General features: G+C 39.8%; 3 protein-coding genes, 5 long non-coding RNA genes, 2 other non-coding genes and 2 pseudogenes across 45 annotated transcripts; 6 read left to right on the plus strand and 6 right to left on the minus strand.

Annotated features, from left to right (window-relative positions):
* Nucleotides 1-17,095: 17,095 nt before the first annotated feature.
* On the minus strand, nt 17,096-18,077 carry LOC705183 (succinate dehydrogenase [ubiquinone] iron-sulfur subunit, mitochondrial pseudogene; annotated as a pseudogene). Its single transcript, XR_012868.5, has one exon. The product of XR_012868.5 is annotated as a succinate dehydrogenase [ubiquinone] iron-sulfur subunit, mitochondrial pseudogene (transcript).
* A 38,146-nt stretch (nt 18,078-56,223) lies between these two features.
* Nucleotides 56,224-734,535, plus strand: EXOC6B (exocyst complex component 6B). 24 transcript variants are annotated; one of them, XM_077959247.1, is made up of 27 exons: nt 56,224-56,459; nt 152,341-152,506; nt 160,448-160,495; nt 162,343-162,433; nt 162,533-162,578; nt 175,970-176,178; nt 254,809-254,833; nt 263,820-263,846; nt 300,299-300,333; nt 310,937-310,972; nt 312,871-312,890; nt 324,499-324,504; nt 327,446-327,514; nt 371,798-371,881; nt 372,235-372,281; nt 373,654-373,774; nt 385,705-385,776; nt 387,176-387,273; nt 389,156-389,261; nt 390,187-390,296; nt 392,978-393,089; nt 405,095-405,229; nt 419,282-419,461; nt 516,561-516,702; nt 558,798-558,871; nt 726,700-726,812; nt 731,101-734,535. In XM_077959247.1, the coding sequence occupies exons 1-27, from the start codon at nt 56,347-56,349 to the stop codon at nt 731,225-731,227; spliced, it is 2,412 nt and encodes an 803-aa protein (XP_077815373.1). In that variant the 5' UTR covers nt 56,224-56,346; the 3' UTR covers nt 731,228-734,535. The 24 variants fall into 24 exon arrangements, 22 of the variants coding, with proteins under 22 accessions (XP_077815373.1, XP_077815366.1, XP_028688217.1 ...); XM_077959240.1 differs by lacking the exons at nt 254,809-254,833; nt 263,820-263,846; nt 300,299-300,333; nt 310,937-310,972; nt 324,499-324,504 and adding an exon at nt 727,984-728,036 and having other exon boundaries at nt 175,970-176,174; nt 312,714-312,890; XM_028832384.2 differs by lacking the exons at nt 254,809-254,833; nt 263,820-263,846; nt 300,299-300,333; nt 310,937-310,972; nt 324,499-324,504 and adding an exon at nt 727,984-727,995 and having other exon boundaries at nt 175,970-176,174; nt 312,714-312,890.
* On the minus strand, nt 56,769-128,069 carry LOC144333741 (uncharacterized). The gene is made up of 2 exons (XR_013402707.1): nt 126,004-128,069; nt 56,769-57,962 (listed from the first exon to the last, which is right to left on the minus strand). It is a non-coding gene; the product is annotated as an uncharacterized LOC144333741 (long non-coding RNA).
* Nucleotides 73,853-109,650, plus strand: LOC144333739 (uncharacterized). The gene is made up of 3 exons (XR_013402705.1): nt 73,853-74,272; nt 106,977-109,328; nt 109,474-109,650. It is a non-coding gene; the product is annotated as an uncharacterized LOC144333739 (long non-coding RNA).
* Nucleotides 132,524-132,588, minus strand: LOC114672030 (small nucleolar RNA SNORD78). The gene has a single exon (XR_003722229.1). It is a non-coding gene; the product is annotated as a small nucleolar RNA SNORD78 (small nucleolar RNA).
* Nucleotides 172,266-172,463, minus strand: LOC114672060 (U2 spliceosomal RNA). Its single transcript, XR_003722253.1, has one exon. It is a non-coding gene; the product is annotated as a U2 spliceosomal RNA (small nuclear RNA).
* On the plus strand, nt 190,047-193,989 carry LOC144333738 (uncharacterized). Its single transcript, XR_013402704.1, has 2 exons — nt 190,047-192,173; nt 193,727-193,989. It is a non-coding gene; the product is annotated as an uncharacterized LOC144333738 (long non-coding RNA).
* On the plus strand, nt 335,290-346,092 carry LOC144333743 (uncharacterized). The gene is made up of 3 exons (XR_013402709.1): nt 335,290-335,321; nt 340,626-344,594; nt 345,903-346,092. It is a non-coding gene; the product is annotated as an uncharacterized LOC144333743 (long non-coding RNA).
* LOC144333732 (uncharacterized) lies at nt 574,888-582,094 on the plus strand. Its single transcript, XR_013402698.1, has 2 exons — nt 574,888-574,992; nt 579,676-582,094. It is a non-coding gene; the product is annotated as an uncharacterized LOC144333732 (long non-coding RNA).
* LOC144333728 (small ribosomal subunit protein uS8 pseudogene) lies at nt 616,208-616,690 on the minus strand (annotated as a pseudogene).
* Nucleotides 734,536-755,853: 21,318 nt separating the features above from the next.
* On the plus strand, nt 755,854-781,127 carry CYP26B1 (cytochrome P450 family 26 subfamily B member 1). Of its 12 annotated transcripts, none has more exons than XM_077959310.1 (8): nt 755,854-756,011; nt 761,191-761,269; nt 761,593-762,765; nt 766,189-766,413; nt 774,948-775,223; nt 775,450-775,605; nt 777,046-777,330; nt 777,726-781,127. In XM_077959310.1, the coding sequence occupies exons 3-8, from the start codon at nt 762,562-762,564 to the stop codon at nt 778,116-778,118; spliced, it is 1,539 nt and encodes a 512-aa protein (XP_077815436.1). In that variant the 5' UTR covers nt 755,854-756,011; nt 761,191-761,269; nt 761,593-762,561; the 3' UTR covers nt 778,119-781,127. The 12 variants fall into 12 exon arrangements, with proteins under 12 accessions (XP_077815436.1, XP_077815437.1, XP_077815438.1 ...); XM_077959311.1 differs by lacking the exon at nt 755,854-756,011 and adding an exon at nt 760,313-760,732; XM_077959312.1 differs by lacking the exon at nt 755,854-756,011 and adding an exon at nt 760,330-760,732 and having other exon boundaries at nt 761,191-761,237.
* LOC114671940 (uncharacterized) lies at nt 764,636-772,345 on the minus strand. Its single transcript, XM_077960222.1, has 5 exons — nt 772,324-772,345; nt 772,036-772,197; nt 771,758-771,981; nt 765,759-767,480; nt 764,636-765,137 (listed from the first exon to the last, which is right to left on the minus strand). The coding sequence occupies exons 1-4, from the start codon at nt 772,343-772,345 to the stop codon at nt 766,614-766,616; spliced, it is 1,275 nt and encodes a 424-aa protein (XP_077816348.1). The 3' UTR covers nt 764,636-765,137; nt 765,759-766,613.
* Nucleotides 781,128-1,034,126: the final 252,999 nt, after the last annotated feature.

Here is a 1,034,126-nt window from a genome sequence, read left to right on the forward strand (position 1 = left end):
TTTGAAAGTCTTCAGCAGACAGTTTTTAAAGCCTCAAGATAGGATGAGATTACTTAGGGAGTCAGTACAGATGGAGAAGAGAAGTTGTGGAGATAAGGAGGAATCCAGAAAAACAGACAGATACAGGGTTACCAAATGAAATAAAGGACACCCAGTTATATTTTAAATAAATAATTTTTAGTACATAATTATCTCATGCAATATTTGGCATAAACTTATACACAAAGTTATTTGTTATTTTTCTGAAATTCAGGCTTAACTGCATTTTTGTTTGTTAAATCTAACATTCCTAGCCTGGGAACCACTGGCCATGGAGGCAGGAGGAGAATCAGGAAAATGTGATGTCTTGGAAGTATAATATAGTTTTAAAAGTACTTCAAGAAGAAATGTGTTATTGAAATGTCACAAACTCCTGATAAGTCAAGTACATAGAGAATTGATTTAATAACATGGAAGTCATTCATGACCTTCATGAGAGATGTTTCTGTGAAATGGTGGGTACAAAAGTTTGATTGAAGTAGGTTCAAGAGAGAATAGAGGTAAGGAATAGAAAAATGCCAAGGGCAGGATGTATAGTTTACATGAAACCTACTCACTATTCACTTTTCTGTTACTGTTGAATCTTGGTCGCAGATCTACAGCTGAAGCACAGAATACTGTTCGTAGCCCCCACGAGCGTTCCATGTTTCCCTGTTTACAACAGGTTTTCTCCCGTATGCACCTGCTTGTTTGCAGGGCACATTCTCCTCTTGTCACTGCCTGGTTCTAATCTATGGAGCCTCTGTCCCTGCTTACAGTACTCTCTGCAGTGACCCCACTCCCCAGATGAGAACATGCCAGTGTCAGCCTCCCTCAAAATTATATGTTACCATCAGTATAATGTGTTTAACAATGCCAATAAGACAAATGAGGTGTGTCAATAAGAATTATAGCTGACATCTGAATATTCATTGCAAATACAAGTAAGCATGCTACATGTAACTTGAAGTGAAAACAGCATTTATTATATACTTTTTGTATGTTGATATTTTGTAACACTTTAAAGTATTATTGCTAGAGTAAAATTATGAGGTAATTAATGATGACTGTGAAAGCTGTTAATTTTAAATATCAAAAAGTTGATTAATTTTAAATATCAAAAAGGACTTTAAGTAGGCCAGGCATGGTGACTCATGCCTGGAATCCTAGTACTTTGGGAGGCTGAGGTAGGAGATTGCTGGGTTTGAGACCAGCCTGGGCAACATAGGGAGACCTTGTCTCTATGAAATAAATTTTTAAAAAAAATTAGCTGGGTGTGGTGGCACATGCCTGTGGTCCCAGCTACTTGGGAGGCTGAGGAGGAAGGATTACTTGAGCCCAGGAGGGCTTGAGCTGTGATTGCACCACTGTATTCCAGCCTGGGTGACCCAGCGAGTCTCTCTCTCAAAAAAAAGAGATTTTAAGTAAATAGGGGGAATAGATTAAGCTAATACAAACCTTAAGAAAGTATGTGAGACAGGAGAGGGCATGGTGTCTCACACCTGTAATCCCAGCACTTTGGGAGGCCAAGGCGGGCGGATTACAAGGTTAGTAGATCGAGACCATCCTGGCTAACATGGTGAAACCCCATCTCTACTGAAAATACAAAAAAATTAGCTGGGCGTGCTGATGGGCACCTGTAGTCCCAGCTACTCGAGAGGCTGAGGCAGGAGAATGGCGTGAACCCCGGAGGCAGAGCTTGCAGTGAGCCAAGATAGCACCACTGCACTCCAGCCTGGACAACAGACAGAGACTGTGTCTCAAAAAAAAAAAAAAAAAAAAGTATGTGAGATAGATAATTTAGGAATAAATTTTTATTTCTTTTGATTCAGTAAGTATTTATTTAAATTGTAAATAATAATACAGGCAAAACAAATCAAATTACAACTGAAAATTGCTACAAACAATAAGAAAACTTTGTAAGGCCACTAATAAAAAATAAATATTCTGAAATCAATAGTTTCACAGCCAGCTAGAAGACACAATAGAAGACTATATAAAATAGGGCAAAAAAGAGCAAATAGTAGGTATAAATTAACAAAAATGTGCAGATGTATACAAGGAAAACTAAAACTTTGCCAAAAGACAAAAAAGTAGACCAGAATAGAAAAGTATAAAGTGTTCTTGAACAGGAAGACTTGGCATTACATTACAAAGATGTTAGATCTCCCTAAATTAATTAAATATTTTTAATATAATCTCGATAAAAATACCAAGTTTTTTAATCAAATGAAACAACAAGAATAGATATAAACTAAATGTAATGCTGGGCACTAGCTTAATGCTGTACTGGAGGCGAGAGAAATGCTAAAAAGGGTATTACTGGGTCAAATGGCAAAATAAAAACATGAATGGCAGAAGAGATACAAGTATTGTATCAATGTAAATTTATGAAGTTGATCATTGTACTGTGGTTATGTAAAATAATCTCCCTATTTTTAGGAAATGCACACTTGGGGAACTTAGAGGCAAAGGCCATGATGTACGAAATTTATCCTTAAATGGGTCAGCAAAAGAGTTTTGTATGAAAGAGAAGGAGAAGAAGAGAAGATGAAACTATAAAACAAATATTAACAAATGTGACCCTGGGTAAAGGATATGTGACTATTTTTGAACTACTTTTATGTTTGCAACTATTTGTGAATTTGAATTTATTTCCAAATAAAGAGTAAAAAAGAAAAGAATAGGTAGAAAGAGTCTGAAAAGAAGAACAATTGAAAGAGACTAGTCTGACCATAAATATACCATTGATATGGTATGGTTTTGGCACATGAATAGACACACAAAGAAACAGAAAGAAAAGTAAAGAAAAAGATGACTAGTGTAGGGAAATTCAGTTTATGATAAAGGATGCATCTCGATGTTAATAAATTGTGTTGTGACAACTGGATATCTATCTGGAAAAGATAAAATTGGATCCATAGCCCACACTATTCATCGGGATAAACTCCAAATGTAGCAAAGATTTATATAGAAAAAAATAAAACCTCAAAAGTAGTAGAAGAAAATATGGACAAATTTCTTTGTAACATTGGAGTGAGGAAGGCCTTTCTATGAATCAAAGTCTAGAAACCAAATTTAAAAAGATAGATATATTTTACTACACAAAAATATTCTGATGACAAAAAGTAGTCACAAGGCAGAGAAAAATAGGAAAATTTTGCAATTCATAAGACTGACAAAGGGTGTTTTCTTTTTGTTTTTTGTTTTTGTTTTTGTTTCTTGAGACTGAGTTTTGCTCTATCTCCCAGGTTGGAGTGCAGTGGTGCGATCCCGGCTCGCTGCAACCTCTGCCTCCCAGGTTCAAGCGATTCTCTTGCCTCAGCCTCCTGAGTAGCTGGGATTACAGATGCACACCACTATGCCCAACTAATTTTTGTATTTTTAGTAGAGACAGGGTCTCGAACTCCTGACCTCAAGCGATCCATCCGCCTTGGCCTCCCAAAGTGCTGCCGTGCCCGGCCACCCCGGCCACAGAGTACTGGAGGCTGTACTCTCGCCTCCAGTACAGCATTAAGCTAGTGCCCAGCATTACATTTAGTTTATATCTATTCTTGTTGTTTCATTTGATTAAAAAACTTGGTATTTTTATCAAGATTATATTAAAAATATTTAATTAATTTAGGGAGATCTAACATCTTTGTAATGTAATGCCAAGTCTTCCTGTTCAAGAACACTTTATACTTTTCTATTCTGGTCTACTTTTTTGTCTTTTGGCAAAAATAAAAAAATTTATTTTTTATTAAAAAAATAAAAAAATTTATTTTTTTTAAAAATATATATAAGGATTTCATTGAAATCAAGACAAAAAGACAACCCAATATAAAAACAGGCAAAGGATATAAACAGATAGTTATCAGAAAAAGAAATATTAATGACTTTAAACTCATAGAAGATGCTCAATTTCACTCAAAATATGAGAACTGCAAATTATAACACAATGGACATGCCGTTTATCATCTATGAGCTTGGTTAAAAAATTCCAAATGTTTGATGACACATAATTTTGGCAAGAAACTCTTATGCATTGCTGATTGGAGCCCAAAAGATAACAATCCTATGTGTAAGGCAATTTGGAAATATCTCTCAAAATTACACGTTTCTATCTTCTGACCAGTAATCCCACTTCTGGAAATTTACCTCAAATATACTTCACATGCATGAAATAACTTGTGTTCAACTTGTGTTCAAGGTCATGCATGGCAGCATTGCTTGTAACAACGAAAGACTGGAAAAGATCCAAATGGACCTAGTTAAATACGCTAAGGTACATCCTACATCATGGAATAATATGCAGCTATAAACATCAATGAAAATTGCTCTTTATACTGATGTGAAAAGATCTCTAGAATATACTGAATGAAGAAGGCAAAGTAAAAAATGGAAAGAAGAATATCTTATGCAAAATGCAATCTTGTGCAATAAAGGGGGAATAAAAATACATATTTAGATTTTCTAACATTCACATATTAAATACTGGAAAGATCCTCAATAAATTATAAAACTAGTTAACTATAGAGGAGGGAGAGGGAAGTTGGAGTGAAAGTGAATATACTCAGAGTGTACCTTTTGCATTACTTTGACTTTTTAAGTCATATAAATGTATTCCCTATTCAAAAAATAAACAAATAGACAGCTTCTTAAAAACGTAAATGTTCTTAAAAAAGAATAAGGAATGATAATAGAATTATAATCTTTGTAGACTTGCTTGGTATTTTAGCATTCATAACATTCAAAGAAATCTTCAAAAACTATTTAATTTTTATTTCGTATTATTTAGCTTTGAGTCTTTCAAGAAAAAGTCCTGTTTGAGAATTGTTTACATCTTGTTAAGGATGACTTCCAAGAAGAATATCAACTGTGCTACCCCAGAGTTTATGAGGAGGAAAACTCTAAAATGACATAGAAAAACCACCATGTTGAAACAGCTTTGATTAAGATAGAATATAAACAATGAATTTAAAAAGTTTAGAGGAAATGAGGTATCTCAAACCCATTCTGTTTTTACTAATCATATTTCAAAACAAGACTTCATAAAAATATTTCAAGAAGATAGTTCCTTTTACTCTTGAGTCTATGCAAAAATTTAAACAGAAAGCTTGACAAAAATATTGCTGTAGACTGCCAACTATTTTTAGTAGTAGATGAAGGATTTTTGACATTTGATGAAGATATAAAGTTCCTTCTATAAAACGTGTTACTAAAAGCAGTTTCTAGAATTAAAGTCTGCTGTGTATAAAAAGGTTAATGATATTATTAAATGTGCTACTTTTGTACCCTGTATATCAGACACTTGGACATGAAGAAACAACCAGAAGTCTTTTTAAAATATAAGATAGCACCATGGGTTGCTGGCAGTAAACAGAAAGAGAGTAGACCTTTTCCATATTATTCTTCAGCCAAAGCAAACTATGTGATATACAAGATACTGTGGAATTGCCTTTGCCTTGTCATGTACTTATTCGAGATGTTCAAAAAAGATAATGCAACACTTATGACATATCAAGAAGTCCTCTTAAATACCAAAATAAAGCCTTGACCTTTTACTTTGCAGATCACTGTAACAACACAATAACCCTTGTGATTTGCAGAGAAAAGAGTTTACTGGCTGGAACCTGCTGTAGACATAACCAACTCAGTTGTCTTGTGAGGGCAATATATCTTTCACTGAAATCAGTTGTAAAGATCCTCCTATCAGCTTACTCTAGTGGCAAGTTTGAAACTGATGAGTGTGCAGTAAAACCTGAGATGCAGATGTTGTGATGGTTAATATTGAGCGTCAACTTGATTGGATCGAAGGACGCAAAGTATTGTTCCTGGGTGTGTCTGTGAGGGTGTTGCCAAAGGAGATTAACATTTGAGTCAGTGGACTGGGAGAGGGCGACCCACCCTCAGTCTGGGTGGGCACCATCTAATCAGCTGCCAGTGCAGCTGGAATAAAGCAGGGAGAAATTGGAAAGAGCAGACTTGCTGAGACTTCCAGTCTTCATCTTTCTCCTGTGCTGGATGTTTCCTGCCCTCAAACATCAGACTGCAAGTTCTTCAGCTTTTGGCCTCTTGGACTTACACCAGTGATTTGCTAGGGGCTCTCAGGCCTTCAGACTGAATGCTGCACTGTGGGCTTTCCTACTTCTGAGGTTTTGGGACTCAGACTGGATTCCTCGCTCCTCAGCTTGCAGATGGCCTATTGTTGGGACTTCACCTTGTGGTCCTGTGAGTCAGTACTCCTAATAAACTCCCCTTCATATATACATATGTCCTATTACTTCTGTCCCTTTAGAGAATCCTGACTCATACAGATGTAAATTCAGAATTTAAATTATATTGTTCCATCATATCCTATTTCAAGATTGAGGATTTAAAGGCAAATATTTTCTCAAGTGATTGTTTGAAGCAGCAAGTACATGGGAAAATATTGTAAATAAAATTATACTTGAGGACAATTATCTTAAATCTGATTTTGAAAATATTCAGAGGCTGAGCCAGGAGGATCATTTGAGGACAAGAGTTTGAGACCAGCCTTGGCAACAAAGCAAGACCCTATCTCTACAAAAATTAAAAAATTTAGCCTGGTGTGGTGGCACACATGTAGTCCCAACTACTCAGGTGGCTGAAGCAGGAGGGTCTCTTGAGCTGAGGAGTTTGAGGTTACAGTGAGCTATGACTGGGCCACTGCTGCACTCCAGCTTGGGTGACAGAGTAAGACTCTGTCTCAAAAAAAGAAAATATTCAGAAAGCATTTTCTTTCAGCAGTGCACGAAGCTTCAGTTTGTAAAATTGCCATAATGAAAATGTACTGTCACCATCAATCTTTAATCAAGAATGAAAGAAGATGTTTTTACCTTGATCAGCTACTATTAAAGAGAAAGAAAGCTCAATAACATGATAGCAACATCACCATCAGCAGGGTCCGAATGGCAGAGAAAGCCAAAAAAATATTTTGCTCTGGTACCCGCCTCCGACAAAAATGAGCATCTATTTAGAATTACAAATATTCAGTATAGTGACCACAGGAGCAAACTGACAGTACTGATGAATTACTATAATAGTAAATTGTTAAAATCTGACGATTAACACTGTGATAATACAATTCAAAAAACTATATATTTGTATTCAAGTGTTCATGGCAGCATTATTCACAATAGCCCAAAATTGGAAACAGTGTGAGAGTCTATCAGATGGTAAATGGATAAATGAAACATGCTGTACCCATATAACACTCGACAATAAAAAGGAACAAAGTCCTGATACATGCCACAACGTAGGTGAACCTCATGAAAGAAGCCAGACAATGCATAACCATGTATTGTATAATTCTACTTATATGAAATTTCTAGAAAGGGCAAAACTATAGAATCAGTAAGCAAATCAGTGGTTTTCTCAGACTAGGGGTGGAAGAGCAATGAGCTGCAAAGAAGCATAAGATAACTTTTTAGAGTGCTAGAAGTGTTCTAAAACTAGATTACAACTGTAAGAATTATACAGTACAGCTCTAAATTTAGGTTTTTGATCCATTCTGGATTTTTTGTTTTGCCTAAACAACAGACATTTATTTTCTCACAGTTCTGGAGACTAGAAGTCCAAGATCAAGGTGCTGTCAGGGTTGGTGTCTGGTAAGGGCTCTCCTGCTGGCAGGAGATGGCTACCTTCTCATTGTGTTCTCACATGGCCTTTTCTCTGCATGCATGCACAGACAGAGAACACTCTCTGCTGTCTCTTCCTCATTGCAAACAAGAGGGTCATTCAAACAGTAAGTGTCCCTCTCTCTCTCACTGGGGGGCCACCTCTTCCTTCTAGGCTGTTACAACCACAATCTCACCAACCTATCTGACAAGGGGGTCAGGCTGATCTCGAACTCCTGGGCTCAAGCAATCCTCCTGTCTCAGCCTCCCAAAGTGCTGGGATACAAACGTGAGTCACTGTGCTCTGCCAGATAGCTATTTAAAAAAGAAAAGAAAAGAACAAGTGTTTTGAGGATGTGGAGCAATTGGATCTCTTGTGTACTGTTAGTGGGAAAGTAAAATGATAGACATTTTACATCTTCCTTTCAATGTAGGTGATTTTTATTTTATTTTCTTGTCTAAATTACTTTGAATGGGACTTCCAGTACTATGTTGAATAGAAGTGGTGAAAGTGGGCATCCTTACCTTGTTTCTGATCTTAGAGGAAAGGCTTTCAGTCTTTCACCATTGATTATGATATTTGCTGTGGGTTTTTCATTTATGGCTTTTATTACATCGAGGTAATATTCCTTCTATTTCTAGTTTGTTATATATTTTTATCAAAAAAGGGTGTTGAATTTTGTCAATTTTTTTTCTGTATCAATTGAGAAGATTAAGTAGTTTTTCCTCCCCCCGAATCCTGTTAATGTGGTGTATTATAATGATTGATTTTCAAGTGTTGAACCATCCTTTCATTCCAGGAATACATCTCACCGGGCCATGTTGAGTAATTCTTTTAATGTGCTGTTGAGTTCAGTTTGCTGGTATTTTGTTGAGGGTTTTTGCATCAGTGTTCATAAGGGATATTAGTTTGTAGTTTTCTTCTCTTGTAGTGTCTTTTTTGGTTTTGGTATCAGGTTAATGCTGACCTCATAGAATGAGTCAGGGAGTTTTTTCTCTTCAGTTTTTTAGAAAAGTTTGAGAAGGATCCGTATTAGTTCTTTAAATGTTTGGTGAAATTCACCAGTGATGCCATCAGATCCAGGGCTTTTCTTTTGTTCTTTTTTTTCTTTTTCTTTCTTTTTTCTTTTCTTTTTTTTTTTTTTGAGACAGTGTCGCTCTGTTGCCCAGGCTGGAGTGCAGTGGCAAGATCTCAGCTCACTGCAATCTCCATCTCCTGAGTTCAAGGGATTCTTGAGCCACAGCCACTTAAGTAGTTGGAATTACAGGTGCATGCCACCACATCTGTGTATTTTTAGTAGAGGCAGGGTTTTGTCACATTGGCCAGGCTGGTCTTGAACTCCTGGCCTTGAGTGACCTGCCTGCCTCAGCCTCCCAAAGTGCTGGGATTACAGGCATCAGCCACTGTGCCCGGTCTAGATGTAGGGCTTTTCTGACGACCCCAAATCTGGAGATTTTTGACTAATGATTCAATTTCCTTATTCTTTATAGGTCTACTCAGATTCTCTGTTTCTTCATAATTTAACCTTAATAGATTTTGTGTTTCTAGAAATTTGTTCATTTCATGTGGGTTTTTAAATTTGTTGACATACAATTGTTCATAACACTCTCATATAATCTTTTTATGTCTGTAGAATCAGTAATAATGTCCCCACTTTCACTTCTGATTTTAGTAATTCACGTCGTCGTCTTTTTTTTTTTTTTTTCTTTTTTTGAGACAGGGTCTCGCTCTGTCTCTCAGGCTGGAGTGCAGTGGCCTGATCATTTGAGCCTCCCAGGCTCAAGCGATCCTCCCACACCATCACACCCAGTTAATTAAAAAAATATTTTTATAGAGATGGGGTCTCACTATGTTGCCCAGGCTGGTCTCAAACTCCTGGGCTCAAGTCATCCGCCAGCCTCAGCCTCTCAAAGTGCTTGGATTACAGGTGAGTGCTACTGCAACTGGCCTCATTTTTAACAAGTCTATCTAGATAAATGTTTGTTATATTCAAAGAACCAGTTTCTGGTTTTATTAATTTTCTTTATTGTTTTTCTGTTCTCTATTCTGTTGGTCTCTGTGCTCATCTTTTAAATTTCCTTTCTTATGCTAGCTTTGGGTTTAGTTTGTTCTTCTTTTTCTAGTTCTATAAGTTATAAAATTAGGTTTGACATCTTTCTTTTTTAATGTAAACATGTATAGCTATAAATTTCCACTACAGCACTGCCTTAAGGCACAAAACCATAAATTTTGGTATGTTATGTTTTCATTGTCATTTGAATTTCTACTTTGATTTATTGGTTGTTTATTTTCATAAGTTTGTGAATTTTCTAGTTTTATGTCTGCTTTTTTTGCTTTTCTCTTCTTTTTCATTTTGTTTTGATTGATAAACATGATTATTTAGTTTCATGTATAAATTATGAGTGCTATAAATTAGTACCATTTCTACTTGCTATCCACAATGACCAGAATAATCTCTTAACTTCATAATTCCTATTTTTTCTATCTTTTTACTTTACAACTAATTTCAGCCCTTTTTGATTTTTAAAAATACATTTTCATCAAAAAACATATTTAACTGAAAAAGAAGTTAAATGAAATACTCTTATACATTGAATTATCAAGAATACCAGAATACCAACGAAAAATGATACTTCATGGTTTATGTAATACATTTTCATAAAGTCAAATCATTATTTCATTTGATTCTTACAATGTTTCTGAAATAAATTATCGCTATTTTATAGTTGAGGCAACTTAGACAGTGGCAGAGCTGGAATGAGAATTAAGAACTGATTGATTTACTTACATTGCCCTACATACTATATAATCAGAACAATATTCTACATAGAATTGTAAAAAGATTAAAATATCCAATAAGAATGACAGTGTAAGGCCAGGCATAGTGACTCGTGCCTGTAATCCCAGGGCTTTAGGGTGCTGAGGTGGGAGGATTACCTGATCTTAGGAGTTTGAGACTGGCCTGGGTAACTTAGTAAGACCCATCTCTACAAAAAATAGAGATTAGCTGGTCATGGAGGCACGTGCCTTAATCTCAGCTACTTGGGAGGCTGAGGCAGGAGAATTGCTTGAGCCCAGAAATTTGAGGCTGTAGTGAGCTATGATTGCACTGTAACCACCCAATGGATTCACCCTGCCTGCTGCCTAGACAAAGTCGATTTACTAAGACAGATCAATTGCAATAGAAATAGACTAATTCAAGCAGAGCCAGCTGTGTGGGAGACCGGAGTTTTATTATTACTCAAATCAGTCTCCCCATTGAGAGTGGGGTTTTGAAGTCTCCAACATTTATTTTAGAAATGTCTATTTCTTTCTTCAATTCTGTCAGTTTTTGCTTCACAGGTTTTGATTGTTATTAGGTGCATAAGTGTTTATAATTATTATACCTTCTTGCTACATTGAACCTCCTATTAATGTATAATGTCCTTCTTTGTCTCATTTAATCTTTTTTGACTTAAAGTCTATTTTGTCCATTGTTAGAATAGCAACCCCTGCTCTCTTTTGGTTACTATTTGCATGGAGAATCTTTTTCCATTCTTTCATGTTCAATCTTTTGTGTCTTTGAATCTAAAGTGAACTTCCTGTAGACAGCATATAGTTCAATCATGTTTTTCTATCCATTCTGCTAATCTCTTTTGATTAGAGAGTTTAACTCATTTACATTTAAAATAATGATGGATGAGGAGATACTTCTGTCATTTTGCTGGGTGTTTTCTAAATGCCTTGTAGATTTTTGTCCCTTATTTCCTACATTTAATTGATATTTTGTAGTGAAAAATTTCAATTCCTTTTTCATTTCCTTTTGTATACATTCTACAGCTGTTTTCTCTGTGGTTAGCATGGAGATTTAATGTACTATTCTAAAGGTATAATATTCTAACTTGAAATTGTACCAGTTTAATGTCCGTAATGTACAAAAATTCTGTTCCTTTATAGCTCTATCTTCACAGTTTCAGCTGTCAGTGTCACAAAATTATATCCATATGCATTTTGTGCTTGAAAACCTAAATTAATAATTTTTTAAATGCATCTGTCTCTTAAATTATGTAAAAATCAAAATGAACAGTTACAAACCAAAGTTATGGAAATGCTGGCTTATATTTTATGTTTTTTAAAAATTATTTTATTTTATTTTTATAGAGACAAGGTCTTACTCTGTTGCCCAGGCTGGAGTGCAGTGGCACAATCGTAGCTCACTGTAACCTCAAACTTCTGGGCTGAGTGATCCTCCCACCTCAGCCTCCTGAGTAGTTGGGACTATCTGTGCATGCCGTCATGCCTGGATAATTTTTAAATTTTTTTATAGAGACTATGTTGCCCAAGCTGGTCTCCAACTCCTGGCCTCAAGTGATCTTCCTACCTTGGCCTCCCAAAGTGTCAAGATTACAGGTGTCAGCCACCACACCTAGCAATACTGGCTTTTAGACTAATATTTTTTAAAAAATGTATTCATCCCTTTTTGTCATGTAGCATTTCTTTTTTTTTTTTTTTGTTTTTGTTTTTGTTTTTGTTTTTGTTTTTTTTGAGACGGAGTCTCGCTCTGTCACCCAGGCTGGAGTGCAGTGGCCGGATCTCAGCTCACTGCAAGCTCCGCCTCCCGGGTTCACGCCATTCTCCTGCCTCAGCCTCCCGAGTAGCTGGGACTACAGGCGCCTGCCACCTCGCCCGGCTAAGTTTTTGTATTTTTAGTAGAGACGGGGTTTCACTGTGTTACCCAGGATGGTCTCGATCTCCTGACCTCGTGATCCGCCCGTCTCGGCCTCCCAAAGTGCTGGGATTACAGGCTTGAGCCACCGCGCCCGGCCTGTCATGTAGCATTTCTTAAGTCATGTAGAAACAAAAAATGATGCCACAAACTGTTGTTAAAATACACTAGCTTTTATAATGTCTCATGTATTTACCTTTATTGAGATCTTTATTCCCTCATATGGTTTTGAGTTACTGTCTAGTATCCTTTCATTTCACCTTGCATGACTACCTTGAGCATTTCTTGCAAGGCAGCTCTAGTGGTAATGAACTCCCTCAGCTTTTGTTTATTTGGGATTGTGTTAATTTCTTTCTCTCTTTTGGAAGACAAATATAGTCATCCCTTGGTATCTGTGAAAGATTGGTTCCAGGATACCCTGTAGATACCAAAATGCATGAATTTTCAAGTTTCTTATGTAAATGGCATGTTTGCATTTAACCTGTGTACAACTTGCACATACTTTATTCACATACTTGATTGCTTCTAATACCTAATACAATATAAATGCAATGTAAATAATTGTTATACTATATTCAGAATTGTTATTAAATTTGTATTATTTTTATAGTTTAAAAAAAATATTTTTAGCCTGGGCATGGTTGCTCACATCTGTAATTCCAACACTTTGGGAGGCCAAAATGGGAGGATCACTTGTTGCTAGGAGTTCAAAACCAGCCAGGGCAATATAGTGAGACCTCATCTTCACAAAAAACTTAAAAATTAGCTGGGTGTGGTGGTGCATGTCTGTAGTCCTAGCTACTTGGGAGACTGAGGCAAGAGGATTTCTTGAGCCCGGCAGTTCAAGACTGTAGTGAGGTATGATCATGCCACTGTACTCCAGTCTAGGCAATAGAGCAAGGACCCATTTCTAAATATAAACAGATATTTTTTGATACACAGTTGGTTAAATCTCTGGATGTGGAATCTAGAAGCTAGGTTTTTGTTAGTTGGTTCACTACATCATAATTTATTTATAGCATCAAAAAGTTATGTGTTCAATATTAATTAAATGGTTAAACAAAATATAGCACATTGAAGATAGTCTATGATGCAACCGTTAGAATTATGTTTTAATTCTAATCTCAGAAGGCTGAGCTTATGCAGTTTTTTTTTTTTAAACGGTTTACTACTTTTTTTGGTCTAGCTTTCAAAAAGAAAAAAAGTAAAATGAAGGGAGGAAATAAAGGGCATTAGCCCTTTAAATCTCCTGGAAGTCACTTCAGCTAGAGAGGGAGGGAGTTGCAACAATGGAGGGAGGTACTACAACAATAGCTGCTGCCTCATTGTCTTTTTTTTTTTTTTTTTTTTTTTTTCTGAGATGGAATCTCCCTTTCTCCCCCAGGCTGAAGTACAGTGGCATGATCACTGCTCACTGCAGCCTTGACCTCCCAGCCTCAAGTGATCCTCCCAGCTCAGCCTCCCGAGTAGCTGGAGCTACAGGTGCATACCACTATGCCCAGCTAGTTTAAAAAATTTTTTGTAGTGACTGGATTTCACTATGTTGACTGGGTTGGTCTCCAACTCCTGGGCTCAAATATTCCTCCCATCTCAGCCTTCCCAAGTGCCTTTGTCTTCACCTCTGTGATTAGAAGCAGCAGTAGGCCATCAGAGCACAGATCCCTGATAGCTGAAGGACAAGGTCCTTTTTGCCCACCCTTGGCTCCCACAGGCTGTTTGTATCTACTACAGGAACCCATGCACAGCTGTCTGTCATGGGGTAGGAGTGGGAATTAATCACTGCTACTGTGCTAAGAGCTAAAATTGACTGAAATTAACTACCTATTAGGGTCCAGACCTTTTCCTAGAAGTTGCAATCTTTCAGTAGACTCCAGAGTTCTAAAATAGTTACATCAGACAGATGCTGCCATTGTAATTGTTGTCTAGGTGGAGAGACAGATTCTTGGTGCTTCCCTGAATCCTGAGTTAATTTTTGCATATGGTGTGAGGTAAAGGTCCAACTTCATTTCTTTTGCGTGTGGATATCCTGTTTTCCCAAAACACCATTGAAGAGACTGTGCTTTTGCCATTGAATAGTCTTGACAGCCTTGTCAAAAACCAAATAGATATGAAGATTTATTTTGACTTTATTGCATTGATTTATATCTCTGTCCTTATGCCAATACCACAATGTTTTGATGACTGTGGTTTTGTAGTAAGACTTTGAAATTGGGAAGTGTGAGTCCTTCAACTTTGTTCTTTTACAAAATTGTTTTGACTCTTTGGGGTCTCTTGAAATTCCATATGAATTTTGGGAAAGGGTTTTCTGGTTCTGAGAAAACAAAACAGTAAAAGAAAAAGATGCCATTGGAATTTTGGTAGGGATTGCATTAAATCTGTATATCACTTTGGGCAGTACTGTTATCTTAACAATATTGAGTTTTCCAATGTATGAAGTGGGATCTTTTTCCATTTATTTATGTCTTCTTTAATTTTCTTCAGCAATGTTTTGTTTTTTTTTTAGTAAATAAGTTTTGTCCCTTTTTAGTTAAATTTATTTCTAAGTATCTTCTTTTTGATTTTTAAAATGGAATTGTTTTCTAAATTTCCTTTTTGAATTGTTCATTGCTAGTGTATAGAAATACAACTAATTTTTGTGTGCTGATTTTGTATCCTGCAACTTTGCTGAATTCACTTGTTAGCTCTATTGTATATGTGTATGTGTGTGTGAACACACGCGTGTATTTTTTAGGTTCTTCAGTGTATAAGATCATGTCATCTGTTTATAAAGATAATTTTACTTCTTCTTTTCCAATATGTCTTTTATTTCATTTTCTTGCCTACTTGTTCTAGCTAGGACTTCCAGTCCTATGTTTAATAGAAGTGGCAAAAGTGGGCATCCTTGTCTTGTTCTTGTTCTCAGTGTAAAGATTTTCAGTCTTTCACCATTGAGTGTGATGTTTTCTGTGGGTTTTTTGTGGATGGCCTTTATCATGTTGAAGAAGTTCCCCTCTATTCCTATTTTATTGAGTGTATTTATCATGAGAGAGTGTTGAATTTTGTCAAATGCTTTTTCTGCATCAATTGAGATTATTATGTGGGATTTTCTCTTTTATTATTTATTTATTTATTTATTTTTGGAGACAGAGTCTCACTCTCTCACTCTGTCACCCAGGCTGGAGTGCAGTGGCGCGATCTTGGCTCACTGCAACCTCTGCCTCCTGGGTTCAAGTGATTCTCCTGCCTCAGCATCCTGAATAGTTGGGACTACAGACATGCGCCACCATGCCCGGTTAATTTTTGTATTTTTTGGTAGAGACGGGGTTTCACTGTGTTGGTCAGGCTGATCTTTCATTCTTTTAATGTGGTGTATTTCACTGATTAATTTTCATATATTAAACCAACTTTCCATTCCTGGGATAAATCCTACTTGGTCATGGGTATAATTCTTTTAATGTGCTGCTGGATTCGGTTTGCTAGTATTTTGTTGATGATATTTGCATATATGTTCACAAATGATATTGTTCTGTAGTTCTTTTTTCTCATAGTGTGTTTGTGTGGCTTTGGGATATTGTCCAAAAAAATCAATCAAAAAATCAATTGGTGTTCTAAAACCATCTTTTCAAATAACTCAAGTAAAAGAATAAAAGTCTATTCAGAAAATAGTAACAGGCTGGGCATGGTGACTCACGGCTGTAATCCCAGCACTTTGGGAGTCTGAGGCCGGCAGATCACTTGAGGTCAGGAGTTTGACACCAGCCTGGGCAACACGGTAAAACCCCATCTCTAAACCCCATATTTAAAAATACAAAAATTAGCCAGGCATGGTGGCACGTGCCTGTAGTCCCAGCGATTTGGGAGGCTGAGGCAGGAGAATTGCTTGAACCCAGGAGGCAGAGGTTGCAGCGAGCCAAGATTGCGCCACTGCACTCCAGCATGGGCGACAGAGCAAGACTCCAACTAAAAACAAAAACAAAAACAAAAACAAGTAACAGTGAGAAAACAATTTTGTATAACAACAAAATTGTTCTCAGAGGAAAATTTATATTACTAAATATTTGTATTAGAAAGCAAAAAATACCAAAAACAAATGAATGAAGTATTCACCTTGTAGAAGTTCAGATTCTTTGTTTGCAAAAGCAGAAATCAACTCAGACAAAATAAAACATAAATTTTTGGTTCAGTTCATAGAACTGAAAGAGAAAGTTGAAAAGTTAGGCCCCAAAAGGGCAGGAACCAGGATGACTCTGGAGAACCAGGTAACACAAAGCAATGAAACAGCTACATGATGAATCAGCTACCAGATGAATCAGCTACAGCTGTTTTCAGTCTTAAGATTCAGTTGCTATGGAGAGAGCATCCAACTATCCTAAGTTAGGTTTCACATCTATTTTTAATCTAAAAATATTCAGTGCATCTTAATTGATTGTCTTGCCAATCATTATCCAATAAAGAATGTTACTTCCCCAAGAAAAATTAAGGTAATATTATGAAGAAGAAGTAATGTATGTGAGGTGGCAAAAACAACAAATTGTTCCTTAGAAGCTAGATTTTTATTACTTTGTTCACTACATCATCATTTATTTATAGCACCAAAAAGTTATGTTTTCAATATTAATTGAATGGTTAAATAAAATATAGCACATTTAAGATAGTTTATGATGCAACCATTAGTTATGTTTTAAATCAATATTTAAAGATGGAAAAATCATTATGGAAAAATAGATCAAATCTGTATATCATCTATGAATTAAATTTCATTTAAAAGGATTTTTATTTCTTAAAATTTTTATTATACATGCTGTATTCATGGAAAACCAAGATCTTTAAAGGAACTCAAATTAGATATAAATTATGTTCAGCTCTGAGCTGGTTTTAAGTCATGTTTAGCATGGAAACAGTTAAACTGAAGCTTTCTTCTCCTTATAGGTTGCCATCATTTTCTTGACTTCTGCAATAGCTTTCCCTGGATTCAGACCCTTAGGACAGGTCCTTGTGCAGTTCATGATGGTGTGGCAGCGGTGTAGAGAGAACGGGTCCTGCGGCTTGGCCAGGTGCTCCTCAGTCAAATCGTCTCTGGAGTCAATCATCCAGCGGTAGGCCTGCATAAGAACTGCAGGCCCCAGGTAATTGTCTCCGTTCCACCAGTAGCTGGGGCAGCTGGTGCTACAGCAAGCACAGAGAATGCACTCGTAGAGCCCGTCCAGTTTCTCATGCTCTTCTATGGACTGCAGACACTGCTGCTTGCCTTCCTGAGATTAATCCTTCTTCTTCAAATAAGGCTCAATGGATTTGTACTGTGCATAGAAGTTGCTCAAATCGGGAACAAGATCCTTTATCACATACATATGCGGAAGAGGGTAGATTTTTGAGACCTTATTGAGGTTGGTGTCAATCCTTCGGGTGCAAGCCAGAGTGTTGCCTCCATTGATGTTTATTGCACAAGAGCCACAGATGCCTTCTCTGCATGATCTTCGGAAGGTCAAAGTAGAGTCAATTTCATTCTTAATCTTGATTAAAGCATCCAGTACCATGGGGCCACATTTATTAAGGTCAACTTCGTAAGTCTGCATATGAGGTTTGTCTCCAGCCTTGTCTGGGTCCCATCGATAGATGGCAAATGTCTTGATACGGGCAGCTGCGGCTGCGGCTGTCCGGGCTCCTCCGGAGGCCTGCAGGCAGGCTCCGCCAAGGGTTGTGGCCCGTAACCAGCGCCTCAAGGAGAGTGAGACCACCGCCGCCATCTTGGCTCCTCATTTAAAAGTTTTATTGGTGCACAAAACCAACACCAACACCTGAAGAAAATGCATCAAAATGTGGGCCAGGCGCGGTGGCTCACGCCTGTAATCCCAGCACTTTGGGAGGCCGAGGCGGGCGGATCACGAGGCCAGGAAATCGAGACCATCCTGACTAACCCAGTGAAACCCCGTCTCTACTAAAAATACAAAAAAATAGCCAGGCGTGGTGGCGGGTGCCTGTAGTCCCAGCTACTCGGGAGGCTGAGGCAGGAGAATGGCGGGAACCTGGGAGGCGGAACTTGCAGTGAGCTGAGATCCGGCCACTGCACTCCAGCCTGGGCCACAGAGCAAACCAACACTCCACTTCAAAAAAAAAAAAAAAGAAAAGAAAAAGAAAATGCATCAAAATGTGAATAGTAGAATCGTAGCTTTTTTTTTTTTCTGTTTCTCCATATATGCGTGCATAAAGAACGTATATATATATATTTTTTTATATATATCCCCCCCAACACGTTGTAATGGGTTGAATTATGACCCCTAAAAATATCTCTCCATGTCCTAATACCCACGCTCCTGAATAGTGTCTTTGTAGATATAATTGAGTTAATGATCTTGAGATGAGCTCATCTTAGATTATCTGGATGGGTCCTAAATTTAACGATCCTTGTGTAGGAGACAGAAGAGAAGACACAGACACAGAGAAAGCCATGGCCATGTGAAGACGGATACCGAGATTGGAGTTATGTAGCTACAAGCCAAGGAACTCCTGGAGTCACCAAAAGCTGGAAGAAGCAAGAAAAATTCTCTCTAGGGCCCTTGAAGGGAGGGTAGCCCTGCTGACATCTTGAGTTCAGCCTTTTTTCTCCAGAACTGGCAGAGAATAAATCTGTGTTATTACCCAGTTTGTGGTAATTTGTCCCAGCATCCCTACAAAACATATATATATATATATACACACACACACACACACACAAATAAACAGCAGCCTTTCTACGTGTTACACAAGATGTGTTTTCCCCAATTTTCCATATTTTTCCACAATAAAGAAAATAATACATTGTTTTAAAAGTTGGATATAAAGTTTAGCAAATTTAATATCAGACAAAATAAAACTTAAGGAAAAAATTCAGTGGCCTATATTCTCCTAGGGCCCCTCCCTGTGAGAAGCCAGCCTCTGTGACTCGGGGAACCCCTCCAGTTGCGTCTCCTGTTCGCCGCTTTGCGACTTCGTTCGGGTTCCTGTTTCTCTTCTTCCCAGCTCTTGGCTTCGCTTCGCTTGGCTGGGGTTGGCTGGAACTTCGGTTTCTCTCCTTCGGCTGCGCCAGCCTGGGTTCCTGCCCTGCCTGACCCTGGCACTCTGCGTCCTGACTTCTCCCTTGTCTGGGCAGGGGGAATTGCACATTTACAGAGAGGGCGATCACCTCCTTTTCAGGTGCCCACAGCACGCATAGAGGGATAGTGGGTAAACCCGACGGTAACACGCCTGCACCACCTGTGAATTCCGAAAACAAACGCAAGGTAGGGCTTGTTTCCCACGCCAGGTGATTTCCTTTCGTTGGTAGGGTGGGGTGGTGGGAAGGCCAGGCGCTGAAAACTCAGGCCGCCTTATTTTCGGAAACCCAGAAGTAGAAAGTGGACCTTTGTGTCCTCGGTGTTCTCGTTGCCCGGTCTCCCCAGATGCCCCCAAGAAAGCAGGTGCCGTTTAACCGGGCGGATCCTGGAGCGCGCGTAGCTCGGCTGGGAGGTCCCGCCTGGCGGAGACCCCTCCCAATAGCACCCTCCGCATCCCAAGCCGGCTTACGCCCGAGCCGCCAAGACACCACTAGGTGGCGCCAAAGCGCAGCCGGGACCTGGTGGGTTGGGGCGAGCAGCCTCAGGACTAGCAAAGTCTAAAAGACCGTGAGTCTGATGCAGCGTGGGTCTCTGGGAAGCGGCTGTGCCCTTTGTCCACTGTACCCTCTCCCGGGGGTTGAAACTGCCCTGAATGGGGTATGAAAATCCCCTCAGCTAGAGATGTGAGATCGTCACGTGCACATTTCCGGAACATACGGAATCAATAAGCCTTGCAGAAGTCAGCCCACGGTAGCCACGCGAACAATGAAGGTTGTCAAAGGACTGGAGGAGATCGGTCAGCCTTACGTTTCCTCAGATCCTAGAGTTGCTCGCAAGAATATGCAAAGATTTCCCTTTGCCCAAGAGGGGCACTCAGGTGGGTGGGAGAGTGGAAGTGGCCTTTAGGTCCGGTGGAGAAATGCATGTGCCAAGAACTAGGAAACGTGGGAAACAGGTCACCAAGCTAATGTCTGCAAAGTTTGTGGAAGGCAACAAAGGTTGGGAGGGGAAGATGACGTACATCTCAATGGATACTAAAGTGGAAAGGTGATGACCCCAGAACATTCAGATGACCCTCCCTTAATGCTACAAAAGTACCCCCATGACTTAGATCCAACCTCCTGGGAAAAGGTGGAAAACGGGAAACACTAATTTGGAAAATCCTGGAAAAAAATTACTGAGTTTACATGGAGATGACTAACATTAGGTGTATGTGTGTGGTTGGTGGTTTGTTGTAGTTTTTATTTTTTTTTATTATTTTTAAAAATTTCTGTGGGTACATGCATTAGGAGTAATAGATATTCAAAGTAGAGGAAAAATGTATAATAGAAAATTATATTACATTTTCTAACCGAACTTGAACCTGTGGCCTGTGAAAAGCGTATCAACTACAGATAGTCATAAAAATGGACTGCATATAAGAAACTGTAATAAATTTCCAAAAGCAGAAGTGATATAGACCACATCCTCTAGCCACATTGTAACCAGTGAATATCTCAAAACAATATGAAAACCCAGCCACCTGAAAATCAAAAAAGAGGGAAAATTATCCAATAGCACGAGAGTCATAGAGAAAGCCAGATGAATACATCTGGTTCTTTAAAGAAAAAATGAATAAGAAACTGCAACATTTTAAGTGTGAGATACATGACAAAGCTGTGTTTTCAGATATAATTTCACAGCTTTAAGAGTTTTTGTTAGCTGAGAATTAAACTATTAATTATTAGTTAATATAATTATAATAATTCTATTATATTATTGTAAATATAAATTTATAATATAAATATATAAATATAATAAAATGAAATATTTATAAATATTATAAACATAATAATTATATATTTATATAATGTAGTATATATTAATAAATTAATATTAGACTTTGAATTTTAGAAAAATTAAAAAGCCCTTAAAAAGAGAGTAAAGGCATAACTATGAAAATAATTTAAAAAAGAACAGAGTTAGCTATTTTTAAAAACTAAAAGACAAATTTCACTAGAAGAAAATGCAAAATACCAACCCCTTATTTACCTTATCCTGCAGGAAGCACTTAGCCATCTGTCTCAGTAGAGGGTCTTACTCCCTTCGCTTTGCCCACTGTATCCTTTTAAAAAGGAGTCAGAATGCACCGTTCCTCATAGGTTAGAGCTCACGCCCACTAGATTTAAAGGTGACCTTGAAATCCTGCAGGTTCCATACCTGCATATCCTAGATAAGATAGGGAACAGTCCTCCTTTAGGATAAAATTTGCATAAGGATGAAATGAGTTACTATAACCAACTGGAACATGCTTCTCCTTTTGTGTCAGTGTATGTGTGTATATATGGATGTGTGCTCACAAGTGAGTGTGTGTTGTATTCTTTTAATCCTGGAATTACACTAAATTGTTGCATCCAGATCGTTTCTAGGCATCCAATCCCAACACAGAAGCACATTTTTTTGTGTGTTCCATGACATGCATTATAAACCAAGAATTTTGATTAGTTCAAATTTTGCACCCAATGTAAAAAAAAAAGGAAAAGTCTCCCAGAAAGGAACTAGCTTGATTTCCTTGTTCATCTATGTTATGGTTAGGGTTTATGTCCCCACCCAAATATCATTTTGAATTGTAATCCCCATAATCCCTATGTGTCAAGGGAGAGACCAGGTGGAGGTAATTGAATCATGGAAGTGGATTGCCCCATGGTGTTCTCATGATAGTGAGTTCTTAGGAGATCTAATGGTTTTATAAGAGGCTCTTCCCCCTTCGCTCGGCACTTCTCCTTCCTGCCATCTTGTGAAGGTCCTTGTTTCCTCTTCACCTTACACCATGATGGTAAGTTTCCTGAGTTCTCCCCAGCCATGCTGAACTGTGAGTCAATTAAACCTCTTTTCTTTATAAATTACTCAGTCTCAGGCAGTTCTTTATAGCAGTATGAAAACAGACTAATACAACCTATATCAATCATTTGTAATTAACCAAGAATCATATGCCAGGAACTCAGTGCCAAACAATCACTGTCTCATTTAACCTCTCATCGTGAGAGAGGTACTATTATTATTGCCACTTAATAGACAGTGCTCGCAAAGGGGTAACAGTGACTTGACCAGCATCAAACAGCTAGTCCAATGCTGAGTCAGGAGTATAAGTGAAGTTTGGAGTATAAATGAAGTTAGAATAGCTCCAAAGATACTGGTCTTATCATTATGCTATAATCGCTCATGCTTTAAAAATGTTTTGTCTATTCTTGTTTAATGCATATACAAAATACGATGTATGCTTGCCTTGGTCTTTTCTCTTTTTCTTTTCTTTTTTTTTTTTTGGCCCTACGATAGACCTGAATGAAGCAGGAGCCCTAGCAAAACCCAAGAGCGTGGGGCACCATGTTGTAATCTGACCACCACAAGGTGGCAGCAGAATCTAAAGGTTTTCCACTGATACACAGTCCAGAGGAGCCTTGCCTTTCATGTATCTGCACAGGTAGGGGAGGTCTCCCTGTTCTCAAAATCCTTTGGTCTGTAGTCTGGCTTCAGAGTCACCTTTGCATCATTCCACCACACTGCCTCCCAACAAAATGAACAACACAGCACTGGCTTTCATTAAGACACCACTGTTGTTAATACACAGTGAATTTTCTGTACTTGAGTCCCATTTCAGATATAAATTATTTAAGCAGCTACTCTATATACTGAATGTTTAGAAATTTAGTTATTTTGTTTTACAAAGGTTTATTTTGATTTATGAATAATATAATAGTATAAAGGTTTCCTGAGTTACCGCTTCATCTTTTTTTGTTTTGTTTTTGTTTTGGAGATGAGTCTCATTCTGTCACCCAGGCAGGAGTGCAGTGGTGTGATCTCAGCTCACAGCAACCTCTGAATCCTGGGGTTCAAGCGATTCTCATGCCTCAGCCTCCCGAATAGCTGGGACTACAGGCGTGCACCAGCATGCCTGGCTAATTTTTGTATTTTTAATAGAGACAGGGTTTCGCCATGTTGACCAGGCTGGTCTTGAACTTCTAACCTCAAGTGATCTGCCTGCCTCACCTCCCAAAGTCTAGGATTACAAGCATGAGCCACTGCCCCTGGTCATCATTTTTAATTTGAAAAAAATATTTGCAAATCAAATATCTGATGAAGAACTTGATTCTACCAGCCTAGGCAATGTCAGACCCTGTCTCTGCAATAAGTTAAAACATTATCTGGGCATGGTGGCATGTGGTTGTAGTCCCAGCCACTCTGAAGGCTGAGGTGGGAGGATCATTTGAGTTTAGAAGTCTGAAGCTGCAGTGAGCCATGATTGCACCACTGCCCACTGCATTCCAGCCTGGGCAACAGAGCAAGACTCTGTCTCAAAAAAAATTTAAAAATGGGCAAAAGATCTGAATGGACATTCCCCCAAGCAAATTTAATAATGAGCACATCATGATGCCCAACATCATCAGGGAAATGCAAATCCAAACCATAGTGAAACACCACTTCACCCCACTGGGATAAAATGAAAGTCAGATAATAATAAGGGTTGGTGAAGATATGGAAAAACTGGAATCCTCATGCACTGCTGGTGGGAATATAAAGTGGGACTGCTTCTTTGGAAAACAGTCTGTCAGTTCCTCAGTTCTTCAAGTGTTAAATGTAGAGTTACTACTTGACCTGGCAATTGTGCTTCTGCGTATGTACCTAAGAAAAATGAAAACATATGTCAACACAAAAAATTGTACATAAATTTTTGTAGCAATGTTATTCATAATAATCAAAAGGCAGAAACAACTCAAATGCCCATCATGAACAAATGAATAAGTACTTTGTGGTATATTTATATAATGGAACATTATTCAGCCACAGAAAGGAATGGAGTACTGATACAACTTGGTGAAACTTAGAAACATTGTTAAGTGGCAGAAGCCAAAATGTTGCATATCATATCATCTTATTTACATGAAATGTCCAGACTAGAGAAATATATAGAGACAGAAAGTGGATTAGTGGTTGCTTAAGGGTGGATAGGGAAAAGGTATGAGATTTCTTTTCGAGGTGATGAAAATGTTTTAAAATTAATTGTAGTGATGGTTGCACAACTTTGTGAATATACTAGAAAACATACACTTTAAATGTGTGATTTGTGTGACATGTGAATTTTGTCCCAATGAAGCTGTTACAGAAATAAAAACAAATTCTCATCTTATACCGTGGGTAAGATATGTTCTCCTTAACAAAGCTATCTCCCTGAGTATGTTATTAATGGTGGGAGTTTGAGGGGTTTCTTGTTTGCTTGTTTGTTTTAGTTTCCTTCTACTTCTTATATTGTATCTGTTTCCATTGAGTTCCTTTTTTTCCTGTTCATCGTGGTATCTGTTTTTCATGTTGGAAGCTTTCTTCAAATGTCTGGTGATGCTTAGCTATCCAGAGGAGCATTAGAGAGTTGATTGGAAGTTGTGTGTGTGTGTGTGTGTGTGTGTGTGTGTGTGAGAGAGAGAGAGAGAGTGAGAGAGATGGGCACTCACTGACCAGTGGGCCAGTGAGAGTGAAAGTGTTGTGTCCTCCAGGGGTAAGTGAATGGGGGGCAGGGGAGGGGCCCAGATGTTCCACCAGGTAACTGAAATGTCAGCACCTGAGTCATCTTTCTTAGGCTGGCCAGATTCTCCTGAGGTTCTCCAATCTGCAGCATGAGTATGTGAGCCCGGCCCAGAATTCTGGATCTGAGCAGAGGCTCACATGGTAAATGCTTATCCAGAAGCATGAGCATTAGACTTGGGAACACAGGGGACTGGGGGCTTATCTTGTCATGGGCCCAGAGTGCGATCAGTCACTCCTTTCTGGAATTTGGGATAAGAATGTCTGTCTTATCTACCTCATAGAGTTGTTGATAGGGTAGAACCAGATAAAGCACATGAATATGCTCTGGAAGTGATAAAACACTACTGGGGCACATTACTGAACCCTGGAAACAGAGGAATAAGGGAAGACTATTGTTCTCAAGGTTTCAAAATAGAGGAGATGGCTGGGTAGGCTGACATTATACCTCAGTGTATTTCATGCTGTGATAAAGGCTGGCACAGAGTCTAGGGAGGACATGTGGGAGGAGGATCTCATTCCATGTTGTTGTGGGGAGAGATCAGGAAAGCCTTCCCGGAAGTCATCTTCAAGGATGAGTAGTGGGTAATTTAGTGTAGAAGTTAGAGTGATCTGCAAAGCCCAGAAGCATGAAGTGAATGGTGTGTTTGAGAAACTACATGTGGCTTCCTATGGCCAGGTGTAGGTTATGAATGGAGCCCTGTGAGGCTGGTGCTGTGGTTTGACTGCAGTGTGTCCTCACCAAAGCTCATGTTGAAGTGTGATCCCCAATGTGGCAATGTTGGGAGGTGGGGCCTAGTGGAAGGTGTTTGTGTCATGAAGGCAGATCCGTCATTAATAGTTTAATATCCTCTTTTAGGGGTGAGTGAGTTTTCTTACTTGCTGTCTCGGGAATGGATTCATTCCCGGAGATCAGGTTGTTAAAGAGTCTGGCTTCCTCAGTTTCTCTTTCTTGCTTCCTCTCTCACTATGTGATCTCTTTGCACTCACCCACTCCTCTTCTGCTTCCTACCATGCATTGAAGCAGCATGAGACCCTCACCAGCCGCCCAGTCTCGAACCTTCCAGACATCAAAATCATGAGCCAAATAGACCTCCTTTCTTTATAAATTCCCCAGTCTCAGGTATTCTGTTATAGCAACATGAAACGAACTAAGATACTGGGGATGCCGGCAGGGTCAGTAACAGATCTGCTACATCCCCCTAAGGGTCTGTATTGTAATTTTATCATGAAGGCAGCTTTATGACTTAATCAGATTGCATTGTAGACATCACATACTTCTTCAGTTAGAGTGGAAAATGACTTGGAGGGGACAATGCTAGAGTCAAGGAAGCCAGTGAGGGGCTATTGCAATAAGTCAGAAACTGGAAAGATGAATATAGAGGAAGGATGAATTTGAGAGATATTTACAAGGCGAAATCCACAGCACTTGGTGAACAACAGTATGGGGAATGAGGGGAAAAAGGCACCAAGGCTGGCTCCCCAGTTTCTGGCCTGAGCAAAGGCTAAATAATGATATCGGTCTCTGAGAATGGAGCATAGGAGAAGTGGATTTCATCCATTAATTCTGTAAAGATTTATTGAGCACCTACTACATGCGGGTCACTGTGCAGAACACTGGAGATACAACAGTGAGCAAAATAATATCATGTTTGCCTCCAAGGAATTTACAATGTAGTGAGGTAAACAGATAATATATAATGATCAGAAAACTATATGATTATGAATGGGGAGTGTGTAGAGGGGTTTTAAGAAAATATATCTCATGGTCTAATTTAGATTTTTTGATTGGGGCAGGTTTCCTTGAGGAAGTGATGTTTGCAATAAGGTCCAGAGGATGAAGAGGAATGGGGCAGTGGAGGGAGGAGTGCCCCAGGGTAAGGGGCCAGTGTGATCAACAGCTGAGGTAGCTTGAAATTGGATAGTGAGGGGGAAGTGGTGCAAGGTAAAGTAGGGGTTTGGGGGACAAAAAATGTGGGTTTTTATCATGATATCAATGGAGGGCTGTTCAAGGGTTTGAAGCAGATTAATGATATAATCTGATTTGTATTTAAAGTTATCTGTAAAATGATTTGGAGTGGGGTTAACATGTCAGGTGGATAAAGCTGTGGTCTAAGTGAGAGATGATGATGGCACGAGGGTGGTAACTGAGGAAAGGGAGAGGGAACCTACTTAGAACCTGGGGTTGAGGGATGAAAGATGCATTTACAATACAAGGAGGAGGCAATTTTCCTGTGACCACACTCAGCCTTCCACACACAATTGCACCTTCACTTACACTTTCTCTCCCCTTTCCCTGTGAACTCGGTGCTTTGCTAGTTGCACAAATGCATGGATGCCAACAGACGCCCACATCTCCGTTGTTCTTTCTCTGTCCGTCCTTGGAGGGAAATTTTTCTCTGTCCATCATCTCAGAGGGAGCAATCAGGATGGCTTTGGGTAAGAATATAAACATACGGGAGTGAGATGAGCAGAGTGAGATCCCGAGGTGTGGTCACTCTAGCTCAACAAATGTGTGACTTCAGCTAGTTGTGTCCTCCCCCAGAACCCTGGAGAAAAGCTAGCCAGCTGCGCCTCTGTAGACCAAGCTCCCTGGGTCCTGGACCCTGGAGAAGTTGCACCAGAGTGCCCTGGTGACAGAGGTCATGTGACTGACGTAACCCCCACACCCCCAGTGCCCCAAGGACTCAGTGCACCACAGGTGGCAGGAGACTTGGGAGCTGGACCCCTGGGCTTTCCTGCAGGGCTGCTTAGTTGCCTTGGCAACAGACACAGCTGAGTGGGGGTGTTTTCTGACTTCAGCCCTCCATGATGGGCTAGTCCAACCCAACCTGAGACGAGGGGTGGAGGGGCTAGTGTAGGAAATGCCAGAGGCCACTGAGGAAGGAGCCAGGTGCAGAGAGATGGAGAGAAGCTAGCCACTGGCCTCCGAACAGCAGAATCAAAATCAAGCAACTGCTCAAAAAACAACAGGATGGGGGCATGTCAAGAAGATACAAGAACCAACCTAAAGGAGCTCCCAGCTGCCAAAGCTGAAACAATTTGTACAATAAAATAAATACTATGGTACTGAATTATTGTCCCAAATATAATAAATACATGTGTGTTCATAATTATAAAAATATATGTTTAAATAGGAGTGGTGGTGAGAAATATCTTCCTTTCCCAAGAATTTTATTTAACATATGTAGGTATTTCCTCTTCTAGGACATGGAGCTGAGTTCCCCTTCCACCCGTGATGGTGGATTTGACTTAGTGACTAGATTCTAAAGAAGACAGTTTGGAAAGGGAAAAGTAGTAACATTAGGGTTGAAGAGCCTGGCAAACACTGCCTTAACCATGGCATGTCACGTAAGCATCGTGTGCATTTATGTACCTGTACCTACGATGCAATGAGAAGGCACCTTACCTCTGTGGTTTTACTTCCAAAACCCATAACCCCAGTCCAGTTATGAGAAAAACATCACCAAATCCAAATTGAAGAACAGCCTACAAAACACCTGACCCGTACTGCCCCAAACCATCAAGCTCATGAAAAACAAGGAAAGTCTGAAAAACTACCACAAATTGAGAAAACCAAGAGACATAATGACTAAATGCAGTGTGGGATCCTGAACTGGATCTTGGAGCAGAAGAGGACATTAATGGAAAAGCCCAGTGAACTCCAAATGAAATCTGGAGTGTAGTTAAATGAAATGTCCCAATACTGGTTTCTTAGTTTTGATACTGTACCATGTACTGCAACTGGGTCAAGGTATAAGTCAAGGTATAAGGAGTTCTCTGCATTGTTTTCACATTTTTTCTCTAAATCTAAAATTACTCCAAAATAAAAGGTGTATTAAAAATATGTATGTAGGCCGGGCACGGTGGCTTACGCCTGTAATCCCAGCACTTTGGGAGGCCAAGGTGGGTGGGTCACGAGGTCAGGAGTTCAGGACCAGCCTGGTCAAGATGGTGAAACCCCGTCTCACAAAAAATACAAAAAAATCAGCTGGGCGTGGTGGCGGGTGCCTCTAATCCCAGCCATTCAGGAGGCTGAGGCAGAGAATTGCTTGAACCCTGGAGGCGGAGGTTGCAGTAAGCCGAGATCGCGCCACTGCACTCCAGCCTGGGCAACAGAGCAACACTCATCTCAAAAAAAAAAAAAAAAAAAAAATTATGTAAAATGGGTTCAGTCGCTGACGCCTATAATCTCAGCACTTTGGGAGGCCGAGGTGGGTGGGTCCCTTGAGGTCAAGAGTTTGAGATCAGCCTGACCATCATGGTGAAACCTTGTCTCTATTAAAAACACAAAAATTAGCCAGGTGTGGTGGCGCATGCGTGTAATCCCAGCTACTCAGGAGGCTGAGGCAGGAGAATTGCTTGAACAGGGAGATGGAGGTTGCAGTGAACTGAGATCGCGCCATTGCACTCCAGCCTGGGCAATGCAGCAAGACTCCATCTCAAAAAAAAAAAAAAGTATATAGAGGATTATTGATTCAGTACATAAAAAGTTTCCTCATTTTTTTTTTTTTACTGCTGCACAGTACTCCACTGTGTGGACTTACTATGGTTTATTTAACCAAGTCTCCTCCTGTTGGGTATTTAGGTTGTTTATTCTTGTTATTAAAAACAGCAGTATGTGGGCTGGGCACAGTGGTTCATGTCTATAGTCCCAGCACTGTAGGAGGCTGAGGAATTGCTTAAGCCCAGAAGTTCGAGACCAGCCTGGGCAACACAGTGAGACCTTGTCTCTACTGAAAGTAAAATTTAAAAAATCATGCTTTGACCCTTGTCTGAAAATAAATAAATAAATAAAGAACAATGGTACCTGAATGATGTCATTTCCATGTGTGAGAATATTTGGAGAATAAATTCCTAAAAGTGTAATTGTTGGATAATAAAATATTGCTCTTGTCATTTTGGCACTTGTCATTTTGCTCAATACTGCCAGTTTGCCTTCCCTAGATGTATAACCAATTTGTACTTCCACCAGCAATGTAGGAAATACCTCTTCCACCACACTCTTCCAACATACATTATAACCAAACTTTAAAAAAATTATTTCTGCCAACCTAATAGGTAAAAAATGGTCTTTCGGTATAAGGAGTTTTTTTGTTTATTTTGTGTCCAGACAGGGTCTCACTCTGTCACCCAGGCTAGAGTCCAAGTGGCATGATCATAGGTCACTGTAGCCTTGACCTCCTAGTCTCAAGTGATCCTCCAGTCTCATCCTCCTGAGTAGCTGGAACTATAAGCATGTGCCACCATGACTGTCTAATTTTTTATTTTTATTTTTGTAGAGACAAGGTCTTGCTATGTTTCCCAGTCTGGTCATGTACTTCTGCCTCAAGTGATCTTCCTGTCTCAGCCTCCCAAAGTGCTGTGATTACAGGTGTGAGCCACCATGCCCGGCCCTGGTATAAGTTTTAATTTTAATTTTTCTCGTTATATATAGGGCTGAACATCTTTTCATTTGTTTCCGGGGCTTTCTTTTCTTTTTCTGTGAACTATCTTTAGAGGATATTTTTGTAAATAAGCAAAAACAAAAACAAAGACAAAAGGCCGAGCACAGTGGCTCACATCTGTAATCCCAGTACTTTGGGAGGCCAACGTGGGAGGACTGCTTGAGTCCAGGAGTTCGAGTCTGCCCTGGGCCACAGAGTTGAGACCCCCATCTCTACAAAAAATTTAAAAAATTAGCTGGGCATGGTGGTGCACACCTATACTCCTAGCTACTCGGGAGGCTGAGGTGGGAGGATTGATTGAGTATGAGAAGTTAAGGCTGCAGTGAGCTATGATTGCACCACTGCACTCCAGCCAGGGGGACAGAGTGAGATCCTGTTTCAGAAAACAAAACAAACCAAAATCCCTCCAAAGTTTCTAGATGTTAAAAATTTCCAGAACGTCAAAAAATTGAAAAGAAGAGGATGGTAAAGAACTTAGCAGTCTGCAGGTTCTAGGCAGCGACTCTAGGCTGCTGAGGTGAGGTACTCACTTCTGGGGCTCATGGCCTTGTTGGGGGGCTGCTATCATCCTCTTGGCCAAGGTTCTGTCCCTGGCTTTCCACATAGTGGTCTGCTCAACAGTGCATGGGCCCTAAAACCGGAAATGGGTGCTGAGTGGGGCTCTTCCTTTTGCGTGGTAATGGCAGCTAAGGCTGAAAACTGGAGACAAAACACACACACACACACACACACACACACACACACACACACACACGCCAAAACTCCAAAAACAAACAAACAAAAATACTAAGTACCTCATATTCCTAAAGAAAGTTGTCAAGAATTTAAGTCACATCTCTCTTTCAGGGATTATGAAGAGGGTGTGAAAAAGGCTCCACCAATGACACCAATCAGCACCCCCCTATGAGAAGGAGGGAGGAAGGAGGAGCCGCGAGTCTTTTGGGAGAGCAGATTCCTGTGAGGGGCAAGACTCTTGGCCCCTCTTGCCACAAGCCAGGTGAAGAAGAGACTCCAGGAGGACAATTCACAGAGACTGGGGAGAGAATGGCACTCCATTTCATGAGGGATGTCAGCTTAGACAGTGGAATTTCTGATCTTGCCCTGGTTTATCTAAACATAAAAGAAGAGAGATAGCAGAGGGGAGGAAGGCGGAGCAGCAAAGCAGCCTGCCTTAGTGTCGAGCTGCCTGAGCTTCCTGAGGGCTAAGCAACGTGGAGGCGAGCTGGGCTGAGCTTCCCGACAGGCAGTAACCCCTTGCCCTGTCTCCGGCCTGAATGAAAGGGGCCCTGGGTCTGATGTGTTAGAGGATCAGGTGCTGACCCTCTGCCAGCCTGGTCGTCTCCAGTGTCTGAGACGTCCACGGGGCCAAGGGGATGGATGTGCCCACCCAAAACCCGTGCCTCGCCCTGTAGACCGTGGTCCAAGGCCCGGAACTCCAGAATTCCCTGCCCAACTGGCTCTGAGCTCCCTTCTGGCAGCCATATGGGTCTCTTCCTTCTCATCCTGTCGGCAGGCCATGCTGCTGCGGATATATTCAGCCTCTACATTTAAGGAATGGCTGAGGAGCCGCTGTTTGTGCAGCTGTGGATGGAGCTTGGATGTTCAAGGCATCCACGAATGTGTGAATCTAGTGGTCAGAGCCCAGGCAAAGAGTGCTCCTCATCGCACCTCCACGTTCTCACACAGAAAGCCGAGCAGTCAGATGAGTCTCAATTCATAGCTGGCCTTCTAGGTCATCATAAAGGTATATTTGTTAAGGTATGAGAATGAACATATCTTATTTAGACTGACTTATAACTTTGAAATCAGCAGACATGTGGTATGTGGGTCTCCATGTCTGCCCTCGCTGCAGACCTGGCCATGTCAGTGTGGGCTGGCAGGCAGGACCCCATTCCAGAGGACCGTTCACTGTCGTGGGACTCTAGCACCAGGAATATGAGAGACGTCCTCCTGCGGGTGGGAGCTGAAGGAGGTAGAAGGTGTTGAGCTGTGTCTCCCACCTCAGGGAGGAGCAGAGTGGGACAGGCCCACAGAATCCTGGAAAGAACTCTGGGCATCCCAACTCTATCCAGAATGGAGGTGAGCATGGTACATGTTTACCTATGTAACAAACCTGCACATGTATCACGGAACTTAAAACTAAATTTAAAAAAAAGAATAAAATCTAATAATAAAAAAATAAAAGAAATAATGAAATAGGATGAAAGAGAACATAATTTATCAGAGTGTATCTCATCAAAAAAAAAAAAAAAAAGATGGGGGCGAGCAACTGCAGATGGGCTGTACTTTAGTCAGGAAGGAAAGCATTTTCCAGAAGCTCCCAGAAGCTTTCCTTTTGGTCTTATTGGCCAGAACTGCATTACACGGTCACTCTAGGGAAGCTGGTTTCTTTTTCTTTTTTTTTTTTTTTCTTGAGACAAGAGTCTCGCTCTGGCGCCCAGGCTGGAGTGCAGTGGCCGGATCTCTGCTCACTGCAAGCTCCGCCTCCCGGGTTCACGCCTTTCTCCTGCCTCAGCCTCCCGAGTAGCTGGGACTACAGGCGCCCGCCACTTCGCCCGGCTATTTTTTTTGTATTTTTGTAGTAGAGACGGGGTTTCACCGTGTTAGCCAGGATGGTCTCGATCTCCTGACCTCGTAATCCGCCCGTCTCGGCCTCCCAAAGTGCTGGGATTACAGGCTTGAGTCACTGCACCCGGCCGGAAGCTGGTTTCTAACACTGTATCTCACAAAGGGGAACAGAATTGTCACTCTTGTCTCATGGTTCTCAAACCTGGCTGTACATCATCATCCCCTGGGCAGCTTTAAAAAAATACCAATGACCCCAGGCCAACTAAGTCAGAATTTCTGAGGATGTAACTAGGATTGCCATTTAAAAAAATCTCCACAAGCGATTTTTAAAATAATTTATTATTATTTTATTTATGTATTTATTTACTTTTCAATACAGGGTTTTGTTATGTGGCCCAGGCTGGAGTGCAGTGGCACAATCTTCTGCCTCCCCGGCTCCCTGCAACTTCTGCCTCCCGGGCTCAAGTGATCCTCCCACCTGAACCTCCTGAGTAGCTGGGACCATTAGGTGTGCACCACCACGCCTGGCTAATGTTTTGTAGAGACAGGGTTTTGCCGTGTTTCCCAGGCTGATCTCAAAATCCTAAGCTCAAGCAATCCTCCTGCATCAGCCTCCTAATGTGCTGGGATTACAGGCATGAGCCACCATGCCCAAACTAAAAAACAATATTGTAGTACAATATGCATAGCAGAATTGACCATTTTAACCTCCTTGGGTGATTCTGAAGCACCTGAGGACTGAGAATCACTAGACAATTATTACTTACAGCCTAGGGCCCAACACTCTGCCTGGAACTACATTCAAGTTCTTTCAGCAAGCAAGAAGAGACAAGGCTATGTCTGTGTTACCTGCCACAGTACACGAAGCCTAGACAGTACTGTACCCCTAATCCTCAGAAAAGGGCTGAAAAATGAAGTGCCCCCAAGTCCCCTTTCCTCTTGTTGGAGTACAATTTTGAAAGACAGTGGTGGGGTTGGAGATAGTCCAGGCTGAAGGAACAGCACAGTAAAGATCAGGAGAAGACATTTTGGGTTTGAAAAGCCTCTAAATATCAGGGAACCCGGGACTCAGTCCTTGGATTTCTTCTTCTGTCTGTGCTCACTCCCTCAGGAATCCTATCCAGTTTTATGGATTTAATAACATGTACATTTTTATGACTCCCAAATTTGCATCTCCAACCCTAATCTCACATGAACTCTAGACTCATACATTTAACTGCCTACTTGACACTACAACTTGAATGTAAAGTAGACCTAACATGTTCAAAATCAAATTCCCAATTTCACCACCCACCTCCTCAACTTCATCTCTCCCAAGTCTTCTGGATCTTAGAAACAGAAACTCCATTCCTCCATTTGCTCAGGCCAAAAACCTTAGAATCATCCTTGACTCCTCTCTTTCTCTCACACCATATGTCTAATCCATCAGCAAAATTTGCCAGCTCTGCTTTCGAAATACATCTGAAATCCAAACGCTTCTCGCCACCCCTGTAGTGAGACTGCCACTGTGTCCAAGCCATCATCGTCTCTTGCCCAAACAGTCACAGTAGCCTCCTTCTAATTTATGTGCCCGCTTCCCTCCTTCTGGTCTAACAATCTGTTCTCCACAGAAAGGCCAGAGTAACCTTTTAACACATAAGTCAGATCCTGTCATTCCTCTTCTTAGAAGACTCTGAGTCTTCCATCCAGCCCCAGTTACTTCTGTGTCCATGGCTTTACCGCTCTCTTCACTCATTCCACTGATGACCGTGCCTCGATGGTCTCCCAAGACCACCTCGCACTGTCTTCCCCATTGCTCCCCAGCCTCCTTACCTTGCTTTATTTTCTTTATAACACTGATCACACCTGCCATCTGTAATTATTTGTTTATGTGTTATTATCTCCTCCTCTTCTCATATTCCTAGTACCTAATATAGTGCCTGGCACATAGATGGTGTTCAATACATTTTTATAAAGTGAATGGTTAGAGTCGAATGAGGAATATCATGATGGAGGAGATTAGGAAGGTTAGGAAGGGACTGGATTTTAGTGCCATGCTAAAGGTCTGAGTTTCATTTTGCCGGCAATAATCATTAAGCATTTATAATAGGGTATGGTATGCAGAATAGTGGCTCCAAAAGATGTCCACATCCTAATCCGTAGAATCTGTGAATAATCCTTACATGGCAAAAGGGATTTTACAGACGTGATTAAGGATCTTGAAATGGGAAATTAGCCAGGATGATCCAGGTGAGCCCCAGTGTAATCACAGGGGTCCTTATGAGTGAGGAGGGATGCAGGAAAATCAGAGTCAGAGAAGATGTAATGAGGACGCGGCGATTACAGTGGTTGAATATCTAGCTTTGAGGATTAAAGGAGACTATAAGCAAAGGAATGCAGTCAGTCCATAGAAGCTGCAAAGATCAAGGAAATGGATTCTCCCCAGGGCCTCCAGAAAGAATGCAGCCTTACTGGCACTTTAAATCCAGTGAAACTCATTTTAAACTTCTGACCTACAGAACTATAAGGTAATACATTTGTTGTTTTAAGTAATTAAGTTTGTGGAGATTTATTACCACAGCAATAGGAAACTAATACGTGGTAGATGTGATGCAATTTTTATCGTTTAGGAATATGACTCCATCACATCTCTAAAAACTAAACCTCAAGATACTTGCATCTGTAGTCTCTGCCCTGTTAAAATGGATGAATACCTCTGCCCCTGTCAAAAGCTAGTGTTAACTGCCTATTCCCCAAATACCATTAGAAAAATCTGTTAATCAAGTTAAAAGTAGCTTCTCAGCCTCACTGCAATAAGGGACTACGCCCCCTTGCTGGAATCTTAGTAGTATCTCAAAATGGGGACATTAGGACGGGGTATTTATAGAGTTTTAGGGCCTGGGTTGGATGGTTTTAAGGTGGGTTTTCAAAGTGGAAAACTGGTTAGGACTGGACAACAAAGTATAAGACAGCTGAGGATTGGTGGGCACAGTTAGGCGAAAGTTTTGAAGTGAGTCTTCATGAACAAGTTATTTTTGCTGGTTCATAGTATTACCTTCCAGGAGCAGATATTTTCTGCAGCAATCAGTTATTTTCACTTGGTCTCAGTGTTTTCTAACTTAAGGACATGTTATGTTTTTGTGTTATGCCCTGTCCCAGCATTGTTAAATTTAGTAATGTGGAATTGTGCTGGTATCAACTCTCCCCAAACATTCTGCTAATGATCTGGGTTCCAGTCCTTCTCTTTACTCAAGGACTTTAGTCCTCCAACTTTATCTGTCTCTTGAGTGACATTGATTCTCCCTCTCTACTCAATCATTCTCATCTTGAACAAAATAAAAAAATAAAAATCTCCCCAGCAGCCCCTTTGACATGTGCCCTATTCCTGTTTCTCTTTATAGAAAAACTTCCTGAAAGAGCTGTCCATGGTGATTGTGGTCACTTCTTCACCCTCCATTCCAGCTGGCTGTCCCTCTGCTGCCCTTTCTACTCCTGCTGCACCAGCCTTATTTAGGTCCCTGGAACACTCCAGATGTGTTTCTGCCTTAGGGCTTTGCACCCTCTGTCCCCCTTGCCTGCCCTGCTCCCCCTCACCCACTGTCTTTTCATGGCTGGCTGCTTCTTGTCATTCAGAACTTGAAGTTAAATTTCGCTTCCTCAGAAACACCCTCTCTAACTATCAGTCTAGAAATGACCTGAGCAGGCTCATTATGCCACTCCATTAAAAAATGTTTACTTATTCTCATTGTGGTAAAATATATATAATACTTCATTTACCATTTGAACCATTTTTAAGTGTGCAATTCAGTAACATTAAGTGCATATGCATTGTCATGCAATCATCACCATCTTTCATCTCCAGAACTTTTTTATCTTCTCAAACTGAAACCCTGAATCCATTAAACAACACGCTTCATTCCTCCCTCCCCTCAGCCCTTGGCAACCTCCATTCTACTGTCTGTCTCCATGAATTTCAGTATTTTAGGCACTTCATCATAGTAGCATCATGCAATATTTGTCCTTTTGTGTCTGGCTTATTTCATTTAGCACATCTTCAGGTTTCATTCATGTTGTATCATGTGTCAGAATTTTATTCTTTTTTTTTTTTTTTTGAGACAGAGTTTCACTCTTGTTGCCCAGGCTGGAGTGCAATGGCACAATCTCTGCTCACCGCAACCTCCACTCCTGGGTTCAAGTGATTCTCCTGCTTCAGCCTTCCTGAGTAGCTGGGATTACAGGCATGCGCCACCATGCCTGGCCAATTTTGTATTTTTAGTAGAGATGGGGTTTCTCCATGTTGGTCAAGCTGGTCTCAAACGCCTGACCTCAGGTGATCTGCCCACCTCAGCCTCCCAAAGTGCTGGGATTACAGGCGTGAGCCACCACACCTGGCCTCATTCCTTTTTAAGAATGAATAATATTCCATTGTATTGTATGTACATACCACATTTTATTTATCTATTCATCTGTTGATGGGCATTTGGGTGCTTTCTACCTAATGACTATCGTAATACTGTTGCTACAAACGTTGGTGTACAAGTATCTCTTTGAGTCCCTCCTCTCAGTTCTTTTGGCTGTAGGCCTAGAAGTGGAATTGCTATATCGTATGGTAGTTTTAGCTTTAATTTTTGAAGAACTACCACAGTGGTTTCCATAGTGGCTGTAACATTTTACACTCCTATCAGCAATGTACAAGTATTCCAATTTCTCTACATCCACACCAACATTTGTTATTTTCTGTTTGTTCATAATAACCATCTTAATGGATATGGGTAGTATGTCACTCCATTTAAATTCTTTAAATAGCCTCTGCAACTATCTGAGATTTTACACACACACACACACACACACACACACACACACACACACACCCCTTTTTCTCCCCTGACCATATGGTAAGATCCATAAGCACAGGGATCTTGCTTCTCTTGTTTACCACTGTATCTTCAGCATCTAAGAATGCCTGACAAGTAATATCAACAACAACAATTACAATAGCAACAGCAAATAAAATAGCCAACATTTATCCAGCACTACTTATATGCCAGACACTGTTTTTTTTTTTTTTTTTTTTTTTTTTTTTTTTTTTTTTGGAGAGCGGGTCTTATTCTGTTGCTAGAGTGCAGTGGCATCATCATGACTCACTGCAGTCTCGAACTGTTGGGCTCAAATGATCCTCCCACCTCACCATCCTGAGTACCCAGGTCCACAGGTGTGCACCATCATGCCCAGCTAATTAAAAAAAATTTTTTTGTAGAGATGAGGTCTCCCTGTTTCTGGTGTTGAACTTCTAGGCTCAGGTGATCCTCCTTCCGTGGCCTCCCAAAGTGCTGGGACTACAGGCATGAGCCACCATGCCTGGCCTCAGGCATGTCTTATAATGATATAGCATTCATATTGGAGAGATATTATTATTATTATCTGGATTTTACAGATTGAAAAATAGAAGCATTAGGGATGTCAGCAACTTGCCCAAGGTCGCACAGTTGGTGTCACCATCATTGCTCCAAAAATACTTTTGAATAGAAGAGCAAAAGAATAAATACTGGTGAAGGAGGGCTTTAGGAAAATAAATTGGTAGATTTTTATAAAAGTCTTGGCACAAGATGTTACACCTTGACCTGTGGTAATAGCAATGCTGTAAGCAAGGAATGCAGAGATCCAAGCCACTGCGGAAGTAGAATCATTGACAAGATTTCATGGTGTAAATGTGTATTCAGGGTGTCTCTCTAGTGTGCAAGAAAATTAGATTGCTGGCCAGGTGTGTTAGCTTGTGCCTGTAATCCTAGAACTTTGGGAAGCCAAGGTGGGAGGATTGCTTGAGCCCAGGAATTTGAGACCAGTCTGGGCAATATAGTGAGACTCCATCTCAAAAAAAAAAAAAAAAAAAAAAATTAGCCGGGCATAGTAGTGTATGCCTGTAGTTCCAGTTTCTCAGTAGGGAAGTGGGAAGGGGCTGAGGCAGGAGGATCGCTTGAGCCTGGGAGGTCAAGGCTGCAGTGAGCCATGATTGTGCCACTGCTCTACAGCCTGGACGACAGAGCAAGTCCCTGTCTAAAAAAAAAAAATTAGATTGCCTAGGATGGGCACACAGGTTGTGAGACAGACTAGAGGTGAGAAATAAACTAACCCCAAACACTTCTGATCACACCATACATTTGGTACTTGATTATTTTCAACTTAGGACCTTATTGTATCTGCCTTTGTAGAGTTTCCTATTGGTGTAGAACAGGATAATGTATCAAGTTTTTATTTTGTCTTCCATTCTCCTGATTTTCTTCTCGCATTACAAGGAGACAGCTGGGCTTTGGATACCACTGGCAGAGCCATTAGCGTGGCAAAGCAGAAAGGAAAGCAGTCAGAAGGAAATCTAAATTCTGTGCTGGGTTGATGCTCCCTGGGGAAGAGGAGCAGGCTATTATCTAAAGGGATAAGGTTGAGGTGGAGAGGGCAGAGAGGAAAGGAGAGCCCTTCAAGATTTGGAGGTGGTTTCCAAGCAGGCAGGAAACCTAGGCTGCCCCCTCGGGGCACCTGGGAGAGGTGGTGAGATGGTAGAAAGGAGTGCCCTCTGAGTGGACTCCACACCCCAGGGTTCCTAACCCCACAATACTTCCTAAGGGAGGAGTGGTCTGGGAGTCGCAGAGCTACCTTACAAGGCCACCAAGGCTGGGGCAATGAGCATCTCAGTTGGAGATTCCCCTAAATGTTCTGCTCTAGGAAAGCCCCTTAGGTCTTTTCCCAGCAGTGGACTGGGACTGAATTTCCCAGTAATCCAGCAAAATGGGAGTTTGGAGGTAGGTTTAAATTGATTGAAGGGAATTGAAGTAATGCACCACTTCTTGCATCCCCAATTTATAAAGCACATTGTCTACCTGCTTTGTGTATGCTATACCAGCTTCCCCATATAGATCAGAGATGCTCTCTGAAGGTACAGTTCACCTTTTTCATTTGTTTGGCCATCAAATATTTATTAAGCACCTACTATGTGCCAGGCACTGATTTAGGTTTTAAGAATACATTAAAGAAATCAGACATGGTCCCTGCCCCACCTTGGATTTACAGTCTAGTGAGGGAGAAAGAAAGCAAACATACAAACAAATATTATTTAATTACAAACTGGGATGAGTGGGATGAAGGAAAAGAATGCAGTCTTCATCGTAGCCTTAGATGATCTAACTCAGGAGCTGGCCCCTAAGCCAGTGCTGTACCAGTGAGAGGAACCAGGGGAGCTAAGATAGCCCATGGCTCTGCTCCTCTATTGGAGCAGCATCTTGACATGAGGCCTGGGCCCAGGGCTACATTCTAGAATGGTCAGGCTTTCCCCATCCTTTCAGTTTTGACTTTCAGTACTGCAGCTTCAATTGCCATGCTCAAGTGGTCCACATTCTGTTTGTTACTGTCTCTAAGGAGATAATTAACCTAAGACCTATGAACTCTGACTTATCATGCAGCTCTCAACACAAATGCAAATTGCAAAAGCCTGAAGTGGTCCAGGTCTTGGTGTGTTTGAGGGCCTGAAAGGTGGCTGATGTGGTCGGAGGTAAGTGACACAGGAAGAGTGGAACAGGATGCACCTGGGAGTGGCCAGGGGGAAGGTGCCCAGGGCCATGGTATAGTTTGGATTTTATTCTAGGTGCAATGGGGCCATGTAAAGATTTAAGGTAGAGAAATGTCTGTCACATTTTGGTTTTAAAGCATATCCTATAGTGCCAAGTATTAGGGTAAACAGCTCTCTGTTTGGTTGCTTGATGATTACTTGCCGAATTTGAATTAAACTAGGGGTTGGTGGCTTAGAGGGAGAGAATCCCTCTCTGGAGATGCTTTCCTTAAGGCTAACGGAGACAGGCAAGTGAAAAACCTCAAAGTTCAGAGTTGAAGCCCTTCAAGTTTCCAGCTACTTTAAAGTAAAGGAGCCCTGTCGCAGCCAGATGTTGGAAAAGCTGACGAGTTGCCCTAATTTCTTCTTGTTCAGCTTTTCCCTTTTCCAGTCTGACAAAATCATGGAGGAGCATTTTTTTTTTCTTTTTTTGTAATCCCCTGTGCTTCCTAATTTAGACTAATGTGTCAGAGATCCCAGGCTATTTGAGTAGAGCAAAGCACTGAGTGAAGCTTACAGTTACAGGGGACAGATAAGTCAGGGTGAAGGATGGGGAGGAAAGTTGTCCACCCATGGAAAGAGAACTCTGAGCAAAGGAATGGACCCCCAAAATCAAGATCACAGAAGTTGTCTCAGGCAGGGACATGTGGGCGAGGTCTGAGTTCCTTACTAAGCCCCATGGAAACATGGGTGATGTCAGTATGATTGTGGATTCAGGGGCCTGGCAGAGCAGGAGGGTGACATCACTGCCCAGGGGACCCAGTGAGCTCAGACCCCAGGGAGGCCTCTTCACAGCCCCCAGTGACACCTGGAACAGCAAACATGGCCAAGAGGGCCCTGGGGGCTGAGCTGCTTTTGTTGTGGCTCAATTATCATTCTTTGTCTTTATCCTTCTGCCAGTGTAGAATCATCCCTGGATGCCATGGAGAGAGACAGAAGGAAGGAGTGTTGATGCAATTGATGCACTGTACCTAGGAAATGTTAGGCCTTATAGGGAGACATATTTCTTCCCCTAAGAGAACCATCTGCTGGAACAGATCCCTGTCTCCAAGAAGCTCATGGTATATGTGGAGAGGCAGACTTGCAAACTATTAAAAGCAAAAATAAAAAATAAAAAGTGTATGAGCTTTGAGGTTATGCAGGGCTGCTAACTTCAGTCTGTCACTTGATTATTAACCATCTGACCTTGGGCAAGTTATTTAACCACACTGGGCTTCAGTTTTTTTAATCAATAAAATGAAGACAACAATTCTTGGCTTACAGCAGGATGATTGTGAGGATTAAATGAAAGAAGTCATATTATAGTCCTAGCATCCAGCAGGTGCTTCATAAATGGTAGCTGTGATTATTGCAATGACTCAAAGTCACACAGTGTGACAGGAACAATATAGAGTGATTGCCTGCCTGGGGTGGAAGGGAAGGCTTCTCTTTACAGAAGAAAGCCACACAAGCTGGATCTCAAAGAATGAATTCATCAATTAAGCAACAGAGAGGAAGGGTAAGAGTATTTCAAACATGAAGAGCAGAATAGGCTGGGCGCGGTGGCTCATGCCTGTAATTCCAGCACTTTGGGAGGCCAAGGCAGGTGGATCACTTGAGGTCAGTCGAGACCAGCCCGGCCAACATGGTAAAACCCCATCTCTACTAAAAATACAAAAATTAGCTGGGCGTGGTGGTGCATGCCTGTAGTCCCAGCTACTCAGGAGGCTGAGGCAGGAGAATCACTTGAACAGGAGGCAGAGGTTGCAGTGAGTGGAGATCATGCCACTGCACTCCAGTCTGGGCAACAGAGTTAGAGTCTATCTCAAAAAACAAAACAAAACAAACAAACAAACAAAAAACAAGTAGTTTAACTTACTTCAGTTCAAGCTATGCTAACTAAGTACTTCCTCTGCCATGCCCTTTGTTAAAGTGCTGGGGCCACCAACGTGAATATAATGTTAAGATTGACACTTAGTTTAAGTACTTTGCATCTATTACTTCAATTTAATCCTATGAAGTAGGTGTTAGTATCATCCCCTTATGATGGATTAGGAAACTGAAGTATAGAGATATTAATAATTTACTGAATCACACAACTAAAAACTGGTAGAGTCAGGATTTTAAACTACAAAGTCCGACCCCAGAGTCTGTGCTCCTCACTACTCTGCAATGAGAGAAAGAGCTGTCCTGAGGGTAAGAAAGTGGTAAAATCATGTGATAACTTCTGGGACAGAGGTATACACAGGCGATCATGAGGCCAAAGGGGAGAATGAGATCATATAGGGAAGAATCCCCAGGGGAGAGGCTAACTCTGCAGTTAAGTCTTACAGAATCAGTGTGTTGTTCCAGGTGGAATGAACATCATTAGCAAAACAATGTTAAGAATGAAGGCAAGTAGACTGATTATAATAGATCTGAGTGAGATGCAAGGACCTGGACTAGGAAGGGATGGATGAGATAAAAAGGAGTGAACAGAAAAGCAAAATTAGCAGGACTTGGTTGTCTTTTGGATGTAGGACATGAGGAAAAAAGAGGAATCTAGGATGGCTACCAAGTTTCTGGTGAGAGCACCTGGGTGTCATTAACTGGATGAATTTGAGATGTGAGAGAGCATAAAATCAATTTTGAAACACCTAAGAGATAATTAAGAGTAGAATCCCTTCAAAAACTAGTTGGAGACTTCATTATTCCATTTTCAATAATAGGTAGGACAACTAAGAGCAAGAGAATAGTAGGCTTGAATAACAGCAGAATACATATTCTTCTCAAGTGCACATAGAACACTCTTTATGATAGACCACAGAAATACATTTTAAAAGATTGAAATAATGGCCAGGTGTGGTGGCTCACGCCTGTAATCCCAGCACTCTGGGAGGCCAAGGCGGGCGAATCACCTGAGGTCAGGAATTTGAGACCAGCCTGGCCAACATGGTGAAACCCCCTCTCTACCAAAAACACAAAAATTAGCTGGGTGTGGTGGTGCATGCCTATAATCCCAACTACTCGGGAGGCTGAAGCAGAATTGCTTGAACCCGGGAAGCAGAGGTTGCAGTGAACCAGGATCATGCCACTGCATTCTAGCCTGGGCATCAGAGTGAGACTCCTTCTCAAAATAAAATAAAATAAATAAAATAAAATATTGAAATAACACAAAAGATATGTTCTGCACCACAGTGGAATTAAGTTAGAAATCAGCAGCAGAAGGAAATTTGGGAATTCACAAATATATAGAAATTAAACAACACATTTATAATAACCAGTGGGTTAAAAACAAAATCACAAGGGAAATTAGAAAATTTATCAAGATGAATGGAAATCAAAACACAACATACCAAAACTTATGGGATACAGCTAAAACAGTACCAAGAAGGAAATTTATAGCTATAAATGCGCATATTAAAAAGGAAGAAAGTTCCCAAATTTTCTTCCTTGAGAAATCAGAAAAATAAGAGCAAACTAAATCTAAAGCAAGCAGAAGAGAGGAAATAATAAAGATTAGAGAACAAATAAATGAAACAATAGAAAAACAACAGGGTAAGTCAATAAACCAAAAGCCGGTTCTTTGAAAAGATAAACAGAATGGAAAAACCTTTAGCTAGACTGACCAATACAAACAGAGGGAAGATCCCCCTTCTCCAAAAACTTGTAACTTTAATAAATATGTGCAAGAGTTGGCACTAAAATCCGTAAAATATTTTTGTTTTGCAGCTAAACAAATTGATAAAGATGAAATAAATGGAAAGATATGCCATGCTCATTGATCAGAAAAGTTAATATTCTTAAGATGGCAATACTCCACAAATTGAACTGCAGATTCACAAAGTCCTTATCAAAACTTACTAGGTGGCTGTTTTTGTTGTTATTGTTGTAGAAATTGACAAGCTTATTCTAAAATTCTTTTGGAAATTTAGGGACCTAGAATAGCCAAACAATCTTGAAAAAGAAAAACAAAGTTGGAGGACTCGCCCTTCCTAATTTGAAACTTACTACAAAGTTACAGTAATCAAGAAAAGTGTTGTATTGACATAAAAGTAGAAATATGGATGCCTGAAATATAATTGAGAATCCAGAAATAAAACCTTACATTTGTGATCAATTGATTTTCAACAAGAGTGACAAGATAATTCAATAGGGAAAGAATAGTCTCTTTCAGTGAATGGTATGTGGACAACTGGACATCCACATACAAAACAATGAAGTTGGAGCCCTACCTCATAGCATTTATAAAAATTAGCTTGAAATGGATACAGACCTGAGTTAACACTATAAAACTCTTAGATAAAAACATCAGATAAACATTCATTGGCTTGGGTTAGGCAATGGCTTCTTAGATATGATACCAAATGCATAAACCACAGAAGAAGAAATAGATAAATTGAACTTTGCTGACATTTTATCCTTCAAAGAACACTATAATGAAAGTGAAAAGACAATCTACAGAATGGAAGAAGATATTTGTAAATCACATATTTGATAAGGAATTTATATCCAAAATATATGAAGAACTCTTACAACTCAACAATGATAGTAACATAAAATAAACCAATTGAAATATGGGGAAAGAATCTGAATAAACGTGTCTCCAAAGAAGACATACAAATGAAAAAGATGCTCAACACCATTAGCTATTAGGGAAATGCAGTCAAAACAATAAGATGTCACTTCATACCCACTAGAATAGCTAAAATTGAAAGAACATACAAAACCAGGCCGGGAGCGGTCACTCATGCTTTAATCCCAGCACTTTGGGAGACCAGAGCAGGAGGATCACTTAAGCCCAGGAGTTTGACAGCAGCCTGAGCAACATGGCGAAATCCCATCTCTATAAAAAAGACAAAAATTAGCCAGGCGTGGTGGCTTGCAACTATAGTCCTACCTACTTGGGAGGCCAAGGCTGGAGGGTCCTTGAGCCAAGGACTTCAAGATTACAGTATATTATGATCATGCCACTACATTCCAGCCTAGGTGACAGAGCAAAACCCTACCTCAAAAAAAAAAAAAAAAAAAAAAAAAAATTAAACGTAGAGTTACCATATGACCCAACGATTCTATTCTCTGTGTATCTACACAAGAGAATTGAAAACATCCAGCCTGGGCAACATGGCAAAACCCCATCTCTGCAAAAATTTTAAAAATTAGCTGGGCATGGTGGCATATACCTGTAGTCCCAGCCATTCAGGAGGGAGGCAGAGGTGGGTGAACCACCTGAGGTGGGAGGCTGAGGCTGCAGGGAGCTGTGATCATGCCACTGTCCTCCAGCCTGGGAGACAGAGTGAGATCCTGTCTATAAAAAAAGAGAATTGAAAACATATGCCCATATAAAAACTTGTACATGAATATTCATAGTGGCATTACTGATAATAGTTAAAACATAGAAACAACTCGAATGTCTATGAACTAATGAATGGATAAAGAAAATGTAGTGTAGCTATACAATGGAATATTATTTGCCCACAAAAAGCAATGAAGTAGTGATACATGTTACAATATAGATGAATCCTATGAACATTAGGGTAACTGGAAAAAGTCAGACACACAAGGTCGCATTTTATATTATTCTATTTATATGAAATGTCCAGAATAGGCAAATCTGTAGTGCTAGAACAGTTTAGTAACTGGCTAAGGCTGGGGAGGTTGGGTTGAAATGAGGACTTACTGTTAATGGGTATGGGATTTCTCTTTGGGGTGAAGAAAATGTTCTAAAATTGATTGTGTTGCTTTGAATATACCGAAAACACTGCATCATAGAATCTGTGAGAACAGGAAAATAGCTGTTGTTTTATACTGCTACTGCTAAGTTTGGCATGACTTGTAACGTAGCAATAGTACTGGAATAAGTGAGTTCTCATACAGTGATGTCTTTTTTTTAAATGAAGAGGAGTGAGGCAAACTACTCTGTGTGCATGTGTGTGTAGTGGAGTTCTAGGGCTTGAGCAAATTAGTGGGGTGTTTCCAGCCAAACAGGTAAATATGAGTGTGAATTTACTAGGGGCAGGTACAAGGCATTGGGGAAGGGAGGCACGCAGACCTTTGCAGAGATTGGTACCTCGGGATAGGTAATGGCAGCACCAGTTTGCACATTTGTGCTCTCTTCTCCAGTTGCCTTTGACACTTCAGGCCTATAGGAGTAGAGAAGGATGATTGATTCACAGTTGGCATTTGGAAGGCAGTGCAGTGTGAGGACCAGGGCCAGGCATTGAGGATGATGATGGAAGAACAGAACCATCAACTTTGTCTCAGAAAGGCTGTAAGGGATGTAGTGTTATCAAAGGGAGGCCAAAGCTCATTTAAGGCAGGAGGTAGCAGGATTATTCTGGGAAAAGGTTAAAAGAGGCTGGCTTAAAGTACAAGTCAGTAGTGAGGAGGAATTAAGAACAGTGAGGGAGAGAGATAGTCTGAGGGGTTTACATTTGGAATAGTAGTCAGGGGGTCCTTAGGATTGGAAGCAAAGATGAAATTGTTCTGAGTCTGTCTTCTGAACCAAGCTCTGAATGAAACTTGAAGGGCAAACTTCCAGAGACTGATTTTTGTCCCAGTCATGTTGGCACAAGGCAACTAGTCCAACTAGTCCTGAGCTAGTCCACTAGCTCAGGTGCAGCTACTCACCCCAGGTTTCTTGTCTTTGTGTGGACTGGGATGGAACGATCCAAATTTGCGGCTACTGAATAAATAAATAATATTCAAATAGGTGGTGGTTTGTCTGTCAGAGAGAAGATGGGAAGGAGTCACAGCTGATTTTGTCATGAATTTAGAAATTCACTTAAAATGTTGAGTTTTTACCCAGGCATGGTGGCATGTACCTGTAGTCTCAGCTACTGGAAAGGTGGAAGCAGGAGGATCTCTTGAGCCCAGGAGGTCGAGGCTGCAGTGAAGCATAATTGCCCCACTGCACTGCAGCCTGGGTGACAGAGCCAGACCCTATCTCAAAAAATAAATAAAATGAAATAAAATAAAATAAAATATTGAGTTTGAAGTGGTGGCAGGATTTTAAGCAGCAATGCTTAGAAGGCAGCCAGCGTCTGGGTCTGAAGTTTAAAGGAAAACTTTCGAAGTGAAATGTAAAATTTGTTTTTACCCTCTGGGATTAAATGAGATCACTCAGGGAAAGAGTGAGAAGTGGCTAGAAAAGAAGGCTGAGAAGAGAACCGAGCTTGTATATGGACTAAAAAACATGGTGGAGAAGACTAAGAAACTCAAGTACAACGGGAGCAGAATCAGAAGAGCTAAGTGCTCCAGAAGCTAAGGTAAGATAAACTTTTTTGAAGGAAGTGTGTATCAGATAGCTATTGTCACAATAAAGCTATGTAACCAACCAACCCAAAAGGCAGTCGCATACAACATGAAGTAATTGTTTCTCACTTAAGAGGCGGTGGTCAGCTGGGGTGGCTCTAATTTAGGCTGCAGTTTGTAGGCTGGCTGAGTATCTCTGCTCAAAATGCCTTTCACTCTTCCTGGACGAGGGGGCTATACTAGGCATGGACTTCTCACAGTGTTTGAGACCAGAAAGGCAAGAGAGCAAGACCATCCGTGTAAGTGCATTTCAGGCCTCTCATTAACCCTTATCTGTCCCATTGACCAGAGCAAGTCACATGGCTGAACCCAAAGTCAAGAGTCAGGGGGTGATACTCCACCTGTAGTGGGAAGAACTGCAAAATCACCTGACAAGTGAAGAACTGGGAATAATAATGCAATGAACTACAGACAGGTAGTCAACCAGGCCTGCACTCTTAACATTTTGTGAAGACTTGAGTTAAGGTTATGAAAGGGGACCCACTCCCCTTTTCTTCCTATTTCTCACTTCCATATAACATCTGCGGTCAATAATGTCAAATAATGAGTAGAGATCAGGTAGGATGAAGGCTGGAAAAATGCTTTTGGATTTGGCAGTCAGAAAGTTTAGGATCACCTTGGAAAGTTGTTTGTCTGGAGTGGTTTGAGTTAAGACATTAAGAGCAAGGGAGAGGTAAAGAGGAGGAGTGTAAACTACATTGCCAAGGAGTGAACGGAATGGAGGAATTGGAATAGCTCAGGGAAGCAAGGCTGACGAGATTATCTTTAGTTGTAAAGACTCAAACATGTGTTTACTGGTCAAGATAAAGCAAAGAGGGGAGACTGAAGCTCTAGGAGGGAAAAGAGATTATTATAGGACTGTTACAAAGAGATGGGAAGTTGACTTTGGAGAATGACAGGTTCTCCATTCCTTTTACACAGGACATGGGTGGAATTGGATGAAAAGACGGTGAAGGGGAGGGAAAATGAGGACTTAATGATGGATGGTAGGCCTGTTGATAAAGTGAGAGACAAAGGTATCTCCTAAGAATGAGAAGGATGGGGAGTAGAACTAGGGTTTTAAGTAGAGAGGAAAACCTTATAAATAGATTCTGTGAGCCAGGTGTGGTGGCTGGCGCCTGTAATCCCAGCTACTGGAGATGCTGAGGCTAGAGGATTGCTTGAGGTCAGGAATTCGAGACCAACCTGAGCAACATAGTGAGACCACTCCCCCTCCCCCCCCACCGTGATCTCTACTTAAAATAAATTTTTGTTTAAAGGAAAAAAATAACTTGATGCTGTGAGCAGGATTAGAAGTCAAAGGATGGGTGAGGAACCCTGAGGGCCCAAATGATGTTGAGTAACATAAACGTGTCTGTGCTAGTTGCCATGGTTACAGTCTTATTTCCTGATTACAATAGAAGGGTGTCCTGTGTGTGACAGGCTGGGAAAGGTGTGGCAGGTGGTAAAGGAATTTACAAAGACAGTCATAGGTAAAGAAAGGCAGATTTATTCGAGAAAGTATGAAGATACATTGCAAGGGTGCAATGGGCAGCATAGCAGAGAAGGAGTTGTCTGCAAAGAGGCAGGGGTTGAAGGGAAGTTTTCTAGAGTCATGCTGGAGGGGGGTATGTGCAGAATGAGGTATCGGGAACAGGATGTTGTGCCAGCAGATTGTCTGTGATTAGTCATCTCTCAGAACAATTGTTCTACCTCATCTGGGACCCCTTCCTCATTGTTGCTTACTTATCTTATCAGGACTCCACAAAAGAGGAGAGATTGACAATGTGGGTATGGTGGAAGATCGGTATGTTAAAGGAAGCTAGAAAATTAGGGAAGGTTTAGTCAAGTTGGTGGTTCGTGGGGATACACGAGGGGTAGCAGCTAACTTATTCCAACAAGCTCTGTGCTAGGCCCCTTGCATTAATTATTTATAATTCTTACAATTGCCGTAGGTGTAGGTTATAAGATCCATTCTTTTTGATACAATGTCTTCCTTTGTCACCCAGGCTGGAGTGCAGTGGTGTGATCGTAACTCACGGCAACTTCAAACTCCTGGGCTCAAGTGATCCTCCTGCCTCAGCCTCCAGAGGATCTGGGACTACAGGCATGCACCAACACTCCTGGCTAATCTTTAAAAATTTTCGTAGACATTGGTTCTTTCCATGTTGTCCAGGCACATTGGGTCTTTTTATGTTGTCCAGGCTGGTCTCAAACTCCTGGCCTCAAGCAATCCTCCCACCTCAGCCTCCCAAAGCTCTGGGATCACAGGTGTGAGACACCTCACCCGGCCTTATAAACTCCATTTTATGTTTGAGAAAATTGTAGCTTGAGGAAGCCATATAACTTACCCAAACTCACCTGCTGATTAATGGAAAAGCCAGGAAGCAAACTCAGGTTTCTCTGAATTGAAATTTTGGATGGAAGAAATTCCATCCAAATTTTTCTTAGATAAAAGGGAAAAGATGCTAATAGATAATATAGAAATCAGGGATGATCAGGATTAAAGTGCAGGTCTCATAGAAATTAGGCAGAGGAAGAGGTGACTGGAAAAGAGGCAGAGAGAGGAATTTAATAGTCTTGGGGGAAGAGCAGTGTTTGTGGAATACAGGCAGGTCCTTGAATAACCAAATAACGTCATTTTGTCATAATACTGGAAAATTGAAAGATAGCTCAGAGCTGTCTGAGTTTGTGAGTTAGGCAAAATTTATCAGGCTGAGAGAGACCTGGGTATGGGGCTTTAGTCCTACCCCCACACCCATGCTTGAGGCAATTGTTAAAACACATTTTGTTCCTGACTAGCTGCCTCATCCATTATCTTCATATTCCTGGAGTTTGTGATACAAAGAACAATTTAAAGCCAATCAATAGCTTATATTATTTTAATGTAAATTCTTGGTAAACTTAGAAACTGCCTCTTGTTTTTTCCTTTGAAAACTCACTTGTAGCTGGGGGAGGTAGCTCACACCTGTAATCCCAGCACTTTGGGAGGCTGAGGCGGGAGGATTACCTGAGGTCAGGAGTTCAAGACCAACCTGGCTAACATGGTGAAATCCATGTCTCTACTAAAAATACAAAAATTAGCCTGGCGTGGTGGTGGTAGCCTGTAATCCCAGCTACTTGAGAGGCCAAGGCAGGAGAATCAGTTGAACCTAGGAGGAGTAGGTTGTAGTGAGCCAAGATCACACCACTGCACTCCAGCCTGGGTAACAGAGAGAGACTCCATCTCAAAAACAAAACAAAACAAAACAAAAAACCCCCACCCATTTGTAACTGGCCAGGTGTGGTGGCTCACGCCTGTAATCCCAACACTTTGGGAGACTGAGGAGGACAGATCATCTGAGGTCAGGAGTTCGAGACCAGCCTGGCCAACATGGCGAAACCCCATCTCTACTAAAAATATAAAAATTAGCTGTGCATGGTGGCAGGTGTCTGTAATCCCAGCTACTTGGGAGGCTGAGGCAGGAGAATCACTTGAACCTGGGAGATGCAGGTTGCAGGGAGCCAAGATCATGCCACTGCACTGTATCCTGGGCGACAGAGTGAGACTCCTTCTCACCCTCCTCCCCCGCAAAAAAAAAACAAAAAAACAAAAACCCAAAGAAACCATTTGTAACTGCCACTAATTTTGGAGTGTGTATTATTCAGGGCAATTTGAATCTATGCTCCCAGGTGGCCCTCTTCAACCCTTGTGCTTGAATAAACTCTTTTTAAACTAGATTCTGAACTTTTGGATTTTTTAGGTTGACATTTGATGAGAAAAAAATAGATTCCCAGCCAGGGCCACTGTCTGTGCGAAATTTGCACATTCTCCCTATGTCTGCCTGCATTTTCTCCTGGTACTTTGGTTTTCCTCCCGGTACTTCAGTTTTCCTCCCACATCCCAAAGATGTTCACGTTACGTTCTTGGCATCTCTAAATTGTTTCTGAGTGAGTGTCGGTATGTGTGTGAGTACACCCTGCCATGCAATGGCATTCTGTCCAGGGTTGGTGCCTATCTTGGGTCCTGAGCTGTTAGGCTCTGGCCCCCTGCAACCCTGAATTGGAATAAGCAAGTTGGAAAATGAATGAATACAACTTATTGTACAAGAAGACGTCCTAAAGTATCTGATAATCATTTGCACAACAATAAATGATGCTGTACTAAAGCACTCAGTAATTTTTTTGAGCCTTGGGTAGGAGGTACTCCCTATAATTTTTGCCTTGTAAACATTTATTCCGTGATTTAACCCACCACCACTACAATTGCTGTCACTCACTGGTTCACAAAAAATGGGTAAATCATTATCTTATTTGTTTCTATTAATCTTTTTAAAATGTATGTCTAGCTCTTATTTCAATATTTAATAATAGAAGTGTTTTGGTGTTTATTTAGAAGTTTGGTAATGTTTTTGAGATCAAAAATAGGCCGTAGAAACTTAACTCTTGTCTATATCAGTGAACTGTGGTAAATTGATTTCATTATACACAGTTTTGCTTAAAATTTCAGTTTCCAAGAACCTATTGGTGATTTTAAGTTAGGACTTACTATATTAAGGTAGGAGGTGAAGCCATGAATGGATTGTCTATGTAGCACCAGGAACCTGGCTGGGATACTTGGGATCGATCAGTGAAGTCAGAGTGGTCAGCAGGCACAGTCCCGGTGTTGAAATTCCTTGGGGTCGTGATAAGGAATGGAGTGGAGAGAAAAATTGTGGAAGAAGGAAATTTCCCTGACCCTTTTGTGGGTGGAAACTGAAGTGCACAGGCACTGGCAGGGGTGAACTCCACTCACTTGCTGCTCCACCCATTGTGGGAGGGGGAGTGCAGGTGAATGTGTGCAGGAGCTGGGACGAGCACCTTTGGGCGCCAGCAAGACCCAACTCCGTATTGGTCCTGTGGCAGTGTCTAGGGGAGGGTGCTCGTGACCCCTGAAGCCCCAGAGGAAGTGTTACAGTGCTCTTTTAGCTTTGCCATCCATGGACAGCTTAAGTGTTAGCAGCTCAGTGGAGGGTCAGTGTGATAGACTTTTGCATCTGCACCTGGCATCCAGGAGGAATGAGGTCACACAGAGTTGAAGATGGTAAATGTGAGAGATTTTATTGCTGAGGAAGGTGGCTCTCACTGGGAAGGGGAGCTGTAAATGGGACAGAGTGGGAACGTAATTTTCCCTCAGAGCTACTCCATAAAGCTGTCCCTTTGAAGTCAAGCCCCGTATCTCCAATGTTCAACCATAGTCTCTGATGTTCAGCTGCTTCTCCTCTCTGCCAGTTGAGCCTGGGGTTTTTATGGGCACAGGATGGGGAGTGGGGTGGGCCGTGGGTGGTTTTGGAAAAGGCAATATTCAAGCAGGAAAACAGGGATATATGTTCTCACTTTGGGCTGTGGTTCCGGCTTGAGGGTGGGGCTCTTGCTGGGGACCTGCCCTCTTCTGCCCAGAATTTCCCTGCCTCCTGTCCCTAAAACTGTGAGCCAAGAGGTAACATTTCTGAGGAATATGGATGTTAGTAGATAATTGTGGCACAACCAGATGCCCTAGACTTCAAAGGAGAGTTGGGGAATCAGGGTATTGAAACAACAGCCTAGATGTGGCAGTGGAGAGCAGTGAGAATGCTGATGCTGCCTACCTACTCATGCAGAAGAGAAAACCAGTTCATTCTAGGTAAGCGGAGTGATGTGATTTTGTGAAGAGGTCTCCAAGGTGATTTGGAAGCGGTCTCAGAAATGATACAATCCATTATATCAATGTAGAAGCAGAGGTAGAGTGGCAGAATGATCACACAATAAACTTGTGGCTGTGAAGGGCCTGGGTGGGGCAGCATGGGCTACTGGTTAGGAAATAGGCCTTTGAATCAGATGGACCTGGTTCGAATACCAGCTTCATTACTGGATGTGAGATGTGGGGTGTTGCCTAATATTTCAGCTTTCTTATCTGTAAAAGGGGACACTTGATGTTTACTGCAAAGGATTGTTGTAAGGATTTAACAAGGTTGATATATGTGAAGTACTTATTTTGTATATTGTGCTTGGCGCACAGAAAGTGCTCAATGCATTTTTTTCTTTGCTTGTTTTTGAGATGGAGTCTCACTCTGTCACCTAGGTGGGAGTGCAGTGGCATGATCTTGGCTCACTGTAACCTACGTCTCCCAGGTTCAAATGATTCTCCTGCCTCGGCCTCCTGAGTAGCTGGGATTACAGGCACCTGCCACCATGCTGGGCTAATTTTTACATTTTTAGTAGAGACAGTGTTTTACCATGTTGGCCAGACTGGTCTCAAACTCTTGACCTCAGGTGATCCACCTACCTCGGCCTCCCAAAGTGCTGGGATTACAGGCATGAGCTACTGCGCCCAGCCTGCTCAATACATTTTAACCAGTAATGCTGGAACTGAATCAACGGGACTCACATTCTTTCTATTTGGAGGACATAAACATTAGACAGGTCATCTTGTCTTCTTCACTGGAGGTTTCCAATACTGCTTACTCCAGACCTGTTCCCTGTTGCTAAGATGTGTGGCCTCCGGCCTCTGTGGAGGCTCACAAAAACTGCTGACAGTAGCAGAAGCTAGTTTAACCACTACTGAATATATCTCGTCTATGCAGCAGCCTGGATCCTGTTATCGGTGAAAAACTTGCTGAGTGAGATGCTAAAATGGGTGTCTGAAGGGACCCTCGGTCATGTATTTCAAGAGATCTTTAGAAATATCAAAGGCTCCACACTCTCCCTACCCCTCCTATGTCTGTTTGGAATTGTTTAAACATGAGTAATGAAACAAAACGAGGACAGGCAGAGATTATCTAGAGACAGACAGATTTATCAACTTGCTCTCTTCCTGGCAATTTAGCACTTGTAACCCATTCCCCTTACTAGTGGTTTATTTATTTTTAAAATGTGTTCTTAGGTAATGACTGCCATTTTTACTAAAAAAGTAATGCATGCACAAGGAAAATAATTCCAAGAGTGCAAATGATAGATAATTAAAAATTACCTTCTTCCCACTTCAGACTCCTTCTTTCCAATTTTTTTTCCTGGATGCCATTACTGTTAACAGTTTTTGGGCACCGTTTCAGAAATATTCTACCTATGTAATATTATATATATATGTGTGTGTGTATATATATATCAAAGCATATATATGAGTATTTATTCTTTTAAAAAACAAATGAGGACAGAGTCTATATACTGTTTCATGCCTTGCTTTTTTCTGCTTAACAACTACAACTTGGAGACAGTTTCATGTATGACCATAGAGTCTTTTGTCTTTCTTTTTAATGACTGCATACTAGTCTGTAGTATGGTTGTAGCACAAGTTATTTAGCCTAAACTTCCAGTTTTTTTGTCTCATGACTTTTTTTGTCAGTGGAAACCCTCTTCTACTAGTCACTCTGGTACTAAACCTTGGAGTAATATCTAACCTTTTTGGTATCTAGTAAATCCTGTCAATTCTCCCTTTTTGATGTTTTTCCTATTTGCTCATTCTTTTTCATTCTCATTGCTGCTTCCCTGGTTTAGGCCTTATCATCTCCTATGGCGTTTCCTTATCTCCAAATTCTCTATCTCTGCACATCTTGCACACTTGCCCTTCACCAAATTTCCTAACGCCCACATTTTGATGTGTCACTCCTCTTAAAAACCTCTGTGTCTTCCCATTCGTTGTGTTATGTAACAACTCAAGCAATGATCAATAAATCTGATTTTTAAATTGTAACTGAGGAGTTCATGAAATGCAGATGCCTGGATCAGAATCTCCAGATGTATGACCGTTAGTCTGTATTAAAAAAAAAAAAAAAGTTTCCAGGTGCTTCTGTTGCAGTTGGTTGTTGGATCAGTGGAACCATTAGAACAAAGTCCACATTTCTCAGCCCAGTATTTAAGGCTCCTCGCAATTTCTCTCCAACATGCCTTTCCAGACCCATCCCTTACTACTACTTCTTTACACATCAGTGCAAATGAAATTCTTTTCGGCCGTCTGGATTCTCCTCACAACTTCCGGTTATGCCTTTTAACCTCCGAAACTCAGTCTCTTTATGAAACTTTGGCAACCAGAAGAGATCTCTGAACTCCATTCTCTGTACTGGCTCACAGTTCACGGTTTTGAATTCTCCAGCTCCCCGTGTCTCCCCCACTAGATTGTAAGGCTTCTGTCAGACATTAAGTTACTTTATTATTCGCACCTACAGAGTCTTTGCACTTTGTGACAAAGGTGGTAAACAAGAATTTGTAGGCTTAGTGCCACTGCCTGACTTGATCATCACTGTTTACGCAGTGTTGTTAACTGTTTTTAGCTTACAGTGGGCTTTCAACAAGTATTTGCGGATCCAATGTATGAATGCAATGTATGAATGCACGGAATCCAACCTAGCATTTCCCAGAGAACTACAAATCCCAGCGGACATTACGCAGAACGCCGACGGACGCGGTGACGCAAGGGGGCGTGCCGAGCCTGAGGGAGGGGTCGGCCTGCGGGTAGCCAGAGGCTGGGGCGGCTGTGGAGCCTGGGGTGGAAGAGGGAGTGTGGGGCAGCGAAAAGGTGAGCCGAGCTGACGGAGGGGACGCGCTGCGCGGCTCCCCCAGTCTATGGAGCGGGGTAAGATGGCGGAGGCGGAGAGCCTGGAGACAGCGGCAGAGCACGAGCGGATCCTGCGAGAGATCGAGAGCACTGACACGGCCTGCATCGGGCCCACGCTCAGGTACCCCGGGTGCCGGGGCCACCGAAGGGCGGGAACGGGCGGGACGGGGCAGGCTCCTCTGGGTCCGGGCTCCGGCCGGCTGTCTCCATGGCCGGCGCTGGCCTCTCCCTTGGGAGAGACCCTGCGTTCCGGGCGAGGCGGTCTCCCTTCGCAGCCCCGACGCGGGGTCCCTTCGCGGCGCCCCATAGCCCAGTGACTCAGGAGGCTCCCGCTGTCTCCCTCGGGGCTGGAGCAGCCTTCGTTCTCCCTCCGAGGCTAGTCTGGCGCTGGGGAACGAGCGGGCGCCCGACAGATGGTGGTGGCTCCCGTCAGATCTTCTCCCTGGGGACATCACCCTTCTCCCTCCGACTCCAACTCCGTCCTGCCCTAGACAGGAGTCCTGCTCTTCAGATAACACAGAATTTCACTCCATGATCTGGTGCTCGAAATCAAAGTCTTGCCTCAGAATCACAGCCACTTCTCAGAAACGAGTCCTTGGAAATCCTAGGCCTGGATGGAAGTTCCCCCAACCCGCGCCCCTCTCCTGGGAGCCGCTGCTCCTTTATCCCTGCTTCCTTATTACGAGGACGACCCTCGCCCACGGTGCAGCCTCCTCATCGCTGGGGAAAATTGACCCTGCTGCCGCCTCCAAGTTACCATTTCTTTTTTTTTTTGCACGCACATCTCCATTTTATTTGGAGATGTCAAAAGAAATCCCGACTTACCTCAACTTATTTAACAAATTTAGGTAGCACTTGTTACATAAAGTGCAAGACGTTGTAAACAGTGATTTTACAAATGCAACTTATTTAAGCCACAAAACAACCGTATTAGGTAGGTTCTATTACTCTCCTTTTACAGATGGGGCGCAGAGAGGTTAAGTGACTTGGCCAAGGTCACAGAGAAAATAAAGTAGGGGACTCAGATTGCTATTCGGGTAGCCTGGATCCAGACACTTAACCACTGTTCTGCCTCAGCTGGAGATTACCGGCTACCCGTACTTCCTGTTGATAATTACTCACTAAGCCTAGTTTTGAACTACTTTCCCCCTTCCCCTCATGTTACTGGTGTCCTAGAACGAACTCAGCCTTATCCCTTACTGTTATGCATTCTGATCTTCAGGCAGCCAATACATAGATAACTATCTTACCCTCCTTGCACAGTCTTGGGTCACTGCCCCTCCCATCAGAAAAGTTATTACTCATTGCTTGCGTTCTCCTGGCGTGAGTTGACTCAGGAAAGACTAATTGAAGGAGGGCAGGTTGGAAACTACTCCTCCTCTCCACCTGCACAGCTTCCTTCTCCAGGACACATTGTTAGCACATTTCTGCCAGTACCACCCCTGGTCATAACTATGGTAGTTTGCCTTTTGTCTCTTTATTTATTAAAAGTAATAGCAAAAACCGCAATTACTTTTGTACCAACCTAATATTCATTTATTGAGACAGGGTCTCCTTTTGTCTCCTAGGCTGCAGCGCAGTGAGGTGATTGTAGCTCACTGCAGCCTTGACTTCCAGAGTTCAGCTCCTCCCACCTAAGCCTCCTGAGTAGCTGGTCCTACAGCTGTGCACCACCACCACACCTGGCTACGTTTTAAACTTTTTGTGGAGATGGGATTTTGCCATGTTGCCTCGGCTGGTCTCAAACTCTTGGGGTCAAATGATCCTCCCACCCCAGCCTCCCAAAGTGTTGGGATTACAGGCATGAGCCACCGTGCCTGGCCCCTTTGTCCTTTAAAGTGACTTTTAGCTCCCTTTTTTGGACCAGTTCTTCCACACAGTTGCCTGTCTCTCCACCAACCCCCATTGCCTTATGATCAGGACCATTGTGCTTCTCTCAATTCTCATTTTCTTTAGCTCTTAAGGGTCAATGATCCTATACTTTCCTACATTTTCCTGTATACTTAAAATCATCTCTAGATTACTTAAAATACCTAATATAATGGTAAATACCATGTAAATATATGTTATACTGTATTGTTTAGGTAATAATGACAAGACAAATGTCTGTAGCATGTTTAGTACAGATGCAACCATCCTTTTTTTTTTTGAGACAGGGTCTCACTCTGTTGCTCAGGCTGGAGTGCAGTGGCACAATCACTGCAGTCACTGCTCACTGCAGCCTTGACCGCCTGGTGATTCTCCCCTCAGCCTCCTGAGTAGCTGGGACTACAGGCGTGTGCCACCATACCTGGCTAATTTTTAATATTTTATACAGAGGTGGGGTTTCACCGTGTTGCCCAGATTGGTCTTAAATTCCTGGGTTCAAGCAATCCACCTGCTTTAGCCTCCCAAAGTGTTGGGATTACAGGTGTGAGCCACTGCACCCGGCCACTGTCCCTTTATTTTTTCTCTTAAAACTTTGATTGAAGAGGTTGGTTGAACCTGCAGATACCGAGGGTCAACTGTATATACATTACGATTTAAATATAAGTTACCCAGTCTCCCTAAAACTTGTTTCATTGATATTATTGAGTTTTTTCCACTGAAAAGTGGGGTTTTGTGTAGGTAGATGGATTAAGAGATCTTTTGCCCTAAGGGGACACTGTAAAAAAAAAAGTTTGAGACTCAATACCAGTTTTACTTGCTTTTCTTGACTTCCTATATGATTATTACGGGCTTATCATTTTTGGTCTTAACTTTTTTTTTTTTTTTTTTTTTTTTTAGCAGATTACACTAAATCTTACTATCAGACCCAGGGTTTATTCACTTGAATATCCTATAATACAAGGAGGACCCATGGGCTTTGTCTTTAGTCTAGCTGTCCCTACCCATATTCATAGGGGATGATCTCACCTTTTTTCCTTATCCCGTTCAGAGGCAGCAGCATGCACAGACTTGATGTTTCAGATCCCATGCCTTACTTGGGATGTGCCTCTATTGTCATTATCTCCTGTTTTTCATCACTATCATTAAACAGGTTTGATTAAGGCAGTAGCTTTCTTGCCTTAACTACTCTCAATTGTAAATCTCGAACTTTTCCTCTTCATAGTATGTCTTTCCTCTTTCTTCATCTTTTGAGGTAAAGGCACCAGATTCTTAACTGTTCCTGAGATAGGCTTTTCTAGCTGAAGAGAAACTAACGAACAGAGAAAGTAAATTGAGAGCAGATATTAGATTAGTATATCCATTCCTAAAATACCTGCTCTTCAAAAAAATCCACTTGGCTATATTGCCTAACCAGACTCTTTCCTTTCCCAGCTATTATTTGTGTATCATTACTTGCTTGCTTTCTTTGCTGTGATACTGGATTGTTTTTCCAGTCTTATCTCTTTTTGTTTGAGGAGTCACAGTGACTTGACTTTTTCATTATATTACTATTATTATTTTAGTTTTGAGCTGTACATGTAATATTGGTAGATTCCCATGTATCATAAGGATATACCACCTCTTCTTTTTCGTTGTAATTCTGAAAGGCCCAAGCATACCCGCATATAAAGAGGTTGTTGCTTAGCAAACTCTTTTGGGAAACTAGCTATCTCTCTCTTTGTCTTTACCTTAAAAATTATTTTGTTATCTGTGAGTCCTAATTTTGGAAAGAGGCCTATAAGATGTTAAAGCCTGTCTGTCCTGTTTTTAAAATAATGTTGATTCCTGTTTTGTGTTATAAATACTAAAATTTTGATGACAAATCATTTATGAACAATAGCTCCCTGTTTTCATTTTTCAAATCCCATCCCTATATCTCACTTTTCCTTTATATCACTTACTCAGTAGAAGTCATTTCTTCATTTTGTACTCTGGGTAATAGCAATTAACATTCAGTCTAATTGTTGTTTAAGATTTTTTGTTTTCAAATTTAAAATTTAATAGTGAAATACACTGCCATTAAGAAAACAACTATATTGAGATATAATTCATGTATCATACAATTTACCCATTTAAAGCATATAATTAAATGGTTTTGGGTATGTATATTTGCAGAGTTGTGCAGCAATCACCACAACCTAATTTTAGAAAATTTTTGTTACCTCAAAAAGAAACCCTGTACCCATTAGCGGTCTCCTCATTCTGTTCCCTCTCTCTCCCTAGGCAATCACTACTTTTCTTTATGGGTTTGGCTGTTCTGGACATCTGGACATTTTGTATAAATGGAATCAAACAATATGTGTTTCTTGGTAACTTAATGTCTTCAGGGTTCCTCTATGTGGTAGCATGTATCAGTACTTAATTTTTTTTATCAATGAATCATATTCCATTGTGTGGATGTACTACATTTTATTTTTCATCAGTTGATGGACATTTGGGTTGTTTGCATTTTGGGGCTGTGGAACAGTGCTGCCATGGCTATTTGTATACTAGTTTTTGTATAGATATATGTTTTCATTTTTGTTGAGTATGTACCTAGGAGTGGAATTTCTAGGCTGTAAGGTAACTCTATGTTTAACATTATGAGAAACTGCTAGACTGTTTTTCCAAAGTGTGTGCACCATTTTACATTCCTATAGCAATGTATCAGGGTTCCAGTTTTTTCACATCCTTGTCAACACTTGTTATCTTTTTTGCTTTGCCATACTGGTGGGCGTGAAGTTGCATTTCATTGTAGTTTTGATTTGCATTCCCGTAATAGCTGTTTTTTTCATGTGCTTATTGGTCATTGTTTATCGTTTTTGGATTCTTTGCCCATTTTTAAATTGGGTTATTTGCTTTTTTTTTTTTTTTTTTTAGGTTGAGTTGTAGGAGTTATTTATTCATTCTGAATATGTCCTGTTATCAGATATATGATTTGTGATATTATATCCTATTCTGTGATTTGTCTTTTCCATTTTTTGATATCTTTCATGTTCTTAGCTTTTGCTGCACAAAAGTTTTTAATTTGAATTAAGTCCAATTATCATTTTTTTTTCTTATTTTGTTTCAGCTTTTGATGTTGTATTTAGGAAACTTTTGTGTAACGCGTGATCATGAAGATTTGCTCCTATATTTTTTCTTTTTTGAGACGGAGTTTCGCTCTTGTTGCCCAGGCTGGAGTGGAATGGCGCGATCTGGGCTCACCGCAACCTGCGCCTCCCAGGTTCAAGCAATTCTCCTGCCTCAACCTCCCGAGTAGCTGGGATTACAGACATGCACCACCACACCCAGCTAATTTTGCATTTTTAGTAGAGACGGGGTTTCTTCATGTTGAGGCTGGTCTCGAACTCCTGACCTCGGGTGGTCTGCCACCTCGGCGTCCCAAAGTACTGGGATTACAGGCGTGAGCCACTGCGCCCAGCTGATTTGCTCCTATATTTTTTCTAAGTGTTATATAATTTTATCTTTTACATTTAGATCTGTGATTCATTTTGAGTTAATTTTTGTTTACGATGTAAGGGAGAGTGTCCAGTTTCATTCTTTGGCATGTGGATATCCAGTTGTTCCAACACCATTTGTTGACTGCTATCATTTTTAAAAAAAAAACCCAGATTGCTGGTTGATTTATTTTGATCTCCTTATCATGATTTATGTTCCTTATTTCTGGCAGAAATGTAACATTGAAAACCCTGTTATTGAGTTTATGTGATTTTGCTAGCTAGCCTAACTTCCTTCATTTAGTATTCTCACCCAGGGAAGTTTGCTCTAGTTTTCAGCTAAAGTTTTTCTCTTTTTAGCTCAATTTCTGTATCATAATGATTGATTGCTATATTTGTTCTTGGTAAAGAACTTTACTTTATGGACTGATTCTTGTCTTATGGAATTATTTTGTGTCATACTACCTGGTCTTATGTAACATAAAGTATGTTAATGATACAGTCTTACCTTTTTCACTGTTAAAACAGTATGTCAATATATGGAATTTAGAAACTAGATTAAAAATTACTTACAATCCTGTAACACAACTGCTGTTGTTTTGGTGCTTTTCCTTCTAGAACTTTGCCTTATATATTTTATTGTTACAAAGCTGTACTTATGGGTGTAGAAATAATTTTCTGTCTTGCTTTTTTAAGTTGTTTGTTTATAAAGCTAGCTCTTACAAGAAACAAATTGAGGGGGATATTTTCAAAAGGCTGTTTTATTTAAGGTCATTTGATAATTAAATATGGGGATCTGACATCCCCACTTACTACTTCTGTGCCTTTGGCCACATGACTCTTATTTTTCCATCCAGCACCCCCTCCCATTAATTCATTTGTACAGAGATCAGTTAATCATAATCCTTGGTTCATGACATTTGCTCATTATAGGTCCATGGCTCTCTTTAATAAATTAAATAAATTTATTTTTATAAACAACTTACCACCTAACTGGGCAAATTTTTCTCATCTAAAAAATGATGAGAAAAATGAAGATAAACCATCCTTCATGGTACGATACAAGGTACCAAGCTAGGACTACTGCCTAGCAGGTATCATGAAGGATGTTTTCTCTCTCTCTCTCTCTCTCTTTTTTCTTTTCATACTCTTCCTCCAATGTAGATGGGGTGCTGTGGTACCTGCTAGGCATTGGTCACTCAAGTGTGAGTCATTTTCCACCTTTACCCTTGGGTTTGCTATGTGGACTTAAGTATTTCTATATTTTGAGTTTTGTTAGTTTAGTGGTTAGCCTATTTTTTTTTGTTTCCTTTTCCTGCTCCCACGTATCTAAGGGATATAATACTTATCAATAATCAATCCTGGGAGGGGTTATTTTGGGATGGAGCAGAGAATGGAGGAGGAGATAGGAAATAAATATATAAAAGCCCTTCAGGTGATTGTGATATACTCCATCCTTGACAATCACTGAGGGGAAGAACATTCCCATTGCTCATGCTTATTTTTTAATAGTAGCGCCCTTTTAAAAATAACATTTTTATATTTAGTTATAAATAAATATAAAATTTTATATTTTAGTTAGTAATAGAATGACTTAAGAAGAAACAGACAACAACAAATAACTCTATTACCTTTTCACCACTTTTATATTTTTAATTTCCTTTTAACTTTTTTCATATATATTTTATTATATTAAGTATTAGATGATTATTATGTGTCTTGCTGTTTCAGTTAACATGTTATATACAGATTTATACATTATAATGATGTCACTTTAATGGCTTTATTAATGAATTGATTCATTAATATATTCATTCAATATTGAGCAATGTCTATGTGCCAGATACTCTTCCAGACTCTGGGGTTCAGCAGGCAGCAATATAGACAAGTCCCTATCCTTATAGAGCTTATAGAGTCTGGAGTGGGTACTTACAGAACAAATGAATAAATATATAATGTAATGCTATTCAGCAATTAATGTTACATAATGACTGGGTTATTGCTTTCAATTGGGGGTTAGGAAAGGTAGCTTTGGCAAAGGTTTGAATAGAGTGAAGCAACGAGCCATATGGCTCTCTGTGAGGGAAATACCTTCCATACAAAGGGGACAGTAAATGCCAAGGTCCTCAGGAAAAGGATAATGGTGGGAAGTGGTGGTAGGAAAGTAGTCAGGGTCCAGATCATGTAGACTAAGGAAGAGACTTTGATTTTATTCTAAGTGTTATGGGAAGGTACAGGAGAGTTTTTATTCTGAGCATTATGGGAAAGTACAGGAGAGTTTTGAGCAGGAAAGTGACATGTGGTCACTTAGATTAAACAAGGAATGTGGCCAGATACAGTGGCTCATGCCTGCAATCTCTGTACTTTGGGAGGCCAAGGAGGGCAGATCACTTGAGGCCAGGAGTTCAAGATTAGCCTGGCCAACATGGTGAAACCCTGTCTCTACTAAAAATACAAAAATGGCCGGGTGCGGTGGTTCACTTCTGTAATTCCAGCACTTTGGGAGGCCGAAGCGGGCGGATCACGAGATCAGGAGATGGAGACTATCCTGGCTAACATGGTGAAACCCCGTCTCTACTAAAAATACAAAAAAAAAAAAAAAAAAAAAAATTAACCAGGCCTGGTGGCGGGCGCCTGTAGTCCCAGCTACTCTGGAGGCTGAGGCAGAAGCATGATGTGAACCCAGGAGGCGGAGCTTGCAGTGAGCCGAGATCGCGCCACTACACTCCAGCCTGGGCTACAGTGTGAGACTCCATCTCAAAAGAAAAACAAAACAAAAATTAGCCTGGTGAGGTGGCGGGCGCCTGTAATCCCAGCTACTCAGGCTGAGGTAGGAGAATCGCTGGAACCCAGGAGGTAGAGGTTGCAATGAGTGGAGATTGCACCACTGCACTCCAGCCTGGGCGACAGAGTGAGACTCTGTCTCAAAAACAATGACAACAACAACAAACAAACAAGGAATGTTCTGGCTGCTGTGTGGAGATAGAGTAAGAGAGGAAACAGGGTAACCAGTTAAGGGATGTTTGCAGTAAGTAATAAGAGGCAAAAGATGGTTATGGCATGCAATGTGGTATTAGGGAGGAGGTGATGAGAAGTAGCTGGATTTAGAATATGTTTTGAAGGTAGTGCCAAAACGATGGATTAGTTATGGGAGTTAAAGAGAGGATCAAGGATGATTCCAAGGCTCTTGGCCTAAGCAATCAGATGATGGTGATGCCAATTCTTGGGATAGGGAACAATAAGGGGAGGAACTTTACTTTTCTTCGAATAACTTATCACAGCCTGACATATTTATTTTTTGATTGTCCACCCTATTAGAATGTCTGTTCCAGGAGGGAAAGGATTTTGTTTCTTTTGTTTGCTGCTGTATCCTGGGAACCCAATGGGTGCCTGGCATATAGTTGGTGCTCAGTAAATATTTGTTGAATGAATAGAATAATTAAAAAATTGTATCACCAACTGTTAATTATCTGGGAATTAATTAACTGATTTGCAGATTAACTGTCTTAAAAATATGACTTCCTTTTGAGAGAAAATAAAACTAATGAAAATTTCAAAAGCTTCTATATATCAGAAATGTTTTTTTATAACTACGTATAACTTTATAGTTCTTCTTTCTCTTCATCAGTCAAAAGTGTAATCTAAAATAATTTTTAAAAAGCCTGTCATTCCTCAGTGTTCTTTGTAGTGTTGTCAAAAGTTTGCAAGTTTAAGAATAGTAACTCTATTGATGAAAGCATTATAATCTGAGTGCCTGTTATATAAATAAAGGTTAACATTTAGCAAAAAGTTGAAATTGTACATTTGGGTAAAAAAGGGTGGATAATGTTAAATAAGTTTCAATACAGTATGGAATAGGAAAATAAATTTTTTTGTGGTTTGATAAAGAGAAATTTGTTTTTAAAAAATGTCCTCATTGAGTTATCAAGCAAACTGGAAAAATGAAAAAACTGTGAAGAATCTGTGGTTAATAAGACAATGTTGATTTGGTTCAATTAGCTAGCAGTGGGCTCTGTTTGATTTTGTTTGAGTTAAATAGACAAAAATTTTCATTGAAGCTCTTCCAGTGGAGGTTATGCTGATTTGTTATCTGATTGATTAGATTCACACCACAGAAAAATTAGTAGCCATTGAGAGAAATTAAATGGGAGTGTAGCATTTGCTAAGTATTCCTGTATTAAATTTCAAGAGTTTATTAGTTATCATCATATCAAATATGTAATTCTGAGGAACCTGAGCTCCTGGAAATGTTATCTACTATAATTTTGAAAATAAAAAATGATATAGGTAAATTATCTTGTGTGGGTTTGAAATATTTTATTTAAAAAGTGGAAAGAAAAGGCTATGAATCATAGATCTAATAAATATTTTCTGTCTCATTCCTTCTATTTCCCTATTTTATTAGTTTGTTGTTTATTCGTCCATTGCTTTCTTATGCAAATAGGAACATATATTATCTTATTTTCTCCTTCCTTTTACAAAATAAATAGTGTTATTGTATAGACTTCTGCAGCTTAGTTTTTAGTCATACATATATTTTGGAAATTTGTCCATATCAGTATATAGAGGTTTTCCTTATTTTTTAAAAATAGCTACATAGTATTCCATTATGTAAATACACCATGGTTTATTAAACTAGTCCTCTGTTTCTGGATATTTGGATTATTTCCAGCCTTTTGCCAGAAAAAATAATGCAGCAAGGGATAGGCTTGAATATTGGTCATTTTTTATTGCACATTTCTTTTTTTGTTTGTTTTGTTTTTGAGACGGAGTCTTGCTCTGTCTCTCAGAGTGGAGTGCAGTGGCGCGATCTCTGCTCACTGCAACCTCCGCTTCCCGGGATCAAGCGATTCTCCTGCCTCACCCTGGTGAGTAGCTGGGATTACAGGTGTCCACCACAATGCCCGGCTGATTTTTGTATTTTTAGTAGAGATGGGGTTTCACCATGTTGGCCAGGCTGGTTTTGAGCTCCTGACCTCAAATGATCCAACCGCCTCGGCCTCCCAAAATGCTGGGATTACAGGCCTAAGCCACTGCACCTGGCCTATTGTACATTTCATACTGTGTCTATAGGATAGATTCCCAGAAGTAAGATTGCTAAGTAAAATGATGAATGTATCTGGAATTTGGTAGGTATTACCCACTTGAAAAGCTATACCGTTTTGTTCTCCCTCTAGCAGTCTTTGAGATTGCTCATTTCTTTATAGCTCTTTCAATAAAGTTCTCCATAGCTTTTTCAACAACCCAAAGACTTTTGGGCTTTTGTCAATATGATAAGTGATAAATAGTGTTTCAGTGTAGTTTTTATTTTTATTTTTCTTATTGTGAGTGAGGCTGAAAATCTCACAATAATATGTTTAGGGGCTTTTGTGTATGTCTTTTGCTTATTTTTCTATAAGGGGGATTTTTTTTTTCTTTTTTCCCTTTTTTTTTGAGACAGGATCTCTCCCTCTGTCGCCCTGGCTAGAGTAAGTGGGGCAATCTCAGCTCACTGAAGCCTCCGCCTCATGGGCTCAAGCAATCCTCTCACCTTAGCCTCCTGAGTAGCTGGTAGTATGGGTGCGCGACACCATGCCCGGCTAATTTTTCGTTTGAGACGGAGTTTCGCCGTGTTGTCCAGGCTGCTCTTGAACTCCTGGGCTCAAGCCATCTGCCTGCCTCGCCTCCCAAAGTGCTGGGATTACAGGCGGGAGCCACCACACCCGGCCAGGATACTTTTCTTTTTGATATTTGGGCGCCCAGGGTAAAGAACCTTTGATGGTTATATGTTGCTTAAATGCATGATGAATATGTACAGTGGAATTAGTTGTGATTGGTAAATAAATCATTGTTTTTTAAGAAATGAAAGCTTCAAATCTGCCTCTTTATTATTTTAGTCATAAAGAGGCATCAATAAACAAAGGCATTTTAAACGATTTTTAAAATATTATATTTGGATGCTGTGATAATTAGAAATTAGAAGGTTTTATTGGTGAATACAGTTATATCATTAGATAATGCTGCTTCAGGCCAGGTGTGGTGGCTCACACCTGTAATCCCAGCACTTTGGGAGGCCGAGGTGGGCAGATCACTTGAGGTCAGGAGTTCAAGATCAGCCTGGTCAACATGGTGAAACCCTGGCTCTACTAAAAATACAAAAATTAGTTGGGCGTGGTGGCACAAGCCTGTAGTTCCAGCTGCTCAGGAGGTTGAGGTACGAGAATTGCTTGAACCCAGGAGGCGGAAGTTGCAGTGAACCGAGATCGTGCCACTGCACTCTAGACTGAGCGAGACTGTCTCAAAAAAAAAAAAAAAAAAGGTATTGCTGCTCCACGTACAAATAAGATTCTTAGCAAATCAGGGGATATCAACATTTTAATAAATTCTTTACCTTCAACTTTTATGGCATGTATTTGTATGTTTATATTATGTTCAGCATCAACACAATTAACATATGAATTAGTTATAAAAATGTGTTGATAAAGACAATTATTTAGTATGGTTTTGGAAGTAGTTTAGAATTTTGGGTGATATATCTCACATAGCTTTAGCTGGAATATGATAATATGACTATTAATTAGGTCATTGAGGAAAATAAAAATATTTTGATTCTTTTCATCATTGAAGTTGATAGTTTGTAGTATTTGCTAATGATTTAATAATTATTTTAATCATATACTGAAATCAAGCCTCTATCTGTAAGCAGCTAGAAGAACTGAAAATAGTGAGTCACTTGTCTATGAAATGTTAGTGAGTCACTTGTCTGTGAAATGTGTCACAGTTGAGATTCTGGGCATTTTAAGTTTGCTTGGGGGAAATAGAAAAACTAGTAAGGGGGAGGGGTTGGTAAAAACTTGAGTTACACAGCTAAACTTAAATACTTGAGATCTGAGGTGACTAAGAGGTTATTTCTTAGTGATGCCTGCCATGGGTTAGGAAAAGAAGAGTAAAGTCGTTTCTGTGATGTAGTAGTGTCTGCTGGAATAGTTAGAAAGCAAGGAACATGGTATGCACAAAGACAAAGTGATGTTGCATGGATTTTATTCCAGTATTTGAATTAAGGAGAGTTCATCTAAAAAATAGACAACAATAATGGAGTATTTTAATGTTCTGGCTATTTTTAAAAAGCAGTTTGTGGTGTCATGTATTGTAAATTATATTTTATATTTCTAGGAGTCTGTAGAATGATAAATGTTTTCCTTTAAATTGCATGTAACTTAACATTAATATTTTATGCCACATTTGACTATTTTTTGGGGGGGATTAATTTTGTCTTAACTTTGTTTCTGAGTTGTTCTCAATCTCCTTCCCCTCTTATTCTGGTTAATTGGCAATTGATTGTTCGTTATCTTTCTTTGTCTCTGATTATTTCCTTCTCTTGTTCTAGAAAGGAATTAGTTTCCAAAAAGCTATGTAATTTAAAAAATACACATATTAGATACATCAAAGGTGGTGAAGAAATTGGGGCAAAGGGAAAATAAGGGTAGGAAGGAGAATATGAAGTAAAGAGTAAGAACAGTTAGATGATTCAAAGTTAAAAAGTGGATATTAGGAGAGGTACAATTATTTTTGGTTCTGAGTTTAAGATCAGAGAACTGTTTTTCCCAGGTGTCCTGACAGAGAAGTCCCTGTATAATGTGACTTTGATATCCATATAGTAAATGTAGCAATATGTGACAGGCTCTTTCTTAGATTGCCCTTTTGTGAAAGCATAAGGCATAACCAAAGTACAATTTAGTGAAAGCATTCTGCAGGGAGCCAAAATAAAGTGGTCCAGGAATACAGTTCTTTGCTGGTCTTGACTTAATCAAAGCATAGATTTTATAATACCTATAGAGTAGAAGGTAGAAATGCATTATCATTCTCCCTCTTGTGTTCAGTCTAGTCTCCATGATTTCTAATCTGAAAAAATGTAGGTACCGCATGTATGTTAATTCTTTATAAGTACAACTTTTAGTGGTCGAGCTTTTTGATAAGTATTGACTCTCGTTGAGTTCAAGTTGATATTTTTCTACCTTTTTTTCTGAATATGTCATTTGCCTGTGTTCTTGGTTAAGTACAGAGTGATATGCTTTAAAAGTAAACCAGCTGTAGGTAGGTTCAATATCTTTTTATGAAAATTGAAGAACCTGAATAAACTACCTTATGCCTCTAAAAGAAGTGGATAGGATCAAGAGTCTTCTATAAAGTAATTTGGGGTGCATTCTAGCACGGAAACTAATGCCATTAATGCCACAATAATTTTGTTTGGTACCAAAATTTTGTTTGGTAACATCTTGCAAGCCTATAATATGTCTTAAATTTGATGTTTAAAAAGATCAACTCACCTTGGACATTTGAAACATTACCAACAAATAAAATAACCAGAGATGTTTTGCCTTACACTGTATAATCTACAAAATATACTAGCTGGAAAAGGTATGCCTTATTAAGTAGATTATTTACTTACTAATTTCAGTAAGTAACTGGCATACCTGGAACCTATCCTGTTCTAGAATTATAATTTTTTTTTTAAAAAAATTGAGATATGTTAACTCCAAGAGGACAATGATTTGATGAAAGAAATTTAAACATGTAATATAAATTGCATACCTGCATACCTGTTAGAGCTTTAAAATATACGTTACCCAGTGAAACATTTAAGGGAGCAAGAACTATCACAATGCAACTAATTAGATTACCTTAATTTGATTTATGATAATACATATGGACTGGGACTCTGTTAAAACACCTACCTATCGTTCAGTCTTGAAGATCATCATATTGACATGTACTTTGAACTTGCATGAATTTATCTTCAGTTACTACTGTGGTTTGATAATTGATTGGTTATTACATAAAAGCAGAAACAAAAGCAATGACAACAATAATGAACTTCTTTTATAACAGTTCTATCATTTCAGTATTTAGATGCTTCCAGTGTTTAGAACTCTAAATAAATGTTCTATTGTATGTTAGATAAATGATGAAGGCCATTTGCCAAAAGTGTTGATTTGAATTAAAATATAGGCTCTCTTTCATTATTTAGTTTTTGATTAAAAAGCTGTGGAGGAACACAGACTTTCAATTTGACCTTGTTTTCACAGTCACAGAACATGACAAATTCTGTGACTCACGCATATCTTTTGGTACTATGATATTGTATAGTGGCATACTGACATCTTGTTGCACATTCCTGCCAAGTCTCTTTCTTCTTATTGTTCTCAACATCTCAGTTTTCAAAACTTGCTTCTTTATGTTTTTTCCCTTTGCAAATTGTGCCTTTGTTTCTTTCCTCCTCTTTGTGCTTGACTTTGTATCTCCCTACCACTTCCTGTAACTTAGAATTTTAAAACACACATTGTCCATGAAATATCTAAACGAGCAAGAATCATCACAATGCAAACCAATTTCTACTTCCTGGGGAAGCTCTGGTGCTAATAAACAATGAAATTCTAAAGATATTGATATGAAATGTGATCTTATCAAGCAATATGAGTGAAGAAAAACAGCAGACATTGGGCTGGACTAAATTTATGCTATGAAAATTTTTGGTATGGAGTTTGATTTAAGGAAAGACATATTTATGGAACACATTTTTTTTTTTTTTTTTTTTTTTTTTTTTTTTTTTGAGATGGAGTCTGGCTCTGTCGCCCAGGCTGGAGTGCAGTGGCCGGATCTCAGCTCACTGCAAGCTCCGCCTCCCGGGTTCCCGCCATTCTCCTGCCTCAGCCTCCCGAGTAGCTGGGACTACAGGCGCCCACCACCTCGCCCGGCTAGTTTTTTTGTATTTTTTAGTAGAGACGGGGTTTCACCGTGTTAGCCAGGATGGTCTCGATCTCCTGACCTCGTGATCCGCCCGTCTCGGCCTCCCAAAGTGCTGGGATTACAGGCTTGAGCCACCGCGCCTGGCCGGAACACATTTTTTAAAAAGGAAAAAAATAATGGAGCTAGCCAAGTATTTTGTTTTTGGTCAGGTAAAGGTGTTCCTTGACATTTGTAAGGAAGAGGTATACAATGATCTTTTGGCATTGGAGTAGCAAGAATAAGAGGAAAGTGAAATGAAGAGAGCTCTTGAAGCCCCAGGAAAAATAGATTATTAGAGGCATTTTAAATGGTAAATGTGGATTTGATGGTATACTTTGTTATTTGATTTTTTAAAATTTGGCTGGGTGTGGTAGCTCAAACCTGTAATCCCAGCACTTTGGGAGGCTGAGCAGGAGGATCACTTGAGCCCAGGAGTTTGAGACCAGCCCAGGCAATATAATGAGACTCTGATCTCTACAGAAAACAAAAATTAGCTGGGCATTGTGGCATGCACTCTAGTCCCAACTAACTAGGGAGGCTGAGGTGGGAGGATCACCTGAGCCCAGGAGGTTGAGGCTGCAGTGAGCCAATGTCATGCCACTGCACTCTAGCCTGGGTGACAGAGTGGCACCCTGTCTCTGAAATAAAGAAGTAAGTACAATTAAACTTTTGAGATAATTATAGAATTCACATGCAGTTGTAAGAAATAATACAGAGATCCCCTTTATTCTCTATACTAGTCTATTGTTGGATATGTGGTTTGCAAATATTTTTTTTCCCACTCTGTAGCTTGTGTTTTTACCCTCTTAAAAGGGTCTTTTGCAGATCAAAAGTTTTTTAATTTTGATGAAGTCCAGCTTATCAATTTTTCCTTGTATGGAGCAGACCACAGTCTTTATTAGTGTAGCAATATATAATATCCTGATACTGGTAGACAGATTCTTCTTTATCTTTAATCTTCTTTATCAGAATATTTTAATCTTATTTTATTAAAATAGTTTTGGCTAACGTTTCTTTGCTTTTCTGTATAAATTTTTATTTATTTATTTTTTAGAGATGGGGGTCTCCCCCAGTCACCCAGGCTGGAGTGCAGTGGTGCAATCTTAGCTCACTGAAGCCTCTAACCCTTGGGCCAAGCTATTCTCCCACCTCAGCCTCCCTAGTAGCTGGGATTACACACACAAACCACAGTGTCTGGCCACCTTTCATGTTTTAGAATAATTTTTTCTATATCAGTAAAAAAGTTTGCTGAGATTTTGATAGAAATTGCATTAAATCTATATGTCGATTTGAGGAGAATTGACATCTTTACTAATAAGTTCCAATCCACAAACATTGTATATATTTCCATTTATTGAGAGCTCTTTTGATTTCTTTCATCAGCATTGTATTTAGCATGCAAGGTTGGCACATATTTTGTTAGATTGATCTGTAAGTAATTCATTTTCTTTTTTTAAGTGATTTTAAATGTTATTGTATTTTTAATTTCGGTGTCTGTGTCTTCATTTGCTATTAATAGAAATGCAATTCATCTTTGTATGTTTACCTTGTATCTTTGTGATCTTGTTGGACTTATTTGTTAGTCTAGGAGTTTTTGTGTAGATTCTTTGGAATTTCCTATGTAAACAATAGTGTTATCTGCAAATGGAGAGAGTTTTAGTTATTCTTTTCCAATTTTTATGCCTTTTATTTCCTTATTTCACTGGCTAGAACATCTAGGACTATGTTGACTAAGACTGGTAAAAGTGGGTATCTTTCCCTTTTTCCTGATCTTAGAGGGAAAGCATTCAGTCTTTTCTCATTAAGTATCATGTTAGCTTTAGGTTTTTTTGTGGATGCTCTTTATCAATTTGAGGAAATTTTCCTCTATTCCTATTTTCTGAGAGTTTTTATTGTGAAAGAGTGAATTTTGTTAAATGCTTATAATGCATCATTTTATATGATCATGTGATTTAAAATATTTAGTCTGGTGGAATCTGTTTTGAACATTGAATGAGCCTTGCCTTTTTGGAATAAACCTTACTTGGTCATTGTATACACTTCTTTTTATTTATCTCTGAGTTCTATTTGCTGATATTTTGTTAAGGATTTTTGATCTATACTTATGAGAGATATTGGTCTATAATTTTATTTATTTTTTATTGTCTTATGTCTGGTTTTGATAGAGTAATAGTAGCTTCTTAAAATGAATTGAGAAGTAGCCCCTCACTCCTCATCTATTTTCTGGAAGAGATTTTAGAATTCATGTTAATTCTGCTTCAAATATTTTGTAGAATTCTTCAATGAAGCCTTCTAGGCTTGGAGATTTTAAATTGCAAATTCAATTTCTTTCATACTTATAGGACTGTATAAATTCACTATGTCATATTGGTGAGTTGTAGTTTGTATTTTTTGAGGAATTGGTTTATTTCATCTAAGTTGTTAAATTTATTGTGCCTTTTTTTTTTTTTTTTTTAAGTGGAGTCTTGAGTCTCGTTCTGTCACCCAGCTGGAGTGCAGTGGCACAATCTCAGCTCACTGCAATCTCCGCCTTCCAGGCCCAAGGGATTCTCATGCCTTAGCCTCCTGAGTAACTGGGATTACAGGTGTGTACCACACCTGGCTAAATTTTTGTATTTTTAGTAGAGATGGGCTGGTCTCGAACTCCTGGCATCAAGTGATCCTCCCACTTAGGCCTCCCAAAGTGCTGGGATTACAGGCCTGAGCCACCCCATCTGGTCTATTGTGTTGCTTTTCTTGATATGAGGTTGCTCAGACTGGAGTGCAGTGATCTTGGTTCTCTGGAACCTTCACTTCCTAGGTGATCCTCTCGCCTCATCCTCCCTAGTAGCTGGAACTACAGGTGAGTGCCACTATGCCACCACTTTTTGTCTGTACAAAAAGTACAAATTTTTGTACACCTGGCCTGTTGTTTTCTTTTATTATTGTTTGCCGATGTATGGTGATATTCCCGTTTTCATTCTTTATATTGGTATTGTGTCATCTTTTTTGATTTGCTAAATATTTGTCAATTTTATGGTTTCAAAAAAACCACACTTTGTTTATTTGATTTTCTCCATTGTTTTTCTGTTTTAAATTTTATTGATGTCTGTCCTTATTTTATTATTTCTTTCCTGCTGCTTACTTTGGGTTATTTTACTTTTTTCTTCCTAGGTTCTTGCGGTATAGGAGCATAGATTATTGATTTGAGATTTGTCCTCTTTTCTAATGTATACATTTAAGGTATTAACATATTTCCTTCTAGCATTGCTTTACCTGTATTCTATCAGTTTTGATATGATGTATTTTCATTTTCATACACTTCACTGTATTTTTATTTATTTGTTTATTTACTTATTTTAGAGACAAGGTCTCACTTTCTCACTCAGGCTGGGCTCAAAGAATCATCGTGTCTTAGCCACTTGAGTAGCTGGGAATATAGGCGTGCACCACCACAGCCAGCTAATTTCAAATATTTTTGTAGAGATGGGAGCCTCACCATCTTGCCCAGGCTTCATAAAATTTCCCTTTAGGCTCCTATTTGATCCATGAATTATTTAAAAGAGTGTTGTTTAGTTTCCAAGTGTTTGGACATTTGCTATCTTTCTGTTATTGATTACTAGTTTGATTTCATTATGTTTGGAGAACATACTGTGTATGATTTCAGTTCTTTTAAATTGTTAAAATTTGTGTTATGGCCCAGGATATGCTTTTTCTTGGTATATGCTCTGTGGTTGCTTGAAAATAGTTTGTGTTCTGCTGCTGTTGGGTGTTGCATTTTATAAATATTGAGTAAATCTCATTGGTTAGTGGTGTTATCTGTTGATTTATGAGTTTCTGTCTAGACAGAAACAATTGATTAGTTCTATCAATTGTTGAGAGAGGTGTGGTCAAGTCCCTATGTGTAATTGTGGAATTATCTGTTTCTTATTTCAGATTTATCAGTTTTGGTTCACATACTTAGTAGCTCTGTTGTTTGGTACATAAACATTTAGTATTGCTATGTCTTCTTGGTGTCATCTTTTTTGATTTGCTAAATATTTTTCAATTTTATCTTTTCAAAAAACCCAAACTTTATTTGATTTTCTCTGTTGTTTTTCTGTTTTAAATTTTATTGATATCTGTCTGTATTTTATTATTTCCTTCCTGCTGTTTACTTTGGGTTATTTTACATTCTTGGTGGGTTGATCATTTCATTGTATGGTGACCTTCTCTGTTTTTGATAATTTTCTTTGTTCTGAAGTCTACTTTATTTGATGATAATATAGGCATTCCTGCTTTGCTTTGATCAATGTTTGGATGATATGTCATTTTCCATCCTTTTATTTTGAACTTGCCTGTATCATTCTGTTTGAAATGAATTTCCTGTCAACAGCATATACTTGTATTGTTTTATAAAATACACTTTGTCAATCTCTATCTTTTAATTGGTGTATTTAAACCATTTACATTTAATGTAATTATTTATATCCCAAGGCTTAAGCTTGAAGTTTTATTTTCTTGTTTATTCTTTCCTTTTTTGTTTCTGTTTTCTTTTTCATGCCTTCCTCTGTGTTATACTTGAACATTTATTTTGAACTCCATTTTGATTTGTGTGTTGTGCTGCTGCTGCTGCTGCTGTTGTTGTTTTTGAGACAGGATCTCACTCTATCACCTAGGCTGTAGTGCAGTGGTATATTCATGGCTCACTGCATCCTCGACCTCCCAGGCTCAAGTGATCATCTTACTTCAGCCTCCTGAGTAGCTGTGACTATACCACACCCAGCTAATATTTTAATTTTTATCTTTTGTAGAGGCAGGGTTTTGCCATGTTGCCCAGGCTGGTCATGAACTCCTGGGCTCGAGGAATTCTCCCTCTGCCTCCCAAAGTGTTGGAATTACAGGCAGGAACCACTATAGCCAGCTGTGTTTTTTGAGATAGGATCTTGCTCTGTTGCCCAGCTGGACTGTAGTGGAGTGATCATGGCTCACTGCTGCCCCGATCTCCTGGGTTCCAGTGATCTTCCCACATTAACTTCCCAAGTAGCTGGGACCACAGGTATGTACCACTATGCCTAGCATTTTTAAAAAAATTAATTGATTAATTAATTAATTAATTTGTTGTAGACACTGGGCCTCATTATGTTACCCAAGCTGGTCTTGAACTTCTGGGCTCAAGCCATCCTCTTGCCTTGGCCTCACAAAGTGTTAGGATTACAGATATAAGCCATCACCCTTGGCCTCTGTTGTGTTTTTGAGTGTACTTTTTAGTATAGTTTGTGTGTGTGTGTGTGATTTCTCTGGATGCTACATTATTTATATGTAACATCATAGCATACTAGTGTCATTTTAGCAGTTTGAATGAAACTTTGCTTTCCTTTATGTCTCTTTATATCATCCACTGTTTACAATTGTGTTAAATATTTCCTACACAAACATTCGTATCATATCAGACTGTGTTATAATTTTTCCTTCTAGTGTCAAACCTAGTTTGGAAAACTCAGGAGAAGTAAAGCCTATTGTTTTTACCTATAGTTTTTCTTACTGTGTTCTTTCTTTGTTTTTGATGTTCCAGGATTCCTGTTGTTGTTGTTAAATCATTTCTAATTAGAGAGCTTACTGTAGCCATAGTAGGTGTTATACTTGTGGGCTATAGGAGATGTTTTGATACAGGCATGCAATGTGTAATAATCACATGATGGAAAAAGGGGTATCCATCCCCTCAAGTTTTTATCCTTTGTGTTACAGACAATCCATTTATAATCTTTTAGTTAATTTTTAAAATGTACAGTTAAATTATTATTGACTATAGTCATCCTGTTGTGCTACTAAATACTAGGTTTTATTTATTCTTTTGATTTTTTTTTTTGTAGTCTTTAACTATCCCCACTTCCCCTCTGAACCATCCTATTACCCTTCCCATCCTCTGGTAACCATCTTTCTACTCTCTATCTCAATTAGTTCAATTGTTTTGACTTTTAGATCCCACAAATAAATGAACTCCAGTTGTAACCATGTTATTGCAAATAACAGGATCTCTTTCTTTTTAATGGCTGAATAGTACTCCATTGTATATAAGTACCACATTTTCATTATCCATTCATCTGTTGATGGACACTTAGGTTGCTTTTAAATCTTAGCTATTGTGAATGGTACCACAATAAACATGGGAGTTTGGTTCCATAAACTAATATGGAACCAAAAAGGAGCCTGAATAGCAAAAGCAATCCTAAGCAGAAACAACAAAGCTGGAGGCATCACATCATCTGACTTCAAACTATACTACAGGGATTCAGTAGCCAAAATAGCATGGTACTGGTACCAAACCAGACACACAGACAAATGGAACAGACTAGGGAGCCAGGAAATAAAGTCACACACCTACAATCATATGATCTTTGACAAATTCAACAAAAACAAGCAGTGGGGAAAGGACTCCTCATTTAATAAACGGTGCTGCGGTAACTGGCTAACCATATGTGGAAGACTGAAGCTGGATTCCTTCCTTATACCATATACACAAATCAAGTCAAGATGGATTAAAGACTTACCTGTAAAATCTAAAGCTATGGAAACTCTGGAAGAGAACCTAGAAAATACCATTCTGGACATAGGTATGGCCAAAGATTTCATGATGAAGACACCAAAGCAATTGCAATGAAAACAAAAATTGACAGGTGAGACCTAATTAAAGAGTTTCTGTGCGTCAAAAGAAACTGTCAAATGAGAAAATGAGAAAACAGACAACTATAGAATGGGAGAAAATATTTGGAAAATTTGCATCTCACAAAGGTCTAATATCCAGAACCTATAAGGACTTAAAGTAACAAGCAAAAAACAAAACCCCATTAAAAAGTGGGGAAAGGCCATGAACACTTTTCAAAAGAAGACACGCAGCCATCAAGCATATGAAAAAAAAAAAGCTCAACATCACTAATCATTGGAGAAATGTGAATCAAAACCGCAGTGACATACCATCTCACACTACTCATATTGGCTGTTATTAAAAAGTCAGAAAATGATAAATGCTGGTGAGGTTGCAGAGAAAAGGGAATGTTTATATACTGCTGGTGGGAGTGTAAATTAGGTCAGCCACTGTGGAAAGCAGTTTGGAGATTTCTCAAAGAAATTAAAACAGAGCTAACATTTGATCCAGCAATCCCATTACTGGGTATATACCTAAAGGAAAATAAATCGTTCTTCCAAAACGACACATGCACTTGTATATTTTTCGCATCACCATTCACAATAGCAAAGGCATGGAATCAACCCAGTCTTTGCCCATCAGTGGTTGATTGGATAAAGAAAATGTGGTACGTGTACACCATGGACCACTGTACAGCCATAAAAATGAATGAATTCATGATCTTTGCAGCAGCATGGGTGCAGCTGGAGGCCTATTCCTAAGCAAATTAACACAGGAATAGGAAACCAAATACTGCATATTCTCACTTATAAGTGGAAGCTAAATATTGAGTACACATGTACATAAAGGTGGGAACAGTAGACACTGTGGACTACTCAGTGGGGAGAGAGGCAGTGGAGTGTGGGTTGAAAAACTACCTATTGGGTACTATGTCACCACCTAGTGATGGGATCTGTACCTCAGACCTTAGCATCATGCTATATACCCATTAACAAACCTGCACATGTACCCCCGAATATAAAATAAAAGTTGAAATTATAAAAAAAGAAAAAATAGAAAATATATTTATATATAGAGCAGAATACTGTTGAACCTTATGAAAGAAGGAAATCCTGTCATTTGTGACAACGTGGATGAACCTGGAAGGAATTATGCTAAGTGAAAGAAGCCAGGCACAGAAAGAGAAATACTACATGATCTCACTTATGTGGAATTGAAAAAAATTTAACTCATAGAAGCAGAGGGTAGAATGGTGGTTGCCAGAGGCTGGAGGAGGACAGAATGGGGAAATAGCAGTCAAAGTATATTAAGTTTCAGTTAGACAGATGAATATCTTTAAGAGACCTACTGTACATCACGGTGACTATAACTAATAATAAAGTACTGTATGTTTGAAAATTGCTAAGAGAGTAGCTCTTAAATGTTCTCACCACAAAAAAAGTATGTGAGGTGACAGATATGCTAATTACGTTGATTTAATCATTTCACAATGCATACATATATCAAAACATCATGTTGTACAGCATAAATTTATATAATTTTCATGTGTCGGGTATGCCTTGACAAATACTAAAAATAAATAGTAAATTTATATGTTTTGCCATTAAAAGAAAAAGAAAGTAGCCTCTTTTAGTATACAAAGTTCTGGCTGTTTATAAAGCTGGGAAAACTAAGCCTACAAAGGTACACCAGAGGTAAACTGTCATCACCTCAGTTATCAAATTCATGCTTTGGACAACATGATCCAGAATTTGTCCCTGTTACCAGACTTACTAAAATAAGTCAGAAGTTTATTATAAGTTAATTCTAAAAACGAAAAAAAAAATCCCAGGTGTCATCATTGTGTTTTTATTTCTCACATCATTTCACAAACTTTGTCAGGAGTTTTGTTTTTGCTGCTTGGCAGTCTGACAAACTAGGCACCAGGAGGACAATTCCCATATTGCTTAGATCAGCTTTAGGTTACAGCAGTTTGTTGATAGAAGGAGAGAAATTTCTCAAGATGTTTGAGGCAGAGTTCTAGAAGATTTTCATTTTATTGCAACAAGTTACTAGAAATACTTTGAAATTCTCTTGATTCTCCTTGCTTTCCTCAGTTGACTAATCTCTAAGGCCAATCATGTATGGAGATGGTATCTGGGATATCTTTTTTTTTTTTTTTTTTTGAGATGGAGTCTTGCTCTGTCGCCCAGGCTGGAGTGCAGTGGCTGGATCTCGGCTCACTGCAAGCTCCGCCTCCCGGGTTCCCGCCATTCTCCTGCCTCAGCCTCCCGAGTAGCTGGGACTACAGGCGCCCGCCCCCTCGCCCGGCTAGTTTTTTGTACTTTTTAGTAGAGACGGGGTTTCACCGTGTTAGCCAGGATGGTCTCGATCTCCTGACCTCGTGATCCGCCCGTCTCGGCCTCCCAAAGTGCTGGGATTACAGGCTTGAGCCACCGCGCCCGGCCCGGGATATCTTTTTTAAGAGTTTAAAGGCTGGCCGGGCGTGATGGCTCATGCCTGTAATCCCAGCACTTTGGGAGGCCAAGGCGGGTGGATCACCTGAGGTCAGGAGTTTGAGACCAGCCTGGCCAGCATGGTGAAACCCCATCTCTACTAAAAATACAAAAAAATTAGCTGGGTGCAGTGGTGGGCGCCTGTAATCCCAGCTACTTGGGAGGCTGAGGCAGGAAAGTTGCTTGAATCCAGGAGGCGGAGGTTGCCGTGAGCCGAGATCATGCCATTGTATCCCAGCCTGGGTGACAAGAGCGAAACTCCATCTCAAAAAATTAAAAAAAAAAAGTTTAAATGAAGAATAAATGATAATTTTATCTGGTCCAGAAATTCAGATTGTTGTATACTTGAGTAGAAATATGAGCTTTTTTGCAAAATTATTTCTGGTGCTATCGTTTTGCACCATTAGGTTCCGTTCATCAGATAAAATTTTTAAATGACATTTTATCCAAATCAGTATGTTGTCACTATAATAATGATTTACTAATATTATATATAGCAGATCCCTCATTTTCCTATGCGCTCTAGGAAGAGTTGCATTAGACCTTGTCTATTGTAGCATTCTTGTTCTCTGAGGCATAATAGACAAAATAGGCAGTCAGACCAATTAAATAAACAAGTAAATAAAAATTAAATTCACTCAAAAGCATATGAAGAGAATGAGTCTGCAGGAAAATTCTTGAACTAGTTTTGCTTTTTCTACATCCTAGAATCACTAGTCAAAGCAGTATCATCCCTGTTTGATCAAAAGCCAAGGGTCAGAGAACAACCTATTCTTTGTCTGCCTGAACCCAGAATCCCAGAGCTGTATTGCTTTATCACTAATAACTTGTAAAGATGAAGTTTTAGGTGATATACATAGCTGGGAGGCTCCTGTCAGCCTAACCTCTATGAACTATATACTCTGATGTCTTAAGATTTCTAATTTACTATGGAAATTTGGGTGTGGCCTAACTTAGGTTAATTCTTAAGTGTGGTTTCTTTGTACAGTTGTGCTGGTTGTATAGTACTCAGCTGCACCGTATCTAAGGTTGTGCCATTTATAGCTTAGACAATGTAGATTTGTATATTTATTAGGACAATTATACAGCAGATGGCAGTCAAGTATCTTGAATAATGGAAAGGTACCAGGGGGCAAGTATAGACCCTACTTTTAAGTATTAAAAGTTTCTTTCAAAACTAAATGAGAACTCTTTAAAGTTGCATTAATAGATGCAATAATTTTAAGTGAATGGTCTATGTATTCATTCCTTTTTCCCTGTGTTTATTATTTCTCCCACATTTTCCTTATTTTAATACAGACAGCATTTTTTTTTTTCTTCCCTTGGAGAAAGGGGCTCTTAATTTGCTCTCAGCGTGTTTTGGACTTTCATTTTTAATGTGTTTAGTTTGTTCACAATTTAGTAAATGAAGCCTTAATATGGATGTTCTTGCCATGTTGAGATGACAATGCTTGGATTCAGTTAATAGCTTCATTGTATGTTGAATAAACCTCACATCTTTGCCAGAGATTTGGTTATTACTCAGTTGTGATTCTGTCATTGTGTGGTCAGTTGGGATTCCAAGTTCATTTGTTTTTTTTTTTTTGCTCAGAATTTCCAGAGAGTTGCCCTGGGTAGCACTAGGCTTTTCATATTATTCACTGTTTTGAGATGTTGTTTCTGTAGGTGGTTTTGGAAATTTTATTTGTTCTTTTTGCATCAGTATTAGTCATGGTGCAGGTCAGTGCACTTGGGGTTACTGTCTTATTTCCGATATTTTGAATATGTTTGAGGTCTTTATCCCCCAAAGTTTATCAGCAAGCAGGATCTACTGGTGGAGACATTACCTATATTTGTTTGAATTTGATTTATGTGGCACTAACCATTCCAAGAGGAGTTTAAATCGGTCTTTCAGGTCACCAGGTTTTGAATTCATCTTAAGAAGTGGTTTTCAAACCGGAGTGTATCAGAACCACTGAGAGGGCTTATTAATACAGATTGCTGGGCTCCACCCTCTGAGTTTCTAATTCAGTAGGTTTGGGGTGGGGCCTGAGAATTTGCCTTTCTATCTAGTTTCAAATGATGCTCATGTTACTGGTTCAGGTACCACACTTTGAGAACCGCTGCTGTAAGATAACATTGTTCTTTTCTGTATCTATACTTCATAGCATCTAGCATGAAAGGAAGTAGGTTTAGGTCTTTGAGAAAACTATCGTAACCTTAGAATTTTTTTCCCAAGATTAAAAGGGCCTTTTTTCTTTCTGCTTTTGAAATAATACAACTATATAGTAACACAACTCAAACTGTACAGAAAAGCTTAATGATAAAAGAAAAAAATTACTTAAAGCCACATTATCAATATGGTAAATGTTTTCGTAAACATTTCAAATGTTTTCCTGTGCATTTATATACATTTATAATTTTATTTAAAATAGTTCCATTTGTACTTGATATTTTATAGCCTACAACAGTCAACAATATACAATAGACACAGATATATATTAAGTCTAGTATTATATAGATTGCACAATATTTTAGCCAATGATAGTGGTAAGCATGTAGATTGCAGTTTTTTTAGCAGATACAAGTTCTTTTTTTTTTTTTTTTTTTTTTTGAGATGGAGTCTCACCCTGTTGCCCAGGCTAGAGTGCAGTGGCACGGTCTTGGCTCACTGTAACCTCCACCTCCTTGGTTCAATCGTTTCTCCTGCCTCAGCCTCCTGAGTAGCTGGGATTATAGGCAAGTGCCACCACACCTGACTATTTTTTTTGTATTTTTAGTAGAAATGGGGTTTCACCATGTTGGTCAGGCTGGTCTTGAACCCCAAATCTTGTGATCCACCTGCCTCGGCCTCCCAAAGTGCTGGGATTACAGGCATGAGCCACTGTGCCCAGCTATAAGTTCTTATACTACATCTTTGTATATGTGTCTAATAGTCTTATGAATTCCAAGAAATGATATTGCTGGGTCAAAGGAGATGTACATTTAAAATTTTAATGCATATTGCCAAACTACCTTCCAGAAAGGCAGTATGAGTTGAGACTTCTGCTAACAGTGCCTGCACTTTGCCTATAAAATGAAATGGTTTTAAGGAAATGGTAATAACTTCCTTTACCTGAATCTTCTTATGGTAGAAAGGTTTTCTTTAAGACAGACAATGACTCTTCTTGGAGCAAATTTTAATTCTGATAGGTATGGAATGGAGAGAGGGTCCTTAGTTCTACAGTACCCCTTCAAGTTTCCATCATGGTTTTGATGGGGTTATTTAATCTCGGTGAGCTTCAAAACACTGTTCCAGTCATTTCTTTATTTTCGTGTTACAGAAAGCACCTTCTTAGATGACAGCCGCATTATTTATCCTTCATAAGTTTTATTGAAAATTTCTGAAAAGGGCCTTTACTGCAGGATAGAGACAGTCAACATAGTGCTTTAGGAGTCATCTGGAGACCAATGAAACAACTAAAAATATGCTAAAACTTCAGAGTGAAAAGAAAATCTTTAAAATAAGGCCGGGTGCGGTAGCTAACGCCTGTAATCCCAGCACTTTGGGAAGCCGAGGTGGGTGGATCACGAGGTCAGGAGATCAAGACCAGCCTGGCTAACATGGTGAAACCCCGTCTCTACTAAAAATACAAAAAATTAGTCGGGTGTGGTGGCGGGCGCCTGTAGTCCCAGCTACTCGGGAGACTGAGGCAGGAGAATGGCGTGAACCTGGGAGGTGGAGCTTGCAGTGAGCCGAGATCACGCCACTGCACTCCAGCCTGGGCGACAGAGCAAGACTCCATCTCAAAAAAAAAAAAGAAAAAAGAAAATCTTTAAAATAAAGTCAAACCATTTTCTTCAGTGATGTATTTTTTCATTTTGTTAATTGTCTCTACATTTTTGACCTATTGATAAACAGAGAGCACACTTACCTTCTTTTACATGTCTTTATAAATTATTTGCAAGTACTAAAATATTTATGTATGTTATCAAACATACACAGAAATATAGAAATTTAAAAAGACAAGATACAGTTATTGATAGAGCAGGGATGCTGATGTTTTCTTTCTATACTTCAATAGAAATTGCTGTTCTATGCAGGGCTTATTTTCAAAGCACCATTTTCTACAGATAACAAGGGGCTTCCTAATTTGGAGCGTATATCTGAACTGAACTTTTGTATCTGTCACAGTTCTACCAAGCCCAAATACCTATTCTGATATTCCTAAGCATTGTAATGTACTTTAATGTTTCCTTAATGTTTTTAATGTTTCTTTAGCAAGCTTTGAAAAACTGGTTATTTGTAATCACCACAGTAGAGAATGAGAGGGAAAGAGGGTATCATAATATTTGTTCCTTTAGGTAGATGGAGAAAGTCCATTATTTTACACCGTTGATAGAGTGTATATCATCTTGACTTTAGATCCAGTTCTATTCAGATATTATAAAAGGTATCATGAAAATAATCTTGGCTTATTTCTTTTTATTACCTAAATTTTATTATGGTATAGTAGTTAAGAGTCCAAGTCCAGACTCTGGAGTTAGATTACTTGAATTCCCTTTCTGGCTCTATTACTTATTTACTGTGTGACCTTGGGTGAGTCACTTTATCTTTGTGTGCCTCTCTTTTCTCATCTGTAAAATGGAGCTAGTAAGGGGAGCTGTCTTACAAGGCTGTTGTGAGAAATGATGTCTATCTTGTAGTCAGTGCTTTTATTAAATGTTTGCTATTATTAATAGTTATTATTACTAAATTGACTTCAAAATTGTATAAAAAGAAACATTTGTAAGTTAAAAAATTTACCTATAAATGAAACAACAGGTATTTTGATTTTTTTTATGACAGGCAGAATGGCATAACTTTCTAGAGTCCTCCTGTCTAGTTTTGAACTCTGGCTTTATACACTTTGGTCAAATCAGTTTATCTTTGCTTTGATTACTCGTCATTTAAGTGGGTGATGAGAATAGTGCTTATCTCAAAAAATTGTTATAAAAATTAAATGAATAGTTAACATATGTAGAGCTTAGAAGAATGCCTGGGAATAATAAGTGATCAATAAAAACTATATATTTTATTCTTTACAGATACTTGAAAAAACACATTTATGCATTTTGCTTTTTAAAATCAATTATTTGTAATTCTTTTTATGTTCACATTTGGTATATTGGCAATTTTTAATGCCTGTGTACTATTTTTTTTTGAGATAGGGTCTTGCTCTGTTGCCCAGGCTAGAGTACAGGGCATGATCTCAGCTCCCTGCAGCCTCTGCCTCCAGGGCTCAAACCATCTTCCCACTTAAGCCCTTGGAGTAACTGGGACTACAGGTGCATGCCACCATGTCCAGCTACTTTTTGTATTTTTTGTAGAGATGGGGTTTTGCCATGTTTCCCAGGCTGGTCTTGAACCCCTGAGCTCAAGCAATTCGCCTGCCTTGGCCTCCCAAAGTGCTGGGATTACAGGCATGAGCCAGCATGTTGAGTCACTATTTTAAAATAGTGAGAAACTTTGAATTCTGAACAATAATGATCTTACCTCTATGTTAGAAATCAGGTGTTTTGTTTTGGTTTTCCTATTTCTTCAAAAAGGAAAGGTTTTTTTTTTATAAACGCTTAAAAAAATACAGTTTCTTTTGCATAGGTTTTTGTATTAAAGTACATTTTAAAACTTTAGAACACATTTTATTTCACTTTTTTGAGACAGGATCTTGCTCTTTGGCATGCAGTCGTGCCATCATAGCTCACTGCAGCTTCGGCCTCCTGGGCTCAATTGGTCCTCCCACTTCATCCTCCTGAGTAGCTGGGACTACAGGAACATGCCACCACGCCAGGCTAATTTTTGTATTTTTAATAGAGATGGGGTTTTGCTCTGTTGCCTAGGTTGGTCTCAATCTTCTAGGCTCAAGTGATCTGCCCACCTTGGCCTCCTAAAATGCTAGGATTATAGGCCTGAGCCCCTGCCTAGAACATATTTTATTTCATTTTGTTATTTTACATATATATATATATATATATATATATATATATATATTTTTTTTTTTTTTTTTTTTTTTTTTTTTTTGAGACAGAGTCTCACTCTGTCACCCAGGCTGGACTGCAGTGGTGAGATAGGCTCACTGCAGCCTTCACCTCCTGGGCACAGGCGAGTCTCCTGCCTCAGCCTCCCAGGTAGCTTGGACTACAGGAGCGCAACACCATGCCCAGGTAGTTTTTGTATTTTTTTGTAGAGACAAGGTTTCCCATGTGTGCCCAGGCTGGTCTTGAACTCCTGGGCTCAAGCAATTTGCCTACCTTGGCCTCCTAAGGTGCTAGGATTACAGACATGAGCCACCGCACCCAACCTTAGAACACATTTTATATGTAGGTCAAATGACTACATATAATTATACCTGGAAATAAATTCATCATTGTTATTATTTCATATGACCGTCAAGCTTTTTATTGTTGTTGTTGTTACCCAGTTGCACAGGCTTTTATTTTACTGGGCTATTAGTGAACTTTATAACTGTATGTGTAGGATATATATCGTCTCCATGTTTTTATGAGTAATTATGGTGTTGCTTTGGCCTGTGTTCCCTATCTTTTGTGGCTCAGTTTTTAAAACTTAAAATAAAAATATATATAATATGGAATACTTTAGTTACTATTTGCTGAAATAATGGAATTTTTTTTTTTTTTTTTTTGAGATGAGTCTCAAGCTGTTGCCCAGGCTGGAGTGCAGTGGCGCGATCTCGGCTCACTGCAAGCTCTGCCTCCCGGGTTCCCGCCATTCTCCTGCCTCAGCCTCCTGAGTAGCTGGGACTACAGGCGCCCGCCACCGCGCCCGGCTAATTTTTTGTATTTTTAGTAGAGACAGGGTTTCACTGTGGTCTCGATCTCCTGACCTTGTGATCCGCCCGCCTCGGCCTCCCAAAGTGCTGGGATTACAGGCTTGAGCCATCGCGCCCGGCCGAAATAATGGAATTTTTATGGTTTATGGCAATAAACCAAATATTTGAAAATGGCAAAGTTTGTGGGTCACTGTATATATACTTCTTTTCTCCTGGAATCTTAGAACCCACTTAGGTGTCTCACATATATGAGACTTAGCATTTTTGAGTCTTAGTACTTAGTACTTAGCACTTTTGAGTCTCCACATAGTTATTTTGATTAGTATTAAAAATATCTAGCATATTGCTATTTTAGGCCAGTATGTTACAGATCAGAGTTTAACTTTTAAAAAAGATATTCAAATTTTGTATACTTTTTTTTTTTTTTTTCAATTAGAGTTTGGTTAAGGTGGCAATGAGTTTGTGATAAATATAGCTTAAGAATTGTTAAAATTCCCAGCACTTTGGAAGGCCGAGATGGGTGGATCACGAGGTCAGGAGATCGGGACCATCCTGGCTAACACGGTGAAACCCTGTCTCTACTAAAAAATACAAAAAACTAGCCGGGCGAGGTGGTGGGTGCCTGTAGTCCCAGCTACTCGGGAGCCTTGAGGCAGGAGAATGGCTAAACCCGGGAGGCGGAGCTTGCAGTGAGCTGAGATCCGGCCACTGCACTCCAGCCTGGGCGACAGAGCGAGACTCCGTCTCAAAAAAAAAAAAAAAAAAAGAACTGTTAAAATTACATGTAATTATTCTTCTCTGCTCTCTAGAGTTACACAGAATGAATTCTCATTTTTTATGTTTGTCTTTTGCAAGAGGTAAATCTTCAGGATGGAAAATGGTGAAATTTACTTTTTGTCTTTGTAGATGTTCTTATTTATTTGGTTTATAAACATTTCTTAAATATACACTTTGTCAATTACTGTGTTAGTCCCAAGGGATGTAAAGACAAAATTAAGAGAGCAGAGTTTATTGGGATTATCTTTGGCAGTGTACTCAAATTCTTAACTTGAAAAATCATGTTTAAGTAACTTTTCTGAATGTCAGATATGTTTTTCTTCTCAAGGAAAACAAAAGTTCACCAAATATTAGAAATATAGGAAGTGAAATTTGTTGCATAATCCCTGTTTTGAGTGGTTAGTTTTTTTCCATTGAGAGTGGGAGTAGGGATGAAACAAAATTCTTTATATGCTGATAATTATTATTATTAATTAATTCATTTATTTTGAAATGAAGTCTCGCTTTGTTGTCCAGGCTGGAGTACGGTGGCACAATCTCAGCTTACTGCAACCTCCGCCTCCCAGGTTCAAGTGATTCTCTTGCCTCAGACTCCTGAGTAGCTGGGATTACAGGCGCTTGCCACCATGCCCAGCTAATTTTTGTATTTTTAGTAGAGATAGAGTTTCACCATGTTGGCCAGGCTGGTCTCGAACTCCTGACATCAGGTGATCTGCCCACCTTGGTCTCCCAAATTGTTGGTATTACAGGCATGAGCCACTGCGCCTGGCCTGATAATTAGTGAAGCTGGATGACAGGTACATAGTAGGATATTCATTTAATCTAGAACTTGAATCAAATAAATATTATTTTGGCAAATATTTTGATACAGTTTAGCATTTTTAGAAAATAAATAGGTTTAACTTGTGGTAAATTTATTCTTTGTGATTTAACATTTGATTCAGTTTACAGTTAAGTAAAATTACTGTTTAGTCCTAGATTAACTGAATCCCAAGATGGTAAAAGAGATCAGTAAAAACCAATATAGAAATAACATATTACTTTGATAGTGGGTATTAACGTGACAAAAAATATTACTTTCAATCATGTTTTTCTCTTCCTTTTTAATAAACAGAATATATCAAAATTTATTCTGATATTTTCTAGATAATAAACTTTTCATTATATACATTTTCAAAGTATCCACAAGAGTAGAGGGACTAGTATTATGAATATCCCTCCATTTTCTTATAATATTATATATTTAGCTAATAGAGGAGGGGTGAATGGGGTCTGGCTTAATTTTTCTAGACTGCACAAATGTTTGGAGAGGGAATGCAGGCTATCTACTTGATGGTTTTATTTACAGATTATAAAAGTTAAGAGGAGTTTTAAGAGCACCATCCCGAGAGTGGGTGATAAAGGCAAGGATACAGTGTAGTATCCTTGAAGCTCATTTCAAATTCTGCATTCGAGGTAAACTGAGGCCCAGAGAGGTGAAGTGAATTGCTTGAGATCATGAAGTTTAGTTAGTTGGGAAATTTGGATTTAAGCTAGATTCTCTAATCCAAATCTGGTGCCATTTCTCCTTAACTTTGCCTGTTAGCAAAATATACTGTTTTGGCTATTCTTCTCTGGCTTTGAGTTTATGATAATATTTCCTAGTGTTGCAATGCTAGAATGATTTCTTGAGGGAGCCCTTACATTCTTAATTTAATTCAATTTTAGAGTCTCACTCTGTCTCCCAGGCTGGAGTGCAGTGGCGCGATCTCGGCTCATTGCAACCTCTGCCTCCTGGATTCAAGCGATTTTTATCCCTCAGCCTCCTGAATAGCTGGGATTACAGGTGCCTGCCACCATGGCTGGCTAATTTTTATATTTTTAGTAAAGATGGGGTTTTGGCATGTTGGCCGGGTTGGTCTCAAGCACCCAACCTCAAGTGATCTCTCCACCTTGGCCTCCCAAAATGCTGAGATTACAGGCATTAGCCATTGCACCCAGCTACATTTGTATTTTTTACTTAGTCTTTTCCCTCCAATCCATTGCCTACTTTGTTCCTTTTCTTATAAAATGTCCAAATTCTAATTATTTTATCTTTTATATTCTACTATATAAAGACCTTCTGTTATCTTTTTATTATTTCTTTTCCCACTTTAAACTAAAAAATAGGAAGTTCTTTAGCTAGCTAGAGTACCTTCCTTTTCTGAGAGGACCAGAGAAAAGGGACTTATTTTGTCAGGATTAGGCAAAGATATAGCAAAAACGGAGGAATATTTTATAAAAACAGCTCTTTCCTTATCCCTTCAGAAGACCATCCTTGCTGAGGAAGAGGATCAAATTAATCCTGCCTGGTTAGTATGGGAAGAGATGAATCAAAGAAATTATGGTGTGGTCAGTGGTGCCCACTGACTATGAACATCATGATGCTCATAGATCCCAGTATTGGGATCTATTCCAGGGAAAGCTATTCCTATGACTCCCATTCCTTTTATCTAAAGTTCCCTTCCTCAATTTGAAGTCCTCTCAGAAGCTTAATTTACTGTGTGCCTCCCCGCCTGAGAAGTACTTTAAATTGAGATGTATTTGTATAGCATTAACTCTGCCTTTTTGGGAAGTTTACTTTGTAATATAATCTTATTCCCTCTTGATTAAGTATCCCCTCCTCTTTTATGGGTGCGCTCCTGAGGATGGAGTGATAGTGCCTCTGGTTGCAGATTGAGCTAGCTGTCTCCTCTGGCAATGGAAATGAGTGGGGATGTCTAGGAGCATTCTTCCTCCAAATCTTCACTATGTTGAGTAGCATAGGGTCGCGCAAGGTAGAGAGCCTATGTGTACTGGTGTATGCCAAGATTTATGGGATAGGAAGTTTTTTTTTTTTAAATTATGATTCTAAACAAGTGCTGTGGGGCGGAAGGGGAAGATAGAGATGTGAAAGTGGAGGTGAAGAGATTCATTTGTTAAAACATGAATTATTTAGTGCCTAATAGGTGTTCAGAATAGAAAGATGAATAAAATAGGGTTCCTGTTCTTGAAGAGCACATAGTCTAATGGGGGAAAAGGGTTATGTAAACCAAGCTTGTCCAACCTGTAGCCCATGGGTTGCATGCGGCCCAGGATAGCTTTGAATGTGGTCCAACACAAATTTATAAACTTTCTTAAAACATTATGAAGCTTTTTTTTTTTTTTTTTTAAAGATGGAGTCTCACTCTGTCACCCAGGCTGGAGTGCTGTGGCATGATCTCAGCTCACTGCAACCTCCACCCCCTGGGTTCAAATGATTTTCCTGCCTCAGTCTCTCGAGTAGCTGGGATTACAGGCACTCGCCACCACACTGGGCTAATTTTGTATTTTTAGTAGAGATGAGGTTTCACCATTGTTGGCCAGGCTGGTCTTAAACTCCTGGCCTCAGGTGATCCGCCTGCCTCGGCCTCCCAAAGTGGGATTACAGGCATAAGCCACTGCACCCAACTTCTCTGAGTCTCCTTTGTCTTCCTCTCCCACTTTTAAAAATACTTGAAGGCTGGACTTGGTGACCTGCAACAGAGGTTGCAGTTAGCTGAGATTGTGCCACTGCAATTCAGCCTGGGTGACAGAGCGAGACTTGGTCTCAAAAACAAACAAACAAAAAACACTTGTGATTATGATGGGTCCACCTGATTAATCCAGGATAATTACCATATCTCACAGCTGATAAGCAACATTAATTTCACCTGTAACCTTGACTTTCCTTTGCCATGTAACCTAATATTCACAGGTTCCAGTGATTAGGACGTGGGCATCTTTGGGGGACCATTATTCTTTCTACCACAGAAAAGGGACAGTTTTTTGTCATTCACTTGTTTAAAAACTTGTTTGATTTATTGCTTACAAAGGTATTTTTAATATTTTGGGGGAAACGGGAATCCAAATGTGATGAAATGTCTGGTTCCTTTCATCAAAATTATGTTTATATGGAACTAATTTTCAAAGGGGCCGATTAGAGGTCCATCCTGGCTTTTAAGGCCTTTTCAGTCTAGCACTGGCCTAACCTCTGGCTCTCTTCTTCTCTAATTCCATCTTCCAACCCTAGTAATCTCTGTTTCTAGCCCAGTGATTCTCATACCTGTCTGTACCTCGGAAATATCTGAAATGACAAAAAATTATGTGCCCAGATCCCTGCTTTTCCAGTTAGGCTTGAGAACCACTGATGTAGCCACACTGGACTAATTGTTATTTCTAGACGACTGCATGTGGTTTTGTACTTCCATGCTTTTGCCTTTGCTTTACCTTTGTACTTGCTTTGGATTTCATCTCTTTCCTTTCCTACTTCTATTTCCTATTTTATATATTTCTGTTTTAGCAATTTGCTCATTATGTGTACTTGTTCACATTTGTTTCTGGAGCAGGTTTATAAATTCCTTGTTTCTATCACCTGTTATATACAGTAGGTGAGTCATAGTAGGTGCTCAGTGTTTATTTGGTCATTTATCAAGTAACAGTCACTGAATTAATCTGCTTCTGGTTTGATCACAATCTATCAGCACCTTCTCCAAGAATTGAACAGAGGACATAGGTATTTATAAAGTGGTAGGAACTGATTAAAGTGTTTTTGATTATTAGTAAATTTTATATGAATATATATTTTTTTCTATTTGTTTCTCTATATCTTGCCAAAATATCTGGGTAATATTCACCAAATCTCAGGATTACATTTGGGATTGTTTGACTGAAAATAAAGGTTATGTGACATTTACTTTGGTGAGCTCTGGTCACCCTAAAGTTAGGCAGTTACCATTTTAGAGCAGCTGATACTGTGTTAAGAGATCCATGTGACTGCCAGTTGGAGACTCATGTGACACATACTTAAGATGCCATAGTTAGAGAAACAGTGGTTTCGAAAAAGAGCTCCACATCAAACCAATTGGCAGATTATCTGTGTTTGATCAAAACTGAGCTGCTTCTGCAAGGGCAACTATTTAGCATGTGACAGGATGTTTGTATATGACAGTTAATGTGAGTGTACTGAACAACATGGCAGTGATTAGCAAGAGGGTAATTAGTTGTTTATAAATTAGTATTTATCTCTCATGAGCCCCAGTGGACACCTCTTTCCTGGATCGAGATTTAGAGCAGCTCCTGCTGGCATACCATGGCTTTGGTGGATGCTCAGTTATTTTCTCGACATACTCTTCTCTTCCCTTTTACTAATATGTCTCTACATACTATTTACCAGCTTTTTGCCCATGTCATACTTCCTACTCTGGATACAAATTATTTTGGCATCCTCTTTTCTTATATACCCTCTTTTATTTCAAGTCTGTACCTCCTCAGAGGCAAAAGGAGCGCATCAGTTGAGTTATCCCCCTTTAATTGTTTTTCCTGAAACTCTACCCAGTGACTTCCTCTTAAACATGTGTACCTCGCTAACCTGTTTGCAAGAAGTGTTCTTTTCACCATTTTCTACAGCTATGCTTACTTTTCAAGGCCTAGTTCAAATGTCATCTCTTTTTTCCCTGACTCCTCCAACTAGTTCAGTAGTTTATTTTATTTACTTCTAAAGACCATACCTGTTCATATCTCCATTATATAATTTATTACATTACTCTTAGTTGGTAGTTCTTCTTTCCTCTCAAGACTAAGCATTTTATCTTTCTATGAGTTTTATATTTGGAACCAATGCATGATAGTACGATTTGGGATGGGGTAAGGGATAAGCCTTTATTTTATAAAGCTACTCTGCATTAAATGCAGCCTGTTCTTATTTAGGAAAGAGTGTGTATGAAAGTTGTGGGTCTGGAATTAGATTCTTGAAACACAATATTCACACTTGACATTTGGAAAGTCTTTGTATATTCTTTATGTACCCTTTGTTTATCCTTTGTGTAGATCTGTGTTTGTTTGAAGACCACTGCCCTAAGAAATTTTTGTGCATTTCCCAAAATTCAGGTTACATGTAAAGGAAATGTTCACAGCACAAATGTACACAGTAGCTAAAACATGGAAACAGTTCAGATGTCCTATATAAAATGAGATAAACTATATAAAATACTTAGCTCAGTGACTAGCTCATAGTAAACAATAAGTGTACTATTTTCCTTATTATATTGTGTGTCTCATCATGCCTCAAAGCAGATGCTATAGGCTTTTGCTAGGAAGGATAAAATTTAAAAGTGGATGAAATCGAAGTAAGAAGAAAAGCTAGAAATGGTAAGGACAAGGAAACATTTGGATGCTGCTGATACTTTGTGTCATATGCCATGCTAATTGGGCATATTATTTTATTTAATCTTCAAAATAACCCCAAGACTAGATTCAGTTACGAAAAGCAGAGTTAACTTATATCTTTTTGGCTTAGATGTCATTATCACCATTTCACAGCAGATTAGTTCTACACCTAGACAAAGGGTTCACGGTTCTATATCTAACAAGTGGCCAAGCTGGGATTTGAACAAAGATTTTTTTCACTGTGCTGTTATTAATGATTAAATTTGACTTGGAAGTTGTTGGAAAATAGTTCTTAGTCTGCATTCAGAATGCTCTCAGAAGTAATTATCTGAGATATATCTTGAGAAAGTTCTACTGAAGAACACTGGATTCTATCCACTTCCAGGGAGGTGCTCCATCATTCCATAGCTAGGCAACAGAACCTGGTTAAACTAATCCAGCTTATTCCGGGCATCTAGGATAAATTCTTTAACAGACCCCAGACTGAAATGCTGAAGCTTGGATTTTGAGAAATTATTTGGAATCTGTATTTCAGTGAATTCAAGATTACAGGCAAAAACTTATAGGGCTGGCTGCTGAATTATATTTCACATTGATTCATTACATGTTCACTGCCTTTGATGTTTTTTGTGGTGAGGCCAGATGTGATAGTTTGCAATCAGATTTACTATTTACTTGAAGGTTTAAAAAGATGACTTCATTAAAGATTGCTTATCCGCTAGGTGTTGTAGATACATATCCTTTGGGTATTGACTCCTTCCCAGCTCTCACATCGTTTGTTCTCACATCATTATTATTTGTTAATAAGCATTTATGTAGCCCTTGATTTTAAATTTATTTATATAATTTTTAGTTGGCATGTAATAATTGTACTTATTTATATATTTAGGTTTTTGAGACAGGGTCTCACACTGTTGCTCAGGCTGGAGTGCAGTGGCACTGTCTTGGTTTGCCACAGCCTCAACCTCCTTCACTTAAGCCATCCTCCCAGTTCAACCTCTCAAATAGCGAGGACTACAGGAGTATGCCACTATGCCTGGCTAGTTTTGCTTATTTTTTTGTAACAACAAGGCCTCACTATGTTGCCCAGGCTGGTCTTGAACTCCACAGCTCAAGCAGTCCTCCTGCCTCAGCCTCGCAAAGTGCTGGGATTGCAGGCCCGAGCCAGAGCCACGACACCTGGCCAGGCGTACATATTTATAGGATACGGAGTGATATTTTGATGCATGTATATACTGTGTAATGATCAAATCAGGATAATTAGCATACCCATCATCTCAAACGTTTATCATTTCTTTGTGTTGTGAACATTCAAAATAGGATAACTACCAGCAGATGACAGTTATTGAAATTTCAATAATTTATTGAAAATATACACTAAATTATTGTTAACTATATTTACTCTGTAATGCCATAGAATACTGGAACTTATTCTTCCTATCTAGCTGTAATTTTGTATCCATATACCATGGCTCCCCATCCGCCCCTTCCCCGTTCTGTTCCCAGCCTCTAATAACCATAGTTGTACTCTCTACTTCTATGAGTTCAACTTTTTTAGCTCCCACATGCGAATGAGAACATGTGGTTTCAAATTTATTTTCAATAGGCCTATTTTCAGTTCAGAAGGTATGGTTAATATTGTTTTCTATTTTAGCATAAAGATATAGTTAAGTGGCTTGTTAAAAACCACCTAGAAAATTGTAGTGATATCAAGATTTATATTCCCTCTACTTGTTAATTCTAATACTAATGCCCTAGTCTAATTTTCTAGACTCTTATTTTGTTTTCTACCTAGCAGTTTTGGATTAAAATGTACTACTTTTGTCTTACCTCCTATATTACTTAAGAAAGGAGAAATGGATAATTTGTTTATATTTAACTTTAAAATTTTGGTTGCTCAGAGTAAGTTGAAAGCATAGCTTTTGTGGAACTGCTTCAGATTCTAGAAACTGGTTGTAAATGTCACCATCTTTACCTTATTTTAATTTTGTTCCCTGTGAAAGAGCATATTATAGATTTATTCTCCCTACAGTTGAAGTGTTGATGGAATACTAAATGCAGAATTCCTTTCTCGTTTCGATTTAGATGAAAAACCCTCACTTTTACCACTTGGGTTGTAGAAACTCACAACTTAGTGCTTCTGCATTACTATTTTAATTTTCATAGGTTTATGTGATTGTATTCAGTATTTTCCCTCTTATATTTAAAAATTTAAAGAATTATCTCACCAAAGGTTTCTACTGTTACCTTGGGTGGAAGTGTGTTTTGTGTTAGAGGCTGGGAATACCCCTATCAGAGGAATCCATTTCGACTTACTGTTAGCATGGGGATTTATGGCTGGCAGATGGGAATTCTTTTTCCTAGTCAGCCCTGTGCCATTTCTCTGAGTGTGGTAGCCTTATGGGGGCAACCTGTGAGCATCCAGGTAAATTGGTATAGGACTTGGTAAAATTTATGCATACAGGCAAAAAAATCAGAGCAGTTTTGTTTTCTATGACTTAGATGGTATAGACAGTAAATTATTTATTTTTCTGAACTCTGGGAGTGTTAGTCTATGAGTGTGTCAAGTTCCCCCCTGCCCTTTGCTGCCCAAACTTTTTATTAAGAAAAATCTCTTACTTGCAAAAAAATCAAAAGAACAATCCCCTAGATTCAATAATTAATTATTGACATTTTCCTATATTTACTTATCTATATACATTTTTCCTCTATATGTCAGATTGGTTTTTTATTGTATAGTTGCAAGAAAATTAAGTTTGGTGTCATCAGTTAGTAGTTATCCTAATTTTCACATTCTGCCTGAAAGGTAGAATATTTTACCTTCTGAGTCATAAAAAGAACCAGTTTTGTTTCTGATCTGAACATTAATCATGATACAAACATATTCATGTAATCACACCCACCATTTAGGAAGTTGGGAGACACGGGTAAAATGAAGTGGGAGACACGGGTAAAATGAAGTGGGAGACTGATATTAATTCACATTTGACTCAGAGTTGTTGTCAAGAATGCCAGTGTCTCCAAGCTGTGCCCCAACAAACCACTACACATACCCAGCTTAGTCTCTTTCCTAAAGTTTTTCATCATACATTCCCTCAGGGTGGGGATAAAGTAGGTAGAGGAAGAGTCAAAAGAAATCAGCATTTATTGCTTGGAGCTAGATGTACCATGTATGTTAGCTCTTTGGATCATAATGATTGGCAGTCTGGGTAGGACTTGTCAATACTGTTTCTTAGAAGATAGTTGACAAAAGTCTTAGTTCCTTTGGGATTTTGGGAGGCTTGATAGTGCTAAGTACAGAACTTGTAATTATGTTTTGTGCTTTTGCTCATTCTAATAAAAAAAAAAAGTGGAAAATTACAAGGGAAACCAGCTCAAATACAGCTGAATTTCACCACATCAGTGTTTTCAGAAGAGATGGTGCCAAACATGGCACCACACCCAGAGTGAGCTAGACACAGCCCCTGAAAGAACCTAAATCAGGAATTCAGTGAGGAAGTTGTGACTCAGTCCAGGATCCTAGAGAAAAAGCTGACATGAGGATCTTAGGAGAAAACTAGAGCAAAGAATGAGGTCATAATTTGCTCAGGTTCTGCCAGTGGTAGCACCAGGAATATGGGAGATTCTTTCTGTTTTTATCATTTCTAATTTTTTGAGACAGGCTTGCCCCCTTTTTTTCAGACTCTGTTGCCCAGGGTGGAGTGCAGTGGTGTGATTACCGCACACTTGCAGCTTCGACCTCCTGGGCTCACACAATCCTTCCACCTTAGCCTCTGGAGTAGCTGGGACTACAGGTGCATACCACCACACTTGGCTAATATTTTAAATTTTTTGTAGAGATGGAGTCTCACTGTGTTGCTCAGGCTGGTCTCAAACACTTGGACTCCAGTGATCCTTCTGGCTTGGCCTCCCAAAGTGCTGGGATTACAGGTGCACGCGACTGCACCAGACCCAGCCGGCAGATTCTTGATATTCCTGAAGGATATATGTTGTTAAGAACCCCAAATTCTGATACCTCATGGTTTGCAGGTAAAAAACAACGGCAAAAAAAGAACCCCACATTCCAGAATGTTGCTAATTGAAATTCTGATGCTGTGTCATTTGCTAGGCTCATGCAGAGGCTAAATGACTAGCCTTCACATTCAACTTCACACTTATATTTGTACTGAGTATTTTAAATAATAACAACAGTTAATGCTTATTTAGTACTTACTTTGTGCTATGCCCTATTTTAAGCAATTTTACATATTAAGTCATTTAATACAACAACCCTATGAGGCAGATGAGGAAACAAGATCAGAGAAGTTGAATAATACAGAAATAACAGGTAGACGAAGGAACTGGTATTTGAACCTAGAGAGTCTTTGTTCTTAACTATTATGCTATCTGAAAATCACTGAACTATGTCAGGTAAGAACACAATGAGGTAGGCATTATCTCATCCCTTTTGTAAATTATTTCTTTAAGGTCATGCTTGAATAGTAAAAGTGTGGATACCAAGTATTAAAAAAAGTATTTTATTCATGTCTCTCTTACCGAGTTCTGATAGCTGAATGGGTCTTCCTTTTAGTCTATTTAATTTGTAGTGTCATGTCTTAGAAGTTAGACCAGTTCTGGCCTGGGCAACATGGTGAAACCCCATCTCTGCAAGAAAAAAAAATATACACAAAACATTAGCTGGGCATGGTGGCATGTGCCTGTAGTCCTAGCTATTTGGGAGGCTGAGGTAAGAGGATCACCTGCAGTGAGTTCTGATTGTACCACTGCACTCCAGCCTGGGCAGCAGAGACCCTGTCTCAAACAAACAAACAAACAAACAAACAAACAAACAAAAAAAGAAATTAGACCAGTAATCTCTTTCTGTGTCTTAATTAAAACCTTCTTGAAATTTATGTCATATTTAAAAGTAAGTTATAATCTTAAACTTTCCTTAAAGCTATCTTTTATGGAAAATCAGAAGAAAAAAAAGAAAAAGATAAAGAAAACCCTGAGGCTGGGCACTGTGGCTCACACCTGTAATCCCAGCACTTTGGGAGGCTGAGGAGGGCAGATCATTTGAGGTCAGGAGTTCGAGACCAGCCTAGCCAACATGGTGAAACCCTGTCTCTACTAAAAAAATACAAAAGTGGCGCACGCCTGTAATCTCAGCTACTTGGAAAGCTGAGGTGGAGGAATTGCTTGAACCCGGGAGGTGGAGGTTGCAGTGAGCCGAGATTGCACCACCGCACTCCAGCCTGGGCGACAGGGTGAGACTCTGTCTCAAAATAAATAAATAAATAAATAGAGTGTGTAGGGGGCGGAGCAAGATGGCCGAATAGGAACAGCTCCAGTCTCCAACTCCCAGCGCGAGCGACACAGAAGACCAGTGATTTCTGCATTTTCAACTGAGGTACTGGGTTCATCTCACTGGGGAGTGCCGGACGATCCGTGCTGGTCAGCTGCTGCAGCCCGACCAGCGAGAGCTGAAGCAGGGTGAGGCATTGCCTCACCTGGGAAGCGCAAGGGGGAAGGGAATCCCTTTTCCTAGCCAGGGGAACTGAGACACACAACACCTGGAAAATCGGGTAACTCCCACCCCAATACTGCGCTTTAAGCAAACAGGCACACCAGGAGATCATATCCCACACCTGGCCGGGAGGGTCCCACACCCACGGAGCCTCCCTCATTGCTAGCACAGCAGTCTGTGATCTACCGGCAAGGCAGCAGCGAGGCTGGGGGAGGGGCGCCCGCCATTGCTGAGGCTTAAGTAGGTAAACAAAGCTGCTGGGAAGCTCGAACTGGGTGGAGCTCACAGCAGCTCAAGGAAACCTGCCTGTCTCTGTAGACTCCACCTCTGGGGACAGGGCACAGTAAACTAAACAAACGCAGCAGACACCTCTGCAGACGCAAACGACTCTGTCTGACAGCTTTGAAGAGAGCAGTTGATCTCCCAACACGGAGGTTGAGATCTGAGAAGGGACAGACTCCCTGCTCAAGTGGGTCCCTGACCCCTGAGTAGCCTAACTGGGAGACATCCCCCACTAGGGGCAGTCTGACACCCCACACCTCACAGGGTGGAGTACACCCCTGAGAGGAAGCTTCCAAAGCAAGAATCAGACAGGTACACTCGCTGTTCAGAAATATTCTATCTTCTGCAGCCTCTGCTGCTGATACCCAGGCAAACAGGGTCTGGAGTGGACCTCAAGCAATCTCCAACAGACCTACAGCTGAGGGTCCTGACTGTTAGAAGGAAAACTATCAAACAGGAAGGACACCTACACCAAAACCCCATCAGTACATCACCATCATCAAAGACCAGAGGCAGATAAAACCACAAAGATGGGGAAAAAGCAGGGCAGAAAAGCTGGAAATTCAAAAAATAAGAGCGCATCTCCCCCGGCAAAGGAGCGCAGCTCATCGCCAGCAACGGATCAAAGCTGGACGGAGAATGACTTTGACGAGATGAGAGAAGAAGGCTTCAGTCCATCAAATTTCTCAGAGCTAAAGGAGGAATTACGTACCCAGCGCAAAGAAACTAAAAATCTTGAAAAAAAAGTGGAAGAATTGATGGCTAGAGTAATTAATGCAGAGAAGGTCCTAAACGAAATGAAAGAGATGAAAACCATGACACGAGAAATACGTGACAAATGCACAAGCTTCAGTAACCGACTCGATCAACTGGAAGAAAGAGTATCTGCGATTGAGGATCAAATGAATGAAATGAAGCGAGAAGAGAAACCAAAAGAAAAAAGAAGAAAAAGAAATGAACAAAGCCTGCAAGAAGTATGGGATTATGTAAAAAGACCAAATCTACGTCTGATTGGGGTGCCTGAAAGTGAGGGGGAAAATGGAACCAAGTTGGAAAACACTCTTCAGGATATCATCCAGGAGAACTTCCCCAACCTAGTAGGGCAGGCCAACATTCAAATCCAGGAAATACAGAGAACGCCACAAAGATACTCCTCGAGAAGAGCAACTCCAAGACACATAATTGCCAGATTCACCAAAGTTGAAATGAAGGAAAAAATCTTAAGGGCAGCCAGAGAGAAAGGTCGGGTTACCCACAAAGGGAAGCCCATCAGACTAACAGCAGATCTCTCGGCAGAAACTCTCCAAGCCAGAAGAGAGTGGGGGCCAATATTCAACATTCTTAAAGAAAAGAATTTTCAACCCAGAATTTCATATCCAGGCAAACTAAGTTTCATAAGTGAAGGAGAAATAAAATCCTTTACAGATAAGCAAATGCTTAGAGATTTTGTCACCACTAGGCCTGCCTTACAAGAGACCCTGAAGGAAGCACTAAACATGGAAAGGAACAACCGGTACCAGCCATTGCAAAAACATGCCAAAATGTAAAGACCATCGAGGCTAGGAAGAAACTGCATCAACTAACGAGCAAAATAACCAGTTAATATCATAATGGCAGGATCAAGTTCACACATAACAATCTTAACCTTAAATGTAAATGGACTAAATGCTCCAATTAAAAGACACAGACTGGCAAACTGGATAAAGAGTCAAGACCCATCAGTCTGCTGTATTCAGGAGACCCATCTCACACGCAGAGACATACATAGGCTCAAAATAAAGGGATGGAGGAAGATTTACCAAGCAAATGGAGAACAAAAAAAAGCGGGGGTTGCAATACTAGTCTCTGATAAAACAGACTTTAAACCATCAAAGATCAAAAGAGACAAAGAAGGCCATTACATAATGGTAAAAGGATCAATTCAACAGGAAGAGCTAACTATCCTAAATATATATGCACCCAATACAGGAGCACCCAGATTCATAAAGCAAGTCCTTAGAGGCTTACAAAGAGACTTAGACTCCCATACAATAATAATGGGAGACTTCAACACTCCACTGTCAACATTAGACAGATCAACGAGACAGAAAGTTAACAAGGATATCCAGGAATTGAACTCATCTCTGCCGCAAGCAGACCTAATAGACATCTATAGAACTCTCCACCCCAAATCAACAGAATATACATTCTTCTCAGCACCACATCGTACTTACTCCAAAATCGACCACGTAATTGGAAGTAAAGCACTCCTCAGCAAATGTACAAGAACAGAAATTATAACAAACTGTCTCTCAGACCACAGTGCAATCAAACTAGAACTCAGGACTAAGAAACTCAATCAAAACCGCTCAACTACATGGAAACTGAACAACCTGCTCCTGAATGACTACTTGGTACATAACGAAATGAAGGCAGAAATAAAGATGTTCTTTGAAACCAATGAGAACAAAGATACAACATACCAGAATCTCTGCGACACATTTAAAGCAGTGTGTAGAGGGAAATTTATAGCACTAAATGCCCACAAGAGAAAGCAGGAAAGATCTAAAATTGACACTCTAACATCGCAATTAAAAGAACTAGAGAAGCAAGAGCAAACACATTCGAAAGCTAGCAGAAGGCTAGAAATAACTAAGATCAGAGCAGAACTGAAGGAGATAGAGACACAAAAAACTCTCCAAAAAATCAATGAATCCAGGAGTTGGTTTTTTGAAAAGATCAACAAAATTGACAGACCACTAGCAAGACTAATAAAGAAGAAAAGAGAGAAGAATCAAATCGACGCAATTAAAAATGATAAAGGGGATATCACCACTGACCCCACAGAAATACAAACTACCATCAGAGAATACTATAAACACCTCTACGCAAATAAACTGGAAAATCTAGAAGAAATGGATAATTTCCTGGACACTTACACTCTTCCAAGACTAAACCAGGAAGAAGTTGAATCCCTGAATAGACCAATAGCAGGCTCTGAAATTGAGGCAATAATTAATAGCCTACCAACCAAAAAAAGTCCAGGACCAGATGGATTCACAGCTGAATTCTACCAGAGGTACAAGGAGGAGTTGGTACCATTCCTTCTGAAACTATTCCAATCAATAGAAAAAGAGGGAATCCTCCCTAACTCATTTTATGAGGCCAATATCATCCTGATACCAAAGCCTGGCAGAGACACAACTAAAAAAGAGAATTTTAGACCAATATCCCTGATGAACATCGATGCAAAAATCCTCAATAAAATACTGGCAAACCGGATTCAGCAACACATCAAAAAGCTTATCCACCATGATCAAGTGGGCTTCATCCCTGGGATGCAAGGCTGGTTCAACATTCGCAAATCAATAAACATAATCCAGCATATAAACAGAACCAAAGACAAGAACCACATGATTATCTCAATAGATGCAGAAAAGGCTTTTGACAAAATTCAACAGCCCTTCATGCTAAAAACGCTCAATAAATTCGGTATTGATGGAACGTACCTCAAAATAATAAGAGCTATTTATGACAAACCCACAGCCAATATCATACTGAATGGGCAAAAACTGGAAAAATTCCCTTTGAAAACTGGCACAAGACAGGGATGCCCTCTCTCACCACTCCTATTCAACATAGTGTTGGAAGTTCTGGCTAGGGCAATTAGGCAAGAGAAAGAAATCAAGGGTATTCAGTTAGGAAAAGAAGAAGTCAAATTGTCCCTGTTTGCAGATGACATGATTGTATATTTAGAAAACCCCATTGTCTCAGCCCAAAATCTCCTTAAGCTGATAAGCAACTTCAGCAAAGTCTCAGGATACAAAATTAATGTGCAAAAATCACAAGCATTCTTATACACCAGTAACAGACAAACAGAGAGCCAAATCAGGAATGAACTTCCATTCACAATTGCTTCAAAGAGAATAAAATACCTAGGAATCCAACTTACAAGGGATGTAAAGGACCTCTTCAAGGAGAACTACAAACCACTGCTCAGTGAAATAAAAGAGGACACAAACAAATGGAAGAACATACCATGCTCATGGATAGGAAGAATCAATATCGTGAAAATGGCCATACTGCCCAAGGTAATTTATAGATTCAATGCCATCCCCATCAAGCTACCAATGAGTTTCTTCACAGAATTGGAAAAAAACTGCTTTAAAGTTCATATGGAACCAAAAAAGAGCCCGCATCTCCAAGACAATCCTAAGTCAAAAGAACAAAGCTGGAGGCATCACGCTACCTGACTTCAAACTATACTACAAGGCTACAGTAACCAAAACAGCATGGTACTGGTACCAAAACAGAGATATAGACCAATGGAACAGAACAGAGTCCTCAGAAATAATACCACACATCTACAGCCATCTGATCTTTGACAAACCTGACAAAAACAAGAAATGGGGAAAGGATTCCCTATTTAATAAATGGTGCTGGGAAAATTGGCTAGCCATAAGTAGAAAGCTGAAACTGGATCCTTTCCTTACTCCTTATACGAAAATTAATTCAAGATGGATTAGAGACTTAAATGTTAGACCTAATACCATAAAAATCCTAGAGGAAAACCTAGGTAGTACCATTCAGGACATAGGCATGGGCAAAGACTTCATGTCTAAAACACCAAAAGCAACGGCAGCAAAAGCCAAAATTGACAAATGGGATCTCATTAAACTAAAGAGCTTCTGCACAGCAAAAGAAACTACCATCAGGGTGAACAGGCAACCTACAGAATGGGAGAAAATTTTTGCAATCTACTCATCTGACAAAGGGCTAATATCCAGAACCTACAAAGAACTCAAACAAATTTACAAGAAAAAAACAAACAACCCCATCAAAAAGTGGGCAAAGGATATAAACAGACATTTCTCAAAAGAAGACATTCATACAGCCAACAGACACATGAAAAAATGCTCATCATCACTGGCCATCAGAGAAATGCAAATCAAAACCACAATGAGATACCATCTCACACCAGTTAGAATGGCGATCATTAAAAAGTCAGGAAACAACAGGTGCTGGAGAGGATGTGGAGAAATAGGAACACTTTTACACTGTTGGTGGGATTGTAAACTAGTTCAACCATTATGGAAAACAGTATGGCGATTCCTCAAGGATCTAGAACTAGATGTACCATATGACCCAGCCATCCCATTACTGGGTATATACCCAAAGGATTATAAATTATGCTGCTATAAAGACACATGCACTCGTATGTTTATTGCAGCACTATTCACAATAGCAAAGACTTGGAATCAACCCAAATGTCCATCAGTGACAGATTGGATTAAGAAAATGTGGCACATATACACCATGGAATACTATGCAGCCATCAAAAAGGATGAGTTTGTGTCCTTTGTGGGGACATGGATGCAGCTGGAAACCATCATTCTTAGCAATGTATCACAAGAACAGAAAACCAAACACCGCATGTTCTCACTCATAGGTGGGAACTGAACAGTGAGATCACTTGGACTCAGGAAGGGGAACATCACACACAGGGGCCTGTCATGGGGAGGGGGGAGGGGGGAAGGATTGCATTGGGAGTTATACCTGATGTAAATGACAAGTTGATGGGTGCAGCACACCAACATGGCACAAGTATACATATGTAACAAACCTGCACGTTATGCACATGTACCCTACAACTTAAAGTATAATAATAATAAATAAATTTTTTTTAAAAAAATAAATAAATAAAATAAAACCCTGGGGATTTAGATGACTTTTTAAAGGTTTTCTGAGATGAATTCATACTTGGTGCCAGTTGAGGGAATCACTTTCCAATAATATGTAATATATTTAAAGTTGTTAGGTGGTTGTTTTGGCTTATAGTTCATTGTGAGATTTCTTTGTGATCAGATTGCTTCTCTTGTATCTATATTTGTTTTTTCTTAGTTCCTATAGTTCATAAGCCATACAATTTGGCATTTAAATTAAGGCAATTCAGTGTTGATGTCATCAACAATTCCCCATTGTGATTGCCCTAATTAAGTTCTCACTGTTTTTCACTTGGACAACACACTCCTTACTAGTGTCTCTTTCATTTTTTATAATTTTTTCAACAAATGCATTACTTAAGATGGTCTACTATGTGTGAAATGCTGTGCTCAGCACTGAGTGCATCAGTAAATAAGACAGACATGGCGATTGCCCTAGTAGAGTATATAGACTACTTGTCAGCCCATTTTCCATACTATTGCCATAAACTTACAAAAAAATCCAGATCAGATCTTTGCTGGTTCTTTTTTGCCTACCATGTAGGCTCTTTATAGTCAGGTTTTAGCATACCCTAACAGTTCAAATAACTTCTTCAATGAGGGCAGTTTTGGTATTTCTGTAGAAGCAGAAACAATTATTTTCTTGATCCTAGTTCTCATAGCATTTAATAAAAATCATCAACATAGTACCAGTGACATTGCATTATGTAGTTGTTTATATTAGTCACCTCTGATAGTTTTTGAAGTTTTTAAAAGGAGGGATAGTATTTTGTTCATTATTGTTTTATCCTCAGTGTGGATACAGTATCTGGAATGTAAATCCTCAATAAGTGTTTGAATTATGGTACAGTTTTTGTACTTGCTATCATTTCATGTGTGCATGTCTTGTTTCTCCAACTTCTAGGTCACAGACTGTCATATAATTTCTTTGTATTTCTTCTGGCATCCATGTTGGTATAGAGGACATAATCTAACCCTAAATAAATATTTATTCATTGTTACGATTCTTTCAATATTTTCTGTATATTAACTTTCATTGTTTAGAAAAGCATATCTTGCTCCCTTGTTTTGTAGAATGTCTTACTTCAATTTTTTATTTTATTTTATTTTTAGTGAAGAGAAGGTCTTGCTGTCTTGCCCAGGTTGATCTCAAACTCCTGGACTTAAGCCATTCTCCTGTCTTGGCCTCCCAAAGAGCTAGGATTACAGGTGTGAGCCACCATGCCCAGCCCTACATTCAGTTTTATAAGGGAAGCAGAGCATAAAAATTTAGAAAATTTGCAGCCTGGCTATGTAATAGAAAAGAAAAACCCATTTTCTGGGGAGAAATTTAAGCCAGCTGCAGAAATTTGGATAAGTATCAAGGGGCCTAATGTTAATCCCCAAGACTTTGGGGAAAATGTCTCCAGGCAGCCCCTCCCATCATAGGCCCGGAGGCCCAGGAGAAAAATGTGGTTTTGTGGGCTGAACCCAGAGTCCCTGTGCTGTGTGCAGCCTAGGGATTTGGTGCCCTGGTTCCCAGCTGCTCCAGCTGTGGCTGAAAGGGGCCAATGTGCAGCTTGGGCTGTGGCTTCAGAGGGTGCAAGCCCCAAGCCTTGGCAGCTTCTATGTGGTGTTGAGCATGTGGGTTCACAGACGTTAAGAATTGAGGTTTAGGAACCTCCGCCTAGATTTCAGAAGATGTATGGAAGCGCCTGGATGTCCAGGCAAAAGTTTGCTGGAGGGATGGGTCCCTCATCAAGAACCTCTGCTAGGGCAGTGCAGAAGGGAAATATGGGGTTGGAGCCCCCACACAGAGTCCCTACTGGAGCACTGCTTAGTGGAGCTGCAAGAAGAAGGCCACTGTCCTCCAGACCCCAGAATGATAGATCCACTGACAGCTTGCACTGTGTGCCTGAAAAAGCTGCAGACACTCAATGCTAGCCCATGAAAGCAGCTGAGAGGGAGGCTGTACCCTGCAAAGCCACAGGGGCGGAGCTGTCCAAGACTATGGGAACCTACCTTTCACATCAGCGTGACTTGGATGTGAGACCTGGAGTCAAAGGAGATAATTTTGGAGCTTTAAAATTTGACTGCCCCCTGGATTTTGGACTTGCATGGGCCCTGTAACCCCTTTGCTTTGGCCAATTTCTCCCATTTGGAATGGCTGCATTTACCCAATATCTGTATCCCCATTGTATCTAGGAAGTAACTAACTTGCTTTTGATTTTACAGGCTCATAGGTGGGGGGGACTTGCCTTGTCTCAGATGAGACTTTGGACTATAGACTTTTGGGTTAATGCTGAAATGAGTAAAGACTTTGGGGGACTGTTGGGAAGGCATAATTGGTTTTGAAATGTGAGGACATGAGATTTAAAGGGAGCAGGGGTGGAATGACATGGTTTGCCTGTGTCCCCACCCAAATCTCAACTTCAGTTGTATCTCCCGGAATTCCCATGTGTTGTGGGAGGGACCCGGGAGGCACCCAGGGGGAGGTAATTGAATCATGGTGTATGGTCTTTCCTGTGCTATTCTCATGATAGTGAATAAGTCTCACGAGATCTGATGGGTTTATCAGGGTTTTCTGCTTTTGCTTCTTCCTCATTTTCTGTTGCCGCCACCATATAAGAAGTGCCCTTCACCTGCCACCATGATTCTGAGGCCTCCCCAGCCATGTGGAACTGTAAGTCCAATTAAACCTTTTTCTTCCAAGTCTTGGGTATGTCTTTATCAGCTGTGTGAAAATGGACTAATACACTACCCAAAACAATCTACAGATTCAATGCAATCCTTATCAAAGTATCAATGTCATTTTTCATATAAATAGAAAAAACAATTCTGAAATTCATGTGGAACCAAAAATGAACCCAAATAGCCAAATCAATTCTGAACAAAAAGAACAAAGCTAGAGGCATCACACTGCCTGATTTTAAAATATATTACTAGGCAATAATAACCAAAACAGCGTGGTATTCATATAAAAATAGACACATAGACCAATGGAGAAGAATTCAGAACCCAGAAATAAATTCACATACTTACAGCTAACTGATTTTTGACAAAGGCACCCAAAGCAGACATCGGGAAAAGGATATCCTCTTTAATCAATAGTGCTGGGAACACTGGATATCCAGATGCAGAAGAATGAAACTGGACTCCCTCACTGTTTATAAAAATCAACTCAAGAAGGATTTAACATAAACATTAAACATAAGACCTGAAACTATAAAGCAACTGGAAGAAAACATAGAGGCAACACTCCAGGACATTGGTCTAAGCAAAGATTTTATGGCTAAGATCTCAAAGTACAGGTAACAAAACAAAAAATAGACAAATGGGAATATACTAAACTAAGAAGCTTCTGCACAGCAAAGGAAATGGTCAACTGTGAAGAGACAACCTGTTGAGTGGGAGAAAATATTTGCAACTCTTCATCCAATAAGGGATAATATCCAGACTATATAGGGAATCCAAACAACAGGAAAAAAATCTCCACAATTATTCTCATTAAAAGTGGGCAAAGGACATGGATAGACATTTCTTGAAAGGAGACATAGAAATGACCAACAGGGGCTGGGTGCAGTGGCTTACTCCTATAATCTCAGCACTTTGGGAGGCCGAGGTGGGCAGATCACGAGGTCAGGAATTCGAGACCAGCCTGACCAACATGGTGAAACCCCGTCTCTACTAAAAATACAAAAATTAACTGGGCATGGTGGTGTCCCAGTGGTGTCCCATTGTCCCAGCTACTCAGGAGGCTGAGGCAGGAGAATCACTTGAACCCAGAAGGCAAAGGTTGCAGTGAGCCGAGATCGCGCCACTGCACTCCAGCCTGGGTGACAGAGCGAGACTCCATCTCAAAAAAAAAAAAAAAAAAAAAAAAGAAAAGAGAAAGAAAAAGAAATGACCAACAGGTGTGTTAAAAATGCTCAACACCACTAATCATCAGGGAAATGCAATCAAAACCATGGATATATTTTACCCTAGTTAGAATGGCTATTATTAAAAAGACAACAACAACAACAACAACAAAAAACATATATTAGAAAGGGTATGGAGTAAAGGGAACTTTTATACACTTTCTTGTGAATGTAAATTAGTATAGCCACTATGGAAAACAGTATGGAGGTTTCTCAAAAATAGAACTCTCATGTGATCCAGCAGTCCCACTACAGTGTATTTATTGGAAGGAAAAGAAGCCAGTATATCAGAGCGATACTTGCACTTCCATGCAAACATAGCAAAGCTACAGAATCAACCTAAGTGCCTATCAATGGATGAATGGATGAAGAAAACGAGGTATACACAATGGAATACTGTTCAATTGCAGAAGAAAATGAAATCATGTCATTTGCAGCAATGTGGATGGAATTGGATGTCATTTTGTTGAGTGAATTAAGCCCAGGCCCAGAAAGACAAATATCACATGTTGTCACTCATATGTGGAACTAAAAACATTAATCTGGAGGTAGAGAATAGAATGATAGATACCAGAGGAGTGGGAGGGTGGGGGTGTGGGAGGGAATAAAAATAAACTGGTTAATGGGTGCCGATATATAGTTAGATGGAATAAGTTTTAATGTTCTATAGCAGAGTAGCGTGATTATAGTTAACAATGATGTATTGTCTGTTTAAAAATAGCTAGAACAGACGACTTGAAATTTTCCCAACATACGGGAATGATTAATACTTGAGGTGATCGACACCTTAAGTATCCTGACTTACTCATTACACAGTCTATACATGTAACAAAATATCACACATTTCCCACAAATATGTAGAAATATTTGTATCAATAAAATAATTTTAAAAAATAAAAAAGAAAAGGTAACTCTAAGCCAAAAAGAAATTATGAGATGCAGAATCCTTGGAGATGGTGATATTTGAACTCAGTCTTGAGGAATGGCTAGGATTTGGATTTGTAGATAAAGGAGATTTAGGCATTCTATGATAGTAGGGAAGAAACAAGAAAAGGTCAAGAAAATATACTTTGTGATGTTGTTAGGATTATATACTCAATTTTTTTTTTTGAGACTAAATCTCGCTCTGTTGCCCAGGTTGGAGTGCAGTGGTTTGATCTTGGCTTACTGCAACCTCTGCTTCCCGGGTTCAAGTGATTCTCCTGCCTCAGCGTCCCGAGTAGCTGGGATTACAGGTGCGCACCACCATGCACAGCTAATTTTTTGTATTTTTAGTAGAGATGGGGTATCACCATGTTGGCCAGGCTTGTCTCGAACTCCTGACCTCAAATGATCCTCCCGCCTCGGCCTCCCAAAGTTCTGGGATTACAGGTGCAAACCACTGCGCCCAGCCTATATACTCAATATTTCTTTTTCCCTTCCAGGTACATATAATTGCATGTCCTTTCTCCTTGGAAGTTACTTGTGGCCGTATGATTTATTTTGACCAATCATATATGAGTTGAAGTCATATGAGTCACTTCCAAGTGGAAGTTTTAAGAGTCTCTAATTTTCTTACTGTGCTTTTCCTCTGTCACAGTGACCTGCAGTGCTCTGGCAAACTGGCATGCAGGCCACATGCGATCTGTTGCCAATTTTTGTCAATGCAATTTTATTGAAACATAGCCATACTCATTTGTTTATGTATTGTCTTTGGCAGCTTTTGCACTACAACAGCAAAATTGAATTGTTGTGATAGATGCCATATGTCCCATAAAGCTGAAAATAGTTACTTTGTGGCTATTTACAGAAAAAGTTTACTGACTGTAGATAATTGGCTGCTTCTCAGAGTGAGGACATTGTAGAGGAGAGCCTCATACTGACCCACGATGGACTCACATCATCAGCAAGAAAGAAATCTTTGTTGTTTTAAGCCACTGAAATTTTGAGGTTGGTTGTTATAGTAGCATAATCTAGTCTATCCTGGCAATTAGACTGTTTACAGGATTAAAAAAATCAGTTTGCTCAGAGAGGAGAAAACCTTGTGGAGAGGAACAGTATGAAGAAAAAATGGATAGAAAGGTTAGGGTAAGATTGGGAAAGTACTAGACTGTTAAGCTCAGAAATTTAGATTTTATTTAGAATCTTCAATATGGATTCAGGACTTGGTATCTTTTTCAAGGGACAGAAGAATAGCATGGCCAGAACTTTATGACAAAAAGATTAATCTACCAATGGTTATATTAATAGGAACATTGGGAGTAGTAATTTAGTTAGGAATTTCATCACTTATAAACACAAAATAAAAATAAAACCCCCTGAAAACCCAATTTAAAAGGAGTTTTTTTTTTTCTTAGTGTAACAAGTTACAAAAACAACCTAACAAGGACTTCCTTATCCTTTTTAATGCTTAATAGCAACCTCAGATTTTCTGTAATTTGAGCTGTTACACAGGGGAGGAAATATCATTGTAAAGGGAATTGTTATAGCTGCTATTGAATTCTTTGTTTACTTTGACTTCCTCTTTTTTAGATAAAGCAAGCACATCATATACTGTCATCTACTCAGTGAAATTTGGTGTCAGATAGCCTAAGGTAGTATTATAAAATGAAAAACAGTCACTTTAGAATTAGGTTCTACTCCATGTCCTGTTGGTTAATCTGCTGTGTGTAGTGTGTATTGAAGGAAACCTTTGTCAGCTTGCCAAGTTACATGAATGCAACTAAGAGTATATAACAACTCTTCAAGATTTAGATAAAATATTTTAGGGCACAGAATACTTCAGGTTTTTTAATGCAGTTTTGTTCTACCTGTACTGTTCTGAAGATAAATAGAAGGAAAAAATAGAACAATAGTAACAAAAAATGCTGAAAAAATCTCTGTATAATCAGGTTATTTTATAGTGTTAGAGCTTGTTCTTTTAGTCCTGTTTTGCTCTGCTGGAAGGAATGATTTCTTGTTTTGATTTTATCGTCATAAGGGCATTTGGAAATTTAGAAAATTCATTGTATTGTAGGTATGTTTTTATTGTTTAGTAAGCTATTATTATTTCTTTTATTTTGGAGTTTATATGTTAATAATAGAAAGTGTTATGAAGATCATTTTAAAAAAGATATAAGCAGCATACAAATATTTCTTTGCCTTTTTTCCAGATTATGAAACTAATACCTGTAGTGGTTGGGACTCTTTGGTTGCAAGTGACAGAAACTCAGTGTGAATTAACTTAAACAAAAAAGTTTAAGTTACACCAAGCATCTGAAAACATAGGGTCAAGTTGGTGTTAGGTCAGACTGTAAGAAAGGATTTTTGTATTGACCAGAAAGTCTCTTCTCTTTTTCAGACTTGCCTTTTTCTCCATTGTCTTCATCTTGTCCTAAAATTGAATTTTCTCATGAAGCAAGGGGCATACACCAGCAACTTTAGGCATCTATTATAATATCTCTAGACTAAAGAGGAAAAGGACTTTTTTTTTTTCTTTTTTTTGGTCAGCTTCAGTTATTATAATCTTAGGAAAATGATCTGATTTTCCACCCCTAAGACAATAGTCTAATTCTTACGTGTTCTGGGACCTGGGATGTTATGCTTGGCCCAAACTTAGTCCCCTGTTTAATTTTATGGCTGTGGGGTGTGGAGTGTGTGGTCTTTTGCCAGATAGCATTGATGTGGGGCCTGGGGTCTGACCAAAATAGTTGCCACTATAATGCTTATTGATGTAAATATGGAAATATTTAGAAAAACCTAAAACAGAGCAAAACTATTCATAAACTTATTATTTTAGCATATTTGCTTGATAATTTTTTTACATTTTGAACGTTTTCTATGTCATTGAAACACACATGCACACACATGTGCATATATAAAAAATTTGTGTATGTATAACATAAATGTATTTATGATGTTGCATAATGTTATGTCTATTTTGTATGGGGGCAGCAAGTTATAATATGTACATTTATATAATATATATAATATAGTGGCAGATAGAGAAATGGATGAATGTGGGATTCTGAGTTTTTATACTTTCTCTGTAATCATGGCTCTACTCACTAGCTTTGTAACTTGGACAAATAATCTATCTTGCCTGTGATTCTGTTTCTTTGTGCAATGAAGGTAATACTGTCACCCTGTATCATGGGTATAGTTTTGGGGTTTAGCAAGATAATAAGTGAAAAGTGTTTAGAACAGTCCTTTATAAGTAGTATACATGAAATAAACATTCGCTGTTGTTTTTATAAATACTATAATATTTATGTTATACTATATATACTATATGGACATATTCACTGTATATGTTAATATTGTATTAACATACAGACAGGTACATGCACATGTTATGTTGTATCCTGCTTTTTTTTTTTTTAAACTTATATGTTTGTTTGCTCTATTATGTTTTTTAGAAAATTAACAACCCTAAAGAAAATACATTTTAGAACTCCTTGGTGATCTTAACTTTCCTCTGAGGCATGACATTTTGGGAAAAGCTTTACTCGTATATGATAGCCTTTACTCCAAAGGAGTGAAGTCTTTAGAAAGAATGGGAGATGACTAATAGCAAATCTTAGTCATGATTTGTAGTTGTTGGCTTGAATGTGTTTGTCAGATTAGTACATCCCTTTCCTGAACTGAAAGGATAACTGCTTGGCACAAACAGGCTAAAGGTCAACCAGGGCCTCCTCACCAGTGTATGAAATGGTAATTTTTTGGTAACTCGTCTACAGCACATTTGTTCCTACCTATGCAGGCACTAAAGAGTTGATTCTGTTTCTATTGTAAACAGTACATTATTCTAGAAGGAGCAGTATGCAGAACAGGGTTTGAGTACTAGTTTTCTGAACCTTTAAAATAGAAGTAATAATGTCCATTTTTTTCTTGCAGCTATTTTTGGCTTGAAGCTTGTTTTGTTTAGTTTTAGCTCTCCTTTGGTTTGTCCAGTTAATATTATTTTGGTTATTGTTTGCTTAGAATATCTTTTTCCATCCTTTCACTTTCAACCTATTTCTATCTTGGGATCTAAAATGAGTCTTTTATATATGACGTGTAGTTGGATCATGTTGTTACTATTTTTAAAAAGTCCATCATGTCAAAGAAAACAAACAAACGGCAGCAAAAAAGCTCGTCATGTCAATCTTTGCCTTTTAATTGGAGAGTTTAGTCCATTTTCATTCATTGTAATTACTGATAGGGAACGGCTTACTTTTGCCATTTTGCTATTTATTTTGTGTATCTTCTGTATTTTTCATTCCTTGTTTTTTCCATTACTGCCTTATTTTGTGTTAGATAGGCATTTTCTAGTGTACCAGTTTGATTCATTCATTTATAAACTATAAATTTTAACTTATTTTCTTCGTGATTTTTCTGGGGGTTACAATTAACATCTTAATTTATGAATATCTGGTTTGATACTAATTTAGTTTCAATAGTATACAAAATCTTTGTTACTATATAACTCCATTTGTCCTTTTTGTTGTCATAAATTACGTATTTATACAATGTATGCTCATCAACAGGGACACGTTTTTTTATGCAGTCTTTTAAATCATATAGGAAAAAGGAGGAGGTACGAATTAGAAATTCAATAATATTGACTTTTGTATTTACCTATGTAGTTATCCTTTAACAGTGTTCTTTATTTGTATGGATTTGAGTTACCATTTAGTGTTTTTTCTTTCCAGCCTGAGAGACTTGCTTTAGTGCTTCCTATAGGGCAGGTTTACTAATGACAGAGTCTCAGTTTTTGTTTATCTGGGGATATCTTAATTTCTTTTTCATTTTGGAGGATAGTTTTGCCAGATAATGAATTTTTGCTTAATGGTTTTTTCCTTTCAACATTTTACAAATTTAAATAAAAAATATTTAAAATAACATTTTAAATATGTTATCTCACTGTCTTCTGGTCTCCATGGTTTCTGATGAGAAATTTGCTGTTCATCTTATTGAGGATCCTTAATACACAATGAGTTGCTTCTCTCATTGGTTTCAAGAGTCTCAAGAGTCTGCTTTTCTTTTTTTAAGACAGTCTCACTCTATTGCCCAGGCTGGAGTGCAGTGGCGCAAGGATCTTGGCTCACTGCAACCTCTGCCTCCCAGGTTCAAGTGATTCTCCTGCCTTAGCTTCCCAAGTAGCTGGGATTATAGGCATGCACCACCATGCCCAGCTAATTTTTGTAATTTTAGTAGAGATGGGGTTTCACCATGTTGGCCAGACTGATCTTGAACTCCTGACCTTAGGTGATCCTCCCGCCTCAGCCTCCCAAAGTGCTGGCATTACAGTCATGAGCCACTGCACCCGGCCTGTCTTGTATTTTGACAGTTTGATTATAATGTGCCTTGCTGTGGATGTTTGTGAGTTTATTCTACTTGGAGTTTGTTGAACTTCCTGGAAGTATGTATTCATATTCTTCATCAGATTTAGGAAGTTTTTGGTCATTACTTCTACAAATATTCTTCCAACTTCTTTCTCTTTCTCTCCTTTCCTTTTGGAACTACTATTATATAATGTATGTTATATATGTATTATGTCCCAGATATTCATCTTGTATTAACTTTTATAAATGCATCTCCCCATTTTGGTGTTTATTTTTTCACCTAATTCATATTGCAAATTCTTATACAGAAACTTAACTCTTTTTTTTTCTTTTTTGAGACCTGGCTCTCTCACCCAGGCTGGAGTACAGTGGCATGGCATGATCCCGGCTCACTCAACCTCCGACTCAGGGGCTCAAGTGATCCTCCCATCTCAGCCTCCTGAGTAGCTGGGACTACAGGTGTGCACCACCATGCCTGGCTAATTTTTGTATTGTTTGTAGAGATGAGGTTTCTCCATGTTGCCCAGGCTACTCTCGAATTCCTGAGCTAAAAAAATCTGCCCACATTGGCCTCCCAAAGTGCTGGGATTATAGGTGTGAGCCACCCCTCCTGGCCAGAAGGTTAACATTTTATTGTAGTAAAATCAACCAGTCTTTTTCTTTGTGGCTTCTGAATATGATATCTTGCTTAGAAGGGTCTTCATTACCTTAAAAGTATAAAAATATTATTCTGAATTCTCTTTATATATGTTGTATTGATTTCTTAATTGAAATTTTTGCTGAGATAATTGCAGTTTCACATACAGTTATAAGAAATTATATATGTAAGTATATATATGTGTGTGTATATGTGTATTTATCTCTATATGTTTTTATTGCCTGCTCTACACTGATATAATTTATAAGAAATTATAGAGAGACTCCAAGTACCCTTACTTAATTCCCCTCAGCAACATTTTGCAAAACAATGCTATAATATCAAACCAAGATATTGACATTGATATAATTCACCTACATTATTCAGATTTCTACAGTTTTACTATAGGCATTTGTGTGTATGCATTTAGTTCTGTACAATTTTATCTCATGTTGGTATATGTATTCACCACCACAGTCAATATATTGAACTGTTTCATCACTATAATGATTGCTGTGGTACTTTTTTATTTTATTTTATTTTATTTTATTTATTTATTTATTTTTTTGAGATGGAGTCTCGCTCTGTCACCCGGGCTGGAGTGCAGTGGCCGGATCTCAGCTCACTGCAAGCTCTGTCTCCTGGGTTCACGCCATTCTCCTGCCTCAGCCTCCCGAGTAGCTGGGACTACAGGCGCCCGCCACCTCGCTGGGCTAGTTTTTTGTATTTTTTAGTAGAGATGGGGTTTCACCAGGTTAGCCAGGATGGTCTCGATCTCCTGACCTAGTTGTGGTACCTTTTTATAATCATATCCACTTCCCTGCTTCCCCATCACTAATTCTGCCAACCACTGTCTCCATTGTTAAAGTTCTGTCATTACAAAATTGCTGTATAAATGAGGTCATATGTTGTAACCTTTTGGTATTGTTTTTTCTTTTTCTCAGCGTAAAAAGATTCATTTGTTGTGAGCATAAATTGTTTATTACTTTTTTTGTTGAATAGTACTCCATGATATTGTTGTACCACAGTTTATTAACCATTTACCTGTTGAACACCTGGGCTGTTTCTTGTTTTGGGCTGTGGCATAATAATAAATTGCATTTGGTCTTTGACCCTGACTTCTGGCACATAATTCCTAAACTACCTGGAATTTTGTAAGTGAGAAGGCGATAGGTTTATGTTTTGTTATTCATAAGAAGCTCCTTTCAACCATACCTGAGTTATGCTAATGAGATAATTCTTGATGAGGCGCTAGATAGCTTTAAGAGAGGGGCTAGTTACCAGAAAGACCAAGCCTTGATTAGAGGGTTGGAACATTCAACTTCATCCCCCAACCTCCAAGATGGGGAGAGAGCCCTAATCACCAATGGCCAGTAATTTGATCAATTATACCCATGTAATTAAACTTCCTTAATAACTCCTAAACAATAAGGAGTTTCAGAGAGCTTCCAGGTTGGTGAACACATTGAGTTGCTGGGAAGGTGGCATGTCTGAAGGGGACATGGAAGCTCCTTGCATCCCACTCTTTCTCATAACTCTCCCTATGCACCTCTTCCATTTGGATGATCCTGAGTTATATCTTCAATAATAAATCAGTAAGTAAGCAAAGTGCTTAACTGAGTTCTATATTATTCTAGTAACTTATTGAACCTGGTAGGGAGGGGAGGCATCATGGCAACAATTGAATTTGTAGTTGCCTGGGCAAAAACGTGGGACATCTGGGCACCTAGTTTGTGACTGGTGCATGAAGTGGGTCAGTTTTATGGGACTGAGCCCTTAACCTTTGGTCTGATGCTAACTCCAGGAGATAGTGTGAGAATTAATTAGAATTGTGAGACATCAGTAGGTGTCAGAGAATTGATGTTGTAAAAGATACTACATATTTTTTGTCAGGAGGAAAAAGAACCATTCATTGGCTATTATGAATAAAACTGCTGTGAACATTCCTGTACCGATTTAGATGTATATATATTTCAACATAAGTTAACATTTCTCTAGGGTAGATGCTCAGGAGTGCAGTTGGCTGGACTGTATGGTAAGTGTATGTTTAGTTTTTTTAGTAACTTCAAAAATATTTTTGCAGGTGACTGTACTGTTTTCTATTTCCATCAGTAAAGTATTAGTGATATAGTTTCTCTGCATTCTCGTCAGCATTTGGCATTGTCACTAGTTTTTATTTCATCCATTCTGATGTATAGTGATTATTTATTATGATTAGATTTTCAGTTCATCTTTATTATTGTGTTCTACAGAATAACCAGTTTATTATTTGGACTATGTATGCAGAATTTACTGTTGCAACCTGTTCATATTTTCCCTGAGGTAGCTTGTTGCCCTTCTAAAGATTGTCAGTACTTACAAACATTTCTTGTTAGACTGGGTGATAATATTAATCAATGTGTTTTTTGATACTATTTAATGAAATATGTCAACATTTGGAAAACTATACAACCCAGTGAATCAGTATTTTTTAAATGACCAATGCCTGATGTTACAAAATCATGTAAAATATTCATTTGAAGTATAACATAGACTAGTGGGTTTTAATGTAACAAGGTACAAAACATTTACTGATATGGTTTCAGATTTCACCTTGTAACTTTAAGAAAGTATCATTTGTCACATTCTAAAATTATACCAAAGAATATTTATATATAATTATCTGAAAAGTCTTTGAAAATACTTTTTAGTTTTCCAGTTACATGTATTGTGAGGCTGAGTTTTCTTTATATACTTTAACCAAAACTATGCAACTATTCATTGCCATAGGTTGAATGCGGAGACAGCTACAGAATCCAGATGTCTTCTGTTAAGACAGACATTAAAGATACTTTCACAAATGTAAAACAAACTCTTTTAACTGTTTTTTATTTGTATAAAATATACTGCTTAACTTGTAGTGGGTTCATTGTTAATTTTAAATGAATTAATTATTTTCAAGGTTCTCAGTTTTAGTTTTTTCCCCCCAACTTTCTTGAAGTATAATTTTAAAAAGTATATATTTAAGGTATAGAATGTGATGTTTTGATACATATACACGTTGTGAAATGAATACTAAAATTGTGCTAATTAACATATTCATCACCTCACATAGTTGCCTCTTTTTTTTTTTTTTTTTTTTTTTTTTGGTGAGAAAACTTAAGATCTGCCAGGTATGGTAGCTCATACCTATAATCCCAACACCTTGGGAGGCTGAGGCAAGTGGATTGCTTGAGCCCAGGAGTTTCTGACCAACCTGGGCAATGTGGTGAAACCCCATTTTTACAACAAATATGAAAAAAATTAACTGGGCATGGTGGCTCATGCCTGTTGTCCCAGCTACTTGAGAGGCTGATGTGGGAGGATCACCTGAGCCTGGGAGGTTGAGGCTGCAGTGAGTCGTGATTGCACCACTGCACTCCAGCCTGGGCAACAAAGTAAGATTCTGTCTCAAAAAAAAAAAAAAAAAAAAAAGAAAGAAAGAAAGAAAAGAAAATCTATGATCTACTATCTTAGCAAATTTAAATTATACAATATAATAATATTATTACCTATAGTTCCATGTTGTACATGTTCTTTTATAGTTCTCTGTGGTTCTTTTGTAGCTCTCTACATTTCTTTTGGACAATTATTTTGAAATCTTTGTCAGACAGTTTGTAGATCTTCATTTCTTTATGGTTGGCTACTGGTGCTTTATTTTGTTCATTGGGTGGGGGGATTATGGTTTTCCTGTTTATTTGTGATCCTTCTGGCTTTGGTTTGGTAGTTGTGCATTTGAAGATGTAGGTACCTCTTCCAGTCTTTACAGGCTGGCTTTGGCAGGGAAAGCCCATCACCAGTCAGCCTACTCAGAGTCTCTGACCAGGCTGATTGGTTGAGTGCACAGGTTGACTTTCTTCTGGAGTCCCTGGGTAGGCTGGCCTGGTCCCTGGGTCAGCAGGTAGGCATTCCAGGCACCTGAGTTTACAAGATCAGTCCTGTTGCCTGGGTGTGGGTGTGGGCCTGGATTCTGGGGTCATGGGGATCAGCCTGGTAAAAGGATCTATGGGTTGGGCCTGGCAATGGGGTCTGCAGGGGCAGGCCTGAAGCTTGGATCCACAATGACTAACTGGCAATAGGGCAGTCTTGGCGTCTCTTTCCATGGAGATGAGCCTGGTGCCTGGTACCATGTGGCTGGGCCTAGAACCTGTTTCTGTGGGGACTTGCCTGGCACCAGGTTCTATTGGGCAGGCCTGAAGCCTGGGGTTTTGGGGGGCCAGCCTGGCACTGGAGCTTGCCTTAAGCCTGGTCCTGCAGGGGCAGGCCTGGAGCCTTAGGTCACTGGCTGTCTGTCCTTGTGTTGGACTTGGCCTGGAGCTTGGGTACATGGCAGCTGACCTGGCACCAAAATTCACTGGGGCAGGCCTGGGGCTGGGGTCCCCAGTGAAGTAGGGTACTCATATCATTCTCGTTTTCCTCCAGCAAGGGTCTCTCTTGTGAGCTTGGGGGAAGGGAATCATGGATAATGTGAAGCTGTCTTTCATACCCTCTTTAATGTATATTTTCTTATTTCTTCATTCTACCCAGATGCTATAATCTCTCACCTGGATTCCTTAGTTCTTTTTAATATATTTTTGTACTTGGATGTTTGTTCAAACTGATGTTTCTGTGAAAGGATGCGTGTTGGAAACTCCTATTCTGCCATCTTGCTAACATCACTCCTCAGTTTTAATATCTAAAATAGCACATACTCAGATATATATATATATATTTCATATAAGCGAAAGCTCTTTAGGGTACTCAGTAATTTTTATTTTTCCTCTTTTCTTTCTTTTTTAGAGATATGGTCTCACTATGTTGCCCAGACTGGGCTTGAACTCCTGGCCTTAAGCAATCCTTCCACCTTGGCCTCACAAAATGTTGAGATTACAGATGTTAGCCACCACATCCAGCCTCTCAGTAATTTTTAATAATGTAAGGTGGTTTTTTGTCCATAAATTTGGTGAAACTGCTTGTTTAGATAAAAAGAAACTGAAGAGACATGACAACAAAATGTAATTCATGATCTTAGACTGGATACTTTCCAGTAGGAAATGAAAATGCTCTAAAGAGTATTATTGGGATGATCTTCAAAATTGGAATTTGGACTGTGGATTAGATTATAATTGTATCAATGTAAATTTCTTGAATTTGATAATGGTACTATCATTATGTAAGAGAGGAGGTACACACTATAGTTTTACAGGCATGATATATGAAGCCTACTTACAAATGGTTTAGAAAAATAAACATACATATACATATATATGTAGGAAGAAAATGATAAAACAAATATGGCAAAAATTAGTGAACCCTGCATAAAGGCTATACAAGAGTTCTCTGTGCAATGTGAAGTTATTTCAAAATAAAAATTACAATCATAAAGTAATATAATGAATATCTTAGAAGCAATGTTTACAAATTAATTGACGAATGTTTGATTGTGCTTGTGATGACTGAAATGTTTTCAGCAGTTGAAGACACTTCTGGTTATGTAATAACTTTGTAGTTGTCACCACTTTTCAGGGGATACTCTTTATGCTCTGCTGCCCCCTAGTGACTTTATGCTCATCAGCAGTTGTTTCTTCCAAGCGTCGTAAGTTGGAAATTTAGAGCACTATAATCATTAAAAAAAACAGTGTCAGGTGAAATAATTTTTCTGGGGGCGAGGGGGAAGACAGTACCATGAAGCCATATCTAATGGCCTACTTTTTTTCTTTGAATTTTTAAAAAATTGTATTTTTGTTCTTGTGGTTCCTTTGTATTGCATCCTCAGTTCTCTCTCTCTCTCTAAATGTAATATTTACTGGTTTCTCACCCAAGGGCAACAATGAAACTTAACTTGTGTACTCTTGTCTTATTCCTTCCTCTTAGCATTAAATATCAGGGAATAGTATTATCTTAGTGCTTTACTTTGTAGTCAAGCATACTTAATTTGGCCCCTAATCTCTCATGTGTAATCCCCAAATCCTAAAGGCTCTAAAAACTATTTGGTGTCAAAACCTGCCTTAATTCATTTGGCAAGAAAACCTGATGTGAGCTGACTTAATATATTAATAATCTTTATATTTATCACTTTTTTGAATATTCCTATATTTTCCTGCTGAAATATGAATGTGTTTGATTATGGAATGCTTCTTAAGATCTTACTGGGATGTTACATAATATGTGACAAATGAGCTCTATTTTTTTTAAATATACGGAATTTGGTATTGTGAAACATTTTGCTACAAGGATTTTCGATTAGGGATTGTAGACCTGTAGTTGATTTGCCTAGCTTTGACTCACAGTTACTGGTATGAGACAGTTGACTAGCTTATTCTACTTTCCATCTTCTCTCTTTTTTTTCTTAGGTGTATAATTTTTATGTACTATTTTTATGTATGATACTTGATCACTTTTAATCTGACTTTGTTTTTGTCTTAGAGTTGCAGTTAAATACATTCAGTCTTCATTGACATGCTTTTTTTATTGAAGTTTTCCCTGTCATCTAGTTGGGTTTGAGTTCTTCCTCTAGTAGTTGCCTTAAGAAGGACTTATGTGAGCAACAATTTTTGAGTCATTGTATATTTGAATTTTAGCTCTATAGACTTTATATTCAAAGGCTAGCTTGGTTGAAATTAAAATTCTTGGCTCATGTTTTGTTTCCTTGAGCATCTTGTCTTCTGGTATTCAGTGTTGCTGTGGAGAAGTCTGATACTTGCTGGTTTTTCTTTTTCCCTAAGGGCTTATTCTTTATGATTATTATTTTTGGCTGTCTATTGACTCTTCTTCTTCCTATTTTATTTTATTTCTGAGATGGAGTCTTGCTCTGTCGCCTAGGTTGGAGTGCAGTGGCACAATCTTGGCTCACTGCAACCTCCACCTCCAGGGTTCAAGCGATTCTCCTGTCTCAACCTCTTGAGTAGCTGGGATTACAGGCACGTGTCACCACACTCCCCTAATTTTTGCATTTTTAGTAGAGACAGGGTTTTGTCATATTGGCCAGGCTGGTCTCGAACTCCTGACCTCAGGTGATCTGCCCGCTTTGGCATCCCAAAGTGCTGAGATTACAGGTGTGAGCCACTGGGCCCGGCCTTTCCTTTTTTAATCATTAGACATTACTCAAAGAATTTCAGCATGTATCCTTGACTCATTAAAGCGTAATATAAATTAATATTTTTGTCACTTCCTTGACACTGCTAGGAATATGTAATACTTTTTCATTTATCCTTTCCCATGTCTTACACTGTTGTCATGAATTTTAATTTTACATGTAATTTTGTTCCCACAGAACATTTTCCTTATTATTTCGTAGAGTCACCATTCATATATGTTTACTCTTTTGTTTGATTCTTCATTTCCTCCTCCATCTCTGTGCTTCATTTTAAGGTCACTTTTCCTTTTATATGCAGAACTCCTTTTAGCATTTCTTTTAGTGAAGGACTCATTTATTTTGTTTGTATGAGTAATGTCTGTATTTCACCTTATTTTAAAATTGTGGTAAAATATACATAACATATACTGTACCATTTTAACCATTTTTAAGGGTACAGTTCAGTGGCATTAGGTATAGTCACATTTTTCTGTAACCAATACTGCCACCTATCTCCAGAACTTGCCTAATCCCAAGTAGCTGGGACTATAGGCACATGCCACTGTGGCTGGCTAATTTTTTTTTGTAGAGACAGGGTTTAGCTTTGGCGCCCAGGCCCAGTCTTGAACTCCTGGTTTCAAGTAATATTCTTGCCTCAGCCGCCCAAGGTGCTGGGATTACAGGTGTGAACTACCATGACTGGCCAAGTATAGTTTTCTTTACATTCATCATGCTTTGGGTTTATAGGGCTTGAAACTATGGACTAATATCTTTCATAGGTTTTTAGAAATACTTGGCTATGATGTCTTTAAGTATTGCATCTGCACAATTATACAATGATAAAATTTCTTTCAGGGGAGTTACAGATTTAAAAATATTTTCACAATATCAGTTAGACGTTATTTACTTTAAAAAAAAAAAAAAAAAAGCTTAGGCTGGGCACAGTGTCTCACGCTTGTAATCCCAGCACTTTGGGAGGCTGAGGCAGGCAGATCACTTGAGGTCTGGAGTTTGAGACTAGCCTGACCAACATGGAGAAACCCTGTCTCTACTGAAAATACAAAATCAGCCGAGCATGGTAGCACATGCCTGTAATCCCAGCTATTCCAGACGCTGAGGCAGGAGAATCGCTTGAACCCGGGAGGCGGAGATTGCAGTGAGCTGAGATTGCACCATTGCACTCCAGCCTGGGCAAGAAGAGCGAAACTCTGTCTCAAAACAAAAAAAAAAAATAAAAAATAAAAAAGCTTGCTTTCTCCTAGGGGAATAGAATTGAGTTTATTAGAGGCTGCATGATATGAAAATATCATTGTTTCAGTGGTGAATATTATTTATACTTGTATGTTCTTTAATTTATTCAGTTTCTCTTTCTTTCTTTCTCTCCTTCCTTCCTTCCTTCCTTCCTTCCTTCCTTCCTGCCTTCCTGCCTTCCTGCCTTCCTGCCTTCCTGCCTTCCTGCCTTCCTGCCTTCCCGCCTTCCTGCCTTCCCTTTCTCACTCTGTCCCCCACGCCAGAGTCTGGAGTGCAGAGGCATGATCTCAGCTCACTGTAACCTCTGCCTCCCGCGTTCAAGTGATTCTCCTGCTTCAGCCTCCTGAGTAGCTGGGATTACAGGCCTGCGACACTATGCCCAGCTAACTCTTATATTTTTAGTAGAGATGGGGTTTCGCCATAGTTGTCCAGGCTGGTCTTGAACTCCTGACCTCAGGCGATCTGCCTGCCTTGGCCTCCCAAAGTTCTGGAATTACGAGCGTGAGCGACTGCACTTGGCTTTTTTTTTTTTTTAAAAAAAAACAAGGCCTCTCTATCTCCCAGGCTGGAGTGCAGTGGTCTCATCTCTGCTCACTGCAACCTCAGCCTCCCGAGTAGCTGGGACCACGGGTGCATGCCACCACGCCTGGCTAATTTTTCTGTAGAGATGGGGTTTTGCCATGTTTCCCAGGTTGGTCTCAAACTCCTAGTCTCAAGCAATCCGCCAGCCTCGGCCTCCCAAAGTGTTGGGATTGCAAGCGTGAGCCACTGTGCCTGGCTCAGTTCCAATTTTTAATGTGGCTAATGTCAACAAACATAACACATATACAAAAGTTCTTGGGAAACCCAAGGGATATATATATATATTTGAGACGGAGTTTTGCTCTTGTTGGAGTGAAATGGCGTGATCTTGGTTCGCTGCAACCTCCGCCTCCCGGTTTCAAGCGATTCTCCTGCCTTAGCCTCCCCAGTTGCTAGGATTACAGGCGCCCACCACTACACCCCGCTAATTTTTTGTATTTTTAGTAGAGACGGGGTTTCACTATGTTGCCCAGGCTTGTCTCGAACTCCTGACCTCAGGTGATCCATCCACCTCGGCCTCCCAAAGGGCTGGCATTACAGGCGTGAGCCCCTGCACTCGGCCAGGAAACTCAATATTTTTTAGAACATAAAAATAGTGCCAGGCAAAAAGTTTTGAGAACTGCTGGCTGAAGACTTTTGATGGTGTCCATGTTTCATTTTTCTTACATTCTTCTGTATTTTACATCCTTTCCTTTCCTTGTTCTCTTTGTGCTTCAGTGTGGATATTTTTTCTTTTTTTTTTTTTTCCGAGACAGGGTCTCACTCTGTCACCCAAGCTGGAGGGCAGTGGTGATCTCGGCTCATTGCAACCTCCGCCTCCCGGTGTCAAGCGATTTTTGTGCCTCAGCCTCCCGAGTAGCTGGGATTACAGACGCGCACCACTGTGCCTGGCTATTTTTTACATTTTTGATAGAGATGGGTTTTCACCATGTTGGCCAGGTCTCCAACTCCTAACCTCAAATGATTCACCTGCCTCGTCCTTCCAAAGTGCTGGGATTACAGGGGTGAGCCACCGTGCCCAACCTCAATGTGGATTTTTTCAATTGACTTATTTGCTGGTAAACCATTTATAGAGTTCTGAATTTTTAAAACCCAGTTCTGAGTTTTCTCCAGTTTTATAATAAAAAAACAAATTGTAAGGCTGTAGTGAAATTCTCCATCTTTTCATCTGTTTTGTTCTTTTCTTCTTTTCTTGTCATATTAATCATAGCCATTTTAAAAGTTCTTATTTGATAAGTTCAACATTTAGATAATCTGTGAATCTCTTCTCTCGGCACGCCTGGTAATTTTGGACTGAATAGACATTAAAAAAATTGTGGAGGTTTTGGATGGTGTTTTCTTCCTTAAGTGAAGGTCCCTCCCCTCTGCCCTCAGTTTCTGGTAAGGCAGATGGTATGGCAATATTTAATCCAGTCAACGACTGAGCTGGCTAAATCTGGGGTTCACCTTTAGTCAGGGTGTGACTGTCTCTGGCTCATTACTGCCTTATGCTGTAGTCCTCCAGACATTCCAAAGAGCCTGGAGTGATGACTAGGAGCTCTTCCCTTGGTAGATCCTTAATTCTTTTCTTTCCTTTATACCTCAAGACTAGCTAACATTCTGTTGGCTTCTCTGAGTCTTTTTGCTTGTCTTAACCTCTCTCCTTGTGTAGCGTAAGAATTCAGCAAATGTGTTGAGAAAATAAGTGTTATGTTCTCTTCCCATTTTTCCTCTTCAGGATTCTAACCTTGTATGCCTCTAATTTAAGGTACCAGGGTTCTCTAAAACTGTCAAAAGCTGATTTTCCTGCCTTTTGGTCTTGGCTTTCTGCTTGTTCCCTTTACTGGGAACTTCAGCCTCTTGAATGCAGATTTGGTATTTACCTTGAGGGAGAAAAAGTGACTGAAGAATATTAGCTGACCCATTCTTACTATTCCCCTCTTCTCCAGTGTTTTGTTCCCTTAATTTCTGGTTGCTGGAGCAGTTCTGTTTTTTGTTTTTGTTTTCATTTTTTTGAGATAGAATCTTGCTCTGTCACCCGGGCTGGAGTGCAATGGCGCAATCTCGGCTCACTGCAACTTCCACCTCTGGGTTCAAGCGATTCTCTCACCTCAGCCTCCCCAGTAGCTGCGATTACAGGCACCTGCCGTCATGCCTGGCTACATTTTGTATTTTAGTAGAGAGGGGGGTTTCACCATGTTAGCCAGGCTGGTCTTGAACTCCTGACCTCAGCTGATCCGCCCACCTCAGCCTCCCAAAGTGCTGGGATGATAGGCGTTAGCCACCGCGCCTGACTGCCTGAGCGGTTCTGTTAGTCAGTCAGGAAAGAATATCATAAACAGGTATGCAGAAGACCTGGAGAAGCATTCGTTTATTTATTTTTATTTTAAATTTTTTTGAGAGAGAGGGTGTTGCTCTGTTGCCCTGGCTGGAGTGTACTGGAGCTCACTATAGTCTTGAACTCTTGGTCTAAAGCTATCCTCCTGCCTCAGCCTTTCAAGTAGCTGGGACTACAGGCATGTGCCACCATGCCCAGCTAATTTTTAAAAAATTTTTCTTCCTAAATGGAAGGTACCTTATTAAGTAAAAAAAAAAAATTTGTATATATATATATTTGTAGTGATGAGGTCTCACCGTGTTGCTCAGGCTGGTAATGAACTCTTGGGCTCAAGTAATCCTCCCACCTTGGCTTCCCAAAGCGCTTGGATTATAGGTGTGAGCCACCATACCTGGCTGGGAGTATCACTTTAGATTGGAGCAGAAGAAACGAGAATTTCAAGAAAGAGATTTACAGACAAAGGGATTCCAGCCAGGAAGGAATGGCAATATTAGTAGACAATCTGGCTTAAAAGTGAAGAATATTTGTATAGTTAAAATAATGCAAATGTTATTTGTTTGCAAACATAAAGTATGGGCCATCTATGAAAAACAATTAGGATTATAGAACAGAATATATGTGTTTATCAACTTTATCAGTGTAAAATTCATTTCCACATTTGGGGAAAGTAAGGAAAAGATATAAAGAGAAAGTAAGGGGGCCAGGCACTGTGGCTCATGCATGTCATCCCAACACTTTGGGAGGCTGAGGAGGATTGGTTGAGCCCAGGAGTTTGAGACCAACCTGCGTAACATAGTGAGATCCCATCTCTACAAAAAATGAAAAAATTAGCTGGGTGTTGTGGCACATGCCTATAGTCTCAGCTACTCTGCAGGCTGAGGTGGGAGGATTGCTTGAGCCTGGGAGGTCAGGGCTACAGTGAGCTGTGATCACACCACTGCACTCCAGCCTGGGCAACAGAGTGAGACTCTGTCTCAAAAAAAAAAAAAAAAAAAAAAAAAAAAGACAATAAGGGGGAGGTAATGCTTCATTTTGCATAGTTGGGAATCAAGATAATCTGTTGTTAGTAATACAAGAAACAAAAGCATAACTATATTATTTATATTACAAAAGCAATCTTTAGAAAAACAAAAAGGGATATATAAGTATTGAGAGGAGAGGAAAAGGAATGATATGGTATGATGAGGTAATTTTTGATCAATTATAATAGGAAATAGACAATATCTCAATGGATAAAGGGAAGATGGCAGTATTATCTTTTTAAGACAAGGGCTCGCTCTGTTGCCCATGCTGGAGTGCAGTAGTACAATCACAGCTTACTGGAGCCTTGACCTCCTGGGCTCAAGTGATCCTCCCACCTGAGCCTCCCGAGTAGCTGGGACTACAGGCATGCCACCACACCTGGCTAATTTTTGTATTTTTTGTAGAGAAAAGGTTTCACCACGTTGCCCAGTTTGGTCTTAAAGTCCTGGGCTCAAGCAATCTGCCTGCCTTGGCTTCTCAAGCTGCTGGGTTTACAGGTGTGAGCCACTGTGCCCAGTCAATATTATATTATTTGAAGATATGGGCTTACTTCTCAAAAATTAAAAATGGAAACATTTATAAAAGTTCAAATTGGGCCAGGTGTGGTGGTTTATGCCTGTAATCCCAGCACTTTGGGAGGCTGAGGCAGGGCAGATTGTTTGAGGTAGGAGTTCGAGACCAACCTGGCCAACATGGTGAAAACCCATCTCTACCAAAAAATACAAAAATTACCCGGGCATGGTGGCATGCACCTGTAGTCCCAGCTACTTGGGAGGCTGAGACAGGAGGATCCCTTGAGTCTGGGAGGTGTGCAGTGAGCCAAGATCGTACCACTGCATGCCAGCCTGGGTGCCAGAGTGAGACCCTGTCAAAAAGAAAAAAAAGAAAGAACACGTTCCAATTGACTTTCTCTGGAAAACAGGAATGGAAATTCAAGAAGCTCAAACAACTCCTTGAGCAGGATAAACATAAACAACAAAACAACACCAAGGTACTATACAAAGGAATGACAACAACAGCTCTAAATACAGGAAGGGGGAAATGGAAGTATACTCAATTAATTATAAAGAAAACAGGAAAAGAGGAAATAATTTATGTTAACACAATTACCTATATGACTAGGTTTAACTCTGTTATCTTGCTGTTTGTTTTTTGTTTGTCTCATCTTTTTTTTTCCCTTTATTTCTCATTTCATATTCTCCTTAACTGAATTAGAACAACTAAATATTTTTAAAGATTCCATTGTTAGGTATACCTTCTTAGTGTTTTTTGTTTTGTTTTGTTTGTTTTTAGTGGTTACTTTAGGGTTTACAGTATGCATCTTTAAGTTATCGCAATGTGTTTTCAAATGCTATTATATGTCTTTATGTATAACATACAATCCTTAAAACAGTATATTTTCATTTCACCCATTGATCTTTGAATTATCGTTAATTACATTTTACTTATACACGTGTTTTGAATTCCATAGTTCATTATCATTATTTTTGCTTTGAACAAAATAATGTTTTTAGTTATTTTTTAAAAGAAATTTTAAAATAATAAAAATATTTTGTATGTTCCTGTATATTTACCAGTTTATTTGCTCCTTATGCTTTTGTGAAGATCCAGATTTTGAACAGATTTTATATTATATTTGCCTGAGGAACTTACTTTAACAATTTTTATAGTACAGGTCTGCTGACAACAAATTTTCTAAGATTTTGCTTTGTTGATGGATATGTTTGCTGGGTATAAAATTCTTGATTTACAATTTTTTTTCCTTTAGCACTTTTCAGATATTTTTCCATTATCTTCTTCGTTATATAATTTGGATGAGAAGTCTGCAGTCATTCTTTCTTTGTGTTTTGTGTGTTATTTTCTTCCCTCTGCTTTTGCTGTTAAGGTTTATTTTTCCTTTATTAGTGTTTGTTAGCAACTCCAAGAAGCCTTTTCTGACTAATCCATTTCTGTACTGAACATTCCTTTATTTTTCATTGCTGTATCACCTAACAGATTTAAATGTTGTATTACTTTATACACAGGTTTTTTCTTCTTTTCTTTTTTTTTTTTTGAGACGGAGTCTCACTCTGTTACCAGGCTGGAGTGCAGTGGCACCATCTCGCCTCACTGCAACCTCTGCCTCCCAAGTTCAAGCAATTCTGCTGCCTCAGCCTCCCAAGTGGCTGGGACTACAGGCACATGCCACCACGCCCAGCTAATTTTTGTATTTTTTGTAGAGATGGGGTTTTACCATGTTGGCTAGGATGGTTTTGATCTCTTGACCTTGTGATCTGCCCACCTCAGCCTCCCAAAGTGCTGGGATTACAGGCATGAGCCACCACGCCTGGCTTTTTTTCTTTTTTTTAAATTTGAGATGAGCAGTATATTGCTCAGGGTGATCTTGAACTCCTGGGCTCAAGAGAACCTCTGACCTCAGCCTCCTGAGTAGCTGGGATTACAGGCATGTGCTACCATCCTTAGCCATTGAACAGTTTTATAATTACCTTTCATTGTGGTTTCTTATTTCCTTACTAATTATAGTATGGGCACCTTCAAAGGAAGATACTCTTTTCTTTTTGTTTTTAGTAAGTTCTCAGTAAATAGATACTAAATGAGCCTATGGCAGGAAAATGCCCAAACCATATAACATAGCCAATATTGTTAAATTTCTGAGAAAACAGTGTCCATTTAATTTTCTGAGGCCATTTATTTTATTATTTAATAGTCAAATCTCTCTTGCCCTTTAAAAGTCTACTTTAGTTTGGTTCATTTTGAACATTAGAAAAAAAAGATGCTGCTACTTTCCCTCTTTAAATAAATAATCAAGTTACACTATAGATTGGAGAGCTAGAATGTAGTGGTGATATTTCATAACTTTGGGAGAGTGCCCTAAATATAACACTTCGGAGAAGTAATTTATTGGTAAGCAACTTTGTTTCTTCAACGATGATTGGGGTCATAGTAGGTCATCACTTTGTTGAGTTTAGAGTTCACCTATGGAGAATATCAGATTCTCTAAAGAAGTTACATAGCCCAAACAAGATTGATCTATTGATAATGGAAGAGTAATGAAAATGTACAGGAGGCCTCAGGTAGATATCTAATACATTTTAATCATACATCTTTTTTTTTTTTTTGAGACAGAGTCTTGCTCTTCACCCAGGTTGCAGTGCAGTGGCACAATCTTGGCTTACTGCAACCTCCTCCTCCTGGGTTCAAGTGATTCTCCTGCCTCAGCCTCTTGAGTAGCTGGGATAATAGGTGCACACCACCATGCCCAGCTAATTTTTGTATTTTTAGTAGAGACGGGGTTTCGCTGTGTTGGCCAGGCTGGTCCTGAACTCCTGACCTCAGGGGATTCACTCGTCTCAGCCTCTGAAAGGGTTGGGATTACAGGCGTAAGCCCCTCTGCCTGGCATCATATGTCATTTTTGAGAGAAGTGAAATTTGCTTTCCACCATTACCCATTGTAATTTCTTAATTCCTTGTATTGAACTAATGCAGTTTTAGTGGTCTCTGTTTTCAGAAAGGTGTCTCTTAACATGTTAAGCTTTATCTTAAAATATTTGTATTGTTGGTTTAGTTTTTCCTCAACTTTTATGATTTGAGTTTTGTTATCACTTGTGTTAAATTTTATTTTGATTGCTCTAGGACCATTTTTTCAAATAAATTCATGTAGATCAAGGTTGTTTCAGGTCTTTTTTTTTTCTTCTTCAATGTTAACTTTGTCTACATGCTCATTTCAGGTCAGACATTTGATGAACATTATTACGTGTTTCAGGTTTTAGTCTTACCATTCATAGTATTAAAAATAAAGTCAACTTAGTATTATTTATGTAGATTAACATATAGTTGATTTCTTGATCTAAGTAGAAAGTAAAATTATTGAATAGAGTGGACACCAAGATGACTTCATGTAGAGACAGTTGAAAAAGTGAGGTCTTACTCTAAGTCTATGACTGTCACTAAACTAACACTGTCTTGAAACCTAGAAGGTTATGTATCAAAGCTTACTCTGTGATATGCCAGGGCAGTTTGATGGGAGTATGATCCAGATCATTGGTTCTGGATGCTAACATTTGGAAATGATTTCTTTGGTGGAGCATCTATGACCTTGGAACTATGAATTACCTTAAAATTTCTTTTCAAGAGAAGAAGCATTTGAGAGGAAGCGTAAAGAAAATATTTTGTTTATAATTTGCTATAACAATGATTTAATACAGTTTAATATTAAACATCTCTGGAGACCTAAAATTTATCTCAGTTGGTTTTCACTGGTGTTTCTCTCTGACACATGGTGTGAATCAACTGTCCTTGCAACTTGAAAGAGCAGAGAGTTCACTGACGTAACTCCCTTGTTCTGGGAATTGTTTCCATTGTGCCTTCAAAAGGTAGGGACATGAAAAGCTTTGGCTTGTGGCAAATTCTCTCCAAGTTGGACACAGTTGGGGGGCTGAATATTGGCTTAAGGAAGTGAGGTTGGTGGCTTTTTCTATTTCCTGGACTTTTTCTAAAGAATCAATATTAACTTTTTCAAGTCTCTACTTGACGTTATGTGATTAACAGTCTTCCCTGTTAAAATTGGAAACCAGCAAATCTCCGTTTAAATGTTGGTGCATGCCAGGGTTCTTTGGTTCTTCTTTCTTAGATTCTAGAGTTTTTTAGGTTTCTGCCCTTTCCCACACTGGATTTTTTCTTTTGTGAAAATCTTTCTGTACCTACTTAACAAAGAGAAACATTGAAATGAAAAGTTGAAATGGCAAAGTCATTGTCCCAAAAGGTCTCACAAGACTGGAAAAATGGACCATAGTTAATAGTAGTAAATTGTAGATTCAGAGTATCAACTACCTGCATATAGCAATATAGAAAAGCACATGGAAAAATTTTATGACTCTGAGTTCAATATACAGCATGATATGACTGTCAAAACTGCATAAGCATTAGTATTAGGCTGTTAATAGGAGCTAAGTAACAAGGTTAAAGGAGATGGGCCTTATTTTTCTACTTTGACCATGTTTGATTTAAAAATTGTTAATATTTATAGAATGTTTTCTGTATGCCAGGCACTGTTCAGAATTCTAACATTATCTCATTTAATCTTCACACAGCAACTGTACGAAATGGTTTCTACCATTATCTGCATTTTGCTGATGTGGAAACTGAAGTATACAGAGGTTTAATAAACTTGCCCAAGATCACACAACTATTAAGTGGCAGAACTAAGGCTCAAATCCTGAAAGTCTGTCTGTGAAGCCTGTGTTCTTGCTCACTGTGCTATACTGCCTTTGTTGTTACACTTAAAGAAAAGTGACTGCTGGAACATGTCCAGGGGGTAAAACTAGAATTGAAAGGCTGTTTATATGTAGAATAGTTGAATAATTTGAGATTGTTTAGTCTGGAGAGGGAAAAAAAGGGATCACGGACTTGTTCTCTCTGGTCTTTTTAGGGCAAAAATAATTTAAATGGTGAAAATTATAGAAAGGTAAGTTTTAGTTTTGTATAAGAACTTTGCAACAGCTGTTGAAATGGGATTCTTTGCCTTGCAGTGAACTTCTTTTTACTAGAGATGTTCCAGCAGAACCTGGACTAGTATTTATGGACATAGCTGGAAAATCTGTTATGTCTGTGAAATTGGACTGGATCATCTCTGAGGTTCCTTTTTTCCCTGTACACTTCAGTGTTAAAGAGAGTTTATTAAAATGGGCTAGTCTATACTGTCCTCAAACAAATGCTTCTAGAAAAAACACACAAAATTGTTTCCTAATGGAAACATGGCACCTATGATGTGAGAAGAGGGGGACCAGATTTATTTTCGTCTAAAATGTTTTTTTTGTAAATAGCTTTATGATGTTTGTAGGGAGTTTTTTTTTTTGTTTGTTTGTTTTGTTTTGTTTTTGTTTTTGTTTGCATATCTTGTTAGTGGACTAGGAAGCAAAAGAAAGTGGCTTACTTTTTCAGTTGACAAATCAAGTTATTTACTAATAGATCAGATGTTCCATCATAATAACCTTTGAAGCTACTCTCTTCTTTCCCCTTCCCATTTGAGGGATAATAAAATAACATTAACTGATGGGTTTTGTAGTTGCAGTAGAAGGGATCTAGGAATCTGCTGCATCAATTCTTAAATTAAGAATTTCAGGATATCAAATGTATGTACTTTTTTTTTTTTTTTTTTTTTTTGAGACAGAGTCTCACTCACTCTGTCACCCAAGCTGGAGTGCAGTGGTGCAAACATGGCTCACTGCAGCCTCGACCTGCAAGGTTCAAGTGATCCTCCCTCCTCAGCCTCCTGAACAGCTGTACCACAGGCACACACCATGATGCTCAGCTAATTCTTACAAGTTTTGTAGAGATTGGGATCTTGCCATGTTGCCTGGGCTGGTCACAAACTCATTGGCACAAGCAATCTTCCTGCCTCGGCCTCCCAAAGTGCTGGGATTACAAGCCTGAGCTGCTGTGCCTGGCCCATATATATGTTTTAAAACCATTTTGATATCATGATTAATTACAAGAGGAAGTTAGAATATGGAAAAGATACTAAATTTTAAAAATTCTGACCAGTGATCATTGCTTCTTGGATTTGTGAGGGATCGATCCTGAGAAGGAGTTTTCATTTCATTTGTCAACCTAAAAAAGGAACTCAGAGAGATAGGCTGTTTAGAACAAAAGAGTTTATTTGGTAATAGCAAAGGTTTGCAACCTAGGGTGTACATGCTATGAAAATCATAGGCCCACATGAGGAAAACTAGGACAAACTGGGAATTTTTAAAGACAAAGAGAAATTTAGGCAAACTGCTTTGAAACAAAGCTCATTGATCTCAGGGACACATTGTAGGAGTTGGCACTAATTCATTTGGGGAGATAGCTGTTGCTGGGCAACTGTCCAGGTTTGAATGTCTTATCTGAAATACTGTAGGCCAGAGGAAATTCCTGTGATAATCTGTTTGCTCTGTTTACAAGTACTAACAAGATGTCCAGGTATTTCAGGAATGCAAGGGAGAGAGTTTCTTTATGGCCTTCCCTGACTTCAATTTGGTTAAATTTTGACATAAGTGACTCCATTTTGTTATAGTTAACCACTACATTATTGTTTTAAGCATTTTTTTCATTTTAGATAATTATTGAAAAATAGACTTCTAGTTACACTGAATTTTTGTTGTTGTTTGGTTTTCATTTTAAATAATATTTTATCGAGCATCTACTATGAACCAGGTACTGTTCTAGAGTCTTTTTTTTTTTTTTTTTTTTTTGAGACAGAGTCTGGCTCTGCCGCCCAGGCTGGAGTGCAGTGGCCGGATCTCAGCTCACTGCAAGCTCCGCCTCCCGGGTTCACGCCATTCTCCTGCCTCAGCCTCCCGAGTAGTTGGGACTACAGGCGCCCGCCACCGCGCCCGGCTAGTTTTTTGTATTTTTTAGCAGAGACGGGGTTTCACCGTGTTAGCCAGGATGGTCTCGATCTCCTGACCTCGTGATCCGCCCGTCTCGGCCTCCCAAAGTGCTGGGATTACAGGCTTGAGCCACCGCGCCCGGCCTGTTCTAGAGTCTTAAATGCATTTTATTTTTTCAGTTGGAAAAGCAATACATGTTTATTTAAGTAATAGATAAAGTAATACAGAAATAGAAAAAATTCAGAATTGCATCATCTAAACGTTGTATTAGTTTGCTGGTTTTCTTTCTGTCCTTGATTATTTTCTATAGAATTGAATTAAAATATTTGGACATATTTAACTTTATATTGAATGTGTATGTAGTTTTACATTTGTGTTTTTCACCTCACCTTCCTTCTTGCTCTCCTCTTCCTCTTCCATTTACTCATCTTCCTTTTCCTCTCCCTCATCCTGTTTCCTTCATTTTATTATCCTTTATATAACTATGGCAACCTGGGAAAGGTAAATGCTTTTATGTACTAGCAATGTGAGAAAGGTTGCTTCATGTGCAAAATGATGATAATAACTTCTGCTAGGATTATTTTTGGGGAATAAGTGAGTTAATGAATATAAAATATTTAACAGGATTTGGCACATATTTAAAAAATGCTTACTTTTACTGCTATTTTATAATTTTGGGCTGAATTTAACCTTTAATGGTCTGTGTGATATTGCGGTAATAAAAATAGCCTAGATTAAATTACTGGGTGGTCAAATAATTGATCTCTGTTTTTGTGTGCTTTTCATGAGTTATTATTGTAAGTAACTTTTTTTTGCTAATGTTCTTGAGCCATCACTCCGAATTCAGAAATATATATCACAACTTTTTTCAGAACCATGATTAGGTATAAATCGACTTAGCTGTCCCACATGTTGTGTGGCTGGATTTCCCTACAGGCATCTATGATAATCATTTAATAGAATGCTTAATCCAGGCCAAAATAAAGTAATGAAAAATTGTGAAATACCAGGACATTTAGCATTGTCCTTTGTTCAGCTCCCTATGACTCTACATTACAGTGTCTAGGTTTGGCATGGGACTGATGTTTATCATTATGATACAGAGTTCTTGGCTACTTTTATATTCTACCAAATATAAATCTTTGACAGACTCCACCTGACACCCCCCCGCCCACAGTTAAAAACGTCCCCCCCTTAGAAAAAGATTTTGCCAACAAAATGTTTCTCTCCTTTGAGAGTTAACTTTGTAATTTGGAGCATGTAACCATGATGTTTCAGAGCCGTCTAACTGTTTCCATTGTTGCAGCCTGATTGTCCATGGTTTAATCATCAGTAGTTAAGAAGTAAAGCAAAAAATGGCTCCAGGCTGCTCAGTACCATAAAAAATTTCCACCTGGAAGCAATTTTTTCTAAAAGCCCGTAGGGACTGCTGTCACCCTCCCCCTTCTGTTGGCAACAAGGGCCAGAAACATCAGTTCTCTTCAGAACCAGGTCTTGTTGCAGTTTAATCATATTCCTTCTCCTAGCTTCCAGAGAAGGTTAGAGGAGAGCTAGGGAAATAACAAATTATTGCCAGACACTACTCTCCTCCTATAATAGATTTCCTTTAGCCATCTAAATTTCTCCTTTTCTTCCTCTGTTTCTTTCTTTTTCTATTTAACATTTTAGCTGAAGTGCAAATTATTTGCACTGCTAGAACTTGAATTGACTTTTTGGTAAAAATATTTATTATTGAACTCTAGTGCTTCTCTTTGGGGAAAGTTGAAATGTTGAAACATTTTTGGGCACTGCTTTGGCTCTTCGTCACTTTATAATGCTTTCTCTGTGGGATACAGCCATTGTTCCAGGTGTAAACTCTCAAGGAACTCATGGTCTTATAGGGCAGATAGACATGTAAATAAATCATTACTGTATAGAGTGTTCACCGTAGTACCCTTTCAAAAATATGAACAAATAAACATTCCAAAGTAAAAGGACATTAACTGTGCTTTCCACCAGTGAATATCTTTAGTAGTGGTGCCCATTGATTTCTAGGCCCATTATCCTAATGTAACTTCTGGATAATACTAGGCATTTGTTCAAGAACTTTGAGGCAAAACAAGATGACAGTACTCCTGGTGAAATTTACCTCAAACCACATATGGCTTCATAGGTTCAAGACCAGTTCAAATTTATACAGTGTCAAAGTGAGAGCCAGTTGGTGAATGATTATACCGTGACTGTTCAGGAGTAACTCTTATCCTATATCCTTATCACACACTCCTTATCAAGGATAGGGCTAGGTGCTTCAATAGATTTTGTTTCATCCTTAAAAATATAGATTTTTAAATATATTCCTTATAAAACTAGACTATGGGCAGGCACAGTGGCTCATGCTCGTAATCTCAGCAGTTTGGGGGGCTGAGGTGGGAGGATTGCTTGAGCCCAGAAGTTTGAGACCAGCTGGGCAGCATAGTGAGACCCCATCTCTGCTAAAAAATTTTTTAAAAATTAGCTTCGTGTGGTGGTGCATGCCTGTAGTCCTAGCTACTTAGGAGGTGGAGGCTAGAAGATCCCTTAAGCCCAGAAATTTAAGGCTGTAAGTGAGTCATGATTGTGCCACTGTGCTCCAGCCTGGGCAACAGAGTGAGATACTGTCTCTAAAAAAAAAAACCAAAAAAAACCCCAAAAAACTATTAAAAAATGAAATAAGTAGAACTAGACTAATACATGCTGCAACAGACTGTTATTGTAGATTAAATTTGGCTGGGTGTGGTGGCTCACACCCTGTTATGCCAGCACTTTGGGAGGCAGAGGTGGTAGGATTGCTCGAGGCTAGGAGTTTGACAGCACCCTGGGCAATGTAGCAAGATCTCATCTCTACCAAAACGAAAAAAAAAAAAAAGAAGTTGGTCTCATTTGGGAAAAGATGCCTAATATCAGCAAGTAGGAGAAAAATAGTATTGAATTCGAATCTTTAAAGAATGGACTCATGGTCTTGTTTAGTGTAAATTCCTCCATAGTATGCAAGCTTAAGCTCTTCATGGTTGCTTTGGCTTTATGAATAGTTTCTTATGTTCTACCTTGGTGGCTCACACCTGTAATCCCAGTACTTTGGGAGGCCAAGGTGGGAAGATTGCTTGAGCCCAGGAGTTTGAGACCATCCCAGGCAACATAGTGACACCTTGTCTCTACAAAAAAATGAGCTAGGCATGTTGGTGCCTGCCTGTAGTCCCAGCTACTCAGGAGGCTGAGGCAGGAGGATCGATTGAGCCTGGGATACAGAGTGAGACCCTGTCTCAAAACAAAAACAAAAACAAATCCTAAAAACTAAAAAGGTGAGGAGCTTCTGTATCAGGTTATAGTAGTTGTGTTAAGGAGAGACGTTTTAGGAAAGAGTTGACTTTTGAGCTGAACCTTGAGAGATGAGTAGGAATTTGCCAGAGAAGTGATGGTAAGGAGATTGCAGGCAGAGGGAATACATGCTACGCTCAAGGAACTTCAAGTAGAGTTGTAGAGTGAATGTGGGGAGTATTCAGAGATAATGCTGGACATGGAGGGGGTCTTACATACTATGCTAAGGACTTTGGACTTGATCCTGAAACAAGATCCTAAAGTTGTGTGTATGTGTGTGAATTTCTGTCTTTCAATTTCCGAGTACAAGGTCTCATTTAAAAAATTACTGTCAAAGAAGTATTGAAGATGAATTGTTACAAATATAAGAGGAAAGTGATAAAAACAAATGTTCAGAAGAGAGATGATAAGGACATGAGTCAAGGCAGTAGCTGGGTGAATAGGGAGGGGAAAGAGCATAGAAGAGCCATTATGGAATTAGAAACGATAGGTCTTGGTGACTAGTTATGAGGAGGTATGAGGTGAAGTAAGGTGTCAAGGTTAACATACATATTTCTAGTTTAGGTAACTCAGTAGCTGGTGTTATCTTCAATTGAGATGGTGAATACTAGGAGCGAAATGTGGGTTTGGGTAGAAAGTTAAATAATTTTTTTTTTTTTTTAAATTCAAGAGACATGCCCCTTGCCGTATTATCTGGGTTGGGTTTGAACTCCTTGGTTCAAGAGATCCTCCCATTTCAGCCTCCTGAGTGGCTGGGACTATAGGTACATGCTACCACGCCCAGCTGAGTAGTTTTTGACATGCACGGTTTGTGATGTCTTTGAGGATGAATGGTGGTTAGGTATTCAGGTTTATAGGACTTGACAGAGATATATCCTGGTGTTATTGGTTTGGTAACCAGACTTGTTTAATACTAACAACTGAGGTATTGATGATATCTCTGAGGGTGTATATATATATGAAGAGTGAGAAGAAATGATCAAGGAGGTATTCAGGGGTAGAGGGAAGAAGAAGAATTATTGAAGGAGACTGAGAATGGGAGAACCAAGGAGGAGTGTAATAGAAGCCCCGGGAATAGAGATTTTAAAAAGAGGGGATAGTTTGTGGTGGCACATACAAAAGTGAAGTCAAGTAAATGATGAACTTTAAAGTGAATGTTTGATTTGACAATTAATAGTCTTCTATTGACTTTAGCAAGAATAGGTTCATTGTGAGTGGTATAGGTAAGAAACAGATTACACTGGTTTGAAAAGCAAGTGTAATTTGAGGAAATGGAGGCAGTAAGTGTAGTGTGCTCTTTTAAGATCTTAACTGAGAAAAGGCAGGGGAGAGAGGTGGGGGGGGGAGAGAGAGAGAGGGAGAGAGAGAGAGAGAGAGAGAGAGAGAGAGAGAGAGAGAGAAAGGGAAGGGAAAGGATGCCAGAAGGAAATTTATCAGAAGAGAGATTTTCATTTAGTGCATTTTTTTTTTCTTTAAAATGATGGGCTGTGTTGTTTTGTTAAGATGGGGGCATGTTTTGAAAGAAATCAGCTTCCCCCACCAAAGAAAGTATTGATGGAATAACCTTCCTGGAGTGGAAGAGATACAGGATTTTGAGAACACAGGATTAGTCTTGCATTGAGATGCGCTGTCTATTTCATAGAGATAAGAAGGAACAAATATCAGGGTAGACAGAGATATAGACAGACTTGTGTATTGGAATGCAAGAAGTTAAGAATATTTTGTGCCTAGTAAGCCTGAAGTTTTTAAATGTAATACATGGCAATACCATTTGTTGTGAAAGGCAGTTGTAGGATTGAGATTGGCATCTTAAAGAGAATGGTGACAGTTTGGAAATGATGCTGTAGTAATGGAAGAATGAGCTGATAAAAGACATACCAAAAGTTTGCACGGGTCTAGGGGTCCATATATTTATATAATTAGCTCCATCATAGCAACGTTCTGCACGCTACTAAAGTTTAGCTATGAAGAGAAGGGATAAATAGGCAGCCAGTTCTAAAAGTTTGCTAGATATAACTGAGCAGAGATGGGGCTACTTTTGGTAAGGCTTATGGGTCTGTCTTTTTATTTTGAGGGTCACAACTTCATTACATCTTTTATCAATTCTGGGAACTTCTCAACTATTTAAAAAAAATTTACATGTCTCTTATTTCTTACTGGAGCTCCCATTAAACCCATTGTATTCTCCATTCTCTTCTTTAGTGTTTTCCATCTTTCGTCTTTATGCATTTTGTACTTTTTATATATACACCTCCCAGTTAAGTATTTTCCTTTCCATTTCTTGTTTCAAATAACAGTTGTTATAGTTTTTATTCTAAAAGTTCTATATTTCATTTCCGGTTTATCTATTTGTAAACCAAAAATAAATTTTTTTTTTTTTTTTTTTTTTTTTGAGACGGAGTCTCACGCTGTTGCCCAGGCTGGAGTGCAGTGGCGCGATCTCGGCTCACTGCAAGCTCCGCCTCCCGGGTTCCCGCCATTCTCCTGCCTCAGCCTCCTGAGTAGCTGGGACTACAGGCGCCCACCACCGCGCCCGGCTAATTTTTTGTATTTTTAGTAGAGACGGGGTTTCACTGTGGTCTCGATCTCCTGACCTTGTGATCCGCCCGCCTCGGCCTCCCAAAGTGCTGGGATTACAGGCTTGAGCCACCGCGCCCGGCCCAAAAATAAAATTTTAAGGCACCCCCACCATCTCAATGGACCCTTCCTGTCAGTCAAGGGCATTCCAGAGTTAACCTGAAAATCCAAGTCTGATGAGAAATATTTACAGTCTATTCTACCCGCAGCCTGCTACTTGGAGGCTTCATCTGCATGATAAAATCTCGGTCTCTACAACCCTTTATTGTAACCCAGACATTCCTTTCTACTGATAATAACTCTTTCAGCTAGTTGCCAATCAGAAAAATTTTAAATCTACTTATGACCTGGAAGCCCTTCCCTGCTTCAAATTTTCCTGCCCTTCCAGATCATACCAATCTAAATCTTATATGTATTGATTGATGTATTATATCTTTCTAAAATGTATAATAGCAAGCTGTACCTCAGCCACCTTGGACACATGTCATTAGGACCTCCGAGGCTATGTCACAGGCCTGTTCTTAACCTTGGCAAAATAAACTTTGTAAGTTGACTGAGACCTGTCTCAGATATTTTGGGTTCATATATTCATTTTTGATAGTTTTTTTTTCTTTTCTTGGTAATTCACTTTTATATTTCTTTAAACATCTTACACATTTATTTTTAATGTATACATATTAATGTTTAAGCCATTGCAAGCCTGATTTTGCTATTTGTGTTTCTTCTGATTCTTGTTTTTATACTTTGTTTCCTTGTATGTTTTATGACTGTTGATACTTAAGTTCCAGTTCTAAGGAGTATTATTTGTGAGAATTCCTAGAAGTATGGGTAAAGGTATATTTCTCTGGAGAAGATTTGCCTTTGCTTCAGTCAGTTATTTGAGGGTATTAACAACCATGCTGGGACTACTTTAAAAATAAGTTGTCAGTTGAGATTTCTCAGACCACAGAGGACTGATAGTATTAGTGTAGACCTCCCTTCTGTGAGAAGGCTGGCATGTGATTTTAATTATCATGGGAGTTTTCTCCTTCCCTCACCCAGAGCCAACACCAGATAGGCAAGTTTACTTGCAGTCTCCAAGTAAATGGGGAAGTTTATGGGGAAGTGTTTTTCTATTTTATCTTTTACTAAGGATGTATCTTGGGGGTATCTTGGCTTCGTTCATTTGAAGGCCTCTGATTTGACTCCCCATCTTGTGTGGGCAATAGGCCATGTCTCTTTTTCTCTGTATGGCTATAAAATAGAAGCATTAGGTCAGAGGTGATTAGAGAGATTAGGTTAGAGGTGGTTAGAGGTGATTAGGAGTTTGATAGTAGAAATGTTTTTCACGTATCCAATCTTCCATACTGGTCATGGAGCTTCATCCTATTTTGCCTGCTTTGTTCTATATTATGTTTTAGGATGGAAACTATTCTGATGCCTTTCATCCATCCTCTTTCATGTACTTAATTGCTTAGAGAGTTAAAGAGTTTTAAATTGTGGTCACTTTTGGCCATGGGGTATCAGCAGACAACTGCTTATGGGTGAAATTGGACCAGGAGTTGAATGTGGTATTGTTAGGTCTGGTTCTTTCTCAGAAAATTAGAAAAAGTGTGTGTGTGTGTGTGTGTATGTATGTATGTGTGTGTTTGAGGTATGTATATGTATATATGTGTCTCCCACATATATAGCATATATACTATATATAATACATGCATTTATATACATAATATATACAACATATACATCTACACATGAGGTTACTTACATTTATTAGGGTTTGATTCAGAGATTCTAGGAAACTTGCATGGTCTATTTTTGTTAAGTCCACATTAAATCTACATGCCTTAAGTGGATTATGACTATTCACTGCAGTGTTTCTACCATACTAGTGTTAACCATTAGTGGTTTGTCTTTCTTTGTAAATAGCTTAATGATACCTATCATTGGAACCATAATGATAATTTTAAGTGGGGAGACCGAAGTGTTCCAACAATTATTCATTTTTCTTGTTTCTCTCAGTAGAATCATGTTTCAATAATTAATACACAGTCTCTTAATATTTACACATCTCTTCAGAGTAATTCTTTAATTAAATATGTAGGGTGGTGCAAAAGTAGTTGCGGTTTTGCCATTTTTTTAATGGCAAAAATTAAAAGTAATGGCAAAACCGCAATTACTTTCTCCTTTAATGGCAAAAATGAAAAGTAATGGCAAAACCGCTATTACTTTTGCACCACCCTACTAATTAATATCTTTTGTAAAGAATCTGGAAGTGTTTTATCAATATGCCCTAGATTCAGACTAATTATGTTGATGATAGATACTAAGTGAACCGGTCGTTTCATTTAGCTCCAACATTGCATGTTTAAGTGTTAAACTTAACACACTGAATTACATGCAGTGAAACCAGAGCTAACCTACCAAGGGTATTATAACTCCTAAACAATTGTATTAGTACTCTGCTTTCAGCAGTTTTCCAGGTTAGATTCATGACTATCACCAGGCTGTAGAGTTACTTTTTTATACCTTATCTTATAATTAGCAGCCACATTCATGATCTAACTTTTATCTGCCAGATTTCATGACCACCACTGAAAGATGCAATGAAATAAAATCTTTTTGCACTGAATACAATAGATACAAAGGACAAAGTGAAGCCACTAACAATCCTGTTTTGCCTTTATATCTTCAGTTACTGATAGTGATTACTTGTTCTAATAGTGTGACATTATCATAGTAGCAGTTATGGCAGTCTCTATGTTCTTAATTTGGAGTTTCCTTGTTTTCATTAGTTTATTTCCTAATAGTCTGTTGTTGATTTGACTGATGTTTTGTGACAGTTTCCCCTTCTCTACTTTCCTGTGGTATTTAACCAAAACCAGGTTTTAGTAGGCCCTTTGGCTAGGTGTCAATTGAAACTGCTCCACCCTGTTTTTATTCCTCTGAAGATAGCCATCACTGGGGTTCCCTTCCTGCCTTGAGAGAGATCTGCATCACAGCATTCTTTTGGTTATATGGGCTATCTTCATGTGAAGCCAGTTGGATACCTTGGTATCTTCAGAGCTGGAAAAAGGATTTGAATACATTTGATCTCCTGTGGCAGTACAAAAATATTTGGGTATAATGTTCAGTTAGAATTCATTAACTAGCATATGCTTCTCCTGCCATTGATGATGATCTGATTGATCTGCTTCATCTTTATGCACTCAGAACATCCAGATTACAATAGTAAGGTTGGAATTAAACTGATAGACAAACTGAAGTAAGGAGAAGGGACTTTAAACTCCTTTTGACCTCCTGCAGTTTCTCTTTCAACATCATGCACAAATCTGTTTTTCCACTTTATTTTTAACATTTGGAATAAACAAAAATACTAATGATGCTTTTATGGAGCTTAATGAGAAGAAAATGTTTGAGGAATAAAACCATGACAGAAGTTTAAAAACATATATATGAAAAAGAAAAGACCAGAATAAACTCTGGAATTTTTCCTTGAATTAATCAAAAACAAAAACCGAAATGTTCAGTTCATTGTGTCTTGAAGTTCTCCGTGGTTCTGAAAACATCTCAACAGCTTTGTATCATGAGATGCACTTTTGCATCCACCTCTGAAACAACTAGAAATCCTCATCAGTTAGTCTCCTACCTTTCCTTCTCTTTCTCCATCTTCATCATATATGGAGGACCTCCTCTGTGCCAGGCTGTGTGCCAGGAGGTGGAGATAAAATGGGTAAGACATAGTCTCTCCCCACAGGGAGATTGGCAAGTGAATGGACAATCAGATATAGTTTAATAAATTCTGTAAAGATGATAATCACCGAGGAGGAGCACATAATAGAGTCTATGTGATTAGGGAAGGTTTCCCAGAAAAGGTACAAGCTGAAAATTGAGGGGCAAATGGGAGTTACTCCTAAGTAAACTAGAAGCAAAAGGAGAAGAATGGCGTAGGTCCAGGGAACAAGATTGCTTTGCCGTGTGTAGACTCTGACTTGCTCTTGGTTGTTTCTTTGGTTTGCTTGTTACCTTTGAAGACTGAATAATGTTGCGTCATTTAGGATACTTTCCTTTGCAAGTAGCAGAATATCGAGGGAAAGTGGCTTAAACAATGGGAAATTTATTAAGTCATATAACATGATGTTTGGAGATAGGGCTGTTTCAGGATTGCATCACTATTGAAGAGCCAAGTGCTTTCCATTTTCCCCTTTGCCATTCTATTTTTTGGGCAATATCTTCTTCCTTTTCAGAGTGGTTACTGCATCCTCAAACATTATGCTCTCACAGGACAATGTCTAAGGCTGGAAAAGCAGTTTCTTTTCCTGAATGCTTCAGGAAAGAAAACCTTTTCTTGGACCCTCACTGACAGATTTTCCTTCTCATTGGTGAGATGAGTGTGTCACACCACCATATATTAACTGATCACTGACAAAGAGAATGCAATTACCATGATTGGTTTACAGACTAATTAATATTTATCTTTTGTGGCAGGACAGAAATATCAGAATGAATTGGGACTCCTCCAATAGGAGGAAGAAGAGAATAGTTGCATAGGCACAACTAATAGGCAACTTACTCATCTTGAAGTAGAAGTTTGTCTCTCTCTCTCTCTCTTTTTAAACCACTTAGCTTTGTGTTGGGCTTCATGTGGCATTAGCTTTTTCTGTTTTCTTTGGGGGTCAGGCCTAATTGTATCGTAACAAGCAATGTAATTTTGATTAAGGCATTTAACTTGCCTTGACCTCAGTTTCCTTGAGTGTACAATGAGAGTTTTGTATTCCATCTCTAAGACCTCTTTCAACTAACATTTTAGGGGCCCATGCCACCTGCTTGCTTTCCTCGTTCTAAGAGATAGACTAATGCAGTAGAGAGGACACTTTGTAGCTATGTGAAGTTGGCAAGTTGCTTCATCTTCCTGGGTTACAGATTTCTCATTTATAAAATGGGAATAATGTCCAATTTATAAGATGCATTGGATTTAAATGAAATAATGCTCATAACATTATTTTTCCTCCTTCTTTGACAAGCAAATTTGAGTTAATATAGGCTCTAAGCAAGTGATATAATCCTGTAGTGGTTCAGTACAGGGGAATGGTAAATATTTGTTCAATAGAATTACTCAAGTGCCATTTTATAAATTAAGATCTCTTAATATGCACATGAAATTTAGGTGGGATATGGATATAGTATTATTATGAAATCTAGAACTATGCACCAGATAGTTATACTAGGATAAATAATTTACTTTTTGCAAAAACCAGTGGTTTATTTGGGGGTTTTTGGAAACCAGACTCCACATGGCAGCATTTATTTAGTTGAGTCAAATTTAGGCTATAAAAAGTTTAGTTAATTTCCATGTGTTTCTTCTTGTTTGCCTTTTACCAAGTACTAGGCTATTATTGAGATAATCACAAATAATTAAACTAGTGGTGCAGTTTATTCCATAGATTGTCTTGTTTAACTGCAATATAACCTGGACATGTCAAAAACCTATGCCTTTGTTCTCAAGATCCTGCTTTCTAATAGTAATGGAAATTTAAACATTAGAGGTGTGTACCTTACATATCATTTAGTAATCAGCTATAAGTCTCTGATCAATGGGTATTATGGAATACAGTTTTTAGATTTTTAAGCAGTCCTGTTTACTTGTAAGGCCGCATTGTTTCAAGGAATGTTAGAAAAGGGCCATCACTAGATGGCAGTCTTTCTCTACCTTAAGGTATTTGTTAAAAGAGAAAAGCCACATTTTGTTCAACTGCAATGTTGACTACTGATATTAGATTGGCTTCATTAGTAAATTTCTGACCTTTTCAGTGTTTAAGTCTTGTTTATTTTTGTTTTTAGCCTTTTATATCTGAAGGATATGTTGGTTAGCAAGGTGTTATAGTTAAATATACTTGAAATGCTGTTTCATGGCGAACTGGTAGGTAGTGATCAGTTCATAATTGCCTTTTCCTTTGGTAGACAATTTGAAATAAAATCTTTCAATCTGTGGTTTTTAACGTATTTGATAACCAGATGGAAACTATGGGAAACTTTTTTTTTCTTAAAAATGCATATATGTACATCTACCTATATATACAAAATCCACATAGGATCTGGGAATCATGGATTTCCTGAAACATACCTGTGGAACATAAAGTCTCTTAAATATAGTCTTTATCCCCTGTTTTAAATATGGGTGTTTTACATTTTATTCTTTCTTTTTTTAAAATTCTCAAAATACTCTGGGGATCCACTGCAAACCTTTCATGTTATTCTGCATAATAATTAAATAGAATATTACAATCATAATGGTCCTAAGATAGGAGTAACAGATGGAGAGTAGTGATGAGCAGGTAGAAACTTTATTAACTTGTGTTTTATTTTGTTTTTTAAAGAAATGGGATCTCACTATGTTGACCAGGCTGGTTTCAAGCTCCTGGCCTCAAGCAATCCCTCTATCTTGGCCTCCCAAAGTGCTGGGGTTAGAGGCATGGGCTACCACTACCGGTCCATTAACTTGTTTTGAACTACTGCCTATTTAGACTTCTACAAATGTATGAGCTTAGCGTTATTGACTAAACTTGAAAATGGAGGTGAATTGTGGATACTTAAAGCTAAGCTAGTACTTTTAAGAGAATTGTAATTGATTGCTTCTTATTTTCTAAATGAGAAACTTGAAGGTCACAGAGATTAACTGGATTGGCCAAAGACTTATATAGAGCAAGCTAATTACAGTGCTAAGATGAAGGCCACATAGGCAGCTAAAATCCACTTTCCTTTCTTAGGTTTTTGATTTTCTTTTTTTTAATGGGAAGATCAGAGAGCCTAGGGAGGCATTATTAATATAAGTTCTGAATTTCTTAACTTTGGAATTTGCTTTTCTGTGAGGCTGTCTTTTATGATGTTAACATAGATCTCTGGAGGGAAGAAATGAACAGAAGTTTTACCCAGTAGAATGAACTATACTTGCCATCTAACTTAGAAGTATACTGAGTCAAGTCAGGGTGTACTGAATTTGAAACCAAGAGATTGTCTAATATTGAATAATATATCAGCTTATGCAGTTTATTCTTCGCATTCTCCAAGTTCTCCAAGTGTCAAGGTAAATGGGTATCTTTACATGGAAACCTTTCTTTTCCTTTCCTTTCAAAAGGGGAAAAGTTAAGCTTATTTGAGATTACTTGAAATGTCAGTGGTAGATTCTGTTATGTATTCCAAACAGTTTTTTTCAGGCAAGTGGTTATTCTACAGTTTTCCTACTTGTCAAAGCAGGGATTGTTTATAATTTATTTGACAATCTCCCTTTATTTCAAAGGAAGGAGAATGAATCCAGATTGCTCTGCCTTTTCTGAAGTAAGTGTTCAGAATCTTGACTGGAAGCCAAACATGTACAGTCATATGTTGCTTAGCAAAGAGGATGTGTTCTGAAAAATGTATCATTAGGTGATTGTGTTGTGTGAACATCATAGAGTGTACTTACACAAGCCTAGATGGTATATAGCCTCCTACACACCTAGTTTATATGGTATAGCCTATTGCTACTAGGCTGCATACCTGTACAGTACGTTGCTGTACTTAATACTGTAGGCAGTTACAACATACTGGTACGTATTTATATATCTAAATATAGAAAAGGTAATGTGTTGCACTGCAACGTTACAAAGGCTATGACTTCACTAGATAATACAATGGGACCACCATTGTATATGTGGTCCATCATTAACTAAAACATTATTATGCCGTACATGACTATTTGGTTCATCTATGGTTATTGCTGAGTTTTGGGTGGTAGAACTGACCTCCTGAGGGGGGTGTGGTTTCTGATCCACCGGATCAGGATAGGGATCCAGTACTCAGAAAGGATTATAGAAGCAGAAAATGTTGGCAATGAGCAAATGAGTATTTCTTGAACAAATGTCAGAAATCAAAGAGTCCTTAAAGATAGTGTTAGTCATTCTTTAGTCAATGAATGTTTACTTATTGTCTACTACCTGTCTGGCACTGTTATAGAGGTACAATATGGCAGACAAAATTCTTGCCCTTGAGCTTATAATCTAGTTGAGGTGGGTTGTGGGGAGGCAGAGATAGACAACATATCATGGACGATGAGGAGGAAGAGATTGTTCAAAGGTATAGGGGATGAGCATTACTAGTATAAGAACTGGAAAAACAAAATTCTTGAGGCAGGAAGAGGCTTTAAAAAAAGCCAGGGTAGCTGGAACATAGAGGATGGAAAGGAATTTGGGTGGGAACTAGAGAGAGGAGAGAAATGAGGTTAGAGAGGTAATTTGAGGTTACATTATATAGGGCCTTACAGGCAGCGATAAAGATTCAAGATTTTAATTCTTTTATAAAGGTAAGCTGTTGGAGAGGTTTAAGCAGGGGATAACATCTAAATTATTGATTGAAAATGATCATTTTCGTTACTGTGTGGAGTGTCTGTTTTGGGGCAGGGGGTGGAGTACATGCAAAGTGCAGAATGGAGACTGTTAGGAGGCTATTGCATTGGTCCATTGTGGTGGTAATATAGATTTAGATTGTGTTGTAGTGGAAATGGTGGAATATGGTAAATTTTAAGACATGTTTTGGAGGTTGAGTTGTCAGGACTTATTAATGTATTGGATAGAGTATATGACGGAAAGAGATAGATTAGGAATCATTCCTAGATTTTTGGCTTGGGCAACTGTATAGTGCCTTTAGCTGTGATGGGGTGGGTAGGTTGTTGGGAAATTTGAGGAGGAACTGGTATGGGAGTGGAGATATGTTAGTAATAAAGATTTTTTTTTTCTATATTAAATAATGAGATGGCTTTTAAAAACCCAATTGGAGTTAAATAGTAGCTGGATATTTGAATCTAGTGCTCAGGGAAATGCTCTGAATTATAGGTATAGATTAGGAAATCAGCACTACAGAGATGATATTTTAAAACCATGGAATTAGATGGCTTCACTTAATGAGAGAGCATAGGTGGAGAAGGGAAGAGGTTTTAGGAATACTTTGGAATGTAATAGAGGAGGAGGAGCTGAGAATGGAAATTGAGAAGGCACATCAGTGAGAGGTTAAGAAACATGTTAGTGTGGTATCATTGAAGTCTACGGGAGACAGTGTTTAAAGAAGGAGAGAATATAAAACCATATCAAATGCTGCTATTAGGTGGAGTACAATGAATACTTTAGTCAAGTAAAGAAGTGAGGAAGTGGAAGGGAGTTTTGCTGGGAAGGGGAGAGGGATGTGTAGTTAAGGGCAGGATTTAAAAAGACATGTATAGGCTGTGCGTAGTGGCTCATGCCTGTAAATTCAGCACTTTAGGAGGCAAAGGTGTGAGGGCTGTCCAAGGCCAGGAGTTCAGGATCAACCTGGCCAACATATTGAGACTTCATCTTTTGTTAAAAAAAAAAAAATTATATATAAAAAAGTCATGTTTATATAGCCATGATAATCATCTAGTAAAGAGGGAGAAATATATGTTACCGAGGAGTGATAAAAGGGAAAACTTGCAGGAATAAAATTCTTGAGACAACAGGAGGGACTGAATTGCAGATAAGAGCTTGGAACACTTATTTTATCGTTACTGGAAGGTGGAGAGTAGGAGCTACAGATGTAAAGTAGACTGATTTTAGTGAGGGAAGAGGAGGTAGTTCTTTGTGTCTGTTTTTTTTCTGTAAAGTATATAGTCAGATCAGCAGCTGAGAGTGAAGGTAAGAACATTCGAGGAGAGGGCAAGGTAAGGTTCCCACACATAAATACTTTAGAATACAAAGTGGTTTTTCTGTGATGTGAGATGGGGGAATAGTTGTAGTAGGATTATCTAGCAATATTGACTGCCTAATTTAGATTTGCAGTTACATGGCTACCCTGAGTCTAGCCAGAACAGCTGTGTGTTTTTCTCTAGCTGTGTTCAACTTCTTGAATATAGTCATGGAGCAATTGGATAGTTGAATTTAACTAAAATGAGCTTTTCTAGACTACTTAAATTGAGAAAGAAAGGTACAAGGGAGTTGTAATTCAGTCCTCTAATTTTATGATGAGAATTTTGTGACGAATACTGTCAGGCACTCAAATATTCTGGAATGAATAAGAAAGCAAAAGTTTGGATTTTCCTTAAAAATACTGATTTAACAATGAGGCAATGTTGATATACAATTAGATTATTTTGTGGCTTAAGTGCCCTAAATATCTAAAAACCAAATTTGCTTCTGGATTTGTAATTCTGTTTTTCCTTCTTAGAAGTAACCGTGATATAACCTTCGTGCCATTTTTTTTAAAGGTCTGTTTATGATGGTGAAGAACATGGACGTTTCATGGAGAAGCTTGAAACTCGTATCCGTAATCACGACCGAGAAATTGAGAAAATGTGCAACTTTCATTACCAGGGCTTTGTGGACTCTATAACTGAACTGCTGAAAGTGAGAGGAGAAGCTCAGAAACTCAAAGTAAGAAGGCTCTAAGACACTGTTTCTCCGTCCTGTGTTGGGGTTTTCATTAGGATTAAAGGATTATAACGCAGAACACATATTTGTAGTGAAGATTTTTGTATAATTAGAAAGGAATTTATACTGAAACGTACATTCTTGAGAGTATGGCTTTTTAGCTAAAAATGATACCCCCCCCCTTTTTTTTTGAGACGGAGTCTTGCTCTGTCGTCCAGGCTGGAGTGCAGTGGTGCGAACTCGGCTCACTGCAAGCTCCACCTCCCGGGTTCACGCTATTCTCCTGCCTCAGCTTCCCGAGTAGCTGGGACTACCGGTGCCTGCCACCACGCCCGGCTAATTTTTTTGTATGTTTCGTAGAGATGGGGTTTCACCATGTTAGCCAGGATGGTCTCGATCTCCTGACCTCGTGATCCACCCGCCTCAGCCTCCCAAGGTGCTGGGATTACAGGCGTGAGCCACCATGCCCGGCCAAGAATACCCTTTTAAGGTTATATTTTCATTGGGATAACTACATGTGGACCAGAACCAGTGATCAGTAGCTGGTTCTTTTAAACAGCAACTCAGTTTGAGTCTTCATGTTTCTCTATCCTTGCTGTATAAAAGCTGTCATTGTAGAATGACAGAATTTCAAGGCATTGCTATAAAATTCTTTATAGCATGCCACCTAGGCCAAAGAAAAAAACCAGTGGTTGTTGTGGAGGGTCTTCTACCAAAGAATGAAGGTTATTTCTTGATGTGACAGTTTAAGGTCCAGGAAGGAGGCTAGGCACATTTGTCTGGTCCCTGGCATAGCAAAGTCACTTATTTTAGATAACTCACTTTGCTTATTGATCTTAAATCTAACTACTTCAGTAAGCTCTTCTGTTATTTATAATACTTTATATGTAGTTTGAGTTTTCTTTGTAAATACTCCTCATATGATCTGTAAGTAATAACAGTTTTATTTTCTTCTTTCAAGTTCTTATGCTTTTAATTATTTTTTTCTTATTGAAATTTGAATTAGAATCCTAAAAGGATTTTCCTGGGCATGGGGTTAACTTGACAGTGAGTATAAAACTCATTTTAAAAATTATTGGTAAGGAAAGCAAAGACACAGTTTTACTGAGGGGCAAAGTGGGCTGTCAGACATTATATTGTATTCTAAAGCTATAATAATTTTAAAACTCGATTGTAGAACATGACCTAAATCATGTGAAACTATCAAATTTCTTATTTTATTTAGCATGAATTTTTGTGTTTTGCTGCAGAAATATTAGTGTGTTTGATTATGTGGTGCCATCCTACTCCCCATTGGGTAGGGGTATTATATAGTATCAATATTTACCTTAATATCTTTAAAAAATTTCAAAAATTCTTAAGTTTAAACACATTAGGTCCTAAGGTTTTAAAAAAGAATTTATGGACCTGTACAACAGTATCCAGCCATCTTAAGAAATATTATATTGCCATCACAATTAAATCTCTCATTAGTACCCCTCTCAGTTGTTTTCTCTACTCGAGAGGTAACAGTTTTTTGATTTATTGTTAATGTTCTTTAATGCTTAACTATTTTCATTTAAAGTAAGTTAGGTCTTTTCCTTATTCAACATACTAAAATTAAAGGACCTAAAGAGTTAAATGTAAAATGTTATTAAAGGAACTAAAGAGTTAAATGTAAAAAATAAAACCATAAAAGAACTAGTAGAAAATGTAGGTGAATATTTATATTATTTTGAGACATTTCTAAACAAAATTTCTAAACCAGAAAGAAAAAATTGATATATGTAATAACATTAAAAGGAAAGAACCTATTGCACCTACAAATTAAAACTTAAAAGGCAGATAATAAAAAATACTTACAAACACATTATGGCAAATTGTTGATATCCTTATATATGAAGATTCTTGATAAATTAATAGGAAAAATGTGAACATTCTAATAGAAAACTGAGAAATACACAATAACATACAGTTTACATAAGAAGAAATACAAAGGAGCTCTACAATTTAGAAACAAATTAAAGGAATGCAGATTTAAACAATAAGGTGCCAATACTTAAAACCCCACATAGTTTTAGGATTTATTCTAAGGCTGTAAGTGCATGTACAAGGATGTTCATATGATGTTTTCTTTTAATAGGTAAAACTTAAAAGTGTTCCTAACATCATTTAATAGAAGATTACTAAAAGAAATTATGGTACATCTATTTGAAATAATAATAAACTACAGTATAGAGGATATTTCACATTGGAAAGTATTAGAGATATTTGCTTAATGTATAAAGATGATTAAAATGTATGAACAGTATGACTATTTTTATAAACTAAATACACATACTTTACATGTAAATAAATAAGCATTAAAGAAGATGAGAAGACTATATACCAAAATGTTATCAATAATCCCTTGATAATAAATAATTTTAATGTTTTCATTCTTGTGCCTTATGCCTCAGCCTCCCAGATAGCTAGGAATACAGGTGTGTACCGCCATGCCTGGCCAGTTTTTATAGTTTTAGTAGAGATGGGGTTTCGCCATGTTGGCCAGACTGGTCTCGAACTCCTTTCCTCAAGTGATCTGCCCGTCTCAGCCTCCCAAAGTGTTGGTATTACAGGCATGAACCACCATGCCTGACCATATTAAAGAATCTTAATAGTGCGTCTTTCTATTTATTGGTCCATACATTTGTAATCCTTAAATTTTGTGGGCCGATTAGCCTCAGCTGAACAAAAGTACCTGAAATGCTTCTCTTTGTATTTTAAGTTTCCTGCAGGTTCAACTGACAATTTTGAATGTTCATTAGAAAATTCAGTGTTAAAGTGTACACATTAAAACAAAATTTTCATTACATATGGGAAAATAAGTTGAAATCCATGTTAAAAATGGGGAAGACTAAAACTAAGGAGATGATGAAGAAGGGGCAGACTGTGGAGATGCTTATGAGATATAGTATCTCATATATCTGGAATAGAGTCCATGACTCTCAGGTTTCTGGTTTGGGTGACCCAGTAGTTGGTGGTTCGAGTCACTCATATGGGGAATAAAATGGGGCCAGAATCTCATGAATAGTTTGAATCTTGTCTCTAAAAAATGTATACACGCATGAGAACATAGTGTAAATTGAGAACAATTTCTAATGTTTTAAACATTTCTGTATGTTTAGAACTGTTGTAAACATTCTAAAATGTTTCATCATTTTAAAATGAGAAACTTGAACTTGCTACCGTAAAATAACTTTTTTTTGTTGAGGCAGAGTCTTACTCTGTTGCCTAGGCTAGAGTGCAGCGGCTGATCTTGGTTCACTGCAATCTCTGCCTCCCAGGTTCAAGCAATTATCCTGCCTCAGCCTCCCAAATAGCTGGAATTACAGGCGTACCACCACCCCTGACTAATTTTTGTATTTTTGGTAGAGACGGGGTTTCACCATGTTGACCAGGCTGGTCTGGAACTCCTCATTCTGGGAGTTCTCCCCACCTCAGCCTTTCAATGTGCTGGGATTACAGGTGTGAGCCACTGTACCCAGCCTGAAATAACTTTTTAAATATTTAGTTTTCTGCTTAAAATGACTATATGCCATGCAAATGTAATCAAGACTTTAAAAATGATAACCTTCTTAAATTTCTCATAGACACTATCCAAGAGAACCTTTTCTTATAAGTAGGTGATACAAAACATGGAATTATTTCTACATCTATTAAAAAAGTGAACCATCTGAAATGATATTAAAGAACCTGTTTTAATAAAAATTTTGAGACAGAGTCTTACTCTGTCACCTAGGCTAGAGTGCAGTGGCACAATCTTGGCTCACTGCAACGTCTGCCTCCTGGGTTCAAGCAATTCTTGTGCCTCATGCCTCAGCCTCCCAAGTAGCTAGGACTACAGGCATGTACCAGTATGCCTGACCAATTTTTGTATTTTTAGTAGAGATGAGGTTTCACCATGTTGGCCAGGCTGGTCTTGAACTCGTGTCCTCAAGTGATCTGACCGTCTCAGCCTCCCAAAGTGTTGGTATTACAGGCATGAACCACCATGACTGACCATATTAAAGAATCTTAATAGTGCATCTTTCTATTTATTGGTCCATACATTATAATCCTTAAATTTTGTGGGCTGATGAGCCTCAGCTGGACAAAAGTTCTGAAATGCGTGTAAACAAAGATATGGGGTTTCCTGCCAGGACCTGTGTATGCTATTTATCCTCACCCAGCCATTGCATCTTCCTATACTCATCTTGGGCTGTTCTTTTTTATGCTCCTTTGATGCCTCTATCCCACACTTCTCCCATAGCTCCTTGGTGCCCTGTCCATGATAGTCAGCACAATGTTTTGTCTCTGGTTATTGAAGTAGTCATGTGGTGGGATACCTCCTTGGCACGGTAGTACTGATTATAGCTCATAATGCTCCCGAATTGCTGATATCACTTGCTGGTTGGTACTCATCTTCTTTTCCTCTTGCTTCCCTTGCCTTCCATCAAATTTCTTCAAGTTGCAAATTCCTTCAACTTGCTGAGGATGCCCCAGCGGGAATACCTGAACTGGAGGCTACTGATTTAGGGTTTTAGTCTGTTTCAGGCTCCACCCAGTTACTTTGAGGGCAGAGGGGATTAATGTCTAGCAGGACACGTAGGAGACTCTGGTCTAGGGGGATCCATTTGACCTAGGTTCAGAATCTATTAAATAAAAAGTTTCCTGAACTCTAGAAAATAGTGTAGACAATGTAAAAAGTATTAACAACTGTTAATGCTATTTTAACATACCGATGAAAATAAATTGTACTCTAAGATGCCCATTATTTGTTGTGATTCTCAGTGTATACATATACACACTTATCTTCTTTGAAATAAATGAAGTAGCATGCTAGATAGCTGGTATATTTTCTTTTTCTTTTTAAAAAATTTTTTGGAGACAGAGTGTCACTCTGTCACCCAGTCTGGAGTGCAGTGGCATGATCTCGGCCCACTGCAACCTTTGCTTCCCGAGTTCAAGTGATTCTCCTGCCTCAGCCTCCCAAGAAGCTGGGACTACAGGTGCATGCCACCACGCCCAGCTAATTTTTGTATTTTTGTAGAGATGGGGTTTCACCATGTTGGCCAGGCTGGTCTCGAACTCCTGGCCTCAAATGATCCGCTGCCTCAGCCTCCCAGAGTGCTGGGATTACAGGCGTGAGGCACTGCGCCTGGCTTCTTTTTATTGTTATGCATTGAAATAGTTATTGAATGGTATTGACACAGTTATTATCTTTATTTATTTTTTTGAGACGGAGTTTCGCTCTTTTACCCAGGCTGGAGTGAAGTGGCATGATCTTGGCTCACTACAACCTGTGCCCCTCACCCGGTTCAAGCGATTCTCCCACCTCAGCCTCCCGAGTAGCTGGGAATACAGGCATGCACCACCACGCCCAGCTAATTTTTGATTTTTAGTAGAGACTGGGTTTCACCATGTTGGCCAGGCTGGTCTCAAACTCCTGAGCTCAGGTTGATCCACCTGACTCGGCCTCCCAAAGTGATAGTATTACAGGTGTGAACCATCACACCCTGCCCACAGTTATTATGTTTCTTACTGGAAGCATTCGTTAGGTTCCTAGGAATATGTTTCAGAACGATGGTTTGCATGAAATTAATTTAGTGTTCCTTGATCAGTATTTTTGGCAAAAACTGAAATTAAATATAATCGAATTGAATAGAAAACAAGAGAGTGTATTACATGTACTGAGGATAAACATTGTTTCTTGAAAATTGTGTGTGTGTTCCCTATACTTGTGTACTGAGTTGCAATGGAAAATGTATTTTTTACAGTGAGTTTAAGGTGAAAAAAAGTGAGAAATGGTCCCTTCATAAGGCAAATAAGGCTACTCTAGTAGACAGTGTTGCTGAATTTACGAGTATTATGGAGGGTTGAATTTTGGGAGATCTCCAGTTTAGGATAAAAAATATCTAATTTGCTATTGAATAACTACTATAATGGGGATAGCATTATCACCCAAGGAAGCCGTTATGATTTTTATTCACATTGCTTGAACGCTTTTTCTTATATTGAGCTGAATACTGTTTTCTAGTAACAAGCATTGGTTTGAGTAATAAGCTCCATTTTTAGGGAACCACTTTACTTCTGATAGCTCTTCAGATATTTGAAGGGCAGCTATTGTTTAAATATGGTTTATAGTACGTAGGATCCAGGTACGGTGTATAGTGTCTCCAAGTGAATATTTTTCTCCTCTTTTGGCTAAAAATTGCTTCATCTGTTTTTCATGTGGTATAGCTTTGACTCCCTCTCCAAATCTGTTCACCTCTAACCATGCTTCAGCTTGTAAAGCCCTTCTTAAAATGTGGCATCCAATTGTAAATTTCATAGTGTGGTATTACTACCTTACCATCACGCTTATTCTAGACCAGGGGTTAGCAAACTCTGTCTCTTAGGCCAAATCCAGCTTGCCCCCTGTTTGTGTAAATAAAATTTTGTCGGAACACAGCCATGACCTTTCATTTACATGTATTTTCTTTATGGCTGCATTCCTGCTACAGAGGTAGAGTTGAATAGTTACAACAGAGATTGTATGGCTTGCAAAGCCTAAAATATTTGCTATCTAGCCCTTTATGGAAACAGATTGCTGACCCCCGTTTAGACAATGCTTCTGTTAACATTGTCTTGGATGTGCATTTTGGATGGCTTTATCACTCTTAATTTGTATTGAGCTCAGTGCAATAAAACCACAAAGTGTTTCACAGGTGGTGCCATTAAGTAAATAATAAAGAGGGAATTTGCTGGTGTTTTTGCCTCCCTTTCTGGTACTTTAAAGAGGCTTCCTGGAGGAGTTCACAGTTCATTTTGTCTTTGGATGGAGGTGCAGATGGTAATCCGCTTTGAATGATAGTCCAGGTATAGTGTATAGTTCAGAGCAGTGATTTCAAAAGTGTGGTCTTTTAAAAAACTAGCTCCTTGAGAAGATCTTCAGTTAAAGGGTATTATGTCAGATAAATTTGGAAAGCATCCTATACGATATCCCTTTCTTGGGCATTTACAGTGCATGTCATATCATGTGTGTTTGTGTGTATGTGTGTGTGTCTGTGTGTCTGTGTTTGTGTGCTCATGTGTGCATTGCTGTGTGCATGTGCAGAGTACCTGCTCACTAACACTTCTTGATGTCCTAAGGGACATAATAGGAAATGCTAGGTTAGGGGATGCATTAAAAGTATAAGGTGTAGCAATTACTGGTGGAAGGCTAGAAAGCCTTTATTAAACAACATAATAGAAGTTAGTGTTGCTTATGTTTTGATATCACAGATGATGAGGAAATTACTATTCTATATAATTAATTTTTTCCATCATTGAAATGTCAAAAGTGGGTATCAAAAAAAGTAGATGCCATTTCCTTTAATAATGAACTCTGGATCATTTAAGGGCGTATTCACAAATTTTTGACTATCTGATGGAGAGACTATGTTGGAAAAATGGAAGTATGGAAGTGTTAGGAGCTGTTCAGAATTAATGATCCAAAAATAATTTAGGTAAAGCATTTTCTAAAAATAAAATAATAAGCAAACAGGGAAACTATGACTTGAGTTAAAAAGTTCAGTGTATACCCAGCTTTTCTAGGAATACATTGGTGAAATGAAGAATATCTATGATAAAATTTGTTCTTTCTATTTTATCTTTCTCTCCCCTTTTTCCTCTTGTCTCCCCAAAGTTAAAGTGTGATCTTCAGTTATTATAGTATCTTAGTTTAGAACTGTTCTAAACTCACCATATTTTTTAGTAAATTTTTCTTTTCAAAAGGTCATGCAAACATCCAGTAGAAAAGTTGACATAATTTAAACCCAAGAGAATGCCACTGGACCAATATGTAGTGGAATACTGAAAATATCTAACTACCTATTCCCATTCTTTTCATATTAAATTTAGATCTTTTTCAACTATTGTCTAAATGTTTGTTTTTTATGAGTATAAATTGTCTTCTCTCCACAGAATCAAGTGACGGATACTAATAGAAAACTACAACATGAGGGAAAGGAAGTAAGACCAGTTTACCTTTTGAAGAAATCTTTTCTGTTTCATGCCACTCTCTTTTAATGACTATGTTATTCATTTAGTGGTTAAGACTGTAAGTAGTATGTTGGAAGTACTTGGACGTTATTGTTGCTCTTCCTAATGTTTATCTAAATTAAATGAACGTAGTCACTGGGAAGTCTAAGGAGAGAGGATACAGCCTTCTTAGTTGTGCTTTTAGATCATTGACTTGTCATAATACAGTAATGCTCTTCCTCTGCCTGGAATGTTATTTCCTCAATATTCACCTTCTTCAAATCTTTGCTCAAATGTTGCCTTCTTACCTTATTTGAAATTGTGGTCTCACTCTTACCCGTGCATTCTTTTGATCCTTTCCCACTTTTTCTTCATTGTGCCTGTCATGCTCTGATATTATATTTAATATATTTTTACTTATATATATATTTTTTTTGCCTGTCAACCTCCATTGGAAATTAAACCCCATGGGATTAGAAATTTTCGTTTGCTTTATTCATTGCTGTATCCCCTCCATCTACCTAAATAGTGACTGGCACAATGTGGATGCTCAACAAATATTTATTTAACAAATTAATCAACCAGGCACAGAGGCTGAGATTATATGCTGTAATCCCAGTGCTTTGGGAGGCTGAGGTGGGAGGATCACTTGAGGCCAGGAGTTTGAGATCAGCTTCGGCAACATAGTGAGACCCCATCTCTACCCCCAACTCCCCCCAAAAAAAAAACCAAAAAAAAAAAAAAAAAGAAAAACAACCATAACCAGGCATGGTGGTGCATGCCTGTAGTCCCAGCTATTTGGAAGACTGAGGTGGGAGGATCTCTTAAGCCCAGGAGTTTAAGGTTGCATTGAGCCATGATTGCGCCACTGCACTCTCAGCCTGGGTGATGGAGGGAGACCCCATCTCTATCCCCCGACCATTAAAAAAAATCGTTGATTCTATTAATTGACATATTTACCATTTAAACCATCACAGTTTATAATATTATTTTATATCTATTTGCTCATTTGATCCTCATGGCCGACAAAATCAGGACAGGTATTATCACTGTTTGATTGATGAGGAAACTAAAACAAATGATTTGCTGTATTTTACATAGTTATTGGCAAGGCTGGGACTAAAACCTGGGTTTTCTGACTTGTAGTACATGACTGTTCTCTGTTATCATGCTTCTTTCTTATCACCTAATACTTTTAAAATGTTTAATTTTAATAACCTTTAAGATTAGCTTTTGATTGTTTTATCAGTGACTTACTCAGGACCATTCTCTGGTTCTTTTCTGCATGGTATCTAAGCAGATAACATTTTTAGGTATGGGTGTAGGATGAATGCTGCAAGTAGATGTGTAGATTATTACTTTTTAAAGAAGTTTGTCTCACATTCTAAATTCTGTGGAGTACAATTTCTTCTAGTTATATTATGGTGTGACTTCTGATAGAAGCCTTTAAAACTGGAGCTAGAGGAATAAAAGTGAGTTACTTTTCACCAAACTGTAATTTTTAGAAAAGCCACATCTTTTAAGTGTGTGGTTTATTTGTTGAAATAGAGATTTAGTTGAAGATAGTTTTTTTTTTTTTTCTCCTGGATAACCCTTGTATTTTAGGACTTCATTTTACCTAGCCCTTCCTAGTATTGTATGTATCTTGGGGAGAAAGCGGGAAACTGTGCAGGAATGTTTTACTGGTTAAGAAAGGCAGTTCTTTAGTTCACTTGGCAGGTCTTACTAAGAAACTGTCTGGGATTTTCTGATGAATTGAACACAGTGTGGAAAAATGTGACTGAAAGCTTTTTATTTACAGCCATTGGCATAATTCAGTCTTTTTCCCTCTTGCCAAGCTGGTAATAGCAATGGAAGAGCTGAAGCAGTGTCGACTACAACAGAGAAATATTTCTGCCACTGTTGATAAATTAATGCTGTGTCTTCCAGGTGAGGAACTGGAAATGGAGAAGGATTTTTGGTGTAATTTTTTTGCTTTAATTAGGCTTTCTCTAAATCATGTTTGTGTTTTCTTTTCTTTCTTTTAAGTCCTAGAGATGTACAGCAAACTGAGGGACCAGATGAAAACTAAAAGGTAAGATTTTTTTTTTAATGGAACAGTTTTTACTACCTAAAATTTCTGTTATTTAGAATACTTTTAGGTCCATATTTAGCATAACTTTTCAAAAAATAATTAAGTTTCTAACATCTTCTTAACCTTTTGTATATTTATTGATTCGTTATAGATTTATTTGTATATATACGTGGTATGCTAATGTGTTCTGTCATGTATTAGGTTTAACAAATAATACTTACAGTTAGATTTTTAAAAGACCCAGTCTTTTTTTTTTTGAGACGGAGTCTCGCTCTGTCGCCCAGGCTGGAGTGCAGTTGCACGATCTCCACTAACTGCAAGCTCTGCCCCCCGGGTTCACGCCGTTCTCCTGCCTCAACCTCCCGTGTAGCTGGGACTACAGGCGCCCGCCACCACGTCCGGCTAAGTTTTTCTGTTTTTAGCAGAGACAGGGTTTCACAGTGTTAGCCAGAATGGTCTCGATCTCCTGACCTCGTGATCCGCCCTTCTCGGCCTCCCAAAGTGCTGGGATTACAGGCGTGAGCCACCGCGCCAGGCCAAGACCCAGTCTTCTAAGGAAAAGCATATACCTATTTTAGTGATAGTTGGTTTGAGATATGTTTTGATTTATTTAATAGTGTTGTAGAAAAAAATAGTACTGGTTTTGGTGCAAGAGTACATTAGCGGGGGTTCTTCAGAAAAACAGAACCAATAGCGTGTGTGTCTGTGTGTATATGTATGTGTGTGTGTGTGTGTGTGTGTGTGTGTGTGTGTGTGCGCGCGTATCTCTGTCTGTTTACCTACTGGAGAGGGATGTATTTATTTTAAGGAATTGGCTCACATGATTGTGGAGTATAGCACATATAGCAAAAGCTGCGGTGTAGTCTGGCAAGCTAGGGTCCAGTGAAGAGTTAAGATAATAGCTTGAGTTCCAAGGGGCTCTTCTGTAGAATTCCCTCTTCCTTGGGCACAGTCAGCCTTTTTCCTATTAAGGTTTTCACCTGTGGTGGAATGAGGCCTACTCACATTATGGAGGGTAATCATCTTTACTCATAGTCTACTGACTTAAATGTTAATCTCATCTAAAAAATACCATCATGGAAACATCTAGAATAATGTTTGACCAAATATCTGGGTCCAGTGGTCAGCCAAGTTGCCGCATAAAATTAACTGTTGTAAAGGGGAAGGGTGAGGTTAAATTCAGAGGATTTCCTCTTCTGTATGTTGTTTTCTTCTAAAGGAAAATCTACAGTGACTCTATAGTTCTGCTCCCCAAACTAGAATAAGCATCTCCCATCTCTCTACCCTGAGATGCCCTGTAGTATGATGGGGATATATGAAGCTGTAGGATAAACAGAGCATGTCTTCTTGGAATGTTAATTTTACCTAGGTTTTGAGGGAAAAAGTATACATTTAAAATATATTTAATATTGAGATAAGAATAGAAATATTATGGATAAAAATTCAAAATTCTCAAGATTTTTGAAGCTGAATCATTAGACATTAAAATAGGAGGACATGCTCTCATAAGAGAACATGGATAGAACACTATGAGAAGTTCTGCCTGTGATATGAAAGTAGTATTAGTTCCCTAATATCCTTTTAGTAAAGGTCTAAAATTATAGAGAATTTAAAATCACCTGTGAGCCAGGTGCAGTGGCTCACACCTATAATCCCAGCACTTTAGGAGGCTGAGGCGGGTGGATCACTCGAGGCCAGAAGTTTGAGACCTGCCTGGTCAACACGGAGAAACCCCATCTCTACTGAAAAACAAAAAAAGGAGCTGATTACAGGAGGTGGTGCACACCTGTAATCCCAGGAGGCCAAGGCATGAGAATTGTCTCACATAATAGCTTGCATTCAGGAGGCAGAGGTTGCAATGAGCTGAGATTGCACCACTGAGCTCCAGCCCGGGTGACAGAGCGAGGCTATCTCAAAAAAAAAAAAAAAAAATTCACCTGTGTACCAACTTCTCGGAATTAACAGATATTAACAATTTTCCAGTTTTGATTCATATATGTGTAAAGAAAAAAATATGTAGTATATATATAAAACATATATATGGACAGAAACAGGTATATATATATATACTTTAAAAAATTACAGATAAAATTTATGTTCCCTTCTTCGGTCCTATTCCTTTCCTTTCAGTCCTGTTCCTTTCCCCTGAGGAAACCAGTATCATAAATTTATTGAATGTTCTTCTAGTCTGTGCTTTTAATATTTATAAATCATATATTGTTTTGTTTTGTGTTTTAAAAAGTTTATGTAGATGATTCTCAGTCCTCATTTTGAGATCTGTGTATTCACTCAGCAAAGATGAATCAAATACCTACTATGTGCTAGGCATTGCTCTTGGTGCTGGGGATACAGCTATGAATAAAATGGATAAAAATATCCACCCTTTGGGTCATACATACTAGTAGGCAGCTTATTTTCTTTATGTATATAGACACAGTTTGCTCATTTTAATCACTCCATGGTAGTCTATTATATGAATAATTCACATTTCCCCTGCCAGTTCCAGTGATTATCATAAGTGCTGTTCGCCAATATTTCTAGCTGCTTCCTTTGGTGCAAGGTAGTATTATATTTCCTGGGTTCCCTGTGTATATTTACTGGGTTCCCAGTTCCATGTGACTTTTTCTGGCTGATAAGATGTGAGCAGAAGTGATATGTATCACTTTTGGGCTTAGCATTTAATTTCCCTCCAGAGTTCTCTTATTTTCTCTTGTTCTTGAAAAATGGCAACTCCAAGATGCTGGTTGAGTCCCTGAGTAACTTCAGAGAGCGTAGCCTACCTGCCAACCCATTGTGAATGTATAACATGAGTAAGTTTTAAATCTTTGTTTTAAGTCACTGAGATTTTGGGGGTGGTTATTACTACAAGATAACTATCCTTACTGATACTGTTTGGGACATTTGGTATGTTTCCAGTAGTTATGACAGACCGTGGTACAATAAATGTCCTTGTTCTTGTCTCCTTGGACTCACATTCAAAATTTCTTGAGAGTGTTGTTCTTTAGATGCTTCTATGCATGGAAGTGGTATCATGAGGGATTAGTTAAATATAGATTCTGATAGAATAGGTCTGGCTGGGGTCATTCCTGAGATTCTGCATTTTTTGCCACGCTCCCAGGTGATGTCAATTCTGTTGGTCTAGGGTCTATACCTAGAAAGAGATCAGCTGGATCAGAGAAAGGGTTTACATGTCTTTGACCATTGGTATTTTGTGGGAGGTCCTGTTACTCTACCTCTTGGTAACATCTATATTGTCAAACTTTTGGTTTTTGCCAGTCTGATGATTGTGAAATGATAGATCACTATTGTGATTTTTATTTTATTTTTATTAGATTATTAGTGAATTTAGGTTTTAGGCATTTGGGTTTTCTCTCATCTACTTGCTGCCCACTTTTAGGTTGTTTATTATTTTCTTTTTCATATATAGGAATTATATACTTTGGATGCCTTTTCCTGTTATATATTGTCTTCCAGTGCATGGCTTACCTATTAACATTATATAATTAGTAGTTTTTGTTGCATAGAAATTTTAAGTTTTGGTATAATCAAATTTATTTTGTGGGTTTCAAAAAATTTTGTTTTTAGACATTCTTAACTTCAGTATAAATAACAGTGTCTTTTTCTTTCTTTCTTTTTTTTTTTTTTTGAGACGGAGTCTCGCTGTGTCTCCCAGGCTGGAGTGCAGTGGCGCGATCTCGGCTCACTGCAAGCTCCGCCCCCTGGGTTCATGCCATTCTCCCGACTCAGCCTCCCAAGTAGCTGGGACTACAGGCGCCCGCTACCACGCCCGGCTAATTTTTTTGTATTTTTAGTAGAGACGGGGTTTCACCGTGTTAGCCAGGATGGTCTCGATCTCCTGACCTCGTGATCCACCCGCCTTGGCCTCCCAAAGTGCTGGGATTACAGGCTTGAGCCACCGCGCCCGGCCAACAGTGTCTTTTTCTTGAACCAGTTGAAAGTAAGTTGCTAACATGACACACTGTCATCCCCAATTACTCTAGTATGGTTTCCTACAGATAAAGACATTCTTGTGTGCAACCACAGTGCAGTAGAGAATGGACATTAGCTTTGATAGATTTCTAGCATTAATTGGCATACCCAGTTCAAGTTTTGCCAATTGTCTCAATCATGTTCTTTCTAGCAAAAGAATCCAGTTCAAATCACAAGTTGCTTTTAGTTGTCATGTCTCTTTAGTCTTTTTCAGTCTGGAACTGTCCTCAGCCTTTCCTTGCCTTTCATGACTTTATTACTTTATTACTGTTGAAGATTACAGGTCAGTTATTCTGTAGAATGATCTTGCTTTCTTTGAAAATTTCTCATCTGACCATCTCTGTTTTTAAATAAAACTGTTTGGATCTTTTACATTTCATGCAATTATCAACATAGGCGTTTAAATCTACTGTCTTCTTTTATATTTTCCATTTATCCTACCTGTTCTTTGTTCCTTCTCTGTATTATTGTATTTTTAAAAAATCAATTTCTATATTTCAGGTTGTTGTTTTATATTTGGTAATGCCCTATTATTTATACCTCTTAGTTTTACAATTTTTCCTTGGTATCCTCAGTGTATTGGTTACAGGTGCCTTGGGATAGGGGACTAGGTGTAGATGCTTAAGTCCCTTATATAAAATGGCATGGTATTATCATATAACCTACACACATCCTCCTAAAACTTTCAGTCATCTCTAGATTACTTAGAATACCTAACAAAATGTACATGCTATGTAAGTAGTTGTTACACTGTTTTGTTTTATTTGTGTTTTTTAAAAAATATTTTTGATCAAAATAGTTGATTGAATTCACAGATCTGGAACCTGCAAATATGAAGGGCCAGCTGTATTTTATTTTTTTCGTGGTTCCTTCTATCTTTACAATGTGTAACTTACAATGAGTCTTTAAATATTACACCAAATCACACACAATGCAAGATTCTTATAATGATATTCTTCCATTTTACCCTTCTTTATGTCATTGTTGCCATGTTATATTCTTCCATTTTACCCTTCCTTATGTCATTGTTGTCATGTTATTATTATGTTATTATGTCGTAAGACCTGTGACAACACAGTGCCACACATGCTCATTTTTGCTGTAACTTTTAAAGAAATTTAAAAATTAAAGAGAAAAACTCTCATATATTTACCCACATTATTTTAAATGTAGATCCAAGTTTGTATCTGGTATTATTTTTCCCCTTTGGTTAAATGACATCCTTTAATATTTCTTGTTGGATCAGTCTGCTGGCTATGAATTCTCTCAGAAATACAGTATTTCTGAAAAAAATGTTTATTTCACCTTCAGTTTTTAAATTGAATTACAATTCCTATATTATAACATTCATCATTTTTAAGTGTACAGTTGAGTAGATTTTAATACATTCATGTGGTTGTAACGTCATCATCACTAGCTGATTCCAGGACATTTTCATTACCCCAAAAAGGAATCTTGTACCCATTCCTCTTTCCTCTCTGCCCTGGCAACCACTAATCTGCTTTCTGTCTCCATAGATTTGCCTATTCTGAACATCTCATGTAAATGGAATCATACAATATGCAGCCTTTTGTGTCTGACTTTTTCCACATAGCATAATGGAAGGTTTTCAAGGTTCATTCATGTTATAGAATGCATCACTGTTTCATTCCTTTTTATGGCTGAATACTCTCTCATTGTATAGATATACTGCTTTCAGTTACCTTTTCATCATTTAATGGACATTTGGGTTATTATCACTTTTCAACTATTAAGAATAATGCTGCTACAAATGTTCATTTACAAGCTTTTGTGTGAGCATATGCTTTCAGGTTTCTTGCGAAAATACTTAGGAGTAGAATGTCTGGGTCACGTGGTAAACGTTTGGTGCACTTTGTCTCTGTGTATGTTTTATCATTTTGAGGAACTTAGATTCTTTTCCAAAGCACCTGCACCTTTTTATCTTCCCAACAGCAGCATAGATGTTTCCAATTATTGCATAGCCTAGTCAATACTTATTATTGTCTACCCAGGCCAGGCATGGTGGCTTATGCCTGTAATCCCAGCACTTTGGGAGGCCGAGGTGGGCGGATTGCTTGAGCCCAGGAGTTTGAGACCAGCCTGGCTAACATGGCGAAACCCCATCCCTACTAAAGACACAAAAATGAGGCGGGTGTGGTGGTGTGAGTCTGTAATCCCAGCTCCTCGGAGGGGCTGAGGCATAAGGATTGCTTGAACTGGGGAGGCTGAGATTGCAGTGAGCTGAGATCGCGCACTGCATTCCAGCCTGGGGTGACGGAGTAAGACTCTGTTTCAAAAACAAAACAAAACAAAAAATCCTTATTATTTGACTTTAATGTAGCCATCCTGGTGGGTGTGAAATGGTGTCTGATTGTTTACCTTCATTTTAAAAAAAACCTTGATGGATATAGAATTTGAGGTTTATGGTTTCATTAGTTCATAGGACATGATTTCATTGTCTTCTGGCTTCTGCAGTTTCCAAGGAGAGATGTATAAGTAGCCTTACCTTTGTCTCCCTGTAAGTAATGTGTCTTTTCTCTAGCTGTTTTAAAGCTTTCGTCTTTATCATTTGTTTTCAGGCAATTTGATTTTGTGCACTTTGGTATAAATATAGGCACACATATGTGTATTTATCCTGCTTGTGGTTTGTTTAGCTTCTTGGATCTGTGGGTTTACAATATTCATAAAATCTGGAAAATGTTGACATTATTTTTCCAAACTCTTTTTTTTTCCTTTTCCCATCACCATTTTGGGACTTCAGTTATATTAATATTTATGTTGGACAGCTTGATTAACCCCGCAGGTGACTTGAAGATCTTTTCTCCCTGCCCCCTCAGTCCTCTCTGTGTTTTATTTGAGATAGATTTTATGGCTGTGTTCAAGCACATTGATCTCTCTCATTTGCATTGTGTAATGTTTTAGTCCCTTTCAGTGACATTTTCATTTCAGATAATATATTTTTCATGTACAGAAGTTACATTTAGCTTTTTATGTCTTATTTCTTTTATTACTTGTTTCTTTATGTACATGTACCTTGTCCTAATTGCTGTTTTTATGTACTCCTTTGCTACTTCTGCCACTTCTGGCATTTTTTTTAGATCTGTCTGCAGACTGATTTTGTTTTTCCTGCTTGTAGGTCAGTTCTTTGCTTCTTTTCATGTCTAGAAATTTTTGATTGAATAATGAATATTATGTTGATGAGTCTCTGGATTTTTGGGTGCTTTTTTTTTTTTTTTTCCTTTAGAGAGTGTTGGGCTTTGTTTTAGCAAATGGTCAGGTGATTGCAGATCAGTTTGTTACCTTCGGACCCAATTTTTAAACTCTGCTTAAAGGCCTACCTTTATTCCAGGGGAGTTCAGCTTTACTAAGTAAGACTTGATCCCTCTATAATCTACTCTGAATAGCTCAGGAGTCCCCAATGACTCTTCACTTTGACTGTTCAGAGTTTGAATGTTTATCTGCCTTGTCTGAGATCCTTGAAGTGTTCATCTTACCTTCCCCTGGCTGGTCTCCCACTCTCTCCCTTCCTTCCTTCTTTTTACCTATGCATGTGGAATTTCACTTTCCCTATGCCTGTCCTAGTACTTAGCAGACTCAAGGGAACCCCTGTGTAAATTTCTGCAGTTCTTTTTCTGCATTGCTTTTTTTGGGGAACTCTGCCACACAACTTCAAGCTGAATCAACTTTCCTGAGCTACTATCACTGATTCTTTAAGTCAGCAAGGCTGCTGAGCTCTGTTTTGATTTTTTTCCGGCTGTGCCCATGACCTAGAAATCAACTTTAGGTAGATAATCCTGGTGATTATTAAACTCACCTTGTTTGTTTCCCTTTTTACAGAGATAGCAGTTCTATGTTGCCTGATGTCTAATGTCTGCAAATGACTGTTTCATGTATTTTTGCCAATATTCTACTTGTTTATAAAGTGAGAGATCATGTCTGTTCCTTGTTAGGCTTTTGTAGCTGGAAGTCTGGTTTTTTTTTTTTTTTTTTTTTTTTAAGCTATAAATACTGACTTTTCTACTGCATTTTATGCTCCCTGGGGAAAGACATCTGAACATCTTTCTATCTCTAGTGCACAGAAGAGATTAAATGTTTGTTAATGATGCTCTTTGATTAGGAGTGACACTAATATTTTTCTGTGATGAAAGCTTTTATTTCACATTTTATCATACTCTGAATTTTAAAAAATTTCTTATAGATAGTTGTAATTTGCTTTCAAGCATCACTTCCTAGAATTTTAGAAACCATCGCTGTGAAAGAATTCCATGCTATGGCAAGAAAGTACCAAAATTTATTTTGCTTGGAACCAATATATTTCTTCTTGCTTTAGCATTCAACCATGTCTGTTTTCTGATCATGGTTATTCAATTTGTAGGATTATTTAGAACCTCTTTCCCTGCCTTCTTCCCTTTTATTCTCTGCTTTTATTTTCTTTACTTTAGTTCTGATTGTATCTCTGTTAAGGAGCCTGCATGAGAAGAGGGGAGAGAGTGACCACACATGCAAGTGAAACTTAGGAATTTGCCTTTTGATTCAGTTTTAATAATGTCTGGAGATTGTCAAAAGTACATCAAAATCTAATTTTGGATTTCTGTGTTCACTGGACACAATTTTTTTCTTTTGGTGCCTGCTATACAGGTGTTGGTTGGCTATCTTTAACCTGTCATGGATATTGAAATAGACTAGACATTTGAATATTACTGATTCGTTATAGTTAAAATGTGACTATGCTGGGAAGGGACAATGGGGAAATTGGGTGACATCCTTTGTTTCCAGGAATCACTGGGTTTTGTACTAATTAGCCTTGAAAAATGTGGAGCTATTTGACAGACCAGATGTTTTCAGCATGAGCCATGTGTCTCATCAGTGAATGTGCCTTGCATCTGCAGGCAACATTGTTGAATTCTCCTCATTCTATAAACAATGTTCCAAAATATAACTAAACCCCAAAATGTGTTTATCTTTTTGGCTTAATTTCTGGCTTTGTATCCATTCTAAAGTTTCTCTCTAGAGGAATTGCATTTTATTGCACATAGCTCTTCATACCTAATTGTAGTATAAACACCATTCTGTTTACACTAAACCATGTGAATTGTATTGTTTTTGAGCCTGTAAAATTTTAATAAGAGCAATGATTTCAGATTTAACTATATTTGTACTTTTATTTACATTTAGTGAGAATAAAACTTTCTTCCCTCCATTTACTTGAACAAAGACTTTGATTTTTTGGAACACATGAGGGAAAACATTAAAAACAAAAAAACAAAAAAACCCAAGTAAAACCAGTCTCTAGTCTTTAGCATTTGTGGTACTAAATTCATTGGAGCAAGAAGAGTTTAAGTATTTGCTGTGAAAATCATTCTTAAAGTCCAAAATAGAGCTGTAAGTCTTTGCTTTATAAGGATGGAACTGAATTTTTCCTATACCAAATATATCATGGGAAACATGGAAATTAGGACATTAAAAGTATGAAGGAGAAAATTATCACTCGTAGGATTGCCATCCAAAGGAAAAATATCATGGCTAACATTTTTGTATTTTTTTTTCTCATTTTGCTCTCTACTTTTGTGTGTGTGTGTATGTTTCCAGTGATATATATCTCATATATGTATAAATGTTCGTAATTTATATGTGTAAATATTTGTAATTTTGAAGAATATTATGATTATACTTGTAAGATCTATTTTTTTTCTTTTCAATTGGAGCACCATTCCTGGAGGTACTGCAATGCCAGGTTGATGCATGGAGGGGACTAAATAAGTTCCCATTTTATCTCCCTGCTGCAAAAATCCATTTAATAAATATTGTCCTCTGATAAGAGAATGTATCAGATATTAAACTGATAAGATATATCAGATATTAAATTTGATCTTAGCCAAAAGGCCAAGAGGCAATGAAATCTATTTTTTGAATTTATTTTCATTCAACAATATTGTAAACATTTTGCTCCTTTATTAGCCTTTTACTACTTCTTATTAGAAATCTAGGTTAGTTTTTTTATTTGCTAACATAAATAATTCTATAATTCAAGAGGCTTATATGTATTGCTGTGCATCTTTTTTTTTGTTTGTTTGTTTGGAAATGCAATTGCTTAAAATAATTGTTTTGCTAAAATTCTTCATTGAAAACTTGTGTTGTTCATAAAAACTTGTTTGTCAGCCGGCTGTGAATTCCATTTATTGAAACCCCTGATGAAACACATTATCTTTTAAGAAATCTTTGGCAGTTTGATTTGCATTTTTTCACATATCAGTTAAACATTTTTTTTCATGTGTTGACCCTTTTTGGTTCTTTTGTGAATTTTCTTTGTTCATTTTTTTAACAAAAACAACTCAAGTTTATTAATCTTTTTTTTTTTTTTGAGATGGAGTCTTACTCTATCACCCAGGCTGGAGTGCAATGACGTGATCTCAGCTCACTGCACCCTCCATCTCCTAGGTTCAAGCGATTCTCCTGCCTCAGCCTCTTGAGTAGCTGGATTTACAGGCTCCCACCAACATGCCCGACTAATTTTTGTATTTTTAGTAGAGAAGAGGTTTCATCTTGTTGCCTAGGCTTGTCTTGAACTGACCACAAGTGATCTGCCTGCCTCAGCCTCCCAAAGTGCTGGAATTACAGGCGTGAGCCAACACGCCCGGCCTGTTAATCTTTTAGGTACACATTACAAATAAAGTTTACCAGTTTTTCCCTTTATTCTTATTTTTTTTTTGCACAACTTATTTCGTTTTTACCTATTCAGCTTTATTAATCTTATTTGTCCTCTTATGCATATAGAAGCTTTCCTATTAGACAAATATCATCCCTTTTATTATTATGGAATGTCCTTCTGTGTTACTAGCAATATTTGTTGGCTTAAAGTCTTTTGTATCTTGTATTAATACAGCCATTTCAGCTCTTTTGTGGTTCCTTTTTTTTTTAAAATTTTTTTTTTTTTTTGACGGGTCTCACTCTGTTACCCAGGTTAGAATGCAGTAGCCTGATCTCAGCTCACTGCAACCTCTGCCCATTCAGGCTTAAGTGATCCTCCCACCTCAGCTTCCCAAGTACTTGGGACTACAGGTGCATGCCACCACATCTGGCTAATTTTTTGTAATTTTTTTGGTAGATATGAGGTTTTGGCTTGTTGCCCAGGCAGGTCTCAAACTCTTGAGCTCAAGTGATCCACCCACCTTGACCTCCCAAAGTGTTGGCATTGCAGGTGTGAGCCACTGTGCCCAGCCTTATGGTTACTTTTTTTTATGGCATATCTTCTTTCCCTTTTACTTTCAACCTATTTGTATCTTTGAATCTAAGTGTGTTTCTTGTAGACAATATGTAGTTGGATCATGCTTTTTAAGTCCTGACGATGTTGGCCTTCCAATTGGATTGCTTAGTTCATTCTCATTTAATGTAATTATTGATATGGTTGGATTTTGTTCTTTGTTTTCTATATTTTTAATGTCTTTTTTTGTTTGTTTTTGTTGCTCCTTTACTGCTTTCTTTTGTGTTAAATATTTTTAGTGTACTATTTGAATTCTTTTGTTGATTTTCAAATGATATACATTTTTGATCTTTTTTAGAGGTTGCTCTATGGATTATAATATGCATCTTATCACAGTCTACTGGAGGTCATTGCTGATATAAATTTGGTATAATATATAGTAGTAGTTTTGCTTCAATTAGCTCCATTTCTTTCCTACTCTTTGGTGCTGTTATTATTAGATATATTACACTTATACATTTTGTAAACCCATTGATACAGTGTTATAATCATTGCTTTAAAAAATTTTATCTTTTAAAGACGTTAAGAAAAGAGAAAAAATATTTTTATTCGTCTTTCATATTTAGCATGTATTTACTATTTCCCATGTTCTTCGTTTCTTTCTGTGAATTCAAGTTACCATCTGCTGTCATTTCCTTTCAGGCTTCCTTTAGTATTTCTTGTAAGGCAGGTCTGCTAGCAAGGAATTTTCTGTCTTTCTTTGTCTGGAAAGGTATCATATTTCACTTTGATTTTTAAATAGTCATCAGCTAATGATTGGTTAGAGGTTATGCTCAAAAAACTTGAGTAAGGTTTCCAGTCTTTGGTAATGAGTGTGTATGTGGGTTAGGGACTACATTAAAAGCAGTTTTAAAGTCAGCTTAAACTTTTACCTACCTTCTTAGTTTTCCCATGTGCCTGTCTACAGCCTCCTAGTCAGCCAGGGATGTGTGGATTGCTTAGACCCTTTTAGATGTCGCCTGCAGGTATATGCATAGCCTCTCAGCCAGCTAGCAACTTGCAAAGAGTTTATCAAGCCCTTCTGTGGGTCTTTTATTTCTATGGTTTACCTGTTAAATTTCTGGTTAGTCCTTTGGTCTGTTGTTTGCCCCAACCCAAATTTTAACTTTTGACCAGTAGAGCTGGAGACTTTTCTTATTTATTTATTTATTTACTTATTTTTACTGCGTTCGCTACTTTCACTAACAGCATCTCTCAATATGAGTTTTTTGCCCTCTGCTCCAAATTATGTCAGCCCCTCATCTCAGGAAAGCTGCTGTTTCATGACTAGCCATGGCCAATGAACAGGGGTGGAGGAATTAGAAGGGGAGAGTGATGGAAGTAGCTCCAGGCAAGAAAGCTACAGAGTCCCACTGTTGAGCAGTTATTATGAATAAACACTTCTTGACTTGTTGTTCTCTTTTGTTTAGTTTCCAGAACCCTAAAATAGTTGTTTTGGATAGTTTACATTTGTTTTCTTTGGATAGAAGATTTGCCAAGCTTTTCTGTGTGCCATAGTTGGAAGTCTAGCCTTGGATACTTCATTTTATAGGATGAATTTTTTTTGGCATTGAGATGATGATTCTTCATTTCCTTTTATTTCTCTTTTTTTAAGACTGAGTCTCACTTCGTCGTCTAGGCTGGAGTGCAGTAGCGTGATCTCGGCTCACTGAAACCTCCGCCTCCGGGGTTCAAGTGATTCTCGTGCCTCAGCTTCCTGAGTAGCTGAGATTACAGGCTTGCACCACCATGCCCAGCTAATTTTTGTATTTTTAGTAGAGATGGGGTTTCACCGTGTTGACCTGGCTAATCTCAAACTCCCGGCCTCAAGTGATCCACCTGTCTTGGCCTCCCAAAGTGCTGGGATTACAGGCCTGATCCACCATGCCTGGCCCCTTTTATTTCTCTTATGTCATTAATTTTATTGGTAGCTATTTTAAGTCTTATGCATTCTTTGGATAAAATCTTTTTTGATTATAATTTCCCAGTCTTTTAAAGTATGTATTAATTTTTAATAATTTGAGATTCTTTTCACCGATGTTCTCATTAAAACTTGATGCTGGATTTGTCTTAATGCACAGTGAAAACCAATTCAGGCTAGACATTTTGCCTAACCCTAAAGAAAACTGAGTGAGCTAAAGGTGATCAATTCCTTTTGTAGGCATTATCCTGCACTGAAAACTCTGGAACATCTAGAGCATACCTACCTGCCTCAAGTAAGCCACTATCGATTCTGCAAGGTGATGGTGGACAACATCCCCAAGCTTCGAGAAGAAATAAAAGATGTTTCTATGTCCGATCTCAAAGACTTTCTGGAGAGCATCCGCAAACATTCAGACAAAATTGGAGAGACTGCCATGAAGCAAGTAGGTCTTGGGTTTATGATAGGTTGGCCAGTGGCTTATCAGTATTGAGTTAAACACAGGTTTCTCTTTGCCAAGTATCTAGTTGTTTCTTATCATTTTAGGGAAGTCCTTCATATTTATGGGAACACGTGATTAAAAATGTTTTCTTTTTTTTTAACAGAGCAATGGACAATTATATTGTTTTGCTCTGTAGATGTTCAGTAAATATTGGTCCGTTGTAATGGTTTACATTGAGATTATGAAGAAATTTTTCTATTGTTTGTATACTTCCCTTGACTTTGCATGTAATTTGAAGCTCAAGATATTTTAAAGTTCTCCTTCTAGTTAATGACCTAAATTGTACCACATGTGTCTTTGGTTGATTATTTACTATGTAAGCAAGATAGCATGTTATATATGCATATTTCTGATATTAATAGGTGTCAGTGAAAAAAGGCCTATTGGGAAATGCTTTGAATTATGATCAAAGAAAAGGATTTATTAACAGCTTGTATATTAATAAATATGTTACCAGTATTTACATTTGTTAAAACATTTTCATCCCTAAGTCACCAAAGTCACAAGGAACATCTAAATTTCTTTTTTTAAATTATGAATGAAAGGTCAGTAATGTTTTACAATGGTATTTGCTCACTTGAAATTTGTCACATTGATTTTATGAAAAATTTTTAGTATACCTGATGATATAGCCTGCAGCAACAAATACAAGAATCAGTTGTTTATGGAAAGTACTTTTTGGTTCTGTAAACAATAGTGTTCTTGAATAGATCATTTGCAGTTTTTATCATTCTGTGAGGAATGAAGGAATAGATTATATTTCAAATCATATTTTAGGTCTTGACTAGCCTTGATAATCTATTCAGATGTCTATTTGATCCATAATATCTATTTGATCCTCCAAAAGAGATTCTCCAGTTACCGTTTCCTCAGGGAATACAGATATTTTCCCTTTCTTCCTTTAAATTTTGTCAGTGTTATACTTCACAAAGTGCAGAGTTTAAAAGTAGATGATAAACCTGACAGAGATAATTGTGTGATTTCATTGTTTATAGTGGTGAAGAAACAAAATTAATCAGTGGCAATATACCTTTGCATTGCTGGGTACATATTTTGAATACAGGAATGAAGCTATCTTCTGAGATAAGTCTTTATTGTGGTTTGCTCAGTTTCTCCTAAGCTTTTAAAATATAGGAGAGTATAGTACAAAGCCTCTATGGAAGCTGCCTTTTTAAAAATTGCTTTTTCTGAGCCTCTGCTTGAGAAATTAATTTGCTTCCCTTTTGATGAAAGAGGAAGCCATGAAGAATATTACTTTATTTAATGTGAGGCTAACTGGGCTCATTCCTCAATTATCTGAAGAAATTAAGACCAAGAAGAGGGAAGTAACTTGCTTAAGTTCAAACAACTTGTAAAGGTGAGATCCTGCATTAGAATTCAGGTTGGGTTGAAATGAATTTGTCTACTATGATACTCAATCTGTGTAAACTATTAGCTGTTTGCTCTATTTTTGTCATATAAAGAAATGATGAAGAAATCTTTTGTAAATCCAGGACTTTTAATTAACTGAGAAATCTTTATTTCTCCTATAACATTTTTCATCTCAGGATCCTTGAGTAAAGATATGTTAACCCATTAAAAAATCTTTTGTAGTACCTAGAACGTAAGGAAGATAGGAGAGAGAAAATACCATGTACTTTGTACATACTAGGTGTTCAATAAATGTTTGAATTCCCAGATAAGAGGGAGAGGAAGTGGTTTATTTCTCATTGCCTCAAGCCCAAAACAGTGTTTCTGGTTTGTGATGGTTTTCTTTGCAATGGTGATTTAAGGACTTAGAATCCTCCCATTGTATGGCTCTTCCATCTTTAAGATGGCTTTGAAGATTGCTTTAGAAGGAGAAAGACCAAAGAGTGTTGCATGTGGGAGGGTCTTTAAGGGCCAGGCATGGATGCCACACGTCACTTCTACCCATATTCTGTTGGTCTGAACTTAATTATATAGCCATACCTACCTGCAAGAGAGGCTGGAAAATGTAATCTCACTCATTCTCTAACAGGAGGAGGATATAGGTTTGATGAATAATAGTATCTGGCACAGTCTACCTTCTGGTGATCAAATATCTTTTCATTCTTTCTCTCATACATAGAACACACTCCTTCCCTAGGGGGCAACAGTCCAATGGCCCATGTAGTCATTACATCCATCTCAAAATCTAGTATCTTCCAGGGATGCTCAACCCTCTCCATAAGATTCAGCCATGGCTCTTCATGAGCTGGTAACTACTCAACTAAGATTGCAAGTTGTGTGTACTGGTGTCTCCTTCCACCCCCAATATACAATGAAGAAGCTAGAATAAAATAATTATAACAAAACCTTTTATTTAGAAAAGGGAAGAATGGGAGACGAACAATATTCTCTGCTTCATAACAAATCATATAAATCTACTTAGGCAGGCCCTGGGAAGTTCCTCTGCTCTGGTAGTAGGGGAATTTCCTTGCTTAGACCTTGATTCCCTGGAAGGAACTCCTTTGCTCATTGTTCTCTTGAGCTCCTAGCTGCACACTGGCTTTTACTTGTTTATATGTGTGTGTGTATGTATATACTTTATATGTGTGTATATATATACTTTATATGTGTATATATATACTTTATATATTTTTTATTTTTTATATATTATATATATATTTTAAATATATACTTCTGAAGTAGATGCTGGGAAATATACATTCCTTAGAAGGCATACTTCTCTTTCTCTCTCTATATCTATATATCTGTATCTGCAATTGTGTCTACATTTACATTTATATATGTCTTTTACTGCCTGCTTTTTGCTTTTTGCCTGAGGGTTGGTTTAATGTTCTGAACAAACATTTATTAATATTTAGTCCAAATTTGTGTTTTTTTGACATTATCATTCCCTCAAAATGTAGGCATCTCATCTTTTTCTTTCCAATAGGTTCTGTGAGGACACCATACCCACTGTTCTTCCCTAAATATAATTTTCAAGAATGATTTTGTTTTTCTTCTCCTCTCTTTGGGGAAGTAGTGGAGGTTGGGGAGCATAGCCCTTGCTTCATGCTTCTTTCTCAGTTTGATGGCCTTATATTGAGGTGACGTGAAACAGTGGGTGGTAAGATCATGCTTGAATCTGACATCTCTGCCTCAGAGTTGAGTCACTTTGTTGAACTAAAAGCCTTCCTGGGACTTTATTGCATAAGCCTTTACTATTTGTTTTTTCTCATACTGTTTAGGATCTGTATATATTCCCCTTTTAACCCTGTGAGGCCTAAGTTTCTGGGACTACTTCTGTTCCCTATAATTTCAGTCTGCAAATGAGCTAATACTTTTCTGAGCTTATCGTTTTTATGCAATACCTTGCCAAAAGCAGAAAGTAAATACCAGTGTACACTATAACTCTCACTCTTTATTTACTTATAATGCAGTAGGCCCAATAGGGAAGTGATATGCCTATTCACTTATTATAGGTTCCAATTTTACTAGTTGTTTTGCCACAGTATTATAGGGCTTTTCAGCCTTTTAACTTGTTAAATATATGTTCTTACTGCCCACTGCCTGACTACTAAACCCATGTCTTTTATTTTAGATTTTTTTTGGGGGGTAACACCATATTTCCAACACCTGTTTCTGTATTCCTTAAATAATGTTCCCTGCTGTAACAAACTCTAAAATCTCATAATAGAAATTTTATGTTTTGCTTATGTAAAGACCAAAATGCATGTCCCTGGTGGGTGACTTTCAAGAGATCTAGGAGTCTTCCACATTGTGGCTTTCAAGGGTACCACAGAAGGGGAAAGAGAGTAAGTAATGCCTGGAGGTTTTTTAGGGATGAAGCTTGTAAGTGGCACGTCTCACTTCTGCCAATATTACATTGGCCAGAGGCCAATCACTGCAAAGGAGGGTCGGAAATATACTCTAGCTGTGTGATCAGGAGAAAGAAGAAATAGGCTTGATGAATAGCTAAGCTAGTCTCTGCCATAACCTGCTATCATATAGCCTAGAAAGATAAGTATCTTCCACGTCTCTTGCTTTTTCTTCACAATCTTTTCATCATTTTCCCTATGTGTTTGCCTTCTAATTTATTAATTCAGTTTTTAGCTTTGTCATTGCTGCTATTTAGGACTTTATTATTATTTTTTAGTCCTACAGTCACAGTTTTGGCTTTAAAGAATTTGTTCTTGTTCTTATATTCTTTCTGTACCATGGTAACTTCTTTTTTCAAACATTTCTAAGTATGCTTCTTTAGAATTGTACTGAGAAAACAGACTTGAAAGTCTTACTTAATATTGATAGTTGGTCTGGGCTCTTCTACAAATTATGTAGGTGACTGCTTTTTCTTGGTGAGCATCCCTCTTTTTATTCTTCTACCCAATGTGTCCTGAGGTGCTGCAGTGAGTGATCCATGGGTGAACTTTGTCCTTGATACTGTGGAGCCAGGTTGGTACATTGGCTTCTTTTTGGGATATACCAGCCAAAACATCACTAACTGGTTCTACCCTAATTAAACTTGAATGAGTAAATTAAGCTCTAATAATTTATCTGAGATTATAATCTCAAACTGTTTGTTGTTCAATTTTATTAAAAGATAAAACACAAAAAATACTATTTGAGGATCCTCTGAAGCATATGTGGCTTGTGCATTCTTCTGTATGCAAGGTTTTATATAGAACTTTATCATTAGGAAGCTCTTTTTCTTTAATTGCATGTGGTCTAAAATCGAAAGGTCTTTAGATAGAACTTTATCACTAGGAAGCTCTTTTTCTTTAATTGCATGTGGTAAACAGAATTCTAAAATGTCCTCCAGGATTCTTGCCCCCTTGCATGTACATCCAATAAAATCACCTCTTCTTGAGAGGGTGGGCTTGATCTAATCAGAGGAGATCCTTTAAAAGAGGGCCAGGAGGTCAGAGATAGAAGATGTTAGAAAGATTCAGTGCTCCAGCAGATACTCTATTGTTGGTCTTGAAGAAACAAAGTGCCATTTTGGGAGAAGGCCACATGGCAGGAAACTGTAGGCAGCCTTGAGTTGCTAAAAATGATCCCCGCCTGACAGCCAACAAGAAAATGGGGACTTCGGTCCTACAATCACAAGGAACTGAATTCTGCCAACAACCTTAATAAGCTTAAAAGAGGACCCTGGGTTCCAAGTGAGAGAGACCCCCAGCAATGATTGACACCATGATTTCAGCCTGGTGAGACTCTGAACAAAGGACGCAGACCCAATAGTAATACTGGCATTCTAAACCCCTGATCCATGAGTTAACTCTGAGATAATAATTGCGTGTGGCTTTAAGTTGCTAAATTTATAGCAGTTTGTTACTCAGGAAAAGAAAACCTATACTCTATTATAATTTTGGCCTCAAATAGAATTACTTAAAAAAACTTGTACATTGATGTGTTGCCTTTGGATCTAGGAAACAATTGTATAGTTTCATTTAAAATGGGGTCTAGCTAGATGTCTCTCAGTCTTCTGTCTTTCTTCCAATATACCTGGGAAGCTGCAGAAAAATAAGAGAATATACAAGGTCAATCATTTAGCGAATCTGAGGAGGAGTTTCAAAATTGTCCATTTTACTGTTAGTATTGTACAGTAGTCCACACTTATTTATGGTTTTACTTTTAATGGTTTCAGTTATCCAGAGTCAACTGTAGTTCAAAAATATTAAATGGAAAATTCCAGAAATAAACAATTAATAAACTTCAAGTTGTTCACCATTTGGAGTAGTGTGATGAAATCCCCTGTTCAGTTCCACCTGGGACAGAATCATCCCTTGGTCCAGCGTAACCATGCTGTATATGCTCCCTGTCCTATCCACCTGTTAGTCACTTAGTAACCTCTTGGTTATCAGATTTACTGTGGCAGTATTGACTGCTTGTGTTCAAGCAGCCCTTATTTTACTTAGTAATGGCTCCAAAGTGCAAGAGTAGTGATACTGGCATATGGTTATAATTGTTCTATTTTATCATTTATTGTTATTTATTGTGGTTAATCTCTTCCTGTGCTTAGTTTATAAATTAAACTTTATCATAGGTATATACAGTTATATAGGCCATGGTACTATCCATGGTTTCAGGGATATATGGGGGAACTTGGAACAAACCTTCTGTGGATAAGAGATAGGGGGGCTACTGTAGTGAATTTTAAGTTAAGTTTATTTTCAACAAATCTTTTAGGTTCTCATATTGCATTTGTTGTTGTCATTTTGTTTTTAACATGGTAGTAGATTGAAAGCATTTAGTGGACATACATGTGGGTTCTGTCATGGGAAATAGAGCCATCTTTAGAGCAGTAGAAAACCCCTCCATTTTATCCTATTCCATTTTCTGTGTTGATCTTCTTCCTGTGTGCTTCCAAAATACTGTGTATATCTTATTTTGGAACTGTGACTTTAGTTTGAAGTGATTAAAAAAAAAAATCCTCAAAAAGTTCTTTGTTAATTGTCAACTGTTTTCTAGTTTTCCTTTTGAAATTTTTTTCTGGATTTCACTTATTATGGAATTGATTTGTACAGGAGAGAAGATCTGTATTTCTTATTTTGATTAGTTTGCTTTAGGCTTTGTGGGACTAAATAACATTTATAATGTAATCATTCTGTGTGAGCCCTTTAACAAGGGGAAGGATTTATTTACTTTTACAATTCTAACTTGCCTTTGCCAGACTATATGGGTTATGCAACTGATTTAAGGAAGTGAACTAATTGCCTATAAAAGATATTGAAGGCTCCTAGGCATTATTCCTTGAGTAAATGGGTAAGATTAGTTGTCACCATGGTCCTTTCAAACCTTTACTTTCTTTGGTTAAGTCTTCACTACAGCAAAATTTACTCTTTAATGTATGGCGTAGAACATCTTTTGACTTAGATCTGGCACAGTACTATTGACTGAGTTCATGTAGTCCATGTATTCACCACTATGTAAAAGAAGTATTGTTGAAGCCTCTTGTATGCTAGATATTATGCAAAACATGCACAGAGTGTGGTCTTTGTTGTCAAAGAAGTTGGTCTGGTGTTCCTGGATTTACTTTCTTTTCTCTTTTCTTCTTGATTTTGATAGTTGTATGTTTGTACCAATTTTTGCTTCTTACTCTTTTGCCTAAATGAATGGTCTGGGGGTAATGTGGGATCTCATTTTTAAACATTTTTTTCTGCTTGCCTTAAAAAATTATTTGTATTACATACGCTTCTGAAATATTTTGAACCTGACTTCAATGAAAAAGCACACATATATTATATGACCATTAAATTTAAAAGATCAGTGTCTCTTTACTGATATTGAGTTGGGGTGAGAGAAGAGAAATAATTTATTCCTTAAATCTACTTTATTTATTTTTTGTTCATTTAATTTGTTTTTTGGCTCCCCACAGAAAGCAATATTTTTTAAATCTAGTTTAAAGACAGTATGGCAGTTTGGTTTCTGTTCTTTAGGGTAAAAAGGAACTTGGCCAGGTGCAGTGGCTCACACCTGGTGAAACCCCATCTCTGGGCACGGTGGGTGGCGGTACCAATTGTTCACAACTCCATTTTCTTATTGAACAATTGCAACTACATTTCTCTGTGAGTATTTTTAAATAAACTTATTTTGGACAGTATGAGCTTTGGGAAGGTAATTTATATACATGACTTTAAAAGATTTTCCTTATTATTTTCAGATTTCAATGTTAAGAAATAGTTTTTTTTTTAAAGCTATATTTTCAGTGATGGCTTTAATGTCAGTGAGAAACCAAACCCTATATCTGTTCTCATAAGCAATCTAAACCATAGAAATTAGTGAGACTTAAATGCATCTTTTAATTTTATTCTTAGAAATTTGATTTTGGTCTTGAAGTGGCAGGTGCAAAATACAAAAACAAAGATTAGAAAAAAGAAATTAAAGAAAAGAAATTTAATTTTGGGCTCTTGGCCTTTCTAGAGTCTCTTCAAATAATTTCATGTGTCTGGTGATTGTGTTTCTCAGTTACGTGGTTAAGCTATACATTGAGCTCAGTATTTTGTCATCTTCCTCTGTTCTGATACTTCTTGGTATGAACAATTGAGTTTACTGGTGGCTGTAGTTTCTTTTCCGCAACCCTAGACCCCTGCCACGTGTGCAGAATGTAGTGAAGCCAAGTTTGAGGTTGGATCTGGAGCCCTCCAACAATCCCTGTGATGTGCAGTCTAGCCTGGATTTCTTCCTGGCCCTGGAGAAACCCAGTTGAGAATTCCTAGGATTGCTGTGCTCACAGGAAGTGCTTTAGTCTTGTCCTCTGCCAGATGTTTTCTTTACTGGGCATGAAAACGCCATCAAAATAATGCTAAGAGAATTGAAATATAGAGAAATAAAAATAAGCAAAGAAGAAGAAATATTCAAAATGTTCAGGATGGCTAAAGCAGTAGGCCTAAGGATGATCTAGAAGAGAGAGAAATCTAGCTTACTTGTGTTTTCTCACATCCTTCTACATCTTGAGAAGAAGTTTTAGCAAGTAACCCTGAAGTAGTTTTTTTTTTTTTTAATGTTAATTATAAGCTGTACTTGGTGGCTGATGTCTGTAATCCCAGCACTTTGGAGGCTGAGATGGAAAGATCACTTGAGGCCAGGAGTTTGAGATTAGTCTGGGTAACATAGTGAGATTTTGTCTCTCCAAAAAAAAAAAAAAAAAAAAAAAAAATTAGCTGGGTGTGGTGGCACAAGCCGGTAGTCCCAGCTACTCAGGAGGCTGAGGAAGGAGGATGGCTTGAGCCCAGGAGTTTGAGGCTGCAGTGAGCTGTGATTGCACCGGTGTAGTCCAGCCTGGGTGACAGAGCAAGAATCCGTCTGTTAAATTTTTTAAATTTAAATTACATATAGTAAAGTTCACTTTTCTTTGGTGTATATGAATTTTAAAACATGTATAGACTCATATAACCACTACTGCAAACAGGATGCAGAGAATAATTCTATCACCTTCTAAAATTTCTTTATACTACTCTTTGTAGTTAAACCTTCCTTTCATTTATAATCCCTGGCAACCACTAATCTGTGTTCTCCACCTCCATTGTTTTGGCTTTTCTAGAATATTGTATAAATGGAATATTATGGGTAAATGCAACTGTTTAGTATCTTGATTAGGGTGGTGATTGCACAACTCTATGCATTTGTCAAAACTCATAGAAATGTATACACAAATGTAAATTTTACTGCATGTAAATTAAGGTTTCCATCAGCTTTCAGTTCTGTTACTAAAGGATCATGCTGGAATATATGAAGATTTATGAGTGTTTTAATAATATTTTGAACTATGCAGGATTGGGATTCCACTGTCCTAACATGTCATTGCTGTTTTTCCTTGTCCTTTCCCTGTCTATTGTTTATATGTTTGCCTTTCCTTGTGTGAGTTTCTATCATGTATAGTATTGGGAACTTGTTTTTTTCCATAAAAGATTTGAACTCTTTTTACAATAGAGACTCTTATTTTGTTTCAGGAGGTTAATATTTCCCTAGTCTGGTTTTTTTTTTCTAAAAATTTTTTTTTAAATTTAATATTTTGTAGAGTCAAGTATATTGATCCATTGTGAATTCTTTCAGCACATTTCCAAAATAAAAACAAATGCATGTTGTTTGTTTTTATCCTTTCAATAACTATTTTATTTCTTCCTTTTATCTGCTATATATTTCTTTTCCTTTGTAGCATTAATGTCTCTTTCTCACCTAATCTTGATTAGCTCACTCACTCATTCATGAAATATGTATTGAGTATTTATAATATGTAAAATACTATGGTAGGCATTATGTTATTCAATTCAGAAACACAGGAACTTTGTTTTCTAATGAAAAATAGAATGGGTGCAGTGGCTCATGCCTGTAATCCCAGCACTTTGGGAGGCTGAGGCAGGTGGATCACGAGGTTAGGAGTTTGAGACCAGTCTGGACAAGATGGTGAAACCCCTTCTCTACTACAGATACAAAAATTAGCTGGGTGTGGTGCTGGGCACCTATAATCCCAGCTACTTGGGAGGCTGAGGCAGGAGAATCACCTGAACCTGGGAGGCAGAGTTGCAGTGAGCTGAGATCGCACCACTGCACTCTAGCCTGCGTGACAGAGCAAGACTCTGTCTCAAAAAAAAAAAAAAAAAAAAAGAAAAATATACATAAATAATAGGAATACAAGGTAGAAAATGCTAAGTGCCATGGAAGAAATAGAGATAAAATGTTAGAATTTAGAAGGATGAGAAATCTCATATAGCTGTGTGAGATATTCCAGGTTTAATAATAAGGTGCATTTGACTTAAATCTGGATATATAATGTTCCAGTTACTATTTCTGCATAACAAATTGTCATAAAACTTAGTAGCTAAAAACACCAACGATTTTATTAGGCTTATAAAATCTGTGGGTCAGGAATTTGGTAAGGGCACACACTTGACTCTGTCCCCAAGATGTCTGGGGTATCAGCTGGGATGACTTTAATGCTGAGAGGGGCTTAGGCTTGAGAGCTGGAATAATTTAGGGGCCCCTTCCTTCACAACTCTGGCACCTTTGTTGGGATGGCTTAAAGACTAGAAGTGCTGACTTAAGTGCTTACACGTGACTTTTCCTCACAGCATGGAAATATCCCCGGTATGGTTGAACTTCTTATGGGCTCCAAGCACAATGTGGAAACTTGATCACTTTCTTTGACCTAGCCTTGGAAGTTGTGTTATAGTGGTCAAAGCAGTTGCAAGACAGCTATAGTCAAGGGAAGGGATCATAGACACCTATCTCTTGATAGGATGAATGTCAAAGAATTTTGTGGCTGTTTTTAAAAATCCATTCCACGAGGCCATGGTCTGAATGTCTTCCTAGGCTAAAGGAGTAATGTAGTGATAACAAACTACAGAAAAGTAAAAATCTCTGAGAGATAATCCAAGGCAGAATTTCAGCTGATAATAGTTACCCAAAAGAAATAAGGCAGGTTAGCCTGGACAGGATTAGGTTAGCCTGGACAACCCTGTCTCTAAAAAAAAAAAAAAACAAAAAAAATATTACCTGGGCGTAGTGGCACATGTCTGTAGTCCCAGCTCCTTGGAAGGCTGAGGCAGGAGGATCACTTTGAACCCAGGAGATGGAGGCTGCAGTAAGCTATGGTCGCACCCAACTGCACTTCCACTGGGGTGACAAAATGAGACCCTGTCTTCAAAAAAGAAGGTAAGTTAACTTTTCAACTAGATAATTACATTCCTTATGTCCTCTTGTCCCGGCCTCCTGACCATGACACACACACACCTTTCAGCTGTTTTTTTTTTTGGCGGGGTGAATGACTCTGGGAAAGTATTTTGTTGGAAAGTGATTAGTCTCCTCCAGAAATCTGTTCACAAATGTCTTCTTGTGAATATCATGTGTGTTTATCTGTCTTGTTTAGTGGTTTACAAAGAATTATCCAGAAGGGATGCATTCATATAGTATTAATAAAAGCGAAGAAGGACGACCAAATTTTTAAAAATATCTTGTTAAAACAATAAATATGTAGCATATTTTCTAGGTAACTGATACATTTTATTCTTCTATCCCAATGAAGTTTGGTTTATTCTTTTCTCTGGTCATTGATAATGAAGTGGATCAGAAATATAGGCTGGGAAGCACATTCAACAGGTAATGAGGACTACCAGAAAATTTAATTCATTATTGTTACGCTATTCAATGATTGGGAATGAGGCATTTTTCTTATTCCCTCTTGTTTAGGATCTCAACAGAGAAATGAATCCATAATCCAAAACGCAGAAAAGTTAAAATTTTGTAAATGAAAAGAATTTTGTAGGTCTTGTGGCCACCTAAGTTGTTCTTTTTATAGGGGTGTGTGTGTGTGTGTGTGTGTGTGTGTGTGTGTGTGTGTGTGCATGCAGAGGAGGAAAAATTATCTTCAGATTAGGACAGTTGTTTGAGGAGATAGGAAAGGTTTTGTCAGGTTGAGGTGCTTACTTGCCCATGTGTGTGTATGTATGCACGTGTGTGTATGAAGTTAGCCAACCATTGAGCTCTCCGTGTGTAGTTACCCATTAGAACAGAACAGTGACAATGGATCTTTATTTGAACTTTAAAGTATTTGTAAATTTTTGAAAACAGAAAATATCATTTTAGGAGTACTGATGGCTTGTCATGGCAGATAATTGCCTTCTGTACCAGTGAGAGTTTAATTGGAAGGGAAGTAGAACATTTGAGAGCCCTTGTTTTTAAAAACAGTTTGCAGTGCTGATGGTTAAGATGTGTTCTGGCTATGGCACACCACCATAAAGAATGTGGACTTTAAATTACATAGGACTCACTTGCAGAATACTAGGTGACAAAGTAGCTCTGGGGCAGGTATTTGGAGGAGGGAAACCTGTAGGCAAGATAGACTCCAGGAATTAGAATTCCTTATGATAATCATTTACTTACAGTTTCTTGAGGACATGAATCTGAATTGATTTCATCTTTTTGTTCCCACAGAACCTAGGTGTACTGCCTTGCTTTTCTTTTTTGACATATGCATTTAGGGACAGAGACTCTCCATGGATATTTTAAGAGTTTTAATATTTTCCCGCCTTTCTTAGGTGATTAATTTGCTGATGAAACCTGTGACTATTATATTCAAATTTGATATCTCTAGATGCAATTTATCTTTGAAATTCCAGATGAATTTTTTTCTCTTAGGTACAGTGTTTTTTTTTTTTTTTTTTGGAAGATGGAGTCTTGCTTTGTCACCAGGCTGGAGCGCAGTGGCGTGATCTCAGCTCGCTGCAAACTCCGACTCCCTGGTTCAAGTGATTCTTCTGCCTCAGCCTCCAGAGTAGCTGGGATTACAGGAGCCTGCCACCACGACCTGCTAATTTTTTTTTTCTTTGTATTTTTTTTTTAGTAGAAACGGGGTTTCACCGTGTTAACCAGGATGGTGTCGATCTCCTGACCTCATGATCCGCCCGCCTTGACCTCCCAAAGTGCTGGGATTACAGGCGTGAGCCACCGCGCCCGGCCTGTAATCACTGAATTTTAAACGTACAATTTCGACCCCATTACTGATTGAACAAATGAAATATTTTATATATGTGTTGAGCAACTCACTGTAACTTCTAAACAGAGAAGAAAATGAGGCAAATAACAAAAGTGGAATTCACATCACAGCTCTTAGCTTAGTAAGTAGGAGATTGTCTCTAAATGTATAGATTTTTCTGTTCTTCAATTTCCTTAAGAAATTTGATCAGGATGAAAAAAACTAGGAAGAGCCTTTACTCTCTCAAAGTCTTCTAGTCTGGTGGTTGACACAGATAACTTTGTGTGTGCGTGTGTGTGTCTGTGTGTGTGTGTGTTTCTGTGGTCTTTGTATCTAATAGGATACAGCCATCCCTCCAAATCCACCACTTCAGCCAATGGCAGATGAGAATATTCGTACAAAAGCAAAAGAATTAAAAAAAAAATTAAAATAATACCAATAAAAACAATAGAGTATAACAACTTTTTGCATAGTTTTTACATTGTGTTAGATACTATAGGTAATCTACAGATGATTTGAAATATAAAGGAGTATGTACATAGGTTATATGCAAATGTTACACCATTTTATGTAAGGGACTTGAGCATCCACAGATACTGGTATTTGCAGAGAAGTCCTGGAACTAATCTCTTGTGGATACTGAGGGATGACTGTATATAGAAAGCTATATTTTTAGCATAGATTTTGTGTGTAGTGCCATTAAAAGCTGGCTTGAACCATGGTGGTCTTAGCCTACTTTTGAGGGCTATCCTGTCCTTGGATTTGGTAATTTTACCCTGGTGCCAGAGGATTTGAGGGTAATGAATATCTGATTTTCAGTACTATAACGTTGTTTTTTTACTTAAACTAAAGTCTGTTATTAATTTGTACCTTTCCTTTACCTCTAAATAAACCATATAAGAAAGCAAACAAATGCCAAAAAATAGTCCAGCCTACTTCCCAGCAGAGTGTCTTCAGCTTTTCGTAGTCTACTAAACATATGGCCCTCCCAGCTTCCCTAATGAAGAAGTCTGTGGCCTAATGGGGCAAGTATTGTTTGACTTTCTTTCTTTCTTTCTTTTCTTTTGTTTTTCTTAAGATGGAGTCTCACTCTGTTGCCCAGGCTGGAGTACAATGGCGCAATCTCGGCTCACTGCAACCTTTGCCTCCCAGGTTCAAGCGATTCTCTGCCTCAGCCTCCTGAGTAGCTGGGATTATAGGTACCCATCACCATGCCCAGCTAATTTTTTGTATTTTTAGTAGAGACAGGGTTTCACCATCTTGGCCAGGCTGTTCTTGAACTCCTGACCTCGTGATCCACCCGCCTCGGCCTCCCAAAGTGCTGGGATTACAGGTGTGAGCCACCACGCCCAGCCATGTTTGACTTTCTTGATACGTCTTCAAGCAGAGTTTCTTCTATTAACTTTGGAGAAGGGAGCTATCTGTAGCAATAGTTCATAAGCATTTTAGGGATGTAAACTTTTTGAGAATGTAGTGAAACTCGTGAACCTTCTTTTTTAGAAAAATTACCACGTGCACATAAAATGTTAGGGGATTTAGACACTCTCTGAAATAGATATATGTTCTTTGTGAGAGCCCTCCAGATTATTAAGGTCCATATCAATGTCAGAATCAGTAGTATATTCTGGGATGCTCCTTTTCTAGTTTCTTCATGATTTGTGAAGAGTATGTAGTAGAAGAGATTGAATAAAATTGTAAGCATCTCAATTTAATTTTATACCATGAGCGAAAATGGATGCTAACATCAGTAACATATAAACAAATAGGTTCAAGATGTTGGTAAACTTTTCTGAGTAGCCAAGTTTAGATACTAGATTGATGTCAGCGAATAAAGTGATCTATATTTCATTTTGCTGTTGGCAGTGGTAAAATTGGATAACGTTGTATTTTCAGACGTTGGTTTAGCTATAACTTCTCATGCTTTTGTCACTTATTTTTTCTCACTCCTTATTTCTGTTGTACAGTTAGTACACAAGAAATAGAGAAGGGCAAGATAACGATGAAAAATGTTCTGATTTTGACTTGAAATAGAGATAATGTAGTATGAGTAAGCATAAAGTTGGTATTCATCTAACTATTATTATTCAGTGTGACATGAAAAGGCATTTTACTTTGATGAAGAGTTTACCTCCTTCTTCACAGAGATAATGCCTCCTTTTTCTTTATTGATAACCTTATCTCTTAACCAATGTCATAGAGAAACTGAGGGCCATTAGGCAGAAATTCTCTTGGCTTTCAGCACTCTTGTTCCTTAACTGTCTGTCTCCACCATTCTTTATTGCTTTAATTCCATTCTCAGAGGAAGCAGTGATTCCTTCTGGTTAAGGCTATTTCTTCCACCTGTGCTCAGTGTCATTTCCTTGTACTGTCAGTTAATTCCTTTCTCCTCCCTTTATTTTTCAACCTTCCCCTCTCCAGTGACTCCACTTTGCACTTGACATGCCCAAGGTTCTCCTTTCATCGGCTGTATCACTGTCCTCCCCCTCCCCATCACCAAACCACCACATGCTTTTCTTCTATTTCCTGTCTCTTTGAATGATATTGCCATTGATCTAATATAGAAATCTGCCATAATAATAAATTCAGGCTTTATAGATAAGTCCCTGAGGGTTTTAAGTTAGGGCTGGAAAGGGGCATGATTAGATTTAATGCTCTTTTTCATCGTTTCTACCAGTTGGTTGAGATCACTATCTTAGTTGTAGTGATATTAGTGTAGTAAGTAAAATATTATGGGATGGTGGAGTATACACAATATTATAAACTGCAGATGCATTCTATTAGTAAAAGAATATTAGAACTATGGAGACTCTTACTTTCTGGCATAGTTAGGAATTTCTAATTTTTGGAAATAGAGGTGAAACAGGCAGGGTCTGGCTCTGTTGCCCAGGCTAGAGTGCAGTGGTACAATCTTGGCTCACTGCAATCTCTGCCTCCCAGGCTCAAGCCATCCTCCCACCTCAGCCTCCTGAGTAGCTGGAACCACAGGCATGCACCACCATGCCCAGCTCATTTTTGTAATTTTTGTAGAGATAGGTCTTTTTTGTTGCCCAGGCTGGTCTTGAACTCCTGAGCTCAAGCGATCTGCCTGCCTTGGCTTCCAAAAGTCCTGGGATTACAGGCATGAGCCACCACACCAAGCATGAAGAGATTCTTTTTTTCAGCTTTACTGCATGACCTAGTGCATGGCAGCTTACTAGGAATATTCGAAATCTTTAAAGAAAATTTCTTTAAAGATTTTGAATTTTCTTCAAAGGAAGTGGAATATTTGTGCCCAATATCTGTATTTATAAATGATATATGTGTACTATTCTCATTAGCTCAGTCAGTGGCTACAAACCTTTTGATTATGGGCGGCCATCAATAAAATATTTTTGTGTATGTATATCCCATATACATATATATATATATATAAATCATACACACATGTACTACTCTCATTAGCTAGTATGTTAAGGCAGGGTATACATTTAGAGAGAGGTCCATTGTTAATAATACATTTGAATTCCTTGTACAGATAGCCTTCTTGATAATTTCAAATTTTGTATGTTCTTTCCTATCATATCTGATCATTATATTTACCACATGATATATTTGACCAGCGGCTCTTAGCAGGTGTATCAGTTATTCATTGCTGTGTAACAAACTACCCCAAACTTAATGACTTAAAACAATACTGATTTATAATTTTTTTTTGATACCATAGAAGTATCAGGCTGGGCACAGCTATGGAATTTGTCTTGTGGCCTCACCAGGAATCACTCATGTTCCTGGCTGGCAGTTGGTGTTAGTTGTTGGATAGGTTATCTCAGTTCTCCACATGGTATCTTATTCCCCAGTAGACTAAACTGCTTCATCATTGCATGGTGGCCCTACGGTTCAGAGAGGGAGAGAAATCAAACTGCTGTGCCCCTTCAAACCCAGTCTCCAGAATTTGACAATGTCCACTACATTGTATTAGCCAAAACAAGTCCCACGGACAATTTAGAGTCAAGAGCATGGAGAAATGGCTCTTACCTCTTGATGAAAGAAGCAGCAGTGTCACATTGCAAAGGCACATGGGCACAGAGAGAGATGATCTATTGGGGACCATTATTATAATGGTCTTAGCACAGCAAGTTGAAGATAGGTATTAACCTTGCTATTTTCTTGTCATTTACATGTGCTACTATTATTAGTATTATTTACAAACTACAGGAATATTTTAGGAATATTTCAAGGCCATTTGTGCATTTTATACATGTTTAAAACTGGATAATCTAGTTTTATTTATCTGAGCACCTATAATCTACAATATAGCACAATAAACTGAAAGAAAATAACTAAATGAGAATATTACTGTCAACTGTTCTGCACTGTCTTTCCCCAGTACACTATAGCTTGAATTCTGTATGTGATACATGACTGACATATGGAGAGTAAGGAAGGGTATCATTGTTGTTATTTTAAAATCAAATGTTAGTAACTTAGTGTCTTTCTTTGTTTTTTAAGATGAAAATTATGTATGTATATGTGTGTATATATGTATATACCAGTAGATTGTTTTTGGATAACCTTAAAACTTCAGAGCTGGCTCAAGCCTGTAATCCCAGCACTTTGGGAGGCCGAGGTGGGCAGATCACGAGGTCAGGAGATCGAGACTGTCCTGGCTAACAAGGTGAAACCCCGTCTCTACTAAAAATACAAAAAAATTAGCTGGTGTGGTGGCGGGCGCCTGTAGTGCCAGCTACTCGGGAGGCTGAGGCAGGAGAATGGCATGAACCTGGGAGGTGGAGCTTGCAGTGAGCCAAGATTGCACCACTGCACTCCAGCCTGGGGGACAGAGCAAGACTCTGTCTAAAACAAAACAAAACAAAACAAATTTGGACCCATTGGTCTAACTGATGTGGAACAGTTAAGTGCCACAAGTGGTATTGTTATGTCCATTAGTGTCAGCCCTGACAGATGTGATTCAGCATGGCACTCTTCCCACTGCATTGTACTAAGCCTTAGAGCCCTTTTCAATGCAAAGATCTAGGCTAGCCTTCAGAAATGGTTAGCAAATGACACCTAAGATAATTTTTTTAAATTCTTGTTATAAGAGATTAGTTTTACTTGTGGAAGAGGTACGATATTCATATATTTTAGATAGGCATTTTAGGAAAGATCTTAGCTCTGTCTATGTGAGTGTCTGTGTGTGCGTGTTTGGCAGTTTGTATCCTGGAGCTAGGGAGATCCTGACTTTCATCTCTGTTTTAGCTGTTTATTTATTTTTGGATACTTATGGAGACACTTCATCTATGCTTTAATAATTTTTCTTTTTTTAAAAAAAGTATCAATGGCAACTTTGGTTTCTCTGTTCAAAAAAAAAAAAAAACCTTTAAGAATACTTTCACATATTTTTAACTTGTATTTATGATGAAGAAAACAAGTGTTTATTCCTAACATATGAGGTTTGTTTTAATCCTCTTGTCTACGCAGCCCAGTTCACAGTGGCAGTTTCCTGATGTATGTGAATTTGCTGATCTGAGTTCTTTAGCTTTTCATACGTGGTTGTCCTGTTGTGCTGCAGGAGCTTTTTGCTTTTACTAAGAAGTTTACTACTAGAAAACCGTTGCTAAAATTCTAGTGTACTAGCAGTATTAGCTGCTGCTTTTATAGCTGTGTCTTGGTGACTGAAGAGAATGCTTCTTCCATGTAGCCAGAGAGATTAACAGATGTCCGAGCTGAACCCCAAAGCATCTAGCCCTTTTTCCTGCTTTGACCCCGTAACCTCTCCCCTGGTTGGCAGTGTGCCTGTGTTGACAGTTGTCTTGGTTCAGCCAAAGGTGAAAGATAATTGCTTGTGGAGTAGCGGCGGGGATGGTATGTGTTTTTGTAGCAAGCATCCCCACCCCCGTCTCCAGGCAAAGCCTTGGATCTGGTGCATATTTCAAAGCATGTGTTAAACTTTATGTGATACTGATTAAAATGGAGGGCTCCAGGGTGAATTGGCAGAGTCCCACAACTGCATCTGCCAAATGACATACAGAGAAAATGTCTTGCTACAAATGGAAGGGCTGAAACCTGTCTATCTTAGCAATATGCAAGCCTGCAAAAGGAAAGGTGACTCTGGCCATGTGTATATACACAGCCTGTGGAACATGCAAGATTCTTTAGTAACTCCTTTGTTCCTACGGCATTTTAATGCAAAAGAAAGTCTTTTTATTTTCCTTCTCCTTCAAACAACAGTAACAACAAAACCCATATGGAAATAATAGTTAGCATTACATGTCAGTGCTGCATTCCCATTGAACATTTGTTTAAAAATCTAACTTGTACCAAAAATATGGAGGTGGAAGAATTATCTACCTTCTCAAATTAGATCTGTGAGTCACCGAGATAAGATCTGTGAAGTTCATTATTTTATTTTATTTTTTATTTTTTTGAGGCAGAGTCTTGCTTTGTCACCCAGGCTGTAGTATAGTGACACCATCTTGGCTCACTGCAACCTCCGCCTCCCGGGTTCAAGTGATTCTCCTGCCTCAGTTTCCTGAGTAGCTGGGATTACAGGCACCCACCACCATGTCTGGCTAATTTTAGTATTTTTGGTAGAGACGGGATTTCACCATGTTGGCCAGGCTGGTCTCAAACTCCTGACTTCAAGTGATCTGCCCGCCAGTGCCTCTTCCAAAGTGCTAGGATTGCAAGTGTAAGCTACCATGCCCCACCAGTTCATTCTTGAAGGAAGAAAACTCTTCTCAAAGCAGAAAATTTGTATCCAGAGCTTTTAGATTCAAGGTCTCCTTAGGACATTCTTTTAGAAAGAAATATGCATTTATATCATAGGCATAGATCAACACTTCCTCAAAGGCAATGTAGACATTAGTATCTCATGTCACATTTTCTCACCCTGCTTTTATGACAGAGTTAGGATAGAGAAACAGTCAGTTCTTTAAAGGAATTTGGATTTTTTTTTTTTTTTAGGAAAGCAGAAAGGGTAAGAAATTTAGAGGAGTAAGGATGAGTGGCACGAGAAAAAAGAAAAAAAAAGAAAAAAGGAAGAAAAGTTTGTGGAAAGAGGAAGGTAAGTAGATGAATAGGGAAGTAAACCAGGTTTATAATTCATGGGTGAATCTGAGAGAACAGGTATCAGATTAGGGATTATGAAACGTAGCATGGATACTAAATATCGGTACAAAGCAGCCACGATAATGTTGATTTATGGATTTAAGTAACCCGACCAAACCTTGATGTATCTTATGTTGACTTACTGCTCCAGGTAATAAAGTATTGTTTGATCCCGTGCATTGGCCTTTTATTTTTCAGAATGGTTCAAAGGATGGCTTTGGGGATTCACTGTAAGATTTTTTGTCATCTAGATTATACTTGAGGTGGAGAGGCATAATTTAAACAACTTCATAGGCAAAGAAAAGAGCTACACACAGCAGATCCTGGATTAGGAAAATAATTGCGTTTTATTATTCACAACTGCTTTTATGAACTCCCTTTTAAAAATTGCAAGCCTTCTTGTGAGCCAAGATCACACCGCTGCACTCTAGCCTGGGCGACAGAGCAAGACTCCGTCTCAAGAAAAAAAAAAAAAAAAAAAAAAAAATTGCAAGCCTTATACATATGGAGATATTCTAGTTTTCCAGGTGAGACCATCTGAGTCTGTTTTGCTTTTAAGTGTGTTCTGAGATGTGTTATATTTCTTTGTTAACTCAGATTGCTTCTTCTTTTCCTTCTTTTGAAGTGGGGGCAGGGAATAATATATAGGGAACTGAAAGAGAAAATGCTGGAGCTGTTTGCCTACCATTTTTTAGCTTTTCTTGAATTTCATACGATTTCTTCATTTTCCCCTGGCATTAAAGCTCAGTGTTTCATTCACAAATATACTTATTTCTAAACCATATTTTTGACTTAATCTTCTTTAAGGATAGTTTAGGGGAGTTGATAATCTGTTTTTCTTTCTCCTAGAGTTTTAGTTTTGTCAAATAGGACTTGCCCCGAGGATATTAATATTGACTTCATGTAAAAGAAGTTTGAAACCTAAGATTCCACTTAGTTTCCTCTCTTGGGCTTTTGTAGAATATTTTCCACAGGGAGAAATATGCAGCTGGATTGTAGTCAGCCACTAAATCCTAGTGAGTGCCTCTTTCTTCTAAGGATCATCTAAGAGTTTCAAATGGGTCAGTTACTAAAAGGAAGCTTTATCTTATGTGAAGCAATCTTAATTGATGAAGAATATGGTGAAAAAGGAAGAGGAAAATTCTGTACACTTCTTAGCGTAGTGAAAGTTGTAAAAGAGAAGCAGGAATAATAGAGAAGGAATTAGGAACTTACCAGTAATCATATAGTCAAGCATATAATAATTAACACTTTTACCTCATTAACTTATTCTGTGTGTGAAAGATTACCTTTGTTCATTTATTCTTTCAGTCAACACATAGCTATTGTGTATATGTTAAAAACAAATTACTATACAGTATGTCAGATGGTGATATTTGCTATGGAGAGGATAAAGAGGGGAACAGGGGCTGGGCACAGTGGCGCACACCTGTAATCCCAGCACTTTGGGGGCTGAGGCAGACAGATCACCTAAGGTCAGGATTTCGAGACCAGACTGGCCAACTTGGTGAAACCCCATCTCTTCTAAAAATAGAAAAAAAATTATCCAGGTGGGGTGGCGGACACCTGTAATCCCAGCTACTCGGGAGGCAGAGGCAGAAGAATCATTTGAATCAAGGAGGCCGAGGTTTCAGTGAGCCGACGTCACGCCACTGCACTCCAGCCTGGGCGACAAGGGTGAAACTCCATCTCAAAAAAAAAAAAAAAAAAAAAAAAAAGATATGCAACACTGTGTTGATCCCAGAGAAGCCCTGCTAGTTTATATTTTCTTTTTATAAGCATTCCTGTTAAATTTTTTTTAACCTATGTAGTTCTGTTTTCTGAGATATTAATGAGAAATAGAATAAAAGTTATTTATAAAATATTATTGATTAACCTATTCAACTTCATATTCATAATGGCATTTTCTATAAGCTAAATTATGTTATGTGTTAAGATTTTTTCTTTTAAATTTTGGTCCCTCAGTTAATAGTTCTATTTCTCGGTAGATGTATTAATTTCCTAGGGCTGCTGTAACAAAGTACTACAAACTAGGTGGCTTTAAAAAACAACAGAAATTTATTATCTCACAGGTCTGGAGTCTAGAAATCTAAAATCCAGAGGTAAGCTGGATTGGTTCCTTCTTCAGTGCTCACAGAGAATCTGTTTCATGCTTTTCTCCTAGCTTATGGTTGCTGCCAGCAATCCTCTGTGTTCCTTGACTTATGACAGCATAACTCCAATCTCTCCCTCTTTAATCACATAGCATTTTCCTTGTGTGTCTGTATCTCTTCTTCTTTTGTTGTATTTATTTTATTGTATTTTAAATAATAGAGATGGAGTCTTGCTATGTTGCCCAGGCTGGTCTTGAAGACCAGGGCTCAAATCATCCTCCTGCCTCAGCCTCCAAAAGTATTGGGATTACAGGTGTGAGCCACCATGCCCAGCCTCTTCTTTTAAATATGCCAATCGTATTGGATTAAGGCCCACCCTGAAGACCTCATTTAACTTTATTACATCTGCAAAGACCCTAATTCCAAATAAGATCACATTCACAGGTATTAGGAATGAGGACTTGAACAAATATTTTTGGGGGACACAATTTAAGCCACAAAAGAGTTTAAGTTGACTGAGTACCTGACATGTCCAGCAGCTCTTTCTCTGTATTGTTGTGCCTTGTGGACAGGTGGAAATGAGCCCCAAGTAACCCAGAAATCTTTAGTGTAAGAAAGCCTATACTTCATGAAAAACTGAGAAGATATAACAGGCTCTCTATTTAGAAACTGAGACTAGTACTGTTTATACAAAGTTGTTGAATTGCTTAGAATTGCTTAGAAAGACTGTTGCATTTGGTAAGTCAGTAGTGGTTAATATGAGACATTTTTTTTTGTGTGTGTGGCTGTTAATTACAAAGAATTATATTAGATGTTGTCAAGGGATTCAAAATAAAGACTCAATCCCTTGAGAACCTTTTCCGGAATAGTGAATTGACGTGATCAACTGATATTTTAAATATTGAGGGAAATTGAGAATAAAGGAATGATCAGGCTAGTTTACCTTAGAAAGTAAGATATTCTGCTTAATTTAGAATATAAGAGATTCTTCTTTATTTTTTCTCATGGAAATAAAATGATTGGAATATGTATAGGGACAGGGGGATATGGGAAAAGAAGTCAAAGTCATTTTTATGATCTATAGGAAAAGGTATTTTTTAATTACACTGCTATCCTTAGTTATCATGTACCCAAGATGGTAGTCAAATGATGCAAATATTATTGATGATATGAAACATCTGTTTAGAGGTTTTATGTTATTACTGACATTTTTGGAAGTAGGTCATTGTCTTTTCCTCACAGCCTCATAGGCAGAAAAATAAGCGCTCTGAACAAAAGCAACTTCTTTGGGCAAGCCAGCTACAGAAACTTGGCAATAAACTGGTTTGAACTAACAGTTTAATTTCTGGGTTTTGATAAACCATCTCTGTCCTCCTGTTGTGAAGAATTCAAACTTGTATAACAAATTGTTTTGGCTTAGTCATAGCTGGAATGAGAAGCTTAGCAATACTCCACTGGATATTTTATGTATGCTTTCAATAGTCTCTTTAATTGTCCCAGAAAAGTTAGGGACACTTGAGTATGTACCTAGCTATGTCCCCTGTGCTGCATTATGGACCCATAGGAAAGTTGGCAAACTCTGCCCACAATTGTGCATGCTTAAACTGGTATATGGTGATCAGATTGCAAGGAGAGATAGCAGAATCCCTAGGAGAACAAGCGTGTGAGTAAGGATCCTGGCATAGCAGTCCAGAGTTTGCCACAGGGCCTGAATATCAGAAAGGAGCATTGATTCAACCATTCAGACCTGGTCTTCCCTAACCTCACTTCATAGCTAAGCAATTATATCCCTTAGGATATGAAACTGAAAGATTATATCATTAGGAATCCCAGTCCTTCTACTGTGGTGTACCTATGTTTAAACAAAGTGGATATTACAAAGGAAGGTATTTTTGTAAAGAAGAGAGAAAGACTGAGAGAGAGAGACTCCTGTAGAAATAGGAAGTGTGCTGTGAGTGAGAACATGAGTGGAGACTGACGTTTAACAACTTTGATAAGTGATGTTTTTGAGCCAGTGGGTTTAGAGATATAATATTGTTAGAGTAACCTAAAAGGATGCTCTGTTTAATGGGCCTAGGAGACATTCAGGCTGCATTTACCTTTTGGAAAGTTAATATTACAGGCAGGTATGATTTTTAGTTTTGGCTACCCAATCATGAAATAAAGTAACATGTACCTTTCTGCTTAGTTGCTCTGGGCTAAAATTCTTATAGCAGAGAATTGACAAAATTATTGTGAACATGGAAGTTAATAAACAGCATGTTTTGAATGTTTAAAATGGTAACCATGAGTTTAGTTTTTATTTTTACCTCAATTTTCTTTTGGACCTAATGCATCACTTTATTGCTTTGGGCTCATTTTCTCATTGGTAAAACAGAAATGACTAATATTTAACTATAATACAGAGTGATCAGGTTAGTATCATTAACTAAAATGTTGTACAGCTGTGCATAGATAATTTGGTAAAAGTGCTTGATAATTTTGGACCCCTGTCATTTACTACTAGGTATTAGCTTTCTTAAAGACAAGGAAGAATTCAAGAGTGAACCTATACAAGTGATTTTTACATTGAATAAGATAGTGACACAAATTAGCTCAGTTATCATGGTGGACGTAGCAGATGCTGCTAGTGCCTTGTTCATATCCCTTGGGTTCTTACCTTCAGTGCATGCTGACTCAACCTTCAGTTTGCTAGCACCTGCACCTGTTTGCCAAAGGGCTTTCTCTGGAAGCCAGAAATGGGGAATTAATACCACCTCTTCTCTCCTCCTGCCCCCGGCCCCTGCCCCTGTAGCTGAGGACCAGTAGTCCTCAGCTCATAACTCGTGGAAGCTGGTATATAAATACTTCAGCTTCCTTGTCCACCAGGAAGGAGGATGGTGTGAAATACCTCTGAGGTAGGTATTCTATGCCATTTCTGAGTTCCCCATGGAAATAAGTTTTAGTTGACCTAACTTGCTTGATAACATATCCTTTATTGACTTATTTTCCTGTCTCACTTCCTTATGTCTCTTTATCCTTTCTGGGGTCCTCTCCTGAGTAAATTCCTTGGACTCAAATGCTTGTTTCAGATTCTTCTTCTGGGGAAACTTAAAATAAGACAGTAGTCAAGAGCATTGAAAAGTCTGGACCCTATTTCTGTACATGCTTAGCAATAAATGTGGATGTATAGTGGATCCAAGACATAGCATACTTACGTTGCCACTTAACGTCAGCTCCCATGGAAGTTATTCTCCCATTCCCTCCCCTTAACCCTAGGGTGATCGGGATCGACAGTTACCTTGGTGGGGCTCGGCGGGGGGTTCCTTTGTCAGTATCTTTTGGTGATTTTTTGGGGGGGGGCTGGTAAAATTACCCCAACAATGAGCTTCTAGAATTTTTCTTGCATGCCAGCATTTTCAGACGTCTAAGTGTGTGTGTGGCAGGGGAGGGGAGATTGGGGATATCAGCATGCACTATGTAAGCTCTCATACTTAATCCCCTGTTTTCAGAATGGTGTACTTCTCCTCAATTGTGATAGCTGTGCCAGTCAGGAGATGCTTTATTTTACTGTATACAGTATATAAAGAATAAATCTCCAGCTTTTTGCTGTGGTGAGAGAGGGACAGTTGTTTGGCAAGATGAAGTTAGAAAGGTGATCTCAGGGTCTAACCTCTTCTTAAGCAGACTTTCAGCTAAACCCCTTTAAGCTTCATTTTCTGCCTTTCCTTCCAGAGATACCCAGTATTACCAATGCGATATAATCAAGCTGCGTTTTGGATTTCTCCACTACTTATGTTGTTTCCTTACCGCACGGGACTAACTTCCAAAATTTTTGTTGCTGTTGGTTTTTCTTCTGTACCTATTGATTTTTTGGGGTTTTGCCTTAAAAAAAAGCTGTTTAATTTTGTTTTAGTTAAGTTTTGAGGAGGGAGGTGAGCTTAGTGCATATGTTTGATCGGCCATCTTTAACTTGAAGTCAGAGAAGTTAGTGTTCACCGAAGAAAACATAAAAATAAAATAAGGCTGTGCAGCCAACAGTATTGAACAGAATGTTTGGTTGCATATAGTGCCCCAGTCATTAACAATTTATATATTTCTGAGCATCTGAAGAAAAATATTTCAAGTAATTATTTCTTACCAGCCTATCCATAAAATACTATAAAGTAAGAAAAACATAGGAGTGAAAGTTGGGAAGTTGGGGAAGAAACAAAGGTTTTTTGTTTGTTTGTTTTTTTGAGACATAGTCTGGTTCTGTCACCCAGGCTGGAGTCTAGTGGTGTGATCTCAGCTCACTGCAAGCTCCGCCTCCCGGGTTCAAGCGATTCTCCTGCCTCAGCCTCCCAAGTAGCTGGGACTACAGGCGCCCACCACCACACCCGGCTAATTTTTTGTATTTTTAGTAGAGATGGGGTTTCACGTGTTAGCCAGGATGGTCTCCATCTCCTGACCTCATGATCTGCCCGCCTTAGCCTCCCAAAGTGCTGGGATTACAGACGTGAGCCACCGCCTGGCCGAAAGGAAGGTTTTGTTATTTTAGTGTGTATGAGATATGTACTCCCTATTTGTGTAGGACATACTGAATATTGTCATTTGGAATGTTAGTGCTATTTATATGTATCATACTGGGCTTCCTCTTTTGTAGTCGGAAGGAATAAGACTCATAGCAATAACACTTATTGTGGTTTGCATGAGAAGTTCAAGTCTTTGAACATAAAAATTTAGAAAGTTTGATTACTGATGGGGTAAGTAAAGAATTCAGTATCTTGCTTATGGTTATACAGAAGCCTCAAAACAGAACACTAATTCTTTATCTCAGAGACCTGGACTTTTCACATACTACCTGTTGCAAAAAATCTGTACCTTATTCATAAGTTGTTTTGCTTTTAGGAATATCAGATAATAATTGTACATTCTAAGATATCTATTGAAAATAGTACTTTTTCGCTAAGAGAGTATCTCTTTCTCTACCCCATGGTACTGTTTGTTTTATTCTATGTTAAACCTTATTAACTCAGTAAATTTTGTATGTGGCATGTTTGTTAAGTTACAGAATTCTGTGGGTGGTTTTCCTATCGTGCTTCTTTCATTCCTTAGACTTAAAAGACTAAGCCTACCTAAGGAAATCCACTTTACCGAACTTCAGACTTTATATACAATGGAACTTAAAAGAAGAAAAACTCTTGGCTGAGCCTGAATGCTGAGAACCAGCTAAGTGGATTCCTCTGTCTGGAGAAAATTGGGGAAAAAAAGGGAATTATTAAGCTCAGCAAATGTAGTTGTTGATGGAAATGCTGACAGACTGGCCCTGCTTGGTGCCACTGTCGTGAGAAGTCAGTCAATGGTTGATGTATTGTAAGAGCTGCTACTTATATACAAGTTCTGTCTTGTAGGCTTTGTCACATATAAATAAACCCCTTCAAAAAAATGTTAAGTGATTTCCATAAAAAACATTTATTCTGTTCTCCTTCTTAAGCCAAATTCTTGTTGTTTATGGCTTCCTGTACCCAATAGTTCCTGATTGTCTCAAAAAGCAAAACATGTCCTGCATGGATTAAGCTGCTGAAATGCCTTTTAGGCATTGTTTATGAGTCTGCACTCTTTATTTTCAGAAAGAAAGCGAATACTTTAATGTCTTCCATATTCCATAAATCTGTCCCATGTTACAATTCAAAATTGTGTGTGTTTTTGTTAGAAGGTACTTCTGGTTGTACTTAGAGTAGAAAAGCTGCCTAAGAATGTTAGTGAGTATTTGGGTGGTAGTGGCAGACTCTCCTAAAGGGGATCTAGTACTGGTTGAAAGTACTATTGGTTTTTTGGGATCAAAACAACAGTTACCATAGATGCTGTTACAGTCAGTAGTAGTATAGTCACTCTGATTGCTTTGCATCAGTGACTGTCCTTTTCGGCTCATCTTTTGGGACCAATCTTCCCTCTGGGCAAACTTGCTAATTTACCACTTTTGACCCCCACTGCTAAGTAGTACACAGAATGTGCCTGCCTACTGGTCTAAGTAGAGGGAAACTGACTTTGCTTGCTGCAAAATGAGACTATCTCTGGAGACTGAGCAAAAAGTAATTTGACTTGGAGATCAAAGTTTAGTATTTTTTTCTTGACATTTCATTTTGAAACATTTCAAACATACAGAAAAGTTGGGAGAATTGTATAGTCAACCACCATATTTACTTACCACCTAGATTCTATTAATATGATTAATCTCTTATAACTTGCTTTATTATATATCCATTGATTATCCATCAACCCATCACATCTTTTTAATGCATTTTAAAGTAAGTTCGAGACCTAGGTACACTGCACCTCTAAACACTTAAGGATGCATTATATTAGTTAGAGGTCAATATTTGATTTTTTTTCTTTTGAGGTAAATTTTAAATACCTCAAATCTACACAAATCTGAAGCGAGTTTTTGACAAATGCTTAACCTAAACCCCTATCTTAATAGATAGAGAACATTACCATCATCCCAGAAACTTCACTCATTTCCCTCTCCACTCAGTCCTCTCCCCTCGCCTCCCCATGGGCAACCATTGTTCTGATTTTTTCCACTATAGATTAGTTTTGCCTGTTGTAGAACTTCATATAAATGGAGTTATACAGGATGTACTCTTTTATATAAAGCTTCTTTTACTCAGCATGATAATTTTGATATGCCTCTATGTCGTTACATGTTTCCGTAGTTCATTTCATTAATGAGTTGTATTCTCTTATATGAATTTAATAATTTATTCATTCTCCTACTGATGGATACCTGGGATGTTTCAGTTTGGGGCTACTATGAATAAAGCTATTATGAACATCCTTATACAAGGTGTTTTTGTGGATATCTGTTTCATTTCTCTTGGGTAAATATACCTAGCAGTGGAATTCTGGATCAGAATTTTATGAGATACCGCCAAGCCTTTTTGTAAAGTAGTTCTTACCATTTTTTGTTTCCTCAATTGCTGTACTTCCTTGCCAGCATTATTTATTGTCAGTCTTTTAAATTTTAGTTATTCTGGTGGGTATGTGGTGTTATCTCATGGTGGTCAACATTTATTTTTGGTTTAGACTGAGATATGAGGAATAAGAGATGAAAGAGGTATAAGAATACATTGCGGTCTGGTGCGGTGGCTCATGCCTTTAATCCCAGCACTTCGAGAGGCCGAGGTGGGCAGATCACTTGAGGTCAGGAGTTCAAAACCAGCCTGGCCAACATGGTGAAACCCTGTCTGTACTGAAAATACAAAAATTAGCTGGGCGTGATGACGGGTGCCTGTAATCCCAGCTACTTGGGAGGCCGAGGCAGGGGAATCGCTTGAACCTGGGAGGCGGAGGTTGCAGTGAGCCAAGATTGCGCCACTGCACTCCAGCCTGGGTGACAGAGCGATACTCTGTCTCAAATAAATAAGTAAGTAAATTGCAGTGCCCTAGATGATGAATTATCTGCCTTGTTTTGGGACATGGATGAAGCAATGGGTGAAGAAAGCACAAAGAGAAAGGGTGGAATGATAAAGTAAATGACAGAGGAGCAACAATCTGAGAGAGAGCTAGACTGAAGTCACTTCAGAGAACTGGGGAAAAGAATAGTAATTGGCTTAGAAAGTTCAATTTACTTGACTTCCCCCACATTTGAAAACATCTTTATTGTTTTGATATCTCTGGAAGAAGCTACTATTCATTACTTAAGTTTTTAAAATATTATATAAAAGTATATATGAACAGGAATGTAAGCATCACTCAAAATCCCACTGCCCACAGATTGCCAGTTAATGTTTTGTTGAAAAAGGTTTAGATTTTTCTTATGTATAAATGAGAATCATTTATTTATCTATACATTCATGTCTATATATATATATATTTGCAAAAATGGGCTTGAACTATGCATACAAATTATAGCCATTCCATTCACCTCTTAGACATATTTAATGTCCATAAGTGTAAATCTACCAAATCATTAAAAAAATTATTATATAAATACCATAATTTAACTATTCCTGTGTTACTGGACATTGGATTCTTTCTCTTTTTTAAAAAAGGCCACTTTTTGAGCATCTGCTATGTGTAAAGCTCTGAGTGGGCAGGGTTGAGGAAGGTGGAGAATCCACAATGAAAAAGACATAGCTCTGCCTTCTAGGAACTCATAATCCAGAGAAACTGATTCAGATGGTAAAAGCTTTCAAAGTAAGTATTTTTCTTAGTAGAGAGGGCAGGAAGTACATGGTAGTTTGTGCAGAAACTCTTTAAGTGAGGCTTAGTATGACATTATTGCTGTTCCTTCATCTGTATACCTGGGTAGCAAGATTGTCAAATGTTGATAGAGTTTGATATTCTAAGAAGTATAGCAAATTAGTTGGAGTTAAGAATAGACAACTTTTCCTGTGGCTTTTAAATGTTGTTCCACAGAGCCCTGGAATTACATGAGAACTTTTATAGTGGTTCATTGAAAGAAATAATAATTATAGAGGGTATATCTCATCCAGTGTTTACCCAAAATCCCACAATAGAATTTGGAGTTCTAGTATATAAAATAATACCATGGAATAGCTTCTTAACCTTTTTACTTTGTATATGGAATCAAGAGGGATTTTCTCCTCCTGATTTTCTTTTCGGCTTTGTTTATAAATAGTCAGAGGCAAATCAGTTTAAATATCAATACTTAGTAACTTTGTCACCAGGCAGCTTATATCTTTTTAAATTATTGATTGAATGAATAGTTCTGTTTTTCTTCCGTACTCTCTTTTTGTCCCTTTATGGTCACTCTGATGGTTTATGTGAGCCCATCATTGCTCCATTCAAAATTCATTTGAAACATGTTCTCTTTCAAGAAGCTTCTTAGTGAGTTTTCTTACAGAAGGGATGGGAATTAAAAAAGGTAAAAAGAAGAAAAGGAGATAGAGAATATAAAAAAGGAAACTGATAAAATATGTCTTAGAGTTTGTTGACTTTTTATGTTACTGTCTGTATTTTATCTGGTTTAAATTGCGATCCTCAACTCCTGGGATTTTGTTTCTTGAATGGAAAAAATAATAAGTCAGTATATCCATTTGTGAAAAAGAAATGTTAGGAAGAATGAGGAAATGGTTGGAGCCATTGTGTTTCCAGCTGGGAAAGATACTATTTTCAAACGTTATTTTCATTGTGTTTAATACAGCTCAGGGGCCTTTTTCTGGCACCTTTTTTATTTGGCCATGTGTTTTGCCCACCTTATGGTGGGAAAGGGAACTCTGGTCAAGACTTTGGTTCTAGGAATTAACCAGCCATTGTAACTGGCATGATTTAAAGCCTTCTCAGAGAGATTGTATTAGTTCTTTCTTTCTTTCTTTTTTTTTTTTTTAAAGAGATTCTGGTTAGAAATAACTTCATGAACTAAAATTAGGCCTTCTTTCTATTTCTTGGCTAGTGGAGAGAAAGGATTTAGTAGAAGAGTTGTCATTTTACATGGTGTATGCCTCTGGCAGCAAAAGCATTTTTAGTTATTTATATTGTTTTTAATAAATCAAGAGTACATTATTGTTGTGGCTATTGTGTATTAGGAAATTCATGAATATGTGTTCAGGGGAATCCCTTTTCTTACCAACTCTACTGCCATTTACTTTTTCTGACCTCTTGAGTCATAGAGCTAGTTTTTTTTAATCATTAAAATGTACACAGCTAATATTTTATATACTTGCTTTAGTATAGAGTTGGTTCAAGTGTATAGTCCTCTGTATTTGACAAATGCTTTCATTTGTTACCCAATAGATTATCCTATGTGTACACACATACTGGACTTTTAGGACTAAGGGTATGGCTAAGAGCTGGTACACACTATTGGTTTTTTGTCAAGAGATTAATTCACTTAACAGTAATTGAAAGCCCTTATTATGTCAGGTTTTGTGTTGGGATTCAGAGCCTTAAAAGACATCTAAGACTCTCGCCATCTAAGACTTAGAACCTAATAAACATAACAGACTAGTGATTATAGTATGATACCGTATTGGAGGCATGCATATGGAGTTTTGGTGTGCTCACAGCGGCACCTGCATCAGACTGAGATAAATTTTGAGGGTGAATATGAGTTGGCTAGATAAATAAGGGTGAAATTCTATTCCAGGCAGAGAGAATATTCTATTTTAGGGCTTGGGCAAGTAATTCTCTGAGGTCTGAGTGAAGGGTATATTTATGGACGTGTGTTGAAAGATGAGAACAAAGGGGTATGCTGCAGCTAGATCATGATAGACTTTATATACTAAATTAAAGAAATTGGAATTTTATCCTTAAAGCTAACATTGAAGATTTTAAGAAGGCCATAAACTTATCAGAGTTGTATGTAAACGGGTGCGTGTATGAAGACTGAAGATTCCTTGACAGCATTCAGAGGATAGGTTAAAGGAGGAACAGCCTGGAGGCTGGGAGTCCACACTGAAGAGCCATAATCCTCTAACTAAAGAACCATAACTTTTCCCATTAAGTTTGCTTGCTTCTCTCTTTTTCCCCCTAGAATGGACCTGATCTAAGACAGAGAATGGTGTGGTGAAATGGGGATGGATAAGGGTTATATAAAAAGGAATAATGGTAACAATAATGATGAAGATCAGAGTGCTTTTTTTTTTTTGAGATGGAGTCTTGCTCTGTCGCCCAGGCTGGAGTGCAGTGGCACGATCTCGGCTCACTGCAAGCTCTGCAAGCTCCGCCTCCCGGGTTCACGCCAGTTTCCTGCCTCAGCCTCCCGAGTAGCTGGCACTACAGGCGCCCATCACCACGCCCTGCTAATTCTTTGTATTTTTAGTAGAGACGGGGTTTCACCGTGTTAGCCAGGATGGTCTAGATTTCCTGACCTCGTGATCCGCCCACCTCGGCCTCCCAAAGTGCTGGGATTACAGGCGTGAGCCACCGTGCCCGGCCTTTTTTTTTCTTTTTCTTTTTGAAATGGAGTCTTGCCCTGTCGCCCAGGCCGTAAGTGCAGTCGCAAGATCTCAGCTCACTGCAACTTCTGCCTCCTGGGTTCATCCCTGCTCAGCCTCCCAAGTAGCTGGGATTACAGGTATGCACCACCACACCCAGCTTATTTTTGTATTTTTAATAGAGATGGGGTTTCACTATGTTGGCCAGACTGGTCTCAAACTCCTAACCTCAGGTGATCCACCGCATTGGCCTCCAAAAGTACTGGGATTACAGGCGTGAGTCACTGGGCCAGGCCAGATCAGAGTGCTTCTTATCTGTTAGGCACTGTTGTAAATGCTTTAGATGAAGTCTCTGATTATTATTTTATTCTTTACAACAACTTGAGCTGATACTTTTATTGTGTCAATTTTACAAATGAGAAAATAGGTAAAGAGAGGTTAAAAAATGTACTTGCACGTCGTTACGTAGCTAGTAAGTGGCAGAGCCAGGATTTAGGCAGCCATACTTCAGAGCCTATGATTTTTTAGAACCCTTTTCTTGAAATAATAGCAGACTTACAGAAAACTTGCAGAAATAGCACAAACAAGTCCATATACACTTTATCTGGATTCCCCAAATGTTAGCATTTTTTCATATTTGCTTTCTCCTTTTATTATCCATATATATTTTTCTAAACAATTTTAGAGTTCATTATAGAGATAATGACATCTTCAGGAAAATAGCATTCTCTTATATAATCACATTATTAAAATCAGGAAATTTATATTTATGTTGTATTCTTATTTAATCTATAAATCTTATCCAAATTTTATAAAAGAAAAAAATTTGCTTAGATCTAGGAGTCAATCCAGGATCATTTTTCAGAGTCTGTGCTCTTAACCCTCTAATCTGTGTAGCCTTCCCTTGGCTAGTCACCATTGCCAGTACTACCAGAATCATTGTTTCCAGCCAAGCATTGTTTATATTCCATTTCTCTTCTGAAAACTTTTGTTGCCATTTCCATCAACTTCTAAGATTTAACAATTTTATAGTTCCTCTTTTCTCTTTTCTTCAGAGAATATTTTCTCCAATTATGAATGCACACTTTACTTTTTCTGTTACCTCCTCCCAATTCATTTTACAACTTTATACCGTCAGTGAAATCTCATGAGATTACCAGTTTTTAAATCAGAAATGTTATTCTTTCTGCCAAACTTCCTTCCTTTTCTTAATGAAAATGCACTTCCAAAAAACATAATCTTGACAGATTACATCTAAGAAACCCACATTTCTTTGGTTTACCTTTAAATATATTTGTTTTAAACAGGGGTTCCTAATCTGGGGTGCATTCAAAGGGTTCAGGAGGTCTATTAACCCCCTGAAATTATATGCAAGATAGACTAGGCACGATGGCTCACGCCTGTAAATCTCAGCACTTTGGGAGCCTGAGGCGAGTGGATCACTTGAGGTCAGGAGTTCAAGACCAGCTTGGTCAACATGGTGAAACCCTGTCTCTACTAAAAAATACAAAAATTAGCTGGGCATGGTGGCATGTGCCTGTAATCCCAGCTACTTGGGAAGCCGAGGCAGGAGAATCACTTGAACCCAGGAGGCAGAGGTTGCAGTGAGCCAAGATCACGCCATTATACTCCAGCCTGGGTGACAGAATCAGACTCTGTTTAAAAAAAAAAAAGAAATTATATGAAAGATCAGTATATCTGCATGTATTTCTGGGGAGAGGATCCATAACTTTCGTTAGGATTTCAAAGTAGTTGATAATGTGGAATAATTTTAAGAGTTATCCTGTTAGTGTGCTTACTTTAGAAGAGAGAGTGTATCTTGAGGTAATTTTTCTTTGTGTCTGATGAAATCCTAGGAGATTACAAAACAATAGGTCCTCACAAATTTTAATTAAGTGTATGTATTGAGAATTCATATTGCTCACTAATTTGATGTGTGCATGCACACATGTTAGTGTATCTATGTTCTAATTTAAACAGACTGTTGTGGTGTGTGTTTTAACTATTAGTCTGCTCCAGTTCCTTTTTTGTGATTGTTGTTGGAGACAGTCTTGCTCTATCGCCCAGGCTGGAGTGTAGTGGCACGATCTTGGCTCACAGCCACCTGTGCCTCCTGGGCTCAAGCGATTCTTATGCTCAGCTTCCTGAGTAGCTGGGACTACAGTTGTGTGCAAACATACCTGGCTAATTTTTGTATTTTTAGTAAAGATGGGGTTTCGCCATGTTGGCCATGAGGCCTCCAATTCCTGGCCTCAAGTGATTCGCCCACCTTGACTTCCTAAAGTGTTGGGATTGTAGGCGTAAGCCACAGCGCCCAGCCTGCTCCAGTTCCTTAATAAGCAGACATATCTCCTTTCTGGTGGACCTCCAGCCACACTGTTTCACTACTGGGCAGTGAAATCAGATTGTACACTAGCGGCAGCAGTATTTATAGGCCTTGAAACAGAAATTGGTAACTGTGTTACAAATGTTTAGCAAGCCACATTTCATGACCTGCTTTGCAAGAAAAAATTGAAAGTGTGAACAGCTGTTGGTACGTTGCATTTGCATTTCTGAAATTTCAAGTAAAGCTAAAACATTAACAGCTGCGATAGATAGATTCCTGCAGTTGACCTAGTGCCTCAGGATGTGCAATACATTGATGTTGTCAGGCTGTCAGGGTCCTGGTGAGAACTGTAGAGAGAGGGAGAATCTGAGAGGGAAAACATGTTTGTTATTCTTTTAAGTATTTTTTTTTAAATTAAATCTAGAGAGTCCTACTGGAATCTAGCAATCCTCTATTGTCACTAAAAGAGTTTTTGATTTAGGAATTCCAGTGGTTGATTGTCCTTAGACCATGCATGTCTTAAAAATAAAGTAGTTAACTTCCTCATGGATTGCTCATCTTTTTATTTTGCATTTTCTGAGTTGTATGTCATTAAGAGACTTCAGTTCTGCTTCTAAATGTGTTTGGATTTTCTACATGTCTTCATGTTAGGCACTGTTGAGTACTCTTTTATGAAATCCAAAGACTTGAAGGCAGAATTAAACTTTGTTGATGAAATTACTTTAAGCAAACCCACCTTTGATGATATTTGTGAATAAATTACATTGTTTTTCTCTTCTAGGAGTTATGAAGTAAACTGTCAAAGAATGTAGCACTGTTTGACTTCTAGGCCCACTGAAGCTCAACTCAGAGTGTTTTGGAGAGGATCCAGATGAAACAGGGTTAAAAGTGTGAAGAGTACACTTGAAGGTGTTGGGTGTCTGAAGCTGTAGAGGAAAGTGTTGGGGAGGGGGAGGAAAGGATCAGTCTTGACTGTTTTGAGCAGATATTTCTTCTAAGTTTGCTGATACTTATTATCCCTTTTTCCTTTTTTTTTTTTTTTAAAATATAAAAATAAAGACAGGGTTTCACATTGTTGCCCAGGCTGGTCTTGAACTCCTGGGCTCAAGGGATCCTCCTGCCTTGGCATCCTGAAGTGCTGGGATTACAGATGTGAGCCATTGCACCCTGCTGATACTTACTCTTTATTGTCCTACACTCATTCCCCCCATTTGTGTACAACTACAGGAAGGAAGTTCTAGGGTTTATGTTATGCTAGCTGAGAATCAGATTAGAGATTTGGGCTGTATGGCTGAATCTTAGGCTAAGATTCTATGCAAAAAGACTAAAGACATTCTGCTACTAAGATTTAGTGGAATTTATTTATGATGAGAATGATAGTCGTTTGTGTTTTTCTTCTTTCTGGCCCATTTGGGTCCAAAGCATCACTCTCATGTATCTCTCATGAGGTGGATTAGTCCAGAAATTTTTTGTTCTGGGGGTTTTTGGTAGAATTCCTTTCTTGTTTGAAAGTCAGAACAGTTATGTAGTCAGTGGTAGTATATTTTACAAGTTGCCTAGGAAGTATAAAGATCTTGTGATATGAGTCACTTCACAGGAATATAGTTGACATCTGATTAGGCAGGGACGATTTTTCTTGCCCTCTTTGGTTAGAGTTATTGCCTCTGTATAAGAAATGGTGTTCGGTGGTTCCCCCTCCACTTTCAACCACTAGACTCGTTAATCTTATTGAAGATTTCAAATTTTATATGTAGTCTGTGCAGGTAGCCAGATGCCATATGCTGTTAATTTCTGATTCTGTGAAGGCCAGATCATACAGCTGGAAATGATTGAAAATAAAAGCATGTTCTTTTGTTTAACAAGACAAAGCCTATTGTGTACTCTGCTTCTGATGCTTAAAAGATGTATTTTTTTTTCTTACTGCGTAGTATGTAGGGCTAAAAGTTTTGAACTCTTCACTTCAGAAATTACTTTTCCAGACAAAAGAGCAAAACAATGTTTGTTTAAATTGTTCTCTGGAACATGACTGATAGTGTTTACAACATTTCTATGACATTTTGATCCTGTGGGGAGTACTTGGAGAGGTATTTAAAGTGCTTTTCACTAAATCAGATGCTTTGTAGTGTTTGAACCTTTTTAAAAAATCATTTGAAAGGTTGAAGTTCTGAGTTGAGAGACAGAAAATGGCCAGGGCATTCTCTAAAGACTAAGAGTGGCTTATCATAAGTAAAACTGATTTTTTTCCCCTCTCAGAAGTTGAAAACCTACTTCTTCTTCTTCTTTTTTTTTTTTTTTTAAAACTAGAATGAAATGTACACATATTAGTTCAGAGCCTGGTCTGTTCATGCCATATCCCTTCATAAGGGCTGTTTTCTGGAGTCTATCTTCTATTCAATGAAAACTTCTTTGGAAAAAGTCAGTGAAGGGGTGTCTGTGTGTTTGTCTTAAAAAAAAATTCTGCTACAGAGGGAGCTATAGCTTGATTCGAGTGCCAGAGATGCATTAGTAGAACATAGAGGAAAGCACCTCTATGTATGTATAGTATACTGTAAGTATACTAATGTAAGTATACTGAGCCAAAGATAGAGGATAAATAGAAAACTTTGTGGTTTGTACATTGTCCCCCCACACCGCCCTTTTTAGAAAAGATTTTTGAGACATGGTTTCACTTTGTCACCCAGGCTAAAGTGCAGTGGTGTGATCTTGGCTCACTGCAGCCTTAACCTCCCAGGCTCAAGTAGTTCTCTCCATCTCACTCTCTTGAGTAGCTGACTACAGGCACATGCCAATATGCCTGGCCAATTTTTGTATTTTTTGTAGAGACAAGATTTCGCCATGTTTCCCAGGCTGGTCTCAAACTCCTGGGCTCAAGTGTTTCACCTGCCTCGGCCTCCCAAAGTGCTGGGATTACAGGCATGTGCCATGGTGCCCGGCCTGTGCTTTCTAATCGTGATGTTTGACCTGCCAGTTTAAGGCATTTAGCTGCTTGAAACTGCCTCAGGGGATTTTATGAGCTGTAAAGATTCCACAAGAAAAATATTCAAATAATTAATCAAGTTTGCACAGTCAGTTATTTACAGAGAATCTCAACTTTTAGGTAGATTGTTCAGAAGATTCTGTTTAATGCTATCAGACTAATAGAATGTTTAAATGCTGTCTTTATACTAGGAGAGATCTCATTCAGCTTTTTATTTTTTAATCAACTGTGGCAGTTTTGTGTTACAGAGTTCCAAACATGAAAGTCAGTACAAAGTTCAAAGAACCAGTTAGTGATATTCCTTGATCATATAGCATTTATCAGTAGGCCTCCTCTGGATGGTACTATTTTGGGTGTATACCTGTACAAATCATAGTGGAGCAAGATATTTTAGTAGTGCTTGTTTTGAGTGGTATATAAAGAAACACATCAACCCAATTTTGTAGAGGGTTTATGTATCAGAGTTTGGTATTAGCCTAAAAATATGAAAAGGCATATATTTAGGAAGCATTTAAACATCATTGTTACACACATGTATATCATGCATTGCACAACTTAGTTACATTGACACTGTCTATTCTTTAGGCCTTTGTAATTTAAACCGATAAATAATCATTATTTATCTGTTTATGTATTTATCATTATTTATGTTTTTCAGTCAGTTGCACAATCTTTTTTTTTTTTTGAGTTGGAGTCTCGCACTGTCACCCAGGCTGGAGCGCAGTGGCGCGATCTCGGCTCACTGCAAGCACTGCCTCCTGAGTAGCTGGGACCACAGGAGCCCGCCATCACGCCTGGCTAATTTTTTGAATTTTTAGTAGAGACAGGGTTTCACCATGTTAGCCAGGATGGTTTCGATCTCTTGACCTTGTGATCTGCCCACCTCGGCCTCCCAAAGTGCTCGGATTACAGGTGTGAGCCACCATGCTCAGCCTGCACAACCTTTTAAAAGGTATACGATTTATTACCACTCGATAGACATAAACGATTGTAGTAAATGAAAATATGTAGAAGTGCATTTTGCCTTCATGTTTGTAGACAAATGTGAAAGTGAGGAACACTGAATGTTAATACAGCACTGGTTCCAAGACCGTTAATTAACAAAATACTTTCTATAAGAAGATGGGGAGTCTGATCATCTGTAGAAGGTAGGACCTTCTTAATCATAGAGCAACACTTGAGAGAAATCTCAGAAGGATGGTGTCCTTGAAATGAGATTGGGAGTATGCTTGATTGGTGGGAACTGAAAGGACCAAACTGGGGAGATACAAAGTGAGATAGCTGAAACTTTCTGGTGAAACTCACTGATAAAAAGAGATTATAGAGTCTCATAAAATCAAAGTGGTGAGAGAAACCTTTAAAGTCGTAGAATCCATCCTTTCTGCAAAAGCAAATATCCTTCTTCAGTGTTACTTCTAAATGAAGTGAAGTTTTAAATATATAAAAAACAAACAAACCCCAAACTCTTTTGGTTGGTAGATGAATATTTCAGTATCTGCCATTTGTCAGACACTGTACTATTAATGTGATAGATACAAGTTTGTGAAGAGAATAATTTTTCTGCTAGGGTCTTACTGTCTAATTGAGGGCTGATGGTGGTAAAAGACTAATCTTAGGAATTTAAAAACTAAGCATGCTTATAATTGTGATAGGAATTATTTTCTTTCCAGTGATAGAAACCTAACTTAAATTACCTTAGTCAAAAAAAAAATAATAATAATAATAAAGAAAGAAAGAAAGAAAAAAAAGGAATTTACTGGCACATATAATTGAAAGTTCCAGGAATGGATCTCCCTTTAAACACACATGGGTCTAGTGTGCTAAACAGTCTGCTTTTCTTTGTTAAGACTTTATTGTTAAGGAAACTTTAACAATGAAGGGTGACAATGATGGCCTTCGGCAGCTCTGGGCTTACATAATGTTAAATATTAACCATATACTTTGCCAGATAACTTTACCAAAGGCCCAGAATATGACTCAGCTTGAATCATGTGCTCAATCTTAAACAAGACCAGAGGAATGGGACACTCTGGCTAGCCAGAGTTGTAGGCATCCCTGTGTTGGGAAAGGCTGGGCAGGTTATTGACAATCATAGCCTTTCATTCAGTAAACACCAATGCCCTACACTCTAGACAGACCAGTTGAATCTGAACTACTGAGGCTGTAACCTGGGCATTAGTATATTTTAAAAGTATCCTTGGTAAATACTGATGTAGGCCTTGAGAGTCAATGTAAAGACTTGTCTTTGAGTGAGAAGGAAACCATTGGAGGATTTACAAAATAGTATTATTTATTGTTTTATTGCTATTTTAATTGTTTTTTTTCTGAATATTTCCTTTTCTTTTTTATTGATACATATTATATGCACATATTTTCAGGGTATATGTAATAATTTGATACATTCATATAATCAAATCAGAGTAATTGGGATATCCACCACCTTAAATATATATCTTTTCTTTATGCTGGGAACATTCCAGTTATTCTCTTCTAGCTATTTTGAAATGTACAATTGGTTGTTTAATGTAGTCACTCTATTGCCCTATTGAACATCAGGTCTTATTTCCTCTAAGTGTATGTTTGTATCAATTAGTACTCTCTTCACCACCTTCCCTCAACCTATCCCAGCCTCTGGTAACCATCAGTGTACTCTCCATCTTCATGAGATCCACTTTTCAGGCTCTCACATATGAGTGAGAACATCTGATATTTGTCTTTTTGTGCTTGGCTTATTTCACTTAATGTAATGACTTTTGGTTCTATCCATGTAGCTGCATCTGACAGACTTTCATCTCTTATGGATGAGTGATATTCCATTGTGTATATATACCACATTTTCTTTTCTTTTTTTTTTTTTGAGACGGAGTCTCGCACTGTCGCCCAGGCTGGAGTGCAGTGGGGTGATCTCGGCTCACTGTAAAATCCGTTTCCCGGGTTCACTTCAGTCTGCTGACTCAGCCTCCCGAGCAGCTGCCTGCCACCACGCCTGGCTAATTTTTTGTCTTTTTAGTAGAGACGGGGTTTCACCGTGTTAGCCAGGATGGTCTGGATTTCCTGACCTTGTGATCCGCCCTCCTGGGCCTCCCAAGGTGCTGGGATTACAGGTGTGAGCCGCTGCGCCTGGCCATATACCATGTTTTATCTGTTTACCCATTGATGGACATGTAGGTTGATTCCATATTTTGTCTGTTGTGAGTAGTGCTGCAATAAACATGGAAGTGTAGATATCTCTTTGATATATTGATTTCATCTTTTTGTATACCCAGTAGTCGAATTGCTGGCTCGTATGGTAGTTCTGTTCTTAGTTTTTTAAGGAACTTCCATACAGTTCTCTGTAGTGACTGTACTAATTTACATTCTCACCAACAATGTATGAGGGTACCCCGTCCTCCATATCCTTGCCAGCACCCTGCTGTTCCCTGTCTTTTTGATAAAAGTCATTCTGATTGGGGTGAGATATCATTGTGGTTTTGATTTGCATTTCTTTGATGATTAGTGATGTTGAGCCTCTCTCCTCTCCTCTCCTCTCCTCTCTTCTCGTCTCCTCTCCTCTCCTCTCGTCTCCTCTCCTCTCCTCTCCTCTCCTCTCCTCTCCTCTCCTCTCGTCTCCTCTCTTCTCCTTTTCCTCTTTCTTTCTTTCTTTTTTTTTGATGGAGTTTTGCTCTGGTTGCCTAAGCTAGATGCAATGGCGCGATATTGGCTCACTGCAACCTCCACCTCCTGGGTTCAAGCGATTCTTCTCCCTCAGGCTCCCAAGTAGCTGGAATTACAGGCACCCACCACCACGCCCAATGAATTATTTATTTTTTTTTAGTAGAGACGGGGTTTCACCGTGTTGGTGACTGGTCTCGAACTGTCCTGACCTTAGGTGATCCCCCCCTCCTCAGCTTCCCAGAGTGCTGGGATTACAGGCTTGAGCCAGGGTGCCCAGCCAGAGCCTTTTTCATATACCCATTGTCCATTCGTATGTCTTCTTTTGAAAAATGTCTATTCAGATCTTCTGCCCATTTTTAAATGAGATTTTATTTTGCTATTGAGTTTGAGCTCCTTGTATATTCTGGTTATTAGTCCCTTGTCAGATGGATAGTTTGCAAATATTTTCTTCCATTCTTTGGGTTGTCTCTTCACCTTGTTGATTGTTTCTTTTATTGTGCCAAAGCTTTTTAGCTTAATGTAATCCTGTTTGTCTATTTTTGCTTTTGTTGCCTATGTTTTTGAGGTCCTACACAAAAAAATCTTTGTCCATCCAATGTTCTGGAGCATTTCCGCAATGTTTTCTTCTGGTAGTTTCATAGTTCCAAGTCTTAGAATTTGATTTTGTACATGTTAAGTTTGAGGATAGCTCTAAGACATCCAAGCAGAAATGTTGAGTAGGGTGACTGGATTGGATTTATGAGTCTGAGGTTCATGGGAGAGGCCTAAGCTACTAGTATAATTCTGGAATTCATCATAGAACTGGATGGAATCACGTAGAAAATAAGTGTCAGTAGAGAAGAGAGAACTCCAAGGACTGAGCACAGAAACTCTTTAACATTGAGAGGATGAGGAAAAGAGTAGCCAGCAAAAGAGATTAAGAATAGCATTCAGTAAAGAAGCAGAAGAGCCAGAAGGTAGAGGTGTTCCAGATTCTTTAATAATGAAGAAAGTTTTCACTGTGAGAGGTAGAGCAATTTCCAGAAAAGAAAAATTGTTGGGCAATTAATACCATCATATCACAGAGTCTTGAATGCCATTTTGAGGATTTGGGCTTTTTACTGTCAGCCGTATTAAATATTTATGAATAGCAGAGGGGCATGATCAAGCTTGTCTTTTAGGAAGGCTTACTGGGAAGGGTAAGCAGTGTCTAGGCCTGATTAAATAAAAAGAGACCTAATTGAGAAAGTATTGCAGAATTCCAGGGGAGAAATGATATAGTCTAACTAACTTATTGGTTCAATTCTGTCAAACGTAATGCTGCCTTTTTATAAGGAATATTTTATGATGCCTCTTTTATAGTCTTGAAATAATTAAACTTATAGCTATTAATAATATATCTACACAATTCAAAAAATAATATGATGCCCTAAATGTAGTATAAACAGGAAATAAAATGAAAACAATTTATAACAAAATATTATATATTTCATCTATAAATACTTGAAGACATAATGAAATATTGATAGCATAGTGAAATAGTTGGATAGTTGTTTACAGATACCTTGTGTGCTAAAGTACAAACTCATTCCAGCGTGCTGTATTTCCAATTTAAATGCCATAAGCAGCATTACAGTTGGTGCTTAATATTCTGAGTTACGGAGCAACTTTTGTAGAGTTCTGAAAAAACCACAAAATACAATTTCCCCTAATTTATATGGCTATTACATTTCTATAAGTTCAGTGCATATTAAAGCTGTGCAAAACGTATTTCATGAATACTACCATTAAGTTATGGGTTCAGGTAACTAATTCAAGACATTTTCTTTTGACTTACATGAATGTCCACTGGGACATCAGATAGTTGAGAGTGATGTGGGATATTTCTTCTTTTTATAGGACTATCCCACATATTTCAGGTTGTCTAGCATCCCTGGCTCTACCTGCTGCCAATGGTGCCTGGCTACCCTACTAATTATTGTGATAAAACATCTTCCACACGTTTCTCAACACATGCCTTCCTGCAACGCACAGACTGTGTAGAAATCCCTAGTTTAAGGTGTAATAGCATGTTTCATCTCTGTTTCTCCTCTTTAAAAATAACCTGTGGTGGATTATGGCATCATGTTTTAGCATTTTATGAATAATTAGGAAAGGATACTGTTTGGTTTGGTGTTTCTAGAATTGTATACATGTGCATTTAAGTAGTTGGTGATATTGGTGGTGACGATATGTTTATTTTAGTGTTAATTTCTCACATTTGTTTTTGGAGCTCTGAAGCGTGTTAAAAAAAAAAAAAACTATGAAAATGGTACTGCCACCCCCCATTTCATAAATCAGAATCACTTCTTGACTTTATTTTTCCCTTCTTTTTTTTTTTTTTTTTAAGCGAATCATCTTTCTTAGATTTCTGTGGCTAATTCGATATTGGGTAAGGAAAGCTTGGCAGTGAACCTCCCATTTATAAGCATTGTGAAAATTTCTTCTGTACTTACAGTGATTAGAACTTCTTGCTGCTCTCTTGTTCTTGAGATACTGGTGAACAATGTTTACAGGATTTAGGACTATTATTTTTCCATATTTGAGTATGAGTTTCTTTTTTGTTTCTTTAAACTAATAGAATTTATTTTAATAAATAATAATACGTTTTTTGATATAAAGTCTTGCTGTGTCACCCAGGCTAGAATGTAGTAGTGTGATCACAGCTCACTGTAGACTCAAACATCTGGGCTCAAGTGATTCACCTGCTTCAGACTCCCAAGTGGCTAGGACCACAGGTGCGTGCCACCACACCCAGCAATATTTTTGTTCAACTTTTATTTTAGAATTAGGAGGTACGTGTGGAGGTTTATTACAAAAGTATATTGTGTGATTCTGAGATTTGAGGTATAACTGAATCTATCACCCTGGTAGTGAGCATAATACCCAACAGGTAGTTTTTCAGCCCTTGCCCCTATCATTCTCTTTCCCCTCTAGTAGTCCCCAGTGTCTGCTGTTCCCATCTTTATGTCTGTGTGTATCCAGTGTTTAGCTCCCACTTGTAAGTGAGAATATGTGGTATTTGGTTTTCTGTTTTTGCATTAGTTTACTTAGGATAATGACTTTTAGCTGTGTCCATGATGCTGCAAAGGATATAATTTTGTTCTTTGTTATGACTGCAAAGCATTCCATGGTGTATGTGTACTATATTTTCTTTATCTAGTCTACGTGGATGGGCACCTGGGTTGACTCCATTTTTTTGCTGTTGTGACTAGCTCTGCAATGAAGATATGGGTTGCATTTTTTTTTTGTAGAACAATTTATTTTCCTTTGGATATATACTCAGTAATGGCATTGCTTGGTCAAATGGTAGTTCAACTCTTGCTTCTTTGAGAAATAGCCCAACTGTTCTCCACAGTGACCAGATTAATTTACATTTTCACCTATAGTGTGTAAATGTCCCCTTTTTTCTGCAGACTCACCAACATCTGTTATTTTTTGACTTCTTAACAAAAGCCATTCTGACTAATGTGCGGTGGTATCTCGTTGTGTTTTTGATTAGACTGCTTATATTCAAGGTTAGTATTGATATGTGAGATGTGTGATTTGCATTTCTGTAATGATTAGTGGTGGTGACCATTTTTTCATATGTTTGTTGGCCACTCATATGCCTTCTTTTGAGAAGTGTCTGTTCATGTCCTTTGCCCACTGTTACTGAGGATTGGTTTTTTGCTTGTTGATTTAAGTTCATTATAGATTCTGGATATTAGACCTTTGTTGGATGTATAGTTGGTGAATATTTTCTTCCATTCTGTAGGTTCCTGTTTATTGATAATTTCTTTTGCTGTGCAGAAGCTCTTTAGTATAATTAGGTCACACTTGTCAATTTTTATCTTTGTTACAATTGCTTTTGAGGACTTAGCCATAAATTCTTTGCCAAGGCCAATATCAAGAAAGGTATTTCCTAGAATTTCTTCTAGAATTTTGTAGTTTTAGGTCTTACATTTAATTCTTTAATCCATCTTGAGTGAATTTTTGTATATGGTGAAAGGTAGGGGTCTAGTTTCATTCTTCTGCATATGGGTAACCAGTTATCCCAGTACCATTTATTGAACAAGGAGTCTTTTCCCTATTGCTCTTTTTTTTGAGTTTGTCAAAGATCAGATGGTTGTAGGTGTGCAGCTTTATTTCTGGATTTTCTATTCTGTTCTATTGGTCTGTGTGTCTGTTTTTGTACCACTAGATGCTGTTTTGATTACTGTAGCCTTATAATATAGTTTGAAGTCAGGTAATATGATTCCTCCAGCTTTGTCTTTTTGCTTATGATTGCTTTGGCTATTCAGGCTCTTTTTTGGTTCCATATGAATTTTAGAGTAGGTTTTTATAATTATTTGAAAAATGATGTTAGTAGTTTGATAGGAGTAGTGTTGAATCTGTAAATTGCTTTGAGCAGTATGGCCATGTTAACAAGATTGGTTCTTCCAATCTATTAAATATGAGCATGGAATGTTTTTCCATTTGTTTGTGTCATCTCTGGTTTCTTTCAGCAGTGTTTTGTAGTTCTCTCTATAGAAGTCTTTCTCCTCGCTCGGGCGTGGTGGCTCATGCCTGTAATCCCATCACTTTGGGAGGCCAAGGCGGGCAGACCTCGAGGTCAGGAGAAAGATACCATCCTGGCTAATATGATGAAACCCCATCTCTACTAAAAATACAAAACATTAGCTGGCCATGGTGGCATGCACCTGTGGTCCCAGCTACTCGGGAGGCTGAGGCCGGAGAATCACTTGAACCCAAAGGTGGAGGTTGCAGCGAGCTGAGATGGCACCACTGCACTCCAGCCTGGGTGACAGAGCGAGACTCCATCTGAAAAAAAAATTTTTTTTTCTCCTCTTTTGTTAGATGTATACTTAGGCATTTCTGTGTGTGTATGTGTGTGTGTATGTGTGTGTGTGTGTGTATCTATTGTAAATGGGATTGCATTCTTGATTTACTTCTCTGCTATAATGTAATTGGTATATAGAAATACTACTGATTTTTGTCCATTGATTTTGTCTTCTGAAACGTTGCTGAAGTCCTTTATCACTTTCAGAAGCCTTTTTTTGGAGTCTTTAGGGTTTTCTAAGTACATAATCATGTAGTCAATGAAGACCGATAGTTTGACTTCTTTTTTCCTTTTTAGATGTCTTTTATTTCTTTTTCTTCCTTGATTTTTCTGGTTAAGACTTCCACTACTGTATTGAATGGGAATGGTGAGAGTGAGCATTCTTGTCTTGTTATAGTTCTGTGATCTGAGAGTGTGTGTGGGGTGATTTAATTTTTTTTAAATTAATTGAGTCTTGCTATATGACCAAGCATGTGGTTGATCTTAGAATATATTCCATGTGTGTATGAGAAGAAAGTATATGTGTGGTTATTGGGTAGAGTGCTCTGTAGATGTCTACTAGGTCCAGTTGGTTGAGCGGCAAGTTTAAGTCCAGAGTTTCTTTGTTAGTTTTCTATCTCGATGATCTGTATAACACTGTCAGTAGGGTGTTCAAGGCTTCCACTAGAACTTGTTTTATGCATCTGGCTGCTTCATTGTGGAGTGTGTATACATTTAGTATAGTTAAGTCTTGTTGAATTGAACTCTTTATCATTATGTAGTACCCATCTTTGTCCTTCTTGCTTGTTGTTGGTTTATATCTGGTTTATCTGATATAAAAATAGCAATCCCTGCTCTTTTTTATTTTCCATTTGCATAATAGACCTTTCTCCATTACTTTAATTTGAGTCTATGAGTGTTGTTACATGTGAAATGGGTCTCTTGAAGAGAGCAGATAATTGGGTCATCTTTTTATTCACCTTGCCACTCTCTGCCTTTTAAGTGGGGCATTTAGACTGTTTATATTTAAGGTTAGTATTGAGATGTGAGATTTTGTTACTGTTACTGTGTTATTAGCTAGTTGCTTTATAGATTTGATTGCGTATTTTTTTTATAGAGTCTGTGGGCTATGTACTTAGGTGTGTTTTTGTGGCAGTCAGTATAATTCTTTCATTTCTGTATTTAGTGCTTTGTTAAACACCTCTTTTAAGGCTGGTCTAGTGGTAATGAATTCCTTTAGTGTTTACTTGTCTGAAAAGGATTTTACTTCTCCGCTTATGAAGCTTAGTTTGGTGGAATGTTAAATTCTTAGTTGGAATTTCTTTTTTTTAAGGACACTGAAAATAGGCTTCCAATCTCTTTTGGCTTATAAGGTTTCTGCTGAGAGGTCTGCTGCTTGCCTAATGCTGTTTCCTTTATGAGTGACTTGACCCTTCTCTCTAGCTGCCTTTATATTATTTTCTTTTATATTGACCTTGGTGAATCTGATGACTGTGACTTGGGCCTGGTCATCTTGTATAGTAACACTCAGGGGTTCTCTATATTTCTTGAATTTGCATGTCAACCTCTTGAGTGAGTTGGGGAATTTTTCATGGAGTATATCTTCAAGTATTTTTTCCAAGTTCTTCTCTCTCAGGAATGCCAATGAGTCACAGATTTGGACTCTTTACATAATCCCATATTTCTTGGAGTTTTTGTGCATTAAAATTTTTTTTTCTTTATTTTTGTTTGAGTTGATGCAAAGAACCAGTCTTCAAACTCTTAAGATTCTTTACTTACCCTAGTCTGTTCTGCTGTTAATACTTCCAACTGTATTTTGAAATTCTTGTTGTTAATGTTCAATTTCAGAAGTTCAGTTCTTTCTTAAAATGGCAGTTTCTTCTTTCAAATCTTGGGTTATTTTACTGAATATCTTGGATTCCTTGGATTGGGTTTCAACCTTTTTCTGGATCTCAATGAGCTACCTTGCCATCCAGATTCTTTTGAGTACAGTAAATTGGCTTCACATCTGGGTGCATTCAGAGGGCCACCAGTCTGTATGACATCTTTTTTTGTGGCTAAATTCATGCCCTGGGTTTCAGAGGCAATATTTACTGGCAAAATATTTTTGGTGCTGTAATTTTGGCTGTAATCCTGTCGATAGCACTTTTGTATAATGGCTGGCAGATAGGCTCTTACTCAGCCACACAGCTCTTTTGTGTTTCCACGTGTTAGCAGCAGTGCTCTGTGGTGTGTGTGGGAGAGAGATGACTCTCTCACCAGGTCCACTCCTGGGCCTTAGAAGAGCCCCTTCCATCACAGCACTGCACCTGTGTTTCATTTGTTGGGTGTTCTGGGCCATGGTGCTCCCTTTATCAGAGGCTGTGGCTGGCAAACAGGGTACACCCTTCCCAGACTGGCCCTGCAGAGGGAGGCATGCCCCACTCCTGTGCCAGCCCACGAAGCCACATCCCACCTGTCTTCAGTGTTCTCAGAGTGGGGACTCCTCCCCTGCTCAAGAATTGGCCACAGATCTTAGCTTCACACTCCCAAGCTGCATGCTGAAACTCTGGAGTGTTGGGACTGGGCCCACAGCTCCATCCTTCGGTCCCTCTGGGATGGTCACTGGCTGTACCAGTGGATCCAAAGTGCTCTCAGGCCATTGGGAAGGCACTCAGGCAGGGCTGCCAGCATAGCACCCAGGCTGCACAATAGAGGCTATGCTGTGCACACACTCCTGTGGGAGCAGCCAAACCGGGACCTTTCAAAGGACTGCTGGGCAGAGGGACTGCAGAACAGATGTACTCCAGTCCCAGGGGAAAGACAGTCCTGGTGTCTCTTGGCTTAGTGATCAGCTGGGGCTAGAGCTACTCACAAGAAGATGGATAGCCTTGAAGGGTGAACGCCTATGGCCACATTTTGCTGCAGCTGCTCTGTGTGCAAAACTCCCTGAGCTCTGCTCAGGTTGGAGTTATGCCTCTGACTATTCTCCAGGGAGATCCACCTGTTAATTTAACTGTCTGTGGTGGGGAGTGGTGGTGTCATGGGATCTCTTGTAGCTGGGTTCCCAGAGTTTCGTGGCAAGAGTGGGCCATCCCACCCTCAATGTCACTCCCCCTTTCCCTAGGAGCCATTCAAGGCTGGGAACTAGTGCTGGCACCCAGCAACTCCATGCAGGGATCCTAGCTTCCCCACTCTTCAGCCTCAGTGTCTTCATTGCCTCTCTACTGAGTCTCAGTGTTTTCTCTCTGATGATCTGTTTGAAGTATGCTGGTTTACTCAATATTTTGGTGTCTCTCAGCAGCACTTCTTGCTGTGTCTAGTCAGCCATTTTGTTCCTTACTCCTGGCTAATTTAAAAAAATTATTTTGTTGAAATGGGGTCTTGCTATGTTGCCCAGGCTGGTCTCAAACTGCCGTGTTCAAGCCATCCTCCTGCCTCGTCTCCCAGAGTATTGGGATTGCAGCCGTGAACTACCATTCCTGGTTGACTTTATTTTTTAGAAAAATGGTTTTAGGTTTACAGAAAAGTTGAAGGGAAAGTACAGAGTTATCAAATACCCCTTCACCTTCACCCTGAGGCAGTTTCCCCTGTTGTTAACATCATGCATTAGTGTAATACTTTTTTTTAAATAATGGATGAGCCAATATTGACGCATTATTATTAATTAAAGCTATAGCTTACATTAGGGTTTACCTTTTGCATTGTATATTCCATAGTTTTTAAGAATATAAAATGACATATACCACTGCAATATTACGGAATAGTTTCACTGCCCTAAAAGTCCTATGTATTCCACCTCTTCATCCCTTCCCCTCCCTTTCCCAATCCCTGACAACCACTAATCTTTTTACTATCTCCATAATTTTGCCTGATCCAAAATGTAATGCATTTGGAATCAAACAGCTTTAAATTTCTTTGTAAGCACAGCTTTTACTGCATCCTACAAGTTGTGGTTTCATTTTCATTTAGTTGAAAATATTTTCAAATTTCTCCTGAGACTTCTCTTTGACACATATATTATTTAGAAGTGTTTTGTAATTTTCAAGCTTCTTCAAGAAAACCCTTCATAGCTAGGGCTTTCTAGCTCTCTCTCTCTCTCTCTCTCTCTCTCTCTCTCTCTCTCTCTCTCTCTCTATATATATATATATATATATATTTTATCCATTTCTATTCCTTTATAGTCACATGTTTTTCCTGTGCTATAGTCACATATTTTTCCCAATCACTACATCCTGAAAATAACTTATCTGTTTTCTGTCACTATAGTTCTGTCTCCTTGAGAATGGGACATATATTATACATACGTACACTTTTGAGACTGGCTTCTTTCATTCAGCAGAATACCTCTGATATCAATCCAAATTATTGTGTGTGTCAATAGTTTATTCCTTTTTATTGTTGAGTATTACTCCATTGTAAGGATGTACTACAAGTTGTTTATAGAATTGGCTGTTGATTGGCATTTGGTTTGTTTCCAGTTAATAGAGCTGCTGTAAACAATTGCGTATAAGTTTTTACGTGAACATATGTTTCTATTTATCTATGGTAAATACTGTGGAATGAGATTGCTGGGTCTTAGGGTAGGTGCAGTTTTACTTTTTAAGAAATGGCTAGGCTGGGTGGGGTGACTCATGCCTGTAATCCCAGCACTTCGGGAGGCCAAGGTGGGCAGATCACAAGGTCAGGAGATCAAGACCATCCTTGCCAACATGGTGAAACCCTATCTCTACTAAAAATACAAAAATTAGCGTGCCTGTGATCCTAACTTCTTGGGAGGCTGAAGCAGGAGAATCGCTTGAACTAGGGAGTTGGAGGTTGTGGTGAGCCGAGATCATGCCACTGCACTCCAGCCTGGTGATAGAGTGAGACTCCGTCTCAAAAAAAAAAAGAAAAGAAATGGCTAAACTGTTTTTCAGAATGGCAGGGCCATTTTGCATTTCCACCAGCAATATCTGAGCATTCCAGTTGCTCTGTATCCTCACTCAGCACTTGGTATTGTTAGCTTTTTCCCCTAGGTTTTATATGTGTAGTGATAGGTTATTGTGGTTTTAATTTGCATTTCTATAATGGCTAATGATCTTGAGCATCTTTTCATCATATTTATTTTACATTCATTTGTACTCTTTGGTGAAGTGTCTATTCAAACATTTTTCCCCAATTTAAATTGGATTGTTTGTTTCTTACTTTTGAATTGTGGGAGTTGTTTATGTATTCTGGATACAAGTCCTTTGCCAGATATGTGATTTGCAGGTATCATCTTCCACTCAGTAGTTTGCTTTTTAACAGTGTCTTTTGTAGAACAAAACATTTAATATTGATGAAGTTAAATTTATCAGTTTTTAGAAAGTGAATCATGATTTTGGTGTCATGTCTAAGAACTGTTTGTCTTATGCTAGGCCATGAAGATTTTCTTCCAAATGCAGATTTTGCAATTAGATCTATGAGCAATTTTCAGTTAATTTTTGTGTGAGGTATACGATTTAGTTCAAGGTTTCTTCTCTTTATCTTTCTCTCTTTCCCCAACTTCCTCTCTTTCCCCAACTTCCTCTCTTTCTTTCCTCCCTTCCCCCTTCCCTTCTCCCTTCCCCTTTCCCTTTCCCTCCCTCCCTCTCTTCCTTCTTTCCTTTCTTCTTTCTTTCTCCCTTTCCTCCTTTCCCCAGTTTCTATCTTTTCCAGTTGTTCCAACACCATTTAATTAATAGACTATTACTTCTCATTGAATTGTTTTGCAGTTTTGTCAAAAATCACTGGCTATATTAGTGTGAATCTATTTTTGGAATATCAGTTCTATTCTACTGATGTCTATTAGTATCACTGGTATCTATCCCTTTCCCAGTAGTACAGTGTCTTGAATACTGTAGCTTGAAAATAAATCTTAAAATTTAATAGTGTAATTCCTCTCACTTTATTCTTCTTTTTAATAATTGTTTTTAACATTCTAGTTTCTTTGCTTCTCTATATAAATTCTAGAATCAGCTTGTTTATATCTATACAAATTCCTGCTGGGATTTTAATTACAATTGCATCGAATCTGTGGCTCAATTTGTGTAGTATTGACATCTTTATTATGTTGGCTCTTCCAATTACTGAACATGGTATATCTCTCCATTCATTTAGGTCTTTTTTTATTTCTTCAATTAGCATTTCGTAGTTTTTATTATCTAAATCATGTATATATTTTGCTAGAGTCATATCAATTATTTCATATTTTTTGAACTGTTATATATGATATTAAAATTTTTTGGTTTTAAATTATTTCCATTTTATAGAAGTATTATTGATATTTATGATATTGATATTGACCCTATATTGTATAAGCTTGTCAAACTCACTTATTTGTTGTAGGTTTTTTTTTTTTTTTGAGATTTCTTGGTATATTCAGCCTGGATAATTACGTTATCTGTGAGTAGGGACAATTTAATTTTTTTTTTCTTCGTAATCTTTATGTTCCATTGATTTTCAGTTTCCTGGTGCTTTTCTTTTTTGTCCTCTGGCTAGAAAGGTGAGTCTTTTGTTACTTCACTTTGGTGTGGACTTCCCCAGTTGCCCTTTCATCCCAAGGTAGGCTCTGGGAGGACAGAGAGAAAGGAAAAATAATTGGGATTTAGATGCACCCTCTTGGCCCTGTAGCTCCACTGAGTGGGGAGAAAGGTTTTCCTCCCTTAGAGTTTGAACTCCTGTGGGCTCTCGTTAGTGGCCAGTGCTACTTTTGCCTAGAGATTGCTACTGGGCTATGGTGAGAGAGAGAAAAGAAAGAAAAAAAGGGGCATTTCTTTATTTTCTCTGTGCATTAGGTGTTCCTTTTCTGCTCCTTGAGCCAGAACTAGATGACTGGTCTTGGAGTTTCATTGCCTACTTCCAAGTCACTGGTATATTGAGTCCAGGCTAGGAGATGAAGGAAGGAAAAAAAAAAAAAAGGTAAACTTAGTGCCAAGTGTGTAATACTTCAACTTCTAGTCTTCTTCTTCAATCTACCTGCTAGGATTTACTTTTTCAGAGTCTTTAAATAGCTGCTCCAAGACTTCTGTCAACATTTTATAACTATTCAGAGAAGTTTCAGTATACTTACCTTATTTTACCTGGAATTAGACTCCATTAATGACATTTTACAGGAAATGAGCTAAATCACACCCTTTTGTGTGTAGACCAAATAATTACAGAGTAAATGCTCTCTTGATGTTGCCATAGTTATAACTGAAAATATTCTCTTATAGGATAATTAATAATCAAATGCATTGGTGGAGACAAAGTTTTGTAGGAGACGTTGAATGAGGATAATTTTTGTATTCTGCTTCTGAGCAAAATTCTGATGACACAACTGGTAATTTTTCTTTATCTGTGCTGTTAGAAAGTGTTTTATTTCTATACTGTTCTTATTAATTAAGGAGAATGGAAAAGACTAATTTTCCTAAGACTGAGAAAAGATAATGCTTTCTTAATACTCTTCTACAGATATCACTAGAAATATGTACAATAAGTATTTTTTGTTTACTCTATTCAAGATTGTTAAATTACCAATGGCTTTTTTTTTTTTCAGCTTTTTGATGAGGTAAATCATGGTTTTAAAACATTAGGATAGTACTCCCTATTTAGTAGACTGTGTTTTAACAGCCAGTCCTTTACACTTACCGTTAAAAAAAAAAAAAAAAAAAAAAAAAGAGGATTGATGTAAGGAGAGAGTGAGGTGGATTAGTACAACAGACTGTCATACCAGTTTATGCTGTGATTCCTTATTTTAGATTTTGTCCGTGCTTGTCTCCATGGGTAGACCTTTTGCTGTTTTCGGATTGCTTGACCCTTTTGTAAGCTAAAGATTTTTAAGAGTCTAACATTACAAATACCTTAGGTTTATTGGCATATGCACAACAAATGTGAATCAAACATAAAAATGCTTCTTTTAAGAATTGTATTTATTGATGTGGTAGTGAAATACTACACTGTTTACAATACAGACCTAAGTGGGATTTTGGGTATGCTGAGAAGTTGACAGTTTGTGGCTCCTGAATAAAATATTGTCTTTGTAGGATAAAATAGGGAAAGATGTGTTCTTGAAATGATTATTTATACATTTTTTGAAATCTTGTTCTGGTTCCAGCTTAGGAGCCATTTTCCAACACTGTGGTCACTGCAATAGTGAAATTTTGGATGCAAAATACCCCAGTCAAAACAAACAAATAAAACAAACCCTCATAGAAGCCTGTCTGCAGTTATATAGCAAGATACAGATCCCTTATATAGACTTGGGGAAATAAAATATAGCTGTTAACACAGTTCTTGAATTTTCTTAAGATAAAATAATTAGGATTTGGAATAAAAAAGTGTAGGAATTCAGTGTAAAGTGAATCATGAGTAGATGGAAAGGTTTTTGCCTAATATAGAGCAAGAGATTAGCGGTCTTTTTTTTTTTTTTTTTTTTTTTTTGAGGTCAATTGATTCAACCAAGAGATCCTATGAAATTTACTTGCAAGAGATCCAATGACAGTTATTTGCTAGAGATCCCATGAGAATTATTTGTTTCTTGTGTGACTTTATCTTCTTCAGATGGGAATATAATATCTCATTTTAGGCTGTTTTGTAATTTAAAATGTAGTCAAAAGACTGCACTGTTTTCATATTGTGGATATTCCAGTTTATTAATTCATTGTATGTTTCTACCTACTTCTGAAAATAATTTGAGATACCTTCTGGTAAAAGACAGACCTATAAATACTGGGGTTAAATGAACAGTAATATAGTAATGAAAATGATGGTGGATAGAAGGTATGACTAATGGGAAGAGGAAATAAATACCAGGAAACTGATTTAAGAAATGTACTATATTTCAGTGCTTTACTCTGAATTTTCTGTGAGAAAAGATGAAAAAAGACATCATGGGTTGTGTAATTTTTATCATTATCTGATAAAAACAAGTGCGTCTTTTTCATCTGGCCATTTTAAGAGAATGCAGAGGATTTTTGTTTTTAACTAAAAGTAACTCCTGATTATGGAGTAGGGGTCCATTATAATTATGGTATAAAATAATAAAACTGTATTTGTGAAAAATGAAAATACTAACTCTCAATAGAAATATATAAGCTTACTAGAAAGTTTTTTTTTTTTTTTTTAAACTCTCTTCTCTTTCTCAGTTTCTTGTCAATTAGAATTACAACATTCAAATGTCCAGTTGTGTAGGGAAGGCAAGTGGAAGCTCTATGTTGACTCCAGTACTATAGTGTCAGAGTGATTAGTTATATATAGTTTATATTTGGAGATGATCACTGATAGAGGAATTAGTTGATTTGCTCTTCCTTGGGTCCATTATAATATTTGAAAAACTTAGAGTTCAGCCATGACACTAAGAACAATTACAAATTATTTTAACAGAAAGAAAAATGTTTGGTGCACTTAACATTAAGAAAAGTATTTTTGGTTCTTGTAAATTATTGAGCTTTTTTGTTTGTTATGTTGTTAAGTTGATTTTATCCCTTTTTTTTTTTTTTACTAGTTTTTAGTTTTTTCCCCTAGTTTTTATATAGTATGTAATTATCTTTGATTTCTGTCCTTTCCTGTTTCTTCTGTTTGCTCCAATTAATTCAGAGTAGATTGATCCTTTTAAGGTCAAGGGCGTACCTAAATTGGTTCTTTGAAGATGTTTCTCTGTTACCTTCAGTGTGGTTTTATGAAGAAAGAACTTAAAAAGCTGGACTGGATATTAACCTGTTCTCTGGACTTTATTTTCCAATATGTGGTGCTTTATTTTAATTACACATATATTTCTTCAAATTATGAGAATAATTCTTGCTTAATACAGAACATCTGGGCAATAAAAATAAAGGAAAATTGTATATAATTAATACTTAGAAGTGACCACTGATATAGTTTCAGTGTGTGTTTTTGTGATTCTTTATATGATTAACCTTTAAAGTCAAGTAGTATTGTGAGCATTAAAAAAAGTAAATGCATTTAAGACATAATACTAGCTAATATATATCGAGTGCTTTATTTTTCTCTTATGTAAATTTCTTATGGTAGATTCTCTAAGTCTAGTATAATGACTATTCCACCAAATCATCAGAGACCCAGACTTTTTCAGTACTACCAGTAGTTTGTCAGTACTACCTCCAGTTCCAAGATGGCTATTTGAGTTTCAGTTGTCCTACCCATATTCCAGCCAGCAGAATTGTTAAAAAGCTCAAAAAAAAAAAAAAAAAAAAGAAAGAAAGAAAGAAAAGAGGAGAGACCTAATATTAAATGACAAGCTGGGCGCGGTGGCTCACTTCAGTAATCCCAGCACTTTGGGAGGCCGAGTTGGGTGGATCACCTGAAGTCAGGAGTTGGAGACAAGCCTGGCTAGTATGGTGAAACCTCTTCTTTCCTTAAAAACAAACAAACAAACAAACAAACAAAAAAAACAAAGATATTAGCTGGGTGTGTGGTGGTGCACACCTGTAATCCCAGCTATTAGGGAGCCTAAGGCAGGAGAATCGCTTGAACCTGGGAGGCAGAGGTTGCAGTGATCCGAGATAGCGCCACTGCAGTGCAGCCTGGGAAACACAACCAGACTCCATCTCAAAAAAAGAAAAAAAAAAAGACAGTTGTGGTAATATGGTTAAGTAGTCAATAAAATAGATATTGATGATCTAGTCTTAAAAAAATAAGTTAAGTTGGCCAGGCCGGTGGCTCACGCCTGTAATCCCAGCACTTTGGGAGGCTGAGGTGGGTGGATCACCTGAGGTCGGGAGTTCGAGACCAGCCTCACCAACATGGAGAAACCCCGTCTCTACTACAAATACAAAATTAGCGGGGCGTGGTGGTGCATGCCTGTAATCCCAGCTACTCAGAAGGCTGAGGCAGGAGAATCACTTGAACCCAGTGGGTGGAGGTTGCAGTGAGCCGAGATCATGCCATTGGACTCCAGTCTGGGCAACAAGAGTGAAATTCCATCTCAAAAAAAAAAAAAAAAAAAAAAAAAGAAAGTTAAGTTATGAATACTTGTGTGTACATGTTTGTGTATATACATACACTTACACACCATTAAAAATGACTTAAAGTACATATACCAACTGATAGTAGTAATCTCTGAGTGGCAGTTTTATGGATTTTTAAATTATTTTAAAATCAACTGTAATGAACATTCTTCTATAACTATAATGAACATTTTGACTTTCACCATTACTCAATAAGGGAGGCTTTTTATCCAGTCTGTTGGTTAGCTGTGTTTTTCAAATAAACTTTTTCTAAAATAAAAAGGAAACATTTATATCTTACTGTTTCAATTTGTAATTTTTTGACTATTTTATTTATTTTTTTGTGAATTACCTTTTTAAATTCCTTGCATAGATGTGAAGTTTTAATTTTATGTAATCATATCTTTTAAACTTTTTCTTTGTTTTCTGTTTAAAGTCTTTCTTCATTTTACAATTAGTATTCTCCTTTATTTTCTTATAATATGGTTTTTAGTATGAGATGGAAATCTGATAATATATGTTTTCACAAAAGATTATCCAGTTTTCTCATTTATTGAACAATTAAACTTTTTCCTACTAATTTGAAATGCTACTTTTATAAACTTTGGCTGTTTGTGGGCTTTTTATTCTATTAGTTTTTCTCTCCTGTTTATTGCACACTGTTTTAACCATCATTGCTTTACAGTATATTTTAACATCTGATATTTTAGTTTCCCTGTCATTATTCTTCAGTTCAAAATGTTTTTGGGCATTTTTAGGCATTTTAATCTATTTATTTTTTTATTTCCAACATTTCTTTAAAAAGTGTCACATTTCAAAGAAACAGTAGTAAAACCTTCAAAGGAATTATATTTCTAATTTAATTACTGGATTAATTGACATATTTACAATAGAGGCATCCTATCTAGGAACATGGTCTGTAACTTCATTTATTCTGATCTTCTTTAGGTCTATTTAGTTTTATAGATTAAAATATGCTAAAAGAAATTTAGAAGTTTAAATGGGAAGGCTTTGCAAAATATCTCAGGGATGGTTAACTAGCTCAATATGCTAAATTTGAAAAGCATTTTCTGCTAAAAGTGTAATTTGTAATTTTGATCATCATGTTTTCAATAATTATTTTGAATTCTTTAAATTAAATATTTTAGTGCTTATTGCCAGGCCTTGGATACTGGAGTTTCTCTATTTTTAGGTTCTTATTTTGATTTGTTTTGTCTTTGACTGGAGTGCATCTTTGAATACAGGTACTTTTTCAAAAAATTTACATGAAATGGAATTTATATGAATGGAATTGTTTTAGAAGCACCGTAAATCTAAAGACTTCTTTTTCTTTTTTTTTTCTCTTCTTTTACAAGTAACAACTTTCTTAAATATAGAAATCTTGTGCCACATGTATTTTTCTCTTCAGAATGTATCTTCCTCCATTGTCTTCTTGCATTTATGGTAGAAGTCTGATGTCTACCTGATTTTTCTTTTTAGTTTGCCCTTTAAAAAAATCTATAAATTTAAAGAATTAAAAAAATTCTTGATAGTTTTGAATAAGTTACCATGCAGTTATTAATAGTATGTATGCTTATAATTTTTAAATTGACCTCCATGTTCCCAATCTATTGAGGTAGGTAATCATAGTGAGTTTTGCATAAACTACTTCTAGCATTTTAATAGAGTGATTACTAAAATCTGTTTACTTGTTTGAATAATTGATTCAATAATTCTGGACACTGAATATGTGTCTCATGTAAGTTGGAACACCATATTTGTTCTCCTAAGGAAAGGTATTAGCAGAAGTATGGTTAATTTGTGAAAGACTTGTACAGGTAGGATTTAGACTTAAATCTTAAACTTAAAGTTCTATATGGGCTACAAATTTTCAAAAGATAAATACGTGTAAATAATGAGAATGAGTTAATTATTTATTACTATTTATGTGTGGTATTGCATGTTTTCAATCAGTATTCCTGTCTCTTTATTGGAAAATATTTAACATACTTCATGTAGAATAAAGCCCAAGAAAACATGCTCAGTTTTTCTCTTTAATTAACCTATAAAATCATAAAGCCTACTAGCTTCCTGAGAGATTTTTGTGGATGGCACATTTGTGGCAGTCTTGATGTATGGGTGATAATAGCTGTTGGGCATTGTGTTTTTGGACTGAAAATTTAAAATAGCTCTGGCATAAAGTTTTATCATCAGGAAAAGAAAGAAAAGATTCCTCATTCTCTTCTCTGTGCTCAGCATCTAAGCATTTCACATACAATCCATAAAGGAAAAAAAGACAGTTGTTTAATTTACATCTCTGGAGGAGCCAAAAATAACAGGACAAAACCAGACTTAAACTCTACACATCAGTTTTGAAACCTAGGTCTCCCTCTCTTCTGCATCATGAAGTGATTGTTGTTTATTTCCTTCAGGTTTCTCTTGTCTAACCCTGCTAATTATAAATTTGAGAGAAATTAGGAAACTAACTTTGGGATTTGATATATACACCTTTTGGGAATAAGACATGTTGGAAGACAGTTGTTAAAGACTTCAACATGGCACAAGTATACATATGTAACAAACCTGCACGTTATGCACATGTACCCTACAACTTAAAGTATAATAATAATAAATAAATTAAAAAAAAAAAAGACTTCTATGTAGATTGAAAGCTGGAGAAAAATCTGATCTCTAAAAGCATTCCTTAAAATTCATGACATTGTACCATTGTACTTGTACCAGGCCTACAACCATTTTGTTGTTATTAATACTTAATATCCTTTTAGATTCATTTGTAGTAGTGCTGTACTCATAGCTATGGAAGCTTGGTGTATCCCATTGAAGCATATATATGGGAAAAATATATTTGATAAAGCCTTTACTTAGAAGTTAGTTTCAAATGTTAGGTATCAAATGAAGAACTTTGGTCAGTCAATTAATATTTTACCTCTTTTAGAAGTATAATTTGGGGGCAAAATTAGGTGATTTTTAGGTCTCTTTCAACTCGTCAGTATTTCCTGCTTTAACATACTACTTTCTGGAAAATGGCAACAGGATTATAAAAGAGTAACATTTTCTTTTTTAAATTTTTAAAAAATATATAACTGAGGTCTCACTGTGTTGACCATGCCGGCCTTGAACTCCTGGGCTCAAGAGATCTTCCCACTTCAGCCTATCAAAATGCTGGGACTGCAGGTGCGAGCCACCATGCCTGGTCCTAATTTTTCCTTTTTTCTTTGTGATTATATATTATACATAAAATATATGCCTATTATATATTATCTTATATAATTATAATATTAGATATATATTACTATATATTTTATATATAATTTCATATAGTATATTAATTATATATAATTCCATAGAAAAAAGTAAAAATCTCTCATATAATGTATAAAATCATTTATATACACATATATTTATGTAAGATTTTACATATATATATATATTATTGATGGTGAATAGTTTTCTGACTAGTCTGTAAGTAGCCTCACTAATTTCCTCTCAAGATTTCAGAAATGTTATTCTTCATCTGTTGAGAAATAACTAATGTCAGAATCTGAGATGTTAATAATCAATATACAGAGAGCTATTTTTGGTGTAATATGAGCCTAGCAATGTTGACTTGAATGATCGATATGTATCCTATATAATCAGCAGAATGTAAGGTTTAGCTTTCTGTGCAGCTGCAGGAGACATATTTAATTAATACTGAAGCAATTATCTTGACAAGTAAATCAAACTCAATTAGATCTCAATTAGAACACTAACATTTGCTCAAATAACGCATGGTTACCAGATGGTTACGCATTTTTTTGGTCTCCTTTCTCTTTCAAAGGTTGACGCTCCTGCTACTGTGTTTATTAGGTATAATTACTCAGGTTTTTTTTTTTTTCTTATTTGTGGGGAGGGGGGTGAAATTTGAAATTTAATACATTATATATCATAATTCTTTTACCTGGCTCTGTGTGGCTTTATTTTATAGAAATTTAGGGAAGTAAAAATATTGACTCATTTGTAAAATTAATAAATTTGAAACTAGAGATCACAGATTATTTAGAAAGAGAATTTTAGAAGGCATTTAATTCTTACTCCTAACAGAGGCAGGCCAAATTATTATACTGGATCTGTGCCTCATTGTCATATATATATCTTCTCTTTCAGTAGAATGGATGTCTAAATCTTTTTAGGCACAGTAAAAAATGTAGGCGTTCCAGCTGAGGTGGGTGGATCACAAGGTCAGGAGATTGAGACCACCCTGGCTAACACGGTGAAACCCCATCTCTACTAAAAATACACAAAACTAGCCGGGTGTGGTGGCAGGCGCCTGTAGTCCCAGCTGCTTGGGAGACTGAGGCAGGAGAATGGCATGAACCTGGGAGGAAGAGCTTGCAGTGAGCTGAGATCGCGCTTCTGTACTACAGCCTGGGCGACAGAGGGAGACTCTGTCTTAAAAAAAAAAAAGAGGCCGGGCGCGGTGGCTCAAGCCTGTAATCCCAGCACTTTGGGAGGCCGAGGCGGGTGGATCACGAGGTCAGGAGATCGAGACTATCCTGGCTAACACGGTGAAACCCCATCTCTACTAAAAATACAAAAAAAAAAAAAAAAAATTAGCCGGGCGTGGTAGCGGGCGCCTATAGTCCCAGCTACTTGGGAGGCTGAGTCGGGAGAATGGCGTGAACCCAGGGGGCGGAGCTTGCAGTGAGCCGAGATCGCGCCACTGCACTCCAGCCTGGGAGACACAGCGAGACTCCGTCTCAAAAAAAACAAAAAAAAAAAAAACAAAAAAAAAAAAAAAAAGAAAAAGTAGGCATTCCAGTCACAAAGTGTTACTTAGCGCTCACTAAATAAGAAACTATTGTATTAGGTTGGTGCGAAGGTAATTGCGGTTTTGCTGTTTTAATGGCGAAAATTGCAATTACTATTGCAACAACTAAACAGCATCTTTTACTAACTGATTAGTTATTCTTACAGCAATTGTGTCTTCAGAGGTTTTCCTTTCAGGTGTCTTTTCAGAGATCAACTCAATTAGTATCGATTCAGTTCTGCCTACCTCACTTGTCTGTAATTTCCTGCATTTCATTTGGTTGTTCCCTCACAAATGAAGGTGGAGGGTAGTTTAGTGGAGGCAGTATTAAACCATGGATTAGAACTACAGGCTTTGTGTTCACACTGCCTGAATTTTGAGTCCTGCCTCTACCATTTCCTAACAGTAAGATTTTTAGCATAGAATTTAACTTTTGTAATCCAGTGTAATTAATCTAACTCAAAGGGTAGTTGAAAGATTAAAACAGACAAAGCACAGATATTTCATATAATTGCGGGTCCATAGTGATGCTCAGATTAGGCTGTTTTTATTGCTGTTATTGACTGGTTGATTCACTTGTGTAATACTAGTCTTTTGGTAAACTAGGGTTCAAGATATTTGTTTTTCTTTTTAAGAGATGGGATATCACCCTGGCTGGAGTGCAGTGGTGTGATCATAGTTCACTGTAGCCTTGAAATCCTGGGCTTTTTTTTTTTTTTTTTTTTTTTTTTTTTTTTTAAGAAACTGCCAAAGCGTTTTCCAGAGTGGATGTATTGTTTTACATTTCTATCAACTGTGTCGAAGGATCTGATTTCTCTGCATTCCCTGAAGCATTTGATTTTGCCATTTTTTTTTATAATAGCCATTCTGATAGGAATTGTAGTGATGTTGAACATCTTTTCATGTGTGTATTTGCTATTCCTATATCCTCTTCAGTAAATATATTTCTATGTCTTTTACCTATTTTCTTTTCTTTTCTTCTCTTTTTTTTCTTTCTTTTTTTTTTTGAGATGGAGTCTACCTCTGTTGCCCAGGCTAGCATACAGTGGCGCGATCTCAGCTCACTGCAACCTCCACATCCCGGGTTCAAGTGATTCTCCTGCCTCAGCCTCCTGAGTAGCTGGGAGTACAGACGTGTACCACCATGCCCGGCTAAATTTTTGTATTTTTAGTAGAGATGGGGTTTCACCATGTTAGCCAGGATGGTCTTGATCTCCTGACCTCGTGATCCGCCTGTCTCTGCCTCCCAAACTGCTGGGATTACAGGCGTGAGCCACCGTGCCCAGCCTCTTTTACGTATTTTCTAAAACAGCAGTCCCCAACTTTCTGGCACCAGGGACTGGTTTCATGAAGACAATTTTTCCACAAACTGATGTGGGGGATGGTTTTGGGATGAAACTATTCCAACTTAGATCATCAGGCATTGGATTCTCATAGGCACACACAGCCTAGATCCCTCAGATGCGCAATTCATAATAGGATTCACATTCCTATGAGATTCTAATGCTGCATTGATCTGACAGGAGGTGGAACTCAGGTGGTAATGCTCACTGGTCAGCTGCTCGTGTCCTGCCCTGCGCCCAGTTCCTAACAGGCTATGGACTGGTACTGGTCTGTGGCCCGTGGGTTGGGGACCCCTGTTCTAAAAGGTTTATAGGTTTATGTTTTACATTTATGTCTATGATTAATTTTAATTTATTTTGGCAAATGGTGTGAAGTTTAGGTTGAGGTTCATTTTTTTTGCTTATGTTTATGAAATTGCTCCAGCAGCACCATTTGTTGAAAAGGCTATTCTTCCTCCATTGAAAGGGTTTTGTACCTTTGGGAAAAATCAGTTGGCTGTACTGTGGGGCTGTTTCTGGGATCTATTCTGTTCCATTGAATTATGTGCATGTCCCTTCACACAGTCTTGATTACTATAGCTGTGTAAGTCTTGCAATAAGGTAGACTGCTTTCTCGCACTTTCTTCTTTCTTCAAAACTGTTTTTAGCTACTTTAGTTTCTTTACATTTTCATGTAAATTGTATTTATTTATTTAGTTTTAAAAAATTTATTTTTTTTCATTTTTTAGATTTTTTTCTTTTACTGCTGCACAGATTTAAAAAAATTAATTTTTGTGGGCATATAGTAGGTGCATATATTTATGTGATACGTGAGATATTTTGATCCAGGCATACAATGTGTAATAACCACATCAGGATAAATGGGACATTGTTACCTCAAGCATTCACTTTTTGTGTTACAAGCAATCTAATCATACTCTTTTAGTTATTTTTAAATGTACAGTTTGATTGTTATTTACTATACTCACTGTATTGTGCTGTCATAAATACTAGATCTTATTCTATCTAGCTGGTTTTTGTACCCATTAACCATCCCCACTCCCTGCCACCCACTACCATTCCCAGCCTGTGGTAAACATCATTCTATTATCTCCATGAGTTCAATTTTATTTTTTCCTTTAAATAGAGACAGGGTCTCTCCCTGTCACCAAGGTAGGAAAGCAGTGGTGTGATTGCAGCTCACAACAGCCTCAAACTCCTGGGCTTAAGTGATCCTCCCACCTCAACCTCCTGAGTAGCTGGGACTAAAGTGTGCACTACCATGCTTGGCTAATTTTAAATTTTTGTAGAGACAGGGGTCTCACCATCATGTCAAGGCTGGTCTTGAACTGGAATCAAGTGATCCTCCTGCCTCGGCCTCCCAAAGTGCTGGAATTACAGTCATGTGCCAGCATACCTGGCCTCAGTTATTTTAATTTTTAGCTCCCACAAATAAATAAGAACATGCAACGTTTGTCTTACTGTGCCTGGTTTATTTCATTTAACATAATGACTTCCAGTTCCATCCATGTTGTTGTAAATGACATTTGCATCTCATTCTTTGTTGTGGCTGAATAGTGTTCCATTGTGTATATGTATCTCATTTTCTTTATCTATTCGTCTGTTGATGGATACTTAGGTTGCTTCCAAATGTTGGCTATTGTGGATAGTTCTGCAGTAAACATGGGAGTGCAGATAGCTCTTTGATGTACTGATTTCCTTTCTTTTGGGTATATACCTAACAATGGGATTGCTGGAACATACGGTAGCTCTATTTTTAGTTTTTCGAGGAACTTTAAAACTGTTCTCCATAGTGATTGTACTATTTTACATTCCTACCAACAGTGTACTAGATAGTGTTCCCTTTTTGCCATATCCTTGCCAGCATTTGTTATTGCCAGTCTTTTGGGTAAAATCCATTTAACCGGGGTGAAATGATACCTCTTTGTAGTTCTGATTTGCATTTCTCTGATGATCAGTGATGCTGAGCACCTTTTCATATACTTGTTTGCCATTTGTATGTCTTCTTTTGAGAAATGTGTATTCAGATCTTTTGCCCATTTTTTAATTGGATTGTTAGATTTTTTTTCTCATAAAGTTGTTTGAGCTCCTTGTATTCTGATTATTAATCCCTTGTCAGATGAGTAGTTTGCAAATATTCTCTCCCATTCTGTGGGTAGTCTCTTCACTTTCTGGATCGTTTCCTTTGCCATGCAGAAACTTTTTAGCTTGATGTGATTCCATTTGTCCATTTTGCGTTTGTTGAGTGTGCTTGTGGGGTATTGCTCAAGAAATTTTTGCCCAGGCCGGGCGTGGTGGCTCACGCCTGTAATCCCAGCACTTTAGGAGGCCAAGATGGGCGGATTACGAGGTCAGGAGATCGAGACCATCCTGGCTAACGTGGTGAAACCCCGCCTCGACTAAAAATACAAACATTAGCCGAGCGTGGTGGCGGGTGCCTGTAGTCCCAGCTACACGGGAGGCTGAGGCAGGAGAATGGTGTGAACCCGGGAGGTGGAGCTTGCAGTGAGTGGAGATCACGCCACTGCACTCCAGCCTGGGCGACAGAGAGAGACTCCGTCTCAAAAAAAAAAAAAAAAAAAAAAATTTTTTTTTGCCCAGACCAATGTACTGGAATGTTTCCCTGAGGCTTTCTTTCAGTAGTTTCATAGTTTGAGGTCTTAGATTTCTGTCTCTAATTCATTTTGATTTGACTTTTATATATGGCGAGAGATAGGGGTCTAGTTTTATTCTTTTGCATATGGATATCCAGTTTTCCCAGCACCATTTATTGAAGAGATTTTCCTTTCTCCAGTGTATGTTCTTTTTGTTTTTTTTGAGACAGAGTTTCTCACCCAGGCTGGAGTGCAATGGCGTGATCTTGGCTTACTGCAGTCTCTGCCTTCCAGGTTCAAGCGATTCTCCTGCCTCAGCTGCCCAAGTAGCTGGGATTATAGGCACCCACCACCATGTCTGGCTGGTTTTTCTACTTTTAGTAGATACGTGGTTTTACCATGTTGGCCAGTCTGGTCTTGAACTCCTGACCTCAGGTGATCTGCCCACCCTGGCCTCCCAAAGTGCTGGGATTACAGGGGTGAGCCACTGCACCCGGCCCCAGTATATGTTCTTGACACCTTTGTCGAAAATGAGTTCACTGTAAAGGTGTGGATTTGTTTCTGAGTTCTCTATTCTGTTCCATTGGTCTACATATCTGTTTTAACACCAATACCATGCTGTTTTGGTTACTATAGCTCTGTAGTATAATTTAAAGTCAGATAATGTGATTCTTCCAGTTTTCTTCTTTTTGCTCAAGATAGCTTTGGCTCTTGTGGGTCTTTTGTGGTTCCATATAAATCTTAGTATTGTTTTTTCAACTTCTCTGAAGAATGTCACTGATATTTTGATAGAGCTCGTATTAAATCTATAGACTGCTTTGAGTAGTATGGACATTTTAACAATATTGATTCTTCTAATCCATGAATATGGAATATCTTTCCATTTTTTATGTCCTCTTCAATTTCATTCATCAGTGTTTTATAGTGTTCATTTTAGAGATCTTTTACTTCTTTGGTTAATTCCTAGGTATTTTATTTTATTTGTAGCTATTATAAATGAGATTACTTTCTTGATTTCTTTTTCAGATTGTTCAGTTTTGACATATGGAATTGCTACTCATTTTCTGTGTTAATATTGTATCCAGCAACTTTACTGAATTTGTTTATTAGTTCTAATAGGTTGTGTGTGCGTGTGTGTGTGTGTGTGTGTGTGTGTGTGTGGAGTCTTTAGGTTATTCCAAATATAAGATCATATCATCAGCAAACAAGGATAATTTGACTTCTTTCTTTCCAATTTGGATGCCCTTTCTTTCTCTTGTCTGATTGCTCTATCTAGTACTTCAAGTACTATGTTGAATAACAGTGGTGAGAGTGCACATTCCTGTCCTGTTCCAGATCTTAGAGGCAAGGCTTCCAGTTTTTCCCCATTCAGTTTGATACTAGCTATGGTCTGTAGTATTTGACTTTTATTGTGTTAAGATATGTTCCTTCTGTACCTAGCTTTTTGTTATCATGAAGGGATGTTGAATTTTATCAAATGCTTTTTCAGCATTAATTGAAATGATCATATGGTTTTTGTGCTTCATTCTGTAGATATGATGTATCACCTTGATTGATTTGCATATGTTGAACCATCACTGCATCCCCGGGAAAAATACCACTTGGTTATTTTTAATGTGTTGTTGAATTTAGTTTGCTAGTATTTTGTTAATAATTTTTATATCGATGCTCATCTGGGACATTGGGCTATAGTTTTCTTTCTTTGATATCTCTTGTTTTGGTATAAGGGTAGTACTGGCCTTATAGAAAGACTTTGGAAGAATTCCCTCCTCCTCTGTTCCTCAGATTAGTTTGAGTAGGATTGGTGTTACATTTTCTTTAAGTGTATGGTAAATTTCAACAGTGAAGCCATTGTATCCTAGGCTTTTCTTTGCCAGGATGCTTTTTTTTAAAAAATTAACTTTTAAGTTCAGTGGTACATGTGCACATTTGTTGTATATGTAAACTTGTGTTATAAGAGTTTGTTGTACAGATTATTTTGTCACCCAGATATTAAGCCTAGTACCCGTTAGTTATTTTTTATGATCCTCTTCCTCCTCTCACCTTCCGCTCTCTGACAGGTCCTAGTATGTGTTTTTCCCCTCTGTGTGTCCATATGTTCTCATCCTTTAGCTCCTACTTGTAAGTGAGAACATATATTTGGTTTTCTTTTCCTGCATTAGTTTGCTAAGGATAATGGCCTCCAGCTTTATTCATGTTCTTGGGGAGGACATGATCTTGTTCTTTTTCTTGGCTGCATTGTATTCCACGGTGTGCATGTACCACATTTTCTTTATCAGGTCTACCACCGATGGGCATTTAGGTTGATTCCATGTCTTTGCTATTGTGAATAATGCTGCAATTAACATATGTGTGCATGTGTCTTTATGATACAACAATTTGTATTCCTTTGGGTACATACCCAGTAATGGGATTGCATGGTAGCTCAGTAATGGGATTGCACGCCAATTGAGTGGTAGTTCTGTATTTAGGTCTTTGAGGAATTGCCACACTCTCTTCCACAATGGTTAAACTTTTACACTCCCACCAACAGTGTGTAAGTGTTTCTTTTTCTCTGCAACCTTACTAGCATCTGTTATTTTTTAACTTTTTAATTATAGCCATTCTGACTGGTGTGAGATGGTATCTTATGGTTTTGATTTGCATTTCTCTAATGAATGGTGATGTTAAGCTTTATTCATATGATTCTTGACTACATGTATGCCTTCTTTTGAAAAGTGTCTGTTCATATCCTTTGTCCACTTTTTAATGGGGTTATTTTCTTGTAAATTTGTTTTAAGTTCCTTATAGATGCTGCATACGAAATGCATAGTTTGTAAAACTTTTTGCCCATTCTGTAGGTTGTCTGTTCACTTTGTTGATAGTTTCCTTTGCTGTGCAGAAACTCTTTTAGTTTAATGAGATCTCATTTGTCATTTTTTGCTTTTGTTGCAGTTGCTTTTGGCATGTTCATCATGAAATCTTTGCCTACGTCCAGAATGGTCTTTCAGGTTTTTTTTTTTTTAAAGACAGAGTTTTGCTCTGTTGCCCAAGCTGTAGTGCAATGGTACAATCTTGGCTCACTGCAATCTCTGCCTCCTGGGTTCAAGCAATTCTCCTGCCTCAGCCTCCCGAGTAGCTGGAATTACAGGTGCCTGTCACCACATCTGGTTAATTTTTTGTATTTTCAGTAGAGACGGGGTTTCACCATATTGGCCAGGCTGGTCTCAAACTCCTGATCTCAGGTAATTCACCCACCTTGGCCTCCTAAGGTGGTGGATTACAGGTGTGAGCCAACACACTGGCCGTCTTTCAGGGTTTGTATAGTTTTGGATTTTACATTTAAGTCTTTAATCCATCTTGAGTTGATTTTTGTATATTGTGTAAAGAAGGGGTATCCTAACTGGCTAGCCAGTTATCCCAGCAACTTTCATTGAGTAGGGAATCCTTTCTTCATTGTTTGTTTTTGTCAGGTTTGTCGAAAGTCAGATAGTTGTAGGTATGTGGCCTTTTTTCTGGGTTCTCTGTTCTATTCCATTGGTCTATGTGTGTGTTTTTATACTAGTGCCATGCTGTTTTGATTACCTTAGCCCTGTAGTGTAGTTTGAAGTCAGGTAATGTGATGCCTCTGGCTTTGTTCTTTTTGCTTAGAATTGACTTGACTATTGGGGCTCTTTTTTGGTTCCATATGAATGTTAAAATAGGTGTTTTTTTTTTTTTAAGTTCTGTGAAGAGTGTCAATGGTGGTTTAATAAGAATAGCATTGAATGTATAAATTGCTTTGGGCAGTATTGACATTTTAATGGTATTGATTCTTCTATTTATGAGCCTGGAATGCTTTTGTATTTGTTTGTGTCATCACTGATTTAATTGAGAAATGTTTTGTAGTTCTCTTTGTAGAGACCTTTCACCTCCCTGGTGAGCTGTATTCCTAGGTATTTTATTTTTGTGTGTGGCAGTTGTGAATGGGATTGTGTTCCTGATTTGGCTCTGGAGTTGATGGTTGTTCCTGTGTAGGAATGTTAGTGATTTTTGCACATTGATTTTGTATCCTGAGGATTTGCCAAAGTTGTTTATCAGCTTAAGAATCTTTTGGGCTGTGACTATGGGGTTTTCTAGTTACAAGATCATGTCATCTGCAAACAGGACAAGTTTGACTTCCTGTTTTCCTATTTGGATGCTCTTTATTTCTTTCTCTTACCTGATTGCCCTGGCCAGTACTTCCAATACTATATTTAATATAAGTAGTGAGAGAGGGCATTCTTATCTTGTGCCAGTTTTCATGGGAGTGCTTCCAGGTTTTGCCCATTTCATATGATGTTGACTGTGGGTTTGGTTTTTATGATTTTGAGCTGTGTTCCTTCAATACCTAGTTTATTGAGAGTTTTTAACATGAAGCATAGTTGAATTTTATTAAAAACCTTTTTTGCATCTATTGAGATAATCATGTGGTTTGTTTTGTTTTGTTTTTTGAGACAGAGTCTCACTCTGTTGCCCAGGCTGGAGCACAGTGGCACAGTCTTGGCTCACTATAACCTCTTCCTCCTGGGTTCAAGTGATTTTCATGCCTCAGCCTCCTGAGGAGCTGGGATTACAGGTGTGTGCCATTACGCCTGGCTAATTTTTGTATTTTTAGTAGGGGTGGGGTTTTGCCATGTTGATCAGGCTGGTCTTGAACTCCTGACCTCAAGTGATCTGCTCTCCTTGGCCTCCCAAAGTGTTGGGATTACAGGGGTGAGCCACCACACCCAGCCATCATGTGATTTTTGTCTTTAGTTCTGTTTATGTGATGAATCACATTTATTGATTTGCATATGTTGAACCAACCTTGCATCCCAAGGATAAAGCCTACGTGATCATGGTGAATAAGCTTTTTGATGTGCTACTGTATTCAATTTGCCAAGTATTTTGTTGAGGATTTTTGTATCAATGTTCATTAAGGATATTGGCCTGAAGTTTTCTTTTATTGTTGTGTGTCTGCCAGATTTTGGTATCAGGATGATGCTGACCTCATAGAATGACCTCATACTGAGGTCTCCTCAATTTTTTGGAATAGTTTCAGCAGGAATGGTACCAGCTTTTCTTTGTATATCTAGTAGATTTCAGCTGTGAATCCATCTGGTCTTGGGCTTTTTTTGGTTGGTAGACTATTTATTACTGATCCAATTCCAGAGCTCAGTGTTGGTCTGTTTAGGGATTCAATTTCTTCCTTATTCTGTCTTGGGAGACTGTATATGTCCAGGAATTTATCCATTTCTTCTAGATTTTCTAGTTATTTGCATAGAGGTGTTCATAATATTCTCTTATGATTATTTGTGTTTCTGTGGGGTCAATGGTAGTATTCCCCTTGTCATTTGTGATTGTGTTTATTTGAATCTTCTTTCTTTTCTTCTTTATTGGTCTAGCTAGTGGTCTATCTATTTTATTCAGTTTTTAAAAGAACCAGCTCCTGGATTCATTGATCTTTTCAATAGTTTTTTTGTGTCTCAATCTCCTTCAGTTCATCTATCATTTTGGTTGTTTCTTGTCTTCTGCTAGATTTGGGCTTAGTTTGCTCTTGGTTCTCTAGTTCTTTTAGTTGTGATATTAAGTTGTTACATTGAGGTTTTTAAAAACTTTTTGATGTGGTCATTTAGTACTGTAAACTTCCTTGTTAACACTACCTTAGCTGTGTCCCAGAGATTCTGGTATGTTGTATTTTTGTTCTCATTAGTTTTAAAGAGCTTCTTGATGTCTGCCTTAATTTCATTATTCACCCAAATGTTATTCAGAAGCAGGTTATTCAATTTTCTTGTAATTGTATGATTTTGAGCAGATTTCTTAGTCTTGATTTCTAATTTGATTGTGCTGTGGTCTGAGGGATTGTTACGATTTCAGTTCTTTTGCATTTGCTGAGGAGTGTTTTGCTTTCTGTCATGTGACTGATTTTAGAGTATATTCCTTGTGGTGATGAGAAGAATGTATATTCTGTTGTTTGTGGTGATGAGAAGAATGTATATTGAGTGTTTTACTTTCTGTCATGTGACTGATTTTAGAGTATGTTCCTTGTGGTGATGAGAAGAATGTATATTCTGTTGTTTTTGGGTGGAGATTTCTGTAGATACCTGTCAGGTCCATTTGATCCAATGCTGAGTGTAGGTCCTGAATATCTTTGCTAATTTTCTTTTCTTTCTTTCTTTTTTTAAAATTATACTTTAAGTTCTAGGGTACATGTGCACAACGTGCAGGTTTGTTACATAGGTATATATGTGCCATATTGGTTTGCTGTACCCATTAACTCATCATTTACATTAGGTATTTCTCCTAATGCTATCCCTCTCCCTGCCCCTCACCCCATGACAGGCCCCCATGTGTGATGTTCCCTGCCATGTGTCCAGGTGTTCTCATTGTTCAGTTCCCACCTATGAGTGAGAACATGTGGTGTTTGGTTTTCCGTCCTTGTGATAGTTTGCTCAGAAGATGGTTTCCAGCCTCATCCATGTCCCTGCAGAGGACATGAACTCATGCTTTTTTATGACTGCGTAATATTCCATGGTGTATATATGCCACATTTTCTTAATCCAGTCTATCATTGATGGACATTTGGGTTGGTTCCAAGATACTGCTATTGTGAATAGTGCCGCATGAAACGTGTGTGCATGTGTCTTTATAGTAGCATGATTTATAATGCTTTGGGTATATACCCAGTAATGGGATTGCTCAGTCAAATGGTATTTTTAGTTCTAGATCCTTGAGGAATCGCCACATTGTCTTCCACAGTGGTTGAACTAGTTTACACTCCCACCAACAGTGTAAAAGCGTTACTATTTCTTCACATTCTCTCTAGGATTCCTTTTGTTTCCTGACTTTTTAATGATCACAATTCTAACTGGTGTGAGATGGTATTTCATTGTGGTTTTGATTTGCATTTCTCTGATGACCAGTGATGATGAGCATTTCTTCATGTGTCTGCTGGCTGCATAAATGTCTTCTTTTGAGAAGTGTCTGTTCATATCCTTTGCCCACTTTTTGATGGGGTTGTTTGTTTTTTCTTGTACATTTGTTTAAGTTCTTTGTAGATTCTGGATATTAGCCTTTTGTCAGATGAGTAGATTGTAAAAATTTTCTCCCATTCTGTAAGTTGCCTGTTCACTCTGATGGTAGTCTCTTTTGCCATGCAGAAGCTCTTAAATTTGATTAGATCCCATTTGTCAATTTTGGCTTTTATTGCCATTGCTTTTGGTGTTTTAGATATGAAGTCCTTGCCCATGCCTATGTCCTAAATGGTATTTCCTAGGTTGTCTTGTAGGGTTTTTATGGTTTTAGGTCTAACATATAAGTCTTTAATCCATCTTGAATTAATTTTTCTAAAAGGTGTAAGGAAGGGATCCAATTTCAGCTTTCTACATATGGCTAGCCAGTTTTCCCAGCACCATTTATTAAATAGGGAATCCTTTCCCCATTTCTTGTTTTTGTCAGGTTTGTCAAAATTCAGATGGTTGTAGATGTGTGGTATTTCTTCTGAGGGCTCTGTTCTGTTCCATTGGTCTATATCTCTGTTTTGGTACCAGTACCATGATGTTATTCGTTCTAGTAGTTTTTTTTTTTGTAGATTGCTTGGAATAATCTACATAGGTTATCATATCATTTGTAAATAAAGACAGTTTTATTTTTTATTTTCTGATATGTGTGCTTTTTCTTTTCTTTTTTCTGTTTTTTGGCCTTACTGCTGTGGCTAGAACTGTACGTACTATACTGAATAGCAGTGGTTAGAATGCATATCTTCTTGCTTCCTGTGTTAGGGGGAAAATATTCAGCCTTTAACCATTTACTGTGATGTCAACTATGAAGTTTTTGTAGATTTTATCAAGTTGAGGAAATTCATCTCTATTTCTAGTATTCTGAGAGTTTGTATCATGAATGGATGTTGGATTTTGTCAAGAGTTTTTACTGCATCAATTGATTTGATCATATGGTTCTTTTTCTTCCTCTTTCTCTTTCTCTAGCACTGTGGCTGCTGCTGCCGCCACCTCTTCTTCTTCCTTCTTCCTCTCCTTCTCCTCCTCCTCCTCCTTCTTCCTCCTCCTTCTCCTTCTCCTCCATCTTTTTCTTCCTCCTCCTCCTTTTTCTTCCTTCTTCTTCCTCCCTCCTGTTCTCCTCCTCCCCCTCCTTCTTCTATCTTCTTCCTCTCTCCTTCCTTCCCTCCCTCCCTCTATCCCTCCCTCCCTCCTTTCCTTCTTCCCTCCTTTTTTCCTTCCCTTTTTTTCTTCCTCTTCCTCTTTCTTGTCTTCTTTATTTTTAAAAGATATTTAATACATGGTTTCACTGTCACCTAGCTGGAGTGCAATGGCATGATGATAGCTCATTACAGCCTCAAACTCCTGAGGTCAAGCCATCCTCCTGCCTCAGCCTCCTGAGTAGCTGGAACTACAGATGCATGACACTGCACCTGACTAATTTTTTAAAGAAATTTTTTGTTTCTTATAGCCTAAGCCTATGTTGCTTAGGCTCTTCTTGAACTTCTGGCCTCAAGTAATCCTACTCTCTTGGCCTCATTTTTCTTCTTTAGATTTCCTTTCTTCTGTTATATCTTTAGTCTGTTAATATGATGTATCACAATAATTTATTTTTCAAATATTCAAGCAACCTTACATTCCTTGAATAAACCATACTTGGTCATGGTATATAATTCCTTTTGTAAATTGCTGAATTCTGTTTACTTGTATTTTGCTAAGATATTTTTATCTAAATGTATGAAGAATATTGGTCTGTAGTTTTCTATTTTAGTACTGTCTTTGTCTAGTTTTGACATCAGTGCTTCATAAAATGAGTCGGGGAGGTATTCCTTCCTCTTCTGCTTTCTGGAAAACATTGTGTAGAATTGGTGTTAATTCTTCTTAAAATGTTTGGTGGAATTCTCTATTGAAACCATATGCACCTGGAGATTTTTTAAGGGGAGATTTTTCAGTAAATTCAATTTCCTTCCCAGTTACAGGACTATTTAAATTTTCTATTTAATATTGGGGGAAGGTGTGGTACTTTGTAGTTTTTGAGGAATTGGTCTATTTCATGTACTTTGTCAAATTTATATTTGTAGAGTCTTTTCTTTTCTTTTCTTTTCTTTTTTTTTTTGAGATGGAGTCTCCCTCTGTCACCCAGGCTGGAGTGCAGTGGCCGGATCTCAGCTCACTGCAAGCTCCGCCTCCCGGGTTCACGCCATTCTCCTGCCTCAGCCTCCCGAGTAGCTGGGACTACAGGCGCCCGACACCTCGCCCGGCTAGTTTTTTGTATTTTTTAGTAGAGACGGGGTTTCACCGTGTTAACCAGGATGGTCTCGATCTCCCGACCTCGTGATCCGCCCGTCTCGGCCTCCCAAAGTGCTGGGATTACAGGCTTGAGCCACCGCGCCCGGCCTTAGAGTCTTTTCTACCATAGCATTCCCTTATTATTCTTTTCATGTCTGCACAGCCCATGGTGATAGCCATTGTTTCATTTCTGATTTGTATTTTTTCTCTTTTTTTCATTGTCAGTCTTGTTTGAAGTTTGCCAATTTTACTAATATTTTCAAAGAACCACCTTTTTGTTTCATTGATTTTCTCTAACATTTTCTTGTTCTCAATTTAATTGATTTGTGTTTTTATCCTTATGATTTTCTTCCTTCTATGTATTTTAGAGTTACTTTGCTTTTCTCTTTCTAGTTTTTTGAGGTAGAAGCTTAGATTATTGATTTGAGACTTTTCCTTTTTTCTAATATATACGTGTAGTGCTAGAAATTTCCTTCTTGCATTGGCTATATCCTACTAATTTTGGTTTGGTTTATTTTCACTTTCATTCAGTTCAATGTATTTTTAATTTTTTTGAGATGTTTTCTTGACCCATATATTATTTAGAAGTTTTTTTGTTTTTGTTTTTGTTTTTTTTTTTGTTTCCAAGCATGTAGGAGATTCATTATTTTCAGAGATCACACCCTATGATTTCTGTTTGTTTAAATTTGTTGAGATGTGTTTTGTGGCCCATAATATGGTCTATCTTTTTGTATGTTCTGTTGATATTTGTAAAGAATGAGTATTTTTCTGTTGTTATAAGGACAGCACAAATTTGAAACTTCAGCCGTTTGATTAAGGAGATGTGAACCTTTTTTGAAGCTTATTCTATGAATGTCATTTAGATCTTGTTGCTTGATGGTACTGGTGAATTCTTCTATATCTTTGTTGATTTCCTAATTGTTCTAGAGTTGTTCAGTTGTTGAGGTGAGGGTTTTGAAGTCTCCATTTATAAGTGTGGATTTGTCTATTTCTGCTTACCATTCTGTCATATGTCTGTTGACACCATGTAAGGTTTCTTTGTTACTTTCTGTTGGTGTGTAAAATGCAAGCTCCCCACTCTGCCTTTTCTGACACCATCCCTAAGGTGGGGATGGGTTGGAGCACCAAATTATAGCCTGGAGGCATTGCAAGTCTTGGTTTACTACTTGGTTTTTGGTGGGGTAGTGCTGGGGCTGCAGTATTTTAGTTGTACTTAGCAGGAAGAGGAGGAAAAGTGCATCTATTCTGTCTTTCTAGAAATGAGAGTCTGTTTTTTTTTTTTTAATTAGCATTTTTTTACAGCTCTTACAAAATGTAAAAAACATTTTTAGCACTAGGATTGTACAAATACAGGCTATAGATTGGCTTTAAGTCATGGGCTATAGTTTCTCAACGTGAAAGCTGCCTATATCTTACTAGTCTCTCCTTGAGTCTTTCTGCTTGCTCAGTATGCTGCAGCCACTGCCTTTTTCTTTTCTTCGTTCTTTTTTTAAGCTGCCAACGTTTTGTGTGTCTTTGGACCTTCACACATGCTCTTTTCTTACATCTGGATCATTTTTATCTTCATTGTCCTCCTCTCCTATTTATTTTAAAGATTTCAGCTTAAATATGTTTCCAAAGGAAGCTTTCTCGATCCTCGGCAATCTAAGTCAGAGGCCCGCTCTACTTCATAACACTGTTAACTTTTCCTTCATAGTACTTATTGCAATATTTTATGCAAAATTTATTAGTGTGATTACTTGTTTAAAGTATTTTTATTCTCACAAAACTTTAAGTTCTTTAATGGTACAGATCCTGTTTTATTTACCAGCTTATACTGTCTTAGTCACTTCAGCAGTTTGATTAAGGGGAAGTGAACCTTATTTGAGTCAGCCCCATGGTACTGTTCCAGGTGTTTTACCTGTATTTATCTATGTGACTACGTTTGCTAATTTATTTTTATTCTCACAAAACTTTAAGTTCTTTAATGGTACAGATCCTGTTTTATTTACCAGCTTATACTGTCTTAGTCACTTCAGCAGTTTGATTAAGGGGAAGTGAACCTTATTTGAGTCAGCCCCATGGTACTGTTCCAGGTGTTTTACCTGTATTTACCTATGTGACTACGTTTGCTAATTTAATATTTATATAAACCTGTAAGGCAAATATTATTCTTCTCTTTTACAGTTGAATATGCTGAAGCTCTAGGAGCTGAAGTAATTTATTGAAGGTTGGAAAGTTAGAATGGACCAGAGTCTATTTTTTTTTTTTTTTTTTGTGAGACGGAGTCTCGCTCTGTCACCCAGGCTGGAGTGCAGTGGCCGAATCTCAGCTCACTGCAAGCTCCACCTCCCGGGTTTACGCCATTCTCCTGCCTCAGCCTCCCGTGTAGCTGGGACTACAGGCGCCCGCTGCCTCCCCCGGCTAGTTTTTTGTATTTCTTAGTAGAGACGGGGTTTCACCGTGTTAGCCAGGATGGTCTCGATCTCCTGACCTCGCGATCCACCCGTCTCAGCCTCCCAAAGTGCTGGGATTACAGGCTTGAGCCACCGCGCCCGGCCTCTATTTTGTTTTAATTACACCAGGGGTTCTCTCTGAGGCATCAAAATCTTGATGGATATAGAGCATGGGGGAAGTGATATTAAAACAGCAGTAGCAGCAGCAGCAACAACAACAACAACAACGACAGCAACAACAACGACAACATACATTATGTGATCCTGCCTAATTTCTTCCGCAGTTCCTGGGATGGGGTAGGAGGTTGGAGGTCTCCAGGAATGTGCTCCTCTGTTTGGAATCCCTGTGCCTCCACCTGATGGCAGATGGAACATTTTATGTTAAGTTGCTTAATATTTGATCAGAAAGGCAAAATTTGTATTTTTCAAAGAGTCAGAATGAAATACATGCTATAATATAAAGTAGAAAAAAACAAAAATGTTAATGAGTCTACCAAAAAGTGTACAGTGTACAGTTCATTCTAGTTTAAGGAAGTTTGTTCACAAGGTATAGATTAAGAAAACTGGTGTCTGGTGGGTGCAGTGGCTCACGCCTGTAAATCCAACAATTTGGGAGGCTGATGTGGGAGGATCGCTTGAGCCCATGAGGTTGAGACCAGCTTGGGCAACACAGGGAGACTTAAACTCTAGCAAATATTAACAAATTAGCTGGGAATGGTGACACAAACCTGTAGTCCCAGCTACTGGGGAGGCTGAGGTGGGGGGATTGCTTGAGCCCAGGAGGTCGAGGCTGCAGTGAGCCGTGATTGTGCCACTGTACTCCAGCCTGGGAGACTCTGTCTCAAAAAATAAAAAAATAAAAAAAAAATTGAGAGAAGCTAGTGTTTGAGACTTACTTACAAGTGTTTTTCATGTTGTTATCTATCCCATGCAAACATTACTTTCATTGAATTTTTTTATTATCTAGAGAATCATTGTGGTATGTGTCAGTAAATTATTTTTACTAAATGCTGGATGTTATATTATTTCCAGGTTTTAAAAAATATTAAAATACCAAATATATAACCATAATAATTTCCATATTTAAGATCATTTCTTTAGGATAGATTCTGAGAGATGGAGTTGTTGGATTAAAGAATATAGACACATCTAAGGTTCTTCCTACACATTAAAAAAGAGTTTTCCAAACTGATATTTTACATTTACATTTTTACTGATTCTTTCAGAGAGTTTCTTTCATTGTACTCTTGCCAACAGGTATTATTCTTTTCTTCAATCTTTTAAAATTTCATAGGTTTTTAAAATTTTGCATTTCTAATCATAAGTCTAAACATTTTAACACAGGTTTATCCACTAGATCTATTCCTCCTTTGTGAATTGTGTATTCATTTCCCATGTTCACACTTCTATTCTGTTGGGAAGTTGTGCTTAGCTTTTTGTTCTCTTTTTAAATCATCAGTTATATCCACTTTCATGTAGCATCACCTATTCATCTTTTTGATGTTTTTTAATTTTCTATTTGTATATTTATATTTGATACTTTAAAAAATGATTTTTGTGTGTTTTCCTTCTTTATATAACTCTTTAATCCATCTGGAATTTACTTTAATTTGCTTTTCATGTTGGCATCACCATGCATTTGACAATCCTTGTATTCTATTATGAATAGGTAACTGCTACAAAATACATGTGTTTGTGCATTTTCTTTTACAGGTTTGGTGTCAGTTAAGCATTATGATTGGATGGGGTGGGCTGGGCGTGGTGGCTGATGCCTGTAATCTCAGCATTTTGGGAGGCCAAGGCGGGTGGATTGCTTGAGTTTAGGAGTTCGAGAAAGCCTGGACAACATGACGAAACCCCATCTCTACCAAAAATACATAAATTAGCTAGGCATGGTGGCACGTGCCTATAGTCCCAGCTACTTGGAAGGCTGAGGTGGGTGGAGCACTGGAGCCCAGGAAGTCAAGAATTCAGTGAGCAGTGATTGTGCCACTGTACTCCAGCCTGGGTGACAGAGCAAGACTTTGTCTCAAAAAAAAAAAAAAAAATATATATATATATATATACACACACACACCCCCACTACTGTATCACTGCATCCTACATATATATATGTAGGATATGTAGGATAGAGTGATAGAGTAGAGGCATAGAGGTCCTATATATTAACAATGATATGGTATTATGGATAATTTATCTTTGACTCATTTAAATGTTACATTATTTTATAAACAGTGATGTATATATATACATATACATATATACACACACACATATATACACATATGCATATATATATGCACACTTGCATACATCTACAAACACACACATTCCTATACTTTAGAACTATCAGTGAGCATTAACTATGCTCTAATTGCTTGTTCACACATTGTCATTTATTCTCTTTTATAACTATTTTCTTTTTTGTAGGATGTTTTGATTAGTGGTGATAATGCAAAGTCATGATGAATGCACCGTTATGTAGTTTGCTATGTTGGGACATCACTTTGGGATTATTTAGTTTAGTTTGGTGATTTGATATAGTGCCAATGTTTCTCCTTTAGGGTTGACTACCATGTCACTACACGATTACTCATATTGCTACTTCCTCCTGAGATTCGCACTTGGGCATTAGAAATTGTTTTTCCATGGCACAAATACAGTTAATATGCTTTAGGATAGCTATTAATATTTCTACTATTTAATTGTTTAGTTAACTAGCTCAAGAGTTCTTTTATGTTTTATTTTGATCTAGCAGTCCTCCTGTATTTCCTAACTTTTGGCAGAATTATTGTTTTTAAAAATGTAGAAATTTTTTTTTTCCTTTTTGGAATGAAAATATTTATTGTATTATGTAGAAGAGTATATAGAAGTTTGATGATCTCAGAATGAGATTCCAGAGGTCATAGTGGAAGAGATGGGAGAAGAAGTCATGATCATGGGTAGAAATGGTTTTATTAGGACAGGTTTTGCATATTCAGTTAAATCCGGGAATTTAACAGATATGTGAATAAGTGTAGAGAGGATAATACAGGTCTAAGGGGGGTTAGTTACTGTTCATCTCTAGATGTTTATTTCCATGGGCAGTATAGGCCTAATCTTACCAAACCATAATTGTTTTTACAAGAGATATTGACAACTTGGATGTTTGTGTGAATTCTCCTAATTTCTAATTATTGGCAGACCACACATTTGTAATCTCATACTTAGGAGATCCAGAGAGCATGTGGGATGACTGGCTGGAGAGTGATGGATGATTAGAAGATTAGGCTTTAGTCACTGAGGTAAATGGATATGAGATGAGATGATGGAATTAGTCCCCAAAGCCTATGAAATGGTGGGTAACCAAACCTTTTGCTCCAGTCCTGAATGTTTACCTCTGGATTGGTTGGCTCCTTGAGGCTTGACCTATATAATGCTACTCATGGCAAGCTGCCTAAGGCTTGCAATTTGTTGAGTATGAAGGACAAGAAGAAATTATAATAATGTGAGTATTATAATAGAGAAGGTATAATGTATTTCTGAATCTCAGAAGGGGAATATCTAACCCAGGTTTGGGTGATCAAAGGTTTCCTATAAAAAGTGGTGTATTAGCTGAGAGAAAGGAATTTGATGAAGGTCAGAGCTCTGGGGTTGGCATGTTGTGGGTAGAAGACAGAATTTACAAAGTCTGAAGGCAAGAGTGGATGGTGCATTTACAAACTGGAAGATAATTCACTTTTTGTAACTGTTCTTCAACATTGTTTTACACATCATTGCCATCCTAGTCATGTATTTATACAAGGTGAAGAAATAGGAATTGAATAAAAAGACCGATCAACAGACAACTGGTTGACTATAAGGCACAATGATAGATGAGTCTGTGAGAACAGAAGATTGCTGCTATTATGTAGTAGGGTCCTTTGTGCTGAATACTGGCTTTTCCATCATAATCAAAATGTTAAAGAGTATGCTCTATATTTCCATTCATAGCAAATGAATATGATAAATAACAGAATCAAGATTCTGAGGGATCTTTACAGAATTTTGAATCTGGCTTCATCTAATAGAATTAAATTTTATCTTGAGTTATTGTGAAATTTCTATTCTTATATCTTAAATAACTAATTGTAAGTAGAGATTGGGAACAGTTTATGAGCAATACATGTGGGGAGGTGGAGGAGGCACTGCAATGTGGTTATTCAAAAAAGCCAAGGCTGTATGAATAGTACTGCTCTAGTTTCTGGACGAGTGAGGTGATAGTTCTGTTTTTTTCTGTTTAGAATACATCTGGAATGTTATGTTTAGCTTTGTGTGTCACAGTTCAAGGGAATATAAGTGAAGCAGAATATCTTTGGGGACAGAAAATAGAATAGCTAACAAGATACTATTGCATATGAAGGACTAAAGATGTTTTTAACCTAGAACACAGAAAACTTTTGTGGCCATCAAAATGGCTTCATATTTTAAAAGGGTTAAACATGGAAAATTGATTAGACTTGTATTGTTTTGACACCAACAGAGTAGTATTATATTACATGGATAGAGGAAGCTTTGCTATTGGAGAAAGATTAGGGCACAGGCAGAAAGTAAAGGAATTAGATTTTTGAGTGCCTTAAGTATATATATGTACTTTATATACATTTCAGCTTTAGTCATTTCTGGCTTTTATGACAACATACTGTATGTAGTCTCAATGGCTTATAAACAACAGAAATGTATTGTTCACAGTTTTGGAGGCTGAAAGTCCAAGATCAGAGTTCCAGCATTGTTGGGTTCTTGTGAGGGCCCTCATCTGGGTTGCAGACTACCATCTTCTCATATCCTCATGTGGCTGAGAGACAGAGAGAGAGGTCTCTGGGATTTCTTTTATAAAGGCATTAATCCTATTCATGAAAGCTCCACCCTCCTGAACCTCATCACTTCCACAGACTCCACCTCCTAATACCATCATATTATGGGTTAGGATTTCAACATATGAATTTTAGGGGTCACAAACAGCCTTTAACCATTATGTTATATAATCCTATAAGACTCAATACATTGAAGATTAATTTAAAAATAATTTTCTAGGGCCAGGCATGGGAGCTCACACCTGTAATCCCAGTGATTTGGGAGGTTGAGACAGGAGGATCACTTGAGCCCAGGAGTTTGAGACCAGTATGAGCAACACAGTGAGACTCTGTCTCTACAAAAAATTAAAAGAAAAAATTAGGCAGGAGTGGTGGTGCATGCCTGTTGTCCTAGCTACTTGGGAGGCTGAGGTGGGAGGATTGTTGAGCCCAGGAGTTTGAGGCAGTAGTGAGCTATGATTGTGCTTCTGTACTCCAGCCTGGGAGACAGAGCAAGATCCTGTCTCAAAAAATAATAACAATGATAATTTTCTACCAAACCATTTTCTACAAAAGCATCTCTATAAAAACTTCTTATAAAATATTGTTTTATAAAATACTGTTTAAAATTTGGAATTTCCATGTTTGCTTAAAACTGCATTTAAAAAGTGATTTCTCCACTTCAAATGGCTTCTACATCCTACCCCTATATAAGTAAGAACAACAAATTCACAAGTAATGTATGTATCACAAGTAAATACAACAAGTATTCACAAAAATTCATACATCACAAAAATAACACAACAAAAATGAAAGCTGTGTGCAGCGGTACATGCTTATAGTTCCAGCTACCTGGCAGGGTGAGGTGAGAGGATTGTTTGGGCCGAGGAGTTTGAGTCCTGCCTGGGCAACATAACTAAAAATGAGAAATAGAGGAATTTCTTGCGAGTTAATTTTCTAACCTTGACCTAATGCACCAGAGACTCACAGATCATCTTCTCTCCAAAAAGAGAGATTGCATGGAAAGAAAAATAGCCTTCTGCTAGGGCTCCATAAAGTAAATACATCCAAGGTGGCCAAATTATGCATGGACACTGATTAACACTTTTCATTGCCAACTCATATAAGAACTTTTATTATTAACTTTACTGATTTTTTCTTTGAATATAAAAATTTAATACTTTTTACTTGAAACTAACTGTATCCAAAAAACTTTCCTATCACAGGAATGATTTATATGAATGGAACACTGGTTGCATAAGAATCTGTGCAGCGTAGTTTGTTAAATTACGTTCTGCTATATGATCAGCAAGTCATTATACAGTCAGGCAATGGTCTCTGATGTGGCACCAGTAAAGGGAACACTGCTGAAATGCAGAGTGTTTTTAATATGTACAATTGCAAGGTCTTAGACTCAATTAGAGAAGGAATTTGGTTTGACTTTCAGTAATCTGAGAAGCAGAGATGAAGAGAGGACAATTTTGCATGCAGAATAGCAGTCAGAACAGCTAAAGAAAAATAAAACACTGATTTTTCATTTTGCTTACTAAAAGTCTGTGTAGGAATTCTGCACCCCCATCCTCTATCTTCGTAACAGCTCAGAAATCAGCTTCTCCTTCCCTAACTACAAAACATATGTTATTTATCTGATACATTGCCTTCTTCCATAAATCTTCAACCCACCCACCCTTTGCAATAGAATACTCATTTAGGCTCATTAAAAAGAAATTAAAGTTGCTTCTGAATACTATTATCTATCTAATAAGGCATAGACCAGAATCCTCTTAATTATAATCATTGTGCAGCAGGGATCAATCTTTAGCCTACAGCGTAAGACCGAATATATATTAGGTGGCTAACAAACATATTAAAAAACAATATAAAAACAAAACAAGGGGTTTTCTCCCATTTAAGTAGATTCTGGCCTAGTGGGGAGGGAAAACGCTCTTCCTTCTCATACTTGGCAGTGCTTAATGGTATGTATAAATTATGCCAGTTAGATACCAAAAAGTATTAAAAGGTCACGATTTTGTCTTTGTCATTATTATCTACTTGAGAAGACAAAACTATTATACATAGAAACTAACATGATGGCATATAAATAGCAAATAAATACAAACATCCTAGGCAGTTCCTAGTGAAGGTGATCAGAAAAGGGAGAGGCAACTGTTGATGGAATGGTCAAGGAAAGCTAAATAAGAGAATTCGTAGCATCTCACAGTTTGAAAGGACTCCAAAATCATCTTGTCTGATAACCCATTTAAGTCCAGAGAAGATACCTCTAAAAATTAGAACCTAACATCTTTGGATGAGGCTAAATCATAAAATATTTCTTAATTTAGATTTGGGATCTATTATGCCAACTATTTATTATTTTCGGATGAACTCTAAATACCATTAGGAGTCACTGAAATCTTGTTAGATAGTGTTTTTTCTCTTCTTGATAAATACAGCTAGATGAATGCTGAAAGAGCCTTTCAATTCTATTGTTGAATGTGAGTTTATCTACAAGAATGAATTGAGGATTATCTTTATTTCATTTTTTTCATATTCTTTTATGTGAAAAAACAGGTTTTGAAAAATTTTTATTATTTTTCTGAGTTTGGTGAGGTTTCTGGGAGATGGGGAAAAACATAGCTTTTAGGTTGCTTGACTTATATATATAAAGTCCTGATATGGGAAAGGAAGGGCTGCTGTTAAATTCTGAATGAGGGTAAATTCAAAAGGAAGGAATAGATTACTAGAAACTTTGAAGGATAGCCAGAACATATAAGTTTAGTCTCTTTGAAACCATGTAAAAGTAATAGTTTTGTAAAAAACCACAGTAAGTTCAATTGAAAACCATTGTTTAGTGTAAATGATGACCACATGTGAATTGGAGGTGAGGATATTCCTGAACATAGGTTTGTAATAATCCACTGTGGTGGTCTTGTAGCACTAGAAGGAAAATAGGAATATCCTCTGATATTTATACGATTCAGTAAAAGACCAACAGTCTCAAGAGAATACATTACATTTGGGATCTTGGACAAGAGTATAGGAATTTGGAGGTAATTGATATGGCCTGGAGCCTTTCGTGGCATATGCTAGCAAATTTGGGAGGAAAAAAGTTCTCTTTCCAGATGTGTTACTTGTGAGTTTCTCATTATCTGCTGGAATGAGGACAATAGGGGAAACTAGAAACTGACGATTCCTTGTCCTCTTTATGGGCAGGAAAGGGGGCCAGTCCCTCTCCAGAGTTGGGCAATGAATTTTGTGTGAGAGAGAATGGTAAGCAGTCAAAGTAGCAGAGCTGTTTTGAGGGTTCTGGACATGTATTTAACTATAATTAGAGGCAAATATGAAAAGACTGTTTCAGTTTCATTTAGAATTTGATAAATGAAAAAATGTTAAACAGTACTGAAAGTCTTTTTCAGGGGTATATATATATATTTTTAGTTATATATATACACATATACATATATATTCATTTTATATATATATATTTTAAACTCTCTAGGCTAGGTGTGGTGGCTCATGCCTGTAATCTCAGCAGTTTGGGAGGCTCAGGTGGGAGGATTACCTGAGGCTAGGAACTTGAGACCAGCCCGAACAATATAGCGAGATTCTGCCTCTGCAAACAAAACAAAGCAAAACAAAACAAAACAACCCAACCCCCCCCCAAAAAAACTTCTATATGTTCTTGAGCATAAATAAAGGTATGAAAAGACAGGTTGCTAGGCTGTTATTATTGATTAGGAGGTAGAAGAGTATAAAATGTTGTGTGGACTCTATAGGCAGACAGTCCATTTCAAGTCTGAACTTTGTTACTTAAAATTTATGTGACCTTGTAACACCTAACCTACTGATGTCTGTTTCTTCTTTTATAGGTTTGATATAAAAATTAAATAAGATAACATGTGTAATGTACTTAAAATGGTACCTGGCTAGTGGTAGGTACTATATAAATGCTTTTTATTGTTGTTGTTATTGTTTTTAAGAAATAGGGGTCTTGCTCTGTCATCTCTGCTGGAGTGCGGTGGTGCAGTCATAGCCCACTGCAGCTTTGAACTTGTGGGCTCAAGTGATCTTTCTGCCTCAGTCTCCTGAGTAGCTAGTACTATAGATGTGTGCCACTATGCCTGGCTAAATTTTAAAAAATTCTTTTGTCGTGGAGATCTTGCTATATTGTTGCCCAGGGCAATCTTGAATTCCTGGTCTCAAATGATCCTCCTGTCTTGGCCTCCCAAATTGACAGGATTACAGGAGTGAGACACTGCACCTGGTCAAAATCAGAGCATCTTATTTTTATAAATAAGATCATTGTATTTTATTTAAAAAGCACTTATGCCAGGTGCAGTGGCTCACGCCTGTAATCCCAACACTTTGGGAGGCCCAGGAAGGAGGATACCTTGATGCCAGGGGTTTGAGACCAGCCTGGGCAATATAGCAAAGCCCCTGTCTCTACAAAAAATAAAAAAGAAAATTAGGCAGGGATGGTGGCACATGCTAGTTGCTTGGGAAACTGAGATGGGCGGATCATTTGAGCCCAGGAGTGTGTGCCACTGCATTCCACCCTGGGGGACAGGGCAAGACCCTGTCCCAAAAAAGAAAGAAAGAAAAAAAAGATGATCTGATTTTGATATGAAGGCAGAAAATATAGAGTTGCTCTTCATATCTTCATCCTTTATTTTAGTTTCATTTCAGAAGACTAAAAACAGTAAATAGATTAAAATTGTCTTTCAGCGTTTAGTTTTTCGTTATCTGCTATAGAACTATAACCGGAGATAGCCCATTCATTATGTGTACTGCTACAAACTGTAGGTACAGTATCAAAGTTGACTTCTAGGTGCCTGTATGGAATTGGCTAGCAGGATTGTGCATTTATCATAGAAGGAGTTTATGGGAAGGCTACAACAAGAATAGGAATAGCAGTACTTACTTTCAAAGTTGTGTTGCTTTTGGGCAATATGGGGATGTGGAGGCTGTAAGAGTAAAACATTTTGAATCTTTTGAATAGGAGATATTTAATCTGAGGTTAGGGAACAGTTGAATAACTCAGTGGTTGAGTCTAATTAAGGTGCTGGTCAGCTGGGTCATTGACAGGGCACTGTCATGGAAGCAGATATACTTGGATAAATCTGTGGAGTTGAGGGTAGTGACTAATAATAAAGGGAGTGTTAAAATAATAGATTACTTTGGCAGTTTTCTCTAAGGAAGTTAGAATTGGTTAGTTGAAGGGCATTGTTTCTGTATTCCGGTTTTCAATTTGGGGCCTAACCTTAATAGGGGTAATAGAGAAGATGCTAAGCTCTATTTCTGTTGTCCTTTTCTGTACTTGCTCATAGAGCATTTACCCTGGTGTCTAAATAAATGTTGAGCAAATACATAAAGAATATCTGTTTGAACAAGTGTCATTACTGATTTTGCCAGTGTGTCTCTAGCCCTCTAGAAGAGTTCTAGGTTAGAGGTATGTATATGTAAATCTATAGTGTGCATATATGATAGATGAAGATACGACCTTGGAAGAGAACACCCCACTGTAGACTGAGAAGAGAAGAATGCTCAGGATAATATTTTTTTAAATGGATTTTTTTCATTTCTATATAGACTTTTAAGAAAAGTATTATATCCATACATCAAAACTATACATAAGTGACAGCTTAAATGTATTTTTACAAAGTGAACATGCCCATCTGACCAGCACCCAGATCAAGATACCGAATATTATTAGTGTCCCAGTAGCTCCTCTCTTGCCCCCTTCCAGTTCAGTCCCCATAACCTTTATCCTGATTGGATCCTAGGGTATGCATATGTTTGGCTGTAGTAGATACTACCAATCAGTTTTTCAAAGTAGTTGTACTAATCTACAATTCTACCAACAGAATATGAGAATTCCAGATGTTTCATATTCTAACTACACTTGGTATTTTCTTATTAATTTTAACCTTTCTTATGACATTATGTTTTTTATTTGTATATTTCCCTAATAACTAATGATGTTTTCATATATTTATTGGCCATTTGGATATCCTCTTTTTTTATTTTTATTTTGAAACAGGGTCTGGGCTCTGTCGCCCAGGCTGGAGTGCGGTGGCAATATGACAGCTCACTGCAACCTCTGCCTCCTGGGCTTAAGTGATCCTCCCACCTCAGCCTCCAAACTAGCCGGGACCACAGGCGTATGCCACCACACCTGGCTAATTTTGTATTTTTTGTAGAGATGGGGTTTCGCCATGTCAAACTCCTGAGCCCAAGTCATCCACCCTCCTTGACCATCCAAAGTGCTGGGATTATAGGCGTGAGCTACCGTGCCCAGCCTGGATATCCTCTTTTACAGAGTGTTCACTTTATTTTACTTCATATAGAAACATTTTAGTTGTTTGTCTTTTTCTTAATAATTTATGAGTTCTTCCTATATTCTAAATTTTGAGTAGCTTTTAAAACATGTATTTGTGGATCTTACTGTGTGCAGATTCTAATTCAGTTGGTCTGGGGTGGGGCTGAGGAGAGTATTTTTTTTTTTTGTACTTCATCAATTTTTTAAAATGTTATTTATAAAATATGAACTTAGAAAAACTTCATGTGTATAATATGAAAATAATCTTTTCCCATTCCAATCCTATAATATTACAGGTAATCATTGTAATGATTTAACATATATTGTTATAGACTTTTTTTTCTATACCAGTATAATTTTTTCTTTCTTTTTTTAAAAATGAAAGTTATTTCTTTCCCCACTTATTGTGGCATGGACATCTTTTTAAGTTAATGTATAAACATCTTCATTAAAAATTTATTTTTAATTGCCGAGTAATACCTCATTTTTTTGAAGTATGCTGAAGAAGTTGTCTTTCTAGTATTTACTGGTCCACATTAAAATACCTGACAATGCTTTTCCAGGATGCCAAGCTCTTCCTTTGATGAGATGGGGTTAAATTTCATTAATATCGTCATACATGATTTTATTGATTATTCTATATTTAACTGATTCATCTGTATTAATGTACATGTGAGAAAAAGAATTCTAAATTGGTTTCATTTTGAAGTGTAAACATTTGGTTGTTCAGCTACCTCATCTGTCCTCCCTTTTATAAGAGGAAAAAAATGTATATATATAATATATTTCCTTTCAAATTTCAACTTTTATTTTAGATACAGGGGATACGTGTAAATTTGTTACATGGGCATATTTTACCCAGGTAGTGAGCATAGTACCCAATAGGTAGGTTTTCAACCCACCCCCGCCTCCCTAATTTCCCCCATAGTAGTCCACAGTGGATATTGTTCCCATGTTTACGTCCATATATGCTCAGTGTTTGGCTACCACTTATAAGTTAGAACACGCAGTATTTGGTTTTCTGTTCCTACATCGATTTGCTTAGGATTATGGCCTCCAGCTCCATCCATGTTGCTGTAAAGGTAGTTTTCATTCTTTTTTATGGTTTCATAGTATTCCATGATATATATATGTACCACATTTTCTTTATCCAGTCCACCAGTGATAGGCACTTAGATTGATTCCATATATTTACTATTGTGAATAGTGCTGTGATGAACATACGGGTGCATATGTCTTTTGGCATAGTGATCAAAATATTTTTCTTTGGGCATATACCCAGTAATGGAATTGATGTGTCCAGTGGTAACTATAAGTTATTTGAGAACCCCAAACTGCTTTTCACAGTGGCTCAACTAATTTACATATCCACCAACAGTGTGTAAGCATTCCCTTTTCTCCATAGCTTTGCCATATCTGTTGCTTTTTGACTTTTAAATAATAGCCATTCTGACTGGTATAAGATAGTGTCTCATTGTGGTTTTGATTTGCATTTCTTGGATGATCAGTGATGATGAGCATTTTTTTCACATTTTTGTTGGTTGCTTATATTTCTTCTTTTGAGAAGTGTCTGTTCATATCCTCTGCTCATTTTTAATAGGGTTGTTTGTCTTTTGCTTGTTGATTTGAGTTCCTTGTAGATCCTGGATTTTAGACCTTTGTCAAATACATAGTTTATGAATATTTTCTTCCATTCTGTAGGTTTTCTGTTTATTTTGTTGATGGTTTCTTTTGCTGTATAGAAGCTCTTTAGTTTAACTTGCTTCCATTTTTCAATTTATGTTTTTTGTTGTAATTGTTTTTGTGGACTTAGCCAAAAATTCTTCGCCAAGGCAGATATTGAGAAAGGTATTAACTAGGTTTTCTTCTAGCATTTTAATAGTTTGAGGTCTTACATTTAAATTTCTTTTATTTTTATTTTAAGTTCAGGGGTACAGGTACAGGATGTGCAGGTTTGTTACATAGGTAAATGTGTGTCATGGTGGTTTGCTGCACAGATCATCCCATCACCAATGTATTAAGCCAAGCATCTATTAGCCATTCTTCCTAATGCTCTTCCCTGCCCCCCAGCACCCCCCACCACCCGCAACATCCCCACTGCATCATGTGGCTTGAAGTCGGGTTCCAGCTGGGCTGGGGGATCTGATGTGGCTCCTGGGTCACCGGGAAATTACTTAGACATAGCAACACACTCAGCCTGGGCTGCAGAGGCTGCCCATATCCCTCTGGGAGGCACTGACCTCTGACCCAGAAGATAGTAAGGCTGGCTTCCTTGAAGGACTGGGAGGAATAGATGCACCTCAGTCTGGCTTGGGTTGGTGAGCAGGAGGACTTGCAGAATGGATGCACCCCAGTCCTGCGGGGAAGCCGACCTTTCTCTCTTCTTCATCAGAGGTCAGTTGGGGCAGTGCCTCCCAGAGGGATATGGGAAGACCTGGGGGATGGGTATCTATGGCCATTCTCCACCAGAACTGCCCAGCACACAGAAGCTCCCACTGAAAGCCTATCTCTGCCTGCTCCCTGGGGAGATCCCCCTGCTAGCTCACACATCAATCAGGGATGCAGTCTCCTGTTGCTAGGATCCCAGAGGTCTGTTGTGAGAGTGAGCTGTCCGTGAGTCCCCTAACTTATCATTTTCATAGGAGCCATTAGAGGGATGAAACTAACCCTAGTATTCAGGTACCCCATGCAAGGTTTCCAGATTTCCCCCTCTTCAATCTCTGCTTTGGTGCTGACTCTCCAACTACTCTTGATGTTTTCTCTTCAAAGATCTGCCCAAATTATGGTGGTTTGTTCCATACTTTGGTCTCTCTTCTTGGGAATAGTGTTTGCTAGCTGCCTTTTGTCTGCCATCCTGTTCTCCCTCCTCCTCATTCTTTTTAAAATACCCTAATTTCCTACTGTATCGTAAGTTACTCATATGTTATCCTGTCTATGAATGTCTCCATTTTTTTTCTCTTTTTCCATTTTTTTAATGGGTGGACAATCCATGGGAAATGTTGCCATGAACAATCTTTATTTTAAAAATCAGGTATAATGCTTTTGCCAGTAAAATAATTTAAGAAAATCCAACTCAAATTCTTTTATTCAAAAAAGGAAACGATTGGGTCATTGTTTCATACAGGAAGGTGTGATCTATGTTGGTTCGATCCAGCGGGTCCAATTTAATCTCTCTCTCTCTCTGGCTGTGTATTTCTCTGTTTTTGTTCTTAGGCTGGCTTTCCATGTGGTAGGAGAATAACTGTAACATTTTCAGTTTCATAGCTGCAACCTCAAGAAGAGCTTTTCTGTTATTCAACAGCTCTTCCATTGGCTTTCCTTTAAGAGCAACAAAGCTGCTCTTCCAATTGTTCGTTAGCAACACTATTTTATTTGGTTGGCCTAGATTAAGTCACATGCTAATTCCTGAATCAGTTCCTGTTATCAAGGGAATTTCAGTTGCTAATTGGCTGAGACTTGGGTGTCAGAACCAATGAGTATGGTAGGGAGCTGGGCTTACCTTTGTACTTAGCAGGGTGCTGAGAGTAGGGTTAGTTTCCAGAATTACCTTGATTGAATGGAAGAGGATGAGAATTACCTTGATTGAATGGAAGAGGATTGAGAATTTGAGAATTTGAGAATTTCAGGTTAAGAAGGGAATGAGAGTAGAGGAATGGATGTAAGTTAAGCAAGCAGCAACATGTACCACATCCATCTTTTTTTCCATTCATGTTAATATTTCCTTAATAGACATGGTATTGCTGGCTCATAAGGAATGCTTTAATAGATACTAACAAATTGCTGTGAAAGACAAATACAGTAGACAGATGATTTCATTCAGGCTACTATAATAGGGAGAATGTTCATTGATGAGGAATATCTTAAAAAGGAAAATCTTGGGGTGCTATATGAAAAAAGGAGTTATTGAAGAAGGGTATAGGCAGGTCTTATTTTAGAATATGTGAAGATGTCATTGTCCTTTGTGGTTAGCTCTTTCTCAGAACACAATAGTATGAAGGGATTTCTTTTCTTTTCTTTTCTTTTTCGAGATGGAATTTCACTCTTGTCACCCAGGCTGGAGTGCAATGGTGTGGTTTTGGCTCACTGCAACCTCCGCCTCCTGGGTTCAAGCGATTCTCCTGTCTCAGCCTCCCAAGTCGCTGAGATTACAGGCACCCACCACCATGCTTGGCTAATATTTGTATTTTTAGTAGAGACAGGGTTTCACCATGTTGGCCAGGCTGGTCTTGAACTCCTGACCTCAGGTGATCCACCTGCCTCTATCTTCCAAAGTGCTGGGATTACAGGTGTGAACCACTGCACCTGGCCGAAGGAATTTCTTAATCTTTCCTCTTTTCTAGGAGCAGTAAGTTTAGGTAAATTTCAAGATTAATTCACGAGAGACAGAAATAGTGTCTCTCATGAATTCTCTCATGAAATAAATTTCAACATCAATTCATGAGAGACAGAAATAGTCTCTTATGAATTCTTTTTTGTATTATTCCTGTAAAACTTGTTGAACCATCTGTTGAGAGTCTGTAGTAAAGATCAGAACTCTACAGGGTCTTGGCCAGGCACAGTGGCTCAAGGCTGTAATCCTAGCACTTTGGGAGGCCAAGACAGGCTGATCACTTGAGGTTGGGAGTTTGAGACCAGTGTGGCCACCCTGTTGAAACCCCATCTCTACAAAAAATACAAAAATTAGCAGGGCATGGTGTGGTGGGTGCCTGTAATCTGGAGGTGGAGGCAGGATAATTGCTTGAACCTGGGTGGTGGAGGTTTCAGTGAGCTGAGATCGCACCACTGCACTCCAGCCTGGGTGACAGAGCGAGACTCCTATCTCAATTAAAAAAAAAAAATGAGGTTTGGGGACCTCTGCCTAGATTTCAGAGAATGTATGCAAATGCCTGGATGCCCAGGCAGAAGTTTGCTGCAGGGGTGGGTCCCTCATGGAGAACCTCTGCTAGGACAATGTGGAAAGGAAATGTGGGGTCAGAGCCCCTACACAGAGTCCCTACTGGAGCACCACCTAGTGGAGCTGTGAAAAGAGGGCCACCATCCTCTAGACCCCAGAACTGTGGATCCACCCACAGCTTGCACCACGCTCCTGGAAAAGCCACAGGCACTCAACATCAGCCTGTGAAAGCAGCTAAAAGGGGGGCTATACCCTGCAAAGCCACAGGGGTGGAGCCGCTCAAGGCTGTGGGAGCCCACTTCTGGCATTAGCATGACCTGGATGTGAGACATGGAGTCAAAGGAGATCATTTTGGAACTTTAAGATTTGATTGGCCCACTGGATTTTGGATTTGCATGGAGTCTGTAGCCTCCTTGTTTTGGCCAATTTCTCTCATTTGGAATGGCTGTATTTACCCAGTTCCTGTACCCCCATTGTATCTAGGAAGTAACTAACTTGCTTTTGATTTTACAGGCTCATAGGCAGGAGGGACTTGCCTTGTCTCAGATGAGATTTTGGACAGTGGAATTTTGAGTTGATGCTGAAATGAGTAAAGACTTTGAGAGACTGTTGGGAAGGCATGATTGGTTTTGAAATGTGAAGACATGAAATTTGGGAGGGGCCTGGGTAGTGATATGGTTTGGCTCTGTGTCCCCACCCAGATCTTCATCTTGTAGCTTCCATAATTCCCATGTGTTGTGGGAGGGACCCAGTGGGAAATAATTGAATCATGGAGGTGGGTCTTTCCCATGCTGTTCTCTTGATAGTGAGTAAGTCTCACAGGATCTGATGGTTTTTAAAAACTAGAGCTTCCCTGCACAAGCTCTCTCTTTGCCTGCTGCCGTCCATGTAAGACGTGACTTGTTCCTTCTTGCCTTCTGCAATGAATGTGAAGCCTCCCCAGCCATGTGAAACTGTAAGTCCATTAAACCTCTTTTGTAAATTGCCCATCTTGGGTATGTCTTTATCAGCATGTGAAAGCAGATGTGAATTTATTTCTGGGCTCTCTGTTCTGGTCCAGTAGTCTGTGTATTTGTTTTTATGCACATACCCTGCTCGTTTGGTTACTATAGCTTAGTAGTGTATTTTGAAGTTAGGTAGTGTCATGTCTCCAGCTTTTCTTCTTTTTGCTCAGGTTTGCTTTGACTATTAGGGTCTTTTTTTGCTCTTATATGAATTTCAGAATTTTTTTTCCTATTTTTGTGAAGAATGTCATTGGTATTTTGATACAGACTGCATTAGATCTATAGGTCACTTTGGGTAGTATGTCCATTTTAACAATATTAACCCACGAACATGGGATATGTTTTATTCGTATCTTCTTCAACTTGTTTCATGGGTGTCTTCTAGTTTTCAACATATAGATTTTGACTCTTTTCTAATACTACTTAAACATTTTGTATAGCTGTATAAAGGTATTTTTATATGCTATTTTATAAGCTTTTTTCTATTTTTAAAATTTGCATTTATTTTGGTTTACATTTTAAAATTTTAAAAACCTAACACACAAACATGTATATTAGTATGGGCCTATACAGGGTCAGGATCATCAATATTGCTGTTTTCTACATTCACATTTTGTTTCACTGGAAGGTCTTTGAGGAAATAACATGTATGGTGTCTTCTGTAATAACCATGCCCTCTTCTGGAATACCTCCTGAAGGACTTGCCTGAGGCTGTTTTACAGTTAACTAATTTTTATAAATAAGTAGGACTATACTCTAAAATAATGATAAAAAGTATAGTACATACATTAACCAGTAACATGGTTCTTTATTATAATTATTAAACATTGCATACTACACATAATTGTTTGTGCTTTACTTTTATGTGCCTGACTGCACAGTGGGTTTTTTTTTTTTTTTTAAATATCAGCATTACCACAAACACATGATTAATGTGTTACAGTCAATTCTGTTTACTGTATGTCACTCTCTTTTTTCTGACCATAAATGTTATTCGACCATGTGACAGCCCCCGAGTAGCTCTGAACCTATTCTGGTTCTGAGGGATAGGCCGATATGCAATTTGTTCTTTGCTCAGTCGAACTCTGTTAATTTTAATTCATCTGAAATTTTCCTTCTAACAAACTGAAGATGGACTTTTGAAGATGGCGTAGTCCTAGAAATGAGAAATAGTAAAGCAAGATTCATGACCTGAAAGTTGCATAGTATGATTTGATATATCAAATGATTTATATAATAGTTGATATGTATATTATATCAGTGTGCTTACTCTCACTTTTTGTTTTATTTATATTGAAGCTTTGTTATTAGATGTCTGAATCTTAATATTAGATGGTCTTTATCTCTAGTACAACCTTATGAAGTCTTAGATATGAGCACAGCTTTTCCAGCATCTTGTTTTTGTTTTTCTTTCCTTACCTCCTCCCTCCCCCATTTAAAATATTTTGTTATGCTCTGCACCAAGGGAAGCTTCCTTGCATTCCTCTCTAGTTGGAGATTTAGTTATGGTATATTCTTACTTCTATGGTGTAGTCTGTTGGAGCTCTGTGTGGGAGGGAATTTCTTATAAGACTCCTGAGGATCATCTTGGATGGAGTTGAGTTTTCCTTTCTGCCTTCCTCTTTTCAAGCTCCAAAGTGAACTCCTCTTTCTGGATTGTAATTGGCAAATGCCCTCAGTTCAGGATTGTCTTTAGTGTTTTAGTATTCTCCCTACTTCTTTGGGTATGAGCTTTCTCTTAGAATTTGTCTTTGTGGTTCTGCAGTAGTTTATTAGCATTTCAGTGCTTTTGACTTTATGTTTTGAATATTTTAGCTAACATTTTTACTTGTTTTAAGCAGAAGTGCTAGTTTGAGTAACCTAGCTCTCCATTACTAGAAATAGAATTAATTGCTCTTATGATTTGTTGTTGTTATTACTTGGAAGTTCCAAAGTTTATTTGGAAGTTTATTTGTTGATGCTATGGTCCTTCCGAGAAAATTTGTATTAGCATCAGTCAGGTGATTGGGAGGTGGGGACCACTGATTACTTGAGTCTAATTTAAATTAAATTCTTAACTTAGTGTTTCTTGAGCTCTAAATCCATATACAGGCTGTTCAGTGTCCATAAATCCTTAAGGAAATTCCCCTCTTTATCTCCTGGTTCCCTGCCCTGCCTCTGTTTCATGAAGAGTCATTGTCAAAGCAGTCACGTGTCTGTACACTATAATTTTGTGGGATATATATTCTCTAGTTCATTTTCTATTAAATGTCTAGTCCTTTTGTTGTTAGTGCCTTTGTAACAGCATTTCCAGGTGATCCTTTGCCTTATATAAGCCAGAGGCTCTATTTCCTATTCCCTTTGTATATTCATTAAAAATGAAGCTCTAGGCCAAGGGGTTGACAAACCGTTTTTCCATAAAGGGCCAGATAGAGAATGTTTTAGACTTTACAGATCATATAGTCTCTGTTACCACTATCCAACTGTGCTTTTGTGGTTTGTGGAAAGCAGCTGTAGATAATACTAACACGAATGAACATGGCTGTGTTGCAAAAAAAAAAAATATTTTTATATACTGAAATTTGAATTTCATAGAATTTTCATTTGTCAAGACAACTTTTTTATTTTCGATCATTTAAAGATTTAAAAACTATTCTTAGGTTACTGACTACAGGCCAGATTTGGCTTGTGGGCCATAGTTTCCTGACCTCAGCTATAGGCCACTAAGACATTTTTTCTCCACGATCCTCTAATTTTGGACCTTTTAGATGTTTTTTTTTGCTTCCATGCATGCTTAGATATGAAATTCAAGTGTTTTTCTGTTTATCCAGTATTTCGGGTATTTTGCAGTGAGAAGATTTCAATATATATGTTGCTAGTTTCATAATCTGTTTTATCATTTGATATTAAGTCCTATTTGGTGAAATATAAAGAAAAAAATGGTAAACCATTCCTTATTTTAGATTTATGACCTTGTTTAATTTATACTTTGTTTTTGTATAACTATAAGAGTCTATGCATATTATTTTTGTTCTGTATTTTTGTTTAAAGTTTTTGGGCTTTTTATTGCATTTTCACAGTCTCTATATTATTTTAATGAATATATAATATTTCTCATCAACTCAGTTAGCTTTCTTATTTGGGCATTGGAGTTTTCCCCCCAGTTTTTTATTGTTGTTTTTTATTATAACTGAGTACAGCCTTAAAAAAAGTGAAAACAGTTTTTGTTTCCATTCTTGTTTTATTTTGTTAAGATAGTTTACAAACATTTAAAGGATGATTACGACCCTGTTTGAAGACAAGATCTTGTTTTATTACTTTTTTCAGTCCAAATGAACTCCGCCTAGCAAATGCCTGCTTAATAAAATGTTGTGTTATATGAACACTGATCATTAAGTCAAAAAATACATTGAAATATTTAACTCTGATTTTATCATCATTAAAATCTCTTCAGTTGTTTATCCTTAGACTTTGTACACCCTTATAATGATGCAATGGTTCCTGTCTCACACATCCCAGGAAAAATTGAAGCTGACATTTGTTGCAGCTTAAAAAAATACCAAATGCTACTGAGCGAGCTGCATGACTTTCTTAAAAATGTATTTAGTTCTTTAAAGACACCCAATAAGAAACTTTTTGAGTATAGACATCAGTTCTGTAATGTTTGGAATGTATACATGTGCTTAGAAGAGAAAACTTGAAACAGTGGGGCTTAAACAAATATGGAGTTTATTTTTCTCTTGTAAGGAAGTATGGGGAGGCAGGCAGTCAGCTAGGGCTGATGAAGCAGCAGTATGATGCTAATTGGGTCCCAGGCCTCTTCTGTCTTTCTGCTCAGACACCCAAATCCAGTTGTAGCTTTTAACCCGATGCTTTATCCTCCCATAATTTTAAGATGGTGGTTCTACCTCTAGCAAGAAGAAAAGGAGAAAACAAGAAGCAGAAGCTGAGTTAAGTCTTTCCCCTTTTGAAGAGCATTCTTAGAAACCTCACCTGATGACTTTTGTATACATTTCAAAATGTGAGCTTTTTACTTAAGCGCACTGCCACTTCTAGCAAGATTGGAATTAGGGAGAAGGAGGGAATTGATAATGGATAGGCAAAGACCAGCATCTGCCTCATTTAGGATACTACCTTTATAGAAACTTCAAAGGAGAATCATAGAATTGAAGTTTTTGCTGCTAAGGCACAGTAGTGTTTATCATACTTGGTGCACCAAGAGATGATTTTTATTTTTATTTTTTTTATTTTTAGTTTTTATTTTTTTTCTTTTTCTTTTTGAGACGCAGTCTCGCTCAGTCGCCCAGGCTGGAGTGCAGTGGCGTGATCTCAGCTCACTGCAACCTCTGTCTCCTGGGCTCAAACCATTCTCGTGTCTCAGCCTTCTGAGTAGCTGGGACTACAGTGCTTCTCCATGCCTGGCTAATTTTTAAATTTTTAGTAGAGACAGTTTTTGCCATGTTGCCCAGGCTGGTCTCGAACTCCTGGCCTCAAGTGATCCACCCACCTCAGCCTTCCAAAGTGCTGGGATTACAGGTGTGAGCCACCATGCCTGGCCCCAAGATGATAATTTTAAATGTGAAATATTTATTGTTTAATTTATATTCCTCTTTCTATGCATTTTTGTCAGTATAGTTGTATATGTACATTTTATAAGATTTAGATCATACTATGCATATGGTTTTTACATTTAAAATGTTATATAAAATAAACTTTTGTCATATAATTATAATTTCTTTATTTCTGACAGCTTCAGAACTATGTCCCATGATGTAGTTGTACTTTAGTTTGTTTACCAACTCTCCTACTGTTAAATGTTTAGTTAGACTATTTATTTATTTATTTATTTATGCAACTATAATTTGGGGGAAGAAATTTTAGATTCACAGAAAAGTTTCAGAGATAATATGAAGTGTCCTTGTATCCTCCTCAACCAGTTCCCATATTGTTAACATCTTACATTTGCATTTGTCAAAACAAAGAAACTAGTACTGGCACATCACTACTAACTAAAGTCTAGATTTATTTGTATTTCACCAGTTTTTCTACTAATGTCTTCTTTTTGTTTCAGGATCCATTCCAGGGTAGCACATTATTTAATTATCATGTCTTGTCAGTCTGTTTAGGTCTGTGATGGTTTCTAAATCTTTCCTGGTTTTTCATGACCTTGACAAGTCTTTTTTTTTTTTTTTTTTTTTGAGACAGAGTCTTGCTCTGGAGTCATTGCACTGGAGCGCAATGGCATGATCTTGGCTCACTGCCGCCTCCTAGGTTCAAGCAATTCTCGTGCCTCAGCCTCCCGAGTAGCTGGGATTACAGGCATGTGCCACCATGCCTGGCTAATTTTTTGTATTTTTAGTAGAGATGTGGTTTTGCTGTGTTGGCCAGGCTGGTCTTCAACTCCTGTCCTCAAGTGATTTGCCTGCCTTGGCTTTCCAAAGTGCTGGGATTACAGGTGTGAGCCACCACGCCTGGCCACCTTGACAAGTCTTGGGAGGTACTGGCGCATGTCTCCCACTCTGTCTTTGTCTGGTGCTTTTCTTATTATTAGAGTGGGATATAGATTTTTGAAAAGGATACCACAGAAATGAAGTGCCCTTTTAATCATATCACATCAGGGAATTCGTGATATCTACATGATATCACTCACTGGTGATGTGAACTTTCATCACAATGAAGGTGGTGTTTGTCAGGTTTCTTCACTGCGGAGTCGTCCCTATTTTCACCTTTATTCTTTGAAAGTGGGCTGCTAAATGCAGCCCATGCTTAAGGTGGTGGCATGGGGCATGGTGGTGGAGGGTATTAAATTTCACCTCTTGGCTGTGGTATCTATGTAAACTATTTGGCATTCCTCTGTAAGGAAGATTTGTCTCTTTGCTCCCCACCTCACCCCACCTGTTATTAATTTATTGATTTGCTCCTTTGTTTATATCAGTATGGACCCACAAATATCTAATACTTTGAGTTTTAATACAATACTATGTTACTTGTTTTGTTGCTCAGATTGGGAGTTATTTCAGGCTACCTTCTATGTCCCTTAATGTATCCCCATATTTTTATATTTTCAGCAATTACTTAATCCCTGTGGCAGTCCAAGAATCATCCATTTTCTTTTCCATGTAGTACTAAACACTGCATTAATGGAGAATGGTATTTAGAAACCAAGATCCGGTTGCTAAGAATACTTGCTTCTACTGAGGTGTCATTGCTTCTGTTAGGTTGGTGCAAAAGTAATTGTGGTGTTGCCATTTTAATAGTTCTCTTCAATGGATAGTGCAAAGTAATTTATATTATGCCAACCTATGTATATATACTACGTATATACTTTTAGTTTTTTATATCTTTTAAATGGTTTGACTGTTTTATGATTATGAAATGTACCACTTATGTTTTTGATAATATGCTTTGTTCTGAGATTGATTTTCTTAATATTAAGACAGCCATACCCACTTGAAGCACTTACTTTAATATTTAATATAGTACCCATAGTATTATAGACCTCTTCCAGCAACAGTTTCTCTGTGTTCATTCACCTAAGGATGTGTTTATTCCATCTTTATTTTTAAAGGTTATCTTCACCAGATGCAAGATTCTGTTAATTTTTTTCTTCAGCACTGTAAACATGTCATTTTATTGTTTACTGATTTCATTGTTTCTGATGTTAGTTGTATTCAAATTTTTTCCCTAAATGTGTCTGTTTTTTCTTGCTGTTCTTAATGTTTTCCCTTTATTATTTGCACAGAGTTGACTAAGTATGAGGAGGTTTTTTCTATGTGTGTGTGTGTGTGCATGTTTGTTAGTTTTTATATTTCTTGTTCTTTATTGATCTTCTTGGACCTCTAGTTTGAAATCTTTTATAAGGTTTGGAAAACTTTTGGCCAGTATCTCCTCAAATATCTCCTCAAATATATTTTTCTACTTTATCTTCTGTTCTTTTCCTTCTGGGAATCCAATTATACTTTTATCATACTCCTAGATATTAATGAATGGGCTCCTGATCTTTTTTTCTGCACGTCAATAATTCAGACTTACTAATGCTTTCTTCTGGTTTGTTTAGTCTGCTTTTAAGAACATCCAATAAGTTCCTTATTTCAGATACTATGTTTTTCAGTACTAGAGTTTCTGTTTTGTTCATTTTTGAGTTTTTATTTCTCTGCTGAAATGGTCTACCTTTTTTCTCTTGTTTGATCCAGTCTTTTCTCTACATTCTTTACACATTTACAGTAGTTATTTAAGTTTTTGTCAGCTAATTTGAATATCTAGGTTACTTATGGGTCTGTTTCTATTGCTGTTTGTTCTCCTGATTATGAGTCACATTTTTCTGCTTTTTCCCATGTCTCATAATTTTTGATTGTTTGCTCTTCCAATAAGGTATTGTGATCTAAACACTAGATCTCCCTGTATTTCCTGGTACCATCTCAATCTTCCTACATAGTGCTTACTCAGTTATAAACTTGTGGGTGGAGTTGGGAAGTGAGGTGGTAATTGGAAGGTGAGAGTAAGTGGCTTTGTGTTTGGGACTCATCTAGATTTCAGTCCCCTATACCAGCTTAAATGTCAGTATTAAAAATTTGTTGTCTCTTGATTACAATAATGTTCCCTTATCCACGGTAGATTTATTTTTTTGTTCTGCTTGTGACCCAGATTTGATATCTGTCCTTAGTGATAATAATGGTTGCCAGTCTCTGCTAACATAGACTCATCTCTTTGTGATACTTTGTTCTTTATTTTTCCCCATCCACATCTCTTCTGCTTTTTTAAAGAATTATTTTTTTTTCACTTTTTGGTATTATTTTTATGGAGGAAATAGTTTTGTAGCCATCTACAGCATAACTAGTGTTGAAACTCCTTTTTTTAACATTTAGTTTTAAAAAATTTCTCTCAGCTTTGACATGAATTGCTGAAACACTGACATGAATGGAAAGTAGCCCTAAATTTTATAGCTGCTGACTGTGTGTGAACAATAAAAGAAATTGTAAAGAATCTTTGGTTTAATAATGATTGTATGCATATTTGACTATTTGGGGGAGGAGATGTGAAGTTGAGTTTAGCAAGAAGAATTAGGCTACTGATGATAATTAAAACTGAGAAATAAATGGTCTTTAGCTTATAAACTACTCTTAATGGTTTGTGAGATAAAGAGTCCTTTCACCACTTAGAAAAAGGCCATTCTAGAATTTAACTATTTTTAGTATCTGGAAATCTTGCTGAACTTTTATTGTTTGTTCCTTGTTTTCTGCTTTTGAAACTTGCCTCTGTTTACTGTCTTCCTTTGTGGTAGTAGAGTACCATATGAACTTCTTACAGCTTTTCCAAATTCCTTAACGCTTTGGGCTTTTGTGTACCAAATATTAATGCTCCATTCTCATATGCGTAAATTTCAAGAGTTCAGGGAAGGAATTGTTAGAATCTCGTATGTTGTGTTCTGTTTTTATTTATTAGCAGTGTCTACTCAGGTCTAAATAGCATCATTTAGTTCATTTAAACTTGTTATTTTGATTATCGCCTTCTTTCATATTTGCTGAATTTGTATAAAACAATTCTACCTTCAAATAATATCCCATTTGTTTTTTGTCCTTTCTGATAATTTCTTTAATGTCATTTGTTTACTGTGAATTGGAATTCTTTTTCTTTCCATTGAGCATCAGTTTCATACTTAACTCGTTTCATTCTGTCACTTTATGAAAATTTTAGTATTAGGCCTCTGACCACCCACTTGAAAACCTTACTGAAGTCATATCTGTTTACTGACCCAATATGTTTTACAGAATATTAGAAACTTTCTTTGTTTATAAAGTTTTCTTAACTTAGAAGAATTATAATGTTATTAACTGTTCAATTGCCATGTAAACCCCATTAAAAAGGAAGGCTGATTTGTTTTTCTGTGTATAGATCAGCAAATGACTAACTCTACTCTGGACTATGCCCTGGACTCTAAGGTATAAAATATTCACCTAAAGACTTGGATTAAGCATTATACAGCTTTTATAAAAAATTTATTTTTGATAGAGAGATTTTCCAAAACTTAGATGATTAAAAAAAATTCAGAAGGTGTTTTAGTCCATTTTCTACTGCTTTAGCAGAATACCACAGACTGCATAGTTTATAAAGAAAAGAAGTTTATTTAGCTCACAGTTCTAGAGTCTGAGACATCTAAGAGCATGGCGCTGGCGTCTGGGTCGTTCCATGGGCAGAGGGGTGGAAGGCAGAAGACAGTGCACGAGATAGAGAGAAGAAATCAGGCTGAGCTTATCCTTTATGTCAGGAACTTATTCTCTTGTAAATTATGAGAGAAAGACTTTGCTAATAATCTGGAGAAATAACTTGAGAATTTGAGTTGGAGTTAGTTCAAATCTAACCTTATTTGGGGAACTTAAAAAAAATTGTCATTTGTTTTCCCTTTCTTTTCTTCTGCATTCTCCACCCATCCCATTCCGTAATCTTAATTAATACTGTTTTGAGAATGGCAATATGTTTAAAATATCATGAGTTTAACAAGGAGAAAATGATTCTCCTGAAATAAATTTGCTTTGTCATGTTGTATTGCGTTAGTCATGAGGGTGATTTTTGGAAAGTTTGGTAGATCAAATCTTGAAAACATTAATTAGGTTCAAAGAAAGCTGACCGGGCATGGTAGCTCATGCCTGTAATCCCAGCTGAAGCACAAAAATCTCTTGAACCTGGGAGGTGGAGGTTGCAGTGAACCGAGACTGGGCCACTGCACTCCAGTCTGGGAGAGAGAACAAGACACTGTGTCAAAACAAACAAACAAACAAACAAAAAACAACAACAACAACAAGAAAAAACAAGAAAGAAAGGAAAAAAGAAAGAAAGAAAGAAAGTGAATATATTGCATTTATATTTCTGGAAAGTAATTATCTTCTAAACTTTATTTATTTGTAGAGAAAGGGTCTTCCTGTTTTGCTTAGGCTGGTCTCCAACTCCTGTCCTCAAGTGATTCTCCTGCCTTAGACTAAACTTTGTATTAGAACCATCACTAATATCTGGATTTTTTTCAAGTAGAGATGGGTGGAAGTTTGTACTAATATACATGAAGAGTATACTTTTTAATGTTTACTGTTTACTTCATAGGTCTGTTTAACATTATATGTGTGTGTGTACTTATTAACTTATGGCATATGTGTGTGTGTGTATATATATATATGCAGTGGTGGTATATAAAAATCCTTTTAACAGTATGTTGAATATAACTAAGCTGGGTAAATGACCATTTGGGCCCTTGAAAGACTTCATTTAAATAATTGAAAGAATATGGAAAATTTTGTTTGAAACTTATGTAGATTAGAAATGAGACTAATTCCTATTGGCCTATGTAGAAAATAAATTGTGTTAGTGCATAATAACTAAGTCTGAGAAATCTTTATTTAGTTCTGTCTCTCTGATACATTTCCACTGATGGCCTGTAGAGGGCATTACATGTATAGTAAATATAGCTTTGTTTTTTTGGTTTTTATCTAAAGTCATTTAGTCATTTTATCTAAAGTCATATAAAGTAAAATAGGTACTGAGTTATTATTCACATATTCTGTGATATGTCACACATATCAAGAGTGTTATCTTTATGATACTGGATTGAGGTAAAGATGGTTATGAAACTATAAAATTAATTCAGTTACAATGAAGGTTTGTTTCAGTTACATTTTCTTTAAGTGTCTTTTCATATTTTCTGAGGATTACATGGAGAAAATAGGCTTACAGGGATTTCAAGAAGAAATAAATAAACCTTCCTGAGAGTTTTTTGCCTGGAATGGATTAGTTAATGATGCAGTCCTTAGTATATGCATGTGCTAGTGTTATTTTTTCCTGGAATGCCACCAGGGTAATTCTTCCTACTGAACAAACAGAAAAAGAATAAAGGTTTCTTCTTATTACAGTCATTTTGTGAACTTAAAATGCAAATATAATAATTTGTTTCCTTTTATATTTGAGACAAATTAATATGATATAGTAAGAACTAGTATAAACTTATAAAATGCTTTCCCTTTGCCTCTGCGCTGAGAGGCCAATTATATAATCAAGATGAGACTGGGAAGAGACTATTATCTAGGACTTGGGGTTGTGAAGCCCTCCCCATGGTAAACTGATTAAGTGGCATACCTTCTCATCCTGGGACTTTAGTATTCCGCTCTGTAAGTTGGATATATGTTTTTTTTTTTTTTTTGGGAGACGTAGTCTTGCTCTGTCGCCCAGGCTGGAGTGCAGTGGTGCCATCTCGGCTCACTGCAACCTCCACCTCCCAGGTTCAAGCAATTCTCCTGCCTCAGCCCTCCCTAGTAGCTGGGATTACAGGTGCCTGCCACCACACCCAGCTAATTTTTGTGTTTTTAGTAGAGATGGGTTTTCACCATCTTGGCCAGGCTGGTCTTGAACTCTTGACCTCATGATCCACCCTCCCAAAGTGCTGGGATTACAGGCGTGAGCCACTGTGCCTGGCCAAGTTGGAGATTCTTAATTGTAATCTTCATAGGTTGTGTTTTGCTTTCAGATTTTTTGGGATTCCTAAGTGCATAGGAGATGCTTTTATTTTTACATACATATACCGTTGAATTATTACATAATAGGCTATTACTACTATTAAACAACTACTTTAAATGTTGTTTAATTGTCAGTAATGGGGAAGAAATAATTTGTGTAAAAGTTGGTCTTCACAGAAGACTTTATTAACTAGGAAGTGTTTTTCTTTCTCCGAAGAATGTTGTAATAATTTCTCTAACTCTATCATAGTATGGATCGGACTCAGAAATAAATGATTTTAATATAAGCTTGTTATATATTATTGTATTATATATACAACAACAATATATTATTGTTGTTTATATATATAAAATTATATAATTATAATTTTAATTATAATTATAATATAATGTGATCAGTAATAGAAGTACAGTTATCCACATGAGTTACGCACATGGGGTACACCCAGTCTCATTGGTTTGTCTTCAAATCTTGTTTCTGTCACTCTCTGGGATTTATAACTTGTAATCACTTAAAGCACCTCTGTAAACTTCAGTTTTCTCTTCTTTAAAGTGGAAATAATGAAAGTATCTATGTTGTAAAGTTGTTTGAATTTAAATAAAACAATCCAGATTTTCTGCTTACTATAGTGCCTGGTGCATAAAGAACATTCACAAATGTTATTATTGAATTATTTTTTGTTTTCTTTTTGATTCTTAGGAATTTTCTCATTTTAAGGGTAAAGCGAAAATTTCAAAGTTATCTTTGACGAATCTGAAACCAGAGTTTACTCACAGGGTTTTTTTATTTAACTAGGTTTAAGATTGTGCATAATGCCAGCTCTTAGGGGGAAGTCTCTTGGCATCTATGAGATTTATTTCAGTAACACCGACTTTGGGTTTTGTATTATACTTCTTCCTAAGGTTGTTAGAGTCACTAAAGCATTAGGGGAATCTAGAAGATCAGTGTGACAGAAACTTCCGTCAGTGTCAAATGACCGGGGACTAGTAAATCTAAGATGATTTTTTTTCTGGCACACTAAATAATCATTTAGAAATGATCTTTATGGAACATATAAGTGAAAAAACATTCTAGCATATCAAGATTCCAGTTCTGATATTAAGGGGGAATAAAAAGAGCCATAAGGGAAAAATGTAGTGGGTGGGGGACGTCCTTGAAAAGTTGTTAACTTGGGTAAGGGAAATACCAGTATCTCTGTGGTCTTTCAGGAACAAAAAACATCTTTTGCAGAGGGCCTAGTGTTTGAGCCAAGATATAAAGTGACCTTCGTGGCTGGCTGACTCAACCTCCAGTTTTCCTAGGGAGAAGTAGTCAGCATTGCTTCAGTCTTGACAGTGGGCAGCAGAGCACTTACCAGTGGGAAGCAAGGAAATGATGGTTGAAGCAAGGAATGACTGTTATTTCTTACCAGCAGATAGGTACACACCACTTGCTGGAATGATTCAGCAATTTAAAGTTAAGAGCTTTGAGACTTTGTGAGTTACAGACGGGGAGTATAGGACCCAGGAGGGTCAGCTCCATTGGAATACTTCTGGGATTGCTCTGTTCTCTCCTGCTTTGAATCACAAGTTGATGTACAGTTGTAGGCTTTTTCTTCTTTTTCTCCTCACTCCTAACCTTATCCCCAAGGATCCTTGACTATTGATAATAGAGTATTCTAGACAGCAGCAGGTAAAAATTCTCAGGTGCTAGGGGGCCAGGGGAGGGGAAGGGAGGGTAAAGAAGGTGTTTCGTCTATCCCTTCGGTGTTTACGGTACTTCCATCTTTTAAAAGTGACATTATTCTATTCTACCCTGTCTCCCTGGAAAAAAACAGGCCTCTTGTCTGGATCTTTTCGTTTTAATGATTTCCATGAAAAGGCTTTTACCCAGGCTCTGACATGACTGTCAGAACACACATGTAAATGTGAAACTGCTTAAAAGGCCACTGATATTCCCTGGTGGAAAAGAAAGTGCTTTAAAAAAAAAAAAAAAAAAAAAAAAAAACCATCTGTCCATACACAAGTTAACCCTGACTATTTTCTTTCCCTCCCACCCACTTCTCTTCTACTTAGTGTTGCTTCTCCTCCTCCTCCTCCTACTTTTTTGGGAGGAGAGGGGGGCTGATGACTCAGGTTAAAGCCAGACCCTTGTTCCAAAAAATTTGTGTGTCACCATCTCTTAGAAGCTGTCATTTTTAGACATTGATGGCTGTGATTAATTTCATTCAGATCCAAGTATACTGAGTGAGGAGGAGGAATGCTTAATTTTGATCTAAGGCTGATGTTCGATCTCAACAGACTGCTTGTTTTGAATTTGGGGCTCATCTTTCTTTATGTGTCTTGGATATGTTAGCAGAAGTCAATAACCTGTGTGACAGAATGATGCTATTAATATATACAACAGAAATTGTATATATGTAGTATTTATAATCAAAAGCATATTTTGACATGAACTCATACATTGTTAGTAGGAATTAAAATTTATATCAGATTGCTGTTCTATATAAGCCATCTATTATAGCAGATGGATTCTAAAGTAACAATCAGATATTTGAAGTATTTTAATTAATTGATAGGCATGTGAATATGGAGCTGTCAACTTGGTTGGTCTGTTCTTTTGCTGAGAGAATATTATGTCTTAACCATTAATCACTATATTCATCATTCTGTCTGTTTCTTACATGGAGTATGTTGGTTTTAATGAAGAAGGAAGAAACTTAAGCATAAAATCCACAACAAGGAAAACATTATGGCTACTGAGAATTATATTCATTCATGGAAACAGTAATATAATTATCCTGATTTATCTACTACAGTCATGCTACTTGAACTGACCAATACATTCATGGTTCTTATAAATTCTTATGATCATCTCTTAAGTCTTGCTTTCTTTCTCTGGGGTGACTATTTCAAACTTCTCATGTTGCTGAATCCTCCAAATTTACCTGAACCTACATTTCAGCAGATGATCTTTTACTGAGAAAAGGGAAATAATTAGGTAGAGGTTTATAAGAGACCTAGACCACTTAGAAGAACATTCTCACTCACTCATTCTTCCTCCTATCCCCCACCAACCCCCTGGCCACCAATGATCTTTCAATTGCCTCTGTAGTTTTGCTTATTTTAGAATGTCATATAATTGGAATCGTATAGTATCTGGCCTTCAAACTGGCTTCTTTCACTTAGCAGTATGCATTTTTAATGTTCCTCTCTGCCTTTTCATGGTGTGTTTCATTTTATTTCCAAATGATATTCCATCGTATGAATATACCAAGGTTTGTTTATCCATTCACTTACCAAAAGACGTCTTTGTTGCTTCTAAGGTTTGGCTATTATGAATACGGCTGCTATAAACATTTGTTTGCAGTTTTTTTTGTGGACATAAATTTTCAACTAATTTATGTAAATAACTAGGAACATGATTGGTGGATCATATGGTAAGGTGGATCCATTGGTTGATCATTTAGTTTTGTTCTTTGAAACTGCCAAAGTGTCTGTACTATTTTGCATTCCCACCAGCAATGAACGAGAGTTCCTGTTGCTCCACACCCTCATCAGCATTTGTTATTTTGCTTTTAAAAATTTTAGCCATACAGGCTGGGCGCAGCGGCTCACTCATGTAATCCCAGCACTTTGGGAGGCCGAGGCAGGTGGATCACGAGATCAGGAGATCAAGACCATCCTGGCTAACCCATGGTGAAACGCCGTCTCTACTAAAAATACAAAAAAATTAGCTGGGCGTGGTTGCAGGCGCCTATAGTCCCAGCTACTTGGGAGGCTGAGGCAGGAGAATGGCATGAACCCGGGAGGTGGAGCTTGCAGTGAGCCAAGATCGCGCCACTGCCCTCCAGCCTGGGTGACAGAGTGAGACTCCGTTTCAGGGGGGGAAAAATATATATATATATATATGTGTATATATATGTATAGCGCCATAGCCATACAAGTCTATAATGGTGTCTACTTGTTATTTTAATTGGAAATCTTCTCATAACAGATGATATTAAACATCTTTATATGTGCTTATTTCCCATCTGTATATCTTTGATGAGGTGTTTGTTGAATCCTTTGCCTTTTTTTTTTTAAATAGATTTGTTCATTTTCTTACTGCATTCTAACCCAGTTTGTGCATTGTGTTTCATTTTCTTAGCATTGTTTTTACAGAGAAGATGTTTTAAGTTGTAATGAATTCCAGTTTATCACTTTTTCCTTTCATAGGTCATGCTTTTGGTGTTGTATCTAAAAAATTGTCACTGAACCCAAGGTTACCTAGGTTATCTCTTGCTATTGTCCAGAAGTTTTATATTTTTGTGTTTTACATTTAGGTCTATGATCTATCGAAGTCACATTTTTTGAACCATGTTAGGGTCTGTGTCTACATTCATTTTATTGCATGTGGCTTTCCAGCTGTTCCATCATCTATTTGTTGAAATGACTCTCCTTTCCACTGGATTTTCTTCATTTTCATGTCAAAGATCAGTTGACTCTATTTGTGTGGGTCTATTTCTAGACTCAGTATTCTGTTCTTTTGATTTATTTGTCTGTTCTTTTGCCAATATCACAGTCTTAGTTATTTTATTTTATTTTTTTGAGATAAGGTCTTACCCCATTGCCTAGGCTGGAGTGCAGTGGCACAGTCTTGGCTCAGTGCAGCCTATGCCTCCCAGGCTCAAGGGAAACTCCCACCTCATTCTCCCCAGTAACTGGAACTAACAGGTGTATGCCACCATACTGGGCTAATTTTTGTATTTTTTGTAGAGACAGGGTCTCACTATATTGCCCAAGTTGGTCTCGAACTCCTGCGCTCAAGCAATCTGCTGGCCTTGGCCTCCCAAAGTGCTGGGATTACACATGTGAGCCACTGCTCCCAGCCAGTTTTACATTTTATAGTAAGTCTTAAAGTTGGACACTGTCCTCTGATCTTCTTCCTCTTCGTCAGTGTTATGTTGACTATTCTGTGTCTTTTGCCTTTCCATACAAACTTTAGAATCAGTTTGTCAATAGTCACAAAATAACTTACTAGAATTTTCTATTGGAATTGTGTTGAATCTTTAGATCATTTGGGAGAAATGGATATCCTAATATTGAGATTTCTTATCAATGAACATGGAATATCTCTTCATTTATTTCTGTTTTCTTTGGTCTTTTTAATAAGAGTTTTGTAGTTTTCCTCCTATAGGCTTTGTACACATTTTTTAGATTTATACCTAATTGTTTCTTTGGGGTGCTAATGTAAATGGCATTGGGTTTTGACTTTCAAGTTTCAGTTGTTCATTGCTAGTATTTAGTAAAGCAACTGACTTTTGTATATTCACCTCTATCCTGCAGCCCTGCTATAATCACTTAGTTTTAGGAGGGCTTTTTTTTTTCTCCCAGTGATTCATTGGAATTTTCTAAAATAGTCATGTGGTTGGCAAACAAATACAGTTATATTCCCAATTTATGTATATTTTGTTTCCTTTTCTTGCTTTATTGCATTAGCTAGGACATCCAATATGATGTTAGATAGTAGTGGTGAGAAGTGACATCCTTGTATTGTTCCTGATCTTAGGAGGAAAGCATCTAGTTTCTCACTGTCAAATATGATGTGATATAGGTTTTTTATGGATGTTCTTCATCAGGTTTCAGAAGTTTCCTTCTATTAGCAGTTTGCTGAGAGTTATTATGATGAATGGTGTTGGTTTTTGTCAAATGCTTGTTTTTCGTTTTTTGATATGATCATTTTTTGTCTTTTTTAACCTATGGATGTGTTGGATTATATTAATTGATTTCTTAATGTCAAACCAGCCTTACATACCTATAACAAGCCTTACTTGTTGTGATGTTTAATTCTTTTTATACATTATTGGATTTGCATTACTGTATTTTGTTGAGGATGTTTACATCAGTGTTCATTAGAGATATTGATCTGTACTTTTCCTTTCTAGTAAGTTTTTTAATCTGGCTTTGATATTACGAAATGCTGATTTAATAGAATGATTTAGGAAGCGTCTTTGTGCTTCTATTTTTTTGGAAGAGATTGTAGAGAATTCAATAATTTCTTTCATAAATGGTAGAGTTCACCAGCTAACTTATTTGGATTTGCTGCTTTCTGTCTTGAAAGGTTATTAATTATTAATTCAATTTGTTTAATAGATATGGGATACAGATATATTTAAATTATTTACTTTTCAATAAACTAATTTTGGTAGATTATGTCTTTCAAGGAATTGCTCTGTTTCATCAAAGTTATCAAATTTATGAGTATAGATTTGTTCATAATATTCTTTTGTTATCCTTTTAATGTTCATGGGATTAGTAACGATGGTCTCCCTTATGTTTGTGCTATTTGTAATTTATGGCTTCTGTTTATCTCCCTTTTTGCAGTTAACCTGGCTAGAGATTTGTCAACTTTACCAGTCTTTTCAAAGAACCAGCTTTTCATTTCATTGTCTCTATTGTTCTCTTATTTTCAATTTCATCGATTCCTACTCCAATGTTAATTATTCTTTTCTTTTGCTTGCTTAGGTTTATATTGCAGCCCTTTCTCTAGTTTCCTTAGGTGGAATTTAGATCTTTCTTCTTTACTGGTTTATGCATTAAATGCTATAAATTCCCCTGTAAGCACTGTTTCTGCTGTATACCACAAATTTTGATTAGTTGTATTTTAGGTTTTATTTCGTTTACATTTTTAAAAAGCTTCTCTTGAGACTTCTTTGGCTCGTGTATTATTTAGAAGTATGTTGTTTAATCTCAAAATATTTTGGGATTTTCTATTATTGATTTCTTGTTCCATTCCATTGTGATCTGAGTGGGTATGTCTTTTGATTTCTATTCTTTCAAAATTTTTGAGTGTGTTTTATGGCCATCAGTGTGGTATGCCTTGGTGGATTTTCCATGTAAGCTTGAGAAAAGTGTCTATTCTGCTATTATTGAATGAAGTATTCTACAAATGTCAAGTAGATCCAGTTGTTCAGTTTAGCTATTACTGATTTTCTGCCTGCTGGATCGTTCAATTATTGATAAATGTGTATTGCATTCTCCAATTATAATAATAATAATTTTTTTGTTTTCTCTTGAAGTTCTATCAGTTATTGCCTTATGCATATTGGTGCTCTGTTGTTAGGTGCATACCCACTAAGGACTGTTGTATCTTCTTGGAGAATTGACTCCTTTATCATTATGTAGTGCCTCTCTATATCCCTGATAATTTTATTTGTTCTGAAATGTGCTTTGTCTGAAAATGATATAGTAACTCCAGCTTTCTTTTTGTTACTGTTGATGTGGTATATGTTTCTCTATCTCTTTATTTTTAATCTATCTGTAGTTTTATACTTAAAGTGGGTTTCTTATAGGCAACATATAGCTAAGTCTTTCTTTTCATCCACTCTTTCCATCTCATTTTAGTTAGTATATTTGGACAAATCACATTTAAGGTGATTATTGATTTAATTGGATTAATAGCTACTATATTTATTACTTTTATATTGTTATTATACATGTTCTTTGTTCCTTTAAAACATCTTTTTTTCCTGCCTTTTGTGGTTTTAATTGAGTATTTTATATAATTCCATTTTCCCTCTCAGCATATAATTATACTTTCTTTAAAAATTTTTACCAGTTGTTCTTGGGTTTGCAATATCAATTTATAATTAATCTAAGTCTACTTTCAAATAACAGTGTAATGCTTCATAGTAGGGCAGATACATTGTAACAGAGTATTCCCAGTTCCTCCCTCTAGTTCCTTATAACATTGCTGTCATTAATTTCCATTATCCATAAACTGTAATAACCTAATCCATTATTGGTATTATTTTTAAGAATTAAAAATTTTAAATTGAGGTAAGATTTACATAACATAAAATTATCCATCTTTAAGTGAACAATTTAGTGGCATTTAGTATATTCAGTTTTGTACAACTGTCTCTATTTACTCCTAAAACATTTCCATTATCCCAAAAAGAAACCTTAAGGATATTGGGTATAGGGTTTCTTTTTGGGATAATGGAAATGCTTTAGGAGTAAATAGAGATAGCTGTACAATAATTATTCCCCATTCCACCCTCTCTGATAGACATGATGCATCAGATATTAAGAGCTGAGATAAATAGGATTTTAACATGAGTATTTATCTAGGTAGGAGTTAGTCTGTATTTAATGTTTACTGTAATTTTTGGTGTCAGAGCCTTCAATTTCCTCTTGTGTCCTTGTTTTTCTCTCCCTTGTCTTTAGCTTTCCCTAGTAGCTCCTTTTTAAACAAAGTACTTGTTTTGTAGCTCTTTCAGTTATAATTCACTGTTATTAATGTGGTGGTAAGGCTTTTGGGGTTGGAGGCAGGAAGCTTTCTGTAGTATTATGATTAAATCTCTCTCTCGTTAAAAAATATTGAACCAACTTTCCTGGACTGTGACCGTCAGAGTTTCTTGACCCTTCTTCTTCTCCTTCTCCTTCTCCTTCTCCTTCTCTCCTCCTCCTCCTCCTCCTCCTTCTCCTCTTCCTTTATGTTTTTCTTCCTTTATATAGGAAAGGAAGACTAGAGGGAAACCTTCAGAGTTTCTTGACCCTTCTTCTTCTCCTTCTCCTCCTCCTCCTTCTCCTTCTCCTTCTCCTCCTCCTCCTCCTCCTCTTCCTCCTCTTCCTCCTCCTCCTCCTCCTCTTCCTCCTCCTCCTTCTTCTTCTTCTCCTTCTTCTTCTCTTCCTTTATGTTTTTCTTCCTTTATATAACAAAGGAAGACTAGAGGGAGCATATTTCAAAATGGTTACTTTTCTCCTTTCTTTGCTGGAAGCAGGAGGGGATTCTCCATGAGAACCTTGGAAAGCTCCTAAAAGTAAAACTCATGAGCCCCTCTAAGACTGGGCCTCTTAAAGAGTTTTAACTTTTAACACTGTTCCAGTAATTATGTATCATTTAAGTTTTCCTGCCTGTTACTAGGTAGGCACCAGGGGTTTCCACTCATGATAGTTGTGCTTTCTCTGTATTCACCTGTCTCTCTAACTTTCTGGGTAGCAGCTTGTCTTGAGACCTCAGTTCTCTGATGGATCTGAGAAGAGTTGGTTTGTTTTCTAGTTTTTCATCTTTTTTCTTGTTGTGAATGTGGGAGTCACAGCTTCTAAGCTTTTCACACTTTGGAGCTAAACCAGAAGTCTGTTCCACCTTGGCTTTTTATACTATTTTTAGAACTCATTCTTCCTGGGCTCTCTCACCAGACCTCTTGTCTTTTGACATCTATTATTATTGAGGAGAAGCCGGAGGCCTTCTTTTTCTTTTTTTTTCCCACTTGTGGTGTGGTATGCTTCTTTTGACTTGGTGATAAGATCTTTAGACTTCAAGTTCAGGAAACTTTCTAAGCTATATTTTGGTATTGGTTATTTCTTTTGGAACATGGTAGTCTTATTTGTGCAAATTGAGAACTTGAAACATTTTTTTAGCCTTCAGTATTTTTATATTCTACTTTTTCTTTTCTCTTAATCTGAAAATAATTACAGTATGTTGGCATTCCATTGTCAGTCTTCCGTATTTATCATTTCTCTAATTTCTTTTGTATTTTTGTCTGTTTCCTTATTGTGTATCCATGTCTTTAAAAAAAAATTTGTGTCACTTCTCTCCTTTATGACCCTAATTTGGTATTGCTTCTGGCTTCTAAGGGGTTTTCAGTTCTGTATTGCTTTTAAGTTTTTTCTATTTCTTCCATTAACTGTCATCACTCTTTAAAAGAATATTCATCTGACATATTACTTTATAAAAGCATGTTGTGTCTCTTCTTTGATAACTTTTCTGTAGTATTCATTTTTCTTAACTTCTTGATATTATAGAAACTTTTTTTTTCTTTTACTACACAAGATTATTTTTTCAAAAATTTTTTCTTTTAATATTTTTATTTTTAAAATTATATTATTAGCTTATCTTTATATGTCTTTTCTTTTTGGTCATTTTTTTCTCCATGCTTATTAATTGTCTTTGTTATATATATATGTGTGTGTGTGTGTGTGTGTATATATATATATATTTATATATATATTTGAGACAGAATCTTGCTCTGTTGCTCAGGCTGGAGTGCAGTGGCACCATCTTGGCTCACTGCAATCTCTGCCTCCTGAGTTCAAGTGATTCTCCTGCCTCAGCCTCCCAAGTGGCTGGGATTGCAAGCATGCGCCACTGTGCCTGGCTAATATTTTTGTATTTTTAGTAGAGATGAGGTTTCACCATGTTGGTCAGGTTGGTCTGGAACTCCTGACCTCAAGTGATCTACCCACCTTTACCTCCCAAAGTGCTAGGATTATAGGCGTGAGCCACTGCATCTGGCCTCTCCATGCTTATTAATTGTCTTTGAATGGGAATGTTAATTTCTAGATCTGTATTTTCTAAAGACTATATTGTGCATAGATTTTCTTTGGTATCTTTCTTTCTTTAATTATATACTATTTGAATCATCCTCTTGAAAATGAGCTAGAAAGCTGGAAAACTTTGGTTTTAAATTTTTGTGTAGAAATCCATTTATTTTAACCATTTGTTACTGTTTTCTAAATGCCAGGTTTTGTTGCAAATATTTAGGTATGTTAGTCAACCAAACAAATGGAAACCTTTTTTCTCATAGAAAATACATTATAGTGGTCATTTAGCTCTTGTTATGATCAGGGTCATGAATAAGTTGGCAGTAATAGGAAGACAGCAGAAACAAGTTGGGTTGTTTGTATCAAAACACTTTCTCCAAGCATATATAATTGTCTTTTTTTGGAGGTACACCTTACTCAAAGTATGGAGGTGGCTGGGCAGCATTCATCATCTCCTGGGTGTTCAGGCATTTCCATACTTAAATTTAGATAGGTCATTGTAAAGCACTGTGCTCATTTGCCTTTTTGTTTTCTAGATTGACTCTAGTCTTTAGTATTAGGGTAGTATTGGCCTGGTAAAATGAGTTTGGATATGTCCGGTTCTCCTCCATTTTCTGAAGTTGTTGTGTGGCGTTGATGTGTATTTCTTCCTTAAATGTTTAATACAGAGTGGTTGTGGTGGCTCACGCCTGTAATCTCAACATTTTGGGAAGCCAGGGTGGGAAGATTGCTTGAGTCCAAGAGTTCGAGAGCAGCCTGGGCAACATAGTAACACCCTGTCTCTACAAAAAATTTTAAAAAATTAGCCAGGCATGGTATCATGCCCCTGTGGTCCCAACTATTTGGGAGGCTGAGTTTGGGCAGTTGAGACCAGGAGGTCAAGGCTGCAATGATCTGTGTTCATGCCACTGCACTCCAGCCTGGACAATGCAGTAAGAGCCTGTCTTAACAACAGCAACAACAACAATAACAACAACCAGAATGTTTGATAGAATTTACTAGGGAACCAATAGTCCCTGTGTTTTACTTGTTGGAAGGTTTTTATCTACATGTTCCATTTCTTTTTTTTTTTTTTTTTGAGACAGAGTCTTGCTCTGTCGCCCGGGCTGGAGTGCAGTGGCGCGATCTCGGCTCACTGCAAGCTCCGCCTCCCGGGCTTACGCCATTCTCCTGCCTCAGCCTCCCGAGTAGCTGGGACCACAGGCGCCCGCCACCTTGCCCGGCTAGTTTTTTGTATTTTTTTTTTTTTTAGTAGAGACGGGGTTTCACCGTGTTCGCCAGGATGGTCTCAATCTCCTGACCTCGTGATCCGCCCGTCTCGGCCTCCCAAAGTGCTGGGATTACAGGCTTGAGCCACCGCGCCCGGCCCCATTTCTTTAATATATACAAGGTTATTCAGGTTATCATTTTCTTTTTGAGTTAGCTTTAGTAGTTTACATCTATAAGGAATTTGTTTCAACTAAGTTGTTGAATATATAGGCATAAAGTTGTTTGTAATATTCTGTTCTTATCCATTGAATGTTGGGTTTGTAGTGATGTTTTGCCTTTGATTCCTTAAAGTCTGTATCTAATAATTAGAAATTTGAGGGCTCTGTTATATCTCCTTCCTCTGCTTTTTTTTTTTTAAGACCCCTATTCGTTTTTGTTCATCTTGTCTTACTCCTTTTGTGCTTGGTTACTTTTGATTGCATCCCTGGCATTTGAAGGGAAAAATTGTTTTTCTATTCTGGTAACAGTTCTGACAGCAAATGGTTTTCTACAAAAAGCAATTCTCTAATTCGCTCTGAACATCAACTGAATGTCCTCCAATTTAACTCAATTGTGTTACTATCTAACAAGTTATAGCAGACCCCAAAGGTTAAGGACTCAGTCCTACAATACTGCCCCCACTGCTGATAACAATCCCAAGGAGTAAGTCCCCTGTTTACCCATACTTCCGTTTAGCTTGGCTACAAATTGGGGGTTCTGATGACTCCCTCTTCAGGTTTTATTATTTGATATAATGGTTTACAGAACTCAAAGAAATACTTTACTTACTAATAAAAACAGTTTATTAGAAAGGGTACAACTTAAGAATAGCCAAATGGAAGATATGCATAGGACAGGGTATGGAGGAAGGGCATGGAGATTCCATGGCCTCTTCAAGCATGCTACCCTTTCAGTATCTTGACGTGTTCACCATCTTGGAAGCTCTCTAACCCTGTTGTTTAGGGTTTTTATGGAGGTTCCATTGTGTATACATGATTGATTAAATCACTGGACACTGGTGATTGAACTAATTTCCACCCCTTCTTTTCTTCTTTGATGTCAAGGGGTGGGGCTGAGAATTTGAACCCTTTAATCCTGTGGTTGATTCCTCTAGTAACCAGCCCCCATCTGCCAAGAGTCATGTTATTAGCACAAACTCAGGTATGGTTGAAAGGAGCTTATGAATAAAAGGGATACTCCTCTTACACTCAGAAATTCCAAGGGTGTTCAGGTGCTCTGTGCCAGAAACCAGGGACAAAACCCAAATATTATAATTAAAGATGCTCGCATCAGTTTTGTCACTTAGGAAGTTACAAAGGTTTTCAAAACTCTGTGCTGGGCAGTGGGGATGAAGACCAAATATATATTTCTTATTATATCACAGCCTCACAGCACTGTCGTGTCAAAATTGTTTGTAGAAACTATTGAAAGTCTGGGATGATGGTGTCTTTTTTTGGAGATGATTCACATTTGCTTTGATCAGACACCAGTGGACAGTATTATTCCAGGATCCTGGGGGACACTAGTACTTTGTAATTACCTTAATCCAATTTCATGCTTAGTGTGGGTTCCTGCAAGGGACAGTCAGTCTAATCAGTCAGTCTAATCCTGGTGTACCCTTGTCATAGAGTTCAAGTGTTCAGGGTTCCATCCCAAAGTAAGGGTTATATCGAGGCCATTCCTAACTGTTGGAACTTGACTTCTGTATTTGTTTTCTAATCCTTTGGCATTGTTAAAAGTGCCACTTAGTCACTCTGTCACCCCTCCTGTATTGGAAATGCCCTCAAAGGAAGAATGGCTACAAATATTGGACTCTTTTCCCCATGGCACTTCCCTTTCCTGGATACTGGCCCAAAAGGTTTTCGCCATCTTTTTAGCTCTCTGATGCCTTTAAGCAGTTGGCTTTTATACTTTGTTATTCTTTTTCTTATCTAAATTATCTAGTTCACCATTGCCAGAAGTGAATATTCTTTACAATTATTTATATTCACATTTGTTTCATAAAATTTTGATATTGTATATATAAATATATATATTTTAAACAACATAATATTAAGAACATTTCTACATGTAACTATTCTTTCAATACATGGTTTTTAAAAAATTAATTGAGTAATATTTCTTCATATTTGTGTTGTATAAATTTCTTATTCTTTTTCCGATCTGATTCCCTGTTAGCAGACATTTCTATTTCCTCCTTTAATTTTCCCTTTTTATTTGCTACATCATGATATTTCTAAATTCAAAATTATTTACAGACCCTCTGATTTACACATTAATGACTGTACACTTGATTATTTTTACTGCACTAAATACCTGCTGTGAAAACAAAGCTAAATTTCATTAGGAGAATGTATAGGAACCTTTAATATCTTGAGAAACACCTGGCTTTTAAGTTAAAACTGGAAACAGAAGTTTGTGTGAGTGTATAGTTTTATACCTAGCAATAAGAGAACACATGTCCATCTGATTTTAGGAAGATTTTAGAAGTTTCAAATGGGTCTCTGGCCTTGAGCCATTTTTGCTGTCATTTTTTATTAACTTTATTCTCTTTTTCTTCTTATAGAAAGGCTGCTTTTGGTAATATTGTTTCTTAGGAATATGATGCAATTGAAAAGGTTATTATAAATGGTTTCTTAATATTGTGTGTCTTAGTCCCTTAAAAGGACTCATAAAATAGCAGACAAAATGAGCAGTAACTACTCTGAACCTGAGGTAACAGTAGCTGTCTTTCAGTTCTGTAATAATCAGCTCCAGTGACAATCACAAAACAACAATTTAGTTTGCATTTCTTTTAAACAAACATCAGTAGCTTCATTGGTGGATAAAGATAAGATGTTTAAAAATCACGTATGTAGACAGGTGGTCCAAATTAGACGTTTTAATAACTTCATTTTGATTAACTCTGATAGCCTACTCCTCAATTTTTGTGACACATTTGTACTAGTCTTTTAATTTATTTTCATAAACTAGATCTTAATTTATAATGTTTGGTCTTTCATAGATTGGGTACATTGCAATTTTTGCTATTCTTTTTTCTATGGCACTCTTTTACAGAACAGGCAATAGAGATGTTCTCTCTATTCTCTCACACACTTCCTAGCTCTCTACTATGGTTCATCAAAACTCAATTTTTGTAAGAAATTGTAATCAGCTTTTTAATTCATTGTTATAAGCTAGATTATGGTTCTTTTGTTTGGTCTTTCATAGGTTGACTAAATGGCAATTATGCTATCCATTTTCCTGTGACGCTTCTTAAAGGAACAGGCAGTAGAGATATGATCTATCTCCCTGTAATGATACTAATCATACCTGCCTAGTGTGGTCTATAAAAATATACCTTCTGTGTTAGCAGAAGTTGTTGATAAAGAAACATTAGATTATGGAAGGAAGAAAGAAACTCATTTTAAAAATATCTGTTCTGTGCTAGTTACAGTGCTAGGCAGTTGTACATAAAGTGAAGTGAATGATTTTAATTTGAACTTTTGAATCTTTAATAAAAACCCTCATTGTGGACAAAGCTAGGCTTTAGATCTTTAATTTTTTGCCATTTTTTGTTGTTATATGTTGAATTTCTGGGGAATGTGAATCAAGCATAGCATAGTAACTTATATTATTTTCTTGTTAATATTTCTATTATGTATTGATTGGGTCTCTTGATAGCTTTTCTTAAAATACTCTTGGAGTGTGGACACTAATTTTCATTTTTATAACTTTTCTACTTGTGTTTATAAAGTACAATGTTATTCATATTGGTTTTCTAGATTTGCTTTGTTATCAGTAGCTTATACTACTGGTGTAATATGAATGGATCATAATCAAAGTTTTCTTTATATGGAGTTTTTGTCTATGATAAGTTGTCTTATATGCACTTGAATCACCCATCCTTCATCTCATTAGCAACCTACGTAGCCAATGACTTCTATCCACAACATTACTGAAATCCTAAGATTATGCCCCATCGCCGAGGTAATTTACAGGTTAGGAGATGTTATGTCCTGGCTTTTCTAGTAAACCACACTAAAGGTACATGTTTCCTCTGCGAAAAATTGGCTTCCTTCGTCATTATCCCCTCTTTGGAGGGCAGCTTGGAGTACTACCCTTCACTTCGATGTGGTCTTTGAATTTCTTCTTTTCACTGGACTTCTTACAGAAGCCTTTATTTGAAACAGAATGTTTAAATCCAAATGTGGCTTTCTAACATATCTTTTTTTTCCCCATTCAATGCCATGTCAACTAAGTTATATCAGATCTGTTATATCATTTTTTTTGGTGCAAACACATGAGGAGAAAAAAGAGAGTAAGTAGACATGGGGAGATAATTCTAGTAACCCAGTGTCCTGGCTCTCAACAACCTTTTAGATTCCCCTTAGTTTTGCTAGGGGAAAACTAATTTTCAGGTACACACTACATCACAGCGGATCACTTGAAGCCAAATAAATTACCAGATAGACCTGCATATCCTGTTCATTGCCAAAATTTGAAACATTACTCTTTTAACAAAAAGTACTTTTTTTTTTTTTCTGGAATGTATGCTTAATTTAAGTATTTTGAATACTCAGTACATACGACTGAATGTTTTGCATTTTGGTAACATTCCAGAAATTCAGAGCACTTTGTAATACTTTGTTGAAGATGGTAGAAGGAAATAAAATAAATTAATTTTTTGCTTTGAACTAGTTATTTCAACTCAAATATGCATATCAATTATTAAAGAGTTACTAAGTGTGTCAACTGTCTTATCAGAAAGCATTGTGGTTTTAAAAAATTTATCTCTTTTTTCATTTTTGAAGTAAGATAAATGTTATATTCTACTTTTTTGCACTGAATTTATATTGTTTCAAGTGTCAAAATAATAAATATATAGAATTTAGGACTAAATCTATTTTAAGGGCTCAAATTTTTTATTTTTTAAGTGAGTGAAATGACACAAGATTATACAAATAGTCGCATTTAGAGCAGGTTAGATCATGACTCTTTTCTGGTGTTTTTTTCTTCTTGGCCTCACTGCCTTGTTTTTTCATAGTAATTCTTTTAATTCTTTACTTTCCTATGAAGAAATCTATCAAGTAAGTACAATTAATCCATGTTGGTGTGAGTATGTATATGTCTATGTAAAGGAAAAAGGTAATATTTAAAAAGAGCTGGGAATTACTCAAATTCACTAGATAATTCTGTAAAAATTTCATTATTGCTTCACACAAATTATAATGTTCTGTATGTGTCCATCTTATTACACTGAGTTCTAATAGTACAAATACCTCCTCATCCACCAATGAAATAAATATTTAACTATAATCTGGAGTCAAACCTTTCAATTTTCAAAGGGCTAAGGATATCAATTATAACTTTAAAAAATTAAAATTATTAATCAGTGTTTTCCAGTGTGGTCAAGCTGTAATTGTGCAGTTCAGTAGTGTTAAGTATATTCACAATGTTGTACAGCAAATCTCTAGAACTTTTTAATATTGCAAAACTGAAACTGTATACCCATTGAACATTAACGCCCCATATTCCCTTGCTCCCAGCCCCTAGCAACCACCATTCTACTTTCTATTTCTGTTAGTTTGACTACTTGAGATACCCCATATGAGTGGTTTCATACAGTTTTTAAAAAATTTTTATGACTCGCTTACTTAGCGTAATGTCCTTAAGATTCATACATGCTGTAAAATGTGACGGAATTTTCTTAAGACCACATAATAGTTCATTGTATGTATATGCCACATTTTCTTTATCCATACATCCTTTGATGAATGTTTGGGTTGCTTTCACCTCTTGGCTATTGTTAATAATGCTGCAGCGGACATGTGCTTGCAGGTATTTCTTTGATTTAGTGCTTTAAAGTCTTTGGATATTTACCCAGAAATGGGACTTCTGGATAATGTTTTAATTTCATTTTAAATATTTTCGAGGAACCTCCATACTGTTTTCTGTAGTGGAAAACTATACATTTCTACCAACAATGCACAAGGTTTCCAATTTATCCACATCCTTGCTAACACTTGTCATTTTATTTGTTTTTAATAGTGACTGTCCTAATGGGTATGAGGATATCTCCTTGTGGTTTTAACTTGCATTCTCTAATGATTGGTGATGTTGACATCTGTTTATATTTTTGTTGGACATTTGTATGTATTCTTTCAAGAAATGTCTATTCAACTCTTTTGCCCATTAAAAAGATCAGGTTAGTTGTTTTTTGTTGTTGTTGTTGCATTTAAGGAATTCTTCATATAATATGGGTATTAATCCCTTATCAGATACATGATTAGTGAATATTTTCTTCCACTTTCTAGGCTGCCTTTTTACTCTGTTGATGATTCTCTTTGACACCCAATGATTATAATTTTATTTATTTGCTTACTTTTTTTATCAACAAAACCAACACAATTCTTTTATATATGTACTTTTTGTTAAAGATAAGGTGGCCCTAACATACTATTATCATCGTTACTTTAAAAAATAATTTCTGATTTTATTTTAGTTTCAGGTGGCCACGTGTTACATGGGTATATTGTGTGATGCTAAGGTTTGGGATGTGAATGATCCTGTCACTCAGATAGTGAGCATAGTATCCAACAGTTAGTTTTTCAACCCTTTTCTTTCCTTTCTCTCCCCGCTTTATTAGTCAGTCCCCAGTGCCATCTTTACGTCCATGATTATGCAATGCTTAGTTCTGACTTATAAGTTAGAACATGCAGTATTTGATTTTCCGTTCCTGCATTAGTTTGCTTAGGATAGTGGTCTCTAGCTGCATCCATGCTGCTGCAAAGGACATTATTTCATTACTTTTTATGGCTACATAGTATTCCACGATGTATATGTACCACATTTTTTTATCCAGTCCACCGTTGATGGGCACCTAGGTTGATTCCACATCTTTGCTACTGTAAATAGTGCTGCAATGAACACGTGAGTTCATATGTATTTTTGATAGAATGATTTGTTTTCTTTTGGATATATACCCAATAATGGGATTGCTGGGTCAAATGGTAGTTCTGTTTTAAGTTATTTGAGAAATCTCCAAACTGCTTTCCACAGTGGCTGAACTAATTTACATTCCCACTGACAATGTATAAGCATTCCCTTTTCTCTGCAGCCTCACCAGCATCTGTTGTTTTTTGACTTTTTAATAGTAGCCATTCTGACTGGTGTGAGATGGCACCTCATTGTGGTTTTGATTTGCATTTCTGATGATTAGTGATGGTGAGCATTTTTTCATATTTTTGTTTGTTGATGTATGTCTTCTTTATTTTTTTATTTTTTTGAGACGGAGTCTGGCTCTGTCGCCAAGCTGGAGTGCAGTGGCGCGATCTCAGCTCACTGCAACCTCTGCCTCCCAGGTTCAAGTGATTCTCCTGCCTGAGCCTCCCAAGTAACTGGGATTACAGGCATGCGCCACCACGCCCAGTTAATTTTTGTACTTTTTGTAGAGACGGGGTTTCACCATGTTGGCCAGGATGGTCTTGATCTCTTGACCTCATGATCTGCCCGCCTCAGCCTCCCAAAGTGCTGGGATTACAGGCGTGAGCCACTGCACCCGGCTAAGTTTGCTGTATGTCTTCTTTTGAGAAGTGCCTGTTCATGTCTTTTGCTGACTTTTAATGGGGTTATTTGTTTTTGCTTGTTGAATTGTTCAAGTTACTTATAGATTCTGGATATCAGATGCATAGTTTGCAAATATTTTCTCCCATTCTCTTTGTAGGTTGTCTGTTTTCTCTGTTGATAGTTTCTTTTGCTGTGTAGAAGCTCTTTAGTTTAATTAGGCCCTATTTATCAATTTTTGTTATTGTTGCAATTGCTTTTGTAGACTTAGACATGAAGTATTTCCCAAGGCTAATGTCTAGAATGACATTTCCTAGGTTTTCTTCTAGCATTTTAATAGTTTGAGGTTTTCCATTGAAATCTTTAATCCATCATAGTTAATTTTTGTATATGTGAAAGATAGGGGTCCAGTTTCATTCTTTGGTATGTTATCCCAGTTATCCCAGCACCATTTATTGAATTAGGAACTCCGTTTCCCATTGCTTATTTTTGTTGGCTTTGTTGAAGATCAGATGGTTGTAGGTGTGTGGCTTTATTTCTGGGTTCTCTATTGTGTTGTTTGGTCTATATGTGAGTTGAATTGGTACCAACGGTTGTTTTTTGTACATCTTGTAGAATTTGGGTATGAATACATCTAGTCCAGGGCTTTTCTTAGGTTGGTAGGTTTTTTTTCATTACTGATACAATTTTGGAACTCGATATTGGTCTAGCAGGGTTTCACTATCTTCCTGATTTAATCTTTAGAGGTTGTGTTACCTAGGAATTTATTCATTTCCTCTAGATTTTCCACTTTGTGTGCATAGTGGTATTCATACTAGGCCCTGAGGATCTTTTATATTTCTATGGTATCTCTTGTAATATCACCTTTGTCATTTCTTTTTTTTTTTTTTGCACTCAGTTGCCCAGGCTGGAGTGCAATGGCGTGATCTCGGATCACTGCAACCTCTGCCTCCTGGATTCAAGTGATTCTCCTGCCACAGCCTCCCTAGTAGCTAGAACTACAGGTGTGTGCCACCACGCCTGTCAAATTTTGTATTTTTAGTAGAGATGGGGTTTCACCATGTTGGCCAGGCTGGTCTCAAACTCCTGACCTCAGGTGATCTGCCTGCCTTGGCCTTCCCCAAAGTGCTGGGATTACAGGCATGAGCCACTGCACCTGGCCAGCTTTGTCATTTCTGATGGTGCTATTTTGGATTTTCTCTCTTTTTTATTTGTTAATCTAGCTCATAATCTATCAATCTAGTTTTTTCTTTAGAACAACACACTTTTAATTTCATTGATATTTTGTATGCATTTTTTTGCATCTCAATATTGTTCAATTGTTCTCTGATGGTTTTTTCTTCTGGTAGTTTTGGAGTTAGTTTGTTCTTGTTTTTCTCATTTCTCTAGATATGATATTAGATCATTAATTTGAGTTCTTTCTAACTTTTTTAGGTAGATGTTTAGGGCTATAAACTTTCCTCTTAACACTGCTTTTGTTGCATCCCAGAGATTTTGGTATGTTGTGTCTCTGTTTTCATTTATTTCAAAGAATATTTTGATTTCTGTCTCAGTTTGTTGTTTACTCAAATGTTATTCAGGAACAAGTTGTTTAATTTCTATGTAATTGTGTGGTTTTGGGAGATCTTCTTGGTATTGATTTCTGTTTTTATTCCACTGTGCTCTGAGAGTGTATGATTTCAGGTTTTTTTTTTTTTTTTTTGGTTTACTGAGACTTTCCTTATGGCCAATGATGTGATTGATCTTGGAGTATGTTCCTTCTATAAAGAGAAGAATGTATATTTGTGGTTGATGGGTGAAGTGTTCTGTAGATGTCTGTTAGGTCCAATTAGTCCACTGTTGAATTTAGGTCCAGAATGTCTGTTAGTTTTCTGCCTTTGTGATCTGTCTATTACCAGCGGGGTATTGAAGTCCTCCACTATTTTTATGTGGTTGTCTGAGTCTTTTCTTAGGTCAAGAAGAACTTGTTTTATGAATCTGTGTTCTCCAATGTTAGGTGCATATATATTTAGGATAGTTAAGTCTTCTTGTTGAATTGAACTTTTCATTATTATATAATGCCCTCCTTTGTCCTTTTTTATAGTTGTTGGCTTAAAGTATGATTTATCAGATGTAAGAATGGTAACCTGTGCTTTTTTTTGTTTTGTTTTCTATTTGTGCCTATTAGTAGGCCCAAATCCCTTGAGCCTATGGGTGTCATTACATGTGAGATGGGCCTCTTAAAGACAGGATGGAAGGGACTTGTTTTCTTTCTTTCTTTCTTTTTTTTTTTTCACACTTGCATATCAGTGCCTTTTAAGTAGGGAATTTAGACTTTATATTCATGGTTAATATTGAAATTGTTAGCTGGTTGCTTTGTAGTTTCTATTGTTATTGCTTTATAGGGTCTTGTGGGCTATGTACTTAAGTGTGCTTTTGTAGTAGCAGGTATTGTTCTTTTGTTTCCATGTTTAGAACTCCCTTAAGGGGCCTGGTGAGGGTGGCTCATGCCTGTAATCCCAGCACTTTGGGAGGCCAAGGGAGGCAGACCACTTGAGGTCAGGAGTTTGAGACCAGCCTGGCCAACATGGTGAAACCCCATCTCTATTAAAAACACAAAAAATTAGCCGGGTATGGTAGCGTGCACCTACTCAGGAGGCTGAGGCATGAGAATAGCTTGAACCCAGGAGGTGGAGATTGCAGTGAGCTAAGATTGCACCACTGCACTCCAGCCCGGGCGACAGAGTAAGATTCCATCAAAAAAAAAAAAAAAAAAAAAAAAAAAAAGAGAGAGAACTCCCTTAAGGATCTCTTTTAAGGTGGGCCTAGTCATAGCAAATTCTCTTAGTGCTTGCTTGTTTGGACAAGATTTTATTTCTCCTTTGCTTATGAAGTTTAATTGGCTGGATATCAAATTCTTGGTTCGAATTTCTTTTCTGTAACAATACTGAAAATATTTTCCTAATCTCTCCTGTCTTGTAAGATTTCTAGTGAGAAGTTCACTGTTAGCCTCATGGGTATCCTTTTGTATGTTATATGACCTTTTTCTCTAGCTACCGTAAGATTTTTCCTTTAGGGTTGACCTTGGATAGTGTGTTGAATATATGCCTTGATGATGTTCATGTTGTGTAGTATCTTGCAGGTGTTCTTTGGATTTTTTATATCTGTATGTTTACCTCTCCAGTGAGATTAGGGAGGTTACCTTTAATTATTCCCTGAAATACGTTTTCCAGGTTGTTGACTTTTTCTTCTTCACTCTTAGGAATGCCAGTAATTCATAGGTTTGATTCTTTTACATAATCTCATAGTTTGTCATTTTTAAAAATTATTTTTTCTTTATTTCTGTCTGATTGGGTTAGTTCAAAGACTGGTCTTTAAAGTCTGAAATTCTTTCTTCCACTTTGTCCAGCCTGTTGCTAAAACTTTCTATTGTATTTTGAAATTCCCTAAGTGAGTTTGTCAATTCCAGAAGCTCTAATTAATTTCTTTTAATGTATTTATCTTTCTCTTCATTTCCTTGATTAATTTAGAAGTTTCTTTGTGTTGATTTTCAACTTTTTCTTAGATGTCATTGAGCTTCTTTGCAATCCATTTTGATTTCTTTATTTGTTAAAGAAGAGATCAGCCTGGCCAATTGCGGGACCTGTAGGTGGGCCTGCTGGGTCTGACACCTCCCATCTTACCCATCACTCCCCAACTCTAAATTTTAAATTTACATTTTGGTTAGGAGCCATTGCTGGAGACCTTGTGTGATCCTGTGGTTGTGTCAATACATTCAGGTTTTTCATGGTGCCAGAATATTTGTACTGCTTCCTTCTCAGCTGGAGACATTGGCACTTCGAATTTCTGTAATTCTTTGCTTGAACCCGGGAGGTGGAGGTTGCAGTGAGCCAAGATCATGCCATTGCACTACAGCCTGGGCAACAAGAGCGAAACTCCATCTTAAAAAAAAAAATTCTGTAATTCTTTTCTATTTTGGAGACAAGGTCTCACTTTATAACCCAAGCTGGAGTATGATGGTATGATCTCAGCTTACTGCAACCTCTGCCTCCTGAAATTAAGTGATCCTTCCACCCCAGCCTCCATAATAGCTGGGATCACAGCCACAGGTGCCCAGCTTTTTTTTTTAGTTAGAGATGGAGTTTCACCATGTTGCCCAGGCTGGTCTTGAACTCCTGAGCTCAAGCAATCAGCCCATCTTGGCCTCCCAAAGTGCTGGGATTACAGGCATAAGTCACTGCTCCTGGCCTGTAATCATTTTCATGTGGATAGAATTTTTAAATTTTTATTTTTTGCATATATATATATATATATATATATATATGTATGTATGTATGTATGTATTTCCCCTTCTCTTTCACCCTCCCTAAGGCCTATCACTACAGAGAATGTTGGGCAGGGTCTTTTGGCTTTTCTTCTATGGCCTATGAACTTCTGTCTGCAGATTTTATGAGTCTGTGATTGGACTTGCAAGCCAGCATGTGGGTCAGTGCTGATTGTGCCCAGTGTGGTTGGGTATATATCTGATCCTTGTTTATTGGGAGAAACCTCCTTGTTGCCTCAGGCAATGGTCTGATCTGTGGAGTGCACCCTGGTCTCAGCTTCCAGCTTTGCCCTGGGGTTGGGGGAGTGATGGGTAAGATGGAAGGGGTCAGACCCAGCAGGCCCACCTACAGGTCTGCCAGTGGCAGGCACAAGCACTAGTGCTGAAGGAGAATCCAGTGGGGGGGGACCACCAAGTGCCCAGAGTTATGCCTAGGTGTGGAGCTGGGAAATCTTGGTCCCAAGTTCTCTGCACTGGCCAGCAGGGGCGGGGTGTGGGAGGTGGAGGCAGCCCATACTCCTTGTCCGGGAGATGAGTGCTTCAGGAACTTGGAGATCTGCCTGGGCCTGGGGTAACTATTAGAACTTTAAAGGTGATATAGTGACCACCTTCCTCAATTTAAATAAAAAAGGTCCTAAGTATAATAACCATATTGATGGAAATCCTTTGGGTCATGATGAAGGTGTAGAAAACTGTCTATTTCTTTGTTTTAAAATATCACATGAAGCACACATGCACATGTTCACATAAATACATTCCTATGGACAATAACATACAAATAACTTTTTTGAGATTATCTTAAGATGGTCTTTTTCCTTCATTTTAAATCACTTTGATTTTGTTTTGTTTTCATTTTGTTTGTTTGTTTTAATCTGATACTGGAGTGGGTTGCCAAAGAAAGATGGAGTCCAGAGCCAGTCCTGATAAGTGTGAAAAAACCCTGGTTTGAAACTACAGCTTCTTTACAGTTAATTTTGTTTGGTGAGACTTGAAGTGGCAACTTTGGATTCTTCCTGTCTTGATTTTGACATTTATTTTCATGGTTATCCTTTGGACTTCAGACACTAAACAAGGGATCACAATTCTACTTTACTATATTGTTGATGGGATGTTATTTTAGCTTTGGTTTCTCTTAGCCTGGGGAGTTGATATGTGTCTGGTTTATTCAATAGTATGATCTCATGAAACAGAAGTAAGAGTTAGGAGGAATGAAAAGAGAAGGTGGGAGAGTTAGTACAATGGTACAATGCTAGGGCAGTCTGGTTCCTTAATCCATGGGACTCTCTGAGAAGACTTTTGGAACTGACTATGGAAGGAACAAAGCAAAGAAACATTTCTGTCAGCTGCTTTTCAAGAGTTGTTTTACTTCCAGATTGTACTCCAGGAGTGCTAAGTATTTCTTGTGGGGTTCCACATTCTGGTATTAGAAAAGTCCTAGGGCAGGCAGCAAGAAGTATACTGTAAGTATCCAAGTATACAAGTATCCAAGTAACCTGATGTCAGGTTACGTTATGTGATGCTTCCAGGCCTGTTCAGAACTGGTTGCTGATGGTAGCTGGAATAAGAGATGAAACAGAGGATTTAAGTGAAGCACTAATTGTGTCCATTACAGAAACATAATACTTGAAATATATGTAAATGCAAAATTTGTTATACAGTGATATTAGGTGCATTAATTATTATGTATAGAAATATTGCTGGGTTTCAGATGTTTCCATAGTAGATAGTGAAACAAGATTCCTGGCTGGGTGCGGTGGCTCACGCCTGTAATCACAGCACTTTGGGAGGCCGGGGTGGGTGGATCATTTGAGGTCAGGAGTTCGAGACCAGCCTGGCCAACATGGTGAAACCACGTCTCTACTAAAAATACAAAAACAGAGCTGGGTGTGGTGGTGCATGTCTGTAATCCTAGCTACTCGGGAGGTTGAGGCATGAGAATCGCTTGAACCCAGGAGGCAGAAGTTGCAGTGAGCCGATATCGTGCCACTGCACTCCAGCCTGGGTGACAGTGAGACCCTGTCTGAAAAAGAAAAAAAAAAAAGATTCCTATTTCTTTTTCAGCGGCAAGATAGGTAGAGTTTTTTTGTTTGTTTGTTTGTTTGCTTTTTTTTTTTGTTTTAATTTAAGGGACTTCACATGTATTTTCTCATTTAAGCCTTGTGGCCGCTTCGAGGTAGGTTTGATTAATCTATATAGATAGGTAGATAGATAGATAGATAGATAAGGATATTTCACAGAGAATTAACCTGCCCAATTAATAAGTTGCAGAGTAAGACCTATCTTTCTCCAAGAAGCTTTGTTTCTCCCCTGTTATTGAAGGCTATATAATTATATTAGGCCTCCAAGGCCTCCAATCTGTAAGCCTAAACCTTTCAACTAGTTTCTTATTCTAAAGGTCATTTTTATGTATGCCTCTAATCCACTAGAGGTCAGTATTGGGTTGAGAAAGTCAGGAGCCTTTAGCTTTTGATTCTTATTATTTTTAATTCTCTGAGTCTTATTGCTAGGTAGCCCTGAAAGTTGTATTCCACAAGAAATGTTTATTTAATGGCATGTGTAAGATGCCTCATAGACACACTTTGACAGTTTTAGAAGTGTTAATAGTGAATTAGTTTGACAGTCCAGGTTAGGTCATGCTTTTGGGTTCTCCCCTAACTTCTAATGGGTAGAAAAGCACTCAAGTAAAGTCTTCTATAAATTTTTACTGGGCCAAATCTCATTTTCACATGGATTTCCTTTTGTTACCTGTTCTTTTTATATAATAAATATCTAAATTTACTATGTGTATGTCACTTTCTGGACTTTGGGCAGTCCAAGAATGGTAAAGTGTTTTTCTTATCCTGAAAGAGTTATATACACTGAGGTGCTTGACTGTCATTTTCACCTGGATACTCAACAGGTTTATGGCACTCATCTTTTTTTTATCCTGCATTCAACTTACTATTTTCATGGTTCCTATTGCTTGGAATGGCCCTACTGTCTAGTCATCAAGGCCAGAATACTTGGAGTTATTCTTATTTCCTTCTTCTCTTCCATGTACCACATTTAAGTCAGTTAATTCTGTTACTTTTGCTTCTTATAATCTGTTGCTACCTTTATTCAAGTTCTCATAATGTTATTTGGACTGTTTTAGTGATCTATATTAGATTTCCTGTTTCCAGTCTTTGTCTTTTCTCAGTTGACCACTCCCCTACTTCTTGAGGGTTTGTCTGAATTGTAAAGCTGATCCCATTATTTGCCTGCTTACATTCTTTTATTGTTTCTCTAACATTGAAAATGCTTTATATAGCATCTTTAACTTTATCTCCTCTTACTGCTTTATAAACTATAGTCTAATTATACAAAGTTACTTGCCGTTTCCTGAGGGGATAATATTTTTTTCATACATAGTCCTTTCTCATGCTGCTTCATTCTTCTGGAATGGTTACTCTTTCCATTTATCTCTGAAAAAGCATATTTATCTTTTATTTATTGATTTGCTTCCTGTAATAATATGATGTGAGATTCAGGGGTCAGGGTCTCCATCTTATTTATTTGTATCACCAGTGTGCAACACAATGCTTGGTACCATGTGGACATTTAACATGTGTTTGACTGAAGGTAGGAGTACAGAGAGAAAACATCATGAGTTAGAGCAGTGAGAAATGGCTTTCTAAAGGAAGAAGAATCTTACTTGGGTTTTGTAGGAAGGGTTAGATTGAGGCAACGAAAGGTAATCAGGTAGAGAAATGGCAGAACTAAGGATATAGAAGTGGAAATTTACCCAGCGTATTAGGAGGTAGAGTCTCACCCAATTGGAAGATTCATCTTGGAGGATATTGGGTAAGTACATTGGAAAATTAGGTTTAGCTTCCATTATGGTGGAATCTAAGTGATAGATTATGAAGTTTAAACTTGTTTAAATCCCTCTGCCCCTGCCCCAATTTCCCTTATATCTAATTGACATGAGAACAAATGTGGTTTAAGAAGAGCCTGGATGCATTAGGTAGGGGGATTGTAATAGGAAGGTGATGAGTTCCATTTTAGGTACGATGGAAATGAGGCGATGGTGGAACACACATTAGTAGTAGGAAACGGGACATGTGCTACTGGATTTTGGGAGAGTAGAAAGAGTGGTTTGAGGGATAAGGGTTTGAGGAGTAAACCTTGCTCAATTTCTCTATATTAGGAAATCAGAGAAGAATATATATGAAGTACTCTTGAGAAAGAGGTGGTAAAGTGTGTAAAAATTACTTACAAATAGAATGAACAACTAAGAAAATGAAAACACCTAAATGCTTTCTCAGATCTAGTTGCTGTTAGTATTCCTTGTACCCCTCTCCCTCTACTCCAGCCCAGTCAGCAGAAGTCAGTGAGCTGCTTCTTTGCCACGTTATTATAATGGTTGTCTATGGAGGGATAGAATAGAATCAATGGTCTTGATGAAACAGCATAGCATATTAGAAAAGATCTCTGAAGGGCTTTTTCTTTTTTTGATTTTCATTGACTTCAATGTCATATTTTCATTTTTATATATATTATATGTAGTTATGTATTTATGTCAGTATTTAGTCTTCACCACCTCTTGCCAGTACCATAACATACATTTTGAATAGATGATAACTTTCATTTGTTCATTGCTTTTGAAACACTGATAATATTTTATTGATTATGAAGGAAATATAATTAACTTGGGATTCAATAAAATATGAGTTACTTATGAAAGCGTTTGGTTTTGCTGTACTGAAAGAGGATAGAGTTAAGCGAGCAAATGATCACTCTCTAGGTGAGAGCTTGCTTTTTTAAAATATGAAAGTTTTAAAGAAAGTTGTACCTTCCTTTGTGCCCCTGGAGTCCTTGATCCCTTTTTGTATATTTTGCATTGGAAGTAAGTGGGGAAGAACATCTTACTTTTGAGAAAAATAGAATATTCTATTTAACTTGGTTTCTGAAAGGCTTGGAGGATATTGTGTCTTATGTACAAACCTAAATTAAATGATTTGGGGTACTTCTCGATCTCAGTTTGTTACTGAAGCCATGTATTTATGTAAATCTAACCAAAATATCAATGGGTGATATGCAGAGAAACAAGTATGTCCATTGATTCAAATCTCTGGAATGTAGATTCTTTTCATTTTCTTGGCAGAAACTAGTTCACATAGTTGAAGTTTTTCTCTGCCTTGTTATAATTGTCTCATTTCACTATGCCTGGACTAACTTCTTATACTTTATATTTATCTTCATTTCATTAACCTTATACAGAAGATTGGAGACTGATTTTTCTCCTGAACCAATTTCTATTTGCCACTGAGGAGAAATATCTTATATTGATTAAGAAATGTATACTTTCAGAAGTCACATTCTTAAGCTTTATATCTTGGGGTAATACCAAATATTACATTAAAAGAAAGAAAAGGAAGTTCCCTTGGGAAATGTTTTTGGAACATGCTGGATTAACCAAATTAAATAAGTTTCTTTAAAATAGGACCTCTCCCAGCTTTTGTTCTGTTAGTGTGCATTGCGTATCTGTAAGAGGGCTTATGGGATGCAGTGTTTCCTGTTGATTTGACCACAACTCATTTTTGGGTAACATTTTGATCATGCTTTGAGGGACTGTTGGTGTAGTGGAAATGTCACTAATTTGAAATTTAGGAGACCATACTTTGAGCTTCTGATTTACCACTCTCTTGCCTTGTGACTTCAAACAAATCCTTTGTTTTCTAGCCTCATTTTCCTGAGTGGCAATTAAGGTAACTTCTAGCTCTAATGTGGTTTAATGTGGTTTAATGCTTCTGTTGTTGACTCTGGATAGTCCCACTTTCTACCTCTCTGTATCTTTTGAAACCATGCCACCATATCAGTTTATTTTTTTTTAAGCTGAAGGGATTACACTACCTTTTCTGGGGTTCAGAAGAAAAAACCCTTTAAAACCCTGCTTTCCACAGATCACAGTCATGGAATCCTATTCAATTACTTAGTTCAAATCACTTTCTGAAGATAATTCATTCTCCTGATTATATTTCATTGGTCTCTTATATCCACATAACTGTTTTTAACAGTATCTTAAGCCTAAATGTATTAAAATTAATTCTAAGCTCCCACCCTTTTCCTTCAACCATTATGGTCTCAATATGGTATTTTCTTGTCAGAGATAAATAGTAGGCACTAATCTCCTGGCCTACTAAGGCAAAACTGGATAGATTTCTTTTTGTGATGATTTAATGGATATATTTGAAAAGTCTTATGATAATATTGATTGGTTATCTGTTTTCTGTGTTAACTTGGAAAATGAGTTAAAATATGATAGCTCCAGGGTTGAAAAGGTATACATTAATGTGTTTGGCTTTATATCTGATACTAAAACTTTATGTACTAAGGCCTTTTGTTGTAGTATTTTCTTTAAGATATCAATTTGTTCAAAATTAGAAGTTTGTGGAAAGTTTAATTAAGTTTTGTTTCTTTTTTCTTTCTTTCTCTCTCCTTACCCCCACCTTTTTGGTGTGTTTGTGTGTTCTTCTCTATCCTAGGCCCAGCAGCAAAGAAACCTGGATAACATCGTCTTGCAACAACCCAGAATAGGTAGCAAGAGGAAATCTAAGAAAGATGCATATATAATCTTTGATACAGAGATAGAAAGCACTAGTCCTAAGTCTGAACAGGATTCAGGAATTCTGGATGTTGAAGACGAGGAAGATGATGAAGAGGTAACTAACATTTGATGCGGGGAAGTGAGACTATTTTTAAGCTTAAATAGTATGTTTGAGATGTGATGAAGAGTTTATCCATATAATGTAGTTTATATGATCTTCTGGATATTAAGTACCATTTTGAATACAAATAAGACTCAATATAAGGAAATTGAAGATACACTAAGATAATTTAGATCCTGATTCTTTTTCAAGAATTTAAATTTTAAATTCACTCCTCTATTTTGAAAAGTTTCAGGGTTTTTAAATTCTGTACTGACTGGGAACTACATTAAGGGAAGAGTAGAGTTTACCTACCTAGAGACAGAAGGTCTAGGTGACCTCGGCTGAAACTGCAATAGTTACTGGAGACAAACAAAAAAAATGTTACTTCAAAAGCTGGGGAGTGAACAAATAGATTCTTTACCTTGAGAAATGGCTCAGATGGAAAATACACAAGGATTCCAGAAAGTTGAGAGTGCATTTCTGGAGGAAATAAACATATGAGTGATTACAGGGTAACTGGGAATTTTGTGACATATTCATAACCTCATAGATTAGTTCTGGGTCACTGTCAGGGAAGAATAAGATTAAGTGCCTTAACTAGTACATATTTTTATATCTTTCTTTGTTGTTAGAAGGATGTTTAATGTGTTTTTAAAAATAAAACTATTGTGACCTTTGAGATTTCCTGTTAAATGTTTTTTTCTAAATATTTATCATTTGCATTAACTGGATGTCTCTTTGTGAGTGTGGTGTTTAGGAGCATGAGCTTTAGAGTCAGACAGTGTTCAAATCCTGGTTCTGCCACTTAAGTTTTAAAAAATTCTTAATAATTATATCATTTACTTTTAAAATGGCCACTGACATGTGTAAGGAATCATTTACTCCTGTAGTCAGTAGCCTTTTTTTTAAGTGCTTGCTTCCTTTCTCCAGATCAAACTGGATTCACTACTTCTTCCCCGTACTTGTCTCCTGTTACACCGTTACTACTCTCTTGCTTTTATCTCTTTCCCAAAACTTGTCCTAATTTTGTAATCTTGGATAAACTGTTTAATCGTTAAGCTGAGTGTCTTCACCTATTAAGTAGAGGCGGTAGTCTCTACCCCATAGGATTTCACAAATCCTTGCTCCTTAAAGGGTGATGAGGAAACATTGGTTTCTGTTCTATCTTCATTACTCTTCCTTGCTGACTTCTGTTATATATCTCTATTGTCATTATGCCTGCCTCTATTATTATTCCTCTTTGACTTCAAAAGGTGAATTGGCAATGTTTAAACTGTTACTGTTTGAGCTGAAAAACAAATAAAGATGTTATTTTTATGTCTACAACCTTAGCATTTAAGTTTGATAGAACATCTCAGGAGCTATCATAAGAATGTAAACTACTGCATTCTTTTTTTAAAATTAAATTAAACTTAATTAAATTTATTATTTTTTTTTGAGACAGAGTCTCACTCCGTTGCCCAGGCTGGAATGCAGTGGCTTGATCTCAGCTCACTGCAAGCTCTGCCTCCTGGGTTCATGCCATTCTCCTGCCTCAACCTACCCAGAAGTTGAGACTACAGGCGCCCGTCACCATGCCCAGCTAATTTTTTGTATTTTTTAGTGGAGATGGGGTTTCACTGTGTTAGCCAGGATGGCCTCGATCTCCTGACTTCGTGATCCACCCACCTCGGACTCCTAAAGTGCTGGGATTACAGGCGTGAGCCACCATGCTTGGCTGTAAACTACATTCTTTTATATAAGTTTCATTATTGAGGGGACACACTTCTGCTATTTAAGTGAATAATTTTATTTATCATTTTTAAAGTTTATATTTTACTAGGATATGTTTATTATGTAAATGAAGTACATTAATAGTTAACAAAGCTTGAAGGTTTCATCCTATCCCTACTGCACATGGATTGCAAGAACTCTTACTAGCTCTTAATAGAGCTAAGAAAAGTCTTTTGAGTGTTATCTATTGGACCACTTTAAACTAAAATGAACCAACTATTGGCCTAATGACTCATGGAGATAGAAAGAGATAGAGGGGACTTTATTCCCCTGAATATTTTCTAACATTCTCCCTACTTGCCTGGAATGACTGGTGTGTTAGGATGTGGATTCACCCTGGAGGACAAACTTTCAGATATTAGATTCCATCACAGATGATCAGTCACAGTAGTAGCACAATAAAGCATCAGTCTCAAGAAGCACCAACTAACTCCTTTAACCTACATTTTGCGTGCCCATGAAGAAGACGAAATTCTGCCAGATACTGTGGCTTATGAGTTAGACATAGTCTGTGTCCTTGGATCGTACAGTACCTGAAGAGATGGTTAGATGATAAGATAAAAAATAAAATATATACACAGTTCTTATATATCGTTGAAACTGTGATATATAAAAGGAAACCAATCTTTATAATGGACCCATTGAAGATCCTGGGTAAGTTCCTTTTAATTTCTGTGCCATGCTCCTTCTTTGCCTTGTCCTGTGAGGTCCAGAGAAGATGAAGAAAATGAGACTAGTAAAATGTGTGGGAGGTTTCTCATAAAAGTAGTACTGTAAGAATGTACTTGGAAGTTAATATTTTTAAATGGTTCCATATCTCAAATCAAACAATTCATATTAAAGATTTGCTGATTGAGCTCTTAAAACAAAAATTTGGCACTTCACTGTCATCTAATGGCATTCTATCTTAAAAAAATTCTACCTTATATTTATTTACTTCTCAGTTTGAATCTTCTTCAAGTGCACATTCTTAATCTCAAACCTCATGTAGAGAATTATTTATTTAGATGTTTCCAAACTGGTTTCTTGGCATAGTTCTTGCATGGTGTGAATAAATTCTTCAGATAAGGTCTTTCGTGACCCACTGTGACGTTCTGACCTTCATTCTTGTCATTCTTCAACAGACCTCATTGAGAACAGCATAGTTTTTGGAATATTGTGACTTTTAATCTGTAAGCATGGTAACCGTGGCATAGAATCCTGTATGGCAGTCATTCTTAATCTGTTTGGGGTCATGTATTACTTTGAAAGTTTGGTAAAAATATATGGAGTCATTTCCCGGTAAAATGTACATATATGCTGTCACAAAAACTTTTGCATGAAATTTCAGGGAGTTTATGGAATTCATTTTACCCCTAGGACCCAACTTAAGAACTGTGTTGTAGAACCATGTTTCTTGAAATTTAACGTGCATGGGAATCACCTGGGAAGCATATTGAAATGTAGATTGTGATTATACAGATTGAGAATGAGTCCAAGTCTGCATTTTTTAACAAGGTCCCTGATGAGGATGGAGCTCCTGGTGCCTGGAGCCCTAGAACATAAACATATTTCTATGTTGTAATTGTAGCCCTAGCAAATTAATACGTCCCATTACTTCAAAATTACTGCAGCACAACAATAATCAAGATATCTCAGAAGGCTTTCTATTACATGGCATTTGTATTTACATTAACAATTCCCTCCTGTTGATTCTATACTTCAAAAGAGACACCAAAATCTGGAGAGAGAAATCTGACATGAATTATTTGGTCAACAAATACTTATGTGACCCATACTCTATGACCAGTGGTGTGGATGACATGGTTACCACTGTTCCTTAACAGTTGGCAAATAAATTAAGTTGGCTGCAGAATGGGTGATTTAAACAAAAATCTGTTTTCTCACATTTCTGGAGGCTGGCTGTCCAAGATCAAGGTTCCACCAGGGTTAGTTTCTCCTAAGGCCTCTCTCCTTGGCTTGCAGATAGCTGCCTTCTAGCCGTATCCTTATACAGTTTTTTTCTTTGCTTATATCTCTTTTTATAAGGTGTGTCTTCCTCTTTTTATAAGGATACCAGTCCTATTGAATTAAAACCCCGTTCTTATGATCTCATTTAACTTTAATTACCTCTTTAAAGGCCCAGTCTCCAAATACAGTCACATTGGGACTAAGGACTTCAACATAGGAATTTGCTGAGGAGACACAATTATAGTCATAACACAATTTAGTCATAACAGAGGGTGTTTGGAAAGTATACAAAAAAGATTTGTTTTTAGAATGTACAAGCTTTTTTCTTTGTGATATTAGGGGAAATTATGTAATTTTTCTAAGCATCCCTTTTCTCACCTATGAAATAGTGACAATAATTATGTCAAATTGCTTGTAAAAAATTGTGGTTGTGATATTTGACCCAAATTTTAAAATATTGATTGTAAAACTTTCCATTGACAGGAAGGTAACAGAAAATGAGGATCATTCCTCGTTAAGCTAAAGGCTACTTTAGAAGTTTAGAGTTTAAACTTAGACTTAAATAAAGGCTGCCTTTACAAGTTTAGAGTTTAAACCAGAGGTTGCAGATTGGCAACCTATGGGCCAGAAACAGCTTGCATACTGGTTGTTGGCCTACACAATGCTTAAGAATTTTTAAATTAGTCGCCAACTTCTACAAGTCAATTAGATTCACATAAAAATCTAGATTTCTAATTTAGTTTTTTTCTAAGCATGGTAGTAATAGACTGGCCTTGAGTAGCAATGTTGCCATCAGGGATATGGTTTAAATGTGATGACAAAAATATAATACTGCTTATATTGGGTGTCTATCCAAAAAATATGGCAAAATAAAAAACAGACTGACAGGGCCACACTGATGTGAAAAAAAATAATGTGCTTTGTAAGAATAAATAATAGTCCTTGATATTTCATATACAAAGTATGTCTATTAAGAGAATATGATTTAAAATTGCCAGCATCCATCACTTAATCCCAATACCCATTGATACCTGTAGGCTTTGAATTTTAAACTTCTATTCTTAATGAAATCTGGCCTATTAAGGACATATGCAATCAAAAGAAAAGTAGGTGCCCATATATATAATGAAATACCAAAAGGGCAATTTAGAAGGTTGAATGAAAACGTTATGACATGCTTTAGACATTCTGTTTTGGTTTTCTTATTCCCAGTCTTTGCTCTTTTAGGTCTATCCATTGGTAAAGAGATATTATGACTCACATCAACTCAAGGTTTTTTTCTTTCTTTTTTTTTTGGTTGTGGTGATAGTGTAAATGCCCTGTTATTTTGAAATCATTTGCCTCAATTATAAACTTCGACCTCTCTTTTCAGGTCTTGTAGAATTTCTCTTTTATAGTCTCATTGATTATTCAAAGAACTTTACCTTGCACTAAGTTGCTAGTAATTGCAACGGTGGAATATGATCCTTTACCCCCTTCTTCTTGCCTAGAATGCCTTATTCTACTTTTATCTGAAGGACCCCTCAATTTTACTTCTTCTGTAATACACTCTTTTAAAAATTTTCTTTTACTTTTGAAGAAGTTTGCATCTTCAGAAAAGTTACACATGTGGTATCCATATATGCTTCACTTAAATAGTTCACTTATTAAAACTTGACACGTCCTCTCTCTCTCTCAAAAATTTGATTTTGAAAGAATAGGGGTGTGCGTGTGTGTGTGTGTCTGTGTGTGTTTGTGTGTATGTGTTTCTTTTCTCTCCCCAAACTGAGCCATTTGGAAGAAAGTGGCATGCATCATTCATAATATTTGGAACTCCAAATACTGTAATCTGTGTTTCCTGACAATGACGTTCTTCTATATACATACAATACAGTGATTACATCAGGAAATTTCACATTGATGGTGACACTGCCACTTAATATACAACCTTTATACAAATATCTCCAGTTGTTCCAATAATGTTCTTTCTAGCAGATTTTTTTTCCTTCATTTTTTTCCTTGCAGCCACATCCAGACAAATTTTACACATTAATTTTTACATCTTTTTAGTCTCCCTTAATATCCATCTGTTTAGGTACATCTCGTTATATCCTCATGACTAGAATCAGGTTAATCATTTTTGGCAGGAATATTACAAAGGTAATATTAAGTTCTTTTCATTGCATCACATCTGGAGGCACATATTGATTAAGATGGTGTTCACTAGATTTCTTGACCATAAAGGTACCCATCCTTCTTTGTAATTAGTAATGCATTAGACCATGTGACTATCCTGTTCCCTAACAACTTGTCACCCAGTGGTTTTAGAATTCATTGATGCCACTTTCCGGAATCATATGTTGCCATGGTTGTTATAAGATATTGTGATTTCCTATTTTTATCATTTCTTTCACATTTATTAGTCAGCATTCTTCTATAAAAATCTTTCCTTTTCTCACCTTATTTTTTGTAGTGTCAGTGTGGGCACATGGATAATCATTTTATATACAATGTGTTATATTCCATCTTGTCTTTCATTTTCATTTTCCACTTGTTCCAAATTATCCATCCAGTTTTTGAGCTCTGCTCTTTAATTTCTCTTCTTTTCCACAAGAAACCCCAGGTTCTGCCCCAGCCCTGGCATCAGCCATTTCTTCAGAGAGTTCTAATTTTGTTTACTGGAAAATGATATTTAGAAGCTAACATGGGTATTAGGTATACCCCTTTTGTGGACAGAGCTAAGAAATACACCTGCTACATTAATGTGTAGACTTAAAAAAATAAATCATGAGTTAAAGCTAATACTTCTAAAGCTAATATTAGAACTTACTTCTAATTCCAATCTAATGTAATACGTTTTTTCTGTCATTCTATATTTGTATTTGCAAATATTCTGGTTTCCAGAGTATCAGTATATTTACTCTTTTGGATAATTATATAATACCCAGAAAATAGTTGCAGAATTATTATGCAAATGTCACTAAAAGCAATAAAGTTATTAAGTTCAAGATTTCTTCACAGTTCTTTTAATCCTACAGTGTATCCCACTAACTCTGTATAGTTCAGAGTACTACGTTCAAACACTTTTGGCTAATTTTTTTTTCTTCTGTTTGATTGTTACCAAATTGATATATATATAATTAGGTTCATTTGTTTCTTTTTGTATTATTTTTTAGGGTTCAACTATCCTTATTTATTTAACTTTTTGACTATTTAAAATATGAACATGGTTCAAAGGCAAAACTATATAAGAAGATATATTCAGTGAAATCCCATTCTCATCCTTATCCTTTCCACACTGCTCCTACCCACCTTTTGTAAGTAATGAGTGTTGTTAATTTTTGTATGTATACCCTTCATTATACCTTAAGCAACATAATTATTAATAGCATAATACATATATATTTGTACTTTGTTTTTTTTATTTGAAATGTATTCTGAAAATTATTCCATATCAATTCATAGAAATATTTCTCATTCTATTTTTACTACTAAATAGTACTCCATTGTTTGGATGTACCATAGTTTATTCAGCCAATCTATACATGGACACTAAATGATTTCCAATTTTTTTTTATTAAAAAGTAGTGTTTTAACTGTACAGCTATTAGAATAGCTAAAATAAAAAAAATACATTACCACGTACTGTCAAGGATATAGAGCAAATGGAACTCATATATTGCTGTGAAAATGTGAAATGATAGAGTCGCTTTAGAAAACAGTTTGGCAGTTTATTATAATGTTGAACATACAGCTAGGAGTGGTCATATATATGACCTAGCAATCCCACTCCTGGGTATTGAACCTTCATGTTCACTCAGAAGCTTGAAGCTTAATATTTATAGCAACTTTGTGCATATATTACCAAAACTAGAAACACCCTAAATGTCCTTCAGTGCATGAAGGGATAAATGAACTGTGGTATATCCATAATTGAAGTACCACTCTGAAATAAAAAGGAGTAAACTGCAGAATGTATGAAACAACACAGATGAATCTCAAATGCATTATGTTCAATGGAAGAAGCCAGGTTCAAAAGGCTATAAACTATATGAGTCTATCAATATGACAATTCTAAAAAGTCAAAACTCTAGAGATAGAAAATGGATCAGTGTTTGCCAAGGGCTAGGCATCAGGAAACAATTTGACTACAAAGGGCCATAGGGAATTTTGGGGAGTGCTGAAACTGTTTCTTCTTATCTCGATTATGATGATGATTACAGGTCTATATGCATTTGTCAGAACTTACAGAATTGTTTACTAGAAAGAGTGAATTTTACCATATGCAAAACACTTTAAAACTTAAAAAAAAAAAAAAAAATCCTGAGAACTGTTTTTCCATGTGGTTGGAGCTATATCCTCAGGGTAGGTTCCTAGAAGCAGGATTGTTGAGTCAAGGGGTAAATGCACATATAATTCTGTTAGATAATGTCAAATTCTCCTCCACAGGGGTTGTACTGTTTTCGATACCCTACCACCCACCCCAGCAATGCATGAGTTGCCTATTTTCTTACAGCTTCTTTAAGAGAGTATTTATTTTAAGCTTTTGAATTTCGCCGTTCTCATAGATAAGAAACATATCTCTTTGTAGTTTTAATTTTCGTTCCTATTACTGTGGGTAAAGTTGAATATCTTATAAGTTTCAGGGCTATTTGTATATCTTTTTTGTAAACTGCTTATGTCTTTTGCCTATTTTTTGAATGATTTTGATTTTTCTTCATTGTTTATTAGTTCTCTATATATTAGGGATATTCGTTCTTTACCTATAATATTGTAACATTTTAAACCTACTTTTCCTCATCTTAATTTTTTATCCTCTCAGACCTTTTATGTTTAATACCAAGTAGTGCAAAATTGCCTCTTTTGCCTAAAGGTTTAGCGTTTCATAGCATATAGTGGACCCGTGTTAAATAAAGACCAGTTGAATTTTTGTTTCACCAGTGTTCAGCCTTTTTGTTTGTTTGTTTGTTTGTTTTGGAGACAGGGTCTCACTCTGTCACTCAGGCTAGAGTACAGTGGCATGATCTCAGCTCCCTGCAGCCTCAACTTCCCAGGCTCAAGCGATCCTCCCACCTCAGCCTCCTGAGTAGCGGGGGTACAGGCATATGCCATCACACCTGGCTAAGTTTTGCAGTTTTTTGTAGAGATGGGTTTCGCTGTGTTGCACAGGCTGGTCTCGAACTCCTGGACTCAAGCGATCCACCTGCTTTGGCCTCCGAAAGTGCTGGGATTACAGGTGTAAGCCACCGTGCCTGGCTCTCAGTGTTCAGCTTTAAGCAGAGAATTCTTGAGGGACTATCCTTTGACTTTGGTCACAGGTTTTTTGCAGTGCATCAGTAAGGAGAAATGGTGGTTTTTCTTGATTTTGTTCTGCTTAGTGCAAACACTTGAGTAATTAAGTGGTAATCTGCTTAGGGATTTCTCAGAAAGAATCCTAATAATTTGTGAGAAGCTCCTTGGCATAATTTTGCACTTTTTTGGGATAGGGCTCTGGCCACAGTATTCTTATATGCTAAAAGGCTTAGAAAATTCTTTATGCTTTTGCTAATTCTAGTCACTTAAAATTATAGGCCTTCCAGTTTGTTGGTGTTTCTGTGGTGTTTAGTCTAGCTGCATAAAAGCTCATATCCAAATGAATTCTACCCTTCTTTTCTCTGAATTTTGGGAAGCAACATAGATCTGAAATGCACACTGGTGAAAAATGTTTGCCAGACATTTCCTGGCTTATAGACATAATATGGGCTGTCAAAATTGATCCTCTGAATGCAAAGTCAGTGCTCCTTCAGCTAATCATTTGTTGTCTTCTCTCCGCAGAAAAATGCCTGGTACATTTTAATGACTTGAGATCTAAGTAATGCTCAGAAATAGGCACCAAGTCCCTGCATTCATTTACCAATACGGAGAAACTATTTTGTACTCAAATAATGAGTGAGAAAGATATCTAAATTCCTTGCAAATCTCTATCAAACTCTTTTTGGATGATCCATCTACTTTGAAAGCCTTCTTAAGAGAAAAATAAATGCTGTGTAGGTGTATGAGAGAGTGTGTGTGTCTGTGTATTTGTGTATCTTCTGGTGCAACTGTGGGAACAATAGGGCTGGAGTGTACTAATGCATTTCTGTTTTAATGTGCTGTCTTTATCGGCAGCAGAGGTAAATATCTCATAGTATGTCGCTACTCTTCTTGAGTGGAGGGAGGCAAGCAATCTTTTCTTATAGTGTATTCCCCTTTTCTAAGGGTATGCTTACCCAGCAGTAAAGCTGGTAGAGTTATTATATTTTTACCTGCAGATAATGTTTCTTTCCTGCCTTCCTTCACTAGTGAGTCTTTTAAAATAGAAAATATTTATGAACTCTGAATCCTTTTGGAGGAAGGGTTAGAAAAATATTAAATGAATATATCTGTTAAAACTTGAATGGCATCATGCATTTTAAAAATCAAAATATTCTTTTTTTAATATGTAAATGCATTTTCCTTATGTGCTATGAGAGGAACTTAACCATTTACTTTTCTGTTTTTAGAGACTTTCTTTTACCTGAACTAAGATGTATTAGAGAGGAAGAAAAATATATCCTAAAAGTCACATCCTGGTGTTTTGTAAAAATTCTTGTAATCAGAAATGTTGATGTTTCTTTTCCTCCTGATCATCTAATATTCCCATGTCTATGCTGAATCTGTATATCTTCTGTAATAAATATTATCTGTGGGGGCTCATAATATTTTTTCAGGGGCTTTTGATTTTTTAGGGGGCCTTTGATTAATCCCATTTTAAAATTTACGTTTGTTTTGTAACATCCTCTATTTTCAGACTCTTTTTCGTCATCTATACATTGGTCTCATGTGTTCAGTGCTATATTTATAGACTATAAATGCTCTTTAACAACAAATATTCCACAAACAAAAACTAGGAACTAATGCTTTGATTGAAGCTGTTAATAGGTATTATAAAAATATGAGAATAATTGTACTGAAACTAACAGATTAGCCATATGTATTGGTATCTAGTGGATACCAAACGTGGATGCCAATAGGATCCATTAGATGCCAATTCATGTACCTAATCTGTCAATGATCTCTAATTGATATGTGAATGTATATTTATAGAAGAATGTAATAGTTGCTTCCATGATATCTACCTCTGGATACTGAAGTTAAGGCATCCTCAAATGCTTTACTAGGTCATTATTTATCGGTTATTAAAAAATGTATCCTAGTTCGCTTAGTTTATGTAATGTTATAATATGCTCTGAGGCACAGATATCTTAGTTACAGAATGTAAAATCTTAACTACTATTTGATCCTCTGGAGAAAGGTTTGAACTGGCAAAAGGCACTAATGCTCTCCATTCAGAAACTATTTAGGGAATTAGGCAGCTGCTGTCCTTGGTGATGAAATTATTTCATGTAAATTCTTAAGGAAAACAACTAGTTAAAAAAAACAGGATAATCTTGAATATACTATTTGTGGCTACTATTTGTATCTTCATAGATCTATTTGAACTTCTAGAAAAATACAGACTCCAGTATCTTAAAGTCTTGAGTTCCTGACTGCCAGGCAGAGGAAATGTTTAACTATTCTAATCATGTTTCTGTATCTCAGAAAGAAAGCCCTTATGAGAGGAAATGACAACGTCCTACCACAAAGTTATCTCTTATCAGTTATAGTGGCAGTCGATGATGATTTGTCAAATTTGGACATGTGTAAAATGCAAGGGCTGTGTTATTTTCTTTGGAAAGGAAAAATTAGATGAAGCTGATAATAGAAGGAGTCATGGCTTTTGTTAGGAGACAGAAACTATTAGAAACAGTTATTGTTAGCTTAAGAAAGTGTCCTTGGACCCCTCCCTCTGCCCCAGCTGAAACCTAAACCTCCTTGAATCATTCTTTGCAACTTGAGGGGAGGGAGGGTCAAAGAAAAGGAAGAAGTATGAATATAGCTTTGACAGAGAGTTAGCATTTTAAATGGTGATCAAGATGTGGACCTTAAAACAGACCCATTTCTGTGAGTCAGGAAAAACTTCATTTTTTTCTGATACTCTTCCCCGCCCCTATTTATTTAGATTTTTGAAAGTTCACTTCTTATTCTTCCCAACCTATAGCATTCCTTCACAGCCAATGTATGTTGCTCTTCTCCTTTTGCCTTTCTGTAGTTGTGATTCTTTTTCATTAGTGGCAGCAGAGAAAACACATCTCACTCTAAGCAACATGAGTCAGTGCATACTTTACATACCTTTATCCTCACAGCACTCTTCTTGGTTCCTCATGGTGTTCATTCCTAGTGTTCTTCACAGAGGGGACCATAGAGGAAAAATGATTTCTAAATGTTAGGCTATTTTGGGAGTAGAGGTAAAGGTTGTGAACGGAAGCCGCATTTTACTCCCTTCTCTTTTTGTCTAGATTTCTGTGTACTGCTTTCAAAGCAGGCAGTCTTGTGCTTAGGAAGACTTAACTGGATGGTGGTTCCAGTGGCTAAGAAATAATAGAGACAATACTTACAAGTCAGAGCACTTTAGCCTGTTTGAAGCTAATAGAATGATGTCACAATAGCCTCAGAGAGAATAGATTTGGTTGTAAATATTTGTTGGAGATGACAAAAAAAGGCCTTTGTCTCCTTTCTAAATGTATCAATTTTTTTTAATAGTATGCCCACATAAACCAGTCTTAGCCCATTAGTAACAAAATGTCTTTGTTATGGGGCTCTGTTAGCTTATTTATCGCAGATTTTTAGGGAAATTTTCCCTTAATTTAGATGTTCATTCTGCAAGGGTGGGTCTGACATGTAAAAGGGCTAAGGCCTTGTCTGAGGAATGGCTACAAGCAGTTTCCTTTTGAGTGAAACTATGGTTCTGAGATGAAGTTAAACAAAATAAACTGCATGAAGAAGAATATATAAACAAAATTATGATTGAATTTGCTACTCAAAATTATGTAAGAAAAATTCTTTAAACTTTTTGTAAATATGTAACAGAATTCAAAAATTATTAATTCTAAATAAAAGAAAAATGTGTCATTTCCTATACAGATCAAACTTTTAAATATGTTTTCTTCTTGTCTTTTTTCATATGCATGTGTAGTTTTTATATAGTTTAAATACTATTGTGAATATCATGTTTGATGTTTTAACATTTTTCTTCTTTTGAGAATGTGTTTTGCTTAGCTGTAGGCTCTGGTTTTTTGGCAAGATAAAAGAAATTTTCCTCATATTTTGGCAAGATAAAATAGGCTCTGGTTTTTTGTCAAGATAAAATAAATTTCCTTTAGCTCTCTACTTTGCAGTCCAAAAGAGGAGACTGTAAAGATGTTTTAGTGTTGTGATTATTTCAAATAAGAGTGCCTAAAATGATCACCTGTGGACTCTTTATTAAGATGAAAATGAGTGTCCATTTGCATTCGTACAATTTTTATATGCTATTTAATCTTACTCTTTTTAAACTGCATGCTGCACATCTGTCCATATTTTTTTTCAGTAATTTGCAATGCTCATTACCTCTTCATAAGGTTTTTTTTTTTTTTTTTTTTTGTTTGTTTGTTTTTAGGTAAAGTTATTCTTGGGCCATGCTATAGGATGTTGACCATCTTACTATCAGTTTTTAGATTCACTTAAAAGTTTGTTGTGTGCTTACAGAGTATATAGTGCTATCAAGGAACTTAAAATATAGAAATTTAATATTTGCTGTCATGGGTGTGAAGCAGATGAACAGAAGAGTCAACAAGTTTGAACCCATAAATATAAAGGTGTGATGGTTCCAGAGGGAAAAGAACATAGGTGTTGTGCTGTTGAATTTTAGAATTAGTAGATTTCATTAAGAAAAGTATCTTGGTAAAGAAGCTATGCCCCAAAAGAAGAAATGAGATTTACTTTATGAAATAAGGGAAAATGACCTTGTAATTATGAATCAGCCCTACCCAAATTAGATATGCCTGCTGCTTATATTCTGATGAATTGTGTAGTTACCAGTGTTACAGTAAAAACTGGCAGGTCTTTATTTTGAATACTTCTTTATGTAATTTTTTCATTTTCTTTTTGTTTTATTTTGTTCAACATTTACTTTCAATATTTCCTTTTATTCTTGTTAAATCCCTATAAATCAGCTGATTAGTTTGTTTTTCAACTGAGGAAATCGAGCCCAAAGTAAATCGTGAATTACTCTTGTCAGATCACATAGCAAATCAGTTTTAGCATTGAAACTAGATTCCAGTTCTTACCTGATGTTTTTTTCTTTTACTTTCTCTTTTGATGTCTAGGTTTAATTAACATACACTATTCACATTAAAATCCATTGGTATTACTTCTTGGTTTGACTTTTCCATTCTTTGTCTTATTTTTCACATAATCTCCCCTCTTTTCGTAGCATATTTCTGATTTTGATTGCATGTTGACTTAAGTATTGATGAATTCTTGTGTTCTTCAGAAGTTGGCTGGCAGGCCGTGATTTATATTGTGTGGCTAATTTTGTTTTTAACTACTAAAACTTAGTTTTTTATGTAAACTCTCATATCTTTTAGAAAAAGTCGTCATGAAAGGTACATTCTCACATTGTTCTTATTTTCCCTTTAGAGTCCCATGGCCAAAGATGTATCTCTAAAGGCAAATGCAGGATTGGTACCACCTGTTTCTCTTCTCTGCTACCCATCCTTGTGGGCTTTGTCCCAGCCTTGGTGTATATCTTCACAGTTTATTAATTCTATGGCTCAAACATAAGAACTAGGTCTTTGGAAACCTATTTCTTTGTTTGTTTTATATTTCTCACTTAGAAGCTAGAACTGGCCTTTATAAAAAGAACCAAACACTTGAGTAGTAACAATTAAGGTAGTTGCTTTTAATAGCTTTGTTTGAATTTTTTTGTTGTAATCTTGTATTTGCAGGTACCTGGGGCCCAAGATTTGGTGGATTTCTCTCCAGTTTATCGATGTCTACACATATATTCTGTCCTGGTGAGTCTTTATCTGGCTCTGCCTAGTAAAGATGTCCATTGAGTTCAAAACTTTGCTTTCTCAACTTTTGGTAGTTTTTCTGTTTTTTATTAAGAGTGAAAAATGAGAAAACTCTTCTTGTTTAAGGACTGTTAATTATAAAAAGCAATTTTGAATCTCTTATGTTTTTATGTAATATGCTATGGCTAGTGACATTTCTCAGTCATCAATAAATCAGTAGCTTATAACTAGAAGTAGTCATACACATCCAGATTTCTGTTTTTAGTTTAATAATGTAATTATTTAAATAACAATATTCTGTCTTTACACATTAAAATAGTATTTGTGAAAATGTTTACTTTTTTATTCCTAATGACAATTATTCCTTTTGTCATGTAAAGCATATGGAAAAGGGAACCTCTCTGTGTGGGGGATATTATAGATGTCAATAATATTCTAAGAAATGATCCCTTTCTCCATTTTGGTAGTACACTCACATGCAGACACATAGATACACAGAAAGTGAATCAAAAATTAAACTGTAGCAACCAAGACAAATTGGTGAGAGAAGCCTATTATTGATTTTTATTTTTACAGAAACTTTCACTGGTGCTTGTATCAGGTTGTTTTTAATATGTTGAAGTATGTCTTATTGCTCAGTCTCTTATCAGTTTTTCTGTGTGTGTGTGTGTGTGTGTGTGTGTGTGTGTGTATATATATATTTTTTTTTTTTTCTTTTCTTCTTTTTGAGACAGAGTTTTGCTCTTGTTGCTTAGGCTGGAGTACAGTGGTGTGACCTCGGCTCACCACAACCTCCGCCTCCCTGGTTCAAGCGATTCTCCTGCCTCAGCCTCTTGAGTAGCTGGGATTATGGGCATGTGCCACCACACTCGGCTAATTTTGTATTTTTAGTAGAGATGGAGTTTCTCCATGTTGGTTAGGCTGGTCTTGAACTCCTGACCTCAGGTGATCCTCCGTCTGGGTCTCCCAAAGTGCTGGGATTACAGGTGTGAGCCACCATGTCCGGCCTCTTTGTTCATATATTTAACATAGTGTTACTTTGTCATTACTCCTGACAATTTGGGATACTGACCTATGGACTTTATGGTCTGAAGTATTTTGTGGTAGTTTTATTGGTTTGATTAAAAATCAGGTAGTTTCTTCTTCTCTCCCTCTTTCGCCCACTTCTTCATCTTCCTCTTTTCTTCTCTGTTTCTCTTTCTGTCTTCCCTCCCTTTATACTCCCTCTCTCTTAATCTACCATTCCTTTTTTTTTTTTTAAATAGGCAGTTAAAGTAGTGAATACTAAAAATAATGTGTAGCCTTATACTGTGATTTTTGTATTTACATTTGAATATAAGTATGTCTCACTAGTTTAAATGTCCATACTAGAATCACTCTAACAGTGGAGAGGCATTAGAATTAAATTTAATATTGCAGTAGCAGCAATTTCTCAGAAGACATTCTTTTTTTTTTTTTTTTGGTTTTATAAAGAAGCTCTGAATATCTTACTGCTAAAGTAACATATACTCATTTAGAAATTTTCAAGTTACAAAAAGTAAATAAAACAAAAGACATGAAAATAAAATTATAATTGCCTACGATTTCACACCTAGAGACCACCATTATTTATATTTTATGTATTTACATCTAATATTTTCAGACATTTTTAACAAAAATAAAATTCATATTGTCTGATATACGTACAATTCTTTTTTTTTAAAAAGATTTATTTTAGGTTTAGGGATACATGTGAATGTTTATTACATAGGTAATCTCATGTCACAGGGGTTTGTTGTATAGATTATTTCATTACCCAGGAATTAAGCCCAGTACCCAAAAGTTATTTTTTCTGCTCCTCTCCCTCTTCCCATCTTCCTCCCTCCACTCTCAAGTAGACCTTATTGTCTGTTGTTTCCTTCTTTGTGTTCATAAGTTCTTGTCATTTAGCCCCCACTTATAAGTGAGAACTTGGGGTATTTGTTTTTCTGTTCTTGCATTAGTTTGCTGAGGATAACAGCCTTCTGCTCCATTCATGTTCCTGCAAAAGACATGATCTCATTCTTTTTTATGGCTGCACATGTACCATTCCTTGTTATATAAAGGTCAAGCCAAATGTAGATTGAATTGTATCAAGGCATCTAAAACAAGTTGACAATCTTTTTCAATCACAAGTATAGATAAGAAATCATATACATCTTAGACTGTGACACTCTATTATCAATTCATAAAGGCCCCCCTCTTGTATTTTATTTTGTTTTATTATATTTTTTCCATTCATTCATTGTTTACAAGCCCAGTTGTCTTTCATCTCCAAGAATAATAACACTAATAAATGTAATATATGGTCATAGATGTGTAAATATCCTTGAAAAATGTATAGTGATTTGTAAATGTATGTGCTTTTAATTTACTCAAATGCTGTTGCGCTATGGTTCTAGTTTGCATTTCTCTGGTTACTAGTCAAAATTGTGGTTTTCTTTATAGACTAGTGGATCTTTTTAGATTTTTTTTCTATAAAGTGCTTATTTTTAACCTTTGTCCATTTTTTAAAATCGGGTTTCTTATTTTTTTCCCTCTTTTCTGAAAGAGTAATTTCAGAAATTCCTCATATATTGTAGATACTGACAGTTTAGAATGTTTAAAATGTCCTTTTTTCATAATTTGTCACCAGACTCTAAACTATGTCTATGTTATGTTCAGTGAAACAGAAATATTTAGTTTCCATGTAATCACATCCATCAATTTTAGCCATATAAGTTTATACTTTTGAGTTTTTTTTTTTTAAATACCTCTTTATCCTGCTGTCACAGAGTATTTACTTTATATTACGTTTAATATTTTACCATTTACATTTTCATCTTAACCCATCTTGGGTTCATCATTATATATAAGGGGACTTTAGAAAGTTCATGGAAAAAAGAAACTAAAACATAAAAATAAAAAATATGAACTTTATTTTTCAACAGAAGCTCCATCAAATTTAAGACACTTTGGTAAGCAATTATACCAGCCATTTAGCCCATCTCTAAAGAACTGAGGATCCTAGAAATTTAACCATGTCAATGTAGTCTTTTGTACATTATTAACTGAAGAAAGATAGTTGCCCTTTAAAGGCTTTTTAAAACTAGGAAACGAAAAGAAGTCAGAGCAAGCTAAATCAGGACTGTAAAGCGAATGTCTAATGATTTCCCATTGAAACTCTTACAAAATTGTCCTCATTTGATGAGGGGAATGAGCACAAGCGTTGCTGTAGTGGAGGAGGACTATATAGTGAAGCTTTCCCAGGCATAATTCTGCTAAAGCTTTGGCTAAAAGTCTTATAATAAGCAGATATTATTGTTCTTTGGCCTTCCTGAAGGTCAACAAGAAAAATTCTTTTAGCATTTCAAAAATCTGTTGCCTTGACCTTTGCTCTTGACTGGTCTGCTTTTTCTTTGACTGGACTACTTTCATCTCTTGGTAGCCATTGCTTTGATTATGCCTTGTCTTCAGGATTGTACTGGGAAAGCCCTGTTTCTCTTCTGCCACAATTCTTCAAAGAAACTGTATTAGTCTGTTGTCACACTGCTATAAAGAATACTGCTCGAGGTCGGGTGCAGTGGCTTATGCCTGTAATCCCAGCAGTTTGGGAGGTTGAGACAGGTGGATTGCTTGAGGTCTGGAGTTTGAGACCAGCCTGGGCAACATGGTGAAACTCTGTCTCTACTAAAAGTACAAAAATTAGCCAGGCGTGGTGGTGGGTGCCTGTAATCCCAGCTACTTAGGAGGCTGAGGCAGGAAAATTGTTTGAACCTGGGATGCAGAGGTTGTAGTGAGCCAAGATCATGCTACTGCACTCCAGCCTGGGCAGCAAAACTGGGGATTCACTCTGTCCCTTGAAAGCTGTGTAGAACTCCAGCAAAAGAAACTATCATCAGAGTGAACAGGCAACCTACAGAATGGGAGAAAGTATTTGCAATCTACACATCTGACAAAGGGCTAATATCTAGCATCTACAAAGAACTTAAACACATTTATAAGAAAAAACCAAAAAACACCATAAAAAGTGGGCAAAGGATATGAACAGACACTTCTCAGAAGAAGACATTTATGCAGCCAACAGACATATGAAAAAATGCTCATCATCACTGATCATCAGAGAAATGCAAATCAAAACCACAATGAGATACCATCTCATGCCAGTTAGAATGGTGATCATTAAAAAGTCAGGAAACAACAGATGCTGGAGAGGATGTGGAGAAATAGGACTGCTTTTACACTGTTGGTGGGAGTGTAAATTAGTTCAACCATTGTGGAAGACAGTGTGGCAATTCCTCAAGGATCTAATATTAGAAATGCCATTTGACCCAGTGATCCCATTCCTGGGTATATACCCAAAGGATTATAAATCATTCTACTATAAAGGCACATGCACAAGTATGTTTATTGTGGCACTGTTCCCAATAGCAAAGACTTGGAACCAACCCAAATGTCCATCAATGATAGACTAGATTAAGAAAATGTGGCACATATACACTATGGGATACTATGCAGCCATAAAAAAGGATGAGTTCATGTCCTTTGCAGGGACATGGATGAAGCTGGAAACCATCATTCTAAGCAAACTATCACAAGCACAGAAAACCAAACACCTCATATTCTCACTCATAGGTGGGAGTTGAACAACGAGAACACATGGACACAGGGCAGGGAACATCACACACTGGGGCCTGTCAGGGGGTGGGGTGGGGGGTCTGGGGGAGGGATAGCATTAGGAGAAATACCTAGTGTAAATGACGAGTTGATGGGTGCAGCAAACCAACATGGCACATGTATAGCTATGTAACAAACCTGCATGTTGTGCACATGTACCCTAGAACTTAGGGTATAATAAAAAAATAAAAAATAAAAAAAAAGAAAGTTGCGTAGAGCTCACATATGCAATGTGAACTCACTCAAGAAAAACACTACCTGAGACTGGATAATTTTAAAGAAAAGAGGTTTAATTGACTCACAGTTCTGCAGGCTTAACAGGAAGCATGGCTAAGTGGCCTCAGGAAACTTATGATGGAAGGTGAAGGAGAAGCAGGCACCTTGGTAGGAAAGAGAATGAATGTGAGGACAGGAAAAACTGCCATTTTAAAACCATCAGATCTTGTGAGACTCACTCACTATCATGAGAACAGCATGGGGGAAACTGCCCCCATAATCTAATCACTTCCCTCCCTTGACACGTGGGAATTACAATTTGAGATGCGATTTGGTTGGTGACACACAGCCAAACCATATCATAAATGGTTCAGGATCTTGATCCTCCACTTGTTTAAAATTTCCATTGAAAGTTCTCTGCTCTTTTCTGCAGCAGATCTGAGTGCAGTGGTTTTGTATTGAGTGGAAAGTTTGCTTGACTTCAATTTTTCAGAGAGAATTGTGTAATCTAAAGCTATTGAGATGTCTATGGTATTGGCTGTTGTTTGTACTGTTAATTATCAATCCTCTTTAATTAGGGCACAAACAAGATTGTTTTCTCAAAAATTGATGTGAATGGTCTATCACTGCAGGCTTCATTTTCAACATTGTCTTATCCCTTCTTAAAACAAATATCCACTTATAAGCTGCTGATTTCTTTGGGGCATTGTCTTTATAAACTTTTTGTAAAGCTTCAATGATTTCACCATTCTTCTACCTAAGTTTTACCATAAATTTGATATTTGTGCTTGCTTCAATTTTAGCAGAATTCATGTTGCTCCAATAGAGGCTCTTTTCAAATTGATGTCTTATACTTTTTAGTGCCTCAAACTAGATTCTGTTCAGACATGTTATAACAAGTTGGTACAGGCTTATTTTGGTGTAAAAATATTTTGAAATTCCTGCATAATTTTTTCATAATATGCATTTTCCATGAACTTTTTAAGACTCCTTGTATAATATAAGGCTTTATTTTTTTCCATATGATGAATTCAGTTTTATCAATTCCATCTACTATATAATCTGTATGTTACTCAGTGATTTCTGGTAGTACCTCTGGTAGTAAATTTCAATATTTACATCGTTCGGTTTCTGAGCTCATTTTTTGTTATATTATATTTTATAATATATCAAAATAGATGGTATAAAATAAATCCCTTCTCATGTCTCCTCTTTAAAATTGCATTAACTATAGATCTTTATTTTTCCATATATATGTTATAATAAGTTTGAGATTATTCAAAAAGTCTTTCTAGGATTTTGATTTGAATTGATTGAATTTGTAGTTACATTTTGGAAGAATTAACAGTTTTATAATGCTAAGTCATCCCAGTCATGGAGGAGGAAGATCTTTTAAATTATTTAATTGAGCTTTCCCCCAATCTCATGTTAAGAGTTTTGGACATTCTTTGTTAGATAAATAGCAAAATTCTTATAGTTTTTGTTGTGGTTTTCTACTTTATTTTCTAATTAGTTATTGCTGATATTGAGGAACACTATTGATTTTTATAGGTTGATCTTACATCTAGAAACCTTGCTTAATTAACTATTTTATTTGTTCTAACAGTCTTTTTGGTTCATGAGTTTCCTGTGTAGTCAATCATATTGTCTGCAGATAGTGACTTTTTTTTCTATTTGTATATCTCATTATTCTTTTTATTGTCTTACTGTATTGACTGGAGTCATCATTGCTTTGTTGTTCAATAAGGTGATAGTGAGACTCTTTGATTTCTAATTTTAAAGAGAATATGTGTGACTTTTTTTCATTGACTAATCATTATATAGGTTTTTGGTAAATAGCTTCTATTTAGTTGTTCCTAGACTCTTGATAATCCTTTAAGAAAACATAAATGTGTGCTGAATTTTATTGAATTAGTTTTCTATACATATTAATATAATATTTATTCTTTAGTTTATGAATATGATGAGTTTCATTGATAGATTTTTTTGGTATTAACTCATCCTTGCGTTTATTAGATAAACTCAATTTGATGAACATGTATTGCTACTTTTATAACATCCTGTAGAATTTAACTCCTTTTTATTGTTGCTTTATTTTAGGCCATATGTAATACAGCCCTGAAATTTTCATTTTTGGTGTGTTGTCCTTAGGTGGTTTGTAAGTCAATGTTGTTTTAGCCTCATTAAAATTAGTTGAACATCTCCCCTTTCTTCTATTTTATGGAATGACTTATATAAGAGTTATCTGTTCCTTGAAAGTTGTATAGAACTCACATATACAATAATATACATTTTTCCTTTGCCACACACTTACTCCTTTTTTCCTTAACATCTTGTTTCTGTGCTCCATGATTTTATTTACTCTCTTCAATAGTATGTATGGGTAAGGGAGTTCACAGTTGTAATTAAGCCAGTAGTCTATAGAAAAATAATCATGTTTATTCGCATCAAGTTTTAAGGTTAAGAGTAGGCCTCATAATTAAAAATTTAATGATTTTTTTCCCTCAAATAACATAAGGTCTGTGAAATGGCTAGTTTATTTTGTTTAATGTTATATCTGCCAGTACCAACATTACTTGGCATGTAGTAAGTACTCAGTAAATATTATTAAATAGTTGAATGAATAAATAAGTAGTAACTAAAGAATGCAGTATATTTGTTTGAACATATGTTGACTCAAATCTTATTATTTGTTTCCTTGTTTAAAAAAAAACACTTACTGAATTTCTCTTCTGCATGAAATGAATTTTGGAGAAGCAAGGATATATAAAAGTTAATAAATTATGCTTTAATATGATTACAGTATACCAGGAGAGAAGTTCCATTCTTTGAATGATTTTAATATGACCGCATTGTATCTCATCACTGTGTGTATGCTAGTTTTTATAAGAGATTAAGAATTTATGATATTAGCCAGGTGCGGTGGCTTATGCCTGTAATCCCAGCACTTTAGGAGGCCGAGGCAGGTGGATCACAAGGTCAAGAGATTGAGACCATCCTGGCCAACATGGTGAAACCTCATCTCTACTAAAAATACAAAAATTAGCTGGGTGTGGTAGCATGTGCCTGTAATCCCAGCTACTTAGGAGGCTGAGGCAGGAGAATCGCTTGAACCTGGGAGGCGCAGTGAGCCGAGATCATGCCACTGCACTCCAGCCTGGGTGAAAGAGTGAGACTCCAGATTTTATGATATTAAAATAAAACAGATCTTGCTCAAGTGAACTCCAGTAGTGATTCATGAGTATTGAAATAATTTAATCACACATTTACTAGTTGTATGTTGTTAGGCTACCTTTCTCATATATTAAATAGGATAATAATTACCTACTTAGTACAATTAATAAATTGAATAAATAGTGCTTAACTCAGTCACTGGTATGCATAATTGGCATTTAATAAATGGCAGTTATCCAAGGTCGCACCATTGCACTTCAGCTTGGGCAAGAGAGTGAGAGTCCTTTTAAAAATAAAACAAAACAAAAGAAATGGCAGTTATCTGGTAATTGTTATGTATCTCTGATGCTAATGGTTAGACACAGTATTGATATTTTTAAAAGTGTTTGGCATAAACTGTAGACATGTAGATAGGGGTTCTGGTCTCTGTCATCAATATACAAATTTTTAAAAATCCACATATTCTTAATTGTACAATGACCATATATAGTCCTAAGCTATGTAGAAACTACGGCATACTGGTTATTATTTAGAGATGATAAAGCTCTAGAAAAGCAGGAGGACCTTAAACTGCCCATTTAAAAGTAAATTATACACAGTAATATTCCCTACTGTTGAAATATTTTATATTCATAAATTTTCTATAGCAATTAATAAGGCATTGTTTATATGGCAGAAACGGGTCTCTTCTCCCATTCACGGTATTTCCTAGTTTTGAAAAGGTATAGTTAGTGGTAGAAACTCAGTTCTATTTTCTGGATAATATATGTTTATTTTCTGGACATTGATTTTCTAGGTCTATAGGGACTTTAAATAAATACTCAGATATCTCCATTAGAAAAGGAAGGACCAGAACATGTATAACTTCCAGTGCTGACTCTTCATAGCCTTTTTGGGGCTCTAATTTGTTACCTCTCTTTCTTTGTTATCCCATTCTCAAGTCACAAATTGGCATTACTGCATGGTAAAGGATAGTTCCTCATAATATTAATTACAAAGATTGTTTTAAAATGGATTACTTAATATTTGTAATTTTTTTCTTATTTTCTAATATATTTAATATTACTGTTAGGCCTTTAGAAAAAGGATTTAGGAATAAAGAAACGGGGATTGAGGAGAAAATAAAACCGTATCTCTCGCATTCCTTTACATTCTAATGCTTGTCTCTACTTCTTCCCTTTTCATTCTCTCATCAACCCTGTATATTTATCTTCTGTTCTTAGCACTATCCTGAAACTGTATTTTCCTGGACCTTTTGGCTCCAACTTTGTTGATCATTTTCACCTTATAATTCTTAATCTCTGTCTTCTTTTACAGTATGTTTTTCTTCTTCTCTACCAGTCTTTCTGATACTTGTTGCCTGTTTTGATCTTTGTGAGTTTTACTTCTTCTTAGTGTCCTTCATTGTTCCCAGGGTTTTACTCTCATCCTGCTTTTCTTTGTGTCTTGCCTTTCTTGAATGATATAATTTATTCTCATGATTTGGAATCCTAATGACTTCCAAACCTATATCTTTAGTCCTCAACTTTCCCTTGAGCTTTGGACTTATATATATTGCCTAGTGAACAGAATCGTTCGGATGTTCACAGGCAGCATAAACTCTATATCTCCCTATGTTATAAAATGAAGGCATTACCTCTTGCCCCTCCTGCCCATCTCCTTTTTTAGTGATGTCAGATAATAGTGTCATCTATGTAGTCACCAGCCAGAAACCTAAACTCTTCGGTTTTTCTGAATACCATCCAATCTCCAAATGTTATTTGCTAAATATAGTTTTACTCCATCTCATCTTTTCCTATCCTAAAATTATTGCCCTAGTTCAGATTCTCATCAGAATTATTGAAAATAGTCTCCTTATCTGGTCTCCCTACCATTATCTTAAACCCTTAACTCAGTTCTTACTATAGTCATAATTGTTCAACATACAAATCTGATATATGTGTTATCTGCTTACAATTCTGTGATTGGTTATCTGTGGAGTAAAATGTAGAAGTATAGAATACAATATAGTATGTAGAAGTATAGATAGTCTTCCATGTCTTATCATCCATATTTTCTTACTTTACTTTAATGATACTTAAATGCTTCCAATTCTTCGAATGTACCATATGCCTCTCATTCTTTCCTTATGCTAGCCCTTCTACCTGAATTACTATTCTCACTTATCTTACTAGTTCTTATTTATTTAGTTATTTATTTAATTTATTTATTTTTCTTATTTTTGATATTGAGTCTCACTGTCGCCCAGGCTGGAGTGCAGTGGCATGATCTCAGCTCACTGCAAGCTCCACCTCCCTGGTTCACACACTTATTTATTTTTTACTTGTATCATCCAGCAATTTTTTTTTAATGTTTCAGCTTAAACTCAGTGGACCCCCTACTCCTTCACATAGGATTCAGTGTATATTTATATTACTGCTTAACTTTATTATATCATCATATTCTAAACATGTTGCTTTTCCTCAATAGATTGTAAGCTCTTTTAGGGCAGATATTATATTTATTCACCTCTTTTTAGTCCCAGTACTTAGCACTTAGTATTAGTAGTATGTCATAATCAGTAAATGTTTGTTTTTGATTTTGAATAATTACTCTCCTTTTGACCTGCAGATGAATTCAGTATGCTAGTCACAGGGACTGTTATACAATATCAGGGCTGGGACCTATATGAGGGAAAACAGTTCTATTGGTGTCCAACGGAAGGATCATAACATAAGTAACAAAAAGTTCTAATATTTTGTCATTTACAATAGTGTTTATCTGAACTTTTGGCCTGGAGGATAACAAGGCACTCTTTGAATAAACATGGCAATATTTATTATTTTTAGTGAAACCGACCTTCCACTCACCCCCCTTTTATGGCTTTGCTGCTTATAAATTCCCAAAGGATTATTTGAAAAATCCTACTTATATCTGCCAGCCTTATCAGTAGGTCAGGAGTTCATGTATTGTAACAGGAGGTCAGATTTCGGTCATGGTCTTATAGATGGGGCCAAGCACCTGCAAATTCTTCCTTTGGTGACTAAAGTGAAGTACAATATCAAACAGGCAGTGAGACTTTTCTAGGAAGTGCTGAACTTTGGCAGGAAGGGCAAACTTTGGCAGGGGGAGGAGAGGGAAGAAAGTGAACAAGGGTCAGATAGTGGTTAATTGAGACATGGTCTTTGATATAATAATGCAGTGGAAGTGTGCAGGGCAAAGGTAGAAGTATTTTATGGAATTATTTTTAAAATTTTATATGGTTTAAATCTTCACATTCACATGCATTTTAGAGATGGGCAGGTAAGGGGCAGGATATAAAATATTTTATAGTAATTGAAGAAAAATATGTTTTTAAAAGTGGAAAACAAACTAGAAATTTTACTGTTAAGCAAATGATGAATAATAACAATTTGAGGTTCTCGTATGTAGTGTACTGGTAGTTATAAAGATGGATGGACTATGTGTCTGATGAAGACAGACTATTCTGTCTTGTAGATATTTATGAACTTTATTGACTCAGTTGGCCTTAATCCTCAAACCTGGCTCAATATGGACAAAGATCTGCGTGTACTTTAAGCTCCTTTATACACTAAAACATCTTTCTGAATCTGCTTTCATTTCACTCCTCACCCTGCTATCACTGGAAGGGTGTACATACAACCCATAACAAGTAGCTTAAGTGTCATTAGGAGAGACTAGAGGGGCAAACCTATAAATGTATCCATAAGCTTAGTTTGTGAGACTTGTATGTGATCTTCTTGTGGTTTCTTGATCTCCAGCTATGTACATCATCATCTCATTAACAGTTTAAATTCCTAGATCTAAAAAATGTTGACAAAATGTTCACCTTTGATTAATGTTCTTTTCTGCATATGTGTTATACTATAAAAAAAAGTTTAAAGATTTCTGACATCTTGGGTCCAGCAATAGCAGTTAAAATACATGGATGTTTTTAGTAAGCAGCAATCCCCCAGTATTATATGAATCATAAGAACTTCAGTTTTATTGAATTCTGCTCCATTCACTACAGGAGACTGTAAAATACCCTAAGATATAAGAGAATTCAGGATATCATTGTGCAGTGAATTCATTATTATAAAGGCTCTATCAAGTACAGTATTTCTCTTAAGTTTTCTTAATCAAGGGGCCTCTGAGATTTTACGAAAGCTCTGAATGCTTTCACAAGGCAAAATGCAGATATGTGCATGCATGTGACATTTGGCTTAAAATTTAGAGGCTCCCCCAATTCCCTGAATCTCATCCATAGACCCAGAAAGAATCCCTCCTCTAATGGGAAGTACAGATTTAGGTTTCAGGTATCTATTGACTACAGACCTTTGCCCCAGAATAGCTTTCCCCAATTCCATTTGAGTATCTCCTTGTTTAAGCCGCGTAAGAACTCCCTACCACCTTGTCTTTTTCTTAAATTTGGAAGCCTTGCCAAAATCTAAATCTAAAAGTATATTTCAAAGTGACCTTATTTCTGTGTCATAAATCTTTATTCCCTGAGCAGCCATTATGCATGGCAAGCTGATGACCTGTTTTTCTGTTAGGAATAAGTTAGCCTCACCAGTTAAACTAATGGTTTTGTCTCCTGAATTCTTCTGCTTAAAGTGATTCAGAACAGAGATTTAGAAACTATTATGAGAAGTGTTATTAATTGATCTCCCTGAGCATAGTAATTGTGTTACATTTCAGAATATTTTTCTACTAATTTACTTTTAATATATTTTTTAAGGGCTTGGCTATAATTAGAAGAAATGAATCAGCAGCAGAGGTAGAATTTACTCATAATTTATTTCTCTCTCTCTCTCTCTGTTTTTTTGGAGATGGAGTCTCGCTCTGTAGCCCAGGCTGGAGTGCAATGGCGCCATCTTGGCTCACTCCGCCTCCTGATTTCAAGCGATTCTCCTGCCTCAGCCTACCGAGTAGCTGGGATTACCGGCACGTGACACCACGTTTGGCTAGTTTTTGTACATTTGGTAGAGATGGGGTTTTGCCATGTTGGCCAGGCTGGTCTCCAACTCTTGACTTCAGGTGATCCGCCTGCCTCGACCTCCCAAAGTGCTGGGATTACACGTGTGAGCCACCATGTCTGGCCGTAATCTCTTTATAGTCCCTTATGGCCATTGCAGGGGTGTAGGGTAGAATGGTGTAAGATGGTCAATAATCTTCCTAGGACATGGTTCTCCCACTCTAATCTGAAGATTTCTACTGGTATAGTCTATACTGGAAGCTGGGAGAAACTACGGAAACCATAGTCATGCAACTAAAGATAATAGCAAGGAAAGGATTAGAAGAGCGGAAAAAGGAACAGACATAAGCATTTGTAAGTGACATGTTTCCTGAGGTGTTAAGATAATTTCTTAATGAAATTGTTTTAAGAACTTTAGTAGCTATTGACCATTACAGTAAAGCACTTGGGAAATAAATAACTGAAGAGTCAAAAACATTACTGAAGTTTTCATTAAAAATAATTAGTTTTAGTATTCTCAAAGTTAGACTTAAGATACTTTTGTAGTAGTGTTTGAAGACTTGTTGTTTATATATATTAACATAGTATCATCTTGGATTTTATATAACACTTTGCTCTGCAATTTCATAGTGCTTCATAAATTTGACTACTTTAAATAAATGATGTGGTAAATACGGGGAAAACACCTCGTTATGTAGAGACTACCTCACTCTGAATTATGTTGTGAAATAGTTCTTTTTTGGCACCAGAATGAAGATTTTAGGGTTCTTGTTCTTGCATTTTTACCAGAAGCACTGTTGCTATTTAATAACAAACAAATTTAGTTTAATTATCTAATAACCCATAAAGTTAGCCTTAGGAATTGGAACATACACTTAAAGTTAATCCGAAGGATTGGGTGTATTTTCAATAGTCAATTTGATTTTTTTTTTTAATGAGATACTTCAAAAAATATGGTCAAACATTTTTGGTATATCTTGATCTTAAGAAAATTGATTGGCAAATGAAAAAAGATACAGATCAGCCTCATATCATTTTTGCCAGTGCATCTCACCAACCATTGATCTGGCAGTGAAAGGAAATAAACAAATAGATCTGTGGCTGGCATTTTAGCTTTTATTAAAATTGATAGTGCTTCCCATAGCCTAGTATTTTTTTTTTTTAAGAGCTATCTTGATTCTATTTTAAATCTTGGAATTTTAAAAATTAATTTTATGTAATTAGTAAATATCTATTATTTGAATTCTCAATTTCTCACAAAGATACTTAAATTAACATCTAAATTGGTTTTTATATAAACACAAGTGGGGTCATTTACAATTCCTATACTAGAAATTAAGGCAAATGGGAAATGCCTGTAAAAATGCAAATTGTAGGTGCTTAGGGTTTGTGAATAAGTTTCTTTCTTTTTAAATATTTATAAAGATGACATTACAAAGATAGGGAAACAACACTTTATTTCACCAGTGATAAGAAATGGGAAATTGTGTATATAGAAGTCTAGCATTGCCAGAGATACAATTTGATGATTCAGATCCTTGTGAAGTCATTTCTGGAGCTGTATTTGTAGGAAACACTAGTCTCATCAATTTATCTGTTAAAAAATATAAAAGAGGGCACCCACTCTTTCAAATGTCATTGAAACTTGGTGTGCTATATTGCTGTCTTGGGCTTTTTACAGTTAATATTAGTCTATTTAAGTATATTCTGAGAAGATCTACCAAAAAAGAAAAGTTAAACTTTATTGAAGCTAGCATGTCCTAATACACTGAAAGGTACAGAGATGGCAAGGACACTTTCTGCTCTCAAAAAGTTTCTAATTTAGTAGATGTAAACAAAAGCTGCTTTGTAAGAGACCTGATGAGGACTCAGTTTTAAAAAAAGAATCCATCATGTTTATTTGAAACATATACGTTTTTCTTGGGAAATAAGAAAAAAACAAAATAAAACATGGAGCTTTTAGTGGAAAAGCTTTCCTGAGAATAGTAATTTGAAATGAATAGGTGTCATTTTCAAGTCTTCTGGGATATCATTGGTTTTAGAGAGGAATTCTGATGTTTCTTCCTTGAAATTTATTTTTAAGAAATTCAGGTGACTGTTTAATGTTTCAGGAGTGGATATTTAGACACTATTCCTCTTGATCTATCTGTAATTGTTTTATTTTCATTTTAAATGGACTTTATTTTCCATCTCAAAATATTCATCTGCTATTTCACAACATCTAAAACAAATGCAAATTACATCTTTGAGGAGCCAATTTATACTATTGGAAGAGCTGGAAGCTTTCTGATTTGTTTCCATGGTAATCTTGAGTACTCCTGAACAATAAGAATGTATTTTAAGTAGTTTCTTTAGAGATATTTTTTAATGTGGAAAGTTTGCCCTGAAATGTTTGGTAACTCCTAGTCCGTCTCTGACACTTAGCAGGTTGTCTCATCAGTCTCCTGCCATATCTCACTGCCTCCTAGTTTCACTGACCCACTAGTGCCTGGTGAGGTTAGATAGGCATAAACACTACATAGATCTTAGAGAAAAAACTAAGGGTGAGATACTTTGTGCACTGCATTGATAAGGACACAGGAAAAGCCAGTTATAGCGATAACTTTCCTGCAGTATGGGCTAATGGGCCCCGGTTTGTAGTAGCTGTGATCTAACTTTTTATAATTATCATATTGCTCTTTTAACCTGGTGACCTTATTGCCCATGGGCATACATATCATTTAGCCTTGAATAAAACAAGGTAGGGGAAAAAGAGAGAGTGTGTGTTTTGTTTTGATCTCTAGACATGCTTGCATTCATTTTTCCAAAATGCTTACTTTGGGAAGATTAAACTTCTCAAGTGTGCTTACCTTCTTTTTAATAATAATATCTCATGTGAATAGCTTTAGACACCACAATAATCTGATAACTTCTTTTCAAGCTCTGACAAAGAAGAAACAATTCATTTTCCATGTAACACCCAGTAATCCTTCTAAATACAATTTTAACCTTATCAAGACAGTGCTTAAAATACTTCTGTTTCCCATTTTTCTCAGAATAAAGTAAGTTTCTTTATCTAGTCTGTATAGTCTTCCATATTCTATCCTTAGCCTAACTCTCTCACCTCATTTCTGGTTGTTCTTTTCCTCCTGCCTACTCACAGTTTATGCACCAGATACACCATACTCCATGTACTCTCACAGTGATGCCTTTGCACAGGCAGTTCTCTTTCCTGAAAGATACTTCTCATTTTCTTTCTTCCTTTTGGTGACTTTTCCAAATTATACCAAATTTCTTCCATTACTGAGATATCTGGATTTTTATTTACATCCTGTTCTCCCTTATCTCAGATGTCTGATCAGATCTCTTACACATTTTGCTTCCTTTCCCTATTTCTGCATTTTTTCCCTACAACCTAATTTGGTTGTAACTGCAAGATTTGTTTGTTCATTTTTAAATTTTCAAAATTTCAGAGGTTTTTGAGGCTTGCCCAAGATGCCATTTATTACCTGGTTTAATATTTGTCCCAATAGTTTTGAATGTCATGTTGGGGACACATAAATAACTACAGCCAGAGCCTCATGATCTAAACAATGAAAGATCATATAAGGGAGAAAAGGAGTTTCTTTTTCTTTTATAGATGATTTTGGTCATTCAGATGTTTATATAAGCAGCATATGCCAAAATGATCTTCTTACCAGAAACAAATACCATAGCTGGAGCTCATATTTATTTACAGTTGATTATAGTAGGTGTAATGAAGGATTTGTTTTTTAACCTATGAATAGAATTGATTTATTTTAAATTGTGAAAGTTTGAAAAAGCTGAGTTTGGGACTGTAGTAGATTCTTTACTTTTTCAGATTCTTATAACTCAAACCAACAATCTAGAGGTGAAATGCTAGAACCTCTAGAGGTGAAACTGAAACCAACAATCTGGAGGTGAAATAGTATGGGGCTTAATGCTGGACTAGAAGCTCAGTCTCTTTGCCTGTCCCTATTCAAGACCTCAGGCAATGTAAGCAAGATCCATCTCTCTCTCTCTCTTTTTTTTTTTTTTTTGAGATGGAGTCTTGCACAGGCTGTCGCCCAGGCTGGAGTGCAGTGGGGCGATCTCGGCTCACTGCAAGCTCCGCCTCCTGGGTTCACGCCATTCTCTTGCCTCAGCCTCCCCAGTAGCTGGGACTACAGGCGCATGCCACCATGCCCAGCTAATTTTTTTCTATTTTTAGTAGAGACGGGGTTTCACCGTGTTAGCCAAGATGGTCTCAATCTCCTGACCTTGTGATCCACCTGCTTCAGCTTCCCAAAGTGCTGGGATTACAGGCATGAGCCACCGCGCCCAGCCTATCTCATTTTTTTAAAACTTCATCTTCTTTAACTAGACTTTCCGAAAATCTCAGAATTCTGGGTTATTCTCACCACATAGAAGGAGCTGAATAAATAATTGTAAAATGAATGAATGAATAAAGTACCTCAAAAAAGTACTATGTGAAAAATTAACAGACCTGTAAAAGGCTATGAAGTATGCTAAGAAAATTGAGTTATTTTGATTGAGGTTAATATAGTTTGTTGGTCTATTAAATGGAGTTTTAATAACTAAGGTTAGAGATTTCTCATTGCCCTGAAATTATAAGAAATGTTGACATACTTTTTACAGTATGAAAATGAGGTCGGCTGGGTGCGGTGGCTCACAGCTGTAATCTCAGCACTTTAGGAGGCTGAGGCAGGCAGACTGCTTGAGCCCAGGAATTTGAGACCAACCTGGGCAACATGATGAAACACTGTAAATAATAGTATTTATCTCACAGTGTCTCTATGAGAATGAAATGAAAAAATCTATGTAAAAACACCTGGCGTAATGGCTGAGAATATTACTAAATCATAAAGAAACATTTCTTTTCACAACCTGAACACACTCCACCTACACCTGTCTCCTTACCTCATATTCATATTATAAAAAGGACTTTTAAAGAATGCAATGAGAAAGGAAAAAGACTTGGAACTAGACTAATATGTGTGTTGACATAGATCCACAGATCAGCAAGAAAACCTGTACATTTCCATAATCTATCCACATTTAATGTTACCTTTATAAAAATTATAATCTAGAGATTAAAAAACCATGGAGTGGGCCGGGCGCGGTGGCTCAAGCCTGTAATCCCAGCACTTTGGGAGGCCGAGACGGGTGGATCACGAGGTCGGGAGATCGAGACCATCCTGGCTAACACGGTGAAACCCCGTCTCTACTGAAAAATACAAAAAAAACTAGCCGGGCGAGGTGGCCGGCGCCTGTGGTCCCAGCTACTCGGGAGGCTGAGGCAGGAGAATGGCGTAAACCCGGGAGGCGGAGCTTGCAGTGAGCTGAGATCTGGCCGCTGCACTCCAGCCTGGGCTACAGAGCGAGACTCCGTCTCAAAAAAAAAAAAAAAAAAAAAAAAAAAAATCCATGGAGTGTCAGGAGGAGAAGGGCTTTTGTATACCCTCTATGAATGCACTTAGTTACCAAGAGACTATATTCTAGGGGTCAGAAAGAGAAAGAAGGAAGGAAGAAAGGAAATAAAAGAAAAAAGAAATAAGGGAAGGGAGAAAGGAAGGGAGGAAGAAAGGAGTGTTTTTCAAAAATTCTGTATTAGTCTGTTTTCACATTGCTGATAAAGACATAAACCCAAGACTGGGAAGGAAAAAAAGTTTAATTGGACTAAACAGCACAACATGGCCCGGGAAGCCTCAGAATCATGACCAGAGGTGAAAGGCACTTCTTACATGGCAGTGGCAAGAGTCAATGAGAAAGAAGCAAAAGCGGATACCCTTGGTAAACCTATCCGATCTTGTGAGACTTATTCACTATCATGAGAATAACATGAGAAAGACCAGCCCCCATGATTCAATTACCTCCCCTTGGGTCCCTCCCACAACAGGTAGGAATTCTGGAAGATACAATTCAAGTTGAGATTTTGGTGGGGACACAACCAAACCATATCAAATGCCAGTCACAAAAGATAAAGAAAAGCTGAGGAATTTTTCAGATTAAAAGAAGCCAAAGAGACGAGACAATTAAATACAACACATTGTCATAAGCCAAGGATTTACAAACTTTTTCTGCAAAGGTCCTGATAGTAAATATTTTAGGCCATTGTGTCTCTCTTATAGCCACTTAATATTACTGTTATAGTGCAAAACATCCAGACACACTGTGTTAATTAATTAAGTGGTTGTGCTCCAATAAAACTTTATTTACCTAACGGGTAATGGAATGGGTTTTATCCATGGGCCATGGTTTGCTTATCCCTATTCTAGAGTGAATCCTCTACCTGTGGGAAAGTATGCTATAAAGGATATTTCTGGGTCCATTGACAAAATTGAAATGTGGGCAGTAGATTAGAAAAACGTTAACTTTTCAGAAATTGTATTCCGTGATTATGTAAGCAATTATCCTATTCTCAGGAATGCACAATGCAGTATTTAGGAATAAATAGATATGATACATATAACAATTTCAGATGGTTAAGAACAAATATATATGTAGAAAATGATTTATATGGAGCAAATGATAAGGCATATGGGGCAAAATATTAACAGCATATGAATCTGGATAAAGGCTACATGAGTTTTTTTTGGTACTCTCCTTACACTTTTTCTGTAAGTTGAAATTTCTAAATAAAAATTATAAGTATATTTAGTCATATATGCAAACTACACACACACACACACACACACGCATAGACCACAGTAAAGGAAAAGATATAAGAAATTTTGAAGCTCTTTTATACTCTCCTGATAGATACCTATAAAAAAGAGAAAAGTTAACCAAAATATGAGTTGAAATGAAAATCTGGTGATTAATGTAACAAGGAAAGCCAGCAAACATCATCCTTGGCCTAATCTGACTGCACTTAGTTACCAAGAGGCTGTAGTCTAGGGGCAAGAGGTTTTAGTGCAGTCTAAAAATGATGTTGGGAGCCACATTTTCCAGACTGCAAAACACAGGGTACCTTGTTTAGTCAGCACAGTTTAGGTCAAATGTGGTTATGAAAAACAGATGAATTCTGGTGATCAAGTTGTACTTTGACAAATATCCCATTGTTTGAACATGTAGTAATTTCTGAAAAATGTGAAGCAGCTTGGACTGCAGAGATTGAGTTCTCTCTTCTCAACTCCCTTGCCTGCTCACAAAGGTCTTGTCATCGTGGGGAGTAGAAATAACAGGGCAGAAGAAGTATGTTAGATGCTCCCCTCCCCCTTCTTTTTTTTCCTTTTCTTTGCTCTACTGGCAAACCAAGCAGTTCTGGGTAAGCTGTTTTGTCAGCTGGAGGTCTTGCACTACTCTGGGCTTTTGGGGCAGCTTTTGTGCTTCAGTTTTGTGGATATTGCTGTGTTCTAGTGAGTTCGATACTTTGAATTTATCCCATTGATCAAAAAATGGTACTTGAGGTTAGTGAGGCATTGTTATATGTATTTCACTGATTCTCTGGCTGTGATCTGAGAGTCGTTATTTCTGCCAATGCCTATTCCCAGCTCAAGCTGCTATCCATAGAGTTCTGTTCCTACAACTTGAGAACTACAGTAATAACATAGCAGGCCAGAGATGCTTGGTGCAGAGAACTATATATAGAGTGAAAATCCTCTCTGTTTGATTTGTCCATTTATATATACGTTTGCATTATACTGTTTTGTTGCTTCAGGTTGTCTCACTTCATTTACTTTATTCATTCATTTATTCAATAAATATTTATTGCATAATTCTAGTATGCAGAACACATGGTTTATTGTTATGGCTTTGGACAGAATTTCTGTTCTGTATGGTTTAGACTGGTGCTGTGCTATCTAATGTGGTAGCCACTAGCCACGTGTGGCTTTTGATTACTTGCAGCGTGAATATTCTGAATCAAGATGTGCTGTTAAGTGTGAGATATACACCAAAGACTCATTGCCAAAAAAGAAATGTAAAATATTAATAATTTTGATTTGCATGCTGAAATAAGAAGATTTTTTATATATTAGGCTAGATAAAATATATTATTAAATTTAACATCACCTGTTTTTTACTGTGGTTACCAGAAGATTTTAAATTATATATTGTGTTCACATTTGCATCTTACATTATATTTCTGTTGAATATCGCTGCTTATCAGATATCAATGAATATATAATGAACCCTTAGCATTTTACCCCCTCTCTTTTATAGTGAAGAAACTTCTTGGGTAGTGGCTCATACTTGTAATCCCAGCACTTTGGGAGGCAAGGCAGGAGGCTTGCTTGAGGCCAGGAGTTTGAGACCATCCTGGGCAACATAGTGAGACCTCATCTCTACTAAAAATTAAAAACAAAAATTAGCCAGGTGTGGTTGTACATACCTGCAGTCCTAGCTACTTTGGGAGGTGAGGTGGGAGGATTGCTTGAGCCCAGGAGTTTGAGGTACCTAACAGTGAGCTATGAGCATGCCACTGTACTCTAGCTCCTGTCTCGGAAAAAAAAAAAAAGTATTTTTCATTTCTAGTGTTATTACATTTAACATTTTTGTAAAAGAATATCAGCCATGATTTTATTGAGCCCTCTTTTAATCTACTTTGAATTTTGATGATGGTCAATACATCTCCAAAATAACATCAATTTTTGTCAACTTGATATACCATATCTGAATAAATTTAAAACCTTGGTGAGTATCTCTGGGCAACCTGATTCATTAATAAGAACCTAATGTTTATAAAAGTAATCAATATGACCCAGAAATCTTGGTTCTTTTATCTCCATCAATTCCACTAGAATTTTTATATAAGCTACTCAAAACTATAAGGAGAATCTCCGTGTATATATATGTATTTTTTTGAGAAAGGGTCTCACTTTGTTGCCCAGGCTGGGAGTATAGTGGCATGATCTCATACAGCCTTGAATCCCCCTGGCTCAAGCAGTCTTCCTAACTCAGCCTCCAGAGTAGTTGGTACTATAGGCATGTGCCACCATGCCTGGCCAGGTTTGTGTGTGTGTGTGTGTGTGTGTGTGTGTGTGGTTTGTTTTTTGTTTTGGTATTTTTTGTAGAGATGGGGGTTTTGCCATGTATCCCAGGCTGGTCTTGAATTCCTGGGTTAAAGTGATAAAATCCACCTGCCTTGGCCTCCCAGTGCTGGGAATATAGGTGTGAGCCACCCTGCCTGGCCTGTTTTGTGTTTTTAACTATTCTAGCTACAGAGAAATTAGGGCATCTGTGAAAAATCTACAGGAAAGATCTTACTGGATAACTAAACTTTAGAGGGATTCCCAATAATGTCAGGAAGAAGATAAAGACAGATGCTAGGACGAAGATGCACACTACCATCTGCCATGTCCATTATTTCCAAAGTCTTAGGATGAGGGGGAAAAAAAAGGAAAAAAGATAGACGAATTTAAAAATCAGCAAAACATACACAGTAGCATTTCTGTAGGTTAATTATATCAATGGAGAAAATACAGTTTAAAATAAATAAACCTTCTAATAGGTTACATAGAAATTAACCTAAAATATGTACAAGACCTTTATGATGAAAATTTCAAAATTCTTTTAAAGGACATAAATGAAGTGCGGAATAAATGAAGAGAGCTAACTCTTCATAGATAGGTTGTTCATACAATGCAAAGTTGTTGATTTCTCCTCAATTTAATTTGTAAAATCAATGATCTCAAGTAACAGTGTTAATAGGAAGTTTGTAGTGACTTGGGAGACTTTTTTCTGATTCATCCAGAATTGCTGTGGCGTATAGGCTAGTGGCTGGCTGTCAAGACTTGAGGGCATATTGTGATGGCCCATATCTCAAAGAAGCTCTCTTATATTTCTACAAGAAAACGTTTATGAGAATGTTTATTTTGGCACTTGTTTTGGTACTTTTTTTTTCTGGTAGCAAAGAGGAGAGGTAATTAATTGAGGTATTCATTACTAGAGGAATGGGTTAGTAAAATTGGTATTTACAACCCCAAAAATATACACATCTAATATGTATCAACAAAAACCTTTACAATTTTAAAAAAGTGATGATAAGATATTTAAAAATTTGTATTTACATATGATTGAATGCAATATGCAACATATAGCAAACAATTATAAATAACAAACAATATTCAAATGTGGTAATATATACATATAGATTTCAGAAATACTATGCTGGGGAGATCAAAGTAAGAAATAATACAGTTGATAGTACCATGTCATTTATATAAATTAAAACAAACTCAATAATACTATATATGTTTATTTTAAAAGCATATTTTAATAGAAATAAATATAAAATATTGACTTGAATGACATATCTTATATTCTCAAATGGGTGCCTATACTAATGAGGGGAATGGGATTGGAAATGGGACATGAAATGAGAACAAATTTAAAAATAACAAGACTGCATGCATCAGCAATGTATCCTGGACTGAGGGAACATTTTAAAATCAATTCTTTGTATGTGATTCCCTATAAAAAGTTAATAAAATGCTTTAAACTGTTTCTGCTTGCGTGTCATATTATCAGAGATATCCCATTCATATTTGTCAAAAGGCCGTCACTGGGATTTTCCTATAACGCTACTTTTAGCTTGAACATCTTGACAGAATTTCCATGAAACACTGGTGGAAGATTTTGTATATAATTTTTTTTTTTTTTTTTTTGAGACAGAAGTTTGCTCTTGTTGCCCAGGCTGGAGTGCAATGGCGTGATCTTGGCTCACCACAATCTCCGCCTCCCGGGTGCAAGTGATTGTCCTGCCTCAACCTCCCTAGTAGCTGGGATTACAGGCATGCGCCACCAAACCCGGCTAATTTTGTATTTTTAGTAGAGATGGAGTTTCTCTGTGTTAGTCAGGCTGGTCTCGAACTCTCGACTTCAGGTGAGCCACCCGCCTCAACCTCCCAAAGTGCTTGGATTATAGGCATGAGCCACCACACCCGGCCTGATTTTGTGTATTTCTTATCTTCCTTCTGTGCAACTTGAAAACCAGCAATTCTTTTTAAGGCCATTAATGCACATGTCAGGCTACACACAAAGTGTGTACCATTATAGAGAACCAATATGAAAAGACTTTGGTGCTTACAGCATGGAGTATGTACCCCTCTAATATTCCTAATGTGAATTCTTAGTCACTACACATTCTTTGAAGTTCAGTCTTTCCACAGAAAACAACAACAACAACAAAAAACTAAGTAGTGCTTTAATAGAACTATACTTTATTCATTTTGTAAATATTTGTTGCAGGTACATTTTATTCTGTGCCTGTCGGTTTCAAACCAAATAGCAAAATAGACTCTGAAGAGGTACATCTAGGAATTCCTTGCCTAAAAAAAGAATTCCTTGCTAAAAACTTGAATGGTATTGAGGAGTTTCTTGTTCTTGAAGAGTATGTATTAAAATAGGCGAAGAGATGTATATGATCTGATTAACAAGTTTAGTATTTGCATTGTAAGCTTTTTATCTCTAGTTGATGGGAAACACATTCTTTCCTTGAAATAGTTTTGATGGAGGTTTCCTGAAACCACTTTAGGCCTGAAGTTTAGTGTGACTTAGTCTTAAAAGTGTGATTTGAGGGAGGGGAGAGTTTTAGAAGGAAACTTTCATCCATTCCTGAAGAAAAGAAACCAAAAGCTACACTTGTCTGGAAGTGGAGACTATGGGACTAAGCAGAAAAAACTGCATAGAAAAGAATAATATAGTAGAAATAACATGAGATAATATCAGAAAACAATTGCGTTGTTCTCAGTAATCTTTGTAACTTTGGCTTTCAGTTTTCTTATAGTGACAGCAATTGCAACATAAAGAGTTGTAGAGAAGAATAAATGAGATAATTACATTGTTTTTTATAAACTCTTAGCTACCACTATGCCTACCTAGTACATACCAGGTATGATGAATCATTAATGTATATTGATTCTTTATAGTAAGAATTTCTTCTTAAGCATGCATGAAGTTGCCTCTTCTGCTTCCACAAACCTTAAATCCAACCCTTACCTCAATCAAGCCTGTTAGGTAAAGTTTATTTTTATGAAGTGTAAAATTAAAACATACCATCTTAAGTTTTAACTGTATGCCTTTTAAACCTGAAACATAGATTATTTTACTCTTCTACTTCTTTTTTTTCAACATAATTCAAAATACTTGTCCCCTGTGGCCTTTGTGATATATTCTTTATGAGCATGGCAAGCACTGAGGATATAGTTTAATTTTTAGTGCTGTATCTATCTCCTTCTCAAGCAGTTCTTGAAAGTAAAAAACTAGAAAATAACCGAAGTTATGACATGCTTATTAGAAGGAAGAATAATTTTTGTCATTTTTTTGGTTTGACCCTACATAGTTATAGCCCTAAGCTGTTTTATAGTCAACATCCCACACTGCTGAATCATTTCAAATTGAGGAGCTTTGTTATTTTCCTACAGCACTTTCATACATACTTTATCTCATTGAGTCTCACTCTACCAGTCTGAGATATACAGGTTTTATAGTGAATATCTAATATTCACTTGATGGTTAAGGGAATTGAGGTTCAGTGAGATTAATATGTCTGCTCAGTGAATCACAGAGATAGTGATTGGCAAAACTTGGATCAAAGCCTGTTCTTATGAGTCATATTCGAAACCTCCTTTGAATTTATAGTAACCTTGATGTTTCTGTTACAGGGGCAAATACTGTGCAGTTAAGACAAAGACTTTTTCTAAAATGATACATTCTGAAGGTATTATTAAAAAATAAATACATTGGCTTTGTTTTTCATTAATTTTGGTATTTGAAGTGTGAGGAGAAAGAGCTGTTTATACAATATTTATTTATTTATTTATTTATTTGAGACGGAGTCTCGCTCTGTCGCCCAGACTGGAATGCAGTGGCCGGATATCAGCTCACTGCAAGCTCCGCCTCCCGGGTTTACGCCATTCTCCTGCCTCAGCCTCCCGAGTAGCTGGGACTACAGGCGCCCACCACCTCGCCCGGCTAGTTTTTTTTTTTTTTGTATTTTTTAGTAGAGACGGGGTTTCACCAGGTTAGCCAGGATGGTCTCGATCTCCTGACCTCGTGATCCGCCCGTCTCGGCCTCTCAAAGTGCTGGGATTACAGGCTTGAGCCACCGTGCCCGGCCTATACAATATTTAATTGAAGTAATGCTCTTGGTAGTTTCTGGAAAAACTACACTAAAAATTATAGTCATGCCCTACCTTCTAATATTGGCAAAAACTTGGAAATCAGATACAAGGACCTGGAGAAAGACAGTCATATAAACCACATTGGTTTTGGCTTAGAAAAATGACTGGGTAGTGAGAGATGATGGGCAAATATGTTTAACAGTTTGCTTCAAAGATTGGGAGTGTTGCCTTATGAGAAACTCTAATAATGTGTTAGTGTCGTCATACAAGGTCCCTTTGGGCCTGTCAGAGTCCTGCAACTGCGATGTAAAATTTCAGCCTTGCTGAGACAGTTCTCTAAAGTTCATCCTAAGGATTTATTTTTAATGAGAAATTATCCTGTGCTCTCTGCTCTTCACTGTAGACCTGACTTGCTCGGGAAAATCAGGAGGGAAGGGGCAGACGCTAATACTGCTGTTTTGAAAGGATCACTGCCAGGTTTAAGTTAGGCAGAGCCAAGCTCATTCTGGACTAGTCTTAGGGTAGATCATCCTTCATTGAATTGCCAAATAGCCCTTCATAATGCCAGGTTATTGTGCAGTTTGTTCCAGGATCAGGCTGCATTTGGGTCCTCCCATTCAGAAAAGAGCAAAAATTTCCCCTCTTTCCAGGCATAGCTTTAGTACTGTCTTAAGGGAGACCTTCAGATACTTGACTATTTCAAAATAACTTTTGTTGAAATTTAGGAATAATTTTAGGTAAATTATATCTACTGTGTAGGATGTCTTCTGATGCCTGAAGTCGTCCCATATTGTTATCCCAGAGTTGTGTACTTGATAGCTACTATGTCTGTAGTCTCAAATGGCAGATGCCGGAACCAAAAGCATTGTTTTTTTTGTTGTTGTTGTTTTTTGAGACGGAGTCTCGCTCTGTCACCCAGGCTGGAGTACAGTGGCATGATATCAGCTCAGTGCAACCTCCGCCTCCTGAGTTGAAGCAATTCCCCTGCCTCAGCCTCTGGAGTAGCTGATATTACAGGCGTGCATCACCACGCCCAGCTAATTTTGTATTTTTAGTGGAGATGGGGTTTCACCATGTTAGTCAGGCTGGTCTTGAACTCCTGACCTTGTGATCCACCCACCTCGGCCTCCCAAAGTGCTGGGATTACAGGCGTGAGCCACCGCGCCTGGCCTTACGTTTGCCCTCACTTATCTGATTATCATTTTAGGTAAAATTATTAAATTGAATTAAAGGAAATATTCACTTAAAGTTTTCTGATACCTACTAGCCACTCAGAAAAGTCAAAACTTTGCATTCCTTAGAAAAATAATTTTGGTGTACAGTTTTACCATACTCTCAACAATACTGGGTGTTGTATTTTTTTCTTTTGCTAATTTGGTAGGGAAAAATGGCACATTGTTAATTTCACTTGCATTTTCAAAATCACTATTCATTGTGGACATTTTTTCTAATGTTTAGAGGCCATTCATTTCCTTTTTGTATATGCATAGAATGTTTATGTTTTATTTATTAAGACTTTTTTTGTCTGATACATGTGTTTTGAAATTCATGCATGTTGTTGCATTTATCAGTATTTTCCCTTTTGATCCTGGGGTGATATTCCATTTTATGAATATGAAGAACATTGGGCTGTTTCCACTTTGGAGCTTATAGCAACTCAAGCTGCTAAGGCATTCCTTTTTATTTTTATTTTAAAATTTTTTTTGAGAAGGAGTCTTGCTCTTGTCATTCAGGCTGGAATGCAATGGCATGATCTTGGCTCACTGCAACCTCCACCTCCCGGGTTCAAGCGATTCTCCTGCCTCAGCCCTCCTGAGTAGCTGGGATTACAGGAGCCCGCCACCACACCTGGCTAAGTTTTGTATTTTTAGTAGAAACGGGGTTTCACCATGTTGACCAGGCTTGTTTCGAACTCCTGACCTTGTGATCTACCCACCTTGGCCTCCCAAAGTGCTGGGATTACAGGTGTGAGTCACAGTGCATGGCCTGCTATGGCATTCTTACACAACTCTTTTAAATGGACCTAGGTACTTTTCTTCTATGGGAAATTACCTACTCGCTATCATTTTGTCGAGGATTTCTGGATTTCCATTGAAGTCAGATAAAATACCCTATATATTTTAACACTTTGAAACTTAAGGAGATTTTCTTAATGGTCTAGCATACAGTATAATTTGGTAAATGTTCAGTATACACTTGAAAATAATGTATATTTTACAGTTGTTAAGAGTGTTCTATAAATGACATTTTGATTTACCAGTACTTTCTGATTTGGTTCTGACAGTATGTAGAGAAAATATTTAAGACAATTGTATTATAAATGGAGGAGGATAGAGATGTAAAGGGAAGTAAGGTTTCTACTCTACTCTGGAACTGGTAAAATGGAAACACCAGTGTCCTATGGTAAATTATGTATATATAATGTGATATCTACATTAACCACTAAGAAATGTGTAAATAGATACACTTGAAAACACTACAGTTAAATAAAAATGGAACTCTAAAAAAATGGTTATTCAGGGAACCTATAGGAAGGCAAGAAAAATAAAAACAAGGAAAATGAACATAAAACAACAACAAAAAAACCTGAGAGACGTAAGTCCTAACATGTGAATAATTGTATTGAATGTAAATTATCTAAATATATCAATAAAAAGGCAGATATTGATAAAATGGATTAAGAAATATTGTCTGTAGAAAAATCACTTTAATGATATAGGGAGGTTGAAAGTAAAAAGGAAGGGAAAAATACAACATGCAAACATTGATCGAAGAAAAGCAGAATAATCTCTATTAATATGAAATGAAGTAGACATCAGAGGAAAGAAAATTACCAGAGATGAGGTTTATTATATAATGGTAAAAGGGTCAATCCATCAAAAAGTTGCATACCCCTAAATGATAATGATTATGCCCCAAACAACAAAACTGCAAAATATGTGAAGTAAAAACTAGTAAAATAGAAAGGATAATCAGATGAATCACTATTCTAGTTGAAGACTTCAGAATTCAAAACTTCAAAAATTGGTAAAATGACTGGTCAGGATTTCAGTAAGGATACAGAAAAAACAACATCATCAACCAATAAGATGATAAACTGACTTTTATAGAACACTGTACACAACATCAGTAGAATATTCATTCTTTTCAAGCATCCGCAAAACATACTAAGTCAGAGCATACCCTGGGCAAGCAGACCTCAACAAATTCTGAAATCACATGTAGACTTCAATGGAATCAGACTAGAAATTAGTAACACAACTATAAAAGGAAAATCTCCAAAACCTCTGAAACTACATAATACACTTATATATAATGCCTGGGTCTAAGAGGAAGTCTCAAAGGAAGTAAAATTGTATATTGAACTGAATGAAAATGAAGATCTGTGGCACACAGTGTTGGGAATGAAATTTATAGCACTAAACTGTTTACACTGGAAAAGAGCAAAAGTCTCAAATGAATAATGTAAGCTGTCATCTAAAACCTAGGAAAAGAAAGGCAAAATAATCCCAAGGCAAGTAGAATGAATGAAAGAATAATAAGAGCCAAAATCATTGAAACTGAAAGCAGGAAACAATAGAGAAAATCAGTGAAATAGATTTTTCTCTTTAAAAGATTTATAAAATGGACAGACCTCCAACATGACTGACAAAGAAAAGGAAAGAATAAACAGATTATTGATATTAGGCATAAAACTAAAGCAGGGAATATCTATAGAGACACTATTGATATGAAAGGGATAATAAGAGAACACTATGAACAACTCTATATACATAAATTTGACAGAGTAAAAGACATTGGTTAATTCTCTGAAAAACACAAACTACCACAATTCACCCAACATGAAATGGATAATTTGAATAACCTGATGACTATGAAGGAAATTTAATTAATAATTTAAAAACTTCCCTCTAGGACTGGGCACAGTGGCACATAACTGTAATCGCAGCACTTTGGGAGGCGGAGGTGGGAGGATTGTTTGAGCCCAGGAGTTTGAGACCAGCCTTGGCAACATAGCGAGACCCCATCTCTAAAAGCAAACAAACAAACAAACAAACCAAAGAAACAAACTTCTTTCTAAAATCTTCAGGCTCAGGTGGGTTCACTGGAGAATGCTACCAAACATTTATAGAAGAATTAACACCAATTGTTACAGAAATCAGAAATGGAGGGTACGCTTTCCGATTCATTTTATGAAGTTAGTACCCTTAAGGTAAAGCCAGAAAAAATTAATATAGAAAAGGAAACTACAGATTAATATTCCTCATAAATATAGATGCAAAAATTTTAAAACAAAATCTTAAGTAGATTACAGTAATGTATAAAATGAATGTATGACCCAGTCAGGTTTATTTCAGGGATGTGTAAAGAAGAAAATCACATGATCATATCATTTGATGCAGAAAAAGCATTTGACAAAATCCAAAACACATTCATGATGTAAAAACAACAACAAAACTAATTCAGCTGGATAAAAAACGTATGTCAAAACCCTGTAGCTAGCTTTATATTTAGGGGTGAAAGTCCAGATGGTTTCCCCCTAAAATTAGGAGCAAAGCAAAAATATCTGCTCTCACAACTGTTATTCTATATAGTGCTGGAAGTTTTTTCCAGTGCATTAGCGTAAGGAAAGGAGATAAAGGACATGCAGAGTGGAAAGGAAGAAATACAACTGTGTTATTTGCAAATAACCTGATGATTGTCTATATTGAAAATCCTCAAGTATCCACTAGTAGGACTACTAAGTGAACCACCTAGTACTAGTAAGTGAGTGCAGCAAGATGGCAGGATATAAGATAACATATATCAATCAGTTGTTCTTCTGTATACTCACAATGAGTATGTAGATACAGAAATTTTAAATGTGGTATTATTTATGATTGCTTAACAAAAAGAAATACTTAGTTTAAACCTAAGAAAAATCTACAGAATTTGTATGCTGAAAACTACTAAATGCTGATGGATAAAATCATATATGTAAATAGATGGAGAGACATACTGTGTTTGTGGACTGGAAGACTCAACACAGTAAAGATACCAATTTTTCCCAGGTTTTTACAAAGATTTAATGAAATTCCTATACATTTCCAGCAAGATTTTTGTAGATACAAACAAGATTATTCTAAAATTTGTATTGAAAGGCAAAATAACTAGAATAGCTAAGACAAATTTTAAAGAAGAATAAATTGGAGAAATTAACTCATATAATTTCAAGACTTATTATATAGCTACAGCAATCAAGATGGCATGGTATTGGCAGAGGCTAGACTGTTAGATGAGTGGGACAGAATAGAGAACCCAGAAATAGATTCACAAAAATATTTGACAAAAATAATTCAACACATAGTGTCAGAACAATTGAACAGCCATAGACCAAAGAGAGAGCGAGAGTGAGCGTGAGAGAGAACATAGAGCTAACCTCCCATTTTATGCAAAAATTATTACATTTTATGCAAAATGGATTATAAACTTAAATGCAAAACTATACAAACTTCAAACCAATTAGAAAAAAAATAGGGGAAAATCTTTAGCATCTAAGCTTAGGCAGAGTTCTTAAATTTCCCTCCAAAAGTACTAACTTTCTTTCAATGTAAAAGAAAAAAATTGGTTGGCTGGACTTCATCAAAATTAAACACTTTTACTCTACAGAAGACTCTGCTGAGGATAAAAGATACAGTGGAGTGGGAGAAAATATTTGCAAACCACTTATTTATCTAGAATATATAAATACTTAAAAAAAACTCATCAGTAAAACAAACAAACAAAAAACAAAAGAAACAATGCAAGTAGGCAAATGAGCAAAAGACATGAAGAAACAATTCACCAAGGCAGATATACTGATGGCATATAAGCACATGAGAAGATATTCAACATCATTAGTCGTTGGAGGAATTAAACTTAAAGTCACTACTCTGCTATCAGAACAGTGACATCTAATGCTCGTGAGGTTGCTGGTAAGAATATAAAATAGTAAAATGTAAAATGGCATAGTCACTCTAGAAAACAATTTGGCAATTTCTTGAAAAATTAAGCAACAACTTCCATATGACCCTGCAGTTGCACTCCTGGGCATTTGTCCCAGAGAAATAAAAATAAATGATATGAAAATAAGTAGATTTCAGGCAGAAAACTATACAGGAGTGTTTATAATAGCTTCATTTATAATGGCCCCAAACTGGAAAACAACCTAGATGTTCTTTAACAGGTGAATTGTTAAATACCTGTGGTACATTTATATAATAGAATACTACTCAGCAATATAAAGGAAAGAACTATTGATATGTGTAACAAACTGGATAAATCTCTAGAGATTTATGCTGAGTGAAATAAGCTAATCAAAAAAGATTACATACTCCTTTCCATACTCCTAAAAAACTTAACTGTGTGTTAAAATAACTTAAAAAGTGTAACTGGATTGTTTGCAACTCAATGAATAAATGCTTGAAAGGATGGATACCTCATTAATTTCATTTTTGTAACATTCTTAAAATGACAAAATTATATATTACATATAAATGAATATGGAAATTATATAGAAATTGAGAAGAGGTTAGTGGTTCTTAGCAGTGAAGTAGGAAGTAGAGATGGAGAGCAGTGGATATGGCTATAAAAAGACAACTTGAGGGATCCTTGTAGTCTGGAAATGGGCATCTTGACTCTATCAATATCAATTTCCTGGATGTGAATATTGTACACAATATAGTTTCCTAAGATGTTTAAATTGGGGGGACTGGATAGAGTGCACATGGGGTCTGTCTCTGTTATTTCCTATAACTACATGTGGATCTATAATTAATTCTCTTATAATGAAAAATCTGAATAAAAATTGGTGACGAAGCAAATTTTATTCAGCTTTTAGTTTGCTTGTTTCCCTTCACCTGTATTCTTACATTATTTACCAGATGTAGATCCAATATTTATCCACTTTCTCTGTTTTTACATATTCTGTCTCTTTTTCTGAACATCTGAAGTTTAGTATGACAGATTTATTTATTCTTAGATTCTAAATTGGTCAGTTTCTGTACAGTTTCTGTTAATGATGGGGGTGAAGGCATAGATTATTTATATGAGTTTTCCCCAACCCTCACTTAACTATATAAAAGGCTATTTTTGTCTGTGTATGTATAGTAAATGTGATTTTGAGATGCTGGAAGAAGCCATGTGTCTTTAATAAAATATCCATTACATACATTTATATATCATAAAAATAATGTGTATAGCTCTCAGTTTATAAAGTACTTTGAGTCTCAGATTTTGTGCTTTTCCTGGCATTGACTTCCTTATATACATGGGAAGTTGCTTAGAAGCTATGTGCCTAGTTTTTTTTTTTGTGTGTAAAATCTTATACTGTACCTTCTGTTTAAGCCAGTACTTTCCATTATGAGAACTGTTAGCAATCTCTCACTGCCTTCATCTGTAACATGTTGGTATTATTTTAATTTACATTTTTAAATGCCACATTTTCCTATTAGCTCCTTAGAAATTGTTTCAGAGGCTCTATTCCTCTTGGCAAAATGAAACAGATTAAGTTATTTGTCTGGAAAATTTTAAACTTCCAAACTGTGAATTACCTTAGCAATTTAGAAGATTGACAAGTGTAAGTTAGGTCAGAAAAGACTTAAAAATTGGCAAGTGTGAAATTGGGTATATGAATAATAACTTTAGAAAACTACCAACTTTTGGAATAGTTCTTTGGAGAAAATGTAGAAAAACCCCATTTTGTTCATGGTAATAAAAGCAATGACTCTCCTTTCTCATCATATGCAGACCCTCAGTTAAGAATTTTTGGTGTCCTATTTTTTGGCAAATAATTTGGTTTATTTCTGTTCTCACATACCCTTAGTTGTAACTGGTATGTTAGGGACCACTGAAGAAAACGATGGGATTTGGGGGTGGTAGGGAGATGTAATTTTAATCTTAATGATTCTTTTTAAATAGTAAAATAACTTGCATCATATTTGTTTTATATTAAAAATGTTCTTGTCTACAAATTGATTAGATCATATTCTTTGAATAATTAGCCCATTAAGGTACACAATTATATGCAGATAATTCAGGTTAGGGTTTCCCTAACAAAAAGGATACTTATCTTAAAAGTGAAATACAAATTTTTTTCTAATGAATTAACCTTCATCATTGAGGAAGTCTGCATTTGTTGTTGTTGTTGTTCTAGCCAGGTAGGTAGGTTGTAATTTTAAGCAGTTTGGTTTGCTAAGTATGATTAAGAACCATTCCCTTTGAGGTTTACCCTTTCGCTTCTAAGGTACAACTGTTTATCATCTTGGGTCAAAGGTTATAAAAAGTAGTCATCAATTAAAGCTTTATTGGTTGTAATTGGTAATGCTATGAAAGGAGCCAGCCAAACTGGATCTGATAATAAAAGACTCTTTGTTAAAATATTTAATAAATTAACACTCTGTCTTGGAAAGGGGAAGCTAATTACAAAGGCCAAGATTGTTAATCGTAATGTTTACTTTCTTCAAAAGCACAGACTCAACTACTCCATAATCATCAAACATCAGATTTCTTTCTTTTCTTTTTTTAAAATTCTACAGACTCTGTTGGTTCCCGGAGGGGATGCTCTCCTATGGCTCATTCTTGGGTTATAGCAGCGGGAGGAAATGCCAAGACAAACATAGGTTATAAGGGAACCTTAAAAATAAACAGGGCTCTGTTAGAACATCAGACTGCCTCTGCTCTCTTCAAATAAGGGTCACAAGTTTATGTAGATTAATTCTGTAGGCTAATTGAGTGATAACAAGAATTAAGGCCTTTGGAAGTAATGATATTTTTAATGATAAATTATCTATCAAAGCAAGTATCCTTTCTCCATATACAGTTTTTTTGTGAGGTGTTTTGACAATGTTGTGGCTCTTGAAGTTTAGACGTTTTTCTTTTTAACTTTTGTGGGTATATACTAGGTGTATATATTTATGGGGTACAGGAGATGTTTTGATATAGGTGTGCCATGTGAAATAAGCACATTATGAATAATGGGGTATCCATTCTTTCAAGCATTTATTCATCGAGTTGCAAACAATCCAGTTACACTTTTTAAGTAATTTTAAAACATACAGTTAAGTTTTTTTTAAATTTTTATTTTCAGGTCTGGGGTACACATGCAGGTTTATTACATAGGTAAACTTGTGGTTTAGACATTTTTCAAAGCCCTAATACATATAAATGGAGCTGTGACACATACCATCATGACTCTGGAATGACCTTGCCATGGGAACACTGTGAATTGGCTATTACATCTGGGAATTCAGTGTTTCTAGATTTAAGCAATAGGGGGCATCTTGGGTTTGTTCTTTTCACATATTTTTGTAGTCTGATCTTTAGGGCAGTTCTAATGAAAGAAAATCCTGCTTTGAGCGTGCTGTGCAAATTAGCCATATGGTGAAGTGTAATATCCCGCTGAACATCATTATGGGGCTCTATGAAAAGTACTCCCCTTTTCACATGGAAGCAAATTAAAATGGTCCTTTCAGTTTTTTTTTTTTTTTTAAAAACTCTGTATAAACCTGTCTTCACTTGGATGCCGTGACAGTTAAAAGGGAGTTCCAGCTGCAGTCAGGGTGGTGAAATTACAGGCTTTCCCCAAGACCTAGTGGAAATATTGCTTCCTGTAGGCAGAGGCGGAAGAACAATGGTGTGTGCTTCTCTTCTTCCTTTCCCTTCCCTTGTTCTTTGTGTGGTTGTCCTTAGTTGCTTCTCAATCCAAGAGTTAATTTTCTGTTATTGTGACAGATGTGAAGAACTCAGCCCATTCTCCAATAGACCCCATACCAGTATCTACCAGGAAAGACCCAGTAGATAAAGAGCTGTTTAGCCAGATAATGGCATAGTAAATCTTAATGAAGAGAATATAAGGTCTGTCCCTTTCTGCCTGCTGTGTAGACATATTGCCCATATGAAGTAGTATTTCTCAGTATAAGTTTTTTTTCCCTGCAAAAATAAGGATGTAAGATGCCACTAATGTTAGAGGCATGGAGCTCAATAATCGTTTGAAATGTTCTGAATGTTCTGAATGTCTGTGTATATGATGAACATTGTCACATTTCATGAAGAAAAGGAAATCCCTTGGCAAGGTGTTTCATCTTGCCGTCTCTTTCTCTCCCAAGAATGGGTTCATGTGATTCTGACTTACTTGATTACTGGTGTACATTTGTAACCTACAGCAGCTAAAATTCAGCTTTGAGTTTTATTAGTAGTAAATTTTACTACTTTAATATGCAAAAACAAAAAGCCTTATTCATTTGCCCATACTGAGTGGCAATATTGTTTTTGTTTCCTATGTTTTTATCCAGACGAGTGTCTGGACACATGGAGAAGAATTCAAGGTTGTCACTTGTTTTTTATTTTTATTTTTAAACATTTATTCAGAGCCCATGTTAGTTCCAGCATTTGTATGGTGACAGTTTGTAGCATGTGTTTGAAGAAAAGGAGCTGGAACACTGTTGTGGAGTAAAAGTGGATCATGCTAAATTATGTTGCTGGAGAAAAGATTTTTGTATGCAAAGTTCAATGAAAAGAGTATATACAATATGACCCTATTTATATGTGTGTATATGTTCATTATATGTGAAATATCTATCTATTTAGAATAGGGCAAAATCTGTAAGGATATTAGATCTTAGTGAATGGGCTAAATGCAAACCGCAAACAAAGCCTGAAAGAAAGTATGATCTAGAAAGAGGTCGTCTTGCTTAAAATAGAGTTGGGAAAACAAAACAATAGAAAACAAAATGAGATCTGAGAAAATGTATCGAATAGGGAGTACATCAAAAAGTAAGCATTAGGAGATCATGAATGGCTTTCATTTTTTCTCCTTGCCCAATTTGTGTTATCTAATTTTTCTACAAGTCACATATTTTACTTTTGTAATTAATAATAACTTAAAAAGAGATAAACAATGTAGAAAACACAGCTATAAACAGAAGGTTAAAAAAAGGAAACTGTTTCCAACGTTGCCTGAGAAGTATGTTATTTTTGATAAAACCCAGTGCTAGGATTAATTATTAGACTTTGGGAATAGCAATGGCTTTTGGAGAATTTGACCATTTGCGCCCTTCCCCAGGTAGTACATAGGGTGTGATATAATATTAAATATTTAAATGAAATATGAATTTAGTAAATCAAGTACCCAGTGAATTGAAGAAGAGCTTAACAGGGCTTGGAGAATATTTTTTTCCTCTTGTTTGGCAATTAAGTAAATACAGGATATGTGCTGTGATTATTTAGCCCTTCTTATATTGTTTCTTTTTAACTAAATGATAAAAAAAAATTGTTGTGGAGATTTCTTTATAATATTACAGTCTTTAGGTTAAATTTCAGATGGTATATATGTATTCAATATAAAAAAACATTAAACTGGCTGGATGCAGTGGCTTACGCCTGTAATCCCAGCACTTTGGGAGGCCGAGGCAGGTGGATCACAAGGTCACGAGATTGAGACCATCCTGGCTAACATGGTGAAACCCTGTCTCTACTGAAAATACAAAAAGTTAGCCGGGTGTGGTGGCATGCACCTGTAGTCCCAGCTACTTGGGAGGATGAGGCAGGAGAATCGCTTGAACCCGGGAGGCGGAGATTGCAGTGAGCCGAGATCCCACCCCTGCACTCCAGCCTGGGTGACAGAGCGAGACTCCATCTAAAAAAAAAAAAAAAAAAAAAAAAAAAAAAAAAAAAAAGTTAAACAAAGCCTTGTTTGTCTTCTATGTCTGTCTTTCTTAACTCTTACCAACATACTTTAGATGCATAAAAATCTGAAAAGTTACACCATTCATAGGTAAGGCTGATGATTAACATTTTCTCTGAATTTAAGTAAAATTTTCTCTGTTGGGCCAATTGAATGGATTGAGAAATCTAGCTGTTAGGTGATGTGATTTGCTGTTATAAACAGAGAAAATTGTAAGTCAGAAGACATTTTATACCTTTCCCACTGTATGCCTTCTAGCTTGAAAATAGGATCCTGAATGTATAAGTACATTAGCCAGCGTCTTAGTCCATTTGTGCTGCTATAACAAAATTCCACAGACTGGGTAATTTATAAACAATAGAGACTTATTTCTTAGGGTTCTGGAGGCTGAGACGCCCAAGATCAAGGCAATAACAGGTTCTTTTGTCTGGTGAAGGCTGCTGTTTACTTCCAGATGACAACTTACTACCTTATCCTCCAGAGGGAGGGAATGGAGGGGAGGAACTCTTCTGCCCACATGGCAGAAGAGATGGGCGGGTGCAAACCCACTCCCTCAAACTCTTTTATAGGGGCCCAATTCCATTCATGAGGGCCCTACCCTCATCACTTAATCACCTCTTAAAGGCCGCATCTCTTATTACTATGTTGGTGGTTAAGTTTCAACATGTTAATTTTGGGGGACACATTCAGACCATAGCAGTTGGAAACCCTTGTGGTGCGCGGATTTCCCATTTTAAGGCTCTCAGAGTGTGGGATAAGGGGAATTGGGGAATTGGGGATGACTGTACAGTTCATCCTGTGCTGGAGAATATTCAAAATAATAGTGCCATACAAGAGCACATATATGAAGATCCTGTATTACTCTGGTTTTTATTCAGTTTAAGAAATTCAGATTATTAAACACTGGGAACTGCGTGGTAGGAGAATATTTGCTCATATTTTATAAGCCAGTTGCTTGGTGGATGCTAAAATCAATTTGTAGATTGCCTTTGGCATGTCTTTGGACCTGGGCACATCAACCTATGAGTTACCACTTCCATAATGATGTTAGATCTATAGCCAGATAAATGGTGAATGGGCCAAATGCAAACCACAAACCAAACCTGAAAGCTCCTCTCATTCAAAATAGAGTAAATGGGAAAACAAAACACAACAAAACAAAATGATGTCTGAGAAAATATATTGACTAGAAAGGGTTAAAGAACATCATCCTAAAAATCCAGAGGAAACATGACACTAAAAGTGATTTTCTATAGGAATCAAAAGAAAATTCTTAAAAAGAATTGTCTCTATGAAATGAACAAAAAACTTTAAAAGAATAAATGGAGATCGAAAAATTACATGAGGAGATGAATAGGAATACTTACAAGTAAATGATTATTGCAGTAGGAGATGAAGGGCAAATATAAAAGTAAAGGGTTTTAAAAAATTATAGATTAATAATTTATTCACACTTTTAATCATTTATTGAAAATTGCATACCAGTTATGTGTCTGGCATTGTTGTAGGAGCTAGGAATACAACAATAAATAAGATAAACTGAGACTTTTTCTCATGGAGCTTGCATCCTAACAAGAGGAGACAGACAGTAAACAGTATCAGATGGAGATATGTGCTAACCAAAGAATTAAAAGGGTTATGTGTTAGGGAAAACTTTCCATTTTAAATCAAGTAGTAGAAAAGTCTTTTCTAGGTAGTTGATGTTCAAAGTTATATTTGAGTTATCAGAAAGAGCTATACATTTCCTCATGTTTGGACTTTTTTGCTAGGTTCTTTTGTGCTTTAATTCTACAAGCATTTCTTAGAGCCCTTTCTCTAAGGGCCTTGACTACTATCTCTCTGCCAATGATTATGATTCTCTTGAGCTATAGACCCAAATATGCCAGTTCCCGAATACTTGGTACTTGGAAGTCATCAATTAAATATGCCCAGTACAGAAGTCATCATTATTAATCGTCCCAAATATAGTCAGTTCTCATTATTCATGGTAGTTATGTTCTATAAAGTCACTGGAAACACTGAGTGAGCGAATACTGAGCCATTGTTTTTAGGAGAAATACAGGTTTAGTTTCCTGTGAGCTTCTGGTCACATTTTCATCAACCAATGAATGCATAACCTTGATTTATGAGTGTTTCTGTTTAAGGACATGTTATTTAATATATCTTGTTGATTCGTTAACATTGAACTCATAGCCAACAGCACTATACTCATGCCTGAGAGTTTATCTACCATGTGGGTTTTCTCTGTAAGGCACATCACAGTTTTCTTGAGCTTAGGAACACTAGACAGCACATAAGTACTATTGTTGGGGGCCATTTTAAACAGCAAAATCATCAACAAAAAATGCAGAAATGCAAAAAATGTGGCACTGGATAGACTATGAAAATGATATCCGTTTGCAATATGAAAACTAAAATAAGAAGGCAGAGCATTGCCTTGTTTAAACCTTAGCTAGAAACATGTGCATTAGGCAACTCAAATTTTTCGCCCCTCTGCACATGTCTGTTGAATGACTATGAAAGAACTATGAGTATTGCTTTTAGGTTTACAAATAAATTTTAGCATGTAGGCAAATTTGCAAATACAGAATCTGTGAATAATGATCTACTGTTTATTCTGTCTACTTATGTTCCCTCTCTCACAAATGAAAACACCATCAAACAAGTTACCCAGGTTAGAAACTTTCTGTCAACCTTCTTTCCTTCCTATTCTTTATCACCCATATCCAATTAAGTTCCTCCTAAATACACCTCAGAGACTGATCTTTTCAATTTTAATTTTTCCTTTTCTTTATTGTACTCTGCAATACAATTTCCAAAATATCTAAAATTCTTATGGCACTAGAGTACAAATACCTTAACATAATTTATGAAGCTTTCCTGCCTCATCTCTTGTCAGCCCTATACCTCACACCTCAAGTTCCAGCCATGGAGAACTTCTTTCAGATTCTTAGGATATGTGATGCTTTTTTTTCCATTCAGCCTCTTTGTCTCCTCCAGGAACATTTTTTTCCCTTTCTCTCTTTCTGGCTTATTCTTCTGACTCATTTGTCAATTAGAAGCATAAACGTCATTTTTTAAAGAAGCTTTCTTTGACACTTTCCCCACCCACCACACACACACACACACACACACACCCTACTTTAATCCATAGGATTTTATAGTTCATTTGAATATAATTGCTTGTTTGTCAGTCTTCCATAGTAGTCTATAAATTCAGTAAGTACAGGTACTGTTCTCAGTGTGCCAATCACATGGTAACCACTTAGTATATATTAAGTGACTTGGTTTTTGGTGAGATTGTGTGTATTAACACAAAACTTTTGGAGCAGTATAATACTAATGACATAAAGTAGGAAAAAATCCAAGTTTTACTTGCCTGCTTATTGTTTTATATCTATTTACTTATGTCTTCAGCAGCTTTTTAAAAAAATGTTAATGATTGAAAGAGCTTGGAGCTTAAGTGAAACCTCTGTAGTTCATCTAGTGACCTCTCTGTGAATAGACAGGCACTTCACCAATTACTCAACTGGACTGGTCAAACATCTACGTCTCAAATTCCACCTTTAAGTATTGAGTTGACAAAATTGGCAGATGGAATAGAATAACGAAAGGTGAATTTAGCAGCCACTAAGGAAACTCCAGCTCATTTTTGTAAATGAGAAGACCTGTTAGATAAATTGGTCTTTTCTTTTGTTTTTATTCTATTGAAGGAATACTTGAAAGGCAAAACTATACCCAGTTTAGAATTAAGTAGAAGTTCATGATTTGGTTTTTATATAGAATTTCATCTTATGTATTTTCTATCATGTATAACAAAAAATTAAATTAGTTTAGTATGGTATAATTAGAGAGAATGCTTTCTCTAAATTCTCTAGTAAGTGTGTCTTGGCTCCAAAGCATGTTGAATATGTAATGTCACACTATAATAATAAAGGTCCTTTAGGGCTGGTCACCTTAAAATAAAAAGCCCTAAGTGTGTACAGAACGTAATTAAGATTTAATAATACTACTATGCTGTGAAATGGTGACAAGTTGAGAATAACTTTAACAAACCAACTAGCAGTTTCCTCTTATTTCTCAAACGGAATCATTTGCCGCCTCATTAATGTATGGATGAAAAAAGCCTTGCATAGCTGTTCTAATGTTCGATTTCATTTTATAGGAAGGAAAAATTCGGGTGTACAGTTATAATCACTTTAGAACTTTAAAACTGTTGTTTTTAGGCTACACCAGGGTTCAACATACCATCCATGAACCAAATCCAGCGTGTTGCCTGTTTCTGAATGGCCTGTGAACTAAAAATGGTTTTTACATTTTTAAAATCAAAAGACAAGGAATATTTCATGACAGGTGAAAACTGTGCAAAATTATAATTTGTTTCCATAAACAAGGCTTTATTGGAACACTGCCATACTTGTTTATGTCTTGTTTATGGCTGCTTTTGCACTACAGCAGCAGAATTGAGTAGTTATCCACCAAGCCCTCATATATTAATATCCTGCCCTTTACAGAAAATGTTTGCCAACCCCTGAGCTACACTAGTGTCTTTACATGACTTAGTACCTTAAGTCAACTTTCCCAATTTTTTAGGACCAGTTTGGGAATGTAACAAATAAATCATCTTGAATAAAGTTCTTCAATTTTTCAGGAAGGCAGAGGAAAACTAAACTAGGTATTGCATGGCATTTATACTTTTTTTTAGGTGGGCAGGGCTTTTACTTTAATCATGGATTTTGTCTTATTTATTTTTAAAATAAGCACTTGCATGAGATACTGTTCTAAAAGCTTTATAACTCCTCTAAATCCTCATTACAACCGTATGATGTTGGCATCTCTACAAATGAGAAAACCGTGGCACACCTATTAGTGAAAGTTAAATAGTGGAACTTAAAATAGTGGTAGGAAGTTATACAGCTATTTATAGCAGTTGTACGGCTAGTAAGGGGCAGAGTCACTATTCAAATGTAATAGTTTCTGGTTTCAAAGTCAGTTTTCTTTACCACTGGTATTCTCTCTTTCCATTTTTACTCTTATTTATTTAGAAAAGCTTTGGATTAAGAGTAGAATTCAGGGCTGGGCGTGGTGGCTCACGCCTGTAATCCCAGCACTTTGGGAGGCTGGGGTGGGCAGATCACAAGGTCAACAGATCGAGACCATCCTGCCCAATATGAGGAAATCCTGTTTCTCCTAAAAATACAAAAATTAGCTGGGCGTGGTGGCGCACACCTGTAGTCCCAGCTACTCAGGAGGCTGAGGCAGGAGAATCTCTTGAACCCAGGAGGCAGAGGTTGCAGTGAGCCAAGATTGTGCCACTGCACTCCAGCCTGGTGACAGAGTGAGATTCTGTCTCAAAAAAAAAAAAAAAAAAGAAGAAGAATTCAGTAATAAGTGGGGTGTGATAATCTAAACATGCTGAGTTTGTATTAGTTTCCTAGAGCTGCTGTCACAAGGCCCCATAAACTGAGTGGTTTAAAACAACAGAAATGTGTTCTATCCCAGTTTTGGAGGCTAGAATTCCAAAATCAAGGCATCGGAAGGACCATTTTCTCTCTGAGACTGGGTAGAATCTTTTGTTGTGTTTTTCTAGCGCCTGCTGGTGATCAACAATCTCTGATGTTCCCTGGCTTGCAGCTGCATCACTCTATTCTCTGCCTCTGTCATCGCATGGTGTTCTCCCCATGTGTCTCTGTATCTATTCTTTTCGGCTTTTCAGGACACCAGACATACTCTATTAAAGTCCCACCCTCCACTGATAGGATCACATCTTAATTTAACTAATGACATCTACAATGGCCCTATTTCCAAATACAGTTACATTCTGAAGTTCCATGAAGGACATGAATTTGGGGAGACCCAGTACACAACTCATAAGTCAGATATTATTCTGTAGAGCACTTCTCATTTTAAGCCCAGAAACCCTAAATTAAAAGTGGGAACTGTGCACCAAGAATCTTCATGCTTTTGTTTTTTGTTTTTCGGGTTTAATCCTGTGCTAGATTATACCCTAAGGGGGAATACTAATTTATTGTTCTCAATTCCTGCTTTTTTTCCTGCTTCCCATTGCCTCTTTGTTCAGGATTCATTTGAAAGCTGGTTTTTATTCTGGACATTTTTCTTCTGGAATGTTCTGTAGCTTTTTTAAGGAAAATTTTTCTTACCTGTTATCATAACTTATGGAAAGGTTGGTTTCCCTTCATTCTTATGAATTTGAGACAGTAGATTCAGAAACCAGCTTTGGTGTGCTGGTGATTAAGTTCTGGTAGTTTCCTTATAAGGATATTTTGTATACACCCTTACAGGTTTGTAAGTCAGGTTCAATAAATGGTAATAGTTATTTTTATTTTCTATTGTTATCATCAATGTTAAAATAGCAGATTTTGAGAAATGTGATACTACCTCAAATTCCAGACCTGGGACCTTGTCTTTTCCCTTGAAATATAAGAGTAATTGGTCCAATTGTGTCAACCCATTTTCTTTTCTTTATTTTACAGGGTGCCCGGGAAACATTTGAGAATTACTACCGAAAACAGAGGCGAAAACAGGCTCGTTTGGTACTTCAACCTCCATCTAACATGGTAGGATTACCATTTTCACTTTTCTCACATTTTTACTTTTCCTCCTTGATGTCTTTTGATGCTTGTGTGTGTGTGTGTGTGTGTGTGTATACACTGTCATTCTGAGACCACTTTTGGTGGATGTGACTTGCAGTAAGAAAACATTATTCATTGATTGCTGTGTGTCAGGCACTGTTCTAAGTACTGGATGTGTGCTGCTGTATTTCCTCTTCATTGGTAGATAATATTATTATTTTTACCTTATCAGATGTCATGTAGGGAGCTGAGCCTTAAGAGATTAAGTGACTGATTTTAACTTAGTCTTAATGTTACAAAACACAAACAGTAACTTCTTCTTCTTTGCTTTGTTGCAGCATGAAACTTTAGATGGCTACAGGAAGTATTTTAATCAAATTGTAGGGTAGGTATATATATATATATATATATATATATATTTATTTATTTATTTATTGAAATTTATACTCTTTCCATACATAGATTTGTGAGTGTTGGAAAAATAAATGAGGTTTTCCTTAGTAAATTCTTTTCATTTTTTTTTTAATCCTTAAGACAAGATTTGTTTTTGATTTTCTAATGATTTAAAAGGAATATCCTGCTGGTTTCAACATTATGTTGCTGGAGGGCATTTTTGTGGATAAAGTGAGAAAAACATTGAATTGTAATCTTATTACACTTGATGTTTTGTTTCTTTGTTTTTGGTAGATGGAACCAAATAATCAGCAAAAGTTGGCAAACTTTTCCCAAAACGGCCAGATAGTAAAATATTTTAGGCTTAGTAGGCCATATGATCTCTGTCACAACTGATTAGCTCTGTTGTTACAGTGCAAAAGTAGCTGTAGACGATACATAAATGATAAGCATGGCTATGTACCAATAAAACAATCTTTATAAAACAGGCAGTGGGCTAGGTTTATCCCATAGGCTATATAGTTTGCCACCCTCTTCTAGAATATATATAGTGGTATGGAATTGCATTTCCCAAATAAACATCCCAATACAGGCATCTTGTTCTAATTGCAAAATAATGACTTTGCAGTTAAAAGAAAAGGAAATAACTTGGATTCTTCATCAGGTTTATTTTTTTCAGATTTAAATTGTTTCAATGTAATTAGTTATTAAAATATATCATAAAAATTCCCTAATAAAGACTTTTTTTCATTAATATGAACATTTAGACAAGACAATGAAAGCTACATTTTAAATGCATAATAACAAAAAGCCACAACAAGATTGTTCAAACATAACTTCGCATTTTTGAAACCTTTATACAATGCCTTTTCAGCACTTTGGTGACAGAGTCCACATGAAGGGAATTATTTTGATATTTTGTGCATTGGATTCTTAAAAGATATATATAAAGAATACATAATATATATGATGTATATATTAGCTTTTGTGATCTCTTTAAAATTTGTTTTTTTGAAATGTATTGATAGCTGGGTATTTTCTTAATAAAACAAAATTTGCCTCCATTACCTCTACACATTTTCCTCCCTTTTAAACTACTGGATATCATTGTTAACATTTAATAGAAATTTAATAGAAATGTAACTCTAATCTCTCTAGGAGTGGTTATGAAGATATCATGATCACAGACATAATTTTTAATCCAAGTAGCCTGATTTCATTTATGATACTGAATAACTTTCTTCAAGAAAGAAATGACCACTAACTTTGCCTTTGATGGTATCTCTTAATGCTTGTCAAACCCCAGAGAGAGTAATAAAATTGTAATTTCTGACAGCTGTGCTTTCTTTTTTCCTCAATCTTAGCTTTTTTGTGGTTGAAGATCACATTTTACATACAACCCAGGGCTTAGTAAATAGAGCCTACATTGATGAACTGTGGGAAATGGCACTTTCAAAAACGATCGCAGCACTCCGTACCCACTCGGTATGTAAGAAGCCCAAGGGAACTTGTTATTTAGAGCTGATTATCTATATACTATTCAGTGTTTTACCGCTTTAAAATCAACATATGTGTGTCTTTGGAATCACTCACTTGGAATTATATATGTCCTTCAAAGACATAGAAGTAGCTCCTTCAGATTATCACATTTTCTACCACTGAACTCACTTTTATAGAAGCCCTTTGCAATAAGAAAATAGCAGATAACGTCTATTGATTATTCTCTCTATGTGTCAGATGTTGTTCTGTTTACTTCATATATACTCTCTTATTTCATCCTCACTAAACCCTAGAAAGGTAGGTATTATTATTATTATTATATTTACCTTATAGTCTGGGAAATTGAACCTCAGCGAGGTTAGGTAACCAGCCTAGTGCCATACAGTAAGAAGTAGAAGTCGGATTGAAACCCAGATGGTCTGACTCTAGAGCCCACGTTCTTAGCCACTACACCATTTTGCCTGCTATAGTGCCTATTAATATTATAAACACTGATTTGGAGTTCACAGTTCTACTCTTACCTTTTGAAAAAAAATGTTTATAACATATTAAGTGGCCCAATTTTATGTTCCCATGATGTATTGATACATTTTAATGCGGCATATATTTTTGGTGATAATCCACTTTATTTCAGGTGGAGAATGCTGGCTATGAATTCCCTTCCCTCCCTCCCTCCCTCCCTCCCTCCCTCCCTCCCTCCCTCCCTCCCTCCCTCCCTTCCTTCCTTCCTTCCTTCCTTCCTTCCTTCCTTCCTTCAATTCTTAAAGATTGATTATGCTTTGGCAGTGGGAATGTGACAATGAACAAGATAGATAGTCTTTGCTCTCAGAGTTATATTTTGATTGGAAGAGATATCCAATAAACATTGTAACAAGAATGTCAGACAGTGATCATGCAATGCAGACAGTGAAAATAAAATGACAGATTAGGAAACAGGGTGTTTGCTTTTTGAAGTGGCATTCTGAGATTAGAATATCAATGAGTCACCATTTATGCAAAGAAGACCAATTAAATGATCATTTTAGTCCTAAAGAACGGTAGTGCAAGGGCTCTTATCTCAACATGTTTGAGGAATAATAGTGAGGAGTAAATGACGGAAGATAATTTAACATTAAAACAATTTTTTTAAGTGACTGTAGTATCCATCTACTTGTGCTAGCGAGACAGAGTGTTGGTGCCACAAATGCTGACTGTATTTCATAACACTATTTATTAGTAGCACCCAGCAAACAAAATAAGAACAACCCAAACATCAAATTGAATCTCAAAAACACTGTGTCTATGTGACTACATTCTTTATCAAATGTTTCTATATTTTCTAGCATTATATATGGCTATTTAAAATGACTCTTTACTTTTTCTGATTAAATTATTAGTGTAAATTGAAACATTTTGAAAGATTCGATATTTCATGTATTAATATGTGCAGCATTCTCAGTGCTGATTTTGAAACATAAGATCTTGCATAATCTACTTCACTTAGTAAATTTAGCAATATATTAAAAGATTTAATATGCCTAGTATAAAGGAGAGTTCATTTCAGGAATAGTTCAATATTAAAAGATCTGCTAATGATTGTTAATGATAATATGATAATACTGAAAAAAGTATTTTTAAGATTCAACTATACTAATCAACCTAGTCCTTCAGCCCAAAATATGGACAAACAGCCAAGAGTCATAAAATATTTGAAGAAAACCAATTATATCACATGGAAGACCACAATAAACAAGTAGAATAGCCATTCTTTAGCAAATACAAATTACGGGCTAGAAGAAAAATTTACAAAGTAATATTTATGATTTTAGGGATGTAGAAGACTAGGTTATTAGTACCAATCCCTCAGCTGGAAACAATTGGAAATGCTGCATTTTATATATAACATATAAGATATTCATTTAAGTCTTAAAGTACTTAGTAAGGATAGTAAGGAATTGCTCAGCTAAATCAAAGGGAAATGAGTAGATAGATAGGTTAAATACTCAAGCTGCCTTTTTCCTGAAGTCACTTCTTAGCCCAGAGTTCATAACTCAAACTTGGATTTGCACAGCCTCTTGGGCCTATTCAAGATGGAGAGTCTAATGCGCTGCCCTTCCCCCATTAAGCTGGAAAGGGCTATTCCTTTCAGGATAAGGGTGAACCAGAAGTAGAAGAAAAAACAGTCAAAATTCTTCCGTCAAAGAAATCTCCTATCTAGGCAGTTTTATCTTCAATTTTGTTCTTACATAAATACTCGGAGAATAGACGTGAGGAAATGCCAATTCATCTTAATTTTTTTGCGTTATTTTTTTTCTTTTCTCAACCCTGCTTCTTCTGTACCAACTCCTTTTATAATGCGTATATGATCTTGATAATGAAACCAGATGAGAGTAGTATAAGACCTTGTAAATGCATAAATATAGATCAGACTTATTTATAAATATAAATCAGGAATCTTAAAATATTAAAAAACAGAATCCAGCCATTTACAACAAACAATATATTTGGTTGAGTTTCTAGTAGCAAATGCTAGCTTAGATCAATGTTACAAAGTCTGTTAATATAATGCACATAATTGTAGATTAAAAAACAAAAAATATATAGTCATTTCAGTAGATACAGAAAAGTAATTAATAAAACACACAATAAACTTATGGTAAAATTTCTTAGTAAATTAGAAACTGGAGAGAATTTCCTTAAACTAATAAAAGCAGTCCTCCAAAATGTATTAAAGATAGTCAAGACTCCTGTCGAGAAATTCTAAAATGTCATTCAGAAATTAAAATGGGTTAAAGAAGACCTAAGTAGAATTGAGAGCTATACCATGTTCATTGATTGGAAGAGTTATTATTATAAAGATATCAGCACTTTCAAAATTGACCTATAGATTTAATTTAGTGTCAATCAAATTTCAATAGTTTTATTATAGGGAAGATGGCTGTCTTACAACCTAATTATAATATTTCAAACTAGTACAAAAGCCAAGAGCAAGTGAGAGATTCCTTAAGACTGAGAATAATGTATTTGTATACCAAGACAATTGAAAAATCATATTAAGATCCTCTGCTATTGTCATTGGATAGATAATGGACCTTCAAACAGTGTCACATGTATATGGATCCTTGGGATATGTATTAGGTGGCATAGAAGGTCTGTGGATAGAAGTCAGACTTAAATGAATAGCAGTGGGACAGCTGACTGTCATGATGAAGGAAAATATACACCAAAGATTGAATTTCAGGTGGATAAAATACGAAAATGTGAAAGCCAAAACCATTCATCTTTTAGAAGATAATATGATAAATTATCTTTATGATTCAGGATATGGAAGGAGTTCTTAACTGAAAACTAAAAGCACTATCCATAAAGGAAAAGATTCAGACACAAAACATCAAACTACATTAAAATTATAAGAATAAAACCTCACAAAATCTAGTAGAAAAATATGCCACATAGTGAAAAATGGTATTTGTATATACCAACACAAACTAATATAGAATATATGAAGAATTCCTACCAAATCATTACAATAAAGATAGACATCTCAAATGAGAAAAAATGAGCAAAGGACAAACATTTTATGAAAGAAGGAATCCACCTAGCTGGGAAAACATGCAAATTAGAACCAAATGAGGTAACATTATTCAAGAATTAACAGTACTAATGTTGATAAAGATTTGGAGCAATAGAAACTCCGATACACTACTAAGGGAGTAAGTTTAAATTGATAAGACACCTTGCAAAAGTGTAATATCTTATAAACTTAAAGATCCCCATGTATCAACTTTTCTCTAACTATATTCTCTTCAGTAATTTGCCATAATACACCATAATAAAAATGTAAGAATATCTTTCCAGCATTGTTGGATTTTAAAATGAGAAATGACTTAAATGTCCATCAATAGTAAAATAGATAATCTGGGTTAAACTCAAACATTGGATACTATAGAGCCTGAAAATAACCAAAGTATAGCTATATACAATAGCATTCATGAATTTCACAAATATAATGTTAAATGAAAGAAGCGAGAAAGAAAATTATACATATGGCTTATTTCCACTCATAATGTTGAGAGAGAAAATATTGATTAAGTCTCAGTATTTAGGTGGATACAAATTAAGGACAATATAGGAGAATGAAAAGGCTAGCTACAGATTGAGAGAAATCTTTGCAGATCACATATCTGATGAAGGACTGGTGTTCAAAATGTACAGTGAACTCTTAAACAAGAAAACAAGGCCAGGCATGGTGGCTCATGCCTGTAACGCCAGCACTTTGGGAGGCCAAAGCAGGAAGATCACTTGATCCCAGGAGTTTGAAACTAGTCTGGGCAACGTAGTGAGATACCGTCCACAAAAAAATTAAAAAATTAACCAGACATGGTGGCATGTGCCTGTGGTCCCAGCTACTCAGGAGCGTGAAGTGGGAGGATCTCTTGATCCCAGGAACCTGAGGCTGTAGTGAGCCATGGTCATTCCACTGCACTCCAAACTGGGAGACAGAGTGAGACCCTGTCTCAAAAAAAAACAAAAAAACCAAAAAAAACATACTCATCATCCTGTGTCATCAAGGAAATCCGGAACACTAACAACACCAAATGCCTGAGAGAATGTGCAGCATCAGGAATTCTCATTCATTGCTAGTGGGAATGGAAACGGTACAGCCAGCTTTGAGGACAGTTTGACAGTTTTTTACAAAACTAAACATCGTCTTACTATATAATCTAGCAGGTGTATGCCTAGGAGTTTTTCCAAATAAATTGAAAACTAAAACCTTCACACAGATGTGTATAGCAGCTTGTTTATAACTGCCAAAACATGGAAGCAACCATGTTTGTCAGTGGGTGAATGGAGGAACAAACTGTGGTACATTCATATAATGGAATATTATTCAGTGATATAAAGAAATGAGCTATCAATCCATGAAAACACACAGAGGAACCTTAAATGCATATTGCTAAATGAAAGAAGCCAATCTGAAAAGGCTACATTCTATATGATCCCAACTGTATGACATTCTGGAAAAGGCAAAACTATGGAGAAAAGAAAACTATCCCTGTTGCCTGGGAGTTGGGAGAGGGAGGGATGGGATGAATAGGCAGAGCACAGGGTACTTGGGGGACAGCAAAACAGTTCTCAATGATAATATAATGGTGGAACATATTTATGTATGTGAAATCCCATAGAATATATAACACAGAGTAAACCCTAATGTAAACTCTGAGTTTTGTTTAGTAATATTGTGTTGGTATTGGCTCATCAGTTATAACAATTGTAGCACACTACAATTATTACATAATATTTCAAACTAGTACAAAAGCCAAGAGCAAGTGAGAGATTCCTTAAGATATCCAAGATATTATAACAGGGCAGAAATGATGGAAGCAAGCCAAAGGATGGTATGAATCCAAAATAAAAATTGGCCTCTTAGAAGTTTATGATGATAAGAATTGAGATATTCAGAGATTAAATGGATAAGACCATATATTATGCTGATTAAGAAGATAAAGTCAAATGCATACCCCAAAATACAGAGAGCAAAGACACAGAAATAGGAAGGGAAAGTTAAGAAACAAGGATAGCTGGTGTAGACTTTTGGTTGTATTTAATAGAGATTTAGAAAGGAAAGACAGTGACGAAAGAGGGTACTGTAGTAATAAAATAAAAGAAGGGGAAATTCCAGTGTAGTGAAAAGAGCAGATTCTTAAAGTTGGAAGGATACATTGAGTGTCAAACAGGGTAAATGACAGGAGACAATTTTTTTATATTGGAAATTTTATATTTTAGTGAGAGGGCAAAATAAAAGCATTTTTAAACGTGAGGATTCAAAGTTTACTCTTTACCCATCCTATATTTATATTTATTTTTATTTTTGATATATAATCTTGCTTTGTTGCCTGGGGTAGGGTGCAGTGGTGCAATCTCTGCTCACTGCAACCTCTGCCTCCTGGGTTCAAACAATTCTCGTGCCTCAGCCTCATGAGTAGCTGGGACCACAGGCATATGCCACCATGCCCAGCTAAGTTTCGTAGTTTTAGTGAGGATAAGGTTTCTCCATAATGGCCAGGCTGGCCTGGAGTTTCTGACCTCAGGTGATCCGCCAGCCTTGGCATTCCAAAGAGCCAGGATTACAGGCATGAGCCACCACGCCCAGCCTCTTTACCTATCCTATCTTTAAGAGCTTCTTATTCAAAAAATAAAAACAAAATGCAAAATATCAGATGAGATAGGATTAAATAAAATGTATGCCAAAATTAGTACAATTCATAGATAAATCTAAATAATGTATTATTATTTGTAATTAATGCTATTAATTCCTACAAAAGGAGAGACATCATGTTTAAGTTTTTTTAGGCCAAGCGTGGTGGCTCATGCCTGTTATTTCAGTACTTTGGGAGGCCAAGGCAAGTGGATTGCTTGAGCCCAGTAGTTTGAGACCAGCATGGGCAACATAATGAAACCCCATCTCTACAAAAAACAAAAAAAATTAACCAGGTGTGGTGGCTTGTGCCTATAGCCCCAGCTACTTGGGGGTGCTGAGGTGAGAGGATTGCTTGAACCCAGGGGGTCGAGGCTGCAGTGAGCTGTGATCCTGCCACTGCACTCCAGGCTGGGTGACAGAGTGAAACCCTGTGAGGGGGGAAAAAAGTGTTTTGTTGTTGTTGTTGTTGTTGTTGTTTTAATGAAGACTCCAAATTTTACTTTCAGTAAATAATGGGCAAAAAGGATATAATTTATTAACCACGAAAAGATAATTAAACAGAGCTGACCCAATAAAAACACTAATGGAAATTTTAAAAAGCGTACCGAAAAGTGGCTTGAGTAGGTTTGTAAATGTCAGTAATCCCAGGTTTATCAATCCGTTTGTGTTGCTAAAAGTAATACTTGAGACTGGGTAATTTGTAAAGAAAAGAGGTTTATTTTGCCCAAGGTTCTGCAGGCTGTACATGAAGTATAGTGCCAGCATTTGCTTCTGGTGAGGTCCTCAGGAAGCTTAGAGTCATGGTAAAAGGCAAAGGGGAGTTAGTGTGTCACATTGTGAGACAGGAGCAAGGGCAAGGGGTGGGTTTGCCGGGCTCCTTAAACAACTAACTCCCACATGAACTCATTACCTCAGGGGAGGGCAGTAGGCTATTCATGAGAGATCCAAACACCTCCTACTAGGTGCCACCTTCAACACTGGGGATCATATTTTAATGTAAGATTTGGAGGGGATGAATATCCAAACCATATCACTAGGAAATGACAAAGCATTAAAAAGTTTTATACTATGTTTATAGGAGATATTCATAAATTAAGATTAGCTGAAAAGATTGAAAATAAAGAAGGGGAAGCAGAAGTGGTGATATTCTACAAGGAAAGTAGAAATGAATTTGAAGATCTTAAAACAGGATAGGAGAGGGGTATTTTGTATTAATACTAGTTTTAATCTAATGAAAAGGTAATAGCCCATTTATAAGGAAGCATCAATATGTGTAAAACAAAAACTGTTAGTAATGGGAAGAGACACAGACAAGCTGCATAATTACGGGAGAATTCAAAACACCTGTTTCGCCGGGCGCGGTGGCTCACGCCTGTAATCCCAGCACTTTGGGAGGCCGAGGCGGGCGGATCACAAGGTCAGGAGATCGAGACCACGGTGAAACCCCATTTCTACTAAAAATACAAAAAATTAGCCGGGCGCGGTGGCGGGCGCCTGTAGTCCCAGCTGCTCAGGAGGCTGAGGCAGGAGAATGGCATGAACCCGGGAGGCGGAGCTTGCAGTGAGCCAAGATTGCGCCACTGCACTCCAGCCTGGGCGACAGAGCGAGACTCTGTCTCAAAAAAAAAAAAAAAAACAAAAACACCTGTTTCAGGACTTGAGCGATCAATGAGAGAGCAAGTAACAAAAATTATAATTAAAGAATTTGAATAACAAAATCAATGAACTTTTACAAAAATGACATACACATTTTTGTATCCTGCCCACAGAGTTTATTTTCCATGTCAGTTAACTTTTCTGATTTGTAGATATGAGGTTATACATGGACATTATTTGTAATTTTTATTTTCCTCTGTACTTATTGTCTCTTTTGTATTTCTTATATATTTTTTCTTTATGGTAAGGTTTTGATTTTTATTTATTTAATTTTTTAATTATACTTTAAGTTCTAGGGTACATGTGCACAACTTGCAGGTTTGTTACATATGTATACATGTGCCATGTAGGTGTGCTGCACCCATTAACTCGTCATTTACATTAGGTATATCTCCTAATGCTATCCCTCCCCCCTCCCTCCACCCCATAATAGGCCCCAGTATGTGATGTTCCCCTTCCTATGTCCAAGTGGTCTCATTGTTCAATTCCCACCTATGACTGAGAACATGCAGTGTTTGGTTTTCTTTGTCCTTGTAATAGTTTGCTGAGAATGATGGTTTCCAGCTTCATCCATGTCCCTGCAAAGGACATGAACTCATCCTTTTTTATGGCTGCATAGTATTTCATGGTGTATATGTGCCACATTTTCTTAATCCAGTCCTATCATTGATGGACATTTGGGTTGGTTCCAAGTCTTTGCTGTTGTGAATAGTGCCGCAATAAACATACGTGTGCATGTGTCTTTATAGTAGCACGATTTATAATCCTTTGGGTATATACCCAGTGATGGGATGGTTGGGTCAAATGATATTTCTAGTTCTAGATCCTTGAGGAATCGCCACACTGTTTTCCACAATAGTTGAACTAGTTTACAGTCCCAACAACAGTGTAAAAGTGTTCCTATTTCTCCACATCCTCTCCAGCACCTGTTTCCTGACTTTTTAATGATCACCATTCTAACTGGTGTGAGATGGTATCTCATTGTAGTTTTGATTTGCATTTTTCTGATGGCCAGTGATGATGAGCATTTTTTCATGTGTCTGTTGGCTACATAAATGTCTTCTTTTGAGAAGTGTCTGTTCATATCCTTTGCCCACTTTTTGATGTTTTTTTTTTTTTTTTCCTTGTAAATTTGATTGAATTCTTTGTAGATTCTGGATATTAGCCCTTTGTCAGATGAGGAAATTGCAAAAATTTTCTCCCATTCTGTAGGTTGCCCATTCACTCTGATGGTAGTTTCTTTTGCTGTGTAGAAGCTCTTAAGTTTGATTAGATCCCATTTGTCAATTTTGGCTTTTGTCGCCATTGCTTTTGGTGTTTTAGACATGAAGTCTTTGCCCATGCCTATGTCCTGAATGGTATTTCCTAGGTTGTCTTGTAGGGTTTTTATGATTTTAGGTCTAACATTTAAGTCTTTAATCCATCTTGATTCAATTTTTCTATAAGGTGTAAGGAAGTGATCCAGTTTCAGCTTTCTACATATGACTAGCCAGTTTTCCCAGCACCATTTATTAAATAGGGAATCCTTTCCCCATTGCTTGTTTTTCTCAGGTTTGTCAAAGAACAGATGGTTCTGGATGTGTGGTGTTTCTTCTGAGGGCTCTGTTCTGTTCCATTGGTCTATATCTCTGTTTTGGTACCAGTACCATGCTGTTTTGGTTACTGTAGCCTTGTAGTATAGTTTGAAGTCAGGTAGCGTGATGCCTCCAGCTTTGTTCTTTTGGCTTAGGATTTTCTTGGCAATGTGGGCTCTTTTTTGGTTCCATATGAACTTTAAAGTAGTTTTTTCCAATTATGTGAAGAAAGTCATTGGTAGCTTGATGGGGATGGCATTGAATCTGTAAATTATCTTGGGCAGTATGGGCATTTTCAGGATATTGATTCTTCCTATCCATGAGCATGGAATGTTCTTCCATTTGTTTGCGTCCTCTTTTATTTCGTTGAGCAGTGGTTTCTAGTTCTCCTTGAAGAGGTCCTTCACATCCCTTGTAAGTTGGATTCCTAGGTATTTTATTCTCTTTGAAGCAATTGTGAATGCGAGTTCAGTCATGATTTGGCTCTCTGTTTGTCTGTTATTGGGGTATAAGAATGCTTGTGATTTTTGCACATTGATTTTGTATCCCGAGACTTTGCTGAAGTTTCTTATCAGCTTAAGGAGATTTTGGGCTGAGACGATGGAGTTTTCTAAATATACAATCATGTCATCTGCAAACAGGGACAATTTGACTTCCTCTTTTCCTAACTGAATACCCTCTATTTCTTTCTCCTGCCTGATTGCCCTGACCAGAACTTCCAACACTATGTTGAACAGGAGTGGTGAGAGAGGGCATCCCTGTCTTGTGCCAGTTTTCAAAGGGAATGCTTCCAGTTTTTGCCCATTCAGTATGATATTGGCTGTGGGTCTCTTATAAATAGCTCTTATTGTTTTGAGATACGTCCCATCAATACCGAATTTATTGAGAGTTTTTAGCATGAAGGGCTGCTGAATTTTGTCAAAGGCCTTTTCTGCATCTATTGAGATAATCATGTGGTTTTTGTCTTTGGTTCTCTTTATATGCTGGATTACGTTTATTGATTTGCTTATGTTGTACCAGACTTGCATCCCAGGGATGAAGCCGACTTGATTATGGTGGATAAGCTTTTTGATGTGCTGCTGGATTCGGTTTGCCAGTATTTCATTGAGGATTTTTGCATCAATGTTCATCAGGGATATTGGTTTAAAATTCTCTCTCTTTTTTTTTTCTGCCAAGCTTTGTTATCAGGATGATGCAGGCTTCATAAAATGAGTTAGGGAGGATTCCCTCTTTTTCTATTGAATGGAATAGTTTCAGAAGGAATGATGCCATCTCCTCCTTGTACCTCTGGTAGAATTCGGCTGTTAATCTTTCTGGTCCTGGACTTTTGTTGGTTGGTAGACTATTAATTATTGCCTCAATTTCAGAGCCTGTGATTGGTCTATTCAGGGATTCAACTTCTTCCTGGTGTAGTCTTGGGAGGATGTATGTGTCCAGGAATTTATCCATTTCTTCTAGATTTTCTAGTTTATTTGCGTAGAGCCCTGTATTCTCTGATGGTAGTTTGTATTTCTGTGGGATCTGTGGTGATATCCCCTTTATCATTTTTTTTTGTGTCTATTTGATTCTTCTCTCTTTTCTTCTTTATTAGTCTTGCTAGCAGTCTATCAATTTTGTTGATCTTTTCAAAAAACCAGCTCCTGGATTCATTGATTTTTTTGAAGGGTTTTTTGTGTCTCTATCTCCTTCAGTTCTGTTCTGATCTTAGTTATTTCTTGCCCTCTGCTTGCTTTTGAATGTGTTTGCTCTTGCTTCTCTAGTTCTTTTAATTGTGATGTTAGGGTGTCAATTTTAGATCTTTCCTGCTTTCTCTTGTGGGCATTTAGTGCTATACATTTCCCTCTAGTAACTGCTTTAAATGTGTTATTTCTTATGTTGTTTAGAGTTATTTTCTCTGTATTATTTAATCAGTTTTGTCTAAGATTTGTTTATTTTATTGATTTTATTTTTAACTTGGTCTTTGTTTCATTTAATAAAGTCTTCCATATCATTTTTAATTTCATTAGTTTCTGTTTTTAATTTAATTTTATTCTCTCATTTACTTATGGTTCATTGGCTTTCCCCCGTAGTTTCATGAGTTCAGTGCTTAGTTTGTTTATTTTCATCTTTTGTGTTTTGTAATGTTTACATAGATATAAACTTATTTTGAAAATGGTTTTAGCCACATAACATAGTTTTTGATATGAAGTTTTTTATTGTTGTTCATTTTAAAATGTGTTAATTTGGTTTTCTTCTTTAACGAAAGAGTTATTTAGAAGTGCATTTTCAAATTCCTAAGTGTTGAAAATATAGATCATGGTTATTGAACTTGCTGTGTTCAGCTGTTCCCTGACTGAATCTGGTGTTACCTTGTACCAGGAAAGTGTTGAATGATTTCTAGGGAAAGAATTTACCAGGTAAATAATTTGCCAGATAAAGCATTAAACAATTAAATAAATAAAAATTTAATTTCATTTTACTATTAACATATTTTTCCTTCTTTGTCTTTCTTTTATTTACTTTAGTCTTACTGCTCTGATCCAAACCTTGTGTTAGATTTGAAGAATCTCATTGTGCTTTTTGCTGACACACTTCAGGTATGTGACTTCTGTTTACATATGCTCATCTAGATTAGTATTTCATCAGCTCTAAACCTTTTTCTTGACTGGGTCTGGTGGCTTTTGCCTGTAATCCTCACTGTTTGGAAGCCTGAGGTAGGAGAATTGCTTGAGTCCAGGAGTTCAAGACTAGCCTCAGAAATATAGTGAGACTCCACCTATACAAAAAATAAAAACATAAAAAATCAGCAGGGAGTGGTAGCACATTCCTGTAGTCCCAGATGGAGGTGAGAGGATTGCCTGAGCTTAGGAGTTCAAGCCTGTGGTGAGCTATGATCTCGCCATTGCACTCCTGCATGGGTGATAGAGACACTGTCTCAAAAAAAAAAAAAAAAATTTCTGGCTGGGCGTGGTAGCTCATGCCTGTAATCTCAGCACTTTGGGTGGCTGAGGCGGGCTGAGCGCTTGAGGTTAGGAGTTTGAGACCAGCCTGGCCAACATGGTGGATCCCTATCTTTAGTAAAAATGCAAAAATTAGCCAGGTGTGGTGGTAAGCACCTGTAATCCCAGCTACTTGGGAGGCTGAGGTAGCAGAATTTCTTGAACTTGGGAGGCGGAGGTTGCAGTGAGCTGAGATAGTGCCATTGCACTCCAGCCTGGGTGACAGAGTGAAACTTCGTCTTAAAACAAACAAACAAACAAACAAACAGAAGAAAAACAGCAACAACAAAAATGAACAAAGAAAAAAATCTACATAAGCTTGGATAACTTCCCTTTTAGTTTTAAGTTGAGTTTATTATTTTCCTAGGAACTAGGTATTTTTATGTCTTCATAGCATTTCCTGAGCTTTACCCTGAGCCATTATGTTTTCATATGTAGTTTCCACCTCCTTTTTTTCTCTCATATCAAATCAATTAATTGAACCACTGACTATATTAGTTTTTCACAATGTTTTTAATTCATATATGGCACTTGAGTTAGTCTGCAGTTTCTTTAACTACCATCTTGAATAATGATGGTTGATTTGAACCACATATTATATCTAACAGAATAGCATTAGAAGTGGATGAGATTCGAAGAATTTTTACTTTCTCTCCCTTCTGTGAACTCTTACTATAGGTATTAGGACTTATAGGAGGGGTTGTAGGGAGGACTTAGCCGATATTATGCCCTTTATATATAGATTTTAATTTTCATCTTTTTCTCACTGGCTTAAACATTTTACTGGGTATATTTAATTCTTAAGAGATAAATGCTAGATATTAGGTGTGAATGAAAGATTCTACCATCATGGTTTTATTTAATTTGCTATTCAAAGAATGTAATTTTTTTCAGTATCTTATCCCTCTCATTTTGCCAAAAACAAAAAACAAAACAAAACAAAACAAAAAAAACCTCCTTCCTTAGAAACTGAAGTGATTTTCTTATTTTGTTTCAGGTGTATGGTTTCCCTGTAAATCAGCTTTTTGACATGCTGTTAGAAATCAGAGATCAATATAGTGAAACTCTGCTAAAGAAGTGGGCAGGTATTTTCAGGTGAGAAATTATCTGTAGTCATATGTGTATGTGTTCATGTGCATTAGTATGCATACATGTATTTATGCACAAAGGTTTTCAGATGTAGTAGGCAACAAGTGTATGTTGCTTATATTTTGTAGCTACTCTAGGTTATGATCCAGAATTCAAAGAAACTGTTAGAACGTCCAAAATTATGTTCCCAAGATATCCAGTCTCAGTGTATTAGTGTCTACTGTAGTGGGAAGTCACCAAACTCTGTTTTTCCTTTTTGTTTCCTTCGATAAATGTCAGATTCCTTGGTTCATGTCATTCAGATCATCTTGGTGTCATCTTCTTCTGATATTTGTTTTTCACTTTGAGGTTCATGCCTAGTCTACAACTTAATTATACTAAGAAGCATTTGAGCACTTAGGAATAATTTAGGCTTTTGGAAAATTGGTTTTGATGACTCACTCATGTTCTTCCTCATCATCTTCCCTCTCTACACACAGCAAAGGGGCATGTAATAGCCCAGCATTTGAAGCCTGTTATTTAAGTAGTTATTGCAACATGCATACAATAATAAGAAAGTTATTCTGTCACATCTGTCACTCACAGATGTCTTCTCGGACTGTGCTCTTGGCATATAACCCAGGTCAACTCATTTGACTTTTTTTCTCTTTTTATACCTTTACTCCCCTTTACTTTAAGTGATTATATTGCCTCTTGCAAGACCCCTTTCCCTGATCGGTTTGTCCTGTTTTCAAACTCTTACAGCTTTAAGATCTTACATTGTTCCTTTACTCTTATTCTTCATGGTTTATGAACATATCTCTATCATCACTTAGTCCAATTTATCTGTATATTAATATAAATATTTCTAAAACTTAGATTTAGCTAATGGTATAATTGTATTTAAGGGACTGTTACCTCTATAGGATATTTGAAAATTAATAACATGATATATCCATAGTCTTAGATGCTCTGATCTGATGCCTTCAGTGAGTCTTCTGTTTTGATTTTGGTAGTATGGTCCCTACTATTAGAAAATGCCCAGTTTATTTACGGAGAGAGAACCTATAGATTTTAAAAAAGTCATTCTTGACATAGAACAGTAGGTAAAGTAAATGAAATAGTTTGAATTTATTATGGAAGTTACTCTATTTGCAATTTTGAAAGTTAGAATAGAACATGATTTTAAAAACCTTACCAATGGGCCAGATGCAGTGGGTCATGCTTGTAATCCCAGCACTTTGGGAGCCAAGGTGGGAAGATGCCTTGAAGCCAGGAGTTTGCAACCATCCTGGACAACATAGCAAGAGTCCATCTCTACAAAAACTTAAAAAATTACCCCGGGGGTTGGTGAGCAACTGTAGTTTCAGCTACTTGGGAGGCTATGGTGGGAGGACTGCTTGAGCCCCAGAGTTTGAGGTTACAGTGAGCTGTGATCATGCCACTGAAATCCAGCCTGGGTGACAGAGCGAGACCCTGTCTCTAATAATAATAATAATAATAATAATAATAATAATGTACATTTATATATCATATTAAACCAAACAGAAAAATCTCTTTGCCTTTTCTAGAGCACACATTCTTTTGTTGTTTACTTCTTACTTACATTGATACGTTCTGTCCTATTTGTAAATCTCTAATCCTAAGACATATATTTATAATTGTGGTCCATTTGTTTCAGAGGATAGTTTTATTTTTGTCTTCTTTAAATCCAAAACCAAATAGCTATATTGTGGAAGGGATATAATAGGGACTGGGAAACGTTCATTTTGGGTTGTGTTATATATATTAAGGTTGGAGTTCATCAGAAAAGTATTTGTGATTAACCCACCTTCCCTCCCTTTCCCTCCCCTCCCCCACCCTGCCTTGTCTATCCTTCCATTTCCTTTGTCTGTCCTTCCATTTGTAGAAACATACTTGATTCTGACAACTATAGTCCTATACCAGTAACAAGTGAAGAGATGTACAAAAAGGTGGTAGGACAATTCCCATTTCAAGATATAGAACTGGAAAAGGTAAGGAATACTTTAAACTTCTCTGGTTGTTTTGGCATCCTCTTAAAAGCTTTCATTGGATCAGTTTCATTGAAAGCTGTGCCTTCAACTCAATGGGTTAGAACTCTAAAACAATTTCAAAGGATTCTTTTTTCTTTTTCTTTTTCTTTTCTTTTTTTTTTCACTTTAATCACCTTTCTGACAATGAAGGACTCTTTTTGGGGAAGACCAGAATTTCCTGATTTGGGAATCAGCAGATGGCTTTGGGTCCTATTACCTCTGAAGTGTTTGGAGGATTACTGTGGATGTTCTAATTCAGTTTGCACTTTGAAATACTTGTTTTTATTATAATTTAAAGACATTTTCCCCAGCAACATAAAATTTACCCTTTGTGATATACAATTCTGCTGATTTTGACAATGTATTGAGTTATGTATCCATTACCACAATGTTGATACCAAATAGGCCTATTATACAAAAAAAAAAATTTATTTAATGATGCCCCTTTGTAATTCCCTCCCTTAACCCAGCCCCAGGACACCAGAAAGCTGGGCTCTGTGCATCTACTTTTGCCTTTTTCAGAATGCCATGTAAATGGAATTGTATAGTATATAACTTCTTGAGACTAACTTCTTTGATATGACATAATGCTTTTGAGATTCATCCAAATTGTTGCATGTATCATTGTTCATTCCTTTTTATTTCTGAGTAGGTAACACAATTTGTTTATCTCTTTCCATGATGAAGGACATTTGAATTATTGTTTTATTAAAATTTATGTCTTTTTAATATCAGAAAACTTTGGGAGATATTTTCTTATATTTGAGGTTGTTAAGGAGACAATTCATAATGTAGAAGAATGTTCTCTTTGCAACCTAAATAATTTATAAATATCTTCAATGTTCCTTGGTTTGTGACTTGATTTCATTACTTCTTCCATTGACAGCAACCATTTCCAAAAAAGTTTCCTTTCTCTGAATTTGTGCCAAAAGTTTACAACCAAATTAAAGAATTTATCTACGCTTGTCTGAAGTTTTCAGAAGATCTTCATCTAAGGTATAATATAAAATAGTAGAAATGTAATCAATGTTAAGATTGTGACTTCATATATTTACATATTCTAAAAAACTTTTGATAGTCCCATCAGCTCTGATTTTGGAAACCTTAATAATTAGCTTTTCAATGCATAGCACTGCTATATTTATATAGTCATGATGAAAGGGAAGATTGGTAACTTTTGAATAATTTTGAAAATTTATATTATCTATCTTGCTCTTTATAGATTTGCATTTCAACACTTTCTATTAAAGATAATTTACCAGAAAATGGTAGACTGGATGCAGTGGCTCATTTTTGTAATCCCAGCACTTTGGGAGGCTGAGGCAGGAGGATCGCTTGAATCCAGGAGTTCAAGACCAGCCTGGGCCACATAGCAGGACCCCCATCTCTAAAGAAAAAAAAATAAGCAAAAAATACTAATTTTAACATTTTACTTAATGAAATGTTAAGGCCAAAAGGGGAGTATCAGATAAAATCCTTTGGAAACATTATTGCTCTACTCGTATATGTATGTTTTCTGTATATCCTAGAGTATAGGCTCCTTTGTTTCTTTATTCATGTATTGGTTTTTTCACCATACATTTTGGCTAATGTGTTATTTGGCAGCTGCTCCTCAGTATAGAAATAATTAAGATGATGAAAATGTGGTCCCTGTCTTCAAGGAGTACCTAGTCTAATTAAGAAGCTGAACAATTAATTAATAAGTGCTGGAGCAACATAGAAGCCAAGCCAAACACAAATGAGGATGTTTGTGTTTTTTACCCTGGGTTTCCATCCCCCATCTGCCTAGTCCCCACTTCATTAATATAAATGACCTTATATTAGATAATTGTCTGTAGGTTATGTTAGGTATATTATTGTAGATAAATCATTACAAGTTGATTGCAAAATTACTTTTTCTATCTTCTTTTGGAAGAAAGGTAATATGGTAAAGGAATAATATTAGTAATGGGATAATGTCAGATGCCTTTTTCTTGCCTGAATATGTTAAGTTTTTGCCTGAAAACTTCCTTTAATATTTTTCACATTTAAAATTTAAATAAAATATTTAACTCGGGGATTTTAGAAAAAGATGCCTTTTACTCTTCAGTTGGCATTTATCTTATATCGTGGAATATGTTTAGCTTATAACCTGGAGTGACAGATTGCTTTGTCAGTCATATCTGTTTTGTAGTGGAGGCTAACATGAAACATGAGAAAATTTGTATAAAACAATTATTTCTTTTACATGCAGGCTCTCAAAACAAGAGAAACCGCTGCATTCAGATTTTAATGCAGCTTTAAGAATAATTATTCTCTTAATTTTCTCTTTTACACTAGACAGAAGAGGCCAAAAAGCATTATGCACATTGACAAAATTTGTAATTGCATGAATTTTGAATACACAAAACTTTCTTTTTGAAAGAAAGATTTTTTAAAAATAGCAAACACATGGCATTTCTATGGTAAAATACTGTTCTAGCATTCATACTCATCTTAAAAAAATAGAATATATACGCACCCACATACATATATGAGAGATCCTGTTTCACATTATATCAGTAAAATTAGATGTTTGTAAAGAATTCAGGAGATAAAGAACAGCACAAAGAGGAACAATGTAAATGACCCAAAACTCTACCACATAGTAATAACACTTCTTATATGTTTTATTTTTTCTTTTAATCTTGCTTCCATGTGAATATGTGTACACGCACGGCATTTTTTAAAGCAAATTACTATGAAATACTTCTGTTTATGTCTACAGTATATAAGACTAGAAAGACTGTTGCTTCCTATGTAACAATGCAGGGGGAAAAAAAACGGAGAAGCTACAAAATTAAAACTTTTTTGGAACTCATCAGAGAGGCGAAGTCACCAGGAAACTAAGTAGTCTGAAAACCATGATGGGACTGGTCCCTCTAAGGGGATAGACTCCTGCACCTGTGGCAGAATAGGAAAGGTATAACTACCACACATGTGAGAAAGACAAAAACAACTAAAGTCTTAATGTATTGTTAACAGTATACTGTGAGCTAGCATTACAATATAGAACCTAGAAGAAAAGGTGAAAGAAATAGAACCAAGATCTGTAGGGCAATTTCAAATGGTAGATTAAAGTAGAAGACTGAGAGAACTGGGAATAATAAATACTTTAAAAGAAAGTGGCTGAGAGTATTCAAAAAAATAATGAAAGGCATCAAACAAGAAATTCAAGATTTTGAGAACCCCAATTCAGATAAATAATAGCAACAACAAGAAACAAACAAAAATATTTAAAGACATCATGTTCAAACTGGTGAAAATGAAAGGTAAAGAATGTTTAGAAGGCATTCCCAAAAGTAAAAATTACATGATAATATAATGATAAGAATTATAATAGACTTATTTTCTGAAACTATGCAAGCCAGAGGAAATGGAGTGACATCCTTAAAACACTCAAAGAAATAAAAAAAAATTTTAAAAAGCCAGAATTCTATAGACAGAAAAACAATTTTCAAAAATGAAGGCAAACTATATTTTTTTCAGCCAACAAAAGCTAGGAGAGTTTATTATAGTACTTTTTCTGACTTACAATAAATATTTGCTGCTGCTATTATTATTTTATTATTATTACCACAACTACCACTGGCACCCTGTTTGTTTGCCGAAATAATTGTGCTACCTGCTATGACTGACTCTTAGTGCGTCTCTTTCAGCTCAACTGAAATTGATGACATGATTCGTAAATCAACAAACCTGTTGCTGACCAGGACTCTAAGCAACTCTCTGCAGAATGTCATTAAAAGGAAGAATATTGGGCTTACTGAGGTAAACCTGCTCCTAATGAAGTCATCCAAGCCAATATGTGAACAGATGTCCTAAGCTCTGGGCCTTATGTCTGAATTCGTTATAACTTTCTACATGCCCTTCCTGATAGGCTCCTAATGGTGAAAGTGCAAAATGAAATCTCTTGTTCTTTTCTTTGGTCACCTTTGAAAAATTTATTCATTTTTTCTAGAACAGTTGTTTTTCTCTTTTATTGTTTTCACTAGCTTAACTGGTTTTCCTTTCTGAAGTTGTTAGAATACATTTCTATTACCTGCCATTGATTATATACAAATATTTTTGTTTGTAGAATATATTGAGCATCAGGTTCCAATCAAGTGAATGGCAGTTCATGTACAATGTAGAATATGAAATCACATTTTGCTTGCATCAGTTATCGATGCCAAGGATATTGCAATCATAGTTCTTGGTTAGTGTCAGACTAAGTCTTTATTTTTAAGATATCTCATGTGTATGAAAGGTAAATTACTCTTTATCAGCTTGTAATTTGTTTGCAAAAGGACTAGATATTTGGGATCAAGGAAATGTGCAGAAAAGGCAATAGTCACATTTCTGTGGAGGTTTATGGAATCTCAGAGGAGGGATATTTTACATATATTGAATGTAGTACCTTGGCAAACGAGATTTGGTCTATTGGTGTGTAGTTCTAAAATTTAGAAAGATGTGAAGTTCTCTCTCTTAGAAACTCAAGATTGCATAGTAACCTCAATCTGTTTTTCACTGGATGTTATAGTGCCTAAAATGAGAGGAGTTTAGAAGAATTTTTTTACAAGGAAAGGGAAAGGCTGTTTGCCATCTGTTTTACCTCTGGTGGTGCAGTTTGGAAGTCAGTTACTCTAGGAAAAAATTGACATTTAAAATGTACACTGTCAAGGATTATGGTGAAGTGCAGTAAAAGGTTGATGATACTGACATATAGGTAAAGACAGCTGGAAGCCAGGTGGGCATTTACTTCTAATTTTGGAGTTATTTTCTCTTTCTCTGAATTAAGATAAAAAAAATTATAAGATGGATTGTGATTGAGTTCTACTTATAGCAAACTTTTCTTTCAATTGAAAATTACCTTAGACTTTATTTAGGATAATCCCCTCATTTTACAAAGCTTCCTTTCTATTGCCTGGTACAGAAATATTAGGCATTTGCTTTTATGTATCTGAAAAATAGCTAACTTCCTTTATAATCAGGAAGGTTACAGAAAAGGAAAGTTGGAGTGAAAATTAGGAAGCCCTCCTCCTTTTGTTAGATTATAGTGTTTTCTTTCTCTGGATGGGAAGTTTATTGTTTTGTGAACTATCTCTTCATTATAACTCTTCATGTAACTGTTTTTATGTCATTCAATTTAGCAGTCTCTTAACAATGTTATAACAAGTAGCATAGCAAGAACATGGTCTGATAGAAATAGCTTTGACCTCAGAAGAATCTTGAGTTCAATTCTGGCTGTGCCATTGGTTTACTGTGACATTTTAAGAGAAAGGCCTAACTTCTCAGCTTGGGTTTCAGGAAGCACTGTACAGGTCAGGTAATAATAGAAAGAACCAATATGAGGTTATCAAGGAAGAACCATGTAATTCTTGGCACCATTTCATTGAATACTAAATGTTATTCCTTAGTCTTTGGGTGTTTTTAGGGAACTATACTTTCAATATCTTTGCATATGAATGAAGAAACATTCATACGCTTTTGTTTTGGCTATTATAGTGCTGTGTACATGTATAGACACAACACATAAAGTGATTTTTTTAATTACCAACCAGACACACTTTGAATGATTATACTATCTACCTTTGGAAAGAGAAGACATATCCTTCTTTATGAGTAACTAAAGTGAGTTCACATCTGGAATCATCATCATAATAGGTAACATTTGTGGAGCAGTTTATATTCTTCAAAGCCCACTCACAAATTCGATTTCAGTTAGTACAGTAACATTTGAAGCAGGCTGGGCATGTGTTATTATTCCCACTTTATAGACTGCCTAATTAAAGTCCAGGGAGATTGCCTGAGGCCATACAGCCAGCAAACCTGGTAGAAATGATACTTGTAAATCTAGGTTTTTTTCCCAAAACCTATTCACTTCTACTGTATTGTACTGCCTTCCATATTGATTTAATTATTTCATCCTAACAAAAATTGAGATTTTTACAGGAGGTCCATAGTAACATGGATATTGTTTTAGTTAGAGATGGTTTTATGTTAGATAGCAGAAATCCACTCCAATAATAGAATTATGATAAGCCCACACAACTTACAGATTCCTATTTCAGGATATCAGATAATTCTCTTAGGACTTGAAAGTTCCTATAAATGAATGTCTCTCTGTCTGCCCTTCTTGTTTTGGGGTTACACAGGGTTTACTCTGTTTTGGGGTTACACAGTGTTTACTCTGTTTTGGGGTTACACAGTCTCATCTTTTCTTTTTCTATGCATATGCTCTATTCTTTTTCCTCATGGTTTATTTGTTTCTCCATGTTGAGCCAATTCAAAATTACCTTTCAGTTTTAGCACCACTAGAACATGAATGCCTTTCTCTTTCAAACTTTATGTGACTATTCATTATTTATTCAGTGAAAATGGCTATTTTCCTAGGGCTGCTTCAAAAGATCTGTGAAAAGTACAATAGAGTATTGATTAAGACTGTATGTTCTAATACATACTGCCTGGGTTCCAATTCTGGCCCTCCTCATAATAGCTGTGCCCTTGGGCAAATTACTTTGCTTTCTATGTAAAATGGGGACAATGGTAGCATGTATTTCACAGGAATGTTGTGAAGCATGTAAAGTACTTAGTGTGCTTGGTATATAGCAAATACTCAATACATATTACCTGTTATTATTAAGAGGTCTAAGCAGTCAATCACTGATTAATACTAGTATAGAAATGGAGTTTTTTAATTAAGAGAAGTAAAAAAAAATTAGAATAAGATGTTCTATTAAGATAATTTATTACCTTTACAATTTTTAAAATATGTACTCTCTATTAGGCACTGATTCCATGCCCTTAGGATAAATCACTGAACAATAACAACAATAGAGATGGTTGCTTACATTCTACGAGAGAAAAGCAGTTAATAAATAATAAACAAAATAATTATGTTAATTTTGTAGTACGGTTAAAGGTAGTGAATGCTATGGAGAGAAGAAAAAGCACTTGAGTTAAGGAAATCAGGATTCTGGTAGGTGTTCTAGGTTGGTTTTATTTTTATAGCAGCACGTTGAGGGTAAGTTATTATTGCAGGAGGCATTTCAGGTAGAGATTAGAGCCAGAGCAAAGGCCTGAAGGTAGGAAAGTTCTTGGCAAGTGGAGGAAAAAATCAGGAGGCTAGGGTAGCTGGAGTGGAGTGAGCAAGGGGAAGAGAAGCAATTGATTAGTTTAGAGAGGTATGAAGCATTCATGGTAGGCCATTGTAAAGCCTTTTGCTTTTATTTTGTGTGAAATGGGGAGCTATTATAGGATTTTGGTTAATGACATGATCTCACTTATATTTTGAAAGGTTCACATTGACCATGGTAGTGAGAATAAACTGTAGGATGGAAACAAGGGGATCAGTTGGGGGATTATGGCAGAAATCCAGTGAGACTGGGTGGTAGCTATGGACAATGATAAGATTTTAAGTGTAGAGCCAACATGCTTTCCTGATGATTGGATATAAAGAAAGAGAAAAAGTGAAGAGTTGAAGGAAACTAACTCCAGGATTTTTTGACTTGAGCAATGAGAAGGCGGTATATACCATGAACTAAGATAGGAAAAATTTTAGGCAGAGCTGAATCTGCAGTGAGAGAACATTGGGAATTTGATTTTGGACATATTAAATTTATAGTGTTTGTTAGACATATAGGTTGAAATGTTGAGTAAGCAGTTGTGTATATGAATTTGGAGATTGGAAGTAAGGTTTGTGTCATGTGCGTCCATGTGAAGAGACCACCAAACGGCTTTGTGTGAGCAACATGGCTGTTTATTTCACCTGGGTGCAGGAGGGCTGAGTCCGAAAAGAGAGTCAGCGAAGGGAGACAAGGGTGGGGCCCTTTTATAGGATTTGGGTAGTCAAAGGGGGGTTGTTCTCTGGCGGGCAGGAGTGGGGGTCACAAGGTGCTCAGTAGGAGAGCTTTTTGAGACAGGATGAGCCAGGAAAAGGAATTTCACAAGATAATATCATCACTTAAGGCAAGGACCGGCCATTTTCACTTCTTGTGTGGTGAAATGTCATCGGTTAAGGCGAGGCAGGGCATTTGCACTTCTTTTGTGATTCTTCAGTTACTTCAGGCCATCTGGGCATATATGTGCAAGTCACAGGGGATGTGATGGCTTGGCTTGGGCTCAGAGGCCTGACAGTTTGGCTGGGGGATAAAAATTGGGGAGAATATAAATATTTATAATCATGCAACTGAGTACTATCACTGAGGGAATGAATAAAGATGGAGAAGAAAAGAGGATGAAGAATTGAACTTTTGGGTACTCTGATATTAAGATATTAGGAGAAAAGAGGAACCAAGAAAGGAGATTGGGAAGGAGCCACCAGGGAACTAGGAAAAAACAAAGCAAAACAAAAAACAGGAGTGTGCATAAAGTATACAAAGAATGAGAGAGTGATCAATTATGACAAATACTGCTGATTGACAAGAAGAAGGTGAAGAATTACCATTGCATTTAGCAATTTGGAGTAAATTGGTGACCTTGATAAGAACACTTTTAATAAAATGGTGGAAGGAAACTCCTGATTGAGTAGGTTTTAAAGAGAATGACTCCTGAAGAGAGGAATTTCAGTTAACTAATATAGATACTATTGCCACTACTAGGTGAGTGTGAACTGTGCTTAGTGACTTGCTTCCAAAAAGTATAGGGTAGAATGAGGAAAAAAGTAACGTTACAGTGAAGAAACCTGGCAGACGCTGCCTCGCTCAAGTGTTCCAGGTTAACATCATCAGTGATAAGTTATATTGATAGTATGTACCTTTCATATGATTTGATGAGAGGGCACTTTGCCTCTGTGTTCTCTCCCCCTAGCCCCATGAGCTCAGTCTAACCATGGGAAAACATTAAACAAACAAAAATTGAAAGACATGCCATAACATACTTGACCAGTACTCCTTAAAACTGTCAGTGTAGGGCTGGGCATGGTGGCTCACATCTATAATCCCAACACTTTGGGAGGCTGAGGTGGGTAAATCACGAGGTCAGCAGTTGGAGACCATCCTGGCCAACATGGTGAAACTCCATCTCAACTAAAAATATAAAAATTAGCTGGGCGTGGTGGCACGTGCCTGTGATCCTAGCTTCTCGGGAGACTGAGGCAGGAGAATCGCTTGACCTAGGGAGTCGGAAGTTGCAGTGAGCTAAGATTGTGCCACCGTACTCCAGCCTGGTGGCAGAGCGAGACTCCGTCTCAAACAAAAACAAAAACGAAAATGAAAACAAAAACAACAAAACAAAACAAAAACCTGTCAGTGTAATCAAAAAGAAGGAAAATCTGATAAACTGTCACAGACCAGAGAATAAGAAGACATGACAACTAAATGTAATGTGGTATCTCAGATGGAATCCAGAAACAGATAGAGAACATTAAGGAAAAACTAGTGACATCTGAATAAAGTATGGCGTTCAATTAGTAGTAATGCGTTTATGTTGGTTCCTTAGTTGTGGCAAATGTACCACAGTAAAGTAAGATGTTAACAATAAGGGAAGCTGAGTGAGGAGTATATTGAAACGCTGCAACTTTTTTGTAAATATAAATACAAAACTGTCCTAAAATAAAGAGTTTATTTAAATAAAAAAATTAAAGAATGGGAAAAGAGGAATTGGAGACAGCAAATATAAGACAGCTCTTTCAGGAAATTTTGTTACCAAGGGAAACAAAGAAATGGGATGATAGCTAGCAGCAGAAGTTGGTTAAGACAGGTTTTTTTTTTTTAAATTTAATGGGACAAATAACAGTCTGTTATGTATTGTGGGAATGATACAGTATAGAGCAAAAAAAATGGGTGATGTAGGAGAAAGGGAGAAATCTCTGGTGCAATGTCCTTGGGTAAGAGAGTTTAAGATACAATACACAGTTAAAGGGATTGGCAGTAGATAGTGTCAAGTTCACCTCTGGTAACAGATAAGAATCAGAGTGTGTGAATGCAAATGTTAGTGGCTGGGTACGTATTATGGTGGCAGGCTCCAAATGCTTAGTTTCCCCAGCAAATGCAGGGTCTTCGGCTAAATGTGCAGATGGGAGAGCAAGCATGGGAGATGAAGGAGAAAGAAGGTGTGTTGTAGTCCTCTGGGGGTGTGTAAAAAAAAAGAATTGATTTGTGCCAGATAATGTGGTTATTTGGTAGCATTAAGTGCCCACTCTTGACTAGTGTACATGAATTAAAGTGAAACTAGCTAACACGATTGTACGTTTTCTTTTTCTTTTTTTTTTTGAAATGGAGTCTCGCTCCGTCTCTCAGGCTGGAGTGCAGTGGCCTGATCTCGGGTCAGTGCAACCTCCACCTCCCAGGTTCAAGCAATTCTTCTGCCTCAGCCTCCTGAGTGGCTGGGATTACAGGCGTGTGCCACCACACCCAGCTAATTTTTGTATTTTAGTAGAAACAATGTTTCACCATATTGACCAGACTGGTCTCGAACTCCTGACCTCAGGTGATCCACCCGCCTCAGCCTCCCAAAGTGCTGGGATTACAGGCATGAGCCACCGCGCTCAACCATGATTGTGTATTTTCTTAAATCATATTTTGCTGGAAGCTGCAATGTATCAGTTCATATCAATACTAGTTCTAAAGAATTGGGTACATTTTCATCTGATACTTTATAATTTACAGTAGTATTTATGTTTAATTATTTATAATATGTAGAAAGAAGTTCAGAGTTCCTTCTAGTGAAACCATATTGGGTATTTGTATTTTTATAATCACAGGGCACTACTGCGATGTAGTGCACTACGCATACCTAATATGGTCGTAGAGACCTGAAGAAATGAACAGTGCTTTGCATTTATTCTTTGCTTTTAGTATAATTTAGATTGATGACCATATGATTCTATCCTCTCATTTTCCACATTCCATTTATTTCCCCTCTGGTTAACAGAAGTGATATTGCTCACTTTGTTACCATGTTTTATACTTAAGTCTTGTCAAATATAAACTTTGTACTTTATCTTGGAATTTGTAACCAGTAGTTTCATGTATTTTAGTATTTTAGGTATTTTAATCATGGAGATGTTATAAAATGAGTGGTTGACAGAGTTTTCTGTACCCTGACTAGGGTGAAAAGGAGATCAAATCCCTTGAAGTCTATGTGATAGCTCATTTTTGTGAATGAGAACCAATGCTACTATTTAGTTTTTTGTTTTGCAGATTTAACAGTTGAGAGGCCTTGGTGGTATGAAGAGGAGTGTGACTTCTCATTTTCTTCCTTTGGATTAGTCCTGTTGAAGGTTTATTGTACTGAATTGTCTGTTTTGGGAAACATGCTAAAAGCAGTTTTAATATATGCAGATGTGTATATTCCAGAAATAAGAGGGAATGGAAACCTCTTCTTGGAATTTAAAGCTTAGTTTTGAACTATGGAAGATGATGAAGATATTTTCTGGGGTTTGTCAAGAATAGAATGTCATCATGGTTCAGGTTCCACTAGGGTGTTTTGAGCAGGCTTGGAGGAGAAATGACCTCCACAAGAAATAGGAACACTTTTACACCGTTGCTGGGAATGTAAAATAGTTCCCCCATTGTGGAAGACAGTATGGCAATTCCTGAAGGATCTAGAACCAAGAAATAACATTTGACCCAGCAATCCCACTACTGGGTATATACCCAAAGGAATATAAATCATTCTACTACAAAGACACATGTACACGTATGTTTATTGCCTCACTATTTACAATAGCAAAGTCATGGAACCAACCTAAATGCCCATCAATGATAGACTAGATAAAGAAAATGTGGCATTTATACACCATGGAATACTATGCAGCCATAAAAAGGAATGAGATCATGTCTTTTACAGGGACATGGATGAATCTGGAAGCCATCATCCTCAGCAAACTAACACACGAACAGAAAACCAAACACTCCATGTTCTCACTCGTAAGTGGGAGTTGAACAATGAGAACACATGGACACAGGGAAGGGAACAACACATACCAGGGCCTGTTGTGGCGTGGGGGAAGAGGGGAGGGATTTTTTTTTTTTTTTGAGACAGAGTCTTGCTCTGTCACCCATGCTGGAGTGCAGTGGCATGATCTCGTCTCACTGTAACCTCCAAATCCCGCATTCAAGTAGTTCTTCTGCCTCAGCCTCGGGAGAGTAGCTGGTACTACAGGCACGTGCCACCACGGCTGGCTAATTTTTTTGTATTTTTGGTAGAGACAGGGTTTTACCGTGTTAGCCAGGATGGTCTCCATCTTCTGACCTCGTGATCTGCCCGCCTCGGCCTTCCAAAGTGCTGGGATTACAGCCGCCGTGCCCGGCTGAGTGGAGGGATCTTTAAGAGGACGGGTCAATAGGTGCAGCAAACCACCATGGCATACATATACCTATGTAACAAACCTGCACGTTCTGCACATGTATACCAGAACTTAATGTAAAATTGGAAAAAAAAAAAAAAAGAAACGACCTCCACGGTGTGCTATGTGCCTTTCTCATTAGATTTTCTCTGATACAAGGAAGGAGAGACAGAAAAATTTTCTAATTTTTAATGGTTTTTCACTTAAGTGACTTGTGTTATTTACTTGTGAGAGATAATCGTTTGATTTATAATGTTCATTTTTGACAATTCTCATAGAACTTTATGTAAGAGATAATCAATATTTGATCTATTGTTAGTTTTATGTCCCTGAAATAATGTTTAGGACAGTTTGGATTACTGCAGTGTTATATATTATAAGAGACTGGGAAGTAGTCATTAAAAATATCATCAAGGGAGCTCAAACTCTGATGGAAGTTATCTGAAATTGCTTCATTTTATCTTTCAATTTGAAATTATGCCCAAAGCATCTGGTTTTACATTAGTAAATGCCCTTGTAAGGATTTTGGTAGCTGTCATTCAGGAGAAGTTATCACTTAGACCTCATTAACAGACAATATTCTCTCAGAAAATGACATGGTATCTACTGTAATCCTAGAGTGTCTTAATAGTCTATTCTATGCTCAGCAATGAAACATTTCAAAAAGTGACTGACAGCCAATTGATGTAATTCACGGTGATCTTTTGTGTTGACAGATCTTTAAAAAGTCATGGGAAATTACTGCTGTACCCAGTGAAGCCACCTCCCTTTTTTTTCTTTAACTGCCAGTATCCTGTAAAACAGGATAATTTTCTCTTTGACTGCCACTGTTTTTTATTTCAATAACATGACATGATTCCTCCTTATTATTAGGATTTCTTTTGATTGACAGAACGTGTTTCCATAGGTAATACTGATTTTAAAATAGAAATGTTTCAGTTCTCAAATTAACTCTCTTAATTTTCTGACTCCCACATCAAGACAACCTTGCCAGTAGCCACCTTCCCACTCAGGAAGACGAATTATTTAATTCACACAACTTAAATATTTTTAAATGATTTTAGTCTTCCTCTGAAGGAGAAAATGATGAAAGAAAGAGGGTGATGAATTGCTTATTTTGGTGGATATTTTTTCCTAGAACACCCCAAAGTTAAAAGGTTGTTGTTTTTGGTAATTTTATAGGATGTAGTAGTCTTGTGTTCAAAACTCAAAATTTCTGAATTCAAACTGTGGAATGAATGGAAAGGAGAACTGATGTATATGAACTTGTCTGATGAGTTGTGGGGGAAAATACAGAGATCTAGTCCCAGTGTTGACCTAACTTTTCATCTAAGAGAATTTATTGGAATTGTATCTCTGTGTTTTTGCCCGTTGTTATTGTGTTTCAAAGTAGTTATTTTCCTAAGATTGTCAGGATGATCCTTAGTGGAGTAGAAGATACTCTTTTTCTTAATTGAAACCAGTACTAAAACATTGTCATTATGAATTGACATGTATTTTTTGAGAATGAAGTGTGTGCTTTCATCCTGTGCTGGATGATGTGGAAGAAGTAAGAATGTATTTTCTGATTACAGTCCTATTTGTATTTTTGTTTAATATTCCACAGCATGATATGATTCTTACTGAAATAAAATTCCAACTTTTTAACATTGTTTTGAAATATTATGGATTGTAAACCATTGTAGTACCACCCCCATCTTTTAGTTCCAATTTCTGCTTTGTGTCATATGCCACCATCCACCACCCCCCCTCCACCCTCTTGGCTCACTGTCTCACTAGACCAAAAGACCTAGATTAATTCATTGCCTTACATGCCAAAACTACCCCCTACTTGCCACAACCTCACCATCAGGCATATTTTTGTGAAAATGCAAAGTAAAGATGTAGAAAAGAGAGACAAAAAAGATTTCCATTCTATTTCCTGTTTGTATTTCTTTTAGACTCTAACGAATATGAACAGTTTGGATAATTTAATAGTTAAGAAATAAGTAATAGATACCACTTTTTTTCCTCTTCTTTTTACAGACAGTAGAATCAGAGCATATTGGGGTCTAGTTGATTGCAGGCCCTGAATCTTATATTTTAGTCTAATGTACACAATCTTGCAGCACTTCAGAGCTGCCATATTATGCTTATGCTAAAGGCATTGGCAGAGTCATTTAGATGAGTCCATAATTGGAAGGTACAGGACGTAGTATTAGTTCCATTTAGGCTATGTGATCTAAAGACAATCACTTCATTTTCATTTCTGTTATAATAAAATGGAAGTTATAATTATGTCCCTTTAACTACATTTCCAAGTTTATGGGAAAGCAGTGTAGGAAAATGAATCACAAAGTTAATCTTTAGAATCCTTAATTCTATACAGACAATAATAGTTATTCTTTATCTTCCTCTTTAAGTAATTTATAGAAGACAACTTTTTTTTTTTTACCAGTACTGTATTTTTAATGATCTGTTCTATATAAGAAAAGGGAAATAGTGTTAACAACAGAATATTTAATCCTCACAGTAACTCTGTGAAGTAGACATTATTATTGACATTTTACAGATAAGGAAATAGGGTTATAAAAGTAAAGAAAATTTCCCAAGATCAGAAGGTAATAATAATAAAGTAAGTCATTAATTCCCTGGTTACTTTCACTTTGATGCCCATGTTCTTTCTTCCACAAACCGTTGTAGTTTATTAATGTATTGTAGTCTCTCCTAACATCTCTCTGTTCATTATGCCTAATTTTGAATTGTTGCATTTTAATGATTCCTATTCTTTTGGTTATCATTTATTCGTTTAGTTCATTTGGCAATGTTTTAGTTGGAAGGCATCATGCTAAACAGTAGCAATTTTTGTTCTTAGTCTAATCTTTTTAAACAGAAGAAAACATACCTTTAGAATACAGTGATAAGTTGTTCCCATAATACGGGGAAATACAAAAGGTTTTGGAATGCTAGGACGGCTGTATTAGTCCATTTTCATACTGCTATAAAGAACTGCCCGAGACTGGGTAATTTATAAAGGAAAGAAGTTTAATTTACTCACAGTTCAGCATGGCTTGAGAGGCCTCAGGATACTTACAATCATGGTGGAAGGCAAAGGGGAAGCAAAGGACTTCTTCACAAGGTGGCAAGAAGGAGAAGTGTGAGTAAAGGGGGAAGAGCCCCTTATAAAACTATCAGATCTGTGAGAACTCACTCACTATCACAAGAATAGCATGGGGGAAACTGCCCCCATGATTCAATTACCTCCACCTGGTCTCTTCCTTGATATGTGGGATTATGGGGATTACAATTCAAGATGAGATTTGGGTGGGGACACAAAGCCTGACCATGTCAAAAACTTCCTAGAAGCGGTAACATGAAAGCCCATGCTTTAACATACCCCTTACCAGAATGTTGATGGCCTTTTCCATCATGCCTTTCATTTGTCTTGTACCGGCAGCTTCATATTGAACCATTCATCCTGGGGTGAGTAGTCAAATGACTTTTACCTGTGTTTGTTGTTTTCTAGCTTGTCCAGATTATTATCAATACAACACATTTGGAGAAATCCTGTAAGTACTTGGAAGAATTTATCACCAACATCACTAATGTGCTTCCAGAAACAGTTCACACTACCAAGCTCTATGGCACCACAACTTTTAAGGTGAGAGGCCCTGCGGTACAGTGGAACTGCTTCTGGTGTACACAGTCTGGGACATTCTACCTAAAATGGCTGTGTTTCTGCAAGATGGTTTATAGCATGCTCTTGAGAACAAGTGTTTATGATATGTTTGGTTTCCCTTCTCTATTTTTTTTGAAGAAATAAATACCAGTCCTAGTTTTTGGGTGTTTAAACAAAACAAAACAAAACAACTACAACTGTGTCTGTAAACTCTTCCTTATGTTTTGTACATGTAAATCACTATTTCCTAAGTTGAGCCCCCATCAGTCAACAGTTCTTAAATATGATCTAGATAATCATAGTTATGGCTGACATTAATATTCATTAAAATTTTCTAAACTGTCGCCTGCTCTCTGTATCCTGTGACCAATTTTTTTTTTTAACCAAATCTTGCTCTGTTGCCCAGACTGGAGTGCAGTGGTGCAATCTTGGCTCACCGTAACCCCTGCCTCCTGGATTCAAGCAATTCTCATATCTCATCCTCCCAAGTAGTTGGGATAACAGGCGTGTGCCACCATGCCCGGCTAATTTTTAGTATTTTTAGTAGAGATGGGGTTTCGCCATGTTGCCCAGGCTGGTCTCGAATTCCTGGGCTCAAACGATCCACCCACCTTGGCTTCGTAAAATGCTGGGATTGCAGGCATGAACCACTGTACCCGGCCCTGTGATCAATTTTTTAATCTTACTTTTTAGTGAGGAATTTCTGTCCCTGCATTTTTAGTTAGCAATTTTATAATTTCATATGTCCACAGCACTAGTTTTGATCCAGAGCTGAATCAAATGGGAAGAAATGACAGGTAGAACAAAAGAAGGATTGATGGTAGATGAGTTTCTGGAGGGTAAATGCTATAGCTCAGAGCAGCTTTAATAAACTCCTTAATATTATGTGAGCTTTAAATAGGTATTAAGCAGTAAAAGTAATAGGACAACATCTTAAACATTAAAAATGTAGATCTAACATATAGGCTACTTATATGGTTTGATTTTTTGTTTATATTGTTATTTGATTGTTTTAGTTTTGAAACATATTCTATATCACCCTGTTGAAATCCAGAAATTGATATTAATTAAATGTACAATTGCAGAGTTGGAACCGTGATTTATGTCCCCTTTTGTCTGCTTTTTCCCATCATCTTATCCTTTTTCTCTATTTTTGGTACATTCTTTTAATTGTAGGCACAAGAGAAGAAATCAAATTTGATTCATACTGCTGTTATGCTTTTTGACAGATAAAAATTTTTGGTATGACTTACTATTTTTCTATTGCTTGAAAAAACGCAATGTTGAATCAGAAAGTATTCTTTATGTATCTATGCGATTAGGTCAACTGCTAGGTTAAGTTACACATTCATTAAATGACTATAAATTCTTTGTTTCAAAATGACAATAAAATTACTTAAATCAAAATTCATTACACATAATGTTATGTTCATATTGTGACTTCCTAATTTTTCAATAATGTGTAATGATATTAATTTTGATGTTCTTTTAGTGAGGAAAAGAATGATTTAATAAAAAGGCCCTGAGAATGAGTATGAAAATGCCACAAAAGCTTTCAGAGCTTCAGAATGACCTCAGGCAGTTTTATAGGAATTATAATTACTCTCAAATACTAGCATTATTATGGAGCTTGGGCATTAGATTTATCAAAAAAATTTTCCATATTTGCTGTTCTGTGAAAGCCAAAATTTCTCGAGGAAAGAAAATGTTAAAGAAATAGTTCAGTGTTAAGTAGATAATAGGGAGTTAGGGAATTAGAACGTGAGGTTCATTTGTCTATCAAATGGAGAATATGTGGTATCCACTGATACTCTTTCTGTCAACCTGTCTCAATTTTTTTATGTCAATAGCTTTTCAAATTATGTTCAGAAATTCTCTCAAAGGATGGCTTGTGTATTTTGTTGTTGCTCTAGCATGAAAAAATGCTGAGGGAAAATTAAAGGCAGACAGGAAGCCATAGGGGCTGAACAGCCAGTTAAATACTTAGTGAAGGAGAAGTTCTGGAGACCACTAAAGGTCATGTTGACAGTGCATATTGGAAACACTGATTGCTTAAAACACACTGAAAATTTATTTTTACCAGGGCTGTTTCAGACTAGCTAACCCAGAACTCAATATAAACATGGCAATTATAACGGCTACATGTTGTGTATTTTCCTAAGCTACTGTTTCCAGAAAACTTTCCCTTGCAGATGGAAACCTTTATGCTGGAAAAGGGGTAGAAAGAGTCTGAAGGTCTTTAAGGTATTTTCTTGCAGAGTTCCCTCTTATTTCTGCCATGTATGACATAATCAAGCTGGCGTCCTTAGCTTTCCTTATTCATAACATTTTCCTCGCCCTCTTACAAAAGAGAATGAAAGTGTTTATTAATTTACTCCATAATAAATATTGCTTGCGTATCTGCTATGTAATCATCTGGTAGATTCTTGGGGAGAGATAGAAAAAGTACTTTGTTCCTGGACTTAAAGTTTATGATTTACAGAGAAGACAGCCACTATACTGGAATAATACATTGGATATATTCAATCTCTCATTTATTTAACAAGTTTTAATACAGTATCTACTACAAATCAGGGAAAGTTTCAGGTATGAACAAAAAAGTGAGTCTCCTGACTTTACAGAGCTTATATTTTAATGAATTAGTGGATGATAAACAAACAAAGAAAACTAATATAATGGCAAGTAGTGATAAGAACTAGGAAAAAAATAAATGACCCAAAAGAAGTGAGAAATTAAATCATTTGGATTTCCGATGGATATGCATTCCTGTCAAAGTGAACAGCACAGTGGTAGGTATGGGTGTGTTCAAGAAATAGTAAGGGGGTCAGTCTGGCAATGATGTATCTATCACTAATGGTATGGATGATAAGAGATGACGTATTCAGGAGTTAGATTATTTCTGGCCCTGTAGGCCATCATAAATACTATACATTGTATTCTGAAATGAGATGCGATGTCATTAGAAGATTGAAGTGTGGGGGGTAATGATCTGAGTTATTTAATGTGATACTGGTTTTTATGTGGAAATAAATATATTGTAATTTAATAAAAGGGGAAGAAGAAAGGCTAATTGGGAGGCAGTTGCAGTACTCCAGGCAAGAGATAATGGTCACTTGGACTAGAGTGGTAGAGGTAGAAGTGGTAAGAAATATTTTTGAAGGTACAGATAGCAGGTCTTAGTACTAGATTGGGTGTTTGTATTAAGAGAAAGACAGGAGTCAAGGGTAGTTCCAAAACTTTTGAACTGAACAAACTGGATGAATACTGTTTACTGAGACGGGGAACACTTAGAGAAAAATACATTTGAAAAGCAGAAATACGATCAAGACTTCCATTTTTGATACATTAAGATCGATATATTTAATGATAGCTATATAGAGGTATTAAATTAGCAGGACAAAATCATAGCTGGAGATAAAAATTTAGAGTTCACCAGTGTAAAGATGGTATTTGATGGCATAGGATGGATTTTATTCTGGGATTTGAGTATACATAGAGGAAAGGTGTGAGGATTGAGCTCCAGGGGACTTCAAAATTGACAGGCTCAACAGAGGAGAATTCCAAAGAGGATGAGGTTCCAGCTTTAGGACCTCCAAAGAAGACTTCCCAGACAAGTACAAGTTGGAATGGATCTTGGAACCAGCAGGATATTTCTAGGGAGAGAATGGATATAGAGGGAGTAAAGGATATTTTAACTTCATGTGCAAAGATTAAATGATAAAATAAAGCCAGTATTCAGCATAGAATTAGGATGGCAGTGAGATACAGAAGTAGATAAATGCCAATCTGAGAAGCACTTTGTTTTATATTAATAGATAATGTGGACTTTATTCTAAAGTCTTTGAAAGACTTCAAGTGAGGGATGTTGCATTTAAAAAAATAAACATTCTACTGTGCTTCATTGAAAGGAAGGGAAAAACTAAAAAAAGAAGGAAAAGAAAAGACGAAGGTAAGGAAGGAAAGAAGGAGGAAATAACAACATCAATCACATTACTCACAGTTCAGAATGAGAGGAATTGACTTCCTAAAAGACGCTGTGTAACTCTGTGCTAATAAATTTGAGGATCCATAGGGAAATAGATATGATGTGATAAGAAAAAGATATGAAAGAGGAAAGCTTCAAGATGGCTGACTAGAGGTATTTCATACTCGCTTCCTCCACTAAGAAGAACCAGCATAATGAGTAGATGATCACACTTCAAATAGATCATCCAAGACAGAACATTGTAATTCAACAGAAAAGTGACAGTAAATGCCTAAACCAAGGAAGGGGAAGGAAATGAGGCAGTCTACTCAGTAGGATCAGCTGGGAGCTGAGGGAGACTGAGGAAAGGGTTAATGAGAAACTTTCAGTGGTTTCCATTTCCACTATGGACTCCTGAAATCCTGGCCACAGGAGAGTCTCTTGACCCTCACTTGCCCTGAAACTAACATTGGAAGATGCTGAGAGATTGTGTGATGGCACTGTTCCAGGGAAGGAGCTCACACCAAGTCTCACACATTCTGTGAGACCTAAGCAGCTATAGCAAGCAGCCATCTTAGAGCCTTGCCTCCAACAGATAGCACATTATCCTGGAGACCACTGCTACTGGGGCTGAAGAGCAGGAGAAGCACGCTTGCTGCCTCCCAACTTAGATGCCAGTGACCAGGGGCCACCCACACCAGGGGCTGAGATGCTATCATGATGCATGCTGCTGCCATTGAGGCTGAGGCATGAGCAAGGTGTCAGCTACTGCAGAGGGGCTGAGGAAAGAGTGCCACTTGGGCTGTGGTGAAAATGGTGTGTGTGTTTTCCACCTGCTGACCTAGGTTGCCCAGTACTGAAGGTGGCATTGCCCTCCCCAGTGGCAGGGAACTAGCACAGCTGCTGCCACCTACCATCAGAGCATATCACTTTTCTAGGGATTCCCTCACCACTAACTACTGCATCTGGTGCCTGTACTCATTATCAGAGGGCATGAGGACAAGTTTGGCTCAGCTTTGCCCTGCCACCCCCAAACCCCTGTGCCAGAGCACACAGGAAGCAAGAGGATCACCTAGCCCAGTCCACTACAATTGGCACCTGAACACTCCTCCCAGGTGCCTGAGATCAGGCCTACCCACATGACTGCTACTACCACAGCTGGCACCTACCTGCATGCACCACCTGTGTGCCTGAAGACCAGCCCACTCAGCTGAATACAACCAACACCAATACCATTGTGAACCACTTGGGACTAATAGAGGATGATTCTGCCACTGCCATTGTCATCATTCACATAAAGCTGGCTGCCCAGGGGTTCAAGAACATCCCTACCCACCCCACCTGCTATTGTCACTGCTGGCATCCAAATAATCTATCCGGAAACTCAAAAATTGGCCCATCTAGACTCACTAATAATGGTGCCAGACCAACCTGGGCCCAAGGACACACATACTTAGCCACTGCTGCCATCACTGGGTCTCAAAGACTGACCTACCTGGTGTTACAGTCCACAGCAAAACCATACCCTCATTTAATAATTGCACTCTGAGCCACTGAAGAAATTATAGATACCACTGGTACTATTTATGCCTCAAGGAATCGTACAGAGTTTACACTATTGCACTCAAAATCACAACCAAAGTGTCCTATGCAACTAACAGCATAGATACATCTTCTGGAAAATGTCCTCCCCTACCAGAGCAAATTTAAAAAATTGCAAGAAGTGACTGTTATAGTAAATGTACAGATATGAATATAATGGTACAGAAAATAAGAAAAAGCCAGGACATATGACACCTCCAAAGGAATAATTCTCCCAATCAAAGAGAAATTAATGAAATCTCAGAAAAAGAAGTTAAATGATTGACTCCAAAGAAGCTCAGTGAGAAACATGAGAATTCTGCAAAACAATACAAAGAAATCAGAAAAAGAATGCATGATATGAATAAGAAATTTGCTAAACAGATTGATACCAAAAATGTAACCAAACATAAATTATGGAACTGAAGAATTTATTAAATGAAATGCAAAATACGTTCAAAAGCTTCAACAATACACTAGACCAAGCAGAAGAAAGCATTTTAGATCTAGAAGATAATTCTTTATACAAAATAAAAGTAAAAACAATTAAAAAAAAGAGCAAAGCCTTTATTACATACCGGGCATCATAAGAGACCAAATTTTCAAATTATAAGGGTTCCAGAAGGCAAAATATAAAATATCTAGCAAAATTATTCTTCATAAATGAAGGAGAAATAACATCTTTCTCATACAAGCAAAAGCTGAAAGGATTCATCACCACTACACTGGCCTTACAAGAAATTCCTCAAGGGAGTTCTAAACTTGGATATCGTGAGCGACATTTGCTATCATGAAAACACACAAAAGTATAAAACTCACTGGTAAAGCAAACAAACAAATGAAGAAGAGAAAGGACTCAAATAGTACTACTACAGAAAACCACCAAACCACAATAACAAACAGTAAGAGAAAAGGAAAGGAACAAAGAATACACAAAATAACCAGAAAATAATTAATATGATGAAGGGACAACCTCACATATCAATAATAATTTGGAGTGTAAATTGATTAAATTCTTTACTTATAATATATAGACTGCTCGAATGGATTAAAAAAACATAATCTAGCCATATGCTGCCTATAAGAAACATAATTTACCTTTAAAGATGCATATAAAGGAAATAAAGGAATAGAAAAATAAAGGAATAGAAAAAGTATTTCATGGAAATGTTAACAAAAAATGAGCAGGCATACTATACTCATATTAGGTACAACACTTTAAATAAAAAACAGTAAGAAAAAGACAAAGAAGGTCATTATATAATGATAATGGGATCAATCTAGCAAGAGGATGTAACACCAAATCCATATTGACATCTAACACTGTAGCACTTAGATTCATAAAGCAAATATTGCCATATCTAAATAAATAGATGAACTCTGATAAAATTATGGCACTTTAATACCCCACTGCCAACACTAGACAGATCGTTGAGACATATAATCAGAAAAGAAACATTCATTTTAAAGTGGACTTTAGACCAAAAGGACTTAGCAGACATTTAGAGGACATCTTATCTAACAATAGCAGAATACACATTCTTCTCATCAGCACAAGAAACATTCTCCAAGATAGACCATATATTAAGCCACAAAACAAATCTCAACAAAGTTTTAAAATTCAAAATCACATCAAGTATATTGCCAGTTCACAATGGTATAAAACTAGAAATCAATACCAAGAGAAACTTTGGAAACTATACAAATAAATGGAAAATAAACAATATGCTCCTGAACAACCATTGGTTCAATGAATAAATTAATAAGAAAATAAATTTTTTGGAACAAATGAAATGGAAACAACATATCACAACCTGTTGGATACAACGAAAGCAGTACTTAAAGGGAAGTTCATAGCAATAAGCACCTACATCAAAAAAGCAGAAAGATTTCAAATAAATAATCTAATAGTGTACCTCAAGTAACTAGGAAAGCAATAACAAACCGAATCCACACTATCAGAAGGAAATAATACAGATCACAGTAGACCTAAAAAGAAAAATATGGAAAGATGAATGGAACAAAAAGTTGGTTCTTTGAAAAGGTAAAATTGATAACAACCACTAGCTAGACTAACCAAGAAGAGTACAGCGAAGACTCAAATACAATTATAAATGAAAACAGAGACATTATAACTGATACCACAGAAACAGAAAAGGTCATCAGGGACTATTATGCTAACCAGTGGAAAACCCATAGGAAATGCATGAATACTTCGAAATGTACAACCTACTAAGATTGAATCAGGAAGAAATGGAAAACCTGAACCGACCAATAACAGGCAGTGAGATTGAAGCAGTAATAAATAGTATCTGAACAAAGAAAAGCCCAGAACCAGGTGGATTCACCACCAAATTCCACCGAACATATAAGAATAACTCATACCAATCCTCCTGAAACTGTTCCAAAAAATTAGGAGAGAGAATTCTCCCTAACTTATTCTGTAAGGCTAGCATTACCCTGATACCAAAACCAGACAAGGAACAACAACAAAAGAAAACTGCAGACCAATATTCCTGATAAAAATAGATGCAAAAGTTATCAGCAACATACTAGAAAACTGAATTCAATTAAAAGATAATATACCATGATCAAGTGGGATTTAGACCAGGGGTGAAAGGATGGTTTAGTATATGCAGAGAAGTAAATGTGAAACTTCACATCAACAGAATGAAGGGCAAAAACCATATAGTCATCTTGATAGATGCAGAAAAAGCATTTGATAAAATTTAATATCCCTTCACAATTAAAACTCCCAACAAGCCAAATATAGAAGGAACATACCTCAAAATAAGAAAGACCACATATAGCAGACCCACAGCTAACACCATCCTGAATGGGGAAAGGTTAACTGCCTTTCCTTTAAGACTGGGCAAAAGGTGGAACCATTCCCCAAGACAAGGATGCTCATTCTTACTACTCCTGTTCAACGTAGTATTGGATGTCTGAGCTAGGACAGTCAGAAAAGAGAAAGAAATAAAAGGTATCCAAATTGGAAAACAGGAAGTCAAATTGTCCTTCTTTGCTGATGATACGATCTTTCATTTAGAAATACTAAAAGGCGGCCGGGCACGGTGGCTCAAGCCTGTAATCCTAGCACTTTGGGAGGCCGAGACGGGCGGATCACGAGGTCAAGAGATCGAGACCATCCTGGCGAACACCGTGAAACCCCGTCTCTACTAAAAAATACAAAAAACTAGCCGGGCGAGGTGGCGGGCGCCTGTAGTCCCAGCTACTCGGGAGGCTGAGGCAGGAGAATGGCGTAAACCTGGGAGGCGGAGCTTGCAGTGAGCTGAGATCCGGCCACTGCACTCCAGCCCGGGCTACAGAGTGAGACTCCGTCTCAAAAAAAAAAAAAAAAAAAAAAAAAAAGAAATACTAAAAGACTCCATCATAAAACTTAGAACTGAAAAACCAATTCAGTAAAGTTACAGGCTGTAAAATCAACATACAAAAATCAGTAGCCTTTTTATTCTTCAATAATGAAACAATAAAAAAGAAATCAAGAAGGCATTCCTATTTACAATAGCTTCAAAAACATTCAAATATCTAGGAATAAGTTTAACCAGGGAGGTGAAAAATGTCTGCAATGAAAACTACAAAACACTGATGAAAGAAATGGAAGAGAACACAAACAAATGGAAAGAAATACCATACTCATAGATCAGAAGAATAAATATCATTAGAATGACCATACTTCCCCAAGCAGTCTATAGATTCAATGCAATCCCTAACAAAGTATCAGTGTCATCTTTTACGGAAATAGAAAAAACAATCATAAAATTCATAGGGAACTAAAAAAAGAACGTGAATAGCCAGAACAATTCTGAGCAAAATCTAAAAGTACATACAAATAAATGAAGGATTGAAGTAAGGTTAGGAATGCATGAATGATTAGTATTAGAAAATTTTTCAAAGTTACTACTTTAGAAGATTGAAGAAGGAAAAATACGAGTATTTTGAAAGATACTAAAATCTTATTTTATATGTTAGCATCTATTCTCATTAAAATTTCTGGAACACTTCTACTGAAACTGACAAATCCAGGAGGCAGAAACATCAGTATGTATATAGTTGAAATGACTGACATCATCAATCAAGTGAATCTAATGGACATTTATAGAATGTTTTATCCAACAGCAACTTATACAAAATATTCACCAAAACACACCATGTTCTAGGCAATAGAACATCCTTTAAATAGAAATTATACTAACATTCCTCTTAGAACATATGAAATTAAACTAGAAATGAGTAACAGAAAGGTAGAAAATGTCAAATTATTTGGAGATTAAACAACATCTTTCAAAATAAAACATGGTGAAAGAAAAAGTCTCAGGAGAAATATTTCAAAATAAACGAGAATTAAAATACAACTTATTATAATTTCTGAGATGCAGTGAAAGCATTACTCAGAGGGAAATTTGTACCATTAATAGCATATATGAGAAAGAAGAAAGATCTAAATTTAATAATCTGTACTTACACCATAGGATACTAGGCAAAGAACAATTTAAATCCAAAGTGAGCAATAATAATAATAACAACAATAATGAAAATTAGAACAGAAATCAATGAAAATGAAAACCAGTAGAGAAAATCAGTAGAGAAAATCCTGGATGGATGAGTAGGTGGAATTCAGTAGATTTTTAGGGCAGTGAAACTATCTAAATGATACTGTAATGGTGAATTAGTGACATTATGCATTTTTAAGTACCCACAGAACTTGATATCACAATGATTACACCCTAATGTAAACTAGGGACTTTAGTTGATAATAAAATACCAATATCATTTCATTAATTGTAAAAATTGTACCACACCAATTTTAAATAGGGGCAGTAGCATGGAGGGTGGTGGTATATACAGAGGCAGTGTACTTCCTGCTTAAATTTTCTTTAAACCTAAAATACTAAAAAATAAAGACTTTTAATGAAAAAGACTTTTAGCAAAACAGAAATTCAAGGACACCTTAAGATTATTATACAAGTAATGTAAAGATGAAAGTATAGAAGTGCTCATTGAAATATTTAGAAGACCTGTTGAAAAACTATAAAACATCAAAGAAAAAATTGAAGAAATAAACAAAAAGATATCCTAGTTTGTGGATTGAAGAATTAACATTGTTAGAATTTCCATATTACCCAAAGTGATCTACATATTCAATGCAATTCCTACCCAAATTCGAATGCATTTTTCATAGGAATAAAGTAAACAATAGTAAGATTCATATGGGACCACCAAACACTCCAAATAGCAAAAGCAATCTTGAGCAGAAAGAACAAAGCTGGAGGCATCAGTCTACCTGACTTCAAAATCTACTACACGCTGTAATAATCAAAATAGCATGATTCTGGCATAAAAACATACGCACAGACCAGTGGAACAAAATAACCCTGATATAATCCTACTAATATACAGTCAGTTCATTTTTGACAAAGATGCCAAGAACACACAAAAGGGGAAAGGATAGTCTCTGAAAAAATAAGTGGTGTTGAGAAAACTGGATATCCACATTTACAAGAATGAAATTCGTTCCTCATCTCACACCATATATAAAAATCCACATAAAATGGACATAAGACCTGAAACTAAAATTACTACAAAATAATATAGGAAAAAATCTCCATAACATTGATCTGGGCAATAATTTTTTTTAAGCTATGACTCCAAAAGCACAGGCAACAAATGTGAAAAAAGACAAATGAGATTGATTTTATCAAACAGGAAAGCTTTTGCACTGCAAAGAAAACAACGGTTGAAGGATAACCTACAAAATGGCAGAACAGGCAGGGCATGGTGGCTCATGCCTGTAATCCCAGCACTTTGGGAGGCTAAGGCGGGCGAATCACTTGAGATCAAGAGTTTGAGACCAGCCTGACAACATGGTGAAACCCAATCTCTACTAAAAATACAAAAATTAGACAGGCATAGTGGCACACGCCTGTAATCCCAGCTACTCAGGAGGCTGAGGCAGGAGAATGCTTGAACCTGGGAGATGGAGGTTGCAGTGAGCCAAGATTGTGCCACTTCACTCCAGCCTAGATGACAGAGTGAGACTCCATCTCAAAAAAAAAAAAAAAAAAAAATAATGGCAGAATATATTTGCCAACAATACAGCTGACAAGGCATGCATTTCTAGAATATGTAAAGAACTAAAACAATTCAATAGCAAGAAAACAACCTGATGAGAAAATGGGCAAAGGTTTTGAATAGACATTTCTCAAGAGAAGACATACAAGTGACCAAGAGGTGTATGAAAAAATATTCAACATCGTTAGTCATCAGAAAAATAGAAACTAAAACCACAATTATATATGACTTTCCACCTGTTAGGTTGACTATTATCAAAAAGACAAATGGTAGGTATTGGAGAGGATGTGGAGAAAAGGAAACCCTTATATGGTGTTGGAATGTAAATTAGTATAGCCATTGTAGAAAATAGTATGGAGATTCTCCCAAAAATTAAAAATAGAACTATCATATGTTTCAGCAATCCCACTACTGGGTATGTTTCCAGAGGAAATGAAATCAGTATATCATCAAGATATCTGCACTCACATGTTCATTGCAACATTTTCCACAATAGCCAAGATATTGATTTGACCTAAGTGTCTGTCAACTGGTGAATGCATAAAGACAATGTAGTATGTATACAGAATGAGATATTATACAGCCTTACAAAAGAAGGAAATCCTGCCATTTGCAACAACATAGAAACCTCATGGGAACATTGTATTAAGTGAAATAAGGAAGGCACAGAAAGAGAAATATGCATGATCTCATATGTAGAATCTAAAAATGTTGAATTCATAGAAACAGAGAATAGAATGATGGTTACCAGAGCTGGGGAATATTGTTGGGGAGTTTTTGGTCAAAGGATAGAAATTTTAAGTTAGATAGAAGGAATTAGTTCAAGAGATCTATTCTATAACATGATGATTATAGTTAATAACCATGTGTTATGTTCTTGAAAAATGCTAGCAGAGTACTTATAAGTACTCCTAACTCATAAAATAAGTATGTGAGGTAATGCATATGTTAATTATTAGGTTGGTGCAAAAGTAATTGTGATTTTTGCCATTAAAAGCGGTTTCTTTTGCACCAAACTTAGCTCAATTTAGCCATTTCAGTGTGTACATATTTCAAAACATCAAGTTGTACATGACAAATACATAATTTTTATATAATTTTTATCTATCAAATTTTATAAATCATTGTTCACATAAGTAAACATAGTCACTGACTATGTTATAGTATGTAAATATATTGCAAAATTATTCCGACTTTAAAAATGTGAAAATGTAGAGGGCAGTACAAATTACAGAGAAATTCGGGAGATATAATTTACAGAACTCATTTTCTGACTGTGGAGGAAAGAATGGAATTTAAGATGTTGCTTAGATCTCTGCCTTGGTCTGAGTTGAACAGGTAAAGAGTGGTAAATATGCTGAGTCTCAACCTGGACCTACTTCTTTCTTTCTTTCTTTCTTTCTTTTTTTTTTTTTTTGAGATGGAGTCTTGCTATGTCACCCAGGCCGGAGTGCAGTGGCATAATCTCGCCTCACTGAAACCTCTCCTGCCTCAGCCTCCTGAGTAGCTGGGATTACAGAGTCCCACCACCACACCCAGCTAATTTTTATATTTTTAGTAGAGATGGGGTTTCACCATGTTGGCCAGGCTGGTCTTGAACTCCTGACCTCAGGTGATCCACCCACTTCGGCCTCCCAAAGTTCTGGGATTACATGCATGAGCCACTGCTCCTGGCCAATTATTTCAAAGTTTGTCTGGGTCAGAGATGTCCATGAAACACTCGCATATATGATTCTTGAATTAGAATGATTTTGGAGTAGATCTGTACTAAAGATAGAGATACTGGAAGCTATTGGATTTAATTAAATCACCCAAAGAAAGTGAGAAGATTTGTGTCCAGAGAAGTAAAAGGAAAGCCAGGAGAAAACCATCTAATGAATTCCACAGGAAGACAGAGTTTTAAAAAGAGAGTATTTAACAGAAGTTAAGGATGATCAGACTGAAAGTGAATATTGAAGGTGGTGGCAGGTACTTCGTAAGTTACTCTGCACAAGTCTATGTTGATGGAATTTTAGCATTGGAATACTGGTTGTCATAGAGTAATGTATGATCATTTGTCCTGAAAATATTTTTGTAAGAATATTAATCTCACCATACTTCTTAGGGCCTTTAATATGCTAGTGTATATCATGAATCTTTTATATAGGTATCTCAAACTTACATGATCTGGGCATTCTGCTTTTATTTTAACATGTCTTAGGATGCAAACAAAAAATTAGAAAAAACCTACACAATGGTTTTGAAAAAGAAAAAATTAAAGAAGACTGTGATATGACTCAGTATTCCCAGTTATATTCTAGGTTTCTTAATGGATATGTCAGATGGCTCTAAGCTCATAGAAATTTCTGCCCATATTGAAATCTGAGTGATGTTTCAAATTTTATATTTTTTCACAGGATGCTAGACATGCAGCTGAAGAAGAGATTTATACCAACTTAAACCAGAAGATTGACCAGTTCCTACAGCTGGCAGACTATGACTGGATGACTGGAGATTTGGGCAACAAAGCTAGTGATTACCTGGTAGACCTCATTGCCTTTCTTCGTAGCACCTTTGCTGTATTCACACACCTTCCTGTAAGTGACAGTTGCTCTTACATTGTCCTTTACCTATAAGAAGGTTTCCTTATAATTTAGTTTGGTGAAAGATGTTAGTTTCTGCTGTAACTACCCAGGAAGGTCTTCAGTATATAGAAGATCATGCTATATTTATTAACCTTTAATGATATTTAGAGGCTACTTCCATCATTTTTTCATTGACCTTTGCATTTTTTTCATTCTAAAAATGGTTCCTGGTATTATGTCTGCTTATCTTCCTATGATGTTCAAAGTTATTAGTAGAAAGACAATATAAAAGCCTTGGTAGAATTAAAAAAAGAAACTTAGTTAGAATTTCAGGTATGTATATTTTAGTCTTAGAATATTCTTTAATTTTTTTATATAAACTGAAATTCTGTGATGAAATGCTCCATCTTTTTTATCTAATTTGTCTATCTTTTCTCTGTTTTCTTAAGCATATTAATTAGAGACATTCAAAATCATTCTTTACTACTTCTTATATATATTATACATACATATTTGTGGATTTTTTTTCTCTTGGTTTTCAATGATATGGTCCTGTCTCTTTCTAATATTTTTTGGTTGTTGTTGGACATTGTGTAAAATATGTAGAGATTCCAGGTGGTCATGTTTTCCTTTGCTAAGTAAATAGAATGGGCAGGTGGGTTGTGGTTTGAAGCTGACCACCTTAGAACCATCATGGACTGATTGGGGTTAATATTGGGTTGCAATTGTAGTGTACTTTGTTTGCCCTTGTTGGTAGGATATGGCTCTGCAGAGCTTTTAAAAAATGCCTGACATGTCATTGTCTTTTTAGCACCAAAGAGGACTATAGAAATTCCTGCTCTTCACAGAAACCTTGTCTGTTCAGCCTCCTGTACTCTTTGGTTTTAGCATCTGGCAAATGTCTTGAGAAGGAGACTTAGCAGTACCCAGTACCAGCAATTGCTGACAGGAAAGAAAGTGTTGGGGATTGCCAGTGTTAATTTACCGTCCCTAATGAGGTTTCAGTTCCTACGTGATCTGAATGTTTGTGTACCCCCCAAAATCATATGTTGAATCTAATAACCAGTGTGATTACATTAGGAGGTGAGGTCTTGGGAGGTGATAGATTATGACGGTAGAGCCTCACACATGGGATTAGTATACATATAAAAGAGACTTCAGAGAGCTGCCTTGTTCCTTGTGGCCTTGTGAGGATATGGGGATACAGAAAGAAGACTCCTTTTTTATTTTGCACTAGGAAATAGGCCTTCATCAGACACTGAATCTGCTGGTACCTTGATGTTGGACTTCCAAGCCTCCAGAACTGTGAGAATTCTTTTGTTTATAAGCTACAGTCTATGGGATTTTGTTACATTATTCTGAATGAACTAAGATAGTTCCCATCATTTTTAGGCATCCTTCTACTACTGAGTCTTTTTCTCTGAAACACTGTGAAACTGAGAGAAATCTCCTTGCTTTTCAAAGATTTTGGCTTAAACCCTTATTTTCCTCAGTTGTTTAGCTTTAGAATTCAGTAAATATCTTGAGGGTAATACTAGTCCTGAAACCTCTAATTGTGTCAGTCTAGTCCATTGGAAGCAGCATAGATTCCATGTTTTTTTCACCCACTAGTAGATAGTCTCTGCCTGGTTTTAAGATTCTCAGTCTGTTGCCCTTGCCTACATTCCTCAAATACCCACAAGGAAAGCTGCAGATTTTCACCTCACCTTTAAAAGATTCTGTCCTCTATGCAGGTTTATTCCCTTTAGTCTTCATTGCTTCACAGCACCTGATACCTTTTAATATGTTTTTTCTGCATGTTTTACTTCCTCTACTGGTTGTTCCTAGTGGGAGCATTTACCTGCAGAAAAATATGTCATTTTATCTAGCTTCATCCTGATACCAAAGACAGACAAAAAGAGCACACACAAAAAAACTATGAGTTAATCTCACAATTATGGATAGAGATAAAATAAATAAAATTTTAGCAAGTTAATTCCAAGTGTTTTAAGAAAGTAATTTTGTACTAGTGTGTAGGATTTATTCCAGAAATGCAAGGATGGTTTGATATTTTAGAAAATCTGTTAATATAATTTATCACATTACTAGGTGAAGGAGATAAAGTTGCTTGATGTATTCTAGAAAGACATTTTATTACATCCAGGCTACATTCTTGATTTAAAAACAAAGTTTACTAAATTCCAAGCAGGATAATATTTCAATAACATAAAAAAGAACATCTATTTGAAATTTAGTAGCCACCATAGATTTAACAGTAGAACAATAAAACATTTATTTTCATTGACATCAGGAATTGGGTGAAGATGCTTCTCACCAACACTTTAGAAGTTCTATCAAATAAACGTAAAAAAAGAATAAATTACATTGTAATGAGCCATGCATGTCTTAGTCCATTCCTGCTCCCATAACAAGATACTTTAGACTGAGAAATTTATAAACAACAGAAATTTGTTTCTCATAGTGCTGGAGGCTGAAAAGTCCAATATTAAGATGTCAGCAGATTCAGTGTCTGACAAAGTCCTGTTATTCATAAATGGCACCTCTGTATCCTTACATGGCAGAGAAGGCAAAAAGGACAAACTCACTCCCACAATGCCTTCTATATAGGCACTAATCCAATTAATGAGTGATGTAATCACTTCCGAAAAGCCCTTCCTGACAAAATGTAAAAATTAAAATAATATATAAAAGTTGCATTGGGGATTAAATTGCAATATGAATTTTGGCAAGGCTCAAACATTTCAAACCATAGCACATGCACATTATTATTCATAGGTTATTATTATCTAGATAGAACATACTAAAAATTCATTAAGACCAATAAGAATTTAGGTTAGATGGTTCACTTAGAAAACAAATAAACTTTTCTTATATTAGCAATGCCCACATAGAAAATATATTGTCAAAACTGTCTTATTTACTACTGGGACATAGATATAATTTTTCTATGCAGCTACTCAGCAAGTAAATTTAGAAATAATATGACAACCTTACAGAGTAAAATAAAAGATACTTTCTTATGCACAAATATATATGGTATTCCAGGACGGGAATATTTCATTTTGTAGAAAGTTTTTTCAAATTTAGTCTAATTGCAGTAAGTACCAAGTAAATTTGTTTAGGCAGGAATCTTAATGAAATAATTCTGAAATTCATTTGTAAGCAAAAATGCACAATATTTGGTAAAAAAAAGATAACATGAACATAATTTGTAACTATTAATAAGACATACATATTAAGCTTGTGTGGTATTTTTGACTATAAACTAGTCAGAAATAAGAAAATGGTAACATTCATTATTTGTGAGAAATATTTGTGGAAATAGGTATTTTTATACATTGCTGCTAGGGGTCTAAGTTATTATAGTCTTTTTGGAGATCAGTTTTTCAATATGCCTCAGAAACCCCTCAAAATGTGCTTACCTTTTTACTATGTAATTCCCCTTTTAGAATTTGAACTTAATGAAATAATCATGGTTGTATTATAATATTCAAATATAACTATATTTAATGCAATGTATTTTGTATAGAGAGGAGTTGGTACCAATTAAAAATCCAATAAACAAATTTGTTCACAAATTAAAGTATTGTATATTCATATGTGATATCATTCATTCATTAAATTAATGTAAATTTGTATTTATTCATTAAAAATATGTTCACTATTTCTTAACTGGAAAAACAGATATGATCTTATTTTAATTAATACATATATACACTAATTAAATATCTATATTATATACAATGTAAGTCTAGAATTGTATACTCCGTGGTTTATCCTTATTTCTGTGTAGCTTTTAGGTTTTCCTTTTTGTTTGTGTTTTTAGAAACTGTTTTCTGAATTGAAACATCTGCTGCTTTTATAATGCTGGGGGTATGTGGAGGTGATATTTAGAATAATGTTTTCCATCTCAATAATTATTGTATTTAATTACTAATTTATATTTTAAAATTGCTTTTGCCAGCCCACCTGTCCCCATTTCATCATGCTGTCATATTTCAGCACCATACTTTGTACTCCTTACTTTAACCTGTAGGTCATTTAGAAGCAGTAATGTGGATCAAGCTGGTGCTTGTCTGAATTAAAGTGCATGCTTTTTCTACCTGTAGAGTTGTGAACTTTCTTGCAAGGCTATACTGTAAGTAACTAGTTGAGGTTTATTTCCCCCTCTTTTGTTTTTTCTAAACTGCCATTTTTACCTAAATACTGTAAAACAGCTCAGTGTGGATAGAGTTGATTCTACCACTCAGGCTTTAGAACCACTTACCATGGACCATTCAGAATCAAAGTAGGAAGTAACTGACAGGCTTAAGTCCTCAATATTGCTTCCATTGGTGCTGTATTTCTGTCTTGTCTATACTTTTCTGAAGCTACGCTTTTATAATTAATTGCATTCACCAACCATTATATTCTCTAGAATCAGATGACTTCTTAAACTACCCCACCTGGTTTTCCACAAAATAGATTGCCTAACATTTGTGTTTATGTTGCCCAGAATGCTAGATAATTTCCTCATGGAACCCCGTATTAGTCACAAAACAGCTGTGTCTAAGATTTGCCCTTGGGCATTATTAGAGAAAGAATGGGAGCGAAAAGAGTTCGTTTCTGAAAAAGAACCCAAATCATTTGTCTTTTACTTACTATAAATATTCTCTTTTCATATTTGAAATTCTCTGGCAGAAGTGGCTCTCTGTCAGAGAGGGATTGATCAATAGAAAAAATGTATATAGAGAGGACTGTTAGGCTGGGCTCGGTGGCTCACGCCTGTAATCCCAGCACTTTGGGAGGCCGAGACGGGCGGATCACGAGGTCAGCAGATCGAGACCGTCCTGGCTAACACGGTGAAACCCCGTCTCTACCAAAAAATACAAAAAACTAGCCGAGCGAGGTGGCGGGCGCCTGTAGTCCCAGCTACTCAGGTGGCTGAGGCAGGAGAATGGCGTAAACCCAGGAGGCGGAGCTTGCAGTGAGCTGAGATCCAGCCACTGCACTCCAGCCTGGGCGACAGAGTGAGACGCCGTCTCAAAAAAAAAAAAAAAAAAAAAAAAAGACAAGGCAAATTCTGTCTTGTTCTCTTACATTTTGGAATCCCCAGTTTCTCTTAATTTTCAGGGATATTTTACCACATCACAGCAGCAACATAGCCAATGGAATAGGTCAGTGTCTAGAAATGTGTTTGTGTGTGCCACAGAGACACAGAGGGAAAATACGAGTGTGTTTGTTTGCAGATTATTCTCATTGTTAGACAGTCAGTGGTCAGAGGGGAAAATTATTTAATTTTGCAACTGTTTTTTCCCTTGAAGTTTTCGTGACCTAGGCGGCCTACCTATATTCATGAGGCACCCAAAAATGATTGTAATGATATTTTCCACATTTAGAGTTTTTAAATCTTACTGTTTCCCTCGAGTTAACAGATGAGGTAAGTACACACACATTTTTTTGAGACTTCAGTTGTATAATTTACAATTGCATGCACAGTTACCCATTTTGCATGCTCAGCATAAGAGCATATTTTTGAGAATTTATTATTGTTATCCTGACAATTATCTTTCAGAAATGCTTAAGAGAGGAAATGCTATCTCAAGTAACAGACCCACAGGATGGAATCCTGAGTTTGTTTTCGCTGTCTGCTGTTAATGTTAATTTGTATGACATAGGACAAGATTTCTCATGGCCCACCTTGGTTTGTGGGTTAAGTGTGGAAATTCTCCTAGTTTCTTTGTCTAGTAATACAGTGATACCTATCCCTGGCCTTACTTTCTCTTAGGTCATCCTTAAGAGAAAATTATTTTCTACATATAAGTTTCTGAAATCCTTCCCATTTAAAATCCTTTAAAAACTGACATTTCTTTTAGTACTCACTTTATTTCCAGGAATTGCTGCCATCTCCAACCTAACCAAATGATTCTGCTACTGAAGAACTGTCAGTACTCCCATTAAGTACAAAATCTTTTCTGTGTCCACCAAGACTTTTCATAATGGGACCTTAAACTACCTTTCTGTCTTTTTCTCTGTCTCTGTCTCTCTTTTCTATTTACCAGAGATTCTCCTCCCATAATGAAGTAATGCTCTTTGTTAACCATACCCAACTGTTTTCTCCCTGGGTCTTTTTTTTTTTTTTTTTTTTTTTCATGCCTTTCGTCTACTTTTACTGCTTCTGCCCTTTAACTATGTGTGTTGAAAATCTTACATACTTCAAGGTTCATTTCAAGTACCACACCTTCTATGAGGCCTTACCAGTTCTCCTAACCAGATGTGACATCTTCCTTTGTGGCACTTTTTTAAATGGCACTAATTAAATTTTACCTTGGGCTGGATGTGTCATTCATTTGTGTACTTTATTCAGGAAAGGAGACAATGGTAATTAAAGCATCTGCTGTATTCCAAATGCTTTATATGTGTTATATGTCATCCCAGTTGATGAGGACTCAAAATACCCCAACCAGATAAGTATTAATATTATTATTATATTTTATGATGAGACCATAAACTCAAGAAGAATATGTACTTTGTAAGGGATACAGCAAATAGGGGAAAGGGTTAGGATTTAAACAAATTTATTTGACTTATATTTTTTTCCATTATACTATCCTGTCTATTAGACTGGTTGCCAACTATGGACTGGTCAACCCTGTGGATAAAGACCTTGTCCTTTTCGTCTGTATTTCTGTGTATAGTGCAGCAACTTGCACGAAATAGTGCACAATAAGTTTTTATGGAGTTTACCTGTTTTGAGTAATAAAGTAACTGAATTCCTGCCTGGGCATTGACAATCATTTTTGGGTCATATATCATTAAAAGTAACCATTTAATTATAGAAAAGAGAAGTAAAAAGCTATTATTTTGAGATAATGACCAAAAGTTTGCTTAGGTTAAAATTCTAAATTGGTCTTTCTCCTTCCATATCCTCTTGTTTCTCCAAATAAGAAAGAGCATGGTTTTCATGTGACAGAATTTTAATTATAAAATGCCTTGCATTCATGTGTTAGTAATGTTAACATTTCTTGTATATGTCATTATCCCATTTCTTTTTTCAAAAAAGCAACCTCTATGATATATGGATAGTCACTATTTTCCCCATTTAACAAATATGGAAACTGAGGCCTAACAGGTCTTGCCCAGAGATCAGAAAGTTAATCAATTATGGGGCTAGATCCTATGTCATTTTACCCTGGGTCATGCTCTTTTCACTATATCAAGCTGTCTCTTAATATTTAACAATAGCTACTATCTTTTGAGTACATACCATGTACCAGTTACTGTGCAGAGTGTCCTCTCCCTCTCTGTCTCTCTTTCTTTCTCTCTTTCTGTGTGTGTATACATATACACCCATATATATACACACACATACACACGTAGGTGTATATATTCTAATATACATGTATGTATGTATTAATATATATATTTATTCTCATTTATTCCTTGCAACAAATTTGTGAAAACATTGTTATTCTCCCAGTTTACAAATTAGAAAAGAAAAATTAGGTAGACGGGTGGTTCCAAGATGGCTGTAGATGGGTGAGTCCAAGATAGACAAATAGGAACAGCTCCAGTCTACAGCTCCCAGTGTGAAGGATGCAGAAGACTGGTGATTTCTGCATTTTCAACTGAGGTACCGGATTCATCTCATGGGGGCTTCTTGGACAGTGGGGGCAGGACAGTGGGTGCAGCCCACCGAGCATGAGCTGAAGCAGTGCAAGGCATCGCCTCACATGGGAAGTACAAGGGGTCAGGGAATTCCCATTCCTAGCCAAGGGAAGTGATGATGGATGGCATCTGGGAAATTGGGTCACTCCCACTCTAATACTGCGCTTTTCCAATGATCTTAGCAAATGGCATGCCAAGAGATTATATCCTGCGCCTGGCTTGGAGGGTCCCACGCCCATGGAACCTCCCTCATTGCTAGCCCAGGAGTCTGAGATCGAACTGCAAGGTGGTAGCGAGGGTGGGGGAGTGGCGCCTGCCATTGCTGAGGCTTGAGCAGGTAAACAAGCTCGAACTGGGTGGAGCCCACCACAGCTCAAGGAGGCCTGCCTGCCTCTACAGACTCCACCTCTGGGCACGAGGCATAGCCAAACAAAAGGCAGCAGAAACCTCTGCAGACTTAAATGTCCCTGTCTGACAGCTTGGAAGAGAGTAGTGGTTTTCCCAGCACACAGTTTGAGATCTTGAGAACAGACAGACTGCGTACTCAAGTGGGTCCCTGACCTCCGAATAGCCTAACTGGGAGGCACCCTCCAGTAGGGGCAGACTGACACCTCACATGGCTGGGTACCCCTCTGAGATGAAGCTTCCAGAGGAATGATCAGGCAGCAACATTTGCCATTCAGCACTATTCGCTGTTCTACAGCCGCTGCTGCTGATACCGAGGCAAACAGGGTCTGGAGTGGACCTCCAGCAAACTCCAACAGACCTGCAACTGAGGGTCCTGATGGTTAGAAGGAAAACTAACAAACAGAAAGGACATCCACACCAAAACCCCATTTGGAGATCACCGTCATCAAAGACCAAAGGTAGATAAAACCACAAAGATGGGGGAAAAACAGAGCAGAAAAGCTGAAAAATCTAAAAATCAGAACACCACTACCCCTCCAAAGGAACGCAGCTCCTTGCCATCAATGAAACAAAGCTGGACGGAGAATGACTTGGACGAGTTTAGAGAAGAACACTTCAGACTTCTCCGAGCTAAAGGAGGAAGTTCGAACCCATTGCAAATAAGCTAAAAACCTTGAAAAAAGATTAGACAAATGGATAACTAGACTAACCAGTGTAGAGAAGTCCTTAAATGACCTGGTGGAGATGAAACCCATGGCACAAGAACTACGTGACAAATGCAGAAGCTTCAGTAGCCAATTTGATCAACTGGAAGAAAGGGTATCAGTGATTGAAGATCAAATGAATGAAATGAAGCAAGAAAAGAAGTTCAGAGAAAAAAGAGTAAAAGAAAATGAACAAAGCCTCCAAGAAATATGGGACTATGTGAAAAGACCAAATCTATGTCTGATTGGTGTACCTGAAAGTGACAGGGAGAATGGAACCAAGTTGAAAAACACTCTGCAGGATATTATCCAGGAGAACTTCCCCAACCTAGCAAGGCAAGACAACATTCAAATGCAGGAAATACAGAAAACACCACAAAGATACTCCTCGAGAAGAGCAGCTCCAAGACACCTAATTGTCAGATTCACCAAAGTGGAAATGAAGAAAAAAATGTTAAGGGCAGCCAGAGAGAAAGGTTGGGTTACCCAAAAAGGGAAGCCCATCAGACTAACAGCAGATCTCTCGGCAGAAACTCTACAAGCCAGAAGACAGTGGGGGCCAATATTCAACATTCTTAAAGAAAATAATTTTCAACTCAGAATTTCATATCCAGCCAAACTAAGCTTCATAAGTGAAGGAGAAATAAAATCCTTTACAGACAAGCCAATGCTGAAAGATTTTGTCACCACCAGGCCTGCCCTACAAGAGCTCCTGAAGGAAGCACTAAACATGGAAAGGAACAACTGGTATCAGCCACTGCAAAAACATGCCAAATTGTAAAGACCATCGATGCTAGGAAGAAACTGCATCAACTAACGGGTAAAATAATCAGCTAGCATCATAATGACAGATCAAATTCACATATAACAATATTAACCTTAAATGTAAATGTAGATGCTCCAATTAAAAGACACAGACTGGCAAATTGGATAAAGAGTCAAGACCATCAGTGTGCTGTATTCAGGAGACCATCTCACACACATAGGCTCAACATAAAGGGATGGAGGAAGATCTAACAAGCAGATGGAAACCAAAAAAAGGCAGGGGTTGCAATCCTAGTCTCTGATAAAACAGACTTTAAACTATCAAAGATCAAAAGAGACAAAGAAGGCCATTATATAATGGTAAAGGGATCAATTCAACAAGAAGAGCTAACTATCCTAAATATATATGCTCCCAATACAGGAGCACCCAGATTCATAAAGCAAGTCCTTAGAGACCTACAAAGAGACTTAGACTCCCACACAATAATAATGACACCCCACTGTCAACATTAGACAGATCAACGAGACAGAAAGTTAACAAGGATATCCAGGAATTGAACTCAACTCTGCACCAAGCAGACCTAATAGACATCTACAGAACTCTCCACCCCAAATCAACAGACTATACATTCTTCTAACCACCACATCACACTTATTCCAAAATTGACCACATAGTTGGAAGTAAAGCACTCCTCAGCAAATTCAAAAGAATGGAAATTACAACAAACTGTCTTCAGACCACAGTGCAATCAAACTAGAACTCAGGATAAAGAAACTCACTCAAAACTGCTCAACTACGTGGAAACTGAACAACCTGCTCCTGAATGACTGCTGGGTACATAAAGAAATGAAGGCAGCAATAAAGATATTCTTTGAAACAAATGAGAACAAAGACACATCATACCAGAATCTCTGGGACATATTTAAAGCGGTGTGTAGAGGGAAATTTATAGCACTAAATGCCCACAAGAGAAAGCTGGAACGATCTAAAATTGACACGTTAACATCACAATTAAAAGAACTAGAGAAGCAAGAGCAAACACATTCAAAAGCTAGCAGAAGGCAAGAAATAACTAAGATCAGAGCAGAACTGAAGGAGATAGAGACACAAAAAACCCTTCAAAAAATCAATGAATCCAGGAGCTGGTTTTTTGAAAAGATCAACAAAATTGATAGACCACTAGCAAGACAAATAAAGAAGAAAAGAGAGAAGAATCAAATAGACACAATAAAAAATGATAAAGGGGATATCACCACAGATCCTACAGAAGTACAAACTACCATCAGAGAATACTATAAACAGCTCTACGCAAATAAACTAGAAAATCTAGAAAAATTGATAAATTCCTGGACACATACACTCTCCCCCGACTAAACCAGGAAGAAGTTGAATCCCTGAGTAGACCAATCACAGGCTCTGAAATTGAGGCAATAATTAATAGCCTACCAACCAAAAAAAGTCCAGGACCAGATGGATTCACAGCCGAATTCTACCAGAGGTACAAGGAGGAGCTGGTACCATACCTTCTGAAACTATTCCATTCAATAGAAAAAGAGGGACTCCTCCCTGACTCATTTTATGAGGCCTGCATCATCCTGATAACAAAGCCTGGCAGAGACACAATAAAAAAAGAGAATTTTAGACCAATATCCCTGATGAACATTGATGCAAAAATCCTCAATGAAATACTGGCAAACTGAATCCAGCAGCACATCAAAAAGCTTATCCACCATGATCAAGTGGGCTTCATCCCTGGGATGCAAGTCTGGTTCAACATATGCAAATCAGTAAATGCAATCCAGCATATAAACAGAACCAAAGACAAAAACCACATGATTATCTCAATAGATGGAGAAAAGGCCCTCAACAAAATTTAGCAGCCCTTCATGCTAAAAACTCTCAATAAATTAGGTACTGATGGGATGTATCTCAAAAAATTAGAGCTATTTATGACAGACCCACAGCCAATATCATACTGAAGGGGCAAAAACTGGAAAAATTCCCTTTGAAAACTGGCACAAGACAGGGATGCCCTCTCTCACCACTCCTATTGAACACAGTGTTGGAAGTTCTGGCTAGGGCAATCAGGCAGGAGAAAGAAATAAAGTGTATTCAGTTAGGAAAAGAGGAAGTCAAATTGTCCCTGTTTGCAGATGACATGATTGTATATTTAGAAAACTCCATTGTCTCAGCCCAAAATCTCCTTAAGCTGATAAGCAACTTGAGCAAAGTCTCGGGATACAAAATCAATGTGCAAAAATCACAAGCATTCTTATACCCCAATGACAGACAAACAGAGAGCCAAATCATGACTAAACTCGCATTCACAATTGCTTCAAAGAGAATAAAATACCTAGGAATCCAACTTACAAGGGATGTAAAGGACCTCTTCAAGGAGAACTACAAGCCACTGCTCAATGAAATAAAAGAAGACACAAACAAATGGAAGACCATTCCATGCTCATGGATAGGAAGAATCAATATCCTGAAAATGCCCATACTGCCCAAGGTAATGTATAGAGTCAGTGCCATCCTCATCAAGCTACCAATGACTTTCTTCACATAATTGGAAAAAACTACTTTAAAGTTCATATGGAATGAAAAAAGAGCCCGCATAACCAAGACAATCCTAAGCCAAAAGAACAAAGCTGGAGGCATCACGCTACCTGACTTCAAACTATACTACAAGGCTACAGTAACCAAAACAGTATGATACTGGTACCAAAACAGAGATATAGACCAATGGAACAGAACAGAGCCCTCAGAAGTAATACCACACATCTACAACCATCTGATCTTTGTCAAACCTGAGAAAAACAAACAATGGGGAAAGGATTCTCTATTTAACAAATGGTGCTGGGAAAACTGGCTAGCCATATGTAGAAAGCTGAAACTAGATCCCTTCCTTACACCATATAGAAAAATTAAATCAAGATGAATTAAAGACTTAAATGTTAGACCTAAAACCATAAAAACCCTAGAAGACAACCTAGGTAATACCATCAGGACATAGACATGGGCAAGGACTTCATGTCTAAAACACCAAAAGCAATGGCAACAAAATCAAAAATTGACAATTGTGATCTAATTAAACTAAGGCGCCTCTGCACATCAAAAGAAACTACTATCAGAGTGAACAGGCAGCCTACAGAATGGGAGAAAATTTTAGCAATGTACTCATCTGACAAAGGACTAATACCCAGAATGTAAATGATGAGTTAATGGGTGCAGCACACCAACATGGCACATGTATACCTATGTACTGAACCTGCTCGTTGTGCACATGTACCCTAGAACTTAAAGTATAATAAAAATATAATATAGAAAAAGAAAAAAATTAGAATAGCTTACACATTAGTAAACATAGAGAGGTTTACTATTGTGTCAAAAACTACTCATCTAGAATTAGGGAATCTGGGTGCAAACTGCCTCCAAAGCCCTTATTCTTTCCCTCTAGGCTATATAATACCTGTAAACTATGTATGAGAAGCACTAAGCTATGTTTCATAGAGCCATCATTTAAGTACCTTTTTTTCTGTGGGATTCTTATTCAGAATCTTTTTTGTTAGTTCATAAAATTTTAGTCATGATGACCAGAATTTAGTCACAATTCCCGGTATGGGGGATAAATTTTGTGGTAACATCCCCATAAAGTAGAAACTCTATCTGGTAATGGGAAATATATCAATAAGTGGGTTGCTTGTTTCTAACCTAACTTGAGTTCCCTTCTTTGACACCTTATGTGGAAATTCTCTCATCTACTGATAAAAATGATCCTGTAATTTAGCTCAATTCTTATGACTTTCTCTGGAACAAAATAAAAAAGTTCCAGGTGTCCTCAAAGAGGACTAGAAGCATCAGATCCTTTAGGATACAACCACGTTTTTCTTCATTACATTAATTACATAGGTAGAGCCAACATTCAAGTTTTTTTTCTTTTTCCCCGATGGAGCACAAATTACTGATAATTACTGATGATTTTTCTGCCTATCGAGAAAGTGATTTATGTTTCCTGTTTCCATGCAGTTAACTTTTATGTTATTTGAGCTACGCAGAGTATATTGAAATAAAAACATTTGCTTCTTATGAATGTGGTATTGGGATCTTTTGTTTAGTTAATCACTTAAATACTTTAGAGGTTCTATATTTCTTCAGAAATATCTTTGTGTGTTGAGTTATTACCTAGGACTTTTCTCCCCATAAAGCTACTATTACCAAGCCAGAACTCTTCTTTCTGGTAGTGTCCAGCCAGTAATCCTTTGCCTCTTTAATGATAATGACCTTTGAGTCTTCTTCTGCTCATATAATTGTTAAATAAAAGCTTAAGTTTGTTTGGTTCCAAAAGCCATTTACTTCTAATCCTGTTTTTGTTGATAAGGTAGAAAATAAGGAGAATCTAGAATTTAACATACTGCAAAATTCCACACTTACAAATTTTCATATTTGATTTCCTTTTCTTCCTTTTCTTTTTCTATTCCTTTTTTGTTTGTTTGTGTGTTTTTGTTGGGATAGAATCTCACTCTGTCACCCAGACTGGAGTGCCATGATGTGATAACAGCTCACTGCAGCCTTGCCCTTTCAAGCTCAAGCAATCCTCCCACAACAGCCCTGCAAGCATCTAGGACTACAGGTGTGTGCTGCCATTCCTGGCTAATTTATTAATGTTTTGGTGAGATGGGGTCTCACTGTGTTGCCCAGGTTGGTCTTGAACTTCTGGGCTCAAGTAATCCTCCCACCTTGGCCTCCCAAAGTGCTGGGATTATAAGCGTAAGCCACTGCACCTGGTAAGAGTCAGAGATTCCAGTGAGAATATGTTACATATTGCTATACTTGGTCTCTTCAGTATCTTCAGTATCTCTTCAGTATCTTTGATACCTGATATGGTTTGGTGCTGTGTCCCCACCCAAATTTCACCTTGAATTGTAATAATCCCCATGTGTCAAGGGTGGGACCAGGTGGAAGTAATTGAACCATGGGAGTAGTTTCCACCATGCTGTTCACATGATAGTGAAATCTGATGGTTTTGTAAGGCACTTCCCCCTTCTCTCAGCACTCATTCTCTCTCCTGCTGCCCTGTGAAGATGTGCTTTCTGCCATGATTGTAAGTTTCCAGAGTCCCGACCAGCCATGCGGAACTGTGAGTCAATTAACCTTCTTTTCTTTATAGATTGCCCAGTCTTGAGTATTTCTTCATAGGAGAGTGAGAACAGACTAATACAATACATTTAAAAGATGAAGAGAAGATTGCTTGAATTCTTTCTTATTGATGCTAAAGTTGTGGGGTGTTGAGTTTTATCAGAGGACAAAATAGTTATTTCATCATTGTTAATATCATCAAATAATTAAAAACCTTAACTGTGTAATGATAGGTAAACTGTTATATAAACTTTAATACTATTATTCAGTGATATGTTATGCATTTATGTAAACTAATTTTATGAAATTTAAATTATAACCTTGCAAAGCACTTTTGTTAAATGAAAGAAACAGAATGAAAGTTTTATAAGCAAAATGATTGCAAACATGTAAAATCATGTTCATAGTGAGAAAAAAGTTCACCAAGAAATATTTAAAATAATTATGTTGGTAGTGTGACTTCTTAGTTTTCTTCAAAATTTTTCTTGGCATTTTAAAAGTCTTTAAGCATTTCCTTTATTTAACAAAAGTTGTAGACCTTTACAGCTTCTCTCTCAGTTCAGATTTCCTTTTGCTTATAAATTCAAAGTGAAACAAAAAATATCCACATTTTTAGATTATTTTATGTGCCAGTATCCTTCATTTATCTCATCTTCATTTGCAAAGTAGCCCTTTTTTACTTTTTACTTAATCTTTTTACGGGTTAAATTTAGGTATAGGTAGGTTAAATCATTGTTTAAGACCTTATAAAGAATATGTTTTTGGAATACAGATTTAAATTGAGATCTCTCTAATTCCGAAGCATATGCTCTTTTTGCTACAGTAAACTAGTTGCTTTTCCCCTAATATTTCCAAGTCTAAAGGAAGGTATTTGGGTCTGTAGGAGTGCTGTTGAATTGAGGTTTCCAAGCAAACTTCTAGGCAAGGGGACTGAGAAGCATGGTTGCGATTAGATCAAGAACAATAAAGCACAACTACGGACAACTGAGGATGTGTGATCGTTATAAAGAAGAGCAGCAGTGGAAGAACATAGGCAGAGTTTCTTTTTATGTCAGTTTATTTCTAGATGTGCCTTCCAAGAACACTGGTTTGTCTGTTACTCTCTCTCTTCAGAAATTTTTAATAATCCCCACCTTTTAAAGTATAGCTACTATCCACATAAAATACATTTCTTATAATTCCCTTACAGAAGGCTGTGACTTCAGCCAAATATATCTGTTAATCATTCCCAAACATACTATGCTCATTCCTGGCTGCAGACTCTTGCTCATGGTTTTCCTTCTTCTCAGAATGGTTTCTCATCTCACTTTCAAATCTTTCCCTCCTTTAAAATACAGCTTAACACACCTGTTTCCCCATGAGGTCTTTTAGGACTGTTCACCCTTTTTCCCACAATTCATACCCCAAGGTTTGATTTTCTTGTGAACTCCTATAGATATTATAGGAGTCTCAATTTTCTACCTGAAACTTCAGATATATGATCTTAAATATTATTTTCTATATTTTCCCCTTATCATCAACTAACGTTATATGTTATTTGAAAGAAAGTATCTCAGACATTTTAATATGGCCAGCATTGAGTAGATAGCCAGTCAATGTCATGATGAGATTGGAATGTCTAACAGGGACATCATGCATGGAATAGTGTCCTTCAACTCAGATTACTATTTGCCTTTACAAATGACATCTATTTTGATTACAGCTCTTCATTATAAATATATGTTGCTTATAATTCCACTTCATTAAGAATGATGTTGGGAGTGCACTGTAAAGGTAATTATCCAAGTTCCAAAGGAAGAAAATATTGCTGCTTGGAATATCGCAATGCAGTCAGTCTAAACTACATTTTTGCTGCTTTGACAAGAGGACAAATTTGGGCCTGCAAATTGGTGTCAGGATACCTTAGCATACATATTGTACATGTTGTGGGGTGAGGAGTTCACAGTTAAATGAGCAATAGGAATGTGGTATATGCCACTGTTCTGTAGACTTTCATGGTAGTCTATAGCCACAATTTTAATATAGTTTAGTAAGTGCTTGAACTTCTCCAAACAACACACAATGTTGGAAATCAGACACAGTACTTTCTTGTCCCTGGGACCTCCCTGTCTTTGAATTAGCAATTGCAGGCTTCTTGGTCTTTAGCTGCTTGGTGATAGATGAAGTCCACTCTCTTCCTAAGGAAAAATACCTTCTTAAAAAATGATTAGGGATACACACACACACACACACACACACACACACACACACACACGCATGCACGCACAAAGACAAAAAGTGAATTTTCTACCCTGCAATACATCCCTGAATGCATTATGTTACATATTTTTTAAAGTGTTTCTGTTAAGGATATCCACTTGTTATTTTTATTTCATGTAGGATTATCTTACTGCCTTTACAGATTTCTGCAATTGAATGATTTACCATCTTCAACTGTTCTAAAATGGTAACAAAACGAGGAAGTTTTATTTCATGTTTTTGTCTATGTGTTTTGTTTTCCTGGCCTACTATTTTTTGTTTTTACTTAGGTTTCCTTTAATCTTTGTTTATCTTGATAACTCCTTTGAAAGATAATCTTAGGATTAGGAGGTGACAGAGATCTGAAAATGGGAAGTAGTCTTTCAACAGACAAACAGGCCCTAACTCTATACTCTCAAGAAGTTTAACATGAACCCTTTGTAAGGCTAATTTTCTTTTGTGCCTATTTTTTCTAGTTGTGAGCACACATTCCAGCTGGAAGTATGTAAAATCTAAGGATTCTTCACTGAAACAATATTCTTGGTGCCATATTGACAATATCTATATTTTTGCTATTGTAAAACAGATACAGTGAGATTATTAAAAGAATCACATTGATATGCTACATTGCAGGTGGTAAAGGAAATAGGAGGTATCAGTTCCCTAGGGTACATATAATTGTGATCTTTCCTTAGGGTTTCCCTTCCCTTTAGCACTTGTCCATGGGGATCCTTCCAGTGTTTTTTGTTTATCTTTTTACCTTCCTGGTGGAACCTGGCTCCCTTGAGTAGCACAGAGAATGAGTCTAATGAGCATAAGGTTTATGGCTTCAATAGCAATGCTTAAAAATTCTAGTCCTAGTCTAGCTCTAATGTTAGTCTATGGCCCCAGTCAACTGCTAATGATATGACTATGACTATTCCTAATCATACTTATTCTATGCTATTGAGGGAAGATCACTGAATATAACACAATTATTTTACTGATGCTAATTGTAGAAAGTCAAGAGAAACTTTCAGTGGCCTTCTGCATGATTCAATGAATTCCTGTAATTATGGTATATAGGACTTTATCTGCTTTTGATTAAAAAACATTGCTACCCAAAACTGCGAAACAACGACATCTTCATAGGGATATCTCATGAGTACCTACTTGTCTTATTGACTCTCTTTTGCTATTAGTTAACAAGTAAAGTCTCTCACTCTTTTAATTCCTTTACTTTTTAAAATAATGTGGTAGTTGTGAGATTAACTTTTAATGTGTCTATACCCTCTATGGCATATGACCTCTGTCTTTCAGGTCCCTTTAGTAAACTTGCCAGTCTGTTTCTGATTTCATGGAGCTGGAACAGATATTTGGCTTAAGTGCTTTTAGTCCAAAAACCTGGGAGGCACTCTGAAAAATTGATTGTATCCACATAGCAGAGTTTTACTATTTATTTATTTTTTTTCTATTTCTTTAAGATCTCTTTGCAGGCCATTTTAACCTCTCTACATAAATAGGGTATGGGAATTCTGGGGAGCTTGTCACAGTTTTCTTGAGTACTGATTTTGTCTGTTTATTATTTTCTCCAAGGGAGAGATTGTCAAATTATTATAGATAGAAAAGAATTTACACCTGGTGGCCATAAATGTTGTTCCTGACCCTTATTAATCTGCTGTATTTTATTTAGAGTAAGATTTGAATACCTAGTGGCTCTTTGCTTTTTCTTATGGAAATGGAAAAACCAAGTGCTGGAAGAAGTGCTTGTATGGAAGATGGATGAGACCTCTTATAAATTGTTCTAAGAAGTAGAAGTTAGAGATAAATAAGAGTATGAACTAGTTGATTCATGGACAACATTGTAACAGAGAATAGCTGATTCTCTGGGATGGCGCAAAGGCAATCCATGTGTAGGACAGAGTGTTAGACTAGAACTCTAAATCTTCCAACCCGGAGGTTCCTGTGCTTCTGCCCCTATGTGTTGGAACCAAATAGGAGGAATTACTTGGTATATAGTTTGCCACAGCATCTGTTTAGTATGTTTAAAGGTCATCTAAAATAATAACTGTAAAAGCATATTAGACATTAAACTTATAGTGAAGACAATGTTAGATCAAGGCCTGAATTTAGAGGAATTTTTACCTTATATTTTTGCATTTTTCTTATCTATGAAAATATTTATATTGGTCCAGTATAGTTATACAATTTCATTGGGAGGGATCATTTCTAAAAATTCATTATAATTTTATTCTTGCATAACTGCAATGCAAAAAAAATTAACAATGCTCTAGGACAAATTGGAAAGTGAAATGAGCAACATAACTTCCAAAAGTAGAGTGCTTAAAACAAGTTTAGAGTTTATTGCTCTGGCTGAGATTTCCAAAAGCTTTATAATATGAGCTGAGGTATATTTTTCTTTTAGGCTTAAGTATAAGGGAAACAATAGACTTGTTTTATTTTTGTCTTTTTTCACAGTCTGGCACTATGAAATTTCATACGACTCTTTTTAAACTTGTGAATATATAAAAGAATGCTAATGACACTCTCTGTCTCCCCAAAAGCCTTAACCATCTTCCCAGATGCAACTTTGACAGTAATAGTGGCTCTTCCAAAACTGGGCAGAAGCTTACACTAAAGTGAACTGATCTGTGGTTAGTCTTCTGTCTAGTTTTTTGAACACAGCTCTGAACTCAGTATTTATAGAAAACTTAGTTTTGGGCCATTTACATTTGAAGATATTATTGATTTAACCAGATGCTCCAAACCAAGGAAGTTTTTTTTTAGTAGTACAAAATATAATCATTTTTGCAAAATCTTATACTCTACTTTCATATAAAATACCATATAACTTGTTATTGTAGTTGTCTGGTTTAACATTTAGTTCATTTATTCTGTGTTCCACAGTAAAATTTCTTTGTTACTTGGGAGACAATGGTAATAGATATCTTTAATTTTCTACCCCAGGTTATTGTTGTTTAGTATACCTTAAATAAAAATACATGAAGCAGACAAATATTGAAAATATATTGTTTGTCACATTGTAAGATATTACTTATATTATAAGTTGATTTTGGAAATAATTACCTAATCACCTAACTTGAATACCATTTACTTAAATAGAGAATGAGATGTGTTCTCTAGCTAGAGATAGACAATAATGTTCTTCAAATAGATGATGAAGATCAAAAAATTATATAACAGTTTGGTAGCATGGTAGGCATCTGGTAGAAGAGAAAAGAGAAAACACTAGGTAGAGGGTATAGTGTATGTAAAGAAACAGGAATGAAATTAATCATGGAACTTTTAGAAACACAATTATTTTACTGATGCTAATTGTAGAAAGTCAAGAGAAACTTTCAGTGGCCTTCTGCATGATTCAATGAATTCCTGTAATTATGGTATATTATAAACTATAAGGGGATATTTTTTGGGGTATTATAGAATATGAAGTTAGTAACATAGATAAGAGTCTTGAACATGAATGCCTTAAATGGCATATAAGGAAATTGGACTCTACTGAAAATGGTGAAGAAGCATAAATGAATACAGGAAGTTACTGATTAAATTGCATTTAGGGGCAATCATTTTGCAGTTTAATGAGTGGATTAGAGTATAGTATGAATGATGGCCAAGAAATCATTTAGTAAATATTCTAATATTTCTGGTGAGAGATAATGGATGGTATTACCAAGTCAGCGGCAGTGGGACTTTAGAGGAGAGGACTAATGCAAGTTAGATTGCATATAATAAGTATAACCATAATTGGACCCCCCAAATCATCTGTGCAAGTACAAAGTACAAGTACAAAGAAAGACACAGCTTAGCATCAAATCCTATGATCAAAGTTTGGAGAGTGCAGAGACTCAATAAATGTCACTGGTGAAATATAGCTTCTGAAACAGGTTATGTTAACTTAGGTTGCATTATTATTAATAGAAATGTAATTTCTGAAATTAGCACCATTGTGGTCCAATATCTGCTGTATTTTAGTCTAGCCACACCTAATGTGTTGAGTTTTATTCTGGCCCTCCATTTAGAAATGGTGTGAATATACTGGAGCTCATAAAGAAGAGTATGAGGTAATTCGTTTAGTTTGACTAAATGACTTGAATTTTTTGGTATAGAAGTGTAAAGACTCTGGGTAACATACTACCTTCATATATTTGAAGGTATATAAATAAATTTGATTTCATTACAAGATAATTGCTAGGTACTTCCAGAGAGATAGATCTTAGTTTAATAGACATTTCTTAGGTGTCTATCATATGCAAGGCACTATGTTAAGTTTTAATGATACAAAAATGAAATAAAGAAGTCCTTCCCTCAAGTAACTAGCTCAGAGTTTAATGGAATAGAAATAATGAAGAACTTTATAAGAGGAACATTTTTCCAAAGATAGATTTGTTTTTTAGAGGTTGTAAAAGGAGTTGAATACAAAATAGGTGGATGTTTGAACAATCTTTAACATTTTTTTTCTTTTGAGATGGAGTCTCGCTCTGTCGCCAGGTTGGACAGTGGTGCGATCTCAGTTCACTGCAACCTACAGCTCCCTGGTTCAAGTGATTCTCCTGCTTCAGCCTCCCAAGTAGCTGGGATTACAGACATGCGCACCACCATGTCCAGGTAATCTTTTTGTATTTTTAGTAGAGACAGGGTTTCATCATGTTGGCCAGGACGGTCTTGATCTCCTGACCTCATGATCTGCCCACCTTGGCCTCCCAAAGTTCTGGCATGAGCCACTGTGCCCAGGCAGCATTCTTAAATTATGTTAGTTTGAAGCAGGAGTTTCTTTTTTAAAAACTTTTATTTTAGCTGGGCGTAGTGGCTCACGCCTGTAATCCCAGCACTTTGGGAGGCCAAGGTGGGTGGATCACGAGGTCAGGAGATCGAGACCATCCTGGCTAACACAGTGAAACCCCATCTCTACTAAAAATACAATAAATTAGCTGGATGTGGTGGCACGTGCCTGTACTCCCAGCTGCTCAGGTGACTAAGGCAGGAGAATCGCTTGAACCCAGGAGGCAGAGGTTGCAATGAGCCGAGATCATGCCACTTCACTCCAGCCTGGCGACAGAGCAAGACTCTGTCTCAAAAAACAAACACAACAACAACAGAAAAACAAACAAACTTTTAAGTTTGGGAGTATGTGTGAAGGTTTGTTATATAGGTAAACTTGTGTCACAGGGGTTTGTTGTACAGGTTATTTTATCACCCAGGTATTAAGCCTAGTATCCAGTAGTTATTTTTTTCTGCTCTGCTCTCCTCCTTCTTCCCACTCTCCCCACTCTAGTACACCCCAGTGTCTGTTGTTCCATTCTTTGTGTTCATGAGTTCTTGTCATTTATCTCCCACTTATAAGTGAGAACATGGGTGTTTGGTTTTCTGTTCCTGCTTTAGTTTGCTAAGGATAATAGCCTCAGCTCCATCCATGTTCCCATAAAAGATATGATATTCTTTCTTAATGCCTGCATAGTATTCCATGGTGTAGATATACTACCTTTTCTTTCTTTTCGGTTTTTTTTTTTTTTCCTTTTTTTTTTTTTTTGAGATGGAGTTTTGCTCTTGTTGCCCAGTCTGGAGTGCAGTGGCATGATCTTGGCTCACTGCAACCTCCGCCTCCTGGGTTCAAGTGATTCTCCTGCCTCAGCCTCCCAAACATTGTCTTTATCCAGTCTGTCATTGATGTGCATTTAGGTTGATTTAATGTCTTTTCTATTGTGAATGGACATTTGCGTGCATGTGTCTTTATGGCAGAATGATTTCTATTCCCCTGGTTATAGACCCAGTAATGGGATTATTGGTTCAAATGGTAGTTCTGCTTTTAGCTCTTTGAGAAATTGCCATACTGCTTTCCACAGTGGTTGAACTAATTTACACTCCCCAAAACAATGTATAAGCGTTTGCTTTCCTCTGAAACCTCACCAGCCTCTGTTATTTTTGTTTACTTTTTAATAATAGCCATTCTGACTGGTGTGAGATAGTATCTCATTGCGGTGTTGATTTTTATTTCTCTAATGATCAGTAATATTGAGCTTTTTTACATATGCTTGGCCACATGTATGTCTTTTGAAAAGTGTGCATTCACGTCTTTTGCTCACTTTTTTATGAGGTTGTGATATGGTTTGGCTGTGTCCCCACCCAGATCTCATCTTGAATTCCCATGTGTTGTGGAAGAGACCCAGTGGGAGATAATTGGATCATGGGGACAGGTCTTTCCCATGCTGTTCTTGTGATAGTGAGTAAGTCTCATGAGATCTGATGGTTATAAAAAGGGGAGTTTCCCTGCACAGGCTCTCTCTGTCTTTGCCTGCCACCATCCACATAAGATATGACTTGCTCTTCCTTTCACCATGATTGTGAGGCCTCCCCAGCCATGTGGAACTGTAAGTCCATTAAATCTCTTTCTTTTGTAAATTCCTCAGTCTTGGGTATGTCTTTATCAGCAGTGTGAAAACAGACCAATACAGTAAATTGGTACCAGTAGAGTAGGGCCCTGCTGATAAGATACCTAAAAATGTGGAAGCGATTTTGGAACTGGGTAACGGGCAGAGGTTGGAACAGTTTGGAGGGCCCAGAAGATGGGAAAATGTGGGAAGCTTTGGAACTTCCTAGAGACTTGTTGAATGGCTTTGACCAAAATCCTGATAGCAATATGGACAATAAGGTCCAGGCTGAGGTGGTCTCAAATGGAGATGAGGAACTTGTTGGTAACTGGAGTAATGGTCACTCTTGTTATGTTTTAGCAAAGAGACTGGTGGCATTTTACCCCTGACCTAGAGATTTGTGGAACTTTGAACTTCAGAGAGATGATTTAGGGTATCTGGTGGAAGAAATTTCTAAGCAGCAGAGCATTGAAGAAGTGTCTTGGATGCTGTTAAAAGCATTCCATTTTAAAAGGGAAACAGAGCATGAAAGTTTGGAAATTTTGCAACCTGACAATGCGATAGAATAGAAAATCCCATTTTCTGAGGAGAAATTCAAGCCAGCTGCAGAAATTTGCATTAGAAATGAGGATCCCTATGTTAATCCCGAAGACAATGGCAAAAATGTCTCCAGGGCATGTCACAGGTTTTCATGGCAGCCCCTCCCATCGTGGGCCTGGAGGCCTAGGAAGAAAAAATGGTTTCATGGGCCGGGCCCAAGGTCCCTGTGCTGTGGTGCAGTCTAGGGACTTGGTGCCCTGCATCCCAGCCACTCTGGCCATGACTAAAACGGGCCAACGTTTGGGAAACTCTGCCTAGATTTCAGAGAATGTATAGAAATGCCTGGATATCTAGGCAGAAGTTTGCTGCAGGGGTGCAACTCTCATGGAGAACCTCTGCTAGGGCAGTGCAGAAGGGAAATGTGGGGTGCAAGCCCCCACACAAGAGTCCCTAGTGGGGCACCACCTAGTGGAGCTGTGAGAGGAGGGCCATCATCCTCCAGACCTCAGAATGGTAGATCCAACTACAGCTTGCACTGTGCAGCTGGAAAAGCAGCAAGACACTCAATACCAGCCCATGAGAGCAGCTGGGAGGGACACTGTACCCTGCGAAGTCACAGGGGCAGAGCTGCCTAAGATCATGGGAATTCCCTCTTGCATCAGCATGACCTGGATGTGAGACATGGAGTCAAAGGAGATCATTTTCTGGCTTTAAGATTTGACTGCCTTGCTGGATTTTGACTTGCATAGGGCCTGTAGCCCCTTTGTTTTGGCCACTTTCTCCCATTTGGAATGGCTGTATTTACCTAATGCCTGTACCCGCATTGTATCTAGGAAGTAACTAACTTGCTTTTGATTTTACAGGCTCATAGGTGGAAAGGACTTTGCCTTGTCTCAATTGAGACTTTGGACTGTGGACTCTTGAGTTAATGCTGAAATGAGTTAAGACTTTGGGGGACTGTTCGGAAGGCATGGTTGGTTTTGAAATGTGAGAATATGAGATTTGGGAGGGCCTAGGGGCAGAATGATATGGTTTGGTTGTGTCCCCACCCAACTCTCATCTTGAAATATAGCTCCTGTAATTCCCACCTGTTGTGGGAGGGACCCAGTAGGAAGTAATTGAATCATGGGGGTGGATCTTTCCCATGCTGTTCTCGTGATGGTGAATAAGTCTCTTGAGATATGATGTTTTTAAAAAGGGGAGTTCTCCTACATCTATTCTGTCTTGTCTGCCGCTATGTAAGACATGCCTTTTGCCTTCCACCATGATTGTGAGGGCTCCCCAGCCACGTGGAACTGGAAGTCTATTAAACCTCTTTTTATTTATAAATTACCCAGTCTTAGGTATGTTTTTATCAGCAGCATGAACATGAACTAATACATGGTATAAGAAAGGGGTGCAGCTTCAGTCTTCTGCATATGTCTAGCCAGTTATCCCAGCATCATTTATTGAATAGGAAGCCCTTTCCCCATTGCTTGTTTTTGTCAGCTTTGTCAAAGATCAGATGGTTGTACATGTATGGTCTTATTTCTGGGTTCTCTATTCTGTTCCATTTGTCTATGTGTCTTTTTTTTTTATTTTTATTTTTTTGACAGAATCTCGCTCTGTTACCCAGGCTGGAGTGCAGTGGCACGATCTTGGCTCACTGCAACCTACGCCTCCCGGATTCAAGCGATTCTTCTGCCTCAGCCTCCTGAGTAGCTGGAACTACAGGCGCGCCACCATGCCTGGCTAATTTTTGTATTTTTAGTAGAGACGGGGTTTCACCATATTGGCCAGGCTGGTCTCGAACTCCTGACCTAGTGACCCGCCCACCTTGGCCTCCCAAGGTGCTGGGATTGCAGGCATGAGGCACTGTGCCCAGCTTATGTATCTTTTCTTGTACCTGTATCATGCTGTTTTGGTTACTGTAGCTCTGTAGTATAGTTTGAAGTTGGTAGCATGATGCCGCCAGCTTTGTTCTTTTTGCTTAGGACTGGCTTGGCTATTCAGGCTCTTTTTTGGTTCATTATGAATTTTTACATAGGTTTTTCTAGGTCTGTGAAGAATGTCAATGGTAGTTTAATGGGAATAGCATTGAATTTATGAATTCATTTGGGCAGTATGGCCATTTTAATGATATTGATTCTTCCTATCCATGAACATGGAATTTTAAAATATGTATTTGTGTTCTCTCTGATTTCTTTGAGCAATGGTTTGTAGTTTTCCTTGCAGAGATCTTTTACCTCCCTACTTAGCTGTATTCCTAGGTATTTCATTCTTTTTGTTTCAGCTGTGAATGGGACTGCATTCCTGATTTGGCTTCAGCTTGGCTGTTGTTGGTATATAGAAATGCTAGTGATTTTTGTACATTGATTTTGTATACTGAAACTTTGCTGGAGTTGTTTATCAGCTTAAGAAGCTTTTGGGCTGAAACAGTGTGGTTTTCTAGATATAGAATCTAGAAACCACAGGAATAGTTTGCAGACTATTTCAATGCCCTTTATTTCTTTCTCTTGCCTGATTTCCTTGGCCAGAACATCCATTACTATATTGAATATGAGTCTTGAGAGAGAGCATCCTTGTCTTGTGCCATTTTTGGGGGAATGTGTTCAGCTTTTTTGCATTTAGTGTGATGTTGGCTGTGAGTTTGTCATACGTGGGTCTTATTATTTTGAGGTATCTTCCTTCAATACCTAGTTTATTGAGAGTTTTTAACATGAATGGATGTTGAATTTTCTGATAAGCCTTTTCTGCACCTATTGAGATAATCATGTGGTTTTTGTCTTTAGTTCTGTTTATGTGATGAACCATATTTATTGATTTGCATATGTTGAACCAACCTTGCGTCCTGGGAATTAAGCCTACTTGATCATGGTGCATAAGCTTTTTGATGTGCTGCTCAATTTGGTTTGCCAGTATTTTTTTGAGGATTTTTGCATCAATGTTCATCGATGACATTGGCCTGAAGTTTTCTTTTTTTGTTGTGTCTCTGCCAGGTTTTGCTATCAGGATGAGGCTGGCCTCATAGATTGCATTAGGGAGGAGTCCTTCCTTTTCAATTTTTGGAATAGTTTCAGTAGGAATGGTACATGCTCTTCTTTGTACATCTGGTAGAATTCAGCTGTGAATCTTCTGGTCCTGGGCTTTTCTTTTTTTTATTTTTTTTGGGTTGGTAGGTGGTAGTACTCAATTTCAGTACTCATTATTAGTCTATTCAGGGATTCAGTTTCTTCCTGTTTTAGTCTTGTGAGGGTGTATGTGTCCAGAAACTTATCGATTAGTTCTAGATTTTCTACTTGATATGCATAGAGGTGTTTATAATATTGTCTGATGGTTATTTGTATTTCTGGGGGTTTAGTGCTAATATCCTTCTTCTTATTTCTGATTGTGTTCATTTGAATCTTCTCTCTTTTCTTCTTTATTATTCTAGTTAAAGGTTTATCTATTGTATTTTTTTTTTCAAAAAAGAAACTTCTTTATTTGTTGATCTTTTGAATGGTTTTTCAGGTCTCTATCTCCTTCAGTTCAGCTTTGATTTGGTTTTTTTCTTGTCTTCTGCTAGCTTTGAGATTTGTTTGCTCTTGGTTCTCTAGTTCTTTTCATTGTGATGGTAGATTTTTAAATTGAGATCTTTGTAACTTTTTGATGTGGGTATTTAATCCTATAAATTTCCCACCTAACATTGCCTTAAACATGTCCCAGAGCTTCTGGTATGTTGTATTTTTATAGTTAGTTCTTCTTATTGAATAGAGATAAGAGAAATAAGATCTTTTTCAGACAAGCAAAGCCTGAGGGAATTTGTTACCACATGATCTGCCTTACAAGAGCTCCTGATGGAAGCACTAAATATGGAAAGACCATTACCAGCCACTACAAAACACACTGAAGTACATAGACCAGGTGCACTATAATGCAACCACATAAACAAGTCTGCAAAATAACCAGATGATAAAGGGTGAAAATATACTCTTTACCATAGTTTAATGCCCATCTTTGTCCTTTTTTAAATCTTTGTTGTTTTAAAGTCTGTTTTGTCAGAAAGTAGGATAGCAATCCCTGCTCTTTTCTGGTTTTCATTTGCTTGGTAGATTTTCCTCCATCCCTTTATTTTGAGCCTATGTGTGACACTGCATGTGAGATGGGTCCCTTGAAGACACCATACCAATAAGTCTTAGTCTTTTATTCAGCTTACCACTCTGTGTCTTTTATTTAGGGCATTTAGCCCATTTACATTTAAGGTTAGTGTTGATAATGTGTTGATTTGATCCTGTCCTCATGATGTTAGCTTGTTATTTGCAGACTTGTGTATGTGGTTGCTTTATAGTGTACCTGGTCTATGTACTTCAGTGTATTTTGCAGTGGCTGGTAATGTTCTTTCCTTTCCATATTTAGTGCTTCCTTCAGGATCTCTTGTAAGGCAGGTCTGGTGGTAATGAATTCCCTCAGCATTTGCTTGTCTGAAAAGGGTCTTATTTCTCCTTCACTTATGAAGCTTAGTTTGGCCAGATATAAAATTTTGAGTTGGATTTTTTTTTTCTTTTAGAATGTTGAATATTGGCCCCCTAGTCTCTTCTGCCTTGTAGGGTTTCCAGTGAGAGTTTCACTGTTATTCTGATGGGCTTCTCTCCGTAGGTGACCTGGCCTTTATTTCTTGCTGTCCTTACCATTTTTTCTTTTTCATTTCGACCCTGGAGAACCGAAGCCAACTGGACACAGAAGTGGACCCCAGCACAGCACAATTCCTCTTCAAAAGTATTACCAGACTGCTTCTTTTAGCAGGTCCCCAATCCTATTTCTCCTGACTAGGTGAGACCTCCCAACAGGGTCTTCAGTCGCCTCCTACAGGTGTGTTTGGGCTGGCCACAGGTCCATACCTCCCTTACACAGAGCTCTCAGAGGAAGTGGAAGGCTGCTGTCTTTGCTGTCTCTCAGCACTGCTGATACTTCCAGGTACCCAAAACTTCGAGGTGCCTAGGGACGAGAGCAAATGAACCCCCAGCAAACCACAGCAGCCATATGGAAAAGTGGCCAATTTGTATAAAAAAAAATCCAAAGTTCAGCAATCTGAATGATTGAAGGTAGATAAGCCCACAAAGATGAGAAAGAATCAGTGCAAGACACTGAAAGTTCAAAGAGCCAGAGTACCCTCTTCCTTCTAAATGACTGTATCACCTTTCCAGCAAGGGTTCAGAACTGGGCTGAGGCTGAGATGGCTAAAATGACAGAAGTAGAATTCAGAATATGGATAAAAACAAACTTCACTGAGCTAAAGGAATACTTTGAAACCTAATGCAAGGAAGCTAAATATCATGATAAAACATTGCAGAAGCCAACAGACAAAATTGCCAGTATAGAGAAGAATGCAGCCAACCTGACAGAGCTGAAAAACACAATATAATAATTTCATAATGCAGTCACAAGTATTAATAGCAGAATAGACCAGGCAGATTAAAGAATCTCAGAGCTTAAAGACTGTCTGTCTGAAATAAGTCAGGCAGACAAGAACAGAGAAAAAAGAATGAAAAGGAATGAAGAAAACCTCCAACAAATATGGGAATCTACAATTGATTTGTGTACCTGAAAGTGCTGAGGAGAATGGAACCAATATGGAAAACATATTTCAGGATATCTTCCATGAGCACTTTCTCCACCTAGATAGACAGGACAGCTTTCATATTCAGTAAATTCAGAAAAACCCAGTTATATATCCCCAAGATGCACAATTTTACTTTTTTATTTAATAAACCTTACATATCAGTAGAATATACTAACTCTTCTAAGTTGCTTTACAAATATTTATTTTTTAAGAATCCTGTGAGATTGGCAGAATTATTTTATTAATTTTGCAAATGAAGGTCATTCACACAGAATTAAGTAAGATACCCAAGGTAACAGCTTCTAAGTGGCAGAGGTAGGATTTTTCTGCCTTTAGTTCTTGAGTAATAGCATCAGAAACCTTTTGTGGAATTAACTTACTATTTCCTAACAGTTGATTAATAGCTGTTTTTCAAGACAGCACAGTGTAAGTTAAGTAAAATTTGGCTTTAGTAAACATTTTAAAAGAAAATTCTAGCCTAGCCAATTTCTCTGATATTTGCATATCTTCCTTCAGACATCCTATAGCAAGACTCTCAAGCAGGACCTGAGGTGTTAATGAAAAAAGAATGCATTAAAAGTGAGTTGAAGTTTAAGATGTTACATTTTATGTTACATTTATTTTACCACAATGAAGGTGATTTCAAAAAGAGTAAGGAAAAGAAAACATGATTTTGGGAGAACCCACTCCCGATATTTAACATGGTTTCTTTTCTATTTCCTAAGTGTCTCGGCTGGGTTGAGAAATAAAGGGAAAGAGCACAAGAGAGAGAAATTTAAAGCTGGGTGTCCGAGGGAGATATCACATGTCAGCAGGATCCATGATGTTCCTGAGCCGTAAAACCAGCAAGTTTTATTAGCGATTTTCAAAAGGTGAGGGAGTGCAGGAATAGGGTGTGGGTCACAGAGATCACATACTTCACAAGGTTATAAAATATCACAAAGCAAATGGAGGCAGGGCGAGATCACAGGACCACCAGATGAGGTGAAATTAAAATTGCTAATGAAGTTTCGGGCACTCATTGTCATTGATAATATTTTATCAGGAAACAGGGTTTGAGAGCAGATAACCTGTCTGACCACAATTTATTAGGTGGGAATTTTCCTTGTCCTAATAAGCCTGGGAGCTCTATAGGAGACCGGGGCTTATTTCATCTCTTCGGCTTCGATGGTACGCCTTAAAAAGGGGCCGTCCATAAGCCTACCTTCAGGGCGCATTCTCTTTCTCAGGGATGTTCCTTGCTGAGAAAAAGAATTTAGTGATATTTCTATTTGCTTATGAAAGAGGAGAAATATAGCTCTGTTCCGTCTGGCTCACCAGCGGCCAGTTCAAAGTTACCTTTCTTGTTCCCTGAACATCACTGTTATCCTGTTCTTTTTAAAGATGCCCAGATTTCATATTGTTCAAACACACATGCTCTACAATTTGTGCAGTTGATACAGTCACAGGGTCCTGAGGCGACATTCATCCTCCTCAGCTTACAAAGAAGATGATGGGATTAAGAGATTAAAGTAAAGAAAGGCATAGGAAAACCTCAAACTGCTGGACTTAAGTGATCCTCCCATCTCAGCTTCCTGAGTAACTAGGTCTACAGGCACATGCCACAACAGTTAACTAATTTTTAAATTTTCTGTAGAGATGGGGTCTCACTATGTTGCACAGGCTGGTCTCAAACTCCTGTCCTCAAGTGATCCTACCACCTCAGTTTCCCAAAACACTGGGATTACATGTGTGAGCCACTATGCCCAGCCAATTTTTTTTTTTTTTTTTTTTTTACAAAGATTGATAGCTATAGGCCCAAGCTTCAGAATCATCACATTCTTCTTTTTGGTGTTTTTCTGATTGAGTTTTAATATATCTTCATAGTCTACCATCCTAGATAAATTGGTGTAATACAATTCTAGTTTGTTTCCTTTGCATTGTTTCATCTGTTTTATTATCATATGTACAGCTTTAGAATAACATGAGCTCCTAGAATTTCAAGTTCACTGCTTTCAATTTAGTTCAATAAACATTTATTGACTACCTAATGTGTACTCAATGATCTACCACATGGTGAGGTTATAAAAATAAGATTGCTTCTCTGGGGAAGAATATAGTGACATGATTTGAAGCATTCCCAATTTAATCACATAAATTGCATTAGTAATCCAGCTGTCCTAAAAATGTTCTTTAGGAATAATTCATCACTGAAATAAATTAATGATTTTAATATATTGCTAAATAGATTTACTCTAGGTTTAATTATTTGCTGTCATTAAAGACCTATTTGAGAGCACAATCTGATACAGTTTTTCTTCTTATATCCATATTGGATAAGAGCAAATTGTTAATTCAGTGTTTGTATGAGAGGAGTTAATATGCAGCAAAATTTTTTGAAAAAGCTGGTTATCAAAATAATTGTTTAAAATTTAGCTGGGAACTGGGCAGAACCCACCGCAGTTCAGCAAAGCCACTGTAGCCAGACTACCTCTCTTGATTCCTCCTCTCTGGGCAGGGCATCTCTGAAAGAAAGGCAGCAACCCCAGTCAGGGGCTTATAGATAAAACTGCCATCTCCCTGGGACAGAGCACCTGGGGAAAGGGGTAGCTGTGGGCACACCTTCATCAGACTTAAATGTTCCTGTCTGCCAGCTCTGAAGAGAGCAGTGGATCTCCCAGCACAGCGCTCAAGCTCTGCTAAGGGACAGACTGCCTCCTCTAGTGGGTCCCTGACCCTGAGGCCTTCTGATTGGGAGATACCTCCCAGCAGGGGTTGACAGACATCGGGCAGGTGCCCCTCTGGGACAAAGTTTCCAGCGGAAGGAGCAGGCAGCAATCTTTGCTGTTCTGCAGCCTCTGCTGGTGATACCCAGAAAAACAGGGTCTGGAGGGGACCTCTAGGAAACTCCAGCAGACCTGCAGCAGAGGGGCCTGACTGTTAGAAGGAAAATTAACAAACAGAAAGTGAAAACATGGACAAAAAGGACACCCACACAAAAACCCCCGTCCAAAGGTCATCAGCATCAAAGATAAAAGGTAGATAAATCCACAGAGATGAGGAAAAACCAATGCAAAAGCTGAAAATTCCAAAATTAGAATGCCTCTTCTCCTCCGAAGGAACACAACTCCTCATGAACAAGGGAACGAAACTGGATGGAGAATGAGTTGATGAATTGACAGAAGTAGGCTTCAGAAGGTGGGTAATAACAAACTCTTCTGAGCTAAAGGAGCATGGTCTAACCCAGTGAAAGGAAGCTAATAACCTTGATAAAAGGTTACAGGAAGTGCTAACTGAATAACCAGTTTAGAGAAGAACATAAGTGACCTGATGGAGCTGAAAAACACAGCATGAGAATTTTGTGAAGCATACAGAAGAATCATTAGCTGAATTGATCAAGCCGGAGAAAGGATATCAGAGACTGAAGACTAACTTAATGAAATAAAGCGTGAAGACAAGATTAGAGAAAAAAGAATGAACAAAGCCTCCAAGAAATACAGGACAGTGTGAAAAGACCAAACCTACGATTGACTGGTGTACCTGGAAGTGACAGGGAGAATGGAACCAAGTTGGAAAACACACTTCAGGATATTATCCAGGAGAACTTCCCCAACCTAGCAAGACAGGCCAACATTCACATTCAGGAAATACGGAGAACACCACAAAGATACTCTTCGAGAAGAGCAACCCCAAGACACATAATTGTCAGATTCACCAAGGTTGAAATGAAGGAAAAAATGTTAAGGGCAGCCAGAGAGAAAGGTCAGGTTACCCACAAAGGGAAGCCCATCAGACTTACAGCAGATCTCTCTTCAAAAACCCTATAAGCCAGAAGAGAGTGGGGGCCAATATTCAACGTTTTTAAAGAAAATAATTTTCAACCCAGAATTTCATATGCAGCCAAACTAAGCTTCATAAGTGGAGAAATAAAATCCTTTAAAGACAACCAAATGCTGAGGGAATTTTGTCACCACCAGACCTGCCTTACAAGAGCTCCTGAAGGAAGCTCTAAATATAGAAAGGAAAAAATAGTGTCAGCCACTGCAAAAACTTATCAAAATGTAATCCCTGAACAGACCAGTAATAAGTTCTGAAATTGAAGCAGTAATTAATAGCTTACCACCTAAAAAAATCCAGGAGCAGACGGATTCACAGCTGAATTCTACCAGAAGTACAAAACGGAACTGGTATCATTCCTTCTGAAACTATTCCAATCAATAGAAAAAGAGGGAATCCTCCCTAACTCATTTTATGAGGCCAGCATCATCCTGATACCATAACCTGGTAGAGACACAATAAAAAAAGAAAATTTCAGGTCAATATCCCTGATGAACGTCAATGCAAAAATCCTCAATAAAGTACTGGCAAATCAAATCCAGCAGCCCATCAAAAAGCTTATCCACTATGATCAAGTGGGCTTTATCCCTGGGATGCAACGCTGATTCAACATATGCAAATCAATAAATGTAATTCGTCATATAAGCAAAGGCAATGACAAAAGCCACATGATTATCTCAAGAGATGCAGGAAAGGCCTTCGATAAAATTCAGCACCCCTTCATGCTAAAAACACTCAATAAACTAGGTATTGATGGAACGTATCTCAAAATAATAAGAGCTATTTATGACAAACCCACAAATGGGCAAAAGCTGGAAGCATTCCCTTTGAAAACTGGCACAAGACAAGGGTGCCCTCTCTCACCACTCCTATTCAGCATAGTATTGGAAGTTCTTGCCAGGGCAATCAGGCAGGAGAAAGAAATAAAGGGTATTCAAATAGGAAGAGAAGAAGTCAAATTGTCTCTGTTTGCAGATGACATGATTGTATATTTAGAAAACCCCATCGTCTCAGCCCAGAAACTCCTTAGGCTGTTAAGCAACTTCATCAGAGTCTCAGGATACAAAATCAATGTGTAAAAATCACAAGCATTCCTATACACCAATAATAGACAAACAGAGAGCCAAAGTATGAGTGAGCTCCAATTCACAATTGCTACAAAGAGAATAAAATACCTAGGAATCTAACTTACAAGGGATGTGAAGGACCTCTTCAAGGAGAACTACAAACCACTGCTCAAGGAAATAAGACACAAACAAATGGAGAAACATTCCATGCTTTTGGATAGGAATATTCAGTATCATAAAAATGGTCATACTGTCCAAAGTAATTTATAGATTCAATGCTATTCCCATCAAGCTACCATTGAATTTCTTCAAAGAATTAGAAAAAACTACTTTAAATTTCATATGAAACCAAGAAAGAGCCCATGTATCCAAGACAATATAAACAAAAAGAACAAAGCTGAAGGCATCATACTACCTGATTTTAAACTATACTGCAAGCTACAGCAACCAAGATAGCATGGCACTGGGACCAAAACAGATATATAGACCAATGGAACAGAAGAGAGGCCTCAGAAATAACACCACACATCTACAACCATCTGTTCTTTGACAAACCTGACAAAAACTAGCAATGGGAAAAGGATTCCCTATTTAATAAATGATGTTGGGAAAACTGGCTAGCCATGTGCAGAAAACTGAAACTGGACCCCTTCCTTACACCTTATACAAAAGTTAACTCAAGATGGATTAAAGACTAAAGATGTAAATCCTAACTCATAAAAACCCTAGAAGAAAACCTAGGCAGTACCATTCAGCACATAGGTATGGGCAAAGACTTTATGACTAAAACACCAAAAGCAATTGCAGCAAAAGCCAAAATTGACAAATGGGATCTAATTAAACTAAAGAGCTTCTGCACAGCAAAAGAAACTATCATCAGAGTGAACAGGCAACTTACAGAATGGGAGAAAATTTTTGCAATTTATCCATCTGACAAAGGGCTAATATCCAGAATCTACCAAATTTACAAGAAAAAAAACAAATAACCCCATCAAAACATGGTTGAAGGATGTGAACAGACACTTCTCAAAAGAAGACACTTATTCACAATAGCAAAGACTTGGAATCAACCCAAATGTCCATCAGTGACAGATTGGATTAAGAAAATGTGGCACATATACACCATGGAATACTATGCAGCCATAAAAAAGGATGAGTTTGTGTCCTTTGTAGGGACATGGATGCAGCTGGAAACCATCATTCTTAGCAAACTATCACAAGAACAGAAAACCAAACACCGCATGTTCTCACTCATAGGTGGGAACTGAACAATGAGATCACTTGGACTCAGGAAGGGGAACATCACACACCGGGGCCTATCATGGGGAGGGGGGAGGGGGGAGGGAGGAGGGATTGCATTGGGAGTTATACCTGATGTAAATGACGAGTTGATGGGTGCAGCACACCAACATGGCACAAGTATACATATGTAACAAACCTGCACGTTATGCACATGTACCCTACAACTTAAAGTATAATAATAATAAATAAATTAAAAAAAAAAAAAAAAGAAGACACTTATGCAGCCAAGAAACATGAAAAAAAGCTCATCATCACTGGTCATCAGAGAAATGCAAATGAAAACCACAATGAGATACTGTCTCATGCCAGTTAGAATGGGGTTCATTAAAAAGTCAGGAAACAACAGATGCTGGAGAGGATGTGGAGAAATAGGAATGCTTTTACACTGCTGGTGGGAGTGTAACTTAGTTCAACCATTGTGGAAGACAGTGCGGTGATTCCTCAAGGATCTAGAACTAGAAATACCGTTTGACCCAGCCATCCCATTACTGGTATATACCCAAAGGATTATAAATCATTCTACTATAAAGACACATGCACATGTTTGTTTATTGCGGCACTATTCAAAATAGCAAAGACTTGGAACCAACCCGAATGCCCATCAGTGATAGACTGGATAAAGAAAATGTGGCTTGGGAGGCCGAGGTGGGTGGATCACCTGAGGTCAGGAGTTCTAGACCAGCTTGACCAACATGGTGAAACCACGTCTCTACTAAATACAAAAAATTAGCCAGGCGTGGTGGTGTATGCCTATAGTCTCAGCTACTTGGGAGCCTGAGGGAGGAGAAGCTCTTGAACCTGGGAGATGGAGGTTGTAGTGAGCTGAGATTGTGCCATTGCATTCCAGCCTGGGCAAAAAGATTGAAACTATCTCAGAAAAAAAAAAAAAAAAGGAAAGAAAAAGAAAATGTGGTACATATACACCATGTAATACTATGCAGCCATAAAAAACGGATGAGTCATGTCCTTTGCAGGAACATGGATGAAGATGGAAATCATCATTCCCAGCAAACTAACACAGGAACAGAAAACCAAACACCAGCTGGGCGTGGTGGCTCACGCCTGTAATCCCAGCACTTTGGGAGGCTGAGACGGGCGGATCACGAGGTCAGGAGATCGAGACCATTCTGGCTAAAATGGTGAAACCCCATCTCTACCAAAAATACAAAAAATTAGCTGGGCGTGGTGTCGGGTGCCTGTAATCTCAGCTACTCTGGAGGCTGAGGCAAGAGAATTGCTTGAACCCGGGAGGCAGAGGTTGCAGTGAGCCGAGATTATGCAACTGCACTCCAGCCTGGGTGACAATGTGAGACTCCATCTCAAAAAATAAATAAAGAAAGAAATAAAGAAAACCAAACACCATATGTTCTTACTCATAAGTGGGAGTGTAACAATGAGAACCCATGGACATGGGTAGGGAGTCATCACACACCAGGGCTTGTTGGGGTGTGGGGGGCTAGGGGAGGGGTAGCATTAGGAGAAATACCTAATGTAGATGAAATGTTGATGGGTGCAGCAAACACCATGGCACATATATACTTGTGTAACAAACCTGCACGTGTATCCCAAAACTGAAAGTAGAATAATTAAAAAAAAAAATTAGCTGGATATGGTGGCTCTCTCCTGTAATTTGAGCTATCTGGGAGGCTTACTTGAGGCCAGGCATTCCACACCAGTCTGGGCAACAGAGGGAGACCTTAGATAGATAGGCAGATAGATAGATAGATAGATAGATAGATAGATAGATAGATAGATAAAGGAAGTCAGTCATGGTGGCACATAGTAGTACTCTCAGCTCTCCAGGAGGCTGACACAGGAGGATTGCTTTAGCCCAAGAGTTCAAAGCTGCAGTGAGCTGTGATTGTGCCATTGCATCCACCTTGGGGACAACAGAGTGAGACAGACCCCATCTCTAAAAAAATAAAAATAATTAAAATTCATTATAAAATTGCCAGTGAAGCTAATTTGAAGCCATGTTATGAACTTTCTAACAGTTTGTGTCACATGAGAGTTTCTGTATTAGGTAAGAGTATTATACTTAAAATTATAATATTTAAATACTAAATGTTAAATACTAAAAATTATAATACTTCAAAATGATACTGGGGCCTTAGTGCTCTAGGAAATTAAATTAGGCAGAGTCAACTCTCTGATCTTTCAGTTCTGTTGTGATTAAAGTAATAATAACATGCAACCCCCAATAAGGTAGCTTTTTAGCATCCCCATTTATCAGTGGAGGAACTCAGGACCTTTATGGTTAAGTACTCAGTCTGTATTTCCATAGCCGTGAATTGGTTGGCCCAAAAACCAATCTCAAGTCTCTGGCTATGGAATTTGTTCCCTTTAGTGCATAATACATTATGTTTCTCATTGGCAGGATTGGCAGCATCAGCAGCTCAGTTTGTTTGAATAGCTTAACCAAAATAGTGACATTTAGAAATTCTTCTGCCCATTTATTTTTCTTTAATCAAGGTTACTTATTTCTTTCAGTGGACTTTGGTTGCTAGTGAAATGATATCCTTAGTGAGATAAAATTTAATTTCTTCTCTGATATGAATATTTAAGATACAAAGGAGTACTTTTTTTTTCTTTTTTGAAATGGAGTCTCATTCTGTTGTGCAGGCTGGAGTGTACTGGTGTGGACTCCACTCATTGAAACCTCTACCTCTCGGGTTCAAGCCATTCTGCTGCTCCAGTCTCCCAAGGAGGTGGGATCACAGGCATGTGCCACCATGCCTTTTTTTTTTTTTTTTTTTTTTTTGTATTTTCAGTAGAGACAGGGTTTCACCATATTGGCCAGGCTGGTCTCAAACTCCTGACCTCAAGTGATCCACCCGCCTTGGCCTTCCAAAGTGCTGGGACTACAGGCGTGAGCCACCATGCCCGGCCAAATTTTTATAGGTTGTTTTACAGTTACATCTTTTTACGCAGAGTTTATTGTAAGTAGATTTCAAGATTTGTAGGGAGAACCATCTTTTCCATCCACATATAGTATTTGGAAGAAAAGACCAACTTTATAGATGAGCAGAAGGTATTGGCTACATCAGTAGTTTATTTTTCCTGTGTTATAAAACTCTGTAAGTAATAAGATGAAAAGATGTAGTCTTCTCAGATTTCTTGTGTCTTTAGTTGTATGTGGCTTTTAAAGCAATTATATTATTACGTTTTTTCAAAATTTTGTCTTTCAAAATAGTGTTCTTGGAAAGCTGTACAGTTTTCCCCATAACAAAATATTTAGAGCCACTGTATGGATCCTTTTGTTTTGTGACGATAATTTATCATCCCAAACAGTGTCATTTCCCTTAATTATTCCTTCATCCAATATATTTGTTAAATCCCCACAGAATGCAAGATACTATGCTAAAGCAGTCTCCCATCTTTTTCGTCATTCTTGACTTTAATGCAGGGTTCCTCGCCTTTGGCACTATTGACATGTTGGGATGGATAATTCTTTGTTGTGGCGGCTGTCCTATGCACTTCAGAATGTTTAAGTGCATTCCTGGCCTCTACCTATTTGCTGCCAGTAGTGTTCCCCCTCTCATAACTTGTGACAACCAAAACTGTTTCCAGGCATTGCCCAACGTCCCTTGAAGAGAAAAGTCATTCCCAGTTGAGAATCACTTTTTGTGTCTAAATTAAAACATTAAAAAATTTCAGATAGTAAATAATTGCTACCATTGAAATTAACAAAATAATGGTTGTGAAAGGCGTTCTAAAAGGGAATTCCAAGAGTATTTCAGAGAATGATTATCATTAATGTCTTACCTGCTATGATTATCTAAGTTCTGATATATCTATATCTATCTATCTATCTATCTATCTATCTATCTATCTATCTATCTATCTATATTAAACAAATCAAACCGCTTCATGCTTATATTTTGTCATTACTTGTTCTTGGTAAAAGAAGACCTGTTTGCTTTGATCAGGACTTATTTAATCATCCTGAAATAATCTTCAACTTAAAAAATGTTTCAGTTATCTTTCAATATCTTCATGTTTTTATTTTTCTTTTCTATTTTGGATAGGAATGGCTAACCAAGTGGTGGGGTTAGTCCCTTGAAAACAATTGATGCTCATTTGACAAAAAGTGTGCAGGATATTTTTAGGCATCAAATGCAAACATCAGGATATACAACTCCCATGATGACTTTCAGAAAAGTTTTAGAATATCGACAGGGTCATATAATCAAATGAAAGGTAAAGATAATTTGCTTGTGCCTTAAAAGAGCTAAATTAGTGAAATTGAGATCACTTGAAATTTAACATAAAATTTAAATATTATCACAAATTAAGATGGTCTATTTGATCTCCTTTCATCTGCTTTCATCTTTTACTTTAAATCATTGGAAACTTATTTGAAAACTGAAATTCTAAGGGTTCTAAGAACGATGAGTGATTGAGCTGATTGCTGTTCCTGAAATGCTCTCTGAAAAGGACAAAAAGAGCCAAAGATAGAAGTGTAAGCTTAAGGCATAAATGACACAATAGCAGTGACCTTTGCTCCATTCCACTTATTGCAAAGGCTATTTTCTAGATATTGTTGTTATGGGATCTTTGGGGTGTTGCTTTTTTCGCTGGAAACCTGTGGCCAGTGGTGCCTTTGCCCAAGTTTTGCTTGTGCCTGCTTGGCTTTTTCCACCCACTCAGCTTGGTAGGCTGCACTCTCCTCATGCTACCAGCCTGGATCCCATGCCTCCAACGGAGACTGCAAGTCAAGCGTGGAGTTGGGAGGAGTGTATGAGCCAGCATGGGGTCCGACCACTGTGCAGTCAGGCTTGTCTGCTGCTGCCGCAGGGCAGGCAGCTCCAGATGCTGGCATGGGTTCCAGCTCTGCAAGGCTGCAGCTGGACCAGGTGCAAGGCAAGCAGCTTCCCCAGCTGGTACCAGGGAGTGCGGTGGCACTCAGAAGCTTGTAGATACCATGAAACACAGGGCCCCAAAGAGGGAATCATAGCCCTGGCTCTGGGAGCTCCCAGGTCCGTGTTCCCCAAAGGGCCACAGCTCTTGTCGCCTTATCTTTGCCTGGAACGTGGCGAGCAAGGGGCGTGTTTCAGCCCTGTTTGTGTTACAGCTCTTTTAGCCATGCCATTTGGTGGGTTCTGAGTTCTTGTCCTGTGACCAGGAAGAATGAGGTACATAGACAAGTGATGGGTGACCAAGAGGAAGAGGAACTTTTTTGAGTGATAGAACAGCTCAGAGGAGATCCACAGGGTACAGCTCATTTCTGTAGCCAGGGTGTCCCATGGAGTGTTCAGCTTCTCGGAGAGGGTAGCTCCTCTTTGCAGGCAGGTCATCCCAACACGTTTCAGCTCCCAACAGAGAGGGTAGCTCTTCTCTTCAGCTGGTTGTCCCATTGTCTGTCCAGCTATGGCTGAGCTTGGAGCTTTTGTGGGCCTCAGGGGAGGAAGTGTGTGCCAGTTGGTCCTTGGGTGGCTATGGGCAGGACCGGAAAAGGTACTGCAAGTTCCCATTCTGGTCTGTGGGACTACCAGCCCAACCTCCCTCCTTCAGTCCCTCCCTGGCCTGAAGATGCAGCCTCACCAGGGTCCCGTGCCCTTCTACCAAGGTGCCTGTCTGCCCACTGCTGCCGACCACGGCGCCCAGGCTGCTCAGGCTGCTCAGGCCAAGGGTCACCTGCAAGCCAGTGCCGAGTTCCTCTCAGTGCCGCCTCCTGTTCTCCGCAATGCTTGTTGGTGCTCAAAGTCCAGAGGGGGCCGAGGCAGCAAGGTGCTGGTGTGTCAGTGCTGCCCCCGAGCATGCACACACCCCGCTGGGTTATGACAGTTCCCGTGCGTAGCCCCAACCCTGCTCCGAGATGAGAGTGGGCACCAGGAGTGGGGAGAAGCCAGGTAATGGAAGCAGACATCCCTGAGGCTGCGGGGGCAGTAGAGGCCTTCCCCGGCCCCTGAGGGTGCAGAGTGCAGACACCCAAGTCCTACGCTTGGGAGGGTGGGGCTCCCATCCGCTCCATGGAGCATGCTGGCAGCTCTGGCCACATCTTTCAGCCTGGTGAGGGGGCTTGAGGTCCTCACTGGGCCCCTCTCTGTCCACCCCTCTGTGCCCAACCGTGCTGCTCCTCCGCCAGCGGGTGGTTTGGCCAGGCCCCATTGCTGTGGCCAACGGGGGCGGCTGGCTCCAGGGGAGCTCCCACTCGTCCCTGGCTCCTGCGGGCTCTGTGAAGCATCACACCGCCCCGGGCCCAGCTCTGCCAACCCCCTTCTCCCTCTCTTCAGTGGCAGCTGGCAAGAGTGGTGAGCAGATACAGGGTCTGGTGTGGCTGAAGCTTCAAGCCTGGGATCCCGTCCCGTCTGGCTGCACGAGGGTGGTGGCAGTGCAGTTGGCTGCCTCGGGGACGTCGGGCATAGAGGACCCACTGCTGCCATTGCTGCCCCTGCAGCCACTGCTCGCAGCTCCTCTCTGCAGCTGGAGTGGTGGCAGCGGCCGCTCCGGATGGCCTGCCGCTGCCATCATTGATAATATTCGAACTAAATTAAAGTTTGATGTCAAATGCTGATACATATGTCCCTAAATTCAGAAAGATCTTACCAGTAACACTTAACTGGGAAATAAGAGCATTAGGGATATGAGTGGCAAATAGCAAATTGGGACTAATAGGAGAGGTGGGGTCTGACAGAGGATCACATTGTACTCTCTATTTTTCTTATCCCAGTTCTAGCTTTGCAGCTCATGTTATAAAGTATGTTTGAAAATGGCACTTGATAAGTAGAGAAACTTAACCACACTAATCATAACAAATAGCAGATATACTGAAACTCCCCTCTTCTAATATAAATGTCAACTTCAGACCTGTATATGAATACTACCAAAAAGAAATAAAATAAATGAAAATACAAAGGCAAATAAGGAAAATATTTTGAAAAAAGAACTGTTAGGGGAAATGAACATTTTAAGAAAAATTTTCAACACTCTCAAGGAGATAAAATGATCATAGACTTTATGATAAGAGATCAAGGAAGAGATTTAAGAGATCAAGATATAGACAAAAGGATACTAAAGTAAGGTTAGAGAAGTGTTGGCAGATGGGGATGAGCAAAGCTGTCAAAAATAATTAAAACTACATTAGACCCAGGAAGATATAGAGTGAATAATGTAGCAGATGTTCTTAATGAGTTGGAGGAAATACTTCAGAAAAAAAATCACACAAAATGTAGTGAGGTAGAAATTAAAAACTACTTGGTGGAAATGTTATTGATATAGAGGGAGGAGCTATCCCTGAAATTAAAACTGCAATCTATAGATTGAGAGGGTTTACTAAATACCCGGAAAATGTAATAAAGACTGAAAGATACACTTTTAAGATTTAAAAAATTTCATGGGCATGACTAGATTAAGAAAAATGTCACCTACAATGTTTTTAAAAATCAAGTTGATCCCATATTTTTTCTCAGACTTCAAGTGATGCTATAATATCTGTAGAGTATTTAAAAAAAATAGGAGAAAATTTAAAAAGTAAGAAATTATAGCTTTTATGACCTGTCTCTTAAAACTTACATAGAAGGTGAATCAAAAGAAGGAATGCATAAATGGCAAAATTACCATCTAGAAGGATTGGTGATTAACATGTTAAACATAAAATCAGACAGACTAGGAAAAGGGGATGTAATACTGGAATTCTGAAATAAAAGGTAAATAATAATAATTTGATGATAGTTAACTGAGATGAAAAGTTCAGAAAGAACTTGCAAAATGGAGGTTTGGGGAGAGGGGTTGGAGGGAAGGTCATATTAATATACTGAATTGCTTCATCTTAGGACAGTTTGTTTTTGATGTATATAAATGGAAAAATGCGGCTTAAGCATACTATTGTATTTCCTCAATTCTAAGAAACATTTCTGGAATTAGAATATGTCTTCCAATCAGTAATAACATATAGTTGTAATTGGCACCATATTTTCTTTCAAGATCATTTAAAAATAACAAAGCATCTTATAGTTAATGACACTTTAGAGTGCTTTAAATATAATTTTAAATACATAAAATCATCACTAATAGACCTAAAACCTGACAATTGTATGTATTTTCTAAATTAATAATTGAAGGGAAGAAGGGGAAATTTCAAAACTAATAAAATCCAGGCCATAAAGCAAAAGATATAAAACAAACAGCAAGTAAGGAAGCAATAGAAAATAAGAGTTAAGAACTCAAAATGTGGAGTCAGAATAACTTGCATTCAAATTGTGATGCTATGTTCCCTCTTATAAGTGGGAGCCAAATGTTGAGAACACGTGGACACATAGAGGAGAGCAACACACACTGGGGCCTATAGGAGGGAGGAGGATAAGAGAAGGGAGAGATTCAGGAAAAATTACTAATGGGTCCTAGGCTTAATACCTGAGTGATGAAATAATCTGTACAAGAAATCCCCATGACACATGTTTACCTATGTAACAAACCTGCACATGTACCCCTGAACTTAAAATAAAAGAAAAATGTGATGCTATCAAATATGAAGATATAGTCAACAGATTATCTGTGTATCAGTAATCCTGATGATTAGATATGTTTCTATTTGATAATTGTTTGATCATAGAAGTAGTCACATTAATAAACTTGAAGAAGTCAAATAGAGCTACAATTAGAGTCATATTTCAAGGAAAATTTATAGCCTCAATTTTCCAGTTTTAATCTAGTAAGAATGAAAAAGGAATAAGTTCTTAAAAAATCAGCAAGAAAAGGAAAGCAACAGGAATTGATAATGAAAACTATTAATCTATGATTAAATATCAACTTAATGTTTTTAAGAGCTTGTTCTTTGATGATATAAAAGTCATTAGTTGGGGAAATGAAGAAAGCCAAAAATACACAAAATTATGGATAAAAATTAGGAGATGACTTAAAATACAGACAAAAGAATGCTACAATTTTGCACAAGTTTTATATGTACTAAAATTTGAAAATGTGGATGAAATGAATGATTTTCTATGAAATTTAAAACTGGTTTAAAAGGAGATAGAAAAATCTGATTGGGAAAAAAAGCATAATGGAAAGAACAAAACTGTCAAGGAGCAAGGGTTTACTAATCCACCTCTACCTGTTACTTACATCTTCTGGATGGCTTCACAGATGAATTTTGTGTAAATTATCAAGAATTGTGTAATATTAACTTATGACATTAAAACTGTCCCCCAATCATAGAAATAGAAGGCAAAAATAACAACAACCTTTACTAGACAACGTAATATTGATACAAAACCTGACGTGGAAAAGATGAAAACAATTTGCAATTCAATCTTGCACAATATTGATGAGAATCATCTTAGAAAATGTAGCAAATGCAATTCAGCAGTGTATTAAAAGAATGTATTCCTTTGCCAAATGAGGCTCATTCCAGGAATGCTGAGTTGCTGCAATAAAATTCTCAGTAATCTGTAATGAAGAAATAAAAATATTACATTTTGTGTACCTAAAAAACATTTTATATTATTGAATATATATAACCCAAAATGGATAAACAATTTCTTAAAATAAGTGTGTGTGTTCATGTGTGTGTGCGTGTGTGTATGTGTATGTATGCACATGTGTATGTGCGTGTGTGCACACACACAGGTGCATGCATATATGTGTGAGTAGATGTTTGTAGGATAAAAGAAAGATTGTTTCCTAGTACCACTATTATTTAATATTTTTCACTGGAAGTGGTAGCTAAAGCAGTTATGTAAAAGCATTAAGTTATAAATGTTGGGAAGAGATAAAATTATTACTTGCCAATTATATGATCCTATATCTAGAATACCATGAAACTTAACTAGAGAATAATTTGCAACATAAAAATACATTATTTAATAAATTCTTAATTTTTAATTTTCTTATATATGAATCAAAATCCATATATAAAATCTTATATAGCAATCAAAATCCCATCATAGTAGCAACAAAAATATCAGAACATTTAAGAATAAACACAAAGTATGTGAATGCTATATTGGGAAATTTCTGAAACTCTACACAGTATCATAAAATAATCTTCTCATATGTGGCAAGATATTTGCAAAATGTCAATTAGTCATTAGTACAATGCAGCCCAATAACAATTCTTCTGAAATTTGCTTTGTGATTTATTAAAAGTAGGTGAAATTTATCTGAAAATTAGAATGTGACAAAAAGGAATGATCAATAAAATTATTTTAAAAAGATAAAGAGAATATACTATTCTCACCTAATTTGGAAGGTTAGTATCATGCAAAATTTTGGCATTCAGGAGAATATAAAGAATGTATAGTTCCATGTAATAGAATAGGTAATCTAGAAATAGACTTCAGGCTATTTGGGAATTTAGTATATATAAAGATATTTCAGCACAGCAAAAGAAACTGTCATCACAGTGAACAGGAAACCTAGAGAATGGGAGAAAGGTTTTGCAATCTATCCATCTGACCAAGGGCTGATATCCAGAATCTACAAAGAACTTAAACAAGTTTACAAGAAAAAAATAATCCCATCAAAAAGTGGACAAAGGATATGAACAGACACTTCTCAAAAGAAGACATTTATGCTGCCAACAAACATATGAAGGAAGCTCATCATCAATGGCCATTAGAGAAATGCAAATCAAAACTACTATGAGATACTATCTCAGGCCAGTTACAATGGTGGTCATTAAAAAGTCAGGAAAATAACAGATGCTGGAGAGGATGTGGAGAAATAGGAACACTTTTACACTGTTGGTGCGAGTGTAAATTAGTTCAACCATTGTGGAAGACATTGTGGTGATTCCTCAAGGATCTAGAACTAGAAATACCATTTGACCCAGCAATCCCATTACTGAGTATATATCCAAAGGATTATAAATCATTCTACTATAAAGACACATGCACACGTATGTTTATTGTGGCACTATTCACAATAGCAAAGACTTGGAACCAACCCAAATGCCCATCAGTGATAGACTGGATAAAGAAAATGTGGCACATATACACCATGGAATACTATGCAGTCATAAAAAGGATGAGTTCATGTCCTTTGCAGGGACATGGAGGAAGCTAAAAGCCATCATTCTCTGCAAAGTAACACAAGAACAGAAAACCAAATACCACATGTTCTCACTCATAAGTGGGAGGTGCACAATGAGAATACATGGACACAGGGAGGGGAACATCACACATTGGGGCCTGTTGGGGGGTGAGGGGCTAGGGGAGGGAAACATTAGGAGAAATACCTAATGTAGATGATGGGCTGATGGGTGCCGCAATCCACTATGGCACATGTATACCTATGTAACAAACCTGCACGTTCTGCACATGTACCCCAGAACTTAAAGTATAATAATGATAAAAAAGATTATTGAACTACAGGAAAATGTAGAGAAAAATCAATGAAATTATATATGGAAAAAATGGAAATATTAATAAAGAGGTTTAAAAAGAAACCAAAACAAAATTCTGGAACTGAAAAGTATAATAAATAAAGTGAAAAATTAATTAAAGGTATCCAAACACAGATTTGAGTAGGCAGAACAAAGAATGAGCACACTAGAAGAGAAGATACTGGAAAGAATTGAGTTTGCAGAGCATGAAGCCAAAAGACTGAATAAAAGTGAACACAGCCCAAGGGACCTATGGGACACCTTCAAGCCGACTATTATGCACATTGTTGGACCCCAGAAGGAAAAGAGAGAAAGGGGAAAGTAGAATATCTGAAGAAATAATAGCTGAAAACTTTCCAAAATTGAAGGAAGACGTGAATATAAACATGCAAGGAACTCAAAAACCTCAAAATTGGATGAACTAAAAGAGACCAACACTAAGACACATTAAAAATAAAACTTTTGAAAAACAAAGAGAACCTTGAAAGCAGCAAGAGATAAGTGACTTGTCACATACAAGGGTTCCTTCATAAAATTATGAGCATATATCTCATCAGAAATGTTGGAGGCCATAAGGCAGTGGGCTGTTATATCAAAGTGTTAAAAGAAAAAAAAACTGTGAACCAAGAATACTACATCTGGAAAAAATGGCCTTCAAAAGTGAAGGAGAAAGTAAGGCATCCCCACATAAACAAAAGCTAAGGGACTTAATTACCACTAAATTTTTCCTGCAAGAAATCTTAATGAAAGTCATGCAGAATGAAATGAAAGGACACTAGACTGTGACTTGAAACCTTATTAAGAAAGAAAAGATCTGAGCAACAGTAAATACATGGGCCATTATGAAAGCTATTATTATTGTAATGAGAAGTTGTAACTCTGCTTTTTGTTTTAGATACTAAAATATTTGTAAAACATAATTGTTAGTCTAAAAGCTAATATTATTATAACTTTGTTTTTTTATTTTTTTATTTTTTATTTTTATTTTTTATTTTATTTTTTTTTTTATTATTATACTTTAATTTCTAGGGTACATGTGCATAATGTGCAGGTTTGTTACATATGTATACTTGTGCCATGTTGGTGTGTTGCACCCATCAACTCGTCAGCACCCATCAACTCGTCATTTACATCAGGTATAACTCCCAATGCAATCCCTCCCCCCTCCCGCCTCCCCTCCTCCCCGTGATAGGCCCCGGTGTGTGATGTTCCCCTTCCCGAGTCCAAGTGATCTCACTGTTCAGTTCCCACCTATGAGTGAGAACATGCGGTGTTTGGTTTTCTATTCTTGCGATAGTTTGCTGAGAATGATGGTTTCCAGCTGCATCCATGTCCCTACAAAGGACACAAACTCATCCTTTTTTATGGCTGCATAGTATTCCATGGTGTATATGTGCCACATTTTCTTAATCCAGTCTGTCACTGATGGACATTTGGGTTGATTCCAAGTCTTTGCTATTGTGAATAGTGCTGCAATAAACATATGTGTTCATGTGTCTTTATGATTTATAATCCTTTGGGTATATACCCAGTAATGGGATGGCTGGGTCATATGGTACTTCTAGTTCTAGATCCTTGAGGAATCGCCTTACTGTTTTCCATAATGGTTGAACTAGTTTACAATCCCACCAACAGTGTAAAAGTGTTCCTATTTCTCCACATCCTCTCCAGCACCTGTTGTTTCCTGACTTTTTACTGATTGCCATTCTAACTGGTGTGAGATGGTATCTCATTGTGGTTTTGATTTGCATTTCTCTGATGGCCAGTGATGATGAGCATTTTTTCATGTGTCTGTTGGCTGTATGAATGTCTTCGTTTGAGAAATGTCTATTCATATCCTTTGCCCACTTTTTGTTGGGGTTGTTTGTTTTTATCTCGTAAATTTGTTTGAGTTCTTTGTAGGTTCTGGATATTAGCCCTTTGTCAGATGAGTAGAATGCAAAAATTTTCTCCCATTCTGTAGGTTGCCTGTTCACTCTGATGGTAGTTTCTTTTGCTGTGCAGAAGCTCTTTAGTTTAATTAGATCCCATTTGTCAATTTTGGCTTTTGTTGCCATTGCTTTTGGTGTTTTAGACATGAAGTCCTTGCCCATGCCTATGTCCTGAATGGTATTACCTAGGTTTTCTTCTAGGATTTTTATGGTATTAGGTCTAACATTTAAGTCTCTAATCCATCTTGAATTAATTTTTGTATGAGGAGTAAGGAAAGGATCCAGTTTCAGCTTTCTACTTATGGCTAGCCAATTTTCCCAGCACCATTTATTAAATAGGGAATCCTTTCCCCATTTCTTGTTTTTCTCAGGTTTATCAAAGATCAGATGGCTGTAGATGTGTGGTATTATTTCTGAGGACTCTGTTCTGTTCCATTGGTCTATATCTCTGTTTTGGCACCAGTACCATGCTGTTTTGGTTACTGTAGCCTTGTAGTATAGTTTGAAGTCAGGTAGCGTGATGCCTCCAGCTTTGTTCTTTTGACTTAGGATTGTCTTGGAAATGTGGGCTCTTTTTTGGTTCCATATGAACTTTAAAGCAGTTTTTTCCAATTCTGTGAAGAAAGTCATTGGTAGCTTGATGGGGATGGCATTGAATCTATAAATTACCTTGGGCAGTATGGCCATTTTCACAGTATTGATTCTTCCTATCCATGAGCATGGTATGTTCTTCCATTTGTTTGTGTCCTCTTTTATTTCCCTGAGCAGTGGTTTGTAGTTCCCCTTGAAGAGGTCCTTTACATCCCTTGTAAGTTGGATTCCTAGGTATTTTATTCTCTTTGAAGCAATTGTGAATGCAAGTTTAGTCATGATTTGGCTCTCTGTTTGTCTGTTACTGATGTATAAGAATGCTTGTGATTTTTGCACATTAATTTTGTATCCTGAGACTTTCCTGAAGTTTCTTATCAGCTTAAGGAGATTTTGGGCTGAGTCAATGGAGTTTTCTAAATATACAATCATGTCATCTGCAAACAGGGACAATTTGACTTCTTATTTATTTCTTTCTACCCTTTATTTCTTTCTCTTGCCTGATTGCCCTAGCCAGAACTTCCAACACTGTGTTGAATAGGAGTGGTGAGAGAGGGCATCCCTGTCTTGTGCCAGTTTTCAAAGGGAATTTTTCCAGTTTTTGCCCATTCAGTATGATATTGGCTGTGGGTTTGTCATAAATAGCTCTTATTATTTTGAGATACGTTCCATCAATACCAAATTTATTGAGAGTTTTTAGCATGAAGGGCTGTTGAATTTTGTCAAAGGCCTTTTCTGCATCTATTGAGATAATCATGTGGTTTTTGTCTTTGGTTCTGTTTATATGCTGGATTACGTTTATTGATTTGCGTACGTTGAACCAGCCTTGCATCCCAGGGATGAAGCCCACTTGATCATGGTGGATAACCTTTTTGATGTGCTGCTGGATCTGGTTTGCTAGTATTTTTTTGAGGATTTTTGCATCGATGTTCATCAGTGATATTTGTCTAAAATTCTCTTTTTTTGTGTGTGTCTCTGCCAAGCTTTGGTATCAGGATGATGTTAGCCTCATAAAATGAGTTAGGGAGGATTCCCTCTTTTCCTATTGATTGGAATAGTTTCAGAAGGAAGGGTACCAGCTCCTCCTTGTACCTCTGGTAGAATTCAGCTGTGAATCCAACTGGTCCTCGACTTTTTTTGGTTGGTAGGCTATTAATTATTGCCTCAATTTCAGAGCCTGTGATTGGTCTATTCAGGGATTCAGCTTCTTCCTGGTTTAGTCTTGGGAGAGTGTAAGTGTCCAGGAAATTATTCATTTCTTCTAGATTTTCTATTTGCGTAGTATTCTCTGATGGTAGTTTGTATTTCTGTGGGGTCGGTGGTGATATCCCCTTTATCATTTTTTATTGCATCTATTTGATTCTTCTCTCTTTTCTTCTTTATTAGTCTTGCTAGTGGTCTATCAATTTTGTTGATCTTTTCAAAAAACCAACTCCTGGATTCACTGATTTTTTGGAGGGTTTTTTGTGTCTCTATCTCCTTCAGTTCTGCTCTGATCTTAGTTATTTCTTGCCTTCTGCTAGCTTTTGAATGTGTTTGCTCTTGCTTCTCTAGTTCTTTTAATTGTGATGTTAACGTGTCAATTTTAGATCTTTCCAGCTTTCTCTTGTGGGCATTTAGTGCTATAAATTTCCCTCTACACACTGCTTTAATTGTGTCCCAGAGATTCTGGTATGTTGTATCTTTGTTCTCATTGGTTTCAAAGAACATCTTTATTTCTGCCTTCATTTCACTATGTACCCAGTAGTCATTCAGGAGCAGGTTATTCAGTTTCCATGTAGTTGAGCGGTTTTGATTGAGTTTCTTAGTCCTGAGTTCTAGTTTGATTGCACTGTGGTCTGAGAGACAGTTTGTTATAATTTCTGTTCTTGTACATTTGCTGAGGAGTGCTTTACTTCCAATTATGTGGTCAATTTTGGAATAAGTGTGATTGGTGCTGAGAAGAATGTATATTCTGTTGATTTGGGGTGGAGAGTTCTGTAGATGTCTATTAGGTCTGCTTGCTGCAGAGATGAGTTCAATTCCTGGATATCCTTGTTAACTTTCTGTCTCGTTGATCTGTCTAATGTTGACAGTGGGGTGTTGAAGTCTCCCATTATTATTGTATGGGAGTCTAAATCTCTTTGTAAGTCTCTAAGGACTTGCTTTATGAATCTGGGTGCTCCTGTATTGGGTGCATATATATTTAGGATAGTTAGCTCTTCCTGTTGAATTGATCCCTTTACCATTATGTAATCGCCTTCTTTGTCTCTTTTGATCTTTGATGGTTTAAAGTCTGTTTTATCAGAGACTAGTATTGCAACCCCTGCTTTTTTTTGTTCTCCATTTGCTTGGTAGATCTTCCTCCATCCCTTTGTTTTGAGCCTATGTATGTCTCTGCATGTGAGATGGGTCTCCTGTATACAGCAGACTGATGGGTCTTGACTCTTTATCCAGTTTGCCAGTCTGTGTCTTTTAATTGGAGCATTTAGTCCATTTACATTTAAGGTTAATATTGTTATGTGTGAACTTGATCCTGCCATTATGATATTAACTGGTTATTTTGCTCGTTAGTCGATGAAGTTTCTTCCTAGCCTCAATGGTCTTTACATTTTGGCATGTTTTTGCAATGGCTGGTACTGGTTGTTCCTTTCCATGTTTAGTGCTTCCTTCAGGGTCTCTTGTAAGGCGGGCCTGGTGGTGACAAAATCTCTAAGCATTTGCTTATCTGTAAAGGATTTTATTTCTCCTTCACTTATGAAACTTAGTTTGGCTGGATATGAAATTCTGGGTTTAAAATTCTTTTCTTTAAGAATGTCGAATATTGGCCCCCACTCTCTTCTGGCTTGTAGAGTTTCTGCCAAGAGATCTGCTGTTAGTCTGATGGGCTTCCCTTTGTGGGTAACCCGACCTTTCTCTCTGTCTGCCCTTAAGATTTTTTTCCTTCATTTCAACTTTGGTGAATCTGGCAATTATGTGTCTTGGAGTTGCTCTTCTCGAGGAGTATCTTTGTGGCGTTCTCTGTATTTCCTGAATTTGAATGTTGGCCTGTCTTGCTAGGTTGGGGAAGTTCTCCTGGATATCCTGAAGAGTGTTTTCCAACTTGGTTCCATTTTCCCCCTCACTTTCAGGCACCGCAATCAGACGTAGATTTGGTCTTTTTACATAATCCCATACTTCTTGCAGGCTTTGTTCATTTCTTTTTCTCCTTTTTTCTTTAGATTTCTCTTCTCACTTCATTTCATTCATTTGATCCTCAATCACTGATACTCTTTCTTCCAGTTGATCGAGTCGATTACTGAAGCTTGTGCATTTGTCACGTATTTCTCGTGTCATGGTTTTTATCTCTGTCAGTTCGTTTATGGCCTTCTCTGCATTAATTATTCTGGTTATCAATTCTTCCACTCTTTTTTCAAGATTTTTAGTTTCTTTGCGCTGGGTACGTAATTCCTCCTTTAGCTCTGAGAAGTTTGATGGACTCTAGCCTTCTTCTCTCGTCTTGTCAAAGTCATTCTCCGTCCAGCTTTGATCCGTTGCTGGCGATGAGCTTCGTTCCTCAGTTGAAAATGCAGAAATCACCTGTCTTCTGTGTTGCTTGCGCTGGGAGCTAGAGACTAGAGCTGTTCCTATTCAGCCATCTTGCTCCGTCCCCTCTATTATAGCTTTGGTTTGTAACTTCACATTTTGTTTTCTACATAATTTATGAGACTAACACATTAAAAATAATTATTCATTTATTTTTTCAGACATACACTGTATCAAGTTGTAAATTTGTTGACAGTAGCAACTGATAGGGGTAGAGATCAAGTTATAAAGGAACAGTTTTTGTTTATTACTTAAGTTAAGCTGGTATAAATTCAAATTAGAGTGTGATAACTTTAGGATGTTAAACATAACCCATATTATAACTACAAAGAAAATAGCTGAATACACAAAAGAAGAAATTAGAAATGAATCTAAATATTTCACTACAAAAAATCACAAAAAAAGACAGTAATGCAGTAAATAAGGGGGGACAGAAAGTTGTAAGGCTTATGGAGAAGTAATAGCAAATGACAAAAGAAAGTCCCTCCTCTACTAGTCAGTATTTCACATATAAGTGGGTTAACCTCTCCAGTCAAAGTGTAGCAGGACGAGCCACAGAAAAAACTCCTCAGACACCGAAGTTAAAGAAGGAAGGGGTTTATTCAGCTGGGGGCATCAGCAAGACTCCTGTCTCAAGAGCTGACCTCCCCGAGTGAGCAATTCTTGTCCTTTTTAAGGGCTCACAACTCTAAGGGGGTGAGCATGAGATGGTCATGATTGATTGAGCAAGCAGGGGGTACGTGACTGGGGGCTGCATGCACCGGTAATTAGATCAGAACAAAACAGGATAGGGATTTTCATGGTGCTTTTCTATACAATGTCTGTAATCTATAGATAACATAACCGATTAGGTCAGGGGTCGATCTTTAACTACCAGGCCCAGGGTGTGGTGCCGGGCTGTGTGCTTGTGGATTTCATTTCTGCCTTTTAGTTTTTACTTTTTCTTTCTTTGGAGGCAGAAATTGGGCATCAGACAATATGAGGGATGGTCTCCTCCCTTATTCCCCCGCTTTGAGACTCTCACTTAATAGTGGGGGTTCTCACTTTCATTTTTACTACCTATGTCTTCTTGCAAGACAGATTGATAGTGATTCATATGGTACACTTGCGCTGAAGCATTTTGGTGAACTAAGGTAGTGATGAAGGTTTTAATCATTTGAAGAAGTACAGTTAGCAAACAAGGGAGCAGTAAGTAGGTTCCTATTAGTATTATAACTCTTGTTATAAGAGTTTTAAATCTTTTTAGCGCTGGGAACCATTTTCTAAACATGGCCCTAGGATCAAATCCATGCGACACTTGCACGGGCACATGTGCCAGTTTTGTCATATTTCTAACTATGTCTTCGACTACTTGCCCTTGATATTCTATGTGTAAGCAGCAATTAGTAAGGTTAAATTTCTTACAGCCTTCTCTTTCAGCTGCTAGCAAGCAGTCGAGAGCTAATCTATTTTGATAGATAGCATTTCTCATTTGAGTTTCTTGCCAGGTCAGAATAGTAAAGGCTCTGCCGTTTTTATTAGTGATTATGTTTAAGACAGCTCGTAACCGCATGATTTGGTTGATCATGTAAATGGGGGTTCCGGTATCCTCACGAGCCATCTTGTGCCTAAGTAGCAAGACTATAATATTGTATGATTCTCTCAGGCGGCCATTTATCATTTTTTCAATTTCCTATAGTTATGCTTCTCTTTTCACAGGAAGCATAGACAGGGTAGCCCAGGAGTTTGCCTGTTTTTATGGGCAGTAGGAAGAAAGATGGTTTAATAGTGCCAATAACAACTACTTGTCCACTGGTTAGGCAGCTTAGCATAGGCTCTATGTCCACATATTCAGTATAGCCCAGTGGGGGCTGTCCAGTCCCAGTGGGATTCTGGGTGGGCCTAAATGGTCTGCAACTTTGGAAATTTACTGAATGGATTTTTCTGTGTGTGGTTTGAACTCCACCATGTAGTCTTCTTACAGGAAGGGTGAAGTCCTTCTCTACTCTTGCTATATAGTATTGTCTAATGATTGAGGCTTTTAGGACCTAGAAGTGATCAGGGTGATTCTTTTGGGCTGGGAATTCATCAGGAACTGGGTCTGTAGGTACTAATTCTCGGGCTTCCTATGGCCATTGATCTCCTATTACAATTTTTCCACATATACAACATGAAGTGACATTGAGAGACTGGGCTACAGGCTCGGCTAATAGCAAAAACAAATTTCTTGTTTTTCATGGAATTTCTGGTACTGGCACTTTTAGTTTATCATAGAAGGTTTGAAATACTGGCTCGGAAGAGCATTTATAAACTTTTTCTCAAACCATGAAATTTACTTGAAGATCCAGTCTAGCTCCATCAATTTTTAGGGTTACATGTTCCCCTTTTTTTCCAGCGAGGATCAAGGGGATTGGTTATTACTAGCTCTAAGGGGTTACATTGTCCTTTAGTACAGGAAGGACCATTTTTTTCCTTTCTGAAGGTGGACTGGATCCTTTTCATTTTTTTTTTAATCCAAGTGGCCTAAATGACACAAGACCAGTATTTACATTTATTTCCACACAGTCCTAATTTATGACAAATGTACTTATCTTCTGCCATATAGCCTCTTTTCTAATTAAGAGAACTACACCTTATTCCTAACTTATTAATGACAGCACAGGCATCAAATTTTAAGGTGACTTGTTTGGGCACCCCCTTTTTTTTCTGTTTTGGCTAACACTTTACTTATATCGTTTATGAGCCTCTACCAGTCTTCAGTTCTTAATCTTATTTTAAAAACTGTGGTCATGAGAGGCTTACATGGGTCATAACACACCTCAGGTTGGTCATTTCCTGGGCTACATACCTTGTATAGAATAACATTATACAAACAAGTTATTTTTAGAGTGCCAGTACACTTATAATAACCATAAAATAATAGGACTCTAGCAATTTTTTGTCCTACCTCAGTGACTTGATGTATACACTGGGAACAGTCCTTAGTCTGAGGAAGGTCAGTTGAAGTCCTTACTGTAAAAGTCTAAATTTTAAGGAAAATGAGTCTCGCAAAGAGTTTTCTCATGCTTCGTCCATGCGTGGACGAGTCAGCTTCCGGGTGTGACTGGAGCAGGGCTTGTCGTCTTCTTCAGAGTCACTTTGCAGGGGATGGCGAAGCTGCTCCCGTCCATGTACTGCTCACAGTCTACTGATGTTTGAGGATAGTCTCGGAGGTTGGACCTGCTAGAATAAATTGAGTCCAACATCTCTACACATTTATGTTCAACTGGGCTCTCTGATACTGGGAGCAAGGTGGTGGGGTTTAGGATGCTGCAAACTTCAATGGTCATGTGGGGATTTTCACATAGCAAGCTTTGGTACTTGGTTAATCTAGCATTTGTTAACCAATGATGTTCTTTGGTAATCATTAAAGTTACCACAGCATGGGGGACCTTTATATTCAGGTTTTGCCTAAGGGTTAGTTTATTTGCTTCTTGTGCTAACAGGGCATTTGCTGCTAGGGCCCTTAGACCTGGGGGCCAGCCTTTGGAAACCCTGTCTAGTTGTTTTGAGAGATAGGCCACTGGCCTTGGCCAGGGTCCTACAGTCTGGGTTAAAATTCCAACTGCCATTTTTTCTCTTTCTGACACATAGAGTGTAAAGAGTTTTGTCAGGTCAGGCAGCCTCAGGGCTGGGGCCGACATGAGTCTTTCTTTTAACTCATGAAAAGCTCATTGCTGTTGGTTGTAATAGATGTAGTTTATCTAATCTACATTTTTATTAACTGTCGCCCATCAAAATATTGACTCAAATCCTGCAGCTATTTGATTTTAAGCTTTAAATTGATCTGTATTCCTCGTGGGACTGCAATTGTGTCTAAATAGACATGAGAGTCGAAAGACCCATAAGGGACTTCTCTCGCTTTACGATGTCTTATTTTTTTCTTTCTGGTTGATGAAATGCCAGGGTGAAAGGGATAGCCAGTTGGACTGAAGTACAAGTGCCACTCCCATTATTCGGCAGAGTGCCATAAAGGTCCACCACGATACCACCACACACCCGCTCCGGGATGAACAAGGACTTACTGATAAGCTCTTGAAAATGTTTAAGCTCACTGCGTCCTTTCAGATCTCCAAGGAACGCTAAGTTTCCTCCCTGTTGTGAGAGACACGAAGTGAACTTAGTGTTGGGAGATGGAGGCTGGATGTCCCTCGGGGGCTGACCTGCAGGGTGCCGGATTTTGGGATATAACAGAGAGAGCTTGGCACAACTTACTACTCTAGGCTGCAGAATCCTGGAAAAGAGCTGACATGCAGCCTACACTTGGTCGACTGGAGGACCACCTTATTGGAAAGGGGACAATCTGGGCCTCTAGCCTGCCATGTGCATAAGCATAACAATTGCTTTTGTTTAACGTGCAGATGGAATATTTGATCAATTTTAACCAGGCATTTGCATCTTGGTATCCTGTCTTAATTGCTAAAGTTTGTTTTATGTCTTTTACTTCTATGATTCTCTAGTAAAATGAATGTATGGTTTTAGGAAATTACAAAAACCGGTTGGGGCAGTCCATCCTTGCTCTTTAGTGGTCCACAGAAAGTTGGACTAACTATGGCATGAAAGCTCTACATCGGGGGGCAAGACCCCTGTTTGGCACTGGGGTCTTTATCGAAATCTCCCTGGATTAAATGGTCCTAGTTTACTAATGCTGAGTCTGAGGAGAGTCAGGAGGTACAGAAGTACTTTTCTGAAGTAGAGAGCTGTCTTTGACTTGGCAAGTCCCCACAGGGTATAAAAAGGCAAGCATTAAATGCAATAGTTTGAGGCGAAATTGACTTGGTTTTGTTAATAACTAAATGGTCAGCAATAGAGAGTGGAAAGAAGAAAGAGTAATAGAATAGATTGAAAGAGTTAGATATTTCTTAGCTTTAGTTTGGTAGGATTTTCCTCTGGGACTATGGCCTACAACTCTGGAGGGGGTGGCACTTTCTTGACTCGGGTGTGATGAGTCCATCTTTTTTTTTTTTTTTCTGTACGAACAGCAGTCTTGGTGGTTAGCAGCCCAAGGTAGAGTCTTTCCCAGGCTGGCTTGAGTTTTTCTTCTTTCCACCTTTCGATGAGAACATGATCTTTCGGCTGGTGCTGGTTTACCGGAAATTCTAGGGGTGGTACATGTGCTAAAAGACTTTTAGTTTTTGAGAGAAAGGAAAGTGGAAGATAAACCAAGTATATAATTTCTAAGAAACTGACCTTTTGTTTTAAATGTGGGGACCTTGGCAGTGGACTTTATAGTCTTTAGTGCCTTTTTACTGACAAATTTCCTTTAGCACCTATTTTTATTAGTTTTTAAACCAAAGAAAGCCAAATACCATTTTATATTTAACGATGCTTCTCGTATGATTTTTATACCAGATAAGCTAAATTTTATCTTTATATTAGTGTGTTATTGATGTTAAACTTAATTTTAATAAAACCTTGTAGACATATTTATCTAATTTTTAATGTTTGACCATAAGGTAAGATTTTATAGACTCTTTTTAATCTTTTATAATTTTTGCTAAAGAGCAGGTTGGTGCTTTAACAAAAACCTGTTATGCTTTTACTTTAATGTCCAGTTCACAGAAAAACTGGATGATACTTCTTTAACTTTAGCTAATAGGTTTACACACAGAATTTTCTTTACAATTAATGTTTTAAAACTTGCTTAAACCTTCAAAACAATAATTTTTGTAACTTTTTAATGTAGGTAAAAATGTACATTCTTATGCCTCCTTATAATCCTTTTACCAAAGGTATATTTTACTTTTCTTATACACTTTGCACATAAACTGTTTTTTGTTTTTTTTTCAATAGTTTTACATTCAGGAGGCCTAGTTAATTTTAAATTATACAACATTTTTTGCATAAATTCTTTTTTTATAACATTTTCCTTTTTCATGACTTTCACAGACAATTCTTTGACATGCCTCAACTTTCAGACTTATTAAAAATATTTCTTTCTTTAAACAATCAGTTAATTTATTTCAGGACAAGAATTTACCATATAATACTCTTCTTATATAAATTCTGCCCCCCCTTTTTTTTCCTTAGGATACTTCTGAACTGGTGAGATGTGATCACAATGAAGTTTCCTCTAACAGTTTTTTTTTTTTTTTTTTACTTTTTTTTTCCTTTTTTTTGTTAGCAAAGCAGTTGCCGCTACAGATTGAATGCATTTGGGCCACCTGCGGGTTACTGGGTTAAGGATTTTTGATAGGAAGGCCTCAGTGCTTTTGGGATATGCCCTTTTTTACACTGACAACAAAATGATATTGAGTGTTATAGGGTTATGGAGAATACCTTCAATTATCAATTATAGGTTTTAAATTTACCTTGACTTTTAAAGGAATAGGGTACACTTTTTTTTCTTAACTACCTGTATCTCTCTCTCTCTCTCTTTGAGTTTGTCTCTCTCTCTTTGACTTTTGTTTTGCCTCTGTCTCTTCTCTCTCTCTGCCTCTCTCTTTCTCTCTCTCTCTCTCCTTGACTCCTTCTTTGTCTGTCTCTTCCTCTCTCTCTTTGCCTCTTTTCTGTCTCTTTCCTTTCTCTCTCTCTGCTGGTCTTTCCTTGCCTCTGCCAGCCGCGTATGCTGCTGTTCTCCCAACTACTGTGTGTTGGGAGTGGCGGGTCTACAACCAGCTGTAACAAAGTGTCTATGTACGGGAACTGGTCTGGATTCCCTGGCTTACAGGTTACCTCGTGCCATACCTTTGAAACAAGGGATCCGTCCATGCTTCCTTCTAATGGCCAACCTACCTCTAATGCTGGCCAGTCTATCTTACACAAAGTTTTAAGTTTCCCTAGTGTCACAGTACTCTATAGTCTCCTTTAAATTCTTTTTTGAAATTTTTCAACATAGTTCCTAGTAGGGTGGGCTTATTTGTGCCTGACCTATGCTTCTTCAAGACAAAACACCACGCTCACACCACACACACACACCACAAAACAAAGAACGGGTAAAAAGGGCACACGCACACACTTTTGCAGTTTGCAGCAAACCAAAATCAAAACAAAAATCAGAGTATCCAGAAATCCAAGCCAGGTCAAAACCAAAACCAAAGTATCAAGCAATCCAAGTCAAGTCAAAAACAAAAACCAAAGTGCACACCATGGGTGATCAGGCCACGCTTTCACTCAAATGGAGTAGGCAAGTTCCTAAGACCAATCCTGTCAAGCAATTCAAAGCAAGTCAAAACCAAATCCAAAGTGCTGATCAAGGCACGCCGTGGGTGATCAGGCCACGCTTCCACTCAAATGGAATGGGCAAGTTCCTAAGACTGGTCCCGTCAAGCAATTCAAACCAAGTCAAAACCAAAACCAAAACCAAAGTGCCAATAAAGGCATGTTATGGGTGATCAGGCCATGCTTCCACTCAAATGGTGTGAGCAAGTTTCAAAGACTAGTCTTACCAAGTTTTAGATGTCCAGACTCCAAGTGCCCATTCCTTCCCAGTGTTCAGCCACTGCATTGGTCCTCCATGGGGGCCTGCCACACACTGCTCTGGGGAGGTGTCCCACCGGGGCAAATGCCTACCCAGGAGCACTCTCAGGATCCACGTCACTCGGGCTGGTCAGAGTCCCCCGCAGGGATGTTCCACAGGGCAGGCTTAAGCCGCCTAAGGAGCTGCCTCGACCATCCACCAATCACCTCGTTTCCTGGTCAGGGAACCAAGAAATGTAGCAGGATGAGCCGCAGACAAAACTCCTCAGACACCGAGTTAAAGAAGGAAGGGGTTTATTCAGCCAAGGGCATCGGCAAGACTCCTGTCTCAAGAGCCGAGCTCCCTGAGTGAGCAATTCCTGTCCTTTTTAAGGGCTCACAGCTCTAAGGGGGTGCATGTGAGGGGGTTGTGATCGATTGAGCAAGTAGCAGGTACATGACTGGGGGCTGCATGTACCGGTAATTAGATCGGAACAAAACAGGATAGGGATTTTCACAGTGCTTTCCTATACAATGTCTGTAATCTATAGATAACATAACCAATTAGGTCAGGGGTCGATCTTTAACTACCAGGCCCAGGGTGTGGTGCCGGGCTGTGTGCTTGTGGATTTCATTTCTGCCTTTTAGTTTTTACTTTTTCTTTCTTTGGAGGCAGAAATTGGGCATCAGACAATATGAGGGGTGGTCTCCTCCCTTAAAAGGACAGAGTTTGGCAGAATGGATTTTTATAATGCTCCAATTATGGGCTATCTATAAGAAATTCACTTTAGATCCAAAGACACAAACAGGTTGAAAGTAGAAGCATGGAAAAAGATCCCATGCAAACAGTAACCAAAAGAGAACAAAGATAACTATGCTAATATTAGACAAAATAGATTTTAAATAAATAAAGGTTGCAAGAAACAGAAACAATGTATATTAATAAAACATTTAGTACTGCAAGGAGATTACAGTTATAAACACTTATGCATCTGCAAACAGACCATCAACATATATAAAACAAAGATTAACAGAATTAATAGGAGAAATACATAGTTCTACAATAACAGTGGGAAACTTCAATACTTTCATTCTCAATACTGGATAGAACAACCCTGCAGAAAGCAGAATAGTGGTTGCCAGGGGTTGAGAGAGTAATGGGGACTTGTTTAATGGGTATAGAGTTTCAGTTTTGCAAAATGGAAAGTGTTATGGAGATGGATGTTGGTGATGTTTGTACAAGAATATGAATGACTAAATTAGTACAATATATTGATTAACTATAGACACTAACTGAATTATATCTTTTAAATGAATTTAAAATTTCAGAGTAATAATTTATGGATATATAATAGAAAGCTATATAACAGCAGAAGGGAAAACCATAAAAGGAAAAATTGACCAGTTTAGAATTAGAGAAGATAAGAAACTGTGATAAGATAGAAAATATGAAATAAGATGATAGTAATGAGTCCAAACATGTCAATAATCACTTTAAATATGAAAATAGTAAAATAAATTTTAAGCATGAAGACTCCTAGGATTTCTTTAAAACAAAATTCACCTTTGTGTGTTTTATAAGATATGCTACTCAAAATAAGATAAAAATATATAAAATAAATGTGTGAGAAGATACTACAGGTGAATGTGAAGGAAAAGGAAGTATATATTACAATATAAACATTATATAAAATAGAACTTAAGGCAAATATAAACTCAAAATTGAATAAGGGAGGTATATATCCTACCGTAAAAATGTACAACACACCGGGAGAATTAAAAGACTAAATTTATATAATTTTCTCTGTTACGAAATCATATTTTTAAGCACTTGTTGTCTTAAAAATTGAAATTTGTATATGTGCAAGATACCATAATCTGAAATTAAAGCATATGCTGGATAACTAATGACAGAATAGGAAAATATTTATTATATATAACAGACAGGTTAACATCTGAATCTTACAAATTATTAATTATAAGCAGATTAGAAAAATGGGGCAGGAATATGGAAAACATCTTATAAAAGAAACAGAAATGACCAATGAATTGGCCAGGCATGGTGGCTCATGCCTGTAATCCCAGCAGTTTGGGAGGCCGAGGTGGGTGGATCACTTGAGATCAGGAGTTTGAGACCAGCCTGGCCAACATGGTGAAACCCTACCTCTACTAACAATACAAAAATTGCTACTCTAGAGGCTGAGGCAAGAGAATCACTTGAACCTGGGAGGAGGAGGCTGGTGAGAAGAGATTGCGCCATTGCACTCCAGCCTAGGTGACCAGAGTGAATTAAAATGCTACAAAGCCAGAGTATCTGACAGTAATTTGAGCAAGAATTAGAACTGTTTTATAAACCACTGAGATTTATGAGTTGTATGTTATTTTATCATAATTGATTATAAGCTGACTGATAAAGAAATTGCTACCAGAATGGGATACCATTGTAATTAATATTTATACAAAAATAGCTAGTAGATATGACATTGACTTTGGGGATGGACAGAAGGTGGTTCCCATGATAAAACTTTTGATTATATTGTCACCTGAGGTAACTAGAAATCAGATAATGTACTGAGTGAGTATGTGGTATTGTTACCAAAACACCAGGGATTCAGTCTAGGTCCTGCTGCTTTTTGTACAGGAAGGGACAAAAGATGAGTGTGGCTGTCCCACAGAAATTTGTCTACTTCAAGGAACTTGTAATTAAATCTACTGTAAGTTGCATATCTCAGAAAGGATTGTGGGCATGGCTACTGGTGTAATAAGATGAGTACAATCAAACAGGTTAAAAGCCAATTGAACTTTTTAGGGAATTATACTGCCAAAACAGCTACTAGGTTCCAGTAAAAGAGACTGCGATTGTTAATGACTTTTGTGCCTCTAATCTTCTGTGACTAGGAAGCAGCCTGAGAAAGCTGCTCAGCCACCAACATGGTAGTAGTGAGTGTGTGTTTGTGGAGGGGAGGCATATTCTATAATCCCTTATTTATAGACCCAAGGAAGATCAAGGAACAGGAATAACCTCCTATGGGGCAGAACCAGCAACCTCAGAAAACAGTAAACTGGGAAACTTTTCCCATAGAGAAGAACCAGGACCCAATTAAAGAATGTTTGCCAGTCCCAGGGCAAAGCAGCAGCCCTTGCATCTTCTGCCCATCAAAATTTCGGAATTTACATAGATAAGTGACTGCTGTATTTCCCATTTGTCCTCTTTCCAATTTGGAGATATATGCAAGTTGTATCTTCCCATTCTGCAGTTATATGTTAGATATTTGAGGGGCAGCTAACTCGTCTTTTTAGTTTATTAGTCTCCAGAGTAAAAGGCACCACATTTGGATTTTAAATAAGGGTTATCACAAGATCCGGGACTTGGCGAGTCTATTGCCATAATTGGAAAGGAGTTAGGGTTATCTCCTCTGAGAAGCATTATGATTTTCCCCAATTATTTGCTGGCTCTCTCAGTGAGAGAATTCTAATTCCCTAACCAGTGACATCTAGCTTGGCTGTGTGACTTCCTTTGTCCAATGAAATATAAACAAAAGGGATAAATGTCACTTCAAAATGGAATCCTTAAGAAACACTTTTCTGCCATGGCTGTCATCCCTCTGCCATGAAGGCTGCTGTCCTAGAAGAGGGGTGCATCTTCAGCTTGACTGAAAGCTGACATGTAGCATAAGCAAGAAATAAATCCTTGTAGTCATAAGTCACAATGATTTGGGAATTTTTGTCACTGCAGCATAACCTAATTTAAACTGCCTGATAAGTCACTATAGTATTGGTCAAAATTTGTGTATTCATCTCTAGAATCCTGAATAAGATAAGCCTTCAAACTTTCTTAGAAATCACTTTTTCTCTGCACTGTACTAATGAAGATATAATGCAAATAAATCCATTACTGCTATTTGGCACTATTCCATATATACTATATATACTATGTGTACCAAGATCATAATTGCTTTGTGATGAGGTCAATGCATAGTCAGAAATTTCACTTTGTGCTACCTATTCTTCCTCACTAGTGGGGAAAAGCAGTGTTCCATCAACAGTTTTATTCAATTGGCTTTTATGCTTGCATGGTTAAATCTAGTAGAATCTTGGATCTAAGTCTGGTGATCACACTTTGGACACTGTGAGACAGTGAATTGTAGCATCTGTTTTTATTGAGTACACTCTCAAAAAAAAAAAAACTACAGATGGAATGACTTTCATACATTTTAAAGCAAATTGTCAGTATATTTTTAACAGTTTTCAGGGTACTTTTCAAATATAGGTGTTTTTTATTTGTTTTAATCTAAGAAGACTACTTCTTTACTACATTTTTGCCACAGCCACAATGAGTCAGCCTTTAATCAGTGTTTTTTTTTTTTTGGAGGACTCCAGGCTCAGCGTCTTTTGCTTTGTAACAGTCAGGAATTCAATTTGTAAGCTTTCAGAACTCCATAGCTAAGTATTTGAGACACTGAGGTAAAGGTATCATTTGGGAGATTTGGCTTCTTTAATTTAGCTGAATTTAGAACCTCAAAGCTCATTATCTTTCCTGACTTGAAAATGTAAATGAATATCTGAGTCTTAAGGATGCCTCAGGATTGCTATAGCAATTGATTATATTTCTTAAATGAAAAATATTTAAAAACAGAAAATGTTAATATCATTTAGCATAAATATTTTTACCTGATCAGTGACAGAAGAGTACTTATTATCAACTTAACTCAGCCAACTCAGTGGGCACAGAGTCTTAAGTTAGTTTGAGACCACCCTGGGCAACATGGCGAAACCTTGTCTCTACCAAAAAAATAAAATAAAGTAAAATAACCCAACTAACAATAAAATAAATGTCATAGAATTATGTAATTTAGCAATTGTCTGGCCATTGATCCTGTGCTAACCAAAACATCTTGAATTAGGGTAAGTATTAACAGAGCTGAGCCCTTTCAGTGAGCTGGTAAATTTATGTAGAGTTGAATATCGTATTCTTGGGATGTATCTTGAATCTGTCAAACTGACTTGAATTGAACTTGGGTACTCAAGAAGTTGGCACCAAAAAATGACTAAGCAAAGCTAGTGAAGGTCATTAATTTCTAAAGTTTAGCTGATTGACACTGAGTGCATCTGTTTCTTAAAAGGCTCTTCTCTTAGCATATTAATATCCCTGCACAGAGGGCCTCTGTCCATGTTATGTGGAAATGGCAGGGTTCTTTGTCTTCTTGTCACATTAGCTAACTGGAGTCAAGCACTCAACCTTGAAACTATTTTTTTTTTCAGTTGTGGATAAGTATTTATAAAACTGGGTTTTTGGACCTCTAGTAATTGGACAATTAGATAAACTATTCATATACTTGAGAAGGAGCCAAAGGTTATTTTTCAAGGGTTTTTGGAAAGCATTGTGTAGTTGATTCATTGTTTAGCAATTGTGCTGTTGTTATGAGACTTTAGAAAAATTATTTGTAGAATACTCAGTGCAGAGCCTTGGAATTCTCTTAATGTCAGGGAAAGGACACCAAGAGATCTCAAAAACTGACTCACTTGTAAAATTGGAGACGACAGAGGTCTTCAACTCCTTTTAGCTCATGAATTAAAGCTAAAATATAAAGAATAATATGTTCTCTTTCATATGTGAGTGTATAATTAGTGATTTGGTATCTGTAACATGCTTTTTGTTGATTTTATCAATGTGTTACAAAACAAGAAATGGGAATGTTAAGTAGGTTACTAAAATCAACTGTGCTTATAAAAAAGACTTGGGAATTTGAATTGACTGCAAATTCAGATTTAGTCAACAAGATTGTAGATCTGCCAAAAAGCTAAATTGATCTTAGACTGAGGTTCATGGAACAGTAGAGTCAATATCACTAGACAACTTGTTAGAAATGCAAAATCTCACCAGTTGTGGTGACTCATGCAGCCTGTAATCCCAGCTACTCAGAAAGCTGAAGTGGGAGGAATTACTTGAGGCCAGGAGTTCGAGACCAACCTGGAGCAGCATAGAGAGGCCCCATTTTTCCTTTTTTTTTTTTCTTGAGATGGAGTCTTGTTCTGTTGCCAGGCTGGAGTGCAGTAGAGCGGTCTCAGCTCACTGCAATCTCCACCTCCTGGGTTCAAGCAATTCTCCTGCCTCAGCCTCTGGAGTAGCTGGGATTACAGGCGTGTGCCACCACAACCAGCAAATTTTTGTATTTTTAGTAGAGATTGGGTTTCACCATACTGGCCAGGATGGTCTCCATCTGACCTCATGATCCGCCTGCCTCGGCCTCCTAAAGTGCTGGGATTACAGGCATGAGCCATGGTGCCTGGCCAACCCCATCTCTTAAAAAAATAAAAAAATATAAATAAATGCAAAATTTCAGGCCCTATACCGACCTTCTGAGTCAGAAACTTGGGCATTAGCCTGGCAACCTATGTTGTAATAACTCCTCCAGGTAATTGTGTTGTATGCTAAAGTTTAAGAACTTCTGGGCTGGGCGTGGTGGCTCACGTCTGTAATCCCAGCACTTTGGGAGGCTGAGGCGGGCAGATCACAACATCAGGAGATCGAGACCATCTTGGTTAACACGGTGAAATCTCGTCTCTACTAAAAATACAAAAAAAAATTAGCCGGGCGTGGTGGCGGGCACCTGTAGTCCCAGCTACTCAGGAGGCTGAGGCAGGAGAATGGTGTGAACCCGGGAGGCGGAGCTTGCAGTGAGCTGAGATCGCGCCACTGCACTCCAGCCTGGGCGACAGAGCTAGACTCTGTCTCAAAACAAAAACAAAAACAAAAACAGAAACAGAAACAGAAACAGAAACAGAAAAAACAAAAAACAAACAAACAAACAAACAAAAAACCCCAAAAAGAAAGAACGAAAGAAAAAGGCCTTCTGGTCTAAAACAAAAGCTTCTTCTACTTTATGCTGGTTAGAACATGCCAGGATCAATTATTTTGCTTATTTTATAGTCTAAAAAAGATGCTGATGAGCTAGAGTACTTCTAAAATAAAATGCTGTGTTCTAGAAATAACTAAGAACTAAATCCTATGGAGATATGTGAAAGAAATTTTGTTTATTTAGCCTTGAAAAAAAAAAGATAACTTAGAGGGTTAAGATATATAATTGTTGCCTTCAGTAGCAAAATAACTTTTTGGCAAAAGTGTCTCCTTGATTTAGTGAGCTTCATCTTTCTGCAGACATTTGTGTTAGGTTCCAGACATCTTCTTAATAGAAATGTTGTGGTAATCTTTCATATAGTGGATTGAATCAGATGACCACTACTTGAGGTCTTTTCTAGCACCTAGAGGATGTATATCTATGACTTGAAATGACTGTGCATACTCTGTGGGCTTTTGGTTGTTACCTAGAGCAGTGTTCTCAGATTTCAGTGATCTTTGATCCCCTAACTGAAAATATTTTTATTTCACCTCTGTTCACCTATAGCTAGTGTTAGATTTCTGAATTAAACCTAATTTTCCTTCAGCCTATAACAGATAACATTTCATTGTTTTGTAGCCTCTTGTTGTTGATGTCAGTCTTACTTATTTTTTGGTTGTAATCAATCTGGTTTTTCTTTCTTGTTACTGTTGAGATTTTTATCTTTTTATATCTTTAACTTATATTCTTCATAATTCTTCAGTTTTTTTTCTAGTCCAATCTACTGTTTATGCTATTCATTAATTTTTAAATTTCAATGACAGTATTTTTCCAGAAGCGCTGTTTGGGTCTTTTTCATATGTGTTTGTTTCATAGTATGCTATTATTTTGTAATGATCTAAATTACTTTTATCTTGTTTTTCATCTTAAACATACATATTTTATCTAACTCTCAAAAAGTTCCTTCATCTCAGGTTTTTGTCTAGCTTTTGATTCTACTTGTTGATCTTTAGACTCTATCTCCTCAGGCATCGTTTCTTTAGGCAGTTTTAAATTTTTGATTATGAGCTCATTTTTCACAGGAATTGCTTTTACTGTGGAAACTCACGTTTCCTAGATTATAAAAGTGCTCCTATTGACCTATTTTGCATTTCTTTTTCCTGGTTGTCTCAGGGGTTTTACTAATCCATGACCAGATTCGGCTTATATTGTGGCGTAGGCATTCATATACTACATGGGTATTATAAATGCTGACAGCAAACCCACACTTGGAATTTGATTTCTCAAGAGATACTAGTTTTTTCCCCCACCAGCAAGTGCACGGGGGAAACCAAGCTTCCGTGTCACTTTAATCTCCCTTTTCAATAAAAGTATAGCCTTTTGAGGTCCCATCCATATGCTGGAGACTAGTTTATTTCTCCATTCCTTCTGCAGAACCCAGGGCCTATTTCTCTATTGGTAGTAAAATCCAATATGTAGCTATTATGGAATTTGGCCTCATGTCCTCCTGAGATCTCAGCAAAATCAGCCTAAGAGTTTACTCCTCTGGCTTGTTTCCTGCTCCTTTCTAGCACCAAGAGATTTCCTTTTTTTTCAAGCTCAGATGTGTTACTAAAAGTATTATTATATTTAATTGATAATGTCTATTTTTGTTTGTTTGTTTTTTGAGACAGGGTCTCATTCTGTCACCCAGGCTGGAGTTCAGTGCCACAATCACAATTCACTGCAGCCTTGACCTCCTCAAACTCAAGAGACCCTCCCACACCTCCACCTCCTAAGTATCTGGGACCAGAGGCATGCGCTACCACACCCAGCTAATTTTTGTATTTTTAGTAAAGACAGGGTTTCACTACGTTGCTCAGGCTGATCTTGAACTCTTGAGCTCAGGCTATTCACCAGCCTTGGCCTCCCAAAGTACTGGGGCTACACCGTGCCTCACCTATAATTTCTATGTTTTATTTCAGCTCAGTCTGCCATGTGCCAGAGCTAAAATTCCTTGACTACTAGAATTCTCTCCCAATGGTTATTTTTTTTTCTTAGTAGTGTTACCTATATGTGTATAAAGTAGGTATAAATGTGTTATACATATAGTTCTTATATATCTATAAATAAAAAACAAATTTATAACAAATATAAATATTTACAACCAATGTAAGTAAAATTAAAATTAGCTTCATAAGATCAGTGTTGTTTTGCCAGAGCTAAATTGGTATACTCAACATGAATATAGTAATATCTTTTAACATGTGGTGTGTGATTTTTCAGTATTTCTACCATATTCATCTATTTAACCATTGTAAGACTTTTTTCATACTGTTTGGTAAGCTGATTTGACCTTCACCTGATACAACTGCATAAAGGCCTATGTATAGCCTTTTGCTTGTGGCAGAAATGTTTTTTACTTGATACTAACCTAAGTGTTAACACAGACACAAATTGAGATACTGAAATCACATAGTAGTTTTCACTTGTAACTACAAGCATTCAGATGAAATAGACCACATTTATTTTATGTTTTTAGACAGTCATGAAAAAGAAGAACAATTTTTCAGACATGTTCCATCAAGAACCATGGTACCCATTATTGGAAATAAGATTGATCATTGCTGATCTACAACATATAATTTGTGATACAGCTGCTTGATGTAAGAAAAGCAGTCTCTGGGAATGATGGTTGCAAATGGCAGAATATGCAGCTTCAAAATCATCCTACAGAAACATTGAAGAATAAGCAGAAACTGTCAGAACCAATTTTGTCAGAACTCTGGAAAAGAGTCAAAGGATTACAGCAGAAAAATGAATGTTGAATCAAGATAAAGGCAACTCAGAAATGTTGGAAAGCTGTGTGCAATTTTTACTTGCCCTTGCCCCTCACCTTCCTCTGTAGGGGAACAGTGGCATCCCATGTTCCCACTGTGGGACCCTGTTATTAGTTCCAGAGGGAGCAGAACATGTCTTTATTTTTAAGTTTTTTTATTTTGTTAAGGACAGGGTCTTGCTCTGTTGCCCAGGCTGGACCGTAGTGGACAGTATAGTGGCACAATCATAGCTCCCAGTAGCCTTGAACTCCTGGGCTCAAGCCATCCTTCCACTTCAGCCTCCTATCTAGGACTACAGGCATGCACCACCATGCCTGGGTAATTTTTTACTTTTTGTTTTTATTTTTATAGAGATGAAGTCTCACTATGTTTCCCAGGCTGATCTCAAACTTCTAGCCTCAAGCAATCCTACCACCTTGGCCTTCCAAAGCACTGGGATTATAGGCATGAGCCATCACACTGGCCCTAGAGTATGTTTTATGCACAAATTATTGTATATATCTGTTCTAACTTATTTAGAGCTACTTCAATGAAGACCCTTGTCTTTGTTTTGTGGAACTTAAAACAGACCAGAAAAGTGATGAGCAGTGTTTCAAAATGTTGTAAACTGAAATAAAAACTTACAGGTGTGTGGAACAAAAAATTACAATGCAGACATACAATAGACTGTCTAAACCCCAAGAGGAAAAGCTTGGTAAATTTATAAAGCCATGTGTATGCTAAGTGCAATACACTCAGAAAAGACTTAAATAGACCCTAATCTTTCACCTGAGGTAAATCTCTGGTCTCAGTGCAAGCCTGTATAAATTCTGAAATCCCCCAACAGAGACCCAATTTGCACTGACTGGGACTTGGTTGTTTTTGGTTTTTTGGTCTTGGTTTTAAAATTTTTTATTGGGTTTGTTTTTTGTGTTGCTCCTGATATTCCAGGAAATCTCCCTCAAAACTTCAGTTCTGCATGAGCTGAAAGAACAGAAACTGTATGACTATTCATGATGGAATATAGTCTTTGCAAAAATATTGGAAAAGTCACTAAAAAACAGGCTACTATAGCCTCAACAATTAAAAAAAACAAACCCCATGAAAAGGGAGGATCTGAGTTCCGGAGTTACTGCCTTATATTATTCAAGTAGCTAGTTTTCAACACAAAAATCACAAAGTATACAACAAAACAGAAAAATATGGCCTATTCAAAGTAGCAACATACATTGACAGAAACTATCTGAGAAAGCCCAGGAATTCTACATCTGGCAAAAACGTTTCCTCAAAAATTATGTAGATTTTAACACATTTCTAGATAAACAAAATCTGAGGGAATTTGTTACAACTAGACAAGCCCTCCAAAAAATGCTGACAGATTGTTTTATGGTGAAATGAAAGGAAAGTAGATAGTAACTCAAGGCTATACGAAGAAATAAAAATCTTTGGCAAAAGTAAATTCATGGGAAAATATAAAAACCAGTGTTAATATTTTTGGTTTACAATTCCACATTTTATTTCTACATGATTTAAAAGAGAAATGCTTAAATATAATTATAAACATTTTATTAAGGACAAATGTATAAAATGTGATTTGTGACAACTGTATGAAGATAACCTAGGTGAAATTGACAAATTCCTAGAAACACACACATTACCTGAACTGACTCAAGAATAAATACAAAATCTTAACAGACCTATAATGAGAAAAGGGAGAGATTTTGTAATCAAAAGCCTCCTGGTAAAGAAAAGTCCAAGACTAAATGGTTTCAGTGGAGAATTCTACCAAACTTTTAAAAAAGAATTAACACAAATTCTTAAAATTTTGCTAATAGTAAGAGGGAATGCTTCCTAACTCATTCTATGAGGCCATATTTTTGTTTGTCTAAAAAATTATTTTTTCTTCATTTTTGAAGGATTTAAAAAAAAATCTTGTCAGAAATCTCATTATCTTCTTGCATTTGTCATTTCTGTTGAAAAGTCAAGTGTCAATATTATTGATGCTATAATTTTTTTCCTCTGTTTTTATAATTTTAGTTTTGCCTTTAATTTTTGTGTATTTATGCTATATTTCTGGACGTGGGATTCTTTTTATTTATTTTTTAATATAAACTTTCTGTTTCTGAGTCATTTCACTTAAGATAATGGACCCTAGTTCCATCCATGTTGCTGGAAAAGGCATGATTTCATTCTTTTTCAAATATATATAATATATAATATATAAATATATATAATATATGTAAAAAAATATATATGAAACATTTTCTTTTTTCTTTTCTTTTAAATATAGAGTTTCGCTCTAGTTGCCCAGGCTGGAGTGCATTGGCATGATCTCGGCTCACTGCAACCTCCGCCTCTTGGGTTCAAGTGATTCTCCTGCCTCAGCCTCCCAAGTAGCTGGGATTACAAGCACCCACCACCACACCTGCCTCATTTTTGTATTTTTAGTAGAGACAGGGTTTCACCACATTGGCCAGGCTGGTCTTAAACTCCTGACCTCAGGTGATCCACCCACCTCAGCCTTCCCAAAGTGCTAGGATTACAGGCGTGAGTTATCACACCTGGCCATATATAACATTTTCTTGTATAGAACTCATCTCTTTGAGGTCCTTCCACTTGGAGCTCATTAACATAAATGTTGTATCTATATGTATATCTATCTATCTATCTATCTATCTATCTATCTATCTATCTATCTATCTAATCTATCTGTCTGTCTGTCTATCTATCTATCTATCTATCTATCTATCTATCTATCTATCTATCTATCTATCTAAAACATTTCTTTGTCCAACCTTCTGTTGGTGGACACTTAGGTTGATTCCATATCTTTGCTATTATGAATAGTGCTGTGATAAATACGTGAATGTAGGTATCTTTTTGGTGTAGTGATTTCTTTTCCTTTGAGTAGATACCCAGTAGTGGGATTGCTGGGTCAAATTGTAGTTCTTTTTTAGTTTTCTGAGACATTTTTATGCTGTCTTTTATATAGGCTATATTAATTTACATTCCAACCTACAGTGTATAAGCATTCCCTTTTCTCCACATTGTCACCAATATCTTGTTTTTTGGCTTGTTACTAATAGTTATTTTGACTGGTATAAGATGGTATGTCATCGTGGTTTCAATTTGTTTTTCTCTGATAATTAGTGATGTTGAGCATTTTTTCATTTTTTTTTTTTTTGGTTGCATATGTCTTCTTTTTTTTGTTTGTTTTTTGTTTTTTTTTGAGACGGAGTCTTGCTCTGTGCCCCAGGCTGGAGTGCAGTGGCGCGATCTCGGCTCACTGCAAGCTCCGCGCCCCCGGGTTCATGCCATTCTCCTGCCTCAGCCTCCCGAGTAGCTGGGACTACAGGCGCCCGCCACTACGCCCGGCTAGTTTTTTGTATTTTTTTAGTAGAGACGGGTTTTCACGGTGTTAGCCAGGATGGTCTCGATCTCCTGACCTTGTGATCCGCCCGCCTAGGCCTCCCAAAGTGCTGGGATTACAGGCTTGAGCCACCGCGCCCGGCTGCATATGTCTTCTTTTGAGAAATGTCTGCTCATGTCCTTTGCCCATTTTTAAATGGGGTTATTTATTTTTTTCTTGTTGATTTGTTTGACTTTCTTATAGCTTCTGGATATTTGCCCTTTGTCAGATGCATAGCTTACAAACATTTTCTCCCATTCTGTACTTTGTCTATTTATTCTGTTGATTATTTCTTTCACTGTGCAGATGCTTCCTAGTTTAATTAAGTCCCATTTTTCTGTTTCTCTATTTTTGTTTTTGTTCTATTTGCTTTTGAGATCTTAGTCATAAATTGTTTGCCCAGACCAATGTCTAGAAGAGTTTTTCCTACATTTTGTTTTATGATTTTTGTGGATTCAGGTCTTGCATTTAGGTCTTTAATCCATCTTAAGTTAATTTTTGTATATAGTGAGAGATATGTGTCCAGTTTCATTATTCTGCATATGGCTATTCAATTTTCCCAACAGTGTTTACTGAATAGGGGTCCTTTCTACAGTGTATATTTTTGGTGAGTTTGTTGAAGATCAGTTTGTTATAGATATGTGACTTTATTTCTGTGTTCACTCTTCCACTGATCCATGTGGCTATTTTTATACCAGTACCATGCTATTTTGATTACTATAGCCTTGTAGTATAATTTGAAGTGAGATAATGTGTTGCCTTCAGCTTCGTTTTTTTTTACTTAGCATTGCTTTGGCTATTTGTGCTCTTTTTAGGTTCCATATGAATTTTAGGGTAGGTTTTTCTATTACTGTGAAAAACCACATTCGCATTTTGATAGAAATTGCATTGAATCTGTAGATTGCTTTGGGCAGTATGGTTATTTTAATGATATTGATTCTTCCAGTCCATGAACATGGAATGTTTTTCCATTTGGTTGTGTCATCTATGATTTCTTTTATCAGAGTTTTTTTGGTTTTCTTTGTAGCGATCTTTTACCAACTGGGTTAAATGTATTTCTGGGTATTTTATTATTTTGTAGGTATTGTAAATGGGATTGAGTTCTTAATCTGGTTCTCAACTTGATTATTATTGGTGTATGGAAATGCTACTGATTTTTGTACATTGATTTTGTGTCTTGAAACTTTACTAAAGTTATTTATCAAATCCCAGAATCCTTTGGTATTGTCGTTAGGGTTTTCTAGGTATAGAATCATATCATCAGCAAGGAGAGATAGTTTGACTTCTTCTTTGCCTATCTGGATACTTTTTGTGAGATAGTTTGACTTCTTCTTTGCCTATTTGGATACTTTTTATTTCTTCATCTTGCCTGATTACTCTAGTTAATACTTCTAGTACTATGTTGAATAGGAGTGGTGAAAGTAGGCATCCTTACCTTGTTTCAGTTTTTAGGGAGAATGCTTTCAACTTTTCCCTGTTCAGTATGATGTTGGCTGTGCGTTTGTTGTATATTGCTTTTATTATTTTGAGGTATGTTTCTTCTCTGCCTAGTTGTTGAGTGTTTTTATCTTGAAGGGATGCTGAATTTTATCAAATGCTCTTTCAAATCACATTTACTGATTTGCATATATTGAACTGTCTTTGCATCTTTGGAATAAAACACACTGGATTGTGGTATATTATATTTTTGATGTGTTGCTGGATCATATGCTTATATGTAGTTGATATGTTAAGCAGGGATATTGGCTTGTAATTTTTTTTCTTTTTCTTTCTTTTTTTTTTTTTTTTTTTCCTTTTTCACTGCCTGGCTTTGCTATCAAGGTGATACTGGCTTCACAGAATGAATTAGGGAGGATTTACTATTTTCTTTTTATTTTATGTTTTTCTGTCATTGAAAACAGTTTATTTTATACTCTAGATACCAAAGAGTTTCTTGAACTTTTCCTTTCAATCATTCAATATATAATTTTTTAAGACTTGCTTATTCTCTGTTTCAAATGCTGTATTAATCAGGATGCTCCAGAGAAACAAAACCAATTGTGTGTGTGTGAGTGTGTGTGTGTGTGTAGACAGAGTTTTTTTTTTTTGTTTGTTTTTTTGTTTTTTTTTTTTTTGAGATAGAGTCTCGCTCTGTTGCCCAGGCTGGAGTGCAGTGGTGCAATCTTGGCTCACTACAACCTCTGCCTCCTGCGTTCAAGCCATTCTCGTGCCTCAGCTACCTAAGTAGCTGGGATTACAGGCATGCACCATCATGCCCAGCTAATTTTTATATTTTTAGTAGAGACAGGGTTTCACCATGTTAGTCAGGCTGGTCTCGAACTCCTGACCTCAAGTGATCCACTTGTCTTGGCCTCTGGAAGTGCTGGGATTACAGGTGTGAGCCGCTGGGCTTGGCCTGAGAGAGAGATTTGAAATTGGCAAGCTGGAGAGCCAGGTGAGTCAATGTGTAGGTTCAGTTTGTGTCTGAATGCCTGAGGACCAGAAGAGCCTGTGGTTTGACTTCCATTCTGAGCACTGGCAGGCTTGAGAGCCAAGAAGAGCTGATGCTTTAGTTCAGTTCAAAGGCCAGAAAAGACTGATGTTTCAACTCAAGGCAGTTAGGAAAACTTCTGCAAGATGGTCTGGCTTTTTATTCTAGTCAGGCCTTCAGTTAATTTGATGAGGTTGGCATCAGAAAGGGCAGTTTGCTTTATTCAAGTCTACTGATTCAAATGTTAATCTCATCCAAAGACACCCTTACAGATATATAGAATCATGTTTGATCAAATATGTGAGCACCTGGTGGCTCAATCAATTTGACACATAAAATTAACCATTACAAATGCTGTGCTGTTTCCTTTGTTTTGCAGTATTTTTTTCTTGTGCCCCGTGCTAGTATCTTATTTCCCTCCTTTCTCTACCTCAGATATGGTAGGGTCTTTACAGATTGTATGCTTTGAACAAACAAGTTGAATAGATAGCCCTTGATCATTTTATTCAGCCCCATTTGATGGCTTTCTCATCCTTTATATTCACATCATTTATATGCATAATAATGTGCACATCTCTCATATGATTTCAGATTCTACTGGCTTTCACATAGCTATCAGGTGTCAATAGTATCAGGTAACCAAGTTCAATGCCTTGAATATATAAGAGTATATTTTCTTTTGTGTGTGGTTTTGTTTTGTTTTTTTTTTTTGAGATGGGGTCTCACTCTGTCACCAGGCTGGAGTGCAGTGGCGTGATCTCGGCTCACTGCAGCCTCCGCCTCCTGGCCTCAAGTGATTCTCCTGCCTCAGCCTCCTGAGTAGCTGGGACTACAGGTGCATGCCACCATGCCTGGCTAATTTTTTGTATTTTTAGTAGAGACGGGGTTTCACCGCATTAGCCAGGATGGTCTCAATCTCCTGACCTCGTGATCCACCCGCCTCAGCCTCCCAAAGTGCTGGGATTATAGGCGTGAGCCACTGCACCCAGCAAAAGTATATTTTTTTATATAAAAAGAACTCCAGAAATGATATTAGTCAGAGACTGAGGAATATCAGGGCTGAGGTCTTTGTTATCCTTTTGACCATTTCCTCAGGGTTCCAAGATAGCTGCTAAATTCTAACCATCACAATTATATTAAAGTCAAGAGGAAGAAGGAAAGAAGGAAGAGGAGAAGGAGACAAAAGAGCTTCCACAGGAATTGCTACTTTCAAATTCTTTGCCTTTCCTATCTGACAGCAGACTGAGAATTATAATTTTTGTAATTGCCATGGATTTTTATTATTGAGGTAAAAGGGAGAACATAGATAATGAGTAAAAAAGCAACATATTTTGAAAACATTATTTTTTCAGTAGAGTCCACATCTTCTTCCAGTCAGCAATGTCTGGAACTCTGAAAATTTTCTAAATTTGTTGAGTACAATGTAAATAATAAATATCTAGCATCTCCCATTATTACAAAGATTCTTGTTCTTACTTTGCTTTGCTCAAGGGACTATTTGTCTTCAATAACACAATTTGGCAGGGTTTTTTACCTTTTACTTCTACATGTTTACATAAGAAAGAGGCTGAGTAGCAAGGAATAAGTGATGGAGTCACTAGGAATAAGCAGAACCATATTCTAACATGATGGCTAGGAGTAGCAAACTATAGATCCTGGTTCTCTGTAACACTTTATCCAGGAACTCCGAGAACAGGGGATAGATGGTGGAGGACTTTTCAAGGATGTTTGGTGTCCCATATTCTGAGTCCTAGGTAGGTTTTTCTAAATTCACCTTTTGTCTTCTGCTTAGGATCACTTGTGATTTCGTTAATCTTTATTTTAGCATTGTTGTGGCTTTTCTTCTTTTTCTGGCTCTATGCTATTTAGGAATATTTAGAAGAAGCTAAATTGAAGGGCTGTTAGCCAGGCAAATTCTTTTCAGTGGATATTTATTTTAATAGCCATTTGGTTTCATTACCTTTTAATGTGTTCTTTGATAGCAAGTTCCTTAATTAACAAGGCAGTCTTTCAGGTTTCCTCTTCTCTAATTGTTAACATATTTTGGTGCTTTCACACAGATGCACTGTGATGAAGTTTCCTCTTTTACAGCTCCTTTCTGGGCCATTCAGAAACGATGAAGAAGAGGGTGGGGAGAATACACAGCATTTTTTTTTTTAAAGATATAAATGATTTAAGAGTATCCTCTCAAACTGAGTGAAATATTTACATTTCATATTCTCTTCTCTACAACAGGATTAACTCAGTGGATTTCTAGGTGTATGAAAGTTGATTATTAGTCTAGTTCATATTTGAATTTTATGTGAAACTTTACTATAACCAGTTTTCAAGAAATGTAGAATATTTAGTTCTATCTGGGACACCCATATAACATTTCCTTTTGAATTTCCCTTAACCTATGGACAATACTTCTCAACAAGATGGGGATATTTTATAATAAGGTATCTATTATTCATTGGGCCCCAATTATGTGCCATACACTGTACAGGGCTCTATATTATATTATCTCATTTGCTGCATACAGTCTCTATTAGGTTGGCAACATTATCTGCATTTTACTGCTGAGGAAGATGAGTCTAACCAAGATTAAATAACTGTCCTAAAGGTCACATAACTAAAAGTGTGAAGATTTGAACCTAGGTTAATATGAACCCAAATATTTGCTGTTTCTCTCCATATCACTTCCTTTTTAGTCCTATCTTGTTTCTACTACCACTTCCCATAATATGGACGTGATGTTTCATGCACCATTCTCCCATATTGATGTTAAAGAGCTCATTAAATTCTTGTAAAGCATATCTTAAATGATTTCCCTCAGAGAACCTAAGGTTTTAAATAATCTGAAATGAAGCATTTGTTATTGGCAGAAAATAATGACCAAAGCACCTACAGGATACTTTAGCTTAAAAAAGCAAAAAAAAACCAAAAACAACAAAAAAAAAACACCTAGGGCTAATGAGGTGTTTGGGAGGAGAAATGCTCTTATTTAGGGTATTGACCAGTTAGGAACTGAGTAATAAGTTGTATGTGGAAGTTAAAAGAGACTGGCTGGCAGACAGACAGGCGTCTACCATTGTATTTTGTAAACTTTCTCCTATGGCTGTGGTGTGTTTTTTCCAAGCCCACTTAATTTTTTATGAGGTTTGTAAAGGTCTTGAATAAACAATTGAGATTATAGAGGTTTTCCTGGAAGCTTTAGTTAATATTTTAATACTCTTGCTTTGTCACATTATTAAATGGCTTATTGGAAAGTTTGAAAGACAAGGATTCTTTTTTATTTTTCCTTTTTTTCTTTTCTCTTTTTTGTTCTAGTAGTTAAGCATCAAAATTGGATTTAGTTTTTGGTCCTTTTCTTCCTTTTAATTTTAACTTTATATCTCTACAGATCATCCTTGGATTAGGGATCTGGCATCTGGGAGGCCTCCACTTAAAATGTACTTCAAGTGAAATTACAGTTTAGAGGGTGTGTCTTGAAAGTAAGCCAGTGACTATAAATGTGTGTAGTAAGAGAGGACTGGAAAAAGGGCAATGGGAATTGGATAGGGTCAGAAAACAGGAACTAATAGAGCTTTGTAGATTATTTCATCATGACCTCTTGCTCATTAATATTTGAATCAGATTCTTTGGCATCTTGGTTGTAGCCTGGTGAAACATTAAGCATAGCAAAGACTGAATACCTTCAAAGACATGTCTTTGTTAATGAGATGACTTGATAAAGTTAACCTTTAACCTGAACAGGGTTGAGGAAAGAGAAAGGAAGAGTTTTTATTTTTCATTACAAATAATTCTCATTCTACGGAGGTTTATATAGTAGTAATATTTGTTATTTTTAGGATACTTTATATTACCTCCATTTCAATTTTTAAGCCACTTAAAAATGTTCCCATGTCATTGTTGTTGGTATATAATGAGGGTCACCCAGCAAGCCCCACCACTTTTGTGAAACCGTCTCTGACTGTTGTGCCCTCATAACTTTTTTTCAGCTAAAGTTGTATAGGGCTTAGAGTTTATTATGCTCAATTTAGCACTTAATTGCATGTTCTCCTTGATTTGCTTCAGAACAGGAAATACATTTTCCACTGTTTTGCACATACAAAATTATTTGATTTAAAAAAAGAAAATCATATGACTATAAAAGATATACTTTGTAAAATATGATACCTTCATAAAATACTTACATTTTAAGCAAATATACCTAATGTCATTTTCAATTATTTACTATATAGGATCATAGGAATAAAAGTTATAATATATCAGAAGATATTGACTAAGTACTTAACATATAATCCACATACTATATTAAAAATGCTACATAAGATTTATTTTTATTTAACTATTATAATAATTCTGTTTGGCAGATAAGGAAATTGAGACAAAGGTTAAAGTCAGTGTCCCAGAGCATCACATTTAAAGTGTATATTGGTTTTATTAAACCACACATCTGTAATTTTTCCATTTATCTTTATATATACTTTTTTCTTTGGTTTTGCTCTGACACTATTATTAGTCTTTGGCAGTAGAATACATTAGGTGTGTGCTGGTGGTGTTACTGTTGTTTTGAATTGGGCATGCATTGATTAATGGCTACACCCTTTATCCTTTACTGTAAATTTGGGTTTAAAGACACACATATATAAGCATTTTGTAAATAAAGCAAAAATGTTTGCCAAGATGACAATGGAAATCAAGACTAAGGCATAGAAGATTCTTGGCCAGAAAGAAATTATTTAAATATCTATTACAGTTTTCTTCTGGTTTCATATAAATTTAGTAAATTAAAAAGATTCATTTTGGGTTCTAATTGTGATACCATAGTATCAGTTTTATCCTCTAATCATAAACAAACATAAAAACCTGGAGAAAATATAAAATTACATTGTTGCTAAGTGAAAGAAGGGATCAATGTTTTGGATATCTGTAAGTATAGGATTTAGATAAGCAGAATACCAAAGAGGAGAGAAAACATGGAGAAGAAACTCCCCCAAAAAAATCTTTGGCTAGGTGCAGTCACTCACACCTGTAATCCCAGCACTCTGGGAGGCCAAGGCAGATGGATCACGAGGCCAGGAGTTTGAGACCAGCCTGGCCAATATGGTGAAACCCCGTCTCTACTGAAAAAATACAAAAATTAGCTGGGCATGGTGGTGTGTGCTTGTAGTCCCAGCTTGTACTGGGAGTACAAAGTGCTTGTACTCGGGAGGCTGAGGCAGGAGAATTGCTTGAACCTGGGAGGTAGAGGCTGCAGTGAGCCAAGATCATGCCACTGCACTCCAGCCTGGTGACAGGGTGAGACTTTGTCTACAAAAAAAAAAAAAAAAAAAAGAAAACCCAAAAAACATAATTTAACTCTCTGCTAGAGCAAAACTCAAAACTCTACTGAGGCTGATCAGATAATCTAGTCTCTATACCACTTTATCTGCAATGTATGCCACACAAAACAAAATTTTCTAAGATGCTAGTACATGGAGAAAACTGACCTAAAATCAAAGGTTTAAATAGTCAATATAAGCAGATCATGTGCTGATCCAGATATTGACATTAGCAAAGACTTCAAAATAGCTATGACTAACATATTAAAACAGGGGAAATAATAGACAAAATGTATCAAAAGATGACTTATTTGAATTGAGATTAAGAATGACATGTGGAGTGTGGCTAGGGTCTGAGATGCGGTTCAATCCTCACTGGGCAGCTGCCCCAGCTGGACTGCCATTATGGAACCTAGCACTGAAGACCTCCAGGGGAAGCTGCAACAGAACCCAGAGACATGGAGGTAGAAGATATAAAGCTCAGCTGTTTCACATACAGCTTCTTAGTCCCGATATGTTGGCCAAGTCCAAGGGTAAGCCACTGCTTCAGGGATACCAGCTGATGAATGCATGCCCAACTGAAAAGCTCTTGCATATCCATGCCTTTGAATAGAAAACCCTGACCCCAGAGCAGCAGGCCCATGAGCAGCAGAAATGAGGAACCAGAACCTGCACAGCCATTAAATTATAAATCAAGATTTTTAAAAAAGAATGAAATAGAATAGCAAAATATAAAATCTGTCATAAGAGCTCATTACATGAATTTTTAAAAATGTAGTGAGTGGGTTTAAAAACAGACTCAACGAAGCAGAATTCAAGATTAGTGAACTCAAATACAGGTCTGCAGAAAATACCCAAACTGAAACACACAGAGTATTAAAAGAGATGTGAGTCTCACTATGTTGCTCAGGCTGGACTTGAACTTCTGGGCTCATAGGATCCTCCACCTTAGCTTTCCAAGTAGCTGGGATTACAGGTGTGCACCACTATGCCCAGCCCTAAAAATTTTATTTTTAATTTTAAGAATGGAATGGAGCATATGAGATAGGTGGAACACAGTTGAAAGGTTTTAAATGCTTGTACTTGGAGTCCCAGAAGGAGAAGAGAGAAAGAGAATGATACAAAGCAGTACTTAAAGAATTTTGTACTTAAGAATGCTTGAGAATTTTCTGTATCTGAAGAAATGCATCAATCCACAGATTCTGGAAGCTCAGCAGCCCACACAGGATAAGCTTAAAGAAAACTATACCTAGGCACATAATGGTCAGATTGCCAATATTAAAGAAAAAAGTCTTACAAACAGCCAGAGAACAAGGACACATTCATGGGAAAAACTGTAAGAATTATGACTGACTTTGTATAAAAATGATGAAGTCCAGATGACAATAGAATGAAGTGTATAAAATTCCAAAAGAGAACAAAACTGCCAATGCACACTTCAGTACTCAGTGAAAATATATTTTAAAAAATGTTGAGGTAGCCACTACTGGCCATGGTATAATAGCTAGTACCAGACTTGATCTCAACCATAAACATCTAGAATATCATACAAAATAAATGAAACAACTGTTTTTAAATACCGTACAGCAGGAAGTGCAGGACAGTGATCCATGAGAGAAGACCAACAAATGAAGTGTAAACCCAGCAGTCTCCTAGAAATACTTTGTAAAATTGCTGTACAAGAAAGGGTAAACCCAGGCAGAGCATAGCAGTACTGGTAAGAAGACAATGACTGGAGTTTGGGGACGAAAAAACTGAAATTTGCTAGGCAGCAATTTGGAAATGAAAAAAGTTTTGGAAAGAATAACCTTGCATTGAGATTATTTTGAGGCTTTGGCTGAAAACTAAGCTATTAATGCATAGGGCAAAAAGTCCATGAGGTCAGACAAACAAACAAACAAATAAACAAACCGTCAAATTGAGAGGGTACAGAAGCTAAGCACAATTGCCAGAACTCAAACAAAGAGGTGGGGGGAATGTTCAAATTACAACCTGTAAGAAGGGAAAGGCACCACTGAACTGAAGCATACCACAGAGACAGCAATGAGAGGCTAGTCATGGGTCTAAAGTAGCATTAGTCCTGGACCTAATAGTATAGTATTGGGCCTCTAGATAAAAGATAATTCTGATCTCTGCATAAAAGTGCATACCAGTAAGCTTTAAAATTTCACACTGATCTAGAAGTAACTTAATTGTTTGCCATAACAAAGCCCAACACTCCTTAAGGAAATTTAACAAAATACTGATATTCAACAGCAACATTCACAATATCCAGTATTCAACAAAAATTTACAAGATATGCCAAGAGGCAGGAAAATGTGATCCATAACACGGAAGAAAATCAGTTCATATAAACATCCAAATATGACAGAAGTGACAGAATTAGAAGGTAAATGCTTTAAAAATGCTTATATGCTTATACACACATGCTCAATATATTCAATATTTAAAGGTAAATACAATGAGAGTAATAGAAGTTATACAAAAAGGAATCAAATAGAACTTCTAATAACAAAAATGTAATATCTAAAATGAAAATTACACTGAATTGTATTAATAGAAATTAGCAACTATACAAAATAAGTTTGGAGAACTTAAAAGACATAGCAATGGAAATCATGCAAACTGAAGTACAGAAGGAGAATTAATGGAGGAAGAATCTTTTTTTGTTGTTGAGATGGAGTCTCGCTCTGTCACCCAGGCTGGAGTACAGTGGTGCGATCTTGGCTGACTGCAGCCTCTGCCTGCCGGGTTCAAGCAATTCAATGGAGGAATAATTTTTCCTGAACCTCAGATTCTTGTGGGACAGATAGTATGTCTAACTGCCTTCTTGGAAAAAGAGGAAAGGAAGGAAGAATAGGTAAAGTATTTGAAGAAATAGTGACTAAAATTTTTTGCAAGTTGATTAAAAAAAAACGCTGAAAAACTGATGAAAAGAAAATCTTAGAAGCAACTAGGGAAAAAATACACAGTACATAAAGAGAAAAAGTGATGAAATGACTAGGTACTTCTTTTTTGTCAGAAACTATACAAACCAGAAGATAATGAAATGACACCATTAAAATGCTGAAAGAATGAAAAAGAACCAACACCAAGGAATCTTATAGTGAGCAAAAAATTATGGTGTAATAATGACTTTTTTAGACAATCAAAAGCTGAGGGAATTTATTGACGACGTGAATTTCAGGAAATATCGAATTAAGTTTTTCAGAATTAATATAAAATGGAAGCTTAGGTCTACATGGAGGAGCAAAGAATACCGGAAATGAAAAATATGTAGGAAAGATAAAAATTTTTTTCTGAATTTTTTACAGTTCAACATGATATTTAGTGGGGACACATATTAAAACCATATCAACAAATAAAAATTGTGTATATGTATGATGTACAATATGATGTTGGATAAATGTATGTATTATCGAATGGCTAAACCAAGGTATTTAATATGTGCATTACCTCACATACTTATCCTTTTTTAATGCAGAACACTTAAAACTACTCTTATGAATTTTCAAGTATACAATATAAGACTGAATGGTACCAGGTGCAGTGGCTTACACCTGTAATCCCAACACTTTGGGAAGCTGAGGTGAGCGGATCACTTGAGGTCAGGAATTCAAGAGCAGTCTGGCTAACATGGTGAAACCCCATCTCTACTAAAAATACGAAAATTAGCTGGGCGTGGTTTTGCACGCCTGTAGTCCCAGCTACTGAGTAGGCTGAGGCAGGAGAATTGCTTGAACCCAGGATGAAGAGATCGCAGTTAGCCGAGATCGTGCCACTGCACTCCAGCCTGGGTGACAGGGCAAGACTCTGTCTAAAAAAAAAAAAAAAAGACTGAATGGTATTCCACTGTATATGTGTGTGTGTGTATATATACACACACACACACACACACACACACACACACACATATATATATAGCAGATTTTCTTTTTACATTCATCCATTGATGGACAATAGGTAATCTCCGTATCTTGGCTATTGGGAATAATGCTCCAATGACCATGGGAGTTCAGGTGTCTTTTTGACATGCTCATTTCATATCCTTTGGGTATATATTCAGTAGTAGGATTACTGGATCACATAGTAATACTATTTTAAATTTTGTGAGGAACTTCCATACTGTTTTCAATAATAGCTATACTAATTTGCATTTCCACCAACAGTTTACAAAGGTTCACTCTTCTCCACATTCTCACCAACACTTGTTACCTTTTGTCTTATTGATAATATTCATTGTAACAAATGAGAGGTGGTATCTCATTGTGGTTTTAATTTGCATTTTTCTGATGACTAGTGATGTTGCACATGTTTTCATATACATCTTGGCTATTCATGTGTCTTCTCTTGAGAAATGTCTATTCAGATCCTTTGCCCATTTTTTAATCAGTTTATTTGTTTTCTTGTCATTGAGTTTGAGTTCCTTATATATTTTGGATGTTAACACCTTATCAGATGTGTGGTTTGCAAGTATATTCTCCCATTCTGTAGGTTCTCTTCACACTTTTGATTATTTCCTTTGCTGTCCTGAAGCTTTTTAGTTTGATGTAATCATATGTGTCTGTTTTTGTTTTTGTTGCCTGTACTTTTGTGGTCATATACAAAAAAAAGTCATTGTACAGATCAATGTCATGGAGCTTTTTCTCTATATTTTTCTAGTAGTTTCATATCAGGTCTTATGTTTCAGTCTTTAATCTATTTTGAATTATTTTTTGTTTACAATGTGAGATGAGGGACTAATTTCATTCCTATGCATGTGGATATCTAGTTTCCTCAGCACCATTTATTGAAGAGTCTTTTCCCCATTGTGTGTTATCGGTATCTTTATCAAAAATTTTTTGACCATAAATGTGTGGATTTATTATGGAGCCCTGGTTCTGTTCCACTGGTCTGTGTATCTGTTTTTGCACCAGTGCCAAACTGTCTTGATTAGTATAGATTTGTATTGGATTTTGAAATCAGGTAGTGTGACAACTCCATCTTCATTATTTCTGTAAAAGATTGCTTTGGCTTTTGGGGTCTTTTGTGGTTCCATATGAATTTTAGCATTATTTATTCTATTTATTTTTAAAAAGTCATTGGTATTGTGATAAGGCTTGTATTGAGTTTGTAGATCACTTTGGGTAGAATGGACATTTTAACAATATTAATTCCTTCAATTCATGAACATGATACGTCTTTCCATTTATTTGTGTCTTCTTAAATTTCTTTTAGTATTGTTTTATACTTTTAATTATACAAATATTTCATCTCTTTAGCTAAATTTTTAAAATAGTTTTTTAAATAGTTGTCGTAAGTGAGATTTTTTGCTTGATTCCTTTTTCAGATAGTTTGTTGTTAGTGTATAGAAACACAACTGATATTTGCATGTTTATTTTGTATCCTGCAACTTTGCTGAATTTGTTTATTAGTTCTAACAGTTTTTGGTGGAATTTTTAGATTTCTCTCTATATATGATTGTGTCCGGAATCGGTTCCTTTCAGTGGGTTCCTGGTCTCGCTGACTTCAAGAATGAAGCCGCAGACCCTCGCAGTGAGTGTTACAGTTCTTAAAGATGGTGTGTCTGGAGTTTGTTCCTTCAGATGTTCAGATGTGTCGGAGTTTCTTCCTTCTGGTGGGTTCATGGTCTTGCTGACTTCAGGAGTGAAGCCACAGACCTTCGCAGTGAGCGTTACAGCTCTTAAAGGTGGTGCATCCAGAGTTGTTTGTTCCTCCCAGTGGGTTCGTGGTCTCGCTGACTGCAGGAGTGAAGCTGCAGACCTTCGCAATGAGTGTTACAGCTCACAAAGGTAGTGCAGACCCAGAGAGTAAGCAGCAGCAAGATTTATTGTGAAGAGCAAAAGAACAAAGCTTCCACAGTGTGGAAGGGGACCCGAGCGGGTTGCCACTGCTAGCTCGGGTGGCCAGCTTTTATTCCCTTATTTGGCCCCACTCACGTCCTGCTGATTGGTCCATTTTACAGAGTGCTGATTGGTCCATTTTACAGAGTGCTGATTGGTCCGTTTACAAACCTTTAGCTAGACACAGAGCGCTAATTGGTGCGTTTTTACAGAGGGCTGATTGGTGTGTTTACACCTTTAGCTAGACACAGAGCACTGATTGGTGCGTTTTTACAGAGTGCTGATCCCTGCATTTACAAATCTTTAGCTAGACACAGAGCGCTGATTGGTGTGTTTACAGTCCTTTAGCTAGACAGAAAAGTTCTCCAAGTCCCCACCTGCCCAGAAGTCCAGCCGGCTTCACCTCTCAAGATCATATTTATTTTTCAAACAGTCGGTGAACAATTTAACTTCATTTTCAATTTGGATGCTTTTTATTTCTTTCTCTTGACTAACTCCCCTGGCTAGCACTTCCAGAACTGTGTTGATTAGAAATGATGAGAGTACACACCCCTGTCTTGTTCCTAATCTTACAAAAAAATGATTTCAGCTTTTCTCTTTTGTGTATGATATTAGCTATAGGACTGTCATATATGGCTTTTAATGTATTAAGTTACATTCCTTCTATACCTAATTCGTTGAGAGCTTTTTTATCATGAAAGGATGTTGAGTTTTTTCAAATGCCTTTTCTGCATCTACTGAGATAAGCATGTAGTTTTTGTCCTTCATTGTGTTAATGTGATGTGTCCCACTTACTGATTTGCATTTGTTGAACCATTCATTCATCCCAGAGATAAATCCCACTTGATTGTGGTAAATATTCCTTTTAATGTGCTATTTAATTCAGTTTATTAGTATTTTGCTGAGAATTTTTGCATCTATGTTTATTAGTTATATTGACCTATAATTTTCCTTTTTTGGTATTATCTTTATCTGGTTTATGTATCAGGATCGTGATGGGCTCATAAAATTAGTTTGGAGGTTTTCCTTCCTCTTCGGTTTTTTTGGAAGAGTTTGAGAAGGATTGGTAATAGTTTTTACTTAGATGTTTAGTGGAATTCACCAGTAAAGCCATCAGGTTCTGGCCTTTTCTTTTGTAGAAGGTTTTGATCAATGATTCAATTGCTCTTTAGTCATTATTCATCTATTTCAATTTTTTATTTCTTTTTTTTTTTTTGAGACAGAGTCTTGCTCTGTCGCCCAGGCTGGGGTGCAGTGGCCGGATCTCAGCTCACTGCAAGCTCCGCCTCCCGGGTTTAGACCATTCTCCTGCCTCAGCCTCCCGAGTAGCTGGGACTACAGGCGCCCGCCACCTCGCCCGGCTAGTTTTTTGTATTTTTTAGTAGAGACGGGGTTTCACCGTGTTAGCCAGGATGGTCTCGATCTCCTGACCTCGTGATCCGCCCGTCTCGGCCTCCCAAAGTGCTGGGATTACAGGCTTGAGCCACCGCGCCCGGCCTCAATTTTTTATTTCTTCATGATTCAATCTTGGTAGTTTGTATGTCTAGGAATTTATCTATTTATTTTAGGATATCCAATTTGTTGGTGTGTATTTGTTCATAGTAGCCTCTTATGATCATTTGTATTTCTGTATACTTTAATGCCTCCTTTTCATTTCTGTTTTATTTATTTGAGTCATCTCTCTTTTTCTTAGTACAGTTAAAAAGTTTGTTGATTTTGTTTTCCTTTTCAAAAAGCCAACTCTTAATTTTGTTGATCTTTTCTATTGTTTTTCTAGTTTTATGTTATTTATTTCTGCTCTGATCTTTATTATTTCCTTCTTTCTACTCACTTTGGGCTTAGTTTATTCTTGGTTTTTCTAGTTCATTTGAGGTATAATATTAGGTTGTTTATTTGAGATCTTCCATCTTTTTTGATGTAGGCATTTATTGCTATAAACGTTCCTTTTAACACCTGCTCTTTTATGTCTCCCATAAGTTCTGGTCTGTTGTTTCCATTTTCATTTGTCTCAAGAGCAAACTATGTACCTTTTAAGTTAATGTACATTCGTGAAATAACAGTGCATGTATATTCCAGTACAAAGTGTTATCGTATAAATTGAATGTGCAAGACAGTAAATAGGGAAAGAGTAGGAATTAAAGAGGGTGATTTTAATTACAGAATATGAATCTGGGGCATATTTTTAAGGAAATGAGTTGATTTGGCTACCAAAGAGTTACATGGTAAAAATAAAAAGAGAATTTTTATGAGTATTAACTTAGGCCTAGTTTTGGTTATCACTATGATAATATCTGGACTTCTGAATTAATGTGAATTTTCTTACAGGTTTACTCCTCTGCCCTTCTCAAATCTTACAAAAAGTTATTGTAACTAGATTGAGAAATAGTATAAACTACTTAAATGCTTTCGTAGTTGACTTTCATTTCTTGTAGTTGATATTTATTGACTCTCTTGGAGTGCATAAATATTACAAATGCATTGAGAGGCAGCATGATTTTGCCTATAGAATTAGTTGCAAGACCTTGTGTCCCAAACCTCCCCAAATCACAGATTTTTCATATGTTCAAAATATGATGTGATAGCTCATTTTTCCTCTTGTCTGACATTCTGTCTTTATTATTGTGCAATCTCTTTGCCCTGGTATTTACATAGTTTCATAAGGTATAATAGCCTATACATAATTATGACTGACTTGAAATTGTTCCTAGAGGTACAATTTTATAGGACAATTGATGACAGTTTTATAGGAAATTTTGTCAGATTAGGTTTTCGTATGTTCCAAATTCATACATTGTCCTATAGATTTTGGCTGTAAGCTTCTTAATATGAGTCAGCATCATATTAAGAATACTTAATGAAAAGGTGAAACCACCAATTTTTATTGCCTTGTAATTGTTTGTTATTGCTTGAGTCTGTGTTTATTCTTTCTTTCTTTTTTTTTTTTTTTTTTTTTGAGACGGAGTCTCGCTCTGTCTCCCGGGCTGGAATTGCAGTGGCCGGATCTCAGCTCACTGCAAGCTCCGCCTCCCGGGTTCACGCCATTCTCCTGCCTCAGCCTCCCGAGTAGCTGGGACTACAGGCACCGCCACCTCGCCCGGCTAGTTTTTTGTATTTTTTAGTAGAGACGGGGTTTCACCATGTTCACCAGGTTGGTCTCGATCTCCTGACCTCGTGATCCACCCGTCTCGGCCTCCCAAAGTGCTGGGATTACAGGCTTGAGCCACCGCGCCCGGCCGTTTATTCTTTCTTAGAAAGCCTATGAACAGCATTTTAATGGATAGCAGAAATGAGAAAGAGTGGAGATGGACTGTGAATTAGCAAAGCTCCAAATTGCTTTCTAGGACTAGAAAAATATTTAACAGGCCAGGCGCTGTTGCTCATGGCTGTAATCCCAGCACTTTGGGAGGCCAAGGCAGGTGGATCACGAGATCAGGAGTTCAAGACTAGCCTGGCCAAGATGGTGAAACCTTGTCTCTACTAAAAATACAAAAAAATTAGCCAGGTGTGGTGGCAGGCACCTGTAATCCCAGCTACTTGGGAGGCTGAGGCAGAGAATTGCTTGAACCCAGGAAGCGGAGGTGAGATCGCGCCACCGCACTCCAGCCTGGGCAACAGAGTGAGAGTCTGTCTCAAAAAAAAAAAAAAAGAAAACAGAAAAAGAAAAATATTTAACAATGAAGCCATACATTTCTGCAATTATAGTTTTGTTTGGAAATAAAGAATTAGCTTGAGAAAAAGTAGTTGGAAAATGGTTGGAGGGCAATTAAATAATCTAGTATATCAGAGTAACATAACATGTATGTGTTTAGCTTTTGATAGATATTCGAGATCTTCCATCTTTGATCTGTATTTATCAATAGAGAGCTAAACATATACATGTTATATATATATATAAACAATATTTTATATATATATAGTTTGTTTGTTTGTTTTGAGATAGCATCTTGCTTTATCACCCATGCTAGAGTGCAGTGGTGCAATCTCGGCTCACTGCAACCTCCACCTCCCAGGTTCAAGCGATTCTCATGCCTCAGTCTCCCAAGTAGCTGGGACTACAGGTGCATGCCACCACATCTGGCTAATTTTTGTATTTTTAGTAGAGACAAGCTTTCACCATGTTGACCAGGCTAGTCTTGAACTCCTGGCCTCATGTGATCCACCTGCCTCGACCTCCCAAAGTGTTGGGATTACAGGCGTGAACCATTGCACACAGCAGATTGATATATATTGATACAGTCTTGAAAACCAAATCTATATTTCATGTTAATGTTAAAGTTAATGTGATTTAATAGTTGAGATGAGTATTGAGTCAGAAGCATAAAATAGCTTACCAAAATTACACAGCTAACAAATGATAAAGACAAAAGTTCAAACTTGGTACTTTCCGACCCTGAAAAATCCTTTTTTTTTTTTTTGAGACGGAGTCTCACTCTGTTGCCCAGGCTGGAGTGCAGTGGCCGGATCTCGGCTCACTGCAAGCTCCGCCTCTCAGGTTCACGCCATTCTCCTGCCTCAGCCTTCGAAGTAGCTGGGACTAGGGGCGCCTGCCACCTCACCCGGCTAGTTTTTTGTATTTTTTAGTAGAGACGGGGTTTCACCATGTTAGCCAGGATGGTCTCGATCTCCTGACCTCGTAATCCGCCCATGTCGGCCTCCCAAAGTGCTGGGATTACAGGCTTGAGCCACGGTGCCTGGCCAACAATCCTATTTTCATTTTACCCAGTCACCTTTGGTTCTCCTTGTCAGTCTCTATTGGCCACTAAAACAAGACTTTCAAATGCTGTTTTCTCAGCCTCTGACTTTATTGGGCTTTTAACTCTTTGATTTTCTTATCATCTCAGTGTTCAGCTTAGTAGGTCCTTTAAGTGTCTATCTTGCTCTAGATAAGGATGTTAGGCCACAAGTTAAAAAGTATGACCCAGCAGATACTCTGCATTTGAAGAATTGGCTCCTGAACTACCACCACCTTTTCCCCCTGTTATTTTCTGGAACTGTTTAGCCCAACTGTTTCAGTGTAATACACTGACACATTATAATACATAACTTCTTTTTAGGTGATGTATTACCTAGATATATCTGTGGAATGACACAGATTAAGAATTGGGTAGACCGCGGTGACTCAAGCCTATAATCCCAGCACTTTGGGAGGCCGAGGCGGGTGGATCACGAGTTCAGGAGATCGAGACCATCCTGGCTAAGACGTCAAATCCCGTCTCTACTAAAAATACAAAAAAAATTAGCTGGGCATGGTGGCGGGTGCCTGTAGTTACAGCTACTTTGGAGTCTGAGGCAGGAGAATGGCGTGAACCCAGGAGGCAGAGTTTGCAGTGAGCCCAGATTGTGCCACTGCACTCCAGCCTGGGCGACAGAGCGAGACGCCATCTCAAAAAAAAAAAAAAAAAAAAAAAAGAATTGGGTAGAAGTACCTAATAATTGTATGAGTTTGTGTAAATTTCTTAAGTTCATTGAGTCTTAGTTTATTTATGTACAAGAAAAGAATAATATCAATTTTGGGGGGGTAATTGTGAGGATTACATAAATATATCAAGTGCCTAAGTGTAGCACATCTGGTGTGTAGTATTTCCCAAGAGATGGCAGTTTCTTAACCTTTTCTCTGATTTCTGATCTGCTATGCTGTCTCTGGGCATCTGCTTTAGTCTTGCTTCATTCATTCACTCTATTCCTACTCTCACTGTTGAAAAGCTATAGAGTCTCACACCTTTTTTTGTTTGTTTTCATTTTTTGTTTGTTTTCTTTTAACTTTTAGGTTTAGGAGTATACAGACAGGTTTGTTATATAGGTATACTCATGTCATGAGGGTTTGGTGTACAGATTATCTCGTCACCCAGGTAGTAAGCATAGTGCCTGATAGGTATTTTTTCTGATCTCTCACTTCTTTCATCTTCCACCCTCAAGCAGGCCCTAGCATCTGTTAGTCCCCTCTTTGTGACCGTGTGTTCTCTTTATTTAGCTCCTGCTTATAAGTGAGAACCTGAGGCATTTGGTTTTCTGTTCCTGCTTTAGTTTGCTAAGTATAAAGGTCTCCAGTGCCTTCCATGTTGCTGCAAAGAACATGATCTCATTCTTTCTTTATGGCTGTGTAGTATTCCGTGGTGTATAGGTACCTAATTTTTTAATTCAGTCTACTGTTGATGGGCATTTTGGTTTATTCCATGACTTTGCTATTGTGAATAGTGCTGCAGTGAACATACGTGTGCATGTGTCTTTATGGTAGAACAATTTATATTCATTTGGTTATATGTTCAATAGTAGGATTGCTGGGTTGATGGGTACTCTGTTTTTAGTTCTTTGAGGAATCACCACACTGCTTTTCACGATGGCTGAACTAATTTACACTCTGACCAGCAGTGTATAAGTATTCTTTCTCTGCGACCTTGCCAGCGTCTGTTTTTTTAAATTTTTTTTTTTCTAATAGCCATTCTGAATGGTATGAGATGATATCTCCTTTTGGTTTTGATTTACATTTCTCTAATGATTGGTGATATTGAGCATTTTTTCATATGCTTGTTGGCCACATGTATGACTTCTTTTGAATAGTGGCTGTTTATGTCCTTTGCCTACTTTTTAAGGGGGTTTGTTTGTTTATTTGCTTGTACATTTGTTTAAGTTCCTTATAGATTGTGGATATCAGACCTTTGTCAGATGCATAGTTTGTAAATATTTTCTTCCATTCTGTAGGTTTTCTGTTTTCTCTGTTGATAGTTTATTTTGCTGTGCAGAAGCTCTTAGGTTTAATTCAATCCCATTTTTCAGTTTTTGCTTTTGTTGCAATTGCTTGTAGGGTCTTCGTCATGAAATCTTTGCCAGTTCCCTTGTCCAGAAAGGTGTTTACTAGGTTATCTTCCAAGGTTTTTATAGATTTAGGTTTTACATTTAAGTCTTTAATCCATCTTGTGTTGATTTTTGTATATGGTATAAGGAAGGAGTCTGATTCCAATCTTCTGTATATGGCTACTCTGCTTAAAAGCTCCTTGAGCTAATAAACAACTTCAGCAAAGTTTCAGGATACAAAATCAATGTACAAAAATCAGTAGCATTCCTGTACATCAATAGCATTCAACAGCACCAAAGTGGAGAGCTAAATCAGGAACCCAATCCCATTCACAATTGCCACAAAAAGAATAAAATACCTGGAAATACAGCTAACCAGGGACATGAAAGAACTCTACAATGAGAAGTATAAAACACTGCTCAAATAAATCAGAAATGACACAAAAAATGGTAAAACATTCCATATTCCTGAGTAGGAAGATGCAATATAGTTAAAATGGCGATACTGCTCGAAGCAATTTACAGATTCATTGCTGCTCCTATCAAACTATCAATAACATTCTTCATAGAACTAGAAATTAACTATTTAAAACTTTATATAGAACCAAAAAAGACCCTGAATAGCCAAGGCAATCCTAAGCAAAAAGAACAAAGCTGGAGACATCATGTTACCTGACTTCAAACTATACCACAGGGCTACAGTAGCCAAAACAGCATGGTACTGGTACAAAAACAGACACACAGACCAATGGAATGGAATAGAGAGAGAGCCCAGAAATAATTCCACACACTTATGACCATCTGATTTTCAACAAAGTTGACAAAAGCAAGCCATGGGGAATAATGTTCAGTAAGTTGTGCTGGTCTCACACCTTTGTCCCCTCTGAAAGTTCATAGTGGGCATAGCCTGACCATTATGTTGAACCCTGTTTTTCTTTGGAGGTGCCTGTCTTAGGTCTCTAGTGGGTTTAATTAAAACCAAGTAATTTAATGTGGATTTCTTTCATGATGTGACTTTTCTCTTTAGAATTTGTTTTTGCCTCTATTGTATCTGTTCTACTTGATCTCTAAATTAACTCCTTTGTTGTTTTAAATCATCCAGAGTGTGGCCCATCAGAAAATACAGATGAAACCATAGAGATGAGGAAAATGTATAGTCTGTATACTAAAATAGGTCATCATTATTTTTTATGCTACAAATAAGATTTTAGTCAAATAAATACAAATTTAGAAAATATTCAATTCCACAAAGTAATCAAAGACATAAAATCCATAAAATATCTTTTGTTTAATTAGTAGAAAAATTAGCAGAAAAACTTATAAAGTGCTGATGATTATGCAATGAAGTAATACTCTACGAAATATCTAGGGACAATGTAAATCAGAACATACCATAAGCAGAGTCATTTAACCAGATATTTGGGAGTCTAGCTTTCACTTGTGTTTGTCTTTACATACAAGCATATACATTATGGATCACAGTCTTCATACCCCTCATCCTAGTAGCTTCAAAAAGTAATTCCAAAGAAATTATCCAAATTATATAAAATTATGTAAGTTTTAAAATGTATTGTGGTATTTTTTATTTATAGTTTTTCTGTTTAAAGCCTGCTAGAATCATACTGACCCAGTATAACATATGAAAAAACATATAAAAGGGACACTGTAGTCATGCTCTTTCATTTTCATGATCTCTCACTAGAACTGACTTACTGTGTTTATAATAGCCAAAACAAAAAGAAAGAAAGAAAAAGAAATAACCTAAATATCCAGTATAAGAGGAATGGCCAAATAAATTGTGGTATAATTCCAGAAAGGAATACTATGGAACAATTAAAGGAATAAACTACAACTAGATGCAATACACTTCAAAAATTTTCACATTCATAATATTCAACTGAAAAAGGAAGTTGCAGAAGGACCTACATAATATTATAGAAAGCTTCAAAATATGTAAAATAATACAACATATTGTTTCTGGTTATATACTTGTCATAATAGTACTTTTAAAAAACAAATGGGATGCCTAATACCAATAATGGTCATCTCTGGGGAGTGGGAGGAAAATGATTAAGGAGGTCACATAGGGTCTTAAACTGTATTTGTAATGTTTAGGGGATACGTAAGTATTCATCTTATGATTCTGTATTTTTCTGTATGGCTGAAAGATTCTGTAATTTCAAAAAAGAAGGATGATTCACTAAATTGATCATAGTCTTTTTAAAACATATATCATCCTGTCTTTTGAAAAAGATGATAAATAACAGATATGAAATTTATATAATTCACTAAATGTAGAGTACCTTGAATCTTTTAAAGAAGACACTAAAATATTAATTTTAAAATCCATATTTTCAAAATTGACTTAGAGTTTATATTCATAAATCTCAGTATTTTCTAAGAAAACAAAATGCATCCCCTCAATTATTTTTTTCAGGTAACCTTTTTGTTTTAAATAATTATTTTCTTTTCTTTTTTTTTTTTTGAGACGGAGCCTCACTCTGTCCCCCGGCTGGAGTACAGTGGCACGATCTTGGCTCACTGCAAGCTCCACCTCCCAGGTTCATGCCAATTCTCCTGCCTCAGCCTCCCAAGTAGTTGGGACTATAGAAGCCCGCCACCACGCCTGGCTAATTTTTTGTATTTTTAGTAGAGACAGGGTTTGACGGGGTTTCACCGTGTTAGCCAGGATAGTCTCGATCTCCTGACTTTGTGATCCACCCACCTCGGCCTCCCAAAGTGCTGGGATTACAGGCGTGAGCCACTGCGCCCGGCCATAATTATTTTCATTTTATATGTGTTAAATCATAAAGCAGTAAACACTGGTTTCTAGATACAGTAGGGATTATTGTTCACATTTGATTTTCAAGAATTTTTTAACTTGGAAGGAAGTTTCTGAAATTTATTCTCTGTAGAATACTGTATTCTACAATATTGTAGAATATTGTTTCTCACTTTACTTAAGATTTCAAATATTGTTTGTCTGCTTTCAATTTAGAAAAGAAGTAATTCTTGATTAAATAACTGGGCTTTGTGAATTTCACCTTAGTGTTACAGCTACTGATGGTGATGGAGCTATTATATGAGATGATTGCCATCAGATGTTAATTCCAGGATTATTTGAATGGAAGGGTATTATGATGAGGAGAACTTTAGGGAAATTCCTAATTGAAAAAGAAGTGATTTTAAGTTTTGTTGAAATTTTATTTTAATTTATGTTAGATTCATTAACTTTATGATTTACACTCTTGTATTTCAGGGAAAGGTGGCCCAGACAGCGTGTATGTCAGCTTGCAAGCATTTAGCTACATCCTTGATGCAACTTTTGCTGGAAGCTGAAGTGCGGCAGCTCACCTTGGGAGCATTACAGCAGTTCAACTTGGACGTCAGAGAATGTGAACGTAAGACAATGACCATCCCTGTGCTTGTTTGTCTTACCAGCAAACTCATTTCTGTGGGGGGGGAAATGTTTTAGGTGTTTAGGGTCCTTGTTCCTAATGGAGTCAAAGAATACCTAGATAACAGAGATAACTTATAGAACATCTATTTATCAGCAAGCTAATTTGAACTCCCAGAAGTGCTTAGATCCATATTTAAAACAGAAGATCTCTAGCTACAAGGAAGTTTGCAATCTATAGGGTGATATAAGGGAGGCGTGCATTTAATAGACACTAAAGAAAACCCAATTGGTCCAAAGGCTTCAAAAGAATGTAGCTTCTAACACCTTTCTTCTAATATTCTATTTAAAAACTAGCTACATCTTATATGCAAACTCTTGTTAGTCTAAAGAACAAATGCTGTGTGCATTAATTAATCAGAAATGTTTTCTATTATACGAAATAAAAAACTTAGAGTGGCTTGAACAAATAAATTTTATTTTTCTCAAAGGCAGACAGTTGCTGTATTGGTTTAGTTGCTTAATGATGTCATTATGGACCCAGGTCTTTCATTTCTCCTCCTTTGGTATAATTAGAGTGTGAACTCTTCATTTTCATTTATATTACAGTCAGAAGAGACCCACATTCAAGACAGGAAATGGACCAGTCTTCACCTATTCCTTTTATTAAGAAAATAAGAACCTTTTAAGGAGATCCCTGACAAACTTTCCTATATGTCTCATTGAACAAAACATTGCCATATGATCACTTCCAGCTCTATGGGAGGCTGGGAGATTGAGTATCTGACAAAGTGAAATAGGAGCATCATTATTGGCATAGTTGACTCATCATAAATGATCTACTCGAAGTTGAATGCAAAATTAGGCTTTGGTTAGGAAAGAATGAAGAGCTGTCAGTGAGAAATGAAAATGAACAAGAAATGATATGACTCTTGGAATTTTTTTTATTCTAAGAAAATTAAACTAATGGGAAATTATATGAGTCTGCTCACACCCTTGGCCCACATTTTTATTTTACTACTTACTGGTTTCCTTTGCTTGACTTTTGATATGTGGAAATTAAGGTTTTATTGGCAATGCTATTTTTAATTTAAAAAGGCATTAATAGGACTTCCAGTTATAGCCATCACAGAGTAAAAGGTATTAAAGTTACCCTTTTGCCATAAACAATTATAAAATTGAATGAACTACATGAAGCAACCCTATTCATGCATTTGACAGAAGACATAAAAAGGCAGTGATACTTCAAAGAAAGGGAAACACATAAGGTAATCTTGCCATTCTCCCCATTTTTCTGTCTGGGGACACTGTCTAAATAGTAACATAGGAAAGTAAAGCCCAAACAAAAAGCAGTGTTTTTACAAAGAAAAGACAAAAGCAAAATCCCAGAGACTGGCTTATAGGGCTGGTGTGACAGCTGGGATTGGTGGAGCAAGGTACCAGAGAGCAGGAATTGTTCAAAGAAGTAGTTCTATTAATCAGCACTGGAGAGCCCTTGAGTCTTTGGTAAAAAATTTAGTAGCCATGTGCAGAGTGAAACTCTGTGAGGCTTGGCAGAGAACAGCCACTGGAAGTCTGTGAGATGAATAAGGGTGCCAAAGGTCACTGGAAACATACACAGAAACATTGGAATTCTGACCAACCAGAATGAAGGAGTCCAGCTAAACATCTTTTGCATTCAGTAAGACCCCAGAAGATGATGTCTTAAGAGTGCTACTCAAAGCTCTAGAGGAGGAGCTCCTCTGTTTTTTTTTCTTAATTGTATATGTTCATCATGTACATTTGTTGTTTTGAAATATATATACATTGTGGAATGGCTAAATTGAGCTAGTTAATATATGTATTACTTCATATACTTTTTTGGGTGGTTAAAAAAACAAAGTCTCCTTTCTTAGCAATTTTCAAGATTTCAGTACATTGTTATTAACTAATGTCACAATGTTGTATAATAGATCTCTTGCACTTATTTCTCCTAACTGAAATTTTATATTATTTGATCAATATGACTCAACTTCTATGAGTTCATTGGCAGCCACCATTCTGCTGTCTACTTCTATGAGTTCAACTTTTGTAGATTCCATGTATAGGTGAGGTTATGCACTATTTGTCTTTCTGTGCCTTTTCTTACTTAACATTAGGTCCTCCAGGTTCATCCATGTTGTCACAAATGACAGGATTTCCATCTTTGTAAAGTTTGAGTAATATTCCATATTTTATTGTCTATTTATATTACATTTTCTTTATACATTCCTCCACTGATGTACACTTAGATTGATTCCATATCTTGGCTATTGTGATAATGCTACAATGAACATAGGAGTGCAGATATCTTTTTGGCAAACTGATTTCATCTTCTCTGAATATATGCTCAGTAGTGGGATTGTTGAATCATATGGTAGTTGTATACTTTAAAACTACTTGAGGAATTCCCATACTGTTTTTCTTAATGGCTGTACTAGTTTACATTTCCACCAATAATGCACAAGGATTTCCTTTTTTTCACATCCTTTTCAACACTTGTTATTTCTTGTCATTTTGATAGTAGCTATTCTATTAGGTATGAATTGATGTGTCATTATGATTTTAATTTGCCTTTCCCTGATAATTAGTGATTCCGAGCATCTTTTCATATTCCTGTTGGCCATATGCATATCTTCTTTTGAGAAATGTTGATTCAGGTCCTTTACCTATTTTTTAATCGAGTTATTTTTCTTGCTGTTTAGTGTGAATTTTCGACATATTTTGAATATTAACCCCAAGAGCTACTCTTGACCCTAACAATTTCGCAAGATAAAGTGACTCTGCCGATAAAAAAAAAAAAAAAAAAAAAAAAAAAAAAAAAAAAAAAAAGGCCTTCCAACAAAACTCAACGGCCTTTGAAGGATGAGGAAGAAAAGACAATTCCACACTCTCAAGCACATAGCATACACAGTTTTACAGCAAAAAGCTAAAATTTGACATGCAGAGAAGCAAGAAAATGTTACCCGTAACAGAAGAAAAGATAGACAATAGAAATAGATCTACTGATGGCACATATGTTGGAAATTTCAGACAGGGGCCTAAAATAATTTAATATAGTCAGTAATTTAAGAGATAAGATGGACATAGTACATAACTGGGTTCAGAGTTTCTCAGGTTTGAGAAACAGTATTAACACACTAATTTAAATAGCTCAAAAAACTTTAGCAAGATAAATACAAAGAAAGCTACACTGAGGCACATTGTAATCAGATTGCTAAATAAACTATAACAAAGAGAAAAATTTTAAAGCAGCCAAAGAAGAAAAGGCGTATTACATAATGAAGAACAGTGATAAGAGCTACAGCCAACTTACCAGAAACAGTGCAAACCAGAAGGCAGTAGAATATCTGTAAAGTCCTGAAAGAAAAACAAAACAAAACCTGTCAATGAAAACTCTGTATCTTGTGAAAATATCCTTCAAAAATAAACGGAAAATAAAAACATTTTCAGATAAACAGTAGTTGAATTTGTCACCAGATTTGCACTACACAAATGTGAAAGGTAGTTTTCAGGGTAAATGGAAATGATACTATATGTCACCCCAAATCTATAATATAGATTACATTGTTCAAAGATGTCTACAACAGTATCTCCCTTACCACATTTTTTTCTAGAATCTTGAGACTACTTCATTACGAAATGGCATCTAATTCCCCTCCCCTTGAATCTGGGAAAGCTTGTGAGTTGACTGTAGCCAACAGAATATGGCAGAAGTGGCCCTTTGTGACTCTGAGTCAAGGCCGTAAAGAATGGTGCTGCCTCCATCTTGGCTGCTGTGTAAAAAGTCTAGCTATGCTGAGGCTTCCAAGCTTGAAGAATCTTAAGCAAGCTCATGTGGAAAGACCACATGAAGAAGGCTTGAGCCTATCTTAACAGGTGCCTAGCTAATTTCTAGCTGTCTCATTTCCACTGTTTTCTTTCTTCTGCTTACTTCTCGTTTATTTGCTCTTCTTTTGTTAGTTTCTTTTGGGTAGAAACTTAGATAATTTATTTGAGACTTTCTTCTTTTCTAATATGAGCATTTTAGTATTAGAAATTATTGTCTAAGTATTATTTCAGCCACAGTATACAAATTTTAATGTGTCATGTTTTAATTTTTATTCATTTCAGTATTTTCAAATTACTTTTGTGTTTTACCTATGGGTTATTTAGAAATGTGTTACTTCCCAAATATTTAGAAAATTTTTAGATCTATTAATACTTCTGTTTTAGGTTTCTAGTCTACTTTCATTTTGATCAGAGAGCATACTTTATATAATTTCAGTTGTTCTAAATTTGCTGAGACTTGTTTTATGACCCAGTATATGGTCTAGTCAAATGTTCCATTTGCACTTAGAAAGAATGTGTTTTCTGCTGTTAGTGTGTGGAGTAGCCTATAGACATCACGTGGGTAAAGTTGATCGACAGTGTTATTCAAATCTCCTATATTCATTCTGACTTTCTTTGTAGTTGGTTTATTAATTACTGAGAAGAGTTGAAATCTTCAGTTATATTTATCAATATCAATCCTGTCAGTTTCCATTCTATCAGGTTAATGCATTTTGAAGCTCTGTTATTGGGTGCATACTACTTAGAACTGATATTTCCCTATGATGCACTGATTATTATTATGATGAAATGACCCTGTTTATCCCTAGTAATATGTGTTATTTGAAAAAAATATACTTTTTGTGATGCTGGTATTGACCCACTCAACTTCCTTATGACCTTGTTGTGTTTGCATAAGTATATCCTTTTCTATCTTTATCTTTTAATTTTTTTAAAAAATATAAAGTTGTATACAGCTTATAGTCAAGTTTTGCTTTTTTTTTTTTTGAGAGGCTGGAGTGCAGTGGTGTGATGTCCGCTAACTGCAAGCTCCGCCTCCCAGATTCACGCCATTCTCCTGCCTCAGCCTGTAGCTGGGACTACAGGCGCTTGCCACTACGCCTGGATAATTTTTTTGTATTTTTAGTAGAGATGGGGTTTCACCATGTTAGCCAGGATGGTCTTGATCTCTTGACCTCGTGATCTGCCCGTCTCGGCCTCCCAAAGTGCTGGGATTACAGGCGTGAGCCACTGCGCCCGGCCAGGTTCTGCTTTTTTATTCAATATGAGAATCTTTTATTTTTCACTGGGTTGTTAGGTGACTTATATTGAATGTAATTTTTTAATTTTTGTAGGTATATAGTGGGTATATATATTTATGGAGTACATGAAATATTTTGATACAGGCATGCAATGTGTAATAATCACATTGTGAAAAATGGAATATCTGTCTCCTTAAGCATTTATCATTTGTGTTACAATCTAATTATACTCTTTTAGTTATTTTAAAATGTACAATTAAATTATTTTGACTATTGCCACCCTGTTGTGCTAATATTAGGTCTTATTCATTTTTCTAAGTATTTTGTACTCGTTAACCATCCCTACTTCCCCTCTCAACACTCTGCTTCCTGGCCTCCGATAACCATCCTTCAACTCTCTATCTTCATGAGTTTAATTGTTTTGATTTTTAGATCCTACATATAAGTCAGAACATGCAATGTTTGTCTTTCTGTGCCTGGTTTAACACTTATCATAATGACCTCCAGTTCATTAAAATGACAGGATCACTGTTACAAATGACAGTATTTTTTTTTTATGGCTGAGTAGTACTCCATTGTGTGTAAGTACCACAGTTTCTTTCTCCATATATCTGTTGATGGACAATTAGGTTGCTTCCAAATCTTGGCTATTGTGAATGGTGCTGCAAGAAATATGAGTGTGGAGATATAAAATCTCTTTGATATACTGATTTTCTTTCATTTGAATAAATACCCAGCAGTGGGATTGCTGGATCTGGATCTTATGATATCTGTATTTTTACTTTTTTCAGGAACTTCCAAATTATTCTCCATAGTGGATTTTTTTCTTTTTTGGAGACAGGGTATCACTCTGGAGGCGCAGGCTATACAGTGGCGTGACTTGGCTTACTGCAATCTTTGCCTCCCAGGCTTAAATGATTCTAGTGCTTCAGCCTCCTGAGTACCTGGAATTACAGGTGCATGCCACTATGCCTGGATAATTTCTGTAATTTTTAGTAGAGATGGGGTTTCGCCATGTTGCCCAGGTTTGTCTCGAACTCCAGACCTCTTGTGATCCACTCGCCTCGGCCTTCCAAAGTATTGGGATTATAGGAGTGAGCCACCACACCGTCTCCATAGTGGTTACACTAATTCACATTCACAACAACAGTATATGAGAGTTTCCTTTTCTCCACATCCTTTCCAGCATTTGTTATTGCCTGTCTTTTGGATAAAAGACATTTTAACTGGAGTGAAGTGCTATATCGTTGTAGTTTTGAATTACATTTGTCTAATGGTCAATTATGTTGAGCACCTTTTCGTACACCAGTTTGCCATTTGTGTGTGTTCTTTTGAGAAATGGTTATTCAATTATTTTGCTCATTTTTAAATTGGATTATTAGGGGTTTTTTCCTATAGAGTGTTTTATCTCCTTATATATTTGGGTTATTAATTCCTTGTCGGATGGTATGCAAATATTTTCTACTATTCTGTGGGTTGTCTCTTCACTTTGTTGATTATTTCCTTTGTTGTGCATAAACCTTTTAACTTGATGTGATCCCATTTGTCCCTTTTTGCTTTGGTTTCCTGTGCTTATGAGGTATTAATTAAGAAATGTCTGCCCAGGCTGGGCACGGTGGCTCATGCCTGTAATCCTAGCACATTGGGAGGCCGAGGCGGATGGATCACTTGAAGTCAGGAGTTCCAGACCAGTCAGGCCAATATGGTGAAACCCCATCTCTACTGAAAACACAAAAATTAGCTGGCCATGGTGGCGCACGCCTGTAATCCCAGCTACTCGAGAGGCTGAGGCAGGAGAATTGCTTGAACCTGGGAGGTAGAGGTTGCAGTGAGCTGAGATTGCTCCATTGCACTCCAGCCTGGGCATTGCAGTGAGACTGCATCTCAAAAAAAGAAATGTCTGCCCAGTCTGATATCCTGAAGAGTTTCCCCAATGTTTTCTTGTAGTACTTTCATAGTTTGACATCTTAGATTTAAGTGTTTAATTCATTTTGATTTGCTTTTTATACATGGCAAGAGATAGGGGTCTAGTTTCATTATTTTGCATATGGATTTCTAGTGTTCCCACCATAATTTATTGAAAAGACTGTCTTTTCCCCAGTGTGTGTTCCTTTTTTGAGACAGAGTCTTGCTCTGTCACCCAGGCTGGAGTACAGTGGCGCAGTCTCGGCTCACTGTAACTTCTGCCTCTCGAGTTCAAGCAATTCTCCTGCCTCAGCCTCCCGAGTAGCTGGGACTACAGGCACGTGCCACCACACCTGGCAATTTTTTTGTGTGTTTTTAGTAGAGACAGGGTTTCACCGTGTTAGCCAGGATGCTATCTCCTGACCTCATGATCCGCCCACCTTGGCCTCCCAAAGTGCTCGGATTACAGGTGTGAGCTACCACACACCATGCCCAGCCAGTGTGTGTTCTTGACATCTTTGTCTAAAAGGAATTTACTATAGGTATGTGGATTTTTTTCTGGGTTCTCTATTCTGTTCCATTGGTCTGTGTGTCTGTTTCAATGCCAGTACCATGCTGTTTTTGTTACTATAGCTCTGTAATATGATTTGAAGTTAGGTAATATGATTCCTCCAGTTCTGTTCTTTTTGCTCAGGATATCTTTGGCCATTCTGGGTCTTTTGTGGTTCCATATAAATTTTCTGATTGTTTTTTCTATTTCTGTAAAGAATGCCATTGGTACTTTGATAGGAATTGCATTGACCCTGTAGATTGCTTTGGGTAATATGGGCATTTTAACAATATTGAGTCTTCCAATCCATGACCATGCAATATCTTTGCATTTTTTTGTATGTGTCCTCTTTAATTTCTTTCATCAGTATTTTATAGTTTGTAAGATCTTTTACTTCTTTGGCTAAGTAAATTCCTAGGTATTTAGTTTTATTTGTGGCTATTACAAAGGGGGTTACTTTTTTATTTCTTCTTCAGATTGTTCACTGTTGGCATATAGAACTGCTACTGAGTTTTGTACACTGATTTTGTATCCTGCAACTTCATTGAATTTATCAATTCTAATCATTTTTTTGGTGGAGGCTTTAGGTTTTTGTAAATATAATATATCATCTGCACACAAGGATAATTTGACCTCTTCCTTTTTGAGTTGGATGACCCTTTTTTCTTTTTCTTGTTTAATTGCTCTACAAGACTTTCAATACTATGTTGAATAACAATGGTGAAAGTAGGCATCCTAGTTGTGTTTCACTTCTTAGAGAAAAAGCTTTTGGTTTTTCTCCATTCAGTATGATACTAGCTGTGGATCTGTCATACGTGGCTTTCATTTTGTTGAGGTAATGTTAACACCCAGATTTTTTAGGGTTTTTATCAGGAAGGGATGTTGAATTTTATCAAATGTTTTTCAGCATCAGTTGGAATGATCATATGGTTCTTGTCCTCCAATTCCCTTCGTATGTTGTATTACATTGATTGACTTGTGTATGTTGAACCATCCTTGCATCCCTGGGATAAATCCCACTTCGTCATGATGAATGATATTTTTAATGTATTGTTGAATTCAGTTTGCTAATATTTTGTTGAGAATTTTTATGTCAATATTCATCAGAGATATTGGCATGTAGTTTTCTTTTTTGATGTGTCTTTGATTTTAGTATCTGGGTAATACTGACCTTGTAGAATGAGTTTGGAAGTATTCCTTCCTCCTCTACTTTTCAGAACAGTTTGAGGAGGATTACTATTAGTTCTTCTTTAGATGTTTGATAGAATTCTGCAGTGAATTGGGTCCCGGGCTTGTCTTTACTGGGTACTTTTTATTATGGTTTCAATCTTGTTACTTGTTATTGGTTTGTGTTCTAGGGCCTGAAATGGGGGCCTCATGACTCTGCCTAGTGCCCTATCCTACTGTGGCTGAGCTGGTATCTAAGACACATGACAGAGTCCTCTCTATTCTGTTCTTCTTAAGCGGAAGGAAGGACTCATTTTCTAGCTATGAGCTGTACTGCGTGGGATTGGCAGAGAGGTGGCGCAAGCATTCTCTTAGCCGCCCTGGCTGGGTTACTGCCCAGGTCACATACCACCCTAATCCTCTGGCTCTGAGCCCAGCCCAACACTAAGAGTTGCCTTAGAGTTGCATTCCTTGTGTCCTAGACTGTCTTTCAAGTTTGCTTAGGACCCCAGAGCACTTTGGCCTGTGGTGATGAGGCTTGCTGAGAACTCAAGTTCTGACCTCGGGAATGGATGATTCTCCTTTGGCTAGGTCTGGTCCAAATGTTCCCTCCACGTGTGGGTTCTGACTGAGCCCAGCCAGCACAACCTTTTTCTCCACTGTGACAGGGCAGGACTGAGGTCAATGTAAAGTCCCCCAGTTGCTGCACTCTCCCTTCCCCAAGAGCACAAACTCTCCAGGCCATTCAGCCACTGCCAGGGGCTGGGGGAGGGGTGGCGTCAGCAATACAAGATTGTCTTTCTGCCCATCTTCAATGCCTTTTTTAGCGATATGATGTAAAAATATAGGTAGCGTGATTACTCACCTGGTTTTTGATTCTTGTGCCAGTGCTTTTCTGTCTGCAGATAGTTGTTAAAATTTGGTGTTCCTGCAGGGGTGGGGTTGGGGAAGGGGGATCAGACAAATGATGTAATCTTACATTCTGCCATCTTGTTCTACCTCCTGAATGTAATTTTCAGTATGCTTGGGCTTAAATCTATCATCTTGCTATTCATTTTCTATTTCCTTTTTCATACTTTGTTTTTCTTCTTTCATTGCTTTTTTTTTTTTTTGATTAACTGGTGTTTTTTATGTGATCTATAGTTTATTAGCTCAAACTCTTTATTTTATATTTTAGTTTTTGTTCCTGGATTTACAATATACATCTTTAACACAGAATACCTTAAAATAATATTATGCCATTTTGCATTAATGTAAGACTCTTACAAAAGTATTGTTCTTCTTCTATCTATTGTCCTTTGTACTATTGTTGTTATACATATTACTTCTACATAGTCTATAAACCCCACAATACATTATTACTGCATCTTTGCTTTCAACACTCATTTGTTTTATAAAATGTCTAGATATGATTAATATATATTTCATAATTACCCATGTGTTTACTATATTCTGCATTCTTCTTATCTTTGTGCAGATTCAGATTTCTATCTGATATCATTTTTATTCTACTGAGGAGCTTCCTTCAATGTACATTATAGTACAATTCCACTTATGTTAAATTCTCTAAACTTTTTTTTTCTGGTAAAATCTTCAGAAATATATTTTCACTGTATAATGAATTCTAGGTTAACAGGGTTGTTTTTTTCTTTCAACATTTTAAAGAGTTCTATTTTCTTTTGATTGATATAGTTTCTGATGATGTTTTTTGTTATCTTCATTTCTTTGTACAAATTATGTCTCATTTTCTCTACTTTGAGATTTTCATCACTGGTTCTCAGCAATTTCATTAGACTGTGTCTTTTCTGTGGGATTCTTTAGGTTAATTCTGTTTAGAATTCATTGAGTTTGGACATGCAAGTTTATGCCTTTTATTAAATTTGAGAAGGCTTTTGCCATTATTTCTTTGAATATCTTTTCTATCTCTCCTTTTTGTCTGAAACTTCCTTTACATATATTTTAGACCACTTCACATTGTCCTGTAAGTTATTGATATTCTGTTTATTTTCTTATTAATCTTCTTTTCTTCTTTATGCACTTCTCTTTGAATGCTTTCTATTGATGTCTTCGAGTTCTTTGAACTTTCCTTTTGCAATATCTAATCTGCTGCTTATCTGTTTTCAGTGTATTTGTCATTTGAGGTGGTTTTTTTTTTCACTTTTATATGAACTCCATTTGGTTCTTTTTGATATCTTCTATTGCTTTCTTCATAATATTCCTGTTCCTCTACCTTGTTAACACATGGAACATTCTTGTAATAGCTATGTAACAGTCCTGTTCTACCAGTTCCATCATGTGCATATTTTCCAGGTTATTAATATTGTTCACTGGATTATAGGTCATATTGTCCTGTTTCTTTGCATCCTGGTCATTGTTTACTGGATTCCTGAAATTTTACATTTCATATTGTTGGATGCTGTATTTTGTTGTATTTCTTTAAATAATATTAGATTTTGTTCTGACGTAGATTTTAGTTATTTGCAATTGGATTCATTTGATACTTTCTCAAGTATATAGCGGGTCCATAGCAGCTTTTTGTCTAGGTCTAATTTGTCACCAATTCTAAAGCAGTACCCTTGGGAGAATTCTGCTTGATGCTTTGGATAGCTCAGAGGTCTTTAAACTCTGGCTGGTGGAAACACAAAGTATGGTCATCCCTGTAAGACTTTCACAAATTCTTTTCCTTTTCATTTCTAATGGTTCTTTCTCCAGCCTTTGGTAATTGCCTCCTGTACATACACAAATTAGTACTCCACCAAATACCGAAAGGACCCTTCTGTAATTTTCCTGGATGCTCTCTTTTGCAACATCCTCCTTTCTGATACTCAGTCCTGTAAATAATTGTTGCCTTGAACTCCTGGGCTCTAGTTTCTGACTTTTCAACTTAGTAAGACAACCATGTTCTGTTTCAGTTCTCTCCCTTTGCCTGCTTTGTAGCACAGCCTGGAAGCTGCCTCTAGGGTAGCTTGCCTCGCTTGCTCTCCTGTTCTCAGTATCATTATGTCTGTGGGATCATAATTCTGCATTACCTCTTGTCCAGTATCTAAAACCATTTTTTCAGACTCCTTGTACAGTTTTCTAGGTTTCCAGGATGTTTTTACACTGGAAAGATTGGTGCTGTGCCTATTAGTTTATCATAATCAGTAGCAGAAACAAGTGAATACTTTTTAAGATTTTTAGGGTTTTTTTTTTTTATGAAATATCTATTCATTGTGGAAAATAGTGGGGGGGAAAAAAGTACAGGAAGAAAATAAAAACTACCCTAATCTTACCATTCAGAAATAAGCACACTCCTATGCCTTTCATCTAGACATGGTAATATACAATAGCAACAGAACCGTTTCTAGAAGTTGCCCGCCACATTCCTTGCATCTAATTAGCCAAAATTGTTTCACATTCCTCTGTCTTAATCAGTTATTTAGTAGGAGATTGAAAACATAATGCTAAAACAATCAAAATTGATTCTTGAGATGAGAATGAAGTCATCCTTTTCTGAACTTTGAGGAAAAAGTAGAAGCTCATTCTCTTATAAAGAAAGGAAGGAAAGGGCTTTGGTGTAGGCAATCAACCAATACCACTGGTTAAATAACAAAGTCTGGTGAATTTTGGGGAATGACCAACTACAAGACTGCATTTTTTACAGAAATAAGAGAGAAACAGGGATGAAGGATGATAAAGCTAAAATATATGCACTTTCAGTAGGAGTGATGATGGACTGGGAGAAGCACTGAAGAGTAAGAATAATGGCCATTTTAAGGCCTGATTTTGAATGAGCAGCTTCTTCTTGAGAGAGCTGAAGGAGAATCTGCATCCTTAATGCAGAGCCAGCTTTCAGTTAAGACTAAAAGAGCATTTAATGAAAAAGTGGAAACACAAGAGTTTGTTAACCATGTACAAGAGATTCCAGAGAGCCAATATCTTATCTGAAAAGCCATTTGGTATTTGTAATAACCTTTCAGACTTAAAATCAAATTGAAGCCAACATTTCAAGGGCATGACAGTCCACGAATAACCATAATATCAGCACTGAAAATTTTTTTCTTCATATATTGTGGAGCCACTAAGGTTCATTGATTTAGAATTTAATGTTTCATTCCTGATTGGCAGTAATTTGTCTGTCAAGAAACTTTTCATGGACATTTATTTTACTTTAAAAGAAAGAACTGTATTCTATGTTTTTCCCTATACCACCCCCTTCATTTTTTTTCTTTAGATGCTCAGTGGTCTATAAAAAAATCTTAAAGAAATGATACATAAAATTCAAGTAACTATACAGAGGCGTATAAAAGCAGTCCCAAATGACAAGATAATTAACACTTATATCTTTCTACCCAGTGGTTTGTGCATGAGGTATTTTCCCTTTTTGTCTGTGAGTCCTTGGAAGAACTGTATAGGTCCTAAAAGAAATCAAACTGTGGACAAGATAAAATGTGAATATACCTTGAATGTTTTTGAATATGAGGTCAGGTCTGCCATTTTCTTAGGTCCCAAATGCATAGAGGTGTTATACGCACTACCAAGAGCCTGAGATACTCAGCTAGGATAATGTAGTCATTAAGAATATAGATTTTAGAGTCACTTCAACAGAATGGATTCTGGTTCCCACTTACTTTTAGTGTTACCATATGTAAATTATTTAACCCCTTACAACTCCATTTATGAGGAATAATAATAGTACTGAATATTATAAAGATGAGAGGGTTTGGATTAAATGAGACAATACGTGAAAGGCTATATTTCATTGTGTGGCAAAGCAGTAAGTATGCACTAATTATTAGCTGCTCCTATTTTTGTCATCATCATCATCATCAGTAGCAGCAGTTAGCAAATCTGCTAATTCATATTAAGCATATCCAGCATGTCTCAGAAGGTCTTTTGCAGAGTACTTGGAACTTTGTCACAGTTTGTGACAGGTTTAATTTGGTATAATACATTGATTTTGCTTCTTGGTAGTTGTCTGTGAAACTTCTATGGCTGTCCTTGAAGGTATGATCCAGAACTGATGATTTTCTGATTCTCAGCTTGATTATTTTACAATTAATCAGTTCAACTCTTTTCTACAGATGGTAACTACTGCTTAGGGTGCCATTATGTAACAGGAGTATTATTGTTAGGTAATTCTTGCTGATAGGCTACCAAATCAAATAACTCTAAGGTGGAAGTCACAAAATTTACTAGGTGTGATGAAGTCATCACTTTTTCTTTAAAAATTGATAATGACCTCTGTGTTTTTCTGCTTTGTGTGGATTTCATCTTAGATCTCTGTATGTTTGTATGTTTTATATTTGGTTTTAAACGTTAGAGCACTGGATCCTGGCAGAGAAACTGAGATTTAAACACCAGCAGGTGTTGATTGCCTACTAGCTTCTAGATCTAACTTAAGCTATTGTATCTCTCATGCACTAGGATGTTCAGTCTGTGTCTGGGTTTGGAATTTCCTATGCTTTCTCTTTGTATATTCAAAATGAGGAATTCTAGATTCATATTCCAGCTCAACCACTTGTTACCAACATTAATTCAGTAATCTGCTCATTCAGTCAGCAGATACAATTTGGGCACTGCTCTATGCAAAATACCATGGTTGGAGGCTGGAGATAAGATGAGAAATCATGGATTTTAAATAGGAGGGTGACTCTATTAGATTTGTATTTTCAGAAGGAACTTGCATTTCGCAGTAGCCTTAGAGACTAGTTAGAAGGCTATTGCAGTAATCTATGGTAGAGATGATTTGGTAGCCTCAGCATATATTCGTATGATAATTCAAGCCACGAGAGTGAATGAATCAATTCATTTAACCTCTCGGAGCCCATCAGTAAGCTAGAAATACTAATTCCTGCTATATTTGTCTCACATTACTGTTATAAAGTCAAATGAAATAATATATATAAAATCATTTGAAACAGCCATGGAAATGTTATTTATTATAATTTGTTATAATTATCATTTCTTTATCTATATGCCTTTATGTGTTTTCATTCATATTTCCACTGATTTATGGTCTACAATATTAAACATTTTCAGTTTTCAATTATCTGCATAGCTCCCTAAATTATTCAAAAGATTGGTACATTAAAAATATAATTAAACCAAATCCAGGACACATTTCTTTGCAAAGAAATACAGCAACAATTGCATCTTTTTAAATGTAATGTAATCCATCATTTCCCAGGACCCCTGAATCTTTTTCACAGCATAAACTGGATCCATGAACAGGAGGGATAGAATGCATCTTATCACATTCTCTCAGATCTTGATGATCAATTAAATATGCTTTGGTTTAATTCTTTTGAAAGGGCACAGGGGCTTCTAAAGCCTTCCATGTCACCATTCTTATCATAATAACCCTCACTCTACAGGTAAGGAAACCAATATAGAGATTTTGCCTAAACACAGGATTTAGGGAAACAGCTTCAGAGTAAATTCTTGGTCTCACTGAGTCTATTGTGATATATACTAGCGGCAGAACAGCATTTACTACTTAACCTCTTCACTCTGATTGAAAGATCACATCATCCCTGAAGAATTTATTTTATCTCAAAGTCAGTATCCAATAGTTCCTGAAAAGTTTGAAAGTTTCCATCTCTTTGTATATATTCACAAAAGTAAATGGCTACAGGTTTGTGATATAGCTGAGTCTGCGCTGACTCAGGTGTGAGATGTTTTCGTGAATATTAACCAGGCAGTCCTTAATAGACTTGCTTGTGGTTTTGTCACTGGGACATCAGAACTAAAGAATCTTTATAAAGAGATCTCACTGAACCCTAGGTATCGGGCATCAACAACTACCAATTGGCATAACTCTACCTACTTCATTTTGTTTTCTCCACTACTTGAGCCCAGCTATCCTTGCCTCTTCAGTTCCATATACTTAATTATTCACCTTTGGTCCGAGATTCCCTCACAGGGCTTCAGGCATTCCATTACCAACCTCTTCCTAATGTGTGGAAAAGGGAATAGTGGAGAGTCCTGAGGACCCCGGTGAGAAACACAGGGCAAGCATATATGACAGATCCACACCAGCATTTTTCTTTTGGAGCCTTTCAAGTTTATATTATGCAAAGGGACCTTTACATCAGCAAACTGTGAAAGTAACTACTAGTTACTACATTCAATCAAGCTTCTCCAGTGAGATGTCCTAGAGTAATTAAGTTGTCAATCAAAATTATGTTTAATCGTCCTTGAAGAAGTAGTGCAAAATGCACAACCACACAGTTTTCCTTGTTTTTGCTGAGTTTACCTAGAAAACTCTTACATTTCCTTCTGGATATAATTCCTTTCTTCTCTACTTTTATTTTTCTTTTTAACCTTAACACTTGTTGTATGTAGATCCTAGTCACAAGACAAGATTCAGTAAGGGACAGAGCATAGCAGAGCAAAGTGCTACTCTTCTCTGGGAATGGAGTTGCAATGGAAAGTATTTTGGAGAAGAATAAGGGATCGAGGTTCCATGATTTCTTTTTTCTTTTTTTTTTTTTTTTGAGACGGAGTCTTGCTCTGTCGCCCAGGCTGGAGTGCGGTGGCAAGATCTCGGCTCACTGTAAGCTCCGCCTCCCGGGTTCACGCCATTCTCCTGAGATTCCATGATTTCTTTTACTATCCTTGCATTTATCAAGAAAATATGATGGGATTATGAAGGCAACAGAAACTTGAAATCAACTTATTTGGTTTTCAGCTTCCTCAGCTATCCAGCTGCAGAAGGAAGGGGATTATTGCAATAGAGCTTCATTATAGTTCTGTGTTTCCTTAGATTCCTGAGATGGGCATTCTAGGAAGGATGAGAATTGGCCTCATTTTTATCCTAAGTTACCCAGTGTTGTTAAAAGTGATCACTTGGCTTGTATTCCTCAATTTTTTTAAATTGATAAATGGCAGCAGACACTAGTCCTCCATAGCTTCTCCCTCAGTGGGAACATAGTCATAAGTGACTTAAGATAATACCTTAATTATGAGCTTGGCTGCCATGTTCCACAGACTGTTGGCTTTCCATCCTGGGAAATGAAGTTGTACTATAAAAACGTATCTGAGAAGTCCAGGTGCAGTGGCTCACGCCTGTAATTTTAGCACTTTGGGAGGCTGAGGCAGGCAGATCATTTGAGCTCAGGAGTTTAAGACCAGCCAGGCCAACATGACGAAACCCTGTTTCTACCAAAAATACAAAAATTGGCTGGGCGTAGTGGCACATGCTTGTGGTCCCAGCTACGTGGGAGGCTGAGGTGGGTGGATTGCTTGAGTCTGGGAGATGGAGGTTGCCGTGAGCTGAGATTGCGCCACTACACTCCAGTTTGGGTGACAGAGCAAGACCCCATCTGAAATAAACAAAAAAAAAATCTGAGGCTGGTTAATTTATAAAGAAAAGAGGTTTATTTGGCTTATGGCTCTGCAAGCTGTACAAGAAGCATGGTGCCAGCAGATCCTTTTGGTGAGGGCCTCAGTAAGCTTCTACTCATGGTGGATAGGGAAGGGGAAGCAGGCAGGCATGTCACATGGCAAGAGAATGAGCAAGAGAAGTGGGGGAGGAGCCTTGCTCTTTTAAACAGCCAGCTCTCACATAAACTCATTACTGTGGGGAGGGCACCAAGCCATTTATAAGGGCTCTGCTCCCATGACCCAAACACCTCCCACTAGGCCTCACCTTCAGCATTGAGAATCATGTTTCAACATGAGATTTGGAGGGGACAAATATACAAACAGAAATATGCAAACAAATATACGTATCAGAAGGGAAGTCTCAATCCCCTTTCCCTATCATTACCTGCTAACTAATTCCAAACATTCTACTTTCTCTTTTGTTTGGCAGCTCATTCCCTAATAATAATCTGTCTTAATTAGAGTATGTTTATTTGCAACTGTCTTAGTCCATTTGTCCTGCTATAACAAAATGCTTGGGACTAGGTAATTTATAAATAATAGAAATTTATTTCCTACAGTTCTGGAGGCTGGAAGTTTAAGATCAAGGTATTGTCAGGTTTAGTGTCTGATGAGGGCCTGAAAACTGATTCCAAGATGGTGCCTTATTGCTGCATCCTCTGGAGGGTTCAAATGCTGTGATTTCACAAGGTAGAAAGGGTAGAAGGGCAAAAAGGGCCTAGGTAGTTTCCTTCATTCCTTTTGTAAGATCACCAATCCCATTCATGATGACTGAGCCCTTATACCCTAATCACCTCCTAAAAACTTTACCTCTTAATCCTGTTGCATTGAAGATTAAATTTCACCATGAATTCTAGAGTGGATACTAACATTCAAACAATAGAGCAAGGAGCAAAAATCTATTCAAACCAGTTCAAGAATAGAGGAGGGCTTATTTTAAATATACTCATTTCATAGAGTCTAAGAAAAAGGTAAACAGTAGATTAGTTAGGGCAAGGATCTTGTCGCCCCACTCAGTCCTATCTCCTTCGGACTTAGCATAGTGCCTGCCATATGGTACATTAATAATAAATATTTTTTGAGTGAGTAAATATGATACAATTAGCAATTACTTCAGTTTCTAGATCTGTTTGGTCTGCTCTGAAGATGGGAGGGAGTTGAGGTAGGAAGTAGCTTGAGATAGATATCATGAGATGTGAATAATAGGGAAAACTAGGATGTGGTTGCAATCTTAAGGAATATTCTCTTAGCATGGTATGCAACTGGAGAGTCAGTGAATGGCAATTTTGGTACATACATCCTACCACAAACTTGGATGGATTATAAAGCCATATTTACCACCAACAGTCAATTCTTAATATGCCAGCAATATAATACATAATAATTAAAATCTTAGGTGATGGAAATAGATAGATTGTCCTTTAAAACCTGGATCTTCAATGTAGTAGTTTGGGCATACTCAACTTCTCTAAACCTTATTTTTTTTCATTTGTAAAATGAAATTATATTTGTACCTATCTCATAGACATGTGATGACTAAGTGAATAATTGCTATTGTAAATGCTCAGTAATTGTTAGCAGCCATCATCATCATTGGAAAGTGTACTGGGCTGGAGGTCATTGTATTATAACCTCAATTTTGCCAATGGCTAAGTATAGTCTTGGTCTTGGGTATTCATTAAACCTTGTTTGGGCTTTGGGCTCCTCATTTATAAAATGAGAAAGGTGGTCTAGGTGATGTCTGAATTTCCATTTAGTTCCAAGATATTAAGATTTATTATGAGAAGGGGAATCATGTGGATAGCTTTATGTCTGTGGAGAGTTGTTGTAAGTATTAAATGAGACAATGCATGTGAAATGCTTTACAGATGACAGAACATAAATACATATTGTAATTATTAGATAAATATTAAATATGTTTATGTGGTTTTCATTATAGTTATATAATATGCCATGTTTACCAGAGGACTTATACAGTAGTCCCCCTTATCTATGCAGTATATATTCCAAGAGCCTCAGTGGATGCCTGAAACCGTGGATAGTACTGAACCTTATACAGTCGTACATTGCTTAGTGACATGAATGTGTTCTGAGAAGTTTGTAAGGCGATTTCATTGTTGTGTGAACATCATAGAGTGTACTTATACAAACCTAAATGGTATATAGCCTACTACACACCTAGGCTACATACCTGTACAGCGTGTATAGTACTATATACCATAGGCAGTTGTAACACAGTCAGTGGTAAGAATTTGTATCTAAACAGAAGAGGTAATGTGTTACACTATGACCTTTCAATGGCTACAGCATCACTAGGCAATAGGAATTTTTCAGTTCCATTATCATCTTTTTTGTTTTTCAGACAGTCTTGCTCTGTTGCCCAGACTGGTGTGTGGTGGCACTATCTCGGCTCACTGCAACCTCTATCTCCCGAGTTCAAGTGATCCTTCTGCTTCAGCCTCCTAAGTAGCTGGGATTACAAGTGTGTGCCACCACACCCGGCTAATTTTTGTATTTTTTTTTTTTTTAGAGACAGGGTTTCACCATGTTGGCCAGGCTGGTCTCAAACTCCTGTCCTCAAGTGACGCACCTGCCTTGGCCTGTCAAAGTGCTGGGATTACAGGCATGAGCCACCGTACCCAACCCAATTCCATTATAATATTATGGGACCACTATCATATATACAATTGATCGTTGACTAAAACATCATTATACAACACATAACTATATATACTATGCTTTTTCCTATACATGCCTCCCTATGTTAAAGTTTAGTTTATAAATTAGGTACAATAAGATATTAACAACAATAATAAAATAGAACAATTATAACAACATGCTCTTATGTAATATAAATATGGTGTCTCTCTCTCAAAATATCTTACTGTACTGTACTCACCCTTTTGTGTCGATGTCAGATGATAAAACGCCTGTGTGATGAGATGAAGTGAATTCCAGAATTCAACAATTTACATATTTTAAATTACACCATTCAGAGTGGTGTGATGAAATCTTGGCTGTCCCACTTAGGCAAATGAATCATCCCTCTGTCCAGTGTGTTCACGCTCTATATGCTACCTGCCCGTTAATCGTTAGTCACTTAGTGGCCGTCTCAGTTCTCAGTTCTGCATTTTTAGTATGGCAGTGCTTGTGTTCAAGTGACTCTTATTTTACACCAATAATGGCCCCACAGTGCAAGGGTAGCAATATAATATTTTCAGCCAGTGGTTGACCATAGATGACTGAAACCGTGGAAAGTGAAATGGCAGATAAGGGAAAGACTACTATATTCAGAGTATATGCAAGCAGAAAGCAGGTTTTGGGTGTTGGCTCTTATAAAGTCAATGGCCATGTAATAAGGTCCATAATTTTTTACTAAAAGAAAATTTATATGTGATTCTTTAAGGTGGGACTGTCTCATATAGTCTGCCTTATACTATTTACTTTGGGGTAGTGTTAGTTTTTTTGTTTTGTTTTGTTTTGTTTTTTTGTTTAAGATACAGGATGTTGCTATGTTGCTCAGACTAGAGTATGGTGGCTATTCACAGGGGCAATCATAGCACACTACAGCCTTGAATTCCTGGATTTAAGCAATCCTCCTGCCTTAGCCTCCTGAGTAGCTAGGACTACAGGCATGTACCACCATGCCTGGCTGGATAATGCTGGTTTCAGAGGAAAATCAACCTGTCTAGTCAAGCTCTGAAGCACTGTAGTATTCTGGTAGAGACGTTTAGTGTGGTTATGGGTGAGATCAGAGTTGCCGTAATAAAACATGTTAGCTAAGCAGTCCTGAACGTCAGAAGAAACTAAAGAATATGAATAAATTTATTTTGGAAACTTGGGTATCTGAACATGAACATACTGGTAGAAATGTATTTTAAAAATAAAAGTTGGCTCTATGTGAAATTAAGTAAATCTTGGGAATGTTTAATCATTGTAGCAAACAGCACCATTTCATAGTAAGGAATCTTATAAAACATTTTAAATGTACTTCCTTTTCAATTAAAATATATTTTAATACCTTAGCGAAAGGATACTTTACAAATTGCATCTTAGACATTTGATACCTCCTCAAGAATTAAAAGAGAGCAGTCTTAAGAATGTAAGGTTTAAAGAGAGACAAATGGAGGAAGTTTGAACCCAATAAAATTTTAAACTTCATCTACTAGGTTAAATGAAAATAACAGATGTCCCTTTTGTTAGAGAATTTATAGTGCTTTAAAATGCAAATTTCCTATGGGTGGACTACTGAAGGACATGTTGTGTGTTTCAGTATCAATAATTTTCAATCCCTTACCTGCTATCCTTAGCCTCATCCTTCTGAATTATAATTGTAAAATAAGCTGCTGCTTTTTGCTGTCTCCAATCTGAGAAACATTAAGGTCAAAAGATTGATGATAGACTTCAAATTTGTGTGCAGAAAAATAAACTTGTTTTCTACAATTTGCAGTGCACTGCACATGTGAAAATCTAAGGATAGTTAGTTGTTATTGCTTTAAAATCATGAAGACTATAACTTGCTTTATGAGAAAAGCTCCATGGCTAATGAATTTTCTCTTTTGCTTGCCCGACTGGTTAATGGAATCAGAGAAATATTTTATATTTTTTACAATAATGCTTTCATTCTCTACTGGAAATATATAGGGATTTGAGTTGCCAATCTTTGTTAGTGCATACCCTCTTCATTCATTTTATCATTTGGTTTCCTTTTTTTCAGTTTTGTTCTGTATTAGTGTTTCAAAATTCTCATTTGAATTTAATAATTGCAGTGAAACATATAGATTTACAAAGGAGAATGATTAAGTTGGCAATTATATATATATGAGTGTGTGTATATATGCATACAGTAGTCAATAGTTCATTCATTCTCTGTGTTCCTTGTTTTCTCTGTAGGAGCTGGCACACTGCAGATATTTTATATACGAAATTATACCTAAAACTCAAGTGCAGTAGGAATGTGTAGGATGAAAATAGCGACCATAGTCTTGTATCATTTTTTCAGGCACACAGCTCTCAATCAACTTATGTAAAAGCTTCTTTGGAAATTTATAGATGGTCTCTCCTCCACCTCCCAGGCCCTTACCAGCTCTTTTTAAAAGCACGATTGAGTTTGGATTCTTAAATCTAAAATGGTGAATGGTGTGGGAAGTACACAAACTGCAAATCTTTTTGTCGTCAAAAATAGGCAGTACAAAAGCTCTGCTTTGTTTGCTCTTATCTTACCATGCCTACAAGGCTTGTCCTTGCTAGGTGCTGTGCTTTTATGATATGCCTTTCTTAGCTATGGAGAACCCAAATAGAAGCCCTCCTGGCCATTAAAATGGCAGTGTCACTTCTTTTTGACCACAGATGATGGACCCTATACTCTCTGAGAGGGCTTTTCTCAGACATGAGTCAATGAGTAGTGCCCACTCAGCAGTTATTTTAGTTTATAGGCTGAAGTTCCTTGAATTCCAGAAGAAAAGGCAGTCATTGTTTCTCTGAGCCCATTGCCAGATACCTGGTCATTTGATAGTAGGTGCTGCCAACCTGAACAGCGGGGGCAAGCAACCTGTTCCTCCTTATCTTGGCCTAAGATGCCATCCCTGTCAAGAAAATGGAGATGGATCATGCTGCTCTAACCTTGACATACATCATTGTCAAGCCATGCTATTGACTTTCAGAGATTGGCCAACAAAAACAAAGTACTGTTTCTGGTAGCAGAACTTACCTTGGATGCTGCGAATGTTCGTGATGAGGGAGTACAAAGGACCTACTACATGAAAGATCGTAATTCACAAATGAACTTCTTTTCTGTGGCAAGTTCCCTCAATACCCTGAAATGCTGTCTGGCTGTTTGGTAAATATGGTACTTATTCCATCTCTAGCTACAGACAGTGGCTGGTTGCTCTTTGAAACTGTTTAGCTGTTTCCTTCTGGTTTTATTTCAAGGGATATTGGGGTGGGGAAGCCATTGGCAGTAGAAGATCTAACTTATTCAACTAATAGTTTCTAAAAGACCATTTTCCTGATACATGGTTTTGAAAAGGAGAGGGACAAATTTATTTTTTAGTTGTTGTCCCAAGCTTGCTGCTCCATCCCTCTTTCTCTGCATTTTCAACTTTAATTGTTTCAGATTTCATTTCTTATTTTTTGCAACTTTGAGACCTTCTACACCTTAAGTTTCATGGACCAGAAAGAATAAGTAATGCCATTTCAAAGAAGAACAGTATGCTGTGGTTATTACTATTTTCATATCACTTGACCCTGATTCCAGACTTGGTAAAACATGTTTTGTCACAGTTAAAGTAGTATGTTGTAGGATTTTCTTAATTTCCAAAGCCTTTTTACTGTTGTTTTTTTACTAGAAATTTTAAGAAACGATTATTTAAAATTTTCATTACAGCTGGGCATGGTAGCTCATGCTTGTAATGTTAGCACTTTGGGAGGCTGAGGCAGTTGGATCACTTGAGGTCAGGAGTTTGAAACCAGCCTGGCCAACATGGTGAAACCCAGTCTCTACTAAAAGTACAAAAAAAGTAGTTGGGCATGGTAGTGGGTGCCTGTAATCCAGCTACTCGGGAGGCTGAGTCAGGAGGATCGTTTGAACCTGGGAGGCAGAGGTTGTAGTGTGCCGAGATGGCACCACTGCACTCCAGCCTGGGTGATAGAGTGAGACTCCATCTCAAAAATAAAATAAAATAAAATAAAATAAAATATAAAGTTTTCATTGTGGAGATTGATCCTCATAATTTGCTTGAAAACACACAGAAGCATTCTCAGGGATAAATGAGCCAGTAGAAAGAACAACCCATCTTAATCATCATTCCAAACCGGAGACCTTACCATTAGCTCAAGGGCAGTGTGTGGTCATCTCTTTCTGCTCTATCAACTAACTCCAAACATCACCTCAGCTGAAAATTATTTTACTTATTTAGCACTGGTGCCCCTCCTTCCATCAAGCCATTTGTTCTTCCTTTCACCCATGTAGGCCAAAATCCTAATGTTCGTAGTATGCCCCAATCTCCCAAGAATTTCTGATGCATTCACTGCTCTTGCTTGTCTCCCAGTGTTTACACTAGTACATTTAATATATTTTTTGGCCCTCGCTTCATGTTGTTAGGGCTGACATCAGTAAACTGTTTATATTAATTGAGCTCTTTTATGGGGTATAAACCGGGAAACCATATTAAATACCATGTCTATTTAGAAATTGTTTTAATTGTTGCAAGTTAACAGATTTCTACTCAGGTCTACAAGAAGTTCCCATAACATTTTAATCCATCTACTGTACAAGGTAGAATAACACCTTATACATCTCAAAAAAAATTGATTACAGTCCTAACTTTTATAAGACTTTTTTTTTTTAAGTAAGACATTTTAAAAAGTATGCCTTTGCATCATTACTCACTCCAGCATGCCAGCATTTAACAGATTCTGATTTGGATTATGCTGTTTTAATTAAATCATATATTTAATCTACTTTTAGTATTACAAGTATTAACATTTGTCCTCTTTCTTTCTCTTTAATCTATTTGCATTTATGTGCATGAAAGAAAGAAAAGGAGAGAGAGAAAAAACCCAAATATCACCTTAGCATTCTCAATTGCATATTTCTGAGATCGAAATTTAGAAAAACTGAAGAAAATATCATTGCCAACACTTCCATTTAGAAAGCCTGAAGTTCCAAGAGCTAGTAAGTCAATGTATAGACTTTTTAAAGCCTTGCCTTTAATGTTCTATGCTGGTAGCTGACTCTATTTTCCTTCTATTTTCTACTCCTTTTCTGGAAGGAGCAGATGGTATGGTAGGATCAATAGTGGGATAATGTACATTTGGGTGGGTGAATTGGGGCCTGTATTTTTGTTTTTGTTTAACCACTAATAGCTATGAATTTGTGCAACTCAGCTAATCCCTTTCATAATTTTTTCAGTAATTTGTTATATGTAAATGGGTTGCACTAAAATCCCCAGTTGGACTAGATGACTAGGTGTTACCCATTCAAGTGTGATGAAGTTGGTTAGGAAGTGTGTTCTGAAAGGCAGTAGTATGTACAAATTGTGAGAGAAAATAAAGAGCATACTGAAGAGTTATCTTAAATTAGAGAACTAAAACTAGTTCATTTTGACTAGAGAATAGGATGAAATGAAGTAGGGTAGTCATAAGGAATTCATGGAAAGATAAGTTATTGTTAGATCTTGCAAGATGTATTAAGAAGCATATACTTTATTCTAAGAATACTGAGAGCTGTTTATGTTTTAGGTATGAGAGTGTCATGATCATTTCTACTTTGGAAAAATAATTATAGCAACAGTGTAATAAATTCGTAGGAGAGAGGCCAAGACTAGATGTAGAAACCAGTTATAAGTAGGGTTGCCAGATAAAAAACAGGATGCCTGATTAAATTTAAAGTTCAGGGGAAAAAATGAATTTCAGGTAAACAAATTACTTTACAGTATAAGCATGTCCCAAATATTACAGGTTATATGTAAATGGCCTAAGGACATAAAAAGTGTTGCTTTAGTAAGAAGGAAGCCAAAGAAAGAGTAGTTTTAGTGGAAGTAGGGTGGTGGAAACCAGATTGCAGAGTTGAGGAATGAATGGAAGATAAAGACGGTGAGTCAGTGTTTGTAAACAAGTCTTTCAGAAATTGATTTGAAAGGGAGGAAACAAGGTATTTATTTCACTTCCTCTGAGAAGTTCAGTGGTCACTTTTCTTATGTCGCTATTGTTAAGCCAAATGACTATGAACTGTTTAATTGTAAATAACACCAAACATATAATGGGACCACAAATAAAGAGAAATTATTTTTAATTTGTTTTCTTTGTAGGCATCAGTAAAATTTTCCTAATAAACTTTTTCTTCTTTCTGTCATTCTCTCCCCTTTCATTCTGAATGATGTACCTTTCTGGAGAATTTCAGGTCTGCTCACTTTTTTACCAAATCCAGCTGTCAGACTGCTTGAGGCCTGCCCTTCCCCTCTGACTCACTGGAATCTCTTTCTCAGCTGTCTGCCCGTCAATGGATGGAAACAAGGTGTAGCATGATCCCCTGCCCAGACAATTAACCAGGGGAAAGGGTGAGGTTCTTGACTCTCCCCTACAAAAGCATTTGTGAGGGCTTTTTCAACAAGGAACGTTTTAAAGACAGGGCTGCTTTTAATACTTGAAATGCTCATTTATGCTCTATACTTACTGGCACTTAAGATATTCCTTAAAAAGCACCAGTCTATCATGGAAAGAAGTTGCTTATGTACCTTGAGAAAAAGTTCATTTCCTTTTCCTCAAACTAATCTAAATTCCCTTTAAACACCAATCTCCTTCTCTCAGCAGTACCTAAGAGTTCAAATGCCTGATGCTTCCTTTAGAGCTCCTGTTGTGTCTGAAGTCAAATCTTTGACGCCTTACCTAATAACTACCAGCTTAAGGTCTCAGGTTTCATTGGCAGAGATTCTCTTCTCCTTTTTATTTTTAAAAATTTGTTTGTTTTAGGAAAAGAGAAAAGGGAAAACACCACATCAAACTGAGCTCTTAGTCCCAAGTTTATATTCTCTAATAAGATGGCTCCTAAGTCTTAGCTCTTGACCTCTGAGAATAAATTCATTAGCCTTTATAAGCAGAATGACAGACTGTTTGTTATCTATGTTAATATTGATCTAATTGCATAAATTTAGCCTGGATGTTAGATCATTGTTTTAATACTTTACATTAAAATTCTATATTGGGGGTAAAAATTATTAGCTAATCCTAGAACAATTCCATGAAGCAAAGAAGGAAAACTAGACAATATAGAAAATGTTAACTTCTTCCAGGAAAGATATGCATAATGTTTTACTATGCCATTATCAAAAATGGTCGCTAATGAAGTCTAATGAAGACTGTTTTAATATAATATATTTAATTTTTCAATTCATTGAAGAGGTGGCCATGTAGATAAAAATGCATGTTGTTGTTTTATTGCATCCAAGGCCAATAGTTTTCACAATTACTTTTGCTGGGACATATTTGGCTATAACCTACTTATTAAAATGGACCCCATATCAAGTTGTACTGCCCTTAATCTGGATTGGACTTTATGTTCTGACCACAATTCCCTGACACCAACTGAGTATCCTACAATTCAATCTAACTGTAACTTCCCAGAGTTAGCAGAGACCCCACAAACAGGGGGGTCAGTCCGACAAGACTGCCCCACTTCAGACTCCAGTTGCAAGTCTCCGGTGTCCTCAGGCCACCTGCACTTCTGCCTAGCCAGCCACAGACTAAGACTTGCCACAATCCCTTCAGTTTCAATAATTTGCTAGAACAACACACAGAACTCACTGAAAGCTGTGTACTTACAATTATAGTTTTATTATAAAGGATACAACTTAGGAACAACCAAATGAAAGAGACACATAGGGCTTGACTGAGGTGGGGAGTATAGCGATCATCCATGTCCTCTCCTCATGGAATCTGAGTGTGTCTCCCTCTCAGGTTATCAGTGTTTTCATCAGTCAGGAAACCACACTGTGTTTTAGTGTCCAGAGTTTTTATATGGGGTTTTATTGCATAGGCAAGATTGATTAAATCATTAGTTACGTGATTGAGCTCAATCTCCAGTACTTCTCGCGTCCTGGAGGTCAGGGATGGAGCTCAAAGCTCCAACTGTTCAATTCCATAATTGGTCTTTATGGTATGGCCAGCCCCTCCCTTCAGATTCTCTAAGGCCCCGCCATCAGTTACCTCATTAACATAAACTCAGATATTGCCTAAAGGAGCTCATTATAAATAACAAAAGGTATTCCATCACTCAGGAAATTCCATGAGTTTTTGAAGCTCTATGCCAGGATCCAGGGACAAAGACCAGATATATTCCTTATTATATCACTGACCTCAAGAGTATATTCAATTCAGTCCCATAGCTTTAAACAAGTGAAATATTATTATCTTCATTTTACAGCTGAGACATCTGGCACTGAGAACTTACATGTTTGGCCTAGGGTCACATAGCTAATAAATTCTAAAAGGGCTAGAATCCCCATTATCTCAGCCAATGATATGTTCATTTTCTGTGGACATTAATTTGGAGTATGAGACTAAGTTTTGCTAGCAGATTGTAAGACCATATATGAAATATATATGAGAGAAACATTATCTCCTTTCAGCTTGGAATGGGTCACACTGACTTTTAAAAAAATGTAGCTCTTTTAACCTAAGAAACGCCCCATGTGGAACCTACCTTTATAATGTTCTCACTCTCAGCATTTTTTGTAACGTATGCCATACCTCCACCTTGCTCAAGAGTCCTGAACATTAGTCTTAATATTTTTCTTGTTAACGATCAGCATTTATTTTATATTGTACACTTATAAAACAATTTGCAGTATTTGCAGTTGTTGCTCAAATTTGCTACTGTCATCATTGGCTGAGGAAACTGAGGCAGAGAGTTTTGTCCTGAAACTTATATGCTGATCAACTGTCGTAATTTTAAAAACGTTATATCCTACGCTTTCCAAGTGATTTGTGACCACTTTCAACACTATAAATTTGAAAAATGAATAAATTAGATATAAGAAAGCAAAAATGAGATGAAGGCAAGAATACAAGTAAAGGATTTGTAGAGACATAATAAAAATGTACTGACAAACATGTTGAAGCATATACAAAATATATAGCTCTCTCATTATCTAAGAGGGCAACATTTTTTAAGTTCCAAATACTAAGAGAATTTTCTCATAATGGGAACTGAACAAAAGTCCTATGACCTGAATATTTATGTTCCCCCAAAATTCATATGTTGAAATCCTAAACTTCAAGGCAACCATATTAGGAGGTGGGGCCTTTAGGTTAGGTCATGAGGACAGAGACCTTGTAAATAGGATTAGTGCCCTTACAAAAGTGACCCCAGAGAGATCCCTTACACCTTCTACGTGTGAGCCTACAATAAGTAGGTGTTATCTATAAACCAGAACACAGGCCCGATTAGACACTGAATCTGTAGGTGCCTTGATCTTGGAGTTCCCATCCCAGAACTGTGAGAAATAAATTTCTGTTTTTTATAAGCTCCCCACTGTATGGTATTTTATTATAACAGCCTGAATAGACTAACATAAGAGGCCATAGTGTAGTATCATGGACATTTGCTTCAATTCCAATTTCATAGCCAATATAAAAATAGAATTCATATTGCTACGGGTTTTGGCAGTGCCCTTTCCTTGTCATTCCAAAATCTTAAGTCATTCTTTACATACTTCATTTTGGTTTCCATTTGTTATAATCAATGTCATCTAGAGCTACGATGTTCAGTACTATTGCTACCAGCCACAAAAGGCTGTTGCGCACTTAAATTGTGGGTAGTCAGAAAATGACATGTGCTGTAAGTATAAAGTACATACCGGATTTTGAAAAAATACAAAATATCTCAATAATTTTGAAAATATTAATTTCATGTTGAAATTATATTTTTGATATATTGAGTTAAACAAAATATATTCTTAATTTTAAAATTAATTTTACTTGTTTCTTTTTGTAATGTGTCTTCTAGAAATCTAAAAATTACTCATGTGGTTTACATTTCTATTTAGACAGTGCTTTTCTAGAGAATTGATTTTCACTGTTCTGTTAAATGTCCTACAGAATGCTTTCTCAATGTAAAATTTCAGATAGCCATAGCTTCGGATATATGTTCATGCGGCAGAATAGTCAGTGCTGAACGAACACATGGATAAAATTAAGTTCTTAAAAGCATAGTAAAAATATCAAGGATATAAAGTTACTGCTTTGGAACACCAGTCTTTCTCATCTCTCAGGAAGCCCACCCCTTTCATGGCAGATCTTCATCTTTCCTAGAGATTATGCACAGAAGCACTGCTGATTGCCAATGGGAGAGGCCTTATTTTAAAAGATATATGGTGAAATTGACCTTTATTTTGAAAAATTGTGACGCATTTGGGAACCTTGGAGGAAAATTGTGACTTTACATAGATCTATGTATTTTAATGAAAAGAATATTTTATATGTATACAAAGGAATGTGAAAAGTGAGTATTTGTTTTTGATATTCTAGAGTGGGAGTTGCATATTGAAATAATAGATTTAAAGGGATTAGATTGTAACTAGTTCACTGACTTAACTTTTTTGACCTTTTAAAATCTATTAATACAAAAGTCTTCAGCAATTACAAATACTCCTTTCATCTTGGGATCCTCAGATTGTAGGTTGAAAACCTAGAACATCTTTGTTATCCTTGGCTATTATTTGTCTATGGAAGACTAAGGGAAAATCCAATGCCATATAGCCTGCTATTGTTCTGCCATTTGTTATATTCTTTACTTTCTTTAACTCTTCCTCCTTTATAAGGAACCACACATTGAAAAACTTACTCATTTAATTCAGTGAATATAGCTAAAATAGTCATATCCATCATTTAGAATATTTCCTTAGATGAAAAGCGGTACTTCATGGACTCCATGAACTGCCCATGGACTCCATGAACTGGTAGAAAATGATAATCATCTCTGTTTTTTTGAATTTTGAAATGAAATTGTTTTTTAGTTTACTTTTTGAGATTCAACCCACTAATTTCCTTATTTACTGATTATTCTTATATGTTAGGCAAGACATAGAAATAAGCTTCTCCAGTTTTCTAGGTTTATTCCTCTTAAAACAATGCCTCTCTCCAGGTAAATGTATGTTGTCATTAACATTAGTCACTCACTGCAAGTGCCTATATCCTCATTTCTTCTCAATGCACATGGTACAGCCAGATGGAGATTGATCTGCCTGTTTATTTAGCAGCAGCAGGAAGGACTCTTCGTGCTTGTGGCTATCTTCTCATTTATGGGAGATTAATTCCTTGTTTAATTAAAAAGCCATGTCTGTCTGTCTTAGTTCTCAATTGTAAGAAGATAGGAGAATGGAACTTTAGAGAAAATTTATAAATACATTTGGAGTACTGGTTCAGCATTTGCTATTAGACTTCATTACTATCAATTTTAATCACATTTCCTACTAAATAAAAAACCTTTGAGAATATGTTAGAGTTAGCCTTCACTTTCCTCTGCCATTTTTATACATAATTTTTTTTTAGCAGACTGTACTTTTTAGAACAGTTTTAGGTTTCCAGCAAAATTGGGTGGAAAGTACAGAGTTCTAATATACTCCCTGCTCTACCACATGTATAGCTTCCTCCACATCAACACCCTGCACAAGAGTGGCACATTTGTTATAATCAGTGAACCTACATTGACACATCCTTGTTACCCAAAATCTGTAGTTTACATTAGGGTTCACTCTTTGTGTTGTACATTCTAATGGGTTTGGACAAATGTATAGTAACATGAATCTGCCACTGTAATTTTATAGAGAATAGTTTCATTGTCCTAAAAAATCCTCTGTTTTGCACCTATTCATCCCTCCCTTTCTTCTGTCCCCTAGCAAGCCCTGATCCTTTACTATTTCCATAATTTTCCCTTATCTAGAATGTCATATAGTTGGAATCATACAATATGTAGCCTTTTTTATTAGCTTCTGTCATTTAGTAATATGCATTTTAGGTTCTTTTATGTTTTTTCATAGCTTGATAGCCCATTTCTTTTTAGTACTAAATAATATTCCCTTTTCTGGAAATAACATCGTTTATTTATCCATTCACCTACTAAAGGACATCTTGGTTGCTTCCAGATTTGGGAATTATAAATACAGCTGCTCTAAACATCCATTCCCAGATTCCTATGTGGACATAAGTTTTCAACTCATTTGAGTAATACCAAGCAATGCAATTACTGGGTTGACGATAAGAGTATGTTTAGGAGAAATAGGAAGTACCAGGAATCAGTTTTCCCACCTAAGCAATAATTACCCTGGCAGAATTTATCTGATGTAACTATTTTGGAACTGCAGAGTCTATTAAACGCTTGCAACTTCCAGAGGAAGGCTTGGACATTAAAGTGTGGTTAACTTTAATCAATTTTATTTCTTGGTACACTAATAGCTACCCATCCGCAACCCCAATCCCATGGCAAGCAATTGTGCATGTGTTCCCAAAGCAGCTTACACACAACTTGTGGCAGCCAGAGTGGGCAAAATGACCTTGTCCTCCAAATATTGGGTAATTGTCTTCTGATTGTTGAATGCTGCTTCTAATCACAGAGGTTCAGACAGAGATGGGCGATCATTCTTTTTTGTTTTCCCAGGATTGTTGTTCGCTCCTGCTCCTCTGGCTAAAGTGATGTCAGGAGATTTAAAGGGCTCATGCTTTTATTCTCCCTACTTCTCTTCATTCTTTTTTCTTTTTCCCCATTTGGGAGCCAAACATTAAAGACTAAGACATTCAAAAGCAATTGCATAATTGGAGAAAATTAGAAACTAACTGTAGAGGTCCAGAGAAAGGCACCTGCTCAGAAAAGATGTGAGAGGACCTGAAGTTTACATATCAGGCTGATCCTTGCCATAGACATGGTCTATAACAATCAACAAAAAAAATCAACAAAAACAGTAACAAAAAACAGCAAGTCCTAGAGAAGGGGAAGGATATTTTTTTCCAAAGTTGCCATATTATTAGATTCAAATGTCCAGTTTTCAATTAAAAATCACAAGAAATACAAAGAAACAGGAAAGTATCACATATTGCCCACGCAATGCAAAAAAAAAAAAAAAAAAAAAGTAAATCGACAGAAACTGCTCCTGGAAACGACCTGATGGTGGATCTACTAGACAAAGACTTTAAAACAACTCTCTTAAAGATGTTCAAAGACCTAAAGAAAGATGTGAGGAAATTCATGGAAATGATGTATGAGCAAACTAGAAATAGCAATAAAGAGATACAAAACCTAAAAAGAAACAAAAAAGAAATTTTGGAGCTGAAAAGTACAATAACAAATGAAAATTGGACTAAAGGGATTCAAAGGTAGATTTGAGCAGAAACAAAAAAGAATCAATGAATGGGATGATAAGGCAATGGAGATTATTGGGTAAGGAACAGAAAGAAAAATGATAGAAAAAAGTAAACAGAACCTAAGGGACATGTGAGACCCATCAAATGGGCCAATCTAGCCATTTGGAAGTCCTCAAGGAGGAGAGAGAAATGGGTAGAGAGAATATTTCAAGAAATAATGACTGTAAAATTTTCTAGATTTCCTGAAAGATATGAATATAAACATGCCAGAAGAACTCCAATTTAAATGAACTGAAGGATCTTACAAGACTCTTTGTAAGCATTTCTGTTTTGGTGCTTACAAGACTCATTACATACAAAGGATCCTTAATAAGATTTGTAGATTTTTTTATTACAAACTTTGGAGGCCAGATGCAGTAGGTCAATATATCCAAAGTACTAGAAAAAAAACCTATCAATATATATATTTCCAGATATGTATATGTAATTTTATACATATAATTTTATATATAATCTGTAATTTTATATACATATCTGAAAAAAATTATCCTTCAAGTGAGGGAGAAATTAAGACACTACCAGATAAATAGAAGCTAAGGAACTTCTTTCCTACTAGACCTGCCCTGCAATAAATGCCCAAGGGAATCCTACAAAGTGAAATGGAAGCACACTAGACAGTCACTTGAAGCCATATGAATAAATGAAGATCTCAGTCAAGGTACATGCATGGGCAATTATAAAAGCTAGTATTATTATCACAATGGTTGGCAACTTCTTTTTGTTTTGTTTGTTTGTTTTGAGACAGTCTCACTCTGTTGCCCAAGTTGGAGTGCAGTGGCATGATCTTGGCGCACTGCAGCCTCCACCTCCTGAGTTCAAGCAATTCTTGTGCCGCAGCCTCCCAAGCAGCCGGAACTAGAGGTGTGTGTCACCACGCCCGGCTAACTTTTTGTATTTTTAATAGAGATGGGGTTTCACCATGTTGGCCAGGCTGGTCTTGAACTCCTGGCCTTGAGTGATCCACCCGCCTTGGCCTCCCAAAGTTCTGAGATTACAGAAGTAAGCCACCGTGCCCAGCCTTCTTTTTGTTTTTTATTTAAGAGAATAATACATTAGAAAAATTATTAACCTAAAATTTAGTATTTAGAAGTTAACCAAGGAGGTGAAAGATTCCCCACACTAGGCTTAATAGTATTCCATTGTGTATATACAACATTTTCTTTCTCCATTGACCATTAATGGGCACTTAAGTTGCTTTCATGGCTAATGTGAGTATGAATATAAATGCTGTGGTGAACACGGGAGGGCAGATATCTCTTTGAGATACTGATTTCATTTCCTTTGGCTATATACCCAGAAGTGGGATTACTGGATCATACGGTAACTATAGTTTTAATTATTTTTCTTTTCATTGTTTTTTGGTTTTGGTTTTTTGTTGTTGTTGTTAATATTTTCAGAGACACAGTGTCTCGCTATATTGCCCAGGCTGGTCTTATCCTCAAGCAATCCTCCCACCTCAGCATTCTGAGTAGCTGGGATGACAGAAGCAACTACACCTGACTCATTTTAATATTCTGAGGAACCTTCATTCTCTTTACCAAAATGGCTGCACTTATTTACATTCCCAATAACAGTATACAAGGATTTCTTTTTTTCCACACCCTCACCAGTGTTTGTTATGGCTTGTATTTTTGATGATAGCCATCCTTACAAGTTGCAGGATGGTTTATCTTATTGTGGTTTGATTTGCATTTCTCTGATAACTTGTGATTTTAAGCACTATTTCATATACCCAATAGTCATTTGTATGTCTTTTTTGGAAAAATGTCTATTTAGGTCCTTTGCTCAAGCTAAGGGCTTGTAAATTTTGTTTATCTTTTCAAGAAAGCTAACTCTTAGTTTTATTGATCTTTTCTATTTTTTTCTAGTCTCTATTTCATTTATTATGCTCTGATCTTTATCATTTCCTTCCTTCTAATTTTGTGCTTAGTTTGTTCTTTTTGTAGTTCCTTGATGTGTGAAGTTAGGTTGTTGATTTGAGAACTTTTATTTTCCTTAATGTAGGTATTAATAAATATCTATAATTCTGATACCTAATAAATTCTAATAAAAATCAACTTCCCTCTTAAAATTGCTTTTTATGCATCCCATAAGTTTTGATATATTGTGTTTCTGTTTTTATTTGTCTCAATATATTTTTATTCCCTTTTTAATTTCTTATTTGACCCATTGGTTATTTAGAAGGGTGTTGTTTAATTTCCACATATTTCTGAGTTTTTATAACTTCTTATTATTGATTTCTGGTTTTATATACGATTATGCTCAGAAAGGTACTTAAGATGATTACAGTCATGTTAAATTTGTTAAGACATGTTTTGTGACTCAGCATATGACCTATCCTGTAGAATGTTCTCTGAGCACTTGAGAAAAATATATATTCTACTACCGTTGGGTGGAATGTTCTTATGTATTTGGTAGGTTCATTTGGTCTATAGTGTTGTTCAAATCTGATGTTTTCTTATTGCTTTTCTGTCTGGATGATCTATCCACTGTTAAAAATGTGGTATTGAAGTCCCCTGTCATCATATTGCTGTATTTCTCCTTTCTGCTCTGTTAATATTTGCTTCATGTATTAAGTGTTCCAATTTTAGGTCCATATCCTCCTGATGAATTGATTCCTTTATCATTATATCATTACCTTCTTTGTCTTTTGTGACAGATTTTTACCAAAAAGTGTATTTTGTCTGATATAAGACAAAACTTCTAATTATCATTGCCATGGAATGTCTTTCTTCATCCTTTCATTATCAGTCTGTTGTGTCCTTAAGGCTAACACGAGTCTATTGTAGTAATGTATTACATGTTCTGGATACAAGTCCTTTGCCAGACATGATTTGTGCATATTCTTTTTAAAATCGTGGTAAGAACACGTATATGACATCTGCCCTCTTAAATTTTTAGGTGTACAATATACAGTACAGTATTGTTCATTATAGGCACAATGTCCTACAGCCCCTTGTCTTTCTCGAAGTTGGAGATCTAGTGAGTTTCATATTTAAAATATAAAAAGGCAAAGAATAATTTACATCATACAGTCTTACCCTAGATAATTAATGGTATCTATTTTGTATGATTACATGTCCATACAAGCACACTTAGACAAGTATACTCAGATGAATCTCCAAGGAGCTTTTCCTTTCCACCTCCACCTCCTCCTCCTTTTCTCTCTCCTTGACATTGTTCTCCCTTTGTTCTTACTTCCTTATCTTCTGGCCGTCCTTTCTCTGACCAGTAGGATCTGAATTGGATTCCCTATGGAGTACATCAACTCCTTTCTGTAATTAGCTTAGTAGAACCACTGTGATGTGATGCAAGAAGGCTTGGCTTCCCTAGACACTTCATAGTCTAGCATACCCTTCATCTGTTGCTCCAGGGAGCCAGATACCAGGAAACCATTATGTTAATACAGCAACAACAGCTCTTATTTTTTCATTCCCACGAAGAAAACACATGTGACCTAACATGATCTTAAGCTATAAACAAGTAGCTAGTATAGCTTAGGCTTTTATGCTTTTTTCCCCTAATTCTCTGGCATTTTGGCCAAAACCAAATCCCTAATCCATTCAGCAAGAGCAGGTGATGCTATCGTGTCCATTGTCTAAACTGGAAGTTTACTGGAAACAATAGTATACTGATGTTATCTAGGAATCTCTTGTTAACATTTTGCAGATTGTCTTTTCACCTTCTTCCTATTTGAACAAGTTATTTTTTCTCCCAAAATTGCTATTTTATATACTTGCCAGACATTGTGCTAGTTTTGCTTTTCTGAAATACATTTTACCTTGTTCATCTTACTTTGAAAACTCTTCTTGTTCTATGGCATTTTGCAAAGATTTAGAAAAATTAGCTTTATATTTTTTCTCACAGCCTTCTTTTGATAAACTCCCAAATGTCCTATCTACATATATAGATTATAGACTAATGCAGTTATTTTGACTTCTCAAGGCCCCTCGTAACTCTCACTCTACCATTTTATTCTAATTTAGTATTCTGTGCTCTTTTTATATGTTGCTTTCTTTAGCCAAGTGTGAATGTACCAAATTAAAGTTAATTTGTTTCTTTCCCCTTGACTAAGTGACAGAATTTATTAATTTTAAGATCAGCCTACAAGAAGTCTAGAAAGCATTTTGAAATGGGTGGAATCCTTCCTTTTCTCCCTCTGGTAACTTCATTATAATGTGAAGATTATTAGAAATATAAAATTATAGCATATTTTTGAAAAATTGATAGTTTTTTAAAATGACTACCGTATCTCATAGATTTTTGTGTGTATGAGAATATGAAGAGTTAGATATTTGGCAAGTAAAGTATATTAGTGATTTTCTTTCTCCTCTGATTCATTTACTGACAATATGCCTTCTTTCCTGCAATTTTGTATACCTCCTTTTAACTTTTTAAGTGAAAATATTTCCTTCATAAATTTCAAATGAATTGGCAGTTTCCTCATTGAAAGATTTTGCACATTTGCAAATGGTATCTTGGAGTCAGTTCCTGATATCAGCTTTGATTCTGTGAGTTTCTACCATGCATGATTGGACAGGAGCAGGGCAGAACTACTGGGAAGAGCCAAGCTTTCTTGGAGAATGGGTTGGTACCTGTCGGAGGCTCTTCTATCCTGAACAAGTTTCCCAAGAAGAAGCCACCTTGCTAGTCTCACTGAACTTTGATTCAGTCTCCCAGTAACATGAATTGGTCAAAGGTAGGGTTTGGTTCTGCGTTGAGTGGAGCAAGTACCTTGATTTCCTTGCCAGTGCTTCAGAATCTCTGGTACTGGCTTGGATCACTTAGATACTGAAAACCTACTAAAAATTCTGGATTGCAAAGATAAGTCCAGAAAGGGAATTTCCATTGTGACCTATGTATCCGTTGGTTTCACTTGGCCAATATTGCATGTATTTCTCTTTCTTATTATGTCAGAGAAGGACAATTTTAATTAAAAGCTCTAAAGAGAGGCTTCTTGTGTGTACATATAATCAATTTGAGGATGCATCAGCATATTACAAGAGACTGGGAGCCTCCTGCCCCTCTCTCATGTGGTAGTTTTCCTCTTCTTTCTATCAAGTAGCATCTGAGAATTTGGGTTTACAGACCGATCCTAGTTGCCAGTAATGCTAAATCTTGAACAAATTATATTTCTTGTTACTAGGGAAAGTACTGCAATATGAGCTCCACTACATAATGTGTATGTGTTTGTGTGTGTTCTTCCATTTCCTTCTTTCAGGTTATAAAAGTGGTCTGTATTTCTTTTTAAAGTTTATAAAATATAAAGAAGAAAAACAAACCCTCATAACCTTCCTCTCTGTAGCAGCCTGGGGTAACATTATGACGTGAGTGCTTACTATCATGTTTTCTATGCATATTATATTTTATATAGTTGAAATTAGAGTGTATACAAATTCTCCTTTATTTTAAAAAATATTCGCACTTTCTAATGCTATTAACATTTTTAATATATTTTAAAAGTTAATCATATTTCTGAGGGCATATTGAGTCACAAAGTTACAAAATACCTATTTTATACATTTATTAAATTTTTAAAAAATACTAATGAAAATTACTATGCTGTAGCTAGAACACTAGTAGTTAATAATATCAATTTCCTTTAAAGGAAGTAATTAAATAGTGCCTATAAATAAATTAGCAATGCCAAGTCACTAACTCATCACTGAGCCATCGCTGAATTTTTTTCTTATGTTTTGTCCTTGATATAGAACAGTGTTTCTTAACCTTTTTTGAGCTACCAATCCTCTGAGAATTCAGTGTAAGCTATGAACCTTCTTTGCAGAGAAATTCATATTTACACTAAAAAACTAATTATAATGATACTCAATTATGATATGCTAGGCACTCTGCCAACTGCTTCACATGTGTTATTCTGTTTAATCCTCATAGGAGCACTATAAGGAATGTTCTATTATCCTCATTTTTTAGATAAAGATATTGAAGTGTAAAGAGGTTAAGTAAATTGTGTAAGTCCATAGAGTTACTAAGTGGAAAGCTGGGATTTAAATTCTGATTTTTATTGCTCCAAAGCCCATCCCTTTAATCAATGTGCATATAATTTTAGGGAGCTCATGAATTCCTAAAGCCTGTTTATTGATACTCAGATTAAGGACCCCTTACCTATTACAATCCAGAGATTTTCATTGGCAGTGAAGAGCACATGTGACCAATGAATCTTGCTATTTGTGTAACTTATTTAATTAAAACACAATATTGGTTGAACATCTACTATTTTGAGTGGATATTTGGTTTTGTGAAATGGTCTTTATCCCTAAGGAGTTTGCTATCTATGTGAGAAGACAAGAATTATATACATAAAGCAATGAGAAAAAATACAAATATGAGGTTGAATATATACTCATTAGACATTTCCATAAGCTATATGTGAAAATTAATTTCTTTACTTTGTCATACCTGATGCAACTGTCATTCTTTGATTCCTTGATTTATAAAAGGGGCAATCAAGCCTAAAAGGTCATTATATCCTTTGGGAACCTGGAAGATTCAGTGTGTCATAAAAATGAGGTCAATAAAGTGACTCTGAGAACTAAATGCGTATCACATCCAGATTCCTAAATTGTTTCATCAGCTTAATCTATTAGCCCGAGGGAGCATGCCCAATAAGGAAATTCAAGAATGTGTAGCCAGCTTCCAAGCATTCAGACAGGTGATTCCGTTGAGTTGGACATATATAGGATGGCAGAACATCTTGATAATTGCTGCCATTTTGACACAAGTAGGGTTTGTACTGACAGAGAAGTCTTCAGATGCTTCGAGTGATACAGCATAGACTTGAGTTATGCAGTGCCAAGTGTGACAATCCATCATCCTTGGGAGAAACTATCAAGTATGGGAAGCTAATTTTAGCTGACCACCTAACAATCCAAGCAGTCAAAAAGAATAGCTGTGGCTGTAATTCAAAGAATTGCTATTAACAGGAGCATAGTATGGGAAAATTATACATTTAACTCGAATAGCTCCTGTATACAAGGTTATCACAGATATTGGCTATTGTAGATATAAACAATGGATTATATCAAGCTTTTTATTAACATAGCCTTCATAAAATCATCATACAGTTTTAGAATTTTACTTTTTTTTTTTTTTTTTTTTGAGACTGAGTTTCATTCTTGTTGCCCAGGCTGGAGTGCAATGACGCGATCTCAGCTCACTGCAACCTCTGCCTCCCAGGTACAAGTGATTCTCCTGTATCAGCCTCCCAAGTAGCTCAGATTACAGGCATGTGTCACCATGCCTGGCTAATTTGTTTGTATTTAGTAGAGACGGAATTTCAACACATTAGTCAGGCTGGTCGCAAACTCCTGATCTCAGGTGATTCACTCGCCTCGGCCTCCCAAAGTGCTGGGATTATAGGCGTGGGCCACCGTGCCTGGCCAGCATTTTACTCTTTTAAAAAAGTTTTATCACTTGGGCAATATACAACAGAATTAATTTATGTATGGCATTTGAATTTTCTTACCAAAGCAAGTAGAAGCTTTAGTACTGCTAAGCATGCCATATAGTTTATCTCAATAAAATAAAAAAAGAGGCATTTTTAATTTTAAATGTCTACAATAAGAATTGTGTATATTGTTGTTTAATACATCTGTGCTATATTTTAATTAGTTTAATAAATTGCTTTAAATTTCATTTTGTGTAATGTTCTCATAATTCCTGCAAACTAAGTCATTAGCATTATTTTTAAAAGTGGGGCAAGGGTTTTATGAAATGCTATGTCTGAGAAGCCCCCAAATGGAAAATATTTTTAAAGAACAGAAGTTCCTAACCTTGTTCACAAATTACCATTTGAATCTATCCAGCCACTAGTAGTTGGAAGTAATTTTCTAGACATATATGCAAATATCTTGATAAATTTTATTGATTCCAAAAGAAGAATATGATACCAACTCTGTATAGTTTCTTAAATTCAGTCCTGGATAGAAATATAATTTGAAGGAAAACATTCCTTTTCATATTTGCTTTGAACAGACACTTGAGTTGTTTTTGAGGTAAATAGGAGATTGGCTGTGGGCTTCATAGAAAGAATTGAAGAATAGTCTAACTGCCCAACTTTTGAATTTGGCATGTGTGTGTATGTGCATGTGTGTGTGTGTGTATAGGGAACTTAAGACCTTTTGATTTCATAATAAGCAGGGCTCAGGGACAATAAAATTTGACATTCTTAAGTGTTACTAGTTTTTGTCCCTATATCCCTGTACAGCCATCTTCTTGTTAACGACATAGAAGCCAGAGTCATAAACTGAGCATGTACCCAAGGCGCCACTGTAAATTGCAGATAGTATTCATGTAGTCTCTTCAGGCTAAGATTAAATTGGGGTAGAGGAAGAAGAAAGAATTTTTGAGAGTGGAATGGAAGTAGAAGTCAAGGACAAAGAATACGCTAGAAGGACAGACACGTGCAAATGTTCCCTAAGTTTTGCAGTGAGATTTATTCAGATGGACCTTTTCATATCTGTAAATATTCCTTTGCTCAAAAGCCAAGCCATGGATTGGGATAGCCTCTGCTTCTGGGGTGTGTGTGTATGTGTGTGTGGGTCAGAGGGGGGAGGCGGGCAATAATGCAGTCATGAGATAATACAAATAATCAGTGAGGGAATAATTAATGATGTGGCAGGGAATATTTTTTGATAAATGCTTGGGGAATGAGGTGACAAGCGTGAAATTAGAAAATTCCTTCAGCGATCTAAAATATAAATAGCTTTCGGAACTGAAAAGAGTTTCACAGCTGAAGATTTTATTGTGTTGAGAGGAAAAACTTTTTTCTCTCCCCCACTCCCTCCTCCTTTGCAAGTTGTTTGTCCATTCACAAAACAAATACTCTGAAGCCCAGCGCAGCTCATGGGAATAAATTTCAGGTCGAATTAGTACAGTTTCCTTGCTGTCAGGATGCTGGAATTAATGGTGTTTTGATGACACGAATTTTGAAGGGCAAACAAAGAAGCTGAAGGGAGAGAGACATGACTCCTTAGAAGCTTGGTCCTCCTCTCCCCCAGCTTCTCTTGTCTTCCCTGTCATCCGTCTGCCAATCTCCCTGTCCATGGTTAGTTAAAGGCGCTTTTTATCCTCTTTTCTTTCCCACAGAGTTTGCCAGATCCGGCCCGGTGCCTGGGTTCCAGGAGGACACGCTGCAGTTGGCCTTCATCGACTTGAGACAAGTAAGTCTTTGTGTTTTTGTTTTTTGTTTTTCTTTTAAGATGTGTGACTGAAGACCATCAGGTCTTAAGGAAAAGGGGAAGGGAGGGGGATCGGCATTGGCGATTCACATTGGAGACCTAAGGGTTTTCCCTGTATTTGAGGCCACCTCTTTTATTTAGCTATCTGGGATCCTTAGCTATGGTGGAGTTAAAGGTTTTGTGGGTAAAAGGGAAGGCGGCGGTGGGAGGGGGGACCCAGAGTAGAGGGACTCAAGTGACCCTCAAGTGATGCGACCCATTGTGCTGTTGTTGGCTTTTGCAGACATAGCAAAAAGATAACTCAGCAAACCAATGCTAAGCAGGTGCACTGATGCAGAGACTGCCTGCTTGGAGAAGTTTTGTTTGTAGATAATGTGGCCAGTAGCATTTAAGAAAATGAAATATTTTACATTCTGGATTGTTGGTTTGGTTTGTTGACTTTTTCCTGCTGCCTTAAGTCTTCCCGCCTCCTCCTTTGTAGAATCTGGTCAGTCATGGGTAACTAAGTGGTCGTTTTTGAAGATGATTAGAAAAGGCCTGGACCAGTCATGCTAACCCTATTAAAGTAATGTGATGAAAGCTGGTACTTGGGCATACCTGAGCTTTGGCAAGCCCATTAGATAGAACCAGTCATTCTATAGGACTGTTTCTTGCAGATTGAACTGAGTGGGTTGGTAGGCCTTGGTGGTTTGGATATAGGGAACAGGGTGGGTGGGGGCCCAGTGAGGGAGAGAGTTAACTGGGCTCTGTCATCTCTTCACTCTTAAGATGGATGGGGTTGGATAGAAAGTGTGAATGAAGTAAGAATCAATGACTGATGCTTCTTTCCTATTAAAACAATCTTTTTTTTGTCTGTTTAAAAAAGGGGGCTGGCTTTGTTTCTCCTGCCATAATGATGCAGTGCCTCTTGTTTTCAGAGCTGACATAGTTTGCATTCTGAAAACTTTTAGATGCCCAGGGTATTTCTTAAAGCTGCAGTACCCCTTGTATCGGTAGTTCCTTACCACTGTGATTCGATTCATGCTGGAACAGCTTTTAACCCATAATGGATGGCCTGAGCTACCCCTGAATCCTTGTAGATGGGTGGTGTAATCTGTCATCTGATGACAATTCTGGAAAGCACTGTTAAGCAGAAAACAGAAAATTGTGTGTCTATAGACCTGCCAAAGTTTGAGGATTCAGGCTGTGTCCCAGAAACGTGTGTCAACTTAATATTTGGGGGCCAAGGTGGGGGTTCTCTTGCACATTAAGGATTCACCAGCCTGATCACAAATGGAACAATCTCTTCCCACACTTAAGACCTTCCACCTGTAGTTTTAGCAACTCAACCGAGACTTTAATCCCTTGACTGATGTAAGATTGAAAGATTGGGATTTTGGTTTAGGGTATGTGAAGTGATATCTATTGGATTCCCTCCCACACTCCTGCTTCTTCTCAGAAACTTCTAACCCAATTGGCTTTTCTTGGAAAGCAGAAATTGAATTTCATTGGAGAAACACATCCAAGGAAAAATGTTTCCGTTCTCACTATTCATGAGAAGGAAGCATGGTTATTCTCTCCAGTTTGTGGTTTTGGTCCCTATGGAAAGGAACTAGTGTTCACAGAAAATGTTAACTAAGGGAGTAAGTTAGAAAGCACAGCCAAAATAAGGTGGATCAGAGTCGGGAATGAATGTGCAAGTACTTGTAAGCTCTCAGTGAGCCCTGTCATTTATGCTTAAGTTCCTATTTTCTATTACATTTTTCTTCCCAGAGTTGCTTTTGTAATGTTTTAATGGTAGAAACCCAAAATCCAAAATTTTACTGGTAATGAAAGAGTATGCCTTTTTCTATTCATTCTGTCACCTAATTTCTACTTATACTTGTCTCTACTGAAACAGCTTAAAGGGATAATTTTTCTAACCTAGACTGTTTGAAAAACTTCTTTAGTTATTGGTCTGTAGCTCATTATTAGTAGACCTCAGGTAGGTGGAGTCATTGTGAAAAAAATGATCTCTCCACATCCTGTGCTGAAAATATTTATCTCTTTGCAGTTTGTCTTAGTCATTCTCAGAACTTATTTAAAGGAGCATCATTTTAAAAGGAGGCTTCTGAACTACAGAGATGTTCAAACTCTAAACAGAAAACCTGGGACTATGTTTTCTTAAACATTTAGGCTTCTAAAGTAGAATTTTTGAATTTTGGGATTGGAGGATAATCTTAAAAATTATGTAGTATTACCTTTGGCTTTATACTTCAATCCCTGTACAACACCCCAGACTTTGATTGAATATCTTCCTTGAGGAGGATCCACTACCCCAAAGCAGCAAGTTCCACCTTACGACAATATGATTATTAGAAAGGTATTTCTTAAGTTGGCTAAAATCTGTCTCACTTAACCTTAACCCTTTAAACCTTTATATTTTTATTTGGGCATCCCCAATTAGAGGAATGGGCTTCCTAGTCCTCATTTATTGAGCCTCCTATTTGCTAGTATTTGAGTCTTTTTCACATGTCACATTGTTACCTATTTCTCATCTAGTCCTCACAGGGTTGATTTTATGGACCAAAACTGGATACTACTCTCACCGGTCTGTGTTTTCTGTGTTTTTCTTTCAGGCATGTTATTAAGAACACAGATTTTTCTTTCATTATATAATGACCTATCTAAACCTTTAACTGACCGCCTGAGTTATCTAGCTTAAGTGATTTAATCATTATGCCCTTAATAAGCCAAAGATAAAAATATTAAATAGGAATGGCATAAGTTAAAGGAAGAAGCTAAGGTAAGCTAAAGTTAAGGTAAATTATAGGGTACACACTCATGTAAGAAGAGGATCTGCCCCCAGTGCAGTGCAGCAAGGATATTCTTTTACTGTCATTGAGTGTATTTGACTCTCTGTTTTATATGTGTATTCTGAACGTGCTTTCATAGTCTCTTGCTTTAGAGAGTTTCAGACAGTATCAATTGAATGAATAATTTTAAAATATTCAAAACATGGAATATTTGATGAAATCATCTTTGTATAGACTATAATAACAGTGTCATTTAAAAGCTATAGAATTTCACTGGGAAGCAAATTAGATGTGGATAGAAAACTATTCATCCTTTTTCACTTGTCCTATTCTCACTTTTCTACTTCTTGGAGAAGGAGAGATGACATTTTGAATATACAAGCTTTCATGATATTTTGTTTTTGTGTGGCACTTCAGAGTTAAAGTACAAATAAGTTAAACCTCATTTGTCAGATTTCTGAGTTTGGAAAACCTACTATTAATAGTATTGTGAATTACAGAGTACAAATCAAAATCCCCTTCTTTAGCACTTTGTGTTTTCTGTCTTTGTAAGTTCATAGAAGTAGGATTGCAGTATGACTTCCCATGCAAACATCAAATATATGTGTATATTTCCATCAAAATCCAAATTTGGGCTAATGCTGAATTTTGAGAAGAATAGCTTAAAGACTCATTTAATTAGCTATCTTGAAGTGGCATATAAACACCAAGTGCTGACCTTTAATGGTTCATAATTGAGAATTACAATATAGGACCAATAGTAGATTCTCAGTACTTACTTTATTCTTTAAACTGTGGCATGGTTTGTATTTTTCTTCCATGGTTAAACATTAAGTAGATAATGCTGATGAACACTAGAATTTGATTTTCATTTCAGTTTATTTTATCAAAGTCTAAGTGCCTACTTTGTACAAATCACAACCTAAGTGTTGTGGGAATACAAAAAAGAATATAGTATAATCTGTGCCCTCTGGGAGCAAAGGAATGACCAGCAAATTCCTGATTCTAGTATAAGGCACACTGTGATAAGTACTACATTGAAGGATGAAGCCATTATGTATGTTTCAGTTATTTCAGTGACTTTTGCTACATAATAAATTACCCCACAACATGTTGGCTTGAAACAAGAACCACGTATGAAGCTCAAATTTCTACAGATTCTCAATTTAGGGTAGTTTCAGCTGGGCTTACTCATACTTTGAGGTCTGCTGCTAGATGGGCTAGGAACTGGTTGGTCTAGGAAGCCTTAGCTAGGGCTACTCTTTTCTATTCTCTCTCATCTCTCATTTACAAACAACCTAACCTAGACTTATTTACATGGCATCTTGGCAGAGTTCCAAGAAAGCAATAGGAAATGCGCAAACTCCTTGAAGCCTATGCTTGGAACTAGCAAACCATCAGTTCTACCACATTCTTGTGGCTAGAGCTAGTCACAAGGCCAGTCCAAATTCAAGAAATGGGGACATAAACTTCAATTTACACTCTAGTTGAGCTATAAGACATATATAAACGATGCAAATGAAGAGCAAGATTGTACCTGTAAGTGCAAAAAGAGGCCATGAAGTAGAGAGGCCTATGTGTGCCTGAGTAACTATAAAATATTTCATGGAAAAGGTGAAGAGTCGCACTGAAATTCAAGCATTGTTAAGGGAAGAAAATATGTAAAGCATAGAAAATAGCAGATTTAAGTTTTGTTTTAAAACATGGATGTTTCGTATGTTAGTTTAATTAGGATCTAGACTGTCTTTTCTCTTTTAAGTATTAGGCTGATCTCTTTAAACCCCCATTTCTTAATTTCTCATATTAGTTTTTGTTGTTCATCTTCCTCATATACCTCTTCTTTTATGTCCTATCTATTCTCCTCATTAAGGGCTACTATTTGCAGGCTACCCTGAAACATTTCACGTTTCTGTTATTCACATTCATTGTAAGTGCTTAACTTCTTTTGATAATAGTTTGCATTATTTATTTAATCTGTGATAGTTCACCTTCCATGTTTGGCCAAAGGCTTGAGGGTGTTCCTTTTCTTAGTAACATCCTGTTATTTTCTGTTCCTTGGCCCCAACAGTTATTTACTTCTGATATATACTTAAGTTTTTATAAAGCTGAATGAACTAGGTTGTGACATTGCATCAGATCTCGTGAATGGAGCTTGTTGGCAACGACTCTCATACAGCAAGCCATCCCAAGATATCTAGGGCTTTTTTTAGATTGAGCTGTTGATATTCCCCCTAGGCCAGTTATTCCCCAATTTCTAACCTGTATTCTAAAGTAAACACAGTGCATTTCCATTGCAGACACTTAACCTGCCTTGAAAACAACTATAAGACCTAAGAGAAATAGTTGCATATTTCTTTTGAGATGTTGAACAAATACTGCTGCTATTCCTTTTAGAGGTATAGAGGTAAAACCTGTACCTTCGGTTAGTTAACACCCGTGAGGAAAACGAGAACAATTCAAGAACTTAACTATGTAGGACTGCCCCTCCTACTTCTTATCCTGTCATGATCCTCTTCAATAAAATTTTGATTTTCAAATCAAATTGCCCAAGTCTAGTGAATATTATGTGTTCCTGGAAGGAACATTCCCCCTTTGCTTGACTGCTATGGCTCATAGGAAAAAATCTTAACTTTAATAATTATTTGTATTTTAGCCTCAGTAGAAAACCCGTTTATATTAAAAGCTGATTGTTTTCTGATACAGCAATATGCCAAAAAGACATGTAGTCCATAGGATTTATTTTTTAATGTTTTACCATAACCAGTCTAAACTATCCCCTAACTAGGAGGCTTCATAGGAGGTGGGGCTGGGGTAGGGCAGGCCCATATCTCAAAAGCCCAGAGATATCAGTCTTCTGTTTTTCATTATAACTATTAAACTATTAACAGGAAGCCATTTCCCACATGTACTTAATATTGGTCCTGAACTTGCTGAACTATAACTTGGGTTTTGGGAGGTGAACTATAGTTTTCCCAAGTGTTTACTGAGCAGTTACTGAGCAGTTAATGAAGAGAAGTGTGGGGGTAGGTAGCAGGGAAATGTTTTTATGAAAGGATATTTTTGGTAGAGAAAATACAGTTGTTTGCAAACCTTCTAGTTGGGAAGTGTATGGACCAGTAATGTTGTCAGTAGAGATACTCTCCAAGTGCTCAGTTGAAATATTCTGTTGACCTTCAGATTGTATATGATCTCAAATAATAGCCTATAAAACTGGGAGCCATCTATACCATAGTCAGAAATCAAATAACTTGATAACTCATGGAATTAGAAGACGTCATTACTATGACTGTTGTGGATAATAGGGTTAGAAGGAATGAGTTAAGTCATAAAGTACATTATCTTGGAAGAGATTATCTGTACCACTAATAGAGTAGCATGTATATATGAGGAGGGCAGGTGAGAAATGAAATCCAGGGTCATCATATCCCAAAGGCATTTGGTGGTTAGAAGAGGATATAGTAATATCAGACCACCTGCACATATGTCTTTGCAGATGCAGAGCCACTACATGTCCTGCAGACCATATTTCATATCTTGACATAGCCACAGCAAGCACTTGGATATAGATATATTCCTCCCTGAGCAAGAAATGTTCATTCATTTATTCAACACTGTGCCTAGCCCAGGTAGTAGATAAAATGCATGAATAAAACAGGCCCCTACCTTTATGGAGCTTGCATTCTTATATAACATTCTGTTCTTCCCATAATCTCTCTTCAGGTGGCCTGGTGCTCCAAGGGATGTCACTTTATCTATCTATCTATCTATCTATTTTTAAATATTGGTGCCATAGTTCAGTTTTAGGAAGCAGCTATAGAGTTTTCTGGCAAGATCTCTAGGGCAAGGCCAACTCGCTGTATGCAGATACAGACTTTCGGAAAAGATATTTTAGCTGTGGTTTAGCGGCCTGACATAAATAAGATGGTCAAAAGATGGTCCTTTGGTTTTTAGAAACAGAGTTTTCTGGTCGTTTTGCTAAAATTGTATTGCCCAAGTTGTTTTGACAGATGCCTGTTACCTTCAAGGTGATACCTCCAGGATCAAAGGAAGCTCTGACAGGAAATAATTCCTATTCCTAAGTATGGGGAGGGGAGAGCTAACAGCTTCTGGGGATGGTTCTGTGAAAAATAGAAGAAGGAACACTATGAGAATAGGCTCCAGTGAGCTAGACCTTTGACTTTATAGCAAAGGCTGGATCAACATATGCAAGGATAGGGCACAGGTGAATAAAGTCTTCAGCTTCTGGAATGCTTTAGTAGTCTCTGCAAACCAGATCTATATCCTTACCTTGCTTGAGACATTAGTAACTAGAGCCATCAGAGGAAATTAGTAGGAGGAATTGCCAGTAATATGTAACAAATTCTGGGATTTGCTGAATGTCCTTGGTTAATTGGAGGAGAATCTGCTCTAGAACTGCCAAGACTTAGTCTCACTTCATACCAGCTTCTTAACTGGGAAGGAAGTGTGTTTGGAAATTCTACATCAGGGCATTTTTTGATTTAACAAAGAGTTCATATTTTACAGACCAGGACCTCATGAAATAATATCCAAACAGAGCAGCACTGTTTGGTATAGAAAATCATGTAAGATGTCATTTAAGTGCCAGGAAAAGACCAACATTTAATGGGCCAAATGACATCATAGCATGTTTGGAAGGCAATTTTCTATTCATTATTCTCTTACTATGAAAATCATTTTAGCACCTCAGGGGTCTAACTTCCTAAAAGTCCCCATGGAATTGTTTCAGGAGATTGGGAATCAGAGGAGAGGAAGTATTTGTAGTAGATGATAAACACACTAAGACCATGGTAGTCTTATAAGAGGTAGACTCCTTTTTATTTTTGTTTTAATGGGGAAGAGGTCCTTGAAGGGAAGATGGAAGGGCTGATGAACTCCACTGTGGTTTTCCTCAGAGAGCAAGCACACCCACCTAATAGCAATGTAAGCCCCAAACAGGTGGTTCTTTGCACAGTTGTATGTGGTAGAAAGGTAACTTCTGGACCTCTTTGAGGGTTCTTCCCTGGAGAGTTTGTGTGTCTGGAAATGCTCGCTCATGAATGACAGGCACTGTGGGCCTCGTCAGATTAAACTATTATAAATGGCAGATATGTGAAGACAAGCAGCAGTTGAAGGTCCTCCTTTTGTTCAGAGCAGTTCTGACAACCTTTTGGGTAGCAGGAGATAAAATACCAGGCTTTGGCATATTTCCCCATGAAAAATTAATGAGGTTTAGCCTTCTGACTCATGGGCCTCCCAGGCTAAGGGTTTATATTAGGTTGGTGCAAAAGTAATTGTGGTTTTTGCCATTACTTTCAATGGCAAAACTGCAATTACTTTTGCACCAACCTAATAGAACACCCTTTCCATTAGGTGTTAGAAGGACCTTTTACAGAACTGTCAGTCTAATCTGTGACAACTCTCCTACCCCTCTGCTTCAGTAGAACCCCTCCTACCTCTCTGCTTCGAGTAGAACAACAACTGTAACTTTTGATGTGGACATGGTGCCAGCATCACTCTAGATAGCCTCACTGCGAAGTCAGTCCGTTTGGAGGCATTGGTTCCATTCCATTTCAGCTTTTGAGTGAAGAGCTAACAAGCATAACATAGTAAGCCACCTAGCAGTTGCTACCTTAGTCTACAGACAGCATTGTCAATCCTCTCTTGCTGTATCATAGGGGACCTAGGTAACCTGTGAGATGCCTTGCTGCCTGGTTAGCCTGAGGCGTTGCACTACTTTCTGCTTCTCCCAACAAACCAAGCCTGAGGAATTCAGAAGGTTTCTCCCTAACCTCTACCATACAGCATGAATATGCATATCCACAAACATGGAATTTGGAAGTTTTTGAGACAATCACACTTTATGAGAAGGGACAGGAGAGTCATTACCAATGAATTTCCCTTGGAGTAGCAGTGGTATCAGAGCCTGTTGTAGTGGTAGTGGCTGAATGAAAACTGCTAGGCCCTGAACACGAATCTCATTTTCATTAACCGCACTGTGTAGCTTTCTGCTAGAGGACACTCATAGGTCAAGGAAAGGCCTTGGAACCAATTTCTAACTACTGCATTCTACTGGTAGCCGCTGGAGGGCAGCAGAGAGTGGCAACAAAGGTCCAGATTGCGGCAACTAGGACATACTTCAGTTTACCAAGAAAGAAGCACCCTTGGCTATAAAAGAATTAACTACCTGGGAGCCACAGTTACAAGCATGGATCTTTGGAGAGCAAGGACCAAAGGGAGAATCCAGAACCCTAATCTGAGGATTAAGACACTTCCTTCTAGGGCAAGTCCAGGAACCAGGAATGGATAAAGGTGTGAGGTAGGACTGATTATGAAAGGGGAACTGGACAGCATCAGTGAAGGTAGAAAACCAAAAGGATATTCTAGAGTATCAAGTCCCAAGAGGACAAGTGAAGATGGAACAAGAATCAGGTTGCTTCTGGACCTCTTTGAGGGTTCTTCCCTCGAGAGTTTGTGTCTGGAAATGCAAGCTCATGAATGAGAGGCACCGTGGGCCTTGTCAGATTAAACTGTTATAAATGGCAGGTTTGTGAAGACAAGCAGAAGATGAAAGCCCTTCAGTTTGTAGCAGTTCTTACAACCTTTTGGGTAGCAGGAGATAAAACACCAGGCTTGAATGAAAGAAAGAAGTACAGTGGGAGGCAAGCCAGAATCAATGAGTTAAAGAGGCAAAAGTACAGTCAAGGAGATCGATTCTCTGAGGCAGTGGTACCCAGGAAGGAGCCTTGTATAGGGTGCATATCAGCAAGGAGGGATCTGCAAAGGGAACAATTTCAGATACAACCAGCTATATCTATGGAATTATCATCTCTTAAAATATTAATAGCTGCTTCTTGATTCTCTGGGATCATTTCTTTCTTGGTCTGTTGATTTCAAGGGTAAAATAATTTGTTGAGAATGTGGAGAGAGTGAGAGAGATGATGCGACATTCTCAGATGTGATTAAGAGATTGTTATACATGAAATGAAATTGAACGTGGGCATGAAGTCTTTCTGGATAACATTTGTGTGAAAGGACAGCCCGTTTTCCTAGAATAGTTTTTGATATTCCCTTTTCATGTTTTATACTGTAACACTGGTTAAGAATATACAGTAGAAAAGAAAAATGGGCTCTGATGACTAGTTATATAGGCAAGATCCCAATCAGTCCAGAGACTTAAGATCTGTTCCCAGTAAGTCAGCAGAGAGCTGTGTTTGGAGTCTCTTTATGCTAAATGCTCAGTGCTTTTCCAAACCCCCTTAGGCATGAAGAAAGACAATTCTGCCTTGGTCTATTAAGTTATAGTGTCTCCCTCTTTTCCTCAACCCCTCAAGCATCAGAAAAATAGGGCTTCTATAACCACAAATTTCAGGGACGCTCTACTGAGTGGCAGGGCAGCATGGTGATTAGGTTTGGAACTGAGCAAACCTTAGGTTACTAGCTGTGACATTTGGCAAATTATTTGACCTCTCTGAGGTATCATTTCCAAGACTATAAAATGAACATTTTAAATAGCTTATAAGGCTTATAATGTTGGAGTAAGCATTAAATAAGACAATATAATTATGTTGCTTATTATTCGGTAAGCATTTAATTAATGAAGTAGCTATTATTATTACTTCTACTATTGCTGTCACTATACTGTAGCGGCCTACTTGAGAAGTCTGCCTGCATGGAAATGGTATCCAGGTGAAAGTCAGGCAACCTGGGGTGATCACTTAACTCTTGCTGATTCATTACATGACAGGATACTTGTGCCTTTGGCTAATGGCTCATACTGGGACTCCTGCCATTTCTCAGAAAGTAAGGAATTGAGAATGATAACTATTAAATGTTCTGAGCTCCTCTGAGCATAGAGGTAACCGAAAAGAAATTAAGCCTTGAGTTAATTTTTCATGTTTAACCAAATTACAAGTTATTTGCTTTATTCGTCTCTATTAAAAATACTGTTTATGAAAATATTACTATAGTAGATTAAAAATAGTTTTCAAAGTTGAAAAATAAGTCCTAACCAAATCTTTTATCTTAACACAATTGTTTTTTATTTTGTGGGGCTCTTTCTGGTCTTTTTTTTATATGCATATTTGTAATGCCTATGGCCTTTTATGTTTAAATTTTAAAAAAAAATATTGTGCTTTCCCTTTTATTTATTTTTATTATACTTCAAATTCTGGGGTACATGTGCAGAATGTGCAGTTTTGTTACATAGGTATACATGTGCCATGGTGGTTTGCTGCACCCAACAACCTGTCACCTACATTAGGTATTTCTCCTAATGCTTTCCCTCCCCTAGCTCTCCACCCCCGACAGACCCTGGTGTGTGATGTTCCCCTCCCTGTGTCCATGTCTTCTCATTGTTCAGCTCCTATTTATGACTGGGAACATGCAGTGTTTGGTTTTCTGTTCTGGTGTTAGTTTGCTAAGAATGATGGTTTCCGGCTTCATCTATGTCCCTGCAAAGGGAACTCATTCTTTTTTATGGCTGCATAGTATTCCAAGGTGTGTATGTGCCACATTTTCTTTATCCAGTCTATCGTTGGTGGACATTTGGGTTGGTTCCAAGTCTTTGCTTTGTGAATAGTACTGCAGTATACATACATGTGCATGTGTCTTTATAGTAGAATGATTTATAATCCTTTGGGTATATACCCAGTAACGAGATTGCTGAGTCAAATTGTGTTTCTAGTTCTAGATCCTTGAGGAATTGCCACACTGTCTTCCACAATGGTTGAACTAATTTACACTCCCACCAACAGTGTAAAAGCATTCCTATTTCTCCATATCGTCTCCAGCATCTGTTGTTTCCTGACTTTTTAATGATCACCATTCTAACTGTCATGAGATGGTATCTCATTGTGGTTTTTGATTTGCATTTCTCTAGTGACCAGTGATGATGAGAATTTTTTCATATGTTTGTTGGCTCCATAAATGTCTTCTTTTGAGAAATGTCTGTTCATATCCTTCTCCCACTTTTTGATGGGGTTGTTTGTTTGTTTCTTGTAAATTTGTTTCAGTTCTTTGTAGATTCTGGATATTAGTCCTTTGTCAGATGGTTAGATTGCAATAATTTTCTCCCATTCTGTATGTTGCCTGTTCACTCTGATGATAGTTTCTTTTGCTGTGCAGAAGCTCTTTAGTTTAATTAGATCCCGTGTATCAATTCTGGCTTTTGTTGCCATTGCTTTGTGTTTTGGACGTGAAGTCTTTGCCCATACCTATGTCCTGAGTGGTATTGCCTAGGTTCTCTTCTAGGATTTTTATGCTTTTAGGTCATATATTTAAGTCTTTAATCCAGTTAGAGTTAATTTTTGTATAAGGTGTAAGGAAGGGGTTCAGTTTCATTTTTCTGAAAATTGTTAGCCAGTTTTCCCAACACCATTTATTAAACAGGGAATCCTTTCCCCATTGCTTGTTTGTGTCAGGTTTGTCAAATATCAGATGGTTGCAGATGTATGGCGTATGGCGTTATTTCTGAGGCCTCTATATATCTTATCTGTTTTGGTACCAGTAGCATGCTGTTTTGGTTATCTTAAACATTTTTAGGCTGTTAATTCTTAAATCAATTTTATTCAGGTATAATCTAATATACAATAAAATGTGCCTGTTTTAAGTGTACAACTCCATGTAACCACCACCACCACCACCAAGAACATTTCTACCATGCCAAAAAGGCTCCTTGTGCGTCTTTGTAATTAGTCCCATCCCTTTGTCCCCAAACAATCACTGATCTGCTCTTTATCACTACAGCTTAGTTTGTATTTTCTAGAATTATATGTACATCCTAGAATTTATATTCTTTTGTGCACACTTTGTGTCTGGCTTCTTTGATTCAGCATAATATTTGATATTCATCCATAGTATTGGGGGTGTCAATAGTTCGTTCTTTTTTATTGATGAATTATAGTTTTTCACATGGATATATCATAATTATCCATTCACCTTTGACATTTATGAACATTTTGTTCTTTCCAGTTTGGGCTATTATGAGTAAAACTACTGTGAACATTCATGTACAAGTGAATATATATTTATTATTCAGTAAGCATTTAATTAATGAAGTAGCTATTATTATTATTTCTACTATTGCTGTCACTATACTGTAGCGGCCTACTTGAACATGTATTTTTTTATTTCCCCTGGGTAATACTAGGAATGGAATTGTTGGGCCTATAATAAGTGTATGTGTAACTTAATTTTTCTAAAATGTCCAGCTATTTTACAAAGTACCATTTTCGAATCCTGCCAGTAGTGGAGGAGCATATCAGTTGTTTAACATCCTCTTCAACACTTGGTGTTGACAGTATTTTGTTTGTTGGTTGGTTAATTGAGGCATAATTTACGTTCAGTAAATTCATCCTTCTTAAATATACAGCTTTATAATTTTTTTTTACAAACTGACACAGTTGTATAACCACTACCAAGATCACACAATATTTCCATTTATCAGAATTTTTTTTATGCCTCTTTGCAATGACTCTTCTCCCTCTACTGTATTCCCTGGCAACAACTGCTCTGATCTCTGGCACTATATGGTTTTGTCTTTTCCAGAATGCCGTATAAATGGAAACATACTTTTAATTTTCTCTTCTTTCACTTAGCATGGTGCTTTTGAGATTCATCTATATTTTTGCATACGTTAGTACTCCATTCTTTTTTTTTTTTTGAGACGGAGTCTTTCTCTGTCTCCCAGGCTGGAATGCAGTGGCATGATCTCAGCTACTATAGCCTCTGCCTCCCAGGTTCAAGCAGTTCTCCTGCCCCAGTCTCCCGAGTTACTGGGACGACAGGTGCTCACCAGCACACCCAGTTAATTTTTGAATTTTTAGGAGAGACGAGGTTTCACCATGTTGACCAGGCTGGTCTTGAACTCCTGACCTCAGGCGATCCACCTGCCCCAGCCTCCCAAAGTTTATTGTGAATAAAGCCACAATAAACATTTGTGTACAGGTTTGTATATGAACATATATTTTGATTTCTCTAGAGTTACTGGGTCATATAGTAAGTGTATGTTTATAAGAAACTATCAAACTGCTTTCCAAAGTGGCTTTGCCATTTTGTAGTCCTACCAGCAGTATATGAGCAGTTGCTCTGCACATTGCTAGTATTGTCAGTATTTTTCTCAATTTGGGCTATCCTGATACATGTATAGATATATGTCATGGAGGTTTTAATCTGTATTAACCTAATGACTAATTATGCTGAGAATCTCTTTTTTGTGCTTATTTGGTGTTTAATGTATTTGTTCAAATATTTTATTCAGTTTCTTTTCTCTTCTGTGTTTAATGTATTTGTTCAAATATTTTATTCAGTTTTTAAAATAATTCTTATTATTGAGTAGTGAAAGTTTTTTTATATATTCTGGTCAGCAGGCCATTTCCTTAGCAGTATCTTTTAAAAACCTTAAGTTTTTCCTTCTGATTTTCGTGACATGCAGTTATAATGTCACTTTTTTTATGTCTCATGCTCCTTGTGTCCCAATCTTTGCCTAATCCAAGGTCACAAAGGTCTATTTCCTATGTTTTCATCTAGGAGTTCATATTGTTAGGTTTTATACTTAGGTCTATGATGATATGTTTTGGGTTAATTTTTCAGTATGATATGAGGTATGGCCAAGGTTCATATTTTTATATGGCATGTACAGTTGTTCCAGCACCATTTGTTAAGAAGACTATATTTTCTCCATTGATGCACCTTGATACCTTTCTTAGAAATCAATTCAGTACATACGTGTTGGTCTCCTTCTGCATTCTCTATATTATGTTCAATTGACCTATGTGTCTGTCCTTTTGCTGTGTCTTGATCTTACTTTTATATTGTCTTGAAATCAAGCAGTTCAAGTCCTCCAACTTTTTCTTCTTTTTCAAAGCTGTTTTGTTAATTCTAAGCCATATATATGTAAATATATATGAACAAATATGTGAAACTATATATGTAAATATACAAAAATATATATGTAAATATATATAGACATATATATCTTAGAATCAATTTGTCAATTTCTTTAAAAAAGTTTGGCTGGGAGCGGTGGCTCACGCCTGTAATCCCAACACTTTGAGAGGCCGAGGTGGGTGGATCACGAGGTCAGGAGATCGAGACCATTCTGGCCAACATGATGAAACCCCGTCTCTACTAAAAGTACAAAAATGAGTCAGGTGTGGTGGCGTGCACCTGTAGTCCCAGCTACTTGGGAGGCTGAGTCAGGGAAATCACTGGAACCAGGGAGTCGGAGGTTGTAGTGAGCCGAGATCGCACCACTGCACTTCAGCCTAGGCGACAGAGTGAGACTTCGTCTCAAAAGAAAAAAAAAAAAAGCTTGCTGGTATTTTCATTAGGATTATATTGAATTCAGAGATCAATTTGGGGAAAATTGACATTTTGACAATTTTAGTCTTCTAATCCATGAACACAGTTCTATGTTCATTTATTTGAATTCTCTCTTTAGTGCTTTGTAGTTTTCAGCACATTGTGCACATATTTTGTTAGGTTTATTCCAAAGTGTTCCATATTCCTTATAAGTGATATTGTTATTTTAATGTTGATGTTTAATTGTTCATTGCAAATATATGGAAATATACAATTGGTTTTTGTATGTTGATGTTGAATCTCAAATTTGCTAAACTCACTTATCAGATATAGTGGTTTTTTATACATTTTTGGGGAGTTTCTAGGTGGGCATCTGTGAATAAAAACAGTTTTAGATTCTTCTTTCCAGTCTAGATACCTTTTGCTTTTTGGTCTTACTGCACTAGGAACTCCAGTACAAGGTTGAATAGGCGCCGAGAGCAGGTATCATTGCCTTGTTTCTGATCCTACTGGGTGGGGGAGTATTCAGTCTTTCACCATTAAATATGATGACAGGTGTAAGTTTTTTTATGCCCTTTGTCAGTTAAGCATGTTTCTTTGACTTCTTAATATGATTGAAGTTTTTATTATAAATGGTCCATCAGTTTTATAGACCATCAATTAATTAGCCATTATTATTCTAAACTTATATGTTATTTCTAATGTTTTGTTTTTATATTTAAATTATTATATATTCATATCTAAAGCCTTTTAATCTGAATTACTCCTTAATGTAAATTATTTATATAAGGGTTATGAGCATTTTTATGGGTTTTAAATGTATTGCTGATTCTTAATGAAGGGTTATACCAATTTAAATTATTTCGGGAAGTATAATCATGCATAAGCTTTACAGAAGCCCAACCAACATAGGTTCTTTTGATTTTACAGGTTTTTTTTTTTTTTTTTTTTTTGGTTAACTTCATAGGTATAAGAGTGCACCTTTATTTCACATTACACTTTTTAATGCTACACATAAAGTAGTATTAAGTGGGCCGGGCACGGTGGCTCACGCCTGTAATCACAGCACTTTGGGAGGCTGAAGTGGGTGGATCACAGGGTCAAGAGATCGAGACCATACTGGCTAACACAGTGAAACCTTGTCTCTACTAAAAATACAAAAAATTAGCCGGGTGTGGTGGCGAGCGCCTGTAGTCCCAGCTACTTGGGAGGCTGAGGCAGGAGAATGGCGTGAACCCAGGAGGGGGAGCTTGCAGTGAGCCGAGATCGCATCACTGCACTCCATCCTGGGCGACAGAGCAAGACTCCATCTCAAAAAAAAAAAAGTAGTATAAAGTGGCCCATGAATCTCGGTAAGGATATGGATTTACCAGTGTCCATATTTTCAATTCTTAGTGCCTATTATCTGATGGAAGGTATTTTGCAGTCTGATTTGATGCATATCTAACTTAACCTTACCTTATTACAGTCAAATAAGAGAAGCAGAACTAACACTTCTAAAAAGTTAACTACTAGAAGCAGGTGGATTACTTGAGGTCAGGAGTTTGAGACCTGCCTGGACAACATGTTGAAACCCAGTTTCTACTAACAGTACAAAATTAGCTGGGCGTGGTGTTGCGCACCTGTAGTCCCAGCTACTCCAGAGCCTGAGGCAGGAGAATTGCTTGAAACTGGGAGGTGGAGATTGCAGTGAGTGAGCCGAGATCGCACCATTGCACTCTAGCCTGGGCAGCAGAGCCAGACTCTGTCTCAAAAAAAACAAAACAAAACAAAACAAAAAACATTACTAGTAAAATACAGCATGTAATTAAGTGCCAAATGAGTAGCATGAAAGCCCTGTATGAGTTTGGAGGAGGGAAGTATTCCTGTGCCATTAGAAATGATGATTCCTGCCTTTTTAGTTATTATTTTTACCATGGGTCAGTAGGAACTGATGTTGTTTCTTAGTTTTATTTTGGTTTTTAAATTTTTCATAAAAGTGTTCTGTGACCAAGACATTCGATAATCACTATTCATAATGTCTCTGAAAACTATGGCCATCTGGGGAATTTAATCCCATGGTGATAATAAAAAATATTCAAACCTTTGCTTGTCTGCAGTGGTACTACAGAAAAGAGCCTTCTATTTGCCAGCAAAGTGAAGGTATAACTTTCTATTTTCTGGACTGTGTTAAAAAAGAAATGTGCTCTAAAAACCTAATCTAAGGATTGTAGTGTTCATCTAAGCTAAACATCAGTCAGAGAGAGGTCTCCTAGATTCTTCCCAGAGCTTTGATGCTTTCGACCTAATCAAGGCAAGTAGCAGGCTCCTTATAGCAATATTATGGCCCTCTCATAAGCTACTATAGTAGTCCTTAGTATTTAGCGTCTTGGAACCACAAGAAACTAGGAGTGACAATGGAGAGGAAGTGGTTCTCAGAAGCTACTGATACACCAAGGCTATGTTAAAAAGAGTGATCTCAAACAATAGTAAATTGGCAGCATTATTAAAAATGAATGTGTGTGATGAGGTAAGACAGATGTAATCATTCTTCTCGATGTTTATACTACTTATCATTGTTATCATTTGTCAATACAAGCAGTGTGTGTGTGCATGTGTGATGTGTTCATGCATGCTTCCCTGTGTTCTAAATCCATATGGTGTTCTTAATTATTTCTTCTCTTATAAACTCTGAGAGAAATAATTAAATGGGACAAGGTGGTTTTCTGTGTGTTTTTTTCTGAGGTACCAGCATCTTCCCTCTGTCTTTCTGTGTGGACATTTCTTTTTTCATTGCCTGCTTGATGAAATGATAGTGCATAGAGATGTTTAATTTAATTAGAGGGAGGTATTGATAGGTTATGGGGATGGGAAAGGGGCATGGGAGTGAATATGTTCATGGTTATTTCTGCAAAGTATGAAACTCTATTTTTTCTTACTTCTCTTGATCTGTTTTATGCCCTTGCTGTTGATGACTTTTCTTTCTTTTCTTCCCTTCTGCCACCTATTTTTTTTTAAACACAATTATCGTCATAGCTTTTGCCTGCTTAAAAAACCTAAGAGCTCTCTGTTGCCCAAAGAACAAAGGATGAACCCCTAGCAAAGCAGGTCTGGTCCCAGCTAATCTTTCTAGTCTCCTCTTTCTGTCACTCTTCCCCATGTAAACTTTCCCCAGACTACTCTTAACACCTCCTCGATCCCAAAGCTTGGTAAGCTTTAGGCCGCCTCTGCCTATCACAGAGTACTCTCTCGGTAGAGTGACAAATGCATTCTCTTCCTTCACAGCTTGGCTCAAATGTCATCTTCTTTATAAATCCTTCACAACCTCCTCAGGCAGATTTAATTGTCCCCCCTTTGGGTCCCTGACATTTTGTATGCCCCTTCATTACAAATGCTCTTGTAATTACTTGTTTAATCATCTGCTTTCACCATTAGCTTCTGAGTTCACTAAGGGCAAGAACCCTGTTTTATTATCCATGAATTCCCCATCCCTTAGTGGGTAACATAGTTCTTATTTCATAATTGCTTGCTGAATGTATTGACTTAATATTGTTTTGTGGCATTTTAGAAGTAAATGGAACTAGATTGAATTTCTGAATAATATTTGTACTCAAACTCCCATAAATAGATTCGTCATTTTCCTCCTACTCCTTGCTCTTCTTTATCAGTTTACTTTAATCTTATTAAATGAATTGCAGAGGTCACAGCCCTGGAAAAGGCAAAACCAAATATGGGTAAAGTGGGTAAAGGGAACTTAGGTGGCAGTCCCTGGAACCTAGTACATGAGGACTTTCTCTAGTGAGAGCTGCTGAAGGAGGGCTATCAAGGAAGGGCTCCATGCAGCTAGATGGTTCATGCCAGAGAGGAACATAGCTCCTCACCTGATAAATCACTCTTACTGCTTCAACAGGAGATGACTTTTCAGACTAAATATTTGGTCATATTCTTCCAGTTCTGGTGAGCACTTGGGTTCAAGTGTCATGTATTGCCTTTTTATTCCTATGGGAGCCATTTTTCTTAATGTAAATACACCCTTGGAGTTTATCCAGAATTTCATCCTTGTTATATCTCTATGAGACATATGTGACCTACTTAACTAGCTCGAAAATTATGCCAGAATAACAATCCAAACTCTACAACCAATTCAAGATACTAAAATTTCTAGGAGTGACTTCTATTGTAGTCTACAAATAATCCTTGCTGAAGCAGTGAAGAGTTTTGAGTAAGACTGATTAATGTGTTGAAAATGTAACATAGCCTTATTCTCTATGCTAGAAATATAATTATCTTCATCAGATATGATAATAGAACATTATTAGTGTTCTATATTTTATTATAGGCTAAAATGTCTTAAAGGTAAGTTCCCTATTTCTCCATTGCCCCGATAAAAACCTATTCCTTTTACAGCTCTCTTTGTCTCAATTAATGGCAATTCTACTTCTTCTAAGAATAGAAACTATGGAGTCATCCTTGACTCTTTTTTCTTGCACATCACACATCCAATCTGTCAGCAAATTATGTTTTCTCCTCTTTAAAATATACCAGAAACCAACCACTTTTAACTATCATTCTCTTCTCATGATTCAAATAATTAAGTATTCTTGCAACAGCTTTTTAACTGGTCTCCATGATTCTGCCTTTGCCCCTCTGCAGGCCATAATCAGTAGGACAATAAAAGAAGCGTGAAAAAGTTAAAACAAGTCAGATCATATCATTCTTCTGCCTAAAATCCCACAGGAGCTTCCTGTTTCACACTAAGTAAAAACCAAAGTCCTTTTAATGGTCTATAAGATCCTATTGAGCCTTCACACACACACCCTTTAACTCTGTGACTACTTTTTTCCTCAGTCACTCTGTTCTCACTCTGATAGCCTCTTTATTGTTTCCTAGACGCGCTGGGTACACACTCATCTCAGGGCCTTTGCATTTGATATGACTCTTTCTGGAAGGCTGTTTTCCAGATACCTGTTTTACTTGTTCCTTCATCTTGTTCAGGTCTTTATTCAAGTCACTTAAAGTTCACTTTATTGAGACATTTCCCATTTAAGATTGCAACTTCCCTCTGACTACCTCTGCCACCTCCTTACCAAACCATAACCAAAACAAAATTCTATTCTCTTCCCTTTTCATTTTTCTCTGAAGAATTCATCATCTTCTAGTATACTCTACATCTTACATATCTTGTTCTTCCCCCTAGTAAAAAATGATTTTCACAAGTGTAGGGATTTTACACATTTTCTGAATAACTATTCTTAGTGCCTGGAACAATTCTTAGTACATGGTAGGCCTTCAGTAAGGATTTGTTGAAGGAAAAAAGTGTAATCTCAACATACTTGCCTTAGTTCTAAGTACTAAGTGGTTAATAAACTTTAGGCATGAATTGTTCTGCAAAGCAAGCTACTTTACCATTAAAAGTAGGAATTTTGGAAAGAGTTTTTGATCTTTTTGTTGTTGTTGTTGTTGCTGTTGTTGTTGAGACGAAGTCTTGCTCTGTCGCCCAGGCTGGAGTGCAGTGGCGCAATATCAGCTCACTGCAAGCTCCACCTCCCGGGTTCACGCCATTCTCCTGCCTCAGCCTCCCAAGTAGCTGGGACTACAGGCGCCTGCCACCACGCCCGGCTAATTTTTTGTATTTTTAGTAGAGACGGGGTTTCACTGTGTTAGCCAGGATGGTCTTGATATCCTGACCTCGTGATGCGCCCGCCTGGGCCTCCCAAAGTGCTGGGATTACAGGCGTGAGCCACCATGCCCGGCCTGATCATTGGTTTTAAAGTTTGTTGCACATATTGAATATAAACTCCATACTTTTCTATGAAATAGAGACAGGATTTTCCTAAAAGTGTTCTTGTTTCTGGATTTCTTTGATACACAATATAGATTGATATATACCTGCTGATAAATGTTCCTCTGTAATAACTTGTCACCCAGGATGATAATGATGGTACATTTGGTATGGAGAGAAAAACTGTGAGCCAGGTGCCAAAGTCTGTCACAACTGGCAGTGAGACTTAAGGAAAACCAGATTATCAAGAAATGCAAAATTGACTTGAAAATGGTCCAAGTAACTTAATAGAACATGTTTGCAAGCAGTGTTTTGGTAAACGGAAAACTGACTCTGATTGGAAAAGTGTGTTGTGAATTTTAATATTGTATAGGGTAGCCTCTTATTCCAGCAGATTACAGTAAAGTATAATGAGACACAGATAATTTAGTTGATAACCAGGCGATTGTGACAACCCAGGATAATGAGTGTCAGTATGCCAGGAAGAGAGAGGGCAAAGTGATAGCAAGAGTACAATATTTTGGATAACAATAATCATAACAGAGATATTTAAATGGCATAGCCTTAAGTTAGGGTAATTATAATTCAATAGTATAACCTGAGAGGTGGCAGAGAAATCTAAAGTAAGCTATTCCGGGCTAATTAGGTACCTTCTATTACTTTCTTCATGCCCTTTTCTTTCATCCCCTTTCTCAATGTGGTTCTCAGTGTCCTGCAGGGTCTAGCCTGCTGAAATCTCCCACAGCTTTTACAGGGCATCTAGCAACAGCTCACTATTCTCAAGTAGCAAATTGCCTGGACAGGGATTATAGTATTTAATTGCTAAATCTATGACTGGGTAATTGCATAGATGCTTGGGTTGGGAGGCCCAGGTAGGACAACTGACTCCTCAAAATATGATTTTTAAAAAATTTCATTCTGGATAAGAATGTAAAAACTGTGATTTTATGTTAGTTTTGTCCCATGATACGCTGGACAGCATACGTTTCAGAGATTTCTTTATTCTGGCTCCTACTTTTTGTGAGATAATAGAGTTTTAAAAGTCTTGGCAGAAAAGGCAGATGTGGCAGAGGTGAAGCCATTAACTTTGTTTCCTACTTTCTCTTTCCTATTTTCTTTCCCCAGAATCTAGTGGTAATTTTACATATACACACCCTTCTAAAATCTCTTATGCAGAGACAGTGAGTCTTGATTTGTATACTGTCTGTGGTTTTCTAGGCATACTGGCCCCTGCACAAAATCAGCTCATTGCTTTTCATAAGTCATCTCCTACATTTTTTGTTATATAAGTAATGAATTTTTTAAACTTTTATTTAAGTTCAGGGGTACATGTGCAGGATGTGTAGGTTTGTTGTTACATGGGTGAACATATGTCATAGGTTTATTGTACCAATTATTTCTTCACCCAAGAATTAAGCCTAGTATCCATTAGTTATTTTTCCTGATCCTTTCTCATCTCCCACCCGCCACCCTTCGTTAGGCCCCAATCTGTGTTGTTCCCCTCTGTGTATCCATGTGTTACCCCTATTATTTTTGAATGGTGTTCTTTATTGATTTTCTAACAGTGCTGAGGCTAAAATTTCTTACATTTTAATGATTAACATGGTTTCACTCATTTTTGTGCCCCTCATCGAGACACCAGAATAAAGTGGCTGAGAAATCAGCATCAATTTAGCAATAATGGAGCCACCTTCTGTGTATCACCTCAGGATATGGAACATTAAAGAAGGGGTTAGAATACTTGTGATACTGCCAGCACCTAGGTGATCTTGGGAATGCCTTTGCTTTGTATTTTTATTTCCCCAATGTAAAATGAAAAAATTAGGTTAGATAATCCTCATTTTCACTTTGGTTTTTTTTGTTTGTTGTTTTTTTTTTGTTTGTTTGTGTGTGTGTGTGTTTTTTTTTTTTTTTTTGAGACGAAGTCTTGCTCTTGTTGTCCAGGCTCAAGTGCAGTGGCATGATCTCGGCTCACTGCAACCTCTGCCTCCTGGGTTCAAGTGATTCTCCTGCCTCAGCCTCCCAGTAACTGGGATTATAGACGCCCACCACCACGCCTGACTAATTTTTGTCTTTCACTTTGATTTCTTATGTCCTATGACTCTTAATCATCCTCACTAGCAATAGACTTGTTCTCTTTAAAGATGGTTTCACCTTTAACTTTTTATGTGTGCTTGCAAAAAAAAATTCCTATATTTGAGTTTTAAAAGATGGCATTTATTTAGTAGGAGGCATTTTATCTTTCCTATTACTAATGATCCTCAGCTTATGACACTGGATCCACCCAACTCTTTTAATTAATACTTTTCAATTCACATGTCTCTACTTCATAGAACTTAATTGACTCAGCTGGGAAAAAATAAAAAGTATTGACAACAGGAGATGGCCTGTTTGGTTTCTCCTTTTGAAAATCTGAGGTAAGGACCTTGCCTGCCAGTAATGGAAACCGTCTAGATGTTGCAAGCTTTCTCCAGCTACCTTGTTTTAGGAAGTTCTAGCAATGATCTATTATTCTATTGCCTGGAGCAAGATGTTCATGGGGAAAAGGTCTCTGAATGTTCAGCTAGTTTAGCAGTTCATGGGCTGAGTGTTCTGAGATACTTCGGGATATTATGTCCAAAATTAAAATTTGTGTGGTCACTCCCCAAGAATCAGCACCATTAAAGATGACAGGACCAGGAAGTAAAAGACTGGGCAAAAGAGATTTTATAAAGTGAGGAAATCAATAAATCATGAACAGGCAAAACATAAGAATCTTCAAGATCAATGTCCCTTTAGATCTAGTCTAAGCCTATCTGTCTGATTGCTCCTTCTCAGACTTTCTGTTGGGGCTTCTTTCCTCTATCCATCCCTTAATATTGTATTTCAGAGGTTTATCTTCAGTCCTCTATTCTTCATTTACACTCTATATTCTACCTGGCTGAAAATATACATCTGTTTGTGTGTGTGTGTGTGTGTGTGTGTGTGTGTGTGTGGCAGAATAATATCCCTCCTCCCCTCAAGGTGTCGACATCTTAATCCCCCGGATGTGTGACTATGTTACCTTATAGGGTAAAAGAGATTTTGCAGATGTGGTATTAAAGACCTTGAGATGGTAAGATTATCCTGATTATCTTAGTGGGTCCAGTCTAATCCCATAACTCCTTAAAAGCAGAAGAAAGAGGCAGAAAAAGTGGTTCAGAGAGATGAGGTAGAAGAAGAAGGGGGAAAGAGTTGAAGTGTGAGAGGAACTCCACCTACCTTGCTGGTTTTGAAGATGGAAGAAGGAGGCCATGATCCAAAGAGTACGGGTGGCCTCTATAAATGCTGGGAATGATCCTCAACTGGCAGCCTGCAAGGAAATGGGGATCTCAATTCTACAACTGCAAAGAACTGACTTCTGCAAACAACCCACAGGAGCAAGGAAACATATCTTATCCTGGAGCCTCCAGAAAGGAATGTAGCCCTGCCAACACCTTAATTTTAGTCCAGTAACATCCTTATTGTACTTCTAACCTGCAGAACTATGAGGTAATAAAATTCTGTTGCTTAAGTCACTAACTTTGTAGTACTATAATGGAAGCAATAGAATATTAATACAACATATATTCCCTCTTTTCTTGTCAATGTCAGTTTATATTATGCTGTACAATAGCAGAATGCAGGACAGAAGAGAGAAAGAGTGTGGTCTGTGCATTTAGACAGAGATGAGTTTGAATGTTGCTTCTGTTATATCTTAGCTGAATGACTTTGAGAAAATACCTTTTTGAGCTTGTTTGCTTGTTTCTTTTCTCTCAAAAATGGCTGTAATATTAATACTAGCTCTGTGTGTGTGTGTGTGTGTGTGTGTGTCTGTGTTAAATGAAATAACACATGTAAAATGCCTGGCGTATGGTAGAGGCTTAATAAATGATAGTGATTAGTATAATAAAAATTAAAACCAACATTGACATATCTTAGGTATCAAAGGAAGCATCATACTTAAATATGACATCAAAAAAACAAGCAATAAAAGAAAAAATAAATAAATTGGACTTCATCACATTAAAAACTTTTTGCTTCTTTTGCTTGGTTATTTTTTATTAAAAACTTTTTATTTCAAAGGCCATGATCAAGAAAGTGAAAGACAACCCATACAATGGGAAATAATCTTTGTACATCATAAAACTGGTAAGAGACTTCTATCCAGAATATATAAAGAACTCTCACAACTTAACAATAAAAAGACAACCCAATTTAAATAAAGGCAAGGGATTTGAATAGACATTTCTTCAAGGAAAGCATGCAAATGTACAATAAGCACATGATAAGATGCTTACCATCATTAATCATTAGGGAAATGCATATCAAAGCCACAATGAGATACCACTTTACACCTACCAGGTTGGCTGTAATTTTTAAAGAAAATGGAAAATAACAAGCTGATAAAAGTGTAGAGAAATTGGATGCCTCATATGTTGGTGGGAATGTAATATGGTGCTGCCACTGTGGAAAACAGTTTAGTGTTTCCTCAAAAAGTTAAACAGAATTACCATATGACCCAGCAATGTCCTTCCTGGACATATACTGAAAATTATTGAAAACAAGTGTTCAAACAAAAACTTGTGCATGAATGTTTATAGCAGCACTGTTCACAATAGCCAAAAGGTAGAAACCAGCCAGATGTCTATCAACTGATGAATGGATAAACATAATGTGGACTATCTCTACAATGGAATATTATTCAGCCATCAAAGAAATGAAATACTGATACATGGATGAACCTTAAAAAAATTATGCTAAGTGAAGGAAGTCAAACACAAAATGTCACATATGATACTGTTTATATGAAATATTCAGAATAGGCAAATCCATAGTGACAGAAAGTGGACGTCAGGGACAGGGGAATGAGGATTGACTGCTTAATGGGTATGGATTTCCTTTTAGGGTGATGAAAAAGTTGTGAAACTAGATGGGTAATGGTGGTTGTACAACATTATGAATGTTCTTAGTGCCACTGATTTGTACATTTTAAAACATTTAAAGTGGTAAATTAAGTTTCACTGTAGATAATCAGGAAATGGTAAGGAATAGTCAACTTATCTATATGTGTGTGCTGAACTAGCATCAGTGAGTGAAAGAATTTGCGAAATCTTAGAATAAGTAAAAATGCTAGAGAGATTGGAATAAGCATGGGTAATGACTTTATAGCATGTAGAGAAATAATCCAGGCATGGGATTTAATTTGGATACTAACATGATTTAGTGTCTTCTTGTTTTTATTTAAAGGGTTGGATTAGAGAGTAAATGAGGTTCAATGTAATTTTCAGTAATTCCTCACCTGAGTGAGGGGCATATATCAATTCACTTGAAGGCAAAGTTTTTGCAAATAAATTACAAATATTTATCATTAACTTGGCACCAAATGATGAGACCCAAATGAATCCCCTGTAGTAGCCAAATCATTCTCCTCTTTCTAAGCTCTATTTCTCATCTGTTTCTTCTGTCTCGCTTTCCTTCTGGAAAAGTGACTAGGTGATCATTTAGGACTAATCACAAAAATTAAGAAAAATGAAAGCAGGAAGACTTCAGGGCAATTTTGATTGGTGTAGAAAGCAACGTCACCCCTTTGGTCATAGGGTTATCTTTTCATCTCTCGTAATTCTGCTTGAGATGACTTATTTTTTAAGATTTTAAATCAATCTCATTTTTATCTGATTTGCCATCTTGTATATTAATAGAAAGTATTTTTCTCTTATGAAAATAAAAGCAGTTTGGTTTAATTATTTCCTCTAGACATTTATAGTCATCATCTTCATTTAAATTATAGAAAATTCCTTTCTTTTCCTACTAATAAAAAGTAAAAGAAAGCAGATAAGATTGTTTAACTACAGTAGTTTTAGATATTATAAAGAACTGCCTGCCTGTTAGGATGGGAAAAGTCATAATGTTGGGTTATCAGAAACTTCCCTAGAAATGTACATATATGGAGATTTTTATTAGCCTTGAACAAACTAGAAGATGTCTTCCTGGCCCACAATGTTAGCCCATTGTTTTTATGTACTTAAAGCTTTAAGTTCCAGCTACCTAATAAAATAAATGACAATAATGCCAGGCACTCTCCTAAGTACTTTATGTATACTAACTCACTTAAACTTCACAACACCTCTGTGAGATAAATACTATTGTTGTTCTCATTTTACAGGTGTCTTCTCAGTAGCAGAAATGAATTAGTTAGAAAGGTTGTTTTACTTTAGCTTAATGTATTCCTTCTTATCCATTTCATTACTTATTTATTTCATCACTGTCCCTCTTCCACCTTTCTTAGGTCTCTTGGTTTAGGTTTTCAATATGTCTATAGTACACAGTAATTGATTTTGAAAATTAATAATGTCATAAATTTATGAATCCAGAGCTGAGATGTTTAAAGATATGATCCACTGTCATGGAAAGGAGGTAGTATTTGGGGTTGATAGTTCTGGTTGGGCATATGCAGTGGACTCATGGGCATTTCCTGGAGCGTTTAGGATTATTTGGACCTAATGAGGTAAACGGAAAAAGAAAATACTGAGGTGTTTTGGTCTTTGCTGAGTACTCTTTCTTTGAGGTCTCTGCAGAAGAGTTTTCTCTACCTATTCAATTATATAATACTTTCAAATGAGTCAAATGCTTTAACTCAGAAATTCTGATGATTTTTCAACAATGAACTCGGAAAGTCAGTATATCTTTGTGATACATGGTTATTTCTTCTATTTTATATTACAAACATTAAAGAGTATTTGTCTGATACGACTTTATTAAGTTTACTCTTTGTATTATTCCTCTGGAGTACATATTGATATAAATCCATTGAACCTTTATTGAATGCAAGGTATACTAAACTTTGAGTGGAAGAGATATATAAGAACTGGCCTTTAACCTTGGTTTATAGTCTTATAGGGAAACAGAATATACAGTATCATGTTCTAAAACTCCTGAGGCAAAGAATGCGTGCTTGCCAATAGCCTGAAAAAAAGGGGACCTTTGCTGTAGAAAATGGAGTTTTATATAGTTTACCAGAGATAGCAGCCATTGAATAAGTAATTTTGAATAACTTGAACTGGGTAGTGTGAGAGCTTTAACCTAGTGACAGATGTTAATGGCATTCAAGAGTACATCAGTAAAATGCAGCTGGAGCGAGGGGAGTGGAAATCTTATGGTGAGTGCATTTGAAGACACCAAAGAGGGAAAGGGCATGACTGGCCAATGATCTAGAACCATATGGATCAAGTTAGAATTTTGGACTATACCCATGCCTGTAATCCTAGCACTTTGGAAGGCTGAGGTGGATGGATCACAAGGTCAGGAGATCGAGACCATCCTGGCCAACATGGTGAAATCCCATCTCTATTAAAATACAAAAAAAAAAAAAATTAGCCAGGTGTGTTGGTGCAGGCCTATAGTCCCAGCAACTCGGGAGGCCGAGGCAGGGGAATCGCCTGAACCTGGGAGGCAGAGACTGCAGTGAGCAGAGATTACGCCATTGTACTCCAGCCTGGTGACAGAGCAAGACTCCATCTAAAAAAAAAAAAAAAAAAAAAAAAAAAAAAAAAAAAAAATTGGCCTATACCATTGCAGTAATGGGAAGTCACTGAAGATTTTAAGAAATGAATGTGATGAGACTTGAGTATTTAAAAGGTTGTTCTGATTGTATTGTGGAGGAGAGATAGGAAGAGGGCTTTTATGGACTTGGGAAAACACACTAGGAGGTTCCTTAGTTTATTATATGAAGTAAATTATTATGGTCCTGATCCTAAAAGGTATGTTAAAATGGGCACCTAAAAAAGCAACATGAAAGTAATCTCACTTATAAACACAGATATAAATATCTTAAATAAAATGGAATTATCTAGAAATGTATGACTAGTAATTAGGAACTATTATCACGTTTTTCCCAGAATTTTGGAGATTAGGAGCATATGGAAACTTTACTGCCCATTAGAACAGACAGGATTTTTGGAAGTGTAGACTTAGATATAATGGAGTAAATTGCCAGGGTTGTTTTGGAGAATAGTTTAGCAGTGTACAATGAGGGTCATAAAACCGAGCACTATTTTTGACCTAAAAATAACCTTTATCTTTGTAAAATTGCTTATAGAGGGAAAAAGAGAAGTACTGCATACGATGTTTGTAGTTGCACCGTTATTATTTTTAATAAAGAAATATGAGAAACATTACAAATATCTAACAGTTGAGAAAAGTTAAACTATTATATGTTAATTTAATTGAATATTGCCATTAAAATAACACATTTGTGGACTAGGTTAATGCACATGTGGGGCATAATACACAAAAAATGTACAACAAAGTAATGTTTTAAAAAGGTCAGAAAATAGCATATTATAATGACACAGTTATATAAAAACGTGTTGTTTAATGTTAAAAATAGAAAACACTTGCAGAGCTTGAGTCATTATTTAAGATAAAGTCATCTAACTCTCTAGGACTCAGTTTCATAAACTGTGAAATAAGAATACTTTATTATAATGGTATACATTTTCTTTTTAATTCTGATCTATTACTTACCTTGTTTTTTATAAATAATGTATAAATGGGTGATATTTATGAATCTCTCTTTTTTTTTTTTAATGTGAATGTGTGTTGAGAGATCCTTTAATGTGAGTCAGCCTGTCAGGGTAGGAAGTGTTCTTTCCTTCAACTGAGCCTGTTCTCCCCAAGAAGGAAAATGTATTCAGGATTCTCAGGACTCTGGGGCCATGCTGCTTGCTCCCCCTTTTGGAATGGGAGAACAAGACAGAAGGCCTTGGTCATGTATTATATAAACAAAATCAGAACTTCTAAGCCCTAGATTGTAACCCTTTTATTTCACTGGCTTCTTGGGATAACTTGAATCTAATTAGCTAGTGTTCACAGTTTTAGCAAACATAAAATTATTGTGAAGAATTGATAGACATTAGTTTTCTAAAATTTTGGAGCATAATAATACATTGAAATTTTTTGTTTATTAGAGCAGACAAAGATTTGGTATGGTACCTTAGAGTGAAACTTTATGTAACTATTTAATCATTACAAGTCAACAAGGTCGCTATTATTATCTGTGTTTTGTTAGTGAAGAAACTGAGACAGAGAAAGCATATGAATTTGTCCAAGGATCGTATTAGATCTTATAGGTCTTATAGATCTCTTATGTAGAATGCAGTATATATTTGATAATCATAATCTACTTTGCATTGTGAGCTGAATAATTTGATTATATAATTTTAGTATTCACAGGTACCTCTTACCTTTGCATGAAGACAAAACTTCTAACTTTCCTTCACAGGGTTTACAGGGGACACTGGATAAGAATATGATTTGGTGAGGACCAAAAACACATCTCATTCATATAGATATAGATATAGATATACATATACATATACATATACACACACCCATATTTCTTCAACTTAATTGTCTAAACATTTCCATGAAATAAGTAAGTTTCCCCACTAGCCTCAGAGCCAAGGCTAACCTGGCATTTAACTACATGAACTTAGCAGTATGACCTTGAACAAATTCATAACCTTTTTGTGCCTCAGTTTCTTAACCAACAAAATACAGATAATAATAGCTACCTCATGCACTTGTGATGATTAAGTAAGTTAATTCATACAAAGTGCTTAGCATACTACCTGTCATATGGCGAGTATTTAATAAATATGACTTGTAGTTATTCTGATTTAGTGTACCTCTCAGGAACTTCTTGGTCTTTTAGATATACACTCACTTTAGATGTATGATATGTCTGCTCCCAATACTTGTACCAGGAGCTTCTGGACTCCTACCTTCTCAGGAAACCTTTTTCTCAATCTCAACTGCCTGATACTTGCCCAAAATAACCTAGCCCAGTCTTACTGAATTTACTGCTTATTGTCTAGGGGCCCTTGCAGCTTCAAAGCTGTCAGGTTCCTAAATAGCAGTTTTGCATTTTTGTAAAGGAGATTAATAACAGAACTGATATAACCAAAAGCAGGGCTCTACTGAATGCACAGTTGACTAACCTTTTCATACCATGAAGAGTATTTTTTACTAGAGGTTGATCTTTGAGTTGACTTTCTACTATGGAAAGTTTACTCCTTCTACTCCAAAGTCTGTTTCATTTAGAATGATTTTCAAGTATCCCCCTAAAATGAAAATATACATACCTTTACTAATTATGGAAATTAAAATAATAATTAGATCTCATTTTTCATCTCTCAGATTGGTTAAAAAAAATTTAATCCATAATGTCTAGTGTTGGGCAAAGGAACAAAAAAGTTAAAACTATGTGAAGCTATAAATTAGAGTATAAACTGGTGTGGCATTTTTGAGGATAGTTTGAGTAATTATCAATATTTTAAATGATATCTTCTGTTGGACCTCCAGTATTCTCTTCTGTTCAGTAATATTCTATTAGGGAAATACTCACATATGTACAAGAATATAAATATAAAATGAACATTATAGTATTGTGTATCAGAGAGAGAATTAGAATAAATTTAAATATCCATTAATAGAAGAATGGCTAAGTTATGGACCAGTCATACTGTGGAATACCACACATTCCTTAAAAAGGTTGAGGCAGTCATATGTACTGACATGAAATGATTTCCAAGACTAGAGAATGGAGAAAAGCAAGGCAGGATAAATGCCCACCTGGGAGTGACACAGAGACAGAGAAGCCTCCCCCACCCAGGGAAGCAGCTTTGCAGAGTTGGCAGGATCAGGGACTAGTCTAAATCCCCAGCACAGAACACTCACCTCATGCAAGAGTGGCCAGAATGTTTTCCACATAGGTCCTGGTCCTTACTTCTCCTCACTGAGCAAGGCTGGCCAACCTGGGACTCCTGCACAACCACCCTGCCCCTACCTGACCACTTCAATCAGAGGCAGCCCAGCAGTTAAAGGAACACCCACACACAGAAGTGAAAAAGAACCAATTCAATAACTCCAGCAACACAAATGACCAGAATGTCTTATGTCCTTCAAATGATCACACTACTTCTCCAGTAAGGGTTCTTAATCAGGTTGAGTTGGCTAAAATGACAGAAATAGAATTCAGAATATGGATAGGAACATAGATGATCGAGATTCAGGAGAATGGCAAAACTCAATCCAAGGAAACTAAGAATAATAATAAAATGGTACAGAAGGAGAAAGACAAAATAGCCTATATAATAAAGAATATAACTGATCTGATAGAGATGAAAAACCAAGCTGAGGAAAGAATCTTGAAACTTGAAGACTGGCTCTGTGAAATAAGACAGAAAAAAATAAAGAGAAAATAATAAAAAGGAATGAACAAAACCTCCCTGAAATACGGGATTATGTAAAGAGGCCAAATCTACAAATTATTGGCATCCCTGAATGGGATGGGAAGAAACAAAACAACTTGGAAAATGTATTTTAGGTTATCATCCTTGAAAACTACCCAAACCTCACTAGGGAGGCCAACAGTCAAGTTTAGGAAATACAGAGGACCCCTGAAAGATTCTACACAAGAAGTTCATCCCCAAAACACATAATTATCAGATTTTCCAAAGTTGAAATGGAATAAATGATGTTAAAGACAGAGTTAAGGGCAGGTCATCTACAAAGGGAACCCCATCAAGCTAACAGCAAATCTCTCAGCAGAAACCCTATAAGCCAGAAGAGATTGGAGGCCTATATTCAACATTCTTAAAGAAAAAAACCTTCAACCAAGAATTTCATATCCAGCCAAATTAAGCTTCCTTAGTAAAGGAGAAATAAGATTCTTTTCAGATAAGCAAATGTTGAGGGAGTTTGTAATCATCAGACCCACTTTATAAGAGATCTTGAAAGAAGCACTAAATATGGAAAAGACTGTTACCAACCAATACAAAAACAGACTTAAGTACACAGACTAGTGACACTATAAAGCAATCACACAAATAAGCTGGCATAACAACCAGCTAACAACACAATGACAAGATCAAATCCACACATATCAAAAATGTAAATGGGCTAAATGCCCCATTTTAAAGGCACAGAGTGGTAAGCTGAAAAAAAAAAAAAAAAAAAAGAAGACTTGGTGGTATGCTGTCTACATAAGACCCATCTCACACGCAGTCACACCCATAGGCTCAAAATAAAAGGATGGAGGCAAATCTACCAAGCAAATGGAAATCAGAAAAAACAGGCACTGAAATTCTGATTTTAGACAAAACAGGCTTTAAACCAACAAAGATCAAGAAAGACAAAGAAGGACATTACACAATGGTAAAGGGTTCAATTCAACAAGAAGACCTAATTATCCTAAATATGTATGCACCCAACACAGGAAAACCTAGATCCATAAAGCAATTTCTTAGAGATCTACAAAGAGACCTAGACTCCTGTGCAATAACAACACTCCACTGACAGTAAGTAACAGATCATTGCAGCAGAAAATTAACAAAGACATTCAGGACCTGAACTCAACATTAGACCAAATGGATCTTATAGACTTCTACAAAATTCTCCACCTGAAAACAATAGAATATACATTCTTCTCATTGCCACATGGCACATGCTCTAAAATTGACCATACAATCGAACATAAAACGATCCTCAGCAAATGCAAAATAATCAAAATCATACCAAACACACTCTTGGACCATAGTGCAATAAAAATAGAAATCAAGATTAAAATAATAACTCAAAAGCATGTAATTACATGGAAATTAAACAACCTGCTCCTGAATGACTTTTGGGTAAATAATGAAATTAAGGCAGAAATTAAGAATTTGTTTGAAACTAATGAGAAGAAAGATACAACATACCAGAATCCGTGGTACACAACTAAGGCAGTGAAAAGAGGGAAATTTATAGCACTAAATGCCCACATCAAAAAGTTAGAAAGATCTCAACTAACAACCTAACATCACAACTAAAAGAACTAAAGAACCAAGAGCAAACCAACCCCAAAGCTAGCAGAAGACAAGAAATAAGCAAAATCAGAGCTGAACTGAAGGAAATCAAGACACAAAAAAAATTCACAGGATCAACAACTCTAGAGAGAAAGGGCAGATCTAGGAGTTTGTTTTTTGAAAAAATTAGTAAGACACACTGCTAGCTAGACTAATAAAAAAGAAAAGAGACAAAATACAAATAAACACAATAGGAAACAACAAAGGGGATGTTACCACTGACTCCACAAAAATACAAATAACCATCAGAGACTACTACGAACACCTGTATATGCACAAACTAGAATACATAGAAGAGATGGATAAATTCCTGGACACATACACTCTCCCAAACCTGAACCAGGAAGAAATTGGTTCCCTGAAAAGACCAATAACAAGCCCTGAATTGAATCGGTAATAAATAGCCTGCCAACCATAAAAAGCCCAGGACTAGATGGATTCACAGCCAAATTCTACCAGATGAACAAAGAAGAACTGGTACGATTCCTACTGAAATTATTCAAAACACTGAGAAGGAGGAACTCCTCCCCAACTCATTCTATGAGGGCAGCATCGTCCTGATACCAAAACCTGGCAGAGACATAAACACACAAAAAGAAAACTTCAGGCCAATATCCTTGATGAACACTGACACAAAAATTCTCAGCAAAATACTTGCAAACCAGATTCAGCAGCACAATCAAAAAAGCGAATTCACCATGATCAAGTAGGCTTTATCCCTGGGATACAAAGTTGGTTCAACATATGCAAATCAGTAAATGTGATCCATCACATGAACAGAACTAAAGGCAAAAATCACATGATTGTATCAATAGATGCAGTAAAGGCTTTTGATAAAATTAAACACCCGTTCATGTTAAAAACTCTCAATAACTAGGTATTGAAGGAACATACCTCAAAATAATAAGAGCCGAGGTGGCAAGATGGCTGAATAGGAACAGCTCCAGTCTGCAGCTCCCAGCAAGATTGACACAGAAAGCAGGTGATTTCTGCATTTCCAATTGAAGTACCTGGTTCATCTCATTGGGACTGGTTGGACAGTGGGTGCAGCCCACGGAGGATGAGCTGAAGCAGGGTGGGGCATCGCCTCACCCAGGAAGTGCAAGGGGTTGGGGGATTTCCCTCCCCCAGCCAAGGGAAGCCATGAGAGACTGTACCAGGAGGAATGGTGTACTCCAGCCAGATACTGCACTTTTCCCATGGTCTTCACAACTGGCAGACCAGGAGATTCCCTCTGGTGCCTACGCTACCAGGGCCCTGGGTTTCAAGCACAAAACTGGGCAACCATTTGGGCGGACATCGAGCTAGCTGAAGAAGTTTTTTTTTTTTTTTTTTCCATACCCCAGTGGCACCTGGAATGCTAGCAAGACAGAACAGTTCACTCCCCTGGAAAGGAGGCTGAAGCCAGGAAGCCACATGGTCTGGCTCAGTGAGTTCCACCCCCATGGAGCCCAGCAAGCTAAGATCCACTGGCTGAAATTCTCGCTGCTAGCACAGCAGTCTGAGGTTGACCTGGGATGCTCAAGGTTGGTGCAGGGAGGGGCATCCACCATTGCTGAGGATTGAGTAGGTGTACTCAACACCTTGAGTAGGTGTTTACCCTCACAGTGTAAACAAAGCCCCCGGGAAGTTTGAACTGGGTAGAACCCACGGCAGCTCAGCAAGGCCACTGCAGCCAGACTGCCTCTAGATTCCGCCTCTCTGAGCAGGGCATCTCTGAAAAAAAGGCAGCAGCTCCAGTCAGAGACTTATAGATAAAACCCCCATCTCCCTGGGTCCGAGCACCTGGGGGAAGCGGTGCCTGTGGGCGCAGCTTCAGCAGACTTAAACATCCCTGCCTGACAGCTCTGAAGAGAGCAGCAGATCTCCCAGCACAGTGTTCGAGCTCTGCTAAGAGACAGACTGCCTCCTCAAGTGGGTCCCTGACCCCCATGTATCCTGACTGGGAGACACCTCCCACTAGGGGCCAACAGGCACCTCATACAAGAGAGCTCTGGCTGGCATCTGGCAGGTGCGCCTCTGGGATGAAGCTTCCAGAGGAAGGAACAGGCAGCAATCTTTGCTGTTCTGCAACCTCCGCAGGTGATACACAGGCAAACAAGGTCTGGAGTGGACCTCCAGCAACCTCCAGCAGACCTGCAGCAGAGAGGCCTGACTGTTAGAAGGAAAACTAAAAAACAGCAAGGAATAGAAACAACATCAACAAAAAGGATGTCCACTCAGAGACCTCATCCAAAGGTCATCAACATCAAAGACCAAACTTAGATAAATCCATGAAGATGGGGAGAAACCAGCGCAAAAAGGCTGAATATTCCAAAAACCAGAACACCTCTTCTCCTCCAAAGGATCACAATTCCTCACCAACAAGGGAACAAAACTGGACGGAGAATGAGTTTGACAAATCGACAGAAGTAGGCTTCAGAGGGTGGGTAATAACAAACTCCTCTGAGCTAAAGGAGCATGTTCTAACCCAAAGCAAGGAAGCTAAGAACCTTGAAAAAAACTAGATTAATTGCTACCTAGAATAACCAGTTTAGAGAAGAATATAAATGACCTGATGGAGCTGAAAAACACAGCACGAGAATTTTGTGAAGCATACACAAGTATCAATAGCCAAACTGATCAAGCAGAAGAAAGGATATTGGAGATTGAAGATCAACTCAATGAAATAAAGCAAGAAGAGAAGATTAGAGAAAAAAGAGTGAAAAGAAATGAACAAAGCCTTCAAAAAATATTGGACTATGTGAAAAGACCAAATCTGCGTTTGATTGGTGTACCTGAAAGTGACAGGGAGAATGGAACCAAGTTGGAAAACACTCTTCAGGATATTATCCAGGAGAACTTCCCCAACCTAGCAAGGCAGGCCAACATTCAAATTCAGGAAATACAGAGAACACCATAAAGATACTCCTGGAGGAGAGCAACCCCAAGACACATAATCATCAGATTCACCAAGGTTAAAATGAAGGAAGAAATGTTAAGTACAGCCAGAGAGAAAGGCTGGGTTACCCACAAAGGGAATCCCAACAGACTGACAGCAGATCTCTCTGCAGAAACTCTACAAGCCAGAAGAGAGTGGGGGCAATATTCAACATTCTTAAAAAAAAGAATTTTCAACCCAGAATTTCATATCCAGCCAAACTAAGCTTCATAAGTGAAGGAGAAATAAAATCCTTTACAGACAAGCAAATGCTGAGAGATTTTGTCACCACCAGGCCTGCCTTACAAGAGCTCCTGAAGGGACCACTAAACATGGAAAGGAACAACTGGTATCAGCCACTGCAAAAACATACCAACTTGTAAAGACCATCAACGCAATGAAGAAACTGCATCAACTAACAGGCAAAATAACCAGCTAGCATTATAATGACAGGATCAAATTCACACATAACAATATTAACCTTAAATGTAAATGGGCTAAATGCCCCAATTAAAAGACACAGACTGGCAAATTGGATAAAGAGTCAAGACCCATCAGTGTATTGTATTCAGGAGATCCATCTCATATGCAAAGACACACATACGCTCAAAATAAAGGGATGGAGGAATATTTACCAAGCAAATGGAAAGTAAAAAAAAAAAAAAAAGAAAAAAAGCAGGGGTAGAAATCCTAGTCTTTGATAAAACAGACTTTAAACCAACAAAGATTAAAAGAGACAAAGAAGAGCATTACATAATGGTAAAGGGATCAATGCAACAAGAGCTAACTATCCTAAATATATATGCACCCACTACAGGAGCACCCAGATTCATAAAGCAAGTTTTTAGAGACCTACAAAGAGACTTAGACTCCCATACAGTAATAGTTGGAGACTTTAACACCCCACTGTCAACATTAGACAGATCAACGAGACAGAAAATTAACAAGGATATTCAGGACTTGAACTCAGCTCTGGACCAAGCAGACCTAGTAGACGTCTACAGAAATCTCCACTCTAAATCAACAGAATATACATTCTTCTCAGCACCACATTGCACTTATTCTTAAATTGACCACATAATGGGAAATAAACACTCCTCAGCAAATGCAAAAGAACAGAAATCATAAACAGTCTCTCAGACTACAGCGCAATCAAATTGGAACTCAGGATTAAAACAGTCACTCAAAACTGCACAACTACATGGAAACTGAACAACCTGCTCCTGAATGACTACGGGGTAAATAACAAAATTAAGACAGAAATAAATAAGTTATTTGAAAACAATGAGAACAAAGACACAACATACAACTATCTATGGGACACAGCTTAAGCAGTGTGTAGAGGGAAATTTGTAGCACTAAATGCCCACAAGAGAAAGCAGGAAAGATCTAAAATGGACAACCTAACTTCACAATTAAAACAACTAGAGAAGCAAGAGCAAACACATTCAAAAGCTAGCAGAAGACAAGAAATAACTAAGATCAGAGAAGAACTGAAGGAGATAGAGACACAAAAAACCCTCCAAAAAATCAATGAATCCAGGAGCCGGTTTTTTGAAAAGATCAACAAAATTGATAGACCACTAGCAAGACTAATAAAGAAGAAAAGAGAGAAGAATCAAATAGACTCAATAAAAAATGATAAAGGGGATATCACCACTGATCCCACAGAAGTACAAACTACCATCAGAGAATCCTATAAACACCTCTAAGCAAATAAACTAGAAAATCTAGAAAAAATGGATAAATTCCTGGATACATACGCCCTCCCAAGACTAAACCAGGAAGAATTTGAATCCCTGAATAGATCAATAGCAGACTCTGAAATTGAGACAATAATTAATAGCCTACCAATCAAAAAAAGGCCAGGACCAGACCGATTCAGAGCCAAATTCTACCAGAGGTACAAAGAGGAGCTAGTACCATTCCTTCTGAAACTATTCCAAACAATAGAAAAAGGAAGAATCCTCCCTAACTCATTTTACGAGGCCAACATCATCCTGATACCAAAACCTGGCAGAGACAAAACAAGAAATGAAAATTTCAGGTCAGTATCCCTGATGAACATCAATGCAAAAATCCCCAATAAAATACCAGCAAACCAAATACAGCAGCACATCCAAAAGCTTATCCACCATCATCAATTTGGCTTCATTCCTGGGATGCAAGGCTGGTTCAACATACGCAAATCAATAAATGTAATCCATCACATAAACAGAACCAGTGACAAAAACCACCTGATTATCTTAATAGATGCAGAAAAGGCCTTTGACAAAATTCAACACCCCTTCATGCTAAAAACTCTCAATAAAGTAGGCATTGATGGAACGTATCTCAAAATAATAAGATCTCTTTATAAGAAACTCACAGCCAATATCATACTGAATGGGCAAAAACATTCCCTTTGAAAACTGGCACAAGACAAGGATGCCGTCTCTCACCACTCCTATTCAAGATAGTACTGGAAGTTCTGGCCAGGGCAATCAGGCAAGAGAAAGAAATAAAGGGTATTCAATTAGGAAAACAGGAAGTAAAATTGTCTCTGTTTGCAGATGACATGATTGTATATTTAGAAGACCCCATTGTCTCAGCCCCACATCTCCCTAAGCTGGTAAGCAGTCTCAGGCTACAAAATCGATGTGCAAAAATAACAAGCATTCCTATACAACAATAACAGACAAACAGAGAGCCGAATCATGAATGAACTCCCATTCACAACTGCTACAAAGAGGAATACAACTTACAAGGGATATAAAGGACCTCTTCAAGGGGAACTACAAACCACTGCTCAAGGAAATAATAGAGGACACAAACAAATGGAATAGCATTCCATACTCATGGATAGGAAGAATCAATATTATGAAAATGGCCATACTGCCCAAGGTAATTTATAGGTTCAATGCTATCCCCATCAAGCTACCATTGACTTTCTTCACAGAATTAAAAAAACTACTTTAAATTTCATATGGAACCAAAAAAGAGCCCACATAGCCAAGACAATCCTAAGCAAAAAGAATAAAATTCGAGGCATCACACTACCTGACTTAAAACTATACTACAAGGCTACAGTAACCAAAACAGCATGGTACTGGTACCAAAACAGATTTATAGACCAATGGAACAGAACAGAGGCCTCAGAAATATCACACATCTACAATCATCTGATCTTTGACAAACCTGACAAAAACAAGCAATGGGGAAAGGATTCCCTATTTAACAAATGGTGTTGGGAAAACTGGCTAGCAATATGCAGAAAGCTGAAACTGAATCCCTTTCTTACACCTTATACAAAGACTTCAACATAAGACCTAAAACCATAAAAACACTAGAAGAAAACCTAGGTAATACCATTTAGGACATAGGCATGGGCAAAGACTTCATGTCCAAAACACCCAAAGCAATGGCAACAAAAGCCAAAATTGACAAATGGGATCTAATTAAATTAAAGAGCTCTGCACGGCAAAAGAAGGTATCATCAGAGTGAGCAGGCAACCTACAGAATGGGAGAAAATTTTTGTAATCTATCCATCTGACAAAGGACTAATACCCAGAATCTACAAAGAAGCAAATTTACAAGAAAAAAACAACCCCATCAAAAAGTGGGCAAAGGATATGAACAGACACTTCTCAAAAGAAGACATTTATGCAGCTAAAAAATATATGAAAAAAAGCTCATCATCACTGGTCATTAGAGAAATGCAAATCAAAACCACAATGAGATATCATCTCATGACAGTTAGAATGGTGGTCATTAAAAAGTCCAGAAACAACAGATGCTGGAGAGGATGTGAAGAAATAGGAATGCTTTTACACTGTTGGTGGTTGGTAGTTCAACCATTGTGTAAGACAGTGTGTCAATTTCTCAAGGATCTAGAACCAGAAATACCATTTGACCCAGCCATCCCATTACTGGGTATATACCCAAAGGATTATAAATCATTCTACTATAAAGACACATGTACACATATGTTTATTGTGGCACTATTCACAATAGCAAAGACTTGGAACCAACCCATATGCCCATCAATAATAGACTGGATAAAGAAAACGTGGCACATATACACCATGGAATACTATGCAGCCATAAAATGGATGAGTTCATGTCAGCAATCCCATTACTGGGTATATACCCAAAGAATTATAAATCATTCTACTATAAAGACACATGTACATGTATGTTTATTGCGGCACTATTCACAATAGCAAAGACTTGGAACCAACCTGTATGTGCATCAATGAATGGATAAAGAAAATGTGGCACATATACACCATGGAATACTATGCAGCCATAAAAAAGGGTGAGTTCATGTCCTTTGCAAGGACATGGATGAAGCTGGGAACCATCATTCTCAGCAAACTAACACAAGAACAGAAAACCAAATACCACATGTTCTCACTCATAAGTGGGAGTTGAACAATGAGAACACATGGACACAGGGTGGGGGACATCACACACTGGGGCCTGTTGAGGGGTTGGGGGGCTTGAGGAGGGATAGCATTAGGAGAAATACCTAATGTAGATAACAGGTTGGTGGGTGCAGCAAACCACCATGGCACATGTATAGCTATGTAACAATCCTGCACGTTCTGCACATGTACCCCAGAACTTAAAGTATAATAAAATAATAATAATAAGAGCCATCTATAACAAACCCACATCCAACATCACACTGAATGAGTATTCCACTCAAAACCCAGCACACAACAAGGATGCCCTCTGTCACCACTTCTATTCAACATGTTATTGGAAGTCCTGGTCAGAGCAGTCAGGCAAGAGACAGAAATAAAGGACATCTAAATGAGAAGAGAGAAAGTGAAACTATCCTTGTTTCCCGATGACATGACTCTATACCTAGAAAACCCCACATTCTTGGCCGAAAAGCTGCATCAGCTGATACACAACCTCAGCAAAGTTTCGGGATACAGAATCAATGTACAAAAATCACTAACATTCCTATACACCAACAACAGCCAACTGAGAGCCAAATCAGGAATGTAATCCCATTCACAATTGCTGCAAAAAAGAATAAAATACTTAGGAATACAGCTAACTAGGGAGGTGAAAGTTCTCTACAAGGAGAATTACAAAACACTGCTCAAAGAAACAAGAGATGACACAAACAAATGGAAAAACATTCCATGCTTATGGATAGGATGAATCAGTATCATTAAAATGGCCATACTGCTCAAAGTAGTTTTATAGATTCAATGCTATTTTTTCTATTAAACTATCAATGACATTCTTTGGAACTAGAAAAAAAAAACTATTTAAAAATTTATATGGAACCAAAAAAGAGACTGAATAGCCAAGGCAATTCTAAACAAAAAGAAGAAAGCTGGAGGCATCACGTTACCCGACTTCAGACTATACTATAGGACTAGTGTAACCAAAACAGCATGGTACTGTTTCAAAAACAGGCACATATACCAATGGAACAGAATAGAGAGCCTAGAAACAAGGCTGCACTACCTACAAGCATCTGAACTTTGACAAAGCTGACATAAATAAGCAGGATAAGTAGCTAGCAATATACAGGAGATTGAAACTCAACCCCTTCCTTACACCATATACAAAAATCAACTGAAGATGGATTGAAGGCTTAAATATAGAACCCAAAGCTATAAACACCCTGGAAAACAACCTAGGCATTATCATTTTGGACATAGGAATGAGCAAAGATTTCATGATGGAGATACCAAAGGCAACCACAGCAAAAGCAAAAATTGACAAATGGGATCTCATTAAACCTAAGAGCTTCTGCACAGCAAAAGAAACAGTCAACAGTATAAACAGACAACCTACAGAATGGGAGAAGGTACTTGCAAACTAAGCATCTGACAAAGGTCTAATATCCAGCATCTGTAAGGAAGTTAAACAAATTTAAAAGTGAAAAACCAAACATTAAAAAGTGGGCAAAGGACATGAACAGATACTTTTTAAAAGACATACATGATAAAGTTCAATATCACTGATCATTAGAGAAATGCAAATCAAAACTACAATGAAATACCATCACACACCAGTCAGAATTGCTAATATTAAAAAAGTCAAAGGCCAGGCATGGTGGTTCATGCCTGTAATCCCAGCACTTTGGAAGGCCAAGGCAGGCAGATCACGAGGTCAGGAGATCGAGACCATCCTGGCTAACACGGTGAAACCCCATCTCTACTAAAAATACAAAAAAATTAGCTGGGCGTGGTGGCAGATGCCTATAGTCCCAGCTACTCGGGAGGCTGAGGCAGGAGAATGGCATGAACCCGGGAGGCAGAGGTTGCAGTGAGCTGAGATCGCACTGCTGCACTCCAGCCTTGGCACCAGAGTGAGACTCTGTCTCAAAAAAAAAAAAAAAAAAAAAAAAAAAAGGTCGAAAAATAACAGATGCTTGCAAAGTTGCAGAGAAAATGGAATGCTTATACACTTTTGGTGGGAGTGTAAATTTGTTCAACTATTGTGGAAAGCAGTGTGGCCATTCCTGAAAGAGCTGAAAACAGAAATACCATTGAACCTTGCAATCCCATTACTAGGTATATACCCAAAGGAATATAAGTTCTTCTATCCATAAAGACACATGTGTGTATGTTCATTGCAGCACTATTCACAGGAGCAAAGACATTGAATCAACCTAAATGCTCATCAATGATAGACTGGATAAAGAAAATGTGGTACATATACAGAATGGAATACTACACAGCCATGAAAAAGAGCAAGATCATATTCTTTGCAGGAACATACATGGAGTCTGAGGCCATCATTTTTAGCAAACTAACACAGGAACAGAAAACCACGTACTACATGTTCTCATTTATAAGTGGGAGCTACATGATGGGAATACACAGATACAAAGAGAGAAGAACAGACACTGGGGCCTGCTTGAGGGTGGAAAGTGTGAGGAGGGAGAGAAACAGCAAAGACAGAACTATTGAGTTCTGGGCTTAGTACCTGAGTGACAAAATAATCTCTACTGCAAAATCCTGTGACACAAGTTTACCTATACAATAAACCTTCACATGTAACCCTTAACCTCAAATAAAAGTAAAAACGATTCCCAAGACATAGGAAATTTTAAAAGTAAGTCACCAAACAATGTGAAATCCCATCCCACCTTTGCCGAAAAATTTATATTTATCTACATATCTATATTTGTTAACAGCTAAATTATCTTTTCATCTTGAAGGAATAGGGTTTTAGGAAGGAAGAAAGGCAGAATTTCCACTTCTATTTGATTGCAATCTTTTAACCTTTAAGAATATGTTTACATATTACTTACTTTTTCAAAATATAGCAAATTATAGAGAACAAATGTAAAGGTGGAAAATCTCATTTAGAAAATTATGTTCCTTGTCCTCCTTCCTTCTGCAGATTTAGCCTCTGCAGAATAGCACCAAAAGAATAGTCTTCTTTTCACATGACTATAACTAATCTTCCTTGGGGAATTTAGTTCACGAGTAGAAACAGAGGAAAAAACCAGAAAACCATTCTGTTTATCCTGCATTTTCCTTTGCTTAATTTCATCCTATTACACCTAGTTATTTTTAGTCTCTTGGGATGTGTTTTACTCTTCTTTCCTCCTTGACAGTCATCTTCTTTAAATACCTAGAGAATTAGTTATGATCATGTCTTCTCTATTTCCATTTTCAAAGTATTATGTGTACATCCCTTTTATTGTGAAACACCTGAAACACTTTTTAGGAGCAGGCAAAATAGAAAGAAAAATAGTCATAGAATTATGACATCCTCACCTATCTGCTCTACTCTCCATCTAAATGTATGCTATACATATTAGAGGCTCTCAAGAAATAATGAATTATCTTTATCTAAATATGTATGGAGTTCTTTAGAACTTCTTTCTTCTCTGTTTATGTGTGCTATGAAGAGGACAGTGGCATTGTCATTAGAAAGCCAAGGAAATTTGTCTGGTTTTTGGCAACTCGAAGGCTTTTTCTCTGGAAGAGTCTAAAAGACCCATGTTTTTTCTTCCCCATACATATCAAGGTACTATTTCAGCGAGGTCATGCTATATCACGTTAGAAACTTACTGTTTTATATTAGAAACTGCCAGAATGAAGAAATATTATCCTATATTCAGCACTTCAGGATTGTATGCTAATTTATTCAGGAACAAATGTATTTTAATATATTATTATTTAATATTATTCAAAATTGAGACATACATGTTCAGGATTGTTACAACTCTTGCTGGGTATCCTTGGACAAATCCATAGCCACTCTAGTCCTTGAATTCTTCATCTTTAAGGGGATGTCCTTGTATTTATTTTACAGAGAAATTATGAAGTAGTACTTATCAGAAACGCTCTTTACAAAATGTTTAACTTTCTCCTCTTTCGTATAATCTCTTTTTCTATATTCTGAAAAAAATACATATTTTAAGTCTGTTTTTCTCTTCTAATTTTATGTACAATAATCTGTTATAAAATAAATATATTAGGGTTTTAAAATGTGAAATGGTCTAATGGCCAGCCTTTAGGGAGACAGATGCTTCAAGAACTCAGCAGTCACCTTTTCTCTGCTTGTAAACCTTTAATCACATAGCATGCAGTTCCTGATAATCAGAAAGTAGTTCTTTAAGCCTTGTTCCACTTCTTGCTGTCTTAGTAAACACTAACTGTGGTGTTCCTTGACCATAGACAACAGCTCAGCATCTACTCATATAAACACTCATTAAACTTAAGGGACAATTTTAACTTACCTTTTCAGTACTTGCAACAGAAAAAGAAAGTGTGGCATGCAAAGCCTAAAACAGTCACTCTCTGGCCTTTTACAGGAAAAGTTTACCACTCCCTGCTCTACAGCATTACATGCAAAAAAGTGAAATTACATGCAAGAAAGTGAAAACTCTTATAAAACTTTTAAAGGAGAAAAGTCTCCATTATATAATCACCTTGTTCATTTTTTAGGCATTAGAAATATATGTATATTGATTAAAAGAAAAGGATATAGTTGTATAGAAGTACTCGTAGATAGCATTAAAAATTTTTAAACCATCTTGGGGTCTCAGTAATTTTTTTTTAAATTATACTTATGTTCTTGGGTATATGTGCACAACGTGCAAGATTGTTACATATGTATACATGTGCCATGTTGGTGTGCTGCACCCATTAACTCATCATTTACATTAGGTGTATCTCCTACTACTATTCCTCCCCACTCCCCCCACCCCATAATAGACCCCAGTGTGTGATGTTCCCCTTCCAGGGTCCAAGTGATTTCGTTGTTCAATTTCCACCTATGAGTGAGAATATGCGGTGTTTGGTTTTCTGTTCTTGCAATAGTTTGCTGAGAATGATGGTTTCCAGCTGCATCCATGTCCCTACAAAGGACACGAACTCATCCTTTTTTATGGCTACGTAGTATTCCATGGTGTATATGTGCCACATTTTCTTAATCCAATCTGTCATTGATGGACATTTGGGTTGATTCCAAGTCTTTGCTATTGTGAATAGTGCTGCAATAAACATACGCGTGCATGTGTCTTTATAGCTGCATGATTTATAATCCTTTGGGCATATACTCAGTAATGGGATGGCTGGGTCAAATGGTATTTCTAGTTCTAGATCCTTGAGGAATCGCCACACTGTTTTCCACAATGGTTGAACTAGTTTACAGTCCCACCAACAGTGTAAAAGTGTTCCTATTTCTCCACATCCTCTCCAGCACCTGTCGTTTCCTGACTTTCAAATGATTGCCATTCTAACTGGTGTGAGATGGTATCTCATTGTGGTTTTGATTTGCATTTCTCTGATGGCGAGTGATAATGAGCATTTTTTCGTGTGTCTGTTGGCTGCATAAATGTCTTCTTTTGAGAAGTGTGTGTTCATATCCTTTGCCCACTTTTTGATGGGGTTGTTTGTTTTTTTTTTCTTGTAAATTTGATTGAGTTCTTTGTAGGTTCTGGATATTAGCCCTTTGTCAGAGGAGTAGATTGCAAAAATTTTCTCCCATTCTGTATGTTGCCTGTTCACTCTGATGGTAGTTTCTTTTGCTGTGCAGAGGCTCTTTAGTTTGATTAGATCCCATTTGTCAATTTTGGCTTTTGTTGCCATTGCTTTTGGTGGTTTAGACATGAAGTCCTTGCCCATGCCTATGTCCTGAATGGTATTGCCTAGGTTTTCTTCTAGGGTTTTTATGGTTTTAGGTCTAGCATTTAAATCTCTAATCCATCTTGAATTAATTTTTGTATAAGGAGTAAGGAAGGGATCCAGTTTCAGCTTTCTACTTATGGCTAGCCAGTTTTCCCAACATCATTTATTAAATAGGGAATCCTTTCCCCATTGCTTGTTTTTCTCAGGTTTGTCAAAGATCAGATGGTTGTAGATGTGTGGTGGTGTTTCTGAGGCCTCTGTTCTGTTCCATTGGTCTATATCTCTGTTTTGGTACCAGTACCATGCTGTTTTGGTTACTGTAGCCTTGTAGTATAATTTGAAGTCAGGTAGCTTCAAATTATATGCGTCCAGCTTTGTTCTTTTGACTTAGGATTGTCTTGGCTATGCGGCTCTTTTTTGGTTACATATGAACTTTAAAGTAGTTTTTTCCAATTATGTGAAGAAAGTAATTGGTAGCTTAATGGGGATGGCATTGAATCTATAAATTACCTTGGGCAGTATGGCCATTTTCACGATATTGATTCTTCCTATCCATTAGCATGGAATGTTCTTCCATTTGTTTGTGTCCTCTTTTATTTCATTGAGCAGTGGTTTGTAGTTCTCCTTGAAGAGGTCCTTCACATCCCTTTTAAGTTGGATTCCTAGGTATTTTATTCTCTTTCAAGCAATTGTGACTGGGAGTTCAGTCATGATTTGGCTCTCTGTTTGTCTGTTATTGGTGTATAAGAATGCTTGTGATTTTTGCTCATTGATTTTGTATCCTGAGACTTTGTTGAAGTTGCTTATCAGCTTAAGGAGATTTTGGGCTCAGATGATAGGGTTTTCTAAATATACAATCATGTCATCTGCAAACAGGGACAATTTAACTTCTTCTTTTCATAATTGAATACCCTTTATTTCTTTCTCTTGCCTGATTGTCCTGGCCAGAACTTCCAACACTATGTTGAATAGGAGTGGTGAGAGAGGGCATCCCTGTCTTGTGCCAGTTTTCAAAGGGAATGCTTCCAGTTTTTGCCCATTCAGTATTACATTGGCTGTGGGTTTGTCATAAATAGCTCTTATTATTTTGAGATACGTTCCATCAATACTGAATTTATTGAGCGTTTTTAGCATGAAGGGCTGTTGAATTTTGTCAAAGGCCTTTTCTGCATCTATTGAGATAATCATGTGGTTTTTGTCTTTGGTTCTGTTTATATGCTGGATTGCATTTATTGATTTGCATATGTTGAACCAGCCTTGCATCCCAGGGATGAAGCCCACTTGATCAAGATGGATAAGCTTTTTGATGTGCTGCTGGATTCGGTTTGCCAGTATTTTATTGAGGATTTTTGCATCAATGTTCATCAGGGATATTTGTCTAAAATTCTCTTTTTTTGTTGTGTCTCTGCCAGGCTTTGGTATCAGGATGATGCTGGCCTCATAAAATGAGTTAGGGAGGATTCCCTCTTTTTTTATTGATTGGAATGGTTTCAGAAGGAATGGTACCAGCTCCTCCTTGTACCTCTGGTAGAATTTGGCTGTGAATCCAGCTGGTCCTGGACTTTTTTTTTTGGTTGGTAGGCTATTAATTATTGCCTCAATTTCAGAGTCTGCTATTGGTCTATTCAGGGATTCAACTTCTTTCTGGTTTAGTCTTGGGAGAGTGTAAGTGTCCAGGAAATTATCCATTTCTTCTAGCTTTTCTAGTTTATTTGCTTAGAGGTGTTTATAGGATTCTCTGATGGTAGTTTGTACTTCTGTGGGGTCGGTGGTGATATCCCCTTTATCATTTTTTATTGAGTCTATTTGATTCTTCTCTCTTTTCTTCTTTATTAGTCTTGTTAGTGGTCTATCAATTTTGTTGATCTTTTCAAAAAACCTGCTCCAGGATTCATTGATTTTTTGGAGGGTTTTTTTGTGTCTCTATCTCCTTCAGTTCTGCTCTGATCTTAGTTATATCTTGTCTTCTGCTAGCTTTTGAATGTGTTTGCTCTTGCTTCTCTAGTTCTTTTAATTGTGAAGTTAGGTTGTCCATTTTAGATCTTTCCTGCTTTCTCTTGTGGGCATTTAGTGCTATAAATTTCCCTCTACACACTGCTTTAAATGTGTCCTAGAGATTCTGGTATGTTGTATCTTTGTTCTCATTGGTTTCAGAGAACATCTTTATTTCTACCTTCATTTCATTATGTACCCAGTAGTCATTCAGGAGCAGGTTGTTCAGTTTCCATGTAGTTAAGTGGTTTTGATTGAGTTTTCGTCTTGAGTTCTAGTTTGATTGCACTGTGGTCTGAAGACAGTTTGTTGTAATTTCCATTCTTTTGAATTTGCTGAGGAGTGCTTTACTTCCAACTATATGGTCAATTTTGGAATAAGTGCAATGTGGTGCTGAGAAGAATGTATATTCTATTGATTTGGGGTGGAGAGTTCTGTAGATGTCTATTAGATCTGCTTGCTGCAAAGATGAGTTCAATTCCTGGATATCCTTGTTAACTTTCTGTCTCGTAGATCTGTCTAATGTTGACAGTGGGGTGTTGAAGTCTCCCATTATTGTATGGGAGTCTAAGTCTCTTTGTAAGTCTCTAAGGACTTGCTTTATGAATCTGGGTGCTCCTGTATTGGGTGCATATATATTTAGGATAGTTAGCTCTTCCTGTTGAATTGATCCCTTTACCATTATGTAATGGCCTTCTCTGTCTCTTTTGATCTTTGATGGTTTAAAGTCTGTTTTATCAGAGACTAGTATTGCAACCCCTGCTTTTTTTTTGTTCTCCATTTGCTTGGTAGATCTTCCTCCATCCCTTTATGTTGAGCCTATGTATGTCTCTGCATGTGAGATGGGTCTCCTGAATACAGCAGACTGACGGGTCTTCACTCTTTATCCCATTTGCCATTCTGTGTCTTTTAATTGGAGCATTTAGTCCATTTACATTTAAGGTTAATATTGTTATGTGTGAACTTGATCCTGCCATTATATTAACTGGTTATTTTGCTCGTTAGTTGATGCAGTTTCTTCCTAGCCTCAATGGTCTTTACATTTTGGCATGTTTTTGCAATGGCTGATACCAGTTGTTCCTTTCCACGTTTAGTGCTTCCTTCAGGATCTCTTGTAGGGCAGGCCTGGTGGTGACAAAATCTCTCAGCATTTGCTTGTCTGTAAAGGATTTTATTTCTCCTTCACTTATGAAGCTTAGTTTGACTGGATATGAAATTTTGGGTTGAAAATTCTTTTCTTTAAGAATGTCGAATATCGGCCCCCACTCTCTTCCGGCTTGTAGGGTTTCTGCAGAGAGATCTGCTATCAGTCTGTTGGGATTCCCTTTGTGGGTAACCCAGCCTTTCTCTCTGGCTGCCCTTAACATTTTTTCCTTCATTTCACCTTTGGTGAATCTGACAATTATATGTCTTGGAGTTGCTCTTCTCGAGGAGTATCTTTGTGGCGTTCTCTATATTTCCTGAATTTGAATGTTGGCCTGCCTTGCTAGGTTGGGGAAGTTCTCCTGGATGATATCCTGCAAAGTGTTTCTTGGTTCCATTCTCCCCGTCACTTTCAGGTACACCAATCAGACATAGATTTGGTCTTTTCACATAATCCCATATTTCTTGGAGGCTTTGTTTATTTCTTTTCACTCTTTTTTCACTAAACTTCTCTTCTCACTTCATTTCATTCATTTGATCTTCAATCACTGATATTCTTTCTTCCAGTTGATCGAGTCTGTTACTGAAGCTTATGCATTTGTCATGTAATTCTCGTGTCATGGTTTTCATCTCTCTCAGGTCGTTTATGGACTTCTCTGCATTGATTATTCTAGTTATCCATTTGTCAAATCTTTTCTCAAGGTTTTTAGTTTCTTTGTGCTGTGTTCGTAGTTCCTCCTTTAGCTCTGAGAAGTTTGATTGACTGAAGCCTTCTTCTCTCAATTCATCAAAGTCATTCTCCATCCAGCTTTGTTCCATTGCTGGTGAGGAGCTGCGTTCCTTTGGAGGGGGAGAGGCGCTCTAATTTTTTGAATTTCCAGCTTTTCTGCACTGCTTTTTCCCCATCTTTGTGGTTTTATCTACCTTTGGTCTTTGAGGATGGTGATGTACAGTGGGGTTTTGGTGTGGATGTCCTTTCTGTTTGTTAGTTTTCTTTCTAACAGTCAGGACCCTCAGCTGCAGGTCTGTTGGAGTTTGCTTGAGGTACACTCCAGACCCTGTTTGTCTGGGTATCAGCAGCGGAGGCTGCAGAAGAGAGAATATTGCTGAACAGCAAGTGTTACTGTCTGATCGTTTCTCTGGAAGCTTCGTCTGAGGTGTACCTGGCCATGTGAGGTGTGAGGTGTCAGTCTGCACCTCATTTGGAAATGCAGAAATCACCCGTCTTTTGTGTCTGTCATGCTGGGAGCTAGAGGCTGGAGCTGTTTCTATTCGGCCATCTTGGGCGCCCCCTCAACTTTTTTTTTTTTTTTTTTTTTTTTTTTTGTGAGATGTAGTCTTGCTCTGTCGCCAGCCTGGAGTGCAGTGGCGCGATCTCGGCTTACGGAAACCTCCACCTCCCAGGTTCAAGCGACTCTCCTGCCTCAGCCTCGCGAGTAGCTGGGATTTCAGGCGCATGCCATCATGCCCAGCTAATTTTTGTATTTTTAGTAGAGACGGGAATTCAACATCCTGGCCAGGATGGTGTCAATCTCCTGACCATGTGATCCACTGGCCTCAGCCTCTCAAAGTGCTGGGATTACGGGCGTGAGCCACCCCACCTAGCCAGAGTAATTTTTGAGAGACATATTTTTAATGTATAAAAACATTTAATATACTTTATGTAAATATTTTTAAGTACTTAAAAATAAGGAACAATGTCTGAAATCCCTAATTATCTCGATCAGATTGGGAAATGAGAAGAGGTGTGGAATAGATTGTCTTTTATTCTTGAAACTAATTGCTCATATTTAAAAAACTGAATTGAGATTATTTATATATATTCTACACTACTAGCAAAGACAAAATCAAAGAAAATATCTATGTAGCAAATGAAAGAAAGCAAAGGACACTACAAAGCATAAAACCATAGAAAACAAGACCAAGAATCCTCATTATGATAATAAATGTAAATAGATTATATCCCTACTAAGAGGCTCAGACTGGCTTAAAATAAAAAAGCAAAGACTTTAATATCAAAAAATGACTCTGAAATGTTAAAAGAAAAATAAAACGTAGCCTGGGCAACCCATAATGAGACCCTGTCCCTACAAATAGGAAAACAAAAATTATCTGGGCATTTCCTAATTCTGAATGCCTTGAAATTAGAGCTTCATTGGTCAAAATTTTAGAGCTTATCAATTGTATCAGATTCTTGGTGGTCTGCTTCTGTTGTAAAATATCAATTTGAGGACAGGAGAGTAGAATGATTATAATAAATATTAACTTTGGAGGGTAAACCATCCATAATTATTTATTAAATTCTTAGGCCTCCCCATACAAACCATCTTTTCCTTCTGTTCATCTTTGTGTTTTTTAATCTCAGAATTCTTATGAAAGCCATTTAGACTTGTACTTTATATCTGTTGTTCAAGTTACTGAAGTTATGATTATTACTAACTTGAATGTTTACTGAAATTCTACTATTACTTTTTTTTTTCACTGTTTCCACTTGTCTCCCTTATCATGACTACTTTTATTGTGAACTTCTTCCTTACATCCTATTGAAAAGGCAACACAGTTTTTACTTTTTAATTTCCTCTGGTTTCTGTCTTAAGTCTTTCTAGAAATATTCTTTTCCTCTGGAACTTGAAAGATGATAGTCTCTTACTGTAATCCTAGAGCCTTTTTCCATAGCTTTTTTTTTCCTGATTACTCATCGTAAAAGTAAATATTCAAATGCATTGTGTATTTCAACAGATGTATGGTTCACTATGGTCTTGTTTATTTGGGTTTGTTTGCCGTATAGTATCCCCAGAAATATCAGAAAAGAAAGTTAATGCTCTTATATCCAAGTAAGGAGTTAGGACTGTATTATTTATTACAAGCCTCTAATGTTGGCCCATAAGTCACACCATAGCATGTGTTTATTTCTAGGCCAAAAGCTCTAATACCAGACTTTCACTTTTAAAAACCAGATACCTATTAGCCCTATTTTTGAGTGTGGATGGCCCATCTCAGATCCATAGCTGAAGAGCACATTGATATATGCAATTCCTATCTACTTAGGAATTATCTCATTTTTAACAATTATTCATCTAATGAAACATTAATGGTTTACTGTTTATCATAAGCCTACCCTCATTGTCCCTTTCTCTGATATTAACCAGTAGGATAAATGGAAAAGCTATTACCCCAACATATCTTCTTTCTTAGGTCCTCCAATCTGTGCCCATATTGTATCTCCATTCTTCTACTATATTCTATAGTTTATTCTTCTACTATATTATAAAAACATAAGCACTAGGTAGGGACTGAAATGAGTCCCTGGGACTCATTTAGGATATCCAAATCTATGTGCCTCAACAAAGAGCAACTAATAAGCCAACTGCTGGTGAGGATGCAGAGCAAACAAGTCTTTCATTTATACAATGCTGGTGGGAGCATAACATGGTACTATCACTGTGGAAAATAGATTGGCAGTTTCTTATAAAATGAAATATGTTTACAAGCCATGCAAATCAACAATTCTACTTCTGGCATTTTTCCTAGAGAAATGAAAACATGTTTGCACTAAAACTTGTCCATGAATGTTCAAAGCAGCTTTATTCATAATGGCCAAATACTGGAAACAATCCAAACGTACTTCCGTGCATGAAAGGATAAACAAACTGTGGCCCATCTATACAATAGAGTACTACTCAGCAATAAAAAGTATTAAGCTATTGATTTAAAACTTGGATGGCTCTCAAGAGCATTGTGCTGAGTGGGGAAAAAAAGATAATTTCAAAAGGTTTTATATTATATGATTCCATTTATATAACATTCTGTAAGTGACAAAACTGTAATGATGGAGAACACATCAGTGGTTGCCAGAGGTTAGGGGTGCAGAAGGAAGAAGCTGTGACTTGTAGTAAGTAAAACAAAGGAGTTTCTTTATGGTGATGAAACAGTTCTGCATTCTGATTGTTGTGATGGTTACATGGATCAACACATGTGATAAATTTTTATAGAATCATATGCAACACACACACACACAGAGGTGCATGTAAAAACTGGTGAAATCAAACAATTCCTAGTACTGTATCAACCATCAGTTAACTAGTTTTTGACAATGTCCTGTTATTATATGAGATATTATCATCAGGGAAACCTGCCTGAAGGATGTACAGAAACTCTGTGCTATTTCTGCAACTTCCTGTGAGCCTGTTTCAGAACAGAAAATTATATTTTAAGAAAGCAGGAACTATGCAACAGAGGGACAACTATTCAATTTTATGGATTGATGTAGACCAGTAGTTATCAAACCTGGTAGATATTCAGATTCACTTAATGGGGTTTATAAGGTATACACACACACACACACACACACACACACACACACACACACACACTTCTGAATCCTCCTGCCACCACTATCGCCACCATTGGATACCCATGGAATCAGGATCTCTAGAAATTGAGCCAAGGAATCTGTATTTTCAGAAAATTGCCCAAGGTTAGAAAACACTATTATAGCCTGGTTACTGAGCCAGGGGTAGGAATGGAGAAAACTGGTGAGTCTATTCTGTATTAACCTTTGATTGTGATTCTCAAATCTGTTCCATTCTTGTTAGTGTGAAAATCCTTTTCAATTCTGGCAAAAGGTTAACTATCCATTTTAGAGTTTTGCATTGTTATGCGTTTTAACTTTTTCTTTAAATTTTTATGAATATTTCAATGGGAAATTTCTTGAGGCTGTGTTATTAGCTACTAATCATTTAAACCAGAAGCAGGACAATAGTGTTCTTGTAGATGTACCTTGTCTTTCCCTCATTCACATGTGAATTGTGACTTGATTCCGGCTTTTCTCAGTGAGAGACTGCAGAATTCTACTTTATTTGATCAGTTTTTCACACTGATGTGGCATCAACATAAACATGGTTTCCCTCAAAATTAGCTAATGAATGGAAAACAACCAAGGCACACCACAGTGAAGACATCAGTTAGGAAAATTACATCCAAAACCCAAAAGAGACTGTCACTGAAATTTTGTTTATGAAAGTTGGAAAAGCTCTCCCTTCTCAGCCACTGAGATTCCTGATGTATTGTTTTTCTGCTGAAAATTATCCAAAGGTATTTTCAGACATTAACTGATGAAAGCCAAATTTATTGAAGGTGGAGGATAATGTAAAGATCCCTTATATTCGTGAATTTCTCAGTCAGACATGGCAACCTTTTAATAGCTATAGTTGACCGGGTTCTTTTGTGCATGTGAAAAATTAGTTGTGGAGCTAAGAAAATGACCCATTGGATCATTTATTATCTTTTATGCAGAAGAGATGGATATCTTGTGCTGCTGCAGAGAACACTGGATCAATAGTCAAGAAACTTGCACATTTACCCTGACTCTGCCACAAGCTAAAAATATATCCTTGGTCAAATTGTCTAACTGCTCTAGCCTCAGTTTCTTTGTCTATAAAACCTGGGGATAGAGATTATACTAAATTAACATTTTCAAACATTTATGAGCTATGGAATTTACAGTAATCATAATCTCATTATCAGCCTCTTTGGAACTTAAAAAATAATGTTATTCTTTAATGATACATGATAAAAAAGCAAACTAAAGAAAAATTCAGATTTTGCATATTATTAAAGATTACATATTTGATTTCAATATAATTCATACATTTCAATTAAATACATTTCATCTTTAAATGTATTTAAAATAGATTTTTAAACTAATATAAAAGAAAACATAATTTTTAGATATTCTAACTGTAATGTTTTATTGAATTGTTTGGAAATCAAATATATATACATATACAGATCCAAATCAATCAGCTTATATAACTTGTTGTCTGAAGTTTTTAACTGTGAATATTAAAAGCTTTTATAGTTTTCTAGTTTAGTTTCAAAATAAAAGTATTTCGTGCTACTAAGTACAAGTATTTCTCTAAAAATGATAGTCTCAATATGAATAATGTTAAATCCCAGTAAATAAAAAATCATATGAATACAAATATTTTATGTTAAGTATCAATTTTTAAAAGACTAAGTATATTTTTATATATATTATAAGGATTCTGATTAGTAAATGTAATTACAAATTTTGTTGAAGATCATCTTTGAGACTTATTTGAAAAATTGTAATTATTCTTATGGTCTTCATTTATTTTTATGTTTTACTGTTCTTTGTTTTCTGCCTTTAACAGATCATCTATTATGGACAAAATGTAGGCAATATGTGAGTGTATTAGTCATGGTTCTCTGGAGGAACAGAACCAAGAGTCTGTATAAGATGTGTAATATTTATCTATGTAAATTTGTATACACACGCACATATAGATTAATAAGGAATTGGCTTACATGATAATGGAGGCTGACAAGTTCCAAGATGGGGCAGTTGACAGGCTGGAGACCCAGCAGAGCCACTGATGTAATTACAGTTCAAGTTCAAAGGCCTGAGAACCAGGAGAGCCAATGGTATAGTTCTAGTCCAAATGCCAACAGGCTTGAGACCCAGGAAAAGTGAATGGTTTGGTTCGAGTCCAAAGGCAAATAAAAACTGATGTCTCAGCTCAAAGGTAGTCAAGCAGAAGGAATTTCTCACAGAAAAGTCAACGTTTTTGTTTTCTTCAGGCCTTCAACTGATTAGGTGAGGCCCATCCACATTAGAGAGCACAGTCTACCTTTTCTTTAGAGATGAGGTCTCACTTTGTCACCCAGGCTGAAGTGCAGTGGTGTGATCATAGCTCACTGCAGCCTCAATCTTCTGGGCCCTACCCACTCAGCCTCAGAGACTACAGGCATGAGCCACTGCACCTGGCTGGCAATCTTCTTTACTCAGTCTACCAATTCTGTTAATCTCATCTAGAAATACCCTCACAGAGACACCCAGAATAATGTTTGACAAAATATCTGGGCATTCTGTGGCTCAGTAAAGTTGATACATAAAATTAACCATCACAATGAATAAAAATGAGAACGTTTTCAAATTTTATAAGTTAAAATACACACACACAGACACACACTCACAGCACCCAGCTGTTGTCAGCTGAGCGGAATACCAACCAAGTGACTGGATCATGAGGACAACTTTCTGATCCACTGGCTGCTACTCATGACTTACTCTGTATTCACTTGGAGTATCTAAAACAGTACATATTTAAAGAGGGAAAGTAAATATTCTATTTATGGACATTTTCAAGTAAACATTTTATTGTAGAATAGAAAGATCTATAAATCATAATTATATGGCTTCATGTATTTTCACAAAGTGAATACACTCATGAAACTCTGATCAAAATACAGAATGTTACCGACATCCCTCAAAGGCCCCTTGTTCCTTCTTCCAGTTCCAATGCCTCACACCCAAAAGTAATTAATATGTGTTATTTCTTTTTTTTTTTTTTTTTTTGGGCCCATGAGCCATTTTATTTGTAAACATGTATTGCGTCTCTAGAAAAAGAATCGCAGGATTTCCCCTCCTGTGTGTTTTCATCTTGCTTCTTTATGGTCCATGATACCAGCTGAGGTTGTCAATACAATGAAACTAAACTGGCAGGATTATTATTCTGCCATTTTTCCAGATCTTGGAGTTGCACAGCAAATCTGGGGCTGATAACTCCATACTTGTTTAGCCTGCTTGTGAGGTTCACAGTAATTTTCCCAGCTCTGTGATTTTCAATGATTTTAAATTCACCAATGTAACCATGCTTCATCAACACAGTTAGAAACTGGACGATGACTTTGGAGCACAGCCTAATAAGAACCTGGCATTTGCCTCTCTTCGGCATTGTTGATGCTCTTAGGAGCATCATCCAGGACATTCATGTGTACCATTTTGGTGGCACGGAAAGAGTGTGTGTGTATATATATATATCAGATTGATTAGTTGGCCAGTTTTGTACTTTATATGAGTGGGATTATATAGTATCTACTCTTTTATGTCTAGCTTCTTTCATTAAATATTATATTGATGAGAGTCATCCAAACTGTGGTATGAAGCAGTTTATTCTTTCTCATTGCTGTAAAGTATTATTATGTGACTATGACATACTTTGTTATATTGATCTCTATGGACATTTGGGTTGTTTACAGTTGACTTGTTTTGTTGTTTTGTCTTTTTTTTTTTTTACAAATAGTGCTGCTGTGAACAGTCTTGTATATATCTTTTAGTGTACTTATTTCTGTTGGATATATACCTAGGATTGCAATTGCTGGTCATAGAGTCTATGTATGTCTTAGAGTCTATATATGTAGCTAATAATAGTTTTTCAAAGTGATTTTAATCAGTTTATACCAAGAGCAAAGATAACTCAAGTTCTTCCACATCCCTAAAACACATGGTATATTGGTATTTTATTTTTAGCCATCTTAGTGAATGTGTATGCTATCTCATTGTAAGTTTATTTTCTATTTCCCTAAAACATGATGTTGAGCAACCTTTCATATGTTAATTGGCCATTTTGATACCTTATTTCTGAAGTACCATTTCATGTCCCTTGCCAAATTTTCCTTGCATAAAATAGCCTTTTCAGGTTTTAGAATCAAAGTTATACAAGTCTAATAAAAATAAATTGGAAGTATTCCTTAATTTTATTTCTGAGGAACAATTTATGTAAGATTGGCTTTACTTCTTTCTTCAGATTTATAAAGATTCACCAGTGAAATTATATGGACCAGGAAATTTCTTTATGGGAAGTTTATTAATTATGAACTTGATTTCTTTAATACATAAGTGAAGAGTCAGATCTTCTGTTTATTCTTATATCAGTTTTGGTAAATTGTGTTTTCTAGAAATTTGTCTGTTTCATCTAAATTTCCAAATCTGTTGGCATAAAGTCATTCATAATATTCTGTCATTATATTTTTAATATCTGTAGGATCTGCAGTTATATGCCCTTTTTCATTCTTACTGTTGGTTATTTGTGCCTTGTTTCTTTTTTCTTCACATTATTGATGGAGGTTTATCATTTTTACTAGTCTGTTCAAAGAAGCATTTCTTGCCTTTGTTGATTCCACTTTACATTTATATTCTTTTTTTTTTTTTTTTTAAGACGTAGTCTTGCTCTGTCGCCCAGGCTGGAGTGCAGTGGTGCGATCTCCACTCACTGCAAGTTCCACCTCCCGGGTTCACGCCATTCTCCTGCCTCAGCCTCACAAGTAGCTGGGACTACAGGTGCCCGCCACCACGCCTGGCTAATTTTTTTTTTTTTGTAATTTTAGTAGAGACGGGGTTTCATCGTGTTAGCCAGGATGGTCTCGATCTCCTGACCTCGTGATCCGCCCGCCTCGGCCTCCCAAAGTGCTAGGATTACAGGCGTGAGCCACCACACCTGGCCTACATTTATATTCTATGTCTCTGATTTTTGTCTGTTAGCTGTAGCAGCAGCAGCAGCAGCAGCAGCAGCAATAGTAGTTTGTTATTCTTTAACTTCTTAAGACGCATACCTAGATCCATAATTATTCTTTTTCAGTATTTATTTTTTAATGTATGCATTTAAAGCAATACATTTTCCTTGAGACATATTTTTAGCTTTACCCCACAGATCTTGATATGTTTTTCTTTTTAACAGTCAACTCAAAATATTTTCTAACTTCCATTTTAATTTCCTCTTGAAACATGAGTAATTTAGTAGGGTACTCTTTTCCATTTTTGGATTTGCTAGGTATCTTTTTTTTAAAAGGAGTTCATATTTTTACGGCAATTTTAATTTTACCGCAAAATTAAGAGGAATATACAGAGATATCCTATATACTTCTTGCCCCCTCTACATGCATAGCCTCCCTCGTTATTCATATTCTCCCCAGAGTGGTATGTTACGTGTGATAAACCTACACTGACATATCATTATCACCCAAAATTGGTAATTTGCATGAGGGCTCACTCTTGGTTTTGTATATTCTATGGATTTGGACAAATGTCTAATGACAAGTATCCGTCATTATAGTATCATACGTAGTATTTTTGATGCCCTAAAATCCTCTGTACTCCACCTCTTCATTCCCTCCTTCCCCCTAACCCCTGGCGGTCACTGATCTTTTTATTGTCCCCCTCATTGTGCCTTTTCCAGGTTGTCATGTAGTTGGAATCATGTAGTATGTAACCTTTATTAGACTGGCTTCTTTTACTTAGTAATATGCATTTAAGTTTCCTCCATAATTTTTCATGGCTTAATGGCTCATTTCTTCTTAATGTGCTGAATAATATTTCATTGTCTGGATTTACCACATTCATTTATCCATTCACCTACTGAAGGATATCTTGATTGCTTCCAAGTTTTAGCAATTATGACTGTAGTTGCTAAAAACATTTATGTGCAGATTTTTGTGTGAATATAAGTTTTCAATTCCTTTGGGAAAATATCAGGGAGTATAATTCCTGGATCATATGGTGAGAGTATGTTTAGTTTTGTAAGAAACCACCAAACTATTTGTCTTCCAAAGTGACCATACCATTTTGCATTTTCACCAACAATAAGTGAGAATTCCTGTTGTTCCATATTTTCACCAGCATTTGGTGTTTAGCAGTGTCCTGGATTTTGGCCATTCTAATAGGTGTGTAGTGGTATCTCATTATTGTTTTAATTTGCATTTCCCTGAGGATATATGATATGGATCGTCTTTTTATATGCTTATTTGATGTCATGATATCTTCTTCGGTGAGGTATCTGTTAAGATCTTTGCTCCATTTTTTAATTGGATTGTTTGGTTTTTTATTGTGCACTTTTAAGAGTTTTTTGTATATTTTGGATAACAGTCCCTTATCAGATGTGTCTTTTGCAAATATTTTCTCCCAATCTGTGGCTTATCTTTGTATTCTTTTGAGTGTCTTTTGCAGAGCAGAAATTTTTAATTTTAATGAAGTCCGGTTTATAAATATTTTCTTTCATGGATTGTGCCTTTGGATTCATATCTAGAAAGAAGTCATTGCTAATTCCAAGGTTATCTAGATTTTCTCTGATGTTATCTTCTATGAACTTTATAGTCTTGTATTTACATTTATTTCTGTGATCCATTTGTAGGTTTGTTTTTATTTTTTTGAAAGCTGTAAGTTTATGTCTAGATTATTTTCTTTTGTTCATGTGATTGTACAGTTGTTCCAGCACCATTTGTTGAAAAAAACATCTTTGTTCCATTGTTTTGCCTTTGCTTGTCAGAGGTCTATCTTTTTTTTTTTTTTTAACATATCTGACTATATTTATGTGGGTCTGTTTCTGTGCTTTCTATTTTGTTGCTTTGATCTGTTTACCTAGTCATTCACCAATACCACACTGCCTTGATTACTATAGCTTTATAGTAAGTCTTGAAGTCTGATAGTGAACCAAGTCTGACTTTGTTCTTCTTTGATATTGTGTTGTCTATTCTGGGTATATTGCCTCTTCATGTAAACTTTAGAATCAGTTTATCAACATCCATAGAAAAATTTACTGGGGTTTATATTGGGATTGCATTGAATCTATAGATCAAGTTAGGAAGAACTGATATCTTGACATTATAGTCTTCCTATCCATGAATATGAAATAACTCTTCATTTATTTAGTTATTCTTTGGCTTTTTTTGTCAGAGTTTCATAGTTTTTCTCATGTAGATCTTGATGATATATTTTGTTAGATTTATACCTAAGCATTTCATTCTGGAGATGCTTATATAAATGACCCCCATTTTGCTTTTAATTGCAAATTCCACTTGTTCATTGCTGGTATATAGGAAAGTGAATAATTTTTGTATATTAACCTTGTATCCTACAACTTTGCTATAATCACTTATTAGTCCCAGAAATATTTTGTGAGTTCTTTTGGATTTTCTATAGAAAATCATGTCTTCTACAAAAGAAAAAAAGACAGTTTTCCTTCTTCCCTTTCAATTAGTATGCCTTTTATTTCCTTTTTTGTCTTATTGCATTAGCTAGGACTTCTAATAATATGTTGAAAAGGAGTGGTTTTGATCTTAGTAGGAAAGTTTGTTCTTGATCTTGATCTTAGTAGGAAAGCTTGTAGTTTCTCACCATTAAGTATGATGTTAGCTGTAGGTTTTTTGTAGATGTTCTTTATCAAATTAATAAACTTTTCCTACTCTGTTGAGGGTGTTTTTTATCATGAATAGTGTTGGATTTTGTTGAATACTTTTCCTGTATCTGTTGATATGTTTATGTAATTTTTCTTTCTTAGCCCATCGATATAATGGATTACACTGATTTATTTTCAAATGTTAATCCAACCTTACATACCTGGGATGAATCCCACTTCGTTATGGTATACAGTTCTTTTATACATTGTTGGATTTGATTTGCTAATATTTTGTTGAGAATGTTTGCATCTATGTTTATGAGCAATATTTATCTGTAGTTTTCTTGTGATATATTTGGCAAGACTTGATATTAGGGTAATGCTGGCCTCATAAAACAAGTTAGGAAGTATCCTTCTACTTCTGTGTTTTGAAAGATTTTGTAGATAATTCCTGTAATTTTCTCCTTAAATATTTGGTAGAATTCACCAGTGAACCCATCTGTACTTGGGGCTTTCTGTTTTAGGAGGTTATTATTATTGATTCAATTTCTATAACATCTATATGCTTTTTCAGAATGACCACTTCTTGTGTGAGTTTTGTCAGACTGTGTTTTTCACGCAATTCATCCATTTAATCTATGTTACCAAATTTGTGGGCAAAAAGTTATTCACAATATTTCTTCCACATGAAGTACTATAGCTGACTATAATTGGGTTATTTCCCCTCCTCCAGGTCAGTTAGGCTTTGATAAAATCACAGCAGGTTAGGGATTAGGTTAGGGTCTGGTTAACTAGTTTCTCCTGGGGCAGACCTTGTTAAGGAATACAGAGGAATGGTTCCTTTACCCCTCCCGCTGCTGAGACTCAGAAGAATTTTTTTTTTTCTGATATTTACTGTGAGAATCTGGCCAACCTTCTAGAGTTAAAGCTCACAAAATCATGCCCCTCCCCCACTCCTCAATGGCTGGGTTCTCCTGGAACTTTTAACTCTTAGACTTGTCCAATCCTAGCCTTCAGCAATTTCTGAACTACATTTCATGTTTTCCTACTGCAGCACTGGTTCCCATAGAGGTTTCTGCTTCCAGTATGTTGTGACTCTCTTTATCTATCTGTCCTTCCAATTTGAGAGGCAGCAGTTTACCCTGTGCTCTTACTTCTTTTACAAATCTAGGAATTGATGATTTTTCAGTTTGTTCAGCTTTTGCTTGTTAGAATGGACTGGTGACTTCCAATCTCCTCTCATACAGAACTGAAAACTGAAGTCCTTGCAGATGTCTTTTTGTATTGATTTCTAGCTTTATTTTACTGTGGTTAGAAAAATAATGGAATTATTCCTAGTCCTTTGAAGATTGTTCAGTTACCTTTTGGCTTAGCATATGGTATATTTTGGTAAATGTCTTGTGTGCCCTTTAAAAGATGTTTTCTCCAGTTATTCGGTGTAGTGTTCTATAGATATCAATTAAATCAAGATTGTTAATCATGATAGGCAAGTTTTCTATATCTCTAATGATGTTTTGGTTTTGTACTAATTGTTTTGTCAGCTATGAAGAGAGGTGTGCAACTCTCAAATTATGATTATGGACTGATTTCTCCTGTTAGTCTTGCCATTTTTTCTTAACATATATTAATGCTATGTTACTAGGTGGATATAAATTTAGGATTGTTGCATCTTCTGAGCAGATCAACTATTTTAACATTATGATATTCCTTTTTTAACGCTTCTTGCCCAAGGGTCTACTTTGTCCGATGTTAGTATAGTCACGCCAGCTTTCATTTTGGCTAGTATTTGCATGATATATATTTTTCCATCATTTTATTTTCAATTTTTCAAGATTGTTATTTTTAAAGTATGCTCTACTATAGAGTGTGTGTTTCTTTGTTCTAATAAGGTCTGCTTTTTAATTGGAGTATTAGTTAATTTGCATTTAAATTAATTACTGATATATTGGGATTTAAATATACTCTTATACTTTCTGTTTTCCACTTCTGTTTCTACCTTTCTTTTTTTTTAAACTTTTTCCTCCTTTCCTGCCTTTTAAAACAGTAATTATATTTGATTGCTCTTTTATTTTCTATTAGCCTGTTAATTATACTGTCTTTTATCCTTTTACTTGTTATCCTGAACTCTACAACAATCATTCTTATTAGTCTAATATAATTGTAACAAATCCCAGAAAATCTTCAACTTTAGACTACTTTAATTCAATTTATTCCATTCCTACATTTTTATTGCTACTATCATGCATTTTGACTTCATATTTTAAATCCCAAAGATCATTAGTATTATTTTTAGTTTAGACAATGTTTATTTACATGTATCCATCTATTTACCCTTTTGTTGCTTTTTATATTTAAAAAAATATTTCTTTTAGTGTAGGCCTACAGTTGTTCAATTATCTCAGCTTTTGTTTGCCTGGAAAAGTCTTTTTGTTGGCAGGGGGTGAGGAGGGCTTCATTATTGAAGAACATTTTCCTTGGGTATTGAATTCTAAGTTGCCAATTATTTTCTTTTAGCATTCAAAGATGTAGTTCCATTGTCTTCTGGTTTCCATCATCTTAAAAAATGAAGTCAGGTGTCAGTCTTGTTGCAGCTTCTTGGAAGATGATGTATCTTTTTTATTTGTCTATTTAAAATTTTTATTATTTTAGAGATGTGGTCTCACCGTGCTGCCCAGAATGTTCTCTTCATCTTCAGTTTTTGCCACTTTTACTCTAATGTTCCTTGGCATGGTTTTCTTTGTGTTTTTCCTGTGTAGAGTTTAAGATTCCTCTTGAACCTATGACATGATATCTTTCATCAGTTTAGAAAATTTGCAGTTATTATATCTTCAAATTGTCTTTTTCCTCCATTCTCCATCTTCCACTGGGACTGTATATGCACATATGTTGTTCTGCTTTCCGCTTCAGTCTAGATTTTGCTTCTGTCTAGACATTTTGTACTCACTGGTGTTCCAGTTTACTCATCCTCTATCCAATCTGTTCTTAAATCTCTCTGCTATATTCTTAGTTTTAACTATTATTTTTTTCAGATGTAGAATTTATTTTTTAAATATTTCAATTGTGTAATGAAATTCTGTATTTTATTCTCTATTTTAAAGTGTATTTCTGATTTCACTCACCTGTAGTACTGTTTCTATTGTCTGCTTTTCTCGTATTTCTGTTCTTGATAAGTCTGACAACTTTTTACTGAATCCCGGCCATTAGACATGAAAAATTGTAGTGGCCCTGGATATTCTCTTCTAAAGACATTCATTCTATTTTCTGGCAGGCATCTAGGGTAAAGGGGATCATCACCTCAATACATTCAGGAACTTTGTAGTTCTGTAGCAGCAATGCAGTTTTGCAGCAATGTAGTTTTTCGAAGGTTAAGTCTACATTTTGCTCATACCAACTATTACAGGTATCCCTTTATGTGTCCCAACTGGGAACATAGAGCATTTTAGCAAGGCTCCTTCTAGATGGAACCTGGACTCCAATTTTTATCTTCTCAGCATCAGGAGTCTTCAGATAACTCTATTTTTTAGCCATTTTCTGCTTGGCTTTCTCCCCTTTGCCTATAGCTCTCCTCTCCCTATAGCTTAGCATTGGCCTATGCCAATAGATTGTTTTCTGTTCTTCTCTTTTCTCTGCACTCTTGCTCCTCTGGCATCATCAAACTCGTTTTTGTTTATCCAGCTCTGTGAGTTTGCCAGAAGTTCTCTTAGCTTCTTTGCCTCTCTTTCAACACCAAGGATATATGTTATGTGGAATTTTGTATTCATCTCAGTGAGCTCCCCTTCTCTTCCGGATCTTGTATCCTTAAGTCCTGGATGCCTCAGCAACTCTCTGATACTTCCAAGCAGTCTTTTTATTTTTTTAAATGTTTGTCTGTGGTTTTTCTAATTGTCTTTGATAGAATATTGGTCTGCTACAAATTACTCCATGATACCCCAAAACTTGTTTAGTGACTTAAAATGGAAATTCTAACTGGTGTCATTACCACCTGTAACACTTTGAAACCTCAAGGCTAGATTAAATGGTCTCTGAAGTTACATTTAATTTTAATGTCCAGTGGTTCTTGTAGGTTAACCTTTTAAACTTTTATAACCATATTGGTATACAGGAAATGGTCATTTCTTTGTGCTTAATTCTAACATCTGTGTTATCTTGACATTTTCTAGAAAAAAGGGTTATGAGCACAGGTGTGTAAAAAGAAGCAGAAAAAGTAGTGAGTTACTGTGTTTGAAACATATCTGAATTAATTTATGAAGCAGGCATAGGTGATGCCTGCTTCATCAACTATGATGGGACTCTCGAAAAAAGAATTTGAGAATGAAACAGGGAAATAAAAGTAAAGAAAGGAGGAAAATGGAAGAACTTGAATGATAAAAAAAAAAAAATTAATGAAGACCAGAAGTTGTAATGACTAAGGCCCTACATAGATGAAGTACTCAATAAATGCTTGCCATGAGACAAATGAAACATGTATTTTTCAGAAGCATTTCTTGAGTTCAGTAAAGCAGATTTTTGTTGTTGTTGTTGCCATCATTGTTAGATGTTGTTATTCCTCAGTCATGAGTTTCCAAATGACTCAGTACGTTTAGAAAAGTTATCTAAACTTAGCCTGTAAACTGAGCACATTGGGAGGCTGAGGTGAGTGGATCACTTGAGCTCACAAATTCGAGACCAGCCTGGACAACATGGCAAAACCCTGTCTCTACAAAAAAAAAAAAAAAAAAAAATTAGCTGGGTATAGTTGTGCATGTCTGTAGTCCCAGTTACTCAGGAGGCTGAGCTGGGAGCATGGCTTGAGCCTGGGAGGCAGAGGGTGCAGTGAGATGAGATCACACCATTGTACTCCAGCCTGGAAAATAGAGCCAGACCTTGTCTCAAAAACATAAAAAAGAAAGAAAAATTATCTACACTTTTTCTGCTATTTCAATCATGTTGATCCGTAAGGGAAAGGTAAATTTGGTAGGAGTTCCTTTGCTACCAAAATTTTGTGAAGAATATGGTCTCTAGCTCAGAATCATGTTTTATCACATACAAAAAAAGCTATTCTTTAATATTTGGGCCTTTATACAATTTTTGTGTGCATCAAGGTCCAAATTTTCAAACCCATCTGATCCTCTACTCTAGCCATTTAAATTCTAAACTTAAGGACTGGGTCACATAAAGGGAAACTAAAGTGTGATTGTAACTCCAGAAGGTCTAGCAGAGGAATAAGGGAACAGATCTTAGCACTGGAAATAGTCCTGTGACCATAGGACCCTTCACTTCTGAGAATATCCAGTCTCTCTGTTCTAGCTCCAGGTTAGCCCTGATTCAGATACTAAAGTGGAAGAGAGAAACAGAGTAAGAAGGAAGAGGTAGTGAAGGGAAGGATATGGTGATTGGAATGAAAATCCTTTTGGTATCATGGAGCAACTATTGGTATACTTGCCCTACAAATGGACTATGGCTCTGATTCTGCCTTTTATCTTATAGAGTCCTGAATCTAGTTGAATTTAAAATATCCTGAGGCTTACCTTGGAACAAACCCAGAGCCGTGAGTTTTTCCACACTCATCCCACAGCTTTAGTCCCCTAGAGGTGAGCTTGTGTCCTTGAACCTTGTGGATATTAAGTACAAATTGCCTCAGTATTCAAAATTATGGCAATTGACTTGCAAAGTCAATACATTTCTTTTGTATTTCTCCTTTAACCCTTTTTGTACCTAGGGTCTCACATGAGGCCCTGAATCAAATATGCACTAGGAATAGTACTAGATATTTTCATAAATCCTATTTTTTATCTGAAGAATAATCTTGTGAGGTAGCAATTATTATGCCACCTATAGAGATGAGAAACAGATGCTCAAAGTGTTCTCAATCAATGTCATACAGTCATTGAGTAGCAAATTCTAAATTTGAGCCCCAGTGTTTTGACTTCAAGTTCAATGTTCTTTTTAGGACCTCAGAGGATATCAGTACATATTTGGTTGATTGTTGATTGAGAAGGAACAATTCTCTTAAAATGAAAAGCAGACGTTAAATGACTTCTTTGCCTTGGTTTGATACTCACTACCTCCTTTTGAATGTCAGACAAGGGAAAAGATCAGTTTAATTGTTGCCATTTATAAGTGGGAAAGTTGAGACCAAATATGCTTTATTGAAGGCCTCAGCTTTCAATTGTCATTCTACATTTCTCATTAAGGAAAGTTGAGATGCATGGAGGTTGTCACCTTGTTGAAGGTCAAATGGAGTGTTTCTGCAATGAATAGAGTCTGATGTGATGACTAGTCTCATATGATCCCTGTGATGACTAAGGATTTCTGGGTGAATGCAGAGTGAGGAAGAGAAGGATATTTCATTCCTGCCCACTTAAAATGACAAATTCTGCACTGAAAGTAATTTTTTCCGATCTGAGGCAGATAGTGTATTTATTGAGTTTAATGTAGCAAACATTTTTTGAATGCTTAGTATGAGCTATGACTTATGAGAAGAACGTATAAACAGGCCAAAGCTCCTGCCTTCAAGAGATAATTTTTTTTAACTTTTATAATTTCTGATTTTTATTTCATACATATATATTGCAACTGAGCAAAATTAGTAACCTTGGAAGAAAGGTGAAAAACAGCCAGTGTCCATTGGGGTTACAGAATGGAGATGATAATTTGATGTAAAAAAATGGGGTGTAATTAAGTTTGGTGAAATGATTTGCCACTTACAAATATACCTACTTTTGGCCAGGTGTGGTGGCTCACACCTGTAATCCCAGCACTTTGGGAGGCCAAGGCAGGAGGATCACTGCAGGTCAGGAATTCAAGACCAGCCTGGCTGACATGATGAAACCTCATCACTACTGAAAATACAAAGAAATTAGCTGGGTTTAGTGGCCGGCACCTGTAATCCCAACTACTCAGGAAGCTGAGGCACAAGAATTGCTTGAACCCAGGAGGCTAAGGTTACAGTGAGCCAAGATTCTGCCACTGTACTCTGCACTCCAGCATGGGTAGCTGTCTCCAGAAAAAGAAAAAAACCCAAATACCTACTTTCTAATTATTACCGACATCCATGTCTTACTAGCTTTGAAGCTGTGTTGCATAGAAGCCAGTAGTTCTATTGAGCTCCCTTGGGTGTAATTCTGTGCTATGGTGGTAGAAGTTGGAGGAATGGAGGAAGGTTGAAGGACTGAGCTGATAGGTGTCTGGGTGGTTTAGCCTAAATTTGCATAAGCAGCTTTGACATTATATTTTTATATATTGGACTTTTTTATAAAATTTATTTGTGGGGAAGAAAACAGGCTCTGCAACTGAAAAAATGTAAATCACTGGATTCAGCAACAATAACAAAGCATTCAGTCTTTTATGTGAGGGCACTCAACTAAATGCTTTGTGGTCTTGCAGCAACCAAAAATTACCTCCCTGATTTGGAAAGCAGCATTGAGATAATCTGTGGTTAAGATTTAAGAGTGAAAGGGGCTGTTATACCACTCACTTTTTTGCCAAATAGATCCTCTAAAGAAGGAATGAGTGAACAGTATAGAAATTGTCATTTTATCAAAGAAGATTGACAAGACATATCAGGTTGTAAGAAAGCAGATGCAGACAAACCAGGTGGTGATTTAAGTGCCAGGGAAGACTTCTAAGCAACTTGAGACAAGGTCCCATACTACTACTAATTGTTTCAAGAGGAATAGATGGCCAAGAATAAAATATGCTATTGGATTCTATACTTATTTTTGGTCTCTTTAAGTCAACTTACAAAATGAACAAGTTAATACTATGAGCAGTTGAGTCATTTATATCATTTGAAAAAAAAAATTAAATCAAAAAAATCAGCTTAGCTCTGTGAAATGAGAAATGAGATTTCCATTTCACTTCCCACAGGGTGAGTGATGAGTTAAGCAGAAAGCATTCCTGAGAAAAAGCTTTCAGGCCACTAGTTTGAGATTTTAAGGAGGAAAATGGGTCAGTTGGTCCTGGAGAGCATTTCTACAAAACTTGTCATTCTGGCCCACGCTACATGTAAAAAAGTCACATCTGAAATGACTCCTCTCATTGATGTTAACTGGGCTCTTTCAGCCTAAATGATAAGAGAAAGAGCCCTTGTCTGGAGAAAACACCTACCTCTCTGAGAACTTCCTTTTCTATGCCTACTCATTGAGAAAGTAGCAGGAAGTCAGCTTTTGTCCCAGGTCCCTTCCATACAGAATCAAGCTTCCACTATTGTGATCACTTAAGAATTTAATACAAGGCTGCTTTTTAGCCACTTTTCTTTCTGGCAGTGATGCAGTCATTGGGTATCTAGAAACTCCTGTAAGATTCTACCCGCAAAGTGGAGGCCCATCCCCCATGAGCCAGAATCACCTCACTAAAATGGCCATTGACACTGAACCCCTCATAACTCCAGAGGTCAGATGTTGTGTCTCACCTTCCCTTTTCCACCCTCCTCTATCTCCACCTCTCTTCCTTCTCCATCCCCCACTCCCTACTTCCTTCATAGCTACTAAGTGCTCTCTCAGGAATGTTTGAAGGTGAGGATTTAGGTCTGGGCAACCTGTTAAAAATATGAATTGTTACCATGAACTCTGAGTGGCCTCTCAGCTTTACTGACAGAAATTTACTCCATGTAGACCACCCCCCCCGCCAAAAAAAAAATTAAGCAGGTAAGGTCATTTGGAGTTGAAACAAGCATGTAGTCGGTGTGTTTGAAAATGAAATTATAATTAACCTGCTGATGGCTGTGAGGTGTTACCTTGAACTCTGTGTGGCCTTTTGGCACAGCGGCTGAACTTGCTTTATTGAATACCCAGAGACCTGAACAGGTGAAGTCAGGATATGTCCGGGGCCAATTGTACTTGTAGAAAGATTATATCTTTTTTAGTGCTGGTTGTAAGAGGGTTGAGGATTAATTGAGCAGCACTAATAAGAAAATAAAAATGAGTTTGACCATCCATGTCTATGTGAAGCATAACATTGGTTAAAACTGCTGAGGAAAATGACTTGACTTGCTCACTTTGTGAATTGATTTCTGAAGTGATGAGAGGTTACCAGGCCTGATAGTGGCCTAGAAGATTATTGCAATTTGGAAATCGTATAGCATCTACATGTTTAGGGAAACTTTGTAATTACCAACTGTGAGCCATGAAGTGTTGCTTGAACTCCAAGTGGTCTGTTGACAAATGGGTTAGACAACTTTATGGAACTATTCAAAATGAGGTAGGTAAAACCCTACAGCAGTAACTTAGCATTGTTAATGACAGGGAGGGGTGGTGAAGTCATTTATGGTGTAGAATGAATGTATCTCAGATAAACTTTAACTCTATCTTGTCCATGAAATGTTATTTTAAAGTAAATATGCAAATTACTAACTTACATAATCAACGAAATTGAATAATGGTGCTACAGTTATCAAGTGGGTACTAGGTTGAGGGAATACTATAAATGATTTATTTGACAGAGTCATTCATGACAGCTGGTCACTGCTTTAGACTGGCAAAAAAATCTATCTCATCCCTTTGTGACACTGAATAAAAAAGAACTCTGCATCATTCTGTTGCCTCTGTCTTCGTATCTATTCCCTCTAATTATGTAATATCATTCCATGGTAAAGTTACATTTTATAAAAGCAAAACAATTTGGGTCCCTTTTTGTTTTGGCTGAGAACATCTATCGTTAGACTAAACAAACTGTTTAGCTTCACTCTGTGCTTTTGACAGGCTAGCTGGAATGAATGCTTCTGTTGGCTTAGTAAACAAAGAATAATAATCCAAAATGGCTTTTATTACTGGGTGGATTTACACTGTTCATGAGATTGGAATGATCTAATTGTTCACATATCTGCTTAGTTTAAGAATTATATGTATAAGTAACACCATAAACTATATTTCAAAAGAAGTTTCAGTTAGGACACACATATAAACCTGCTTTGTCTTCCCAACTCCTCCCTTAATAGCAGCCTGTGTTAAATACTGTTGTCTTTCCTGTAGAATACGTAAATGAAAAAGAAACTTTACAAGGTACTCACTGGTAACCCAGGCTCCTTATCTCAAGTAAATGTTATTTCACTTGTTTGGTGATTAAGATTCGACACGCAAAATACTTTGTATTTGTCTAGTGTGTTTTATCTCAATCAAATGCACAAGCTTAGAAATGGACTAGAACCTTTACAGCAATTATAGGCATGATCATGTCAGCTTAGTATTTTAAAAAATTAACTTTCCAGTCCCATTTTAGGATCCTGTTTAGATTTTGGTGGACTTCTGTGTGATATTTCCATGTAACTTGGAGTATTGATCTAAATGTGTAGGACCCCAGGTAATTTTATTTCTCTGATTTCAATGTCTGGTACATATTCTCCAACTAACAGACACATTCATATAGTTAGAAGCATCACAGTTTATTTGTTCTATTTCTATACTCTGGGGTTAATTTCTTTCTCAGTATCTGCCTTCCTATGAAGCCTTCCCTCATCATTTCATTCCAAATGCTGAACTCTTATTATATTGTCCATAGCATGTGTAATGGTGGCAGATATATTATAAAACTTACATAGATATCTACATTAACATCAGCATTATCGTAAACTTTATCATAGTTATTTTACATATTTCTCTCAGTGTTCCCGCTGCTTTCACATAGTAGACCTGTCCCCACCCCCATTACTGCTAAAGTGGCCTTTCTGAAATACAAATTAAATTGATCATTCCTCTGCTTAAAACTCTTCAAGGTCTATCACCTCCAAGGAAGGTCCTAAGACCTTGCATACAAGTACCTTCTGAGGCCAGCCCCTGCCTGCCTTTCCAGTTTAATTTTTTACACCATTCCCTTGGTATATCCACATCAAATGTGTTGCTGTTCCCCAAGCATGACATAGCAAAGTTTCTTCCCTTTAGCTAGGCACTTATTTCTCTGGCAAACATTTACTCAACTTTTAAGATTCAGGTCAGATGTTTCCTCCCCTGTGAACCTTTCCCTGACTCTCCCAGGGAGGGACTGGCCCACCCTCTATACTTCTTGAAGACGTTACACAAAGATTTGTTGCAGCATATCATACTATACTGTGTTTATTTGCCTGTATGTCTCCTCTACTGTTGTCTTACTCATTTTTATATCCTTATCTCAGTTCCTGGCAAACAACAGCTGTTCAATTAATGTTTGTTAAATGAATGAACAAACAAATGAGTAAACATCTTTTTTAAAAATAGAATTAAAAGGAAGTCAAATAATTTCCAATGAGAGAGATCCTTAGAAATTAAAGTATTTTACATTTATATATGTCCTGCTTTTTGAGCTAATTGTTAAGGGGCCTTTGCATATTTCAGCTGGGAGTTCAATACCTTGAAATGTATCTTGGAAAACTTGATTTGAGAAAGTCCTCAAGTTTGAGTGGAAGTGATTATTGCCATTATGGTTGATCACATTATAGTTTATCACACATATATTTCAAAGTAGGTTAGGTGAAAAGATGTAAGGGCAATTTGACCATAACTAGGAGAGCAGGTGTAAAATCTCATCTTTTACTTTCTCCTTAATGCAATGTCTCAGAAAATGAACACTTTTCCTTAGTGTTCTGCAATATTTTTGGCCTAACCTTAATAGGAGGGAATTATTCAGTACTCCTCCCACCTGCTTTGTACTTTTAATCATTGTAATCTAATAGTAAGACCCAAACAATGGTCAGTTCTACCATAAATTAGCACAAAAGAATGATGCCAGTAACATCCTATTCAGGGCCAGCCCATAGGGCTCCCCCTATCAGCCACCTCTCAGTCTCAAAATCCAGAAGCACAACTCTTAAAATTTAATCTTGTGTTTCTTTCCTGTTACTGAGACTTAGTTGTTCTACTCTCCAGGGCTCTCTAAGCAGGTAACAGAACCTATTTAGGAATAAATAGTGAGAAATGCTATTTTATAGGAATCGAAAACACGGCACACCAAGGTTAAGTAGTTTGTAGATGATGTTGAATAGGTTCAGGTACAGGTCAATGCAGTGGTGAGGAAAGCACCTAGGTATACTTGACAGATAGTCCCCTTTGCTTAACACCCAACTCCTCCACCCTGTGCAGTTTAACTTGTGCCTGTGATCACAGGATTTGCTGAATGAATTACCATAATTGGATTTAATTCAGGAAGGGGATGTTTTCTGTACACACCAAACAGGCTGCATACTGGATTCTTTTCCCTAGATGACAGGGATGAAGAAACCCAACAGGAAATACATCTTTGCAAATCAGAAAAGTTGATGAGCTAAGTCCTGCAAACACTGGGCACTTATTCAAGGTGAACTCCTAGTGACCCCCTGGCACCTTGGCTCACCTCACTGCACTTCACAGCCAGAAGCATACCAGGTGGATTCACTTTCTTACCTCCCTGATAAAGCAGTAGGACCTTGCCACACCCAGACTCACATCCATTCTCCTTTCCACTGACCTCAAGTCTGATAAAAATCCAGAGTGATAATGCTATTGAGGTACAGACCATAAACTATATCAGCATGTACGTAAGTGGAGGGAGGGGAAAAGGAGAGGAAAAAGCAAAAACGACCAAATGGAGAGTTCAGCTTTACCTCTCTGTGACCTTGGCAGCATGTGGAGTGGAAGGGAAATTGCCAGGAACTTTCAGCGTTTTTTCTTTCTTTTTTTTTTTTTTTTTTCCTTGAGCATTGTTTTGACTTGGCTTTGCTACAGAGCAACTTTCAGGGACCAAGGCAAAATATAGGTCATTGTGAACTGCAGGTGCAGTTTTGATCTTGAAATATGTATAATGTATTGTGGTGTATGTGCAAACCCAGAAGTACTTATCAAGATGAAAATGTGAGTAGAAATTTTCTCTATAGGTAAACAGGCTACTTTACATTATATAAGGACCAACATCACAAGGTTTTTTTCCCCTAAAATCAAAAGGACACAGTAGATTCTCTCTCATTCTCTTTCTTTTTCTTCCATTCCTTCCCCTTCTTCTTCCTCCCTACCTCCCATCCTCCTTCGGTCCCTCTCTCTGTATCCCTCTCTCCTTCTTTCACTGCCTCTTTCCCCAACTCTGTCCTTCAGTAGACCATCCTTCTCTATTGTGAAACACCTCATTTGACAAACAGACTTTGATTCTCAAGGCCCCCTCCTTAGGAGATACTGCTTACTGTAGGCAGACTCACTCAAAGAGGCAGGATAGGCAAGATATTCAAAAGGCTAGGATTTTAACTATTACTCTCAAGTAGTCAGAACATTCACTGTGATCTTTACCTACTTAATTTAAACTCGAGAGAATGCAGACCAGCATACAAAAAGAACTAATCCCAACAAATGAAAGGGGAAGAGTTTTAAAACCCTTTACTTTTGGTCCCAATCAAGTCACTTAATACCTCATATCACCTGTTCCCTCAGTTTCTCAACATAATAGGAAACATGTCAAAGCACCTGGTTGCTAAAACAATAAGCACTGTCTCTGGACTGAGAGAAAGATGTGGAGGGAGCATTACTCAAGCAATTATGTACTTGAGAACTGCTAGCAAACATTGCTTGAATTGCTCATCTCTTCCTTCCAAATTATTCTGTACACACAAAGAAGATTCAAAGAGCAGAGATTTAAATTTCAGCAAGAAGCATTTAGATTACTTTAGAAATTTTCTGCCACCTATTTCCCTAGGGAAGGAACTGTTCAGGTGAGGCTTAATACAAAGGAAATTCAATTTTATTCACTTTCTGATCATTGTAATTTTTGAAGATTAATAAATTATTATTTAATTATTAAATTTAATGCATTATTAAATTCAATAAAGTATTACTAAATTATTAAATATTAAAGGGGAAATTGATATCTGCTACTGATACATTTTGGATAAAGTTATAGTAGTTACCAAAAAATGCTGATGAGAAGCAAGCAGCTAAGAAAAGCAATTTTATTATGTCTTCAACAGATGCTTTACGATGTGTTCTGGATAGCATGGGTAGGAAGGTGGGCAAGGGTGTTGGGTAGGTAGATGGACTTCACTGAAGGTTTCTTCAAAGTCTGTGGTTAAATATGTGTGAAGAGTTCAAATTTTTTAGTCTTTTATTTCAAATGCTTATTGATATTTGGAGGAAAGTGACATCTAGCAATGTCCCTATTATGGAGAGAAGTGAGACTTGGAGTGGATAGATATTTTAGGAAAACTTTTCAGCCTTTGTTTGGGATGCTTGCCTTCTGACACCTGCTCAGGATCCCCTGAGACCACTCCTACTCCTTCCAGGCTGCTTAGAATGAAAACCAGCCACCACTACCTCCCAGTACCCCAAGTTTTGACCACCCAGGGGTTTTAGCAGCTGCCAACAGGAAGTCTCATTGCTGTGACCTCTGGAACCTATGCTTTTGGAGGGAGCAGTGGTCCAGAGTTGTCACCAGCTATGCCTCCGCAGTTCTGTGAGCCTGAAATACCCAGGCCTAGAGTCTGCTAACCCAGACCAGTGATGAAGGGAAGATATGAGGGGTTGGGGCATATCTGGGAGGCTTTCTGTCCCTGTTTACCACCTCTCATCCTGAACCTCTTCACCTCTTCACATCCCCCATTATTATGATGGGAATGTGCCATATTCTTCATATATGATGAATTAAGAAAAGAATAACTTCAAAAAACTCTTGAAAAATGCTTCCTCAACCCTTTTAGTTTTTCCTATCATTCTTTGAAGATTTCCTGTGTGCTAGGCAAATCTATGTAGTGTTATCTCAGGTAATTCTCCAAAGACCATGTGATATAGAAATTATCATTTTCATTTTATAGATGAAGAGGTTAAGTAGCTTAGTCAAAGTCAGACTAAGTGACTGAACCAGGAGTTGACCCAGATCTTCTGATGTCAAAGGTTATCTTTTTTTTAAGAGAGGGTCTCCCTATGTTCCCCAGGCTGGTCTTGAACTGCTGGGTTTGAGCAATCTGCCCACCTCAGCCTCCCAAAGTGCTGGAATGATAGGTGTGAGCCACTGTGCCTGGCCAGAGATCTTAACTGTTATCTTGTTTTACCTGCTATCTCCAGTGACCTTGCCTAGAACCAGTGTAGCTAGCTGAATGGCTGGCTCATAACTAAAATAGCAAGCATTCATTCAGATAGCCATGAACTCTCTGCCTTTTCAGAGGAAATGTTAAACAGAACTAAATTTTTACTTCTGTTCAGAATTGTTTACACCCAGTATGTGTGCTTCTCCATACCTTAAATACAGTCAAGTGACTGGCCCCTTTAAGAACTATTTTTTTTTGCAGAAATGTAAATATAGTAACAAATACTGTATTCCCACTGTCCAGACTTGAAAATTAATGTTTTTATTTGTTTCGTCTTTATTTTTCTTTAGAAATCTATAGAGTTAGTAAGAATAAATATAAAAGAAATGTAGTTTAAGGAGAAGAAATTAAAGAAGGAACACATTGTAATATATATAACATCCTGTTTGATCCCCAGGCCTAGGCAAGCCCGTTTCTTCTGTGAATTTGGTATTTATCTTTTTGGGTTTTTTTAATGCTTTTAAGCCATATATGAGTATGTTAGTCCATTCTTGGGTTGCTATAAAGAAATGCCTGAGACTGGATAATTTATAAAGAAAAGAGGTTTAATTGGTTCATTGTTCTGTAGGCTGTACACAAAGCACAGTGCTGGCATCTGCTTCTGATGAGGGCCTCAGGAAGCATACAACCATGGTGGAAGGTGAAGGGGAGCGTGCATGTCACATGGCAAAAATGGGAGCAAGAGATAGAGGTGGAGAGGTGCCACACTCCTTTAAACAACCAGATTTCACATGAACTCTGAGTGAGAACTCATCCATTATCCTCAAGGACAGCCCCAACTCATTCATGACGGATCCGCCCTCATGACCCAAACACCTCCTACCAGGCCCTACCTCCTACATTGGAGATCACATTTCAATATGAGATTCCGAGAGGATACCCATCCAAACGATATCAGTTAGTATTTACAAGCAACAGGTAGTATTGATTTGTATATTTTCCAACTTATGTACATGTGTCATACTATGTATCATTCTGCAATATTTTTTTCATTATTATTTTCAAGATTTCTCCATGCCAATAATGACATTTCATTTGCTCCTTTTATATGTTGAGCTGGGCACAGTGGCTCACACCTGTAATCCCAACACTTTGGGAGGCAGAGGTGGGTGGATCACTTGAAGCCAGGAGTTTGAGACAAGCCTGCCCAACATAACAAAACCCTGTCTCTACTAAAAATACAAAAATTAGCTGGGTGTGGTGGTGCACGCCTATAGTCCCAGCTACTCGAGAGGCTGAGGCATGAGAATTGTTTGAACCCAGGAGGCAGAGGTTTCAGTGAGCCAAGATCACACCACTGCACGCTAGCCTGGGCAACAGAGTGAAACTCTATCTCAAGAACAAAAACAAAACAAAACAAAAAAATCCAAAACCTTTTATGTGTTGTATAGTCTTCCATTATATTTATATGTCACATTTTATTATCTTTTCTTCTATTAATAAACACTTAGGATGTTCCCATTTTTGTTGCTGTCACAAACAGTACTTCATGGAACATACTTATGTTTGTTTCCCTGTGCATATATATGAGTGTTTCTTGGGGAGTTTTACCTAGAAGTATACCTAGAAGTAGAATGACTGATTCATTGAGTTATTTTGTCTTGATGCATATGATATTTTTATTTGTTGAGATGACCCCAAGTGAAATTTCTTAGAAATGTCTTCTGCCAGATACCCTAAATTATCTCTCTCAAGTTCAAAGTTCCACAGATCTCTAGGGCATTGGCAAAATGCTGCCAGACTCTTTGTTAAAGAATAGTTAAGAGTCACCTTTGCTCCAGTTCCCAAGAAGTTCCTTATCTCCATCTGAGACCATCTCAGCCTGGACTTCATTGTCCATATCACTATCAGCATTTTGGTCAAAACCATTCAAGAAGTCTCTAGGAAGTTCCAAATGTTCCACATCTTCTTGTCTTCTTCTAAGTCCTCCAAACCGTTCCAACCTCTGCTTGTTACCCAATTCCAAAGTCGCTTCCACATTTCAGGTACCTTTATAGCAGCACCTCACTCTCTGTGGTACCAATGTACTGTATTAGGACGTTCTCATGCTGCTATAAGGACATACCTGAGACTAGGTAATTTATAAAGAAAAGAGGTTTAATTGACTCACAGTTCAGCATGACTGAGGAGGCCTCAGGAAATTGATGATCATAGAGGAAAGCACCTCTTCAGAGGGTGGCAGGAGAGAGAGAGAGGCAGCAGGGGAAATGCCAGATGCTTCTAAAACCATCAGATCTCATGAGACTCACTAATTATCATGAGAACAGTGTGGGGGAAACTGCCCCTGTGATTCAATTACCTCCACCTGGCCCCATCCTTGACACGTGGGGATTATTACAATTCAAAGTGAGATTGAGGGGGGGAGACATAGAGCCAAACCATATCAAGGTATATGTTGTTTTTTGTTTTGTTTTGTTTTTATTTTTGTTTGAGACAGAGTTTTGCTCTTGTCACCCAGGCTGGAGTGCAATGGCATGATCTCAGCTCACTGCAAGCTCCGCCTCCCGGGTTCAAGTGATTCTCCTGCCTCAGCCTCCCGAGTAGCTGGGATTACAGACGCCCACCATTACGCCTGGCTAATTTTTTGTATTTTTGTAGAGACGGGTTTTCACCATGCTGGCCAGGCTAGTCTCAAACTCCTGACCTAAGGTGATCTGCCCGCCTCGGCCTCCGAAAGTGCTGAGATTATAGGCATGAGCCACCGCGCCCAGCCTCAAGGTATATGTTTATAGTAAGACAAGAAAGGTGGGAATAGTGTCAATTTTGAGTATAGAAACAAGAGACTCTGGGTCCCATGAATGTCTTTAACATTGTTCTCATTCAATGGATGGAATGACAGTCTTCAGCTCTACAGGCAGGAAAGATCAACATGGTTTAGTTGAGCATACAGTATATGACATCTGCTCTGTATTGGTTCATTATCCTTTTTTATACACTTGGGTGTAGGCCCATTCCTTAATTCAGAAAAAGGAAGTAAAACATTTTTTACTTTTTGAAGTAAACATTATTGAAACATCCGCCAACTCTGTGGTATTCTAAGCAAACTCCTTTCAGAATCTTCATAGCATTCTGCCTGCCTGGCTGGCTGGCTGGCTGGCTGGCTGGCTGGCTGTCAGAATGCTTTACTATAGTGCCTGTAGCAGAAGCTGAAGAGACAATTTCCCTTTGCAGGAGTGGCTGAGAACAGGGAGACTGTGCATTGTCTGGATATTCTGCTGTGTGGATAAAGTATTTATTTACTTTATTTAGTGGCTGTGGCTGTGACTTTATCATCTTCTAGCTCATTTTCCAGCGTTACAGGATAAGACCACTCCTGCCATTATGATTTACCATGCAGTAAACAATTAGGGCTTTTGGATTGTATTTTATAGAATTGCTTTATTCAACCTCTCCTTCCAACCCCTTTGGGAAAGAATTGACAATTGATATTTCTCTTTTGGATTTCTCAGTGGATTCAGCATTCATAGATTTAGTTTCTGTTTGTCATTTGGCTTGTAAAATTCATTGCTTTGGGGATAAGACTGGTTTGTGTCCAGCATAATAGTTTTCTGCTTACTAGTCTACACAGTGGCAGGAGGGTAAGGACAATGTGGCTTGCCCCAACCCTTTCTCAGTTGTTCTTTTTTCATATTCTGCTCCAAACATAGCAGTGCCCCACTCTCAAACAAACAAGGGTTGAATATCACTTTTGGCAATGGAGCATAGTCTCTTCCCAGCAACCTTTCTTCAGTCATGGAAAGTTCAGGTACATCATAGTCAAAGTACTGGACAGGTGACCATACAGAGACATGCAAGCCAGGTCTGACACTGGCTACTATCCTATTGTTAACCTACTCTGGCAGGCTGTTTTCCAGAGCAGCTCACTCTGGGAGCCAGTTAATTTCACAGGGCAAGTTTAGTCCATTGACAAAAGAGGAATTCCTAGATCTCTTGTATTGTGAGACTTTCATGGAATTTCCAATCTGATATCAAAAATTAGTTCTAATTCTAAATTGTCCCCCCAACTTTGGATCTTGCTTTCAGAGGAAAATCTTCAGTGTTAGGTATGGCTATATTTTGTGTATCCATTTTCTCTATTATCAGTGTGGCTTGTTTGTTTGTTGTCTGCATGCTTGTCTTATTGTTAGTTGCTGAATTTCTTTAAGGCAGGCCTTATTCTCTCTTTTTGTGAATTTGAATTCTCGATGCCTTTTGTCTTGTTGATTTGCAGTAAGTATATATTGAATTAATTCCATATGTATTTTGAAGGGTGAATGCAAAACTTGTAGGAGGTGGGAAAGATATACAATGAAAGCACCTAAGCCAAATCTCAGCCAGTATGAAACCAGAATGCTATTTTGCTCAGTGCTCTTGAACTTCTATTGCCCCAGAGGTAATACATGTTGCTTCATTCTGTACCTTTGCTCTATACATTTTATATTCAAAATTCTGATTAAAAGGTGAGTATAGCTTATAAGCCAAGGCTTCCCCACCCCACCACAACTCAGATCAATATTTAATGCTTTGAATTTCTTCTGAGATTAGATGAGATTGGGTGCAATCAAGGTGGAATGGCGGTAGACTGAATGTCTTTATTATTTGTAAGCTGTCTTTAATGTCAGGGATACTATTGCCTCAATAAGTTTGAGACTTCAGTTGGGAGGTGCAGGGAACCTATCCGGACTATAGTAATGGGCCTCTTAAACAAAGACCAGAAGCCACTCATATGCTTTGATCCTCTGCTACTAGATTCTTCAAGACCTTCCTTATACAGAGAGGTTACCTGAGATACATCTTGTTTTCCTTTGTGGGCAGGAGTGGAGACCCAAGGAAAGGAATTAAGCTGGCCTAGGAGAATGAAGTTCTTGATCCTAAGACTCATTATTTTTCATTAATTCCTTTTGTCATCACAAAAACTCTGTTAGCCATATTGAAAAAGACAAATTCAGATTTTTTCTAACTGATAGGTTATTTTCAGTGAGATATAGGGAAAGAATACTAACTGAAATCAGGAGATCTATGTCCTATTTCCATCTCTGCCACTACCTGCCTGTGTAAATGTGAGCAAGTAATCTAACCTTCCTGGGCATCTCTTTCATCAGCTGTAATTGGAGGCAGTTAGCTATGATAATAAGCCCATACCTAAGGCATTGCATTTCATTTCGAGCACCACTTTTGAAGGAGGACGCTGCTAAAGTACATTAAAAGAAAAAGTTAACCAGGCTGGCAAGAGGTCGAGAAACCTTGTTAAAAGAACTGGGGATATTTTAGCCTAAAGAAAGAGAAGACTGCTAGATTTATAATATCCACCTTCAAATATATGAAAGTATAACTTGTCAAGAACTATATGTGTATACTTACTTTTGTGTTGCTAACTAGGACCTGTGATTGGAAGTTAAAGGAAAGCAGCCTCAATATAAGAGAAAAAACTTGACAATAGCTGGAGTTCTCAAAAATTGGAACAAGCTATATTTCCTTTAACTAGAGGCATGCCAGCAGAAAACAGATTCACATTTACAAGGGGTGTTTTGTATTGGGTAGCAAATTATACTAAATGATTCCCAAGGTCTCTTCCAAAGCTAAAAGTCTGTGATTTTGCAAGTAGACAAACTCAAACTCCTTCCATCCTTTAACTCTATGATTCTAAAAGATCTATACTTTTTTTTAACAAACTTTTCTTTAAAATTATAAGTATGAGAATAGATAAGGCATGTTGTTTTAGTACTTTCCAATCTGGCCGGACTTCTCAGCCTCTGATACGATCACGAGTTCCCTGGAGGGGGTGCTCCAAGCATGTTCTTCTACTTGTTCCACCTCCCTCTAAGCACATCTGCCACTTTTTTTTCCTTCTTAGTGATTTTTGTATTTCTTTGAATCTTTACAGGTGGTAGCAATTTTGGTTCATCTGACTTGATGGTATGAAATTCTAAATAGTTGGGGGTCATTTGGAGTGATTACTTTTTTCTTTGTATTCTGGGAGCCTGCAGGAGTATGTTTGGAACTGCTTAGTTTATAGTCCTTGTCAACATAAACTCTTTATTCATCTTTCCGTGTCTCTGAAGAACAGACAGAGGGAGTTCATGATATCACAGATGTCATGCAGCAGACACATGTGGAGTAACCAGAATTATAGTTGTTCTAAACTGGATAAATTTAGTAACTTTCATATTTCTAAGTCAACGGTTCAGAGAAAAGAAATTCTGTAGATTATCACCAGATAGAAAATAAGACCTCAGTTTTGGTGGATAGTCTCTTTAATAGGAATTCTGTTGGAATCACCTCTTGCATGTGGGAATATCTTCCCCATACCATCCCTTCAAGGATTAAGTTACCAAGAATTGCAGCTATTACAAGGAAATTGCCAAAATCTTCTCTGTTCTCTTATCAAATGATCTGGATGGCTCATTTTTACTCCCCCACTCCCCTTGCCGGAGTCTTCTGGAGCCTGTGTTTTATATGATATTCTTTTCCATTACACTTTCAGGGTGTTTGAAATTCTGTCTAGATTATTGGCCATGGGGCAGGAAAAGAGAATCTTTGAACTTGATCTGTGTGGTGACATATTTTAAATCAGTTTCTTACAGCTTCACAGAGGTTTTGCTAATGACACTCTGCTCATAATTGTTGCCTAGCACAATCAAAACTGGATACGACTTCTGTTATCCTACAGGCTGGATACAAATAATGGATTTTTAGAAGTAGGTTACGTATTTTCTTAATGCCCTAATCAACCTCACCTTACCCTGCGATATCGCTGGAAGTCTAACAGTCTCCATGGACCATAGCATTCCCTTTAGATATACACATAGTTCGAGTTCCCTTCATATAGCTACATTTCTATAATATATAATTAAAGTGACTGCTTTAGTGACTGCTTATTATCACATATAAACCTTATTATATATAAACAGGAAGAGGCAGCTCCATCACTGCTACATTTTCTTTCTTCCTCTCTCTCTCTCTCTCTTTTTCTCTCTCTCCCTTCTTTCAACAGAGTCTCACTATGTCACCCAGGTTTTAGTACAGTGGTGCGATCACAGCTCACTGTAGCCTTGACCTTCTGGACTCAAGTCATCCTCCCACCTCAGCCTCCTGAGCAGCTGGCACTACAGGTGTATACCACCACGCCTGGCTAATTTTTGTATTTTTCTCTTCAGACAGGGTTTCTCCATTTTGCCCAGACGGGTCTTGAACTCTTGGGCAAGCTATCTATCTGCCTCAGCTTCTCAAAGTGCTGGGATTACCAGTGTGAGCCACTGTGCCTGGCCGCATTGCTATACTTTCAAAGCAAAAAATCCAGCATGGCATGCTAGGGTGACACTAGCTGCAGCTAAATTATTCAGTAAAAAATTGACTAGTTGCAGCAACCCAGTTAGAGATCTCATACATTGTTGGTAGGCATATAAAATGGTATAACTACTATGGAAAATGGTTTGGCAGTTTCTTAGGAAAGTAAACAGGTACTTACCTTATAACCCATCTAATCCAATCATAGGTGTTTATCCAAGATGAAAGCATATGTCCACAAAAAGACTTGTAAAAGAATGTTCATAGCAACTGCATTAGTAATCGAAAGAAGATGAAAGATCCCAAGAGTTCATGAATAGGAGAATGGATAAACAAATTGTAGTACATACATACAATTGAATACTATTCTTCAATAAAAAGAAATAACTACTGATACAGCAACACAGACGCATTTCTAAAACATACTGAATGAAAGAAATATGCAAAAGAGAACATACTGTATGCTCTTGTTTATATGAAATTTTACAGGTGACAATCTATAATTCATAGATCAAACAAAACTAATCTAGGTGGGAAAAAACTCAAAGCAGTGATTGCCTCTGAGGAGTGGTAATAGGTGATGAAAATATTCTACCTTAATAGGAGTTTGGGTTACATCAGTGTATGCATTTGTCAGAACACATCTAAACTGTACACCTAAGATTTGTGCATTTCATCATATGTAAATTTTACCTCAAAATAAAAAGTAGAACTGTAAGCAAGGATTGAACTCTGTATCATGATAAAATTGTGTACAACTTACTTCAAAATGTGTCAAAGAATAGTTGATGAATATACATATGATAAAACAAATATAGTAAAATGTAAATTGTAGATTTAGATAGTGAGTGTATGGATGTTCACTGTTAAATTCTTTCAACTATCTGTATGTTTGAAAATTTTGAAATTAATGTTAGCAGGGGTGGTTAGGAAGCAGTAACAGCCACAATGACAAGAAAAGCCAAGTTTAAAATTCTTCATGGAATAATTACTGTCTTTGTATGTATCTGGGCCTTCTAAAACCTTTTATTATTATTATAATTATTCACTCATTTATTTATTCTAAAAGCATTATTATTATTATTATTATAATTATTCACTCATTTATTTATTCTAAAAGCATTCGTAGGGCCTGGTGTGGTGGCTCATGCCTGTAATCCCAGCACTTTGAGTGGCTAAGGCAGGAGGATCACTTGAGCCCAGGAATTTGAGACCAGCCTGGGCAACACAGGGAGACCCTTATCTCTACAAAAGAAAAAATTTTAAAAATTAGCCAGGAGTGGTGGTTCATGCCTGTAGTCCCAGCTACTCAGGAGGCTAAGATGAGAGGACTGCTTGAGCCCCCAAGGTCAATGCTGCAGTGAGCCATGATTGTGCCACTTCATTCCAGCCTGGATGACAGAGTAAGACCCTGTCTCAAAAAAAAAAAAAGATAAAAATAAAAAATAAAAGCATTCATAGAGCATCTATTCCATGTTGAGCCCTGGCTTAAGTGCTGAGAACATCAAGATAAAACAAACATAAACCCTGTCTTTAAGGAGCTCACAGCCTAATGAGAGAGATAAGAAATGTTTTGGTACTGTTCATGCTTGACTTTACATAAAGACAACACTATTTTCTTGCTGCCTCTGTCAGACTAGTTTGAGAGTTTAAAAAAAAATAATTGCAAGAATGATGGGCCATTTAGCTTTAAAGAATGTGTAATAATCTAATCATATATAGGCTTTTAGCCTTAAATTACTTAAAAGACTATGAAATTTAGTGAGTAAGCCAATTTCCTCCTAAAAATTTCAGGATGGAAGTTCCCAGAGAGTGTCCTTTTTGCAGGACTTAAAACAGAATCGTGGGAAGAGTCCCAGCCACTTGATTCAGATATTTCTGTGCCCATTTAACTCCAACTCTTCAAAGAGACTGGAGTTGTAGGAACTAGAAAACTGTCTGGGACCATGTGACCCCCTCCCATCAACATCATACTATCCCGTGGCTGTGTAGGCGATGGTTGACTAGCCCAGCCCTGGGAAATTGGGTGGTTTGAAATGAACAGAAAAAAATAACTCCTGCTTTTATCTTCCTCAGAATAGGAAGGCATCAGTATTTCACTGATCTTTCTAAGTCATACTAATTCAGCAGAATTCACAACTCCTGTCTCCATAAGGATATTCTGGTAGCTGACAGACATGTAATTCAAGCTTTATGTGTTAACAGGCCTTGTTAACACACTGCATTTAGCTAGTGGTAAACATCAGAATAATACATTGCCTTCAGATTGATTTAATGACCAAAGATTAATAGTGTTTTTTCATTCTGCTAAGATTGGGCTAACTCAGGATCAATTAATTTTAATGATCAAATTTAGGCTCTAAAACAAATGTAATTTATCCAATACTAATATTATCTGTTTGAGATTAAATTCAGGGAAGAAAAAGGTTAATCTGAGAGCCAAGAAGATAACCTAAGCATGAGTTGTTGTTGTTGTTTTAACTTATTTAGTCAAACAGATCCTTTGCGAGGAAACAAAGATATGTGTTTTTTTGTTTTTTTTTGTTTTTTTTTTTTGTTTTGTTTTGTTTTTTAAGCTGCATGACTTCTAAAAGATGGAAAAGATTTTGTGAATATTATTCTCAGATGTGGCAAATCCATGTTAGGACTGGTTTGTACTCAAACACTTTGAACAATACCTGTTTCACCTGGCCTGTGTCGTGTCACATATGTGCGTTGTTTTTGTGGAGAGAAAACACTTTGCACAGTCATTTTGTTCCCAGAGCATGATGAGATGGGGCATGAAGGAGTCAGCCTAAGGACAGTGACTGCTTATGCAGAACAAAGGATATTGAGAGTTACTTTAGGCCTAAATTCCATGGCCCTGGAACCTGGAATAAATAGGTTCCAGATACCTGCTTTTACATTCAGCCTCCTTGTGTTCATACACATACACAATCCATGCAAATATTTAAGTGCTGAATGTTATAAGAATATATCGCTGATCCCAAATATAAAATTTAGCACTAGCAGGGATTCAGTAATCATCTAGCTCTGTGATTCCCAAAGTTGGTTAATCTTGAATTACCTTACAGCTTTTAAAAAATAGATAGATTTCAGAGCTGATTTCTCAGGTTGCATTTAGCAGGTTGGGAGTAGGGGCAGTGTGATGAGGGTTGAGAATCTATAGTTGTAAGTAAGTCTCCAACATGATTCAGATGATCAGCCAATTTTAAACTATACTTAACCTGTACTCACTACCTCTACTCTCAGTTTTACAGAACTAGCAACTAATGACCAGAGAATTTGTGATCTGCCCAGTCACACAGCTAAAGCCAGAGCTGGAACCCTAATCTAATTCCCATTCCATTGTCTGTTCATTCTACCCTAAAGCAGCAGTTGCAAAGATCAACTATTTCATGCTTTTTCTGTGAACTGAAATCACTTAAGTTTTCTAAACTTTAGTCACCCTATCTGCAAAATGATTTGATAATATCTTCATTGCGATATTACTTTTCCTGTGGCTGCCGTAACAAATTACCCATAAACTTCATGGCTTAAAACAGGAACAGTTCTGGAGGCCATAGTCAAGATATCAGAAAGGCTGTGCTCCCTCCAAATCCTCTAGGGGAGAATCCTTCCTTGCCTTCAGCTTCTGGTGACCCCAGGAGCTCCCTGGTTTGTGGCTTTGTATAACTCCAATCTCTCCCTCAGTCTTTATGTGACCTCTTTTCCTCATGTCTTCTCTTCTTTCTCTTATAAAGACTTTTGTCATTCAATTAGGGCCTACCCAGTTGACCCAGAATGGTCTCACCTTGAGATCCTTGACTGAATTACATCTGCAAAGATCCTGTTTCCAAATAAGCTCACATTCACAGATACCTGAGGTTAGGACTTGGACAAATCTTTTTTGGTATCACCATTCAACCAACTGTAGTTTATCCTCTGGCTCTCAAAAATTAACATTTATTCCACATGCAAAACACATTCAGCCTTTCCCCACATCCCCAGAAGTCTCAATCCATTATTGCATTAACTCTAAGTCTAAAGTCTCATCTAAATGTCTACATTAGATATGGGTGACCCTCTGGGTATGATGCACCCTGGGGCAAAATTCTTCTCTACCTGTAGAACTATGAACTTACAAAAGAAATGATCTGTTTCCAAAATACAGTGGTGGGATAGGGATACAATAGAAATTTTCATTCCAAAAGGGAGAAACTGAGAGAATAAAGGAGCCACCAGTCCAAGTAAGTTTGAATCCAGCAAGGCAATTTACATTAGATTTTAAGGCCTGGAACTAATTATCTATGACTCTTGGCTCTGCCCTCCAGGTCTGTGGTGGCTTCATCAGCAGCTACTTCAGCACCCATGGCTCTGACCTAGAAGTCATCCTTTGCTTTTCTTAAAGGGTACTACATATCTGCAGATAAGTAGCTTTATTAGCCCATTTTTCTTTACCGGATTACCCCATCTGTTTCTGGCTTCTGCTGAGATGGTTCAGTGGATCAATGAGTCACATGCCGAGTCTCTTCAGCAAAAGGTTGTCCAGCCACACCCTTGGCTTGATATACAGAGCATACTTTCCTTAAGTGTAAGTTTCCTGATTTTGGCATCCTTTGCAATCTGTATATGCCAAGAACCCTCCAAATCATCAAGTGTTGGTTTCTTTCTGCCTAAGATTTCCTTTTTCAATGTATCTCTTTTCTATCACATTTTACCATAAGTGGTGAGGCAAAATCAGGCTGTGTCTTCAACATTTTGCTTTGAAATCTCAGCTTAATACACAAATTCATTGCTTACAAGCTCTACTTTCTACTCAACTGTAAAACACAATTCAGCCGAGTTTTCTGCCAAAGTGCTAGGATTATAGGTGTGAGCCACCATGCCTGACCCTGAATTGCATTTAATGTTTGTATATATTTTTACCAACAATGTCTTCAATCTAGGCTTTTTCTATCATTTGCCTCAAAAGTTTACCAGCCTCTGCCCATTACCCAATTCCATAGCCACTTCTACATGTTTAGGTATTTATTACAACAGCACTTATCTTGTAGTTACCGAAATCTGTATTAGTTTCCTATGGCTATTATAACAAAATTACTATAAACTTGGTGGCTTAAAACAAAAGAAATTTATTCCCTCACAGGTCTGGAGGCCAGAAATCTGAAATCAAGGCATTGGCAGAGCTGTGGTTCTTCCGAAGGCTCTAAGGAAGACTCTTCCTTGTCTCTTTCAGCTTTTAATGGTTTTTAGAATTCCTTGGCTTGTGACTTACATAACTCCAGTTTCTACCTCTATCTTCTCATGTCTTCTACTCTTCTGCTGCTTTTAAGGATACTCATCATTGGGTTCAGGGGCCTACCCCGTTAATCCAAGATGATTTCAAAGACCCTTATTCCAAATAAGGTCACATTCCTAAGTACTGGAGATTAAAACTTGAACATATTGGTTTTTTTGTTTGTTTGTTTGTTTGTTTTTTGAGACAGAGTCTTGCTCTGTTGCCCAGCCTGGAGTGCAGTGGCGCAATCTCGGCTCACTACAACCTCCGCCTCCCAGGTTCACACCATTCTCCTGCCTCAGCCTCCTGAGTAGCTGGTACTACAGGCACCCACCACCACGCCCAGCTAATTTTTTATATTTTTGGTAGAGACGGGATTTCACCGTGTTAGCCAGGATGGTCTCGATCTCCTGACCTCGTGATCTGCCCGCCTTGGCCTCCCGAAGTGCTGGGATTACAGGCATGAGCCACTGTGCCTGGCCGAACATCCTTTTTTTTTTTTTTTTTTTTTTTTTAACTTTTATTTTAGGTTCAAGGGTTACGTCTGCAGGTTTTTTGTATAGGTAAATTGCATGTCGTAGGCGTTCAGTGTGCAGATCATTTTGTCATCCAAGTAGTAAGCATAGTAGCTGATAGGCAGTTCTTCAGTCCTCATCCTCCTACCCTCCACCCTGGAGTAGGCCCCAGTTCTCTTGTTCCCCTCTTTGTGTCCATATGTACTCGATGTTTAGCTCCCACTTATAAAAATGAGAACATGTGGTATTTGATTTTCTGTTCTTGTGTTAGCTCACTTAGGATAATGGCTTCCAGCTCCATCCAGGTTGCTGCAAAGGACATGATCTCATTCTTTTTTATGGCTGCATAGTATTCCATAGCATATCTGTACCACATTTTCCTATCCAGCCTACCATTGATGGGCGTTTAGGTTGATTTCATGACTTTGCTATTGTGAATAGTGCTCTGAAAAACATACTCATGTGGGTGTCTTTATGATAGAATGATTTACATTCCTTTGGGTATATACCTGATAATGGGATTGCTGGGTCAAGTGGTAATTCTGTTTTAAGTTCTTTCAGACATCACCAAACTGCTTTCCTCAATGGCTGAACTAATTTACATTCCCACCAGCAGTGTATAAGCATTTCCTTTTCTCTGCAACCTCACCAGCGTCTGTTATTTTTTGACTTTCTCGTAACAGCCATTCTGACTGGTGTGAGATGGTATTTCATGGTTTTGATTTGCATTCTTCAAATGATTAGTGATGTTGAGCATTTTTTCATATGCTTTTTGGCCACATGTATGTCTTTTTTTGAAAAGCGTTCATGTCCTTTGCCCACTTTTTAATGGGGTTTTTTTTTGGCTTATAAATTCAAGTTCCTTATAGATTGGATTTTTTTTTTTTGAGGTTCACCATTCAATCCACTGCAGTTTGCAAATGTAAGTGAAGCATATTGCTTCTAAAACTCCTTTCCAGTCCTGTGATCTGTGATTTGTTTTTCAACTTTTATGATAGATTAAGGGTTGCATGTGTAGGTTTGTTACATGGGTATATTGCATGATGCTGAGGGTTGGAGCACAAATGATCCCGTCACCCAGGTAGTGAGCATAGTACACAATAGATTGTTTTTCAACCCATGCTCCCCTCCCTCCCTGATCTGATTTGTATGTCAGTGTGCTTAATGTGTATTATTCACTAATTCCTCACAACTTGTAAAGAAGGTATTATCAGTACTACATTATCATTATAGTTGAGAAACTGAGACTCAGAACTATGAAGTGACTCACTCAGTATCACGAAGTTTATAGTAGAACCGAGATGTGAACCCAAATCTTCCAGATGTATGATAAAACTGAAGCTTTTACTCTTTTTTTTTTTTTTTTTGAGACGTTTGTCTCGCTCTGTCACCCAGGCTGGAGTGCAATGGTGTGACTTTCTATTATATTGCCTTGCAGCGTTTTTCTCAGAATAGATAAAAACTTCGTGGAACAGTATTTTACCCCTATGATAATAGTAGACAGTAGAGATGTATATTTCATCAGCCCCCCCCACACACACACACACGAAGAATGTTTACATAGGCAATAGTGGCAGAAATTTTACCCCTGTTTATATAAATGCAATTAAGTAAAATTGTATAATTTCCAAAAGTCACTGTAATCCCTTCTATGGCTCCAATGCCCATCTTCCCTTTCCCGTGCCCTAGTACTACTTAGTAGTAGAATAACTGAAAGATAATGCAACATTTATGTGGTGATAGGAATGATCCAGTTAAGAGGGAAAAGTTGATGATTTTAGTGAGAAAGGGGATAATTGCAGGAATAACACCCTTGAGTATACAGAAAAGAGTGGAATTAAGTGCACAAGTGATGGGACAAGGATTGTTCATTCATTGTAAGAGAAGAAGGGGGAGAAAATATGGGTTCAGATGCAAGAGTGCTGATAGATATTTTTGGTAATAAAATTGTGTAAACTAAAATAGTTATCTAATGTTGAGGTTTATCGGATGTGAGGTTTTACATATGCTAAACATTAAATGAAAAGTCTTAAATTTTATTTCAGTTATAATTATGCTATTCATGATTATACATAATGGATAAAGTTACAAAAGGGCAGAACCAAGGAAATACTAAATCATTGTCATTGCTTGCAATAATCAATACATTCTCTGTAAGAAAAATTACAGTATGGGGAAATGTATATTTGCCTGGGACTCAGTTGCCTCAAGAACCATTGAAATTATGTTTTGAAACTTTATCCGTGTTATTTGTCCTACTTAAAAAATAAAAATTAAAATGCTGTCTTCAGACTCTCACATGTATCCCACTAACTAACCTCTTAGTGGTTCTAACCATCTTGCAAATGAATGTCTTCAGTTTCATGTGAATAACAGTGGGAATGGATGTGGTGGTTCATATCTATTCCTACCCCTGGAGACTTAACCCAGTTGACATGCATATGGCAGCAGGTGTGTCATTGTCATACCCACTCCTTCCAGATAAGCCATTTAAATTAAATATTCTTTTAGATCATTATAGTGTGGTGGAAAACAAATTGTGTTACCTAAACATAAATTCCTGTATACACTTGGAACACACAGTGCCTAGAAAACCTATTCTAAGAGATTAGTTTATAATGAAAATCTTGGAATCCAAGTAGGAAAAGTTCCTCAAAGAACAAGATCAGGAACAAGCATGCTAAGAAATAAAGTAGATAGCAAAAAGAAAAAAAAAGGTGACTATGGAGACATTGCTAATATTAAATACAAAGTAAGCAAGTAAAGGCCAAGGTGAGCACATTACTTGTGTTCCCGAGTTCAAGACCAGCCTGGGCAATGTAGTGAGACCCTGTCTCCATAAAAAATACAAAAAATTAGCCAACTACTCAACTAACCTGGCTACTCAGGAGGCTGAGGTAAGAGGGTCAGGGGGCGGAGGCTGTAGTGAGCTTTCATCCTGCCACTCCACTCCAGTCTGGGCAACAGTGAAACCTCATCTCAAAAATAAAAATGAACAAACAAACAAAAACCAAAGTAAGCAAGTGAAATAATGAAGACATGTGCTTCTTTTATCTTCACGAAACAAATTGAAATTGAGTTTTTTTTACAAGTGATGAGTAAGAGGAACTGTAAATTTTCCAAAAAATCATAATAGATTTCAAATCAAGTAAATATATTGCTTACAGAAATCTGACTTTTCTTGCCAAATATGCTCCTGTCTGGCTGGGTGCAGTGACACACACCTGTAATCACAGCAATTTAGGGGGCTGAGGTGAGAAGATCGCTTGAGCTCAGCAGTTCGAGACCAGCCTGGGTAACATGGCAAAACCCTGTCTCTACAAAAAAAATACAAAAATTAGCCAGGTCTGGTGGTATACACCTGTAGTCCCAGCTACTCAGGAGGATACTTAGGAGGATTGCTTGAGCCCATGAGGCAGAAGTTGCAATGAGCCAAGATCATGCCAATGCACTCCAGTCTAAGTGACAGAGCAAGACCCTGTCTCAAAAAACAAAATTAAATTATAATTTTAAAAATATGTTCCTGTCTAGACAGTACTGTCAGGATCAGAAAGGTACTGATTAATTTGGTCTGATATAACAGAGGCTTCAATGGGGAGGGGGGAGGGGGGAGGGATTGCATTGGGAGTTATACCTGATGTATATGACGAGTTGATGGGTGCAGCACAGCAACATGGCACAAGTATACATATGTAACAAACCTGCACGTTATGCACATGTACCCTACAACTTAAAGTATAATAATAATAAATAAATTAAAAAAAACAAAAAAAACAGAGGCTTCAACCAAGCAATACATTATGACTTTGATCGGTACCATGCTTATACAAGAATTTGGAGACTGTTTTCATCCCCCAAATTTTAAAAATGATTGAAACTTGATCATAGATTCCTCTACTATGTCATTTAAGCTTTGTGTTACATTCTGCATGAAAGATTTTCTTGAAATAACTCAAAGGTAAAGTATTCATTTATTCAGTCTCTATGAAATGTATTACCATGTGCCATACAATAAGGATTCTACAGTAAATGAGATAAGCCAAGTCACTACATTCAGGAAGCTTACATTCTAATGAGTAAATCAGGATTGAGTTACTCACCCCTTATGTTTAACCTAAATAACTTGATAAAGCTATTGTATTAGGTTGAACTACCAATATGTATGAAGCTTCCAATATTCAATAAAAACAGCAATTTCGTATAGTTCAACCAGCTATTAATTAGGTAAATGCCTACCGACCATTCCAAAGAAGAGAATTTTTTTCATGTACCATTGACATAGCTTTCCTGTCATAAAACAGCAATGATCATAAGAAGCAAATAAATTATTGGGTAGTGATAGTGAAAATAAACCACCCATTTGACTTTTGTAGATACTGATGTTAGAAGTACCCACTTGGAAGAAATTTTACAATTTTTTTACAAAGTTAAAAACAAAAATTCTGTATACTTTTTTGTCTACCATCTCACATGTAAGAATTCATGCAAAAAGAATTCTTTCCTAGAATTCAGTGCCAGGAAACTGTGTACCTCCTTTTTTTTTTTTTTTTTTTTTCTTTTCTTTTTAAAAAAGAGACAAGGTCTCATTCTGTTGCTCAGGCTGGAGTATAAGTGGTATGATCCTAGCTCACTACAGCCTCCAACTCCTGGACTCAAGTAGTCCTCCCTCCTTGGCCTCCTGAGCAGCTGGGACTGCAGGTACTTGACACCATGCCTGGATAATTTTAAAATTTGTTTTGGAGAGACAAGCTCTCACTATGTTGCCCAGGCTGGTCTCAAATTCCTCTGCTCAATCACTTCTCCCACCTTGGCCTCCCAAAAGCCTGAGATTGTAGGCTTGAACTACCACACCCAGCCTTGTTTGCCTCTTCAGATGAATTCTACTGAAACTAGAAACTTGATGTATTTTCTCTTTTTGTTTGACAACCAGGAAGCCAGTAACACTACATATAATGTTCTTTGACAGTGATCAATTCACCCAGATTCCTGGTTCATCTGGTTTTCTTTCCTATTTTTCTAATCTATTCTTTTTCTGTTTTGTCTTATATTGTATATATTTCAATGTTGCAGGCCACTTTATGTCTTTTTTTTTGGTAGTAGGCAGTAAGAATAATAATTTAGCTAGATGTTAATATAAAACTCTTTTTCATTTATTCTACAAATACTTACCGAGCATTTACTCTGCTAGACACAAGAGATTAAGCAATGAACAAGACAGGCAGGATCCATACAAGGTATAATTGTAGGTGAATATGAACTTTTGGTGTTCCCAAATAAATGGTCAGAGTTTGATGTCTTGGTGGAAAACTTTGTGGATATTCAGAAAGATGAATCAACTTCAGACACCACTCTTTGAGCGAACCTATGCTGTTTATGGCTCATGGTAGCATAGTGAAAATTGGGATAAATTTAAGCTAAAGTGTCTCTCCCTGTGAAGAGTTTACAGTTTTACGAATCCAATAAAACTATTATATTTGAAGCGTCTCTACTAAGTGCTATTTATGATAAAATGATGATTTATCACACCTAGATCCCTTCTTCAAAGAGCTTCAATCTAGTTGATAAATATGAACACAAAATGAAGATTAAAGGAATAAAGATAGTACAGGTACTTATACCTGTCATGGGACATGGAATTTTAATAATGAAAAAATGATAACACTTTTTAAAGTTATTATTCTTGTCATCATTTTTTTTTTATTATTATCTAAGTAGTTCAGATTCTGGCAGAGGAAGTCAGGTAATGTGGAAACTGTTTCTAAGAGATTAGAGAGCAAACCAATATCCCAGAGCATAACCTTGATAGAATCACTCTCTGAGATTTGGTTGCATATTATTATAGAATCTTTGGTGAAAGCCTCCTCAGGGACAGCTAGTCTATCTCCCATTTTCCAGGCATCTTCTACCTACACCATAAAAAAACAGATGACTCTCCAAGATTCTTAAGGAAGATCCAAGTTCAAATTCAGAGCATCTTAATATGCCTTCCAAACTTCCCCATAAGATGAATCAAAACAAATGATTAAAGGACCAAAAGTATTCACTTTGTGAAAACTACCCAGTGCCCTCACTTCCGTGCCTCCCAGAAAGAATGTCATCTGTGGGCCAATCATCATATTCTAAAAACTTTGCAAATTTCCCATTTTTGCTTTCCAAGGCAGCTGTAGAAAAGGAGCTGGGAGTTTACGTGAGTAGTTGCAGTTACAAACTTCAACCAGCCAAAAAGTATCTTAATTTCATAGCAAATCTAAAAGGGAGGACTTTTGACATCTGGGCGGACCTGGAAAGGCCAGGGACACACCATCAGTTCATCACAGTGTATTGTCCTTGAGAAACCTTGGAAGAGCTACAGGGAGATTAGAAACTTTTTAAAAGGCACTAAGCAAACAACTGCATCTGTGTGATAATGACAACAACCCCAGTGTCCTTTTTCTCTTGGACAGTAGCCTCTGCTGAATTCTTTCCCCTACTACTTTAGGTATCCTATTGCTGTACCTTCAACAATTTTCAGATCCTCATAGTAGGAGTTATAATTCCGTATCTTGGACACATGGTGGTATCAGCAGTACAACTCCCAGGGTCTGCCCAGGTCTTGCCTTTCCACTTCTTCATTTCTGAGATGGGAATAAGATTGACCAAATAATCCACAGAACAGCATCTCTGTTCACTAAATAAATTAAAAACATTGATCAGAAAAATGATTTTCATATTCTTAATGACAAAAGATATTTGCTTTATAGCACAAAGTCCTATCTTCTGCATTTCTAGGTAGCATATTTTGTTACCCTCTTCTAGAAAAGTGTGTTTGGTACAATGTGGACCATTTTCCTCTATAGGCAAAGAACTGTAGAGTTGCTAAATATGGATCACACCATGGAAAACCATATTGTAGAAACTCAAAAACCTCAAAAAACAAGATCTTAGAAGGCCATCTCTTTCACCTCCATGTCTTTATAGATTTAAAATGGAAAATGATCTCAGAGAAATGTTCTCCAACCTCTTACCCAGTATTCCAGATCAGTTTAGCTCTGTCTCCATAGATAGGATAACAACTGCTTCCTAAATTAATGTATTCCAGGCTGGGTGCACTGGCTAATGCCTGTAAACCCAGTGCATTGGGAGGCTGAGGCAGGAGGATTACTTGAGTCCAGGAATTCAAGACCAGCCTGAGAAACATTAGCGAGACCCTGTCTCTTAAAAAAAAAATCAATTCATTAATGAGTTAACCTATTCCAGAAAGTATTGGCATTCCGGACTTACATCACTAAGTGAGTCATCTAATTCTGAGCACTCTAATTCTGAGTATCTACTGTGTGCCAGGTACTACACATATAACAGTGAAAACTATAGGCCCTCCCCTCAAGGAGTTACCATTCTAGGGAATAAAAACAGGCAGTCTAATATGACAGTAAGTTGGATTCTATGAAAGGGGAAATATAAAGTGTTAGGGAAGCATAATTTATAGGGACCTAGCTTGATCTGTAAGAGTTGGGGACAGCTTTTGTTAGGAAGTGATATCCAAACTGAAACTTGAAGATGAGTGACACAAGGCTGGGCATGGTGGCTCATGACTGTAATCTCAACACTTTGGGAGACTGGGGTGGGAGGATTGCTTGAAATTAATAGAGTTCAAGACAAGCCTAGACAATATAGCAAGACTCCGTCCCTATGTAAAAAAGTAAAATAAGTAAATTAATTTGTTTAAAAGACTGGTACATTAGAGGAACTAAAAGAATCCAGCATTTTATCCAAAAAACAATTAGCCATCAATGGAATTTAAGCAAGGCACTGATCTAATTATTTTGTTTTGTTTTGTTTTGTTTTTTAAATCATTCTAACTACAGAAAGAATCAGTGTAAGAGAACAACCTGGAGATTTTTCCAGTAGTTCAGATGTTTTTTTAAAAAGGTGACTTTATAAAATTGATGAGTGAATATTAATACATTATCTTTAAGTTCCATAATTTACATAACGGTCTACTCTTTGTATTGTACATTCTATGGGTTTTGGCAAATATATAACATGTATCCACCATTATGTATCATACAGAATAGTTTCACTGCCCTGCGCTCCGCCTCTTCTCTTCTTCACTTTCCCCGAACCCCTGGCAACTACTGTGTTCGTAGTTTTGTCATTTCAGGATGTCATGTATTTGGAATCATGCAACATATAGCCTTTTCAGATTGGCATTTTCCCTTACCAATATGCTTTCAAGGTTGCTCCATGTCTTTTTTAGCTAGATAGCTCATTTCTTTTTAACATTGAATAATATCCCATTGTATGGATGTATCAGTTTGTCTGTCCATTCATGTGGATGTCCAGTTTTTCCAGCAACTTTTGCTGAAAAGACTCTATTAAATTGCCTTTCCTTGTTTGTCTATATACAGTTCAGTTTACTGTATTCGTGTGGATTTATTTCTAGGCTTTTTCTTCTGTCCCATTGATCTCTTTGTCTGTTCTTTTCTCAATACCCACCATTTTGATTGCTGCAGATTTATGGTAAGTTTTAGAAACAGGTAGTGTCAATCTTCTGACATTCTTCTCCTTCAGTAATATCTTGGCTATAATGGGTCTTTTGCCTCTCTATATAAACTTTAGATAATCAGTTTGTTGATATTCACAAAATAACTTGCTGGGATTTTGATTGGGATTGTATTGAAACTATAGATCGAGTTGGAAAGAGCTAATATCTTGACAATGTTGAGTCTTCCTATCCATGAACATGGAATAACTCTTCATTTACTTAGATCTTTTCTGATTTCTTTCATCATATTTTTGTAGTTTTCCTCATATAAATCTGTACATGTTTTTAAATTCATACCTAAGTATTTTACTTTTTAGAGTGATAATGTAAATGATACTATGTTTTTAATTTCAAATTCCAGTTCTTCATTTCTGGTATATAAGATAGCTGTTGACCTTTATATATTAATCTTGTATCCTGCACCCTCGCTATAGTTGTTACTAGTTCCTGTAATATTCCTTTATTCTTAGTTTAACGTTAAAGGTATATCTTATAGCCCAGAACGTGGTCAGTCTTAGTGAATATTCTGTGTGACTTTGAGAAGAATGTATATTCTGCTTTTGTTGAAGTTTTCCGTGAATGCCAGTTTGGTCCACTTGATTGATGGTGCTATTGAGTTCAGCTGTTTTCTTACTGATTTTCTGCCTGCTGTATCCAACAATTACTGATAATGGTGTATTGAAGTCTCTAACTATAATAGTGAGCTCATGTATTTCTCCTTGCAATTCTATCAGTTATTGCCAAATGTACTTTTTACACTCTGTTCTTAGGTGCATACATGCTAAAGACTGTTATGTCCTTTTGAAGAAGTAACCTCTTTATCATTATGTAATGCTCCTCTTTTTCCCTGATAATTTTCTCTTGTTTTTTCTTTTTTGTTCTTGTTTTTATTTATTTTTTAAATTATACTTTAAGTTCTAGGGTACATGTGCACAGTGTGCAGGTTTGTTACATAGGTATACATGTGCCATGTTGGTTTGCTGCATCCATTAACTCGTCATTTACATTAGGTATATCTTCTAATGCTATCCCTCCCGCTGCTCCCCACCCCACAACAGGCCCTGGGGTGTGATGTTCCCCACCCTGTGTCCAAGTGTTCTCATTGTTCAATTTCCACCTATGCATGAGAACATGTGGTGTTTGGTTTTCTGTCCTTGCGATAGTTTGCTCAGAATGATGGTTTCCAGCTTCATCCATGTCCCTGCAATGGACATGAACTCATCCTTTTTTATGGCTGCATAGTATTCCATGGTGTATATGTGCCACATTTTCTTAATCCAGTCTATCATTGATGGACATTTGGGTTGGTTTCAAGTATTTGCTATTGTGAATACTGCCACAATAAACATACGTGTGCATGTGTCTTTATAGTAGCATGATTTATAATCCTTTGGGTATATACCCAGTAATGAAATCCCTGGGTCAAATGGTATTTCTAGTTCTAGATCCTTGATGAATCACTACACTGATTGTAAGTTTCCTGAGGCCTCCCCAGTCATGCTGAACTCTAAGTCGATTAAACCTCTTTTCTTTATAAATTACCCAGTCTCGGGTATGTCCTTATAGCAGCATGAGAACAGACTGATACAACCCGTGTATTTGTATTTTCAGTGGATTTCTTGGCCAGGCACAGTGGCTTATGCCTGTAATCCCAACACTTTGGGAGGCCAAGGCAGGAGGATCTCTTAAGCCCAAGAGTTTAAGACCAGCCTGAGGAACACAGTCAGACCACATCTCTATAAAAAAAAATTTAAATATTAGTGAGGCATGGTAGCACATACCTGTAGTCCTAGCCACTCAGGAAGCTGAGGTGGGAAGATCACTTGAGCCCAGGAGTTCAAGGCTTCAGTGAGCTATGATTGCACTACTGCACTCTAGCCTGGGTGACAGAGTGAGACCTTGCCTATAAATAAATAAATAAATAAATAAATAAATAAATAAATAGTTTCTTATATATAATGTATAATTGGGTCTTATTATTTTATTCACTCTGAAAATCTCTGTCTTTTAATTGGCATTTAGACCATTTTATGTTTGAAGTGACTATTGATATTGTTGGATTAATATCTACCATATCTGTTACTGTTTTCTCTTGGTTGCCTTGTTCTTAGTTCCTTTTTTTGTCTTTCATTCTTTTCCTGCGCCCTATAATTTTAATTGAACATTTTAATAATATTTTTTTCTTTTCTCTTAGCATATCTATGGTTTCCCTAGAGTTTGCAATATACATTTACAGATAATCCAGGTTTACTTTCAAATAACACTATGCTGCATCATGTGTAAGTGCAAATACATTATAACAGAGTTTTTCCAATTCTTCCCTCTCATCCCTTATAATATTAGTCATTTATTTCACTTATTCATAACTATAGCTGCTGAAAACATTGTTGTTATTTTTGTTCTAAACAAAGTATTGTCTGTTAGACCAATTAAGAATAAGAAAATTCAGATTTTCTATGATCTTTATTTATGCCTTATTTAGGGCTTTTTTTTTTTCTTTGACAGAGTCTTGTTTTGTCACCCAGGCTGGAGTGCAGTGGCATGATGATAGCTCACTGCAGTCTAGACCCCCTGGGCTCAAGTGGTCCTCCTGTCTCAGCCTCCGGAGTAGTTGGGACTACGGCTGTGTGCCACTATGCCTGGGTAATTTTTATTTTATTTTTTTTGTAGAGACGAGGTCTTCTTATGTTGCCCAGGCTGGTCACTCCTGGGCTCAAGCAATCCTCCCACCTCGGCCTCCCAAAGTGCTGGGATTACAGGTGTGAGCCACCACACCTGGCCAGGCTCTTTCTTTAGATCCACTTTTCTGACCAATATTATTTTCTTTCTTTTCTGAAGAACTTCTTTTAAAATTTCTTGCAAGGCAGATCTCTCAGCACAAATTCCCTCAATATTTGTTTGTTTGAGGAAGTCTTTATTTCACTTTCACTTCTGAAAGATAATCTCTCTAGGTCTAGAATTCTTTACTGGTGGATTTTTTTCTTGCAACATTCTAAATATTTCTATCTTCTTGCTTCCATGGTTTCTGAGAAAAGTCAGATGTCATTCTTATTCTTGCTTCTATATAGGTAAGATTTTCCCCCGACCCCCCACCCACCCGACTTCTTTTAAGATTTTTTCTTTGCCTTTGATTTTCTGTAGTTTGAATACGATTATCTCTAAGTGTAGGATTTTTTGGTTTTTATCTTGCTTCATGTTCTCCAAGATTCCTGGATCTGTGGTTTGATATCTCTAGAAAAATTCTCAGTTATTTCAAGTACTTCTTCTGTTCCTTTCTTTCTTCTCATTTTGATGTTCTCATTACAAATATATTGCACCTTTTGCAATTGTCCCATGATTCTTAGAAATCTTTTCTGCCTTTTTCATACTTGTTCTCTTTGCATTTCAGTTTTGGAAGTTTCCATTGACATTTCTTCAAGCTCAGATTCTTTCCTTAGCCATATACAGTCTGTTGAGGAGCCCATCAAAGGCATTCTGCATTTATGTTGCAGTGTGTTTTTTATTTCCAGCATTGCCTTTAGATTCTTTCTTTGAGTTTCCATTTCTCTGCCTATGTTACCCATGTGGTCTTGCATGTTGTACATTTTTCCACTGGAACCCTTAGCATATTAATCACAGTTGTTTTATATTCAGTTTTAATCTTTCAGTCTTGTCCACAATAAGCCTCTAGCTGATTACAAATTACAGCTTCAGTTTTTCTGCCCTAGTACTGGCTCCAGTGGTTATTTCTGCTCCTTTGTTTCTACTCCAGTAAAATGTATTCTCTGTATCCACTGGCCTGTTTGTCCAATTTTTGAGGCAGTGATTTGCACTATGACTCTAATCTCTGATGTATCTAATACGACTTCCTGATTTTTGTTCGTTTTTTCTTTGTTGTAAGAACTGTAGTGACAAATTCTATGCCTATTATATGCTAGAATAGAAACTAGTAGTCATTATTTCTCTTTTTAACTTATGCTACATGGTTTAAATGTATTTCTTTTGTTTTTTCTTTATAGTAGCATATAGCACTCCTATTAAGTAGTCTGGTAAGTGCCTTATCTTATCCGGCAGATGGTTGTAGGCCAGGGATCTGTCCAGTCACTATCATTGTTCATCTCAAATGTACCCTCATGGACAACCTCATCCTTTTAATTTTTTGCTAACATCCGGGCTCAAGAGAACTTTGGAGTAAAAGTCATTTGGAATATATATAGGTCATTCCTATGCATACTCCATTGTTTCCTCAACAGAGCACTATACATTTTAGTGTTGCCTTATTATTTTTTCTGTAGGTATTAAATTAGAATGGTTTTCTGTTTTGGGTTTTGATACTCTGGAGAATAGGAGTTCAAGTTCATTTTTCTCTTTGGATATATTGTATTGTTATTTGTTTTTTCCCCTTGAAGAAAGCATTAAACCTTTCGAAAACTGCTTAAAAAGCAAAGGCCTTACCCTATGACCTGGAACAAGACAGGGGTATCTACTTTTACCATTTATATTCAACACTGTACTTGAGGTACTAGCTAGGGCAATTAGGCAAGAAAAGGAAATAGAAGGCATTCAGATTGGAAAGGTAGAAGTAACACTGTCTTTATTTATAGATGACATGATATTATACTTAGAAAATACAAAGTAATTCACTAAAAATCTGTTAGAACTGACAAATGAATCCAGCAAGTTTGCAGGATACAACCATGTACTTGTACCTTGTTATATTATACAGAAATTACATAAATTAATTATATTTCTATATGGTAGCAATGAACAAATTAAAAATGAAATGAAAACAACTTCACTTATAAAATCAAAAAGAATAAAATATTAATACATAGTAATAAATTTAACAAATGAAGTACAAGATTTACTTTAAAAACTGTAAAACATTGTTGAAAGAAATTGAAGAGCACCAAAATATATGGAAATATATCTCATGCTCATGGATTGGTAGACTAAATATTGTTAAAATGCTCAAAATTGATGTATAGATTCAACACAATTCCTATTGAAATCCCCGTTAACTTATTTGCAGAAATTGATAAGCTGATCTTAAACTTAATATGGAAACAAAGAACAGTCAAAATCTTGAGAAAGACCAAAGTTGGAAGATTCACACTTCTTGATTTCAAAATTTAATACAAAGTTACAATAATCAAGATTGTGTTATACTGGCACTAAGGACAGACATGTAGCTTAATGGAATAGAGTTGAAGTTGAGGAAAAATCGCTTGCATTTATGGCCAATTAACTTTTGACAAGTATGCAAAAACAATTCAGTGAGGGAAAGAATAGTCTTTTCCACAAATGGTACTGTGACAACTGGATATCCACAGGTAAAGGAATGAAGTTGGATCCTTTAATTACACCACACAAAAATTAACTCAAAGTGTATCAAAGACCTAAATGTAAAGCTAAAACTATAAACCTGAGAAAGAAACATTGAAGTAAATCTTCTGACCTTGAGTTAGGCAACACCATATAAACACATGCTCGAAAAAAGAAAAAGTAGATTTGACTTAATCAAAATTTAAAACAGGCCAGGCGCAGTGGCTCACGCTTGTAATCCCAGCACTTTGAGAGGCCAAGATGGGAAGATTGCTTGAGCCCAGGAGTTGAGACTAGCCTGGGTAACATGGTAAAACTCTGACCCTACAAAAAATACAAAAAATTAGCCAGGTGCAGTGGTGCACACCTGTAGTCCCAGCTGCCCAGGAGGCTGAGGTGGGAGGATCCCCTGAGCCTGGAAGGTTGAGACTGCAGTGAGATGTGATTGCTCCACTGCACTCCAACCTGGGCAAAGAGTGAGACTGTCTAAAAAACAAGCAAACAAAAAAACTAAAAACATTTGAGCTACTAACAATACCATCAAGAAAGTGGAAAGACAAACCACAGAATGAGAGAAAATATTGGCAAATCATATATCTGATAAGGAACTTATATCTAGAATATATAATTTCACAACTCAATAATAAAAAGATAGCATAAATTTAAAATGTAAAAGAATTAAATAGACATTTCTCTAAGGAAAATATACAAATGGCCAACAATTACATGAAAAAAAATGCTTAGCATCATTAGTCAGTAGGGAAATTAAAATAAAAACCACAAGAGATACCATTATACACCCACTAGGATAGCTAAAATAAAAAAGACAAGTAACAACAAGCATTGGTGGGGATGTGGAAAAATTGAAACTTTCATACATTGCTGGGGAAATGCAAAATTGTACAGCCACTTTAGAAAACAGTCTGGCAGTTCCTCAAAAAGTTAAACAGGGAGTTAACCATATAACCCAGCAATTCCATTCCTATGTATATACTCGAGATGAAAACATTTGTCCATACCAAAACTTATACATGTATGTTCATAGCAGCATTATTTATAATAGCCAACAAATGAAAATAACCCAAATGGCTATGAACTGATTAATGGAAAAACAAAATATTAATACAATGAAATATTATTTAGCAATAAAAAGGAATGAAGTAATGATGTATGCCACAACATGAATGAGCCTTGAAAATCATACATTAAGTGAAGGAAGCAAGCACAAAAGACCACATATTATATGATTCCATCTACGTGAATGTTCACAATAGGCAAATCTATAGAGACAGAAGTAGAGTAGTAATTACCAGAAGCTGGGGGATGGGAATGAGGAGTGACTGAAAATGGGTACAGGGTTTCTTTCTGGAGTGATGAAAATGTTCTAAAGTGACTGTGGTGCTGGTTGCACAATTCTGTAATTATCCTAAAGACCATTGAGATGTATACTTTAAATGGGTGAATTATATGGTATGTGAATTATATTTTAACTAAGCTGTTAAAAAAAAAAAAAAAAAAAGCAAATGCTTCCCTAAGTCCAAAAGTGAGCAAAACTTTTGTTTCCTTCTTTCTTTCCAGTCTTGGCTCTCTCCTGCCTCTTCTCCACCCACACTTCAAGTCAGCAGCCTCCAAGGATCACTCAGTTTACAGCCTGTGCTGCCGTAATGTCAAACTCTGTAGAAATATATTATACAAAGCAGAAATCAAAGAGTCATAGCATGTGAAGTCCGACACAAACTGGCAATTACACAGAGATTCAGAGGTCAGGCAGGGGGCGAGGGTAAGGATAGGGTTGACTCTGTAACACATTTAAATTCACATTGCCATCTAGCAAAGTGTAGCATGCTTTAGATTTTCAGCCAGAGGCTTTACTTCATTTATAGTCAGTTTTCTTTGTGTTTTGTTCATAATCTATATGTTGGTTTCTTTGCATATTTTTTCTTAGGTATATTTGCTGAATCTTTGTTTCCTTGAAATATTTGCCCTCTTCTATTAAACATGTTTGATTTGAAATTTGCATACTTATTTTCAACCTCTTGATTATATTCTCTAAGAGAAAAGTGTATCTGGCCAATGATAAAAATCAATGAGCAAAAGTAAAGGTGGCATCCCAATGACCAGATACCTGTCGCACAGCACACACGCCTTGCTAGCTTGGACAAATTGACATCTTAGTGATACATTGAACTTCAGGAGTTTAACGTTTTGCATTCCCACTGCCTCATATAATGCCTGTTACTTCCTATGTGCTCCATAAATATTTATGAGTGAATGAATCAATGAATGAGCTACCTAACAGCCTCTACCTGGCACTGGCACTTCCACTTTCTTCTGTTTTCCATAGACCATTATGCCTTTATTTGTTCCCAAGTCTTTCTTTCTAACTTGAAGTCTCAGGAAATATTAACTATGTGTAGATTTTATAGCAATGTCATCTTTCTATGTAGCAAGTAGAAAATCATTCCAGAAGGGAAAAACAGGACTACAACTCTGCTGTGTTTAAATATGGGACTTGTAATCTGTTGTTGATAGTTATCAGAGGTAGCACAGACGTTGCCAAAGAGCAGTGGAGTCACCTGAGACAGTGCAGGAGAAACTAAGACTGCCCATGGTCCCCTGAATTTTGATGGCCCTCTTTACTTGTCCCACTATTAATTTATTTATACTAAATCTGGCAAGATGGCAATTAAGTCAAAAGTTGCCAGGAAAATAACCATGTCTTTCAAGACTCTTCTGCTGAGTCACCAAAATATCAGCCACTTTGCCTGTGAATTGCATTGTTAATTGGTTGACTCATCATGGGCCAAATATGTTGAAACAATTCAGAGACAAGGACAGTGCTGGCATGAAGTTTCCAAGAGATGCTGCAGAAACTAAGATTACTTCAATTTATTGGTAGCTGTCTTGCTGGGAAGTGTATTGAAAATTACATTGTACCTAAAAACCAAATATTTAGTGATTTTGGAAATCTAAATTAAAGATAAAATGACAAGCCAGTGCCAGGATGTGATTTTTCTTTTTCGCCCTCAGAATAATGTACCCAATAGGTCATTTTCCAAGCTCAGAGAAAACCAGGATTCAGAATATTTCAAACCATTTAACCTCCTCTTGTGTATTAGTGGCCTAATATTACTGCCCTATTCTCCAGCTGCCATGTGCCTGTAAGCATAAATCAATACTGACTATGCTGGTAAGCAACCAGTGTTACTGAAGGGATTATGCACTTTGATTTGCCAAGAGGCTCCCTGCTCTAGTAAGGAGAGGAACCTTCTTAGTTCATTTCGGTTCAGCTCAAGAATCCAAGGGAAATAAATTAACTCTTCTAGACATCACTTTTGGTTTCTGTAAAATGTAAGTAGGAATCCTTTCTTCTCAGAAATATTCAGAATGAATGATTAATACAGCATTTGTCCTTTAAGCTCTATCATGAACTTACATCTATTAAGCACTTCTATATGGCTATTTTAGCCTTGAAAAGTTTATAATGCCCTTGAAGGGGAGGCAAATTATGCCTATAAAAAGATAAGCCACAGTGCAAAGTGGTGTATTATGAATGCCAAAAAAGTAGTACAAATAGTGGGAAGAAAAGGTGATGGCAGAGGCTGCATTGGTATGGAAAGGTTACTGAGGCACTAAGGACCTTAACCATGCAGCAAAGGGGCAGACAAAGGTGGCACCACATGAAAGAGGCAGCATATTCAAAGGACTGTGGCTGAGAAAGAGGTCTAGAGTAAAGGAAGTTATAAATGGGAAAGTCTCATATACCTATTCTTATGTTTCACTCAGTTTCTAGACAGCGTCATCTAGAAGCTAGATTTATCAATTCTGCCTGAATTTCTTTTTTTTTTTTAACTTTTAGGTTCAGGGATACATGTGCAGGTTTGTTATATAGGTAAATTGCATGTCACAGAGGTTTGGTGTGCAGATTATTATGTCACCCAGATAATAAACAAAGTACCCAATAGGTAGTTTTTCAATCCTCTCCCTCCTCCCAGCCTCCACCTTTAAGTAGGCCCTGGTGTCTGTTCTGCCCTTCTTTGTGTCCATGTATACTTGATATTTAGCTCCTAAGTGAGCTAAATAAGTGAAAACATGCAGTATTTGGTTTGCTGTTCCTGTATTAGTTCACTTAGTATTATGGCCTCCAGCTCCATCCCTGTTTCTGAAAAGGATACAATCTCATTCTTTTTTATGGCTACATAGTATTCCATGGTGTATATGTACCACATTTTCTTTATCCAGTCTGCTATTGATGGGCATTCAGGTTGACTCCATGTCTTTGCTATTGTGAATAGTGCTGCAATGAACATATGCATGCTTGTGTCTTTATGGTAGGATGATTTCTGTTCCTTTGGGTATATACTCAGTAGTGGGATTGCTGGGTCAAATGATACTTCTGCTTTAAGTTCTCTGAGAAATCGCCACATGCTTTCCACAATGGCTGAACTAATTTACATTCCCACCAGCAGTGTATAAACATTTCCTTTTCTCTACAATCTTGCCAACATCTGTTTTTTTTTTCTTTTTTTTCTTTTACTTTTTAATATTAGCCTTTCTGACTGGTATGAGATGGTATCTCATGATTTTGATTTGCATTTCTCTAATGATTTTACATGTTTCCATATGCTTGTTGGCTGCATGTATATCTTCTTTTGAAAAGTGTCTGTTCATATCCTTTGCCCACCTTTTAATGGGCTTGTTTGTTTTTTGCTTGTTAATTTATGTTCCTTATAGATTCCGGATAATAGACCTTTGTCAGATGCATAGTTTGCAAATATTTTCTCCCGTTCTATAGGTTGTCTGTTTACTCTGTTGATAGTTTCTTTTGCTGTGCAGAAGCTCTTTAGTTTAATTTGGTGCCATTTGTTATTTTTTGTTTTTGTTGCAGTTGTTTTTGGTGTTTTCATAATGAAATCTTTGCCAGGGCCTATGTCCAGAAGTATTGTCTAGATTATCTTCCAGGGTTTTTATAGTTTCATGTTTTACATTTAATTCTTTAATCCATCTTGAGTTGAATTTTGTACATAGAATAAAGAAGGAGGCTGGGCGCGGTGGCTCACGCCTGTAATCCCAGCACTTTGGGAGGTGGGTGGATCACGAGGTCAGGAGTTCAAGACAAGCCTGGCCAAGATGGTGAAACCCCATCTCTACTAAAAATACAAAAAATTAGCTGGGCGTGGCAGCACGCGCCTGTAATCCCAGCTACTCAGGAGGCTGAGGCAGAGAATTGCTTAAACCTGGGGGACGGAGGTTGCAGTGAGCCGAGATCACACCACTGCACTCCAGCCTGTGCGTCAGTGTGAGACTCCATCTAAAAAAAAAGAAAAAGAGGCGGTCAGCTTCAATCTTCTGCATATGGGAAGCCAGGACTGCTGGGCTGGATACTCTAGCAGGCATTGCCCACCTGGCTACCAATGTCCAGTGGATGGAGGCACACGCCCTACCTTCCAAGTGCTTCTTGGGACAACAGAAGGCCAGCTGAGCTCACCCAGAAGTGGGACTGCTGGGCTGAAAGCTCTAGCAGGCATTGCCCACCTGGCTACCAGTGGTGGGGGTAGGTAGGGGCACACACCCTGCTGTAGGGTGCTTCTTGGGACAGCAGGAAGCTGCGGCTGCCAGCCAAGGTCATGCTGAAGCAGGACTGATAGGCCAGAAGCTGGAGTGAAGCTGCATTTAATGAGGATGTGGAACAGTCTTAGTGCTCCCAGGTGCCACAACTGTGGCCTCTCTTGAGGCCGTGGCACTGGTTCTGGTCTGCTCTAGGACCTAAGACTTGTAGAGGTCCCCCTGGGCTCAAGAGTTGCCCCCCCCCCAGAATATCCAGGTGGCTGTCTGCCTCAGTGTAGAAGCACAGTGAGGGTTTGCGAGGAGGGTGAGGGGGATTCTCCCATTCCCATTCTTGTTCAAGCTCCTGTGGAGAGTGTGAATCCCCCAGGTGGCTGTCCCTCACACCCCTTTTCCCATGTTGGAGAGGTTTTCCTGGCTCCCCACAGAGCCCAGACAGGCTAGGGCCCAGCCTCACTCCTCTCTGCCCTCTGTGTTCCCTGCTGCCTTGATGGGTCCCAACATGGTTTCTCAGGTGATCGGCCTGCAGGGTCAGTGTTCACCAGCCCCTTCCTTTCCTCCATCATGTGGCACACTGAGCTGCTTCTAGTCCACACCTTGGCCTCTCCTGCCACCCTGCCTGAATTTCCTAGTGTCTTCTATTTAATTACAAAAATATGGTTCCACAGTTATGTGATCCTTTGAGATTTTTGGTCCCATAGTAGCTTTTTAAAGGGTATCTTATTTAATAGGGTTTCTTTCTTTTTTCTTTTTTTCTTTTTTTTGTGACAGAGTCTCACTCTGTCACCCAGGCTGGAGTGCAGTGGCATGATCTTGGTTCACTGAAACCTCCGCCTCCCTCGTTCAAGTGATTCTCCTGCCTCAGCCCCCCGAGTAGCTGAGATTACAGGCACCCGCAGCCATGCCCAGCTAATTTTTGTGTTTATAGTAGAGACGGAATTTCACTGTGTTGCACGTGCTGGTCTCGAATTCCTGGCCTCAGGTGATCCACCCGCCTCAGCCTCCCAAAGTGCTGGGATTACAGGCGTGAGCCACTGCGCCCGGCTCGTGTTTTTTTAATAATAAAAATAATACATATTTATTACGGAAATTTTGAAATATGGGATATTATAAATTTGAAATAATGTTTAAGATATTATTTACATAGACTTGTGTCTTACAGTTTTCACTTAATGTTATGAGCATCTCCTATTATTAAGAACTACACAAACTTTTTTATATTCTGCCTTTTAAAATATAATTTTTAATGATTTTTCTGTGGTTAGACATTTAGATTGTTTCTGGTTTGCCCTAGTATAAATAACACTACAATGAACATCTGGTATTTTTATCTTTTTCTAGATTTTCTCAAGGGTTCCTTAGGATCAATTCCCAGAAGAAGAATTACTAGGTTAAAAACTATGTGAATGCTTAATGACTCTTATGCATATTAACAAATTACTTTCCAGAACACTTTTACCAATTTACTCCCATGTATAATACATGAGAGGACCCCTTTTAATCTCACTATAACTGGTATTAAATATTTTCAGTTTTAAAAAAATCTTTGCTAATAGGCAGAGGCTGGGTGCGGTGGCTCACGCCTGTAATACCAGCACTTTGGGAGGCTGAGGTAGGTGGATCACCTGAGGTCCGGAGTTTGAGACAAGCCTGGACAACATATTGAAACCCTATCTCTACTAAAAATACAAAAAAATTATCCAGGAGTGGCGGTGCATGCCTGTAGTCCCAGCTACTCAGGAGGCTGGGAGAGGAGAATCGCTTGAACCCAGAGGTGGAGGTTGCAGTGAGCCGAGACTGTGCCACTGCACTCTAGCCTGGGTGACAGAGCCAGACTGTCTAAAAAAAATTTTATATATATATATATGCTAATAATCAAAATGTATCTCATTATTTTGATTTGCATTTTTGATTGCCCTTGCAACTGAGCATTCTTTAATGTTTATTATGCATTTGTGTTTCTTCATTGGTGAAGTTTTTCATAATTTCCATTGTCCCTTGCCCATGTTTCATGGGCATATCAAATTTTCACCAGTTGTAGCTCTTTATATAGTAGAGTTACTATTATTTTTTCATATTTACTAAAGAAAGACATTTTCCCAGTTTATTTGCCCATTTTTATATACTTGTTTTAAATTTGTATGTATTCAAATTTATAACTTCCCTTTGTGATTTCTCTTATTGCTTTTATACTTCAAAAAGAATAAGAATTTCTCTTATTGTTCTATTCTGATTCTGATTCACAATCAGAAATAAGATTAATACCCCTATTTTCTTCTTTACTGTTCCATTTTAAAATATTTAGATTACGAATGCATCTAGAATTTATTTTGGAGAAGGATCTGAAACTAGGATTTAATTTGTTTTGTTTCATACAGCCAGTTTTCCCAGCACTCTTGTTGACTAATCTATTTCCCCAGATTTGGCAATCAGGTCTTTTAAATTTATAGTGCTATTATTATTTAGAGAGAGTGAGAGCAGAGAAAGAGAGGGAGTGTATATATGCCTATATTCATGGGTAATAGGAAGTTGGGAAAGTTGGGAAAATCTTTCATTATGTTAAACCAGGACTAGATTCTACTTTTCGTGGGTACTCTTAAGTCAAATATACTCAGTAAGTTTGATTTTATTAAATCAATGTTAACTGCTTTATTCTTTATCTCTAGCTGTTCTCATTGACTGGAAAAGCATTTTAACTGTTTCTTTTGACTTTTTTAAAAGTACTGTTCTCCAACACATATCTACAAAGCCTGTTTCTTCACTCTTAGGAATATGTCATTTTTATGCCTGCTTTCATTCATATTGTTCCTTGCCTAAAATATCCTCTATCTGACTATTCCCAGCAATACTTCAATACTCACATCAAATCCTAATTCCTACAGCTAGCTTTAATAGTACTTTGCTCTGAATTCTAGTAGCACTGAGAGTCTATGTCTAACAATTGAACACTTAAATTTATTCTATCCTATATGTAAATTTTATTTACCAGCTATTGTAAGCTTTTCACACAAACTATTTCTTCTCTTCCTTAGTACCTAACAATAAGAGTTTTTTAAAACCTCATTTAAGTATATGGACTAGGTCATTAGTTAAAATGTTAAAATGCAGGGGATCCGTTTTTATGTATTTATGACCCTCACTGCTGGCCTCTCACGTTAGTATAAGAGACTTTAGAATAGAGGTGAAATAAATTCTTACCCTCATTTGACACAAGAAGGAATTGCATTGCAAAAAGATAGTGATATGCCTTTAAATACTTAAAGACATCATTCAGAAGTTAGACTTCCCAAATTCAATCTTGTCTTTCTAGTAGTTCTTCCCTTTCCAAAACTACTTTGTTATCAAATAACTTTTTCTAACTTAGTTCATATTTCTCAATGTATGTTCAACAGAACTGTAGTTCCATAGCATGCTAATAAGTGTCCCGCAGTGAGGGAGTTCCATAGTAAATAAATTTGGGACGTGCGGAGTTAAATTTTAGTGAGTTTCTTTATAGCAGGACTTCTCAGAACCCTTAATACAGCACTGACCATAGTTAATCAAACTTACTAGTTGCAGAACCCTTTTTTTTTTTCCCCACAGAGACTCTGTGAATGTACTTTGGGAAATAGTGCTGTTCCATTCCTCCCCCTCCTTACTCACCTCATTTGTTCCTGCTTTGTCTGTTCCTTCTTTGGTTTGCTAACGAGGGAACATTGTACAGTAAAATGACTTCGCCTTTTTAAGATGCTTTGAGATGGGAATACCTGTCAGAAAGAATCCCCTGTTGTGATATAATTATATCCAGTACCACAAAAATGGCCAAAGCTTCCCTAACCGTGTAAATTTTAAGGCAAGTTATTAGGTAGCACGTGGTATCGATTTGAACATAGGCAACTTTTCTAAAAAATATTTTGAGTTAATATGCTACAATTTACCCATTTGAATCTTTATTGGGAATTCAGGTTATTTCTTATTTTTGCTCTTGCAGGTGACTCTATAATAAACATTTTCGTGTGGTATTAACTATGAATATAACTATAATAGAATGAAAATTGAATAGATATTTTCATTTGTGGATTGTCTCTCTCCTCTTCCTTTTATGGGATGCTCTAGAGCCTTTGCTGGGGAGTTCCCTGCCTGTCTCCCTCTGACAATACCTGGCTTCTTTCAGATCTGGAAAGAGATGTCTTGCTTATTGTTATAACCATAAATTGCTGCACTAAACTTGTCCTGTTGTCATAAAAAGTGTACCTTTAAAGCAAATGGTAACATGACCCTGCTTTGCTCAATTTCAGGCAACTTGAATTTTCTAACTCCTAATCTCCGCCAGCTTCTCCTTGCTTCGTAATCTTCGTAAATGCTCCCATCACTGTCAGAGTTAGATCTTCTTAAGAATGTCTCCCTGTTTCAAATGTAGTATGTCCTGAACTCCATGTGTTACTTTTTCTCCTCTCCTACCTGCTTTACTATTTTTCTCTTTTCCTCCTCCCAGTTAAAGACATCACTACTCCATCATTCAAACTAAGAAATCTGAGATGTATTCTTGATTCTTCTTTTTCTCCCATTTTACTCATTTCCCTGGACATAGGGTGCATTATCAAGTGATGTCAACTCCATGCCCTACCACACCTCATCAGCCCCATGCCTACACACTTTTGATCACTTCCCTTTGCCTAAATGATCAAAAGCAAACTTCCTTCTCCTGGATAAAATCCAAACTTCCTGACTCCAATCTACTTTAACAGCCTTTTCTACTTTTTCTCTCTCATCTATTCTTCAGTCATACCTTCCCCCAAATTCCTTGCCCTTTCATATCATTTTATCTTTGCAATCACTGTTCCTCCATCATCAATACTCTTCTTGGCCTGGTGAATAACATTAGGAAGCCAATTAGTTGTGTAACACTAAAATAAAACTATCACTTCCTTAGTTTTGTTTCTAACACTACAAAGTTGTTTTGCTAAGTTGAGTAAAATTATAAACATCCTAGGGAAAGACTCTCGTTAAAAAGAAGATATATAGATTTAAGTTATTTATTTATAATGTTATTCAGTGATTAAAAGAATGTGGTATTTATTAAGGTTTGCTTTATAGCATCTTTGTGGCCAATATTTGTAAATGCTCCATGGATGCTTGAAAGAATGTGTATTCTCTAGTAAATGAATGCAATGTTACATATCCAGTGGATAAAACATACCAGTTGTGCTATTGAAATCTACTACATTTTTACTAATTTTTAAAAATCTTTTATCCATTACTGAAAGAATAGTGTTAAAGTCTCCCTCTGTGATTATGGTGTATCAATTTACCCTTATAATAGTTTCAGTTTTTACTTTGTGTAGTGGTGTGTTTTGAGACTATGTTATTGGTTATGTACAAGTTTAGAAATTTTATGTCTTCTTGGTGAATTACTTTTTTATCAGTTTGTAGTGACCCTTTTTATTCCTATTAATGCTTTTTCACCTGATAGTTTTTACTGCACCAATTTTCCTTTTTAGTATTTGCTCCATATGTCTTTTTCCATTGCTTTACTTTGAACTTTCTGTATCCTCATATTTTAAATTTATCTCTTATAGGCAGCATTTAGATGGATTTGCTTATTAATACAACCTGAGAACCTCTATCTTTTAACTGATGAATTTAGATCATTGCTGTCATATTTTTCTTTTTAACATCTTATTGTGATATTTACCATACCTTTTATTTGCTTCACTTGTTTTGTTTTTATCTTTTCTTTTATTTTTTATATTTTGGTTTTAAAATGTTAGCATTATGACTATGAATGTATGCAATGCAGACATAATTCTTCTGGTTTTATATAGTGGTTGTCAATTCCATTGCTTCCTACCTATCTAACAAATTTACAGACAATTTGCTTCTGGTTAAGAGGGCAGAAAACATAGAGTCCCAAATCTCAAAACACTTTTTTTTGCTTTTGACATTATTTAATTGACTGACAGAGATGTCAAATATATATAATCATCACCACTTGGCTGTTCACATACTGTACCTTGAAAACCAATTCACTGATGTGCCAAGTCTGCTGACTTCATGAGTGAAGTTAGTCCCTTAATAAGTGCTGCCAGAATGCGAGTGCTTTGGTGATGACATTATGACCTAGTCAAAGTGAACATAAAACCTAAATTCACACTTTTTCTTGAAAACATGACAACCTAAGTAAACCTAGATTTTTAAAGGGAATGGCAGGGAAAATGGAATAATGAAACAACTTACACATTAAGAGTGCCACTTTACTTTCCAGCAACAACAACCTGCCTTGTAGTTCCTTGTGTGAATGGTGCTATTTTCTTCCTTCATGTCTTTCCTTCTACTGCCTCCTCCCCTGCTGGGATAGCCTTATCTTTTTCCCTCTGTTTTTGTAAATAAACTTTTGGGAGAATAATTTTAGATTTACAGAAAAGTTGCAAAGACATTATTTAAGAGTGCCTGTGTGCCCTTACTCAGTTTCTCCTAATGTTAACATCTGTTTTTTATTACAGTGAAACATTTGTCACAAGAAATTAACAAAGATATATTACTATTAATTAAACTGTAGACTTTATTTGAATTTCACTAGTTTTTCTACTAATGCCATTTTTCTGTTTTAAGATGCAGTTGAGGATCAAAAAAAAAAAATCTCATTGTGTTCAATCATCATATCTCCTTAGTCTGTCTTCTATTTGATTGTTTTTTTAAATCCCCTTTTCCCTCTTTTTCCAACAAATGGTTATTTTACATTCTCTTTCCATTCTTTTAAAAGGGTGTTTACATTTGATTTCTAGTCTTTTAGAAGTTACCAACACACTGTTTCTTAGGGTGTGGAGAGAGAGTCACATACATGGCTGCTGCTATAGTAGTATAAATGGATACAAGTTCCAAGGAGGGAATTTAATGTGCATGTCTTTTGATCCAGCAGCTCCCCTCCAGGGACTCAGTCCTACAGATATACATACTTGCATGCATTTACCAGATTATTCACTGTGTCATTTTTTATAGTTGTTTAATAGGATACTAATAAGAGGTGCTTTCTATATGGACAACAAATGATGCCCAATATATAGTTAAATGAGTGGGGATGAGGGTGAAAATGTAAAACCGTATTTTATTTTAGTATGCTATGATAAAAAGGTTTCCTTATCATCTCCCTATACCAAGGGGTAGATTTGTTTTCCAGCCTACCCTTTCACAAAGGTTCAGCTCTTGAAGAGCCCTGTCTTCACACAGGAGTCTCAATTCTAACCTTGCTCCATAGACAAGTCTAAGTAATTGTCTCACAGTCTCCATGTAGGCTTGTAAACCCAAGCCTCAGATACCTCCCTGTCCTCTAGGGCCACTAAAGGAATTTTCCTGTCACTATTACATTCCAATAATAATTTTTTTAATTCAATGTCAAATGTGTCCACAACTCTTTCACCTAGAAATATGAAAATTTAATAAAGAGTAATGTCTGCAAAGACCTTAGCCCAATACCAGACACATCAAGTGCTCAGTAAGCATTAACTTGTCATTGTTGTTTTGTTATAATTTTCTGACTGTTGTTAGACTTGTTATTGATATTTATTTATTTATTTTTATTTTTTACCGTAATTTCTTTTATTATTATTATTATTATTATTATTATTATACTCTAAGTTCTAGGGTACATGTGCACAATGTGCAGGTTTGTTACATATGTATACTTGGGCCATGTTGGTGTGCTGCACCCATCAACTCGTCAGCACCCATCAACTCGTCATTTACATCAGGTATAACTCCCAATGCCATCCCTCCCCCTTTCCCCCACATAATAGGCCCCGGTGTGTGATGTTCCCCTTCCAGGGTCCAAGTGATCTCATTGTTCAATTCCCACCTATGAGTGAGAACATATGGTGTTTGGTTTTCTATTCTTGCAGTTGTTTGCTGAGAATGATGGTTTCCAGCTGCATCCATGTCCCTACAAAGGGCACGAATTCATCCTTTTTTATGGCTGCATAGGATTCCATGGTGTATATGTGCCACATTTTCTTAATCCAGTCTGTCACTGATGGACATTTGGGTTGATTCCAAGTCTTTGCTATTGTGAATAGTGCCGCAATAAACATACATGTGCATGTGTCTTTATAGCACCATGACTTATAATCCTTTGGGTATATACGCAGTAATCAAATGGCTGGGTCACATGGTATTTCTAGTTCTAGATCCTTGAGGAATCGCCGTACTGTTTTCCACAATGGTTGAACCAGTTTACAATCCCACCAACAGTGTAAAAGTGTTCCTATTTCTCCACATCCTCTCCAGCACCTGTTGTTTCCTGACTTTTTAATGATTGCCATTCTAACTGGTGTGAGATGGTATCTCATTGTGGTTTTGATTTGCATTTCTCTGATGGCCAGTGATGACAAGCATTTTTTCATGTGCCTGTTGGCTGTATGAATGTCTTCTTTTGAGAAATGTCTATTCATATCCTTTGCCCACTTTTTGATGGGGTTGTTTGTTTTTTTCTCGTAAATTTGTTTGAGTTCTTTGTAGGTTCTGGATATTAGCCCTTTGTCAGATGAGTAGATTGCAAAAATTTTCTCCCATTCTGTAGGTTGCCTGTTCACTCTGATGGTAGTTTCTTTTGCTGTGCAGAAGCTCTTTAGTTTGATTAGATCCCATTTGTCAATTATGGCTTTTGTTGCCGTTGCTTTTGGTGTTTTAGACATGAAGTCCTTGCCCATGCCTATGTCCTGAATGGTATTACCTAGGTTTTCTTCTAGGGTTTTTATGGTTTTAGGTCTAGCATTTAAGTCTCTAATCCATCTTGAATTAATTTTTGTATAAGGAGTAAGGAAGGGATCCAGTTTCGGCTTTCTGCTTATGGCTAGCCAATTTTCCCAGCACCATTTATTAAATAGGGAATCCTTTCCCCATTTCTTGTTTTTGTCAGGTTTGTCAAAGATCAGATGGCTGTAGATGTGTGGTATTATTTCTGAGGACTCTGTTCTGTTCCATTGGTCTATATCTCTGTTTTGGTACCAGTACCATGCAGTTTTGGTTACTGCAGCCTTGTAGTACAGTTTGAAGTCAGGTAGCGTGATGCCTCCAGCTTTGTTCTTTTGACTTAGGATTGTCTTGGCAATGCAGGGTCTTTTTTGGTTCCATATGTACTTTAAAGCAGTTTTTTCCCGTTCTGTGATGAAAGTCATTGGTAGCTTAATGAGGATGGCATTGAATCTATAAATTACCTTGGGCAGTGTGGCCATTTTCACGATATTGATTCTTCCTATCCATGAGCATGGTATGTTCTTCAATTTGTTTGTGTCCTCTTTTATTTCACTGAGCAGTTGTTTTTAGTTCTCCTTAAAGAGGTCCTTTACATCCCTTGTAAGTTGGATTCCTAGGTGTTTTATTCTCTTGGAAGCAATTGTGAATGGAAGTTCATTCATGATTTGGCTCTCTGTTTGTCTGTCACTGTGTATAAGAATGCTTGCGATTTTTGCACATTGATTTTGTATCCTGAGACTTTGCTCAAGTTGCTTATCAGCTTAAGGAGATTTGGGGCTGAGATGATGGGGTTTTCTAAATATACAATCATGTCATCTGCAAACAGGGACAATTTGACTTCTTCTTTTCCTAACTGAATACCCTTTATTTCTTTCTCTTGCCTGATTGCCCTGGCCAGAACTTCCAACACTGTGTTGAATAGGAGCGGTGAGAGAGGGCATCTCTGTCCTGTGCCCGTTTTCAAAGGGAATGCTTCCAGTTTTTGCCCATTCAGTATGATATTGGCTGTGGGTTTGTCATAAATAGCTCTTATTATTTTGAGATACGTTCCATCAATACTGAATTTATTGAGCGTTTTTAGCATGAAGGGCTGTTGAATTTTGTCAAAGGCCTTTTCTGCATCTATTGAGATAATCATGTGGTTTTTGTCTTTGGTTCTGTTTATATGCTGGATTGCGTTTATTGATTCGCATATGTTGAACCAGCCTTGCATCCCAGGGATGAAGCCCACTTGATCATGGTGGATAAGCTTTTTGATGTGCTGCTGGATCCAGTTTGCCAGTATTTTATTGAGGATTTTTGCATCAATGTTCATCAGGGATATTTGTCTAAAATTCTCTTTTTTTGTTGTGTCTCTGCCAGGCTTTGGTATCAGGATGATGCTGGCCTCATAAAATGAGTTAGGGAGGATTCCCTCTTTTTCTATTGATTGGAATAGTTTCAGAAGGAATGGTACCAGCTCCTCCTTGTACGTCCGGTAGAATTCAGCTGTGAATCCATCTGGTCCTGGACTTTTTCTGGTTGGTAGTCTATTAATTATTGCCTCAATTTCAGAGCCTGCTATTGGTCTATTCAGGGATTCAACTTCTTCCTGGTTTAGTCTTGGGAGGGTGTATGTGTCCAGGAAATTATCCATTTCTTCTAGCTTTTCTAGTTTATTTGCTTAGAGGTGTTTATAGGATTCTCTGATGGTAGTTTGTATTTCTGTGGGGTCGGTGGTGATATCCCCTTTATCATTTTTTATTGCGTTTATTTGATTCTTCTCTTTTTTCTTCTTTATTAGTCTTGCTAGCGGTCTATCAATTCTGTTGATCTTTCCAAAAAACCAGCTCCTGGATTCATTGATTTTTTGGAGGGTTTTTTGTGTCTCTATCTCCTTCAGCTCTGCTCTGATCTTAGTTATTTCTTGTCTTCTGCTAGCTTTTGAATGTGTTTGCTCTTGCTTCTCTAGTTCTTTTAATTGTGATGTTAGAGTGTCAATTTTAGATCTTTCCAGCTTTCTCTTGTGGGCATTTAGTGCTATAAATTTCCCTCTACACACTGCTTTAAATGTGTCCCAGAGATTCTGGTATGTTGTATCTTTGTTCTCATTGGTTTCAAAGAACATCTTTATTTCTGCCTTCATTTCGTTGTGTACCCAGTAGTCATTCAGGAGCAGGTTGTTCAGTTTCCATGTAGTTGAGAGGTTTTGATTGATTTTCTTAGTCCTGAGTTCTAGTTTGATTGCACTGTGGTCTGAGAGACAGTTTGTTATAATTTCTGTTCTTTTACATTAGTTGTGGAGTGCTTTACTTCCAACTATGTGGTCAATTTTCGAATAAGGGTGATGTGGTGCTGAGAAGAATGTATATTCTGTTGATTTGGTGTGGAAAGTTCTGTAGATGTCGACTAGGTCCGCTTGGTGCAGAATTGAGTTCAATTCCTGGATATCCTTGTTAACTTTCTGTCTCGTTGATCTGTCTAATGTTGACAGTCAGGTGTTGAAGTCTCCCATTATTATTGTGTGGGAGTCTAAGCCTCTTTGTAAGTCTCTAAGGACTTGCTTTATGAATCTGGGTGCTCCTGTATTGGGCGCATATATATTTAGGATAGTTAGCTCTTCCTGTTGAATTGATCCCTTTACCATTATGTAATGGCTTTCTTTGTCTCTTTTGATCTTTGATGGTTTAAAGTCTGTTTCATCAGAGACTAGTATTGCAACCCCTGCTTTTTTTTGTTCTCCATTTGCTTGGTAGATCTTCCTCCATCCCTTTATGTTGAGCCTATGTGTGTCTCTGCATGTGAGATGGGTCTCCCAAATACAGCAAACTGATGGGTCTTGACTCTTTATCCAATTTGCCATTCTGTGTCTTTTAATTGGACCATTTAGCCCATTTACATTTAAGGTTAATGTCGTTATGTGTGAACTTGATCCTGTCATTGTAATATTAGCTGGTTATTTTGCTCATTAGTTGATGCAGTTACTTCCTAGCATCGATGGTCTTTACGTTTTGGCATGTTTTTGCAATGGCTGGTACCAGTTGTTCCTTTCCATGTTTAGTGCTTCCTTCAGGATCTCTTGTAGGGCAGGTCTGGTGGTGACAAAATCTCTAAGCATTTGCTTGTCTGTAAAGGATTTTATTTCTCCTTCACTGATGAAACTTAGTTTGGCTGGATATGAAATTCTGGGTTTAAAATTCTTTTCTTTAAGAATGTTGAATATTGGCCCCCCACTCTCTTCTGACTTGTAAAGTTTCTGCCGAGAGATCTGCTGTTAGTCTGATGGGCTTCTCTTTGTGGGTAACCCGACCTTTCTCTCTGGCTGCCCTTAACATTTTTTTCCTTCATTTCTACTTTGGTGAATCTGACAATTATGTATCTTGGCGTTGCTCTTCTCAAGGAGTATCTTTGTGGCATTCTTTGTATTTCCTGAATTTGAATGTTGGCCTGCCTTACTAGGTTGGGGAACTTCTCCTGGATGATATCCTGGGAAGTGTTTTCCAACTTGGTTCCATTTTCCCCCTCACTTTCAGGCACACCAATCAGACGTAGATTTGGTCTTTTCACATAATCCCATATTTCTTGGAGGCTTTGTTCATTTCTTTTTCCTTTTTTTCTCTAGACTTCTCTTCTCACTTCATTTCATTCATTTGATCTTCAATCATTGATACTCTTTCTTCCAGTTGATCGAGTCGGTTACTGAAGCTTGTGCATTTGTCATGTATTTCTTGTGTCATGGTTTTTATCTCTGTCAGTTCGTTTATGCCTTTCTCTGCATTGATTATTCTAGTTATCCATTCTTCCATTCTTTTTTCAAGATTTTTAGTTTCTTTGCGCTGGTTATGTAGTTCCTCCTTTAGCTCTGAAAAGTTTGATCGACTGAAGCCTTCTTCTCTCAACTCGTTAAAGTCATTCTCTGTCCAACTTTGATCCGTTGCTGGCTATGAGCTGCGATCCTTTGGAGGGGGAGATGCGCTCTGATTTTCTGAATTTCCAGCTTTTCTGCCCTGCTTTTTCCCCATCTTTGTGGTTTTATCTGCCTTTGGTCTTTGATGCTAGTGACGTACTGATGGGGTTTTGGTGTGGGTGTCCTTTCTGTTTGTTAGTTTTCCTTCTAACAGTCAAGACCCTCAGCTGTAGGTCTGTTGGAGATTGCTTGAGGTCCACTCCAGACCCTGTTTGCCTGGGTATCAGCAGCAGAGGCTGCAGAAGATAGAATATTGCTGAAGAGTGAGTGCTGCTGTCTGATTCTTGCTCTGGAAGCTTTGTCTCAGGGGTAGACCCTGCCATGTGAGGTGTGAGGTGTCAGTCTGCACGTAGTGGGGGATGTCCCCCAGTTAGGCTACTCAGGGGTCAGGGACCCACTTGAGCAGGCAGTCTGTCCGTTCTTAGATCTCAGCCTCCGTGCTGGGAGATCCACTGCTTTCTTCAAAGCTGTCAGATAGGGTCATTAACATCTGCAGAGGTTTCTGCTGCTTTTTTTTTTTTTTGCTATGCCCTGTCCCCAGAGGTGGAGTCTACAGAGACAGGCAGGCCTCCTTGAGCTGAGGTGGGCTTCACCCAGTTCTAGCTTCCTGGAGGCTTTGTTTACCTACTTAAGTCTCAGCAATGGCGGTCGCCCCTCCCCCAGCCTCACTGCTGCCTTGCAGTTTGATCTCAGACTGCTCTGCTAGCAATGAGGGAGGCTCCGTGGGTGTGGGACCCTCCTGGCCAGGTGTGGGATATAATCTCCTGCTGTGCCATTTGCTAAGACCCTTGTTAAAGCACAGTTTTAGGGTGGGAGTTACCCAATTTTCCAGGTGTTGTGTGTCTCAGCTTCTAAACGGATTCCCTTCCCCCTTGTGCTTCCCAGGTGAGGCAATGCCTCGCCCTGCTTCAGCTCTCGCTGGTCAAGCTACACCAGCTGACCAGCACGGATTGTCCAGCACTCCGCAGTGAGATGAAGCTGGTACCTCAGTTGAAAGTGCAGAAATCACCTGTCTTCTGTGTCGCTCACGCTGGGAGCTGGAGGCTGGAGCTGTTCCTATTCGGCCATCTTGCTCGCACCCTCGTTATTGATATTTATATTGCCATTTCTCAAACTTTCTTATACTTCTTTTAATGAACATAAAAATATGATATCCTATATGGTATTATTTCAAATCATAAAATAAAGCAATTTTATGTCTAATATAAAATAGGCTGGGTGTGGCAGCTCATGCCTACAATCCTAGCACTTTGGGAGGCCACAGCAGGTGCTCACTTCAGCCCAGGAGTTTGAGACCAACCTGGACAACATGGCGAAACCCCATCACTACTAAAAAAGATATATATATGTGTGTGTGTGTGTGTGTGTGTGTGTGTGTGTGTGTATATGTATACACACAGAAGTATATATATATACACACACAGGCATATATATATACACACACACATATATGTATACATATACTTACATATACATATATATGTATACACACACACACACATACAGATTAGCTGGACATGGCAGCATGCATCTGTATTCCCAGCTACTTGAGACACTGAGGTGGGAGGATCACTTGAGCACAGGAGTTCGAGGCTGCAGTGAGTGGAGATTGCACCACTGCACTCCAGCCTGGGCAACAGAGCGAGACCTTGTCTCAAGTAAATAAGAGCAGTGATAATTCTCAATATGCTTTTTGAAACTACACATATATTATTTGTTCCTTCCTCCTTTTCTCCCCAAGTAGATTCTGATGTACATCCTTCCCATGAAAGAGTACTTGTACTCTTTGAAATCCATTTATTTAGTGTGTTTGCAATTTTGTACTGCTGATGTTATTTTTAAATTTTTTTCCTGAGAATTGAGTAGTATATATCTTCGTAAATATAGCATTTTTAGTCTAGTAGATTATTCCCTTCAGGTAAATATTTATAAGTGAAATCTTTGTGGTGGGGGTAGAAATATTTTTGTGATTCACAAGAGGTAAGGTAATATTTCTTTCAAAATGATTTGTCATCATGCTATTTGCAGTGTAGGAGTGTACTGATTTTACCAAAACCTTGCAGAGGAGTTAATATTTTTAATTTGTTTGCTAATCGTTAGGTGTAAAATAGCAAAGTCTCATTGCTTTGTTGTCTATTTCCCTGATTACTAGCAAATGAAAAGTAGACGTTTATATAACATATATTTCTAATACCTTTTATTAATTTAATGCATACTGGCCAGGCATAAATCTCAAAAATCCTCATTTAGGTGCTGAAAAAATTTTGGAGCTTAAATAAACCAAAAAAGGAGAGAAATTAAACAGAAAGTAGCTATGTTTATGAACAAGCAGTCTTGAAACATAAGACCATTGTGATAATTGGAATAGTCTGTATTTCAAAATGTCCTGCTTAATAGATGCCAAGTTCACCAACTAGCTGGAAAAAGAAGAGCAGTGTGTTTACCCCTAAGGTGGTCAGATAAGGCAAATCTGAATTCCTAGGCTCCACAATTACTTGCTACCCAAAAACTTATGCCCCAGCCCATCTGAGTGTTTGCATGAGAGATTCTATCCTCCTGAAGTGTTACAGGACTCTTGCTTTAAAACAAACAAACAAACAAACAAACATAAAACAGGCTTTCACTAGGTCTGAGAGCCTTCTGTCTTTATAAATGTATTTAATAATAAATCAGAAACACATGTTCTTTTTCCAAACACCATTTTAATTCAAAAAAGCCCTTTTCATTAGATGATATATATACAAGGGCTACAGATTACAAAGGCAAAAAAATTTAATTTTAAACTATACAAGGATGCTTGAGAAAAAATCTTAACAGGATAGTAATCAGAGATGCTAACCCTTCTGGCTTGCTCTGTTTGCAATCTACCATTCATCAGGAATACTGTCTAGAGAGAGCCTGAAATGGTTTCATAATCTGTAACCACAAAGGGATAACTCAGATTTTTATCTTTTGTAAACTGCACTCATAACTTGGTGGTTTACTTACTTTCCCAAAGTCTAAGTGTGTATGGTCCAATTTAAAACAAGCTGAATAAGTCTTTGTGTTTTGTTGTTTTGTTTTTCCACTGTATTTTCTGAGTAGTGGTCTCTCAATGGCTGTTAGCTATTGAAATCAGTCAGCCCTCATATCTTCATCTGCCTATTGGGCTCTTTCTACATTTTCACTGAATTAGAGCAGAGCCTGGTGACCAAGAAACAGGCAGCTGTGGTTTTTGGCATGGGATGGAGGGAGGGGTATAGATCAGAGAAGATGAATCTCAGAGACATACTGAACACAGATGCTATTGCTGCTACACATTTTTGGTGCTAGTGACTCACATATATAACCACTAATCTGTGAAGAGAGAGTGAGTATATTGCAAACCCTCGCATGAAAGTACTTCCTCAGTGCCTTAGCCATCAGCCTCACCTTGTTGCTTTAGTACTGAAGGATAATGAATACGTGAGATGCCTAGCAGGAGAGTTGCCTCTGCCCAGTTAGGGTTCAAAGTAGCTTGTGATGAGTTATTTGAAATGCTGGGGATGTGTTAAATGAGATACACAGCTCATTGTGCAATAGTAATAACATTTTCCACAAAAATGACCCATGTAGCCCACCAGCTGCATGACCTATCTCCAAAACAGCCCAGTACCAGATATTTCCTGAGGAAGATACTGGTACCCCATAAGGACACAATTATGAAACACTGTATATATCATAAGAAGAAAGGTTATTTGCTCTCTCCAGCTGATGATCAGCTTAGTTTCTAGTCCAGGGCATTTTATTTGTTTTTGAGATTATCCATAACTAGGTATAGTGACACTCAAATATACAAGGTTTTTGTATTTTAAAATAATTAAGAAGCTTCTTGAATAAACTGTCCCTTGCCTTCAGCTCTGCCTATAAAAATATAATCATTATATATTTGTTCTTGTGGTCTACACAAAAAAACGTTTTCTCCCATACTTTAGGACCCACGTTTCCTGTAGAAAGGCTTTTGTGATCAATTGTGGACACACAGCCAACCCTTTGAGCTTTTCCACACATTGCATTTTCCTACAGCAGTGCATAGTGGCAGTCATAGTATTCCCTATGTCTTCTAGGACTCACTATTCAAGTACCTAGAACACACCAGGTAGTGTGATCCAGCAAACAAAAGAACAGAAGTTGTACATATTTAAAGAATCCCCATCTTCCCTGGCTACTCCACTGAATTCTCCATGAAGCTCTTACTGACTTGTCATGGTGAGTTCACTGGCCATTTCTCAATGCTTCTGGATCTCTGCTCAGTCATCTTTCACCTTTTCCTTCATCTCCCTTGCCTTTACCCAGTTTCACCTCCTCATCTTGATGCTCTTAATTGGCTGGCTAATTCAGAAGAGTTTCCCCAAACCAAAGAGAAGACAGATAAAACAATTTAGTCACAGAGTATTTATGATTTTCAGATACAATGTCAATCAAATAGAACATGATTTTAAATATTTCCTGGGCCCAAACCCTGAGCTGAGTATAGTGACCATTCAGAAGAAATTAGCTCTACCCTTGGGTAATTTAAAAGTTAATTATTCTTAGAGGATTATTCATTCATTCACTTATTCACCATATGTTTGCTAAACTTGTTATGTCCCAGGCACTTGATATACCTTAATGAACAAAACAGGCCAAGATTCCTGACCTCATGAAGTACAGTTTAGGGTAGACAAGTAAGGAAATAGATAAATAATAAGCATAAATAATAGATTCTGTAGTTGTTGTTGTAAATAAGTACTGTGGAAGGAATTAGAAAGCAGAAGAAGGGAAAGGGATTGGAGAATATGGGGATTTGGGAGGACAGGTTGCAGTATTAAATACTGTAGTCAGAATAGGCCCAATTGAGGTAAGAGATGACAGTACCTTGAGGGAGATGGAATAGGCAGATATCTGAGAGAATAGCTTTGCAGGCAGTGGGAGAGCCATGATTTATCATTTAAAATTTACTGGCATTTTTAAATTTAGTAACGTAGATTCCTTTAAGTCTTATTTTTTACATGTAGAAACTCATTGTACCAACTGAATATCAATCCTGGCTTAAAGTGGCTTTCATGTGAGACAGATTTTTGACAGAAGCCATTGTCTTTGTTTTACAAATTGGGAAAAGTAAGTCACAGAAAAGAAACGGGAACTAAATAAGGTATGGGAGAAGGATGAAGAGAAGTTGACTAATGGGTACAAATATATGGTTTGATAGAAGAAATAAGACCTAGTGTTCAATAGATCAGTAGAGTGACTATGGTTTACAATAATCTATTGTACGTTTCAAAATAGCTAGAGAGAATAACTTGAATGTTTCTAGCATACAGAAAAGACAAATATTTAAGATGATGGATATCCCAAGTAAACTGATTTCATGTTTACAAAGTATGTGAATGTATTAAATTATCACCTGCACCCCTAAACTATGTACACCTATTATACCTCAATAAAAAAAAGGTAATAAGAAAAGAAATGTCTTTAGAGTCACAGAACTGAACAACATTATACAGGGTACAATGTTTGAGGTTAGTACAGTAGTAGTGTATCGTGCAGTTTGTCTTCATCGGTCCTTAGAGATTTTTTTTCTTATAATGTAAATTGATTTCAGATATTTTCTTTGATATGACATTGTCACCAATTTCCCTATGCAATATAATAAACTTGTTATAAAGCAAGTTAAGTGAATTTCATTGAAGAGACAAAATATATAACCTGAAGATCTGAAATACAAGTCTAGATCACTTTTTAGTGGCCAGAACCACACTGTACTTTCTTTGAATGCCCTGCAAATTATTAGGGTTGTTTTCTTGGAGGTCAGAGTGCCCATCTGGAATGTTTCCAGGGCTAACAATAGGAGTCTGCTTGTGATCATCTCTGCTGCCCCCAGGGGGCATGAGGAGGCAGCCCTCCTTCCTGTATTTTCTAGTTGCCTTGGCCAGATTCTAGAGAGCAACACATCTGCTTGGGCTCAACTGGGGGAGGGGCAGCAGAGATAGGACTTGCAAGTAGCAGGGCCAGCACCTAGGGGCAATTAAGAAAGGAGTATAGTCCTTAAAGGAGCTCAATCCCCTTTCTCCAGGCCCTGGAAAATACGAATGCCAGCAGATAAATTCACCTAATTTCCATCTATGGATACCTAACATTAAAAGCCTTAACATTAAAAGCTTATTAAAACATTTATGTAGTGTTTGAAATTTCCAAATCCCTTTACAATTGTTTATTGGTTACTTAATCTCTGCAGCTTCCCTGAGAAGCAAGTTGGTACTTTCATCCCCATTTTGGAGATTAGACACAAAAAGGCTAAGTGACTTACCCAAGGCTGTACCGTGAGTCAGGTTTCCAGTAACTTCATGGTACATGAACCCGTCTTCAAATGTGTCTCCACCAGCACAAATCGCTTAACCAATCTGAGCCTTAGTGTTTCATAAATACGTGGGATGCTAATGATCTTTGTACTACCAATTACAAAAAAAAGATTGTGAAAATAAAATGAGGCAAACTGAAAGTGCTATAATGACAGTTATAATTAGGTAATGGATTAAGGCAGAAGGACACTGCAGACTCATTATTTCATATTTGGGGAGTGCTACTTGTTTGGGGCCAGAGCAGAAAAAAATGAAAAGAGAAAACCTATGGCTGACCCTCTAACAACACTAATTCCTTCCTCCCCGTTTGACTTAGCTTAGATTAAATAGAGTAGGGAAGAGAAGGAAAACAAAGAATAATAAACTAAATATTTAAAGAGTGAGGAAGGCTAGGAGGAGAAAATATGAAAGAGGTAAAATTGTGAGTTTTCAAGACTAGAATGACAATGTTATAAACTGCTAATCTTGACATAAGACGTATTATATGAACTCAAGCAGTATTGCGGCATGGAGAGAGGGGCTTAAAATTTGAGAGCAGAGAATTCTTTAGTAGCTGGATTCTGCTGTCCAAACTATTGGTCTGTGTCCCAGATCTGGTAATGATCATTCAAGATTATATAGTCCTGCCCCCTTCCCCTCCTCCTTCCCCCTTGCTCCCTCTTGCCACTGTCTGAGCCAAGCTTTAGAAAATGAGAGCAGTAACGGTTATCAGTGTTCACACATGGCTAGGCACTTGATGATTGCAATCAATGTTCCCTTCAGCCTTCTCTTCTCTGGTCTTAGAAATCCCAGACCAATCCTTTATTTCAGTATTATCACGATGGAATGCCAGTGCCTCTTGTTGCCCATAGAAAGCAAGGTCCCCTGATACAAACAATCACAGGTACAATTAAGTTACTAAGACATTGGTTGTTATTTTCATTCTCTCCAGTTTTTTTTCCTTCATTCCTTTTTTTTTTTTAAGAAATAGCATATTGGCCGGGCATGGTGGCTCACGCCTGTAATCCCGGCAATTTGGGAGGCCGAGGTGGGCAGATCATGAGTTTCATCATGGCCAACATGATGAAACCCCATCTCTACTAAAAATACAAAAATTAGTTGGGCGTGGTGGCACATGCCTGTAATCCCAGCTACTCAGGAGGCTGAGGCAGGAGAGTCGCTTGAACCAGGGAATCGGAGGTTGCAGTGAGCCAAGATCGCCACTGCACTCCAGCCTGGCGACAGAGCGAGACTCCGTCTCCAAAAACAAACACAAAAAGAAACGGCATATTAAGAGTAGAGCTGATGGATCAAGACAATATAAAAACTGGAGCAAGCAATGAGGGATAAATGCAAAGAAGAGTTTCTGGGAACAAATGAAAACTTAGCAATGTAAGGAACAGTGTCAGAAAACAGTGAAGAAATAAATCATTACTAATCAGGTTAAGTTGGTTAATTAAAGTGATTAGTAATTGTTATAAATACATACATATACATATGCACACATGCACACACACATATTGTGTTCTGGGACCCTTATTGAGTGGCCTCTTTATTCTAGGTTGAGTCCCTAGAAATTAAGATAGGATCAAAGAATTCATGAATATGCATAAATGCTAAACTGTAAATGACTTTATGCTTAGGATTAAAGTTTTCTAGCTACTAGAATAGTAAGCAACCTGAAAAATTCACCTTGCTGATGACTTGAACACTAAGTAGCCACTTTGCAGCCTTACTGTGCACATCCACAAATGCATTTATGAGGTATGGTTGACAAAAGGCAAGTATGTAAATTTTCTTCCTCTGAGTGTGCATTGACTTATAAACTGGCAGAACCTCCTCCTTTCATCCCTTCATCTCCCCTAATAGCATGCATTCTCCTTTTTCCAAAGAATCCTTCAGTGATCTGGAATAAGTTACTTAACCTATCTGGCCTTATTCTTTTCATCTATAAAGTGGGTTTACTAATAAACCCTGCCTCATTACCTTTAATTATCTTGTTTGAATATAATTAAAATAATATATAAAAATGCTTAGTATAGTGTCTGGCACATAATGACCATATTAGTGCTATTACTTACTAAATGCTTATATGCTAGGTCCTGTCCAAGTTGAGGCACAAAGGAAATAAAGCATAGTCAAGGAGTCTTCAAGATACTCATCATCTTTTCAATTCCTGGAAGTTCCTAACTAAAAATGCCAGATATCAGTCCTTTGAAGCAGACCCCAAGAAGGAAGCCCTGAGACATCCATATTCATGCTGTGATTGTCTTTGATCATTTTCCCTGACCTCTACTCTTGGGTCTGGCCCTCTGAAGGCAAATTTCTCCTGTCCTACCTTGAACAAGGAGGGCCCCTGTTTTGTAAGACTGTGTCTTGGCCATTAGACCAGAAGCTCCCCAATGGGGGAGTTTTTCTTTCTTTCTTTGTTGACAGGCACTTGGCACATAGTGAGTCTTGCACACAGTGAGTGCTCTGAATGTACCTTTTTTTAATACTAGCTCCTTTTTGTAGCTGAGGGACTCTGTGTGGCAGAGGTAGTTAATACCCTGATTCTGTGCCACTGAGTTTAGAAGTCTGACTTGGGTATCTGTGCTCTACCAACTCAGAATATCCTGTTTCTTGACCCTCCTTTTTCAAGTAAAATGGAGAGAAAGTAGCTAAGAGGGAGGGATTGTGACGTTTAGGTACCAGAATTGCATAATTTTTTAACCTCCAACTGCTCCTGACCTGTGAATATTGGTATTATCAGGGCTGGTCTGCAGTGGGAAAGTAAGGAATAATAGTGGTATTTTATGGGAAACACACAATGTAAACCTTTAGTTCACAAAATTGGGCTACAGAATAGGAGAGGGGAGAATACCTTGGTTCAGGCTACCTTCTTCTCTTACCTTGGTTACTATACCTTTTTTTTTTTTTTGATATGGAGTTGCCCAGGCTGGAGTGCAGTGGTATGATCTCGGCTCACTGCAACCTCCACCTCCCAGGTTCAAGCAACTCTCCTGCCTCAGCTCCCAAGTAGCTGGGATTACAGACGTGCACCACCACGCCCGGCTAATTTTTATATTTTAGTGGAGATGGGGTTTCACCATGTTGACCAGGCTGGTCTTGTACTCCTGACCTTAGGAGATCTGCCATGGTCTCTCTAATGCCAGTCCTGTCTGCTGAATCATCATGTCTCCCTCTCCAAGATCCTCTAATTCTAACTCTTTTATGACACTTACTGCTTTCTACCTTGCATATAGAACCATGTGTGCATATCATGTCTTTGCTAGATCAGAAGGATAAGAAGTCACTCTCCTGCAATTTTTCACCCCCTTTAATTATCAGGGGTCATTCTTTTATAAACTACACAGTCCATACTAGTCTATGGAATCAGTTGCCTATATTCAGTTCCTTGCTTTGTCACATGCTAGTTGAAGGTAACCTTTCAGTGCCTTAGTTTCCTCATTTGTAAAAAGAAGATAATAATAGAGTTGGTAGAGCTACTGTGAGGATTAAATAAGGAAATAATACAGACAATACCTGACATGTATAGTTAGTACTCAATAAGTATTAATATGGACAATACCTGACATAGATGGACAATACCTGACATATATAGTTAGTACTCAATAAGTATTAGCTGCTAACTGCTGTTGCTGCTGATACTGATGCTGGTGAGTCATATGACAGTGTCCTTCCTCATGGCTTCTTCTTCGTGGTTCCTTCACAGAACCTCAAGGTTCTATGCTTGCTTCCAAGGTGATAACTTTCCCATAAAAAAGAGACTCATTCTTTGGTCCTAGGTATGAGTAGCTGTTACAATATTAGCTCATTAAAAGCAGGATCTATTCTTACTTAACTTTGTATTCTATGAGATATAAAGTGCTATGAAAACAGACATTAATTAATGTCTCAAAATTTATTTTCACATCTAAAAACTAATACATGCTTATTAAATAAATTCAGAAAATATAAAAGATACAATTCTAAAGAAAGAAAATTACCTATTGTCATACTACCCAGAGATATTAACTGTAAATATTTTGATGTATCTCCTTTCCTCACTTAATAAACACATACACACACACATTTTTTGCATAATTGAGCTCATGCTATATATTCTTTAGTATGTGTACTATATACTGACTATTTTAAGAACATTTCTTCCTGTATTTTTACAAAAATTAAAATTGTCATTAATGCACTATAAATTACATTAGCATTCCCCTATTGTTGGATGTTACCAATTTTTCATTTATAAATCTATAGTAGTCGTATTGGTATATAAAGTTTTTTAGCTTACCAGATGATTTAGTACAAGCTATCAGGAATAAAATTACTGTGTCAAGAATATCAATGACAGAATACAAGATGCCTATTTTATTTTAGTTTTCAGCATCTATTTTCTTCCCTCTTTTGAAAATTGAGTCAACATTTGATTAACACCAACCTTACATAATTCTAATTTTCCAGTAGTCCTTAGCATTTATATATTCAAAAACTAAAATGAAGGGTGAGGGAGTCTCTCTGTAGAGGAATGGCCTGGCATGGGATGTGGGAGTCTCGGCAGGAAGAAGAGGATGTCTGTGCATGAACTGTGCCTTACTGAGGTGGAACTGACGTACATAAGAATTCATTCTTTGTAGTGTAGTGCTCCGACAAGTGCATACGTTCATGTAACCACCATCATAAGCAAGATATAAAACAGTTCCATCTCCCTAAAAAATTCTTTCATCCCCTTTGTATTAAAACCCTTCATCCACTCCCAGCCTCTGAAAATCACTGATCTGTTTTCTGTCCCAATATTTGTGTCTTTTCCAGAATGTTATATAAATGGAATCATACAATATGATTCTCTCTGGCTTCTTTCACTTTGCATAATGCATTTGAGATTCATCCATATTGTAGCATGTATCTGGAGTTCATTCCTTTGCATTGTTGAGTAGTATTCTGTCGTACAGATAGACTACTCTTTGTTTATTCATTCACCAGTTAAAGGACATCTAGGTTGTTTCTAGTTTTTTGCAATTAATGAATAAAGCCATTTTAAGCCTTCATACATAGAATTTTTCTGTGAGCATAAGTTTTCATTTAGCTTTCATACATCCATAGGAGTGGGATTGCTGAGTTGTATGTTAAGCCTTAATGAGAAACTGCCAAACTGTTTTCAAAAATAAATGTACAATTTTTTCAAAATTTGAGCAACTCTCATAGGTATGTGGTGGTATCTTATTGTGGCTTTAATTTACATTTCCCCAATGATACTGTGTGTCTTTTTGTGTGCTTATTTGTCACCTGTATCTTCCTAGAGGAAGTATCTTTCCAAATCTTTTTACTATTTTTAAAGTTGGGTTGTTTTTCTTGTTACTGAGTTTTGAAGGTTCTTTTTATATCCTGGATACAAATCTTTTATCATATATGTGACCTGCAAATATTTTATCCCGGTCTGTGACTGTTTTTTCATTCTCTTTTAAAGTGCAAAGGGTCTTAATTTTGATGAAGCCTAATTTTATGAATTTTTAAATTTTAGATTGTGTGCTTTATGGCATATCTAAGAAATCTTTACCTAAAACCAAGTTCATAGAGATTTTCTTCTATGTTTTCTTCTAGAAGTTTTACAGATGTGGGTTTTACATTTAGGTATATGATTTATTTTTAATTTTTGTATATGGTATGATGTATAGTTTGGAGTTGGGTTTTTTGTTTTGTTTTTTGTTTGCTTTGCTTTTAGGTATATAACTGTAGTGGACTGAGTGATGGGCCCCAAAAAGATGTGTTCACATCCTAATCCACAGATCCTGTGAATATTACTTTACAAGGCAAAAGGTATGATTATCTTAAGTATCTTGAAAGGAAGATTTTATCCTGTATTACCCAGGTGGGCCCCAAACACAATCATATATATCCTCATATGAGAGGAAGAGGGATTTTTGAGACACACAGAAGAGAAGAAGGTAATGTAACCACAGCAGCAGAGATTGGGATGATGTACCCATAAACCAATGGGCCACCAGAAGTTGGAAGAGGCAAAGAACAGATTCTCCCCAAGAACCTTCAAAGGGAATGCAGCCCTGCCAACATCTTGATTTTGGACTTCTGGTCTCCAGAACTGGGAAGGAATACATTTCTGTTGTTTTAAGCTACTCAGTTTATAATAATTTGGCATAGTAGTCACAAGAAACTGATAAAATGACTGTCCACTTCTTTCAGCACCATTTGTTGAGAAAGCTCCCATTTCTCCATTGAATTGCCTTTCCACCTTTGTAAACCGGTGACCACACATATTTGTTGGATCTACTTCTGGACTGTCTACTCTAGTACATTGATCTATATGTCTTTCATTTTACTAGCATTACTTTGTTGTAATTACTGTAGCTTTATAGTAACTTTTGAAAACAGATAATGTGAATCCTCCAACTTGTTTTTATTTTCAAAATTTCTTTCCATCATTTCTTTGCTTTTCTATTGTAGAATCAGCTTGTCAATTTCCAGCAAAAATAGTCCACTAAAACTTTAATTGGAATTATGTTGAATCTATAGGTCAGTTTGGGAAATCTGACATCTTCATAATCTTGAGTCTTCCAATCCATGAACATAGTATATTTCTTCATTTGTTTAGGTCTTCTTTGATCACTTTCATCATTTTATAGTTTTTAGCATACAGATGTGGCATGGAAGTATTATGTTTTTTGGTGCTGTTGTAGATGGTGCTTTAACAAAACTATAGTGTTAGGATGGATTTTTTTTCTATCATAACCCCGTATCCTGTGATCTTACTAAACTTATTAGTGTGAGTAGCTGTTTGGTAGATTTTGGGAGTATTTTCTACATAGCTGACCTTGTCATATATATATGTGTGTGTGTGTATGTATGTGTGTGTGTGTGTGTGTGTGTGTGTGTGTATATATATATATATATATATATATTTTTTTTTTTTAGACGGAGTCTCGCTCTGTCGTCCAGGCTGGAGTGCAGTGGCGAGATCTTGGCTCACTGCAAGCTCTGCCTCCCGGGTTCACGCCATTCTCCTGTCTCAGCCTCCCGAGTAGCTGGGACTACATGCACCCCCTTGTCATATATTAATAGTGCTGTTATTTCTTCCTTTCCAGTCTGTGAGCCTTTTAGGTTTGTTTTTGTTTTTTTTTTTTTTTTGCTGTTTTTTGTTTGTTTGTTTGTTTTTTGTTTTTCCTTATTCCATTGCCTCCATTACTGTGTTGAAGAGAACTGGTAAAAGTGGACATTCTTTTTATTATTTATTTATTTATTTATTTAATTTTAAATTCTGGGATACATGTGCAGAACATGCAGATTTGCTACATAGATATACATGTACCATGGTAGTTTGCTGTACTTATCAACCCATCACCTAGGTTTTAAGCCCCACATGCATTAGCTATTTTTCCTGATGCTCTCGCGCCCCTGCCCCCAACAGGCCCTCGTGTGTTTTGTTCCCCTCTCTGTGTCCATGTGTTCTCATTATTCAGGTCCCACTTATGAATGAGAACATGTGGTATTTGGTTTTCTGTTCCGGTGTTAGTTTGCTGAGAATGATAGCTTCCAGCTTCACCCGTGTCCCTGCAAAGGACATGATCTCATTCCTTTTTATGACTGCATAGTATTCCGTGGTGTATATGTACCACATTTTCTTTATCCAGTCTATCACTAATGGGCATTTGGGTTGGTTCCATGTCTTTGCTATTGGAATAGTGCTGCAATAAACATATGTGTGCATATGTCTTTATAAAAGAATGATTTATATTGCTTTGGGTACATACTCAGTAATGGGATTATTGGTTCAAATGTTATTTCTGGTTCTAGATCCTTAACGAATGCCCACACTGTCTTCCACAGTGGTTGAACTAATTTACATTCCCACCAACAGTGTAAAAGCGTTCCTATTTCTCCACATCCTCTCCATCATCTGTTGTTTTAACTTTGTAATAATTGCCATGCTGACTGGTGTGAGATGGTATATCATTGTGGTTTTGATTTTCATTTCTCTAATGATCAGTGATGTTGAACCTTTTTTCATATGTTTGTCAGACCCATAAATGTCTTCTTTTGAGAAGTGTCTATTCATGTCCTTTGCCCAAAAAGTAGACATTCTTGTTTTAAGTCTTCCCTTTGTGCTTCCTCTCAGTGCCTTTACCCCAGAAGTTTAGTGCTGGCATTGATTATTTATTGCTTGCTAGCTTGGTTTTGAGGGGTAGAAGTGTTCATATTTTTTGTTCTCAGTGATCCTTTTCCTACCTAAGCAGTAAGGGACCTCTAAGGATCTGAACCCAGTTCCTTTTGCTGGCTTTCTCTCATAGATACAAGGGTTTTTTGTTCTGTTTTGTTTTGTTTTTTATTCCATTCACCACAGCTGCACTGAGTCTTCCCTTGTGCCCTAAAGGCAATAGGGTTTGCTGCCCTTTCTTTCCTCAGCAGCCTACAGCTTTTGCAATGGAGAAAGGATAGAAGCACCTAAGGCTGAGCTTTGTTTCTTTCCTGCAGTGACTATTATACATCTCCTCAAGGCCTCCAGAAGGAGGCCTTTTCTGATCTCCTGCCCTGTTCCAATCTCTTATGAACAATGAGGTCTATGAGGAAGTCTCCTAACAGATGCAAATTTCTCATGTGTATTGATCCCAAAGGTTCTGTACTCATGGTATGTGCTCAGCTTTTAGTTGTTAACAATTTTAGCTGGCTTCTTTCAGCTGACTTCTTTCAGATTGCTTGGCACCCAGCATCTGTCCCAAGTAAGCAAAAGCTCATGTCGTCTGTCTGTTTGAAGGTGCCTGTTTTCCTTTAGATTTTAGTCTAGTTGGTTCTGCAACTTCCTATGAAGTTTTTACTCTGATTTCCTTGGTCATTTGAGGGTGGTGATAATAACGATAACTTGGAAGTTAGGTTTAGGTAAAAAGCGTTGTGTGAAGTAAGGGGTGAGACAGTTTGGTGAGATAATGTGAAGGAGAAGATCCATTTGCTTTGGCGTTTTGGTTACTGGGTGATGCTGGAGTGATAAATTAAAGAGATGCCATGAAACTTGTGCCTAGTCCAGGGCAATCCCAGAATGAAACATAATTTCTCCTCCCTAACATCCTACCTCAGAAGAGAACCATGAAACAGTAAGACTTACTGATTTGGATATGCATCCCTTCTTCTGGTGTTCAGCCTGCCAAGAGAAGTGTCGCTTAAGTAGTCAAGTGGAAAGATGGGATTATTTGGTCCTCTCACCATTCAGCAAGAGAAGAGATATGGTGTCCCCATGAGTAGCTCTTGCTCCCTATTTCCAATATAAGCTGGAGTCTTATGATTAATGAGAGAGGGCATTCACTTGTGCTTTTGAAAGATGGATCATTGTGAAAAAACCCAACCCTCTCTGCTGCATTTCCTCCCTAAAAGCAGTCAGACTTGACAGAAACTATGCGAGTCATCCTGTCTCCCATTAACAATGACCTCAACTGTTTGTTTTAAAGAGTTCACAACCCCAAAGCAAAATTTTCGCATGCAGAAACATCGCATCAGCCTTTTGGAAAAGCTTCCCCCGAGTTCTCAGCTTTTGTTTCTGTTCATAACATCAAATTAATCTTTTTATGGTAGGTGGGAATCTCCCATCAATGACATTGATCTGGTCGTAAAGAAAGAAGCCTCCAAGTGGCCATCTCCTCACATACCTGATTCATTCTAACTGCAGATCAGCTGATAAGTGGAAAGCATGAGCAGCACGAAGGAAACAGAAGAAATGATTACACAGAAACGTGGTAGATTGGCTGGGGAATCCTCGCCAGAAGAGACACTGAAAAGGGGCTTGGGTTACCACAATCATGTGTGATAACAAGTAATTTTTTTTTTTTTTTTTTGAGACAAATTGCCCTCTGTCGCCCAGGCTGGAGTGCAGTGGCACAATCTTGGCTCACTGCAAGCTCCGCCTCCTGGGTTCATGCCATTCTCCTGCCTCAGCCTCCTGAGTAGCTGGAACTACAGGCACCCGCCACCACACCCAGCTAATTTTGTTTTTGTATTTTTAGTAGAGACGGGGTTTCACCATGTTAGCCAGGATGGTCTCAATCTCCTGACCTCATGATCTGCCTGCCTTGGCTTCCCAAAGTGCTGGGATTAAGGCGTGAGCCACCGTGCCAGACCGATAACAAGTAATCTAAAGGGAGGATACTTAGCACATCCTGTGCTCCAGGCACCAGTCACAGTTTTCAATAACATCAGATGACAATATGAACAGAACTGATGTATTCTTGACTTCAGTTTTCCACAGCAGGAATGGACTGTATGGGGTGGTGGGCAGAATAACATCAGTGGAGCACCTTCTTAAACAAGAAGAGTTTCTGTTCCAAGAGCTACGAAGGAAAAACCAATTTTCCCTTGTTTTAGTCCATTCGGGCTGCTATAACAAAATAACATACACAGGATAGCCTATAAACAACAGAAATTTACTTCTCACAGTTGTGAGAAGTCTAAGATCAAGGCAGATTTGGTGTCCGGTGAGGGTACACTTTCTGGCATGGAGACTTCTTGCTGTGTCTTCGCATGATGGAAGGGGTAAGAGGTTTCTCTCAGGTCTCTTTTATGGGACACTAATTCCATTGATGAGGGTTCTGCTTTCATGACCTAATCACCTCTCAAAAGTCCCACGTCCTAATACTATCACCTTGGAGCTAGGATTTCATCATATGAATTTTGGGGAGATGCACTCATTTAGATCATAGCACACCTTGAAGGCTTCCTATCAGGACGTCCCATCCTGAAGTTCTAACAGGAGTCACTGTAGAGATTCTAAGGTAATTCATTCCTCCATTTTCTCCATGTCCAGTGGATTGTTAAATCCAGAAAGGTGAAGTGGATATCACAAATTGCCTCTGCCTAAGTTTACAAAACAGATGGCCGTCTCTCCTTTTCCTAGAACTTCTCTAGGAGGAATATTTCCACCTGTTTATCTTTTATTACATTAATAAGATAACCCCAAACTTAGTGACTTTAAGTAACAACCATTTTATTTGTTCATTATTCTGTGGGTCAGGAATTTGGCCGGGGCTCAGCTGGGCAGTTTTACATGGTATTAGCTAGCATATCTCATGAGGTTGCAATTGGATGGTTGCTGGGGCTGAAATGCTAAGATGGCTTCACTCACAAGTCTGGTGCCTTGGCAGGGTTGGCTAGGAGGCTGAGACCTCTCTTTACCTCTCCAGATGGCTAGCTTAGCCTTCTTTATTTGGCAACTGAATTTCGAGGGTCCGTATTCCAAATGGTGAAGCAGAAGCTAGTATCTGTTAAGGCCCAGCCTCAGAAGGTGTATAGCGACACTTTTACCATATTCTCTTGAGGAAAACAAGTCCTAAAGCTAGCCCAGATTCAGAAGGAAAGTAATAGGCTCTACCTCTTGGTGCGAAAGTGACAATGTTATTTTGCAAAGCAGCACATGGGATGGGAGTTACTCTTGCAGCTATCTTTGGAAACACACTCTACTACACCACCTAAGGTTCCCCTTCAAGTGCCTCTTATACTGCTATAGTAAGAACTGTTTTGTATTTAACCTAAGCATCATGTACTACAATTGGTATTCAAGTTTTTTTGTTCACTTTATAGTGGAGATAGAGAACATGAAAGTTGTCACTCTCCATACATTCCTGAAAGGCTGATTATCATTGGCTTGAGCTCTGCTTCTCTTACATAAGATAGAAGTTGTGAGGAAAAACCTGGAAGAAGATAAGTTGCAAATTCTTGGTCCGTTTCCCCCATTATTGTCTAAGTCAAATGCATTTTTATTAAGTTAAAGGTGTTTTATTATGCACTCAGGGATTTTCAGTTCAGTTAATATGCTTGATACTGACATTTAATTTTTTTTTTTATTGCTTTGTTCTTTTATCCCTTCTCAGTACCAGCAACTCCAACTCCTCTTTTATAGGGCTATTATTTTCTAGGGCTATTCTGTTCCTATGTGTGTTGGAAACTCAGATTTATCTCTATGGTATGTTGGTAATTAACGCAAATCTCTTCAAGTCATAAAACAGCCTGCCCTGCCCCAAGAAACTAGAATTGTGGAGTGGATTAAGAGCTAAATCAGGCTGTTGGTAGCTGGTAGATACCATTACACCCTTTGAAAACAATGTTTTTGCTCCTTACATCTAGACATCCCTCAAGGGCAAAATGCTACCTTCCTACAGAGAGAGGCACCAACTAGGCCTAGGGCAGACCCTGTCAACCACCCTTGAAACAGCATTCATTTTGATACACCATTCTTGGGCCAAAGGGAGAAATGCCATCTGCATATTCCAAAGCAATGGAGCCTCTTTTTTTTTTCTCACTTCAGCACACTTGAGGGATTCCACACACTCCCATCTGTGTCAGAGGCTCATGGCTCATTAGAGCAGTGAGTCTTGCGGAGAGCTATGTGGTTTGGAAAAAGTCCACCATTGAGAATCACTGGGATAAACTTTAAGCAGCATAACACTGGGTGACAGAAAAAGTCAAACCAAAGCAACAGGTAAACCAAATTGATATGCAACCTCCCAAATCCTTCATATAGTTTCTAAGATTGACAAAAACAAATATACTTTTATCTAAAATCACATTGGTTTCATAGCAATCTAAGATTATGCTACCTGACCACATACCAAATTTACAGTGGGAATTAGGGAGATATATATTAAAAATCATTCAGAACTCTACATATCACCTTCTAGCAACCTCATTATGCATGGTGGTTCATGTGAAATCACCATAAAACCCAGCTTATGGTGGGTGTGGCATAATGTTCCATCTTAAGCAAGGACAAAGTTTTTGTTTCGGTTATGGCTTTGGGTATGTGGAGGCATTCATTAAATGGTGAGTGAGTAAAGGTGCACGTGCAGAAACAGAGCCCAGCCTTAGTCCTGAGCTTATACCAGGCTTCTCCCAAGGCTTTCCTTTGCCTGACAGTACAGCTCTAGCAGAAAAAGAGGGCCCATTTTCTCACCTCAGTCTCTCGTTGGAGAATACGGAACATTTATTAATAGAAAGTAAGTTTCAGAACTAGAAAAGGGCCCTTGGAAATCAATTAGTCCAAAAACGTCATTTTATTGGAGAAATTGGGTCCAGAAATATTTTAACTTTCTAGGATCACCTGTCAGTACATCTCTGAGTGTCTGCAAGGGGACATGGAAACTGGTCCACTGAGGAATGAGTCTTACAGGTTGCAGGTGCCCAGGCAGTTAGTGAAGACAGGGTACATTTTGGGTTGAGAAGGAAGAGGGTAAAATTGCTAATACTTTCCTGAATCAACCCAGGCTGGAGAAAGCTGTCGCTGCCTGGAGGGAACAGGAGGTGGTGTTTCACCTTCTACAGATAACATTTAACTCAGGCTAATCAGCACCCTAAAATAAGTGCCAAGCAAAGACATTTTGAAGAAATGCCTTTGTAAACAAGGGTTGTTCTCTTGTAACTCAGCCATCATATCCAAGATTCCACAGCCGACTGCCCTTTTGGGATGTATGTTGTGCTTTGCTGAGGAAACAAGGACAAAGATTCCAAAGTTTCCACCTCACTCCTGAAGACCTGTAATCCCACCTTGCTGCTGCCCACCACCCACACACACAAAAAATAACAAAGTGCAAACCAAGCTTCCACCGGCACTGTGCCCAGAGAAGAAGACACACTGACTTGTAAGATGAGGCACAGCCAGCCCCCTTTGGGATAGCTGCCAGAAAACTGTACAACTTTCTGGATATTGTAGTGACTCAGGGGCCCTTTGGGGAAGGTACGTATCCTGGAAAACACCTGGTCCCCTAGCTTTGAAATAGATGGCAGGTCAGGAGAGGGGGCAGTTCATTATATTTATTGAGTATCTGTTGTATCTGATATCGTGCTAGGAAATGGGTATCCAGCTATCCAGTATGAACAAAATATTATCATCTGCTGCTCTTCCTTCTAAACTTTCCGTGGTGATCCCTACCATACTTCACATTGACGTGTTCATTTTATTTAGGATTAATGGAAAGTTAGCAATATGCCATCCACAAAAATGCATTTTGATTGACTTAAATATGTGGATCTGGCTCCTTAATTCATTGTAAACTCCTTGAAGGAAGAGATTGTATTTTCTCCTTTCTTGGTAGTCCGCATAACGTTTTGCATGACGGTAAATCAGAGAAAATACTCAATAAAGGTTGATTGAGTAGATGCCTAAAAAAACAGTATTTGGAGACAAACCAGGGGAGACTAGGGAGGAGCTGAGAGCAAGCAAAGGTTTAGGACCCAAAAGATCAGCACACCCTACACATGGCAGCTACAGATACCTACCAAAAGAAAGTCTTCCTGTTTATAATTCTTTTTTAAAAATTATGCTTGCAAAATCCATGTGTAGCAGAATCATTAGGTGCATCATATTTGAATGTGAAAAGCAACAACATAAAAATCTTATCACTGAGGACCAAATTTAAATACATTAATTTTAAGAAAGAGTCTGCCTTGATGATGGTCCTTGGTAAGTAAGAGTGTATTCAAATGTGCCTAGTTGTATTCTCAGCACCCTAACCTTGATTTTGACACTCACAGGATGAGTTACAACACTAATTCTCTGATGTGGCTGTAAGCCTTTACTTAAGCAAAAAATGCTATAATGATCAGAAATGAAACAGCCCAGTTTTTAAAGGAGCCATTTGTTTTTTTCTGCTATAAGCATAGGTCTGCACTGGGTCTTTGGCTGAAACACATCTAGTTTCTAATAGAATGAGATGCTCACACTTCCTATCAGCAGCGGAGGGTGCTAAGATAAAGAATTTTAGGAAGTCTGAGCTTTGCTTCTTCAGAAACCGGAAAACAAATTTTTTTTAAAGACAACGTCTGGATCTGTTGCCCAGGCTGGAGTACAGTGGCACAATCTTGGCTCACTGCAACCTCTGCTTCCCGGGCTTGAACCATCCTCCCACCTCAGCCTCAGAAACTTGAAAATTTAAGAAAGAAGATTTTATTGGAGCAGGATAGAAACAGCTAAGGAACTTTTATTTGTTCAGTCCTGGTAAAAGGTCCCAGTTGATGAAAGGAGAGACAACTAAGTAAGATTATATTTTGTTGTTGTTTTGTTTTGTTTTTTTGAGACTGAGTTTCACTCTTGTTGCCCAGGCTGGGGTACAATGGTGTGATCGCGGCTCACTGCAACCTCCGCCTCCTGGGTTCAAGCAACTCTCCTGCCTCAGCCTCCCGAATAGCTGGGATTACAGACATACGCCACCATGCCAGGCTAAATATGTATTTTTAGTAGAGATGGGGTTTCTCCATGTTGGTCAGGCTGGTCTTGAACTCCCGACCTCAGGTGATCCACCCTTCTCAGCCTCCCAAAGTGCTGGGATTACAGGTGTGAGCCACCACACCTAGCGATATTAAATATTTCAAGCTACTTCTGTTAAGAAGATTGTATCTGTAACTCCTTGCCTATGTATTCATTTGATAAAAGGGTTTCTAGAAAGTAGAGAAAAAAAGCTGTATTGTAAGGTTAAAATCCACAGAAAAGGAGTTTCTTAATACTTAGTGACATTGGAAGATTTCTAGTAAGAGAATACAAGAGAGCTCTTTAGATCTCGTGTTTGTGAGGTAAAGGGTGTAGGCACCCTGAGTTTCATTCTGAGGCAGAGGGCTGGATCTTAGGATCTAGAAAAGGGTTAAGATGAGACCTGATCTTAAAACGGAGCTACCATTTGACCCAGCAATCCCTTTACTGGGTATATATCTAAAGGAAAATAAATCATTCTACCAAAAAGGTGCATGCATTTGTTTGTTCATTGCCATGCTATTCACAATAGCAGTGACATGGAATCATCCTAGGTGCCCATCAGTAGTAGATTGGATAAAGAAAATGTGGTACATATACACCATGGAATACTTTGCAACCATAAAAAGGAATTAAATTATGCCCTTTGCAGCAACATGGATGCAGCTAGAGGCCATATCCTAAGCAAATTAATGCAGGAACAGAAAACCAAACACTGCATGTTCTCAATTATAAGTGGGAACTAAACATTGAGCTCACATGGACATAAACATGGGAACAATAGACACTGCAGACTACTAGATGGGGAAGGGAGGGAGGGGAACATGGGTGAAAAAACTACCTATTGGGTACTGTGCTCACTACCTGGGTGATGGGATCTGTACCCCAAACCTCAGCATCATGTAATATACCCATGTAACAAATCTGCACATATACCCCCTGCATCTAAAATAAAAATTGAAAAATTTTTTAAAAAGATGAGACCTGACATCCCTTTGGTTATTTCATAATCTGATCATCACTCACTTGTCCCAGTTGGAGAGTATAAATTTGCATAGCCAATAAGTTAGGTGGTGCTTGAACCGAAAAATGAGAATATATTTGAAAACATTTTGTGAACTACAAAGCACTTTCTAAGTGCAAGTTAGCGCTCTCCTTCTAAGGTGTTCCAGGGGTTTTCAACTTGTTTTATTATTTTCATTACATTTATATGATTTAGCAGTGGAGCAAGGAAGCATGGTATTTTATGATAGAAAGGGATCATTGAGATGATAAACCTAAAGCTTTTTGTTTAGTCCCTCTAGTATTTTGACAAATGTTCATCTAATACTTCCATTCAAAAACACTCTGGTACCTGCTAATGGGAATGTAAATTGATACACTATTCTGGAAAGCAGTTTATGGATGGATATCAAAAGCTTTGACCTAGAATTCTGCTTCCAGGAATTTACCATTATCATCATCATCATCAATTATCACCATCATTGCTAACATTTGTTCAGCATTTACTCCATAAAAGGCACTGTCCTGAGTGCTTTTGGGTGAATTAACTCTTTAAATATGCATGCCTACCTAATTATGTATGTACTATTACCTTCATTATGTAAATAATGAGACTGGATTATAGAGGTTAGATGACTTGCCCACGGTCACAAAGCTGATGAGTTGCTATCTAGATCCAGAGTTGACACTTTTAACCACTGTGCCATATTGTAACTCACACTATTCCCTAAGGAAACACTTGAAGAAATGTGCAAAGATGTATATTCAAGAATTTTCATCAAGACATTCGGTAATATAAAAAAAGATTGGGGAAAAAACTCAAAATACCCATCAATAAGGGATTTGTTCAACTTAGTACGGTATATAGCTGTTAAAAATAGATTCTGTGGAGTCTTTAAAATTGGTTACATTTATCTATGTGTATTTACATGTAAAAGATGTCTATTCTGTATTAGTGGGAAAAATCTGCTTTTGACAGTATCTATAATTTGCTCTATTTTGGCGAGACAAAAAGTGTTAAAGGCTAAATACCAAATTGTTGACAGTCATTATCCCTAGGGAATGAAATTTATGGATGATGGTTTCCCATTATGCTTTTCTGAATTAAATAAGTTTTTTTCTGAATTTTTTTGCAAAAAGCATAAATTGTTTTTAATACAGAAATACACAATAAAACTACATTATCTTGGGAAAAAGTACTAAAGAAGTAGAACTTATTCTACTTTCACACATTCACACATTTCACTCATTCTGTTCCAGCACATTCCACTAATGAACAACTTTACTTATTATAAAGTGTATCCTTATTTAATACATCAAGAGCTTTTTGTTAGTCTCTGTGGAGTTTAGTCACAGTATGTTGAGGTCCCACTATGTGTCCCTTGCTCAAAAAGTTGATGTTCTATTCTGGGAGATATGAGCATAAAACACTTGGGTTTCTCTGTTTATCAACATCTAGTTTACTGACATAATCAACAGTTCAACTGTGAGGCACAAACAGTTGGAAGAATAGAAAAATATGTGATATAGTGCTTCCTGTGCACCATGAACAATAGGTACAAATGGAGTTCAGAGAAGGGATAAATCTAAGGAACTGATAGTAGTGTTCAAGAAGGTTTCCTAAAGGAGATGTGTACTTAAGCAGGGTCTTGAAGGATGGTAGGAAAAGGAGGAGGACACTTTATTCAGTCTGCCTGGCATGAACTTTGGTAGATTTCCTTAATTCTACGTTTCTAAGATTCTGCTCTCATATTTAAAGATGCATTGAATCAGATAGACCTGGTTTCAGATTCTGACTTCCTTGCTTACTAGCTGTGTGATTCTGAGCAGTTGCTTAAATTGTCCTGTGCCTCAATTACCTTATCTGTAAAATAGGCATGAGAAATAGTATCTTCCTCTTAGAATCACACTAATTGAGACCGTACCAATAATGCATTTAATATATACCTGGCCCATCTGGCTCACAACGAATGTACATTTTATTATCCTTTTTCCCCTGTGTTTCTACCCAATAGTCTTGTCTCTCACAGAACTCACACTGAGAGGCAGGAATCCATTCTCTTTCTTCTCCAAGTCCAGGCCGGAGTTTTGAACACAGGTTGCCCCTGGGGACCAGAGATTGACTTCAGAACTCCCACGCGGAGCTTCACTATCACCAATATTGCCCTGACACTGGCCATTTCACTTCCTGGCTCATCTCTGTGTGTCAGGGGCAATGCCTGAGAATTTCCATAGGCCCGTTTTTTGACTCCTGGCTGATTCTTAAAAGCAGCAAGAGCTAAGCCATCAGCCGCCTTCCTCATGTGGATGGACCCTGGACTTTGCTGCTTTTATGGGCAAGGCCTTGCCAACTATAGAAACAATGAGCCTCTTTAGCACCCCTGTCACTGCCATAGGGTAACCAGAGACAGAACGACTCCTTTCCAAAGGTGGCTTTGCTGGCCAGCGCCTATCACCTCAGTCTGGGCTTCCTGACCACTTTTTACAATTCTTTTGGATTAAATAGAGCACTCCCTGGCCTTTTCTGGTTATAGAGGTCTCATTGTTTCATGGTCAGCACAGGCCTTTTGCAGGCGTATCTTGGCTTTGGAATCCTAGAGGGTTTAACAAATTTTACTTCAGTGGAATATCCGTTTTTTTTCTACTTTAAGCATAAAATAGTGAATCATAGAAACAAATGTTCTTAGGTCATCTGGTCAGTCTCCTGGGTACAGCTACAGGGTGTTTCCTTTAGAACATGGACTAGTCTTTATCCAGTCTCTGTTTAAATGTCCCAGATGTTGGGGCTTCCTCATCTCTCATAGCAGCTCAAAGAACAAACGAACTGTGTTTTCTCGCAGCCTTCTTTCTCCTGCCTGCTGCCCTGTCAGTTGCCTCGTGCCCTCTCTCTTCCTCTCTCTCTCTCTGGCAAAAGTATTATTTCAGGGATACCCTTCATGAGAAGCCAGGAGCAAGGACCAGAGCAGGTTTGTCTTTCATCTGTGGACTTGCAGACTGTCTGGAAATGGGACCAGGAGCACCTCAGCTATTCCGTTGAGTTTTAGGCTTTTGCATTCTTCTAGAGCTTTAATTTCTCTCACATGACCAAATTTCTTTCCCCTTCTTTCTGGGACACCTATGCAATGTTTTCTCTTTTGTTCAGAGCTGTGAAAAGGAACTGTTTGTTTGACTGTGTGTTTCCCTTTTTTTGCCTCCCCCCACCCCAAACCCATTGCCCTCTTCCTCTCCCAAAGAAGAAGAGGAAAGCAAGGCACAATAATACTTTTGTAAATTTATGGCCACTCTGTAATGTTTAATCACAGCTACGTGACTGGGGGCTTCAGAGCAGGCGTACAAGTTCAGCGCAAGGTGAATCTTGTCTGAGATAATCTGAAAGTTCATTCAGAGGTGAGGGCAGCAGCCTTTTGCAGACGGCTGAGGTTAACAGGAGGTCACCTGCTTTTTTTTTTCTTCTGGTCTTCTCCCCTTTAATGTGTAAACAAAGAGAAAATGTAACTTCCAATGAACTTGGCATATGTTGTGCTCACGCTAATCTTGGCCTGGCCAACTGTAAACAGTCCAATATCCTGTGGCTGAGCCTTTCCACCCATTCCCTGCCTTTTGGAGAATATGAAGAAACACCAACAGAAGCAGAGACTACAGCCTTGTGGAGCCAGACCCTGGGACTCCAGAGAACCTCAAGGAGCCAGAGGGTGGGGAGCTCAGGGAGAGCTCCTGTGATATGTTCAGGGCCTTGCCACAATGGTGGCCTTCTACGATACTTTCTCACAATCATCAGTCAGCACACATCTTTTTGAGATCCTTCTCTACTCCACCACACAGTGCTAAACACTAAGAAGAAAAAAAATGGACAAGCCTTCAAGCTGCTCACAGGCTGAAAGGGGAGAGTATCTATTATCTGACCTTAGAGATAGGAGGAAGGACAGGGACTTTGCTGGTATCCAGAGAAAGCAGAAGACAACATCAAGATAGAACTCCATTGGAAGTTCCTTCCCATTGTAGGGCTGTGCTGTAGTTTCCAATCCATTTGCAGAAAGGCCTCCAGGCCAGAGAATTCCAGAAGCTTAGAGATGCAGTGTATAATACATTGAAGGCCCACAGCCTGAGCATTAACAACTTACAGAAGAGCAGTGGCCACTTGATGATTTCTTACCAACTCTTATTTGCCATAATCTCAGTATCTTGATGGTCCAGAGCCTCTGGGCCAGTACAGATATGCATAGGGGACATACCTCTGTTGTACCTCAGCAGCTCTCTTGGGAATGTGGAAATACAATTTGTTGTCCAATATAGGGAGTAAGAATAATTGCTTAGTGAATTAAAGTATTAAATCTCGAACTAGCTTCTATAATCCCTTACTCATTTGAGGCTCATTCAGGGATTATAGACTGTTTACTCCTTTAGCCAATATAGGACCATTTTAGTTGTATGAGTTGAAATGGAAGTCTAATGGTACTGAGCAGCCAGAAAGACACAGCCTTTAGCTGTGAAATTCCCTTTGTAATGTGCTTAGTACCACTCTATGACCAGCAAATAGAAATTCCCTTGACTATTCTCAATGCTAAGTATATCACGCATACCATGGGCCCAGACATGTGTCAGGTAGAAGCACAGAAAAAAATCCTTGTCCTTAAAGAGCTTATAATCTCCCTGGGGAGGCAAGACAAAAGAAATAACTCATAATTTAAGATAGGCTATGATACTACCAATTGAAATATTGTGCCTGGGACTGATTGAAAAGGACTTCTTAAGGGTCTCTTAGAATGGGAAGGATTTAGATAGAACAAAGAGAAAAGAAGTCATTGTAAATTAGAGAACGGCAAGTGTGAAGGAGTGAAGGCAGGAATAAGTTTGCCATCTTCATTGTCATTATCATCATTATCACCAGTATTTGCTGAACATTTGTGCCAGGCACTATGCTGAATACTCTACCAAGGCAAATATTATTTTCATTTTAGAGAGAGGTTAGTAACTTGCCCAAAGGCACAAAAGTGAGAAACAATGAACGTCGTGAACTGGCCGGCTTCTAGTCAGAATGATCTGGATTTGCCTCACCACCACTCTTCAGTGTGAGTCTCAGGATTCCTAAACTCCTTACCCTCTGTCCCCGGCTCAGTGCTGTAAAATGTTTGTGCGATCCATAAAGGGGACAGGAGGTGGGAAAGTTTGGGGAATATTTAGCCGCTAAAGATATCTTCAAGTCAGGAATGTGACTTATCACCAGATGAGAAGGACTAGTCAAGGAGACTGGCTAAAACAAGATGATGGTGATTTTTCAATGTCACCTTGGTATCTACTTTGGAATGATTTTCTTGTAGACATGGGAGAGATCTCAGGTAAAAAGACAGGTTTTTTCTCCCGCAGCTTGCTCATGGTATAAACTGTGGGTGGTCCCCTCCAAATAATCACTGCTTATGATCTGGCCCTTGGTAAAGTCCTAGAGGGAACTCTGCTTCCACGGAACAAGCCACATGGATAAATGCTAATCTGGAGAATGTCTGTCTGTCCTGGGTTCACACGGAATATGGACATGATGGTTCTGGGGTTGGGAGAAGGGAATTGTAACTTGGATGAAAGCCAGGGGCTGCCATCTATATTACATTGAAGTAAAAGTCAGAACAGCTCCTGTTGTTTTAAAGTTCACAAAGGGCAGTTTTTAGTTGCTTTTTAAAAATCTCCTTGAATAATGATGATACCCTGTGGTAATGGTGTTGTTAACTGTAATAACAAGATGAAGTTTTCAAGTGCTTTCACTTACTGTATCTCCTTTCACATCCTTATTCAAGAAATTGGAGCAGGTTTTTAAAAATTCACCTGATTGAGAAACTGCCTCACAACAAGCCATATTATAGACCAGAAATGATAAATACGTAGCTCTAATGTTGGATCAAGGCTCCCATGCCATCAGAGACTAAGACCTTATTGCTCTAGCCACACAAGAAACTAGAAGATTAAGCTTGTCAATGCAGATAAGGCAAGAAGTCTTTCCATCCTAGCATCTTTGAGAATGATACCAAGCTTTCCCATAACAAGGAGGTTTCTTTTTTCTCCTAATGTCTTCTTCCCATCCAATGCAAACACTGCTAGTGGGCACTTAGATGCATCTTGAAGAAATTCAGCAACTTATTGAAGTTCAAGAAAAATGTAAACTTGGACTCTCAATTCAATAACTTGCAACTTCACACAATAACTATGGAAGCAGAGCCTGTTCCTCTCTACCATCCCAGGTCAGCCTCATATACTTTTGAAAATCTTATAGAGACTTGCTGATCCATTCCCAAAGGCTTAGAAATGGGGATGTAACTCCCTAACATTACAATTCAGAAAAGAAATAGTTTGTGTTTATCTTAATTCTGTTCAGGGTAGGCATAGTGATGTCAGCTATACTGTGCTTTCTTTATTCCTCTGCATGTTCTCTTCGAAGGAGAGATGAATTTCCTTTCAGTTATCTCATTAAGAGTCCTGCCTGGACTAATCATCTGAGTTTTTTCTGCCACTTTCTGTGGGATCAAATGCAGGGACTATTTAAGCTGGTTCACTAAATGCCCTGCAATTTTTTTACATCATTTCACATATATAGTGATAAAGGATGATAACCCCTTCTCACCATACTCACCTAGCATGCTGCCTGCTCCCTGGGTACAAGCAACACCGCATTCTTCTATCATCTGGAAACACAATTGTACAAATTTCCATCATGAAAGAATTGATGAATACGTTGTAGTATATTTAAGTGTACTTCTACGGTGGAAAATACTATTTGGCAGTTAAATAAACTAGATTTAGATGGATCAACCTGGATGGATCTTGAAAACATAAGATTGAATGAAATAAGCAAGTTGCAGAATATTATGTATAATGTCACATATGTATACATAGTATGTATATATAGATATAGATATAAACTAAAACACAGAACATTACCATATATTATTTATCTATTAAAAGCATAAAAACATGTAGCAGATACATAACAAAATCATGATAGCAGCCTTCATCAGGAAAGTGAAGGAATGGAGAGAAGGCAGGGGGATTTCACCTTTATTTATAATGTTTTATTTTTTAAAACAAAGGGAGGATCTGAAGTAAACTGGACAAATTATTAACATTTGTTCACTGGGGTAAGATGGATTTTATATTCTCTTTTATTTTTATTTTTTAATTAAAAATGAAACTCCCTTTCCTTCTCCTTCACCTCTCTAGGCACCTGACCTGTGTACTATTCTCAATGATTTTTGTTCTCCTCCAGCTGATTAAATTGCATCATATATTAGAAAAAAAAGTGGATTCAAATCAGGGGCCTGTATTCCAACCACAGCCCCATTCATGGTAACTTTGCCATAATGAATCTTTCCAGACCTCAGTTTCCTCCTCTGCAAGATGAAATAATAGTATAGTTCTCTACAATTCCTCACAGTCTATCATTTTATCAGTCCCATTTCTGCTAAATGCTAAGAACTACTCTCTATGCCATAGCTTCACTGGCCCGGCACAGTGGCTTGTGTCTGTAATCCCAGCACTTTGGAAGGCCAAGACAGTGGGAGAATGGGGATCACTTGAGGCCAAGAGTTTGAGACCAGCTTTGGCAATATAGCAAAACCCTGTCTCTACCAAATATATATATATGTGTGTGTGTGTATATATATATATGTGTATATATATGTGTGTGTGTGTGTATATATATATTTTTTTTAAAGAAATTCATTAGATTTAGAATCTTAGAGCTGGAGGGATAGATATCTGGTCATCAGTAAACATGAATTTTAGAAGGAATCCTGAGTTGCAAGACTACTAGTGACAAATCCAGGGCTACAATGCAGGTTTTCTCTCTTCTATTCCGGAAGTCTAAAAATCTCTCAAGCCGGGTGCAGTGGCTCACGCTTGTAATCCCAGCACTTTGGGAGGCCAAGGCGAGCGGATCACCTGAGGTCAGGAGTTCAAGACCAACCTGACCAACATGGTGAAACCCCATTTCTACTACAAATACAAAAATTATCAGGGCGTGGTGGCACATGCTTGTAATCCCAGCTACTTGGGAGGCTGAGGCAGGAGAATCACTTGAACCTGGGAAGTGGAGGTTGCAGTGAGCCGAGATCATGCCATTGCACTCCAGTCTAGGTGACAAGAGTGAAACTCTGTCTCAAAATAAAAATAAAAACCTCTCAAAAGCTGAAAGAATATGTCTGAAGCTACCAAAGGAAAGCAGGATGACTAAAGGTATATTTGCTAACCAAAAGACAAATAATATGGAACAAACTGAAAGGTCTGGGGTTTCAGGATGTTTTGAAAATGCCAGGCAGAATTCAGGCAAAAACTGTTTCATATAGGATGCTTGACCCCTTAGATGAGAATTCTGAGAAGTAATATTGTGACAATTTCTGGCATGAGGACAGAAAGGAGATTGTGATAGAAAAGGAAGGGTATTCATGGTGATGGGGAGTGGTGGTGGAGAGGAAGCTATTTGTCCTACTAAGATTTAAGTAATTCAAAACTTCACTGTTTCTTTGAGCATTAACTGTTCTTGGTCATTGGAACCTGCCACAGACCCTTAGCTAGCCTTACCCTCTGCCTATAAAAATTCACAGTGAGCAAAGACAAAGAGAAAAATTAAGATGTATCTCTTCACTTCCCCCAGCCTCCCAAATACAAGCACGTATTTCTGAATAGTCTTCAGCAAGTTTTGCTTCTTAGACTTGGCCAAGATTTTTAGCAAGCACTTACCTACTGGGCCTGCTTGTATGTATTGCCTTTGAGGATCTTGGAATTGAGTGTGGTGCTGAACTGTAAGGTAACCTTACCCTTTAAGTCAGCTGCCTAATAAAATCACCTTGAAAATCTAAATAGAATTTTCAATCTTCTGTGTTGAGTGGCTCAATATTACAGCCTAGTGGTTGTCAGAAATCACAGTGACTCACTAGCCAGCTCTGGTTGGGACTCTGTTCTTTAGTCTGATATTCACACTTGTAGCACCACTCTCTCTTCATGTGGTTCCCTTAGTGAATTCTGTTGCTTCCTGGAATCTCATTGAGTTTCTGCTCTGCTCTTCTTGGAGGTTCTTTCCAGCTTTAAACTTGTAGCCCATGAATAAAGGCTAGAAAAGCCAGGCAATGATTCAACCAGCCCTTGTCACACAGTCATAGTTGCCTCATACCAGGATTTAAGTATGGTCCCCACTTTGGACTTTCCTGGCCCAAGAACCCCAGATTTGTAGTAATCTGATTTCAGTGTTGTTTCCTGTTAAATTGTGTAAGTACTGGCATAGCTTAAGCAAAAGACACATATGAAAGAACTCAAAGACGTGTTGGTTCATCTGCTTTTGTTTGGAATGAGAACAGTTATGGGGAACAGTGGAGACCTGAGCTCTTGGCATAGTAGAAGGATGTTAAAGAGACTTAACCTCAAATCTAGTAGCTTTGGACTTAAAAAGACTTAAATTCATGTCTAAGGCCTGCTATTTACTGCTTTCTTTGTACTTACTACTTACTTTGTACTTACTACTACTTTGCTATTTATTTACTTTCTTATTCACATCTAGAAAAATAATAACCTATCTCACAGAATTATGTAAAGGATCTAATAACATTATCTAAGTTAAACATATGTCACTTAGCCAACACTTGGTTCTCAAGAAATATCTATAAATTTCTTTTTTCTCTGCCTTATAATTTTACTTGGCCTGATCTGAAAACTCTTTTTCAAACTGGACCCAGCTAGTAGAGAAAGGGGAAAAGGAGGAGGCAGCCTGCTCTGTGAGAGAGCAGGCCCTGAATGCTTTGTTGGTTTTCCTTGGAGGCAAGAGTTCTTTTGGGATCTGTTCTGAAGGCCATTGGTTTAGCTCATGTGAAAACATGGTATTCTAAGCCTTGACAACACTGGCTTGAACCTGAAATATGTTTCTCTTCATTTTGGCCCTATTTCCTCTTTGTGGGACATATATGTCAACTCAGCTGGTGGATAAAAGTTAAGACTGATAATGACCCTAATTAATGTGGTATACCCTGCCAATGAGAGAAAGCTCTGGGAATGTGAGAGGCATGTAGATCATGGGGCAATATCCAACATTCTCCTCTTTGGTCTGCCTTGTGTCCTATCCAGCTTCAAAACCCTATACAAAAGTTTCAGACTGATGGCCCAATGAGTGATCAGCATAATGTTTTTAAAACATCTAAATGTGAATGCCTTTAGGAGGATTATGTACTCTAGTTTTCCATAGCCCCCACTACTCACTATCATATTTCACCTGCCTGATTCATTCATTTGTATTGTGCGCCTGGTTTCTAAAGGCAACTGATTTTGAAAAACCTGCTTTGTGATCATGTTTTAGTCTTCCCTGTCTCCTCCAACATTCAGTTAGCCTTCAAATCCTTCAGTCGGAACTGAGACAGTGGCCATCCGTTCCTCTGTCACCCTGTTGTTGCCATCCCAATCCAGATCCTTATTGTCTCAGATCTTCCTGACTAGAAATTTTCTCCTCTAGTCCATCTTGTATGCTACTACCAAATTTATCCCACTAAATAAATTGCTACTGAAATGTTACCACTCCCCGTGGAATGTAGATTATTTTTAAGTCCTTAGACTGAGAGTCAGTACTCCAGTACTCTGCATAGTCTAACCCCACCTATTTCCTCTTCAGCCTCTTCACTGCTGTTCCTTTATATGCCCTCTGCTTTCATCCAACTAGCCCTTGACAGAGGCCCAAAAGGGAATGGAGGAAAAGATCAGGCTTGGGAGTCAGATTGTCATGGGTCCAAGTCCTGACTCTGTCACTTACTGCATATGTTCCTTTTGGCCCATTCTTTTAACCTTTTTGGGATTTCTTTTATTTATCTATAAAATGGAGGTACCTGCCTCTTCTGCTGTTGATTTTCCTGGGGATTAAATGAAATGGATAAGTAAGATACCTAGCCCAATATGGCACATAATAGGTATTCAAGAAATGTCTATTTTCTTCCCTTGAATATATCTCAGCTACTTCTGTTTCTGCTCCTTTGCTTCCACTAGTCTCTTTGCTTGAAATTCCCTTCATTCTCTTCTGTTTATCTAAATCATGCCCAACTTTTTGGCAGACTGGAACTTAAAACATTTTGGGCCTGATTTTCCCTTGATCTGAATGCATATGGTACTCGATGCCTGGGGCCCTCCTTTGACCCTCAAGGATGGACAGCATGCTGGTGAACACTTTTTATCTATTTATTTAATCCCACTTATGTCCAAAGTAGACTTGAAGTGGCTCGTTAAATTTTTACATAAAAACTAATTAGTAAATAGAATTGAAAGGAGGAAAATAAATTTAATGAAAAAGGAAATAGCAAATATACCACCACTATGGGTCTGAAACTATAGTCTTCCTGGGAACTAGTGTTTACCTAACAAAATGTTTGGGAGGCAGAACCCTTCTGAAATTTGAAGTTTATGGATGGAAAACAAACGAACAAAAAGCATCCCTTGGTGGTCAAGAACCATAACTTATCTAATGCTTCTTTGCTGAATCTATTGATTAGTTTCAAAATTTGGCAATGAAATTCTGAGTTGCAATTTTATTCAGTCTCTAGCCTTCAAATTCAAGTGAACAAAATTGATTTTAAATGCATATCTAGTTGAGCTAAAGATCTTAAGAAGTTAATTTTTCTAGTGCTGAGTCTTTCTACCAGACTCAAGCATATTTCAAAGGCCATGGAGAGCCTAGCTTATTCTAAATTTACCCAGGGTGTAAGGACATTACCTGCTTTGCCATCCCTTAATGTTAGGTATTTTTTCTTCTGCCTATCATAGGATGCCTGGGTTGTAATTTGTAATAATGACTTATATAAGGCAAGATGTAATTTTCTACAACTATGTTTCTTAATTTATCCATTTATAAAAAAGAACTTGAATCATTTTCATTATGAATTTGCAGTAGTTTTCCCTGCAGGTTATTACCCAATGTCTCCAAAGCTTTTTGATTGAAAATCTACTGTTGGTAAAAGACATTTTAAGAGCTTCCCCCTAATATAGTTGTATGTATAAAAATTTACTAATAAATTATAATTAGACATTGAGTAGCTGCAAAAGGTTATTCCCATGTATAACTTTCTTCCCACTGCAGTTTAACAGACAGAACATTATCATTACCTTTGAAAGTCTGCTTGTACACACACACATACTAATATTAATAATTCAAAGCATAATATATACTTAGGTTAAGTTCATTTTTCATAATAATGAATACAAATAATATAAATAGCTTTTTGATCATTTCAGATTTGGGGGACTGACTTATCAAATCTGATTAGCTTATTACTATTATTATTTTATAATGTGGCTGATAAAGAGCTTGTATTATGATTAGGAGATTTTTGAGCTCTGCCATTTTCTTGATATTTGCTTACGCTTACATTGTTAATATTATCTTCACTGTGTGTTCTCTTTGCAGGGATTCTTTTTAAGGCCTTTAGTCATTTTGTCCAGAGAGGAAGGGTTAACAACTCAATCATAGAGTCCCTAATTCACCCACCCAGGAACCTTTAACAAGTCACACTATACTGAAAGAAAATAAACACTGGCCCATGGCTCCTACCTTCTTCTCCTACAACATCTGTGGCAGCAATTCCATTCAAAATTCACATCTGCCTGCTTCTACCACCCCAACAAGTGACAACTCAGTCAGCCCATGACTGGGGCCTGCCATCCTCCCCTTGAACATGTATGTGTACATGATTATTATCAGCCCGTGTGATAATAGGCTTTCCTTCTGCTCCCTGCAGCAGGACAGATGCTGTCATCAGTGAGAAATGGCCCTACAGGACAGTCTCTGACTCAAAGGAATGCTTGGTGTTGGCATTTTTATTTGGGAATCTTCCCGTAGGCACCAGCTGGTAACAACAGGAGAACCTGAAGCTTCCCTGTCTTTCTTTTTTTCTCTTTACCAAGAGAGAAAAGGTGAAAAGTTTAGACAGAAAACCTATAAACCCACATTTATGAGGCAAATAAATATTTCTCAGGGTGATGTTCCCTTTCAGAGGAAGCTGCTGATAGGCAATTGGTCACTGATAAAGAACTGAATGAAGCTTCTATCCACCTGGAGCTGGGCTGCAGGGAAAGCAGGGAGCTGCACAGCCACTCTTTGTGCCTTCCTCTACCTCTTTGTCTGCCCTCACTCCGCTAGGTAAAAGAAGAGGAGGTCAGACGTAGGGCCAGGAACCAGCCTATTACTGGCCGTTGTTGCAAAGCTCAAGTATAAGCTTGACCCCCTTAATGTACAGAAATCAGAAAAACTTGGAACCTCTCCCTACCACAGTTCCATAGCCTATGGAAAATCCAAAGGCCCCCTCCAGATTTCTGTGAATCCGTAGACACCTCCAGTCTTCTTGCTTCCTGCACTCCCAGTTCCATAGTGCAGTTGTGCAGCTTTCTAGGTGTGAAACAGCTTCTGCTCTGAGTTTCACACAAACACATAAACACATACACACACACACAGAAAGAGAGAGAGAGAAATCGTTCAACCAGCAATTGGGAGCAGAGTGGATTTGTCTAAAGACCAGGATTGAGGCGTTGGGTTTGTAAAGAAGATTGATTGTGTCATGAGCTGCACAGCAAACAGTTTTGAAAAGTCACTTATTAGATTCCCTCTCCAAAGTTGTCTGGAACCACAATACCATGAAGAATTTTCTTCTTATCCCTTCTCACACGTTAGTTAAATCTCCTGTCTTCACATTCTGCCTCTCAAGAACCAGAATACCAAATTGCTTCTACCTTCTCTACTAGATGTCTTGGCACCTTGGGAGTCTCACCAAGCAGGTGAGACTGCTTGTTTCCCCCAAACATGTTTTTCTCCCGTGAAATAATTTTTACGCCAGTTGTTAGGATGATGAATTTTATGCCATCTCATTACAATGGGAAGGGTCTCCCTAAAGACATTTTTTTCTTCTTTCTTTACTAGGTATTAAATGTCTTACATCTGAGAGAATTTCAGAGCACACTGCCCTCCCTGCCTTGGATCTACAGGCAAACTTTTTCTACAAAAGACTGGATGGTGGATATTTTAAGCTTCCCATGTCATATGGTTTCTGTCACAACTACTTACCTCAGTTATTATAGCATAAAAGCAGCATAGATGATTATGTAAATCAATGAACATGGCTATGTTTCAACAAAACTTTATTTACAACAAGTAGTGACTATAGTTTTCCATCTTCTAATCTAGAAAAAAGCAGGTAGCAGCAGTGATGAGAATAAGCAGAGAAGTCTCTAGGCTAAAATCTATCTCCTTAGCTTAGTATATGAGGCTTCATTTGTCTTGGTTATTCCCAAAGCACTCCTGAGAGATCTAGCCATGTCAGATTCCTTGCTTGACACCTCCACCCCACCCTTCAGTCACCACCGACCTGGCTCAGGCTTAGATGCCCTGCTTTTGAACTTTCTTTATAACCTGTTAGAGTACCTGTTAGGGTATTCACATCATTCTGTATCAATTTATTTACCAGACTGATTTCCTCAAGACTGGAGATAACATCTTAACATCATTTCATATGCAGTATCTAGAAAAGTGACTGAGACATTGTTGGTACTCAATTTATGTTTGTTGAAATAAGCCCTGCTTTCCATTTTCTACATTTGCCCAGATTTCTGTGTCAGGAAGTGCTCCTGAGGAGACTCAGGATGCCCTTCTTTGAATCACAGAGGCCTAGCACCAGAGACAAGGAGTTGGAGGAAATCTCGGGCAATAAACACAAATGGGTCATTGGTCAATTCTGTGCTTTTTAGTAGACTTTACAATTGTTCTCTTAATCTGCTCTCAGCTGCTGATAGAAGCTATTATGATTCCACATCTGAACCAGAGAAACAGATTTGGTGTCATGCTTGGGGTCACACTATCAGTCAGAGGACCCTCAGCCTTGGGGCTCTTTTGCTGTGCTCTACTGCCTCCAAAAAAAAAGGCAGATGTGGATCAGTGATTATGAAAATAATTTATAATGATGTAATTAGTTTCATTCTGTCAGAGACAGGGAGTGGGCAAATGAAGCTTCTCCGGGGTTAGTGTTCTGTATGTTAGTGAAAGTGGGCTGCACTTTATACAGCAGCCATGTTCTGAAGAGGTAGAACTTTTAGAATTTTTTTTGGATTATATGTTAAGTGTCCCAGAAAAGCATGTTATTTGAAACCATTTTATAGTCTATCTTGTTTAACATGAAGAATTCTTCTGGAATGTATATCAAGTGCAAATTCAGGTTTTCCTGCATCAAGTTTACTTCAAGGACACACCTGCTTTGGGAGTGCAGTTCTCTACAGGACTCAGCGTTCCTGTTCAAGCGAAAACATGTAAAAAAAATCACCCCTGAGGAAGAGGGGTGTGGCCACTGTCAGTGTGTCTTAGCATCTGTGTCTGTCTGCATGCCTACCTTAGCTCATACTATGCTTTGCTCCCCATGGAATCCTTGCAGGTTTTCTGGAAAGAGGAGGCTTTCTCTAACATGAGGTAGGCCCCATGTTGCCTACTAAGACCCAACCCACATGTCACCAAACATCTGCTGTGTTTCCAGTCACTAATCATAGGTGTCTTCCATTGGAACCTTAAATTCACATGTCTGGGACTGGATTCCCACTCACCTGTCATAGGTATCATCTCTCCTGTTTGATGCTTTCTTCTTCCTTATACAACTTTTCTTCTAGTGCTGGGCAAGAGCAGCCTAGGTTTGGTCCATTTGGAATGTTTGATATGAGAAGCACAAAGTATAAGTCTCTCCCACCATCTAGCCAATATCGTTGCTACAAAATGTTAGCTGACCTATTTAATTCCATTTTCCATGTCTTTGCTGACTACCTGCTGAGAATCTAGCCCATATAATAGTCTGCTGTTGAGGAGTCAGAAGGAGAAAACATAATCCCCATCCTTGGGGAGCTCCTGTCTACATGGGAGATGAGGCTTATATGCCAAGAATTGGCAGTGAAGTTAGGGTACATCCAACAATTCTCTTCACTTATGAATAGACATGATATGAATTGGTTTGGTAACAGACAGTCCAGGAGGAGAAACAAGCAGGCCGTTCTCCACCAGCCTCCGCATTTCTATTTTCTGAGTTTTTTTTGGGTAATCCTTTCTGCCAAAGAAAACTCAAGTACCCCCAGGATGGTTTGCTTGTATATTGCCTGTAATTTTTACTTGATGATTTCTTTCTAGTCCTTTAGCCATGAGCAGCTCATCCATCTGAATTATTTCTAGACTTGCTGCCAGAGACATGTATATTTGTGTACACTAACAAAGATCAACCGAGTCCTGCTTTATCCTAATAATAATCACATTCCTAAGGTCCTTCTTGGAACTTTGCATTTGTTCTACTATTATAATGCTGCCTATTCTCTGTCCAGTTAACTCACTGTATGGCCTTGGACTAGTTTTCACTTTGACTTGTTTGGATTTTTCTAGTCTTTCCCAGCTACTGTTGTAAAAAAGAAAGTCTGTTCAGAAATTTGGCATAGTCTCAGATGAGTATCTAACTCAGACAGAATCAATCAGGATTAAAAAATCAAAACAAAACAAAACAACAACAACAAAAAAAAACCAGCTGTGGCATCTTGGGGGGTGTGAGCCAACAAACCATCTCCACCACTTGTCTACTTTGTGATTTTTAGCAAGTTGCTTATGCTTTCTAGTTCTTGGTCCTCTCCACTCTCCCCACCCTCCATGAAATCAAAATTATAATTTGAGTCTTACTAAGCCCAGGGAATTTTCTAAAAAAACAAGGAAATATACCAGAGGGAGCTTTAGAACTTTGCCAAAGCCCTAGTTAAGAGTCACACAGATAAAAGTTATATAGGAAGAAAAAAAAGTATCCTATCATAGTGGCCTGTTTAATATATAACCTGATTAAAAATGTCTCCCCTTGTCATATCCTTTTCCACTTACATGCATTTTTGTATAATAACCAGTAATCACATAATTTACCATTTTAATTAACCTATATAGCTTATAAAGTATTATATCAACTACTACACTAGTTTAGTTCCCCTGTTCTATTAAATACCACAAATAGATAACTCTGTGTTTGAAATCAAAGCATCGTTAATGATGGGTTGAGTTTGCGTTTGATTGAATTAGCCTTAACATTTATCAGAATTTCCTACTCTAAAAATCTAGCACTCTCCTGTTCTACCAAGTTAACATGAAATGCTCCAAAATGTAATGTCTGGTCTGTCCCTTGAAAATGACTTTGCTTACCTAGTTTACAAAAACAGCATTTTCATGAATACATCAAGAATATAATCATTAATGAGGAATGAGCTTCTAGGGAGTGAGTTCTGAGATATGCCATTACATGACAAAACAAAGTGTAAAAGAGTAGCTATGATATGCTACCCTTCAAGAGAGAAAGAGGAAGATATAAGAAAATATATGTGTGTCTGCTCATTGGCGTAAAATAAATAAAAGAAGGACAAACCAGAAACTAGATTGGTTATCTACAGGAATGGATAGGAAAGATATAGAAGAAAGTGGGGAGAATGGGAACAGGCTGGAATGAGGAGGGAGTAATACTTCTCTGAGAACATTTTTTATATTGCTGTTACTCTCAGAACTATAGTATTGTTTCACATACCCCAAAATTAATAATGAAAATCAACTGGAATGTGGGGGAATCAAAGGTGGAGCACAAGCAGTGAAAAATGAACATAGCTGAATTATAAAAGAAAAACACAACCATATTGAAAGTAATGACAAAGAAAATAACTAACCTAAGTAACTTTAGAAATCAGTATTTTCTGGGGCAGGAGGATCACTGGAGCCCAGGAGTTCCAGACCAGCCTGGGCAACATAGCAAGACCTCATCTCTACAAAAATAAATATTTAAAAGTTAGCCTGGGCATAGTGGTGTGTGCCTGTAGTCCTAGCTACTCAGAGAGGTGAAGGTGGGAGGATTACTAGAGCTCAGGAGTTCTAGGCTGCAGTAAGCTATGATTGCACCACTGCACTCCAGCCTGGGCAACAGAGCAAGAACTATTCTCTTAGGAAAAAAGAAGGAAGGAAGGAAGGAAGGAAGGAAGGAAGGAAGGAAGGAAGGACGGGGAGAAGGAGGGAAGGAGAGAAGGAGGGAAGGAGGGAAGGAGGGAGGGAGGGAGGGAGGGAGGAAGGGGAGAGGAAAAGGAAGGAAGGAAGAGAAGAAAAAGAGAGAAGGAAGGAAGGAAAAGAAAGAAAGAAAGAGGGAAAGAAAGAAAAAGAAACAGAAAGAAAGAGAAAGAAGAAAGAAAGAGAAAGAAGAAAAAGAAAGAAAGAGAGAAAGAGAGAAAGAAAGAGAGAAAGAAAGAAAAAGAAAGAGAGAAAGAAAGAAAAAGAAAGAAAGAAAGAAAGAAAGAAAGAAAGAAAGAAAGAAAGAAAGAAAGAAAGAAAGAGAAAGAGAGAGAGGGAAAAGAAAAGACGGGAAGGAAGGAAGAAAGGAAGGGAGGGGAGGGGAAGGGCACAGTGGTGAGTTTGTGCTAATAACAAATAGATGGATAAATTAATAGTGGGGAAGAGAGAGTACTTGCTTACAGTAGAATGAGTGACAACTCATAAATGTGCAAGGAAGGATGGTGTTGAGATAATCAGCAGTTTTGAAGCTATCATAGTAAACATTGGGTTAGGCAAGAATCCTCACTGGATAACAGTGTATTTGAATGTCTTAAATCTTCACAGTTCCAAAGGAAAACGTAATAACTAGATGTTGGGAGAAATCAGACAACATCTTAATCAGGTGATCAAAATTAATATCATCAATGAGGGGAAAATGAGCATCGTATGCCTCCAGAGGTGATACCCTGAGGAGGACATAGCATCACTTACGTAGTATTCTGCTGAAGAATTCGTGTCTTGAATCTTATAAGAAGCCACTAGACAAAACCAAACTGGGAAAAAATGGAGGCAGGGGAACTATATTCTTCAAAAATGTCAATATCATATAAGAAAAAGAAAGGTTGTATAAATATTCCAGATTAAAGGAAACTAAAGAGACATGACAACTAAACGTAATACTCAGTCCTAAAATTATATCATGTAGTAGAACAAAAATAAAAGAGGCTATAAAGGATATTACTGGGTCAACTTACAAAATTTAATATGGATCATATCAACATTAAACTGAAGTTGAAAATTATTCTGTGATTATATAAGAAAATATTCCTAATCCTTAGGAACACTGAAGTATTTGAGAATAAAGTCCCAGTTTACTTTGAAGAAACTCAAGAAAAGAAATAACATATGTGTGCATGCATGGGTGTATGTATATGAAGAGAAAGAATTCAAGTGCTGGAGCACATGGGGTAGAATATTGACAGTGGATGGATCTGGATGGAAGCAATATGTTGCTCTTTATACTATGCTTATTCTTTCAACTTTCTGATAAATTTGAAATATTTCCAAATGAAAGATATAAAAATAAAAAAGAAACATTAGTGGTCACTAGTGATGATCACTAGTGTGGTCATTAGTGATAACTGAGTGTTCTTGCAGGAGAATTTATAGCAATCTAACAAGGTTGTTGTACGTGGAGAATCGGCTGGGAGGGTCTGATTGACCTTGAAAGTCAGTCTGGAAATCAAAGTACTAAATGGATAAATAGGCCTGCTGGTTTTCTTGGCTGTTCATTCTAACACTGTTCTGTGGAATCCAGTAGAAGTGTGCCTCCAAGCAGCTCACTTAGTTAAGTACCCTCACTCTCTGTCCATCTGTCTCAGAGAAGGCCATAAGACCTAGCTTGAGGCCACCCTAAAAGACTGTGGGAAGCAACATGACCCAGAGTGTGATCTATAGGCTCATGGTGGTTGAACTTAATAGACTTACGTAGCTTCCATGACTGTAGTGGAATAAATTAGATAGATTGTCATTCCAGAGCTCTTAGGCTCACCATTGGCATTGACTTTGGCAGGAAGACAAAAATGGAAATCCTTATGATGGTAGTGGCTGCCCTAAATGGCCCACCACTGCCATCATGCTGGCTGCAGCAGGGAGGCAAGACCGGGGCTGCATGCTCCATGGAGCTGGTGGGAGCCAGGGAGCAGGCAGGAGCCCTACCCTCCTGGGCACAACTGCAGCCACCCAAACCATGGCTGTGGACCCAGGCGTCCCTGCACTCTTGGGGGCCTGGGAAGGCCCCTCCCTGCTCTTGTAGGCTTTTAAGTGCCTGCTCCCACTGCATGGCTTCTCCCTGTTGTCAGTGCTGCTCCAGTCTTGGAGCAAAGTTGGGGCTGACCTCAGGTGCCATGAATGGGAGCAGAAAGCAGACAGGTTCCTGGGCAGAAGGGGGCAGGTCCCCAGTGAGGCCTGACTTTCAGGCCACAGAAGGCCTGAAGGCTGGTGGCCAAGCTGCCAGTCCTGCAGACCAGAGTAGGGACTTGGCTGCCCGTGGACCAGATGGCATGCACTTCCTCCCCTCTGAGGCCCAGAAAAGCCCTGAGCTCAGCCAGAACAGAGGAGAGGACAGAGAGACAGCAGAACGAACAGCTGCAGAGAGGAGCCACTCTCTCTGCTGATAGCTGAACACTTATCAAGACGACCTGCCTACAGAGAGGAGCAACCCTTTCTGCTAGAAGCTGAATACTTGCTGGGACACCCTGGCTTCTGAGAGGAGCTTCCCACTGTGGGTCATCTCTGAGCTGTTCTGTTGCTCAATTAATCTCTTCATTTTGCTCACCTTCCACCTGTGTGTGTACCTCATTCTTCCTGGTTGCAGGACAAGAACTTGAGACCTACTGAATGGTGAGGCTAAAAGAGCTGGGGTAACACAAACAGGGCTGAAACATACCCCCTGCTCGCCACATTGTGGGTGAAGAGAAGGAGAGAAGAGCTGCAGCTCTTTGTAGAGCCCAGACATGGGAGCTCCCTGAGCCAGAGCTGTGACTCCCTCTTTGGGGCCCTGTGGTTCTTGGCATCTCCAAGCTTCTGGGTGCTGCCACATTCCCCGGTGCCATCCAGGAAAGCTGCTTGCAGTGCACCTGGTCCAGCTGCATTCGCATAGAGAATTGGTGTCCATGCTGGCACCTGGAGCTGCCCACCCCATGGCAGCACCCAGCGCGTCTGACTGTGCAGTGACTGGACCCCACACTTACTCACACACACCCCTCGCTGCTCCACACCTGACTCCAGTGTCCCTGGCAGGCATGAGCTCAGCCTGCCAGGCCAAGTGGGTGTAACAAACCCAGTGGGCCAGAGCAAAACTCAAGGCAAAAGTGCCACCAGCCACAGGTTTCCGGCCAGAAAAGCGACACCCCAAAGATCCCATAACTTAGAGCTAAGCCATGAACTTCTCTCCACTGTCCACTAGTGACTTCCCATGTGTCATTAACCAGAAATACATGGTAGTATTAGCAATAAATCAGAAGTACTAATACATTAATTCCAGCACAGAAATTAGGAATTCATTTGAAAAGAAGGTAATACATGCATGTATATGTCCATGTATGCTGAAAAAGTAGTATCTAAAATAGCTTTAAGAAATGATTTTCCAGTTTTTCCAATTAGACTTTTTTGATATTCATTCACTTTTCTTATCAGCTCCTTAATAGACAAATAGTAAAAGGCTTCCTAGGTTTTGTTTTGTTTTTTAATTTGTGAAAAAAATTTTAATTGAAAAAAATGCTATATTTTTTCATAGTTCTTTCCCTAGGAGTTGCGGGAAAACATAGTGAAATGTGTAAAGCATAGTACTGGAAGAACTTTAGAACAAGGGGTACTCTCAGTGTCTGTCGTGGAAGCAAGTAAAGAGGAGCTGTCTTGAGTGGTCTTTGAAGACCATAGGACAGAAATACTGACGCTAGAGTAGAAAGTCAGGAGAAATTCTCTTCTAAAGGAGAACTCTCTGAGGCCTTGGGTCAGCAGAAAGAAGTGGTAGAAGCCTTTTAACTTGCCAGTGAAAATAGGCATGACCTGAAAATGGCCTGAGGGGCCGTTTGGGACCATCCTGGCCCAGACCAAGCAGCGTGCCTGTCTCTCCCCGACTGCTTCTCTCATCTCTAAAATCCCTTTCTTGGCTGAGGGTGTAAGGGCTTTTCTCAGTTTTAGGTTTGGGACTTCAGCCATTTCCCATCCTGCTTCAGGAAGTTCATAACTGCTATTCTAAGAGACTGGATGAAGTGGAGACTTGGCCAAATAGGGCAAGGCCCATACTGCCTGTTTGCCCAGCTGCATAGTGAAGACAGATATGGAGGAAGGTGTGCCTAGAGCCCAGGTTCTGGCATTGGATATGACTGCACTCTCAGCCTCTCTGCCTTTGTTCTGCACAGGCAGCCATCTACTTGTCCTCATCAGCAGTTACCTATCTCCTGGAAAGGGAGAAACGGAGAATGTCTTGAGTCAAAAGTACTGTGAGGGTTCTCCCTCTATGCAGTGATGTGAGTCTGGGACTGTGCCCCTTCTAGAAGCTTTTGTTTGTTTGTTTTACTTAGTTGCAATTTTTGAATATTTGTTAGTGTGATGTCTGAGGCTAAAACTGGCTGGGAAGGAAAGCCTTTGACAAAAGTTTAGCTTCTTTCAGTCAAAATCTCCCCCAGTGTCAGAACTCAGCTCACCCTCAGAAAGCTCTCATTGTCTTTTCACACATCTAGCTCTTGGCACTTCTCTTTAACACTGATAACCCAATTCTAGACTCTGTGTCCTCAATCATGGGCTAATCTACTATGGCCCAGATTTCATCTTCTCAGCCTGTGTCTGCATAGGCATAACACATATTGCCTCTTAGAAATGCTACATGATCCATTTACGCCTTGGTTCAGTGTTTCTGTGTTGTCTGTGTGTCCTATTTGTATATAGGCATGTATATATGTCTGTATTACCTAAGTCAGTGCAGCAAGTCAAAAAACTGATACTTGAGCCCAGACCTTTTAACCTTGAAGTTCAAACAATTGCATATGTGGCACTGGACTACATCCACCTTTATCTGTTCTTTGTTAAATACTGAGAATGGTTCTTGGCATGTGGAAGGCATTTGATAAATATTTATTAAATGAGTAAGTGAATGATTATTATGATATTATTATCATATTTGATTCAGTCTAGTGTTAGTTTCTTTACAGGGTTGCCTCTGAGAGCTAACTGCTGGCATATAGTCTTAGCAACATTTCCATACTGCTTATGGCAGAGATAAGTCTGCCATCTAATGTTTACTCATTTATTTTCTTGGTTGAAAGAATAGTCTGAAGCTGTTCTTTTTCTTATTATATTTTAATTTTTATGTATCTAATTTATTAGCTGGTAGTGAAGGATGATGAAGTTTCTGGTATCTTGGTTTGTCTTGTCTGTCTGACTAATCCCTGGGGTGGGGTTTGGATATTTTACAGCTTTTGGATCTTTTCATCCAGTGGGATTGGTCAACCTACCTTGCTGACTATGGTCAGCCCAACTGCAAGTACCTCCGGGTAAACCCAGTGACTGCTCTGACCCTGCTAGAGAAGTGAGTACCTAGTCCAGTGGTCTGTGTTGGGAGGTGGGGAGACAGGGATGGGGTTTGGCATAGAAGATAATTTTGCCACTGCCAATATCTTGAAAGATAGCCTTGTTCTGGAAGTTGCCATAGGCCATGGGTGCTGTCAACAATCTCAATCACTGGATTTGGCAGGCCAGTCTTCCTCTTGTGGCTTATTCATTCCTGAGCCCCCAACAAGCTAGGCCAAGTATGGATCAGAATTGGACTCTGACATTACCTTCTAGTTTAATGGGTCTTTTACTAGTGTCTCTTACTAGAGATGGCAAGAGAAGAAAGAAAAATGGCTTGCTTTGGGGCTCAGGCCAGCCTGGTGAACAGAATGAGGCTGCCCTAGTCATCTGGGGTATGATGATAGATAGTGCAACTCCACAGAACAGATGGCTTCTCTGGTTCCTAGTAGAGAATCCCTGAAAATTATTGAGAATTACTGAAACCTTCATCTGTTCCCAACTCCCAGCCCCTGCCAGACTGAGCTTTATTGTACTGACTATCCCAACAAAGCTGTCTTGGAGAATGTGTCTGATTTTTGCCTTAGGCAGTCACTAGCCTGCAGAGGATTCCCTGCCACAGAACTGTAGCCTCTCTGAAGCAGAGGTGCTACCACTGAAAGTAAGTTAGGTAGCTCCAGGAAATCTCAGGGCTAACCAATATGTCACCCAGAAGCTGGGAAATGCTATGTATTACAGCCTGGCTCTGGCTTTGCTAATCTCTTAGAGAGCTGGCAGGTCAGAGACCAAGACCCACATAAAAAGGCAGGTTTCTCTTGAAATCTGAGAAACTAGTTAATCCCCAGCTACTTGGAAGAATGCCCTGCCTCTAGGCAGTGTAGGAAGTCTACATATATGGCCAGTCAGCCACATCTCAAATCCTAGGAAGGCAAGACTCAGAGTCCAGGAAGTCAGAGTGGAGCCTTAAGCAGAAGGAGAGGTCAAGGTCTATTCTTCTTACTATGCAATATGAAAGGGGGAGAAAAGGGGAAGAGGTGAAGGGTAGGCAAGAGCATGATGCAGGGGTATGTATTTGGAGCCAAGAGACTAAAAACTCAGACTACAGTTTTCTCCTGACCACGTCAGAGATTGGTGTTTCCATTTTAACTTTGTTTCCCATGGTTCTCTCTCCCACTGACCTTCCTCCCTAGGATATCTAGAGAGTAAGTATATTATTCACTTGGGCCTTTTCCATCACTTTGAGGCAAGTCCTTCTGGTTTCCTCATTGACACTAATGACTACACTAAAATCCCTAGCCTCTGAGTTGTCCCCACCCTGACATACTAATCTACTAAACCAGCCTGGTGCCAACTGGCTGGCTGCCTTCTCTATCCTTGGCCCTTAGAGTGACCCTTGGCTTACTAATTCCTTTGGGGCTGGGAGTGGCAGCAGGGATTTTCTCCCATTGTGCCAGGTAAAGGGTTGTTCCCATTCAACCTCTTGGCACACTCAATATTCTTGCTAGTGTGGGGCCTGAAATAAAGCCCTGACCAAAGGGAGCTCCTCAGCAGCCTCCCCTACCTCTTGGTGGCTTTAAAATCTAGAACCCGCATCTCTTATAGAAGACCCTTTATTAGAAGCAAGGCTTAATCCCACAGTTCTTGGTGCTAAGGTGAAAGAAGGGAACATTTTGACCTTTGAGTTGGTGCTTAAATGGTCATATTTAATGGTCATTATGTATCCTTCAAATGGGCTCTGGGATTCCCTTCAGTTATTTACTTCTCTCAGCAGTCCTTTACTCTTCTGTTCCCAAGAATCTCTGGATCTAGGAAATACTGGCTCATTCACTTCCTATGGCTCAACAATAGTTGAAAATAATTAGCCTCTCCCTACCATTCTGGAGCGCTGGCCAGTAAAGAAGCTATGTGCTTAGCCCTAGCAATCAGAAGAGTTTAAAAGCTTCTTCCAAACACAGTAGATCAAAGGGCATCCAGATCACTACAATCCGTGTCTCCCAGCCTCATAGGAATTGACCCCTTTACCTGACCTATTCCTGCTTTTCCACAGCCAGCTCTACCATCAGATCTTGACTCTCCTTTTCAACCTGGCACTTCTTAGCAGGGTGAAACGGAAAGACCCAAAGACCTGCTAAAGACATTTAGGGAAAAGAAGTGACCCCTGCATCACTGAGAGGTGGCCATAGCTGTTAATAAAGTAGAACAGGATACTGGGCTTTCAGAATGGGATGGAAGGTGGGAGGGCTGACTTTTGGTTTTGGAGCATTCCTGAGTGGAAACCAGCAGGCCACCATTAGCCCTCAGGGTACTTGAGTTTATCTTTACAGTGCCTTGTTCTAACTCCAGGTCTTAACGACCAAGAAATTCTAGCCTGTGAGGCCAAAGACTACCCTCTTTCTCCCAGATATTACAGGAGCCTCCCTGTGGGAGCTGAAAGCCAGCGGGCTGCCTGTCTCTCAGCTGCTTCTAGGAGCCGTGAAATTAATGATAATGCAGGATATTAAACTAAATGTCCTATGAATATAGGAAGTGGTTTTCTTCATTTCTTTTTGTTTGTTTTGTGTTGTTGATAATGTTTAGATATATAGTATACCCAGCAGAGGAAAGGGAATCTTTCCCTGGGACTATCTAAAACCAGGCCAGTTCCACAAACATAATTGTGCCACTAGTATATAAGGGAACAAATATAGTAATTATCAGAGGCTTGAGGACCCTCATTCTTTCTCTTCAACTAGTGCAGTCACTTGCCCTTCTTCTTCCCCTCCAAGCACAGGCCTCCACATGTGGGTGGTCGTACCTTATATTCAGTGTTCTGAGTTTGCTTGATGAGTAATTCCAGCCTGAAGGCCTTTGAGCTTAGATCAGTGAGAGAATTCTTAATTAGTCTGTGGCTATCACTGTCAGCCAGAGCCATACAGCTGTGGTGCTCATTAGAAACTTCTTGCCACATATAATGCCCTTATGGAATACATATATTGTAAATTTATATCATATATACCAAACATAAATGCCCCTGTAGGATCTCTGGCCTTTTGACTCACTGGCCTCTAATCTGCTCCTCTGCAAAGGGCCACCCACAGTGGGGGGGAAAAAGTGGTGCAGGATTGACCAAAGTCCCCTGGGAAATATGCCTGGGGGCAATTTATAGCCTGGTGCCATGTTCCTTCCCTTTAGCCTATCTCCATACAGCCCAGGGAGCAGTGAAGTCAGAGGGCTGGCCCAGCTCTGGTGAAGACTGGCCCTATCCCAGAAAGAAATCTGTCTTGGCACTGTTCTCAATTGTCTAACACTGGAACTAGCTGTGGGATATGGGTCTGGTGTGCAGAGGCTAGGACAAGAGTTAGTGGCCACCAATATATGTCAGGGGTTGTGAGCCCTGTGCAGGGAATAGCAAATTCCTGAATTCTGTCACAATTGCTTAGACTTGGGGGTTCTGTGACCATCTCAACCTAGTCTTGACTTTCTTGTCCATGTTTCCCCATTAGGGCTGTCTACCTGAAAGAACCACTGGCCAGAATTGCCCGTGGTTCTAGAAATATGCCATCTGTGAAGCTTTAGCATGACCCAAAGGTCAAAGGTCTGGAGGTACAGACAGCCCTTGAGGACTCAAGGGCTTTTCATGTAAAAAGCTCTGGTTTGTGGAGTGAGAGGATGGCCCAGCCCTTTGGCACATGCTTTCCTAAGTAACCATACTCTCTTAGTCACCACACCGCCTATGTGCCATTACCCTGAGACAAAAGGAAAAAGGTCAGTCAAGCCCTTAGTTTTGTTAGGGATGGGATAGAGTAGCCAGCTAGAGTGAGGTTTAGAAATACACAGTGGCCTTTGGTTATTCATGTTCTCTTGGAATTGCTAGTTAAGAACACTTTTCCTGCTTTACCTTTCAAATGTTATCTCGAAGGTCCCAACAGGATTTAGTAGGTTCATGAGGTAATGAGTGGATCCTAGACATTCTATAAGGGTTTATTGACCAGCAGAGCTGTTCCATGTCCCACACACCTATAGCAGGCACATACCTGCTGAGAGAAGGGAATGAATTAGGTGGAGCAGGTATAAGGGATAAGGAGATTGGCCCCTCCAAAACTAGGTCTTGACCAGTTTCCAAAGGTGACTGAAGTTGAGAGATGTAGGTGCCAGAATGCCAGCTTCCTGATGAGTAGGTGAGGGTGGGCCTGACACTGGAGATATTCTGGATGCTCTCATTACTCTGGATAGTGGTTAAGATGCATTGCCATCCTGCCTCCTGCAGGTTCTCCTTCCACCATTGTTTCCTCAAACACGTTGCCCTTTTTCTTTCCTTCTCTGTTTAGGATGAAGGATACTAGCCGCAAGAACAACATGTTTGCACAGTTTCGGAAAAATGAGCGAGACAAGCAGAAACTCATTGACACTGTGGCCAAGCAGCTCCGAGGACTCATCAGCAGCCACCACTCATGAAGGGTGGCCTGGACCTACAGAGGCGACTTGCTGCAGCCCCTTTGTCTGGGATCCAACCCCAGCTGACCCTGCATTTGTGTATTCTTCTTCAAAGAGAGCATATGTATTTTTTTATTAACCCCTGTGCAGTATTCACATAACATTTCCCTATAGTAAAAGAGGCACAAGAATAAGCAAGTACATGAGATGTTGCTAGGCTGGGACTCAGGGGAAGTTATTACTACACTATCTGTGTTATCTTAGAGATGGTGGTATCATCAATCCCAGTGTGATGAACCACCTTCCATCCATGGCTCTAAAGCTTAGGTCTGGGGCTTAGGAACCACAAAAAATGGGTATCTGGCACTGGGAGGTAGAGTGAATAAGCAAAAGGATACTAAAATATGTCCTGTTCACTCCTGGATGCCCATTCACCACATAGATGAGGCTGATTCTTCTCAATGCAAGGAAAGGGCCTGGCAAACATTATTTAATACACTAAGGGGAGCTCTGGAGGGTCATCTCCTCAGTCTGCTGACTTTCACTGGCTTGTGAACAAACATGTCATATGGCAAGATGACAGCTTCATTCCAATCCCCCAAGCTTGGCAATTTCTTTAGCCTAGATCTAACCTGAGGCTTTTACTGCAAATTTTTCTGGGGCAGGATACAGCTAAGTAGAGAGCAGTAATAATTGGATCCCATCTTTAACTGCAGATTGCCCCAACTCTAGAAGTGTTGAGTCTCAACCCGAGGAGTTTTTCTGGATCTTGAAAGCCAGTTTTCATGGAATCAGAGACCCAATCCCTTCCCTGCTCATCTCATTTCCTTCATTCACAGTCAGCACATTTGGTTCAGGACATAAATCAACAGTTATTTCCATAGGTCTTCACAGAGCGTCTGAGACTTAGCCTTCTCCAGTAATGCTGTTGAAATATTTCAGATTTCAGAAGCTTAAAAATGCCCTTACCTTACCCTTAGGTGAAACCTGAGGATTAGTTGGGATTGTTCCTTTATGTTTTAAAAAGCAGTTTTTTGGCTATGATCTTCAAGGAAATGTCACCAGCTCTGCACTGTGGGGGCAGCCATGACTGGAGTGGATGCATCTAGGGATGGAGACATTGTTACCATAAAGTCAGCAGAGCCAACCATGGCTTGTGACTTGTTGCCTCTGGCCCAACTGTCCTTCACTAAATAATATCCTAGATATTATTTTGTCATTGAAGCCCAAGGTTCCCATCCTCTTTTGAGATCCCCAAAGCCATCTTTGGCTTTGTCTGAGAAAGATTGCCTATAATCCTATCCTCCAAACTCTAAAGCCTGGAGCAGCTTAGCTTGGGAGGCTGCATTCATTGTCCCAGATGGACTCCTGAGACTTAATACAAGAGCTTTGCTATGAAGTCAGTCAGGGGAAACTGTACTTTAAGATACTTCAGAAAGATGCTACTATGGCTACTGGCAAGAGTATAATTGTGCATCACCAAACAATGACAAATAAGCCACACAGGCCTTTCCAGCTTGGATTGGTGGGAGGAGAGACTCATCAAACAGAATTCTTCACTACCTTTGTCAGCTACTGAGTTGCTTCTGGGGAGGGAGCACTTCCTTGCCCCCCACCACCCTCAACCCCTCTACCTCACTATATCCTATCACATCTTGATAGTCATGGGGAAGAGGATGTGCACACAGACATACAAACTTCCTCAAAGCTGGAGAGACCAGGCTACATGTGAGCTCACAGACGCCTGCTGCAGCTCATCCTGAGGGCTGGGTGGTTGGCCAGGGTTTCAGGATGAGGGTAGGGGATGAGCACTGCCACCCAGAACTTGATAAGCCAAGAGAAGGCAGGAGCCAAAATGGCATCGCCAAGCTCTCATCTTTGTTGAAACAAGTGAGAAACGATTATATTAATCTGAAGTTCTATTGCTTGAGAAGGGTTAAAAACACTTTTCTTCGCTAGTACCCCCTTTGCAGCAAGATCTCTTCAGCTTTAAGTGCTGAGAGACTTTGAAGTGGAAATGGAGAGACATGTAAGCATGCCACAGTGTTTATCTTTAGAGGATCATCATTGCTGGTCTCATCCCAAACCTCTGCCTTGGAAGAACTGTGCTATAGAGGAAAAGGTGAACAAGGTGGAGGAATAGGGGTTATTCTGCACAGAAGTCCCCTGAAAGAAAAAGCCTATTCAAGCTCAATATATAAAGATGGACCCTTTGATATATCTTCTCTCCATTCTTAGTCTACCTTCACCTTGTCTAACTAAAAGCAACATGCAGCTACTGAGTTATATGTAGAGGCATACTCTTGGTTGGCCAGGGAAGGTAAAAACAGGGACCAGCAATGTCAAGTTTTTGAATTAGAAAAGTGGACTGTTTTTAGTTTTGTCTATAGACCTGTAGCTGGGCCAACCCTTGAGAGGACTTGTGCAAAGCATGTGTGCCCATACCCATCAGACTCCTCAGATATGGCCTCAAATACCTAGAGATATAGAAACCCTGGAGGGCCTCAATAAGAGGGCAAGCACACAGATGGCTAGAAGCCTATATGGCTTTTGGTCAGGATGAACCCTTGGCCAAGTTCCTGAGGAAACCAGGTCTATGTTCCTGAAGGGACAGTCCAGTTTGGGACCCTATTAGGTTTCAGCAGTAATATAGGCTGCTTGCATCATTTTAACATTCATAGGAAAAATCTCTTTGAGCAGGCTATAAATGAAGCTGTTGCAGGAAAGAAGGAATAGGACCTGAAAATGGGAACCAGGAAGTGAGACCCTATTGGCAAAGGGAATGTACAGCTTCCAGGGTGCATTGCCCAGTGTTCTCATTGCATACCAGTCCTCCAAGTCAGTCTAGCCTTACTGTACACTTGACAAGTGCTTACTCAGCAAGTCACAGACCCACGGCCTTTTATCTCCCAAGATTGGCTTTGGCCATGACCTTCCTCATCAGGCCTCTGAGCACACTCTCTAGGGACTGCTGCAGAAATTCCCCTACCTTAGCCTCCCTTCTCCCAGGACTCCTCTCTTGACTGCAATTGCCTCTTCTTTTTTTTTTTTTTTGCCTGCATTCACAAGTACTTTTCACAAAGGTGTTGGAAATGGCGTTTTTATTTTGCACAGATAGTTGCACATTTATAGAGAAAATTAGGAAAGTCCATTTTTAACTCTGAAGGGAACTTTTTTCTCTAAAACTTACTAGTAAAGCTACTGATATGGATGGGCCGCATGGTTAGGGGAAATCTCCTCTGTGAAAAGAGCATGTTTATTCCTCTTGTACATTTTCCTCTTTTAACTGCTATTAAACAAGAAAGCCTACATACCTGTTTCAAAAGCCACGGTGTTGTCTCATGGGTATTTTGTTCTTCCATCCCATTTGCACAGTGCAACTGTGGTTGGTGAACTGGATGACTGACATTGGATCCCCACTCAGCTGGACTGAGGACTAAAGCAGGCAAGAGCCTAGTGGGGAGGAGAAAGCCTACCTTCCACACAAGGCAAGGAGCCGTACTGTGGCCTTGGAAACATCCCTAACCCCTGGGTTAGGTTTTTTTCCTGCTTATGCACCTAACACTGACATCATCATCAAGAAGAACTTTTTGAACTGCTTGAGTTAAGTGGAGCACTGGGCTAGGCAACTTGGAACCCAATGTTGAACACTAGCCCTGCCAAGGAAAGGCTTCCAGTCAAGATGGAGTGATGTAGGATTATCCAGAACAAAGCCAGGCTGCAGAAAAGGGAGAGATAAGCCTATTTTAGACTCAGTGCGGGAGGGGTACAGTCATCCTGGCCTAGTGAAGGAAAGGGTCTGGTTAGGAAAGACAGCTCAGAAGAGATGTTAATTAGCTGAGCCTTGAAGGGGAATGCAAGTCAAATTTTGTGAAGTCATAGGAATGAGTATTTTTGGTGCAGACCACATTAGAGTACAATGTTGGCATGAGCCTGGTATGTTCTGGGATGTAATGAAGAACCTCCTAAGCACATCTGGAACCATGGTAAGTAAGACCAGCAATGCCAGTGTAGCAACGCCCAGCCTGCTTGCCCTCCAGGCTAGCACACAAGCAATGGGAATAGACTAGAAACAGTTTTCTTCAGTAAGATATCTGACTGCTGCATCTGGGCTTTCATGCCCGAGACCTGGGCTTTAATCTCTGCAGTGCCACTTACTAGCCTCTGACCTTGAACAATTACTCAGCAAACTCCCTAAATATCATCATCCTCATCCATGAAAGCAGAATGGTAGTCTCCAACTTACAGGTTTGTTGTGAAGTGTAAATGAGCTGTGGAAGGTCAAAATGCTTAGCCAGTATCACATCGAGCAATAGCCTATGCAATATTTAAGGCCTTTTCCTCCCTACCTTCCAATTCCACAACATGCCTCATGGCTGAGCAAAGGACAAAGGTGTCCAGGGCTTCTCTGCCTCCTGACATCCTCTCCCCAAGTCCACTACAGGGTTGGTGATAGCCATGCCCCCCAAGCACCTGTATATGAAACAGAGGGACACGCCTTTCAAATCAGCCAGCCACCTGGCTCTGTGGACAGCCTATCCTCAACACTACCTGGAACCTTCTCTACTCTCGCTTTGGTGCCAAAACTTATACTTTCTTCTATTGGGAGTTCTTAACTGGGTGTCCAAGAACCATCGCAGATGTGTGTGTGTGTTTGCATGCATGTGTGCATGCCACCCATTTTTTTCTGGAAAGAAGGTTCATGGCTTTCATCAATGTCTAAGAAAGATTCATGACTAAAATACTGAATAATAACCAAATCCCTTCAGACATGTAGCTCTCCTCGTGGGGGAAAAGCCAGAAGCTCTAAGCAGTGACCCTTCTCCCTGCCTCATAGAGCTCTGATAGATTTTTCCAGCCCTGCTGGTCTGCCACCCACCTTCTCCAGAAGCCTCCCCCTGAACCCCATGTCACACCTAAAGACTGGTGAAACCACTGCTCCTGGCTTTCTCTCAGCATGCTGGGATCCTGAGGGGGGAGAGGAGGACTCTGCACTCTGAAAACACAGGGGCTTCCAGCTGGTTGGGGAGGTGACAGAGTTCAGTACAGAGACTTGGGCTATCACAGTCAAACAACCTGACTCACCCCAGAACATTTCCCACAGCCTCAGTACTGACTCTTATGACTTCCAGCCCAAGGCCTTGTCCAGAGAGAGACCAGTAACCCTGTGGGGTGCTCTGAGGCAGAAAAACAAAGCAAATCAAAACAGCCCAGGGAAGGATGTGAAGCAGTCACCACCTTGCCCCTTTTCTCACAGCTGGGCTTCTTATCTGCCTGCCAGACAGATGCGGATGGGGAATAGCTGGTGGGAGATAAGAGGAGGCAGGGAAAGAAAGTGCCAAACCCTTTCCCCAGAGGCCTCATTTTGAATTTAATGGACGGAGTTTGCCGGGAATGAGAGAGGCTACAGGCCCTAGGGACCAGAAGACAAAGGCTCTTGAGGAAGTGCAAGGGGGAGGAGGAGAGGAGTGAGGGCCAGGCATTGTGTGGCAGAGCTACCCCTCTATCTGTTTCAATCACTGGTGGGGTTAGGGTTACCCTGCATTTGGGGCCCCAGCTGCTTTGTGGGGTCTGTGACATCAGCTGTTGTGATGGTAATGGATGGGCCTCTCGCAGGGGGCACCCCCTCCTTGGCCAGCTCCTAGAGAAGATAGAAGCTTCTATCCCCTCAGGGTGGGGGCCGCCTGGGGGCCCAGAATCGGACCCAAGACAACAGCCCTCCTCCTACCAGTCTGAACCCACTGCTAAGTGTAACTTCCAAGCCCAAGCTGTGACCTTCCTCTCTCCAAAGCTCCAGAAAAGGAATGGAATCTGAACATTGAGACGCTTTTCTGGCCCTAAACAATCCTCCCATTCTCTAGGCTCAATGATGGGTCTATTTCCTCCTGTAAATGGGTCTCGTAATCTTCAACTTTTACCTTTGCTTCTAAGGATAATTAATTGGATCTGCCTCTTGTTCTCCCCACACACTCCCCTCTCTGTTACAAGGCTCAGGTTATGCTGGGTAGATGGCTTTCTTTTTATTCCATGGGGTGCTTATTCTTAAAGCTGATGGAGTAAGGCCCTGCCCTCTCCAGTGATCCCCTTTTCCAGACAAGCCTGCTGGGGAAGCACCACTTCCGTGGGTACTTGTAAGGGGCCTATGACTGCACCAGCCAAAGGCTTTTCAGATAGCCAGTTTTAAGCAGCCATTCAGCTTTTTCCCAAGATTTTAGGGAAGGCATTTTCATGTAACACTCTCAGAAGCAAAGTAGGAATTCACTGGTGGTCTGGACACTGGAGACAGGGAGGCAAAGATGGGCAGCACCTAGTCCAGCAAATGGCACATGGGCACTCATGGTCAAATGAATGAGATTTTCAGAGGGGCAGTCATGTGCAAACGTGGGGGCTGTGAGAGCAGTACCCTTGCTGGGAGGACTATTTTACTATTGGCATTGTTTAGAATTGCCAACATAGAGTAGATAATAAAAAAAGCAAGCCAACTTTTAGTCTGTTTTATTGTGGTTTTAAATTTTTCAACAAACATGTACCATCCTATCCTTGTCATGCCACAGAGTAGGGAACAGGTTGAAAATAGGTTAAGAGTCAGGTGAGAAACCAAAGTGGCAGTGTAATTCCTGATGGGCAGGATGTGGTCCTGGTGGTAGTGATCAATGTGTATGTACATGAGTATTGTGTATGAGTATGTGGGTATCACACAGAATTAGAGCTTTCTCCACTGAATCCTAATCCCATTTCCCACATCTGATCACTGTTAATAGTATGATGATATTCTGTCCAATTATTTTAATCTGTATATACTGTCACAGAATTATCATCATAGTATATTTATTACAGTTTTACTTTTTACTTAATTTATCTGAAATACATTTCATTGGCAACATACAGAATTTCTTCATTCTTTACGAAGCCCATAAAGTTCTTCCATTGCATGAATGTACCATGAGTTTATTTAACCAGTTCTGAATTAATGAATATCGAGAATGCTTCCAGCATTCCACTCTTACAAACAATACTGTGAGATATTTGTATACATCTTTGCCTACTTGCTTAGGTATTTCCATAGCATACAATTTCAGGAGTGGAATTGGTTGGTTAAAAGCGATGAATATTGGCCAGGTGCAGTGGCTCACACCTGTAATCCCAGCACTTTGGGAATTCCAGTGCTTTGGGAAGCCAAGGCAGGTGGATCACCTGAAGTCAGGAGTTCAAGACCAGCCTGGCCAACATGGTGAAACCCCGTCTCTACTAAAAATACAAAAATTAGCCTGGCATGATGGTAGGCACATGTAATCCCAGCTACTCTGGAGGCTGAGGCAGGAGAATCACTTGAACCTGGCAGGTGGAGGTTGCAGTGAGCTGAGATCTGGCCACTGCACTCCAGGCTATGTGACAGAGTGAGACTGTCTCAAAAAACAAAACAAAACAAACAAACAAAAAACAAAAAACCTATGAGTATTTAAATGTTAATAGAAAGTATATAATTACTCTTTTGAAAATCACCAATTTACACTTTCTCCAATAGGTTATGAGAGAATCTGTCTCCCTATGAATTCTCAGTCCTACGTAATATTAATGTTTTTTTCCATTTTTGTCAGCCTTTCAAGTGAAAAATCATTTTCCTTTGTTCTTATTTACTTTTCTTTAATTTATAGTGAACTTAAGTATCTATTGATATTGTTTGTTGGTTATTTGTATTTCCTCTTGTATGAACTATTGAGATAGTCTGCCTTTTAAAAAATTAGGTTATTTTCTTTTCATATTGATTTGTAGTTCTTTGTTTTAGGGATTTTAGCTATTTGTCATTTGCATTGCGAATATTTTCCCAGTTTGTCTTTTGAGTTTGTTCATTGGTTCATATTAGTTAGAACCCTTTATTTTGCAGGTAACAAAAAACCCAATTCAGAAAATATTTACTGACCAAAAATCCAAAGGTGATTCAGGGTTAGTATGATTCAGTGACTTAAAAAGATGTGAAGGCTGTTTCCTTTCCTCCCCTCTACTCTGCCTTTTATGGTAAGAAGACCATCCTAAATCTCACTTCCCTCATGGTGCCTAATTGGCTGTCATTTTTCTACATTTCACATCCCCACACTACGTTTTACAGAAACTTCCAGTGGCTCTCTTAGAAGAGCAAGGAATTTTTTAATCCAATAAACCTCCAATATTGAGAGTCCTAAATTGGATTATATGTCATTCTTTTTTATCAGGAGCATGTCATGAATTTACTGCTTTTATCAGGGTTACTTGAACCAATCACTGTGGCAAGGGCAACAAGATTACCTTGATAAGTTAAAACAATCAACTCTCACCCTTGGAATTTAGAGTAAGGCGGTATGGATACCCTACCCCCAAACAAACTGCGTAGCATCCACACAATGGGGAAGACAGTGGAAAGAATGTGGAGAAGACAGCCTCAATATTCACTATATGGTGTTTTTTGCTGTATAGAATGTTTTTGTTTTCTCTTATTATTTTTTTTTTCTTTTTTGAGACAAGGTCTCCCTCTGTCACCCAGACTGGAGTGTGATGGCATGATCAAGGCTTACTGCAGCCTTGACTTCCCTGGCTCAAGCAAATCCTCCCACCTCAGCCTCCAGAGTAGCTGATGCTACAGGCATGTACCACCATGCCCACCTAATTTTTTTTTTTTTTTTTTTTGTAGAGATAGGGGTCTCACTTTGTTGCCCAGGCTGGTCTCAAACTCCTAGACTCAAGTGATCCTCCCACCTCAGCCTCCCAATGTGCTGGGGATTACAAGCATGACCCATAACACCTGGCTGGTTTTTCATTCTTGAAATGTCAAATTACAAGGCTTTTCCTTTATGATGTTTAGATTTCATGTTATACTTAGATGTCCCCACTTCAAAATCATAGAAATATTGGCCCGTGTTTTCTTCTGATACTTCATTTTTAATATATTAATCATTTATCAATTTGAAATTTCCTTTGATGTGAGGAGCATGGTTAGGGATCCAGCCTTTTCTTTTTTCCAAATGGCTAACTAGTTGTCTGTAACATCATTGATTAATTTTAAAATGTCATCTTTATCATATATTCAATTCATATTTATCTTTGATCTATTTCTGGATTTTCTTTATGGTCTCATGATCATTCTGTTTCTGAGCCATTACCAAATTGTTTTAATTACCATATCTTCATAATCTGTTTTAATATCTAGTAGCCCATTCCTATTAGAGGAAATACACCATACTTTCCTCTTTCAGAATGTTCCCAGATATTTATTCTTCCAGGTTAATTTTATAATTTTTTTCATTTCCAGTGTTCTATTTTGATTTGATTGGAGTTGCATTGAATTTATAAAATAATTTACAGGTTAAGGACATATTTGTAACACAAAGCCTGCCTATGCAAGGCCCTGTGCATTTATTCATCACATTCACATTCCTCAAACAGTTTAACATTTTCTGCATTTGGATTCTTCACATTTCTTACTTAGTACAATCATAAATGTTTTATGTTTTCATTACTGTTAAAAATGAGATCTCCTCATTCGTGTTCTATGTGTTCTTTTTGTTTTAATTACAAAAGTAATATGTACTCATCTATCAGATTGGCAAAAATCTTAAAGTCTGGTATTACCAATTATTGATGAGGATATGTAGGAACGGGATCTCATAAAGGTGGGAAGATAAATGAATATACCTACTTCACAGAGAAGCTTGGCGGTACCGATCCAAATCCCTTACTGGCAATTCAGAAACTGAAAAAGCTCATTCTTTCTTTACTGATTTGGTGCAAAATCTGACCTGATGAGAAGTTATATATCATCTGTATTTATCCCACTTAATGTGGATATTTATACTTTTCAACACAGAAAAAGCAATATATTTGATTATGTCTATTTCCTAAACCCTACTGAGGGTGTTATATATGGCACATATGCCGTATTGCCTTTCTGAAATTCAATAAATCTTATCCTGAAACATATCTGGCCCCAAGGGTTTTGAACAACATATTGTGGACTTGTATTTAGTAGAATTAAACATGTGCATACCCTAGAGAAATCTATCCACATGTGCACAAGGAGACATGTATAAGAATGTTTATTACAGCACTGTTTCTAACGATGAATAATTAGAAATAACCTAAATGTTCATTAGTGGGAAAATAGATAAATTGTGATATATTAATCTAATAGAATACTATACAGCAGTTAAAGTGAACTATACCTACATGGGTCAACATGAATAAATATTTTTTAGAGTTATTGAATTTTTTTTAAAGTTGAATTATAGATAACAATACAATATAATTCAAACTTTAAAAATGTGCATGAGGATGATAAACACCAAATTTGGTATAGTAGTTATATCTGCAGAGGGAGAAAAAAATGAGGGACATGGGGGTACAAAGTAGGCTTTTTAACTTTATAAAGTCTAATTTCTTTTTTAAAAATTAAGTGAATATAGCAAAATGTTGAAATGTTTTCACAAATAGATTTGTATTCCACATAATGTTCTCAGTCTTTTTAGTGGCTACATAGTATTCCTCAGTGTGACCATACCTTAATTTTTTTAGCCATTTCCTTATTATTTAACTTGCTTTTACTTGCTAATCATTACAAGAACTACTGAAGCAAACATCTTTGATATCTTTTTGCATATATACAAACATTCTGTAGATCAGTAAAGTTAATTGTCTTTTTTTTAATGAAAGAGAGGTTGTACCAGTTTATACTCTTACCAACAACATGGGAGAGGGTCCATTTCCGCATACCCTCAGTAAGACTGTCAAACGGAGTGAGGAGAAATGGCATATTAATTTTCAATTGCCAGTTTCTGTTGGGCTGAATCATCTTTCCACATCTCAGCCATTTTTAGTTATTATCAATAAATTGCCTGTTGATAACTTCATCAATTAGAAGCATGTTCAGCTACTCATTCAAAATGTCATATGAGTGCAGTAAATAATTGGGTAGGGTTTTTTCTGGTTTGGGGGCTTTTTGAGTTTTTTTTGTTTTGTTTTTGTTTTTTGAAGTATGAAGAATTCTGGAGGTTTAACCATAAATGATACAGGACTGGAGCAGCAGAGACCTAGACACTCTCGGTCTTTTTGTTCTGTCATCCTTAGTATGTTTATCATTTAATAGACACAGAAGAGCTGCTTCACCTCCAGACATCACAGTCACTTTCCAGGCAGGAAGAAGAAAAAAAGCAAAGAGATGAAGAGCCATGCAGGCTGAATCCCTTTCTTAAAAGCCTATGATTTCCATCTTTCCTTAGGCTTACAGATTTACTTTTTTCCCTAAAATTATGTAAGTATTCTCAAAATTATTTGTTTATATTTATTTTTAGAGCTGGAGTCTTGCTCTGTCTCCCAGGGTGGAGTGTGGTATCATAATCATAGCTCTCTGCAGCCTCAAACTCCTGGGCTCAAGTGATCCTACCACCTCAGCCTCCCGAATGTAAATTATTATTTAAAATTATCTCTTCATATTACCTCCTCTTACATCTTTTTGGCCAGAACTGGGTCATGTGGGCACCCCCAAACCAATCATGACCAGAGGGAGTAAGATCATCATGTCTGGTTCATACCAATCATGGTTCATACTCTGTAAGTTCCTGTACCTGTAAGCAGGATGCTTTGTTCACAGCTTTATCCTCAGTATCTAGAAGAGTTTCTGCCACATAAAATACGCTTAAGAAATTTTGTTGAATGAACTGACTGTATGCATGAATGGAAAGATAAATGGATAGAATAGGGGCATGATATCAAGGTATCTTCACCACTACTTGAGCCAGTCTGAGTGCTTTCTGCAGGGAGATGAGGGGGAAATGAATGTTGTCAAGAGATGGGGTCTGTCACAAGATCCTTGACCCACTGATCCTCTTGATGGTAATTACATACTTGTTCAGTATATATGAGCAAATAGTTTCCCCTAATCTTCCACTTCCTTTTAAATAAACTTTTTATTTTGGAATAATTTTAGGTTTAGAGAAAAGTTGTGAAGTGGTAGAGAGTTCCCATATATTACTCACTCAGTAAGCCCTATTGTTATCGTTTTACATTACAATGTACACTTGTGAAAAATTTTTATACCACATTGGCACATTTAGTATTAACTAAACTTGGACTTCATTCAGAATTCACCAGTTTTTCCAGTAATGTTTTCTTTCCGTTCCAGGATTCAGTGTAGGATACTATCTTGCATTTAGCTGTCATATCTCCTTAGTGTCTTCTGGTCTGTGACAGTTTCTCACTCTTTCTTTCTTTCCCATGACCTTAACAGTTTTTAGGAGTGATAGGTATTTTGTAGAATGTCCCTCACTTTGTGTTGGTCTGAAGTTTTTCTCTTGATTAGATTGGGCTTATGGGTTTTTTGAAAGAATACACCAAAGGCAAAGTGACTTCCTTATCATATATCAGTCTATACATGATATTCACATGACATCACTGGTGATGTTAACCTTTATCACTAGTTAAGGCAGCGTTTGCCAGGTTTCTCCACTATAAAATTACTACTTTTCCCTTTCCATATTCTATTTATTAGAAGCAAATTACTAATTGCAGCCTATACTGAAGGGGCAGGGAAGGGCAGGAGGGTTAAGCTTTACCTCTCACAAAGACTCTCTCAGTAAATTATTTGGAATTCTTCTGGAAGAAAGAATTGTCTCTTCAATACCGTTTATTTATTTGACCAATAGTTGAAGTCACTTATTTATATTAGCATGAACTTATCTGGATTTTTGGCACTTATCTTAGACTTCCTTTTTGTATTTATTGAGACGTAACTCACAACATAAAATTCACCATTTCAAAGCATACAGTTCAGTGGTTTACAGTATATTCACAATGTTGTGCAACCAGCATTGTCTAACTTCAGAAGATGTCCATCATCCCAAAAGGAAATTTTATACCTAGTAGTAATCACTTCCAATTCCCCTCTTCCCCTGTCTCCCTAATCTACTTTCTCTCTCTATGAATTTGCCTATTCTGGACATATCATATAAGTGGAATCATATAATATCCAACCTTTTGTGCCTGGCTTCTGTCACTTAGCATAATGTTTTCAAGGTTCATCCATGTTGTAGCATGCTCAGTACTTCATATCTGTTATGGCTGAATAATATTTCATTGTGTACCACATTTTATTTATCCATTCATCCATTGACGAGCCTGTGGGTTGTTTCCACTTTTTGGCCATTACTGATAATGCTACTATGAACATCAGTATACAAGTTTTTGTTTGAACATGTGTTTTCAATTCTCTTGGGTATATACCTGGTAGTGAAACTGCTGTGTCATACGGTAACTATGGTTAACTTGTTGAGAAACTGCTGAAATATTTTCTACAGCAGTTGCTTCATTTTCTATTCCCATCAGCGATATATGAGGGTTCCAATTTCTCCACATTCTTGCTAACACTTCCTATTTTCCATTTTTTTGGTTTATGTTTTTAAGTAATAGTCATTCTAGTGGGTGTGAAGAGGCACCTAACTGTAGTTTTGACTTGCATTTCCCTAATGACTAATGATGTTGAGAATTTTTCCATGTAGTTATTGACCATTTGTATATCATCGTTACCATTTGTATAAAAATGGGGCTATTTGTTTTTTAATTGTTGTCTTGTAAGAGCTCTGTAGATAGTCTGGATTTTAGATCCTTAGCAGATATATGATTTGCAATTTTTTTTAACCTATTCTATGGGTCTTTTCACTTTTTGACAGTATCCTTGATGCAAAAGGTTTTAAATTTTGATGAGGTCCAGATTTATCCATTTTTTTCTTATTGTTGCTTGTCCTTTTGGCATAATATCTAAGAACCTAAGAAACAACTGCTTAATCCAAAGTCAAGATTTACACCTTCATTTCCTTCTAAGAGTTTTATGGTTTTAGCACTTACAGTTAGGTCTTTGATCCACTTTGAACTGATTTTTGTATATGAACAACTCAAATAATATTGAATTTTCCAAGCACCATTTGTTGAAAAGACTATTCTTTCCCACTGAATGGTCTTGGCATCCATGCTGAGAATCCATTAATTATAGATGTATGGCTTTATATCTGGACTCTCAGTTCTCTCCCATTGATCCATGTAGCTATCCTTTGCCTTATGTATTTATTCTGTCCTTTGGATTATAATCCAATTCCATGTTACTTACCTATTTGGTTACTTAAATTATTCCAGGTTTGATCACTGGGAACTCTTTCAGATTGGCTCCTGTGTGCCTTTGACATACCCTTATCCTTTTGTTTTTTGATGATGATTTCCTTGCTTTATGATACTCAAGATGCTGCAAGATTACCTTGTACTTTCCCTGTCCCAGCCCTAGCATTAACCAGTTCTTCATGGAGCACTGGTTCCTTTTACTGAAGAATGGTGTTTTAAAATCAAGATCTGGGTGCTGGGCATGCTCATTGTTCCTGGGGTGTCATTGCTTTTATGCTCTCAGCAGACAGAGCTAGATACTGTATTACATAGGATAATGCATGTATATACAATATTTCTAGTTGTTTCTGTATCTGTACATCTCTGTGTGTGTGTTTGTGTTATGAGGCTATATATATATATATATATATATATATATATATATATATATTTATATATATATAAAAAACTTGAGTTCATACTGATGTCTCCTACTGTAATCTGGTACCCCAGGGATCATTCTAGTCTTCCCTTATTGCTCATCTCTCTCCAAGAGTGAGATCCCGTCTCCTATCATATACTAGCTATTTACTTAGTTGTTCAACCCTTGCATACAGTTTCATAATTATTAACCCATACCTCCCACTTTCACCTATTTGTAATGTTTGTTTATGGCATCTTTCATCAGACAGACATTTGAAATTTAATGCAGTTTAGTCACCAGTCTTTTCCTTTAGCTCTTGAGTTTTACATCTTACATAGGAAAGCTTTCTCACCCACCACTACCACCAGATTATAAAAATATTTTAGTTTCATTTTATATTTAAATATTAAATCTGTCTAGATTTTATTTGGGGTTATATAAAATGCAAATATAACCTTTTTTTCAAATGGCTATCTGAAGATCCTAAGTGCTTATTATTATCAGTCAACCCATTCCTCACTGCCTAGACTCTATATTCTTCTGGTCTATTTCTGTGCCAATATGAGATCATTATAATTTATATAACCTTAAAATATGTTCTGATATTTGCTAGAGAAAGTCTCCTACTATTGATCTTTTTCAAAAATGTCTAGTCTCTCCTTGTGTGTTTAGTTTCACAGATGAGCTTCAGAATTAATTTGTGAAGCATCATTTTGAAAATCTCTTGGGGATTTTGATTAGGATTACATTGAATTTGTTAAATTTTGGAGAAACTGACATCCCAACATGGTAAGTCTCTATTTAGGTCCTTTTTTATGTATTTCACAAAGAATTATGTTTTCTTCCCATAAGTCTTACATGACTCATGAATTCACATTACTCACATGAATTCACATGAATATGCACATTTGTTATATATTTGAAATTATATTTCCAAGTTTATTATTATAAACACATAAGGAAGCTATTGATTATGTTTATCATGTATCCAAAGAAGTTATTACATGTTTTTATTATATCTAATAGGTTTGCAGTTGATTCCCTAGAAAATTCTATTGTAGATAGTCCTAATATTCATGTAAATAATGTTGAGGATACTTTATACAGTTTTGTGGAAATAAATCTGTAAACCTAAAGGAAGATAGATGATGCTTCTAGAAAAATATGTATTACCTGAATTGAGCCAAGAAAACACAGAACACTCCAAAAGAGCAGTAATCATGAAAGAAGTTGAGAAAGTTGTCCAGGATCTATCACTACTATTTATATATTTATGCTTTAGATTTTTCCTTGCATTTCTGATTTTTTTCTGATTTAATTGGCTGAGCCAACCAGACAGTTTTTTATAATGGTGGCAATGGTAAGAACTTGTCTCTCCTTGCTTCAGTTGAAGTGCTTCTAAGTTAGTTATTAATTGTAAGACTTGCTGTAGGCTTATCAAGTTAAGGGAGTTTTCATCTCTTCCTACTTTATTGTTAGCTTTTAAAAGAAATTAGTGTTGAATGTTATCAAATACTTCCTTTTAGCCTCTATTGGAATCACTTTTTTCCCTTGCCTTTTAATATAGTAAAGTCCTAAGTTGAAACATTGTTTGGTTCATTTATGATTTCAGCCATGCTTAATCAAAATATCTTATTATTTTGGCAAACATCTGTATTTTACTTGGTGACATTTAATTTAGGATTTTTATATAAATATTCATAAGATTTGTCTGTATTTAAATGTTTCTTTTCTTTTTCTTTTTTCTTTTTATTTTTTTTGAGACAGAGTCTCACTCTGTCACCCAGGCTGGAGTGCAGTGGCACAATCACAGCTCGCTGCAGCCTCAATTTCCCAGGATTGAGCAATCCTCCCACCTCAGTCTTCCAAGTACCTGGGACTACAGGTGCACATCGCCATGCCCAGCTAACTTTTAAAAAATATTTTGTAGAGGCAGAGTCTCGCCATATTGCCTAGGCTGGTATCAAACTCCTGGATTCAAGCAATCCTCCCGCCTCATCCTCCTAAGATGCTAGGAGTGAGCCACCATGCCCAGCCATGTACATAACTGTTTCTATGCTGCCTTCAAAAGGTTTTGTTTTGGTATGTAGGAAAATCTTTTTGAAAAATCTTATTCTCCCTCTCTTTGCTTTAGTGTATCAAGGATTATCTGTTTCTTGACAAAACTTGTAAAACTAACTTCATCTGGAGCAGGGGAAGATAGATAGAGTGCTGGTCACTGATGATTTGCAATTCCTATAACACGTCAGATGAGTCTGTAGATGGGGGAGAAGCAGTGAGGGTGGGATGTAACCTACCAAAACAGGTTAGCAGATGACTTAAATTGTACACATTGTCTCTAAATAAACTCATACCCAATCTGAAGATTCCTCTACTCTGAGAACAGTGCAAATGAGGATGGAGATGTGGAGCATATTTAAGCATCAACTGGAAAGGTGAATTAATGAATTAATGGACTTCTAGTTAACTAAATAGCCAGGGAGGTGGGAAAATGATAAAGTTGCTAAAGCAAAAATATTCCAGAGGCGGATTGGTTTGAAAGAAGATGGGGAATTCAATTTTGGCCATGTGTGAAGGTATTTTTTGGAAGCTTGGTGAAGGAAAGAGAATGGACGCACAGTGCTATCGCATGGTTGTGTAATACAACAAACCTAGCTCCATTGTGTAAGAAAGGGCACATGAACTCCCCAGAGTCTCCTAATTCTAATTACTATGCTCTTTCCTTTGCATCCTATCTTTGTGAAATGTCAGCCCAGAGTTCATTGGCATTAAGGGAAAATCTTTCTAGGCTAAGAGAGATATTGGCTTGGTTATAGACAGAAAGGGAGAAACATTTAGAAATAGCTAAGATAAAGCTGTTTGAGATAGAATTGAGTGAGATCCTGAAGTATGTAAGAGATAATTTATTCAGAAAAACACTTACTGACAGCATAGTCACTGGAACCATGAAGAAGCTTGCACAATTTCAGTATTTAAAGTCCTTTGAATCCATCAAGAGAAAGGATTATAAAATTAACTGCTTGACTTCCCAGCTCCTACCTATACAACTTACCTCACTCCTTCCTCACCTCCTCTCTCCCCCTACCCCATGGTTTCCTGAGGCAGGAACAATTTCTGCCTTAATTGCCAAGGTTGACGGGCGCCGGGGGCCAGCGGCGGTGGCGGTTGTATAAATGAGAAAGAAAGGTTTACAGTGATATAATTGCTAGGATGGTCTGCACAGGGTGTTCAGGAGCACCAAGGAAGGAATGGCAAACTGGAAAACTTCACAAAGAATATGATACTAGATTTGGATTTTGAAAGATAATTAGGAGTTTACCAGGCAGTGAAAGGAGGATGTTTAAAGTAGAATGATATTAAAAGGAAATATGTTCAGAGCAGCGGTTACTGCTATGTGTAAAGGCTTAGGCCACTTTACACCTGTCAGACTGACAAATCAGACAGTGGAATCATGCGAGTTGAGGATGAGGGAGGTGGCACCTTTGTGCGCTGCTGAAGAGTTGGACTAGAGCAGCCTCTCTGGAGAGACACCCAGCAGAACTTGTACATACATCCCCAAGGACCTGGTAAGTTCCCTCCTGGTTAAACACACAGAGAAAATGAATTCACTGCCACTGTAGAAATAAGCAGTTGGAGACAATCTAGGTGTCTGTCACGCACATTTGGGAATATTTTGCAGCAGTCAGAAATAACAAACTAGAAGTACATAAGGCAACATGAATAAATCTCAAAACAGTGTTAAATATCTTTAAAAATCCAAACAAGAGAGCTCTTTAGTGCAAGATCATTGATGAAAGTTAAAAATGCATCCGTACATAAGACAGCACTGTTTTCAAGGATACATATCCACCACCATGTATCCATATACACCAACACAATGGAGTGTGTATCTGGGGGCAGAAGCTGAGGATCAAGAGTGGGGCTGGCAATTGAAGAGGAAAAGGAAACTAGAGTAAAGCCCGCGCTGGCTGAAATGTTAAACTGAGGAGTATGAAGATTGGTTCCCTACCCATCCACTCTAAATGAAGGCCCTAGGAGTATAAACTGCTTGGTATGCTTTCTTCACAGGAGAAGCTGAGTGAGGTCAAGGGAGCCCAGAGCTGAGGCCGGGACAGAGGCTGCAGTCAGAGTGCGGCCTGGGTGAGGCCCCCAATCCTGAGGGCAACAGGCAACTGCTAACAGCTTTTAAGCAGGAAAGAACATTTTGTTTTAAAAAGGATAAGGAAAGACTTGGACAGTGTAATGTTTAGACATCTACTTTAAAATTACAGGAGGAAAATACAGAGATCAGAACAAGTGTGGGTAGGTGGGGCAGCACAGCAGTGGGTAGTCTGGAATGGTGCCCTCTGTGGGGTGCCCTCCACAGGGACCCACAGTGGACTACCTTCTTTTGGAAGAGAAGCAGTCATCGGTGTCACCCATCTCAGTAAACCTCTTGAGGGGTGGGAAGGCCTCCAGCAGCAGTGAGGCCAGAATGAGGTTGTCTCTCCCCTCCTAACCCATTCCCTCCTCCATCCCTGGCTACCTTGGCACAGAAAGCAGAAGACTCAAGTTCTAATTCCAGTTCTTTCTTCTGGTTCCAGAAGTGACCTTAGACAGGTCACACCTCTCTGGGCCTCACTTCCCTTGTTTTCACTTTTCAGCTTACACTTTCTTTGGCTCCATATTATTCTCCTAGTAACAGCCCCCAACAGGGAAATCTTGCACCCTCTCAAAATCCCCCCAGGTGTCTCCAAAGTCCTGACATCCTCCTTAATCTTCCAGATCCACTGCCCCACCTTGGTAAGGAGAAGCAACAAATTGGTATCTTAATGGCCCTGCTGATTGCATTATGGGTGTCTAATGCAATATCCCCTCATGAGGACCATCCATCAGGGCAGAGCCCCTCCCCAATCCCTGCCACCACAGTCACATTAGTCAGGCAGCCCATTCATCACTACCACACACCTCCATGGAGACTGGCTTAGACAGATGAGGGGCCAAATCAGATTTATGGGGAGGAATCGTGGAAAAAATCAGCCCCATCCATCTCTCAGACACTGAAGAGGGAGCCCTGTGTCTCCACTCCCTCCAAGGCTCCTTAGGGAACGGGTGCTAATAGAGAAAGCAGCCAAGTTGCCTTTGTTTTCCTTAAGGCCCATTCTTGAGCCCCCACGTTGCCTAGCACAGCCCTAGAACTGGCTCTTCTAGGAGGTCATAATTTTTGGAGCAAAGCCTCTGTCAGGATCGGGACACAGTGCCCAGAGTTTGCCACAACTTTGGAGAGTTCCAGAGCATGTCTTCAATGGGTTTCTGGGTTGGGTTGACTGCTGCAAAGAGTGTGGGGAGGAGTAGGCGCCAAGCTCAGTTTAGGAATGAGACCAGGCCTAGGACAACCTTCACATGGAAGGGTGACTTCACGCCAGCTTTCCATCTGGGCCGAGGCCTTGCCTTGGGCTCATTTTAACTCTCCCTGGCCAGACTGGGCAACTCTCCCTCGGTGGATGGGGAACACGTTGAGGGGATTGAGAATGGGGTGGGACAAGAGAGGCAACAACTACCTTTCAGGTCCCTGGATTTGTGGAACCTGAGGCTTGTATGATTTGAGGAAACTTTTTTAAGAAAATAACAAAAATTACTACCCTAGGGCTTTGAAAGGAGCCTGTACACATGAGGGTCCCTACAGCTTCAGCTTCCTTGGCTTTGCCAAGGAATCTGTCCTGGCTGTGTGTCTGACACCCTGCCAAATGCTTGGCATGCATTATCTTTGTACATGATCCTCACAACTATCACTCGTCCAGTAAGGCAAGACTTATTCTCTCCACTTTCATAAGAAAATTGCGCCTCAGAGAGGTGAAGTGACTTGGCCAAGATTGTACAACTGGTAAGTGACAGAACTAGGTCCATTCAACTCCACATTCCACTGTTGAATGAGCTCTGCTCACTCCTCTGGTCCTTGGCCTGAGTTGAGTTGCTTAGTTATGTGGTGGGCTGGTAGGAGCCTCTGGCCCAAATGTCCCAGCTGCAGCTACCCTGGGGTGGGGGTGGAGAGCAATCAGGCAGACGCAGAAACAGGGACAGGAAGGGTGGGAGAAAGCCTTGTAACAGGGCTGCAGGGATCAGCTGATGAGTGCTCTAAGCCTGGGGCTGCCCTTCCACCGTAATAGTCACGCTTGCCTCCCCCAGACTGATTATGGCCCCATGGGAACTGGGTCCTGGTGGGGAGAGCTCAGAGGCTGAGCAGAGGGGGAAGCCCACATCCCACAGCTGGGGGCCAGGTAGAAGGCCATGCAGGGTCTTTTCCTATCGGTGTGGACTTCTGAGAAGGCTGCCCCACCCCATGCCCAGGTCCATCCCAGCACGACTTCCTTTTTCCTCTCCACATGTGCTCTAGTGTGGGGTTCCTCACATAGCAGCCAAGCTTCTCTGGGTAGGAAGGTCCTGAGAGTGGTGGGTGGCCCTCCTCCTGCCAGGCTAGAGTCTCAGAGCCACGAAGCTCAGCCCCTGAACCAGCTCATGGAGAATGGGGAGGAGCTGGCATGTGTGTCTTGGGCAGAGACCTTGTGGATTTCTGTGAGCGGGGCAGGAGCATCTGTGAGAGCAAGAATGTATGCATCCACCCAGCAGAGGAAGCTTTGCCAGCTTTCCCCCACTCCTTTGGTCTCCATTTCGTGGTCTTGCCAGGGAGCTTCCCCACAGTTGCTCAGAGCAATGCCTCATCCGCATCAGAGGCTATACCTAGCCCAGGGCTGTCTGAGCTGGTGCTTTAATAACTAGCATTATCATGTGGAGACCTTGCCCAAGCACCTCCATCCTCTTCCCTCTCCCTCACCTATCACCTGCCCTTCTGTCCTCACTAGCCTCTAAATGCAAATTTCAAGTGGAGGCTGAAATTGCCAGCTTCCGAGTTTCTTGATAACCCTGAGAGTCTAAGTATTAAGGGGAAACAGCTGGGCATGATGGCTCACGCCTGTAATCTCAGCACTTTGGGAGGCTGAGGCAGGTGGATCACTTGAGGTCAGGATTTGAGAACAGCCTGGCCAACATGGCAAAACCCTCTATCTACTAAAAATGTGAAAATTAGCTGGGCACGGTGGCACATGCCTGTAGTCCCAGCTACTCAGGAGGCTGAGGCAGGAGAATCGCTTGAGCCCAGAAGGCAGAGGTTACAGTGAGGCCAAGATCACATCACTGCACCCCAACCTGGGCGACAGAGCAAGACTGTCTCAAAAAATAAATAAATAAGTACTAAGGGGAAACAAACAAAAGGAATAATCACTTTCAAGTGAGGCTAACCAGGATGTGTGGGCAAAGGAAAGAGGTTGCTGTTTCCCAGACTCCTCTCCTCTCTTTGTGTCTTCAATGCTGGTGTTTCTGGGGCTCTCTCCACTCGGTGTAGGTACTCTACTCCTGTGTCCCCCATTAGCATGTGAATGCAGATGATGTGCAAGTCTCTCTCTCCTGCCCAGATCTGTCTTCTGCACTCCAGACCTCTATGTCCAGCAGCCAGCAGACAGTTCCATTGGCATATCCCTTCACCACCTGGAGCCTACTCTGGCCCAAACCAAACTCAACATCTTGTTCCCCAAGTCTTCTCTTTCTCCCGAGTTCCCTAGCTCACTACATATCATCACCACACACCCAGTTCCCCAGCCTGGAATCCTGGCCTCGCTCCCCACCACCTGCTCTCACCCCTAATCACTTGCCAAATCTGTCCACTTTTTAATTCTAACTCTGAATATTTCTAAAATCTGTACACTTCTCTTCATCATCCCTGCTACTAGCTTCATTTAGTCTTTAGTATGCCAGCTAACAGCTCAGATTCTAATCCACATTCAATGGGTTTGAATTTTAGAGGAGATTAAATTTAACCTCAAAAGTGCGGGTGGATGAACTTGGGCAAGCTACTGAACCACTTAGTAGCTCAGAGTCTTCCTCTGTAGAGCAAGGATAATAGTACCCACCGACCCACCACCTGGGGTTGCTGTGAGGGCAGCTGAAATCAGCGAAGTGCTTTTTAAAGTGTCCCGCAGGTAGGAAGGTGCTAAAGAAGTGTTAGTGTATATTACTGTGCTATGATGATCACTTTCATTGTTATTACCTGAGTTATCACCATAGTCTCCTAACTGGTCTCCCTGCCTCAACTCTCATTCTCCACACTGGAGAAGCACCTAAGGCTTAGATAGGTAAAGTATATTGCTCAAGCTAGTAAGTGGCAGAGCAGATTTTAAGCCCACTTCTAACTGACTCCAGAGCCCTTGTTCTTAGCTACTAAGCCACTCTGCCTGTTTGCAAGCATGAAGAACTAATAAATTTGGAATAGCGGGATAGTGAGGAAAGAATGAAACCAATGGAGGGAAAATTAGAAGAGCGACTCAGAGGTGCTCCAGATTTTCCATACAGAACAGATATCAGAGCTGCCATCTGGTTGCTGGGGGTGGGAGACCAGGGAGCTTGTATTGAAGCTGGGTTTGACAGAAAGCATAGAGCTTTGCTGGGGATGCTGATGGACAGAATGTGCTAGAGAGGCAGCAGTTCTCCCTGGAACTTCTTGGGACAGAGTGGTCAGGCCCAGTCAGTGGGGGCCAGGTGAAATCTTCACAGGCATGTGCCAGAATAACCTTGGCTGTCAGAACAGTGGAGATGGGGAGTGGGAGTCTCACTGGGAATTGTTCTCTTATGCTCCAGCCACCACACCAGTGTCTGGAGAAGAAACTAGCTAAAGCTCTAGTAGCAGGGCCCCTGTGTGCTTGGAGCTGGGCTGTAGGCATGAGAAGAAAGATAGATGTTCAGGCGGGCCACCACCCAGCCTCTTCGCTCTGCCCCTCCATCTCCTAAGAGGCAGTGGGCAGGAGTCTCGGCCTCAGGTGAGAGGAAGTGATTTGGTAGCATTTTGGACTTGGGAATGGAGAGCTCTGCCAAGTAGATTCTCAGGTTGGCTCTGCTCTGCGAGGTCTCTGGGAGAGGCTGCTGGTTAGTTGTCTGGTCTGCCTGTGGTGGGATTATGAACAAAAGCCAGCTGGGAACAGCAGGCAGGGTGGACTTGCTTCAGGTATCCAAGCTCTGGATAAGGGGATATTTTTCCTCTCAGCCTTCTGCACCTGAGGCTGGTCACTTAGGTTGTTGGCTTCCCTTCTGCTCCCAAAGAATGCGAAACTTTAAGACAAACAGTCCAGGGCCCCTGTGTACTCTGCTTCCAGCCCAAACCTGCCCCCAAGAGTCCATCCTTCTCAATCTAGCAACCCTTGGAGTTCAGGAGCAGGACGGAACTTTGAATGGCAGGGAGAAGCCCACCCCATTCCTGTCTCAACTGTACCCCTCAGGAGAAGCTGGCTGGACAGGCTGAGGTGAGCAGTATGGAGGGCACTGGACCTTGGTAAGTGACCTCCCAGAGGAGGCTTCTCTGGCATGGGAGGCTGGAAAGGGAACCTGGGGCCCTGCGGGAGGAGGCTGTGCACCAGCTTGTCTGATTCAGCCTGTGCAAAAATGAACAGTGTTCCTTTTAAAAATCAACAACCTTGCGATTTCTGGGATCTGTGAGATGTTTGTAGATTGTGTGGAGGGTAGGGGGAAGCAGTTTTTAACACCAAGCAACATGAAGACAAATTCACTGAAAGCCACCCAACCACACCCCCCGCTTTTCATATCCGTGTTTTACCTTCGACAAAAGCTCTGGGTTCTCTGTCATGCCTCTTTTTTCTTCCTGGATCCCAATTGTCAAGCTTTCAAGAAAATGCACTTCAGTCCTTTGTCACTGAGTGTAATTTGATAAACTGAGCAGAAACACACTGCTCTCCCCATCCTTTCAAAAACTGTTACTGCCAGAGAAAGAGGATGAGGGAATGAGATCTGAGGTCTTTGAATGGACGTTTAAGCACGAGCGCATGCCCACACACACACACACACACACACACACAGAGTCTCGTACACATGCCAGGACATACAGTTGCCTTGGTGGGAAGAGGCTGAATCCCAGATTCTTGTGTGTGGGGCCCTGGCCCTGGGGTCCTGGGACGAATGCCCTCTCAGCTCCTAGAGACTCCCCTAGTTGCAGGCCCTTGTTGCAACCGCCCAGTGGGCGGTGCCAGGGCAGGTTTCAGGCTATAAAGGGCTCTTGGCTCCCCGGGCCTGAGGGAACGCCATCACTGCGGCAGTGTCGCTGCCAGCCACAGCCAACTTGGGGCACTGCCGGTGTCCCATTGCCACCGAGCAGGCTACTCTTTTCCAGGCAGTGCCGATTTGGACACAGCTGTCAGCTGCGTTCCTCGCACCTATCCGTCCTCTCCATTGGCAAGTCCTTTTTTGGATTGCTTTTGCTGGGGTTGGGTGTGGGGTGGGAGGAAAAGGACTGAGTTGGGGGCTCTGACAGGGGACGATGGGGGTATTTCCACTTCTTTTTGAAAATTCCTTTTGAGGCAAGTCTCTGAAGCTGAGATTTCTGAGATGAGGTATGACATGAGGCTTGGTACATATTCAGGCAAAGGAGAAAGAAGCAAAGTTCTTTCCCAAAGGCCACCCCCTTCCTAGAGGGCTGCAGGGGAGTGGATGGGGGCTCCCTCCTCGCTGTTCCTCTCCGAGGGGCTGGGAGTGAGGGGCCAGGCTGTGCCGACATCTGGCTCTGCCAGGTAGAGATGGCTGTATAGTGGTTGCTATCTATAAAACAAAATGAAAATCAAAATCTGAAGATACCTGGGGGTGGGGTGGGAGCAAGTGGCACTAAGGAAGAAAGAAGGAGAAGAAGGCAGCCTTTAAGAAATCAACGCACAGAGCCCAGAACTGCGCTCTGCTTCGGCAGCACTGAAACAGCAGGATGGTCTCTCCAAGGGGCGGGTGGGCTGGCTGGGCTTCTGGCAGGCAGTGGCTTTCGAGGGGTCAGTGCATTCTCTACACAGCCTCAGAGCCCTCAAAGCTGCAAGGGGTTGGGGGAGAAGGAGAGTTTAGCCCCTACAGGCTCTAGAAAGGCAGAATGCCTGGTACCGTGTTGATTTCCAAGCCGAGCTGGGTTGAGTGCCACCATACACCCCCACCCCCGCCCAGCCTGGACAGCAGGGATCCCAGCCCGTCAGAACAGCCAGGGCACAGGCAGGGAGCGCCCTCTAAGCTGCCCTTGAGGACTGGGCACTGGACGAGGGCTGCCGATCTTGTGGTGCTGGCTCTGGAGGGAGGGCACAAAGTGGGAGAAGGGTAGGCACCTAGGCCTCGGGACAAATACCTGGGGCCGCAAGCTGGGTTCCAGGGGAAAGGGGCGTCCCTGACCCGCCAGAGTCGCAGTTTCTGCTCTGGCTCCGGAGAAGGGTCTGGGCAGGACCTGCCCCCCAGGTCCCTCTCCTCCACAGCCCTTCAGAAATGTCGTTTCCCCATGGGACTTGGGATCTCGCAGGCAAAGGGCCCCGCCACTGTCAGGCAGTGTACCAAGAAGACTTAGAACAGAAGGGAGCCAGCCCGAGACCCTGGGAAGAATGAGAAGGAGCCGAGAGCTGAGTTTTCCAAGGACTCCTTCGTGCCAGCAAGCCAGAACAGGTCTAAGAGCAAAGAGCTCCCTGAGGCGAAATGCTGCGCTTTGTCCCTCAGGCTAGACGGCCCAAGGTGCAGGCCAGAGGCTGGGAGGACTTTAGCAAACCCTGCTGGTCCCTGAACACACAGCCCTGCTTCCTGCTCGCTGCCTCCTGGTGTCTTTGCCTCTGGACTCTCTGGCCAGTAGGGCCAAGTGGTCAGTCACCTTGATCCTGGACAATTTCCCCCTTTCTGTTTGGCTCCGGTTGGAGGAATTAGAAATGGTTTTAGGGAAAAGAAAGCAAATTAGCATCAATTGAAAAAATTCAGGGCCAAAACTATACAAAATTGAGCATAAAATTGACAGCTCCCTCTGTTGTCGGCTTTAGTTGTCAGAGCATGGACATTAAACAAAGAGGAAGCTGCCGTATGGACAGGATCTCATGGCTCCTGGAGATGTGTGCTGGTGTGGTGGGAGGGGAAACAGGATAATACAATGTGTGTGTGTGTGTGTGTGTGTGTGTGTGTGTGTGGCGGGAGTGGGCATTGAGGGACTCTGGCCCTCTGTTTTCTCATCAATACAAAAAGTAACATGTATATCTAATATCTAAAAATAGTATTATTTCACTATTTTATCTCACTGAAGTAAAATAATAGCTGTAGAAGAGAATTACTGGCTATACAGGACTGCATGCATGTAAGCGACTTGTAAGGGGTAATGCCTTCATTCCCTTGGGTGTAGCAAGTCCAGGGCAGACAACACCCCAGTGCAGCTTTGTGTCTTTGTGAGCAGCAGGACTTTAGGCAGACCTGCCCCTGTATGTGGAGTTTTCTGAGCTAGGGAAGTGGGTGCAGAGGCTGTGCTTGCCCCTTGCCTGCATATTCCTGAGTGCCTGAGGCCTACCTTCTGTATTTCCCAGGCCCTTTCTGCCAAAGACCGCAAATGTCACCAGGCAGAGCTCCACTTGAACTAGCATCTCCTTACTCATGTCCCAGGCTGCTCTGACTGATTTCAAAGTGCCAGAAAGGCTACAGGGTCGTGTGACTCAGGCCCTGAACTGCAGCACTGCAGGCAATAGCTGAAGCCTCAGGGTATGCCCTGGGCCCATGGGAAAGAGGGGTGTGTGTGTGTGTGTGTGTGTGTGTGTGTGTGTGTGTGTGTGGTAGGGGCAGCAGTCTGGGAGTTCCTACAATCAGCCCGGAGGGAGAGGGATGACCATTAGCCAACAGGCTTATCATCCCAAGGCTAGAATGAGGCAAATATTCTCCCCTGGAATACACTTGTGTGCCCAGCACCTCAGGGGTGGAGCTGTGCCCCAGCTTTGGGGCAGTCTACAAGGGGCCAGTCACACTTTCATGGCCAAAGTGATACTTGGTAGTACTGGCATTCAGTCTGGGCTTAGAGACAGGGTCAATCTTTGACCAGGATTAAGGATCATTCTGGGATTTGGCTCAGGGGTCTGTTTTAGGTCAGGGTTACAGGCTAGACTGAGGTTTGGAGCAGGGCTCTGTCTGGGATCAGAGTCAGAAGTCCATCTGAGGTTAATGAAAGAAAGTCCTCTGATGGAATCTGACTGGCAAAGACAGTTGCCGAGCTTTCTGTATCTTAGCCACCCTCTTCACAAGCCTGTCCACGGCCTCAGCACCCCCACTCTCCACAGCACCTCCAGGAAGTCTTGGAGTGGAGTACCATGCTCTCCTTTTCATCTTTACGAAGTACTTTGTGAGATTTGAGTAGAGAGGTGGTTCTAATTAGGAAATCCAGTGACTATTGCTGTAGGGCTGTGCCATCCCTGCAGACTTTCCCCAGGATCCCACTTGGCACAGGGTGTAAGGACTCAGAATTTCTCCCCCACGTCCCTCCCAACTCCTCCTCTATACCTGAACGGGAAAAGAGGGTGGGCAGTGGAGGACAAAAGGGCACAAAAGCCATCCCCACCCAGGAGTAAGGAGATGGGAGGAAGGCAACTGGTGTGTTGGGGGACTTCTGGGGCTGTGATCCCCACACCGCAGACACCTCCCGTGGTCTCTTGGGTTGGTGGCTGGAAGGTCTTGGGTGTTTTCTGACTGTGACAATGATCCTTTGTGTGTATGTGTGTGTGTGCTCAGTATCAACCTGTGCATCTATCTGCATTTCTATAAAGCTGTGTGTGTGTCTGTCCTTTAGGAGATGGAGATTTCCACAGGTGGGTTTTCCTGGGTTATCTTGCCCATTTCACCACCTTGTGGCCAGTGCTGTGTCTGAGGGTCAGGCTAGATTCTTAGAGCTCTTCAAGCCAGCAAGTCCTCAACAATCTCCCCCAACCCCATTTTATGTTAGCCTCATCCTCAGATAGGGTGTGGAGTGGCTCTGGCACTTTGATGTGCCCTGTTCAGATGTGACTGTTTTGTGAAACCACCGTGCTCCGAGAATGCTTCCTAGCTCCCTATTTCGGGACCACAGTGGTCCTGACAGGGCCTTCGTGAGTGTCCGGCCCCAAGCATCCTGGGATGGAAGTCTGAGGGCACTGACAACAGGCGCGGGGTGCCTCGGAACCTACAACTGGGCCCTTTGGACCTATCTCCCACTAGGAAGGGCGAGTGCGGAAAGGGGGAAGAGGGAATTGTTTCCCCGAATCTGTAGTACTACAACTGCCCACCAGGTGGGGTTCCAGGGCAGAGAGTGAAGCCGAGGTGACCTAGCACTAGGAGCTAGACCAGCGTTTAGATCTCTTGCTACACCAGCCTCGGAAGCGCTCACCCAGGGAGGGACAACACATCTGCGCGCACCTTAGACGCTCACACGCATTCTTGTCTCGTGAACTCTAATGCATAACTCGTACGGGTGCAGGCAAAGTGTTCAAAGGGAAGTCTAGTATCGTTAACACACACACTACTCTAAACGAAAGATGGGATATCGACTCTGGTTCCCGGAGTGCGAGAGTGAACGCCAGAGCCAAGGGGACTGAGGGAAGCAGGATGCATGGGAGAGGGAGAGGCAGGCACTAGCTAGACCAGTGCCGGGGTTGCTGTGCGCAGCTCCACGTTAACACAGACTCGCAGGAGGAGAGGCCAGATGACAGATGCACGGATGCGCAGACACACTCACGGCTCTAGAAAGAATACACAAACCCACAGACATGCCACCTTGCTCCTCAGACTTCGGGCCGACGCAAGGCCACGCGCGCGAACACACAGGTGCGGCCCCGGGCCACACGCACACCGTACACAAGCACGCGCGCCGGGCCCTCTACTGCCAGCGCTGAGAAGGTGGCCGTGCTCACCCGGCACGTTTATTTACTAATTTGTATCAATGAACGTTTGTGCCCGTCTTCTCCCGCCTCTGGGTACCGGGGCCGCCGCGTTTGTCCCCGTGCAGGACACTTGCTGGACCAGCATCGGGGTTCCCCGACGCTGCGGGCGGTGGATGGGGACTACAAAAGCAGGGGAAGGGGGTCCCTACATGCCGGAGAAGAGGAGCTGCAGAGTCAGCAGCCTGGGACGCTGACGGGGACTGGGGAACCTCCAGGTTCCGTAGGGTAAGAGACATATGGCGGGGGTGGGGGGGCGGACCTTAGCATCGGAGGTGTGAGGATGTAGGGATCGGGAATGGGGGATTTGGCTTAGGGAGATTGGGACTAGTAACTGAGGGGTCCCTGGAGATAGGAGCCAGCAAGATCCCGCGGGTTGGAAGCACGGGACCCTAGGCACAGGTTCGAGGGCTTTGGGCGCTTCCCAGTCGTGGGGGCAGTCAGGCCGGACCTCCGCTGCTGGGGCTCCGGCCCAGGAGGGACTACTGGGAGCTGGAGGAGGAGGCCGCTGACCTGAGGAGGAAAAGAGGAAGGGAAGGAGCCTAGAAGCCAAGCAGGCACTAAGCTAGTGCGCACCGTGTGTGTGCGGAGGTGTGTGTGGTGTGTGTGTGTGTGCGCGCGTGTATGTGTTTGTGTGTGTGTGCGCGTAGGTGCGCGCGCGTGTGTCTCATCTCGTCCGTCTGTAGGCGCTGGGCTCAGCGAGACGCCGGCGAGAAAGAAGAGGAGGCGAGAGGTGAACTGAGTTTGATCCTGCGGCTGCTACAAGTGGGTCCCGGGCGGGCTGCGGGCGGCGGGCGGCCGGGGCGGGGCGGGAGGCCGGGCTGCACTCTACAGCTCCGGCCGCGGGCCCGGCCTCTCACCACGCCTCCGGCTTTGTGAGCGCGCGGTTTGGGGGGGGGTTGCTGGCTGGGCGCCCACGGCGCAGCCTCCCGCCTCTATATAAACACACGCATCGCCTCGCTTTGGACTCAAATTCACATTGAGAGAAGCTTTTAAAACCACCAGCCCTGAAATCCTGCCTCCTGTTTTTCCCCCTCTTTCATTCCTTTTGCCTTCCTTTCTTTTTTCCCCCTCTCTTCCCCTAACAGCAACTCCAGAGCCGAGAGACCGCGTCCCGGGACGGACTGCCTTTTCTTAATTGATACAATAGCCCAGCTCGGGTTTTCCACCTCCTCCCCCAACCCCACCCCGCCTCACCCCTCCCGCCCGCTGCCGTCGCCGCCGCCGCCGCCGCCGCCGCCCCATCGCCCGCCCGGGGCTCTGTCGCCGGCTGCGTCCCGTCCCGGCCGCGGCCCTCCAGCTCCGCATCCGCGCTCGGGCCGCAGCGCCCGCCTCGCCGCCTCGCCCGCCGCGCCCGCCGCTCCTGCCTCAGGGGTGCCGCGGCGGCTCTGGGGCTCGAGCGCACCGCCCGGGGCAGCCCAGGGACATTTGGGCTCCGGCCTCTCCACTCGCCTCAGCCAGGGAGCTTTCTCCCTCGCCCCCAAAGTTTCTGGGTTCGTTGGAATTTTTGGATTCAGGATTTTTTTTAAATTCTTTTTTTACCTAGGAATTTGGGGGCCATACTGCAATACTTTTGACAAATCGACTGCACTTCCTCTCCGCTAGCTCTCTGCCCCCTTCTTTTTTTCCCGAGCAGGGAAAGGGGCTTACGAGAGAGAGGCTCCCTCTGGACAAAGTTTTCCAAAGTTTTCCGAGTGTGATGGTAGCGGGGAGAGCAAACCCACCAGCTTGACTCACGGCTTCATCTCACCACCCCTTGAGCAGCCCCTAAGCCCGCTATAAAGGAACAAACAAACAAACAAACAAACAAAGTTACACCCCAGTCGCCTCGTGTCTCCTCTCTTCTTTTAGGCAATTTTTTTTCCTCCCTCTCTCCGCTCCCCTCGCAGCCTCCATTCCCCTTCCCTCGGCCCCTTCCTCCTCATTCTCTGTTTCGGCTGGAGGTGCCAGGACCCCCGGCCGCAGCCTCCCCTCCCCCGCCGCTCCGGTCCCCTCCCGTCTGGCCCTCCCCTCCCCCGCCGCGGCCGGCACAGCCAATCCCCCGAGCGGCCGCCAACATGCTCTTTGAGGGCTTGGAGCTGGTGTCGGCGCTGGCCACCCTCGCCGCGTGCCTGGTGTCCGTGACGCTGCTGCTGGCCGTGTCGCAGCAGCTGTGGCAGCTGCGCTGGGCCGCCACTCGCGACAAGAGCTGCAAGCTGCCCATCCCCAAGGGATCCATGGGCTTCCCGCTCATCGGAGAGACCGGCCACTGGCTGCTGCAGGTAAGGGCGCGCTCGCTCCGCTGCTCTCCGGGGTCCGCTAGCTGCGAGCGTTGGGCTGACGGAGCGGCGGGCCGGCCAGGGGGCGCCGGGAGCCTGAAGGCACTGGTCCCCGCCCCGCCCCTTCCCTCCTCTCTGCCACAGCAGCCCAGGCTTCCCCAGCCCGCCGGCAGCGCGGTTCCGGGACCACTGGCGCTCGCTGAGCAGGTTCAGGGGGCTGGTAAGAGGGGTTCCTGGACCTGAGGGGGCTCCCAGATGGACTTGCCTGGGTCGCGGCTGGCCTGGCATGGGGTCCTGGAGCGCCCTGGGGGCGCCCAGCGCGGCGCGATCCCGAGGGAGCTTCAGGTCCTGAGCCGCTTTCGCCGCCCCTCGGTGCTCGAAGCCCCAGTCGCCCTCGGCTTTCTGGGGTTGGCTGTGTCGCTGGGAGCCGAAAATTGAGTCGGAAGAGGAGGGGGCTGGTGGCAACTTGAACTGCCGATTTAAAACTGTGTTCCGGCGGCGCCGTCGGCAGCGCCAGGTACAGTTGTCCTGGTCCGCGGTCCGCGCTGGTGTGTCTGTTTTGTGGTGGAAGAGGAAGAAGGTAACCCAAAGAAAAATGAGAAGCCTGAGAAGCCAGGGCTCTAGGCTTTCGGGGAAAAGGGTCTATTTACTTATTGGGTGGGGACAGTTTGGCAGGAGAGGGAAACTTGGGAGAGGTGAGTGTGGGATCCATAGAGAGAGTGCGTGTGTGCTTGTTGGATGCCGCACAACCCCACTCTGCTGGTGATAATGGGGGTGGGGCGCGTCAGGGACCAGACCCAGGTAGGTAATGGGGAGATTAACCTAGAGTTAACCTCATCAAGTGGTAGACAATCGCTTTTGCAATGTGATACACACCAGTTTTCTTCTTGGGGTATGGGAGCGCCTCTGCAGTAACTGCGGGAGGTGTATTTGTGCATACTCGCGTTTGTTCTGTTAGCGGAAGCAGGGATGTCCTGAAACTGACAATCCCCGCACCAGAGAGGTGAAGCGAAAGGTGAGCGCTGGGACCTGTGGGTTTAGAGGTGCGAAAGCTTGGCTTGAAATTAACAGACGCGTGCAATCCGCGCGCTCGCGCGCGCGCGCACACGCGCACTCACCCTGCCCCGGGCGGAGTGACAGCGGAGCGGGGACGGGGAGGGGGCTCGAAGTTCCTCTGCCCTGTGGTCTTTCCACGTCCCGGATTTGGCCCATCTCTTTTTGTGGTTGTTAGTGCAATGAGGTGGGGGTCCCTTCAACCAATGGAAGTATCCCCCCCCATCCCCGCAAAGAAATCCCCAGAGCCTTTCCCTCGCCACCACACTTAAAGGGTCAACTGCAGCGGTGCTCTAGGCTCTGGGCCGCGAATTTAGGAAATAAAATAACTTGGGCAACGGCTCCCGCCTTTTAGAGACTGTCTGCTGAGTCCACGGTCTGTCACCAGCCACCCCCACTTCGTTTCCTTACCTCTCTCTGCCCCGCTCAGGTTCCCATGACCTTTTCTCCGAATCCCACAAGAGTCCCCGGGGGTCTGCGTCCAACCTGCACAGAAGTTAGGGAGGAGGAAACCTACGCCTCCCCATCCCTCCAACCCGGGGCCCTAGATCTGGCGTGGGGGAGGGAAATAGGGGGTACGTGTACAGAGCGCCTAAGGGGTTAATAAGAGCCCTCTGAATCCCAGCGTTATTTTTTCGGAGTCATTTATCAGATTTTACGGGGGGACCTCCAAGGGCTCTCCGTTTCCACCGAGCGCCATCTAAACAGAGCTCAGGGCTAAAAATACAACATTTTTGTATAAATTGGACTCGCGGCCCGAGCGGCCGCCCCTATGAAAGTCCTCTTTGTGAAGACCGTGGAAACGGCAGACAAATAACTCTTTATTAATGCCACAAAAAACGCACTTTAATTATAGTTAGGCAGATCAGAGGCAGGGGGTGGGGGCGAGGCGGCGGCGACCTCGGAAAATTCACAACCCAACTTTTGTGTTGAAAGAAAAGAAAAACAGAGGAAAAGAAGGAGAGGAAAGACGGAGAGTGAGACGGAGCGAGGGAGACGGGTATAGCAGACGGAGGGAGGGAACCCCTCGCCTCACCACCCGCTCTGTCGCACCCCACCTCCGCCTAGATTTTTCTTAAAGGGGTAGACGCCGTGTAGAAGGGCTGCACGGTGGGGGGAACTCTCCCCGTCCTCCAGCCTGGAAGGGGGACAGCGTTCTCGCGGCCCAGCCCCCCTCCTGGCTGCGCCGGCGCTCCCGGCTCGTTCCCCGTCGCGCGCCGGGGCCGGAGGCGCATGTGGAAAAGTGATTAGGGCTCCGGGTTCTGCAGAGTCACTTTTCGGCTGTACTGGGGTGTGTGCACATTTAGCTGGAGAATAGTTTTCTGTGGAAAAAAGAAAAGTGAGGAGAGGGACCAACCCGGGATAGGGAGACTGAGTTGTCCCCTCGGGGTTGCAGGACCAGGTAGATCTGGAGCCCGAGCCTGTACGCCGGTGGACTGGCAGGCGGGGCGGCTAGACAGGTGGCGCCCCTCCCCTTTTCGCCCGGTGCTGCCCCGGCAGGAGAAGGGTTAACGTGGGGTGGGGTAACTAGTGCCGACGTCAAAGGTGAGCGGGACGCCCCTGCTCCCGCCCCTCTGAGGTCTCCACGGTTTCCGGTACCCGCGCCGGGCCGGCTCCGCCAGCCGTTTCGAGAGCCCGGCAGGGCCCCGGCCCCGCCATCCTCGGCTCGCGCCGCCACAGCCGGGGATCTGGTTACCTGCGCGGGTCGCCCTGCCCGGTCCCGCCCCGCCCCGCGCTCGGGTTCCAAACTCCAGGGCGGCAACCAAAGTCGGTCTCCGTTATTTCCAGGTCAAAATGCATTAGGAAAATCGCGGCTCTCGGCCCGTGACCCCGCCCTGCAGAGTCCTCCGAGGGCCGCCGGGTCCCTGCGCGGGCCACACCGGACAGCGGAGGAAACTCCAACCCCCATCTGTAGTTGCTGCCTTCGGGCACCGACCGCTTACCGCTATAAATAATCTTTGGCCTGCGGCCACCCCGCGGGGTCTCGCCAGCCCGTGGCCCGGAGCCTGGAAATATTTATTCCGAGAGGCTCCCGAGCGCGGGGGATGGGGGGGGGGTTGGAGGTGGAGACTCCCGCTTCGGGTCCAGCTGTCCGGGATACCTCTTTCCTCTCGAAAGTCATTACTAAAAAACAGCCTCCTGGGGGTGCCCCTGGGCCTCCGCCTCCTTGCATTATTTATTATCCTCTAGGCCCTACTTCCCAGTTCTTGTGCACGCTATGAAAAATAAAACCTGCGTGCTTGTCTATGTGAGTGTGTGTTTGGTGGGGAGAGGGGGCAGGTGACTGTGCCCCGCGTTGGGGTCCGCCACCCCTCCCTCGCGGGCCTTCTGCAGAAGTGCACCCTGAGAGAGACCCCGGTGTGGCTCCCGCAGGGTTCTGGCTTCCAGTCGTCGCGGAGGGAGAAGTATGGCAACGTGTTCAAGACGCACTTGTTGGGGCGGCCGCTGATACGCGTGACCGGCGCGGAGAACGTGCGCAAGATCCTCATGGGCGAGCACCACCTCGTGAGCACCGAGTGGCCTCGCAGCACGCGCATGTTGCTGGGCCCCAACACGGTGTCCAATTCCATTGGCGACATCCACCGCAACAAGCGCAAGGTAAGAACTCTGTCCTCTTTCTTCCGTGCACTCCCTCCCCTCACCTCGGGGCAAGGAGTTCCTGGAGCCTGGGGAATGTTCCCCTACCGAATCTGTGCCCCCCTTTGCACACCATGCTTGAAGACACCGCAGTTCCCCGCCGACAAGGCCTCGAGTCCGGATTCAGGGCCTGCTCCGGCCTCCCTCCTCTTGGTCCCTTATCATGCTGGCCGACTGCCGTGGGCACCACCCACGGTGGCTTGGAAGAGCTTGAGCATGCGGGATCTGGGGTGTCCAAAGCCTGTCCTTGCCTTGCTCCACCGAGCTGGAAAAGGAAGGAGGCGGGACAGTTGGCCGGCGTTCGCCTTTTCGCCACGTTTCCCAGGGAATTCCGAGGACTGGAGAGCGATCATTCTAAAATCAAAGCTGCCCTTCCCACCACAGGCTGCCTGAAGGGAGGCGCGGGCAGGCGGCTGCTCGTGGAGGTTGGGGACAGCTTGTGGGCTGCGGTGGCTGGGCCTGGTCAGAGAAAGGTGCGGCGAGCCTTGGGCCGCAGAGCGCACGGGCCTGGGCCATGGGGGCAGGGCGGGCGGGGGGAGAGCAGGCGAGGCACGAGCGGGGATCAAAGCGCACCCACCCCCCCGAAAGAGGAAGGGAAAGTGGGTGTTTATCCCTTGGATTTCCCGAGCGACTGGAGGAGGCGCGGAGGAGGCGCGCACGGGGCAGGCCTCCGCCCCTCCCGGCTGCGCTCGGCTACCAGCGCGGGCAGCACGTGCTGTTTGAACTGCAGTAACCCGAAAGCCGAGCCGGCGGGCGGGCCCGAAGTCGCCAGGAGGGGGGCCGCGCGACCTCCCCGACTCCATTTTTTTCCATTGGGTCAGAGGACTCACCCAGGTTTGAAAGCTAAGGAAAGGGAGAGGCAGCTTCCCGTTCGGGAGCGGTGGCAGACCCGGGAGGTGGGGAGGCGGACTCCCTCCGTCAGGGGCCGCATATGCTGTGGTCTGGGCGAAGATGAGGAGCGCTCTACTTGCAGACGCATCCTGTAGCACTTGACGTTCTCTGAACAGCCTGTGAAGGGTAATTCTTAACTGCAGACAAAAGAAGGAGCGGTCAAACCGAGGAGACTGGGCTGCATCCCTGCCCCCACCCCGTTCCCTTATACAGCATGTATTTCAGGAACTAGAAACGGGCTCCCAAAGTCCTTTCTTCCATCTGCCCCACTCCTAGCTGGAAGCAGTTGCCACAGCCTGGGGGCGGCGGGAGAGGGGTTCTGGGGAGTGGCTGGGAGGGGCTGGAGGCTTCGGAATGAAGCCTCGGCTTTTCCAAGGTGTTGGGCAGTTATTTTTCCCTCAGCCTTTGCGACTCCACCACAGGCCCATTCCAAAGAGCGAGGAGAGCGGAGACTCAGCTCCAAAGGAGATGGCTGCTTCCTGAGCTCTGCTTTACAGAGGCTTTGGTCAGAGGGGTATTATTGTGCCCTTTTCACGGAAGGGGCCACTGAAGCGTAGAGCGGTAGAACGAGACTTGAACCAGGTCAGGAGACAAAGAAAATTTCGGGGAGAGCCTGCACCACTGGACTGCAGCGTCCACGGGAATAGTCTCTGGGCCCGGGAGAAGAGTCCTCCTCTGTCCGGCCTGCCTGGGGCTGCTGGAAGCTGGGGTGGACAGTGAGGAAGGAGGTGTGGCCAGGACCAGAGTGTGGGGTGCAGAGGGCTTTGGGGTGAGGGCGTTGTCTTGGGGTTCCACCCACCCTGGGCCTGACTTGGCCTCAGGCCTCCAGGTGTTGGCTGGGAAGGGCTTGCCTGGAAAGTCCCAAGGTTTTTTGGCCTAGATTGTCCACTTAGAGGGGAGGGAGAAGGAAGGGAGGGCGCAGATGACCAGGAATATGAGGGAAGGGAGGAGGAGGGCTGGGAATGGGGTCAGGGCAGAAACTGAGAGCCTTGGCTGAGGTGTGATGGTTCCCTATTCAGAACAGCCAGTCCTTTAGCTCCCTGGGGGTGAGTGGGGAGCCACCAGAAGCTGGTTCATCCTGCCAGGGGCCTGAGAGCCAAATGCAGGGCCCCCTCTTTGTGTGTAGCAGCTTTATGCTTGCCATGTGAGGCATGTTGGCAGGGAGGGTCGAATGAGAAATGGGTAGTCAGCCAGATGAAAGGATTCTTCTCCCCAAATCTCCCTAACTGATGATTTAAGTTTACTAAACTCCACGGAAGTCCTGGGGCTGGGTAGGTAGAATCTAGCTGGAAGCCAGGAGGACACTCAGGGCCACTGTTTCTAAGTATACATGTTGGTCCTGGAGAGAACTGCTCATCTGCTGAACCCAAGGCCTGGTGGACTGAGTGTGGCCAAGGTAGGGGCTGCTGTGTGCCACACACACCTCTTTATCTGGTCCATGCTGCAGTTAGGGGCCTGGCTACAGTGTGGGCTGCTGGGCCAGGACTGGCCTGGTTAGGAGGTAGGAGCGGGAAGTGGGGCCCAGGTGTGCTGGGGCCCGGCTGGTGGGGAACTGGAGCGTCACTGTTTCCATTGGGGCTGGTGGCCCACCCTGCCTCTGGGAGGTCTGACCAGATGTGTTGGAGGGGGCTTCTCACTGCCATCACTGCGCTCCAGGTGTTTGCCCTGGCTGCCCTGGTGGTCTTGGGCCAGCAGGGGTGGGGTTGCCAGGGAAAAAGTCCAGAAAGTCTTGCCCAGTCTAACAGAATCATCTCTGGAAGCCAGGCCTGTGTCCTTGCAGCCAGGGCCTCAGACTCCCTCCCTCCTCCTGGGTTACCCTTCCCCTGCCCAGGGCCTGGGGTGTATCTGATGGATGGGGGAGGGACCCCATCCCTCTTCGTGTGTAGAGAGGCTGGAGTATTGCTGTAGAAGGGCAGATGGAGTCTGGTTAGGAAGGTGGGGGTGAGACGGTTGTCCAAAACATGGAGAAGGAGCTAGGGAATCGTTCTAGAAGCTTCCTATGCCCAGTCCTACCCACCAGGATTGGGCCTCTCCTCTTCTTCTTTGGAGATAGGACTGGACCTCTACGCACCAAGAGGCCAGCAGCTTCAGGACACCCCAGACAGTGGCCTGGAGATACCCTCAGGGAACTTGGAGAGTATTTCAGGGGAGGGACTTAGCCTTGGAGCCTCTGAACTGGGGAGACCTCAGGAGTGGTAGTCTTGCCCCATCTACCCAGATCCCTGCCTACAGGGCCTTCTGGGCCTGAAGCCAAGGTGGGGGATTAGGCTTTGGAAGTAGAAGTCAAGAAACCCTGCCTGTCCATCCACCATCCCTGACTTTGGCCCCATCTTGGAAACCTTGTGCTCCTGGGGTCTGTGTTGGGATGGAGAGGCCAGGAGGTGCCTCAGCAGGAGGACGGTGCCAGGAGGACCCATGGTTATGGGGTCCCAGGGAAGGCTAGCCCACACCTGGCTCTAGGAGGCCTTTGGACCAAGGCACAACCTCTGGCCACACAGTCATGTCCACCAGGCTCAGCTCAGGGCAGAAGGTCCAACCTGTGTTGGATGGAAGGCCAGTGGCACAGCCAGGCAGCTCTGCTGCTGGGAGCTCTGCCCCAGCCCCTTGGCATAGGCACAACGCCTTTGTTCTGCCAACACAAGTCCTTCGCCCAAAAGTTACTGTAGCACCAGTGGGTGGGCACAGGGGCTGCTGAGGGGGCGGGTAGCAGCAGCGGATCTATCTGAAGGTCAGTGGGGGAGGGAGCCCACAGTCAGCTGCCAGGACGCCTGGGAGTGGGAAACTCCCTCTGCATGCCCTTGTGCCAGGCAGCAGGTGGGTGGGCGGCCTGGATGCGGGGGCCAGCCCTTCCCTCTGTCCCTTCTTTCTGTGTCCTTCTCCCAAGGCAGGGAGGGGTCCAAGGTTGTGGTACTGATGTGTTTGCTCACTCTCCCAGCCTTGGAAGATGAAGGTGGCCTTGGCGGGGAGTGGGAAGGTTTGGTGTGGTCTGCCCTGGCCCTGGGCCCCCCAGGCTGGCTGCTGTATCTGTCCTGGGTTCCCTAAGCCTAAAAGGAAGCAACTGCGGGGCCTTGAGACATGCCAGGATCACACCAAAGTGGCAGGGACAGCTGGCCTCACCCTGAGAGTGGACTTCACTGTAGAGGACAGTCCCCTTCAGGACCCTTGAATAAATTCAGAGCCCACCAGGGCTGGCAGAGGACAGCTCTATGGAGTCTGGAGTGGTGGGAGGCAGGGAGTTCAGGGCCTCTGGTGGGTGTGGCCAGCCACACTCTGGACTGTGACCTTGGGAGGCCCCTCCCCATCCACGGCTTTCTAAGGTAGGGTTGGTAGCGGTTGGAAGCGGGAGAGGTAAGAGCGGCCGGGCAAATCTCAGATTCTGTGGCTTGGCAGGTGTCTGCCAAGTGCTGCTCGCCCCTCCCCACCTTGCCCCCCTTGTGCTGTAGGTATGTGTGGAAGAGTTAGGGCAGTGGGGAGCACGTCTCCAGGTGAGATGATCACAGCTGGAGTCAAATCAGGGGCAGGCGCTCTGCTCTAACCGCTGGAGCCTGTTGGGGGTCTGGGCCAGCCTCCCTGTAACCAGAGGGGCTGAGTGTGCCCAGCCCCACAGACCCGGATTGGACATTTCCAGTTCTGGGTGAAGCTGCCTGGCATTTCCACTGGGCCAGGGTGAAGCTGAGGCAGCCAGGCAGCTGGGAAGATGACGTCCTCTCTTACCCCCCTTGCTTGAATATAAAGTACACACCTTGGCGTCACCCCTGTGCGGACGGCTGCCTCAGCGCCTGCCTGCCCTCTGTTATTCTTTCCACTCCACAGGCTGAGGCTCCGGTGGCTTGGCCGGGTGGCCTGCCCAGGCCCCCACCCCTCCTGGGCAGCCGCTTCCATTCCTCCCAGTCTGAGTCACTGGCCTGGGCAGTGGGTCCCCGCTCCGGCTCTACCCACTCCTGCTGCCCATCCATTTGTCCATCTGTCCACACCTGCCAGCAGAGAAGGGGGAGGCTATCTGGCTGAGCAAGCGCGGCCCGTAGGGCCATGGGGGTTCACAAAGTGACTCCCCTCCCAGGGCACAGGGTGAGAGGCAGGAGGGGTGAGGAGGCCTGCTTGGGGAGAATGCATTTGTAGAAACAATGATAGGGAATCTGAGCCTTCACGAGCCCCTGCTGGTGCCCCTAGACCCTTGTGGGATCAGCTCCCACTCCGGAGGGAGGGAGAGAACCAAGGGGTGGACTCCTGAGCCTATTGTGTCCTTGGGGGCTTGGCAGGGGAGTTGCCCAAAGCCATCCCTCAAGGCGACTGCCCTCCTCCCTCCTGCCCAAGCCTCTGAGGCTGCAGCAGGTAAACCTGGATGGGCACTCCTGGTCTCCTGTGACAGTACCCTTGCTCTCTCCTGGCACCAACCCTGGTGGGGAGTCCATACCTGCCACTCCCTCTGCAGGGCTTGGCCTGGGCCTGGGCTGGCTCCCAGTGACCTTTGTCCGGCATTCTTGGCTGACTTTTGGGAATTCCGAGGGAAGCCCCAGAAGGAAACAAAGCAGCCGTGGCTCCTGCTATGCCTGTGGTCAGGGAAGTAGCTCCGGGCCGGGAACCCTTCGTTTCTTCGCAGGGAGCCGCTCCCCGGCACCTTCCCAGTATGCCCGAGCCCTGACCCCAGCAGGCGGTGGCCTCAGACCCAGCGCGCCCTGACGCAGCCCTGACCGCCCTCTGCCCCAGCCTGCGCCTCTGCCTCCACCCGTCCTTCGTGGCGGGTGGTGGTTTCAGAGCTTCCCTGGCTTGGGGAAGTGCCTGCGTTGTTACACCTGGGCACAGACCCAGGGATGAGGCCCTGGAGGCTTCCTAGGGCCTGGGAGGCCCCTATGCCTGTGGAGCAGCTGGGCCAGAGGCAGGGGCATGGACCTGGTGACTTCTGAGCCCAGCCCCTCAGGGCCAGTGTGCCCTCCACCCACCTTTGCTGGGCTTCTCATTTGGGGGATTTCTCCACCTCACGGTGAGCTCTGAGGAGCGTCATGGACAGCCTGGCGGAAAGGCCCTCAGAACGGCCAGTCAGGCCTCTCGTGAACCCAGCAGAGAAACAGCTCCAGGAGGGGCAGCGGCCTGCTGGCTGTCACTCAGCCAGTCAGACACTGGCCGAGACAGTGTCCTGGTCCTGCCTTCACTTTCCTTTTAGAATCCCCAACCCCAGGGGCCTGCAGGTGCCGGGTGGCAGTGGTTTTTCTGGCTGATTCTAGCTCCTGGCCTTGCCCATAGACCCCTTCCCCGCAGGGGTCAGGTGTGGACCCCTGCCCTTGGAGTCCTTCGGTCAGTCCCTGGGCCCTTCTCTCTTCCTAGACTATCCCTGCCTGCCCTCCAGGGCCCCCAAGGCCTGGGAAGGAGCAGTTCAACCGGCCATCGCTAGAGGGCGCAGGAAACGGAGCCCACGGGGCAAGGCAGGGCTTGTCTGTGGGTGAGGTGTGGGCCCTCCGTGCTCCCCCTTTTTAAACCCTGGGATGGCCCCTCCTGGGCCACTGTAGCCCACATGGGGTGTGTGCGTGGGGGCTGGAAGGCGCTCCCCAGGGGATTCGAGCATTGACAAGTTCTGGGCCGCTTTGAAGGGATAGCATCTACTTAGGGGCAGGTGGGGGCTGCTGTTCAGGTGCTCAGTGGATTGACGGGAGGCCACCTGGCTCCACCTCACTGTCTACAGATGAGGAAACTGAGGCTTGGGGGAGCGGGTAGCCACTTGGCCATGATCACACTGTAAGTTGCTGGATGATGCACAGCTACAACTCAGCCCCTTTCCTGTCACCCCACCGCATCTTAGAGCCCGCCGGTTTCTACTTCGACTGGGCCTGGTGGACGTGGCCTCCGGGGCACAGGGTGAGAGGCAGGAGGACCAGGTCTCCCATGTGCTGGGGGCCCTGGCCAGCTCCCACCTTGCACCCTCCATGACAGAACACCTAGTCCGTCCTGGGCTGGCTGGCCGGCTCTGGGCCAAGTATGACCTCTTGGGCCCTCCCTGTCCCACCTCTGGCCTCCCTGTCCTGCCATGGAGGCCTGGTAGCCGCAGAGTGATTTGCCTGTCCCCGTCTTGTTTCCCGATGCACTTTTCCCTCCTGTGTGCTGCTGTCTGCCCACCCTGTGGCTCTCTGCTGTCTGTAAGGGGCACTTCACTGGCCAGTGCTGGGCTTTAGGAGAAGTGCCCCTTCTCATTCCCCCAAGACCCTTCATTTGCCCAAGGGCTGAACCTGGAATCCTAAGGACATGAGGGTTGGGGGTTGAAGCAAACAAGCATTGCCTTTATCCATTACTCTCTGAAGGGAGGCAGCAGTTAGAGTCCCCTGGAAATTCCCTCGGACCCCCAACACTGGGCAAGGTGTGAATGACCCATCTGGACTTGGGCTGATCTAGGCGACCTCCTATCATCCTTCTACCTCTCTGCTGTTCCTCTGTAGCAGGAGCGGCCCCAAACAGTGCAGGCCTCTCTGCCCCTCGCCGGCCTCCTGCCCTCCCTCCCTCCCTCCACCGGGAATTTCGGAATGAAAGTGCTATTGTGAACGCCTGGCTGGGCCACTGAAGGGCCAGCACTGTTATTTCTGCAAACCAGCCCTCCCATTAGCCATGCAGGGCCCAGGCCAGGAAAATGTTACCTTTCCTCCCCGAGCTGACTGCAGGGGAAATTCTCACATTTACAGTTTGTGCGGTGGTTGTGTTTGGGGGGCAGTTGGGGAGGGCGGCGCGTGTGTGTGGTTTGCATGGGGTGGGGTGGGGGGCTCCCTCTTCCACACTGTCCCTCCCCTCCCAGTCTTTGCTTGGTGCTGGTAGCGGGGGTGCTCCCCCTTCTCATCTGAACTCTGGTGGGATGGAGGTTGCTGCTTATGAGCGAGACCCACAGGCTATCGGTAAATAAACTAACGTGCTCCCGTCTCCTCCACACATGAAAACATGTGCGGGGGAGTCCTGGGTGAGGAGGGCAGCAAGGGGGGCTGCGCAGGCAGCCGGGAGGACGGAAGACGGGGAGGTGGGAACAGGACTCACTGCCTCCTTACAGTGGCCCTGGAAGATGCAGGGAAGTCACAGGGCTTCTGGTTGTCTTTATGATCTTTGGGGGTGGAAAGCCATTGTCCCCATTCCCCCGCTGCTTTTGGACCTGGCCACACCGAAGACCTTTTCATGGCACAGCTGTTAATAAACTTACTAGAATCTGCACCCAGTAGGTGTTTTCCAGCAAGTGATGACAATTTTGGTTCCCAGGAAGTCCTGCTTGAGGTCTAGTCTCAGGCTCTCTTGCTGTCCCCCATGGAGTAGCTATCCCCTGATGGCCTTCCCCTACTTTCCTGTACAGTCCAACGACTGTGCTCCACTTCTCCCGGGCACTTCCATCCTGTGTCCCGGGATTCCGAAATGGGCTTCTGCAGTGGAAGGGTGGTTCCCCGCTCAGCTGCCACTTGTGCCCCACGCAAGCCACATCCCTCGAAGACTTGCTGACAGCTGGCCTGCCCAGCTCCCAACGCTTTGTGATTGTGTGGAAGCTGAAGTTCTCTTTGGCCACATTCATCCTTCAGGCAGAGTGAGGGGCTGACCAGGGGCGGGCCGTGCCAATCAGCTCACCCACCTGCCTCTCTGCCTTCCAGGTCTTCTCCAAGATCTTCAGCCACGAGGCCCTGGAGAGTTACCTGCCCAAGATCCAGCTGGTGATCCAGGACACACTGCGTGCCTGGAGCAGCCACCCCGAGGCCATCAACGTGTACCAGGAGGCGCAGAAGCTGACCTTCCGCATGGCCATCCGGGTGCTGCTGGGCTTCAGCATCCCCGAGGAGGACCTTGGGCACCTATTTGAGGTCTACCAGCAGTTTGTGGAGAATGTCTTCTCCCTGCCTGTTGACCTGCCCTTCAGTGGCTATCGGCGGGTGAGCACCCAGGGCCTGGGAGGAGATTAGCAGGAGCATCCATGAGCCCCCTCTCTGGGGATGGGTGGCTGACCTGACCCCTGAGTGGGCACCTAGGCACAGGGCACATGGACAAAGGGGAGAGGTGTCAGCATGGGGTAGGAGGAGGCTGGAGTCATCCCTGGTGGTCCCAAGGCTCGGATGGGAGCCTGCCCTTCTATATGAGTGACAGCCCTTCCCCCTGCAGGGCATTCAGGCTCGGCAGATCCTGCAGAAGGGGCTGGAGAAGGCCATCCGGGAGAAGCTGCAGTGCACACAGGGCAAAGACTACTCGGACGCCCTGGACCTCCTCATTGAGAGCAGCAAGGAGCACGGGAAGGAGATGACCATGCAGGAGCTGAAGGTGGGGTGGGCATGCGCCCCTCGCTGGCAGCACCAGCACCCAGGCTCCATTCTGAGCTTTCCTTGGATGGAAATGTGCCTTGCCCTTTCTAGCCCCTGTAGTCTGGCCCCACACACGCTTTCTGAGCAGCGGCTGGAGACCGAGAAACCGGAAGCGAAGTCTGTGTCCCCGCCCCTGCTCTGCAGGATGCCGTGGGTGCCCTCCCTTCTCTCCCCATGGCCTACAGGGAGCTCAGGCCTGGGAATGATCTCGGTTCATTTCCTAGTCCCAATATCCTTGGGAGGCTATCTAGGGAAATGCAGGCCCACAAGGGGAAACCACTTGCTTATCGTCAGCCTCAGCCCTTGGGGAACAGCAGCGGAGATTTGGATGCGAGGTCTCCTCCCCCACCCCCAGCCTTTTCAGATTGCTGGCACTTTGCATGCCCTCCCAGCCCCCTGGCCCCTGGTGATCCCGGCTGTGCTCCACGCAGGGCCTGCTTGCCCTGCTTTGGACAGATGTTTCACCGGAGGAGGGCTCACTCGCCCATCCCCACCTGGGCTCTGCAGGCCCACTCCGCTGCTGGGTCCCCACGGACACTCACTGCAGCCTCCCCTGCCCACTATCTTTGCCTCCCCGTATTCTAGCTCCAGCTTCTTTCCTGGGGAGCTAGGAAGAGTAGCTTTTCCACTATAACAAGCTTTGTGATTTATGGGTGTCGCCATGGCCAGTAATGGACCCAGGTCCCTTCATTCCCCTCTCTGGGCCCAGAGTTCACATTTGTAAAATGCAGGGCTTGCTATGAGATGGCCTGCTGGGGCCTTTCTATGGGGAACCCATGGCCCTGGTGTCCTGCTCCCCAGAGAGCCCTGGCAGGGTCTTTAGGTCCTCAGGAGGTCACCTCCCCTCAGCCTCATCCCAGGTCTCCAGGGGAGTGGCCCCAGGCTGTGGCCCCAGGCTGCCTCTCAGACCCCATTGGCTCCCCTGACTACCCACCAAATGTCCTCCTCCTGCGATGGAGGAAGGGGCTGGCGCTGCTAGTGGGAAGGCCCGGGTTTAGACCACATCCCCCACACACGCACACGAACACCCGCTGCGCAGGGCCTTGCTCCTTGGGATTTGTTCTTTTTCTCCTGTGAGCCCATTGCATATCAGGCCTGTGGGGCTGGCCCAGGAACCCAGCAGTGAGTGAGAAGTGGCCCCGCTCCAAAGGATTGGAGGCTTCTGCCCTGGGTCACAGCAGTTGTGTCTTCTGCCCAGCCAGGGACTGGCTGTGACCCCCGTGTCCGTCGTGACACTAGTGCTCTGGCAACATGAGACTCAGAGGAAGCAGAATTCACTGCAGGAACCAGGCAGGGCCCAGCACAGATGACCTGGGCACACGGGCCGCTGGCCGAATGGGGTAGCCCCTGCCTGGCTGAACCCATACCTCCAACAACGCCTCTCCTCTGTGCCCTGCAGGACGGGACCCTGGAGCTGATCTTCGCGGCCTATGCCACCACGGCCAGCGCCAGCACCTCACTCATCATGCAGCTGCTGAAGCACCCCACCGTGCTGGAGAAGCTGCGGGAGGAGCTGCGGGCTCATGGCATCCTGCACAGCGGTGGCTGCCCCTGCGAGGGCACACTGCGCCTGGACACACTCAGCGGGCTGCGCTACCTGGACTGTGTCATCAAGGAAGTCATGCGCCTGTTCACACCCATTTCCGGTGGCTACCGCACTGTGCTGCAGACCTTCGAGCTGGATGTGAGAGAGGCTGGGCCTGTGGAGCCGGGGGTGATGGGGGAGCGGGGGCACCGGGATGGGGCAAGGCGGGAGACCAGCCTCCATTTCAGGGACATCAGGCCTGATGGGGAAACAGTGCTTACTTTCAGTCTCATGAGAGAAGTGCGCCCCAAATGCATCAGATGGAGCCAAGTTGGGTGTTATATGTGAAGACGCATGTGCACATCTACAGATAAGGGCTTGGACTAACATGCTGAGTGGGGCTGGCTGGCCAGGCCTGGGGGGCCACAGTGGGGTGTCTCTAGGAAGAGACAGGTCTTGAACATCTGGGGCTGAGCAGGCAGGGGGCAGTCCTAGGCCCTTCGTGGGTTATTCCGGCTCTCACCACCCACTCCTCGGCCCCCATCTTGCTCCAGGGTTTCCAGATCCCCAAAGGCTGGAGTGTCATGTACAGCATCCGGGACACCCACGACACAGCGCCTGTGTTCAAAGACGTGAATGTGTTCGACCCCGATCGCTTCAGCCAGGCGCGGAGCGAGGACAAGGACGGCCGCTTCCATTACCTCCCATTCGGTGGCGGTGTCCGGACCTGCCTGGGCAAGCACCTGGCTAAGCTGTTCCTGAAGGTGCTGGCGGTGGAGCTGGCCAGCACCAGCCGCTTTGAGCTGGCCACGCGGACCTTTCCCCGCATCACCTTGGTCCCCGTCCTGCACCCCGTGGACGGCCTCAGCGTCAAGTTCTTTGGCCTGGACTCCAACCAGAACAAGATCCTGCCAGAGACAGAGGCCATGCTGAGCGCCACAGTCTAACCCAAGGCCCACCTGCCTCAGCCCAGCCCAGGCAGCGGGGTGGCGGTGGTGGGAGGTAGAAACCTGTGTGTGGGAGGGGGCCGGAACAGGGAGGGCAAGCGGCCCCCATACTTGCCCTTCCCTGCTCCCCCTCCCTGGCAAACCCTACCCAAAGCCAGTGGGCCCCATCCTTCCTAGGGCGGTGCTCCACTTCTGGCTCCCGCTTCCCTCCAGCCACTCCCCATTTCCCACCAGCTCAGCCCCTGGGAAGGGCGTGGCGGGGGCTCTGCATGCCCGTGACAGTGTTTGGTGTCAGCGCGTGCTACAGTGTTCTTGTGATGTTCTGAAATGCTCCCTTCCCTCCGTTCCTTTTGGACCCTTTTAGCTGGAGCCGGGGGACGGGAAGAGCGGTGCCCCCTTTGGTGCACTCTTCAGCACCTCCCTCTCCTGCGCCCCCACTGCATCTGCCCAGGAACAGCATCCTGGGTAGCAGAACAGGAGTCAACCTTGGCGGGGTGGGGGCTGCCTCCAACCTGGAGACTGCCCTTCCCTGTGCCCCTGTTCCCACCCTCCCTTGCCGGTTTGGACATTTGAAATTACCTATTGCTGCTACTTGTTCTGTCCTCCGACTTTGGGGCAAAGGAGCCCCAGGCCCTGTCTCCCCAGCATCCTCCCTGGTGGCCCTGGGCAGGTGCACTGACACCCCCACCTTCCCATCCCCTGCTGAACCCGGCCCTGTTACACACACGGGCCTGAGGTCCACGGCTCGTGTGCTACTTGCCCCCATATTTATTCACTGATAGGGAATCTTGGGGATGCTGGGGTCTGGAGTGAACATCTCCTCCCCTTCACGCCCTAGCCTGTGTTCCAGCTGTCTTGGCGAGACTTCTGTGAGTGAAGAGGAAGGGGTCTCTGGTCAAACCCAGCCCCCGGGCCTAGGGTTGAAAGCCTTCCCCGGCTCCAGGCATTATTTGGGTTTAATCCTGCAGGCTCACTCCTGGGCTGAAGTCCAGTGCCTCTGCCTTGTCCCTGGTGGAGATGGGACATGGCCCATTGCCTCCTCCCTCTCCTGTCAAAAGCCCTGATCAGGTAGATTTGCAGGCGGCCGCCATTTCCTGCTTGGCCCCTGTTCACCCCAGTGCCCCTGACTCCAGTGCATCAGTATGGGGAAGGATACGGGTTCTTCTGACGGGGAGCCAGGCCCTCCGTCTTCCCTTCCTTAACCCTCCCCCTTTGCCCTCCACCCTGCAAAAGGTGTCCTTGAAGTCCCTTCCACCTCTATGCCACTGTCTGCTTAGCCCAGCTCAGGGGTAGGGAAGAGGCGAAAGCGTGGGGGAGGTGAGTGCAGCGGCAGTTCTGCCTCGGAGCTGACTCCAGGGCCCCGTGTGGTCTCCGGACAGCTGCGGGAAGGCTGCTGCAGCTAGAGCTGACGAGGCGGCTATGTGCAGTTTGTCAGGGGATTGGGTTGAAAACTGGCCAGTCGGGATGACTGGGTGAAAGAGGAGTAGCTCCTGCCACTGGCATTTTGAGTGTTGGCAATTTGGGATGCCTCCTGGGGATGGTCTGGGGGCCTTTGGTGAGTCTCTAAGCAATTGTGTTTGTTTTCAGATTTTTCCTTGCTTTTGTGTTTCTCTATTGGTTTTTGATGTTGTAAAAGCAATGAATCCTCTTTACAAGAAAATCGAAAACATAGATGAAGGACATGCCAGCCCCCGATCGCTGCTGTGAGCACCTCAGCGGCTCCCTCCAACCAGATACCGTAGGCAGCCCCACAGACTGACCCTGACCCCACTCACCGCCACCCTGACGATAGACTATAGGAACGGGCCCATACCACACAGACTGCTCTCCAGTCCCCGAGTCTCAGATATTTCATTATTTCCTACTTTTCCACTACTAAAAAACAGTGTGGAACAGACATTATTGGCAAAATTGATCATCCCCAATCCTGAAAAACAGGCCTGAATGGGTAAAGACTTGTCAAAGCTTGCAACATAGCTACATGGTGCACCCGAACCTGTACCCACCCATCCCCCAACACAAAACGAGTGTCCGGAAAGTTCATTTGCCTTTAAACTGATCCAGCTGGCCCTAAACCAATTGTTTTTGACTGAGTATCTAGGAGAGCAGTAAGTGGAACTTCAGACAACAAGCCCACTGGGTCTGGTCCAGGTGACGGGCAGGAGGCATGGGGCTGGGAGGTCTCAGGGGCCTTGCCTGGGGGTGGCCAGCCTGGTAGGGGGCAGAGAAGGAAAAGCTGAGGGGGGTTCCAGTGAGGGAGGAAAGAAGGATCATTTGCCCTGCTGGGTATCAAAGGCAATGAGAAGAGAGCCGAAGAAAGCTCTGGCTGGCTGACAGGCCCCCTGTGTTGTAATTGGTCCCTCCTTTCAGCTCTCTGGTGAGATTCCCGTGTCTGTGTGTGTGCGCGTGTGTTTCATAGAGCTAGCATTAGACGGGTGATGTTTCTTACTTATCATCCCTAACTATTGTAACTTGACCTTAACAAGACAACCCCCCCCACAAAACTCTTCCTGCCACGGGCTTGCAGATTGAAGCACTTTCGATGTTGGGCGCTGGCGTTTGTGTTCTGGGCACCATCGTGACCCTGCCCAGATGGCTATAATATTATTTTATACACAAACATGTTTTTCATAAATGTTATAATTTTGTGTCTGTCTTTATAAACTATTATAAGTACTATTTTTGTTATAATTCAAAATAGATATTTAGTATAAAGTTTTTGCTGTTAAATATTTGTTATTTAGTAAAATATGAATTTTGCTCTATTGTAAACATGGTTCAAAATATTAATATGTTTTTATCACAGTCGTTTTAATATTGAAAAAGCACTTGTGTGTTTTGTTTTGATATGAAACTGGTACCGTGTGAGTGTTTTTGCTGTCGTGGTTTTAATCTGTATATAATATTCCATGTTGCATATTAAAAAAATGAATGTTGTGCATTTTGTGATTTTGGAAATACTCAATGTGGCTCTTTTATAGGCTTCTATAATAAACCATGGGGACTTGCCCTTGTCTCCGTTGCCTCTCTGCTCTCTGCCTTCTCAGCCTTACTGAAAGGGTCCTCCCTGGCCACCTGTGTTCACACCAGCAACGCCCCATCCACCTTGTCAGTTAGGAAGTTCTTCCCTAAAAGTGTCCCGTGAGGCCAGTTCGCCATTCCTTGCGTGCAGGCACAGAGATCTGTGACCGAGTCCTGGGAGGAGGAGGCTCCTTGGGGAAGGAGAAAGAGAATCGGTCAGCCTATATGGGGAGGGGCAGCTGGGAGGACACTCCGAGTGTGGCCATGGCTGGCTGTGCCAGGTGTTTCGGGGCTGGACAGGGGGACTGAGAGCTCTGAGTCTGTCTTGTTAACTTGAGCGAGGACACTGATGTTCACAGTCACGTGACAAATGAGGGCGCAGAATTCAGTTCTTCTGACGTCTGGCCTCACGTCCCATGCCAGCACTTCTCAAAGCCTGTTTCATGGGTGTTGTGGGATCACATGGATTCCATGATCAAATGAGTTTGGGAAATGGGCTAAACACAGTCATCCTGGTTCCCCTTCTGCAGGCCTTGTCAGAACCTTGAGCCACAGGATGTGTAGCCTCAGGGGTAGTAGAGTATGGGGTGAACATGGGCTGCAGCATTCTCCAGGCCTATTTGAGGACTGAAACCCTGTCCTCTTTCGCCGATGATCACATTTCATGGAAAGATCCACGGCCTATCACAGAGGCCTGAGGCGAGGACCTGTGGTGGGCACAGCTTTCAGTGCTGAGAAAACCCCAGGTGGTTCCCGGGATTGAGGGGCTGTGCTTGGGGAGGGAGGGCAATGAGAGACAGAGCCTTGGCCCCTGGAGCTGCACACTGGGAACCAGGAAAGGCCACAGCGTGGCCAGGCTAGCCCCAGCCTCCGCCCTGCCCCGGTCCCATCCCCACAGCCTGAGGGGGAAGGCCCACCCTTGAGCTGGCCTGAGAAGAGCCTTTTTGCGGCTGCAACGTTTCTTTTCCATACAGTCAAGTCAGCCCCAACCTCAGCTCAGAGCACCCTGGCCCAGGCACGCCCTGAGGTGTAGGGCCTCACTCTGCCTAGGTCTCAGAGCCTGGCCACCCAGAAGAGAAGGACCCAGCATCAGAGCAATGTCACCAGAGCAGGACGCTCAGCAACCCTAACCCCAGCTCACCTGCTCTGGTGTCCTTTCTGCTCACCTCTCCTCCGCACTGTGACGCGGCCCCATCCTCCACTCTCCCCAGCGTGGGGAAAGGGGCAGGGGACTTTCCTAAAGCCACAAAAAGCAGAAGGTAGTACTGGTGGCCTGCCCCACCCGCACATGCCCGCTCCAAGGGGCTCCCTTGGACAGAGGCCCCCAGCATCCTGAGAAGCAGTGAAAAGCCCCAGCTTCCGCAGGGAGTCGCGCCAAGAAAGGCGGTCATTTTCCAGAGAGTAAATTCCATCCCTCCTGGTGGAATGCCCCGTGTGGCAGCAGAGGCAATGAAAGCATGGTCCCTGGGCTGCCCTCGGCCTGACCACCCTGCTTGGGGTAGGCGGGCCCAGCTGGGCAGGCGGCTGGCCCCGTCATCACCCAGGCTGTCCTTGCCTCTCCTCCATGGGCCCAGTGGGTCAATGACGTCCCCGACACGGTCGCCTACCCTCGGGATCTCCCAGCCTGGAAGGAGAACACAGACCGCTGTGGACAGGCAAACATGGGCTCTGTTTGTCCAGGGATTGGGGCGCCAGTTTGGAGGGAACTCACAGACCGCACATTCTGCCACCTCCCTGCACTTTTCCAAAACAGCCTGGTCTTTGCTGGGCCGGGTTGCCCAGGGTGGCCGGGGCTGGGAGCCAGGAACAGAGCTGGGGAAAGCAAGGCTAGGGGGCCAGCGTTGGGGGTAACCAGATGAGGACAGAGACACGGCTCTGCTGGCTCTGCTTAGCTCTGACATGCCTTGGAGGGGAGACGGAGAAGCAGGCAAGGGGGGAAGAGGGAGAGAGGGACAGATGAAGAGAGAGGGAGGAGAGAGAGGGAAAGGAGGTACAGAAGTGAGGAGACGGGGAGGAGGAGAGAACAGAGAATGCCCACGTCTGGCCTCCCAGGAGATTCTTATTCCAGCCCCTTCAGCTTTGGCCTCCTCCCTGTGGAAAGAATCCCCTGTGTCCCTAAGCACCGGTGCTCTGAGACTCTGACCTCCTCCAGTGGCTCCTCCGTCCTGCACAGCAGGCAAGGGACAGGGGACCCCAGAAAGGTTTCCATGTGAGTGCGGTGCTGTAACACCCTCAGGCTGTTTGAAGCACAGCAAGGGCTCCTTGGCTACCAGTAGCCATGGGGCTGGGGGCTGGCCCAGCTGAGGGTACTAGGCTCCTTGGGAGGCAGGTGAGCCTGGGTAGTGTCCACCTGCGTGGCTCTGGCCCCCTCCTTCCTAGCTGGTCGGCACCCACAGAAGTCCTGGCTATGGCATGCCTTCCTTCCTGAAGTTTCCTCTTCTGGGACTCGGGCTTAGATTCCCTCTGAGTCAAATGTTATGTAGAACACATCGTGAGTGGCTCACCTGGAGTGGTGGCCCTGGAGATGCGCGTGGAAGGCCATGCTCTGAGCCCGGAGCTGCAGAGGTCAAATGGCAGCCCCCTACAAGGACTCCGCTTGGTCTAATTTGGGTCACATGCCCACGCCTGGCCAGGAGGATGGCTTCCTCTGATTGGTTGCCTTGGAGGGGGTCAGAGGCGTGGTGTAGGTTTGGCAACCCAAGGTAGAGAGGGGAAGGAAGTGTAGGAAGGGACAGGTGGATGTGAATGTTACTTCAGAGCACAACAGAGGTGGCAGGGGAAGAAACTATCAAGCGGGGGAAGAGCACATCCCTGGATTGTGCCAGGGATGCCAGAAGGAAGGTGGGCAATGAGCGACATTTTAGGAGTGGAGACACTGTAAATGGAAGCCCTCACCGCTTCCCGTGAGCTTGTTTGCACTCCTATGGTATCAATTCCTTCTCTTGTCATGCTCCCAAGGGCTTTGTGTGACTGTGTGTGTGTGTGTGTGTGTGTGTGTACTGTTTAGTTTGAAGTAATTATAGATTCACAGGAGGTTGCAAAGATAGTACAAGAGAGGTCCTGTGTACTCGTCACCTTGTTGTGATTGTAGTTGAATCTCAAAATAGGAAATGGACATTGGTACAATGGATAGTAACGCACCACGCGACAATGTCGTTTCAGTCAACGATGGACCTCACAGTCGATGGTGGTCCCGTGTGATTATATAATGGAGCAAAAAATATTCCTACCACCTAGTGACATCGTAGCATAACACACTGCCTTTTCTATGTTTGGATACACAAATGCCACTGTGTTCAGGGCTGGACAGGGCGACCGAGAGCACACAGGATCGTCCACAGTATTCAGTGCAGTAACAAGCTGCACAGGCTTCTAGCCTAGGGGCGATAGGCCGCACCATACAGCCTAGGTGTGTGGCAGGCTCTACCGCTGAAGTTTGTGTAATACATTCTATGATGGTCTCATGACAAAATTGCCTGACAGGCGATTCTGAACATATTCTCTGAACGTATCCCTGTTTTTAAGTGACATGTGACTGGATGGGCGCAGTTTGTTGCCCTTTTATCACCTGTAGATGTGTGGGCCAACCACGCGATGCAGGTACAGGACTGTTCCATCACCACAAAGATCTCCCTCCCTCCTGCTACCCCTTGACAGCCACACCCACCCCTGCCCCACTCCTCCACTCTCTCCAGCTCCTGGACACAACGAATCTCTTCTCCATATCTAGAATTTTGTCATTTCAAGAAGGCTGTATAAATGGAATCATACAGGATATAATTATTTGGGACTGGCTTTTTCCATATAACATCAAGACCAGCCTGGCCAACATGGTGAAACCCAGTTTCTACTAAAAATACAAAAAATTAGCCTGCATGGTGATGAGCACCTGTAGTCCCAGCTACTCAGGAGGCTGAGGCAGGAGAATCGCTTGAACCCGGGAGGCAGCAGTTGCAGTGAGCCGAGATCGCACCATTGCACTCCAGCCTGGGTGACAAGAGCGAAACTCTGTCTCAAAAAAAGGAAAAAAAGCCATCCAAGTCCTTCCGTATATCAATAATCTGTTCCTTTTTGTTGCTGAGTAGTGTTCCATGGTACAGATGTGCCGGTTTGTTTAACCATTTACCCATCAAAGAACGTCTGGATTGTTTCCAGCTTTGGCTTTTACACAGAAAGCTGCTACGGACATTTGTGTATGCTTTTTTGTGTGGACACACATTTTTATTTCCTTGGGATAAACATCTACGAATGCAGTTACTGGGTGATATGGTAGTTGAATGCTTAGTTTTATAGGAAACTGCCAAACCGTTTTCCAGAGTGGCTGTGCCCTTTTCAATCCCCACCAGCATGTATGAGAGATCCAGTTTCCCACACCCTCACCAGCATTTGGTATCATCATTATTTTTAATGATAGCTATTCTCGTAAGTTCATAGTGGTATCTCATCATGGTTTTACTTTGGCGAGGGAAACATCTTTTCATGTGTTTATGTGCTATTTGTAAATCCTGTTGGGTAATAAGGGTGTTCAGGTCTTTTGCTCATTTTCTAATTGAATTGTTCGTTTTTTACTGCTGCACGTTGAGAGTTCTTTACATATTCTGCATATTCTAGTAACTAGTCCTTTGTTAGATGTGGCACGCAAATATTTCCTCCCATTCTGTAGCTTGACTTCTTATCCTGTTAACAGAGACTTTCACAAAGCAACACGTTTTAATTTTCATGAGGTCCTTGTTATTAATTTTTTCTTTTACTTATTGTGCTTTGATTCCTTTTATTTATTTATTTATTTATTTAGAGACAGGGTTTCTCCATGTTGCCCAGGTTGGTCTTGAACTCCTGATCTCAGGTGATCTGCCCACCTTGGCCTCCCAAAGTACTGGGATTACAGGCGTGAGCTACCACGCCCGGCCCCATTGATTGTGCTTTTCATGTCAAGTCTAAGAATTCTGCCTCGCTCTAGATCCTGGAGATTTTTTGCTATTTTTCTACAAGTTTTTTAGTTTCGTTTTTTATAATGAAGTCTATAATTTCCAAATAAGATATGAAATTTAAGATTATTGTGAGTGGGATTTTTGTTTTTTGTTAATGTTTTTGGTTTTGCCTATAGATTCCCAATTGCTCCACTACTGTTTGTTGACAAGGGTATCTGTCATCACTAAATTGCTTTTGCACCTTTGTCTAAAATCGGCTGGGCATATTTTGCTTGGGTTTATTTCTGGCATCTTTTCTTTTCTATTCATCAATGTGTCAATCCATCTGCTAAAACCACACTGTCTTGATTATTCTTTCTATATAGTAAGCCTTATTATCAGGTAAGCAGATTTCTTCTACTCTATGCTTCTTTTTAAGATTTTAAATTTTTTTTAGATATGGGTTCTTGCTATGTTGCAAGACTCCAACCCCTGGGCTCAAGTGATCTTCAGTTTCCTGAGTAACTGGGACTGCAGGTATCACTATCGTGCCTGGCTTCATCCTTCTTTTTGAAGAGTATTCTACCTATTCTAACACCTGTGCCTTTCCAGAAAAAGCTTGTATATGTTGGCAAAAACTTTGCTAGGATTTTTATAGAAATTGCATTAAACTTTTAAATCAGTTTTTGGGGAAATGACATCTTCATTATGTCAAGTCTTTCCATTCATGGACATATGTCTCTCCATTTATTTAGTTCTTCACTGATTTCTTTCATCAGCATTTCACAATTTTCAACATACAGATCTTGTATATGATATGTAAGTGTGTATCTAAGTATTTCATTTTCTTTGGAGTGATTGTAAATATGCATGTGCTTTAAAAAAAAAAACTAATAGACTTCATTTTTCAGAGCGGTTTTAGGTTTACTTTTTCATCAATTGTGATTTACAAGATGAGGAGTAGTTTAGTTTATTGTAGGTACCCGTATTTCTTTTCTTTCTGTTTTATTTTCCTCTGGATGTCCCAAGACTCCCCCTTGTATCTTTTCCTATTTAAAGAGCTTCCTTTCGACATTCTTTAAAGGTAGGTCACTAGCCACAAATTCTTTTTTTCTTCATCTAAGAACGTTTATTTCCGCTTCATTTCTGCAGAACACCTTCGTTCACCCAATGTAGAATTCACAGTAGACAGTTCTTTTATTTCAGCATTTGTAAAAGATTGTGCCACTTCCTTATGGTCTGAATAGTTTCAGATGAGAAATTTTCATTTAAACTGGTGTGCCCCTAGAATTAATGTGTCACTTCTCTCTGGCAGCTTTCAGCACTTTCCTTTCGTCTTCAGTTTTTACTGTGTCTCGGCATGAATTTCTTCAGGTTTATCCTATTGGACTTCACTCAGTTCCTTGTGTCTGTGGGCTTATGTCTTTTGCCAAGCTGGGATTTCAGCCATTACTTCTTTGAGTACTTTTGAGTCTTCTCCTGTCTTTCTTTTGGGATGCCAAAATACAAATGTTGGGTCTTTGCCATTTTTATATAGATCCTTGTAACAGTTTACTTACTCCTTTTAGTCTGTTTTCCCTCTGTTCAGATGGGGTAAATTCCATTTTTCTGTCCTCAAGTTTACTGATTATTTTACTATGTCGCCTCCATTCTACTATTGAGCCCATGTAATGTGTCTTTTTTATTTTTGCTTATTGTATTTTTCAGTTTTATAACTTTCCTTTTTATAGTGTATATTTCTTTTTTGAGATTTTCTATTTTTCCTTTGTTCCAAGAGAATTTGTAATTGTTTGTTGAAGCATTTTAATGACGGATGCTTTAAAATTCTTGTCAAATAATTACAAGGTTTGTTCTCATTCTTGTTGTTGGCGTTAGTTGATTGATTGTTCTCATTCAAGTTGTGATCTTCCTGAATCTTTGTATGATGGGTGATCTTTTATTGCATACTATACATTTTGCCTGTTATGTTAGGAGACTCTGGGTCCTATATAAATTTCTCATTTCAGTAGTCAGTCACCCTGATTAGGTTTAGCACAAAGAAACTGGCTTGTTTTATGAGCTGTAGTTCCAATGAAAATTTAATTTTCAGAGTCTTTGCAATGTTATTTTGGTTTTCTTAGTGTATCTAGTGCCAGTGAGGCTCCCACTAACCCTTCTGGCAGAATGGCAGAGGGAGCCTCCCTAGGCTGAGCTGCCTGGTGCTTCTGGGTAGGAGGAGGGAGTCTCTGGCCTGCAGGAATAAAGAGCTCTTCCAGGCTGGGCACTTGTGGCAGAATAGCCCCTTCCTTGATCAAAGGCTGGGGATCTGTTGTGTTGTAATCACCTTGGTTGTTCCACCTGGACTCCTGGTGTCTCTGGGTGGGGAAGAGGAGTATCAACCCAGTAGGACGAGGGAGCTTCGCAGGCTGGGTACTTGTCTCGATTACTGTAGCTATAGAATAAGTCATCAAGTTGGGTAGAACTATTTCTTCCATGTTGTTTTCTTCTTTTTCAACATTATTTTACTTATTCTAGTTCCTTTGCCTTTCATGTACATCTTAGCATAACCTTGTCTATATATACAAAAATTCTTGCTGAGATTTTGATAGAAATTGTGTTAAACCTGTATATCAATTTGGGGATAAATGATACCTTGCAGGCCAAGGTTGAGATGGGCAGGTGATGTGGGAGAGAACAGATGGAGACCAATGTTACTCTAGAGGAAAGTGAAGGAGCTAGCAAGGCAGTGAGTGGACTGATGGGAATGGGGGGTGGTAAATGACATTTTAAGCTTGGTGAGACTCCAAGTCGAAGCCATTGCTGCTCCATGTGAAGTTTTTGCATTATTATAATGTCAACTGCTTCTCCATCAAAACAAAGCCATGTTCCCAGGGGCTTTGTGTGACTGTGTATATGTGTATGCATGTATTTTAAAAAATCAAAGTGCACCAACAGTAACACACATATTCTTCTGCTGGGGATGTTGTTGATAATGGAGAAGTTATGAGGACAGCGGGTATATGATAAATCTCTGTACCTTCCTCTCAGTTGTGCTGTGAACCTAATGCTTCTCTGAGAAAAAGTCTTTAAAAAATACAAATATGCAAATAGAAAGAACTGTGAATATCCTAGTGATAGGTAAGAGAGGCGAGGCAGTGTAAGCCTAATCATTCTGTTATATAAAAAAATGTTCAACTTACGAATTTTGATGCATAGATATTGGTTATTGGGAGAATTCAGAATTAAAATATGTTATTGGGATATGAGAAGGTTGAAATAGTTGAAGACTTTGGTTTAATGGACCGGGCAAAGATTTATTGAGTAATACCCCACAAGCAAGGGCAACCAAAGCCAACATGGGAAAATGGGTTCACATCAAGTTAACCCATTTATGCTGGAGGCTGCAAATGTTTTGTGTGTGAAAAATCAGACCTTGGTGATGACCTTGAGCAGTAGGATACAAATAACTCCCACAAGCTTAGCGTTCCAATGATGGAACACTAGGCATAAATGGGTTAAAAAGTTTCTGCTCCTACAGCAAAGTGAAGAGGCAGCCCACAGAATGGGAGAAAATATCTGCAAACTGCCCATCTCACAAGAGAATAATCGGAAAATACAAGGAGCCCAAACAACCCCATAGGAAAAAATCTAATAGGAAAAAAAAATGGCAAAAGATTTGAATAGGTAATACTTTCAGTGTTAGAATTTCAAAAATAAGATAACTCTGGAAGTGGAAACAGCTCTCCTGCCTTCTCTGTTAATATTTACTGAGTGCTTTGCATGACGTCTTGCTTACAATAGGCTTGCACTAAATACACGTTTCTGTTTTTTCGTGGTTGTTGTTTGTTTGTTTGTTTTTGAGACAGGATCTCAACTTGTTATCCAGGGTGGAGTGCAGTGGTGCAGTCACAGCTCACTGCTGCCTTGAATTCCTGGGCTCAAGTGACCCTCCCTCCTCAGCCTCCTGAATAGCTGAGACTACAGGTGTGTGCCACCATGCCTGGCTAATTTTTACAATTTTTGTAGAGATGGAGTCTCGCCATGTTGGCCAGGCTGGTCTCAAACCCCTGGGCTTGAGTCATCCTCCTTCCTTGGCCTCCTAAAGTGCTGGGATTACAGGTGTGAGCCACCATCTCAGGCCCATCTGTTGAATTACAAGAAATCAAAGCAGAGCTGAATTTCATATGTGGGGCCCTGAATGCAGACAGAGGTGTCGAGATGTACAGAGGATTGCAGCTGACCTGTGTGGTTTGCTGTCTTTCTGCTCTAAGAAAAACCAGAATTGGAAAGTCCCCCAAGGTCCTCCACCAGTTTGAAGAAAGGGTGGAGAAAAAGAGTGAAATTAAGTCAGATGTGACCCAGTGATTTCTATTAGTGACAGAAAAGGCCAACCGGTGGGTGTGGATTGTGTCTGGGACTTCCTGTCTCTTCTCAGAGAGACAATGTCAACCTTTTCTATGACCTTACAAGTCAACTCCACAGATACTTTCTCATCTCTTTATCCCCTTCTTTCCCTTATTTATTCCCCATTCCAAGATTTAGAACCAGTTTTCCAGTTTTTCATCCCTTTGAATGGATGAAGAGATTAGAGAATGAAGTGAAGGGGCATGGGCCAGCCCAATCCTATCACCACACACTTTCCAACTAAACTTTCAGGTCCTACCCAAAGACGCCTTCATCCCAAGCAAAGCTCCATCAGGCCAAATCTCAGTTCATCCAAAAAATTGGGATATCCTTTGGGGCTGATAGCAAGAATGAAAAGTTATCCTCAAGTTCTGACCTGCCTGTTGTTGTTTACACCCTGCCAGGGGGCTGGAACAGATGCGTTAACCCTGTCTTGGAGGGCTGTCACCTGGTGACACCTCCCAAGGGTCGGTGGCTCACACCAACAGATGCCAAACTTGTGGTGTCAACTCAAGACACAACCCACACATCTTTGCCTGTCACCAGCCAGATGGCTGTTCTTTATTAATTTCATAATTCAAGTCTTGATTGAGTTCCATAACCCATGAATAACTTGAAACCCCAGTTAGGGTATGGGTTGATTATAAAAACATTACAAATTTCTAAGTAAAAATATGTACTTGGTGCCACACTTAGCTATTCCAAGCCTCTTTCCCAGGCCTCCCTCCCACCGTGTCCCTAACCCAACTCCCTCCGAGATCTTACTGCTGTTGGAGGAGGCAGGTGTGGGGAGCCCTGCTGTGATCCTCAGAGTTGACACTGTGGGTGTTGCACAGGGTGTCTGGGGATGGCAGTCCAGTCCAGCCTCTGCCGTCCTCTACCTATGAAGTGCTCGATCGATGACTCCCTTCTCTGGGCCTCGGTTCTCTCATCTGAAAAGTGAGGAGGTGGATGTGAGCTTCCTTCCTGCTCCAAAGTTAGATCATTTCTGATTCTTTCAATTGCAAGTAAAAGAGACTAAATAGCAGTGGCTTCAGCACCAAAAGGAACTTATTGGGAGGACTCTGGATGTCTCATGGACTCCAAGGAAGACCCAAACTCAAAGCCATAGAAAGGGGTTTGCCCTGGAGACCCCAGTAATGGGAGATTGTGGTGCTGCCTTCTCATCAATGTGACTCAGCTCCAGTGGTTTGTTGGCAGTGGATCTCCCAGTCTGCCATTTCGGTTTCTCAGAAGAGAGCATCTGATGGGTCCAGCTGTATTCTCCTCCAGGCTAGTTAGCTCTGTCCCAGGAGACAGGATCCTTCGGCACAAATAAGGCAGCTGAGAGGTGGGGTGGCCAGAGAGATGGATCATGCCTTAAGTGTCCACTCCAGGTATCAATGATATTTATAAAACTCAACCCAAAAAGTTTTATCATAAAGCGAGTGCATAATCAGGAAGGCAAAGCAGAGCAATTATTCCTGTGGGATGGAGTGAATCAGGGATGGCTTCCTGTAGAAAGATGCTCCTTTTTTCCCACATGGTCCTATATCTGTGGCCTGTCTAAAAACCAACAGCACTCACTTCTTCACAAGTCACCCTAATTCTTGCCACTTTTGAGTTCCCTGCCAAGGCCTGGCATCTCATCCGGTGGTCTCTAAGTCTCTGACTGTAGATACATTCCTTGTGTCTGGTGTGACCTAAAGCCTGTTCCCTCTATGAAACAAAGAACTTGGTGTATCTGCCTCAGTTTTCTTATCCACCATGCAGGAGAATCATTTCTTCAACATTTCAGTGTTGAAGAGCACTGGACGGGGTTAAAGGAGACAATGTAATTAAGCAGTGTCTGCTGCCCAGCAGGCCCTTGCTGGACAGTGGCGAACTCCTGATGAAAGTCTCCAGGAGCCTGCAAAGGGCTCGCCTCTCCAGCACAGTGTCAGGGTCTGTAGGTCCAACGCTGGCCCTTGTGAGAAGAGCAAGGGAATGCACGAGGGGAGCAAAAAGTCAAAAGTGCATTCACACTAAGTGCTCCTTACACTCAATGGGCATGGAAAACAGTGAACAGCTCTGGAAAATGCTTCAGCAGAAGCTCATCAAGCTGACCTGGCTATTCCATCCTCAAACGACCCTGCATCCGCTCCTCGTGTGTGAAGGTACAGGAGTGCTCGTAAGGGCCCCAAAGTGGAAATGACCCAGATGGCCATGAACCTGGGATTCATGGATGGCCCTCGGAGGCCTTTGCACCTGTATTGTATTTACAATTTTTGTTTTTGTGCCTTCTTGGAGGTGAGAGTTCATAGCTTCCATCACTTTCAAAAGGGGTCCGGAGATGCTATAATCAGTTAAGGTTCAGAATTAGTGCTCTATATTTAGGTCAGAGGTATGGTTGGATGTGTGTCTCCTCCAAATCGCATGTTGAAGTGTAACCCCCAGTGTTGGAGATGGGGCCTGGTGGGAGGTGTTAGGGGCACAGGGGCAGATCCCTCGTGAATGGCTTGGTGCCCTCCTCGTGGCAATGAGTGAGTTCTCACTCTCTGAGTTCATGCAAGATCCAGCTGTTTAAAAAGGAGCCGGCCCCACCCCTTGCTCCCTCCCTCACCATGTGACACACCTGCTCCCACTTCACCTTCTGCCATCAGTGAAAGCTCCCTGGGGCCTCCCCAGAAGCCCAGCAAATGCTGGCGCCATGCTTCCTGGACAGCCTGCAAAACCATGAGCCAGGTAAACCTCTTTTCTTTATAAATTATGCAGCCTCAGGTATTTCTTTCTTTCTCTTTCTTTCTTTCTTTCATTTTTTTTTTTTTTTTGACAGTCTTACTCTGTCATCCAGACTAAAGTACAGTAGCATGATCATGGCTCACTGCAGCCTCAACCTCCCAGGTTTAAGTGATCCTCCTGTCTCAGCCCCCTGAGTAGCTGGGACCACAGGCATGTGCCACATGCCCAGCTAATTTTTAAAATTTTCAGTAGAGGTGGGATCTCACTATGTTGCCCAGTCTGGTCTCAAAATCCTGGCCTAAAGTGATCCTTATACCTCAGCCTCCCAAAGTGCTGGGATTACAGGTGTGAGTCAAAACAGACGAACATTCAGTAATAGTAACTAGTAAGAGAGAATTTTGATTCATCATTCTACTATATTCCAGGCTCGATGATCCCTTTTTACATGCGAAGAAACTGAGGCTCTGAGTGCTAAGTGACTTGCCCCAGGTTCCAGTTAGAAAGTCAGAGTCGTCTCAGAGGCTGTCTTGGGGCTTTCTCCCAGAATGGGGAGGAGCTGCTGAGGGTCCTGGTCTGCAGCTTTCTGGAAGTCCTGGGCCTCTCCAGGCTCAGAGTGAAGACAGGTGAGGGTGGGGCCAGATGGACCTGGGGCACGGGTGCAGAAGCTCCAGATTGGGGCACAAGCTCTGAGGCGTGGCCTCCTTTCTTTCCTGTAGGGCTGGCAGAGAAGGGGCTGAACAAGGGGACCGAGCAGGCCCCTCCTTGGGCCCTGAGAAAGCCAGAGGAAGTGCAGCTTCCTGCAGCCCCTGCTCTGGCCTGCAGGTGGCCCTGGGGCTGAGGGTGCGTCTGGGGGCTCCTTGGCAGTGGTAGGCTGGGGACAGTGCCTGGGAGGCTGGGAGGAGGGAGAGAACACAGAGAGGAGTCAGGGCAAGTGTGGGCTCAAACTGGAGAAATGAGTGTGTGTGTCCTGAGGGGCCAAACCTGCAGCACTCTACAGGGTGGGGGAGGCCATGAGGCACACATGCTTAAGAAAACGACCTGGGGGTCAGGGCTGGCCCCAAGCATGTGCTGAGTAGTGCTTGGAGAGAACTTGTAGTGGGGTGGGGCCCATGACAGGGTGTGGAAGGGTTGAAGGCCAGGAAGTGATCTTTCCTCAGCCCTCAGCATCAGCCCCACCCTCACTGGAGGACCGGGTCCTCTGGAGGGCAGGATGTTGTCTGGCCTGGAGTAGGGGGCAGCTGGGCTGCTCACTTGCCAGCGACTGGGAAGTGTGCTTCTCTGTCCCTCAGGCTGCACTCACGGGCTCAGGCTCTCAGACAGAGGGGGTGTGCCAGGAGGAGGACAGAGAGGAGTGCAGGGTGCCCCGGGGCCAGGCTTCGAAGGGAGCCCAATTCAAGTTCTCTGGGGAAGCTGAGAGCCTTTTCTGCCCTGGGTCCACCCTTTCCCGGCACTTTCACTGCCTCCTGTCCATAGATCTCCTGTCAGTCAGTCAGTCAGCAGGCTGAGTCAGAGATGCCCTGGGGCTGGGGGCCGCCTGCCAAAGGCTTGACTCACAGAGTGGCTGACTGGTTTCCCCAGCCTCTGCCCCTCCCTGTCACAACACGCTGAGGGGCTGCGGCTGGAGGAGCACTCAGAATCTCACTCGTGGGCGGATCTTCCCTGAGAGCAAGGGGCACGGGCCTCTGTCCTGGACACACCAGCCCCGGCACCTGGGCTTCAAACCACGGGCAAGGCCCTCTGCTCTGGTCTTCTCCCCAGCCCGAGCTGGCTCAGGCCCACTTGCTGACTGAATGAGTCGCTCCCCTCAATGCTGGCTCAGAGCCACCCCCGGCCCTCCCATCCCAGGCGGGACCTCGCAGGTGCCTGCTTCCTCAATTCACAGGAAAGTTGGACATGCTGTGCTGATTTTTGTGCTGTGGCTCAAAGAGGCGTTTCCAAACAGCTCACTGAGTCCCACCGTTAGTTCTGGTTTGGCATTTTATTCCAACAAGAAATAACACAAACCTTCAAGCTAAAGAGCCGAAACGCTGTGCAATGCGCAGAAAGCAGGGCGCGGGCAGTCTCAGCCAGCGAAGCATCTGGGCAGGGAGCGAGGGCTTGGAGTCTGTGCGATGGAGTGGGCTCTTCAGAGAAGCTGCATTCCTGAGACAGGGGCTGGGGTCTCCCTGAGGAGGCCAGGCAGCCTTGCTCCAGGGCAACCCACTCTCCTGGGAATGGGGGATGCCCCAGCAGCCAATTCTGGGCCTCGGCATCTAAGCTGTCCAAGAGCCAGTCCAGGACCCATCACGGTGTTGGCCCAGGGCTGCAGAGCCACAGGTGCTGTGTGGAGGATTGAGGAGGATGAGGCTGGGGGATACAGTGACAGCTATGGAGAGCAAAGGCCTGGGCTCTTGCAGTCAGTAAAGACAAGGAACTAGAAACAAGTCCCCACTGCCTCAGAGCCGCTGAGTCCATCAGGGGCTCCCGCTTCAGGCAGTGCCAGGCCCTGGTTTCAAATGGAACCCCCCCAGCTGCTCGCTCTGGCTTTATCTCTTGGTTCTCGAATGTCTCTGTCTGGCTCCATTCTGAGTGGGGAGGACACTTGTGGGCCACGAGCTGCCCTGTCCGTGCAGCCCTGGTGGAAGGGGGACTTCTCTCTCTGGTCCTCATGCAACCCCACGGAAGAATGATTGGCTATGGGTGGGGAGAGGCAACTTGATTAGCTGTGGGGCCATGTGCCTGCTCTGTCAGGTGGGGGTGGGGACATGTGACTGTCAGCCTCACCATGAGGACCTGAGAGAGGGGGGCTTCCCAGATGGCTGGGAGGGTTGGGGAGCCTCCACCAGCCCAGCCTGGGATGCTGGGCCTGCCGATCTGGAGGGCATTTGCAGCTCTGGCTGTGGTTCTGGCCCTTTCTAACTGCACGCCTGAGGAAGCCCTGGTTCCTGGTGAGCCTCATTCGCCTGCCAGCCGTCCTCCCAGGGATTTAGAAGTTGAGGGTCATAACAGACCTGAGGGGACTTAGGTGGGGGACTAGCAGAACTGGTGTCTCAGTAACAAAGATTCAGTGCAACCTCGGGCAGACAACCTCCCACAGGGAAACGTCTTTTCACCTCCTGTCAAGCAAACAAAAAACGTGACCCGGCTGCACACACTCACTGGACTTCCGGGGCATTTGATTAGCGGGAAATTCCAGAGACGGGAAGCTGGGCTGTGTGAGCCTTCATTGCTGGTCTCATTAGGGGAGCACGCAGGGACCCAGCAGGGCCAGACATCAGAGCCTGGAAGAGGGACTGAGGCTGTGGGGCTCTTAGGCAGTGTGGATAGGAAAGCACCTGTCCCTTGCCTCCGATGGGGCCAGGCTGCTGCAGCTCTCAGCATGGGAGACCTGCTCCATCCCTGCTACCTTCTTCCAGGACTGCTTGCCCTGGTCCTCAGGCCTCAGCACTAGGCTGAGGCTGGTTTTGGGGGACCCCTGCAGGAGGCTGGCTTTTTCTCTGAGACGCCAGGTCACCTGGGATCAATTCGGGGCAACTTAACCCCTAACTCCCACCTCCCTCTCTTGGCCCAGCCATAAACCACCCAATCCTGGATGAACCATCTTACCCCATCAGTTGCAAGGATGATGGAGCGGGGCAGATGGCACAGAGCACCCAGTATTCCCAGACCTGGGGTTCATCAGCTCATTGGCCGGAGTCAACCCAGCATAGCTGCTGAGGAGGGACATAGGCCTGGTGGCCGAACACTCCTAAGCTTTGCCTACAGACTGGACATTCAGTCACTGGGGAGTGTCTAACCGTCACACTTAACTCCTACATCCAGCAAGAGGGTCCCTCCCAGGGGAGTGGACATAGAACGCAGCCAGAAATCTGGCTCCACCCGAGCTCCACAGATTTCCCCATTTGCTGCTGGTCTGCTTCTGCGCTCAGCCTGCCCGCAGGGCTTTCGGATCGAAACTCTTGAGTCTCCCCTCTCCCCAGTCCACTCTTGATTCCAGCTGCGCCTTCCAGGCCCATGCCAGAAACGGGCCGGAAGAGCCTCTGTGAGCTCACAGGACTGTGAGGCCAAGGGGACACTCCCTGTTCCCACCCCAATTCACGTGTGCTCCCAAACCCAGCCTCAGCAGGTGACTTTTCTCAGCACCTGTGGTCCGTGTCTCTGTGCTGGGGATTTTGGCCTTGAGCTGAACTTCCTCAGTGCTCTTTGATTATGTGCCGTGAGTGGCCCCGCTTCCTCAAGGGGAGCGCCGTCTCTTTATGCTCCTGGGGGACCCTTGCACTCCGTGAATGCGTAACAACAGGGACTGTGGGGTTAAAATGGATGTGAACTTCGTTTGGTCCAAACATCCCACTGAACAGATGAAGCGACTAAGGCCCAGAAAGTAAAAGTGGCCTCCTCATGGCTAACGGCTTGTTTCGTAGAGTCTGGCTTTCTTGGCTCCCAGGCCGCTGTCTGCTCACTCACCCGTGTGAGTGCTGAGTCAGTGAATGCATCTCACGCTCTGAAACCAGCTACTCCAACGATGTAGATACAATTCTCAGACCTCACACAGGTCAGAATGGGCCCTGTCCTTGCATTTGTCCTTACAAATGATATATTCCTCACTCCAAGGAGTTCATGCACAAGAATGAATTTACTGCCTGGTGTTCAAGGCGGTCCAGGTAGGAGCTGACCACAGGCCCAAGAGATGCCAATCTGGCTGGTCACAGGGGCTTCTGGAGACTGAGGACCCTGGAAGAGCTGGTTAAGGCGGCTCTTCGAGGGCAGGGGTGGGATTTTCTGGCACAGGGAGTGACTGTTGCTTGAGACTCAAAGAGGGAGAAGAGGGAGAACCAACATCTAGCCTAGAGGACACAGGCATTGTGGAGATCTGATCTGAAAGCTGGTTAGGATCTATTTTTTCAATTTGTTACATTGTGTGTGTATTTCACTTTGTTACATTGTATGTGTACAGGTTAAGGAGTAACAATGAAGCAAATACCCTGCTTTTTCTTCTGTTTCAATACCCAGTGAAGCAATTTCTCAGGATGAGAAAATTAACTCTGCCGGGGCTTGCACCTGCCCAGGACAGCTCTCTTTGGTTGCGTCCTCCCCACTTCCGAGGTCCCCCAATTTCGAGTTTATCACTAGGCTTCCCACCTTGGAATACAGCTCTAAGCAAAAGAATATTTCATGTTGCCTGCTATTTTATTTTATCTAATTTCTGTAGGACAGAGTCTTGCTGTGTTGCCGAGGCTGGTCTCGAACTCCTGGGCTCAAGGGCCTCAGCTTCCCAAAGTGCCGGAACTCCTGCCATTTTATAAATGGAATCATTTTTCTTTCACTTGCTTCTTCTGCACCACGTTGTGAGTGTTGAGATTCCTCCATGTTGACATGTGGAGTTACGGTTCGTTTTTTCACTACTGTATAATAACCCACCATCTATAATAAACACACTTGGATTTATCTATCCATTCTACAGTCAATGAATATTTGGTTGTCTTCAGTTTTTTTTCTACCATAAACAGTGCTGCTGTGAGCATTCTTATCTCTTGATGAACAAATTCCAGTTTCTTTAGAAGGAGCTTGGAGGATGTGTATGTGTTCAGCTGTAAAAGATGATGCCAAATAATGCCTCAAGTGTGTTCTTCCTGTTTGGTTACTGCTCCTGACGGTGCCCCTAATGCTCCAGTCAAGAACATAATCTAAACTGTGTGGTCTGGAGAGTTAGTTGGATGATGGGCTTCAGCAAAGTTAGTTGGGGCATTTGGCTCTCAAATGTGCTACACAATGAAATCCCTGCGGCCTGTGGGAGCCCCCAGGAGAAGCATTGCAGGTGCCAGGGGAGGTCTGTGCAAGCGAGAAAGTGCATACGCACGGTGGCCCCATGGCTGGCAGAGGAAGGGCTAGTGGAGCTGGGGAGCCCACTGGCTCCAGTGATCACTCACTTCTAGGTAGAGCAGGGACATTCAAATACCCCCGTACAGAAAACCCTTCCACACGGTGATGAGACACCCCACACCAGGCTTATTAAGCCATAGAAGCCTCTGCTCACCATGAGCCTCACAGACCCCAGTCGGGGAAAACAAAGCTAACATAGCATAGCTCAACTTTTGTCTTCTCTGTCCTCTGGGAATGAAAGGTTTGAACAGAAACCTGCACAAGTTCTGACAGAACCAATGTCAAATCCCAATACTGGACAAATAGAAGTAAAAGAACATTTATTGAAAAGGCCAATGAGTTCAAAAGAAGGAGATGGTATCAGTTATCTATTGCCACCTAACAAATTATCTCAAAATTTGGTGGCCTACAGCAATAATAAACACCATGTTCTCTCACAATATTAGTGGGTCAGGAATTTGGGAGAGGCTTGGTGGTCCTGGCCCAGGACTCCCATTGGGTTGCAGTCTTCTGACCTGTTGGCTGGGGCTGCGGTCATCCGAAGGCTCTATGGGTTGGGAGGACCCGCTTCCAAGGTGGTTCACTCACACAGCTGGAACGTGGTGCTGGCCTTTGGCAGGAGACTTTACTTCCTTCCCAGGTGGATCCCTCCACAGGGCTGCTTGAATGTCCTCATGACATGGTGGTGGACTTTCCGGGGAGAGATTCGAGAGCACAAAGATGAAGCTGCAATGTCTTCTGTGACCTCCCAGCATCAAAGGTCATGCACCGTTACTTCTACATAATGGTGAGACTCTTGGTCTCACAGATCAGCCCTGCTTCACTGAGAGAGGGCAACACAGAAGGGCAGGAATAGCAGGAAGGTGGGAATTTGCAGGGACATCTTAGAGGCTGGCTCTGCAAGGACAAATCCAAGGAAACTAAACAGATGTATTCCCCTCTGGAAAAGAGTTACTGCAAGAAACCAGAGAAAACAGAACGAAGGGAAATACAATGTAATACCTCTCTTTAGAGTTTTTATAAGATTAATTGCATCTGTGAGAAGAAACAAATCTCAACTGCATTTTTTTTTGGTAAAGGAAAGGGTTAAAATATGAAAAATCACTATTATAAAATTTAAAAAGTGTAAGCCATGAATAACATAAAATCAAATGAAATTAGGAAAGTAGCTTGAAAGTTTCTGAGAGATATCAGAAGAAAATGCTGATGAGATGAGGGAAAACATAAAAGGCAGGTTAGGAAGAAGAAGAGAACAAAGAAAATGGAGAAAAAGATTCACTCATCCATTCTTTGCTTATTCATTCATTCACCATTTATTTAGGGAGCTTATTTTGAGTCAATGGAGCTTTTATAGTCTCATGTAAAGTCTCTAGTTTACATTTTCATTTGATTATTTTTTATAATCTACTATATCCATACTCAAAGAAATAATAGAAGAAAATTTCTCTGATGTGAAGGAAGATGTCAGCCATCAGATGTAAGGGGCAACATTCATATGAAAGGACTCATGTATGCTTAATAAAATCTCAAGGCTTAAGGATAAAGGAAAACCATTTTCAGTATCTAGGCAGGAAAGAAACAGAGAGAGAAAAAAATCAGGTCATCCCAGGCTTCACTTGTGCAACTTTAAATTTCAGAAAACAATGAAGCAATGTCTGCTGAATTTTTGAGTGACAACAATTGTGAAGAAGAATTCTATACATAGCTATGATGTCACTCATATATAGGTCAAGAAAGAGGCATTTTCAGACATGTAGGAGCTCATGTAATTCTGCTTTAAAAACAATGCCCCGAAAGATCCACCAATCATCCAAGAAATGAGTCAAAATCAAGAACCAGAGAATGAAAGAAGAGATACAAAAGAAACAGCCATGAGTAACTCAGCCAGGAAGGAACAGTTAACGTCTAAATCATCGTTTGGAATATGGCTATAAAGCCAAATGCAAACACACAAAATAATTCTTGAAGGAAAAGAATATAAATCCAAAATAAATAATTATTCTGATGAAACTTTAAGGTGAGGAAAAGACAGGCAAAGAAAGAGAGAAAGAAAAATGTCCTAAATTTCTCGTCTTACTTCAGTACAGTTATAGATATTATTTAATTATTAAAATTGTAGAATTTTTTGCTTTAAATATTTTGTTTTATTCTACACGTATATATAACTTTCAAATTATTACAGAAAAATACACCAAAATATTTATGCAATTAAGTAAATTCAGAAAAAGAAACAGAAAGGGAATATAAAAACAAAGCACAAAATAATATTACAGAAACAATGCTAAACATACAAGTTTCACAATAAATATCAACATATGAGGTTCTGCTGTGAACAGATGAAAACTTTTAGATTATGTAAAAAAATCAAAGTATATACTCTTTCAGAAACATACAGTGGAAACATGAAAAACAGAGAAGTGGGAAAATATTATACTCAAAATGCAAACAAAAAGAAAGCAGAAATACATAGTAGTAGTACATGAGAAGTGCAAATAAGAGAGTGCTCTTTTATATTGATCAAAATGACAATCCACAATAAAGACACTTCATAAACTTTTATGAACCAAATAACATCTCATTAAAAAATAGAAAGCAAAAGCTATTATATTTAAAAAAATTCATGAATCCATGTGGAGATTTTAAACATATGGATCTCCGTATTTGACAGGTCAAGGTGTCTAAAAAAAGAACTAGAAAAATCAAATCATGTAGACATAAAAGCAAAAGCGAAAAGTGGAGACCATGAGGTTCCACCTGAACAGGACAGAATCACCTTCCAAACCTGTCCTGCTCCCTCCAGATCCTCAGCCTAGTCTGAGATTTTGCTCTGGGATTAAAGTGAGCTCTCACCTTAGGGCTTTTGTACCAGCTTTCCCTCAGTTTCAAACCACCTACCCTCTGCCCTCACCCCATGTTTACCTGACTCACCTGCACTTCATTCTCCTGCTTGAAAGTCACATCCTCAAAAAGGCCCTCCCTACCTCTCTCCTGGTGGGATTTTCCCTGCCGGCTCATCCCCGCTTCAGGCCACCACGATTTCCTTGTCCTGCTTTATTTATTTTTGCGTATAATCATCACTCCTGGACATTATATTATATAAGCATTTGGTTTGTTCACCTTTATATCCCTCAGTACTAGGGGGATTGCTTGGCATACAGGAGGTGCTCAGCAGTATAATTCATGAATGAATGAAATTCTAAAGACACAACATTTAAAAATTCTGCAAGTTCTTTGTGTTGCTCTAGATCAGTGGTTCTTGATGAGGGTGATTGTGTCCCCAGGGGACATTAGGCAATGTTGAGACATTGTTGATTGGGAAGAGGGAACTTTGCTTCCAGCAGCTAGTGGGTAGAGACTGGGATGTGGTTAAACAACCTCCAATGCACGGGGCAGCCCTCATAGCAAAGAATTATCCAGCCCCAAATACGGGGGGAAATAGCGGGGAAATTCTGCTGTAGAGCCATTATTGCCTAAGTTGTTTAGGAAGATACCTTCTTAGGATTTTAAACATTCTAAATAGGTAATAAGATGTAAAAAATCTAAGTTTTAAGTGGTTGCCTGGGGACTGGGGGGTAGGGAGCGGGGCAAGAATAGGGGAAGCGCTGGATTGTTAGGTCAGTGAAACTGACCAGAATGATGCTCTGATGGTGGATATATGCTGTGATACAGTTGACCCTAGAAAAACATGAGTTTAAACTTAGAGGATCCACTTACACATGGCTTTTTTTTTTTCAAGCGGGGCAGATAGAGAATACAGTATTCTAGGAGGGTCCACTTTTCGTATAAGTGGGTTCTGCAGGGCCAACTGCAGGACTTGAGTATGTGTGGGTTTGGTGTGTGGCAGGCAGTCCCGGAACCAATCCCCCACATATACCAAAAGACAACTGTACATTTGTCAAACCCATAGAACGTCCCACACCGAGAGCGACCCCTAAGTAAGCTGCAGACGCTGGGTGATGGGTCAGCGCAGGTTCATCAGCTGTAACAAATGTACCAGTGGGAGGGGGATGTTAGTAATGGGGGAGGCTGTGCCTGTGTTGGGGTAGGGGCTCTATGGGAACACTGTGCTTTCCATTTAATTTTGCTGGGTACCTAAAACTGCTCTAATAAATAAAGTCCAGAAAAAAAAAATCAGAGTTTTTTTACCAAGGCACGTCGGTTCTAGTTCGCAGATGCTCTAAGTGTGGTGCTTGAATCAGAAGCCTCAACATCACTAGGAGCGATGCAGCCTCTCAAGCCCACGCCAGACCTGCTGAGCAAGAACCCGAAGCTCAGTAGCCTCCCAGGCACTTCATAAACATGTTGAAGTCTGAGGACAGTGGTCTCATTCTTGGCTGCTCATTAGAATCACCTAGAGGAGGCTTTAAAATCCCACTGCCCAGGCCACACCCCAGACCAATTAAAGGAGAATCTGGGGGCTGAGACCCAGACATCACTATTTTCAAAAACACCCCAGGTGATTTCAATGTGCACCCAAAGTTGTGAACCACTGTTTGTCACCATATGCCAAAGTCACAAAAGAGTTAGAAAAAAAAACAAACCAAAACAACAGCAGCAGCAGCAGCAACATCAACAACAACAACAAAACCCTCTGGTTTTCTGACTCTTGGGCCCTCACTCACATCAAGGGTCTGAACACCTGTGAGAGACTCTGGGAGGGGGAGTTTCTTCACAGAGCCTCAGTGTCCTTCTCACCCGGTGTCCATCGAGAAGGCCTTGGGAGATCTTGACGGACATGAGAGCTTGAGGGACACAGTGCGCTGGGGTCTGACACCTGCCTGCAAAGAGGCTGGGAAGCAGGGCCGAGGGACACTGGCCACTGGCGGAGAGAGATCTGCTTCCTCCGAAGGCCAGCGTGGACGTGCCCATTTGTCATGGACCAGAGAGAGGCGTGCGGAGTGACAACTCATCAACTGGACTAGAGCTGTTGAAAGTCCTGCCCAGGCGACCTTCTGAAATGGCTCAGGGACCTGCCAGTGACAGGCAGGCAGCGTGGAAACGCGAAGGGCACTAGAGGTCACTGCCGCTCCCCCTTCATAGCAAGCGCGTCAGGTGCTCCCTGCGTGGCCTCTGAGGATGCTACAAATATGTGCCACAAGGAAGTCACAAGGCCGTCTTAGCTCAGTCCCCGGCAGGTGGAACGTGCCTGTCTCCTTATGTCTCCTCCTGCCCCCTCACTCAGGCCCCAGCCCTGGAGGGTCAGATGCCACAGCTATTGGGCTAGGGGAGGCAGAGAGGTGCCAGGCAATGCAAGGGGGAAACAGAGGCACGCAGAGGCCCCTGCCCCAGTTGCCCCCTGCACCACTCCACTGTAAGCAGCTTAGATAGGGGAGAACATCGAAACCAGGTTGGAGGATTTTATTGTCACTTGGGACTGGAATAGTTTTAATTACTGAACTGAATTAGTATTTGGCACTTCAAACAATTTTTATTATCTAGAAGTGAGATTTAAAAAGCATTGCCTTGGCCGGGCACGGCGGCTCATGCCTGTAATTCCAGCACTTTGGGAGGCCGAGGCGGGTGGATCACTTGAGGTCAGGAGTTCGAGACTAGCCTGACCAACATGGCAAAATCCTGTCTCTACTAAAAATACAAACATTAGCCAGACACAGTGGCACCCGCCTGTAATACCAACTACTTGGGAGGCTGAGGCAGGAGAATCGCTTGAACCCAGGAGACGGAGGTTGCAGTGAGCCAAGATCATACCACTGAACTCCAGCCTGGGCGACAGAGCAAGACTCTGTCTCACATACACACACACACACACACACACACACACACACACACACACACACACACACAAAAGCAGTGGCCCAGTTTTCAACCCAGGGGTTGAGGACTAACATCTGAATGAAATTTAAAGGGAAGGTGGCGGGTGTTGTGGGTTGAATGTGTTCTTCCAAAACTCAGGTTGAAACTTAATCCCCAATGCAATAGCATTAGGAGGTGGCTAGGTCATGAGGGCCCTGCCCTCGTGGATGGGGCCCAGCCCTTCTAGAAGGGCTGGAGAGGGGCTGCCAGTCCCTGTTCCCTTCTGTGTCCCCCTTCATGTGAGGACACAGCAATAAGCTGCCATCTCTGAAGTATCACGTCATGGAGATTTTCTGTCTTTCTATTTTAAGAGATGGGAGGGGTCTGCAGTGAGAGACAGAGGGAGGGAGAGAATGGGGAGGACTCGGAGAGCAACCCAAGGCCAGGGGACATGTCCTGGGGGTCAGTGGATGAGGGCTTCTCACAGTGTATGGGTGCCATGGTTTAGCGTGGGCTGGGATGTCTGCTCCAAGGATTAAGCAGTGGGCACACTGTACCAGCCGTGCACATGGAGCTTTGGTTCTGAGTACTGTGCGGCTGCCCATGATCTTTTTGTAAGCAAGACAAAGCCATTGAGCTAGCAGTAACTAGGTTATGTTTTCTCTGAAATTGTGTCAGGATTAACTCACTCCCCTCCTTCCCATGCCCCCAGTTCTAATGTCACACTTTGAGAGAGAAGAGCCAGCAAGGAGCAGGCCCACTCTCAACAGAGGGCAGGGTTGAGGAGGCTATGGCAAGTCCGGCTGGTTTGAATGACATTCAGATACCTGCTTAACCCCTTAGACTTTTCTTGTTCAATAAGCAGACAAAACTGGGACACCAAGCAGTCAAACGATGGTCCTAGAGGGGTCCCTAGCACCCCACACTGCCTGCCACAAGTTTCCCAAGGGAGAGCTTCCGGGCCACCCTCGGGTCATATCTTGAGACAGGGCAGGAGGACAGCACGGGTGGCTCACCATTTCCTTGCGCGCTTGATCTCCTAGCCCCATCCCCTAGCCTCTTTCCCTCTTTAAATTTTCCTCTCTCTCCCGCGCAGAGAGAGTCGTGTTCGTCTGGCTAGTGTGAGTGGTTTAAAGACACATTGCCTGCCATCCTTCGGGTTTGCTCAGGGGTCCTTTGGGAGAACCCTACAGAAGATGCACATTTCTTTCAGCCACAGGTCAGAATATTTTCAGCTTAGACCAGGTCCCAAATAAGTTCTCAATCACTTCTAAAATGCATGCATTGTACAGGTCACATTCTCTCACTAGAATTCAAGAAAACTAGACATTAAAAAGCAAAGGGTTAGCAAAGAACAGAAACGTCGGACCACTTGGGAAATTAAAAACTATCCTTCTAAGTAGCTCTTGGGTCTGAGAGGGAAGACAAACATCAATCATAGTCTGTAAGGAACATAATGATAATGATGACAACACAGAAAAATAAATGAGCCAAACATTTATTTCCAGAAGCCAGAAAAAGAGAAAAGCAAACAACTACCATCACCACCCACACAACCCAAGGAAACAAGGAGAAGCTCATAACAAAACCCCTAGAAATTAATGGATTAGAAAATGGGAAACATAAATTGATAAATAAACCCAGCGTCCCTGGCTCTTTACAAAGACCAATGAATTAGAGAAACCATTGGCAAGCCTAATCAAGAGAAAGAGAACATATGAGCGTGCAGAAATGAGAAATGATGCAAAATAAATGAAAAATATAAAGAAAAAGGTTTTATAACTTTATGCTAATAAACTTGAAAATGTCAATGAAGTGGATAGTTTTCTAGGAAAATAGAAATGACCACATTTGACTGAAGAAGTGGTAGAAACCTGAATAGACTAACACAATCCAAGATGAAGCTGAGAAAGTTTTTTTAAAAAAAGCTTTAAACCCAGACCGTCGGAGAGGCAAGTTCTTTCAAAACTTCAAGGAACAGATCATCTCTGGGCTGTTTAAATAGGGCTAGTGCATGGAAAAAGACGGGCAGCTTCCCAAGTCATTTGGCTAAGCTGGCATTGCCCGGACATTAAAACCAGCCAGCCAGATGGGCAAAAGAGAAACTGCAGGCTAATTTCGCAAATACAGACTCAAACTATTACAAAATTGAATGAAGTCTTGTGTTTAAACTAGTAATACACTATGTACAAGCAGGGCTGATTCTGGCAATGCAAATGTTGTTCAATACTAGGAAATTTCTTAATGTGATCAATTTTTTAAATAGATTAAGGCAAAACAAAAACAAAAACAAAACACACATTGTCATTGCCATAGCGTGTCAAGAGCTTGAATTTTGAAAGCCTGAGTTCAAATCCTGTCTTTTTCACTTCCCAACTCTGGGCCCTTGGTCAGTTTTTCTACTATATAATTTGAAAATTAATTTTTAATAGTCAGGGTCATGTGCAGGTTACATTAAATGATAAATTTAAAATTCTTGGCACAGAGCTGGGCACAGAGTCAGAGCTTAGTAAATCAGAGTTTTAGAAAAATTTCAAGACATTGCCATTCATTCTGGTGATGTTTTTGTAAATAAAATAATTAAAGAACACTCTTTTAACATTATAAAGAAGATCTCTCTCAAACTAAAGCAACATTATCATTAACTGTGAAAACATCATTGGCATCCGAATTAAGTTCAGGAATAAGACAAGGAAGCCTCTATCATCACTATTACTTATTAATGTTCTGAAAGTTCTAGCAATGGAAATAAACAAGAAGATAAAATAAGGGTCATAAATATTCCCAAGAAGGAAATATTATCACCATCATTTTCAGGGGATATGGTTTTGTAATTTGAAAATCTCAAAAAATCAACTGAAAATGTCATATAGCTAACAAATGAGTTTAGTGGGGTAGCAGTCACAAAATACAGAAATATAGTTATAAAAACCAATATCCTTCCTATGATAATGAACAAGCCATTAGAACACATCACAGAAATATATTGCATTTACTACAGCAACAAAATTCATGGGAATTAACTTAGCAAGAAATGCACAAGATTTATGTAAAGAAAATGAAAAGACTTTACAGAACCCAAAATGAGACTTGAACAAAAAGAGAAACAAACATTTTTTTTTCTAGGAAGAATCAATAAAAATTATAAGATTTTAATTTTCCCAATTAATCAATAAGCCACTAAATATCAATCAAAATTTCAGTGAGTTTTTTCTCTTAAGGAAATCTGACAAAATTATTGTAAGTTTCTTTGGAAGAATAGAAGCATGGGGAGGAAAATGTTGAAGAGCAAGGTGGATGGGCTTGCCCTACTAGATATTAAACATAATTAAAGGCTACAACAATTACAGTGTATTCGCTGGTGAAGAAAAACAGACAGATGGATTCATGAGACAGACTAGGAAGGCAGGAGCAGATCCAAATATGTGTGAGATTTTATTATTGATTATGGAGATATTTCATAGAGTTGGAAAATAAGTGCTCAATAAATAAAGGCTAAGTTAGATTCCTTCCTCAAAACACATGTAAACACAAATCTTAGCTTTTGATTACATGTATTTTCATTTTTAACTCTTTGCTTTTTTGAAAAGACTTTAAATTTACCAAAAATGTATAAGTATAGTGTAATCAATTCCATCATAGCCTTAACAAAGACTCACCAATTGTGGACATTTGACAATTGTTTTATTATATACCCACAGATGCATATACATATATATACACACATCTATATACACACATACATATATACACATATACACACATATACATATATACACATATACAAACACACACGTGTATGTGTGTGTGTGTGTATATATATATATATATATTTTATTTTTTATTTTTTCCTGTAACATTTGAAAGAAAGTTGCAAGAAAATTGTACCTCTTACCCTTAAAAACTTCAGTGAGATTCTCCAAAGAATAAGGACATTCTCTTATGTAACCACCATACAATGGTCAAATTCAAAATTTTTAGCATTGATACAATACTATCATCTAATGCTCAGTTCCAATTCAAATTCTGCAGTTTCCCAACAATATCCTTTATAGGCCTCCCTTCTCCCCAACCAGAATTCAATCCAGGATCATTCATGGCATTTTGTTGTCACATCTTTCGTTCCTTTTATCTGGGATACTTTCTCAGCCTTTCTTTGTCTTTTGTGTCCATGATATTTTTTTGACATACACAGGCCCATTGTTTTGAAGAATCTCCCTCAATTGCTGTTTATCTGGCATTTCATACTTGGAATCTGGCTACGCATTTTTGCAGGAATACAGCTTGACACATGTGTCCTGCTCAGTGCCTCACTTCAGGAGGCACATAGGAATGTGATCCAGGTTCATTCCATGATTGGTGCCTAAATTAATTAACTAGGATTATTGTAAGGTGGTGAATTTCCAAGTCTATCATTCCTTCTGTATTTATTAGTTGGCATTTTATTATGAGGAAGTTTTCTCTCTCTTCTCCCTTCTCTCTCCTTCTCTTTTTCTTTCTATCCTATCAGTATGGATTCTTTTGTTATTCAATGGGCCATCGCCCGTTACTGTCTTTATTCATTTTGATGCTCCAGTTGTCTCAGATTTGGCCCATGAGTCCTGTGCCCTTTTGACCCATGCCCTTTTGACCCATTCCTATCGTTGTCTAAGCACTTCTTTGCTTTCTGGCACAACAAGATGCTCCAGGCTTACTTTGTACTTTTCCTGTGCCAGACTTGGAATCAGCCATTTCTCTAAGGAACTCTTCCTTTGATTGGGAAATGGTATTGAGAAATGAAGGTCTGAACATAATCAAATATAAAAAAATTATACTATAAAAGAAACATAGATGAATAGTTATATATCTGTGGGTGAGAAAGGACTTTTTAATATGATATCAAAGGCAAAAACCATAGACTTTATACACAAGTAGGAGCTTCTTTAGGAAATTATTATTAAAAAAATCTTGAGATGTCCCAGGGCTCATCCCTTGGATTTCTTCTCCTCTTTGTCCATGCCCCCATCCTGGGTGATCACATCAAATGTCATGTCTTTCAGGATGATCTATGTTCCGAGGATTAGCAAATCCACGTGTTCCACCTGGACCTGTCTTCTGGACTCCACATCTGTGTGTTCACCTGCCCATCTCCAGTTGGATGCCCACTACGCATCCCAGTTGCCTCTCTCCCTTCCCAGCTTACTTGTCCCAGTCTTCTTCAGAGCAATTAGTGGCAAATCTATCATTCCAGAGGCTGGTCTTGAACTCCTGCCCTCAAGTGATTCCCTCTGTTTGGCCTCACAAAATGTTGGCATTACAGGCATGAGCCACTAAGCCCGGCTAACAATTTAACTCTAAATGAATCACAGACCCAAATGTAAGAGGTAAAATGATAAAGCTTCTAGAGAAAAATAGAGGCAAAAGTCTTTGTGACATTGGCTTACATAAAGATTTCTGAAATAGGACACAGCAAACATGGGCCATAAAAAAAGAAAATGGATGAAACGAGCATTAGCAAAATTGAAACATGCTTGTCTTCAAAAGATATCGTTAAGAAAATGAAGAAACCAGATACAGAATGAGAGAATGTATTTGTTAAACATATATCTAAACAAGGACTTGTATCCAAAATATTTAAAGAACTCTTACAAGACAATAGTAAGACAAATAATCCAGTATTTTTTAAAAAGGAGCAAAATTTTAAAGACATTTCACCAAAGAAGACATATGAATGGCCAATAAACACGTGAAAAGATGCTTGACCTCAGTATTCTTCAAGGAAATGCAAATTAAAGCTACAATGAGATGAAATTCTCATTAAATTTAATGGAATTAGATTTAAAAGATTGATAATACCAAGCATTGCTGAGAACAATCAACTAAAAAGATGGTAGATTACTTGGGAATGTAAGATACTCACTTTGGAGAACTGTATGGTTCACTTTTATCATACAGCCCAGCCATTCTACTCCTAGGTATTCACCCAGGAGAAAAAAGATTTGTCCATTCATACTTGTAGGTGAAGAAGGTTCATAGCCGATTTATTCATAAGTGGCTCAAACTGGAAACACCCCAAATGTCTGTTAACTGGCAAATGGGTACGCAAAACAGAATTTCCATGTAATATTACATTGCAATAAAGAAGAACAAACTATTGATACATACAACAATATGCATGAATCTCAAAAGCATTATGCTAAGTGAAGGAAATAAAACATAAACGATGACACACTGTGTGATTCTATTCAGATGAAATTCTAAAAAAGGCAAAATTATAGGGACAGGAAGTAGATAAGTCGTTCCCTGGGGCTGGGGCAGCTACGGAAGGGGGTTAACACCAGGGACAAAGGGAGATGTTTAGGGTGATGGAAATGCTTTCTATCTTGATTGTGGTAGTGGTCTCATGACTGCATACAATCGCCAAACTTCTCAAACTGTACACTGAAAGTGAGTGAATTTTAATGCATATATATTTTATCATAATAAAACTGATTTTTTTAAATGAAGGAAAAAGTATCAAAATAATAGGAGGGACATTCAAAAAAATTTTCTGCTCCTCTGCAAGATTCAAGATGGCAGGACATCAACAGAACCTGAGAGGCTATTGTGCCCCTAGACAGAGAACACAGTGCTTTGGTGAGAAAGCAGTTGTAGTGTTAGTCTCAGGTGAAGCCGTCAGCTGCCCTACCCACTCCTCCATACCTCCCCCACATGATTCTTCAAAAAAATGCTGGCCAGGTGCAGTGGTTCACGTCTGTAATCCTAGCACTTTGAAAGGCCAAGGCAGATAGATTGCTTGAACTCAGCAGTTTGAGACCAGCCTGGGCAACATAGTGAAACCCCGTCTCTACAAAAAAATCTTTTAGATGGGTGTGGTGGCGTGTGCCTGTGGTCCCTGCTGAGGTGGGAGGGTCACTTGAGTTCAGGAAGTCCAGGCTGCAGTGAGCCATGATTGTGTCACTACACTCCAGCCTGGGGTGTCAGAGTAAGATCCTGTCTCAAAAAAAAAAAAAAGCTGGCCTACACAACTTTTCCCATTCAATCATTCAATGATGAGGAATGAACCGAAAGGAATCATCAATAAAATGGTTTCAACAGAGAAAGAAGAAAAGACACATAACAATTAAAAAGCCGATGAAGAATGCATATCAGAAAAAAATTACCTCGGGAGATAGAGAAACATTCCAGAAAAACACACTCTGTTCATCATCTCAGAGGAACGAGGAACTGATGGAAATATAAACTCTTAAGGGGAAAAGGAGGAACTCAGAGAAGAAATAAAAGAGACCAAATAAGCAACAATAAGAGAATGAACAGAGATAAAAAGTGAGTTGACAAAACTCAAATAACAGACATGTAAGATAATAATAAACACGTTAGAAATACAAGAACCTTACTGGCAATCACAAGAACGAAACGGATTTTTGAAAGTGGAATAAGCTGCATAGTAGACAAACCTGAGAAAAACCCCATAAAACGAAACAGAGAAGAGCAAAGATAGAAAAATATAGGTAGAAGTTCAAGACAGGCAAAAGAAATCCAGCATAAATGCAACAGTTTTTTTTTCCAGTGGAATTAGACAAAATAAATGAAGTAGAAAGAAATTCAAAAATAAAACTGTCCTATAAAGGAGGACCTGAATGTACAATTGGATAGGGTGCAGTATGTTCCAGAAAGAACATATCTTAGTGAAGTAATTAAGTAAGAAAGCTAAAGAATCATATGGGCATCCAGGCAGAAAAAGCAAGTCATTTACAAGGAAGAAAATATTATCAATTGGCCTCAGGCATATTCCTCAGTATTAGCAAAAAGTAGTGGCATATCATCTACAGAGTTAAGAGAGAAGCATGACCTAACACGTTTTCACTCAGCCAAGCTGTCACTCAAGTCTAAAGGCAATGGTCATTCACAAATATGAAAATATGCTGGGACTGTTGCACCAGTAAGTATTTCTTTAAAAACTACCTGGGAGATGAAATCCAGTTAAGCAAGAGATGAATCTGAATAAAAAACTCTGGAGTGGAGAAAGCATTACACTGAAGGACTGGTGATAACCTTGAATAAATTCACGTACAGAGCCAATATGTTTATATTATAAATATAATATTGACAGTGTAAAAACTCTTATGGTTGTAAGAGACTATGATTTGGGATTGATTGTTGCCACAGCTAGCATAAGCTGGTCAATATACCAATATTGGGCTAAAAACCCAGTATCTATCTGGTTGAGGGGCCAGGGCTTTTTGGGAAAGAATATCTTCTAAGATTAGAAAAATCTATGTGTGTTCTGATTGGCCTTGAAGAGGCTAAGGAAGTCTAACATAAGGACGGGACTATTACTTAAACATGTCCTTGGCCATGTCCCATGAACTCACATCTTGTCTTTGACAGAGAGAGACAGCGAGCTACAAGATGAGTGAACTCAAAATGCCTCTTTCACTAAACTCTGAATAATATTGTGGCCAGAGCAATGAGCTTAGCTGTCCTCTCCCAAAGGCTAACATGAAGGGGAGCATGATATTCATTCACACTTTTCCCTGGAACCTCTGGCTTCACATGTTGAGGGTTTTAGGACATTGGTGGCAGTGCCCCCTGGGAAGCACTGCCTGCAGGTGCCATGCTCAGGAATACAGAGCAAAGCCCAGTGGAAAATGGCAGTGGTTACTAGTGGTTGTGCCGAGTCCTGTGTCAGATGGTGGATCTGGCCCAAACAGAGTATGTATTAACAGTAGTGATGGTTTCAGTGGCAAGTAACAGGACTATAAACAAGAAAATTTATAGGCTTAGTATATAGAACTGTCCAGCAATGAGTGAACTTAAGGCAGTTTGATCTTTTGAGGCCCAAGCTTGTCACTCAGGACTTGATTTCTTTCCATCTCTGTTTTGTTTCCATGGCGGCAGCTTTATCCTGCAGCCCCTCCTACAAATGGCTGCTTCCAATTCCCAGGTTGATACTCGAGCAGGTGAGAAAACAAAACCACTGAACACTGAACGCAATGCTTGAACTTCATTCTCATTCAACCAGTTAGGGTCATACATTCGAATCTAACTGAGAACTGGAGAAGAGAATGACATTACAGAATTGGTTTAGATCAGTGGTTCTCAACCAGGGGCAATTTTGCCCTCCACAGGACACTGGCAGTGTCTGAAGACATTTTGTCACAGGTTTTTTTTGTGTGTGTGTGTACGTGTATGTGTGTGTGTGTGTGTGTGTGTGTGTGACTGGCATCTGGTAAATAAAGGCCGGTGATGCTGCTAAACAGCCTATGATGCACAAGATAGCCCCACCCTTGCCCCCACCTGGCCCAAAATGTAAATGGTGCTGAGATTGAGCAACTCTGGTTTAGATGGAGCAGGATCCCTCTCAGAGTTGAGATGGGGTCAGGACCATTCAGACTGCTTGACAGTTACACAGAGGGGAAGGGAGACAAAGACATTGACAAGGCAACATTCCATCCCCAACAAGTCCTCAGCAGACCACTGGGTGGCAACTGGACTTGTGTGTGGACATAGGTGAGATGTCCTGGGGACTCTTAGAATTGGAGTGGAGATTTAAGATGTCAGATTCTTGCGTGATATGGACCAGAGGAATCTAGGTGCTTATCGAGATGCTGGCCTCATTTGTTCCTAGAGGCTGGCCAGGTGTTGGCCAACCCAGGACACATAACAGTAGGATTTTGGTCAAGACCTGGAGGCTTGGGGTACTGCTCCTGCTGGAGGAGATAAAGGAAGAGTGGGGTAAATGGACGAGGGCTGAGGCATGGTGCAGGGTGGGAGCTGCAGAACTGGGCACTTCAGAATGAGGGCTGAGGGCTGAAGGCTGACCCAGGCAGGGCTGTCCTGCAAAGGAGACAAGGACCCCTGGAGACTTTTTTTGTTTGTTTGTTTGAGACAGAGTCTCATTCTGTAGCTCAGGCTGGAGTGCCCCTGGAGAAATTTTTAAAAAGGGAATGGGATCCTCAGATTTGCATTTTATAAAAATCACTCCTTGGGTGGAGGATGAATTGAAGTGAGGGTGGTGATGGGGATGGGACAGCCAACAAGGACAGTTAGACTTCGCCAGTGTCCCGGTGATCCGAGAGGACACCAGGACTGAGAAGGAGGTGGAGGGGGAAGTGGGTTTAAGAACTACTAAGGATGAGGCATTTATAGGACTTGAAAATGGGCTGGATAAGGTCCGTAAGGGAAAGGCAGAAGTTAAGAAAATCCCCCACATTTTAGACCAAGTAACTGGTTGGGTGGCGGAACCCGAAGCTGAGAGGAACAACTGAGAGGAGGGGCAAGAGGTGGCCATGAGAGAAGAGATCATAGGCCAGGTTTGAGGTCCTATGGGATTTGAATCCAGAGCTCAGGAGGGTCACTGGCGGTCATATTGATCCTCCGTCTCAGGGGGCTGTGGGTAGTGGGAGAAGAAAGTGCACTTAGGAGAGAACGCTGGGGAATCCCAGCCTCTACGGAAGAGAAGCTCCAAAGGAGGGCAATGGGGGAAAGTAAGGAGAGAGGATATATGGGAATTAATGGGAGAGGAGCTTGGGAGAAGCAGGGAGTAGCTGAGTATCCAACACTGTGGAGAAATCACACGGCGGGGCCTGAAAAGCACATACTGGATTTAGCACCAGAGGCTGCTGGTTACCTTGGAGCCACAGAGATGGAGGGTGGATTGCAAAACACTGCGGGAGGATGGGAGGAGAGGAGATGAGGCAGTAGGTCTGGACCCCTCTAAGGAGAAGCTTGCTGGGGAAGTGAGCCCACCATCTGTGAGCCACAGATGGTGACAGGAGACCGGGAGAACCGGATAGGCCAGAGAGGCAGGAACGCTGCAAGCTACTCCTATAAAATTTAAAAACCAGAGGATCAGAAGAGTCAACAGACAGTGGGCAAAACAAATTAAAAGACTTCCACTGAATGGAAAAAAAAGGGAGGGTTAATATAACCTGTAAAGTCAATTCTTTTATTGTTATTTTTCTGTTTTGATAACTTTGTACCAATCAATGCTTTTAAACCAAACTTCTTTTTTTCTTTGGAGGCGGAGTCTCACTGTCACCCAGGCTGGAGTGCAGTGGCGCGATGGCGGTTCACTACAACCTCCACCTCTTGAGTTCAAGTGATTCTGCTGCCTCAGCCTCCCGAAGCAGCCGGGACTACAGGCGCATGCCACCACACTTGGCTAAATTTTGTATTTTTAGTAGAGATGGAGTTTCACCACGTTGGCCGAGCTAGTCTCATACTCCTGACCTCAGACAATCCGCCTGCCTCAGCCTCCCAAAGTGCTGGGCTTACAGGCGTGAGCCACCGCGCCCAACCTAAACCAAAATGTCTGGCTTTTGTTTAGTAACGGTGATATTTACTTATAAAAGCAGCACTTGCTACTTAAAACTCCAATTTTAGCAGGAGTATAAAATTTAACCATTTTATATAAAATGTAATTTATTGTTGTATTAAGTAAATATAAGTTAAATGCATATTAAACCATTGTATAATTTATTTAGTCTTTCACTATTGAGGATGTTGTTTCTGTTTTGTTTATTAAGGTGGTTGGAATGTTCATGCTGAGGGGGTCAGTGGAGGTCCAGGAGGGATTGAGATGCCTGGTTCCATGCTTACTGTCCTCTAGGACCTTTATGCTTTCTGCTTCTCTCCTACGGATGCCTCTAATTTTCTGCACTTTTGGAGGGAAGAGATGACTAAGATAAGCAATGAGCAAGTCCTTTCCACTTGAACTCACCGGCCTTCTCCACCGCCTTTCAAGTGAAATAATTTTCCTGTATCTTGTCACTACTGGTTTATGTTCATGTTTCCAAATGCACAGTAGCAATACATTGAAAAACTGCTGGCTGCTTTAGAGTCATTTCCTCATTGAGGCTGAGGAGTTTGGATTTGATCTAATGAAATGAGTGAGGAATTTGCTCACACGCTAACCACCCCGCAGGGAGCGCTTCCCCTTCGTGTGAACCACACGGCTCCTTCTGTTCTCCTGGACCAAATTTTCTCTTCCTTTAGGTGAAGGATCCAGAACAAATGCATATGTTCAATTCTATCACTGACCTTTTGAACCTGATTATTCAGACAGTACCCAGCCATTGTCCCAGGGTAATCACTCAATATTCTGATAATCCTATTGGTAAGCCTCGAGTCATCCCCAGCAGGCCTGGAGAGAACTGTGCAATTGTACACTGCCAAGTCACTGTGGAAACTGGGAGGGAGGTCAGGACACCTGGTCAGATGGCATTCTGAGTTTAATACCTGGAGAGGGGAAGGACTAGGCCAGAACTCATCGAACACAGGCAGGCTCCTTCTCTGGTTGGATAAAAACACAGTTTGCAAATCTGTAGAAAAGAAAGTGGTCGCCACCAGGAGCCCACCTGGCTCTGCTTGACAGACCTATGAAATTCTTTCATGTTCATTTTTAATGGGTTCCAGATGAGGAGGTGGGAGTGGGAGCCGGGATGGGAGGCAGATGTGTCTCTTTCCCCAAGTCTCTCAAGTCACCCTGTGAGATCAAATGGAGACCCTTGGGCTGGGACGGCTTGGCACTTCTCTGACCCTGTCTCTTTCTTGCCCATAAGCTGAGGCCAGGTGGATTCCCAGTTAATCGGGAAGGCTGATTCAGGAATAAGCCCCAACCAGGGTGTGGGGAATGTAAGGAGTTATATATGTAATTGGGTAAGGGAATGATGTTATTTCCCGTTTGCAGCTTGGCTGTGACCTACTGCTCCAGATCCAGAGACTAGGGCTTGCCTTTGAAGCAGTCTCATATGAGGCCCCATGGTGCTTCCAGGTCTGGATTCTGCCTTGGGCCCTTTCAGATACTGCGAGTCCATCCAAGTGTTGGGCCTGTCTCTGTCTTCCAGTCCACTGGTGAGACAAGAGGCAGGCCTGCCAGGGCGCTCATGGACATCCATTGCTGGGCTCCTCTCTTTGGCTGCCTGTTTCTGGGCCTCTCCTAGGTGGGCCCTACCAGGGCAGTATCAGCTGCCAATTTGCTCTTTTTACCCTGGCCCAGTTGCACTTCCTGCCCCTGATAACAGCCAGTTGTGCCATTATCAGGGGCAGGAACTAGATGGTTGCTCCAGGGGCAGGTCTGGACCCCAGCTCCCCGACAGCCTACAAGCCTCAAGCTCCTGTTTTCATGGGCTGGATGCCAGCGTGCTGGTCTGTGGGACTCCAGGCGCCTGCCATTCCCACCTCTGCTTCTCAGGAAAGCAGCCTTGAGCAGCCCTTGCAGGCTAGTGCTGGGAGTTGTGGTCTGGGACCCTGTCCCTCTGGCCACAGCTGGTTGGCCTAGGAATCAGAACTTGGGTCCAAGGAAGTCATCTATTGGTTGAAGATGAGTGAGCATGAGCCACCCTTGGGAGTGGGATTTTGCCTGCCTGGTGTGCTCCATCCTGGATGGTGACTAGCTGGCCAACAGAACTTTCTTGGGAATTTCAAGAGGCAACTCACAGAAGTCAGGCAGGAAAAGGGAGAAACAGAGGCAGAGGAAGGGGCAGGAGGGATACTAGCTTCCGGGTTGAAGAATTCACAGTGCCACAACATGTTGACCCTTCCTGGGTCAGCCTGGCCTCCCCTTCTTTTCCACAGGTCTGTCTGAGCCCCTGCCAGGGCAGGTTTTTCTCTCTTCCCCATCTTCTGAGGTCACCTTGAGTGAGGCTTTGCTCCTACCCAGCTCTCCAGGGGTGAATGACCATGCCCAAGGGGTGTCGATGGAGGAAAAGATTGAGGTCAGATGAGGGAGGTTTCAGCAGGATGTTTAGGCCTGTGTAATGATTCTAGTAGCTATGGAGCTGAAGACACAGGTGATATGCTTATTGAATGAGGGCATCTGGGTCAAAGGCCAAGAGGCCCCGTCAGGCTGGAGAGGTGAGCTGAATTAAATGTGAGGGTGCCCCATGGGGACCAGTGAGAAACGCTCCCTCCACTGAGACCACAGCACCCTGCAGCGCTGTAGATCTTTTGGAAAATACTTGGTGTGTCTCATTGGCTTAGGAAAATAGCCCATAGTGGGAGGGAGTTATCCCAAGTGGGGGCTGGGGGACAACAAAACTACTTGAATCCGGTAGTGATGAGAGGATGGTCTCTAGTTCAACCTCCACCGATGAGCTGGGACAAAACTGTTAGCAGTAGAAGAGATCCGAGTTACGGGTGGTGCATCCGTCCGGGTTTGTAGCCACTTCAGCCCTTGCCTCCTGGAGAAGAACGAATTCCACTGAGGGGCATAACGCAGAAAAAGAGACCGAGGCAAGTTTCAGAGCAGGAGTGGAAATTTATTTAAACGGGCTTTAGAACAGGAAAGAAAGGAAAGTTAGCTTGGAAGAGACCCAAGCGGGCGCCTGAATATCCAAAAGAGAAAAGAGTGAAAGGAAAAAAAAAAAAAAAAAGGGTGGGGCTTTAACCATGATCCTACGATTTTATAGACTCGCCTCTTTCCCATGATTCTTCCCTTAGGGTGGGCTTCCCGCATGCGCAGTGCTCTCCTACCCTTTGGAACTGAGCAGGCACCGTGTGTTCAGGGAGTTACACACATGCCCGTCTGAAGCATTTTTCCTCTTTCCAGTGGCGTGTCCTGGCACGTCATACTTCGCCATTTTGTCTCTTAACACTCATGCCCAGGAAGCCGCTTCTCCCTGGGGTCTGCATTCAATTAACACTTCTAATGTTAAAAAATGTGGGCCGTCAGTAGCTGGTCTCTCCCTGGGTGATGAATTATCATTTTTAGAGAGGCAATGCAATAATTGCCAAACCATCACCTGCCATTTCCAGCAGGTTGGGGGAGAGCCCTCTCCTGCTCCACTCATGCCTAACCACCTATAACAAAATGTCGTGCCCAGGAGGCCCCACGGGGCCATTCTAGGAGCCAATGGCACTTTCCATGCTTTCCACAGAAGAGGAAAGGGCCCAATGATGCCTGGGGCATCATACATATCCTTCCTTCCTCATCCTCTCTCCTTCCTTCCATTCTCTCCCATCCTTCCCTCCATCCCTTTCTTCCTAATCCTCCCTCCCTTCCTCTATTCCTCCTTCTCTCCCATCTGCCTTCCCCCCGTCTTCATCCCTTCCTTCCTTCCTTCTGTTCTTCCTTCCTTTCTCTTCTGCATCTTCCTTCCTCCCTCCCTCCCTCCCTTCTTTCCTCCCTCCCTTCCTTCGTTCCTTTCTTCTTCCTTGTTCCCTTCCTCTTGTCCTTCCTTCCTTTTTTCTGTTACCATAAAGGGGTCCCAATCCAGAACCCAAGAGAGGGTTCTTGGATCTTGCTCAAGAAAGAAGCCAGGGGAAGTCCATATAACAAATGAAAGCAAGTTAAGGAAGTAAAGGAATAAAGACCGGCTACTCCACAGGCAGGGCAGTGGCATGGGCTGCTCAGCTGCTTATACTTACTATTTCTTCATTGTATGCTAAACATGGGGTGGATTTTTCATAGGTTTTCTGGGAAAGGGGTGGGCAATTCCCGGAACTGAGGGTTCCTCCCTTTTTTAGACCATATAGGGTAATTTCCTGAAGTTGCCTTGGCATTTGTAAACTGTCATGGTGCTGCTGGGGGTGTCTTTTAGCATGCTAATGCATTATACTTAGCATATAATGAGCAGTGAGGACGACCAGAGGTCACTTTCGTCACCATCTTGGTTTTAATGGGCTTTGGCCGGCTTCCTTACTGTGACTTGTTTTATCAGCAAAGTCTTTGTGACCTGTATCTTGTGCCCACCTGTCTCATCCTGTGATTTAGCCTCACCTCCTGGGAATGCAGCCCAGTCGGTCTCAGCCTCATTTTACCCAGCCTCTATACAAGATGGAGTCACTGTGGTGCAAATGCCTCTGACCCTTCCTTCCTTCCTGCCTTCCTTCCTTCCTTCCTTCCTTCCTTCCTTCCTGCCTTCCTGCCTTCCTTCTTTCCTTCCTTCCTTCCTTCCTTTTCTTTCCTTCCTTCCTTCTTCCTTCCTCCCTTCCTTCCTTTTCCTTCCTTCCTTCCTTCCTCCTTCCTTCCTTCCTTCCTTCTTCCTTCCTTCCTTCCTTCTTCCTTCCTTCCTTCTTCCTTCCTTCCTTCCTTTTCTTCCCTTCCTTCCTTCCTTTTCTTCCCTTCCTTCCTTCCTTCCTTCCTTCCTTCCTTCCTTCCTTCCTTCCTTCCTTCCTTCCCTCCTTCATCAAACACTGATTGAAAGCCTCTGAGTTAGCACCATTGTAGGTATTTGGCCTAACAGGGGAATGAGGAAGCAAAATAAACTGTGTTTTGATGAATGAATAGTTTCATTTTGTTAGGCTGATTTAGGAGAGAGTGGGGTAGGGAAAGGTTTGAGGGAATGGTGAGAAGTTTGAACTGGCCAAACGGGGGAATTGCAGGAAGAGAAGTTGTAATCACACAGTGGAAGACATCATATGTCACATCAAGGACTGTGGCCTTATCTGAAGTTGATTATTAAAAGTTTTTAAGCAGAGACCAACACAATCAAATCTGAGATTAGAAAGGTCACTCTGGTATCATTATGGAGGATGGGCTGGAGAGGGGAAAGGTCAAGGGCAGGTCATCCCATTAGCCAGATGGGCAGGTGCCCCTCTCCTTTTTGGCAGAACTACCTTCCCAACACCAGGCCTCCCCAGCCTCCTTTGCAGCTAGGTTTTCAGCACCATGCCTGAATTGGTCCAAGGAATCAGGGGCTTCCAGGAAAATATTTTCTCCCTGATAAAAAGAGACAATGGAGGAGGAAAATGCCTTCTTTTCTGTGTATAGACTTTGCCTTGTAAAAATGTGACATTGGGACTCATGGCAGTGGTCTCACATACTTCAGGGAGTGAACTGAGAGAATCACGGTATACCTGGCCCAGCGCCTGACATGGCTGGGTGGCTGAGTTGACCAGGCCTGGGGGTGCCGCCTCCTGACTGCCTTCTGTGGAAGAGGAGTGGCCGGCATCTACTGAGTGCCCTTCTAACTCTATGAGGTTATTATAAGAAATGAAGGAATCAATACAGGCATTGTTATCTGCACATGTGGAGAGCAGGAAGAGCAGAGAGGATGGACAGTGGGGCCCTGGGAGGCAGCTGGTATTTCAGGGGTACCCAGGGAGTGGGTCCAGAGCAAGGACTAAGGAGTGGCCAAAGAATCAGTGTTGAGGGACTGGTGGGGGGCAGTGGAGCGGGGAGCTCTGATGGACAGAGAGAGGTCAGGGCAGACAGGCAGAGGCAACTCTGGATAGAGGAGCAGGGCCCTTCTATGTCTTTGCATGAGGCAAGGCCACCTGCCAAGAAAAGAGCAGGGGGAGTGAGATTTTGGTCAGGGAGGGATTGCAGAATTGAAAATTTGCAGGGGGTGCAGTTCCCGGGGATGCCAGGGCCTCTGGCCTCCTCCCCAGTAGAGCAACTTCTCCTTTCCCACTTTTCTTCTGCTCCTGACCGTGTGGGCTTCAGGGCCGCATGGGAGCCAGCCAGCCTGCGGTGTTCTTGGGAGGCAGAGGCCTTTGGGAATGGGGCCCAGAGCTGTTGGGGACATCCAGCAGCACTCAAAAGGCTGCTTCCTCCCGGCAGCCTTCCCAGGTTGCCAGGGAGCTGTGGGTTCCCACACACCTTGCAGCTCGCCCAGCAGCTGCTCCCCAGGTGACCCAGTCCTATTTCCCAGCACTTGGGCTTCAGGTCAGCCTTGCTGTTGATTAATGGTAATGGTTTTCCTTGCTCACGCTGACCTTGGCGCTAATGGAGCAGGCGAGCGTCTGCTCACGAAGGTGGCTTTCTCTCTTAAGACGTGCTCTCTCTCCTGCTCCTCCTTTAGGCTCACTCTGAGCAGAGGTGGGCCTGGGGAACAGTGGGGCCTGAGCAGCCTCCCAGCGGGTTGCTGGAGCCCCTGGGACAGAGTCCTCGAGAGGAGAGCCTGCAGGTAGGTGAGGTATCCTTCCGGGGCTGTGGGCACCCAGAGTCCTGCCCGCCACCTCTGCAGCCTGAGCCCCAGGCTTCTGCAACTGCCCTGGCCCGGGGGGTACAAGAACATGGTTCCCCCAAAGTCCTGGTTGTTCCAACCTCTCAAGGACCTGCCTGGGAGAGGCCATCATGGGGGCAGCCCTGGAGCAAGCCATCTCCTGGGTGAGGCAGGACAGACCATGCAGCTCCCGGGCTGCTGCCCACCCTGCCTCTCATTCTACATTCTCTTTTAAGGGGAGACAAGGCTCTGGGGGCCACCTCCCTCTTGTGAGCAGCAGTACTTTGTACAGAAAGAATACACTTGATGGTCCAGGGTAGGGCCTGGAGCCAGACTGCTTGGGTTCCTGGGTTCAAATCCTGTTCTGCACGTGCCTGCAGAACAACCGTGGACATGTTTTTCATCTCTCTGAATTTCCCCCTCCCTTTGTAAAACAGGGCTAATCATCAAACCAACGGCATGCAGTTGTTGCAAGGATTTAAATGAGATGATTCATGAGCCAGGCATTGGAAGTCTCCATAGTGGTCAGCTGTGGTCTTTCAGGCCTTGCTGCTCCTGGTGCGGCAGCCCCTGTCTCTGGTCTGTGTGGCGCTGCCCCGGGGCTGTCTAGGGAGCAGAGAGGAGACAACACATCCCTGGATGCGTCCCAGTCTGAGAGTGAAATGTGCGTGTGTTCAAGTTGAGCTGATCCGTGAAGCAGACCCTGGAATTCACTGCACTCATCTGCTGAATCCCAAATGGAAACAAATACAAATACACTTTATAAACAAAGAGAGAGTCTTAAAACGAGAACAAACCAATGAGCCGGTCTGAACTGGAACCAAAGCTCTGGGTTTTCTGATGATTTTCTTTCAATCTAAACAGAGCCCCGCCACTCTATTCCCTCTGAGACCTGACTTTCCTCCAGGCTCGGATGCCGGTGGCTGCTGCACCCGCTTCCCCGCAGCCCAGCCACGTGCCGGGTGCTCTCCAGCTTTGGGAGCATCTTCCAGCTGCCAGCGGCTCCTCTTACAATGCCAGCCGGCAGTGAGGGGAGACAGTGTGTCCCTTGCCTTTTGTGGGGGACGGCATTTAGCAGACACGTTCCTCTCGGATCTGGGACACGTGGGTCTGTGGGTGGATGCTGGGGCAAGGCAGGGCGAGACCCCTGAGGACTCCAGTGAAAGGACATCGCGCCCACGTGCAGCTTCACAGTGCATTCCCGTGCTCCCACAGCACCCCCCTTGCTCCCATGGCCTTGGGGCAAGAGGCCATCCTGGAGAAGCAGTGACTCCACTCCTGACTCCACCCAGGATCCATTCTCCATTTCTGGTCTTGGCCCTGCACCACCTTTACCACCACCCCCGACCCGCACACGGGGTCCAAGGCCCACCCCGCAGCCTGCCCCTCCCCACCCCAGGGCTCCAGAGGCCTCATCTCCCACCTTCACTACTTGTGCCGCCATGTGTCCCCACCCTCCCTTCATCACCAGCCTGTCCCAGCTCAGGCCCGTCTCCTCTCATGTATGACAATGCAGGAACCTTCTCAGGCATAACTCACCTGACCACACACATTCACCAGTGCCACTGTGAACCAGGCAGGAACTGGGAATGCAGAGTCCCGTAAGTCCTGGTCCTGTTCTTGGGGTCTTTTGGATGGGAACAGGGACCCACCACTGCTCCTCTTGGCCTCCCAGGCCACCTCCATATTCTGCCAGCTTCTGTCCGAAAATAGCTCTGACCACGTGTCTGTCTCCACATCCGCTTCCCATTTTCAGCAGGTGAAAATCAGCTTTCTTGGCAGCATTCAAAGCTCTTCATAATCTTTCTAATTTTATTATTATTATTATCATTTTGAGATGGAGCCTTACTCTGTTGCCCAGGCTAGAGTGGGCGCAATCTCGGCTCACTGCAACCTCCACCTCCTGGGTTCAAGCCATTCTTCTGCCTCAGCTTCCAGAGTAGCTGGAATTACAGGCATGCGCTGCCATGCCTGGCTAATTTTTGTATTTTTTGTAGAGACGGGGTTTTGCCATGTTACCCAGGCTGGTCTTGAACTCCTGATCTCAGGTGATCTGCCCCACTCAGCCTCCCAAAGCGCTGGGATTACAGATGTGAGCCACTGCACCAGGCCACAATCTTTCTAATTTTCACTTCCAATTCCTGCCTCTCCATATCCTGCCAACGCTTCAAGCTCAGCGCGCGCCTTCCTCCGACCATCCAGTCCCGAGCACCCGAAACGGCCGCTGGCCCAGGGCACACCTGTGCATGTGCTGCGCGGGAATCTGTTTGCGTGCAGGCCTCAGCCCGTGCTTCTGAGAGTAGTCTTCCACCCCCAGAGGCAGGTAGACTGTGGAGCTCTCCCGGTCCCATAGGCTCGGGCCCTTTGAGAACGGGGAGTCGGCTCTGAAATCAGCTGCCTGGATGGTGGTTCTGGCACTTGCTGGCTTTTGAGGAGCCCTGAAGTACACTGGGGGTCACTGAAAGATGAGGGAACTGTCTATCTTGTCTCCACTCCTCCCACAAAGCCCAGAGCACAAGGAGAACCATGTTCCACCTCCGGCCCGCCCCTCAGCGGGCCGCGCCTGCCTGCAGATGAGGGGATTCATCCCTGCGGTGATGGGGGATCCCCGGGATGAAGGGAACCTAAAAACACTGTTTTCTTCTTAAAGGAAGCTGTGGGGATGGCGAAAAGATGGACAAGAGATTTCTGGGATGAGATTCCATGCTGGGGCCCCCAACCTGCTGGTAAAGGGACATAGTCCCCTTCCTGTGGGTGCAAACTGGAGAACATGACTGTGAGTCATTTTTTTTTCTGAGAAGGTGACAAGCGTGTGGCTCAGTTGAGGTCCTGCTCAGCAGTTCCTGGGATGATCACGATCATGGCTGATGTGTGCTCTGAGCCAGCCGTCACTTCCCACGAACGGGAAACCTCATGCGTGCACATGGTACTGCACTGAAGTGCTGTCGGGAGGCTGCCTGATGGCAGGCAGATGGAGGGTGGTGCAAGCAGAGGCAACTGGCCCAGGCATCTCATCTCCATGCCCATTAGGGCTGACCCAAGGGCAACACTGGCCTTCCATCCTCCCACCAGTTTTCTGACACCCAGGAGCCAGGCCCCATGGGGCCGCCACTCTGCAGCCCCTCTCCCCTGAGGCCTGGCTTGTGCTCATCCTGTTGTCAGCACTCGTCAGGGCCAGAACCAATGTGGCTACATAGCATTTGGAGCAGTGCAAAAGAACAATGCATGACTCAGAGTGCCATGTTTTTGTTGTGGGTTCTAATTTTAGGCCATTGTTCCATTCCTCCCTTTGCCTTTCCCAGAATTCAAATGGGGATGGGGTGGGGTAGAGGCCAGCTTGCCAAGATGGAGACCAAGGAGGGACGTGGGGGTGGGGGCAGCAGGGAGAGAGGTGGGACCCAGGCGCCTGCTATGGGGGCTGGGTTGGGAGTGGTGGCGAGTTCAGGCCCAGGGCTCTGAAGGAAGAGGACCCTTATGACGAGGGTCCAGACAGCAGCCTGAGGGTCAGAAAACTGGTGCTCTGACCCCTGCAGCCCCTCTGATTACTCAACTGTGTCATTTGAGCTACAGAGAGGCAGTTCTGGAAACCCCATCGCTCTGAGTCACTCGGGTTCACAGGCGAATGAAAAGCCCCACAAATCTCGGAGTGGCAGAGGCTGGTCGGCGGGTATGCGAGTGCTGTGTGCACATGCCCCCTGCCTGTGGGTCACACACTCAGTGCTAGAGCCAGGGGTGCAGAGCTGCTCCATGGCCCAGGCTGGCCTGCATCCCATTAGCAGAGTGACCTGCAACTGCCCTGCTCCACACGCCCCCCTCGAGCATGAAAGTGGACACCAAGGGTGGGTCAGCATGACCAGAAATCCATCCAGGCACTTCCTTCTTCCTGGGTACTCAGCATCACCATTGATTATGAGCAATGGTTAGAGTGGGCAGAGTGCTGGGTGCGAAGTCCTGATATTATGGGATCTTTAGGGTATCGATTTTCTGGCCGGAAATCTCTATGGCCAGTGGTGCCTTTGCCCAAGTTCTTGTCCCGCATCCAGAAAGAATGAGGTATGCAGATAAGTGAAGGGTGAACATGAGGAAGAGGAGATTTATTAAGTATTAGAACAACTCAGAGGACACCCGCAGGGGGTAGCTTCTCTCTGTAGGTAAGTCAGCCTGAGTGTTCAGCTCCCAGCAAAGAGGGTAACTCCTCTCTGCAGCTGGCTGTCCCATCCTCTCTCTGACCCCTGCCCTGCTCTGACTGAGCCCCAGCCTTTTATGGGCATCAGAGGGGGGAAGTGTGTGCTGATTGGTCCCTGGGCAGCCATGGGTGGGCCCAGGAAAAAGCACTATGAGTTCCCCTCCTGTTTGTAGGACTGGCAGACTGGCCTGAAGATGTGGCTTCACTGGTGACCCACTCCCTTCCACCCAGGAGACTGTCTGCCTTCTGTGACCATCCATGGTGCCCAGGCTGCTGGCACCAAGGGGTACCTGCAGGCCAGTACCCAGCTCTCCTCAGCCCCCCTCAGCTTCCCCTCCCCTGCTCCTCAGTGCCCAAAGTCTGAAGGGGACCAAGACAGCAGGAGGCTGGCATGTCAGCACTGCCCGGAGTGTGCGCACACCTGACTGGGCTGTGACAGTGCCGGGCCCACCTGGCTTGGCTGTAACAGCACTGGGCTTAGTGCCAACTCTACTCTGAGACTGGAAGGGGGCGCCAAAAGTGGAGAGAGGCCAGGCAGTGGGAGAAGGCACCTCTGAGCCTGCAAAGGCAAGAGTTCAGGGATGCCTGGGTCTGCAGCTGTGGTATGGACAGCTGTAGCCATGAAGGGGGTGGTGCTCCATGGAGCAGGAGCCCAGGAGGGCAGGGCTCCTGCCTACTCCCAGCTCCGAAGAGTGCAGGGGTGCCCAGGTTGCAGCTGTGGCTTGGGCACACGACCCAGCCCAGTCCCATCCCAGTGGCCCCAGGGTGGTGGGCTGCAGGGGTGGGGGCTGTCCACCTCCTCCCCATGCCCTCCCTTCAGCCACCAGTGTGATGGCAGCAGCTGCACCAGATAGCATACTGCTGCCATCACTAATACCTGGGTCTTGGTGCTCACATGTTTCTGGAAGGTTCTTCAGAGCTCACATTTCCCCAGTGCAGAGCATGTTGTGTGATTCACAACTACTTCCAGTCTGACACTTGTGCACATGCACACACATGCACGTGTGCGCGCGCGCACACACACACACACACACACAGGGATAGTAGGTTAAGTTCCTTCCCTGAACTGTGAATAGCAGTTACACAGCCATGGCCCTGCCTGAAAACCAGCTTTGAGCTGGGCTGTGAACCATCTCCTCTCCTCTCTCCTCCCCTCTTTTCCCCTCCTCTTCCCTTCCCTTGCTTTCCTCCTTCATCTCTTCGGAGGTGGTCACTTAGGTGCAACCTCACGAAAGGCACAGGAGTGGGGATCCAAAAGCCCTGCATCTCAGCCCATCCTTGGATGGGTTGTGTGCCCGGTGAGTCTCTGGTTCACGCTGGGCCTTGGCTTTCCTCGAAGCTTGTCCTTCCCTTCCTCTGTGAAGTACTGGGAGGGCAGAGGGGCTCTGAAGGGTATACAGGGCCCACTGAGTGTGGCCCTTGGCCCTGGGAGGGTTTCCCTGGCCTGACTCAGGCACAGAAGCACAGTAGGCTGAGTGCCCCAGAATTCCATGAGGCTCAGGGGCAAGTGTTCTTCTGTCTGCTTCCAGCTGTCCTTCTCTGAGCGCCCCTGCTCTTTACTCCCTCTCTCAGGGATGGTCTGTCATCTGGTACTCCTGGCTGAGGTCCCCAGAACAAGTGTTCTGGGAGGCCTGGGTAGAAGCTGCCAGGCTGGATACCTCCAGGTGGGCTCTCCAGCATGGCAGTCTTAAGGATAGGCACTGGCTGACGGCCCAAGCTGAGCTGGCCATATTCAAGAAGAAGGAATTAGTTTCCACTTGCAACTGGAGAACTAGCAAAGACTTTCAGGTCACGTTTCATCATTCAGCGTCTTGAGCTGAGGGCTCTATTTCGCCCTTGCAGATGTGCTATTACCTTGTAACTTTTTCTGGATCCTTGATGGCTTTGACTTTCCCAGCTAGACTGTGCAGTCTCCTAGGGAGGGAGTGGAGGAAGGTCTTAGCCAGGTGCTGCAGGCCACAAGTTATATGCAGTAGATGCTTAACAAAGACAGTAAAAGAGGCTCCCATTGCATAGGTTGGGCATCAGGCTGATGACATGTACTATCTATGAGCATTTTCCAGGGACCAGGTTCAATCATGGGACTGTGAGATCCCAGCTCAGGGGCCTTGCCAGGGAGCAGGGATATTGGCCTTAGGGATGTGTGGTAACAACCACATGGTCAAAGTGCGCATGGCACGTGCTATGTTAATGATGGTGGTTCCCACTTATGGCTCTTGGCTGCCGCAGGTGTGAGGTCAGCAGCCACAGTCAGACTGAAGCGTCTAATTTCCCATCTGCTTCACTAACAGGGAGCTGGATGGCATGAACTGTCATTGCACAGACTCCGGGGTCACAATGTCTGTGTTCAAATCCCTGATCCACCCATTGCTACTATGCAGCCTTGGCAAAGTTACAGGATCTTCCTGAGACTCAGTTTACTTTTCTTTAAGAACAGGAAGTAGCATGAACCCCATCGTGCTGTTGCCAAATTGCAAGGATTAAATAAGATAATAAAGGTTAGCAGCTGTCATTGCTGTTGTCATTGCTACCACTATTGTCCTCAATCATTAGGACCCAACCAGGAGAAGAGGGAACATGGGGGAAAAAGAAAAAATTCCGGAAGGCTAATAATTGCAGAGATACATCAATATTAAAACATACAAAGAGAAAAGAATTCATGACAATTTATCCAGGTGCAGTACAAATCAACTTGCAAAACGTTTTCACAAGCTTCTACACCTTATTTAAATGTATTTTATTTTGACAAAGTCATACATGTACATGGTTTAAAAAGTATAACATTTTTATCCTTCATCTTTCTTGAATTCCACTTCCCAGAGGCAGCTATTTTGAGTTTTTTGTGACATTATTGGCCATATTTTTAAATATCATGCTTATACAGACTTTTGTAGAAGGCTTAGGTATTAGTATTGGTCTTCTACTATTAAAAATGAGGTTTTTGCTCCATTCCTTTCCCAGAATACAGACGTATTGGTTTTTCTAGCCTTCCAATGGAATGATATTGTCTTTTTGGTTGGACCAATATATACTCTTGGTATTATGTCCGTATAATCTATTCATTGCAGCTGAACCATGTAGTGTCCCATGAACACATTTCCTTTCTTGTGCAACTTTTTGTTTCCTCTGGGATTAATAATTGTCCATTTTAGTTGTTAATTTCTGTAACTTTCATTAATTAATCTCTCTGAAGGAAGTGAAAACTTCTCTCAACAGTTCAGACATACTGTAATTAACATTGACAACCAATTGCCTCCATTATATTCTTGTCAACATCCCTCATCATATGTTGGCAATCCTTGGCTCATATTTAAGAGTGGGGCACTGAAAAACTGGAAACAATGTGCATGGATGAGGCTTTTTGACTATGGTGACGTTCTAGGACAGCCTGGCTGGATAATTCTTTGGGGAACCACTGCATGTCGGTGTCCGTAGGTCTTTTCTCCTGGGATAGCTGGTTTAATCATAGAGGGATTCACAATCTGCTGCTTGGGGGTGGGGGTGATGCACACATGCTGCTGCAGGAGTGTGGAGGCAGAGTTAGGGGAGAGGACTACATTCTCCCCTCACCTAATTTTCCCATTTACAGTCTAGAATTCCCCTCCCCAATCCTTGGTTGCTCCCAGAGCTGCTGAATTCAGAGCTTCTCTGTCTCAATTTCTTTAGAGAGAGGGACTCTAGTCTTCTGTAAGGTTGGAAGAGGGCACTGGGGGGCTGATTATCCCTCATAAAGCCTTTCAATCAAATCTTCTATTTTCAGCCCCAACTGCATTCTCACTTCCAAGGAGTACTTGGTACTTCTTCTTTTTTCTTTCTTTTTTTTTTTCGAGACAGTCTTGCTCTGTTGCCCAGGCTGGAGTGCAATGACGTGACCTCGGCTCACTGAAACCTCCGCCTCCTGGGTTCAAGTGATTCTCCTGCCTCAGCCTCCTGAATGGCTGGGATTACAGGCACCTGCCACCATGCCCAGCTAATTTTTGTGTTTTTAGTAAAGATGGGGTTTCACCATGTTGGTCAGGCTGGTCTCATACTCTTGACCTCAGGTGATCCACCCGCCTCAGCCTCCCAAGTGCTGGAATTATAGGCGTGAGCCACACAACCAGCCTACCTGGTACTTCTAATTCTTAGATTTTCAGGGGCTCTGAAGCGCAATGAACCTATCTTTGGTCTTCCCCAACAATTCATTTGGATTTGAGCTTTCCCCAGTGTCTTGTCAGGTATCATTTGGCTGTCTACTCACCACTTCTTAATATTTTGTGACTGTTTACTCCTATTCTATTTGTCTTTGTGAGTTTGTGCCTAAAAAGTAATTATTTGGCTGGGCTTGGTGGCTCATGCCTATAATCCCAACACTTTGGGAGGCTGAGGCGGGTGGATCACCTGAGGTTGGGAGTTCGAGACCAGCCTGACTAACATGGAGAAATCCCGTCTCTACTAAAAATACAAAATTAGCCGGGCATGGTGGTGCATGCCTGTAATTTCAGCTCCTCAGGAGGTTGAGGCAGGAGAATCGCTTGAACCTGGGAGGTGGAGGTTGTGGTGAGCCAAGCTCGTACCATTGCACTCCAGCCTGGGCAACAAGAGCGAGACTCAGTCTCAAAATAAATAAATAAATAAATAAATAAATAATTATTTTACTTTTGTAGGAGTGGGACTTTGCAGAAGAGTGGCACAATCTACCATGTTTAATTGGAAGTCTTAGGGGGAATTATTTAGTCATTTCATAATGAGGCAACTCAAGCTTGCAGAATGTAAGCTGTGCAGACACATAAATGAAGGGACTTGAGTCCAGATCTGGCTCTAAAGTTTATGCTGTTTCTCCAACACTACACTTGCTTAACCACACTGTAATCTCTGCCCCGATAAACATTTAACAGGAGACAATTTTGCATTGTAGGATTTCCTGAAGGTTCAAGGGACTGCATCACATTGAGTATTAGATGTTTTTGTACTCAGTTATGCCCACCACTGAGAGTTTATCAGACTACCCCTTCTCTGTTGCACTCCGTGTCACCATGGTCCTCTTTTGTCTCCACATTTCTCTTCACATTCCAGGTGACCTCATTCTTCTTCTCCCAAGCTGCCCATTAAAACTGTTGTGTGTGAGAGCACAATCTTCTGTAGAACAATCAAGCTTTCTTCTGTACTCTTTTCCTACCATGGAAGCAGCAGAAAGGTAGGGAATGGGGAGAAATTGGTTTTGACTCACTGAGAATTCCACTGTATTAGTTAGAAAAATCTTATGGAAAAAAAAAGACTTCAAAACCATGTGACTGAAAACAATTGATTTATTTCATGTAGAGGGAGATGATGGGAGGAGTCTCTGCTCCAGCCAGTCATTCAGGAAACCAGGCTGACGACAACTCTGTCAACTTGAGCGTTCACCTCCCAGGATGTTCCAGTCCTTACCACCTCAGTCATCTGAGGGAATGTGGAGAAGTGGGTCTTAGGGAACATGGGCCTGGCTCAGCAGTTGTGCACAACACTGCTGCTCACATTGTGTAGTGAGACTGGTCATGTGGCCTTGCCTTGTGGAAAGTGGGACTAGTAAGAGTGGTATCAGGCTGGTATTCACTTCCTAGATAAAACTCACTATGAAGGGAAGGGAGATGGCATTTTGATAGATATCTAATAGTTTCTGCTACAACTATTAAGGCATTTTTAAGAAAAATGGAAACGAACTTCCTAAATGGAATTCTGCCCTCTGGCAGGCAAGGTAGCTCAAACCATCATTGTATTTTTGAAATACCATTTTTTTCTTTATATTTATCCATCTGCCTATTCACCCACCCTTTCTATATCTGCATTCATTTTTAAAACATAGAAAGGAAGCCATCAATCAATCAGAGACTTGCTGGGTAGAACTGGATGCTGTGTTTCTCAGTATCTCTTCCCCTGCAAAGTTTTCTCATCCTATCTTTGTGTATCTCCAGTCAAAAAGATTTTGTTGAGTTTTGAGTTTGATATGAGTTCAAGAATATTGAATATTCCTTTTCCCATGGTGTGTGTTCTACTCCCAGCTCCTCTCTTCCTCTCCCCACCTGTGTGCTGATAGACCTCCTTAGAAGGTAAGACTCTTTATGATTTCAGAATCATTAGGATTGGGAGAGGGGTAGCAAGCTTATATCTTGCATTGGAAGTGAATAGACAGGTTACCTAGGAAACCTATGAAAAGCCCAAGGTTAGAGCACAGAGTTAGGAAACATAGAGACATTCTTGGTTATACTAGGATTCAGAAAGTAAACTATTTATTCAGAAAAATTGCTTGAGGAAATAAAATTGAGAAGTGAATAAAAATAAGACTCCGATATGAAAGATATACTGTAAAAGGAGTTGTGGTGGCTGGGTGCAGTGGCTCATGCCTATAATTCCAGCACTTTAGGAGGCTGAGGTGGGAAGATCATGAGGTCAGGAGATCGAGACCATCCTAGCTAACAAGGTGAAACCCCATCTCTACTAAAAAATACAAAAAAATTAGCCAGGCGTGGTGGTGGGTGCTTGTAGTCCCAGCTACCCGGGAAGCTGAGGCAGGAGAATGGCATAACCCAGGTGGCAGAGCTTGCAGTGAGCTGAGATTGCACCATTGCACTCCAGTCTGGGTGACAGAGTAAGATTCCATCAAAAAAAAAAAAAAAAAAAAAAAAAAAAGAAATTGTGACTACAAACAAAACCATGAAACTTGGTTAATATATAAATTATTGCTAGTAACATAGTTAAAAATTTAATAAAGAGAGAGAAAAAACTCTTTAGAGAGCTAACCAAGTTAAAAAGAAATTTATAGTAATGACATGGACCAAAAACATCTGTTAATTCCAGTGAAAATCCCCCGTTTATGTTAAGTCAGGAAGGGAGAGGGATGAGAAGTAAGGGACAGTAAGGGTGAACTGAGACCCATCAGGACAAATGGGAATCTGTGTTATTACCTGTAATAGGCTGGCATCAGCAGCACATGCAACAGGACCAGAATTCTGAGAAGCAGGAGGAGACCCAGTGGGAGTTGAGAGCCTGAGTGCTGCCCTCACTGGCAAGGTCAGAAAGCAGATATTCTACAATTTGTAAACTGCAATCAGCAGTACCTGGCCCTACACTGACCTTTGATTTTAAAAAGTGACTACTCCTTCACCCCTGCCTTCCAAATGCAATGTAAATTTCCCACAGGGCCAAATCTAACCAGCACCCATATAGGGAAGAGAATTCTGTGAAATGTAGTTCTTCAAGTTTAGATAAGTGGTCACAGTACAATGCCATCTCAATAATTAAATAAGATAGAATGAAAGCAAAATTCATTCAACAGTTAACAAATTTTTAAAAAGTGCAATGAAATAAACCTAATGAAAGCAAAAGGAAAAAAATTAATAATGACAAATGTGGGAATTCAGGGACCCCGAATGGAGGGACCAGCTGGAGCCATGGCAGAGGAACACAAATTGTGAAGATTTCATGGACATTTATCAGTTCTCAAATAATACTTTTATAATTTCTTATGCCTGTCTTTACTTTAATCTCTTAATCCTGTTACCTTTGTAAGCTGAGGTTGCACCTCACCTCAGGACCACTGTGATAATTGTGTTAACTGTACAAATTGATTGTAAAACATGTGTATTTGAACAATATGAAATCAGTGCACCTTGAAAAAGAACAGAATAACAGCGATTTTTAGGGAAAAAGGGAAGACAACCATAAGGTCTGACTGCCTGCGGGGCTGGGCAAAAAGAGCCATATTTTTCTTCTTGCAGAGAGCATATAAATGGATGTGCAAGTAGGAGAGATATTGCTAAATTATTTTCCTAGCAAGGAATATTAATATTAATACCCTGGGAAAGGAATACATTGCTGGGGGAAGGTCTATAAAAGGCTGCTCTGGGAGTGTTTATCTTATGCAGTTGAGATAAGGACTGAGATACGCCCTGGTCTCCTGCAGTACCCTCAGGTTTACTAGGGTGGGGAAAAACTCTGCCCTGGTAAATTTGTAGTCAGACTGGTTCTCTGCTCTCAAACCCTTTTTCTGTTATTTAAGATGTCTATCAAGACAATACATGCACCACTGAACATAGACCCTTATCAGTAGTTCTGCTTTTGCCCTTTGCTTTGTGATGTTTGTTAGACCCTTATTAGCAATTCTGCTTTTTGCCCTTTGAAGCATGTGATCTTTGTACCTACTCCCTGTTCTTACACCCCCTCCCCTTTTGAAACCCTTAATAAAAACTTGCTGGTTTGAGACTCAGGCGGGCATCACAGTCCTACCGATGTGTGATGTCACTCCCGGTCGCCCAGCTGTAAAATTCCTCTCTTTGTACTGCCTCTCTTTGTTTCTCAGCCAGTTGACACTTATGGAAAATAGAAAGAGCCTATGTTGAAATATTGGGGCTCCCCCAATAGACAAAAGCAAAACTTAATTAGAAAATGAAAAGTCAATAGATTTAACAAACCAGTATTTATTTGTGTAAGGGCTAATAAAATAAGAAAACTTTTAGCAGTGCTAATAAGACAAAAAAGAGCACACAAAATATTATGAATGAGAAACAGCATAAAGCTCTAGAAAGAGAAAATTCTAAAGAAAAATACAAAAATAAACAATTGAAAATTGAAATTAAAAACCTCAATTGCAAGAGCATTACAATCTTAAAATAATCAAGGCTAGGTATAACAAATTGTGTGCAAAACATGTAGAAATTATAAAATATTGCTGAGATAAATTAGATACAACTGAAATAAATAAAAAGATATACCATGTTCGTTAATTAGAGAACTCAATATTAATATTTAATTGTCCCCCAAATGATCTATAGATTTTTAAACAATCCAAATAAAAATCCCAGCAGGTTTTTTTTGAGACAGGGAGAAAAAGGGGTAGAAATTGATAAGCTGATCCTAAGATACAAAAGACCTAGAATATCCAAAACAATTTTGTAAAAAAGGATAAAGTTAAAAGACTTAAACTATTTGATTTTATGACTGTAAAACTGCAGTCATCAAGATGGTGTGGGGTTGGTGTGATGATAGACACACAGATCAATGGAACAGATGTGGTCTGTTGACCTTCCACAAAGGTGCCAAGGGTGTCAATGGAGATACTCTTTTCAATACTTAGAACTGGAACAAAGGATATACATATGCAAAAATGTGAACCTTGATCCTCAACTCACACCACAAAAAATTAACATGAAATAGATGATAGACCTAAATGTAAGGGCTAAAACTATAACGCTTCTAAAAGAAAGCATAAAAGAAAATCTTTGTGACATTTGGTTAGGTAGATTTCTTATGACATAAAAGCACAATGTAAAAGAAAAAATATTAAATTAGAATTCATCAAAATAAAAAGTTTTGCTATTTGAAAGACATAAATGAAAGAGATATGCTATAGACTGGGAAAAATATTTGCAAGTGTATCTGTTATATAGAGAATTCTCACACCTTAATAATAGGAAGGCAAACAACTGAGTTGTTGGGATAAAAATATGGATAAAAAGATTTGAATAAACATTTCACCAAAAAACATATATGAATGACAAAAAAAAAAAAGCACATGAAAAGATGCTCAGGGATATGTAAATCAAAACCACAATGAGATATCACTATGCACATAGTAGAATGGCTAAAATTAAAAAAGGTTAATCATACCAAGTACTATGGTTTGAATGTTTGTGTCCCCTCCAAAATTTGTGTTGAAATTTAATTCCCAATGTAACAGTATTAGGAAGTATGGCAGCTGGGCATGGCGGCTGAACCCTGTAATCCCAGCACTTTGGGATGCCAAAGGCCAGTGGGTCATCTGAGGTCAGGAGTTCGAGACCAGTGTGGCCAACATGGTGAAACCCCATCTCTACTAAAAATACAAAAAAAATAGCAGGGCATGGTAGCATGTGACTGTAATCCCAGCTACTTGGGAGACTGAGGCAGGGGAATTGCTTGAACAAGGGAGGTGGAGGTTGCAGTGAGCCGAGATCACGCCACTGCCCTCTAGCCTGGGCAACAGAGCGAGACTTCATCTAAAAAGAAAAAAAAAAAAAAAAAAAAAAAAGAGGTATGGCCTTTGGGGAGTGATAGATCATGAGGGCTCTGCCTTCACAAACAGATAAGTGCTCTTATAAAAGGACTAGAGGGAACTAACTAAATCCTGTTTGCCCTTCTGCCATATGAGGATACAGCATTCAAGGTGTCATCCTGGAAGCAGAAGCCAGGCTCTCACTAGACACCAAATCTTCTGATGCCTTGATCTTGGATGTACCAGCCTATAGAACTATGAGAAATACATTTTGATTATTTATATTAATACATGACCCAGTTTCTGGTACTTTGTTGTAGCAGCATGAACAGACTAAAATAGTGATAAAAATGTGAAACAATGACAACTCCCACATATTGCTTTGAAAAACAGTCCATTTCTTATATAAATTTAGATCTATATCCCAGCAATCCCATTTGTTTATCTAAGAGAAATGAGCAACATGCCCACAGATAGACTTGTATACAAAGGTTATACCAACTTTCTTTGTAGTATTGCTGTAACAACTTACTACAGACTTGGTGGCTTAAAACAACATACATTTACTCTCTTACAGTTCTGGAGGCCAGAGGTACAAAAACAGATTCACTGGGCTGAAATCAGGGTGTTGGCGTGGCCATGTTTCTTCTGCAAGCTCCACGAGAGAAGCCATTCCTTGCCTCTTCTGGTTCTGGTGGTCGCTGGCATCTCTCAGCTTGTGGCTGCATTGCTCCAGCATCTTCAAATTTCCCTCTGCTTGGTCTTCACATCTGTGTGTGTGTCAAATATCCCTCTGTCTTCCTCTTATAAGGATATGTGTGATTACATTTAGGGCCCACCTTGATAATCCAGGATAAGCTATCCATCTCAAAATCCTTAATTATATCTGCAAAGGTGCTTTTTCTATGTAAAGTAACATTTACAGGTACCAGGGATTCACATCTGAATATATTTGGGGTGGGGGGACTCAAAACTTAAAATAACCATGTTCACCAACTGGTGAATGGATAAACAAACCTGGTATATTTATACAAGATACTACTACTCAGTAATAAAAAGGGACAAAAAACTGATACATGCACGAATGAATCTCCAAAACATTATACTTTGCAAAAAATGCCAAACGCAAAAGACAAATTGTGTCTGATTCCATTCATATGAAATTTCAGAAAAGGCAGAGCTATATCGATAGAAAGCAACCCAGTAGTTGCTTGGGGCAGAGGTTGGGAGAGGTTACTGGCTGTCTTTGCAGTCAGTACTTTTGGCATGACTCTGAATACTAAAAAATACTCCATATTCTCAGTGAAGATTACAGGAATGCATTAGTTTGTTAAAATAGATTGAACTGTACCTAAAATGGATGAATTTTTTAATGTAAATTATACTTCAGTAAAGCTATTTTTAAAAAGAACACTGTAAGATGCATAAATTGGAAAATACAGATGAATTGGTTGCTTTTTAAGAAAAGTATAACTAAAATAGACTCTGAAAAGAACTAGAAAATCTGAATATAGCAAAAATATGAAATAAATTGAGAAGTTTACAAAGAACTTTGCCACCTATATCTATCTCCTTCAAACTATGCCATAAGAACAGAAAGTAGATCTATTTGCAAGTGATTTATTTCAAACCCAAGAGAATTTATGCAATTTGAATTGCTCTAGGGCATAGATAAAAAAGTAGAAGTTTTCAATTTATTTAATAAATTTTTTTAAACCTAATACAAAAACTTGATGAAACAGCACAAAATGGAAAGCTACTGAATAATATGCTAGTGAATAAGCCATCAATAAAACATGAGCAAATCAAGAGCATTCGTATGTGAAAACAATAACACACTCTATAAAAATAGGGATCATTCCAGAAATGCAAGGTAAGTTTGAGGAACTAAGAAAAACAGGTAGAGATTAATTAACTTTGGACATTTGCTTCCTCACTCCTCCCTCTCCAAGTCCTCAGGGCAGGTGAGTTATGTTGGGTGGGGTAAGTTGGGGATGGGGAACCTTCTCATAGTGTTCTTTCTTTCTGGGATCCAAAGGGTGTATGAAGCCCAGTCCCAAAGAGTTATTTTGTGGGGTGACTAATGGTTGAGATGAGTTTCAGTTCCTAGCCTCTTCACCCTAGGATTCTTCCACCTCCTCAGCTCACTGGAACTCACATAGACAGGGATCTGGCCTTTTCCCAGCTGTATTAACAGAGAAGGCAATATTCCCAGGGAAAAAAATGAGTTCAGGTTAAAATAAGACAGATTAGACTCATAGTATTTCAAACAAAAAGATAATGCACAACCAGAGTACAGATTTCTTCAGAGAAAGAAATATTAAAATAGACAAACCACCAATGTAAAACTAGAGTAATAAGCTAAAAGTGATAAGAGAATATATTAGCAGGGTCAACTGAAGTAATGGGGTTCATAAATTTGAAAGGAAAATTTTATTTCTTATAAATAGTTACAGCCTGAAGGGAGGCCAGTTCCACAGACTGGGAAGTGTAGCCTCTGGTCAGAAACCAGAAACAAGCGCTTCAAGGGTCAGAAGAATAAGACAGGGATTTATGCTGAATGTGTTGGCCGAATATATATATATATATATATATATATATATATATATATATATTCTATAAGCTCTAGGAGGAGTCATGAATATTTATGAGTAGAGAAACCTGTGCATGTGCCATTGAGCTTCATACCCCTTCATGTGTCACATGTACAAAAAATGGTGGCATTAGCATGCTCCAAGGATAGAGTTTTCAGCCTCTGATGTCAAAAGGTGAAGCAGAGGACATGAAAACCCTCACTGCATTCTCTGTAGACTGGCCAGAACCACTCAGTGGTCTGTGGTCTCTTAGGAAGGAATGCTGGTCAGTTGCGTCAAACTGCAAAAAAGGAGGGGCAGCATCAGTCAGTTGGTTGGTTGATATCAGTAGTGAAGTGAGTATTTTAAAAGGGCTGGTTTCTGTTTATACTTTAAAGGAAAAAATGTAATGGTGGTTAGCAAGGGAAGAGGGTATAACAAAGTATGTGCAACCTCCCATCCCATCATGTCAGGAACTCAGGTTTCCCTGGGTTCCCCTTGTCCAAGAGCAGGGTCTATTTAGTCAGTTGTGGGGGGGTTTCAGATTTTATTTTTATTTCTCAGCTGTATCTAATATCTTAGAACAAGAACAAGAAAACATGAAGGTGATGTAGAAATATTAGGTATGAAAAATATAGTGGTTAAAATAAAGAACTGGACCAGGCACGGTGGCTCATGCCTATAATCCCAAAACTTTGGGAGGCTGAGGTGGGAGGATTGTTTGAGCCCAGGAGTTAGAGACCATCCTGGGCAACACAGCAAGACCCCATGTCTACTAAAAATATAAAAATTAGCCAGGCATGGTGGCACGTGCCTGTAATCCCAGCTACTCAAGAGCTGAAGCAGGAGAATTGCTTGAACCCGGGAGGTGGAGGTTGCAGTGAGCCAAGATAGCACCACTGTACTCCAGCCTGGGTGACAGAGTGAGACTCCATCTCAAAAAAAAAAACAAAAGAAAAGAATAGTTAGGCTAAGTAGTAGATTGGAGCTTTCTGGGGATAAATTAGTAATTTGGAAGGCCAGATTGAAATCATCTCCCTTAGAAAAGAAGAAAAGGACAAATAAATAGAAAAAATATTATTTAAAAAGCAAAGACACATGGAAGAGAAAAATAGAAGTGCTAATATTTAGATAATAGGTGATATGGTTTGGCTCCGTGTTCCTACACAAATTTCATCTCAAACTGTAATCTCCATATGTCAAGGGAGGGCCTGGTGGGAGGTGATTGGATCATAGAAGTGGTTTCTTAGTGCTGTTCTTGTAATAGTGAAGGACTTCTCACAAGATCTGATGGTTTAAAAGTGGCTGTTTCCCCTGCTCTCTCTCTTTCCCACTACCATGTAAGATGTGCCTTGCTTTCCTTTCTGCCATGATTGTAAGTTTTCTGAGGCCTTCCCAGTCATGCAGCATTGTGAGACAATGAAACCTTATTATCTTTATAAATTACCCAGTCTCAGATAGTTCTTTATAGCAGTGTGAAAACGGACTAATACAATAGGAGACCCAGAAAGAGAGAAACAAAAAATGTGGAGGAGGGTATATTTGAAGAAATAATAGTGATAAATTTCCCAAAGTGAAGTAGAGGGGAAGGAGGAGGAGGAAGAATGGAAGGAGGAGGAGAAGAAGAAGACTTTAGGTTGAAAGAAGCTGTAAAGAATAGGTAGAGAAAACTAAATAGGAATGTGAAATTTGAGACTAGCAAAGTCTAAGAGAAAATTTTAAAAGTTTTCAGAGAGAGAGTAGTTCTCACACAAAGGAACAAAAATCAGATTGACTTTCAGAGAGTTTTCAAAAAAGCACTGGATACAGGAAGTCATCAGAATATTATTTTTAAAATATTAGAAGTAAAGAACTTAGTAGAATTTTATATCAAATCAAAACATCAGGATGGGTATGGTGGCTCATGCCTGTAATCCTAGCACTTTGGGAGGCTGAGACAGGTGGATCACTTGAACTCAGGAGTTTGAGACCAGCTTGGGCAACATGGTGAAACCCCATCTCTACAAAAAAAAAAAAAAAAAAACAAACCAAAAAAAAACCAAAACAGCCAGTTGTGGTGTCACACATCTGTAGTCACAGCTACTCGGGAGGCTGAGGTGAGAGGATGGCTTGAGTCTGGGAGGCAGATGTTGCGGTGAGCTGAGATTGTGCCATTGCACTTCAGCCTGGGTGACAGAGCCAGACCCTGTCTCAAGAAAAAACAAAAAACAAAAAACATCATTTAAATATGAGGGCATAATAAAAATATTCTTAATCCCAGAAAGTTTCATAACATTTGTCATAGAAAGATCCACACCAAAAGCTATTTTGGATGAAGAGTATAAAGAGAAAATGCAAACCCAGAATTTGGCTACCATATTGGATGGCACAAATCTAGGTCCTTGCAATGCAAAATGTAGTGTTTGAACCAGCATCAGCATCATTACTACCTGGGAGCTTGTTATAAATGCAAAGTCTTAGGCCCCATCTCAGAATCATGCAGAATCAGTATCTGCCTTTTAAGAAGGGTTATAGGCCCTTTGAGCATTTGAGAAGCCATAGTATAGATGATATCAGCATGATTGAGATTGGAACGTAGGGAAGACTAAGGGAATGTGAAAGTGTGCTAAAATTCTTGTCAAATTAGGGAGGAAATAAAGGATTGAAAAGCAACATTTAAAAATAGGACAACTGAACATCTGAGACAATAGAAACTGGTCCAAATATATATAAATAATTAGAATTAATGTGAATGAATTTAACTTAATGGGTAAAATGCAAAGATTGACAGAATAGAGTTTAAAATATAAATTTATGCTATTTACAAGGCACATTTAAAGCTAAGTACCAGGACAAATTAAAAGTAAAAGGAAGGAAAAAGTTATATCATCAAATACTAATACTAATAGAGAACCCAGTCCAGCCCAGACATGTGTGGAATTTAGGTACAAGAAGGAGGTGTCATATCAGATCAGTAAAGATGTTAACATAACTAGAAAATAATGGTTATTCATATAGAAGTTGACAAAATTGGAATCCTCTTTTTATATACAGAAATCAACTCAAGATAGATTGTGAACTTATGCATTAATATCCTGAATTTAAAACTCCAGGTATAAAAATATTTTTGAAAAAAGACACAGAAAGTTTTTCTTGTAAAGGAAAAGATCAATAGATTTGTCTATATTAAAATTAAGAATCTTAGTTGCCTAAAAGACATATAAAATAAAGTATACAAACAAGCCAGCATAACAGCCAGCTAACAACACAATGACAGGAGAAAATCCACACTTATCAATACTAACCTTGAATGTAAACAGCTTAAGTGCCCCATTTAAAAGGCACAGAGTGGCAAGCTGGATAAAAAAGCAAGACCCAATGGTATGGTGTCTTCAAGAGACCCATCTCACATGTAATGACACCCATAGGCTCAAAATAAAGGAATGGAGGAAAATCTACAAACCAAATGAAAATCAGAAAAAAGCAGGGATTGCAACCATAATTTCAGATGAAAAAAACTTAAACAAAGATCAAAAAGACAAAAAAGGGCATTATGTAACGGTAAAGAGTTCAATTCAATGAGATCTAACTATCCTAAATATATATGCACCTAACACAGGAGCACCCAGATTCCTAAAGCAAGTTCTTAGAGACTTACAAGGAGACTTAGACTCCCACACAATAATAGTAGGAGACTTCAACATTCCACTGTCAGTATTAGACATATCATTGAGGCAAAAAATTAATAAAGACATTCAGAACCTGAACTCAACATTGGACTAAATGGATCTTCTAGACCTCCACAGAACTCTCCACCCCAAAACAACAGAATATTCATTGTTCTCATCACCACATGGCACATACTCTAAAATTGACCAATCAGATATAAAACAATCCTGAGCAAATGCCAAAGAACCAAAATTGTGCCAAATACACTCTCAGACCACAACACCATAAAAATAGAAGTCAAGATTTTAAAATTTGTTCAAAACCTTGCAATTACATGGAAATTAAACATCATGCTCCTGAATGATTTTTGGGTAATAATGAAATTAGGGCTAAAGTCAAGAAGTTCTTTGAAATTAATGAGAACGAAGATATAACATACTAGAATCTTTGGGCAATAGCTAAGGCAATGTTAAGAGGGAAATTCAAAGCACTAAACACCAATATAAAAAAGCTGGAAATATCTCAAATTAACAACCTAACATTACAACGAACAGAATTAGAGAAACAAGAGCAAGCCAAACCCAAAGCTAGCAGAAGACAAGAAATAACCACAATCAGAGGTGAACTGAAGGAAATTGAGACACAAAAAACCATTCAAAAGATCAATGAATCCAGAAGTTAGTCTTTTTGAAAAAATTAATAAGATAGATAGTCTGCTAGCTAGACTAATGAGGAAGAAAAGAGAGAAGATTCAAATAAACACAATTAGAAATGACAAAGAAGATGCTACCACTGATACAAAAGGAATACAAATAACCATCTGAAACTACTATGAACACCTCTGTGCACACAAACTAGAAAACTGAAAAGAGATGGATAAATACCTGGACACATACACTCTCCCAAGACTGAACCAGGAAGAAATTGATTCCTTGAACAGACAATAACAAGCTTCGAATTTGAATCAGTAATAAATAGCCAACCAACCAAAAGAAGCCCAGGACCAGATGAATTCACAGCCAAATTCTACCAGATGTACAAAGAAAAGCTGGTACCATTCCTACTGAATCTACTCCAAAAAATTGAGGAGGAGGGACTCCAACTCATTCTATGAGGTCAGCATTGTCCTGACACCAAAACGTGGCAGAGACACAACAACAACAAAAAAGAAAACTTCAGGCCAATATTATTGATAAACTGGCCTCTTGATGACAAAATCCTGAAGAAAATACTTGCCAACTGAATCCAGCAGCACGTCAAAAAGCTAATCCACCATGATCAAGTAGCCTTCATTCCCAGGATGCAAGGTTGGTTCAATATATGCAAATCAATAAATGTGATTAATCACATAAACAGAAGTAAAGACAAAAACCACACAATTATCTCAATGGATGCAGAAAACGCTTTCAATAAAATTCAAAATCCTTTCATATTAAAAACTCTCAATAAACTAGGTATAGAAGAAATACACCTCAAAATAATCAGAGCCATCTATGACAAAACCACAACCAACATCATACTGAATGGGCAAAAGCTGGGAGGGTTCCCCTTGAAAACTGGCACAGGACAAGATGCCCTCTCTCACCACTCCTATTCAACATTGTATTGGAAGTCCTAGCTAGAGCAGTCAGGCAAGATAAAGAAATAAGGCACATCCAAATGGGAATAGAGAAAGTAAAACTATCTATGTTTGCAGACAACGTGATTCTTTACCTAGAAAAGCCTTAGTCTTGGCTGAAAATCTCCTTCAGCTAATACACAACTTCAGCAAAGCTTCAGGATACAAAATCAATGTACAAAAATCATTAGCATTCCTATATACCAACAACAGCTAACCGAGAGCCAAATCAGGAATACAATCTCATTCACAATTATCACAAAAAGAATGAAATACCTGGGAATAAGCTAACCAGGAGGTGAAAAATCTCTACAATGAGAATTACAAAACACTGCTCAAAGAAATCATACATGACACAAACAAATGGAAAAACATTCCATGCTCATGGATACAAAGCAATTTACAGATTCAATGGTATTCCTATCAAACTACCAATGACATTCTTCACAGAACTAGAAAAAACTATTTTAAAATTCATATGGAACCAAAAAAGAGCCTGAACAGCCAAGGCAATCCTAAGCAAAATAAACGAAGCTGAAGGCTCACATCACCCGACTTCAAAATATACAATAAGCCTATAGTAACCAAAGTAGCATGGTACTGGTACAAAACAAGACACATAAACCAATGGAAAAGAGTAGAGAGTCCAGAAATAAGGCAGCACACCTACAACTTTCCAATCTTTGACAAACAAGACAAAAACAAGCAATGGGGAAAGGATTCTCTATTCAATAAATGGTGCTATGATAACTGGCTAGCTATATGCAGAAGATTTAAACTGTACCCCTTTCTTACACCACATATAAAAATAAACTCAAGATGGATTAAAGACTTAAATGTAAAACCCAAAACTATAAAAGTTCTGGTAAGCAACCTTGGAAACACCATTCTGGACATAGGAACTGGTGAAGATTTCATGATGAAGACTCCAAAATCAATCACAACAAGAGCAAAAATTGGCAGATGGAATTTAATTAAACAAAAGAGCTTCTGCACAGCAAAGGAAACTATCAACAGAGTAAACAGGCAACATACAGGATGGGAGAAAATATTTGCAAACTATGCATCTGACAAAAGTCTAATTTCCAGCATCTATATGGAAATTAAACAAATTTACAAGCAAAACCTGAATAACTCCATTAAAAAGTGAGCAAAGGACATGAACAGACACTTTTCAAAAGACATACATGTGGCCAACAGGTATGTGAAAAAAACCTCAACATCACTAATCATTAGAGAAATGCAAATCAAAACCACAATAAGATACCATCTTACACAAGTCAGAATGGCTGTTATTAAGAAGTCAAGAAATAACAGATGGCGACAAAGTTGCGGAGAAAAGGCAATGCTTGTATACTGTCGGTAGGAGTGTAAATTAGTTCAACCATGTAGAAAGCAGTGTGGTGATTCCTCAAAGAGCTACAGGACTACCATTCAACCCAGTAATCCCATTACTGGGTACAGACCCACAGGAATATAAATTATTCTGCCATAAGGACATATGTACATGAATGTTCATTGCAGCAGTATTCACAATAGCAAAGACATGGAATCAACCTAAATTTCCATCAGTGACAGACTGAGAAAATGTGGTACATATATACTTTGGAATACTATGAAGCCATAAAAAAGAATTAGATCCTGTCTTTTGTGGGAACGTAGGTGGAACTGGAGGCCATTATCCTTAGCAGACTAATGCAGGAACAGAAAACCAAATACCGCATATTCTTACTTATAAGAACAAACTAAATGATGAGAATTCATGAACACGATGAGGGGAACAACAGACACTGAGGTGTAGTAAAGGATGGAGTATGGGATGAGGGGAGAGGATCAGAAAAAATAACTACTGGGTACTAGGTCTAGCACCTGGGTGATGAAATAATCTGTACAACAAATCCCAGTGACACAAGTTTACCTATGTAACAGACCTGTACACGTATCTCTGAATCTAAAATAAAAATTAAAATGAATAAATAAAGAAAGAAAGAAAAGAAAGTATGCAAAGTAGAAACTGAGAGAAGATATTTGCAGTAGCTACAGATAATGGATTTGCATTAAGAATATATAAAGAACTCCTATAGATTAATAAGAAAAGCACATACAACCCAATAGAAAATTTCCTGAAACTGTGAACAGACATTTCACATAAGAGGAAACACATATCATCCACAAATAGATGAAGAGATGCTCAGCATCATTAATGATCAGAAAATGCAAATTAAGACCACAATGGGATATTTTTAAACATACATCCAATTGGCAAAAATGAACAAGTCTGACAACACCAAAAGTTGAAGAGGATATGCCATCAAAGGACCTCTTTCTCATATCTTGCTGGTGGGGATTTAAATGGACACAACTAATGTGGAGAACAGTTTGGTACTACCTCCTAAAGTTTATCCTACCTTTTGAGCTAATCCTACATATATACTCAAGAGAAACTTGTACATGTATAACAGAGAAAACAAGCATAAGAATGTTCATAGCAGTGTTCACAATATCAAAAATCTGGCAATTTAAATGCCCATCAGTGGAAGAGTGGATGAGTAAATTGTTATAAATTCATATGATAAAATATTACATAGTAGTCAAAACAAATGAACTAAAATGATATACAACAATATGGATGAATCATAGTAATATAATATTAAGTGAAAAATTTAAGTCTCAAAAGATTCAGCACGATATCACTTTTGTGAAGTTAAAATAAAAATATGTACATTTGAATGAATAGATAGATGCAGAAAAACTATATAAAAATAAAATATTTAAGTGATGAATACAGGGATTATGGATGATGACTCATTTGAGTTGAGACAGGCAGGAAAATGGTATGGAGGGAGATCATGTTTAGATGTAGGTTATTGTCAAGGCCCAAGCCTGTTTTGGGTGGTGGTTTCATAGATGCTTATGTAATCATTAAAGCTAACTAACTAACTAAAACTATCCATTTTAATTACTTACTGCTGTATAACAAGCCACTCCAAGCTGAATGGCTTAAAATAACCTTTGTTATTATTATACCTTATGATTCTCTGGAGTTCAGGTAGGGCACAGAGAGGCGTATCTTGTTCCACAATGGCTGGGGTCTCAGTTGGGATGAGTACAACAGCTGGGGCTGAAACATCTGGGGGTTGGTCAGGTGCTGCTCCCTTTCTCTCCATGGGGCTAGCTTAGGCTTTTTCACAACATGGTGGCCTCTCTCCATGGCCACCTCCTACATGGTGGCTCAGGACTCTAACAGTGACTGCATTGAGAGGCCCAGGTAAAAGCTGCAAGTCTTCTTATGACCTAGTCTCAGAAATAAAGGCAAGAGGAGGAATAAACTCTACCTCTCAAAGGATGAAAAACATGTGATACAAGAAAGGGAAGAATTGATGGCACCCGACTTGAAGACAAGATACCACATGGCCTACCCAACTAAATAAATGAATGCATAAAAGCAGGTCACATGTGGACCAATGAGAATGAGTCATAAACCAATGGTTATGATTAATCCAATTCTCTACATCTGAGTTCCATTGAAAGAATGAAAATACAATTCTAAGAAACAATTTCTTGAGTACTATTATGTTAAAACATATAAAATTTTAGTTTTTGTAGGTCAAAAGGTCAAATATAAGCAGTTTTATGCAATTCAACCTAATAGCAATAATTAGAGATGTAACATTTAATTTAATTTCTATGTGCGAAGACTATATCATAAATAGATAAGTTATCCTCAAATTAATCTGTTGGTCGTACATAATTTCCACAAATTCTCAATGATTTTTTTCAACCTGCCAGAAACGTTCTAATGTTTATGTAAAGATTCAATATAAAAGAAGAGTCAACAAAATTACGAAAAAGCAAAGTAATGAAAAGATACTTACCCTTCCAGATAAGATATATAGAATTTTAAAACTATAGTAAATAAAAAGAGTGTGGCACCAACATGAGAACACACAAATGTAAAAGTAGAATTAAATAGAAAGTCCAAACAAAGACAAGTGTTTATAAGGGTTTAGTATAAGGTAAAGATAAGATTTCATTTAAGCAGGGAAAGAGTGGGCTGTCTGGTAAATGGCACACGCATAATTGGATTCTTTTAAAGCAAAAATATGGTTGGATTCTCTTCCTTATTTTTTACAAAAAATAAATTTCAAATAGGAATCCTTTCTACTCTTGCCACTAGAACAAAGCAATAAAGTAAGATGCTGATAGGTTTGACTACATATAAAGTAGAAATTCATACTGAGAAAACTATTATGATGAAAAAAGTAAAAGAAAAAATTAGTGGAATTTTTTTTGCAATAAAAATATAGGAGTCAATCTTCTCTATATAAAGTGTTCTTAAAAATCAGTAAGAAATGTATAGCTTAATTGTAAGAACTGGAAAATTACATGAGTAGGCAATTCACAAAACTAACAGCTAACAAATACATTAAATATATTGATATTCAGTAGCAAAAATAAATGCAAAATGAGATACAGTTTTTCTCCATAACAGATTTGCAAAGCTTAACAGGAATAATATTGCACAATGCTTGTTGGGATATAGAGAAATCGACACTTTCATAACTTACTGGTTCAACTATAAATTAGTACAAACTTCCTAGAGGACTATTTGACCATCTCTATCAAAAGTCTTAAAATTGTGCAAGCCCTCTGACACCAGCAGTTCCATTTCTGGGAAGGAATGTAGCCTACGCAAATAATTGGAGTGTTAAACATGATAGATTGAATATGTGGATTTCTCTCTGCCCCCTCCTAATATCCCACTCGATTGACTAAAGTTAAAAGAGAAGTGTAAAATAACAAGGAGATGACAATGGAATAAAGTTGTCAACACAGCTTCAGAAGTTGAAAAATGGAAGCCTGAGCAGAGAATGGCAAATCAAACACATGTATTTAATTTTCCTCTTTTCCAAAATCTCTCCAAAGCTACAGTAAAGGGATTATTTTAAAAGGCCTGAATCCACAGCGTGGGGAGCAACTCATTTCTGTTAGCTGGAAAGCCAATAGAAGAGTGGTAATTTACTTGACAAATCTTACAAACCTGGGAACTCACCTGGATTGTATCACAGGACCTTCAAAAGACCCGGGAATTGAAACCTCTTGAAGGAGGTGATGGAAGGAATGTGTGTTGTGTGAACTAAAAAGTATCTGAGATAGGCCTCAATCAATTTAGAAAGTTTATTTTGCCAAGGTTAAGGACATATGCCTGGCAGGCAGGTCTGTGCCTTCTCCAAAGATGATTTTGAGGGCTTTAGTATTCAAAGGGGAAAGAGTGAATATTGGGTAAAGAGGAAGAAATTTTTAAGAGGTGTGGATAGGTAAGAGACAAACAGTTGAATTCTTTGGAGTCTGATCAGTCTTTCACTGAATACATAATTTACATGTGGGGCAAGGGCTGGGTAGAGAGACAGTCACTTATGTCTAGTTCAGAGAATCTGCATTTTTACATCAGAGGAAGCAATCAGATACGTATTTGTCTCAGGCCAGCAGAGGGATGACTTAGTGTTCTGCCCTTTGTCCTGCACCTGTGAAGATAAGCTGTCCATTTACATCCTGGGGCCCATAGGGTTTTCCTAGTTGGCAAATTGTGAGGGAGGTATGTAACTTAAAAAAAAGTCTTTGTAGCTATCTTATTTAGAAATAAATAGGAGGCAGGTTTGCCTGACACAATTCCTAGCTTGACTTTTCCCTTTGCCTTAGTGATTTTGAGGTCCTGAGATTTATTTTCCTTTCACAGTTGCTAACATAGAAAGACTTCTCTGAAAGCTGTTTAAGAGGTAGTTAAAAAAATAAAAAAAGGGAATTAGCTCTCTAAGCCCCTTCTCCAAATATGTGCCACTGAGTGCCTGCCCCACCCCTACCCTGGCAGATGGTGAGGTCTGTTGTCTGAAGAGGGCTGTTGGCATTCCTTGACTTGTGGCCATATCATGCCACACTCTGCCTTTGTGGCCACATTGCCTCCTCCTCTGCTGGGTGTGTAATCTCCCTCTGTGTTATAAGGACAGTTGTGATGGCATTTAGGGCCTGCCCAGATAATCCAGAATAATCCCCTCATTTCAAAGTCTTGAATGTAATCTCATCTGCAAAGACCCTTTTTCCAAATAAGTTAATGTAAATTTACAGGGATTAAGCTGTGAATGTCTTTTGGGGAGCATTTGTAAAAACCAACCTTACATTTCTGGGATGAACCCCATTTGGTTACGCTGTATTACCCTTTTTAGAGATATATTACTGGATTTAATTTACTAAATATCTTAAAGGATTTTTTTTTTTAGGTTTAATATCATGAATAAAGACATTGGTTTGAGATTTTTTGTAGTCTTTGTTAGGTTTATTTTTTATTTTGTTTATCTATTTATTTTGTCTTTACTTGAGGACATAATCCCAGGGAATCTTTGTTAGGTTTAGAGATCATGGCTGTGGTGTCAATTCCCGCTTCATGTGTTTTGAAGAACTAGTCATTTGTTTCATGATTTCTATTGTTTTCTCTGTTCCCTTTTAAAAATGAATTTATACTCTTTATTATTTCCTTTTGTTTTCTTATTTAGGGTTTGACTTGCAACTTTTTAAATTTCTTAGGTGGACATTTAAACCATTAATTTATAATCTTTTCCTCCTAATATATAAGCACTTAATGCTACAAATTTCCCTCAGAGCATTGCTTTATCTGTAATCCACCCACTTTGGTTGATTGTGCTTTCCCTTTCATTCAATTCAAAATATGGTTTTATTTAAATTGTGAATTCTTTGAAATATGGAAGGCTGGGTTATTTAGAAATGTATTGTTTAGTTTCCAAATATTTAGATTTCCCAGATACTTTGTGTTATTGATGTCTAGTTTAATTCTGTTGTGATAAGGGAATTTTGCCTGATTTCAATACTCTTAAATTTAGGCAGTTTTGTTTTACAACACGGAATATAATCTGTTTTGGTCAATGTTCCATAAACACTTGAAAAGAATGTGTCTTTTGCTATAGACGGATGGCAAAATCTGTAGATGTCAATTAAGTCAAGCTGGTTGATAGTGTTGTTCAAGTCTTCTGTATTCCTTTTTTGTTTGTTTGTTTAAGAGGCAGGGTCTTGCTCTGTCACTTATGCTAGAGTACAGTAGTGTGATCATAGCTCACTGCAGCCTTGTTCTCCTGGGCTCAAGCCATCCTCCCACCTCAGCCTCCCAAGTAGCTGGGATTAAAGGTGCACACTACCATGCCTGGCTAATTTTTAAATTTTCTGTAAAAATGTTGCCTTGCTATGTTGCCCAAGCTGGTCTCAAATTTGTGGACTCAAGTGATCCTCCTACCTTGGCCTCCCAAAGTGCTGAGAGTAAACAAATGAGCCACCTCACCTAGCCCAGTCTTCTATATTCTTATTGATTTTCTGTCTACCTGTTCTATCGATTACTGGAAGAGGAATGTTGAAATCTCCAATTGTAATAATAAATTTATCTATTTCTTTGTTCTATTGTATGTTTTTACTTCATATATTTTGAATCTCTCCTACTAGTTGCATACACATTCAGGATTGTGATGTCCTCTTGATGAATTTACCACTTTATTCTGTCTTTATCACTGATAATATTGAGTCTAGTATATATTAAAATAGCGTCTCCAGCTGTTTTGTGAATAGTATTTGCATGACATATCCTTTTCATTGTTTTACTTTTAATCTATTTGTGTTTTTATATCAAAAGTGAGTATCTTCTAGAGAATATATAATTGGTCTTGCTTTAAAAACTCTAATATAAGTCTCTGCCTTTTAATTTGTGTGCTTAAGCCACTTACATTTAATAAAAATTTCAATATTTTTCAACTTAAACCTACCATCTTGCTATTTATTTTCTTTTTACTTAATCTACTCTTTGTTCCCCCTTTTCCCTTTCCTTCATTCTTTTGAATCATTTTTTAAAAATTCTATTTTACCTCCACTATCGGCTTATTAGCTATATGACTTTATGTTTTAGTTATTGTCTGTGGTTTACTGTAAACATCTTTAACTTATCATAGTGTAATTTAAACTATCACATCACATATAGTTATACAAATCTTAAAATAGTATATTTCTGTTTCCTCTATCCTTTGTGCTATTTTTATACATTTCCTTTACACATGGGTAAACTGCAAAATACATTATTATTTTTATGTTAAACAGTATGCTATCTTCTCAAGAGATTAAAATGTGATTTTTATCCTTTATAGTGCTCTTCATTCTTTTTGTGGATCCATTTTTCAATCTGGTATTTTTTTTTTTTCTGCCAATGACAGTCCTTTAACTTTTCTTTTCTTTTTCCTTTTTTTTTTTTTTTTTTGGTTTTTTTTGAGATGGAGTCTAGCTCTGTCGCACAGGCTGGAGTGCAGTGGTGAGATTTCAGCTCACTGCAAGCTCCGCCTCCCAGGTTCACACCATTCTCCTGTCTCAGCCTCGGGAGTAGATGGGACTCCAGGCACCCGCCACCACGCCCAGCTAATTGTTTGTATTTTCAGTAGAGACAGGGTTTCACTGTGTTAGCCAGGATGGTCTCGATCTCCTGACCTCGTGCTCTACCTGCCTTGGCCTCCCAAAATGCCAGGATTACAGCCATGAGCCACTGTACCTGGCCTCTTTTCTTTTTCTTTTCCTTTCTTTTCTTTTCTTTTTGTCTTTTTTTTTTTTTTTTTTTTTAACAATGTCTCACTCTTTCACCCAGACTGGAGTGCAGTAGTCCAATCATGGCTCACTGTAAACTTGAATTCATTGATTCAAGCAATCCTCCCACCTCAGCCTCCCAAGTAGCTGAGACTACAAGTGCGTGCCACCATGCCCTGCTAAATTTTTAATTCTTTTGTAGAGATGGAGTCTCACTGTGTTGCTCATGTTAGTCTCAAACTCCTGGGCTCAAGCAGTCTTCCTGCCCCAGCCTCACAAAGTGTTGGGATTAGAGACGTGAGCCACTGCGCCTGGCCACTTTAACTTTTCTTATAAGCAGGTCTGCTGAAAATGAATCTTCTCAACTTTTGTCTAAAAAAAGTCTTCATTTTATTTTACATTTTGAAAACAATACTTATCTGGGTAAAAATTCCAGGTTGACAGATTTTTTTTTTTTTCTTAATGATGTCTCTCCTTTGTCTTCTGTCTCACATAGCTTCTGACCAGGAGCCAGTAAGCTGGTAAAATAATAGGCACATTTTGCTTGTTTTTCTTCTCTTAGTTGGTCAAGTTCTGTGCTGCTTGCTATCCAATGCTTTGTATATTTGTCTGGATTTCTGATTGTGTAAGGTGAAAGGGTAAATCTTGTTGTTGCTACTCCATGTTGGCTAGAAGCTGAGCTCTACTGTTCTGATCATTTTTAAGTTTCTATTATGGTTTCTTTTTTGAACCATTATTTAGAAATGTATGTCTACAATGATTATATTTTTGTTATTGAGTTCTAATTTAACTGCACTGTAATCAGAGATTGTAGTTTGAAATGATAGCAGTTCTTTGAATTGTGTTAAGGCTTACTCCATGTTCTGGTATGTTGTCAGTTTTTGTAAATCATTCATGGGTGTTTAAGGAGTATATATATTTTCTGATTGTAGAATGCCGAGATCTAGAAATAGCCATTAAATCAAGCTTCGTCAGTGTATCTTTCAAATCCCCTACACATCTTTATTGATTTTTATTCCATTTCAGTCATGAGTAATTGAGTGAGTTGTGTTGAAATTGTTGACTCTTATAGTGGATTTTTCCATTCCTCCCTGGATCTATCATTTATTCTAATAGGTGCCAACAAGTTTGTAATTATTTTATCTTCCCAGTTCATTAAAACTTTTTCTCAGGCCGGGCGCGGTGGCTCAAGCCTGTAATCCCAGCACTTTGGGAGGCCGAGACGGGCGGATCACGAGGTCAGGAGATTGAGACCATCCTGGCTAACACGGTGAAACCCCGTCTCTACTAAAAAATACAAAAAACTAGCCAGGGGAGGTGGCGGGCGCCTGTAGTCCCAGCTACTCGGGAGGCTGAGGCAGGAGAATGGCGTGAACCCGGGAGGCGGAGCTTGCAGTGAGCTGAGATCCGGCCACTGCACTCCAGCCTGGGCGACAGAGTGAGACTCCGTCTCAAAAAAAAAAACAAAAAAAAACAAAAAAAAAAACTTTTTCTCATTATGTTGTGACTCTTTTTATCCTTAATAATGTTTTTCATCTCAAAGTTTATTTTATCTTTTATTGATGTAGCTCCCTAGTTATTTTAATTTGTATTTCTTACAACATCTTGTTTTTCATCCTTTAACTTTCAGTCTTTCTCTTCATGTTTTATGTGTGTCATTTTACAACACGACATAGATAAGTTTTGTAAAAGTTGACTCTGATCATATCCATCATTTAACAGGTGGAGTCTATTTAACTCTAGTGATTATTGACATCTTTAAACCTTGTGCTTTCTGTTTTCCCTGTGCTTTTTTTTTTTTCTCAAATTGAATTCTGTTGTTGATTTCTTCATTTTTCTACTACATGCTAACATTGGCATTTTCCCTCAGGGTCACTATTTCCTTCATATTTGTTTATGTTTCACCTCTTCTAGTTTCCTTTTATTTTTCAGGGTTTTTGTTCTGATTGTTTTTGTTTGCTCTCAGATTTTTTTTAACCTAGAGGTAGATTTTGTTTTTTCTTTTAAATCCCTAGAAATTCTGTTTTGGTATATAGTAAGGAGAGGGTAAATAGGATTTTGTGGTAATACAAGACAAAATAAAATCTCTTAGCTAACTCTGCCACATAATCCCAATTAGAAGCTATTCACCCTGAGGAATTCTTTATTGATAAATCATGGAAAAAAAAAGTAATTATGATCCTCATCAATTAACATATGAAGCTACTAATAAAGATGTTTTGAGGTTTGCAGTTGAATGACTTGGCAGACAAGGTAAATTCAAAGACAAATTAAAGAACACAAGCTCTTTGCTTTATCTACAGTCTTTTATTGTGAGTTATTTTTAAATCTGTGCCTGGATTGGAAGATGTAATATTGTTAAGATATCAAGACTAGTCAAAGAATCTACAGATTTGATGCAACTCTCTCAAAATTCTAATAAATTTTTTCCTGAAATAGAAATGTCTATTCTAAAATTTATATGGAATCCCAAGGGATCCCAAGTAGCCAAAACAATTTTGAAAAAGAACAAGTTGAAGGTCTCACACTTGCTGATTTCAAAACTTCTCACAAAGCTACAGTAATAAAAACAGTGTGGTATTGGCATAAAGACAGCCATATATACCAACAAAATAGAATAGAAAGCCCAGAAAAAAAAAAAAAAAAAACCCTTCCATACATCGTCAGATGGTTTCAACAAAGAGCCAACTCTGTTCAATGGGGGAAAGGACAGTGTTTTCAACAAATGGTGCTGGGAAAACTGGATATCTTTACACACAAAAAATGAAGATGGATTCCTGTCTTACACTGTATGCACCAATTAATTCAAAATAGATTAAAGACCTTAACATTATAGTGAGAACTATAGAACTCTTAGAAAAAAAACAGTATAAAAGCTACATGACTTTCAACTTGGCAGTGCTTGTTTGCATATGACACCAAAAGCATAGACAACAAAATGAAAAATAGATAAACTGAACTCCACCAAAATTAAAAACTTTTTTGTACCAAAGGGCATTATCAACAGAGTGAAAAGGCAACTCATGGAATGTGAGAAAATATTTGCAAAGCATATATCTAATAAGCAATTAACATATAGAATATAAAAAGAATTCTTACAACTTAACAACCAACAAAAACAAAAACTGATTTAAAAGCAGGCAAAGACTTTAATAGACATTTCTCAAAAATAAAATTACAAATGGCCAATTAACACATGAAAAATGTTCAATATTACTAATCTTTAGGGAAATGCAAATTAAGACCACAATAAGATACCACTTGCATACCCATTACAATGGCAATTATCTAAAAATCCTTAAACAAAACAAACAAAACCCAACAAACAAAGAATAATAGATACTGATGAGGGTGTGGAGAAATTGGAACACTGTGAGAGTGTTTATTTTACATCGGTGAGAATGTAAAATTGTGCAGTTGCTATGGAAAACAGTATTGTGGTTCCTCAAAAAAAAAAAAAAAAAATTACACATAGGATTAGTATGTAATCTAACAATTCCACTTCTGAGTATGTACTCAGAAGAGAGAAAGCAGAAACTGAAACCAGTATTTGTACATAGTATCATTATAGTATATAGTATATACTATATAGTTTATAGTATCATTATTTACAATAGCCAATAGGTGGAAGCAACTGAAGTATCTATGAGTAGATTTATGGATAAACTAAATGTGGAATACACATACAATAAAATATTATTCTGTCTTAAAAAGGAAGGAAATTCTGACAATGCTATATTAGGGATTAACCTCGAAGCCATTATGCTAAGTGAAATAAGCCAGTCACAAAAGGACAAATACTATATGATTGCACTTATATGAAGTACCTAGACAAGTCAAATTTATAGAGACAGAAAGTAAGATGGTAGTGGCCAGGGGCTAGGGGAAGGGAGGAATAGACAGTCAGTGTTTAATTAGTACAAAGTTTCAATTTTGGAAGATGAAAAACTTCTGGAATTGGATGGTGGGGATGGTTGCCCAACAATGCAAATGCGCTTAATGCCACTAAACTGGAATGGCTAACACGATTATGTTATGTATATTTTAAAACACATACGAAAATTCAGTATTCTACATCTGACTGGGAGAAGTTTCTCACTAAAAACAAACAAACAAACAAACAAACAAAAAACCTTAAAAACCAACAAACTACACCCATCCCTATTGCAGACAAATTAAATCAGATTTTGGAGTATCAGCTTTCTTTTTTTTTAAGTTCCACAGCTGATTCTAGTGTAAAGTCAATGCTGGGAATACCTGACCTAAATTATAGATCTCAATGATGAAAGAATAGTTTCCTAAGTTTGTTATTTTCATTTTCCTTATGTTTTGTGAGTATGATTACAAAAATAGAAATTGTATTTAAGGCAATTTTTCTAGGGTCTGGCTATATTTTAGTGAGAAGGCTCTTTAAAGAATAAATACAGAATTTTATACCCAGCCAAACCTTCAATCAATATTGAGAGTAGAATGAATGCATTTTCAGACATCTAAATTTTCAAAACTTGTATCTCCCATTTTTTTCCACGAAACTACTGGAGGTTGTGTTCCAACAAAATAAAAGAATAAACTAAGAAAATATTGACAGGGGAGCCAGGAAATAAGATGCCAACACAAGATAAAAGCAAAATGAATCCCTAAGATGTTAGTGAAAGAAGTACAAGAAGAACTGTGCTTTGGAGTGTCAGAGAGACAGAACAGATGGGAGCAGCAGCTATGTTAAGGAAATCTAAGAAAAAATGGAAGATATTCACCTTATTTAGAGAGGTCTTATGGTTCTGTCAGAAAGCCTGGGGAGAATTAACAATAAGTATTGAGCAAACTAGGCAAATAAAATCAAGGCTGTTATTGACTCCAGGAGGAACTAAACATTGTATAGGAAAGCAATTGTAATCATAGTATACTACCTGACTCAGATTTGGAAATGTTATAATTCAAATCTATTAGAAGACCAAGGAGAGGGGAAATGTTTGTGTGTAGCAATATAAGAGTGCTCCCTTTTTAATCTTCCACAGTAGTAAGTCAGTAAATGATGTTTAAATTTGATTAATCAAGAAAGCAGAATATAAACAAATTATTTAGATATATGCAGTTAAATACTAGAAAAATTGCTAAAGAAATTGCAAGAGCCTCAGGGAAGCAGGGGGAGTGGGTCAGGATACTGTTGATTTTCATCATAATTTTTTTGACTTTTAGACTTCTAAAATTATGTTTAGAACATCTTCTGGTTGAAGAAATGTTTTAAAGTATACAAGGACATAAAGATATATTATAAGAATGTTCATCACAACATTGATTGTAACAATGGAAAAATTACTGTCTACTTGGGGCAATAATTTGAGTGTATATTTAACATGCAGTCATTCTGCAAGTGAAAATAACCCTTTAAGAAGACAATAGAAGGTCATTCTTGGCCAAATGGATTATTAACTCACGTTGGGGCAGGAGTTCAGAGGAGGGAGACAGCCTTCTAGCTGCGACTGGCTAGAGGGAGGAGATGAAGATTGTACTTGGCTTGTAAGATTAGGTTCAGGGGGCTCTGAAGCTGGGCTCTGAGAGGGGCAGGAGTCTGGAGTCAGGGAACAGTGGGCAAATTTGTCTGGCAGGCAGGGAGAGGGAATGGTGGGAAGGAGAAGCAATTCAACTGGGAAGGGCATTAGGGCTATGTTAGAGAAAAACAAGGGCCTTTCATGGCCTTTGTAACTACTTCCAATGTGCAGCCAAACGTCATCCGTCAGGCCCTTCTGCCATGTGCTGTGTGTTGGTGGTGGCGGTGATAGGGATCTCAAGAAACATCTATATGGTCTTTCCCTGTACCTTTTCAGATAGAAACATATTGGTTTGAGGTGGCCAGTAGCCAAGACTAGGCTCAGTGTAGCTGGAGTACTAGGGATTAGGGGTGAGTCTGAGGACAGGTTTAGCCGTGAGTCTATGGCCAGGGTTAAAGTTCAGTCTGAGGCCAGGTTTAGGGTTCAGTCTGTGATCAGGGTTGGGGTTTGTCTATTCACGCTGGTTTCTGATTGGACCCCCCTTTTTTCTGTGTCAATAAATGTTGCTTAAGTGCACAAATGAATAGCAAAGTTTGGCCAGCTAAGTCTTCTTAAAGCCCTTCAGCCCCTGCCTTTCTTGGTCCCTTCTTTCTCAGCATCCTTTCTCCCTCTTACCACACCACACACACAGGAATCGTTCCTAGACCTCCCCAGACCCAGGCTTCCCTAAGTCTCAAACCACCACCTTATTCCATTCTTAGTAGTGGGGGTCTGAGCCCTCAATCAATGGGTGCCTGGACTGTGAGGAAGGTGTTGCATGGTAGGAAGAGGTGATGAGGAGGCCACAGTCCCCTGCAAGACTCTCCATCACCCTGCCCACCTCACACCAACCAGTGGCCAGCACCTTTCCTCTCCTCATCCACGCTGGAATGGCTGCCTTACTCAGCACCCAGGAATCCTGGCCCACACAATGCCTGGGCACTTTCGAGGCTGGTTACTGAAACTTTAATCCCAGCTTTCCTTTCGTTTCTGACCCCCCCTACCCCCGCAGCTTCCATGGACTCAGCTGGGCCACTCCCTTTCCCTGTCACCAGCAGGCACCTGAGTCAAGCCTTGAAAAAGTACTCCTCATCCAGCCAAGCTCAGCCAGCCAGTGCAGGAGTGTACCTTGGCTAGGTCAGTGTGTGTGTATGTGTGTGTGTGTGTGTGCGCGCGCGCACGTTGGGGTGGGTATGATGGTGAGGCCATGGGACAGGACAACGTCTCCTCATCACTGCCATCTTCCTGGGTGCATGGCTGCCTGGCAAATGCTCCTCGGCTGCTTTCCAGTTTGGCTGCCTTCCTCCTGGCCTTCGTGTCCCAACATGTGGGAGTTTCAGGAGTGGCTCTGAGGATGCAGAGCCCAGCCTGGCTGGGAAGCAGCTGGGGAGGGAGGGGCCCACTTCCCTGCTGCCCTCTGCCTCTCTCAGCTTTTGTTGGTCTTCCCCTCTCCCTCTCTGCCCTCTTTGATGCTCGTCTCTCTGGGTCCCTGCCTGTCTCCACAGGCACTTCTCCTCCTCCTTCTCTGGCCCTGTTTCTGTCTGTTCCTGTCACTGTCTTGCTCCCTCTCCAAATCTCTGCTTCTGTCCCTACCCAGTCTCCATCCCATGTCTTGTTTCTTCTCTCTTGTTCCATTTGCATCTCTTGCTTGCGGAGTTCACTCCATCATCACAGACTAGAAGAACAATCTCCTCCCCAATTACTTTTACAAAGTCATTGGTGATGATAATAATTCGAGGGAGGGACCCTTCCCTCAACCTCCCCCCACCCAGTTATCTCTGTATAGGCAATTTTATCACTGAGTCACTCCTTGGAGCAAAGGCAATTCAAAAACCACAGAACGTTCGCTGAGCTCCTAACCGGTGGGTGCCAGCAGCATGCTGGGTGCTGGGAATGTGTGAGTAAGACAGGTCTGCATCCTCCAAGAGTTTACAATGGAGTCGGGGGCAGGCAAGAACACAAACGCTGAAAATGTGAAAAGCAACACAGGATGAAAGAGACTGTTCAAGGTAAGTACTGAGACTGATGGTAGGTAGCTGAATATCTCCACTGTTTTGGGGACTGAGGAGTTGTCAAGGGTGGCAGGAGCTGGAAAATCATTAGGACGTTTGTGAGAGGAGGACCAGCGGTTAAGAGATGGGTGGGATTTGTAGATGACGTGAGTGCCTGTGGGGTGTAGCCGTTCCAGGCTGGGGAAGCAGTGTGGGCAGCAGTTGGAGGTGGGAATGTCGAGGGCGCCATGAGGTTAACTTGCTGGGACCTTGGGGTTGGTGCTTGTGAACAAAAGGGAAAAGGTTGCGAGGCCATTTGGGTGCAGATGGTGGACTTGGGATTGACCTCTTGGGCAGGAGGGAGCCACGGCGGCTTCTTGAGCATGGGAATGATGGGTTACAAGTGAGGTATCGGGAAGCAACTTGGGACTAGAATGTATCCTGCTTCCTCACCTGACACCCAAGGGCCAGAAGACTTGGACCAGGGACATTATCCCTGTCCATGAAGGCAGCTGTGCAGATGCTGGCTCCCACTGAGGACCAAACTCGAGGCCACAGCATCGTTCTGCAGTGGGAGGCCTGTGGAGATGCTCAAGGGTTTCAGGGAAACCAGGACTTGAAGTGGTTGTGTCACCCTGTGTTTCAAACCTTGGATGGCTCCTCTTGGACCTGGATAAAGCTGAGAATCTGCACTGAGGTCTGTAGGTTCTGCATGCCAGTTCCATCTGCGGGTCCATGGCAGATGGATGCAGGTCCAGCAGGAGCTTGTGTCCTGCTGTGTTTCCATCACTGGGGTCTTCTCAGCGGGTTTGACCACCTCTCCATCACTTCCATACCGCCTACTCCTTCCCATCCTTGGGGGCTGTGCTGAGGGCTTCCCCAGGGAGGCCTTTGATGCTCACTGCAGATGAGGCTGGTGCTGCCTCTGTGTCACACTTAGGGAGTCCTGTCTGCTGGGCAGATACGTTTGGGTGGAGTGCTTGGCTTCTAATAGGCGCCTGTAAAAGCACTGAAAGCATAAAATATGACATTAGTGAGGAATGTGGCTGCTAATCCCAGTGTCTCTTGAGTCAGGGAAGGAGCTGGGGAGGGGACAGTCCCCTTTCCATCCCCAGGATGTCTGCCCCTTCAGAGTCTCCACCCACTGGGGAGGCTCAGAGGCCTCCTTTCCAGAAAGCTTCCCAAGCAGTGACCCAGCCTGGCTGCTTCCATCTGCTTCCAGGTGGAGAGAGAACCCGTCTGAGGCCAGGAGACCTGGGCTCTGATTTCCAGAATGGCTGTGAGGTCAGGAAAAGCCACTTCTTGTATCTGAACATCCATGGGAACAAGCAACTGAAGGCCCACCTCAGAGTAGCTTAAGCAAGATGGGATTATCACCTCACATAGCAGAGTCCATGCTCGGGGTGGTTCCACGGCAGATGAATCTGCAGGCTGACAGTTCCTCAACTCTCAGGGGCCCGGGAGCTTTCCATCCCTCCTCTGTCTAACACAGCAGTTGGTCGTGTCTCCCTCAGGGTGGTCAATGATAAAATGACATCCGGTAAACAAGTGGGGGTAGTTCTGTCTCCCCTCAATCATGAGAAAACTTTCCCTCAGCCCCCTAGGTCCTGTTGGCCATACTCAGGCAAGGAGATAGATGACTGTGTCATCAGCTTACAGCGCTGGCTCACAGAAGCAAGCTGCGGGCATGTTGTGACTGTTGGAGTGATGGCATTTGGAGAGGTTTGGGGAGGGTGCAGGGAAAGTTTGAATGTCCTGCATTGCATAGAATAATTTGTCCCTTCTGTGACCTTTAATGTCATGTCAGTCATTCATGATGGTGAGAAACCTGTTTTTTATGATCCAGGCGTAGGTCCTAACTCCACTTTATAGAAGCGTCCTTGCCCAAGTTTTCCAGGTACAGTGGGAGAAAATACTCCATGGTTTTCTTTGGAACTTGACTGAGAGCCTCCTGCCACTTCTGAAGGTCCCAAAGTGTTGGCAGTGCTGCTTCCTGGCGTGTGAGTGGCTGCAGCGCCACGGGAGGTGTGCGTTGCCACCCGCACGGTGCAGCCTGTGCTGTGGTCCCGCTTGATCGTCTGCACACCAAAACATGTTTATCTCATTAGAAATTACTCTTCTTATATTTCTCCTTTATGTTAAAGGCATTGTGTTGATGCTTCCCTTTGAAATCATATTATCTATGGATTTCATTTCAGGATAGTAAAGAGGATAGCTCAAAATATTTGCTATCAAAGGTGGATTGAGTTTGGGAAGGTGGCAAGCTACTGACCTCGGCCAACAGAGAGACCCTGGAGCTGAGCGGGGGCATCCTTCTCAAGTACCAGGGATGGTGAGCTTCAGGTAAAACTGGAGTTCCCGGCAACAGAGAAAGGGGCAGGTTGGAATGTCTGCAGCGGAGCCTCCAATGCATCTTTGACACTTACCCCACGAGGGCCTCAGTTTGCTCATCTGTGAAAAAGGTTGATAATCTCAGTTTTAGTACCTCCTCCCTGGGAGACTCTGGTGAAGGTACCCGTGGAAGTGTCTGGAATGGGTAAACTGCTGATCAAATGCGATGCCCCTGGGGTCCTGTGTACTTTTAACTGTCTTTATTGATCCCTTTTCCTGCCTTTGGGAACACATAGCCTGAGAATCCAGTATTTTAACCCAGTTTCATTAACCTCATTACATCAAATAGAAGTGCAGTTACCACAGCATCTCACAACTCCACCAAAGTGCGATGTTTCTTAACCCACTTTCCCGGGAGGCCAGCACACCGCATTGGGAGTCCCTCCTAGGGTACGCTGCCTGCTGGAAGGCCCCATGTCCAATAGAAAGGAGACAAATGGGGATAGTGGCATTTCAGGGATCAAGAAAAATGAAGACTCCTGGCTGATGCTGCCGGGAGTCCACCCGGCTCCAAAGATTCAACTTGCTGCTGCCTGGAATTTCATCCCTAGAGATTTGGACTCTGGCTTTAAGCTTCTTCTATGAGGAAGTAGCATGGTAGGGATGCGGAGTCTGCGGTCCCCATGCCCACAGCCCTTTGACAATGCCACAGCTTTCTTGAATTGGTGGAGTTGGGGGACGGTTAGTCTCATCCTGATCTGAAATCATATTGTGGTTCAGAGTGAGGTCGGCTGCCTCATTTAAAGCCATGCATGGATTTAAATGCCAGAGTCATGTATTTAACCATTCTGTGCCTCAGTTTCCTTATCTAGAAACTGAGTAATAACACATCACTGGATTAAAAGATGCTATGTAAATAAAGCTTTAGAATTGTGTCTGGCACATAGCTTAGTCTCAGTATGATTTAGCCTTTAACTGACTCTTGGTTGCTGACACATGAGGCTCTAGGGCTGGGAGCAGCACACTGGGGTACCCCGATCTGCCAGGCCCAGTAGCTGCAGTCCTAGGGATCATGACTCACAGGCACTCTGGGGGAGCCACCTCAGAACCTCTACCTCCCCTCCCAGGCTGGGGTGGCTGGACCAATGGAATGACCTCAGCCAGGAGGAATGAGGGGCACGGAGTCTCCAGGCCCCTGCCTACCCCTGGAGCATCCGCAGCCCTGGCTGCACTCACTCCCTAGCAGGTGACCACAGCCAAAAGGACCCCAGGGGTCACCCTGGTGACTTACTGTGGTCCCTTGATCCAGACCTTGTTCATAGGACCTCCCAGCCTCTTCCTTCTGCAACCCACTGCTTAAAAGTTGATCCCAGCCCCATTACCCTTGACCTCTAGCTGAGACCTCAAGCTGGCCTCTGGCTAATGCATGACCCTGATCTTTGACTGACCTCTGACCCTGGCCATGAACTGGCTTTGATTCAGACAGAGTCCCAGTTCTGGCATTGGCTGGGCTCTGGCCCTGGCTACAGATGGACTCATTGCACAGACATGTAAGATGCTCAGGGGGTTTCTGGGCTTATCTCCTCTCAGCACTGCATCTCCCTCCCGTAAGATCTCCTGGCTCCAGGCTGAACTGCTCCACCTGCCAGGTAGCCTGGCTCCCTGAAGGTGGGGAGTGCCTGTCTGCCCTCCTTGCTGGGAGAGGCCCACATGGAGAGGAGGCCTCAGCCTTAGGGAAGATACAGGTGGATTCTGCTGGTTTTATCCCTTTAGTCCACTTCTCAGTGATGCTCACTAAGGAGGATACTTCCTCCAGCCCCTGCTGGCTCCAGTTCCCATATGAAAGGGACCCCCCAACCCCCACCACCACTGTCGCCCTGCCATTAGCCACTTTCCCAGGGGCTTCCTAAGAGCAGCAACAAAGTTCCCCAGCTGGACCAAGCTTCTGTAGAACAGAACACGGCAGTCAGGCTGGGAGAGCCCTATGATCAGGAGTTGTGTCTCAGTCACCCATTGCGGGGGCACAAGGAGGGGCTAAGAGCAACTTGGGTGCTGCAGTTGAGCACACTTGGACCCTAACCTTGGCTCCACTATTTACTAGCTGTGTGTCTTTGGGCCAATTTCTGAACCTCTCTGAACTCGATTTCCTCACCTGTGAAACGGGGCCAGTGGCATTACTTATTGCAGAACGATGAAGATTGAATGGGCTACACTCTGGGAAGCCCCGAGCACGTCTGGCACTTGTAAGTGCTCGGTAGATGTCAGTGGTCAGGGATAGTCTGTCCCTAGCACATCAGTGGTTCCACAGGGCAGGGCAGCTCAGTGAGGCTGAGGTCTTCACCCCTGCAGAAGCGGGTTTTTTCACTGAAGAGGGTCAGAAGGCAATGTCCAAGTTAGCCTCCCCTGCCCGCCCTTGCTCCTTGTAGCTTCTCAGGGACTCTGGGCCTGCAGGGCTCAGCCCAACCTCTCCACAGAGCTCTTCTCTGTCCTTCACTGTAAGAAAGCCTCTCCTCCCCAGCCTTACCTACTTATGTCTACCCATCCTTCCTGGGTCGCCTGACCCAGCCCACCTCCTACAGGAAGCTTCTGAGGGTGACGTCTGCCAGGGCCTGGCTCTTGAAGGCTAAGTCACAAAAGCCAGGGCTGATCCTCCACTGTGGATGGCCTTGCTGTGATCCCTGGCTGCCTGGTTCTCCTGAGACAGTGAGGATCAGGGCCCAGCCTGCCCTGGCACCATGGACCCTAGGGCGGGGCTAGGGTGGGACGTGTTTCCTGAACCTGAGCCACTAGGCCGGGGGCATCTCCGTTGCACTCATTGCCCAAGCAGGTACTCAAACTGCCCTCAGAAGGGTTTGGTTTCTTTTCCTCTCTTTTCAATTAATTAAATCAATTAAGTCATTTTGAGTCACTCCTGTTAGCCACTTGGGGCTTTCTCCTTAGCGAGGCCTGATTCATTAAGGCAGCAGGACAGATGCCAAGGTCAGCCATGACGTCATGACCCAGGGGCACACTTCCTGTGGGCGGAGAGGAGAGCCATACAGGCACCCAGGGCGTGCCCCAGGACTGACCTCTGGGGAGGGACCCAGAGAGTAAGGATATGGGTCCCCGTGGGGTCACTTGGCCAAAGCAAGTCATGAACTTAGGCTGCCATCCATGTTTTCAGTCAGCCTCAAGCATTCTTCAAGGGTATCCTTGATGCCAGGTGCTGGGGGAGGATGAAAAGATGGTTCAGTGCCTCCTGGAGATGCCCTTTTTATTTGGTTGATTTCAAAAGTAGTGTGTCATTTTAATGGCAGAAACCGCGATTACTTTTGCACCAACTTGTACCTTAGCTGCTAGGAGCCCAGATAGAAAGTTAACCCTTAACCACACGATCTGTGTTTGCCCCTGTGTTTGGCATATTTGAGTCTTTCTTTCTCCTCTTGAATTTTTATGTATTATCATTTTTTGTTAGTAGCAGCATTATATGTTTGTATTTTATGGTAAGCTACTTCATGTCCTCTTTGGAAGTAGGTAGGGTATAAATCATAAGTCAATTAATGGGGCCTGGAGAAACTCATAGACCATCAAGGGGGACTCATGCAAACATCCTATGCCTTTCTCCCTTGGATGGAGGAAACCTCAAGTGACAGGTGTGAAAATGTGAGGCTTCCAGGGCCTGAAGACCTGGAAACAAATTGCAGCTGCGATCTTCAGTTGAGGAGAAAGGGAGTAGGGGCCTGGGTTCAAACAGCAGCTTTCTGCGGAAGGAAACTGGCTGGGGTTTAAGGTCTCAAGGCCTGACTGCTGGTCCCAGCTCCACCTCTCTCTGGCAGTGGGACCCTGGGAAGATTCTCTTGCCCCTTGGGCCTCTGTTTATCTAAGTGTTAAATGGATTTGATGAGGGGCCTGACCTTGGCTCTTATGGGGCTGCTTTGAGGCTCCCTTGAGCCAAAAGGTAGATTTAGCGATTTCTCTGGTCAGAGCTGGTTTGCTCACTAATCTTGCTGCTCAAAGAAGAAACTGGGAGAGTTTGCTCAGGCTGGGAAGGCCACCTACTCTCAGCTTCTAGAAGAGAAATCTATATAAATTACTGTCCCCTGACCCCAAGGAGACCCACTACACATCTGGGGCTCCATGCTCTCTGGCCACTGCCTTCCCACTGGCCTGGGTTCCTCTATGTCACACTCCCAGCATCCAAGAGTGACTGAGCATGTGAGTCAGGGCTGGCTCTGACTTCCTTGAAGCAGGGTCCTGCTTCTTAGCATGGGGTGCCCTCCCTAGGCTCTGGGCAAGAAAAGCCTGCCGAGTGAGCTGAGAGAAGTTTTCCGGGCACATCTCCTGACCTGGAAAGGGACTCAGTGGGTCGCGACACACCTGCCTCCTAGTGATGCTCTGCAGATGGCATCATGGTCACAGTCAATGTTTATTGAGCACATGTTAATCCACACACCAGCCCCATGAGTCAAATACTATTATTAACTTAATTTTACAAATAAGTGAACTGAGGCATGAAGAGATTATGTCACACAGTTAGGAAATGGCAGATTGCCAAAGTTCTCTTTCCCATTACAGTCTACTGATGCCTATTCACTCAGTCACACTGTAAGTATTCATTGAGAGCATACTATGTGCCGGATGCTAAGGATCTTTCGAAGAACAAGACAGACAAAAAGCTCTGCCCTCCTGGTGCTAACATTCTAGAGGGAAGAGAGAGACAATAAACAGCAAACATGATAGACGCATGACAGAGTATGTTAGAAGGTCATATGAGGTTTGGGGAAAACAAAGGAGAGTCAAGTGGATCAGGGCTGCTGCCAGGGAAGGGTGTTGCAATGGAAGTGTGGCGGCCAAGGAGAGCCTGGGTTCAGCCAAGACTTGAAGCAGGTCAGGGAGGGAGCGTGCGGCTGCCTGGGAGAAAGACATGCATGGGCCTTGAGAGAGGAGCTGAAGACAACAAGGGTTGCTTTTGGCTGGAGCGGAGGGAGAAGGGCCTGAGAACCTAGAGGTAATGAAAGACAGAGCATGCAGGGCCCTGTTAGCCATTGTAAGGCCTTTTGAGTTTTTTCCAAAACCGAGTTGGTTTTATTGCAAGAATAGAACGGTCCACTGCCCTCGAGGCTTCGGCTTTTACTCTGAAGCTTCTGTGGAGTTTGGGCCCCAAGGGACCAGACCTGACTTGAGGTTTAGAAGGATCCCTCTGACTGCAGCAGGGAATGCTGATGGTGGGGGGGCAAAGCGTGAGGCAGAGTGACCCAGAGGAGGCTTCCTTGGCGGCCCAGAGGACCGCAGGACCTGGACCAGTGAGGGAGGAGAGGTGCAATGAGCATCAGTGGGATTCTGACTCTGATCAGCTTTGAAGGTGGTACCAGAGTATTTGCTGCTGGATTGGCTGTGGGGCAGGAGACAAAGAGAGAGTCCAAATTTTGGGCCTGAACAACTGGACGGATGGAACTGCCTTTTACTGGGATACAGGGTGAAGGAGGTTCTTTTGTGGCATTTGAGGATGATCGGAGTTTGATATTGGGCATGCAGGGTTTGAGCTGCCTAGTGTGCTTTCTAGGCAGAGTTCTAGGGACAGCAGCTGGCCATGCCCGTGGGAGATGTAGGGAGAAAGAGGTCCCAGCTGAGGACCTCACTGGGGTCACACTACTGTCAGAGCAGGATGGACTCTAAGGGTTTGCCAAGGAAGCAGAGCAGCAAGTGGTCAGGCCACACAACTGGCAAATGGCAGGGCTGGGGCTGCAACCCTGGGCTGTTCCCAGGTGCTCCTGTCTCCTGCAGCCACTGCCTCCCATCCACAGCCATGTCAGGGGAGCGGCTGGGGCTGAGTCCACCACCCCCTTTACCAGAAGGGGAAACTAGGCCTACGTGATTGCCTGGGTGCACACTGAGGACGAGCAGCAGAGCTGGAACCCGAGCCTCCCTGACTTGGGGTTCAGAGATTATGCATGACAAGATAGCACTCGTGAAGGCGCCCCGACAGGTCTGGAATGTGGGAGTGATGTGGTGGTGTTGATTATTGTGCCCCACTGGCTGGCCAGGGGCGTATTTTGGCAAGACTGCCCTCTTACCCAGTGAGGGCTGGGGACCGGCTCATGTTCTTCCTGCTGGGAGAGGCCCAGGCCCCTGGGTGGGGGCCCCACACTCAGTCCCTGCCTTCCTGATTCATCCCAGCTCTCTTGGAGGCCTGAGTCACTTTTTTTCCAGGTGAGAGCTGCATGTTTGGCAAATTCCTGGATTCCAGGGGAAGAAATAGGAACTCCTGCCCAGGGTTGGTCCTATGCACAGGTAAGGCAGGCAGCAACCCACACCTGCCCCGAATCCCTGCCCTGGCCTGGAATTCACTGGCTTGTCTATCTCTCCATGGGGCCAGCCATTTCTGAGTAACAATCTCCATTCTGATATTCAGTATTTTGCAGTTTGCCAAACCCTTTCAAACACAGGTAGTCCTATTTTGTGGATGAGAAGACTGAGACTCAGAGAAGGGAAAGGCTATTTCAAGAGTGCCCAGCTGGGAAACAGGGAGCCAGGGTGCGGCCCCAGGCTTGTCCGACACAGGAGCTCTGCCATTTACAGTCACGACTGTCCCCACATCTGGTTGCCATTTTCAACTCTGTGCCCCAATTATCTGAGCTAGGGAAGGAAGCTGTGACCTTCGAGAAGTTTGTTGATTCCCCTTGCACTGTGGGTAACAGGAGAAGGAGGAGGCATGGACACTGAAGAACAGCCTTGAGGACAACTGCACAGCCAGGTCTGGAGAGTGACCATGGGAGAAGCCTTGAGTGGGTCGAGTGCCCAGCAGCAGCTCCGTGGAGGCTATCACAAGAATATCAGAGAAGCGAGGCGGGTAGAAGGCGTTCTGGACAGGGAAGCAGCCAGCGGCATGGGATGAACTTGTTTTCAGGGGCCAGGAACGTAAGGTATGTGTATGGGTGGGCAGGAGGGTCAGGTTGCAGAAGTTTCCGAATGCCTATGGAATGTTCGGGACAGTACTGGTGAGGGGCCCAGGGCTGCTCCCTCTTCCCCCAGGAAGCCTTCCTGCGCTAACTCCTCTGGTTCCTCAGCCCTGGCTGGCTCCTCTTCCCCAGGCACAGCCTGTACTTGGAGATTTCCTGGGTCATGTCCTCTCTCCCAGGGAACAGGGCATGGGGCCTCTCGCAGGATACCTACCTTACTGATAGAGATCGTGGGAAGTTAGGAAGCCAGAGCCTTTCTCAAGAAGGATCAGGGCTTGGAAGGAGGGCCAACCCCACAGACAGGCAGACTGTGTATTCCTCGAGGTGTGTGCAGAAGTCTTCTCACCAAAGAGCCCCTGATTGCATGTTATGGTGCCGAGTTCCAGCAGAGCTGATACACACTTTCGGACAGGGCACATCCCCTCACCACAGACGAATTTCCTTGAAAGGGTATTGCTGCACCCATCACTGTAAATGGCACCAGCAAATAGTTTCTTCCCTGGGTAGGGGGTTGCAGGAAGCGGGAGCAGAGAAGAGGGTGATTGGAGAACCTCAAGGGAAGGTGGGGTTGCAGAGACACCTTGGGCCACATCGCACCCACACTATAGGAAGACTGTGTCTATTTGGAGCCTCCACAATAATCCATCCTCACTCTTTACCAATGCCCTAACAGCTAGTTCAGATTTGCCCTGTTTCAATAAAATTCCTGGTGGGTCTTGAGCTTCTTAGTATAGGGGGTGCGGGGGCTGATTCAGGGCACCATGAAGAGGGTTTTTGAAAACCAGTTTCCCTCGGCAGGAAGAACCTGATTCAGAGAAAGGCAATCTGGGCACCTGTCAGGTAGCCAGTCAGTAGTGGGCACAAATGGTTCAAGCTGGAAGTAGGATGCTACCTAACTCAGGTTTCACTGGGACCACGTCACTATAACTGACAAAATGCAAATGAGCTTCACTCCCACTGAAGTAGACAATACCCTGGAGTAGAATTAAAAAAGAAAACATTGTGCCAACCTATTTTGGTTGTGTATTTCTTCAATAAGAATGCACATGTTGCATGGTACAATTATATGCCACACCTCTCACCTGGGACCCAGACTCAAAGATGCAACCAACCCAAATCCTGCAACCAAATAATGCTTGGTGCATACGGCTCTGCTTTTTGAGAAGGGGTGGTATAAAGCTTAGAGTCTTTGACAAGACTCTCAGAAACTGATCCAGTTTAGGAAAACAAAGACCAAGATCTTGAGGCAGGCTGGGCATGGTGGCTCACGCCTATAATCCTAGCACTTTGGGAGGCCAAGGCAGGAGGACCCCTTGAGCTTAGCAGTTTGAGACCAACTTGGGCAACATAGTGAGATGCTGTCTCTACAAAAATTTAAAAGTTAGCCAGGGGTGGTGGTAGCCAGGTGCACCTGTAGTCCTAGCTACTCAGGAGGCTGAGGCTTGAAACTGGGAGGTCAAGGCTTTGAGCCATGATTATGTCAATGCACTCCAGCCTGGGCAACAGAGTGAGACCCTGTCAAAAAAAAAAAAAAAAGAACTTGAGGTGTTGGCAGTGAGTGACCATGAACGAGAATAAAACAATTTTTAAATATGCTGTAAATAAGCCTTAGTAATGATGTGTATATAAGTTAGAGGATGTGGCTATAAGTGGCCAGTTATAAAAAATCGGAAGATCATAAAATGAAGACAATTTCAAATAAATAAAAATATATTACATTACGTCAGGTTGTTAATTCCTTATTATGAACGTAAAAACATATGTAATTTATATTGTTTGAAAACCTGTTTCTTTCCATTTCTCCTGAATAAAAGATAAGCCAAAATTTTAATGGTTTAAGATCACCAAACTATTAGTCATCATGGGTTGACCTGCTGCCTTGTTCCTCCCTGATGAGAATGGCGGGTGGAATCAAGGCTGCTTGTGGCGTGTGGAAAAGCCATCAGGTGGAGGCAACTCAGCTTTAAGTTTGTGCTATGGCAACATGCGTGCTTCTCATTAGTGATTCACATCACAAGATCTAGCAGCCGGTCTAATAGTTTTTGTATAATAATTTCAGCATTGGGATGAGCGTTTTTGATATTTCAAGATGTCTTCTCAATTGTAATGATATGAAAATATCTGATTTCTATTGCTAACAAAGTCACAGGTACTTTTACATACTTTTGTGCTTTGTTGTCTCCACACATAATTGAAAGTTGAGTTAGGGGTTGGTGAAAATAATGGTGTAATTTTCTCCACATTCAATCCCCAAATCCTCTACATTCTCTCCTTGGATGTCCAATGGGTTTATGGAGCCCAGGACAGGCGGCCCCTGAAGTTCCCCACAATCTCTGCCCACAGGACAGATGCCTGGAGTGAGAGCCTCTGAGGCTGAACTCCCCATGGAGGCCTCTGTCCCTCTGACTCACTCTTAAGTGCCCCCTGCCTCCCTCTGAAATAGACAATGCCCTGTGCCCCGCCTCCTCACACTCTCCTCTTTCATAGCTCTCAACTCTGTGCGCTCCTGCCCACCCGCCCCTCTGAGTCAGGACCCCTAGCCTGGGCTGCTATGGAGCCTCCCGACAGCCTGCCAGCTCCTCTCTGGTGGCCTCCCATTGGTTCCCCACAGGGTAACCAGAGGGATGTTAAGTTGTAAAGTTCGTCATGTCACTCTCTGCTTAAAATCCTTCAATGGCTCCCCAGTACCCTTAGGGTACGAACAAGCAGCTGACTTTCGTACACAAGGCTGGCCCAGGCTGCCTCCCATCTCCCTCTAGGCCCCTCCGTAGCACCCTGGCCACCTTGCACTTCCTGGCTCATGCCATGTGCCTCTCTGCCAGGCCCTTGGCACTTACCGTTCCCTCTGTCTGGCCCCCACCCCCGCTCTGCCCCATACCTTGTGAACTCAGCTCTCTCGCAGACATCGCTTTCTCCACGAGCTGCCCCTGCTCTCAGTGGAGCCCCCATTCCACACCTGCTGCTCTGCTCAAGGCTGGTTTGTTAGAACATGCGTTTTGTCTTTCACATTGGGGATGTCTGGAAGCCCTTTGATGCTACAAAAGGGCATGGGGTGGGGGGCACTGGGAACATCCTGCTGCCTGGGAGGACCACCCAGCACGGGGACAACTCTGGATCAAGGCTTGTGCTGACTTTAGGAGCTTGGAGGTCCTGAAAGGTGACACTAACACAGTGCTGGAAATCCAGGCCCATGGGCCTGTGGTGTGGGGCAGAGGCAGGCTGCCCTCCAGGTGTGGAACAGAGCAAGCACTGCCTGCGTGAGCTCTCCTGGCATCGTGAACTTTTGGTTTAAATCCCCTAATGCCATTGCAATTTTACTTTTCTTTGATTAATATCATTTCCCCACTAGACTGTAAGTTCCAAGGAGGCAAAGATGGCATTGGTGGCCAGCATCTAGCATGTGCCTGCCTGCAGTGGGAGTTCGAAAGTTGCTATTGAAGGAACATCTGAGTTCTCTCTTCCCCACTCACAGAAAAGCCCTCCAGCTCCTTCTGTGCCTCCCTCTGTTTCCTCCTGCCTTTTGAGAGTCTGCACACCTTTGGCTGGGTTTTGTGGGTATTTCCCCATTAACTGGCTAAGTCATCCCTTACTCGTTTTGCAGGAGGGCTGCTGGTGACTCAGACCCGGTGTGGCTGGGCCTGGCTCTGAGGGAGCTCCTGAGAGCCTGAGTAGATGCTCAATAAACATGTGCCGAGTTGAACCTCAGCCAAGCTTGGAGGCAGAGGGATGGATAGGATGACTTGGTTGCAGGAGGGTGAGTCCTTGGAGGAGGGAAAAGACAGGTCAGGTGCCTGAGAACAGGGTTCGATTCCCGGTCAGGTGACTATGGGGAAGGTGCTGGGGTGTCTAGGGAGTTTCACACCCCACGATCTGGGCTGGGTGCTCCAGATAGGATCCTGGCACACCCCCGGCAGCCTGCCCCCACCTGTTCCTGGGGCGGGGGCAGCAGGTGGGGCCCACTTATCACCAACCAGGCCAGCAGGTGGAGCCAGCCTGGCCCTGGGGAGATGGCAATCGCACAGGCACTCCTCAGTGGAAAATCACCACACCACACGGCCTCCTCCTGGGAATGGGAACAGAAAGGCTTGGAAAATACGGGCCAGAAGGTTGCCCCCAAGTGCATGGGCCTATGCAAGGAGCTCAGGCTCCCCTCAAACTAGGGGAGCCACATGGGCCTTCCCTCTATGGCGCCACATGTGGGCAGTTCTCAGGCTGGGTCAGGGTGAGCTGAGGGTCAGTCCTCAGCCCCATGGATCTAGGCCCTCCAGGGCCTTAGGAAGCAACTGCAGTCTCCTTTTAGGCCCTTGAGATTTCAAATTACCTCTAATCACAACTGGCAGGGCTGGACCTACTCCACTTGTGATCCCACAAGTTCTGCTGGACTCCCAGCTTGAGTGTGGCAGTGTCCTCGGCAAGGGCCAGCTTGAGGGCCGAGGGCACTGAACACTTTTTTATCGGGGTGGTGGCTACTGGCCCTCTTACGGTCAAGGTGTGCAGACTAAGAAGTGTCCATATCACTTGCTGATTGCTTTGCTCAAACATGAAGGCTTGCACACAAGAAATAAGTACACATACTCAGAGCATGCCCTGCACATGTTTTCACATCTGTGTCCACACATGAAGACATTTTCTCACATAATCACAGACAAAACTGTGCCCTAGTGCACACTGGTTTACAGAGGCCTGCATGGAAATCCATGCCCATGCCTCGGACACCCCACAGTCTCGGTATGCAGACCGAGCACCACAATCCTATCCTGGAGCTGGGAAGTCATGCCTCTTTCCTTCCAGTCCCTTTTCTATGCACTTACAGAGCATACTTGCATTTGAATTGTTTGTACCATTTTGTATCTCATGTCATGAAACACTCTCTGTAAACATCATTTTAAATCATTGCATAATATACCATCATATCGGTGGATCATAATTTATTTGACCAATGCCCTATTGTTGAACATGTAAGTTGTATTCTATTTTTCACAACCTTGTGTGTAAATCTTTATCCACCTGTCTGATGATTTCCTTGGACTGGCCTCCTAGAAGTCGCAATACTGGGCCAAATGGTAAGACTGTTTTAAAGGCCTTTGAATCATATTGCTGAGTTCACTGAGTTGCTCAATTGATACTCTCACCAGCAGTGCTCATTTTCATGTTCCCTTGCAAAGCCTGAATACTCTTATTTTAAAAACTATCTATTAATTTCATGTGCTAAATTATTCATTGCCATTCTTTTTATTTGCATTTGTGAATTATTAATGATTACAAATAATTTTACTTTTTTGTTAGTCATTTATATTTCCACTTTTTCTATTTAAGTCTTTTTAGTACTTATCTATTTTGATCCTAGGATTTTTTTTTTCATATTGATCTGTAAGAATTCTTTGTATATTAAGAATATTAACTCTCCCCCCTTTACTGGCCATGTTCGTTTCAAATATTGCTTCTATGTTTCCTGTTTGATTTTATATCCTGCCTTTTTGTTTTCTTGAAATGGAGAAGACTTACATTCCAGGCAATCAAATTGAAAATATTTCCCTTCACCACTGCTCCATTCACATTTAAGTTTAGAAAGCTCTTCTTTGTTCTAATTGTTGAAACTTACTTCTTCCTATGTGTGTGTGTATCTTCATTTTACATTTGGCTTTGTAATCATCTGGGAAGTAAGGAAGATAAGACATTATTCCTGCCCTCAAGGAGCTTTCAGGAAACAGGGCAGAGGGAGCAGAAAGTGACAGTCATCACTGTTCCCATTGTGAGCCAGAGATAAGATATGCAGATAGGGGTTCCCACGAAAGGAGGAGGAAGCCATATGGAGGAGACAGGACTTCTTGAATGGAGTGCTCAAGGTGGCACTGGGCTGTAAGAGGTTTTCTTTCTTTTCTTTTCTTTTCTTTTTTTTTTTTTTTTTTTTTGAGACGGAGTCTTGCTCTGTCGCCCAGGCTGGAGTGTAGTAGCGCCATCTCGTCTCACTGCAAGCTCCGCCTCCTGGGTTCACGCCATTCTCCTGCCTCAGCCTCCCGAGTAGCTGGGACTACAGGCCCCCACCACCGTGCCAGGCTAATTTTTTTGTATTTTTAGTAGAGACGGGGTTTCACCGTGTTAGCCAGGATGGTCTCGATCTCCTGACTTTGTGATCCGCCCGCCTTGGCCTCCCAAAACGCTGGGATTACAAGCGTGAGCCACCGCGCCTGTCTGAGGTTTTATTTCTTTATCAAACATGTACATTGGCAGGTTATGTGGCAGGCATTGCTTTACATACATTATAAATAATAACTCATTCAATCCCCTTATAACTTACTGAGTTATCCCACTCTCATTATCCCCATTCCACAGATGAGGAAACTGGGGCATGAAGAATACAAATAACTTACTTACGCTGGGAAATGGAAGGGCCAGGACTTGAACCCAGGAAGTGTGGTTGGGTTGGGGGCTGGGTTGAAGTGTGGTTGGCAGGGGGTGCTTATGGTTAAGGGACTTTGAATGCTCAAAGGAAGAGTTTAGACCAGAAGCCAGCAAACCTTTTCCTGGAAAGGGCCAAACAGTAAACATTTTGGACTTTGAGGGCCAGGAGGAAAAACGAAGGATGTCATAGGCACTTATATAAAAAGAGAGAAAGCATGTTTCTACAACTTTTTAGTGAGGAAATTTAAAATTTAAAATATAACAATAGAGTACATTAAGAAAATAACATAGGTCTACTAACGCAAAGGATACAGTCTTGGAGAGGGAGGGTGTAATATTTTGCTTAATTGGGGTAAAAGTTAGTGGTGCCTACCATCTCACTGATGGCAAATCTTCACCTGTAAAAGCCAGGCAGCTTGTGGGGCTTTAGGGAGATAGGCTGTGGGCTGGATTTGGCCTGGGGCCTCTCATAGCCTGCCCACTGCTGATTTAGACCTATTCTTATAGGGAATGATGCCCTTGAAGTGCTGTGGCACTGAGCGGAGAAGAGGTAGAAAGTTGCTGCCGAGGTCCCGAAGAGCGGGGAGGAGGGCCCACGGCAGGGCCGCGGCGGCCTGGCAGGAGAGGCAGGAAGGAATTGCCAGGTTTTTCCAAGGCTGGTGATTAGGTATGGGGTGGGGATGACCTGGCACATGGAAGCACCATCCCTGCCAGCCCAGTCAGCAACACCAACACCCTGCATGCTTGCCTTTCTCTCAAGGGGGCGCCCATTCGGAAGGGAATGAGACAGTTTTTTGCTGCCACAGTTTGGTTGGGCCTTCCTTTTCTGCAGCATCAGGAAGACTCCACCTTTGCTGCCACAGTGCCCACCACCCCACCAGAGGATCATTCTCTCTTGGGCATAAGCATTGCCCCCTTCAGGCTCCTTTTACAAAGTGCCAGGCCATTCAGGCTTTCCCTTTTGAGGTGCATGAAGGGATGAGACTGAAACAATGGCAGGGACAAGATGGGGTGGGGGGCAGTGTACATAGAAAGGAGAGGGAGAGGTAGCAGGGACGTGAGAAAATGTAACCACCATGGTCACAGTTTCATCGAGACTGATCGCACTCCCAGGCTGTACTATTGGGAAACGCTTCTTGATTTCTCTTGCTGATACCTCCTAGTGGAGCACAAACCGGCCCCCCTTCTGTCCCCTGTGGAGGCGGAAGGTGGCCACTTGCTGCAGCTGGGCTCTGTAATTAAGTCTGTAGCAATGGGTGGGGAATTGGACAGATCTTGTCCCAAAGTTGTTCTTGCTGTCAATGGGCTTCAACCCAGGCAGGCGGCTTACGAAATGTTCCCGGGGAAATCCTCCTGGGTGAGCCCAAGGTGCGCCAGATGCAAATGGGCCTGAGGGACAAACTCAGGGCACCTCTGTGTGGATGCAGTCCCCGCTCCCGTCCACAGACCCAGAGGGGCTGAGGAGAGTGAGTTAGAAGGCTGTGTGGGCCAGGAAGGGGGTTGATCCCCACTACCATGGCCTACATGGGGCTGAGGGGTGTCACCCCTTACAGTCCCTTGATCCTGACCACAGAGTGACCCTGTTCTAGCTTCAGACTAAACCTTAACCCTGACCTCAGAGCTTTAAGCCCTGCTACCAGGCTGACCTTTAAACCCTACTCATCATCCCACAAGATAAGCATTCTTTCTTCCAAGGGATGTTGGGCCCAGCAGTGTGGGCAGCTCAGTGTGGGTCTGGAGGCACCCAGCTCCCAGCCTGAGTCCCAATGCCAGAAGGGTGGGCCACGGAAGGGTACTAGGAGGTCATCAGATTGAGGATCAGGCACAGTCTTCTCACCTGACTCCTACTCAGCTGAGTGATTGGGCCACTCTCTTAACCAAAGTAAGATTTGGGTGCTGAGAGAGATTTACTCATCTGCCCAGTGGGTACAATGATACCAAAGTGCCTGCCCTGCCCATCTTTTAAAGTAGGTGTGGGAGTTCAATGGGGAGGCACAGAAGTAATTTGGAAACTGTGTGGAATTATTATCCAAGTTTATAGTATTAAAATAAGAATGGCTCACACCTGTAATCCCAGCCCTTTGGGAGGCCGAGACGGACAGATCACGAGGTCAGGAGTTCGAGACCAGCCTGATCAACATGGTGAAACCCTGTCTCTACTAAAAATAGAAAATTAGCCAGATGTGGTGGCACACGCCTGTAGTCCCAGCTACTCAGGAGGTTGAGGCAGGAGAATGGCTTGAACCCTGGAGGAGGAGGTTGCAGTGAGCCGAGATGGTGCCACTGCACTCCAGCCTGGGTGACAAAGTGAGACTCTCTCTCTTAAAAAAAAAAAAAAAAGAGAATAACTACACATGGCTGGTCTGCTGCCAATCAGCCTGCATGCTGTGAGTCCAAATGTTGCCACACATGGTAATTTCGTCACAGTTTCCTCCTCCCTACACTCTTCTGCTCACTTCATTTTTTTTCTATTAATTTTTATTGAAAAATGTTTCAAAAATACTCAATAGTAAAGACTAGTTTAATGAACCTCCATGTGGCAACAAAGAGAGCAAGCTTTGCAGATCTCCTGCTGCAGGGGCCCTGCTGTGTGTGGGGCCCAGTGCTGGGCATTCGGTCCTCACCCTGATTGTGTGGACCACATCTCCCCAGGACTGGATCCTGCCAGTGCGGCAGGAATCCTAAGGCAAGCTCCTTCATGGGAGCTACGGAACCCTCTATCAGAGACTTTCACTCAGGGACGTTCCCAGGCTTTGCTCGACTGTCCATATACTCAGGAGGCTGCCCTGCTGTCCAGGGGGCACATACCCAGCCTTCTCTCCCTCCCTCCTTCACTCAGGGTCAGACAAGCATTTAGAATGATGGTTAGCTCTCCCGACCTTTCTGGTTCCTTCTTATGTCCTTTCCCACAGGAATTTCCCCTAATAAAATAATACCTTTCATCTCACCTTGGTTCCTGCTTCTTAGAGGACCTCAAGCAGCAGACCCCCCAATCCCATATACCCATCATGACTCTCCACAATTAGCAGTATCCTCCAACATTTGCTTCATCTATCCTTTCCTCATCCTTTTTTTTCTTTCCCCACTGAAGTGATTAGAAGCAAATCCCAGACACCAAGCCATTTTATTCTTAAATGCAGTCCACCCTCAGTATTCATGGAGTCTGCATTTGCAAACTTGCCTGTTTTAAAAATTCATTTGCAATGCAAAATCAACACACATGATGCCCTCTTGGTCACTCGCAGACATGAGCACATTGGTGAAAAATGCGTCGCTGGATGTTAGGTTCCCAGGTGAGGCCAAACGTCATGATGCTGTGCCTCCGGTTTCTGCTCTGATACTCTAAAGGGTCCTTCTCACGGTCTCTTCAGTGCCATGTTTGTCACACTCTTGGTGCCTTTTGTTGGTGATTTTGCTGTTGAAAGTGGTCCCGAAGCACAGTGCTGTCTGATGTTCTTAAGCACAAGAAAGCTGTGATGTGCCTTATGGAGGAAATACGAGTGTTTGGTAAGCTTTATCTAGTCATGAGGTACAGTGCTGTTGGCCGTGAGCTTACTGTTAATGAATCAACAATATGTATTAAATAAGGTGCCTTTAAGCAGAAACTCACATACAACAAGATTATGTATTGATCAGCTGAGGAAAACATTGTGATCAGAGGCTCATAGGAACCTAACCCTCTATTTCCTCTGGGAGCAATAATTCAGTATTTGCTAATTCAGTGTTTTAGTGAATTTATATAACAAAACCACTGTGAACAAGAATCAGCTGCACTTCAGAATTACGCACATTTCCTTACAAGATGACGATGCCATTATCACACCTAACAAAATTCACGCCAATTCCTTGGTATCATTGAATACCCAAACCATTATCAAACTATCCCTGCTATCTAAAAATGTCTTTTTATGGGTGCTTTATTCAAACATGGAAGGATCCAAACAAAAGCCATATCTCATATTTGGTTGTTATAATTCTTAAATTTCTGAGTCTAGAGAATTTCTCTCTCCCCTTTTAATTTTTTTCATGATTGCCTTGTTGCAGAAATCACGTCAGTTGCCCGGTGGAATGTCCCACATTCCAGATTTGTCTGTTTGCCTCCTTCTGGTATGTACTTTTTCCTTTATCTCATATTTTCTAGCAATGGAATTTATCTCCAGAGGATTCTATTATGGCGGGGGTGGGGAGGGTGTAAAAGTATAAAGGGTGAGTTGGGAGGGTGGTGCTAAGAGTTGGGGATGAAGTGAGGGTTATAGGAGGGTGGCATCAGGGTTGAGATGGGGTTTAAATTCAGGACAGAGATGAATGCATTTGGTGGGATGATATGATAGTTAAGAGTAGACTCAGGAAACAGGATTTCTAGGTTCAAGTCACAGCTTTACCACTTATTAGCTGTTGACCTTAAATAAGCTACATAACCTCAGTCTGCCTTAGTTTCCTCATATGTAAGATGAGAATAAACAAGAATCCTTGCCTCATAGGGTTGTTGTGAGGTTTAAATAAGCAAATGTATGTAAAGCATTTGGGCTGGTGCCTGGCACATGGTAATTGCTATGTAAGTGTTTGTTATTCTGCTATTATTGGAGTTAGACTAAGGGTTGGGGCTGGGTTAGTTGCAGGGTAAGGGTAACTGTAGTTCATGATTCCACCCATTACTGAAGGTGCTGCCTCATGGTCAGACGGGGTCTGGGGATGGAGAGTGCCCAGATTATCCCTGCCTTGAAGTGACCTCTTGTTTCCTCTCTAGAGACCAGGTAGGGATTAGATGGAAGCAGGAGCTGTTTCTCTTTCCCTTGGAAGCTCCTCCATTCTTGACCCTCCAGTTTTGACTCTGACCTTTCCCCTTCATTGTTCACATGCCAAAGGGGCTGTGGAAGTTCTCTGATGCAACCACAATCCTGAGTGGGATTTTAGAAGAGTGGGGGTAAATGGGCCTTGACCTCTAGGTAACTACTGAGAAGATTTTTGCTGGGCAAGGACACCTGTGTGGACATTTGGATCAGTTGCATGGAGCTAGAATGGAGATAGGCTGATACAATTCCAATCCAAGAATAGGGCAAACCATACGGTGGCCACTAGAGATGCTGGTGGATGTGGGTGTAGTGTTCATCTATCTGTCCGTATGCCAGCCAACCATCCATCCATCCATGCATCCATCCATCCATCTATCCATCCATCCATCCATCCATCCATCCATCCATCCATCCATCCGTCCATCGATCACCGCAGGAAATACCAAGCACCCCCTGTCAGTCACACCATCCCTGCACTGAAGTAGGTCATTATCTAGTGAAGGAGGTACATATTTAATTATTATACACGGTACTGGTAGAGGAATGTACAATATGTGATGAGAGTTCTGGAGAGGGTGGAACCATTTATGGCTGGGGGCAGGGGCTGAAAAGAGGTCTCTCTTGACCTTCCTTGGGTCTGACTCTTCCATCCCAATGAAACCCTGTCCTAGGGTTGGGTCCAGGGGCAGGCTAATTTTTCAGTTTCCTGTTTCTAAATCACCAGGTTCAACTTGAGAAGAGAACTGTTCCTTCTGGGAAGGAATTCTTGAGTTACCAAATAGCCCCACCACACCAGTCCAGGCACCCTGAGGTCATGGACACGTTCTCTGGAGATGGGCTGGAGTCCTCACGAAGGCTCCCTTGGGTTGATGTGGGCACAGAGAGTCCAGGCACCTCCATGCCAGGTCAACAAGATGCATGGACATGGCATCATTGTCCCATTTGGAACTGTCTCCTCTGCCCCTTTTGTGGGGCTGTGGACAATGGGGCAGAAGCCTCTCTTATATCCTCCTACTCTGCTCCCTCCTGCCCATATCCCACTTCCTGGCCCTTGGTTTAGGTCTTTTGATAATGGCTCTCAATCTCAGGTATCCTGATGGTGAATATTTTGCCTCTCTAACTAATTGCAGGCTCCAAATGTCAGCATGTAGGACGTGTGACTCCCCTAAATAAGACCAGGCTCTTCCCAGCTGCTGGATGGTGGGGACTGCCTTCACCAATAGCCCAGGAGTCAGATGGCAGGGGCTGTGTCTGTTCACTCAGCCTAGAGCAGGGGCGGGGCCTCGCCCTCTGTCTCTCCCTAGCCTCAGATCAGGAAGGAGCCCGTGGACTGTCTCAGGCTGGCCTGTTGACAGGAGAACCTGGCCAGGGCCTGAGGTGGTTTCAGCACACTCTCCCTCCCTCCATCTGTCTGACTAATAGTCCCTTCTGCAAGCCCCACGTGAGACACAGCAGCGTCTCTGCTGCTGCCCTTGCGAGCAAGCGAGCGGCCTTGTCTGCAGTGTTAACTGCCTGATGGTATCTCCAAGGGTGGTGTGGGTGAGCTGTCTCTTGGGAGTGTCTGCCTGTCTGCCTCAGCCCCCAACCTGCCCATTGCATTATTCATAGAACCCTAGGACCCACTTCCCTTCCCCCAGCACTGTGGGAGACACCTGCCTGGCTGATACTGGGGGTGGGGGTTTGAGAGTGTGTGTGTTTCAGGGGAGGGGGTTCTCTCAGCACTCCTTCTTAAACTAGCCCCCATGACTTCTTCTCTGACACATTCCCAGGTAGAATCCTTGGAGACATGATTGCTGCCAGGGTGTCTCCAGAGATGCGAGGCCCAGTTTCCATCTTCTAGCTCACAAGGACCCTGAGTCCTACCTGCCCCCCTCTTCTGATTGCCCCTGCTAATCCTCATTTCTGCCTCAATGGACTCCTACCTCCTCATTCTGGGCAATTTCCTTTTTGCTCCTCCCAGCTCATGAGGGCCTCCTCCCGGCCCCAGGTCAGTCCCATGGTAAGAGAAATGCAAGTTGCTTCCCAGCCAGGCTTGACTTCTATCTACTGCCACCAACCCACCCCTCCCACTGTGCCTTCATTTCCTAAGCTGTAGAATGGCAATCAGAGTACGAAGGGTCCTTGGGGGATGAAATGAGACATATATGCGAAAGATTGCGGGAACACAGGAGCCCAATGTCTTAACAGTCTTCCTTCTTCCTCCTGACTCTGTCCTCTCAAGCTTAGATTCCCCGAGACAGCAACCACTGACAGAGTGTATAAAAGGAGACGCAAAAACATAAGAAATCAAAGAAGGGCCCCACCCTTTTAGATCCTCTGAGCTGATGGGAGAGATACAGTCTCTGCCTCAGGGAGCTCCCAATGTGTTTGTGTCTAGGTCTATGTGTCTGTGTGTCTGTGTGGTGGTGGAGGGGCCGCGTTTCCCAACCAGAGAGGAGAGCCCAGATATGTGTACTGGGCCTAGAACAGCTCTTGTGGTGTCTTTTTAGCAGGCGGGGACAATCAACAAATTCATTAAGTACCTGTTTACACACTATTGTCAAAGCTAATAATTTGATTTAACTAAGCTGATTACCTTCATTAAAAACCATTAGTTCCCATAAGCAAATGTTCCTGTGTTTGCATTTTCATAATTACATTGACATTTCACAACTTGTATTGCAAGGGAAGCCTGTACTCAAACTCCTTCTTGTCCACCCCAGCCCACAGGGCTCTCTCGGTGTTGCCGTCCAGCCCAGGCCCTTGCTAGGTACCGTGGGAAACAAAACAGACCTGGGGTCCTTTGCCTGCACCCCGTGCTTCATGCCTCCTCTGGTGTCTTTGTGCCTGGATGGCAATATGAGCTGTCCATGGAAAGGCTGCCTTTAGGGAAGGAAAAGGAACCAGTGTTTGTTGAGTGCCCACAGGTGCCAGCTGCTGGCACAGTGGTTAGCTCTTGAGTCCTTCCAGGAACATATCAGCACCTCCATTTTAGCGATGCTGAAACTAAGACTCAAGTTGTTAAGTAACTTACCCAAGTTCACACGGACCTCCTGACGCCTGGATTGAGAGCCCACGGGCAGGCTGGAGCCTCCCACCTGCCCTTCTTCCTCTCCTGCCAGTGCCCCTGGTAGGTTTTCCTGGACACCCATTTCCCTGGAACAAGAGCTAGGATCTGGGTCCGGGGAAGTGTTGAAAGAGCACACCCTGGGAGGTCCAGGCTTTGCAGTGACACCCGTGGCTGATATTTACTGAGCAGTCGCTGTGTGCCCAGGGTCTGTTCTAAGCACTTTGCCACTGACAGGCAGGAAGAGTTGCCTCTTGCAGCCTCAGTCTCCTCATCTATAGAATGGGTGGAAGAATCCCTGCCCCACCCACCTCCCAAGGGTGCTTTTGTCCCCATGGCACCTGTTGGGGATGTGCATGGGAAGGTGCTGCCACAGGGGGCTTTGTGCTGGATTCTCAGAACCATGGACACACCCTCCCTTCCTCCTTCCTCCTGGGTTGTGATGGATGGGCGGCTGGGTCACTGGCCACTGGGGAGGGAGACATCAGAGCTTGGAGACAGGAAGGGCCGTTTCACAAAGGTGAGGCTGTGTCAGGGGTCCTGTGGGGACTCCAGGGATCCCTGGGCCAGCCCAGAGAGGCAGCCTTTCTCTCTCTCCCTTTCTTCCCTTCCTCCTGTGTCCTTGGCTTCCTAGGGAGGCTGTCTCCCCACCGCTGTCTCCGCTCACCCACCCTCTGTCCTACTTCTCCCTGACCTGACCCAGGGGCAGCCTTACTGTGGGAGCTGTTTCCAAGGACAACGCTGGCAACCCCAGGGTAAGGGAAACCAGTCCCTCCCCTAGCTCCTTGCACAACACTGTCCCTTCCTGGGGACCTGGAGGTCCTCCCCATCCACGATTCTTTCTCTTGCCTCTTTCTACTCCTCCCCTCTCTTCCTTTGCCTCTCTCTTCCCCACCTCCTGTCCTCTTACCTCCAGAGGCTGCCTTCCTGATTGTAAACACCTCTTGTTTCCTTTCTCTTCTCCTCTCTGTCATCTCACACTCCTGCTAGCTCTCTCCCTTCTTCTTACCCTCCTTCCATTCAGTTTGTCTCCTTTCCTCCCCGACTCTGCCTTAGGCCCTGTCCTGGACCCGGGATGCCTGTGCACCTCCACCCCAGACTGAGACAGAGGAACCCTCTACATCTGCAGGAGACAGAAGCTTCTAGAATCTATATGGGGGGAAACTGAGGGACTGGACCACCGACCACCTAGGTCAGCGGCTGATGGTCTTGACCATGCAGAGAAGCCAAGTGAGTAAACCAGAGGAAGCGAATGTTGCTCAAAACCCAAGAGAGCCTGTGATACCTTCTTTGGAATGTGTTACTATGTAAATCTCCCTTCCTGTCCCTGTTGGAGGACAGAATTGACCTTTTAAAAAGAAGCCCATCACTGGGCATGGTGGCAGGCACCTGTGGTCCCAGCTACTCTGGAGGCTGAGGCAGAAGGATCGCTTGAACCCAGGAGTTTGAGGCTGCAGTGAGCTATGATTGCATCGCTGCACTCCAGTCTGAGTGACAGAACAAGATCCCATTTCTAAATAAAATAAAATAAAATAAAATAAAATAATAAAATAAAATAGAAGTTAGAAGCTCAACATTATTGTAACCCTGAAGGTGTGTAAGGTTAGTTAGACGAGAGGATGACCTGGGGTAGGAAGAGGAGCATGGCAGTAAAGGAGAGCTCTACTTTCAGGTGCCTTGTCTATCCAGGCAGCTCCATGAGCATCTGCCGAGTGTCACTAAGTACAAAACACCTTGCCCGCTCTGGGAGGGTCGAGAGCCCCAGCCAGACCTGCCCATCCTCCAAAGCTCATGTCCAGTGGACTGACTCCCTGGAGGGCTTCTAGACAGGAGGGAGAAATTCAGTCACCGCTCTACGGTGTGGGAAGTCTTTTCCAGAGTTGTCTGCTGCTGGGACATGAAGGATTGGGAGTCTGATGTTAAGGTGCAGAGAGCATGACTGGGGCCGTCTGGGTTGGAATTCACACTCCACCACTTTCTAGCTCTGTAACCCTGAACGCGTGACTTTCTGGGGCTTGGTTTTCTCATCTTTAATATGAGGATAATGTTCCTACTTCTTTCATAGTGTTAACATGAGGCTTACATGACTGAGTCCCAAAGGACTCAATACAAAGGACATTTCTAAAAAAAAATTCCATTTCAAAAACATTTTTCAGTGAAGCATAAACAGCCTCCTAAGTGATTGCATAGAAACCTATTTTTTGATATCCCAGAGTGGCAATGCTGGGTTCTACCTTGTCTCTGCTACTCACAGCTGTGTGCCCCTGGGCAAAGCAGCCACCTCTCTGAGCCTTAGTATCCACTTCTACAAGATGAACAGAATGTAAAGACATGATAGATCTTTCTAAAGTTCCTGCAGATTGGACACTGTTTCCTCAAGTATCCATTGCTTTGACTCTTAGCAGTGAATAAAAAACCCCAAGAATCCATTCCCACTTCCCCCCCGCTGCCGCCCCCGCCCACTGACCCATTGTAATGGGGACAGTCTAGTAGTGGCTGGGATGGGAGGAGGGAGCCTCCTTCTCCAAGTGGCCTTGGATCCACAAAAAAAGAGACCTGCGTGGTGACTCACGCCTGTAATCTCAACACTTTGGGAGCCTGAGGCGGGCGGATCAAAAGGTCAGGAGTTTGAGACCAACCTGGCCATTATGGTGAAACCCCGTCTCTATTAAAAATGCAAAAATTAGCCAGGTGTGGTGGCAGGCACCTGTAGTCCCAACTACTCGGGAGGCTGAGGCAGGAGAGTCGCTTGAACCCGGGAGGCGGAGCTTTCATTGAGCTGAGATTGTGCCACTGCACTCCAGCCTGGGCGACAGAGCAAGACTCAGTCTCAAAAAAAAAAAAAAAAGGGGGGGGCAGAGCAAGATGGCCGAATAGGAGCAGCTCCAGTCTCCAACTCCCAGCGCGAGCGACACAGAAGACTGGTGATTTCTGCATTTTCAACTGAGGTACTGGGTTCATCTCACTGGGGAGTGCCGGATGATCGGTGCTGGTCAGCTGCTGCAGCCCGACCAGCGAGAGCTGAAGCAGGGTGAGGCATTTCCTCACCTGGGAAGCGCAAGGGGGAAGGGAGTCCCTTTACCTAGCCAGGGGAACTGAGACACACAACATCTGGAAAATCGGGTAACTGCCACCTCAATACTGCGCTTTAAGCAAACAGGCACACCAGGAGATCATATCCCACACCTGGCCAGGAGGGTCCCACACCCACGGAGCCTCCCTCATTGCTAGCGCAGCAGTCTGTGATCTACTGGCAAGGCAGCAGCGAGGCTGGGGGAGGGGCGCCCGCCATTGCTGAGGCTTAAGTAGGTAAACAAAGCTGCTGGGAAGCTCGAACTGGGTGGAGCTCACAGCAGCTCAAGGAAACCTGCCTGTCTCTGTAGACTCCACCTCTGGGGACAGGGCACAGTAAACTAAACAAACGCAGCAGACACCTCTGCAGACGCAAACGACTCTGTCTGACAGCTTTGAAGAGAGCAGTGGATCTCCCAACACGGAGGTTGAGATCTGAGAAGGGACAGACTCCCTGCTCAAGTGGGTCCCTGACCCCTGAGTAGCCTAACTGGGAGACATCCCCCACTAGGGGCAGTCTGACACCCCACACCTCACAGGGAGGAGTACACCCCTGAGAGGAAGCTTCCAAAGCACGAATCAGACAGGTACACTCGCTGTTCAGAAATATTCTATCTTCTGCAGCCTCTGCTGCTGATACCCAGGCAAACAGGGTCTGGAGTGGACCTCAAGCAATCTCCAACAGACCTACAGCTGAGGGTCCTGACTGTTAGAAGGAAAACTATCAAACAGGAAGGACACCTACACCAAAACCCCATCAGTACATCACCATCATCAAAGACCAGAGGCAGATAAAACCACAAAGATGGGGAAAAAGCAGGGCAGAAAAGCTGGAAATTCAAAAAATAAGAGCGCATCTCCCCCGGCAAAGGAGCGCAGCTCATCGCCAGCAACGGATCAAAGCTGGACGGAGAATGACTTTGACGAGAAGAGAGAAGAAGGCTTCAGTCCATCAAATTTCTCAGAGCTAAAGGAGGAATTACGTACCCAGCACAAAGAAACTAAAAATCTTGAAAAAAAAGTGGAAGAATTGATGGCTAGAGTAATTAATGCAGAGAAGGTCCTAAACGAAATGAAAGAGATGAAAACCATGACACGAGAAATACGTGACAAATGCACAAGCTTCAGTAACTGACTTGATCAACTGGAAGAAAGAGTATCAGCGATTGAGGATCAAATGAATGAAATGAAGTGAGAAGAGAAACCAAAAGAAAAAAGAAGAAAAAGAAATGAACAAAGCCTGCAAGAAGTATGGGATTATGTAAAAAGACCAAATCTACGTCTGATTGGGGTGCCTGAAAGTGAGGGGGAAAATGGAACCAAGTTGGAAAACACCCTTCAGGATATCATCCAGGAGAACTTCCCCAACCTAGTAGGGCAGGCCAACATTCAAATCCAGGAAATACAGAGAACGCCACAAAGATACTCCTCCAGAAGAGCAACTCCAAGACACATAATTGCCAGATTCACCAAAGTTGAAATGAAGGAAAAAATCTTAAGGGCAGCCAGAGAGAAAGGTCGGGTTACCCACAAAGGGAAGCCCATCAGACTAACAGCAGATCTCTCAGCAGAAACTCTACAAGCCAGAAGAGAGTGGGGGCCAATATTCAACATTCTTAAAGAAAAGAATTTTAAACCCAGAATTTCATATCCAGCCAAACTAAGTTTCATAAGTGAAGGAGAAATAAAATCCTTTACAGATAAGCAAATGCTTAGAGATTTTGTCACCACTAGGCCTGCCTTACAAGAGACCCTGAAGGAAGCACTAAACATGGAAAGGAACAACCGGTACCAGCCATTGCAAAAACATGCCAAAATGTAAAGACCATTGAGGCTAGGAAGAAACTGCATCAACTAACGAGCAAAATAACCAGTTAATATCATAATGGCAGGATCAAGTTCACACATAACAATATTAACCTTAAATGTAAATGGACTAAATGCTCCAATTAAAAGACACAGACTGGCAAACTGGATAAAGAGTCAAGACCCATCAGTCTGCTGTATTCAGGAGACCCATCTCACATGCAGAGACATACATAGGCTCAAAATAAAGGGATGGAGGAAGATTTACCAAGCAAATGGAGAACAAAAAAAAGCAGGGGTTGCAATACTAGTCTCTGATAAAACAGACTTTAAACCATCAAAGATCAAAAGAGACAAGGCCATTACATAATGGTAAAGGGATCAATTCAACAGGAAGAGCTAACTATCCTAAATATATATGCACCCAATACAGGAGCACCCAGATTCATAAAGCAAGTCCTTAGAGACTTACAAAGAGACTTAGACTCCCATACAATAATAATGGGAGACTTCAACACTCCACTGTCAACATTAGACAGATCAACGAGACAGAAAGTTAACAAGGATATCCAGGAATTGAACTCATCTCTGCAGCAAGCAGACCTAATAGACATCTATAGAACTCTCCACCCCAAATCAACAGAATATACATTCTTCTCAGCACCACATCATACTTACTCCAAAATTGACCACGTAATTGGAAGTAAAGCACTCCTCAGCAAATGTACAAGAACAGAAATTATAACAAACTGTCTATCAGACCACAGTGCAATCAAACTAGAACTCAGGACTAAGAAACTCAATCAAAACCGCTCAACTACATGGAAACTGAACAACCTGCTCCTGAATGACTACTGGGTACATAACGAAATGAAGGCAGAAATAAAGATGTTCTTTGAAACCAATGAGAACAAAGATACAACATACCAGAATCTCTGGGACACATTTAAAGCAGTGTGTAGAGGGAAATTTATAGCACTAAATGCCCACAAGAGAAAGCAGGAAAGATCTAAAATTGACACTCTAACATCGCAATTAAAAGAACTAGAGAAGCAAGAGCAAACACATTCGAAAGCTAGCAGAAGGCAAGAAATAACTAAGATCAGAGCAGAACTGAAGGAGATAGAGACACAAAAAACTCTCCAAAAAAATCAATGAATCCAGGAGTTGGTTTTTTGAAAAGGTCAACAAAATTGACAGACCACTAGCAAGACTAATAAAGAAGAAAAGAGAGAAGAATCAAATTGACGCAATTAAAAATGATAAAGGGGATATCACCACCGACCCCACAGAAATACAAACTACCATCAGAGAATACTATAAACACCTCTACGCAAATAAACTGGAAAATCTAGAAGAAATGGATAATTTCCTGGACACTTACACTCTTCCAAGACTAAACCAGGAAGAAGTTGAATCCCTGAATAGACCAATAGCAGGCTCTGAAATTGAGGCAACAATTAATAGCCTACCAACCAAAAAAAGTCCAGGACCAGATGGATTCACAGCTGAATTCTACCAGAGGTACAAGGAGGAGTTGGTACCATTCCTTCTGAAACTATTCCAATCAATAGAAAAAGAGGGAATCCTCCCTAACTCATTTTATGAGGCCAACATCATCCTGATACCAAAGCCTGGCAGAGACACAACAAAAAAAGAGAATTTTAGACCAATATCCCTGATGAACATCGATGCAAAAATCCTCAATAAAATACTGGCAAACCGGATTCAGCAACACATCAAAAAGCTTATCCACCATGATCAAGTGGGCTTCATCCCTGGGATGCAAGGCTGGTTCAACATTCGCAAATCAATAAACATAATCCAGCATATAAACAGAACCAAAGACAAGAACCACATGATTACCTCAATAGATGCAGAAAAGGCCTTTGACAAAATTCAACAGCCCTTCATGCTAAAAACTCTCAATAAATTTGGTATTGATGGAACGTACCTCAAAATAATAAGAGCTATTTATGACAAACCCACAGCCAATATCATACTGAATGGGCAAAAACTGGAAAAATTCCCTTTGAAAACTGGCACAAGACAGGGATGCCCTCTCTCACCACTCCTATTCAACATAGTGTTGGAAGTTCTGGCTAGGGCAATCAGGCAAGAGAAAGAAATCAAGGGTATTCAGTTAGGAAAAGAAGAAGTCAAATTGCCCCTGTTTGCAGATGACATGATTGTATACTTAGAAAACCCCATTGTCTCAGCCCAAAATCTCCTTAAGCTGATAAGCAACTTCAGCAAAGTCTCAGGATACAAAATTAATGTGCAAAAATCACAAGCATTCTTATACATCAGTAACAGACAAACAGAGAGCCAAATCAGGAATGAACTTCCATTCACAATTGCTTCAAAGAGAATCAAATACCTAGGAATCCAACTTACAAGGGATGTAAAGGACCTCTTCAAGGAGAACTACAAACCACTGCTCAGTGAAATAAAAGAGGACACAAACAAATGGAAGAACATACCATGCTCATGGATAGGAAGAATCAATATCGTGAAAATGGCCATACTGCCCAAGGTAATTTATAGGTTCAATGCCATCCCCATCAAGCTACCAATGAGTTTCTTCACAGAATTGGAAAAAACTGCTTTAAAGTTCATATGGAACCAAAAAAGAGCCCGCATCTCCAAGACAATCCTAAGTCAAAAGAACAAAGCTGGAGGCATCACGCTACCTGACTTCAAACTATACTACAAAGCTACAGTAACCAAAACAGCATGGTACTGGTACCAAAACAGAGATATAGACCAATGGAACAGAACAGAGTCCTCAGAAATAATACCACACATCTACAGCCATTTGATCTTTGACAAACCTGAGAGAAACAAGAAATGGGGAAAGGATTCCCTATTTAATAAATGGTGCTGGGAAAATTGGCTAGCCATAAGTAGAAAGCTGAAACTGGATCCTTTCCTTACTCCTTATACGAAAATTAATTCAAGATGGATTAGAGACTTAAATGTTAGACCTAATACCATAAAAATCCTAGAGGAAAACCTAGGTAGTACCATTCAGGACATAGGCATGGGCAAAGACTTCATGTCTAAAACACCAAAAGCAACGGCAGCAAAAGCCAAAATTGACAAATGGGATCTCATTAAACTAAAGAGCTTCTGCACAGCAAAAGAAACTACCATCAGAGTGAACAGGCAACCTACAGAATGGGAGAAAATTTTTGCAGTCTACTCATCTGACAAAGGGCTAATATCCAGAACCTACAAAAAACTCAAACAAATTTACAAGAAAAAAACAAACAACCCCATCAAAAAGTGGGCAAAGGATATGAACAGACATTTCTCAAAACAAGACATTCATACAGCCAACAGACACATGAAAAAATGCTCATCATCACTGGCCATCAGAGAAATGCAAATCAAAACCACAATGAGATACCATCTCATACCAGTTAGAATGGCGATCATTAAAAAGTCAGGAAACAACAGGTGCTGGAGAGGATGTGGAGAAATAGGAACACTTTTACACTGTTGGTGGGATTGTAAACTAGTTCGACCATTATGGAAAACAGTATGGCGATTCCTCAAGGATCTAGAACTAGATGTACCATATGACCCAGCCATCCCATTACTGGGTATATACCCAAAGGATTATAAATTATGCTGCTATAAAGACACATGCACACGTATGTTTATTGCGGCACTATTCACAATAGCAAAGACTTGGAATCAACCCAAATGTCCATCAGTGACATATTGGATTAAGAAAATGTGGCACATATACACCATGGAATACTATGCAGCCATAAAAAAGGATGAGTTTGAGTCCTTTGTAGGGACTTGGATGCAGCTGGAATCCATCATTCTTAGCAAACTATCACAAGAACAGAAAACCAAACACCGCATGTTCTCACTCATAGGTGGGAACTGAACAATGAGATCACTCGGACTCAGGAAGGGGAACATCACACTCCGGGGCCTATCATGGGGAGGGGGGAGGGGGGAGGGATTGCATTGGGAGTTATACCTGATGTAAATGACGAGTTGATGGGTGCAGCACAGCAACATGGCACAAGTATACATATGTAACAAACCTGCACGTTATGCACATGTACCCTACAACTTAAAGTATAATAATAATAAATAAATTTAAAAAAAAAAAAAGAGGCCCAAGTGGGAGAACTCTGGTCTTGAGTTAACTTCTAGAAGGAAATAGGGTCCCCGCATGTCCTGGAGCCCCAAACCCAGTGTCCAGAGGCTTCTGGTGCTTGGGTGTAGCAGGGTTGAGTCACTCAGCAGGGGAAAAAATTGGGAAAACATTTCCCTTGTCCTCCTCCCTTCTCCTCCTGGTGCTCCCAACGACTGAGGCTGAGCAGGATCAACGCCGTCCACGCCTCCCCATGTTGGCATGTTTAGTCACCTGGGCAAGCTGGGGGAATGCTGCCATGGGATGGAACAGCCGGGCACTTGAACACCCATGCACACACATGCTCCCTACCACTAACCTACAGTGGCTTTAATGAACCCCTTGCAAAGCTACAGCCCTTCAAACAGGATCGCATCCATCCACATCGGAAGAAAAGCATTCATAACTTGCCCTGGGCAGCAGTAATGATTGTGAGTAAGAGTGAGCCAGGATACACCAGGCCACTGCAACTTGAAAGAACATTTCCCAAAGGGAGGTGATAGGTCTTGATAATTGTTATAATAACAGCTCAGTGGTCCTGGGTTAGTTCCTTTCATCCCGTGAGGTCATAAATGGCTTTCTCTAGCAGAGAAAGGACAGGGCCTCCACCCACCACAAACACCCTCTCGCCTGTGTTCATCCAGCTGGGCATTTGCCCAGCTGTGATTTCTGAGCTGGGGAAACTTCAGGATCATTAAAACAAGGTGAGCTAATCAGGCCTGTGTGCGCCCTTCTCCCAGGATGGGAGTGGAAATTCCATTTGTCAAGTAGGTTCTGGAATCCTTTGTCAGACAGCCAGTTCCAATGCACTGGCCCAGTTTTCCTTCACTGTCCTGCACACAAACTTGTAGTCTGCAGTGTAGTTCACTCTTTATTTGCTGTGTGAGTGACCACCAGGGCATGGTGATTGGTTTTACTCTTCAAGTGTGTGTATACTTAAAAAGTTGATAGTTGTGTCTTGAGAGTGGAAGCCTTAACACACCTCTGACTTTCTAACAAGACCAGCAACTGAAGGGTAGATTGGAATCAGTGCGCCAACAGTGGGCCCTGCAGATGTCGTCCAGATCATGCACTGATCGAAGGCTCTGTCCTCTGCCTATTTGTTTACTTTTAAAGTTGGCTGAGATGGCACGATCACAAGAGCATGGGCTATGATGCCAACCTGAGACCATGCTACCATGCTGCCCCTCTTCCGCCTCACCTAGCAAATTCTCCTGCAGCAGAAGAGACGGTCACATTCAGGGTCACCTGGTTTGTTGGACAATAGCACTCATCTCCACTTTGCCCGTGCTGCTGCCCCTGTTTGAAGCTGGCTGGCTTACAGCCAGTGTCCTCCACGCCCTCAGGTCTGGCCGGGGTGTCCTCCTTGCCTCTCCACAGAGGCACCCCCGAGATCTGCAGTCTCAAGACCACTGCCCTTGCTGAGCAGCCACAGTCTTTCATGTGAGCCTAGTGCAAACCCCACACCTGGCTTTCCTGTAAATCTTGGTGTTCTACGTTTAACCGTTTGTCAGATGCTCAGCTCACATTTAGAATTTGGAAAAATGGCCCCTTGATTTTATTCCATGCCAAACTTCATAACATATAGAGATGCCTTGCAGCATTCAGACACTCATGAAATTGCTGTAGCCTTGATTTTTTCGTGTTAGTTCTGCTCTGTCTGATACACAGACCGGGGAGTACAGAGGGTTCCTGGGAAATGCTGTGAGAGCAAAGTGGAGGATATTCAAAGATGCACAGATTTGTAGAGAGCGTGGAAGCATGGGTTCAGATCTCCACACCACCATTTCCTTGCTGAGTGATTTGGGGCAAGTGATTTGCCTTTGCTTCTTAGTTTCTTCAACTGTAGAATGGGGAAATAGTACCTGGTAAGATTCTGTGAAGATTAAAAGAGTTGACGCACTTGGAGCACTTTGAACAGTGTCTGGAACACAGAATGTCAGCAGCTGCCATAATCATAATTATTTGTTATTATTGTGAAAGTGGCAGAGAGGCCAAATTCTGACCTTTCCAAGTCCCATTCCCTGGAAACTAAGGGTCTGCAATTCACAGGTGGGGAGTGGGATCCAGCAGTTAGCAGACAAGGGTCTTGTTAAAAGCCTTCAGGGCAAAGGATTCTAAGATCATCTTTAACTTGTATGAGATTTTCACACTTTCCCAGTCAGGAAGTTCCTCCTTAGGTCAGACTTATAGCCTGCATGCTGCAGCCAAATCACACCTCATGCCTCCCTTATGCTTAATGCAGCGGAGGATGGTCTGGTGTCCCACTTGAGACACTTCAAGGTGTCTCAGTGACCACAAGGAGAGATGTGGTCCTGAAGGGGAGATGCCCCAGTTTCTGGGCATGCCACCCCCTAGTGCAATCCCTGTGGTCTTGTTTCCTGATTTATATCTCCACGGTGTCCTCCCCAACCCAGAGCAGCCTCTGACTGCAGGGCCACACAGCTGTTCTTCCAACGTGGCTTTCATCCTATCCACTGTGGCTCAAGCCTATGGCTTTCATCCTATCGACTGTCTCCCCTACCACCAATTCATGGCCCTGCGGTGCCACTGCAGAGGGTGTCTTCTCTTCTCTGTTTCAACTCCTATCCACCCTTCAAGGCCCAGATCACATGCCCCCTCCACCAGGATGCCTTTTCTGGCCTTTCCAGTCCACATGGCTCCCTGAATGCCCCTGGCCCTTGGTATCGATATGAAGTAGGCCCAAGGTGGATTAGGGCCCCTCCCCATTCCCCCGAGATTACTGAAGTCTGGTCAGAGTGAGGTGACAGTATGACAAAGTCTCTTCAGAGGCCATAAAACAGACCTGCTTTGCTGCCTTGTGGAGCTCAGGGTCCTCCCCGGTGGAAGGCGGTGATGGAGCCTCAGCCACACTTGCTCCTGAGGAATGGGAGGGGTTGTTGGACCTTGCTTTGAACTTGCCCTGGGAAGCTCACAGGATTTGAAGTTCAAGGTGGGGGTAGAAGCGGAGAGGCTGGCCTCTTTGTGTTGGGTTTGGAGGTCAAGCGGCAGGAGAAAGCTATTTGGGAAACACAGGTGTCTCAGTAAACACTACTCTGTGGCTGATGCATCCCATCCGCCTCCCCAACTCTCTTTGGATCTCTCTTTGCTCCTGCTTCTGTCTCTTAGTCTCTGGGCCATGATTTCTCTGCTTTCTGCTAAAGGGAGGCTCCAAAAGACTCCTAGATGAACAGTTCCCTGTATTAACCCAATGTGTGTGTGGACACAGCTTGGCACTAAAAGAGTTCTGCCGCCTCATGCCACCAGCCCGGTGCCACTGGCTAACCCCTGCCCGCATCAGCCATAAACTCATCTTGAGATGTCAACTTGCCCCCGTTCTCTCGAATTCTGGATTACGTCATACGTAACGAAGCACCCGGACTCAGAAGTTATTTATCTATTTATTTTTGGTCAGGGATTATCCATATTATAAACAACAAAGAGAAAATAACTGCCTCCCAGAAGAGGAAAGTCAGGGGGTCCAAGATGGGCCATGACGGTATCCTTCAAGGGTGGCAGAGACTCCACCCAGGATGTCCTCCGATTCCCTAAGCACCAGCAGAGTAAAGCAACGATGTTAAGGTATCCCGGAGTGATGGGACAGTAGGAGAAAGGGATTTCCCAGGGTCTTAGCACCCGGTAAACTGAAGGCCAATGGCCAGGAGAGGCGTGTCCAGGTCCGGGCGGCCACAGTCTAGGGAAGGCTCTGTTCCCAGACCCAGGCATCTCTCCTTTGCTTCTCAGCTGGACACACCTCACCTCTCTCTGGGGCTAGGCCTTCTGCCTGAGGAGTTTTCGCACACAATGGTTGGCAGTCTTTGGCATTTATTTTCATCACTGTTTTGAAGGTGAATGGCATTTGTCACATTCCTTCCTGGCTGGCTTTGATGTGGGGTGAATTCCCACTCCCTAATGACAGGTGAGGCGCTGGCCAGTAACACCCAGCACCCCTGGGCGGCTGTGCTCCCCCTCCCAGGCCTGGTTCCCACAGCTGCTGCTTGTTTGGGGTGTCTGTTTCAGGGACCTTAATTAAGATCCTCTTTAATGATGGAGAGAACTTCTCCAGTGATTACTGCCTCACTTTTACAGCTCTCTCAGGCTCTTTCTCTCTCCCTCCTCCTCCTTGACTCCCACAGCCTCCACCCCTCACCTCGATAGAGTCAGGCAGAGGATACAGCTTCTCAGGAGGGGATGGGGGTTCAGGTACAGAGCTTCCCCCCAGACATTCCAGCTGTGCTCGAGTGCACCTTAGTGATGACACGTGAAAGCCCATGCCCTAAACACACTGTGAAACTCCAGTGGCGCACAGTGCCCGGCACACAAAAGAAGCTAAATCCATATTTGCTTGATGAGTGAAATGAATAAAAAGAGTAGCACATGGATGAGTTGAGTGTTGAACATGAAATACTGACATTTAGGGCAGGATACTTCTGATTCCCTGGCTGGGAGCAGCCTTAGATTCCTAGGCTCTCTTCATGAGCTACGCATTTGTGTTCATCAGTCCAGAGACATGGGATCTGGTCATGACAGGGTGTGCTGGGGCCAAGGGCTACACAGAGGACAAAGCACTGGCCAGGCCCTGCAATCCCTGCTGCTGCTGTACCTCTGCTCTGACCTTATCTGGCCCCAGTTTTCTTGTCTTCAAAATAGGAATATAAATCCCCTGGCACAGGTAGGCTGTGGAGCAGCAAGGAGACCCTGTGTGTCAAAGTGTCTGGCCAGGACCATTCAAACTTGATACGAGTTAAAGGTGACCTCGGCTTTTCCAGCTGGGGAATGAAGGGACTGGATGTCCTAGGACTTCAGGGCCTTGGGCTGGGCTGCAGCCTCATGGAGCCCCAAATGGGCCAGAACCTGTTCTTTGCCCTCTCCCTGGCCTGGGGCACCTGCTCTTCCTCCTCCTCAGAGCTTTACCCCTCCTTCCAGGCAGGCTTCCCGCCTCCACCTCCAACCGCCATCCAGCCCTCACTCCTCCAGTTCTGCCCTCCGTGGCTTCCCACCTCACCCGGCCACAGCTTGTCTGTTCAAGGAGAGTACTCCTTTCTTGAAGGAAGTCCTGGAATCCTAGAATAAACATTAAGCCAGAGTCTGATCAGCTTCTTGAGGTCAAGCCCTCTGTGGGAAAGGCTGAGAACGGGCTCTTAAATTTTAGAGAAAAGGCTCAAGGTCACCCCGAGGGTCAGCTGCCAAACGAGGCCTGGAAGGGGGAGCTACCAGTGCGCAGTCCAGTGCTCTTTCCAAAAGAACCCACGGCCAGGCCTTGTCAGGGTGGCTTAGAAGAACTCGAGGGGCAGGGGAGGTGTGTGCATGGTGTGTGGCCAAGTGAGAATCTGGCCCCGCAGTGCTCACCTAGGGGTGCTGGTGCCCAGCTCCCATCGTGTAGTGGGCATTCTACTGAGGATCCTGAGCCTCAGTTTCCCCATCTGTAAAGTGAAGGGTTGCAGTGGGGGAACTCGTGGGTTCCCTCTGGCTGGGTCATTTCCTGATACCATAAAGCAGGAGCTACGGAAGTGATGGAACACCAGAAAGCCCTCCCCACCTCCTGGCCGCTGCCCCTCACACACACCTGCATACTGTGTACTCCAGTTGCCCTCACTGGGCAAGGATGACTTGTCCTGGAGCCAGTGGCTGGTTGTGGCTGGTTTTGGGTTTGGAGATGGGTGTGGCGGCTCATAGGCTGGGAGCCTGGAGTTGTGAGTTCTGCTCCCTGCCTGGACACTGTGGTCCGGCTGTGGGAAAACCATGGGATGATTCTGAGCCCATTTCTTGATTTGTAAAACTGAGATAATAGTTAGTCTCCAACCACTCACCTTCTTGGGGTTGTGGGGCAGATCTAAGGTGATCTCCTGCCCCGTTAACATGAGGGGTTATTATGACTAACCCTAGAGAACAAGTAAGAGGGTGTGAATATGGAGAAAGGCAGCCAGATCAAAGTTCAGGGGGCCAGGGAGGCCAGAGGATGTAGCCCACAGGGCTAGGACTGACCTCTCTCTATAGGGACCAATTCTGCTACAGGTATCATTGAGGTAAAAGAAAGAGGTATGAGGAGTGTAGGGAGGCTGGGAGGTCGAGAAGTGGTTCACAGAGCGAGGAAGCTGCTAGGTGGCCAGGAGGGAAGCAGGCCACTTCTTGGGGACATTGATGTACTGGACTTTGGTCGTTGACTGTGCTCAGTATTTGTGGATTTGACAGGATGTTTTAATCTGTGTCAAGGAAAATTTGGGGAAGATAGAAAGGCTGCCAACCCACTGCTTTGACTTGGCCATGGAGCTGAGATCCTGTTTTTAGGAGCCAGGGCTCTGAACTGAGAGGCCCAGAGCCCTCCTTGCAATTCCAGTCTTCCAGCTACTCTTTGTCCTATGCCATGTTTCTTATTTGCCTAGCACTTTCCTTCCCAGGATCTCAGAGGAGGGGCACTTTGCTATCTTGGAGCCTTTCAACACCCCAGGGAAGCAGGGATTATCAGGGGTGGGGAGCGGGCCTGGGGAGGGGCCACGATGGCTCTGCTCTTTCTCCCACAGGCCTGCAGTCTGGATTTTCTGGAGCAGCTTGATTTCAGTTTTCAATCCCAGGACACAGCTGGCCCTGCTATTTAATTATTGCCAGAAAGAAAGATTTCAGATCAAATACTCTATCAGCAAAGTCATTATTTTTGGTGGCTGTCCTTTGGCTTTTAACGACAGTTAATTATCCCACACGGGTCTCCTCTTGGTTAACTTGGCATGTGTTTCACAAATTGTTTATCTTGGAAGGTACAGCAGGAAGGAGATTTTACTGACACACACAAATTAGGTAGGTGTTTGTCTGGGTCTGCTTTAAAATGTTCCCAGGCTGAAGTCACTCTATCGCACTGGGCTCATCATTATTTCCTGGGAAGAATCTTGGTCTTGTTAGAATCTTGGTCTTGTTTTCTGGGAAGAATCTTGCTCATCTTGAGAGCGGGAACAAGACCCTGTTAGACCTGCTTCATTTTTCCTAGGGGATGTCCAACCTCTTTGCAGTTTGACATCTAGTGGATCTCAAACAAAGCTATGTCACCTAGTCTTGCCATATTCTCATGACAGTCAGGGTGCCAGTCATGAGAACCCACAGTCCCCCAATATCGGCCTGAAACTTGGCCTAAAGACGCTCTCCTTAGACTGCATTACTCGAGCTGGGCGCAGTGGCTCACACCTGTAATCCCAGCACTTTGGGAGGCCGGAGCAGGTGGATCACTTGAGGTCAGGCTAGTTCGAGACTAGCCTGGCCAACAAGGTAAAACCCTGTCTCTACTAAAAAAAAATACAAAAGTTAGCCAGGCATGGTGGCGTGACCCTGTAGTCCCAGCTACTCGGGAGGCTAAGGCATGAGAATCACCTGAACATGGAAGTTGGAGGCTGCAGTGAGCCGAGATTGCCCCACTGCACTCCAGCCTGGGTGACAGAGCAAGACTCTGTCTCAAAAAAAAAAAAAAAAAAAAAAAAAGACAGCATTTGTAGATTACATCCTTCACCAGTTGCTCAGGCACTCCTATGGCTGGACAGAACCCTGAGCCCTAGCCCACCAAATAACTGCATTTCACATTAGTCAGACTCCCATAAGCCTGGCTAAGAAATGTAAGAAACAAAGCTCATGGCTGTGTCTGCTGCAAAGAGGCCTCTGAGCAAATTGCTCACTGTCTTCTCCCTTGTCATCTCTGGGAGGGGTTAAGGAGCCATTTCTTTCTGTTCTCTGGGACACCAGGAATGTATGCATTTCTCCTGGGCTAGTGGTTTGCTTTAATCTTGAGGATCCTGGGAATTGTGCAGTTGATCATGTTTCATCTTGGCACTGGCTGTTAGAAATTTTAGAGCCAAATTTGTGGCCCACCCCTAGCAAATGGATCAAAGTTTATGGTATGTTTATTTTGTATTAGTCCCATCCTTGGCTCCATTTTATGGCTTTACTCTTGCTTTTACATTTTTTTCTTTCTCACCTGCTTCTAATTTATGTCGTCCTGCTGAATTTTATGCATCTTTGTAAACTGCCTTAAATCCTTTTGTGAAACAAAGAGGTGTATACACAAACAGATAAATAAATGCATATTCTCTCTCATTACTAGACAAGATATCATAGTTTTTGGCTTGGGAATAGGGTCCACATAGCTGCTGATATCCTCCTGGGCCACTGTCCTTCTACAAGAGCATCAAAACAGACAAACTGTGAGCAAAGCCAATAGTCTACTCTCCCATGGGTGGAAACACAAAAAGCAAGCCAGTAACTACACTGTAAGACAGGTGATGTTGAGGGCTGTGATGAAAATACAGTAAGGAGGAGCAGGCGTGGACAGGCTGGCCAGGGAGGAGCTCCCGGAGAGGCTACATCTGAGCAGAGCCCAAGGAAGAGAGGGAGCTGGTCAAGGAGTGAATGGTGGAAGGACATTCCAGGTAAAGCTGTGAGGCAGTTTGAAAGCGCAGGGAGAAGCCAAGGAGGCCAGTGTGGCTGGAGCCATGTGAGTGAAGGGGAGCGTAGCAGGCAACAGGGGATGGGGACTGGACCCAGTAGGGCCACAGAGGCCACAGGAAGGACGTGATGTTCTTCTGAGATGAGAAGGCTTTGGTGGGTTTGGCCAGGGGCATGACGTGATCTGACTGAAGTTTCAGCACAATCATCGTGACCACTGGGGGCAAGGATGAAGCAGGGAGGAGTCAGGAGGCGCTGTAGTAGTGCAGACAGGAGCCCGTGGGGGTGTGAACTACAATAGTGGCAGCAGAAGGTGTAAGAAGTGGTCAGAATCTGAATCTTTCTCCATACTGCGTCACCAAACTAGAAGTCTGTTTTGTCCACTCTTGTTGCCTACATGTCCCTCTCCTTTTCACACCTCAAACGGTGCAACCTGGCTGCTTCCCACACCTCTTCATCCACAACTCTTCTGCATAACATGGCCCTTGTGAGACCCTGACCTCTGTCACTCCTATGACCCAACTCTCCAACATCTCCTCCAACCTGGCACCGGGATCCCTCGTAATCTCCCCGGCTTCTCTTGCACTGCCCACCCCTTTGGGCTTGGTGCTTCAGAGTTTGTCTTTGCCCTTTTCACACTCAGAAACTGGTACATAATTAGCAGGGCTCAGTGCAAAATGAAAATGTGGCTCCATGGTTCAACAAATATTAAGAAATTCAAGATGGCGACAGCAGAGCATTAAACCAAGCATATGCCCTCTGAGCACGGGTCCTGTGTGGTCAATTGCCCATGCAGCCAGCCTTTCTCACTCTACATGTTCTTGGAATAATCTCATGTACGTTGGCCTTAACTACCACACACAGCAATGACTCCCAGGTGCATCTTTTTCTTGAGCCCCAGACCCACCTGGTAGCCCCACGTACTGACACCAACACTTTGTCATTTTTGTAGGCAACTTGAAAGCAATAAGTTAAGACTGGACATGTTATCTTCTCCCAAACCTGCTTCTTCTTGTGTATTCTCCTATTTTCATATCTAATACATAGAAAAAAATCCTTTTTGAATACCTGTAAATGATTTACAAAAATTGATCATGTACAACTATATAAAAAAATTCTCAAGATATTTCCAAAACCATTCTAGTGCAATAAACCTAGGAATAATAAAAATAAATGGTTTTCTAAAATAAAATCATTGATAACCATTTAAAAAATTACTGTCTACTTAAAAATTAATAATAAAAAACAAGATATATCAAGGCTTATGGGGCGAAACCAAAGCTACACTCAGATTAGAATTCATTGTTTAATTATTTTATTATAAATAAAAGTTTGAAAAGAACTGGCTGAGAGTTTTATTCCAGAAACTAGAAGAGAAACAACAAACATCAAAATAAAGTAGATGAAAAAAATGAAGCAGTAGAGAGAAAAAAATAGGATTGATACAGAAAATCAAAACAAGTTTCTATTGATTTACCTTGACAATAACTATTTATTATGTGCCTATGTCTAGGCACTGCACAAGGTCACTGAGGATGTTGAGATGAACAAAATAGATGTGATTTTTCTACTTGTGAAATTCTTTTGAAAAGATTATTAAAAAATAGATACTTTTTAAGACTGGTGAAAAAAGGAGTAAAAAAGAATACAAATACGTAATTTTCTCAGTAAGAAAGTAGACATGTATTAGTACATTTTCATGCTGCTGATAAAGACATACCTGAGACTGGGTAACTTTTAAAGAAAAGAGGTTGAATAAACTCACAGTTCCACATGGGATCATGGTGGAAGGTGAAGGGCACGTTTTACACAGCAGCAGGCAAGAGAGAGTGAGAATCAAGTGAAAGAGGAAATCCTTTATAAAACCATCAGATCTTATGAGACTTACTCACTACCACGAGAACAGTATGGGGGAAACTGCCCCGATGATTCAGTTATCTCCCACCAGGTCCCTCCTACAATATGTGGGAATTGTGGGAGCTATAGTTCAAGATAAGACTTGGGTAGAAACACAGCCAAACCATATCAAGATACAACTACTTATGTAGAGGGAGTTTTTAAAAATTTAATATCACATACATATTTATTTCAGTAAATTTGAAATTCTACATGAAATGACCACTAATATAAGTATAAATCACAAAAATGGCTCGAGAAAAGGCAGAAGATCTAAAAGACCAATAATCACAGAAGAAAGGGCAAAGGTAATAAAATACTTAACACCCCAAATACCTCAGGGCAGATGGTTTTATAAGTGAGATCTATCACATCTCCATAGGGCAAATATTTCTTATCTATACTTAGAGATGAAGTCCTTCCTGAGCAATTTTATGAGACTAATTTAACCCTGATACCAAAATCTGACAGAGACGGTGCCAACATATAGACCAATTTATAGAACTGTAAAAATCCTAAATAAATTATTGAAAATTTCGGTGAAACAATGTATTAAAAAATAAAAGTATCATGACTAAGCATTTCAGAAGTTCGAGTCTGGTTCAGTAGTAGATATCCATACATTTATATTAATAGCTAAAGAAAAAAAATGATCATTTCAATAGATGCCAAAATATTATTTGGCAAAATTCAAATTTTGTCCTTTTTATATTCTCCTAGTAAGTCATGAGAATAAGGAGAGTTTACTAAATAGACAAAAGTATCATAAAATCATTGAACATCATCCTTAATGATTAAACACTAGAAACACCACCAAAATCAAGAATAAGACAAAGATGCTTACCATCACGGCTATTATTTATCATTGTTCTGAAAGTTCTAGCCAAAATAATGAAAAAGTCCAGTAAAGAACTACATATAGTAAATTAAAAAGGAAAAATCGTCATTATTGTGGATAATGTGAATAAATGACATATCCAAGATAATCAGCCATTAAGTATGTAAACTGAGTTCTGTGAAGCATGTGGATTAAATTTGTATTAAAAAAATGAAACTCTATAGGCTTCCTACATAGCAACAAAAACCTGTTAGAAAATTTTAATAAAATCCTTCAAAGAGCATGCTTAACTACGAAATAATTAGTAACAGATTTAAAAAGAAATGTATAAGACATATATAAAAATTAAATAATTTTCTTCAAAGATATAGAAGAATATTTGAATTAGTAAGTGAACAGACACAAGTTCTTGGATGAGTAGATTTAATTGTATAAAAATATCAATTATCCCCAAATTGCTCCATTAATTTAATTGAATTCCAAGGAAAAATCAATTCTATTTTTTTGTAAAAGAAGAAAATTATGAGGGAATTTATTCTATGAGCAATCAAAAAGTACCATAAAGCCACAGTATTGAAAATTGTATAATACAAGTACAGAAAAAGGTAAGTTGTTGAATGAAAGAGAATTCAAAGTGTAAGAATAGATGCACACATGTACAAATGGGAAGTAAATATGTAACCAAGTGGCAATCATAATAGGAGAGGGTATTTTTTAAATAAATAGGATCAGAATATTTGGATATTCATTTAAAAAAATGTACATAATAAATTGACACTGCATTCTAAAAATTCAAACTAATTAAGTAATTAAATATGAAACATCTTACCATAAAAGTATTGGAGAATATTTGCATAATATTTTCCATTTGAAATGGCTTTTTAAGCATAACTTAAAACCTAAAATTTATAACATAAAACATTGTCAGATTTTATTAAAATCTTCTCTCTAGCAAAAGATCTAAATAGATCTAGGAAGACATATTCAAAACTGGAAATAATATTTGAATATACTATACATACACCTTAACTAGTCATTAATATCCACAATATATAAATAACTTTTAGAAAATATTGATAACTCATAGAAAAATGGACAAAGATTATGAAGAGGAGCAATTCATAGAAATCAATGCTTAACTTCTCTAATAATCAAAGAAGTAAAAAATCAAATACAAATTTTTCAGTTTGACAGAAATGATTGAGTGCAATTGTCCAGTATTGGTGTGGGTAAATTAATGCAAATCATTAAGGCAGATTAAGTTGGAAATGTCTATCCCTTTTACTCAACAATTCCTTTCCTGGGAACTTAACCTATAAAAATATTTACACAAGTGCCCCAAAGTAATATATAAGAATGTTTATTGCAGTATGGTTTGTAATAATGAAAAATTGGAAACACTCTAAAGGTTCATGAGTTGGGGGCTGATTAAATTAATTATGGTAAAATCAAGTGCCAAATCGTGCAAACGTGTACAAGGAGGGTGAGGAAATGAGAAGAAAAACTTGGCAGCAACATCAAACTCTTACTTTTGTAGCCCAGAGACCATAATCCACTTGGATAGCAGGAAATAACTTAGAGATCTTCTAGGTTTAACTCTTTCATTTGATAGACGAGGGATCTGATCCCTGACCAATGGTGTTCCATCTTCTACTTGAAGCCATTGGATGGAAACCCTGGTTGTGAAACTTCCTTCGTTATGTAGACCAAATCTGTCTCTGAAACCTACTTGTCACAAGAGAGCAGCTAAGGAGACAGGGAATGATGGATGAGAGCCAGAGGAGGCAGAGTTCAATGTAACGTAAAACACTTTAGCATCACCTAAAGATCACAGGGTTGCCCCTGCACTGAAGGTGTGCTGGCAGGGTAGCTGCTGCAGAAGTACTGTAAGAAGGATGTTTGAAAAATGGGTTTGATTTGTTGACCACCAAGGTCACTTCCAGCCATCTCTCATGAGTCTATGATTTCACTCATTGGACCCAGTTTTGCCCTTTGGAGAAACACAGATTCAGTCTGGTCCCTATCCCCTTAAAACCCTTCAGATACTTGGAGATAACACTCCAGTTCACTTTTAGTGTTTCTTCACTAGCTCTACATCTCCAGTTCCTTCCTTCCTCCACACATACTTCTCATGTATTATGACTCCTTGACACTTCTTCCTGCAGTCCAACTTTCTTTGGTCACTTAAAAAAATATTCTTCAACTATGAAACCAAGAATTTATCAAGAATTCCAGCTGTGGTGTGACCAATGTAGGATATGGTGAGATTTTGACCTTCCTTAGTTGGGACACATAGTTCCTGTTTGTAAAGTCCTAAGCTACTTCGTTGACAGCCATTTTATACAGCTGGATCATGTTAGACTCACAGAAGGGATGCTGTAAATTATTGTGAGGTTATGTGTGGCACAACTCTAGGGGGCTCTATTTACAACCCCTTGTAGATTTACATACTTCCTTCAGTAATTTTCCAGCAGATGGCAGTCAAGTTTCTGAGGAAGGGGTGGGGGGTGCCTTTTCTAAATCACACAAAGATCTTTTCTGGGCTGGCAGTGACCCTGGCTCATAATCAATTTAAAAATATTTTTTATATGAATGTAGTATCTTTATGGCAGACTCTCCAATATCCATCCCTCGTTTCTTCCTTCCTAAGAAAACCCAATTTTGCTCAGCTAGCCACCCTTCCCCATGTGACTTCAGGGAAGGCTCCAGGCAGTAGATCTGAATTACTGTAAATCAGGGCTTGTGAGTCTTGAACTACTGACATTTTGGGACGGGAATTCTTTGTTGTGGGAGTTATCCTGCACATTGTAGGATGTTTAGCAGCATCCATGGCATCTCTGTCTATCCACTAAACGCCATAGCATACTCCCACCTTACCATTATGACAACCAAAAATGTTTCTAGGTTTTGTCAAATGTCCCCTGAGGGCAAAACTGCCCTGGTTGACAACTGCTAGCCTAGAGCATCTCAGAGAAGTAAAGCTTTCACACCCACAGCTGCTTTGCCTGTCTCCTTGTTATAGGAGATGACAAATTGCCTTATCGATCTTGAATCAGGTATTTTTGTTACTTGCAGCCAAAGGCATCCCCAACTAATGCAAGGAATTACTGCTAACTCATGTCTACCCTTCCTGTGCTTATACAATTTCTTTTTTTACGCCTGAAGGAAAACTCCACACTATCTCCATTCACTTTGTTGTTGTTATCTCTTATCCAAGTTCCAGTCTAGCAAAATACTTTAGAATACTAATTTTGTCATCCAAATTATTAGCTATCCCTTGCAGTTTGGCATCATTTGTAATTGATGATAAGCATGTCATAAACACTTTTGTGTGAGTTGATTAAAAAACATTGTATCAATATTCTTTAGGTATAGTTGTTCAGCCAGTTACAAATCCACCTAATTAACCAGTAGCCAACTCACATTTCTCCATTTTATCTACTAAGATTTCAAAAGAAACTTCTTCAAATGGCTCACTGTAGTCAGGAAGAGCCATGCCTACAGTACTTCCTGATGCTTGACTCAAATAAGCAAGTAGAAACAGACTAGATCATTTGGCATGAGCTGTTTCTTGAGAACCCATGTTTATGCATGGTGATTTAGTGTGCAGGAACTGTCTACTCAGTAGTCCATTCTGGTATCTTATTGGTAAGAGATGTCACACTCACCAGTTTGCAATTTCCACATGCCATCCATCTCGCCTATGTGAAAAATATTCAACATTTGTCAATCTTCTGTTTTGTGGCCCGTCTCTAGTTCTCTATGACCTCAAAAACATTATCAACAATGGTTCAGTAATCACATTTGCAATGATATTTCGTGCTCTGAGAATTCATCCAAGACCTGAATTCATTTAAAGCCACCTCTTGTGTAAAATAATTTAAATAAAGGGGCCTATACACTTACTCAACCAAATACCACAGATGCAAAGGAGTGCCTGTTAAACATAGGGCTTATGAGCCTGGATTAGGAAACACCACAAAGAGTTATCAAACTCCACCTCGGCATCCAACACAAATAGCAGGATGATCAGCAAACTAAGGGGGAAAGAGAACCCTGGGAGAGCCCTATGCACATGAGAAGTGACTCTAATAAGAAAGAAAAACAGAGAGAACCAAGCTAAGCTGGTAACCTCCACTAGTTTGGGATACAGTTCGACCTCTTCCCTCTGACCAATCCCTTCTCTCTACTTAGTCCTGTAGTCTCCTATCAAAGACTTTATTGATATGGAACCTCAGGAATGAGCCTGCAGTGATGTCAGGGCCCACTGAGTTGAGTGAGCATCTGTAGCAGATGTCAGCCTGGGGAGATGAGCTGAGACCAACAGAAATTACAATGTCAGCCTATAATCCCTGCACTTTAGGAGACCAAGGCAGGAGGATCACTTGAGCTCAGGAGTTCGAGACCAGCCTGGGCCACATGGCAAAACCCCATCTCTACAAAAAATTTAAAAATTAGCCAGGTGTGGTGGCACACACCTGTAGTTCTAGCTACTTGGGAGGCTTAAGTGGAAGGATCACCTGAGCTCTGGAGGTCGAGGCTGCAGTGAGCCGTGATCACGCCACTGCACTCCAGCCTGGACGACAGAGAGACCCTGTCTCAAACAAACAAACAAACAAACAAACAAAAAAAAAAAAAAAAAGAAGAAGAAGAAAAAAAAAAAAGCAAGGAAGGAAATAAGGGAATCCCAAAGGGACCACACTCTGGCCCTGGCTCTCCTTGACTGTGGGGAAATGGAGGAATCTGCATCACAGAGCCGCATTCTCCTCCAAGTTTAGCGTAGAGTCAGGGGAAGGATTTTGCAGGTTCAGGCTGATCAGGTTTCAGTGTCTCTGTCATCTAAATACTGAATATTGGCTATATATTGCCATGGAGGGATACTGACCCCAATCCACACCAAGGGAATGCCATAGTGCCCACAGTCTGCTGTAGAGGGGAGATGGGTCTGCAATTCTTCTCATTCCCAGGCTGGATTCTCATTCCCCACCTGAAAAGTGGTTAAGAGGGCTGGAACCGGAATCAGACTTATTGGATTCAAATAATGGTTCTCCTAGTTATTAGCTATGGAACATTAGGCAAACCACTCAGTCTCACTGAGTTTTATTCTCCTGGAAAACAATATAGAACGTGTGAAGGATGCTTGGTGCGATGTTAGCTACTGTTGCTCTTAAATCACCTGCTTCGGAAATCTCCTGGCAGAGGCTGTTGGCAGAAGAAAAAGTCAAGGCATTCTGAACTTGGTCCTCAAAAGAAAACATTGGTTCCTGGGGTTTATATAGTCTGATGAGGAGGGTTGAAGCTGAAACAGAGCCATGATATCAAAGGTTCAAGTGATTTCCTTTGTTGCTGAAGGTGGGTTCTTGGATTCACTCTTGAGCAATGACCCTTCTGACTAAGCAAAGCAAAGGCAATGGATTTCCAAAGAGCTGAGTTTCTCCGCATAACAATGTTAACAGGTTATCATGAATGAGGGTGGTGGAGGTGGAGAGGGGTGGACAGAATTGCACTCTGTAGACAGATTTACTTCCTTTAAAGGAATGCCTCTTTCACAACAACTGGATTAGGCTGTCTTACTTGGTATCATACTGCTTGTTCTCAGAAAGTATTTCTATGTTACTCTTCAAGCATTTGGTCACAGATCTTGGAGGGGACCCTGAAGATGACAGAAAGCCTGTGCAGGCTTGGTCAACAGGGTTGCTGGAGGAAGGATGAAAATGAAAGGGTTTTGGCTGGGCTCAGACTATTAATAGGTCACAGAAGATGTTTTTCAAGACCTAACAATCTAGAATTTGGGAAATGTCTGGACTTGAAACTTTCTGTTCAGATATCTTTTAAGGGCCAAAGGGCAAGACTGTTTTCCCACGGATGGGGCTGGGGTTTTCTTGAAGGAAGCTGATTTTCCATTGTCAATCATGCTTATGGAGGGTTAATCATAGGGCTGGAAAATGAAAACTTAGAAGGTGGATCTTAGCATTAAGGCAGGGAAACTGCCTTCTGTCTGTAGGCCTTGGGATATGACTCAACTGGATCTTGCCTTGGCTGTCACACTGAAGGACAATTCCTTTGGCATGGCCTTAGTGACAAGTAGCACGCTGGGTCAGGGCATGCAGGTCAGCCTCTACTCTAGCAAGGCAGGCCGGAATCCAGGAAAAGAGGAAGGCAGCAGAGGGTCCCCATGAAGGATACTGGGCCCGTGGACTCTGAGGGAAGCCATTGATAATATTCAATGTAAACCCCTTGGGTGGTAATCCCGCCTGTCATAGCCTACCTTTCAGCCAGCTTGTGTTAAATTCTACATCCCAATCTCATTTCAGCAGAGGAATGGCAGGAGGGTGCTATTCCCACATTTGGGAAAGAGTTGGTACGAGGACAGCAGGAGTATCTAGAGGGTAGCTGATCTTGAGCCTACCAAAGGCAACACATTGAACATGCATTGTTCCAGAGCTAGGTGATGAGTGGGGTGGGAAGAACACAGGAGGCAATGCGTGAACACACCAATATTCCTGAGGAAGTCCAAACAGAGTGGGCAAGGGACAGGTGCTCTGACTTCTGTGATTTGGGTATTAAAGGGAAGTGTGGCTTCGTAAGTTGGTAAAGCCTGGAATGTCACGGTATGCACCTGTGTCACCTTCTGGCTGCAAGGTTTTGTGCAAGCTACTTACCCTTCCAAGTCTCAGTTTCTCCATCTGGAAAATGGGGCTAATAATAGTGACTGCCTCATAGAATTTTTGTGAAGATTAAATAAGCCATGGTAATAACCCAATAGACAGTTATTATTGATATTATCATTACTAATCCCAAGAGTGCTGGAAAAGGGGAATTAGTGCACTAAGCAAAAAACTGTTATAACTAATTGCCAGAATTCACACGAGATGTATAGATAGGGCTGCTGTATAAAGAAGAGGAGTTCTTAGCTCATCACTGACTCAGACATGAGAAGAAAATCCCACTGGAAGCTTTCAGGCTGCCTCGTCCTCTGCAAACCCATAGGACTGAGTCCTGCAGCAGCATCTCAAGGCTTTGTATCTCACCTTCCCTAGAGAAACACTGGCAGAAATCCATTCGCAGAAGCCCAGAGATGATTCAGATGAGAGGCTGACCCAGCAAACTCTGCTGGAAATGGGTGCCCAGGATTTAGTACTAAGCTGCCTTGACCCATTCTCCTCCAACTTGACTTTAGTAGAGACAACAGAACAATATTTTTTACTGTAATTCCATCTGCATTCCTCAGTAGACAATCACACCTGTGCCACTTGACCCTGAGCGTCATGCTGACCTGGAAGCCCTTCGTCGCCCTTCCTGCCTGCTCACCTTCAGCTCTTTCCAACCAGGTGGCCTGTGGAATTCCTTTGGGTATCCTGGCTCCTGCCATGTGGCCCTGCTTGCTGTCCTGGAGCTATTCCCTCCCCAGCCACCCTGGCTTCCTTCACAGGGGGACTGCGTTCTGAAAGTTTCTGCACACCTGCACCCCCAAACAGTCTGAGAAAAGTGCCCCTCCTCGGTACTCCGTGAATACATTATGCTTACTTTTATCATATCATTCCAAACAATCACTGACTTTCAGGTCTTTTCTCCCACTGGAACATACACTGTTCGGGAGGAATGGACCATGTCTTCTACCTTCATTTATTCCTATTTCTAACTCGGTATTTAGACTTCTTTAAACATGTGTTAAATAAATTCATGAGTAAGTGAAATGAACTCAAATATACAGAAGTTGAAATAGAAAATGTATTCATTCACAAATTCATTCAAGCATTGACTGAGCACCTACTGTCTGCCAGACACCCCTCCAGGCACTGTAGACACAGCGGTAAACAATAGACCCAGTCCCTGCCTGGCGCATGCGCATCCCAGTGTGGGGAACAGGAGGAAAAGGAGCATATGGCAAGATCTCAGTTGGCAATGTGTGTTATGAAAAAAATAAAGCAAGGAAAGATGAGGCAAGCTATAATTATTGCACTGAGCATTTTTAAGACTTTTTAAATGTAAAAATGTTGTAAATATTCAATAAAAGTACAAGAAAAAGGGGAAAAAACAGCTCAATTATTAATATATTTTGAAAGCAAATAATGGGGTTTATAATTCTGGATTAAATTTTTTAAAATGTCTGAAATGATCGGAAAGATAGAAGAAGCAAAAAAGTTAAATTATTCAATCTTTCATAAAAGGACTACAAAGTTGTTATTTGGTCTTTGTTTTTTAAAGTTATTTAATTTCTTTATGCACATACACAGATAATTTTACATAAAGAAATAAAGGTTTCTTTTGGTTTCATTTAGCATCTTGTCTCCCTTTTCTTCTCCCCTCCTTCTTTAATAGCAAGTGAACTCATAGTAGTGAACTAGTATATAAAGGGAATCCAGTATGTTACCTTCCATATTCTTCTCCATGCTGAGGTGATCATTTGCATTGCATGTACATGTGTGCAGACACACACACACACACACACACACACACAAATGCATAATGAGTTTTCTGTTGTTTTTTGTAAAAATATAAAGAGGGAATATTATATACTCTTTTCCACACCTTGTTCAATAAAACTTCAGGTAAATCCCTCTAGAGTGAAAGGTAAATTTCTAGTCTCATTTTTAAAAAAACAGCTATATAATATTCCGTGGTATGGGTGAACCATATTTTCTCAGCCATCTCCTTATTTATAGGCATTAATTTTACTTCCAGGTTTTAATTTTGTTGCCACAATAACAACGCTGCAATAAATGTCTTTAAATATATACCCTTATATACTAGTGCTCTTAATGTTATGGCTAGATTCCCAGAAGTGAAATTATTAGGTTATAGGCATATATATGTAAATTTTATAGGCACTTGCAGATTGCTTTTCATAAAACCATAACATTTCACATTGCCACCAACAATGTTAGAGTTATTTGCCTCTATGTCTTCTCTAGAAATAGGTGTTGTTGAATAAAGTGACATTTCGTTATTACTTGCATCTGTATTTCTCTATTTACTAGTGATTTAAGTTTTGTTCTTGGGTTTTGTAATTTGCTGAATATAATTTTTAAGTAAACTCATAATTTCTTTTTTTTTTTTTTTTTTTTTGCATCTATCTTCACAAAACTAGCTGGGAAGTGCTTACTCATTTTTTTATTCTTTGGAAGAGTTTGTATAACATTGATGTTATTTCTTCCTTAAATGTTTAGTGAAAACTCCTGGACTAGAGATTTCTTTGTTGGAAGGTTTCAAATCATAGATTCAATGTTTAAAACACATGTAGTATGTATACAGTGTATATGTAGTAGAACATTCGGATGTTCTGTTTCTTCTTATGTCCTTTTTGGTCAAGTTAGATTATCTAGCAAATTGTTCAAGTGAATTTATTTTTTGGCATAAAGTTCGTCATAATATGATTTTATTATCTTTCCAAAGCCATTAAGATTTGTGCCCAGACTCCCCTTAAAGGGGTTATGGTGAAGCTGTAATAAAGTATCCTTTTAATTACTGAATTAAGAGTTTCATGCTCTACTGACTGAACTAGCTGGGTAGCCTAATTACTGAGTTAATAATTTGTATTCCTCACTTTTTTCTAAATAAGCTTTGGTAGAGACTTCCTAATTTTTACTGGACTTTCAGAGAATAAACTCTTATTTATTTTCTCTATTACATGTTTACTTTCTCTTTCATTGGTTTCTGGTCTCATCTTTATACTTCTTTCCTTTTACCCTTTATGTATTTAATTTTTGTTTCTTTTTCTATATTCTTAAGATGGATTTAATGTTCAGCTTTTCTTTTTAAATATATGCATTAAAACTGTCCATTTCCCTGGCACGTGTATACCTATGTAACCAAGCTGCACGTGTTCACATGTATCCCAGAACTTGAAGTACAATAATAAAAAAAAACTTAAAAAGACCTGTCCATTTCCCTTAAAGCATGATTTTAGCTGCATTTCACAAATTGCGATGTACTGTATCTTCATTATATAGTTAATTTTTTTTCTAATTTTTGTTGTTACTCTCTTTTGGTCCATGAGTTATTTAGATACATATATTTTAATTTCCCAACATTTAGGGTTTTTCCTACTTTTCTTTTTGTTATTGGTTTTTTAACCTTATTATGATCAAGCACATGATCTATTTTATTCTATTTTCATAAATTCATTGAGGCCTTCTTTATGGCCCAGCATTTTTGGAAAATATTCCATATGATCCTTAAAAAATTTGGCTTTTGAAATTCTTTGATACAGTGAATGCCACTATTAATTAGGTCATGGTTGTTAATCACATTTTTTCAAATTTTCTAAAATCTTACTGATTTTTATCTTCTTGTTCCATCAGTTACCAACAGAGATGTGTTAAAATTTCCAACTCATAGTTGGAATTGTTTTTTTCTCTTTGTGGTTTAGTCCATTCCTCTCTTATATATTTTGAGGCTAATTATTAGATGTTCACAAATTTAGAATTCTTATGTCTCACTGCTTCATTGACACTTAATTATTGTGAAATGTCTGTCTAGTAATTTTTTTGCCTTGAAATCTATTTTCTTCCTGTTATTAAAATAGGTACACCAACTTTCTTTTAGTTAACTTACATGGTATATCATTTTCCATCCTTTTACTTTCAATATTCTTTTGTTCTTGTTTTAAGGTCTCTCTCTTATAAGAACCATATTGTTGTTGCTGCTGCCATTGTTTTAATTTAGTCTTACAATCTTTGACTTTTGATTAAAGGTTTTAGTTCACTTACATCTAATCTAATATATTGGGATATGTATCTATCATATTACTGTTTGTTTTTTATTCAAACCAATTGTTCTGCTTTTATTTACTTAACTTTATTACCTTCTCTTGCATTAAACAAGTATCTTCTAAGACTCCATTTTCTCTTTTTTTTTTTTTTTTTGCCTATTTGGTACACATTCTTTTATTATTATTTTAATAGACAGAAAATCAGCAAGGATATAGAAGATTACCACATACATTAACACTAGAGATTATCATAAATATTATTGATCGATTTCAGGCAATGTAAGGGCCCTAAAGGCCTCCCATCCTGGTTTTGTCTTATTGTTCCCATGTGTTTTAATTTCACATATGTTTTTTACTCCACAAGACCTTATTATTACTGTTATGTAGAGTCAATATTTACTCAGATTAATCCAACTATTTACTTCCCTGAAGATAATTTGTCTTTCTATCCTGGATCTTTTAAGATTTTTTCTTCCTTTGGTTTTCATTCTTAGCAGCTTTACTATGAAGTGCATAAGTGTGTTTTTTCCTTGCAGTTATCATTCTTAGAGTTCATAGAGATTATTGACTCATTAGTTTTCTTAAAACATTGCTTCTGCTCCATCTCTTTCTCCTCTCCTTCTGGGTCTCTAATTACATGCATGTTATGTCTTTTCACTAGATTCCATATGTCTCTTATGCTCTTTTCTGCATTTTCTATCTTTTTTTTTCTCTTCATGATTCAATCCAGACGTTTCCACTCATACATCTTTCAGTATAGTAATCCTCTTTTCAGCTTGGCTCAATCTACTTGTAAAGATATCGATTGAGTTTTAAATTTCAGTTATTGTGCTTTTCCACTAACAGGGTTTTTAGTGTATGTAAGTGTAATAACTAAAACATAAAGGGGGAAGGGTAAAGGGGCCTATATAGTGGTATTGTTTCTACATTCCACTCAAAATGCTAAAATATTGATTTTAAGAACACTGAAATGTTAAGCATGTTTTTTGTAACCCTATAGCAACCACTAAAGGAACAGCACAAAAATACATTCAAAATAGGATAAGTACATTAGAGTAATTTTAAAAATTCAAATAACTCAGAAGGCAGCAGGAAAGAAAAGCAGAAGAACAAAAATGAGAGAAGAAACACAACAAGTAAATGTTAAATCCCAATATATTAGTAATTAAGCTAAATGTAAGTGGTCTAAATGCACCAATGAAATCACAGAGCTTGTAAAAATGGACTAAAAAGCATATGCTATCTACAAAATATTTACTTCAAGGATAATAATGTAAGTAGGTTAAAAATAGAAAGATGAAAAAGATAAACCATTCAAACGTCAATCAAAAGACAGTTGAAATGGCTTTAATAATATCAGATATAGGAGGCTTCCGAGCAAAGAAAGTTACCAGGGCATTATATAATGATTAATGTTCTACTAACCAAGAAGACATACCAATCCTAAGTTTATACACATTTAACATCATAGTTTCAAAATATATGAAGTAAAAACTATGTAACTACAAGGAGAAATAGATAAATCCAAAATTATAGTTAGAGACATTGACATTTTTCTCTGAGAAATTGATAGAATTTGTAGATAGAAAAACCAGTAAGGATATAGAAAGACTGAACGAGATCATCAACTGACTACATTCAATTAACATTTATGGGACACTCATTCAACAACAGCAGAGTTCACATTCTTTTCAAGTGCTCATGGACTATTTGCCAACATAGACCTATCATGAGTCAGGTAATAAAGCTTAATTAATTTAATGAGTTAAAATTATGCAAAGTATGTTGTTTGGCAATATGGAATTAACTAGAAGTCAGTATTAAAAAGATAAATGGAAAATTTCCAAATACATAGAAATTAATGTACTTCTAACTAATATATGGGTAAAGAAAGAGTCTCAAGGGATATTAAAAAATATTTTGAAACAAACAAAATAAAAATATAATTAAAAATTTAGAATGCAGCTAAAGAAATGTTTAGAGGGAAATCAATTGTCTCATATTCCTATATTACAAAAGGAGAAAGATTTCAAATCAATAATCTAAATTTATACATTTAAGAAACTAGAAAATTAGGAGCAAAATAAGCTTAGTACAAGCAGAAATAAAGACATAATAAAGATAAGAGCAGACATCAATGAGATTTAAAATAAAAAAGTCAAACAAGCCAAACCTGATTCTTATTTCCCTGTAGTGTGTGCTGACTTGATCAGAGGAGTAAAGGAAAAGAATCTCAAAGTGAAAGGACCAGTTTGAATGCCTACCAAGACTTTGAGAATCACAACAAGAAAAACTCCTTGTGGCGAAGGTTCTAAGACATGGGATCGTTTCCAGATGAGACTCCACAAGCGACTCATTGACTTGCACAGTCTTTCTGAGATTGTTAAGCAGATTACTTCCATTAGTATTGAGCCAGGAGTTGAGGTGGAAGTCACCATTGCAGATGCTTAAGTCAACTATTTTAATAAATTGATTACCAGTTGTTAAAATAAAATAAAATAAAATATCAATAAAAGGCCAGGTGCAGTGGCTCATTCCTGTAATCCCAGCACTTTCGGAGGCCGAGGTGGGCAGATCACGTGAGCTCAGGATTTTGAGACCATCCTGGGCAACATGGTGAAACCCTGTCTCTACTAAAATACAAAAAATTAGCCAGATGTGGTGTCACGCATCTGGAGTCCCAGTTACTCAGGAGGCTGAGCCACAATAATCGCTTGAGCCTGGGAGGCAGGCAGAGGTTGCAGTGAGCTGAGGTCAGGCCACTGCACTCTAGCTTGGGCTACAGAGTGAGACTCCATCTCAAAAAAAAAAAAAAAAAAAAAATCAATTAAAATGATAAAATTAATGTTGCCAGCAAGACCTACAGAAAAAAAGAAGGAATATCCCAATTACCAATATCAGTGCTGAAAGGGTATAACACTACAGAACTTGCAGTCATTAAAAGGATAATAAGGAAATAAACAACTCTAAATACGTAATTCCATAACTTTAATGAAATGAACAAAATCCTTGAAAAATAAAAAATGCCAAAATTCAACCAAGATTAAGTCGATAATCTGGAGTTCTATAACTATTACATAAATTGAGTTTAGTTAAAAAGCATCTCAAAAGGAAGTCTCCAGCCCTAAATCATTTCACTAATGAATTTTAAACATTTAAAGAAGAAATAACATATATATAATTCAGTATAGATAACATATATATTGAATTACATGAATATATAATTGAATATATAACATGTTATATATATTGAATTTTATAATTATAAATTTATATAATTTACACTGAGTTATGTAATAATAATATATGTATAATTTTGATAGCTTTGGGGGTACAAGTGGTTTTTGGTTACACGGATGAATTATATGGTGATAAATTCTGAGATTTTAGTGCACCCATCACCCAAGCAGTGTACATTGTACCCAATATATGGTTTTTTATCCCATACTCCTCTCACACCCTCCCTCTTCTGAGTCTCTAAAACCCATTATATCATTGTGTATGCCTTTGCATACTCATAGGTTAGCTCCCACTTACAAGTGAGAGCATAGGCTATTTGGTTTTCCATTCCTGAGTTACTTCACTTAGGATAAGGGCCTCCAACTCCATCTAAGTTGTTGCAAAAATCATTATTTTGTTCCTTTTTATGGCTGAGTAGAATTCCATGGTGTATATATATTACATTTTCTTTATCCACTCATCTGTCAGTGGGTACTTAGGTTGGTTCCATATCTTTGCAATTGTTAATTGTGCTGCAATAAACATACATGTGAATGTGTCTTTTTCACATAATGACTTCCTTTCCTTTGGGTAGATACACAGTAGTGGGACTGCTGTATCAACTAGTATATCTACTTTTAGTTCTTTAAGGAATCTCCATGCTGTTTTCTGTAGAGGCTGTACTAATTTACATTTCCACCAGCAGCATATAAGCATCCCCCTTTCACCACATTCATGCCAACATCTATTGTTTTTTGACTTTTTAATAACAGACATTCTTGCAGGAGGAAGGCGATATCTCATTGTGGCTTTAATTTGCATTTCCCTGGTGATTAGGGATGTTGAGCATTTTTTCATATGTTTATTGGCCATTTATGTATTTTCTTTTGAGAAAAGTCTATTCATGTAATTGATCCACTTTTTGAAAGATTTTTTTTCTTGCTGATTTAAGTTCTGTGAAGATTCTGGATACTAGCCCTCTGTCGGATGCACAGTTTGCAAATATTTTTCATCCATTCTGTGGGTTCTCTGTTTACTCTGCTGATTATTTCTTTTGCTGTGCAGAAGCTTTTTAGTTTAATCAGGTCCCATTTATTTATTTTTGTTGGTGTTGCATTTGCTTTGGGATTTTAGTCGTGAATTCTTTGCCTAGACCAATGTCCAGGAGAGTTTTTCCACAATTATCTTCTAGAATTTTTATGGTTTCAGGTCTCAGATTTAAGTCTTTGATCCATCTTGATTTGAATTTTGTATAGGGCAAGAGATAGGGATCCAATTTAATTCTTATGCATGTGGCTAGCTAGTTCTCCCAGCACCATTTGTCCTTTCCCCCAATTTATGATTTTGTATGCTTTGTTGAAGATCAGTTGGTTGTAAGTATTTGGCTTTATTTCTGGGTTTTTATTATGTTCCATTAATCTGTGTGCCTGCTTTTATAGCAGTACCATGCTGTTTTGGTAACTGTTGCCTTATAGTATAACTTGAAGTCTGGTAATGTAATGCCTCCAGATTCATTCTTTTTGGTTAAGATTGCTTTGGTTATTTGGGTTCTTGTTTGGTTCCATATAAATTTTAGGATTGTTTTTTCTAATTCTGTGAAAAAATGACATTGGTATTTTGATACGAATTGCATTGAATCTGTAGATTGCTTTGGGCAGTATGGTCATTTTCACAATATTGATTCTTCCATCCATGAGCATGGGATGTGTCTCCATTTCCTTGTGTCATCTATGATTTCTTTCAGCAGTGTTTTGTAGCTCTCCTTATAAAGATCTTTCACTTCCTTGGTTAAGAATATTCTAGGTGCATATATATACCTAGGAATACACACACACACACACACACACACACACACACACACAGACACATATGTATGTATATTTTGCAGCTGTTGTAGAAAGGATTGAGTTCTTGATCTGATTCTCAGCTTTGTTGTTGTTGCTATATGCCAGTGTTATTGATTTGTGTACATTGATTTTGTAACCTGAGACTTTACTGAATTCTTTTATCAAATCTAGGAATCTTTTGGAGGAGTCTTCAGGGTTTTCTAGGTATACAATCATATCATCAGTGAACAGTGACAGTTTGACTCCCTCTTTTCCAATGTGGATACCTTTTATTTCTTTATCTTGTATAATTGCTCTGGCTAGGACTTCCAGTACTATGTTGAATAGAAGTGGTAAAAGTGGGTATCCTTGTCTTGCTCCCGTTCTCATGGGGAATGCTTTCAACTTTTCCTCATTCAGTATGATGATGGCTGTGGGTTTGTCATATATGGCTTTTATGAATATGAGTCCCTTCTATACCTAGTTTGTTGAGGGTTTTTATCATAAAGGGATGCCAGATTTTATAGAGTGCTTTTTCTGCATCTATTGAGATTATCATATGGCTTTTGTTTTTAATTCTGTTTATGTGATGTATCACATTTATTGACTCGTGTATGTTAAACCATCCCTGCATCCCTGGAATGAAACCCACTTAATCATGATGTATTCTCCTTTTGATGTGCTGTTAGATTTTGTTAGCTAGTATTTTGTTGAGGATTTTTGTATCTATGTTCATCAGGGATACTGGCCTGTGATTTTCTTTATTTTTTGGTATGTCCTTTCCTGGTTTTGGTATCAGGGTGTTACTGTCTTCATAGAATGATGTAGGGAGAATTCCTTCTTTCTCAATCTTTTGGAACAGTTTCAGTAGGATTGGTACCGATTCTTCTTTGAATATCTGGCAAAATTCAGCTGTGAATTCATCTGGTTCTGGGATTTTTTGTTGGCATTTTTTTCTTTACTACTGATTCAATCTTTCTGCTTGTTATTAGTCTGTTAGGGTTTCTATTTCTTCCTGGTTTAATCTAGGAGGGTTGTATTTTTCTAGGAATTTATCCATTTCCCCTAGGTTTTCTAGTTTGTTTGCGTAGAGGTGTTCATAGTAGTCTCAAATGATCTTTTGTGATTCTCTGATGTCAGGTGTAATGCCTCCAGTTTCATTTCTAATTGAGCTTATTTGACTCTTCTCTTTTCACTAACCTAACAGTCTATGAATTTTGTTTATCTTTTCAAAAAAAACAAGTTTCTTGTTTCAATGGTCCTTTGTACTTTTTTGTTTCAATTTCATTTAGCTCTGTTCTGATTTTTGTTATTTCTCCTGCTAGATTTGGGTTTAGTTTGTTCTTGTTTCTCTGCTTCTTTGAGGTGTGACATTAGGTTGTCAATTTGTGATCGTCCAGACTTTTTGATGTAGGTGTTTAGTGCTATAAGCTTTCCTCTTAGCACTGCTTTTGCTGTATCCTAGAGGTTTTGATAACTTGTATCACTATTATCATTCTTTTCAAATAATTTTTTTTATTTTTATTTATTATTTATTTATTTATTTATTTTTTTATTTTTTTTGAGATGGAGTCTCGCTCTGTCGCCCAGGCTGGAGTGCAGTGGCCGGATCTCAGCTCACTGCAAGCTCCGCCTCCCGGGTTTACGCCATTCTCCTGCCTCAGCCTCCCGAGTAGCTGGGACTACAGGTGCCCGCCACCTCGCCCGGCTAGTTTTTTTTTGTATTTTTTAGTAGAGACGGGGTTTCACCGGGTTAGCCAGGATGGTCTCGATCTCCTGACCTCGTGATCCGCCCGTCTCGGCCTCCCAAAGTGCTGGGATTACAGGCTTGAGCCACCGCGCCCAGCCTCAAATAATTTTTAAATTTCTGCCTTGATTTCATTGTTAATCCAAAACTCATTCAAGAGCAGATTGTTTAATTTTCATGTATTTGTATAGTTTTGGGGGTCCCTTTTGGAGTTGGCTTCTTGTTGTATTCCACTGTGGTCTGAGAAGATACTTGATATGATTTCAATTTTTAAAAATTTATTGAGGCTTGTTTTGTGGCCTAATATATGGTCTATCTTGGAGAATGTTCCATGTGCTGATGGGAAGAATGTATATTCTGCAGTTATTGGGTAGAATACCCTGTAAATATCTGTTAGGTACATTTGTTGTAGGGTGTTGTTTAACCCATTGCTTCTTAGTTGACTTTCTGTCTTGATGATCTGTCTAGTGCTGTCAGTGGAGTATTGAAGTCCCCTACTATTGTTATGTTGCTGTCTATCTCACTTCTTAGGTCTAGTAATAATTGGTTTATGAATCTGGGAACTTCATAGTGAGGTGCACGTATATTTAGTGAGTCTCTTGAAGACAGCAGATACTTAGTTTGTGATTCTTTATCCATTCTATCAATCTGTATCTTTTAAGTGGAGCATTTAGGTTCTTTATATTCAGTGTTAATATTGATATGTGAGATATTGTTCTGTTCATCATGTTAATGTTACTGAGATACTTTGTTTTTCTTATTGTGTTATAGAAGTAACACCAATTTTAAACAATTTCAAAAAAATTAGAAGAGAAGATAATGTTTTCCAACTTATTTTATGAGGTTAGCAGTACCATGATACTAAAGCCAAAAAACAAAAAAGAAAAAAGAAAACTATAGATCAATATTTTTCATCAACATAGAAGCAAAAATATTTAAGAAAATATTAGCAAACTGAGTCCAATAAAGTATAACAAGGATAATACATCATGATCAAATGAGCTTTATCTCAGGGAATGCAGATTGATTCAATACTATTTGAAAATTAAGTAATATAATCTTCCATATTAACAGTCTAAATAAGAAAAACATATGATTACATTAATTGATGCAGACAAACCATTTGATAGAATTCAACATCCTTTCATGATAAAAACTCCACAAAGTAGGCATAGAAGTGGACTTTCTCAGTATGTTAAAGGGCGTCTACAAAAAGTTTACAGCCAAAATCACACCTAATGCTAAATGATGGAATGTTTTTCCCTTTGTCAACTTTCCTTGCACTAGGCAAGAAGATTCAGTCTCATCACTCCTACTCTATATTGCATTAGAAATATAATATGTCAATAAAAAGAGATAAAAGTCACAGAGATTGAAAAGGAGGAAATAAAAGTCTCTCTATTCACAGATGACATAGAAAATTCCAAGAAATCTGAAGAAAATCTCCTAGAAATAATACGTGAGTTAGCAAGAATGGAAGATATAAGGTAAACACAATTATTCATGTTTCATATATATTAGCAGTAAATATAAACTTTTAGAACTAGAAGTTTTAAAAATACTATTTACAATAGCTCCAAAACATATTGCAGTATAACTCTTACCAAACATACATAGAATCTGAAAACTATAAAACTCTGATGAAAGAAATAAAAATAGACCTTAGAAAATAAAGAGGCATACTATATTCATAGATTGGGAGTCTCAACAAATTAGATTTGATTTTCCCCAAATTAATTTATAGACTTAATGCAATTCCAGTCAAAGTCCCACCAAGATATTTTTGTAGATATACACAGGCTAGTTCTAAAACTTTTTATGAACTTCATACTATATACAAAATTTAACTAAAAATTGATCAAAGACCTAAGAGGTAAAGCTATAAAACTTTTAGAAGAAAACATAGCAGTGTATTTTTATGACCTTGCATTTGACAAGAGTCTTAGCTGTGACACCAAAAGCATAAGCAGCAAAAGAAAAAAAACCATATTATTTGAACTCAGCGAAATTAAAACCTTAAAGTGTACAATTCATTGGTATTTAGTACTTTCCCAAAGTTGTACAGCCATCACCACTATCGCCTTCCAGAACTCCATAACCATTTTTTGTTTTTGTTTTTTTGAGATGGGCTCTCATGATGTTGTCCAGGATGGTCTCAAACTCCTGGGCTCAAGCAATATTCTTACCTCATTCTCCCAAGTAACTGGGATTATAGAAACACATCACTGTGCAGCAGAACATTTTTATCACCCAAAAATAAAGCACTGTACACATTAAGCAATCATTCCCCATTTGCCTCTCCTCTCTGGCAACCACTAATCTGATTTCGGTTTCTATGGATTTGCCCATTTTGCATATTTCATATAAATGCATTTATACAATGTATGGCTTATGTGTCTGGCTTAGCATAATCTTTTCAAGGTTTATTCATATTGTAGCATGTATCAGCATTTCATTTCTTTTAATGCCTGAGTAATATACCATTGTATGTATATACCATATTTTGTTGATCCATTTTTCAGTCAATGGACATGTGGACTGTTTCCACCTTTGACTATTGTGAGTAATGTCACCTGGAACCTTTGCATACAATTTTGTTGTTGTTGTTGGAACCTTTGTTTTCAATTCTTTTGGATATATATATATAGAAGTAGAATTGCTGGGTCACATGGTAACTCTATATTTAACTTGTTGAAGAACTGTCAAACTGTTTCTAAAGTGGCTATATCAGTTTACATTTCTACCAGTAGTAAATGAAGATTCTTATTTCTTCCCATCCTCACCAACACTTGTTATTGTAGGACATTTTAATTATAGATATTCCAGTGGGTGTGAAGTGATATCACATCATGGTTTCAATTTGTCTTTCTCTAGTGACTAGTAATACTAAGCATCTTTTTATGTGTTTATTGGCCATTTGTATAACTTCCTTATGGAAATATCTATTCAGATCATTTGCCCATTTTAAAATTTGGTTATTTGTCTTTTCATTACTTTGTTGTGAGATTTTTTAATATATTCTGCATACTAGACTCTTATTTTGAGAGAAGGTCTTACTCTGTCATCAAGACTGGATTGCAGTGACATCACCATGGCAGCCTTGACTTCCTGGGCTCAAGCGATCCTCCTGTTTCAGCCTCCCAAGTACCTGGGACTGCAGGCACATGTCACCACACCTGGCTATTTTTTTCTATTTTTTATAGAGACAGGGTCTCAATACATTGCTCAGGCTATATTTTCATCCATTTGGTGTGCTGTCTTTTTACCTCCCTGATTATGTTCTTTGATGTACAAAAGCATTTAATTTTGTTAAAGTCTAATTTATCTATTTTTCTTCTATTGCTCATGTTTTTGTTGTCATATCTAGAAACCAAGGTCATGAAGATTTACCCCTATGTTGACTTCTACAATTTCTATAATTTTAACATTTATATTTAGGTCTTTGGTTCATTTTGAATTAATTTTCGTATATAGTGTAAGGTTGGTCAATTGATTTTTGACAAAGTTGCAAAAGCAGTTCAATAAAAATAAGTCTTTTCAATTAGTGATGTTGTGACAATTGGATATTCGTATCAAAAAAATCTGAACCTATACTTCACACTTATATGTTAGAAGACAGAAGTCAACATGTTAGTTTAAAGAGAAACATGAAGAGAATAGCACCATTCAGAGTTGTTTTGGGGACAAATGGCAAATAGATGGGTTCTTTTCACATAGAACCCAGCCAAACTGTTACCCAAGTGACTGGAAGCTTCAGTAGCACATGGAATATGCACCTTGGAATGAGTAATGAAGGCTCATGCTAGACAACAGCAGTGACAACTTGACTATTTTTAGAGATAGGCTAACTTCATAGTGCATCCCACCAAGCCCCGGTCCAAAGCAGTCATCTAAAAGAGAGCCCAGGAAAGTACAAATATGGAGCTCTCATTAAGTAATAATGATGACCCAATGATATCCAGGAACTGGACACATTCCCTAACCCAATTCATTTTCTTACTACCCTTGAGAAATATAAAAACCACCCAAAGCTTCTACAATTCCTTTCTCCTGTTGCCTGGTCATCAATATACAAACAAAAGAAATAGAATCACATCTTAGGGAATGTATCATTTTTTGAATCAAGAGCAGTATTAGGATGGTACTGGCAATGGTATATGAGTCATAAATGTTTAACTTGGTGCATGAGCTATCTTAGTCTTTCTAAATCTCCCTCTTTGACATAGGAGGCTTGAGTTCTTGCATTTCCCATTACTCATAAATTCCCTGAATTGAGGGATCCTGGCCATTCCCAAGCCGAAGAATAAATTTGAGTTGAAAACAGTAGTTGCCATGATGAGAAGCTGTTATGGTTTATCTATTTGGTTCTAGAGGATATGAGATGATTAAGGCATGAATGTAAGCTTACTCTCGGCCCAGCTTGAAGTCTCAATCATCTTCAGGCAATCAGGAGGACATGAAGGAAAACTTGGCTTTGGAGTCAGACAGATACATCCTGGTCAAACCTCAGTATAGTCAGGCTATAGCTGTGTGACTATGAGCAAGTTTCTTAAGCTAACAGCCTCAGTCTCAAGAGTAACAATGGGAATAATACCCATTTTGCAGGATTGTTGAGAAGATTAAATGCAATAATATAGGTGAAAATATGTAGAGAATACTCAGAAAATGTTAATCTCCATTCCCTTTTTCCATTTAAATGAATGGCTGAAATTCTGCCCCTTGAATTTTAGTTAGGATTTAGGCTTGGCTTGGTGTAACACTCAAAATAACAGGGACTTATAAAAGAGAAGTTTCTTTCTTTCTCATCTAGTGTCTGGAGATAAACAATCCAGGTGGTCCAGGGACCTCATTGCTCTGCCATCCCTATGGTTCAGGATGACTCCCCACCACATCCATGCTCCACATGAGGTGGAGGAAGGGGAAAGAAGGCTCATGCATCATCCTTCAGGGAAACAAGTATTGCCTACATCACTTCCCTTCACATTCTATTCCATATCTTAGTCTCATGGCCACCCTGGCTATAAGAAAGTCTGGGAAATGTAGTCTTTAATTTGAACAGCTATGTGCCCAGATGATGATTGAGGGTTCTATTCCTATAGAGGAGAGGGAAATGGATATTAGCAGACAACTTGCAGCTTCTGCCCAGTGTCTGTATTTTTCCCTTCCTGTTAGCTTGCAGTTGAAATCCTCAAACATTAGTGCAAACTGTAGATAATAAATAAAATCAAATTAATCTTATACTATTAAATAATGCATATGTTAAGTTATATTAGAAAAGCATGCAAGAAATCAGAAAAGGCAGAGTTAGAGTATCACAATAGGTCAGTTTCTATTGGTAAGAGTTAAAATGCAGGGATTTCTTAACAAGATGGAGTCTTTGTGCTGAACGCCTTCCATGTTCTTCTCCAGCTATCCACTCCTCCTCCATCTCCTCATTGCTCTAGGCTCCAGGAGGCTGACTTGGAGGGGCCACATTGACAGCTCTCTCACCCTTTGCTTACACTTGGGTTTGGCCAATAGGAAGCATCAGCAGGAGACTGATGGGAGATTGAAGGTGGGGCTGGGGCACTTAGTTCCCCAGTGATCCTGCATCCTGGCTGCAGGTTGGCTGTTCTTTACCTGAGGTCAGTTGCCATAGAGGAGCCCTTCCTTTTGGCCCTCCAGTTTCCAGGTTCCCACATCTGCTCTCACTCCTTTCTCTTTCCAGCCTAAGGAAAGTGATGGTTCCCTGCCACTTCTAGCCCCAGGATACTGCATTACCACTTGTGGTTTCTGCAGGAAGAGATTTAAAAAGCAAAATTTCTTGAGGCATTTTTAACCAACCATTATTTATTGAAACAGTCTAAGTGTAATGTAAAATTTGCATCCTAGATAAAAAGAATATGTACTATTTTCAAATGTCCATGGACAATTTAGAGCATTGAAGAATATCTCCAACACGTATGGCAAAAAATAATGTTCTTACCATATTAAGAACTTTGAAACAAAGTTATGAGAACAACATTTGCAGAAGAAAAGTTAACACATTAAAAAATTAATTACTGGTAATCAAAATGTGCAAATTAAAGTAGCAATAAGTTATCTTTTTTCACTTATCAAATTAACAAAGATTTTAAAAATAGTGCTTGCAAGAGTGATATGACACTGTTGTTCACAGCTAGTGGGAGTATGAACGGATAAAAAAACTTTCTAGAAATAAATTTGTTCTCTATGTCAAGAAACATTTGAAAATTTATACTCTTTCAATCAGTAAGTCCACTTTTAGGAATTTATTAAAAATAAATAATAAATGATTTAGAAGTGTTTAAGGATGAATAGTACACATTTATAATAGTAAAGTGGAAATAGTCCAGATAATCAACAATAGTTGATGGTTACACTATGGTATATCATCATGGTATATCAATACATTAAAAAATATGCAGACATTAAAATAAGGTTTTCAAAAAAATTAAATGAAATGGGACAATATTCCTCAAATAATATTAACTTCTTATAGCAACATATACAACTATAGAAAGTTTGATTCTTAAGTTAAAATATGCATACAAAATTTTATTAACAGTGTTCATATGAGTAGTAAATTACAGGCAATTTTTATGTCTTTCTATACTTTTCTGCATTTTCCAAAGTTTTACACTGGTATATACTTTTATATAACTATATGTTTTTTTTTAAAAAGCAGCAACATTCTAAAAGCCTCAAGCTGCCTAAGACGTAAGTCATTTTCATGAAACTGTGTAGTGTTTCGGAGCACAGGTGATCCTGATGTAAGACATACCTTTCCCACCTTCCACACTTCCACACCCAGTACACCATTCTGGTGGAAAAAAACAAATAATTTTTTCTTTCTACTCTCACATACCACTCAACACAACACTTTGACACCATATGTGTGTGGGTTTCTCCCCACACACCAAGAAATTTTCCAGTGGACACCAGGTGGGTGTCCTATAATTAAATTTATTTCTGAGACAATCTACCTGGAGATAGTGTCCGATTCCACAGGTCAAGGGATTGGTCCCGCAAGACTGCCCTCACTTTGGATGCCAATTGCAAGCCCCGGTTTGTGGCCTGTGCTTTTGACTGACCTACTATAAATAGGGCTTCCCACAAACTCCCTTCTGGGGTTCAATTAATTTACCAGAGTGGCTCACAGAATTCAGGGAAACACTTTACTTACATTTACCCATTTATTATATAGGATATTGCAAAGAATACAGATGAACAGCCAGATGGAAGAGATGCGTAGGGCAATAAATGTGGGAAGGGACATGAAGCTGCCATATTCTCTACAGGCATGCCATCCCCCAGGCACCTCCACGTGTTCAGCTATCCAGAAACTCTCTGTACTTTTGGGGTTTTATGGAGACTTTCTTATGTAGGCATGATTGATTACATCAATAGCCACTGGAGATCCACTCAACCTTCAGTCCTCTCCCATCCCCAGAAGTTGGGTGATGGAGCACTATGACAGTGCACAAATGCCATGGCAACGTCTGAAAGGGGGAGGAACCTTTAGTTCTGGGAACTCCCTGCCCCTTTCCCAGAAAATTCATAAGTAATCCACCTCTTGTTTAGCATATAATCAAGAAGTAACCATAGGCATAGTCAATCAAGTAGCCTGCACTGCTGTTTTGCCTATGGGGTAGCCACTTTTATTCCTTTACTTTTTATTAAACTTGCTTTCACTTAAAAAAAAAAAAAAAAAGAAAGAAAAAGAAAAGAAAATTTGGAGCGATGGAAGTGGGGCTGAAAGTCCCAACCTTCTAATTATGCTTGGTCTTTCCAACGATCAGCCCCCATTCTGAAGCTATCATGGGTGCCCCAGCCACCAATCATCCCATTAGCATTCAAAAGTCACTCTTATCACTCTGGAGATTCCAAGGGTTTTGGGAACTGCATGCCATAAAAAGGCCAAATATGTAATTCACAATATCATAACTTTCATAATATCATAATTTTCTTGGATAAGTCTTATTACCGTAAAAGAGATTTTGAGCTATCTCAATACAGTTTGAAATAAGCACATTGGTTGCCAGGGTAAATCATTTTTAGAAAGCTATGAATTCAAAAAGTTAAAAACTTAATAGGTAGTGTCTTACTATAAGACTTGCTCTAAAGTAACAGTAATTAAGACAGTATTATAGTGTCATAAGGATGAACATATAGATCAATGGCACAGAATAAAGACTTCTGTAATAGACCCACATGTATATTGCCAATTGACTTACAAGAAAGAGGACAAGTTGATTCAGTGAGGCAAAGGACAGTCCTTACAAAAAATGATGCTGAGTCAAGTGGATAGTCATGTGAAAAAAACAAATTAACTTTGACCTTTACCTCACACCATACAGAAAACATTATTCACAGTGGATCAGGGAACTAAGTGTAAAAGCTAAAGCAATAAAACTTCTTGAAGAAATCATAGGAGATGATTTTCATAACTTTGGGTTATGCAAATATTTTTTAGTTTGGACATAAAAGCATGATCATAAGAAGAAAAACTAAAAAAATTAAACTTCATCAAAATTTAAAACTTCTGTTCTTTAAAAAAATCATTAAGAAAATAAAAAAATAAGTCACAGCCTGGATGGGTGTGTGTGTGTAAATATTTACAATACATGTATCTGACAAAAGACTTATAAAAGAATATTTAAAGAATTCTTAGAACCGATTGATAAAAAGCAAAACAACCCAATAAAAACCTACAAAATGTAGTATTTTTCCTTTACTCCCCATCTGCTTTGCAAATATTTGAAAAGAGACCCTTATAAAACATCCCCAATACTAGACATATTTTTAACAGCAATAGGTGGAAAGGAATGTTGCTAGTAAAATAACAACCAAAAAAGGCACAACATGTTTACATTCCAGTGGAAATTGCATGTCCAAATTTTATTCTAAGTCCTAAGGATCATGTGTATAATGATTAGCTATAGTAAATTATAGGAAACTGAATATTGCCTAAATGGCCCTAGTAGGGAATTGGTTAAATAAATGATGATACAGGCATACAATAAAACATAGGCAGCCAGTAAAAATATTGTAGAAATATAAGCACTGGCATGAAAAGATATTCATATTATATTGTTAAATGAAAAGGCAAATTATAAAAAGCATGTACAATAAGATTCAATTTTAGTAAAAAGAAAAATGCATTTATATAAACCAGTTGTCTGAAACGCCAATAGTGTTACCTCTGGGAGTGGTGATTTTTATTTTTGCAATTTTATATCCTCCTCATGTTACTAATCACTAGCCTAGTGTCTTAGTCCATTTTGTGTTGCTCTAACAGAATATCTGAGACTGGGTAATTTATAAAGAACAGAAATTTATTTTCCCACCATTCTGGAACCTAGGAAGTCCAAGATCAAAGTGCCAGATCCTCACATGGTGAAAGGCTTAAGGGCCAGAGGGGATCAACTCTCTCCATCAAGCCCTTTCATAAGGACACCTAATTCCATTCAGGAAGAAGGAGCCCTCATAGCCTAATTACCTCCTAAAGGCCCTATGTCTTGATACTACCACATTGGCATCATCTCAATATTGGAGGGGACACATTCAAACCATAGCACGTAGTAACCCTATCAAACAATGATCCATGCTTTTATGGGTCCTAAGATTACTGCTATTTCCTGGAGAAGTTAATCCACAGGCTTCTCTTCTGGCTCCTCTCCCTAGCTTACCCAACCATTCTGACTACCCATACAGGCAGCCATGGGCCCCTCTCCATGTTCTCCCACCCTTTAGGGAACAACCAGCTCTTTCTGGCTCTTTTCTAGGCATGGCTTCTGGATTTAGCAAGAACTGCATTCCACATGGTGCGCAACTTACTAATTTGTTTCTCTCCTGTTCTCTTCCACTCTGTGCATCTAATCCTTTCCTATTTTCCTTTCCTTCTTTGTCATGTTTTGCAGATCGATAACTGGTTTGGTTCCCAGAATCTCAACTTACAAATTACTTAACTGTACCCACAGCCTTCCCTTATTCAACTCTCTTATGCTATTTATCCCTGGATGTTCAGGCTGATGTTTCTGGTCTGTGTTTAAAGCTTTTGTTGAGTACAGTAGAGGGTCTGTTGTTTCTTTCTGCTCAGCACCTTTTTCCTACACCTCTCTTCCAGTGAAAAACAATTTCTTGGCCACAACCATGTGATGTCTTCTGGATCATAGCAGTTTGGTCAGGCATTGGTATATGATGCCAGCTGGCCAATCAAATCCCCTCCCTCTGGGGTCAAAAGCTTTAAGGAGAAGAGTCCTAGAGTCTGCTTGTGACCATGTCCCCCATCATGTATGAGAACCAGTTTGATAGAATGAAGCTCACACACAGATAAGAGAGATGGATGAAGAAAACAGTCCACGTGGAATTTGTTCCCCCGATCCAGCTATCCCTGAGGCCAGTTCCATTCCTACTCTTGCTATGGATTCGTTACATTTGTCAGCGAATGTCCTCTTTAGTGTTTTGAGTTAGTTTTAAAAATTCTGTCACTTTTAACCAAGTGTTCTAACCATTTCAGATCTCTCAGAGCTGTGACTTAATGTCACCATAGCTCCTTGCACTCTTCCCTCAGAAAGTTGTCATATCTATCTTCATACTCCCAGCACCCACCTCTGTGCAGGTGACAGAAGTTTTGGACTGGGTATAGAGAGACTTGGGTTCGACTTCTGGTTCTGCTAGCAAAGGCTCTGTAAGTGAGGAGAGAGCCTTTAATCTATCCAGGTCTCAACTTCCTCATCTACAAAAGGAGGACATTTAATTAGGCAGGATCTAAAATTCCTCCCAGCTCTAACATATTATGGTTTTGTGATTCCAACTTCTACATCTCCAGGCTGACTTAATGAGAACTCTGATAACCGTAGTTGCTTGTTGAGCATTTCTAGTTGCTTGTCTCATCATTATCTCAAACTCAACAACTCTAAAACCAGCCATCATTTCCCCACCCAGCCTGGTCTTTTGTCTTTCTGTCAATGGGACCCCTGTTCTTCTAGACACCAAGACTCAAATATCTGAAATCATTTTTAACTGCTTACAACCTCTTATCACATATCCTTAAGTGGTCATCAATGCTATTATTTCTCCCTTGAAAAATTCTAGCAGTCATGCTGGTTTGGGCTTTAATTATTGTGTGCTAAGCTATATCTAGTTATGACTATTTCTATCTCTGTCTTTCCTATGTATCTACATTGATATTTTGTCTCTATTTGCATCTTCATCTATATCTACACCTCTATCTGTATCCATACTTATATCTATATCAGTATCTATATCATCTCTATACCCAATCTCTATCCCAAGTTCCAAGGCCCATATCTTCAAACATATATTGAAATTTTCTACCTGGATGCCTGTATTAGTCCATTCTTGCATTGCTATAGAGAAATACCTGAGGCTGGAAAATTTATAAAGAAAAGAGATTTAATTAGCTCACAGTTCTACAGGCTGTATGGGAACCACAGAACCGGCATCTGCTGAGTTTCTGGGGAGGCCTCAGGGAGTTTTACTCATGGTGGAAGGCAAAGCAGGAGCAGGCACATCACATTGAGGGATCAGGAGCAAGAGAGAGAGTTGATGGGGGAGAGGAGCCACACTTTACAACAACGAGATCTCCTGAGAACTCACTTACTATCATGAGGACAACACCAAGCCATTCATGAGGGATCTATCCCCATGACCCAATTGCCTCCCACTAGGCTCTATCTCCAACATTAGTGATGACATGAGATTTGGGTAGGGACAAATATCCAACTATATCAATGCTTTTCAGGTATCTCAAATTCATTATCATTTGCTTAGATATCTATTTCTCCTGTGTTACATGTTTGGAGTCATCACCATTTATTTCCCAAGCTATAAATCTTAAGATACAATCTTAACTCCTCCTCTGCTCTAACCATCCCCCTTTAACCCTATAAACTCTCCCTTAGAAATGGCTCTCAAACCTTCCCCCACTCCCTTGGATGCATCTCCTCAAATTGCCCTAGTTCAGGCTTTTATTGTCTCTCAATGAACTGCTGCAATGACCTCTAGAAACTCTCCTGCCTCAATTCTCAGCCCACCCTACCCATTCTTTCTATTGATGCTAGACTGTTCGCTTCAAGGCACTAAACCAACAAAGTCTATCTACTAAAGAGCAACTTTCAAGGGTCACCCTTTTGCTGCAGGATCAAGTCCAAATGTCTTAACATGGCCTGAAATGACAAAAATTATAACAGAAAGGTGCCTTAAGAATAGGAGATATTCAGAAATTATTTCAAATGGTTTCCTGTAGAGCTTCCTAGGGAATTCTCTGATGAGCACAGATGCAATAACAAATAAGCAAAGATGGCCGGGCACGGTGGCTCACACCTGTAATCCCAGCACTTTGGAAGTCCAAAGTGGGCGGATCATGAGGTCAGGAGTTCAAGACCAGCCTAGTCAACATGGTGAAACCCCATCTCTACTAAAGATACAAAAAATTAGCTGGGCATGGTGGTGTGCGCCTGTAATCCCAGCTACTCAGGAGGCTCAGGCAGGAGAATTGCTTGAACCCAGGAGGCGGAGGTTGCAGTGAGCTGTGCACCATTGCACTCCAGCCTGGGTGACAGGCTGAGATTCTGTCTCAAATTAAAAAAAAAAAGAAGAAGAAGAAGAAAAGAAAAGAAAGAAAGAAGTAAAGATGAAGAATGGTGTGTCTCAAGAAAATAAGATTTCAAAATGAGCTCAGGCTTGGGAAAAATGCAAAAGTCATCTTAGGTATTGGTCTCTAGTGGGAGGATCAAGCTGCCACTAGAGAGAAGATGCTCAAGGTGATAATGAAGAATGCTCAAGGCCAAAGTTTAGTCTTTAATGCCAGAGGCATGGTCTGCTTTCTCTCTTGAATTCAGTCTCTGGCAAGTTGGGTAAATCTGGTAGATGCTGCCACTGCTGGAATGGGCTTCCCAGATCACTGCTGTTCTGGGTTTTAAGGCTAACACTCTTCATCATGTACCATCATCTTCTTCCCTGGGCTGGAGTGCTCAGGATTGGCAAGAGCTCCAGTGTCTGAGACTGGGCTCACTTGGAGAAGAGAAGATTGCACAGCATGGCCAAGGGAGACCTGGTTCACTTCTGCACTGGGTCTTAGGCAAAGTCCCAGCTGGGGACAAAGGACCCCTTTGCTTTATTTTGTCTTCTGTGCTTATATTTCCATTGGGAATTCTGGGGAAGGCTTGTCATTGCAAGCAGGATCTGGGTGCCCACACCTGGGCCATTTGTGAGTTTATAAATATCCATCAGTAGGCTGTTCTGATACAACTTAAAACCCCATGATTACTTTTGTCATACAAAGCAAGAAAAATGAGGGAGGATGGGAACATGTTTTCTGGCAGATGGTATCTGGGAACAGATGACAAAGAGAAGACAGGTCAGTCAACTCCTACTGAAAAGAAAAATTTGGCTTTCTCTGTCCAAGACAGAGATCTTCATTCTAGGAAGTATAGAACAAATGTGGTTAGGAAGGAATGTGAATGTAAAAATAGGATTGGGTGGTAAGAGAGCAACTTATTGCTTTTGAAAAAAATTTAATGGTTAAATTTTTTTAACTTTAAAGAACAATATGAAAGTAAAATGTAGAAGGAAAAGTTACTCATAGCCCCACCAGCCAGAGGGAAACCTTTATTAACAGTTTCATCTAGTTCCTTCTGCCCCTCCCTTTTATTTTACTGTACATGTATTTTTCTTCTATTTTACAAATCACAGTCTTACAATACACAAAAGTTGTATTCTGCTTTTTACATGAACAGTACGGAATAATTATATGTATGATGTATTGCACAGTTCTTATAAACCTTTGTTAATTCAGCAAATATTTATGAAGCACCTACAGTGCCCCAGGCATGGGCTCTTTCTTCCTAGCGTTTGCAGTCAGTGAGGCACATGGACAAGTGAGCCCACAGGTACCCGGCTCCAAGGACCAAGAGAGGACATTTGGGATCTGGGGGAGCATGTGGGAAGGGCCCAGATGTGTGTGGGGTGGGTGTCATAGAAGCTTCCTACAGGAGGAGGAGTCTAAGCCGAGTCCCGTAGGATGAGTGAGAATTGGCCAGGAAAAGAATGTGAGAGGACAAGGAGTGTCCTGAGGTCTGGATGAGAGTGCGAGTGTGAGAGGCTGAAGTAAGTTTTCTCTACCTAGGATCTGGACAGCCGAAGTGAGTGCAGACAGGGGCAGTGGTATTAGAGGCAGAAGATGGAGACAGGGGCAGTGGTATTAGAGGCAGAAGATGCAGACAGGGGCAGTGGTATTAGAGGCAGAAGATGCAGACGGGGCAATGGTATTAGAGGCAGAAGTCAAGTGTTGGGTGGTAGGCAGGGTCATGATGGGCCCGTCAGCCATACAAGCCTTGCAGAGGAGTCTGAGCAGTGTCTTTAAGGTCATGGGGGCAGAAGGGTTTTAAGAAAGGGCCTGGCATGGCTAGATCTGTGTTTTAGAAAGATTGCTCAGGCTGTGCTGTGAAGGACATATTGGAAGAGGATAAAAGTAATGTCAGGGAGACCACTTAGGAAACTGCCATAATCCTGTTGAGAGCTGATGGATCCCTGAGCTACTCTCTACTTTCAGCCCTGCAGCACCAGGTGTGGAGGAAACAGCCTTCCATAGACTTCTCTACCGACTTTCCTCAGCTCCAATTTCTGGCCGGGCATGTCTGGCTTCAGGGGGGCTGAAGTGACATTTTTCTGATCCTCTCACTCCCCATGTAGGACTTTTGCTCCCCAAGTGTTCCCCACAATTGCATACTGTCTTATTTCTAATCTATGCCCCCGTCTTTGAACACTCACTGTGGCTCTGCTTCCTGCTTTAAGCAGAACTGATGTAGCCTTCTTGCCCCCCACTCACATTAGCCTGTCACTCTGGTGACACTTACCTTGCATGGGGAGATCTTGTTTTCTTATGCACTGTTTGTCTCCACTACATTGCTAGAGACTAGATCTGTTTTGTTCCTGAGAACAGTGCCTGGCACATGGTAAGTGCTCAGTCTGTTTAGTGAGTGAATGAATGACCGATTGAATGAAAGAATGAATATATAGGTCCAAAGCTCAGGAGAGAGGTCTGGGCTGTAGATAAAGATTCTTGAGTCACTGAAGCCATGGATGTGGATGAGATCACCTTAGGAGAGTGCACATTAAGAAAGAAAAACAGGAGAGTCAAAAATAGAATTCTGAAGAGGGCCCACAGTAGAGAAGGAGAAGGGGCAGTCAGAGGACAGATCCAGCTCCAGGTGGTCTGTGTGGAGAAGCTAGGAAAAGGAGCATTTCAAGATGGAGAGACGGGGCTGGGTGTAGTGGTGCATGCCCGTAATCCCAGCTCTCTGGGAGGCCCACCTGGGAGGACTGCTTGAGGCCAGGAGTTTGAGACCAGCCTGAGCAACATAGCGAGACTCCTCTCCCTATAAAAAAAAATGTAAACAAAGATGAAGAGACAGAATCATAAGCTGCTGAACTCAGAGTTGGCAATAAGAAGAGGCTTTTTGGGTCCTTGGAGAGAGCAGTTTCAGGAAAGTGTTGGGGACAGAAACCACGCTACCATGTACTGAAGAGAAAGTAAGGGATAGGAAGGAAAGACAGCCAATGTATGTGTTTCCAAGGAGTTGCTGTGGATGGGAGAGAGAGCTAAGGCAGGAGCTGGAGCTGCGGTTTTAACATGGCAGATAATTGAGCAAATGCCAATGGGAGGGGCAGATAGAGAGCAAGAGACTGAATAACGGGGACAGGAGTGCTAACCACAAGAGGGATGTCCCTGAGAAGGCAGGAGGAGATGCCTGTGTGACCCTCCTTGGGGATGGAGCCCAGAGGGAGGGTAGAGGTTTGCACCAGACAGCACAGCTCCCCAGATGTCAACCCGAGGGGAGGGACTGAGGCCACATGGGCCAGGCATAAGGAGCCTTGTATATCTGGGGGCAGAAGATCCAGGAGCCTACACTCCACCAAGTACCGCCTCACTGGGTGGTGGGAGGCAAGGCTCCCTGCTCAGAGGCTGGGAGTTTTTAGCTGGACCAAGATCCCATTAGTACACAGAACTCCTACTAAGGAGTTGTCAGGACTGCTGCCCGGGGCCAGAACTTGGCTGCTTGCTTCAGCTAGGTCCTGAAAGTGTTAATTCCCATCTGGAGTTTTCGGCCAGGAGGAGTTTCCCTCTTTTTAGGAAAAGACCGTTTCTTAAGCTCTTCTGAAGCTCCTCCTCACCCTTCCTCCGGGAGAAGCGGAGGGGCCTGGTGCTGGCCCTTCCCTGCCCGGCTCAATCCCCAAAGAGGGCAGTATTTTCACAGGTGGGCTCTGCTTTAAGAAGCCCCATTATAAGAAGATTCTGGCTTTTTAAACTGGGGCCAATATAAGAATTTGCCAAGAGGGTCTTTGAAGTAATGACCTCCCTAGTTAGTGCCTTGAAACGTATTTTTACATCGTGGAGGAGAGATTATGAGCTGGGGGCCCTGAGAACTGTGGGAGGCAAAAGACCCTGAGGGTGGCAGAGTCCTGGCTCCTGTCCAGAGGCCCCACCAGGGGAGTAGAGGCAGCAGCTCAGGGAGGAGGAGCCTGGGGTCTGGGGAAATCAGATTCACAGAATTCTGTATCTAAGCCCAGTTCTTGGGCAAAGCAAGGCTTGTCTGGATTAGGACTGTTTATTCTCTACAAACCCAGGCCCAGCCACCCTTGGTGTGAGGTCCAGGCCAGCTGAAGCCATGTGGAGCGGCCCTTTCTCGTTGTGTCCAGTGGGGATGAGCAGGGTGTGGGCAGAGGATGGCAAGGGGTAGGGTGGGGGCCTGGAGGGTGGTCAGCCCACATGGTGCTAAAGATTTTCTGTGTGATTAAAAAAATTATCTCATCTTCCCCATTCACTTATTTGTCTATTCCTCAAATCTTTATTGAACACCTACTATATGCCAGACTCATTGCTGAAGATGAAATGGTAAGTGTGATAGGCCTGGTCCCTGCCCTCATAGAGCTCACATTCTGATAGGGGAGACAGACATGAAGCAAATAAGCATGTCAGTGTGTGCTTATGAACCATGAGAGAACTGTGAGAGAGCACACAGTGACAGCATATAAGAGGGACCAACATCTATGGGGTGCTGCAGTGGTGGTTGGGGTCCTGGGGATACCACCTGTGAGCTGGGGCCTGGAGGGTGGGTGGGCATTAACCAGGGGAGAGTAGGACTTCAGGCATAGGGAACAGCACGTGGAAGAGCTCTCGGGAGCAGGGAGTGAGGCCGGTAGGAAGCAGAAGACCAGGATAGCTGCACGCAGAGAGCAGAGGCAGGGTTGGTGGGCAGGGTCAGGGATGAGGTTAGGGAGGTTGGCGGGGGCCAGGTCACGCAGGGCCTGCCGGTATTTGGGGTGTAAAATAGGAAGTCTTTGGCTGTGATTCTGCAGCTGGCAGAGGTTTGGGTGTAAAATTCCCTCCTGGCAATGATCAAGTGGCACTGGTAATCAGAAAATGGAAACACAGTTAAATGCCCCTCACTTCTGATCCCCCGTTCACTCGATTTCTGTCCACCTAGAAATCCTTCTCAGAGAACAGCTAGAAACAGAGAGGAACCCCTGGCTTATCCCTGCTCTGGGCTCTCAGGCTTCCCCAAAGGACCCCACTGCTGAATCCTGACACTGCCTGCAGGAGGACATCTCGTGCGGCATTGGGGCCACCCTCTCCAAGGCCTCCTAGTCCAACCCTCTCATTTTAGGAATGTGCATACTGAAGTGGGAGGGAAAAGTGAGTTCTTCAGCTCCCACAGAGCATTCTAGATGCCAAAAACGCTTTACCCCAGAGGCCTCAAATGCCTCCCACCTGCCATCTTTAGTGAGTCCTTGCTGTGACCTAGATGCTATAGGAGAGAAAAAAGTAGGCAAGATGTGTGTATAAAAAGAGGATCAGAACTTTCAGCTTCCAAATCCACATGTAAGGAGCTTGGAAGTCGCCATTCTATCCTAACAAAAAGCAAAAGCCTGAACAGACTGAAAAATCAACAACTATTCTTGGATCCCTAAGACAGATGAGGACACAGAGCAGCCACTGCCCCCCAGATCAAAGAGACAGACAGGCAAATACAGGAAGTCACAGCTTATAGAAGAGACCCAGGAACAGAAGCCTGCAAGGGAACCAGGGCCAAGGTAGGAAAACCTGCACTGTAATTGATGAATTGTTTGAGGTTCACAGTTTAAAACTCCCGGGGGACCCAGTTATATGGGGGCTCCCACACTTCTGTGAGTTTTACCTCCAGGAGCTTAACCAGGTTGTCGCAGTAAATGTTAGGGGAAAAAAAAATTCCCTCATGCTTCTGCCATGGGGAGGAGGAAATACATCAGAGCATTCTGTTCTTCTTAACAAGGCCTGCCCTCGGGAGAAACTGTTTAACAAGAGCCTAACCTGATAAGGTTTTATCAGAGCCTAACTGACCTGGGGGAAGGAAAATATGCAACTCCAGTTCACTCTAGTCATCCTGTCCCACCTAAGGAGGTTGGGGGCTGGAGACTGAGAAGCACTTGTGAAGCATAGCCTCACTGAAAGACTAAGACCTAATCATACTGACACCTTGATCTTGGACTTCCCAGCGTTCAGAACTGTAAGCAATAAATTTCTGTTGTTTATAAGTTACCCAGTGTAAGGTATTTTGTTACAGCAGCACAAACCAACTAAGAGAGTTGTAAATGTGTATTTCGAACTCTAGGGTAACCACAAAAAGTAGTTTCAAAAAAGAAATATAACTGATATGCTAAGAAAGGAAAGAAAATAGCCAGGCATGGTGGCTCACGCCTGTAATCCCAGCACTTTGGGAGGCTGAGGCAGGCAGATCACGAGGTCAGTAGATCGAGATCATCCTGGCTAACATGGTGAAACTCCACCTCTATTAAAAATAAAAAAAAAATCAGCCGGCTGTGGTGGCATGCTCCTGTAGTCCCAGCTACTCAGGAGGGCGAGACAGAAGAATCGCTTGAACCTGGGAGGCGGAGGTTGCAGTGAGCCGAGATCGTGCCACTGCACTCCAGCTTGGGCGACAGAGCAAGGCTCGGTCTCAAAAAAAAAAAAGAAACAGAAAATAGAATAATATAAAATGCTCAATTAAAGCTAGAAAAGACAAAAAATGAGTGGAAGACAAAGATAGTAACAAAGAACAAGTGCATCAAGTAGAAAATAGCAATAAATATGGTAGATATTAATTCAATTATATCAATAACTAATTTGAATTTCAGTGGTCTAAATGTATCAGTTAAAAAACAGACATTGTCAGGGCAGATCAAAAAACAAGACAAACTATCTGTACTCTACAGAAACCCACTTGAAATATGAATACACATATAGATTAAAAGTAAGTAGATGGAGAAAATATACCATAATAACACTAACAGAAAACAGAAACAGCTATATCAATTTCAGATAGAGGAGATTTCAAAGCAAGAAAAATCATCAGGGAAAAAAGGTATAACATAATGATAGAGGGGTCAGCTCTCCAAGAAGACATAATAATCTTTAACACATATCCATTTAATAACAGAGGATCACAAGGCAAAAACTGACAGAACGGCAAGGAAAAGTAGACAAATTCACTGTTATAGTTGGAGACTTAAACACCCTTCTATTAGAAATGCACAGATCCAGCAGGCAGAACATCAGTAAGGACATAGTTGAACTCAACAATGCCATCAATCACCTGGACATAACTGATATCTATTGATTGACAACAACAGAATATACGTTCTTTTCAAGCTCATGTGTAACATTCTAGGCCATAAAACACACATTACCAAATTTAAAAGAACAGAAATTATACAATATTTGTTCTCAGATCACAGTGGAATTAAACTACAGATGAATAGCAGAAAGATAGCTGGGGAATCTCAAAATACATGGAAACTAAACAACACATTTCTGAATAACCCATCAGTCATAGAAGAAATAACAAGAAATAGTTAAAAATACTTGGAACTAAATGAAAATGAAAACACAACTTATCAAAATTAGTGGGATGTAGCAAAAGAAATGCTTAGAGGGAAATTTACTTATTTGTTTCATATTTTCTTATTTTTTATTTTCAACTTTTATTTTAGATTAAGGGAGTACATGAACATGCTTATTACCTGGGTATATTGTGTGATGCTGAGATTTGGGGTACAAATAATCCCATCATCCTGGTACCGAGCATAGTACCCAACAGTTTTTCAACCCTTGACCCCCTCCCTTCCTACTCCTTACTAGTTCTCAGTTTCTGTTGCTTTCTTTTTGTCTATGAGTATGTTTAGCTCCTACTTATAAGTAAGAACATATGGTAGTTGGCTTTCTGTTCCTATGTTAATTTACTTAGGATAATGGACTCTAGCTGCATCCATGTTGCTGCAAAGGATACGGTTTCATTCTTTTTATGGCTGCATAGTATTCCAGGGTGTATGTGTACCACATTTTCTTTATCTAGTCCACCATTGATGGGTACCTAGATTGATTCCATGTTTTTACTAATGTTAATAGTGCTGTGATGAACATGCAAGTTCATGTGTCTTTTTGGTACAGTGATTTGTTTTCTTTTGGATATATACCCAGTAATAGAATTGCTGAGTCCTTCTATTTTAAGTTATTTTGGTAATCTCAAAACTGCTTTCCACAGTGGCTGAACTAATTTACATTCCTAGCGACACTGTATAAGTGTTCTCTTTTCTTAGCAGCCTTGCCAGTGTCTGTTGTCTTTTGACTTTTTAGTAATAGCCTTTCTGACTGGTGTGAGATGGTATTTCACTGTGGTTTTGATCGGCATTTATCTGATGATTAGTGATGTTGAACATTTTTGCATGTTTGTTGGCTGCTTGTACATCTTCTTTTGAGAAGTGCCTGTTCATGCCTTTTGCCCATTTCTAAATAGGGTTGTTTGTTTTTTGCATCTTTGATTATTTAAGTTCCTTATAGATTCTGGATATTAGACCTTTGTTGGATGCATAGTTTGCAAATATTTTTTCCTGTTCTGTAGGTTGTCTGTTTACTCTATTGATGGTTTCTTTTACTGTGCAGAAGCTCTTTAATTTAATTAGGTCCCACTTGTCAATTTTTGTTTGTTTGTTTGTTTGCAATTGCTTTTGAAGACTTAGTCATAAGTTGTTTTGCAAGGCCAGTGTCCAGAATGGTGTTTCCTAGGTTTTCTTCTAGAATTCTTATAGTTTGAGGTATTACATTTAAATCTCCAATCCATCTTGAGTTAATTTTTGTGTATGGTGAAAGATAGGGGTCCACTTTCATTCTTCTGCATATGGCTAGCCAGTAATCCCAGCACCATTTATTAAATAGTGAGTTCTTTCTTCATTGCTTATTTTTGTCAACTTTGTCGAAGAGTAGATGTTTGTAGATGTGCAGCTTTATTTCTGAGCTGTCTAGCCTGTTCCATTGGTCTATGTATCTGTTTTTGTACCAGTATCATGCTGTTTTGGTTACTGTAACCTTATAGTATAGTTTGAAGTCAAGTAATGTGATACCTATGCCTTTGGATTAGGATTACTTTGGTTTAGGATTGCTTTTGGCTATTTGGGCTCTTTTTTGGCTCCATATCAGTTTTGGAAGTTTTTTCTAGTTCTGTGAAAAATAACAGTAGTTTGATAGAAATAATATTGAATCTGTAAAGTGCTTGGGGCAGTGCAGTCATTTTAACAACATCGGTTCTTCTAATCCATGAGCATGGAATGTTTTTCCATTTGTGTCATTTGTGATTTCTTTTATCAGTGTGTTTTAGTTCTCCTTGTAGAGATCTTTCACCTCCTTGGTTAGATGTGTTCCTAGCTATTTTATTTTTTATGTGGATATTGTAAATGGGATTGAGTTCTTGATTTGGCTCCCAGCTTGAACATTATTGATGTATAAAAATGCTAATGATATTTATACATTGATTTTGTAATCTGAAACTTTACAGAAGTCATTTTTCAGGTCCTGGAGCCTTTTGGCAGAGTCTTTAGGGTTTTCTAGGTATAGAATCATAACATCTGTGAAGAAAGTAAGTTTGCCTTTTTCTTCTTGTTGTTTTCCTTGCCTGTTTGTTCTGGATAGCACTTCTAGTCTATGTTGAATAGGAGTGGTGAGAGTTGGCATTCTTGCCTTGTTCCAGTTCTCCAGGGGAATACTTCCAGTTTTTGTCCATTCAGTGTGATGCTGGCTGTAGGATTGTCTTAGAGGACTCTTATTATTTTAAGGTATGTTACTTCAATGCCTAGTTTCTTGAGAGTTTTTATTCTGAGGGCATATTGGGTTTTATCAAAAGCTTATTCCATGTCTATTGAGATGATCATAGGTTTTTGTTTTTAATTCTGTTCATGTGGTGAATCACATTTATTGATTTGTGTATGTGGAACCAAACTTGCATTCCAGGAATGAATGCCTGTTTGATCTTGGTGAACTAACTTTTTGATATGCTGTTGGATTTGATTTGCTAATATGTTGTTGAAGACTTTTTTGTGTCTATGTTGATCAGGGATATTGGCCTATAATTTTCTTTTGTTGTTGTTGTGTCTTTGCCAGATTTTGGTATCAGGGTGATGCTGGCTTCACAGAATGAGTTGAGAAGGTGTCCCTCCTCCTTGATTTTTTGGAATAGTTTCTGTAGAATTGGTACCAGCTATTCTTTGTATATCTAGTCAAAATTGGCTATACATCCATCTGGTCCAGGCTTTTTTTTTCCTTTGGCTTCTAGGTTTTTTATTACTGATTCAGTTTCAGAACTCAATACTGATCTGTTGAAGGTTTCTATTTCTTCCTGATTCAATCTTGGGAGATTGTGTGTTTACAGGAATTTATCCATTTTCTCTAGATTTTCTAGTTTGTATGCATAGAGGTGTCCTAATAGTTTCTGAGGATCTTTTGTATTTCTGTGGGATTGGTTTTAGTGTCACCTTCTTTATTTCTGATTGTGTTAATTTGGATCTTCCCTCTTTTTTTCTTTGTTAACCTACCTAGTGGTATATCAATCTTGTTTATCCTTTCAAACAACCAACTTTTGGTTTCATTGATTCTTTATATGGAGTTTTAGGTCTCAATGTCAGTCAGTTCTGCTCTAGTTTTAGTTACTTCTTTTCTTCTGCTAGCTTTGCAGTTAATTTGTTCTTGTATTTCTAGTTCCTCTAGGTATGATGTTAGATCATTAATTTGAGATCCCTCTAACTTTTTGAGGTAGGCTTTTGGTGCTATAAATTTTCCTCTTAAGGCTGCTCGTGCCGCATCCTTGCTTGGGATTTTGCTTAGATTTTGATATCTTGTGTCTCTGTTTTCATTTGCCTCAAATAATTTTTTTATTTCTGCCCTAATTTTGTTGTTTATTCAAAAGTCATTTAGGAAAAAAATATTTAATTTCCATGTAACAGTGTGGTTTTGAGATACCTTCTTTGTATTGATTTCTATTTTTATTCCACTGTGGTCTGAAATTATGGTTGGTACAACTTCATTTTTTTTTTTTTTTTTTTGAGACAGAGTTTCACTCTTGTTGCCCAGGCTGGAGTGCAATGGCATGTTCTCAGCTCACTGCAACCTCTGCCTCCTGGGTTCAAGTGATTCTCCTGCCTCAGCCTCCCAAGTAGCTGGGATTACAGGTATGCACCATCACACCCAGCTAATTTTGTATTTTAGTAGAGATGGGGTTTCTCCATGTTGGTTGGGCTGGTCAAAAGTTATTTGATAAAAATTCAACATCCGTTTATGATAAAAACTTTCAGCAAACTAAAAATAGAGGGGAACTTCCTTATCTTGATAAAGAGTATCCACAAAAACCCTATTGCTAACATCATATTTAATGATGAGAAACTAGAAGCTTTCCCACTAAGATCAAGAACAAGGAAAAGCTGTCCCCTTTTCTCATTCCTTTCCAACATTGTACTGGGAGTCCTAGCTAATGCACTAAAACAAGAAAAGAAAATAAAAAGCATACAGATTGGGAAAGAACAAATAAAGCTGTTTTTGTTCAAAGAGTATGTAATTTCCTATGTAAAAAAATCTAAAAGAATTGACCAAAAAACCACTCATGGAACTAATAAGCAATTATAGCAAGGTTTCAGGATATAAAATTAATATACAGAAGTTAGTCACTTTTCTATATACCAGCAATGAACAAATGGCATTTAAAATCAAAACTATAACACCATTTATATTATCACCAAAAAATAGCTATAAATATAACAACATATGGAAAAGATCTATATGAGGAAAACTACAGAACTCTGAAAATAGAAACCAAAGAACTAAATAAATGGAGAGGTATTCCATGTTCATGAATAAAAAGATTCAATTTTGTCCAGATGTCAGTTATTCCCAAATTGATCTATATATTCAATGCAATCCCAATCAAAATTCCAGTAAGTTATTTTGCAGGTATTGACAAACTGATTCTGAATATGTGGAAAGATAAAAGGCCCAGAATAACCAACATAATATTGAAGAAGAACAAAATTGGGGAACTGATGTTACCCAACTTCAAGACTTACTATAAAGCTGTAATGATGTAGAGTGTGTTATTGGTGAAGAAGGAAAATAGAATAATGGAAAAGAATGGAGATCCCAGAAACAGATCCATATAAATAGAGTCAACTGATCTTTGACAAAGGAGCAAAGTCAATACAATGGAACAAAGATAGTCTTTTTAGCAAATGGTTCTGGAACAACTGGACATCCATATATAAAAAAATGAATCTAGACACAGAGCCTATACCTTTCACAGAAATGAACTAAAAATGAACCTTATACCTAAAAGTAAAATGCAAAACTAAAATACTCCTAGAAGATAGCATAGGAGAAAAACCTACATAACCTTGGGTATGGTGATGAATTTTTAGGTACAACACCAAAGGTATGAACCTTAAAGAAATAATTGATAAGCTGCACTTTATTGAAATTAAATACTTCTGCCGTGTGAAAGAAAATGTCAAGGAAATGAGAAGACGAGCCACAGAATAAAAACATTTGCAAAAGACACATCTGATGAAGTACTCTTACCCAAAATATGCAAAGAACTATTAAAAATCAACAATAAGAAAACAAACTACCCAATTAAAAAATGGACTAAAGATCTTTAACACACACCTCACCAAAGAAGATGAACAGATAGTAAATAAGCATATAAAAAGATGCTCCACATCATACGTTATCAGAGAAATACAAATTAAAACAACAATGAGATCCCACTGCACACCTCTTAGAATGATCAAAATCTGGAACACTGACAATACCAAATACTGGAGAGGATGTGAAGCAACAGGAACTCTCATTCATTGCTGATGGGAACAAAAAATAGGACAGCCACTTTGGAAGGCATTTGGCAGTTTCTTATAGAACTAAACACACTCTTACCATATGATCCAGCAATTATTCATAATTGCTCAAGCCTGGAAGCAACCAAGATGTTCTAGGTAAGTGAATAAATAAATAAACTGTGGAACATCCAGACAATGGAACATTATACACCACTAAAAGGAATTGAGCTATCAAGTCATGAAAAAACATGAAGAAACCTTAAATGCATACTACTAAGTAAAAGAAGCCAATATAAAGGCCACATACTCTATGATTCCAACTATATAACATTCTGGAAAATGGAAAACTATGAAAGCAGTAAAAAGGTCAGTGGCTGGCAGGGGATAGAGAGAGAGGATGAACAGGTGTAGCACAGAGGATTTTTAGGGCAGTTAATACTCTGTATGACACTATAATGGTGGATACACATCATTGTACATTTATCCCAACCCATAGAATAAACAACACTAGCGTGAACCCTAATGTGAACTATGGACTGTGGGTGATAATGACATGTCAATGTAGGTTCATCAGTTGTAACAAATGTACCACTCTGGTGGGAGATGTTGATAATGAGGAAGGCTATACATCTGTAGGGGGAGGAGGTACATGGGAAATTCCTATACCCAATTGTGAGTGAAACTAAAACTGCTCTTATAAAATTAAGTCTTAAAAAAAAGCATCAGAAGTGAAACACAATCCCTGCCATCTGTGTATTGCTTCAAGGTTCACAAAGCGATTTTCCAGACTTTGGCTACTCTGTGAAGTTCATACTATTTTCACTTAGGAGATGAGGAGTCTGTGGTTTAGAGAGGTTGTGACTTCCCTAAGGTCAGACAGGTAGCAAGTGGAGAAGCTGGCCCCAGCCTTCGGACCTTGCATCTGCCCCTTTGAACTTCACAGTAACAGTAACAGTAGGAGAAAGGTGACGGGAAAAGAGAACCATCAGGGAGGGCTTCCTGGGACATGAGGGGTCTGATAGGAGTGAGGGACAGAGGCAGCAATGAGATCTGTTTGGCAGGAGTGACGAATTTTTTTTTCTGCAAAGGAGTACTAAGAAATCAGGTTGAACCAGCAAGTAGAAGGTTTTGAATGCCAAGCTGAGGAGGTTAGATTTCTTCGGAGATCCCCTGAAGGCTTTTGCACAGAGGCGTGACCCAGGCAAACATCCTCTTGTTTGGAATGCAGGATAGGTTGGAAGGAGTGAAGTTAGGAGACAGGGCCTGAAGTCCAGAGGCTGCTGTGTTCTGGGAGAAAAACAGTCAGTTGTGATATAGGGGTGCCAGAGAAGGTAGGGCAGGAATAGATGCTGGGCATTGCTGGAAGAGGCCCCAGTGGGACTTGTTGAGTGTGTCTGTGTGGTTGGGTAAATCCCAGAGGATACTAAGGCCACAGCCATGTGCTTGGATTGCCATGATATTTGGTGCCAGGTTGTGGGGGAGGGTGGCATGTTGGCCAGGCAGAGGCTGAGGTGTTGAGAGGACGCTCAGCTGGGGAAGCCAAGTGGAGGATTGGAAAGTTGAGCCTACAACTTGGAACGGAGTATCGGAGTATCTCTGGGTTAACTAGCTTCTGGTATGAATTAATCACCAATTAACCAATCATTCCTAAGCAGAATGCCACCTCTGTGAATTTCCAGTTGAACTCTGCAACCCCAGTTATTGAATTTGGGCCTGTCATTCCTAAGGTCAACCCCACCCTTGACTATCATTAATGACAATATTAGCTCATCCTTCCTTCTCTACACTTTCTACTCCTTACTTTTGGTCAACTCTGGGTAGAAACATAAAGGGAAACTCACCCCTCAATTTCCATCTGACTTACCTCCAAAGCTTCCCTAAGATTCCCTTATACCCCAAGGAAAATTATATGGCCCAGGCCCTTCCTGTTCTCACCAACTCTTTTGCTCATGTGTTTTACCCTCCTGGTGTTCCCACTGGAATGCTTGCCCTTCTCTTTGACCTATCTTAGCTTTCTCAGGTGGGCCGCCAAAAATTCTTGTAGGTTGAAAACCACAAGCCTATGTGAACCCTGCGCATTTTCCACAGCCCATTCCTATTTCATCTCTAGGAGCTCTTCCCTGATTATACTTCAGCCAGCTCCCCCAACAAAGCCAGCAAGGTGTTGACTCGGTGTTACCTGGATTGTTTGGATTGCCTATGGCATTTGCCCAGCAAGCTAGAACTTGGTCCTCTTCAGCCCGCTTTTGCTGCTCCCTGTTTATTTCATGCAGGTTGGCTCTGCTAGTCAGGATAGGCTGGGCCCTGCAGAAGCAACAACTCCACTATGAATGCAAGTTTCTTTCTCCTTCATGCTGCATGGACACTGTGGGTGGGCAGAAGGCTCTGCTCCTTGGGGACCCAGGCTGGTGGCAACCTGACATCTTGTAGCATCACCATCTGGAGCAATGCTGTCTGATAGGACTTTCTGCAATGATGGAGATGTTCTGTATCTGTGCTGTGCACTATGGTAGCTACTAGTCACGTGTGGCTATGGAGGAATTGAAATATGGCTAGTATGATTAAGGAATGGCATTTTACATTTTATTTCATTTCAATTTATTTAAATTGTCACATGTAGCTGGTTGCCACCACATTGTAAAGGGCAGATCTGTAATATGAGGTCTCCTTGTGCACTTCCCAGGTGTCAGGAGAGGACAGGGTGAGGAGAACTCTTGTTTGCTTTTCTAGCCAAGAGGTAATCATTGGTCAGAACTTGTCACCAGGTCCCACCTAACTGCAAGAGGGTTGGAAAGTGTAAGGGGGCACATGAATATTCAGGGAACAAGAAATGCTTTGCCACAGAACTCTTCCAAATGCAGCCAAAGCTTCCTGAGGCTAAGATGCATGAGGTTCTGAGGAAGTGTGGGGGAAGATTGATATGTCTGGCTGGAGAGGGCAGGGACAGACTGAGAGCAGAGGGCTTGGAGCTTAGTGGTGCAGAGACAGGCCCAGAGAGGGCAAGGAGAATAGTCACCACCACACAGCCAGGCTGGGCCTGGACTGCTCAGGCCCTGGCTCCAAGAAGTGAGATGGGGAAGACACGATGCTCTGCCTGCTCCTAGGGAACAAAAACCCTGGTTGGAAACATCTAGCCTTTCATTCTGGGTCCTTGGGAAGAGCAGAGCAAGAACTGCCAAAAGCCTGTTCTTGGAGCCCTTGGAAGGGAAGGGGCCCAAAGGCTTTCCGTTTTCAAATGGCCTTGGCCTGTCCCCCCTGAGGTGAGTCACCAGCTGCTGAAGGATGAACAGCAGGGCAAGAACCCAGCATGAGGTCATCTGGGTCACACTTCCTGCCTGACCCTAGCCCTGGGGCCAAGTTCGTGGAGTTTCCCAAGGCCAGTGAGGAAGGGGGTTATGCCCCAAGCTGTTGCAGAACTCTGGCCATTGCCAAGGGAGCAGAGGTGAGTGGGGTGCTGTTGGGATCAGGGTAAGAGGTGTGCAATGGGCATCAGGGGCAACTTGGCAAGGAGAGGAAACAGGCCCAGAGACAGGCCTCTCAGGGAGGCAGCAGCCGAACTGTGAGCAGCCCTTTCCATTCCCAGCATGAAGGGGTCCCAGAGGCAGCACTGCCCATTTCATCCTTACAGTGTCCCAGTTGGTGCTTGATCCAGCTGTCTTTATTTTTCTTGGAGATCCATACAACCCAGGCTCTGTCCACTTCTGATTTAAATCCTTGCTGATGTTAGGACCCATTTCTTTTCCTCTCATCTCCCCAGGACAGAGGACAAAGCTCCAGATGGCAGAGAAAGACCAGTGTGAGCAAAGGAGGTATTTTATCTGAGCCTGGAGCCTGAGGAGGGAGCTGCTGCTCTCCCCAAATCAGGTCAACACAAATCTGCATTTTCAACAAAGCTGAAATGGGAGAAATTCTTAACTTTACAAAGTATTCTTCATTTTAGAGATGGTTTTACCATAGGATTCCATTAAGGCATGGAGTTACCTAGTATTTCATAAAAAATTTGATTCATAAAACTTCTAATTTCATCAACAAAATGTTATTAACAACTACCATCCTGAAAAGCATAAAATGTTTTTAAAATGTGGCATCCAGTCAAAGTTAGGCCTGTGTATATGTTCCTCAAGCTTAAGGGAACCCCCAAATCAGCTTGGACTGTTGGTCTCCAATCTACTCTGGCCAGGAGAATGTAACTCCCATTTTATCAGAGGAAAACTGACTCTGGGAATAAAGAATTAGAGTCAAGTTCCGAGAAATTGTTAGTTCTCTCTACTGCACAGGGCTGGAAGCATTTGGAACCTGGTCAGTTGCAGAGTTTCTTCGATCCGGAATCCTCTCGCCCTAGCTGCAGTGTGTTCTGTGGGTTTGGGGCTACCTAGCTAAGGGATTGGCTGCACCGTGAAAGAGGCCCATGTGTACTCCAGAAGCAAACTCTCTTTTCCTATTTGGGGATGGACCCCTTACCACAGCCTAAACTGACCTGCCGTTTGCTGGTATCTATGGAAGATGACATTTTTCAAAGGTTTCCAAATACATTTAATCCAGGTGCTCTTCTATGGTGTGATCACGCCACACCCCCATCAGGGGAGGGGCCGAACTCCCCTTCCTTGTTTCTTGGTGTGCATTGATTGCCCTGAGGCTGCCATGCTACATGGAGGCCAAGTCACAGGGAGAAGTCATCAGCCTTGGCCCAGGTGCCAGGTGTGCGAGTGAGGAGCCTTCAAACGATTCCAGCCCCCAGCTCTAGCCTGTGGGTCTACCCAGCTGTAGCCCCAGACTGCATGGACAAGCCATCCCTGCCATGTCTTTTCCAATTCCCAACCCACAGATTCTGGGAGCACAATCCGTGGCTGTCTTAAGCTGCAAAGTTGTGGTGTCATTTGCTATGTGGCCACATAGTAACCCTGCTCTGAGGTCTCAGGTTCCTAACGTTCCATCCGCAGCACTCGCCGCCGTGATTATTAATGAACTACTCTGGCGACTCCTTGTTTAATGATTGTCTTTCCCATTTAACTCTAAGATGAAGGAGAGCAGGGGTATAGTCAGGGCCCTCATTCTACTCCTAGGGAGTTGGCCAGGGAGATGCTCAGTGAATATTTCATGAATGACTGATCCTAACACTGTCCTCAAACTGACCCTTACACTTGCCCTCAGAATGACTCTGGCTCTGAATTCAGACTGAGTCTAACCCTGGCCACAGACCAACCCCTAATTCTGGCATCACAGACCTAACCCTGGCCACAGCCTGAGCCTAGCCTGTCACTCTGGTGCCTGTGCAATAATCCTCACTTCAGACTGACCCCTAAACTTGACCTCAGAATGACCCCGACTCTGACCTCAGGCTGAGTCCTGGCCTCCCGATGACCCAGATGATCTGGCCCCCACCTCCCTGCCCTGGCTTTTTGCCCTACCCCACCCCCATGCTCTCAGTGCATTGCTCTTCTTTCAGTCACTGGAAGGTGTAAAGCTCTTGCAGGCTCCGTGCCTCTCTATGCACTCTCCTCACCAGGAAGACGCTTTCCCTCTTAACTCCTACTCTTTCCTTCAATCGTGCTTAAATGTCACTTCCTTAAGGATCAGTTAATTTCAGTGAGACCCCCTTTAGAATCACTCTTAGCATTTTCACACTTTATAACTGCAAAAGGCCATACCTCATTTTATTACACTTCGCTTTATTATGCTTCCCAGATACTGCGTTTTTTACAAATGGAAGGTTTTTGGAAACCCTGCATTGAGCAAGTCTCTTGGTGCCATTTTTTCAACAGCATGGGCTCACTTTGTGTCTCTGTGTCACATTTTGGTAATTCTCATAATCTTTCAAACTTTTTCATGTTGTTATATCTGTTATGGGAATCTGTGATCAGTCATCTTTGATGTTACTATTGTATTTGTTTTGGGGCACCATGAACCGTGCCCATAGAAAATGGTGAACTTAATTGATAAATGTGGTGGTGTTCTAACTGTTCCCCATCTCTCTCCCTCTCCTTCAGGTCTCCCCATTCCCTGAGATATTTATTGGCAATTAGGCCAATAAATAAGCCTACAATGGCCTCTAAGTGTTCAAGCAAAAGGAAAAGTCACCTGTTTCTCACTTTAAATGATCAAGCTTAGTGAGGAAGGCATGTTGAAAGCAGAGATAGGCGAAAAGCTAGGCCTCTTGTGCCAAACAGTTGGCCAAAGTGTCCATGGTCTGGATAGAAGATCAAACCCGTCACAACATTGCCTTAGGCCGAAGCCTAATCCGGAGCAAGGCCCTAATTCTTCTCAATTCTGTGAAGGCTGTGAGAGGTAAGGAAGCTGCAGAAGAAAAGTCAGAAACTAGCAGAGGTTGGTTCATGAGATTTAAGGAAAGAAGCCATCTCCACAACATAAAAGTGCAAGGTGAAGCAGCAATGGCTGATGGAGAAGCTGCAGTGAGTTATCTAGAATATCTAGCTAAGATCATTGATGAAGGTGGCTACGCTAAACAACCGATTTTCAGTGTAGATGAAACAGCCTTTCATTAAAAGAAGATGCTAGCTTGGACTTTCACAGCTAAAGAGAAGTCAGTGCCTGGCTTCAAAGTTTCAAAGAGCAGGTTGATTCTCCTGTTAGGGGCTAATGGAGCTGGTGACTTTAAGTTAAGGCCAATGCTCATTTTACTGTTCCAAAAATCCTGGGGCCCTGAAGAATTACGCCAAATCTACTCTGCCTGTGCTCTAGAAACGGAACAACAAAGGCTGGATGATAGCACATCTGTTTATAGCATAGTTTCCCGAATATTTTAAGCCCGCTGTTGATAACTACTACCCAGAAAAAAAAGATTTCTTTCAAAATATTGGCACACATTGACAATGTACCTAGTCAACCAAGAACTCTGATGGAGATGAACAAGGAGATGAATGTTGTTTTCCTTTTTTTTTTTTTGATACGGAGTCTCGCTCTGTCTCCCAGGCTGGAGTGCAGTGGTGCGGTCTCCGTTCACTGCAAGCTCCGCCTCCCGGGTTCATGCCACTCTCCTGCCTTGGCCTCCCCAGTAGCTGGGACTACAGGCACCTGCCACCATGCTCGGCTAATTTTTTGTATTTTTAGTAGAGATGGGGTTTCACCGTATTAGCCAGGGTGGTCAGATGAATGTCGTTTTCATGCCTGCTAACACAACATCCATTCTGCAGCCCATGGGTTAAGCAGTAATTTAAACTTTCAAGCTTTATTATTTAAAAAATATATTTTATAAGGTGATAGCTGCCATAGGTAGTGATTCCTTTGATGACTCTTGGCAAAATAAATTGAAAACCTTCTGGAAAGGATTTGCCATTTCAGATGTCATTTTAAGAACATTCCTGATTCCTAAGAGAAGGTCAAAATATCAACATCAGCAGTTTAGAAGAAGTTGATTCCAACTCTCACAGATTACTTTGAAGAGTTCAAAACTTCAGTGGAGGAAATAACTGCAGATGTGGTGGTAATATCAAGGAAATAGAGTTAGAAGTAAAACCTGAAGATGTGGCTGAATTGCTACTATCTCATGATCAAACTTGAATTCATGAGGAGTAGCTTCTTATGGATGAGCAAAGAAAGTGGTTTCTGGTGAAGATGCTGTGAACATTGTTGAAATGACAACAAAGGATTTAGAATATTCCATCAACTAAGTTAATAAAGCAGTGGCAGGGTTTGACTCCAATTTTGAAAGATGTACTACTATGAGTAAAATGCTATGAAATAGCATTGCCTGCTACAGAGAAGTCTCTGGTGAAAGGAAAAGTCAATTGATGTGGTGCACTTCATTGTTGTCTTATTTTAAGCAATTGTAGCAGCCATCTCCACCTTCAGCAACCACCACCCTGATCAGTCAGCAGCCATCAATGGGGCGAGCTTCCACCAGCAAAAAGATTGTGACTCTCTGAAGAATCAGACGATCATTAGAATTTTTTAGCAATAAGTATTTTAAAATTAAGGTATGATATTGTTGCTTTAGACATAATGCTACTGCACACTTAATGGGCTACAGAATAGTGTAAACATAACTTTTATATGCACTGGGAAACCAAAATATTCGTGACTTGCTTTATTGTGATATACACTTTATTACAGTAACCTGGAAGCAAACCCGCAATATCTCTAAGGTGTGCCTGTATATTTCCATGTTTATCATTATCTGTTTGATGTTTGTCTATTCTCCAGACTATAAGCTCCTTCCACGAGTACGGGACCTGGCACCTACAAGGGGCCTAATAAATAGTTGTGAAATGAGTGAATGAACAAATGATGGGGTATGGCCACTTTCAGGGAGACTTCTCTGCGGCCCTCTCCTGCCAGGGTGGAGGTAAGTACTCAGCCCACAGCCAGCCTGTCCCCTGCTGAGCTGCGTGTAGCCACCTTCTGCCCTGAGCCTGGCTTCTCCCCTCTGCAGCTCCAGCACACACAGGCCTAGGCGGCTCAATAAACACTGGTTGGTTGAACTGTTAAACCGAACCGATTTTCTCCCAGCCTCCTCTCCAGCCTCAGCTCTCCCGGGTTCGTGAGGACCCATCAGGACCAGAGCTTCAAACAGAGAACAAGAAGTCGAGACAACAGCAGTAGGAGGCGGGTGGAGACATCCATCTCCTCCTGCTCTCTGTCCTCAAGGCTGTTCTCCTGAGGGTTTCAGGCAGTCAAAAGTTCAGGCTCCACGTTTTCTGGAAGAGGGAGGGGAATCTGTGTGTGGGGGATTTAAAAAAGTCCCCAAACTCAAATCACGCACACAGAACAACAAGTCATAAAACAGACACCATTGGGAGAAGATGGAGTCACATGGTGGGAATCTGTGGATTGCAGGGGAGGGGGAGGCGGCATTTGAGAAAACGCAGCCTCCTCAATGGGAACCAGATGGGCTGCATGTTCCTAAATAGAATCCCAGACTTGCAGCGCTGGGCGGGAGCTGGTCTGGGGTGCTTTCCCCTTGGCCCCTTAATGTGCAGAGGGGAAATGGAGGCAGAGCGGGGAAGTCATGGCCCGAGATCTCGAAGTAGCAGCTTCTAGACCCCAGGCTCCTGGCCCTGGTTCAGGGCTCTGCTCCCCCCGCCACGCTGTCTCCCAGCCCTCTGCCAGTATCTCCAAATTAGAAGCATATCGGGAAGTAGTACTGTCATTCCCCCTTTTCTTCTCTTTCTTCCAATTCTTTCTCTTTGGAGTATAATTTTAGAGGTGCCAGGAAGTCCTTGTTGTTCCAAAATCCCCGCCCCCATCACTGCTCCATCAACAGAACCCACAACAACAGTGGTTAACCTATGCTAGGCACTGTGCTAGGCACTTCACAGCTGTTCCTGTAATTTTCCTGGAGCCCAGTAACAATGGGGTTGGCCTATCAGTTCAGCCATCTGTAGAATGGGATGCAGGATCCAAAGTGGGGTGGGGACACAGGGATCACATATTGTCATTTTGCTTCTTATTGATCACTTAGGATCACCTTAACCAGAGGCCGTTGTAGCAACAAACACGTGAAATAAGGCTGACCCTTAGGGGATGAGGCGGAGCTCCAGAAATAATTGAAATCCAAATGGCTTCTACTTTCCCCGGCATTGCCTATCACTCCCCCTGCAGAAGCCATTGTGTGGAAACATGGAAGTGGACGTGACTTCCTTATTTTCACTGACCCCTCCTTCCAGGAAAAGGCATCACTGGTCTATCTCCTGGTTCCCCTAAGAAACAGATTCTCACCGTGTCTTCCACAGGGCACCGCAGGCGGCTCCCACCGCAGGGGATCACTCACATGGAGTGTGATGTGAATGACAGCCCAGGCCTGCCCCTGAGCTTTCCTGATGCCCACCGAGGCAAGAGACAGGACCTCAGGCCTCCTGGGGGTGCTGTGAAGAATCCTTGCTTGTCTGAGCCTCGGAGGTGTCTGGGTCTCCTAGTAGGAGGAATAAAAATTTGGGTGTTCACTTCCTTTGAAACCTGTTGCCCTCAAGCCTGCCATGGGGCTGGGAATTCTTTTGTCTCACCGCTCCTGGAACTACTGTTGTCTACAACAACAAATCACGCCATCCTCCAGTGGTCATTAGCTTCTAGTTTGTGCCTGATTCATAGGTGAATGAGTGACTGCGTGAGAAGTTGTAGGGAGGGCATTTCTGACAGCGGAAGAGCCTCTGCAGAAAGGCTGGGGGTGAGGGCCCCAATACACACAGGTGGCTGATGTGGCCACAGCGCGGGGTAGTGAGGAGGAGAGCAGCAGGGGGTGCTGGGAGATGTGAGCAGGGAGCAGGGACCAGTTCCAGGCTGGAAGGCCATAGCAAGGAGTCGGGATTTTATTCTATCAATAAGAGCGATGGGGAGCCTTTCAAAGCATTAATCAGAAAAGGGATGAGACTAGCCTACAGTTCTGAAATCTCACTCTGGCTCGAGTGGATTAGAGGGAACCCGAGTTAGAGCAGAGTGTCAAGAGCAGACGCTACTGCAGGGGCCAGGCGAATGAAGGTGGCCCGGACAAGGGTGGTGTCAGTGAGAGGCAGCGGGTGTGGATGGCTGTGTGTGTGTGTTAAAGAAAGACTTGACTGAACTTCCTGAGGAATTGGATGAGGGCCAGGAAATGTCCTAATTTGGGGCCTGAATAAGTAGAGAGGCTAGAAAGGACGTTCATTGGGACAGAAAGGGCAGCGTCCTTCCCTAACCCTCCTGCCCTGACTGCCTCAGTTCGTGACTTCAGCAAGTGAGTAACGTGCTGTGGCCTCTCTCTGCTCCCTTCCTTGCAAAGCAGATGGAGAGAGAAGGAAGAAGGCCAAGCCTCCGCGGCTGTGATCGTACTTTCCACTTTTAGCTCAGCAGTTGGGAGCCCGTGGCCTTGCCATCCCTTGCCTCCCACTCCTGGCTCTCTTAGCTCTGCTCTAAATCTAAGTCAGCTTAGTATTATTCATGGAGTGCCTGCTGTGGCCCAGCCACGTGAAGGCCACTAGGAGCTCAATAGGAGAAGGAACACATGTGGTCCAGCCTCTGTGGCCTGGGGAGAGCCAAGAGCACAAGCCCAGAAGGGCTGGAGCAGCCAGAGAAGCCTTCCTGGAGGAGGCAGGGGTTTGGCTTGGATTGGAGGATGGAGAAGACACAGAGAGGAATCCCCATGAAATGACTTTCATGGTAGGAAGAGTCCTGGAAAGCTGTGGACACTTATATGAGGTCAAATAGTAGGAACTGGAAGCAGAGCTAGCAGGTCCAATGAACTCCCAAGGCAGGGAAAGCCTAACTCCTTCTCCCCACCACACACACACACACACAAACACACTAGGAGGCCCCACCCAACTCCCCCTGATCCCTCACGTCAGCCTTAATATCTCCCTGTCTATGCCATTTGGTCCACTTCCATGACTTACTGTCCCAGACCGCCACGCAGAGCAGGCTAGGAGGTCTTAAAAGGCAGGCATTTGTTCATCTTCTGTTCTGAACCTCCCCCTATAGCAGGTCAACTTGTCAATTCTTCTAGAAAACTCCAGTGATTTTCAAGTGACCCGAGGAGCAGCATCACTTGGGAACTGAATAGAAATACAAATTCTTGGGCCTCACCCCAGACCCAAAATACAAATCAGAAACTGGAGGTTTCTGGGGAGAGGTGAGGCCCTGGAATCTGTATTTTCCCAAGTCCCCCAGGGGATTCTGATGTGCACTCAAGTTTGAAAACCACAGCTATCCTGGGACAAAACTTCCCCAGACTCATGAGATGTTTCTCTTCTGCTGCGATCCCTGAGAGGGAGCTCCCAGGCGGGCCCCTCCGGGGTCTAACCCTGCCTCCTCCCCAGAGGTCGCTTCCGCCCATATGGACTCTTTACTCTTTAAGTTGACTGTCCACTTCCACCCAGGCCTGTGGAGTGAAGGCCAGGTGGCAACATCTGCCTTCTCCTCCTCCCCCAGCCCCTCCCGCCTGGCTGGTCACATCCACGGAATGTCGTCGGGGGAGCTAGCGTCATCCAGCAGTCAAGCAATGGAATAAATGGGGCGATGTTGTGAAAAGGGAAGAGGGGATACCCAGTGCCCCACCCCAGTTTAGTTCACCAGGCTTCCACTTTTGCCTCAGAGCCCTGTCCCTAGCAGTGAAGATGAGTGACACCAAGCCATCAGCACACTCATGCTTAACCCCTTTGGGTTAGAGATAAAAGGCTGGTGTGCATTTCAGACACAAAATCAGTTGCCTGCTGGCTGCTTCCTGGGATAGAACCACTTAATTGTCCCCAGGGAGCCCATAGGACAATGTTATAGCCAACTATGGGGCCTCTGTTTTCTTTAAAGCTATGTGCAAAATCCACCCACTGAACAGATAGACACCTCCTTCGCAGAGCTCTTGGCAGAACCCTGTGGGAGGCGCTGAGTTGGGGGGTGCTTCCTGTCAGTTAGGCCCCTCCTCTCCTATAAGCATTTGGCTAAATACAAAATTTCCTATATCATTTTTTTTCATTGCCTTTATCATTTTCTTGTTTAAGCCCCCAGTGAGGGAGAACCGACTCTACTTTCATGAAGCTATGTTTGCTTAAACTGTACATGCTGGGATGGGGATGGGGATATTTGGAGCTATCTTAGGCAAGGCCAAAGAAGAGGAGGGCATGATCCAACCTCCTCCAACAAGCTGGCAGAGGAGGTTGTGTGTGTGAGCATGCATGTCCCTAACTGCCCCCTATTAGAAAGGACAGGAAACCAGGGGTTCTAGCTCAAGCTTTGCCACCAACAGACTGTGTGGCTCTGGGGGAGTCAGGTAGCTTTTCTGAGCCCCAGTTTACCCATCTGACATGCAGAAACAATACTAGCTCCGCCCATGCCCTCAGGACTATTGTGGTTATTAAAGGAGCTAGTGTCTAAAATAGCATTAAAAATACTGATGGCTACACAAAGCGAAGAAACAGAGCCATCACCTCTTTCTTGAGGGCAAAGACGTGACTTTCCCATGTTTTGTATTCTCCAAAGCACCTGGTACAACCCATGGCAGGTGGTCAATCAATACTCGTTGAATGGATGAAATAGAAGACATGGTCCCTGTCTCTGTGGAATTGAAGATCTAGCCGGGGGAAGGTGGTGGGGATGAGAAACACACAATGGAAGAAACTTAAGAAGAGTAGGGAGAGGCCCTCGTTAGCTCAGACACCTCTAATTTAGAATTCGTAATGCTTTTACAAGGCCAGAGAGGAATTGGACCCTGCTGATGGGAACATGTGCTGAACAAACTCCTAGTGGGAACAAGATAATAATAACAGGAGCTACTGGCCTCTGGGCAAATGTTGTGTTCCAGATGGCAGAGGGAGTGCTGTGCCCTTTGGCAACACCCAGTTGCATGGGAGCAGTTAGCATGCCAATCACAAGTGAACTCTGACCTCATCTCTGAGGCAGCCAGTACCTTTCCTTGACCACACTTCGTTAATGGCCGTTCTGGGTGACTTCATGTATTTAAGGAACATAAAATTTTATTTTGTTAAGACTAAACCATTACTGGCCTCTCTCTGCCTCCTCCCAAGCAGCTCAGATCCATTCACAGTTTTCAAATAGAGTTGATGACAAAGCACATGCCACCAACTCTGTCATTTCCCCAAGAAGAAGGGACGTGGGATCCTGCTACAGCAATCAGGGGGACCCCTGGGCCTGGCAGAGAGCTTCTGGGCTGTTGGACAGCCTGAGACAGTTAGCCACTGGCCCTTCCAGGACCACAGTTGCTCCAACAAAATGAAGAGTTTGGACCAAATGAGTGTCAGCATAGGTGCCTGCTGCGCTGGACTCTCCTGGCTCTTGGCCCGAGAATGTCCCAGCCCTGGAGTTGTGTGAGAACACGATGGCTCCTCGTGGGCAGTGCTCTGGCCAGGGGAGATGTGCGCACTATAGGGTGGAGGCAGAGGTGGCCTGGGTTGTTTTGTCCATGCGTCCTGGCCTCAGATGGTTTGGCCAGGTTCCCAGTGGGGACTGGCCTCAGACAGAGGGAGTGTCCAGTTAAGCCCTGCCAACTGGGGCTAGAGAGGAGGAGGCAGGGGCTGGGGTGTCGAGGGAGGGGGACATCATCCAATTTCCACAGACCAGGCTGTTGGGAACTGGCCCAGGGGTCTGCAGAAGGCCAGGCCCCAGGCCACCCTGCCCCTCTGGGAGTGTGACTTCTGGGTCCTCCTTACATGAAGCCTCCCTCTCCCCATCCTGGGTTAAGGCAGAAGCAGGGACAGGAGGGAGTGAAGAAAGGGCAAAGGGATGACATCTCAAGGGGGTCCCCAGGGAAGGTTTGCTCTTCCTCTAGACACCCTTTCCTCTGGAGTCCCCGTCCTGGGCAGGAAACACACCACAGCAAATGGAGGGGGAATGATTTCAATTGTCACTGGCCTTCCCACAGCACTTCTTCATGCAGTTAACAGCCTGTGGGGCTCATGGAGGGGCCCTAGCTTAGCCAGGTTTCTCCTTTCTTTAGCCTTCCCACCCTCCTCTGCCTCTCTGTTCTCCTTCCTCAACTCCTCCCCTGGAGGCTTGGCTGGCACTCTGGTCAACCTTTGCAGGAAGCCAGTGCTGCTGGCCTGGCCCCAGGGAGCTGCACCACCTTATAGTTAGAGGGTGGGCTGCAGCCTGGCACCTGCGTCTCCTGGGTTTGGCTATTCTCTGGGGTTTATGTCTCAATGTCCAGTACCTCCTGGAAAAGGAAAGCATGGACCTTCCTCTAGATCTGTCTCCAGCGGGGGACAATTCCTGAACCTTGAGTAACTGTGGAGCAGCATGGGGGGACAGAAGGGGAAGCTTTCAGAGAGTGGCTGCTGACTTGCCCATTCGGCAAGGGTGCTGTCTGGCAAGGGCGGCTGAGCCCACATGTGTGTCCTGTCCCACCTTGAACTAAGCACTTCCTGTCTTAGGGCAGGATGGGGTTGCCGCTGGCCCACACGATACCTTTGTGCATGTTAGACAAAGGCACTCCTTCCTTGGGACGGGCACAGCTCTTCCCCAGGGCCAATCTCTTGGCAAGAGGAGCCTCCACCTGGCCCCACAGCTGGGTGCTCAACCAGATAGGCAATCATCAGTGAAGCACAGTGAAGCGAGGGCAGTAGAGCGATAGGGGGCTGAGCATCAGGATGTGAGGGTAGTGGGTGACTCCTGGGAAGGTCTCGTGCAGGGAGTGGGATTTGCTTAGGGCCTTGAAGGGCAAGTCGATTTCACAGTGGCTGAGATTCCAGGCACAGACAAACGCATGAGCATTGGCGTGGAGGCTGGCAGGTGAGAGCCGAGGTCCCTGCTGGGGAGAGGGGTGTGTGGAGAGCCGTGTGTGGAGACAGTGTGAGCTTTCAGCTCCAGAGAGAGGAGTTCCATCTCGGTGGGCAGGAAGCAGTGGTGGCAGGGTGTGAGCAGGGGAGGGGCGTGGTGGAGCTCCTGTGGATTGATCTGTATCTGCTCAACTGAGATGGGCAGGAGCAAGCAGAGACACTAGGTGGGAAACCCAGGAGGGTTGACTGCCGCGGTTCAGCCCCCAAAGGCTACAAGGAAGAGGGAGACGGGCCAGAGTTGGACATCCCTCAGAAGGTTGGCATGGCCAGCTCGGGGCAGCAGGGAGGGCCCTGGGGAGACCCCTCTGCCCACAAATATCACAGATAATTAAGATTCAACAAGCCCCTCACTGAATCAAGGCCCAGGTGACAGCATGAGATGTCTACATCTAGTTTTCTTATTTAAATCCTCATTGGTCCCAAGATATTGGTCTTACTGTTATTCTCATCACAAGGATGAGAAAACCAAGACCAGAAGAACTTACCATTCAGCTGGAGGTTGCATGCTGGGAAGGACTTGAGACAGTCTTTGAACCCAGGACTGCCTAACTCCAGAGCCCCTTTTCTGTCCACACTCCACCCCTATGACTGACATGGCCTCTCATCTCCCCGAGCAGGTCCAGAGCAGACTCAGAGATCTGGGCTCCCTGGGAGGATGCAGCATACGCTGGGCAGAGGGTCTTGTGCCAGGCTCCAGCCCTAGAGGGATGCTGGGCATTGGTGGGAGGGAACGGGTCTGGGCCTGAACTCTCCCTGGTGGGCAGCACTGCTGAGTGTCAGGGTCTGAGCGGAAGAGAAGGAGGCCACGTAGCACTCTGCCCCAACACACCACATGCTTTCTGCTCCTCATGTCCTTCTCACACCCTTTCTGCTGCCTGCTTTGCCACTTTCTAGCTGAGGTTCTGGGCATGTCTCCTCTGATATCTTCACACTTTCAAAGTGGAGCTAGAGTAACATCGAGTGGTTGTGAGGTTCACTGACACAATATACGCTAGGAGCAGGTCTAAGTGAACTGCTTAGTTCCAGCGAGCGTCATTATCTGCAAAGTCCTTACAATTTTTCCCCTTCCCCGTAGCACACTCCACACGCTTTTAAAGCCTGGTGTAAATGCTTTCTCCTTGCTCTCAGCAGAATCCATTTGCTGTGATTGCTGTTCTGCTGGCAGCTTGTTGAGAGCTTTATCATATGATTTATCATGGCCTGACTGCATAATCCATGGAGGATGTGCCTGTCCTTCCAGACAGTGAGCCCCCTGAGGGCAGGGGCTGTGTTGACTTGTTAGTTTTCTCCTCCATGGCTCAGGATGGCACAGCTGTTGGGATGCTCTCAGCAGACCCAGACGCTTGCCCTCAGGCCATGCCCACCCACCCTCCTTCCTCCTCTCTGAGATCAGCTGCCTGGCTATTCTTTATTCTACTGACTCTCTCCTTCTCCATCTGAGAGTACAGTGCACTTCCTTTACCTAGAAATGAGTTTCTCTTTTGATGTCTGTGTCTCTACTTTCCCAGGGATTTCTTTCCTCTGGTCACTCTTTCTCCATCCTTCTTAACAAAGTGGGTTTCTTAGCACTTCGAGTAATTGCAACTCAAGGCAGTTCTGCCTGCATGGAGCCTGAATGGAGCTGAGCTCCTTCTCCCTGAGCCTCCCTCTCCCAAGTCTGGATGTACAAATGGTTTGCTGCTATAACATAAACGATCTGAGATGATATTAAGAGAACAAGACAATCATACTAAGCCTCAATACAGATTGAAAGACAAAAGTAAATATGTGTTTATATCTAAATAATGCAGAGATGGTGATGTGTTCTCCAAACCCCACTTCCTCTGCCTCCTGGGCAAGGTATTTGCCAGCCTCCCTTGCAGGAAGATGAGACCAGTGACTAAGTTCTGGCCAACGGGATATAAGCAGGAGTAGGTGACTCCAGGTCTAGCCTGGAGGCCTGGCCTGGCTGTGAAGGGTCCAGCAGAGAACTCAGGAACCCATGGAGTTGGCAGATTCCAGGTCCCAGAATCACACTGGGGAGTTACCCAATCAGGAGAACAGGCATTGGACTGCTACCAGGGAGAGAAAGAAACTCTTTTTCTGTTAAGCCATTTCAACTTGGGGGCTGTATATTACCACAGTTACCCCACCCTGATTAATATAACCCCAAGAGTATCTGTGGATACTCTTGTATTCTATGCTCACATGGATACATATAGCAATAATATAAAAATAAATAGTGAATGAAATCAAGATGGGGGCAAAACAGATTAGGGAGTAAGATGAAGTCAGGAGTAAAAGGAAGATCTTACAAATCATAGGGAAACCAATGAGGAAAAGAAAAATACTTCAATGGAAGAAAAGGTTCGAAAGCTCTGAACAAGCAACTTGCAAGTGAATTAACCACAAGGCCAACAAATACATGAAAAATGCCCCTGAATAATTAGGAAAATACAAATTGAAGAAGTAATGAGGTTCTACTTCAGACCTCTCAGCTTGGCAAAAACTAAGCATGGTGACATGATGACAGGGAGAAGCAGGAACCCTGTAGCTCACTTGATAGGAATGTAAATTGCTGCAGCCTCCATGGACAATGAATTGATAATACCCAGTAAAGTTGAAGATGTGTGTCCCCCGACCCAGCTAGTCTATAGAAACTCTCACACATGTGCTAACAGAGATAGGATGCTAATTTGGCTCGGAGCTTCCTAACAACTGAAGCAAAGAGAAACAGATGATGATTTATAGGATTCTCAAAAGCAGACCAGTGGCTGTGGCTTCTTGGCCATGAGATCAGAGAGATTTTTCTCCTATGAATTGCTCCTGGGAGCAATAGGTACTGTGACAGATGAGATTTTAGGCAATTCCCCATAATAAATAGTACATTTCAGATAACTTTACTAAGTTTCAAACCATATATACAGTTATACAAAACTTAGTACTGACTATAGAAATGAAGTGCAAGCTGAGGCCTAAAAGACAATTAAATAACAGCAATTATAGGAGAGTTCAAAGCCATGTGGTCCAAGTATGAGCTCTGTGATGATTTAGGATGGCCAGGCTTGATTCAGGAATGAGATTTTCATATCACCAGGAACCATCCTCCTACCCTCATGATGACCATTTCTATAAACCAAGCTTTTGAATAGAACTGAGTAGCAGAATTCAGGTTAAACAACCAGAGTAAATGAGCTCTGCTGAGCAAGAAGGCAAGAAGATTGCTATTTTCCATGAAAATTAAAGAGCCCTCAAAAGGAAATGTCTGGGTAGATGGCCCCCTAACCTGAAGGGGTGTGGAGAGAGTAAAAGGAAAGTAAGGGAAAAATTATATTGAAAAAATGCAAACTATGGTTGGTTCCTAATCACAACATTTTGATAGGAGCTTCTTTGTAACCAAAAGAAAAGTGAACCATGACCACAGAGTTCTATCTTCCACTGCTTCTCTGTAAGAGCTCAGGTTCAGGTTCAGAGTTTATTGACTTTAGTTCTGAAAGGCCCAGGTCATGGCCCAAGTACATAGCCTTGATGGCTTGGAGCCCTTGCAGGAGTGGGTGCTTGTCATGTCCCTTACTCTAGTCTTTCTGCTGGTCATACAAAAGCTACACAGCTGAACCTAATGCTTCAAGTCCCAGAAAGGAAGGAGGGGCCTAGGGACCAGTTCTCACTTATCCCACTTAAAAACAGGACTTTTTCTTTTCCTATGTGATTCCCGGAGTTGTGAGGTGGGCATCAAGGTTCTCAGGACACATCTGTTCAACACTAGAACCACACAGCCCAGAGGGTTCCTGCCTGGGAACCGAAGACCGGGCCAGTGTGATCCACACTGGGAAGAGGGTGGATGGTTTTCAATCGACACCTCTGTTGGGTGGAATGCTGTGACAGGAATCAATGGGGGTAGTCACTGTGATCCCACATTTGAAGTTTACAGAACAAGAAGCAGCTACCTCTTGCTAAGATTGAAAGCAACAGACTGGTATGTCTAATCCTGACAGAACAGAAGATTTGTCCCTTTGGTGGGGACAAGAAACTTGGCTTTGGGTCCAGACTGTGAGTACCCACCGAGGAAACGGAATAGGCAGTTTGCAAGAATTTGGGCCTACCACCTAGGGCAAATGCTTCGGAGCTCTGGGGGCAAAGAGGCCTTTTAGTACCTTTTCTCAGCTCTGAGAGGCAATCTCTAACCAATGACATCACCAGATGTAAAGGATGCCACTGGGCTCTGCCCACATACCCCTTACCAGTCCTGTGTGTTCATCCCCAGTTCCTGAAAGCTTTGCTTCTAAGAGTGTGTACCTTTGAAAGCTACTCTCAGGTCACTGGAGCTGCCTCACCAAGACTGTTGGAGATCTAGAAGTGCCAAGAGTTTCTATCCACTGGGACAGATTGAAGTTAAGTCCTATTGGTGTAGGAACGTGAAAGCTCAGGTTCTTTATCTCTAGGATGATAGACTCACGTCTTCTATGCTCTAGAGCTCCTGCGGGGTCAGGCAGAGGCTGGGGCTTCACCTGAAATCACACCCTGACTTAGCCTCTTCCCTGTCCCTCCCTGCTTCCTCTCTCTTTTTGCGGGTCTCTCCTGGGAACATTTCCTCAATGAGTGACTTGCACATGAATCCTCTTCCCTGGGAGAGTCAGTGCACTGCCCTCTCTCAGGTCTACTAGGGGGACTTTTAGGGGGCTGATGCAGAATGGAGGCAGAGACTTGGATTTGCACTGACTTTCTCCCTGTACCCTGTTTCTCTCACTGTGCCTGGGTCAAGGGGAGCAGGATCTTGGGGTCATTATTCATGGCCAGCCCTTCATAACGAAGCCAGGGACCTCCTCTGAGATCTGTGACAGCCGGCCGGGTGTTTGGGCTTTTGAGAACTGAGTTGCTCGTAGCGTGACGGAGATGCAATATGTCCTGGCAGCAAGGCTTCCTTTGCAGAGCTCCTCTGGGGCTGCCCTGGTAGGCCTGCCAGGGGAGTTTTGGCTTCCCAGAGAACCTCATAAAACAGGAATTTTATAGCCAGAGTCTCTGCTGCCCAGATCAGGGAAGTCAGTCTGGGACTGAATGGTCCCCATTAGTGCTGTGTGACCATGTGGAGATCATCCCCAGAGAGGCAGCAGCAGCCACAGTCTTTCCACCCCCAGGCCATAAGATGGTCCTTATCCCCTCCAGTGTCTTTACAACCACCTGGCCACACCTGCCCAGGTCACCTACAGTCAGCCTGAGAGCCTCCTGGTAGGGAGACAGGCCCATGGCCATCCCCAACCTGCCCCTGCTCCCCACAACTAGCAGGCATCCTGCCCCTGGCAATGAAGGCAAATGCCCTCCTAAAGGGGGCTGGGCATGATGATGAGGACTGACCAAGCCCAGGCTGGGCCCACAGAGAGAGGCAGACATGGCAAGTCACCCACAGGACTCCTGCTGGGGGCAGGATGTCGGGGGAAGGAGTTAGAGGCAGCTCCCAGGTTTCTAGCTTGAGCAACAGAGGTTGCTGAGGGTGGAAGAGCTCCCCTTCTGAACCCTCTAGATTGCCATGTCACAGATAAGGCAATTGTTGCATCATCAAAGACAGCAGCCCTTTGGCTGAACTGCGAGCCCATTTCCCGTCACCGTATGCCGCGGGCTGCTGTTGAGCAATAACATGGATGTTGGATCAGTTGGCCCCTTGCTGTCCTGGTGACTGTTCCCCAGAGGTGTGGCTCATGGGAAGCAGCCTTTTGGAAGGAGTATGCCCATGGTTGGTGCCCGGGCTGGGGCTTTTTGAGAAAGGCATCAGCATTCCTGGCATCCAGGTCACTGCTAATTTGTATGGGTAATTGGTGCTTGCTAGATACAGGAAGCTCCAAAGGCTCTGTAGCTGGGCCCCTGCACTTGAGGAGCCTTTCCTGAACCACAGCAAAGGAGAGTAGACCCTGAATCCAGTACTTCCAGGTGCTATCTAGAATCTGGACATTCCCCAGCCCTAGCCCAGTGGCCAGCCTTCAACAGGTCACCTTGTCAGCCAGTGGCTGGCAAAAGCTGAAAAATCCAAGATTCATTCTTACAAAGAACATCAGCTTGGAAAGAAAAGGCAGCACCTGGGTCTGCAGCGCCCCCAACATTCTAAGAGAGTGCTTTTAACATGCCACTTCCCTATCCCTCCCTGAAGTTGGGCACATGCCTCCATCTCGTGCCCAGAGCTGCCTTCCTTCCCATCTCCTGTGAAAAGGGTCTCACATGCTCTCCAAACTTCCAGTTGCCTTCTGTCCTGGGAGCCAGCCCCCTGGTGCCTTTTGCAAGCCCTGGTCCCAGCACTGCATGTTGCCATCCTGTGTCAGTGATTGTTCAGACTGCAAACACGCTCCAGCATCTACCCTCATCCCCAAAACTCTGCTTGCTCCTCGGTTTCACTGCAGCCTGCTCTCTCCTTCCCTGCTCCAAGATCTGACCTTTGCTCTGCCCCATTGCTTCTCCAAAGGGCTCTCACCGAGACCATCTGGGTCCTCCACTACCAACAGTGATGCAAGCATCTTGGTCTTCAGTGCACTGTCCTCTCTCAGCATTGGACACCGTTGGACCCGTCCCCCTTCGTAATGCCCCTGCTTCCACTGGCTTGCTGTCTGTGGTCCTTTGCAGGCCCTCTGTCCTGTGGTCTTGGCCAGGCTCACTCCACACACCCTGGATGAGCATGGCTGTGCCTGGAATCAGTGACCATCTCTGTGGCAACAACTCTCAGGTGCTCCCTTCTGAAGGCCTTGCTGTGTCCCAACTGGATACCTCCCCACAAGTACAGCAATCTTGGCCATCTCTCTTGCTGGAAAACTGAACTCAGCTTATCCCTCTTGCCCTTCCCCGAAACCTGCTCCTCCTCAGGTAAACTCATCTTTGGTGCCCACCCAGCTCTGACCCCCAGCACTCCTTATTACAGCAAACAGCTTCCCAAGTCACTCTGTTGCTCAAGCCAGAAGCCTGGCAGCTGCCCCTAACTCCTTCCCTTCCAGTCCTGCCCCCAGCAGGAGTCCTTGTGGGTCACTTGCCACGTCTGCCCTCTCTGTTGACACAGCCTGGGCTCGGTTAGTGCTCATCATCAATGTCCAGCCCCCTTTAGGAGGGCAATTACCTTCATTGCCAGGGGCGGGATGCCTGCTAGTTGCGGGGAGAAGGGGCAGGATGGTGATGGCCATGGTCCTGTTCCCCTACCAGGAGGCCCTGGGGCACAGTGGGTTGAAGTGGTCTCTTTGCGGTGCCAGGAGCAACACGACCCCCAGCAGGGCAGACTCCCAGCTCTGTGTGCTGTGCTCAGAAGCCCCTTGCCAAGGGCAGACCAACCCCGAGGGCATCTGCACTCCCAGGGCCACACTAAGCTACATTCCAAGGCACGTGTCTGGTGGCTGGAGGAGGAAAATGGAGGTTTTCAAACTGAGAACCTGGAGCAGATGGACGCTCCACACACAGAGCTCCTGGTAGCCTGTGTGCTTCTGGTGTAGGGAAACTCTGCTCTGCCCACCCCACCTAAGGGTCCCTCTCAGCAGCACAGCCCTCCTTGAGGTAGACCCCATCCCAGCTGCGCTCGCCTGACTTCCTGGGAACAAGGCACTCCCTCTCCTGACCCTCTGCCCAGTGTGAACGAAGTTGGAGCTGCAGGAGTGAAATAAAGCAGGACTTCCCGGACCCTGAGGAGGGGCTGGTATATTACGAGGAAACTGCCTTGCTCCCCAAAACCCTCTGTCTGGTTGTAGTGGCAGAGACTCCTGGTAGCTCTTCCTTTCTCTGGGGTGAATGCACCGGGCAGGGTGAGAAGCCCGAGTCCCATCGGCTGCCATCTCTAGCCCCTCAGATCTCCTGAGGACCAGGGTGGGCAGGGAGAGAGGCAGAGGCAGGGCGACTCCCTCTGGGGGGCCTATTGGCACATGGCCCCGTGGAAGTGGGGGCACTGAAGAGAATCCTGGGGCCTGGCAGGCTTGGGAAACCAAGCACGGTGGCCTGGGGGAGGGGCGGAACCAGTGGGAGAGAAGCTTTCAGACTTTCAGGGAACGTAAATTTTACCCCCGGCTACTTTCTCTGGGATTTATTTCTCGGTGAACTTGAGACTTTGCCTAATTACGTTTGGGTCTCTTTCAAAGCACATAAATTGCATCCAGTTCTTCTGCCTCCTTCTTAGGAATAAATTGTCCCTGTGTGAGGAGGGATCTGGGGGAGAGAGTGAGACTTTATTAATTCGACACAGAACTCTGTTCCCCTGCCCTCCCCTCTGCCCCCCATTGAATAATAAAATAATGAAGATTTGACTTGGACCAGGGTGTATGGATAAATATATTGGTGACATGAATGGAAATGGATTTATTACATAAACAGGAGACTTCATCAATTTAAACCTGGCCTCCTTTCAATGGGCATAAATTACATTTTCTTTTCCTACCAGTTGCTTTTTTTTTTTTTTTTTTTTAAGAAACTGGATTTATCGGAATTGAGATTCTACTAATTTATTTCATGGAGCGTGTGCTTCCTCTTTTTGCCCACCTCATTAGAGACAGGTTTCCTTCCAGCTCTCCTCTTTCCCACTCAGGGCAATGTGGTCCCCTGGGAGGTCAGGAATGAGGCTGGGGTGGGCTGTCTCAGTTGGGCCCTGAGAGACCCTGAGCCTCTACTCCATCTAGAGCAATCCAGTCCTTAGGCAGGGGGCCACGTCAAGATGTCCAACCCCATAAGCAGAAGAAGGTCCCTCTCCAGGCCCCCATGAGGCTGAGAGATGGACCAATGCAGGACCTGGCCTCAGCAGGTCGTAGGACAGGGCAGCAGGCAAGTGGCAGGGGAATTCAGCAAACACGATTGCAGCAAAAGCCTCAGGTGCTTGGCCAGGAGTTCCAAGTGAGGCGGCATGGGAAGGCTGAAGGGAGTGCCTGAAGGTCCCATTAAAGACCAGTGGCAGGCCGGGCGCGGTGGCTCACACCTGTAATCCCAGCACTTTGGAAGGCCAAGGCTGGCGGATCACAAGAGGTCAGGAGTTTGAGGCAAGCCTGGCCAATGTGGTGAAACCCCATCTCCACTAAAAATACAAAAATTAGCCAGGTGTGGTGGTGCACACTTGTAATCCCAGCTACTCAGGAGGCTGAGGCAGGAGAGTCCCTTGAACCTAGAAGGTGGAGTTTGCAGTGAGCCACAATGCTCCATTGCACTCCTCCAGCCTGGGTGACAAGAGTGAAACTCCGTCTCAAAAAAAAAAAAAAAAAAAAAAAAGACCAGTGGCAGGATGTACATGGCAAAGCATTGATGTAGGAGTGCAAGGCCCTGTTTATGCAGGTCCTCTTCCTCCTACTCCTTCCTTTCTCCTCCTACCTACTTTTAGTACAATGGAGATTTGGATCAACACCAGCTACAATGTTTGGTTGGTGCAGGGAAGATGGCTTGCAACTGCCCTGTGGAGGAAGACGTGGCCGGTGGGCTCAGGCTGTGCTTTTCCATAACTCTATGGGCATGGCAAGGTTCCTTCCAGCCTGAAAAGCCCATGAAGGGAGCCTCAGATCTGCCTCTCCCCAGGTATCGCTCCTCAAGGTTGGACAGTGCTGAAAGTCTTGAATATTCTCATTCATGTAAAGTGGTGAGAAACTCAGTATGTCGATGCTCCCAGGGATGTAGGCATGAGGAAGAAGGGTAGCTGGCATTTTATTTAGAGAACCTGAAGAGGACCATGTGTAACTCAAAGGAGTGACTAATGTAGGGAAATTGGGGCACCACCAGAATGAACTGATGAGAGATTTCTGTGCACTAGGCCTTCCTGACCTCCCTGAGTCTCCCACGCTGAAAGGAGAGGGGCACTGCCTCAGCAACACTGGCCCTGTGGGTAAGCCCATGTGGGGAGGAGGCTGCTCCCCACTCGAACCCTCATCCCCATCTCCCATCCCACCCATTTCACCAGCCCCAGGCCTGGCAGGGGGGCAGCGGTGGCTCTGCAAGCTGTCACTCACCAGGCCTGCGTCGGGCACAGGTGTTTCTAATAAGGGCTCTTCAAGCTGGCTGCATCCAGGAGGATGTTTACAAGAAGGTCTGATGAGAAATTGTCTCCAAATGCTGTCTTGTAAGCAAGACGTTAAGAAGGGGGGCCAGCGGGGGCGCCTTAGGCTGTAAGCAAACAGGATTCCAGAATGGGGCCTGGCCAGTGCTCTCTCTACCCTCCTCCCTTCTTGGCCAGGAGTGGCAGGCTGGGGCCTGGGCAAGTCTGGGCCCACTGCCAAGGGTGCTAAGTGCCATGGGGGTTGGGTTTCAATAAACAAAAGCAATAATGTTGGAAGAACCTCCACAATAAACAGAGACTGGGGCATCCCGATATTGCTATCAAATCCCTGAGGCCTTGTCTCTGACCCTGTGGTCTTCCTTCAGTCCCTCCTCCACAGGGAGAGCGGCAGGAAATCACAAGTTTTACTATCAGTATAATGAATAATCAACACGTTATTAAAGAGCATCTTCCTGGAGAAGCCCAGAGAAGGAAGAGGGGTATCCTGTTTTCAGGCCTTCACACGGACAACTCTCCAGTATGATTGCATCCTCTAAAAGGAAGGTAGGGGATGCAAAACAGGGGGGCTGCAAGCTTTTTCTGTAAGGGTCAGATAGTCAGTATTTTCGGCTTTGAGCCCCACATAGTTTCTTTTGAAACTACTGTCCTCTACCACTGTAGTGCAAAGGCAGCCTTGGATAATAGGTCACTGAGTGGGCAGGGTGGGTTTTGATCGGCAGGCAGTAGTGTGCTGACCTCTGATGCACAGGATCAAATAAGTCCCAGAGAGGAGAACTGACCAGCCAAGATCATGAAACCTGTGGGCAACTGAGCAGGACAACTGCCCAGGTTCTGGACCCCTCTGCCCTGCAGGCTGCACAGACAAGCATGACCCAGATCAGTATAGCCTACCAAGGTGGGCCCTGGGGACCCAAACTAGGAACAAGGGAATTGCACCGCATGGAAGAGGCCAGCGTTCTGGAGAGGAACTTGATAGTCAAGAGAGAGGTACAGACAAAAGGAGGAACATTGTTGGGCTGTCCCAGTGCTGCTGGGCAACAGCTTCCGGTGCCTTCCCTGAGTTGCGGAGATGAACACGAAGGAGGGTGTCAGGAGCCAGGAATGGTGCTGCTGACCACTGAGGCTGCAGATGTCCCCCTTTGAACATGATCCCTATGGTTGGGGGGGGGCCCGTGTGGGGTCACGGGGTCTCTGGGGTGAAGCTGTGCTAGAGAAGAAGCGTGCAGTTCAACTTGAGTAGTCTCTGTGACAATGGAATTAGAGGTCCCTTGAGGTGTGGGTGAGACTGAAGGGCACTGAATGAAGTTGGGCTGGGCATGTTTTGTGGTGGGTTGGTGTGTGTACAGGACTCGAAGGCCCAGTGTAGCTGGGGGTTCAATGTGGCTACGGGATCAGTGAACCGTGGGCAAGCTCAGGGCTGCCGTCAGAGCGCCCTCTCTTTAAGTGGAGGGCAGTGAGGTTTGGCATGGGGCGTTCTGCTTGCAGCCAGGTTGAGTATTAGTGTGACATTTGGCTTCGGGGTTGCATGTCTCTGTTAGGTAGACTTGGGCTGGAGGCTAGGGTATGGATGGGGTTTGAAGATCAGTGTAAGCTTGATACACTGAGGGTTGGTCGGAGGTTAAGTTTGGTGGATCAGCTTTGGTAAGGCTTGGCAAGGCTTCGTATGAGGTGAAGTTCTGGGGTTAAGGGTGTGGCCTTGTTTTAAGGTCTTGGGTTGGCTGGGATTGAGGTCATTGTTTGGTTAAGGTTCATGGAGTCAGTGAGTGTTTAGCTTGGGGTGTCTGTGTCAGGGGCTCTAATTAGGGGGTTAGGATCCATGGGAGGCTGGAGATGGGAGTGACAGGCCATGATTGAGATTGGGGTCAGCCTGTGGTTGGGCAGCTGGCAAAGAGCTGGGGCTTGGTGGATCAGTGTCTTCTAGAACTGAGAGGGTTTGCGTGTGTGTTGTCTGGGACAGGGAGCCGGTGTGTATTAGGGGTTGGGGCATCGCCATGTGTGACCGAGTTTGGGGAGAAACACGTGGCTAAACGTTCCAGTGTGGTTGTGTCTTGGGTCAGTGTGTGGTTAGGGATGAAACTGAGGCATCAGTGTGTAGTTGGAATTGGGGGATCCGCATGATTTAGGGTCACTTGTGATTGACGATTCAAGGTGCAGCTGTGCTTGCAGTGTGAGGGTGTTTGCTTATTATGTTCATAGGTTTGAGGGTCAGGGTACAGCCAGATTTGGGGTAGACAGTGTGTGTTTGAGGTTCAGTTGGGGGGGTTAGGGTGTGGATGAAGTTGGAGAAAGAGGGCATGAGGAGTCTCTCAAGGAAGACTCCTAGAGGAAGGAAGCCTCATAAGCAGACACTTGGAGGCTAAGTCAGAATGAGCTGACAACCTGGGCCAGCGTTCCACATGCAGTGGGGTTGGAGGTCGCTGTTGCTGTGACACAGGTGAGAATGGGCTGTAGGAATTGGTAGAAAGGGAGTTTATGGAGTATACTTCCTTTTGAGAGGGAAGTCCTGGGAATGGATTTCTTAAAGTGGGCTTCTTAGGGAGTGCAGAAACCAGGGGACTCAATGATCGAACTTACTTGAATATTTGGGCAAAAACAATGTAGCAAATGCTGCTGCCCACACACCCTTGGTCTTCACCATCCTTAATATGCTGATAGTTTTGTGTCACAGCACCTATGACTCTGTCTGAGGGTATTGGCTGGGTGAGCAGGCTCAGTCTGCACTGAGCAAGTCAGAACGGCCCAATGCCAATGCCCAGTAATAGCCCAACAAGAAGACAGGCAGGAATTGGTAGATAAATACCCCAGTTGCAGGGCCTTAGCCTGCCTGAGTGCCTTGCCTGCAATCGTGTCTTGCTCATTTTATCTACCTGGGGTGGGTTTCCTTCCTTCCCCAGCTCACAGCACCACTGCCCTGTGTTGTTTCCTGGAATCACAGCCCAAGTACAAGGACTTGCTCTCACACCCTTGTCTCAGCCTTCCTCCTGAGAACCCAACCTCAGACAGACTCTTCAGTGGTAAAGTTAACAAAGATAGACTGTGGAGCATGAATTCCACACGACTCCTGGAGATAAAGCAAAAGCCCTGACAGAGAGCGCGTGCCTCTGCAGTGGGGGTTCCCTGCCTTAGCTCACTAGTAGGGGTTTCCATCTGGGAACCTCAGCTGAGCTAGAGGGCAGGGGAGGTGCGGTGCATCTCCTGGAGGTCAGCCTCCTGGGTACAGACAGGGTGAAGCAGGGCGGGGCATGAGTCTAAAGCGGCAAAACAGCAGGTACTGAGCACTGCTGTGCACTCAGGGTTGGAGAATCGGCACGTGGCCAGGGGTGTAGTAAGTGGGTCGCTGGCATTCGGGTTCCTCAGCTTGTCTCTTCTGTTGTAGTGTCGACATGGGATTGAGCTGGCTTAGCTTTGAGGTTGTTTTTGTCCTAATGATTTTGTGGGGATCAATGTGCAGTTGCTATGAGCGGCCAGAGTAGCCCAGTTGTGGTCATTGCGTGGTGGGTGACCCTATTAAATCATGCTTGGGGTTGGGGATGATGCCATGGAACTGATATTAGGTGTCGACAGTGGTCATAGATTTCCCTGGTGGGAAGGCGTGTAATTGGTTTGGGAGTACGGTGAGTCACTCGTTAGAGTTCAATATTCGAAACAGTTAGAATGGGAATCAAGATTTATCCAAGGGAGCTGACAATCTATATAGTACCTTTGCATGGATTTTTTAAAAGGCCCCTCTCTGGGCAGAGGCAGCCCTGTCCCTGTGGGACAGGCATGGTAAATGGGGTGCAGGTTGGATTTCAGCCTCCACTTGTCCTCTCATCTGGGTGCCTTTGGGCAGTGACCAACCTGAACTACTGTACACGTCAGCCCTGGGAGCGGTTGGGGTCTCTAGCAGGGTGTCCTCACTAACCCAGCCTCGGTGGTGCCCACGTCCTCCAGCCCTCTCCACAGTTGTTACCTCCAGCTGTCCTGTTCTTCCAAAAGGAGCCTGGATGCGTTTCTGCAGCATGAGCCTCTGCACTCTGTAAGGCTTGGGAGCTGGCTTCCTGGAGTGAGGGTCAGGGTCAGGGTTCGAGTCCTGGCCACGTCGTATATGTGTCAGAATGAGCAATGCCTTTTTAGGTCACATATACTTTGGACTTCAACACTGCTTTATGTAGGCCGTAAAATTAATAGGTGGGAACTAGATTTATGGGCCCCGCTGGGCTGTTCTTTGCTTGTTAGGTTAAACACACTGATTTCCTGGTACAAAAGTGCTTGTTAAAATAATCTCCCCCAGCATGTTCAGAGGGGACATATCTGTCTTTCGGGGGGTTGGGAGAAGATCGCGGCACCCCATCCCCACCTCCCCTGCTGGCCCACCTGTCATGGCCTCCCCCAGCCCCAGCTGTGTGTAAGATGGAATGAATGATGATGTTTCTGGGTGTGGGTGCGGGGCCTAGGGAAGGAATGCACTTCTGTGCAGATAGCACCAGAGCCAGATGCACCCTCATGTCAACCCCCATCCACCCTGAAGAGTCACTGGCCTTTGTTCCTGCATCTCTCGAGAAGGAGGGCTAGAATCAGAGGGAGGTGTCTGTGCAGGAGGTACAGTGTGGCTGGAGGGGAGCCAGAGGATGTCCTAGCTGTCGCTTCTGAAGACTTGGAAGTCAGAAATGGAGGCGGAGAGGAGGCACAGGCCCTGCTGCTTGAACGCCTCGGCTTCTTCCAGCTCTGCATGCCCTGAGGTGACCCTGTGCTTGCAGATACATGGGGCTCCTCCTCATCTCCCTCAATGCCTGAGGCAGGCATCCTCCCTGAATGACTCACCCCTCCCGGGGGGGCAGAGACTGTCTTGCCACCTCCTGCCCTGGTGGGGTGCCCTTTCTTCCCCTGGAGGTATGTCTGGTGGAGTCACAAGAGGAGTGGATTTTGCAGAGCTTGTCAGGAACTTCTGACAAGAACCAGGTTGCTCACAGACATTCTGGGCAGAGCAGGGGCTGGAGCAGGTTGGGTCCAGTTGAGGGGAAGACAGTGCTTTGAGCAACTGCAGAGACACCCCTACAGTGCAGGAAGAAAAGCCCAGGCTGGACCAACTCAAGAAGCATGGTTGGCACTTAGTGGGCCCAGGAGATGCTGGTTGAATGACCGTGTGCTGATGGAGTGCTCGGTGCCATCTACTTCCTTGTTTAAATCCAGCTCGTTTTGAAACCCTCTGAAGGTGATGTTTCCCAGTCCTCAAGCCCACGGAAGTGCCTGGTTCCATGGAATTCCAGTGTGCTCACTGAGCTCCTTTCCTCCCCGTTCGTGCTTTCTCAGGCATCATGGACTGTTAATCTCCATGGCTTGTCAGTGCTCCCCTCCTAGGCTGCACTCCTCACCCTCCTCTGTCAGCCAAACTGCTCAGTCTTGGAAACTCACTTCAAGACCGCTCCTCTGGGCTCCCATTGCTTTTTATGTTTGATATTTGCCATCATTTCAGTAAAACACATGACCTACTCCATGCCTAATTCTCTACATGTGTTCCCACATTTCATCCTCATGAGGTCAATATTATACCCAATTATAGATGGATGAAAAAACTGAGGCCCTCTGACATCAATGAACATACCCAAGGCCACCCAGCCAGCAAATGGAGGAGCCAGGCTTCGAGTCTGGGTCTGAGGACTCTGGTCAGTGCTCAGCCCCACCACCTGCTGCCCTGCGTGTACCTATTGCCAATCATTATGAGGTTTAGAATCATTCATTTGTAAAACCCAATCAGTTGGCTGGGCCCCGGGAGCAAGGATATTGTCTAGATTTCTTTGGAGTCCTTAGCCCAGTGCAATGCTGAGTGCAGGGTAGAAATGCAGTATCTGCCTATTGGTTGAGTTATGATGTTATAACTACAGAGAGTTAGGCCTGGGTTTACACTGCCTGGTACGAATCTTGGTTCCAGTATTTCCCGCCTCTGGGGCCTTGAGCAACTTACTAAACCCTTCTCATGTAGAAAATGAGGCTAATAATAGTACCTAACTCAAAGAGTTGTTGTGCAGCTTCAACGAAATGCTCTGTATAATATGTTTACGACAACGCCTGGAATACACACTAAGAGCTCAGCATCTCTACTTTCTATCACTATCCTAACCGACTTGATGCTCTTCTTGTTCTGAAATACTGCCACCTGCTGGTAGGTTCCAGGTGCAACCACCACATGCCGTTAGTGCCCAGAGCAGCTGCGCCCCAACTGGCTCCCACCCGATTCCTCCATTTGAACCATCCTCCTCCCCTTCACCATAAGCCTTGCTGCTCCTCTCCTTCCAGATCCTACACACAGCACCTCCTTCTGGGAGCTTCCTTGAGTATCAACCCTGCACACTAGTGAGACAGAACCATGTCTTGCTTTCTTTCCTGCTCTGTGCTCCCATCCCCCGACTATTTATTTGGTTGCATGACTTTAAGAGCCAGGAGGTTGTAGATTTGGACTCTGGTGCCAACACTTAGTAGCTGTGTGACATGGGAAAAATTACTGAATCTCTCCGAGCTCCATGGTTGAAGGACCCCCAGTAAACAGTTCTGTTATTATTCATCGGTCTACCCTCTTGTTTCAGTCAGCCTTCAGCTTCCCACAGAGCACTGCTTGCCTTCTGGTTCACAATTGCATACACCCTCTTAGCAAGTTCTAAAGATTTGTCCCTCCAGTAACCACGGGGCAAAGGGAACGTCGCAAGGAAGGGGTTGCCCCGAAGTCAAAGCCCATTGTAATGGTCACACGGAAGGACCTAGGTCCTCACTCTTTTAGTTCCATTCTTGGTTCCCATGTGTTTCATCTTAGGCCTTGCTTGGAGGGGACCCAAACTTCCTGTCTCTCCTGACCACACCCCATGCTCTCCCAACCCAGCAAGTTGGAGGAGCTTGGCTTACTCTAACTCCTTCTGGAGGGGGATCTCATGGGGACTGATCTGTAAGCATGGGGGCTGGACCACAAAGTTCTCCAAGGTCTTTTCTAGCTCTGGCATGCTTTGTATCTGAGTCAACCATACTTTGACTTAATGACTTCCAAATGTCTGCCTGGGAGAACTTGCCTTTGCACCAGTAGCTGACATCAAGCACCACCCCACACAGACCCAGGAAAATTTGCCAAGCTCCAAAGATGGGAACTAGGTGTCCTGCTGTGAGAGAAGACAGACTACTCTTTCAAATCCAATCCAAGAAGGTCCGAGGCTGAGAAATAACTTAGGTTCTAATTCTGGGTGGGAGAGACAGTCCTGGGGTAACAAAGCCACTGCCCATCCCTCCCATCACTTATCTCTAAGATGAGCATAGCATCCTACCGTGATGGAGGCCTCTTCCGGCCCCTGAAATGCACCACCCATGCCTGAGATCTCACCATTAGCTTCCCTCCTTTGGGTTCAGCATTTGCTTTACAAGTTCATTTTAAACACAGCTTTGGCCCAGGAAGGGAGGCATGTTTTGTGCCTGTCCCTCAGGGATGTGTGAGTTTTCCAGACCCTCGCAGGCAGCCTGGGAGTTCTCAAAGAGGCGGAAGGCAGTGAGGGAGGGCTCCAGGGGGGCTGAGGCTGGGGAGCAGACACTCAGACAGCCTTCGCTGTGGTGCAGAGCCTGCCCACAGGCCTGGTGGATTAGAAGGGGTATTTGGTGAGTCCACAACCAGCCCGCGGCGGCGGGGAGCTTTGCTCAGACTTTGTAGACCATCCAATGGCCTCTTTCAAAACAGGATTTTGATGAGTTAAGTGTAAATGAATCAGAAACACATGGGTTGGATTTCCCTCCAAATGCAATGGGGTTTGAATACAGCCCAGGGAGAGAAAAGGGGGTCTGGGAAGGAAAGACATGGCTTAATCAAACAGGTCTTTTCTTATTTCTATTAACTGTTGCCACCACTGCCTCATGACTCCATGTCCTTTAGCATCTGGCCACCCTGTCCTCAAGGGTGGGAGACCTGGGTCTTGGCTGTCTGTGCCCAGCTGAGGACCCAGGGCCAGCCCTAGCGGCGTCAGACTCAGGGGGAGCTAGACTTTCCTAGACTCTCTCCGGCTGCCATCCAGCATGCCTGGCAGAGGCACTGGAAGGCTGTTCTCCGGAGACAGTGCCTCTGCTCATCCTAGACTCCTGAGGTGGGGGGACTGGAGAGGAGAGGGCGGAGCTGGGGGGTGCAAGGCCTCCTTAGGGTGACATACTTGTTTTACAGGGACTAAGCCCTGGTCTTGGAATGTAATGTCTCTTGAGTATGCAACTTTTCAGACAAGACTGTGTCTTCGGCTATTTAAACCACATAGACGATTTCTTCAATATAAACATCATACTCTTTGTCTTTTGTACAAATATAAAAGCATAGAAAAGCAAAATAAAATAAAAGCTACCTGTAGCTCTCACCCAGAGGTAACTTGTTAACATTTTGGTACAATTGCTTCTAGGCCTAGAAGTGTGTGTGTGTGTGTGTGTGTGTGTGTGTGTGTGTGTGTGTGTGTGTAAGTACAGATTTAAAGCCATGCAGAATAGAAAACAGTAAAGTGTAATGGTTAGAGTTTTGAGTCTAGTAGACTACGTGAGTTCAAATCTCAGCCCCACCACTTGCTGGCATGTTTCATCAACTCCCTAAACCTCTGGTCCCTCATCTGAAATTCACAAAACAATAACGGCAATAATGACATAGTAGTTGCCAGGATGAAATGGTGTGACACCTATAAAGTATCTAGAGAGCTGCCCTGTGCAGTGGCCAGTCCATAGTTGTGAGCTACTAGTGTTTCTACTTTTCCTATTCTGACACAAACATCTCCCTAGGGCATTAATATCTTCTATAACATAATTGGATGTCTGCCTTCTTGTCTGCCAAACTTTTCTTTTAAATATCTATTATAAATAACATGGTAATAAACATCCCTCTGAACGTTAAGATGGGAAAGCTTGAATCTGAGTTTTTCCCACACAAATTTGTTTTTGTATAAGTTTATTTGCATGGAAGGAATTAACAAGGAGAATATTTATGCTTATGAACTTGGGGAGTCCTAGATGATTTCTATTCCTATAACTTTGCCTTTTCCAGAATGTCAAATGTATTAGTCCATTCTTACATTGCTGTAAAGAACTACCTGAGACTGGGAAATTTATAAATAAAAGAGGTTGAATTGACTCATGGTTCTGCAGTCTGTACAGGAAACGTGGCTGGGGAGGCCTCAGGACACTTACATTAATGGCAGAAGGCAAAGGGGAAGCAAGCACATCCTATGTGGTTGGAGAAGGAGGAAGAGAGAGCAGGGGGAAGGTACCTCACTTTTTGTTTGTTTGTTTGTTTGTTTGTTTTTGATGGTGTCTCACTCTTGTTGTTCAGCCTGGAGTGCTATGGTGCAATCTCTGCTCATGCAACCTCTGCCTCCCGGGTTCAAGCGATTCTCTTGCCTCAGCCTTCCAAGTAGCTGGAATTGAAGGCACTCACCACCATGCCCAGCTAATTTTTTGTATTTTTAGTAGAGACGGGGTTTTGCCAGTGGGTCTCGAACTCCTGACCTCAGGTGATCCACCTGCCTCAGCCTTCCAGAGGGCTGGGATTACAGGCGTGAGCCACTGCACCTGGCCTAGGTACCACATTTTTAAACAACCAGATCTCATGAGAACTCACACACTATCACGAGAACCGGAAGGGGAAGGTCTGCCCTCATGATCCAATCACCTCCTACCAGGTCGCTTCTCCAACATTGAGGATTAGAATTTGACATGAGATTTGGGTGGGGACACAAATGCGAACCATATCATCAAATAAGTGGAATCACATAGTATGTAACCTTTCATGTCTGCCTTCTCTCGCTTTGTATATAATGCTTTTGAGATTCATTCATGTTGTTGCGTGTATCAATACAATCATCCCTTGGCATCCCTGAAAGATTGCTTCAGGATCCCCCATGGGTATCAAAATCCATGGATGCCCAAGTCCCTGATATAAAATGATGTAGTATTTGCATTTAAGCTATGCACAGTCTCCCATATACTCTAAATCATCTCTAAATTACTTATACCAAATACAATGTAAATGCTATGTAATATGTTGTATCATTTAGGGAATAATGATAAGAAAAAAGTCTGTAAATGTTCAGTACAGACGCAACCATCTATTTTTCTTTCCAAATATTTTCAATCCATAGTTGATTGAATCCACTGATGCAGAACCACAATTAAGAAGGGACAACTATAGTGCATTCCTTTTTATTGCTGTGTAGTATTCCATTGTATAGATATAATTTGCATATCCATTCACGAGTTGATAAACTTTTGGGTTACTTCCAATTTGGGACTATTATGAATAAAACTCTTGAAAATTTACATACCACTCATTTGGGTGAACATATGTTTTTATTTTTCTTGGGTAAATTCCTAGGAGTAGAATTACTGAGTCATGTGTATATAGTAAGAGTATGTTTAACTTTATAAGAAACTGCCAAACTGTTTTCATAAGAGGCTGTACTATTTTGCATTTCCACTGGCAATGTTTGAAAGTTTCAATTACTCACATCCCTCAGTAGCATTTGGTATTGTCAACTTTTTAAACATTAGCCATTTTAGGAGTGTAGTGGTATCACATTGTGGTTTTAATTTATATTTTTCCCAATGATTAATGCTGTTGAGCATCCTTTCATGTGCTTATTTGCTACCCATGTATCCTCTTTGGTTAAGTGTTTAAATCATTTGTACATTTTTAAATTGGGTTAATTGTCTTCCTATTATTAAGTTCTAAGAGTTCCTTATATGTTTTGCATGCAAATTATTTATTACATCTGTGTTTTAAAATATTTTCTCCCAAACGTGTTGTGTCTTTTTGGTTTTTTAAAATTGTGTTTTTTGAAAAGCAGAAGTTTTATTTCAAGGAAGCCCAATTTATCAATTTTTTTTCTTGAATGAATTATGACTTCTGGGTCATAGCTTTGCCAAACCCCAAGTCAAAAAAGATTTCTTCCAAAGTATTTTTCTACAAGTTTTATAGTTTTAGAATTTACCTTAAGGTATATGGTACATTTGTAATTAATTTTTGTATACAGTAAGGTATAAATTGAAATTTTTTTTTTTTTTTTGGCCTGTGATGTCCAATTGCTTTAGCACCATTTGTTGAAAAGGGCATGCTTTTTCTAGTGAATTGTTTTTTATCCTTTGTCAAAAATCAATAAGCCATATACTTGAGGGTCCATTTCTAGATTTTAGTGTGTCCTGTTGATCTTGGTACCTATCGTTTAACCAGTTCCATAGTCTTAAAATCAGGTAGTCTGAGTCTTTCAGCTTTGGTTTTTTCAAAATTATTTTGGCTATTCTAGTTCTCTTGCTTTTCCATGTAAATAGGGTTAGCATGTCAATTTCTACCAAAAAACCCACTGAATTTTTACTGGGATTTTGTTGAAACTATAGATCAACATGAGGAAAGTTTGGGGTTTTTGGCAGTTTGACTATATGTAATATTTCAGATTTTATTTCGCTTTTGTATTTTTTTTCTCTGAGCTTCTTGGATCTATAGTTTGTTTTCCTTCAGTAATTGTGGAAAAGTTGTCACCCACTATCTCTTCATATATTTCTTCTTCCAAGTTCTTTGTCTCTTGTTCTGGGACTCCAATTTTACATTGTCCTACAGCTTTTGGATCTATTTGACTTAAAATCTTTTTTTCCCTTGTGTTTCAGTTTAGAAAATGTCTATGGACCTATCTTCAAGTTCAATGGTTCTTTTCTCTTCTGCCTTGTCTGCTGATAGGACTATCAAAGAAATTCGTCTCTATCTCTGATGTCATATTTTCTCTATTTGACATTTTTATAGCCTCCAACTCTATGTTGAAATTTTTCATCTGTTTAAGTATTTTGCCCACCTTTTTCACTAGATCCCTGAATATATTAATCACCATTATTTTAAGGTGCCTATTTTATCATTGCAACATCTGAGTCATCTGTGGGTCTATTTCTGTTGATCACCCTATCTCTTGATAATTTTTAAATTTATTCTTTGTGTCTTACAATTTCTTTTTGAATATTAGACATGGTGTGTGGAAAAATAGCAGAGATGGAGATAAATAGTACTTACGCCTTGGGGTTGGGTGCGGTGGCATGTGCCTGTAATCCCAGCTACTCAGGAGGCTGAGGCAGGAGGATAGCTTGAGCCCAGGAGTTCAAGATCAGTCTGGGAAATACAGAAAGACCCCATTTCTAATTTAAAAAAAGGAAAAGGAAAAAATAGTACTCACACCCTGAGATACAGATGCATTTTTTTTTTAATGTGAGGCCATTTGTGTGTGTGTGTGTGTGTGTGTGTGTGGTGAGAAAAGTGTAGAGTTAATCTAGTCAATAGTTAAACTAAGTTTCAGTTTTGTTATTGCTACAGTTATCTTTACCGTATCAGAGCTTGCAAAGTCTTCCAGCAGTGGGCTGCTGCCACCTCTTTTCTCTGTGTTCTGCCAAAGCAAAACAGTTTGCATGTTCTATGTCTCCTCAAATGGGCTTTTCCCTCTTTGAAATTCAGTTCATCTTATAGCCTTGTGACAGCAGCACTCTAATGGGTGCAGGAAAAGTCAGTTTTGTAGATTTTCTGGCTTTTTACAAACATTGTTTATGGAGAGGAAGTAATATTTCCTTGTGATTTTCTGCATCCTAAGAGAAAGCAGATTTTTCTTGCCTTTTCATACCTATCTAGATGATTATAGAGTTTCTCCTTTGACCTAAAAATGCAATGAACTATTTTAATAGATTTCCTATTAAACTATGTTTACATTATTTTTAATAATGTCTATTGCCTCGTGTTATATTATTCTTTTACTGTAGTGTTGGATTTGATTTTCTAGCATTGGTAAGTAGTTAAGTAGTTTATCTCATTCTATTCATATATTTATTGGGTTTTTGTATCATAATTAACCTAGGTTTAAAAACCAACTGTAATCTATTACATCTTTTTCTACTCTTTGTAACAGTTTGTGTAGCATGGAAATCAATTCCATGAGTATTTGAGTAACAAAACAGTCAGATTATTGTACTATTTTTGAAGGTAGTTCTGCAACAATCTTTTCAATTGATTTCTTATTGTTTTCTAAAGGCTTTATGCTTCTTGAATTCATTGTGGCAATTTGTATTTTTCAAGAAAACAATGTGCTTTATTGAGTGCTTTAATATACAGACATGACTGAGTCTACGACTTGGCATGGCATGAGAAGAAGAAGGAGCCTGGACAGGACCCCAAGGAGCACCAGCCTTCAAGAGCAGAGGAGGAAGTGTTGCAAAGCAGTCGAGCAGCGTCCTAAGAAACAGGGGAAATCAGGAGGCCGTGCAAGCGCAGAAACTAAGGGAACAAAGATTTTTCAAGATTGAAAGAAATCAAGCTGGGCTCATATTTCTTTGCAACTTTAGATAGTGGAAGAAACTAGAAACCTATCTGTAGAATTTTGAAGGGAAAAGCTGTGATTCAAGAATGCTATGTGCAAGATAAGGTGTCATTTGTGTATTAAGGCAATACAATTATATACATATTCAGGGAAAATATCACAAATCTACATTTTCCAAAAAGACTTACTTAAACATATAGGGAATTCACAAGTAGGGGAGGTCACAGTATAAAAGAAACGGTGGTGATTATTGAAGTAACGTAAAACACAGAACTAAGTCTAAACAATTGTCCTTAATATTGCTTTGAAGCAGATGGCTTTTTAAGTTCTATTTTTAAAAGACAAATGTATAAAAACAATAATGACACCAGTGAAGTAAAAATACCTAATCACTTGACAAAAATTGAGAGGAGGAATGTGAGATTAAATAGCAAAACATAAACAGGTACCAGAGCTTTATCTTTTACAGGGATAGTTTGATAGGTACTCTTTTAAAAGATAAACTTCACTGGGGTAACATTTACTACAATAAAATGCACACATTTAAAGCATATCAAAATAAATTTTGACAATGTATATAACCATGTAACCACCACCACAGTTGAGATACAGAACATTTTAATTGCCCTAGAAGCTTCACTTGTGGTCCTTCCCAATTAATCTCTACCTTCTACCTTCACCCCTGGCCTCAGGAAACCATTACTTTGTTTTCTATTTCTGTAGATTGATTTTTCAAGAGTTTAATATAAATGGAATCATATAGTAATGCTCTTTTGTGCCTGTCTTCTTTTGTTCAGTATAATATAGTAAGCTTTGAAATCAAGTATTGTAAGTCCTCCAAACTTGGTTCTTCTTTCCAAAATTATTTTGACTATTCCAGTTACTTTGCTTTCCCATATAAATTGTAGAATCAGCTTGTCAACTTCTATTACAAAGCTTGCGGGGATGCTGACTGAGTTTGTAGTTGAATCTATAGATTCACTGGGCAGAATATGCATCTTAATGATTTTGAATCTCCCTACCCAAGAACATGATCTCTCTCTCTACTTATTTAAATTTTCTTGGAGACCAGCCTGGCTAACATGGCAAAACCCTGTCTCTACTAAAAATACAAAAATTAGGGCAGTTCCAAGGTGGCCGAATAGGAGAAGCTCCAGCCTCCAGCTCCCAGCGTGAGCGACACAGAAGATGGGTGATTTCTGCATTTCCAACTGAGGTACCAGGTTCATCTCACTGGGACATGTTGGGCAGTGGGTGCAGGACAGTGGGTGCAGCCCACCGAGGGAGAGCTGAAGCAGGGCGAGGCATCGGCTCACCCAGGAAGTGCAAGAGGGAAGGGAATTCCCCTTCCTAGCCAAGGGAAACCATGACACACATCACCTGGAAAATCGGGTCACTCCCACCCTAATACTGTGCTTTACCAAGGGTCTTAGCAAATGGCACACCAGGAGATTATATCCCGTGCCTGGTTCAGAGGGTCCCATGCCCACAGAGTCTCCCTCATTGCTAGCACAGCAGTCTGAGATCTAACTGCAAGGTGGCAGCAAGGCTGGGGGAGGGGCGCTTGCCATTGCTGAGGCTTGAGTAGGTAAACAAAGTGGCTGGGAAGCATGAACTGGGTGGAGCCCACCACAGCTCAGGGAGGCCTGCTTGCCTCTGTAGACCCCAACTCTGGGGACAGGGCATAGCCAAACAAAAGGCAGCAGAAACCTCTGCAGATATAAATATCCCTGTCTGACAGCTTTGAAGAGAGCAGTGGTTCTCTCAGCATGGAGTTTGAGATTTGAGAACAGACAGACTGCCTGCTCAAGTGGGTCCCTGACCCCCGAGTAGCCTAACTGGGAGACACCCTCCACTAGGGGCAGACTGACACCTCGCACCTCACATGGCCAGGTACCCCTCTAAGACGAAGCTTCCAGAGGAATGATCAGGCAGCAACAATTGCTGTTCAGCAATATTCACTCTTCTGCAGCCTCTGCTGCTGATACCCAGGCAAACAGGGTCTGGAGTGGACCTCAAGCAAACTCCAACAGACCTGCAGCCGAGGATCCTGACTGTTAGAAGGAAAACTAACAAACAGAAAGGACATCCACACCAAAACCCCATCTGTACATCACCACCATCAAAGACCAAAGGTAGATAAAACCACAAGGATGGGGAAAAAGCAGTGCAGAAAAGCTGAAAATTCTAAAAATCAGAGCGCCTCTCCCCCACCAAAGGAACGCAGCTCCTCGCCAGCAATGGAACAAAGCTGGATGGAGAATGACTTTCACAAGTTGAGAGAAGAAGGCTTCAGACGATCAGACTTCTCCAAGCTAAAGGAGGAAGTTTGAACCCATTGCAAAGAAGCTAAAAACCTTGAAAAAAGATTTGGCAAATGGCTAACTAAAATAACCAATATAGAGAAGTCCTTAAAGGACCTGATAGAGCTGAAAACCATGACATGAGAACTACATGACAAATGCACAAGCTTCAGTAACCGACTCAATCAACTGGAAGAAAAAGTATCAGTGATTGAAGATCAAATGAATGAAATGAAGCGAGAAGAGAAGCTTAGAGAAAAAAGAGTAAAAAGAAATGAACAAAGCCTCCAAAAAATATGAGACTATGTGAAAAGACCAAATCTATGTCTGATTGGTGTACCTGAAAGTGACAGGGAGAATGGAACCAAGTTGGAAAACACTCTGCAGGATATTACCCAGGAGAACTTCCCCAACCTAGCAAGGCAGGCCAACATTCAAATTCAGGAAATACAGAGAACACCACAAAGACACTCCTCGAGAAGAGCAACTCCAAGACACATAATTGTCAGATTCACCAAAGTTGAAATGAAGGAAAAATTGTTAAGGTCAGCCAGAAAGAAAGGTCAGTTTACCCACAAAGGGAAGCCCATCAAACTAACAGCGGATCTCTCGGCAGAAACTCTATAAGCCAGAAGGGAGTGGGGGTCAATATTCAACATTCTTAAAGAAAAGAATTTTCAACCCAGAATTTCATATCCAGCCAAACTAAGTTCCTAAGTGAAGGAGAAATAAAATCCTTTACAGACAAGCAAATGCTGAGAGATTTTGCCACCACCAGGTCTGCCCTACAAGAGCTCCTGAAGGAAGCACTAAATATGGAAAGGAACAACTGGTACCAGCCACTGCAAAAAATGCCAAAATGTAAAGACCATCAATGTTAGGAAGAAACTGCATCAACTAATGAGCAAAATAACCAGCTAACATCATAACAGGATCAAGTTCACACATAACAATATTAACCTTAAATGTAAATGGGCTAAATGCCCCAATTAAAAGACACAGACTGGCAAATTGGATAGAGTCAAGACCCATCAGTTTGCTGAATTCAGGAGACCCATCTCATGTGCAGAGACACACACAGGCTCAAAATAAAGGGATGGAGGAAGATCTACCAAGCAAATGGAAAACAAAAAAAGGCAGGGGTTGCAGTCCTAGTCTTTGATAAAACAGACTTTAAACCAACAAAGATCAAAAGAGATAAAGAAGGCCATTACATAATGATAAAGGGATCAATTCAACAAGAAGAGCTAACTCTTCTAAATATATATGCACCCAATACAGGAGCACCCAGATTCATAAATCAAGTCCTTAGAGACCTACAAAGAGACTTAGACTCCCACACAATAATAATGGGAGACTTTAACACCCCACTGTCAACATCAGACAGATCAACGAGACAGAAAGTTAACAAGGATATCCAGGAATTGAACTCAACTTTGCACCAAACGGACCTAATAGACATCTACAGAACTCTCCACCCCAAATCAACAGAATATACATTCTTCTCAGCACCACATCACACTTATTCCAAAATTGACCACATAGTTGGAACTAAAGCACTCCTCAGCAAATGTAAAAGAATAGAAATTACAAAAAACTGTCTCTCAGACCGCAGTGCAATCAAACTAGAACTCAGGATTAAGAAACTCACTCAAAACCACTCAACTACATGGAAACTGAACAACCTTCTCCTGAATGACTACTGGGTACATAATGAAATGAAGGCAGAAATAAAGATGTTCTTTGAAACCAATGAGAACAAAGATACAACATACCAGAATCTCTGGGACACATTTAAAGCAGTGTGTAGAGGGAAATGTATAGCACTCAATGCCCACAAGAGAAAGCAGCAAAGATCTAAAATTGACACTCTAACATCACAATTAAAAGAACTAGAGAAGCAAGAGTAAACACATTCAAAAGGTAGCAGAAGGCAAGATACAACTAAGATCAGAGCATAACTGAAGGAGATAGAGGCACAAAAAACTCTTAAAAAATCAATGAATCCAGGAGCTGGTTTGTTGAAAAGATCAACAAAATTAAGAGACTGCTAGCAAGACTAATAAAGAAGAAAAGAGAGAAGAAACAAATAGATGCAATAAAAAATGATAAAGGGGATATCACCACCGATCCCACAGAAATACAAACTACCATCAGAGAATACTATAAAAACCTCTACGCAAATAAATTAGAAAATCTAGAAGAAATGGATAAATTCCTGGACACATACACCCTCCCAAGACTAAACCAGGAAGAAGTTGAATCCTTGAATAAATCAATAACAGGTTCTGAAATTGAGGCAATAATTAATAGCCTACCAACCAAAAAAAGTCCAGGACCAGATGGATTCACAGCTGAATTCTACCAGAGTTACAAGGAGGAGCTGGTACCATTCCTTCTGAAACTATTCCAATCAATAGAAAGGAGGGAATACTCCCTAACTCATTTTATGAAGCCAACATCATCCTGATACCAAAGCCTGGCAGAGACACAACGAAAAAAAGAGAATTTTAGACCAATATCCCTGATGAACATCAATGCAAAAATCCTCAATAAAATACTGGCAAACGGAATCTAGAAGCACATCAAAAAGCTTATCCACCATGATCAAGTGGGCTTCATCCTTGGCATGCAAGACTGGTTCAATATACGCAAATCAATAAATGTAGTCCAGCATATAAACAGAACCAAAGACAAAAACCATATGATTACCTCAATAGATGCAGAAAAGGCCTTTGACAAAATTCAACAGCCCTTCATGCTAAAAACTCTCAATAAATTCTGTATTGATGGAATGTATCTCAAAATAATAAGAGTTATTTATGACAAACCCACAGCCAATATCATACTGAATGGGCAAAAACTGGAAGCATTCCCCTTGAAAACTGGCACAAGGCAGGGATGCCCTCTCTCCCCACTCCTATTCAACATAGTGCTGGAAGTTCTGGCCACGGCAATCAGGCAAGAGAAAGAAATAAAGGGTATTCAATTAGGAAAAGAGGAAGTCAAATTGTCCCTGTTTGCAGATGACATGATTGTCTATTTAGAAAACCCCATCGTCTCAGCCCAAAATCTCCTTAAGCTGATAAGCAACTTCAGCAAATCTCAGGATACAAAATCAACATGCAAAAATCACAAACATTTTAATATACCAATAACAGACAAACAGAGAGCCAAATCATGAGTGAACTCCCATTCATAATTGCTTCAAAGATAATAAAATACCTAGGAATCCAACTTTCAAGGGATGTGAAGGACCTCTTTAAGGAGGACTACAAACCACTGCTCAACAAAATAAAAGAGGACACAAACAAATGGAAAAACATTCCATGCTCATGGATAGGAAGAATAAATGTCATGAAAATGGCCATACTGCCCAAGGTAATTTATAGATTCAATGCCATCCCCATTAAGTTACCAATGACTTTCTTCACATAATTGGAAAAAACTGCTTTAAAGTTCATATGGAACCAAAAAAGAACCCACATTGCCAAGACAATCCTAAGCCAAAAGAACAAAGCTGGACGCATCACACTACCGACTTCAAACTATACTACAAGGCTACAGTAACCAAAACAGCATGGTACTGGTACCAAAACAGAGATATAGACCAATGGAACGGAACAGAGCCCTCAGAAATAATACCACACATCTACAACCATCTGATCTTTGACAAACCTGACAAAAACAAGAAATGGGGAAAGGATTCCCTATTTAATAAATGGTGCTGGGAAAACTGGCTAGCCATAAGTAGAAAGCTGAAACTGGATCCCTTCCTTACTCCTTATACAAAAATTAATTCAAGATGGATTAGAGACTTAAATGTGAGACCTAAAACCATAAAATCCCTAGAAGAAAACCTAGGCAATTCCATTCAGGACATAGGCATGGGCAAGGACTTCATGTCTAAAATACCAAAAGCAATGACAACAAAAGCCAAAATTGACAAATGGGATCTAATTAAAACTAAAGAGCTTCTGCACAGCAAAAGAAACTACCATCAGAGTGAACAGGCAACCTACAGAATGGGAGAAAATTTTTGCAATCTACTCATCTGACAAAGGGCTAATATCCAGAACCTACAAAGAACTCAAACAAATTTACAAGAAAAAAACAAACAACCCCATCAAAATCTGGGCAAATGATATGAACAGACACTTCTCAAAAGAAGACATTTATACAGCCAACAGACACATGAAAAAATGCTCATCATCACTTGCCATCAGAGAAATGCAAATCAAAATCACAATGAGATACCATCTCACACCAGTTAGAATGGCAATCGTTACAAAGTTAGGAAACAATAGGTGCTAGAGAGGATGTGGAGAAATAGGAACACTTTTACACTGTTAGTGGACTGTAAACTAGTTCAACCATTGTGGAAGACAGTGTGGCGATTCCTCATGGATCTAGAACTAGAAATACCATTTGACCCAGCCATCCCATTACTGGGTATATACCCAAAGGATTATAAATCATGCTGCTATAAAGACACATGTACACATATGTTTATTGTGGCACTATTCACAATAGCAAAGACTTAGAACCAACCCAAATGTCCATCAAAGAGAGACTGGATTAATAAAATGTGGCCCATATACACCATGGAATACTATGCAGCCATAAAAAGTAATGAGTTCATGTCCTTTGTAGGGACATGGATGCAGCTGGAAACCATGATTCTCAACAAACTATCGCAAGAACAGAAAACGAAACACCGCATGTTCTCACTCATGGGTTGGAATTGAACAATGAGAACACTTGGACACAGGAAAGGGAACATCACACACTGGGGCCTGTTGCGGGGTCGGGGGATGGGGAGGGATAGCATTAGGAGATACACCTAATGTAAATGACGAGTTAATGGGTGCAGCACACCAACATGGCACATGTATACATATGTAACAAACCTGCACATTGTGCACATGTACCCTAGAACATAAAGTATAATAAAAAAATAAATAAATAAAAATAAATTTTCTTTTTCTCAGAAGTGTTTTGTAAGTTGCATGGTATAGATCATACAAATACATATTTTAATTTTACTCCTAAATATACCATGTTTTTGATGCTATTGTAAATGGTGCTTTTTTAAAGTTTAATTTCCAGTGAAGTTCCATTGCTAGTATATAAAAGTACAATGTATATTTATTGATGTTTTATTCTGTAACTCTTATAAATTCATGTATTTGTTCTAGTAGGAATTTTTTTGGTAGATTGATTCCCTGTGATTTGTGTACCTGATCATGTCATCTCTAAATGGAGTGTACTAATATTTATCCAACTTTATTCCTTTTGTTTCATTTTCTTGCCTTATTGTACTTGCTAGGATCTCCAGTAAAACATTGAATAGAAGAGGTCAGAGTGGACATCTTTGTCTTGCTTTCCACTTTAGGAGGAAAGCATTGTGTGTCATCATTGAGTATTGTATGAGGTATAGGTTTTTCAAGGATTTTTTAAAAACTGGTTAATATAGTTACCTTTTGTTCCTAGCTCATTGAAAATTTTTATCATGAAAGGAAGTTTCATTATGTCAAGTGCTTTTCTTGATTGATTGAAATTTTTATTGTATTTTTTTTTACCTTAGTGAAACATGTTGATTGATTATTGAATGTTAAGCCAACCTTACATTTCTGGGAAAAATAAACCTCCTTTGGTCAACCTTATATATATTGCTGGATTCAATTTGCTAGTGTTTTGTTGAGGATTTTCATGTCCATGTTATAAGGGATATTTTCCTGTTATTTTCTCTTTTTGCAATGTCTGCATCTAGTTTGGTATTATGGTAATGCTGGACTCTTCCTCTATTTTATGAAAGAGTTTATATCTGATTAGTTATATTGGAAATATTATTTCTTAAATATTTGATAGAATTCATGAGTGAGCTATTTGAGCCTAGTGTTTTATTTGTGTGACTGTTTTTAATTTTAAAACTAATTTTAACAGATTGCTTACTTATAAAAATTATGCATTTCCTGTAAGTTGTCAAATTTATTGTCATAGCCAAATTCCTAATATTATTTTGTGACTCTTTAATGTATATAAGATCTGAATTAACTTCCCCTCTTTTATTCCTGCTGTTGGTCATTTGTGTCTTCCTCTAATTTGATAAATTTAGCTAGAGATTTCTAATTTGAAAAATTATTTTCAAAGAACCAACTTTTGCTTTTATTGATTTTCTCTCATGTTTTTGTTTCCTATGTCTTTGATTACTGCTCTTACTAATAACACTTTTTTCTACTTCCTTAGGCTTAATTTTTTTCTTCTTTTTGTAATTTCTTAGACTGATTAGTTACGTTATTAATTTTGAATCTTTCTTCTTTTTTTATTTTTCTTTTTCCATGACACAGCCTCAGGAGATCCTGATGACATGTGCCACCCTTTCTTCTTTTCTAATATAAACAGTTTACAAGATAAATTTACCTCTAAGCACTGCCTTGAGACCATGAATCTGAGAGACCTTTTTCATTTTCATTCTCTTCAAACTGTTTTGTAATTTTATATGTAATTTCTTCTTTGCTCCATTGATTATTTATAAAGGCTTATTTAATTTCCAAACACTTGGGTGTTTTCCAAATATCTTTCTTTTATTGATTTCTAGTTTAGTTCAATTATTTCCAGATAACATACTCTATAAGGTTCAATCCTTTTCTACTTTATTGAGATTTTTGAATAAGTGGTTGAGCATATGATCTGTCTGCTGTCATATGCCTTTGAGAAGATATATATTTTGTTGATGTACAGATGTTCTATAAATTTCAGTTAGGTCATTGTCTTAGTCATCTTGAGCTGCTATGACAGAATACCATAGACTCAGTGGCTTAAACAACAGACACATTCCTCACACTTCTCGAGGCTGAGAGGTTCAAGATCAAGGTACCAGCAGACTCAGTGCCTGGTAAGGGGCCATTTACTGGCTTTCAGACAGTCACCTTCTTGCTGTGCCCTCACATGGTGGAGAGAAAGTCTCTGGTCTCTTCCTCTTCTTATAAGAAACTTAATCCCATCATCTACTCTCAAGACCTCATCTAAACCTAATTACCCCAAAGGCCCCACCTCTGAACATCATAACATTTGGGGTAGGGTGACACAAACATTCAGTCCATAACAGTCGTGCTGCTTAATAGTGTTATTTGGGTTTTCAAAAGACTTGCTCATTTTCTGTCTACTGAAAGAATTACTGAGAAAGAAATGTTAAAAATTCTAATTACAGTTATGGATTTGTCAAATTTTTCTTTCAGTCTGTTGGCCTTTGTTTCGTCTGTTTCAAAGCTGTTTTATTGGGTACAGGCACATTTAGGATTGTTATATCTTTTTCACAAATTTACCCTTTCATCATTATGATATATTTTTTCTCACATATAATTTGTTCTTGAGTTAATCTTGATATTAAAATAGCCTCTCCAGCTTTCTTACGATTAATGTTTACATCACTTATCTTTCTCCAACTTTTCATCTATCTGTGAATTTATATTTAATAGTTTACAGCATGTAAACCATGTAGTTGGGATTTGCTTTTCTCCATAGACTGCCAACTCTGCCTTCTATTTGAAGCATTTAGACCAAGAGTCAGCAAACTACATCCTATGTACTAAACATTATATGTCTCTTAAACTAATCACAATCTGTCTTCAAATGGTATGATACTTTTTATGTATTATGTAAAACCTTATGATGTACTTCTAGTCCCTCATCTCTTGCGCTTTTTTTGTCATATATTTTACCTCCCCATAGGTTTAAATCCTGTAATGCATTGCTATGTTTTTTTGCTTAAACAATTAATTGTATTTTAAAGAAATTTTTAAAATGAGAAAACGCATTTTATATTTATCCACATATTTACCCTTTCCAGTGTTCTGCACTCCTTGCTGTGATCCCAATTTTCCATCTGGTATAGTTTTTCTTCCACTTGAACTACTTCCTCTAACATTTCCTGTAGAGAAAGCCTATAGATCATGAATTATCTCCATTTTTGTCTGAAAATGATTTAACTGTACTTTAAAAAAATAAATATTAACTGGATTTAAAATTCTAGGTTGATACCTTGTTGCAGAGCTTTATTTTTTGTTGTTTTTGTTTTGTTTTGTTTTGTTTTGTTGAGACAGTGTCTCACTCTGTTGCACAGGCTGGAGTACGGTGGCACCATCTCAGTTCACTGCAACCTCTGCCTCGCAGGCTCAAAGGATCCTCCGACCTCAGCCTCCAGCTATTTTGTTGTTGTTGTTGTTGTTATTGTTGTATTTTTTGCCATGTTGCCCAGGCTGGGCTTGAATTCCTGGGCTGAAGCAATCCACCTACCTCGGCCTCCCAAAATGCTGAGACTACAGACTTGAGCCACCGTGCTCAGCCATTGTTTCAGTGCTTTAAAGATTTCATTCCATTGTTTTCTGGCTTGCATAGTCTTTGATGAGAAGTCTTTGATAAGCTTATATTTGTCTGTATATAATGTTTCTTTTTCCTCTGGCTGCCTTTTAAGATTTTCTCTTTAAAAAATCATTAAGAAATCTGAAAACCCGTGAAAGGTCTTTTTAGAAATTTTTGTAATGGTGTGATTCTCTTTGTGTTACTCCTTCTTGCGGATTGTTGACCTTTCTGGCTCTGTGGGTTTATAATTTTCATCAAATTTAAAATTTTTTCAGTTTCTTCGAGTACTTTTATGCACCTCTCCTTTTTCCTTTCGACACTCCAATAACAAATGGGTACGTATTATACCCTTGATCCCTTGATATTGTCTCACACATCACTGAGACTCTGCTAATTTTTTCCCAGTTTTCTCTCTGTGCTTCATTTGTATAGTTTCCATTGTTATGCCTTCAAGTTCACTAATTTTCTTCTGCTGTTTCTAATACTCTATTAATTCCACCCAGTATAATTTTCATTTCAGATGTATGTTTGTATATGTGTGTGTGTGTATATATATATCTTTATATATCTTCCATTGTCTCCACTCACTATTTTCATATCTCTTGTTTAAATTTTTGAATATATTCAGAATAGCTATTTAAGCAACCTTTGACAAGTCCATCATCAATAACTTCTGGGTCTTTAAACCTATGTCACCATTGAGTGATTTTTTTTCTGGTTATACATTACATTTTCTGCTTCTTTTCATGTCTGAAAATTTTTAATTGGAGGCTGGGCAATGTACCAATGCTGATACATTGTTGAGAGTCTGAATTTTGTTGCCTTCCTTTAAATGGCATTGAACTTTGTTATAGTAGGTAGTTAAGGTACTAGTGGTTCAGTTTTATCTTTTCACAGACTATTTTTAAACATTTTTCTGGTAGGCCTTTAGGGCTAATTTAGTCCTACTACTAAGATGTGATTCTTTTAGGATCTCTACTGAATGCTTTGAATGTTCAATAAGGAATCTCCCATCCCTGTTTGATCTCTTAGAATTTTTTAGCTTGTGGCTCCCTGATTATTCTTTTCCCAATCTCATGAAGTTTCATTCTATAACCACCTTAGTATTTCATCAAAGACTGAAGGGGACCTTTATGCATATCTTGCAAGCTCTTCTGCTACATGGCTTACTACACCTAGTAATTATTTCCTAAACTTTGTGAGACTGCCATTCACATATTGGAATCCCTTCCCTGTTCGATGGTCTGGAGACGCTTACAGGCCCAGTGCACTCATAGAGATCTCATCATTTGTTTTTCTTTCTTCAGGAATCATAATGCTCAGCTGCCTATTGTCCAATATCTAAAAATAGTCATTTTATTTATTTCAACTTCTAATTGTTTAAGGTTGGAGGGAAAATCCTATTTCTGTTAATTCATCATCACTAGAAGTAGAAGAGTAGATGCTCTTTTCATTCTTGACTTGGATAACAACAAAAATATAGACTCAAATTAATTGCAGAAATTAGTTTTGCTGACTTTACTGATATTTACTGTAAATATTACCAAAATACATAAGTTATGACAAAATAACTACTGTTAACATTTTGGCATGTATCCTCACAACTTTTGTCAAGATTTGGGGACATTAATAGATGTGAATTTTACAAATTTAATTTTGTGATGGCCATGAAAACCTTGGGAATTAAGCAGAATTCAAATAAGTAGTATAGATATTGGAATAGAGTTAGTAATGTCATCATTACTTACAGATAATACAATTACCTATTTAGAAAGCCCAAGAAAACAAGCTAAATATGACTAGAAATAGAAAGATTGTTCAAAAATAAGATTTTTGTATGCCAATAGTAACTAAAAATTAATGGGAAAATGATTTAATACAATAGTAACAAATATATGCAATGTCATACATATTTAGGTTTATAGAAATAGACAGGAATGCATTATATGAATAAAATTACAAAGCTCATTTAAATGATAAAATTTTAAAATATAACTAATGAGACTATTATGTTCTCATTTGGGAACATTTAACACTGGAAGTTTCCCATTTCCCACAAATTAGACTATAAATTTTTTGTAATCTTCATAGAAATCCATATGGATTTTTTTTAGAATTAGGCAAATTGATTCTACAAATCACTGAAAGAATAAATTTTGAGAAGATTTAGGGAATTTTTGAAAAAGGAGAGTAATGAAATGGGAGTTTTCCTACCAAATATTAAAATGTATAATAAAGTTGCAATAATCACAATCATATGGAATTAGGACAGGAATAGACAAAACACATCAGTTGAAACAAAAGACAAAGCCCAGAAAAAGTCCAGAAACATTCAAGAATGTATTGTAAGATCAAAGTGGCATTTCAGTGGGGAAATGATAAATTTATTCAGTAAATACACTTGAATTTACTGTTTAATATATGTGGGACTAGAGTATATGTGAGGAGTTAAAATATGATTACATCAGAATAAATCCAGGTAGATGTAAATATGAAGCTAATCAAGGAGGTGAGAAACAGGTACTCATACATTTTTCATAAAGAGAAAATTCTGTGTAACTCTTTGGATGGCAATTTGGCAATATCTAGTAAAACAAAAGGATGCTCATACACTTTGGCCCTACCATTTCTTTTCTGTTAATTCATCTGGCAAGTCATGTAGATATACTGGCCCATGTGCACAAATAAATATATTTGGACAAGAATATTAATGGCAGTGTTATTTATGACATTATAACAAGATACTAGCATGGAAATCTTCTTGGCTCAGGACATCAGAGTGAATGTGTCATAGACTCCCTCTGTTACTGTAGATGGACAAAGGAATTTGGCCTAGAATCTGTGCAATGATTCTTGGGCTACTCAGCCAGATCAAGGATGAAAACAAGGTCAGAGACCGCAAGGGTGGGAGACTTGGGGAAGGAATTCTTTAGAGCTATTGTTTTTATGGGGTCTTCACTCTACATTTGGGGGAGCGGTGTGGGAGCCTACCATGACAACTAGGAACGGGGGTTGTACAGCATCTCTTGGATAAGTTCAAGAGGAACTTCTAGCAGTGCGAGACACGAAGAAAAATGCCCACGCTGGACTTGAAGGTGCTAAACTGGCCTGGGGCCAGGGATTGACTCTTCTATGAAATGCAGAAGACAGAGAAGGGCTGCCTCTTACTTTTAGTGGCAGAGCCCTGCAATCACTGCTGTGTTGGGACCAGGGACACTTAGGTCAAGGGACATACGAGTGTTTTCAAGACCAGATATGGGCCATGTGCCCAAGGGAGGACCAGCCTGAGGTTTCCCTGGGTCTGGTTCAATAAGACCAAGAAGAATTTGGTGGAGCAAGGTTGGAGATAGCTCCACATGCCCATGCCAAGGAGGAGTCCCAAAAGACCATCAGGAATAGGTCAGAAGAACTGTAGGGAAGAGCTGCCTCCAAAACCCCCAAAAAGTTCCATAAGAGAAGGAGGCAGCATGAGCCATCCATCAGAAGCAGAGAACTCAAAATCATTCAGCGAAATGACAACAACCATTTCATCCCTTCACATTTCCTTGCTCACTCCGCACCAGCCCCACCTTGACCCTCACTGGGTAATGAAACAGTAACTAGTGGGGGCATGATGCAGAGAAGAGAGGGAGGTAGACAAGGCCCTTTCCCCAGTGCAGGTTTCCTGCCAGAGGGGAAAAGATGTAACAGTAGGTCAAGTTCAGTGTTTTATTACATAGGAATAGATCTAATTTCTGAAATGATGCTGTGTTTTTTACTAAAAGTGAAAAACCATGAGAAAAGCCAATATTTTCAAACAAAGGCAGAAAGTGTTATCCTAAAGAAATACTTGTAAAGCAATGATAGAAGAAAAAGTTGTCTTTTGATGTCATGAGTCATGCTTGTTCCACATACCAGTTATAGCAGTAAAACACTGGATAAATTTAAAGGCCCACTACAAAGGACTGGATAAATCCACTGCTGTGTCCATATAATAAAATATGATTCTGTTCTTCAAAATAATAAGGAAGACCTTTATGCATCACTGATGAGGAATGATCTCCAAATAAAGTGTTCAGTGGAGACAAAAGCAAAGCATAAACTACTTTATATAGTACATCATTCTATGTGGAAAAAAACAGGTGGGGGAAATATAAAGTGTACACCTGGTTTATATATACAGTATCTCTGAAAATTACCTAAGAAACTGGTCATCCAATTTGCCTCCGAAGAAGATAAATTGGAGACTGGAGAGCAGGCATGAGAGGGACATCTCTTTTCTACTATGTGCACTTGTTACATATTAAAATAAATTGTAAATTGAATTATGAAAGTATTGAAAAACAAACAGGTGAATTTTACAGATTGAAATAAAACCTGGACAGCTTCACAGTTCCGTCTTAACATGGAAGGAGAGTCAAAACAGTCTATACAGAATAACAGTCAAACCGTCATACAGAAAAACATAGCTGAAAGACCTTTAAATCTTTTCTCTCTCTAGTAGATGCCAATGGGTTGTAGTGATAGTATACACATGTATAAGAGAAGAACATTCTTAATGAACAACAAAACATTTAAAAAACTTCCCCCCATCTCTGTGATTCTCTGTATCCTCCATATGCATAGCAGCTGGTAGCTACAAAATTCTGTCCTTATTCCACCCTTAAACTTCCAATAAAAACTTCTTCTGAAACTAAGAATTCATGGCTCAACTCTCTTCTTCTTCCCTCTCCTGTAGATAGACTTTTTTCTTTTACTGGAATTATTTCTCTTTCTATGTAAAAGTCTCCCTACCTCTTTTCTAGCTCCTTCTGATTCTGCAGCTCTTTCTACCAATTCTTTGTAAACATGATAAAGAACCAGGAATCTAAGTAAACAGATACAGAATAGTCTTTGGCATGGAGAAGGATGGAAAAAGCTATCAACTATTTATACATTGTCCCTCTGACATTTATGCAATCTTGGGTGGGGCAAACCTTTCCAAACACAAAACTAAATATAAATGGGAAAATGTTATATTTGACTACATTTTAAAAAACAACTTTGGAAAAAAAACCTGTACAGGAAATTTTTGATCATGCATCAAGACACCATAAAGGTCTGATTCATATAATGTGGTATTGGTGGAGGAACTGGCAAGGAGAGCAGCTGGACAGGACAGAGATCGCAGAAACAGAGTCACTCAGATACAGAAAGTTGATATGCCAGAAAAGGCAGCAACTAACCAGTGGCAAAGGACGAACTATTTAATAAATGGTTCTGGGAGAGCAGGTTATCCATCTGGAAAGAATAAAATTAAATCCCTATGTCACACTATATAAAAGATTAATTCTAAGTATATTAAAAATCTAAATATGAAAAGCAAAAGTTTTTAATTTTTAAAAGAAAGTATAGGAGACTATCTTTGTGATCTCTGGGTAAGGAAAGATGTATTTAAAACAAACACACACAGCCCAAACTCTGAAAAAGACTGATAAGTGAGATTACATTTAAGTTTGAGACAGACACCATGTAAATTTATTAAGCCAACCACAGGCAGTAGAACAATCTGCAACATGTATAGTTATAAAGGAATACTGCAATTCAATGAGAAGGAAAAACAGAATTGGCAAACCATGTGAGGATCTGGCTTAGAGGGAACCCTGATGGCCAATGAGTGCATGAAAAGAGAACCAGTCACTTGCAATGAGGGAAATGTAAAAATAAAACAATGAGATACCCCTTTTCACCCATAACATTGTCAAAATGTAAAGTCTGATAATACTAGAAATTGGAGTGAAAAGGACAGTATTCGTAAGAGAGTAAAATGTTATCACTGCTTGTGGGAACTATTTGGTCCTATCTAGGAACTCTGAAAATGTGTACACAGTTATGTAGACAGTTCACATATTGGCATATGCCTGGAGAAACTCTTGCATAAATAAAGAGTCATGTACAATAATGTTCATTGCAATGTTGTTCTTCTAATAAAAATTTAGAAAAAACCCTATGTGCCTAACACAGGAAAATGGATAAATTGTGGTACGCTTATAAAATAGAGTATAATGCCTCCATTAAAATGAGTGAATTAAAGCTGATATTTCAATATGAATACATTTCTAAAACATAATGTTGAAAGCAAATTACAGAAGGACACAAATTACAGTATGATTCCATTTATGTAATGTTTCAAAACATGAAACACACAAAACAGTATCATATACATCATTTATGGATACACATATATATTGTATTGCTACTAAAACATGCATGGGAATGACAGACAAAAATATTAGGATAGTGATTAGATATGGAGGGGAGTAACAGAAATACAATTATGAGGAGGAACACAGAGTATATCAATTGTAATGGAAGTGTTTTGCTGCTTTTTTTAAAAGGTTTTTTTTCTGAGATGAATTGACAAGTTGTTGATATTTCATAAGACCATGTGATAGAATATGCAGATATTTACTATGTGATTTTACATGGCTTCCTATTATGTCATAATGTAAACTATGAAAAATATTTGCCATATGTCTAACAAAAGAGGTGAATATTGTTTATATGCATGGAATGCTGAAAATTTAATAACAAAATTACATAATCACCTCTTTTAAAATATAAATCTAGACAACTATGTAAGTTTGTCTCAAAAGAAGGATACAATTTCCAACTATATTCAGTCTGCCTATTAATCAAAGAAACTCACATTGATATAAGATGCCTCTTTTTTTTTTAGATTGGCAAAGATGAAAAAGAATGATAAAATCAGTTAGTGAGAGTGAAGACGAGGCAAGCTCCAACAAAACAAACAAAATTACAAATCCCCTTATAACTATTGGTAGGACAATATAGTGTAAATCAAATATTTTTTAGAACATGTATATCATTTGACTCACCAATTCCATTTCTAGGAATTTATCCTAAGTGGGACAGGGGAAGGACACAGTGATTAGACTATTCTAAAAAGGAAGTGTATTGCAAGTCTATTTAGAATATTAAAAATCGGACACAACTTCAATGTCCTAAAATAGAAGCTTGATTGAATAAATTACAATTCAAAGACATAACAGCAATATAAAAGTATGGTATAGATATATTTATGTTCCTGAAAATACTTTCATGATGTAGAAAGTTTAAAATCCATGTTACAAATAATGTCTATTTTTACACCTATAAATTCAAATGTTAAAAAATATACACATATAAATTTGCACAGAAAATAGTCTATAACAAAGAAAATACAAATGTTAAGATAGATGGTTGCATTTCAAATCAGTTTAATTAAAAAAAATTTAAACTATGTACATATCTTACTTGTGTGCAAGAAGGAAACAAAACTAGCACAAGGCAAATATGTGTTCTTCCTCTTGAGGGTCATGCTTCCCTCTTTGTTGGTCTAAATATTGAAGTGGAAGAGAAAAATGTCATTATTTGCAGATTATATTATTGTTTACCTAAGAAAACCAAAGCAAATCAATTAGAAAAGTATTAGAAACAGAAGGGACAGTGGCTTATTAACAAAAATAGATACATAGATCTCAAATCTTTCCTATACCCTAAAAATAACAAACTACGAGGCATAGTGAAGAAAAATGTATCACCAATAGCAACAAAAGCCATAACATATTTTTCAATAAGCTTAATAAGCACAATGAGATCCATGTAAACACACGTTCACACACCCTACACACACATAACCCCTCATAAAGGATCACATACATGCTTCCCCATGTATACCCTTCCATACACACAACCAAACCAGAAAGAACTTTAACAAAACATTTCAAACAAAACTTTAATAAGTAGACATATGTCCTTTGATGGGAAGTTAGTTTCAATATTATAAAGATATTTTGGAAGAACTGACATCAATAAATGTAACAGATTTTGACTTCCAAATCAAAATCTCACTGCAGTTTTGGGAGGTGGACCATTTGCCAAATTGACTCTATAATTATCCTAAAAGAATAAACGCATGACAATATTGAAAGAGAAGAAAAATGGCTTGTACTTTTAAATATTAGAATCTACCTCAAAAATACAACAATAAAACGTTGGCTGGAGTCTACAGCAGAATAAAAAACTCAGAAACCAACTCAATTATACAGTAGAATTTAGTACATATGTAAAGGTGTTATTTAAAATCAGTAGAAAACTTATTTTAAAAAAACTGCTGCTAGTACAATTGATGAAACACTGAAAAAAAGTGAAATTAGATCCCAACCTCACAAGATATGTTTTAAAACCTCCAATTATATTTGAAATCATAAATTACCTAGAACAAAATTTAGGTATTTATCTCATCTCAGGATTGGAAGGCCTTTCTAAATACTCTCACAGGGCAGAATCCATAAAGAAAGAGATTGCTAGATTTAACACTAGAAAAATACGTTAGCACATTAACCCAACCACCATTTTTACAGGTGTGTTACCTGGGAAGCTGACTCTGAGGTGGAAATCAGAGGGTGGCAGGTTGATCAGAGGGTGCTCTTGGGAACATCACATGTGAAAAGGAAGGAAGGAAGAGGGGAGGGAGGGAGGGAGGGAGGGAGGAAGGGAGGAAGGGAGGAAGGAAGGGAGGAAGGAAGGAAGGAAGGAAGGAAGGAAGGAAGGAAGGAAGGAAGGGGGAAGAGAGGAAGAGGGAAGGGAGGAAGGGAGGAAGGAAAGAGGGAGGAAGGAAAGAAGGAAGGAAGGAAGGGGGAAGGGAGGAAGGGGGGAAGAAGGAAGGAAGAGAGGGAGGAAGGGAGGAGGGAGGAAGGAAGAAAGGAAGGAAGGAGGGAGGGAGGGAAGGAGGAAAGGAAAGGAAAGGAGAGGAGAGGAAAGGAAGGGAAGGGGAGGGGAGGGGAGGGTAAAGGAGGGTAAGGGAGGGGAGGGGAGGGGAGGGGAGGGGAGGGGAGGGGAGGGAAGGGAAGGGAAGGGAAGGGAAGGGAAGGGAAGGGAAGGGAAGGGAAGGGAAGGGAAGGGAAGGGAAGGGAAAGGGCACTGGGAAGTTGAGCTGTGTTGCATCTCAATGAAGGATTCAGCTGACCCCACAGGGAGCTCTGAAGCTGGTATGGCTCTTCAGAGTTGTCCTGAGTTGGGGGAAGGGCCCTGGCCTTTACATTCTTGGGTGACTATAAATTGGATATATGGTTCCTCTAGGAATGCAGGGTTGTGGTGGTTTAAAAATATGTCCACAAATTGGGAAGCACTAATTCCTCTCCCTTTGCAGGAGGACTGGACTTCTTTGTGAGTCACCTCTAACAAATAGCATGTGGCAGAAGTGATGGCATGTGACTTCCAAGGCTGGGTCATAAAAGGCATAGCAGCTTCTTCCTGGACTTCCCTCTTGAAGGAAGAAAAGCTGCCATGTTGTGGGGACACACAAGTAGCCCTCCATAGAGCCCCTTGGGGTGAGAAACCAAGGCCTCATGCCTACAGCTATTGGAGTGAGCACCTTTAAAAGCCAATCCTCCAGCCCTAGTCAAACCTTCAGATGACAGTGGCCCTGGCTAACTCTTGACTATTACCTCATAAGAGACCAGAACCATCCAGTTAAGCTGTTCCCATGTTCCCAACCCACAGACTTCAAGAAACAAATGTTTTAGGCTTCTGCTCGGGAGTAATTTGTTACATTGGATGGCTATTACATGTGTGATCTGGGCAAGTTGGCTGACCACTGAGAATTTTTGTGAGCAGCATTCTCTGCAACTGGGTGAGCAAGCTCTGCAGTCCCAAAGGGAGATCTGGGAGGCACATCACAGTGTCCACCACAACCATAGAGAAAATGCATAACCTAATGATAAACTGGGCTCGAAATTATTTGCATAATCCAAATATCAACTCCTGGTTCTCCTAGGCATCTTGATGGTTTGGGTTTCTCAGTTAAGGGAGCAAGAGAAACCCAAGGATAACTGGCTCTGATGTCCCCCAGCTCCATGGCTTGATGTCACTTCATGTCATCTGGGGTGCAGAAGTCAGACCAAAAGAATCACATTTGCACCAAGCCTCCAGTGGGTTTCTCTGAAGGTTTGAGGGTACTGGGGAAGGGTCATATTCTGGAACTTACTCATGTTTTTCTTTCACTCTTACCTCTTCCTCTCTCATTTCCATCTCTCCTCCTCACCCTGCCTCCCAGAAATCCTCCACCTCCAAATTCTTCCCTATTATGCAGAGCAGTTCAGTTCTTCCCTGCTTTGTCTCATAAGCAAAACTACCCCAATCTTTGAAGCTCAGCAAAACTTAGAACCTGCAGTTAACAGTCCCCACCGACCCCAGAGGGCAGTTGATTCTTAGTACATTTGTAACAAATGACAAAGCAATATATTCCATTTTAGAGTAATAGTTCTCACTTGAACATTTATTATGTGTTCAACACTATTCTAAACATTACAATTTTCTCACTTAATCCTCTCAACAACGACATGAAGAAAGTACTATTATTATCCCCATTTCAAATGCGAGGAAACTGCGGCACAGAGAGGTTAAGTAACTCACCCGAAGTTACATAGTGAATGAATAGTGGAGACAGATTTTCAACCCAAACTGAGTAGCTGCAGAGCATAGTCTCTTAACCACTGTGCAATATAATCTCCTAAATGTATTTACTGCTAGGGAATTATACCTGAGCAGCAAGAATGAGAATCTTGCATAAAGGACAAGACAGTGAAACAGGCAATAATAGTGAAAGCAGTTGTGGAGGTGGAGAGAGAGAGAGAGAGAGAGAATGCAAATGCGAGAGAACTTACATCAATTAATAAGAAAAGATGAAACACTTCAGTAGAAAAATAAGCGGTGGGTCTGCACAGTACTTAGGTGGTTGGAGGTCAGCTGCCCGGGCAGGAAAGGCTGACATTGGGGGCTGGTGCCAAGCAAAGGGTGGTCGGGGGCTGCAGGATACCCTGCCGAGGTCCCAGTGCCCAGGACCACTCTTGGCCATGCTCCTCTTCCCAAGCCTGGTTCGTTTTCACTCTAACCCTAATGACTGAAAGAGAAAAATGGTATCCGAACACAGAATTTCGGGTTGACCTAGATATTTGAAACATTTCGTTCCAGCCTTTGCGGGAGTCCACTTGTCTTAGTCCATTCTCATACTGCTACAAATACATATCCGAGACTGGCTAATTTATAAAAGGAAGAGGTTTAATTGACTCACAGTTCCACATGACTGGGGAGGCCTCAGGAAACATACAATCACGGCGGAAGGGAAAGCAGACAACTCTTACACAGCGGCAAGAGGGAAGAGAAATGTGAGCACAGGAAAAACTACCACTTTTAAAACCGTCGATCTCGTGAGAACTCACTCACTATCACGAGAATAGCATGGGGGAAACTGCTCCCGTGATCCAATCAGCTCGCACCAGGTTCCTCCCTTGACACCTGGGGATGATGGATTGAGATGAGATTTGGGCGGGGACATAGAGCCAAACCATATCAACACTCTTTCCTCTCTGCCCTTTCCTTCTCTGTGTCGTCTTCATTTCCTTACTCCTCCAATGGTCCATCCATCAGCCTGCCACGGTGTCTGAAACACCTCTGTTGGCGCTTTTTCCCCCAGAGCTGTGGAGCCTCTGTCCCCGTGCCTGGATGCATCTGCTTCTCTCTTCATCAAGTCAGGTTCTGCCAGGTCCCCAGATCCAGCCCAAGTCCTGCCTCATCAATGAAGCCACTTCGAATGCTCCCCTCAGCTCCCTTGAACAAGGATTCAACTCACTGTCCCATGTAGTGCTGGGCGGTTTAATCAGTGCTGCCTGACTATGCTGAGTGGTTTCATGTGTGTACAGCCGCAGAGCAGGTGAACTTCCTAAAGAGCACGGCCTCATCTCTTCCCTCTGTTCCCTTACTCTGCAGCTGAACACAGGGCTCCAAGACAAGAGATGTGACCTGGGGTGAGGGTGCAGGTCCTATTCTAAATCTACCCACTCAGAATCATGGTACATGGGGCCAGAGAATCCAGTCTGACACCAGCCCCTCGGGTAATGGCTGAGCCTGATTAGGGTTTAGAACCACTGTAATGTATCCCACTCCTTACTTACCACATGCATCTTGAGCCAGGCAGTTTGATAGAACCTTTATTCCTTGGTGTCCTGAGTAGGGTGAGGAGGAGGGATTCAGGAGGGCCACGGAAAGAGCGAAGAGATAAAGAGAGGAAGATAAAAGCTGCCCCTGAGAAACGCGCCCTAGGCCAGGGGCGTGCAGGGGTTTCAGAGGGGTGAGGCCAGGGGTGTGCAGGGGTTTCAGCGGGGTGGACGCTCAGTGAGGTTGTGGGAAGCCTGCAGCCCTTCGCTTCTGCCCTGGAGGTGAGGAAAAGCTTTCTGGCCCCAGTGGAGTCCTTTGGGCAGCCTCTAGCTGACCAGGGCAGGCCACTGACAAGGAGGAGTCACCTGGGCGAGAGGGGTTCAGGAGAGAGTGAACAAAAGAAACTGAGCCAGCTCCCTGGCTACTGAGTCAGATCTAGATCTGTGAGGATGGAGACAGTGTTCTCCACCTTTCTGGGGAATTGGACCTGAGGAAGTAGAATCAGATATAAGGGAACATTTTCTGGATGTAAAATAAGTAATGGACAAAGAAAGCTGCGCTAGCTTCAAGAAGAGATGCACCAGCTCCCATTGGTCCTGCATGGATTGCAGTTTTGCTCACAGGACACACGGAGCTGAGGAGGGAGCCTCTCCAAGCTCCTCCAAGCACAAAGGCTCTAGGGTTCCTATCTGGGTGAGTAGAGGAAAGACCAGCTGCAGGCTCCAGGTATGTTTGCAGATCAGCTGGGTTTCCTATGCCCCTGCCCCTGCCCCTGAGTGCTGGGTTTGGGAAGACTCTGAGGCTGACAAATGGTTCTGAATGTGTGCTCTGGTGGGGCTCAGCAGGCAGCTGCTTTTTGCATGCTGCAGGCAAGATGAGAGGCAATGGGGAGGCCCAGGTGTGGGAACCACCTGAGAACAGCATAGTGCAGGGAGGGCGTCTGCTCCCACCCCTCCTGCTGCCCTTAGCCTGGCCTCTGGCCTAGTCAAATGTGCTTATTTAGGGGGCTAGTTTAGAACAGTTGCAGACAGAATTGAGAAAAGGAAGGCATTGTGGGTTGGTGCAATCAGGGAAGGCTTTCTGGAGGAGAAGACCAAACTGGGCCTTGAGGTTCTAGCCAGGTTTGATGTGTGGATAGAACTACTCATATTTTGTTGTTTGTCAGGTTCCTAAAAAGCAAGCTTTAGAAAAGCCACTCTACACTGTGTCACTATATCCTTATTCCCACGGGCTTTTCTGCATCACACAGAAGTCCCGACAGTTTTTGGGTGGAAGGGAAACTGGAGTAGGTTTTGCTTCTGATTAGTCCCCAGGCCTGGTTTTAGGGCTGTGGAAGTGGAGGCCTAGGGCAGAACTGCCTGGGTTTTCCAGGGCAGGAACTGCGTGGTGCAGAGCTGAGGGGACAGGAGAGCAACTTGACGTTTCCAGAACAGATTATGGCTTCCTTCCTCCCAGCAGGCAGGTAGTGGGTGCTTAGCTTGTTCCTGGGTAGGGACCGTGGCAACAGACCCAGTGTTTCCCACATGCTGCATGGCCAGGGCCTGGGCCTGCCCTTGGCGGTGCCTGGTGCTCACCGCCGCCTGCAGCAGGCTGTGAGGAGGGTTCTGAGCCCCCTCCCTGTGATGGGCCGGCACGGAGGATGCTGGGCTGGCAGGCGGCGAGACCACCTCTGTCCCTAGCACACCCTGCAGCCAGCACATCTGCCTTCCTCCTGAAGAGACTCCTGAAGGGAGTGGCTTAATGAGGAACTTGCCAAGCATGTCTCAGGAGACCCCAGATCACCTATGGTGGAACTATAGCCACATCTTGACCCTGAATTCAGACTGACGCTAACCGACCTCACATTGACCACAACCCTGCTTCAGGCTGATGACTGGGGGCCTGGCTTAGCATAACAGGCACTAGAACCACACATTCCTTACTATGTGCCAGGAACTAGTGTGAGCACTTTGTACATATCAACTTATCTAAATCCACACAGCAACTCAGCAAAGCAAGTCCTACTCTCACCCAAGGCCTGGTGAAGTAAAAAATGTACCCCAAATTACACAGTGAGCAGGTGGTGGAGCAGGGCTGGCGCTCAGGTGGCCTGGCACTGGAGGCTGCTCCTTAATCATCACAGCATACCCTCTCCATCCTGTCCCTGCTGCTGGGGAGGAAGGGCAGAGCTCGTGCTGGCTGACAGATGGTCGGGGGCCTCATCTTCCTGGCTAGATGAGAACACATTCACACTTGTCACCCAAAAGGTGACAGAAAAGGGGCAGAGCAAAACTGGAAATCATCTGGCCCCCAAGCCTTGTTGCTGGGCCTCACAAGAGCCCACACTATCCAGGGAAGGTTTGAAGACAGCAGCTGCTGGCAATTAATTCTAGACCCCTGGATATGTGCCAGCTTCCTGCTCGACCCAAGCCTTGCCCTCCTCCAACCATCCATCCATCCATCCATCCATCCATCCATCCATCCATCCGTTAATCATTACTGTGTGCCCAGCTCTGTGCTAGGAATGGGGGCGGCACAGTGACAGATAATGCTCCCTATGTGTCCTAACAGTCTGATGGGGTGACAATTAAATCCATGTATGTATATATGTATCTATCTGTCTGTCTATCTATCTATCATCTATCTATCTATCTATCTGGACCAGGGGAGAGGAGAGTTGACTGGGGAAGCCTTCCTGGTACCTTAGAAGGAGCTGGGAAGAGGTGTCACCTTAGCTCAGTGTTGAAGGAGACAGGTGAGTTAGCCAGGTGGGAGGCTGGGTTCCTGAGCAGTGCAGGAGGAGGCTGTTGGAACAGAGACTCTGGGCTGAGGCAGCAGGGCAGGGCTGTTCAAGAGTCGCCGTTTGGAGTGCAGGGTATGAGGGGCTTGGCAAGGGGAACTGCAGAGTTAGGTGTAGCTAAGCCCTTAGGAGACCCTTGGAAAACAGTCTAGAACTTGCTCCCCCAGGCTGAGACAACTGGCCCTCCCCAGGGTTGTTAGAGAAGGTCCCAGGTGGGCCTCCAGGGAGTATCCTTGGGTCCTCTCTCATGAGGCAGGAGCTCTCTCAGCCACACCCTGGGTTCTGTGAATGGCCAGGCCTGCTGAGGGGCCTATGGGTCGCACCTCATGAGTCCACCCCATGAGTCACTCAGGTGCTCAAGGCCAGTTTTCCTGGGAGACAGGAGGTCATCCGTGAGCCCTGGGGGTGCTGAGCATTTGGGCAAAAATGTTCTAGGCTGCTGGAGGACCAACCTGTCTGGTTGAAAAAGGGCCTGTCAGCTAAACTGCAGGCTGCATATGGATTGGTTGCTGGCTGAGCCCTTAGGCTTCTCTCCAAATTTACTGACTCCATGCCCCACAGCAGTAGCCCAGTGCCCTACAGCTGGAGTGAGGTGGCCGGCCATCCACAGAGGAGCCAGGGGCAGCTCTTCTGCTGTGAGGAAGTGTCCACTGCTGTGGACTGTTATCCATAAGAATAGCTAAGGGACTAGAAGAGACAAAAAATAGCAACCCCTATCAGCACCACTGACTCTCTTCGGTAAAGACCTCAGACATTGAACAAATCAGTCTTTATAAAAATTAACATTTTTGGCAGGAGATTCTGTTGATACTTCCTTGAAACTGCAGAGGAAAAGGATTTTGAGGAGCAAAGAGAAAAGGAGGAGAGAGGAAGGAAGAGGGAAAGCAGTGGGGCCTTCCTGGGAACCAGACAGCCTAACTTTTGTAGGTCCCACCCCAGAGTATATAAAAGAATTAAAAGGCACCCACATCCCACATTAAATAGAATTATTTTGCTATAAAATACTTGGAAAGAATTTTTATAATTTTGCTTTTGAAATCATTTGGCTGAAGTTTACTCGCTTAGTTTATAATTGGCTCCGACTTCCCAGCCATCATCAGACCCAGACATCTGTACAAGGCGAGAAAATCGAAGGTACAAATTGTTTTCAAATGGAAAGAAATTTTCATGAGGATGAAATTGAACAATTAATAAAATTTGAATGCATTCGTTAAATATTTATTATCTCCAATTTTGCTCTTTTGTATTTTGGAGCAAATTCATCTTTCCCAGGTTGAAACATTTTGTTGGGTACAATGCTCATGGGTGTGAATTGCTGTGAAGAGCTTGCAGTGGAGCCGTCCTGAGGAGGGGTGAGAGGAGACGGAGCTTGCATGCGAGGGGCTCATCTCACCTGCAGGCAGGGCCACTCTCTTCTGGACAGTCCTTCCAGCTGCCCTGTCCGGAGCCCACCGGCTGGACCAGGCCACTGCTGGGGTTGGGGGAAGGGGCTACTCAGCAGCCGCTTGCCTGGGCACCTGGAAGGGGCACCTTGGAAAATGTGGGTCCACGTGGGTCAACCTGTCACACTCAGTTATGGACCTGGGATTCTGAGAACCTCATCCCAGGGCCTTCTGAGGCCACCTGGGGTCGGGCCACTCGGAGCCTGCACTTTGTAACTTGGACCCCTTGTAACTCGCCCTGGGGAGACAGAGGGGGAAACAGAAAGCCACTTGATGGGCTCCTGCTTTCAGTCACCGCGGAGGTTTTATGATCTGAGAGGTGAACAGGGGAGCAGTCGCAGGCCATTTAATCTTCATATTCACATACTGAATGAAAACGCAGACAAACCATTTTGTGTTTGGATTTTTTATTTTTTTTAAACAAAAAAGAAATAAAACTCAGAGCTCACTTCAGGTAGTGCTGCTGGGGTTTTGCAGCCTTCCAGGTGGAGCTGGAGTAGCCCCCGGTCTCCTGACAGCTTCCTGAAGAAACCTTGCAGCTCTGCCTCTGTGACCCCATCACAGACAGAAGCCCCTGGGAGCCTGTCTCTGGGGCCCGGAACTGAGGCTTGGAAGCCATGCTGTCCATCTGCAGGGTGCAGGCTGCCGCCCTGGACAGCCACCCACCCACCACAGGATGGCTGGGCCTCCCTCCCTGGCGGAACACAGCTAAGGAAGTCATATTGGCAAATGAGGTGTTGTGATTAATGGGGTCTCTTCTGCACATCAGGATGATGTATGGGCTGCGGGGAGGGGGCCTGACCACAGGACTGGGGGCCGTGCTGGGACCACACCCAGCAGAGCCCCGTCATGCTGGGACTTCATGCTAACACATGGTAGAGATGTATTACATATTGAATGAATGGTCTGTTGATGAAAACTTCAATATAAAGTCAGCACTGAGCTGGGGAGGTGAGTGGTGGGCTGGATGTTGTCAACTGTTTTCTGAGGCACTGGAATATGCGGAGCGAGCCCTTGACTTTGTAGTTCATTGCACTCTTCCATTCCTCCAAGCTCCCACCACAGGTGCCCTTCCTCCCCACTGCTGCCCACATTGGTCTGTGTTTAGTTAAGGTCCTGGCATAAATTAACCCCTGAATTTCAGTGCCTCATTCAACTGTGGTTTGTCTGTCACTTATATGGCCATCCCAGGTGGGGGTTATTGGCTGACCAAGGACTTTCCTCCATGTGGTGACTCAGGGATCCTGGCTTCTTCCCTCTTGCCACTCTATTGTCCCGCAGGGTCTCAGAGTCCTCTGCATTATCCAGTGGATGGGCAGGGTGTGGAGAAGGCACATTCTTTTTCATAATCCCTTAGCTTGGGAGAGACCCCATATACCATTGTTGAGAATTAGTCACATGGCACATTATACGTCTGTATGAAAGAGGGGCTGCTAGGACTGCACCTCCCTGGACAGTTGATTCCCTGATCTACAGAGCAGGACCATGGAGAGTGAGTCATTTCACCATGCATTCCTCAGAGACCTTCATCATTGCCATCCTTCTCTTCAGTAGCCAAATAGCGAACACACAGATGGTCATATGTGCCAGTCACTGCTCTCGGCGCTATGCGTATTTTAAGTTATGTAATTCTCACAGCACCTCTATGGGTAGATACTACACTGTTTCATTGGTTCTAAGATGCACTTTTTTTTTTTTCACTTTAGCCTCTCTGAAATCAGGGCATAGTCAATGGCATCTTGTAACTGCTGTCAGCCAGGCAGCAGTCATGGTGGCTTTGTGGAAAACCACAGTTCCTGACACTTTTTGGAAAGATGAAGAAAGCTCTAGCATCTACAGATGTGGAAACTGAAGCCCAGAGAGGTTAAGTAACTTGTCCCAAATCACATAACCAGTGAGTGGTGGATCTAAGATTTGAAGCCTGGCATTCTCCACTTCTCTGCTTCCAACAGATTGCAAGACCTGCTCTGGGAAAACAGCCATGTTTACCAACTTTTCTCTCCCAGGCCCCTCCTTGGGGGCTGAGAACTCCTGGCCCGCTTGTGGAAGGTGAAGGGGAAGTATGTCTCCAAGTCCAAGATCAAGGCCCCGAAGTGTCGGAAGCCAGCTCCTGGCCAGAGTGGTGGGACTGTAGTTACAAGGACATCTGCTAAAGCCAGAATGACTGCTACATTCTTGCCAGGCTGATAATTTAATCTTTCAAAAAGCAACAAGTGGAACTGGCAGGATACACTGAACTCTGATCAACTAAGAGGGGCACAGTGGTAAATGACAGGGGCGTGGGAAGAAAAGGACTTTATCATCCTTCACAATGTTACAGGAAGGGAGTGGTGGCAACACCAGTTGTGTAGGGTGGACCTTGAGAAAGTAGATTGCTTTCAAGTAGAGAAGATATAGTGGCCCAAAGAAGATGACTCAAAAGATCAATGTGGCCCCTTGAAAAATCCAAGACAACAAAGAAAACCAAAAACCAACACCTCCACCAAACAAGAAATAGGGTGGTGGGAGAAGGGAAATTCAGCATATAACCAAGAACAAAAATGATTCCCCCACCAAAAATACCCAAGTCCTCAGATCAGATGGTACAACTGTGTCAAGAAGGCAGCCCCAGGGCAGAATGCCTCAAAACTTATGAGGGCCTTTGATGAGAGAGATGGCTGAACCCTTGTCTCCTGAAAATGCTCCCATCTTCATTGGAGAGTGAGAAAGCCTTCCTGGGAACAGTGTGCACATGCGGGGGTGGCCACCTGACACCCAGGAGAAGTTTGGCTTGGTCTGGGAGAGCACAGAAGTCACTCTAATAGACTATCATGAGTTGGGTTTTGGGCTCCGAGAGAAATGACCTACAAAATCCCTTAGATAAGAGGCGAAAGATGGAAACCAGAGATGGACAAAGACTTTCTTGATTTTCAAGATAGATTTTGGAAGTAGAGATAGGGAAGCCTATCTCCAGCCACAGAACAGGGCAGGTTTTTGTATTGATAAAATCATTAGCAGAGCTAGGTCAGATCCATCCTGTGCAGTGCACTGGATTCTCTCAGCCCCACCTGACTTCTGACCCCAGCTCTGCTGCACCATCAGTGAGCAACACCTGAGGGTGCCTCTCACCCCCCAGGGCTTCTCTGTGGGTGCCGCAGCAGGGGCTCCCCAGGAATCTCCTCCCATGCATAACCCTGGAATTGCCACAGAGTTAATGCTTTATGGCCCCTACCTCAGAGAAGTGTGAAGCAGAAGCTGAGAAATGCTCCCCACTGTCCCCCAAGGCAGGCAGCCCTGAGGTGCATTTCCTGTGCCTTCCTAGGCAATGCCAGGGGACCCAGCAACCAGCCATCTATCCTGGAGGCCAGCTCCCTCCCTACCTCCCTACTTCATTCCCAGCCTTCTCTCTGGACCACTATCCCCAGGAAAATGCTTTCACTCAATCTCTGCCTCAGAAGCTGCTTTCTGTAGAAAAAGTTTGCAAAATAGAGAGGAGAAATCACCCATAATCTGGTCTCCCTGACCCAATTTCTACGACATCTGAATCCTCCCCATGCATGCATAGTGCTTTACATATGCTCCTTCATGGAGTGCACATAAACTTGTAGCTTGCTTTTTTCAGTTCACATTTTATTTAAGTTTTTTTGTCTGTGTTCATCACACAGTTTTTTGGGTTTTTAAGTGTTTTGAGTTATTGTTGTAATGGTGCACATGCTGTTCCATGGGGAGGATGTCTCAATCCACTCAGCCATCTCCCTGCCTCCAGACTCTTAGGTATCAGCTGTTAACATTGCTGTGGGTTAGTAGGTCTGAGAATTTGAACATCTTCGTGATTCTTGATACATATGAATAAAACCAAGAAATGTCTTTGACAGCCCATAAGAGAATGTGAAGATCTCTAGGAGCCAGTGTGGCTTTGTGAAATGCAAATGCTCCTGACTGAACTCATTCCCCCTTCTGGTGTAGGTCCCAGAGATCAAGAGAGTTCTGTATACTTCATCGTTTCAGCTTGGGACAGTCTGTCCATTTTGTGGAGAGAATCAGAGATGGCTAAGTGATTATTCTCCATTTACATTGATTAAAAAGTTGACATCCACATGCAGGGAGGTCCCTGGTGGCCTGACTTGTGCAGCATTTTTGTCATGAAAGTGCACAGAGATACAGAACTCCTCTGTGACGCCATTGTGGATGAAGCAACTCTAAGAGAAATGAATAGCCCATTGAGTGAAAAGACTTAAGATGCAAATAGATCTTGAGAAGTTGAAGGATGGACTATAACTCAGCAGGATGAAATGTTACATAAGGCATTCAGTTAAAAAAATCAACTGCATATGGACAGGATGGGGAAGCCTTGCCTTACTTAATAGCTGCTCATGTGAAACAGACCCAGAGACTCCAGTTGACCTCAAGCTCAATATGAATCATCTGTGCAGTGTGGCTGCCAAGGAGAATCATGCAATCTTGGGCCATGTTAATAGAAGTATAATATTGAGACCCAGGGAGGGGCGTTCCCACCAGGTTCTGATTAGTCAGACCACACTGGGAACACTGGGTCTAGTTCTCCAAGACAGTTTCTCAGTGGAACATTGGCAAATTCTTTCCTTCATAAAACATTTATTGAGCACCTACTATATGCCCAACACTGTACTAGATGTGAAGGGAACATAGATGAATGAGGCATGCTCCCTGCCCATACAGAGCTCACAGTCTAATGGAAGTATTTCACACAGCATTTGATAATTTACAAAGCAATACTTATAAAACAAAATATATTCAATCAGCAGTGCCTAGGATCCTTTAAATGTTCTCAGGTATCACATAGAACACACATTCTCTCTCTCTCTCTCTCTCTTATCATGGTCTTAATTTGAGGTAGAAGGCTAACCCAGGCTCCCTCCCCTCCACCTGCCCTTCCAAGTCCATCTCATGTGATTCTGTACCTTGAATCCCTTTACCCAGTCCTGATTTGTACCTCGAGTCCCTTTACCCAGCCCAGCTATCAGGTTGCAGACTCCTCTCTCCCTGGCTTTCAGCTGGAACACCCTTAGAACCCCAGGGTGTGTTTGCTGTGGTGGGTGTGATATCAAGGGTAGGCCCTTGGTATCAGTCCTTTGGGAGTGACTCCTAGTATCACAGAAGCTGGGAAGCTAAAAGCTACATTTCCCAAACTTCTCTAAAGCTATGATTCTGGACGCAAATCAGGTTTTGCCACCTGGACGTGGGATTTGGAAGGTGGAATTGCAGCAAGTGCTATCTTCCCACTGCTTTGGCTCTTGCCTTGGGCAAGCATAACTAAGGCAAGCAATGTTCCAGTGTCCAGATGTGCCCATCAGGATGAGCTACACTATGCTGTTAAATAAGCAAGCCCCACATCGCATGGGTGATTGGGGCTGCTGGCCTCTGTTTATACCACACTTGGGAACCCAGGCTGGTGGAAAAACCATCACATGGAGCATTGAGGTCACTGTGACAAAGGAAAGAGAGAATACAGAAAATTACAGAATAGTACTTAAAGCTTCCACTATGAAGTGGCACATATTTCATTGAGTCACAAGGTCACTTAACTCCAGGGGGGCAGAGAAGGTTAATCGTACCATCTGCCTGTGGGAGAACTAGAAATACTTGATGAACAACCCTGATGACCACCACACCAGTCATCAGCTTCTGAACACTGAGACCCACTTGTGGGGTGGTGGTGGTGACTTCCTGACCCCAGTCCCATAGAAGCCTCCTGACTCCTCACCATCCTGGTTTTGATGGGCGTACAAGCTCCTTTGGCCACATCCAGGAAGTATTTCCCAGAAGGTCAGCCTCAATCTCACTCTTGCAGCCCCTCTGGTGATTTTGTAATCACCTAATTACTGGTGTTAAGTCCCTTTCTGCTTAGCAGAGATTCAGTGTCTTCTGTTTCCTGCAACTGAACCGTGGTTCACACCCTGCTGCCTTCACACCCTGCCCTGGTGTCCACGACCTCTCCTCTCGGCCCTGACCTCACTTAGCCCTCTGCACAGAGACCATCAGCTCCTATTTACCAAGGAAGTAAGTGAGGCCCGCGAAATTCCAGTGACCTATTTGAATGAACAGAATCCAAATGTAGTAGAGCTGGGTCACAAACCCAGCCCTCCTAATAGCTTGTTACCAGCTCACTCCACCAAACCCTAAGCTATGTTCAGAGAAATGCACTGCGAGGAGAGGACCAGGGAGGCCTGGGCATGCATCTCATAAGGAAGACAAATGACAATTTGGGGAGAATGGCAGACAAAAAGTTGACTTAAAATCCTTTAAAAAAGCATGAAAGGAGATTGCATTTTCTTTTTTTGTCTTTTTTTTTTTTTTCTTCCTGAGACAGAGTCTGACTCTGTCACCCAGGCTGGAGTGCAATGGCTTGATCTCGGCTGACTGCAACCTCCACCTCCCGGGTTCAAGCGATTCTTCTGCCTCAGCCTCCCGAGTAGCTGGGATTACAGGCTTGTGCCACCACGCCTGGCTAATTTTTGTATTTTTAGTAGAGATGGGGTTTCACCATGTTAGCCGGGCTGGTCTCAAACTCCTGACCTTGTGATCCATCCATCTCAGCCTCCCAGAGTGCGGCGATTACAGGCATGAGCCACTGTGCTGGGCCAGGAGACTGCATTTTCAAAAAACAAAAAACATGGCTACAACAATATTTCTGGTCCGACATGTTCTTCCTGAGCCTTGTTGTCTAGACCATTCTCACACTGCTATAAAAAACTACCTGAGACTGGGTAATTTATAAAGAAAAGAGGTTTAATTGACTCACAGTTCCACAGGAAGCATGGCTAGAGAGGCCTCAGAACACTTACAATCATGGCAGAAGGCAAAGGGGAAGTCGGCATGTCCTAAATGGATGGAACAGGAGGAAAAGGTGCAAAAGGGGCTGTGTTACACACTTTTAAACAACCAGATCTCGTGAGAACTCACTCACTATCATGAGAACAGCAAGGGAGAGATCTGCCCTGATGATCCAATCACCTCCCACCAGACCCCTCCTCCAACACTGGGGATTACAATTTGACATGAGATTTGGGCAGGGACAGAAATCCAAAGCATGTTACCTGTCATTCCCCAACATGAAGTGGCATCTATTTCCCCACCCCATGAACCTAGACAGGCCTCTGTGACTGTCTGGATGAGTAGAATGTGATATTGATGCTGTGTGACCATTGTGACTGGGTCATCAAAGTCACTGCAGCTCTGCCTGGCTCTGCTGGAATGTTCACCCCTAGAACCTCGCCACGCATTGTGAGGAAGCCCAGCACACAAGAGGCTGCACATTAGTTTTCTAGCTTATAGCACCAGCTAAGGTCCCAGCCAACAGCTGGCATTGACTGTCAGACATGTTCATAGATGGACCTTCAGATGCTTCTAGCCCCAGCCCTTGACCCAACCCAGCTAATGCTGGGTGGAGCAGAGACTGCCTGTCTCCACTGAGTTCAACCAAAATCTCTGATTTGTGAGCAAAATAAATGTCACTTTTGTTTTCAACCAGTAAGTTTTGTTACACAGCAATAGGTAACCACAACAGGTATCCACATTCAAGAAGAAGTCAACGTATTCTACATAGCTGTTCATTCACTGTGCTAAGAATTTCTAAGCAGCTGCTGCTTGGCATTGTTGGGTCTTGGAAGTCCAGAGGTGACTGAGACACCATCCCTCACCTCAATAAGGTGTGATCTTACAGGGGAGATACATGGGTAATGAGGCATTACAGTCTGCTGATCGTTAAAAAGGGCCATGAGTGCAACACCAAAGCAAGTTCAATGGGCTCTGATTGGGCGAATCAATAAAAGGTTCACAAAATAACACCTTGTGAAAAGAAGGAGTACTGTGAAAAGAAGTGAGGAGGGCATTTTAGCAGAGGGAACAGCAAATGCAAGAGCATGGAGGCATGACTGAGCATGGCACATCCAGAGAAGACAGGGAGGCGCTCATTGGACTGCAGAGAATGGAGCAGAGGGCAAGAAACCAGAGTCAAGGAAAACCAGCAGGAGGTGGTCATAGGGGGTTTCCTGTGACCTCCCTGTAGGAAGTTGTCCTGCAGGGTCAAGAAACAGAAGCGACTTTGGAAGGAGAGTCAAGGTGGTTGGTGACAGTCTAGATGGAAAAAGTGAGGGAGAAGAAAGCAATGATGATGTAGAATTTCTGGCAGAAGAAACTCTTTTGTTGAGAAGAGGAATTCTGGAGGAAGAGTGATTCAGGAAGGAGTTGATGGGTTTGTTTTTATATTTGCTGATTAAGAGGTATAAAAGAATACCTAACTGGAAGTGGCTTAGAATAAAGGCACATGTTATCTTGTATAGCACACAATCCCAGAGGTCCCAGGGTTCATTCATTGATTCAATCACATAATCAGTGACAATATTATCTCATACTTTTGGTCTGCCAACCTTGGCACCTTAGATTTATTCCCTCATCATCACAAAGTAGCTGCTGGAGGTCCTGACACCACTTTTAGATAGTAACTTCTGGCCAAAGATGGGTGCAGCTTCCATTCCTGAGCCTGTATTAATAGAAAAACTTTCCCAGAAGTCACTTGGTCCATTGATCAGGATGAAGTCATATGCCCATGTCCTAGCTGCAAAGGAGGCTGGGAGAACAACTCTCTGGTCTTCACAGCTCCATGTAGGAGGTGGATTCTGACAAAAAGAAAAAGGGCAGTGAAGGATGAATGGCTGTTGGGAGGGCATCAACCAGGTCAGCCTGTGCGGTATCCAGGTAGGAATGTTGGGGAGTCACATATGCTGGTCTGAGGCCCAGGAGAGCAGTCTAGGCCAGAGAGTTTAAAGGTAATGTTGTTATATATGCTTTTCCAATATCTTTTGAATACTGTGCTAAACATTTTATGTCATTATTTTGTTAATCCTTCTAGTAGTCTAGGGGACTTAGGTCCAGGCAACTGGAAGCTCTCTGCTTCCTTGAAACCATATGGGTTCTTCTTGTTCCTCTGTGGAGTGGACAGAAAAGGTCCCTGAGGAACCCAGTGCTCCTCTAGGCTCTCTCCCCATCTGACCTGGATGGATAAGTACAAATAGTTGCTCTCTTATGCCTGTGTCCTGGGCCTGGGAAAGCAGAGCCTCATTTAGTGAAATTCTGGTGGCAGAAAAAGGAGATCCTCTGAGGCAGGGTTGGAGTGCTTGGGGGAACCACTCAGCCCTAGACATATGAGGGAGACCTGGAGCCCAGATACAAAATACTGTACTCCTCTAGGGATTTTTGGAATCATTGAAATAGCTGTGGTGCTGGGCAAAGGAGGAGGAAAGATGGAGGGAGGACGAGAGTGAGAGCTGAGTTCCCCTCTTGCTGGGGGACAAGCTGAGTTGAGTCAGTGGGATGAGTCAGTTAATAGCCCCAGGGTCTTTCTCTGTATTCCAGTTGCGAATGAAGGTGCGGAGGTGGGCGATGCTGCTGCCTAGGCTGTTCTTGGGAAGGGATGAGAGGACACAGGAAAAGGAAAGAGCTAATTGACCCCAGTGGGAGGTCACCACTGAATGTTACCTAGGGAAGTTAGCCACTAAGAAGATAGGACTTCAAGACAGACTTGGTCTAATTTGAATTCTATCACAGAGGTTTTTCTTTCCAGGCTTACCTGAGATTGAGCCCTATGCTTACACTAGCTGAAGTAGCTCAACCTGGGTAGAGCAACTGCAGAGCCCAGAGCCCCTTGAGGGCATTTATAGTGATAGGACTTCCCAGGGGGTGCGAGAAGTCATTTAGGGTCCAGCATAAGCTACTGGACCCAGTGTCTGGCATCATGCATGGCCGTGGCAGATACTCCACATGGCCACCGGCATTCCATCTGTTCCCCCATTTGCCTTGTTCCCCTGCAGGCGAGCAAGGCCCTGTGGCTAGTTCTGACCAGTTCATCAGTGAACAGTCTCATCACCCCACCCCCTCAGTGAATGAGAAGTCTTCTGATGAGATGACAAAGCCCCAGATTAAGCCAGCCCCAAACAAGTTGGAAAGATAGTTGCCCTAAAGAGCACTGCTACAATTTTGAGTGAGAGGAAAATAAACCTTTGTTGTTAAGATGTAGGGACTATTTGTTATGTGGCATAACTTCACTTATCTTTACCAACACACAGACATGCAATATGTGTTCAATACGCAACCACTGAAATTAAGCCAGCTGCTGACTCACTATTTGAACTTGAGCCAGTCTCTTTGTCTCTGAGATTCAGTCTCTTCATCTGAAAACTGGGGGTGGCCACATTTGCTTCATAGGAGTGTGCAAGGACTGAAAGTGACAGTGCTTGGCCGATGAAGGGACACATACTAAGTGTTCCATTCTTGGTCATTTCATTCCCTTTCCATGAATGGATACAGAGAGGTAGCAGGTGAAGACCCTGACCTGGAGGAGGTAGGTCCCAGGGTCATCTGGGGCACAAAGTGAGATGGGCAATGCAACATCCCTCCCGGTGGGAAATGACATTCCCTGAGAATCAGCTGAATGTGGGGCTGGAGCCTCCATTCTGTGATGGGTATTAAAGTGGGGATGAGGCGAAGCCTGTCCTTCTGCTTTGTCAGGGCTTCCCCTGCCTCTTCTTCCCCATCTCAAAACTGGACGGAAATCCGGAGGTCTTCCTAAGTGGGGGCCACTTTGCTCCTTTGTGCTCCCACTTTCTCCAGGCTTCCTTCAGAAGGGAAGTCAGCATTCAGTTTTCCTAGGCTTCCACCTCATGCTGGAGATCCCTCCATAGAGGTGAGGGAGAGTTCCAGGGAATTTCTGCTAGCCTGGGTCCTCTTACCTGGTTGTGATAGGAAATCTTTGCTCAGAGGCTGCTGTTGTTCCCATGTGCCCAGCTGTGCGTGCAGAGACTTAGGGAAGGGAACATTTCCTGGTGGGAGTGGGTGTTGTGGGGTCTGCTGATGTCTCAGGTGGTGGGCTGTGAGCTGGATGAAGGTGAGTCCCACAGGACCAAGGGCAGGCCCACAGCCCACTTCCATGTGCGCGGGAACACCTGAGTGATTCCGTAAATATGACAGACTTGGGTTGGAGTTCCTTCCACAATGCTAACTTCTTGTGTGGTCTTGGACAAATCCCTCATGCTCCCTGTATTCACCTTTGGAAACTGGGGAACACACACACCTATCTCACAATGCCTGGCACACGGTGGATTCTCACAGTGTAGTCAGCCACAGGCCAAACCTGCAGTCTGGTGGGGCATCCCACTGGGAGGCACAGCCCCAGCTAGGGACTAGGATAGGGACGATTGGTCAGCTGGCTCTGCTCTGGACAAGGACAGCAGGGCTGGATGTGCAGCGAGGCAGGCAGGCTGGGCAGGAGATAGGGTGGCTCGCTGCCATGGCATGGGCATCCTGCGTGGCCTTGGAAAGCTGGCTGCTGAGCCTGGCCTCCCTCCCCAGCTGTTCCTCCTGCTCCAGATAAATAGTTTCCGCCTGAGCAGCCTCCTCCCTGCCACCCCCAGCCAGCTTCCTGTTGCAACACCTCAGCTGGACAGTAAACACGGGCCCTATCTGTCTCCACCACATCCCTGGCCCCCTGCCAGCCACAGGCTCACCCTCTTCCAGCCCACCCCCAGCCAGATGTGCCCGAGGCTTCCACAGCTGTTTCCTTGACCCCTGAGTCAAAGCTCTCTCTGTCAAGGGATTGCCCTGTCCCTTCCTACCCCTTCCATGTTAGCCCTGCCCCCTCCTCCCTATCAGGGTAGGAATTGAGAGAGCGCTGGGGTTGCCATTTAATTGTAGTTTTCTCCTCCACTCCCCACTCCTTAGCTGCCTCTGCAGCCTCCAGCCTTTGGCAACACCATAAACAATGTCCATTGTGTCTTCACTGTGCCCCCAGCACCCTGCATCCCAGATCCATCGGGGTTGTCTCCCCTGCCAGGCACCCAGGACGTCTGAGTGCTCCTGGACTCTCCTGACTGGGAGGAGGCAGTTTAACGGGCCCACCCACATGAGGTGCTCTGGACTCAGCACCACACCCCTCCCAGGACCCATCTTCCTTTTAGGCTCACATATGGTCTTACCTTCCCAAGAGGGGTCCCCTCCATCCCTCCTGCCCTCACCCCAGCCCCATCCAAGCTCCCTGGAGGGTTGAGGTCCCCACACTCATTCCCACTGGGAGAAGGCGGCTTCTGTTGTCTCTGGGGCTCCAGGACCTGCTGGGAGACGGGTCCTGGTGTTGGGTGTGAAGGGAGCAGGGCCTCTTTCTGGTCTGTGCAAGAGTTTGGTGCTGTAGGTTCAACCTTTCTAGGCCTCCACCTCACCTTAGCATCTGGCCATGGCTTCAGCATCCCTGGGAGACAGTAAGGATGCCCCTATCTGTCAATGGATACTCACAGTTGCATCTCTCTTGTTCTTTCTCTTGCTCAATTTTCCCCCATTCTCTCTCTCTCTCTTTCCGCGCACACACACAACACACATGCGCACACCAGCATGCTAGGAAAAAAGGAGGGGGTACAACATTTTCAATAATCTTTTAAGATAATTTGACACAATGGTCATTCAGACCATGATGAAAAGACCATCTGGGGAAACGATGTGAAAAGAAAGATTCTTCTGCTCAGAATGCAGCAGAAACCTGAGGCTCAGCCTGAGCTGGGGAGAAGGCTTCCTCCCAGCCATCAGAGCTCAGGTTCCAGTCTCCCAGACCCATGCGTCAGCACCCTGCACTGAGTTTCAGAACCTGGCCTGGCTCCTGCTCCTGCGCCGAGCCTTTCCCGAGCTAGCTCACCTCTGTTTCTCCACATCCCTGTGTTGCATCTTGAATCCCTTTTCTGTAGCCCTGGAGATGTTTCCACGACTCGTTGTTTTCTCATTTGTCACAAGGTCCCATGCCCTGAATTGATCGTGCAGGGTCAAGGACCTGATTAAAGGACAGCTAGAGAAAGGGACTTAGAAATCATTCTTGCCATCCTCTCATCTTATAGAAGGACACAATTGAGGCCCAGACATACTAGCTGGTGATGACAGCAGCTGAGATTTGCTGAACATTTACTATGTGCCATATCTTGAGCTAAGCACTTTACACATACCATCTTACTCAATTCTCACAACAGTCCTCAATAAAAGTACTCATATTATCCCTATTTTACAGACAAGAAAACCGAGGCTTGGTGAGGTTAGAGGACTTACTCCAGGACACCCAGCTACTAAGTGTTAGAACCAAGATTCTAACCCGGGTTAGTCTACTTCAAACTCCAGTGCCTTAAACCACTAGCTGTACTGCCTTCCCTGTAGAAAGGGGATTTGTGAAGCAACTTGTCAAAAATCCCAGAACAAATTGCGGATGCAGCTGGCCCCAGAACCAAGGTTGCTGTCACTAGCTGTGCACTGTTAAAGGCCAGGACCTTCGTGAGCAACTGCTGTGGTGAGGGCAGGGCCAGACCTGACCTGAAAACCTTCTGCTGCCTCGAGTCCTGGTTCCTTTCTTCTCAGACCGTTTGGCTCTGGTCTGGGAGAATGTCTGGGAGGGACCTGGGAGCCCATCTTGCTAACTCTTCACTGTGAGTTGCTCAAGGTCACGGGAGAGCTGGGGCACAGCCTAACTCCCAGACCAGCCCTCTCCACCCTGGCTCTATTTTCTGACTCCTCCCGTGATGGGCCAGGGCTTTCCAGGGCCACGTCAGCTCCAAGACTATTTTGGTGGTCAAGATTTGGTGGCAAGTCCCAACAAGTCCTCTCTGAGGGGTTAAGATTAGCACGGGGACCTCAGCTATGACTCACAGAGGTGGCTGGGTCAGGCCAGCCTGGCTCCTGTTACTGCTCTCCTCTGATTCACCAGTGGAAAAAAATTTGGCCCAAGACCTTTCCCCAGCTGCCAGCTTCCTCCCTCTTCCAATCAACTGGGCACAGAAGAGTGGGGATGGGGCTTCCCCATTTCTCAGCCTCAGAACCTGGGCTACCAGCAGTAGCTGGGCAGCTGGTTTGGGTTCAGGGATTCCCTTCTTTGGGGCCCACTCTGATGCTCCCAGAACCTTCTCTCATTTTATCCATATTCCTGGTCTCCCCAATATCTAGCCAAATGAAGTCTACCTTCTCTGCTTCAGCGAGAAAACCCCAGGTCAGGAGGGGCCTGGTGCAGCCAGGTTCTGTCTCCACTCTGCTGAGACCTCTCAGAGTTTACTGCACCTTTTCAGGTGTGATGGCCTCCCTGTAAGTGTAAGGGATGCACCATGTATGTGTCTTAAGTCACTCTCACAATCTTAAAGTCAGGGAGGTGTCAGTGAATTAGCTGTGTGTGTGGGTACACATGTGTGTGCATGTGTGTATGCATACATGTATGTAGAGGGAGCATGAGGAAGGAAACTAAAGGGCAGGCCTGGATAACCCATAGGGCTCCTAGCACCCTGCATTCAGAAATCCCAGATCAGGGCTGGCAGAACTCAGTTTTCACCATCTATAAGAGAGGAGTTTGGACTTGACGGCCTGGAAGTGTCTCCGCCCTGCTGGCCAGATTTTCCAGAGCCATCTACTTTTCAAATGCTTTGCCTCCTGAACCACCCTTGGTCTTGTCACACACAGACGTGACTTGGGGCCACCCGCCAGGCATCCCTGATCTCTCCAGGAGGCAGAGGGAAGAAGCTGGAGGAAGGGGAGGGGCGGACTTCCGGTAAAACCTCGTGATTTCTGCCAACAATCAATCAGCGGCCGCCTTTCTGGCCCCACCCACTGCCACCCCTGCCAGCTTTGGATTCAAGTTGGCTTTCACCAAAGGCCTCAGAGGCCCTGGAATGGCTTGTGCAGTGGTCATTGGGACATTTCTTTTTCCTTCTCTGTTTTTCAAGAACATGGCAGAGACGTGGCTGCTGTGGAGCTGTGAATCGCGAATGGAATAGGCCTGGTTGGAAGGACCTGGGGCCTGGAAGGTGCTGCTGTGGGCATCAGTGGAGCTGCCATGTGAAAAGGATGCTGCTACCCCCTCCCCAGCCTGGGGCAGTGAGCAGGGCCAACGGGGAACAGCCTTTTCTGCATGCTGTGCCTCCAGGGACACAAGGGATGGAGGGCACAGTGGAGTAGGCCCCGGCAGGGAGGAAGGGTACCTGCTCCTGCCTCTTGCCTGGCATGAGGCCACGCTGGAGAAGGGTTGTGGGAGCAGCTGCAGAGTCCCTGGGACCACCTGTCCAGGAGCCCAATGGCTGGTGAAGGAAAGCAGCCAGCCCTGGAGAAAAGGCTGGACAGTAGCCCTTCAGAATACTGTAACTCTTCTGTGCAGACAGACGCCGCTTAAATAATCAACAGAGGATGCGAACAGATGCTCCAGCTGGGTCAGGGTCCTGATCTCACAGGGTGGGGCTGATGGCCATGTGAGCTGGTGCGCAATAAACAGCAGTGTCCCTCTGGGGGCAGGGAGTGGTGTGGGCGGAAGATGGCTTTAGATGGATAGTGTCAGGGGTGAGGAGGGATTGTTGTATAGAAGAAAGGATGATTCGGAAACCATGATGGAGGCAGAGGGAAGGGGAGGTACTATGACATGTCAAGACAAATCCACACAAGTGACATCTCCTCGCCCATGAATGAGTGGTCTCTGTAGCCCCTAGTCACTGAGTGCTGAGGACACTGAATCCTCAGGGTGTGTGGCAGGCTCTGCTTTGGTGAGTGGCTGCACCCTACAAAAGCCTTAGCTGAGCTGGGGCTCCAGGCAGGTCATGGAAGCTATGGCCACACACAGGGTGGGCTCACGCCAGGGCAAGAGGTTGCCTCTCTGGCTCACCCCAAGCCTGCAAGGCAGGTTTGGCTGTGCTGCCCAAGGCCACCCTGCGTGTGGGGAGCGCAGCTGGCCTGCCTGGAAGAGCCCGGCATGACCTGCATCCTCCCCACTTCGTTCCTGTTGCCCCTAGGGACCAATGGGGCCAGTTCAGGTTGTTCCAGCTGACATCTATCAGCAAACAACACACCCACCCTCACTGGCCAGGCCTTGTTTACACCACCGCCTTGGCTCCAGACCTGAGCATCACAGGACACAGGGTGGAAATTCAAGGGGGATCTCATAACACTGCCTGAGAAGAAGCCCATCAATCACGTACCTCCCAGAGTCAGAGTCTCTCCTCCATTGAGGGGGACAGCAGGTGGGGTCTGTGGGTACCTCTACAATCTTCTGCATCCTTGTCCCTACTTTTGATGGGCTAGTAACAGGGCAGGCACGTGGATACTGGACCAGCAAGACAATTGAGATGACAGAGACCTCTCTCACATCAGAAGAAAACCTCTGGGACATCACTGTCACCTTCCAATGTCAACCTCTGTACTCACTTCATGGTAGGGGATCCCTATGATTTCTAGAGACAACAAACTCATCCCTACCCTTGGGATACTTATCCACCCCAGCCTGCCTTGCCTAGATACCTGCTACATACCTGTTCAGGCTCAGTTCAGATACAACTCTTCTAGGAAGCCTTCATGGACTGCCAGCCCCACCAAATTTGTGTCAGGAACCCGTGTTCCTCTGTGCTCCCACAACCCCCTGGAGTTCTCATGCTGTAGCATTTGTTCCTCTCCGTTGACATTGCTCTATGGCCTGCCTGCTACCCTGTGAACCCCACGCAGAGTGCTGGGGAAGAGACGAAGAAGGCAGAGTCTCATCCATCCCCAGTTTCTAGGATGTCTTGTCCGTGTGTTAGTGCTATAACTGAACACCACAGACTGCGCAATTTAAAAGAATAGATGTTTATTCAGCTCATGTTCCTGGAGGCTACGAAGTCCAAGAGCATTGGCACCTGCTTCTGGCGTGGGCCCACCTGCTGTGCCATGACACAACAGGAGGCATCATGTGTTGAGACAGAGTGGGTGCACTTGCTCAGGTTGGTTCTTTTTTTTCTTTTCTTTTCTTTCTTTCTATCTTTCTTTCTTTGTTTCTTTCTTTCTTTCTTTCCCTCTTTTCTTTTCTTTCTCTCTCTCTCTTTCTCCTTCCTTCCTTCCTTCCTTCCCTCCTTCCCTCTTTCTCTCTTTCTCTCTCTCTTTATTTTCTCTTGCTGTGTCTCCCAGGCTGTAGTGCAGTGGCGCAGTCTCAGCTCACTGCAGCCTCCACTTTCCAGGTTCAAGCAATTCTCATGCCTCAACCTCCCGAATAGCTGGGATTACAGGCACCCACCACCACGCCCAGCTAATTTTTCTGTGTTTCTAGTATAGACGGGGTTTTACCGTGTTGGCCAGTCTGGTCTCCAACTCCTTACCTCAGGCGATCCGCCTGCCTCCACCTCCCAAAGTGCTGGGATTACAGGTGTGAGCTGCCACACCAGGCTCTTCCTGTTTTCATAAAGCTATCAGTCCTATTGTGGCAGCTCCACCCTGATGACCTTCTCTAATCCTAATTCCCTCCTAAAGGCCCCACTTCCAAATACCATCAATGTATACATTTGGGCATTCAGTTTCCAATACATGAAATTTGGAGACACATTCAAACTATAGCACAGAGAAAGGCAAATATCTAAATTACTGTTAGAGAATGATGGCCTCACTCATGCCTGTGGTTGACCTGCCAGCAACTTTTCCTTCAGCTTTATCACCATAATCATGACGGTCACCAACCCCATCTTTTGGTACAGGTGTACTGAGGTATAACTGAGCATACAATAAGCAGCACCTATTTTAGGTGCCCAGTTTGATCATGTCTGGCATACACACACATCTGTGAAACCATCACCACAATCAAGATAATGAACATATTCATCATCTCCAAAAGTTTCCTCCTGCTCCTTGGTAATCCCTCCCTCCCTCCCCTCCAACTTCCACTCCTTGTCCCTGGCAGCCACTGCTTTGCTTTCTGTCACTATAGATTAGTTTGCATTTTCCAGAGCTTTCTATAAATGGAATCATACAACATGTGCTCTTTTTCCTGGCTTCTTTCACTTAGCAGAATTATTTTGAGATCCATCCAAGCTGTTGCATTAATCAGTAGTTCATTCCTTTTAATTGCTGACTAATGTTCCATGTGATAGATATACCAGAATTTGTTTATACACGCACCTGTTGGTGGATATTTGGGGGTTTTCCAGTTTGGGGCTATTACAGATAAAGTTGCTCAACATCTGCGTATGAGTCTTTGCACAACTTCGCGTAGACATATGCTTTCATTTCCCTCATCACTGCCTCCCCGCATGGACACCTCCAGCGTGGGAGCAGGGACCCCGGTTGGGAGGACATCCTGTGAGGGATGTGGGAGAGGAGAAAGGTGGGAAACACCTTGCTCAGGCCTGGCTGGGGCCTTGCACAGGCCCCCAGGGGGAGAGGTGGGACATCCTGGGAGATGCCAGCTTTCACACACCCCACACACCCCTTAGGAGCTCCTGACTCATCCTCCCCAGGGTCTCTGCCTCCACAGGTGGCTGCTTATGGAACAAAATTTTAGAGGCTTCTTCACTTGTTCCCCATTTAGAATGGAGAAACATCCACCAGCACCATTCTATTCCCATTGGGCAGAAGGTAGGCACCTGCCTTCCCTCCCCATGATTGACATCCTTCATTCCTAAGTGCGTGAGCGCGCACGTGTGCGTGCGCCGCGCGCGCACACACACACACACACACACACACACACCCTCTGCAGCAGAGGGACAGGAGCTGCTGGGCTGAGGGCTTAGAAGGTAAGAAGTCCCTCAGACCCCCCAGCAGGTTCTTGGCTGGGAGGTGGAGTTGACCTGAGGTTCCTGCTCTCACCTGGAAGCAGCTGCCCAGCCCAGGCTCAGGTGACTGAGTGGCAGCTGACAGTGAGGAATTCGAGAAAGCCCATCGCTTTCCTGGCTGCTTTTAATCCCTGTCTCTCCCTCCTCCCCTGGACCTGAGGTCCAGAAATCCTTTGTGCCCCTAAACCTCCCACATTGGGCCTCCCTGAACTCTTCCCCACCTGGACAAACCCCAATTCAAACCCTCTCCCTCCAGCTGGCCCAGCCACGAGCCACCCCCTTCCTTCACTTTAGGGCCTCCCCATCTTCAAAGTGAGCCACTTCTGTCCTTGGGCCCATTCCCAAGGCCATTCTTGCTTTCCTCCCCCTTCAAGAAGTTTCCTTTGATCAACTCAAGTCACTCCCTCAACCTGATTTGCCAACCTTCGCCCTTTTTCCCCGAGGCCTGTGTCCTGAGGCAGCCCTCTTGCGGAGCCTCAAGGAGAGAGAATGGGATTGTCGGCATCTAAAAGGTGACCTCAGGGTCCCCTTCTCTTCCTGCAGTCTCAACTGTAGGCACCGGGGAGGGGGACCTATCCCTCTGTTGCTGGTGGGCTCAGGCTGCTACATTAGAACCAGGAACACAAAATCTCCAGGGCCTGATGAAGCATGAGAGGAAGCAAGAATAAGCTGTTTTCCTGTCTTTCCCATTGGATCAGGTCCCTAGAAGCCAGGAAAGGGGCCCAGTTGGAGCTAGAACCCGAGGGATCTGACTTCCCATTGGGTGCTCATCCCACCCTTAAATCAAGGCCACACATTTTAACAAATGCTCTTCTATGCCTAATGTGCATGTTGACAATGAAGGCCCAGAGAAAGACAATGAAGGCCCAGCCTTCAGAGAGGCTGCAAATCAGTGAATGCGGTAGGGGAAGAGGGGATCCAGCGGGGACGTCACTATCAGAACTGGGTTGTCTAATCCCCAACACAAAGAACACAAGCTGTGAGCCCAGCAAAAGAAGAGGGCCCTACTGTCTGGAAAGTCTTCACGGATAGGCTGAGTGGGAGCTGGTCTAGAAGAACAGGTAGGTGCACCTGGAGAGCATTGAGGAGGGCCCTACATGCACAAAGCATGGTCTCCTCAAGGGGACTGAGAGCCCCTGCCCAGCGCACTCACAAATTACCCGCAGCTCAGCCTTCTCTCTTTCTTCGCTGTTCCACTCAAGCCTCCCCAGCTCCTTCCCCCAACCTGCAAGCTCCCAAAGGCCTCCTCTCAAGGGCCTCCAGGGATCCGTGTGGAGTCAGGTCTGAGCAGAAAGTGCTGGATGCCAACACTTCCCTTTTCTTCCTTGGCCCCTGGCATGAGATCGTTACTAAGAAATAACCATCCCAGGCCGCTGCTGCAGTCCTGGGCCCCACCTCTTCACCTGGCAAATCATCTAATCACCTACAGCTCCCAAGACCCTTTGAGTGGAGCAGGTGAAGATGTGATAATGTGGAGATATTGTTGTCTTCTACTATAAATACCCCCAGGCCCAGTGGCAGACGTAGGGGTTGCCAAATATAATATCTGGGCACGGATCTTGATAAGTGTGTGTGTGTGTGTGTGTGTGTGTGTGTGTGTGTGTGTGTGTGTGTGTGTTTATATCAGAATCACCTTGGGAGCGTATTAAAAATACGTATGCTCAGACCCCACCCTGGACAAACTGAGTCAGAATGCCCAGTTCATTGGGAAGAGGTGTGTTTATATTTTTAACATTCACCAACTGATTCTGACCTCCCTCCACAGCCTCACCTTCCCCCTGAGTGGAAGACAAAGAGGGTGAGGGACAAAAGAGGCACAGGTCTGGCCATGAGCCCTTCCCCGTCTGGTCAGGAGCAGCCTTGGAGTTGCCAACCTCCTCTGGCCAGTCCAGAGACATGAGAGTTCACTGTGGGTCTTCAGAGCCCTCAGACCAATCCTTGCAAGGGACTCCATAAAAACGAGGCCTCCCCACTCTCAGGTTCCCAGTCTTGGTCCTGGGATCATACTTTGAGATGCTTATAACTTCCACAGCTACGGATTCGGTCACTGGTGCTCCTGTTTCAGGTCTAACTTGAACCACTTTTGAATACAAATACAGCTTTGGTTTCCCCTTTACACTATGGTTTAGCTTCTCCCCCAGCTATGCTGGATAAATGTCCCCCTTCTTCCCTCAACTCTCTGCTCTCCTTGGCACAGGAATCTTTTCTTTTAGGGCAGGTCTCCAGCAGGTGGTGATCGGTTTACAGTACCCACCATTTCCACCACCAGTGCCAACTTCATCCACAATTGTGGCCACCCTCACTGCTGCAACCACTATCAATACCGCCTCCCTAGTTCTCCCCACCACATCCAGCACTGCCTCTTCCACCATCACTGACACTACCAACAGCAACAATGCCTCCAGCTTCTCACCACCTCCACACCATCACTGGCACTACCACCAGGTATCACTGCCCTCTTCATTACCAGCTCCATAAGCATTATGATGCCCACCATCATTTTCTTTTTAAAATCTGCACGTACATGGACTGGCATCCTATCCTGACCATCAACTTGAGCATGACTCAGATTCATGGTTGACACCTCCGCTTTACTTTGACTGCTCCTGCCCAGGAATTGGCAAGAGTTGCCCAATCTGCTGAAGCTGATGGCCTTCAGGGGACCCATACTACTTAGGGCATCTGCTGGGGGCGTCCTCTTAGAAACCCCACACTGCAGGGGAAGGCATCCCCTCGAGGACCTCACACTGATGGAGAAGACCCTTCCTTGATTAACCACAATGATGGAGAATCTGAGGGAGGAATCCTGTCAGGGAGCCCCTAGACTGATGGGAGAGGTATCCGTTCTGAGAGTCTCCAGACTGGTGGGGAGGTGCAGTGTTTCCTCGGGCTATCCAGATTGCTGTGGGGACCATTTCCTCAGGAAGCCCTTCCCTCATATTGAGGAGAAAGAAAGCCTTTCAGAGGACCACTTGCTGACTAAGAGGGCTGTCTTCAGGGAGCCTTTGACTAATGGGCAAAGGCCATGCT

The sequence above is a fragment of the Macaca mulatta genome, chromosome 13 (assembly GCF_049350105.2).
Source record: "Macaca mulatta isolate MMU2019108-1 chromosome 13, T2T-MMU8v2.0, whole genome shotgun sequence".
NCBI lineage: Eukaryota > Metazoa > Chordata > Mammalia > Primates > Cercopithecidae > Macaca > Macaca mulatta.

What these genes read in the sequence shown, in the direction of transcription:
- LOC114671940 (XM_077960222.1), bottom strand. Translation starts at nt 772,345, where the DNA reads ATGACGCTCCTCAGAGCTCACC. An exon ending in GACGCTCCTCAGAGCTCACC is followed by an intron (nt 772,198 to 772,323) that starts GTGAGGTGGAGA and finishes GCTGCTCCACAG; the next exon opens with GCATAGGGGCCTCCCAGGCC. An exon ending in GCAGGCTGGGGCAGAGGGCG is followed by an intron (nt 771,982 to 772,035) that starts GTCAGGGCTGCG and finishes TGCTGGGGTCAG; the next exon opens with GGCTCGGGCATACTGGGAAG.
- EXOC6B (XM_028832384.2), top strand. Translation starts at nt 56,347, where the DNA reads ATGGAGCGGGGTAAGATGGCGGAGGCGGAGAGCCTGGAGACAGCGGCA. An exon ending in CAGCACTCCGTACCCACTCG is followed by an intron (nt 373,775 to 385,704) that starts GTATGTAAGAAG and finishes TATTTACTTTAG; the next exon opens with TCTTACTGCTCTGATCCAAA. An exon ending in GGACGTCAGAGAATGTGAAC is followed by an intron (nt 516,703 to 558,797) that starts GTAAGACAATGA and finishes TCTTTCCCACAG; the next exon opens with AGTTTGCCAGATCCGGCCCG.
- CYP26B1 (XM_077959307.1), top strand. Translation starts at nt 762,562, where the DNA reads ATGCTCTTTGAGGGCTTGGAGCTGGTGTCGGCGCTGGCCACCCTCGCC. An exon ending in CCGGCCACTGGCTGCTGCAG is followed by an intron (nt 762,766 to 766,188) that starts GTAAGGGCGCGC and finishes TGGCTCCCGCAG; the next exon opens with GGTTCTGGCTTCCAGTCGTC. An exon ending in CTCCCTCCCCTCACCTCGGG is followed by an intron (nt 766,464 to 774,919) that starts GCAAGGAGTTCC and finishes CGTGCCAATCAG; the next exon opens with CTCACCCACCTGCCTCTCTG.